The 1153433-nt window shown below is 46.7% G+C and overlaps 21 protein-coding genes and 9 long non-coding RNA genes across 63 annotated transcripts in view; 18 read left to right on the top strand and 12 right to left on the bottom strand.

Moving 5' to 3' along the window:
• LOC308460612 overlaps positions 1 to 219307 on the top strand; it is a 427618-nt gene extending 208311 nt beyond the window's left edge. The window contains exon 3 of one of the 2 annotated variants that reach the window (XR_013978621.1): positions 219264 to 219307. This is a non-coding gene — a long non-coding RNA (uncharacterized lncRNA). The remainder of the gene's footprint in view (positions 1 to 219263) is intronic. The other variant, XR_013978622.1, reaches the window with a different exon arrangement.
• Positions 45773 to 137646, top strand: PLCD3 (phospholipase C delta 3). The gene is made up of 16 exons (XM_080976667.1): positions 45773 to 46083; positions 84195 to 84356; positions 92698 to 92926; positions 95032 to 95161; positions 98739 to 98964; positions 105801 to 106002; positions 107794 to 107938; positions 111569 to 111721; positions 113591 to 113710; positions 116509 to 116544; positions 119496 to 119655; positions 122435 to 122551; positions 130445 to 130623; positions 132499 to 132634; positions 134206 to 134355; positions 135116 to 137646. Exons 1-16 carry the CDS (start codon positions 45948 to 45950, stop codon positions 135202 to 135204), a joined length of 2370 nt encoding a protein of 789 aa, XP_080832793.1. The 5' UTR covers positions 45773 to 45947; the 3' UTR covers positions 135205 to 137646.
• On the bottom strand, positions 139061 to 165704 carry NMT1 (N-myristoyltransferase 1; the record flags this gene model as incomplete). Its single annotated transcript, XM_080978974.1, has 12 exons — positions 139061 to 142426; positions 143495 to 143632; positions 143920 to 144087; positions 146511 to 146681; positions 150492 to 150600; positions 152286 to 152456; positions 153102 to 153218; positions 154630 to 154721; positions 156139 to 156257; positions 156698 to 156839; positions 157220 to 157328; positions 165490 to 165704. The coding sequence occupies 12 exons, from the start codon at positions 165702 to 165704 to the stop codon at positions 142406 to 142408; spliced, it is 1572 nt and encodes a 523-aa protein (XP_080835100.1). The 3' UTR covers positions 139061 to 142405.
• Positions 146688 to 148192, top strand: LOC308460689. Its single transcript, XR_013978725.1, has 2 exons — positions 146688 to 147845; positions 147886 to 148192. It is a non-coding gene; the product is annotated as an uncharacterized lncRNA (long non-coding RNA).
• On the top strand, positions 167928 to 179908 carry DCAKD (dephospho-CoA kinase domain containing). The gene is made up of 5 exons (XM_080977103.1): positions 167928 to 168063; positions 170635 to 170752; positions 173061 to 173264; positions 175304 to 175391; positions 178695 to 179908. Exons 2-5 carry the CDS (start codon positions 170641 to 170643, stop codon positions 178978 to 178980), a joined length of 690 nt encoding a protein of 229 aa, XP_080833229.1. The 5' UTR covers positions 167928 to 168063; positions 170635 to 170640; the 3' UTR covers positions 178981 to 179908.
• Positions 219308 to 277974: 58667 nt separating the features above from the next.
• C1QL1 (complement C1q like 1) lies at positions 277975 to 325098 on the top strand. The gene is made up of 2 exons (XM_080977083.1): positions 277975 to 278680; positions 324394 to 325098. Exons 1-2 carry the CDS (start codon positions 278072 to 278074, stop codon positions 324571 to 324573), a joined length of 789 nt encoding a protein of 262 aa, XP_080833209.1. The 5' UTR covers positions 277975 to 278071; the 3' UTR covers positions 324574 to 325098.
• A 25136-nt stretch (positions 325099 to 350234) lies between these two features.
• Positions 350235 to 380582, top strand: KIF18B (kinesin family member 18B). Of its 3 annotated transcripts, none has more exons than XM_080976646.1 (17): positions 350235 to 351165; positions 351565 to 351823; positions 357244 to 357574; positions 360720 to 360877; positions 363533 to 363637; positions 364382 to 364492; positions 366618 to 366815; positions 367626 to 367802; positions 367929 to 368003; positions 369719 to 369834; positions 372055 to 372169; positions 373222 to 373337; positions 374196 to 374422; positions 375700 to 376261; positions 377280 to 377384; positions 378480 to 378571; positions 379388 to 380510. In XM_080976646.1, the coding sequence occupies exons 3-17, from the start codon at positions 357256 to 357258 to the stop codon at positions 379423 to 379425; spliced, it is 2514 nt and encodes an 837-aa protein (XP_080832772.1). In that variant the 5' UTR covers positions 350235 to 351165; positions 351565 to 351823; positions 357244 to 357255; the 3' UTR covers positions 379426 to 380510. The 3 variants fall into 3 exon arrangements, 2 of the variants coding, with proteins under 2 accessions (XP_080832772.1, XP_080832771.1); XR_013978546.1 differs by lacking the exons at positions 350235 to 351165; positions 351565 to 351823 and adding exons at positions 352146 to 352205; positions 380567 to 380582 and having other exon boundaries at positions 379388 to 379542; XM_080976645.1 differs by lacking the exons at positions 350235 to 351165; positions 351565 to 351823 and adding an exon at positions 352146 to 352205.
• Positions 380583 to 419439: 38857 nt separating this feature from the next.
• GFAP (glial fibrillary acidic protein) lies at positions 419440 to 442637 on the top strand. 2 transcript variants are annotated; one of them, XM_080976896.1, is made up of 9 exons: positions 419441 to 419972; positions 425735 to 425795; positions 426621 to 426716; positions 428069 to 428230; positions 429742 to 429867; positions 431955 to 432175; positions 434905 to 434948; positions 437181 to 437266; positions 442193 to 442637. In XM_080976896.1, the coding sequence occupies exons 1-9, from the start codon at positions 419470 to 419472 to the stop codon at positions 442232 to 442234; spliced, it is 1341 nt and encodes a 446-aa protein (XP_080833022.1). In that variant the 5' UTR covers positions 419441 to 419469; the 3' UTR covers positions 442235 to 442637. The 2 variants fall into 2 exon arrangements, with proteins under 2 accessions (XP_080833023.1, XP_080833022.1); XM_080976897.1 differs by lacking the exon at positions 437181 to 437266 and having other exon boundaries at positions 419440 to 419972.
• Positions 442638 to 442789: 152 nt separating this feature from the next.
• Positions 442790 to 449582, bottom strand: FAM187A (family with sequence similarity 187 member A). Its single transcript, XM_080976918.1, has one exon. It carries the CDS (start codon positions 449132 to 449134, stop codon positions 447893 to 447895), a length of 1242 nt encoding a protein of 413 aa, XP_080833044.1. The 5' UTR covers positions 449135 to 449582; the 3' UTR covers positions 442790 to 447892.
• A 180-nt stretch (positions 449583 to 449762) lies between these two features.
• Positions 449763 to 452947, bottom strand: DNAAF19 (dynein axonemal assembly factor 19). The gene is made up of 4 exons (XM_080977091.1): positions 452832 to 452947; positions 451966 to 452112; positions 450799 to 450931; positions 449763 to 450512 (listed from the first exon to the last, which is right to left on the bottom strand). Exons 2-4 carry the CDS (start codon positions 452100 to 452102, stop codon positions 450048 to 450050), a joined length of 735 nt encoding a protein of 244 aa, XP_080833217.1. The 5' UTR covers positions 452103 to 452112; positions 452832 to 452947; the 3' UTR covers positions 449763 to 450047.
• Positions 452948 to 453182: 235 nt separating this feature from the next.
• EFTUD2 (elongation factor Tu GTP binding domain containing 2) lies at positions 453183 to 484600 on the top strand. The gene is made up of 28 exons (XM_080976590.1): positions 453183 to 453323; positions 454294 to 454409; positions 455010 to 455175; positions 455537 to 455615; positions 457062 to 457137; positions 457805 to 457870; positions 458855 to 458890; positions 459385 to 459475; positions 460346 to 460428; positions 462750 to 462916; positions 463534 to 463658; positions 465020 to 465083; positions 465773 to 465863; positions 466703 to 466838; positions 469277 to 469404; positions 471919 to 472112; positions 473849 to 473960; positions 474563 to 474703; positions 475664 to 475765; positions 475928 to 476010; positions 476872 to 476958; positions 477816 to 477942; positions 478937 to 479024; positions 480373 to 480491; positions 481285 to 481379; positions 482168 to 482321; positions 483487 to 483594; positions 483720 to 484600. Exons 2-28 carry the CDS (start codon positions 454305 to 454307, stop codon positions 483813 to 483815), a joined length of 2919 nt encoding a protein of 972 aa, XP_080832716.1. The 5' UTR covers positions 453183 to 453323; positions 454294 to 454304; the 3' UTR covers positions 483816 to 484600.
• Positions 484601 to 487301: 2701 nt separating this feature from the next.
• HIGD1B (HIG1 hypoxia inducible domain family member 1B) lies at positions 487302 to 497293 on the bottom strand. Of its 2 annotated transcripts, none has more exons than XM_080977182.1 (5): positions 497084 to 497293; positions 495730 to 495807; positions 493890 to 493992; positions 489254 to 489388; positions 487302 to 488157 (listed from the first exon to the last, which is right to left on the bottom strand). In XM_080977182.1, the coding sequence occupies exons 3-5, from the start codon at positions 493984 to 493986 to the stop codon at positions 488111 to 488113; spliced, it is 279 nt and encodes a 92-aa protein (XP_080833308.1). In that variant the 5' UTR covers positions 493987 to 493992; positions 495730 to 495807; positions 497084 to 497293; the 3' UTR covers positions 487302 to 488110. The 2 variants fall into 2 exon arrangements, with proteins under 2 accessions (XP_080833308.1, XP_080833307.1); XM_080977181.1 differs by lacking the exon at positions 497084 to 497293 and adding an exon at positions 495926 to 496095.
• A 16119-nt stretch (positions 497294 to 513412) lies between these two features.
• GJC1 (gap junction protein gamma 1) lies at positions 513413 to 555131 on the top strand. Of its 4 annotated transcripts, none has more exons than XM_080976939.1 (2): positions 513413 to 513684; positions 553541 to 555131. In XM_080976939.1, the coding sequence occupies exon 2, from the start codon at positions 553560 to 553562 to the stop codon at positions 554733 to 554735; it is 1176 nt and encodes a 391-aa protein (XP_080833065.1). In that variant the 5' UTR covers positions 513413 to 513684; positions 553541 to 553559; the 3' UTR covers positions 554736 to 555131. The 4 variants fall into 4 exon arrangements, with proteins under 4 accessions (XP_080833065.1, XP_080833064.1, XP_080833062.1 ...); XM_080976938.1 differs by lacking the exon at positions 513413 to 513684 and adding an exon at positions 513916 to 514131; XM_080976936.1 differs by lacking the exon at positions 513413 to 513684 and adding an exon at positions 513917 to 514180.
• Positions 555132 to 561369: 6238 nt separating this feature from the next.
• Positions 561370 to 567434, bottom strand: LOC308460614. Its single transcript, XR_013978634.1, has 3 exons — positions 567089 to 567434; positions 563970 to 564032; positions 561370 to 562269 (listed from the first exon to the last, which is right to left on the bottom strand). It is a non-coding gene; the product is annotated as an uncharacterized lncRNA (long non-coding RNA).
• LOC308460607 lies at positions 566019 to 571671 on the top strand. Of its 2 annotated transcripts, none has more exons than XR_013978598.1 (4): positions 566019 to 566259; positions 569172 to 569249; positions 570032 to 570145; positions 571402 to 571671. It is a non-coding gene; the product is annotated as an uncharacterized lncRNA (long non-coding RNA). The 2 variants fall into 2 exon arrangements; XR_013978599.1 differs by lacking the exon at positions 566019 to 566259 and adding an exon at positions 567456 to 567580.
• On the bottom strand, positions 569246 to 598762 carry GRN (granulin precursor). The gene is given in 15 exon segments (XM_080977188.1): positions 569246 to 569866; positions 572019 to 572258; positions 573664 to 573891; positions 574376 to 574652; positions 575548 to 575651; positions 575653 to 575994; positions 577577 to 577674; positions 578981 to 579113; positions 580269 to 580375; positions 580509 to 580647; positions 583449 to 583570; positions 583746 to 583830; positions 585142 to 585303; positions 587091 to 587250; positions 598528 to 598762. Coding segments are annotated over 14 exon segments (2331 nt in total). The 5' UTR covers positions 587238 to 587250; positions 598528 to 598762; the 3' UTR covers positions 569246 to 569719.
• A 5402-nt stretch (positions 598763 to 604164) lies between these two features.
• On the bottom strand, positions 604165 to 648157 carry FAM171A2 (family with sequence similarity 171 member A2). 6 transcript variants are annotated; one of them, XM_080976636.1, is made up of 8 exons: positions 647786 to 648157; positions 629598 to 629825; positions 617718 to 617810; positions 615192 to 615386; positions 613919 to 614095; positions 612215 to 612331; positions 611260 to 611386; positions 604165 to 609131 (listed from the first exon to the last, which is right to left on the bottom strand). In XM_080976636.1, exons 1-8 carry the CDS (start codon positions 647898 to 647900, stop codon positions 607574 to 607576), a joined length of 2610 nt encoding a protein of 869 aa, XP_080832762.1. In that variant the 5' UTR covers positions 647901 to 648157; the 3' UTR covers positions 604165 to 607573. The 6 variants fall into 6 exon arrangements, with proteins under 6 accessions (XP_080832762.1, XP_080832764.1, XP_080832763.1 ...); XM_080976638.1 differs by having other exon boundaries at positions 615228 to 615386; positions 647786 to 648154; XM_080976637.1 differs by lacking the exon at positions 647786 to 648157 and adding an exon at positions 633086 to 633188.
• Positions 648158 to 650685: 2528 nt separating this feature from the next.
• On the bottom strand, positions 650686 to 699890 carry ITGA2B (integrin subunit alpha 2b). The gene is given in 31 exon segments (XM_080976559.1): positions 650686 to 652164; positions 652890 to 653012; positions 654786 to 654890; positions 657430 to 657543; positions 659314 to 659427; positions 660010 to 660162; positions 662377 to 662482; positions 665376 to 665456; positions 666506 to 666585; positions 666692 to 666775; positions 667721 to 667868; positions 668923 to 668990; positions 670176 to 670301; positions 674202 to 674353; positions 675553 to 675608; positions 676383 to 676481; positions 678575 to 678620; positions 680011 to 680193; positions 682189 to 682400; positions 684506 to 684558; positions 685064 to 685123; positions 685958 to 686001; positions 688183 to 688230; positions 689688 to 689813; positions 691737 to 691782; positions 692887 to 692936; positions 693912 to 694077; positions 694983 to 695080; positions 697276 to 697406; positions 698894 to 699120; positions 699123 to 699890. Coding segments are annotated over 31 exon segments (3207 nt in total). The 5' UTR covers positions 699171 to 699890; the 3' UTR covers positions 650686 to 652104.
• A 2262-nt stretch (positions 699891 to 702152) lies between these two features.
• Positions 702153 to 790407, bottom strand: GPATCH8 (G-patch domain containing 8). The gene is given in 12 exon segments (XM_080976483.1): positions 702153 to 707118; positions 707120 to 708190; positions 708192 to 708219; positions 708896 to 708942; positions 708944 to 708981; positions 708984 to 709020; positions 721380 to 721523; positions 722374 to 722460; positions 724635 to 724702; positions 745761 to 745833; positions 757505 to 757579; positions 790257 to 790407. Coding segments are annotated over 12 exon segments (4440 nt in total). The 5' UTR covers positions 790302 to 790407; the 3' UTR covers positions 702153 to 704391.
• Positions 724696 to 730528, top strand: LOC308460618. Its single transcript, XR_013978640.1, has 2 exons — positions 724696 to 726705; positions 728583 to 730528. It is a non-coding gene; the product is annotated as an uncharacterized lncRNA (long non-coding RNA).
• A 3542-nt stretch (positions 790408 to 793949) lies between the features above and the next one.
• Positions 793950 to 801792, top strand: LOC308460735. 2 transcript variants are annotated; one of them, XR_013978759.1, is made up of 3 exons: positions 793950 to 794141; positions 797888 to 797999; positions 801332 to 801792. It is a non-coding gene; the product is annotated as an uncharacterized lncRNA (long non-coding RNA). The 2 variants fall into 2 exon arrangements; XR_013978760.1 differs by lacking the exon at positions 793950 to 794141 and having other exon boundaries at positions 797251 to 797999.
• A 4151-nt stretch (positions 801793 to 805943) lies between these two features.
• Positions 805944 to 817609, top strand: LOC308460637. Its single transcript, XR_013978669.1, has 3 exons — positions 805944 to 808734; positions 810449 to 815159; positions 817473 to 817609. It is a non-coding gene; the product is annotated as an uncharacterized lncRNA (long non-coding RNA).
• Positions 817610 to 829828: 12219 nt separating this feature from the next.
• Positions 829829 to 896862, bottom strand: LOC308460619. Of its 6 annotated transcripts, XR_013978641.1 has the most exons (6): positions 896652 to 896862; positions 895357 to 895424; positions 893773 to 893824; positions 892235 to 892339; positions 869393 to 869523; positions 829829 to 830773 (listed from the first exon to the last, which is right to left on the bottom strand). It is a non-coding gene; the product is annotated as an uncharacterized lncRNA (long non-coding RNA). The 6 variants fall into 6 exon arrangements; XR_013978642.1 differs by lacking the exon at positions 893773 to 893824 and having other exon boundaries at positions 896652 to 896849; XR_013978644.1 differs by lacking the exons at positions 893773 to 893824; positions 896652 to 896862 and adding an exon at positions 896431 to 896636.
• Positions 836132 to 839017, top strand: FZD2 (frizzled class receptor 2). Its single transcript, XM_080976797.1, has one exon. It carries the CDS (start codon positions 836270 to 836272, stop codon positions 837947 to 837949), a length of 1680 nt encoding a protein of 559 aa, XP_080832923.1. The 5' UTR covers positions 836132 to 836269; the 3' UTR covers positions 837950 to 839017.
• On the top strand, positions 896431 to 914385 carry MEIOC (meiosis specific with coiled-coil domain). Of its 5 annotated transcripts, none has more exons than XM_080976617.1 (8): positions 896431 to 896507; positions 898004 to 898132; positions 901467 to 901627; positions 904420 to 904524; positions 905020 to 906865; positions 908367 to 908501; positions 910934 to 911114; positions 912743 to 914385. In XM_080976617.1, exons 2-8 carry the CDS (start codon positions 898091 to 898093, stop codon positions 912970 to 912972), a joined length of 2700 nt encoding a protein of 899 aa, XP_080832743.1. In that variant the 5' UTR covers positions 896431 to 896507; positions 898004 to 898090; the 3' UTR covers positions 912973 to 914385. The 5 variants fall into 5 exon arrangements, with proteins under 5 accessions (XP_080832743.1, XP_080832742.1, XP_080832741.1 ...); XM_080976616.1 differs by lacking the exon at positions 896431 to 896507 and adding an exon at positions 896978 to 897121; XM_080976615.1 differs by lacking the exon at positions 896431 to 896507 and adding an exon at positions 896982 to 897132.
• Positions 914386 to 916970: 2585 nt separating this feature from the next.
• CCDC43 (coiled-coil domain containing 43) lies at positions 916971 to 926329 on the bottom strand. Its single transcript, XM_080977128.1, has 5 exons — positions 926130 to 926329; positions 923132 to 923219; positions 920859 to 920994; positions 919277 to 919335; positions 916971 to 917793 (listed from the first exon to the last, which is right to left on the bottom strand). The coding sequence occupies exons 1-5, from the start codon at positions 926292 to 926294 to the stop codon at positions 917606 to 917608; spliced, it is 636 nt and encodes a 211-aa protein (XP_080833254.1). The 5' UTR covers positions 926295 to 926329; the 3' UTR covers positions 916971 to 917605.
• A 65-nt stretch (positions 926330 to 926394) lies between these two features.
• Positions 926395 to 928288, bottom strand: LOC308460694. Its single transcript, XR_013978730.1, has 3 exons — positions 928218 to 928288; positions 927759 to 927823; positions 926395 to 927172 (listed from the first exon to the last, which is right to left on the bottom strand). It is a non-coding gene; the product is annotated as an uncharacterized lncRNA (long non-coding RNA).
• A 1800-nt stretch (positions 928289 to 930088) lies between these two features.
• Positions 930089 to 952294, top strand: DBF4B (DBF4B-CDC7 kinase regulatory subunit; the record flags this gene model as incomplete). Its single annotated transcript, XM_080979119.1, has 14 exons — positions 930089 to 930198; positions 930785 to 930892; positions 933081 to 933250; positions 934410 to 934583; positions 937366 to 937416; positions 939921 to 939990; positions 942945 to 942997; positions 944106 to 944142; positions 945931 to 945976; positions 946322 to 946429; positions 948191 to 948311; positions 949861 to 949982; positions 950976 to 951450; positions 952211 to 952294. Exons 2-14 carry the CDS (start codon positions 930856 to 930858, stop codon positions 952292 to 952294), a joined length of 1548 nt encoding a protein of 515 aa, XP_080835245.1. The 5' UTR covers positions 930089 to 930198; positions 930785 to 930855.
• Positions 952295 to 953100: 806 nt separating this feature from the next.
• ADAM11 (ADAM metallopeptidase domain 11) lies at positions 953101 to 1037494 on the top strand (the record flags this gene model as incomplete). Of its 7 annotated transcripts, none has more annotated exons than XM_080976669.1 (28): positions 953101 to 953560; positions 956883 to 957045; positions 957428 to 957668; positions 959017 to 959234; positions 977511 to 977587; positions 982913 to 982979; positions 989298 to 989383; positions 990282 to 990348; positions 992236 to 992302; positions 997277 to 997344; positions 998523 to 998597; positions 999343 to 999414; positions 999773 to 999939; positions 1001705 to 1001789; positions 1002978 to 1003068; positions 1004525 to 1004576; positions 1004699 to 1004798; positions 1007593 to 1007664; positions 1008657 to 1008749; positions 1010680 to 1010760; positions 1011078 to 1011128; positions 1012051 to 1012114; positions 1014312 to 1014411; positions 1014568 to 1014687; positions 1019973 to 1020141; positions 1020702 to 1020816; positions 1022018 to 1022108; positions 1024996 to 1026854. In XM_080976669.1, the coding sequence occupies exons 3-28, from the start codon at positions 957602 to 957604 to the stop codon at positions 1025039 to 1025041; spliced, it is 2361 nt and encodes a 786-aa protein (XP_080832795.1). In that variant the 5' UTR covers positions 953101 to 953560; positions 956883 to 957045; positions 957428 to 957601. The 7 variants fall into 7 exon arrangements, 6 of the variants coding, with proteins under 6 accessions (XP_080832795.1, XP_080832794.1, XP_080832797.1 ...); XR_013978547.1 differs by lacking the exons at positions 953101 to 953560; positions 956883 to 957045 and adding exons at positions 1034246 to 1034761; positions 1036804 to 1037494 and having other exon boundaries at positions 957199 to 957668; positions 1024996 to 1025013; XM_080976668.1 differs by lacking the exons at positions 953101 to 953560; positions 956883 to 957045 and having other exon boundaries at positions 957199 to 957668.
• A 2965-nt stretch (positions 1037495 to 1040459) lies between these two features.
• Positions 1040460 to 1147808, top strand: SCN4A (sodium voltage-gated channel alpha subunit 4). 4 transcript variants are annotated; one of them, XM_080976452.1, is made up of 27 exons: positions 1044943 to 1045108; positions 1052413 to 1052498; positions 1065146 to 1065473; positions 1066756 to 1066876; positions 1067982 to 1068069; positions 1069297 to 1069425; positions 1072232 to 1072323; positions 1074782 to 1075081; positions 1078687 to 1078750; positions 1080045 to 1080186; positions 1083421 to 1083633; positions 1093177 to 1093344; positions 1096036 to 1096159; positions 1096453 to 1096691; positions 1100862 to 1101035; positions 1103267 to 1103623; positions 1114770 to 1115231; positions 1124663 to 1124795; positions 1125699 to 1125853; positions 1127449 to 1127622; positions 1128519 to 1128641; positions 1130042 to 1130329; positions 1132750 to 1132803; positions 1132947 to 1133084; positions 1136000 to 1136104; positions 1139365 to 1139635; positions 1143215 to 1147808. In XM_080976452.1, the coding sequence occupies exons 3-27, from the start codon at positions 1065204 to 1065206 to the stop codon at positions 1144567 to 1144569; spliced, it is 5739 nt and encodes a 1912-aa protein (XP_080832578.1). In that variant the 5' UTR covers positions 1044943 to 1045108; positions 1052413 to 1052498; positions 1065146 to 1065203; the 3' UTR covers positions 1144570 to 1147808. The 4 variants fall into 4 exon arrangements, with proteins under 4 accessions (XP_080832579.1, XP_080832580.1, XP_080832578.1 ...); XM_080976453.1 differs by lacking the exons at positions 1044943 to 1045108; positions 1052413 to 1052498 and adding an exon at positions 1040460 to 1040603; XM_080976454.1 differs by lacking the exons at positions 1044943 to 1045108; positions 1052413 to 1052498 and adding an exon at positions 1042935 to 1043023.
• The last annotated feature ends 5625 nt before the right edge of the window (positions 1147809 to 1153433 follow it).

Raw genomic sequence — 1153433 nt, 5'->3', positions numbered from 1 at the left:
TTTGGCAGTTCACTCAAAAATGGTGCCAAATGCTTGCAAATGCTCCCCTGAAAGCTTTGGTGATGGAAAGAGAAGGCTTTTTATCACAGGACAAGAAATCAGCCCTCGAAAACGTAACCGGCGGAAAAACATTTTTTTGAAAATATCCCTAAGCCCCGGGGTCACCATTTCAGCAAAAATCTGACTTACGGGAATTCAGTCAAATATGTGGCCGAACGGTTGCAAATGCTGCCCTGAAATGTTTGCCGGTGGAAACAGAAGGCTTTTTATCAAAGGACTAGAAATCAGCCCTCAACAACTTAACCGGCGGAAAAAGATTTTTTTGAAAAAATCCCTATTTTTTCAGCAAAAATCTGACTTTTGGCAATTCACTCAAAAATGGTGCCAAACGCTTGCAAATGCTCCCCTGAAAGCTTTGGCAATCGAAACAGAAGGCTTTTTATCACAGGACAAGAAATCAACCCTTGAAAACTTGACCGGCGGAACAATATTTTTTTGAAAAAATCCCTAAGCCCCAGGGTCACAATTTCGGCAAAAATCTGATTTCTGGCAATTCACTCAAAAATGGTGCCAAACAGTTATAAATGCTCCCCTGAAAGCTTTGGTGATGGAAAGAGAAGGCTTTTTATCACAGGACAAGAAATCAGCCCTCGACAACTTAACCGGCGGAAAAAGATTTTTTGAAGAAATCCCTAAGCCCCGGGGTCACAATTTCAGCAAAAATCTGACTTACGGGAATTCAGTCAGATATGTTGCCGAACGGTTGCAAATGCTGCCCTGAAATGTTTGGCGGTGGAAACAGAAGGCTTTTTATGGCAGGACAAGAAATCAGCCCTCGAAAACTAACCGGCGGAAATTTGTTTTTTGAAAAAATCCCTAAGCCCCGGGGTCACAATTTCAGCAAAAATCTGACTTACGGGAATTCAGTCAAGTATGTTGCCGAATGGTTGCAAATGCTGCCCTGAAATGTTTGGTGGTGGAAACAGAAGGCTTTCTATCACAGCACAATGAATCAACCCTTGAAAACTTTACCGGCGGAAAAAGATTTTTTTGAAAAAATCCCTGAGCCCCGGGGTCACAATTTCAGCAAAAATCTGACTTTTGGCAATTCACTCAAAAATGATGCCAAACACTTGCAAATGCTCCCCTCTAAGCTTTGGCGATGGAAAAGGAAGGCTTTTTATCACAGGACAAGAAATCATCCCTCGAAAACTAACCGGCGGAAAAACATTTTTTTGAAAAAATCCCTAAGCCCCGGCTTCACAATTTCAGCAAAAATCTGACTTTTGGCAATTCACTCAAAAATGGTGCCAAACACTTGAAATGCTCCCCTGAAAGCTTTGGCAGTCGAAAAAGAAGGCGTTTTATCACAGGACAAGAAATGAGCCCTCGAAAACTTAACGGGCAGAGAAAGATTTTTTTGAAAAAATCCCGAAGCCCCGGGGTCACAATTTCAGCAAAAACCTGACTTTTGGCAATTCACTCAAAAATGGTGCCAAACGCTTGCAAATGCTGCCCTGAAAGGTTTCGCAGTCGAAACAGAAGGCTTTTTATCACACGACAAGAAATGAACCCTTGAAAACTTGACCGGCGGAAAAACATTTTTTTGAAAAAATCCCTAAGCCCCGGGGTCACAATTTCAGCAAAAATCTTACTTTTGGCAATTCACTCAAAAATGGTGCCAAACTCTTGCAAAGGCTCCCCTGAAAGCTTTGGTGATGGAAAGAGAAGTCTTTTTATCACAGGACAAGAAATCAGCCCTCAACAACTTAACCGGCGGAAAAACATTTCTTTGAAAAAATCCCTAAGCCTCGGGGTCAAAATTTCAGCAAAAATCTGACTTTTGGCAATTCACTCACAAATGGTGCCAAACGCTTGCAAATGCTCCCCTGAAAACTTAGGCAATGGATACAGAAGGCTTTTTATCGCAGGACAAGAAATCATCTTTCGAAAACTAACCGGCGGAAATTTGTTTTTTGAAAAATTCCCTAAGCTGAAAAATTCCCTAAACTGACTTTTGGCAGTTCACTCAAAAATGGTGCCAAACGCTTGCAAATGCTCCCCTGAAAGCTTTGGTGATGGAAAGAGAAGGCTTTTTATCACAGGACAAGAAATCAGCCCTCGAAAACGTAACCGGCGGAAAAACATTTTTTTGAAAATATCCCTAAGCCCCGGGGTCACCATTTCAGCAAAAATCTGACTTACGGGAATTCAGTCAAATATGTGGCCGAACGGTTGCAAATGCTGCCCTGAAATGTTTGCCGGTGGAAACAGAAGGCTTTTTATCAAAGGACTAGAAATCAGCCCTCAACAACTTAAACGGCGGAAAAAGATTTTTTTGAAAAAATCCCTATTTTTTCAGCAAAAATCTGACTTTTGGCAATTCACTCAAAAATGGTGCCAAACGCTTGCAAATGCTCCCCTGAAAGCTTTGGCAATCGAAACAGAAGGCTTTTTATCACAGGACAAGAAATCAACCCTTGAAAACTTGACCGGCGGAACAACATTTTTTTGAAAAAATCCCTAAGCCCCGGGGTCACAATTTCGGCAAAAATCTGATTTCTGGCAATTCACTCAAAAATGGTGCCAAACAGTTATAAATGCTCCCCTGAAAGCTTTGGTGATGGAAAGAGAAGGCTTTTTATCACAGGACAAGAAATCAGCCCTTGACAACTTAACCGGCGGAAAAAGATTTTTTGAAGAAATCCCTAAGCCCCGGGGTCACAATTTCAGCAAAAATCTGACTTACGGGAATTCAGTCAAATATGTTGCCGAACGGTTGCAAATGCTGCCCTGAAATGTTTGGCGGTGGAAACAGAAGGCTTTTTATGGCAGGACAAGAAATCAGCCCTCGAAAACTAACGGGCGGAAAGTTGTTTTTGGAAAAATTCCCTAAGCCCCGGGGTCACAATTTCAGCAAAAATCTGACTTTTGGCAGTTCAGTCAAACATGGTGCCGAACGCTTGCAAATGCTCCCCTGAAAGGTTTGGCAGTTGAAACAGAAGGCTTTTTATCGCAGGACAAGAAATCAGCCCTCGAAAACTAACGGGCGGAAATTTGTTTTTGGAAAAATTCCCTAAGCCCCGGGGTCACAATTTCAGCAAAAATCTGACTTTTGGCAATTCAGTCAAACATGGTGCCGAACGCTTGCAAATGCTCCCCTGAAAGGTTACGCAGTCGAAACAGAAGGCTTTTTATCACAAGACAAGAAATCAGCCCTTGAAAACTTGACCGGCGGAAAAACACTTTTTTGAAAAAATCCCTAAGCCCCGGCTTCACAATTTCAGCAAAAATGTGACTTTTGGCAATTCACTCAAAAATGGTGCCAAACACTTGAAATGCTCCCCTGAAAGCTTTGGCAGTCAAAACAGAAGGCTTTTTATCACAGGACAAGAAATGAGCCCTCGAAAACTTAATGGGCAGAGAAAGTTTTTTTTGAAAAAATCCCTAAGCCCCGGGGTCACAATTTCAGCAAAAATCTGACTTTTGGCAATTCACTCAAAAATGGTGCCAAACGCTTGCAAATGCTCTCCTGAAAGCTTTGGTGATGGAAAGAGACGGCTTTTTATCATAGGACAAGAAATCAGCCCTCGAAAACGTAACCAGCGGAAAAACATTTTTTTGAAAATATCCCTAAGCCCTGGGGTCACCATTTCAGCAAAAATCTGACTTACGGGAATTCAGTCAAAAATGGTGCCGGACGCTTGCAAATGCTGCCCTGAAATGGTTGGCGGTGGAAACAGAAGGCTTTTTATCACAGGACTATAAATCAGCCCTCAACAACTTAACCGGCGGGAAAAGATTTTTTTGAAAAAATCCCTATTTTTTCAGCAAAAATCTGACTTTTGGCAATTTACTCAAAAATGGCGCCAAACGCTGGCAAATGCTCCCCTGAAAGCTTTGGCAATCGAAACAGAAGGCTTTTTATCACAGGACAAGAAATCAACCCTTGAAAACTTGACCGGCGGAACAACATTTTTTTGAAAAAATCCCTAAGCCCCAGGGTCACAATTTCGGCAAAAATCTGATTTCTGGCAATTCACTCAAAAATGGTGCCAAACAGTTATAAATGCTCCCCTGAAAGCTTTGGTGATGGAAAGAGAAGGCTTTTTATCACAGGACAAGAAATCAGCCCTTGACAACTTAACCGGCGGAAAAAGATTTTTTGAAGAAATCCCTAAGCCCCGGGGTCACAATTTCAGCAAAAATCTGACTTACGGGAATTCAGTCAAATATGTTGCCGAACGGTTGCAAATGCTGCCCTGAAATGTTTGGCGGTGGAAACAGAAGGCTTTTTATGGCAGGACAAGAAATCAGCCCTCGAAAACTAACGGGCGGAAAGTTGTTTTTGGAAAAATTCCCTAAGCCCCGGGGTCACAATTTCAGCAAAAATCTGACTTTTGGCAGTTCAGTCAAACATGGTGCCGAACGCTTGCAAATGCTCCCCTGAAAGGTTTGGCAGTTGAAACAGAAGGCTTTTTATCGCAGGACAAGAAATCAGCCCTCGAAAACTAACGGGCGGAAATTTGTTTTTGGAAAAATTCCCTAAGCCCCGGGGTCACAATTTCAGCAAAAATCTGACTTTTGGCAATTCAGTCAAACATGGTGCCGAACGCTTGCAAATGCTCCCCTGAAAGGTTACGCAGTCGAAACAGAAGGCTTTTTATCACAAGACAAGAAATCAGCCCTTGAAAACTTGACCGGCGGAAAAACACTTTTTTGAAAAAATCCCTAAGCCCCGGCTTCACCATTTCAGCAAAAATCTGACTTACGGGAATTCAGTCAAAAATGGTGCCGGACGCTTGCAAATGCTGCCCTGAAATGGTTGGCGGTGGAAACAGAAGGCTTTTTATCACAGGACTATAAATCAGCCCTCAACAACTTAACCGGCGGGAAAAGATTTTTTTGAAAAAATCCCTATTTTTTCAGCAAAAATCTGACTTTTGGCAATTTACTCAAAAATGGCGCCAAACGCTTGCAAATGCTCCCCTGAAAGCTTTGGCAGTCGAAACATAAGGCTTTTTATCACAGGAAAAGAAATCAGCCCTTGAAAACATGACCGGCGGAGAAAGATTTTTTTGAAAAAATCCCTAAGCCCCGGGGTCACAATTTCAGCAAAAATCTGACTTACGGGAATTCAGTCAAATATGTTGCCGAACGGTTGCAAATGCTACCCTGAAAGCTTTGGCGGTGTAAACAGAAGGCTTTTTATCACAGGACAAGAAATCAGCCCTCGAAAACTAACCGGCGGAAATTTGTTTTTTGAAAAAAACCCTAAGCCCCGGGGTCAGAATTTCAACAAAAATCTGACTTTTGGCAATTCACTCAAAAATGGTGCCAAACGCTTGCAAATGCTCCCCTGAAAGGTTTCGCAGTCGAAACAGAAGGCTTTATATCACAGGACAAGAAATCAGCCCTCGAAAACTTAACGGTCAAAGAAAGATTTTTTTGAAAAAATCCCTAAGTTCCGGGGTCACAGTTTCAGCAAAAATCTGACTTTTGGCAATTCACTCAAAAAAGGTGCCAAACGCTTGCAAATGCTCCCCTGAAAGGTTTGGCAGTTGAAACAGAAGACTTTTTATCACAGGAGAAGAAATCAGCCCTCGAAAACTAACCGGCGGAAATTTGTTTTTTCAAAAAATCCCTAAGCCCCGGGGTCACAATTTCAGCAAAAATCTGACTTTTGGCAATTCACTCAAAAATGGTGCCAACCGCTTGCAAATGCTCCCCTGAACGTTTTCGCAGTCGAAACACAAGGCTTTTTATCACAGGACAAGAAATCAACCCTTGAAAACTTGACCGGCGGAAAAAGATTTTTTTGAAAAAATCCCTAAGCCCCGGGGTCACAATTTCAGCAAAAATCTGACTTACGGGAATTCAGACAAATATGTTGCCGAACGGTTGCAAATGCTGCCCTGAAATGTTTGGCGGTGGAAACAGAAGGCTTTTTATGACAGGACAAGAAATCAGCCCTCGAAAACTAACCAGCGGCGAAAGATTTTTTTGAAAAAATCCCTAAGCCCCGGGGTCACAATTTCAGCAAAAATCTGACTTTTGGCAGTTCAGTCAAACATGGTGCCGAATGGTTGCAAATGCTGCCCTGAAACGCTTGGCAGTCGAAACAGAAGGCTATTTATCACAGGACAAGAAATCAGTCCTTGAAAACTAACCGGCGGAAATTTGTTTTTTGAAAAAATCCCTGAGCCCCGGGGTCACAATTTCAGCAAAAATCTGACTTTTGGCAATTCACTCAAAAATGATGCCAAACACTTGCAAATACTCCCCTCTAAGCTTTGGTGATGGAAAAGGAAGGCTTTTTATCACAGGATAAGAAATCAGTCCTTGAAAACTAACCGGCGGAAAAACATTTTTTTGAAAAAATCCCTAAGCCCCGGCTTCACAATTTCAGCAAAAATCTGACTTTTGGCAATTCACTCAAAAATCGTGCCAAACACTTGAAATGCTCCCCTGAAAGCTTTGGCAGTCGAAAAAGAAGGCGTTTTATCACAGGACAAGAAATGAGCCCTCGAAAACTTAACGGGCAGAGAAAGATTTTTTTGAAAAAATCCCGAAGCCCCGGGGTCACAATTTCAGCAAAAATCTGACTTTTGGCAATTCACTCAAAAATGGTGCCAAACGCTTGCAAATGCTCCCCTGAAAGGTTTCGCAGTCGAAACAGAAGGCTTTTTATCACACGACAAGAAATGAACCCTTGAAAACTTGACCGGCGGAAAAACATTTTTTTGAAAAAATCCCTAAGCCCCGGGGTCACAATTTCAGCAAAAATCTTACTTTTGGCAATTCACTCAAAAATGGTGCCAAACTCTTGCAAAGGCTCCCCTGAAATCTTTGGTGATGGAAAGAGAAGTCTTTTTATCACAGGACAAGAAATCAGCCCTCGACAACTTAACCGGCGGAAAAACATTTCTTTGAAAAAATCCCTAAGCCTCGGGGTCACAATTTCAGCAAAAATCTGACTTTTGGCAGTTCACTCACAAATGGTGCCAAACGCTTGCAAATGCTCCCCTGAAAACTTAGGCAATGGATACAGAAGGCTTTTTATCGCAGGACAAGAAATCATCTTTCGAAAACAAACCTGCGGAAATTTGTTTTTTGAAAAATTCCCTAAGCCCGGGGGTCACAATTTAAGCAAAAATCTGACTTTTGGCAGTTCACTCAAAAATGGTGCCAAACGCTTGCAAATGCTCCCCTGAAAGCTTTGGTGATGGAAAGAGAAGGCTTTTTATCACAGGACAAGAAATCAGCCCTCGAAAACGTAACCGGCGGAAAAACATTTTTTTGAAAATATCCCTAAGCCCCGGGGTCACCATTTCAGCAAAAATCTGACTTACGGGAATTCAGTCAAATATGTGGCCGAACGGTTGCAAATGCTGCCCTGAAATGTTTGCCGGTGGAAACAGAAGGCTTTTTATCAAAGGACTAGAAATCAGCCCTCAACAACTTAACCGGCGGAAAAAGATTTTTTTGAAAAAATCCCTATTTTTTCAGCAAAAATCTGACTTTTGGCAATTCACTCAAAAATGGTGCCAAACGCTTGCAAATGCTCCCCTGAAAGCTTTGGCAATCGAAACAGAAGGCTTTTTATCACAGGACAAGAAATCAACCCTTGAAAACTTGACCGGCGGAACAATATTTTTTTGAAAAAATCCCTAAGCCCCAGGGTCACAATTTCGGCAAAAATCTGATTTCTGGCAATTCACTCAAAAATGGTGCCAAACAGTTATAAATGCTCCCCTGAAAGCTTTGGTGATGGAAAGAGAAGGCTTTTTATCACAGGACAAGAAATCAGCCCTCGACAACTTAACCGGCGGAAAAAGATTTTTTGAAGAAATCCCTAAGCCCCGGGGTCACAATTTCAGCAAAAATCTGACTTACGGGAATTCAGTCAGATATGTTGCCGAACGGTTGCAAATGCTGCCCTGAAATGTTTGGCGGTGGAAACAGAAGGCTTTTTATGGCAGGACAAGAAATCAGCCCTCGAAAACTAACGGGCGGAAAGTTGTTTTTGGAAAAATTCCCTAAGCCCCGGGGTCACAATTTCAGCAAAAATCTGACTTTTGGCAGTTCAGTCAAACATGGTGCCGAACGCTTGCAAATGCTCCCCTGAAAGGTTTGGCAGTTGAAACAGAAGGCTTTTTATCGCAGGACAAGAAATCAGCCCTCGAAAACTAACGGGCGGAAATTTGTTTTTGGAAAAATTCCCTAAGCCCCGGGGTCACAATTTCAGCAAAAATCTGACTTTTGGCAATTCAGTCAAACATGGTGCCGAACGCTTGCAAATGCTCCCCTGAAAGGTTACGCAGTCGAAACAGAAGGCTTTTTATCACAAGACAAGAAATCAGCCCTTGAAAACTTGACCGGCGGAAAAACACTTTTTTGAAAAAATCCCTAAGCCCCGGCTTCACAATTTCAGCAAAAATGTGACTTTTGGCAATTCACTCAAAAATGGTGCCAAACACTTGAAATGCTCCCCTGAAAGCTTTGGCAGTCAAAACAGAAGGCTTTTTATCACAGGACAAGAAATGAGCCCTCGAAAACTTAATGGGCAGAGAAAGTTTTTTTTGAAAAAATCCCTAAGCCCCGGGGTCACAATTTCAGCAAAAATCTGACTTTTGGCAATTCACTCAAAAATGGTGCCAAACGCTTGCAAATGCTCTCCTGAAAGCTTTGGTGATGGAAAGAGACGGCTTTTTATCATAGGACAAGAAATCAGCCCTCGAAAACGTAACCAGCGGAAAAACATTTTTTTGAAAATATCCCTAAGCCCTGGGGTCACCATTTCAGCAAAAATCTGACTTACGGGAATTCAGTCAAAAATGGTGCCGGACGCTTGCAAATGCTGCCCTGAAATGGTTGGCGGTGGAAACAGAAGGCTTTTTATCACAGGACTATAAATCAGCCCTCAACAACTTAACCGGCGGGAAAAGATTTTTTTGAAAAAATCCCTATTTTTTCAGCAAAAATCTGACTTTTGGCAATTTACTCAAAAATGGCGCCAAACGCTTGCAAATGCTCCCCTGAAAGCTTTGGCAGTCGAAACATAAGGCTTTTTATCACAGGAAAAGAAATCAGCCCTTGAAAACATGACCGGCGGAGAAAGATTTTTTTGAAAAAATCCCTAAGCCCCGGGGTCACAATTTCAGCAAAAATCTGACTTACGGGAATTCAGTCAAATATGTTGCCGAACGGTTGCAAATGCTACCCTGAAAGCTTTGGCGGTGTAAACAGAAGGCTTTTTATCACAGGACAAGAAATCAGCCCTCGAAAACTAACCGGCGGAAATTTGTTTTTTGAAAAAAACCCTAAGCCCCGGGGTCAGAATTTCAACAAAAATCTGACTTTTGGCAATTCACTCAAAAATGGTGCCAAACGCTTGCAAATGCTCCCCTGAAAGGTTTCGCAGTCGAAACAGAAGGCTTTATATCACAGGACAAGAAATCAGCCCTCGAAAACTTAACGGTCAAAGAAAGATTTTTTTGAAAAAATCCCTAAGTTCCGGGGTCACAGTTTCAGCAAAAATCTGACTTTTGGCAATTCACTCAAAAAAGGTGCCAAACGCTTGCAAATGCTCCCCTGAAAGGTTTGGCAGTTGAAACAGAAGACTTTTTATCACAGGAGAAGAAATCAGCCCTCGAAAACTAACCGGCGGAAATTTGTTTTTTCAAAAAATCCCTAAGCCCCGGGGTCACAATTTCAGCAAAAATCTGACTTTTGGCAATTCACTCAAAAATGGTGCCAACCGCTTGCAAATGCTCCCCTGAACGTTTTCGCAGTCGAAACACAAGGCTTTTTATCACAGGACAAGAAATCAACCCTTGAAAACTTGACCGGCGGAAAAAGATTTTTTTGAAAAAATCCCTAAGCCCCGGGGTCACAATTTCAGCAAAAATCTGACTTACGGGAATTCAGACAAATATGTTGCCGAACGGTTGCAAATGCTGCCCTGAAATGTTTGGCGGTGGAAACAGAAGGCTTTTTATGACAGGACAAGAAATCAGCCCTCGATAACTAACCAGCGGCGAAAGATTTTTTTGAAAAAATCCCTAAGCCCCGGGGTCACAATTTCAGCAAAAATCTGACTTTTGGCAGTTCAGTCAAACATGGTGCCGAATGGTTGCAAATGCTGCCCTGAAACGCTTGGCAGTCGAAACAGAAGGCTATTTATCACAGGACAAGAAATCAGTCCTTGAAAACTAACCGGCGGAAATTTGTTTTTTGAAAAAATCCCTGAGCCCCGGGGTCACAATTTCAGCAAAAATCTGACTTTTGGCAATTCACTCAAAAATGATGCCAAACACTTGCAAATGCTCCCCTCTAAGCTTTGGTGATGGAAAAGGAAGGCTTTTTATCACAGGATAAGAAATCAGTCCTTGAAAACTAACCGGCGGAAAAACATTTTTTTGAAAAAATCCCTAAGCCCCGGCTTCACAATTTCAGCAAAAATCTGACTTTTGGCAATTCACTCAAAAATCGTGCCAAACACTTGAAATGCTCCCCTGAAAGCTTTGGCAGTCGAAAAAGAAGGCGTTTTATCACAGGACAAGAAATGAGCCCTCGAAAACTTAACGGGCAGAGAAAGATTTTTTTGAAAAAATCCCGAAGCCCCGGGGTCACAATTTCAGCAAAAATCTGACTTTTGGCAATTCACTCAAAAATGGTGCCAAACGCTTGCAAATGCTCCCCTGAAAGGTTTCGCAGTCGAAACAGAAGGCTTTTTATCACACGACAAGAAATGAACCCTTGAAAACTTGACCGGCGGAAAAACATTTTTTTGAAAAAATCCCTAAGCCCCGGGGGCACAATTTCAGCAAAAATCTTACTTTTGGCAATTCACTCAAAAATGGTGCCAAACTCTTGCAAAGGCTCCCCTGAAATCTTTGGTGATGGAAAGAGAAGTCTTTTTATCACAGGACAAGAAATCAGCCCTCGACAACTTAACCGGCGGAAAAACATTTCTTTGAAAAAATCCCTAAGCCTCGGGGTCACAATTTCAGCAAAAATCTGACTTTTGGCAGTTCACTCACAAATGGTGCCAAACGCTTGCAAATGCTCCCCTGAAAACTTAGGCAATGGATACAGAAGGCTTTTTATCGCAGGACAAGAAATCATCTTTCGAAAACAAACCTGCGGAAATTTGTTTTTTGAAAAATTCCCTAAGCCCGGGGGTCACAATTTAAGCAAAAATCTGACTTTTGGCAGTTCACTCAAAAATGGTGCCAAACGCTTGCAAATGCTCCCCTGAAAGCTTTGGTGATGGAAAGAGAAGGCTTTTTATCACAGGACAAGAAATCAGCCCTCGAAAACGTAACCGGCGGAAAAACATTTTTTTGAAAATATCCCTAAGCCCCGGGGTCACCATTTCAGCAAAAATCTGACTTACGGGAATTCAGTCAAATATGTGGCCGAACGGTTGCAAATGCTGCCCTGAAATGTTTGCCGGTGGAAACAGAAGGCTTTTTATCAAAGGACTAGAAATCAGCCCTCAACAACTTAACCGGCGGAAAAAGATTTTTTTGAAAAAATCCCTATTTTTTCAGCAAAAATCTGACTTTTGGCAATTCACTCAAAAATGGTGCCAAACGCTTGCAAATGCTCCCCTGAAAGCTTTGGCAATCGAAACAGAAGGCTTTTTATCACAGGACAAGAAATCAACCCTTGAAAACTTGACCGGCGGAACAATATTTTTTTGAAAAAATCCCTAAGCCCCAGGGTCACAATTTCGGCAAAAATCTGATTTCTGGCAATTCACTCATGGTGCCAAACAGTTATAAATGCTCCCCTGAAAGCTTTGGTGATGGAAAGAGAAGGCTTTTTATCACAGGACAAGAAATCAGCCCTCGACAACTTAACCGGCGGAAAAAGATTTTTTGAAGAAATCCCTAAGCCCCGGGGTCACAATTTCAGCAAAAATCTGACTTACGGGAATTCAGTCAGATATGTTGCCGAACGGTTGCAAATGCTGCCCTGAAATGTTTGGCGGTGGAAACAGAAGGCTTTTTATGGCAGGACAAGAAATCAGCCCTCGAAAACTAACCGGCGGAAATTTGTTTTTTGAAAAAATCCCTAAGCCCCGGGGTCACAATTTCAGCAAAAATCTGACTTACGGGAATTCAGTCAAGTATCTTGCCGAATGGTTGCAAATGCTGCCCTGAAATGTTTGGTGGTGGAAACAGAAGGCTTTCTATCACAGCACAATCAATCAACCCTTGAAAACTTTACCGGCGGAAAAAGATTTTTTTGAAAAAATCCCTGAGCCCCGGGGTCACAATTTCAGCAAAAATCTGACTTTTGGCAATTCACTCAAAAATGATGCCAAACACTTGCAAATGCTCCCCTCTAAGCTTTGGCGATGGAAAAGGAAGGCTTTTTATCACAGGACAAGAAATCATCCCTCGAAAACTAACCGACGGAAAAACATTTTTTTGAAAAAATCCCTAAGCCCCGGCTTCACAATTTCAGCAAAAATCTGACTTTTGGCAATTCACTCAAAAATCGTGCCAAACACTTGAAATGCTCCCCTGAAAGCTTTGGCAGTCGAAAAAGAAGGCGTTTTATCACAGGACCAGAAATGAGCCCTCGAAAACTTAACGGGCAGAGAAAGATTTTTTTGAAAAAATCCCGAAGCCCCGGGGTCACAATTTCAGCAAAAACCTGACTTTTGGCAATTCACTCAAAAATGGTGCCAAACGCTTGCAAATGCTGCCCTGAAAGGTTTCGCAGTCGAAACAGAAGGCTTTTTATCACACGACAAGAAATGAACCCTTGAAAACTTGACCGGCGGAAAAACATTTTTTTGAAAAAATCCCTAAGCCCCGGGGTCACAATTTCAGCAAAAATCTTACTTTTGGCAATTCACTCAAAAATGGTGCCAAACTCTTGCAAAGGCTCCCCTGAAAGCTTTGGTGATGGAAAGAGAAGTCTTTTTATCACAGGACAAGAAATCAGCCCTCAACAACTTAACCGGCGGAAAAACATTTCTTTGAAAAAATCCCTAAGCCTCGGGGTCACAATTTCAGCAAAAATCTGACTTTTGGCAATTCACTCACAAATGGTGCCAAACGCTTGCAAATGCTCCCCTGAAAACTTAGGCAATGGATACAGAAGGCTTTTTATCGCAGGACAAGAAATCATCTTTCGAAAACTAACCGGCGGAAATTTGTTTTTTGAAAAATTCCCTAAGCGGAAAAATTCCCTAAACTGACTTTTGGCAGTTCACTCAAAAATGGTGCCAAACGCTTGCAAATGCTCCCCTGAAAGCTTTGGTGATGGAAAGAGAAGGCTTTTTATCACAGGACAAGAAATCAGCCCTCGAAAACGTAACCGGCGGAAAAACATTTTTTTGAAAATATCCCTAAGCCCCGGGGTCACCATTTCAGCAAAAATCTGACTTACGGGAATTCAGTCAAATATGTGGCCGAACGGTTGCAAATGCTGCCCTGAAATGTTTGCCGGTGGAAACAGAAGGCTTTTTATCAAAGGACTAGAAATCAGCCCTCAACAACTTAAACGGCGGAAAAAGATTTTTTTGAAAAAATCCCTATTTTTTCAGCAAAAATCTGACTTTTGGCAATTCACTCAAAAATGGTGCCAAACGCTTGCAAATGCTCCCCTGAAAGCTTTGGCAATCGAAACAGAAGGCTTTTTATCACAGGACAAGAAATCAACCCTTGAAAACTTGACCGGCGGAACAACATTTTTTTGAAAAAATCCCTAAGCCCCAGGGTCACAATTTCGGCAAAAATCTGATTTCTGGCAATTCACTCAAAAATGGTGCCAAACAGTTATAAATGCTCCCCTGAAAGCTTTGGTGATGGAAAGAGAAGGCTTTTTATCACAGGACAAGAAATCAGCCCTTGACAACTTAACCGGCGGAAAAAGATTTTTTGAAGAAATCCCTAAGCCCCGGGGTCACAATTTCAGCAAAAATCTGACTTACGGGAATTCAGTCAAATATGTTGCCGAACGGTTGCAAATGCTGCCCTGAAATGTTTGGCGGTGGAAACAGAAGGCTTTTTATGGCAGGACAAGAAATCAGCCCTCGAAAACTAACGGGCGGAAAGTTGTTTTTGGAAAAATTCCCTAAGCCCCGGGGTCACAATTTCAGCAAAAATCTGACTTTTGGCAGTTCAGTCAAACATGGTGCCGAACGCTTGCAAATGCTCCCCTGAAAGGTTTGGCAGTTGAAACAGAAGGCTTTTTATCGCAGGACAAGAAATCAGCCCTCGAAAACTAACGGGCGGAAATTTGTTTTTGGAAAAATTCCCTAAGCCCCGGGGTCACAATTTCAGCAAAAATCTGACTTTTGGCAATTCAGTCAAACATGGTGCCGAACGCTTGCAAATGCTCCCCTGAAAGGTTACGCAGTCGAAACAGAAGGCTTTTTATCACAAGACAAGAAATCAGCCCTTGAAAACTTGGCCGGCGGAAAAACACTTTTTTGAAAAAATCCCTAAGCCCCGGCTTCACAATTTCAGCAAAAATGTGACTTTTGGCAATTCACTCAAAAATGGTGCCAAACACTTGAAATGCTCCCCTGAAAGGTTTGGCAGTCAAAACAGAAGGCTTTTTATCACAGGACAAGAAATGAGCCCTCGAAAACTTAATGGGCAGAGAAAGTTTTTTTTGAAAAAATCCCTAAGCCCCGGGGTCACAATTTCAGCAAAAATCTGACTTTTGGCAATTCACTCAAAAATGGTGCCAAACGCTTGCAAATGCTCTCCTGAAAGCTTTGGTGATGGAAAGAGACGGCTTTTTATCATAGGACAAGAAATCAGCCCTCGAAAACGTAACCAGCGGAAAAACATTTTTTTGAAAATATCCCTAAGCCCTGGGGTCACCATTTCAGCAAAAATCTGACTTACGGGAATTCAGTCAAAAATGGTGCCGGACGCTTGCAAATGCTGCCCTGAAATGGTTGGCGGTGGAAACAGAAGGCTTTTTATCACAGGACTATAAATCAGCCCTCAACAACTTAACCGGCGGGAAAAGATTTTTTTGAAAAAATCCCTATTTTTTCAGCAAAAATCTGACTTTTGGCAATTTACTCAAAATTGGCGCCAAACGCTTGCAAATGCTCCCCTGAAAGCTTTGGCAGTCGAAACATAAGGCTTTTTATCACAGGAAAAGAAATCAGCCCTTGAAAACTTGACCGGCGGAAAAAGATTTTTTTGCAAAAATCCCTAAGCCCCGGGGTCACAATTTCAGCAAAAATCTGACTTACGGGAATTCAGTCAAATATGTTGCCGAACGGTTGCAAATGCTCCCCTGAAAGCTTTGGCGGTGTAAACAGAAGGCTTTTTATCACAGGACAAGAAATCAGCCCTCGAAAACTAACCGGCGGAAATTTGTTTTTTGAAAAAAACCCTAAGCCCCGTTGTCACAATTTCAACAAAAATCTGACTTTTGGCAATTCACTCAAAAATGGTGCCAAACGCTTGCAAATGCTCCCCTGAAAGGTTTCGCAGTCGAAACAGAAGGCTTTATATCACAGGACAAGAAATCAGCCCTCGAAAACTTAACGGTCAAAGAAAGATTTTTTTGAAAAAATCCCTAAGTTCCGGGGTCACAATTTCAGCAAAAATCTGACTTTTGGCAATTGATTCAAAAAAGGTGCCAAACGCTTGCAAATGCTCCCCTGAAAGGTTTGGCAGTTGAAACAGAAGACTTTTTATCACAGGAGAAGAAATCAGCCCTCGAAAACTAACCGGCGGAAATTTGTTTTTTCAAAAAATCCCTAAGCCCCGGGGTCACAATTTCAGCAAAAATCTGACTTACGGGAATTCAGTCAGATATGTTGCCGAACGGTTGCAAATGCTGCCCTGAAATGTTTGGCGGTGGAAACAGAAGGCTTTTTATGGCAGGACAAGAAATCAGCCCTCGAAAACTAACGGGCGGAAAATTGTTTTTGGAAAAAATCCCTTAGCCCCGGGGTCACAATTTCAGCAAACATCTGACTTTTGGCAGTTCAGTCAAACATGGTGCCGAACGGTTGCAAATGCTCCCCTGAAAGGTTTGGCAGTCGAAACAGAAGGCTTTTTATCACAGGACAAGAAATGAGCCCTTGAAAACTTGACCAGCGGAAAAAGATTTTTTTGAAAAAATCCCTAAGCCCCGGGGTCACAATTTCAGCAAAAATCTGACTTTTGGCAATTCAGTCAAACATGGTGCCGAATGGTTGCAAATGCTGCCCTGAAACGCTTGGCAGTCGAAACAGAAGGCTATTTATCACAGGACAAGAAATCAGTCCTTGAAAACTAACCGGCGGAAATTTGTTTTTTGAAAAAATCCCTAAGCCCCGGGGTCACAATTTCAGCAAAAATCTGACTTACGGGAATTCAGTCAAGTATGTTGCCGAATGGTTGCAAATGCTGCCCTGAAATGTTTGGTGGTGGAAACAGAAGGCTTTCTATCACAGCACAATCAATCAACCCTTGAAAACTTTACCAGCGGAAAAAGATTTTTTTGAAAAAATCCCTGAGCCCCGGGGTCACAATTTCAGCAAAAATCTGACTTTTGGCAATTCACTCAAAAATGATGCCAAACACTTGCAAATGCTCCCCTCTAAGCTTTGGCGATGGAAAAGGAAGGCTTTTTATCACAGGACAAGAAATCATCCCTCGAAAACTAACCGGCGGAAAAACATTTTTTTGAAAAAATCCCTAAGCCCCGGCTTCACAATTTCAGCAAAAATCTGACTTTTGGCAATTCACTCAAAAATGGTGCCAAACACTTGAAATGCTCCCCTGAAAGCTTTGGCAGTCGAAAAAGAAGGCGTTTTATCACAGGACAAGAAATGAGCCCTCGAAAACTTAACGGGCAGAGAAAGATTTTTTTGAAAAAATCCCGAAGCCCCGGGGTCACAATTTCAGCAAAAATCTGACTTTTGGCAATTCACTCAAAAATGGTGCCAAACGCTTGCAAATGCTTCCCTGAAAGGTATCGCAGTCGAAACAGAAGGCTTTTTATCACACGACAAGAAATGAACCCTTGAAAACTTGACCGGCGAAAAAACATTTTTTTGAAAAAATCCCTAAGCCCCGGGGTCACAATTTCAGCAAAAATCTTACTTTTGGCAATTCACTCAAAAATGGTGCCAAACTCTTGCAAAGGCTCCCCTGAAAGCTTTGGTGATGGAAAGAGAAGTCTTTTTATCACAGGACAAGAAATCAGCCCTCAACAACTTAACCGGCGGAAAAACATTTCTTTGAAAAAATCCCTAAGCCTCGGGGTCACAATTTCAGCAAAAATCTGACTTTTGGCAATTCACTCACAAATGGTGCCAAACGCTTGCAAATGCTCCCCTGAAAACTTAGGCAATGGATACAGAAGGCTTTTTATCGCAGGACAAGAAATCATCTTTCGAAAACTAACCTGCGGAAATTTGTTTTTTGAAAAATTCCCTAAGCTGAAAAATTCCCTAAACTGACTTTTGGCAGTTCACTCAAAAATGGTGCAAAACGCTTGCAAATGCTCCCCTGAAAGCTTTGGTGATGGAAAGAGAAGGCTTTTTATCACAGGACAAGAAATCAGCCCTCGAAAACGTAACCGGCGGAAAAACATTTTTTTGAAAATATCCCTAAGCCCCGGGGTCACCATTTCAGCAAAAATCTGACTTACGGGAATTCAGTCAAATATGTGGCCGAACGGTTGCAAATGCTGCCCTGAAATGTTTGCCGGTGGAAACAGAAGGCTTTTTATCAAAGGACTAGAAATCAGCCCTCAACAACTTAACCGGCGGAAAAAGATTTTTTTGAAAAAATCCCTATTTTTTCAGCAAAAATCTGACTTTTGGCAATTCACTCAAAAATGGTGCCAAACGCTTGCAAATGCTCCCCTGAAAGCTTTGGCAATCGAAACAGAAGGCTTTTTATCACAGGACAAGAAATCAACCCTTGAAAACTTGACCGGCGGAACAACATTTTTTTGAAAAAATCCCTAAGCCCCAGGGTCACAATTTCGGCAAAAATCTGATTTCTGGCAATTCACTCAAAAATGGTGCCAAACAGTTATAAATGCTCCCCTGAAATCTTTGGTGATGGAAAGAGAAGGCTTTTTATCACAGGACAAGAAATCAGCCCTTGACAACTTAACCGGCGGAAAAAGATTTTTTGAAGAAATCCCTAAGCCCCGGGGTCACAATTTCAGCAAAAATCTGACTTACGGGAATTCAGTCAAATATGTTGCCGAACGGTTGCAAATGCTGCCCTGAAATGTTTGGCGGTGGAAACAGAAGGCTTTTTATGGCAGGACAAGAAATCAGCCCTCGAAAACTAACGGGCGGAAAGTTGTTTTTGGAAAAATTCCCTAAGCCCCGGGGTCACAATTTCAGCAAAAATCTGACTTTTGGCAGTTCAGTCAAACATGGTGCCGAACGCTTGCAAATGCTCCCCTGAAAGGTTTGGCAGTTGAAACAGAAGGCTTTTTATCGCAGGACAAGAAATCAGCCCTCGAAAACTAACGGGCGGAAATTTGTTTTTGGAAAAATTCCCTAAGCCCTGGGGTCACAATTTCAGCAAAAATCTGACTTTTGGCAATTCAGTCAAACATGGTGCCGAACGCTTGCAAATGCTCCCCTGAAAGGTTACGCAGTCGAAACAGAAGGCTTTTTATCACAGGACAAGAAATCAGCCCTTGAAAACTTGACCGGCGGAAAAACACTTTTTTGAAAAAATCCCTAAGCCCCGGCTTCACAATTTCAGCAAAAATGTGACTTTTGGCAATTCACTCAAAAATGGTGCCAAACACTTGAAATGCTCCCCTGAAAGGTTTGGCAGTCAAAACAGAAGGCTTTTTATCACAGGACAAGAAATGAGCCCTCGAAAACTTAATGGGCAGAGAAAGTTTTTTTTGAAAAAATCCCTAAGCCCCGGGGTCACAATTTCAGCAAAAATCTGACTTTTGGCAATTCATTCAAAAATGGTGCCAAACGCTTGCAAATGCTCTCCTGAAAGCTTTGGTGATGGAAAGAGAGGGCTTTTTATCATAGGACAAGAAATCAGCCCTCGAAAACGTAACCAGCGGAAAAACATTTTTTTGAAAATATCCCTAAGCCCTGGGGTCACCATTTCAGCAAAAATCTGACTTACGGGAATTCAGTCAAAAATGGTGCCGGACGCTTGCAAATGCTGCCCTGAAATGTTTGGCGGTGGAAACAGAAGGCTTTTTATCACAGGACTATAAATCAGCCCTCAACAACTTAACCGGCGGGAAAAGATTTTTTTGAAAAAATCCCTATTTTTTCAGCAAAAATCTGACTTTTGGCAATTTACTCAAAAATGGCGCCAAACGCTTGCAAATGCTCCCCTGAAAGCTTTGGCAGTCGAAACATAAGGCTTTTTATCACAGGAAAAGAAATCAGCCCTTGAAAACTTGACCGGCGGAAAAAGATTTTTTTGAAAAAATCCCTAAGCCCCGGGGTCAAAATTTCAGCAAAAATCTGACTTACGGGAATTCAGTCAAATATGTTGCCGAACGGTTGCAAATGCTCCCCTGAAAGCTTTGGCGGTGTAAACAGAAGGCTTTTTATCACAGGACAAGAAATCAGCCCTCGAAAACTAACCGGCGGAAATTTGTTTTTTGAAAAAAACCCTAAGCCCCGGGGTCACAATTTCAGCAAAAATCTGACTTTTGGCAATTCACTCAAAAATGGTGCCAAACGCTTGCAAATGCTCCCCTGAAAGGTTTCGCAGTCGAAACAGAATTCTTTATATCACAGGACAAGAAATCAGCCCTCGAAAACTTAACGGTCAAAGAAAGATTTTTTTGAAAAAATCCCTAAGTTCCGGGGTCACAATTTCAGCAAAAATCTGACTTTTGGCAATTCACTCAAAAATGGTGCCAAACGCTTGCAAATGCTCCCCTGAAAGCTTTGGTGATGGAAAGAGAAGTCTTTTTATCACAGGACAAGAAATCAGCCCTCGACAACTTAACCGGCGGAAAAACATTTTTTTGAAAAAATCCCTAAGCCTCGGGGTCACAATTTCAGCAAAAATCTGACTTTTGGCAATTCACTCACCAATGGTGCCAAACGCTTGCAAATGCTGCCCTGAAATGTTTGGCGGTGGAAACTGAAGGCTTTTTATCACACGACAAGAAATCAGCCCTCAACAACTTAACCGGCGGAAAAAGATTTTTTTGAAAAAATCCCTAAGCCCCGGGGTCACCATTTCAGCAAAAATCTGACTTACGGGAATTCAGTCAAATATGTGGCCGAACGGTTGCAAATGCTGCCCTGAAATGTTTGCCAGTGGAAACAGAAGGCTTTTTATCAAAGGACTAGAAATCAGCCCTCAACAACTTAACCGGCGGAAAAAGATTTTTTTGAAAAAATCCCTATTTTTTCAGCAAAAATCTGACTTTTGGCAATTCACTCAAAAATGGTGCCAAACGCTTGCAAATGCTCCCCTGAAAGCTTTGGCAATCGAAACAGAAGGCTATTTATCACAGGACAAGAAATCAGCCCTTTAAAACTAACCGGCAGAAATTTGTTTTTTGAAAAAATCCCTAAGCCCCAGGGTCACAATTTCAGCAAAAATCTGACTTTTGGCAATTCGCTCAAAAATGGTGCCAAACGCTTGCAAATGCTCCCCTGAAAGGTTTGGCAGTCAAAACAGAAGGCTTTTTATCAAAGGACAAGAAATCAGCCCTTGAAAACTTGACCAGCGGAAAAACATTTTTTTAAAAAAAATCCCTAAGCCCCGGGGTCACAATTTCAACAAAAATCTGTCTTTTGGCAATTCACTCAAAAATGGTGCCAAACGCTTGCAAATGCTCCCCTGAAATGTTTGCCGGTGGAAACAGAAGGCTTTTTATCAAAGGACTAGAAATGAGCCCTCAACAACTTAACCGGCGGAAAAACATTTTTTTGAAAAAAACCCTAAGCCCCGGGGTCACAATTTCAGCAAAAATCTGACTTTTGGCAATTCACTCAAAAATGGCGCCAAACGCTTGCAAATGCTCCCCTGAAAGGTTTGGCAGTCGAAACAGAAGGCTTTATATCACAGGACAAGAAATCAGCCCTCGAAAACTAACCGGCGGAAATTTGTTTTCTCAAAAAATCCCTAAGCCCTGGGGTCACAATTTCAGCAAAAATCTGACTGTTGGCAATTCACTCAAAAATGGTGCCAACCGCTTGCAAATGCTCCCCTGAACGTTTTCGCAGTCGAAACAGAAGGCTTTTTATCACAGGACAAGAAATCAACCCTTGAAAACTTGACCGGAGGAAAACCATTTTTTGAAAAAATTCCTAAGCCCTGGGGTCATAATTTCAGCAAAAATCTGACTTTTGGCAATTCAGTCAAACATGGTGCCAAACGCTTGCAAATGCTCCGCTGAATGCTTTGCTGATGGAAAGAGAAGGCTTTTTATCACAGGACAAGAAATCATCCCTCGACAACCTAACCGGCGAAAAAACATTTTTTTGAAAAAATCCCTAAGCCCCGGGGTCACAATTTCAGCAAAAATCTGTCTTTTGGCAATTCACTCAAAAATGGTGCCAAACGCTTGCAAATGCTCCCCTGAAAGGTTTGGCAGTCGAAACAGAAGGCTTTTTATCACAGGACAAGAAATCAACCCTTAAAAACTTGACCGGCGGAAAAACATTTTTTTGAAAAAATCCCTAAGCCCCAGGGTCACAATTTCGGCAAAAATCTGATTTCTGGCAATTCACTCAAAAATGGTGCCAAACAGTTATAAATGCTCCCGTGAAAGCTTTGGTGATGGAAAGAGAAGGCTTTTTATCACAGGACAAGAAATCAGCCCTCGACAAGTTAACCGGCCGAAAAAGATTTTTTGAAGAAATCCCTAAGCCCCGGGGTCACAATTTCAGCAAAAATCTGACTTTTGGCAGTTCAGTCAAACATGGTGCCGAACGGTTGCAAATGCTCCCCTGAAAGGTTTGGCAGTCGAAACAGAAGGCTTTTTATCTCAGGACAAGAAATCAGCCCTCGAAAACTAACGGGCGGAAATTTGTTTTTGGAAAAATTCCCTAAGCCCCGGGGTCACAATTTCAGCAAAAATCTGACTTTTGGCAATTCAGTCAAACATGGTGCCGAATGGTTGCAAATGCTGCCCTGAAACGCTTGGCAGTCGAAACAGAAGGCTATTTATTACAGGACAAGAAATCAGTCCTTGAAAACTAACCGGCGGAAATTTGTTTTTTCAAAAAATCCCTAAGCCCCGGGGTCACAATTTCAGCAAAAATCTGACTTACGGGAATTCAGTCAAATATGTTGCCGAATGGTTGCAAATGCTGCCCTGAAATGTTTGGTGGTGGAAACAGAAGGCTTTCTATCACAGCACAATCAATCAACCCTTGAAAACTTTAACGGCGGAAAAAGATTTTTTTGAAAAAATCCCTAAGCCCCGGGGTCACAATTTCAGCAAAAATCTGACTTTTGGCAATTCACTCAAAAATGATGCCAAACACTTGCAAATGCTCCCCTCTAAGCTTTGGTGATGGAAAAGGAAGGCTTTTTATCACAGGACAAGAAATGAGCCCTCGAAAACTTAACGGGCGGAGATAGATTTTTTTTAAAAAATCCCTAAGCCCCAGGGTCACAATTTCAGCAAAAATCTGACTTTTGGCAATTCACTCAAAAATGGTGCCAAACGCTTGCAAATGCTCCCCTGAAAGCTTTGGCAGTCGAAACAGAAGGCTTTTTATCACAGGACAAGAAATCATCCCTCGAAAACTAACCGGCGGAAAAACATTTTTTTGAAAAAATCCCTAAGCCCCGGCTTCACAATTTCAGCAAAAATCTGACTTTTGGCAATTCACTCAAAAATGGTGCCAAACACTTGAAATGCTCCCCTGAAAGCTTTGGCAGTCGAAAAAGAAGGCGTTTTATCACAGGACAAGAAATGAGCCCTCGAAAACTTAACGGGCAGAGAAAGATTTTTTTGAAAAAATCCCTAAGCCCCGGGGTCACAATTTCAGCAAAAATCTGACTTTTGGCAATTCACTCAAAAATGGTGCCAAACGCTTGCAAATGCTCCCCTGAAAGGTTTCGCAGTCGAAACAGAAGGCTTTTTATCACACGACAAGAAATGAACCCTTGAAAACTTGACCGGCGGAAAAACATTTTTTTGAAAAAATCCCTAAGCCCCGGGGTCACAATTTCAGTAAAAATCTTACTTTCGGCAATTCACTCAAAAATGGTGCCAAACACTTGCAAATGCTCCCCCGAAAGCTTTGGTGATGGAAAGAGAAGTCTTTTTATCACAGGACAAGAAATCAGCCCTCGACAACTTAACCGGCGGAAAAACATTTCTTTGAAAAAATCCCTAAGCCTCGGGGTCACAATTTCAGCAAAAATCTAACTTTTGGCAATTCACTCACCAATGGTGCCAAACGCTTGCAAATGCTCCCCTGAAAACTTAGGCAATGGATACAGAAGGCTTTTTATCGCAGGACAAGAAATCATCTTTCGAAAACTAACCTACGGAAATTTGTTTTTTGAAAAAATCCCTAAGCCCGGGTGTCAGGGAACTGCCATCGGAAGGAAGGGAGGTGAAAGGGCTCACACAGGTTGGGAGAGACTCAGCAGCTGAAGAGGGAACCAGTAGGGGGAGAGGAGGTGAGCTGAGGGAAAGTGAGCTGGAGGGATGGCTCAGGGACACTTCCAGCAAAAACAGTGGGGAGGTTTCAGGACCTCCTGTAGGGACACCCACTCCTCGCCGGAAACTGTCACGCAGAGAGTCCAGAAGACGTGTTTCCGTTAAGGAGCTTTTATGTTGGAAGCGATTCCGAAAGCAACCACTGTTGGAATCTGCTAGTGACTAGAGGAGCCATGTCTGAGGGGCTCCGTCACAGACAGAGGTTTGTGGACTTGAACAAACTCTGAGGGGATACGATTTTACGCACAAGCAGCTCATCATCCCATCACAGCATTCCGACAGTCTTTGAAAGCAGCTTGTGAAGGAGAAGGCATCATGAGCAACCCAGCCGGAACCGGAGAAGCAGGAGCTGGAGCGGGTCCAAGCCTGGAAGAAAGGTACCGGGCGTTGGAGGTCCAGCTAGCGCTGCAGACGTCGAGGCTTGAGGAGAGGAGGGCTCAGGATGCAGACAAAAAGGTGAAAGCCACCCAGCTCGCCAGAAAGGTACCAGGATTGGTGCAGAAGTTTGGGGGGGAGCCCAAAAACTATCATGCCTTTCGGACAGAGATGCAATATGCCCTCAATCTGCAGTTTGAGGAATTCCCTGACGAGGAATCACGAGTGGCTTTCGTGATTGGGCATCTTGAAAAGGGGGCGAGAGACTGGGTTAGACCCCTGATGGCAGCGAATAGTGACGTCCTAAGGGACACGATGAAGTTCTTTCGCGCCATGGATCTGATGTTTTCCAGCGATATTGAGCAGGGAGTGGTGCGCAGACAGTTAATGGCTTGCAAACAGGGGAGCCGATCTGTCCGTGAGTACTGGACTGAGTTCACCATGCTGGTTCATAGATTGGGGTGGGACTTATCGGCGGAACCCATTCAAATGCTATTTGAAGAAGGGCTTTCTTCGGCTGTGAAAGATGAACTTTCCCGGGGCCCCAGGGCGGATTCTATGGACCAGCTGACCAAATCTGCGCTGACCATAGGAGCGCGCCAGGAGGCGAGAGCATTGGAGAGGCGGGAAGGGAAGGGGGAACGTTGGAAGGAGTTCCGCATTCCAGACATTCCAGAGCCAACTTTCCCGCCGGCAGAGCCGATGGAAATCGGAACAGCGCGCGCGCGCGCAGTTTCAAAGCCCAGTGAGGGGGGAAAGAAGGAGGGAAAAGGCGCCCGGAAATGCTATCTCTGCCAACAGCCAGGTCACTTTGCCAGAGTCTGCCCCCAGAGGAAGGAATGGCAAGGGATGGTGGGAGCTGTGGAGGGAAGAGAGGAAGAAATACCGGAGCAAGTAAAAGCCAACGCCTGGCTGCCACCGTCGGGGCACAGCAGCCAGGCCAAAGAGCAGTGAAAGTGCCCACGCCAGAACCTCCTAAACCCGCCCTAGTGATAGAAGTGGCGCTAGAGCTGCCAAACGGACACCCTCTAAAGATAAAGGCGCTGTTGGACTCAGGCAGCTCCTGCAATTTCATGAGCAAAGAGTTTGCAGCTGAACACCAGATACAGACGATCCCTTTAAGCAACCCCCTGCAGGTGACCACGATCGATGGCAGGGAGCTGTTGGGAGGAGAAGTCAGCTTGCAGACCGTCCCAATGATAATGAAGGTGGCAAGGCACACCGAACTGATAGCGTTTAATGTGGCTACCTTGGGAGGAGCTCCCATTATATTGGGGATGAGCTGGCTAGCGTTACATGATCCGCTGGTGGGCTGGCATCAGAGAGTGGTTTCTTTTGGTTCAGCACATTGCTTAGAACACTGCAAAGAGGGAAAGGGTTTGGCAGGGGCCCAAGCCACCCTAGCAGGGACTGAAGTAACGGAGAAGGTGAAGGTACCACGACAATACGCAGATCTCCGCGACGTCTTCAGCGAAAGGGAAGCTGACCAACTACCCCCGCATAGACCCTTTGACTGTCAAATTAATTTACTCCCTGGGGCACAGCTCCCTGTAGGCAAGCTGTACGCCATGTCAGACAGAGAGATGCAGGAGCTAAGGGCGTTCATTGACAAGAACCTGAAGAGAGGGTTCATCAGAGAGTCCAGGGCGGTGGGGGGCAGCCCAGTGTTTTTTGTGGATAAAAAAAACACGGACAAGCCGAGGCTCGTGTGTGATTTCAGGGCCTTGAACGCAGTGTCAGAACCAGTGGCCTTCCCTATGCCCAGGATTGACGACATTTTGACAAGGGTGCGGAAGGGAAAGATTTTCACAAAGCTGGACCTAAGGGGGGCGTACAACCTGATACGAATAAGGAAGGGGGATGAATGGAAAACTACCATGTTCACCCCTTTGGGGGCATTTGAATATTTAGTTATGCCCTTCGGCTTACAAGCAGGCTCCGCGTGCTTTCAATCGTTTATGAACCACGTCCTGGGGCCTTTGCTTTACAAGAATTGTGTGGCCTTCTTAGACGACGTGTTGGTGTATTCTGAGAATGAGGAGCAGCATGTGAGAGACGTCAGAGAAGTGTTGAGCAGGCTGCAAGCCAACCAGCTGTGGGTGAAACTGGAGAAGTGTCAGTTTCATACCAAGGAGGTGGAATTCCTGGGGTATCGCCTGTCAGACAAGGGATTGGCCATGGATCCCGGCAAGGTCCAGGCGGTGCTGGAATGGAAAACACCCAAAACAAGGAAGGATGTGCAGAGGTTCCTAGGATTTGGGAACTTCTATCGTAAGTTCATCCGAAACTTTGCCCACCTGACGGCGCCCATTACGGACTGTCTCAGCAGTAAGAAGAAGTTCGTTTGGACTGAGGAGGCGGAGCGAGCATTTGAGGAACTAAAAAGGGCCTTCGCCTCGGAACAACAACTCCTGCATGTGGATTTACAAAAACCGATGAGAGTGGAAACTGACGCATCAGACAGAGCGATTGGGGCGGTGCTTCTGCAGCCAGGGAAGGAGGAGTCAGAGTGGAGACCGTGTGCCTTTTTTTCGCGAAAGCTGAACAAATCCGAGAGGAACTACACGGTGTATGACCGAGAACTACTCGCCATTCATGAGGCGTTCCGGAGATGGAGGCACCTGCTAATTGGCGCACAACATAAGGTGCAAGTGTGCACTGACCACAAGAACCTAGAGTATTGGAGGACGGCACGAGTGCTCAACCAACGGCAAGTGAGATGGGCCCAGGAGTTCTCCAAATTTAACTTTGAGATTTGTTACGTGCCAGGCCCAGAGAACATTAGGGCGGACGCTCTCTCACGCAAACCTGAATATTTGGAGGGGGAGGGAGCACCCGAAGAGAGACATGTCATTCCAGAGGACCGCTGGGTGTGTGGGGCGGCATTGGTGGGACAAAGAGAACTGGTAGAGGAAACAGAGAATGATGAATACGCCCAGAATAAGCTCAGAGGTCTTAGGGGTGAGGGAGAGGAACCAGGGGGTTTCGAGGAAAGAAATGGAGCTTTGTATTACAAAGGGGCACTGTATATCCCTGAAGGAGACTTAAGGGGGAGGGTACTCAAGCAGTTGCACGACAGCCCCACGGCGGGGCATTTTGGACAACACAAAACCATGTGGTTGGTCACCAGGGAATTTTGGTGGCCTAAGGTGAGGGAAGATGTACGGGAGTATGTAAGAGGGTGCGAGCAATGCCAGCGAGCCAAAGGGGAGAGGCGGGCGCCGGCGGGGCTATTAGAACCCTTACCAACCCCAGAACGACCTTGGGAGGCAGTGTCGATAGATTTTATGACTGATCTGCCGAAGTCCAAGGGGAAAACAGCCATCATGGTGGTGGTAGACCTACTAACAAAGATGTGCCACTTTGTAGCCTGCTCGCATGCAGTCACGGCGGAAGAGACAGCGAAGTTATTTGTAGAACACATTTTTAGGTTGCACGGAGTGCCATTGAGGGTGGTCTCAGACCGAGGAAAACAATTTACTTCCAGGTTCTGGAGGAAGCTCATGAGCTTACTGCAGGTGGAGGTCAACTTTTCGACTGCCCGGCACCCTGAAACCAACGGGCAGGCGGAAAGAGCAAACGGTGTCCTCCAGCAATACCTGAGGTGTTATGTCAATGACAGAGAGAATGACTGGGTAGAAAAGTTGGCGCTGGCGGAATTTGCCTACAACAATGCCGAGAATGTGTCCACAGGGATGAGCCCCTTCTTGGCTAATTATGGGTGTCATCCCAGGGCTTTCCCAGGGGGAGAAGGGGAGAGATGGAGCGTCCCGGCAGCCGAGCATTTTGTAGAAGAAATGGAAGCAATCCATCGTCAGCTCCAACTCAACTTAGAAAGGGCGAAGGAAGAATACAAGAGGCAGGCAGACAAGAACCGAAGGGAAGGTGAAACCATAAGGGTGGGAGATAGGGTGTGGCTGTCAACCCAAGGGTTGCCGTTCAAAGGAGGTTGTAAGAAATTAAGACCCAGGAGATTGGGTCCCTTTGAGGTCATTCAACAGGTCAACCCAGTGGCTTTCAGGCTCCGGTTACCCAACCACATGAAACTGCACCCAGTATTTCACAGGTCGTTACTGTCACCGTATGAGGGGGGACGAGAAGGGATGGCCACTCGGGGACCGGTCATAGAAGAAAGAGAATGCAGCAGCCATGTGGCAGAAATCCTCGACGCCAGGTGGAAGGGGGATCAGGTGGAGTATTTGGTAGCGTGGGAAGGAGAACCGGAGTCAGAAAACACTTGGGTAATGGCAGAAGATATCAATGACGAGGTATTGATAGAAACGTTCCATCAAAGGTTCCCAAGGAAACCTCAGCCTGTGGAGAGGTTCCGGAGGGAATACTTTGGGACCACCGATGAGGAGGAGGAGTTGGAAGGATTCCCGGACTCGGAAGGGGAAGGGGAGATGGACTCTGAGGAGGAGGAGTACTTCGAGACCAGGAACCGCAACAGGTGGAGAGAAGTGTTCGAGACATCGGAAGGTGAAGGAAGTTCATTCCGGGGTTTTGCCTCCTCACCGCCCGTAGAGGAGGGGGCGGGAGGGGGTGAAGGGGGCCCTGGAGGGGAAGTGGATGTCAGGGAACTGCCATCGGAAGGAAGGGAGGTGAAAGGGCTCACACACGTTGGGAGAGACTCAGCAGCTGAAGAGGGAACCAGTAGGGGGAGAGGAGGTGAGCTGAGGGAAAGTGAGCTGGAGGGATGGCTCAGAGACACTTCCAGCGAAAACAGTGGGGAGGTTTCAGGACCTCCTGTAGGGACACCCACTCCTCGCCGGAAACTGTCATGCAGAGAGTCCAGAAGACGTGTTTCCGTTAAGGAGCTTTTATGTTGGAAGCGATTCGGGAAGCAACCACTGTCGGAATCTGCTAGTGACTAGAGGAGCCATGTCTGAGGGGCTCCGTCACAGACAGAGGTTTGTGGACTTGAACAAACTCTGAGGGGATACGATTTTACACACAAGCAGCTCATCATCCCATCACACCGGGGGTCACAATTTCAGCAAAAATTTGACTTTTGGCAATTCACTCAAAAATGGTGCCAAACGCTTGCAAATGCTGCCCTGAAATGTTTGGCGGTGGAAATTGAAGACTTTTTATCACACGACAAGAAATCAGCCCTCAACAACTTGACCGGCGGAAAAAGATTTTTTTGAAAAAATCACTAAGCCTCGGGGTCACAATTTAAGCAAAAATCTGACTTTTGGCAATTCACTCAAAAATGGTGCCAAACGCTTGCAAATGCTCCCCTGAAAGCTTTGGTGATGGAAAGAGAAGGCTTTTTATCATAGGACAAGAAATCAGCCCTCGAAAACGTAACCGGCGGAAAAACATTTTTTTGAAAATATCCCTAAGCCCCGGGGTCACCATTTCAGCAAAAATCTGACTTACGGGAATTCAGTCAAATATGTGGCCGAACGGTTGCAAATGCTGCCCTGAAATGTTTGCCAGTGGAAACAGAAGGCTTTTTATCAAAGGACTAGAAATCAGCCCTCAACAACTTAACCGGCGGAAAAAGATTTTTTTGAAAAAATCCCTATTTTTTCAGCAAAAATCTGACTTTTGGCAATTCACTCAAAAATGGTGCCAAACGCTTGCAAATGCTCCCCTGAAAGGTTTCGCAGTCGAACCAGAAGGCTTTTTATCACAGGACAAGAAATCAACCCTTGAAAACTGGACCGGCGGAAAAACATTTTTTTGAAAAAATCCCTAAGCCCCGGGGTCACAATTTCAGCAAAAATCTTACTTTTGGCAATTCACTCAAAAATGGTGCCAAACACTTGCAAATGCTCCCCTGAAAGCTTTGGTGATGGAAAGAGAAGTCTTTTTATCACAGGACAAGAAATCAGCCCTCGACAACTTAACAGGCGGAAAAACATTTTTTTGAAAAAATCCCTAAGCCTCGGGGTCACAATTTCAGCAAAAATCTGACTTTTGGCAATTCACTCACCAATGGTGCCAAACGCTTGCAAATGCTGCCCTGAAATGTTTGGCGGTGGAAACTGAAGGCTTTTTATCACACGACAAGAAATCAGCCCTCAACAACTTAACCGGCGGAAAAAGATTTTTTTGAAAAAATCCCTAAGCCCCGGGGTCACCATTTCAGCAAAAATCTGACTTTTGGCAATTCACTCAAAAATGGTGCCAAACGCTTGCAAATGCTCCCCTGAAATGTTTGCCGGTGGAAACAGAAGGCTTTTTATCAAAGGACTAGAAATCAGCCCTCAACAACTTAACCGGCGGAAAAACATTTTTTTGAAAAAAACCCTAAGCCCCGGGGTCACAATTTCAGCAAAAATCTGACTTTTGGCAATTCACTCAAAAATGGCGCCAAACGCTTGCAAATGCTCCCCTGAAAGATTTGGCAGTCGAAACAGAAGGCTTTATATCACAGGACAAGAAATCAGCCCTCGAAAACTTAACGGTCAAAGAAAGATTTTTTTGAAAAAATCCCTAAGTTCCGGGGTCACAATTTCAGCAAAAATCTGACTTTTGGCAATTCACTCAAAAATGGTGCCAAACGCTTGCAAATGCTCCCCTGAAAGGTTTGGCAGTTGAAACAGAAGACTTTTTATCACAGGAGAAGAAATCAGCCCTCGAAAACTAACCGGCGGAAATTTGTTTTTTCAAAAAATACCTAAGCCCCGGGGTCACAATTTCAGCAAAAATCTGACTTCCGGGAATTCAGTCAAAAATGGTGCCAACCGCTTGCAAATGCTCCCCTGAACGTTTTCGCAGTCGAAACAGAAGGCTTTTTATCACAGGACAAGAAATCAACCCTTGAAAACTTGACCGGAGGAAAACCATTTTTTTGAAAAAATCCCTAAGCCCTGGGGTCATAATTTCAGCAAAAATCTGACTTTTGGTAATTCACTCAAAAATGGTGCCAAACAGTTGCAAATGCTCCCCTGAAAGCTTTGGTGATGGAAAGAGAAGGCTTTTTATCACAGGACAAGAAATCATCCCTCGACAACTTAACCGGCGGAAAAACATTTTTTTGACAAAATCCCTAAGCCCCAGGTTCACAATTTCAGCAAAATCTGACTTACACGAATTCAGTCAAATATGGTGCCAAACGGTTGCAAATGCTCCCCTGAAAGCTTAGGCAATGGAATCAGAAGGCTTTTTATCAAAGGACAGGAAATCAGCCCTCAACAGCTTAACCGCGGAAAATGATTTTTTTGAAAAAATCCTAAGCCCTGGGGTCACAATTTCAGCCAAAATCTGAGTTTCGGGAATTCAGTCAAATATGGTCCCGAACGGTTGCAAATGCTCCCCTGAAGGCTCTGGCGATGGAAACAGAAGGCTTTTTATCACAGGACAAGAAATCAGCCCTCGACAACTTAACCGGCGGAAAAACATTTTTTTGAAAAAATCCCTAAGCCCCGGGGTCACAATTTCAGCAAACATCTGACTTACGGGAATTCAGTCAAATATGGTGCCGAACGGTTGCAAATGCTCCCCTGAAAGCTTTGGTGATGGAAAGAGAAGGCTTTTTATCACAGGACAAGAAAGCAGCCCTCGACAACTTAACCGGCGGAAAAAGATTTTTTTAAAAAAATCCCTAAGCCCCGGGGTCACAATTTCAGCAAAATCTGACTTACACGAATTCAGTCAAATATGGTGCCCAACGGTTGCAAATGCTCCCCTGAAAGTTTAGGCAATGGAAACAGAAGGCTTTTTATCAAAGGACAGGAAATCAGCCCTCAACAGCTTAACCGCGGAAAATGATTTTTTTGAAAAAATCCTAAGCCCTGGGGTCACAATTTCAGCCAAAATCTGAGTTTCGGGAATTCAGTCAAATATGGTCCCGAATGGATGCAAATGCTCCCCTGAAGGCTCTGGCGATGGAAACAGAAGGCTTTTTATCTCAGGACAAGAAATCAGCCCTCAGCAACTTAACCAGCGGATATATATTTTTTAAAAAAAAAATCCCTAAGCCCCGGGGTCACAATTTCATCAAAATTCTGACTTTCGAAAATTCACTCAAAAATGGTGCCAACCGGTTGCAAATGCTCCCCTGAAAGATTTGGCGATGGAAACAGAAGGCTTTTTATCACAGGACAAGAAATCAGCCCTCCCCAACTTAACCGGAGGAAAATATTTTTTTGAAAAAATCTGTTCTCATCCTGAAGTAAAGTTCTTAACCCAAGGTACTATTTCTGGGTTAGCGGAGTCTGTAACCTATCGCGTCTGTAACCTGAAGCGTTTGTAACCTGAGGTACCACTGTATTTGGATTTCATCCAGAATGTTTAGGATATATATCTATATATCTATATATCTATAGATATATCTATATCTATAGATGATATAGATATAGATACACACACACACACACACACACACACACACACACAATTACAAAGCTGAAAGCTCCAGCTAAAATCAGGCTCGTGTCATAGCATCGCAGCCAAAAAAAGTTGCTGTGTGCCAGCCTGTCAAAAGGTGCAGACATCGGGCGTCATCCTGGCTCCCCGCTATCTTCACTTGGTTGCAAGTGGCGGATTGCCAGGTGCCAACCTGGCAAATTTCAAATGCTGGTTTCATCACCCTCGCACTGTCCCTGTGAGAACCGGCAGCAAACGAATCTCTTTACCTTTCTCCCCCCAGAGCCCTCGGTTTTCCTCAGCACCTCTGTTTTCTTCCAAGATTGGCGGCGGCGGCAATGGGGATGAAGGAAGAAGAACCCGATTACCAGAAGCAGTTTGACGCTGCTGTCCGGGTCATTCAAGACTTGCCCAAAAATGGTGCGAGCCCATTTGGAGATGCTCCTGCTGCCGCCGCACCACCGGAGCATGATTTCTGTTCTCATCCTGAAGCAAAGTTCTTAACCCGAGGTACTATTTCTGGGTTAGCGGAGTCTGTAACCTGAAGCGTCTATAACTTGAAGCATCTGTAACCCAAGGTACCACTGTATTCTCTTTACTCTAAGGCTGCATAGGTCCTTGTGAAATACCTTTGGGGAGTCATAGGAACACTCTCCCCAACTGTGGCTTCCAGCAAGCACTTTTCAGAAGCATTGCTCCTTCCAGCTGTGGAGGCTGAGCATAGCCATGAAGGCTACTTGCATTGGATAGACCATGCAATTGTCTCACCCTCTTTGAAAGCCACTTCATCCAAGATGCTCTTGTTGGGCATCTGATTCTTCTTGGCTTCCTTATTCCTGCAAGGCGGCGGCTCTGGTGAGATCGGCAGTGTGATCTTGTTCTCTCACCTTACAAAGTTCCACCTGGTTCGCAGTTGCATGTTTCCATCATTCCTTGACGATTACAGGAGGCCTGCAACTTTGGCGCATCTAACATGCGTGCATTTGACTTTATGTTCTTGGCCAAAAAATCAAAAGAATCAAAAGGGGGGTTTGGTGTGGCTGAGACAGCTGAATGTGTGTCTGAGTTGACGTTCTGTCCATAGTTTTGGTCAGTCACAGCCCATTCCCATTTGATAATAATAATAATAATAATAATTTATTATTTATACCCCGCCCATCTGGCTGGGTTTCCCCAGCCACTCTGGGCAGCTTCTAACAGAACACTAAAATACAATAACCTATTCAGCATTAAAAGCTTCCCTAAACAGGCCTGCCTTCAGATGTCTTCTAAAAGTCTGGTAGTTGTTTTTCTCTTTGACATCTGGTGGGAGGGCGTTCCACAGGGCGGGTGCCACTACCGAGAAGGCCCTCTGCCTGGTTTCCCTGTAACTTGGCTTCTCATAGTGAGGGAAACGCCAGAAGGCCCTCGGCACTGGTCCTCAGTGTCCGGGCTGAACCATGGGGGTGGAGACGCTCCTTCAGGTCTAATGGCTGTTTAGGGCTTTAAAGCTCAGCACCAACACTTTGAATTGTGTTCGGAAACATCCTGGGAGCCAGTGTAGGTCTTTCAAGACCAGTGTTATATGGTCTCAGCAGCCACTCCCAGTCACCAGTGTAGCTGCTGCATTCTGGATTAGTTGTAGTTTCCGGGTCACCTTCACAGGTAGCCCCACACAGAGCGCATTGCAGTAGTCCAAGCGGGAGATAACTAGAGCATGCACCACTCTGGTGAGACAGTCTGCGGGCAGGTAGGGTCTTAGCCTGCGTACCAGATGGAGCTGATAAACAGCTCCCCTGGACACAAAATATGATGTCCTTTTTTCTCCACAGGGCCACTGCCTACAGGGATGAGGCTCCAGCTCCTGGGATGAAGGACCAGAGGACATCCCTGGGGGTCCTGGCTGCCATCCCTTGCCCCTCTTCCCCACTGCCCCTTCTCCATGTTGGCATGGCTCCTTCCCGGCCATCTTTGGCACAGAAGAGGCAGTCAAAGTTTCCTCTCATTAAGACAGCATCTCAGCTTATTTCAGAGAGAGGAGAAATTGGCTGCTGCTTCTGAGCTAGGCCGGCCGGGACTGTTATGTACTGAAGTTCTCACCCTGGGCCAGCAGGGGGATACTGTAGATAGTTTTCACTCAGGTCCACATATTCAGATAAGGAATTGAAAGTGACATTCAGTGATTGGATAGTTACAGAAAGATTGTTACTGTTGCCTTGTAGTGGAGCTCTATATAAGCAGGTTGGCTGAACCCTTCAGTTCTGTTCTGTTCTGGCCTGTGAATAAACAAGAGCTGTTTAAAGAATCGCTGTGTCGTCTGATATGTTCACCCACAACTTAAGAGGGTCGGAGCCAAGACGCCTGTATGGAGGCCAAGTGGGGAAAGGTTCTCAGGTAGGAGGAAATGCTAGCAGCCTTTGACTGGACTCTCTTCTGTTAAGTCGCCTCACCCTCTTTTAAAGCCATGCAGTCAGAGATGCTCTTCTGCTGCATTTCATGGTCATCTGATTGTTCCTGAAAAAAGACAGGTCTTGTGAGCTCAGAAGTCTGCTCACCTTTTCCCAGTGGGTGGCATTGCAGCTGGGCATCTTATGCCATCTTAGGGGGCGGAGGGTTGCTGCCTCCTCCCTGCATCATGCCGGCCGCATTGTTGTTGCTGGGGTTCTACCCTTAGTAATAATAATAATAATAATAATAATAATAATAATAATTTATTAGAAAGGGGTTAAGTTTACTGCATGTACTGTGTTAAAAGAAAACATTATGAAAATGATGTATAGATGGTACTTAGCCCTGTTAAAATTAGCAAAGATTTATCACACGAATGGTAATTTATGTTGGAAATGCAAAGAAAAAGAAGGCACCTTTTATCCTATGTGGTGGATGTGTCCCAAGGTGAAAGACTTCTGGGAAAAGATTTATAATGAGTTGGAAAAAATGTTGAAAAATACATTTGTTAAGAAACCAGAAGCCTTTTTACTTGGAATAATAGGATTGGAATTGCCAAAAAAAGATGCTAGATTATTTTTGTATGCCACTACAGAGGCAAGACTGCTATTAGCTAAAAAGTGGAAATTGCAAGAAATACTAACTGTAGAAGAATGGCAGATGAAGACGTTGGACTTTTTGGAGCTGGCTGACCTGACTGGAAGAATCCACGATCAGAAAGAAGAGGAATACCAAGAAGATTGGAAGAAATTTAAAGATTATCTAGCTAAATATTGTAATATAAGATAATTAGACGTGGGTGGCGCTGTGGGTAAAACCTCAGCGCCTAGGACTTGCCGATCGTATGGTCGGCGGTTCAAATCCCCGCGGTGGGGTGAGCTCCCGTCGTTCGGTCCCAGCTCCTGCCCACCTAGCAGTTTGAAAGCACTCTTAAGTGCAAGTAGATAAATAGGTACCACTTTATAGCGGGAAGGTAAACGGCGTTTCCATGTGCTGCGCTGGTCTGGCTCGCCAGAGCAGCTTCGTCACGCTGGCCACGTGACCCGGAAGTGTCTCCGGACAGTGCTGGCCCCCGGCCTCTTAAGTGAGATGGGCGCACAACCCTAGAGTCGGACACGACTGGCCCATACGGGCAGGGGTACCTTTACCTTTAAGATAATTAGAAGTCACTTGAAAGTACCAAATAGGCTTAGAATTAGAATAAGAATGAGTTGTAAAGCATTATGGACATAGACTATTAAGAAAAGAGAAGATGATAGTGAATTGAAGGAGTTAATTTTATTAGAAAGATGATTTTGGAGAACTGTTACAAGGTGATACAATGAAATTCAGTTGGGGGGATTTGAGGAAGTCAGATAACAATGAAAGCTAGATTGGGTTTTAGAAGTAATAAGAGTTTATATTTTTGTCTTTTTGTCTTTTTTTAGTATTGTTGTGTTTTCTTTTGTGTGTTTTATTTGTTATATTTGTTATAAATGTGGGGGAAGCTGCCCTTGTAAAAAGAACAGGAAAGAGGAAGGATAGATTTGCATGGGGCAGGAGAACACCCTACAAGCTGAGCATAAACAGAATATAGGAGAAGAACCTTTTGCCATGAGAGCAGAAAGGAGATGCTCTTGTCTTGAAGTGGGTGGGCCAAGCCTTCTTTGGGAGTAATGTCAGGGCAGGGGCACTGGGCATCCATTCCCCACGTCTTCCAGGAGAATACCAAGTCCTCCTTCCTTCACAGGGCCACATTCAAGAGAATGGTCTTCATCGCCAGTTCCCAAGCTGATGAACAAGAGCCCAACTCTGTCATATGTGGCGTTCCAGTCGGGCCTTTCTGGATTGTAAAGTCCTTCCCCGTTGCTGAAGGAATCCATTCTACTCAGCGCCTTGCATGTCTTCTGGGATGTTCCGCTTGCTATCTGAATGTGCCAGTCCCTGACAAGAGGAGAACGGCGTCACTGGCACAGTAAGTGATTGTGGAGGCCAATTCTGGATCCACACTTTTCACAGTGGGGACATAGGTTTCCAGGTGGGAGTTGATCACTGTGTGGATTTGCCAAGTGTGCCTTCCTCTTAGCACATTTCTCCCTTTTGTCCTGAGTACAAGCATCTTCAAAGCCCATGACACCTTTGGCAAAGGCTGTTCCCCAATTGGAACGCTTGCAGGCCAGTGTTTCCCAGTTGTCGGTTTTTAGACTACATTTTAAAAAGATTTGCTCTTTAAACCTCTTTTGTCGACCACCAGCATTATGCTTTCCATTTTTAAGTTCGGAATAGAGTACAGTGGTACCTCGCAAGACGAATGCCTCGCAAGACGAAAAACTCGCAAGACGAAAGAGTTTTTCGTTTTTTGAGTTGCTTCGCAAGACGAATTTCCCTATGGGCTTGCTTCGCAAGATGAAAACGTCTTGCAAGTTTGTTTCCTTTTGGATTTTCAATGCATTCCTATGGGAAACCGTGCTTCGCAAGACGAAAAAACTCGCAGAACGAATTAATTTCATCTTGCGAGGCACCACTGTAGTTCCTTTGGAAGACGATCATCAGGCATCCGAACAACATGACCAATCCAACAAAGTTGATGTTGAAGAATCATTACTTTGACACTGCTGATCTTTGCTTTTTCCAGCAACTCTGGCATTCGTTTGCCTCTCTTCCCAAGTGATGTGTAAAATTTTTCAGACATACCGCTGATGGAATCTTTCGAGGAGTTAGAGATGGTGTTTATAAGTGGTCCATGCTTCATAAGCATACAGTAAGTAAGGTTGGTAGTACAATAGTTTGTAAACAAGCATTTTGGTTTCCCTGCGAATGTCCTGGTCCTCAAACACACTTCAATCAAGAGAAAGCTGCACTCGCAGAGCTCAGTCGATGCTGGATTTCGGCATCAATGTCGGCCCTTGTGGAACGATAACTGCCCAGGTAAGAGAAGCGATTGACATTTTCCAACAGTACACCATTGAGTTGGATAAAATATTGAATTAAATATTGGAGGTAGCAGGCAGTCCCCCCCCCCCCAACAAATTGATCACAAGATGTGATGCATGCACATCATCTGAATGGCAGTGCCCATCAACTTTGAGGGCCCCAACCCCCTCAAATATTTTAGGGGGGGGCAACCAACTCTCTTTAAAAAACAGCTGCCACCTCTCCTGCCAGCAATACTTACAAATGATGCAGAGCAAATTCCCTAATGCTGCCAAAACAATAAGAGCCCTTCAGAATTTCAAGGCATCCGTCTGCTTATTTAAGTCCACATTGCTCCCTTAGAAAACTTAAATACGCTGCTGACATTCTTTTTAAATAGCCAACCAACCAACTCTTTCTTACAGAGGTTTCATTATCTTCCTTATATGATATACGATATCTTTATTGTCATTGTCCCATACAGAACAATGAAATTGAAAAACTACATAAAACATTCAAAAACCCCTAAAAACTCTGAAACCCCATTTTAAAATACACTATACTATACTATAAAATACACTATACTATAAAATACACTATACTACAGAGACCCCTTATGCTGCGTTTAGAACCAGAATTGCATTAGCGTAGAAACTGTTTCTCAGGCGGCTAGTCCTGGCCTTTATAACCCTGTAGCTTCTTCCAGAAGGCAGAAGCTGAAAGAGATCATTTCCGGGGTGCGTACTATCCTGCGCTATCTCTGCTGCTTTCTTTTGGTACCTGGCAGCATAGATTTGATCTAAGGTGGGAAGAGTGCACCCAATTATTCTCTCTGCAGTCTTTAACAACCCTGGATACCATTGTTTTTTCCCTGGCCGTGCAGCTCCCAAACCACACACATAGACCATAAGTTAATACGCGCTCCACAGTACAATGGTAAAATGCCATCAACAGGTCCTTTGAGAGATTGTTTTTCTGGAGGATTCTCAGAAAGTATAACCTCTGCTGTGCTCTCTTCATCAGGTCTTTGCTGTTTTCTCCCCAGGTTAGGTCGTCTCTCAGCTCCATTCCCTTGTACCCCATCACTAAATTATCTCTCCTGGTTTTGGAAAAGAGCAGCACATCTGATATCAGGGGGATGCTCGTAGAAAAATATGCGTTTGTTTCAGCACAAAGGGACTTCTCGCACAATTCACCAGTGTTTGCTCTCACCCATGTCAGGCACGGAGACATTTAAATATGATGAAGATGATGATTGATCCACTGCCATCAATGCACATGCTGATGACATGTAAAGAAAATAAAAGTCCTTTCAGTCTAAATTTGGACAGGGTGGGTGGGTGAGGCAACAGAAAGGGAGAAACTAGGTAAAGAGCGGATGTGGGGGAAATCCACTTAGATGCACATTCATACTCCATAGAAGTGATTACATTAAATTGCAGTTTAATCTGAGATTAAAACCACAGACTTTTTTTCATGACTGATGGACTTCCATATTATAAAGGAATAATTCCCTTAAAACAAAAGACGAGATAACCCATAGTGTAGAGAGAAATAGTCAGATCAGGGTATTGGGTCAAGGATTTATTTTGAACGGATGCATATTAACACTGATTCTCTTTATAAAAACGGACTCACACATGAACCTCTATACACAGAAGTAAGTTTACACATTGGTTGGGCAGTGTTCTCGAAGCTACCAGCATGAGTTTGACCAAACTGCGGGAGGCAGTGGAAGACAGGAGTGCCTGGCATGCTCTGGTCCATGGGGTCACGAAGAGTCGGACACAACTAAACGACTAAACAACAACAACAAGTTTACACATATAATTAGACTGACTGGAACTTGGGGTTCACTTAACACCGGAGGCAGGCTTTCAGGTTATACTAAAACTAAAAAATTAGGTTATTAGACCCGACGTCAAAGTTGCTGGAGAATCTGGCTGATGTTTACCTAGTTGCCAAGGTTTATGGGACAACCACTTTGGTCGGCATGGAGACAGCCTTGGTTGAATGCAAGCACTTCATTCTGATGTCAAGTATGATGTCACAATCAGGATAAACTCCAAGTCTTGGCTAAAGGAGAGACAAGTTAATAATCAGATCAAGGCTGGTTGAGACGGATCTTTATGCCAAGTGATGAAAAGGTTTGTTTGGGGACTATTTGGTGTTTGAGACGACACTTCCTCCATCAGTTTTGCAGTAAGGTAAAGGGACCCGTGACCATTAGGTCCAGTTGCGGACGACTCTAGGGTTGCAGTGCTCATCTCGCTTTACTGGCCGAGGGAGCCGGTGTACAGCTTCCGGGTCATGTGGCCAGCATGACTAAGCTGCTTCTGGCGAACCAGAGCAGCACACGGAAACACCGTTTACCTTCCCGCCTATTTATCTACTTGCACTTTGACATGCTTTCGAACTGCTAGGTTGGCAGGAGCAGGGACCGAGCAACGGGAGCTCACCCCGTACATACTACTACTACTACTACTACTACTACTACTACTAATATTTCTGACCAGGCACTGTTTCCGACTGCAGTATTCTGGCTATGTCTGGATGCATGGAACCTCTACCATAGCCACAGCCTTTAATTCAATTTTAAAAATAAGCATCTCTCCTCCCAGGCTTCTGCCTGCAGCCTGCTTCTGTCTCAGCTCTCTTATCACATAGACCTTAACTTTTGTCTTTCTAACTACCACCCAGTTCAAGGATGGAGGCCAACTTATTTGTCCTCTGGCACAAAACCACTTCATTTGTTACCCTAATGACCCATACTTAGGGGCCCTTGAATTGAATCCTCCATTCGATTTTAACCTTGCTGGATCCAGGAATTAGAAGAGATTCAGGCATACAGGTGACCCTCCCCACACTCCTCAACTCACAATATTATTATGGCACAGCCATAAGGATTTTATGAAATACAGTGGTGCCTCGCAAGATGAATGCCTCGCAAGACGAAAAACGCGCAAGACGAAAGAGTTTTCCGTTTTTTGAGTCGTTCCGCAAGACGAATTTCCCTGTGGGCTTGCTTCACAAGACGAAACGTCTTGCGAGTTCTTGCGAGTTTGTTTCCTTTTTCTTAAAGCCGCTAAGCCGTTAATAGCCACTAAGCCGCTAAGCCATTAATAGCCGCTAAGCCGCTAATAGCCGCTAAGCCACTAATAGCCGTGCTTCGCAAGACGAAAACCGCAAGACGAAGAGACTAGCGGAACGGATTAATTTCGTCTTGCGAGGCACCACTGTACAGATTAAATGATTATCAGGTTTGGGCCTCAAGATGGCGTTGCTGCCTTGTACATACTGGAGTAATACTTATTAATACTGGATTAATAAAACACATCTACTAAAGGTGGTTGTGTGTGTGTGTGTGTGTGTGTGTGTGTGTAAATCCAAATGTATGGCAAGACATGTCGGAGGTGTAGATTCTGGTGAATTTCCTTTGCAAAACAAGCTCAACAACATTTGTGTCCAGATTTTCACTTTTTGAAGTATGGCATGATAAAACTCACAAAACTGATGGTGCACGGACACTATAAAAACTGGTGAGATTACCTTTTGATTGTGTCTCTAGATCTGTATATGCTCCATACTTTTGTAATTTCCAGAATCTAGTTCTTGAAATAATTTGGCTTGTAGGGGTCAACTGAAGAGATTCATGATCTCACTAGATGCTGCTCACATATGTTGAATCTTTATCTAACCTCTTAGAGCACCACGATTTAGAAGAAGAATTTGTAGAAATCGCATATATTATCACCTGTGTGTACCTCATGGTTCCATTTCTAAGGGGCAAGACTACATATTGCTATTATTGAGAATCCTTTTGTTTTACCCCACACTTTCCCTATCCGTAATCCTAAACCCAGTACCCCTCCCAGTTATGACTCTTGAGACAATTTCACTGACTTTTTATTTATAACCTATGCCTACTCTAAGATGTCATGATTCTGATGGTACCACGTAAGATATAACTGACCTGCCTATTATATTGGCCAGAGTGGGATGTGTTCATAGAAAAGAAAACACACAATGCTCGCGAACCTGCAGAAGGTCAATTAATTTCAAATTTTATTTGTCGCTTAGAAAAAGAAGAGCAATCATTGATTAGCACTGGGAACCACCTGTCTGCAAGTAGCTACTGACAAAGATGTTGTCAGGTGCAAAAGCACTGGAAATATATCTAAGCTTTTAGCAAGCATCTGTATATGTGGCTATAGAACTAAATATACAAAATATACATGCAGTGGTGCCTCGCAAGACAAATGCCTCGTAAGACGAAAAACGCGCAAGACGAAAGAGTTTTCCGTTTTTTGAGTCGTTCTGCAAGACGAATTTTCCTATGGGCTTGCTTCGCAAGACGAAACGTCTTGCGAGTTCTTGCGAGTTTGTTTCCTTTTTCTTAAAGCCGCTAAGCCGTTAATAGCCGCTAAGCCGCTGAGCCGCTAATAGCCGTGCTTCGCAAGACGAAAAAACCGCAAGACGAAGAGACTCGCGGAACGGATTAATTTCGTCTTGCGAGGCACCACTGTATGCAATATACATATACAAATATACTATATATACTAAATAAACAAGATGTCACAAAGCTAAGGTATTTGACACAGAACAACAGTGCAGGGAGTTATTAGAGAGCTGTAGCTGGTAGCAAAGTGACCATTTCCTTGAGCATAGTACAAAGAACTTGAACTGCTGACAACGCAAACGCAGGAGTGTCTAACCACAGACCCAGTTATGCTATTATATAGTACTTTTTGTGTCTACTTAGCAGCTTGTATATTGGACTATGTGCCCTACATTTACAGCTTGGACAGGAGAAAGGGAATCTGATTTATTTTTAGAAATCCCAACAAATGCTCTTTCTTCCTTTTTCTTATTCATCAGAGTTAACCTGCATCTCTCTCTCTCTCTCTTTACAGTATTCAGCAATCAAGAACACACATTCTTGCAGTGTAATAATAACATTGTAAGATCAGTGAATGGCTTGCTAGCACAGGTGAAAAGTATTTAAACAGCCAATTGCTGATTAATTTAATGATTTAATCTAGCCTTCCTTCTCTTGATGTGTGGGTTCATACTTTCTTATCTTCAGATTAAGGAATAAACTTGTATGCTGTAAGACTTGAGCATCACTGAGTTCCTCAACAGAACCTCTTGAGTACCAGATTTCACACACACACACACACACACACACACACACACACAATAAAAGTGGGGGAGTATGGCAAAAATAAAAATGGGGTTGTGCGAATTAGCGTTAAAACTCGTAACCAAAACCAAATGAGGCTTTTGCAAAAACTGCAATTAAAGCAGTAAAGGAAATGTACGGAAAATATAGGAGCTTATTTGCTAATATTAGAAGACAGAGGAGGTGTGCTTGGTTTTAAAGAGAAATAATATAAATAGCGAGCAAAACAGAAACAAGTTGGAATGGAGGAAGAGAAATTAATTATCCAAAGATATAGACCCTATAGAATAAAGGACAGAAAGGGGTGCATGGTTTCTGTGTTGCAATGGCCCATCCGCACTGTACATTTAAAGCAGTATTCCCCAAAGAATTCTGGGAGTTGTAGTTTCCCTCAATTCATTTTCCCAATGAATCCTGGGAGTTGTAGTTTGTTAAAGGCACTGGCAGAAAGTTGTTAGGAGAGCTCCCTCACAGAACTACAATTACCAGAATGGTTTAGCAATTCCTTTTTTGATGGAACTCAGAGAACTGTAGTTTTGTGAGGAGAATATGACTCTCCAAACAAACTACAGTTCCCAGGGTTCATTGGGGGGGAGCTATGATTGTTTCTGACAGTATGATACAATACTGCTTTAAATGTATAGCACAGATGGAGCCTCTGTATGTGAGACAGGGGCAAAATGGCACATGTGGTTCTGTGTTAAGAACATGTAAATTACGTACCCTGGGGCAAAAACATGTCAGGAATGTTTGTAAAATTAAGAGAAAAACGTTTCCTTCTGTGTGTACACAATTACCAAGCAAACCTTTATCAGGGGCCTCATAGTTCAGATTAGGGGTTTTCCGACCTCTCCTCCCAGACCCTCCAAGTGACCTTATTTTTCAGGGACAGTCCTGGATTTACAGAAGCCGTCCTGGTTTCTGATTTGATCTGGAATGTCCCAATTTCCCTTAAAAAGCTAAAGGGACCCCTGACTGTTAGGTCCAGTCGTGGACGACTCTGGGGTTGCGGCGCTCATCTCGCTTTACTGGCCGAGGGAGCCGGCGTACAGCTTCCGGGTCATGTGGCCAGCATGACTAAGCCGCTTCTGGCGAAACCAGAGCAGTGCACAGAAACGCCGTTTACCTTCCCGCCGGAGCGGTACCTATTTATCTACTTGCACTTTGACGTGCTTTCGAACTGCTAGTTTGGCAGGAGCAGGGACCGAGGAACGGGAGCTCACCCTGTCATGGGGATTCGGGTGAAGAACTTAATTCGTTCTGGAGGTCCGTTCTTAACCCGAAACGGTTCTTAACCTGAAACACCACTTTAGCTAATGGGGCCTCCCACTGCTGCTGCCACGCCGCTGCTGCGCAATTTCTGTTCTCATCCTGAAGCAAAGTTCTTAACCTGAGGTACTATTTCTGAGTTAGCGGAGTCTGTAACCTGAAGCGTCTGTAACCTGAAGCATATGCAACCCGAGGTACCACTGTAAAGGGGAGCATGGGATGCGGGTGACGCTGTAATCTAAATCACTGAACCTCTTGGGCCTGCCGATCAGAAGGTCGGCGGTTCGAATCCCCATGACAGAATGAGCTCCCATTGCTCTGTCCCAGCTCCTGCCAACCTAACAGTTCGAAAGTACATCAGTGCAAGTAGATAAATAGGTATCGCTGCAGCGGGAAGGTAAATGGCGTTTCTGTGCGCTCTGGTTTCCGTCAGGGTGTCCCGTTGCGCCAGAAGTGGTTTAGTCATGCTGGCCACATAACCTGGAAAGCTGTCTGTGGACAAACGCCAGCTCCCTTGGCCTGAAAATGAGTATGAGTGCCGCAACCCCATAGTCGCCTTTGACTGGACTTAACCATCCAGGGGTCCTTTACCTATTGATTTGTATGTTGTTGGTGGGTTCTTGTTGTCGGGCTGTGTATGTAATAACGGGGAGCCACATTGGGTCGAAGGCGTCCTCTTCTATTTGTCCCCATGTCAGATTTAGTCTATTCGTTAGCATTTTTTAGGAAGGCTGGTTCCCGTACAATTTGGTACCAGAAGTCCATGTTCCCTCCTGACAGGTTTCTCCAGTGTCTGGCTATGATGCTTCTGGCTACTGAGAACAGATGGTCAATTGTGGCAAGAACGTTACTCGCCCCCAAATGGAAAGAAGAAATCCCAGCAAAGGAAGAATGGATACAAAAACTCATGGAGTATGCAGAAATGGTGAAACTTACGGGAAGAATAAGAAATCAAGATAACAAACTTTTTATAAAAGAATGGAAATGGTTTATTTAATATTTACAGATAAATTGTAAACAGATAAAAACATTGGCAGGATTATTGTAATAACCTGCAGTTTTGTAAGAGTATATATTTAAACTAGATGAATAAATGAGCAAATTAAGTAAATTTGGATATGCAGAAGAGATAAAAAATAATTTTAAGGAACTGCAGAAAGAGGAGGAAGGAAGTCTAGTTTTGAAATGTTAAAATGATTGTAAAATTAGTGAAATGCAGTGCTTTTTTCTGGGGGGACGCAAATCCCTAAACATTTTGTGAATATATGTTTGGCCTCACTGAGGAGCAGTATTTCAATATGAGTGGGAAATTGAGAGTACTCCTAAATATTTTTTAAGAAAAAAAGCACTGGTGAAATGTATAAACCTGAAAAGCCGAAATTAAATGAGAGAGCCAGAGACGGAGCAGATGGTTCATAAGCTCTTTAGAATGCGAGTGGGCATTATTCCACTGGAAAATGTTGACCAGGGCCAGTTCTGGGGTGACTTCTAATAGCTGTTTCGTTATTTCGAGGACACAGCCCTGGCGTGGGGCAAAGGGGACACGGATCCTCCTCGCGGCTCAGGCGGGGGAGCGCAAGAGACCGGATCCCTCCTTCCCACCGAGTGGAAGCGAGAGGGCGGAGCGCGTTGGCGTTGAAATGCGAGCGCCTCCAAGACCCGCCTCTCCAATCTGCGCGCTGCGCCCTGGAGCCCCGGAGGAGGCGCCCAGGCGCGCGGAGAGGGCGGGTTGCTTGCGGGCCGCCTGCTCCGTCTCTGCCTCGGAGAGAAGGGGGGCAAAACGAAAACAAGCGGCCGAGAAGGGGCTCCGGGCCGAGACGGGGACGCGAAGTCTCTCCCAGCCATGATTTGCGGCAGGAAGAAAAAGGCGTGCGGGGAAAAGCAGCGCTGCTGCCCGCGCCAGCAGCAGCAACAACTCTCCAGCCAGCCGTGCGCAATCGTGCCCAAACTCTCCGGGCACCGCGCCTTCAAAAAACTGGGTAAGTCAGAGAAGTGAAGTGCCCGGTGGGGATTTAAAAAAAGGAGAGTTCCCCGCTCCCGGCAAGTCTTTCCCAACTTTGCAGGTTCCTCCTGTCGGTTATTCTTTCCAAAACTCCTCCGCAATGTTTTTGCTGGACCTAATTAGCGCCAGGGTTCAGCCCCCGTATATGCATTAGCGCCAGGGCTCAGCCCCCGCATATGCATATATATGTGCGGGGGCTGAGCCCTGGCGCTAATTAGGTCCAGCAAAAACACTGCGGAGAAGTTAAATGAGTCAATATATTTATTTAGCGCAGGAGGTGGCGTCAAAGTAGACGAGAGGGCCCCTGAGCAGCTGCAGAGTGCATTTCTGTCACCGCTGAAATCGCTCCCGGTGCCCCAGCGGATAGGGGGTGTAAATTGGGGGTGGGCAAAGGAATATGTTTCCAGACGAACATTTCTTTCTGTCTCGACATTAAACGCCGGCTGCTTTTAGCCTAGGTGTTGCCATAACTCCAGGAACGCAGGATTTAATTTGTCTCCATGTACAGTGCGGGACCTATTTTCCATACCGTATCAGCCTTGAGGCATGTGACCTGATTAAAAAGAACAAAGTGCTTTTTTTTTTTTTTACTAATCTGAATGTAATTTCTACTTCGGCACAGATAATGTAATATTTGAATAATTGGTTCTTGAGTGATTCTGATTTGCTAGGTGCCTTAACCGCAAGTTGCCCTTTAGGCAGTAGGAAATATTGGGGGGCGGGGGCGGAGAGAGTGAAGATTGTAAGATTTAAGCAAATGATTGTCAAAAGTTCCTTCGGTCAGCTTCTGGGTGGCTTAATGGAAAACCTGACCTTGTACTAAACCGGATTTGAGCAAAGGGGATTTAATTGCTATCCTTTGATTTATTTGTGTGGTTTTTTTGGAATCGGAATCAAATGTTTACTTTTGTCCGGGCCAACAGTAGTCTGTGAGCTTAATTCAGGTTGTCCGTGGTGTGTCTGTAAAAATACATTAAAAACCAAATGGCATCTAGCACAAGTCACAGGCAGAAGTCATATGTCAAGATCATCAGCAATTTTCAAGTGGTCAGTGGGGGGAAAAGGCTGGGAACCACAGAGGCATTACCAACCAGTGGGCAGCAGTAGGGTACTGTAGGCAGTGGGAAAAAGCAGTGTGTTTGTGGTCAGAAACGGCTTAGCAATGTCACTGGAATGAACCGCTGCAATAAACCTTTAAAATTTCTCAGTGTTTACCTTTAGATAACATTTTCTCTTGAGATTTGATCAGGGCACGGCACCATTTTCGCTCTAGGTGAAAGTTAAAAAGAAGAAGAAGTAATCGCTTTACTTTTTGAGTCAAATGGAGCAGTTTCGTTAAAGAAGAGGCATGGCCAAAGCTGGGAGTGGTTGGTGCTAAAATTGGTTTTGGATGAAGCTACAAGACCAAGACTAAGGGACGCGGGTGGTGCTGTGGGTTAAACCACAGAGCCTAGGACTTGCCGATCAGAAGGTCAGCGGTTCGAATCCCCGCAACGGGGTGAGCTCCCATTGCTTGGTCCCTGCTCCTGCCAACCTAGCAGTTTGAAAGCACGTCAAAGTGCAAGTAGATAAATAGGTACCGCTCCGGTGGGTACCTATGCGCTGCTCTGGTTCTGTGCGCTGCTCTGGTTTCTGTGCGCTGCTCTGGTTCGCCAGAAGCGGCTTAGTCATGCTGGCCACATGACCCGGAAGCTGTACGCCGGCTCCCTCGGCCAGTAAAGTGAGATGAGCGCAGCAACCCCAGAGCCGTCTGGTCAGGGATCCCTTTACCTTTACCTTTACAAGACCAAGACTAGTCTTACCTGCAAGAGATTTCTTTGTAATAAATTGCCACCATGGTACCAGAAGCCCTATGTGGAGTGGAGATTGATGGATGAAATAAACATATAGGAACTCATGCATTACCTCGTTGCTAGATTTGATTTCATCCTTCAGCCTTCTCATCTTACGTATACTCTGGCTTCACTAGTTGGGCCTGATCCAAGGTGAGTTGCAACAGGAGCACTACCACCTTGCGAATACATGGTAAAAGTTTTAAAGATTGCATGTGTGGGTTAAAATTGGGTCCTGGGCCAGAAAAAGTTAAAGATGACAGCCCTAGTGAATATATACACTTTTAGAATCACAAGTTGCAATAGACTTTAGGACTGTCTTTTAGTTGATTTATCTGTTGAGGTAGCTTTTAACCAGCTATCTGATTACATCAAAAATCCTTTATTAAGTTCATGAATCTCTTCCCCACTTACAGGTTCGTTCTGTGAAAGCCTACTTCTGGTTTAATATCCAGAATTGATATTAGTCAGTTAAATACGGATGTCCCTTGGAGGACATTGAAAGAAATAGGAGAAGAATTTTATATCCGCGAGCTACCACTTAGCAATAAAGGATTCTTTTTATTATTTCTTTTAAAAACCTCGGTTTCAATAGTACAAATGGATTTTTAAAATAAACTAGTGTGACCAGCAATGAGGACACATCTTGTAGCACAGTCACCAAAGTGAACTGATTATTTGGTCTTAAACATTCACTTGCTTAGCTTTTCCATTTATTTACAATATGGAGATACTGACTTCCTTGCAGTTTTACAGTACGGTAAGCACTCTGAATGTTCAAAAGAACTATATAAATACTGGGTGTTATTATTGCTAATCCCCTGCTTAAACATTTGCTCCTGTGATCAGCAGCTGGGAATTTGATTTTTCTGTCAATTAAAGATTGCATTCCTAACAGAAATGGATATAAGGCACAGTAAATGAAAACAGCCGCCTGGTTCTGCTTATTTCACACAGCTTAATTCTCTCCAGAAGTGAAAGGTCTGAATGTGCTTTTGCTAAACTCTAATCAAAGAAAGGTTCTGGGGAATATCCAGACAAAGGGAATTCCTTGAGTATGGGATGTCTCACAATAATTAAATTGGAGATTATTATTTATATTTAAAAAAATACTGCTTAACATAATAAAAAATATCTAAGCAGTTCTTACATATAAACTGTAAACATGCAATAGTAGCATTCAATAACATTTCCTAAAATCTTGGTTGTCGTTTAGTCGTGCCCGACTTTTCATGACCCCATGGACCAGAGCACGCCAGGCACTCCTGTCTTATACTGCCTCCCGCAGTTTGGTCAAACTCATGCTGGTAGCTTCGAGAAGACTGTTCAACCATCTTGTCCTCTGTCATCCCCTTCTCCTTGTGCCCTCCATCTTTCCCAACATCAGGGTCTTTTCCAGGGAGTCTTCTCTTCTCATGAGGTGGCCAAAGTATTGGAGCCTCAGCTTCAGGATCTGTCCTTCCAGTGAGCACTCAGGGCTGATTTCCTTCAGAATGGAGAGGTTTGATCTTCTTGCAGTCCATGGGACTCTCCAGAGTCTCCTCCAGCACCATAATTCAAAAGCATCAATTCTTCAGCGATCAGCCTTCTTTATGGTCCAGCTTTCACTTCCATACATCACTACTGGGAAAACCATAGCTTTTACTATACGGACCTTTGTTGGCAAGGTGATGTCTCTGCTTTTTAGGATGCTGTCTAGGTTTGTCATTGCTTTTCTCCCAAGAAGCAGGCATCTTTCTCCTGAGAAATCTCTATGTGCGACAAGAAGCTACAGTTAGAACTGGATATGGAACAACTGATTGGTTCAAAATTGGGAAAGGAGTATGACAAGGCTGTATATTGTCTCCCTGTTTATTTAACTTGTATGCAGAATTCCTTAAAACTACTACAAGTAAATGCCTATCACCTTGACCAGAAGCCAAATTCACTGTGAAGAGGCTGAGATTTTAAAAAAATCTCCTTGTGCCTAAATGACTGTGTCCGCGCCAGGCAGGTTTCCCTGTATAAAGGGAGGGAACCACTTCTGAAAAGGCTCTTTTCTTTTCCGCCTGCCACACCTTAAAAGGAGCCCTTTGGGGTGACAATCTGAATGAATGGATGGACTAGTTCTGAAGGGTAGAGAACACAGCAGTCATCATGCCCGCAGATTACAAAAAGCGCGAATTGTGTCCGCCAAGCCCAGAAAGCACACAAGAATCCAACACTGAACAGGAATAAATAGAGCAAATTGGGGGGTCTGCGAGGAATCTTGGGGTGGGGTAACCGTAGGTTTATCATGCACTCTTGATGCTAGGTTGGCAGGAGAGTCCTAGGCGTTGTGGTTTAACCCACAGCGCCACCCAGCACACCCAATCCTATACGCCCCAAATGTCAGTTTTCTCTTCCGCCAGGATCCGTTGAGGTTTTAGGGCATGGGTAGGTGGGTGGCGCTGTGGGTTAAACCACAACGCCTAGGACTTGCCTGCTCCTGCTCCTGCCAACCTAGCAGTTCGAAAGCACGTCAAAGTGCAAGTAGATAAATAGGTACCACTCCGGCGGGAAGGTAAACGGCGTTTCTGTGCGCTTCTCTGGTTCGCCAGAAGCGGCTTAGTCATGCTGGCCACATGACCCGGATGCTGTACACCGGCTCCCTCGGCCAATAAAGCGAGATGAGTGCCGCAACCCCGGAGTCGGTCACGACTGGACCTAATGGTCAGGGTTCCCTTTACCCTTTAAGCAAACTAAGACCTGGGGGCCGGATCCGGCCCAATCGCCTTCTAAATCTGGCCTGTGGACGGTCCAGGAATCAACGTATTTTTACATGAGTAGAATGTGTCCTTTTATTTAAACTGCACCTCTGGGTTATTTGTGGGGCATAGGAATTCGTTCATTTTTTCTGTCTTCAAAATATAGTGCCCCCCCCCCCAAGGTCTGAGGGACAGTGGACCGGCCGCCTGCTGAAAAAGTTTGCTGACCCCTGTTCTAGGGGATCTGCCCCATTTGCAGCTTTAGCAGTCCTTTGCAAAGGTAGAGGGGAGTTGTTGATTGGAATCAAATGTGCTTTCTTCCTCCAAGTTCAGCAAACTGAGTCCCTGTGTGGAAGCCAGTCTAATGACAACCTGAGGACTTCTCCTGGAGCTCTGTTTGCCAAATTTCCGTGGCCATGTGAGGGTAACATGCTTGTGCAGGGGTACCTTGGTTTAAGAACAGCTTAGTTTATGAACAACTTGGATTAAGAATGCTGCAAACCCGGAAGTAGGTGTTTTGGTTTGTGAGCTTTGCCTTGGAAGCAGAACATGTTGAGTGTGTTCCATTTGTAAATTGAGTCCCCCGCTGCTATGGGAAAGCACACCTTGGTTTCAGAACGCTTTGGTTTAAGAACGGACTTCTGGAATGGATTAAGTTTGTAAACCAAGGTACCACTGTACAGCCTTTGGCCTTTCCATGGGGGGGGGGTGCCTTTCCTTTCAAAACAAGGACTCTTAAACCTTTTCAGACCCCAACCCAAAGATGCGTTCGACAGTTCATTTCTCAATCTTTTACCACATATTTGCATCCTTGAGAGGTCCGGAGGGTGGCAACACAAGAACGGGGCCTTCTCTGCAGTGGCTCCCCATCTGTGGAATGCTCTCCCCAGGGAAGTTCGCCTGATGCCTTCATTATACACCTTTAAGCCTCCAGGCAAAAAGGTTCCTTTTTAACCAGGCCTTTGGTTGACCTGATTTACATCCTATGCCCTTTTAAAATGTGGAGGTTTTTTTGGCGGGGGGGGTGTGCTATTGGGTTGTTGTTTTTATTTTTATTATTTATTTTGTGGTTTTATATCTTGATTTTTATTCTGTGAACTGTCCTAAGGACTCCCCGCCCGGGCATAGGGCAGTATATAAATTCAATCAATAATAATAATAAATAATTGTGGTGGTTGTGCTCCTGTTGTGACCCACTTTGGATCAGACACTATCTGCTAATGGATTCTACCCCTTGAAGACCAGTGCTTTAAACTGCCCCTACAGTATTTCCCCCCACCCTGCATAATAGGAGTGTCTTCAAGGTATATGCCCCTTTTTTGGGGGAGACGGCAATGGACCCTCACAAATCCACAACTACTTTGGATGTGCGTGTATTCTTAACTTGCCACTTTCATTGGATGGGGGCCGTAACGTTGCGCTCAAATTACGTGCAGATACAAAGCATGAACTCTAGTGTCAGCTGCTTTTGCTATATACATGTAAAATAAATTGTGAGCTGTGCTTTGATACGTATTCTAATCTTGTTCATTGTTTAATCTAATTTGGGTTATGAAATCTAAACTGTGACTCACAATACTTTTGCTTGGAACTTTTCCAGCATGAAATATTGCATAGTCTGAGCTCAATAGAAACTATTGCCATGTCTGTTTCTGGTTCTCTTAGCTGGTGCTCGGATTTATTTATTTTTATTAAACTGATGCCAGTGTGATATTTTCCCAAGTAACTTTGCAAAGCATTTTTCTCCCCCTTGAGAATGTGACAGCGATTTCGCAATCCTTGCTGTGGTCGTTTGTTAATAAGTTTTTGTTCTTTTCCCTGGAACAGGAGCTGATGTAGTATTTGCCCAGCCTTCTGCTTGTAATCTCTTTTTCCGTATTGGCTTTTGGGACGCTCACTGCGAAGGCTCCCCTCTTAATACTAGAGAAACAGTTCCAGAGCCTAGATCGCAAGATTTGGCTTTTCTGGACATTCCAGCAGAACAGGTATACACAAACTTGCAGCTCAGCAGGTCAAACACAAGAACCCCCTAGCTATGTATACAGACCCTCCAAGTGTCCCTATTGTCCAGGGATATCCGTAATTTAGTGAAGCCGTCCCAGTTTCTGATTTGATCCCGGAATGTCCCACTTTTCCTTAGGATGTCCCTATTTTCATTGGAGAAATGTTGGAGGGTATGGAGTCATCCAATCCACCCCCAAGCCGCCTGAAGGCAATCCTGTATAGGGAAGTTTGTTTCATGTTTTATTATGTTTTTATATATGTTGGAAGTAAGGGACACGGGTGGCGCTGTGGGTTAAACCACAGAGCCTAGGACTTGCCAATCAGAAGGTCGGCGGTTCGAATCCCTGCGACGGGGTGAGCTCCCGTTGCTCGGTCGCTGCTCCTGCCAACCTAGCAGTTCGAAAGCACGTCAAAGTGCAAGTAGATAAATAGGTACCGCTCCGGTAGGAAGGTAAACGGCGTTTCCGTGCGCTGCTCTGGTTCGCCAGAAGCGGCTTAGTCATGCTGGCCACATGACCCGGAAGCTGTGCGCAGGCTCCCTCAGCCAATAAAGCGAGATGAGCACCGTAACCCCAGAGTCGGTCACGACTGGACCTAATGGTCAGGGGTCCCCTTACCTTTACCTTATATATGTTGGAAATTGCCCAGAGTGGCTGCAGCAATCTAGTATGATGTGTAGGGTGTAAAGCAGAGGTCGGCAACGTGTGGCCCATGGGCCGGAAGCCCATTTAACTGGGCTATGAGCCGCCCCAGAACCGAGCTGCCCACTTGGTGGGTCCCGGCACGCTGCGCTAAGCCGGTGCGGCGCGGGGACTCTCTTCTGCGACTCCAGAAATCACGTCTGTACATGTCTGTGGCGCCAGAAATCGGAAATTTCCAGTGTCGCGGACATGCACAGATGCGATTTCTGGCATCGCGCTGTGCTGTCCCGGCCCACAGAGGATCTCCATGGGAGTGATCCGGCCCAGGCAAGGTAAACCTTGCCGCCCCCTGGTATAAATAGTAAAATTGCCATTATGGAATGGGATGCCCCTATTTTCATCAGAGAAATGTTGGAGGGTATTGCATGATGGTTGGCAATACAGTGGTATTCGTCATGTTAACCTCAGGTTAAGAACTTAATTCGTTCTGGAGGTTGTTCTTAACCTGAAACTGTTCTCAACTGAGGTACCACTTTAGCTAATGGGGCCTCCTGCTGCTGTTGCTGTGCCGCCGCTGCACGATTTCTGTTCTCATCCTGAAGCAAAGTTCTTAACCCGAGGTACTATTTCTGGGTTAGCAGAGTCTGTAACCTGAAGTGTCTGTAACCTGAAGCGTCTGTAACCTGAGGTACCACTGTAAAAAACATACACAAACTTAACTAGATAAGACCAAGGCTCAGTCTAGGCCAGCATCCTTTTTTCAATGGTGGCTACCGAAGAACGAGAAGAACCTATGGGTTTATTGGGAGGAGAGAATAAAACAGGAGAGGGGATGGTGCATAAAGACAGAAGGAACAGCTCTCTTGTTTTTCAGCCTCAGGCAAGCTGCAAAAAGAGGTTTGCTAGTCCCTAGTGAGACCTGCACCTGGCTGGCAGGCTTTGTTTGGTTTGATGGGTCACAAGTTTTGCGGGCCTAAAGTACAGAGCGATTCCAATAACTAAAAGCGGTGTGGAATTTGCATTCATTTTGAAATTTGGTGTTCTGAAAGAGCTGGCATGTTTACCTGAAGCTGATATCTAGCAGATTCATTTCTCCAGGATGTGTGCTTGTGTTTTTTTCAGCGGTGGAACAATGAATATTCTGTATTCTTGCACTCGATTTCTTCTTACTTTGGCTGGGCCAAAGCGCCACTTGTAATCTCAGCGAAAGATACGTGGAGGAATGTCTTTCTCTGCAGCATCTAACAGTGCAGTCCTGTTTGCTTAGAGAGGTTAGCGCGTGTGTATATGGTTGCAGACTGAGTTTATGGGGCAGAGTAAGCGTAAGCAAGACACACATGCATAAAAACACCCAGGGCCTTTGTCTGAAACAGAGCAGTGGATGATTTCAAGGGAATGGCAACGCAGACAGAACCGAACGATCCGATTTGGCAAGCAGGTTTCCCACAGAAAGTTGCGACAAATTGGAGAAGTGATAAAGTCCCTTCTAGATCAGAGTGGATTCAAAAAAATGACTGAATACAGTGGTACCTCAGGTTACATACGCTTCAGGTTACAGACTCTGCTAACCCAGAAATAGTGCTTCAGGTTAAGAACTTTGCTTCAGGATGAGAACAGAAATTGTGCTCCGGCGGCACGGTAGCAGCAGGAGGCCCCATTAGCTAAAGTGGTGCTTCAGGTTAAGAACAGTTTCAGGTTAAGAACCGACTTCTGGAACGAATTAAGTACTTAACCCGAGGTACCACTGTATGCAGAATTAGACCAGTTATCAGAAAGAATAAAAAATAAATCAAAGGAAGTATTTACCACAAAATGGGAAGTCTTTAAAATTTATTTGAAAAATAACAATGACAGTTTGAAGTCTGTAGCAGCATTTGAATAACTTCAGTAGGAGTTTTAAATCTGATGGGAAATGTAGGATAGAATAAATAACATTAAAGCCAAAATATGCTATAATATGGCACTGAATAACAGATGAGAAATAGAAGTAAGGAGTAGACGGGAAGTCAGCTACATAGGAACAAGTCATTTTTATGTTAAATGTATTGTGAGCCATATTCAATGTATTGGTGGTGTTGTTGTTTTGTATTTTCTTCTTTCTTTCTTAGTTGTGAGGTGATGGATATCAGTGTATCTTCATATTTTCTTTTTGTATGTGGTGTATTAAAATGAAATAAAAACTATTTAAAAAGAAAAAAAAGAAAGTTGCTGCAGAGAGCTTGGGAGACAGATTGGGGAATGCAATTCTGCCTCTACTTTTTGTACGTCCCTCAATGTATTGCCTGTTTTGACGGGGGGCAGCGGAATATCCTCCCCCCAAAGCAGGTGGCCTTTCCCTGATGGTGCCGGATCTGCAAAGAATCACGGGTGCCGGTCTTTTTGGTGTGCAAAATCAGCACGGGTGTGGAATAGCGAGAGAGGTTGCCCAACTTGAATGGGAAAATCAAATTTAAGCTGCTACTTGGCCATCAGGCTTGTTGGGGGGCTTTGGGCAAGTCACGTTGCCCCTGCCGTATCTATTTCACAGGCTTCATTGAGTGGGGGATAGGCTGTACGCTTACAAATCTTACTTATTAGTGGTGTCAAAATAGAGTGGTACCTTGGTTCTCAAACCCCCTTGTACTCAAACAACATTGGAACCCAAACACTGCAAACCTGGATGTAGGTGTTCCGGTTTGTCAACTTTTTTCAGAGGCCAAACATGCTCCATTTTGAGTGTTACACTTCCGTTTTGAGTGCCACGCTTCCATTTTGAGTGTGGTCCGCCTGTTTTTGCTATTTATTTTATGTTTTTGCGGCTCTTTTTGTTTTGTTTTGTTTTGTGACTGTGTGGAACCCAGTTCATCTACTGATTGATTGATTGTGTGTGTGAGTGCAGTACATTGTTTATTACTTTCATTTTATGGATCCATGGTCTCGTTGTTGTTGTTTAGTCGTTTAGTCGCGTCCAACTCTTCGTGACCCCATGGACCAGAGCACGCCAGGCACTCCTGTCTTCCACTGCCTCCGCAGTTTGGTCAAACTCATGCTGGTAGCTTCGAGAACACTATCCAACCATCTTGTCCTCTGTCGTCCCCTTCTCCTTGTGCCCTCCATCTTTCCCCACATCGGGGTCTTTTCCAGGGAGTCTTCTCTTCTTGTGAGGTGGCCAAAGTATTGGAGCCTCAGCTTCAGAATCTGTCCTTCCAGTGAGCACTCCGGGCTGATTTCCTTAAGAATGGTCTCGTTAGATAGTAAAATTCATGTTAAATTGCTGTCTTAGGGGTTGATTATAAAAATCTGGAACGGATTAATCCATTTTGCATTACTTTCTATTGGAAAGCACACCTTGGTTTTGGAACAGACTTCCAGAATGGATTAAGTTTGAGAACCAAGGCACCGCTGTACACATGAGCATAGGATGAAAGAATTGGAATCTGAGTATGGGAGATACGAAGCCTCCCTCAGACTTTTCAATTCCTGTAAAACTGTTGTCTGCCTCTAGCCCCAGTGGGGTCAAGGAAAGGGTTTTTCACAAGTGAACTATCAGTCGTGCCACAAGAGAAGGCCCTGGGTGGTATGAATTGCATCTCAGTACGTTTTTGTTTGAGGAAATGCAACTAAAGGTTTTTATTGCTGCTTAAAGGTATGACCAATCTCCCTATATTCCCCCACAACTTTGCCAGCTTAGATTGGCTAGCAGTGCTAATTCATCTTTCGATGAAGTGAGTAGAGTTTCACCATCTACAGTCGTACCTTGGAAGTTGAACGCCTTGGCACCCAAACGTTTTGGTTCCTGAACGCTGCAAACCCGAAAGTGAGTGTTCCGGTTTGCGAATGTTCTTTTGGAACCTGAACATTTGGCGCGGCTTCCTGCGGCCAATCGAAAGCCACGCCTTGGTTTCCAAACTTTTTGGAATTTGAACGGACTTCCCAAATGGCTTCTGTTCAGCTTCCGAGGTACGACTGTATAGCTTTCAGGACTTCTTCTGCTGTGTGCCTGCTCTGTGCTTGTGGGATGAGCTCTGGGGTTGTGTAGGTAAGATGTTTCAGGTGGAAATTAATGGCGGGGTCAGATTTGACCACCCAGCAGTTGCTCTGGGACCACACCTGTGGTTGTCACTGAAAAATGTACGTTTCACCTGTATTGCAAATAAAGCTAACGGTTCTTCCTTCACGAGGCACGAAAACAAGAACCGTTGGGAAAATGGTTGCTGCGTCCCTCGTCAAGTTATCTGTTCCTAAACACTTGGATGAGTGGGTTGTGGTAATAATTAGTATCCATATTACTATTTACGTTTCGGAGCACAGTTCAATGTGTTGGTGCTGAGCTTTAAAGCCCTAAATGGCCTCGGCCCAGTATGCCTGAAGAAGTGTCTCCACCCCCATCGTTCAGCCCAGACATTGAGGTCCAGCTCTGAGGGCCTTCTAGTGGTTCCCTCACTGCTAGAAGCAAGATTACATGGAACCAGGCTGAGGGCCTTCTCAGTGGTGGCACCCGCCCTGTGGAACGCCCTCCCGTCAAATGTCAAGGAGATAAACAACTATCTGACTTTTAAAAGACATCTGGAGGCAGCCTTGTTTAGGAAAGTTTGAAGTTTTATTCTGTTTTTGGTCCTCTGTTGGGAGCTGCCCAGAGTGGCCGGGGAAACCCAGCCAGATGGGCAGAGTATAAATAAAGTAATAAAATAATAATAATAATAATAATAATAATAATAATAATAGATCAAATTTATATCCCACCCTTTCTCCCCAGGTTGCACGGGATGACAAACAGATAGCACAAATGGAAAGCAAAAACTAAGCAAGAACATTCTGAGGCAGTTAAAAACATTCTAAAAACAATTACAGTTAAATGCATGCCAAGGTAATTACAAGGTATTATGTGTCTACACATTTGCCTTCTGGTGCCTAATCCATCTTGGGAGCGAGTGTTCCAACCCTGAGGCCATCCATACCTTAGACAGCCCATTTTTATGCCTTATCGAAAAGTTGCTTATAAATTGCAACTATGTGGATAAATGAATAAAAACTTAAGCAACTCTAGGGGAGCTGCCTCATATAGAGATCGGAATGTGCTGTATTAAGGTGCTTAGGTGAAATATATATAATCATCTATGAGATCATATCTGCTTGGACCGGCTTGACTCTATTTGTGAAGGGCCATCATGGCTGTGAATATCTGTTTTCAACTGGTGGGCTGAGACCTGCAAGCAGGTTACACATAAATGTTAAGAGTTAAGTTATGTGAGTGGCGCTGCCACCAGTTTTTGATTAGGGTGTTTGTTTGTTTGTTTTTTGTTTCATGGGGGGGGGGAGAGAGAGAGAGAGTAGAAAAAGAAAAACCAGAATAACCAAGATGCCTCCTAACAGGGCCGGCTCCACTATTAGGCAAAGTTACTTCCCCTTACTTCTGGGTTTGCAGTGTTTAGGAGTCAATTTGTTCGACAACTAAGCCGTTCGGGAACCAAGGTACCAGCTGATTTTGAACGACACGAAATTGTTAATTTAATACAGTGGTACCTTGGGTTACGAACTTAATTCGCTCCGGAGGTCCGTTCTTAATCCAAAACCGTTCTTAACCTGAGGCGCGCTTTCACTAATAGGGCCTCCCGCTTCCGCCGCGCCTCTGGTGCGTGATTTCCATTCTCATCCTGAGGTACTACTTCCGGGTTAGTGGAATTTGTAACCTGAAGCGTTTGTAACCCAAGGTACCACTGTATTGTATTTTTTCTGCCTGTGCTGGTCTCTTGCAGTTTCCTCAGTTGCCAAACTAACTTGACCGGCCTCAAGTACCATGCACCTTGACCATTCGCTTTTCTGCTTCAGGCAGCAAAATGTCTTGGGCCGACCCTGCTCCTCCTGTACCTTGAACAGCTGGGAGGAAGACAGAATTTGATCAGGTGCAGCAGCCGATCTTACGGGGGTGGGGGGAAAGTGCCCCCCGCCACAATTTTCTCTTCTATAGAAGAATTGTTACGGGTCTTGCCTTCCTTTGTACCCAGCGAAGAAAGAGAGGAGAAAGGCAAGCAACTACGATTTAAAAAATAATGATGCCCTATGTTGCTGTTTGAGGTTCCAAGTGGGTTCCATGTCTAAAACAGGTTGAAGACTGATATATCGGAGAACATTTCCAGAGAAAACCAAAACAACCTCAGGTGTGCTCTTGGCACCTCCCTGCCCTATGCACAGAAAGTGTCTTGCACGCACAGACAAGCCTAAACTTGTCTGGTCTGTTGTTTTACCATCCAGGAGTACCCAGACCAGCTGATGGCAAAATCTTCTTGCAAACATACAGGCCTGTTTGTTAGGACCGTGAGGCTTGAAACTTCTGTCTCCAGACACGGCGCTTGCAAAATTTCGTGCTCTAGCTCTCTCTTCCTATATTAGAAACTACTGCTTCTCCTGCAATGAATTAAAATAGTGTACCTAGGTAGTCAAGAGATTTGGAAGCTGGTAGAGTTGGACGCGGGTGGTGTTGTGGGTTAAACCACAGAGCCTAGGACTTGCCGATCATAAGGTCGGCGGTTCGAATCCCCGCGATGGGGTGAGCTCCCGTTGCTCGGTCCCTGCTCCTGCCAACCTAGCAGTTCGAAAGTATGTCAAAGTGCAAGTAGATAAATAGATACCGCTCTGGCGGGAAGGTAAACGGTGTTTCCGTGCGCTGCTCTGGTTCGCCAGAAGCAGCTTAATCATTCCAGCTACATGACCCGGAAGCTATACGCCGGCTCCCTTGGCCAATAAAGCGAGATGAGCGCCCCAACCCCAGAGTTGGCCACAACTGGACCTAATGGTCAGGGGTCCCTTTACCCTTACCTTTAGAGTTGTAGCTTTATACCCCAGGCAAATCTCTTCCTGACAGCAAGAGTTCCCGTTGTTTGCCATCAATGGTGGTGACCACTGACCGTTAGCAAAGTCTGTATTGGGGTATTCTCCAAACTGCTACTGTTTTGTGGGAGTGATTCGAGTGCATATCAGAACGTTAGGTTTGCGCACTTAAAGTGGATTAACATGTGCCGTTGTCCTAGCGACAGCAAAGCCCCTTTTAAAAAAAGAATCTGGCATTTTGCAGTTTGGAAAGTGACAGGGAAAAGTATTGGAAAATAGGAGATGGATGTCTGGCTAATGTATAATGCCCTGTAAACATACCTGGATAAATACGGGGTGAGTGTTTGTATAGGTAAAGGTAAAGGACCGCTGGATGGTTAAGTCCTGTCAAAGGCGACTATGGGGTTGTGGCGCTCATCTCGCTTTCAGGCCAAGGGGACCGGCATTTGTCCGCAGGTAGCTTTCCGGGTCATGTGGCCAGCTCTGGCTTCTGGTGCAACAGAACACTGTGATGGAAGCCAGAGCGCATGGAAACGCCATTTACCTTCCCACCACAGATAGATACCTATTTATCTACTTGCACTGGCGTGCTTTCGAATTGCTAGGTTGGCAGGAGCTGGGACAGAGCAACGGGAGCTCATCTCGTTGCGGGGATTCGAACTGCCGACCTTCCAATCGGCAAGCCCAAGGCTCAGTGGTTTAGACCACAGCGCCAGCCTGCATCCCTGTGCTTGTATAACTGCCCTCTAAGCAAATTGGAACGGATGCTCAGCAAAACCTGGATATAATCTAACCTCCACATAAGCTTTGTGCAATCAAATCAGGATGAATGTTCAGCAAATAGATTGTCCGGAGGAGCCTAGAGTTCCATCAGTCAAACTGGTGTAATTTCACCCACCCTCCACTTCACACAGTAATCCAGTTTACTGACCCACCCCCTGGGGCACAGGTGCGCAAGTGATGAAGTCTGACTTGGTCCTGGAGATAATGCACCTAAAGGGCATCAATCCTTTGGATCGAGGAATTACTGAATAGCAGGATCCTGCTAGGGCTAGGCAAGCCCCAAAATAGTTCTCCAGCCTTCATCGCTGATAGCACTCTGGAAGCTGATCAATTTTCAGCTGGAGCTAGCTTTTATCTGCTGATGGAAGAGCTGTTCTGGTTCAAAATGCAACAACTGGAACCGTGCATCACCTTTTTCTGGCTCACACTTCCAAAGTTTTCTGGGCTCCATCTTCTTTACTGCCTCAACTTGCCGCTGCACTGTCTCTTTGGGAGCACAAGTTGCTTCCAGACCTACTCATTAAAATTAATCTGTCTCCTGAGTTTCCTCCCCTCCTCTTTGTTTCCTCCTCCTTTCAGGTTGCCTAAAAATTATACTCTTGGCCTTTAAGGTAACCTTTGCAAGTTTGAAAGGAAAAAGCCTGCAGGCAATTTTTGCAATGGGTTGACCAACATACGAAGCGTCCAAGGATAGGCTAAAGGGGCTGTTAGATTGCTGGATGTGATCTGATGTTTTGGCCAGTTTCTGGTGGTTTCCAGGGGGAAGGGAAGTTATTGAACCGTCTACCTCCTTTCCCAGCATGCTGTCCCAATGTGAGTATCTACCTCATTCCGTGGTAGAGCACAACACAGAAATTGTTGTTGTTTAGTTGTTTAGTCGTGTCCTACTCTTCGTGACCCCATGGACCAGAGCACACCAGGCATTCCTGCCTTCCACTGCCTCCCGCAGTTTGGTCAAACTCATGCTGGTAGCTTCGACAACACTGTCCAACCATCTCGTCCTCTGTCGTCCCCTTCTCCTTGTGCCCTCAATCTTTCCCAGCATCAGGGTCTTTTCCAGGGAGTCTTCTTTTCTCATGAGGTGGCCAAAGTATTGGAGCCTCAGCTTCACGATCTGTCCTTTCAGTGAGCACTCAGGGCTGATTTCCTTCAGAATGGAGAGGTTTGATCTTCTTGCAGTCCATGGGACTCTCAAGAGTCTCCTCCAGCACCATAATTCAAAAGCATCAATTCTTCAGCGATCAGCCTTCTTTATGGTCCAGCTCTCACGTCCATACATCACTAATGAAAGCCATAGCTTTAACTATACGGACCTTTGTCAGCAAGGTGATGTCTCTGCTTTTTAAGATGCTGTCTAGGTTTGTCATTGCTTTTCTCCCAAGAAGCAGGCGTCTTTTAATTTCATGACTGCTGTCACCATCTGCAGTGATCATGGAGCCCAAGAAAGTAAAATCTCGTCACTACCTCCATTTCTTCCCCTTCTATTTGCCAGGAGGTGATGGGCCCAGTGGCCATGATCTTCGTTTTTTTGTTGTTGAGCTTCAGACCATATTTTGCGCTCTCCTCTTTCACTCTCATTAAAAGACTTAGACAGCAATAAAGGCATAATATATTCTGAAAACACTTTTAAGAAAAGGATAAGAATTCTGTACAGTGGTACTTTGGTTGTTGAACTGTATCTGTTCAACTCCTGAAACCGTTCGAAAACCAAGGCGCGGCTTCCGATTGGCTGCAGGAGCATCCTGCAGCCAATCGGAAGCTGCGTCGGATGTTCGGCTTCCGAAAAACGTTTGCAAACCGGAACACTTACTTCCAGGTTTGTGGCGTTCAGGAGCCGATTTGTTCGACAACTAAGCCGTTCGGGAACCAACGTACCACAGTACAGGAGAATAGTTAGAAGAATGCACTTTTAAAAGAAAAAATGTAAAAGTTCTCCAAGACTTGGCTCTTGCATTGACAGGAACTGTTCCCTTGGGCTCCTCCATTTCCTGAGTGCCATGATCTGGGCCTTAGGGGAAAAAAAAAATCTTTAGAAATTTAAAATAACGGAGAAGAGGCTTGCAGTAACTGAGATTGGGATCTGTACGATAGATTTACAAGATAATTCCATATAAAATATTAGAGGTGGTGGATCTGTGTTTAGAAAACAGTTTTCTGAGTGCTTTTGTTTTGTTTTTCCCCCTGTTCTGAGTTCTACCACACAGGCAGCAATAAAAAAGACCTAAGAGGCGAACAAATTCCAGGATCATTTTATATTCTCTATTAACGCACTTTGGGTGGGTTGTTTTTGTCGCCGTTGTCGCTCGTTTGGCTTCTCGGCAATTTAATTATTGCTGTAATTTATCGAATTAATTTTATTTCACAGCATTTATATACCGCTTGGTTGTAATAAAACCTCAGAGCATTTTGCAAAAAAAAGGGGGGGGGGGAGGTTGCTTTCTATAGCCACAATATTTCTGGAGTGGGTCACAAAATCCACACCCCCCATCAGATTTTCATACACTGGCATTATGAATCTTAAAAACCTATATGCTGCCGAATATGTTTTTGCTTTTTTTGTGTGTAGTTTTGGATGTTTGTGTTCTGTTTGGTCCATAGCTGTCAACTTACAGATTTGAAAATAAGGGACCAGCAGCCAAAATAAGGGACCTGCAGCCTCACCTGTTCAAGGCACTCCAGTCTTCCTGTCCTCCTGCAGTCTGGTCAAACTCATGCTGGGTAGCTTCGAGAACACTGTCCAACCAACTTTGTAACCAGAGGTTCAACTGAATAGAATCTGAATCACATGCACCACAAGGCCTATGCAGCCTCAACTTAAGATGGCTCCCCGGCCTGGCTTTGCACTGCAAAGTTTGCAGCAGCACGTGCAACAAAATGGCGTCCAGCATTCAAAAACCTCCTCAGCTTGCATTAACTAGCCACACACAAGGCATGCAAGCTCCAGCCCCCAGTCGTTCTTAGACTTCTTATTGGGTGAGCAACACAGCCAAGCAACACAGTTGGAGCCTCCCTCCTCCCTGGCCGGCAGGGAGGGAGGGAGAGGAGCTGGTTCCGTTGAAATTTAAGGGACATCATTTAAGGGACATTTAAGGGACATCCATCAATAAGGGACAGCAGCGGGACATGGCGCTGGAATAAGGGACTGTCCCTTCAAATAAGGGACACTTTACAGCTATGGTTTGGTCAGATCAGGTGGTGGTGAAACTGCAACAAGATTAGGCAAAGGGGCTTTGGAATCAAGGAAAAATGATGAGAGTTTTCAGTACCAGGGGTAAATGAAGAAAAAATAGGGCATGCATTTCTGAGCATGTACAGAGTGCATTTACTTCACCACAGAGTGACAATAATTGCCTCCATTCGTATCATGGAACATACAAATACCTCAGAGACCCTTTTTCTTCCAACACATGATCTTCCATCTGTTTTTTTGGATCAGTTCTTCCTCCAGGTGTTTTTGCAGCTGGAAGTGCTCTCGAAGACTCTGTCTCTGTCTCCCTTAGGAGGTCTGCAGCTGCTCTCCCCTTTGTACTTTTAACAGTGTGAAAACAGCATTTATTTTTTAAAGGCCTTAGCCTGCTGAGTGTTATGTGCTGACTTGCTATTTTCATAGCACAGGAGGGGGTTCATTGTCATGACCCTAAGATTAAGAGTCTCACCAGCTGAGCTACCCACAAATGTTTGGAATGAAGAAATAAAAGTATCCCTAATTTATTGACTTAACACTGATCGCCCATATCAATATGAGATTTGTTTTATTACACATTAGCTGCCACAACATATTTCATCGTATATCTACTTGTTCATATATTCAGTTTTTAAACCACATCATATCAGCCCAATTTCACTGTGCAAATTTAGTGTAAACATGGGGTTGAGAGGGGAGCCATACTGTTCCTGGAAAGTTCCCCCCGGGAGTATGGATGGTGTCCCCCCCCTCCCCAGTTCCCACCTAAAGGTGAATTGCCAAACCTGCAGTTTTTGAAACGCTATTGAACCTAAACACAGCCATCCTTCAAAACCGGCACTTCTACAAATTTTGCTCCATCCAAGTGATGTGTACAAAAATGCGTATATACTATGATAAAATGTGTACAAAAGTACATATATTAGTACGAAAATAACATGCTGAAATGCATTATATTAGAGAGAAAATGCTTGCAAAAATGTGCATACAGTGGTACCTCGCAAGACGAATGCCTCGCAAGACAAAAAACTCGCTAGACGAAAGGGTTTTTTGTTTTTTGAGCTGCTTCGCAAGACGATTTTCCCTATGGGCTTGCTTCGCAAGACGGAAACGTCTTGCAAGTTTGTTTCCTTTTTCTTAACACCGTTAATAGAGTTGCGACTTGACTTCGAGGAGCAACTCATAGAACGCGGTGTGGTAGCCTTTTTTGAGGTTTTTAAAGACTCTGGTGATTTTTGAAGCTTTTCCAAAACTTTCCCGACACCGTGCTTCGCAAGACGAAAAAATTGCAAGACGACAAAACTCGCGGAACGAATTAATTTCGTCTTGCGAGGCACCACTGTACATTTGTCAAAACTGCATCCAAAAGTAAGTTTATTAAGAGAAATCTGCCCTAAAAAGCTGATGGAAAAAACACATTGTTATGGAAATGTGTGGGACTGAATTTAAGATTGGGAAAACGAGGAACGTGGAGAACTAAACTGGACAGATCTTTCTGTTCCTACCCCTGGAGCGACTGAATGCCTGTTTCTCCCAGGTGCTCATTTGCACTCATTTGAGGCCTGCAGTAGCAAGGAGTTCCACATGCTAGTCACTCAGGTTGTGGGGTTGACTGGACAGCACTAGCTGAAAAGTTTTAAAGGAAAAATAGGGTCAGGGAGGCAGAGATAGTGTGCAGCCCTTAAACCATCCCATAGGTACTTTAAACCATGGTTTTCAACCCTTCGAATACTTCATAACAATGGAATGTGCCCAGGGTCAGATTTAGGTTTGATGAGGCCCTAAGCTACTGAAGGTAATGGGGCCCTTTATATGTCCAGCTGTCCTTTGTCAACAACAAATTGTCGCTGTTTTTTGTGTTGAATAGATGCTATATGGTAATTTATGGATCTAATAGGTATCTATTTGCACATAACAAAATATGCATTTTATCAAAGTAATTGTTGAACTGAAATACAATTAAGAAGTATTTTAGGGAGCAGGCTAGCATTACTTACATCATAGGAGCCTACACAACACAAAACACTGTTGCTGTATGTAGGTTTTATTTTATTTGTTTTTTATCTTATATTTTGGAAAATGTACATCCAGGTTTCCCCCCCTTTAAATTTCCTCTAAATTTTTTGGGGTCCCCCAAGAGAGTGGGGCCCTAAGCTATAACTTGTTTAGCTTCTACGTATATCCAGCACTGAATGTGCCGCATTGTGGATTCTGAAGTGGACCACTGATCCCCTCCTGGTCATGATCCGCTCAGATTGAATCAGACAAGTGCACTTTGGAATCCCAAGTAGGACATATCCTTCTTCCATTCCTGGGCCTACAGCCGCATCCTGGCCCAGGAACATCTTTAAAAGTTAATCACTCACCTGGTAAAGGTAAAGGGACCCCTGGCCATTAGGTCCAGTTGTGACCGACTCTGGGGTTGCGACGCTCATCTCGCTTTATTGGCTGAGGGAGCCGGCGTACAGCTTCCGGGTCATGTGGCCAGCATGACTAAGCCGCTTCTGGCGAACCAGAGCAGCGCACGGAAACACCTATTTATCTACTTGCACTTTGACATGCTTTTGAACTGCTAGGTTGGCAGAAGCTGGGACCGAACAAAGGGAGCTCACCCCGTTGCGGGGATTCGAACCGCCAACCTTCTGATTGGCAAGTTCTAGGCTCTGTGGTTTAACCCACAGCGCCACCCGCGTCCCTTAATCACTCACCTGAGCATCACTTAATTATTGGACTTCATTGCTTTCTGTTTGTTGCTTAGATGCTTACCTGACTAGATGCTTACCTGACAATCATAAGCCTTATTAGCTTTGGGATGCCCGGTCTAAAGGACGAAACATCTGAGCTTTAGAGCATGTTGCAAGGCGGTTTAATGACTTAACCATGCTGCCAGCTTGCTTGACTTGTTGCGCTTGCCTGCCACACCTTTTAGGCATTATCTTCCTAGAAAGATGAACATCCTGTTGGTCAATTTCTGAAGCCTTTTTTGAGGCTGTTACAGGGGAAAAAATCTGCTCCTTTTCCCTTATGAGGTATCCAAGAGCCCGTATAGAGTCCTTAAGGGGGTTCTCTATTGGTAGAAGAAAATAACAGCAGCCAACCAGAGAATATTGAGAAGCAGAGTGGCTAGTAAGCCTGATCTTTATTAAACTGTTGCAACAGGGTCCTCACTCGCCACACGCAGGAGGGAGGAGGAACCCAGAACAATAGTGCACAAGCCCTTATATAGACTTTTGAAGTTGCCCACCCTGTAGCCCTAGACCACCCCCCAAAACATCATACATGCATCACAGACGGAGGCAGCCTACAGCAGAAATCCTGTCTGCCAGGATACCTGATAATGGTCACTGATTGCTTTACCTGGACGGCCCGACCATTCTTTTGTGATGGTTAATACTTTAGTTCCTGAATCCAGGTCACAGGCTCACCCTGTCCACACACAAATACGCCCTTAAGACAGGTAGGCAAAAGACAATGGGAAGGCTTTCCTGTTTCCTTCCTCCTCGCAGAGAAATATGTGAGGTCAATTTGGGAGAGTCAAAATGGTTTCAGGATTGCTCTCCTGTGCTATTTCAGACACGTGGTTTATATACTCATGTATGTGTTTGCCTTGTACTTTTATTTTATATTTGGGACCTTAGAATTCTTATAACATGGCACTCATTCTTTTTATGAAAGAGCCGATGGGATCATAAGAAGAATTCTGTTCAGACCAAAGGTTAATCTAGTCCAGGATTCTGTCTCAGATTAAACCCCACACTTGCTTTGCAACAGGGGGATAATTATCTTGAGCTCTCTTACAGGGCTTCTGCAAGCTTTACAAGATAAGGTACACCGTGTGTTGAGAGCTCTAAAAGCACTATATAAATGTGCAGAATTGTTACGGAGTCTGTTTCAGTAGGTATCTCTTCCTTTCGGGGTTCTCATAATTCAGAGTGGTTTTTGGGATACGGGAGCTTCCAGTTCCTACACTTGGCCTGTGTACAAATTCCTGTTTATTCTGTATCCAGAGCGCTCCCACAAATTATTATTATTTGGATAAATTTTATTGGAGTATATAAAGAGAGATACAAACCTTAATGCCAAATATATTTGTCATATCCAACATTAATCTAAATAAAATAAAAACATAGAGGAAAAGAGGAGAAGGAAATGGGGCGGCAGAGAAGAGAGAAAAGAGGAAAACAATGAGAGAAAACAATAAAAAGAAAAAGATACAAGAGAACTTAAAAGAGAGAATAGAAAATATAAAATGCAGAAATTAAAGAACTTCCAATTCTTCATCTGTCCGATACATATAAACAATGGTCACTTCATCCACTCCAATATAATACCCAACAAAACCGCTTTCTACAAACCAGCATTATCTTCCATCCCCAAATCCACAGGTAATTGTTTTGTTTTTCCCCCCCCGCAAAAAGTCTGAGAGGTTTCCCGTCTTTAGTAAATGCTAACAATGATCTTGGCGGGACGCGAGTGGCGCCGTGGGTTAAACCACAGAGCCTAGGACTTGCCGATCAGAAGGTCGGCGGTTCGAATCCCTGTGACGGGGTGAGCTCCCGTTGCTCGGTCCCTGCTCCTGCCAACCTAGCAGTTCAAAAGCACGTCAAAGTGCAAGTAGATAAATAGGTGCCGCTCTGGTAGGAAGGTAAACGGCGTTTCCGTGCGCTGCTCTGGTTCTCCAGAAGCGGCTTAGTCATGCTGGCCACATGACCCGGAAGCTGTACACCGGCTCCCTCGGCCAGTAAAGTGAGATGAGCGCAGCAACCCCGGAGTCGGTCACGACTGGACCTAATGGTCAGGGGTCCCTTTACCTTTACCTAACAATGACCTTGACCTGATTAAACATGCCACCGCTGTTTTGTGAAGCTTTGCGCATACGTCACAATCCTGTCGTTTCTTGAGAAATACCGCATTTTGATGCATTCCCTCCCCAAAACCAGCTTTGGTCCGATTTGAAAACGCCATCCATATGATGACTGAGCCCCACAGGTTTTGTGTACACAGGCTTTTCGGACAGGTCTGAAGAGGACACAGAAGTGGCTTGCTCTTCCAATGTCCCAGCTTATTTGGGGGCATTGATTGACAGTGCTCTCTCTGTGGCTTTTAAAAATCGGATTTTTTAAATTTAAATTGGATTTTCCTTTCGGATGAAAAGTCTTTCTAAACATAGTTTTCTATTTAAGGTGTGTTATAGTCCAAAGGCTATTCATCAGGAAATAAGGATTTGTTTTAAGTTTTTCATGTGTGCTAAAACTCAGTCTGAATTTTGTTTTTTAATTGTTTAACCACATCAGTTAACAAACATGGATGCATATGCCAAAATGTTATTGTTTTAGTTAAATAAATTGTTTAGTTATTAAGGAAATGATTATTTTTCTCCTTCCAATAAAGTACAGCAGAAAAGTTGCCCAAGTATAAAGTTAACTTATTAAACCTCACAATAATTTCATCATAATCTATGTATTTCTAATAGTATAACCAAATCAGTAATTTTTGATATAACTGTAAAATCTACTCTGAAAATTTATTATTCCAAAAATGAAACCTTCATCTGGTTGTAAATATTAAGATTATACCAGCAAGAATGAGTCTTTCTATAAAAAAATGATTTAAATCAAGTCTTACTTGATCCAAATCCACTCTGCCGAGAAATAAATGAAGTGAGAAATAAATGAAGCCATCGAAGTCTCATATGAGCCTATAGTTAGCTACCCATAGGAAAATGGGCCTGTGTCTCCCAGGCACTCTGCACGAGCTCAGAAGCAGCCTTGTTTGTTTTTATATCATGTTTCTATCCTATGTTTAGCGCAGCACCCTTGGGTGTTGGCCTCATGACAGCCCTGCGTGATGAGGTAATGCTGGGGAAAACAGGTTTGCTCAAGACTATCCTGTGAGCTTTGCACTTGAATGGCGATTTGAACCCAAGCCTCTCTGGATTAGGTTCAGTACTGGTGTCCAAAACCCTAAAGTGGATTGTGCCTCATTTTGGGGCTAATTAAACAATTCGTGGCCTTTTAAATTGTGTGTGTGGAATGGGGTTGTTTCGTTATGTGTTTGTGCGCATGTGTTTTTATATCCTAAACCACCCTGCGACCCTCGGGAGAAGGGCAGCTTATGAATTTAATAAACAAAATAAGAAAATAAAGCAATAAATAAATTCTGAGGTAGATGCCAGTTTGCATTCTTTAAATAAAGTGAATGAGGAAAAGAGGGAGAGGAAGGAAAAAGAAAAGCAATGGCTGCAGATACAAAATACGTCTTAAACACACGCCGCCCCAAAATAACTGGGAACTGTAGTTCGTTAAGGGTGCTGGGAATTGTAGCTTGGTGTGAGGGTAAACTACATTTCCCAGGATTCTTTCAGAGTGTGTGGGATGTGCTTTAAATGTCTAGTGTATACACAGCCACCAAGTGGTGGTGAATGTGGAAGAGACAGAGCTACTGGTTAAGATTAAGGCGAATCCTTGGAAGACAACAAAAATGACAGGCGATTTAGCCATGGTTGGTGTCCTCATTGCCCCATCCAGATTTTAATTCGTCACAGCAGCCGAGAAAAGCCAGTTGGCATTTCATTCAGGGACGTTAAGGAGAAGCGGCCGGCAAGGCCTAAACAAAGTTGCAAGCCGCATCAATGAAGACTGGGCGAAATATGAGCGGAACGTTTTGCAGAACCTCTCGCCGCTTTTGAGCTGGAGGGCTTGAGGAGTTACGTAAGGACAGCGGGGTTAAATATAGACCACGGGGAGTTTCTTATGCAACAGGCACTGGCAATTTCTGTGACAGGGTTTGTGAGCTGTGCAAAAGAAAAATAATGAGTTCATTCATGCCCATCGGAGCCCATTTTTACTCCTGAAATTACCCAGAATTGCTGTGACCTTGGTGGACTTGCTTGGTCATGTTTTGTGGAAGTGCTATCGCTCGTGCCAAGCGGCGAGAAGTGGGAGGGTGGCAAAGCTCTCGCACGCGGAGGGCAGCTTGGTGCACAGGGGTCTATATCAGTGGTTCTCAACCTGTGGGTCACCAGATGTTGTTGGACTACAACTCCCATCATCCCTGAGCTCTGGTCTTGCTAGCTAGGGGTGATGGGAGTTGTAGTCCAACAACACCTGGGGACCCACAGGTTGAGAAAGGCTGGCTAGCTGGAGGTTTCTTGGTTTCTGGCAGGACTCCCATGTCTCTTAACACTGGCATGGGAGTTGTTCAACAAGGGCAGCAGCCCTGTGCCATTGACCCAACACTGCTACACCCCCATGAGACTTTCTGGTTGAATTTCTGCCTGTCACATGGTTGTAAAGGCCCAAGAGCCCTGCCAGGAGACGCTGAGGGCTGTCTGAATAATTTTGTTGTTGTTGTTTAGTCGTGTCCAACTCTTCGTGACCCCATGAACCAGAGCACGCCAGGCACTCCTGTCTTCCACTGGCTCCCCCAGTTTGGTCAAACTCATGTTCGTAGCTTCGAGAACACTGTCTGAATAATAATAATAATAATAATAATAATAATATTTATACCCCGCCATTCTGGGTGGCTCCCAACAGGATATTAAAAGCACAATAAAACATCAAACATTAAAAGCTTCCCTAAACAGGGCTGCCTTCAGATGTCTTCCAAAAGTCAGATCGTTGTTTATTTCCTGGACATCTGATGGGAGGGCATTCCACAGGGCAGGTGCCACTACCGAGAAGGCTCTTCCTGGTTCCCTGTAAACTTACTTATTGCTGTGAGGAAACCGCCAGAAGGCCCGTGGAGCTGGGTTAAGCCGTCCCCCGATATATATACATCCATATACTGTACTGTTTTTAACACTTGATTGGGAGCCGCTCAGAGTGGCTGGGGAAACTCAGCCAGATGGGCGGGGTATAAATAATAAATTATTATTATTATTATTATTATTATTATTATTATTATTATTATCCATATCTAAAGGGAAAGGGATCTGATGCTGGAAACACTTTGGAAACACCTGTAGAAGTGATAAGTTGCTAACATGCCCATAATTTTCTGTTCTAATGCTACTCTGGATGCTGTTTGGTAATACATGGCCACAGAGCAACTGAGTGAAGACACAGTACTAATTTGCGAACAATTGTAAGCTGATCTGTGCTTTTGTTCCTGTGAAAATGCAGCCAGACGCCAGCTCTGTGCACAGCTTGTTGGATGTTGCAGGCAGCAAACAGATTGCATTCCTTGCCTCCGCTCGGTTGCGCATCGACTGCAGACACCCAGATGGGACAAACCACACACCTGGTTGTGGGTCTGAATCAGTTCTTATTAGATGTGCGGTGTGGACGCTTGCAGACTACACGAATCCAGATTTGGGACTGATAAACAGCCTTCCGATCTTTATGATCAGGAAGCTGGTTTGGATTTCGGGAAGGGAGGACAAGGAATGTAAGGAAAAGATGCAACAAGATGTACTCAAGACAGTATAGTGAAACAAGCAGTGCATCATAAGTGATTGTTCTGTTTTTCTTATGCCTTTCGGGCCCCTTGCTCTTTCAAAGAGGAAGGGTGCAAAATTTGGGAGAACTCCTTGAAGTGTAGTTGGGTTTCCACGAGGCAAGACACAGTGATAACCTCAAGAACCTTTATTGAACTACATAACTGGGAAACTGGGGCAAAGCAACTGCTTATATACATTTCTGAAAGCCTGAGCCACTCCCACTCCCAACGTGATTGGCTGTCTAAACTTCCAAGCTGCGAATCACGACTTAGAGTTCAAGGGCCAGTGGCGGAGGCCCAAATCCTGAAATGTTCTGTGATTGGACATCATGTATCGAATCCATAGCTGTCAACTTACAGATTTGAAAATAAGGGACCAGCAGCCTCGAAAATAAGAGATCAGCAGCCAAAATAAGGGATTTTCAGGGCACAGGTATGTTCAGCTTCTGAGCCCCTCCCAGCCAAAGGCAGAAAGCCCAGCCAGCAGCCAAACGAAGCCTCAAGCGGTGGTTCCCACAGCGCAGCAACCCGGCAAAGGGGATGCAGCAAGGAAAACCATTATCACCTCTCCGCTGGGAAGCGCTGAGCAAAGGCGAGTCCACAGGCAACATGGCCGATTTGATTGGCACAAGGCATGCAAGCTCCACCCCCCAGTCGTTCTTAGACTCCTTATTGGGTGAGCAACGCAGCCAAGCAACACAGTTGGAGCCTCCCTCCTCCCTGGCCGGCAGGGAGGGAGGGAGAGGAGCTGCTTCCTTTGTAACCTGGGAAATTTAAGGGACATCAATAAGGGACAGCAGCGGGACATGGCGCTGGGATAAGGGACTGTCCCGCGAAATAAGGGACGCTTGACAACTATGATCGAATCAGAACACAGGAGCTCAGAATCCTTAATCCTCAAGCTCAGGCAAACACAGACCACTGAATACGTAACACTGTTTGATGGCAACCAAGTCTACTCTCCCTTCTGCTTCTCAGATCTTCTGTTGAGACTGGGGCAGTGGACACGATCCCAACTGCTCTGCATCCAATGCACACACACAACACACACCCCACTGCTTGGATAAGGATACATGACATTAGCCACAATCCATATCTATCCTGTAGTTTCTTTCTAAATACTTTGCTTTGATGTATTCTCCCCGTACCCCAAAATTACCTTGAGTAAAAGAACGACTTTAGGGCAGTAATGTGTATACAGCCTTTGGGCTTATTTCTCACAGAGGTCTGAGCATAGCTGTCAACGTTTCCCTTTTTTAAAGGGAAATTCCCTTATTCCGAATAGGATTCCTCGCAGGAAAAGGGAAAAGTTGACAGCTATGGGTCTCAGCAACACCAGACTGCAGATGGGATATCTCCTGAGTAAGCACTGCTTCACACAAGTGATTGCTCCTCCCTTCGATATAGAAAGCTAGATGTCTAGGAGAGTTCTAGCCCTGACATGCTAATTTGATATGCAGTGGTACCTCGGGTTACATATGCTTCAGGTTACATACGCTTCAGATTACAGACTCCGCTAACCCAGAAATAATACCTTGGGTTAAGACCTTTGCTTCAGGGTGAGAACAGAAATCATGCTCTGGCGGTGCGGCAGCAGCGGGAGGCCCCATTAGCTAAAGTGGTGCTTCAGGTTAAGAACAGTTTCAGGTTAAGAACGGACCTCCGGAACTAATTAAGTACTTAACTCAAGGTACCACTGTGTTTTGTTTTTCATGGAGGGGTCGCCTCTGAAGTTTGTCCTATAATGACAAATGGGGACTTTTTATTTTATTTTTAAGAAGATAATTAGGTGATAAAATTTGCCAGCCGCCATGGTTGCAGCATCTGATCCTCTCTGCTCAGTGCCTTATTAAAAAACTCTTGTGCGCATTAGATGAATCATGTGCCTGTTTTCTTCTGTCAAACGCCAGAAGGGGTGAAGAGGTGTTTGGAAACATATGCCTGTGGCAGCACGAAACACTTCTGTTAAATCCACGACTGACCCCTTAGCTGCTCCTGCACATCCTCCCGACCTTTTAAAACCCAGCTGACTAAACAAAAATTCTCAGCGCACAGATGGCGAGATGGGAGGCAGGAAGGGGGGGGGTGAGGAACGGAAAGAGGGAAAACATAGAAAAAACGAACCGGGGTGAAGTCAGAACTATTGCAAACTTCTCTGGATTGTGAGTTCTGTGTCAAAGCCAGGCCAAATATTTTCCTTGAAACAATGGCGGTGATGCGGTTGTTTCTGGTTAAAATAACAGCTAAAATCCCTAGCCAGCAGTTAGAAGGGAAGAAAAAGCAAAAAAGAGAGGGGTATTGGCTCTTCTTCTGCAGAGCAGCTGGAAAAAACAACACAACCGATATCACCACGGGTGAGATTTGCCCGTGTTTATCATGCAGAAGAGGGGATGATGGCAACAAAACCGAGGGGCACGGGTTGATCGGAAACCTCCTTGCACAAACACCGCTCCCCATTCCTCTGTTTCCTCCCCATCACATTCCAGCACCCCATTGCCTTGCACGGCCTCTGGAAACATTCCACCCCTCCTGCCTTGCCCAGCCCTCTCTGCCTTGGCTTGCTTTTTTTTATTTCCTAGGAACGTATAACAACAACTTCTGTGCACCAGAGGAGGCCTCTGCTAAGAGGCATTTCTCCCTTTTCCTCTCTCCGCCACCCCCAAGTAGAAATGGCTTTGCCTCAAGTGCAGAAAACAATTTCATTTTCAAACCCTCCCGGCTGACTCACCTCCCTTCCTGGTACAGCTCCCAGCTGTACAAAAAGCCACACAAAGGGCTTGGTCTGCGGAGCTGAAGGAAAAAGTGAGCCACTTGGCCAGCTACTGTCTATTCTTTGGTGTGTTTTCCCCCCACTCCCTCCCCTGGATTTATTCATTTATTTTTTAAAGGGGTGTGGGAGAGAAATAGAGGTTTGGGGCAGGGGTGGGAGACTTGCGGTCCTCCCGATGTTGTAGGATTACAACGGCTTCGACTGGCCGGCTAAACCAGGTGAGGGTAGCCAATGGGTTTCAAACCCTCAGTGAATTAGGGTCCTCTCCTGCATGCAAAGATGGGATCCAGCGGATTGAGTAAAGGTAAAGGGACCCCTGACCATTAGGTCCAGTCGTGGCCGACTCTGGGGTTGTGGCACTCATCTCGCTTTAAAGGCTGAGGGAGCCAGCATACAGCTTCCAGGTCATGTGGCCAGCATGACTAAGCCGCTTCTGGCAAACCAGAGCAGCGCACGGAAACGCCATTTACCTTCCCACCAGAGCAGTGCCTATTTATCTACTTGCACTTTGACGTGCTTTCAAACTGTCAGGTTCGCAGGAGCAGGGACCGAACAACGGGAGCTCACCCCGTCGCTGGGATTCGAACCGCCAACCTTCTGATCGGCAAGTCCTAGGCTCTGTGGTTTAACCCACAGCGCCACCCACGTTCCAGCGGATTGAGTAGATGAGACCAATTGTGGGTCCAGGTTTCTGCATGTGCTGTGTAGCAGGAAGGTAAAAAGGTAAAGGACCCCTGGACGGTTAAGTCCAGTCAAAGGCGACTATGGGGTATAGCGCTCATCTCGCTTTTCAGGCCGAGGGAGCCGGTGTTTGTCCACAGACAGCTTTCCGGGTCATGTGGCCAGCGTGACTAAACCGCTTCTGGCGCAACGGAACACCGTGATGGAAACCAGAGTGCACGGAAACACTGTTTACCTTCCCGTCGCAGTGGTACCTATTTATCTACTTGCGCTGGTGTGCTTTTGAACTGCTAGGTTGGCAGGAGCTGGGACAGAGCAACAGGAGCTCACCCCGTTGCGCGGATTCGAACCGCCAACCTTTTGATTGGCAAGCTCAAGAGGCTCAGTGGTTTAGACCACAGTGCCACCCACATCCCATGCATGTGTGGCAGGAAGTGAGGTGCAGATGGGACTCATCAACCTAGGAAGGTAGCCCATCTAGGAGAAGGAAAACTCTTGAGTCTAAACCTCCAATGCCTTGCCGGACATCTTTGGGAGAAGAGACGACTGAGTAAAGCCTGAACAAATCCAGAGAGGAGTCTCGTAAGACGGTTGGACGGCACCTCGTAACTCCGGCAGCCAAGCTGGTGCCAAAGTGTATTGCTCTGCTTTCCTTTGGACCACATCAGTCAGGCTGGGGGGGGGGGTGTCTTGTCATCTGGGCAGCCCGTGACCTCCATACACCCAGCCCAGGCTTGCACCCCAGGGTCTGGTCACTTCTGTGCTGCTAACAGCCGCGTTTTGACTTCGCTCCCTGGAGGCACACTCCATTGTCTCTTGAAACATACAATGACTACTCCCATACGATACAATACAATAATCTTTATTGTCATTGTCCCATACAGAACAATGAAATTGAAAATCTACATCAGACATTCAGAAACCAACAAGCCTGCTATCCCAGCCTGGCTAGCCCCCTAAAACCTCTGATGCCCCATAATTAAATACAATATACTCCCATAGAGACTACCTTAAAGGTAAATGGACCCCTGACCATTAGGTCCAGTCGTGGCCGACTCTGGGGTTGCGGTGCTCATCTCGCTTTATTGGACGAGGGAGCCGGCGTTTGTCTGCAGACAGCTTCTGGGTCATGTGGCCAATGTGCACTGGGTCATGTGCTTTCGAACTGCTAGGTTGGCAGGAGCTGGGACCGAGCAACGGGAGCTCATCCCGTCACGGGGATTTGAACCACTGACCTTCTGACCAGTTTAACCCACAGCGCCACCTGCGTCTGAGACTACCTTACACTGCGTTTACAACCAAAATCGCATTTGGATAGAAACTGTTTCTCAGGTGGCTAGTCCTAGTCTTTATAACCCTGTACCTTCTTCCAGAAGGCAGAAGCTGAAAGAGATCATTTCCAGGGTGCGCACTGTCCTGCACTATCTCTGCAGCTTTCTTATGGCACCTGGAACCATAGATTTGATCCAAGGTAGGGAGAATGCACCCAACTATTCTCTCCGCAGTCTTTACAACCCTGGACAACATTGTTTTTTCCCTGACCGTGCAGCTCCCAAACCACACACTCAGACCATAAGTTATAATTTCTCTCCATAACCATCCCTGATTATTGGCCTCCCGACTAGGGCTGTTCGGTGACAAAGTCCAACAATATCTGGGGAGCTGCAGGGCAATTTAGGGATTGTATTGTGGAATTTGGAGGGGTGTGAAAACTGGAGGATAACTCTGTTGCAGACCATGCGATTGTTTTGGGAAGCGTGAATCAGGTTGGTCCGTTTAAAATGGCGGACCAAGGGAAATCCTTGAGCATCCCTAGTGGGAAGATCTGTGCGTGTATGTGAGTGTGATTGCTGCAGGTGCCATCAATAGTTTCAGGGATTGCCCCCGCAGGAACCTAGTCTCTGGGGTTGCTGGTTTCCTGAAGAGCTGGAGGAAGAACGGGTAAGGAGAAAATGTTCCCTCTTTGGTGCCTCTTGGCCCTTCAGACGACCATCTCCTGCAGGAACTACCGTATTTTTGCTCCATAGGGCACACCGGACTATAGGGCGTACCTAGTTTGTAGGGGGGGGAATAAAGAGGGGGGGAAATCCACCCCACTCGCTGTCTTGGCTTCCTCTTTAGCCGCGCATAACCTCTCCAGCCGGGAGAGGCTGCGCGCGGCTTTGGCAGAAGCCAAGACAGCGAGCGGGATGGATCCCGCTTACTGTCTTGGCTTTGTTTTTAGCCACGGGGCTGGGGCGGGGGAAGCTCGAGTTTCCCCTGACCCCAGCCCCCAGAACAGGTCTGGGAGCGGCGGCAAGGTTGCGCGCAGCCTTGCCGCCGCTCCCGGAGCTTGTGGGGCTGGGGGCGCGCTCCTAAGGCTTGCGGATAGCTGCCTGAAGCCCGGGGAGTGCAGCGGGAGTTGGCACTGTGCTCCCCGGGCTTCAGGCTGCAGGCTGCTATCCGCAAGCCTTCGGAGCGCAGGGGGAACTCCTGCTGCTGCTCTCCGAAGGCTTGCGGATAGCTGCCTGAAGCCTGGAGAGCGAGACGGGTCGGTGCGCACCGACCCCTCTCCCTCTCCCGGCTTCAGCAAAAGCAACGCGAAGCCTCTGGAGCGCAGAGGGAGCGCTCCCTCTGTGCTTCGGAGGCTTCCCGTTGCTATCGCTGAAGCTAAGGAGTCTGCATTTGCTCCATAGGACACACACACATTTCCCCTTCGTTTTTGGAGGGGAAAAGTGTGTCCTATAGAGCGAAAAATACGGTAGCTCCTTGGGTTGAAAACCCCAGGGAGCTGTCGGAGGAGCCAGCATGTATCTTGCATCCTTTGGCCACGCTGAGCACACTGCCTTTTACATCCAGCACCTCAGGTTCCCTGCCCTGAACCCAATAAAGCTCCTTTTACTTCCACAGCCGCTCTTTCAATCTAAGCCACGTGGCATGATTTCTCCTGAAGAGCACCACATTCGATTCTCCTTTGGGACAGGCCGTGTGCTCGGGCACTCTTGGCACATGTGCAAGGACAGCCCTGAAAGGGAAAGAAAGGAGGATGGCTGGAGAGTAGCTGCTAGTGAGTTATATTCTGCTTCGGGTCTCTGTTGACCACCCAGGCTAGCAGCACGTCTGAGCATCAGAGGTTTTTTTCCTCCCACCTCCCCAAAGGAGGTCTGCAACGTTGCACAACACTGACACTTAATCGCCGTCCAGGAAATCAGGTTGCAGTCTGCTTCCAAAAAAGGCCGAAGCCATAGGGAGAAGCAGCAGGATAAATATAACTACGATTTCTGATGGAACATACACAACGTTGGAAGGGGTCGGTTCTGTCGGCGGGAGGGAGGTATTCTGCATCAGCATCAATGTGTACTAATAGCCAACTCCGTTTGAGTGACATTCCATATGTAGTCAAAACAGCACCGCCCACCCACAAGCAGCCAGGTTTTGTAGGGACGGCACGGAGTATTTGCAGGTGTGAAGGAACCAAAGGTTTGCAGAAGTACAAAAATCTTTAGGGTTGAAGTAGGCAGCATTAGCAGGTGGCGCTGTGGGTTACACCACAGAGCTTAGGACTTGCCGATCAGAAGGTTGGCAGTTCGAATCCCTGCGACGGAGTGAGCTCCCGTTGCTCGGTCCCTGCTCCTGCCAACCTAGCAGTTCGAAAGCACGTCAAAGTGCAAGTAGATAAATAGGTACCGCTCCGGTGGGAAGGTAAACGGCGTTTCCGTGCGCTGCTCTGGTTCGCCAGAAGCGGTTTAGTCATGCTGGCCACATGACCCTGAAGTTGCACGCTAGCTCCCTCGGCCAATAAAGCGAGATGAGCACTGCAACCCCAGAGTCGTCCGCGACTGGACCTAATGGTCAGGGGTCCCTTTACCTTTAGGTAGCATTAGACTTACTCAGAGTTAGACCCATTGGCATGCATATACCAGAGTAACCGAGGCCCATTAATTTAAGCCTGTCTACAGCTGGTGCTGTGATTTGACTTCACCCTGGATGCATACTCCTTTGTCTCTCAAGACAAACGGATCCGTAACAAAAACTCCAAGCAGGACACAGTTGGGGAAACCCCAAAACAGACTAATAAGGGTTCAGTGGGCACAGAGCACTAACTATTGAGGTACAATGAGGAACTCCCAAGGAATGGAATATCCTGGAAGTGGGCATGGCTGGTTGGCTGGAAACCTAAACAGGAGCATTCCACACTGCAGTGTTTACTTGCAGATCCCACTTGTACTTCTGTAAATCTCATCTGCCTATAGAGGTGTTTCAGTATGTTTCTGAGCACAATTCAAAGTGTTGGTGCTGACCTTTAAAGCCCTAAACGGCCTCGGCCCAGTATATCTGAAGGAGCGACTCCACCCCCATTGTACAGCCCAGACACTGAGAACCAGCTCTGAGGGCCTTCTGGCTGTTCCCTCACTGCGAAAAGTGAGGTTATAGGGAACCATGCAGAGGGGCCTTCTTGGTGGTGGCACCTGCCCTGTGGAACACCCTCCCATCAGATGTCGAGGAAATAAACAACTATCTGACTCTTAAAAGACATCTGAAGGCAGCCCTGTTTAGGGAAGTTTTTAATGTTTTATGGTGCTTTTAATATTCTGTTGGGAACCGCCCAAAGTGGATGGGGAAACCCAGCTAGATTGGGGGGGGGGGTATAAATAATAAATTATTTCATTTCATTTTAGCACTTTTTGGCACACACAATCATGCAAAGTATGGACTGGGGTTGTGCATACAAGTCTTCTCCATGTGAATCTTCCCTTTTTGGGGCTTTGACTTGTGTACTTTTGACCACAAGTAGAACCTTCCACACAATCAAGGAGCTGGAAAAAGCAGGGTCCCCAGTTGTGCAAAGGGTTCTATGTACATTCAGGTGAACTTGAGTAAAAGCCCTTTCCCACTCAACATGGTAAGATCCAGACGCCTGCATTCATATTCCCTTTCCCCATCCACTTTTGTATCTTCAGGCAGGCGTCTGAACACAGCTTATTCATTGTCCTCCCCCAGAAGTGTGCAGCTTGGCTTGCTTGCTTGAGCCACCTGCAGATACATATAAAAGTACAGAACATTTAAAATCCCAAATAAATTACTTCTGTGTTTGCTGTCTGCCGCAGCATATTACCATTGTATCAGCTGCAAAGTCTGCAGCGCTTACAACGGGCTTTCCACACATCGAAACCATGTATTTTCTACAATAGATTTTTCTGAACATTTTCACACTGACGGTAGACAACCCCAAATTTCAATAATGGGTGCTGTTTTGGTTTTTTCCCTTTCAGTTGTACATTACATTTCCCACAATATGGGTGGTTTTTTAAAATGTTGGTACCTGAGGCAGAATGCCTTTGAGCATGTACAGAGTACCTTTGACAACATACTTCCTTGGGGGTGGGAAACTCCCAGAAGCGCTGCAGTGTGTTGATTTCAAGAAGCCAGCGTAATTCTTCTGGCAGAGTGCAGGCCAGGTTTCATAGAATCCTATAAGCGTCGAGCCAGAAGGGACACCCCAGGGGCCATCTAATCCAACCCCTTGCAATGTAGACATTGGAAGAAAAGCCATACGCACTCTGTGCTCAAGATCTCTCTCACTATAATAGAATATAAGTGTCTATATATATATATATATATATATATATATATATATATAAAATTTTAAATTCTGCCTTGTTGTTTAGTCGTTTACTTGTGTCCGACTCTTCGTGACCCCATGGACCAGAGCACGCCAGGCACTCCTGTCTTCCACTGCCTCCCGCAGTTTGGTCAAACTCATGTTGGTAGCTTTGAGAACACTGTCCAACCATCTCGTCCTCTGTCGTCCCCTTCTCCTTGTGCCCTCCATCTTTCCCAACATCAGCGTCTTTCCCAGGGAGTCTTCTCTTCTCATGAGATGGCCAGAGTATTGGAGCCTCAGCTTCAGGATCTGTCCTTCCAGTGAGCACTCAGGGCTGATTTCCTTCAGAATGGATAGGTTTGATCTTCTTGCAGTCCATGGGACTCTCAAGAGTCTCCTCCAGCACCATAATTCTAAAGCATCCATTCTTCGGCGATCAGCCTTCTTTATGGTCCAGCTCTCACTAGAACGTTGAAAATATGCGGGGAGTGAGTTGAGCTGGGGTCAGGAAGGGAAAAGGTGTCAACTTTGGAAGAAACATAAAACAAACCTTAGCACTGTTGCCCAGAGAGGGCTGCTAAGCCTAACAGCAAACAACAGCCATTGATGCGGTCTGTTAATCCCTGCCACCAAGGCTTAAGTGCTGAATGCCGTCCTCCTGGCTCCCCGCCCCTTTGTGGTTTTCATAGCTCTGTAGCCAGGAGATCATCTGAGGATCTTACTCACTATCTTCTGCTCCCCTCCCAAACTATCTGTGCATATTTGCATTAGGGGGCCTCTCTGTAGTGTTCTAGCAGAAAGCACCAATTCTTTTTCCAGATTTCCTGCTTCTTCCTCTTAAGATTCTGGTTTCTCCGTCTTTTTTCCCGCCCTGCCAGAAAAGTTTGCATCAAACCTCAGTAGGAAGAGCCAGTGGTGGAGAACCGAAAGAAAATAGCAGCAGGTTACAGACGATTCAGGTTACAGACTCCGCTAACCCAGAAATAGTACCTCAGGTTAAGAACTTTACCTCAGGATGAGAACAGAAATCGCGTGGCAGCGGGAGGCCTCATTAGCTAAAGTGGTACTTCAGGATAAGAACAGTTTCAAGTTAAGAACAGACCTCCAGAACGAATTAAGTTCTCAACCCGAGGTACCACTGTACAGTTCCCAGCATTCTTTGGGAGAAGCCATATGTATGTAGCCCTAATATCTCTGGGGATGCACTGCCACCAGTACAATAGTTAAAGATGACAGCCCAGGTAGGCCTGGCTAGCTCTGTCTAACCACTGTGGGTCCAAGTTGTGTTCCTCCCCCTGAGCAACTGATCTTGCAGGGTGGCCACCTGCCCTGCTTTGCCTTGCCTCGGACCATTTCAAGCATGGCCTCTTGCTCTGGTCTTTTGGGGTGTTAGGGAAGGGGTGGTACCTCTGGTTGGGGGACACATTGTGTTTCTTCTAGGGTGGTTTGCCCAGAAGAAAGGGCTAAGGAGTAAATGCAACATAAATCCGGAGTGGAGTCCCTAAGACGGTTGGATGGCGCCTTGTACGCCTCCTTCTGGCAATTCCTGCAGCCCAGCTGCTGCCAAGTGTGTTGTTCTGCGCAATAAGGCAGAGAGCGGGGACGCGGGTGGTGCTGTGGGTTAAACCACAGAGCCTAGGGCTCGCCAATCAGAAGGTCGGCGGTTCGAATCCCCACGACGAGGTGAGCTCCTGTTGCTCAGTCCGTGCTCCTGCCAACCTAGCAGTTCGAAAGCACGTCAAAGTGCAAGTAGATAAATAGTTACTGCTCCGGTGGGAAGGTAAATGGCGTTTCCATGCACTGCTCTGGTTCGCCAGAAGCGGCTTAGTCATGCTGGCCACATGACCTGGAAGCTGTATGCCGGCTCCCTCGGCCAATAAAGTGAGATGAGCGCCGCAACCCCAGAGTAGGCCACGACTGGACCTAATGGTCAGGGGTCCCTTTACCTTTAAGGCAAAGAGCGGTGTCTTGTAATCTGGGCAGCCCAAGATTTCCATACACAATCTCCATACGCGCTGTCCAGGCTTGCACCCGAGGGAATTCACTTCAGTGTTGCTAATGCAGCAATTTGATTTCACCCTCAGAAGCGCACTCCATTGTCGCTTGAGACAGCCAGATGCCAACAACAGAATCTGCTACTGTTCTACTGTAAACCATGTCATTTCCTCTGGCCTCGCAGGCCTGAAAGTGATTCAGAAGTTGTGAAAGTCTAGGCTTGATTCTTGTGCACTAAGGACTAGGATTCCACACATTTCGTCACTGACTAGATTCGTGCTGTTTCCAAAGAGAATTTCGAAATTCTAATGGTTTTTCAAAATGCAGGCTATTTTTTTTAAGTGTATGGTGGCAGGGTTGGGGGTTTGCAACACTTTTTATTTATTTTTAATCCTCTTAATCCAGAGAGTGTTGGCTGGCTGAGGTTGAAAGGAAAAGGCACTTTGCATGTGTTTAGAGGCACTCTTTTTTCACGTGAACGTTTTACATTATGTTTCAGGGGTAGCATTCAGAACAAAGTTCCAGGGCTGGCTCAGATCAAGCACTGGCGAATAGAAGTGTGTTCTTAAGATCAGAAATGTATGTTTGGTTCATTGTGGATTTTATAGCTGCTCCCATTCCCTTTCTCTCATCTCTGGGCAGGCCTGACAGACGATGAAGATATCAAGGTGATGCTGAAAGGGTCCCCCTTTTGGAAAGTCAAGGCCAAGCCGGCACAGAAGCAAAGAATATATCGGCTGCAGGAAGATGGGATGACCATCTGGTTTGAGACCCGTTTCAAGAAGGCTTACTCCAAACATGTCTGTAAGTATCTGAGCGTGTCTGTTTGTGTATGTACTCTTCAAATCCAGACTAGCCGGGCAAATCCGGAATAATTTTAGGAGGTCTAGAAGTGGTAAACCTTCTAGTTGAAATACTTAGAAATATTGCTGTTTTCTCAAGTACTTTGAACTCGGGACGTTTCCAGACTGTCCCTATTTTCAGGTGGGAACACGTGCCAGCAAATTCAGATTGAGAGGTCTTCGGCAACAAACAGATCAGACATTTTTGCAGTAAGGAAAGTGCTGGGATAACTAATCTCCTCGCAAACAAAGCGTAATGAATATGCTCATTTAATAAGTCAACATTGTCTTATCTCCCTGCAAACAAATCAGGATGAATGCTCAATAAGCAGATCTTCAGCTCTCTTCCCTGTCTCAGGCAATTCAGGGGCGTTAAAAGCCAAAAGTACAGAATCAGAGTGAGGTTTGCGGTGAGGAGAAATGATTGTGACTCAGGAACCCTGGCAGGGGAGAGGACTACACTGGAAGAAGGAGATAATTGCATATGTTTGTAGTTCCCAAAGACTTTTCTTCTGGTGCTTATTACAGATCAGGAAGCTTAAGGCGTATTTATCTTCAGCCAACATTGTGGGGTTTCCTTCCCCTCTGAGATTGCCACCATTATGGAACTATCGTCTTCAAACTAGTGCCCAGTGGTGTTTCCTATTCCCATCCCCTCAATTAGTATATATTTAAGATATATACTGTACATATTTTTTCTCAGTTTTTCAGAAGAGAGAGGCTGGAAACTGGTGTGGTGTTATATTGATATACAAAGGATATGTTGTGTGCATTGGTGGAAGCAGGCAGCTAAGTAACTGTGCTTTGCATTTTGCCAATTTCACTCGCGGACAGGGAGACTGAGTGGCACAGGCCCGCAATGTCTGACCCAGTAGATTTTGACCTGTGAAACCTTAAACAGCTCAGGACCACAAAACCTCAAGGACCGCCTCTTTCCATATGAACCCACCTGGATCCTGAGATCATCTTCTGAGGCCCTTCTTCGTGCACTTCCTCCACAAGAGGGTGGCAACATGAAAATGGGCCTTTTCGGTGGTGGCTCCCTATTTCTGGAATGCTCTCCCCAGGAAGGTTCGGCTGGTGCCTTCATTATACAGCTTTAAGCACTGGGCAAAAACATTCCTCATTCCTCCCCCCCCCCGCCTCCAATTGACACCCAATGCTCTTTTAAAATGTTTTGGGGGAAGTGGGGTATTATTGGGTTGTTCTTGTTTTTTTAATTACCAGTATATATTTTGTTATTTTATGTTGTGAATCGCCCTGAAACTTGTGGGTGTAGGGCGATATACTAATAATAATACAGCGGTACCTCGGGTTACAAACGCTTCGGGTTACAGACTCCAGTAGCCCGGAAGTAGTACCTCGGGTTAAGAACTTTACCTCAGGATGAGAACACAAATCGCGCTTTGGCGGCAGTGGGAGGCCGCATTAGCTAAAGTGGTACCTCAGGTTAAGAACAGTTTCAGGTTAAGAACGGACCTCCAGAACGAATTAAGATTGTAGCCAGAGGTACCACTGTAATAATAATTAATGACAACAACAACAACAACAACCTGCTGCAACAACAACAATTTACTATTTATACCCCACCCAACTGGCTGGGTTTCCCCAGCCACTCTGGGTGGCTCCCAACAGAATATTAATACTTATAATAATAACAATAAAAGTGATAAAACATCAAACATTAAAAATTTCCCTAAACAGAGCTGCCTTCAGATGTCATCTAAAAGTCAGATAGTTGTTTATTTCCTTGACATTCTGATGTCAAGCAAAAGCACAGTCTGTGTACAAATGCATACAACACACAATGGAGAGGTGCATTTTCAGCACACACGGATTATAACTTTCTTCCTTGAATCCGCTTTAGATTGGCAACTAAAAATTGGGATAGGGATGACTTAGGGATGCTGTGGTCTGTACAGCACATTGTCACACAGTGATTACATTTCCTAAGGGTCCTGAAAGCCTGTGTTGCACTGCAGGAGATGTAAAAACTGTGCATTCAGCTCTGGTTTCGACCATGTTTGAACAGCCACTGCTACGGAGCAACAGAGAAAGCTGTATTTACAGTGCATCAGGCCGGTGATCCAGTTAGCTGAGTACACTTGAATAGTAACAGCTCTCCATGGTTTCAGAAAAAGGGACATTTCCAGTCCCACCCAGAGACGCCAGGGACAATAATGATTAAATTTATTACCCACTCTTTCACCAGGTGGGTTATATCAATTTAAAATTCAGAGATAAGAACAATTTGCAGTCACAGGAATAGGGTGGGACCCCAGCACACTGTAGAAATAGGGATGACAAGGAAGAGAATGGGGGTAAGTTTTAATTAATGCATTCTCTAAGGAAGTTATGAGGGACACGGGTGGCGCTGTGGGTTAAACCACAGAGCCTAGGACTTGCCGATCAGAAGGTCGGCGGTTTGAATCCCCGCAACAGGGTGAGCTCCCGTTGCTTGGTCCCTGCTCCTGCCAACCTAGCAGTTCGAAAGCACGTCAAAGTGCAAATAGATAAATAGGTATGGGTCTGGCGGGAAGGTAAATGGCGTTTCCGTGCACTGCTCTGGTTCTCCAGAAGCGGCTTAGTCATGCTGGCCACATGACCCGGAAGCTGTACGCCGGCTCCCTCAGCCAATAAAGCGAGATGAGTGCTGCAACCCCAGAGTCGGCCACGACTGGACCTAATGGTCACGGGTCCCTTTACCTTTACCTAAGGAAGTTATACCTATCCCCCCGTTCAACGGTGTGGAAAGCAACAAGAATGGATGTTTGAAAGAAGAGAATTAATCAGTGGATGTATGAAACAAACAAACAAATCTATGGATGTACGTAGAACGAGTGGCCAGCATTGTGTGCACATAGGTTGCAAGAAGGAGGAATAGTAACATAAAGAAAAAGTATTTTGAAAAACTTATGTGGACATGGCAAAGATGACAGCAAAGTCGAGTTCAAGGGATGAAATGGACCTGAAAGAATAAACTCCCTATCTGGGCATCTTGAAATATTGCACGTTAAATGGAATCATGGGCAGGATTAGGTTTTGAGCAACAGATGGACAACAGAATATACAGTGGTACCTCGGGTTACATACACTTCAGGTTACATACGCTTCAGGTTACAGACTCCGCTAACCCAGAAATAGTGCTTCAGGTTAAGAACTTTGCTTCAGGATGAGAACAGAAATTGTGCTCCAGCGACGCGGCAGCCGCAGTGGGAGGCCCCATTAGCTAAAGTGGTGTTTCAGGTTAAGAACCGTTTTGGGTTAAGAACGGACCTCCAGAACGAATTAAGTGCTTAACCCGAGGTACCACTGTAATAGCAATGGAAGAACTGTGGAATAGATAAAATTATAATGCAGCAAAGAAGAATGGGAATAACAACACCATGGAAGTCAACTTTTAAATTATGGATTAAATCTGATATTTGTTAAGAGAAATTGGAACTCAATAAAAATTCACAGGGTGGGTCCTGAAAACACACAACACGAGGCGTATTTTCAGCATTTGCTGAAGGCCTTGTAGTGAAGGTGCCAGATGTGAGGAGGGAATTCCACAATTTAGGGGCTGCCACAGAGACTGCCTTCTTGTAGGCCACCACCCCACAACCTCGAAGGAAGTAGAACTACCAAGAGGGTCTTCTCTGCTGATCTGAACACCCATGAAGGTCTATAGGGTGGCACTGTGGCCTAGACCTCTGAGCCTTTTGGGCTTGCCGATCAGAAGGTTGGCGATTCGAATCACAGCGATGGGGTGAGCTGCTGTTGCTCTGTCCCAGCTCCTGCCAACCTAGCAGTTCGAAAGCACGCCAGTGCAAATAGATAAATAGGTACCACTGTGGCGCAAAGGTAAACGGGGTTTCCGTGCACTCTGGTTTCCGTCATGGTGCCCCGTTGCGCCAAAAGCAGTTTAGTCATGGTGGCCACATGACCCGTAAAGCTGTCTGCTGGCAAACGCCGGCTGCCTCAGCCTGAAAGTGAGATGAGCGCCGCAACCCCATAGTCGCCTTTGACTGGACTTAACCATCCAGGGGTCCTTTACCTTTACCTTTTATAGGGTTTGAACCTGGGATTCTCTGCGCACAAGGCAGATGTTCGGTCGCTGAGCTACAGCCCTGCACCTGCTTTGATTCCCCTGTTATCTTTTCTCTGCAAGTGGGAACAGCTTGCTAGACTTTTTGTCTCGCCTGGGATTAAAACGATTAAAAACAAAATTGGCATCAGATCATCTTGTGCAAGCGTTTTATGCTGTGCCCCTCTCTGCCTGTCCATCACCAGGGCTTCGGATTTCTGATAGTTTATAATTCGGATATGAAACCTGTATGGAACTCTGAAAGGATGGGGCTTGAGAGACGCAGCATTTTGTGCCACTTTTGCCAAAGATTAGTTGTTGGCATCAGCGAAGGGGAGGTTGCAGAGGTTCAAAAGGTGAATTCCTTAAGCCGCGTGGTAGCATCCAGGCTGACAAGAACTAAATGCATGGAGGGCTGGTATTCCTTTTTTCCTCCTCAACTCCCAAATGGTTCTGTAATGTACAACAACCATGGCCCTTACGTTCCGCCATAGGATGTGGGTTGTGATGTGGGTTTTAAAAATAAATAAATAAATGAATACAGTGGTACCTCAGGTTACATACACTTCAGGTTACATACGCTTCAGGTTACAGACTCCGCTAACCCAGAAATAGTGCTTCAGGTTAAGAACTTTGCTTCAGGATGAGAACAGAAATCGTGTTCTGGCGGCGCGGCGGAAGCAGGAGGCCCCATTAGCTAAAGTGCTGCTTCAGGTTAAGAACAGTTTCAGGTTAAGAATGGACCTCCGGAACGAATTAAGTACTTAACCTGAGGTACCACTGTAATTGGATTTTTTTTTCCTGGGAAGTTTAACTTAGATTGCATAGAGCAACATGGCTGCACTGAGGGGAGCACACTACCTTGTGTCCGGGTGGAGCGAGGTGAAAACAAAACACAGGGAAATGTTCTGTTACTGGATGTCAGGGCGGGGAAGAGAGAGAGAGAGAAAGATAACAAGACTCAGAGAAAGAATGGAAGAGAATAACAGGAAACAGCACAATGTTTGCAACAGCTGAACAGCATTTTCAAAGAAAGGGTATCAGTTTCAGGGATGACATAGAGGCTGGTTATGTTCTATGCGCTGAACAAATATATATAGAAGGATCTGATGTTGGGAGAAGGGCCTGGTTGCTATACAGATAGCAGGTGCAAGAGTCCCAATCTGTGGCACAGTGAGAGGAAAGGATCACAGCCGCTCTCCCTTGCCAAGGTCCCGATCCGGAGCAAGCGCCCCATCCCACACAGCACCTGCCATTTACCTTTTAAGAGCCATTCGCCCAATTTCCTGTTTCATGGATGGCGTCTCTCGTTCGGTCCTCAGATTGCTGAGTGGTTTGAAATGCAACTGATGCAGGCACCTATTGGATAGTGCCGGTGACGTCACTGATGACAAGAGATGCAGTCCTGCTCCCACAAATTTGAACAGTGGTACCTCAGGTTACATACGCTTCAGGTTACAAACTCCGCTAACCCAGAAATAGTGCTTCAGGTTAAGAACTTTGCTTCAGGATGAGAACAGAAACCGTGCTCTGGCGGCGCGGCGGCAGCAGGAGGCCCCATTAGCTAAAGTGGTGCTTCAGGTTAAGAACAGTTTCAGGTTACGTACAGACCTCTGGAACGAATTAAATACTTAACCTGAGGTACCACTGTACTGGGTTTGGAGGGTCTTTTCGTTGCTAATTTTGAAAATGTACTTTAATGTCGTTTTTGGCCCCAGAGCTGCGCTCGCCCTTGGCCAACCCTGTGTGTGTGTGTCTCTGGAAAGAACAGCGTTAAAAATAACTGTGACCAAGCCCTAAGCTCAGCTTGAGTATGGCAGAGGCAAGGTTTGAACCTAGTGCCTCGCCCGAAGCAGGAAATACTTGCTCCTTGAACCCGACTTCAACTTTCAGTTACTTATGGCTCATTAACACTTAAGTCAGGGTGTGGTGCAAGGGCAGGTGTGGGTTGGTTTATTTTCCTTGGTTGACCACCCCCAGAGACAATAGAGTAGGGAACAGAATGGAATTTGAAAGCTTGTTTTGGGATGGGTTGGTGCAAGAAGAATTTGCGGACAAACGAGTACTGTAAAATGTCGTTTAGCAACTTGCTTTGAGGGTTTCCGTGTATGATTTTGTAACTGTGTGCAGGCACGTGCAATGGGAGCCCTCCCCACTCTCGCCGTATCACTTGGTTAGAGGGCAGAGGGAGGAGTGATATTGGTCCAGTGAAATAGTCTTTTGGCAAATTTGCTGCTTTTAAAATGAGTGAGATGTATCCCAGTATAGTCGTACCTTGGAAGTTGAACACCTTAGTTCCTGAATGTTTTGGCTCCTGAAGGTTGCAAACCGGGGAGTGAGTGTTCCGGTTTGCGAACTATTTTCGGAAGCCGAACATCCAACGGGGCTTCTGATTGGCTGCGGCAGATTCCTGCAGCCAATCGGAAGCCATGCTTTGGTTTCCGAACGTTTTGGAAGCTGAACAGGCTTCCGGAACGGATTCTGTATGGGACATACATATGGGATCTCCGTATGGGACAGCTGCATATTCCTGCATTGCAGGGGGCTGGACTAGATGTCCCTTAGGGTCCCTTCCAACACTACAATTCTGTGATCTATGAAAAGGCAATTTGGATTTTTTTAAAAAAAATTGTGGATTGCCAAGAGCATTAAAGAGCAGGTTTTAGCTTGGTTGAGTCCTAATAAAGCCCTGGGCTCTTTGGATGAAGCATGGGTAATTAATAATCATAATATAATTCTGACTGAGAGTGTTTCAGACTACCTGTTTTATTGAGCATTTGCCTGAATTGTGTGCAAGGAGGCTAGATGATGTTGTGTCAAAGCAAGTGCTGTCCTGTACTTTACAGTGCATTTTCCTTATTGCAAAAAGGCTAATCTTTTGAACAGGGTTAATTTGATTTAAATCAAATTGATTTAAATCACAATTTAAATCACTAGTTGGTAAGACTTGATTTTAATCTTAATATTTACAACCAGATGAAGGTTTCATTTTTGGAATAATAAATTTTCAGAGTAGTTTTTACAGTTACAGTATATCAGAAATTACTGATTTGGTTGTACTATTAGAAATACATAGACATAATTATGAAATTATTTTGAGGTTTAGTAAGTTAACTGTTTATACTTAGCTTTTCTGCTGTACTTTATTCGAAGGAGAAAAATAATCATTTCCTTAATAACTAAACAATTTATTTAACTAAAACAATAGCATTATAGCATATGTATCCATGTTTGTTAACTGAAGTGGTTAAACAATTAAAAAACAAAACTCAGACTTGAGTTTTGGCGAACATGAAAAACTTAAAACAAATCCTTTTTAAAAATAATAATAATAATATTTATTATTTTTCCAAAAACTTAAACACTAAAAAGACAATACAATACAACACATCAAATTAACAAAACAAAACAAAAACAATAAAGTAAATCAAACAATTTCATTATCCCATATTTCATTCACTTGTTTCCACGACCTCCTCATACCTCCCTTTTTGTATTCCACTTCTGTTAATTATTTCCGCAATTCCTTTCCATCTTCCTCTGTTTTCTATCCTATAATTATCTTAATTCATTCTAACCTTATTTTTCCTTTAATGCTCTATTAACCTATCTGTACTTAATTCCTTATAACATTTCTACTAAAGCCATATAACTTCATTCCAACATTTTTCTAACATTCATTAATTTTACAGTATTTCTGTAAATAGTCTTTAAATTTTTTCCAATCTTCTTCCACCGACTCTTCTCCCTGGTCTTAAACAAAACTTAAAACAAATCCTTATTTCCTGATTAAAAGCCTTTGGTCTACAATGTAACTTAAACAGAAAACTATATTTAGAAAGATTTTTCATCCGAAAGCATTTTGCTTTAAAAATGTAATTTAAATTTTAAAAATCCGATTTTGTTGATTTTTTTTTAAAAAAACATTGATTTTTTATCCACCCTGCTTTTGAAGAAGCAGGTTTCGTGCACAGTGCTTCCTAATCACCTCTAATTTGCCAGTATTGTATGTGATCAAATCCTGCCCCCAAACAGTGGCAATGTGGCCCTGAGCTGCAGCCTTTTTAAAGCCCCAGTGATGTTGCTGAGACTTGAGTTTGGAGATCGGAACTGGATTGTTAACTTTAAACCAACAGCCTTGCTGCGTGCACCAAAGTGATCAAGCCTGAAGCATGGGAACTTGTTCTGTCCCTGATTTCTGTACGCAGTCCTGCATCCCTGTCTTGTCTTCCAGTCTCCATCCTACACATCGAAAGCGTGCGAGAAGGTTATCAGTCGGAGGGGCTTCGGAAATTTGGCGGCTCTTTCCCTGAGCAGCAGTGCTTCACCATTGTCTTCAGGGGCAAGAGGAAAAACCTGGACCTAGCTGCCCGGAGTGTGGATGATGCTCAGCGATGGGTGCGAGGGCTCACAAAACTGATGGCCAGAGGCGAAGCCATGAGCCAGCGAGAGAAGCTCGAACAATATCCTTTCTGTTCAAGCCGCTTGAGCGCAGCGATTGTGTCAGTCCTTAGGCGCCAGGAATCAGAAATCAAATAACTTAAAGATTTGCTGCTGTTTCATTCACACCTTATTTTGGCCGCCTGAGGCGGTTGCCTCAGTCTGCCACAAAGAAGGACCGGCCTGCAGCTTTTGGTACAGGAAAGAGCTTTAGCAAAAAGCCCAGACAACAAGGCTTTAAATGGTTTGTGGAACCGCATTTGGAGAAGGTTCCCAGAAGGTGAGATCAGAGCTTTAAATCTGTGAGCTGGTAGTGTATTGGAGGTACAGTGGTACCTTGATTCTCGAACATACCGTATTTTTCGCTCCATAAGGCGCACCGGACCATAGGGCGCACCTAGTTTTTATGGGGGGGAATATTATTTTCCCCCCCCAGCCCCAAAGAGCAAAGAAGCCAAGACAGCGAGCAGGATCCATCCCGCTGGCTGTCTTGGCTTCCTCTTTAGCCGCGCGCAACCTCTCCAGCTGGGAGAGGCTGCGCACGGCTTTGGCAGAAGCCAAGACAGCCAGCGGGATGGATCCCGCTCGCTGTCTTGGCTTTGTTTTTAGCCGCGGGGCTGGCGTGGGGGAAGCCCGAGCTTCCCCCAGCCCCCAGAACAGGCAGCTATCCGCAAGCCTTCCAAGCGCAGCGGGAACTCCTGCTGCGCTCGGAAGGCTTGCAGATAGCGGCCTGAAGCCCCCGGAGCGCAGCCTTTGAAGCCTCCGCAGAGCAGCGGGGTGAAGGCACCCCGCTGCCCTGCGGAGGCTTTGCGCAGCTAACCCCAAGCTAGAATAGCAAAGCCTGTTCTGGCTTTGGGCTTAGCTGCGCAGCCTGCATTCGCTCTATAGGACGCACACACATTTCCCATTAATTTTTGGAGGGGAAAAAGTGCATCCTATAGAGCGAAAAATACGGTAATCCGTTCCAGAAGACTTTTCAACTTCCAAAATGTTCAAAAACTGAGGCGCAAAGGGCTGGCTGCAAATGCATTTGCGAAAATCAAAAAACATGAAGCCATTTGACTTCCAAGGCGCATTCGAAAACGGAAGCATTTACTTCCGGGTTTTTGGTGTTCGGGTTCCGACAACGGAGTCGTTTGAGAACCGAGGTACCACTGTATACTAATGGAGAAAAATTCAGATCTCTCTCGCTGAACTTGAAATTCCACTACTTTTAACTTCCTTGGTAAAAATAAGAACATGAAAGTTTACAGTAGTTGTTTTCAGTACTTTTTTGTCTGAGGAATCCGTCATACTTTGCATTAGCCTGCAGAACCCTAATCCCCTCTCCTTGCTCCCCTCAAGCAAAGTTTTCAAAAATCCCCTTACTAAAGCCCCCTCAAGATAGATAGATAGATAGATAGATAGATAGATAGATAGATAGATATATGAGAAAGCATTGAAAGTGAAGTGCTTGATGTGGGAGGTTGTGAAATTTCATGGAACCCCTGTGAGATGCAAACAGAAGCCAAAGCATTCATGGTTGGAAAACACTGACCGAGGTAGTAATTTTAGTATTAACCTCAAATCCAATTAGGTCCCTAAATGTATGTGCTAGGATATTGTTCTCTTTTACAAATGACCAGTACAGTCGTACCTTGGATCTCGAACACCTTGCGAGTCGAACGTTTTGGATCCCGAATGCCACAAACCCAGAACTGACTGTTCTGGTTTGTGAATGTTCTTTGGAACCCGAATGTCTGACGCGGCGTCCAATTGGCTGCAGGAAGTTCCTGCAGCCAATTGGAAGCTGTGCCTTGGTTTCCAAACGTTTTGGAAGTCGAACAGACTTCTGGAACGGATTCCGTTTGACTTCTGAGGTACCACTGGAGTTCTGAATACGAGTCTGGACATTCTAATCGAAGCATTTTCAAAACATTACCAAAGCTAATACCTCCTTGCAAGACCTTAGCTCTGAATTGTCTAACAGCTTAGCTCCAGGAAAGTTGTTTTTGTCTAAGGCTGAAGGGTTCCCGATTCTGCAATAATTCCCCTCATAATAATTCTTCCTGGGTGTAGACGTGTTACCTTACTTCCCGGGGATGGTGCCTCCGTTTTCCTTTTGTTCTTTCCTTACATCAGGTTCTACTTGGATCCATGACATCTTGCACCAGGCTGACAAGAACAAAGACAATAAGATGAGCTTCAAAGAAATCAAAAACATGCTGCGGATGATAAACATAGACATGAACGACATCTACGCCTACAGGCTCTTCAAGGTACTTCCTGGCCTTGTACGCTAGACGCCATCTTGCCTCCAACTTCAGCTTGGCTCTAGCTGCACACCTCCTTGGTTAGACGAAGGGTGCTCTGTCTCTAAGGTAAAGAGACACGGGTGGCGCTGTGGTCTAAACCACTGAGCCTCTTGCGCTTGCTGATCGGAAGTTCGGCGGTTCAAATCCCCAAGACGGGGTGAGCTCCCGTTGCTCTGTCCCAGCTCCTGCCAACCTAGCAGTTCGAAAGCACACCAGTGCAAGTAGATAAATAGGTACCGCTCCGGTGGGAAGTTAAACAGTGTTTCCATGCGCTCTGGTTTCCGTCACGGTGTCCCGTTGCACCAGAAGCGGTTTAGTCCTGCTGGCCACGTAACCCAGAAAGCTGTATGTGGACAAACGCCGGCTCCCTTGGCCAGAAAGCGAGATGAGCACCGCAACCCGATAGTCGCCTTTGACTGGACTTAACTATCCAGTGGTCCTTTATCTTTTTTTTTGTTGCTCTGTCTCTCTTGCAAACACACTCTGTGCTTTCCCAACTCCCCCGCTGCCAGTTTTGCCTTTATGAGATGTCAACGCTTTTAGAATAATGGTAGACGAGAGCCCTGCAGCCAAAGTTTGGGCAGATTCTTTCGAGCCAATATTTGAACTTCTGCCTTTCCTCCCGGAACAGTCTCTCGGGTTTCCTCTGGCCTTCTTTGCGACGAGGAAAATAATTTCTAGCTGCTGTGGAAAGGCAGGGGTGGCTTAGTCTGAGGAAGGACCACATTCCTCAGCATGAGGCAGAAAGGACAGGGGAGAGACTTTAAAATTATTATACAGTGAAAGCAGGGGATTATCCAGATGAAAACATTGGCAGGATTGCTGTAATAACCTGCAGTTTTATAAGAGTATATATTTAAAGCAGATGAACAAATTTGGACACGCAGAAAATATTAAAAATAATTTTAAGGAACTGTAGAAAGAGGGGGGAAGGAAGTCAAGTTTTGAAATGTTAAAATGATTGTAAAATTATTGAAATGTATAAAATTGAAAATCATAAATAAAATAATTGAAAAATAAAAGTAGAAGTTGGAAAGAAAGAGAGAGAGAGAGAGAGAGAGAGAGAGAGAGAAAGAAAGAAAGAAAGAAAGAAAGAGCAGGGGAGATTGCAACTGCCACTTTGGGTTGAATTATCTGCTGAGTGAGTCTTGCCCTCATCCCTTCTCAGGCCGGCTTGCCAATCAGGAGGTCGGCAGTTCGAATCCCCATGACGGGGTGACCTCCCGTTGCTCGGTCCCTGCTCCTGCCAGCCTAGCAGTTCGAAAGCACATCAAAGTGCAAGTACAGTGGTACCTTGGGTACGCTTCAGGTTACAGACTCTGCTAACCCAGAAATAGTACCTCAGGTTAAGAACTTTGTTTCAGGATGAGAACAGAAAATGTGCAGCAGCGGCACAGCAGCAGTGGGAGGCCCCATTAGCTAAAGTGGTGCTTCAGGTTAAGAACAGTTTCAGGTTAAGAACGGACCTCCGGAACGAATTAAATTCTTAACTCGAGGTACCACTGTAGCTAAATAGGTACTGCTCCAGTGGGAAGGTAAACGGCGTTTCCGTGCGCTGCTCTGGCTCGCCAGAAGCGGCTTAGTCATGCTGGCCACATGACCCAGAAGCTGTACGCCGGCTCCCTCGGCCAATAAAGCGAGATGAGCGCCGCAACCCCAGAGTCGTCCGCGACTGGACCTAATGGTCAGGGGTCCCTTTACCTTTACCTTTACTTCTTCCCCAGGCTGTCTCTGCCAGCTGTCTCTTTCTGGGAGCAGAGTAGGCTCAACTAGTCAGAGCCAGAGGCACCAGAATAGACTCTGGTCCTCAACTTGGAGCCAGCCCTCAGCTGTTCCTGACCTGAACCTTAGCAAGTAGGGAGAGGGGCTCCCTGAGCCATGCAGCTCCCAAACCTTGTCAGGTCTCGGGGGGCAGAACCAGCACCTGGACTTGGGTCAGTGTCCTTCAAGAAGGACACTGACAAACTGGAACGTGTCCAGAGGAGGGCAACCAAAATGGTCAAAGGCCTGGAAACGATGCCTTATGAGGAACGGCTAAGGGAGCTGGCCATGTTTAGCCTGGAGAAGAGGAGGTTAAGGGGTGATATGATAGCCATGTTCAAATATATAAAAGGATGTCACATAGAGGAGGGAGAAAGGTTGTTTTCTGCTGCTCCAGAGAAGTGGACACGGAGCAATGGATCCAAACTACAAGAAAGAAGATTCCACCTAAACATTAGGAAGAACTTCCTGACAGTAAGAGCTGTTTGACAGTGGAATTTGCTGCCAAGGAGTGTGGTGGAGTCTCCTTCTTTGGAGGTCTTTAAGCAGAGGCTTGACAACCATATGTCAGGAGTGCTCTGATGGTGTTTCCTGCTTGGCAGGGGGTTGGACTTGATGGCCCTTGTGGTCTCTTCCAACTCTATGATTCTATTCTGTTATTCTACCTGGAAGACGGTATAGCTGCTTCCCTATTGGTTGCATGCGTTCCTACCGCCTCACTTTAGTTGGAAGCGGCATTCTGGTTGACGTTTGTCCCGCACAAAATGCACTGCAGCAGTCACTTGTAGAGCTGTGAATGGGGAAGGAGGATGTCAGATCAGACAATTACTCCCTCCTTTTGCGCATGTGCTCTCTGGCCTGCCTTATCTCACTTGCTGGGTTGTTAATCCAGGACTTCAGTACAACAGTCTGGTCTAAGCACCCTTGACAATGGTTTTGCAGCCTTATCTTCTCCCACAGCCCTAGAGTGGGGGCTGCCTCTTCCCTCTGCCTTTTTATAGTCCTTTCCCCCGTATTGTTACCTATAATAATCTGGCTTCTGGTAACAGGCACCTTAATGTCGGATCCTAATGCCTGTTATACAGTCGTACCTTGGTTCTCGAACGTAATCCGTTCCAGAAGTCCGTTCTGAAAACGTTTGAAAACCAAGGTGTGGCTTCCGATTGGCTGCAGGAGCTTCTTGCACTCAACCGGAAGCTGTGTTGGACGTTCGGCTTCCAAAAAACGTTAGCAAAATGGAACACTCACTTCTGGGTTTGTGGCGTTTGGGCACCAAAACGTTTGAGAACTAAGATGTTCAAAGACCAAGGTGTGACTGTATTCCACCTAAGTACTTATCGTAGCTGTTCCTTTCAGTGCCTAGAAACACCAAAATAAATTACAGTGGTATCTCAGGTTACAGATTCTGCTAACCCAGAAATAGTACCTTGGGTTAAGAACTTTGCTTCAGGATGAGAACAGAAATCGTGCTCCGGCGGCGCTGCAGCAGTGGGAGGCCCCATTAGCTAAAGTGGTGATTCAGGTTAAGAACATTTTCACGTTAAGAACGGACCTCCGGAACGAATTAAGTACTTAACCCGAGGCACCACTGTATGTACACTAAATGCAGATTCACGCATTTTGTACTCTTTGCAGAATTTCCATTTATTTCTTCCACCCCTCCTTTAAAAAAAAACAACAACACACAGCTCTGTCTCCATCCAAGCTTATCAGTTGCTATTTCCTCTCATCTATCCACCCCTGGCAATTTACTTAACTGCTCCTTCACTCTTTCATTTAGGAGTGTGACAGATCAAACAACGATCGCTTGGAGGAATATGAGATTGAGGAGTTCTGCACACGGCTGATGGCGCGTCCTGAGCTGGAGGAGATTTTTCGCCGTTACTCGGGCGAGGACCGCGTGCTGTCGTCTGAGGAGCTGCAGGAATTTCTCCGCGACCAGGGCGAGGAAGCCAGCTTGCAGCGGGCTCATGAAATCATCCAGACTTTTGAGCTGAATGAGAAAGGTATGAACCCAATGCGCACACCTCAAGGTTATGACGGAACACCATGGTTATAATTGTCATGAATGCAGTGCCCTTGCTGTGTTGAGGCATTGCAAGCACATCCAGGAAGAACATGCAGGTTAAGGAGCTGAAATCCAAAAAAAATCTCTCTTGGGACTGATGTTTCACCTAAGAGAAGACTTTCATGGGTTGCATGAACACTGTTATTTTTGTGGAGAAATAAGAGCAATCTGGTTTTATCTCTAATTTTCTCTCCCCTGCCCCTCACCCTCCCATTCTCAGTCGCATTAAGGTAAAGGAACCCCTGACCATTAGGTCCAGTTGTGGCCGACTCTGGGGTTGCGGCGCTCATCTCGATTTATTGGCCGAGGGAGCTGGAGTATAGCTTCCGGGTCATGTGGCCAGCATGACTGAGCCGCTTCTGGCGAACCAGAGCAGCGCACGGAAACGCCGTTTACCTTCCCGCTGGAGTGGTACCTATTTATCTACTTGCACTTTGACGTGCTTTTGAACTGCTAGGTTGGCAGGAGCAGGGACTGAGCAACGGGAGCTCACTCCATCACGGGGATTTGAACCGCCGACCTTCTGATTCGCAAGCCCTAGGCTCTGTGGTTTAACCCACAGCGGCACCCGCGTCCCTTTCAGTCGCATTGCTTCTCTGCAAAAAGCACAGCTCTTCCTCTCTACCCCCTTTGCAAAACCACACCCTAGGTCAGTGGTTTTCAAAGGGTGTGTCTCACCACACTGCTGTGGCAGGAGAGGATGGCAGGAGTGGGAAGATTCAAGGACAATCAAAGAAACGTTTAAACATTTCAGTGTATACAACCAGGAACAATAGCCATGCCTCTTTTCAAGAGCATTGGCTATTCTTCTACAGCTCTCCACGACATCTTGTTGTGAACAGGGATTTTCAGCTCTGACAAAGATGAAAGATCAGAAAAGGGGAAGGCTTCTTTGTGTCGATGAGGAGATGAGTTTGTTTGTCTCAAATTAGACCAGGGGTCGGGAAACTAAGGCCCGGGGGCCGGATCAGGCCCAAATGCCTTCAAGACTGTCCGTGGATCAGTGTGGGGATTCTGTTTGTTTGGGCTGCGCCATTTCCCCCCCCTCTCCCTCACACACACGGCGGCGGCGCCTCCTCCCTCCTCCTGGCTTCTCCACGCCCTGCCTAGAGGAGGAAGGGGGCTGGGCTGAGCTGGCCTTTCGCGCCGCCAGTCCTTTCGCGCCGCTCATCTTCCCTCCGCCGCCGCCGCTGCCCTGGTGCTCCTGTGGGCCAGAGAGTGGAGCAGACCAGCAGTGGTGGTAGTGGTGGCGGCGGCAGCCCCTGGGAAGGTAAGCGCAGTGGCTGGGGCTGGGGGGTGGGTTGGAGGACGACTTGCCCCCCTTGCCTCTTCTTCTAGCTCCCCCCTCCCGGTGCTGCCTTTCTGGCCCGCCACAAGGTCTGAGGGACAGTGGACCGGCCCACGGCTAAACTTATTTGCTGACCCCTGAATTAGACCTAATATAAATGAGATTTATATTACACCTCTCATTGAGTCTGTATGCATACATAAGGTACATATGTAAGGAGCTCATTTATAATTATATTTTGGTAATGATTCATGTTCTTATATAGCTGCCTTGTTTTATACTTTCTGGTAGTCCCATGATTACGTTATCAAGTGGTTGTGTTCTGTGTTATAAATCAAGCACTGCAAGGAGTTGTTTCTTTTTGTTTTCCATTGTATTTCTTATCAGTGAGAAATTTGGTGTGGTGCAAGCAAATTCTTATTCTGAAAGTGTGGCCCAGAGAAAAAAGTTTGAGAAGCACTGCCCTAGGTCAGCTCTCACCTTGACTACTGCAGTCTTCTTCTTGTCTTCTGCTCTCAGTTTGCCTCTTTCACATCTGCTTAGCATTCTGCTGCTGCCATAATTATTCACTTTCATTGTTTTGATCATGTGATGCCTCTCCTTAAATCCTGCCTCTGCCTTCCTGTCTGCTCCCAGATCCTGCACAAGCTTCTCACCTTCACCTTTAACCCTCTATGGTAGGGGTCATCAGACGTTTTCAGCAGGGGGCCGGTCCACTGTCCCACAGACCTTGTGGGGGGCCGGACTATATTTTAGAAAAAAAATAATGAACGAATTCCTGTGCCCCACAAATAACATAGAGATGCATTTTAAATAAAAGCACACATTCTACTCATGTAAAAACACCAGGCAGGCCCCACAAATAACCCAGAGGTGCATTTTAAATAAAATGACACATTCTACTCATGTAAAAACACACTGATTCCTGGACCGTCCACGGGTCGGATTTAGATGGCGATTGGGCCGGATCTGGTTCCCAGGCCTTGGTTTGCCTACCTATGCTCTATGGCCTTGTCCTCTCCTTATTTCTCATTTCCCTACCTGGGGCCTTCGCTTCATAGAATTGTTGAGTTGGAAGGGACCCTGTGGGTCATCTAGTCCAACCCCTTACAGCAGGAATCATTTTGCCCAATGTGGGGCTTGAACCCACGAGCCCGAGATTAAGAGTCTCGTACTTAACAACTGAGCTATCCTAGCTTGTCCAGCTTCATCTGCTATAGCTGTCTCAAGGACTCCTGCTTCCTTAAACAATGGTAATCTTTCCTTGATCGGGAACGCGGGTGGCACTGTGGTCTAAACCACTGAACCTCTTGGGCTTGCCGATCAGAAGCTTGGCAGTTCGAATCCCCATGACAGGGTGAATCCTATTGCTCTGTCCCAGCTCCTGCCAACCTAGCAGTTCGAAAGCACACCAGTGCAAGTAGATAAATAGGTACCATTTCGGCGGGAGGTAAACTGTGTTTCCATGCGCTCTGGTTTCCGTCATGGTGTCCCGTTGCACCAGAAGCGGTTTAGTCGTGCTGGCCACATAACCCGGAAAGCTGTCTGTGGACAAACACCGGCTCCCTCGGCCTGAAAGCGAAATGAGCGCCAGAACTCCATAGTCGCCTTAACCATCCAACCTTTTTTTCTTTTACCTTTCCTTGATCACCCTTTTGCCAGGAGCTGCCTCCCAGGACACCTCTGTGATATTGCCTCTCTTCTTTAAAATCCTCCTCAAAACCCACATTTTCCCTAAAGCCTTGGTTGGAGCGGGGAATACCTAGTCCCAACTGTCTATTATAATGGCATGTGTGTTTGTGTTTTTACTCAAAAAGTGTGGTCCCTGGGAGACCAGGGTTCAAATTCCTGCTCAACCATGTGGTTTGCTGGGTGACCTTGGGCCACTCACAGACTCTCAGCCTAACCTTCGGCACAGATTGGTTTTGGGGATTAAAAGAGTTGGGGAGAGACCCTTGGCTGCCACCTTGAGCTCCTGGGGCGGGGGGAAATCTGGGATAAAAATGCAACGACTAAATGAATAAATACGACCAAGCCTAAGTACACGTAACTGTAATGACGGCACGTTCTTTCTCTGCTTTCGCCAGCTTTCATCTCTCCCCTGTTACTATTTTCAGATTGCAAGCCCTTTCGGATAAGGAGTGTGTCACGCCTGTCCTTTGCAAAGCACCATGTCTAGATGGCATTATATAAATAATGACACCACACTGCCCCTGAGTCTTTGGAAAGCTATAATCTGCGTGCCGACCCATAAAATTGAAGTCCACGGCTCAAAACTAGACATTATGGAGAGTATACATGCTGGTCTGTGAAAGCAGCAGCGTCTCCTTCATCCTCTCTTCCACACACACACACACACAAAAGACACAATTTCATCATGCTTTTTTAAAAAAACAAAACGACAGCAACAAACACTTCATTGATTTTTCCATATTATAATTACAGCATAATACCTTGCAACGAAAACAGCCGGCACAGCAATAACATCAGTCGAAAGAAACATAACAAGGCAGAGGAATGTAAAGGAGAGGGAGGGACAGAAATTGTGATTATACATAACAGATCACGATGCTTTTGTTTCTCTGCTGTCCTTTCCCCCCACAAAAAGCAGACTGCAAAGTCGAGTGGGGTGGTGGAAAAGAAAGTACAATAGCATCCCATGGTCTGTTTTGTTTCATTGCACATTGGTTTGTACGATCATTCTAGACTTGAACCATGGTTTGTACGATCATTCTAGATTTGAACCATGGTTTGTATTATCATTCTAGACTTGAACCATGGTTTGTACGATCATTCTAGACTTAAACCATGGTTTGTATGGTCATTCTAGACTTGAACCATGGTTTGTATTATCATTCTAGACTTTGAACCATGGTTTGTATTATCATTCTAGACTTGAACCATGGTTTGTACTATCATTCTAGACTTAAACCATGGTTTGTATGGTCATTCTAGACTTGAACCATGGTTTGTATTATTATTCTAGACTTAAACCATGGATTGTACAATCATTCTAGGTCACCAACTGTCAGGGAACTGCCATCGGAGCTAGAGGCGGAGGGAAGGCTCCAGAGGGATGCCGGAGAGGGTCCCAGTAGGGAGAGAGGCAGCCCATCTGCTGGGGAAGGAAATCAGCATAACACCAGTAGAGAAGGGGGGCAGATGGGGGAATTGGAGAGGAGGCTCCAAGACTCTTCGCCGGAGACCAGCGGAGAGAGTACGGGTACTTCGCTGCCCACACCCTCCCTGCACAGAAGACTTCCGCGCAGGGAGACTAGGAGGAGACTTGGCGTCAAAGAACTTCTTTGCTGGAAGAAGTTCAAGAAACGCCCACTGACGGATTCTGCCAGCGACTGAGACAGCCACGAAGCTAGAGGCTGTCCAGTCAGAAAGGGTTCAACCAGGTAACCTAGCCAGGAGTGGCAGCAACTTACGCACGAGCAACCCCTAAACCCATTACACCAACCATTGTTTGTGAATCATAGTTTTCTTAAGCCAAGAACAAGTGATGGGAATGAGTCCTCCTCTCTTGCCTCTTCCTTTTTCTTGCCACCAGTTGCAGAGTGTGGCATACGATGCTGTGCTGCCCACCTGGCTGCAGGTGTCAAGGGCAGAAGAAACCCCGGGTTGGCAGCAGTGGCAAGCATCTATGTGCCCACGCTTGTGCCCACTGCTACAGCCAACCTGGTGCTTCCTGTGCCCTACCTAGTCCTGGCAAGCAGCAGGACGGCTGCAGCTGGGAGGGGTAGCGTAGGGGCAGCATCTAGCCTCATGCTCCACAACTGCCCGTTGCACATCAGCTTCCAGCATGGAGATCGCGACTGGTAAAAAGCCAGAGTTCCCTGCTGTGTCCAAACGGCAAATCTGGCTTGATGTTGATCAACTAGCCAGAAAAATAAACCAGAGCCCAACAGAGGGACGAACCGGGAAAATAAGCCAGAGACCAACAGAAAGCTAGCGTTTCCCGCTTTGCACATAGCAGGGGGCTCTGGATCAGTGCAAGTCAGGATTTTTGCTTGACACTCAACAACAGGAGGAGAGGAGCATCCCTGCTTTATAAAACAAGGAATCATATTGCAACCTTGCCTTGTGGAAGAATGAGATCCGGGGCATCTGCTTTCGATAGCTGTCGCACAACCTCCGTATTGTGTATTTTTGGCCTACTTTTACAATGTTTGGAGGCACTGTGTATGGGCAACCTTTTCTGGAAGATACTTGTAATTTTGAGGAGTTTTGTGATCTGACATGGTCATCTTTTCCTGCCTCTGTTTACTTCCCCTCTCTGTCTCTTGTTCTGCTCTTGGATGGCTGAGAGCAGCCTTTAATGTATAATCTGGTGGAAGGAAGAAGTGATAATGCAGGGCACCTTCTGACCTTCTTTGATGTTAGACATTGTTTGGAGGAATGTGCAGTATTGGAAGAGGGGGCTAGCCAATTAATAATCTGCACTGGCTTGCCGGGCAAGGCACGTAGGCTAACAGGTCAGCTATCTATAAATCGGATGGTTTTGGGGCATAGTTCTGTGAAGCTCGTGCACAGACTATAGGCCGTGGGGCTGTGCCAACGAAGGCTGCCTGGGCATAGCTGTCAACTTTTCCCCTTTCTTGTGAGGAATCCTATTCGGAAGAAGGAAATTTCCCTTAAAAAAAGGGAAACCTTGATAGCTATGCACCTGGGGGATAGCCTCACCACTTCTTGAGGGCTTCCCAGTGGCAGAACGAAGCGTTTGCTTGGTAATGTATATAATAGGATACGATACAATAATCTTTATTGTCATTGTCCCATACAGAACAACAAAATTGAAAAATCTACGCAAGACATTCAAAAACCAACAAGCCCACTATCCCAGCTATCCCAGCCTGGTTAGCCCCCTAAAAACTCTGATACTCCATTTTTAAATACAATATACAGTGGTACCTTGGGTTAAGTACTTAATTCGTTCCGGAGGTCCGTACTTAACCTGAAACTGTTCTTAACCTGAAGCATCACTTTAGCTAATGGGGCCTCCCGCTGCCGCTGCGCCGCCAGAGCACAATTTCTGTTCTCATCCTGAAGCAAAGTTCTTAACCTGAAGCACTATTTCTGGGTTAGCGGAGTCTGTAACCTGAAGCGTATATAACCTGAAGCGTATGTAACCCGAGATACCACTGTACTCTCATAGAGACTCCTTATACTGCGTTTAAAACCAAAATCACATTGGGGTAGAAACTGTTTCCCAGGTGGCTAGTCCTAGTCTTTATAACCCTGTACTTTCTTCCAGAAGGCTGAATCTGAAAGAGATCATTTCCAGGGTGTGCACTAACGCTTGCTGTTTAGAATAAAACCTTTAATCTTCTCGCTTGTGTTCTGTCTTGCTTCTGAATCTCACTAACATGAACCACCTTGCATTTGGCAAGACGCGCCGTTCTTAGGAAACGAGTACGCTAAAATACGCCGGATGGGTAGAGTCTGAAACTCTCTCCGCTAACCACATCTTTGCCCCACAGCCAGGCAGCACAATCTCATGATGATGGATGGCTTCATGATGTACCTGCTGTCCTCTGCCGGAGACATCCTCAACCAGGGCCACGCAAAGATATACCAGGACATGACACAGCCCCTGTGCCATTACTTCATCTCTTCCTCCCATAACACCTACCTGACGCAGAACCAGATTGGAGGCGCCAGTAGCACTGAGGCCTACATACGGTAAGCAGCTTTTGTGGCCGAAGCAACAGAACGGCTGTAGCCAGAGTGGGTCCCAGTAACTGCTTTCAGATGGCAAGGAGTGCTGGTAGCGGGGATAGGTAAAGGATTCCAGCAAATAATGGTGGGTGCATGGCCATTGGCTGCAATATTTTGGCCAGGGCATGCAGAGAAGCATGGGAGGCAGTGGGTGAGCTGGAGCGGAGAGAGGAATCTACCGTATTTTTCGCCCTATAGGGCGCACCGGCCCATAGGGCGCACCTAGTTGGGGGGGGGGAATAAAGAAAAAAAAATTATTTGCCCCCCGGGCGTGGGGCTGGGGAGGGGGAAGCCCGAGCTTCCCCCGACCCCAGCCCTCAGAACAGGCTGCTATCCGCAAGCCTTGGGAGCCTGGCGGGAACTCCTGCCAGGCTCTCCAGGCTTGCGGATATCTGTCCGAAGCCTGGGGCGCGCTCCGCTGCGCTCCCCTGGTTTCGGGCTGCAGGCTGCTATCCGCAAGCCTAGGGAGCCCAGCAGGAACTCCCGCGGGTTCCCAAGGCTTGCGGCTAGCTTCCTGAAGCCTGGAGAGTGAGAGGGGTCGGTGCGCACTGATCCCTCTCGCTCTCCAGGCTTCAGCAAAAGGCTGCATTCGCCCCATAGGACGCACACACATTTCCCCTTCATTTTTGGAGGGGAAAAAGTGCGTCCTATAGGGTGAAAGATACGGTAATTGGTTGGTTGGTGGGGCTGCTTTGAACAGGCAAGGGGGGGGGGAGGAGGCCACATGCCAAGACAGGATTACTGAAGGACAACCAGGTACCTGGAAAGAGAACGACGCATTTTGCTTTCCTCGGCTCAGGTGATTCCATTAATTATGTGGCTCATAATCCCCAAAGGAGCCCTGCGGAACAATGTGTGGGAAATTGAGCCGTCCCTTGGGTGGGAAGGCACAAGCTGTTTATACCTTGAAGTTAGTGGATCATACTGCGTAAAGTTTGTTGGAAGAGTGCCGGCTAGCACAACACTTGCCTGGCTCCCTATGAGGGGCCGGAGGACTTGAACTCGGCCCTCAGGCAGCCAGGACCCGGGCTGCTGTACACCCTGCAGAACTGAGCAACGTCTTGTGCTAAATAGTAACACAGACTCTTCCTTTCTCTCCTTGCGCTTCCTGATGTGCGATTGCATCTCCTACCTGTAAAACAACAACAACAACAACAACAACAACAACAACAATAATAATAATAATAATAATAATAATAATTTATTATTTATACCCAGCCCATCTGGCTGAGTTTCCCCCGCCACTCTGGGCGGCTCCCAATCAAGTGTTAAAAACAGTACAGCATTAAATATTAAAAACTCCCTGAACAGGGCTGCCTTCAGATGTCTTTTCAAGATAGGATAGCTGCTTATTTCCTTCACATCTGAAGGGAGGGCGTTCCACAGGGTGGGTGCCACTACCGAGAAGGCCCTCTGTCTGGTTCCCTGTAACCTCACTTCTCGCAATGAGGGAACCGCCAGAAGGCCCTCGGTGCTGGACCTCAGTGTCCGGGCTGAACGACCCTTGGCCCTTGTTGGCCTGAACCGGAACTTGACCCCTTGGCCTATATTGGTCCACGGTCCATCTCTGAGGTTGGGCAAGGCTTCACAATCCTCCCTGCCTCTCTAAGACTCATAAAATCTTAGATGCTAATTGCATCTCATGCCTCATGTTCTTTCCTGCCCTGTGGATGACCTGTGCTTGCCTGACAGCTCCTTGACAGGCAGAGGGCTGAAGAGTCCATCATCACCTCACCCCATTTCTGTCTTCGGCAGGGCTTTGATGAAGGGGTGTCGCTGTGTGGAGCTTGACTGCTGGGAGGGCTCCAACGGGGAGCCCATCATCTACCACGGCCACACTCTGACCTCCAAGATCCTCTTCCGGGATGTGATTGAAAGCATCCGGGACCATGCATTCAAGGTAGACTAAACCACAGTTTTCAGAAATGCAGGTAGCAAGAAGATTGATCGATTGATTTCAGTTCTTAAGAATCCTTGGAAGGGAGAAGGAGCTGCATTTGATGTTCTGAGGCCCAAACATTTCTCTCTGAAGCTTTCTTCGCTGCCCAACCACTTAGTCACTTAGCTGCATCATGATTCATGAGCAAATTTAATTGCTGGAAACGATTGTGCAAGCTTCCTTTTTCAAAGGCGGAGCATGCAAAGGTTGCAGCGGGTACAGTTCTAGACAATTCCAGATGATGGTGTCTGGCTTGCAATTTTTTAAAAAAAGTTTTTGTACTCAAAGTAGTTAAGCCTTTTTTAAAAACCCCATTGGATTAAGCATTAAAAAAGCAAACAAAAAACTGTTGCTTGTTTAGGTGGGGGTACCTTCTGTTGCATGTGTGCAAATATTGATAAGGCATTTTAATGCCACAATGGGGTCGCCAACAAGGCGCTGTTCAGATATGCTGTTAGATTGCAGCTCGCATCATCTCTCACCGTTGGCCATAACTGGCTGGGGCTGGTGGGAATTCGGAGTTCCATTAACATGCAGAAGCCACTAGGTGACTACCTCTTATCCAGGCAATGTGGCCTTCACCTTCACAATACGTGAAACACAAAGACTGATTTAAGAGGGACGTGGGTGGCGCTGTGGATTAAACCACAGAGCCTAGGACTTGCCAATCAGAAGGTTGGCGGTTCAAATCCCCGTGACGGGGCGAGCTCCCATTGCTCGGTCCCTGCTCCTGCCAACCTAGCAGTTCGAAAGCACGTCAAAGTGCAAGTACAGTGGTACCTCGGGTTACGCTTCAGGTTACATACGCTTCAGGTTACAGACGCTGCTAACCCAGAAATAGTGCTTCAGCTTAAGAACTTTGCTTCAGGATAAGAACAGAAATCGTACTCTGGCGGCGCGGCGGCAGCAGGAGGCCCCATTGGCTAAAGTGGTGCTTCAGGTTAAGAACAGTTTCAGGTTAAGAACAGACCTCCGGAACGAATTAAGCACTTAACCCGAGGTAACACTGTAGATAAATAGGTACCGCTGCAGCGGGAAGATAAATGGCATTTCCATGCGCTGCTCTGGTTCGCCAGAAGCGGCTTAGTCATGCTGGCCACATGACCTGGAAGCTGTATGCCGGCTCCCTCGGCCAATAAAGCAAGATGAGCGCTGCAACCCCAGAGTCGGCCACGACTGGACCCAATGGTCAGGGGTCCCTTTACCTTACACGGAACACTAGTTTGCCTGTAATGCCAAGCCAAACCATGGTTTAGTGTGATTGAGCAAATGCGTGGGCTCCTAGAGATAATAGCTCATATGGAATGGGAATGCGTTTATGGATGTAAGGCTGAGGCTATCAAACACAATTTGTTGACCTGCCCTTTATATATGGTGCACAGAGAATTTTTTTTCATCCCCTTTTTTTCCATTGGATCTCAGATCAATCCCCTCCCCCCCCCCCCCCGGCCAGGAAGTGATAATAGAACACTAAGCTGCTAAATATCTACAAATTACAATTCTGGTAGACAAATTTGCTCTGGAAGCTAAGAAGCTTCGCTCCAGTTATGTCAACGCATTGTAACTTTAAAATTTTGTGCTGCAAATTTTAACGCTGTAGACGTGTGCAGACTTACGTTGTGCGATTTTAGGGGAATGCCTTGCTTTTTGCCCTCTGCTGTTCACTGTGAAGGCCTTTGGCTATATACAATAAACTGAATTGATTGATTGGAATGAAGATTGCCCCTGCTGGGCTTCTCATGTGGTCCTGCTGCACCTCCCAGCACTGACCCATCATTTGTTTTAGGATTACATCCAAACCCTGGCTTGTGGTTTGTCTCCCCCAACCAACCATGAGCAGCAAAACTGAGAGCAAACCTTGGTTACAGCTCAGTGTAATGGTAAACCAAACCATGGCCTAGCCCTGGGTATTATGGAGGAAGTAGATTTGGGAGAAGGATGTTGTCGCTGTGACCTTTGCTCTGGGAATACGCATATTTGCTTGTTTGCAATAAACCTTTAGTGTCATGTGCGAGCTGGGCTGATGTCGCAACTCACATTATGCATGCCAACGTGATATGAAAAGACTCTTTTCCATTATACAAAATGTTCTCCTGCTCCCTTAATAGTACATGAGGAAGACCAGATTAATGAAGGCTGATAGTTACTCCATGCTTTTGGAATCTGGGCCAAATACTACCTGGCTGGGTGGGGTTTTCTGAGGAACTGCTTTTGCAATCTTTAATTTGGCGAGAAAGAGACACGACAGGTTTGGGTTTGAGGCTGACTTGAAAACCTGGCTGGGAGAAGCCAGAAATTTACGTAGATTCTCGGAGCGCCAAACGGATGTTGTTTTGGGAGTAGCCCTGCCAGCTGCATTCTTGCTTTCCATCCAATTCAGCATAACCCTGAACATCTGCCTCTGGAACGTCCTGCTACTCCAGAAAAAGGTGTGAAGTAATATTGGCATCCTTTTGTGCTCTTCTCCCACTTATTGGTGGAGTTGCAAGAAACAGGAGAAGAACCCTTCCCTGTGCTGAAATATGGCGTTTGCAACTGATTGTGCCTATCTATTTACAGGAACCAGAAAGTATGTTCACCATATCATAAAAAAAAAAACCACCATCACATTTCTGTGAATTCTAAATTGGCACAGATGCTAGCCTGAATTCTGGTTGCTGGGGGATAATAGCCAGAGAGGGCTAATTGCCATTGCGTCCTGCTTGTGGCTTCTTCTTCTTCTTCTTCTTCTTCTTCTTCTTCTTCTTCTTCTCCTTCTCCTTCTCCTTCTCCTTCTCCTTCTCCTTCTCCTTCTTCTTCCTCTTTGCCTCCTCCGCCTCCTCTTATCATTTGTACCCCCCCCGCCCATCTGACTGGGTTGCCCCAGCCACTCTGGGCAGCTTCCAACATATATAAAAACATAATACAGTCGTACCTTGGTTCTCGAACGCCTTGGTACTTGTACGTTTTGGCTCCTGAACACCAAAAACTCGGACATGTTCCAGTTTTCGAACGTTTTTTGGAAGCTGAACGTTCAGCGCGACTTCTGCGGCTTCCAATTGGCTGCAGGAGCTAGCTGCAGCCAATCAGAAGCCATGCCTTGGTTTTTGAATGGTTCTGGGAGTCAAACGGACTCCCGGAACGGATTATGTTCGACAGCCAAGGTACTGCTGCAAAACTATACATATTAAAAGGCTTCCTTATACAAGGCTGCCTTCAGATGTCTCCTAAAAGTTATATAGTCACTCATCTCCGTGACATCTGATGGGAGGGCGTTCCACAGGGTGGGTGCCACTACCGAGAATTAAAGCTAACCATCTAATGCAATTAGGAAAGCATAACATGAGTAGAAAAAAAAAAGAAATTCATTCTAACCAGCGAATGATCAACACATGAAAAGCTAGGATGAAACAGTTCCTAAAATGTTTTGAGGTTGCAAATGGACACAAAATTTCATGCAAGCCAGAGTAAAATGCTTAGTGGTGTGTGTGTGTGTGTGTGTGTGTGTGTGTGTGTGTTTATTTAAAAAAGAAAAAAAAGTAATCATTTGAAGGGTTGGGGAAAGAATCTTGGAGGTGGCAGATGCCTTCTGACTCCATCTTGTCTCCTCAGCATTCTTCCTATCCTGTGATTCTCTCTCTGGAAAACCACTGTGGGCCGGAACAGCAGTCCAAGATGGCGCGCCACATGAAGGCTATTTTAGGGAACATGCTTGTGACCCAACCACTGGATGGAGACACGCCCAAACAGCTCCCATCACCAGAGGTAACACCATTTAGGGCAAGGGTGGGGAATCTTTGACCCTCCAGACTTGGTTGGACTACGACTCCCATCAGCCTCGGCCATTTGGCTATGCTTGACTGGGGCTGGTGGCAGTTGTAGTTCCAAAACATGTGGATGGCCAAAAGATCTTCCTTCTTGATTTACTTCTAGCGTCGTATTAGGTTATGTGCCTCATATCACCTGTGATACAGTCAGGCTGGGAATTTTGCTGAGGAGAAAACCAAAGTCAACGAGGAGGTTGACTTGACAAATAGATTACCTGTTCTAGCTTTAATAAACTATGCTTTCAACAACAACAAAAGCCAAGATGAATTTTGGTACCCAATACCAGATGTTTGCACTTGTGCAGTACTGGTATCCAAAAAGATTATGTGGAGGGAAATGGTAGCCTAATGGACTTTGGATAATGTAGTAGCTGAGTTATTGCAAGATTTCCTTCGTCTAGCTTCCTTCTTAGTCCTAGTGAGGTAATTAGTTCTTGTAAGGGATATAGGGTTTTAACGCCTAACAGGTGTGAACAAGACACTTTATGGCCAGGACTATCGGACGTCCGATTCACATTTGCACCCCACAAAAATCTTCATTGAATTTTGTAGGAGCAAAGTGAGAATGCTGGCACTGTTGGGCTGGCAAGCCTTTTTGATTCAGATTGCATTTAAAGGCCAAGCTACATAGTTTGCGCTTTGCAAAACAGCACATGAACTGAAACACAGCCATCCTTCAAAATCTACAGTTCTTTAGACATCACCCCAGAATTGGCCCTACTACACATCTTCCAAGACAACAATGCCCATTTACACCACAAAGAACTCATAACCCACCTACTTTCAGCAGCCAGAAACACCATAACCAGACACTGGAGAGACCTGTCAGGAGTAAGCATGGACCAATGGTACCAAATAGTATGGGAAACAGCCCTACTAGAAAAATTAACCAATAAACTGAAACTGACACGGGTTGGCTCCCAACAAGACAATGACAAGAATCCACCAACAGCATACAAATCAATATGGCTAACCTGATCCAAAACACCCATCCACCCCACTCACACACGAAAACAAAGATCACCACAGCCAATCACAAACAAACAACCACACCCTAGGCCAACCCCAACCTCTCTCACCACCAAAGGAACACAAGTGAACAGCACAAGCAACGCTGACACCAAACCCTACATACATTAAGCATAATAGAAACATCGCCACACGGCCCCACCCGCACCCATCTTCCCTCCCTCCACCCCCCTTTTTTTTTCTTTTCTTTTTTTTTCTTCTCCCCCTAATGTCTCAACAAATGAAATGGTTTTGTAAAAATGTTACATGGAAAAAATATGAGGCATTACACTTACTTCTGTAAAACAAGAAAATCTTTAATAAAAATTGAAAATTAAAAAACCAAAAAAATCTACAGTTCTTCAAATTCTGCAATAGTGCATTTTCCAGCCAAGTAAGGTGTACAAAAATGCATATAATGGAGCAAAGTGTGCATTAAAATGCATATAATGGAGGAAATTGCATACAAAAATTAATTATGTTAGGGGAAATGATTCTGAAAAAAATATATGTATTAGGGAAAATTCAACACCAACTTGCTGAATACCAATTGGGAGAGACGCTCGCTGATGAATTTTCATTAGCATTGTTTTTTTAAACATACAAACGAATGTAGAGAACTAAATTTAAAAATGGAAAAATGAGAGAAACCCAAACCAAAAGATTCGCCCAATTCTGTTCGGGCCCTGGGCAATTTCTGGAGCCCTGACGCCTCCGCTAATTCGGTTATTACAATTTCACATGGAAGGTTTCGTTAGAGATTTAAGCTGTTTAAACTCCACTCCTTCAAACCCCACAGCAGTTAAAGTGGAAGATATTGGTGAAGGCAAAGAAGTTGCCAGAGGACAAGGGTGATCCCGAAAAAATGAGCTACATCACAAATCCTGAGGAAGAAATGCAGGAGGAAGAGGAAGATAAGGTGAGGACACAGCAGAGATTAGACCCCTTCCCCTAAGAGAGAGAAAAATTACGTGGATAAGCTGTCTCATTAATAGCAAACTATTGGCTGAGTGCTGGCAGACATAGCCAAAGCTACTGAGAAGATAGATGGAGGGATCAGCAAGCTTGGGGGAGCCCTGAAAGTTTATACGTGCTCAAAAAGTGTTCAGGAAAAAACCCTAAAGGGGCAAACCTCCCTAAGCTGAATATGCTAACTGACCATGGAATATCAAGATGTGATGATGTCCACTAGCTTATATGGCTTTTAAAGAGGATTAGATTTTAAAGAGGATTAGTGTCAGGGACACGAGTGGCGCTGTGGGTTAAACCACAGAGCCTAGGGCTTGCCGATCGGAAGGTTGGCGGTTCGAATCCCCGTGATGGGGTGAGCTCCCGTTGCTCAGTCCCTGCTCCTGCCAACCTAGCAGTTTGAAAGCACGTCAAAGTGCAAGTAGATAAATAGGTACCGCTCCGGCGGGAAGGTAAACGGCGTTTCCGTGCGCTGCTCTGGTTCTCCAGAAGCCGCTTAGTCATGCTGGCCACATGACCCGGAAGCTGTACGCCGGCTCCCTTGGCCAATAAATCGAGATGATCGCCGCAACCCCAGAGCCGTCTGCGACTGGACCTAACAGTCGGGGTCCCTTTACCTTTACCTAGTGTCAGGGACCGTGCTGAGTATGTAAGTAAAATTTTATTTATACCCCACCCCACCCGGCCAAGACCGGGCTCAGGGCGGCTAACATCACCTATCAAATACATTAAAACACAATCAAACAATTAATTAAAATACAGCTTAAAAATTAGAATTTCCCACGAATCATTTAATTTAATCCCTACAACTATAGGGATTGGGAACCTCATGTATTCTTCAAGGCCAGCTGTACACGTTGGTCCCACATGAGCTGATAAAAGTGTCAAAGAGGTAACTTACAGGGTCCCATAGAGTGGGGACAAACTGGGCTCGGACCAAAGGCCAGGTGTAACAACTCCGTCTTGCTGGTCCTGCGGAAGGATGTCAAGTCCCGCAGGGCCCTAGTCTTCTGCGGCAGAGTGTTCCACCAGGCTGGGGCCAAAGCTGAAAAGGCCTTGGCCCTGGTTGAGGCCAGTTTAACCTCCTTGAGGCCCGGGACATCCAATATATTATTTGTGGACCGTAAGGTCCTCCGCAGGGCATACCAGGAGAGGTGGTCCTGTAGGTACGAGGGTCCTAGGCCGCATAGCGCTTTAAAGGTTAAAACCAGCTGCTTAAAGCCGACCTGTACTCCACCGGGAGCCAGTGCATCTGAGGAGCGCTGCACTCAGGAAGAATGGTGGGAGCCACCCCCAGCCCCGATCCTGACCCTGAATCTTCCCAGGTGCAGGAGGACAGCATAGATTTGGAAGAGTGGTTTGCAGAGGGGCATACTTCAGAAAGCAGAAGCTGGGAAATACTGGATGGGGAATAGCTAGGAGAAGAAACACTGGAAGAGAGAGAGGGTTAAGAGATTCATAGTCTCTGGACAGCATTCACACCCCTTCTCCAAAGTCACAGAGAGCCCAGAAGGTGTCAGAATAGAAAGTCCAGGGGGTACAAGCTCAGATCACAAGACGTAGGAGTGACGTAGATTAATAGGGACGAAGGGGAGAGTATCCCTTAATTGGGAGCACCACCATTTCTAGGAGATGTGTTCTTTGTTCTCTCATTGTGATTATTAAAGATTCTAACTGGTAAGGCGTTTCTTTATCTACTGCCACGGGGGGAGGAAACCAATTCCCCAAAGCCTGACAATTAGACAGGTTCACACAGGATGAATCTGTGAGTGGCCACCAGTAATGATCATGAATCACAGAACTGTTGAGTTGGAAGGGACCCCATGGGTCATCTAGTCCAACCCCCTGCAATGCAGGGATGTCAGCGAAATCACCCATGACGGATGGCCACCTGATCTCTGCTTAAAAACATCCAGGGAAGTTTCCCGAGGGAGACCGTTCCGCTGTCAAACAGCTCTTATTGTCAGAAAGTTCTTCCTGAAGTTTAGTTGGAATGTCATTTCTTGTCACTTGAAGCCGTTGGTTCGGGTCCTAGCCTCCGGAACAGGAGAAAACAAGCTAGCTCCATCTTCCATGTGACGGCCCCTGACATATTTGAATATAGTTGTCATATCTCCCCTCTCGGTCTCCTCTTTTCCAAGCTAAACATACCCAGCTCCTTCGACCGTTCTTCATAAGGTTTAGTTTCCTGACCCATGGTCATATGTGTCACCATTCTCTGCACACATGATGCTACATCTAGGATAAGAGACAGCTGGGAAACCAACTGTGAGAGAGGAATCTACCGTATTTTTTGCTCTATAAGACTCACTTTTTCTTTCCTAAAAAGTAAGGGGAAATGTGTGTGCGTCTTATGGAGCGAATGCAGGCTGCGAAGCTATCCCAGAAGCCAGAACAGCAAGAGGGATCGCTGCTTTCACTGCGTAGCGATCCCTCTTGCTGTTCTGTCTTCTGAGATTCAGAATATTTTTTTTCTTGTTTTCCTCCTCCAAAAACTAGGTGCGTCTTGTGGTCTGGTGCATCTTATAGAGTGAAAAATACAGTATTTATTGCCCTCAGTTCCTGCGGCTTGCGGGCTTCCCAGAGGCCCCTGATTGTCCACTGTGTGGGGAGAGATGCTAGACTAGAGGGACTTTTTAGTCTGACCCAGAATGGCCATTTGTTCTTAGATATGCCCCTTCGAAAATATCCATAGATGTATTTTGTTTCTCACAGGAGGGTCTCTCTCTCTTTCTTTCCCCCTTCTAGTCTACGCATTCTCTTCAAGGGATTAAACCGTTGCAGGTGAGTACGTCTTGATTCCTGGAAAGGGCTCTCAGGGAATGTCCAGCCTAATGGGCAAAGTTGTATCTCATCTGCCCCCAGTCACGTAAAACCAAATGCGTTGTGGTTTCTCTTTGCTTGGATAGGTGGTTGGTAGATCTGCAACTTAATGGAGGGAAAGCTTCCCATCACTTCTATTTCCTATCCAAAGATTCACTTATCTGACCACGAGGAATTCATACCCAAACCTCACTATACACACTGCAGCTTCAGCGACTGGAACAGAGGGCATTTTTTACTTCCTTGCTTGCCTTTTGCTGGTTGGCTGAAGCAGGGAGTGATTGGACAAATCAGAGAGCATTTTTTTCTAGGTTTTCCTGTTTGATATTTTTTGCTTTGGGGGGGGGGTCAAATTTAAGTGGCAGGGAATGCAGCAGCTAGACTGGTGACTGGGAGTGGCCACCAAGACCATATAACACTGGTCCTGAAAGACCTAGATTGGCTCCCAGTATGTTTCCAAGCACAATTCAAAGTGTTGGTGCTGAGCTTTAAAGCCCTAAACGGCCTCGGCCCAGTATACCTGAACGAGCGTCTCCACCCCCATCGTTTAGCCCGGACACTGAGGTCCAGCTCTGAGGGCCTTCTGGCAGTTCACTCATTGCGAGAAGTGAGGTTACAGGGAACCAGACAGAGGGCCTTCTCGGTAGTGGCGCCCGCCCTGTGGAACACCCTCCCTTCAGATGTGAAGGAAACAAGCAGCTATCCTATCTTTAAAAGACACCTGAAGGCAGCCCTGTTCAGGGAAGTTTTTAATGTTTGATGTTTTATCGTGTTTTTAATATTCTGTTGGGAGCTGCCCAAAGTGGCTGGGGAAACCCAGCCAGATGGGCGGGGTATAAATAATTGTTGTTACTATTATTATTATTAGAAATTTACTCATAGGAACCAATGGAAATAGCCAATTTGTTTTGCGAATGCAAGCCTAATGAATGATTTCAAGGGAGCACATTGTGTTCCGCAAGCAGGACCTGCACGTACATGGGAAATATCCAAAAAGGAGGTGCAGATTTTGACAGGGCACATACACCCCTGCCCCACGCAAGCCAGGAAAGTGCAGGGAAATCCATTCCTTGCACAGGTGGTTTTTCAGTCACAGGGTCCCCCCCCCCCCCAGTGAATGAAATTCTCTGTGATCCTCAGACCAGGGGAGTCTGAACCACTGGTTGCAGTAACAGGACCTAGGATCCTTATTCTTCTGTGCCACTCATGGCAGCATCCTGGACAAAAGGGTTGCCAACCTGAGCCTGAAATCCCACCACTGTAGACAGCCAGGTCTTGGAGATCAGAACAGCACACGATCCAGACCATCTTGAGCCTTGGAGGTTATCCATCGTTGGCCAGCTAGTAATGCAGCCTTTCCGAAAGCTAGTCCGAAAAAGCTATCTCACAAACATCTTTACACCAGCCCTGAAATCTGTCTCTCCACTTTGTGCCGGACCATAAAGAAGGCTGATCGTCGAAGAATTGATGCTTTTGAATTATGGTGCTGGAGGAGACTCTTGAGAGTCCCATGGACTGCAAGAAGATCAAACCTCTCCATTCTGAAGGAAATCAGTCCTGAGTGCTCACTGGAAGGACAGATCCTGAAGCTGAGGCTCCAATACTTTGCCCACCTCATGAGAAGAGAAGACTCCCTGGAAAAGACCCTGATGTTGGGAAAGATGGAGGGCACAAGGAGAAGGGGACGACAGAGGATGAGATGGTTGGACAGTGTTCTCGAAGCTACCAGCATGAGTTTGACCAAACTGCAGGAGGCAGTGGAAGACAGGAGTGCCTAGCGTGCTCTGGTCCATGGGGTCACGAAGAGTCGGACACGACTAAACGACAACAACATGTGCGTCATTCATTTGCGGCAGGGCTGAAAATAAGGAATCAGCTGGCCTCCAGTTTACAAAGGCCTTCCTGCCCGATTGCCAGGAAGCTATTGTTAGTCTCCATATAGCGGGGGCGGTGAACTTTCTCAGCAGGTGGGCCAGACCTTTTATGTCTCTGATCCTGCCAGGCCAGATTTGACAGGTGGGTGAGGCTGCTCTCCTGTGTCATCAGCACGAGGAGATAGAGATCTGTAGCACAAAGCACCACACAGGACTTGCAATCAGCTGTTTGTTTGTTTGTTTTTAAAGGGACATTTTTCTTTCATTCCAAAGAACAGGAGGCTTGGAGTTACCAGGTATCAGGCGATAGGTGTCCACAAGACACCTGCCTTTTGAAAAAGAAAAAAAAGGAGCTTGCAGAGCCTTTTGCATGGCATTTCCCTTGGGAAGTGCCGAACCCAGGGTTTGGAAATCATTTTGTGCAGCACTTCCAAAGTGCCTACCAGCTTAGGAAGTGCTACAAAGCCCCTTTTGGCTAGGCACTGTGGGTTAAACCACAGAGCCTAGGGCTTGCCGATCAGAAGGTCGGCGGTTCAAATCCCCGCGACGGGGTGAGCTCCCGTTGCTCGGTCCCTGCTCCTGCCCACCTAGCAGTTCGAAAGCACGTCAAAGTGCAAGTAGATAAATAGGTACTGCTCCGGCGGGAAGGTAAACGGCGTTTCCGTGCGCTGCTCTGGTTCGCCAGAAGCGGCTTAGTCATGCTGGCCACATGACCCGGAAGCTGTACGCCGGCTCCCTCGGCCAATAAAGCGAGATGAGTGCTGCAACCCCAGAGTCAGCCACGCCTGGACCTAATGGTCAGGGGTCCCTTTACCTTTACCTATGGGGCAAGTGGGCATGGCTTGCCCAAAATGGCCTTGTGGGTCAAATGGAGAAGATTGGCGGGCTGGATAAAGCCCATGGGCTGGTAGACCCTCACCTCTACTCTGTAGGCTACCAGGCCAGTAGCTATTTGCAAGCTTGGAGTAATTCAACTGCAAGACTGGGAGGGTCATCTTAATTGGAAATCATTTGCTCTTTGTACATCTTTCTCCCCAGGCAAAGGATGCTGGGCAGATTTCGCGGGAACTCTCTGATGTGGTTGTCTATTGCCGGTCCGTCCCGTTCCAAAGTCTGTCTCAAGCTCTGCGCCACCAGCAGCCTACGGAGATGTGCTCATTCAGCGAGCGGAAAGCCAGGAAGCTGATCAAAGAATCAGGTCAGGTTTGATTCAAATAATATTTATTATTTTCAGTAGATAAACATAGTAAAAAAAGAAAAGATTAACAATAATAAAAACAAACAAAAAATAGGAGAAAAAGAGAGAAAAGAAAAAAGATACATACAACATATTACCACTTAATTAATTAAAATTAAGTACCATCCATCTTCATAAACATAGTGTTTGACTTCCTCAAATCTCTTCCATCCGAATTTCTTAGTAATTATATGTAGCAGTTTCCAATATCAGAGTTTCAAAAGACCATATCACAGTTCTAATCATATTACATAGCTTTCCTTATCGTACATTTTCTTATTTATAAATTTAATTCCATTTTAATCCTAGGCCTAATTGTTTCTTTCAAGTGGTTACATATCTTTAATATTACAATACTTATTCAAATAGTCTTTAAATTTCTTCCAGTCTTCTTGGTGTTCCTCTTCTTTCTGGTCGCGGATTCTCCCGGTGAGGTCAGCCAGCCAGGAAGCTGACCTCACCAGGAATCAGGTCAGGTTTGGCTCTAATGTGAACAGGTGAATTCCCTGAACAGGAGGAAGTAAAAGCGACTCTTATGTCTGAAGGCAGGGCGTCAGAGAAAATTACAAGGAAGATGGAGAACGCAGCCAGTATTAGGGGTTAGAGAGCTTATAAGATCAGCCTGAACAAGGAAGAGCTCACCTCGAGGGTGATGCTTCCTTGCACTCTTTCTGTGTTCACTCATTCCTAAAAAAATCTGCCCAATGAGGAGAAATTGAGATGCAAAGGCAACAGGCCCTATTTCTGGATGGGAGGATGGAATTCTTGCCCTTGGCCAATAGGGCAGTACCCTACCCAGATGAAAGGGAAAACCTTGAAAGTACCTTGAAAGAGGAAGGGGAGCAAGTCAGCACTTGGAAGCAAGAGCCAGTCCAATCCTGAGCCATACGAGGATACAAAATAAACTTGCATACAGTGGTACCTCTGGTTACGAACTTAATTCGTTCCGGAGGTCCGTTCCTAACCTGAAACCGTTCTTAACCTGAGGTACTGCTTTAGCTAATGGGGCCTCCCACTGCTGCCGTGCCACGGGCATGCAATTTCTGTTCTCATCCTGAGGTAAAGTTCTTAACCTGAGGTACTACTTCCGGGTTAGCAGAGTATGTAACCAGAATTGTTTGTAACCCAAGGTACCACTGTATTAGCCAGATGGAGATTAACCTAATGAGAGGGAAATACAGTGTAGTTACTCTCAATTTATGCAGGAGTTACGTTTTGGAAATCAGACGTAAAAGCCAAAAGAGTGCTCAGTGTGTGAGTTTGGGATTGCCAAACTCATTTTTCCCGGAACTCTGGCCCTTAATTTTTTTTTGGGGGGGGGGGGCAAATGTGTAAAGCTGAATGTGCACAACTTAAACGCGTGTAAGTAGCGAGTTACCTGTAATGATTAGAAGTCTGATCACATGTTGTTGTCGTCCTTGGCATCTGTCTGTCTTGAGAGACAATGGAGTGCACCCTATGGGGGTGAAGTCAAACTGCTGGAGAATCACAGCGCCTGCTGTGGCAGCAGAGACCGGTAACTCATCACTGCTGCCTCCTGCGTTGTTTTTGCTGAGTCAGCAGCACTGAAGTGATCTCCCCTGGGTGCAAGCCTGGGCAGTGTGTCTGGAGGTCCTGGGTTGCCCAGATGACAAGACTCCCCCTCTCAGCCTCATTGATGCGGTCCAAAGGAAAGCAGAGCAATATATATTGGCACCAGCTTGGCTGCAGGAGTTGCCGGAAGGAAGCGTACAAGGAGCCATCCAACCGTCTTAGGGACTCTACTCTCGATGTGTGAGCCTCTTCGGCTTGCAAATCAGAAGGTCAACAGATCGCATCCCCGCGACAGGGTGAGCTCCCGTTGCTCTGTCCCACCTCCTGCCAACCTAGTAGTTTAAAAGCACACCAGTGCGAGTAGATAAATAGTTACCACTGCGGCGGGAAAGTAAACAGCGTTTCCGTGCGCTCTGGTTTCCGTCACGATGTTCCGTTGTGCCAGAAGCGGTTTAGTCATGACTCAGAAAGCTGTCTGTGGAGAAACACCAGCTCCCTCGACCTGAAAGTGAGATGAGCACTGCACCCCATAGTCGCCTTTGACTGGACTTAACCATTCAGGGGTCCTTTACCTTTTACCTTAGGGTTTATTCCTTAGCCTTTTCTTCCCCCCGGAGATGTTCCGCAAGGCAGCAGTTATAGATTTTCCCTCAGGGTTTTTATGCGTGTTTGATTAATACAGGCTGCAGGATTTTGGTTACCTCGTTGCCAAAAAGTGGAGCATAATGGCACTGGTCTGGGGGGAGACAGGGCCTGGGAAATGGGGCCTGGGCAAAGCTTGTAGATTCAGGAAGGAGCCTGCTGACTTTTGAGCGTGCCGGCTAGCCCAAGACATTTTGCCGCCCGAGGGGAAACAGCAAATGCCCTGCCCCCATGAAGTCGAGATGCATAACACCCAAAGCCAGTCAAGTTATTCGGACACCTGAGGCAGTAAACCTTACAGGCTCCACTTCCCCCCCATGACAGCAAAAGTACAACAATAATAAATAACAATTTGCTGCTCTTTCCTAATGGTAGGGCCGGCCCTGTATCAGACCCACCGCTGCTTAGCTGAACCTGGGCATCTTGGTCATGCCAGTGAAATATTGGCTTGTTCTCTGCATGGCCTTAAAGTGGAGATTGGTTAAGGGTATTGCGATTCGCAGCACCAGCAGCCCCCTTTCCTTGCTTTGAGCTCAGGGCTGCAACTCTCCCTTCTGCCTTGCAGGAATCCCTTTCGTCCGATACAACGCCCGGCACCTCAGCCGCATCTACCCGCTGGGTCTGAAGATGAACTCTGCCAACTACAACCCTCAGGAAATGTGGAATGTTGGCTGCCAACTTGGTAAGAGACCACCCAACCCTGGGACTCTTTCCCACCCCTGCCCCTCAGCCTCCCATAAGCATCATGGGTGAAAAATAGGTCTCGTGGACATACCGTATTTTTTTCTCTATAAGACGCACTTTTCCCCTCCTAAAAAGTAAGGGGAAATGTGTGTGCGTCTTATGGAGCGAATGCAGGCTGCGCAGCTATCCCAGAAGCCAGAACAGCAAGAGGGATCACTGTGCAGCGCTCCTTTCGCTCTTCTAGCATCTGGCTTAGCCGCGCACAGCCTCTTCGGGTATAGGGAGCCTTCATCCTGCTGCCCTGAAGAGGCTGCGCAGCTATCCCAGAAGCCAGAACAGCGAGCAGCGATCCCTCTCACTGTTCTGGCTTCTGGGATTCAGAATATTTTTTTTCTTGTTTTCCTCCTCCAAAAACTAGGTGCATCCTATGGTCTGGTGCATCTTATAGAGCAAAAAATACGGTAACTCATGAACCCCTGCCCACTGCTCCTTGGAAGCCTAGAAGCAGGGGACCCAGGTTCCTCCTTCCCACTGTGAAATGGTCAATCCTAGTCATCTCCTCGCCCGCCTCAATAGGCGATGGAAGATGGACAGTGGAAAAGAAGCTTAATCTGTGCCTGAGTGACGGTGTGCTGGCCCTGAGGAGTAGGGATGGGTGAATGTTTTCCTTTATTATTATTATTATTATTTATTTATTGAATTTATATACCTGGGGGGTCTCAGGGCGGTTCACAGAATAAAATCAAGATATAAAAGCACAAAAAAATAATAAAAACAAAAAAGCAACCCAATAGCACCCCCCAAAATAACATTTTAGGTTGTGTCAATTTTACCACACGACTGATAGAAAGTCTGTTCTGTTCCATTTTCGCCTCTGTGTGCAGCCATGGTTTTTCTTAAAATAAAATAAAAATCCCACACAGGATTCTAGATATCGGAGCAGCTAGAACAAACAGTCGCTGCTGTGCACCTAGAAAATGACCCTGAGGTTGGACGTGTGCCGCCCCTCCCAGGAAGATTGTACCGAAAAAAGATGGCTGCCCCCTGTCCAATTTCCTGGGCAGGGACAGCATATCAACATGTATAGTCACTCTCAGGAGCATTTTGGGATACATTTGCTATCACTCTGTGTGTTTGTGTGTGTGTGTGTGTGTGTGTGTGTGTGTGTGTGTACCCTCTCTCATGTTCTAGTGTATGTGGGCTATCTCTCAGAGTTTGGTCAGGCTGTGGATTCCAGACCACATACCAATCCACGCATTGATTTGGGAGTTGCGGTTCAGAAGAGTTCATTGCAGGAATGCAGGCTTCTCCCTGCCGCTCCCTCCAAACCAACCCAAAGTCCTCAAGCATCCTTACTGAGGAGCAGGCCAGAGCCAGCCAACTCTCAGCAACCCTCTTAATTCCCTGTGTTTCCCAATTTCCTGCTGAGCTGGTAGATGCAATACACACACCCCCGGCCACCTGCGGTGGTGACGCTGCAGTGCCACGGAGAACGGGCCAGCAACCGTGTCCTCTGCAATTGGTTGGAGGAGCACGGAGTGAGACAATTGGAATCCCTAGCGAGAGATCACTGGCGCCTTTACAGATCCTTTCCCGTAAGCACCCTTTGCCTTACACAGCCTACGCAGGCGTTTTTAATCCAATACAGTGGTACCTCGGGTTAAGAACTTAATTTGTTCTGGAGGTCCATTCTTAACCTGAAACTATTCTTAACCTGAGGTACCACTTTAGCTAATGGGGCCTCCCGCAGTCGCGGTGCAATTTCTGTTCTCATCCTGAAGCAAAGTTCTTAATCCGAGGTACTATTTCTGGGTTAGTGGAGTCTGTAACCTGAAGCGTCTGTAACCTGAAGCATCTGTAACCTGAGGTACCATTGTTGTAGCAGTAGTAGTAGTAATAATAATAATAATAATAATAATAATATAATACTATTATTATTAGTAGTAGTAGTAGTAGTACCCTGCTCATCTGGCTGGGTTTCCCCAGCCACTCTGGGTGGCTTCCAACAAAGATTAAAAATACATTAAAATGTCACACATTAAAAACTTCCCTAAACAGGGCTGCCTTCAGATGTCTTCTAAATGTCAGGAAGTTGTTTTTCTCTTTGACATCTGGTGGGAGTGCGTTCCACAGGGCGGGTGCCACTACTGAAAAGGCCCTTTGCCTGGTTCCCTGTAGCTTTGCTTCTCACACTGAGGGAACCACCAGAAGGCCCTTGGCGCTGGACCTCAGTGTCCGGGCTGAACGATGGGGGTGGAGACGCTCCTTCAGGTATACTGGGCCGAGGCCATTTAGGGCTTTCAAGGTCAGCCACAACACTGGGGTGAAGCTGCGTTGGCTGTCCGATCTCCCAGGCAAAGGTCCCTTTAAGGGCTGTTGCTTGAGGCTGCTGGGTGAGCTGGAGATTTCAGAGACTGAACCTGAGACCTTGTCCGGCCGTAGCAGGTGCTTGGCCACTGAGCCGTGCGCACCCACCATCCCTCTTTCCCTAAACGAATGCCAGAAACCAAAACATTGAGGCGCTTCATATTACTGTGCCTGGGGAATCAGAGAAGCCCAGGCAATGCAGAGAAGGCTCCTCATAGTGGAGGAAGATGGCTGCCAAATCCTTAAGCAGGGTTTTGAGCTCTAAGGCCAACTCTGAGGCAAGTTTCTGCTCTATAACCAACCCTTAGCATTTGTTTTTGTCCTCATTTTATTTCTTAACTCCTTTTAGTGCTTCGTTTTGTTGTTTTAATTTATTGTTTTATCTCATTGTTTTATTGTTCTAACTCCCCTAAACTGTGAGGCTGCATGAAGCTGGGCTGGGCTGAGCACTCGGCTAGGCAGTGCCAAACGCAAGGTCGAGTTTACAAGGCCGCCACATTTGGAGATAATTGATTTCTGCAAAGTGCAAGAATATTCATTTCATGCCCTGATCTCTGCAAAGTGCAAGATCTTTCATTTCCTGCCCTGATCTGACTCCCGTTGGCACAGTGTGTCCCCCTTCCTCCCAGTACAGTGGTACCTCGGGTTACATACGCTTCAGGTTACAGACTCCGCTAACCCAGAAAAAGTGCTTCAGGTTAAGAACTTTGCTTCAGGATGAGAACAGAAATTGTGCTCCGGCGGCGCGGCAGCAGCAGGAGGCCCCTTTAGCTAAAGTGGTGCTTCAGGTTAAGAACAGTTTCAGGTTAAGAACGGACCTCTGGAACGAATTAAGTACTTAACCCGAGGTACCACTGTACTGGCCATTAACCACAACAAAGAAAGTAATTTTTGTGTGCATGTTTTAAAAGGGAACAGTTTGCAACGTGGCTGTTGCACGGTGCCTAATATGTGCTAAGCTATGAGCTGGAAGGACATCGTTGCTTCCTCCTCTCCTCCCAGTGCTGGGAACAGAAACTTTCTCTGCGGCAATTCCTTCGCTGCAGCAGAGAATGAACCCCTTTGCTAAGGCTGGGTAGCTGCCCGATTAGCTCAGTTGGTGAAGCTGGACAAGCTAGGATAGCTCAGTCGTTAGAGGACGAGACTCTTAATCTTAGGGTTGTGGTTTCGAGTCCCACGTTGGGCGAAAGATTCCTACATTGTAGGGGGTTGGACTAGATGACCCAGGGGGTGCCTTTACAGTTATATCGTTCTAAGTTCTTATAACTGTGGCTTTTCTTCATTAAGCTACTAGACAGGGAAATTCAGAACCTACAAGGATAGGGGTTAAACAAAGATTTGCTCTGAGGAATTTCAAGTCCTGCTGAGATTAGCTGGTTTTACAGTGGTACCTCGGGTTAAGTACTTAAGTCATTCCAGAGGTCCGTACTTAACCTGAAGCTGTTCTTAACCTGAAGCACCACTTCAGTTTAATGGGGCCTCCTGCTGCTGCCGCGCCGCCTGAGCACGATTTCTGTTCTCATCCTGAAGCAAAGTTCTTAACCCGAGGTACTATTTCTGGGTTAGCGGAGACTGTAACCTGAAGCGTATGTAACCTGAGGTACCACTGTATTTGTAAATGAGTCATTCCAGGATTGCAGAATTAGATCCTATACATAAGCACCTGGGAGTAAACCCCATTGAACTCACTGGGATTTACTTCTGAGCAGACATGTCCAGTTTGCACTTGCAAGTGTGATGTTCAGTTGGCTTCAAAACAATATGCTGCTTCTCTTTTCCCGGGAAGGAATGGAGAACGATGCCTTTAATACGCCCTAGGGCAGAGGTTTTCAACCCTTTTGAGTCCATGGCTCCCTTGACCAACTACTTTCTTTCTGCGGCTCCACTGAGCCCAGTTATGTCACCCTTTGCCTGCAGAGCTGGCAGCCTCTCACCCTTTTTTGAACACCCTCCCTTGTGGAGTGTTTCCTCAGCCTCCTCTCCCCTCTCCTTGGGAGTCCTCTGAGCAGCCGCCCCCGCCCCTGGTCTCTGAGCTGCCCCTCTGCCCCAGAGAGAGGTGCCTCCTCACACTGCCCCACAGGGACCTGGGAAGACGATGTCCCCAGCCTTAGTGGCCCAATGGAGACTGGCCAAAGGTGAACATGAGGCCAGTACCTTACTTTGGGTGGCAGCAGCAGGCACTGTGAGGCCTGCATGGCAGAAAGGCTCTCCTTCAGCACCGGGCACTCAGCTCCCAGGTGGGCCTTGCAAGCACAAGAAAGGCTGGCACAGCACCTGCCTGCCCGTCTGGCCTCCCACTTGTCTGTCCGTTCCCAACAGCAAGGGGCTGGCAGACTGGCTGGCTGGACTTCCTCTCCCACTTGCCTGCTTGCCCCGAGGCCGTCTCAGCTCCTGGCTTCAGCAACACCTGGCCAGCCCCAGAGGCATCATTTGCCTGGGGAGCTTGTAGACAGGGCTGCTGCAATAAATGGCTGGACAAGCCTTTGGGAGGCAGAGATGCTAGAGGGCATCAGAGGAGGAAGGGAAGAAAGGAAAGGATAGAGGCCAGTGTTGCCTGCGGCACCCCTGACCATCATTCAAGGCACCCCAGGGTGCCACGGCACACTGGTTGAGAACCACTGCCCTAGGGAGATGGATGTTCCCTTGAGAGAATGACGCCTTCCCTGTCAGATTATCCTTCTTGTCTTTTTCCTGGGAAGAGGAGGAGAGAAGCCAATTTTCGTCATAGAAATCCAATCTGCATATATGAGATCAGCCTCTTGGCAAAAATAAATTTGATCAGCTTGAAAGCGTTCTTACCAGGCAGCGGCAGACAAAAGGAATGATTTGGCTGCATTCCCCGAAGAGGATTGTTTTGAGAACGTTTCCTGAGAAGTTAGGATTAATTGGGACATGTTTGAAAAAGCCTTCAATAGTCAGAATGGGTCTCCAACGAGTTGTTCCATGATTCATTGTTTCTTGCCCTGTTTTGAATGTGTTTGTCCACTGAAGCATGTGGAGAGTACATTCATATGTGTGTGAGCTCATTGGCGGTTGTGCGTGGCCTTTGTCACCGCCAATAAGCCAGGCGGCAGCTAGGACAGGACGAAGTTGGTGAACAAGACTGGAAGCAGGATGGAGTGCAGGGGAGTAAAGATATGAATCCCTGTGACCCACAGGTGTGGGGTAAATAACAAAAGAATCAACCGAGTGCCTGGATTCAAAATGCAGGGCTTTGTACACTCTCCAGCAGGAGAGAGCCCCCAATAGCATAGTTTAAACACACAAAAGTCAAGCAGTGGTACATCATTAGGAATATAGGTTTTAAGACCCTTTTATCCCAGCAGCCCTGTCTTTCTACTCTTGCAATGAACAGCCCACATACTGTTAAAGTAAGTTTAAAATGCTTTACTTACACAGTGTTCCAAAGGTCAGATTCATGCATTTATCCAAGCAGCAGCAAGGAGAACACAGGCAGAATAATCTTGGGTAGAAAATACAGAAAGGTAGCTTCAGGCACATGCTCTAAGCTTGGAGCTTGCTTAGGCACATCCGTCTTGGTTGTTACATGGCGAGAAGAGAGAGGGAACAGGAAGAGAAGACTTCACTTCCTCCCTCATTGGAGAAAAGGGGGTGTGACCTAGCTGAGTCTAGGAATCCAACTTGGTTGTCTTAACCCCTTCATGCACTAACTAGCACTCATGCATGTTTGACTGCAGTTTCCCACACAAACTCCAAGGGGCAAGGCGAGGGGGACCTCTGTCATTGCAAGAGAGAGAGGAGGGCCTTATGACTCAGGGGGGAGGAAGTATTGCCTCCATTTAGGGAGGACTGCCAAGCACAGGTGGACAGGCATGGCCAATGAGCAAGGAGCTAGTCAGTGGTTGGGTGGAAGGTAAGGAGCCCACCAGTAGGTGGAGCCAGAGCTAATGGCAGGCAGAACCAGCTAACTCCTCCCTGCTGAGTTCTACAAGGACAACCCTGAGACTGTTTTGTTTTTGTCGGGTTGGAGTTAGTTACCGTATTTTTCCATGTATAAGATGACGCTTTTTGCTAAAAATAGGCAAAAATTGGGTGTCTTATACATGAATAGTATAAGACTATGCAGAAGGGTGACGTGCGATTAATGGCAGCAGCAAGCAGGAGATTGGCAGCGGCGATTGGGCGGGTGATTGGTGGCTGCGGCAAGGCCTGCTGGCAATTGGCTGCGGCAATTGGGCAGGCAATTGACGGCTGTGGTGAGGCGGGCAGGCAATTGGCGGCTGCAGCAAGTGGGTGGGTGAGCTGTTGGTGGCGCCAAGCAGGCAGACAATTGGTGGCTGCGGCGAGGTGTGCAGTCAGCAGTGGCTGTGGCAAGTGATCAGCAGTGGCGGGCAGGCGAATGAGCGTTTGGCAGAAGTGACCTCCCCCACCCCCCAAAAAAGCTAAACAACTTAATTTCTTAATTTTGGGTTAAAAAAAATAGGGGTCATCTTATACATGGGGGCGTCTTATACATGGGAAAATACGGCAAATTTAGTTGGGGTTGGTGGTTATTTTAATTTAAACTTTAAACTGTGTATTGTTCTTATTGTTCTTTTTGGTTTCTATTATTGGTTTGTTTGTTGCCTGTATAGGATATCCTGTTTTTTAATGTTTGATGTTTTGTTTTTTATATGTGCTGTAAGCCGCCCAGATGGGCAGGATATAAATTTTATTATAATTATTATAAGATGCTGATAGGCTGAGCCATCACTGTAAGTAAAGAGGCAGGCAAAGGGGGCCTGTGGGCAGACTGAGGTTTGGTGGAGCAGTGCCGCCTTCCCCTCACAGGGACAATCCTTCACGGGATCTACTTGGAGGAGTATTTCCGCCTTCATCACCAAAAGCGTGGCGGCACGATGAGCGACGCACGAAAGGGCTCCGGGGAGGGGCTGCTTAAAATGGCAGCTGCTTGAGCGCTGCTGCTGGCACCAACAAAGCCCAGCCCCCTTCCTCCTCTAGGCAGGGCAGGGAGAAGCCAGGAGGAGGGAGGGAGGAGGCACTGCCGCCGCCATGGGAGGGAGAGGGAAGGAACATGCGCGCTGGCGATCCACGCAGTGATTCCTCGACCATCTGCGGGCCAGATCCAGAAGGCAATTGGGCCTGATTTGGCCCACAGACCTTAGTTTGCCGACCCATGTCCTAAACTAAGCCCTGTCCTTGGAGCAAAGGATGCGGTTCCGCATATGTTTTATTTTCTTAGTAGCATTTGGCTCAAGGTGTCTTTCGTTCCTCTCCCCTCCCACCAACCCTTCCCTCCTTCCTTGTGTTGCTCAGTCCTCTTCTGAATTTGCAAATGGCATAGGTCAGAGGTAGACAATGCAATACCCATTGGAGGTTGTTGGGACTACAACTCCCATCCGCTGCAGCCAGTATGGCCAGTGTTCAGGGATAATGAGAGCTGTCGTCCAGTGATGTCTGGAAGGCGCAGGTGTATGCAAAACTGCGCCATCACAGAACCCCGCTTTTCTGCCCCACTTCCACTCCCGTGTAATCTCCTCTCCTTCCCCTGCCCCCTTTCTAGTGGCGCTGAACTTCCAGACACCCGGTGCAGAGATGGATCTGAACGACGGGCGCTTTTTGGTCAACGGCCGTTGCGGCTACGTGCTAAAGCCCGCTTTCCTGCGCAACCACCAGAGCACATTTGATCCTGAAGCTCCCAAGGGCAGGGCAGGCCAGCGCCCCGTTGCCCTCACTATCAAGGTATAGTAGCATGCAGAATGTTTTTGTGCAAATGGCTGGCTTCCTGTTTTTCTGCACGTATTTGGGTGTGCTTGAAATTCAATGCGCTGTTGGGTGTCCTCGTTTGGGCTGCATTTTCAGCTGTGTGTATACTGCAATTCTTCAGAACCCGGAAATACTGTGTGTAATTTTTGGGTGTGAAACGTAGTTTCTGGGTTCTTCTCCTTAGTGATGGCTCTTAAAAATATGTTTTGGAGTGTGAGGAATTCAAACCTGCTACTGTTTTTGGGATTGGACAACACTTGGCTTGGTGAGTTGATGATTGATGTAGAAGCACATAAACTGTTCTCGGAAAACCAAAGAACTTTCATTTTAACTTCTGAAAATGTCAGGTAATGCCAAACAATAACCAATACTAATAATAATAAATATAACTGCAAGTACTTGACAATTATTTTTAATGATTTCTGTGCAATTTTATGCACATTTTACTTACCAAACAAAACTAATTTATATTAATTTAACCAAAACATCTTTTGAATTCCCAAGTCATGTTACAACTTTTTTACTGCCCCTCATTTTTGGAATTTGGAAAGTTGAAAAATTCAACACGCCCTAGTGCAACATTCTAGTGGGTGCATAATTCAGTTTCCTGACACTCTTTGCTTTTGTTTTGTTTTTAAAGAGTAACTCTCCAGCCCTCGTGGCTGCAAAATGCTTGAAAGGTGTGTAAATAAGGTTTTCAGCTTCAGTGCCCTTTTCCCCTGCCATGATTAACAAAGCCAGAATGAATAAAGCAGGACAGCACAAATTGCTGAATAAATTCTACAATATAAGCAGTATTTACTGGCAGTTTTATGCTGGTTGCAGAATTCATCTTTTTTCTTGCTGTTGAAACTGGGAGTGCCTGAGGGCAGGGTTTTCATTTTTATTTTGCCAAGCACAGATGACTCATTGCTCTGACTTTAGTTCAGCTGGCACAGATTCGTTTTAAATTTGGGATTGCATTTTTCAAATGCTCAGTACTAAATCACATATTCTTTGGTTTGCTGATGGTTCTTAAGAGTTGGTGCTTGAAGGGAAGGGGAACATTTTCTCCCCCTATGGAGGATGTTCTAAACCAGGGGTCAGCAAACTTTTTCAGCAGGGGGCCGGTCCACTGTCCCTAAGACCTTGTGGGGGGCCAGACTATATTTTTTGGGGGGGGGGGAGAAAAGAAGAAGAACGAATTCCTATGCCCCAGAAATAACCCAGAGATGCATTTTAAATAAAAGGACGACACATTCTACTCCTGTAAAAACACGCTGATTCCTTAAAAATTTTTATTATTATTTTCCATAGATAAACATAATAAAAAAGGAGTTAACAGTAATAAAGCCGAACAGAGAATAAAACAGAAAAAAGATAGAAAAAAGAAAAAAATAAGAACATGAAATACAACATATTACCACTTAATTAAAATTAAGTGCCATCCATCTTGGTAAACATAATATTTGACTTCCTCGAGTCTCTTCAATCTGAATTTCTTAGTAATTATCTGTAGCTGTTTCCAATATCAATGTTTCAAAAAACCAAATCACAGTTATAATCATATTACATCACTTTCCTTATCGTGTATTTTCTTATTTATAAATTTAGTCCCAATTTAATCCTAGGCCTAATTGATTCTTTCAAGTGGTTACATATCTTTAATATTACAATATTTATTCAAATAGTCTTTAAATTTCTTCCAATCTTCTTGATGTTCCTCTTCTTTCTGGTCGCGGATTCTCCTGGTGAGATCAGCCAAAAACACGCTGATTCCTGGACCGTCCGCGGGCTGGATTTAGAAGGCGATTAGGCTGGCCTTAGTTTGCCTACCCATGTTCTAAACTCTTTCTTTGCCCCCCTCCTCAGGTGATCACAGCTCAGCAGCTGCCCAAACTGAACAAAGAGAAGAGCTCCTCCATCGTGGACCCCTTTGTGCGTATCGAGATCCACGGAGTCCCTGGGGACTGCGCCAAGAAGCATACCGAATACAAATTAAACAACGGTGAGGGGGGAATGGAGTGCAAATGGCATAGACACGTGGCCTGCATAAAGTCCCAGCATCGATTTCTGGCCTCTACAAGCAAAGTGAGGCATCCTTTGCCAGCTGGACTATCTCAGCTGGTGGAGCATGAGATCCTTTTAATTTGAGGGTCATGGGTTTGAGCCCGGCATTGGGCGTTGCAAGGGGTTGTAGTAGTTGACCCTTGTGGTCCCTTCCAGCTCTAGGATTCCAGAGGGTTGAGAGAGATAGAGAGAGAGAGAGATTTGCTTTCAATACTGGGCAGTGTTTCCCAAACTTTGGGCCTCCAGCTGTTTTCAGACTACAATTCCCTTTGTGGCTTAGGGCCCTCGTATTTACGGGACCGCCTCTCCTGGTATGCCCCGCAGAGGACCTTAAGGTCCGTGAATAATCATATAGGTCCCGGTCCCTAAGGAAGTCAGACTACCCTCCACCAGGGTCAGGGCCTTATCAGTGATGGCTCCGACCTGGTGGAATGCTCTGTCCCATGAGACCAGGGCCCTGCAGGATTTAACTTCCTTCCGCAGGGCCTGTAAGACAGAGCTATTCCACCTGGCTTTCAACCTGAACTCAGCCTGATCTTTTATTCCCCTTCCTTCCCTCCCCCTCCCCTTTTTATGAAGATTACCTGCTCTGGGATCCCACAGCTAATTCTTCCCTGGTCTCCACGCTGGCCCAAATAGGACTAATTTAGCCAGCTAGCCCTGGTGATCATCTAATGTTTATTGGATGGATTCCCCCCCCCCCCCCAAAATTGATTTTTGAATTCTGAATTTATTGTTATTCACGTTTTATACTGTATTTTATGCTGTTTTTATTCCTGTATATTCCTGGGAAGACGCCTTTGAGTCCCTCCTAAAAGAATAAATACACAAGAGTCTTCCTTATAAGTAATGAAAAGTTTACTCACATTCAGTTCACAGCATGACCCCTGAAGGCAGGCTTTAGCTTGTAGTGACAGATACAGTGTGTCTTACATCCTTATAAGGATGGGCCCATGTACTGCTGGCAGAGAGCTAGCAGTGCAGTCCAAGAGAAGAAAGGGCATCAAAAGAGGAAGATGGCTGCATAACTGGACCTTTTGTGGGGTCTGCAAGGGTCACAGCCACCTACCTGGTCACATACAGGCAGAGGATGCTCCAGACCAGGTGTAACAGGAAGTTCAACTGGCTGGATCAGCATCTCCCTGTCTTGTGTCCACTCTAGGCAAACAAGGAATGTTGTACTTGACTGTTCCAATGGATTACATCCCACATCTATAGGGCTGTGTGGTGTGTTTTGCGGTGTGAGAGACATAGCTATCAACTTTTTCCTTTTTTTTAAGGGAAATTCCCTTATTCCGAATAGGATTCCTCGCAAGAAAAGGGAAAAGTTGACAGCTATGGTCAGAGAAAAGATGTGTGCAGAAAAAAGGACCAAGTCTTGGGCGTGCAAGTCAGTTTCCCGAGAATCTTTGGGTTTACAATTGTTTTGGGGCACAATATTCCTCTGGAATTGTGCTGCGGGGAAGAAAGTCTCTGTCTCCTAAACGTCTGATTTCCTGCTCTTTGTAGGATTCAATCCGTGTTGGGACGAGACGCTGACTTTCCAGGTTCGGGTGCCAGAGCTGGCGCTGGTGCGATTCGTAGTGGAGGATTACGACACGACTTCCTCCAACGACTTTGTGGGGCAATTCACTCTGCCGTTGCCCAGCCTGAAGGAAGGTGAGTGAGTGGCAGCCTCAGGAGAGCTTAGGTGCAGAAATGATTCTGGAATCATGTATATGCTAAATATTTTGAATAATTGTAATACATACAATTGGCAGGTAGCAATGTGGAAGCATATATCGTGTTTTCCCCCTCTTTGTTTTTCCTCCTCCTTTTTTTCCTCTTAACTTTGTTCTGCTTGTTCTCTTTTCTATTTCTTTGGTTTCCTCTTTGCATTTGCATTTTTTGTATTAGAAACATTTATATGAAGGCTTTAGCGGGGTGGGAAGACAGGAAGGGGGCAGTCGGGAAGGGGGGTCCTTGCCTGAAAGGCAGAATAGAAAGGGTCTCCCAGGGTGAAAGATTGGGAGATGTTCTCAGGTGCGAGACGGGAGGGCCTACCTCTCTGAATGTGGATACAGTTGAACCTTGGTTCCTGAACAGCTTAGATGCCAAACAAATTGGCTCCCGAATAGCGCACACCCAGAAGTAACTGTTCTGGTTTTTGAACGTTTTTCAGAAGCCGAACGTCCAGCGCGGCTTCTGATTGGCTGCAGGAAGCTCCTGCAGCCAATCAGAAGCCCAGCCAGACATTCGGGTTCCAAAGAACATTCACAAACCAGAACACTCCATTCTGGGTTTGGGAGCCAAAATGTCTGTGTACCAAGGCGTTCGGGATCCAAGGTACGACTGTATATCATTTCCCAAAAGCCTTTAGCTTTTTTCCAGGTCCACCACATATCTCCCTCTTCCTTTCTGACTGGATTTCCTTCCTCAGGCTACCGGCATATCCACCTGCTCTCCAAAGATGGGACCTCTTTGTCTCCAGCCACGCTGTTTGTGCACGTCAGATGCAGGAAGATGTGAAAGGCGTTGGATTGTCAAGAATCCAAGTCAAATCTGGCCTGTGGCGGAGGAGTGGCTCTGCTGATTCCGATAACCGGCCGCCGCTCACCCAGATGTGTGCATCTGGACCACACTGAGGAAGCAGCATGCCCCAGCCCCCCTGGTCTGGGCTGAATTGGGTGCGCAAGCAACCCTCGCTCAGAGAGCCCGACTCGCATTAGGGTTAGAAGACTGAAAAAACCTTTGTGCTATTGAAGATAAACAGCCCAAGCGGTGTAGCAACTCCTAGAATATCTCTCTTCCGGACAGGGTTTTTAGACCGGGGAGAGGGCCCCGGCCCATCCCCTTCCCCATTATGGTTTGGGAAGGGAACACGAGATGGGAATATCTTCCTTAGGTTTCTGACAGTCACACAGCTCTTGTGAGAAGTAGCGAGTAAAAGGATTCGTTGGTTTTGCGTAGCTCTTGTTAGAACGGGGATTTTGAGAATGGAGGTCAGGAGGAGCAGAGGGTTGTGAGCAATCCGCCGGTGGACGGATCCTGTTCGAGGCTTCTGGTACAGCCCTCTAGGCTGCAGAGGAATGTGAGCCACAGATTGAACCGAGCCTAGACTAGCCTGCCCGTGGCAATATGGGTTTGGAGAGGATCGGCCCAGCAAAGTACATTTGGTTGGAAGTTGGGTTGAGGCTGTAGGAAACTTTATCTTTGCTTTTTTAGGAAATAGGCAGTCAGTCCTCATCAGCTTGTAAAGCCAGTCCAGACTTTTGATACCCTGGCAACAAATTTCGGCTAGAAATTTAAGCTAGCAGATTGTCAGTCTAAATCACAAGCCACTGACTTCCGATTGTCCCAAAAGAGCAGGTCAGGACTCGTATTATACATACTAGGCTCTCAAAGTAGTACTGTATATATTGGTTCAAGCGTTAGCAAATTAATATTAGCGTGCCCAAAGAGTTCATGTACATGTCACACTATATTTTAAGAAGCACTTTTTCCTACTGGTTCTTTTGAAGATGGGATTACAATAAGCTCCTGTCCTTCAGGATAAAAAAGGCTTGCTACCTCCACAATAGCCTTTCCCCCTTGGTTAATTTGAAAAGGGCATATTAATACACCTATTCTTTTGGCGCTTTGGGTTGCTGCATCACATAGTTTAAAAACAGGCATTATTAGCAAGTTAACGAGCCATTTTGCCAGACAATAGGTCATATTGGAGCTCAACTCAACCTTGCCCTTTCTAGTCACTTATCAGAGCTTTTTGGCTCAGTGCACAGGTTCTGCCCAAGATTGGGCTATGGACCACGGATTAACAGCCACGGATTTCCTAAAACGAGAAATCCCTACTTGGTAGAGGGGAAAGCCAGACAAATCACATGCAGCCCATCACATTCGATGGGGATGAGGGAGTTTGCTTAATTTCCTTTGCAGACACAAGGGGAGTCACGGCTGTGTGCAACTTCCTACACCTAGGTGGGTGCAGTTAAGGCTCACGTTCAAAACAACTAGCTTGAAAAGCCTTCCTTTTTCGTAACGGTAAGGCAAGAGCGCTTGAAGGACAGTGACCAAGGGACTGGCAATACACGTTAAGGGGAAGCATGGCAAGTGACTTAGACCACAGCCCCCATTCCGAGTTATACCTGCTAATGCAAAAATCCGATACGCTGGCCTTGCCTTTTAAGCCCCCAGTAGCAGCTAATGATGCAGAGGAAGGGAAAGTTGTAAAGCAATGGACATTATCAGACACTTTGGATTATTGGACGTTCTCAGAAGGAAGAGGAAACGACTGTTGACATGGGGCCATTTCCCCCAGTGACAGCCCCACACATTTCTTACTAAGGGGGGGACGGGACAAGGGCAGTTTTCAAAAGGGAAATAAACCTTGCTATTAAATACATCTCCCAAGAAAAGTAGGCAGATGGTGGGAGTTCTGCCCAACATCTAGAGAGCACCATTTTGGCTACCTCTAGAATAGGGGTTTGGGGGATTGAGTTGGAAGCAAAGTAGATTTAAGTAAGGCAGAGCTATTAAAAAAACAACAACCAAACAGATATCTTCCTAGAGATATTAAAGCAGCAATCAAGTGAGTTTCTGTAGAGTTGGGATTAGATATTTTGATCTACGGGATCTGGTCTGAGCCCATCTCTAGAACATGGTAGATTGTATGACAATGCCCTGCATTAGACAAATTCTTCCCAGCTTCCCCCCCCCCCCCCCCCGGATCATAATTTCACTATGAACTAAACAGAGTTTACAAATCCAGACTTTGCAAACTCCGCAAGACGCAGCACTGGTGTGATTTCACCCTCTTACCCATCTCACTTCTTTGATATTGTAAAGGAAGAAGCCCCCAAGAACCAGTGTCACTTTCTAGAATTTGATTTTGAAAGCTTCTATGTATCAAAAGAGACTGTTGTTTATAATGTATTGAATAGCTATAATAAAAAATATTTTATTTTAACAAAATCCCAGTGTCACAGAAATTTCAAATTCCATGGAACAAATATGGTGTGTTTAAACGACAACAAAATAGAACTACAATCTTTGCCCTTAACAGAGAGACGTAACTGTGATGGGACTCAGGGCAGGAAATGATATCTGTATGGGAATCTGCATTTCAGAATGTGGAGTCTGGTTTTCAAAATCCACATTTCAACATTTAGTATTTAAGTTCTGAGCGAGCAATTGGTTTCTTGGGTAGATGTTGGATTCCAAAGCAGGCATGTGCTGTTTTCAGTGCACAATTTCAGACCTTAATAGTGTCCAAGCTTGAGTTCCTATACTTAAAATCTGGAACTTCCTTTCCCATTTATAAAGTGACGGTAGTGGTGTAGTTCTCTCCCTTCTACCAATATTCATGTGTTGCTCAAAAAGCCCTTTCTGCCAATGACAACCACGTCACAATGATGTGGCAAGGAAGACATATTGCTGCATCTTTTATTTTTTGGTGGAAAATTGAAAGCAAACTTCACTCCAATAGCTGAAAATGTTAACTTTTAGAGTTTGTAAGGAATGGTGATGCTTTATTCTTCAGTGTACCACAAGAGCAGTCTTCAACAACAAGGGTTGTTCGATTTAGGAATATTGGGTGGAATCAACATTTCCCAGGAGAGGGAAATATTCTGTATCCCAAACAAACGTGGCATTTCTCTGTGTTGCCTTCTCTTGTGGCAAAGCCACCTTTCCCCTCCTCCTCCTTCCTGCCGCTGTGCCATCGACTCTTAGGCTGTAGGCAGCAAGTTGAGACAAAAAGTTATTCAGGACAATCGCCACCATTCCCAATTTTTAAAAAGCAAGGCAGGACCCAAGGAGAATGCAAAAGGATCTAAACAAAGGATGGAGAAAGGCAGCCGAAAGCAGCTCCTCCAACAGGTTTGTGTTTTTTAATCTCCTCCTCTGCAATGTTTTGATTGGTTAAACATTGGTTGGCCCTACTATAGACTTTGGGATTGCTCTTTACTGAATCCCCTCCAGCAGGAAGCTCTCTGAAGACAGAGCTCTTTTGCTGGTAGAACTCAACATATAGCCAGACCCTTAAAAAGCCCTTCCGTTGAGAACAGATTAATAAGCTCTGCATCCACAGTAAGGGACATGCGAGGGAGATATGTCCTGCACTGCTGAGCCATCTCCCATTAGCACACAGGAGACGTGAGGTTGGGAAGTGTTCTCCTGCCTCTTCAGAATGGAAAACCTTACTTTCAGCAGGACTTTTTAAAAAGCCACTGTTGCACTCACAGCCCTCACCCCCACCCCACCAGGCATGACTGTATTCATGTGGTTCCCATCTTAGTCACACACTCAAAAGCCATTGAAGTAAGATACCACTGTCAGATCTTTGGCCCAGTTAGCAGATACTCCCCACCAATAAGCACACAAGGGGTGAAAAGGAATATTACACATTTATCACATTTGAAGAATGCTATACAGAGACTGCAATATATAGAGAGAGAAACGCACAAGCCCAGGCTGGATGTCTGTGTCCTCATCACAGCACACCTCAAAAGCGTATCCAAAATGAAAATGGATGCAAAACCAAGGGCAAAATGCTAGAAGCGGAACTATCAAAGTCTATACAGAATCTAGAGCTGGGAGCATGTCTGCGAAGCAAACGGGAATTAGCCAGGGAAACTCCAGTGCTCTTTCAATGCCAGAGGCATGTCCTGTCGAAGGAGCTGCTGCCGTCAGGCTTATAGTTCTTGAGAAGTTTTCGAAGCACTGGAAATCCAAGGGGGTGTTTTCTCAAACCCCTCTCGGGAGGAAATGAAGGTATTCCTTCTGAATAAAGCAGCAAAACACTTGACCGTGGAAAGACGCAAAGGCAACTTGGACAAAGCAAGCACAGATCACGGGAGAGATCCTTTTCGTAATGTTCTACTGAACCTCCACGGGTGACGTAACAAGCTCTGAGTCAACTGCACAAGCAGGTTAAAAGCTGCAGGCGTTGCCAGCCTACGACACAAGAATTGCACAATCGCTGGTTTCTAGCTTAAGGGGGATTTCCTCTTCCTCCAAACGTGTTTTGAAACCATTACGTCTTTATGAATCAGTCTTCACGAAGGAGGGTCCGTTTCCAAAATACAATGCTTGGGTAGAAAGCCGTCGGCAAAGTAAGGAATGAGATATACATCTTTTGCAACAGATATAGCACTTTGAGGAGGTGCCAAGTTATCTAGATAATGCTGTCTTTTCTGCCCAGCAGTGGAAGGAACCGCACTTGGGACCCAGTTTTAACTCAGGTGGTAAATGTGTCTGGATTGTACCATTTCAGAGAACGGGTAGTCACAGAAATGGATGCTCCACCATACAAAGAAGCTAGAGGTGAGGAAGATCGGTTGCAGTCCAGCCTTCTCCCCTATGCATGCTATTTTTCTCTATGGAGATTCAGTCTGACAGGATATGGCCTAGATTAGGGGAGGCACACCTGTGGTGTCCCCAGTTCATGTTGGGACTCCCAACCCGCATCAGCCCCTGGCAGCATGGTAAGTGGTTAGGGATGGTGGGAGTTGCAGTCAACAGCTGGAAGGCCACAGATTCCCCATCCCAAGGATGTAGACACAGGTTTCCCCAGCCTAAACTACAGGTTTTGTTGTTAACATTTAAAACCCTAAACAACACAGGACCAGGATAGCTAGCAGAGCATCTCCTTCAATGAAAACCAAGCTGACCTCTGCAATGCCCTCCCTCTGGAAATCTGTGAGGCAGGGACCATGACGACATCTAAATGCCTCTTAAAAACTCAAGTTTTCCTAAGCCTGTCCAAACTCTTGACCCTTTCCCCTTATGTACACTGCTTATTTTTATTTGGGATACAGTTGCATTTTTTAGCCAGTTCTTAGCAAATTTCATTGAATTGTGTTGTATTTTTTAATGTGAATTTCTTATAAATTTTTATATTAAATGGTATTTTTAAAAAAAAACAACATAAAAGCCACTGACTTGGCTACGATAAGAGTTACACCCTTCCTAGGATCTCAGCTCAAACCTTGAAGTAGAGTGGCTGTCTCCCACCACAAACGCCACCGATGGGTTTTCACAGATCCAAGTGGCACCTCTTTAATTCATGGGAGGCCAATTCCTCCCTCCTGCTCTTCTTCACGGTCCCAGCTTCTTTTCAGCCATCCTTCTTTTCCAGCAGATGACTTCCAACGCCTTCCAGATATGGAGAAGACCTTTCGAAAAGCCCATTTCCCTGGTGGTGTTTCCCACCGTAGCAAAACTTGGGAGAGCCCTCTGTAAGACAAGGCCCATCCATCTTGTTCACTGCACAGATAGCAAATCTGTTGATTTTGGAAGACGGACAGGAACGGTGGGTGTAGAAAGACTTATCTCCTTAGTGTTGGGTCACATTTTCACTGGGAAACTGGAAAGCCTCTTCCTTGAAAGAGGTCACTGAGCAGAAGCCCTCGAATGAAGGCCTGATCTTCCCAACTTCAGGAAGTAAAATAACCTGGCTGTAACAGATACACCAGCAACATAATATGGTCTGTCTCCCGTTGCAAGTATTCATTGGCAAACTTACAGATAGCCATTCCCATGATAGCTTGAATGAAATTCTCATGGGATTATGCAGACAGGCAACAGGCACAACTGCCAGGAAAGTTTCTCATAATATCAGCAGATTCTCACAGAAGGGAGCACAAAAATGTTCTTTTCAGGCCTGGGCAGTACAAGCGGACTGTTAGTTGACTTAAGCAGAAGGGAGACGCTGCAGCTCAGGAAAGGTCGAAAAACGGGCAGAGCGTACGATTCTGTTGTAGGAAAACACAGATGGGGTGGAGCTGTAGTTCCAAGACATCGCAAGCCCCTAATAACTCCCATCTCTTGGAGGGGGAAAATGAAGAACTGCTCCCATAAAGCAAGGCATGGCCAATATGGATTTTAAGAGCCAAAAGGCACAGGCTGTTAACAGTTTGGAGAGTCCAAGTGTCGCAGCGACAGACCTTAGCGCAAGTCCAGGACAGAAGAGATGGGACAGCTACATACATCATCCCACAAGAGTTCAGTTCTGCAACAGCTCCGTAAGTCACTAAATTAGCCCTTTATTTCTTTCCAAAAGAAAAGCTGGAGTATTAAGCACGTTAGCCCTTTGCTGCATGCACAAGGCAGAAAATAGGCTTTAAAAACAAATAAACCCCCAACATCATTAACTGGCACCAGCCTTGGGCAACCACACCAGAGAAAACTCACACTGAAGCTCAATTGTGCTTTAGATGTCACCGAGAAACACTGGATATAGCTGGGAGTTGGGATGCACCACAAAACACTAATTTTGCTGGTGATGGTTGGGGCAATCTGGGCCATTTTCAACGCGATTTCTACAACAGAAAGCTAAGCAACCCCGTGGTTCCAGTCCCAGTTCCGCTGAACAGCAAACATGGTTAAAGTATAGAATATATAATATATATTTTTATTATTATTCACCCGTTAACTCCAATATATGCCAATTGTGAGCTAGTTTTTCAGCAGTTACATTCCCTTGATCGTGGTTGTACGGGGTGGGGGGGGGAGAAGAGGCCAAGTGCTGATGCTAACATGTCGGCGCACTCCGAGGCGCATGGTACAATCATCAGAAGTGTCAGTGGACGGTCCGCATGGCCAGTGTAGGGGGGCGCCAGCTCCTCCGCAGGAGGGTCGCACTTCCATAGACATCTGAACGGCAACGGCCAGCAGTTCCACTCTAGCCCGTCCTCAGCGGCTTTGCCAGCCCTTCTCCAGAGATTACTGGTTACTGCAGCACCAAGCCAACCTATGGAAATAACCGGCATAGAGGGGAAGGGTTAAGAAAGGTTGAGAACTTTTGTTTCTTCGTGGATGGATGCAAGCTGTCCAGTTGCACAAAAGAGGCCTTGTGGCCCAACAGTTACAGTGGCGAGGACCAAGAAGCGCAGAGATGCATCTGTATACTGCAATGCGTTATACGTAGGACTTCAGCTAGTGCAGAATTCAGCGGCCAGGTTGCTCACCGGAACGAGATGGTTTGAGCGTATTACACGGATCCTGGCTCGACTGCACTGGCTATCGAATTCAAAGTGCTGGTTTTGACCTATAAAGCCTTAAACAGCCCCGGACCGCAATACTTCAAGGACCGCCTCTTCCCATACGAACCTACCCAGTCCCTGTGATCCTTTTCTGAGGCCCTCCTTCGTGTGCCTCCTCCCTGAGAGATCCAGAGGGTGGCAACACGAGAATGGGGCCTTCTCTGCAGTGGCTCCCCGTCTGTGGGATGCTCTCCCCAGGGAAGTTTGCCTGGTGCCTTCACTATACACCTTTAGGCGCCAGGCAGAAACGTTCCTTTTTAACCAAGCCTTTGGTTGATCCAATTTACATCAACCAAATGTGTTTTTTTGTTTGGGGGGCAGCTATTGGGTTGTTATTTTTAGTAGGTATTTTGTGGTTCTATATCTTGATTTTATTCTGTGAACCGCCGTGAGACCCCCGGGCATATCCCTATCCTCCATTTGCGCATGATTGCTGGAGTTTTTGCTCAGAGGCAGATTGTTTACTTTGTGATTTTTAGGTGAGTGTTTTCCCCCCATTCCCCCCTTCTAAAATTTGTTCCTTTTCTATCCAAAAACGGGAGTGTCAGCAACTTTGACCTGAACCCCAAAATAATGGGATTCTCCTCCCTAAACAAAGTCAAGAACTTAGACCAGAACCCCTAAAAAAGGACTCTCCTTCCTAAAAAAAGGTTTAACAAATATGACCTGAACTCCCCCAAAAGGGGTAGATCACTGCCTGCTCCCCCCCCCCCCCGAGAGTAGATCGCAGTCTCTTAGGCGTTGGACGTCCCTGCTCTACAGCAATGGTCACCTACCTTCTCTGGCCCCATGCTGGGGCATTTCCAATTGTAGAGATAATACTGCAGATTTCCATCTCCGATCCCGAATTTCAGCTTCTCCAGGAAGGTCTTGTTCTCCATGAGATCCAGTGCATTGAAAACATCAAAGCCCCTCTGCACAAAGAGGTATGGAAGGGAGACACATTGGGCTTATTTGTATGCTTTGTAATTCCTTAGCATCCAGAAAAAAATAGGCCAGTTTTCCCCCCCTCAAGTGCCATGAGTGTGTGAATGTTGCTTTAAAAAAATCCCGTAACTCAGACATTCAGGACTATCAATTCTGTACTGCTCCTCAGGTCTCCTTAACATATATATTGGGCTCTGATAAACAAGATTGTTTTTAGCACGTTTCCCCGAATGTTACATTAAGGAAATAACGTAACCTAAAGAGCGCAGCTTACCATCTTGGCCAATATAAGGGCATCATTCATGAGGTCGAGAAGTGGTGTCTTGGTGTGGACATTGTAGAATGAATAGGCCGCCTTCAAGCTCTTGTGGGTTGGGTGATTCATAATCGTGGAGGGCAGGGTGTAGAAACTCAGGAAGTCGGTCACCTCCCCATCGGTGTTCTGAAGTAAACAGTGAGATACATTTTAGAATTAAATCCCCCAGACTCTGTCAGTCTTCAGCTGTGGGGGAAGCAAGTGGGCTTCATCGGCCATCGGGCCTGCCCTCTCCAACTTAGCGGGGCAAGAAGATCTCATTCCTCCCTTCTCTCCAATTACTGTATTTTTCGCTCCCTAAGACGCACCTGACCATAAGGCGCACCTAGTTTTTAGAGGAGGAAAACAAGAAGAAAAATATATTCTGCGCAGAGCGTGTAAGCTGCTCTGGCTTTTCTTGTTTTAAAGCAAGCAAAACGAGAGCTGCTTACATGACTTTTGTCCCGCTTTGCGCAGCTCTCACTTGGCTTGCCCATCCCTCCTCCCACCTCGCTATAAAGCCAAGCAAGAGCCGCTGACACGCTCTGCGCGGCTCTTGCTTGAAAGCAAGAGCTGCTCAGAGCATGTCAGCGGCTCTTGCTCTTCTGGCTTTACAGCGAGCGACAGATGGGAGCCATGGCTCCGGCTGCAGAGGCATCCCTCAGCTCACGACTGCAGCAGCAGCCGAGGGATCCCTCTGCCGTCCAGTGCATTCGCCCCATAAGACACACAGACATTTCCCCATACATTTTAGGAGGAAAAAAAGTGTGTCTTATGGAGCGAAAAACAGGGTACAATATTATTCTGCTTTAGAAAAGAAACAAAATGGATTGAGAATTAAGATGGCAATGACTCTTAATGGACAGAACTTCGGACTGCGGGTGGGGGAAAGCCATGCAGAAACCTAGCACAGCAAGGAATGGGCTGAGCTAGAACCTCTCCACTGATGTGGGAATACTTGTTACTTTTGAATTTACAGCAGCAGTCCCAAACCGGTGGTCCATAAGCTTCATTCAGGGGGCCTGCAGCATGCCTGTGGATTTGTGGCTGAAGACAGTACATGAAATATTGGTACTGGTTTTTAATTGTACAGTGGTGCCTTGCAAGACGAAAATAATCCGTTCCACGAGTCTCTTCGTCTAGCGGTTTTTTCGTCTTGCGAAGCAACCCTATTAGCGGCTTAGCGCTATTAGCGGTTTAGCGGCTATTAAAGGCTTAGCGGTTTAGCGGCTAAAAGGCTATTAGCGGCTTAGAAAGAGGGAGGGGGGAAGCGAAAAAAATCGCAAGACTCGCAAGACTTTTTCGTCTAGCGAAGCAAGCCCATAGGGAAATTCGTCTTGCGAAGCGCATCGAAAAACGGAAAACCCTTTCGTCTAGCGGGTTTTTCGTCTTGCAGGGCACCACTGTATTTTTATTGCTTCTTATATTGCAATTTACTGTATTACAATTTGAATTCTGTGGAGTTCAAACTGTAATACAGGCACACCCCCATTTACACAGGCATTGCACATTTAAGTGAAATATTTGAAACACCATTGAAAAAGCCGGCAAACACCATGTTCTGCCCCTGCCCTGCCTCTTCTCGTGACATTTTCGGGTCACTTCTAGGTTTGGCAAATACATTTGTGTGCGGTCTCACACATACTGAAAGCGCATAAATGGGGGGATTGCCTATTCATTAAAATACATAAGACATAAACGAAGCAATAAAAATACAATTAAAAATCACGCACATTGCCACTGCTGCAACAGGAAGAAAAATCAAGCACATTGCAATTGCTGCAACAGGAAGAAAAATCATTAACTGCCCCTCAGCAATTTTCAAGCTGTCTATGGGAAAATAAGTTTGGGAGCCAGTGATTTACAAGGATATTCTTCTATGTGGGGGAGCATTAAAATTGGCATTCCCTCCCACCAGCAGTCTACAAGAGCAAAATCCATTCTAACACCTTATTCAGCTTGAATGCGTGAAAAATCTGCTAAATTTGACTGCAAGTACAGCAATGCCCTTCATATATTCACTTCACACAAATGTTCACGGCTGTTTTTATCCCAAAGGAGTATGGCTTTTTCTGTACTTAAAAACGTATACACTGGTATCTTGGAAGTTGAACAGAATCCATTCTGCAAGTCCGTTCGACTTCCAAAACATTCGGGAACCAAGGCGCGGCTTCCGATTGGCTGCAGAAAGCTCCTGCAGCCAACTGGAAGCCGCGACAGACGTTCGGGTTCCAAAGAACGTTTGCAAACCAGAACAATCACTTCAGAGTTTGTGATGTTCAGGAGCCAAAATGTTCAACTGGCAAGGCGTTCGACTTCCAAGGTACGACTGTATTTAAGTATCTTGATTCTGTCTGTGGAGTGAGGTCATAAGATGTGACACCAATAATAATAATAATAATAATAATAATAATAATAATAATAATTATGATGCATCTGCCCACCTGCATGCAATTTGTCCTACTTCATATTCAGCAGGACTGGGGAGACAGACTGCAGAACTCCCCAACCCCTTCTCTCTGCCCTCTGCTCATTGGCTGTGAAGTGACAGGGAATAAAGCGCTCCTCACCTCAACTACAAATGTGTCTATGATGTTGGGCTGGGGTAGAAACCAGTGCTCCACCTCCTCCTCATTCATGACAGGGGTCAAGTTGAACAGCTTCAGATACTCAGCCAGAAGTTTGTGCACAGCAGGGATGTCTCTCTGCTCCATCGGCCGCAGCCCTGGGGTCTTTGGAGTCTGGGGGAAGAGTCAGAGGAAAAGGGTTTGCTTAGAAAGGCATTTGGGGATCCTGGCTGACAGTGAAGGACGGGCTTCACAGCTAGACTGGCGGTTTGCAGACCGTACCCTCAGGACTTCTGGAGGATGGGCTGTGGCTCAGTGACAAGGGTGGTTTTCAACTAAGTTTTACTGCAAGGACAACCACTGAAATGAATGGACCTAACTTGAGTCGTGCTCATTAATTTTGAGGGGTCTACGCTGATGGAAGCTTAGCTGAATACCCGCCAAGATGCCCAGTGTTCAATCTCTAGGGACGGGGGAAAGTTTGAACCCTGATAAACTAGATCCACAGGTGCCCTTTACTACCACGTCCTTCTTCAACAGTTTCTAAGCAATTTGTTCTAAAAATTGTTCGGGGTTGTTTCGCTCTCCTTCTGCGATGAGGCGCTGCTTGGCGCCTTCACTCCAAGTTGACGCCAGCAGAGAAATCTTATCAGAGACTGCACAGCCCTGTTCTCTGGCTCCTCCTGCTGTGACAGCTGTGAAATGCGCCTGTGCTGTGCAGCTTCTGTGCCAAGCAAACCTATGCGCAGGGTCCCCAGAGCTACGTGGATGAACCTTCTGCATGCACATTCCTGTGGCTGGAGATTGCAGTCCTGGCCAGTGAAAGCACTTTTGTGTTGGCCCGGGGGTGGCTCAGACGGAAAGGAATATTATATTGAGCTAATCGTATTGCCCAGGAGGGACACGGGTGGCGCTGTGGGTTAAACCACAGAGCCTAGGACTTGCCGATCAGAAGGTCGGCAGTTCGAATCCCCGTGACGGGGTGAGCTCCCGTTGCTCGGTCCCTGCTCCTGCCAACCTAGCAGTTCAAAAGCACCTCAAAGTGCTCCGGCGGGAAGGTAAACGGCGTTTCCGTGCGCTGCTCTGGTTCGCCAGAAGCGGCTTAGTCATGCGGGCCACATGACCCGGAAGCTGTACGCGGCTCCCTCGGCCAGTAAAGCGAGATGAGCACCGCAACCCCAGAGTCAATCACGACTGGACCTAATAGTCAGGGGTCCCTTTACCTTTATTGCCCAGGCACAGAAGGGAAGTGGCTAGATAAGGACAATTTTGGAAGGTTTAATGCATGAGATCCAGAGAATTAGGAAGCAGCCACATAAGGCTTTCTTGGGGGACCAAGTGCATTTAAGGGCAATGGGGGTGGTGGAAACTCCTCCAGACACATTTACCAGATCAGATTCTGTGCCAGTTTGCTGCCCACTGGCAGGGAGAAGTAAGGGGCACTACGACAACCCAAAATATGGTGCTAGTGCAGAGTTGCACAGAGTCACACTGGAACCTTTCTGGAAATCACTGTTGCAATTGTGGTATGATGGGTAATCTCAAAAGATGTGCCCCAACTATTTCAGGTGGTTCACATGGCATGGTTGCCACCCAGCGACTGTTACCAAACAGTGCTCAAACACCTGTGTGCCAGGGCCACTCGGAAACTGAAGGATTTCCCTCTATTACATCTCAGTTGTTTTTTTTTAAAAAAGGGGGAGGGACCAGTAGCAAAAACCACCCAATCAGCACAGGGAACAGCCGTGAGCTTGGGAGATGACCACTTGCCCAGCAACTCCACATGGCAGCCGGAAACACCAGCACAGAGCTAAGCTCAACTTACAGAGACCTGATGCTCTCCCAATTTAAAAAGGTGAACCCTCTTTACGTCCCGACTTCAAGCAAATACACTTTGACACAATAAACCACATTTGATCAACTCTGGAATCAGAATATTTACAGCCAGAGAATCAGGAAAGGGTCTAAGGCTGTCTAAATACCCATCCAAGGGTAGGGCCACCCATCTTCTAGCTCCTTACCAGGCAACCTAAATATAATTCACATTATAGTGGGGGCATGAGAAGAGAAAGCAGGTGCATCTGGAGCTAGTGTCTCAAGCAAACAAGACATATACTCCAAGTGAAGGGAAAGGGAAGCACCCCCACTCTGCATTAGTAGCCAATCTGATGCTGGGAAAAATTCCTAAAAAATGTTGGTTGGGGGGGGGCACATAATCGCTGTATCACCCACCATCTTGGCTCTTGATCTACATTTCCAACATTTCTGGTGGCTGATGCAAGTTTTTCTCCCGAATTAAAAAAAGAGCAGTTCACCCTTATACTCTACAAAGAAGCCTTCTCTTTGGTTTTTCTTTTTTCCCCAGAAAGCACCTTTTTATTAATTATTATCTTGTTAAAGGAATATAAATATATGTTACACTATAGCACAGCAAAAGGATCATATGGATGAATGTTGCCTGGAAATTTGCCATTCCAGAACATAATAAATGACCAATGTTACTTTTAAAAAATCCATTTGTCTATTCATTACTTGCCCTTCTGTGGTTTGTCAAATGGGTCAACATTCCACCCCCCCAACTATTCTGAAATTAAGGGTGCCATCCTCCATGTGCAAGCTTTAGCTTTAGGGTATAAGAGAGAAGAGACGGGGGTGGAGCTGTGGGTTAAACCACAGAGCCTAGGGTTTGCCGATCAGAAGGTCGGCGGTTCGAATCCCTGCGACAGGGTGAGCTCCCGTTGCTCGGTCCCTGCTCCTGCCAACCTAGCAGTTCGAAAGCACGTCAAAGTGCAAGTAGATAAATAGGAACCGCTCTGGCGGGAAGGTAAACGGCGTTTCCGTGCACTGCTCTGGTTCGCCAGAAGCGGCTTAGTCATGCTGGCCACATGACCCGGAAGCTGTACGCCGGCTCCCTTGGCCAGTAAAGCGAGATGAGCACTGCAACCCCAGAGTCATCCGCGACTAGACCTAATGGTCAGGGGTCCCTTTACCTTTTATAAGAGAGAACTTCCCACACAGGAGAGGTTGCCTCCTCTGTGAATCATGCTTCTGCAGTGTGTGCCTTTAGATTTCGAAGGAAACAAGCCCAGAGCACTGCCTTCCCTGGAGACCAAATAAGCAAACCTTCTGTGGTCCCTGCGCTACAAGAGGGACTGAATGCTCCAATCACATTCTGATGCAGAGATGTTGCGGAATTATCCAGCCATGGAAGAGAATGATTAGGAGGAGGCAAGGCCAAGATAACACCTTGCGCAGAGATGCAGCTGGCAATCTTCTCTGCAGATGGATGAGCTGGGCTCAGAGGAGCCTGTAATTATTTCTTTGCGGCTCGTGAGCAGTTCTCTCCCGGGACTCCGGTGTGCCCTTGGCAAGGTTTGGGATTGCTGCTCTAGATGCAGAATCTCTGGTGATACGGAGGAAGGAGAACGGGGCGGGGGAGAACCTAAGAAAAACTAATGCTGAGATGCGATCGGGGTGAGAAGGAAATCTTTCCTGACCTCAAGGGGTACAGCTCAGGCTTCAGATCACAAGGTACTTCTCATTTAAATGCAATCTGGTTTGGGCCCAGAGTGTACAGTCATACCTTGGTTCTCGAACGCCTTGGTACTTGTATGTTTTGGCTCCCGAACGCCGCAAACCCGGACGTGTTCCAGTTTGCGAACATTTTTTGGAAGCTGAACATCTGACGCGGCTTCCGCTTGACTGCAGGAAGTTCCTGCAGCCGATTGGAAGCTGTGCCTTGGTTTTCGAACGGTTTTGGGAGTCGAATGAACTCCTGGAACGGATTAAGTTCGAGAACCAAGGTATGACTGCACATGGAACTAGTGGCGCGTGGGGAAATAGTGCGGAAAGGTCAGGGTCCCCGCATGCTCTGAAACTCCTTGCCTCGCTCGCGTGAGGAAAAGTGTGGCAAATGTACAATCTCAGCTTGAAAGATTCTTACACAAAGGCCCCACTGAGGTTACTGCCCTGCCCATCACAGACCTCCGGAAGCCGATAGAGCTTCATGGTGCGTTGCATAGTCATGTTCCTGCTCAGGTGGGAAAACTTTACTTCAATCAGCTTGCGCGGATTCAGGGACCGGTGCCAGTACCTGCCGGAAAGAGGAGCCTTCCTGGTTAGACATCCCACTTGGATCCCATCATTCCTCCACGGAAGCCTTAGTAACTTGAGGCCTAACTCAGTATCGCCTAAAAGTGGAGGTACGTTTTACTCCTAGGCCCAGAAAGGTACACACACACAATCAATCAATCAATCAATCAATCAATCATCTTGCCAGAACAATGGCTGAAACTCTTCTTGCAGGAAAGCCCTATTATTTATTTCCCGGCATCCCTCTTCCCCCTCTTCCCCCTGTTATCCAGTCAGTCAGGGGTTAGAGATGGAGCCCTGCTCTCTGGGCAGTGGTGATACTTCTAGGATCTCCCTTGCCTATCGCAGCTGCAGCACGAGTATCATGGGAAGGGGAGACTTGAAGGTGCGTGTGGCGATCACACACGGGGCCCCCGGATGTTTGACGGTCTACTGACCCTGTGCCGCCACTACAATTGCTTTTTCCGCTGCCACCACCCCGTATCTCACGGGGACACACGGAGTCCAGTCAGTTGTTAACAAACAAATAATCAAGTTTATTTTTTAAATGCAGGAACAAGCTTATGGTTACAGTTAATTTTACTTGGCAGTTTCTTATTCTTAGTTCCTAACAACTCCAAACTGATTATTCCAACTATCTATCTGACTCCACCTCACAATTCCTCTCACTCTCTCACAATACAACTCTACTAACCCACACCTAAACCTCCCTCTTCCTTCTTCAACTCCCAAACCTCAACTCTCAACTCAACTGACTTTCAAAACCTCCCACTCTAACTTTTATTCCCCCCTCCTTGCATTCTCACTGGCCAATCACATCACACCCATTTTAACCCTTTCATTGTGACCCATCCTAGGAGGCAAACGCCACAGTGCGTTTGACAGGTTTGGCAAAAGACAGGATGCTATTGGAGAGCTAACATGAGGGAAAGAACCGTGGAACTCAGAAGCCACCTTTGAGGAGAAAAAAGTAAAGCCGAGGTAAGACACCTTGACACTTGAGGTTCAGGTGGCCTCAGTGGCCCGGAGTGCCTTCCATCAGCTTCGGCTGGTGGCCCAGCTATGCCCCATTTGGACAGGGATAGCCTAACTGCTGTTTTCCATGTTCTGGTAACCTCAAGGTTAGATTACTGCAATGCGTTATACGTAGGGCTGCCTCTGAAGACTGTTTGGAAACTTCAGCTGGTGCAGAATTCAGCAGCCAGGCTGCTCACCAGAACATTACGATTTGAGCATATTACACTGATCCTGGTTCGACTGCACTGGCTACCAATTAGTTTCCAGGCCCAATTCAAAGTGCTGGTTTTGACCTATAAAGCCTTAAACAGCTTAGGACTGCAATAGCTCAAGGACCGTCTCTTCCCATATGAATCTACCCGGACCCTGCAAGCATCATTTGAGGCCCTCGTTCGTGTGCCTCCCCCTTGAGAGGTCCAGAGGGTAGTAACATGAGAACGGGGCCTTCTCTGCAGTGGCTCCCTGTCTGTGGAATGCTCTCCCCAGGGAAGTTGGCCTGGCGCCTTCATTATTTAGACCTCTAGGCGCCAGACAAAAACGTTCCTTTTTAACCAGGCCTTTGCTTGACCTAATCAACATCCCATACTGTGATCTTTTTTGTGAACCGCCCCGAGACCTCTGGGTATAGGGCGGCATATAAATTCAATAATGAAATGAAATGACACTCACCTACAGGTACCAACAGGCTTTGGCAGTACCACACCGGCAGTGTAAACAGCCTGGAAAATCCCCTCCAAGTGGACCCGTCGGGTGATCTCCCGGATCAGCACAGGGGCCACCCGCTTGGAACGCAGTTTCTTGTGCACACAAAGGAAGTTTATTTCTACCATCTTCTTTTCCCTTCAGAGGAAGAGAAAGACAACAACTCTGAAGAACAGTTTCTCTGTCACATTTTGAAAAGCGATCTGAAGGAGAGCAGGAAAGGCCGTCCTGGATTTATTAAGTCTTTTTTTTTTTTTTTTTAAATTTTAATTCATTTTACAATACAAAAATATAAAAACACATAACACAATTTTTCACAAATACATTTTTTGGAGTTTCCTCAGCTCTTCTGCAAATCCTCCGTTTTAGCTGGATTTATTAAGTCTCATATCCACGCTGAAGTCCCTATCATCACCCACACACTGTTTCTCTATGCATACACCAATTTACTAGGCTGTTTTCAGGCAATACTATTCAGTTAATATTCTACCTCACCCACATCCTGTTATTATAAAGGCCTGCAGAGCCCCAGAAGATCCCAGCCGCTACGTAACTTGCAACACGAAAGGTGTTGGGGTTCAAGCCTGGTTGACTTGTTCCACGCGACTTTTTTGCAGCACAAAATTAAAAAAGCACTCTGCACACGCCCAAAGGTTCCCCTGCACATCTGAAAGGTTATGGAGCGGAAACAGTGAAAAATGGCTCCAGCTCAAATTGAAACCTTTTCTTTAATCCACAAAGGGCATCCAAAGTCAAGAGATAGAAGTGTGTGGCTTGACTTACGTGTCATATATGTGTATAGCAGCCGGGATAGCACTGATGAAGCCAACCAGCTTCTTGCTGGAAATGACTCTCACACCACAGTGCCACTGGGGCAGCCAGCCTGGAGGACGCAAAGCCCTGAAAGAAACGCAGGGTCTCGTCAAAGACATCTTGATCCAAAAGCCCACATGAGATCGCTACTGAAGCGCAGGGCGCTTTGCCAAGTAATAAGCCCGGGGGAAACCTCTTCAAGAGGCCCTGCAGTCCAGGCAGGTAATACTGAAATGGCAGATACACTTAGCATGGCAGTATAAAGCAGGTGATGGGGAAACTGTGGCCCTTGAGATGCTGTGGGACTCCAACTCCCATCAGTCCCACCAGCATGGCCAATGGTCCGATATAGCTTGGTGGGAAGATTTATCTCAGTTTGTGGGTTCGAGCCCTACGGTGGGCAAAAGTTTCCTGCATTGGACTAGATGACTCCCATGGTCCTTTCCAACTCTGCAACTCTATAATTCTGTGATGGGTATTAAGAGTCCAGCAATATCTTGAGGGTCACAGGTCCCCTCTACCGTGGTATACAGTCGTACCTTGGTTTTTGAACAGCTTAGTTCCCAAACGTTTTGGCTCCTGAACGCCGCAAACCCAGAAGTGACTGTTACAGTTTGCGAACTATTTTTGGAAGCTGAACATCTGACAGGGCTTCCGATTGGCTGCAGGAGCTTCCTGCAGCCAAACATAAGCCACGCTTTGGTTTTCGAATGTTTTGGAAGTCAGACTTCCGGAACGGATTCCATTCGACTTTCGAGGTACGAAAAGCAGATCGTCACACAATGAAAAAGTCAAAGTTTCCAGCTGCAAGTTTCATGGCTTTACGGATAGGCTTGGCAGTATATATGCCCAGTAAAATTTCAGAACTGGGGTAGCTGGGGAAGAAGAAAACAAGACTCCTAGTGGCCAGGAGATGGCAGACTGCATGACAGCACAGTAGAACAAATGACCCAAGCATGCTTAATTTGTATAAATTGCAGAGGCTGCAGAATTGTCTTGGTATGGCGGTGTGCCCTTTGGAGAGAAACTCTCTTCATCTATCACTATTTTGACTCAGTGGCTGACAATGATTGACTCCATGAGTTCCAGCTTATCCCACACATATGTACCCACATTACATATGTTCCCTGTTTCTACTGTTTCCAACTGAAACTATCAGAACAGAAGCAGGCATAGAATCATAGAGCTGGAAGGCACCCTGAGGCTCATCATCCAACCCCTTGCAATGCAGGAATATGCAGGTGGCCCATATGGGGATCGAACCCACAACCTTGGCGTTATTAGAACCACGCTTTAGCCAATTGAGCTAACAGGTGCCCCCTGACCCTTGGAAAAGGGGGATTTAGATATGGGGTAGCAGTGACCCATGTTGGGCAAGTCAAGACCTTGGGTCAATATTTTAGTTTTTTCAGCATAAGGAGACAGTTTTGATTTTTATGTATTAATTTTTTACAGATGGAGACCACCGCAGAGAAATTCAGACGGACCCTTAACTCACCACAGGAGGAACTCTGGTGAATAATCAAACCGGAACATGTTGTCGTCATCTTCCACGTAGTTCTCATTCAGGAGAGTGTACAGCTCTTTGAGCTGAAGAAACCAAGAGAGAAAAGCATAATCTGCTTAAGGAAGCAAAGCTGCCTCTTAAGAGTACAGAGTTATCCGAAAGGACACTTGTGGCGAGAATTATTAGAGAGCCACTGCAGGGGAAACTAGCAGCACATTAAAATAGCTTTAGACATAGACTGGGAAAGACCCGACTTCAACTTCTACTTGTAGTTCATATCTTCTCAATCGCCTACCAGCAGAAGAATCTTAAGGACCTCCCTAACAACTACCCTGCGAAGTACTGACACAACAAAAATTGCTACTCAATGACAAAGTAGTTTAAGGGGACAGGTGTGTCTTGGCTGCAATGTACCAAACATTTTTTTTTAAATGAGACTGGGACAAAAAGGCTGCGTTCACACACAATGCTCAACTGTGATTTAGCAGCTAGGGGGGTGATTTTGTTTTAAGCTACGATTCTTGGTCTGTGTGACACAACAAGCTGTAACTTGTTGACAGCGAAACCAAAACCCCTGCAAAGTTTCACAACAATCCAACTTCAAGACAAGGGTTATGTAATCGGCTTGTTTAGCTAGCCAGTTTGTTTTCAGCCAGGATTCCCGACTCATATGTCAGGAAGTTGCTAACCTCCTTGGAAAGCAAAACCCATCTCTGGCTACAAGTCCTTTCCCTGGCTGCATAGTGGCAGGAGAGGGGAGACTGCAAAGCCCAATGCTTTGCTCAGGCTTGCTACAACTCATCCAAGTAACATCAAACCATTGTTGATGTACGAGTGTAGTCTTGAGTCTCAAACCAGTAACAGAGGGCCAGTTTTTAAGAGATAAAAAGATCAGGTCAATGTTACAAAAAAACAAAGTGTTATGAAATTGTGCGCATGTTTTAAATGATATATGTAAATGTTTATCAATAATAACAGCTTTAAAAGGTAAACGAGTCAATAAAAATTGACTCTTAGAGTGCTGGTAGGCTCTACATGATCAGCAGGAAAGGTTTTGGGCCACGCGGAAAAACTATGGCACAAACAAGGGCAAAATGAAGAGAAGTGGACAAGGCAGAACAATGCAGAGATGCAGGAAGAGATCCAGTTGACTCAAGCCAGCCAGCCAAGCTTAAAGCTATGAGATTAATCCTATGACAAACTTTACCCGCACAAAAACCTAGCTGGTTTTCAGGAGGAATCTCTGGGCAAAGGGAGAGAAAGAAAGAGGAACAGCAGCATGCTCAAAATGAAGACACCAGAAGAAAAGCCAAACACGGAATGGACAGGGAAAGAAGAGAAATATGGATCATCTAGCGAAGCTGTGGAAAGCCTTAAAATGCAAGTGGTCAGAATCCTGAGATGGAAAACTGGACGCTATGGTAGCAATGGAGTAGGTTGGTGGAGATGGTTTAGAGGAGAACCTTCTAGGATGGTTAGTTCTGCTGCATCCCTACTCACCACACCTCGATCCCCCAAGTCCAGAGCATCCCACATAAAACCCTGAGGCAAAGTGTAGGGCTCCTGGCGGATGTTGTCCTTGTCTGGTTCAACGGGTCCGTGAGTGTTCACTACTTCTCCTGAGAATGGGTGGAGAAAGAGAGAGGATTGCTGTCATGCATGACAAATAATTACTGAAGGGACCTTCCTAGCCCTCCACATGCGTTAGCACAGTTTCCTGGGCAACTCCAGCCTCCAGACCCCCAATTCTTCCAGGTCCCATATGCTTCTGTCCAAGAGAACTAGTAAGATCCCGTCTGCAGCATTGCTGCAAGGGCCCACATTCTCTGATTCCCCAACCTACCTGCAATCCCATTTCTGGGACTGAAACATCACACAGCTTGACCACTCACACAATTTACACAGTTTCTTGAGGTTTGGGGAATGCACAAGATGTTGGGGACTGCTGAACCATTGCCCAAATTGGCATAGTAACAGGCTGGAAAGATCTCTCCAATGTTCTGAGACTATTTAAAGCCAGCCAGATAGAAGAAAAAGAGGAAAGGAGAAGATTATGTACCTAATTTGGGGACTGGCTGTGTGTCCCAGAACTGATAGCTGCGTTTGGTGGCTTCTTCCATTGTCTTGGCAGGTCCTTGTCCTACAGAGAACAGCTCAATGGCCTTTTGAATCTCCTGCATTCTTTCTGCTGGCAAGGTCACCTGCAAAGACACCAAAGGCACAATGAGTCAACCGACCACCACGTCCTACTTTCCCCCCTCCCTGAAAGTTTAAAATTTTGGAGAGGACATTCTCCTGCTACCCCTTAAAACCATTGAACATTCAAAGCCTACACTGCCCTCCACCCCCACCATTCCTCATCTACCCACACTGAAAACAGAACAAATGTAAATGCAACAATGTAGGTCAACCAGTCCCCATAGAACTTCCCCTGCATATATCCCCACCAGCCTTTCCTAATTTAACTTTATGGGTACCCAAAAAAGAACACAGTATAGGGAATGGGAGGCTCAGGGAGTGGAAGAGAACGTGAGGATGGTTCAACATGACCAACCTGTTGCAAAATATTTTTGCTTTTTACCTTTACTGTCTGATCTTGGGCTGAATCAACTTGATCCGACTTTTCCTTCTTCCGCTTCTGTTTCTTTTTCTTCTTTTTCCCCCCACTGTCATCAGCTGGGCTTAAGCCACTGAGGAAGAAATGAAACACGGCTGATGGGACTTTACAGATCAACTGCTAAGAGCAGGGCTTGAAGGGAGCTGGGGCCGGGTGCCAAGGTCACAGTTTGCTTCTGCGTGGTCTCTTTTGACCAATACACCTTGGGGAAACTCACTCTTTCAAGCTAGCTCCTTAGTGGATGTACGGGAAGAAAGAAACCACTGCTCTGACTCCTTCCGTCTTGCAAGGTTGGAACCCCAAATTATACAGACTAAATTGCATGGAATAAATGTGTGCGTTTCACACAATCTGTAGCTTCTTGTGGTGTGGGGGAAGGAGGGTATCTCTGTGTTCCAGTTTTGCAAGGAATTGGGAAAGAAGGGTTGACTGCAGTATGTGACACGACTCATTTGCTCAAGTTACCTGAGGCGACCAGGTCTTCTGCAATTTTGCCTCGGCCCAATTTTTCCACCTTAATGAGACTTTATTGAACCGCTTGTGTGAGAAGCCCTGACAATACTGCACCAGCACTGACTAGTTATAACACAGTTATGGACTATCCACATAGCACAATGTGCACACTCTTAGCTTGTAACTCCTGTCTAATTTAGCACAATGCTGGCTGCTGCAAAGACGAAAGACAATATACCTTGAGCATTCTTTGCAATCCTCTTTTTTTGCCTAAACTGCAAAGTAATCCTCTGTCGCTCTTCTTAATCACTGTTTTGTTATTGTGGATTAAAATAATATATTGGCCTTGTTTTCAGGGAAAAGGAAGGTATCAAAATTAAAATAAGTTCCCTGTACCCACAATGCACCCACTCTCCCACACCACAAATATCTTTCCATGGAGGAACATATGATGTGCCGCCATGGAACACTGGTTCGAAATGTCCCCCTACATGAATCTGCATGCCTGCCATGGAAATTCGGTCTGTTGCATATGATTCTGGGGTATCTTCCAAGGGAGTGCTCTCTGTCAGCACAGGGTGTCAGCAAAATCTACTGAGCCTCACTGCAGCCCTGCACAAGCCAAGTGCACAAACCAGACAGCATTCTCTATTAGTAGTGTGCAAGCTGTTTGTTAATGGCTGGCAAACCCAAACAAGTAGCAAAAGCTGGCTTTAGGTCCAAGATAAGAGCTTCTCTCACAACTTTAAATCCTAATGGAAGCCACCAAGGAGCTGCTGCAGAACCCGTCTGCTGGAAAAAGATTCTGGGGATGGAGGAATATTTTATGTGGAGCCATGCCTCTTGGGCTTTGCTACTGCTCAGTATGAAATTTTACCCCCTCCCCATTCATCTTTGTGGTAGTACATTGCACAACACACTGACAGACAACCTGTTTTTTTAGGGAAGTTTATTTTGTTTTGTTCATTGAGTATATTTATATCCCGCCTTTCTTTCATCGTGGAACCTAAGGCAGCATAAATTTCCTTTTATTAATCATGCATAAGTTGCTAAGGAATTCCAGGATTCTATAGAACAAAGGCTGAAAGTCATTCTTTGAATCTAACTTCCTCTGAAACAGGAAAACAATCAATTACATGATTGAAGCACCCCAGACAGATATTTGCATGGCTTCAACTATAAAACCATTATGCTACAACTTCTCTGGGTTGCTTGCTGCCTGATGACTGGCTCTTCAGGTTATGAAGTTCTAATGTTAAGCTAAAATCTACATCCTTGCAATGTAACACTCATTGCTTCACATCCGAGACTTCTGTGCTCCAGTGTTTCACAGTGACTGCTGAGCCATGCTACGTCAAATGTAGGTGCTTCTAAGTCCTACTTGGCAAATCTACAGCTAATACTTACAGCAAGTAATCTTTTCAGAAACCAGAGGGATAAGTCTGGACTAGATATTAAGGAATCTCGGCATAGTGTGGTCATGCATTGCAGTGGAACCAAACAGAGAATCAGACTGCAGCATAAAGCTATTTTAGCACAGACTAATCACATTCTGTAGAGTTTTGCACACAGTAAGTTTTACACACAATTGCCATTCATGTCACAGTTGCCAGAGAATCTCACAAATCTCCTGCACTGCAAATGCTCACACACTCAAAAATGTGATGCTCACTGGTTATTAGTACAGGAGCAATGATCCTACTGAGACAGCAGTGAAAATACTATGTTTCTCAGTGGCAAATAAAGTACTCCACGACAAAGTACTGTAAGTGTTCATCTGAACAGGAAAATACATGCTCAACAGATTAATCTAATTTAATAGATATATTTCCACCACCTGAATTTTAAGTGGCTCTCATCTTTCATACATACAGGGTCAATTCAGTCTTCAAAGCAAACCATGGTTAAGAATTATGAGGCTCATCCACAATGAGCACATGCAGGCTCCTTAGATGGTGTCTGGCAAACTCTGATAGGCAGCGTGAAGCCTCCCTTCACAGCTGAGAGATCCCCACCCTGCTCCTGCTTGCACGCAAGTAGGAGTTGGGAGGCTGCTCTGATAGGCAGCATGAAGCCTCCCTTCACAGCTTAGTTGCTGGGGTCAGGGAAGTGGAATTCCCTGCCCCAAGTGGAATTAAGAGAAAAGAGATAGACAGACTTTTCAGCTGCAGTGCTGAATCTTGTGCCCCAGATCTGGCAAGACAACCATAAAGCTAGAAGGCTCTTCTCTAAACCCTTAGTAGGGTCCTTCCCAAGCCAACTCACCTCCACCAGACAGCTAAGCCACAAGGTCGCATTGTGCACCACTAGTTGAGGGCAAAGCAAACCAGGTTCCTCCATCAAGAGTGGATAGTTCCAGTTTACTGAGAGAAGCAAAACCAAACAAGCCGCACACACCCGAAACAGAAAGGCAAAGAAGATCCACACAGCCCCCACACATGGGTCACAAGATAGTGGGAGCCATGGAAGCAATGCTTTAAGAGCCCCAAGTGCATGCCCATGTTGTGATATCACAATCTACATCAGCAACTGAAGTCCTTGATTCAAATGTGCCCTTTCCAATGCATTCACAAAGACTTAGGCAGGCCCCTCTACAAAATTGGAATAATAAAACCTACCTTACATGAGCTGCTGTAAGGATTTTAAAAAGAAAGTGACTTTAATATCTAAAAAGCACTTTCAACCCAAAAGTGCTTTTAATACAATTAAAACTAGGGGGGGGGGGGGACTATACACATGCTAAGTATTGTTTTTATCGAAACACTTCCAGAATCTTCCTTAACTCTTACTGTATCATGTAAGGAACAAAAATTGCTTTCTGGGCCCAATTCAAAGCCTTAAACGGCTCAGGACAGCAATACCTCAAGGACTGCCTCTTCCCATATGAACCTACCAGGTTCCTGAGATCATCTTCTGAGGCCCTCCTTCGTGTGCCTCCTCCTCGAGAGGTCCAGAGGGTGGCAACACGAGAACGGGCCTTCTCTGCAGTGGCTCCCCATCTGTGGAATGCCTTCCCCAGGGAAGTTCACCTGGCGCCTTCATTATACACCTTTAGGCACCAGGCAAAAACATTCCTTTTTAACTAGGTATTTGGTTGATCTTATTGACATCCAATACTCTTTTAGAATGTGGCTCTTTTTTGGGTTTTTTACTGGGCTATTGTTTTTAATTTGATTTTATATATTATGATTTCGTTTGTGAATCGCCCTGAGATCTCCAGGTATAGGGTGGTGTATAAATCCAATAAATAATAATAACTATCTCAAAACCCACAGTTCAGCAGCTTCCACAGATTCCCACAGTACGCTGAAGGAAGCCATTACTTTGTAGATCTGGATTATGGGTGCTACACCACATCAAACCAGAACATGGAATATGAACCAAGAGGTAAGCCAAACCAGACTGATTAAGCCAGGATAGCCTCACATACATATTCCCACTGTGGCAGTGGTACCTCCGGTTGCGAACGGGATCCATTCTGGAGGTCAGGCCACATCCCAATTAATTCACAACTGGAGGTTCCGCTTCTGCGTATGGTTTAGCACTTCTGTGCATGCACTGCGCATGCGGTGAAACCCGGAAAAATACTTCCGGGTTTGCTGCGTACGTACCCCGAAGGATACGTAACTGGAGGTGAACGCAACTAGAGGTACCACTGTATGTGAGTGATAATAGTGACAATGAGAAAACAGTTTTGGCTGGGTCATCTAAAAACAGACACACTTTAAATGACTGAAGGTCCGCCCACAAACCAGTGACACCTATTGCAGAGATGAAAGAACCCAAAAAAACTCAACTTTTCAGGCAAGAAGCCTCTAGAAAGATGAGCCAAGTGCCACAGCTATTGCTTCAAAGGCATTTATTCCTCCCTCTGTCAACCACCTACTTGTGTAACAGGGATGTCGAACCGCCCCTCACGTTCTAAGCAAACTTTGCAACAAAGGAGTGGAAAATATGCACAAGCTGCTTTGTTATCTGTCCAAGCAGGGGAGAAAGAACAAATCATTTAATTAGATATAAAAGAGTACTGTAAGTGTTCATCTGAACAGGAAAATACATGCTCAACAGATTAATCTAATTCAATAGCTACATTTCCACCACCTGAATTTTAAGTGGTTCTCATCTTTCATACATACAGTGGTGCCTCGCAAGACGAAATTAATCCGTTCCGCGAGAGTCTTCGTCTAGCGGTTTTTTCGTCTTGCGAAGCAACCCTATTAGCGGCTTAACGGATTAGCGCTATTAGCGGTTTAGCGGCTATTAAAGGCTTAAAGGCTTAGCGGATTAGCTGCTAAAAGGCTATTAAAGGCTATTAAAGGCTTAGCAGATTAGATAAAGGGGGGGGAAAGCGAAAAAAAAATCTCAAGACTCGCAAGACATTTTCGTCTTGCGAAGCAAGCCCATAGGGAAATTCGTCCTGCGAAGCAACTCAAAAACGGAAAACCCTTTCGTCTAGCGGGTTTTCCGTCTTGCGAGGCATTCGTCTTGCGGGGCACCACTGTACAGGGTCAACTCAGTCTTCAAAACAAACTGTGGTTAAGAGGCTCATTCACAATGAGCACATGCAAGCTCCTTAGATGATATTTAGGAGTTATTTAAATATAGAAGAGCTGTTTCAAGTCATAGAGTGCAAAAACAGCTTTTCCCTATACATACTGTATTTTTCGCCCTATAGGACGCACTTTCCCCCCTCCAAAAATGAAGGGGAAATGTGTGTGCGTCCTATGGGGCGAATGCAGGCTTTCGCTGAAGCCTGGAGAGCGAGAGGGGTCAGTGCGCACCAACCCCTCTGGCTCTCCAGGTTTCAGGAAGCTCTCCGCAAGCCTAGGGAGCCCGGCGCGAAGTCGTGCAGCTCTCCCACAGCTTGCGGAGAGCTGCCTGCATCCCGAAACCTGGGGCGGAGAGCTGCCTGCAGGCTTCAGGCTTTGCGCAGCTCTCTGCAAGCCGTGGGAGAGCTGCGCAACTTCGGGCAGATATCCGCAAGCCTGGGGAGACCAGCACGACTTCCTGCCGGGCTCCCTAGGCTTGCGGATAGCAGCCTGTTCTGGGGGCTGGGGAAGCTCGGGCTTCCCCCGCGCCTGGGGGGGGGGAAATTTTTTTTTCCTTTATTTCCCCCCCCAAAAAAACTAAGAGCTAAGGGGGCGAAAAATACGGTAACAAACCTTTTTCCTCAAGTGTATCAAAGAAAACTAGAAGTACACAGCAAGACACTGGCTGGTTTGACCGTATGTACAGTGGTACCTCGGGTTAAGTACTTAATTTGTTCTGGAGGTCCGTTCTTAACCTGAAACTGTTCTTAACCTGAAGCACCACTTTAGCTAATGGGGCCTCCTGCTGCCGCTGCACAATTTCTGTTTTCATCCCGAAGCAAAGTTCTTAACCCGAGGTAATATTTCTGGGTTGGTGGAGTCTGTAACCTGAAGTGTATGTAACCCGAGGTACCACTGTACTCTTGTAACACTCTAACTGATTATTTTTTCTTGACAATCTGGATCTAACTCAGGCCTATGGTAAATGAAAATAGCCCCCTTAGCTCTTTCACATTTTGCGCCCAGAAACTGTATAAGTGTATGTGGAAGCTACTAACTTTTGAAGACATCATCATCATCTGTCTCCTGTAACAGATAACTGCATTTAAAATGCTTTCCATCCCAGTTTTAGATCAAGCAGTGACCTAGGAAATTTTCTGCCTTTCCCAAAAGCCAACAAGTCAAGTTTGTACTTCGGAGTCTACTCTACAGGCACCTCACAGCAGAATCCTATCCACGTTTATTCAGAAGAAAGCCCCACTGAGTCCAATGGGGCTTACTTAATGGCAAGAGCATTACTACTCATGCTAGTAATTCTCAAACCATGTACTGTGACACAATGATTTACAGGGAGAGAAGTGTTAGTGGGTCATCAAAAAAATAAAACTACATAATCAGATGTTCCTGTGAGCCCATAGCACCTGTACACAGGGGAGGCTGCCTTTCCTTTTTTCACCAGGAGTTACACTCAGAACAGTTCCTGCAAGAACACAGGGGATGGGCTTCCTTGATGCAGGCCATCCTTATTCTTTCTTACACCACCAAAACAAACATTTATTGTGACAAGTACGAAAGTGTGCATCTTATTTGAATTCAGAAACGGGTGTGCGCCTCAGCTGTCGTACATTTCCCAAATACTGTTTTAGTCAGTCCTGCTCTGGTTGAGTCACATTATGCTAAGGTCTGGCAAGCCTCTTGTGTGCAGATGTTCTTGTTCTGAGACTGCTAGTGCAGCTAATGACTACTTGGCCTTTTTGAGCCCAAGTTCTATAGTTCTCTATGTAGGTACAATGATCAAAAATAAGCTTAGCAGCAAGGGTGAAGACTTTGAGGAGGAATGGCCATATTCAAATAAATGCTTGTCCATAACATGTCCCTGTTTTCATACTTGTTGAACAAAAAAGGCACTAGATTGATATATCCTGGGAGCAAATCCTGTAAGGTTGGCCTGAAAGCAACTGAGAAACCATTTAGTGCATCACCCTGCCATAAAAGCAACAGGGTGATTTCAAATACAGTGGTACCTCGGGTTAAGTACTTAATTCGTTCCGGAGGTCCGTTCTTAACCTGAAACTGTTCTTAACCTGAAGCACCACTTTAGCTAATGGGGCCTCCCACTGCTGCTGCGCCACCAGAGCACGATTTCTGTTCTCATCCTGAAGCAAAGTTCTTAACCCGAGGTACTATTTCTGGGTTAGCAGGGTCTGTAATCTGAAGTGTATTTAACCTGAAGCATATGTAACCCGAGGTACCACTGTAAGGATGATTTATGACAGTAACAAAAAAAGAAGATATAAGCAGCTGGTCCTAATTAAGTTTCCCATTGGTACTACATATATTCCCTAATAATGCTACACATTAATTGGTTAGATTACACTACTTAAAAAGGCACATTCACAGGCAGAAATGCTTTTTTAAAAAAATAAGAATGCAGCAGAGGCTTCTCGTTTGGGTTGCAGCTGCCATTTTCGCTTTCACTTCCTGACCCACCGCCAACCAGGTCCCTGGCGGTGCCCCCCAGCTGGCTTAGCCCTCCAGAGCCTGGGGCAAGTGTATCCGGCTGCCCCCAACAAAGGTTCTTTTAACAGCTTTGTGAGAGGCAGAAATTCAGAATCTCCAGCCAAGGTGTGTGTGGAAATGCAACTCTTGTATTTCTGCCCCTCACCCAGCAGTTTAAAGGCACAGGAACTCGTGGTGTGCAGTAACAGCTTATTTTTTTGGGTGGTAGGGGAGAGGAGAAACCAACCTTATGCTTAGAGCTACAGAATAACATGCATTTTCTATACAATAAAAGCATGCAATAAAAACCGTCCCAGTCTCTCCTTCGCCCAGGCCACACTTTCCCTCAAGCTCCTGCTTTTCAGCCCACTTCCTTCACATCCACCCTATAACCCTCAAATATCTAGGTCCCGGACCCCTCCCTATGGCGGGTCTCCTTATCCCTCACACGAAACAGGCCCGGCAAACGCTTCGCCTTCGCGGTCACGCCGCTGGTCTGCAACGGGCGAGGAACCAGCGGCTCCCCCTTTCGGACTGGCAGAGCAACCAACCACTCAGGACGCAACCGCCCAGTCGCCTCAGCCAATCAAGCGCCGCACCAAGGGAAAGTGGGCAGGGCAGGTTTTATTTCCCGCCTCTTCTCTCCACCTCCCACCGGACCGCCTCCCCCCCCCTCCGCCGGTTGTGTCTCAGGGCGGCTCCCCTCACACCAGAGAGTGGAGGCCCGACCCGGACCGGCTCAGAGCCGCTCACCCTCGGTTGCAGTTGTGCTCGTCCTCATTCTCGCAGTCGCTGCAGTGCTGCTGGTCGTTCTCCTCCTCCCCTGACGGCCGCCTCACTGCTGTATCACTGTCGTCCGCCATCTTGGCAAAGGGCAGCCGCGCCGGCTGCCGCGCCTGCGCAAAAGAAGCCGAAGACGGGCCGCGATTGGGCGGCCGGCCGCAAGGAACTTTGGGACTTGTAGTCATCTCTTCGCGGTTCAGGGCGGGAACCGGAAGCGCAGCGCACGTGAACCGCGCTGACGCGGCGGGGGGGGGGGAGCAGACCTTGGTTGCCTGTGCCTTGGTTGTCAATGCTGTACTAGGAGTTGGGAGGTTTCAAGTCTGATGAACGGCGATATGGAAATTTAATTAATAATAACCAGTGCTTTTTCCTGGGGGGACGCATACCCCTAAACATTTTGTGAATTTTTATACTTTTGTCCATTTACTATATTTATTTTTCCTGATTTGAACTATAAAATGGTGGTTTTCTTGGGTAAAAAAAAAAAGCACTGATAATAATGATAATAATAGACCCTTCAGGCAGGAAAACCCCAAATGTGACAATAATAATAATAATAACAATAACAATATAATTTATTATTTGTACCCCGCTCATCTGGCTGTGTTTCCCCAGCCACTCTTGGCAGCTTCCACAAAGACCAAAAATACACTAAGATGTGACACATTAATAATAATAAACCCTTAAGTGGGAGAATACAAATATAACTGTAGGGTGGTGCCTTTATCAACCCCCTTGCAATGCCGGAATCTCATTTAAGTTGGTTCTGGAGCAGCAGCAAACAAGCTTGCTCCATCTTTCATGTGACAACTCTTCAAATATTTGAAGATGGCTAGCATATCTCCTTTAAGTCTTCTCCAGGCTAAACATACTCGACTCCCTCAACCGTTTCCCATAAGGCTTGGATTCCCAATCCTTATAGATTCACAGATTCCAAGAATTGTAGAGTTGGAAGGGACCATGAGGATCACCTAGTCCAGTTCCTTACAATGCAGGAATATTTTTGCCCAACATGGGGCTTGAACCCACAACCTGAGATTAAGAGTCTTGTGCTGTACCAACTGAGCTATCGTATGGGTCACCCTCCTCTGCACAAGTTCCAAATATAGTGTTAATTAAACTTTTTTGGGTTCAGTGTCTCCTAGACTTTTTGGATAACCACCAAATATGAGGGGATGTTACTGAAGCCATTTTTTTGCTTTCAGATTTAGCAAATGGTATCAAATAAAACATCAGTTATGAATATGTGATTCTATTTCTGCCTTGGCTGGCAGCAGTGCTCCAGAGCCTCACAGAGCCTCCAATCACCTAAAATCCTCTTTTAACAGGAGCTGCAAAGGATTCAGTATTGGGTTTTATTTATTTCTATTTCGGTACATGTTTATACCTCCCTCCCTCAGGGAGCAACAACCAGAATATATGCCCCAGGGAAAGCACAACAATTTCTGCGAAGTTTGGCTGAGTGAAGGTCATCCTGTTGAGTAGATATTTAAACCCAATTTCCCCAGCCAAAGTCCATCAACATTCAAGACACAACTACACTAACTAATCTACTTGGGGCAGGGAGGGAACAAGTGTTTTTGTGTTTGTTTTCAAGTAAGTTGTCCCAAAGCAAGAAGGGATAATGTCCCCCACAATATAGTGTTTTGTTTTGCTTTGAAGTTAGACACGAGGTGAAAATACAGATTTTTGCATTTCTATCAGAAACCACACGGCTCTGCCTTAAATTCTCTCATCAACAATTTTAAATTCAAGAACTGGCAACAATCCTAAGTTTACCAGGGGTGGGAGGGTAGTGTGCGTTCAAAGGAGCTATTCTGCCACAGAACTGTCACCCAGCTGCCTCTGCCGGCTGGGATTTTGTCCCAAAGACTTTCAAGCAACCAGTCGATACTTCTAGTTTATTTATTTAATAAAATGTATATACCGCTTGATTGTCGCGAAAAGCCTCAGAGCGGTTTACAAAAAAATAATAATCGCTTTAAAAATTCGCACCATAATTAAAAACACACAGAGAGTTAGAACCCCAATAGAATAGGGTTTTTTTGTAGCCTTTGTTTGAAATGCATTCCTGTTTCTTGGTTGTAAGCATGATTTCTTTGTGTGTGTGGAAAAGTGGCATATAAATAAAATGTATGAATGAACAGACTCAAACAAGTTAAAATTCATACAGGCTTTCTAAACCTCAAGGTAGTAGGCTTGTTTAAATAAGAATGCCTTTAGCAGGCGTCGAAAAAGAATACAGTGAAGGAGCTTCAGTCTTTCTCGCTGGCGAAGAGGAGCAGCTTTAAAACTAGCTTTGACCGCCTGGAAGCCTTTCGAATTCCTTGCCCATTCCTTGCGCTCCTCGCCTCCCTCACCCTCAAATCGCGACACTGGCTTCGCGCTTGGGGAAGCAGAGCCCAACCTCGGTGGCAGCGATTGGTTGGATTTCCCAGCGTGACTTCCCTCTGCCAATAGGAAGTCGGAAAAGTTGGACACGGGTGAAGCCGACGAGAGGGTGGGAAAAGGTCTCAGTCAGCATTTGGTGGCGGAACCGAACTGGTGAGTGTGGGATGTTTTGGCGAGGATCGGGACCCTTCCTTCGCTGAACCCGGGGGCTGGGAGGGTAGGCATAGCCCATGGGAGAACTAGCTTGTTCGGGTTTATTTCCTGCGCGGCGTACCGAGGGTTTCTGAGAACGTGCAGAGTTCCCGCGCCGCGTTCGCTGTTGAGCCGCCGCAGTCAAGTCACAGCGCCTCTGAGATTAAGTGGAAGGGATTCCAGGGTAGCCAGACAGTTCTATCCTTCAGTGCTTCTCTCTCTCTCTCTCTCTCTCTCTCTTTTTTAAATAGAAATTTTGGAGGTGTAGGTGGCAGGGGGCTCCACATCTGTGGCAGAAGACAGCAGTGAATTATATTTGTTTTCTCCCGGTTTCTCTGGAGGAATCTCCGTTTTGCAAAACTCCAACCCTGCCTTTCCAAAGTTAAACGACTTATTGCCAGTTTTTGCCCTCTCTCTCTCTTAAGAGTCACAGATTTCAAATGCAAAGTCTGTACTGATTAGTAATGATAAGCTGGGATAAATATAAGATACTGGAGGTAGGACACAGTAACAAATTGCAGGCAGCCTGAGCCATGCTCTTGTTAGGACCTAAGGTAAGGTTACCAGACGTCCCTGTTTTCGGGGACAGTCCTCGGATTTGTACAAATCAGTCCCCTGACAAAATCCTATCATTCCTATTGAAGTTGAAAAGTGTCCCCGGATTCATTGAAAAAAATCTGGTAACCTTAAAAGGGTTCCCCTAAATCCCTGTTTAAAAACACAGAGACCTCTCAGGGTCTCTGGCTTTGCCCTGAAATGGTATATTTTGAAACTTCAAATAATATACCTTCTTTCAGCCCATGGCAGTTTCAAATTTTAAGACGCTATAGATTTCTCTATGTTTATTATTAACATCATCACACTCCCAAAATAATAGTAATAAAATTTTATTTATATCCCGCCCTCCCCAGCTGTAGCCAGGCTCAGAGCAGCTAACAACAGTAAAATAATACAGCATTCTAAAATCAATTCATTATAAAATCTTATAAAATAAGATTTCCTGCTGCCGCCACCACCACAAAATTGGTCACAAAATTCACAATCCTACCCTAATGGAAGAGTATTGGTATTTTGCCACCTTTGTAGACATGGCAAAAGATTCTTGCATTGCAGGGGGTTGAACTAGATGACACTCACAGTCCCTTCCAACTCTACGATTCTATGCTAATCCTTAGGTAATATTTCTGCTTGTTACGGAGGTATTGTTTTTTACATTATGTGGAAGAAACCAGATAATTTGAACCTGGTGATTTAACTCCATGCCCATTGACCAATCCCCCTAATCTTTCATATTTGCCTTGAGAGAGCTTGGGTTTTGACCTTTGAAACTCTAAATGGTTCCTGGTTAAGTTATTAAATAAAGGACTGTCTGTGTCCATATGAAGCTTCTCCTGGATTAAGACCGGCACTGGAGGCCCTACTCAGTGGCTCACCTTTAAGATCCATTTAATTGGACAGCCATGAGGAGAAGGGATGGTCCTTTCCTTATGGAACTCACTCCCAAGGGATCTGTCATTGGCTGTCTCAGTATTGAAAGGGCTTTGAACTTCTACCTCTTTCAAATGACATTTAAAATGTGTGTTTTATTGGTCATGCATGCTGCTGTTTTAATACTGCGGATATGCTGGTTGAATTGCATTTAAATGTATTGTTGGTTTTTTGTGTTTTTATTTTTCTTGTAATGATAGGGAGCAACTCAAAAATATAGTGATTATTTTCTCCCCTTTGTGATTTTTTAAACATCTAAATTCCAGATAAGATGCAGGGTGGATAAAAATCAATGATTTTTTTAAAAAGAAAATTTTAAAATCGGGTTTTAAAAAAAATTTAAATCGGATTTTTTGATTTAAATCAGATTTTTAAAATAAAATGCTTTTGGAGGAAAAATCTTTTTAAAGATAGTTTTCTGTTTAAGTTACATTGTAGACCAAAGGCTTTTAATCAGGAAATAAGGATTTGTTTTACGTTTTTCATGTGTATAAAACTCAAAGTTTTTGTTTTTAAAAAACCATTTAACCACATCAGTTAACAAACATGGATACATATGCTATAATGTTATTGTTTTCGTTAAAGAGATTGTTTAAAATGTTATTAAGGAAATGATTATTTTTCTCCTTCCAGTAAAGTACAGCAGAAAAGTTGTCCAAATATAAACAGTTAACTTATTAAACCTCACAATAATTTCATAATTATCTGTCTATGTATTTCTAATAGTATAACCAAATCAGTAATTTTTGATATAACTGTAAAAACTACTCTGAAAATTTATTATTCCAAAAATGAAACCTTCATCTGGTTGTAAATATTAAGATTATACCAGCAAGAACGAGTCTTTCTATAAAAAATGATTTAAATCAAGTCTTACTGATTTGAATCAATTTGATTTAAATCAAATCCACCCTGATAGGATGTTAGGTGGCGAGATGGGCTGAGGGAAAAATTGAAGCTCTTCAGAATGAAGTTGACAAATGAGCACAAGCTGAGTTTCACATTTCTTTTGTCGCTTAATGGTATTTTTTCTTTTCCATCCAGGGCAAGATGTTTCTGGTAGGACTGACAGGTGGCATTGCGTCAGGGAAAAGTACGGTGGTTGCTATGCTGCGGGAACTGGGCTGCGCTGTCATTGATGCTGATGTTATAGCCCGACAAGGTGAGGCAGCCTGTGCTCCTTGGTATGAGGGTGAACAGAAGATGCACTTTTGCTCTCCAGTAGACCGCTGGCCAGAGGCAATAGATCCTCCAGGATCCCCAAGGGAGTTGTTGTTGGGCCTGCTCTTGCGTTCTCTGCCTGGATCCATTTGTGGGATAAAAATGAGACAAATAAATAGATTCCAGGCCAATGCCGCTTTCCATTCAGTCTTCCAGCTGTCTTGGGGCCTACCCACATACTGGTTTTCTTCCTCAAAAAGAAGCTGCTGAGGAAGAAAAGAGGGTTAATTTGGATTAGGCCTTCAGCACTGGGGAAAAGGTAAAGGGGCCCCTGACTGTTAGGTCCAGTCGTGGCCGACTCTGGGATTGCGGTGCTCATCTCGCTTTATTGGCCGAGGGAGCCGGCGTACAGCTACCGGGTCATGTGGCCAGCATGACTAAGCCGCTTCTGGCAAACCAGAGCAGCGCACGGAAACGCCGTTTACCTTCCCGCCGGAGCGGTACCTATTTATCTACTTGCACTTCGACGTGCTTTCGAACTGCTAGGTTGGCAGGAGCAGGGACTGAGCAATGGGGGCTCAACCCGTCAATGGGATTCGAACCGCCGATCTTCTGATCGGCAAATCCTAGGTTCTGTGGTTTAACGCACAGCGCCACCCGTGTCCCCAGCAGCACTGGGGAACTGGGCTTAATTATTTACTTAAGCCAGGGGTCAGCAAACTTTTTCAGCAGGGGGCCGGTCCACTGTCCCTCAGACCTTATGGGGGGGTCGGACTATATTTTGAAGGGAAAAAATGAACGAATTCCTATGCCTCACAAATAACCCAGAGATGCATTTTAAATAAAAGCACACAGTCTACTCATGTAAAAACACGCTGATTCCCGGACCATTCGCAGGCCGGATTTAGAAGGCGATTGGGCCGGATCCAGCCCCCGGGCCTTAGTTTGCCTACCCATGGCTTAAGCCAGGCTTCCTCAACCTTGGCCCTCCAGATGTTTTGAGACTACAATTCCCATCATTCCTGACTACTGGTCCTGCTAGCTAGGGATCATGGGAGTTGTAGGCCAAAAACGTCTGGAGGGCCAAGGTTGAGGAAGCCTGGCTTAAGTGCTCCAGCCCTGATGCCAACACCCCCCCCCCGAGAGGCTCTGTTAACCTAGAAAAACTATATCCGCAGAAACTATGCACCTGTACGTGCAATGAAAACTCAGACCCCATCCTCTCCACCAATTGCCTTTTGAAGAGCAAAATAAAACTACGTCGGGAGTTTTAAATCACGGAACTGTAATGTAATATGCTTGTGAGCTTCTAAACTTATTTGACTCACTGCTTCTGGAAAGACAGAATGCTGATCTACTGATCTGTTCCGATAGAGCAGATCTTGTGCGCTTGTTTGTTAGCCTGTGGATTGCTGCTGGAGGCAGGAGCTCTAAATGCAGAAAGCTTAGGAGAGCTCATGTAGCTTTCTGCTTGCGAGGAAGAGAAGCTGTGTTCGTCTCATCCCTTCATCGACAGCACTTGGAACCTGTCTCTTTGCCAGTTGGAGGACCTCTGCAAATAGTTTGGGCCAGTTGAAGCTAGGGGTGCTGTGGATTCTGATGCCAGCTGACCTGCAATTGCTGGACTAATGTGCAGCTCAGAATGTGGTTATCTGTCAGATTTCACACATCTCCAGATTTCTCGGCCCAAGAAAAGAAAAGGCACAGTCTGCATTATAAATGCACATGTTGTTGTTGTTTAGTCGTTTAGTCGTGTCCAACTCTTCGTGACCCCATGGACCAGAGCATGCCAGGCACTCCTGTCTTCCACTGCCTCCCGCAGTTTGGTCAAACTCATGCTGGTAGCTTTGAGAACACTGTCCAGCCATCTCGTCCTCTGTCGTCCCCTTCTCCTTGTGCCCTCCATCTTTCCCAACATCAGGGTCTTTTCCAGGGAGTCTTCTCTTCTCATGAGGTGGCCAAAGTATTGGAGCCTCAGCTTCAGATAAATGCACATATTAGGATAGAAACGCATACATCGAGACGCAGTGCATATTCAAATATGTATTTTGTGGTAAAAAGTATATTTTAAATACAAATGTTCCTGCTAGTTTTCCAAAAACAAAATTTGCAAATTAATGGGGAAGTGGGACAGATTGCATTCCAGAATGAGCGTATGTAGGAATTGGCACAAACTGTCTTATCACAAGCAACGCTTCTCGACTTGCAGTTTGTCTCTGCTGTCCCTCTTGTCTCTGATCGAGTTTCCCAGTGACAAAAAATTGAAAGCAACTCTGGTGGAGCCTTAATGTTAACCCCTCTTTCCTCAGTGGTCCAGCCACGCTTCCTGGCATACCAGCGCATTGTGCATTCTTTTGGCCCCGAAATTCTCCTGGAGAGCGGCGAGATCAACCGCGAGGCTCTAGGAAGCATAGTTTTCTCTCAGCCCGAAAAACGTCGGCTGCTGAATTCCATCACTCACCCTGAGATACAGAAGGAGATGGTAAAACAGATCTTGAAATACTTTATGCTGGGTAAGCTACTGGTGAGGTTGATTTTTATTTCACTTTGCGGAATCCTCGAGGCATCGATACACGCTGACAAAAGCTGCACCGTCTCCCTTTGCCCTGCATTTTATTTTATTTTCCTTTGCCGGCCAAGAGGGAACGGACTGTAAAAAGGCCTCTGAGCTGCTTCCTTTGTGCCGTGTTTGCGCTCATCCATTCACTGCTTACATCCTGAGGATTCTTCCTTCTTTATCCTTGCCCTTTGCATTTTTGCTCCCTTAACGTTGCCTTTAAAGAGCACACACAAAAGAGTCTTTGGGAAGTATTGTGCATAATGTCACACCTTCAGAAATGCTCGCACGCGCCCCCAGCCCCCCCCCCCCCCCCACTTTTCCCGGGCGCTCTTATAAAAGCTCTTTTTGAACTCGATAAGGTAAAAGAATGGTTTGACAGCTGGGATTTCGGCAGCGCCTCTCTATTCCCTTTCATTCCTCTGATAACTGTAACAAATACAGCTGACAAATCTGTCTAATCAAGGGCCTGATAATATCGCTGGCTGCTTTGGAGGTCTCGGGGTAGCAGAGAAGGGTCTCCTCACAAGGAGGAACTCATTGAAAGCAGACAGGGTGGGAGGGAGAGCCAGATCTCTCTGTTTTCCAGTTTCTAAGGCCAATATAACCCCCTTAGATGAGAGGGGAAAGCATTTAGGGAACTGGGAAAATAGCCTCACTGGTGATCTTCAAAGCTTTGTTCTTCAGAAGACCTAGACTTTTCTGCAAATTAAGGTAATTGGAGTAATTCAACTCCCGTCATTCAAATTAGTGGCAATATTATAAAAGTGGTTTCTCCTCTGAACTGCACACTATAACGCTGGAACTTCCCTGTGCTTCTGAAGGAGTTTGCCACATGAAGCCAGAGGAGGGGAATATCCCCTGCTCAGAAAAACAACATCCTGATGCCTTGTTCAGTACATGGATCCTGGTCCAATTTTGTTGTTGCTAAATAATTTTTATTAATTTTCAATTACAAAAATCCAATATGTGTCATATTATATTAACATGAAATAAAGGTAAAGGGACCCCTGACCATTAGGTCCAGTCGTGGCCGACTCTGGGGTTGCGGCGCTCATTTTGCTTTATTGGCCGAGGGAGCCGGCGTACAGCTTCCGGGTCATGTGGCCAGCATGACTAAGCCGCTTCTGGCGAACCAAAGCAGCGCACGGAAACGCCGTTTACCTTCCTGCTGGAGCGGTACCTATTTATCTACTTGCACTTTGATGTGCTTTCAAACTGCTAGCTTGGCAGGAGCAGGGACCGAGCAACAGGAGCTCACCCCGTTACGAGGATTTGAACTGCTGACCTTCTGATCGGCAAGTCCTAGGCTCTGTGGTTTAACCCACAGCACCACCCTCGTCCCTCTCAAATAAAGGTGCCTTTTACTTTAACACCAAATAGCGATACCAATTCAAATACAAATCAATAATGTAGCCAATTATAAATTTTGGTGGCTTCCCACTTGCTGTAAAGGTCTGACTCCCTTTAATTCTGCCTCCAGACTCTTGCTCAAACCAAATACAATCCTTTCTTGATAAAATCCCTTATACCACAGCTACAGAAATTAACTTCAATTCGCATTGACACATATAATAATAATTTGTAAATTTGCAGGTGAAGTTCTGCTTTCTTCTCCAGTGTGAGGTTTTAATTTCCGTCAGTTGTTCTGTTAATTCGTTATCAAATATTATGTCCATATGAGTTATTCCTGATCCCTTTGTGCCTTCCGGCTTTGTGGACTCGGAGTTACTCTGAAGAGCTCTCTCTCTTTGTTCTCAACTCTTCTGATTGCAACTGTAAAATTCCACTTTCAATTTCAGGCAGGGAGTCACCCAAATTTTACTCCAGAATCTGACACGGGGATGAAATTACAAACTCTTGAATTTGCAGTGCTTTACACAAAACTCCTTGTGCAGTTCGTTTGTTTGTTCGTTTGTGTGTGTGTGGAATGAATGCTTGCAGTTTCTACAATATTTGCGATACAAAATTCACCTCCCTCCCCCCCCTCCCCAGGCCATCGGTATGTGATCCTCGATATCCCGCTCCTTTTTGAAACCAACACGCTGATCAAGTTCATGAAGCATACCGTTCTTGTGTACTGGTAAGGATATTACAGGGAACGATGACGTTATGTCACAATACGAAAGCGCCAGTCGGTCTGATGCAACAAAGGACAGAGGATGCCCATTGGAATGCATTGGCTCCTGAACTGAGTCAGGAATCATAGAATTTAGACTAGAGTCATCTAGTCTAACCCCCTGCAATGCAGGAATCTCAACTAGATCATACATGACAGATGGCCGTCCAAGCTCTGCTTACATGGGATTTGCACGTGACCATTCAGATGAACCAAATCCCTTATAACTGGTTGCTCGTACAGCCGTACTTTGGAAGTCGAACAGAATCTGTTCTAGACATCTGTTCGACTTCCAAAACGTTCGGAAACCAAAGCGCAACTTCTGATTGGCTGCAGGAAGCCCCGTCAGACGTTTGGCTTCCAAAAACAGTTCGCAGACTGGAACAGTCACTTCCGGGTTTGCGGCATCCGGCAGCTAAAACATTTGAGAACTAAGCTGTTTGAAAACCAAGGTACGACTACTGTACAGTGTTAGAAACTCAGATATATAAGCTAGGTGTCAAATGGCTCCTTAAATCCAGGGTTACAGTCGCCAGAATGAAATGCCTACTTGCCATTTTGGGGGCAGACCCAAAACCTTTGTGCAGATAAAACATAATAGATAGAATTCTACAAGTGTGTGAAAACAGGCAAGAGTTCTCTGGGCATACACCTCCATATGGCGGGAGACATCAGGTACCATCCTGGCGCCCAGGCATCTTTACCTGGTCGCAGGTGGCCAATAGCCAGGTGCAAAATGCACCTGGCAAATTCTGAACACTGCTTGTGCAGCATTTTTAAGGGCAGTACCAAAAGGGCCACACAGAATGTTGTTGTGCTTCCGAATGGACTGACCCTTGGAATGGGTTGGAGCTCCTGCAAACTTGTGAACAGAGTTGTATAAGAAGTTTATTTCGCAGGGGCCACATTCCTGTCTGGATAATCTTTCAGAGGCCGCAAGCCTCTGATGGGTGAGAATAGAGCCAAAAGTGTCTAGAGCAACAACTGTAACTCTTACCTTTGTGTAACAGGCTAGTATGCGCACTCACAAGAGGAACGTTTTCTTCTGGCGCCTAAAGCTATACACACCAGGCAAGCAAGGGGCGTTATCAGAGTTTAAGGACCTGGTCCTGCCATGTAGGAACAATCACAAACCATGCAAAGCAGAACCAGTGATGGGGATGGCCTGGGAAGAGGGGTGTGTGGCTGGGAAGAGACCCAAATTCCAGAGGGAGAGGCCCCTGAGGGGTGCTTTTTGCCCCCAAGCCTGAGGTGTCCCATCCCCAAGTTAGATGGAGAAGGTAAACGTATCTCTTCAGGGAATTAATTGGGGAATTAATTAGCTGTTCCTGTTAAACCACAGAGCCTAGGGCTTGCCGATCAGAAGGTCGACGGTTCGAATCCCCATGACAGGGTAACCTCCCGTTGCTCGGTCCCTGCTCCTGCCAACCTAGCAGTTCGAAAGCACGTCATAATGCAAGTAGATAAATAGGTACCGCTCCAGCGGGAAGGTAAACGGCGTTTCCATGCGCTACTCTGGTTCGCCAGAAGCGGCTTAGTCATGCTGGCCACATGACCCGGAAGCTGTACGCCGGCTCCCTCGGCCAATAAAGCAAAATGAGCGCCGCAGCCCCAGAGTCGGTCATGACTGGACCTAATGGTCAGGGGTCCCTTTACCTATCCTTCGACAGGTTTTTGTGTGTGTGTGTGTTTACTTTTTCCTCAGCAGATTTGCTGGTTGAGGTCCTTGTGCTTCACCCCTCAGAACTCAGCCTTGACAACTGAGCCCACTCTGCTTGGCATGATCCTTCCCACTGATCTCTTCATAGGCCACGTTCACACCCTAAAGCACTATGACACCGCTTGAAACAGTCGTGGCTTCCCCCCCAAAGAATTGTGGGAGCCGTAGTTTGTTAAAGGGTGCAGAGAGTTGTTAGGGGAGACCCCTGTTCCCCTCACAGAAGAAGAAGAAGAAGAAGAAGAAGAAGAAGAAGAAGAAGAGTTTGGATTTGATATCCCGCCTTTCACTCCCCTTCAGGAGTCTCAAAGCGGCTAACATTCTCCTTTCCCTTCCTCCCCCACAACAAACACTCTGTGAGGTGAGTGGGGCTGAGAGACTTCAGAGAAGTGTGACTAGCCCAAGGTCACCCAGCAGCTGCATGTGGAGGAGTGGGGAAGCGAACCCGGTTCACCAGATTACGAGACTACCGCTCTTAACCACTACACCACACAGAGCTACAGTGCTGACTGTTTTAATGGTCAACCCTTCTTCACAGGGAACTCTTGAGAATTGTAGCTCTGTGAGGCATCCAGTTTTTTTAAAAATATATATTTATTTATTAGAATTATATACTGCCACTCATCAGAAGATCTCAGGGCAGTTCACAGAATAAACTACAAGATAAAACGCAAGTAAATAATTAAACCAAAGCAGCAAAACAATAACAGACACATTTAAAAGGCTATGGAATATTAATCAGCCAAAGGCCTGGTTGAAGAGGAACGTTTTCTTCTGGTGCCTAAAGCTATATAATGAAGGCGCCAGGTGAAGCATTCCACAAATGGGGAGCCACTGCAGAAAAGGCCCGTTCTCATGTTGCCACCCTCTGGACCTCTCAGCAAAGTACAGCTCCCAGATTTTTTTGGGGGGAAGAAGCCGTGACTGTTTAAAATGGTACCGTAAGACTTTAAACGTATATATATATATGTGTGTGTGTGTGTGTGTGTGTGTGTGTGTAAAGGACCCCTGGATGGTTAAGTCCAGTCAAAGGTGACTATGGGGCTGCGGCGCTCATCTCGCTTTCAGGCCGAGGGGGCCGGCGTTTGTCCACAGACAGCTTTCTGGGTCATGTGGCCAGCAGGACTCAACTGCTTCTGGAGCAACAGGACACCATGACAGAAACCAGAGCGCACGAAAACGCCATTTAGCTTCCCACCACAGTGGTACCTATTTATCTACTTGCACTGGTGTGCTTTCGAACTGCTAGGTTGGCAGGAGCTGGAACAGAGCGACGGGAGCTCACCCCGTCGTGGAGGATTCGAACCGCCGACCTTCCGATCGGCAAGCCCAAGAGGCTCACTGGTTTAGACCACAGCGCCACCCACATCCCATACATATGGTGTGTATGTGGCCATAGTCTCTCCCTCATTTTCCATGTCTGGAGTGTGTAAGAGCAGCCGGAATTGACTAGATAGATGGGAGGAGGGTGTACACACACACACACACACACACACAGCCCTTTCTGACTTTCTCCCTGAGCTCAGTTCCTCTTCCCTTCCTTTGCCAAGTGACCCACAGAGCCAGTTGTCCCGCCTGATGCGCCGGAACGGGCTGACCCAGGCGGAGGCCGAAGCGCGCATTGCCGCCCAGCTGCCCCTGGACCAAAAGATCAAGCTGGCCGGCCACGTCATCGACAACTCGAGAGACGTCGAGACCACGAGGAAGCAGGTCTTGAAGCTGCACTCCTCGTTGGAGGACTCCATGGACTTCCTCCTGGTGCGGCTCCTGGCCCTCACAGCAGCTGCTGGGGTTAGCGGCTTGCTGTATTTCCTACTGCGGCAGCTCATGTCTTAACTTGCCCTTGGTGGTAGTGAAAGGGGAGGTAAGGGGGACCAAACCCTTCTGTTTTGGGAAGGGCAAGAGAAACCCAGGACCTTTCCCTACTTTTTGCAGCCTGAACGACTCAAAAGACCTCCAAAGCCAGGCAGTGAGCCTGTTGACTTTCCGAACGCCTCTGAAAGTGAAAAGAGGCGTCATTCATTCCAAAGCGGGTCTCGGCTATCTTTGTCCGCGGCTCCCTTGCAAAAGATTTTAGTCGCACCTGAGGATGGAAAGGGGTTGTGGGTGTTGTTAACTAAAGCTGGTAGGAATTTTGGTCTGCTGGGCCGAGGGGCTGTGGGTGGGGACGAAACTTGCTGGCTACTACTGAAGTGTAAAAAACGCATCCTATTAAATTTGACATGAGGGTAAGCCCACAACAAAGTTCCTTTTTTAAAAAAGAGGTACTGTGCACCTCTTTCCCCTCCTCTCCCTCCCTCCAATATGCTATTGGCTGCATCTTTGAGAACTTCATTTTCAGTGGGTCTCCAGGACTGTGGTCAATATTGAATATTGCTTGCAGGGCACTCAGCCAAAATGCTCTCTGTGGGGAACCGACAAGGAAAAGTCGCTTCTCGGAGGTGTGAAAATACCCTGAGAAGTTGGAGAGGCTGTTCCTTTTTTTTTTCTTCCCCTCTGGAGGCTGTTTGGTTACTGCATTTCATTTAACATCAATTTATCTGTATGACTCATACAGCTCAAGCGTTATGTACTACAGTCTTACAATATAGTATTTGTAATTATGAACTGGAGCTTGTGGGGTTTTTTTCGCCCCTCAGCGCCTGGCTTATATTCAAACAAATCATGATGATGATTGTTATTTATGAATCTTGTTATTTATGAATCGTGTCATGTTGAAGCATCTGGAAGCAATCTGCAATGCAATTAAAACCTATATAAAACATATACCGTATTTTTTGCTCTATAAGACTCACTTTTTCCCTCCCCAAAAGTAAGGGGAAATGTGTGTGCATCTTATGGAGCGAATACATGCTGCGCAGCTATCCCAGAAGCCAGAACAGCAAGAGGGATCGCTGCGCAGCGATCCCTCTTGCTGTTCTGGCTTCTGAGATTCAGAATATTATTTTTTTCTTGTTTTCCTCCTCCAAAAACTAGGTGCGTCTTATGGTCTGGTGCGTCTTATAGAGCAAAAAATGCGCAGGGTATATATATACACACACATATGCGCATGCGCGCGCACACACACACACATAGGTAAAGGGACCCCTGACCATTAGGTCCAGTCGTGGCCAACTCTGGGGTTGCAGCGCTCATCTCGCTTTATCGGCCAAGGGAGCCGGCGTACAGCTTCCGGGTCATGTGGCCAGCATGACTAAGCCGCTTCTGGCGAACCAGAGCAGCGCACAGAAACACCGGTTACCTTCCCACCGGAGCGGTACCTATTTATCTACTTGCACTTTGACGTGCTTTCGAACTGCTAGGTGGCAGGAGCAGGGACCGAGCAACAGGAGCTCACCCCGTTGCGGGGATTCGAACCACCGACCTTCTGATCGGCAAGCGCAAGAGGCTCAGCAGTTTAACCCACAGCGCCACCCGCGTCCCTATGTATATACATACAAAGCAGTTAAAACAATTGCATATATAAAAATACACACATTTAGATGGATACATACACATACATACAAGTGGAAGGGAGCTCTAATGGTCTGCTTATGGCATCATATAGAATGGCCCTCCTGATCGGATGCCCTCTCCTGCAGAAATGCAGTGATTGGTCAGGTGAGATGACTAACACATTCCAAATACGTGGTTTTCAAACTTCTACATTTAGGGAGCCTTTATACTGTGTACTGAGTCCAAGGAGCCTTGCTGCGGTCCCTGCACATAACATATTAGCGCCAATATGCATTGCATGAGAAAATCAGCAAGGATGGAAAAATCTATGGCATCTCTGCACTTTGGAATATTTTCTGAAGTTCTGGTTTTCCCTTCTCAAAAAGCATTGAGGTGGAGGTTTGGAAAAGGGCAGCCGAAATTTCCATTCTATGAAGAAAGTTCCCAAGATTTGGGCCTTTTCCGTTCAGAAAAAAGTGGTGTAACAATACCGTGCAGGGTGGAGAGGGAGAGATTTTTTCCTCTCGTAATGCCGGAACCCAGAGCTATCCAATGGAGGAGAGGCGGGAGAAAGTGCTTCTTTTACACCTTGCATAGTTAAACTGTGGAACTTGCTGCCACAAGATGCAGGCCCGGACCCCAACCTAGATGGCTTTAGAAGCGCTGCAGACAAATTCATGGAGGATAAGGCTATCGATGGCTTGTAGGAGCTCCGGTGACTAGGTGGTACGTCCTGTGACAGAGGTGTGCCTTTGAATCCCAGGCATTGGGGAACACAGTAGGGTAGGGGGCAGCAAGGTTTACCTCGCCTGGGCCGGTTCACTCCAGCGGAGATCCCTCCATGGTCCGGATTAAGCACACGGGCCCGCAATTTTTTGCGCATGCACGATTTTCGGCGCCGTGGAAGCGAGTCTCTGCACCGTGCTGTGCCAGTTTAGCACAGTGCGCGAGGAGTTGCCGAGTGGGCAGCTCGGTTTGGGGGTGGCTCATGGGCAGGTTAAACCAGGGGTAGGCAAACTAAGGCCCGGGGGCTGGATGCGGCCCAATCACCTTCTCAATCCGGCCCGTGGACGGTCCGGGAATCAGCGTGTTTTTACATGAGTAGAACGTGTCCTTTTATTTAAAATGCATCTCTGGGTTATTTGTGGGGCCTGCCTGGTGTTTTTACATGAGTAGAATGTGTGCCTCTTCACTCTTGAGATCAGAAGCTGTTCACTCGTCAGGACAGGATAAAAGGAGACCATTGCTCCTGAAGGTTGTCAGCCATTTTGTCTTCTTCAACCAGCTCCGATTACAGGTCACAGTTCCACCAGGACTTTCTCCTGTGAAACGAATGCCAGCTTTGTTGGAGTGCTTTGAGGAAATTGACAGAAACAGAATTGCTCCAAGGCTGGCTGGGTTTCACATCCTTTCGATATCGATGCCTCCACTTCCGCAAGCAAAAAGCAGAAGGCAGATGTCATCTGTAAATGGCCGGAGGCTTGCAGCCAATATTTTGTTTGGTAAATTCCAACACACGAAAGAAGAAAATCTCTACCCAGCTTCAAATGCACCTCTCTCATTCACCTCTCAATGTCCCTCCTCTTGCCTGCGTCCTTTAAAAAGAAATAAATCATTGATTCTTATTCAAAGGTATTCAGAAATACACACCCATTACAAAGTATCTGTGTATAATATATACAGCCACTTAATCTAAAGAGGAAGAAAATACAAGAAAAGGAGAAATCTGAAGAAGGAGAAAGCAAGAGAGAAGGAAAAGAATGAAAAAGCCAAAGAAAGATAAGAGCAAAATAAAAGGACTTCCGGCTCTCTGTAGAATGAATCTTATATTCATTCCTTAAGATCCAACCATTCTATCTTCTATGAACCAGTATTTTTTCAGTCTTCAGATCCAGATATTACAAGATCATTTTCTCTTTCACGCGAAAAGCATAAGAAATTTCTAGCCCTTCAGCAATGGTAGTAATGATTTTTCTCTTTATCAGACATATTAGCTCAGCCATCTCCGCCAAGTCCAACAATTTTGCCTGAGTTTATCCTGATTCATGCCTTGGTTATGGCTCTCTCATAGTTTGTTATGTGTGTGATGGTGGGGCACCTGCCCATCAACAAATGTCTGAGCTGACAGCTTCAAATGGTTGGGAGATTTGATTTGCATGATTTCCCTCTCCCGTCACAGGAGAGGGACTGCTTAAGTGGAGCTTTCATGTAAGCAGGTATCGCAAGCAGAATGCTTGGCTCAGATGCTCTTGGAAGGGGAGAAGAATATCGCCTCCAGCCCAGTGAACCAGGACTTCCTTTGCCCTACGCAATCTCCAGTCCCTTTTCCTCCTCCTTTAGGCAAGTGCTATGAGTGTTGTTGTTTTTTAAAGAAGAAAAAATAAAACCATTGATTTTAAACAAGACATGCAAAAAGATTACACCAATAAGCACAGTGCCGTGTAGAATATCAGGCAAAGTCTCTCCACAAAGGTGATAAAACAAATATCCAAATGCAAAGTTGATCGATCCAGCAATGTAGAAAGAAGACATATAGTGGACTCTCGGGTTGCGAACGTGATCCGCGCGGGATGCACGCGTGGGTTGCCATTCGGCGCTTCTGTGCATGCGCGCCAAAACCTGGACACCCATTCCAGTACTTCCAGGTTTCGGCGGGTCCATAACCCGAAAAAATGCATCCTGAAGTGTCTGTAACCTGAGGTATGACTACTTACAGAAAAGGGAAGAGAAAGCATAAAGACCAAATATATTTGCAGTATATTATTCTTGCCATGTAAATAATACTATACAGTGGTACCTCGGGTTAAGTACTTAATTCGTTCCGGAGGTCCATACTTAACCTGAAACTGTTCTTAACCTGAAGCACCACTTTAGCTAATGGGGCCTCCTGCTGCCGCCGCACCGCCGGAGCACAATTTCTGTTCTCATCTTGGAGCAAAGTTCTTAACCTGATGCACTATTTCTGGGTTAGCGGAGTCTGTAACCTGAAGCGTATGTAACCTGAAGCGTATGTAACCCGAGGTACCACTGTATATGAGCACCTCTTACATGTTCATGGGAGACAGACACAGAAAGGAAAAATTATTATCGTAACTAAAACCTTGGGAAAGCCCATTCCCCATGGTTGACCAACATAATAAAATGGTACCCAACAGAAAGGAATCTGTCTCTCTTCATTTGACCCCTCGGGACCCTTAGCTGATAAGTCGGTTTTTTCTAAAAGTGCCATTTCCCAAACTTTAGAATACCAGAATGCAACATTAGCACCAGCAAGATCTCTCCAGAACCGGGCTGTTGCAGCTCTCGCCGCTGTAAGTAAATGGATGATCAGTTGTTTATTACAAAGATTCTCTTCTCTGTGCGTTAAAGCTTCACTGCCACGTGCGCAAGATTGTACGAGACAAACGGATTCTCCTTTAAAGCTGAGAAACGGTTCTGACATTTCTGGAGCACCCCACAAAGCATGCTGCAGCAGCAAAAGGACAGCAAAAAACCCTGAACTAAGGGAAAAAGGCTAGGTATTGTTGACAGCAGGCCGATTATTTCCAGAGGCAAGCCGAGGTTGCTACTTCAACAGGAAGTAACAGCTAACCCTGGCTCCCTAATGAGCGTACATGTGTTTGCAAATAAGTATGTATCTCCTTGTAGCTATTTAGTTTTTTCAAGTGTGTAGTTACAGTATCTATAATTATATTTTGCTGGTGGCCGCGAAGTCTCTGATGCTGGATTGCCTGCGGCGACTGAGAATTTGGTCTCAGAGCCAGATTGGAAGAAGAAGAAGGGGGAGGGGGAGGGGGGAGGAGGAGAAGAGGAAGAGTTTGGATTTGATACACCGCTTTATCACTACCCTAAGGAGTCTCAAGGGACGCAGGTGGCGCTGTGGGTTAAACCACAGAGCCTAGGGCTTGCTGATCAGAAGGTTGGCGGTTCGAATCCCTGTGACGGGGTGAGCTCCCGTTGCTCGGTCCCTGCTCCTGCCAACCTAGCAGTTCGAAAGATGTCAAAGTGCAAGTAGATAAATAGGTACCGCTCCAGCAGGAAGGTAAACGGCGTTTCCGTGCGCTGCTCTGGTTCTCCAGAAGCGGCTTAGACATGCTGGCCACATGACCCAGAAGCTGTATGCCGGCTCCCTCGGCCAATAAAGCGAGATGAGCGCCGCAACCCCAGAGTTGGTCACGATTGGACCTAATGGTCAGGTGTCCCTTTACCTTTTTTTAAGGAGTCTCAAAGTGGCTAACAATCTCCTTTCCCTTCCTCCCCCACAACAAACACTCTGTGAGGTGAGTGAGGCTGAGAGACTTCACAGAAGTGTGACTAGCCCAAGGTCACCCAGCCGCTGCATGTGGAGGAGCGGAGACGCGAACCCGGTTCCACAGATTACGAGACTACCCCTCTTAACCACTACACCACACTGGCTCCCAGTAATCCTGTGAGGGAAGGGAAGGTAGTTGGTTTGGCTGGGACTATAAACATGGCTAAGTGTGAAACTGGGAAGAAGCCATGGGAAGCTAATGGGCAGTGTGTATGGAGGTCTTGGACAGCCTCGGTGTTGTGGTCCAAAGGAAAGCAGAGCAATATGTTTGGCACCAGCTTGGCCGCAGGAGTTGCCGGAAGGAGGCGTAAAGGCGCCTTAGGGACTCCATTCTGAATTTGTGTAGGGTTTACTCCTTAGCCTCTTCTTCTCCCGAAGATATCCCGCAAGACAGTGGAGGTTTCGATTCAGTCTTCCTTCTTCTGGTTGGGTTAACTTCCCAGGTTGACGAGACCCATCTGCCCCTCACGTTCCTCTATGGCAGGGGTCAGCAAACTTTTTCAGCAGGGGGCCCAGTCCACTGTCCCGCAGACCTTGTGGTGGTCTGGACTATATATTTTTTTGGGGGGGTGGAATGAACAAATTCCTATGCCCCACAAATAACCCAGAGATGCATTTTAAATAAAAGCACACATTCTACTCATGTAAAAAGACCAGGCAGGCCCCACAAATAACCCAGAGATGCATTTTAAATAAAAGGACACATTCTATTCATGGAAAAACACGCTGATTCCCAGGCCGTCCACGGGCTGGATTTAGAAGGCAATTGGGCCGGATCCGGCCCCCGGGCCTTAGTTTGCCTATATAACAACAACAACAGCAACAATAATAATTTATTATTTATACCCCACCCATCTGGCTGGGTTTCCCCAGCTACTCTGGGCAGCTTCCAACAAAATGTTAAAATACAATGGTCTGTTAAACATTAAAAGCTTCCCTAAACAGGGCTGCCTCCAGATGTTTTCTAAAAGTCTGGTAATTGTTTTTTTCTCTTTGACGTCTGGTGGGAGGGCGTTCCACAGGGCAGGCGCCACAACCGAGAAGGGTCTCTGCCTGGTTCCCTGTAACTTGGCTTCTCACTGCAAGGGAACTGCCAGAAGGCTCTCAGAGCTGGACCTCAGTGTCTGGGCTGAACGATGGGGGTGGAGACGCTCCTTCAGATATACTGGACTGAGGCTGGTTAGAGCTTTAAAGGTCAGCACCAACACTTTGAAGTGTGCTGGGAAACGTACTGCTCTATGATATGTGCAGAAACCTCCTTCTTGACCTTTGGACCCACTATTTGTCTGTCCACTCAATCCTCCAGAGCCCGTCTTCACATGCAGGGGAAATCCCTAACTCACCCAGGGTTTGAGACCCATCAGCTGCCCTCACCTGGTTTACCTGGCCAGTTGAAGCTATCTTCCCAGGATGCTGCTGTTGCATGCTGACAGCTTCTAGGAGCCACAGGTGAGAGCTGAGTGCAAAGGTGGACAAACCACTCCAGAAGGAGCATGATATGTCCCCCACCAGAGGGACCACCCCTCCCCTTCATTACATGGTGCATAGTTAAAACTATGGAACTCACTTTCATGGGAGGCAGTGATGGTTCCCATCTTGAATGGCTTTAAAAGATTAGAGAAGTTCACGGAGGTTAAGGCTATCTGAGAGCCTTCTGGCAGTTTCCTCACTGCAAGACATGAAGCTACAGAGAACCAGGCAGATGGTCTTTTCAGTAGTGGTGCCCACCCTGTGGAATCCCCTCCTATCAAATGTCAAGGAGATAAAAAACAAACAAACACTATTTGACTATTAGAAGACATCTGAAGGCAGCCCTGTTCAGGGAAGTTTTTAACGGCTGATGTTTTGCTGTGTTTTTAATATTTTGTTGGGCACTGCCCAGAGTGGCTGGGGCACGGCTTATTATTATTATTATTATTATTATTATTATTATTATTATTACAGCATTGCGACCCACAAAACCCCAAAGAGGCAAAAAGGGCTTTATAGCTGTAGACACAGAATTCCACATATCAATAAGAACTAGTCCACCAATTGCTGTAGGATGCATGCAATCAGTCATCGACCCCCAACTAACCAATGTGAAAGTCTGGGGGCGGACGGTACTTCGCTCCCCCAGCAGAGGGCAGTGCCAGCCCAGTTTCGCTCTGGCAGGGTAAAGCAATTAAAGAGAGAGACATCGGAGGTGTTTGTGGATGTCTGCACGCCCAGCCCTCAGAAGCTGACGCTCCATTTTTTCCAGAAGTCCACCTTGTCAATTGTTCTCTCTTGATTAAACATAATAAGGGCAGAGAACCCCTATATCCGTCAACTTAAGTTTGGTCCCGTCTGCCGGAGATGTGAGAGGAATAGGGAGACGGCGTTTGGCGGGCTCTGCTCACACCGGAGGATTTTGGTGGGCAGGGATTAGGTTAAGTCGTTTGACACTAATTCGCTTTGCTACATCTCTCTCTCGGCTTAACTCTTGCCTTTGCCACCAGCACACTGACCCATCTGGATGGCGAGGCTGCAAGACGGACGCGGCTGCCGCTGCCGCTCTCGGGATCCCAGCTGTTTTTATTCGAGGCCAAACTGGATCAATCACTGTCTCGCAGCGTGAGAAGCCAGGAGGCATGAAATATTGAGGAAGGTGGGAGATAGGGAGGTGGACGTGAAGAAGAGAGAAGCTATTGCGGAGGAAGGAGGTCACCAGGGGCAGTGGCGTAGCGTGGAGGGACAGGGGTCCGTGGCCCAGGTGCAAATTTCTGAGGCACCTCCACAACAGGTTTCCCCATTGAGGCAGGAGCTGCGGGGAGGCAAGCTACACCCAAGCCAGGCCTATGTGGCTCGGGTATCAGCGGTGCCTGCTTCCCGTGGCTGGCAAAGGGATGCCCACACGTATCACACCCCTGGGATGGCCAAGAAGGAGGGAGGGTGCCGCCGCCGCTGCCCATCAAGGAGGGAAGAAGAGGAAGGCAGGAAAGCACTGCCAGAAGCATGTACGTTGCCCAGAGCGCCTCGCTGCAAGGACAGGAGGGCAAGGAGACACAGTGGCGCGCCTGGCTTCGCATTTCTCTGCCTTAGCTCTGCTCCCAGGTTGGGGCTTGGTTGCAAGGAGAAACTCCCTTGATTAGACACTGGCCGGCAAAGGGACTGACTGCTGCGCCCTGAGCTCTGGCAAACCACGCTACGCCCCTGACCAAGGGTAAATGAGGATTCCCACAAGGGTGTTGGGTTGACCGACTAAAACACCCACCCAGCCACCCTGGTTGCCAGGGAAACTGCCGGGTCTTGAGCCCTGTGGCGATCACACAGGGTCCCCGGACGTTTCACCGTCTATTGATCCCTGTGCCACCACTTTATTTCTCGCTGCCACCACCCAGGCCCTACCTGGTACAATACTGAGTCCAGTCAGGGTTAAATTGGAATGTAAATTTCTGTTTATTTATTGCAGTTTAACAAGAGTGTGGTTTCATAAACGGTATTGGTCAATTACATTCATGGGGTGCCTATCCAGACCTATAACTTCCGCTACCTGCTCTCACTCACTAAACCACCTCTCAGATATTTACTTGTCTTCCTAGCCCCTAACTGTTCCTGACTCAGCTTATTTCGCTACCCTAACTCAACCTACGCACAAGTCTATCCCAATTCACTCCCACTCCAACCAACCACCCAACTCCCAGTGAATTCCTCCCTTCGCCCCTCCCAGAGCTGGTTTTATAGTCCCTTTGACTCCACCCCCCTGGGTTCTGATTGGGTAATCTGTTTAACTATTTCACCTCCAGCACTCTCATACGTTAACGTCACAAGCCCGGGGGAATGTCAAGCAGGGCTTGGGCCTTACGCCATTGCCATGTGCTGCTGTCAAGTTGGAAACGACCAACAGGATCAGGCCTCGTGTCCAGCAATACATCAGAGCGCATCACATGGTGATAACTGACCCACCTCTATAAGAGCTCCCTGACCAGGCTGGTTCTTTGGCATGAGCAACAAGATATCGCTGAATTTGTACACAGAAGAATTTTTATTTATTTGTTTATTTAATGACAGAGCTTTTTGTGTGCAAGAAACAACAGTCAGGTAACAGCCTAGTTTTGCCACTTCCAGAATAGGTGTGCTTCCTGTTCCTCTATGTGCAGCATGGTTAGGCATTGGGGACTGGAAAGTAGAAACACTGAAAATGTAGAAGAGAAGAAAAGATCAAACCTACAGGGCCATCCTGCCCCATTTCCCCCTTCACTTCTTTGTTGTTGTGAACTGAGTCTGCATGTGTACAACTTGTACACATAAAGGCTTTCTCTGAACAAGCGGAAACCTGCATTTTCCTGGTTTGTCTGTACACTCAAAGGCTCTGTTGATAAAAGAACAAAAGGCACAGGGAGGTCAGGGCATGGATGCTATGCGTCAACTTGCGACCCTCTCATCTGGCCATTCATTGCATGCGCTTCCTTCAGATCCACAATGGCCCTGAAAGCTGTTTTCCAGTCACAATGTATTATGCTTTCACACACAAAAATGTACAAATATTTTGTGCGTTCTGCAGTCATAAACACATAACAATTGCTAGCTGGACCAGTCTGTTTCCAGCATATCGTTTTTCCTGCTAAATGATGTTGGAAACCAAGAGGAGGGCATAAAGATAGCAAGGTAAAAAAAAAGAAGTAAAGAACCCCTGGACGGTTAAGTCCAGTCAAAGGTGACTATGGGGCTGCGGCGCTCAGCTTGCTTTCAGGCCAAGGAAGCTGGCGTTTGTCCACAGACAGCTTTCCAGGTCATGTGGCCAACTTTCCTAAATTGCTTCTGGCGCAACAGGACACCATGACAGAAGTCAAAGTGCACGGAAACGCCGTTTACCTTCCCACTGCAGCGGTACCTATTTATCTGCTTGCACTGGTGTGCTTTCGAACTGCTAGGTTGGCAGGAGCTGGAACAGAGTGATGGGAGCTCACCCCGTCGCCGGGATTCGAATCGCTGACCTTCCAATTAGCAAGCCCAAGAGGTTCAGTACACAACTAGTCACAAAGCCACTTTTCTCATGCAGCTATTTTTGTGAGCGGGTAGGTTATGCAGGGCTGTTTGCAAATTCTACTTCCCTTTCACCAGCTGCTAATAACTCTGATTTCCTTCCCAAGGAAAGCCCAATGAGGCTCAGAACAGACCAGACCAGAATGAATACAAAATATTAGAATGAGAATCAATATAACAAAGCATAATACATCGAAATACATCTGTGCTTTTGCTCAGCACAGATTACCTCACAGGGATGGAGCAAAGGTCATTACTAGAACAACCCCTAGGACCTGGGGTAAGACACCTCCTTCTGGTTTTGTTTTTCAAAGAGCCTTAATTGCAAATGTAAAGAAACAAAATCAAGTAGGGAAACCCCCACCTCGACCAATTATAAATCTGGCACAGAGATCAGGCAGACTTAATGGTGAAGATACCATAGCTGGATAGTTGGATGTGGAATGAGATCTCTCAGAAGCGCAATAAATGATGCTTCAAATAAACAAAGGAATAAGGAGGCAGTCTGAACAGGAGAGGTTTTTGTCAAGGGGTGTATAGACAAGGCCATAAGTCTGCTAAGCTGCCACTTAGGAATGGTCAAATCCACAGTGAAATTATTCAGATTCTTTTGTTGATTTAGTCTTAAGTACTTATAGGCCAGGGACGCGGGTGGCGCTGTGGGTTAAACCACAGAGCCTAGGACTTGCCAATCAGAAGGTTGGTGGTTCGAATCCCCTCGACGGGGTGAGCTCCTGTTGCTCGGTCCCTGCTCCTGCCAACCTAGCAGTTCGAAAGGACATCAGAGTGCAAGTAGATAAATAGGTACCACTCCGGCGGGAAGGTAAACGGCGTTTCCGGTGCTGCTCTGGTTCAGAAGCGGCTTAGTTATGCTGGCCACATGACCCGGAAGCTGTACGCCGGCTCCCTCGGCCAATAAAGTGAGATGAGCGCCGCAACCCCAGAGTCGGTCACGCCCGGACCTAATGGTCAGGGGTCCCTTTACCTTTTACTTATAGGCCACCCTATAACTTAAGTTCTCTGGGTGGCTTGCAATAGATTACCTCACTTTTTTTTTGGTGAACACAAACTTTGGATGTCGGTGTTGCACTGCAACATGGTCTTTGGAGTGCCGGGTGACTATACACTCACATTTCTTGCATATGCATGCAAGATTCACTAATAGAGGAGACCGGCATCAAAGGATTGATGTGGAAGTTTGCGTGAATCGCAGACCTGATTCTTGCTGGGGTGTGCGAATTTCCATGGGTGTGCCAAAAACCTGTGAGATTTGGGGGGATAAGATCTGGATTTAGCAGTTTCTGACTAAATAGAGTGAGTGGAGGCGCCCGCACTTTCCCCATTAGCAAACCTCTATGCAGCCAGGTGACATGACGGACTGATCAATGCTCAAAGTTCTCATCATTACTGGCATTATTTATAATTAGACAAGTGACTCTGCTTCCATCAATCATGGACAAGACTTACTTTCCAGGTTAACAGTGCTCCTCTCATAGTATTGATACCAGGATCAATGAAAGGCAATGCAGAGGGAGGGAGGGAGGGGTGTCTGGTAACTGTGTGTTCATAAGAGAGAGAGAATGATAGAGATTTTGTTTTAATATACATGCCAAGGTCAAACAGCTGAACTGAGAATGTGAAGTCTACTTCCTTAGCCTTGAATTTCATCTATCCTCTGTCCCCACAACATTACCCATATAGTCCAGAAAACCGTACACAGAACTGTAACTTAGTGCATATGGCAACGTATTCATTTAGACCATTTCCTTAAATGTCTGCTAACCGTACCATTCAGCAACCCATGTTGCTACAAGGCTGAAGCCTGTTTGAAATCTATTGTTCTGCTGTCCACCCCACAATTCCCTCCCTGTTATTTTCCGCTTGGTTCGTTGGCACACGGAAACGCAGTCCCCTTGCAACAACGTAGCTTCCCAAAGCTTGGATTTAGGAAGATTTGTCCCCAAAAGTGGTTAAGGACTTTCAGAAGGTGACCTGCAGGCCTTACTGCTTAACAGTCCTGCCTCTCTGCTTTGGCTTAATTAGATAGCAAAGGGCCTGGCTTTTGCATTAGACGTTTGGGTTTAGTCAAGCATCCCAGGTTCTGCAAAGTTGCTCTTAAGCAGCCTGAGGACCTGAGCTTTCCTGGCATGGTGTGTTGCGCTGTTTTACCAAGTGCACTTGTGACAGCTTACCTTAATTGCCGGCAAGGCTGAGATGGCTGTTAGGAGATCAGGGAAAGCCAACTTCCTTCTTGATACAGGTAAATTCGGCCTCTGGGAGATGAAAAAGAATCTAGACCTTTCTTTGGGTTCTTTCTTGCTACGCCTGAGTTTGTTCCTGAGTTAGAGGGAAAAGTCAGTTCTGTTCCTGAGTACTGCAACAGCATACCCTCCAACATTTCTCTACCGAAAATAGGGACGTCCGATTCCATAATACCTCGGTTCTCGAACACCCTGGAACTTGTACGTTTTGGCTTCCGAACGATCGAAAACCGGAAGTGTGTGTTCCGGTTTTCAAACGTTCTTTTGGAAACCGAATGTCTGATGGGGCTTCCACGGCTTCTGATTGGCTGCAGGAGCTTCCTGTAGCCAATCAGAAGCCACGCTTTGGAAGGCAAACGTTTTGGAAGGCAAAAGGACTTCCAGAACTGATTGCGTTCAACTTCTGAGGTGCGACGGTAATAATTTTATTATTTCTACCCTGCCTAACTGACTGGGTTGCCCCAGCCACTCTGGGTGGCTTCCAACATATATAAAAACATAACAAAACATTAAACAACTTGCCTATACAGGGCAGATGTCTTCTAAGGGTTGTATAGTTACTTATCTCCTTGGCTCGGTTGCATAACTCCACACCCTCCAACATTTCTCCAATGAAAATAGGGACGTCCTAAGGAAAACCAGGACATTCCAGGATCAAATCAGAAATCAAGACAGCTTTGGTGAATACAGAGCTATCCCTTGGAATAATAATAATAATAATAATAATAATAATAATAATAATAATAATTTATTTATACCCCGCCCATCTGGCTGGGTTTTCCCCAGCTACTCTGGGCGACTTCCAACCGAATATTAAAAACAATACAGAGTCAGACGTTAAAAACTTCCCTAAACAGGGCCGCCTTCAGTTGTCTTTTAAAAGTAAAATAGTTGTTTATTGCCTTGACATCTGCTGGAGGGCGTTCCACAGGGCGGGCGCCACTACTGAGAAGGCCCTCTGCCTGGTTCCCTGTAACCTCACTTCTCGCAGAGAGGGAACCGCCAGAAGGCCCTCGGAGCTGGACCTCAGTGTCCGGGATGAACGATGGGGGTGGAGACACTCCTTGGAGCGTATGCAACAGCGCTTTCCCCACTAGCAAATCTCATCAAGTGTTGTTGCTGCGTTGGGGGTGAGATGAGTTGGGGAGGCCCTGCATACAGCCTGCTGGCTGGAGGCTACTCACTCCTGGCTTAAAGTGTGCCTTTGGGGTGCTTTGAAATGCCCCGAGGAACAGATCCACCAAAGCTTACTTCTATACCATATTTTGCAATGGCTAAAATCTTTGTACCTTCAGACAAGCGAAACTGACATGGGCCACAGATACACCATGCATTAAAGGTGTTAAGTTGTGGGTGAACATATCAGATGACACAGCGATTCTTCAAACAGCTCGTTTATTCACAGGCCAGAACAGAACTGAACTGAAGGGTTCAGCCAGCCTGCTTATATAGAGCTCCACTAGAATGCAACAGTAACCACTTTCTGTAACTATCCAATCACTGAACGTCACTTTCAATCCCTTATTTGCATATGTGGACCTGAGTGAAAACTATCTACAGTATCCCCCTGCTGGCCCAGGGTGAAAACTTCAGTACATAACAAAAGGTACACTCCCACCCCTTCAAAGAATCCTGGGAACAGTAGTTTGCCCCCACGGCACTACAATTCCCAGCACCCTTAACAAACAACAGTTCCCATGATTCTTTGATGTGCTTTAAACGTGTGGTGTGTATGTAGCTGTGGGCTCTCGGGCAAGACAAGGCATCCCTTCTGGACCCACTGTCCTTCATGTTACTGAAATATCATCTCTGAAATATAGGAGGTGCCATTTGAAGAAATGCACATCCTGATCTCCCTTGGTTTTGCCACGGCGAGCCCCTGCCGGGGTATCCGGTATGCCCCACGGAGAACCTCAAGGTCCATAAATAGCAACACCCTAGTGGTGCCGGGCCCTAAGGAAGTTAGATTGGCTTCAACCAGAGCCAGGGCCTTTTCAACACTGGCTCCAGCCTGGTGGAACGCTCTGCCTCATGAGACCAGGGCCCTGCAGGATCTGATTTCTTTCCGCAGGGCCTGTAAGAGAGAGTTGTTCCGCCTGGCCTTTGGCTTGGAGCCAATTTGATTCCCTCCCTCTCTTTCTTTTTTCTTTTCCTTTCTCCTCCTGCGATGAGGTTACATTTTAATATTTTTATGTTTCAATATTTTAATGTTGTATTTTAATTTTGTTTTTGAGTTGTAATCATTCAACTTGTTTTTATTATTGCTTGTTAGCCGCCCTGAGCCCGGCCTTGGCTGGGGAGGGCGGGGTATAAATAATAATAATAATTATTATTATTATTATTATTATCTGGATTAACTGGGAATAGTTATGGCAGCGGAAACAGGCGGGCATTTTTTGGTCAAGGGGTGACCTCTTTCGGATTGTTAAGCATTGGTTGTTCGTTCGCTGGAGCGGAGGCGAGGAGAATGCCACAGCATCTCTCGCTAAAACCTTCCCGGATCGATCGGCTGTGTCTGGATCTAAGAAGACGTGGCGGCGGCGTTCGCAGTGGTCCCTCGCCTCCCCTTGCTGCTCCTTTCCTCCTTAATTGAAGTTTGTTTGAGCACATCCTGAGAGCCCAAGCCAAATATTTAGTTGCTGCAAATTGGCACTCCGGATCAATTACTAGCTGACTTGACAAGTGTCACTTTCCACCCTCCCTACGCCATCCCTTTGGGCTCAGGAATCAGCATCTTGGCGCATGTGGGTCCCTCCCCTTCGCAAGCCCAGATCTGCTGCTCCCTCTGCAAGCACGTTTTTCATCAGGCTCAGCAATCTATCACCCGAGCTAAGGCAAGATTTTCAATGAAGAAAAGTTCTTCTTTGCTAATTCTCCCCGTGCAGGCCCGTGTCTGCCGGGAACTTTCCCCTCTCTCTCTCCCTGGACTTTGAAAGTTGGAGAAAAATCGGCTGCGCCCTTGCGCATTTATCACTTCGGTTCGTCCGTGACTGCAATGCAACAGGCCTGGAGTTAACGTATTCTTTCTAAAACAGGGAGACATTTGCAGAGAAAAGAGGTTTCCCACCCTTCTCGTCATCTCAGAATTACTGTACTTTGTCCTTGTTGTTGCATAAAAGGTAAAGGTAAAGGGACCACTGACCATTAGGTCCAGTCGTGGCCGACTCTGGGGTTGCGGCGCTCATCTTGCTTTATTGGCCGAGGGAGCCAGCGTACAGCTTCCGGGTCATGTGGCCAGTATGACTAAGCCGCTTCTGGCGAACCAGAGCAGCGCACAGAAACGCCGTGTACCTTCCCGCCGGAGCGGTACCTATTTATCTACTTGCACTTTGACGTGCTTTCAAACTGCTAGGTTGGCAGGAGCAGGAACTGAGCAACGGGAGCTCACCCCATCGCGGGGATTCAAACCGCCAACCTTCTGATCGGCAAGTCCTAGGCTCTGTGGTTTAACCCACAGCGCCACCCGCATCCCAGCTCCCAAAATATGCTGCACTCACAACTTTCCTCTGCACAGCAATTTTGCTTCTCCCTGTCCCGGCTTTGAAAGCTGGCCTTCCTCCCAATGTTGACTTTGCTCAGATTGATGTGGCCTTCAGTATAAATGACTGGCAATGAAGATGTTCAGTTTCCCCATGGTTTAAAGCAGGAATAGGGACGTGGGTGGTGCTGTGGGTTAAACCACAGAGCCTAGGACTCGCCGATCAGAAGGTCGGTGGTTCAAATCCTCGCGACGGAGTGAGCTCCTGTTGCTCGGTCCCTGCTCCTGCCAACCTAGCAGTTCGAAAGCACGTCAAAGTGCAAGTAGATAAATAGGTACTGCTCCATCGGGAAGGTAAACGGTGTTTCCGTGCGCTGCTCTGGTTCGCCAGAAGTGGCTTAGTCATGCTGGCCACATGACCCGGAAGCTGTACGCCGGCTCCCTCGACCAATAAAGCGAGATGAGCACTGCAACCCCAGAGTCGGCCACAACTGGACCTAATGGTCAGGGGTCCCTTTACCTTTTAAAGCAGGAAAGAGGAACCTGCAGCCCTGCATATGCTGTTGGACTCCAACTCCCATCATCCCCAGCAAGCATAGCCAACGCCCAGGGATGATGGGAGTTCGAGTCCAGCAACATCTGGTTCCCCAACTTTGGTTTAAAGTAGGGATGAAGAACCAGTGGTCATCCAGATATGGTTGGGGTTTATTGGGCTTGTACGTTGCTTCCACAGAGAAGTCCCAAAGAGAGTTACAATCAAAATCGGGTCGCAAAATGGCTCAGTGCGTCTGGCTACTAACCAGAAAGTTGGTGGTTCGAGCCCAACCAGGGATGTCTGTGGACAGGATTCCTGCATTGCACGGGACCAATGAAGAAGAAGAAGAAGAGTTTGGATTTGCTATCCCGCTTTATCACTACCCGAAGGAGTCTCAAAGCGGCTAACATTCTCCTTTCCCTTCCTCCCCCACAACAAACACTCTGTGAGGTGAGTGAGGCTGAGAGACTTCACAGAAGTGTGACTGGCCCAAGGTCACCCAGCAGCTGCATGTGGAGGAGTGGGGACGCGAACCCGGTTCCCCAGATTAAGAGACTACCGCTCTTAACCACTACACCACACTGGCTCTCTCCAAACCGAGTGAATGGGCAGTGAAATGGCAAAGTGATGCATGTCAAGGCAAAAAATATATTTCTTAATTTCACATAAACGTTTTTATATTTAATCCAGGATTTTCTCTTGCCATGGAAAATCTGTCAAGTAAAAATAATCTGTTATACAATTGCAGATGCTGCTGGTGCGAAGCTCATTAGCTCACTTTTTGGGTGGGCGGTTTGTCACACCCGTGGTGATGTTTTGGGGTGGGGTGGCCCATATCACCACAGCTCTATATCCTGTTTACTCCTCGTCTGAGCACAACGTAGCTTCTTTGTTTCCAGCCACCCAAAATAATATAAACACGTTTATTTCTATCCATGTCGGAATTCTGACAATGCGGTTAAGAAGGTCTGTTCTCTCAAGACACTGGAGGGGAGATTACCTCGGAGGTTACAATCACATTACAGTGGTACCTCGGGTTAAGTACTTAATTCGTTCCAGTGGTCCGTTCTTAACCTGAAACTGTTCTTAACCTGAAGCACCACTTTAGCTAATGGGGCCTCCTGCTGCTGCCGCGCAGGCAGAGCATGATTTCTGTTCTCATCCCATAGCTGTCAACCTTCCCTTTTTTGCAGGAAATTCCCTTATTCCAGCGCCGTTTCCCGCTGCTTCCCACTGCTATCCTGGATTGTTAGCTATCCTATAGACTGTCCCCGGGACAGGTGAGGCTGTTGATCCCTTATTTTCAAATCTGAAAGTTGACAGATATGTCTCATCCTGAAGTTCTTAACCCGAGGTACTATTTCTGGGCTAGCGGAGTCTGTAACCTGAAGCGTCTGTAACCTCAAGCGCCTGTAACCCGAGGTACCACTGTACACATGTACATCTGCACTTTTTAAAACCCAGAATTAATACAGGGGTCTTGTGCACGACCTCTTTAGCAGGATTTTGACACGGCTAAATATCAGTCTTGTGCAAGAACTGTGCATTCATTAAAATAAAATAAAGCCCAATACAATACCAACTGGAAATGGATATTGTTGTCACCACCACCAAAAGCAGAAACCTCAATTTTGCTCATTATGAAACATGATAACTGGGATCTGGTAAGCATGGGTGGATCATAAAATTGTAGCGTTGGAAGGGATCCTGAGCATCATCTAGTCGAACCCCCTGCAACGCAGGAATACGCAGCTGTCTCATACAGGGATCGAACCTGCAACCTTGGTGTTATCCGCACCATGTTCTGATCTGTCAATTCTCCCAATTTCTCATTTTCCAGCTCCCCACATTTCCACATATTCGGGTTTTTTTTAAAGCTCCTCAAGAAAATTTATTAGCATTTTCACACGAATTTCTTTCTAATACACACATTTCTGCAAAGCAATTTCCCCCCAATACAATGCATCCTATTTTCACTAACGTGCCTTTGTATCCAAACTTTACCCCAATACCGAGAACTGCATTGCAAAATCGGGAGAAGTGTGAATTTGGAAAGGAGGGCTGAGTTTCCAAATTAGGTACACGCAAATTTTAACTGCAAACTGAAGTGAATCCTCAGGTGCTGGCAATGTTTCCTCCTGCACAAAACCTATGGATTTTTTTAATAAAAAAAAACCCCTAAAAGTTCTCTGCAAGGGGAACAGCGATTGAAAACACAGCCAGGACTGTGGAAGAAAGGTGTTAAGTTTACTGCATGTATGATGTTAAAGGAAAATGTTATGAAAGTGATGTATAGATGGTACTTAACCCCTGTAAGTATGCAGGTGACGCTGTGGGTAAAACCTCAGTGCCTAGGGCTTGCCGATCACATGGTCGGCGGTTCGAATCCCCGCGGCGGGGTGAGCGCCCGTCTTTCGGTCCCAGCTCCTGCCCACCTAGCAGTTCGAAAGCACCCCTAAGTGCAAGTAGATAAATAGGTACCGCTTTATAGCGGGAAGGTAAACGGCGTTTCCGTGTGCTGCGCTGGTGCTGGCTTGCCAGAGCAGCTTCGTCACGCTGGCCACGTGACCCGGAAGTGTCTGCGGACAGCGCTGGCCCCCGGCCTCTTAAGTGAGATGGGCGCACAACCCTAGAGTCGGACACGACTGGCCCGTACGGGCAGGGGTAGCTTTACCTTTACCTTTAACCCCTGTAAAACTAGCAAAGATCTACCACAAGAGTGACAATTTGTGTTGGAAATGTAAAGAAAAAGAAGGAACCTTTTATCATATGTGGTGGACCTGTCCCAAGGTGAAAGACTTCTGGGAAAAGATTTATAATGAATTGAAAAAAATGTTGAAATATACATTTATTAAGAAACCAGAGCCCTTTCTTCTTGGAATAATAGGTTTGGAATTGCCCAAGAAAGATGTTAGATTGTTTTTGTATGCCACAACTGCAGCTAGAATTTTGTTGGCCAAAAATTGGAAATTACAAGAAGTACCAACAGTGGAGGAATGGCAGATGAAGATGATGGACTTTTGGGAGCTAGCCGAACAGACTGGAAGAGTCCGCGGCCAGGACGAGGAGGAGTACCAGGAGGAATGGATGAAATTTAAAGACTATTTAGCTAAATATGCTAAGATAACTTGAATAGAAATACTTGCAAGTACCAGATTGGCTTAGGATTTAAATATGTGAAGTTATAAAATGAAAAGAAAGAAAGATGTTAATTGATTAAGTAAATTTTATGAGAAATTAGTTTTGGAAAACTGTTACAATGATATACATAGAAACTCAGCCAGGGGGATTTGAGGAAGTCACTTAACAATGTTAACAAAAGTGGAATTATTATAGTTAGGATTTTTGTTTGTTTGTTTGTTTATGTTTGTCATAAATTTGGAAAATCAATAAAAAAAATTGGGGGGGGGGAATGAAAACACAGCCAAGAAACTTTCCATGCAGGACCAACCACTGGCGACAAGAAGAAACAACAGAATACCTATGACTAAAAAAAGACTAAACCTAAGACTAATCTAAGACTAAAATCCAGAGTGTGTGGTTGGCCCTGAGCCAATTGCGCACGCAGAAAAAAAATCAGCTTTCTGTGACCCATCTTTGAGATGAAGCTCCCACCCCGAAGGACCCCTTGTGAGTTATTAAAGTGTTACAAAAGTTGGGTGTCGTCCGCACTGTCTGCCAAGCGACAGCAAAATCCCAGGGGGGTTCCAGGCAGTCACCCAGGGTCTGTGTTCCTTTGGAGTATTGAGACACAGCAGAGACTGTCGTAGCTTTAAGAAATAGGGTTTATTCACCTATTTACGCCTTTGGCCTGCATGGAGGGAGTCCAGATCTTGCAGGACGGTCATTTCAAGAGGGGCTTGTCCTCCACAGCAAGTCCAAGGCATCTTCCCCAGCCAGCAAGCAGCCAACCTGCCAAAGATGGATCCCACCTTCCTCCATCTTCTTCCCAGAACACCTTGCTAAAAACTCTCTGTTATGTACTGAGTTGAATAGGATCCAAACTGCAGCAGTCTGATTGGTCCTAGAACAATAGGATCTAAAATGCAGCAGTCTGATTGGTCCTAGAACAATGCAGCAGTATGATTGGTTGGCAGGAACCACCCAATCCTGCTCCAGATAGAAGTGAATCCACAACCTGATTGGCTTACAGTAGAATTCCAGAATTAGCCAATCATGTGCAGCCCATTGTGTAAATAATGTATATAAAGCAGATACTGTGAGGGGACTTCCATTCATTCCTCCTCACCACTATGAGCTGAATAAAGAGCCTGAAATCACTTTGCGACTCTGAGTATATTCCACTCTCTTTTCATGTCGCTAGAAACACACAGCACTTCGCCTTGGCAACATCTGTCTCCCCAGGCCAAAGGATTCCTCTCAGAAGACCCATCGACCCCTTTTGTCATGCTAACAGATTGGCCAGCCAGGCTCGTTTGCATAAGCCAGACCAGGAATTCCTTGCCGGGCCCAGCTCTGCAGCTTGTACTTTCATCCATATCCCAATTAATCAAAACCATTTATTAATTTCTAGAATTTAGGGGGGTGTCCTCCAGACCCTCCAAGTGTCCCTGTTTTCCAGGGACAGTCCCGGATTTACAGGTTTATGATTTGATCCTGGAATGTCCAGCTTTTCCTTAGGATGTCCCTATTTTCATTGGAGAAATGTTGGAGGGTATGGAGTTATGCAACCACTGAGTAACTAGACAACCTTTTGAAGACATCCGAAGGCAGCCTTGGATAGGGAAGTTTTTAAATGTTTAATGTTTTATTATCTTTTTATATTATGTCGGAAGCCACCCAGAGTGGCTGGGGAGACCCAGTGAGATAGGAGGTGTATAATTATAATTATTATTATTATTATTATTAAAGAGGATGTTGCTATTTTCATTGGAGAAATGTTGGATGGCATGGATGGTATAGCCTATAACAATAGGCTAGGAAGCTGTGCTTTCAGAATATCCCCCCCCCCAACACAGAATTGATGTTTTATACTTTTACCCAGTGCTTTTTCGGGGGGGGGGACGCAGGGGTTCGTATACCCCTAACCATTTTGTGACTCTTTGTACTTTTGTCCATCGGGGTATTTATTTTCCCCGATTTTAACTATAAAATGGTGATTTTCTTGAGTCAAAATGAGAGTATGGTACCCCTAAACTATTTTTTTTAAGAAAAAAAGCTCGGCTTTTACCATTTGGTAGCCAAATAGAAAGCAAGACTTGTTTGTAGAAAGCAAGATTCTAGTCCTTATGAGTGCACCTTTCTCCACCCAGTTTTTCCTGAGCTTTCGCATTTTCTGAGTCTGAGGGTTGAGGGAGACACACTGGCATTCTCACCGGGGGAAGAGCAAATGATATACAGTGGTACCTCAGGTTACATACACTTCAGGTTACATACGCTTCAGGTTACAGACTCCACTAACCCAGAAATGGTGCTTCAGGTTAAGAACTTTGCTTCAGGATGAGAACAGAAACCGTGCTCTGGCGGCGCGGCAGCAGCAGGAGGCCCCATTAGCTAAAGTGGTGCTTCAGGTTAAGAACAGTTTCAGGTTAAGAACGGACCTCTGGAACAAATTAAGTGCTTAACCTGAGGTACCACTGTATAAGGAAAGCCTTGTCGCCAATGAACAGCAATTTTTGTTCCGCGCAACCCACATAAGTAGAGGTGCAGGGGGACCAACGACAAGAGGAGGCAGTTTTAGGCGGGAGGCGCAATTATTTTGTGAACTGAAGTGCGATGCAGAAGATTAAAGAGCATCTCTGAAGCGAATCAATAAGAGAGAAATCTAGGACAACGTATAAGGGCCCTGCGCGGGAGCAACTTTGGTCCGTAAAATATCTTTCCTGCCCTTATGTCCGTGTTTTGTTGCTGTGACCAGCTAAAAGGAAAAGGAGAAGGAGGAGAAAAAGAAAAAGACCTCTGTTCGCCTTTGTCCCTCTGTATGGTTGCTGGGCAACAGGAGCCTAAAAGTGGTCTCATAATGGCTCCAAGATGGCTCACCCCTTTTAAACCTTTGAGGCCAAGAGTCAGGAGCCCCCTGAGCCCTTCGTACTAATACTAAATGCTTTGGTGAGGACGCAGCCTCTCTTGACCCCCTTTGGGGGATGGAAAACAAGGACACACAGCTTTTTTCCTGCCTCAGCCTGCCTCTCCTGCTAGTGTGTACTTTCAGAAGCTTGGCTCTTGGCACTGGAAAAGAACCTGGACAGATCAGGAAAAGCTTCCACCTAGTTCAGGATCCAGTGCCACTGTATTCTGCTCTGGTCAGACCTCACCTGGAGTACTGTGTCCAGTTCTGTGCACCACAGTTCAAGAAGGACACTGACAAACTGGAACGTGTCCAGAGGAGGGCAACCAAAATGGTCAAAGGCCTGGAAATGATGCCTTATGAGGAACGGCTAAGGGAGCTGGGCATGTTTAGCCTGGAGAAGAGGAGGTTAAGGGGTGATATGATAGCCATGTTCAAATATATAAAAGGATGTCACATAGAGGAGGGAGAAAGGTTGTTTTCTGCTGCTCCAGAGAAGCGGACACGGAGCAATGGATCCAAACTACAAGAAAGAAGATTCCACCTAAACATTAGGAAGAACTTCCTGACAGTAAGAGCTGTTCGACAGTGGAATTTTCTGCCAAGGAGTGTGGTGGAGTCTCCTTCTTTGGAGGTCTTTAAGCAGAGGCTTGACAACCATATGTCAGGAGTGCTCTGATGGTGTTTCCTGCTTGGCAGGGGGTTGGACTCGATGGCCCTTGTGGTCTCTTCCAACTCTATGATTCTATGATTCTAAAAGAAGCCAGACAAATGAATATGGGATTCAGGGGTGAACTGCAGGCCCGAGTGTCCCTATTTCCTAGGGACAGTCCCAGGTTTACAGAAGCCGCCTGAGTTTCTTATTTGATCCCGGAGTGTTCCACTTTTCCTTAGAGCGTCCCTGTTTTCATTGTAGAAATGCTGGAGGGTATGGAATAGGACATCCCTACTTTTGTCAGATAAATGTTGGAAGGGATATCTCTTATTTTCATCAGGGAAATGTTGGAGGGCATGGAATACTGCAGGGGTCAGCAAACTTTTTCAGCAAGGGGCTGGTCCACTGTCCCTAAGACCTTGTGGGGGGCAGATTGTATTTGGGGGGGGGAGATATGAATGAATTCCAACGCGGGTGGCGCTGTGGGTTAAACCACAGAGTCTAGGGTTTGCCGATCAGAAGATCGGCGGTTCGAATCCCCACGATGAGGTGAGCTCCCGTTGCTCAGTCCCTACTCCTGCCAACCTAGCAGTCTGAAAGCACATCAAAGTGCAAGTAGATAAATAGGTACCACTCCGGCGGGAAGATAAATGGCGTTTCCGTGCGCTGCTCTGGTTTGCCAGAAGCAGCTTAGTCATGCTGGCCACATGACCCGGAAGCTGTACGCCGGCTCCCTCGGCCAGTAAAGCGAGATGAGCGCCACAACCCCAGAGTCGGCCACGACTGGAACTAATGGCCAGGGGTCCCTTTACCTTTACAAATAACCCAGAGATGCATTTTAAATAAAAGGACACATTCTACTCATGTAAAAACATGCTGATTCCTGGACCGTCCGCAGGCCGGATTTAGAAGGCGATTGGACCGGATCCGGCCCCCGAGCCTTAGCTTGCCTACCCATGGAATAGGGTGTCCCTATTTTCACTGGATAAATATTGGAGGGTATGGAACAGATCCTGGCATTTCCATTGGAAAATAGTTACTGGTAGCAGGACTCTCCTCTGTAGGCCTTTCACATTTGATCATAGAACCAGAGACTTGTAGAGTTGGATGGGACCCCGAGGGTCATCCATCCAACCCCCTGCAATGCAGAAATCTCCGCTAAATCATCCATGACAGATGGCCTGCTTAAAACCTCTGCTTAAAAACCTGCGAAGGAGAGTTCACAACCTCCCAACAGAGAGACTGTTCCCTAAATTATTGGGCAGTGGGACTGCCCTCCCACTACCCACCAGTGCCAATGGGCCTGATTCTGCTTCACATGTGTATTGCAGATGGAGCCTTGGAGCAGAATTGTGGTGATGGGCTGAGATCTGTCTCCCTTCCACATCCCTGTATAGAAGCAACTTCAGACACTTTCTTCTCTCAATATATGCCTGCTTAATCTTTCTTTGAGAGACAAAGGGCTCTCGGAGCTGACATTTCAATATCATGTTTGTTTTGCACTGGGGTGGGTGAGATGCTGCTCCAGGAAGGATATATGGCTACAATGCCATAATAATATTACTTGGGAAGAAGCTGGAGATTCTGCTGCTCTCTCACAACAGCAACCCCCCCCCCCCCAATGATTCAAATCAACTTGTGTAACTTTAATATTGGCGCTTATGGCACCTTCTGTGTGTAGAGGTTTATTGTTAACGCTGATCCTCAAAATAGGTTTCGATGCAAGATGGTTATTGGGTCGCTACCTTTGATTGGCACATAGGTAAACATAATAAAAGCTGCAACAAGGGCGGGGGGGGGGGGAGAAAGAGTTTGCCAAGGTTGTGATCAGCTAGAAAAATGCAAGCTGTGCTGCTGATAGAAGTAGTGTGACTCATGCAACACGCTGGCGATTAATATACACAGAACAATACAGTGGTACCTCGGGTTAAGTACTTAATTTGTTCCGGAGGTCCATACTTAACCTGAAACTGTTCTTAACCTGAAGCACCACTTTAGTTAATGGGGCCTCCTGCTGCTGCCGCGCCACCGGAGCACGATTTCTGTTCTCATCCTGAAGCAAAGTTCTTAACCTGAAGCACTATTACTGGGTTAGCGGAGTCTGTAACTTGAAGCGTTTGTAACCTGAAGCGTATGTAACCCGAGGTACCACTGTAATTATACACACTTTATCAACCTTCTGAGAAAAATACAAAACATTAAACAAAGCCACAAAGACTTGCGAACTACCCAGCCTAAAATGAACTTATAATGTCTGGTTTCAATAGATTTTTCAAATGCTTAACTCAGTCTTTTAGATAAGTTCATGAAGAGACCAACAAAAGGTAAGTTCGGTGATATTCACAATACCGAGAGATGCTAGTAGAGTTGTAAAGGTAAAGGGACCTCTGACCATTAGGTCCAGTTGTGATCAACTCTGGGGTTGCGGTGCTCATCTCGCTTTACTGGCCGAGGGAGCCAGTGTACAGCTTCCAGGTCATGTGGCCAGCATGACTAAGCCGCTTCTGGCGAACCAGAGCAGCACATGGAAACGCCGTTTACCTTCCTGCCAGAGCAGTACCTATTTATCTACTTGCACTTTGATGTGCTTTCGAACTGCTAGGTTGGCAGGAGCAGGGACCGGGCAACAGGAGCTCACCCCGTCGCGGGGATTCGAACCGCCGACCTTCTGATCGGCAAGTCCTAGGCTCAGTGGTTTAGACCACAGCGCCACCCACGTCCCTAGTAGAGTTGTAGATAGATGTTAATAAAGTTGTAGACAATGAAGTTGTAGACGACAGGGTGCCGACATTTTGCACCTGTTTCAGCCTGGCAGTCCAAATAATCTAAAGGCCGCTGTTCGCCCCTGATGGGGCCATTTAACTGGGGCTTGCAGGTAAAACACTCCCAAAATAGTTTTCTGGGCTTCATCAGTGGTCTAATCTCAGATTCTTGATACGTGTATTGATATTCAATCTTATAGAGAATACTCTTTCTTGGCTTAAGCTTAAGAGACTGATTTGCTTGTGATCAGTGCCGTCTTAAACATATCCAGCGCTGTGGTGCGAAGATCCCTCTGGTGCCCCTCCCCCCGTTTCCCAGAGTTGTCAACCTTTTTAAGGGGGGGACCCCAAAGTTGTTGACATTTTTAAGAAAGGCTGCTCCCGCCCTCGCGCTTCTGCCCCATGCTGCTTGCGCACGGCCGGGCATCGGCTCCTGCGGTGGGATCATGGTGTAGGGCTGGGAAGCCGGGCGCGATGGGGGCGCACGGGAGGCAGGCAGGGGTCTCGTCCGGGCAGGGGCAGGCGAAGTGAGCTGGTTCATCCCCGTCGCCACAGCAGAGAAGTGCGCTCACTCAGTCGCAGTCTTGCCGTCCTTGCTTGGGGAGGAGGGGGGGGCGTGACTGTGAGGGGATTGGGCAGGGGAAGGAAACGCGGTTCGTGTGAAGGATTGCAGAGGTGGGGCGGCAGCAGGAGGAGGCAGGATCCGTGCAAGGCGGTGGAGAAGCAGGGGAAGGAGGGAGGGGCGCTGGGGCCAGCAGTTGCAGCGTGTGGCCTTGAGTGCGGGGATCTTTCAGCGTAGAAGAAGAGTTTGGATTTGATATCCCGCTTTATCACTACCCAAAGGAGTCTCAAAGCGGCTAACATTCTCCTTTCCCTTCCTCCCCCACAACAAACACTCTGTGAGGTGAGTGACGCTGAGAGACTTCAGAGAAGTGTGACTAGCCCAAGGTCACTGAAATATACTCGGAGTCGAGTATGGATTTCATGCTCTTTATTCAGCTCATAGTAGTGAGGAATGGAAGTTCCCCCGAAATGTCTGCTTTATATACATTATTTACACAATGGGCCCCACGTGATTGGCTAATTCCGAGATTCTCCTGTAGGCCAATCAGGTTGCGGATTCACTTCCACCTGGAGTTCGATTGGGTGGCTCCTGCGGACCAATCAGACTGCTGCATTCTGGATCCTATTGTTCTAGGACCAATCAGACTGCTGCATTCTGAATCTTATTGTTCTAGGACCAATCAGACTGCTGCAATTTGGATCCTATTCAACTCAGTACATAACAATCACCCAGCAGCTGCATGTGGAGGAGCGGAGATGCGAACCCTCTTCACCAGATTACGAGTCTACCGCTCTTAACCACTATACCACACTGGTTCACTGGTAGAGTGGATGGGGGAAGCAATGGTAGAGTCACGTTTATTATGCGCAGAGCTTGGGATGCAAGCACACGCTACGCAACCGAGGAGGTGGTGTGTCATGGAGCCAGCGGAGAGAGCTCCGGACTGTGGAAAAGCATCCAGAACCTTCCCGCCTCTGACGGGCGCTGGAGGCACGCAGGCACCAAGCCCCCGCTCCGCCTCGCTTACCTCCCCATTCTCCCCTCCCCGGACTCTCCCCGGACTCTCCGCCTGGCGCCCTCCACTGCTTGGGGCCCTGGCTCGCCGCACCACTATGCCCAATGGTAAAGACGTCCCTGGTTGTGATCAAGAGCACACGTCAACTGTGAAAGAAGCCAGTGTGTAGAAAAAGCCAGTGTGTTGTGATGTCTGGGGCTGCAAACACACCCTATACAGTGGTGCCTCGGGTTACATATGCTTCAGGTTACATACGCTTCAGGTTACAGACTCCGCTAACCCAGAAATAGTGCTTCAGGTTAAGAACGTTGCTTCAGGATGAGAACAGAAATTGTGCGGCGGCAGCAGGAGGCCCCATTAGCTAACGTGGTGCTTCAGGTTAAGAACAGTTTCAGGTTAAGTACAGACCTCCGGAACGAATTAAGTACTTAACCAGAGGTACCACTGTATTTAAAGCACCTCCCCTCTGTAGTTTGCTAAGGCAATGGGAGTTGTAGCTTTGTGAGAGATACGCTGCGGTTCTTTCGGAGAAGACTTGCGCTTTAAATGTACAGTCGTACCTTGGTTTCTGAACAGCTTAGTTCACAAACGTTTTGGCTCGCGGATGCCGCAAACCCAGAAGGGACTGCTCCGGTTTGCAAACTATTTTTGGAAGCCGAATGTCTGATGGGGCTTCTGATTGGATCAGAAGCCGTGCCTTGGTTTCCGAACGTTTTGGAAGTCGAATGGACTTCCAGAATGGATTCCTTTCGACTTCCTAGGTACAACTGGACAGTGCAGAAGCAGCCCTGGGTCTCTGAAGCCTCTGCAATGCAAGCAAAGAATAAATACTATTTGGAATCCCACTTTAACATTTAAAGCAATGTTTCCCTAACTGTCCTAGCAGTTTGAAAGCACGTCAAAGTGCAAGTAGATAAATAGGTACCACTCCGGCAGGAAGGTAAACGGCGTTTCCACGTGCTGCTCTGGTTTGCCAGAAGCAGCTTAGTCCTGCTGGCCACAGGACCCGGAAGCTGTACGCCGGCTCCCTCGGCCAATAAAGCGAGAGGAACGCCGCAACCCCAGAGTCGGTCACGACTGGACCTAATGGTCAGGGGTCCCTTTACCTTTACCTTCCCTAACTGTCATTATAGGGACTGAGGAGAGGGGATTCAATTCAGCTTGCATTTAAAGCCAAATTTATCAAATTCGTGCTTTCTGAAACAACGTGAGAGCCAAACGACAGCCGTCCTTCGAAGTTCCTGCTTATCTGAATCTTGCATTGCAGTTGTCCAGCCAGCCAATGTTTACAAAAATGCACATATTAGGATATAATGTGCATAAATAATATACTGCTGAAGAATAACAGGCAAAAATGAGTCAGATTGGGAGAAACTGCTTGCAAAAAAGTGTACGTTAGTTGAAACTGCGTATAAAATGCGCCTATTTGGAGAAATTCGTGCTAAAATGGTGAATAATTTTCATGAGGTTTGTTTGTTTGTTTTGCACATTTCTGCATAAATGTGGAGAACTGAATGTGGAGAACTGATATTGACAGATCCTTCCTCCCTTGCTTCACAGTGAGATTCAGGTCTCCTGCCATTAGCTAAGGAAAACCAAGATGCCTAGCTGCCTGTTCTATTTAAGTGTGTTCTAAGAAAGTCAGTACTAGCACAGTAAAGGAGGCAGCTCAAGCTATAAATCCCATTACACAATTATTTTCATCATTATATTGGTTTCTTGCTTATTTGATGAAGCGGCCTCAAGCCTACAAAAGCTTCTCCCAGAATGTCAGGCGCTACCAGACTCTTGCAGCTTTCATTTTTACTGCAACGGAGTTAATGTGGCTGCTTGTCTGAACATCTGGATACTGGGAAGTTCACAGTGACTTTACACATTCGAATGGGAGAGAGGTGGATGTGCAGAGTTTTAAATGTGTGACTTAGAAGCTGAAGTCACTGCTGAGTGAAGGACCATCAGCTGGAGACAGACAGACAAATAATAAGCAAATACAGATGAGAGCGAGTTTGAGGGAGGGAAGTTGTCATCTGCTATTTTTCCGGAAAAAGAGGTGCCAGAACTCACCATGAGTGCCTATGTTGTTCTCTTAGAATGGCAATAGAGCCCACCTGAGAGGTGTCGGAACAGAGTTCCGGCAAGTTCCGGCTGAAAAAAGCCCTAATTTTAAACTAGACACCTACAATGCAGAACATACACTTTTGGAAATTCAAAATGTTCTCCTCAAAATTTGACCATAAAGACTTGCTGTTTTTAATCTCCCCATTACTAGGGGCACATTTCGACTTTTGGAATAAATGACCCTTCACTCAAATAACTTTTCCCATAGCTGATTTAAGGACAGGTCAAACTTTAAGCCGCATGTTGCTGTCTTACATGGCTTTGGCCCCACATACCTGAAGGAACATCTCCACCTCCATCATTCAGTCTGGAGATCCAACTCTGAGGGCTTTTTGGCATTTCCCTTACTGCAAGAAGTGAGGTTACAGGGAACCAGGCAGAGGGCCTTCTCTGTAGTGGCACCCGCCCTGTGGAACGCCCTCCCACCATATGTCAAGGAAATAAACAGCTACATGATTTTTTTTTTTTTATTTGTATATAATTGTTATTACATTTTTTGTTTTACAATATTAAGTACTCATTTTTACATCCTTAAGATATCAGTGACTTCCCTTCTTCTCTTTCCATTGTTCATTTTACATATCATAAATCCCTACTGTCAGGGAACTGCCATCGGAAGGAAGGGAGGTGGAAGGGATCACACAGGTTGGGAGAGACTCAGCAGCTGAAGAGGGAACCAGTAGGGGGAGAAGAGCTGAGCTGAGGGAAAGTGAGCAGGAGGGATGGCTCCGAGACACTTCCAGCGAAAACAGTGGGGAGGTTTCAGGACCTCCTGTAGGGACACCCACTCCTCGCCGGAAACTGTCACGCAGAGAGTCCAGAAGACGTGTTTCCGTTAAGGAGCTTTTATGTTGGAAGCGATTCCGAAAGCAACCACTGTCGGAATCTGCAAGCGACTGACAGAGCCATGTTTAAGGGGCTCCGTTACAGACAGAGGTTTGCAAACTTGACCAAACTCTGAGGGACTTGGATTTTACGCACAAACAGCTCATCGTCCCATCACAGCATTCCGACAGTCTCTGTGAGCAGTTTGTGCAGGAGAAGGCATCATGAGCAACCCAGCCGGAACCGGAGAAGCAGGAGCTGGAGCGGGTCCAAGCCTGGAGGAAAGGTACCGGGCGTTGGAGGTCCAGCTAGCGCTGCAGACGGCGAGGCTCGAGGAGAGGAGGGCTCAAGATGCAGAGAAGGGGAAAACCACCCCGCTCGCCAGAAAGTTGCCAGAATTGGTGCAGAAGTTTGGGGGGGAGGCCAAGGACTATCATGCCTTTAGGACAGAGATGCAATATGCCCTTAATCTGCAGTTTGATGACTTTCCCGACGAGGAATCGCGGGTGGCTTTTGTGATTGGGCATCTCGAAAAGGGGGCGAAAGACTGGGTGAGGCCCCTGATGGCAACAAACAATGACATCCTGAAGGATACGAGGAAGTTTTTTCGTGCAATGGATTTGATGTTTTCCAGCGATATTGAGCAGGGAGTGGTACGCAGACAGTTAATGGCGTGCAAACAGGGGAGCCGATCTGTGCGTGAGTACTGGACTGAGTTTACCATGTTGATCCATAAATTGGGGTGGGATCTATCGGCGGAACCCATTCAAATGCTCTTTGAAGAAGGGCTTGCTTCGGCGGTAAAGGATGAACTTTCCCGGGCGCCCAGGGCGGAGTCGATGGACCAGCTGACCAAATCAGCGCTGACCATAGGAGCGCGCCAAGAGGCGAGAGCCTTGGAGAGGCGGGAAGGGAAGGGGGAACGTTGGAGGGAGCTTCGCATTCCAGAGATTCCAGAGCCACCGTTCCCGCCGGGAGAGCCGATGGAAATTGGAACAGCGCGCGCGCGCGCAGTTTCAAAGCCCAGTGAAGAGCGGAAGAAGGAGGGAAAGGGCGCCAAGAAATGTTATCTCTGCCAACAGCCAGGTCATTTTGCCAGAGTCTGCCCCCAAAGAAAGGAATGGCAAGGAATGGCGGGAGCTGTTGGGGAGAGGGAGGAAAAGGTACCGGAGCAAGTAAAAGCCAACGCCTGGCTGCCACCGTCGGGGCACAGCAGCCAGGCCAAAGAGCAGTGAAAGTGCCCACGCCGGAACCTCCTAAACCCGCCCTAGTGATAGAGGTGTTACTAGAGCTGCCTAACGGACACCCACTAAAGATAAAGGCGCTATCGGACTCAGGCAGCTCCTGCAATTTCATGAGTAAGGAGTTTGCTGCTGAGCACCAGATACAGACTATCCCTTTAAGTAACCCTTTGCAGGTGACCACGATCGATGGAAGGGAGCTGCTGGGAGGAGAAGTCAGCCAGCAGACCGTCCCAATGATAATGAGGGTAGCAAGACACACTGAGCTAATAGCGTTTAATGTGGCTACCTTGGGAGGAGCTCCCATTATTTTGGGGATGAGCTGGCTAGCGTTACATGATCCGCTAGTGGGCTGGCATCAGAGAGTGGTCTCCTTTGGGTCAGCACATTGTCTAGAACACTGCAAAGAGCGGGAGGCTCAAGGAGGGGCCAGAGCCACTCTAGCAGGGACGGAAGTAACGGAGAAGGGGAAGGTTCCCCAACAATACGCCGACCTGAGCAACGTCTTCAGCGAGAGGCAGGCAGACAAACTACCCCCACATAGGCCCTTTGACTGTCAAATCAATTTACTCCCTGGGGCACAGCTCCCTGTAGGCAAGCTGTACGCCATGTCAGACAGAGAGATGCAGGAGCTAAGGGAGTTCATTGACAAGAACCTGAAGAGAGGGTTCATCAGAGAGTCCAGGGCGGTGGGGGGCAGCCCAGTGTTTTTTGTGGACAAAAAAAACACGGACAAACCCAGGCTTGTAGTGGACTTCAGGGCCTTAAATGCAGTGTCAGAACCAGTGACTTTCCCGATGCCCAGAATTGATGACATTTTGACAAGGGTCAGGAAGGGAAAGATTTTTACTAAACTGGACCTGAGGGGGGCGTACAACCTGATACGAATAAGGAAGGGGGATGAATGGAAAACCACCATGTTCACCCCTTTGGGGGCATTTGAATATTTAGTTATGCCCTTCGGCCTACAAGCAGGCTCCGCGTGCTTTCAATCGTTTATGAACCACGTCCTGGGGCCTTTGCTTTACAAGAATTGTGTGGCCTTCTTAGATGACGTGTTAGTATATTCAGAGACTGAGGAGCAGCATGTAAAAGACGTCAGGGAAGTGTTGGGCAGACTGCAAGCCAATCAGCTGTGGGTGAAGCTAGAGAAGTGTCAGTTTCATGCCAAGGAGGTGGAATTCCTGGGGTACCGCTTGTCGGACAAGGGATTGGTCATGGATCCTGGCAAGGTCCAAGCGGTACTGGAATGGAAAACACCGAAAACAAGGAAGGATGTGCAAAGATTCCTTGGATTTGGAAACTTCTATCGGAAGTTCATCAGAAATTTTGCCCACTTGACGGCTCCCATTACGGACTGTCTCAGCAGTAAGAGGAAATTCGTTTGGACGGCGGAGGCGGAGTGAGCTTTTGAGGAACTGAAAAGGGCGTTCGCTTCGGAAGAACAGCTCCTGCATGTGGATTTACAAAAACCGATGCGAGTGGAGACGGACACATCAGACCGGGCTGTGGGGGCGGTGCTTCTGCAGCCTGGGAAGGAGGAGTCAGAGTGGAGACCGTGTGCCTTTTTTTCGCGAAAGCTGAACAAATCTGAGAGGAACTACACGGTGTATGACCGAGAACTACTTGCCATTCATGAAGCGTTCAGGAGATGGAGGCATTTATTAATTGGGGCACAACATAAGGTGCAAGTGTGCACGGACCACAAGAACTTAGAGTATTGGAGAACGGCACGAGTGCTCAACCAACGGCAAGTGCGATGGGCCCAGGAGTTCTCCAAATTTCACTTTGAAATTTGTTATGTGCCAGGTCCAGAAAATGTTAGGGCGGACGCTCTCTCACGCAAACCTGAATATTTGGAAGGGGAGGGGGGACCCGAAGAGAGACATGTCATCCCAGAGGACCGCTGGGTGTGTGGGGCGGCATTGGTGGGGCAAAGAGAACTGGTAGAGGAAACAGAGAATGATGAATATGCCCAGAATAAGCTCAGAGGTCTTAGGGGTGAGGGAGAGGAACCAGGGGGTTTTGAGGAAAGAAATGGAGCGTTGTATTACAAAGGGGCACTGTATATCCCCGAAGGAGACTTAAGGGGGAGGGTACTCAAGCAGTTGCACGACAGCCCCACGGCGGGGCATTTTGGACAACACAAAACCATGTGGTTGGTCACCAGGGAATTTTGGTGGCCTAAGGTGAGGGAAGATGTACGGGAGTATGTAAGAGGGTGTGAGCAATGCCAGCGAGCCAAAGGGGAGAGGCAGGCGCCGGCGGGGCTATTAGAACCCTTACCAACCCCAGAACGACCTTGGGAGGCAGTGTCGATAGATTTTATGACTGATCTGCCGAAGTCCAAGGGGAAAACAGCCATCATGGTGGTGGTAGACCTACTAACAAAGATGTGCCACTTTGTAGCCTGTTCGCATGCAGTCACGGTGGAAGAGACAGCGAAGTTATTTGTAGAACACATTTTTAGGTTGCACGGAGTGCCATTGAGGGTGGTCTCAGACAGGGGAAAACAATTTACTTCCAGGTTCTGGAGGAAGCTCATGAGCTTACTGCAGGTGGAGGTCAACTTTTCGACTGCCCGGCACCCTGAAACCAACGGGCAGGCGGAAAGAGCAAACGGTGTCCTCCAGCAATACCTGAGGTGTTATGTCAATGACAGAGAGAATGACTGGGTAGAGAAGTTGGCGCTGGCGGAATTTGCCTACAACAATGCAGAGAATGTGTCCACAGGGATGAGCCCCTTCTTGGCTAATTATGGGTGTCATCCCAGGGCATTCCCAGGGGGAGGAGGGGAGAGATGGAGCGTCCCGGCAGCCGAGCATTTTGTAGAAGAAATGGAAGCAATCCATCGTCAGCTCCAACTCAACTTAGAAAGGGCGAAGGAAGAATACAAGAGGCAGGCAGACAAGAACCGAAGGGAAGGTGAAACCATAAGGGTGGGAGATCGGGTGTGGCTGTCAACCCAAGGGTTGCCGTTCAAAGGAGGTTGTAAGAAATTAAGACCCAGGAGGTTGGGTCCCTTTGAGGTCATTCAACAAGTCAACCCAGTGGCTTTCAGGCTCCGGTTACCCAACCACATGAAACTGCACCCAGTATTTCACAGGTCGTTACTGTCACCGTATGAGGGGGGACGAGAAGGGATGTCCACTCGGGGACCGATCATAGAAGAAAGGGAATGCAGCAGCCATGTGGCAGAAATCCTCGACGCCAGGTGGAAGGGGGATCAGGTGGAGTATTTGGTAGCGTGGGAAGGAGAACCGGAGTCAGAAAACACTTGGGTAATGGCAGAAGATATCAATGACGAGGTATTGATAGAAACGTTCCATCAAAGGTTCCCAAGGAAACCTCAGCCTGTGGAGAGGTTCCGGAGGGAATACTTTGGGACCACCGATGAGGAGGAGGAGTTGGAAGGATTCACGGATTCGGAAGGGGAAGGGGAGATGGACTCTGAGGAGGAGGAGTACTTCGAGACCAGGAACCGCAACAGGTGGAGAGAAGTGTTCGAGACATCGGAAGGTGAAGGAAGTTCCTTCCGGGGTTTTGCCTCCTCACCGCCCATAGAGGAGGGGGCGGGAGGGGGTGAAGGGGGCCCTGGAGGGGAGGTGGATGTCAGGGAACTGCCATCGGAAGGAAGGGAGGTGGAAGGGCTCACACAGGTTGGGAGAGACTCAGCAGCTGAAGAGGGAACCAGTAGGGGGAGAAGAGCTGAGCTGAGGGAAAGTGAGCAGGAGGGATGGCTCCGAGACACTTCCAGCGAAAACAGTGGGGAGGTTTCAGGACCTCCTGTAGGGACACCCACTCCTCGCCGGAAACTGTCACGCAGAGAGTCCAGAAGACGTGTTTCCGTTAAGGAGCTTTTATGTTGGAAGCGATTCCGAAAGCAACCACTGTCGGAATCTGCAAGCGACTGACAGAGCCATGTTTAAGGGGCTCCGTTACAGACAGAGGTTTGCAAACTTGACCAAACTCTGAGGGACTTGGATTTTACGCACAAGCAGCTCATCGTCCCATCACACCTACATATTTTACAAAAACCATACCATTCAGTATTCCGTTATTGCATCCATCAAAACTTATTTACACTGTTGAATTTATCTTAATGCTGCCAGGGTTTTCAGCTGTACACAATTATTTCCCATATATTCTAAAAACGTTTTCCAATGTTCTCCAAACATACGTTCTTCTTGTTCTCTTATTCTGTATGTTAAGTCTGCAAGCTGCACATATTCTGTCAACTTAAGTTGCCACTCTTCTTTGGTTGGGACCTCTCTCGTTCTCCATTTTGGGGCTAACGAAACACGGGCCGCAGTAGTGGCATACATAAATAACCTTTTTTGACACCTGGGAATTTCAGTCTGAATTATCCCCAACAGAATGGGCAGCTACATGACTTTTAGAAGACATCTGAAGGCAGCCCTGTCCAGGGAAGTTTCTAATGTTTGATGTCTTGCTGTGTTTTAATTTGCTGGAAGCCTCCCAAAGTGGCCGGGGCATCCCAGTTAGATGGGTAGCTTGTAAATAAATGAATCGTTGTTGTTGTTGTTGTTACTACCACCGCTACTACTACAGCTCACATCATCCTTGGCTTTACTGGCTGGGGCTGATGGGAGTTGGAGTCCAATAGCATATGGAACAACTGATTGGTTCAAAATTGGGAAAGGAGTACAACAAGGCTGTATATTGTCTCCCTGCTTATTTAACTTATATGCAGAATTCATCGTGCGAAAGGCTGGGCTGGATGAATCCCAAGCCGGAATTAAGATTGCCGGAAGAAATATCAACAACCTCAGATATGCAGATGACACAACCTTGATGGCAGAAAGTGAGGAGGAATTAAAGAACCTTTTAATGAGGGTGAAAGAAGAGAGCGCAAAATATGGTCTGAAGCTCAACATCAAAAAAACGAAGATCATGGCCACTGGGCCCATCACCTCCTGGCAAATAGAAGGGGAAGAAATGGAGGCAGTGAGAGATTTTACTTTCTTGCACTCCATGATCACTGCAGATAGTGACAGCAGTCACGAAATTAAAAGACGCCTGCTTCTTGGGAGAAAAGCAATGACAAACCTAGACAGCATCTTAAAAAGCAGAGACATCACCTTGCCAACAAAGGTCCATATAGTTAAAGCTATGGTTTTCCCAGTAGTGATGTATGGAAGTGAGAGCTGGACCATAAAGAAGGCTGATCGCCGAAGAATTGATGCTTTTGAATTACGGTGCTCTTGAGAGTCCTATGGACTGCAAGAAGATCAAACCTATCCATTCTGAAGGAAATCAGCCCTGAGTGCTCACTGGAAGGACAGATCGTGAAGCTGAGGCTCCAATACTTTGGCCACCTCATGAGAAGAGAAGACTCCCTAGAAAAGACCCTGATGTTGGGAAAGATGGAGGGCACAAGGAGAAGGGGACGACAGAGGACGAGATGGTTGGATAGTGTTCTCGGAGCTACCAGCATGAGTTTGACCAAACTGCAGGAGGCAGTGGAAGACAGGAGTGCCTGGCATGCTCTGGTCCATGGGGTCACGAATAGACACGACTAAATGACTAAACAACAACAACAACAGGCACACAGACGACCGAAGGTTCTCCGTCCTTGGCTTAAGCAAATGGAAGAGAAGTGAATGAATGACAACAAAGCCATCAATATCTCCAGCCAGCTCCTCCTCCTCATTGCAAAGGCAGGATTGAAGGGGGCTTTGTCTTGGGGTACTGACGCCTGCCACTCACCCACCCACCATTCTCCATAGAGTCTTGACAGCTCCATTAATCATACAGAGAAGCTTTCTGCATCATTAGCACCACAATATACTCCCCCCCCTCAAAGCTGGCTCGTTGTCAGAGCTTAGGACCAGCATAACACAGCTGCCTCCTCCCTTCTCTCTCATTACGATCTCTACAACCCACTGTGGGTGTCCCCCTTCGCGACACCATTTGTGTCAGGTTCATTCAGCGAAGACACGGTGAGAGAATCGCCTCCCGCTTAGGGATTTCCCTTCCGCCGCATAGATTTCCGAAATCCGAACCTGAACTCCTTCTGGAGGCACTGTTAAGACCCCAATGTTTGGTTCAGCCTTTCAAGATTAGGACCAGGGCAGAGACAGGTGGGGGTGTTTAATCGAGTTGGATTTGAAAAGGTTCAGAGCCTGCCCTGATTCTTGGCTTCCCCCAAACATTGTGGCACCTCAGGCGGACCTGAAAATGGCGTCTCCATCCCTGCCAAAGATGAAGCGGTGAGGGAAGATCTGCCTCAGGAACAAGCAGGGGCAAAAAGTTGACATTGGGATCTGCACGCAGCCTTCCCGCTGCTCCCCGAGTTTGTAGGGCTGGTGGTGGGGGAAGTGCTTTCCCCCACCGCCAGCCCCAAAGAGCAGGTTGGGGCTGGCAGGGGAAGCCTGGTCCCCCCCCCAGCCCCAGGGACCACACATTCGCTCCATAAGACACACAGACATTTCCCTTTAGATTTTAAGAGGGAAAAAGTGCGTCTTATGGAGAGGAAAATACGGTAACTTCAGATCAGAAAGGGTTTTGTTCTCCATTTGGCTGCACCAGGCAGCTCTTGTTCTAACTGCCTGATTTATGGGCCGCAATTAATTGACTTCATTGCTTTCCAATGATGGGAGGTGGACACTTGGAGTATCTCAATAAGCAGCAGTGATGAATGGGGGTCACGCTCCTGAGCACCACTTCTCGGCCTTCGGAAGACCATTTTTGTTGCGCCTTGCCATAATAAAATGTTGAACTCAGTGGGCGGTCAGGATGTGGTTCCTAAATATTCTAGTGCCGAATACTTGCAGCTAGCTCCCTTCTTGGCATCCTCTGTCTTGCTATTGATCTCCAGTGCTTGGTGTGAATAATTATGCCACGCGGCTCACCTCTCTCTCATTTCTGACGCAAGTGACACCCGTTTTCTTGAGTGGCATAAAAAAGGCTGGATACAATATGGGGGATGCTTCACCTCAGTAAAGGACCATTCTGTGCTTATCGTCAAGGGATTTAGGATTCTGATATAACAGTGAGTCAAAAGCTGTGAATACAACTCCCTTTCACAATTCTGTCACAGGAAACAGACCAAAAAATATATATAAATGTTTTGGTGCAAACTAAAGTTGGATGTTCAGATTTAGAGAAGGAAGGAGGAAGAAAGGGGAGACATTTTGTTCAAAGTTTTCAGTAGGTTCTAGGCCAGCCTTCCAATTTTTAACTACAACTTCCATCAGCCCCATCAGCACATAGAATTTCTCTTCCATCTCTACTTGCGACCAGACATGTACAGTGGTACCTCGGGTTACAAACGCTTCAGGTTACATACACTTCAGGTTACAGACTCCGCTAACCCAGAAATATTACCTCGGGTTAAGAACTTTGCTTCAGGATGAGAACAGAAATCATGCAGCGGCGGGGCAGCAGCAGCAGGAGGCCCCATTAGCTAAAGGGGTGCTTCAGGTTAAGAACAGACCTCCAGAACAAATTACCGTATTTTTCGCTCTATAAGACGCACCAGACCACAAGACGCACCTAGTTTTGGGAGGAGGAAAACAAGAAAAAAAATATTCTGAATCTCAGAAGCCAGAACAGCAAGAGGGATTGCTGCTTTCACTGCGCAGCGATCCCTCTTGCTGTTCTGGCTTCTGGGATAGCTGCGCAGCCTGCATTCGCTCCATAAGACACACACACATTTCCCCTTACTTTTTAGGAGGGAAAAAGTGAGTCTTATAGAGCAAAAAATACAGTAAGTTCTTAACCCGAGGTACTACTGTATAGGCTTCCAGAGTAAAGTTATCAGGGAAAATCAGCAGTACAGTGAATGAAAAATACCCTCACATCATATTCAAAATTAGCCAAAGGCTTTTTTTGAAACGAAAGCTTCTATAAGGTAAAGGTAAAGGGACCCCTGACCATTAGGTCCAGTCGTGACCGACTCTGGGGTTGCGGTGCTCATATCGCTTTATTGGCCGAGGGAGCCGGTGTACAGCTTCCGGGTCATGTGGCCAGCATGACAAAACTGCTTCTGGCGAATCAGAGCAGCGCATGGAAACACTGTTTACCTTCCCGCTGGAGTGGTACCTATTTATCTACTTGCACTATGACGTGCTTTCGAACTGCTAGGTTGGCAGGAGCAGGGACCGAGCAACGGGAGCTTACCCTGTCATGGGGATTCGAACCATCGACCTTCTGATCAGCAAGTCCTAGGCTCTGTGGTTTAACCCACAGCGCCACCTGTGAGCATCTATATGTGGGATCTAAAAGCCAGCAATGACTGGCAGTAGTGTAGCATTGGTTGCTGGTGCCCGGGGTGCACTTGTGCACTGCTGTCGCCGCTGGAGCAACCCCACCCCCATTAGAGCAAAGCGGGGTTGTGCTGAGCAGCCTGCCCGCCCGGCCAGCAGACAGAGAGGAGTACCAGGCTGGGGCATGCTGGGGGCACCTGGTTGGTGCCCCCTCAAGAATTGTGTGCCCAGGGCCTCAGCCCTTCTGTACAACACCAAGCTACGCCCCTGATGACTAGGCCTAGTGTGTCCTAGTTCCAAAGGAAAGAAGCCACTGCAGTGGTACCTCAGGTTAAGTACTTAATTTGTTCTGGAGGTCCGTTCTTAACCTGAAGCACCACTTTAGCTAATTGGGCCTCCCGCTGCTGCCGCGCCGCTGGAGCACAATTTCTGTTCTCGTCCTGAAGCAAAGTTCTTAACTCGAGGTACTATTTCTGGGTTAGCGGAGTCTGCAACCTGAAGCATATGTAACCTGAAGCGTCTATAACCCGAGGTACCACTGTACTTTGAAAGTCTTGCTGCTGCTTCCCTCTAGCCCAGGGTTTCCCCGACTGTGGTGCATGAACCACCAGTGGTCCACAAGCTTAATTCTGGTGGTCTGTGGTGTGTCTGTGGATTTGTGGTTGAACAAAGAAGACTGTACATCCACCACATCAAATATTCATATTGGTTTTTAATTGCATTTAATTGCTTCTTTTATTACTTACGTTGCACTTCCTTGTATTACAGTTTGAATTCCATGTACGTACAGTGGAACCTTGCTTTCCGAGCGTCTTGGAAACTGAACATTTCGGAACCCGAATGCCAAAAACCTGGAAGTAATTCCTTCCATTTTTGAATGCTTTTTGGAAGTCAAATGGCTTCCAATGTGCTTTTTTTTCCAATTTCCCCCACTGAGTTTGCCAACTGCCCTTTGTACCTTGGTTGTCAAATGTTTCAGAAGTCGAACAGTCTTCCAGAATGGATTACATTCGACAGCTGAGGTTCCACTGTACTAGATCTAAGAAATAAAATATTCAGTAAAACTGAAGTTGCTCCAACAGGCAGAAAAACCATGAAGAGGTGCATCAAAACCCTCAGCAATTTTCAAATGGTTTGTGGGGGGGGTGCAAGGAGTTTGGGCACCCTCTGCTCCAGCCTAATTTCAAAACGTCATGGCACTTGGTACTGGAAATCAATCTCCACCCCTCCTCCACCAGGAGCTCAGGTTGGCATCTTTGCTGCCCCCTATTTTATCTTCAAAACAACCCTGTGAGGTAAGTTAAGCCAAGAGACAGCGACTGACCCAAAGTTACCCAGTGATCTTCATGGCTGAGTGGAGATTTGAACCCAGGTCTCCGTGCTCTTAGTCCATCAAATGAAACACTGCACCATTTCAACGGTGCTTCCAGACAATTTGTTTATTGAGCATTCATCCTGATTTGTTTGCAGGGAAGTTACACCCTTGTGCAAATTAATTGAAACAAAGCATGCTTTCTATCTTACTCGTAATCCTGTACTCAAAACAAACACGAAAAGTCAGTTGATCCTTATGGTGTCGGAAGCCTGCAGCCAATAGAAGGAATGATGCACTCGCCACAATATATTGAGGTTCTACGAAAGAGAGTTATTCCAGAGCTGGAAAAGAGGTGTCCTGATAGTACTGGGATATTGCAGCAGGATCTAGCTCCCTGTCACATCTAAAGTGGTGAAAGGCCCCCCCCCCCAATATACAATGGGGCCAGTTCCCCTCTCTTCCTCCGAAAGTCCAACATCATCTCCTTTGTCTTGCTGATATTTGGTGCAAGTTGTTCTCTAGGCACCATGTGGAGACTTTCTGAACCTCCTCCCTTTACGCTGATTCATCTCAACTTGTAATTAGACCCTTTATGGTGGCATCATCTGCAAACTTAATCGTTGCAGTGGATGGATCAGATGAAATACAGTCATATGTATACAACAAGTACAGGTAGGGACTCAGCATGCATTCCTGTGTTACACAAGGTTACACAAGGTTACACTTGCCCACACCCTGAGTAAGCACAGCACATCCCTCACTCATCTGGGATGGATTTAGGGATTCTGAAAGAGGCACCATGATTCTGCAACAAGGTCTCAGCACTTTTCTGGTCCAGAAGTCCTGGCTGCGTTGACTTCTGTCCCTCCCACCACCAAATCCATCTTAAGCCGACCGAGTGCCAGAGCTACACAGGGGGGAAAGTATGATTCCCTACCCACCAACAGTGGTAGGAGCCGGTCGTTAACTGGCAAGTGAAGAGTGATTTTCCATCAATCAAGAAGCCTCTCATCTAATTAAGTATCGGTCTTCCCATCCTTTGATTAAAGATGATCCTGGAAATAATTCTTCCCACCTCCCTTAGCTCTGATGAAACTGTTAATTAGGGTGGCTTTTTAATTTTTTTTAAGGCAAATGCTGGCAGATGGCCCTGTCATTTAAGAAAACTGGTTCAAGACCTGCCACGCTAGGGGTTAATATCTCAAAAGACAGGGTTGGAGGTGTGTGTTAAATGTATGCTGTGCATACACATCCCTCCTTGCTGATTGCTGGACGTGTTGGATACAACTCTAAATGGGAATTGGGAGTCCATGGGTTGTGCTGAAGGGCATTATGGCGATATCTATCCAGCAGGCAGAGTCTGATAATGGACCGCTATGGTTTGGTCTGCATGGTTAAAAGCTGCCAATAGGTCTATCTTCTATGGCTCTGATCCTTCTGACACAGTGACGTAGCATGGGGTGGTTGCTCCAGACACAAAATTGCTAGGGGTGCAAAATTTCTACACCTGGTGCTGCCTCAATACGGCTCTGCACTTCCATCACTGGGCTCCGTTGAAAACGGCTTCTCCATGTGAACCAGGAAGCGACCTCTCCAGACCCGGAAGTGATCTCTCCAGACGACGGAACCGCTCTTCTTTTCTTATCTCTGCGGCTGTGATCTCCTGCGTGGCACAGATGCCGTTAGGGCTAGGCAGTTGAATGTGAATGTGTACTCTGCCTTGGGCACTGGCAACCCGCGCTACGCCACTGTTCTGACAAGCCGTTCATTCCACCCGCCATCAATCCTGTGGTCCTGAATCCCATAGGTTGGAAGTTTGCCTTCGCCTCGCCATTCACCTGTTGCCCTGAGATCAATTGATCTCACACACAAACAAACAAATCCCGCCGCAGCCAACCAAAGACAATCAACATACACCCTCGGCCACCCCAAACTCTCTCACCACCAAGGAAATATAACAAGTGAGTAGAAACAGAACCTCTCCAAGTGACGCTGGCACAAAACCCCCACAAATACACTAAGTAAAAGAACATAAGCTTTACTACCACCACCCCTCTCTCCCGTCTCCCCCACTCTTTTCTTCCCAACCCTATACAGTGGTACCTCGGGTTAAGTACTTAATTCGTTCCGGAGGTCCGTTCTTAACCTGAAACTGTTCTTAACCTGAAGCACCACTTTAGCTAATGGGGCCTCCTGCTGCTGCCGCGCCGCCAGAGCACGATTTCTGTTCTTATCCTGAAGCAAAGTTCTTAACCTGAAGCACTATTTCTGGGTTAGCGGAGTGTGTTACTTGAAGCGTATGTAACCTGAAGTGTATGTAACCCAAGGTACCACTGTACTGAATATAACACCAATGTCTCATAACAAATGTAACTGACCTGTAGAAAACGCAACCTGAAGAAAGAGACGATGCATGTTCTTTTGTAAATGAGGAAAATCATATATATATATATATATACACACACACACACACACACACACACACAGAGGGACAGGGGTGGCGCTGTGGGTTAAACCACAGAGCCTAGGACTTGCCGATCAGAAGGTCAGTGGTTTGAATCCCCATGACGGGGTGAGCTCCCGTTGCTCGGTCCCTGCTCCTGCCAACCTAGCAGTTCCAAAGCACGTCAAAGTGCAAGTAGATAAATAGGTACCGCTCCGGCGGGAAGGTAAACGGTGTTTCCGTGCGCTGCTCTGGTTCGCCAGAAGCGGCTTAGTCATGCTGGCCACATGACCCGGAAGCTGTAGGCCAGCTCCCTTGGCCAATAAAGCGAGATGAGCACTGCAACCCCAGAGTTGGCCACGACTGGACCTAATGGTCAGGGGTCCCTTTACCTTTACCTTATATATAAACAAGCTGTTCTTCACTCTGTCGGTTCCATGCCAGAAGTTATAAACCACGACCATGTCCCTCCAGCTCCTCTTCCTCCTCACATATCTTCCTTACAAGCTAACCCTCCCTCCCCCCGCAAGTACCCCACTTGCTTCAGACAAGTCTTCCATTGTAAGGATAGTTATCAATACCTTGATGATGTTACTTTCTCTTTTCAGGGACTTGGCTACGTGCCGGTGGGCTAAACGGAACCATAAACTCTATTCTAAATTGGGGGAGGGGGGAGCAACAGATAGTCAGGCAATCTCCCTCAATAATATTATTGCCTTAACCTCGTCGCCGTTGGGAGAGTGGCTGAAATAATGTACAGTGGTACCTCGGGTTAAGTACTTAATTCGTTCCGGAGGTCCATTCTTAACCTGAAACTGTGCTTAACCTGAAGCACCACTTTAGCTAATGGGGCCTCCTGCTGCCGCTGCGCCGCCGGAGCACGATTTCTGTTCTCACCCTGAAGCAAAGTTCTTAACCTGAAGCACTATTTCTGGGTTAGCGGAGTCTGTAACCTGAAGCGTATGTAACCCGAGGTACCACTGTGCGTGGTTGCACTCTGGTGGCAAGGAAGCCCTTCTTTAAGACCCAGTGTTATTAAATGAGTTTTTATTAAATGTCAAAACTAGGTTTGCCCACTACCAAGTTCAGTACTGTATCTGAGAGACAAGGCTGCCAGACTCCCCCACCCCCACCCCCACCCCTTACTCTTTTTTTGGGTGGCTGATCTCCAGCTCCTAATGCATCAAACGAGAAGGACCAAGGCTGAAGCCCTTCATCAGCCAAAACCGAATCAAAGGGTCTGCATGGAACTTGTGCTCCAAGAAGCTAGGAGGCAGGCACCCAGCAACGAGGCTGCTTTCTGATGTAACGGCCAGTTCCCTGTTTTGTTTTGGTGTTTTTTTTTCTAGCTCCAAAGCTGCTTCCCCTGTAGGGTGGCTGGCTCATGCCTTTGGCCGGCTTACCCCCACCTCCTGCCGGCGTTCCAGACCTCTGACAGTGGAAGAAAAGGGTCGGCTTGGGGTTCCCGCTGTCTAAGTCTCCATAACTCGATGCAGCTCACACACAGACGCCTGCTGATGGGCTGGAAAAATGTGTATCGATCGGTTGGACTTTGCAGACGGGTTTGATCAAGGAAAAGAGCGTGCAAGTTGTGTGTGTGCGTGTGTGTGTGCTTGTATCGGTGCGTGTGCATGCAGTATGCCTCGTCCCTACCCCCCACGCTACGGACAGCACAGAGAGTTGGCCTGCCTTGCCTCCTCCTAAGCATTCTGAGAAAGCAAGCATCTCTTTAATGGAATCCTGTACCAGGAGGGTCTGCGACAAAGTTTTGCAGTGTATTTCCCGCCCCCAAGAATGCTTTTGCTCAGGGATCCGGCCAACCAGCCTGGAATTGGAGTCTGGTAGGGCCGTTCTGGCCCGGGGAAGGGAACAGCGGGGTGGGAGTGGTTAAGGAAAGGGAAAATATGGCCCTCTTGCAGGCTTCCAATCCCAAACATGAGCATTTTATGTATAGCAAGGGAAATGGGGTAGCTTTGGGGAGCAGGAAAGGGGAAAGCATTCTCTCCCTGTTCATTCCTCCTGCAACATTCCCATATAGCACAGCTGGGGGTATATTTGTGTGTGTGTGTATGAACAGTGTGTATGGGACGCGGGTGGCGCTGTGGGTTAAACCACAGAGCCTAGGACTTGCCGATCAGAAGGTTGGTGGTTCGAATCCCCGCGACAGGGTGAGCTCCCGTTGCTCGGTCCCTGCTCCTGCCAACCTAGCAGTTCGGAAGCACGTCCAAGTGCAAGTAGATAAATAGGTACCACTCCGGCGGGAAGGTAAACGGCGTTTCCGTGCGCTGCTCTGGTTCGCCAGAAGCAGCTTAGTCATGCCGGCCACATAACCCAGAAGCTGTACGCTGGCTCCCTCGGCCAATAAAGCGAGATGAGCGCCGCAACCCCAGAGTCGGTCACAACTGGACCTAATCGGCAGGGGTCCCTTTACCTTTATGAACAGTTATGAAATCATTGAGTTGGAAGGGACCCGGTGCAGGGAGCTGGACTAGATTACGTTCAATGATTTTATGATTCTAACAAAAGCACTCTCTGTTCACGGAGGCAACAAGCTTCTCTGGACATGGCTGTCACTTTATACCAGGTGTTGGCGGAAACTTTGGCCCTCCAGATGTTGCCCAACCACAGCTCCTGACGTCCCTGGCCATTCACCGTGCTTGCAAGGGCTGGTGGGAGTTGTAGTTCAGTGGCATCTGGAATGTGCAAGGTTCCTAAGCTCCTGCTTTGCGCTTTTCCAGGCATGTGATCTCAAACGAGTTTTCAAGTGCCAAGAGACCTGCGGAGAAAAAGTTTCTGTATCATGTTTATCTTGCCTGTGGCTGGATAATAGATCATCTTACCCTGATTATCTACATCTCGAAATCAATCTCTGCCCAACTCCCAAGCCGATCTGTCATTCCTGACGGGCCGCTTTTGTCCAGTCACTGTGCTTCCTCCACTGGCATCAATTTATCTCAAAGAGCAAATTTGTTCTGTTTATTTGCATTAGATGTCCAGTCCGTGCCTGTTTTTCCCACTTCAAGCTTCTGTCCTGTCCACCCTCCCGAAAGCCAACCAGTTTGGGATGCAGACACCTTCCGTTACAAATCAATACCCTCCAACATTTCTCTGATGAAAACAGGGACAGCCTATTCCACAACAACAACAACAACAACAACAACAACAACTTTATTTAATAATTATACCCCACCCATCTGACTGGGTTGCCCCTGCCACTCTTAGTGGCTTCCAATATACAGTGGTACCTCGGGTTACATATGCTTCAGGTTACATACGCTTCAGGTTACAGACTCCGCTAACCTGGAAATAGTACCTCAGGTTAAGAACTTTGCTTCAGGATGAGAACAGAAATCGTGTGGCGGCGGACGGAGGCCCCATTAGCTAAAGTGGTATCTAAGGTTAAGAACTGTTTCAGGTTAAGAACGGACCTCCAGAACGAATTAAGTACTTAACCCAAGATACCACTGTATATAAAACATAATAAAACATTATTATTATTTTTTTTAAAAAACCTTCCCCATACAGGGCTGCCTTCAGATGGTTCAGGAGTCAGATAACTGCCAGGGGTCAGCAAACTTTTTCAGCAGGGGGCTGGTCGACTGTCCCTCAGACCTTGTGGGGGGCCGGACTATATTTTGAAAGAAGAAGAAAAAAGAACAAATTCCTATCCCTATGCCCCACAAATAACCCAGAGATGCATTTTAAATAAAAGGACACATTCTACTCATGTAAAAACACGCTGATTCCCAGACCGTCCATGGGCCGGATTTAGAAGGTGATTGGGTCGGATCCGGCCCCCAAGCCTTAATTTGCCTACCCATGGATAACTCCATGCACTCCAACATCTCTCTAATGAAAATAGGGACATTCTACCATATCCTCCAACATTTCTCTGATGAAAATAGGGATGTCCTAAGTAAATGTGGGACATTCTGGGATCAAATCAGAAACCAGGGCAGCTTCCGTAAAACTGGGGCTGTCCCTGGAAAATACGGAGACTTGGAGGGTCTGCAAATCTGCAATGGTGGCCCAATCCCAGAAGGCAACATACTGAGGGATTCATGAAACATGTTTTGCTAGATAGGCACACGATAGGAGCTGAAGCTCAGAGTTTTCCTGTGAGTTTGCTAGAGAGGGACATCCTCTTTTTATGTCACTTTCCACCAAGCCAGAAATGTGAAAACATCTGCTCCAATGCTCAGACACCATGTTAACCTAGAGACTAAAGTACATCTTTGCAACCAAATTGCCATTTTAAGCCTGCCTGAACAAAGCTGCTGTATCTGTTACTCATCAGCAAGTATTCTGAGTGAGTAAATGTTATTTTTACCTCCTGCAAGATCGTTTGTGTGATTATCGTTTTAAGGGAGAGAAAAGTCCAGGAGAATCCAGTCTGCCTTAAAGCACCCTGGATTTTGTTGTTTAGTCGTGTCCAAATCTTCGTGACCCCATGGACCAGAGCACGCCAGGCACTCCTGTCTTCCACTACCTCCCAAAGTTTGGTCAAACTCATGTTTGCAGCTTCGAGAACACTGTCCAACCATCTTGTCCTCTGTCGTCTCCTTCTCCTTGTGCCCTCAATCTTTCCCAACATCAGGGTCTTTTCCAGGGAGACTTCTCTTCTTATGCGGTGGCCAAAATATGGAACCTCAGCTTCAGGATCTGGAATTATAGTGGTACCTCGGGTTAAGAACTTAATTCTTTCTGGAGGTCTGTTCTTAACCTGAAACTGTTCTTAACCTGAGGTACCACTTTAGCTAATGGGGCCTCCTGCTGCCACCGCCGTACGATTTCTGTTCTCATCCTGAAGCAAAGTTCTTAACCTGAGGTACTATTTCTGGGTTAGCGGAGTCTGTAACCTGAAGCATCTGTAACCCGAGGTACCACTGTACTTAAACTAAAAGGCTAAAAGGAGCCTAGCTAAGCTTCCCTTTTAAGCTGCAAAAGGACGGTACCCTGCTGAACTAAAAAAACACACGGAAGGAAGGATAATACCTAATAAATACATTCCCTCTTAGCAACTATTCACATCCCAACATTTTGAACCCAAACATGAAATTGGGGGGGCTGTTTCTTAATGATTCCTCATATATTCACATGGTGGTAGTGCTCCTGTTGTGCCCTACTTTGGATCAGGCCATGACCCACGACTGGATCCTGACCCAGCAGTTGAAGACCACTGGATTAAGCAGAGAGCTCTAAGTTAGGTCCCTCAGAGTTGGCACTAAACCAGGGGTCAGCAAACTTCTTCAGCAGGGGGCCGGTCCACTGTCCCTCAGACCCTGTGGGGGGCCGGACTATATTTTGAAAGAAAATAATAATAATGGACGAATTCCTATGCCCCACAAATAACCCAGAGATGCATTTAAAATAAAAGCACACATTCTACTCATGTAAAAAAACCAGGCAGGCCCCACAAATAACCCAGAGATGGATTTTAAATAAAAGGACACATTCTAATTATGTAAAAACACGCTGATTTCTGGGCCGTCCATGGGCCAGATTTAGAAGGCGATTGGGCAGGATCCAGCCCCCGGGCCTTAGTTTGCCTACCCATGCACTAAACCCTCCCCTCCAGCACACGAAAGCATATTTTTTCAGTGCAGAAAAGCTGAGCACACCAGCTTATGGAAGAGATTGGATACCTCCTTGTATCACCCAAGACATCGGTGGTGACAGGGAATGCTTTGTGCGGGACATTTGGGTGTTCGGAGCCAACCTGGAGCCTGGGGTGCTGTCAGTTTAGGCGCCCGGCGGCTGCGAAGATTCCCCCAACCGTAGCTGACAGCATCATCTTGGGACACAAGAGCGTCTTGTCTCCATGACACAGCAGCATGGCGTCTGCTGCATCAGATCAGCGTTAAAAGCCGCAGAGAGTTCCGGGATGGGTGATCTGGGCTGGCAGAGATTAAAGGAAGCTCCAGTGATGCACAAATACAGGAGGCTGTGGATACCTGGAGGAGGAGGAGGAGGAGGAGGAGGAGGAGGAGGAAGAAGAAGAAGAAGAAGAAGAAGAAGAAGAAGAAAGGGCAGCCAATGTCAACGAGAGGCAGCTTTGACCACACCTCTGCCATTGTGTAATCTTTAGGGTTGCGTGGTGAGTTCCCAACTCACCCCCCCCCGGTGGAAATAATGACACATGACACAATTTTTAAGGTTAATGGGCTGAAAAAGGCCAGAACTTTATTGGTTACAGGTGAAGAACAGTATTGGCTTAGGCCTTGGTCCTAAACAACTATATACAACTCCAGCCCGTCTGCTTGAAGTCTGGGAAGGGTTAACCACCAGTAGGGGGAGTCCTGCTGATGCACATCAACTAGGAACTCCTCCGGGGGTCACCGCTATGGGGGCGTGCCTTGGGCTCTAACCTCCTTAGGCTTCAGACAGGGCCACGCCCCCTGAATCCATTAACGGACTACCCTTCAATATGTGGGGCAGGTGATGGCGCTACCTCCCCTCTTCCATGTACAGAACTATACCAATGCCTAACTGCTAATACCCAGAAAGTTGTGACGAGTTGCTACGAGGTAGGTGAAAACCAAGTGGCTGGTGCCTATTTGCCAAGTGGAAAAATTCCTACCAGACCCCTCAACTGCGACCAGCCAAGGTCCATAGCAAGGTCAAGGAACGAAAACCTAATAGGGCGGGAGGGTGGGGAAAAACAGGAACAGCTGGCTGGCGGCAAAGAGGGAGATCCCTGGCCGCATCCTGCCTTAAATAGGGCAGGCCACGCCCCCTGAGCCAGCCGATTGGCCGGCCTGGGAATGACGTGGCTGGGAATTCCCCCCCCCCCATTGCTCGGGGCTGGCTCCGCCCACTGCACATGTGGAGGGGCCATGAAGCCCGCAACCCCACCTCCTCCTTAGGCGGAAGTGGCTTTGCGACCTGATTTGCTTTAGCACCCATTGGTATTAAGAAGGTGGTTTTGCACTAGGATGGGCTGGCCAAGCTCAGGAACTAATTTTGGGTGCTGGGACTTCAGCACGATCAAGTAACCTCCTTTGATCCCCACCAAGCGACCACAGCCTTTTTTTAACCAGGAGGTGCATTTCATAACACACATCTGGTATTAGAGTGCATTCTCGCTGGCATCCGTCCATCCTCAAGAGCTCCGGGGGCGAAGTCAAACTGCTGTTTTAGCAGCACTGAACCGACTTCCCCTGGGCGGGAGCCTGGGCAGTGTGTCTGGAGATTCTGGGCTGCCCAGACGACAAGACCCCCTCTTGACCCCGGTGATGTGGTCCAAACGAAAGCAGAGCAATATGTTTGGCACCAGCTTGGCTGCAGGAATTGGTGCGCGACTGGACTTAACTGTCAGGGGTCCTTTACCTTTTACCCTTAAGTAAAAGCAGAATGAAATCAAAAACCGGGATGGCTTCTGTAAACCTGGGAATGTCCCTGGAAAATAGGGATACTTGGAAGGTCTGCATTATTATTATTTACTGAATTTATATACCACCAAAACCTGGAGGTCTCAGGGTGGTTCACAGAATAAAATCTAGATATAAAACCACAAAATACATAATAAAAATAAAAACAACAACCCAATAGGCCCCCCCCCCAACAAAACATATTTTAAAAGGGCGTAGGATGTAAATCGGATCAACCATAGGCCTAAAGGTGTATAATGAAGGCTCCAGGTTAACTTCCCTGGGGAGAGCATTCCACAGACGGGGAGCCAGTGCAGAGAAGGCCCCGTTTTCGTGTTGCCACCCTCCAGACCTCTTCAGGAGGAGACACACAAAGAAGGGCCTCAGAAGATGATCTCAGGGTCCGGGCAGGTTCATATGGAAAGAGGCGGTCCTTGAGGTATTGCAGTCCTGAGCATTTATCAGGGTTCCAGGACGCAACCCAGACAGGCAAAATTGCTCATGGTGGACAGAACAGGTCTGGAGACGGGTTGGGAGAGGGCATTTGCAGGTGAAGAAGAGGAGGTGAAGCCCGGGCAGAATCGTAAGAGCCGGACAGAGAGGCTTGGAGGTTGCCTTTGGCCTCCAAGCCAGAGGTTCCGCCTCCCTAACCTACGCCATTGGTCTCTGGCAGTGGCGTAGCATGGGTTGTCAGCACCCGGGGCAAGGCAAGTAATTTGCGCCCCCTAACCCGTGGATTTGCGCCCCCTAACCCATGGATTTGCGCCCCCTAACCTGTGGATTTGCGCCCCCTAACCCTAACCCCCAAATGTTGCGCCCGGTGCGGCCGGCCCCCCCTGCACCCCCCACGCTATGCCACTGGTCTCTGGAAATCCTTCCCTGTGAAGACATCTTTCCATCTTATACCTACTGGTTGAGGTACACTGTGGCCAGCACAGCACAAGTGTGTAAGTGGAGGTGGGGGGTTACTTTTGATCCCTTCTGACGTTCTGGTGCAACAAGAGAGGCTTGTCAGAGCCGCCGCTGCAAGCGGGAAAGATTAAATTATCGAACAACTAAAAACTTGAGTCTTCTTCTTTGCCTCATTAATTTCCCGGGAACTATTAGCTGTCAGCGGCCAGTGGACCTTACATTCAAATTACGGAGCCTGAATTGCTAATTTCTCATAATCCATCAGCGTGCTGATGTCCCCGGCTAATATTAGCAGCGCCGGTTTCCCCCCGTACGGCGGGGGGGTGGGGGTGGCAATGGCTTCCTGGCCTGAAACAGGAAAGACTGCTCTGAGGCAAGAGAAAGATCGCCCTACAAAATCAGGAATTGGGGCGCAAGCTTCATTTACTGGGGTTCCATGGGTGTGGTGGTAACATGGCACCAGAGAAGTCCTGCCCCATGGGATTTCGCTGCCCGAGATGGCTGCTCCAGTCCGCCTCAAGGGAGGGCCGGCCCTGTGTTCAGGATCTGCTTTATGTTGCCAGAGCCTCTAAGCAAGGCATGGGGAACCTGTGACCCTTCAGATATTGCTGGACTCCAGCTCCCATCAGCCCCAGCCAGCATTGCCAATGGTTAGGGACAGGGATGGATGAATATGTCAGTTTCCATTTCTCTCATTGTTCCAGTCCTAAATTCAGTTCTTCACATTTCAACATTAGTATTATTTTTTTAGGAGGGGGGAAATCCTGATGGAAGTTCATTGGTGGTTTTATGTGAGTTGCTTTGAATATACAGTGGTACCTCGGGTTAAGTACTTAATTCGTTCCGGAGGTCCGTTCTTAACCTGAAACTATTCTTAACCTGAAGCACCACATTAGCTAATGGGGCTTCCTGCTGCCGGAGCACAGTTTCTGTTCTCATCCTGAAGCAAAGTTCTTAACCCGAGGTACTATTTCTGGGTTAGTGGAGTCTGTAAGTCTGGCTGTTGAATCCTATTTCAATACTGGCAATGTAACTTGAAGCGTATGTAACCCACTGTACACATTTTGTATGCAATTTCCCCTAATATACCCATTTTTCTTTGTTATTTTAACTACTACTACTACTACTACTACTACTACTTATTATTATTTATACTCCGCCCATCTGGCTGGGTTTTCCCAGACATTCTGGGCGGCTCCCAACAGAATATTAAAAACACAATTAAACATCAAACATTTAAAACTTCCCTAAACAGGGCTGCCTTCAGATGTCTTCCAAAAGTCAGATAGTTGTTTATTTCCTTGACATCTGATAGGAGGGCGTTCCACAGGGCGGGCGCCACTACCGAGAAGGCCTCTCTGCTTGGTTCCCTGTAACCCAACTTCTCGCAATGCGGGAACCGCCAGAAGGCCCTTGGAGCTGGACCTCAGTGTCCGGGCTGAACGATGGGGGTGGAGACGCTCCTTCAGGTATACTGAATATATATACTAATATATATGCATTTATTGCATTTCCCCCGCATACAGTATGCATTTTCATGCTTTGGGAGTAAATCTGGAGAATTGTGAATTTCAAAAGACAGCTGAGAGTCAGTTCGCTTATTGTTTCTGAAAGTGCATATCAGATAAGTGCACTTTTAAATATGAACTAAGTTAAATTTATTTCCCCAACCCCTACCATTATTAGAGATAATGGTAGCAATACTCTGGCAACATCTGACAAGTAGCAGGATTTCCTGCCCCTGGTCTAAGCATTGAGTAACAGCCTGCAACTGAGAGTATATGAGCTTGTACGCAGTATTAGAGAGAGGCAACAGCAGTGGCTTTTGCCTTAGCAGCTGTGCTTTAATTAAAACAACTGCAGAAAACTCAGAAAGAGACAAAAAGAGTGTCACAGCTGCTTAACTAAACACCAATCTCAAAAGATCCACAAAGACCAAAATATCCTTCCTTGTCAAGCTCTGCGGTGAGTAACAGTTGAACCACACGCTGCATCGCAAGGGAAGGAGGCATGGCTGGCTGTTGAAGTGAGAGCTACCAAACAAATCCAAGCAAAAAATCTAAGGATCTGGTTTTATTTTTAGACCATTTCCTGATGTGTTTCAAGAATGCGGCTCTTTTTCAATTACCCCCAAATATGCATGCAAATGGGTAATATATTGTGCAGACTAGACAATATGAAACCAAGATGTTCATATTTTTATTATTGTTAAAATATTTGTTGTTGTTTAGTCGTTTAGTCGTGTCCGACTCTTCGTAACCCCATGGACCAGAGCACGCCAGGCACTCCTGTCTTCCACTGCCTCCCACAGTTTGGTCAAACTCATGCTGGTAGCTTCGAGAACACTGTCCAAACATCTTGTCCTCTGTCGTCCCTTTCTCCTTGTGCCCTCAATCTTTTCCAACATCAGGGTCTTTTCCAGGGAGTCTTCTCTTCTCATGAGGTGGCCAAAGTATCGGAGCCTCAGCTTCAGGACCTGTCCTTCCAGTGAGCACTCAGGGCTGATTTCCTTAAGAATGGATAGGTTTGGTCTTCTTGCAGTCCATGGGACTCTCAAGAGCACCATAATTCAAAAGCATCAATTCTTTGGCGACCAGCCTTCTTTATGGTCCAGCTCTCACTTCCATACATTACTACTGGGAAAACAATATACCCCAATTTTAACCACATCTGGGTATCAAATTGGCTTTAAAAAGAAACAAACATGCAATATGCAAAATGTTAAACCTACATTGAAACATTGCTGAATGAAACATTAGAATGTTCATGGTGCAAAGTCCTTCTGCAAGAAAAAAAATTAGCCTGGTATTTGGAACTTAGCAGGGATGGTGCCTAGTGGATTTCTAATGGGAGGGAGTTGCATTGAGTTGGACCCTCCACATTGACACATGACTCATACTTCTTGTCCACGGGAGACCACAAACAGTGCAATTTATATCTTTATAAGTATCCCCTCTAGGATAAAGGGGTTTATTTTAATAATTACCCAGTTGATCTTTTTGCCATCAGGTTCAACTGGGTCTTCATGGTAAATACAAAGTTTCTGCACAGCAGAACTCTTCTCTTTTACAACAATGCTTTTCCTTGGCAGGAGATGCCTCAACACATTTAATCATAAAGAAACCAACATCAGCACACTTTTAGGCATAACTACCCAGACTGTTATCTAAACTGTTACGACTAAAGTTTTAAGTAAAGTAAGACTCAGCTGTTGAGAAGTATGAATAAATAATTCACCTTTCCTTTTGCTACACTCTCCAAAAAGAATTGCGCATCCTTGGTTGAGAGATGGAAGAGAAGCCCTGAGTTCAAATTCTACCATCTGCCAAGTTCTTGAGATGATCTTCAGCAAGCAGTTCTCTCTCACACACCCCATTATCTGAGAAATGTAGAGTGTTGCGCTGACCTACCTTTCAGGGGTCGTTGTAAGCACTGGTAGAGAATAATATGCGAGACATGCGCTGAACGTTCAAAAATACGATATATCGGAATGGCTGACGTTTTCTTTAGCTTGGGTTGTTTCCTCACCTGTTCACCATCCCACTATTTCCTTTTGTTGTTCGAAACTTCACATCTTTTCTGCACTTCTTCTTGACCTTTGACGTGCTGTGCACAAAGACACATAAATAAACCAGGAAGCAGAAATATGTTTGCAGCTTCCCTGTAAAAGGAAAACAAAGGAGTGGGGAGCTGTATGTGGAAATGGGTGTGGGTAAAGGTAAAGGTAAAGGTAAAGGTAAAGGTACCCCTGCCCATACAGGCCAGTCTTGACAGACTCTAGGGTTGTGCGCTCATCTCACTCTAGAGGCCGGGAGCCAGCGCTGTCCGCAGACGCTTCCGGGTCACGTGGCCAGCGTGACAAGCTGCATCTGGCGAGCCAGCGCAGCACACGGAACACCGTTTACCTTCCCGCTGGTAAGCGGTCCCTATTTATCTACTTGCACCCGGGGGTGCTTTCGAACTGCTAGGTTGGCAGGCGCTGGGACCGAACGACGGGAGCGCACCCCGCCGCGGGGATTCGAATCGCCGACCATGCTATCGGCAAGTCCTAGGCACTGAGGTTTTACCCACAGCGCCACCCGCGTCCCTTATGGGTGTGAGTAGACAAGCACAAAACCATCCTTCCGCAGCACCACAAATCCAACTCAATGGTGTAACACTGGAAAATGTCGATCACTTTTCCTACCTACACTTTCCACAAGGGCTGAAATTGATGCTGAAATCCAGCATCGCCTGAGCTTTGCAAATGCGGCTTTCTCCCGATTGAAGTGCAGAGTGTTTGAGGACCGGGACATTCGCAGGGAAACCAAAATGCTTGTTCACAAAGCTATTGTACTACCAACCTTACTGTATGCTTGTGAAACGTGGACCACTTATAAACACCATCTCCAACTCCTCCCACATCACTTGGGAGCACAGGCAAACTAATGCTAGTGTACTAGGAGAAGCAAAGATCATCAGTGTCGAAGCGAGGATCAGCTTTGTTGGACTGGTCATGTCGTGCGGATGCCTGATTATTGTCTTCCAAAGCAACTACTCTATTCCGAACCTAAAAATGGAAAGCGTAATGCCAGTGGTCAACAAAAGAGGTTTAAAGACTCTCTCGAGGCAAATCTAAAAAAATGTAGTATAAACACCGACAACTGGGAAACACTGGCCTGCGAGCGCTCCAATTGGAGATCAGCCTTTACCAAAGGTTTCATGGGCTTTGAAGATGCTCAAACTCAGGACAAAAGGAAGAAATGTGCTAAAAGGAAGGCACACCTAGAAACCTATGTCCCCACTGTGGAAGGAGGTGTGGATCCAGAATTGGCCTCCATAGTCACTTATGGACCCACTGTTAAAACCGGGTTTATGGAAGACAATCTTACTCGGCCATGAGTGATCACCAAAGAAGAAGAAGAAGAAGACTGAGGGACATTTCTTCGAACAGCCAGGGCTCATGTCTAGGGCTCCGTCTGCACTATATATTTAATGCAGCACCATACCGCTGTAGACGGGCATGACTTCCCGCAAAGAATACTGGAAACTTTAGTTTGTAAAATCGTGAGATGTTAGGGCACCCCTATTCCCCTCACAGAGCTATACTCTCAGACTTTCATGAGACTTTCCTGAGAATAAATACCAGCTGTTAAAGTACTGAGGGAATTGTAGCTTTGTGCGGATAATAAGGTTGTCCTAACAATTCTCAGCATCCTTAACAAACTACAGTTCCCAGAATTCCAGACCCTCCAAGTGTCCCTATTTGCAGATTTACAGAAGCCGTCCCAGTTTTTGGTTTGATCCCAGAATGTCCCACTTTTCCTTGGAGAAATGTTGGAGGGTATGGAGTTATGCGACCCCCAAGCCAAGGAGATCATTAACTAGACAACCTTCAGGATACACTTGAAGGCAGCCCTGTATAGGGAGGTTTTTTAAAATGTTTTATTATGTTTTTATATATGTTGGAAGCCGCCCAGAGTGGCTGGGGCGACCCAGTCAGAAGGGCGGGGTATAAATCATAAAATTATTGTTGTTATGATTATGGAAGAAGACGTCCCTATTTTTATCGGACAAATGTTGGAGGGTATGGAATTCTTTGGGGAAAGCCATGACAGTTTAAAGTGGCATAATAGTGCAAAAGAGGCCTTATACCACTTTAACAGTCATGGCCTCCCACCAGGAATCCTGGGAACTGCCATTTGCTAAGGGTTCTGGGAAATGTAGCTCTGTGAGGGGACGTCTCCTAACAACTCTCACCACCTTTGACAAATGGCACTTCCCAGGATTCTTTGGGAGAAGCCATGACAGAGTGATATGAGAGTGCTTTCAGTGTAGGGTGTGAACGTGCTTTAAGTAACTATAGGTAGCCCACCCCACCAAAGCTTAGCTGTCAGCTTACAGATTTGAAAATAAGGGACCAGCAGCCTCGAAAATAAGGGATCAGCAGCCAAAATAAGGGATTTTAGTCAACCAGCTGAAATGAGAAGTTAAAAGGGACCAGATAATTTGGGAGAGCAGCGCTGGTTTTTAGCCCTTCGTTTCCAGAGGTTGCTGCTCAAGACACCAGCTGATGAAACACTGCAATTAAATAACTACAAGCAGGAACCACTTTTTGCACAAAACGAAGTCCAAGCTACAAAGATGCTGCTGCAGTTCTGTATCTTTTCTCTCGTGCTCCATCTGCAGCTCTCAGTTCCATCAGGCGGGGCAGGAGGAAGGGGGGGGGAATAGTGCCTGAAGTAAACCTGCGGATCAGACCATCTATGCTAGTCTACCACTACAAATCTATGGGAGAAGCGCTTGCGGTCCTTCCTGCACTTTCCCCCTCTATGGTTAGCCCTTAGAACACCTGCCCGCGCCTCTGCCTCCTCCTCCTCTCCCTGAACTGCTTTCTCTATGGTTGCCCTCGCTCTCCTCTCAAGACTGCCCATCTCATCTGGGTCGTTCGGCAGCGCAGCCGCAGTACGGCCTAGCGGGAGCGGCGGCGGCGATGGGCAGAGGGGAGGCCCCAGTCAGAGACGCTCAGTTTGGCAGCCGCGAGGAGGATGGTGGCAGGAGGGCCCAAGGCTCCCACCAGTCCTGGCGGGGAGGGGTTCCCGGGGGCCGAGGCTGGTGAGAGGAGGCTGGAGGGGGGCGGGGCGGGCAGCCAAGCAACACAGTTGGAGCCTCCCTCCTCCCTGGCCGGCAGGCAGGGAGGGAGGGAGAGGAGCTGCTTCCTTTGAAACCCAGGAAATTTAAGGGACATCATCAATAAGGGACAGCAGCGGGACACGGCGCCGGGATAAGGGAGTTTTCCGCCAAATAAGGGACGGTTGACAGCTATGCACCAAAGGTTAGGAAGCAGAAACAGGACAAATGAAGGTTGAGGTCTCTAGTTTTTCAGCATGCCAGTCCCCTGCACCTCTTATTTGACAATTAAACACAGGAATGCAGTTCAATGCCCTCTGCCTCATTTTCCTTTCTCCTTGATAGCTGCCTTGTCCCCCACCCCTCGCCAAATCAACTTGTTTGTTTAGTATGCTCAAGAGTTTCCTAACTAGGATTAAACCACCGTGGAGATTTAGACTTCACCTCTTTTCAAAGTCATCTGAAACACACACACACACAACAGCTGGAGTTGCTTTTCTCCTCTCCTAGTGGTGACATCAAACGCCTGGCCAGAAGAACAGGTCCTTCTGCGCTGATTCTTCCAGGCGGCTCTATAGTTTTGTCACCCAGCACAGATATTGTGAGTGCAAAATCCACAAATATCAGGCCCATTCAGAGCAACGTACAGATGTTTCAGATGCATCTCCAGTACACATGGAAGAGTGTGGCAGGAGAGAATCAGGGAATCTTTCTAGAGTAATTTTACCTTAATTTTCATTTCATTTCACTTTTAACTTGTACACCGCCTTTCTATATTACCACACGCAAGGCGGTTTAGAAGCTGAAGAAACCACAAAACAGATAGCACAGATCACACACAAAATAACAATCTGATCCAATACAAAAAAAGTCATGATAACTTTAAAATAAACAACTTATCTCAAACAAAGCAATATTCAATAATCCATTAGAGCATAATAATAAACAGTAAAATTAAATATCAGCAAATAATAATGAAACAGTTTACACCTATCAGTTATGATAAAGAATTACTAAACTGTGATTGGTTACGAGAACGGCGAGTCACAATGCATAAAATACCACAAAACACATGAAACTCTCGCAGGGGTGGGGATGATGGCTAGAGTTCCCAATAAACTTTTGAGGAAGTCAGGTACATTGTATTTTCAGTAAATGTATATAGTGGTACCTCAGGTTACATATGCTTCAGGTTACAGACTCCGCTAACCCAGAAATAGTGCTTCAGATTAAGAACTTTGCTTCAGGATAGGAACAGAAATCGTACTCCAGCGGCGCGGCAGCAACAGGAGGCCCCATTACCTAAAGTGGTGATTCAGGTTAAGAACAGTTTTAGGTTAAGTATGGACCTCCGGAACGAATTAAGTACTTAACCCAAGGTACCACTGTAGTGTGGATTTGCCTGTTGGAAACTGTGGCCTTCCAGATGCTGATAGACTTCAACTCCCATCAGCCCCTGCCAGAGCAGCCAAGAACCTGGGGTGATGGGAGATGTAGTCCAACAGCATTTAGAAGGCCACAGGTTTCTCATCCCAAGCTTAGGCCATGGTCGCCCTACATGATAACATGTCATAACGACTTCCTTCAGAGGCAAAGTCAGATGCATAAGGAGCCCTTCTTTTCCCCCCCGCCCAGCTTTTCGTGCCGTTGAATCTTCCCTTGCCCTTCGGATGAAAAGGCATCGATCTGACCACATCTATAACCCCTCGCTTTCCACCCGGCCCAGCCCAGTTTCCTGTGTAATTATGCAAAGCAAATAACTGCCACACGGCTGCTCATTGATTTTGTAGCTGATGCTGTTTGCTTAACCTTTCGAGAGAGAAACTGCTGTTGCGGTGCATCTTGGAGGCTTTGCTATTCCCACCACCGCCAGTCTCCCCGCTGCTGACGCGGAAGAAAATAAAAGTGAAAACCTTCAAGATTCACTGCCCTTTTTCCATCTGGAGAGGTCTGAGGGAGACGAGGAGAGCCGGCCCATCCATTTGGCGGGGAGTGAAGCAGCCGAAACAGGATGGGCCACAAGTAGAAATCAGTCGCTGGCGTGTGTGTCGTTGATACCAGGATGCCCAATTTGAAATGGGTTTGCAGCATGGCTTGTAAGACTACATGCCTTCCAACATTTCTCCAATGAGACGTATAACAACAACAACAACAACAACAACAACAATTTTATTATTTATACCCCATCCATCTGGTTGGGTTTCCCCAGCCACTCTGGGAGGCTTATATAGCATATATAAAAACATTATGGTCCTACTCCAATAATAATAATAATAATAATAATAATAATAATAATAATAATACCCCACCCATCTGGTTAGGTTGCCCCAGCCACTCTGGGCGACTAAATAGGTCCAAGCCTGGTCTGTGCCTGGATAGGGAGATCACCAGCCTCAGAGATCTATTTAAGCTACCTTAATTTCCATAGAAGAAAAGATGATTATAGTGGTACCTCGGGTTAAGTACTTAATTTGTTCTGGAGGTCCGTTCTTAACCTGAAACTGTTCTTAACCTGAAGCACCACTTTAGCTAATGGGGCCTCCTGCTGCCGCTGCGCCACCAGAGCACGATTTCTGTTCTCATCCTGAAGCAAAGTTCTTAACCCGAGGTAATAGTTCTGGGTTAGCAGAGTCTGTAACCTGAAGCGTATGTAACCTGAAGCGTATGTAACCCGAGGTACCACTGTATATGGAACAAATGTAACCAAATAAGATTTCAAAATCTTTCCCCGTCACAGTGAACAGAGTTGTTTTTTCCAAAGAGAACACAGGCTTTTTACGAACAAGTTCTAGGCTTCACCAGCCCTTCAGTAACACAGTCCAAAGGGAGTGCAAGACTATTTTATTTTATTTTATTTCAAAAAGAGGGTTCCTTCTCATTTGGCTAGAAGGCGGTGCTGATAACGGCAAGGTTGCAGGTTCGATCCCCGTATGGGGCAGCTGCATATTCCTGCCTTGCAGGGGGCTGGAGTAGATGATCCTCAGGGTCCCTTCCAACTCTGCGCTTCTATGGTTCTCAAAACTGTGGTACCAGCTCCCTCGCCGCAGCCCTCCCCTGCCACCCACCACCACTCACAGCGGCTGGCAAATGTCTCGTTCAAATGTCAGAATCCCGCGTGGTTTTGGCCCCGTCGGGATTTGCCAGCAATTGGTCAAAACGGGAGAGAGAGGCTGACTCATTTAGCCCACAGTCTCAGTGAGGAATATTTTTAGGAGCTCATTAAAAGAGAAAGGAGACTGAAGAAGGAGAAGAAAAAAGAGAGCGAGATGCTGGTGAGAGGAAGGAAGCCAAAGCCAAGCTATTATTTTTCATTCCAGTGACAGCTCTTAGCAGTGCCACTGGGCCTGTCAGATGTAGCAGTGGCATATCTGAGTCTAATATGGTCAAGGCCTTTTGTGCACACACGTGTGTGCGAGGGAAGAGGCTGGCACACGCGTGTGGCGGAGGGCATGCGCACGGAAGCAACACAATGCGTTCTTGAACAGCCACTGGAAAGCTTGTGGTCAAAGCAAGGTATCCAGAAAGTGCCAAACTTGGATAAAGAAATATCCCCACTCCCCGCTTAATGGGTGAAGCAAGCATATAAGTATTTCTACTCTGAGACTGGCAGTACTTGGAAGAGAAACAAAACTTTTAATAATAGTGACTTACAGTGGTACCTCTGGTTATGAACGTAATTCGTTCCTGAGGTCCGTTTTTAACCTGAAACTGTTCTTCACCTGAGGTACCACTTTAGCTAATGGGGCCTCCCACTGACGCCATGGCATGATTTCTGTTCTCATCCTGAGGTAAAGTTCTTAACCTGAGGTACTACTTCTGGGTTAGTGGAGTCTGTAACCCGAAGTGTTTGTAACCCGAGGTGTTTGTAACCTGAGGTACCACTGTATTTAGTGCTGCTAGGTGACCAAACCAAAGAAAGGATAATTTTTGTCCACCACCTTAAGTCCTTAAAAAAAAGAGAATTATCTCAGGTATATGATAGTTCAGCCTATGCAGAATTGCCAGATTTTGAGGTACAGTAGTACCTCGGGTTAAGAACTTAATTCATTCTGGAGGTCCGTTCTTAACCTGAAACTGTTCTTAACCTGAGGTACCACTTTAGCTAATGGGGCCTCCCGCTGCCGCTGGGCCCGCCACCGCACAATTTCTGTTCTCATCCTGAAGCAAAGTTCTTAACCCAAGGTACTATTTCTGGGTTAGCAGAGTCTGTAACCTGAAGTGTCTGTAACCTGAAGCGTCTGTAACCCGAGGTACCACTGTATTGTTATGTCCAAATATCTAAATGACTTTGTGCAGAAGGTTATATTGGGAGTGACCTATGCATTCCTGAACTTTTGAGGTGGGCAGTGGTGGGGTTACGCTAAAGCAAAGTACCTCTGACTTACTATGGTTGCTTTGCAAGCCCTTACTGCCCCATATCTTTCTAATTTCAGCTTTATTTCCTTGACTGCCTCTTCCAGATTTGACAATAGCAGAGTCACTTCATCTGTGCAAAGGCTCGTTTATTGCTTGTGTGTGTGGCATTGTTGCCTTTGCTTTTTTCCTGCCTTTCCTCAGCTTTCCACAAATAAGCTTGTGTTTTGATACTTGGACCTCATTTGGCTTCATTGGTTTGAAAAGGAACGTCTCGCTAAAACCTTCCCCACATGTATGATTTTGAGCACTTCCAGACTGTTGCTATTTTTGCACGAGATTCAGTCACATCGCGGCAAATTCAGGTTGTGCAGTTTGAGTTGATTGGCGGGTCCAGCACAACAAAGCTGGTTCTGCAAAAAATCAGACGGGGGGGTGAGGAAAGTGACAGAAAAACGCACTGGGAAGCATGTGATAAGACTGGTGGTAGATGCAACATCTTCTAACCTCCCCTCAAACAAATCAGAATGAATGCTCATTAAATATGCTCAGGGAGATCGTCTAATCTCCCTGCAGAGAAATCAAGATGAATGTGCAATGAACAGATTGTCTGAAATTGCCCTGCGTGGTTGAAGATAATGCAACCTTGTGCTATAAGGATATTTCAGACAGTTTTATTAAATTCTGTGTTCACCAGGTTTGGGCCTATTTCAACCTCCAGACCTGTATTCTGCTGTCTTTGCTGGTTATTTCATCATATAGGGAGTGACTGGGTCATGGGACCTTGGCGTGTACAATGGAACCTTGGTTTCCAAACATCTCAGCTGCTGAACGTTTCGGAAGCTGAACGCCGAAAAGCCGGAAGTGAATGTTTCCGTTTTCGAACGTGCCTCAGAAGTCGAACGGCTTCCGAGGTGCGTGTTTCAATTTCCCCCATTGAACTTGCTGACAGCCCTTTGATCCTCGGTTTTTGAACGTTTCAGAAGTCGAACGGACTTCCAGAACGGATTACGTTCGAAAACTGAGGTTCCACTGTAATACAGAGGCCAGTGTACTGCAAATCCAAGAGGAGCTGGCAGGGAGACATCAGGGCAGAGAGCCACCAGTATCTCTGCTATTATTCCAACTGCATCTCCTAACCACTTGTTTCTGATGTTTGTCTAGTTGTTTAAAAACGTGCCTAAACCGCTTAATATTTCAATAAACTGTAAGTGGTGTTTGAATCCCCAATCAGTCTGGTCACCATCTAAGGCTCTGCTCTGTGTTCCAGTTCCCTTGGAAAGCGAAGAGACAGGGTCTTTTCCACTGTGGCACCACGACTGCAAAATAACCTCCCAAGGGGGTGCGTTGCCAGCCTCAGTCGCTGCTTGCCTTTTGATGAGACTGCGAACTTGGCTCTTTGAGCTGAGCCAACACAGGGACGTCTGCGGGATCGATCCTAGTTTGATGTTTTGGCATGTTCTTTCTTTCCTTTGTGGTATGGCTGGTCTCTGTCAACCCTGTTTCAGTCTTCTACCATTGTTTTATTACGGCTTTATTATTGTTTTAATCCTTTGCAATCTGCCTCGGGGGTTCGCCGAGACAATGTGTAGAACATTAAGCATCTTAATCAATCAGTCGATCAATCTGCATTGGGCAGAAAATCTGAGCCCTGTCTCGTGAATGTACACGCTATTCAAAGCGTGCAGCAAATTATGGGGATGGAGACAGGGGACGGACATCGACTCAGGGGAGAGGTCATGTGGGGGGAGGCTGTCACGTTGATTTTCAAATGTACATATTGCTTTCAAAACCTGAGAGTGCAAAAATCTGGAATTTAAATTTGATATTCCTCAGTGGACTTCCAATTTGTTGGGTGGATTTCATCTTTTAATGAGTGGCCTTAAATCCCTCTGTGCGTGTGCGCTCAGAAAGAGCATGACAGTTCTCACGAAAGCCCAATTAATTCTGATTAGCTCTACCACACCCCTTCACTCTTGGGAGGCCTCCGCAGAACACTTATCAAAGTCCCAAAGCAACCCGGAAGGCTTTTTCCAAAAATGAAATTTCCTTCCTTAAAATGATGTTCTGTAACAGCTAAAGAAGTGGAGCAGATAGGTCTTTTGAAATCCTTCTTTGTAAAAGGAGGGGGAGGGCTCTCGTTAAGATAAATTAAATAAGAATAATTGTCTGTTCTGCAACAATTTTTTTTTATATAATTTTTTTTTGGTCCGGGGTGGTGTCTTTATCTATTGCTACAGTAAGTAAAACTGCAGGTCATAAATGACTAATTGATTTCTTACGCGGATTAAATTTGAAGCACTTTACACGAGCAATGGGAGGGAAAAAAGGAGGTCACGGAGGCTATACTGCGTTGCAAAAGAGACAAAGAAATTGATTTGAAAATCGATGCTTTGAGAAATGATTAAATGTTCTCCTTGCCAGAATAGACCTAAATGAGTCTCTGAGGTTCTCACAAAGATGAATTAATTAGAAGACTCTACAGATGCCGGTGGGATGTTGCGTCTCTGCGCTCCGATTTGTTCTTCTAACCTGCTGCATTGACGAGGAAGAAGGAGGCAGATCAGAGGCCTTCGGGAGATACTGGAGAAAGGGAGATTCAATATGGAGCTGCAAGCATTTTGAATAAATGTGATGTCTTCCCTCCTTCGTCTTTTTTGGGAAACTGACATTCCACTTCTGACACCATTGTTTCCCCTTTGTAAAACAGCTGGAGCAGGATGAAGATCTTTTTTCCCCAACAGAGGAGGGTGGTTATTGGAGCTTTGTATCATTAGTTCCAATCCGGCATCGGCTGCTCGATAGTCTTAACAATAAAAAGGAGAAGGATGGGATGCAAGGAGGGGAGGCTGGGAATTCTGAATATTCCTAGCCGAATTACAGCTGCCACTCTTGATCCCATACAAAGCTCTGGAGCAGTGAAATGGATAGGAGCGGGTTGCAAGCAGTTTCTGGAGGGGAAAACCCGTACGTTTTTCTTTCTACCCATCATTTCACAAACATTATTTTAAAAGGAACTTTTAAAAACAATGGTCAAAACATGTGAATGAGTTACATTTACAGCTGTTAAACCTCAGCTGATGAAACACAGAGATCCATTGAACAAATCCTATGTGGATTTAGAGAGGAATGGATATGCTTCCTTTCCATAATGCAGCACATCCGAATCTTCCTGATGCACAGTGAGAATTTTACCACCTTATTGGAAGTCTTAGAAGAAGGACAGTCTCAGAAACCAGACTGAGGAATACAGCTCTGATGCAGAATGGTGAGAACCTCCCCCTCTTCCTGCTCCTGACCAGGACCCTGAAGCTGCCCAGGAACAGTGGAGCAGTATAGATTGAGAGAATTGGTTTGCAGAGGGGCATAGTTCAGAAAACAACAGCTGGGCAGAGCTGAGTGGGGAACAACTAGGAGAAGCAGAACAGGAAGAGAGAGAGAGATAACTGACTCCCCTTTGCTGGAAAATCTCCAGCCTCTCTCCCCAAGGACAAGGAGAGCTGATAAGGTTGCTACGCAGAAGGCTCAGTGGTTGTGAGATCAGGTTGCAAGAAGGGGAGGTAATGGGAATGACTCTGGGGGAAGTAGGAGGAAAACTTAATTGGGAGCACCTTCACTCTGAGAATGGCTGTGTTGTTCTTTTGCTGTGATCATTAAACACTCTTAAACTGGTAAGGGACTCTAATTGCTTTGTTCTGCTGATGCACGGCCAAAGGGGTGGGGAGGAAGCCGTTTCCTCAATGCCTGACAGGTAGGATTCAGGATGAAACAAGAAGAGTAGTTCACATAGTTCAGGGGCAGGGAAACTTTATGGGTCTCTCTCCCATAGCCTGTGGGTCAACTTTGGTGGGTGGGTTGGCCACGTACTTGTCAATCATCTGGCAGCTGATGAGCAGAGAGTTTTAATCCTGCTCTCTGCAGGCGTCCGCATCACTGGTGTGTTCCCCACAGAGAAGATGCTGATGAAGCAACACACAGCAGGAGGATGAGTTAAATCCTGCTGCTTTGGCTTCATGCAGAAGTTCCCTTTGGGGAAGCAGTGGGCACTGCCAACACATAACTGAACCCCGTCCCTGCCTGTCAGCCAACATCACCCGCCCATTGAGATGACATCAGTTGATTGGCAGGTGGTCATGACTTGGGGGAGATGGCCTCATGAGCTATATTGGCTGGCCAAGATTGGGCCGTGGGACAGAAGCTTCCTATGTGGTAACTCATCACAGGAAAAATGTTTGTGTTGGAGTAGGGCTGGGCTAGGGGCAACAGGCTAGAGTGAACCAGGACAGAGCCGTCTTTCCCATAGGGCTTAGTGGTGCGGCGCGCCAGGGCGCCAGCCTCTCAGAGGCGCCCCAGCGAGTGGGGGAGCTGCGCGGCTTTGCCGGCGGCCTCCCCTTTCCCTGCACGCATGCCAGCTGTGCCCCGCCAACCATATGGCTGGCAGGCGTGCAGCTTGCCTCCCAAGCCTCTGTGGGGATCGCTCTCCTGCAATAGCATGGGGGAGAGTTGCGCCTCCCCCCGATGGCTGCAGTGCGCAGCTTCATCCCATCCCCGTCCCCCCACTATCCGTGGTAACTGTTGACATTGCTATTCCACCTTAAGGAGCAGATATGTGGAACTGTTGTGTGTCACATGTCTGTTTACATTCCAGCACAGCTTGCTGGGAACTTCCGTTGTGTATAGCTTTTGCTTTTAGCTTCTCTCTCTGAGACGACATGCGAGAGAGAGATGACATGTTTCTTTGTCCTGATTTATGATTAATAAATCCTTGTCCTGATTTATGATTAATAAATCTGTAGTTGTAGTATGCTTCCACAAGCCTCACGCCTATTCTGTGTGCGGCGTTCAATCTGCTGACAGTGTGCCCTGGCTCAGAAGCCCAGGTCACTGATTTACGTCGGAGCAGAGGTGATATTCTTCGCAGCGGGACGGCTGGAAGGAGATGGCCTAGCCAGGGCTAGCCAGCTGGCCTCCCTGCCCTCTGCATGCCAACAGTAACTTGGGGGCACTGGGTGGATATTTGCACCCCAGCACCGCATCTGCTAAAGACGGCCCCGAACCAGGAGCTGTTGGTACAGAATTGAAGGACAAATCTAGGAGGCAGGATTGAGGAGCAAGCCAGAAGTCAGAACCAAAGGATAGAGGTAGGCTCCAGAGACTTGCTGATCAAGCAAGGCTAAGCTGGAAGAGGAAGTCCTCTTATGCTGCTTCCTGTGGCAAAAAGAGAGGGAATCCTAATTGTAGGCTTCACATTTGCATCTGATTGGCCACTGTGGGGAAGAGGATGCTCGGCTAGATGGGCCTTTCTCCTGATCCAGCAGGCCTCTTGTTTACAGACTTCAATTCTTAGGAACGGAGAACTCCTGAAGACAGGCAGCCAGCAGTGGGCATGGTTTGCTTACCTCTGTCTTTCTCTGACTGTTGGTGGGAGAGTCACTGGCATTCTCTCTTTTTTTTATTTTAAAGATATTTATTGAAATTTTCAAAGTGTTACAAAAAAGAAAAAAGAAAATAGAAGCAGAAGAAAGTACAAATAAAAATAGTTGACAAAGTAGAAAAAGGAAAAAAAAAAAAAACCCTTCCCACCATATGAGTAAAAATTCAAAATAAAGAAAAAAAAAGTGACAGGAAAAAAGAAAAATACAAAAATACATCACAAACTGTTAAAAACATTTAAAAACAAATTCATTATTTTCAAATCCTTAACTGTCATTGCCTTCTTTCTTAGACCTCCTCCTCCTCCCTTTCTTTGTATCCTAGTTATTAATTATCCCAGCAAATCCTTTCCATGTTTCATAATATTCTGTCATTACATTACCCTAAACTGTTTTAATCTTATCTTTCTATAAAATAAACCTTAAAGCTTAAAACTTAAATCTTATCCTTACCAACTTCTCAAAACCATAATATTCTTTCATAATTCTTTAAACATCTTTGCTAAAGCCAAGTAATTTCATTCCAACATTTTTCTAACATTCATCAATTTTATAAAACAGTTCTAATGGTAGAGAAAAGAGATACAAACAAATCCAATCTTCATCCAACGTCCCTTCCTCCTGGTTCCGGGTTTTGTCAGTCCTTATTATCCCGTCGATCTAGCCCATTAACCTGGCAACCTTATATCCGAGGCCCTCAAGTCTCTTCCATGTCCCTTCCGCAGCTCTTTTTCATATTTGTAACTGTATTTTCCCTTGTCTCCTGCTCGTGGTAACTCCAGCTTGACAATGTTCTTAACCCTTCTCGACAGATCAGCCCCTTTTCCATATTCAACACTGAATTCCATGTAGTATTTAAAAGCATGTTTCAAAGACCCTCCAAAATTAAGAGCCCCCACAAACCCAAACATCTCACGGCCCATTGCCATATTTGAAAAGTCCAAACGTCCCAGCACAGGGGGGTCAATCCAGCCCCCCATTTCCAAGCCAAACCAAACTTTTCCTTTCCAAATCTGGCTTTTTCCAAGTTCATTTGTCAAATCCGAAAACTCATATTCCTGTTGGGCCTGTTCTATCAAGACACACTCCGGATTTAATTCCTGAGTGGGCTCCACATATTTTCCCACTGTCTGTTCAAAATTTCCCACTGCCTGTTCAAAATTTCTAGTCGAAGTCGCCATCCAATTCACCTTCTCGTGTAATTGTTCCAGTAGGGCATTTGTTTTATAGAGAGCACACAACAAAGCTTCTGAATACATTGTCCTGCAAGGTCAGATGCCTGTTCCCACGGTTGTAATCTGTAACAGCTGCCGGCTCCCTGGAGTTGGTTACAGTTTCACAGACTCCCTCTAGGGGGAAAACTTCTATTTGTTCTTGCAACAAAGTTTCCCTTTTTGAGATACTTTGTCAATATATATTCCTTTAAAATGTGAAGGGGAACAGTGGAATCACTATGTTTCTCTTCTTTTAGCTATCTGTCAAAAACACTTGTCTTTGGTCAATGAACTTCAAACGTCAGTCCTGACACCCCACTCCAGGATCAGGACGGAGGAAAGTTACTTTACTTTAAAGTCACTTTAAACAGTCCAAAAAGATCCCCCCCTTCTCCTGCTGTCGAAGGGGGGTTCCACAATTTTAAATGGTGAAATCCAATCTTTTAAAGGTGATTTCCTGAGCTCTAGTTTAAATTGCCTTTGCTTTATTCTGTTTACAGAAGAACGGAAGGATGACTTCCTGTTTAGACCTTCCCGTTCCGTACCAAATTAGAGTAAGTTTTTAAAATCCAATTCTTTTCTGCTCGTTAGTCCTTATTTGATGTCCAATTGTTCAAAGTCTAAGTACTCACGGGTGCTTATTTTAAAGTCCAAATTGTCCCAGGAAAAGGGCAGCACTCTCCGGCAACGGCTATGCGGCTTCGCTCCACGGAAATAACAGCTGACTCACAGCACCGCGCCACTTCCCCCTCTTCACTTCGGAGCCTGTTAGTGGGTTCCTTAGCGGGTTGGGGGGGCGCTAATGGTGCCCGCCGAGTCCCATGGTCACAGGCTTCATCCGCCTGTGATTTTTAAAAGGGTCCCCGCTTCACCGTAGCGGAGAAGACCCGTTTCCCACGGAGCTAGTCCCTCCAGTTCAGAGGGAGTCCGCCATTGCCGGTGGCACCACCCTGGAAGTCCGAGAGTCACTGGCATTCTCAAGAGAGGCCATGCTCTCCTGGGGCAAGCGTAAAGTCAGCCTAGACTCTGACACCATTTACTAGTCTGTGTGATCGCAGAGATGGTGGTGGGCAGCTGGACCAAGTAGGGGAAAGCTGTGGAAGGAGACCCCCATTGTCTGCTACACTCGAATGGTGTTACAAGATTCACCCACCGCTCTGAGGAGGTGGTACAGCTTCCCATCAAGACACATCCTCTGAGACCAGGTAGTTAAATAACAACAACAACCACCAGTGGCTGAATCTTCCTTGGTTCCTCCTCCTCTTTTTTTGTTTTCTTTTGTTGAACCGATTCTCTCTCATTTATTCCTCACATCATGCTGAATCTGTCACATCTAATGAGGTATTTGGAGGAAGACATATCAGCGAGGGGGCAGTGGAGGGTTGGTGGGGGTAGGGAGCAGGGAGAAAGGGCAGCGCTTGTGGAAATGACACTGGGATCAACTAGCTTTAAAGGAACTGAGCTGGGAAATCGGAGCCTTTGTCTCCCAGACCTCCACAGTCTGGAACAGAGTCAGAGATGTATTGGGGCTGGTGGCCAGGAGAGGCTGAAATTACTCTTGTCTGTTGATGAAGGACATCTGTGTCTGGAGGAGCACAGCCAGAGACGGCCCTTCATTACGGCTGTCCAAGACACAGAGCCGTCTGACCTAGTGAAACCTTTTCCAGACCCACCAGGCACTGGGCTTTTGAGTCGAGTCCAGCTGAGCACACTGCGGGGCATTTCGAGTAAACACATAACAACAAGGTCCCAGGAAGACATGTTCTAATTGAAACCCAGAAGGCCTCAGATTCCCTTGCTTGGTTATTAGGGAATTCAGCCCTACCATAGTGAATATGCATTTGCCACAAGTTGGAGGGGACCCTGTGGGTCATCTAGTCCAACCCCCTGCAATGCAGGGATCCAGCCCACAGTGCGAATCCTGCCCAGGGTGGGCACAAACCAACAACCTTCTGGTTTATAGCCAGACACACTGACCCATTGTGCCACTGGGGACATATGACACCTCCCATGTTGAAATGCATGTACCGTATTTTTTGCTCTATAAGACACTCCAGACTACAAGATGCACCTAGTTTTTGGAGGAGGAAAACAAGAAAAAAAATATTCTGAATCTCAGAAGCCAGAACAACAAGAGGGATCGCTGAGCAGTGAAAGCAGCAATCCCTCTTGCTGTTCTGGCTTCTGGGATAGCTGCGCAGCCTGCATTCGCTCCATAAGACGCGCACACATTTCCCCTTACTTTTTATGAGGGAAAAAGTGAGTCTTATAGAGCAAAAATACAGTATTTAAAAGTCTTGGGAATCCATTTGAAAATAATATGATCCTAATGTGCCACATAGGATGTAAAGAACAAGGAATGGGCAAAGTAATGTTAGGTAGGGTTGGAATGGATGTTTGTGTAATTTTTTAGAATTGGAAAATTTTCCCAAACTAAGACAAAATTTTGAAATTCTATTAAAAACTTGATGTTGAGAACACGTTTAAAGAAACATTGAATCTTAAGGTGTTGTGTGCCAAAGGAGGAGCATCTAGAGAATCAGTCAAGATGACATACCTGACCATGAGTGGGTCTCCATAGGCAGGATTGGAGACATAGTTAACTATGTAGCAAGTAAGGTCAGGATGGAGTTACAGGACCATGGACAGCTCCCTATAGACACTCTGTAGTAGCTGATACATCCCCATCTGTACCCTAGCCATTGCTCAGGATCAGGCACACAAAGTCTACCTATATTAGCCTTTCTCAACCTTGGGTTCCCAGATGTTGTTGGACTACCACTCCCATCATCCCTGATTACTGCCCATGCATCTGGATGATGGGAGTTGCATTGTCCCTGTGTTGTTGGGTCAGTTAAGGGAAAGCCTGATCCATAGTTTGGCTGGGATGTGGAGTTTCAGAACTCACCAAGGGTAGCTGCGGATTTCTCCATTCCGTTCCTTTGCATGCAGAAGGTCCCGATCCCAATTCTTGGTGTCGGAAGCTGAGGAGGCAACAGGGTTTAGTGAGCAAGAAGAGGCTGTGGCAGAGAGTAGGCCAGACCCAGAGGCCGAATTAGAGGCTGGTGAATTGGGGGGGGGGGTCAAGAGGCAGAGTGGAGGCAGGCTGCTCAAGAAGCCAGGGGGTCTCCCCTTCTGCTGTGACCAACTCTCCTTCCCTTTGGTCTCTCAGAACTCAAAGAGGTATGAAGAAGGCAGAGCAAAGGCAGACAAGAAGGTGGAGTCTCAGATTGCTTCGGAAAAACTCTGGGGAGGAGGAGACTTAGGGAGCTGTGGGAAGGCAGGGACCTCCAGTCCTCACAACTGCCTCCTTGTGGCAAGACCTGCTGGGAAGAGTTGCTGTACTCACTAGGTCTGAACTGTTTGGTTTCTTTGACTAAAGAGTGAACTGCACGGACACCTTGTGACTTATCGTTCACCTGCTCCCAATTCCCACCTTGACATGTCCCCTGTTTTGGCTGAACAATAGCAGCAGACTGCACAAGCCTCTCTTGTTGTCCCTCTGTGTGTGTGTGTGTGTGTTCACACATGCGTGCCAGGGCACACTAGGCCCTGTCATAAGCAAACACAAACTGAGTCCTGGTAATTGCACCTGCTGGAGCAATGCCAGGTGTCTAAGCCTAGTAGAAAACAGACAGCCACGGAACCAAGAAATTACACAAAACAAATGAAATACCATGAAAATCCCTGAAACGAGAAGCAACTGACTAGAAATATTATCTTATAGAATTAAACTAAATAACAAAAATCAAAAAGTTTAAGGAAATAATTAGAAAAACCTAGAATTGAACAAAGCCTTAATGGGATGCTGGCTACAAACCTCGTTTCACTGAACTATTCAGTTTCTCAGAAGGAAATAGAGAAATCATAAACTTTAAATGACCAAATTCAAAGAAAGGGGGTAAATCTCCCCAAAATTCTGAAGTACTATAATCCTAGCTCGACCTAGGTGAAGCAGAGCGCAGTAATAAAGGATTCAGAATTTTTGGGAGATTTGCCCCCTTTCTTTGAATTTGGTCATTTCTGTGGGTGCCAGCACAAAATGGCTGCCATGGTCTTCAAAAACAAAAGAGGTGACTGTGTTCCATGTCAGTGAGTATCATTCAAAAAAAAAGCGCTGGCCCCACCATCATTTGACCTCAAGGTTGAAGAGGGGGTGGGAAGTATAAGCCTCTCAGGCCGCCCTTTTAGCATGCGTAAAGTGCTTCAAATATGTTATCCCTGCAATCTGTACAACAGCCCTGTAAGGTAGGTCAGTATTATTATTTCCATTTTGCAGACTGAAGGGCAGGGAGCAGAGGATTGCCTGAGGTCACTGTGGCTGCATTAGCAACTGAAAACCCAGCTAAGTTGTTCTTTTTCTGAATCCGAATAGGGTTTTTGGCAGCCAGGGGGTGGGGGAATCCATCAAAATGCAGTATTTCATAAGAAACGACAGGATGGATGATGATGATGATGATGATGATGATAATGATAATGATAATAATAATAATAATAATAATAATAATAATAATAATAATTATTATTATTATTATTATTATTTATTATCAATACCCCGCCTATCTGGCTGGGTTTCCACAGCCACTCTGGGCGGCTTCCAACAAAATATTAAAATACAGTGGTACCTCAGGTTACATACGCTTCAGGTTACAGACTCCGCTAACCCAGAAATAGTGCTTCAGGTTGAGAACAGAAATCATGCTCCGGCGGCGCGGCAGCAGCAGGAGGCCCCATTAGCTAAAATGGTGCTTCAGGTTAAGAACAGTTTCAGGTTAAGTACAGACCTCCGGAACGAATTAAGTACTTAACCCGAGGTACCACTGTACAGTAGTCCGTCAAACATTAAAAGGATATGAATTGTGGCTAGCATTTGTGTGCACACAGCTTCCCAAGCCAGCAGCAGGAGCACACTGGATGCAGAATACAGTGGTACCTCTGGTTGTGAACGGGATCCGTTCCGAAGGCCCGTTCGCAACATGAAAAGAATGCAACCCGCCTCTGCGCACGAGCGGGTAGCAATTCACCGCTTCTGCGCATGCGCGTGATGTCATTTTTGCGCATCTGCGCATGCGTGAGCAGCGAAACCCAGAAGTAACCCTTTCCGGTACTTCCGGGTCGCCACTGGACGCAACCTGAAAAAACGTATCATGAAGCAAACGTAACATGAGGTATGACTGTAAATGGGAATGTGTACAGTACATTTTGGCCCATGCTCCTAGCTCCTGCGTGCTATACCAGCTTTCCATGTTGACATGCAGAGACCCCCTGACTCTCCCTCTGTGTTTGCTAGGCCCACATTCCACTGCGGATGGTGGTCGGGCCGGGGATTGGGGGAGGAAGAGCCGAGGCGACGCCGAGTGCGAAATACCACTTCGTAAACGCACCAGTGTCCCAACGACATTGCTCCTCCCCAGAGAGCCTGAGACGGAGGCTGCCTGCTTCTTCATTCATTCTCGAGAGTCGTCTCCCTCTGGGCACCTGTCATTCCTTATCGATGGCAATGGATATGGCAGACAATGGGAAGGGCCGAGGCTCAGACACTGCAGACAGCTGCTGGCTCCCGGGTCAGGCAAGGCTAGGCTGCCTCCTTCCTTAAATCCCAGATGAGTCCACCCATGCTGGCTTTAACCATTTGGAGACATTTCAAATCCGCATGCATTGTATGTGTGTTGGCCCTGTGCTATTTCCTGCTACGGCGCGGAGAAGGCGCTGCTAAGAAGACGGAGGCTGCAGGCCTACACTCCTAGCTAGTCATTCCCTTTCTTCTGCGCAGACACGCATAGGACTGCAACTTCAGAGGCTCAGTCGTTCTTAGAAGGTGAGGCACCCATGTTCTTTGCTGAATTCAGGGCGGAGTGAATCACAACCAGGCTGGCAGACCCTCCAAGTGTCCCCATTTTCCAGGGACAGTCCTGCATTCAAATAATAATAATAATAATAATAATAATAATAATAATAATAAATTTACTTATACCAGTGTTCTTTGCTGAATTCAGGGCAGAGGGAATCAAAACCAGGCTGGCAGACCCTCCAAGTGTCCCCATTTTCCAGGGACAGTCCTGCATTCAAATAATAATAATAATAATAATAATAGTAATAATAATAATAAATTTACTTATACCAGTGTTCTTTGCTGAATTCAGGGCGGAGTGAATCAAAACCAGGCTGGCAGACCCTCCAAGTGTCCCCATTTTCCAGGGACAGTGCTGTATTCAAATAATAATAATAATAATAATAATAATAATAATAATGGTTTATTATTTATACTCCGCCCATCTGGCTGAGTTTCCCCAGCCACTCTGGGCGGCTCCCAACAGCATTAAATATTAAATATTAAATAAATATTAAAAACTTCCCTAAACAGGGCTGCCTTCAGATGTCTTTTACAAATAGGATAGCTGCTTATTTCCTTGACATCTGATGGGAGGGCGTTCTACAGGGCGGGCGCCACTACCGAGAAGGCCCTCTGTCTGGTTCCCTGTAACCTCACTTCTCACAATGAGGGGACTGCCAGTAGGCCCTCGGCGCTGGATCACAGTGTCCGGGCTGAATGATGGGGGTGGAGACTCTCCTTCAGGTATACAGAAGCCATCCCAGCTTCTGATTTGATCCCGGAATGTCCTGCTTTTCCTAGGATGTCCCTATTTTCATTGGAGAAATATTGGAGGGTATGGTGGGATGTCCCTTTTTTCACCAAAGGAAAGTTGGAGGGTATGAGAAAGTCAGTTCTGTTCCTGAGCACTACAACAGCAGTCTTCTCACTTGCAATTCTCAGCAAATGTTGTTGCTGTGTTGTGGATGAAATGAGTTACTACTACTACTACTACTACTACTAATAATAATAATAATGGAATCGGACATCCCTATTTTCATTGGAGAAATGTTGGAGGCTTCCCTTCTATTAAGTCCTGGAAGGGAAGTGGTTGACTAGCAGAATTTTTATTATTATTATTATTATTTAAAAAAAAAAAACCTTTAAACTTTAGCACATTCTTTCAGGAAGTTCTCCTGCAAAAGCCCCGTCAAAATAAAGAGAAGCTGAGCAAAGAGTTTTGCAGGCCCTTACTTGGCAGAAAATATTTTGCCCAGCCGAACTTGTCTTGGCCTAATAACGTGGTAGGGGACGTGCGGCTGTAGCTAACACATATTTTCTGTGTGGCTTCTAAAGAAAGCCATATTGTGCGATGTCATTATTTTCAGGAATGTCATTATCTTCAGGGGTGATGACATCACGCAGGAGTGACACCAGCAGCTGGCAGGGGACAAGGAGGGAGGGAAAGATGGTGACGGGGGGAGGGGGCACAGTGAGGGTAGAGTGGCAGCAAGAGCAAAAGGGGTTTGCCCCACCCCCTTGCAGCTCTGGCCCCACCCACTTTTGCTCAGCCAATGGCATCCTCTCTGGACCGCCATTTGCTCTGGTTTTGTCGCATGTGGCCCATTAGTTGGGAAACAGCATCAGCTGCCACGTGGCTCCTTTCCCTTCAATACAGCAGTGGGCAGCTTAGATTTGCTTCAAAGAAAAGTGTTGAATTTTAATGTGTCATTTAGACCCTGGTGAATGAATACCCTCCTACTGCAAGCGGGGAAGGCTGTAGAAAGTGATTGTTATTGCTATTGTTATTCTCATTTATTTATTTTGAATCCCTCCCTTCACTTGTAAATCTCAGGGCAGTTCGCAGCCTAAAAATACAAGATAAAAAACACAAAATTCAAAATGCGTAGAGAATTCTTGAAGGATCTCGAACAAAAACCGGTTTTCTCCTTTCTAATATGATAGGGATGCACACATTCATCTATCTATCTATCTATTTGTCTCTCTATCATCTATCTAAAGTAAAGGTAAAGGGACCTCTGACCATTAGGTCCAGTCGTGGCCAACTCTGGGGTTGTGGTGCTCATCTCGCTTTATTGGCCGAGGGAGCCGGCGTACAGCTTCCGGGTCATGTGGCCAGCATGACTAAGCCGCTTCTGGCGAACCAGAGCAGCACACAGAAACGCCGTTTACCTTCCCGCTGGAGCAGTACCTATTTATCTACTTGCACTTTGACATGCTTTCAAACTGCTAGGTTGGCAGGAGCAGGGACCGAGCAACAGGAGCTCACCCCGTTGTGGGGATTCGAACCGCCGACCTTCTGATCGGCAAGTCCTAGCCTTGTGGTTTAACCCACAGTGCCACCTGCGTCCCTACTATATCTATCTATCTATCTATCTATCTATCTATCTATCTATCTATCTATCATCTATCATCATCTATCAAATGACTACCGCAGAGGCTGTCTGAGTCTGATGCAGAGATGGCAGGGCAGGTTGGATCCAGACATCCTTCCCATAAATGCTGGCACATTCCTGGTGTCGCGTGGAAGGATCACCCAGCGGGTAATAGCCTTGTGCTGGCGCAACGCCAAATTCTAATGCCCAACGACTTCAAGCGACCGGCTGCTGACATGATGCGGAGCGATAGATGTCTGGGAAGGGCGGCGCAGCTTTCCACCCCCTCCCCTTCCTTCCTGCCCCCTTCAGCTATTTTGTCCCAGTTTTTTTTCCCCCTCCCCACCCCTCCTAGGCTCCCCAAGTACGCGAGGACAAATCGGCAGAGACAAGATCCAGGGTCTGGGTTGGGGGAGGAGGAGCTGTGGTGTGACTCAGAGGACATGACAAACTGTGACTGTAGGGTTCTTTTTTGGAAGAGGGTCTATTAGGGACGATCCAAGAGAGAGATTTGTTTTTGAGAGCCTGTTTCTAAGCGGGGGAGGAAAAAAAGCATTGTTTTTCAAAGAATTCAAGCCCGTGGACTTGTACAATAGAATCAACATATGTCTTATTCCAATAATCCAAAAACGCCCTCCGGACTTCATAATACAATCCTTCTCTTTGTGGTAGGTCTTTCCTTATACAAATAGGGTATAAATCAGCTTAACCAGATCTGCTTTTAACCATTGGTGGCCCTGGATGCTGTTACAGTTGAAGAATGGGAAGAAGACAGGGCCGGCCCATCCAGTAGACAGATGGGACATTTCCCCCGATGTTGAAACTGCACCGGTTACTGCTGTTTGATCGCTGGTTTCCACTTCATTATTATTTTCATTATGAATGTGTTAGTTTTCCGGTCAGTTTTACAAGAGGCACTTGCTGAAGAATGGTGCCTAAGATATTGAGATGGCTAACTAAAAGCAGACGGCAAGCATTGTAAAGACTCGGCTGACATTTCAAAGTACTGTATGTGGGACTGGCGCTTGCACGATGAAAGAAGAGCACATTTGCAAGACCTCTTTTGCAAACCGAAGCAAAACCTCAGCATCTAGACCAGGGGTAGGGAACGTCTAGCCCATGAGCCAAACTCAGCACAACAGGCCTTCCTGTTTGGCCTAGGAGGCTGTTTTCCCCAAGCCAAGTCCACCTGTCCACACATGATGTTATATGCAATGTCAGGTATTAAGGCAGTTGCAAAAATCAGGACTGAACCCTCTGCATATCAGCTAAGGAAATTAAATCCGGCTTGATCTGAGCATGCCAACCAGTTCTCAGGGGAAGGGGAACTGGCTGGCTACCCCAACCTCTGTAGAAATCAGGATTGAACCCTAGATCTATGATTGACTCTAGCTCAGAGGAGAGCAGGACCTGGGCTGATTGCCACACTTCACCCTGGAATCAACTCAGCAGAATCAGATGCCGGGGTTCCACACACCTGTGGACCTCAGTTTATAATAAAAACACCAGAAGATGCCTTAGATTAGATTATGTTGTCCATCTGACTTGGTATTATATTTTCTGACCGGAAGCAGATATCCAGGGTCTCAGGCAGAGGAAGATCTTCCCTGTCATTTGCTATTTCTAATCCCTTTTCAACTAGTGATTCCAGAGATCTAACAGATCCTGGGATAGCTCAGTCAGTAGAGCATGAGAATCTCAGATCGTGGGTTCAAACCCCACACTGGGCAAATAAATTCCTGCATTGCAGGGGGTTGGACTAGATGACCCTCGTGGTCCCTTCCAACTCTACATTTCTGTGATTCTTCTGCACGCAGAACAGCTGCTCTGGTTCAGCTATCGCCACCTCTCCTCTAAACAACATACCAGGTCACCAGCATACAGCTTAGTCAGTACTTTTCTGTGGGTTTGTATCCAACTAAGTCCTAGTCGGAGTAAAAAGGTAAAGGACCCCTGACAGAATGACTCTGGTCCATTCTTAACCTGAAACTGTTCTTAACCTGAGGTACCACTTTAGCTAATGGGGCCTCCTGCTGCTGCCGCGCCACTGCGAGATTTCTGTTCTCATCCTGAAGCAAAGTTCTTAACCGGAGGTGCTATTTCTGGGTTAGCAGAGTCTGAACCTGAAGCATCAGTAACCCGAGGTACCACTGTAAAGGTAAAGGTACCCCTGACCATTAGGTCCAGTTGCAGACGACTCTGGGGTTGTGGCGCTCATCTCGTTTTACTGGCCGAATGAGCCGACGTTTGTCCGCAGACAGTTTTTCCAGGTCATGTGGCTAGCATGACTAAGCCACTTCTGGCGAAACCAGAGCAGCATTCGGAAACACCGTTGACCTTCCCGCTGGAGCGGTACCTATTTATCTACTTGCAATTTGACGTGCTTTCGAACTGCTAGGTTGGCAGGAGCAGGGACCAAGCAACAGGAGCTCACCCAGTCGCGGGGATTCGAACCGCCGACCTTCTGATCAGCAAGCCCAAGGGGCTCTGTGGTTTAGACCACTGCGGAAATGAATGAACCTATGTTCACTATGAGTAGGACTAAAGGTAAAGGGACCCCTGACCATTAAGTCCAGTCGTGGCCGACTCTGGGGTTGCGGCGCTCATCTTGCTTTATTGGCCGAGGGAGCCAGCGTACAGCTTCCGGGTCCTGTGGCCAGCATGACTAAGCCGCTTCTGGCAAACCAGAGCAGTGCATGGAAACGCCGTTTACCTTCCTGCTGGAGTGGTACCTATTTATCTACTTGCACTTTGACGTGCTTTCGAACTGCTAGGTTGGCAGGAATAGGACTAGGAGTAGGACTAGCCTTGGATATAACCTGGCGACTCCAGAGGCCGTTGCAGGCTGCAATGTGCATCGTGTGCAGTGACCCCCCCCCCCTTATGTGCTGTGCAGCTCAAATGTCCTTCTTTGGGATGCGTTTGGGGCACTAAGCTGCGTCACGAGCTTGCAGTTTTGCTGGAGTTTTGCTGGAGCAGGAAGAAACGGGGTTTCCTAGCAACCACAAAGTGCTTACCTTCCTCCCCAGAACTAAATGGCTACAGCAGTGCCGGAAGGATGAGCTATCTCCAGAGCCTGGGGCGGGAGGAGGGAGTTCAGCATCACCCCGCACCCCCTTTATGGGTAGCCAAAACCAAAAAGTTGGCCTCGTTGCCCCCACTGCTTTCCCAGGGGGTGCCTAGTTCTCCCCACCCCACCCCATACATCTGCTGGCCTCCTGCCAGCCGCCTCTCCCAAACACAATCTCTTCCCTGCAGCTCTGCTTTGACATTGCCCTCGCAGCAGCCTGACCTTCCCCCAGCCTGAACATTCATCCTTGCCGAGCACAGAGTCAGCAGCCAGGCCGGGGCAGAAGTCGCACGGCACGCTGACAGGCCTGCCCTCCGAGGCAGCCTGCGACGAGCGGAACGGGGAAAGGATCTGCCAGCGGCTAGGCCAGATGCGCTTGGCCGCTTTCAGGAGTTGGGGCCCCCACAGGTGAGATAGATGCTCTAACCCAGGGCTCAGCAAACTTTTTCAGCAGGGGGCCGGTCCACTGTCCCTCAGACCTTATGGGGGGCCGGACTATATTTTGAAGAAAAAAATGAACGAATTCCTATGCCCCACAAATAACCCAGAGATGCATTTTAAATAAATGCACACATTCTACTCATGTAAAAACATGCTGATTCCCAGACTGTCTGCAGGCCAGATTTAGAAGGCGATTGGGCCGGATCTGACCCCTGGGTCTTAGTTTGCCTAGGTAAAGGGACCCCTGACCATTAGGTCTAGTCATGACCGACTCTGGGGTTGCGGCGCTCATCTCGCTTTACTGGCCAAGGGAGCCGGCGTACAGCTTCCGGGTCATGTGGCCAGCATGACTAAGCCGCTTCTGGCGAACCAGAGCAGCACACGGAAACACCGTTTACCTTCCTGCCGGAGCGGTACCTATTTACCTACTTGCACTTTGATGTGCTTTTGAACTGCTAGGTTGGCAGGAGCAGGGACCGAGCAACAGGAGCTCACCCCGTCGCGGGGATTCGAACCGCGACCTTCTGATCAGCAAGCCCTAGGCTCTGTGGTTTAACCCACAGCGCCACCCGCGTCCCTAGTAGAGTTGTAGATAGATGTTAATAAAGTTGTAGACAATGAAGTTGTAGACGACAGGGTGCTGGCGTTTTGCACCTGTTTCGCCTTGGCAGTGTAAATAATCAAAAGGCCGCTGTTAGCCCCCGATGGGGCCCTTTAACTGGGGCTTGCAGGTAAAACACTCCCAAGATAGTTTTCCGGGCTTCATCAGTGGTCCCCACCATCCCTGGATTATTACACAAGCAAAGTGGAGCAAAGGGTGTGCAGGAACAGTCCCCACCATCACCCCAAGATGCCTGGAAGGGAGCTCATGCTCTAACCATTGCAAAAGGGCCAGGCCCCACATACAGAGACAATGTGCCGAAGTCTTCTGTGCAGATGACTCAAGCAAGCTTGCAGTGCATTGGCTCTCTCTTTTTACCTTCACCCGCTTCGCAGTGAAAACAGCATGCTGCTTCATAAAGGCGCCTAATCTCTTCATTCTCTGTAAGGTTGCTGGGCCATGAACAGTCTGCCTGCCACTCCACCATGCTCCGTTGTCCTGGGCTACCTTTACGTGGCACATTAATCTTCCAGACCAGTGGTGGGGAGCCACTGGCCTAATTTCACGCAGACCTTCAGGTGCTCTGGGCTTGCTCTTGCTTTCCGGACTGCCCTTCTGGGAATCACTTGTTGTTCTGCTGTTTGCCTGCGGCTGGGGGGAGAGGTAGAGAAGGAGACATGGCTGCACTAGAATAAGGCTTAATTTTTGGAAAGACGCAGGAGGGGATCCAATTCAGTTCACGTTTCATGGCAAACATCGTTCTGCCCGGACACTGAGGTCCAGCACCGAGGGCCTTCTGGCGGTTCCCTCGCTGCGGGAAGCCAAGTTACAGGGAACCAGGCAGAGGGCCTTCTCGGTAGTGGCACCCGCCCTGTGGAACACCCTCCCATCAGATGTCAAGGAAATAAACAACTATCTGACTTTTAGAAGACATCTGACATCCGGAAGATTTTTTTTTCCTTACGTTTTTATGTGTGTTGGAAGCTGCCCAGAGTGGTTGGGGCAACCCAATAATAATAACAACAACAACAACAATAATAATAGTTGTCATGTCCAATCATCAACAGGTGGCTGCAGTCCTGAGCTGCTTTGCAGTTAAACGAAACCCAAGTCTTAATCCCGTCATAGCAACCTTTGCTTTGTCCTCCGCAACCTTATCTCTTAAACCCTGACAGGCCAGCCAGCCTCTCTCAGGGGCCAAGTCTGGCCCAGAGGTTGCCAGTTGCCGATCACTGTGGCAAGTGAACAGCTTTTCAATATCATCCTTTTCTGTCTCTTTTTTTCTGGAGGAGACGGGTGCTTCAGCCCTTGCCCTCGAGCTTTCCACTGTTCATTAAAAGGTAAGCGAAAGACCGTTCCCTTCGGACCAGCCGCTGAACGGCTGAGAGGGAACAAATTCCAGGCGGCTCTCGCCACCCCCAACCGACAGCAGCAGCTGCCTGATTAAACCTGGCTAATTATCGATCAATATCAGACTACCTATGATTCCCCGGTTGCTATGCCAGTTAAGCTTGTATCTCCACTAGGTGCTGGCTTGTTACAGAAGGACCACATAACACAGTCTTCCCAATATGAAGGGATTGTGAAGAGAGCTTGGTTTTCTTCTAAAAAAAAAAATCTAATAGGACTGTGACAAGTGAAAATAAAACATATTTCCCTTATTCCAGGGGTGGGGTGGGGGTTCTATTTCAGCTCAAAGGTTGCATTCCGTTGTAGGGGGGAGTTGGGGGGGGTATGAAAGTGGTAGTTGGGCCAGAGGCAAAAATGGACAGATTAGTGGATGTCTCTGAACTTGTGACCACTTATATACCGTATTTTTCGCTCCACAAGACGCATTTTTTTTCCTTCCTAAACAGTAAGGGGAAATGTGTCTTATGGAACGAATGCGTGGTCCCTGGAGCCGAATTGCCCAGGAGCGAAAAGCAGATCATGCTTTTTTTTTTTTTTTTTGAAAGAGGGTGTGCTGGACCCGGGGGGGTGGGTTACCGAGAGGCATGGTCAGAGTCCGGTCCTGGCTCAAGGGTCTGGAGACTGTCCACCAAGGGCGAAGCAGGAAGCCAGGTGTGGTCAGGAACTCCGGAAGAACAGATCTGGGTGCTGGCAGAAACAGGTTTCCAACGACGTTGCTCCCGCAACCTGGGACCGGGCTGACTGGCCTTTATCTTCTCTGAGGCCAGGGGCGGTCCCGGCCCACAGGTGACTCGCCTCTCCTGGCCTTAAGACAAGCACTCCTCCTGAGACAACCCAGTTCTGTCCGCCTCAATGCCCTGAGCTTCTGCAGCTCAGGAGAGGCTGGAGGGTTACTGGACCCAGAGGGAGGCTCACCTTCCCCTGACAGGGCTGGGAGAGGCGCACCTGTAGGCAATGGGTCCTCAATCACCTCCGGAACCAGAGTGGATTCATCTGGTGTCTGCTCCTGAGGATCCGGCACAGGTGCAGGTGCTTCAGATTCAAGGCCCTGCCCCAGCTCAGCCGGCCCTGGAGGCGGGGACTCCTGTGCAGGCTGGGATTCCTCTGGTTCAGCCTCTGAATCAGACTCCCAGGCCATCACAGAGGGAAGTGGGTGTTGAAACAAAGCAGCTGATTGTTTGCCAATCAGGGAGAGAGATAAGGGACGCTAGAAATAAAGGAGGCTGCCTGGGAGGGGGGAGGTAAAGACAGCAAACCTGCAAAGGGGGGAAGCAGGAAGACTAAAGCAATAAGGAGAGAAATTAGAAGAAAAGGACGAGCAAAAAACTGCTCCAGCTAAGGAAAAGACACTAAAGCAAACAAGAGGGAAGGGAGTGTTGAAAGGAAACAGCTGATCGGTGGGATCGGAAGAGAGATAAAGGACGCTAGCGGAGGGGGGAGGTAAAAGCCCATGGATCCTCAGGATTTTTACATTGGGTCACCCCAAATTCACCATCAGATCACATGTCTGTGGCCACAGCATGAACCACAAAAATCATACATCCACTGTTTCGTTCAGAATATTTTTTTTCTTGTTTTCCTCCTCTAAAAACTTATGGTCAGGTGCGTCTTACGGAGCGAAAAATACAGTATATCTCTCTCTCCATTCAGCATACCAGCAAGCAAGAGGCATTCGCAGAATTCAGGCAGGCAAAATCACTCGAGAAGCGGGTAGACAGGGGCTGGTGTGAGGTTTGGCATGACAATAAGTGGGGTACCAGGGAAAGATGTGTGTCCTAGAGCCAGAAAGTGGAGGGCCACTTTTGGCTCCTGGACCGGTGTGGTGTGGGCAGACAGATTCAAGACAAGCCCTACCTAATTCGCATTTTCTGAAAAAATATCAGATCCAGGAGCTGTCCTGCGGAATTTGCACTTCTTGAATTTTGCAATGGTACCCGGAGCAACGGGAGCTCACCCCGTCGTGGGGATTCAAACTGCCAACCTTCTGATCGGCAAGTCCTAGGCTCTGTGGTTTAACCCACAGTGCCACCCGCGTCCCAACATACACATACCCAGCTCCAATTCCTAGTACCCTTAAGAACATAAGAAGAATCTGCTGTATCAAGTCAATGGCTCAATCTAGCCCAACATCCTGTTCTGTGGCCAACCAGATGCAAGCCACAGTTCCCAGGATTATTTGGGAGAGGTCATGTGCTTTAGGTGCCTGGTGTGTGCACAGACTAACACAAAAAAGATTAGTAATAACTGAGCCAGGGGATTCCCAAGGCATGCAGAAGTACAAAACTCAATGGCTTGGAGCAACCAGCTCAGACCTCTTAACATGCTGAGCTTCTCAGGTAGACTGTGGGAATAGAGACTTGATAACCTAGCCCCTCCCAAGATGAGCTAAACCTGGCAGGACAGTTTACTCTATGGCTTTAACCCCTTCATGCATTAATCAGACTTAAGCAGAGCGTTTTTTCAGCCAGAACTTGCGTGCCAAGGCCCAGGGCCCTGCAGTTCCCTTACATAATAAACACAGAGACACAAATAATTTAAGTTAATGGGATAAAATAGGCCACAACTTTATTGGTTACAGATGTGAGTGGGTTGGCTTAGGCATTGGGTGAAACCAGACTATATCCCGACTCTTGCCCATCTACAGGGAGTCTCACTAAAGGGTAAACCACCAATAGGGGGAGCCCTATGACATACGTCAAATTACAGCACCCCGCAGGGTTTCCATTGGGGTCGTGGCATAGCCCTAGCCCACGTCCAGGCTTCGGGCAGGATCCACACACCCCAGATCCCTTTAACAGGATACGCTTATTGAGGAGGGGCAGGCGGAGGCTACAACCTCCCCTCCTTTAAACAAAGGCTTGCCCAATGCCTAACCTTACAGAGTTGTGACGGTTGCTACAAGGTAGGCGAAAACCAAATGGCACCCCAAGATGAGCTAAACCTGGCAGGACAGTTTACTCTATGACTTTAACCCCTTCATGCATTAATCAGACTTAAGCAGAGCCGTTTTTTCAGCCGGAACTTGCCGGAACTCAATTCCGGCACCTCTTAGGTTTGCTACATTGCCATTATAAGAGAACAAGGGAGGCGAGTTCCAGAACCTTTTTCTAGGAAAATAGCACTCAGCTTAAGCATGTCGGTTATATAAAACTGTTTATCGCACGCTAGCCTCCCATGTAGGTAGGTAGAGATTGTCTTTGAAAAGCTTCCATCCTTATAAGTACTGAAATACTGAAAATTGGGGGCGGGGGGGGGGTAGAGAGATTTATACTGTCATTCTACACACACTTCCCTGTGAGTAAGCTTTCCTAGAAACCAGGCGACTTACTTCCAAGTAAACATGTCTAGGATCTGGCTGTTAAAAATCTCCATTTGATGCCCCTGGCTGAAAGGGTTTTGGTATATGCCGTTCTAGGTTGCACAGGGACATTTTCCCCCTCCAGCGTATGATATTCAGGGTAGGATACTGCTAAGTGTGTTCCTTTAAATTTGAATGCATCCATTATGCCGCCTGTCACTCTGCAAAGCTAATCTGTCCTTCTCTTCCTCTCTCCCTTTGACCCTCAGTGGCTTCAAACATTAAATTGGCTCTGCTTTATTATTTATATACACATCCCTTTGGAAGAGTCGGGGATCAGGGGGGAAAGTGGGGGAAGTGGGAGCCCGCGCCAAATTGCGTTTCCAATTTTGTGTCATTTTCTCTTATTAAAAGAAGCCCCTTGCGTTGTTCCGCAAATTGGCCCTCTGCAAAAAAGAAAATGAATGGGGTTTTGTGTTTTATTTAATATCCCACGCGCACACACACCTGGATACCAATTCTTAGAGGATATCTGGGTGGCGGAGAACTGCCCCTTTTATTTATCCGGAATAAAAGGATCCGTGCGGATTTGTTCCAATTTCAGGTGCCCACATGCAGACACACCCAGTTTCAGGGAAAGCGCTGTGAACCGGAGCAATTAAAGGGAACGGAGAAAATGGAAGCCAAAGGGAAAGGAACCGAGTAAATGGAAGCAATGAGTGTTCTGCGGTGATATAATAATCCTGACAGCTGATCACATGCCTCACTCAAACTCGTTCTTTTCTCGGTACCCCAGAACAGATTACAAGGCAAGACGCCACTCAGCAGGGCAGAGTGACCCACGCATGAGTTTCCCAAACAAGGCTGTCTCACGCATGGGGCATGTATACCTCTGGTGGCGTATCTAAAGTGCAGGTTAGAGGTGGGTTTTTTTGTTGGGAATCTTGTTCAGACTGGCCTCTCAGCAGCCTAGCTCACCAGCGCTGGCCTCCGGTGTGTTCCTTGCAAGAAATATTTCTAGAATGGTTCCTCTAAGGTCAGGACAGGAAGGTGGACCTCAGCATCCTTCACGGGTGGCACTGTGGGTTAAACCACAGAGCCTAGGGCTTGCCGATCAGAAGGTCGGTGGTTCGAATCCCCACGACGGAGTGAGCTCCCGTTGCTTGGTCCCTGCTCCTGCCAACCTAGCAGTTCGAAAGCACGTCCAAGTGCAAGTAGATAAATAGGTACCGCTCTGGCGGGAAGGTAAACAGCGTTTATGTGCACTGCTCTGGTTCACCAGAAGCGGCTTAGTCCTGCTGACCACATGACCCGGAAGCTGTATGCTGGCTCCCTTGGCCAATAAAGCAAAATGAGCACCGCAACCCCAGAGCCGGCCACAACTGGACCTAATGGTCAGGGGTCCCTTTACCTTTACCTATGACTGTTAAAGTGCTAGTGCTGTGGTCTAAACCACTGAGCCTCTTGGGCTGGCCGATCGGAAGGTTGGCGGTTCAAATCCCTGCAAAGGGGTGAACTCCTGTTGCTCTGTCCCAGCTCCTGCCAACCAAGCAGTTCAAAAGCACACCAGTGCGAGTAGATAAATAGGTACCGCCACAGCGGGAAGGTAAACACCGTTTCCGTGCACTCTGGTTTCCGTCACGGTGTCCTGTTGCTCCAGAAGCGGTTTAGTCATGCTGGCCACATGACCCTGAAAGTTATCTGCAGACAAACGCTGGCTCACTTGCTACAAGTCCATAGTTGCCTTTGACTGGACTTAACCGTCCAGGGGTCCTTTACCTTTTTACCTTAACCATAGCGCTTTATATGGATAGTGCAGCCATAGGCTAAAAAGATATTGTCAGTTTTGGGGGGGAGGGGGCTTTAACGCCGTGCAATGTGTAAGACAGTAGGCCCCTACAAGAACTTCAGAAGCCAGAGAGATGGTGGGATAAGATTTTCAGTGTTTGGGGGAATAAGCTCTCTCCCTCCCCCCCCCAACCCATTACCAACAAAACCAGAATAAATGGTGGAAATTGCACACTGTATTCACTCTTTCCTTATCAAGATGACAACCCTATACAGTGCTACCTTGGGTTACAGACGCTTCAGGTTACAGACTCCGCTAACCCAGAAATAGTACCTCGGGTTAAGAACTTTACCTCAGGATGAGAACAGAAATCGCGCGGCGGCGGCAGCAGGGCCCCATTAGCTAAAGTGGTACCTCGGGTTGAGAACAGTTTCAGGTTTCAGAACGAATTAAGTTCTTAACCTGAGGTACCACTGTATTCATTTGTAGTGGGGTTTTTTCTGGGGGGAAAGGTGGTGGAACTCACCATGAAGTTAGTTAGTTAGTTAGTTAGTTAGTTAGTTAGTTAGTTAGTTAGTTAGTTGTGGGCCCAGCTGCCCACACCCCTCGCAGGAGTGCTGACTTGGGCCCCAAGTTATGGGTGCCCAATGGCGTCCGTGGCATAACATGACATTGTGACGTCAAGACATCATGTTGCAGCAGCGGCAGCACTTCCGAGGCCTTGCAGGAAGTCGCATTGGAGCCCTCTAAACCTGGCACCTCTGACCCCCAGGCAGTGGCTAAATGTAAGATGTGATTAATAAACTCAACCTGACAATGATCTGAATTAGAAATGGCCACAGCTTTATTGATTACAGATATAGGTGGGTTTTTGGCTCAGGCATTGGGTGTCTATCCATTCCGGTTTCCTCAAACAAAAATATTAAATATTCAATTTTTTTAAAAGTAAGGGAACTCATTTCCCCCATGTTCCTGCTCAAAAAACCCACTGCTCATTTGCCTGGGAGTAAGTCCCACTGAACTTGACTACACAAGTCGTAGTAGAGATGCATTGGATTGCGCCGATCGTTTTACACCCTGCCCTTCATCAAACTATTCTGGTGGCTTACAATAAAATCCTTTAAAAAACACAACAGATAACAAGTGATAAAGAAAACCAGCTAACTCTGTGGATCTATACAAGCTGCATTAAAAGAAATTACAAGCCACAATAAAACAGTTCATCAAAAATTTAGAAAGCCTGGGAGAATGAGGGGGGGAAATTCACCTGTCAAAGAAAGGGCATCTCAGAAGTTGCAAGACAAGCCTCTTTGGCTGGCAATTATTATGCAGATAATAAAAGAAAGTATGGAAATCTGCAGGGTTTGCATAATATTATACAGCTTATGGAATCCAACTTTCCTTTGACAGGGTGTAAAATTTTGATTCTTCCCATGAGCATGTGCAGAGTGCCTTTCTCTGACACCTGACTGACCTTAACATGCAGAACAAAGTATACACTGGGCACCTTTCGGGCAGCTCTTGCTATAGAGTCCCAAGATCCTTTTTTCTGGTTGTGTGTGCTTTAGAGCCGAGATGTCCAGCAGCAAATGCACTTTTAAACCGTTTTAATTATTGAGGGAGGCAGAGAGAAAAGACCGAAGCAGGGAAATCTCATCTTATCCTCATCTCTCTGAGAAGTTGTGTCAAGCAGCAAGGCCCAGCAGCAAGATGGCTGGTAATTAAAGCACCTTTGCTTCTCTCTAGAAGTTTGAAGGTGTTATTTTCCAGTCCACCGAAGCACAGAAAATCCATCTGGGGCCAGACAGGACCAGTGCTTAGGAAAAGGAAACTCTTGAAGGCCAGGCGAAGATCTAGTGGAATAAAGATATTTCCTTGCTAATAAGGATCCCTTTGAAAAAATGACAGCTCCGGGTTGCAAGAAAAAAACTAACAGTGAGGGAATGGGCTTAACCTGGATTCCGAATGGCCAAACAGTGGTGGAGGAACAAGGCAGGAAGGCAGCTTAAACTGGATTTAAATCCAAAAAGAAGTACCGCTGAGTTTGGGAGAGGTTACTTTCAGGAAGGTGGGTCCAGGATTGCAGACTTAAACTGAGCTGAAAACTGCCCTGGAGTCCTTAGAGGGGAACCTATGGAAAGAGCATGTAATAATAATAATAATAATAATTTATTATTTATACCCCGCCCATCTGGCTGGGCTTCCCCAGCCACTCTGGGCGGCTTCCAAAAAATATATTAAAATACTGTAATACCTCAAACATTAAAAGCTTCCCTAAACAGGGCTGCCTTCAGATGTCTTCTAAAAGTCTGGTAGTTGTTGTTCTCTTTGACATCTGGTGGGAGGGCGTTCCACAGGGCGGGTGCCACTACCGAGAAGGCCCTCTGCCTGGTTCCCTGTAACTTGGCTTCTCACAGTGAGGGAACCGCCAGAAGGCCCTTGGCGCTGGACCTCAGTGTCCGGGTAGAACGATGGGGGTGGAGACGCTCCTTCAGATATACTGGACTGAGGCCGTTTAGGGCTTTCAAGGTCAGCACCAACACTTTGAATTGTGCTCGGAAACGTACTGGGAGCCAATGTAGGTCTTTCAAGACCGGTGTTATATGGTATCAGCAGCCGCTCCCAGTCACCAGTAATAATGGTACTCCCAGTAATAATGGTACTGAGATACAAGGAGTTTTATTTATTGTATGCTCTCTGATTGATCACAAGACATGCACATGCAAACCATTTGAATGGCAATGCCCATCAACTTGGGGGGGAGGCAGCCCCCTCAAATATTTTATTGGGGGGCGCAAAGCGACCTTAGCCCCTAGGAGTTGGCTGCTATGTTTTGAAACAAACGCATTAGCTTCCAGTTTGGTTTCCGAGTCCTTTCAAAGTGCTGTTGGTCTTTCTTTTCTTTTCTTTTCAAAATGATTTTTATTGGTTTTACATATAATCACATTACGTAATACCATATCCTCTTATTTTATCTCTTTGGCTCAACTGAGCCTAACGGCTTCCCTCCCTCCTGTCTGGTGGTTTACAAAATTAAACTTTGCATCTTTACATTTTGTTTTGTTCCCTATCCTTGTTTGGGGGTGGCACTGTGGTCTAAACCACTGAGCCTAGGGCTTGCTGATCAGAAGGTTGGCGGTTCGAATCCCCGCAATGAGGTGAGCTCCCGTTGCTCGGTCCCTGCTCCTGCGTAAGCCTCTCACTGTTAGGTTCCTGGTAAGTTCCCTTATATCCCTCTTAAAAGAATAAACACGCCACCATCTTGTGTCAAGTATATAAAAGTAGTTTACTCACATTCAGTTCACAGATGGATCCCTGAAGGCAGACTTAGTTACAAAGTATATACATGTGGAACTAACCCATATGGGGATAATCCCAGTGTCCTCTGTTGGCTGGAACCCAACAAAGCATCTCTAGCTAAAAGCAACGGAAGAAGTCAAAAGATAGAGAGAGAGTGTTGCGTGCCTTGTCCTTTTGTTATCTGGACAGGTAAGGTCACGCCCACCTCTGATCACATGCAAAGGAAGTATGTCCCAGCCAGGAGGAAACAGGAAGTTTTCGACTGGCTGGACCAAACATTCCTCCACATGTCCACTCTAGGAAAACAAGGAATGTTGTTGAAATATACAGGGAGTCGAGAGTTGATTTCATGCTCTTTATTCAGCTCATAGTGGTGAGGAGGAAAGGAAGTTCCCCCACAATATCTGATTTATATACATTATTTACACAATGGGCTGCACGTGATTGGCTAATTCTGGGATTCTCCTGTAGGCCAATCAGGTTGTGGATTCACTTCCACCTGGAGCTAGATTGGGTGGCTCCTGCGGACCAATCATACTGCTGCATTGTTCTAAGACCAATCAGACTACTGCATTTTGGACCCTGTTGTTCTAGGACCAATCAGACTGCTGCATTTTGGATCCTCTTCAACTCAGTACATAACAGCTGTACTTGACTGCTACTTATGTATCACATCCCACAGAAATATATACATTTATTATTAATATCATTACAACATTTCTATACCACCTCTCCTGCAAGGAGATCGTGGTTCTCCCCCTTCTCGATTTCACCCAGCCAGCCCTGTGAGGTAGGTCAGGCTAAGAGGTGGTGACTGCCCCAAGTGAGCTTCATGGCTGAATGGAGATTTGAACTCTGGTCTCCAGGGTCTTAGTCTAAGTACTACAGCAGGCTGGGAAATTAGTTACTGTATTTTTCGCTCTATAAGACGCACCAGGCCACAAGACACACCTAGTTTTTGGAGGAGGAAAACAAGAAAAAAAACATTCTGAATCTCAGAAGCCAGAACAGCAAGAGGGATCGCTGCACAGCGAAAGCAGGAATCCCTTTTGCTGTTCTGGCTTCTGGGATAGCTGTGCAGCCTGCATTCACTCCATAAGATGCACACACATTTCCCCTTACTTTTTAGGAGAGAAAAAGTGAGTCTTATAGAGCAAAAAATACGGTATTTATTATTATTATTATTACTACTACAACAATAATAATATGTCTGCATTAGTAAAAAACAAAGTCTGTACTGGTCAAAAAAATCACTATTAGGAAAATAGTGCAATGAAATGCAGGTACATTTTCACAAAGACATAAAAAAATTTTGCAGACTGGTGTGGAAATGTGGGGAACTGAATTTAAGATGGGAAGGCGAGACACCGAAATGGACGATTTCGCCCAACCCTACCAGAGCCGCTTGGGGTGCAGCGCTGCATGTTTTGCAAAGCATCCACACGGCGATGACACCGTCTACGTCAAAATTTCCGCCTCATTTTATCTTCCCGTTTATTCTGGATTCACCGTTTCCTTGGAAAATCCAATGAGCAAGCATGGAAATAGTGAATCTGGAGTGATTTGGAAATACAGTGGTACCTGAGGTTACAGACGCTTCAGGTTACATGCGCTTCAGGTTACAGACTCCGCTAACCCAGAAATAGTACCTCGGGTTAAGAACTTTACCTCAGGATGAGAACAGAAATTGTGCTCCGGCGGCCCGGCGGCAGCAGGAGGCCCCATTAGCTAAAGTGGTGCTTCATGTTAAGAACAGTTTCAGGTTAAGAACGGACCTCCGGAACGAATTAAGTACTTAAGCCGAGGTACCAATGTATGTGCTAATATCTTGAAGCCGTGTGAACGCAGCAAAAAAATAAATTCCTACCTCAGCAGAACAGGATCCCCAATCAACTGCTATGTGGAAGTGGCCCAGGTTAGGAAAAATTGTTTCAGGCCTTTATTTCTCCATCCCACGGGGCAAAGGGAAGGATCTGCAGCTAGTGGGGCTGGGCTGGACTTGCCATTGGAGAGGCATCCGTCTTCCAAAATAGCCCTCTTGCGCTAAGGCAGGTAGAGGAGGAGTGGATTGCGATGGCAGCCTTATTTGAGAAGAGGTCCCATTAAAATTGGTGGGACCTGCTTCTGAGCAAATGTCCTGCAAAGAATAAAAAATGCTCTCACGGGACCACTTTGATTGCAGCAACATTTCTGACAAATTGATTGAGAGATGTGCGCCGGATTCTGCAGATTTAGACACTTTCTGAAAGTTAGGGGGGAGGGAAATAACCATCCCAAAAATTGGAGCATCATGACCCAAAATGAAAATAAAAATGGGGGAGGGTTTATGAGGAGGGGGAAGAAGAAGAAGAAGAAGAAGAAGAAGAAGAAGAAGAAGAAGAAGAAGAGACCATTGTAAGGATCTCTCTATCTGTGTGCACAGAGAAAGAGAGATTTAACCCCTGCATTGCCAGACCCAGCCTCGCTCCCTTCCTCTCCCTTCCAAGCCATCTCTTCGAGTAATTCAAACTGCTCTCCTGCAGCCGGCAAAGGAAACAAGAGAAGGAGTGGGGAGAAGCCTTGGAGGGGTGAAGAGTAGTTGTGAGCTGACAGACCAAGTCTCAGGAAATAAACAAAAGAAAGCAAGAGATGAGAGATGATAGCTTGGCTGTTGCGGTAGTAGACATAACAGGATCGTTTTTCTTGGGATGGCAGAAATATGCTGAAGTCTCTCTCTCTCTCTCTCTTTCCCTCAGGAAGGGCAGCCCAGGGCACAGATATTTTTTTCCTAGGTGTAGGTGTGATCAAACTGCATCTCTGCCTGCCTCCTCCAAACCCCTAAAACAAGCTTATACCCAGAACAAACTTAGTTGGTCTCTAAGGTGCTACTGGGACAGTGTTTTAATTTTTTTTTACAGCGTCAGACTGACACGGCTACCTACCGAATTCTAGCCACGCACTGTTCTTTTTGAAAAGGCGCCTTAGTGAACTATTTTTGTGTACAGTGGTACCTCGGGTTACATGCGCTTCAGGTTACATACGCTTCAGGTTCCAGACTCCGCTAACCCAGAAATAATACCTCGGGTTAAGAACTTTGCTTCAAGATGAGAACAGAAATCATGCGGTGGCCCCATTAACTAAAGTGGTGCTTCAGGTTAAGAACAGTTTCAGGTTAAGAACGGACCTCTGGAGCGAATTAAGTACGTAACCAGAGGTACCACTGTATTTTATTGACTTTCTATCCTGCTCTTCCTCCCCATGGAGTCTAGGGTGCCAAACAGATATCCAGTCTGAAAGCAAAAGACATTCTAAAACAGATTAAAGCATTCTAAAACCAATGATAATTGAAAATATACTTCCGTCAAACGATCTGGAGGTTGCGAGGAGCGGTATTCTTCAGCCACCAAATGCTTGGGTAAACAAGAATGGTTCTCAGATCCCTCATGAAAGTAAATAAGGATGGAGACAGGCACGCCCCACTAGGGAGGACATTTCGCAATCAGGGAGCCACTACCGAAAAGCCCCTGTCCTGGGGCAGCTCCCAGCGGTGGCAGCACCAACAAGGCTTCACCTGCTGATCACAGGGTCTAAGATAGTTGGTATATCATAGAATTGTAGAGCTGGAAGGGACCTTGTGGGTCATCTAGTCCAACCCCCTGCAATCCAAGAATATATTTATCTCACTATTAAAATATAGAGGCCTTCTGTAAGGGAAAAAGTAACCTTTTCATAGCTGTTCCCTGTCTCCCAAATATATTTAAGAATGGTCTTGCTTGATCAGGCAAAAGTTCCAGCTGCTGCAGCACACTGTCTTCAACAAAGGCAGACGTCCCTGGAAAACTCAGAAGCAGGATGTTATCTCTTGACTGTCCAAATTCCCTGACCATCACAGATCCGTTTCTGAACACAGAGGTTCTTTTTAGCTGTTGAGGCTAAGAACAGTCATGGACTATCTTATCCTTCATAATCTTGTCAGCTCCTTTAAAAAGAAGAAGAAGAAGAAGACTTCTAAGCAAACAGCTACCCAAGCATCCAGTGGCATGGACTTCCATAGGTTGCCCTGAACCTACTCAAATAACTAATCAATGCCTTGGAAAGTAAGAAGATATTATGCCTCAGCACCTTGAAAAAATGAGTATTATCTGCCTTTCCCTATCTGTGGGTTCATACAATACAATAACCATGGATGTTCCAACCTGGAAAACAAAGGTGACAGAGGTAAACACCCAACAACAATTATTTCTTGTGTTAAAGTCTCAGCAGATGTTCTTTTATTCTGTGGAACTGAGCTCCCTGCACTTTAGGGAAACTGTGGCCCTCAAGACGTTGCTGGACTTTGACTTCCATCATCCTTTGGCCCCTCTAGCAAAGGCTGATGGGAATTGGAGTCCAACCCCATCTGGATGACCACAGCTTCTCCATCCTTGCTCCAGACTGCAGGCATAACCAAACTCTGGCCCTCCAGATGTTTGGGGCTACAAATCCCATCATCCCGGACCCCTGGTCCTGTTAGCTAGGGATGATGGGAATTGTAGTCCCAAACACCTGGAGGGCCGGAGTTTGCCTGTGCCTGCTCCAGAGCCTCTGCCTATGAAAAGACCTCAAAAGTGTGGATTATCCACATCTTGTCCATGCCTTTCCTTTTGGGGGGTGGGGGTGGGGAAGGTCATGCCGTATTTCCCTAAATATATTTGGGCAGAAAGGCTCAGCCCTGTGAACTTTCAAATAACATCAAGGGCACATAAAGGTAAAGGTAAAGGGACCCCTGATCATTAGGTCCAGTCGTGACCGACTCTGGGGTTGCGGCGTTCATCTTGCTTTATTGGCTGAGGAAGCCGGCGTACAGCTTCCGGGTCATGTGGCCAGCATGACTAAGCCGCTTCTGGCAAACCAGAGCAGCGCACAGAAACGCCGTTTACCTTCCCGCCAGAGCGGTACCTTTTTATCTACTTGCACTTTGAGGTGCTTTCGAACTGCTAGGTTGGCAGGAGCAGGGACCGAGCAACGGGAGCTCTCCCTGTCGCGGGGATTTGAACCGCCATCTTCTGATCGACAAGTCCTAGGCTCTGTGGTTTAACCCACAGTGCCACCTGCGTCCCTGCCCAAGGGCACCTAAGCATGTGCAAAATGCCTTCTCCTGGGCTGCAACAAACTGTGTGATTAGGGTGAAGGTGTCAAGGGAAAGTGAAATGGGGTGTCCAGGCTGCCTTGAGCACGGTAAAATTAAAAAAAAAATCCTTTGAAAAATGTGTGCATGTGAGGCTGTGTACGCACCATATATTCAAAGTACATTCTGCTGTGGGAACTCTAGTTTGTTAAGATTGCTGGGAACTGTAGCTCTGAGAGGTAAACGACAGATTCCAGGATTCTTGGGCAAGTACGTGATTTAAGTGTGCTTTAAAGGTATTGTGTGTATGCAGTAGGGTTTAACTTTTTTCCCTCGGGGCAATGATGTGTGTGTATCGTGAATCCACACGTATTCATACACAAACATTTTGAGGCGCTCTGATAAGCAAACCTTCGGAATATCGTCTGTGGGCTTGTGAAGGTTACCCTCGCTTTGATCCAGCCGCAGCCTTTCCGCAAGAACCCAGCCTAACTACTCCTTCCTTGACGAAGGTGACCTTCCCTGAAATTTGGGATCGGGAAAGGCTCTTCCCATCAACCAACACCCCCATCCCAACCTTTCGGGTCTTAAAAAAATGCCCAAACACTGGAAAGGCTCGCAAGATATCCCACTCGCGTCAATACTTTGGGCTCTCCCTCCTTATTTTGGTGCGTCTCTCTCCAGGCAACAGCTGCTGACGAAGCAACATCACCAAAGTCCCTCTAGCCCCTGGAGATACACTCCCCTCGACTTCAAGTGGGTGCTGAACATAGCAACCAGCAGAATCAAATATAACAATAACAAGGGAGGCGACCTCCTGCCCAGGGACTCCTGTCTTAACTTTCCCCGCTCCAGCGTCCCTTCCTCGGCCTTAAAGGTGGGGAGGATGTGGGGTGGGGCGCAAACTCTTCCCCCAAATGCCTCTTGCGTCTCCCTTTCAGCCCTATCATCTCGCGTTCCCTTTCTCTCCTCCCCCCTCCAAGGGGGTGGAGGAGGATGGAGTGAGGAGGGGAGGGAAGCGGGGAGAGAAGAGAGAGAGACAAATCAATGATAGCATCTTACTAAGATGTATTGAGCAGAGAGAGAGAGGAGCTGGGGAAAAAAGACATCTCTCTCTTTTTTCCCTCTCCTTTCTGTTCTGCTGTTTTCTTCCCTCTCGGGGTTTTTCTTTCTTTCTCTCTCTCTCTTTCTCCTCTTCCCCCGAAAAGAAGAAAACCCCTTTTCCATGTGGAGCATTAAAAGGCCACCCCAGAGCATCCCGTCTTAAGGGTGATATTTAAGAAGACCGGGAACAAGGACTGCCTCGGTTTTTTACGCGCGCTCGCGCGCTCCTCTTTTCTCCTCTCCACCTAAAGGGGGATCCTCTGCTTCTTTTCAAGTTTCTTCTTCTTGCTTCTTCTTCTTCTGCTGCTGCTTCCTCGCCCCTCCTTCCACCTCGTCTGTGGTTGTTTTGTTTCGGTTCCCCCAAATTATCACCCTTTATTTCTCCTCGCCAGGTCGCCCGGCCCACCCGTCACCATTTCTACCCCGGGGAGGCAGCGCGTCCAGCCCTTGCAGCGGCTGAGCCTCGGGCGCAAAACTTTGGTGGCCGCGGCCATCGGGGTGGTGATGATCCTGATCTTGGTGGTCCTCATCCCGGTGCTGGTCAATTCGGTGGGCATCGACGGGCACTACGAGATGCTGGGCACGTGCCGCATGGTCTGCGACCCCTACTTGGCCAAGACCACTAGCGCCAGCGCCATCCGGACCGAGGCGGGAGAGACCCTCGCCAGCAGCGGCCACGCCGGGCTCCCCGCGCCCTCCACGCTGGTGCAAGGGCCGCAAGGCAAGCCCGGGAGGCCGGGAAAACCCGGGCCGCCGGGGCCTCCGGGTGAACCGGGCCCACCGGGGGCCATGGGGCCCCCGGGGGAGAAAGGAGACCCCGGGAAACCGGGCCCCCCTGGCTTGCCCGGGCCGGGCCTGGGCAACGGGGCCATCAGCACGGCCACCTACACCACGGTGCCCCGCGTGGCTTTTTACGCAGGCCTCAAGAACCCGCACGAGGGCTACGAGATCCTTAAATTCGACGACGTGGTGACCAACCTGGGCAACAACTACGAGGCCACCACGGGCAAGTTCACGTGCAACATCCCCGGCACCTATTTCTTCACCTACCACGTCCTGATGCGCGGAGGCGACGGCACCAGCATGTGGGCGGACCTGTGCAAGAACGGACAGGTAGGGAAGAGGGCTGGGGGTCTCTCTTCGGGGTCCTGATGGGGGTGGAGGGAAGAATCATGCGCTCCCACATTACGCAGTGTTTTAGGGCAAGAAGACGCCCCTCCGCAGATTATGCTTGTAGAAATGAAATTGGACTGTCTACTCAAAAGCCCCCAAAATATCAGCACCAACCGTGGCTCAGTTCTGCGTCGGAAGATGGCTCAGAATCTTTCGAGCCCCTTCCCAAAACTTAATGCTAGGATTGTAGAGTTGGGTCATCCAGCCCAACCCCCTACAATGCAGGGATGCCAACTATATCATCTATGAAAACCCACCTCTTGTTGGGAGTCTGGCGCACTGTTGAAGGGTGTCAGAAAGTTCTTCCCGGGGCTAAGTCTGAATCTCCTTTCTTGTAACTCGATCCCGTCATTCTTCAGGTATTCAGCTGATCAGATAATATAAATAATCAGGGACATGGAGTGGTTCAATAAAGAGCCGAGTGCTTCGAGACCAAAAAGTTAATTCAGTTACACTTATTTTATTTTATTTTTAATATGCTTCTTTTCGTTTGCCCTTCACTTGCTAAGATAACCCTTTGTATGCTAGGAAACCTGCAAGGTACCCTTAACTTATCCAGGTGTGCATATGTGATGAGGAAAGGAGCAGTCCACTTTTCCCAGAGTTTGGAATAGTGTGTTGTCCATATCCATTTCAATGTTTTGTAGAAGTCTAATATCTAGCTATCTATACACACACACACACACACACACACACACACACAAATGGGAGTTATAGAATCATAGACCTGCAGTGTGGTGGCAGGGACCCTGAGGGTCAACCCCCTGCAATGCAGGACTCGAACCCACAACCCTAAGATTAAGAGTCTCATGTGACGTGCTCTTGAGTAGATGCATAGGATTGTGTTGTTTGTTCACTAGCAATCCCAGCTGTGGAGGGGATGTTTCCTATAGGCTTACAGACCTTCTGAGATAACTGCACTTTCATGGGGGGGGGGTGCTTTTTCAAAAATGCCACCGCACTCCGATTAAGTTAAGGAGGGGTGGTCCGTGATACACATCCTTACCCACCCTCTCCAAACGCTTCCCAGCTCCTCTTCTCAGGGAAGAATGGTACCCCAGAGCATCTTGCCACTCCCCCCCACCCCAGCCTCTAATGCACAGATATAGATAATTTTCATCCTTCAATATTTAAGCAGCAGTTTGTGGCTCGGTTTCCTTCCTTACGTCGTCGTCCGTCCCCCCCCCCCCCAAAAAAAAAAACTCATCTGAAAAGTCTGCGAACTCTAGATCGGGAAATCTTATGCCACTGAATAATTGGTTAAGTCTTTCAGGTGCCACAAGATTCTTCCTTGGCTGTGCTGCGACAGACTAAGGACTCCTGCCCTCTGGAAATTCTTCCTTTAAGGAAGATTCCTCTTACACCCCCCCCCCCCCAATAATCTGCAAATAAGAGGGATGGGAGGAGAGGGAGAGGAAAGGAAAGAGGTCATTGTCAAGAACCCTTCAACTCTCCTATAGGACTCCCGGCTCTTCCTGAAGCTTCCTGGGAGGCAGAACTGATGCTTACTCAGAAGTAAGGCTCACCCGGATCTTAACTCCCAGGCAAGTGTGCACTGGATCATAGCGGGATCCTGTGCATTCCTACTCAGGCAGAAATCCCACAGAGATCAAAGAGACACTACCCCCCCCCCCCCACCCCGAGTTGCAGCTTCAGTCAATTTCACTGAGCAAAGAAGAAATCCCTTAGAAAGAATTTCCTCCCTTACTGACCCTGGGAACTCACTGCATTTCGTTCTTAATATTTGATACGTATGTCTCTTTAATTTTAAAAGAGGAAGATGAATGTAGCTTGGGACATAAAGCTCAGGAATCAGTTGATATGTGTCCCTTGTGATTAATTTTTTTTTTTTTAGAGAGAGAGAGAATCCTTTGGGGATATTTGGAAGTCTTCCCCTACTTCCTAGGATATTTTGAAGGGAGTCTGGGTTGTACAGATTTTTTTATTTTTATTTTTTTTAATATATGCATACACTTAACTTTGACTTAAGATGATGGAAAGTAAAATGCAGATTGGGCTGGTCCCGCCCCACCCCCGCCTCTCTCATCAGCTCCTTCTTAATCAAACCATCCCTTTTGTGATAGCACTAGTTAATCCTGCCAGAGGGAGAGCAGGGAAGGATTCTTGAAGCTTTCTAATTGAATTTCATAATTAAGCCCGGCCTCCGCAGAAACTGCTTTTCATGTTGCATCCAGTTACAGATCCATCTCTGTCTCTTTTTGTTCATATGCCTCCTCCCCTCAGTAATCACTCAGCAGTGCTTTTAAAAAAAACCAAAAAAACAGGGATGCCACCACATACACAAAAGCCCACCTTTGTACTCTGAAAATAAAATTTAAAACCTCCCAAATTAATCCAGAAGAAAGGGCCACAGACCTTAGTTGTGTGCTCACAATTGCTAGTTGGAGCTGGAGTTTGAGACACCACTTCGCCCGTAGGTATGCATTGAAAAGGTGGAGAAAATTCCCCTTTTGCCATCTTGATTGTGAGCTACGAAGGGTAACTAATCTGCTATACAATCTTGAGTATATATTTGTGTGTGCCGCGCATAGCTGCCTTAAAAGCAGCGGCTACTTATCCCTATTTTATTCTTATTTGTCCATATTTATTTATTTGGATAAATAAGAATACAATAGGGATGAGTAGCAGCTGCTTTTAAGGCAGCTATGTGCGGTACACACAAATATATCCATATTTATCCAAATTTTTGGATAAATATCTTTGCTGCTATTTATTCATCTTTTCAAGTTTCCACAGGGGGGACAGATCGGGAGGAGTTTCTTCAGGCCAAATGTTAGCGATAGTCTTATATATACAGCTTGAAAATTTGATAGTTTCCAGAAAAAAAATAAAATCAGAGTTAAAACACACAAGGTGCAATATTCAGGGGGGGGGGGCGGGTCTAATATTCAGTCAGTTCATGATACTTGCTGCTTTGGCCTCCCAAAATGATGCTGGTATTCCACTTAGATAAATGTGCCAAATTGCCCAAAATTGTTTGCGAATTCTTTCCTCTCCCACAAGAGGAGTATGTAATGTAGAACCAAACTTAACTATACACACACAGCGACGTTTTATATTAAGGCACGCACTAGGAAAGAAAGACACCTTGCCCCGTCTCGGATCTCGAACCTTCAATAACGTCAATGCTCAGCCCTGGACTAAGCGAATGATACAGTGCCTCTGAACATGTGTCAAGTACAGTTCTCATGCTGCTGAGTAATCACAACCCAAACACACACACAATGTCACACAAATGGGAGAGGCTGTTGTCATAGGAACATAGAGAGGGCTGCCTTTGTTGTTGCTTAGTCGTTTAGTCGTGTCCGACTCTTTGTGACCCCATGGACCAGAGCATGCCAGGCACTCCTGTCTTCCACTGCCTCCCACAGTTTGGTCAAACTCATGCTGGTAGCTGAGAACATTATCCAACCATCTCGTCCTCTGTCGTCCCCTTCTCCTTGTGCCCTCCATCTTTCCCAACATCAGGGTCTTTTCCAGGGAGTCTTCTCTTCTCATGAGGTAGCCAAAGTCTTGGGAGTCTCAGCTTCAGGATCTGTCCTTCCAGTGAGCACTCAGGGCTGATTTCCTTCAGAATGGATAGATTTGATCTTCTTGCAGTCCATGGGACTCTCAAGAGTCTCCTCCAGCACCATAATTCAAAAGCATCAATTCTTTGGCGATCAGCCTTCTTTATGGTCCATCTCTCACTTCCATACATCACTACTGGGAAAACCATAGCTTTAACTATACGGACCTTTGTTGGCAAGGTGATGTCTCTGCTTTTTAAGATGCTATCTAGGTTTGTCATTGCTTTTCTCCCAAGAAGCAGGCGTCTTTTAATTTCGTGGCTGCTGTCACCATCTGCAGTGATCATGGAGCCCAAGAAAGTAAAATCTCTCGCTGCCTCCATTTCTTCCCCTTCTATTTGCCAGGAGGTGATGGGCCCAGTGGCCATGATCTTCATTTTTTTGATGTTGAGCTTCAAACCATATTTTGCGCTCTCCTCTTTCACCCTCATTAAAAGGGTGCCTTACACAGAGTCAAATCATTGCTTCACCAAGCTCAGTAAGGGCCGCACTGATTGGCAGTGTCTTTCCAAATATCATTGGGAGATGTCAGGAATTGAACCTGGAACCTAAATACCTGTAAATACCAGTTGCTGGGGGGAAAGCGCAGGAGAGGACTCTTGCCCCTCTGGCCCTGCTGGTGGACTCGGGCGTCTACATTGAAACAGGACATTTGGCTCCAAGGCCTTCTTATGCTATCATCCGGCTGCTCCCATGCCTAGACAGGTCCAGATGCTGTGAAAAGTTCCTGCAGGTCCGAAGCAAAAGGTGTCAAAGCTGAGATTTAGAAGCTCTACCCTTCTCAACCTTGGATATGAATTTTGTGAGCACAGGTGGCCATAAAACTTCACGGAATCACATAGTTGGAAGGAACCACTTTGAGGGTCATCCAGTTCAACCCGCTGCAGTTCAATGATCTTTTGAACCCACAGCCCTGAGATGACAAAGCCTCATGCTCGATCTATTGAAGGAGCTGTCCCAGGCCGCCCTAAAACTTGTGGGTGGCTTGTCGCCACTGGCAACCCGATGGCAGTACCAGACGGGTGTGGCTGGCTCCCTTTCAGGCCGCTGAATAGAATAGATTTGTAAAGGGACCCCTAGAGTAATGTTTGATATATTACGGTATTTTCATATTTTGTTGGAAGCCGCCCAGAGTGGCTGGGTAGCCCAGCCAAATGGGTGGGGTATAAATAAATTATTATTATTATTATTATTATTATTATTATTATTAAGCCCAACCCCCGGACGTCATGGTTCTCCATACAGTGCTATTCAATACAGTGGTACCTCGGGTTACTGACGCTTCAGGTTACAAACACTTCAGGTTACAGACTCCGCTAACCCAGAAATAGTACCTCGGGTTAAGAACTTTGCTTCAGGATGAAAACAGAAATCGCGCAGCAGCAGCGGCAGGCCCCATTAGCTAAAGTGGTACCTCAGGTTAAGAACAGTTTCAGGTTAAGAATGGACCTCCAGAACGAATTAAGTTCTTAACCTGAGGTACCACTGTGTATCCTTCTTATGTCAAGGTGACAAGGCAGGGAGAAGAGAAGGCTCCATCTTGGCTGCTCCCTGCCCAGTGGGGTCTTGTTAAAAGGCAGCCATGCGAACTTTTAAGAGTTTTTCCGCTAGGGTGTTCTCTGAGATGTTCTGTCTCGTTTCAAGGGGCCTTTTAACTATCCATTGCTGATTTGTTTCCAGAAGGGCAGCTGCGTATGCGTAAGGCTGTGTGTGCGCCGTATTTAACGCATGTGGCTTTCTCTGAAGAATCTCGGGAACTGTAGTTTGTGAAGGGTGATTTGAGTGGATTTCGTAGAATTGTAGCATTGGAAGGGACCCCGGGGGTCATCTAATCCCGCCCCCTGCAATGTAGGAATCTTTTGCCCAACATGGGAGTCGAACCCATGACCTGAGATTCAGATTTGATTCCTTGTATTTCTGTTCTGCTTTTCACTCAGAGGAATCTCGAAGCAGCTTGCAAGCAATAAGTGATATGAACATAGCAAAGCATGTAATAGAACATCACCAACACAGCATAGCTGATATAAAATAACTAGCAAATCGTCAACGAAACAATTGCAATCCCTAAAACCCTGTTCACGAAACAGCAGCTGAAATGTAAGCTAAACATCACAATTACAGAAAAAGCTGTGTTATATGATTCACAGTAACGACATTTATAATCAGTATGAACAAAATAACAACTAACAAAAATAAGCTAAGCACTGGGGTGGTGGAAACTGTAGTTCCCAATATTCTTTGTGGGGCGTCATGTGCTTTACATGTATGGGGTGTGCACAGCCAAGGCTTCAGCAGTAAGAGGAACCAGAGGTTCAAGCCTGTGGGGAAAATGATCTCCAGTCCTAGAAGTGTTAGGGAAAGCGATGAAAAATATGCACTCTTCACATGCTCAGAGCACTCTCCTCACTATGGCGTTGCATCTTCTGAGCCCTAGCATTCAAAACAGGTTTTTGTGCCCAAATTTAAGGCCCAAGGAATTTTCCAGGATTTATGAGGGTTCTTTGCCTTCTCGCTGGGTTTGTTCCCCATAAACAGAGGTTTAGACCTCATATCCCAGCATCTACAGTGAGGCAATTGAATCGCATGCTCCAGGAACGTAAGCAACAAAAGATGCGCGAAGGCTTCTTTGTGCATGGCACTCGCTCATTTCCCTATTCATTTCCCTTGCATACACAGAAAAGGTAGCATTTCAAGCAGGGGTGGCACTGTGGGTTAAACCACAGAGCCTAGGACTTGCCGATCAGAAGGTCGGCGGTTCGAATCCCTGTGATGGAGTGAGCTCCCGTTGCTCGGTCCCTGCTCCTGCCAACCTAGCAGTTTGAAAGCACGCTGGTGCAAGTAGATAAATAGGTACCGCTGCGGCGGGAAGGTAAACGGCGTTTCCGTGCGCTGCTCTGGTTCGCCAGAAGCGGCTTAGTCATGCTGGCCACATGACCCGGAAGCTGTACGCCGGCTCCCTCGGCCAATAAAGCGAGATGAGCGCCGCAACCCCAGAGTCGGCCACGACTGGACCTAATCCCTTTACCTTAAGGGAAAAGTCAGGAGGTAAGATAAGGCAGGGGTTTTAAAGTTTACGGAATCCTTTAGACGTTGCCTCAGCCTACAAGGAAACCCTGTGTGTCAGCCATGGAGCCATGGTGCCAGATCTGGTGGGGGGAGGGCACCTGTGGCCCCCTAGATGTTGTCGGACATTTCCCATGAGCTCCAGCCAGCAAAGTATTCAGTGGTCAGGGATAGTGAGGGTCGGCTGCAGGCTCCTGTGTAGCAGAGGATTCTGGGAATCACAGGTGAGCAAAGCTCTCTTGTGTCACTGACGTCTCACTTCCTACGGGCATCTGTTAGGCCACTCTGAGAACTACTCACTGTGAGAACGAATACTCCCAGGGGTCAGCAAACTTTTTCAGCAGGGGGCCAGTCCACTGTCCCTAAGACCTTGTGGGGGTCCAGACTATATTTTGGAAAAAAAAGTGAACGAGTTCCTATGCCCCACAAATAACCGAGAGATGCACTTTAAATAAAAGGACACATTCTACTCATGTGAAAACATGCTGATTCCAGGACCGTCCGTGGGCCGGATTTAGAAGGCGATTGGGCCAGATCCGGCCCCCGGGCCTTAGTTTGCCTACCCATGCTTTAGAATACCAGGGTCAGGTGGCAGTGGCTTCAGGAGAGATCTCACGAGATCTCGCCAGAAGCCACAGTTGCACAACCCTGTTAGGGGTTGATGTCTCATGGGATTCCGCCGCCCAAGGTGACCGATTCAATCCGCCTCATGGGAGGGCCGGCCTGACGGTCAATCCTTTCTCCCAGGAAGCTCTGGGAATTGTAGCATAAAGTCCCTTCCCACATACTCAGAAGGGCTGGCCTACCATATTTTGAAGGGAAATAATACACAATAGCTAACATACAGGCGGGCGGCTCTCTGTAAAGTCTAAATTTGCCTAAATTTTGTCCTTTCTCAGAGTGCCATATGACCAAAGTCCGCTCCTGCTGTTTGTCCCCCATACGTTATATAATAGTATATGGTCATCATAGTTAGCAGCCATTGATAGCTTTATCCCCCATAAATGTGTTGAATGCCCTTTTAAGGTAATCAAAGGTATGTCTAGACGTTCCAGACATAAGGTGGAAACAGCATAAAGAGAGGGGGATTATGAGGCTGTTTTTGTTTTCATTTTTATTATGTATTTTACGTTTTTATATTGTGATTTTAACTTGTGAACCGCCCCAAGACTTGCGGGTATAGGGCGGAATACGAATAATAATAATAATAATAATAATAATAATAATAATGTTGTCAATTAGGGAGGGAAGAGACCTTGAATGTTTGAGGGTGGCAGAACTGGAGGAGTGAAGGTCATAATCAGGTATATAACTGGGAAATAAGAACAAAAAGATGAGGATAGGGGAGTTTTCCTTTGGGGGGGCAGAAGGGGCAGAGTCTTTCTCCATACTCTCCTACCTGTTTTATCATCAGTCTCACCTTGGGAGATGCTGCAATACCTGTTGATGCTGTGTTGCAAAAGATGCTCTTTGAGAATAGTCTTATTACCTTTTTTACTCCCCTCCACAATGCACAGTGTCACCAAAACCCACCCCCTTCTCTTGGAGGAAAAAGAGAGAAAGAAATAATCAAGGAAAGAAAACAGCATGTGATTTTAAAGCACAGATTCTCAACTTTTAATGGGGATGCTCTGTCACACCTTGAATGTCACACCTGATTTTTTTCTCAGTGTCAAGCACTAGAGAGAGATGGGGAGGGTAGTTAAGCATCTCTCTCTCTCTCTGTCTATATATATATATATATGAGTCATTTTGTAGATATGGAAAGTCTAAAAGGCCGGCGGGCTCTGTGACTTTAAATATTTAATAACTTCCCAATCAGCAAATGTATTTTTCTCCTCCCTCTCTTCTCAATTTCCCCCTCGTCTATTTGCATTTGGAAGGCTCAGTTGTGCACCCCAGAAGGCAAAAGGAAAACCCGGCAGTCGCTGCCTATAGGGCAGAAGAACCATTTGCTGTAGAAACCTTCCCTTCCACCTCCCAGGTCTCTGCCTGGGGTTTCTTGGGTCAGGAGAGCTAAACAGCTTTCGGCTAACTCCTCAGATGACAATATATTTTCCCAAGCAGATCCCTGGTGCTTGGGATGCAAACAGAGACCGTTCCAGGAGACAAGGGCAGGAGACACTCCTCCATCTCCTTAAGGTCTTGGCAACAGGGTTGCCAACTAACTGGAAATAGTGACCCGGTCTGGCTTACTCTTGCACCCTTTAAGAGCTGCTTAATGTGCAGAACTCGGAAACCGAGGCTTTTCGCTGGTACAGAGATCAGCATGTTGTTGTTTAGTTGTTTAGTCGTGTCCGACTCTTCATGACCACATGGACCAGAGCATGCCAGGCACTCCTGTCTTCCACTGCCTCCTGCAGTTTGGTCAAACTCGTGCTGGTAGCTTCGAGAACACTGTCCAACCATCTCATCCTCTGTTGTCCCCTTCTCCTTGTGCCCTCCATCTTTCCCAACCCCAGGGTCTTTTCCAGGGAGTCTTCTCTTCTCATGAGGTGGCCAAAGTATTGGAGCCTCAGCTTCAGGATCTGTCCTTCCAGAGAGCACTCAGGGCTGATTTCCTTAAGAATGGAGAGGTTTGATCTTCTTGCATTCCATGGGACTCTCAAGAGTCTCCTCCAGCACCATAATTCAAAAGCATCAATTCTTCGGCATCAAGAATTAGCATAGTAGCATAGTAAAAAGGTAAAGGTACCCCTGCCTGTACAGGCCAGTCTTGACAGACTCTAGGGTTGTGCGCTCATCTCACTCTAGAGGCCGGGAGCCAGCGCTGTCCACAGACACTTCCGGGTCACGTGGCCAGCGTGACGAAGCTGCTCTGGCGAGCCAGCACCAGCGCAGCACACAGAAACGCCGTTTACCTTCCCGCTATAAAGCGGTACCTATTTATCTACTTGCACTTAAGGGTGCTTTTGAACTGCTAGGTGGGCAGGAGCTGGGACTGAACGGCGGGAGCTCATCCCGCCGCGGGGATTCGAACCGCCGACCATGCGATCGGCAAGTCCTAGGCGCTGAGGTTTTACCCACGGCGCCACCTGCGTCCCGCATAGTAGCATAGTCACCTGCTAATACAAACAGATTGAGCTGCTTTCGAAAAGCATAGGCACAGGACCTGGTTCAAAATCTGGCAACTCTTCTCGGCAGCAGCCTCGTGAACAAGATGCGTAGCTAGGAATGGTAGGAAGGCGAGTTCTTGTGGGTGCAAAATAAATAGTCGTCTGCGTAGCATTTCCTCCGGTTGTTGCTCAGTGTGCTTAAAACTACTGACGTCACAGGAATGCTTACAACAACCTAGTAAGGTAGGCCAAGCGTTTTTCATCTCGGGAGGTGGGGCTCAAAGATATTATGATTACTGGTTTAGTTTATGGCTCTGCCTCTAACAGGAACTCACGGCTTGGACATCAGCAGGTGTCATGCTTTATATATACATTAAAAAAACCAGCTTTTGGCTGCCACCCAAACTCCTGTTAAAGGCATAAAGGTAAAGGGACCCCTGACCATTAGGTCCAGTCATGGCCGACTCTGGGGTTGTGGCGCTCATCTCACTTTATTGGCCGAGGGAGCCGACGTTTGTCTGCAGACAGCTTCTGAGTCATGTGGCCAGCATGACTAAGCCACTTCTGGCGAACCAAAGCAGTGCACGGAAACGCCGTTTAGCTTCCTGCCAGAGCGGTATCTATTTATCTACTTGCACTTTGACGTGCTTTCGAACTGCTAGGTTGGCAGGAGCTGGGACCGAGCAACGGGAGCTCACCCCGTCGCGGGGATTCGAACCGCCGACCTTCTGATTGGCAAGTCCTAGGCTCTGTGGTTTAACCCACAGTGCAACCCGCATCCCGTTAAAGGCATAAGAACACCCTAAACTAATTTTTTTTGGTCAGCTGGCAATCATAGCACTGAACCTAGGATTTCCTGGTCATTTCCTGAACCATTTAACTAGCTTCCTTGGCTAAAAAGTATCTATACATTTCAGCAAGCATTCACATTTTACAAAGCCTAGATACAGCTTAAGCTCTAATGACTTTGCCTCCTCTGTTAAGGGTTGCCAACTTCTGAATTTGTTTCTGTAGGTGTATCTTCAGTAGCAGCAGATATGTCTAGAAATCAGCAGGTGATAATACTGATCTCCATGCTGCGAAATCACACCCAGGCATTTCCTCCCCATCAGTTGGCAACCCTGCCTCTTGTTGTCCCACCTTGCCACCCCCAAGACATCATACAATAATTCCTTTGGTTTTAAGCTGAAGCTGTTGGAAACAAAAGTTGTTTTGATGGCAAAGAAGCAGTGAATAGGTTGTGTGTGTTTTTAAAGACGTTTTAGTGCCCATTGCAGTCTCTATCTACGGGAGGGTAATAAGAATGTTTTCAGAACTCAGTTCATCATAAAAGTAGGTTTAATATAAAGGGGTTTGCTGCCTGGGACCCACAGAACAAAATCTCTTGCTATTATTGGACCAACTTCTCTGCATAAATGAGCAGATGCTTCAGACAGTCAGATCTCAACACCAAGAAAATACAGCCCTCTTGGGACTGTACTAGTTCATTCTGCAGATGTCTGAATACAACACATACATAAACACACTTTCCTGCATATAGAAAAACAGGGACAGCTCTGGGATAGACCTGTCACGGTAGTTTTCTGTGGATGAAGCAATCCAAAGGAGAAAGCTGTCCTATGCGATTCCTACCTTGCCGCACCGACCATATAGATTGCTTCTCAATTGCAGCAATTGGGTCTAATTATTTCATCCACCAAAGCCGGTAAACACACAGAAACTACAAAACTGATCTGGGCTGAAGCTGATTCGAGAGCAATTATACTGTCATGTTTCGCCCCGATGAAATAATCATTTTCGGGCATTTTGTATCGTTCCCCTTGGTTGTGTGAGCTGTGTCACTTGGAACAGGACGAAAAGGAGCTTTAACCGTGTTGCAGAGTGCACAGATCAGAAGGAGTCAGCCTGATGAACCTGGAAAACCGAGAGAGCAAGGAAAAATGACGGCTGCCTAGATAGAAAGCCAAACTATCTAATGTGGAAACCTGATGAGTGTGGGGATAGCTATTACCTACAGATCAGAGTTTTTTTTAAAAAAAGGTCCCTTGGCAGCTCCTGAGCTTTTAGCAACCACTTTGATCTGCTTGAATTGAGAAGGGACATTTTTCATGGTATAAAACAGGTTCGGGGGGCCTTTGGGACTCCAGATGTGGCAGAACTACAACTCCCATCAGCCCCTGCAAGCATGGCCAGAGCTGATGGGAGTTGTAGCTCAGCCAACTATGGATAGCCAAAGGGTCTCCATACCTGGCATAGAGTTAAGGCTGACCATTTGCCATTGCGTGTTGCACAAGAGATGGGGTTGATTAAAAAAAAGTTGGTAACTCCAGAGATGGCAGGTGGTGTTGCTATCATTATTATGATTACAGTCATACCTCGGGTTACAGACGCTTCAGGTTGCGCGTTTTCGGGTTGCGTACCATGCCAAACCCGAAAGTACTGGAACAGGTTACTTCTGGGTTTCGGCGCTCGCGCATGCGCAAAACCACTGAATTATGCTTTGTGCATGCGCAGAAGTGCCGAATTGTGACCTGCGCATGCGCAGATGCGGCGCTTTGGGTTGCAAATGCTGCGGGTTGCGAACGTGCCTCCCACATGGATCACATTCGCAACCCGAGCGTCCACTGTATTTCTTATATTTGTATACCGCCCTTTATCCGTAGATCTCAGGGTGGTTCACAACTTTTAAAGGACGAGAAAGAAAGAAGTTAATATTATTAGAAATATGAATTTGGAGAACTGCTAAACAGGTGATATAATGAAATTCAGTTAGAGGGGATTCGAGGAAGTCAGTTATCAATGTAATGAAATTAGGATTTGGAAGTAATAATTCTTTTTTATGTGTTTTTTTGTTTGTTTTTATGTATTGTAATGTTTTTCTTTTCTTTTGTATCTTTTTTATGTGATAAGTGTGAAAACCAGTAAAAAAATGGGGGGGGGGAAGTATGAGAAAGAAACACGAAATACATAATCGAAACAAAAACAAACCCATAACCCCCTTCCAACAACACATTTTAAAAAGGGTATCAGATGTCAGTCAGCCTGGTTAAAGAGGAACATTTTTACCTGGTGCCTAAAGGTGCATAATGAAGGTGCCAGGCGAGCTTCCCTGGGGAGATCATTCCATAAAGGGGGAGCCACTGCAGAAAAGGCCCCGTTCTCATGTTGCCACCCTCTGGACCTCTTGTGGAGGGGGATCACAAAGAAGGGCCTCACGAGATGATCTCAGAGTCCGGGTAGGTACATATGGAGAGAGGTGGACCTTGAGGTATTATGGTCCTGAGTCATTTCTTTGCCTGTTCTTCACCCAAAAGCCCCAGGCCAGGTTAAAACATTGAAACGCAGTATTAAAAACAGCTACAAATGACTTAAAGGTAAAGGTAAAGGGACCCCTGACCATTAGGTCCAGTCGTGGCCGACTCTGGGGTTGCAGCGCTCATCTGGCTTTATTGGCCGAGGGAGCCGGCGTACAGCTTCCAGGTCATGTGGCCCGCATGACTAAGCTGCTTCTGGCGAACCAGAGCAGCGCACGGAAACACCGTTTACCTTCCTGCCGGAGTGGTACCTATTTATCTACTTGCACTTTGACATGCTTTCGAACTGCTGGGTTGACAGGAGCAGGGGCCGAGCAACGGGAGCTCACCCCGTTGTGGGGATTCGAACCGCCGACCTTCTGATTGGCAAGTCCTAGGCTCTGTGGTTTAACCCACAGCGCCACCAAAAATACACCCCAAGTGTCAAAAGCCAGAGTAAAGATCTGTGTCTTCAGCATTCACCAGAAGCTATATAAAGATGCTAGATTGATCTGAGGCTACAATGGTGACAGGAAAACACTCTGTGCATGCTCCGTTATCCCCATCCCCCCAATCTTCCTGGCCTTGATGAAGCTTACAGAAATCTTACAGAGCTGGATGTACAGAAAATCTTTCCATGGGCAGCAGAGCCAAGTTCTCCGTGTGCCCAAGGGAGGGTGGCAAATGACTCTGGTTTGCCCCAGGGGGCCTGGCACAGGGCAGCAGAAACGCGCTGGCTCCGTTCTGGGCCTATGGTTTTGTGGTCAATTAGAGCTGAAGCCTGACGTCCGTCGCTATCAAATTTAGCCAATTAAGGTTCCTTGGAATCATTCATTACCTGGAGGTGGGAGAACGTAGAGACTGGAGGGCCAATTTGGTGGAATTGCTACAAAGCCACACGACCGTTAGCTGGAGAGGAATGAGGGGGGTAGATTAGAATAGGCGGGGGGCAGCTGCCAAAGAGAACAGGGTCCCTGCCCCCTTAATAGTTATGAGGAAGAGGGAATTTCAGCAGGGGCCGTTTCAGCTATTCATACGAAAGTGTATCATACAAAGTCCCTCTTTGACACAGCTATTAAAAGGGCAAAATCCTCCAGCTCTTTTAGTAGTCAGCCACCTTAACTGAACAATAGTGTTGGCACCTTTGGGCACCTCCAGACTATTGGGGTTTTTTGGGGGGGGAGCAGGTATATTCTCCATCATGTCATTGAAGAGGTAGTAGGGCATTTGTGGTGGATTTAGACTAGATCTCACACAATCCTGCTTCATCAGTATTGCAATCCCAGTATTGCATTATTGCATACCCTCCAACAATCCTCCGAGGAAAATAGGTATGTCCTATTCAATAATAATAATAATAATAATAATAATAATAATTTTATACCCCACCCATTTGACTGGGTTGCCCCAGCAACTCTGAGCAACTCCCAACATATATTAAAACATAATAAAAATTAAACATTTTTAAAAAGAAACATCCCTATATAGGGCTGCCTTCAGACGTCTTCTAAAGGTTGTATAGTTACTTATCTCCCTGGCTCTGGGGTCGCATAACTCCATACCCTCCAACATCTCTCTGATGAAAATAGAAATGTCCTAAGGAAAAGTGGAATATTCTGGGATCGAATCAGAAACTGGGATGGCTTCTGTAAATCCAGGACCGTCCCTGGAAAACAGGGACCCTTGGAGGGTCTGTTATTGTCATCCCGAGGGGCACTTTTGCGTTGTAGCCAGTGCCGGCCTACCACATTTTGGCACCTGAGGCAGACCCTAAAACAGTGCTAGCCCTTTAGTTAGCACTGTTTTAACCCTAACCCCAACTAAAGAATCATTTCAAGAAAAATTGATGGACTATGCAGAACTGGCAAAACTGACATACAAGCTACGGGACAAGGATAACTGTGACTTTAAAGATGAATGGGAACCCTTTACAAAGTATTTGAAGATGCAACAAAGTGAACTGGACTCCTTGGCTGGTTTTGAATAAACATTCACAAACTTTTTATTGATAATAATCTGCTAAATAGTTTGAGGGTCTATACAACTGTGTAACATGCAGAAAACAGCATTTCTAGAGAAATCAAAGACTGGAACTGAGGGAAGTCGGTGGGTGGGGGTGGGTGGGTTCTGTGGGGGGGAGGGAGGAAAAAATGGGGGGGATAAGGATGGTATGTTTCTGGATAATATGTTTTGTTTTACAGTGGTGCCTCGCAAGACGAAATTAATTCGTTCCGCGAGTTTTTTCGTCTTGCAGTTTTTTTCGTCTTGCGAAGCACGGTGTCGGGAAAGTTTTGGAAAAGCTTCAAAAATCACCAAAGTCTTCAAAAACCTCAAAAAAGGCTACCACACCGCGTGCTATGAGTTGCTCCTCGAAGTCAAGTCGCAACTGTATTAACGGTTTTACGAAAAAGGAAACAAACCTGCAAGACGTTTTCGTCTTGCGAAGCAAGCCCATAGGGAAATTCGTCTTGTGAAGCACCTCAAAAAACGAAAAACCCTTTCGTCTAGCGAGTTTTTCGTCTTGCGAGGCATTCGTCTTGCGGGGCACCACTGTAATTTTGAATAAAAAAACAACAGTGCCAGCCCTGCTTTCCAGGGAAGAAAGGGCAAGGGGAGGTGTACATCAGGAACAAGAGGGGTAAGAAAGATTGACATAGGAATATACTGTACTGCCCCGGTGGATTCTACCGCCTGAGGCAGTCACTTCACCTTGCCTGTTGGTTGGGCTGGCCCTGTATAAATATTGACATCAGGATCTGCTGCCCCTGTGGATTCTGCCTCCTGAGGTGTTTGCTTCACCTTGGCTCATGGCTGGGCCAGCCCTGGCTATAGCATAACAAAAAATACAGATAAAACAGAACATGTAGAACAACGCGAGACTCTTAAGCTCAGGTTCATGGGTTTGAGGCCCGAGTTTGACAAAAGATTGCTGCACTGACTAGACCCTCTACGATTCTGTGATTTCCAATAAGCAAAATTACAGGATTTCCGCAGAAAGCTACGGGACATGAAGCAATAGGTCTGCCCCGAAATGTTTGCAGTTGCAAAAACAAGTCTTGCAAGCAGGGTCTGCCTGACACTATCATGAGCACAAATAATCAGGGCTGCAAAATAAAAGGGATCTCTGGAGACGCTCTTTATCTAAGGAAGAGTCCTTGTGTCATTTACAGCTGCACGGCGGCACACGCAAATTCAGCAAGGAGGACTGTCTCTAGCATTGAGTATAAGAGCCTAATGGGTTGTTGTTTTTTTCTGGTCTCCTGCACCTTTAAGAGTCGGCTTTGCTGGAAGTTTGCAACGCCGCTCCCAGGCTTAGGACTGAAATTAAAGTATGATCTGCCATTTCGCAACATTTCGTTATTGTTAGCACTGCTGTGCCCTATGGTTAAATAAAAATGATCTTTGCTGAAACCTACATTCTAATAATACCACGCTACTCCCAGCGCCACGCAAACACACACAATCACACACAAACCTCCCTCAGCAGCACCTTCCGTTCCCTTTCTCCACAAGAGACTTGACAATTTATTCATTATTATTTTAAAAGTTGATCGGAGCCGCTGGCCGGGGGTTTCTGAGCATGCTCAGAGTTCTGGTCCCTGAAGGAGACAGCATGTCTGTTTTTAAAAATAGAATCCCAAGGGCACTACATTTCAGAGGGTGTTTTCCTTGCAAAGGGAATCAGCTCGTACCTAACTGGCTACAAATATATATATCTCCAAAGCAGTTATTTCAAAGCAGCCTCGTATAATTCAGGATGGGGGGGGGGAGAGAACACGCCATGTTCAGCTCCTCGCTCAGAAATGCTCAACGCCCTTCAGTGCAACTATTAAAAGTGCAAGATGACTGTCCCACAGGAGTTGCATCAAAGGGAGAATTTTCATGTGTGCCTTCATGCTGCTGGCGACAACACCCGCGAATTCATTTCCCTCAAGGTTTCACAGTCTCCTGGCAACTGGCCAGTGGGATGAGGAGATGCTAGCTGGCTCTGCGTGGCTCTAGCTCTCTGGGGGGGAAAGCAACGTTTTGGGCAAAGGGCTGGGTTCAAGGATTGCCAACTTCCTCACTAGCCCCGGGCTCCTCCGCCGTGAACAACAGTTTGATGTGCAGGCACGAGCAAGTGAAATCCTTGAATCCGAAATCTCTGAACATGCTCTGGATATTTTGAGGACTTTTATCCCTTTAGGTTATTTCCCTTTGTAAGATGAGGATGTTTTAATAATAGGGAGCCTATTATTCTATTTTTTTAAAAAATAATAATGTAGGATTCGTGTTACCTTATTTTTGTTGTTGGTTTCTGGTCTCCTCCATTGTTAATTAAGCACTACCTCAGTCTCTGAGTGGCAAGAGACATCGGGATGCCTGTGCTTTCCTCAGGGTTTCGTTTCCTTGGAATGAAGGACAGCAGAGACTGTGGTGTATTTAGAATATATGGTTTTATATATGGATTGAGATTGAATCCCAACAAGGCAGAAGTATTGTTTCTGGGGGACAGAGGGCAGGCAGGTGTGGGGAACCCAGGTCTTGAATGGGGTAACTGTGCCCCTGAAGGACCAGGTGCGTAGCCTGGGAGTCATTTTGGACTCAGCTGTCCATGGAGGCACAGGTCAGTTTTGTGTCCTGGGCAGCTGCCTGCCAGCTCCATCTGGTTCGCAGGTTGAGACCCTACCTGCCCGCAGACTGTCTTGCCAGAGTGGTGCATGCTCTGGTTATCTCCCGCTTGGACTACTGCAATGCGCTCTATGTGGGGCTACCTTTGAAGGTGACCCAGAAACTACAATTAATCCAGAATGAGGCAGCTAGACTGGTGACTGGGAGTGGCCACCGGGACCATATAACACTGGCCTTAAAGGATCTTCATTGGCTCCCAGTACATTTCTGAGCACAATTCAAGGTGTTGGTGCTGACCTTTAAAGCTCTAAACAGCCTTGGCCCTGTGTACCTGAAGGAGCATTTCCAACCCCATCGTTCAGCCCCGACACTGAGGTCCAGCTCTGAGGGCCTTCTGGCAGTTCCCTCACTGCAAGAAGTGAAGCTACAGGGAACCAGGCAGAGGGCCTTCTCGGCAGTGGCGCCCGCCCTGTGGAACACCCTCCCATCAGATATCAAGGATATAAAGAACTATACAACTTGTAGAAGACATATGAAGGCAGCCCTGTTTGGGGAAGTTTTTAATGTTTGATGTTTCACTATGTGGGGTCTTGTTGTTGTTGTTGTTATCAACTAGCCATCTGATTTCTGCAGATGAAGCTGCTGTGAAATATCCCAGAGACAGCAAGATCCAATTTTCTTCTGCTCATTTGGCAACCCCTTTCTTAACTATAGGGACGCGGGTGGCGCTGTGGGTTAAACCACAGAGCCTAGGACTTGCCAATCAGAAGGTCAGCGGTTCAAATCCCCGCGACGGGGTGAGCTCCTGTTCCTCAGTCCCTGCTCCTGCCAACCTAGCAGTTCGAAAGCATGTCAAAGTGCAAGTAGATAAATAGGTAAATGGCGTTTCCGTGACTGCTCTGTTTCGCCAGAAGCGGCTTAGTCATGCTGGCCACATGACCCGGAAGCTGTAGGCCGGCACCCTCGGCCAATAATAATAATAAGAGTTTGGATTTGATATCCTGCTTTATCACTACCCGAAGGAGTCTCAAAGCGGCTAACATTCTCCTTTCCCTTCCTCCCCCACAACAAACACTCTGTGAGGTGAGTGGGGCTGAGAGACTTCAAAGAAGTGTGACTAGCCCAAGGTCACCCAGCAGCTGCATGTGGAGGAGCGGAGACGCGAACCCGGTTCCCCAGATTACGAATCTACCACTCTTAACCACTACACCACACTGGTTCTGAGCGCCACACTAGCAAGATGAGCGCCGCAACCCCAGAGTCATCCGCGACTGTACCTAACGGTCAGGGGTCCCTTTACCTTTTACCTTGTTAACTATTCCATTCCTGGCATCACTTGCTGTCCTCCTTGCGCTGCAACCAGAGTCTCATTGGCAGATTCTGAGCAGCCTTCTATACTCCAGACGCTTGGACTTAAGAATTGTGCTTTTTTTTGCACTGCACAAAACTCAACCATCTTCTTCTCCCTGTGCCTTTACCTCGCGAACTGAATGCAGAAATGCAACGGGGGCAGCTCTCCCTGCCGTGGAGAGGGGCAACGAAAAGGGAAAACTGCACTTTCTGTATTTCTGCCTGGGGTCCCTGTTAAAACCACAGGAGCAGTGCTTGGGGACCGACAGGAGTGGCAGCCCTAGTTTCACACTCAAGGGAACACTCTTCTTGTCTGAATGGTGCAACTGCAAGGGGGTATTGTTTCGCAGCCTCCCCGTCCCTGAATTCATGAACCCTGGGTCAGTCTGCAGCCGTCGCTTCCTTCCTCGGTGTACAAACCTGACCCTAAACATGTTTGAAGAAAGACAAGGTAGCTGATGGATTTTTTTCAATGTCTGGGGTTTATTTATAGTTCTCGGTGTCTTGAAATATGCCTCCCACCCTGCACTTCCCTCTGCAACACACACCGCAGGATCCCCGATTCACACTCCAGGCTGAAACCAGTTTGCCGATAAAGCTTGCTTGCTATTTAAAGGTACGCAGAGCAAACACAGGGCAAGTTCATCCTAGGTCGGGGCCTGGAGCTGGCTGGCGTGGAGAAGCCGGGCGTCACCTCCCAAATCCTGCTCCCCAAACACTTGATCGGGCAGCGCTTGGAAGTTGCCGGCCTGTGGGTAGCCTCCTTGCCAGAGACTGGCCCACAGTGCCCCCAAGAGAGCACAACTATGCTCAGCACTTGCCCATATATATATATGTGTGTGTGTGTGTGTGTGTGTGTGTGTGTGTGTGTGTGTGTTTTAACATACCATTTTCAACAATAATTAAACATACAGTGGTACCTCGGGTTAAGTACAGTGGTACCTCGGGTTACATACACTTCAGGTTACAAACTCCGCTAACCCAGAAATAGTGCTTCAGGTTAAGAACTTTGCTTCAGGATGAGAACAGAAATCGTGCTCTGGCAGCGCAGCGGCAGCGGGAGGCCCCATTAGCTAAAGTGGTGCTTCAGATTAAGAACAGTTTCAGGTTAATTCCGGACGTCCGGAATGAATTAAATACTTAACCTGAGGTACCACTGTACTTAATTCGTTCCGGAGGTCCGTTCTTAACCTGAAACTGTTCTTAACCCGAAGCACCACTTTAGCCAAAGGGGCCTCCTGCTGCTGCTGCGCTGCCGGAGCACGATTTCTGTTCTTATCCTGAAGCAAAGTTCTTAACCCAAGGTACTATTTCTGGGTTAGCGGAGTCTGTAACCTGAAGCGTATGTAACCCGAGGTACCACTGTACTTTTACATTTTACTCAGTTTTTTTGACTTCCATCAGTCCTGTCTGAAAATTTTCCAATCTAATCTCTTAGTTTCTTATTTTCTTATTATAAGAAAAATAAAGAATAAGCATTTCTTATTTTCCCTATTACATTTCAAACTCATAACCAATCTCTCTATCTTTTTCTACTTTGTAACACTTCCTATATTTCTCCTTACAAAACATCTTGTCGTCCTACTAGCGTAATTTGTTGATTACAGTTGCTCTTCAAATAATTCATACACTTCTTCCAGTCTTCTGTAAATCTCTGGTCCCGCAGGTTTCGAATCCTTCCTGTCATTTTGTCCAATTCTGCAGAGTCCATTAATTTCATCTGCCATTCTTCTTTCATCGGAATTTCTTCTTGCTTCCATTTCTGGGCTAGCACTTGCCCGTCTTGACTTGAAACAGTCAGCAGGGGGCAGATTGACTTGCAGGGACCCAAGAGTTTAAAATTCCTCCTTGCATGAATGAGGAGGTGATCAGAACTGCACTTGATTTGTTGCTGGCATCCATTGCGGTTGAGAGACAATGGAGTGTGCCTCTGGGGGTGAAGTCAAACCACTGCGTGTAAGGCTGGGCGGTATGTATGGAGGTCTTGGGCTGCCCTGATGACAAGACCCCCCTCTCAGCCTCGCTAAGGTGGTCTAAAGGAAAGCAGAGCAAGATGTTTGGCACCAGCTTAGCTGCAGGAGTTGCCGGAAGGAGGCATACACAACCCACAAGACTGCAGAGGTTTAGGATCAGAGTTTTCCTTCTTCTAGACAGGTGACTTTCACAGGTTGACAAGCCCCACCTGCCCCCCACTTCCCTCCACAGCATGTGTTGGAGGTCAGCTTGCTGTGTGCTCCATCCCCAAATATGTGATTGGTCAGAGCTTGGTATATATCCGCATCGCAAAGACATTTTATTGGACTGGGCACAACTCCATGATATTGAGCGACGAACCTGTACTGTCGGTCTTCGATGCTGGAGAGAAATGGCATCAAGGTAGGGACCTTCTGACCTCAGTGGTCCCCCCAGTCAGAGCTCAAACCACCAGCTTAAAGGTAAAGGTATAGGGACCCCTGACCATTAGGTCCAGTCGTGGCCGACTCTGGAGTTGCGGCGCTCATCTCGTTTGTTGGCCGAGGGAGCCGGCGTACAGGTTCCGGGTCATGTGGCCTGCATGACTAAGCCGCTTCTGGCGAACCAGAGCAGGGCACGGAAACGCCGTTTACCTTCCCGCCGGAGAGGTGCCTATTTATCTACTTGCACTTTGACGTGCTTTCGAACTGCTAGATTGGCAGGAGCAGGGACCGGGCAACGGGAGCTCACCCCGTCGCGGGGAGAAGAAGAAGAAGAAGAAGAAGAAGAAGAAGACGAAGAAGAAGAAGAAGAAGAAGAAGAAGAAGAGGAAGAAATTTTATTTATACCCCGATCTCCCAGGCCAGAGGCAGGCTCAGGGCAGCTAACAACAGTAAAATTACAACAATAACATAAGCGGGGGGGGGGGGGTGACCAATTTAAAATACAGGTTAAAATGTAATTTAAAATGCAGCCTCATCAAAACCATAAGGGGAGGGAAACATAAGGGTCAGACTGAGTCCAAACCAAAGGCCAGGCGGAACAGTTCTGTCTTGCAGATGTCAAGTCCCACAGGGCCCTAGTCTCTTGAGACAGAGCATTCCACCAAGTCGGGGCCAGTACTGAAAAGGCCCTGGCCCTAGTTGCAGCCAATCTAACCACCTTGTGACCTGGGACTTCCAAAAGGTTGTCATTTGTGGACCTTAAGGTCCTCCATGGGGCATACCATAGCAACAATACGATGATTGTAGAATCATCGAGTTGGAAGGGACCCTGAGGATCTTCTGGTGCAACCCTCAGCCATGCTAAAATAAGCAGTTGTCCCATATGGGGATCGGACCTGCAACCTTGGCATTTATCAGCACCATAAATGTGTTTTGGATGCAATGGAGTTCTTTACTGTCACGTATATTTTGGTACCTTTTGGAGGGTGGTGGCGCCAGGGGTTGGGGAAACTAAACTTGGGATTTTGCATGGTAAGTGTTGTTTAGCATCTGCCCCGGGAAAGGTTGGTATTCTGGGTAAATATCCACCAGTAACCTAAAAGTGGGCTGTATGATGTGGTCCTCACCTTAGCAATGGACTCAGCTGGGTGGCCTTTAGCCAAGCTACTCATTTTCTCGCGCCTCCAAACATGGCCTACCTTTCAGGGCTGTTGTAACAATTGTGCCTGGAAGGAAAGCACTTCACCTTCTCATTATGGATTGTTAGGGGGCAAAAGGTGCTTCCCCAGCCGGAGGGATCCTCAAGCGTCGTGGGCATGGGAAGCTGTGTTTGTGGGAGTAGCATTTCCCTGAGCCATACTCCAGAAGTGCGACTTGGGATGGCTTTGGGAAAAGCCGCCCAGCCTTCTTTCCCGATCAGTGAAACTGCCTGTCCCCGGTCACCGTGGATGAGAGACGCAAGATCGTTATGACCGTAAATCAGCCGTGGCAGTTCGGGAGCACCAATGTACCATGTAATTGCTGTCTACCAGTGATCAGAGCTACTTTGGTCTCCAGGGGGAAATAACTCGCCTTTCGGTGACTGTAATGCTTCTCTGGATCTATTGCATTGTCAACGACCCCAAATAGGGGTGGGGGGTGGGGTCTGCCTTGCAGGAACAAGGAAGCCAGTTTGTGGTGGTCAAGTTGAATGCGGTGGGTGGAAAGTTGGCTGTTAGGGCTGGGAGATCTGAGTTCAAATGCTACACCTCCAGCATGTCTCCAATGAAAACAGGGACGCCCTATTCCATACTTATTCTTATTTATACCCCATCTATCTGGCTGGGGTGCCCCAGCCACTCTGGGCGGCTTCCAACATACAGTCGTACCTTGGTTCTCGAACAGAATGCATTCCAGGAGTCCGTTCGACTCCCGGAACCGTTCAAAAACCAAGGCACAGCTTCTGATTGGCTGCAGGAGCACCCTCCCACACAAAGAACTACATTTCCCAGGGTGCCACAGGGAAAGGGAAATCAGGTTATGCCTGTAGTGTTTATAAAGGGATACCACAGTTTCCCAGTGCAACAGAGTTTTGCCTTTTGGAAAGAGGCAGGGAGCGCTACACTCAAACAGGTGAATAATAACAGCACAGCGATCGTATGTTTAGAAGGCACCTTCGGAAAAAGCCCCCCTGAGTAATGTAGAGTTACCCAGCTTCTGTTTACAAAACTCTGTTTGCAAAAATGATTAGCAGCCTCTATTTCTGGCAGTTGCCCAGAAGCTTAAAATTCTGCTTAACACAGGAACATAGGAAGCTGTTGGAGGCAATATGGACTTGATTTGATTCATTATATTTCCATGCAGCTTTTCATTGCAACTGAACCCCAAAGCGGCTTACAAACCATAAATAACAATAACACGATTGAACATCACAAATGCAACATAAATCATGCGGGATCATTTTTACCGGTTAGGTGGACAAAGGTCCGTATAGTTAAAGCTATGGTTTTCCCAGTAGTGATGTATGGAAGTGAGAGCTGGACCATAAAGAAGGCTGATCGCCAAAGAATTGATGCTTTTGAATTATGGTGCTGGAGGAGACTCTTGAGAGTCCCATGGACCGCAAGAAGATCAAACCTCTCCATTCTTAAGGAAATCAGCCCTGAGTGCTCACTGGAAGGACAGATCCTGAAGCTGAGGCTCCAATACTTTGGCCACTTCATGAGAAGAGAAGACTCCCTGGAAAAGCCCCTGATGTTGAGAAAGATGGAGGGCACAAGGATGGTTGGATAGTGTTCTCGAAGCTACCAGCATGAGTTTGACCAAACTGTGGGAGGCAGTGGAAGACAGCAGTGCCTGGCGTGTTCTGGTCCATGGGGTCACAAAGAGTCGGACATGACTAAACGACTAAACAACAACAACAACAAAGGTGGACAACTTGGCCCCATCTGCAGCATTGTACCACTTTAAAGAATTGTGGTTTCCACCAAAAACAAACCAACCCTGGGACATGGTTTTTGTCCTGAGAGTCCTTAGGAGACCCTCACAGAGTTGCGATTCCCAGGGTTCCCTGTTCCCAGAGTTAGGCTCTGACCCTCTGACTGTCAATATCACTTGGGGTCTATTGTGCTCGCTTGATAGTAATTCGCCACCACCAGAAAGAAATCTCTCTCTCCCAAGGAACCAGGCAGGAGCTGCGGCCACACAAGGAAGGACGGTGACAGTAAGACAGATAATGCTTTAGTATTTCTAGGTGAGCAGCCCTGTTCCCAGATTATTACTTGTCTGGTAAGCTGCTGTACAATGTGCAGATTCCCTGCTTCTCTGTTGTGAAAGGCGGGAGGGGGGTAATGATTTCATCCAGAAATTTGTGAACTCACTAATAAACAGCAGCCCGGGGGGTTGTTTTTTGCCTGAACAAACCCCCTCAAACTACATATGCTCCCATGACAGCTTATGTTGTCATGTGCATTTGTTAGTCTTTAAGATATCGAGAGAGTGCTGCTTTAACCTTTCACTCTGCTAATCGGAAGCCAATACGCACCATGCTCGACATTGCAAAATCCAGTTCAAACGACAAAGAACTTGCGGCAAGGCAGGCAAATTTATTTGCAACATCCAGCTGGGATTGCTCAGTTGGTACAGCATGGGACCCTTAATCTCAGGGTTGTGGGTTCAAGCCCCACGTTGGGCAAGAAATTCTTGCGTTTCAGGGGGTTGGACTCGATGACCCTCGTGGTCCATTCCAACTTTATACAGTTCTATTATTCTATGAGCTCTCATGTTCCACAGCCCATAGCTGTCAAGCGTCCCTTATTTGGCGGGACAGTCCCTTATCCCAGCGCCATGTCCCGCTGTTGTCCCTTATTGATGAGGCTTCGTTTGGCTGCTGGCTGGGCTTTCTGCCTTTGGCTCGGAAGGGCTCAGAAGTTAAACATAACTGTGCCCGGAAAATCCCTTATTTTGGCTGCTGATCCCTTATTTTCGAGGCTGCTGGTCCCTTATTTTCAAATCTGTAAGTTGACAGCTATGCCACAGCCTACTTCCTCAGATGCACGGAAAGCCGGTTGGCAAATGTTGGGTCGGAATTTGGGGAAGGGGCTTGGCTCAGTGCCAGACCACCTGCTTTGCATGCAGAAGGTCTCAGATTCAGTCTCCAGGTACGGCTGGGAATGTCCCCCGCCTGAACCCCGGAGGAGCCTGCCAGTCAGTGTAGCCAGAATTGAACTGAATGGACCAACTTTCTGGCTCAGCCTAAGACAGCTTCCTGTGTTCCTAAATTTTGTTCAGTCCTGTGCCCTTTATGGTCTGTATTTATGGGCTGCATACACAGCGCAGATCACTTCCTGCACGCAAAACTACAACTCCCAGCACCCTCGAGAAACTACAGTTCCCAGGAATATGGGGGGAGCGGGTGTGTGCTTTAATTGCGTGGTGTGTACACAGCCGGGGTTCATTTGATACAGCTGTCCAGCACGCAGCGTGAAAGCGGGAGGGAAAACTAATCTTTTTCTTTATGAACACCTTCAAAGCAACGCTGGGACGTTGTTGAGGCTGGATGTGGGGCCTTGCCCACACAAGAGCATGTAGCATTGTTACTCATCCTGCTCTGGAACTTTGTCACAGCGGGGCTTTGTTACTCACGCCCATCTCACTTCCCAGCGCAGCAAGGGTTTGGTTGTCTTTGGATGAGAGAGTGCTGGAGGCTTGGGGCCAGGGCTGGCACACCCATAAGGCAAAGTGAGGCGATGGCCTCAGATGGCAGGATCCACAGGGGCAGCAGATCTGACCTCCAAAGAATGCATCGCAAGCTCGGTGGTTCGAATCCCCGCAACGGAGTGAGCTCCCGTTGCTCTGTCCCAATTCCTGCCAACCTAGCAGTTCGAAAGCACACCAGTGCAAGTAGATAAATAGGCACCACTGTGGCAGGAAGGTAAACAGCATTTCTGTGCACTCTGGTTTCCGTCACGGTGTCCCATTGTGCCAGAAGCGGTTTAGTCCTGCTGACCACATGACCCGGAAAGCTGTCTGTGGACAAACGCCGGCTGCCTCGGCCTGAAAGCAAGATGAGCGCCACAGCCCCAGAGTCGACTTTGACTGGACTTAGCCGTCCAGGGGTCCTTTACCTTTTTGTTGGTGGTGTTGATCTTTATTCCCCCACTTGTTCCTGATGCAGCGCTTCACTCCTGTCTTCTTCTCTGGCAGGCTAAGGAGGGCACAATTTTGGGGGGTTGGCCTCCGGCTGCCAAAATGTCTTGGGCCAGGACTGCTCAGGATGCTCTTGCGGTTTTTACTGTGCTGGTCCCGAGGGTTAACCGTGTGGCGAGGTCCAAGTCCAGTCCAAGGTCGAGGGTGCGGTATGGAGGCTGTCCGTCAAAGCTGAAGCGGGGTCCAAGGCAGGGAGGTCAGGAACTCTGGCAGAATAGCAGGACAGGGTGCAGGCAGGAACAGGCTACCAACAATGTTGCTCCCACAACCTGGGACTGGGGCTGGCTGGTTTTTATCTGCCCCGAGGCATAGGGCAGCCCCGGTCCACAGGTGACTCGCCTCTCCTGGCCTGGAGGAGAGCACTCCTCCTGCGGGAACTTAGTTCCCTCCGCCTCTCTGCCCTGAGCCTCTGCAGCTCAGGAGAGGCTGGAGGGTTACCAAACCCAGAGGCAACCTCCTCTTCCCCTGACAGGGCTGGGAGAGGCGCACCTGCAGGCAATGGTTCCTCCATCACCTCAGGAGCCAGAGCAGACTCAGCTTATGCCTGCACCTGAGGATCCAGCACAGGTGAGGACCCTTCAGGCTCAAGCCCCAGCCCTGGCTCAGCTGGTTCTGGAGGCAGGGACTCCTGTGCAGGCTGGGATTCCTCAGGTTCAGCCTCCGAGTCCGAATCCCAGGCCATCACATTTATATTTATTTACAAATGTGCAGGCAGGAGATAAATATGCTCTTTCAGGAGGCATCGCAGACTCATTACGTCACATCAGATTCCTAGACTGCAGCTCATGCAGCTCCTCGCAGAGATGCCTTCAGATTTTGCTTTCTCCAGCTGAATGCTTAGCTGTCTCCGCTCTAAATTCAAAACTCAGTTCCAAACCGCTTGCCTCTTCCCCTGTCTACAGGAGATGTCACCTTCAGAAGGCTGGGTTTCCAAGCCCTCAAGAAACCCACAGAATAAGATTCTAGCTGCACAGCATCCGATCACAATCCCTGTTGGCACTTGTGATTTTAAAAAATGGAAGTGTTTTTTCACCGCTCCAAAGAAAGTAAATACAGTTTTCAGTGCAGAGGGGTGTCACTCTGCAACCATAGAAATTTTGTCAGTCATTCAGTGTATGTGTCACTCTGGGTTTCTTTTTTTTACCTCTATGAAGCGTCGGGGGAGAGATATTCACTAGTTATTTGTAAGCACTATTATGATTCCTTTAGTGAAATTTCCGTCCGCTAAGGACACTTCCAAAGAATCTGTTTCCAGATTTGATTGCAGGGAAGTTAGATGACACCAGCTATTTAATGAGCTGGTTTGTTTGCAGGGAGATTAGATTACGTTGCCTCAAAGGGTTATCCCACACTTTCCAGTGTGATTTCCTGTCACTTTCCTAACAGCAAAAAGGCCAGTCTTTTGGGAGAGTGGGGGTTTTGTGTAAGCCTATAGTTGTGAAGGGACGCGGGTGGCGCTGTGGGTTAAACCACAGAGCCTAGGGCTTGCCGATCAGAAGGCCGGCAGTTCGAATCCCTGCGATGGGGTGAGCTCCCGTTGCTCGGTCCCTGCTCCTGCCAACCTAGCAGTTCAAAAGCACGTCAAAGTGCAAGTAGATAAATAGGTACCGCTCCGGTGGGAAGGTAAACGGCATTTCTGGTTCGCCAGAAGCAGCTTAGTCATGCTGGCCACATGACCCAGAAGCTGTACGCCGGCTCCCTCGGCCAATAAAGCGAGATGAGCACCACAACCCCAGAGTCATCAGCGACTGGACCTAATGGTCAGGGGTCACCTTCACCTTTATAGTTGTGAAACAGTATAAAAATAAACTGTAATTGTACAACTCGAATTTGCTGCTATGTGAGTCAATCCCACACATAAATAGTGTTAGCACCCTAATTCATAGTCATGAGGACCATGGGCGTAGCCAGGATTTTTGCTAGGGGGAGCAGGCCTTTTGTTGGGGGGGCAGAACCTCAGTTTGCTATGTATTTTTATGGAATTTTATTGATTGGGGGGGGCAGCTGCCCCTCCCTGGCCCCCCTTGAGGACAGGAAAACTCATTGCAGCTACCAAGGGTGGGCAAATTTGATGGATAACTAAGTTCTGTTCTGCACAATGGTCCAAGGGGGCAGATCAGGTCCTTTTGTATGGGAAGTTGCAAAAATCAAATTCCTCCAGCGTCTCTGACGCTGACTTCAATAAGACGACTCGAAACTTGGGGTTTTCCATAGCTTCATGTGAGCTAGGAGGATTCAGCCCAGCAACTTGCTCTGAAAACGCCCCTCTCTGCCTTGTAATACTAATAATAAAAGACAGCCCCTGAGCATGCGCAAAGTGGATTGTGCAGCTTTCTCACATGTGGAGCCTCATAGCTTGCACCCTCCTTGTTAGCTCCTGCTCTGCCTCTGTTCTTTTGAAATTGAGCGTGCACCCAGCTGCCTGCCTGCCATCGCCACCCAGACTATCTGTTCCGGGAGCTCTGACCCCAATCTGCCTCGGGAGAAACCCCACAACCGGAGCGCAAACCCATTTCCCCGATGCGCCCACCTTGGAAGAAACAGCAGCACCAGGAGGCCAGTTCTGGAGCAGCAATTTATCTTCACTAGTTAGAGGATTATGTCATAACGGGCTCGTGTGCTGTGACAAGGCAGCTTCTTAACGAGTGGAGATAAATGGCCTCAGTGACAGCGCCGAACTGCCTTTTGCTGCCACCGGCGTTTAACTAGCGAGCGCGTTGCAGAAAGCAGAGGCGGGAGGAAAAGAATTGGGGGGAACGAAGAAAGCAGCTCTGGCCCTGTGGAGAACGTTTGGGCTAGCATTGCATCAGCATTCAGGGATCACGGAACAAAGATTCTTAACCCAGCCTGTTTGGATAACCTGTTTTGCAAAGAACAGAAGCAGTAAAGGTCCCTAGCCGAAGATTTAGCTGGTGTTCTATTTTTGTTTTATTTCAACAGGTACGCCAAACAATGGCGGATTTATTCTGGAACGTCCACACACAATTCTGTTATTAGTTGTTCTGCAATGCTTCTGCAATGCTGGAGGGACACTTTTGTGCTGTGCTGTGCAACAATAGCAGGAAAATAATAATAATAATGAACCAGAACGCTGGAGATTTTTTAAAATGACAGGATCTTACCAGGTAGTTGTTGTTGTTGTTAATTTTATTTATACCCCGCCCTCCCCGGCCAGAGCTGGGCTCAGGGCGGCTAACACCAGTAAAATTACAGTAAAAACGTAATGGGGGGGCAATTTAAAATGCAGGTTAAAATGTAATTTAAAATGCAGCCTCATTTTAAAAGTAGCTCATAAATCAAAACCATAAGGGGAGGGAAACATAAGGGTCAGACTGAGTCCAAATTAAAGGCCAGGAGGAACAGCTCTGTCTTGCAGGCCCTGCGGAAAGATGTCAAGTCCCGCAGGGCCCTGGTCTCTTGTGACAGAGCGTTCCACCAAATCGGGGCCAGTACTGAAAAGGCCCTGGCCCTAGTTGAGACCAATCTAACCACCTTGCGACTTGGGACCTCCAAAATGTTGTCATTTGTGGACCTTAAGGTCCTCCGCAGGGCATACCAGGAGAGACGGTCCCATAGGTTAGGGGACATGTACCTTAAATGAAGTGGTATGTCCGCCTTGAAGCTTTTGTAGGTACTCCAGAATTCCAGTATCATGTGCACAAGTCATCATGAATGCACAATAAAAAGGACTTCTGGAGGGGCCCTCTGATTCTCCTTCTTTGTTTTGTAATCCCCTCCAACCCCCAACCCCCCTGGACTTCTCCTTCAATGTATGCCACAAAGCTCACCCATCTGAGATGTCCAACTACTTTCCTTTGCAGCCACCATATCATAGTCCACCCATTCTTGGCTTGCAGCAGACTGTGTAGTTTTGCACACAGGGAGACTGGTGGGTGGATGAATCTGCTGCAGTGGTGGCTGATGCCCAGTTAATAAGATTAATTTATATACCGCTTCTGTTCCAAAATGGTTTCCAAGGGGTTTACATCTATAAAATCAATCCATAATTAAAATGCAAACCCAGCAGTGCATTAAAGCATCCTTAATTAAAATATACGACCAAACAGTTAAAAAGTACAATTAAAACAGTTAAAACCTTTGAATCAAAAGATCAGTTCTGGGGACTGCTTGCCTAAACAGGAGCCGGCAGAATGCCAATACTGATGGGGCTTCTCATATTTCATATATTATTATTCAAATTTGTAGCCAATCAGCTTGGCATGTTTCTTCAGGGGGCTTTATGCCCACAACTATCCTGTTGGGTAGGATAGCCACGTAGTAAGCTTGCATTCAAATATGAGAAGCTGGGTTAAATACAGAGTCCATCTAGCCTACTCAGCTTTTCAGAGGATAGGCCTTCCCCACACATGAAATTCTTACAATCAGGGTTAGAGGGCATGCGGATGTTGCCAGGCTGCTGCTCTCATCATTGCTGTCAGGGCTGGAGTCAGATGCAGGTCAGCACCAAGAGGCAAAGATAGTGAAGTTTACTCTTTATTCAAGGAAATGGCATGCAACTCAGCAACGCTTCCTAGTAGGCCTTGTCCTGTGGAGCAGTTGCCAGGACTGAAGGTCCCCTGCCTTCTACACTTCCTAAGGCTCCTCCTCTCCTGGATGTTTCCCAAGCAGTCTCAAACTGCATCTGTAGACCTCTGGCCTCTGTTCTGCCATCATTATCCTGTGCATTCTTGGAGAGAAGCGAGGAGGGGAGCTTGTCGCAGCAGGAGAAGGAAACTCCCTGGATTCTTCAGCAGCCTCTTGACCCCCTTCCTCTGCTTCAGCCTTGGAACTTGAACTGCTCTCTGTCACCGTCTCTTCCTGATCACTAAACCCTGTTGCCCCTTCAGCATCTAACACCTTCCAGTCTTCTCCCTCTGACCTCTCCTCAGTGTCTCACCACCAATCCCTGGGCTATAATAATAATAATAATAATAATAATAATAATAATAATAATTTATTATTTATACCCCACCCATCCGGCTGGGTTTCCCCAGCCACTCTGGGTGGCTTCCAACAAAGTATTAAAATACAGTGGTCTGTTAAACATTAAAAGCTTCCCTAAACAAGGCTGCCTTCAGATGTCTTCTAAAAGTCTGGCAGTTGTTTTTCTCTTTGGTGGGAGGGTGTTCCACAGGGCGGGTGCCACTACCGAGAAGGCCCTCTGCCTGGTTCCCTGTAACTTGGCTTCTCGCAGCGAGGGAACAGCCAGAAGGCCCTCGGCGCTGGATCTCAGTGTCCGGGCAGAATGATGGGGGTGGAGACACTCCTTCAGGTCAGATCCTTCCTCCTCTGGGGATTCTTTTGGGGGTTTCCTGGCTGGTGCCTCTCGCCACTCCTCCTCATCCACTCGGTCCCTGACAATTCCTGACCATCGGAGCTGATGGGAGTTGCAGTCCAAAAGAGCCTGGAGGGTGGCAAATTGCCCATCCCTGCTTTAAATGGAGATGTGGGTGTTATGTAGTGTAGTTTCACCCTGGGCCAACAGGGGGATACTGTATATAGTTTTCACTCAGGTCTGTAGATAGTTTTCACTCAGGTCCGCGGCAGTTATTTTAGGCGGGAACTCTGGGCTGTTGTGGTTACAATGTTGACAGCCGGCTGCCTATAAATACAGGCCGGCTGAGCTGTTCGCAGTTAGTTCTATTCCAGCTTACCATAATAAAGAGCTACTTGAAGAAATCGCTGTGCCGGCTGCTATGTCAACCCACTACCTAACACTGGCGACGAGGATGGGATTGATGGACATCAGAGCACAGCCAGATGCGGCCAGCCTCTGAACTGAGCTGAATCACTGAGCTGAATCACAGAGCGAAATCACTGAGCGAAATCACTGGGCAGAACCAATTCAGAGCTGACTGTTCTGGCTAGAGCACTGTGTTCCATCCATCGCCCTTCACGCCGGCATCGGAATCATGGCTTCACTTGTGCCTCTACCGCCGTTTGCGCCAGCCTCTGAATCATGGGACTCCTACCTCGCTCGGTTCGACTGCTACCTCCAAGCCAACGAGCTGACAGAAGTATCACAGGAGCGGAAGCGGGGCCTATTCCTCAGCCTCTGTGGGCCTGAGGTGTTTGAGACGGCCCGAGCGTTGGTTGCGCCTGAAGCAGTCCAGGCAACACCATGGGACACGATCCAAGAGAAGCTCCGCAACCACTACGCACCAAAGCCGTCCAAGATTGCTGCCCGCCATGCGTTCTACCACCGGAACCAGGCAGAGGGGGAGTCAATCAACAACTACACCACCGCCCTGCGACAGGCTGCAATGCACTGTGAGTTCCGAGACTTAGACGATGCCCTGATGGATCGAATCGTCTGCGGGGTCCGGGACATCCATCTGCAACGGCGCCTCCTAGCCAAGCCAGACCTCACGCTACAGAAAGCCATTGAGGAGGCTGTGGCCTCAGAAGCTGCTGAACGCTCCGCCCAGGAGATCCGCAAGTCCAGCAGCCCGCGTCTTGCTAGGGAGCCAGTTCCGGTGCATCATGAAAAGGCCAGCAGTGAGGAGGCATCCTCCAGTGAAGACGATGACGTGCACCAGACAAAGCGGGAGCGCAGGAAGTTCCAACAGAAGTCCAAGGGCCAACCGGAATGTGCTGGCTGCGGAGGCAACCATTCCCGTGCCAAGTGTCGATTCAGAGACGCCATCTGTAGGAAGTGTTCCAGAAGGGGCCACATCGCTAAGGTCTGCCGATCGGCTCCGTCTGACACCCCCCCTTCATCGATTCGCAAGTCCAAGTCTTCACTCCAGTCTGCCAAGGAAAGTTGTTTCGCTCTCACCAACTGCCGCTGCCCGTCTGGAACCACGATTGGCCAAACCGACTCGCCTACGCGACGCAAGCTGAACGTCACGGTGCTCATTGAAGGAGCTCCATGTGACATGGAGATCGACACCGGGTCTGCCCTGTCCATCGTGTCATGGAGCACCATCAAAAGACTGGTACCCAGAGTGTCCAAAAGGCAACTCGACTCTCACCGCGTACACCTGAGAGACTACCAGGGAAACGACATTCCCGTGGTAGGCGTTGGCCGGTTCCGGATCGCCTTCAAGGATTTTTCGGGCCTGCTCCGGTTGGTGGTGGTCGAAGGTCAGCGGCCAAGCCTCCTAGGGCTAGACTGGTTTGATGCCCTCGGCCTGGAAGTCACCGGCATCAACTGCATCTCTAACGCAGAGACTGAGGGTCTGGTCAAAGACTTTGCCGAGGTTTTTGACGGCACCTTGGGCCAATATACAGGTACGCCCATCTCCTTTAGCCTTGATCCACAAGTCGCCCCCATCAAGCTAAAGCCACGCCGGGTTCCCTTTGCTCTCAAGGCTAAGGTGGATGAACAACTGGACAAACTGATCGCCCAAGGAGTTTTGGAGCCGGTTGACCACGCAAAGTGGGAAACCCCCATCGTCACGCCTGTCAAGCCAGATGGGTCGGTGAGAATCTGCGCTGACTACAAGTGCACGATCAACAAGGCACTTCAGCAGCACGCTTATCCGGTTCCTGTTGTCCAACACCTGCTGCATTCCCTGGGTGAGGGTAAGGTCTTCGCTAAGCTGGACCTTGCCCAAGCCTATCAACAACTGCCAGTCGATGATGCCACTGCTGAAGCCCAGACGATCGTCACCCACCGGGGGGCTTTCTGTTGCCGCCGGTTGCAGTTCGGGGTGAGTGTGGCTCCTGGCATCTTCCAAAGCCTTATGGAGCGTCTCCTGCAAGGGCTTCCGGGCGTGGTACCATATTTTGATGACGTCTTGGTGTCTGCAGACTCACACCAGCAGCTGTTCGAGCGCCTCCGTGCCGTGCTGACCAGGTTCCAGGAGGCCGGGCTCAAGGTAAAGAGGGAGAAGTGCCAGATCGCCGTTCCACAGGTAGAGTTCCTGGGCTATCTTATCGATGCCTCCGGTCTTCATCCAACCACATCCAAGATCCGCGCTATCCAGCAGGCCCCCACCCCAAAGAACAAAACGGAGTTGCAGGCATTCCTGGGGCTGCTGAACTTTTATAACATGTTCCTGCCCCACAAAGCCACAGTGGCTGAGCCTCTTCACCGACTCCTTAGCACTAAGACGCCTTGGGCCTGGGGTCATCGGGAGACGGCGGCCTTCAACGCGGTCAAGGCTCTCCTTTCTTCAGACAGTGTGCTGGTACAGTACAGTGAATCCAGGCCGCTGGTCCTTGCCTGCGACGCCTCACCTTTTGGCATCGGTGCTGTCCTTAGTCACCGTTTTCCAGATGGAAGAGAAGCACCGCTCGCCTACTTTTCCAGGACACTATCTCCGACGGAACGGAATTACAGCCAGCTCGACAAGGAGGCATTGGCACTTGTGGCTGGAGTGAAGAGGTTCCATGAATACCTCTATGGCAGGACTTTTGACCTCATCACTGACCACAAGCCACTCCTGGGCCTCCTCGCCGGTGATCGTCCAACTCCACCGGTCCTCTCACCACGCATGCTGCGATGGACTGTTTTCCTGGCTGCCTACCACTACCGGCTCATCCATCGCCCGGGGAAATCGATGGGCCATGCCGACGCCCTCAGCCGTTGCCCTCTTCCAGCATTTGTGGAAGACCCGGCTCCAGCTTCATCGCTCCTTTTGATTGAGGATCTTCCGGCAGCGCCTGTATCGGCTGCCACTGTGGCCTCCGCATCTGCCCAGGATCGCACCATCAGCCGGGTGCTCAACTGGGTGTGGAGGGGGTGGCCACAAGGGCCTTTTGCATCGGAGTTCCAGCCCTTCGCAACCAGACAACATGAACTCTCAGCTCATCGTGGCTGCCTGCTGTGGGGAGACCGCGTCGTGATTCCCCAGGGACTCCGTCAGCGCGTCCTGGAGGCTCTGCACGTTGGCCACCCGGGAATAGTCAAAATGAAGGCGTTGGCTCGGTGTTATGTCTGGTGGCCTAATATGGACGATGCCATCACTGCCTGGGTGTCCGCCTGTCAAGCGTGCCAGGAGTCGAGGCCTGCACCACCGGCAGCTAAGGGACACACCTGGGAGACGCCAAAGACACCCTGGTCGAGGGTGCACATCGATCTGGCTGGCCCCTTTCACGGCCGGACCTTTATGGTAGTGGTGGACGCCTATTCCAAATGGCTGGAGGTCGCCCTGATGCCCTCCACCACTACCGAAGCTGTCATCCGGGTGCTGCGAGGCCTGTTTGCAACGCATGGGTGTCCTGATGTCCTTGTCTCTGACAACGGACCGCAGTTCACGTCAGGCACGTTTGAGCGGTATCTTTTGGGACTGGGCATCCGCCATGCCCTAACGGCACCTTTTCATCCATCCAGCAACAGGCAAGCGGAAAGAATGGTGCGCTCGACAAAAGAGGCACTGGCGCGCCTGGACCGGGGAGACTGGCATGAGCGGGTCGCCGAATACTTGTTCGTGCAACACATCACCCCTCATGCGGCCACAGGGAGGAGTCCTGCTGAACTGCTTATGGGCCGCCGCCTCAGGTCACCGCTCGACCGGCTACACCCAGACTTTGCCGTGGCTGAACCCCCAGGCTGTGCCAACGCACCACGGTCATTTGTCCCAGGAAACCAGGTCTTTGCCCGGAACTATGTGGGGGACATCCCTTGGGTGCCAGCCACAGTAGTGGGAGTCACTGGACCTCGCTCGTACCAGGTGGCACTCGAAGACGGACGCTTGTGGCGACGGCACATAGACCAGCTTAGGCGCAGGGTTGGGGACTTGGACACTACCGAGGTGCCCCCAACTGCGCTTGCGGCTCCAGAAGAGACACGTACAGATGGCGAGGCCCCACCTACACCTCCCTCACAAACTGCCAGCGTGGAGCCGAACCAAGCCGTTTCAGAACAGACTCAGACCACTCCACTTGCGGAGCCTCCACCCACAGCAGCGGATCCAGGGGAGTTGGTTCCAACGCCACCTAGGGTCGCACCACAGCCTCAGCGAGAACTGTGTGGCCCTCCGGACTTGGCTACCAGTCCCCGGCGGTCTGGCAGAGTTTCCAAGCGCCCAACTTATTTAAAGGACTATGTTGTTGGACAGGTATCACTGTTGGTCTAAGTATGGGAAATGTAACCGATATGCTTTTGTGCTTAATTGAACCATTACGCGTAGTGCTGTATATAAGGAAACCATTACGATTGTAACTAACGCCTTATCTCGGTGGGGAGGGGTGTTATGTAGTGTAGTTTCACCCTGGGCCAACAGGGGGATACTGTATATAGTTTTCACTCAGGTCTGTAGATAGTTTTCACTCAGGTCCGCGGCAGTTATTTTAGGCGGGAACTCTGGGCTGTTGTGGTTACAATGTTGACAGCCGGCTGCCTATAAATACAGGCCGGCTGAGCTGTTCGCAGTTAGTTCTATTCCAGCTTACCATAATAAAGAGCTACTTGAAGAAATCGCTGTGCCGGCTGCTATGTCAACCCACTACCTAACAGTGGGTATGGAAGGGGAGGCTGAACATGAACCTTCCTCTTGCAAGACCCATGCTCCTTTGTTGAGCTGCGTCTCAGGAGCATGACCAGGAAGTCCCCTCCAGTCCAACTGGGGCTCGAGCCCAGATTCCTACCCACTGTGCAACGTGGCAGGGAGGGGGAGACGGCAGTGAAAAACGAGTGTGTGGGAAAGAGATTGCTTTGTCGGCTAGTGCTGATAATGAAGTCCTCTTGCCTTAGGTTTCCAAGTATCTTTCCATCCAATAAGTCCAGCTCAACAGGAAACACAAAGTCCTAATTAAGAGAGCTCTTGAGACATAAATTGATCACGTGGGCCTCAGCTCCTGAGTGGCAAAGACACTTTCTTTCTCGCTGTCTCACACCCACCAGGAGGCCAGAGCGGGAGAGAGGCATGTAGAAGGGAGAGATCTGCTTTTGACGCATAACATGCTCTGGCGTTACACCCAGAAGGCATGGGGACATGGCAGCAACTAGCAGAGGATGTGGCACGTGTAGGTTTGGTATAACGAAGTGGCAGTGGCGGCAGCAGAATCCAGTCCAGCTGTGACCGCTCTCTTCAGACGAAGAGCAAACCACTTTCTGGTCACAGTCGCCTTCTGAGGAAACACATGAGCAGGAGAGAGGATTGAGCGCAGCCTCAACGCTGCCTCTAGCGTGACAGTTTAGTTCTGGGCAGAGCTGTGCATTACAAGGTAAAGGTAAAGGGACCCCTGACCATTAGGTCCAGTCGTGGCCGACTCTGGGGTTGCGGCACTCATCTCGCTTTGTTGGCCGAGGGAGCCGGCGTACAGCTTCCGGGTCATGTGGCCAGCATGACTAAGCCGCTTCTGGCAAACCAGAGCAGCGCACGGAAACGCCGTTTACCTTCCCGCTGGAGCGGTACCTATTTATCTACTTGCACTTTGACATGCTTTTGAACTGCTAGGTTGGCAGGAGCTGGGACCGAGCAACGGGAGCTCACCCCGTCGTGGGAATTCAAACCGCCGACCTTCTGATTGGCAAGCCATAGGCTCTGTGGTTTAGACCACAGTGCCACCCACATCCCTTGCATTACAAGGTAGGATGGAACAAAAACTTAATCCAGTAGGCATTTAAAGCTGAATAGATCGAATCCACACTTTCCGAAACAATCTGTGAACCGAAACACAGCCGTCCTTCAAAATGCACCTTATCTGAGTCATATGATACAGTTCCCTGACCAACCAGTGTTTACAAAAATGCATATATTAGGGGAAAGTGTGCATAGGGTCTTAAAAGTGTTTACAGTGGTACCTCAGGTTACAAATGCTTCAGGTTACAGACTCCGCTAACCCAGAAATAGTACCGCGGGTTAAGAACTTTGCTTCAGGATGAGAACAGAAATCGTCTGTTTGTTCACAGACAGTTTTCCAGGTCATGTGGCCAGCATGACTAAACCGCTACTGGTGCATGGAGGACCATGACGAGTGCCAGAGCGCACGGAAACACCATTTACCTTCCCACCGCAGCGGTACCTATTTATCTACTTGCACTGGTGTGCTTTTGAACTGCTAGGTTGGAGGAGCTGGGGCAGAGCAATGGGAGCTCACCCTGTCGCGGAGATTCGAACTGCCAACCTTCTGATCAGCAAGCCCAAGAGGCTCAGTGGTTTAGACCACAGCACCACCTGCGTCCCAGGTCAAGTTGCACAGCAGCAGGGATCAGTAAAACCAGAGGTAGGCAATCTAAGGCCCGGGGGCCGGATGCTGCCCAATCACTTTCTCAATCCAGCCAGCAGACGGTCCGGGAATCAGCGTGTTTTTACATGAGTAGAATATGTCCTTTTATTTAAAATGCATCTCTGGGTTATTTGTGGGGCATAGGAATTCGTTCATTTCCCCCCCCAAAAAATATAGTCCGGCCTACCACATGGTCTGAGGGACAGTGGACCAGTCCATGGCTGAAAAAGGTTGCTGACCCCTGAGTAAAACAATGTTTGCAAGCTCAGATTGTTCTTTTAAAGGTTTGTGACTCTACACACACACACACAGAGAGAGAGAGAGAGACAGACAGACAGACAGAGAGAGAGAGAGGGCAGCTTGGTTTGTGGCAAGAAGGGGGAAAACACAGGCTAGATAAATGTCGAAAGAAGGGCTCTTCAGCTGAAGCAGTAAAAGGGGGCGGGTGGGAAGGACGTTGTGGCTGATGCAGTACCTCCTAATCATATGGCAAAGAGGCATATGGCCAGCAAGGACCTCTCACTGTGCTGAGGCATACTTGTACCAGCTCAGCAAATTGCAGACAATTTAAGGAGGCGGAAAATCCACCATTATCTCTACTTCTGCAAAGCGTTCACCCTTGCACTAAAGCCACTGCTCTTCGGGTCCCAGCCCCCAATTGCTCAGTGTGTAGGGAAGAACTTGCACACTTTGTTTTCAATTAAGAAGCACGCACACCAGCAAAGGCACCATCGTTCTAGACCTCTGACCCCTGTTTAGACCACATGCGATTGTTCCTCTGGAGCAACTACAATTCTCACCCTAGAAATTCACAATGCTTCTACACTGGGGCCTTTTACTCATTCCATCTCCACAATGAGCTGGAATTGGGATTAGAGTAAGTAGTTCCGTATGGTTCATAACAGAGCAATATATTGTTCAGCAATACCAGTCCCCAGAGTTGTGCTTCTATAACATTTATTCAGCAGATCCAACAGTCCTCTGCAAAATAAGTTAGTAGCTTCCTCCTTCAACTTCTTCTGTTACTTCCTGTTCACCACAGCAGCAGCAACAGTGTGACTCATTAACATCTAAATTAGTTACTTCTTGTTCCTGCCATGAAAGAGCTTTCTCCATATTTTGAAAAATGTCAAGTAGCAATATTGCATTGTAAAAAGATTACAAGAAGAAATAATGAAAGGAAACAATTATAATGCTTCCTTGAGCAATAGGAACTGCCTGATTAAGATACAGTTAAGAAACTCTGGGTGTTTCCAGATTGTCGCTATTTTCAGGTGGGATTCAATCACATCTAGATTCAGATTGTGCAATTAAAACTGATCTGGATCTCTTGTGCAACAAAACCGCTTCTCCCAAAGATCCAACTCTTGGTGGTGAGGCAAGTGAAAGGAAAATACACTGCAAAGTGTGGGATAACACTTGCTTTGGCATTGTCTAACCTCCCCACAAACAAATCAGTGTGAATGCTAATTCCAGTGTTGTAATGCTAACGTAGGTGCCAACAATGTGGAATCTTCCTTCGGAGGATCAGGATGAATGCTCAATGAACAGATGGTCTCGAATTACCCTATCAATCAGCAATGCACCAAACGAGGAAGCTCCTAATTAAAGGCAAAGAAGCCCTGAAACTCTCAAAACCCTTTTTCTTTTATTTTTGGGCCAGCCCATACCAGCTTTGCGTTTTAATTTGAAATAATCACCACAAATAAAATCAGGTTTTAATAAGGCAGAAGCATGACACTAAGGACACTGGCAGGAAGAACCCACTCAGTGGAATATGACAGGTTGGTGGTGAAATTTCTGGACCCACTCTGTATTTAAAAAGAGTGACTGAAGGGTGACTGCGCCAGACTAAACCAGCAGAGTAGAAGCAACCCCAAGTGACCGTTTCTATAAACAAAGATGTGTAGAAAACTCTTCCCGTCCTTTTGCTTCATAAAGGGTGATTGTTTGACCTGTGTTAATTACATTATAATTAATATACCGGGTATAAGCACATCATTACAACGAGTTTTCTTAATATATACTGGGGTTGGGGTTTTTTGTTGTTGTTGTTGTTTTGCATCTTGAATCTATCCAAGGGAGAGTCTGTGCATTCAGACAGAAACATTAACACGCCTTTCCCCTATTGCATTTAGAGAGTTGTCTAACACGGTCTCTTCTTCAGTGTTCATGGAGATGGAACCATTACAGTCAAGTCGCCCACACACCAAACAAAATGGAGGACGCAGTCAGAGACCTCCCATGTGACCAAAGTTAACCTATCACACAAGAGTTACTGAGGAACATTCCAGAATGAAACACACAGTAATGCATTTAAGCATTCCCCGTTTCAGTCAATTAAACCACTATGCTTAACAGGCCATGCATTTGACTTTACAACGGACAGGGGCTCTCGGTGGGGAGTCCTCTCTTGAAAGGTTTTTGGGTGCGGGTCCACCTTATAGATAAATAACTCTGGGGAAGCAGAGGAGGGGCCATATTTTAGCACCTGTGCCACAAACTGAGCAGGCACACACTGTTGGTCCCACCTGTAGGTCACAGCAGGTCACCTTAGTCATCACTAAGGTGAGATTTATTACAGTTCAATCTATGCAGTTTATATGCAAATCTGCATTCTCCTTGCCCTCTTTTTTGGTGATTTATTTTCTCTCTTTTTAAGTAGCCGCTCTAACCTCACCCCTTGCAAGGACTTCCTTGGATACTATGTTGGGCTTATGGACTCTCAGAAAAACAAACATTTGCTGCCCCCTCCTAGTTTGGCAGGGAAACTCCTCTCAGTCAGGTCTCTTCGCTTTTGGCCAGGAAGTCAAACGATTGCTTTAAAACTGGACTCCATTCCAGTTCACCAGGAAGAGGAAAACACTCACCAAACAGCTTTTGGATGGTGGTTTGGCTTCAGTAGGACTTTTGCTGCCACTACATCCTCGTGGGGAAGGTTTTCACCAGGAGAATCCCTGCCTGTCATGCACAGAAACCCTGCCAAGGAGAAAAGAGGGAAGGCTGAATGAAAATTGGCTGATGTGGGCAATTTGGAAATTTGAGCACATTAGTTGTTGGCTTGGCTTTCTAAAGTTTATCCCCCATACTCAGGAGGGCTAGAATCTTGTCGCTTTTAAAAATCTAAAAGGTTAAGCCGAGAATTATCCGTGTTTCCAACAGATGCGATAAATTCCAGGCACGTTATGCATCTTGCAGCATAATCGCTGCCATAAAGATTTCCAGTCTTCCATACAAAAAAATATAAACCTTGAACGTCTATTTCACAGAGCCCATGACTCAACAGTGGACATTTGTGTTGTTATTTTTAACCTCCGTGATCTTGCCCCTGTGTTAATCTTCCCCAGTAAAATAGCAGCGGCAGCAGACCCTGTGGCCAATAACTCTCCTGCTACAATAATTATTATACACAAAGAGCATCTTTTAACCGCAGACAAATCCCACCATGGACCTCCCAAAGTGCGGATTGGTTCGCTTCCTCTCCCGGAGTCCCTTCATGTATCCAGTTGTAATTAAAAGCTAACACTCTTCTCCACCCAGGCCATTAAGCAGCTTTCAAGTTCAATTTTAATTACGGTGCAAACCGTGGAAAGTGAAGGCCTGTTTTCAAAGGCCGCGTCTCTGTATTTGGGTTGCAGGGAGAACGAGAAACGCACTTTTCCTGGCTCTCTGAGCCAGTTGTGCACACCAGTGCAGGTGGCCGAAAAGCAGCTCCATCTGTGACTGTTAACACGTTGTCCAGACTAGCAACGGCTAAGCGTTCAATGGCACGCCTGAAAAATAATTTGGGGAAATCTGAGTGCTCAGTACCAAAGCCCGACATGAGCCTCTGCTCCTCACTGTCTGACAGTTCCCTCCTTCCCCACAGTGGAGACTCCTCTGTTGCACAAATTGGGGCATAGCACACACACACCCCCCCCCCCCCAGATTGTGAGGCCCCCAAAACTTCCAAAGGCACATCCAATATTTCTCCTGTCACCAGCAGTCCTTATTAATGTTAAGTTGTGGGTAAACATATCAGACGACACAGCGATTCTTCAAACAGCTCTTGCTTATTCACAGGCCAGAACAGAACTGAACTGAAGGATTCAGCCAACCTGCTTATATAGAGCTCCACTACAAGGCAACAGTAACCATTTTCTGTAACTATCCAATCACTGAACGTCACTTTCGATCCCTTATTTGCATATGTGGGCCTGAACTATCTACAGTATCCCCCTGCTGGCCCAGGGTGAGAATTTCAGTACATAACAATTAATATATTTTCCACTGACAGAGGCATTCTAGATGCATCCGTCCATCTCGTCTGCTTAGCCAACCAAAATACAGTGGAACCTCAGGTTGCGAATGTGATCCGTACAGGAGAAATGTTGGAGGATATGGAGTTATCCGACCCCCCAAGCCATCTAAAGGCAATCCTGTATAGGGAAGTGTTTTTTAAAAAATGTTTAATGTTTTATATACCGTATTTTTTGCCCTATAGGGCGCACCGGCCCATAGGGCGCACCTAGGTTTTTTTGGGGGGGGGGAATAAAGGGGAAAAAATTATTTTCCCCCCAGGGGCGGGGCTGGGGCGGGGGAAGCCCGAGCTTCCCCCGACCCCAGCCCCCAGAACAGGCTGCTATCCGCAAGCTTGGGGAGCCCGGCGGGAACTCCCGCGGGTTCCCAAGGCTTGTGGATAGCTTCCTGAAGCCTGGAGAGCGAGAGGGGTTGGTGCGCACCAACCCCTCTCGCTCTCCAGGCTTCAGTGAAAGCCTGCATTCGCCCCATAGGACGCACACACATTTCCCCTTCATTTTTGGAGGGGGGAAAGTGCATCCTATAGGGCGATAAATACAGTATGTTGGAAGCTGCCCAGAATGTTTGCTGCAATCCTTGAGCTCTTCCTGCCTTTTCCTCCTAGGGCCCAGTTGCTCCTTCCTATTCTTTGGATCTCCCCCGCCCCCATCTCACCTTCTTCAGTCCCCTCCTATTCCTGGAACATTAAAGCTAAAAAGCACACTCCAGATTCTTTCCATATTTCCCCAAGTTTTAAGTGCATGCATATTATATTTGCAGTGTCTGTACACTAAAGTGTTTTCTTGGGACAGCATTAACCTGAAGTATGCTTTTAATGTTGTTCTAAATTGCATATTGTGTTTTGGTTTTAATTTACAGTTTTAACTGTTTTACTTCACTTTTGGGAAACACATTTAATAAATGAACCCCACTTACCTGGGAGGAAGCGCCACTGCATTCAATAGGACTTCTTTCAGATCAGACACTGTAGCCAAAAGAATTGGCTTGTTTGTGTTGCTGCCTTCCCATGACATGGGCAGAAAGCAGTCCAGACTCAGAGGCAGAAGTGGAGGCTGGAGAGGAGGGAGGCCTAGAGGAGGCAGGCTGCTGAAGAAGCCAGGAGGTCTCCCCCTCCTGCTGCGAACAGCTCTCCCAGAACCAGGAGGGGTATGAAAAGAGTGGAGCAGAGACAGACAAGATGTTGGAGTCTTAGATTGCTTAGGGAGAAGGAGACTTAGGAAGTGGTGGAAAGGCGAGGGGACCTTTGGTCCTCCCAAGTGCCTCCTTGGATCTAGTGGGAAGAGTTGCTGCACTCACTAGGCCTGAGCTGTTTTGTGTCTTTGAACAAAGAGTTCACAGCCACCTTATGAGTTATTGCTGATCTGCCAATCCGCCCTGACACCCAGCAGAGGCTGCTCCGTTATGGCAAACAAGGCACTGCCCCACCAACCTTAGCCTGCCTTCTTACTTACTCAGTTGGCAGATGGCTCTGCCTCTCATTGACTCTGGCGCCCCCTACTGTTTGTCTCCCAGTCTTCCGTCCCACCAGTCCAGCAGGCACCAGCCACGACTACTGTTGGTACCTCAGAAGGCATCTGAGAATGTCAGCATCTGCGGCTAGGCCTGCCCTGGTCCTTTCCTCGCACAGAACCCGCCACACTTTTATTTCTTGGTCATGCTAACAAAGAGTGCTTGCTGCTATTATGATTATGATTATGATGATTATGATTATTATTATTACCCCGCCCATCTGACTGGGTTGCCCCAGCCACTCTGTGTGGCTTCCAGCATATATAAAAACATAATAAAACATTACACCTTAAAAAGGTTCCCTATATAACATTTTGGAAACATCTGAATGCTTTTAGGGATGCTTTTAAAGGTTTTATTATGTTTTTATATATGCTGGAAGCCACCCAGGGTGGCTGGGACAATCCAGTCACCAGTCAGATATAGTTACTCATCTCCTTGACATCTGACGAAAGGGCGTTCCACAGGGTGGGAGCCACTACTGAGAAGGCCCTCTGCCTGGCTCCCTGTAGCTTCATGTCTCGCAGTAAGGGACCCGCCAGAAGGCCCGTGGTGCTGGACTTCTAGAATACCCTCGGTGCTGAACATTGAGGGTGGAGATGCTCATTCATCTGTACAGGGCTGAAGCCATTTAGGGCTTTAAAGGTCAGCACCAACACTGAATTGCACTGGGAAGCAATGTAGGTCTTTCAGGACCAGTGTTATGTGGTCCCAGCAGCCACTCCCAGTCACCAGCATTCTGGATTAGTTGTAGTTTCTGAGGCACCATAATTCTAATTGCATATTATCCTTTATGGGAAGATCTCAGGGCGGTGTACAACAGGAAAAGCACCAGGCCAGCTTGGAGAGAGAGGAGAGGTTTCAAGTAGCAACTCAGCAGCCACCAGGCTAGCAGTTTGCCGCGAAGAAGTTGACTTCCCTTTTGCTCTCTGCCTCCTATTGCCATAGGAATTATAGTGACGGGCTTTGCAGGATGAAATTAAGTAGGAGGCGCAGCACTCCTTCAACGCTTCCCTTCTCCACCTCCTTCTCTGTGCTTGGCTCTGCGCAGCTCCCATTCCCATCACTGTCACCAACGCTTTGACCTTTTCCCCCTGTCTCTGTTTTTTCTCCTTCTTCCCCATCTGTTCTTTCCCTCTCTCTCTCTTTCTCTCCCCAACCTGCCCTCTCTCACCCCAGGTGCGGGCCAGCGCCATCGCGCAAGATGCAGATCAGAACTACGACTACGCCAGCAACAGTGTCATCCTTCACCTGGATGCCGGCGACGAGGTCTTCATCAAGCTGGACGGAGGCAAAGCCCACGGAGGGAACAACAACAAATATAGCACCTTCTCAGGCTTCATCATCTACTCGGACTGAGGGCTGCGAGCGGCAGCAGCAGCAGCCATACTAGTGCCCGGCCACCTGGATTTCTCTCTGTGTGTCAGCTGCAAAGTCAGCTGCAAAACTCACATCCACCGACATCTTCGCACGCTGTCCGTCTCCCCGCCGCCAAGGTGCAGGGATGCGGTGGTTGGATCCTGTTGCCCTTTCCCCCGCCCTCCCAGGGGGCACTGCAGAGGAACAACAGATGAATCCAGCCAACCACCGTTCCCACCCCTAATTTTCCTTCCATGCATTTCCAGGAACATCACGATTCACGAAGCCTTCTAAAGTTGTCTCCGTAATTTTTTTGGAAAGAAGGCAAAAGAAAGCGAAGGGACTCGGATGGGGCTTGGGGGAAGGGTCTGGAGAACTTATCATCTTGCCATTATCCTCTCCGTAAGCATAGGGGTTGTCGAGACTCAAGCTGAAAAAGCGGAGGTCAGGATTCGAACTCTGATCTTCAGATCTGCATGCCCACATTTCAGATTTGGATTCGAGTACGTACTATATTTGGGACAGATTTCGATGTTTAAAACACACAAACCATTTTTTTTTTAAATATGGAAGAAATTTGAGACTGGGGGGGGGGTGTGTGACAAAATTAATGTTTAAATTTCAAACTGGGGAAAAGTCAACAATGACATCGCCCTAATTTCAAACTTGGTGTGAACTGGTGGGGCCCTCCTTTAGGTGTATTCCAGATTGTTTCAAAAGCTGTTGAGCCATGTATACATGAATACAAAGTATAGCCAAACCATTGTTTACATGATCTCTTACAACGTGGGTGAGGGTAGAACAAATCGACAAGCTCACCCTGGGGCTAATTCCCCAAACTTTTTATTTGTGCCAAAATCAAATTGCAGCATGGGTCACAGTCTCCAGTCCTCCTGCCCTCTGCCATTTGCTCCCAGAAATGAGGGGCACATATCCTCTATTGCATGCCTCATCCACTCACTGTCCATACAGGGACGTCGACCTACTCATTACTGGCCAAAACAGTGCTGGCCAGAGGACTTCTTCTATGCCCCCATCCTAAGTAGCCAACCACTGACCAAGCCACCTTCTGGTCGCACACAGCCCTCCCTGCTCCAGTGCAAATCATACTTATATTATTTATTTGATTTATATACCATCCTTTAGCCAAAAATCACAGGGTGGTGTACTGCATTAAGAGCATAAATTATGCAGCATAATAATAAAAACATGATACACAGAATAATAATAAATTGTTAGCGTCCGTTTGTCTCGAGAGACAATGGAGTGCGCCTCCAGGGTTGAAGTCAAACTGATGGGTAAAGGTAAAGGTACCTCTGATCATTAGGTCCAGTCGCGGATGACTCAGGTTGCGGCGCTCATCTCGCTCTATAGGCCGAGGGAGCCGGCGTTTGTCCACAGACAGCTTCCGGGTCATGTGGCCAGCATGACTAAACTGCTTTTGGTGAACCAGAGCAGCGCACAGAAACACCGTTTACCTTCCCGCCGGAGCGGTATCTATTTATCTACTTGTACTTTCATGTGCTTTGGAACTGCTAGGTTGGCAGGAGCAGGGACCGAGCAACAGGAGCTCACCCCGTCATGGGGATTTGAACCGCCGACCTTCCGATCGGCAAGCCCTAGGCTCTGTGGTTTAACCCACAGGGCCACCTGCACCCACTAAAGTGGCCTGGGCAGTGTGTATGGAGTTCCTGGGCCGCCCAGACAACAAGACCCCCATCTTGGCCTGTCTGATGTGGTCCAAAGGAAAGCAGAGCAATATGTTGGGCACCAGTTTGGCTGCAGGAGTTGCTGCAAGGAGGTGTACAAGGAGCCAAACAACCATCTTAGGGACTCCAGATTTGTGTAGGATTTACTCCTGAGCCTCTTATTCTCCCAAAGATATCCCACAAGGCAGTGGAGGTTTAGGATCAAGAGTTTTCCTTCTCCTAGGTGAGCTACCTTCCCAGGTTGGCAAGCCCCATCTGCCCCTCGCTGCCTTCTACAACATGTGCAGAAACTGTCTTCTTGACTGCTGGACCCACAATTGGTCTCAAGTGCTCAGTCCGCCAGAACATACAGGGAAGTCCCTAACTCACTGAGGGTTTGAGACTCATTGGCTTCCCTCACCTGGTTTTAGCCAGCCAGTCAAAGCTGTACCTGGGGTGTGGCTGCTGTCGCATGCTGTCAGCTTATAGAAGCCACAGGTGAGAGCTGAGTTCAGGGTGAGGTCCAGAGGTGGACAAACCACCCCAGAAGGAGCATGACATGTTTTCTACCAGATACGCTCCTCTTCCCCTAACACCCCCATACAGCATAAGAATACACAGCATAATAATAAAATAATCAGAATAACAGCGCCCCCCCCCCCAATTTAATATTCCCTACACATGGCAATTATGAATTATGGTGCTGGAGGAGACTCTTGAGAGTCCCATGGACTGCAAGAAGATCAAACCTATCCATTCTTAAGGAAATCAGCCTTGAGTGCTCACTGGAAGGACAGATCCTGAAGCTGAGGCTCCAATGCTTTGGCCACCTCATGAGAAGAGAAGACTCCCTGGAAAAGACCCTGATGTTGGGAAAGATGGAGGGCACAAGGAGAAGGGGATGACAGAGGACATGATGGTTGGATAGTGTTCTTGAAGCTACCAGCATGAGTTTGACTAAACTGCGTGAGGCAGAGGAAGACAGGAGTGCCTGGTGTGCTCTGGTCCACGGGGTCACGAAGAGTCGGACACAACTAAACGACTAAACAACAACTCATGGCAAGCTCCCTGCCAAAACAGTGGGCATCAGGAGTGCCAACTTGAATAAAATATTGTGGGGGCTATTGTGGGGTTTTAGTCATGCTAGCCACATGACCCGGATTCTTCACATCCCTGTTGATTCTAAGCAGATGCTGAATTGCTCTTGCAGGAACTCTCCAGACTGGGCCATATCCACATTCCATGTTTAAAGCAGCATCATATAACTTTAAACAGATGTGGCTTCACACAGAAAAACAAACAAACCCTGGTAACTGTAGTTTATTGAGGAGGTTGAGAGTTGTTAGGAGACCCCCTTTCCCCTCACAGAGCCACAATTCCCCAAGCGGTTTAACAATCCCTCCTTCCCAGGGAACACTGAATTGTAGCTCTTTGTGGGGATTTGGGATCTCCTAGCAACTCTCGGCACCAGTAACAAGCTACAGTTCCCAGGATTCTTGCAGGAAGCTGCGACTGTTTAAAGTGCTCTCATATTGCAATAAATATATACAGCAATGCAGGTGTCTTGAAGCTGTTGACATGAGTTTGACCAAACTGCAGGAGGCAGTGGAAGACAGGAGTGCCTGGCGTGCTCTGGTCCATGGGGTCACGAAGAGTCGGACACAACTAAACGACTAAACAGCAACAATGCAGGTGGAGCTTTACTTGGGAGTAAACTCAGCAGGGCATGCATCTGCGTAGTCATGTGCAGTAGTGGTCTGTTAGAAAAAGAGAGCAATGATGATCTAATGCTAAATTCAAAATTTATTTTATTTTCATATGGCAAAAGCAATCATGTACAAAGGACACAAACAAGCACAATCCTGACACCGCACACATTCACCATACGTTAAATGTACCTGGTCTGTAGGATTTATTGCAAGGTAGCTCAGGGCATGGAAGGATTTTGTGACAAATAAGGATTTAACTAGGCAGCGATTTCCGTTCAGTACTGTATTCATCACAACCAGCGCTGCTTCCATGCCACTGCAGTTCGCTTTCCACCAAATACTATGTTTTTTTTCACCACACCCGCTATTCAACTTACATTCATTTCAATGTAAAGCGAACATCAGAAAATAATTCATGGATTGTATATTGGGACACTGGTGGCGCTGTGGGTTAAACTACAGAGCCTAGGACTTGCCAATCAGAAGGTTGGCAGTTCGAATCCCTGTGGCGGGGTGAGCTCCGGTGGGAAGGTAAACGGCGTTTCTGTGTGCTGCTCTGGTTTGCCAGAAGCAGCTTAGTCATGCTGGCCACATGACCCGGAAGTTGTACGCCGGCTCCCTCGGCCAATAAAGCGAGATGAGCACCGCAACCCCAGAGTCAGCCACGACTGGACCTAATGGTCAGGGGTCCCTTTACCTTTACCTACATTGCTTGTGGACTTGAAAAATCCCCAATGTGAACAAATACTGATCATTTTAGCTTGGCTGATTTCCTTTCCTGACCACAGATAAACTGCAGCAGTTTCTGTTTCCTTTTCAGCTCTTTTCAACCCTAGTGACAAATGTTTCTTGTTAGTGTGCCTCTACAAGGTCATAGATGGCGTTCGCGGTGGGGAGAGACTTCGCAATGTACATCCAGATTGGTGGGGTTTTTTTGTAGACCTGACAGCTGACAAATGTGTAATTGGTGCTGTGACTCAGCGGGGCTCAGCTCAGAATGTTTTTCATGCTAAACCACACTACATAAGAAGAAAAGATGGAAGCTGCCCCTGGACATGAGCAAACTATATTTCTCCTCGCCACAGAAGATGTAAAGAGACTTTCCATACACAGCAGGAAATGCAAGGGCAGACAGAGGATGCTTCTACCAAACAGACTTGAGACCAAAATCTCCCTTCATCCCTCACCAACCCCAGAAATTAAGCACTCCGAGGTATCTCTGACCCATTCCAGTTACGTGCCCACCGCCACTTTTTCTTCCTACAGGGTTTATTTCTAATGAGCAAGCTTGTACCTCATGATAACTCCTGGCCAGGGTTCTTCAACTTTTGGTCCCCAGATGCTGCTGAACTACAATTCCCATAATCCCCAGCTGGGTTAGCAAATGCCCATGGATGGTCTGAGTTATAGTGCAACCTTGGAAACCCAAGGTTGAAGGGCATTGGTCTGGTCCAATCCTGCACAACATGTGGCCCACCAGACCACATACCACTTGGGGGCTGCTTATTATGGCCAATAACACAAAAGTGAAAGAACTGAGTAACAGAAATGAATAGGAATCACATGAAATGTACAATGTGGACACTGATTATCCAAAGTTAGTAATATTCAGAGTAGACCCATTTACATTAATGAACAAGTAACGTAAATCAAATTATATCAGCAGGCACACACTTTGTATAACTAAAGATGTGTATCACCCATAATGATTAAATAAATAACAAAATAATTGTATCTAATGGAATGTCAAAAGTACAAAAAAACCAGTAAACATGGTGCTAAGGTGTTTTCAAGTCCACAAATGCCTGTAATATCTTCAATATTACACATAAATCCTGATGGAAAGGTGTTCTGTTGGCCCCATTTTGGATAATCCTTGTTCGTCAAGATGGAGAAACAACATCCCTAAAGAAAAACACTGAAGTCAAGTCTTTCATTGAGACTAGGGGAGTCCAGGGTGTTAAATCTGAAAAGGCTCTGTGTGGTTCAGTTGGCAGATCCTGCGCCGGAAGATGCTCTCAGTATCCACCATCTCTTTCAATGCTAAAATTCTGTGAATGGCAATGGTTGAAAATAAACAATACATTGTAATAGGATGTGAATCTATTCATTCTGGTCACTACACATCTTTATAAAACTAACAGGAAGAGAGAGAATTTATAGAGGCTCTAAATGGATATTTATTTCAATATCTAGTGTTTTTAGTGCCTTTGAGTATAGGCTTTCATTAAACTAAAAATGGATTCTTGTAAGTTACTGCAGCTACTATTTATCAGCAAGTTATTTATCTGAATGTAATGAGAGTATATACTGAGTGGCTGGTCACTTTTAGAAACAGGAAATGTATGTATGGCCTTCAGATTTGTGTGGGAAGAAACAGGATAGATAGAAAGAGAGGGAAGTGAAGAAAACATCAGGGCCTGTGCCAGCAGAACAGTCCTTTCTCTTCCCCTGCCCCAATGAATCCTGGGAACTGTAGTTTGTTATGGGTGCCGAGAGCTTTTAAGAGGCCCCTGTTACCCCTCACAGAATTACAATTTGCAGAGTTCCCTGGGAAGAGGGATTGATTATTAAACCACTCTGAGAATTGTAGCTCTCTGAAGGGAAAAGGGGTCCCTTGACAACTCTCAGCACTCTTAACAAACTACAGTTTCCACATTTGGTGTGGGGGTGTGATGCTGCTTTAAATGTGTAGTGCAGATGAGGCCTAAATATTATTTCAGCTCTTCCTCTGCTGCACCCAAGGGCAGCAGGCTGCTTTACGTGGTATCCGATATACCTCACCATTGCTCCCCATCACATGGCACCTGTTGCCTCAGGTACATAGCTGTCTACTTACAGATTTGAAAATAAGGGACCAGCAGCCTCAAAAATAAGGGATCAGCAGCCAAAATAAGGGATTTTCCGAACACAGGTATGTTCAACTTCTGAGCCCCTCCTAGCCAAAGGCAGAAAGCCCAGCCAGCAGCCAAACGAAGCCTCAAGCGGTGGTTCCCACAGCGCAGCAACCTGGCAAAGGGGATGCAGCAAGGAAAACCACCGTCACCTCTCTGCTGGGAAGCGCTGAGCAAAGGCGAGTCCCCAGGCAACATGGCCGATTTGATTGGCACAAGGCATGCAAGCTCCACCCCCCAGTTGTTCTTAGACTCCTTATTGGGTGAGCAACGCAGCCAAGCAACACAGTTGGAGCCTCCCTCCTCCCTGGCTGGCAGGCAGGGAGGGAGAGGAGCTGCTTCCTTTGAAACCCGGGAAATTTAAGGGACGTCATCAATAAGTGACAGCAGCGGGACACGGCGCTGGGATAAGGGACTTTCCCGCCAAATAAGGGACGGTTGACAGCTATGCTCAGGTATCTCTACCTAACGGTAGGGCCTGTAAATTGACAGTTGCCTTTCACACCAACTCTGGTGACGGGATAGGAAACATGCTCCACAGCACCCGAGAGACACAGAGTAGGACACATGACACTCACTGCTTTGTCACTGAAAGGTTGTTTATTCATCCTGATTTGTGAGGGAAATATACAGCGTCGTAGCAAGCAAATGTTGTATTGCACTTTCTTGTGTATTTTACCATCGTTTTCCTTACCCTCAAAAGTCCTATTTTGTGTGTGTTGTGTGTATTTGTTGAGCTAGACAAATCCGGTTCAGTTGTGCAACCTGCCCTCGCTGTTGAATCCCATCTGCAAAATGGCAATGGCCTGGAAGCAACACAGAAAACAACAACCCTGCAATTCTGTGACGAGGAAATGAGTGAGGTGAGGAAACACATGCAGATAAGTACCAGAAGAGAGGCAAAAGTGATGACATGCATATGTCTGAATTTCACTACTGACTGAGCTTGGTTAAAAGGCGTTCCTTCGGCTCAAGGAACTATAATTCAGTAGCACGAGTATAAAACCAATATGCATGTAGAGCATAGCCAGTCGCACAAAACGAACTCTGTGGTGTGGCCTGCATTCCCTGGTGTGACATACATTCTCTCACAAAGGGCAGCAAGCTAGCTTAGGATCACAGGACAGACCACATGGCACACCTTTCTAGCTGTTTTCACCCCTCAGAATTTGCCGCCTGAGGCAGCTGCCTCACTCTACCTCATGGTAGGGCTGGCCCTGCTGACGTGGCAAAAAAGGGAAAAAGGAAAGAACGTCAGCCATCATTACGTAGTGGTGTCTTCATACTAAATGAAAATTGCTGTACTAGAAAATAATCAGATGAATGACAGTTGCTTCTATACTTTGGCTGTGTAGGCATTGCATTTCTGTAATCCGTTGGATGCAATATTGAAAGAGTGGGTCTAACAGGCACGAAATAATATGATTATGATCCAGCAATGCCGGTCATCCCAGTGGCCAAGATCCTTCTTGCAAACTTTACTCTGCAGTTCGGATCAGCAAAGATCTCCTGCAACATTAATTGGAGCCTTTCTCCTTGCTGCTTCTGCCTTGTCTAATTGCTTCCTGTCCCAGCATTACTGATGAATTGCCCATTCATTATCCAGCAATTAGCCAGTTTCCATTGCCTAGGGGAGTGGATTCTAATTGCTGGCCTCCTCTTATTATTATTTCTTTATTTTCTTTTATCGCGGAGAGTGCCGTTTTACTATTAAAAAGAATAAAAGAGCGAGAGGGAAGCAACGATTAGAGCAGGCATACCCCTGGACAGTGTCATTGGGCTCCTCCACAAAAAGTGAGTCAAGTAATTCCAGGCGAAATTGCTTACTTAGAAGGAACCAATGTTAACCTTCCCGACAGTAATATATAAATCACAGAGTGAGGAGGGGGGAAATGAATTTATTCCGTTTTCATTATTAAAGAACAACAAGAAGAAGAACTCGTCGTCCGCCACTGACAATTTGGTAGGCAGAAACTGAAGACGAGACCAACTGCTCATCCCCAGAAACATATAAATAACCTGTGGAACTCAACGGTGCAGGATAGTTGATAGCTACTCGCTTAAATGGCCTTTTATAGGATTTTGTAAGGACATAGAAGAAGGATTGTCCAGTCAGCTTGGAGATGGGCAAGACTTCTTCTGCCTGTTGAATAAAGGGCATAGAACCCCTTACCAGCCAGTTGGGTGGGGTATAAATATATTATTATTATTATTATTATTATTATTATTATTAGGGGTGGAAAGAAACAATGTTGTTTTCAGGTCCCTTCCAAGTGCAGCTCATAACTGATGGCCTCCGTCTTGACAAGAAAGAAGGACATTCCTTCACTGTATTTCAGATGTGGGGAAGCTGTGGCTTCCGAGATTATGCTAGACTCCAGCTCCCACCAGTTCTGACCATTGTCCATGCTGACTGAGACAGATGGGAGTTGGAGTCCCACAACACCTGGAGCAGCGCTGAATTTAGTGCCGTGCAGGCTGTTCCCCTACACAGGGCTCCAAGCTGAGGGAGGCACAAAATCATCATCATCATCATCATTCCCTACTGAGAAGATCCATTAAAAAGCAACTGTACCAACAAGAATTATTCTGAAAATAAGAAATATTTAGAGGGGGTGCCAAATTCCGCCCTTACCTAGGGCGCCATATTACCAAAGTCTGACCCTGTCTGGAGGGCCACAGATTCCCAGTCTCTGATGATGGGGTCCAGATGTTGTACCACAGCAGAACCTGAATCTGAATTTCTCTTGACTGGACTCGTGCAGAACTGCAGGTGTGCAAATATACCATATTTTTCGCTCTATAAGACGCACCAGACCACAAGACGCACCTAGTTTTTGGAGGAGGAAAACAAGGGGGGGGGGAATTCTGAATCTCAGAAGCCAGAACAGCAAGAGGGATCGCTGCGCAGTGAAAGCAGCGATCCCTCTTGCTGTTCTGACTTCTGGGATAGCTGTGCAGCCTGCATTCACTCCATACGACGCACACACATTTCCCCTTACTTTTTAGGAGGGAAAAAGGGAGTCTTATAGAGCAAAAAATACGGTATGTTCCTGAGAGGGTCTGTCTGTGAAAACCTTCTTGACTAGGGGCAGGAGCAGAGCACAGGAGGTTTCAAGCTGGTGAGAGGAGGCAAATACCTCACAACTGGGATTTTCTGAATTTGGAATTGATTTAAATCACAGGCGGAGGACCTGTGGCCCTCCCTACAGTTTACAGGACTGCAGTTCCCATCTTCCCATCCTGCCTGACCATTGGCAATGCTAGCTGGGACTGATGTGAGGTGGAGTCCGTTTGGAGGGTCACAGATTCCCCAACCCCGATTTAAACAAACCAGCCATATTTTGGGCTGCAGACCTTCCATTTTATTGCTCCCTCAGAAACACCTCTGCGAATATACTAAAAGGAAAAGGAAAAAGAGCATTGTTGGGAGGGGTAGAGACTGCAAATAGTCTCCTCTGAGGTGAAGTCACATTGGCTGACATGGCCGAGGGAATGGGCAGCAATTCATCTGACAGGAGCAACTGTCCGATTTTAAACTGACCGGACAGGCTGCCTTTTGCCATCTGTCAGGCGTTGTTCACAGCTGCCAGCCACTCTCCCCGAGTGGGGACCGGACCAGCTGTGTTTGGACACAAGGTTTCAAGAACTCTTTGGGGATGGCAAAGCGAGAGAGGACAGGAGCGGACGATTCTGGGTAGGAGGTCGAGGCCTCGGCTTGCACAGAGATTCAGGGGTGCAATGATGGAGAACCTGGAAAAGTGCCACCGAGAAAGAGTGCATGCTTCAGGAAGCACCAAGGAAGCCACTGTGATGAATACAGGGGGGAACTGCATCTGTTGGATTTCCACCTGTCATTCCACTGTTGCAAGGCACAAGAGCAGGGGGGAAACTATCAGGATTACAGCAACCTCCAGGTGTTAACAAAGGTTAGACTTACTGGCCGTACATCAAAGACACACCATTTAATGGATTTTTTAAAAATCAATTAACAGCTCGTAATGTATAATATTCCTTTGTGTTTGCATAACGCGGGTGGCGCTGTGGTCCAAACCACAGAGCCTAGGGCTTGCCGATCAGAAGGTTGGCGGTTCGAATCCCCGCGACGGGGTGAGCTCCCGTTGCTCGGTCCCTGCTCCTGCCAACCTAGCAGTTTGAAAGCACGTCAAAGTGCAAGTAAATAAATTGGTACTGCTCCGGCGGGAAGATAAATGGTGTTTCCGTGCGCTGCTCTGGTTCGACAGAAGCGGCTTAGTCATGCTGGCCACATGACCCGGAAGCTGTATGCTTGCTTCCTTGGCCAATAAAGCGAGATGAGTGCCGCAACCCCAGAGTCATCTGCGACTGGACCTAACGGTCAGGGGTCCCTTTACCCCCTTTAATGTATAACATTCCTTTGTGTTTGCATATTTCCACCCTCTCATAAGAGTGTGTAGTGGCTCCAGCGACTACTGAATTAAAGAAGGAAAGCAGAAAATTTAATGTTAGATGCAAATTACTATTTTCCCCCCACCTGCTTATAAGAAAGCCACGTGGCTGACTTTGCAGAGAGCAACCCTTTATTTAAAAGCTGGACTCCAATTTAAAAATAAAGGACCAAAAGAAGGGAGGTCAAGGACTTTGAAGGTGCCCATCTACTCTGAACATCTGAACCAGTCACCCCTCACTGAGGTGAGGTGGGCTGCATTTCTCTTTAAATTACAGCACTTATTTCTAAATTTGCATCTACACATGTAAAGTAGCATGTTCAAATGTTATGGAAATCTGAGTATTTAAATGTGCCCGGGTATTTAAAGTCAACACAGACAGGAAAATTCATCCAAGTCTTCTAGAAGGTGGTTGGGCTTGGCCACAATTGTGAGGCGACCATTCAGATCACTTCACAAACTTGCCGGTTTGCAGTCACTTGGGGCTCATCCTGTCTCCAGCTCCTCACCTGCAGAACCTCCAAGTGTCCCTATTTTCCATATTTACAGAAGCTGTCCTGGTTTCTGAGTTGATCCCAGAATGTCCCGCTTTTCCTTAGGATGTCCCTATTTCCATCAGAGAAATGTTGGAGGGTATGCGTCTCCCCTGGGCTCTGTTGCTAGGCCTTTTCTGAGAACCACATTTATTTTATTATTATCTCATATATTGCATCGGCAGCCCTACCAAAGCCGTGAACCTAAGTCTCTCGCACCAGAGCCACACCCTGAATTTTCAATACACTCAAGCAAGCTCGACTCTCTGATTTGGTTGCCTGGAGCCCATTGCCGGCACTGCTAATGAACACAATTTTATTCAGATCAAGCCTGGAGTGCGAGCCAACCTCTCCACGAACTGGCTGGGCAGGGAGATTGCCTCCATCCTGCGCTCTGCTGTCATTCGGAACAAGTTTCACACATGACACCATATGCTTAGGGGTGCTTTCAGACATGGGTGATTTAGCAGCACGCAATCATGGTTGCTCTGCCTTGAGCTGGGAATGGAATAGCAAATCTTATCTCCGCACTTAAGAACACTCTGCAGCTAAGTGGGCAGTCCCTCTTGCCCCAACCCCAAATATTTTTGGGAGGAAGGTTTTCTTTGGGATAATGGTGTTGGTGGGGAAACGGTTTAAGTCCATTCCTCTTGTTACACACACACTCTCATTATTCCCCCCCTCCCCTGCTGCAATGGGGGGTGAGGTGAAACAGATTTAAGGCAAGGTTTTTTGGAAAGCGAAGGTTTGAAATAATTCCAGGAGGGAAAAGGTAAAAGGTGTTAACAGAAAATCCGAGGGCTCCCTTGGACAAAAACAAAGACACCAACCAGCATAACTTGGAGCGAAACAGCAGCCTGTAGGCTTGGCCTTTATTGAATACTGTTGCGACAGGAATCCCACCCGCAACAAGATGAAGCAAAAAAGAAGATCCCAACTTTTATTAGTTACTAATCCCCCAAACTAAACCCGTAAGACTACATCACAACAACATCACAAAAAGGAGGGGCTGAGGGAGGAGTTGTGGTGGTAACCTGAGTGTCCTGTCACCTGGCTGGTTCCTCCTTTTCCCCCTCCCCATGAGTAATTTCCAGAGAACAAAGGGGAGCTTGCAGTTTCCTGTCTCCAGAGGGAAGAGCTGATCATTATCCTTTGTTTGAGTCCGTGCTGAATCCACTCCCATATGCAAGTTCTTTGTGATCTTGATGGTCTTCTGTCTAGGACCATCAGGTTTGGCATAGCAACTGGGCAGGGCTCCTGTGTATGTGCTGGTATGCTCAAGGGATTATGGCTGACCTGTATCAAACCTTCCCCATTTTGTAGTCCTTCCTTCATGGAGTAAAATAAAAGTGGAAGAGTGCAGATCCAATGTATGGTTGATTTTCTATGAATTTATAACAGAAGCATAGCGTATGGTGTGTGTGTGTGTGTGTGTGTGTGTGTGTGAAGTTTGTACAAACTGAATGATTGGGGGGGTGGTTTCCTTCAACAAAGGTAAAGGAACCCTGGATGGTTAAGTCCGGTCAAAGGCGACTATGGGGTTGCAGCGCTCATTTTGCTTTCAGGTTGAGGTTTGTCCACAGACAGCTTTCCGGGTCATGTGGCCAGCATGACTAAACCGCTTCTAGTGCAACAGAGCACCGTGACAAAAACCAGAGCACATGGAAAAGCTGTTTACCTTTCCGCCACAGTGGTATCTATTTATCTACTTGCACTGGCGTGCTTTCGAACTGTAGGTTGGCAGGAGCTGGGACAGAGCAAAGGGACCTCACCCCATCATATGGATTTGAACCGCCAACCTTCCGATCGGCAAGCCCAAGAGGCTCAGTGGTTTAGACCACAGCACCACCTGTGTCCCATTCTCCAGGAGAGAAGAGGCAGACCACAGAGAAGCAAATGGTGAAAGGAGAATCTAGAAAATGGCTAAAGCCATTTAATCGAATGAAATAGCCGTACCTCTGTACCAAGAGAACTTGCCCAGCTGTTCCACTGAATTGTAAAAAGTCATATTTTCTGAGCTCTAAAAAAAAGTGGAAGCTGAGCAGAGGATACATGACAGGGATCTGTGTGTGTTTGTTTTTGCTCATGTTGTGCTGCAGATGTCATGTAAAAAGTGACTGAACAAAGCATGGCTATTCCATAGTAAATGCCCAGCTGCCTAGGAATGCATATCCATTCTTTATTTTTCTCTTTGGTCTTCAGTGGAATGAAGTCGTGTGTGAGCGAGAAAGAGATAAGTGCGTTTTTAAAGTAGGACTTGTTAGCAGGGATGGCAGGACGAAAAGCACGGCAGCAAAAATTGCAACATCGGCTGAAAAAAATTGATGACAAGCTGTCAATTAATTCCTGGCTTTTATCCAGCCAGATCTTCTGCAGTTTTAACCTCTGAATGAAGCTGGATCCCGGGGTTCTTTGAGAGAGAAATGAGGGTATGTGCAAGGAAGAAAGCATATCTTGGCCCAGGTGCAGAAAGCTTAAAGGGCAAGGAAACAATTACCCTCTCCCCACCCAATTCTGAGAATGAAATCATTGCTACCGCTTAGCCATCTGCTCTGATGCTGCAGAATGTTCACAAACATTCCAACAAGTGAGAATTGTTAGCAAAATAATATCAGCAAATGGGCTTGGGGCAGATGGGAATTGTAGTGCACAAGAGTGGCCTAGGAGCTGTGGCATTGAGAAGAATAGCAGAAATAAGTGCCCAGGAGGCTGAGGAACAAGGAAGATGCAGAAGGCTCAGGGAAGCTACGAGGAAAGGGAGGCGTTCACATATCACATAAATTTTCCATTTCAACCTCTGGTCAATAATTTTCATAGAAACCTTTCAATGTTCCAGCAGTGTGTGGCATGTGTGAGGTTTATGAGTTGTTGTGGGTGGGGGGTGTAGAAAGCACAGGACAGGCTATGTTCAGAATTCCCTTCTTTTATATAATTACTTCACAGTTCCAATGGAAACATATTCTGGGAACAATTCTTGCTGTGCTTGGGGTTAAATACAAGTTGTGCTGACACCACGTATTTAAAGGAGAGAGAGAGAGGGAGAGGGAGAGCGAATCCTAGGGACAGCTTCTGTAAATCCGGGACTGTCCCTGGAAAACAACAACAACAACAACAACAACAACAACAACAACAACAACAACAATTTATTTATACCCCACCCATCTGGTTCGGTTTCCCTTCTGGGCAGCTTCCAGCAAAATATTAAAATACAATAATTCATCAAATATTAAAAGCTTCCCTAAACAGGGACACTTGAGGGGGTCTGCCTTAAACTACATTTCCCAGGATTCTTTGGGGGAGTGCTTTAAACGCAGGGTGCATCTGCAGCCGCATTCCCAAGAATGGGAAGCAGTCTCTCTGCCCTCTTCCTCCTTGTGCACGACCAACAATTGTGTGGACACCTCCTGGCTGGAGCTTCGCCTTGTGTGTCCACTCCTTTCCTCTCTCTGCGGCGCTTACGAAGCGCCGAGGCCTGTCAAATTGACACCGTCTGCCTGCAATGGAGCCCTCATGGAAAAGCACGCCGAGTTTTTCTCCTTTCCTCCTCCGCATCCGCTTGCTTCTGTCACCGACGGCTCCCTGCGCCACTCACTTTTGCCTTAGATGGCATAAGGGCTGATTAGCGAAGGAAGCGGGTGCCACAGCGAGTGGGTTTCTCATCTCTCTCCCTCTCGCTCGCTTCCTTTCTCACACACGCACAATTTAGCGCTTAATAGAGTTGGCAGGGCCACAGCGAGTGTCTTCGATCCACCAAGCGTGGGTGGGATCTATTCTTGGTAGGGCAGACAACCAGTCCAAACTCCCCCTTGCATGGAAAATAAAAGCACTCCGTTAGCAGAGTTGGGGCACATTTTCCGCCTGTGGGCCATATTCTTTTCTGAGCAACTTTCGGAGGCCCACATGCCAGGGTCGGGTGGAGCAAATGTCACCTTTGCCCAGTAGGTTTCTACACACACAAACCCTAGTTTATCTTCTGTCTAGACGCGTTATCAGAGTTCCTGGGCACATTCCAGGCAGGGAAAAACACCCAAGGAGGGAGCAAAGCAGCGCCGGTGAGGAACTGTAGTTTTCAAACCCTGCTGGGAACTGGAGTTCTGTGGGGGTAAATGATAGCTCTTAGGATCATCGGGGTGAGTGACCGTTGTGTGGATGCCGTAAAAAGGTCTTTTGACCCTCTCTTTTTGCATCATTTTCCTGATCTAATTTATCCTCCATGGGGTTGCTAATTTGCCCCGCAGGCGAAAACTCACAGACACCGTATGGGTACCTTTAATTCTTCATCTGCGAAGCAAATTGCATTTCAGGGGAAGGTGACTAATTCAGAGCACAGAAAGGATATGGGAAGAAATTGTGTTTAAAAAAAAAATAAATAAAAAAACATTTGCTGGTTCCTGAGCTCCATCCTGAGCGTTATTATTATTACCCACCCTTTACTAACAGGTCCCAGGGCGGGTTACGACAATTGAAAATTCAGAATTAAAAACTGCAACTGGAGATAAAGACACATCTACTTTAAATAATAGTCATTAATGTTCCATCAGCAATTTAGCCTAGAATCCCATGGTACAAATCTAGTTTATTTATATCTGTGGTTGAGTAGACTTTGTAGGGACATAAAATAATTGAGTTAGGATGCAGTCCTATACAGTGGGGATGTGGGTGGTGCTGTGGTCTAAACCACTGAGCCTCTTGGGCTTGCCAATCAGAAGGTTGGTGGTTCGAATCCATGCGACAGAGTGAGCTCTCATTGCTCTGTCCCAGCTCCTGCCAACCTAGCAGTTTGAAAGCACACCAGTGCAAGTAGATAAACAGGTACTGCTGCGGCGGGAAGGTAAACGGTGTTTCCGTGCACTCTGGTTTCTGTCACGGTGTCCCATTGTGCCAGAAGCAGTTTAGTCCTGCTGGCCACATGACCCGGAAAGCTGTCTGTGGACAAACGCCGGCTCCCTCAACCTGAAAGCAAAATGAGCGCCGCAACCTCATAGTCGTCTTTGACTGGACTTAACTGTCCAGGGGTCCTTTACAGTACCCATCTGAGATACAGTACTTATCAGAGATTATGCCTCACTGGACTCAACGGGGATTACTTCTGAGTGGACATGTATAGTATGTAATTTTTAGACAATCAAAAACTTTTAGGAAGATAAATATGCTAGTGAGTCCTCAAGTAACTGGAAACCCACCTAGAATTACACAAATAAAGCAATAGGTTCAGACAAAAGTTACCTGGTGGTATGGATTTACTAATGGAGTAATTGGCCTTGATGTCACAGAAGGCAGTGAGAAAGGTACCTGGCTGCTATTGGCTGAGCAGCTTTGGTACTAGAGAGGGCTAGGGAAGTAGAACCAAGGAAAGGAGATGGCAGGAAGGAGAAAGAGGAATCAGAGAGGGGAAGGAATATGAGAACAGAGGATGCTTCCAGATAAGAGTTTATTGTGGAATTGGTGTTGCTCACCCGCTCATGTTGCTGTATCCATTGAAACACGCATGGCCAGAAGCCAAAATGGTAAAGAAGGCTGAAAGTTCACCTTTTGCTTTTCGAAGCAACCAGCCAGAATCATTGGCTATAAGCCTCTAGTTATATTTTAATAACTTTTGCTAAAATTGAATTTTATCTGACAATAATTCCATAACATATGCACGAGAGTAGCCAGGGAAATATTGCGCTGCCAACATGAATCAGATGTTATAATCCCCCTCGTAGGTTTATTTTATTCTTTAAAATCCGTTTCCATTGCAAAGCATACGCACGAGGCACGGCCTGCAAATCGCTCCTCGTGCCTCTAATATTTTTGCCTCCAAGTTGTCAAAAAGAACAAAGTGCTGTAATATAAATCACCGGTGTTCCTGAAGTGTATAGTACGTCTTAGCAGGAGCTTAGTCTTAACAGATGTTGGCTGTATTCTTACTGCTGAGGCAGCTGGTCCTGATATGAAGCCTTTGAGACAGTTGGACTTGGCATGTCTATTTATACTTGCAGTTTGAAGCGTTTTTGCCCTTTCTAGGGCCTAAAGTCTCCGAATTCTTGCATTCTACGTGATGGAGAGTTCTGTGTAGCTCAAAACTTTGAATATTTCTGGAATATTATTTAGCTTGCAAGGAAAGAAAACCTCCCTGTTAACGGTGCCTCTGTGGGAGTTTTGGTTATGCTAAGCCCCAATTTCATACCCTCCAACATTTCTGCAACGAAAATAGGGACGTCCTAAGGAAAAGCAGGACATTCCAGAATCAAAACAGAAACCAGGACGGCTTCTGTAAATCCAGGACTGTCCCTGGAAAATAGGGACACTTGGAGGGTCTGCAATTTCCATGTGGTGAGAGACTCCAGGGGTTCCTGTGCTAAGCTGGGCTTGGCTGCCTTGGAATGAAGGTCAGTGGAGAACAGGGCCGGCCCACCCATAAGGCAAGGTGAGGCAACTGCCACAGTGGCAGGGTAGCAGATCCAGCTTCCAAGAAATGCATTTATTGTGGTGGCAGTGTCTGCTATGGCACTCTTCTTGGAGGCCAGACCTCCACAGCGGCCTCTTGGCAAACAGGAAGCGAAGTTCCCAATGTAGATCTTTATCCTCCCCTAGTTCCTGATGTCGATCTTCACACACTTCTTCTTCCCTGGCAGGCCTCAGATGCCAAAATGTCTTTGTTATGTACTGAAGTTCTCACCCTGGGCCAGCAGGGGGATACTGTAGATAGTTTTCACTCAGGTCCACATATGCAAATAAGGGATTGAAAGTGATGTTCAGTGATTGGATAGTTACAGAAAATGGTTACTGTTGCGTTCTAGTGGAGCTCTATATAAGCAGGCTGGCTGAACTCTTCAGTTCAGTTCTGTTCTGGCCTGTGAATAAGCAAGAGCTGTTTGAAGAATCGCTGTGTCGTCTGATATGTTCACCCACAACATAACAGTCTTGGGCAAGCCCTGGCAGAAACTGCAGGGTCTTTAGGATAAATGGCTTTACTTACACATATATACGACCTCAGCATAGAATGGCGGGACTCACAACATTGACACTCCCAACAGATCTCACTTCCCCTTTAGGCTTCCAAGGAAGCTACAAAGTCCACCGCAGAGCAAGACATGTCTCCCTCTCTCTAGTCCTGAGTGGATATGGGATCACAAGCCTGGAAGGGATCCAAGGATATCATCTAGACTGGCCCTGCCACACCCGAACCCCATAACAATACTATATGCAGAACAGCGGACAGCAGACAGTCACCTCTTCTGAGTCCCGCCAACCAATCTTTCCCCATTTTCTTCTATGGTAAAATCCGGGGGAAGCAGAGAGCAAAGGGTTTTGACACCCCGCATGGTTCTGCAAGAGATGGGGTCCAGGAATAGCCACCCAGTGACAACAGCAGACAGGAGGACAGGCCTTGATTTGGCCTGGCAACCCCCCAGCCGCCTCTGCCTCTCCCCTTTTCTGTCACTCGCGGCTGCACATTGTCAAAATGAGAGAGCGAGAGAGAAACCTCTCCCTCTCTGGCTTTCTCTTAATTTTCTCGCTCTCCCACCCTGCCCACATCTCTGCCATTCACCAGCAGCCCTGGAAATCCATCAGCCTGCCTGATTCCTTTCCGTTCCACAAGACGGTTGATGCCTAACAAGGCCTGACAGACTGCTTTCCGTGCCACGCAGGCTCTCCGGGCAAGCAGATGACCAGAGGCCTGTTTGTGGGAGAGCGAGAGAGGGGCAGCCGACCAACTCCAGCCTCGCATATGAGCTTGCCCGCTGGAGGGGGTCTACGTGTCGGAGCCGAGCAGCAGGGAAACATGAGACACCCAACGATTCACTGGCTTTTGCCTCGCTTGGGGGGCTGGGGTGCCAATGGGCGCCTACTGTTTCCAGCTGGGATTTGGGTGGGCACGGCCCCGTTAGCTGGCTCTCACCACTGGGAAACTTGTTGCCACAGAATCTAACCATGTTTCCGTGTTCCTTTAATACACGGGTGGTGCTGTGGGTAAAACCACAGAGCCTAGGACTTGCCGATCGGAAGGTCAGCAGTTCGAATCCCCGCAACGGGGTAAGCTCCTGTTGCTCAGTCCCTGCTCCTGCCAACCTAGCAGTTCGAAAGCACGTCAAAGTGCAAGTAGATAAATAGGTACCGCTCTGGCGGGAAGGTAAACGGCGTTTCCGTGCGCTGCTCTGGTTCGCCAGAAGCAGCTTAGCCATGCTGGCTACATGACCCGGAAGCTGTACACCGGCTCCCTTGGCCAATAAAGCGAGATGAGTGCCACAACCCCAGAGTCGGTCACAACTGGACCTACTGGTCAGGGGTCCCTTTACCCTTTACCTTAAGGCATCTGTGGTCCTGCATATTGTGATGGCCTGGGACTCTGGCTCGGACTCGGAACCAGAGGAGACTCAGTCCGCACCGGATCCTTTGCCTCAGACGGCATCTGAACCCAGTCTGGGACCTGATTCTGAAGAGCCCCAGTCTGCACAGGTTCCCCTGCAACAAGCACCAGCTGGGCCGAGTCAGGGGCCTGAGCCTGCCCTGGCTCCAGATGCGGGGATTACCTTGTTGCCTTCAGCTAGGCAATCACTTACAGCTGCTCCACTACCAGTTGGGTCAGGAGAGGCTGAGGCGACCTCTGGGTCCAGTAACCCACCGACATCTCCCGAACTGCAGAGACTAAGGTCTGAGAGAAGGAGACACCTGAGTACTTGCAGGAGAAGTGCTCGCTTTCGGGCAAGACAGGGAGGTGGGTCACTAGGGGATCAGGACCAGCCATTACCCCAACAAAGATAAAAGGCTGTCGGACCCCGCCCCAGGTTGTGGGAGCAACATTGCTGTTTGTCAGAACCTGCCTGAGACCCTGTGCCTGGTTTCCTGCCTGGCCCTGTCAGACTGACTCCTCATGGAACCCTTGGATTCGGGACCGGACCTGGACTGCGTTGCTCCATTACCCCTGGGCCCAGCACTTGGACTCCAATGCCCATCAGCCCCACCCATCATGGTCAACAGCCAGCAATGATGGGAGTTGTGTTTTTGTTGTTGGCATCCGTCTATTTCGGGAGACAATGGAGGAGTGCACCTTTGAGGATGAAGTCAAACTGCTGGAAGGTTGCAGCAACTGCTGAGGCTGTAGAGACCAATACGGGACAGACATGTTTTGTTTCAGCTGGGGCAGATGAAGGTGTCCAGTTTTGCTACTGCAGATGCACCATGGCATTTCTTCTCTCTGTGCTCCTCCCAGCAGGTCATCCCTCCTCTGGCCACTACTATGAATACACAACCTGACTTTCTGACTCCAGGCACTGCGGTCATCAGCGAGGAATTCCCACACTGCGGGGTTGATGTTGCCAACCTTCCTGACATATTTGCAGACGTGTTTGTCATGTAGAGTTGGTCTGCCAACAGGACTGGTGCCTGAAGCCAGCTCCCTATAGAGCACATCCTTCGGGATCCTGCCATCTTCCATTCTGTGGACGGGACCAAGCCAGCATAGACGTCTCTGAGACAGACGTGCAGACATGCTGGGATTGTGGGCTTGGGAGGGGACATCTTCGTTTGAGACTCTGTCCTGCCAGGTGATACCCCAAATATTCCTAATGCAATGCATGTGGAAGGCGTTGAGGCATCACTCTTGACAGTTGTAAGTTGTCCACGGCTCACTTCCATACAGCGTGCTCAACACACAAGCCTTCATCTTGTTATTGGGTGTTAGCATCATATTCTCCCATATCTTTTTGGAGACAAAAGCCACTGGGGGTTGAAGTCCCGCCACATCAGGAATGCTACAGGTTCCTCATCCCTGCTCTAATGTTTCAAGAAGTTAATGATTACTACCACACAGTTAATTAGCATAGAAGTTAATTTACAGGTTAATTTATACATTTTTTTAAATTTCTACCTCCCCCAGAGGGAGGGATCTCATGCAATGCTGCCTCTTTTGATCCAAAACTCATTCCTCCTAATCCCAAACGTGCTAAGGCTCATCTATGAGCTCATAGGTGAAAGAGAAGCTCTTGTTAAGTCTCAGCTCCTTTGCAACTGCAGGTTGGATGGAAATATTTGTTGAAATAAAAGATCAGGTTGATGGCTAATGTCAAGGCATTCCTTGAGGGTGACACATACCCCAGAACTTTCAGGAAGAGTAGAGCAATGTTAAAATCTAATTCTGGGTTTTCAGAAAGCTGACAAGTTTGCAGAAAGGCTGAGGCTGAGAGCCAGAGAGCATGCTTTTTATGCAAAAGATTCGCAGCATCTTCAAGTAGGAGGACAGGAAAAGACGCATGTCTGAAGCGTTGGAGAGTCACTGCTAGTCAGTGTAAATAGTCAATACCGTGCTTGACGGACCAGTGGACTGACACGGTATAACTTCGTAGCTTTGTAATGTACTTATCCTATACAGTGGTACCTTGGGTTAAGTACTTAATTCATTCCGGAGGTCCGTACTTAACCTGAAACTGTTCTTAACCTGAAGCACCACTTTAGCTAATGGGGCCTCTTCCTGCTGCCGCGCCGCCAGAGCACGATTTCTGTTCTCATCCTGAAGCAAAGTTCTTAACCTGAAGCACTATTTCTGGGTTAGCGGAGTCTGTAACCTGAAGCGTATGTAACCTGAAGCGTATGTAACCCAAGGTACCACTGTACTGTCAACACCATATGTCCTCAAAAGAGCAGATACCCATTTCCCCCCCCCCCGTGTATAAGACGCCCCCATGTATAAGACGACCCCTATTTTTTTTAAGCCCAAAATTGATAAATTAAGTAGTTTAGCTTTGGGGGGGGGGGGAGGTCACTTCCGCCAATCACTCATCCACTTGCCCGCCACTGCCGATCGCTTGCCACAGCCACTGCCGATTGCACACCTCACCGCAGCCACCAATTGTCTGCCCGCTCGCTGCCACCAACAGCCTGCCCCCTTGCTGCAGCCGCCAATCGCCTGCCCGCCATGCCACAGCCGCCAATTGCCCGCCCAATTGCCGCAGCTGCAGCCAATCGCCAGCAGGCCTTGCCGCAGCCACAAATCACCCGCCCAATCGCTGCTGCCAATCTCTTGCTTGCTGCTGCCATTAATCGCATGTCCCTCCTCTGAATTCACTATCCGTGTATAAGATGACTCCCAATTTTTGCCCATTTTTTAAAGCAAAAATCATCGTCTTATACACGGAAAAATACGGTAATATGCACAGATTGTACAGTGGTACCTCGGGTTGAGTACTTAATTCGTTCTGGAGGTCCGTTCTTAACCTGAAACTGTTCTTAACCTGAAGCACCACTTTAGCTAATGGGGCCTCCCACTGCTGCCGTGCCACCAGAGCACGATTTCTGTTCTCATCCTGAAGCAAAGTTCTTAACCTGAAGCACTATTTCTGGGTTAGCAGAGTCTGTAACCTGAAGCGTATGTAACCCGAGGTACCACTGTATATGTTTCAAACGAGCTTTGACACTTCTGCATCCAACCTTCCTGCATTCTGTTGGGACCACTACAGCCCTCGCAGTGGCCAAGCAGTGATTCTGCAACAGAACAGGATTTAAACATGGGTTCGTTTTTTTAAAAATTAAATTGTTATACTCGTCGTCGTATTATACTGAACCTTTTGTGTATTTTTGTGGTTTTGCTTGGCAGGCCGCCTAGAGAAGACTCATTAAGGGTTGGCTGGATAAATGCAGAAAATAAACAAGCAGATTAATAGGGCAGAGGACAGGAGTAAATAATCTTGACATGCCTTCCGGATCAGAGGTTGCTAGAAAAAGCAAGGATCTGCCCAGATATATTTAGCAGCGACAAGCATGTTTCGCTGCAAGACAACTATCCCCTTTTCTTAACTCTCAGCATCTAGTTATCTGAGGTAAATTATCTGAGGTAAATTCATGGAGGTTGCACTCTGGACCCCTCCGGACTGGTGGGTTGTTGTTTTTTGGCAGGGATATGTAATTGACACAATAATAGTGCGTTCATTATGGATTTATGCTGTACCATCCCCACCTCATTCCGCTTTGTCAGCTGTTCTGCTACGCTTCCCCAATGTTAGCACATTATTGCTGTCTGGAAGGGCACACCTGACCTGTAGCACAACAAAAGCGGAACAGCAACTTTGTTGTTGTTGTTGTTGTTTAGTCGTTTAGTCGTGTCCGACTCTTAGTGACCCCATGGATCAGAGCACGCCAGGCACTCCTGTCTTCCACTGCCTCCCGCAATTTGGTCAAACTCATTCTGGTAGCTTCGAGAACACTATCCAACCATCTCGTCCTCTGTCGTCCCCTTCTCCTTGTGCCCTCCATCTTTCCCAACATCAGGGTCTTTTCCAGGGAGTCTTCTCTTCTCATGAGGTGGCCAAAGTATTGGAGCCTCAGCTTCAGGATCTGTCCTTCCAGTGAGCACTCAGGGCTGATTTCCTTCAGAATGGAGAGGTTTGATCTTCTTGCAGTCCATGGGACTTTCAGGAGTCTCCTCCGGCACCATAACAGCAACTTACCCACCCCCAAAATATTTGTGGCATAAAAAGTTGCAGGATTTCAGACGCAAGTTACAGGATGTGCAGTCAGTGACTGGAAATGGAGCAGAATTTCTGCCCTGAAACTTGTCCAGGCATGAGCAGTGTTGGAAAAGGGATTGTGCAGAACTTTCCTGATACCATCAGGAGCACAAGTGCACACAAGAAAGACGTTAGCTGTCATGACGCCATGTTGCCTGTGAGGACCATGTGGAGTAGCATAACCTAGATTAATGAAAAATGATGGATTTGAGACAGATCACTCAAACACCACCTTGGGTCGCTCGAGGCAGGAGTCAAACTCCCCTTTCCTGACACTGTTTACTAGACAGCCCTGCACAAGGGAATGCAAAGGACCATATGGACAGGGAGCCGTGTGACCAGGATAAAACTCTCCCTGAGACTTCCCAAATAACCTTTCAGGAGGAGAGGCACGGCCCTGTATCACGCATGTATACACCATGATGACTAAGGAGGAACATGACAGACATTCATTATATTGTGAACAGCCAAAATACCCATTCCTTTCGTGATGTTGGAGCACAGGTTCACCTGATCACTTTATCGGGCCTCCGTAGGGCCTTTTTTTCAGCCGGAGCTCAGTTCCAGCGCCTCTTAGATGGGTGGTGTTATGTACTGAAGTTCTCCCCCTGGGCCAGCAGGGGGATACTGTATATAGTTTTCACTCAGGTCCACATATGCAAATAAAGACCAACTAAGTTAGTTCTTGGTATAAGCTTTCTTTAAGGTGCTACAGGAAGGAATTTTTTTATTTCGACTATGGCAGACCAACACGGCTACCCATCTGTATATGCAAATAAGGGATTGAAAGTGACGTTCAGTGATTGGATAGTTACAGAAAGCTGTTACAGTTGTGTTGTACTGGAGCTCTATATAAGCAGGCTGGCTGAACCCTTCAGTTCTGTTCTGTTCTGGCTTGTGAATAAACAAGAGCTGTTTGAAGAATCGCTGTGTCGTCTGATATGTTCACCCACAACTTACCAGGTGCCATTGCCATTCTAAGAGAACTAAAGATCTTTGCTTCTTCCAGTACACTGCATTAGTTCGCCTGTCTTCCCAAGTGATGCGTAAATTTTTCTGGAGACACTGTTGATGAAATCTTTTAAGGAGTTGGGGATAAGAGTTTATAAGTGGACCATGTTTCACAAGCGCACAGTAAGGTTGGTAGTTCAATAGCTTTGTAAGCAAGCATTTTGGTTTCCCTGCGAATTAACCATTAGTACTTCGAAGCATCCACAGAACTGAGCATTAGAATACAAGCGAAAAAAAGGAGGCTGTTTTGAGGAACTGCAGAATGAGGAGAGATGCCCTAAGACTGGAGGGAACTGCACTACTGTAGGGAACAACCTCTGCTTGAAATGACCGTGTTCTCCTGTGGTAAAGTGAATAATTTTTGGGAATTAATCTATAATGAACTCAAGAAAATTTTAAAATATACTTTCCCCATAAAACCTGAAGCCTTTCTGTTGGGGTTGATGGAGAAAGAAATTAAAAAGATGGACCAAATAATTTTTATGTATGCCACAGCTGCAGCAAGAAATATGCTGGCCCAGAATTGGAAAATACAAGAAATACCTACCATTGCGGAATGGCAGGTGAAGATGATGAGCTACGCTGAACTAGCCAGATTGACGGGAAGAATTCGAGACCAGGATGAACAGAAGTATCAAGAAAGTTTGAGTAAATTCCTCTTATAACTCTTACAACGTATAGCAGATATAAGTTAAATAAATAGAATACGCGATATAAGAAAACATAGGGTACTCACTGAAAGGGTGGAGGGAGGTCATAAGCTCGGCAGAGATAAGGTAATAATGTGATTTATGTGTATTACAATTGTATGTGTAAAGAAAACAATAAAAAATTATTGGAAAGGGGGGAAAAGAAATGACTGTGTTCTAGAATCTGGACTCCCTCCATGCAGACTGAAGGCATAAAGAGGTAAATAAACCACATTTCTTAAAGCTACGACAGTATCCACGTGTCTCAATTCTCCAAAAGAGCACAGTCCCCAGGTGATTTTCCTGGAACCACACAGACTCTTGCCACCCGACTTTTGCAACAATATTTTTAAATGGTATTGCTATATACCCATATGTTTCCATATCAAGACACATTATCCAGGGGTATTCTTCCCCCAGTGTTGTACTGTGCTACTGTTGTAAACAAAAATTGCCCTTTTCCCTTGTAGGGTATCCAAGAGCCCATATAGAGTCCTTATGTAGGTTCCCTATTGGTAGGAGAAAATAACAGAGGCCAACCAGAGAATATTGAGAAGCAAAGCAGCTAGTAAGCCCGATCTTTATTGATCTGTTGCTACAGGGTCCTCACTCACCACACGAAGGAGGGAGGAGGAACCCAGAACAATGGTGCACAAGGCCTTAAATAGACTTTTGAAATTGCCACCCTGTAGATCAAGACCACCCCCCGAAACATCATACCTACATCACAGAAAAGGCGGTCTAAAACAGAAATTTGAATGTTGTTTTTCTCCTGTCCTTGTTTATTTCCTGTCTGGCAGGTTACTTGATTGGGTTGCCTGGGGAGCCTGGCCAGTCTTTTGTAATGATAAATACTTAGTTCCTGGGCCAGGTCACAGGCTCACCCTATTCAAACACAGACATATCCTTAAGACAGGATTTGTGTATGGAGGATGAAATTAATGGACTATGCAGAACTGGATAAACTAACAGGAAGGATTTGAAATCGGCGCGACCAGAAATTCACAGAAGACTGGAGTAAATTTACAGACTATTTGAAAAGTATTTGTGAAGATCAGACGACGCTTGTAGGTTTGCAAGAAGTTTTGTGAGGAGTATTATTGGAATTATTACAAAAATGGATAAAGCGGAGGATGATTTGTTAAGAGATTTAAAGGTAATATAAAACTGAGTAATGCAGAAGAAGTGATTATAACGGTGGATTTCCAGAGGTGCTGATGGAAGTCTAAAAAGATTGTATAAGTGATAAAGTTGTGTGGTATTTATATGTTAAAATCAATTATATGTTAAAATTTATATGTTAAAATCAATAAAAATTATTTAAAAAAGAAACAAACACAGGGTTTGTGAAGGAAAAGACAATGGAGAGGCTTTTCCATTTTCCTTTGACCTTACAGAGAAAACATTTGGTCAGTTTGGGACAGTTTGGGAATCAAAAATGGTTCCAGGTCGGTCTTCCTGTGCTGATCTATGTATGTGCTTGGTTGGTACACTTATGAACATTACCATATATCTAAGACCTCAAAATTCCTATCACACTACTGTTTCTCTACAGGTTGCAGCAAAAAGCCAGCTTAAGCAGTTCCCTCGCATCCCCCCAAGCCTAACCGAAACTACTACTCCCAGCATGCCTAGCGAAAGGCCGGCCGCCTCTACAGTATTTTTGTCCTCGCCAAAGGAACAGACCGACCAATTACAAGAAGTCCAGAGGCGCGCGTGGTAGGCCAGTTCACCAATGGGAAGCGGGCGAAGGGGCGTGGCCGGGAGATTTGAACTGGCGAGTCGAAGGAGGCAGAACTGCGTGCAGGATCTCGGTAAGGGGACATAGAAAGAATGTGTTTAGTGGTGCTTGATTTTTATTGCCGTGGGGGGGGGCCGAGAAAAATATACTGTATATAATATAGGATTCTGTCTGGTGACCACACGGTACGAGGATTATCTTGCATCGTCGACTGAACAGCCTTTCCTGCTTTTAGTGCCTTCGGCGGCTGCAATGCGCAGAAAACAGATCGGGAAGTTTTATACAACGTGGAGATCTATCAATGTCTGAGGATCATCCTGCCCTTGATGGATCTCCATGTTGCGAAGAAAGAAAGAAAGAAAACTCCCCGACAGGCTCTTGGTATTCAAGCTGCCGTTTAAAGGCATAGGAGCAGGGGCTGGTTAAAACGTTGGCAACTAATGGGAGGCACTGGGGTAGGTTTTGCATGAAGACCTCACCAAGGGGCGAGGGATCCAACAGACCGTCTTTCACAACCGCAAAACAATATTATAAAACAGGTTCTCAAGCTCCCTGAGCCTGAGACCACTTGAACATTGCCAGGAATGTCAGTGGATCGTGTAATAATCTTTTTTTTGGGGGGGGTAGGGGGTTCTATGCTGAACAAGCACTCATTTTTGCTCCTGGGTTATATGAATTTAAAAATGAGTATTCCCCCGACCCCTCTTGCATGGGGATTGTTGTAAAAACTAGTGACATATGAAAAAGGAAATCGTGCCCTAAGGCCAAGCTGCTGGTTACCCCCCCCCCCCCCGGGGGGAAATTAGCCTTGTTAGCCTGTTTGATCTGACCATCCTCAAAATAGCCTCATGTTTCTTCAGAAGAAACAAATCCAGTATAGGGCCAAAAATATGTATTTTGTGGCTATTCTGCAACATCTCCTTGGATTTTCTGAACAGAGCACCACAGACCACAGTCTGCGTTTAGAATGTTCACCACACATCAAATATAATATACATTTCAAGCCAAACTGTCGTGGGAGACCTGTGAACAGGATCTCCTGGGGCTTTTTGGTTTGTCTGTTTTTATAAATGTTATTAGCTGCCCTGAGATAGGGGGTTCAGATTAGGACCCAGGTTCAGAGAGTGAGAGGGTTAACTTTCCCCTCTTACGCTGTTTTCCCAGTCCACATAATTCTCCACACTCAAGCTGCTGTTTGTCCCTTAGTGTAAAACACAATATCTGTATGTTTTTGCTTCCCTTCCATTTGCGAACATATGAAAATATCCTGATACCAGCTTATTAATTTTAGAGAATGAAGGACTGAACTAATCTATATTGACTTGACCAACGGTGCTAAGCCACTTGGTGATACAGGATCATTCCAGATATTCCCAGTCCCCTGGTATTTTTAAATGCAGGGGCAAATGTATTTTATCCAATGATAGCTTTACTCTAGCAGATACTTGATTTTTGCTAATCCTGTTGCAGTCCTCTGCACCACTGCTAAAAACATGACTGCCATACAAAAACTGCTTTTTATTTATTTGCTTACTGACATTGCAACCCTAAGAATATCTTATCAGAAGTAAACCCTATTGAATTAAATGGGGCTTACTCCCAGTAAGTGGATTTAGGATTGCAGCCTTGTCTATTCGGCCCCCATCACACAGTGATGTTGGCTCAGGCCACAACAGCTTAAAATATAAATAATAAGAACAAGAATCAAATGCAGTTTAAGATGTGGATAGTTCAGTTGGTTAAAGTGTGGTGCTGATAATGCCATGGTTGGAGGTTCAATCATCGGAATGGACAGCTGCATATTCCTGCCTTGCAGGGGGTTGGACCAGATGTCCCTTAGGGTCCCTTCAAACTTCTGTGATTCCAAAAACGTGCTGCTCATATTCCCTCTGTTAAATATGATAGGCCATGCCAAAATATAACAACAGATAGTGGTAGAAAACCAGGATATATATAGGTAACGGTAAAGGGACCCCTGACCATTAGGTCCAGTCGTGACCGACTCTGGGGTAGCGGCACTCATCTCGCTTTATTGGCCGAGGGAGCCGGCGTACAGCTTCCAGGTCATGTGGCCAGCATGACTAAGCTGCTTCTGGCGAACCAGAGCAGCGCACGGAAACGCCATTTACCTTCCCGCCGGAGCAGTACCTGTTTATCTACTTGCACTTTGACGTGCTTTTGAACTGCTAGGTTGGCAGGAGCAAGGACCGAGCAACGGGAGCTCACCCCGTCGCGGGGATTTGAACTGCCGACCTGATCGGCAAGTCCTAGGCTCTGTGGTTTAACCCACAGCACTACCCGCGTCCCTTTAGAATATATATATATATATATAACAGATTTGATGAATAGATTTTGAAAGCAATGATTCAAAGTATTAATCCATTAGACTTCAGTTTTTGTTTTCAGCTTTCCCCTTGAAAGGAATTCCAAAATGTTGGATTTGCAGTTCTCAGAATTGCTAAATGGTGACTTTGCACAGCACTTCCTTTCAACCACGTGTGGCCCCCGCTAGACATTTCCCATTTTCCTCAGTTTCAGGATGTTTCTGATCTGCTCCGATCTGTCCCTTAAGACATAAATTGAGCCCTTTGGAAACGATTTTGTGAACATGGCCTGAATCCCGAAGTAGAAGTGAAGGCACTGCCTTACTACAAAGCCGTCAGAAGTGATTGCTCTTTTCAGAGAGGACAGCTGTTATTAAAACCCACATTTATAATCTTGCAACAAATGAATGCATTGATTAGCCGGTACAATCAATCAATGAGTGCCTTTGGCCGTTAATCCCTTGTGGCTGAACAGGGCTGTAAATTTGTTGCCTTAGTAGCATTAAAGCAAGACAAATTTATCATCCTGTTTTCAGTTGCTGGGCTCTGAACTTCAGGAAGGTTGTTGAGACATTGTGAAGGACTCCGAGGAGAGTTAGGTGGTTAGCTGGCATGTGGCTGGTTATTTGCTACTTCCCTGCTTACTGGAGCAGAATGGTTTTTCTCTGTGAATGAATAGATGACATATGAAATTGCAATTTGTTTATCTCACCATCATCTCCTTATGCAAACTTAGTTGACTCGTGTATGCATGTCCCCAGGGTTCCCAACTGCACTATACATTTACAGAAGTATCATACCACTATAAGCAATCATGGCTTTCCCCTTTGTTAGGTGACTCCTCCTTCTTCTTTGGCGATCACTCGTAGCCGAGTAAGATTGTCTTCCATAAACACGATTTTAACAATGAGTCCGTAAGTGACTGTGGAGGCCAATTCTGGATCCACATGTCCTTCCACAGTGGGGGCATAGGTTTCCAGGCAGGAATTGACCACGGTGTGGCCAAGTGTGCCTTCCTCTTAGCACGTTTCTCCCTTGCATCCTAAGTTCGAGTGTCTTCAAAGCCCATGAAACCTTTGGTAAAGGCTGTTCTCCAATTGGAGCGCTCGCAGGCCAGTGTTTCCCAATTGTTGGTGTTTATACTACATTTTTTTAAAATTTGCCTTGAGGCAGTCTTTAAACCTCTTTTGTTGACCACCAGCATTCTTCCTCTCCCAGAGCTATAATTCCTATACAGTGGTACCTGTTCCGGAGTACCGTTCACATCTAGAAGCAAACGTAACTAGTGATGGCAAGTCTGCGCATGTCGCTTTTCACTGCTTCTGCGCATGCACGTGACGTCATTTTGAGTGTCTGCGCATGCGCAAGCGGTGAAACCCGGAAGTAACACACTCCGTTACTTCCGGGTTGCCGCAGAGCACAACTCGAACGCGCTAAAACCGAGGCGCATTCAACCTAAGGTATGACTGTAGTTCCCTGGGAAGAAGGATGGATTGTTAAACCAACTGGGACAGAGGTTTTCTACCTTTTTGAGTCCACAGCTCCCTTGACCAACCACGTTCTTTCTGCGGCACCCCTGTGGGGCTCAGGAGCCCAGTTATGTCACCCTTTGCCTACAGAGATGGGAGCCTCTCACCCTTTTTTTTGAACACCCTCCCTTGTGGAATGTTCCCTCAGCCTCCTTCCCTCTCCTTGGGAGTCCTCCAAGCTGCTCCCACCACCACCTTCTCAAGCCGCCCCACAGGAGCCTGGGAAAAGGATGCCCATGACCCTAGTGGCCCAATGGAGACTGGTCAAAGGTGAGGCCAGCACCTTACTTTGGGTGGCAGCAGCAGGAGCTGTCAGGCCTGCATGGCGGAAAGGCTCTCCTTCAGCACCGGACACTCAGCTCCCAGGCAGGCATTGCACACAGCAAGCCCAAGTAAGGCTGGCGCAGTACCTGCCTGCCTGCCCGGCCTCCGACTTGTCTGTCCATTTCTCAACAGCAAGGGCTGGCAGACTTACTGGACTTCCTCACCCACTTGCCTGCTTGCCCCGAGGCTGTCTCAGCTCCTGGCTTCAGCAACCCCTGGCCTGGCCCCAGAGGCATCATTTGCCTGGGGAGCTTGTAGACAGGGCTGCTGCAGCAAACAGCTGGACAAGCCTTTGGGAGGCAAAGATGTGAGAGGGCATCAGAGGAGGGAGGGAAGGAAAGAGGGATAGAGGCCAGCGTTGCCCATGGCACCCCTGACCACCATTCAAGGCTCCAGCGGGAAGGTAAACAGCGTTTCCGTGTGCTGCTCTGGATCACCAGAAGCAGCTTGGTCATGGTGGCCACATGACCCAGAAGCTGTCTGCGGACAAACGCCGGCTCCATCAGCATATAGAGCGAGATGATCACGCAACCCCAGAGTCGTCTGCGACTGGACCTAACAGTCAGGGGTACCTTTACCTTTACCTTTAATAACTCTCAACACGCTACAGTTCCCGGGGGAAGTCCTATCTTTTTTAAGTGGTACGATATTGTTTTAAACGAGGAATGTGGATGTGGCCAGGTTTGGAGAGTTTCTTCGAGAGCAATTCAGCACCCGCTCAGAATCAACAGGGATGTGAAGACTCTGGCGCTGCGCATGTTGACATGCTCCTGTCCTCTCTCTTTAAAATATTTTTATTAGGAATTTCAACATAACAAATTATCAAACCATATAATAGCGTACATTATTTCCCCCCCCGTTCCCCCTCCCTTTCATCCGTCCCTCCCCTCCCCTCCCCCCCCAAAGACTTCCCTCAGCTCCTCTCTCTGATTTCTCCGCACATGTTATTCTCTGCATGTTATAAAATTGTACATATCCTTACATTATCTATCTAACATGTTATCAACCAATAAATTTATGTATGTTTATTCAAAACCTGCCAAGGAGTCCAGTTCATTTTGTTGTCTTTTTAGAAGCTCCCATTCTTCCTTGAAGCCACAGTTGTCCTTGTCCCCAATTTATATGTCAATTTAGCCAACTCTGCCTAACTTGTCAGTTTTTCTTGCCACTGTTCTTTCGTTGGGATTTCCTCATTCTTCCATCCTTGTGCTAGCAAGACTCTTGCCGCTGTTGTAGCATACGTAAATAAATTCTTTGTTTTTCTTGGCAGGTCTTGTCCTACAATCCCTAACAAAAATGTCCTCTCTTTGACACAGAGCCCTGAAGCCATGGCGCACGTCTCGCCCGCCGGAGAGGGCAGCGTGGCGGTAGTGGTGCGGGTGCGGCCGCAGACCCCCCGCGAGCGGGAGGGGAACCGCCAAAGCGTGGTGCGGGTGGTCGGAGACTGTATGTTGGTGTTTGATCCTGAGGAAGCCAGCCCGCCGGGGGTCTTCGCCCAAGCTCAGGACCCTCCGTCGAAAAGGAAAGGCAAGAACCTGACGTTCGCTTTTGACCGGGTGTTCGGCGAGAGCGCTACCCAAGCAGAGGTGTTTGAGAATACGACCAAAGAGATCCTGGACGGTGTTCTGAATGGCTACAACTGTTCGGGTAAGGAGGCTGAAGGGATTGGGCTTCTCTTGGCTCTGCCGTCGAGACAGGCAGTCTTGAGAGCCAGTGTGGTGTAGTGGTTAAGAGCGGCAGTCTCGTAATCTGGGGAACCAGGTTCGTGTCTCCGCTCCTCCACATGCAGCTGCTGGGTGACCTTGGGCCAGTCACACTTCTTTGACGTCTCTCAGCCCCACTCACCCCACAGAGTGTTTGTTGTGGGGGAGGAAGGGAAAGGAGAATGTTAGCCGCTTTGAGACTCCTTAAAAAAGGGAGTGAAAGGCGGGATATCAAATCCAAACTCCTCTTCTTCTTCAAGGCCGTGCCGTGGCCTGACACCATAGATAAAGGCTAGAGCCGTGGTTCCCAATGTGGGGCACACGCCCCACAGGGAGGCAATTTGATTTTTAAGGGAGGCAGTTCGAGAATGAGTTATTAACAGCGAATTTTTTGCATTTATTATGGTTCTAGGGACCTCACATACAGTATATAAATACTGTACTTTTCCATGTACAGTGGTATCTTTGGATGCGAACGGGATCTGTTCCGGAGCCCTGTTCGCATCCAGAAGCGAACGCAACGTGCGCGGGTTGCGATTCAGCGCTTCCGCACATGCGCATGACGTCATTTTGACCGCCTGTGCATGCGCGAGCGGCGAAACCCGGAAGTAACGCGCTCCATTACTTCCGGGTCACTGCAGTGCCATCCCGAAAATACTTATCCCGAAGTTCTTTCAACCCGAGGTATGACTGTATAAGACTAGGTTTCTTTCTTTAAAAATTATGCTAAAAAGTTGGGGGCGTCCTATACATGGATAGTGCATAGGGTGGATGTTTGATTGGTTGCTGCCGCGGCTGTCAGCGGCTATTGGGCGTGTTATTGGTTGCTGCGTCAGTGGCTGGTGTTGATTGGCTGTTGCTGCTGTAATTGGGCGGGTGATGGGCAGCTTCTGCCGGCGAGGGGCAGACGAGAGGCGGATTTTGCGGCGCGTGCAGGTGAGCAATTTTTGGCAATCCCCCCAAAGGACGCTCAACAACCCTGGGTAAACCCCCCCAAGAAAAGCACAACAACTCTGTGCCATCTCCTCATATTTTCTTAAATTTGAGTCTTATACATGGGGGCGTGTTAAACACAGAAAAGTAAGGTCTATATTGTGACACACATTTTTAAAATTAAAATCGGAATGTACACAGCGGTCAGCTGGTGATAATGGAGAGGTTATCTAAACAGAAAATACACTGAGCGCATTCAGGGGGAGTAGCGCTCCGAGAGGTCTCAGTCAACAGTTTTGGAATTTCCCCCTGAATGCAACCGCTCCAAAGCTGTTCATTTGGAGCAGTTGCCATTTTTCAGTGCAGTCTTTTGGGCTGCTACCTGCTTTGAGCACTGGTGATCGGTGGGTATCTACCTTGGGAAATTCGCAATTTATCAGCCAGGGAATGTATGACGCTTTCTCGTGGGTCCCGTGCTTTATAAGCAAGGCAAATATAATAATTACTGCTATAGAACTCTAAATACAAATGGTAAGTGTATCTAAAGTATTAAACTTCGATCACAATTCTTTGGAAGCTTGTTTAGACCAAGTTAATAGCCTTTTAGGCTTTCTCCACGTGAATAGGAGTTCACCTTTTGAATAATCAGAATTACCGTATTTTTTGCTCTATAAGACTCACTTTTTCCCTCCTAAAAAGTAAGGGGAAATGTGTGTGCGTCTTATGGAGCGAATGCAGGCTGTGCAGCTATCCCAGAAGCCAGAACAGCAAGAGGGATTGCTGCTTTCACTGCGCAGCGATCCCTCTTGCTGTTCTGGCTTCTGAGATTCAGAACATTTTTTTTCTTGTTTTCCTCCTCCAAAAACTAGGTGCGTCTTGTGGTCTGGTGCGTCTTATACCGCGAAAAATATGGTATATGTCCGGGGGGTGGGGCATCAGGATTTTAGAGATGCTTAGGTGGAGCATTGCCAAAAAAAGTTGGGAACCACTAGACTAGAAAGAGACGCCATTTGGCACTTATGGAACGGAACTGGAAGCCACCGTTGGCCAGTGTTAGAAACTCAGATATATAAGCTAGACTGCAAATGGCTCCTTAAACCAGCGTTACAGTCAGCGAAATGGAATACCTAGTTGCCCTTTCTGGCTCAAAAGTTGTATATTTCAATATGACTTTTTGCTTCCGATTGTGCAGATATAACGGGTAGAATTCTACAGGATGTATTGTTATAGTGTGTGAAAACAGTAGAGACCCAAGAATTCCCAGGCAGGCACCTCCAGATGCCTGGAGGCGGCTGGCAGACATCTTAGCGCCTGGGCATCTTCACTTGGTTGCAAGGGGCTGATAGCCAGGTGCAAAATGTACCTGGCAAATTTTGAATGTTGGCCATGACTCTCAGTGAACCAGATGGCAGGGGCATTGCCCGGTCCAGACAACACTGGTGTCTAGCATGGAAACTGATTTTTATTTACTGGAAATACTAACCGGGACTGTGTGACCCTCAAAGATGACTGGAGCAGGAGAGATCCTCCTTCAGGTACAGTGGTACCTTGGTTCTCAAACGCCTTGGTACTCAAAACAACTTGGAACCCAAACACTGCAAACCTGGAAGTAAGTGTTCTGGTTTGTGAACTTTTTTTCAGAAGCTGAACATGCTCCATTTTGAGTGTTACGCTTCCGATTTGAGTGCCACGCTTCCGTTTTGAGTGTTACGCTGAGGTCTGTCTGTTTTTGCTATTTGTTTTGCGTTTTTGTGGCTCTTTTTTGTTTTGTTTTTGTGACTGTGTGGAACCCAGTTAAGCTACTGATTGATTGTGTGAATGCAGTACATTGTTCATTGCTTTTATTTTATGGCTCAATGGTCTCGTTAGATAGTAAAATTCATGTTAAATTGCTGTTTTAGGGGTTGTTTTTTAAAGTCTGGCACGGATTAATCCGTTTTGCATTACTTTCTACGGGTAAGCGCGCCTTGGTTTTGGAACGCTTTGGTTTTGGAACGGACTTCCAGAACGGATTAAGCTTGAGAACCAAGGTACCACTGTATGTTGGCCCCAGGATCTGAACAGCCTTCCGGCATCTGTTAGTGATCCAGGTGGTTCAATGCACATCCCTGACACTTAGGGGCTGACTCAGTGGCTGTGGCCTCCTTCTCTTCCAGTGTTTGCCTACGGTGCGACGGGTGCAGGGAAGACCCACACCATGCTGGGATCGGAGAAGGAACCGGGCATCATGTACTTCACCATGGAAGAGCTATACAAGCAAATAGAGGCCAGGAAGGAGGATAAGCACTGCGAGGTCCTCGTCTCCTACCAGGAGGTATCACCCTCTCCCATTTCTTACAGCTTCTTTCTACCTTAGGCTGCAGAGAGATGCAGTGTTCATAGCAGAGGACAGACCGCCCCTAGCAGGAACCCAGTTTTGCAGTTTGACCTCCACGCATACAGATAGGCAAGTGGAAATTCTGGGTTTGCCTTTGGTCTTGTTCTCTTCAGAAGGGCTGCCTGAAGTAGCAAATATGTGAGAACAGGGCCTTTTCTGTGGTGGCTCCCCATCTGTGGAACGCTTTCCCCAGAGAGGCTCTCCTGGTGGCGTCATTACGTGCCTTTAAGCGCCAGGCAAAAACATTCCTCTTTAATCATGCCTTTGGCCATTAAATAATCTTATAGCCTGTTAAAAGTGTTGGGTTTATTTTATTTTTGTTTATTTATTAGAAGAGCAATTGTTTGTTAAACCAGTCCAGGAATTGTAGCTCTGGGAGGGGAATAGGGGTCTTCTAAAAACTCTCAGCACCGTCAACAAACTCCAGTTCCCAGGATTCTTAGGGGGGAAGGAAGTGACTTTTTAAAGTGGCATGATGCTCATTTAAATGTATAGTTCAGATGGGGTCCAACGCAGGAAAATGTCCGTTGCAGGGGGTTGGACTAGATGACCCACGGGGTCCCTTCCATTCTTCCAGTTCTATGATTCTATGTGTTATCAAGGCACTGAAGGCAAGTTTCATACCAGCTTAGCTACAATCAAAAATGTCTTGTGCGTGTTTTCTCTCCTGGGGCTGCAACCTGATTAAAGGCATTTTAAATGATGAATAATCGATTAATCTATTGATAAATTTTGCAAATGGGTAAGACGCTACATCTCTGACACGAGAGGGACACCTTTTGGGGGCTGTGACAAATAACCATGTGCCAGTAAAACAGCACTTTCCATTTGCAGAAAGCAAGACTTCTGATTTAGAGGAATCTCTGGAACAATATGGAATGCAGCAGGGACTCTGTGGCCCTCCAGATGTTATTGGAATCCAACTCCCATCAGCCTTTGCCAGCATGGCTGATGGTGAAGGATGCTGGGAGGTGGAGTCCACCAACATCTGGAAGGCCACAGGTTCCCCACCATCCCAGATGTGGCACAGAAGGAAAGCACAGAGACACCGTCAAAGAAAGCTCTTTGATATTGGATCATGCACACATGTTGCAGGAGACATCATCTCAGAAGAGGAAAAAGGCCATTGGAAGAGGGTGCTTGCCACCTACAGTTTCCATAAGTGAATTGTGTTTAAAAATTACATTTTTAAAAAAACCAACCAGCTGCCTGATTAATTGGAGGCACCTTTTTAGTTGATTAAAAGCTTCGAAGCAATTGATCTAACTAATTAATCAATTAATCACTGCGGCCCAGCTTGTTGCAGTCCTTGGGCTCCTGCCCGTGGCATACGAAGTGCAGCTCAGACCTGTAATATCTAGTTGGTTGGCAGAACTTCCATCTAGTGCGTTCCCTGGTTCAAAGGGAGCCCCGTTTTTTACAGGGTAGCGTGCCATGCCTGTAACGGTGAGAGATACGCCCACCGTTAGCTGCTGTGATTTTGGCAAGGCCGTTCCACGGACGGGTGCTCTTGTTTGCTTGCGATCTGCTTTGGCTTTCCTCCCTCAAAAAAAAAATAATTTAAAAATCTGGAAAACTTTCCAGTTGATGGTTTGTTTCCCCATATGTGTTGCCTTGTTTCTACAAAGTATTTGGGGTAACCTACCCGAACTAGAGGCACAGATGAAACTACCATTAAAACAGCCAGATACATTAAAAATCAAAAATATATTTTGCTAACAGGGTTGGTACACTCGTGGGCAAAATTGTGGAAACCTTTTGGGGAAAGTGTATTTCTGAGGTTTGGTGGCTCATAACACCTGATTGGCTCTCTAAACTCTCATGCCCATTGGCTATGTTCAAATGTAGGAAAGCTCCTCCATATCAGCGTAAGCAAGTTGTGCTTCCTTTTTCTGGTTCTTTGGCTATAACTTTTGATAGAATACAGGTGATTGAACAAACTTTGTTGCATTACACTCTTCATTAAAATATCTCTCCATTGATATATAATTTTATGGTATCACTCCAAAAATAAGTGGTCTTATGAGCCATCAAACCTCAGAAATACACTTTTTCCAAAGGGTTTCCACAATTTTGGCCACTAATTTTTGGCCACGATGCCGGCACCAGGGCTGGGGAGGCCCTGCCCTGGTTTTGCACGTCAGGCTTCATCAGAATTGGATGAAGCTACTTTTTAATCGGCAGAGAATGAATGAACTTTTTAGTTCCCTCCCTGCCCACATCAGATCACTAGATGCCCCCGAAAACTGATTGACTGGTATATCTGAATTTAAGAAACATGAGTAATTGCCTGCAGCCTGAAACAGCAAGTGGTGACTCTCTTGCTGCTTAGATCAGGAGGGAGTTGTGCTCTTAGCTACATCTTCAAGCTGATTTTCCAGGCATGATAGGGGTTGGAGCAAACACCCCAGCAGGAACACCAGATTGGCTCTGCTAGGGTATTTGCACCTCACCAACTTCATCTCCCAGTGAGGGACAGCGACACACCTGCTGGAAAACTAGCGGCTCTGCCCCAGCCAGAAAGCCACTTCTGGAGTGCTGACCCCCAGGAGACTTAGATGCACTGTATCGAAGCCCGATCCTTTCTTCCAGGTGTACAACGAGCAGATCCACGACCTGTTGGAACCGAAGGGCCCGCTGGCCATTCAGGAGGACCCAGAGAAAGGGGTCGTGGTACAAGGGCTGTCTTATCACCAGGTGGGTATGATGATTGCCTTGCAGGGAGGACAATATTGGGGGGGGGTATATATGCATATAGGGACGCGGTTGGCGCTGTGGGTTAAACCACAGAGCCTAGGGCTTGCCGATCGGAAGGTCGGCGGTTCGAATCCCCGCGACGGGGTGAGCTCCCGTTGCTCCTGCCAACCTAGCAGTTCGAAAGCACGTCAAAGTACAAGTAGATAAATAGGTACCGCTCTGGCAGGAAGGTAAACGATGTTTCCGTTCGCTGCTCTGGTTTCTCCAGAAGCGGCTTAGTCATGCTGGCCACATGACCCAGAAAAACTGTCTGTGGACAAACGTCGGCTCCCTCAGCCAGTAAAGCGAGATGAGCGCTGCAACCCCAGAGTCATTTGCGACTGGACTTAACTGTCAGGGGTCCTTTACCTTTACCTTTTTATATATTTATATATATGTAATTAAAGAGCCCATCACTTGCTTAAGGGATTTCTCCAGTTGTGGTGGGAACATGAAGGGGAAGTTACTATTTGTGGCTGCTGCACGTGCTTTTCTCAACAGTCTCTCTCTCTACTGGCCTGTGACTTTTTTATTTGTTTTAATCCTTTATTGAAATTCATAGATATCATACAGTATCTTAAACCCACACATACAAAGAAAAAAATAACGTTACATAAATTTACAGTTAAATATTAAATTACTCTTTCCACATATTTTCTAACTAAACAGTCTCTGTTTTTCTCTCTGCTGGCCTGTGACTTTTAGCCAAAATCGGCAGGCCAACTCCTGGAGATGCTGAGGCGGGGAAATCTGAACCGTACACAGCACCCCACAGACATTAATGCCACCTCTTCACGCTCCCATGCAGTCTTCCAGGTAAGTGTGGCAGAGATTGTTAGGGACCATACGCAACTGTTAGGTACCACTCCAGCGGGAAGGTAAACGGCGTTTCCGTGCGCTGCTCTGGTTTGCCAGAAGCGGCTTAGTCATGCTGGCCACATGACCCGGAAGCTGTATGCTGGCTTCCTCGGCCAATAAAGCGAGATGAGCGCCGCAACCCCAGAGTCGTCCACGTCTGGACCTAATGGTCAGGGGTCCCTTTACCTTTACCTTTAAAACGGGCAATGCAGATATATCAGCAGTTAAAAATATATAAGTTAAATCTTAATCTCTAAAACATAACCTAAAATTGTCATTTAAGGCCTTAGTCATTATGGTAGCACAGCTTGTTCCCTATGTTTTATTGCGGTCGCACAGAGTTTGGCCATCCTTAGCGTGATCTCTAGATTGAAGTTCGGACCCATCTGGAGATTTTTGTATAGCAGGGATGATAAATACTGAACGTATATCCCTGCAGAAACGACAGAGTAACAAGACATGAGAGACAGTTTCTACCTCCATCAGGCCGCAGCGGCAGACTTGTTCCGCATATGATTTACCCTCGAATCTGCCCTGCAATAAGGCAGATGGCAGCACGTTGAATCTAGCAAGGGTAAACGACCATCTGTATTTTGTTACCGTAGATTCCGGCGTATTAGGCGACAGGAGGTATTAGACGACCCCCCAAATTGGCAGCTGCAATTTGGGGGTTCGTCTTATAAGCCCAGTGGCCCAATACGCTGGGCAGCAACAGGGGGTGGGCTCTGCGCCAGACGGCTTTCTCCTGGCGCGGAGCTGAGCCCGCCAGCCGCCGCAGCAGCAGCGGGGAGGGGGCTCTGCTCCACGCCACCCATACCCGGTGTATAAGGCAGTCCCCGACTTTGGAGAAGATTTTCCGGGGTTCAAAAGTCGCCTTATACACCGGAATCTATGGTCTTTGTAATTTTGACAGATACGGTATATTGCTGAGGTAAACCCTCTTGAAGCCTTTAATCATGAGGTCTGTTGCCCTATGTGTGGCTTCCTGGAGATATTTTGTCTTGCCGCTGTGGAAAATGGAGGCTAGACCAGATGGATCCTTGATCCGATCTGTATTCTTGTAGGGTAGGTAAAAAGGTAAAGGACCCCTAGACGGTTAAGTCCAGTCAAAGGCGACTCTGGGGTTGCAGCACTCATCTCCCTTTCAGGCGAAGGGAGCCAGCGTTTGTCCGCAGACAGCTTTCCGGGTCATGTGGCCAGCATGACTAAAACGCTTCTGGTGCAACGGGACACCGTGACAGAAACAAGAGTGCATGGAAACACCATTTACCGTCCCGCCACAGCGGTATCTATTAATCTACTTGCACTGGCTTTCAAACTGCATTAAAAACTTCCCGATAACTTCCTGACTGCCTTCAGGTGTTGTGTAATTCTCCATCTCCTTGACATCTGATAGGAATGTTAGAATTCCTGATCCATGATTGCAGTCATGGGTTTTTTTGCCTTTCACATGATGTTATATGTTTTGTCTCCACAAAGTGGGAAGTGATAGAAACAGGATGTTTGTGTTACTGTGTTCTGTGAAGTGGGACTATTGTCCTTTGTTCTTTTTCTCTTTGCTGTCTGATGCTAGAGAGAGAGGGAGCCATGTTGTAGTGCTCCGTATGTGTTTATATGTAAATAAAGTAGATTAGCCAAAATGCTGAGTTCTGTCACGCGTGATGCGCAAACTCTGCGGATCCCTAAGTGTGCCAGTGTCGGCTGGCATCGGTCGCTGTGATGTTCAGCCTGAAGAAAGCTTTTGAAGCTCCCGAACAAAAGACCAGGAGGGAGAGAACATGCCATTCGGGCATGTGTCTCTGCCAGGGTCCTACTCGAGTGTAGGCTGAACTCCTGACAAGGAGGGCGTTCCACTACCTAGAAGGCCCTCTGCCTGGTTCCCTGTAGCTTCACTTCTCAATGTCCAGGCCAAACAATGGAGGTGGAGATGCTCCTTCAGGTATACAGGGCCGAGGCTGTTTAGGGCTTTAAAGGTCAGCACCAACGCAGATTCAACTGGCTGTCTCCAGTGCTGCTTTTCAGGAAGTTCAGTGCGCTACCACCCACCCACACCAAGGGATGCAGCACTTTTTAACTTTTTCAGATCCATGTGAAGCAACGGGATCGCGTTGTGGGCATCACCCGGGACCTTCGGGTGGCCAAGATGAGTCTGATCGACTTGGCGGGCTCAGAGCGGGCCTCTGCCACCAAGGGCAAAGGGGAGCGCCGCCGCGAGGGGGCCAACATCAACCGCTCCTTGCTGGCTCTCATCAACGTCATTAACAGCCTGGCGGATGCCAAGGTAACGCCTTTGCTACTTCTTCCTGCCCCTGGGTTTAGATTTCTGTGGTCTGCCCCTAGGTTTACTGTTCAGGGACATCCTTGGCCATTGTTAAAGGGCATCTGAGTTCACTCAGTGATAGTCATTCCTGCGTACATATTTTTATATAATAAAGTGTGTGTGCAAAAATGCTTTGAAGGCTTTCAACATAATAAATCTGATCGCGTTATCCAGACTGGTAGAGGCTTGAAAATGTGCAGCATGATTCGGGGCGGGTGAAGAGTGTATATTGTCTGTTTTTATAAAGAAATAATGTCGTGCTGTAACATCCCCTCTAATTCTTCCATCCTGCACACAAACATTTTGCAGAAACCATGGAAAATTCGGCTGCTGAAAATGAAGTCCTTTTCACCCCCTATTATATTTCAGCTTCACCACAAGGGGGTGAAGTTGTAAGGCTAACAGCACAATATATTCTGCATAGAATTGTAGAGTTGGAAGGGACCCTGTAGATCATCTAGTCCAACCCCCTGCAATGCAGGAATATGAGACCTGCAGGTATAAGGCAGGATATGAATTTTAATAAATAATAATAATGCAGCTGTCCCTTATGGGGATCGAACCTGCAACCTGGGCATTATCAGCACCAGGTATGTTTACTTGGACATAAGACCCACTGTCTTCACTGGGACTTACCTCCAGGTAGGCGTGCACTTGGGACTGTAGCCGCAGTCGCCACAGAAGAATTAAAGGGGAATTGTGGGCATTTTCCTGTGGGAACGTGATTTTTATAAACCCAATTTTCGTCTCTGCTTCCCTTTTGGCCCACAGGGCAAAAAGCCTCACATTCCATACCGGGACAGCAAGCTTACCCGCCTCCTAAAGGATTCTATCGGTGGGAACTGCCGGACCATAATGATAGCCGCCGTTAGCCCCTCTGCGCTTTCCTACGAAGACACCTACAACACCCTAAAGTATGCCAACCGAGCTAAAGAGATCAAACTCCTAGTAGGTATCAGAGAAAGCCGACCTCTTAAATCAGGCCGGAATTGCAACTTGTGCAAAAATGCAACGGCCTACCTCTGTTCCCCATCTCAAAATTACCTGCTTTCTGTGCTTTGTCCTGGCCTGCAGATGAAAAGCAACGTGGTCAGTGTGGATTGCCATATCAGCCAATACGCAGCAGTTTGTGAGCAGCTGAAAGCAGAGGTAAGCAGACCCGGTTTCCTTTGGGTGGGAACCTGAGGAAGGGCGGGGGGTCATCGTATAATGAAGCCTTCTTCACAGGGGATATGGTAGTCCATAGCTACTAGTCATGTTGACTTACCGTATTTTACGTTCTATAGGACGCACTTTTCCCCCTCCAAAAATTAAGGGGAAATGTGTGTGCGTCCTATGTAGCGAATGCAGGCTCCTTGGCTTCAGTGATAGCAACACGAAGCCTCTGAAGCGCAGAGGGAGCGCTCTGGAGGCTTCACGTTGCTTTCGCAGAAGCCTGGAGAGCGAGAGGGGTCGGTGCGCTCCAAAGACTTCAGGCAGCTATCCTGCGCGAGTTCCCGTTGCGCTCAGGAGGCTTTGGGTTCCTTTTGCTGAAGCCGGGAGAGCAAGACTCTCCTGGCTTCAGCAGAGAGGGAGAGCTGCGCAGCGCCCCTTCAGCGAAGCATGAGGAGAAATGGAAGGGGCTCCGTTTCTCCTGCCACTTCGCTGAAGGGGCGCTGAGCAGAGAGGGGAAGAATTTTATTTTCCTGTTCTCCCCCTCTAAAACAAGGTGTGTCCTATGGGCGGGTGCGTCCTATAGAGCGAAAAATACGGTGCGTAACCTCCAGAATTAGCCAACAGCCCTGGCCAGTGGGGCATTTTTGAATTGCTAGACAAGGTATGCAATCCCTCTGTCTGGTTAAAAGTTTCACCACAGTGCCAAGGAGCTCAAAACTATGCTGTGTGGCAGTCCAGCTGTCGATTCTTGCTGTCTAACTGCAAACCGATGCTTTGCATTTGCTTTCTCTCTCCCACTCCCTGTTAGCATTGCCATAGACCAAGCTTTTTGGGGACCCAGCGGCCTGTGCCGGGTTACCAGATTGGCAGAGCAGGTCCCTCATGCCTTTTAGGGGTCCTGCAACAATGGATCAAAATTAATATTGATTTGATCTTGAAAGAAAATGGCAATCAAGCTTTCTTAGTTCAGTGTTTTCCCCTAGAGTATTCACACGGGGGTGGGCAAGAGAGGTTTCGACTGCCGTGGGGCCTTTGCACGGTTTAATCTGGCGCTGCCAGAGGCCTAGTTAGAAATCTAGAAAACTGGTGTGGCCCCCAGAAAATACACCCTTTACAGAAGAAAAAAGTGGTGAGTCTCAGTAAGCAACAGGAAAAACACCTGAGCGCAGCCCCAAACAAGTGAAAGACAGGCAAAAAACACCCACTCAAAAGCCGTAAAACTTTATTTATTCTTTTGAGGAAGAGCAGGTGTCAGGAGGGTTGTCTGAGGGTGCCCACGGGTGCCGTGTTGAAGACCACAGATACAAATGTTCCCTTCAGGCCAAGTTCCACTCGTGAAGGTCCTTAGAACTAGTCCTCCGTAGAAAGTCATTCAGGACAACACTGTAAACGATTAAAAACATTGGCAGGATTTTTTTAAAAACCACTTGCAATGTGACAGGAACTATGGTGATAACCGATTTTTAAAGAAAATATAGAGAACAATATATGATGCAGCTGGAAAAGAGTAACTATGGAACCCATGGAGGGGTGAAGGGAAGTCTAGGGATTCAGAGAATCGTATTTGTATAGGATTATGATTTACATGTGAATGCAAATGTTAAATGGAAAATCGAAACCATGGTTGGTTTTTGATACAGGCAGTACACTGCGATCTTGGGAACTTCGCCCTGTGTGCGAAAGAAATAATTCTTTTTTACGCCTTTCAGGTGGCCGAATTAAGAGGGCGGCTCCAAGCTTATGAGGAAAATGTCCCAGAAGTTAGACCCCACCTTGTACCGGCTGTTTTGACTCCTTCCAGACCTGGCCAGGATGAGCTTCTCAGGTAGGTCTGCTGTGTCTTACTACACAGGAAGCATTGGAGTCGATACCTTTTGATGCAGACAGGACTGCAAGAAGCCTGTGCAAAGTGAGGCATTTAAAGCCGAAATCTAGCCAGTCATGGACCCCAGGATTTGAAGGATCTGTTTCAGCCCGAAGTCCTCCTCCCAGCCTCTTCTTTTCCTTCCCTAAAAACCTAGGCTCCTATTTTTTCTAAGATATTCAGAGACATGCAGTGCTTAAATTTTCCTTTTTCTTTTTTTTTTACCACAGCAACCATGAGAAATTTGCCTCTATTTAGAAAATAGATTCTCAAGTGTTGTGGGATCCACTGTCAGAGGGCTTTGTCCACAATAATAATTTATAAAAAAATTATATCCTGCCCATCTGGCTGGGTTTCCCCAGCCACCCTGGGCGGCTTACAACATATATAAAAACGCAACAAAACATTAAACATTTAAAGAAAACAAAATATCCTATACAAGCAGCAAACAGACCGATAAATCAATAGAAACCAACAATAACAATAATAACGCAATAATAAACAGTTTATAGTCATGCCGAAATTAAAATAAAATGCCCGCATCCACACCATGCTGAAAGCTATAGTTTGTTTAGGGTGCTGAGAGTTGTTAGAAGAAACACACACACACACACACACACCCCGCTCCCCTCACGGAACTACAATTCCCAGATTTCCCTAGGAAGTGGAGTTGATTGTTAAACCGCTCTGAGAGGGAAGGGAGGGTCTCCGAACAACTCTTTCTTCACCCTTAACAAACTACAGTTCCCAGAATTCTTTGAGGGAAGCCGCAGGTGTTTAAAGTGGCGTAACAGGGCTTTCAATGCACGCTGTGTGAACGTCTAGTGTTAGCTTACTTGTATCACTGGGGCAGGGCCGGATTTAGGTTTGATGAGGCCCTAAATTACTGAAGGTAATGGGGCCCTTTGTATGTCTAGCTGTGGTTTGTCAACAACAAATTGTCACAGTTCTTTTGTGTTGAATATATGCTATATGGTAATTTATGGACCTAATAGGTATCTAAAGCCATTTGCCCATAACAAAATATGTATTTTATCAAAGTAATTGTTGAACTGAAATACAGTTAAAAAGAAGTGTATTAACAGTGAAATACAATTACGATGAAGTATAAAGGTAAAGGTACCCCTGCCCGTACGGGCCAGTCTTGCCAGACTCTAGGGTTGTGCGCTCATCTCACTCTAGAGGCCGGGAGCCAGCGCTGTCCGCAGACACTTCCGGGTCACGTGGCCAGCGTGACGAAGCTGCGCTAGCGAACCACCAGCAGAGCAGCACACGGAAACGCCGTTTACCTTCCCGCTATAAAGCGGTACCTATTTATCTACTTGCACTTAAGGGTGCTTTCGAACTGCTAGGTTGGCAGGCGCTGGGACCGAATGACGGGAGCTCACCCTGCCGCGGGGATTCGAACTGCCGACCATGCGATCGGCAAGTTTTAGGCGCTGAGGTTTTACCCACAGCGCCACCCGCGTCCCTATGAAGTATATTAATAGTGAAATAATTATTAAGCCCTAACTTAAAATGATTTTTTATTCGTAACAAACTTAATAATGCAGACACATTGGCATTTGGCAATAACAAAAGTTCCTTTAGAAACACAATTTACAAAGACTCATAATCTAGTCTCTAGAAACTTGCTATAAAATGAAATAGTAATAGCAAACCAGTGGTATTTTAGGGAGCAGGCTAGCAGGCAGGGCCTACTACTTACATTATAGGAGCCGGCACGACACAAAGCACTGTTGCTGTATGTAGGTTTTATTTTATTTGTTTTTTATCTTATATTTTGGAAATGTACATCTAGGTTTTTTCCCCCCTTTAAATTTTTTGGGAGCCCTCAATTGAGTGGGGCCCTAAGCTGTAGCTTGCTTAGCTTATATGTAAATCTGGCACTGCACTGGGGTAAGGAGAGAGGTACAGATCGTTTAATTGCCTACCCAGGGCAGGAGTGGGCCGTGGATGAGAATAAAACCGGCTGAGAGCTGGCGTCATGTCTAGGAGCCCAAGCTATGAAACAGGACGTCCTTGGTTTGAATTTCACCTCCACTGCAGACTTTCTCAAACAGAGCAAGGCTGTGCCCCCAGAAGCAGGGCACGGGAAGGTTAGACCAGATGTCCTTTGGGTTTCGTACCAGCGCTTGGTAGAGAATGGTTGGTGACACCCCACTCCTGCCCTTGGTACAGGTCAAAGGAGGCTTGTTCCGACTGCGAAGCCCCAGATAAGGGCGATGGCGAGGCAGAGCTGTTGAAACCGAATGATGGCGCCCCTTCTTCAGGAAAAAGCAGCACAGCAGAGCAGGTAAGGGCCAGGAAGTTTGTGGGATGGGCATCGAGGTCAGGAGATCTCAGCATGTGGATCCTTTTTCCTGAGGCTTTTCCACCCAGAGATCCGCTCAGTATCTGCAGTGCCTCTCTTAAAAGATTCACACGTGGTTGTTTTTATAACTGACTGCTGAGGCCGTTTCTCGGCTAATCCCGGAGCACCCCACAGGGATTGCCCCACGGGGCAGCAAGTGGATTTGTGGGTGCTTTGATCAGCACCCTGAGGGTGTTCTTTTATCATCTGCACCCAGAGGAATTGGGAGCGTTGCATGACATCGCAGCAGCTCGTCCAATTCTGTGTTGTTTTTTAAGAATAAATAAATTTATTTATTTGGTTTTTCAGATTAAACTTTTACAATCACATATCCAACATACAACCTAAAAGCCAAGATTCCAAAGAATCTCCTGGAATTCCCTCCTCCCCTTTGTGGGCCCTATTGCTAATCATTTCCTCCCGCATCTTTTATGATAATCCAAATCTTTTACATCTCCATTATGTCCAAAATTCACCTTTAAACTACAAGCGGTTATTCAGATCGTCCATTTGTCAGTTGGGCATGTTGCACACGATGGGTAGAATTTAGCATCCGGTATATATTATACTGGGACGCGGGTGGCGCTGTGGGTTACAGCACAGAGCCTAGGACTTGCCAATCAGAAGGTCGGTGGTTCGAATCCCTGCGACGGGGTGAGCTGCCGTTGCTCGGTCCCTGCTCCTGCCAACCTTGCAGTTCGAAATTATGTCAAAGTGCAAGTAGATAAATAGGTACTACTCCGGCGGGAAGGTAAATGGCGTTTCCGTGAGCTGCTCTGGTTCGCCAGAAGCGGCTTAGTCATGCTGGCCACATGACCTGGAAGCTGTACACCGGCTCCCTCGGCCAATAAAGCAAGATGAGCGCCGCAAACCCAGAGTCTGCCACGACTGGACCTAATGGTCAGGGGTCCCTTTACCTTTACCTATATATTATACAAATTTTACACCAGCATAATCCCTCCCCCCGACACACACCTTTTTGCTGTGTTTGATAGATTCAAGAACTGGGGGGGAACCCCAGCTGCTGTGGCACAGAGTCCTCAGATCTAGCTGAGAAACAGGAGAAGCTGAATGCTCGGTTGCTAGGAATGGATAAAAAGCAGCTGATGAGGTGAGTCGACGTCTTTCCACCCGATACAAGGAGAGCGAGGTCCTTTTATCCTGCCATCTCATGCAGGTTTAAGCACATATCAGGTTGGCAGTCAAATTGATGTCACAGACATTTCATTCTTTCCAAAATACAGTGGTACCTCGGGTTACAAACACTTCGGGTTACAGACTCCGCTAACCCGGAAGTAGTATCTCGGGTTAAGAAATTTACCTCAGGATGAGAACAGAAATCGCGCGCCGGCAGCAGTGGGAGGCCCCATTAGCTAAAGTGGTACCTCAGGTTAAGAACAGTTTCAGGTTAAGAACGGACCTCCAGAACAAATTAAGTTTGTAACCAGAGGTACCACTGTACAGTGGTACCTCAGGTTACATACGCTTCAGGTTACAGACACTTCAGGTTACAGACTCCGCTAACCCAGAAATAGTACTTCAGGTTAAGAACTTTGCTTCAGGATGAGAACAGAAATTGTGCTCCGGTGGCGCGGCGGCAGCGGGAGGCCCCATTAGCTAAAGTGGTGCTTCAGGTTAAGAACAGTTTCAGGTTAAGAACGGACCTCCAGAACGAAGTAAGTTCTTAACCCGAGGTACCACTGTACTGCTTATCTGCAGGATGGGGAAGGAGCCATGCCGATTCCTTTCTGCTCTTTTGCAGCGTACACAACATACATTCAAAGTACGCGACTTCCCCCACTTGAATCCTGGGACCTGGAGCTTTTCACTCTGTGAAAGGCAAAGTACAGTTCCCCAGGATTCTTTGGGAAAAACCATGTGCTTTAATAATGTGTTGCACACACAGCCTTTGCTCCCGTCTCTCCCATTGTGATCACATGGTGATTTTCGATCTTCCTTACTGTCTCAGGCTGGTAACGTCAATCTTGCACGTGGCACAAAGGCAGTATGCCCTTCTGAAAGCTGCCAACCTCCTCACCCCGGATACGAGGGTCGACTTTGAAAGCCTGGGCAGCTTGGTGTCGGGAGAAGCCTGTGAGGCCCCAGACGTTTCCGCTGTAAAGGAGCAAGTTGGGGAACTGGATGCGGCTACTCGAGGCAGCCTGGAGCCAGAAGCGCAGCAGCTCGTGGATAATGGTGATTCTTAGGGGGGACGGGGGGGACAGCGTTGAAATTTATTTTAATTTTATTTATTTGTTGGATTCATATACAGTGGTGCCTCGCAAGACGAAATTAATCCGTTCCGCGAGTCTCTTCGTCTTGCGGTTTTGTCGTCTTGCGAAGCACAGCTATTAACGGCTTAGCGGCTATTAATGGCTTAGCGGCTTTAAGAAAAAGGAAACAAACTCGCAAGAACTCGCAAGACGTTTCGTCTTGCGAAGCAAGCCCATAGGGAAATTCGTCTTGCGAAGCGACTCAAAAAACGGAAAACCCTTTTGTCTAGCGAGTTTTTCGTCTTGCGAGGCATTCGTCTTGCGGGGCACCACTGTACAGCCCTATACCCGAAGGTCTCAGGGTGGTTCGCAGAACAAAATCAGAATATAAACCCACAAAATATATCATCAGAATATAAACAACAACCCAATAACCCCCACAACCACATTTTAGGATCAAATAGGATCAAATCAACCAAAGACTTGGTTAAAAGGGAATGTATTTGCCTGGCGCCTAAAGGTGTATAATGAAGGCGCCAGGCGAACTTCCCTGGGGAGAGCATTCCACAGATGGGGAGCCACTGCAGAGAAGGCCCCGTTCTCGTGTTGCCACCCTCCGAACCTCTTGAGGAGGCCCGCAAAGAAGGGCCTCAGAAGGTGATCTCTGGGTCCAGGCGGGTTCATATGGAAAGAGTCAGTCCTTGAGGTATCATGGTCCTGAACCGTTTTAAGGTTTTATGGGTCAAAACCAGCACTTTCAATTGGACCCAGAAACTAATTGGTAGCCAGTGCAGTCAGATCAGAAATAGCAGTGAATGGGATTGGCTGAGTGCAGGGTTCCCCCATTGGCTGACTGGGGGGTTGGCTGAGTGAAGGGTTCCCTCATTGGCTGACTGCGGAGTTGGCTGAGTGAAGGGTTCCCTCATTGGCTGACTGAGGGGTTAGCTGAGTGAAGGGTTCCCCCACTGGCTGGCTGAGGGGTTAGCTGAGTGAAGGGTTTCCCCCATTGGCTGACTGAGGGGTTAGCTGAGTGAAGGGTTCCCTCATTGGCTGACTGAGGGGTTAGCTGAGTGAAGGGTTCCCCCATTGGCTGACTAAGGGGTTAGCTGAGTGAAGGGTTCTCCCATTGGCTGACTGGGGGGTTGGCTGAGTGAAGGGTTCCCCCATTGGCTGATTTGTCCACTCTCTCGGGTCCATGCCCTTGGGTGTTCGTCTCTCTTAGGCTGCCAGTTTTCATTGCTCTCTGCCTCTCTGTCGCAGCTGCCCTCCCACCTTCCCTTCCTGCAGCCGAGCGTGTCGATCCAACGGGCGGTCCTGGGGTCTTGCCCGCTTCACCAGAGAGGGGCCCAATGCCAGGCGCAACTTTCAAGACCCCCCACCTCCCAACAAAGAAGCGAAGGAAGTCGGCAGAGAGCCCACCGCTGTCCGAAAGGAGCTCCCCTTCTACCCCCAAGGGGCGGGCCAAGCGTCGGCGGAAGAATCCCCTCTCCCCACAGCAAGTGGGCTCCCTGAAGGAATGGGCTGCTTTCCCCCAGGCTGACTGCACCAGCACTCCTCTCGTGGATAAAGCCAGGTCTTCTAGTCCGTACAGTCTCCGCCCGCTGCCGTGCTGCCCTTTGACAGTTACGAAGACCCGTAGGCCTCTGGGCACCTCAGCCGCCCAGAATTGCTCCACACCAGCTCCACCGAGGGGCCTGAACACTACCTTCGACCTCTGCGAGGTTCCCTGCCCTCCGGACGTGAAACCCAGCGCTCCTGAATGCCCTGCCTGGGAGAGCGTCCAGCACCTCTCTAACCACCAGGGGGCACCTTTCATACCCAGGTGGGTGCCTCTGAGCTGCAAGGCCCTCTGGCATTTCCTTCCCTTTGCAAGAGGTTTGGCCCAGGGAGTCTCAGACACAAACTATGCCAATACTTGCGGTTCCCAGTTGAAAGCGTAGGGGGCAATCTCTGCCAAGCAGCAGGGAAGAATCCCACGAAACACAGTTCTTGCCTCCACTCTTACAAGTCAAAAAGCCGTGGCACGAAAGGAAAAAGCAATGGGGAGGGTGGAGGAAAAGGATTACACTCAGACAACAAATTCCTGATGTTACCAGGCTCTTCTAATGACCAGGTTGGGTGGAAATGGGCTGCTTGTAGTTCAGAAAGGAAAAAAACAGGCCTGCGTGGCCTTTTGATAACCCAAACGTCCTGGAAGTAGCTTTTATACAGCCAAAAGTTGCTGTCCTTGCAGAGTGGGGCCTTCTGGGCCCTAGCAGGAATCTACTTGTCACCCTTGCTGTGGCGGTTAAGGCTCTCCATGGCCTAATTGGTACCATCACCTCCAGAGGAGATGGTCCTGCTACTCTTCCTCACAGAGAGTTGCTTCTACAATCATTTTAAATTGGGATTGGGGAGGAAGGCATGAGCCCAGCTGTTACAAACAGCACAGGATGTTTCCTATTTCCCGAAAAATTAAAACAGTTGAGACCTGTCTGCATTGCCTGAAAGTTCCTGGCCTTTAAGACAGCCTTGCAAATAGTTACTAGCCTGCAAGCATTTTTGCTAGCCGGTTGGGTTTGTACATTAGGTGCAAATGAGGGCCAGAGCGCTCCCCTCCCCTGTTCCTCTGCCAGTCTGCTCAGTCGCCTCCATTCAGTTCTTTGTCGCCTGCAGCCACCAGGCAAATATTTAAGTGCACTTTAAGAGGCGTGGACCTTTTTTTTGGCAGCCAATCCCTGCCTTTGTCCCGTATCTCTTGGCGAATTACAGGTGACCAGTTTCCTTGGGGTGAGGAGGGGGCTGGGCAGGCAAACCATCCTGGAGGATGTGCTTCCATTTAACTCCTGCAATCCTTTCAGTTCCAGGGCGTCCATGCCAGTGTTCACCATGAAGGGCTCCTCCATTCCTCGATCGTCCTCCTTGGCCTCCAAAGCCTCAACGCAAAAGAGGAGGCACACCACAAAGTAAGCTCACTCTCCTCTTCAATAGGCTTGTCCTGGGAACAAACCTATGTCCTCCTGGCCCCAATTGAGATCATCAAAACAATATTGATTTCCCCATGGTGGTGCCAGGTTAGGGATCCCTACCTTCAAGGCTGCCAAACCTACTTACATATATCGGTGAGAAGATGATCCCTGCCCTCAGGCTCCCATCCAAAAAGGCACGATACAAAAGGAAAGGGTGCTGGAAGGGAGGAGGAAAAAGCTCAGACACTAATCTAAGCAATTGGTCCCTTACTTTTCTCGCCCTGATCTGGCCACAGTGATCCATGCGACAGTCACCTCCAGGCTTGAATATTGTAACTCACTCTATGTGGGGCTGCCCTTGAAGCTGATCCAGAAACTCCAGCAGGTGCAGAATGCCGCGGCGAGGCTCCTTACGGGGTCCTTGCCGCAGGATCACATTCACCCAGTGCTTTACTAGCTGCACTGGCTCCCGGTGGAGTACAGGGCCAGGTTTAAGGTGCTGGTTTTGACCTTTAAAGCCCTATGCGGCCTAGGACCCTCGTACCTACGGGACTGCCTCTCCTGGTATGCCCCGCGGAGGACCTTAAGGTCCACAAATGACAACTTTGGAGGTCCCAAGTCGCAAGGTGGTTAGATTGGTCTCAACTGGCCCCTACTTGGTGGACTGCTCTGTCACAAGAGACTAGGGCCCTGCGGGACTTGACATTTTTCCGCAGGGTCTGCAAGACAGAGCTGTTCCGCCTGGCCTTTGGTTTGGACTCAGTCTGATCCTTATGTTTTCCCTCCCCTTATGGTTTTGATCCATGGGCTACTTTTAAAATGAGGCTGCATTTTAAATTGCATTTTAACCTGTATTTTAAATCCCCCCCCTTATGTTTTTATTGTAATTTTACTGGTGTTAGCCGCCCTGAGCCCAGCTCTGGCCAGGGAGGGCGGGGTATAAATAAAATTTATTATTATTTATTATTATTAGAGGGCTTTTAATGAGGAGCAGGAACGGTGGGGGGGAATTGGAGAGGAGCTGAATGTTGCTGGCCTTTCTGCAGGGCTGCTGGAGAAGCCTTGCAACCCAATCTCTCTCCTTCTTTTTAGCCCCGCCTCCTACTCGCTGGGTGCGCCACGCAGCCGCATTGCCAGGCTCCAGGGCACGTCACTCAAGTCTTCGCGGGTCACGAGCGCGCCAGGTAAACTGGGTCCGGCTAACAGTAGTGCAAGATCTCTGGTGTCTCTGCCCATATTCTCCCAAACAGTTAAGCCCACAGAGCTCTGATTGTGAAGAGAACAAGGCTGGGGAATGCTTGAGGGGAAGAGCAGGCAGGAGAAGATTGGGAGGTGGGAAGATGCTGGAAGCTGAAGAGGTAAGAGGGTTTAGTGAGCAGGAGGAGTCTGGCAGAGAGCAGTCCAGAAACAGAGGCAGAAGCAGAGGCTGGAAAGGAAGAGGGCCAAGAAACAGAGATGAGGTAGGCTGCTGAAGAGTCGCAGGTGTCTCCCCCTCCTGCTGTGACAAGCTTCCATCTCCCTTTGTCTCCCAGAACCAGAAGAGGCATGAAGAGAGCGGAGGGAAAGTTAGCTCCATTCAGGCACAGTCTCCGATTGCTTAGGGAAAAACCCTGGAGAGAAGGGGACTTAGGCAGCTGTAGAGAGGTGCTTCATGGGGGCAAGACCTGCCAAAAATGAGCTGCTGGGCTCATTAGGCCTGAAACGCCTGTGCAGGTCTATTTTTGCTAACGAGGAGTTACCTCCAACTCGCTCGGGGTTGGTTCCTGCTAGCTCACTACTGTTAGTCTAATAGGGCGAATGAGGCCCTGCCCACCTTAGTTAGCTCCTACCTGCCTGCCTTCTTATTTACTTACAGCCAGTCAAGGGGTGGCTCTGACTGGCATTGGCTGTGGCTCCAACTATGGTTGGTCTCCCTGCCTTCCGCCTCCCAGTCCCATTGGGCACCAGTCGCTTGTAGATTTACCCGCCAACTCCCTTTCTAATCTGGGCTCTCCCTACAGGACAACCCTCTGGCAATCCTGCATGGAAATGGCGCTAGGAAGATTCCATCGCTCCTGAAGGATTGTACCCCATCTTCAGTTGTGTCGTATTCTATGAAGATGCCTTCCTGAAAATCCTCATTGCCCACTCTTTGGTCCCTCAGCATCTGCTGATGGTATATTATCCTGTATATTTAACAATATATATATTAAAAACAAAAACAGGAAAAGATAGATATATAGATATTCCTGCTTTTGTTTTTTTTTTAATAGATTAGGGTGTTTTTTTAAAAAAAACTTACCATAAAAAGCTTTAATAAAATATATGATATATATATAGAGAGAGAGAGAGATGTAGAACAATGAAATATAAATTTATTTTTTAACATCATATCAAATATTACTTATGTCCTATTCTGGTTCGTCAGTTCTCACTTGTTTGCAATTCCTTAAATTCACAAAATTCTGAATGAATGAATTATACATTTGCCCATTACCCTACACTTTATTCTTCCAAAACATCATAAAGTTTGGTCAATGAAATGTTTGTTTTCCTGTTCCCCCACGCACTAGCAATATTTGTAAATTTTAAAGCACAAACCGCATCCCATATCCTCATCATCCAATCCCTCAAGGAAGGGGATTCTTCCGCCCCCCTTTTTCTTTTGTGACTTATTATCATCTCTGTATCGACATAGAAAACCCAAGATTCTGCATTACCAAATAAAATAACTACCAAGTCAAATGGTAATTTCTCCTCATCACATGGACTTTCTTTTGAATAGCAGGTGATTTTTTTATTGTGCTTTCTGACCCTGTCTCCTATATAAAGATGCCTTGTCACAAGGGCAAACAAAGTTAACCTCAACACATATAGTAACACGGAAGTGGACATTTTTCACTGGCTGCTCCAGTGTTGGAGAGCGTTCTCCTTGCTGAAATAAGAATAGGCCCCATCAGTATTGGCATGCCGCCGGCTTGTAAAGACGCTCCTGTTAAGACAATCCTTTCCCTGACTTGAAGCTCCTGCTCTAATTACTTGTAATTGCCGTTTTTACCCATTTATTTGTTGTGCTGTTTTTATGGGCTCCTTTTATTGTTGCATTTCAGTTGTGGGTAAAATAAACACATTAACTGAAAATAATGCTTTGATGAAACTGCTTTGATGTGTATTATGCACTCTTATATTTTTGTCACCAGATTTTATACAGTCGTACCTTGGATCCCGAACGCCTTGCAACTCGAACGTTTTGACTTCCGAACACCGCAAACCCAAAGTGAGTGTTCTGGTTTGCAAACGTTCTTTGGAATCCGAACATCCTCCGCGGCTTCTGATTGAGTACAGGACGCTCCTGCAGCCAATCGGAAGCCGTGCCTTGGTTGTCAAATGTTCTTGGAAGTCAAACAGACTTCCGGAACAGATTCCGTTCGACAACCAATGTACGACTGTACTCGTAAACCAAAGCCATCCTGACAATCAAGCATCATATAACTAGATGATTATAATAGCAAGTGTGTGGTCACAGCAAACTAGAGCCACAGTTGCAAAGCCTGCTTCCTCGGCGCATATTCCTTCAGGACTGCAGCCTAATTTCTTGATGGGTTACTGTAGCACACTGAGAAACAAAGGACAGCTTGAGGGACTGTGACAGCCTTGCTCGGAAGTTCAGTGAGATATGACTTTAGGGCTTTGCCAAATACAGAAGTGGAAAGGAGGAGGACTGAGCTCTGACTTTTTGAGCTGGGTCCTGGAGAACTAAGTGTCTTGCTGGCCCTTTCCTGGTGAATAGTAAGAGGTGAATGGGTGGGGAAACAAAGGGAGTATTGGGGCACTGTGAAATACAGTCGTACCTCCGCTTACGTATCCCTCTGGATATGTAAACTTTGGGATGTGAACTTCAAACCCGGAAGCATATTTCCGGGCTTCGCCATGCGTGCATGCGCAGAAGTGGTCCTCCAGTTGTGAATTCCTCAGGATGTGGCCGGACCTCCAAAACGGATCCCATTTGCAATCGGAGGTAAAGGTAAAGGGACCCCTGACCATTAGGTCCAGTCGCAGACGACTCTGGGGTTGCGGCGCTCATCTTGCTTTGTTGGCCAAGGGAGCCGGCATACAGCTTCTGGGTCATGTGGCCAGCATGACTAAGCCGCTTCTGGCGAACCAGAGCGGCACACGGAAACGCCGTTTACCTTCCTGCCGGAGCGGTACCTATTTATGTACTTGCACTTTGACGTGCTTTCAAACTGCTAGGTTGGCAGGAGCAGGGACCGAGCAACGGGAGCTCACCCCCTCGCGGGGATTCGAACTGCCGACCTTCTGATCGGCAAGGCCTAGGCTCTGTGGTTTAACCCACAGCACCACCCACATCCCGAGGTACCACTGTATATTATTGGACGACAAATGCCACTCTATTCTGCTTTGGTCAGAACACACCTGGAATATTGTGTCCGGTTCTGGCTATCACCATTGAAGAAGGCTATTGACAAGAAGCGACTGTTCGTGTATTTTACACCGCAGGAAGGTGCGATTCACCAGGCGGATGACCACACGATCCCCAGTCAAGGCTACGGAACTGTTGTTCTTCACAGTTTGGACTTATCGATACAAGATGTTCTCTACGTTCCAGATGCTGCACACAATCTACTCAGTGTTGCACAGCTGAATGAACGAAAAATTGACGTTTCCTTCAAGAACAAGAAGTGCACCATCACAAAGAAAAATGATTATGTATTGCATGCTGAATATGTTGATCGTTTGTTTGTTTGTTTTGTATTTTGATGATGATGTGCAGGATGAAACTTGTTGCATTGCAGGTTCTAACAAAAGTTTGCATGCAGGATGTATTCATGATTTTCACAGGAAATTTGGTCATTTGCATTTTGAGGCAGTATCTAAAATTCCTGCCTTGGTTGAAGGTATGACTATTAAACCCTGTAGGTACCACATGAAGTGCAAGGCATGTGCAGCAAACAAGGTGAAAATGGCTGCGAAAGGTAAGGTGTCTAGTAGACAAACTACAGAACCATACCAGGTTGTTCATGCTGATTTAGTTGGTCCACTATCGCCCTCTTTGGGTGAAAACAGGTACTTCATGGTTCTCATTGATGCATTTTCCAGGTATATTTATGTGTACAATCTCAAGCAGAAATCAGAGGCTTTTCCAAGGTTCAAGGAATTCTGTGCTTGGTTGGAAAATGTGCATGGTAAGAAGATCAAAACTCTTTTCACTGATCGTGGGGGGGGGGATTCACTTCTCAGCAGTTTGAAGCTTTTCTGACTGAGAAAGGAATTCAACACTATTTGTCAAGTCCTCGTTCGCCATGGCAGAACGGACTTTGTGAGAGAGCAAATCAAACATTGCTTCAAGGGTTAAAAACCTTGCTGCATGATGCCAATCTTCCAGAGAGTTACTGGGTGGAATCTTTGGCTTGTTTTGTTTACAGTTATAATAGCAGGTATCTTCAGCAGTTGGTTGTACCCCCTATGAGAAGATGTTTGGCAAGAAACCTTACATCAAACACATGAGAATTTTTGGTTCTGACATGTGGGTTCACACACCACAAAGCTCCAAGTTAGGCAAGCGTGGATTGCATGGTATCTTTCTAGGCTATCAGAAAGGTTCTTACAGAATAATGATGACAGACTCTAAGACAATTAGGCTCACAAGAAGTGTTGAGTACAATGCCAAGTGGGGGGAGAATGTGGGAATTTTCCAATGTTATCCTGAAGACAGTGAGGAGACTGAGGAAATGCAACAGCAGCAGCAACAGCCACAGCTGCCACAACCACCCACACCCACTGATGAAGGTCCTGATCCTGAGTCTGAGACTGAATCAGATGATTCAGAGGATTTCAAGAGTGCGAAAGCCTCTATGCGACCCTCTGAAGGCTCTGATCAAGAATTGGAGGAACCATTGTTCACTATAGGGCACTATTCTCCTAAGAAGGAAGAGGAGTGTTGAAGACCTACGGCTAATTCGCAGGTCACAAAGAGCCACAAAAGGCAGACCTCCAAAGAGATTTGCTGATGAATTTGCTAAGACAGCACTTGCAGCTGTTAAAAACTCCAAGAAGGTATTTGAACCTTCAAGTTTCCAAGAAATCCAGGATTTGGATTCAAAGGATGCTGAGCCATGGTTAAATGCCATGAAGGCTGAGCTTGATTCCTTAGAAAGGAACAAAACATGGGAGCTAGTTCCAGTAGTTCCAGGAATGAAACTGCTTGGAAGCAAATGGGTCTTCAAAGCGAAGACTGATCAAAATGGCAAGATAGTCAGACACAAAGCCAGATTGGTAGCCAGAGGTTTTTCACAGGTACCAGGAGAAGACTATCACGAGACCTACTCACCCACTGTGAGGTATGAGAGCATTAGGCTTATGCTCAAGCTTGCTGCAGAAGAGAATCTTCACGTTAGTCACCACGATGTGAATACAGCGTTTTTGTACGGATCTCTAGGTGAATCTCTTTATATGCTTCCACCTGATGGCGTACAGGTAAAACAGGGATTTGTTTGTGCTCTGAAGAAGTCCCTTTATGGTCTCAAACAAAGTGCACGGTGTTGGCACACAAAACTCACTGAAGTATTGTTTTCTCTAGGTTTTCAGCAAGGGAAAGCTGATCCATGTGTATTTGTCAAAGAGGAGGGGCAAAAGAAGCTGTATTGTTTGTTTTATGTTGATGATATTCTGTTCTTTTGGAAAGATGTCACAATGTACAATAATGCCCTAACTCAACTGAAAGAGCACTTTGACATGAAAGATCTTGGTGAGGTAAACAACTACCTATCTCTGGAAATAGAGAGAGACCAAGATGGTAACATTCTAGTACACCAGTCACGGACAATTGCTGATGTGTTAAGCAAACTAAACCTGATGGATGCTAACCCTGTAGACACACCGATGACAACAGGTTATCAGGTAGATGACACAGAAGAAGCATTTTCTGACACTACACTGTACAGAAGTGTGCTAGGCAAACTAAACTTCATTGCCAGATGTTCAAGACCTGACATTGCTGTTAGCTGTAATTTGCTAAGCAGATAAGTTAACAATCCTACTGTTAAGGATTGGAAAGCTCTGAAACGCATAGCACGCTATTTGAAAGGCACTATGCATTACAGACTGAGATTTAACAATCAGAAGTCTGGTGGTCTTGAGATATTTACAGATGCAAGTTTTGGAAGTGACACTACAGACAGGAAAAGCACGTCTGGAGTTTGCTACATGTACAATCAGGGTCTTTTTTATTGGTCATGCAAGAAGCAAACAACAGTTAGTTTAAGTACTTGTGAAGCTGAACTGAATGCACTGTCTTATTCACTTAAAGATTGTGAATGGTTGTTACAATTGTGCAAAGACATGAAAATTCCTGTCAAATGTCCAATCCAGGTTTACCAGGACAACAAAGCATGTTTGGCTTTGCTGAATTCTGAAGGTTGTAAGCAAAGCACGAAGCACTTGCAATTGAAGTTGCAACATGCTAGGGAATGTGTTCAGAAGGGACTCGTAACGGTGTCCTATATGCCAGGTAATGAAATTCCTGCTGATGTATTGTCCAAGATTGTATCAAGGGATCAACACTGTACCTATGTGCAGAAGTTGGGTTTGTACTGATATTGCACGAACATGCTGCCCAGTGATGTTCACAGAAAGGGGGAGGATGTTGGTTTCTGCTTCCTTCGCTGTGCAGCAAAATGCTTGTCACAATACAGTTGTTTACATTCCACAGTCAGCGTTACTGTTGGGTTCCCACGGGAAATGGGAGACTGGATGTGACGTTCACTGGTTTCCTGTTTTTCACTGTTCTCTCGGTCTCTTTGTTAGAGAGACAGTTGCTTCTCTGCTCTCACAGAGGCAAGATGCATGTTTGTATTCTCTCAGCATAGAGTGTAAATAAAGTTAAGAATGTGGCACATACTGCTTATCCTTCTGCTGTGTGGATTACTCTGCTTGGGCTCAAGATAAGACGAGCCTGTATCAGCTTCAGATGGGCCGAAGCTGATCAAAATCTCACAGGAACGTATGCAGAGGAGGGCAGCCAAGGTGATTAAGGGTCTGGAAATCAAGTCTTATGGGGGATGGTTGAGGGAGTTGGGCATGTTTAGCCTGGAAAAGAAGAGACTGAGAGGAGATGATAGCCATCTTCAAACATCTAAAGAGCTGTCACATGGAGGACGGAGCAAGCTTGTTTTCTCCAGAGGCGGGCCCCCAAACCAACAGATTTCAAGTTACAAGGAAGGAGATTCTAACTAAACATCAGGAAGAACTTTCTGATAGTAAGAGCTGTTCGACTGTGGAACAACAGGCTCCCTCGGAAGATGGTGGACTCTCCTTCCTTGAAGGTTTTTAAGCAGAGGTTGGGTGGCCACCTGCCACGGATGATCTAGTTGAGATTCCTGCATTGCGAGGGGTTGGACTAGATAACTCTTGAGGCCCCTTCCAACTCTGCAGTTCTATGATAAGGCTATGAGTGGCCTACCTCCACTTTCGGAGGCAGTACGTGTCTGAATACCACCGGCTGGGAACTGCAGGTGGGGAGAGGGTGGTTATGCTCAGGTCCTGCTCAAGAGACTTCCCACAAGCATCTACCGTATTTTTTGCTCTATAAGACTCACTTTTCCCCTCCTAAAAAGTAAGGGGAAATGTGTGTGCGTCTTATGGAGCGAATGCAGGCTGCGCAGCTATCCCAGAAGCCAGAACAGCAAGAGGGATTGCTGCTTTCACTGCGCAGCGATCCCTCTTGCTGTTTTGGCTTCTGAGATTCAGAAATTTTTTTTCTTGTTTTCCTCCTCCAAAAACTAGGTGCGTCTTGTGGTCTGGTGCGTCTTATAGAGCGAAAAATGCGGTATCTGGTTGGCTACTGTGAGACCAGGATGCTTGGCTTGGTGGGCCGCTGCCTTGACCCCGCAGGTCTCTTTGTACACTCAAATCACCCAAATTTGTGATTTACTTATGGGAAAGGAATCCCTTAAACCTGCCTTCAAAAGACGTGTTTTTAGAAAGCCAAGCCATCTGACGCAAGGGGAACGTCGGGCCTGAGAGAGCCCCGCGATCCAATCTGCACGTTGTCCTGAGCGCAGCCAGCAGTTCAAATCGCACCGGGTTCCTGACGCGAACTCATCTGACAGCCCATCGTCCATCTTTGGCTAGCCCCAGGAGCGGTTAAAAGATCTGTATCTGAACATTCTCCCTCTGGGGAGATATTACCCACCCCCCTTCCCAACACACACACACACACACACACACTCCTGCCACGCTTCCTGACCTAGTTTCGAATAGAGCTTGTCTTGTCAAGAAAACTGGCCGCAGATGGGGCCCGGCTTGGCATTCTTAGAGGAAGAAAGATTATAATTAAAACTCTCAAACTCCCTTTGAGTAGGTGCCTCTCATTAGGAAGTGATGGGAAGCAGAAAGTCCAATTTCGTATCCGCTCGCTAAAGCGACGGGCATACTTTTATCCCCCCTCCCCCCGATAATTTTCCACCTTTGATCTTGTCTTGCGTAGGTGCTGTGGAGCAAAGAATATTCAGGGGAGATTTAGCTGAGATTCTTGCCGGTCACCCCAAAGACCTTCTTCCCCTTCCCAGCCCTCGTTCTTAATATGCTCCCGCTCTTCTTCTTCACATGCCAGGCCTTGCCTCGCTCAAGTGCAAAGCCGTCACCTCAGAGATAACAAGCCTGGTGAAGCAGAAGAGAGGGACGCCTGTCTCGGTTCAGGCCTCCACCTACCTGTTCGCAGTCTGGAAGCGTTGCAGGGATGCAATTAAACACCACACAGCTCTGTGTGGCCGAGCAGAGAGAGGGGGAGGGAGGGAGACCTGTTTGTGCTCTGGAGAAGTCTGATTTATTAGTGAAACGCAGGTGCGAGCCAGGACTTTCAGGTCTGGTTGAGTTCGGTGCTTCATTCTCTCAGTGAAATTGATTGATTCCCCCCACCCCCAATAAAAGGGTTGAGATGGTATAAACTGGGGAGGCCTGTTTTTAAACCCTTGCTCAGCCATAAACCTCCCCAGGAGACCTCGGACCCTTAGTTATCTCTCTGCCTAATATTATCACCTCACAAGGTTGTTATGAGGATAAAATGGGGGTTTGACCATGGGCATAGCCAGGATTTATGTTAGAGGAGGGCAGGACACCATCCTCTGTCTGGCTGTGTCTAGCAGATTTGGAATAATAATAATAATTTATTATTTATACCCCGCCCATCTGGCGCAGTTTCTCCAGCCACTCTGGGCAGCTCCCAATCGAGTGCTAAAAACAATACAGCACTAAACATTAAAAGCTTCCCTAAACAGGACTGCCTTCAGATGTCTTCAAAAAGTCAGGTAGTTGTTTATTTCCTTGGCATCTGATGGGAGGGCATTCCACAGGGCGGGCGCCACCACCGAGAAGGCCCTCTGCCTGGTTCCCTGCGACCTCACTTCTCGCAGTGAGGGAACCGCCAAAAGGCCCTCGGTGCTGGATGTCAGTGTCTGGGCTGAACGATGTGGGTGGAGACGCTCCTTCAGGTCTACTGGGCCGAGGCCGTTTAGGGCTTTAAAGGTCAGCACCAACACTTTGAATTGTGCTCTGAAACGTACTGGGAGCCAATGCAGATCTCTCAGGACCGGTGTTATATGGTCCCGGCGGCCACTCCCAGTCACCAGTCTAGCTGCCACATTCTGGATTAGTTGTAGTTTCCAAGTGACCTTCAAAGGTAGCCCCACGTAGAGCGCATTGTAGTAGTCCAAGCGGGAGATAACCAGAGCATGCACCATTCTGGCGAGACACTGTGCAGGCAGGTAGGGTCTCAGCCTGCGTACCAGGTGGAGCTGGTAGACAGCCGCCCTGGACACAGAATTGACCTGTGCCTCCATGGACAGCCGTGAGTCCAAAATGACTCCTAAGCTGCGCACCTGGTCCTTCAGGGACACAGTTACCCCATTCAGGAATGAAATATGTCAACAACAGTTGTTTTAAATTGCTTTCTTTTGACTCCCAAGTGCTCAGAAAAATCTGTCAAAATCTTTCTACAATTTCTACTTTTAGTTAAATATTTTTATTTATTTATATTTTGGGGGGGGGGGGAGAGCTGCTCTCCTGGCTACACCCATGGGTTTGATACATGCACACTGACCCAATCACAGCTCTGAGCTGCTAGGAGGGAAGGCAGGGTGGAAGGATGATAGATTGTAAATTGGTAGCTTGGTTGCATGGCTTGTAGGCTATGCCTCTGCCGGTCCCCTGGAATGGATGGCAGGTACATCTGAACATAGGGACGCGGGTGGCACTGTGGTCTAAACCACTGAGCCTCTTGGGCTTGCCAATCAGAAGGTCGGCAGTTTGAATCCCTGCAAGGGGGTGAGCTCCTGTTGCTCTGTCCCAGCTCCTGCCAACCTAGCAGTTCAAAAGCACACCAGTGCAAGTAGATAAATAAGTACCACTGTGGTGGGAAGGTAAACAGCATTTTCGTGCGCTCTGGTTTCCGTCACTGGTTGCACCAGAAGCGGTTTAGCCATGCTGGCCACATGACCCGGAAAGCTGTCTGTGGACAAACGCCGGCTCCCTCGGCCTGTAAGCGAGATGAGCATTACAACCCCATAGTCGCCTTTGACCAGACTTAACCATCCGGGGGTCCTTCACCCTTTTACCTTGCATCTGAACATGCCAAGACATCTGAGCAGAGGAAGAGCCAATGGCCCATCTAGTCCAGCATCGTGTTGTCACAGCGGCCAGCCAGATGCCTGAGAGGAATGCTCAAGCAGGACTCCTACACAAGAGCACGCTCCGCTCCTCCAGTTTCCAGCCCCTGGGATTCAGAAGACCATGGAGGCAGAGCACAGTCATCACAGTGAGTAACCATGGGCAGCTTTATCCTCTACGAATCTGTCCAATCCTCTTTTAGACCCATCCAAGTTGGTGATCCTCCCTGCCTCCTGTGGAAGCGAGTCCCACGGTTTAACTATGCGCTACATGCTCCCAACAGTTGTTTGGGCAAAGGGCTTCCTCTGGCATCCAAGGATGACAGCTACATTTGCTTACCACTGTTCCAAATTAAGGTAGTGAGCTTCTGAGTTACACAGAGCTTCTCTTCAAGCCTAGGAGCGCTTCACCCCTGGTGGTTGCTGCTGGGGGAACGAGTGGATTGTGCCAACCAGCTGTGCCTGAAATTGTTAGGAAGTGCTATTTTATTTATTTCGGTGGTTTTTTAAAATAATTTTTATTTGGTTTTACAAAACAAAAAATTACAACAATACCAACTACATCGAGCCAGCTCAGCCCAGAGGTTACATCGACCAAAACTTTGCTTAGATCCCCTAATCGCTTCCAGCGGTTTAAGACCCGCGGACGCTGCCTGACTTTAAAAACAAAACAAAACAAAAAACAATACCAACTACATAACCTTCTATTGAGATTTATCAGAATCTCCCTGACTTCCCACCATCCCCTCTGTGGGTCCAAATATCAGCATCTTCGACTACATATTATTTCATAGTCCAGTGGCGCTGTGGGTTAAACCACAGAGCCTAGGACTTGCCGATCTGAAAGTCGGTGGTTCGAATCCCCGCGACGGGGTGAGCTCCCATTGCTCGGTCCCTGCTCCTGCCAACCTAGCAGATCGAAAGCACGTCAAAGTGCAAGTAGATAAATAGGTACCGCTCTGGCGGGAAGGTAAACGGTGTTTCCGTGCGCTGCTCTGGTTTGCCAGAAGCGGCTTAGTCATGCTGGCCACATGACCCGGAAGTTGTCTGTGGACAAACACCGGCTCCCTCAGCCTATAGAGCGAGATGAGCGCCACAACCCCAGAGTCGGTCATGACTGGACCTAATGGTCAGGGGTCCCTTTACCTTTATATATTATAACATTGTATATTATCCATAGTATTTGTTACATCACAAGTATTATTAAAATCATACTAATGTTTTTATCTGCTTACAGTGGTCTCCTAAATAAATTGTGAATGTTTCCCGTTCTTTCTTAAAGTTTTTGTCTTCTTGGTTCCTTAGCTTTCTGAAAAATATGGACCTCTTCACGAATTTGCATGTCATCTTTGCGCAGGGGCCATGCTAATCTTCTCTGTATCATTCCAATTTTAGTATTTCGGTGGTTCTTAGCAGTGGTTATACTAAGGACTGTTGTGGTTTGCTGCTTCTTTGTGGGCAATCCCAGCACCAGGTGTTTCTTCCATGTTATTAAATCAGCTACGTAATTTGTCCTCTGTGGCTGCAGTGTGTGTTCAGTTGGACGAAGATTGTGCATGAAGGCTTTCTTTGACGTTTCTGCTTCAGCCATTCGGACAGCAGCTTTTCAGTTTAAACAAAGCACAAGTTCCCTCTTTCTGATGGGGAGTGGGGAAATTGCATGAGAGAGAAACTTTAAGGAAGCACAGTGGTACCTCGGGTTACATACGCTTCAGGTTACATACGTTTCAGGTTACAGACTCCACTAACCCAGAAATATTACCTCGGGTTAAGAACTTTGCTTCAGGATGAGAACAGAAATCGTGCTCTGGCGGCACGGCAGCAGCAGGAGGCCCCATTAGCTAAAGTGGTGCTTCAGGTTAAGAACAGTTTCAGGTTAAGAACAGACCTCCAGAACGAATTAAGTACTTAACCTGAGGTACCACTGCATTTGGCTCTTCAGCCCTGCCAGGGACTTATCGGTGTCTCTGGACCATGGTTTAAGTCTTGCCGCTTTAGAGTTTATTCTTTAGTTGCCGTGATCTTAGGGCTGAACAGTAATTTTCAGGTTTTTCCTGGTATTTCCTGTTAGTAAAGTTAGTTCTCTTTCATCCAGCATCTCTCTGCCTGGCAGCTCAGGTTTAGCATAGTTTATCACGATTTGCAAAGGAGTAGAGGTGTTGCAAAGAGCCGCTGTTGCAGTGGAGCGGCTGTGCGATGTCTAATTTGCACTTAAACATTACAAAATGGTTTGCTTTGGTCCAGCGAGCTCTGGCGCTGCAGAATTTATTTTAACAGCTGATAGCGTTGTTAGAAGGAATCTCAGCGTACGTGGGGACTGACCAGAGCAGAAAGCGAAAGCAGGAGCCTTTCATTTAGTGCAGGCTTAGTTGGCAGGTTTGCAAAATATCCTTGCGGTGGAGACTTTGGTTATGGTAAGGAGAGGCTGGCTGGTGACTGAATGAAGTGAATTGTGAATCACGTCAGCCCCCACCAGGCATGGCTCTGGAGTGGAACTAATTCCTTCGCAATGCCCATTTGATCAACGGAGGCAATTAAGTACCCTGGCGACAGCCGAAATCAGTAAACAGATTGATGTGAGTCTTTTCTTCTTTCCAAATGAGGCAATAAGAAATCAAAGTGCTTCAAGAGGCAGGTAAGGTTGCATCTGATGGCTGGGGGGGGGGGGCTGATAATTGGAGAGAGGGTGCTCTCTCTCCCCCTCATGTTCTCCCTCTGGTGAGCTTTCTGACGCTACTGAGAGAGGCAGAGGACCGCATTGCATGGGTGTTCATCCTTGTTCAACATCACTTTCATGCCCAGGTAGCAGACCATGGAAAGCCACCGGCACTCAGAGCAGACATTTCTGGTTGGACTGACCGTTGGTCTCTGCCTTGGTAGCATGGCACCTTCATAAGTCTTAGGTGCAATAGTTGATAACACAGAAAGTTGCACTTCCTATAAGGCTGGGATGGGGAGTCTGCAGAGCGCATTAAACATGGGCAAACAATTCAGCAAATATCTTCTTCTTCTTCTTTTTCTTCCTCTTCTTCTTCTTCTTCTTCTTCTTTGGCGGTCACTTGTAGCCGAGTAAGATTGTCTTCCATAAACACAATTTTAACAATGAGTCCATAAGTGACTGTGGAGGCCAATTCTGGATCCACACATCCTTCCACAGTGGGGACATAGGTTTCCAGGCAGCAGTTGATCATGGTGAGGGTTTGCCAAGCGTGCCTCCCTCTTAGCATGTTTCTCCCTTTCGTCCTGAGTTCAATTGTCTTCAAAGTTTGTGACACCTTTGGTAAAGGCTGTTCTCCAATTGAAGCACTCGCAGGCCAGTTCTCGGTGTTTATACTACATTTTTAAAAGATTTGTCTTGAGAGAGTCTTTTGTTCACCACCGGCACGACACTTTCCATTTTTAAGTTTGGAATAGAGTAGTTGCTTTGAAAGACAGCAAACATCACAATTGACAGGGCTTTCATTCTGTGTTTGTTAAAGTATGAATCCTTATCAAAGCAATCTGTCAACCACAGAATCCCAGGATGATCCCAGAACCTAGAAGGGAGATGAAGCGACCACCTTGCCGAAGTTACACAGGTCTGGCCATAACCTGGATGGGGCCACAGGTATGCTGCTTTCAGTTTCATGGTGAAAGAAAGGTGAGATCTAAATGTAATAAATGAATAAACGAATCCCAGGGAAGGGGTGGAGGAGACATTCAATTCTGTTCCCGTTCTGATGCAAGTTGCAAAACGGAACGGAGCTGTTATGTACTGAGTTGAATAGGATCCAAATTGCAGCAGTATGATTGGTCCTAAAACAATAGGATTCAGAATACAGCAGTCTGATTGGTCCTAGAACAATAGGATTCAGAATGCAGCAGTCTGATTGGTCCGCAGGAGCCACCCAATCCAACTCCAGGTGGAAGTGAATCCGCAACCTGATTGGCCTACAAGAGAATCCCGGAATTAGTCAATCATGTGGGGCCCATTGTGTAAACAATGTATATAAAGCAGACAGTTCGGGGAAACTTCCATTCCTCATTACTATGAGCTGAATAAAGAGCATGAAATCCACACTTGGCGCCGAGTATATTTCAAGAGCCATCCTTCAAAACCCACACTTCTCCAGTTCTCCAGCCGAGTAGCGTGAACGACAAGGCAACAGACCACTGCAAAGTGTGCATGTAAATAAATCCACTGGTGAAAATACCGTACAAAAACACATTATATTAGGGGGGAATGCTTTGCACAAGGATGCATATGGTGAAAATGTTTAGACACAAGTGTGTATACAGTGGTACCTCAGGTTAAGTACTTAATTTGTTCTGGAGGTCCGTTCTTAACCTGAAACTGTTCTTAACCTGAAGCACCACTTTAGCTAATGGGGCCTCCTGCTGCTGCCACACCGCCGGAGCCCGATTTATGTTCTTATCCTGAAGCAAAGTTCTTAACCTGAAGCACTATTTCTGGGTTAGCGGAGTCTGTAACCTGAAGTGTATGTAACCTGAAGCGTATGTAACCTGAGGTACCACTATATTGGGAGAAGCTCCCACTGAAATGCTGATGAATTTTCATGAGGACTTTTCGGCCCCCCAACGCAAACTGATATGGAAATTTGGAGGACTGAAGTCAAGACCTGAGAAATGAGAGAAACCCAGTTTGACATGTTCAGCTATCGCTGGTTCCAGGGCAGATTCTCAGTAATGCAGAGCACAGACCTGCCAGGCCTAAGCATTGCTCTGTGTGACTTGCATGTTGCAGGGGAAGTGGTGGGCGAAGCAGCCTTTCATGGAAGCTCGTCTGCCATGACTGATCTTGTCACTGAGGAGTGCCCGGTAATTCTGGGATGCAGTTTGAAAACTGCTGGGCTAAGCCAAATAGACCAAGCCCTTGCTCCTGAATTTTAATCTGCATTCCTGCAGAATAACTGTGAAAGCTTGTGGGTGTGGGACAGGGAGACATATGTACATCATGTTATAGAGTAACTAATGCGGGGGAAGGCAACCTAAGGCCCGGGGGCCGTATCTGGCCCAATCGCCTTCTCAGTCTGGCCCACGGACGGTCCGGGAATCAGTGTGTTTTTACATGAGTAGAATGTGTCCTTTTATTTAAAATGCATCTCTGGGTTATTTGTGGGGCCTGCCTGGTGTTTTTACATGAGTAGAATGTGTGCTTTTATTTAAAATGCATCTCTGGGGCATAGGAATTGGTTCATTTCCCCTCCAAAAAATATAGTCTGGCCCACCACATGGTCTGAGGAACGGTGGACCAGCCCACAGCTGAAAAAGTTTGCTGACCCCTGAACTAATGCATTGTGTCACGATCCTTCCTAAGCTAGAATTGATTTCATGCTTGCGTGTGAGGGCTTCTCTCCATTTTTCATCGTTCTAATCTAAAACGCAGTTTGCTCCATTTCTGCCTCAGTTTGCAATTAAACAAAATCTGCAGGAAAATGTATGTGCATTTGTGTGCGAATATATTCCAGTATAAACATCATTGCATGCAATCTTGCCTAACGTGGACATTTTTGCATGCTGTTTTCCCACATAAAATACAGTTTTGTATGCTATTTCCCTTTTTTTTAAAAGTGTACTTTCCCCTAATATATGTGTTTTTGGGTTGGATAACTGCTGTGCAAAATTCAGAGAGCTGAAAATTCCAAAAGAAATTTGTGTTTTGGTTTACGTACAGGTTCGGGAAGTGTGATTCGATCGGCTCACGTGAAAATGTGAACCAAACACATTTTGCCTCCATTCATAGTTTCTGGGCATAGCGGCTAAGCATGTAAGCCACAAGCCTAGCAATCCTGGGTTCGAATCTTCCCACCTAGCCTGGGAATGCACAAAATAGCCTGTCTGAAGCAAGTCGTCGTCTCTTCTTCTCAATCCTGCCCCTGCCATTTGCAACATGGGGATAATTCTGATAGCAGCCTACTCGATTCGTTGGAAGGATTGCAGCAGAGCAATCTGGAGTGTGCTGTTTCATTTGTTTGCTATTATTTTGTTAGCTCCGAGTGCCTCTTTTTAGACAGAAAGGCAGCATATGCATATTTGAATTAAAATACAGAGAACTGTAACTGCTAATTAGCATGATGCTTTAACAGCATAGAGAACCCATCTCCTTTTCCTGACATCATTTCTCAAGCTTTTTTCCCTTTCTTTTTTTGTATCTATCCTCCCCAATGGGTCAGAGGTTAGTTGGCAGCCCTTGGTAGACTCTTCTTGGAATAAGGGTCAAGTCACAGCCGCCCGGAGTTCTGATCTGCAGTCAAGCCTTTCCCAAAAGGCACTTTGATCCAGAGCAGAGCAGGTGAAATGTTCGATACTGACGACTGTTGGCTGCCACCTAGCGCTCGTCTGAAGATCCTGCTCATAATTCCATTCCTTTCCATCCAGGGCAGTAAATAGTGTAGCGGCCAAATAACCCAGCTGATATTTTGCTTTTTGGACCAATTACTAGAAAGGGGGATGGGACCCGGGTGGCGCTGTGGGTCAAACCACAGAGCCTAGGACTTGCCGATCAGAAGGTTGGCGGTTCGAATCCCCGCAACAGGGTGAGCTCCTGTTTCTCGGTCCCTGCTCCTGCCAACCTAGCAGCTCGAAAGCACATCAAAGTGCAAGTAGATAAATAGGTACCACTCTGGTGGGAAGGTAAACGGCGTTTACGTGAGCTGCTCTGGTTCGCTAGAAGCGGCTTAGTCATGCTGGCCACATGACCCGGAAGCTGTACGCCGGCTCCCTCGGCCAGTAAAGCAAGATGAGCATCGCAACCCCAGAGTCAGTCATGACTGGACCTAATGGTCAGGGGTCCCTTTACCTTTACTAGAAAGTGGAGGGATGAGTATATTTTTTAAAAAGCCCAAAATGTTTCTGTTGGGGATTATAGGGGCAGAAATCGCCTGCCCGCCCCACAAAAATGTTAAAGTTGTTTATGTATGTAACAACAGTAGCTAGGATTCTATATGTGCTTAAAATGGAAAGAAGAAGAAGTTCCAACCAAACAACAGATAAGTAAGATAATGGACTATGCAGAACTGGCAAAATTAACAGCAAAAGTAAGTGAATCTTAACATTATTGCTTTACGGAAGAATAGATGCCTTTTTCGGACTATTTAAAGAAATCTTATAGTATGATGAACTCACAAGCAAGATTTGAGCTATGAGCGGCAGAAGTAATTAGATTATAATATTGTGGTTATGATTTGATAGATGCGAGACATTAACACTGTATACAGTATAAGGTTGCAGGGAGGGGAGAGGGGTATGTGGTAAAGTTTTATTCTTTAACTTAGGGCTGCCATACGTCCAAAACTTCCCAGACATTGCCTGGATTCATCCATTTAAAATGTCGTCCAGATGGAATTTTCAAAAATTGGTTAAAATGTCAGGGAAACCCCGGGTGTATGGCAGCCCATATTGGAAGTGTTGCTTTTTTACTGAACTTCCTAAAAAAGAGAGGGTGTTGTTGTTGTTGTTGTTTAGATTTTGCCAAAGAAGCTCAATAACTTTTGTATCCGGATTTTTACTTTTTGAAATATGGCAGCCCTAAGAGGGGTCAGGGAACCTTTTCAGCAGGGGGCCACTCCACTGTCCCTCAGACATTGTGGGGGGCCGGACTATATTTTGAAGGGAAAAAATGAACGAATTCCTATGCCCTACAAATAACCCAGAGATGCATTTTAAATAAAAGGACACATTCTACTCATGTAAAAACACACTGATTCTCGGACCGTCTGCGGGCCGGATTTAGAAGGCAATTGGGCCACATCCGGCCCCCGGGCTTTAGTTTGCCTACCCATGCCTAACAATGTACCTGTGGGGGTTTTGTGTCAGCGTCACTCAGGTAGGTTCTCTTTCTATTCATTTACAGTGGTACCTCAGGTTAAGAACTAAATTCCTTCCGGAGGTCCGTTCTTAACCTAAAACTGTTCTTAACCTGAAGCACCGCTTTAGCTAATGGGGCCTCTCACTGCCGCTGTACGATTTCTGTTCTCATCCTGAAGCAAAGTTCCTAACCCGAGGTGCTATTTCTGGGTTAGTGGAGTCTGTAACCTGAAGCGTCTGTAACCTGAAGCGTCTGTAAGCGTCTGTATTCATTTTCATTGGCAAGTGAGAGAGGTTGGGGGCCCCAGGGCATGCTTGGTTTTCTTCAGTTGGCTGTGGTGAGATTTGTTTGCGTGTGGGGAAGGGATTGTCGGGTCAAGTTAACCATATTGACTTGTATGCTGTCAGTGGGTTCTTGTTGTTGTCTTGCAAGTATTTCTATTTAAGTTATCTTAGCATATTTGGCTAAATAGTCTTTGAATTTCATCCATTCCTCCTGGTACTCCTCCTTCTGGTCGCGGACTCTTCTGGTAAGGTCGGCTAGCTCCCAAAAGTCCATCATCTTCATCTGCCATTCCTCCACTGTTGGGACTTCTTGTGTTTTCCATTTCTTAACTAACAAAATCCTAGCAGCTGTTGTGGCATACAAAAACAATCTAACATCTTTCTTGGGCAATTCCAGACCTATTATTCCAAGAAGGAAGGCCTCTGGTTTCTTAATAAATGTATATTTCAACATTTTTTTCAATTCATTATAAATCTTCTCCCGGAAGTCTTTCACCTTGGGGCAGGTCCACCACATATCATAGAATCATAGAGTTGGAAGAGACCACAAGGGCCATCGAGTCCAACCCCCTGCCAAGCAGGAAACACCATCAGAGCACTCCTGACATATGGTTGTCAAGCCTCTGCTTAAAGACCTCCAAAGAAGGAGACTCCACCACACTCCTTGGCAGCAAATTCCACTGTCAAACAGCTCTTACTGTCAGGAAGTTCTTCCTAATGTTTAGGTGGAATCTTCTTTCTTGTAGTTTGGATCCATTGCTCTGTGTCCGCTTCTCTGGAGCAGCAGAAAACAACCTTTCTCCCTCCTCTATGTGACATCCTTTTATATATTTGAACATGGCTATCATATCACCCCTTAACCTCCTCTTCTCCAGGCTAAACATGCCCAGCTCCCTTAGCCGTTCCTCATAAGGCATCGTTTCCAGGCCTTTGACCATTTTGGTTGCCCTCCTCTGGACATGTTCCAGTTTGTCAGTGTCCTTCTTGAACTGTGGTGGACACAGTACTCCAGGTGAGGTCTGACCAGAGCAGAATACAGTGGCACTATTACTTCCCTTGATCTAGATGCTATACTCCTGTCAGGGAACTGCCATCGGAAGGAAGGGAAGTGAAAGGGCTCACACAGGTTGGGAGAGACTCAGCAGCTGAAGAGGGAACCAGTAGGGGGAGAGGAGCTGAGCTGAGGGAAAGGGAGCTGGAGGGATGGCTCAGAGACACTTCCAGCGAAAACAGTGGGGAGGTTTCAGGACCTCCTGTAGGGACACCCACTCCTCGCCGGAAACTGTCACGCAGAGAGTCCAGAAGACGTGTTTCCGTTAAGGAGCTTTTATGTTGGAAGCGATTCCGAAAGCAACCACTGTCGGAATCTGCCAGCTACTGACGGAGCCATGTTTAAGGGGCTCCGTTACAGACAGAGGTTTGCAAACTTGACCAAACTCTGAGGGACTAGGATTTTACACACAAGCAGCTCATCGTCCCATCACAGCATTCCGACAGTCTTCGTGAGCAGCTTGTGCAGGAGAAGGCATCATGAGCAACCCAGCCGGAACCGGAGAAGCAGGAGCTGGAGCGGGTCCAAGCCTGGAAGAAAGGTACCGGGTGTTGGAGGTCCAGCTAGCGCTGCAGACGGCGAGGCTTGAGGAGAGGAGGGCTCAGGATGCAGACAAAAAGGGGAAAGACACCCAGCTCGTCAGAAAGGTACCAGGATTGGTGCAGAAGTTTGGGGGGGAGCCCAAAGACTATCATGGCTTTCGGACAGAGATGCAATATGCCCTCAATCTGCAGTTTGATGAATTCCCTGACGAGGAATCACGAGTGGCTTTCGTGATTGGGCATCTTGAAAAGGGGGCGAGAGACTGGGTTAGACCCCTGATGGCAGCGAATAGTGACGTCCTAAAGGACACGATGAAGTTCTTTCGCGCCATGGATCTGATGTTTTCCAGCGATATTGAACAGGGAGTGGTCCGCAGACAGTTAATGGCTTGCAAACAGGGGAGCCGATCTGTCCGTGAGTACTGGACTGAGTTCACCATGTTGATCCATAAATTGGGGTGGGATCTATCGGCGGAACCCATTCAAATGCTCTTTGAAGAAGGGCTTTCTTCGGCTGTGAAAGACGAACTTTCCCGGGCGCCCAGGGCGGAGTCTATGGACCAGCTGACCAAATCAGCGCTGACCATAGGAGCGCGCCAGGAGGCGAGAGCATTGGAGAGGCGGGAAGGGAAGGGGGAACGTTGGAAGGAGTTCCGCATTCCAGACATTCCAGAGCCAACTTTCCCGCCGGCAGAGCCGATGGAAATCGGAACAGCGCGCGCGCGCGCAGTTTCAAAGCCCAGTGAGGGGGGAAAGAAGGAGGGAAAAGGCGCCCGGAAATGCTATCTCTGCCAACAGCCAGGTCACTTTGCCAGAGTCTGCCCCCAGAGGAAGGAATGGCAAGGGATGGTAGGAGCTGTGGAGGGAAGAGAGGAAGAAATACCGAAGCAAGTAAAAGCCAACGCCTGGCTGCCACCGTCGGGGCACAGCAGCCAGGCCAAAGAGCAGTGAAAGTGCCCACGCCAGAACCTCCTAAACCCGCCCTAGTGATAGAAGTGGCGCTAGAGCTGCCAAACGGACACCCTCTAAAGATAAAGGCGCTGTTGGACTCAGGCAGCTCCTGCAATTTCATGAGCAAAGAGTTTGCAGCTGAACACCAGATACAGACGATCCCTTTAAGCAACCCCCTGCAGGTGACCACGATCGATGGCAGGGAGCTGTTGGGAGGAGAAGTCAGCTTGCAGACCGTCCCAATGATAATGAAGGTGGCAAGGCACACCGAACTGATAGCGTTTAATGTGGCCACCTTGGGAGGAGCTCCCATTATATTGGGGATGAGCTGGCTAGCGTTACATGATCCGCTGGTGGGCTGGCATCAGAGAGTGGTTTCTTTTGGTTCAGCACATTGCTTAGAACACTGCAAAGAGGGAAAGGGTTTGGCAGGGGCCCAAGCCACCCTAGCAGGGACTGAAGTAACGGAGAACGTGAAGGTACCACGACAATACGCAGATCTCCGCGACGTCTTCAGCGAAAGGGAAGCTGACCAACTACCCCCGCATAGACCCTTTGACTGTCAAATCAATTTACTCCCTGGGGCACAGCTCCCTGTAGGCAAGCTGTACGCCATGTCAGACAGAGAGATGCAGGAGCTAAGAGAGTTCATTGACAAGAACCTGAAGAGAGGGTTCATCAGAGAGTCCAGGGCGGTGGGGGGCAGCCCAGTGTTTTTTGTGGATAAAAAAAACACGAACAAGCCGAGGCTTGTGTGTGACTTCAGGGCCTTAAATGCAGTGTCAGAACCAGTGGCTTTCCCTATGCCCAGGATTGACGACATTTTGACAAGGGTCAGGAAGGGAAAGATTTTTACTAAACTGGACCTAAGGGGGGCGTACAACCTGATACGAATAAGGAAGGGGGATGAATGGAAAACCACCATGTTCACCCCTTTGGGGGCATTTGAATATTTAGTTATGCCCTTCGGCCTACAAGGAGGCTCCGCGTGCTTTCAATCGTTTATGAACCACGTCCTGGGGCCTTTGCTTTACAAGAATTGTGTGGCCTTCTTAGACGACGTGTTGGTGTATTCTGAGAATGAGGAGCAGCATGTGAGAGACGTCAGAGAAGTGTTGAGCAGGCTGCAAGCCAACCAGCTGTGGGTGAAACTGGAGAAGTGTCAGTTTCATACCAAGGAGGTGGAATTCCTGGGGTATCGCCTGTCAGACAAGGGATTGGCCATGGATCCCGGCAAGGTCCAGGCGGTGCTGGAATGGAAAACACCCAAAACAAGGAAGGATGTGCAGAGGTTCCTAGGATTTGGGAACTTCTATCGTAAGTTCATCCGAAACTTTGCCCACCTGACGGCGCCCATTACGGACTGTCTCAGCAGTAAGAAGAAGTTCGTTTGGACTGAGGAGGCGGAGCGAGCATTTGAGGAACTAAAAAGGGCCTTCGCCTCGGAACAACAACTCCTGCATGTGGATTTACAAAAACCGATGAGAGTGGAAACTGACGCATCAGACAGAGCTATTGGGGCGGTGCTTCTGCAGCCAGGGAAGGAGGAGTCAGAGTGGAGACCGTGTGCCTTTTTTTCGCGAAAGCTGAACAAATCCGAGAGGAACTACACGGTGTATGACCGAGAACTACTAGCCATTCATGAGGCGTTCCGGAGATGGAGGCACCTGCTAATTGGCGCACAACATAAGGTGCAAGTGTGCACTGACCACAAGAACCTAGAGTATTGGAGGACGGCACGAGTGCTCAACCAACGGCAAGTGAGATGGGCCCAGGAGTTCTCCAAATTTAACTTTGAGATTTGTTACGTGCCAGGCCCAGAGAACATTAGGGCGGACGCTCTCTCACGCAAACCTGAATATTTGGAGGGGGAGGGAGCACCCGAAGAGAGACATGTCATTCCAGAGGACCGCTGGGTGTGTGGGGCGGCATTGGTGGGACAAAGAGAACTGGTAGAGGAAACAGAGAATGATGAATACGCCCAGAATAAGCTCAGAGGTCTTAGGGGTGAGGGAGAGGAACCAGGGGGTTTCGAGGAAAGAAATGGAGCTTTGTATTACAAAGGGGCACTGTATATCCCTGAAGGAGACTTAAGGGGGAGGGTACTCAAGCAGTTGCACGACAGCCCCACGGCGGGGCATTTTGGACAACACAAAACCATGTGGTTGGTCACCAGGGAATTTTGGTGGCCTAAGGTGAGGGAAGATGTACGGGAGTATGTAAGAGGGTGTGAGCAATGCCAGCGAGCCAAAGGGGAGAGGCGGGCACCGGCGGGGCTATTAGAACCCTTACCAACCCCAGAACGACCTTGGGAGGCAGTGTCGATAGATTTTATGACTGATCTGCCGAAGTCCAAGGGGAAAACAGCCATCATGGTGGTGGTAGACCTACTAACAAAGATGTGCCACTTTGTAGCCTGCTCGCATGCAGTCACGGCGGAAGAGACAGCGAAGTTATTTGTAGAACACATTTTTAGGTTGCACGGGGTGCCATTGAGGGTGGTCTCAGACCGAGGAAAACAATTTACTTCCAGGTTCTGGAGGAAGCTCATGAGCTTACTGCAGGTGGAGGTCAACTTTTCGACTGCCCGGCACCCTGAAACCAACGGGCAGGCGGAAAGAGCAAACGGGGTCCTCCAGCAATACCTGAGGTGTTATGTCAATGACAGAGAGAATGACTGGGTAGAAAAGTTGGCGCTGGCGGAATTTGCCTACAACAATGCCGAGAATGTGTCCACAGGGATGAGCCCCTTCTTGGCTAATTATGGGTGTCATCCCAGGGCTTTCCCAGGGGGAGAAGGGGAGAGATGGGGTGTCCCGGCAGCCGAGCATTTTGTAGAAGAAATGGAAGCAATCCATCGTCAGCTCCAACTCAACTTAGAAAGGGCGAAGGAAGAATACAAGAGGCAGGCAGACAAGAACCGAAGGGAAGGTGAAACCATAAGGGTGGGAGATAGGGTGTGGCTGTCAACCCAAGGGTTGCCGTTCAAAGGAGGTTGTAAGAAATTAAGACCCAGGAGATTGGGTCCCTTTGAGGTCATTCAACAGGTCAACCCAGTGGCTTTCAGGCTCCGGTTACCCAACCACATGAAACTGCACCCAGTATTTCACAGGTCGTTACTGTCACCGTATGAGGGGGGACGAGAAGGGATGGCCACTCGGGGACCGGTCATAGAAGAAAGGGAATGCAGCAGCCATGTGGCAGAAATCCTCGACGCCAGATGGAAGGGGGATCAGGTGGAGTATTTGGTAGCGTGGGAAGGAGAACCGGAGTCAGAAAACACTTGGGTAATGGCAGAAGATATCAATGACGAGGTATTGATAGAAACGTTCCATCAAAGGTTCCCAAGGAAACCTCAGCCTGTGGAGAGGTTCCGGAGGGAATACTTTGGGACCACCGATGAGGAGGAGGAGTTGGAAGGATTCTCGGAATCGGAAGGGGAAGGGGAGATGGACTCTGAGGAGGAGGAGTACTTCGAGACCAGGAACCGCAACAGGTGGAGAGAAGTGTTCGGGACATCGGAAGATGAAGGAAGTTCATTCCGGGGTTTTGCCTCCTCACCGCCCGTAGAGGAGGGGGCGAGAGGGGATGAAGGGGGCCCTGGAGGGGAGGTGGATGTCAGGGAACTGCCATCGGAAGGAAGGGAAGTGAAAGGGCTCACACAGGTTGGGAGAGACTCAGCAGCTGAAGAGGGAACCAGTAGGGGGAGAGGAGCTGAGCTGAGGGAAAGGGAGCTGGAGGGATGGCTCAGAGACACTTCCAGCGAAAACAGTGGGGAGGTTTCAGGACCTCCTGTAGGGACACCCACTCCTCGCCGGAAACTGTCACGCAGAGAGTCCAGAAGACGTGTTTCCGTTAAGGAGCTTTTATGTTGGAAGCGATTCCGAAAGCAACCACTGTCGGAATCTGCCAGCTACTGACGGAGCCATGTTTAAGGGGCTCCGTTACAGACAGAGGTTTGCAAACTTGACCAAACTCTGAGGGACTAGGATTTTACACACAAGCAGCTCATCGTCCCATCACAACTCCTATTGATGCAGCCCAGAATTGCATTGGCTTTTTTAGCTGCCGCGTCACACTGTTGGCTCATGTCAAGTTTGTGGTCAACCAAGACTCCTAGATCCTTTTCACATATGATTAAAGGTACCTTCTTTTTCTTTACATTTCCAACACATATTATCACTATTGTGATAAATCTTTGCTAATTTTACAGGAGTTAAGCACCATGGGTTCTTGTTGTTGTCTTATTGGGCTGTGTATGCAATGCAGGCGAGCTGTACCGGCAGGAAACAGCCTTACTAGAAAAGCTAACCAATAGACTGAAAATCAAGCAGCAGATTAATCAACCAGCGCTTTAGTTGATTAACCAGCAAGGAGAGAATTTGAATCAGTCTGGCAGAAAATAAAGGGCAACTGTGTCTGAGCAGGTATTTTAAGCTATTTTGGAGACAGTGTATTTCTGCCACAGGGACTGGCAATGTTAAAAGAGCCTTTTCATCGAATGACGAGGGGCGGTTCTTTGCTAAATCCTCTTCCATTAGTTCAAGCACTTGTACCGAAGTGCTGGCAACGGTAAAAATCTGTTTAATGGATTGAACATATTAAGGGCAATTAAATTTGATTGATTGAATGGAAGGTATTAAAGGCAGGAAAACGATCCTCGGTTGGTTTCTATAAATTAGTTGGAGCCGGTTCTTCTTTCACAAATCCGGGGGGGGGGGCTCTCTATTCTCTTGGTAGCGCAACCGACTTCCAAAGCCCCACCTCTTCATATCTGGCACCTTCGCTGAGCCCCCCACCAGCTCTGCCGCCCAAGAGGGTACAGAAAAGAGGCCATTCCCTGCGTCATTTTGGCTGGGAATAAATAAAGCCTTGTGCTCTCCCGGCATCCTCATTAGTCCTTCGGATTCCCTTCAGCTGATTCTGATGTCATGGCGACCCCCCAGGCTCCCTGGCTGGGCTGCCACTATACACTTATGGGGCTAGCGTAGGACACAGGCTCCACAAGACTCAGTGGAAGGAGCGGCCGGCTGGCCCCAAGGCGAGCCCCCCCTCCCTGCCCTGGGTTCAAAATCCATCTGAACTCCGTCCTGAGGAAGGCCCAGCCTCCGGGTCCAGCTTGGCGCTAGTCTTTTTGCCCAACGCTGGGTTAAGAGGCCTCTCAGGTCAACAGTTCAAATCTAGCCCCAGGTAGTTGCAAAGAAAAGCCTGTTCTCCGTGGCTGCTTTTCAGGTTAAGCTAATTGGTCCCGGAGTGGCCATGGCAACTGTGAGACTGCCAGGATTAAAATGTTGAAAAACACAGCGCTGTTCATGTAGAAACGATGGGAAAGATGGACAGGCAGAGAGGCAGACAGAGAGATGCGACTGGTCGCTTTGAATCAACACACAAGATTCAGCTCAGCTGCTGTTGACAGAGGGCTTGTCCACGTTCCTGCTATGCCCTCCAACATTTCTCCGATGAAAATAGGGATGTCCTATTCCTAATAATAATAATTATTATTTTATTATTATTTATATTCCCCCATCTGACTGGGTTGTCCGAGACACTCTGCGCTGCTTCTAACATATATAAGAACAGAATAAAACATTAAACAACTTCTCTATAGAGGGCTGCCTTCAGGTGTCTTCTGAAGGTTACTGATCTCCTAGGTTCAGGGGTTGCATAACTCCATACCCTCCAACATTTCTCCGATGAAAATAGGGATGTCCTATTCCTAATAATAATAATTATTATTTTATTATTATTTATATTCCCCCATCTGACTGGGTTGTCCGAGACACTCTGCGCTGCTTCTAACATATATAAGAACAGAATAAAACATTAAACAACTTCTCTATAGAGGGCTGCCTTCAGGTGTCTTCTGAAGGTTACTGATCTCCTAGGTTCAGGGGTTGCATAACTCCATACCCTCCAACATTTCTCTGATGAAAATAGGGTCATCCTAAGGAAAAGCGGGACATTCCAGGATCAAATCATAAATCTGTAAATCCAGGGTTGTCCCTGGAAAATAGGGACACTTGGAGGGTCTGTTCTTCTTGTCTGTTTGCCCCATCCTTTCTAGACATGGGTCCAAGCTGTTTTGCCATTACCCTTCTGCTTCCCCTTGGAAAACCCCTGGGTTCTCATCTAGGTATACAGTTTTGTGATTCCTTAAGTCTGGGGTGGGTAGCCTGTAGCCATCCCAACTGCAAATCCTATCATCTCTGACCATTGGCTATGCCGGCTGGGCAGATGGGAGTTGGGGTCCAACAACTTCAACTGCTATAATGTGTCACATCCTGAATCCACCCACTTCCTAGCGCAGGTCCTTGTTTCCCCCTACTTGATGGCATCACCCATCCCAACTTCAGCTGTTTCCCTTGGTGCCTGCCCAAGACATTTTGCTGCCTGAGGGAAAGGAGTCCCATATTTCAGGTATAGAAACCAGTTAGACTGCCAGTGAATCCTGCATCAACACCTTCTGCTGCATCAGATACTGTCCTCCAGAACATTGCTGTTGTTTCTCACTGATGTCCAAACACACCCAGCATCTACCACCCGAGGCAGCCCAGTGCCTCACACTTCCTAATGGTAGAGCCGGTCCTTCTATCATTTTAGGAACAAAAACAACCCAACCACAGTCCTGATGCCCCACCCAATCCTTGTGATGACCAGTTTCACTATGTTCCTAGTGCTCTCTGGGACTTAAGTCTCTCGTGTTCTCCTCACTCACCCCCCCTTTTATTCAGCCAGTGCCCCTGCATACAAATCATCCCCGCACAATGATGCCTTTTCTGTAGCTCCCTCACCTTAAGCCAGGCTATGTAATGTTCCAGGATCCATGAATAGTCTTTGTGCTGTAGAAATGGAAGGGGTCATAAAGACACTGCCTTTTCCAGAAGACCTCCTGCGGCGGGTGAACGAGGTGGTCAAAGTTTTAATGAGTCCTGTAGCGCAGGCGGAACATAAATCACCCCCTCCGCCCTGTCCCGACCATACGATCTCCCTGGGTAACTATTAGATCATAGGGAGGTCAAGCCAGCCTGATGGAGTCCTTGCAACTCAGCAGTGGCATAGCACGGTTTGCTGGTGCCACGGGCAGCACATGCATTCACCTGGGCAGGGGGCGTGGAGGGTGAACAGAGCCCACAGCACCAGCCCAGCCCTCACCGCTGCTGCCACCAGAGTGACCCCCCCCAAAAAGCCAAGCAGTGGGGAGCCCAGCCGGCCAATGCGACCCTTGGGCGAATCCTCTTGATGCCTGCAGAGAGAACTGCCGAACTTTGCCATGCTGGGGTTGCCCTTTGCCCACCTCCCTTTTCCCGTGCCCACTCACCGTCCAGGGAGCACACCAAGGGGGAGCGAGTAGTGCTGGCTGGACAGCCATTCAGCAAGGGGGCTGGCGACACAGTGGTGAGGCTAGGCCAGGCCAGACTCGGGGGGCCCAGAGACCCCTGACAGCAGGCAGGGAAGGATGGGGGGCCGGGCCCACCAGGATGTGACTGGGCAGGATGGGGATCCCCACAGAAGCTTTGGGGCGCCTGGTTCATGTCTTGTGCACTTGGGACCACCTGCCCCCCCCATGCTACGCCCTTGCAACTTAGTCTATCCTGGCAATGTAAGGAAAACTGTGTGGTTAGGAGATGATAGATAGATAGATGATGATAGATAGATGATAGATGTTAGATGATAGATAGATAGATTGATAGATAGATAGATAGATAGATAGATAGATAGATAGATAGATAGATATGGCAAAGGGTAAAGGGACCCCTGACCATTAGGTCCAGTTGCGGACGACTCTGGGGTTGCGGCGCTCATCCGCTTTATTGGCCAAGGGAACCGGCGTACAGCTTCCGGGTCATGTGGCCAGCATGACTAAGCCGCTTCTGGTGAAGCAGAGCAGCGCACGGAAATGCTGTTTACCTTCCCGCCGGAGCGGTACCTATTTATCTACTTGCACTTTGACGTGCTTTCAAACTGCTAGGTTGGCAGGAGCAGGGACCGAGCAACGGGAGCTCACCCTGTCACAGGGATTCGAACCGCCGACCTTCTGATCGGCAAGCCCTAGGCTCTGTGGTTTAACCCACAACGCCACCTGTGTCCATATGGCAAGTGGAACCTGCAACAATTTTTTCGCAGAGTTGGATGCTCTTATTTAGAGTTCCAGCCAGCCGGCCATGCCCTTTTCACTAGGTAGCTACTGAGCATATTTAGTCCCTTACGAGGCTGTCTTGGTTTTCCCTCTCCACCAACACCACCCCATTTTAGATTTTCTGTCCCTGAATTTTTCTATACTTTTGCAAAACTTTGGGTTTCTCCAGAACTACTGATACTTCCTTTTCGTTCACAGATGTCACAGGTGCTTGCTGGTCAGTAATCACACAGTTCAATTTTGGAGTTAACTCTTTCTTAGCAAGAACATGATCTCCACAGACTTGGTAGAGTGTCATGCCTCATGAGCACAGCAGCTCATTCCCTGTGGGTCTGACTCCATGAAATCAGTTGCCGCGATTGAAAGTCCCCATCTCCTCACAGTCATCTGAGTCCCCTCCTCTCCAGCGCTTTTTCCAAGCAATCAGAGACTGTGCCTGCATGAAGCCAACCTCTCCTCCACCCTTTGCATGCCTCTTCTGGGTCTGGGAGCCAGGGAGGGAGAGGAGTTTGTCACAGCAAGAGGGGAGGACACACGCGTGACTCTTGACCAGCCTGACTTATCTCTGCCACAGACTTTCCCAGCTCACTAAGCCCTATTACCTCTTCAGCTTCCGACACCTGCTCTTCCCAGTCTTCTCCCTCTGACAATGCATTGTTGTCCAATCACTACTCCCTGGGCTCTGAGCCCGCCCACTCTGTGTCCAGCCAGTCCTTGACCATGGATGGTAATGTTTTGCCTACCATATTCAGAGGATCTGCACTCACAAAACGGAGTTCACTCTTTGTATATAATCTAGTAGGGGTAGCCAATGTGGAGCCCTTAAATATTCTTGGACTACACTCTCATCAGGCTCAGCCAGCCTGTCCAATGGTTGAGGATTTGCTTATTTATTTCATAAAATCTATACGCTGCTTTGATTAAAAAAAAAAAAACACAACTCAAAGTGGCTTACAAAAAGATAAAACAAGGAAATCCAGACAAAATTACAATAAAACTTTAAAACATACAAAAGTTGAAATACTGAAACAATATAATCCTCAACTTTCTAAGTATCTGGGTAAGGTTGCCTAAACGTGAATGTTTTTAGCAGGTATCGAAAAGAGAACTGTGGATTCTCAATAGGCAGGGACCTCCCAAGTTTAGGTGCTGTCACACAAAACGATCGAGTTCTTACAAATGTGGAACAAATACTTCCATTGCTATGTAATAGATCGGGGGAGCGTTTCTGGAGAGTAGAAAATGTAGGGGTTTATTGTTTTTTGTTTAACACAATTAACACCCCGTTGCCCCAATCCCCAATCCCAGAATACTATTTTAGAGCTGAAGAAGGTCAATTTCCTCTGTCCTCTTCTCCCTCCTGACACCCCAATGAACTGTGGGTTCTGTAAACTCACAATAACTTCTGTATCCAACTTGGTTTTTAATGACTTTTTGCAAACTGATATATTTCTGCACACCAGACACTACCCCAAGTCTACAGAAGCACCTTATTTTTGGGGTGGTCCTGTTTCATTTCCAAACTACTGTGAAGCTTGGTATTATTAGAGGGAATTACTAACCCCTTTCTCTAGAACTGTAAGAGAAAAACCCGTTGTTCACTCAGTTTTTATGCAGATCATTATAGTCCAGTGTTTTCTGTGTTCTTCTCCTGTTTTCCTTTGCCTTCAGAGCTTCCTGCTTATAAAATCCGACTGTTTTATTGATTCCTGTCGAGTTTGGCTGAGGTGTTACTGATCAATACCTCCTAATTGCACCTTGAGTAGCCCATTCATATCAGTTTCTTTCCGACAAGAGATGAGTTTTACTTAGTTATTTCTTCCCATTTTTCTTCTTCATTTTTTAAAAGTGAAAGATCACTATTTCACAATATAAACATTAAAGAACCAAGAATAGACAGGAATCATAAGAACAGGAACTGATGTCAAAGGGCAATGAAGAAGGGATAGAATAACAGAACCATAGGGTTGGGAGGGATCCCAAGGGTCATCTAGTCCAACCCCCTGCAATCTCAGCTAAAGCATCCATGGCAGATGGCCATCCTATCTCTGCTTAAAAACCTCCAAGGAAAGAGACCCCACAACCTCCCAAGAGAGTCTATTCCACTGTCAAACAGCTCTTACTGTCAGAAAGTTCTTCCTGACATGCATAACACAGACTAGTGTGTTATCACTGCAGAGGCATGAAATATGAGAATAGCAGATTTTGAGTATTTCCTACCAACTGTCCATGATCACAGCCACTGTCGACATGCAGAGGGCCAGTAGGCCAGTAGGCCAGCCCCAGCTGTGCCGTCTCCTTCCATCGGCCCGTGCTCCGACGTAAATCAGAGACCTGGGCTTCACAGCCAGGGCACACTATCAGCAGAGAGAACTGCACACACAGAATAGGCGTGAGGCTTGTGGAAGCATACTACAACTACAGATTTATTAATCATAAATCAGGACAAAGAAACATGTCTCTCTCTCATGTCGTCTCAGAGAGAACGGGAAAAGCAAAAGCTATACACAACGGAAGTTCCCAGCATACTGTGCTGGAATGTAAACAGACATGTGACACGTAACAATTCCACACATCTGTTCCTTAAGGTGGAATAGAAATCTCAACAGCCACACCTTACTGGGTACTGGTGAAGAGAAAGAAAGTGTGGATATTCACAATGCTGTGTGTGTGTGTGTGTGTGTGTGTGTGTGTGTGTGTGTGTGTGTGTTAAACATCTGGTTTGTGCACATTTCAGTATTTTTACAGCACAGAGAGAAATCTCACCATGGACAGCTGGATAACTCAGTGCTGATAATAATGCCAAGGTTGCAGTTTCAATCCCTGTATGGGATAGCTGTATTGCAGGGGGTTGGACAATAATGACCCTTGGAGTCCCTTCCAACTCTGCAATTCTACGACTCGACCTTTCTCGCCCCTGTGGCTGCAAAGCTTAGCTTGAAAAAATGTGTAGAAAGTGCCTGGTGACATCTCAGAAGCTAGAGGGTGGTCTGAGCAGGACTTGTCGTGGTCAAGGAGGAGAGGGTTAAGGTTCCCACTCTGCTTTTGACACTCATTCAGATGCTGAACCAGATATAATGGCTGGGCTTGCACTCCACAGCACACTATGCCCAACCATGTTGTTGTTGTTTAGTTGTGTCCGACTCTTTGTGACCCCATGGACCAGAGCACGCCAGGCACTCCTGTCTTCCACTGCCTTCCACAGTTTGGTCAAACTCATGTTGGTAGCTTCAAGAACACTGTCCAACCATCTTGTCCTCTGTCATCCCCTTCTCCTTGTGCCCTCCATCTTTCCCAACATCAGGGTCTTTTCCAGGGAGTCTTCTCTTCTCTTCTCTTCTCTTCTCTTCTCTTCTCTTCTCTTCTCTTCTCTTCTCATGAGGTGGCCAAAGTATTGGAGCCTCAGCTTCACAATCTGTCCTTCCAGTGAGCACTCAGGGCTGATTTCCTTCAGAATGGATAGATAGGTTTGATCTTCTTGCAGTCCATGGGACTCTCAAGAGTCTCTCCTCCAGCCCTATGCCCAACCATGGCATAGTGCAAATGGCTGGCACCCAAGGAGGAGATCCCTGCCCCTCCTCATGACTTGTAGAGGGAGACCTAATTATGCAGGCTAAGCAAATCTATACAAATTTGCACCACTGATTCATGTCACAGAATCCTGCTGCTCTTGATGCCACATTTGCATTCTATGGGTGTAAAGATTTCTGACACACACACCCTCAAACATGATGCAAAACACACACACACACACACCAAAAAAACCACTTCCAGCTGCCTCAAAGAAGCATCCTTGAGCATCTGAGTTATCCCTCCATTGCTGAGCCTCACCTGATGGACCAGTCTTGTACCATTGTACCTGATGAAGTGGAGAGCAAGTGCAGGGGAGTTTCTCTTGCCCCCTAAAGTCGGCCTCTTTCTCTCTGCGGCTTAAGTCCCATTGTTTCCCAGAAGCAGACTGCGTTGTATGTGCTCTCCCTGTGGCGTGCCAGCTCCCCAGACATGCGGGATAAAGAAGGCTTCATTGCTATGCACAGGCGCCTCATTCCCCTCCTGCCATCCCTTTCACCGCCCCGAACTCCTGTCCAGCAGCCAAACAACAACCTTTTCATTCTGTTCCAATGGGCGACATGGATTAAAAGACTCGGGAGCTGGCAAGCAACTACTTTGGCCTCTGTGCGCCGGGAGAGGGGACTTAGACTGCAGCAGGCCAGGGACAAGGGGGGTCCTGCTCATCCCAAGAGTTGTAGGGTTGTAAAACTCCGAGGGGACAGCACACCCATCACCGTGGCGCTAGGGATGGGTTGACATGTGCGTGGGGCAGCCATGTCACGTTACGGATGGTGTACAAGGTTGGGCAAAGGCACAAGTGTCTATATGGCAGCAAGCCTGTGAGTGTGTGGGTGTGAACACTAGCAGGCGTGGAACAGTATTTGCAGCGTCCAAAAGGGCAGTTAGGGCTAAATGCTCTGATCTGAATGGTTTAAAATTGGATGGGGGGCACCTAGGGGTGAGGGAGACCATGGATTCAGCTTGCATTTAAAAGCGAACTCAAACTCATGTTCACTTTCCAAAACGATGCGCAAACTGAAACTCATCCACCCTTTGCAACGCACACTTCTCGGAATTTTGCGGTACATGGGACTACAACTCCCATCATCCCTAGCTAACAGGACCAGTGGTCAGGGATGATGGGAATTGTAGTCCCAAAACAGCTGGCGGGCCATGTTTGGCCACCACTGATGTAATGTGTACAGAAATGCATCTATGCTAAGGGGAAGTGTGCATATAAAATGCATGTTGGTGAAAATAACAAAGGGAAATGTGTTATATTGGGGAAACATGCCCTGGCAAAAACATGCGTATTGAGGGAAATTGCGTACAAAAAAACGGGAGAAATTCACATAAAAATGCGGTTGAATTTTCACAGGGACTTTAGAAACAATAATGCGGGGATGCGGCAAAGTGAATTTAGAACTGGAACTATGAGAATCACGACCCGCGCACATGCAGACGCAGGTTGCGTTCTGCTCAGGATGCGAACGGGGCTCTGGAATGGATCCCGTTTGCATCCAGAGGTACCACTGTATCTCCTTTCTCCATGAGCCTGGGCAGCCCCTGAGTTGTTGGTTCTTTGGTGGTGGTGGGGAAGCGGTGCATGGTGGGTCAGGCATGGAAGGCGGAGAAGGAGGGCCGAGAGCGGCAACAGTGGCGAGGCTCGGGCAGTGCAATGCCTCCCTTCCCATCAGAGCAGCCCCAATCCCATACCTACTTGCGTGCAAGCAGGAGGGGGCAGGGCTCTCTCAGGCAACGTGATGCCTCCTTTCTCTGAGCCTGGCCTTGGGGGGGATACAAATAAAATATTAATAATAATAATAATAATAATAATAATAATAATAATAATAGTGACTTGGCCATTCTGGAATTTTCTTGAGGAGTAATTTTTTTTAAAAAACCCACCACGTGAGAGATGTGCTTTCTTCGGCGCTTGCATGAGAGCACGGTGCCCCCCAAAACACACATTTTTGGGCGCCATGTAAAAAAGCCAGATATCCCAGTTTTATCAGAGCAGCTGAGGGATACAAGAGAGCACCTTCCACTTGGAATTGCAACCCTTAGTCACCCACGAGGCCGGGCCACGATCCCAGGGGTACCCCCTGGAATCCCTTGCTGGGTCACGTACCCCCTTGTGGGAAGGGGGTCCAAAAGCCTTGGGCCTGCTCCGCTTCTCAGAAGAACCTTCCAAGGCCGCTTTTAAACGATGGCTTTTTTCTCTCGTTCACTTTTCTTTTCTTTTGTGTACCCAACCCCTTCCCAGGCCGGGGCTTTCAGGGACTGCGTGTTCCTGCAGCGGACCGCACTCCTCGCTGCAGAGCCGGCAGGGGGTATCAATCTTGCCACGACGAGCATGAAAATGGGACACCTTGAGACAGCGGCCAGAGCACAGAGTCCCTTGTGTTCTCGGCCAGGGGCTGGCGGCGTGGCCTCGGGCCCATTAATAAGGCCCTTTTGTGGGGATGACGGCTCCCGGCTCCAGAGGGACGCGCAGGGCTTGGTCAACAGAGGCTGCTTTCGCCAGGGGAGGGGAGGCCGAGCGAGGGGTTAGGGGGCTGGGAACCTGGCTGTGGGCCAGAGGTGTGGCAGGCGAGGCCATAAAAAAAATAAAGGTTTGGAGGCGGCTGGCCTGGCAACTACGAATGCTCCCCCTGCCCTGTGCGACTGCAATGGCGTCTGGGGTGTGCCCAAGGCCTGTCCTCAGTTGAGATGCCATGGCAGCGAGGCTATCGTTAAATAAGTTGGAGTTCTTGTTATTAAATATACCAAGAAAAAAGCACACCAAGAACTCAGGCCAATATAAGTTTCAGTAGTGGGAGTCGTATCTACTCGCAAATCAATCGTCAATTGTAAGAAAAATTAATCCATTCAAAAGTATGGATTCTGACAAGGATTACAAACTCAAATAGAGATTACAAATTCAAACACAGATTACAAACTCAAACTCATAAGGACATGCATAACACAATAATTCATTACAGAATTAGAGATAAGAGTTTATGAGTAGAGATAAGTTCATGTTAGTCCATACTGTAGTCAGATTCGAAGTGAAGGTCTTAGTTTCAATCATTGAGCAGAAGTCAGAAGTCAATTATGGATCAGAAACTAGGACAGGGGCCTGTTTCGATGTATTCACCTTCATCAGCTAATTTTTAAGGGGTCGTGTAAGTTTGAAGAATTCGTATAAATATATCCTGTTATTTTCTACATTTCTCAGAGATAACAACTAAGTGTGGTTAGATCAACGTGTATTTTAAGCTTTTCTGTGAGAAACGTGAGTTTGTAATCTCTGTTTGAGTTTGTAATCTCTATTTCACATAATCCTCCTTACAAAACTTCTTGCAGCGTGATCTGTTTGTTACAATTGCTTTTCAGATAATTCAAATATTTACTCCAGTCCTCTGAGAATCTCTGGTCCCGCAGGTTTTCAATCCTTCCTGTCATCTTATCTAATTCTGCAAAGTCCGTTAATTTCATCTGCCATTCTTCTTTCGTCGGTAATTCTTCTTGTTTCCATTTCTGTGCCAGTAATATTCTTGCTGCCGTTGTTGCATATAAAAACAATTTACTATTCTGTTTGTTAATATCCTCCCTCAATGATAAGCATCCTAAGGAGCCCAAGGAGAAAAAGCCACATTGCCTCCCCCCACTACTCCCCTGTACAAAGGTTCCCAGCCTTGCACATGGGTGTAGCCAGGGGTTTTGTTAGGGGTGGCGGGACTTATGTTAGGAGGGGCAGAACTGATGTGATTGGTCAGTTAGTTAAACATTTCTCTTGTTTTACTTGATGTGGGGAGGGGGGACTGCCCACCCCACCCCACCCGCTTGGCTGCACCCATGCCCTTGCACAATTACCGTATTTTTCGCTCCATAAGATGCAGTTGACCATAAGACGCACCTAGTTTTTAGAGGAGGAAAACAAGAATTAAAAAAATATTCTGAACGAAACGGTGGATGTATGGTTTTTGTGGTTCATGCTGTGGCCACAGACATGATTTGTGATTTGACGGTGAGTTTGGGGTAGCCCAATGCAAAAATCCTGAGGATCCATGTGGATCTGTGCTTTGCGCCATTGCAGCCCCACACAACAGTGGGTGCGTGATTTTTTTGGTGCAGGCTGTAGCCATGGGCATGCTATGTGATCTGATCGTGAATTTGGGGTGACCCATTGCAAAAATCCCGAGGATCCATGGGCTTTTACCTCCCGCCTCCCAGGCAGCCTCCTTTATCTCTAGCGTCCCTTATCTCCCTCCTGTTCGCTTGCCGATCAGCTGCTATCTTTCAACACCCCCTTCCCACTTGTTTGACTTAGTGTCTTTTCCTTAGCTGAAGCAGTTTTTTGCTCCTTCTTTTCTTCCAATTTCTCTCCTCATTGCTTGTTTTAGTATTCCTGTGCCCTCTGCTTGCAACTTTGCTGTCTTTACCTCCCCCCTCCCAGGCAGCCTCCTTTATTTCTAGCATCCCCTTACTTTTTAGGAGGAAAAAAGTGTGTCTTGTGGAGCAAAAAATACGGTAAATGTTTTTGGTCACAGAGGCTGGAGGTTTCCGGGAATTAGGAGGGGGAATTCTTGACAAAAGAGAGTCGTATTTTGTTGCTCTACTTTGCCCATCAGAGCCTTAAAGAGTTCTGTCAGCTTAGAAGCAAAGACTGACACTCAGCTCTGAGACACAACATCAAACTGCAGATAATTGGGGGGGCAGGGGGGAGATGCTTTAACCACTCTACTCTGCAGCCCTCTCTGAGCCAGGAATCTAGGAGTCTGCTTTGATCACCCTCTGCCCTTCCTCCTGATCTCCATCTACACGCAAACCTCTAAAGTTCAAAATTCTCCTTTCTGAGCTGGGAACCTGCCACAGAGAACCTTGGTTCTTCAAATAACTAGTTAGGATGACATTTGTCCCAAGCTTCACCTGATTTCTGTGAAGCAGACAGTGCCTCTGAACATGTGCAGAGTGTTCCTTGGCAACCAGACCCTCGCACCTTAGCATGGAGGGCAGCTAAGTGAGGGGGTGCAGCTTTCAGGCAAGTGTTAGCTGCTCTGCTCCCCTCTGTTTTTAAAACTGTTTAAACCCATCATCTCTGCCTCTCCCCCCCCCCAAATCTCCTCCAGCCTTGTCTCCTCTAAACAGCCCTAAATGCATTTCCTGCTGACGCGTCAAGCTGAAAAGAAATCCAGAAGTTTGCGGGAAAGAGTTTTTGGAATTTGCTGTCTTTAAAGAACCACTGGAGTGGAAAGCCAGTCAGGGGCTTTGAAGAGACATTTAATTGAAATCTTTCTTAATTAGCGTCTCAGCTGCCTGACTCAACCTGCCTCTGAGATGAATCAAAGATCTGTCATTTGGGCGCTTTTGGTAAGAACAGGCAACAGATTACCGAGGAAAAGGCAGCTGTGTGCTATGTTTCATGTCTCAAAAGATGCTGAAACACCAAGTGGAAGATAATACTTTCTGCCATGGAAGCCCTTTCCATCAAGGCACTTTGCGAGCTAGCTGCAGAAAGTTACTCAGTGGGAAAGACACTCTGCACAAGCACAGGGGCACCCTTATCTTTTTTTTTACCTTTCCCTTGAGCATATGTAAAGTGCCTTTTCTTTTTCCAGTTAAATTTTTCTTAAATTTTCAAAAAAATTCACATATACACTCCAATACATAATAATTTTTTTTCTTTTGCTTTGTCAACTTCCTACCCCGTTCTCCATGGTGTTTTTTATTTCTGCCCCTTGCTGCACCCTATCCTCTCTCTCTTATCCCATAATAACAATATGGTAATCTCTAATTCCTTCTGCTGTTCATAGTTCAAATCCTGCTGGCGAATTCATCAGACTATAGTATTTCTTTCAACAGTCCGAAAAAGGCTTCCATTATTCTTCAACCAAACAATCATCATTGGGTTCTCTTATTTTAGCTGCCAATTCTGCATAATCCATCGCTTTATTTATCCATTCTTCTTTGCTGGTAGCTACTTCTTCCTTGCCAACAAAGGTCCGTATAGTAAAAGCTATGGTTTTCCCAGTAGTGATGTATGGAAGTGAGAGCTGGACCATAAAGAAGGCTGATCGCCGAAGAATGGATGCTTTTGCATTATGGTGCTAGAGGAGACTCTTGAGAGTCCCATGGACTGCAAGAAGATCAAACCTATCCATTCTGAAGGAAATCAGCCCTGAGTGCTCTCTGGAAGGACAGATCCTGAAGCTGAGGCTCCAATACTTTGGCCACCTCATGAGAAGAGAAGACTCCCTGGAAAAGACCCTGATGTTGGGAAAGATGGAGGGCACAAGGCGAAGGGGACGACAGAGGACGAGATGGCCGGACAGTGTTCTCGAAGCTACCAGCATGAGTTTGACCAAACTGCGGGAGGCAGTGGAGGACAGAAGTGCCTGGCGTGCTCTGGTCCATGGGGTTACGAAGAGTCGGACACGACTAAACGACTAAACAACAACAACTTCTTCCTTCCATTTTTGTGCATAGAGAATTCTGGCTGCTGTTCTTTACATACATAAACAGCTGAATCGTCTTTTTTTGGAACTTCTGTCCCTATAGCTACTAAGAGAATAGCTTCAAGTTTGGGGGAGGGTATTATCACTTTTTTATCTCATCATATATCATTTCCCCTAATCCCCTCGCTTTCTTACAAGTCCACCACATCAGAGTGCCTTTTCTTGACCACTGAGTAACCACTGCTTACACTATTATATCTGGGATCGGGAGATGAGAGGTCTATATCAAGAGATATGGCTCTCAGGCAGAGTTGATTCCAAAGACAGCACTTCTCTTGATGTGCACTTGGTGTACATCACATTGGCTAATCTCCCTGCGAACAAATAAGAATGAATGTTGAATAAACAGGTTGTCTGGAAGCAGCCCTGTTTTGCTTTTTCCTAGAACCTCAGTGTCCACCAGGTACAGCCAAGTGCGAAATAGTGGCTTAGAAAGAGGAGTGCGGATATACTTAGAATTAAGGAAGAAGGCACCTCTGACTACATCTTAGTACAGGTATTTGTTTTGAGTTTTTGAGCTCACATTCATTTCCATATAAAAATCCATGCCTGATTTTCCCTACCCCTTGCTTTGTTTCAGCAGCCTAATTTAGTGAATCGTTTTTATTGATTTTCCAAATTTTACCAAATCAGCCACAAATTAAGACAAATTGAATTCAACTTTTCCAAAATTTGCTTTCCCGCACTCCGTTCTTGGTGTGTCCAAAGTTTCCTCTTGCTTCGGCTTTATTTTCTTAGTTGTTTCTAGCTCACATTCCATTTCTTACAGTTAACCTTATAGTACAATAGTTTTTGGGTTTTTTAAAACTTATTTATCTTTAACCGTCAGCCAATTCCTGCACATACAATATTTCAACATTTGCAATATCAACCAGTTCCTATTGTGAAACAACTGGGAATCATGAATGCTTTATGAGCTACCACAAATCTCCTGAAATCCTGGATCTACCGTCTGCCAGAAATTGGTGTTCAGAATTTACATCACTGGCAGACTTGAGGCCTGGGAGCCTCTCTAGATCTAAGCATTTTGTGTAAAACGCCTGGTTGTTTTGGTCATACAGAACAGCATGCAAAGGAGTGGCATTTGTTGTGTGAATGAGCTCTCTGGACAAAAGTAGGTTTTGCATTTTCACGAACCGCTTTGGCAATCTGGTTTCGCTGCTGTGTTTTTGTCACGATCTTGCCTGTGATTCTGGGGCAAATGACATGTTTTCCCCGCCGTTTCTTTTTTCATCTTTAGCAATCTCACGGCTGCCTGCCGTGTGTTGTCATGTCACTGCTGTTGTAGGGAGATCATGGCCATCATAGGTGAGCAAGGACTCTGACCTCGTAGCTCGTCCAAGAGCATTTGCTCTCTTCTCTCATCAAGAACGCTCAAAGCTTCTGCCCAATGGCTTTCTTTTGTTGCTTTGCCAGGGCACAGGGCACTTGGCATGGGAGATGTGAGATGTTAAGGCCTGGCGTGAACCCCATTCCCCCTCCCTCCTCCAGCCTTTCACACGCATATGCTCTGGCGATGGCTAACCCTCTTGTATAAAACCCCTTGCAGCCCACAGAAAGAAATCTGAGTTTGCAGAGCCTGGAGGAGAAGCCTGACCATGGAAGGGCAACGGCTCTCATCCTACGGAAGGCGTTTTGGCGCGCAGACTTCCTCCATCCACCACGCCTTGAGGTTCTCCCCAGGGCGCAGGTACCTGTCTTCAGGCGCCGGCACTCGGCTCTCCGTCACCAAGCTGAAGACCTCCAGCCTCAGCTTCCGTGCTGGACCCAAGTTCTCCCCGGACAAGGTGGATTTTTCCCTGGCCGATGCCCTCAACACCGAATTCAAGGAGACCCGCACCAACGAGAAGGTGGAGATGATGGAGCTGAACGACCGCTTTGCCAGCTACATAGAGAAGGTCCGGTTCCTGGAGCAGCAGAACAAAGTCCTGGTGGCCGAGCTCAACCAAATCCGAGACAAGGAGCCCACCAAGTTGGCCGACATCTACCAGGAGGAGGTGAGGGAGCTCCGCCACCAGGTCGACCAGCTCACCAACTCCAAGGCCCGTCTGGAGATCGAGAGAGACAACCTGCTGGAGGACCTCAACAATCTCCGGCAAAAGTAAGGAAGGTCCAGGGTCTCTTTTCAAGTTTTGACTGGGCTGGGTGGGGTAAAAGGTAAAGGGACCCCTGACCATTAGGTCCAGTCATGGCCGATTCTGGGGTTGCGGCGCTCATCTCGCTTTATTGGCCAAGGGAGCCGGCGTACAGCGTCCGGGTCATGTGGCCAGCGTGACTAAGCCGCTTCTGGCAAACCAGAGCAGCGCACGGAAACGCCATTTACCTTCCCGCCAGAACGGTACCTATTTATCTACTTGCACTTTGACGTGCTTTCGAACTGCTAGGTTGGCAGGAACAGGGACCGAGCAACGGGAGCTCACCCCATTGCGGGGATTTGAACCACTGACCTTCTGATCGGCAAGTCCTAGGCTCTGTGGTTTAACCCACAGCGCCAGGGCTGGGTGGGGAGGCACCTGCAAATAGGGAATGAGGCAAGGAAGCAATATGCAGAAGCTTGGGGAACTGAGGATTTGGAGGAGATATCTCAGGGACATCAACGTTATGCATTTTAAACACGTGGGAACAGGGAATTTATCCCCCACAGAGCTACAGTTACCAGCACACTTTACGAATTCCAGTTACCAGGATTCTTGGGGGGACGGCATGTCCTTTAAATGCATGGTGTGGGTGGGTGCTTTGTGAGTGGGCTTTGCACACTCAAGGTCTTACTGACTGCCTTGTTTGGCTTTGGAATGGGATTTTTTCCCAGCAGGTCATATTGGCAAAAGAGTTTTGGGAGGGGTACATTGGCCTTCCTTTGTGGCACATGGCTAGGCTTGGTTGCTTGACCCATCTGGAGCAGGGAGTGTCAGATTGTGCATCTCGGGGTCCCTGGGGTTCCTCAGATGATTATTAGTTTTCCATTAAAAAACTGGTCATGGCAGATGAACTTCCCTTGGTGACAGCTTGCAGTCTTCCCTTCCAAGCCAGAGCTGCAGGGGCGTGTCATATAATCTATAGCACATTCTCTATTAACAGAAAAATATAATGAGGCCCAAGCATAGGAGCCAAAGTGCCAAGGTCCCTTCATCTTCCCCCAGTAAAATATTTGGGGTGGCAGGGCCTTCCCAAAGTTGATGGGCATTGCCATTCAATTGGTGTGTGTGCTCTGCATCTTGTGATTGATTGTGCGGGGTGGGGCTTACCTGGGGCCCCCAATATTTCATTCAAGTTGGCTCCCTTGGGCCCAAGAGGTCTGGCCAGTATCCCATGTGAACGTGGAAAGTTTCCGTAAAGGCAGGAAGCCTGAAAACTGAAAAACTATTGTTATTTCTTCTATGGGCATTTGTTAATGATCTGCCAGCTCTTTGATTGCGGACTAGTTTCGCTTCCAGGGCTAGCCCTTTAGGTAAGGCAAATCCCTTGCCTCAGGCAGCAGACCAGGAGAGGCAACCTCTAACTACCTGCCAGTCCACTGCAAATTACCATAAGCCTGTCGGTTGTGTGGCATAGCCTCTAGGAGCACTCCTAAAGTAATCTCTGGCGTGCCAGTAGTAAGTTGTGTGAAGCGCTAAACAGTATTTGCCACTGCCCCCTTTCCAGGGTTCTGGTGGATCAACTCCACCCCCATGCTTCCTCCATGAGATATTGTAAGGAAAGATGGCCACAGAGTAAGGTTACCAGATTTTTTTCAAAGAATCCGGGGACACTTTTCCTTTTTTTTTTTGAAAAGAGAAAAAAAAAGTTATTAAAAAAAAGTAGTAATATCTTGTCTTCTGTGGTCTCCTCTGTCGCGCAGCCTTCCTCTGGGCCCCAGCCTGCTCTCTTTGAGCACTAGCCACCATGGAGTAGGCTCGGGTCAGGCCTGGGCTCAGCCACATGTCCTTGCCCTCCCAGTGCTCTCCTACCTCTCCTCCTCAGTGGTGGCACCAGCAGTGGCGCGGCAAGGTTGGGGCTCCCCTCTTTTTTCTCCTTCGTCTTTCTCTCTATTCCTTCTCCTTCTCCTCTTCTCCTTCTCCCTGCATCGGCTCCAGGGCTTTCCTGGCCCCAGAGCACCTCTGGGCAGTCAGCTGGGTGACTGGGCGCTCTCGCTCCTGGCTTGATTTGGGTCATGGGAGGGGGTCAGCGGTTCCCCCAGTTGACATGCCAGGCGTCCCCAGTTCCCCCTCAGCAGTGGCAGCAGCAGTCTTAGCAGCCCAGTGCCAACCCGGTAGCGCTGTTGGCCCTGGCTGACTTCAGGAGCTGTTCGCTGCCGTGGTGTCCGCCATTTTGCCTCGCTGGAAGTCCCCACATAACGTATCTTGTGCCGTTGAACCAATCATGCAACATTCATTCCCTACTAATAAATCTACAACACTTAAAATGTAAATCCGGGGACATTAAATGAAATCCGGGGACGGATTTTGTCCGGGGACAGATTTGTTAATCCGGGAACTGTCCCCGGGAAATGGGGATGTCTGGTAACCATACCACAGAGGGCCTGGAACGCCTGGAATGCCACTGCTAATGTAACAGCAAAAATGACCACAAACACAAATAATTTTTTTAATGACCTCAGAGGAGCAGCGCTGGCTGGTGCCCGTTGAGGCTGGTAGGGTGGAAGGCAGGGAGCCCAACAGTAGGTGGTGCTAGAGAGCCAATGACATCCAAGTTTTGTCCCCCATCCTCTTCCCTGCTGAGTTCTTCAAGGGCAAAACTGAGACAGAGGAGGAGGAATCAGATATCCAGAGCCACCCTCTGGACTGGATGTAAACACAAAGGCAGGTGGGCTTCCAGGAATCAGGATGGAGGTTGATGGGGCAGTGCCCCATATGCCATAACGGAGCAGCCTCCACAGTGGAGGAGGTGGGGGCAGCAACAGCACCAGGTGCCTCTAACAGATTAATGTTTTGTGCTAGCATCTGGTCCTGGGAGGGTGGTTCATCCCAACAGCTGTTGGCCATGGGATTGGATAGACCAGAGTCATAGAACTAGAAGAGATCACCTACTAGTCCAATCCCCTGCTTAGCGGATGATTGACAACACAGCATCCCTGACTGATGCCTGTGCAACCTCCCCTTAAAACTGCAGCCCAGGAGAGCCCTTCCTAATCTCTTATTCTTTAGAGCAAGTGTAGAGACCTCCAGAAGTTGCTGAACTACATCATTCCTGGCCATGTTTGCTGGGGTTGATGAGGGTTGAAGCTCAGCAACGTCGGGAGGGGTTCCCACACCCAGTGCTTTTTTTCCCCTGGAGGTACTCAAAGTTACCCAATACCGGCACCTCCTTTTTCTAGCAGAGAAGCACTGGTTAAATGTGTGGCACTTACTGTAGCAACTTCATGGCAAGCTTGGCTCTGCGACCGTGGGTGCCATGCAGTGTGCATGGCCCTGGCACGGAAATTTGTGGGTGCCCAGTCCCTTCATGGGGAATTTTGTGGGTGCTCAGGCACCCAAGGCCCCAGGGAATTGGCATCTATGTTTCATGGTAAGTGCTGTCACCTTCCCCCCCCCCCGGAAGAAAAGCACTGCCAACATCTGCTTTAGAAGACCTCCCTGAGACGAACAGTTAGCAATGTGAGAGAATCTGAATTTAGCAGCCAGGTGACACAGATCCATCCATTTGGGTGGACAGTGAGACATGCGCCCACCAGCTTGATAAAATGCGATCCCCGGGAACTCTCATTCAAGGTTGAAAATTAGGGGTTTGCTGTGTGACAGACAATTTTAAAAAGCAGATGAGGCAGGAGTTGCAAGCCAGCTAGCCACTGGTCTGGTTGCCTGTGGTAAGAAATCAACTCCATACAATTAACAGGAAAGGTTTCCAAAAGTTGCATATTTTATTGTTTGAGGCCACAAGTGAGTAACACAAAGATGTGGGCCAATAAATATGGTTATGGGTTAGTATAGTGTTTATGGGCTTAACTGCAGGTGGAACATCTAATAGCTCCTGGGGAGATGGAGAGATGAATTCTTCCTTGCAGCATAGGAAGGATCAAGTAACATTACCTCTTGCTTAGCATCCAAGCTACGGACCTGTGACATAGCCAGCCCCAAACCTTTTCCACCAATATCCTCTCTCCATTTAATAGCACTAAAGCACTCAGGCGCAGAGCTGGCAACCAGCGCTAGTGTTCCAATAACAGCACATGCCCAGGGTAGCCGAGACTTCTAGATTTTGTTGGACTCCAGCTACTATGAGCTCCAGCTGGTATAGTGTATTCCTAACAAGATCAGCAAATAAAACTGCCAATATCATAATACTGTTGTGCAAATCGATCATGTGGTTGTGTGTACAGTCCGGGTTGCCACGCCTTAAAAAGGAGATTGTAGATTTTACATAGTTTGGAGAACGTGGATAGAGAGAAGTTCTCCTCCGTTTCTCATGACGCTAGATCCCACGGTCATCCGATGAACTGGCTGTTAGAAGATTCAGGAGGGACTGAAGGAAATGTCTTTCCATGCAGTGGTGGTCACCAACTTGGAAGGTTTTAAATGGGGGTACAGACAAATTCATGGAGGATTAGGCTTTCAGCGGCTACTAGAGATGGCCACGCTTTGCCGCTGCTGTCAGAGACAGCATGTACCTCTGAATTCCAGTTTCTGGGAATCGGAAATGGGGAGATGTCAGGGACCGGACTGAAGAGGAGGAGGAATGGTGGAGATCACCCATCCCCTTCTCCTGTAGCTGCCAGAGAAGAGAGAGGCAGTATTGAATTACAGCAGAACTATGAGGGAGATAACAGCTCAGAGACAGGTGAACAGCAGAGTTATGAGGTGTTAGGAGAAGGAGGGGGGCAGAGCAGCCAGTTGACACGTCATCAGAGGCGTCTTACCTATAGAGGCTAGTGGCACGGGGCGCCGGGGTGCCAAATTCTGGAGGGCGCCAGGGAAGAGGTGGAGGTTGGCATCAGCTCACTGCCCTCGCCTGCCTCCGCCATGCCACGCCGAAGCAGCACCACACCTGAAGCCTTCACCTGCTATAGCCACCATGGCATGAAGCGGCTGGCTGAGCCGGGAGCTGCCGCATCCAGCCTCTGCCTCTTCCCACCGGAGGAGCTGCCCTCTAGTCGCTGCCCGCCTCCTCCAGCCCCGCAAAGCTGGGTGCGTCACTGGCAGCGCCGTCCTCCCTAAAAAAGGTTGGCAACGCTGGGAAACGGGGGGGGGGGGAGCCAGAGGGATCTTTGCACTACGGCGCCGGATATGCTTAAGATGGCCCTGCATGTCATTAGACAGCATAGATGATCCACCGTCCCCTACAACGCGGCTTTCGTTAAGAGTGCAAGAGCAACGAACGCAGAGACATTTGACCACCGGGGGCCACCGTAGGGCCAGATGCTGTTGCTAGAGAGAGAAGTTGGAGGGGCTCAGAGTGAACAACTCCATCATGGAAGAATGACTGGATTCTTTGTCTTCTACCATGATCACTGAATAAATAAATCTTGTTTCCTCCCTGCTTCTTTAAACCATCGGAGGAGGGAGAGAATTCCTCAAGCCTGACAGGAGGGTGTTGTTGTACTCCTGCTGGTTGGCTCCCCAAGGGCGGTTGGCCCCCAGGAGAACAGAGTGTTGGCCCTTTAATCTGATCCTGCAGGACTCTGTTCTTATGCTAATATTATCGCTGCTTTTGTTATTGTTATTTTGTTGTATTAATTGCATGCAAAGCCTGAAGGGTTCAAAAACTTGCAAATAAACGGCGCAGAATTAGAAAAGGTCTGAGGGCCTCATGCAGGCTTTGACCTTGACATATTTTTTCCCATTGGTTTCAGCCCCTTGCAGAAGGGAACCGATAATTCAGCACAGATTCCTGATTTTCCCATCTCTCTCTCTCTCTCTCTCATTTAAGGTTACAGGACGAGATTAATCAGCGCCTTGAAGCTGAGAACAATTTGTCTTCCTACCGACAGGTGAGGCGGAAAAAATGACGAATCCCATCCTGGAACTATGGGCAGAGAATGCAAGATGGCCTTGTAGCTTGTAACTGATCGGAAGTAGTTTCCTCCTTGCTACATCATGTGCATGCATGTATGTGTCTCGTGGAAGGGCTGTGGTTGGGCCATCTGTAGCACATGCCAGGGCAACCCACTTTTTCTTATTATTATTATTATTAATAATAATAATAATAATAATAATTTATTATTTATACCCCGCCCATCTGGCTGAGTTTCCCCAGCCACTCTGGGCGGCTCCCAATCAAGTATTAAAAACAATACAGCATTAAATATTAAAAACTTCCCTTCAGATGTCTTTTAAGGATAGGATAGCTACTTATTTCCTTCACATCTGAAGGGAGGGTATTCCACAGGGTGGGCGCCACTACCGAGAAGGCCCTCTGTCTGGTTCCCTGTAACCTCACTTCTCGCAATGAGGGAACCACCAGAAGGCCCTCGGCGCTGGATCTCAGTGTCCAGGCTGAACGATGGGGGTATACAGGACCGAGGCCGTTTAGGGCTTTAAAGGTCACCACCAGCACTTTGAATTGTGCTCGGAAACGTACTGGGAGCCAATGCAGATCTCTCAGAACCGGTGTTATGTGGTCCCAGCGGCCGCTCCCAGTCACCAGTCTAGCTACCGCATTAGTTGCAGTTTCTGGGTCACCTTCAAAGGTAGCCCCACATAGAGTGCGTTGCAGGGGAGAGAGAGCATGCAAGAGGTTCCATTTTCCTCCCTGTACATGACCGTAAGGGCCAAAACAGATAAAATGTCCCTCATTCTCCCCTCTCAATTCTTAGGACGTTGATGATGCTGCGTTGGCCCGAATAGACCTGGAACGTAAAATTGAATCACTTCAAGAGGAGATCAACTTCCTAAAGAAGATCCACGAGGAGGTATGGAGTACAGGGCCGCCAAGCTGAAGCTCCTCCATCTTGAAAGGCAGTTGGGGTAACAGGCCGGATTGAAGGCCCAGATCCACAGCGTGGCTTGTGCTCTGTTTTCCCTTTAACGCCTGCCAAAAAACAACAACCAGCCATGTTTCCTGCGAGAGGGAGAGAGACATACTGAAAACTGGTTATTCGGTCCCATTGCTGGGAAAGCCAACCGACTCTTCATCTGGCTCAGAGGCTCTGGGTTCTTAACTGCATTTTTGTGAGGCTCATTTTTAATGGTGTTTCTCATTTTCATTGTATGTTAACAGGACTGCATTTCACTTTATGGGCCATTCAGGTTGAAATGCAGCTTGCAAATTTTAACACAAGCAAGCAAACAAACCTAGACCTTTGATCCTGGAGATGTTATATTTCCCATGTATTCCTAAAGATGTCCAGGTTTCCTAAGATGACACATCTTCCCTCCACACACAAAGGAGGCAAAGATATGCCCACTCGATCTAAACAATGAGCAAGGAGTGCCCGGCACTGCTTAGGATCATAAGAAGCCAGCAGCAACCCTCGCTGACCATCAGTGCAGCCTTCAAAGGCTCACTCCACCATCTTTATTCAAAATGGCATCCAACAATATCCTAACATAAACAAAATCCTGTTCCCTGATCTCAGGAACCATTGTGCCAAAGTTAGTTAGCTTGTCTGAAGGGATCACTGCAGTCTTGAAAGACTGAGTCTGCCATTTTGTTTCACAATGGTGCCCAGTGGTATCCAAAGAGTTTAGCAGCTGACTTCCTTCTGCCCCCCTCGGCAATGAATAGACCACACACTGATAAGTAAGTTTAAAATTGCTTTACTTACGGTTTCAAGGTCTCAGTCATGCATTGTCTTATGCAGCAATAATAGATAACACAGACAACATATTCTTGGGTAGAAATACAGAAAAGTAGCTTCAGACACGAAGCACATCCTCTCTCCATGACTTGCACCTTGAAGAAGAGAGTGAGGAAAGGAAGAGGAGAAACACATCACCTCTAGAGCTTTCCCCAGAAAAACCCACTCTTTAAAGCTGACTCGAAGCAAATGCCTATTCAGGGTTTCTGCAGATTACCATTTGCTCCGATTCAGCTTTAAAGAGCAGTTTTTCGCAGGCAAATCTCTGGGTCAAGGAAAAGGGCACTTGGACATGGAGCTCAGACCGTGCCTGGAAAGCGCAGAGGAAAGGTAAGTGTGGATAAGTCCTACATTTGTGAATTTGCCCTGATTTGTTCCCCAAAGTCTTAATTGGTCCAGTTTTTGGGAAACCCTGCCCTGTGTATGAGGTTTCTGCATTCATGACTCTTCTGTCCCCTTCTCAGGAGCTTCGGGAGCTGCAGGAGCAGCTGCAGCAGCAACAGGTCCACATCGAGATGGACATGGCCAAGCCGGACTTGACATCTGCCTTGCGCGAGATCCGCATCCAGTACGAGTCCATGGCCTCAAACAACATGCATGAGACTGAGGAATGGTACAAGTCTAAGGTACGGGACCAGGGTGGAGGATCCCCAGTCCAGCGAGATGGAGGATCCCCAGTCCAGCACAGCTTTGACTAGCATTCCAACTGAATGGGGCTGCCACTCAGATTGCCCATTCTAGACGAACAGGGCCTTGCACCATTGAGATGCTTTGGAAGGTGACAGTAAGAGATGGGAGGGATGTTGTAGATGAGACTTCTGATTGCATGCATGGCTAGTGACAGCTTTCAGTGCATGAAGCACAGGGTGCATGTGTAACTCTGGTCTTTTTCTTTACTATTCAATATTAATCATGTGCATTTTTAAAATTTAATGACATTTCTCGCCCGTACCAGCAATGGTTGCTCCAAACACCTGTGATAACAGGTGCCTTTTCTCCGAGATACTTCCCATTTTGAGTTCACTTTGGGTGCTTCCATTTGGTGGAGAAACCATAGACTTCCTTATCGCCTGAAAATTCAAGCACAATTTCCCTGTCAGGAAGGGAAGTGAAGGGTTTGAAGGTCACAGTGGTGATCAGGTATAAGCTCTGGCGACACAACCTTTTCAACCAGGGGTTGATAACCGCCAGCTTGGGGGCCTAATCCAGTCCCTCTCAATAAAACAAAAACAAAAAAGCCTTCTCCTCAAGACCTTACTGATCTTGGCGCAGCAGCAAAACGGGGGGGACATTAAAGTAGATAACAGTATCAATAAACACATTTGTAAAGTTGGGCTATTGGTCAGAAGCAGTAATTTAGCTGTAGTCAGTACTATTTTTCTAAAAAAAAGAGGTGTCAGAACTGAGCATGAACACCTCCCTTGTTCTCTTAGGATGGCAATGGTGCCCACCTGAGAGGTGCCGGAACTGAGTTCAGCGGCAGAGCAATCCGATTGGGCGCCTGGGGCAGTGCATGCCCTGCGCCCAGGGGCGGAGCCAGCCACTTGTGGAGGTGGGGCCATCCATCCATGGGGGCGGGGCCAGCCGCCCGTTGGGTGGGGCAAGCCAGGGCAGGACGCTCCATGGGGCCTCCAAGAAGTTTGCCTGCCTCCACCAACTCAGCCACCTTAAAGCTGAGGGGGAGGTGGCGGGTGGCCCATTTGGGGCAGCGCGGAGCCTGCAAACACCCAAGCCATTGTGTTGCTCCCAGGAGAGACGCATGGCTCGGACGCGCTGCAGCCCTGCAGTGAGTGCCGCCCGGCATTTTGTCACCCCCCTCAGTGGTGACACCTGGGGTGGCCCACACCCACCACACACCCCTTCCTCCACCCCTGAGTTCCAGCAATTCCTGCTGGAAAAAAAGGCCCTGGATACGGCACTGGGGTGGGAATAGCACACTTATGTGGACACAAACTGCCCTCTTCCCTGGTCATGGATAAGCAGAGAGGGGGGCAATAACAGCCCACCCACCCCCATAGCTGATCTGCCCAGATCAGCTGTGGAGAGAGAGGGTTGTGTGCTGGTGTGAGTGCCCAATGCGAGTGAATGTGTTCCTTGAGCCACGAAACAGAACGTTAATCTGACTTCCGCCTGGTAGTTTGCAGACCTGACCGATGCAGCGGCACGAAACATCGAGGCCCTGCGTCTCGCCAAGCAAGAAGCCAACGAGTACCGCCGGCAGCTGCAGTCCCTCACCTGTGACCTGGAGTCCCTGAGGGGATCGGTAGGTGGAGCTGATGCGGAAATTTGGAGAAGGGAGTTTAAGATTGGGGAAATGAGAAATGGAGAGAAACCAGAATCGACAGGTTCATCCGTCTCTGGCTCCCGGCTAAGCCCAATGGAGAGGGCCTCACCTCTCCCTCCGCCACAGTCAAATGGAATTGGCCAACAATGGAGTTGGTTCTAGGAGGCGAGGAGACAAATGGCAGCTGGTCCCAACTGAGCCGGTGGAGGAGGCCTGGCTCTCACTGTCTGATGCAACCAGTTGGAATGGATAACCTTTCCCTCCCCCCTCCCCTGCCCCACATGACTGGCGTTCCTTCCTGCCCACAGAAACCACTCCATGAAAATTCACCAGCATTTTGCTGCGAATTTCTCATAAGTTACACCTTTTTAGATGTTAATAGGATATTCCCCCCTAATACCTCCCTTTTTGCACAGCTATTCTCCCTAACTGGGATGGGGGTGGCGCTGTGGGTTAAACCACAGAGCCTAGGACTTGCCGATCAGAAGGTTGGCGGTTCGAATCCCCGCAACGGGGTGAGCTCCCGTTGCTCGGTCCCTGCTCCTGCCAACCTGGCAGTTCGAAAGCACAAAGTGCAAGTAGATAGATAGGTACTGCTCCAGCAGGAAGGTAAACGGCGTTTTCGTGCGCTGCTCTGGTTCGCCAGAAGCGGTTTAGTCATGCTGGCCACATGACCTGGAAGCTGTACGCCGGCTCCCTCGGCCAATAAAGCGAGATGAGCGCCGCAACCCCAGAGTCGTCCGTGACTGGACCTAATGGTCAGAGGTCCCTTTACCCTTTACCTTTTTCTTCTCCCTAATATAATGCAATTTGGTATATTATTTTCATTCACATATGCATCTGTACACACACTTTACTCTTACATTATTTTTGCCTGTGTTACTTGGCTGGAGAATGGTGTTGCAAAATTCAGATAGTTAGTTTTTTCCCCATTTTGATATGCATTTTATTTTTTTGAAAAATCACAATTTGGTTAAGTTTGCCTCTAAGTGCAAATTGAATCAAATGTCTCCCCAATCCCTAACTGGGGTAAGCTGCTATTGGGTATTCCTCTTCCAGCATTGTCTCCTAAGTAGAAAGCGATTGTTCCACCTAGTCCTTATGTAATGCCATTATGCAATAATATGAAAGGGTTGGCTTGTTCCTGAGTGTGCCTCGTCTCCTCTTCCTTCCCTGTAATAATAATAATAATAATAATAATAATAATACTTATAATTATTTATTTATACCCCTCCCATCTGGCTGGGTTTCCCCAGTCACTCTGGGTGGCTCCCAACAGAATAATAATAATAATAATAATAGCGATAAAACATCAAACATTAAAAACTTCCCTAAACAGGGTTGCCTTTAGATGTCTTCAAAAAGTCAGATAGTTGTTTATTTCCATGACTTCTGATGGGAGGGAGTTCAGCAGGGCAGGTGCCACTACCAAGAAGGCCCTCTGCCTGGTTCCCTGCAACCTCACTTCTCACAATGAGGGAACCACCAGAAGGCCCCGATGCTGGATGTCAGTGTCTGGGCTGAACGATGGGGGTGGAGACGCTCCTTCAGGTCTACTGGGCCGAGGCTGTTTAGGGCTTTAAAGGTCAGCACCAACACTTTGAATTGTGCTCGGAAACATACTGAGAGCCAGTGTAGGTCTTTCAGGACCGGTGTTATATGGTCTCAGCAGCCGCTCCCAGTCACCAGTCTAGCTGCCGCATTCTGGATTAGTTGTAGTTTCTGGGTCACCTTCAAAGATAGCTGCATATAGAGCGCTGTTCCTCATTGCTTATGCCTCTTTGGCTTGTGAACCATTATTGGTCAACTGCAAACTGCCTTGAGTGCTTTGGCAGAAAGGCAGGATCTGAATGTAGTTCATAAGGGAAATGAGCGAAAGGTATATATTCTCAGAATGTATGTCACTTTCAGCCTCCAAGCTGGGTCCAACATGGATGTTGCTGACATGGCTTATAACCTCCCCACATCAGCTGTGGGCTCAGGATGTCCCTTCCCCTTTGCAGGTTAGTAACAGACCACTTGTTTTGTTGCATTCGCCGGTGACGCTTCCCTTGTCCTCATTACAGAACGAATCTCTGGAGAGGCAGCTGAGGGAGATGGAAGACCGCTATGCCCTCGACACTGCCGCCTACCAGGACACAGTGATTCGGCTGGAGGAAGACACCCGCAGCCTCAAGGAGGAAATGGCTCGTCACCTCCAGGAATATCAGGACCTCCTCAATGTCAAACTGGCTTTAGATATTGAGATTGCCACCTACCGCAAACTCTTGGAGGGGGAGGAAAGCAGGTAGGGCCCAGAAACTCCCATAGCCATAGTGTTGTGACATATTTTACAAGGAATTGCTGGGGAGACTGTCAGAGCCATACAAAGCTCCTTAAAAGCCCTGCGTGCTAGGCTTGTTCTACATATATGCAGCCAAATGAGGGGGCTGAGTCTTGGCGGTGAAATGGACCGTACCACTTCAGACTACAGGTAGGGGGTCCCATTTTAAAGGTTAAAAAGGTAAAGGTAAAGGTACCCCTGCCCGTACGGGCCAGTCTTGACAGACTCTAGGGTTGTGCGCTCATCTCACTCTAGAGGCCGGGAGCCAGCGCTGTCCGTAGGTTAGCAGTGTGTTAAATACACACAACTCCCCACAAGTAGGGAATCAGCACAGTGGGAAGGTGGGCTGGGCTGTGAACACTTACAAATGGCAAGTCCCACCCATAATCTAAAGTGGTATAGTCATACCTCGGGTTGAATGTGCTTCAGGTTGAGTGCTTTTGGGTTGCGCTCCGCAGCAACCCGGAAGTAACAGAGTGTGTTACTTCCGGATTTCGCCGCTCGCGCATGCGCAGACACTCAAAATGATGTCACACGCATGCATGGAAGCTGCAAAACACGACCCGCAGACGCGCCGTCGCGTCTTATGTTCCATTCAGGATGCGAATGGGGCTCCAGAACGGATCCCATTCGCATCCTGAGGTACCACTGTATAGTCGCCTCTTATTGTCTTAGGAGTTTTCCAGTTCATTCTGCTTCAAGGAGAGACCAGGCCTCCCTCTAAACTTGGATGGGTCTCATAAGGGTAATTTGGAAAAAATGAGCCTCCAAGTCAACTTGTTGCTAGTCAGACAATGGGGTGAGCTCCTGTTGCTCTGTCCTAGCTTCTGCCAACCTAGCAGTTCGAAAGCACACCAGTGCAAGTAGATAGATAGGTACTGCTGTGGTGGAAAGGTAAACGGCGTTTCCGTGCGCTCTGGTTTCCGTCACAGTGTTCTGTTGCACTAGAAGCGGTTTAGTCATGCTGGCCACATGACCCGGATAGCTGTCTGTGGACAAACACTGCCTTCCTCAGCCTGAAAGCGAGATGAGCGCCACAACCCCATAGTCACCTTTGACTGGACTTAACTGTCCAGGGGTCCCTTTACCTTTTTACCTAGTCAGGCTCTCTGGTTTAATATTGGAAATATTACCACGTACTGTTGCTTTGAACCTGATCTTCCAGGGCACCAAGCATTCCTTGATCTAATGTGTCACTGTGTAGGTTCTATATCCAGGATCCACTATGCTAAAACCCTCCAGTAGACCCGGGGATGACTCGTACCAAATAGCATTTGAATATGACCAAGCAATTCCTGTCAAACCTCTGTTTGGTGTTGTCCTTAAGTCAGAAAAAACTGTTGTTCTTTTCCGCCTCAAGGCATTTTGGACTACAGTGGTACCTCGGGTTACATACGCTTCAGGTTACATACGCTTCAGGTTACAGACTCCGCTAACCCAGAAATAGTGCTTCAGGTTAAGAACGTTGCCATTATTCTATGGACTCATATACAGTGGTACCTCAGGTTACATATGCTTCGGGTTACAGACTCCGCTAACCCAGAAATAGTACCTCAGGTTAAGAACTTTGCTTCAGGATGAGAACAGAAATTGTGCTTCGGCGGCGCAGCAGCAGCGGGAGGCCCCATTAGCTAAAGTGGTGCTTCAGGTTAAGAACAGTTTCAGGTTAAGTACGGACCTCTGGAACAAATTAAGTACTTAACCAGAGGTACCACTGTACTGCTCCCATCATCCATGACCATTGGCCAGGATGGCTGTGGCTGATGGGAGTGGTAGTCCAAAACAAGCTGGGGAAGGGTGTTGTTTGCCATGTTACTTCTGCCGGATCAGCCATTTTGTGAGATGTGTGCTTCTCACCTGAGCTCCTTTGGCTCTGCTGCTTACCCAGTACAAAACCTGGAATTAATTAATTAAAGATGCAAGGTTGGGGAAGGATTGAAAGAATTAGTGTTAGGATATTTCCGTTCCACCTTAAAAGGGAGCAGGCTGTGAGTCACAGAGTCTGCGTATTTCCTGTTCACAGGATGTTTATGTTTTCTGTTGCTTTCGTTTTCTCTTTCTGTGTCGTAGACACTAAAGCAGGCAGTCATGTTTTTCTGTGTTCTGATCAACGCTGAATAAACTTGTAAATAATGCTCTCCTGAGTGCGACTTTTGCTGTGCATTATCTGCTGATAGAGTGTGCATGAGCTCTGGAATGTGGCAAGATATTTTCTAGAAACTCATGTCACTAATTGCTGATACTGCGTGCCTACGGGAGATCGATGGATCGTCCGGCAGACGGCTTGGGGCCATGATGGACTTTGTCTCCCTGGCAGTATCCCAACAATTAGGACCGATCAGGGGCAGCTCACCCTGATTCGCCACCTGGCAAAACAGGAAAGTGGTGCCCTGCACTCGTCACCAAAGCCACCCTCATCTGAGTTGTGCAGCAGCGCCCGCAGAGCAGCAACAGTGACAGCGGGTTCTTGTGAGATCTCTTGAGATCTCATGGAGCTCTTGCAGGATCAAATGGAGCACATGAGATCTCTTCCGATTTTGGCAAAGTCTTGCGAGATCTCAGCAGCTACTGCTGCCTCCTCTTGCAGTTCCACTGCCTGAGGCTGCGACCTTAGCCTGCCTCATGGGTGGGCTGGCCCTGAGACTGATTCAAAAACCCACTCTCTTTTCCTTTTCTTCCTTGTGTCTTTGCAGGATTACCATTCCAGTGCAGACCTTCTCCAACCTTCAGATCCGAGGTAAGGAACCCATTCTGTCATGAGGATGGCTGTTGCCATGTGACCACGCACAAATGAGGCAGCAACTGTACATGGGCTGTCCCGTGAATCCATTGGATGAAATAGCGGAAGAACGTTGCCTCAGGAGAGTGAGGAAAATTCTCAGGGATGATTCACACCCTGGCTGGCACTTTCTTGATCTCCTGCCCTCAGGCAGAAGATATAGAAGCATGACTAGTCGCACCAACAGGGTAAAGAACAGCTTCCATCCATGCGCTGTTGAAAAGATAACAACAGGGCAACTGACTTTCGGGTTTGGTGGATGTGCGTCAGTAAACGAGGGGAATTGAGACTAAGAGAGCTGAGTAGGGAGTGCTCATGTAATCTTACTGTTTACAAGTTGTACAAGTGACAATAAAGTATTTCAATTTCAATTATAGTGTGAACCACTAAGTGTGGCAGGCTGTGTGGCAGCAGAGCAGGTGGGGCAGGTGGTGGCAGTGGCAAGTATGATAGTGGCAGCAGGGCAGGGGAGAGAGGTTGTATTCCAAACCTCTGGCTCCTATCTATTTTACTATTTATCTTTGAAAACCAGTGGTGCCATTGGAGGGATGACTTGGGGGGCAGAAGAGCTAGGATCCCACTCAATGGAATGAGCAGGAGGGACCCCAAACTCAGTAGGATTACCACATTTTGAGTATAGCAATACATATTGCCATCTAAAAGCTCCCCACCCCTATAAGAACATGCAAGTTCAGAGTCTAAAATTATCCAACTGCACTGCAGAGAGAAGGCTCTTTGCCTCTCCTTTTTCAATACAGGAAGGGAGGGAGCGTGGGTTTCTAATCCTAGTACCCAATGAAATGCAGATATCTGTAAGGTGGGGCATGTGCAATCTAGGAGAGGCTGCAAAGAGGAGCTGAGCAGGAAAAGCAAACAGTTTCCCTATGCACTGCAGTTTTTCGATGGGGTATTTACTGACGCCTCTTGTGTGCTCTGTAGGAGATACAGGCAAATGTAGCTGCTGCGTTGGGGACCCCTGGATTACAACAGCTTCCTATATGCCAAAAAACCTTCCTAAAACTGAAGTCTTTGGAAATTAATTGGGATCCAATGAAAGCGTTTCCTACACTCCTGTCCTCCTGATATCCATCTCTCATCAGCAAGGCTTGTTTCAAGGCCATGGCTAATACTAGCTTCGAACTAGGAACTTCCCAGCTCACTCTTTGACTGATGTTCTGTGCCTCTTTACTTGTCTTGGGGAGCAAGTCCCATTGGGAACAATAGTAAAGCTAAAGGACCCCTGGATGGTTAAGTCCAGTCAAATGTGACTATGGGGTTGTGGCACTCAACTCGCTTTTCAGGCCGAGGGAGCCAGTGTTTGTCCACAGACAGCTTCCCAGGTCATGTGGCCAGCAGGACTAAACTGTTTCTGGCACAACGGGACACCGTGACAGAAACCAGAGAGCGTGGAAACGCCTTTACCTTCCTGCCCCGGTGATACCTATTTATCTACTTGCACTGGCGTGCTTTCGAACTGCTAGGCTGGCAGAAGCTGGGACTGAGCAATGGGAGCTCACTCCGTTGCGGGGATTCAAACCGCCGACCTTCTGATCGGCAAGGCCAAGAGGCTCAGTGGTTTAGACCACAGCGCCACCCGCGTCCCTGTTTATAATAGTACTTAACTCCAGTAAACACAACTAGGGGTGCGTTGTTAGACGCCACAGCAGTTCTCTTCTGCGCCAGCTGCTACTAGATTCCATTTCATTGCACACCTCTGTTCCACTTTGATTCTTTTTGTGATCACTTTGGTTGTTCTTGTTGCCATATGGGAGGCTGCTTGAAAAACCTTTGAAAGGAAAACTCCTTAAAGAGGAATTTGTATGTTACTGCATGTTACTGAGATGTTTGTCGGTCAAGGTCAAGGTGCTACAATTTAGGATCACTTAGATCTAGTGATGGCTCCCTACTACCTAGCAAGTTCTCCCCGCCCCCCTTTCCTTGACTCTGGTTGCCCTTCACTGCAGCTGCATCAGAGTGAAGAAGGAGCTGAGCTTTAGTTCACCGTTCTATACCGTTCTCTCTCACACACATTCTCCCAGATCCTCAGCATTTCCTTCTGTTTCTTTCCTTGTGGTCTCGCGGGCCAGCTCAAAGTCTATCACAGATGAACAGTGTGTGCCTTCTCCAGGTCACAATTCAGTAACTACCACACTATGACAATGACCGGGCTGTTCTTTCCCTCCTCACCAGAGACCAGCCTGGACACAAAGTCCGTTTCTGAGGCCCACCTGAAGAGGAGTATTGTGGTCAAAACAGTGGAGACAAGAGATGGAGAGGTAGGCAAAAGCTACCCAGGCCTTGGTTTTCTGATCACATGATTGAAAGATCTAGCAATCCAACCTTTTCTTTCCAAACACCTGTAGAATCTATGGACATGCCTGCCCCACTCATTTTATTTTTAATCCTCCAGGAAATAGATTCCTCAGTCTCCTTCGTCATCATGCTCTGTCGCTAAACTGCTCATAGTTAGGAAATTCTTCCTAATATTCAAACCTCCTTCCTCTCTGTAGTTTTAATCTTGTCACTGGTGAGTGACTGTAGCCCTTTTAATCTTCCAATATCTCTTGGCTTCTTGGGACTATATATACCAGCCTCCTTCGGCCTTTCCTGGTAGGATTTGTCTTCTAGAACCTCTGCCTATCATCTTTCAATGATTCTCTCTGCATCCTATTTCAATTTATCAGCATTTTCTCTCTTTCACTGTGCTACTCAGGGCCCCAAATGAGTGCTCCCCGGCACTGAGAAAAGGAGTGTTATTATCTGTAACTTCTTACGTCTTGGGTCCGATGTTTCTGTTTGGAGACAACCAACCAGCAATGGTCTTGGGCTTTTGAGCTGAAGCACCACATGACTGGCATCTGTTTGTTATCCATTGAAGACTATGCATTTCCCTCAGGCATGCTAACCAGTTGTCCTTGTGCACAAACCGGGGTTCCTTCTTCCTATGTGTAACACTTGATATTTCTTGTTGGCATTCATCCCCTTGGGTTTCTCTGCCAATGCCTCCAGTTTACGATGATGAGGGAGATTTATAACTTACAATCAGGCTTGTGGGCAATAGAAAATAACTTTTCTTCCTTCCAGAATTGGTCTCAAGATGGATGGCTGGAACATGAGTCAAAATGGATGGGAGAATGAATTCTCTAAAATGGTCACAGCAAGCTTTTCCAAGTTTGGAGTTTGGGGAATGGTTTGCCCATCAGCATAGATCTATGCATCTTGATGGACTGCATTTCAGTTCCTGTTCTAGTGTCAGTAAAAACAATAGCAAATAAAGTATTTAAAAAGGAAAGGAAAGAGTGAGCAGGCACTTGGGAATAAGTAATTGAAGTTCTGATGCTATAGAGACAGTGTGTGCCAGATGGCAGAATACAAGCCTGTTTTTCTGCCTTGCCTGCTTGTGCCCACAAAAAAAATTAGGCAGTGTTGGTCAGCAGGCAAAAGGTATACTGCAAGGATGAAGCTGTGCTCCTGACAAGACTTTATTCCCTCAGTGAGCACTCTGATCAGCCTGAGATACCACATAGCTCAGATCAAAGGTCTTGCAAGCTGACTTGAGGAAATACTTAGTCTGGAGTATTGAACAGAGCAGAATAACAAACCTGGAAAGTATCGGGCCATAATTATTATTATTACTTATACCCCACCCACCTGGCTGGGTTTCTCCAGCCACTCTCAGTGGCTCCCAACAGAATATTAATAGTAATAATAATAATGTGATAAAACACCAAACATTAAAACTTCCCTAAAAAGGGCTGCCTTCAGATGTCTTCTAAAAGTCAGATAGTTGTTTATTTCCATGACATCTGATGGGAGGGCGTTCCACAGGGCAGGCGCCACTACCAAGAAGGCCCTCTGCCTGGTTCCCTGTAACTTTCGCAGTGAGGGAACCGCCAGAAGGCTCGCGGAGCTGGACCTCAGTGTCTGGGCTGAACGATGGGGGTGGAGATGCTCCTTCAGGTGCCGAGGCCGTTTAGGGCTTTAAAGCTCAGCACCAACACTTTGAATTGTGCTCGGAAACATACTGGGAGCCAATGTAGGTCTTTCGGGACCAGTGTTATATGGTCTTGGCGGCCACTCCCAGTCACCAGTCTAGCTGCCGCATTCTGGATTAGTTGTAGTTTCCGGGTCACCTTCAAAGGTAGCCCCACGTAGAGCTCATTGCAGTAGTCCATAGCTTCCCACTGTGCACAGAAGACATGTGTGTGATGGGGTGTAAATAGTTATTTGGGATAATCCTGAATATTTACCTAGTTCTAAAGCGTTTCACGTATTGTTGCGTTGTGAACTGCCCTGAGATCTATGGATATGGGGTAGTGTACAAATTTAATAAATAAATTATAGCATCTTGTTATCATTCTCACAGTGGCCTTATAAAGGTAAGCCAGTACAGTGGTACCTTGGTTTACAAACTTAACCCATTCCAGAAGTCCATTCTTAAACCAAAGCGTTCTTAAACCAAGGCGTGCTTTCCCATAGCAGCGGGGGACTCAATTTACAAATGGAACGCACTCAACATGTTCTGCTTCCAAGGCAAAGTTCACAAACCAAAACACCTACTTCCAGGTTTGCAGCGTTCTTAATCCAAGCTGTTCATAAACTAAGCTGTTCTTAAACCAGGGTACCACTGTACTGTTATCCCCATAATGTGGATGAGAGGCTTGGCTAACACTGCTTAGTGAACAGGTTCGTGGCAGATTCAAAGTGGAGACTTCCTGTTTCGTTACTTTGTCTCTTGTGGCTGATAGCTACACCAGCCCTTTTGCTCCTTACAAAGCAATTAAATATACATATAGCTGAACAGCTGCAAAGGCATGTACGTGTCTGAAATTTGAGCTAGGCCCCCATTGTTTCCTTCTTTCTACTCCCCCCAGGATGGGGGCTTAAATCTCCTCTCCTCCGCTGGTACATTTTCCAGATCTGCCCTGCTGGTTTACTTCCATCCAGGAAAACAAACCATGACCTTTTAGGGTTAAATAGATATAGGTAAAACATAAAAAAGAAAGCTTGCTTTAAATACCCTCCAACATTTATCCGATGAAAATAGGGATGTCCTATTTAATATTATTAGGTAAAGGTAACGGGACCTCTGACCATTAGGTCCAGTCGTGACCGACTCTGGGTTGCGGCGCTCATCTCGCTTTATTGGCCGAGGGAGCCGGCGTACAGCTTCCAAGTCATGTGGCCAGCATGACTAAGCCGCTTCTGGTGAACCAGAGCAGCACACGGAAACACCGTTTACCTTCCCACCAGAGCGGTACCTATTTATCTACTTGCACTTCGACATGCTTTCGAACTGCTAGGTTGGCAGGAGCAGGGACCGAGCAAAGGGAGCTCACCCCATCGTGGGGATTCAAACCGCTGACCTACTGATCAGCAAGTCCTAGGCTCTGTGGTTTAACCCACAGAACCACCCACGTCCCTATTTAATATTATTATTATTATTATTATTATTATTATTATTATTACTACTACTAATAATAATAATACCCTGCCCATTTGACTGGGTTGCCTCAGCCACTCTGGGCAGCTTCCAACATATATAAAAACATAATAAAATATTAGACATTTAAAAAAAAACACTTGCCTATACAATCATACCTCAGGATGAATATGCTTCAGGTTAAGTATTTTCGGGTTGCGCTCCATGGCGACCTGGAAATAACAGAACGCATTACTTCTGGGTTTCGCCGCTCGCGCATGCGCAGACGCTCAAAATGGTGGGGGGGCCACTAGGGGGCGCATTGGAAGATGGCCGACAATACCATCTCTCCAACCCACACGGGGTAATTAAGAGGCTGTTATGGGAGTAGGCAGCCTCCCTTGTTGCACCAAAGGCGGGGTATGTTGACAACGGGGCTGAATGGGGGGGGGGGACCTTTTTTACTTTCCTTCTATGTGATTTACAAGAACCCCTCCTCATTAGAACCGTCGGTTGAACTGACCCAAGCAGGATGATTAAGGTCTGTGTGGAGATAAACTTTAACCAAAAGTATGCTTTATGGAGACCGAGAAGCAATAAGAGCTTTTGGGAATGGCGCAGCAATTAATTCGGAGTCGCCATCTTGCCAAAGGATTTATAGCCGGGAGGAAGAACGGTTTTGTTTTCAGACTGCATTCCTAGTGAATCTCCTCAGAGGTTTTGAGAAAGGAGGCAGATTGGTGAAGATTAATGACGCTAAGACTGTTTTGATGTATGGAAGTGATGTTATATGGAAAACGTCTGGATATGGCTACTGGATAAAAAAAAAAATATCCACGCAGGATTACAAACTGTTCTAACCAGCTTGCGGAGACTATCAGAGGTCACAAAGAGAAAGGAAAAATATATGAAAATAACAACAAGAGATGTGGAAAAATAATAAGAAAGGACTGGATAGTACTGTGAACATCATAAGGTTAGATTTGTGGACATTAAAACAGCAGTAAGAAGCAAGAAGTTGATTGGATCCCTTTGGAACTTGAAATATGGGTACCCCCAACAAAAATTTAAAATTCGGCTGTGTAATTTGGAATTTATGTAATTTGGTTTGATTTGATGTGATTGGTCGGTTAATAAAAAAAAATTCTTAAAAAAAACAAAACAAAATGGCATCACACGCATGCGTGGAAGCTGCGAAACGTGACCCACGCATGTGCAGTCGCGCAGTGGCGTGTTACGTTTGCTTCAGGATGCGAACGGGGCTCCGGAATGGATCCCATTCGCATCCAGAGGTACCACTGTACAGGGTTGCCTTCAGATGTTTTCTAAACATTGTAGAGTTACTTAGCTCCTTGGCTCGGTGAGTCGCATAACTCCATAACTTCCAACATTTTACCAATGCAAATAGGGATGTCCTAAGGAAAAGTGGGACATTCCAGGATCAAATCAGAAACTGGGACAGCTATCAAGCCAGGGCTGTCCCTGGAAAATAGGGACACTTGAGGGGCTGTGCTTAAATTTTCAATTAAGTGTCATCAGTATTGGCAATCATCTTGTGCATGAACCATCAAGTTACTTGTTCTGTGCTGCCATAGACCCTGCTTTGATTTTGATTTTTAGGGGACAGGTGGGAGTAAGCAATGGGAACCTGAAGCATTTAGAAGGGAGCACACAAAGTTTCAAAATGAATAGGAGCTGTTTTGTGGCCGCTGAAAGCTAGGTTGCGACCCAAGCAGGGTGAATAACTTCCCTCCCATTCTTCTCCCCACTCTGCCTGCAGGTGATCAAGGAGTCAACCCAGGAGCACAAGGAAGTGGTGTGAAGCCAGCGGCCGCAAAGTAAAAGCCACGCTAGCGAAGGGAGGGAGGAGACGCCTGTAGCTGTAGGACGCTAGGAGAAGCTTGCCTCCCTTCCTGACGCTTCAGGGCTATGGCCCCAAAACAGCTCCGCACGCCGAATATGCCGCTGCTACGAGGGGTGGGAAACGTTTGCAAATTTAACTGTTGCTGAGAAAGTATAACCGGCTGCTGCCTCTTGGGCCTCAGTTGCCTGGTGCTTTAGGTGGGGTTTGGGGCCCACCCGCTTTCTTGCATCTTGTATGCTTCCCTCACTGTGTCTAAATGAGGCACCGTGTTTAGACTGGGCTGTAGCTTTGCTAGATGTTATCCGCCTTGGGCTTAACACCAAAACCTACTGCTTCTCAATAAACCTACTAATGAATAGGATCCGTGTTTACTGTTGGTGCTGGGAGAGGTGTGTGTGTGAGAGAGGCCTAGAAGGGAGGTATTTTGAGGGGAACAATGGTAGGAAGTTAGCTTGTCTCCCCAGAAGTATAACATGTGTCCTTAAGAAACTGAAATATACTCGGAGTCAAGAGTGGATTTCATGCTCTTTATTCAGCTCATAGCGGTGAGGAGGAATGGAAGTTCCCCCAGAATGTCTGCTTTATATACATTATTTACACAATGGGCCCCATGTGATTGGCTAATTCCGGGATTCTCCTGTAGGCCAATCAGGTCGCAGATTCACTTCCACCTGGAGCTGGATTGGGTGGCTCCTGTGGACCAATCAGACTGCTGTATTCTGGAGCCTATTGTTCTGGGACCAATCAGGCTGCTGCATTTTGGATCCTATTCAACTCAGTACATAACAGAAACGCATGTGACAAGATAGCAATTCATCTTGCAAATTATCCCAAAATAGTGAAAACGGGCCCTTCTGAATGTTTAGCTGTGATGCAAAGCTGTTAAAGATGTCTTGTTGAGGGGGAAATTGGGAACTTCCCTCCCAGTGCTAATAAACACTGTGGGATAGAGTGGGGAGTTATCAGGACCACATCAGGAGAGGGGTCTTTGCTGTTCTTCCCATATGACAGCTATTTAAAACCTTAAAGCTGTCCCTGTCAGCTAATTTGCTCCTGCATTGGATGAGTTTTGTTCATGTATGAAGTTTTCCCCCCTGCTAGATTTGAAGTTGGAAAGGAATACTAGTCAAAGTTGGCTAGTGACTGCAGTTTCCACCCCACCCGTGGGCCTCCAGCACAATCTCTTCTCATGGTCTAATCTGCAGCAAGGTTGGTGGCCCAAGGTGTGATTCCTGGCCAAGCGGGATTTGAATTTGGGTCTCCCCAGTACTAGTTCAATGCTTAACCCCTACAGTAGCCTTTGGGCACCTACAGTAGCCTTAAGAACCTAGTCAACAAATACACACTTCCTTTATCTTCTTCCTCCAAGAGGCAGCCTCTGCCTTTTGGGGGTTTCGCCTCTGCCTTCTTTCCATAACTCCCTCTGAGGTTTATAAGCCGTCAGGAAGAGTCTGGAATTTCGCAGCCTCTTATCAACCGTAGGTTACACACCAGCAATGCATCCAGTAATCAGTAGCCAAGTAATAGAGGAGAAATGGGATTCAGAAATGATTTAAAGGGGAACTTGCCAAAATCACATTCTTCAGAACACTTTGCAAACTGAAACATAGCCATCCTTTTCCATTCCCCAGCTGAATAATGTGTGCAGATATGCACATACTGGGGTAAAAAGTGTGTAAAAGGGCATAGGTAAGTGAAAAGATCATGCAAAAATGCATATTAGGGGAAATTTATTTGCAAAAATGTGTACATTAGAAAGACTATGCACTAAAACACTGATGATGATAATCACATTATTATTATTATTATTATTATTATTATTATCACAAACAGATGTGGAACTGTGGGGAACTGGAAAAATGAGAAATGAAGAGACACAAAATATGTCAGGTTCACTCACCCCTGCTAGTTGAGCTCCTTGTGAGCAAGCAGCTGGTCTCTACACCCCCACACCCCTTGACCCAAGTAAATGGGTGAGGCTGGTGTATTATTGGGTGAGGGCTGCCATTTAAGCAATCTGCAGAAAATAGTGTCTCAATAACATATAGAGGGATGCCGTGCCATGGAAAATTCTGAAGGCTGATGTGAATGATACTGAAGGACGGCGGTGTGGCAGAAAAGAGAGAGAGAGAAAGAAAGAAAGAAAGAAAGAAAGAAAGAAAGAAAGAAGGAAATTAGGGCATCCGGGAAAGATAGTGACATATTGCAAATGATCAGGTGAGCAAGTCGCCTCTATAATTACTGATCTAGGAGACCAAGTGTAAAGATCAAAGCTTGATAGAACTTGCTACAGGTTTAGCCTAGTAAAAAGAATATAAAATGTGATCGTAATTGTCTTCAAGCATTTAAAAAGCTGCCTTGAATGCTGGCACACTCCATTCTGAGTCATATTAAACTCAGTGGGACTTGCTTGGAAGTTGACAGACATAGGCTTGTACTGGCCCTTGAACACAGAAGAGGACAGGGAAATTATGTGCTCAACAGTTTATCCAAAATACCTTTTTAATACAACCTGACCTTTACCTGTGTGCCCATAAAAACAGATAACTAGCCCTACTAAAACCAATACCACAGAGATTGTTATTGTTAGATACAAAAAAATGTTAAACTCAGATGTTTGTCACCTTTTGTAACCATCGTTGGCACCTAAACAATCTACAACTTTTCTGCTGTTCTTTGTGTACTGCCGAATATATGTACGTTAGCCTCTCAATATTACTTGCATATTTCCAAATGTCAGGTCAATTTCTAATGCTGTATTTAAACCCTTTGCAATCACTAAAAGTATTATGATGTGAAGCAATGAGTTTTTTATTTTCTTTTATGAAAAATGCACTCCCACTTATTTTAATCTCCCTTTTGAAAGTGTTTCATAAAGCAATAAAAAAATAATAATAAATTATTTATATCCCGCCCTCCCCAGCTGAAGCCGGGCTCAAAGCGGCTTCTTTCCCAATTTTTTTCATCATTTATAGGGGGTATTTATATCCTGCCCTTCAATGAATTTCCAGGATGCCTTACAGAAGCAAATACCTATGTGTGCATATATACAAAAACAGTTACATTACATAAAAACACATATAAATAACCACACACACACACGTACGTGCAGCAGAAAACCATATGTGCTGAGTTAAAAACAATAATAATGGAAGTGAATGGAAAATAAAAGATCTGAAGAAATACAAATATATTTGCCTGGGACAGGAATTACTGGTACATTAATGTAGGTTTGGTGTGCCAGGGAAGCCTCCTTGCAGAGAATGTTCCAGGTTAGGACATCACAGCGGAAAAAGCCCTTTCTGTAGTACGTTCCCATGACTTTTGGAAAGAGCAGTGTGGAAACAATACTAAAAGTGCACATAAATAGGAAATGTTATACACAACTTCCAAAAGGCGGCTGACAAATTCAGTCTGACTCTGTTGTGTCCCAAAGTGTCTGCCGATAGCATTGATAAGGGCTCACCATTCTCCTCCTCTTCTTCTTCCCATTTCCTTTTCCTTTATCAGGGCTTTTGTAGCAACTCTGGCTCAATACACTGTCCCCTGCCCTCAAATCACCTATTCTGAGTTAAGCAGCCTTTGAGCCTGCTAGGAGTGCAACCACAGCAGACATCGAATGCCTTCCACCCATTTCCAACACCAGCCACTGGAGGAACCCATGTCATTAAATCTGCAGAGCTGATTGGAAGCAAAGAAGATAATAATAATAATAATTTATTATTTATACCCTGCCCATGTGGCTGGGTTTCCCCAGCCACTCTGGGCGGCTTCCAACAAACACTAAAATACAATAACCTATTAAACATTAAAAGCTTCCCTAAACAGGGCTGCCTTTAGATGTCTTCTAAAAGTTTGGTAGTTATTTTTCTCTTTGACATCTGGTGGGAGGGCGTTCCACAGGGCAGGTGCCACTACTGAGAAGGCCCTCTGCCTGGTTCCCTGTAACTTGGCTTCTCACAGTGAGGGAACCGCCAGAAGGCCCTCGGCGCTGGACCTCAGTTTCCGGGCAGAATGATGGAGGTGGAGACGCTCCTTCAGGTATACTGGACCGAGGCCGTTTAGGGCTTTAAAGGTCAGCACCAACACTTTGAATTGTGCTCGGAAACGTACTGGGAGCCAGTGTAGGTCTTTCAAGACCGGTGTTATATGGTCTCGGCAGCCACTCCCAGTCACCATTCTAGCTGCCGCATTCTGGATTAGTTCTAGTTTCCGGGTCACCTTCAAAGGTAGCCCCACATAGAGCACATTGCAGTAGTCCAAGCGAGAGATAACCAGAGCATGCACCACTCTGGTGAGACAGAGATTAAAGCTTTAAACACACTTTGCATTTAAAGCATCCAACGCAAGAATCCTGGAAACTGTAGTTTGCTGCCTTTCTACCCGAAATTATTCTAAAAAGGGGAGATCCCAATGTCTGGAGATTGGAACCTGGGATCAGATGCAGGCAAAGCATGAATGATTTGTCACTGTGGTTTTCAAAGTTCTTCTAATTATATGTAAAAATCCCCGGCAAACCACTGAAATTGAGAGATAATGCTCTGTTGATTTCAGCATTTTTTAAATTTAGAACTTCCACAATCCAGCTGGGTTTTGAGCTTGTTTGCAAACTGGCAACAGACTGCAACAGATAACATTTTGTATCCCCCATAGCTGATGAAAAACATTAAAGGATTGCCATTGTAGGGGTCAGATGGGATTACCATGAGGAATTATAAAATATACATCAAGCCATCGTGTCCACGATGAAAGCATTGTGTTGACTGGGTTTGATATATTGACGATAATTTCTGATTAAATCCCATAAGATTCTACATTCATGCCCTTTTCATGCCCTTTTTCCTCTGCTGCCCATTTCTCCTTGCCTGACAAGTCACGTACGCAGCCCAGTTGTCGCCAGGCAGGCATCCTGGGCCATAAGACAGTGGGAAGTTTCTTTAATCTTAGGATGTTAATCTTAGGGCCAGGAAACAGATCTCACATTAAGGGGATAATGGTCACTGTCCTCCTGGCCATCCTTCTTATCATATGTATTGCTTGTTTATTACCTCCGGGGTTGCCAGATGCTCTTCTTTGTAGTTCTGTTCTTTGTTTACCCCAGAAATATTTGTGCTTAATTAGTTTTAGTGGTTTAACTTGTCCCCACGTGGGTTTGTGGAAATGCTCAGAAGAAATCTGATTGGTCTTACGAACACTCTGTAAAAAGCTCTTTTGTGAATAAAAACTACCTGGGCCAGGGGGCTGCAGACACGGGACAGGCACAGAGAGACGATTATACGCACCCTTCCCAGAGTCTTGCTGGTTCAAGTCTCTGTGTGTATACTTATTAATCAGAGTTCAATCCTTCCTTTACTTTGCGAAAGCAACATGCCATTCCTTCTAGGAATGAGATGACGCTTGTTTTAACAAATTTGAAAGCTACCCCACATAGGAGGAAAAAAATCCTCCGAAAAGGCCCTTATTCAAAGCTTTTGAAATATGTTGGTTAAGCTCAGTTGGTTAAGACCCAAGACAGTTGATAAATTAAATATTTACTAGATCAATAGGTAAATGGGTTAGCAACAACAAATTTTAAAAGTGAATAAATGAGCCCCTGAAGAGTTTTCCTGGCAGGTGCTATTCCACAGATGTGCACCTGAAGGCGTAAACACAGCAGCGGACAATGTGGATGCTGACAAAGAGGAGGGTGATGAAGACATAGCTGGTGAAGATGGCCTTGATGGCGTATTGTGTCTCAGGATCATCAATGCTTCTCTTGTGGCGGCTCTCGTACACAACAGCGAGCCGAAAGCCAGCCACCAGTTGTCCCTCTCGCCAGCAGTAGTAGACTCCTCTGTCATCCATCTGGGCAAAGCGTATGTGCAGATGGTTTCCGTGGTCAATGAAGACCCTCATGCTCTTGTTGACCCCGGTAAGGAACCTGGTGAGGTACATCCGGGTTGAGTCTTTGTCCCAAGCCACAGCATGCTCTGGCCTGGCACCAGGGCAGGCTATGATCAGCCCAGTGCCAAGGGATTGCTTGTGGAATTGGATAGGGATGTCGGGAACCCAGGGTTTTTCCCCAAGCTTGGAGATGACATCTGAGATGGATGCCTCTCCCATGGAGGACATCTTTTTCCTGCAAGGTGCCATGCAACTTCGGATAACGACCTCGGGCTTCTTATTCGGAACCCCCCGAAACTGCTTTGGGACAGACTTGGAGCCACAGGAAGCCACCTCTGGTATGGTAGTACGGTATCGCCTGAGCAGATAGGGGCTCTGCACATAGCAAAGCCCAACTCTCCGCTGCTCACCTCTGACATCGCAGCGATTGCACTTGGTCCATTCCCAGAAGACGGTGAAGACTACAAAGTGTGTTCTGTTGAAGTCCTTTTGTGGGTGCTGATCCTCATCTGCAAAGGCAACAGCTATGTTTTTGGAAGTCTGCACGTCTACATCATAGCCATAGAAGAAATCCCCTTTCTTGGTGCCACAAATGTAGTGCCCTGAATCTTCCACCTGAACGCGGAAGACAATGAGGCTGAACATCCTGATGCTGAAGCGCCGGAGCATGTCAACGCCTCTCTTGATGTGGCTCGAGTCCACAACCAAAGTGCCATCAAAGTCTGTCAAGACCTTAGTCCGGTGTCTGCCCATGTTCTTCTGAAAGTACCAAACCACAGAAGTGACCTCCTCGGGCTTGCAATTGCAAGGCAACTCAAAGCTCATGTCGGCCAAGTAAGCAGCATTTTCAAACATCAGAAAAGCTGGGCAAGGGGTCTTCTTGAACACGTCCTCCTTCTCTATAATGGCAAAGGCATGGAGAACATCAGCAGTGCCAAGGACTATCGCAATTCCAGCCAACCCCGTTGAAGCCATTTGATGGTGGTACACTTTGGTCAACAGCTTCCGCACTGGTTGATTACAAGTTCTGTAGCTCAATTCTGCTTCATTGCTCTTTTAAGTAGGCAAACTAGGTAGGATACTAAACAGTGTGTGGAGGAACGAAGACTCCAGAACCATTTCCATTTTTGCGCACACAAGTTCTAGAATGCAGTCTCAGCTCCAGAGTGGTCAGCATGAACAACTAGCTGTTATCCCAGTGTGTGTGTGTGTGTGTGTGTGTGTGTGAAGCTGACTTATACTGGCTTTTAGTATTGTCTGTTCAGATTGCCAACAGCCCTCCAACATGTCAGGCAGGGTATTTCTCAGCCCAGCAACATGATATGCTTTTAACTGGAGATACCAAAGATTAAACTTGGGACAGGCAAACCAAGCACTGGAGGACCAAGCCATTGCTCCTCCCCAATTCTATACAAACACCCACAATACTTAATACAACCAAGTTTATATTAAGCCTGGATGGACAACAGTATCTTCAGGTTATTGTTACCCATGAATGAGAAAAAGCCAACTCATTCTGGGGCTAAGCCCTGCTGAGTCCTAACTAGAGCAGAAGTCAATAGCACAAGTGCCATGAGAAATAGGAGATAAACCACAGCAGAAATCAATCAACAAATATTATTTATTGACAATGCACTATCTGCCTTGCTGGAGAAGGCAGAGCTCATCTAAAAACTCAGTAAACAGGTCTATCCTCCAAATATATATTCTATACAAGTTGTACTGAGATTAACTGGAGATGTGCAAGAATTCATGTGTGCTCTTGATGATCTCCCACTCATCTTAATGGGGATTGATAGAAGATGTTCTTAGTGGACGTTCCTTTCCTCTGTATCTTCTCCATTATTTTCCTATGTGGTGTGGCTTGTGACACAAGCTCTAGCTTCCTTTAGGTGACTTTGTAAAGGTGCATCAGTTCCATCAATTTTATTTTAGTTGGTCCATCTGCTTGGCAATGGATTTGGGTACCAGGCACACCTTCCCCCTCTGTGGCATGTGAAAAGTCAGGAGGATTGCTAGGGTCAGTCCCCATCCTTTGCAGTTTCTCAAACAACTGTCGACAGTTTTTCTTCTCTTGCTCACTCATGAGTTCCACATTCAATCCAAAGCGTTTGGTTTCTGAAAAACTCTCCAAAATCTCCAAGACAGAGTCCCGGTCTTTGAGACAGGTATTTTCATTGAACACTGCTAAGAATTCACCTAGGAAACCAAAAGCAAGGTCTGTTTGGAAGATTTGGCCCAGGTTTTGGGATCCAAGTTGGAGCAGGAGCTGGTAGCGTTCTTGGCTGTTTTTCATGCATCTGCGCCAATCTCTGTAGAATTCTGCAGACGTCTTGGGCAGCTGTTCCAACTCCTGGAGGAGGAGAACAATGTCACAGATCCCAACACAAGTGGATCCTGGCCCACTCTCCACCCCACTGGAGAAAGACCTTAACTGACCTTAATGGTGATTGCTTATTTTGGTAAGGAAATTTGTTCCTATATGTTTAGTTTTCAATATCCCTTTCTACTTTTATTTTATCAGGCATTTGCTGTTATGCTTTGTTATGTCACAAATAAATAAACGTAGATAATAAAATAAGAAGTATTGCTCAAAAGGAACCAAGGCTCTCCAAACTCCTGGAAAGGAGCAATCTTACCTGAGACAGCTGTACCTCACTCTCTTGTTTCAAGTTTGCTTTAACTGCATGGGAGTTCCACAACACATTTCTCTTCTTCCCCACCTTGTCCTTTTTCTCCAGAGGCTTTAAATGTGATGCTAAAACAATATCCCTGCAAGCAGGAGAGAAAGGGGCATTACAGTAGTACCTCGGGTTACATACGCTTCAGGTTACACACTCCGCTAACCCAGAAATAGTGCTTCAGGTTAAGAACTTTGCTTCAGGATAAAAACAGAAATCGGGCTCCGGCAGCGTGGCGGCAGCAGGTGGCTCCATTAGCTAAAGTGGTGCTTCAGGTTAAGAACAGTTTCAGGTTAAGAATGGACCTCCGGAACGAATTAAGTACTTAACCCAAGGTACCACTGTATTGCAATTTGGAGGGAAATTCAGCAGCTGTAGCTCAGCTAGTATAATGTTGCAAGGATGAGAAGACATGTATCTGCTGAAATTTCCTCTACATACGTAATTGTTAAAAGTACAGGAACATTATTATTGCATTTACCCTACCTATGCACTGTATGGCCCTGGACATCTGAAACTTAGAGTGACCACTGGCTGCTACTGATATAACAATATTTGCTGCCTGTAGCTTACTGTGGTGCACACTGCAACATAGAAACATGTCATAGGATAAGGCTCCATCACTGCCCCATTTTATCTTTGGGGTGTTTTCAGAGATCTTTTAAAAATGCAATCAGCCTTCTTTATCTCAGACATCCAGAAGTCAAGAGTGAGGTTGGGAGAACTGGTTGTATTTCTTTGATAAGGCACATATAAGTAATGAATGCCCATGACTTTTGCAGTATGCATAATCTGCAGCAGCCTGCCACGTGACTGCATGTTCATTGGGTTAAATTCACAAGCAGTTGACCTCATGGATAAACAGACAGCTGCAGTGCTTTTTTCTGGGGGGACGCATTCACAAAATGTTTAGGGGTATGCGTATACCCCTAAACATTTTGTGAATCTTTGTACTTTTGTCCATTTACTGTATTTATTTCCCCCAATTTGAGCTATAAAATGGTGATTTTCTTGAGTAAAAATGAGAGCACCCTTAAACATATTTTTTTTAGGGGAAAAAGCACTGGACAGCTGAACTGCCTCTTGCATCACATCAACTAAAGGGACCAATGGAATTCGAGAAACCTGAATTCTTCATAAGTCGCCACTTTCTGGTGCACTGCTCGGAACTTGGCTTCATTCTCTCTCTGGTACTTTTCATCAGCGGCAATAGCTTCTTCCAACTCTTTCTCCAAAGCACGGAAGTCGATTGCACCCTCCATCTCAGGTTATCTAGAAACAACAGGACATTTAAAAAACAAACAACTCTTATCCCGAAGAACTCTAGAAACACATCTCGTGGGAATCAAAGCATTGGGGGGCACCCAAGTGCAGAGAAATTAAGCTATGCTACTAAATGCTAATCTGCGAATATCGCTATGCAGTTCCCACCATAGCTGTCAACCTTCCCTTTTTTTGCGGGAAATTCCCTTATTCCAGCGCCATTTCCCGCTGCTTCCCGCTGCTATCCCGGATTGTTAGATATCCCATAGACTGTCCGGGACAGGTGAGGCTGTTGATCCCTTATTTTCGAGGCTGCTGATCCCTTATTTTCAAATCTGAAAGTTGACAGTTATGCTTTCCACTTCCCAAGCGGCCAAAGGTTCCGGGAGTGGAGATGCACCAAGGGGTTTTTGCTTTCTTCGGAGAGCGAGAACAAAACATTTACAGTAGCTTTGCAATATTTGCTTGATTTTTACAGCAAAGAGCACTGCAGAAGCATATCAATATGGCAAAGCATCGGATTCTCAGAGGAAGCCCCTGCGCCCTGAGGTGCAGGGAATTTTCCGTATCTCTTTTAGCTCTGGGTGGGGTGGTATCTCATCCCACAATTCTGATGCGTCATTCCAAGGACTGGTCCACATCCTGCACCTATGAATTCCACGGATCTACGTGGAAAAACGACCCTGGGTACCACTCCCAGATAATGAGGAACTGAGGTTATTTATTACACCGGTTTAGGGCTCTGCGGAAGTCGTCTCCAAATCCACCCCGCTTTCCCCGTTCCCCACCCCGCGCCGGCTAGGCATCAGGTTTCCATAGCAACGAGGCCTAGGTTTGGTTTCCATAACAACCAGACCACGCCGGGACGCGAAGGCCCCTCCGAAGAAAGGAGTTGTCTTCGCTAGTCGCCTGATTATAATCTTCATTCTCTGCCCTCCCACGTCTATATAAGAATCAGAAGAATGCCTTTACGTGCCTCCCCGAACACCGGTATTTTATTTTATTTTATTTCAATGAAGGGGGAAAGCGACGAATCGGCCAGGCAATAGGATAGGCAGCCTCTTTCGGAGGAAGCGGCGGAGGGCCTTTCCACGGCAGCGTCGCAGCGGCGCGCGACGGAAAAAGAAGAACGTCGCGAGCAACGCGCGCTGCTTCTCTCAGCGAGGGCTCCGTTCTGTGCTGAGAAAGGCGCCGCCGAGGAGGAAGGGAAGGCAGATAAGGTGCGCGTAATATTCGGCATGCGTGTGATATAGGCGTTTCTCAGCCGCACCGTGTTTGGTTCCCCAGGCCTCTAAGGACTAGAAACTTGATTTTTAGAAGAAGAAGAAGAAGAAGAGGCGACAACTTCGGCTGTGGTCTTAAACGCCTTAAGCGGGATGGGGGAGGCCGAAGCCCCACTGAGGTCAAGGGTCTGTTATGAAGCCTGATGGGTAAAGCAGGGGCAGCGGCGTAGCGTGGGTTGTCAGCACCCGGGGCAAGGCAAGTAATTTGCGCCCCCTAACCCGGGGCAAGGCAAGTAATTTGCGCCCCCTAACCCGGGGCAAGGCAAGTAATTTGCGCCCCCTAACCCCTAACCTGCTGTCGCTGCCAGCTTCTTCTTGCTGCTGCCTGGTCTGGTCTGGTCTGGTCTGGTTCTCTCCCGCGCTCAGCGCTGCGCTGGGCGGCCGCTGCACTGTCCCTCCCCCAGATAGTCCCTTGCTCTCTCTCAGCACCGCATGCCTGGCACCCACCCCCTCCACAGTGGGCGGCGACCCAGCGGCTTGGATCGGATTCGCACAGCCAGCACTGCAGTGAGAGAGAGTGAGTGAGCCAGGTAGGGGCAGAGAGTTGCGAGTGCGAGCGCCCCCCCCAGATGTTGCGCCCAGTGCGGACGGCCCCCCCACGCTACGCCACTGAGCAGGGGCACTTGAGTAAACTAGAAGGTACAAATGAACTAGAAATAAGGGCCAGGCGCTACTGTGATGGACAGCTGTGGAGGTTGCTACAGGCGAGGTTCACAATAAAAATAAGCTGTCAAAAACACAATAAGCAGGAAAACACACTCACACTCCTACACTCCTTATATCTATACTGAATAGCTAGCAAAATTCAGCAATACAAAAAAAAAACCAAACAAAACACACACACACACACTTTCAGGATAAAAACTGACCTTGCTATACTTGTTTCAAAGGCTTTTCTTCTTTCCAGGGTCCAGCAACATGGATACAGATCTGTATGATGAATTTGGGAATTATATTGGCCCAGAGCTTGATTCTGATGATGACGACGACGAGATGGGTCGGGATTCAAAGGATCTAGATGAGGTATGGGGATTATGCTTCCTCTAAATGTTAACTATACTAAAGGCCACCCGATGGTTTTAGTTAAGGCTGTTGGATGATTAAATATTTCGGTTATTCATTTGGTTAAGTAGTTAATTTAATTTTTTAGGATCATGGAAAAAAAGGTGTCATGTTCATTCAAGGAAACTAGCCATGTTTCACGGTCGCTGCAAAGGCAACTGGGTGTCCCATGACACTTTGAAGTCCAACAAATAAATTGCACACGCAGGTCCCATTTTACAAATGCTCACTGTGCAAAAATTCACTTACCCCAACACAAGGGATTAGTACCCAAACCTGCCTATATGCACCACAGATTTTGTGGTCGGGAACGCATTAGAAATTTCCCCATAGAAATCCATGGAAATCATTAATTCTTTATGTGAACATTCACCTAACAATTTCCAGAGAACGCATTGTGTTCATGACGCAGGACCTGAGTGTATGAACTTTTGCAAGCTTGATGTTTCCATCATCAAGTGATGAACATGCACATGGGAGCCAACCCCAAGTTCCATAATTGGGACTGCACTGGATGGAAATTGCTAGAGACCAGCTGAAGGCCCTTCATTCTGTTTTCAGCTCGATGAGGACGACGATGATGATGACATTGGAGACCACGATGATGACCACCCTGGGATGGATGTGGTGCTGCATGAAGATAAGAAATACTATCCAACGGCTGAGGAGGTTTACGGTCCAGAGGTGGAGACCATTGTGCAAGAGGAAGACACACAGCCTTTGACAGGTGAGAAATTATAGAACCAGCTTGTCAGGGAGAAGGCAGGAGTCTTCTGCATAGCATACTGGATCAGCAGTCATTCAGTTGAGCACCTATCTGCAATCTGAAATGGGAAAGCCAAGAAACAATTTTATTTCCATTGGATTGCTCCATCTGTACTGTTTGCACCCAATGACTGGAGGTAACTTTCCAAGATCTTTCCAAGCCTTAACAGAGACTTCAGTCACAGATACCAGGAACTGAACCTGGGATCAGGGACACGCAAAAAGTTTGTGTTTTGCTCCTTTTTTCTACTTGGCTGAGTGTTGAGGTAGGGCTTTTCTGCTTTTCTCTTTAAAGGGATATTATTTCTTGTGTTTGTTTTCAGAGCCTATTATTAAACCCGTGAAGACCAAAAAATTCTCCCTCATGGAGCAAACATTGCCAGTCACAGTGTATGAGATGGAGTGAGTATAGCTTGTTTGTTCTCTTTTTCTCTCTTTCCCTGTGCAACTCCCTTCTGTTGGTACTTCTAGCTCTCTCACATCTACAGACAAGCAGAGGAGGAGTTAGTAATCATGTTATTCCTCTAAATTTATTCCCAATTCTATTTTGTGGCCTTGGGGCATATTAAAGGTAAAGGGACCCCTGACCATTAGGTCCAGTCGTGGCCGACTCTGGGGTTGCGGCCCTCATCTCGCTTTATTGGCCGAGGAAACCGGCGTACATCTTCCGGGTCATGTGGCCAGCATGACTAAGCCGCATCTGGCGATACCACAGCAGCGCACGGAAACGCCGTTTACCTTCCCGCCGGAGCGGTACCTATTTATCTACTTGCACTTTTGCTGTGCTTTCGAACTGCTAGGTTGGCAGGAACAGGGACGAAGCAACAGTTAATTCTCCTTACAGTCCAAATCATACAAAGTCTTAACCAGATGTGTTTACTTATTTCTCCACACACCCACTTACAGAATTACCCCTCCATCACATATAAACACCTTCCAATTACCAGTTCAAGGGTTGGGAACCTGAGGCCCTCCAGATGTCATTGAACTACAACTCCCATCGTCTATGACCATTGGTGGCAGGGGCTCATGAGAGTTGAAGTCCAACAGCATCTGGAGGGCCATAGGTTCCCTGCCCCTTTATCTTAATGCTTCTAAAATTCAGGATAAACACCATGTGGTCCTGTTGGTTCCCCCTCCCCTTTCCAGTGATGTGGAAGAAGGGTTTGGAAAGGCAGAGCTGTGGATTAAGCTTGAGAGGTGAAGGCAACTAAGAGTACTTTAATAAGATAGTGACTATCAACTAAAAATCAAAGTAGACTATGAAAAGCTTTTTCAGTATATCAGAAGATACTGGTGATTTTGGTTTCTGTGGCAGGGAGGGGGTTGTAACTCAGATAAAGAGAATTATTTTACGTTACTTGGCAGCGTGTATAACTGAAAGCTTCCCTCAAAATAAAAAAAATCCTTCCAGTAGCACCTTTAAGACCAACTAAGTTAGTTCTTGGTATGAGCTTTCGTGTGCAAGCACACTTCTTCAGATACACTGAAACAGAAGTTGCCAGATCCTTCTATATAGTGAGAAGGTGGGGAGGGGTATTACTCAGAAGGGTGGTGGGAATGGGAGATTGGCAGATAGCTGAGATGAGCCTGCTGACGACTCTTAACGACTGTAATAGGTCTTACAGGAAAAGGCAAGGGGTGAGAAGGTGAGAAATGGCTTAGTCATGTATAATGGGATAAGAATCCAATGAAGAAGTGTGCTTGCACACGAAAGCTCATACCAAGAACTAACTTAGTTGGTCTTAAAGGTGCTACTGGAAGGATTTTTTTTATTTTGACTATGGCAGACCAACACGGCTACCTATCTGTAACTGAAAGCTTCCCTGTTCCTTTGGTCTTCTCTAGTTTCCTAGCAGACTTGATGGACAACTCGGAGCTGATTCGGAATGTTACACTTTGTGGTCACCTGCATCATGGCAAGGTTAGCATCAATTAATATATTTAAGGCAGCTCAGGAGCAGCTGTGGTCCATTCCGTAGATGTGGCAGAATTCTGATGTACTCACTCAGTACATGTGTGGTTCTTGTTTTTGAATAAACTGGATTCAGTGTATGGTTCTCAAGGTTAAATGTTTTAGAGTTCCTTAACGCCCTTCCAAGACTTTGGGCCTCAGAGTTAGTTCTGTCTACAAGATGCACCCCAGAGCAATTCCTAACACACACACTTCTCACCCTTAAGTTGCAGTTAAGCCGGAATGGTGTCATCATTTTAGCTTGCTTACTGGTTTTTTGAAGCCAGGGCAGTCAATTTAGATAAACTATTAGGGAGAGTCTGCAAGTGTTGCTGGCTTCTCAGTTGCCAGGTCTCTATCCTATCTTCTTCTGTTCACATTTTTATAAAACGGGATGGGGTTGGTGCTAGAATTTATTAATGTTTTTACTGGATATGGAATAACGGTTGTTGATATAATTGTGAGGAAATTGCAAAAGTGCATTGATTGTAGTTCTGAAATTGGGAGTGGGAGTTCAGATTGGGAGTGGGAGAGAGGCAGAGATGCAACATCCTTACGCTTCCTGGACTGGTCACATTTAGCTAGCTAATTCATGCCTTGCCAATTCATTTCTTTTTGTTTCTCTGGCTCCTTCCAGACTTGCTTTGTGGATTGCCTGGTTGAACAGACTCATCCTGAGATCAGAAAGCGTTATGACCAGGATGTAAGTTACCTTTATACTTTGTTTTTAATCCTTTAAGAGGTAGGTTTATGATACTGTTGTCTAAAGATTTAGATGCATATGGGCTAACTATCAGTTAAAGAGATCTTAGTCGATTCATCATGGGGTTTGTTTGATTAATAAATCAATTAAGTGTGCATCAGTTTGTATACAGTGGTACCTCTGGTTACAAACTTAATTCATTCCGGAGGTCCATTCTTAACCTGAAACCATTCTTAACCTGAGGTACCACTTCAGCTAATGGGGCCTCCCGCTGCCGCTGCGCCACCAGCACACGATTTCTGTTCTCATCCTGGGGCAAAGTTCTTAACCCGAGGTACTACCAAGTTAGTGGAGTCTGTAACCCGAAGTGTTTGTAACCCGAGGTGCCACTGTACGTATATGTAAAAACAGTAGTTTTGAAGCAGATTAAAGATGATGTGTCTTATAAACTTATCAAAAGATGGAGTTTGTTTATACATTTCTAGAACTCAAAACACCAGGAAAATTATCAGCCATATGCTTTGATTAAATTAAGTTGAAGTGATTTGAAGTCTTCATTTTTCTTTCTTCATCCATTATTGATTGCTTTACTGATTGTTTATTTATTGTATGCCTTTGTTGTTTTGTTTAGAAACCTAAACATATTACTTTAGTGTTTGTGTGTGTGTGTGTGTGTGTGTACACACACAAACACACACACAGAGCGCTTTTTCTGGGGGGATGCAGGGGTACGTATACCCCTAAACATTTTGTGAATCCAAGTTTGGCCTCATTGAGGGGCAGTATTTCAATGTGAGTAGGAAAATGAGAGTAGCCTAAACATTTTTTTAGGAAAAAGCACTGTGTGTGTGTGTGTGTGTGTGTGTGTGTGTGTGTGTGTGTAGAGAGAGAGAGGAGGAAAAAAAAGAAAAAGATGACGTGGAAGAACATACTCCACCTTAAATGATCTGGCTGTTGAGTAAATTTTTTTATTGTTCCTTTCAGCTTTGCTATACAGATATACTCTTCACTGAGCAAGAGGTAAGTATATCTGCTGCACAGACTTCTCAGCCATTATGAAAGTGCAATGTGGGGGGAGATACGGTACAAGGTGTTGCAGAGAGGTCTGAAATGCATGCACCATGTGTGCTGGATCTCTTGTTGTATTGCTAGTGTCTCCAGTACTCACAGGAAAAATCTTGAGCTTGTATCTGCTCAGTGTACATCTTATTATTGAAATTATTACACCAAAGCTAGCATTGCTCTTAATTTCAATGGGTGTATTCCAACTAAGACTAATGCCAGGTGCAATCCTTTGTCTCTCTGCTTGAGTTTCTCATAATGTCAAATTCCATACCAGGTAACCATTTCCCGTAGTTACATGTCAGTATTGTAGTCTGAGGAATACATACTGTTCTTGGTCATGCCACTGTCATTTGCCCTCTATGCTGTGCCCTCTAATGTCATGGTCCACATTTTCAGCCCAAACTCTCAACTTTCACCCCTCTCCCATCTTGACCTTGGCTTCTTTTCAGAGAGGAGTTGGGATCAAGAGCACGCCAGTGACCATTGTTCTCCCAGACACAAAGGGCAAATCATTTCTCTTCAACATCATGGACACACCAGGTGAGTTTGGGTGTCTGGGAGACTCACCCCATAACATAAAACCTGGCAGGAAACACAGGATAAGGTGTTTTTAAAAAGGCTGTTTTCAAAAACAGGCTAACAATGATATAGAGAAATTTATATTATGAAGAAGGTGCAATAATCTCAGCTGATGCTTTTTGACCACACATCTTTTTTGTCTTTTGCACAGCCTGAAGTGCTTAGTGAGGAATAAATTGCCATTTGCAAGCCAGGTCCTTATGTGAATAGCCTCACGGTTGCCCTGGAAATGGAGAATTTAAGCATACTTCATTGTGAGCTGAATTGTGGCCAACCCTTAAAACCACCCTCCCAAATTTGACTGGCTTGGGCAGCTGTGTGGTTTTGGGGGTTTGGGTTTTTTGCACCATTCCTTGTAATCTTAGCTTGCTTTCATTCCAGTTGAGGTTTCCATTATAGCAGCACTTACCCCCACTTACTAAAATTAATAGAACTGACTTCTGAGTACAGTAGACGGGCATGGTTAGGATTCTGCTGGAAGTATGTCAGCTCATATTGAATGCAGGATCTGTACATCAAGGGAGTTGTCTCCTCCTGCTCCCCAGTACCTGGCTAGATTTGTGATCCCCTGAAAAGGGGCGAGTATTGGGTCATCCAAGTCATTGTTATGATGCCAGAACTCTCCTGTGGACTTCAGGTGCTGCAGGCTCTCTCCATCCTCTACTTTTCTATCATGCTACACTTTCCCCTTGAACTCTGCCTTGAGCTGTCTCTTCCCTTGTCATAGGGCTGTGCAAGGGGTATTCCAGTTCACCTCCTTCTCTGTGAAGCACATACTGCAACTTTCCACTTCTGGATGATTATAAATATATATATTTTCACTCCCTAAAGGTCATGTAAACTTCTCCGACGAGGTCACAGCAGGTCTCCGCATTTCTGACGGCGTCGTACTCTTTATTGATGCTGCTGAGGGAGTGAGTATATGTGGGCACGCTTTTTGTGGGTTCGGCTATTCTTTCCATTCACACAAGGAGATGTATTGCACAGAAAGGTTGCAATTAAGAGGATTGCTTATGAGAAGCTAGCACCTTTTACTAAGAATCAGGGCCCCTGGGATTCTGCACCAAGAATCTGGAAGAAGCTGACAGATTTTTAAACTGGAATGCTGCCAGACATAAATTATGAGAATTCAGCATGCTTCAGATATGAGAGGGAGGAACTGTCCACAGAAGACAGGGAGCAAGTTCAAATGCCAGGAAGGCTGAATCAGGTTTTAGTTTAGAAAGTGATGTGTGCAGTAGTGCAACACTTCAGCCAAGGAAATTTTTGGGATTTCCTTCTTTCAAGGCCAGGCATCTTTCAGAGGGGGCCTTAAGGCATAGAATATCACAGTGAGGCTGCAGGCAGAGCTAGACATGAAGAGAAGCTATCTGGCAGCAGCTGCTTGTTGATTGAGGCATTTCCAAAGTAAAGGAAGGATTGAACTCTGATTAATAAGAATACACACAGAGGCTTGAACCAGCAAGACTCTGGGAAGGGTGCGTATAATCGTCTCTGTGCCTCTTTTTTCTGCAGCCCCTGGCCCAGGTAGTTTTATTCACAAAAGAACTTTTTACAGAGTGTTGGTAAGAACCAATCAGATTTCTTCTGAGCATTTCAACAAACCCACATGGGGAGAAAGTTAAACCACCATAACTAATTCAGCACAGGGTAAACAAAGAACAGAACTACAAAGAAGAGCATTTGGCAATCCCGGAGGTGATAAACAAGCAATACATATGATAAGAAGGATGGCCAGGAGGACAACGATCATTGTCACCTTCATGTGAGATCTGTTTCCTGGCCCTAAGATTAACACCCTAAGATTAACATATAGAAAGCTACATAAAAGAAACTTGCCCACTGTCTTTGATGACCCAGGAGCCTGCCTGTCTAAGCAACTGGGCTATGTACATGACATGTGAAGAGAGAAATGGGCAGTAGAGGAAATGGCCAGAGATGCAGAGGCTTGTGGGATTTGATCAGAAATTATTGTCAATGTATCAAACCCAGTCAACACAATGCATTCATCGTGGACACAATGGCTTGATGCATATTTTATAATTCCTCATAGTAAACCCACCTGACCCCACATTCTGGATATTTGCACTCCTACATTGATGAGGTTTCTTTGTTGTCTGGTTCTGGTTAGTGTTCTTTTTAAAGTAATAGAATCATTAGTTGTTGTTGTTGTTGTTGTTGTTAAAGTTAAAGTGTGTTTAGTTTGTCCTGTTTTTCAGGGTTTCATATCCTTGAAATTACGTATTTGATTTTAATTTTCCTACTGATTCTTTCAAAGAGTCTCCCCTCAAAACTCATAACGAGCCACACGTTCTCAGTGTCCTCCCACTCCTACCCCATTTCTGGTGTTGAAGAAAAACAGCTCTGTGTCTCCCCCACCCTTTTTTAAAAAAAAACTAATAAGCAAACCACATGACACGATGTTATTTTGCTTCAGGTTTCCCTGAATGCGTAAGTAGCAGCCATGGAGTAAAGATGGGCAAAATTCAAAAGTGTGGTGACATCACACAACTTCCATTTTTCTTTCTAGATGCTACAGGGAGAAAGATGTGAGGACTGTTTTTTGGTGTCCATTGCCTATCTCGTGCAATGTTTGGTTCCATCGTTTCCTACAGATCACCAGCTGAGTCTCAGTGGTGCAGAGCACCTTTCACCAGCACATGGACACAGTTATCCATGTCCTGGTAACCTCTAGTGGTGCGTGATGAAGTTTTGTAGGACCAGTTAATAGCACAATGAATACATCCTTAGTTGGGCAACTTGTATGTACTGCTGCCTGATCAGGGTTCTGAGTGAGGAAGGGATGCCCCTCCCCTTTAGTATCACTGAAGACTGATAGCTCTCTCTGTTAACCAAGAGGGACTGCCCCATCTCAGATTGCCCCATCCAAAGACTGCCCCCTTCTCTTTGCACTAGCACCAGTTTCCTCCATTTTAAAGTGGTATCTTCTGCTTCTCTCTGCATTTATGTGCTGCTGCACCATAAAATTTAATCTTCCTCCCTCTCCTGCACGTTCATTTCCCCATGTGATTAAGAGCTTTATTTTTGTCAAAGGTCATTGGATGGGGCAGGCTTAAAGGAAGACAATGTTGCATTAAACACATTTTCTAAAAGCGGACCTCATGCTGATTGCTGAGCATACACGCTCCTGCAGGCTGCTCTTCCAGCAGGGAAGGGTCAGCGCCCGATTCCTCACGCCCCACCTGGCATCATCTTCTATTGTGTGTCCCCGTAGGTCATGCTCAACACCGAACGGTTGATCAAGCATGCAGTGCAGGAGAGGCTGGCAGTGACCGTGTGCATTAACAAGATTGACCGGCTGATACTGGAACTGAAATTGCCTCCTACTGACGCTTACTACAAGCTGCGGCACATAGTGGATGAAGTCAACGGCTTAATCAGGTATAGAAATGCCAGCATTTATAACATGCTTTTGAGAGTTAAGTTAGTTCCATTGACACTCACCATTGGATATAACCATGGATGCAAAGCCACACCCAGCTCACTCTATAAGAAAGAGAGAGACCAACCAAATTTGGGGAGTCTTACACCTAATCCATTTTTTAGGGAATCCACAATCTTTACCTCGATTTATATTTGCTAACGTTAGAAGTCCTAGTGTTGGATATAGGTAAAAGTCTACTGAAGTATAGGCACCTAACCTCCATGAAATTTAAACTTTCATTTCTTCCCCATCACTCCTTAAAGGGGAATTATAATTGTGCCAAAGTTTTTGTTCTCTCTGCTTAACTGGCAGACCTAATTCATTCAATCATTTAAAGAATTGTTGTTGTTTTTTTATAACTATCAAACATGTATTTACATTTAATCGATTAATTGTAAATGTCAATGCTGGAGTATCCCTGGTGTGTCAGAATTCTTGTTAGACTTCATAAATGAAGTTTTCTGAAATGCTTTGTTATTGTAGCAGCTGAAACTGCTGCCTTTCCCTTTGTGTGTGTCTTGATAGCAGTGCTGCCTGGTTCTGTCTTATTTTAAAACCACTTCTTTGTTTGCAGCATGTATTCCACAGATGAGAATCTGATTCTTTCACCACTCCTGGGCAACGTCTGTTTTGCCAGCTCCCAGTACAGCATCTGTTTCACGCTGGGTTCTTTTGCCAAGATCTATGCTGACATGTACGGTAAGCATTAGCCAAAATGTTCGTGTGCATGTCAGGGGACACCTTGGCTCTTGACTCCTTCTGAAAGGTTCACACAACCTCGCAGTGAGGATGTGTCTGCTATGTTTGTAGCCTTTTCTGCATTGAAAATCATCTGTGCTTTTTCTGTATGCAACTTATCTTTGCCAGTTCTCAAGGTTTCCATCACGTTCTAGGGGAGTGCTGGGGCTCTGCAAATGGCTGGAGGCATCAGAGGCAGAGATCTGGTTTGTTTGCCACTTCAGTGATGTCCCTTGGTGCACCACTTTCTCCCATGTAACTAAATGCTTGCCATTCACTCCTCCTTAGTCGTAACTGAGACTGTATTGCCTGCTGTGATCTGCTTTACATGCAGCTTATAAGATAGCAATGCAGTTTAGTTAAGAATCTGTCCGTCTCTTGATGAAAAGCCTATGTATAAATGCTGTATAAATGTTAGTCCCTTGACTTGGAGCACGCTCCCCATCTCTTTTGAGCCGGTGGGCAGAGATGGATCAAGTGTTGTGAGGACTCCTGGGGGGCATTGTTGTTGCGCCACATAGATCATACCTTCATCAAGTCCTTCTCAGTGGATGCTGTTAGGACTAAGATGGCAAGGAGAGGTTAGACAAGCTTCGCGCCTGCCATGAAGGTCTTCCAAGGGCAGTGCTTTATTTTTCCTAAAGGCGAGAGTGGCAGACATTTGCTTATATGGGAAACTGTAAGGTCAGGACACATTTGGAATGGGGGTAATGGTGTCATCTGTCCTTTATGGCCATAGAGTTTTGTAGGGACATATTTTGCTCCTCCCCCTCAAGTTGCTGATTTTACCCCAATTAACTTATGCTATACAATTCGATGGGAACCTGGCGTGCTTGAATTGGATGGCCATTATGTTCTGATAATGCATTTTATGAATTTTTGTACACCAGCTTGAAGGCAGTATTTAAATAGGTAGCCATAAATGAAATAATAATTGAGAGCAGAGCTATTTATGTTTGCATTATCCCACCCATTTATATAGTTTCATGTTGTGTTCCTATAATTTCCTTAGTCAGATTCAAGTGATATTTATTTATTTTTTAAGGAACTGGTTAGCGTACATATAGTTGTAGCTGCAGTGATTCACTGCCCTCATTGTTCTAGTTTGCATTCTAATTAATTGCTTCTTTTTGCAACATGAGCATATCCAGGGCAGGTCCAAGCTGGGTACACAATGGAAGGAATTATGCAGCTTTAAAGGAAACTGGTTGAAGATAAAACTATCAGTCTGACTCTCAAAATTCACTATATGCTTTAAATCATGTGAAAAATAGGCCACAAAAGCTGTATAAACTGGACCCCCTGCCTTCTGTTCATTTTAGGAGACATCAATTACCAGGAGTTTGCAAAGCGCCTTTGGGGAGACATCTACTTCAACCCCAAGACGTAAGGAGCTCTTGCTTTTTATTCTTAATTCATTGTCCTTTTCCATTGCAGCTTTACCTAAACCATGTAAATTAGCAACCCAAAAATAGCAACTATCTTACGCATACCAAATGCTGAGATAAAAGACAGAAAGTAAGTCAGATGTTTTCTCTTTGGTGTAAGGATATTGTAGAGTTCCGTTAACATCAGCCCACTGTTCCGAGGTGAGTCAACACCTCCCAGGTGTGCAGAATAATATTTAAACCAAGTAATGTCATGTGTAGAAAAAAGGTGGACTGAGAAAATAACTCTGGATTGTTCCAGGAAGCAAGCCAAGTTGCGTGCTACTGAAAAAAGGCTTCCATATCCCAAATATGGCAGTCTCCTAACCCTGAGTGTAACTCATCTACGTAGTCATCCCAAGAGAAAAAATATAGATGCAGTTTCATACTACCCAACATCTAGATTCAGGTAGAGGAATGTAGAGCAAAAAAATGGCACTTCTAGTAGTAATAATTCATATTCGTCCCAAGGTTTCTACGCCTCATGGTTGGGAGAATGAAAATGTGCACACACATGCTTTTTTCCAGTTTACCTCTCCTGGTCCATGATTAGAAATTTTCTCAAGCGTGCAGATAATGGCCACTGGGAAAGGCTTTTTTAACTAGTCTTTAGAAGCACTTAGGTGTTGACCTTGTGTGGTTTTTTAGGAGAAAATTCACCAAAAAAGCCCCAACCAGTAGTTCACAGCGGAGCTTTGTGGAATTCATCCTTGAGCCTCTCTACAAGATACTAGCTCAGGTATGTTTTGGATTCCCATGGATGGATGGTTGGATGGATGGATGGATGGATGGATGGATAACCCCTGACTGTGAATACACGCATACACAGAGTATTTATCCAAAAAAATATAGCTAGAATAAGAGAAATTATTATTATTATTATTTATTTTATTTTATTTTGACAAAGTAATAATAATAAATAAATAAGAATAAAAATTGTAACTATCCAACCTCCCAAAATTTCAACGCCTCTTGCGATGGTTTGACCCCTTTCCATTTTAACAGTACAAACACCCTCCATATCTCCTCAAAATCATTTCTCCTGCATATTCCCCATCTTGCCTTAATAATAATAATAATAATAATAATAATTTATTATTTATTCCCCGCCCATCTGGCTGGGTTTCCCCAGCCACTCTGGGTGGCTTCCAACTGAATATAAAAATAAAATATTAATGGCAAATGTTAATTTATCATTAATAGCTATATCCCACACCTCTTTATACCATTCTTCCATTTTGTATTCTGCTTGCCCCTTCCACTTCCTAGCTATAATATTTTGTGCAGCTGTCAATAAATTTGTGAGCAAGTCCTTCACAGCCTGCGAATCTTCTACCCCATCGCAAATGGATAACAATGCTACCCCTGGTCTTTCGGTTAGCTTTAACCTAGTGATTTCTGTTATCTCCTTAAACACCCTTTGCCAAAAAATGTACATATTTACACCAGTTTTATTTTTTAAGGCAGAGATTTAAACAAATGCTAAAAAAAGCTTTTTTAAAAAAAGTTAAGCCGCTCCTGGTCTGGAACCTTCTCTGCTTCGATCTTCCGCCTGCTCACTTCCTCGCTTCTCCCCAGGTTGTTGGGGACGTTGACACCACCCTGCCCCGGACTCTGGATGAACTGGGGATCCACCTGACCAAAGAAGAGTTGAAACTCAACATCCGCCCCCTCTTGAGGCTCGTCTGCAAGAAGTTTTTTGGGGAGTTTACAGGTAGGCTTCATCGTCCTTCTCTTTTCTCGCAGTGTGGTTTATCTCCTTGCCAAAGAGGACTGCCAAATGTGTGTGTTGAAGCAAGCTACCTCTGGCTGAGGGATTTTGAGGAAACCCCTTTTTTGGCGTTGAGTGTCAGTGCTGCATTGCAATTTAATAATAATAATTATAATTATAATTATAATAATAATAATAATAAATTTTTATTTATATCCCACTCTCCCCAGCCGAAGCCGGGCTCAGAGCGGCTAACAACAGTAAAAATAACACAGTTTAAATAAAATCACAATCATTTAATTGAAATTCATTCTAAAATCAATTCATTCTAAAATCAATTCAGAATCAAATTAATGGCAACCATTGGGCTAGAGTTCTATGAGGATTACAGAAGGAGGGGGTCAGACTGTCCCTTGGCCAAAGGCCTGGTGGAACAGCTTTGTCTTGCAGGCCCTGCGGAAAGATGTAAAGTCCCACAGGGCCCTAGTTCTCTTGTGACAGAGCGTTCCACCAGATCGGGGCCACAGCCGAAAAAGCCCTGGCTCTGGTTGAGGCCAGCCTAACCTCCCTGGGCCCAGGATCTCCCAAGATGTTTTTATTTGAAGACCGTAAGGTCCTCCGTGGGACATACCAGGAGAGGCGGTCCCGTAGGTACGAGGGTCCTAGGCCGTATAGGGCTTTAAAGGTTAAAACCAGCACCTTAAACCTGATCCTGTACTCCACTGGGAGCCAGTGCAGCTGGTATAGCACCGAGTGAATGTGATCCCGCGGCAAGGACCCTGTAAGGAGTCTTGCCACGGCGTTCTGTACTCGTTACAATAATCAAGTCTGGAGGTGACCATCACGTGGATCACAGTGGCTAGGTCAGGGTGAGAAAGACTGGCCTTTTTTATTCAAGACAATATTAACCCAGAATAGGGTGGTCTAGTGTATCAATCTAGGACTGGGAAGACCTAAGCTCAAATACCCATTTGGTTGTGAAGTTTGCTGGGTGACCTTGGGCTAGTGGCTACCTCACAGGGCTATTGTGAGGGTAAAGTCAGGACATCTTGGCTCTTGACTCGTTCTGAAAGACTTATGTGTATTGTGAAACCCAACCTTGCTTTATGAGCATCTTGGAGGAGGGTAAGATAAAAGGATCTTGGGAGTGCAGCCATTGTGTTTGTTTCTCATTTGCTTCACCCTCCTGCTTGTGAGTCTTAATGGAAACGTAAGGACTGGAGAAGGATGCTAGAGAGAGTTTCATACCAGTAGCAATGAGTTCCACCGGCTAATTATAAGTTATGAGAAATGGTATTTCCATTTAGTCTGCCTTTATACTTGCTGTACCTCAGCTACAGTGGATGATGCTACGTTTTTGTATTTTGGGTGAGAATGATTAATTTATAAATCCTCTCCCTTGTGTTGTTTGATCTTGGGGAGACAGCAGGAGGAATCCATGTGTCAAGAGCTGCTAGCTTAGTTCAAGAAGAGTTGGAAGAGATCTGTAATGGTTCTAGGGGTTGCTCGTGCGTAAGCCGGTGCTTATCTCCCCGGCTGGGTGCAAACACCTGGCTGGGTTGCCAAAGTGAACCTTTTCTGTCCGGACAGCCGCTCACCCGTGGCTGACTCAATCGCAGGCAGAATCCGTCAGTGGGCGTTTCTTAAACTTCTTCCAGCAAAGAAGCTCTTTGACACCTAGTCTCCTCCTACTCTCTCTGCGCGAAAGCCTTCTGCACAAGGAGGACGTGGGCAACGGAGGACCCCTACTCTCCCCGCTGGTCCCAGGCAAGGAGTCATGGGACCGCCTCGCCGCTTCCCCCATCTGCCCCCCTTCTCCACTGGTGCTACGCGGATTCTCTTCCCCAGAAGATGGGCTGCTTCTCCCAATCCCTGGACGCTCTCTGGAATCCCTCTGGCTTTTGCTCTCTCCCTCCGGCACTGATGGCAGTTCCCTGACAATATCAGTTTTGTCTGGCCTTATCCGTCACAGCTGCAGACCTGTGTTTTTCAGAGCGCATGGTCAGCATGCTGCGTGAACAGAAAGCACACGCTAGAACAAATTCCAGTGTTTAAGGCTTAAGACGAATCAATGTGGAAAGTGTTCCTTACAGGTACAAAGTTGAAGCCAGGTGAAAGTTGAAAACTAACACAGGCTTCCTCTTCCTGAAAATCATGCCAGTGTGGTGTAGTGGTTAAGAGCGGTAGTCTTGTAATCTGGGGAACCGGGTTCGCGTCTCCGCTCCTCCACATGCAGCTGCTGGGTGACCTTCGGCCAGTCACACTTCTTTGAAGTCTCTCAGCCCCACTCACCTCACAGAGTGTTTGTTGTGGGGGAGGAAGGGAAAGGAGAATGTTAGCCGCTTTGAGACTCCTTAAAGGAAGTGAAAGGTGGGATATCAAATCCAAATGCTTCTTCTTCAGTTTTTGAACCGCTGCCTCACCCAGTTTTGTTCTCCCAGGCTTTGTGGACATGTGCGTGCATCACATCCCCTCCCCAAAAGCGGGCGCAAAGACCAAGATCGAGCACAACTACACAGGCGGAGTTGACTCGGACCTGGGAGAGGCCATGAGCGAATGTGACCCTGATGTAAGACTTCCGTCTAACTCTCTTTCTTTGTTAATGGTAGTAAGCCTGGCTGCATGATTCTGAGCAGGAGAGGGCAAGCTCCATCCCTTCAGGTGTTGCTGAACTACAAGTCCCATCATCCCCGGCCATTGTTTCCTAGGGCTGATGGGGGTTGTGGTTCAGCGACATCTGGAGAGCCAAAGGTCCCCCAGTCCTGTTGTGGATGAAGAGCTTCATTTGGCAAGTCCTGCTAGTGGACTTCCCACAGACTGGCTGCGGTGAGAACAGGATGCAGAACTGGATAGGCCATTGGCCTGATCCAACAGGCTCTTCTCGTGGCAGTAAGAAAAGGAAGTTTGGTATTAAATCAGAACTTGGCTCTACAGTGGTACCTCTAGATACAAACGGGATCCGTTCCGGAGCCCCGTTCGCATCTAGAGCTAAACATAACTAGCAATGGCACGTCTGCGCATGCGCAAGCGGCGAAACCCGGAAGTAACGCGCTCCGTTACTTCCGGGTTGCCAAGGAGCGCAACTCGAACGCGCTCAACTCGAAGCATATTTAACCCGAGGTATGACTGTACTTATGGGACGCGGGTGGCGCTGTGGGTTAAACCACAGAGCCTAGGACTTGCCGATCAAAAGGTTGGCGGTTCGAACCCCCGCGACAGGGTGAGCTCCCGTTGTTCAGTCCCAGCTCCTTCCAACCTAGCCGTTCGAAAGCACGTCAAAGTGCAAGTAGATAAATAGGTACCACTCCAGCAGGAAGGTAAACGGCGTTTCCGTGCGCTGCTCTGGTTTGCCAGAAGCTGCTAAGTCATGCTGGCCACCCGACCTGGAAGCTGTACGCCGGCTCCCTCGGCCAATAAAGTGAGATGAGCGTCGCAACCCCAGAGTCGGTCACGACTGGACCTAATGGTCAGGGGTCCTTTACTATGACTGTACTTGGAAGCAGTGTTCTGTAAGTCTGTTTTGATTTGATGGTTTGTCCATCACTTTGTAGATTATTATTTTTTTAAGTTATGCTGTTGCTTAGGGTCTATCACCTAACCCATAATACAGTCGTACCTCGGAAGTCGAATGTTTTGGTTCCTGAACGCCGCAATCCCAGAAGTGATTGTTCCGGTTTGCGGACGTTCTTTAGAACCCAAACGTCCGTTGCTGCTTCCACGGCTTCTGATTGGCTGCAGGAGCTTCCTGCAGCCAATCGGAAGCCACGCCTTGGTTCCCAAATGTTTTGGAAGTCGAACAGACTTCCGGAACAGATTCTGTTTGACTTCCAAGGTACGACTGTATAATTTTATACTTTATGTACCACTCTTTGCACAACCTGTGTGTATGCAAACGAATCTCCACTCAGTGGCCACTGTCACATGGGGAATTTTCAACGTGTTCCCACGCTACATTTATAACATGTATGTAAACTGTTTCTAAGAATGATCTGTGATGAAATTGACTAAGAGCACCCACATGGGAGGGGTGGCCAAACATTGAAGTTTTATTTGTCAGCCACCCAAGCTAGTGGGTCAGAGAAACAGCAGACGCCTGAAGGGAGTGCACTCTGAGCTTAAACCCTATTTAACTGTCATGGCTGCGCCAAGAATAGATTTTGTAAATTCTGTCAGGGAGCTAAGTGTCTTAGGTCAAGCTTGATGTGATGGCAGCAGCCACCCTTGATCGTTCATGCCTTTGCCTTGTTCGTGGGTGAGCTGCAGTAGGCACTGACCTCAAAAGGCCGCACAAAAGATGAGAGCGGAACTTGGTGAAGTTGCTTCCCTGGGCCTGAGTTTAGAATTGGAGCTAGGCTGAAAGGAAAAACAGGCGGGCAGTGAAATCGTGGGATCTTGCTCTCCTCAACATGTGTCCTTTAAGGTAAAACAAGACCTATCCCTTGCCCACTTTATAGGGGAACAGGTCTGACTTATGAATAACAAGCATTAACTGCTGCCATTACATCTGTCTGTCTTATGTGTTTGATGTACAACCATTTGAGACATCTGTTAACAGCTCCTACGTTTCTTTGGCGACCCCGGTGCCTTCTACACCCAACTCACAATGCCATAGGTTTGTTATTACAGTGGTACCTCAGGTTAAGTACTTAATTCGTTCCGGAGGTCCGTTCTTAACCTGAAACTGTTCTTAACCTGAAGCACCACTTTAGCTAATGGGGCCTCCTGCTGCCGCCGGGCCGCCGGAGCACGATTTCTGTTCTCATCCTGAAGCAAAGTTCTTAACCTGAGGTACTATTTCTGGGTTAGCGGAGTCTGTAACCCGAAGCGTATGTAACCTGAGGTACCACTGTATATGAGTCCATAGAATAATGAACTTAATGGGTTTGGCCCAGGTGTTCCCTCAGCCCAGTATTGGCAGCCTCATCTTGGACAGCAGTGTCCGGATTTGGTCGATCAAATTTCCAGGACTCAAATCCAAAAAGCAGCTGTTTTTCCTCTGGACCGTGGCCACTGTTTTCATACACCTTTGTCTGTATCCGTGGTGCACGAAGGCTGATCTTTGTCAAAACCTTTTGTCTGGAAGGGCCCGCTTATGTGCCACACCACAAAGATGTACAGTACGGACGACGGGGTCCAGTTCCATGCTTTCGGCAGGGTGCTGAGTGGGACCATCCACGCGGGGCAGCCTGTCAAGGTCCTTGGGGAAAACTACACCCTGGAAGATGAGGAGGACTCGCAGATTTGCACGGTGGGGCGCCTCTGGATCTCTGTAGCAAGGTAGGCGGTTCTGGGATCCCTGCTTTGCATTCTCCATGCAGGTTGGGGTGGCAGGTGCAGTGTGAAACCCAACAAACAACGCAAGCAACACGATGACCAGTATGCTAGATAGCACTGCAATTCTTATTGCATAATATATGTAATTTAGTACAACAAAAACAAAATGTGTACGCTTGTAGATTCTCTAATATATTTCAAATCAAATGAACATACGCCTGACAATCTTTGAAAGTCTGTAGAAGTATAATAAGTCTGTAGTTGAAGCAAAGTAATAGATGCTATCCTGCGGGCTAAGCGGTAAAACTTTTTAGGCGTTTATGGTGCCGAAGTAGTAAGTGAATAACAATGTTATTACATATCCTTATGACCACTGCTTCTTGTGCATTTCTCTAACCTGTGGGTTGTGCTGAAGAAGATTCCAGCAAAACAGTCAAATTATCCGGGATCAGTGTCCTACGTTGTTATTCACTTACACTTTGGCACCATGAACGCCTAAAAAGTTTTATCACTTAGCCCACAGGATAGCATCTATTACTTTGTTTCAACTATAGACTGTTTATACTTCTACAGACTTTCAAAGATTGTCAGACGTGTGTTCATTTGATTTCAAATATATTAGAGAATTTACAAGTGTACACATTTTGTTTTAGTTGTACTAAATTATGTATATTATGCAATAAGAACTGCAGTGCTATCTAGCATACTGGTCATCGTGTTGCTTGTGTTGTTTGTTGTGTTAAGTTTGCAACACAGGGGTTTGTTGTTCTGTAGCAGTGTGAAACCCAGCACACAGTCTGGGATTTCTGCTGTTGTTGAAAGTACAGTGGTGCCCCGCAAGACGAATGCCTCGCAAGACAAAAAAACTCGCTAGACGAAAGGGTTTTTCGGTTTTGCGTTGCTTCGCTAGACGAATTTCCCTATGGGCTTGCTTCGCAAGACGAAAAAGTCTTGCGCTTTTTTTTTAAAGCCGCTTGAAGAGGCGCAGTTGCGACGGACCGTGCTTCGCAAGACGAAAAACATCGCAAGACGAAAAGACTCGCGGAACGAATTCTTTTCGTCTTGCGAGGCACCACTGTAGCTGCAGAGTGTGGGAGAGCACGGGTTGTGTGATGGGCTTGACCACCAGTAGTCAGCAGCTGTGCTGCTTTTGGGGCTAGCATGGTTTGTGGTGCCCACGACGCTTTCCCCTTGTCTCTTCTCTCTACATGGCTGGCCTGCATCTGAGTGGTTTCCCACTTTCTGACAAACTGTTCAGACACACACACTATGTGCAGAAGTCACAGTTATGGACAGCCAAGAACAGTGTATGCCTTGGATGGGAAGCATGACTTTTTCAAAGGTGTAAAGAAGTCATGTGTATTATGGGCTGTCCCGTGAATCCGCTGGATGACATCGCGGAAGAACGTTGCCTCAGGAGAGTGAGGAAAATTCTCAGGGATGACTCACACCCTGGCCGGCGCTTTCTTGATCTCCTGCCCTCGGGCAGAAGATATAGAAGCATGATTAGTCACACCAACAGGGTAAAGAACAGCTTCTATCCGTGGGCTGTTAGGCTGCTGAATGAAAAGATAACAACAGGGCAACTGACTTTCGGGTTTGGTGGGTGTGCGTCAGTAAACGAGGGGAAATTAAGACTAAGAGAGCTGAGTGGGGGGTGCTTGTGTAATCTCACTGTATACAAGTTGTGCAAGTGACAATAAAGTATTTCAATTTCAATTCAACGTGTCTTATTTCAGGTATCACATAGAGGTGAACAGAGTCCCTGCTGGCAACTGGGTGCTCATCGAGGGAGTGGACCAGCCTATTGTGAAGACAGCCACCATCACTGAGCCCAGAGGCAATGAAGAGGTAAAGCAGCCGTCATCAACATCTCCCTTGTCTTGTGGGCAATGGAAATAGATACGAGAACAGCATGGTGCCTGCCCTCTGCAGCAGACCAATGTGGCATTCTGTGCATTGACACTGTCTCCTTGCCTGTTCTTCCATCCAGTCTGTTTTAGCCAAATAATATAAAAGGCTCCTCCTCAGCTGTGTGTGTATGTATTGGCCAGCTTCAGGTGTGCTTTAAGTGTTGAGTAGACCAGGACCTTAAGAATCTATACGTAATTTGTTTTTCTAGTTTGTTCTTGTGCTGGCATAGAGCTGGTTAAAACATAATTTCAGGTTACTAAATCATGGTCTATTAAGCAGACAACAAGTGTTGGGCCCACACACGCCTCCTCCCTCATTCCAGCTTCTGTTGTGGTTTGTTTAAACCATGGTTCATCTGAACTGGGAAATTGTGATTTAATCTCTGTTTGCTAACCAGCATATGAAACCAAAATTCTCTTATTTTTGCCATAGAGGATCACTGTTATAACCCCAAGTCTGCCACTTGGAGCTCTTTGGAAGAAAGGCAGAACACAGTTACTGATTATGGTCATGATAATTATCTTCTTGTTCTATTTCAGGCTCAGATCTTCCGCCCTTTGAAATTCAACACCACATCTGTCATTAAAATAGCTGTTGAGCCTGTCAACCCCTCTGAGCTCCCCAAGATGCTGGACGGTCTGCGTAAGGTTAATAAGAGCTACCCGTCTCTCACCACCAAGGTGTGTGCGATTGCTTTGGATGGGTGGGAGGGATGGAGAGGCAGTAGGAACAGGGAGCAGACTGCAACTTTCCTTCTCCACACTATCAAGTCCCCTTTAGGGCAGAATTCTAGGCAATCGGAAAACCTCCTGGGGCAAGGTTTTAAAAAGCACAGCTTTGAGGCGTGTGCCAATGACAAGGGTACCTAGGAGGCCAGATTCGTGGCAGGAGCTCAAGGCTCTGTTTCATTTCATTTCTTTTTTATTGGTAGGTCTTTGCTGAGATGTGCTTTTTACACTTCTGCTGTATGGCAAAGTCGAAAAGCGGGATGTGCTTTGTATAGGTGCCTCAAAATGTACCGTATTTTTTGCTCTATAAGATTCACTTTTTCACTCCTAAAAAGTAAGGGGAAATGTGTGTGCGTCTTATGGAGCGAATGCAGGCTGCGCAGCTATCCCAGAAGCCAGAACAGCAAGAGGGATTGCTGCTTTCACTGCACAGCGATACCTCTTGCTGTTCTGGCTTCTGAGATTCAGAATATTTTTTTTCCTCCTCCAAAAAGTAGGTGCGTCTTGTGGTCTGGTGCGTCTTATATAGAGCGAAAAATACGGTAGTTACAGCGACAATGTGGGAAACAGCAGTACTCATGGGTTGTGGGCATTAAGTGTGAGTGTATTACTTGGCGTGTGTTTCCTTGTGCACTGATTCTGTCTTAAATGCACATTATCAGTTGCTGGTTGCCATTGGGGGTGGGGGCTAGGGATTCGGAGCTGTTCTCCTTAGGGCCTGGCTTTTTCTACACTCGGAAAAGATGGCTGTGATATTCCTTGTTTGTTCCCAGCATCCAGCACTCTGATCTACCCCAAAAGGTTCAGTCGAGCCTTCATATTCTGCTGTACGTTCCAACTGCTAATGCAGCCCATATGAAGTTCTGAATGGTTGTCGGTTTTGTTAAGCTTATCTTGTTCATGTGCCTCCAGGTGGAAGAATCTGGGGAACATGTGATCTTGGGAACAGGCGAGCTGTATCTTGACTGTGTAATGCACGATCTGCGAAAAATGTATTCGGAGATTGATATCAAGGTACAAAAAAGATTCTCTTCCTAACTGATATGTTGATTTGGGGGGTGGATGGCGTTTTCTACTTCATCTTGGTTTGCCCATCTGAATTGAACAAGGGAGGTTGGGTCCATCACTCAGTTTTTTTTATCACCTCTACCCCATTCTTCTATTCACTTTTCAAAGGTAGCTGACCCTGTTGTCACGTTCTGCGAGACGGTTGTGGAAACCTCTTCCCTGAAGTGTTTTGCTGAGACGCCCAATAAAAAGTAAGATCTTTGATGAGAGTCTTAAAATGCGAGCCACGGGTGTGGTGCTATTACAAAAAAAGCTAAGGCACCATCTTGCACTGAATGAACTGGCTTAGCCCTTGGGCAGCCAAAGTTGGATATGCTGTGTTTAAAAAGTTTCACGTAACCTGGGAGGGAGCATGACATGATAGCCACTTGAAATTCCCTCCAGTGGCAATTGTTTTCAATTCAGCAAGCTGTTCATATTATCCCTACGGGTTGGGATATTTTCTTTATGCTGCCATAGGCAATTTTTCCAGAAGCAGAAGAAGATGTATAATTTTGCCTAGAAGGAAAGCAAGCATTTTGTTTATGTCCGCAGGCCTTTATTGCTTGCAGTTGCTATTTTGAACGAATTTGCTCCTTTCAGACTCAACTGCAGAGGCAGGAGATGCAGTAGAACAAGGTGGGACCTGTTGGGTAGAACCCCATTGGAAAATAAACCCTGGAATGGGAGTAGGGAGCCTGTGGCCCTCCAGATATCATTAGACTATGACTCCCATCATCCCTGACAGTTGGCTTTGCTAGCTGGGGCTGATGGAGTTCGGAGTTCAACACCTGGAGGGCTATAGGTTCCCTACTCTTGCCCTAGAGAGCAGATTATTAAGAGAAGATATATTGGCCCTCTTCAGTTCTTTAAAGGATCTTGAGTTGAAGAGGGGCAACAACTGTTCACCCTTATCCCCTAACAGCAGAACAAGAAAACAGCCATTTCAAACTACCAGAGCAGTCGCCTTCCTACTTTTAATTGGCTTAAATTGAAGAGCAGTTTCCCAGCGGACCAGCATTGCTTTTACCTCTTCCTCTCCAGCTGAATTGACATATGTCTTTCTGTTCCAGGAACAAGATCACAATGATAGCCGAGCCTTTGGAAAAGGGTCTGGCTGAAGACATTGAGAATGAAGTGGTGCAGATAACATGGAACAGGTATGGAGTTTGCTGAAGAGTTAACTGTGATAGACAAGTACACACACACACATTTTCTTCGCCTTCAGACACTAAGAAGTTCACCTCAGCTCCTTAAGAGAGGGACTTCATCACTCTTGCTTGCATAGGGCATCCATATCTGAAACCTGCTAATGCACAAAATCATAAGAAAGCCAGGCCTTTGGAGTCAGAAGAGACAAAGTACTTCTATTAAAAATAAGTTTAAAAATAAACAAACCTACATCTTGATTAAGCAAGGCCCCACTTATTGACCTAAATGTTTTTAGTTGATTAGCCAATTAATTTAATAAACATTGCTGCCATATAAAACAGTTTAATTACTTTAGAATGGTTACAGTCAAGTTTCCAATGGAAGCAGTACATTCTTACTCAGGGGTCAGCAAACCTTTTCAGCAGGGGGCCGGTCCACTGTCCCTCAGACCTTGTGGGGGGCCGGACTATTTTTTTTTGGGGGGGGGAGAACAAATTCCTATGCCCCACAAATAACCCAGAGATGCATTTTAAATAAGAGCACACATTCTACTCATGTAAAAACACCAGGCAGGCCCCACAAATAATCCAGAGATGCATTTTAAATAAAAGGACACATTCTACTCATATAAAAACAACACTGATTTCTGGGCCGTCCGAGGGTCAGATTTAGAAGGCAGTTGTGCTGGATCCGGCCCCCTGGGCCTTATTTTGCCTACCTATTTTCTTACCTAATAAATGTGTACGGGGAAAGTAGACAAGTGTCTATCAGATTGATTCATTGCACATTTGGAGAGGGGTTGGTGAGAAAGTTAAACCAGTTAGTACTTGAGTTCCTTCAATGTTTGCATATCTCCTCCCTTTAGGAAAAAGTTGGGTGAGTTTTTCCAGACCAAATATGACTGGGATTTGCTGGCCGCCCGTTCCATCTGGGCCTTTGGGCCTGATGCTACTGGACCAAACATCCTGGTGGATGACACCCTGCCCTCAGAGGTAAGGACCCTGCCAGAGAGATTTGGGTTGGTTTTTAGCCTGCAGTGATTAAATGACTCTTACCCAGGACTGCTTCAGTTTTGCAGCCCAAGTATCAAGAGATTTCACATCCAAGAATTATCAAATCCTGTGAACCCTGAAATAAATTGTGCAAATGATGCTCATGGAGAATTGGGGTGGGGGAATCACACGGCTTGGGACGCGGGTGGTGCTGTGGGTTAAACCACAGAGCCTAGGGCTTGCCTTTCAGAAGGTCGGCAGTTCGAATCCCCGCGACGGGGTGAGCTCCTGTTGCTCGGTCCCTGCTCCTGCCAACCTAGCAGTTCGAAAGCACGTCAAAGTGCAAGTAGATAAATAGGTACCACTCCAGCGGGAAGGTAAACGGCGTTTCCGTGCGCTGCTCTGGTTCGCCAGAAGCGGCTTAGTCATGCTGGCCACATGACCCGGAAGCTTTACGCCAGCTCCCTCGGCCAGTAAAGCGAGATGAGCGCTGCAACCCCAGAGTCGACCTAATGGTCAGGGGTCCCTATACCTTTAGCTTTAATCACACGGCTTGGGAGAAGCTGTATTTGTCTTCAGAATTTCTCCCTATGTGTTGCAAGCCAGTGGTCCAGAACGCTGGCATGCTCTGCGCTCCACCCAGACAGACTCATTTGAAGAAAGTCTTGGCTCGAGGCTAGACTAAGAGATGACTCCCATTTTGTCCCTTTCTCCTGCCTGCACAGAGATGCATGCAGGTCACCTGGTCTGCTGCACTGGCAGAGCAAGCAGATGTGAAAAAGGAAGGACACTCTGTCTGTAAAGCCTTTTAGCTCCAACTTCCTAAGAGACCTTGAACTGACCTCGTGGCTGTGTTTCACCACTCTCTCCCCTGCCTGTAAATTTTCTGCAGAGGGAGCTTCAGTGCCACATATTCCAGTTCGCACACAGAGATTAACTTCTCCTTGCTGCTACTGCTACTTCAGCTGCTATGTGTGTTTTTCTTCTTTTACAGGTTGACAAAACCCTCTTGGGTTCTGTGAAGGACAGCATTGTGCAGGGCTTCCAGTGGGGGACCAGGGAAGGGCCCCTTTGTGATGAGTGTAAGTAAAAGATCTAGAAAGATTAACTTGTCCTGGGGATTTTCAGATCCATCCCACCCAAACTGCGTTTTCTACCAAAAGTGAAACCGTCGCATATTAGTGGGTCTCAAATGACAGTGACTCCAGACTTTTCTCAGCAGCAGCCTTGTGACTCGTGCCCAGATTCCTCTAGGGAAATGTGAACTTTTCCCAGAGATTAATCCAGAGTCTTTTCCTAATTTGTTCTTATTTGGACTGTGACTCTGGAATGCACACAGAAATTGGAGACAGAAGCAAACAGAGGTTTAGCTTGTGTTTGGTTTTATCAGTGGTCAACCCGATTCAAAAAAACCTTTGAATAATTAGGGGGCTTTTGAACTCTCTGTTGTACCTCAGAAAAAAGACTCTAAGCAGCAGAAAGTTCACTTGTGTAAATTTTAGAATGTGAGGTTCAGCACAAAGGGCCTTCTGGAAGTTCCCTCACTGCAAGAAGTAAAGCTACGAGGAACGAGGCAGAGGGACTTCTCGGTAGTGGTGCCCACCCTGTGGAATGCCCTCCCTTCAGATGTCTAGGAGATGAGTTACAACCTTTAGAAGACATCTGAAGGCAGCCCTGTTCAGGGAAGTTTCTAATGCTTGATGTTTTATTATGCTTTTATATTTGTTGGAAGCCGCCCAGTGTGGCTGAGGCAACCTAGTCAAATGGGCATTGTACAAATAATAAAATTATTATTAAGCTGAGACTCGCACAAAACAACAAGAAACGGATATGGTTAAAGTCTCCTGCAATTCCCTGGTATATGTCAGGGGCTGGACTGAGGAGGAATGGTGGGGACCGCCCCCCCCCCCTTCTCCTGAACCTTCCCAAGAACAGGAGAGCAGTATAGATTTACAGCAGTGGTTTGCAGAAGGTCAGAGTTCAGAGGCTGCAGAGGGCAGAGGCTGGGAAATATTGGGAAAGGAACAGCAGGAAGAAGAAGAACCAGGGGAGGAGACAGCTGACAGACTCAGTCTCTTTGAAAAGCATTCCTGACGCCCCTGTCCCAGGACAAGGTGGGCATTCAGAGTAGTAGAACAGAAAGCACAGAGGCAGAAAGCTCAGATCAGCTGATGCAGGGATGACGTATAATAGGAGAGGCGGGGGTGGGGTTTTACTCAGAGCATCGCCATTATTCTAAGGACTGCATTCCTTTGTCTTTCTGTGTGAATATTGAATAAATGACTTGGTAAGAACTCTTCTTGTTTATCTGCTTCTTGGCTGCCCACTGTGGGAGGGATCGGAGTCCCTGCAGCCTGAGCGTAGGCTTGCCAGCCAAAACCTTTCCAACCCCACGTCTCTCATGGTATCCCTTGCTTCCTTTCACCCCAGTGATCCGCAATGTGAAATTCAAGATCCTGGACGCTGTGATCGCCCAGGAACCGTTGCACCGGGGAGGTGGGCAGATCATCCCAACAGCCAGGCGGGTGGTGTATTCTGCCTTCCTCATGGTAAGAACCGCCCTGCAGTGCCTCGCGTGTCCCCACTGCTGAGCAGCCCTAATAATAATAATAATAATAATAATAATAATAATAATAATAAATTTTTATTTATACCCCGCCCTTCCCGGTTCAAAAACCGGGCTCAGGGCAGCTAACAACAAATTAAAAACACTTAATTATAAAATCAGCATAAAATACAGTATAAAAACATGAATAACTATAAAATTCAAAAATCAATTTAGGGGAAATAAGCATTAGATAATCCCCAGGGTTAGCTGGCTGAATTGGTCCTACTTGGGCCAGCAAGGAGACCAGGGGAGAATTAGCTGTGGGGTCTCAGAGCGGATGATCTTCATAAAAGGGGAGGGGGAGGGAAGGGAAGGGAAATAAAAGATCAGGCTGAATTCAAATTAAAGGCCAGGCGGAATAGCTCTGTCTTACAGGCCCGACGGAAGGAGGTTAAATCCTAGCAGATTTTTCTCCTTTGAGGTTGTTCTTTTGGCACAGCTGACTAGCAGCAGCAGGGAAATGGGCGCAGTAACTGCAAAGGGAACTGCCTTTGCAGTTCCCTTGCCGCCTCTCTGAAAGATAACTTGTCTCCTGTCCTCATAATGTGCAGTTTTTGGAAGTCTTCACTGTGCAAAAGGCACTTGGAGGCCAGTCCCCACCCCCCAAATCTGATCAGGGCATGTTTATCAGTGCTGTCTGCTAATAGCAGCAATGGAGACAAGAAGGAGCTCCTGCACCCTGACACTGCTGTCACCTGCTGATGCTAAAGACTCCTCCCTTGTGTTCTCTTCAGGCCACCCCACGGTTGATGGAGCCATATTACTTCGTGGAAGTCCAGGCCCCTGCAGATTGCGTCTCTGCAGTATACACGGTCCTGGCCAGGCGCAGGTGAGTGGCAGCCATGTTGGTTAACTCCTTAGTTTCCGTGTTGCTTTAGGTTCAAAATGCTCCCCTTTAGCTTGTTCTCGGAGATCCGTTGCCTGCCGACATTTGGTGGAAATTCAGCTGTTGAAATGTATAGTCCGAAATACAGTGGTACCTCGGGTTAAGAACTTAATTCGTTCTGGAGGTCCATTCTTAAACTGAAACTGTTCTTAAGCTGAGGTACCACTTTAGCTAATAGGGCCTCCCGCTGCCGCCGCCGTGCGATTTCTGTTCTCATCCTGAAGCAAAGTTCTTAACCCGAGGTACTATTTCTGGGTTAGCGGAGTCTGTAACCTGAAGCGTCTGTAACCCGAGGTACCACTGTAATAGTAGGAAAGCGGTTGGGTGTCCTTTTCTTGTCTGCATGAAGGAAGAGGAGATGGGGCTGCCGTTTTTTGGTTTCCTCCATAATAGCTCATTCTGACCTGAGTACCAAATACTGGGGTCAGATAGGATGCTTTTCTCCACCCTGCCTTGCTTGTGACCTTCACTGGGCATCTTGATGCTGGAGACAGTGTGTTGTGCTGGTCTGCCTCAGATGCTTACATTCCTATTCTTTCTCCCCCAGAAATACCAAACATCCCATTTCAGTTCTGTGTTTTACTACATGTGTTGTAACTTGCCCACTTCTCTGCTGAAACTTGCCATCTTCCTTTGCCCCCCCCCCCCCGGGGCAAGTCTCCTGAGTTGGGATTGGGGCATTTTGGCAAGCAATCAAGGGGGAAACTAATGTCTTTTTTTTTCTTTTGCAGAGGCCACGTGACCCAAGATGCACCAATCCCAGGTTCCCCTCTGTACACCATCAAAGCCTTCATCCCAGCTATTGACTCCTTTGGGTTTGAGACAGACCTCAGGACACACACCCAGGGACAGGCATTCTCACTGTCTGTCTTCCACCACTGGCAAGTAAGTGGCACAGGGGCTTGTTGGTAGATAGCAAAGGAAGAGGCCAGTGCTCCAAGTCTCAAGCTTTGCATTTGATTTCCCAGGCTGCCAAGTTCTTTAATTCATAGGCAGGTTCTCCCCTGTGCGAGCAGCAGGAAGTCCGCCTAATTTGAACTGTGTTCTCCTTGCACCCCATATTCTTTGTCAAGAAAAGGTGAATTCTGGAAGTGGAAGGCGCAGGCAGAATATAAAATGGAAGAAAGGTATAAAGAGGTGTGGGATATAGCTATTAATGATAAATTAACATGTGCCATTAAGGTAGGACAGGGAATAGCAGGAGAAATTATTTTGAGGAGATACGGAAGGTGTGTGTAGAAATTGCACTGTTAAAACGGAAAGGGGTCAAACCATCGCAAGAGGTGTTGAAATTTTGGGAGGGTGGATAGTTACAATGGAATGGTCGTGGGGTGCACATTTTTATTCTTATTTATGATTATTACTTTGTTAAAAAAATTAAGGATGTAAAAAGAAAAATTGAATTCTATATCCTGCTTTATATATATTGGCACATTTGCTTATTTTGCATACATTCTGCTTTTTTGCAGCAATTTATTCCACTTAAGGGAGGGGGGTAAAAAAGCAGTGTGCAGCACTGAAGTCCTTACCTCCTTATCTCTGTGGCTAGGGGAAGGTCCTTTGCAACCTGCCCCACTGCTTTTCTCCTGCCTCTTTTGTCCTTGTGAAGATGTTGGCAGCAGTGGAAGAGCGTGATGCTTCCTGCAGCCTGGGCTGCAAATATTTCAAACCTTGTGTCGTCATAACCCCTCTGGACAGGCCTTTCCTGCTTCCTTCTGTCTTTCTCCATTCCTGTGATCCATATAAATAGCTGGTTGATCCCGTTTTTAGAAAGGCCCTTTTTTAGATGTAAAACAGTAAGAGGTTGCGAGGCTGTGGTGTGATATATGATGTGGAGAATGCTGTTCAGAGTGGGGGGGGGGTGTCCCCTTTATGGTCCCTTCCAGGTCTGTAAGTCTATTAAAATGACTTCGGTGATGCTCTGGAAGCCTCCCAAGATTTCCACTTAACCTGCCATGTGAACCATGGATATTTGTGGATTCTCTGTGCGCCTAGGAATCCAAGGTACTTAAAATTCCTTAACACACACTGTGTGCTCCTTACATTTCAGATTGTGCCTGGTGACCCCTTGGACAAGAGCATTGTGATCCGACCTCTGGAGCCCCAGCCAGCCCCACATCTGGCCAGAGAGTTTATGATCAAAACCAGGCGCAGGAAGGTAAGTCTTAGGGTTAGGGTTTGCCTCCGCTGGCCTCTGCAGCTCTTGCCCTGCAATGAAGCATAAAAACACACACACCACCTCTTGCTTCCAGTCTAATGCTTTGACATCCTATTCTCCCTCAGGGGCTAAGTGAGGACGTGAGCATCAGCAAGTTCTTCGACGATCCTATGTTGCTGGAGCTGGCCAAACAGGATGTGGTGCTGAACTACCCCATGTGATCAGGCTGCCCCCACTGGGCAACAGCATTTTCCCAGGCAAGACTCCAGTATCCTCCTCCTTGCCATGTTAACTTCCTGTGGTTAAGACATTGCTGTGTGTCTTTCAATGCTGCAGTCCTGCTGCCAAAGCAGCTGTTTGCCACAGAAGTTTTGTGTTTTCAAGGCAGGCTCCCTGCCATGCTGTGAACAAACTCCACTGATCCTTCTGCCTTCTCTTGGCCAGGCTTCAGATTTGCCAAGTATGTCTTGTACATCCCCAAAAGCCTGCCTCTGTGAGGAAAACTCGGTCTCTTGGGAGATTTGATCCTTGAGTCCTCTTAAGCTTCCAACAGTGATCCTCTTTTCCCTAATAAAAGCAGCTTTTTTATTTTTGTTTCCAAAACATTTCTCCACACTGTGCTCATCCATCCTCCTCCCAAGCAGCACTGGCAGAGCTGATCAAATATTTTTGGGGATTGTAGCCTTTCCCAGTCAGACTGAATTGTGACTTCATGCTCTGCCCCCTGATGGAGAGGTGATTCCTTGCCAACCAGTTCCTGTTTGGATGGCGAACAGGGGCAAGAACCCACCCCAAACACTTGGCTATTTAAAGTTCTCTGCAAGTGAACATGTACTGCCATCCCTGTACAAGCTTCGGCAGAGGCCGCCTCAGTCTCCTTTCGGTGAAGCTGCCAGCATTCTGAAGTTTGATTTTGTCCATTTGATTGGGTGTTTGGCATGGAGGGGGGCCAGGAGTGTACAGAGAATAAATATTTTTTACTTAATTGTAATAGGTGACGATAAAAGCATTCTGGTCTAGTTCTTGGTTCTGCTCTGTGCCTGTTGGTGTGAGTGAATGAGTGAGATCTACTGCGCATGTGTTGTCTGCTCTCTCTCCTCTTCCTGCCCCTGCCAAGCTTCCTTGGAAATCCTACATGTCCACTTCAAAGTGTTTTGACCCAGTTCTTGAGTTTTGTTAGCATTGTCTTCCAAATTAGAAGGATTTTGCAGAGGCCTTCTGCTGAGTCAGCCTTCCTAGCCCAGTACATGCAGGTCTCACTATCCCAGTGGTGTCCAAACTTTTTTCAAAGAGGGACAGATTTGATGAAGTGAAGGACCCTGAGGGCCGACCAAAGTTGTTATCCTTTTTTGAAGTTGTTGAGCTTTTTGTATGATTTTACCCCAAGAAATGGGACGTGGGAGGCGCTGTGGGTTAAACCACAGAGCCTAGGACTGGCTGATCAGAAGGTCGCGGTTCGAATCCCCGCAATGGGGTGAGCTCCCTTTGCTCGGTCCCTGCTCCTGCCAACCTAGCAGTTTGAAAGCACGTCAAAGTGCAAGTAGATAAATAGGTACCGCTCCGGCGGGAAGGTAAACGGCATTTCCGTGTGCTGCTCTGGTTTGCCAGAAGCGGCTCAGTCATGCTGGCCACATGACCCGGAAGCTGTACACCGGCTCCCTCGGCCAGTAAAGCGAGATGAGCGCCACAACCCCAGAGTCGGCCACAACTGGACCTAATGGTCAGGGGTACCTTTACCTTTACCTTTACTATGCCCCAAGGCCACAAAATAGAATTGGGAATAAATTTAGAGGAATAACATGATTGCTAACTCCTTCATTGCTTGTCTGTAGGTGTGAGAGAACTAGAAGTACCAACAGAAGGGAATTTCACAGGCAGACAGAGAAACACAGAACAAACAAGCTATACTCACTCCCTCGGCCAATAAAGCGAGATGAGCGCCGCAGCCCCAGAGTCGGCCACGACTGGACCTAATGGTCGGGGGTCCCTTTACCTTTACCCCACAAATAAACTGCCCCAGGGGCCGGATTGAATTGACCGGCAGGCCAGAATAGGCCCCCAAAATGGGCTTTGGACATGCCTGCAGTCTCCAAACAAAAATTATACAAAAATTCACTTATCCAAACAATGAGGAATTAGTATCCAAGCCTCATTATACAAACCACAGATTCAGTGGTACTGGACCTGCACGTAGTAATGTAAACAAATAAGCAGCCTTAAACAAGTCTTATTTTATTGTGTTTTGCTTGTTTGTCACCAGACACCATGGTGAGCAGGAAGGATCAGAAAAATAAGAGAGGATTTTTCCTTCCTTGTTTGCCTTTTGCAAGGTTTCAGATGAGATTTTTCATCATTTGGGGGTCAAAATTCCATGGCTGGGAACACATTGGAAAAATTTCCCATAGGAACCCGTGGAAATTGTTGGCTCATTATGCAAACGCTCACCTGACAAATGATTTCCTGAGAACGTGTCGCGTTCAGATGGTGAGACTTGCGTATACTGTCTGCTCTGAATTACAGCAGCTCCCCAGGCACTGCTTTTAACTCGGAAGTTAGGGGTGAGCCTTGAGATGACACCAACAAATTGTTCAGGGTGGCAGGAACAAAAAATGATGGTTGCCGTGAGTTCCGAAAGTATCTCTTCAAACTGGGTGAATGGGAAGTGAAATGGCAAATGCAATTCAATGTAAGCAAATGTAAAGTCATGCACATTCAGGAAGAAACCCTAACTTCACATACGGGATCTGGGCTGATCATGGACTATCCAGGAGAAAAATCTTCCTTTGTGTAATGGGTCACTCGATGGAAATGACCCAAGTGTGGAGCTGCTGTGAGAGATCTGAATTCCGTGTTACAGATAGTGAGGAAAGGGATTGGAAATAAAACTGCAAAATATCATAATGCTATGATACAAACCACACTTGAAAGTTCTGGTTACTATACCTCTAATTGGATATTGTAAAAGTGATAAAGGCTCATAAAAGGACAACCACAATAAGGGGGTTGGAACAGCAGCTCCCCTATGAGAAATAATAATATTTATTTATTTATATGCCACCAATCTGACTAGGTTGCTTCCAGCAAATTATAAAACCACAGTAAAACATCACACATTAAGAACTGCCTTCAGGTGTCTTCTAAAAATCAGGCAGTTGTTTATTTTCTTGACATCTGATGGGAGGGCGTTCCGCAGGGTGGGTGCCACTCACGAGAAGGCCCCTCTGCCTGGTTCCCTGTAACCTTGCGTCTCACAGTGAGGGAACCGCCAGAAGACCCTCGGAGCTGGACCTCAGTGCCTGGGCTGAAGGGTGGGGGTGGAGACGGTCCTTCGGGTAAAATATTACACCATTTGGCACTTAAAAGTTTAGAAGGAAAGGCAAGTATAGCAGGAAACGGATGTATAAAAATCAATACAAAAGTGGGCGGGGAGCAGATATTCCTTCCTCTTCAAATACTTCAATACTCCCTCTCCCTGCCCCATGCAATTCTTTGCATTTCTACTGCACAGCAAAAAAAGTCTACTTCTGTTTCTGTGGCATTTCACTAGTTGGGTGTGGATTTATATTCCTCCATGTCTCTGCTTTATAAAAGCACTTAGCCAGCCCTGTCATCTTATATTAATTTTCCCTACTCTTGGAATATCACATTTCCAGAAGGTCTGCTGAAAATATTTGTCTTGTCTACAAATGTACACATGCAGAAATATATCAATGTTCAAAGAAACGTTTATTTGAATGAATAATGCCATTGTAAGCCATCTTACCAAATATGTGCATTTTAATGCCTTTTCAAGCAAGGTAATTTTTAAATTGCATTTAAAATAGTGACATTAGATGTTAATATTGCCCTTAATACATATACAGGACAGAGCTGCTATAAAATGTGCTTAGGTGCAGAGGTAATCTTAAAAAAAAAAAAAAGGAAATTATACAGCAGACACTTCACAAGAGCAGCTCAGTTTGCATTAAAATAGGGATTATTTTTGCAGCCAGAGTCAAGCGAATCTTCACTTGTCAGTGTGAATTTCCTTTTTATGCACACCCGTGCAGGAGTCGCATGCTTTATTACGAATTGGATTTTGTGCCATTTGGAGAGGGTTTGTTTTTCCTGTTTAGAAACTGCAGGGTAGGGACTTCAGTGCGATGAACGAAGGCAATTGTCACACTTAGAATGCGAGAAGGGGGACATGGCTTCAGGAGAAGCAGGCTAGGCAACTATTATCCTCTCCTTGGGCAAAGGGAGGCGTTAGCTACTCGATAATCCCTGGAGGGTCTTTTGCAGTCCTCTGTTTCCACAAGGATTCCCTTTCACTTCTCAAAACTTTAAAAATATATACATGTACATCGGGATTTTAGGGGAACATATATAAGCTGTATCAGTAAGCAGTTGAGGCTGCAGGGGACTTCTTTCTCTTGCTAGAGCAAACCACATGATCTCGCAGCCCTGCTGGAGTCGCCGCCGGGGTATTCAGATCCATTCAGGGAGAAGGGACAAACCAATGCCATCCATGTCTCATCTATTTTTGTTTGGGGAAGTGGTCTTTGTACATGCTGTAGACAGCGCCTAGGAGAGAGAGCAAAGGAGTTGGCGCAAAGGAGACAATCGGAATACGGCCTATAGAGAAAACAGCTTTTTGTCTCCAACATGGAAGTTGGCTTAGTGCTGCCTTTGCTAGTCAGGAGGGGCAAGGAATTATTCAAAGCAACGAATGGCCACCCCTTTCCACCCTCACAAGCCTTGAAGGGCGATTGGATGGCTCCCTTAGTCCCTCCTGGCATTTCTGACCCCTTTTCAAACTGAGCTTTCCAGCTCTAATGGCTAGAGAAACGTTTTCTAAATGCTGGAAGTCTCAGCATTCTTTATCCGTGCAGTCTTGGGCCTGATTGCAGAATTGTCTTAACAAAATGTTCTTGGTCAGAATCGAACCTGCCTTCTGCTCCTCTGGCTTTCAAGGAAAAAACCAAATCTTTTATATAAGTTATTTTCTGTTTTGTGGGCGGCCCGCTGCAGTATCTCCTTACTCTCTGCTGTTTTATAATACTTTTTTTAAAAAAAACAAAAACACATTTATTCAAAAGTTCCAATATAGCTTTTTTCCTACTGCCATAATATCACAGAATGACACTCCATTCCTCAGTTCCTCATCACTGTCTTGTTGGCTCGCCAGATACCCTCAATAGGAACCCAACTACCAATCTGATTTACTAGACATTTTCAATTCAGGCTTGTTGGGCTTTCATGGTACAGGAAGTGCCGCTTCCAAACCAAGATGAGTGGAGCTTAATTAATCTTGACCGCTGAGGGGACAGTACACTGAATGTCCTTGGAGGGGCACTTTCCCCACAGAGGCAAAGAACTGCACCCCTCTCCCAAGACCAGGGTGGAAGATGAAGTTTAGTTTCCATGTTCAGCAAACTGACTTGGATGCTCTGTCTGCGGCAGGGAGTCACGTTGGGCCATTTGCACACTGAGGGATGATGTTTATGTGAACCAAAGGTTTAAAGGCTCAGCCCCCCCCCCCCCCCGGGATAATCATTCCAGAAGACCTGGTACCATTCAAGACCTTGCCCTCTGGCAGTCATTGCAGTTGCAAACTCAGGTCCTCTCCTGCTCCCACACCCAGTGCTTAACGCCTCCCTTCTCTTCGTCCCCGCCTTACCAAGTGTTATGGCTCCAACCACACAGGCCTGGGCAGCTACCCGAGTGTGAATCAGGTGGACAGACATCTTCATATTCCCCCTTGCCTTCAGCCGGTAAATTCCGTAGGCTGCCACAACCACAAACCCCATCATGCCTGCAAGGTCAAAGAAGCCATAGAACCATATCTCTGAATAGGTCCCTGTGCAAGTCCAGTAGCCTGTCCCACCTCCTTCGGGTAAAGCACTTTCTATACTGCCTATACCTAAAGACCTATACCTTCCAACCTAGCAGTTCGAAAGCACGTCAAAGTACAAGTAGATAAATAGGTACTGCTCCGGCGGGAAGGTAAACGGCGTTTCCCTGCGCTGTTCTGGTTCGCCAGAAGTGGCTTAGTCACGCTGGCCACATGACCCGGAAGCTGTACGCCGGCTCCCTCGGCCAATAAAGCGAGATGAGTGCCACAACCCCAGAGTCGGCCATGACTGGACCTAATGGTCAGGGGTCCCTTTACCTTTATACTGCCTATACTAACACTGATCCTCAACCTCCTTTTCCTTATGGGGTATCTTTGGGAGAAGAAAAGGCTAAGGAGTAGATAAGGTAAAAGTAAAGGACCTCTGGATGGTTAAGTCCATCGCTTTCAGGCCAAGGGAGCCGGCGTTTGTCCACAGACAGTTTTCCGGCTCATGTGGCCAGCATGACTAAACCACTACTGGCACACAAGGACCGTGACGAGTGCCAGAGCGCACGGAAACGCCGTTTACCTTCCCACCACAGTGGTACCTATTTATCTACTTGCACTGCTGTGCTTTCGAACTGCCAAGTTGGCAGGAGCTGGGACAGAACAACGGGAGCTCAGCCCGTCACAGGGATTTGAACCCCTGACCTTCCGATCAGCAAGCCCAAGAGGCTCAGTAGTTTAGACCACAGCGCCAGCCGTTGTACTGCCTGTACTAACTCTGATCCCCAACCTCCTTTTCCTTACGTGGTATCTCTGGGAAAAGAAAAGGCTAAGGAGTAAACACTACACAAATCCAGAGCAGAGTCCCGATGGCGCCTTGCGTGCCTCTTTCTAGCAACTCCTGCAGCCAAGCTGGTGCCAAACGTATTGCAATGCTTTCCTTTGGACCACATCAGTGAGGTCTTGTTGTCTGGGCAGTCCAGGACCTCCATTGAGAGCCAGTGTGGTGTAGTGGTTAAGAGCGGTAGTCTCGTAATCGGGGGAACCGGGTTCGCATCCCCGCTCCTCCACCTGCAACTGCTGGGTGACCTTGGGCTAGTCACACTTCTTCGAAGTCTCTCAGCCCCACTCACCTCACAGAGTGATTGTTGTGGGGGAGGAAGGGAAAGGAGAATGTTAGCCGCTTTGAGACTCCTTCGGGTAGTGATAAAGCGGGATATCAAATCCAAACTTCTTCTTCTTCTTCCATACACCCTACTTCAGGCTTGGGCCCTAGGGATGTCACTTTAGTGCTGCTAATGCAGCAGTTTGGCTTCTTCCTTAGAGGCACACTCCATTGTCTCTCGAGACAGACAAATGCCAGCATATACTGCCAGTAGAGGGACGTGGGTGGCGCTGTGGGTTAAACCATAGAGCCTAGGGCTTGCCAATCAGAAGGTCGGCGGTTCAAATCCCCGCGACGGGGTGAGCTCCCGTTGCTCGGTCCCTGCTCCTGCCAACCTAGCAGTTCGAAAGCACGTCAAAGTACAAGTAGATAAATAGGTACCGCTCCGGCGGGAAGGTAAACGGCGTTTCCGTGCGCTGCTCTGGCTCGCCAGAAGCGGCTTAGTCATGCTGGCCACATGACCCAGAAGCTGTACGCCGGCTCCCTCGGCCAATAAAGCGAGATGAGCGCCGCAACCCCAGAGTCGGCCGCGACTGGACCTAATGGTCAGGGGGCCCTTTACCCTTTACCTTTACTGACAGTAGACAGGACTGATACTTGTCCAAACTCCAAGGAAGAAAGCATCTGACCCTCCTCTTAAGCAGCCTATTGCAATACTAGGCACGTTCCCCACTTAGGAGACTCACCCGAATAATTTCTTTATTGCCCGTGAGTTGAATGGTTGCATATAATGCCAACAAGAAAGGAGCTTGAATCTAATGCCCAATGTAGTTTTAGATGTCTGGCTATTCATATCTTTGCATGGATTGCTTCTCCCTTTGCTGGGAGCGCTGTAAACAATGAAAATATTTGCAAGCTGTTTATCCATGATTTTTGGTGAAGATAGAACTGTGTGTCCAGCTCTCTCTCCCCCCCCCCCTTATTTTCTTTTTTGTGGCATTCAGTTTCAGAGAAAAAAGTTTTTTGGGGGGTTGGGGTCAAGGCTATTTGCCAGAGACAGCGAAGGGCAACAGCAAATATGCTTTGAAAGCAACTGAAAGAATGCAGTGGCAAAGGATGTACTTTGTAATAATAATAATAATATTATAATACTAAATTATTATTTATACCCTGCCCATCTGGCTGGGTTTCCCTAGCCACTCTGGGCAGCTTCCAACAGAATATTAAAATACAATAGTCTATTAAACATTAAAAGCTTCCCTAAACAGGGCTGCCTTCAGATGTCTTCTAAAAGTCTGGTAGTTGTTTTTCTCTTTGACATCTGTTGGGAGGGCGTTCCACAGGGCAGGTGCCACTACTGAGAAGGCCCTCTGCCTGGTTCCCTGTAATTTGGCTTCTTGCAGCGAGGGAACCTCCGGAAGGCCCTCGGCGCTGGACCTCAGTGTCCGGGCAGAACGATGGGGGTGGAGACGCTCCTTCAGACGCTTTGTAGGCAGAAGGTCTTGGGATTCAGCTCAGGCAGCTAAAGGCTTCCAGTCTTGGAAGATCAGTAGGCAGGAGCAAAACTAGGCTTTATTTCACCCGGGTCAAAGACCCAGTTTGGCACCCCCCACGCACTCAGGCTGGGAACCACAATGGCACCCCTCCTGAGGCTTCACCTGGGCAAAAAAACCTAGCTGTCTCCCCCATAGCTACAGCACTGTCAGTAGGCAATGTTGGGTTAGATCAGGGCTGAGGAACATCTGGCTCCCCAGATGCCAGCTTGCCTCAGCCACCATAGCCAATGATCAGGACTTATGGGAGCTGTTGTGCAAGCACAGGGAGGGCCACAGATCTCCCACCACCAGGCTGAATAGACCAACAGTTTGTAAAAAAGCAATCTCATATGTTCAAAAGGCCAAATTTCCTACACGGCACACCTGTAGTCCCATTAAAAGACCCCGGTTGGATCAGGCCAGAATTCCAGACCCTTCAAGTGCCCCTATTTTCTTGGATTTACAGAAGCAATCCCAGTTTCTGATTTGATCCCGGAATGTCCTGCTTTTCCTTAGGACGTCCCTGTTTTCATCAGAGTAATGGGTTATGGAGTTATGTGACCCCCACCTCCAAGCCAAGGAGATAAGTAAACAGCCTCAGCCCAGTATACCTGAAGGAGCGTCTCCACCCCCATCGTTCAGCCCGGACACTGAGGTCCAGCTCTGAGGGTCTTTCGACGGTTCCCTCCCTGTGAGAAGTGAGGTTATAGGGAACCAGGCAGATTGTCTGACTTTTAGGAGACATCTGAAGGCAGCTCTGTTGAGGGAAGTTTTTAATGTTTGATGTTTTGTGGTGTTTTAAATATTTTGTTGGGAGCCGCACAGCGTGACTGGGGAAACCCAGCCAGATGGGCAGGGTATTAATAATAATAATAATAATTTATTATTATTAGCTATACAGCCTTTAGAAGACATCTATAGAGAGGTTTTTTAATGTTTAATGTTTTATTGTTTTTGTATATATTTCATATATATTGGAAACCACCTAGAATGGCTGGGGCAATCTGGTTAGATGGGTGGGGTATTATTACTATTATTATTTATTGAATAGGTAAAGGTAAAGGAACCCCTGACCATTAGGTCCAGTCGTGGCCGACTCTGGGGTTGTGGCGCTCATCTCGCTTTATTGGCCGAGGGAGCCGGCGTACAGCTTCCGGGTCATGTGGCCAGCATGACTAAGCCGCTTCTGGCAAACCAGAGCAGCACACGGAAATGCCGTTTACCTACCCGCCGGAGCAGTACCTATTTATCTACTTGCACTTTGACGTGCTTTCAAACTGCTAGGTTGGCAGGAGCAGGGACCGAGCAACGGGAGCTCACCCCATCGCGGGGATTCGAACCGCCGACCTTCTGATTGGCAAGTCCTAGGCTCTGTGGTTTAACTCACAGCACCACCCGCGTCCCTATTTATTGAATAGGACGTACCTATTTTCATCAAAGAAATGTTGGAAGGTGTGGAATCCCATCTAGTCCAACTTCCTGTTTCACAGTGGCCAACCTGATGTCTCTGAGAAGACCAGAAGCAAGACCCGATTGCAGCAGCAACAGTCTCTGCTTGTGATTCCCAGCAACTGACAGAATATAGCCATCATGGCTGGTAGTTTTACCCTTAAAAGAATAATTTGTATATTACTCTTTTAAAGTTTCCCACTCCCACCCCTCTTTGATGCCTTACATAGATTTGAGTCGTAGACGTGAGTCTTCAGACCACATTTGGTTCCCTACCTTTCTTCACCAGTGGGAGCATCCTTGGTTCTTCCCCCTCTGCAATTGAGCTAATAGAAGATCACGCACAGATTCCTACAGAGAGGCGCTTCAGGCTCCCCAAACTTACCAACTGGCACCAGAGGGCTGTTCCGTGCCTTTTGAAAGAGTTTGGCACTAACCGTGGTTTCATGCTCTGGAATCCAGCTGTCCTTGTCAGTTGACATTGAGCGCTGTAGAAATCAATTTCAAAGATACAGAACCAAAGAGAAAAATTACTACCTAATCTTCATCAAATTTCGCTGTAAAGATCCTTGCGTCATCGTCATTTCATTCGTAGGCCACCTTTCCACAGTTAAAAGCATAGTTAAGGTGTACATAACATAACAAAAGTAGTCCTAAACAATGAATAAAGCGGATAAAAAACTTCCCAACCAAACTTAACAATTTCCACATACGTCAAAATAAGATTAAAAAATGAAGATACAAAAATTGATATCAATAACGGCAACAAAATACCCAAACCAAACCCATTAAGGTACTTCCATAACAGGCAGGAAACTGATGTTTGGTCTAAATGAAGTATACACCCCCCATAGGAGCCAACTTCTAGGGGCTGAGGGATCTTCAGCCCCCCAATAAAATATTTGAGGGAGCTGGGGCCCCCAAAAACTGATAGGCATTGGCATTCAAATGGTGTATGTGCACTGCATCGTGTGATCGATTATGTGGGGTGGGGGCTTACCTGAAACTCCCCCTGCAATATTTTCAAGTTGGCACCCCTGCAACCCCCCTGATTGCTATAAAGAACTCAACGTTTGTATAAGCATCTCTTGGAACAAGCCACATGAAGTCTGCTTAATATCTGCTAGGACTCGAAAATAATCTGGCATGGATGAGTTGGAAAATTGAAACAGACTAAGACTGGGAAAAGAGTGGGAGCTTCCACTGGCAGCCAAGAACATCTCTTAAGTTGGAATATTGAAAAGCTATCAACAGATCCTGAACCTGAGGCTCCAATACTTGGCCCACCTCACGAGAAGAGAAGACTCCCTGGAAAAGACCCTGATGCTGGGAAAGATTGAGGGCACTAGGAGAAGGGGACGACAGAGGACAGGATGGTTGGACAGTGTTCTCGAAGCTACAAACATGAGTCTGACCAAACTGCGGGAGGCAGTGGAAGACAGGAGTGCCTGGTGTGCTCTGGTCCATGGGGTCACGAAGAGTTGGACACGACTAAACGACTAAACAACAACAAAAGAACTACCCAAAAGATAGGTAAGCTCCAATATAGGACAGCACACACACCGGTGTTTCCAGATCTTATCCAATTGTGTCCTCGTCTCAAGGGCTCCAGTTAGGCGACCCGTCGTGCATTACCATAAAGAGAGAGCGGTGCTGCCAAAACTGAGGAAGCATGCCATCTAAAGAAGAGGGCACCATTTTGCATGTGCTAATCAGATAGATAGATAGATAGATAGATAGATGCCAATTTAGAAATAATTGTTGTTGTTGTTTAGTCGTTTAGTCATGTCCGACTCTTCGTGATCCCATGGACCAGAGCACGCCAGGCACTCCTGTCTTCCACTGCCTCCCGCAGTTTGGTCAAACTCATGCTGCTAGCTTCCAGAACACAGTCCCACCATCTTGTTCTCTGTTGTCTCCTTCTCCTTGTGCCCTCAATCTTTCCCAACATCAGGGTCTTTTCCAGGGAGTCTTCTCTTCTCATGAGGTGGCCAGAGTATTGGAGCCTCAGCTTCACGATCTGTCCTTCCAGTGAGCACTCAGGGCTGATTTCCTTCAGAATGGAGAGGTTTGATCTTCTTGCAGTCCATGGGACTCTCAAGAGTCTCCTCAGCACCATAATTCAAAAGCATCAATTCTTCAGCAATCAGCCTTCTTTATGGTCCAGCTCTCACTTCCATTAGAAATAATTACCATGATTTAAATATAAATAGAATCCCACTCACCTCGATGCAGAAGACTGCTGGATGGTCTGATGTGCAGGTGTGAACAGCTGATGGGCAAATTCAGAACCCCAGCTTGTCCTAGGTTTTAAAATAAAATAGAAAAAAATCTTTAAAGTGGATACAGACTGGGCAGCTCTTCAAAGGCCAGGACTATGAAGTTGGGCACATAGCCAACCTAGCTCCCCTGGAGACTCACCTGCTTCCTTAAAGTCACCGGCCTGTTTGATGGGTTGCTGCCTTGTCGGCTACTACGGAGAGATCTCCCCGAAGTCTTTTGGAAATACGGTTGTTTTGACAAGGGCTGCTTGGGTCTCTTCCCATCCTCTCACTTTAAGGTTACAACAAAGTCCCCACACTAGCGGTTTCCTTGATGTTTAAGTAAGGAGATGGGGAGATGGCTGACAGCTTGCTATCTGCTTGCTTGCTCCTTAACCCTTACTCTGCCCATTGTCCTCCACAGCAAAGCTCAGTTGGTTAGTGTGTAGTGCTGATAACACCAAGGTTCGATCCCATAAGGGACAGCTGCATATTCCTGCACTGCAAGGGGTTGGGCTAGCGGTTCTCAACCTGTGGGTCCCCAGATGTTGTTGGACTACAACTCCCATCATCCCTGAGCTCTGGCCTTGCTAGCTAGGGGTGATGGGAGTTGCAGTTCAACATCTGGGGACCCACAGGTTGAGAAAGGCTGGGCTGGATGATCCTTGGAGTCCCTTCCAACTCTATGAAACACGTTTTTTCTCTAAATTAAAAGTGTAAAGCATTCCAGGCAATAGAGAGCAAAAACATATTGTTTCACTTGATCCAGGGCACAGCAGAAGCTATTTGAAGTGCGGGAAATGTGATATTATAATCTGCTCATCACTCTGATATGATAAACCAGCCTCTTACATCCAAGATCAGGGAGAGTTCCAGGTTTGGGGAAGGATATGGAGTCAGTCAGTGTGATATCCAGACAGGCATAGAGCCCCAAATGTTTCATTTTAGAAGTTCACTGACAAACTCACAAGAAGGCAAGCAAGAAATAGCAGCAACCTTATCTTCCACCCTGTATTCAATATATTCTGTACGTAAACTTAGAGGAGGGACTTGCTGAAAGCAGATCCACATTCCTTTTCTGGGAATATTACTTTGGAAAACACTCCATAATTGCACATGGCTGAGATGCACATGCTCTGACCCACCCAGAAACTGCGGCAGCTTTTAATGAGTGAATGCAGGGAAATAGTGAATGCAGAGTTTGTCGCAACATGCACACAAGCCATCCTCCATTCATCTTCCCAATCCAATTCATAAAAATAAATGTGAAAAGATTAAGTAAAGATAACATATATATTTATTATAGAAAAAGACTCACACTGTGTTGTCCACTGTTGCTTCCTTGCTTGCTTGCTGTCTCTCTGGCAAGAACACAAAACAAATATTACAGAAAACAAAGAATTCCTCAAAGTAGAAAACAATCCCTGCTGCTTCTCTAGTTACCAGAACATGCTGTTAAGTTATGAGGAGATCTTGCCTTCAAGGAAACAGTTCTGAGCATGCTCAAGGTGCTGGGCTGCTCTTCAAGGCTTTCAAGTACAGTGGTACCTCGGGTTAAGAACTTAATTCGTTCCGGAGGTCCGTACTTAACCTGAAACTGTTTTTAACCTGAAGCACCACTTTAGCTAATGGGGCCGCCTGCTGCCGCCGCGCCGCTGGAGCACGATTTCTGTTCTCATCCTGAAGCAAAGTTCTTAACCTGAAGCACTATTTCTGGGTTAGCGGAGTCTGTAACCTGAAGCGTATGTAATCTAAAGTACCACTGTAATGCTTCCTAATCTGATATGTTGGCTACTGGATAGCCCTCAAAAGAAATAGGGAGCCTTTCCAGCAGAGGCTGAAAATCTGAGAGACCTCCTAATATTCAATAATCCAAATATCCTAATGTCAGTCACATGGTTTTTCTGCCCAAATAACACATAGGTAAAGGTAAAGGGACCCCTGACCATTAGGTCCAGTTGTGACCGACTCTGGGGTTGTGGCGCTCATCTCGCTTTATTGGCCAAGGGAGTCGGCGTACAGCTTCTGGGTCATGTGGCCAGCATGACTAAGCCACTTCTGGCGAACCAGAGCAGCACACAGAAACGCCGTTTACCTTCCCGCCGGAGCGGTACCTATTTATCTACTTGCACTTTGACGTGTTTTCAAACTGCTAGGTTGGCAGGAGCAGGGGCCAAGCAACGGGAGCTCACCCCATCGCAGGGATTCGAACTGACGACCTTCTGATCGGCAAGCCCTAGGCTCTGTGGTTTAACCCACAGCGCCACCCGCGTCCCTCAAATAACACATAGGAGGGACCTATTTGCCATTGCTAAGGTTAGTTTTGTCTGAGTGATGCAGAGAGCTGGTTGGAGCTAAGTGAACTATACAACCTTTAGAAGACATCTGAAGGCAGCCCCTATATAGGAAAGTTTTTAAAATATTTAATATTTTATTATGTTTTTATATGTTATGGAAGCTGCCCAGGGTGGCCTGGCCAACTGAGTCAGGTGCAGAGTACAAACAAACAAACAAACAAACAAACAATTAATTAATTAAATGACCAGGAAATTAAATTCATGGAAGTGTAAAATATGCACGGGGCAGGAAAGAATGTGTGGCTTTGAGATTTTGGGGAGGAAATCCTTTGTTAAAAATAGCTTGATAATTTTCATTATGTGCGCTGTACCCTAGTGGAAGAGCCTCTACCAGTTGCGGTAACCAAGTATTGTTTTATGAAGGCTCGTTAGTTCAGTCCTGCTTAAATTGAGGCTGCAATAAACATCCCAATTTCTCAAAATCATAATGCAATTTATTAGTCAATGGTAAATATGAGCTAAAAAAATATTGATCTACATTTAACATAGTGTTAAGGTGAACATTCCATGATTTCTCCTTGTGCAATGGAACGTTTCCCACCACCCCTCCTCCCCACACGTACTGCCTAAATCTGCTATGGACGTCCCCTTTATAGAGAAGGGAAAGGCTCATCTTCTACCTCCAGCCAATTCCTTGCAATTTACTCCGAATGTGAAGGAAGCCCTTGCTTAGGACGCCATGTTACCCAAATTTCACCTCTGCTAAAATCTTGAGTTTGGAACCTTATCCCTTTTCTTATTTTAGCAGCCAAGTCTTTCCGCTTGGAAACACGGCGAATCTTAATTGATTAAAGGATGGTGCGATAAGAGAGGGATGTTTGGACGATGTCTGGAACCAGCGATAGGAAGCCCTTCTCTGAGGGCCTGTGACTCATGAATGAAGACCCAAAGGCCGGATTATCTGGTACACCATGACTCTCTGCACATGCTCCATTAGGTGACTCATGCTGGGGCCTTTTCTGGGCTTGTACCCATAGGAGGCAACTTCTAGGGGCTGAGGTCCCTTGGCCGCCCCAATAAAATATCTGAGGGGGCTGGGGCCCCCAAAGTTAATCGGCATTGCCATTCAAATAGTATGTGTGCGTTGTATCATGTGATCGATTATATGGGGTGGGGCTTACTCCCCCCTCCCCATCTTTTATTCCAGTTTGCATCCCTGCTTGTACCTCATTTATGGAACTCCCTCCTGATCCACCTGACACCTTCCTCATTTTCCTTTGTGTACCAAATGCATGTGCTAAAATGGCTGCTTTGGCTTCTGTGTTAATAAGCATGGTATAACGCGGGTGGTGCTGTGGTCTAAACCACTGAGCCTCTTGGTCAGGGGTCAGCAAATTTTTTCAGCAGGGGACCAGTACACTGTCCCTCAGACCTTGTTGGGGGCCTGACTATATTTTGAAAAGAAAGAAAGAATGAATTCCTATGCCCCATAAATAACCCAGAGATGCATGTTAAATAAAAGGACACATTCTACTCAAGCAAAAACACGCTGATTCCCAGACCATCCTTTGGCCGGATTTGGAAGGCTATTGGGCTGGATCTGGCGCCCGGGCCTTAGTTTGCCTACCCATGCTCTTGGGCTTGCCAATCAGAAGGTCAGTGGTTCGAATCCCCGCGATGGAGTGAACTTCTGTTGCTCTGTCCCAGCTCCTGCCAACCTAGCAGTTCGAAAGCACACCAGTACAAGTAGATAAATAGGTATCTCTTCGGCGGGAAGGTAAACAGTGTTTCCTTGCACTTTGGTTTCCGTCACAGTGCTCTGTTGCACCAGTAGCGGTTTAGTCACGCTGGCCACATGAGCCAGAAAGCTGTCTGCGAACAAACGCTGGCTCCCTCGGCCTGAAAGCGAGAAGAGCGCCGCAACCCCATAGTCACCTTTGACTGGACTTAACTGTCCAGGGGTCCTTTACCTTTATCTTAATTGCTGATATGATTTCTGTAGTTTATTGCTCTGTCTGGTGTCTTTTGAAACTGCCCTGAGTTTTGTTTATCGGCTGCTCGGACACATTTCCATTACTCCTGGTGGTTCTTTCCCTGATTTGTTGTTTTGATCTCTGTTTATCCACCTGGAATGCTACCTTATAGAAATGTGGCGTAAAAGCATTTTAAATAATGGCATGGCGTGACTGGAAGCAGATTCCTCAACCGCGCGCTGGCTCATTCATGCCCCTGCTTGTTTTCGAATCGCCGGTATAGCTTGTAGAATTCTGTGCATTGCAGATCGCAGGTGTTTGCCAAAAGAGAATCTGGATGAAAGGGAACATTTCTGTGGAAAAAAATGTGACAGCCTGCTTATCTCCCTCTGCTTCTCTTTTCCTCTGCCCGCCTCCCTCTCCTTTATGGTCTCTGGGTTCCCACCAGATCAGCGCTGGGACACATTTCTCACACAGGATGTTTATAGCAAAGGCAGGCTCGGGGATCCAGCTGTTCACATCCAGTCCCCCATGCTTGACCAATACAGTGGAAAATGCTGACCCGCTTTCAAATTCCAGGTCTGACGGATGGAGCCAGGATGCCAAAATATGGAAGAGAGACTTCAAAGATGCCGTATGCAAAAAAGTAAAAAAAAAATTCAGGGAATCATTCAGAAAGCAAATCAGACCACCAGGGAGAGCTCTCTTTTTTCTGCTGAAACACACAGGAAGCTGCCCGGTCAGATCCACTGGTCTCTATCTAGCTCAGGATTGTCTACACGGACTGGCAGCATCTCTGCAGGGCTTCAGAAGAAGAAGAAGAAGAAAAAGAAGAGTTTGGATTTGATATCCCGCTTTATCACTACCTGAAGGAGTCTCCAAGCGGCTAACATTCTCCTTTTTCTTCCTCCCCCACAACAAGCACTCTGTGAGGTGAGTGGGGCTGAGAGACTTCAGAGAAGTGTGACTAGCCCAAGGTCACCCAGCAGCTGCAGGTGGAGGAGCGGAGACGCGAACCCGGTTCCCCAGATTACGAGCCCTTCACTGTTGTTGGCATCCATCTGGGATGCGGGTGGTGTTGTGGGTTAAACCACAGAGCCTAGGGCTTGCCGGTCAGAAGGTCGGTGGTTCAAATCCCCGTGACGGGGTGAGCTCCCGTTGCTCGGTCCCTGCTCCTGCCAACCTAGCAGTTCGAAAGCACGTCAAAGTGCAAGTAGATAAATAGGTACCACTCCAGCGGGAAGGTAAATGGCGTTTCTGTGCGCTGCTCTGGTTTGCCAGAAGCGGCTTAGTCATGCTGGCCACATGACCCGGAAGCTGTACATTGGCTTCCTCGGCCAATAAAGTGAAATGAGCGCCGCAACCCCAGAGTCGGCCACGAGTCCTAGGCTCTGTGGTTTAACCCACAGCGCAACCCGCATCCCCAAGCATATCCTAGCCTTTTCTAGACTCCCCCCTTCAATGTATATTACTTAAAGCGGTAGTTATTTTAAACTGTACAGAAAATGAGTATCGTTACAAATCTCTGCAGCTTCCAAGATTTGTTCTCCTCCACTTGAGCTTATAGCCATGTTTTTTTCGAAATCAGTTTTTGAACTGACAGATAATGCACTTGCTGAAATCGACATGATGCTCTTCTCATGAGTCCCCCTAAGAACTGTACTTATTTTCCTCACATGATCTGGCAGCGCCTCCATGCATTTCAAGTCAGACTGCAATCCGGAGACCAAAATAATAATGTTTATGAATTACCCTGCAGATGTAAGCACTCAACAAAGGGTCTGTTGAGCTTTGTAAAACTGCAAGATACGGTAACGTTAACTGGTCATTAAAATAGTTGATAAAAAAAGAGTACAAAATAATTTGAGCTGTTCAATGACGGTTGCTTATTAAAAGAAGGAATTCATAAATTCAGACACATGACGAACTCTATCATCTGATATATATGGTATCTCATTTTAAAATTACACGATAATGTGACATTGGAGCCATCACAGAGGCTCCTGAAGAACCATTTCGCCTGGAAGAAGCAGATGCCGTTTTTTCAAAAATGGTTTTGATTTTACTACAAAAATGTCATGTTATCGATGCTTACTGTAATAATTTTATGTCAACCAATCTGTTGAGGTCTACCTGAAAAGCACTACATAAATATTGTCATCAAGATAAAATAGACACCAGGATTCCCTTTGTAATGCACTTAAAAAGAAGAGATATGAATCACCAAATATCATATTCAAAGGTGCCATCCTTCTACGTTCTGTGCACCTGATGGTGTAGTTTACTCTAGTTTCCTTTTTTTGTTGGTGTTGATTTGGTTAAAGAAAATAGATGTGGTTAACAAAAATTTAAAAAGAATTCTGGATACTTAGATCCAGGTTTGGAGCAACTATTTTTTGGTAAGAAAACCCTAGCAGAGATGTCAAATCGCAAAACATGCAGTAAAATGTGGAATTATAGGATGTTAGACCTTTAAAATATCCCCTTCCAAGTTTCTCTCACAGTTACCCACTTCCCTTAGCATAGAAAGAGACCAACACATTTGGTAAGTTAAACATGGTCTACTTACTAACTCTTCAAAGGTCAAATTCATGTGCTACCTGAAACTGGAGATACAGAATTGAAGCAGAGTCATTTTACCTTTAACGCAGCATTTCCCAACCTTGGGCCTCCAGCTGTTTTTGGACTACAACTCCCATAATCCTCAGCTAGCAAGACCAGTGGTCAGGGATGATGGGAATTATAGTTCGAAAACAGCTGGAGGCCCAAGGTTGGGAAACACTGCTTTAACGTGTGTGCTGTACCAATGAATTTTTGCTAAACCTGCACCAGGTTCAACTCTTAGTTGTCAAGATCACTTTGAGAGTCCAAGACACAAACTCACCTCTGTACACACCCACTTATCACTGCCTACCTTTCCCCAAATTATCAGCTTTAGCAGCTACAAGTCTCCATGGTCTGGTGGTTGTCATCTTTCTTTTGGGAAAGAGACTATACAGTGGTACCTCGGTTTAAGAACAGTCCTGTTTATGAACAATTCGGTTTACGAACTCCGCAAAACCGGAAGTAGTGTTCTGGTTTGCGAACTTTTCCTCGGTCTACGAACGGAAGCCGAACGGTGGAAGGGCACCAGTGGCAGGAACTCTCATTAGGGAAAGAGCCCCTCGGTTTAAGAACAGTTTTGTTTTAAGAACGGACTTCCAGAACAGATTAAGTTTGTAAACCAAGGTACCACTGTACATTGGAACATTTGATTTAGCACTGAGCATGTGCAACATACAAATTGATCTTACCTAAACAGAAATAGGTATTTTACAAACCTAACATTTTTATTACTATACAATGGATTCCTCCCCCCCAAAAAAAAAACCCCAGGAAGATAAAGACTGCAATTTATTTCATGTTTTGAGAGGCTCTGAAGCAGCAAAACGGAAGGTCTGTTATGGGTGCTAACAGAATATTTAAATTGCTTTCGGCCATTTCATCACATTTATTGTATTTATTTATTATTTAACAAACAAACAAACATTTGGCTATTTAATACCATTCACATTTCCTGCCAGATTTCAGACAGTTGGGAATTTCGTCTTCATTTTACAGAGATTAGACATGTTCAGCCATTATGACGGCAGAATACCATTGGACACTTCTGCCCTCAAGCACTCCTGGACCTGTGTAATTTACTTGTGAGTAAAACCCACCGAGGGACGCGGGTGGCGCTGTGGGTTAAACCACAGAGCCTAGGACTTGCTGATCAGAAGGTCGGCGGTTCGAATCCCCACGACGGAGTGAGCTCCCGTTGCTCAGTCCCTGCTCCTGCCAACCTAGCAGTTCAAAAGCACGTCAAAGTGCAAGTAGATAAATAGGTACCGCTCCGGCGGGAAGGTAAACGGCGTTTCCGTGAGCTGCTCTGGTTCGCCAGAAGCGGCTTAGTCATGCTGGCCACATGACCCGGAAGCTGTACGCCAGCTCCCTCGGCCAATAAAGCGAGATGAGCGCCGCAACCCCAGAGTCGGTCATGACTGGAACTAATGGTCAGGGGTCCCTTTACCTTTTACTAAAACCCACCACAAAATGTCACAAAATGTTTATGTCACAAAATACACAGGGGTAGAAGGGAAGGAGGGGAAATTTAACAGTGGGTGATAGAGCACAGAGTCGAAGAACAGAAAAATCAACGGAGGGAAAGCATCAGAAGAGGAAACACAAATCTTTCGTTTTACATTCAATATTTTTTAAATGTAAGCCACTGTGCATATTAAAAGCATTCAACTGAAACAAATGGCCCACAGGGAGCCCCTAAGGTGTGGTTTCCTGGCAGGCTTTGAGCCCCAGCACCTCCTCATTTTGTAAATTAAACACTGTAGAGAGGGCAAGGATTGATTCGTTCTGCGCTGGCTCCTGTTGCCAGGCTAGAGTTTGTTGGAAGCTCCCTGACCCCTTGCTGAGCATCCTGCTTCCCTTTCACAGTATGCTTCCTGGCTCTGTTTCCCATCATCAAGTTCCCCACAATGGGAGACAGTGTGAAAAAGCGGGTGGTCCCACCCTCATCATCCTGCACATGACCCTAGCTACACCTGAAAGGTCAGCTGGGAAAGTTTTCGCAGGCCCACTATTGCGTCATCGCCATACCTTGCTGTTGATGTCTGTCACTGGGAAAATATCGCCCTTACAACCTGTGGCCGTGAATTGCATAGGTTAACTATGCCCAGAGTAAACAAGTGCCCCTTTTATCATCTCTTTCACCTGCTGCCAATTTACATCACTGAGTAATCCCATGGGTTTACCAGTGATTAGATGGTTTGGTCTTTCCTCCTCTTTTTTTTTAAATTTTTTAGGATAACAGACACATATTTTATCTTAAAACCTGAACCTACAACTAACAATATCCCCTTCTAAGTTGCTCTCAAAGTTTCCCACTTCCCTTAGCATCATCATCATCATCATCATCATCATTTTATTTATTTTATTTAAATTATTATTTAATTTAATTTATTATTTGTTTAATAAATTATTATTAAATTTTATTTATACCCCGCCCTCCCCGGTCAGAGCCGGGCTCAGGGCAGCTAACACCAGTAAAATTACAAAAAAAACATAATGGGGGGGGGGGAACCAATTTAAAATACAGGTTAAAATGCAATTTAAATTGCAGCCTCATTTTAAAAGTAGCCCATAGATCAAAACCATAAGGGGAGGGAAACATAAGGGTCAGACTGAGTCCAAACCAAAGGCCAGGCAGAACAGCTCTGTCTTGCAGGCCCTGCGGAAAGATGTCAAGTCCCACAGGGCCCTGGTCTTTTGTGACAGAGCGTTCCACCAAGTCGGGGCCAGTACTGAAAAGGCCCTGGCCCTCGTTGAGACCAATCTAACCACCTTGCGACTTGGGACCTCCAAAGTGTTGTCATTTGTGGACCTTAAGGTCCTCCGCGGGGCATACCAGGAGACGCGGTCCCTTAGGTACGTGGGTCCTAGGCCGCATAGAAAGAGACAAACACATTTCGTAAGTTAAACATGGTTTACTTACTAACTCTTCAAAGGTCAAATTCATGTGCTACCTGAAACATTTAACTGGAGATACCGGAATTGAAGCAGGGTCATTTTACCTTTAACATGTGTTCTGTATCAATGAATTTGATGGGCATTGAACTCAAAATGTTAACTGGTGAGGCAGCGGTAAGAAAAGTTCACCTTTTGAATTCTACCTGTTGCACCCAGTGCTATTGTTCTAGAAAAGGAAGTGCTGGAACTCACAATGAACGCCTCCCTTGTTCTCTTAGAATGGCAACAGTGCCCACCTGAGATGTGTCAGAACTGAATTTTGGCGAGTTCCGGCTGGAAAAAAGAAGCCCTGGTCGTACCTATCATGAGACATCCATGTTATGGATTTTGACGGTCATGTTTAAAAGGCTTTCTTTCATTTACAAATTCTCTAGAGAACCACAGATCAGTTGCAAAAGATTTATGCTCACTCATGGATCACTTAGTGAGAAAGTGTTTTACAGATGGATACTGTTACGAGTTGTGTTGAGGGGGCCTTCTGGGAAATAATAACAACAACAACAACAACAACAACAACAACAACAACAACAACAACAACAGGAAAGTGGGGGTAACCCTTGCTTTGACACATCATCAACCCTCCCCACAAACAAATCAGAATGAATGCTCAATAAATAGTCAATGTTGTCCGGTTTCCCTTCAGATGTATCGGGATGAATGCTGAATAATCAGGTTGTCTAGATTATTGTGTCCCATACACACAAAACAGTTAATTTTATTGCAGACCTGAAGGACCCAGGATAAGCACTGAAGAAAGCAATCAACAAACATAAGTTTATTTTCTTCGGGATTGCATGACCTTGTTTTACTTTTTTGCTGTGCTGCTGAGGCCAGCCCTTTATTTCTCCACTGTTTCCAGGACACTCGGATGATTAGGGTCCCCTTTGTTCTCAAAGAGGTGTCTAATTCCCTGCAGTTTTGTGCTGAGCGAGCGAGGAACGCAGGATCCGAAGGCTGCAGATGTCAGGAGTTCTTACGCTTATTTGCCACATTGGCTTAGGGTGCAAGCGCTGTCGGGGAGTGAATGAGAAGGGAGGAAGCAAGGACCCCGGGACATCTGTCACCATTGCTGGAGTCAAAGGGAGGGGAACTGGGGTTGTGCCTCTAACAAGGGACGAGGGCTATTGCACTGTGAAGGATCCATTTGTTCCCGCTAATTACCCACCCAAGGTGACACAATGCCATGGCTGCCTGCCCATGAGAAACTGCCCCGTAAGGCCTCTTAACAGGGAGACTTGGACGCTAAATTTAACAGGGAACGACTGTTATGTGGCTTTGCACCCCCGTGGCTGCCAGCATTCATTTTAATCCCCCTTCTAAGACAGAATTGCCGTCCTTGCGGCCGACTTGCTCATAACTTTCAAGAACTGCCAGCCTTAACTTTGCTGCCTGTGAACCAACGGTGGGTAGATTTGCCACGGGATTCAGCCAACGTTGCGATGGCTCGTGCGGTCCACACACACACCTGTGGGTTGTCCTGACTGGACATGCCTTGGCCAAGCATGGGAACCAGGCTGTAATGCACTCTAGTAGCGAGAACCCAGGCCACGCCGCCTCCCGCTGCCCCAGAAATGTTGAGGTCGTCACAAAAACCCAAGCCATCACGGCTTCTCACTTTGCCATGCCTGACTTCCCATCTTTGTTGATGTACGCCATCCAGAAATGGCTGAACATTGGCAGAAGCAGGGGGAAGAGAGAATTGCAGACAGGGGCTGTCTCCTCCTCCTCTTCCTCAGCTCCTGGGAGTTGAAGAAGGCGGGAATGGGGGGAAGAGGGAAGAATTTTGTGGTGGGTACGAGGGAAGGAGGCAGGCCGGCTGGACAGTGAAGTAGCAACAACAACAACAACAACAACATCTTAAAAAGCAGAGACATCACCTTGCCAACAAAGGTCCATACAGTTAAAGTTATGGTTTTCCCAGTAGTGATGTATGGAAGTGAGAGCTGGACCATAAAGAAGGCTGATCACCGAAGAATTGATGCTTTTGAATTATGGTGCTGGAGGAGACTCTTGAGAGTCCCATGGACTGCAAGAAGATCAAACCTATCCATTCTGAAGGAAATCAGCCCTGAGTGCTCACTGGAAGGACAGATCCTGAAGCTGAGGCTCCAATACTTTGGCCACCTCATGAGAAGAGAAGACTCCCTGGGAAAGACCCTGATGTTGGGAAAGATGGAGGGCACAGGGAGAAGGTGACGACAGAGGACGAGATGGTTGGATTGTGTTCTCAAAGCTACCGGCATGAGTTTGACCAAACTACGGGAGGCAGTGGAAGACAGGAATGCCTGGCATGCTCTGGTCCATGGGGTCATGAAGAGTCGGACACCTCTCATGAGGTGGCCAAAGTATTGGAGCCTCAGCTTCAGGATCTGCTCTTCCAGTGAGCACTCAGGGCTGATTTCCTTCAGAATGGATAGGTTTGATCTTCTTGCAGTCCATGGGACTCTCAAGAGTCTCCTCCAACACCATAATTCAGAAGCATCAATTCTTCGGCGATCAGCCTTCTTTATGGTCCAGCTCTCACTTCCATACATCACTGCTGGGAAAAACATAGCTTTAACTATATGGACCTTTGTTGGCAAGGTGATGTCTCTACTTTTTAAGATGCTGTCTAGGTTTGTCATTGCTTTTCTCCCAAGAAGCAGGTGTCTTTTAATTTCGTGGCTGCTGTCACCATCTGCAGTGATCATGGAGCCCAAGATAGTAAAATCTCTCACTGCCTCTGGTAGAAGAGATAGAGAGAGGAAAATAAGACTAAGAAAATAAAGAGCAACAACGTTTGGAATGCCGTAAAAGTTTGTGTCTGAAATAAAATACACTCTTCTTTATTAATTGAGAACCTGACTGAGGCTGAAGTGATTTTACCGGGGAGGACCTGGTTGGTGGCAGCGGATTAGTGGTGTACGGATCAATAGTCCGTGAGACGACCGGGGGCTCCGTACGAACGCCACACACATCCTTGGAGGTCTGCCAACTTCTGTGGACACGGCGACCAAGTCAGCATAGATGTCGCCGAGACAGAGGCAGGGGTGAAGTGGGGGTGGTGGTGCCAGGGGGGCCATGGTGCCGGGCACACAATTTTTGTGGGGGTGTGAACCAGGTGACCCCACGCAGGCAATCCCACTGCCTGGTACATATCTTTGTCGGCCAGCCAGGCTCCCCCTGTTTTGCTCCGCTAGGGGTGGGGTCATTCTGGCGGCAAGGAATAGGCTGGCGCACCAGCACATTTGCATCCTCCCCACCCACCCTGGGCGCTGAAAACTGACTCTACGCCGCTGGACCTGAAATGCAAGCAATGGAAATAAAATCAACAACCACCGCTTTGACCCATGATAACTGGATCCCAGTATAATTCCTCTCCAGACCATGCAGTGATACCGAATTGGGCAAAACAGCATTACGTAATGGCACCATCAGGGCCTCGGCAGGCCGCTGCTGGTGGCACCTCCGCCTGTGCGTAGCTTGAACTCTCCCCTGCCGTCCAAAATACAAACCTCTGAGGCTGTTCTTTGCCGCCTCCCCACCACCCAACCTTTAAAAAATAAAGAAAGAAGAATCCTAAAAATTATTTTGGTTAGCAACTGGCGCTCGGGGTCAGGCCGCTAGCTGGCATGTGGTCATGAATGACCCCTGCTGTGGCAGCCTGGCTTGCTGGAGCAGAGCAAACTCGCAGATCTGATAGCTGCCCCGAGCACTTGGCGCAAGCTGGGGAACTGCGCTAAATATAGGCTTCTTGGGAACAGGCTGCTATGTGTGTGTGAGAGAGGGAGAGAGTAAAAAAAAAAAATGCTGTTTCAGTTTGTGTCATCATTATTACGAGCGATGATGATGGGTTTATTTCATTAAACGGGGCTTCCACTGCCTCTTCGTTGCTCGCCTTGGAGAACGACCTTTCCGAGCAGGTTTTAGCTCTCCCGTTCAGAGGATGTTTTGTGGCATATAAAAACTGTGCTTAAAAGGAGACAGTCAGGTTAAATAAAGGCGGGGGCGATTTGAGAGGATCAGCTCCTCATCTGGATAGGTCATTTGCCGATTCACACCAAGGCCACATCCAAACTATCTGTTTAAAGCACTAATTATACCATTCTAACAGTTATGGAAGGGATGCGGGTGGCACTGTGGGTTAAACTAGGACTTGCCGATCAGAAGGTCGGCAGTTCGAATCCCCACGATGGGATGAGCTCCCATTGCTCGGTCCCTGCTCCTGCCAACCTAGCAGTTCAAAAGCATGTCAAAGTGCAAGTAGATAAATAGGTACCACTCCGGCGGGAAGGTAAACAGCGTTTCTGTGCGCTGCTCTGGTTCGCCAGAAGCGGCTTAGACATGCTGGCCACATGACCCGGAAGCTGTACGCCGGCTCCCTCGGCCAATAAAGCGAGATGAGCGCCGCAACCCCAGAGTCGGCCACGACTGGACCTAATGGTCAGGGGTCCCTTTACCTTTACCTAACAGTCATGGAATCCTGGGAACTATCATTTGGAGAGTTGTTCGGAGACCCCTATTACAGGGCTACTGTTCCAATAGCAGTTTAGGTAACTCTGTTGTAGTCTCAGGTAACTCTGGAAATTGTAGATCTGTGAGGGAAACAAGGGTTCTCCTCAGCACTCTTAAACTACATTTCCAGGATTTTTTTGGGGGGGGGGGGTGAGGTGAGCATTGACTGTTTAAATTGGTATAATACTGCCTCAAAAATGTATAGTGAAGATGTGGCCTGATAAGCTATTTTTAATTGTTGTCAGGGATGGAAGTGAGAGCTGCTCATAGAAACCAGCAGAGAAGTCCAAGATTTTAATGTATCAGGGATTGGACCCCAGAATGTCCACACACCTCCAAAGGCCACACTCTCCTCCCACCACAGACAGAAAACTGTTTCTGACCCCTGGTTCTTCTCAGGGAGAATAACCTAGTGATTCATTCATAATGCTGTTTTATATATATATATATATAAAACAAATCTGTCAGCATCCATACCTCCAACTATAAACCTCCCATGTGTACCCGTTGTATTATTTAATATATATTATATAAAATAAATGTACTTTTTCATAAAGTTAATAGATGCCACAAGTGCCCACCAATATAACTTTTAAAAGGTAAGCATCTGGAACAGGCTTCCTTATTACAAAACAAAGGTATAGTATAGCTGTTGCATTCTACACATTTATTCACAAAATGAATATGTTTCAAAACAGGGTTGTTGTTTTTTCTTTTCTTCCCCAAGGCTAAATTTAATGGAAATTGGTATTGTAAATATGTTTTGCTGCTTTGGGGACAATTGGTCAAGGCTGGCTTTTTTTAATAGTGGTGCATATGACCACTGAAATAATGAATGAAATTGCTGCAGTTGTGTTTCATAACCTTATAAATACTTTGGAGCATAATTGCGGGTTTTGTTTTTCAGGAACATAACTTTGTTCAAGCTTTTCACAAGATCAGCAGCAACCCGTGACTTGCAGAAGCAGGAAATGGTGTAAACCAAGCTGTGCTTTGTGACCCAAGGGTCGCAACTTTCAACCCAAAATCTACGCAGTTGCAGTCTTAAAGGATTCAGAAGAGAATGGACCTCTCAGACTGTTGTGATCTTACTTTGGAGGCCCCAGAAGAAAAAACTGCCACTGATTAGGTTGCTTGCACAATCTGGCAAATCATAGTTCTTCACCTTGTAGGACTTTTTAAAGATTCTGATCATCCTTGCTTTTGCTTTTGACCTTTAACTGTTAAGACAAGGATAGCTAACCCACAGCCCAGGAGTTTGATCCACCCAGTTTGCAGATGTTTTTAAGTGTGCAAAGGCTGGGATAAGGCGCTGAGCTAGGATTTGCTGAGAAGAGTGTTTTTCAGAGCTTGAACAGAGTAACATGTGATTGGTTTGGGCTTTGAGTGCTTCATTAACAAAACGACATTGACAAACTGGAGGGAAGAGTGCACGATGGCGCGACTGATCTCGGAGCCGCGGGGACTGATGTTATGAGAAAAGATTAAAAGAGCTAAAAATGTCCAGTGTGGCAAACTGGTGAATAGCAGGAAGGCACTTCACGTGGCTATAGGGATATGGATATGGGGCGGGGGAGAATAATTATTTGTTGAAGGATTTGCCTTCAGGGCTGAATTTGAGTCCTACCTTAGTCCGGGAGACAGTTTTGAAAGCTGTGAGTTGATGTCAGTCGCCTGGCAAAAGGGACAGGTAGCAGAGAAAGGCTTGCCCTATGGTGGCCCAGGGACGATGGGAATTATAGTTCAAAACATCTGGAGGGCACCAGCCTGGCAAAGGCTGCTATAAAGAGAGTCTTCCTGAATGCAAAGGATGTTTTCCTCTTGGCACTCACATGCCCCAGTACAACTGGATTTGGAGAAAGGGGTTTGGCGGCAGAGCGTGTGACTTCCAAGCCAGTGCGAACCCCAACACTGACCCGTGTTACAAAATAAGCACAGTTCAAAGATGCATGGGAAAAGAGGACAAAATTAAGATGGGATGCTGGATGTGATGAAGCATCCAAAAGGAGGGGGCAAAAGGAACAAGGGATTTAAACAGGACACGGGTTTCTGATAAGCTACGGTTTTTCTAAATGCTACGGAATAGAATTCTGCCGTTTTAAATGCCAGCCCCCCGGGATTGTCGGTTGCAAATCCAAATCGGAGGACGCGAGTGTGCAAAATTCCTCTATGCTGAAATCTACTGGTGGAGTATCTGAGCATGCAAACTGCATGCGCTGGGGCATGGGTATGGTTATGCAAAATATAATGGTCTTTTAGCAGAGAAATGCTGGCATTTTAGCTATGTAATATGCATTGAGCATAAAGCAGGCACATAGCTGTCAAGCGTCCCTTATTTGGCGGGACAGTCCCTTATCTCAGCGCCATGTCCCGCTGCTGTCCCTTATTGATGATGTCCCTTAAATAAGCTACTGAAGGTAATGGGGCCCTTTCTATGTCCAGCTGTCCTTTGTCAACAACAAATTGTTGCTTTTTTGTGTTGAATATATGCTATATGGTAATTTATGGACCTAATAGGTATCTAAAGCCATTTGCATGCAACAAAATATGTATTTTATCAAAGTAATTGTTGATCCCTTATTTTGGCTGCTGATCCCTTATTTTCGAGGCTGCTGGTCCCTTATTTTCAAATCTGTAAGTTGACAGCTATGAGCAGGCATAGGCAAACTCAGCCCTCCAGATGTTTTGGGACCACAACTCCCATCATCCCCAACAGGACCAGTGGTCAGGGATGATGGGAACTGTAGTCCCAAAACATGGGGGGGGGGGGCAAGTTTGCCTGTGCCTGGCATAAAGGCTGTCAGTTCTGTACAATCGGCATTCTGCCTTCACATAATGCGGATTAGACATTTACTGAGTAGTTATTTCTACTTTTGAGGCTGAAGCTCCGGATGACCCGGTGCTTGCATTCTGGGTTTGTAGAGTGCGCAGTGGCTGTAAACCAGCAACAACAAAAGTGTGCTTTGAATTCCGTGCTTGTAACTCTATATTGGACTGCATGTTTAAATTTCTGTGTATCGGACAGCTGTGCTTCCTCAGAAAACGCCGGGCATGCACAAGCAGTAGGTGCAAATTTCATGTTTGTTTTGCGTCGGCATTCTAGATGCATTTTGCTAGTCTTGTCCTGCTGCTGCAGATGTTGTTCAGCAACACTTTCCTCCTCCATAAGTATGTAGCAGATCCAGTATGAGCGAGCGATGCATTATAGTGCTTGTCTTTGGCTGTGGGCACCAGTGGTGCAGGACATACTGATTGCAACGCGTCTTTATTTGCGTTGTCTGGTCGGAAGCCATTCAAATAAACGCGGGAGCTCAGCACAGGAGATGGAGCTTTTGCAACTTTCACCACTCGTCTTTTTTGCCACCCAAAACCTAGCAATGATATCAATCGTTTGCAATTTTAAAAGGCGTCCTTTTTCCCTCTTCTGTAATGGCACGAGCAAAGGAGTCGGCCGTGATAATAATGGGACAATGCTTGCACCTGTGCGTCTTTGCGTGTTGGCCAAACCCTTCCAGAACACGGCTGCTGCAAATGAGTGTAGATCGATTGAGTTTTCAAGTTTGCAAAACCAAAAGAAGCGTCGATAGTAGCAGGTCGGTTGCAATTCGCCCCGCGCGTGCCAGGCAATTGCACGGCGTTTTGCAAAAGCCGCGCTGCTCGCGAGTCGCGCCGCTCCGTGCGCGGGCGAGGGAGGGAAAAGGAGGAGGAGAAGAAGAGCGAAGGCAACCACTTATTCGGGTTTTGCAAATGTTTTAACGTTTCATTCTTTTGCAAGAGGCTCCATAAAGGACGCTGTTGCAAGGGGGGCGGAAGGAGGGAGGGGGGACGGGATGCTTTTGCTCCCCCCTCCCTTTGCTCCTTCTCCTGGGAGGTGGAGAGAGAGGGAGAAGGGGAGGGGGAAATCCCGACGGTCGTATCCGGCTCGCCGTCTCCTGAACAGCCACGAGAGGCTGCCAAGAGCGGGGCTGGGGTTCGCCCCCTCAGGACCCGCCGCGGACCCGCCATCCCCCTCACGAGGGGAAATGGCCTGAGGAAGGCGGGTGAGTCCAGCGGGGCGGCGAGTTATGGGGGCAGCGCGCGCGCAAAGAGGTAAGGAGCGAGAGGAGAGGTTTCTTGGGGGCGGCGGGGGGTTTCCATTTGTGGGGAGTCCCGGGGTGGCAGCGGGGCTTGAAATGTGGACGTGAGGGGGCTGAATCCTCTCCTCATGGAGGTGAGCTTTCGAGTGTCTCGGGTGGTCTTCGTGGTGAGTTATTGGGGGGCATTTTTCTTTGGGAAGGGGGCGCACGGGAGAAACGCCGAGGCGCTGAGGGGGGACACCTTGGGAATGGCCGCTTGGGCAGGCCTCGTCGGCGCTTGGCTTCTTTGCAGGCTGCTTTCCTTGAGGGGGGAGGCGGGGGCAGTGGGGGGTGGTCGAGGGCAAAGGTCCCGGAGGGCAAGGAGAAAGAGGGGCTGGGGTGGCGGCTGCAAGTCGCCCACCTTTTAGCCTGCGCGCTCACAGCATGCTCCTCCAACTACCCGTACCGTCGGCTGCTGCGAGAAAATTAGACGCAAAACAGGATATGGCGAAAAAGAAATTATTATTATTATTATTATTATTATTTATTAAACGAGGGCATCAGTTGGTAGGAGGGAGGGAGCGTGAAGAGGTTGGGCCCACAGGTGAGCGAGGACGCAGGTGATGTGATTAGCTGGGCCCCCAAGCTGTGCCTAGTGGATAGCAGTGGTTCTCAAACTTTCTCCTCTGGGCCACACTTTAAGAAATAAGGCTCACACCAAACTGATTATTATTATCATTGGTAAGAAATGCATTGAAAAGCAAAAAGGAGCGACTCCTAGTAGGGCTTTTATAGATAGATAGATAAATAGCAGGCATAGGCAAACTTGGCCCTCCAGCTGTTTTGGGACTAAGGTAAAGGTAGCCCTGGCCATTAGGTCCAGTCGTGACCAACTCTGGGGTTGCGATGCTCATCTCGCTTTATTGGCCGAGGGAGCCGGCGTACAGCTTCCGGGTCATGTGGCCAGCATGACTAAGCCGCTTCTGGAGAACCAGAGCAGCGCACGGAAACGCCGTTTACCTTCCCGCCGGAACGGTACCTATTTATCTACTTGCACTTTGACGTGCTTTCGAACTGCTAGGTTGGCAGGAGCAGGGACTGAGCAGCGGGAGCTCACCCTGTCGTGGGGATTCAAACCGCCGACCTTCTGATCGGCAAGTCCTAGGCTCTGGTTTAACCCACAGCGCCACCCGCGACTACAATTCCCATAATCCCTGACCACTGGTCCTGTTAGCCAGGGATGATGGGAGTTGTAGTCCCCAAACAGCTGGAGGGCCAAGTTTGGCCATGCCTGGCATAGAGCATAACAATTTTATAATAGGACCATGGGACATACCGAAAGCGTAAAACAAGGCAGCGACATTCCAATTGTGGGATGTTCTCCCCAGAGCATCTTGCCTGGCACCATCACAAGAAGTCTTTAGGCACCAGGCAGGAACATTCCTCTTCACCCTGGCCTATGGCTATGAAATAATCTCTGGCCTGGGACAGTGTGGAGAAGTGGACTGTTGTTATGAAGATTATTTTACTACTGTATTAGGCTGTCTGTCATTATGTTTTTATCACTGATGTTCTGCAGTGTGTTTTTAATGTTGCACATCGCCCTGGGATCTTCTCATAAAGGGCAGTCTATAAATTGAATGAATAATAATAATACATAAGAACATGAATCATTCCCAAAGTATGATTATAAACAAGCCTCTTACATCCGTACCTTAAGTACAAACTAATTAGAGGTGTGAGCTTCTTTTTGCCAGGTAATCTCATTTATACTAGGTTTAATTTGAGACAAACCAACGCTAATCTCCTCATCAACACAAAGAAGCCTTTGTTTTTTTCTGATCTTCCATATTGGTTGGAAAATATATTTTGAAAAGATACCAATCCGTACTCTGCATATGTGCTGTACTATAGGGAACTGAAATGTTTAAATGTTTCTTTGATTGTCCTTGAATCTTCCCACCACATTTGCCATACTCTCCTGCCATGCCAATTTGGCACACCACACCCTTCGAGAACCACTGGTGTATGGGGACATAATAGGAAGAGTTGGATGGACAGGCTTGCTGAGAGAGACTCAGGGCCCACCTCGATGCCTCTGGGAAGGAAGGCCACAAGCAGAGTAGGAAGGCAACAGGCCTCTCTTCCACAGTTGACCCCACCCAACTGGGCACCACCATTTAAGAAGGATATTAACAAGCTGGAACATGTGCAGAGGAGGCTGACTGAGATGATTGAGGGTCTTGAAACCAAGCCTTATGAGGAATGGTTGAAGGAACTGGGTGTGTTTAGCCTCCTAAAGAGGAGACTGAGAGGTGATAGGATAGCTGTCTTCAAATATCTAAAGGGCTGTCGCATGGAGGATGAAGCAAGAGTGTTTTCTACTGTTCTGGAGGCTAGGGCCTGATCCAATGGCTTCAAGTTACAAAAAAAAGAGATTACAGCTAAACATCAGGAAGAACTTTCTGATAGTAAGAGCTGTTTGACAGTGGAACAGACTCCTTGGGAGTTTGTGATAGGGTTGCCATACGTCCAGAATTTTCCAGATATTGCGGGGGTTCAGCTGTTGGAAACCTTTTCCGGGCAGAAATCACTGAAATGTCTGGGAAAATCTGGATGTACGGCAACCCATGTTGGAAGTGTAGATTTTTGTGAATTTCCTTAAAAATAGCTCAAAAACTTCATTTTTGTTTGAGATCTTGCAGTACTTTGGGCAAAACTTTAAAAAGCTCCTCCAAAAAAGCCCCCCTCCAAAACAAACAAAAAGACTCAACAACTTTTGTGTCTGGATTTTCACTTTTTGAAAAATGGCAACCCTAGGTTGTGAGCTTTCATTGGAGGTTCTTAAGCAAAGGTTGGGTGACCATCTGTCATGGATGATCTAGTTAAGATTCCTGCCTTGCAGGTGGTTGGACTAGATGACCCTTGGTGTCCCTTCTATGTCTACAGTTCGACCATTTCGAGATCACGGTTAATAGCAGCTAGCAATCATACCTTCTGATCTTCCCTCGAAGCTTTCTAAGCTGACAGCCATCAGTTACCCTTACCTCGTGGCAACTAATCCCACAAGCTGAACAGTTTGAAGATGTATAACTCCCTGCCCCCATTAATTCCAGTTTTAGTGCAAAAAAGGAACCCAAAATGCATGGACTCAGTCCCTCACTGAGCTTGCTTGTGCTTTGCTTGTGGGCAGGTCTGAAAGTTTAGCGCAAAGACACCCTTAATTGAGCGGGGAATTGTGCTTGCTCAACTCTGCTGCCATGGGTGGGCAGAGCTGGAGGTGGAGACATTCTGAACAGCGGACTGAATTAATGAATGGGAAAAGGTGTGTTTGCAGGGGTCTTTCCCCAAGTAAAACCCGAGGCAGAAACTCAAGTGGGAGTGACCAGTCCCGGACCAAATTGAAAACTGAACAGCTAGGTCTACACTTAATGGAAAGTGTGGATGAGTCCTTAGTCTTTTCATGACTAAGTCATGCACTAGTCATAAGGGGTATTTCCAGTCAGTTATCCTCTTCTCTTTAATAAATTTGGGAGTCATAAGATCCACACTCACAGTAGTTACGTATTGCAAAGGCAGCCAGGCATCCGTGTGCCACTCTTGAGTTGGCTTTCAGGTAAAGTTCGTATATTGTCTGTGCAACTGTTGAATTTGAAGGCTCTGTGCCAGCACAATCTGGCTTGGCAACCAAGGTCCTCTATAGTGCCGCCGTTACTGTGTATTCATGTAAACCAGGGGTAGGCAACCTAAGGCCTGGGGGCCGGATCCGGCCCAATCGCCTTCTCAATCCGGCCTATGGACGGTCTGGAAATCAGCATGTTTTTACATGAGTAGAATGTGTCCTTTTATTTAAAATGTATCTCTGGGTTATTTGTGGGGCATAGGAATTCGTTCAATTTTTTCCCCCAAAATATAGTCCAGCCCACCACATGGTCTGAGGGACGGTGGACTGGCCCATGGCTGGAAAAGGTTCCTGACCCCTGATGTAAACCTTAGGATCAGTAACCTATTACATTTCCCTTTCATGTGCAAAGCCATTAAGAGGTCAAGTGGTCAAGGGGGTTATTCAGTACTAAATAGCTTATTTTTATTTTTATTAATGCAGCGTTCTGTAAACTGCCTTGAGACCCCTGGTATAGGGTGGTATATAAATTCAATTAATAGTAGAATGAATGAATGAATGAATGTACCACAAAACAGAGAAACAGCCAGGATTTATTTTCTATAAACAGATTTTGTGTACCCCAAATAGATCAGGCGTTATATGGCTCCTTATGTTTAGAATGATGCTCAACGTGCATCGTAGGAAGTGAATCTCACCGAGTTTCAGTGAGACTTAACTTCCTAGTAAATACGCTTAGGATTGCAGCCTTTGTCTCCCTGGAATTTCTGTCTTGATGTTTTCTGTTGTGGTTCTTGGCTGTGATAGCTGTGTCTGGACTGAGCAAATGAGGGGTGTTTCCTTTAATTGCGGGGGGGGGGGGAGAGATGAAGGAGATATTTTACTACCCCAAACTCTTTCCGTAACACAATCATCTCACCCGGTAGGCTGGGGGAAGATTGCAAGGCTATGAATGCAAAGGGGTTGGTACAGACACGTTTCAGGTTGTTGTTACTCATAATCTGCCTCCGTGAAAGACAGCTGCGCGTCACCCCCGCTGAGTGGTCTAGATGCATATAATGTTCATGCCCTGTAATAGGGGGAGGAGAAAAGGGCTGTGCCGGGTTGCCTCAAACAATAGCGAGCCTGGAACGTCTTTCTTCCGCTGTCAAAACTTGTTTTCTCATGAGCACGGAAAGCACTCTGCTTCCCTGGGAATGCCTGTTGTCCTAATGACGATTCTGCCACATTTAGAAGCGCTCCGATGTTTGTCTTGCTTCATTGTCCTTTTACGTCCCATATCTCTCGATGCCTCCTTGGCTTGAGCTGGTTTCCCCCCCTCCTGGAAACGGCTGGAGACGGTAAGTATTTGCGCCAGATGCATGCAGACACAGACTCGTCCTTTCAACAAAAGAAGCATCCATTAATGGGGGGAAACTTTGGATCTTTTGAGTGAGCTTGGCTTTCAAGAACAGATATGGGAGTTTCATTTTTTGAAAAGGAAAAAAAAAATAAGCAGTTCAAGTTCTAGGTGTGAACAGGATATTGATTTGTAGGTTTTTCCCCCAGGGGGTTTCGACAGAGGGAACATTGCAGCTGTGAACTTTGTCGGTTTGAACCCACTGATACAAAATCTTTAATTGAATTAAAGTGTTTTGGGAGGCATATGGAGAGTAGAAGGGATGGAGATTAACAGCATTGCATTATTCCTTCCTGATTTATGATAAATCTTCACCTTTTGAAAACGGTTGTTGGGGTTTTTCAGCTTAGCATAGGCAAGAGGGTTTCAATTTTTTTAAAAAGATAAAACTATAAATACCCATTAAATTGTCATGTACACGTGTATTTGGTAGCCTGATAGTTTGGGGGAAGATCCAAACAAATATAGAAGGTCAACTGAGTAAAAGCTGCAGAACTGCATTTTGCTTGCAAATTTGCCCACACTTCTAAGGATTTGAAATAGCAAATGACTGGTTACATACTCCATTTGATTTTATGGTGCCATGGAATTGTTTAATGTTTGCTATACAGCCTAACCCTTTGGGTGATGTATTGTGTAGACTATATCTTGGGTTTTGTTTTGTTTTGTTTTGTTTTTGTTTTGGGGTTTTTTTTTTGATGCATGCATTGTATGTTGTAACCATGCTAAGTATTCTTGTATTTTGCATTCCTGCTACCTTTGGCACACAGCTGAACTTCCGCTGTTGCTCAGGAGTATTCACCACTTCCTCAGGCTGCTCCGCACATCTGAACCAGTATTTCCTGTCCACAAAGGTTCATGATTCAGTAAATCAGTGGCTCTTTTCCAGTCCTACCACACTCGTCCTTTTGCTGCTACTTTTCTAAGATTTCAAAATGTGGAATATTTCACATTTGGCCTTGGATTAATTTCTTTTTTGCCGTTACCGTCCCAGCTCTCCATTTGTCAAGTTACTTGATGGGTCATCTCTAAGCATGAGTGAGCCTAGAAGCAAATCTTAGCTTCTAAAACCTTTTCAGTCCCTCCCACCCCAGTCCATGAGGTGCTGCGTTCATTTTTGTCCCCTCTTGGAGGTTAATTTTGCGTATTATTAAATGTTTTGTGCAAACTTTGTTGTTCTGAGTGAGCTCGGCGTGGGGTTTGGTAGTACCACCACAGTTCCTTTTCGGTGGGGCTTAGTTAAGATTGCCGAACAAAACTTAATGTACCATAGGCACTTCGTTATACCTAAGGCACGAGTTCAGCGCACAGACCTAAAGAGTAGATGTCCAGCTAGCTATGTAGTAGATTTGATGTGTGCACCTTGGGAGACGCAGTAACTTGAGTGCTTTGCCCAATAAGGAATGAAACTGCCACCTGTTGTTCTCCTTGGACTACGTGGGTTCAGGACATCAATGCAGGGGGGGCCAAACTTGGGATCTAGGTTAGGGGAACTGTGTGGCATCCAGGTTGTGGGAGATCCTTCCTCCTTCTCCATATGATGAAACAGCATTTGCAATCGGGATTTGGGGTAGGTGGGATGGAATGAGTTGAGACTGTGTTTTGTGGATGCACCTACTGGTAGGCACCATTCCAAAGTCGGAACTTTCGCAGATATTAATGTTTTTAGAAGCATAGAGTCGGACAGAGCATGTTGGACTGTTGTAGTCCAATCCCCTGCTCATAACAAGGGTTCCTCCAACAGACATCTTTCCAACCTCTGTTTGAAGATCTCCAGCAAACAAGCGCACTCCCCCAGCTGAGTTCTTTTCTTGAACCACTCTTAAAAATTAAAATGTTTATTCTAATGTCTGTTGAAGTCCATTAGATCTAGCCTTGCGCTTTGGGACGTTAGAGTATTTTAAGTCTTTCACCTATTTTATTCATTCATCTTTTTGGGGAGGGTAAAGTTTATGATGATTATTTCATTTAAAAATGTATATAAAATGGAGATAACCAATTACGAAAACATACAAAAATTAAAAGATGAAAAACAATAGGCATGTAGAACCATAGAGTTGGAAGGGACCCTGAGGGAATATGCAGCTGTCCTATATGGGGATTGAACCTGCAACCTTGGCATCATCAGCACCGCACTCCAAACAACTGAGCTATCCAGGCTGACAGACATAGAATTAAGTAGTTGCACATGAGTTAAAATAACAAAAGCCCAAGTAGAGACTATCATCAAGCATAGTTCCAGATTTGTCAGGCTTGAGGTGAGGACTGTCTTGAAAATCATGGTTCCGCTCTATACGTCGTAAGGGAATGCCAACGTCTGTTGGTTCTAGTCCTGGTTGAAATCTCAAATCGAGCATAGTTTTTACAGCTATATTGCAGAGCGAGTGGTACCAAGTGTCCCAATTTCATTCATTCATTTAAAACACTCCCACCCCACTTTTCAAAAAAGTTCAAAGCAGTTAACAAAATACCGTCAGGTATTTTAAAGCTATAAAAATGGAAATCAGGGTAGAATAAAGCAGTAAAACTTCATTACATAAAACGAGAAACAAACACAGCAGCTAATCCCATAAAGATGAAACCAGAACATCAGTCAAAACCGGTGGATCAAAGTTCGCTAGAATCACACCAGGCTGTATTGGTAATCTATAGCTAAGCTATACCAGGAACTCTGCTTCTTTTCATAGTGCTTTTGTGTGTCACAGAGGCTCAATGGTCTCTTGTCAGAGGATGAGTGGCTGGATTTAGTGCTGACCACTTGAGTAGGACGGCCGTTGCATCATCTTTGCATGAAGCTACGCTGTCCGTTACCCTTTTCTTATGAATGGCTCATTATCTCAGGCTGCCCCCTTCCTCCCTCTTTGACCTTCCTCTTCTTCCCACAGTCTTCCTCGTCAAAAAGAACGACATTTCGAACTCCCGTCAGGATGATTCCGCTGTAAGGAATGCTGGTTTGCAACGTTATGTGAAGTTTTTTAAACCAAGGGGTGACTAAAGTACTGCCAAGCAGTGCGTTCCTCAAGTGACTGGAAATGTTGTTTTCTGTAGAAATTATAATAATAGCTTTATTATTTATACCCCACCCATCCGACTGGGTTGCCCAAGCCACCTTTGGGCGGCTTCCAACAAATATAAGGGCACAATAAAACATCGAACATTAAAATAAACCAAAAACTCTCCCTATACAGGGCTGCCTTTAATTGGCTAAATTTGAAATCCAGATGCTGAATTTCAAAGTAATGCATTTGAAGAACTGATTAAATAATAGGACCGGATTCCTAAGAGAGGATTCCTAAACACTCTTGGCAGTAATAATTGCTTGAGGCCCATTTGCCCGTCACAGAGGGCTTAAATGCATCTTTTTGGAAAGAGGGGCTACTGCTGACCTAAAAGCATTCCCACATGTCTCCCCAGTGGTGCATGGGGTGGGAGGAAATGTGTGGTGGCACTATTGAAATCCAGCATTTCCATCAGCAAAGATAAGTTGTTTTCACCTGCCGTGCACATTTTAGTGTTTTCCTATGGTATAAGATTATTTGCGAAAACAGTCAACACTGGGGTTGACTATTCACCTGTTTATAACAATTTCCGGAGGGATACATCCTTGTTGTATTCCTCAAGTGTATACTTCATAGGGTAGGAAATGGCACCAGGATCTCCCAAATTCTGCTCCACAAAAAGCTCGATTCTGTGACTTGTATAAAGTACATGTAGTTAGCAAATTTGCCAGATCTACTTAGTGGGGCGTTAGAGCTGTGCTGAAGACCCAGCCTGCCCATCACCTACCCCCAGGACTGGCTTTTGGGATATTACCTGGCATTGCTCACATTGGTTTGAAATCTGCCTTCAGAGAGTTTTGGACTAGCAGCCGAGTTCCTTAAACCAAGGCAGAGGAAAGGAAAAAGGAATCCAGTTAGTCTTGGGGTCCTGAATTCTGCGCCCAGTACCGATTTGTGAAATCGGAAATGCTCACATCCCTGCCTGCTAGACTGTTAACTTTACTGTGCAGTTAATTAAGTGTATGTGGACCCTGTGAGTCTGTGAGATTAATTGGGGCTTCCTTTCCAAGCTATAAATAAATAGGAAGAGGGGGGGTGTAGGGGTTATGCATGTATGTAAGTTGAAATGCAATGGAAAATTTGAATCGGATGAGTTGATGCAAGAGGCATTTCCCTATGGAGTCACTGGGCTGCAAAATGTTTTATTTGCTTAAACTCAAACAGATGCTTCAAAATACTCTCAGAATGAGTGTTCTTGTGCCAGTTTAACTCACCTCCCCACTTTGGTTTGTGAACATTGGTTTGCTGCATGTAAGTACGCCAAAACGGTGGACATACCATCATTGTGGCACTGCCACCTGCTCCCTTTGAACTGACTCTTGTGCTGCAGGTAGAGAGGTGTGTTTAAACCTTCTGAAAACAAATACATCCTTTGAGATTAAAAATAATTTGGAAGTCGTGGGTAAGTTGAAGGAAGACCCACGTATCTTTAAACCTATGCTGTAGTTTAGTCGTTTAGTCGTGTCCGACTCTTTGTGACCCCATGGACCAGAGCACGCCAGGCACTCCTGTCTTCCACTGCCTCCCACAGTTTGGTCAAACTCATGCTGGTAGCTTCCAGAACACTGTCCAGCCATCTCATCCTCTGTCGTCCCCTTCTCCTTGTGCCCTCCATCTTTCCCAACATCGGGGTCTTATCTAGGGAGTCTTCTCTTCTCATGAGGTGGCCAAAGTATTGGAGCCTCAGCTTCAGGATCTGTCCTTCCAGTGAGCATTCAGGGCTGATTTCCTTCAGAATGGATAGGTTTGATCTTCTTGCAGCCCATGGGACTCTCAAGAGTCTCCTCCAACACCATAATTCAAAAGCATCAATTCTTCGGCGATCAGCCTTCTTTATGGTCCAGCTCTCACTTCCATACATCATGGATGGTGTGTATCTCTTCATAAATTATTCATAGATTATAAATGGTATATTTGGGGACATAGGAGGCAAAAGAAGTTCAAATTTGGAGTTTTTTATTTAGTTGGAGGGGAGATGGCAAAATAAGGATATGATAGAGATCACACATAACATGAATGAAAACTGCGCATAATATGAAAATATATAAAGAGAAAACATTATTCTGATCCTAGTATGGAACGTAGAAACCCAGTGAGATTGGCAGTAAATTGAAAAGGACCGTGCATCTTCCCACAAGACATAATTTATGGAATTCCCTGCCACAAGGTGTAGTGGTGGCCATAGACTTAAAGGTAAAGGGACCCCTGACTGTTAGGTCCTGTTGCTGATGACTCTGGGGTTGCGATGCTCATCTCGCTTTACTGGCCGAGGGAGCCGGCATACAGCTTCCAGGTCATGTGGCCAGCATGACTAAGCCGCTTCTGGCGAACCAGAGCAGCACACAGAAACGCCGTTTACATTCCCGCTGGAGCAGTACCTATTTACTTGCACTTTGATGTGCTTTTGAACTGCTAGGTTGGCAGGAGCAGGGACTGAGCAATGGGAGCTCACCCTGTTGCGGGGATTCGAACTGCCGACCTTCTGATCGGTAAGCCCGATCAATGGTTTAGACCACAGCGCCACCCTTTTGCCATAGACTTAGGTGGATTTAAAAGGGGATTAGACAAATGCATGGAGAATGGCTCCCCCCCCCCCAAGCAGTTTGTCATGATAAGCAAATGGAGTCTCTATGAGTCAACTTACCTTTGGTCCTGGGGCAGACAATAGGGTATGAATATTGCCTGGATACTTGAGAGCTTCTTGGAAGTATTTGGCTAGCCGATGCCAGAAGAAAGATGCTGGATTAGGCCATCTCTTGGTCTGATCTAGGAGGGCTCTTACAGATTTAAATATTTGCCCCAACAGCTGTATATACCCAAGTCCCGTTGAGTGCGCTAGGTTGCTTTCTGTGTGGGATCCCATTGAGTTTCTGAGATCCCCATAGGCACCGTGGTTTTTCAGACTACTACAGTGGTGCCTCGCAAGACGAAAATAATCCGTTCCGCGTGTCTCTTCCTCTAGCGGTTTTTTCGTCTTGCGAAGCAACCCACTTAGCGGATTAGCGCTATTAGCGGTTTAGCGGCTATTAAAGGCTTAGCGGCTTAGCGGCTAAAAGGCTATTAGCAGCTTAGCGGCTTAGAAAAAGGGGGGGGGAGCGAAAAAAATCGCAAGACTTGCAAGACGTTTTCGTCTTGCGAAGCAAGCCCATAGGCAAATTCGTCTTGCGAAGCGCATCGAAAAACGGAAAACCCTTTCGTCTAGCGGGTTTTTCGTCTTGCGAGGCATTCGTCTTGCGGGGCACAACTGTACTTGTTCAGTAGCTCTCTCTGCTAAACCACACAAGCTGTCTCAAAGCTTACTGTTACATGCTAGGAGTATCTCTTGTATATACGCAAAAACATCTGGTCGGTTTGCTGCTACTTTCCCTGATTCAAATAGGGCATATAAATGCGGTACAGTGTCACACGGGCACTGGGCCACACCTGTGGATGCACAAGGCTTGTTGAGCATGCTTTTTCCAGGCCTCCACTGGGGATGTGATGGGTTATGGCTTTGGAGTTTGTGTGTGTTCTCGGATTCAGGATACAATATTCTCCCTCCCTCTTGTGCATGTAGAAACCATTTTGTGATTTTGTGGATTATGCATTTGTGGATTGTGTGGGTGTGCACATAATTTGTCTAGTCCGGATTAATGCTCATAGCATTAAAAACTCATTCCAAAAAGGACCAAACACGGGTTAGAGCTCAACGTAAAACCTACCATGTGGTGATAGCGATCCTCTTTGCCACCTCTGTTGCACCTGTGGAAAACAGTTCCAGGATATACTTTCAGGTGGTTCATAGTCTTAACACCTTCGACATCAGGGTTGGTGGGGATCTCCTGTAATTATTTTGCAAAGATTTTTTGCAGATAAAATCGCTCAGATTTGGAAGAAGGAATAGTCTCCACCATAGTAGCATGGTTGAGGTGCCAGAGCTCTTGTCTGAGTCAGGTTGAATGGGATCAGTTTCAACCTGTTACCTATGAGGATGTGGACAGGCTGCTTGGGCGACTGAAACTGACCACCTCTCTCCTTGATCCTTGCCCATCCTGCCTCATAAAAGCAAGCTGGGAAGGGCTGGGCAATGGGCTCTGCGGGGTGGTGAATGCCTCCCTCTTCAAGGGAGTTTTCCCTGAACCCTGTAAAGAGGCGGTTATTAAACCGCTTCTTAAAAAAAATATTTTTGGTCCTGGCCACTATGGCCAATTATTGCCCAGCCTCAAATCTTCCATTCCTGGGCAAGGTGATTGAGCGGGTGGTTGCTGAACAACTCCAGGCATGCCTGGAGGATGCGAACCCTTTGGATCCCTTCCAGTCGGGACTCAGGCCCCATCATGGGACTGAATCTATCTTGATCATGCTGGTCATTGATCTCTTGCAGACTAAGGAAAAGAGGTGAAAGCTGTTTCTGGTCCTGCTGCATCTCGCAGTGGCTTTTGACCATGGTATCCTTCTGGACTTTTCTAGTGGGGCTGGGAGCTGAGGGCACTGTTACGCAGTGGTTCCGCTCCTTCCTCCTGGGTTGTGTCCAGAAAGTGGTGTTGGGGGCTGTGTTCAAAACTCCCATTGTTCTAGGCACAGTTTGCGACAGGGAATTTCATTCGCGTGAGCAGTTTCTGAGCTCTGGGCGCAGTACTGTGCCTAATATTTCAGATTAAAACTGTAGAGTGGAAGGAAAGGAGGACCTTTTTCAGCCTCCCAGCTTCCAGCTACTCTCTGAAGACTGGAGAAGAGACCCTCTTAAGAATATTAGGAGGGTGGGCAGGGGAAGGACTAGACCCATGTGAAAAATGAACATCATATTTTAGCTGCAGTTCATTTATTTTCAGCTTTGTATTCTTGGTATTAAAGCACACCTAGACATTCCGTTGTTGCGCTCATAACCTAGGTTTAAGGTGCCATTTAGCTCCTAGCTTTCATATCTCAGTTTCTAACACTGGCTGGGGGGTAAGTTTTCGGACCAACGGGCGCTCACTTGTGGGGTGCCTCAGGGTTCCATCTTCTCCCCCGTGCTTTTTGACATCTACATGAAGCCGCTGGAAGAGATCATCAGGGGTTTAGACTGGATGTTCACCATTATGCGGATGATACCCAGCTCTACCAAATCAGAACAAGTGAGGGCGCTGAATGTCCTGTTCGGGTGTCTGAAGATGCTTGTGGGGGATGGACTGTGGCTAACTGATTGAGGTTGAATCCTGACAATATGGAAGTATTGTTTCTGGGGGGCAGGGGTGGGAGTTTTTACTCTAAGAGGCTTAGTTCAGTCAGAATTGAGTATACGCTTCCAGAGTTAATGCTTAATACATTACTTCTAGTAGATGAGCCACCATACCTGTTAGAAGGCCATGAACATTTGTGTCCCAGGCTTTTTAGACGCATCTACCCATGTACTAGGTAAAAAAAGGTAAAGGACCCTAGATGGTTAAGTCCAGTCAAAGGTGACTATGGGGTTGCGGCGCTCATCTCACTTGAAGCCAAGGGAGTCGGTGTTTGTACACAGGCAGTTTTCCAGGACTAAACTGCTTCTGGTGCAACAGAGCACCGTGACGGAAACCAGAGCGCACAGAAACACCGTTTACCTTCCCGCTGGAGTGGTACCTATTTATCTACTTGCACTGTCATGCTTTCGAACTTCTAGGTTGGCAGGAGCTGGGACAGAGCAACAGGAGCTCATTCCGTCACAGGGATTCAAACTGCCAGCCTTCTGATTGGCAAGCCCAAGAGGCTCAGTGGTTTAGACTACAGCGCCACCCGCGTCCCACAACCCATGTACTATCTGAAACCAAAAGGGGCACATTGGTTGCCAGGTGTGAAATATGTTTGCATTATTTTCAGGTCTCCTACCCCACTATGTGATCTAAGCTATAGACTGGCTTACCATCACACCAGAAGCTGGGTTTGCGATTTATCTCACTCTAAACAAAACCACAAGCTGTATAGCTAAGATTTGTTCCATGGTTAACCGCTTGTGGTTTGCCTGTGGGAGATAAACGTATTTCGTTCATACGCAACACTAACCCGACAGCAGTGTGGTAGACTGGAGGAGGCACTAAGTGGCCACAGTCTTATCTTAGTCAGTAAAGCATGAGACTCTTCATCTCAGGGTTGTGAGTTCGGGCCCTGCATTGGGCAAAAGATTCCTGCAGTGGGTTGGGCTAGATGACCCTCACAGTACTTCCCATCTCTACAATCTGATGGTTCTACAATTTCAGCAAACTATCAGTATCTCTGGCTCAGGCCTGACATTTAGCAATGAAGAGAAGTGCATCTGCTTTTCCAAAGGCTGAAAAGTGTTGCCCAGCAAACATCTTAAGCCTGGTTATACCCCCCTTCCCAAAGTGGCTTGCCTCTCATGCCAATGCATTTGTTCAGTTTGCGATAGAAACTTCACTTTACTCCTGCCCCACATAAGATGCTTTTCAGTGGATAAGCTACTGGTTGCATGGAACCAGATGCCTGCTACTAGTGATGTGGTTTGATTCCTTAGTCCAGGGGTCAGCAAACTTTTTCAGCAGGGGGCCGGTCCACTGTCCCTCAGACCTTGTGGGGGGCCGGACTATTTTTTTTGGGGGGGGGAGGAAATGAACGAATTCCTATGCCCCACAAATAACCCAGAGATGCATTTTAAATAAAAGGACACATTCTGCTCATGTAAAAACATGCTGATTCCTGGATCGTCCGCGGGCCGGATTTAGAAGGCAATTGGGCCAGATCCGGCCCCTCGGCCTTAGTTTGCCTACCCATGCCTTAGTCTTTCCCCTTGTGTCCGAATGTTCCCCGCTTGCTCCCCTCTGCCTGGGTTTAGAAGGCCCAAGATAGAGTGTGCTGCTTTTGAGGCGTGCCTGATTCCCCCAACACCTTTCTTTATAGAAATTCACCACTGCGTTGATTGACACACCCACCCCATGACTGTGTGGCAGATTACTGTATCTGCTGAAACCGCAGTAATGTGCCATGGTGGAAATGGATTATGTTTCCTGGACGTATATTTATTCAAAGCAAATTATACTTCTTCTACTAGCCCTGAAAGAGTGCTCAAGGAAGCTTAAATCATAAAACGGGAGTTAAATACCGTGTTGTAAAAATCCATTTGTTCCACGGTAAGATAGTGAAGCTTCTGCAGAAACTCACTTGGGCACTGCAGCTGTTGTGTTCATGCTTGTTCCAGACGTTTCATGGCATGGGTACTTGATGTGAAGTGTTGCTGCCTTTTTACACCAGAGATACTGAATTGATCAGGGGCCTGTGAGTTGTTCTTTTTTAACAATGCACATCTGGGCTGCTGATTTAAGGCACAGCTGGACCCTCTCGTGTCGACTATTCCAATTCCATTATTTATTTCCATTATTTATTTCCCCCATTTTTCCTCTGGTGACATGCACAACTTGTGTGTGTGTGTTTTAAATAGTCTAGGTGTCTTTTTGGATTGAAAGTTGTTTTTTAATTGAAAATGTTGCTGATAGGTTGGTAACCAGAAAAACAGCAGGGTTTTCTTTAATTTTTGTTTTTTACAGTATTACTTAATTAGTGCTATCAATGTTGTTTCGTTTCAGTATTACAAAGCAGAATATCTTAATGTCCAGAAGCCAAAATTATTTTAGGAGTAATTCAAAGATTGATAGAAAATATAAATGGGATGCTAAGATAGTGCTCGTCAAAAAAGTAGCGTGAAGTTATATGAAACGGCAGTAGCTTCACAAGTTTGCCTGTCAGATAGATCCCAGCACAACTTGAAACCATGGGAAGACAGAAGAGTATGTTAGGAAAGTATGGAAACTGCCGCCACTATTCCATTTCCTTCTCCCTAAGTCAATTTTTTTACCGTCTGAGATTGGTTACAGTTGGGAGTTTACAGTGGTACCCCGCAAGACGAATGCCTCGCAAGACGGAAAACCCGCAAGACGAAAGGGTTTTCTGTTTTGGAGGCGCTTTGCAAGACGAATTTCCCTATGGGCTTGCATTGCAAGACGAAAGCCCATAGGGAAATGCTGGCAGTCGGGAGCAAAGACTTTCGCCCACAGCCGGCCTTCAGAAGAGGACCTCTTCTGAAGGCCGGCGGGGGGCAAAAGTCTTTGCTCCCCCCCGCCTGCCTCCCCCCCCCCCGCCTGCCCCGGGCGATCTTAAAATGCTGGCAGGCGGGAGCGAAGCGTTCGCTGCCGACCCCCAGCATTTTAAAATCTCCCTGGGACAGCAGAGAAGTCTCTGCTGTCCCGGGGAGATTTTAAAATGCTGGGGGTCGGGAGCGAAGCCGACCCCCAGCATTTTAAAATCTCCCCGTGTCCCGGGGAGATTTTAAAATGGTGGGGGTCGGCAGTGAACGCTTCGCTCCCGACCCCCAGCATTTTAAAACGCTGCTCCGAAGCGGGGCGGGGGGCGGGAACACCTTCTGAAGGCGGGCGGGGGGCGAAAGTCTTTGTCCCCCCTGCCTGCCTTCCCAGGGGCTTTTAAATCGCCCCGGACAGCGGAGAAGTCCTCCGCTGTCCGGGGCGATTTTAAAATGCCGCCCGCCAGCATTTTAAGATCGCCCGGACAGCGGAGAAGTCCTCCGCTGTCCTGGGGTTTTTTAAAATGCTGGGGGTGGGAAGAAAAGCCCTTGTCCCCCCCCCCCCAGCCTTCAGAAGAGGTCCGGGGACAGACTGTCCCCGGACCTGGTCTGAAGGCGGTTTCCCTAGGAACGCATTAATTGATTTTCAATGCATTCCTATGGGAAACCGTGCATCGCAAGACGAAAAACTCGCAAGACGAAGAGACTTGCGGAACGAATTAATTTCGTCTTGCGAGGCACCACTGTATTAGGGAATCGGTGGTGTCCATCCTTCAAGGTTTTGCCAAGCCCACCCACTGCCATTCCAAATGCCAGCCTGTAATTTTTGATAAGGTATTTAATCCAGATTTCATCTTTCCTTGGGCAGTTTTAGTGGTCAGTTTGTCATGCTTAGTTGGAGATCTGTCTGCACCTCTTTGATCCCCAGTGGAGTGCAATAGGTCTTACTCGGTTTCCTAGATAGCAGCGGAAAGGCACCTATTTCCACCAGTTGCTTTTTTTTTTTTTTTTTTTTTAAATAATATTTATTAAGATTTTCAAAAAAAAAGAGAAAATACAGAAAGCAAGAATTAAAATACGTTCATAGCCTTATTTTCATATATCCACTTTCTGGGACTCCCCCCTTCCCCCACCCCTACCATATTCCTTTTTCATATTGTTGGCTCCACAAGCTCTCAGTTCTAATTAAAAACTTAATTTGTTTAAACCATTATTCGAATTTAAAATTTCTACGCTCCACATCAATACCCTTAATAAAACACAAAAAATTTCTTTCCCAGGGCCCACCCCATTTTCATTCCACAATTTCCCTTTTTTTAATAATAAAAACACCCCACATAATAAAAGTATCAGAAATAAGAAATAAAGAGTATAATAGATGAGACAAAGCCAGTTCAAAAAAAGAAGTTAACAAGCCTTTGGATTTTAGTTCTCCCCCTCTGTCCCCGGTTTAATTTCCCCCTGACCACCAAACCATGTTATCCGCCTGGGATTCTTACAATCCATAAATCACCTATTTCCCCCAACTCCTTGCTGGTTTTTTCTTTTTTTTTTTCCCTTTCATAATCATTTTTAGAACACTTAACTTCAGATCTTTAATAAAGCTCCCCCCATTGTTCTTTCCAAATTGTAGTCCAGTTTCCTCTTGTTCCGCTGCTGAAACGTTCTAATTCAGAAGCTTAGTAAGTCTGCAGGGATTATTATTATTCAGGAACAAAAACTTGCGTTCAGTCCCTTCCTTTCTTCAATAGAAAATTCTATTGTCTCCTTTAGCTGAACACCCTGTAGACAAAATATTATTTCCGTTTCGCAGCTTTCCCAGAAGATAACCAGTCCTGTAAAATTCCAATGGTGTTTTTTTCACTTACGACCATCTTTGTAATGTCCCGAAACTCCTCTAGGGGGATTATTATAACTTTGTCTTCTCTAGTCCAAAAGTCCGATTGTTATCCATGTTTTCGCCATTTTGTATCCAAGTTTTAACAAGTTGTAGCAAATTGTAACAAATTTAGCCAGCAAAGTTCTCATAATAAAATCCTCTCTGCTTTCCGACTTTGACAGCTACTTTGACAGCTGTCAAAATCTCCGACTCTTTTCACCAGGCTCTCTCTTCAATCACCCCGGTTCCCGGGGGGGGGGGGTTACGTTTCTTCTCCCTCAGTTCATCCTCCAGCACAGTTCTTATAATTCCCCATCGTGGAATTCTTAGTTTTTATCAGCAATACAAATCTTTTTGGACCTTGGTTGCCCCGTCCTTGTCTTGAAAGGTTTACAATAGGGGGGGGGACTGACTTCCTTTTTGGATCCCCCCCCGCTCGTATCCAATTCAAAAAGAAATTCTTTTTTTCCTCCTTTTAAACCCAGTTTCCAAATTACTCACGGGTTGTTGTCTAAAAGTCCGAATTTTCAATAGAAGAAGTCAGCGCTCTCCGCCGGATGGCATGCGGCTGCGCTCGGCAGGGATAGCAGAGGACTCAAAGCACCACGCTTCTCCCCGGCACCCGATCCTTAGCCTTTAAAAAGGCTCCTTCACGAGTCGGGAGGGCGCTAGCGGTGCCAGCCGAGTCTCCATGTCCACGACCCTCGTGGCCGTGGTTTTTAAGGGTCCCCGCATCGCCGGTGCGGTAGGACCCAGCCCCTGCCGAGCAGGCTCCCTCCGGAGCTCGGAGGGAGTCCGCCATTCGGCGATGGCGCCAACCCGGAAGTCTATTTCCACCAGTTGCTAAAGAATGTCTGAATATAAACAGCCCAGTTCAGATGACCCATTCTTCCAAGATCTGCATGCTGTCAATGCAGGGAATTACCTCTCAGGGGGGTATTGCAGTACAGTGGTACCTCAGGTTAAGAACTTAATTCGTTCCGGAGGTCCGTTCTTAACCTGAAACTGTTCTTAACCTGAGGTACCACTTTAGTTAATGGGGTTTCCCGCGCCACCACCACGCAATTTCTGTTCTCATCCTGAAGCAAAGTTCTTAACCCGAGGTACTATTTCTGGGTTAGCGGAGTCTGTAACCTGAAGCGTCTGTAACCCAAGATACCACTGTAGAAACACGAGGCTTTTAAAAGAAAGCAGAGGTTGAGATCTTGTGCAATGCCTTTTTGTCAAAAGTTTGCTGTTTCTTTTCTGCCCTGTGTGTTTTTAGTTGGGGGCGTAGTTGTGCGGTTAACGCTACAGGGGGCCTAAGGGCCTTTGTATGTTTTTCAGTATTGCCACCCCACCAAATCTGATCAATATTGATCAAGCTGATCAATATATCACTCTTGGGACTTATCCACACGGGAGTTTGCTGTACTTTTGCAGCTGTTGCATTTCTGTTAAATTTGAGTAGTCCGCATGATGTTACCCTTAAATGCAGGCTTCCTCAACCTCGGCCCTCCAGATGTTTTTGGCCTACAACTCCTATGATCCCCAGCTAGCAGGACCAGTGGTCTGGGATGATGGGGATTGTAGTCTTAAAACATCTGGAGGGCAGAGTTTGAGGAAGCCTGCTTAAACGACACCAGTCTCAATGCTTCCCCACCTGTAAATTTGGGTTTGTCTGATCCAAGGATGATCCAATAAGGGGAGACATTAGCCTTCAAAGCACTCCATTTGGGCTTGCAAAAAGTGGTTTGGTTTTGGGATGGGTGAATCAACTCTTGACTTGGTGCTGTTCCCCTTTCCATGCCCAGAACTTCCTTGATGCTTTCTTTATTTTCTGGCTGTGCTCGTAACTATTTCTGGCACACTCCTGAACGGATCCTCCCCCCCCCCCCCCGGTGATTCCTCAGATTTGCAAAGGGGGCAAAAAAAGGAAAACTGTGCAAGCAGCCCACATTAAAAATAGTATGCTGAGAATTTACAGTTGCCTAGCCTGAGTCTATGCTTTTCTGCACTTCAGGGCATGGAAAATATTTGAAAAACAAAGTGTGTGCACATTTGTGTACATGCATGGTTGGTACTTAATTAGCACAATGGGGGAGGGAATCAGACGCTAAGGCAGTGCCTACTGGCTGGTTCTCGTTTTCCTTTTGGAACATGGGTGTGTTGCGAATGATGTAACATAGGTGTGTGTCAAAGGCACACTAGTAAGGAGATGAATAAATTTTGTGGGTTTGTGTGCGAGTCTGTCACGGTGGTCCTTGTCATGGCTCATGGTTTTCAGAAGCAGCCACTCCTGACATCGGAGCTGTCCGGATGCGTACTCCAAGCCCTTGGTGCATGACCTCTCAAAAAAGCCTGCAGGGGGGGTGTTTGCGTGCCTTGCCTCTGCTGCTGTCATGCCCATTCACACTTCACATTTAATCGTAGGTGAAACGTGCTCTTTTGTGCGAGGTTATTGATTTTCCCCCCAAGGAGTGGTCTTCGAGCGAAACTGTTTCCGAAAGCAGTTTCACATGAGCAAAAGAAAGCGGGTTTAGCCCCCCAAAAGTCCTGAGCCAACCCAATCCCGCTGTTTGTTTGTTTGTCGTTTTGTTCTTAAACTGTGTTTCTATCTTCCTCTTCTTTTAAAGAGTGCAGACAGATGTACCAATTTGAGAGCAGTGGAGCCACTTTGAAAGTTCCCCTGCTGATCTCCATATAAACATACCTTATTTTGCCCCAGGATAAACTGTGCTGAAAGGATTTGGGCATGTTTTCAGTGCGGTTTAGCTTAAACTGGAGAAAAACTGGCTGTGAAGCTGTTACCTAAAACCCACCAACACCTTTGCAACCATTCCTGGAGCAGTTTTTGCAACTGCTTTTGCAAATTTAATTTGATAAGATAAAGGAAGAGTGCGGTGATACACTGCAACGTTTTACGTTTTTGGGAAAGCAGCATGGCTGAGTCAGCATCCTACTGCAGGGGAGGGCAACCAAGATGATCAGGGGTCTGGAAACCAAACCTTATAAGGAATGGTTGAGGGAATTTGGGTATGTTTAGCCTGGTAAAGAGGAGACTGAGAGGAGATATGATAGCCATCTTCAAAAATCTAAAGGGCTGTCCCAGGAAGGATGGAGCAAGCTTTTTGTTTTCATGAGTTCAGCCTACACATGAGTAGGGCCATGGTAGAGACTCATGCCCAACTGGGTATTTTTCTCCTGCTACGGAGGGTAGGACCCAATCCAATGGAACCAAGTTACAAGAAGGGAGATTCTGACTAAACAGGAAGAACTTTCTGACAGTAAAAGCTGTTTGAACAGACTCCCCTGGGAGGTCATGAGCTGTCCTCCTTTGGAGGTTTTTAAGCAGAGGTTGGATAGCCATCTGTCATGGGTGATCCAGTTGAGATTCCTGCCTTGCAGAGGGTTGGACTAGATGACCCTCAGGATCCCTTCCAAATCTACAGTTCTGTGATTCTTAAGTTGCAAAGCTGGGATGGCACTGTCCCAGCTCCTGCCAACCCAGCAGTTGGAAAGCACACCAGTGCAAGTAGATAAAAGGGTACTGCTGTGGCGGGAAGGTATAAACGGCGTTTCCATGTGCTCTGGCTTCCATCATGGTGTTCTGTTGCACCAGAAGTGGTTTAGTCATGCTGGCCACATGACCCGGAAAGCTGTCTGTGGACAAAGGTCGGTTCCCTCAGCCTGAAAGCGAGATGAGCCCCCCAACCCCATAGTCTCCTTTGACTGGACTTAACCATCCTTTACCTTTACATTTACAGGTGATTTATCCTCAGTTACCACTGTTCAGAGGTTAGGTTTTAGGTCTGAGAACGTATTTTATCTGTGTGCAAAACCTAACACACCAGCCTTGTTTAAGTCACAATTGCCATTGATAGCAATGTAGCTCCTGCAACGTAGCTAAAAAGTGTTCCTAAACTACTACTACTAATAATAATAACAATTTTATTATTTATGTGCTTCCCATTTGACTGGGTTGCCCCAGCCACTTGAGGTGGCTCCCAGCAAAATGTTAAAAACACAATAAAACACCAAACGTTAAAAACTTCCCTAAACAGGGCTGCCTTCAGATGTCTTTTAAAAGTCAGATAGTTGTTTATTTCCTTGATATCTGATGGGATGTGCTAAACGGCCTCGGTCCAGTATACCTGAAGGAGCGTCTCCACCCCCATCGTTCTACCCGGACACTGAGGTCCAGCGCCGAGGGCCTTCTGGCGGTTCCCTCACTGCGAGAAGCCAAGTTACAGGGAACCAGGCAGAGGGCCTTCTTGGTAGTGGCGCCCTCCCTGTGGAACACCCTCCCACCAGATGTCAAAGAGAACAAGAACTACCAGACTTTTAGAAGACATCTGAAGGCAGCCCTGTTTAGGGAAGCTTTTAATGTTTGGTGTATCACAGCATTTTAATATTCTTTTGGAAGCCGCCCAGAGTGGCTGGGGAAACCCAGCCAGATGGGCGGGGTATAAATAATATATTATGATGATGATGATGATGATGATGATGATGATGATTTGGGCTGCTTTCCCCCCTTCCTTGGTACCTTTCCCCTTTCCATGCTAGTAGGAGCATGCAAGAGAGCATGGAAAGCTTCTTTTGAATTTTCAGTACAGGACATGCAATTTTCTGTGTCTTCCAACAATCTGTGTGCCTGGATTTGATGAAAGAGCAAAGGCAGCTAAGTTGACATATTAAATTTTTTTGACTGCAGAAAAACATCCCGTGGATCTATAGCTGCGTCCCCGTCCCTGTCCCCCCCCCCCCCCCGATTTCTTTCCCCAGATATTTTGACATCTTGGTTTTATGTATAGAACAAAGATCTAAGGTCTAATAATTTCACAAGTGGTTTTTAGATTCTTCGGAAAAGGATGGGGGGGGGGGGATGATCAGCCATGCCTTGTTAAAATGCCCAGACTACGCAAGCAGAGCAAAAGCCTCTTGTCAAACAAAACGTCTCTTGAGAAGACGTTTTCAAATCAACATTGACATTAGTGGCTTTTTTTGAACTCGTCTTCTGTTTTCAACATGTCACATGAGATGGGCAAGGCATGCTTTGAATAACCCCAGTTATTTGGAAAACATTTGCAAAAGGGGGGGGGATGTATCAGAATTCTCACTCAGCAGTTATATAAGAACCATAGAATCATAGAATTTATAGAGTTGCGAAGGGACCTTAAAGGGTCATCTAGCCAAACCCCCTGCAATGCACAGAGATGAGAGATTTTGTTTTTAAAACTTGCATAGAATTTTTGAATTAGGATTCAGGCACACAGACCTGGAGGCACAAGTTTTGTGGTGTGAACTGGCTTTTACCTGGGCTTTCCCAAAGCACCTTCAGACTGTCGCTATTTTGGGGTGGGACTCAGTCACATACTGGCAAACCCAGGCTGCTTAAAGGTAAAGGGACCCCTGACCATTAGGTCCAGTCGTGGCCGACTCTGGGGTTGTGGCGCTCATCTTACTTTATTGGCTGAGGGAGCCAGCGTACAGCTTCCAGGTCATGTGGCCGGCATGACTAAGCTGCTTCTGGCGAACCAGAGCAGCGCACGGAAACGCTGTTTACCTTCCCACCGGAGTGGTACCTATTTATCTACTTGCACTTTGACGTGCTTTCAAACTGCTAGGTTGGCAGGAGCAGGGACCGAGCAACGGGAGCTCACCCCGTAATGGGGATTCGAACTGCAAGTCCTAGGCTCTGTGGTTTAACCCACAGCGCCACCCACATCCCATCCAGGCTGCTTAATTAAAGTTCATTTGGAGCTCTCCTGCAGCAAATCTGCTTGTCCCTGCTGAATGAGACTTTTGCCATAAGGAAAATGCACTAGAAAGCATAGGGTAACATTTATTTGATGCAACACCTTCTAACATCCTGCAAGCAAATCGGAATGAATGATCAGTAAATAGCCGAGGATTTCTAACCTCGCCACATAATTTGTACAAGCAAATCAGGATGGATGCTCTGTATACAGTGGTACCTCTGGTTGTGGACAGGATCCGTTCCGGAGCTCCGGTTGGATCCTGAGGTTTCCGCAACCGGAGGTGCCTGTTCTGCGCGTGCACGCGGCACGATAGAGCGCTTCTGCACATGCGCGAGCAGCGAAACCCGGAAAAATACTTCCAGGTTTGCGGCTTTTGCAACCTGAAGTTTACGTTACCCAAGGGTAATGTAAGCAGAGGTTCTACTCTATACAGGTAATCTGGACTCCATCAGATAAATAAGAACGGTTCTGTTTAAAATGTGCGGTGCTCCCAGAAGCTGCGCTTACTCTGGAAAACGGCTCTCTAGCCAGGGTCAGGACTGTGGTGCATATTTTAACACACTGTGTGTTAGAAACTCAGATATATAGTCTAGGCGCCAAATGGCTCCTTAAAACAGAGCTTTCCAAACTGTGTGTCGCGACATGTTCGTGTATCGACTGCAGAGTGTAGGTGTGTCGCATGAACGCTCCCTGTGCTCCTCTCGGGGCTGGAAAGGGGTTAGTTTAACCTCCGGTTTGCTAGTAAAACTGAATTGCCATGTTGTGAAATGATGCATGTCTAAAAAGTGTCGTCACCAACATGAAAAATTTGGAAAACTCTGCCTTAAACCAAAGTTGCAGTCGCCAAAATGGAACGACTAGCTTCCATTTTGGGGCCAGACATCTCTAAAACCTTGTTTTTCAAATGACAGAATGACTGTGATTGATTCTCAGCGAAACATCAGGCTAGTTCAGATGACAACCTTGAGCTAGGTTAAGAGCTTTGAGAACTTAAAAGATGAAAAGTCACTTGATCCAGGGACAGCCCCCATATATATTGGCCTATTCCGACCTCTTTTTCTTAATGGTGACTGCTCCTGCTCAGGCTGCACAGGAAAAGCAGTTTGGTTCCAGAAATTCATTCTGATTGTGCAGATAAAATATAACTGATAGAATTCTACAGGGGTGGGGTTTTAGTGTGTGAAAACAGTCCCAATCCAATGATTCCCAGATGGTGGGGACGTCAGGCGCCATCCCGGCACCTAAGCATCTTCACTTGGTCGCAAGTGGTCAAAAGCCAGGTGCAAAATGAGTCTGGCCTCTGGCTAATTTCGAGCACTGAACACACACAAACACACAAAAGTGGTCGCAGTGATGACGTCCCCCCCCCCCCAAAAGCCTCCCCCTGCTAGCAGCAGCTTTGTGGGGGAGGTGATTTGAAGTGGGACCATGATTCGAATTGCCACCCTCCAGCAGATGGTGTGTGGACAAGACATGTTAAGTGCTGCCAGTGTCAGTTATTGTTCTGTCTACTGATAATTCAGTACAGTGGTACCTCGGGTTAAGAACTTAGTTCGTTCTGGAGGTCCGTTCTTAACCTGAGGTACCACTTTAGCTAATAGGGCCTCCCGCTGCCGCCGTGCCGCCAGAGCACGATTTCCGTTCTCATCCTGAAGCAAAGTTCTTAAACTGAGGTACTATTTCTGGGTTAGTAGAGTCTGTAACCTGAAGCATCTGTAACCCGAGGTACCACTGTAGTTCCTTTGCAGCTGCAGTGGTGAGTCTTTAGAGATGCACTCAGGAAATGTTGTTGGTTAGAAAACTCATTCGTAGATACTTGTTTGGAATTACAGTGGTACCTCGGGTTACAGACGCTTCAGGTTACAGGCGCTTCAGGTTACAGACTCCTCTAACCCAGAAATAGTACCTTGGGTTAAGAACTTTGCTTTAGGATGAGAACAGAAATTGCGTGGCGGCGGCGTGGGAAACCCCATTAGCTAAAGTGGTACCTCAGGTTAAGAACAGTTTCAGGTTAAGAACGGATCTCCAGAACGAATTAAGTTCTTAACCCAAGGTACCACTGTACCTGTTTTTCAATCTATGCCTATGTAGGGCTGGGTAACATCAGCTTTCCAGCATCACGGTCCAGCATCCCCGGACCCCATCCCTGGCAGAGCAGTCCCCGGTGCTCCCCCCACCTTGGGGGAGCCAGAGCTGGGCTGGGGAATCCTTTACCTGCTCGGAGGAGAGCAGCAACTGCACGCTCCTCAGCCGAGCAGTTAAAAGATGCAGAGGGAGGAACAAGCCTCGCAGATGCAGTTTCTTTCTCCTTCTGCATAGCATGAGGGCAGAATGGGATGGCGGTTTCACCCAGCGATATATTGCTGCTGAAACCACTCCTGAGTCCCTCTTCTCGCAACGCTCACTGGAGGAAGTCGCCAGCAGAGGGACTTTTTTTTTTCATGCATAATTTTTATTAATTTGCATAATGCAAAATACAAAAACAAAATATAAAAGTTCGATTCTCATTTTCACAGGTTTTTAAGTATGACTTCCTTCAACCTTTCCACAAATCATCCGTAATAATCTTTTATAAAAGTTCGCATTTCTTAATTTGTAATGCCATTAATCATTCTAGTTCTTCCATTTCTCTTTAGACAATACTCTTTTCTTTTTACAGAGCTCCTTTAAAGCCCACTAGTGTTATCTGTCCATCACTTAAATTTTCCAGATATTTCGTAAAACTTTCCCAATCCTTAATGAACCTCTGGTCTTTTGAATATCTAATTTTCCCTGTCATCTTATCCATTTCCGCATAATCTGATAGTTTTGCTCTCCATTCCTCAATTGTCGGTAGGCCCTCTGATTTCCAATTTTGAGCTAATAAGACTCTTGCTGCCGTTGTTGCATACTGGAACAGCTTATGATCTTTCTTTTTTATCTCCCTTCCTACCAATCCCAACAGAAAAGCCTCGGGTTTTTTAACAAAAGTATATCTTAGAATTTTCTTCATTTCGTTATATACACTCTCCCAGAACCCTTTAACCTTTTGGCATTCCCACCACATATGGTAGAAGGTCCCCTCCCTTTCCTTGCACTTCCAGCATTTATTACAAGTTCCATACATTTTGGCTAATTTTGCAGGAGTCATATACCATCGGTAAAACATTTTCATTAAATTCTCCTTTAGTGTCACGCAAGCTGTAAACTTGAGATGTTTTTTCCAAAGTTTCTCCCATTCTTCAAAATATATATTATGACCGATATCTCTAGCCCAATATATCATTACCGACTTTACTTCCTCGTCTATTAAATTCCATTCCAATAACTGATTATACATTTTAGACAAAATTTTATAGTTGTTATTCAATATCTCAATCTGGAATCTAGAATCTTTATCAGCATATCCTTTGTCTTTAATATCTTTCCTGAACATTCCGTTTATCTGGAAATAGTGCAGCCAATCATAGACTTTCTCTTTGACCTGTTCGTACGGCTTCATTTTCCACTTTCCTTCTTCTTTCATTAACAGTTGTTCATAGGTAGCCCAATTGTCCCTCATGTTAATCTTTTTAACGCTCATGACTTCTAGTGGCGATAGCCAATGGGGTGTTTTAGGTTCTAACATATCTCTGTTCCTCTCCCATACCTCAATCAGTGGACCTCTGAAAATATGATTTTCGAAGCCCCTGTGTACTTTTCTCCTCCCATGCCATAGATAGGCGTGCCACCCAAATCTGTTGTTAAATCCCTCTAGGTCTAGCACTTCCTTATCTTCCAGTTTTATCCATGTTTTGACCCAGCATAGGCATGACGCCTCATAGTACAATTTCAAATCTGGCAGGGCAAAGCCCCCCCTTTCCTTCACATCTGTCAACAGTTTAAATTTTATTCTTGGTTTCTTGCCCTGCCAGACGAATTTTGAGATCACCCTCTGCCAGTCTTTAAATATCTTTATACCCTTAATTACAGGAATGTTCTGAAACAAAAACAACACTTTTGGAAGCACACACATCTTGATTGTGGCTATTCTGCCCCAAAATGACAGTTTTAGCTTGCCCCATGTTTCAATATCTTTCTTAACTCCTTTCCATACTGTCTCGTAATTATTTTTGAATAAGTCTATGTTTTTTGGCGTTACCCATATTCCTAAATATTTCACCTTTCTGGCCACCTCTTTGCCGTTTCTCTTTGTAATTCTTCAGTTTTATCTGTATTCATATTCTTTACTATAATTTTTGTTTTCCTTTTATTTAATTTGAAGCCAGCCACTTTTCCGAATTGGTCAAATTCTTCGAGTACCTCTTTTATTGAATCTATTGGATCCTCCATTGTTACAACCAGGTCGTCTGCGAATGCCTTAATTTTGTATTCGTTCTGCCCAACTGTTACTCCTTTTATCCCCTTATTTTCTCTTATTGAATTTAGGAGGACTTCTAACACCATTATAAATAACAATGGGGACAGTGGACATCCCTGTCTTGTTCCTTTTGCTATTCTTATTTCTGCTGTCTCCACATTATTTATTATCAGTTTTGCCTTTTGTTCCGTGTAGATTGCCTTTACCCCGTTATAGAATTCAGTGCCAACCTCCATATATTCCAATTGTTTCAGCAGGAAATCCCAGATTATGTTATCGAATGCTTTCTCTGCATCCACGAACAACAACAAACCTTGTTTATCACACCTGTCAGATAAATATTCTATAATATTTACTATGTTTCTTATGTTGTCCTTCATTTGCCTACTCGGCAAAAAGCCCGCTTGATCTTTGTGTATACTTTCTACCAATATATTTTTTAGTCTCCTTGCCAGAATTCCCGCAAAAATCTTGTAATCTATGTTTAATAGGGAGATCGGTCTATAGTTTTTAATCTGTTGTAAATCTGAATCCTGTTTGGGGATTAGTGTGATTAGTGCCTCCTTCCATGTCTCTGGTATTTCTCTTTCTTTAAGGATATTATTCATTACTTCTTGCAATGGAGTCAGCAAGACTGACTCCATTTCTTTATAATAGCTACCAGTAAACCCATCTGGACCTGGGGCTTTCCCTTTTTTTAATTCCTTTATTGCTTCTTTGATTTCTTCTACCTCAATTAGGGCACTCAATTTTCCTTTCTCCACTGTGGAAATCTTTTTTATATTCTTACATTTTAGAAATCTTTCTATTTTTCTCAGATTATTCCTTTCACTGTTTTTAAAAAGTCCTCTGTAGAAATCCAAAAAGGCCTTCCTTATTTCCTTGGGATTATTTATCTCTTCTCCCTCCACCTCGATTTTATTTATTGTGTTCTGTTCCTTCCTTTTTTTAAGCTGCCAAGCTAATAGCTTTCCTGATTTATTAGCATATTCGAAGCTTCTCTGTCTTAATTTTTTGACTTTCCATTCTATTTCCCTATTTATCAACATTGCAAACTGAGATTGTAAAACTTTAATATTCTCTTTTATTCTCTTATTTTTGGGGTTTTTAGTTAATTTTTGTTCGTTGTCCATTATTTGCTGTAGAATTTCATTTTTCCCTTTTTCTCTTTTTTTATTCTTAATTGCACTCTGTTGAATGAAGAAACCCCTCATCACCGCCTTACCTGCATCCCACACCACCTTTGGTTTTGTATCATTACCTAAGTTATCCTCGAAGTATTCCTTTAACCTTTTCTGAGCTTTCTCTACTATCTCTAAATCAGCTCCAAAGGCAGTCTCTCTCTGAGGGCAGTCTGGAGAGTCAAGCAACAGAGGGAGAAAAACTATTTTCCGATCGTTAAGTAGCCATCAGAAATCGTAGATCTTTCCAACTCAGAACTGAGATGTCAGCAGGGAGATGGACGTGCAGAAGAGAGTTATAAACCAGGCTGATCCATACTGCAAAAGTAGGTAGTCTTTGTTAATTAGCCTCTGCAGCGTTTCCGTTTCTCCTAATGGCGTCGGCACTTTCTCTTCCGCTCTCACTTTACTGTAATCAGCACAGAGAAAGACTCCTCCTCCTCCTTCCCCCTCAGTTCATTAGGCGGTTCCAATATAGAAGCTTTACCCTCTGTCCCCTGTTTTAAACAGTCCTATATTTTTTTAATAGGTATCCAAATGCTTTAATAAAAGAGTCTTTCAGGGAAACAAAGCAATCACTAGGGGAACTCACTTTCTTTTCCGCGCTCTGGTGCTTTCCTGCGTGTTCGCTGATTCCGGATAAAGGCTGAACTCCATAAACCGTTTATTTTCCGCCGGGTTTCTCTGTTCCAGAAACGTTGCACCCCTCAAGTTTAGCTTACTCCCCGGTTTCCTATGCTTGAAAGCGGAGCGCTAACCCTCGGCGAGACCGGGGCTTTCCGCTACTTGGGAGGGTGGATATGGCTGCCCTTGACCTGCTGCTCAGCGCCGCCGCTCTCTTCGCCTCTTTTTGAGGTTACCTGACGGCGAGGCGAGCCGCGACCAGTCTCTGCTGGGCCCCTGTACCTCCGGACACCCTCCAGAGGTGTATCTGGGGTGCTTTTCGCCCTTCGGCACCCCCTTTTCCTCCCTTTGTAGGTCGGGATTTTCGCTCTCAACCAAATCCCTTCTCGCTTCGAGGACGCGCTCCACCGGAAGCCGCCAGCAGAGGGACTTGGGAGCAGTGGCGGTTTCACCAGTGATATAGTGAAGCGGACTCTGTGGTCTGCTTCTCAGACCGGTCCTGGGTGATCTATTGATATATCGCCCAGGCCTACACCTCAACAATTTCCCTTAGACGCCCCATTGAATTCTGAAGCCATTTCCAAATAAGTGTGTGAGAGACATACTTATGGGATGAGGGATAGGGGAGGCCATTAGCTTTGCATCTCATTTGCTGCCTTTAAGCAAATAAATTGGGAGATGCGATCAAGAGTCTCCCACGTAATGTCTAGTTTTACCCTAGTTGGCCATGTTCTACACCCTCAAAAAACTAGTTAGGGGTTCTTTTGTGTGTGTGTGCTTCTCTGGTCAGATTATTATTTTGGTTGTCATTTAGTTGTGTCCGACTCTTCGTGACCCCATGGACCAGAGCACGCCAGGCACTCCTGTCTTCCACTGCCTCCCGCAGTTTGGTCAAACTCATACTGGTAGCTTCGAGAACACTGTCCAACCATCTCATCCTCTGTCGTCCCCTTCTCCTTGTGCCCTCCATCTTTCCCAACATCAGGGTCTTTTCCAGGAAGTCTTCTGTTCTCATGAGGTTGCCAAAGTATTGGAGCCTCGGCTTCAGGATCAGTCCTTCCAGTGAGAGCTGAATGAATTGTTCTGTGTTACTGGTTCTCAGGGAAAAGGAATCGTAACGAGTTCTGGAAAACCTAGGTTGCTAATTAAATCTACCAAAATTTGACCCCATATCTCTGCCCCCAAAACCAGACCAGTTTTGCAGGGCATGGAAATGGATGGCGGTGTAGTTGGCATTTGTACGCAGCCTGAAAGATGAATGACTCTAATTGAATTTAGGAGACATAATCAGATGTGGCCGCTGCTGGAATTTCTCCCTTGAGTGCATCCATCCTTAGTAATTGCTCGTTTATTAGCTCTGCAAAATGCACATACCCGCTTCTCCACTGTCTTTCTACCCCTTCCCTAACAAGGAATGTGTTCGTGTTCGGTTTATAACCTGCCTGTACCTAAAGGCTCGAAAAGAATCCTGCTGGAATGTTTTTCAGCAGGTGAGAACAGGGGTTGAGCTGGGGAAGGGCTTAGCCCCCACCTAGACCTTTCCTGTTGCATCCCCCTTGCCTTGCCTTGCTGCTGGTATCACATGCTGCAGACAAAACGCTGGCAGGACAATAGCTCAGTCCCTAGAACATGAGACTCTTAAGGGTTGTTGGTTCAATCCCCATGTTGGGCAAAATATTCCTGCATTGCAGGGGTTGGACCAGATAGATGGCTGTTGTGGGCCTTTCCAATTCTGTGAGAGCCAGTGTGGTGTAGTGGTTAAGAGCTGTAGACTCGTAATCTGGTGAACCGGGTTCGCTTCCCCGCTCCTCCACATGCAGCTGCTGGGTGACCTTGGGCCAGTCACACTTCTCTGAAGTCTCTCAGCCCCACTTACCTCACAGAGTGTTTGTTGTGGGGGAGGAAGGGAAAGGAGAATGGTAGCCGCTTGGAGACTTCTTCAGGTAGTGATAAAGCAGGATATCAAATCCAAACAACAACAACAACTCCTCCTCTTCTTCTTCTTCTTCTTCTTCTTCTTCTTCTTCTTCTATGATTCAAAGGCTGGCTCTTATCAGACTGACTATAGCTCTTTATGGGAGCAACAGTGGTCATCCCCTCTACTGATCTTGCCCTGCAGGTTAGCTGGTGACATGTCTACCCTGGTGATGCTATTATTGAAAGCCAAGTCAGTACCTAGTAGGGCCACCCTCAGCTATGATTTAGTTATGCTTGAGCCGGGAGCTGGCCTGAATGGAAGAGCTGAAACCTGGGTGGGAGAAATGGGTTGGAGTGGATTGAACTCGACTCCATACCGACCAAGATTGGAGGGGGTGTCACTGTAGGCAGCCCCACACTGGATCTCTCGGCAGGTTTTGCTACCAATGACTGTGTTGTCCTCCTGGGGTGTCTCTGCGACTTGGGTGTTGGGGGGCACTGCTCTGGAATCCCCCCCCCCACTTGCATGGCTGGTCTCTGGGAATAGCATGAAGCTCTGTGGGCCAATGTTATATCCCCAATGCAATTTAACTTCTTTATGAAGCCATCGGGAGCAGTAGGGAGATTGGGGGCCTCGAAACCTAACCTGGTATGGATTGGACGCCTTCCAATTTTGGGAGGGAAACGGCTGACTATCCCAGGAATGAGTCTTATACTTAGGTAAATTTTGTGACAATTTGCTTGCCATTGCTTGAGGTCCAGTGCTGAGGGCCTTCTGGCGATTCCCTCGCTGCGAGAAGCCAAGTTACAGAGAACCAGGCAGAGGGCCTTCTCGGTAGTGGCACCTGCCCTGTGGAAGGCCCTCCCACCAGATGTCAAAGAGAAAAACAACTACAGTGGTACCTCGGGTTACATACGCTTCAGGTTACATACGCTTCAGGTTACAGACTCCGTTAACCCAGAAATATTGCTTCAGGTTAAGAACTTTGCTTCAGGATGAGAACAGAAATTGTGCTCCGGTGTGCAGCAGGAGGCTCCATTAGCTAAAGTGGTGCTTCAGGTTAAGAACAGTTTCAGGTTAAGTACGGACCTCCGGAACGAATTAAGTACTTAACCCAAGGTACCACTCTACCAGACTTTTAGAAGACATCTGAAGGCAGCCCTGTTTAGGGAAGCTTTTAATGTTTAATAGACTATTGTATTTTAATATTCTGTTGGAAACCGCCCAGAGTGGCTAGGGAAACCCAGCCAGATGGGTGGGGTATAAATAGATTATTATTATTATTATTATTATTATTATTATTATTATTATTATCTGTTTGAGATATTACCCAGCTCTTTTCTTGCCTCTTACATAGGCATACGGTTTGCTTGATTTTTTTTAAGCCGCCGCTGCTACTACTACTACTGTAACGGAGCTTCCCGTTTTACTGCTGTGGTTTGTGGTGGAATGTTAAACACAATCCTGGCAACGGCAGTACATTTCTTGCACACAGTCCGTGCCTTTGGGCCGCCGTACCCAGACCTAGACATTGAGCGTGTGTGTGTGTGTTCTGCACGTCCGTGGCTGAACATGGAGCCAGAACTAGAAAAATAGTTTGTCAGGAGAGGAGACCAGACTGGGCTCTTCTCTCTGACATGCTAGCTTTTTGGATGCAGGGACTTCTTCAGACATGATTCCCCTTCCCCACCCCTTATACCATTTGAAATGATGCTGTTTGGGAGAAGCTTCACCCTTGTTTCCGAGCCAGTGTGGTGTAGTGGTTAAGAGCGGTGGATTCGTAATCTGGGGAACCGGGTTCGCGTCTCCGCTCCTCCACATGCAGCTGCTGGGTGACCTTGGGCTAGTCACACTTCTCTGAAGTCTCTCAGCCCCACTCACCTCACAGAGTGTTTGTTGTGGGGGAGGAAGGGAAAGGAGAATGTTAGCCGCTTTGAGACTCCTGAAGGGGAGTGATAAAGCGGGATATCAAATCCAAACTCTTCTTCTCTTCTTCTAATTGTATAAATTAGCAGCTTTCATTTTTCTCTGGGGACGGGTGACCTCTGAACAGCAAGGCTGCAGAATGTTGCTTTTTAAAAAAACAAAGCAAAACCACGCAGCTGAGCCAGAAAACAGATAAAAATGGAAGAATAATACTTTTTGCTCTGACTTCCCCTTTGTCCTCAGAAAAGCCTTTGCCATTCTCAGCGGTAATGCAAAATTATGACAACTACAGGGAGTGAAGTTCCGTCCTGTAGCTTCCCTTTAGTGTACAATACCCGGCTGAGTTACAAATCGGGAAATCCCTGATATGAATCCACAATGAACTCGCTATCCAGGCTGGCAACTTCTAGCACTGTGCAATCACCGCTTTTTCCACTCTCTGCTGCTGCTGCTGCTGCTGCTGCTGTTTAATTTCTGAGTTGTTTCTTACAAAGAAGTATTGAAGCTGTTTATGGGCCGAATGAAATGCAGTGGTACCTCAGGTTAAGTACTTAATTCATTCCGGAGGTCCGTTCTTAACCTGAAACTGTTCTTAACCTGAAGCACCACTTTAGCTAATGGGGCCTCCCACTGCTGCCGTGCCGCCGGAGCCCGATTTCTGTTCTCATCCTGAAGCAAAGTTCTTAACCCGAGGTACTATTTCTGGGTTAGCGGAGTCTGTAACCTGAAGTGTATGTAACCTGAGGTACCACTGTACATATCGGTACATCTGTTTATAAATGTTTATTCACAATACAAACATGTAAAATGAAAAAAGAACAAATCTTTCCCCACCCAGCCGTAGGATGAGCACCCAGCTGCTAGCATAAAAAAACATGGCTGCAAAAACTAATATGGCAGTGCCCCAGAACCCAGGAGAATAGGAACGTCTTTACTTGGTGTTGCAAGATTATAGCGTTGAGGGCCTGGCAAACTTCCCTGGGGAGACACTTATGTGTTCCACAGCCTGGGGCCCCCATTTTCACCATTGTCACATCCTTCCAGCCTTCTCTTGGAGATGGCACAGAGGGAATTGAAATTACCGCTGACTTCCCACACTCTTTTGGGTGTACATCTTTTTGTGTTCCATTCAGACTGTTGGGCGTGACAAAGCTTCGTGAGTGTGCCATTTTGTGCAGTGGGTTTTATTTTTCTAATCGATTTCTACATTTGCACTGAGGGATGTTTCTAAAAACTTTTAAGCACTGCTGCATGAATATATGTGCTTTTAATATGGGCCCTATGTGTTTGACCACAACTTTAAAAATTGAATGCGGCTGGGAAGGGATTGACATACTGCTAAAATGGCGGTGATCATTCCGAAGTGTTGTCTGAAATATCACTGCACTTGTCAAAACCATGAGAAAGCAGCCTTAAGGTGTTTTTACACCTAAGGTGATCCATGGGGATTGTAGAGCTGTTCTGCTCCTTCCCTGCAAGCAATTTGCACTGTCATGTAACTGCCCTATAGACAAATCAGAATAAATGGTATGTACTGTTATGTATTGGGGGGATGGGCAGACTCCCCATAATCTCCACATTCAGTGAAGGTTCAGAATTTGAGCAAACTCATGCATTCGTGAATTTAGCGAGGGCTGGGAATAACACCAGCTATCATCCCCATGAGGCCAACCTGGTGATGGTGGGTCGATGAAGAAACATTGGTTTCCGTTAGCCCCTCAGTGGATGTAATCAACCCGGCAGAAGGCCCATAGGGAGGTTGCCAGGGTAACAGGGGTGTGTGATGTCACCACAGGAAGAGAGGGTGTCCTTGTACAACAGAGGTGTGGGGAGCAGGGGTTTCTGGGAAGAAAGAACAGGAAGTGGGCAGAACTTCATGCAGGAACTAAAGAGCAGCAGGCTGTTGCAAAGAGAGAGTAGGATGGTGCTTAGGATCCCTCCATATCCATTGCTGGGCTGCTACGAAGTACAAGCCCCTCTTGGGATGTAAACGCGATGTTCTCTGTCTCCATAAAACTCTGCAAACGAACCATATTTCTTAAAGCCACTAGTCTCTGCTGCATCTCAATTTCCCCCAAGGAAACAGAAACTCTGGTTGAGTGCCAAGACCCCTGGAATCTCCTACTACCACTCGGCAGAAATTGGGGGGGCCTGTAACAGTATGGAAACCAGACATAGTTTTAACTGTTGTGTAACGGTTGTGTAAATCAGGATTCATGCTGAATAAACGGCTCATTCGTTTCTCCGAGAGAAAAAAAACCCCATGAGAGTACAACCATCTGATGATGGGATTCGGAGGAGACCCTCTCCCAGAGGCCGATCTAAATGGCTAGGATTGCAGTTCTAGCCTCCCCTTCCTTTCCTTGCTGGTTTTTTCGGGGGGCTAGGATGGTGGGCAATTCGCCTCTGCACCAGCTTCTGCTGGAATAGAGGAATGCTGGCTTTCTGTGCCCCCATTACGACTGTTCTGCCTGGCACCTTTCACATGAGATATGCATGTACAGTGCTACCTCGGGTTACAGACTCCGCTACCCCAGAAATATTACCTCGTGTTAATAACTTTGCTTCAGGATGAGAACAGAAATCGTGCTCCGGCGGCAGCGGGAGGCCCCATTAGCTTAAGTGGTGCTTCAGGTTAAGAACAGTTTCAGGTTAAGAACAGACCTCCGGAACGAATTAAGTACTTAACCCGAGGTACTACTGTACACACAAGATTTTTTTTAGCAGCACATGTGAACATAGCTCATTTGGGATAAAATACAGAACGGAACTCAACCCCGGTTGTAGGTTTTACAGCCTCCCATTACGGAAAAAAGACTGTTTTAATCTCCATGTATGTGGACACCTTAAAATGGTAAAGAGAGCATGAGGCCTTGAGGGTTGGGGTAAATGCCAGAGGAAGGAGACTTCCACAGTCTCCCTAGGCAGCTTCTTCCTCTGTTGAAATAGCCTTGGAAGTGGGAAGGGTTTCTCCCATAAATATAATCTTTTTCCTAATAAGGCGTGTTGGCCTGTCTCCTGAAAGATATTTCTGTCTCTGTCTTTTTTTTAAAAAAGAGTCATACTCTATGGGAGATAAGGGCCTAGGATTGGAGAAGGTTAACTTGCCCATGTCCATGTTTGGATTGCCTCTTGGCTGTAATGTTTTCCCTGCACGGTACATACATGTTAAGCCTTTTCCCCCTTTTCTTTTAAAAAAAAAGATTGGACAACTTCACAGCTCTTGTTTATTATTTTTAGCTCATCCTTAACTTCACAGAGTTCAAGGTGGAAGACATACAGTTTTCTCAGGCCTGTTTTATACCTAACAAGTTTGTGAGGGAGCGTTGGGTTCAATCTGAAGTTATCCAATAGACTTCATGGCTGAATGGGTGTTTGAAACCAAGTCTCCCTAGATTATGAGTTTGCGTACTTACACCAGACTGACTTTTGACCCACTTGGCAAGGTAGAATTTCCATGAAGAGCACAAATACACTTCCTTTATTTGTTGGCTGCGCTTCTGTGCTGATAAACGGCACTTAGGGCTGGGCGATAATCTGGTTTTCAACATCGCGATTATATCACCAGCCAAACATTGCTATGCACCAATATATCACAATGTCTGAAATAAGGATGGAGACATTGGCTGGCTTCATGGTTCCCCCCACATTGGTGATTTTTGCTTAGCACGCCCCCAGACACCATGATTTGCAGTATAGTGCCAGCTAAAAACCATGAAACTGATATCATGATATGGACTTCAAACCGGTTTTGGACAATATATCGCCCAGCCCTAATGGCACTCTGAGCTACCAATGACGCCTTTGCCTCATGCAACAGTGCAGGGTCCAAACTGTGAACCCGATTCTTTAGGGGCACAGAACCACAGAGCCTAGGGCTTGCTGATTGGAAGGTCGGCGGTTCGAATCCCTGCAACAGGGTGAGCTCCCGTTGCTCCGTCCCTGCTCCTGCCCACCTAGCAGTTCGAAAGCACGTCAAAGTGCAAGTAGATAAATAGGTGCCACTCCGGCGGGAAGGTAAACGGCATTTCCGTGCACTGCTCTGGTTCGCCAGAAGCGGCTTAGTCATGCTGGCCACATGACCTGGAAGCTGTATGCCGGCTCCCTCAGCCAATAAAGCGAGATGAGCGCCGCAACCCCAGAGTCGTCCACGACTGGACCTAACGGTCAGGGGTCCCTTTACTCTAACCACCTTCAAACCATGTTGAACACTGCCCAGCTGGGCAGATTCTTGAAAACCAGAGGATGGTATACAACAGTAGGACATCATATTCCAGGGTGGGTTGAAAAAACACACAACCCAATGATTTTAAAAGTTGCATTTTAAAACCAGACTTTAAAAATTTAAATAGGATCTTTTTTTTAATGACTTTGTTGATTGTTGGAACAATGGGGCAGTTGCTGTACACACCTTCCCAAGCACATGACTATGCAGAGTTACCTGTGCAGACCACCTGAATGAAGCCTGTGGAACATTGGTGCTCCCTGCACTTTGGGAACTCCTGCAGTAGGCTATATTCTAGCCATGCAAAATTAATTTTCTACACACACACACACACACACACACACACACCCAACCCCAACCCCATTCTCTGTATTTTCCATCTAAGCAAGTGGCATCACTGCTCAAGGATGCTTTCCAACCAGGCAGAACTACTTAAGAAGGGTTCAGAACAGGATGGGGTGCGCATGGCCTGGAGAGAGTTTTCAGGGCCAGATAGAAGCACATTTGGCCCCCTGGACCTGCAGTTCCCCACTCCTGCTTTAAACTAAGTTATCAAATGTTAAATAACATGCCTTTGGGGGTTATAAATTACGACTTGACACCCAGGCAGCATTTGCTTTAGGGCCAGTTCAGATATAGACTGCATTGTTCACTTAGAACGCTAAGCCAAGGAGTAGGCTTTGTTAAGCCGTTTGGATCCACTGGACCCAAAGCCTCATGGATCCCCTTGAGATCTGGCCCTCAGCTGCATGAGCCTGGAGCCCAGGAAGTATAAATGCTGTAATAAGCAGATATGTTTTAATGGTTACAACTACCAATTAGTTATACATGCTTACTTAGGAAATATGTTAATTGGAATGTTGGAGGCTTTAGCCTCCTCCTTGGTGATTTAAATAATAATTTAAATCAGTCTGTGATTTATATAAATGCCCTGCTTGTGAGTAAATACACACACTCAAATCCACATTTGTACATAGTTTAAAAACACAAAGGCGAAATAGATAAAGCATAGCAGCAGCAGCTAATTTCAAAATGCCACTTGGCAGTAATTTTCCTTTCCGTTGTGTGAACCGGCCTTTTCCTTAGTTGGGGTGTAATGTGGGGTTTTTTACGCTGGTCTTTGGAAATGTAGAGAATGGTTAAATTATTCAAGTATATAAGTAGAGGACAACATGCAATGGTAGAAACATGTATATGCAAAATGTTGGTAGACGAAAGTTTCGCAGAGCTGGAAATTTATACTTAGGTGCGTTTTTGTAGTATATTTCACGGCACAACAGGACAAATCTCATTTCCTTGCACTGTTTGCACGTTAACCAGTCGGTATTTCTGCTTCAGATTCCTTGCACTCTTGCAAAGTGGCTTGGGGATTAAGGGGGCTTTTGCTTTGTTTATATCGAGATATTAATAGCCATGTTCTCTTCTCCCCCAATCCCCCCCTTTTTTTGTTCTTAGCTAACAGCCTTTGACCACCATGAGTTGGAGTTTCCTGACACGTCTCCTCGAAGAAATCCACAACCACTCCACGTTCGTTGGGAAGATCTGGTTGACGCTGCTGATCGTCTTCCGCATCGTCCTCACCGCCGTGGGAGGCGAGTCCATCTACTACGATGAGCAGAGCAAGTTCGTGTGCAACACGGAACAGCCGGGCTGCGAGAACGTTTGCTACGACGCTTTCGCCCCGCTCTCCCACGTGCGCTTTTGGGTTTTCCAGATCATCCTCGTCTCCACTCCCTCGGTGATGTACCTGGCCTACGCCATTCACAAAATCGCCCGGATGGTGGAGCACGGCGAGACAGAGAGGAAGTTCCGAAGCAAGCCTTTCCCCATGCGCTGGAAACAGCACCGGGGCTTGGAAGAGGCTGAGGATGACCACGAGGAGGACCCGATGATGTACCCGGAGATCGAGCTGGAGAGCGAGAATAAGGAAAACCCGCCTCCAACCAAAGTGAAGCACGACGGCAGGAGGCGCATCCGAGAGGACGGCCTCATGAAGATTTATATACTGCAACTCCTGAGCAGGACTGTTTTTGAAATCGGCTTCCTCGTCGGCCAGTATTTCCTCTACGGGTTCGAAGTGAGCCCGAGATTCCTTTGCAGCCGGAAGCCGTGCCCGCACACGATAGACTGCTTCATTTCGCGGCCTACAGAAAAAACCATCTTCCTGCTCATCATGTACGGCGTGAGCTGCCTTTGTTTACTTCTGAACGTGTGGGAAATGCTCCACTTGGGGTTCGGCACCATCCGGGACACGCTGAACAATAAGCAGAAAGAGTTGGAGGACTCGGGGACTTACAACTACCCGTTCACTTGGAACACGCCGTCCGCGCCTCCGGGCTACAACATCGCGGTGAAGCCCGACCAGATCCAGTACACAGAACTGTCCAACGCCAAAATGGCCTACAAGCAGAACAAGGCGAACATCGCCCAAGAGCAGCAATACGGCAGCAACGAGGAGAACATCCCCACCGAGTTGGAGACCCTCCAGCGGGAAATCAAAGTCGCCCAGGAACGCTTAGACCTCGCCATCCAAGCCTACAACAACCAGAACAACCCAACCTGCTCCAAGGAGAAGAAGCCAAAGGGCAGCTCAAATAAAAGCAGCGGCAGCAGCAAGTCAGGGGATGGGAAAACCTCGGTCTGGATTTGACGCTGCCCTGCCTGGGAATTAATGCTGTGCTGCTTACGCTGACCAGCAGACTCGCTGCCTAAGGAATTCCAATAAATAAAATGTTTGGCTTTGTTTAAGTTCAGGGGTGTTTGGGGCTGCCAGAGGACACTCTCCAAAGTGGTGGGGGCGGGGGGGGGGGGAGAAGCGTTTGTGCTCACATTCCACTGTTTCCAGAACATTTATTTCTTGTTTCTTCCAGGTCAGGTGAAGACCCAGGTTTATTTTTTTATTTTTTAAAAACCCAATCATTCTCGTTGGAACGGTTTACACTGTGTGTACAGCATTATGGTACATTTTATTATGCACAATTTTTGGTATTTGTACATTGGATATCTCAGTTATACTTTTTATATTAAAAGGAAACAAAGTTGGTAATTCTGGGTGTTTTTGTAAGGTGTTTTTCTCTCCTTAGGCCTGCAGATCTAAAAAAAAAAAATTCACCCTAGATTTTCCTGAATTTTGACAATGAGGTGCTCCCCCCCCCCCAAAAAAAAGTTAGAGAAGCTCATGAACAGGGATGGAAATATTGGAATTTTTTAAAAGTGTCAATTTGATGCCTAGCACAATTCTTCAGCGACTGCTTAACTAAGAGAGAGGGAGGGATTGTGGCTTGGCAGCAGTAAGAAAGCGTTACACCAGCCGTGTATTTAGCACTTGCCTGGAGTGTCACAATCTGGATATTTAGCTTATCATTTCTTTAACTTCCGATGTGTGCTTATTTTTTTCTACACTAGTTTTTCAAACATGGGAGGAACTGAAATGGAAGAGAAGTGACAGCTTTTCAGAGAATTAAAGGGGGTAGGCTATGAAGCTTTCTAATATACCGTATTTTTTGCTCTATAACACGCACCAGACCATAACACGCACGTAGTTTTTAGAGGAGGAAAACAAGAAAAAAAATATTCTAAACGAAATAGTGGATATATGATTTTTGTGGTTCATGCTGTGGCCACAGACATGTGATCTGACAGTGAGTTTGGAGTAGCCCAATGCAAAAATCCTGAGGATCCATGTGGATCCATGCTTTGTAACCACGGAGGAGGGAAGGAAGGGGAACCATGGATCCTCTGCTCACGACTGCAGCAGATCCCTCCCGCCACCCGCAGGCATCCGCTCCATAACACGCACAGACATTTCCCCTTTCTAGGAGGAAAAAAGTGAGTGTTATGGTGCAAAAAATACGGTAATTCTCCACAGAATTGTGGAGTTGGGACTCTGAGGATCTTCTCGTTCAAACCCTTGCGATGCAGGAATAACGTAGCTGTCCCATATGGGAATCAAACCTCCAACCTTGGCATTATCAACACCCACTCACTAACCAACTCCAGGCTGTACCGCCTTCATCACTGGACAAACAGATTTTTCTGAGCTTTTGGAAGCGCTGTGAGAACTGAAATAGCTGCTTAAACCAGAGAACCATAGTCATTTGAGGTGTGGAATTCATGCACATGGATATTTGGGAGGCAAGTATAGCAAAATAATTTCGCCTCCAAATCTCCGAAAAAGGATCCTTTGCATACAGCCTTGTTTGAAGGGTTCTTCATTGTTGCTAAATGACAGGGCTGTTCTGATTAAATGGCTTCCCATTTTTCTCATTGCTCAGAGCAATATGAATTCTAGGGTGGAGGGGAGAGATGTGTTCAGAGTTTGTTTTGCTCAAGAGACCAGTCGGATTTTGGCATTTGTCTTAGGTTTATAATTAGACAACAGAGAAGGCAATGTTTAGTGCCTTCGGTGATGCCTTTTTGGCAAGGGCAAGGGAGAACAGAGAACAGAGATGAGAGGTTGATGTGCAGTGTACACTACTTTCAACTAATAATGTATTACACATCCAGGGCCGTGCTCTTCTGTTCTGCTCCCTGTCTTCTGGTGGTATGGGGCTATTCTTCGCGGAACTGCTCTATGATTTCTTCCCAAGGTATGGAAGTCAGGGGTGGCCAGGCTAAAAACCTACTTGGATGTATTCCAAAACGTCCAGCTTTCCATCTTTCTCTCTCAACCCCCCCCCCAAAAAACCCTCAAGGCAACTCAAAGTATGCAAATCTTGGCGGAGGGATAGGACTGGCTCCAGAGTTAGTCATGCTTAGGGTAGATCCTTTGAAATCACAAGACTTAAGTTAGTCATCCTGACTACACTTAAGCACGGTATCCAACCCCTATAAACTATATTCTGGAAGTTCGGATCCATTACTTCACAGCTTCCTTGGAAATACATGCCTGCGCTGCCTTTTAAAGGCTTCTAAAGGATAGGACTTGGGTGTATAACAGAGGAGAACAATTGAGTACAGTGGAACCTCGGGTTGCAGACGTAATCCGTGATGGAGGCACACCCGCAGCGTTCGCATCCTGATTCGGTGCTTCTGCGCAGAGTGCAATTTAGTGCTTCTGTGCATGTGTGAGCGGTGAAACCCGGAAGTAACTCATTCCGGTACTTCCGGGTTTCCTGCGGTCCATAACCCGAAAACACGTAACCTGAAGCGTCCGTAACATGAGGTATGACTGTATGTGGATCAGTGACTTCTCTGAAGATCTTAGTAAAGTAGCTGACTCGAATGCAAAAGAGACTGTCCCGAAAGTTTTAAGAAGATAGTCATAATCTTTACCAATCTTTCTGGACCAACTTTAGATAAATACATGGTTCTGGTTTTTAAAAGGCAGCACCTATCTGTTTGTTGTTGTTGTTAAAACCTTGAAGAGGGCTGAAAAAACATGCTGGATTTCTAAGTTCCCCTGAGGATGGTTTTTGTCCGCGATGGGAAGTTTGAAAAACCTTATCTGTGGATATCTTCATTAACCTTAGAATGAGGTTTGATCATTAACCCATCTGAGCTGAAGCAAGTTGGCTTATCTGACTATTCCTTGACTCTTCTATCGGAAATGGCTCTTGAGACGTAAGGTTATCGGATGCCTTAAAAGCTGCAATTGGGAGGGGCCAGTTGAAAGAGGAGCAGGAGGAAGGAGCCTGTAAACTGTCCATCTCCCTTTCGTGACCCTTCTCCAGACGTAGATGCAGAATGAGACCCGCCCAGCACTGCGGATGGGAAGCCTGCCAACAGTGGCACCAGGAAGAGTATACATGGGTGCCTGTTTCCATTTGCTTTGAAAAATGGGTGGCAACTGCACAGGCAGACCCATTTGAGGTGCCAATAATTGCCTTTTCCTGATGTGGATGCTGGTATGTCCAGTGCTTGCCTTCAGACTACAGAAACGGGTCTTGAATTCTACCTTTTTGCCCAGATGTATCGGCACCCAGCGCAAGATAGGGGTGTGTGCAGCAGCTGTTGTGTGTGCACAGCCCATTTGCACAGGCAAAGCGATGGGCGGAATGGGGCACATCCCTTGACAAGCTGAAAACGGCAGCTTTCAAAACCTTCTCTGAACAACCCAGAAGGACCAGTAAAGTAAAGAGTTGGAAAGACAACTTGCCCATTATTCCCAGTATGCATTGGGATGTGGGTGTTTGCATACTAGAGTGTGCCCGCAGTCCCCCTGAAGCCATGTAAAGGCCAGAAGGCCTGGCCTATGCCCTGCTTGGTTCATTGTAGGACAAGCCGCAGAATCTTCTGCGACACACTGTGGTTGCTGGTGTCCAGTGGTAGGGTGGATACCTGGGAGGCCAACAGTAGGGGGAGCCAGAGCGAACGGCAGGCGGGTCCCACCCCCTGACCAGTTGTAAGAAGGCAGGGGCAACCTGGCTAAGGGCAGGGAGGTTGGTGGGCCGGTGCCTCCTTTGCCTCTACTGAGGATGCAGAGAAATTACTTGGCAGGAAGGGAATCCCTAAAGGCAGGAAGTTGGAAAACCACTGTTGCATGTGTCCACGTACAGTGGTACCTCTGGATGCAAACAGGATCCGTTCTGGAGCTCTGTTTGCATCCTAAAGCGAACGCAACCCGCATCTGTGCGGGTCGCGATTCGCCGTTTCCGCGCATGCACGCGATGTCATTTTGAGCGTCTGCGCATGCGCGAGCTGCGAAACCTGGCAGTAACCTGAAAACTCTCAACCTGAAGCATATTTAACCCAACGTATGGGACGCGGGTGGCGCTGTGGGTTAAACCACAGAGCCTAGGGCTTGCCGATCAGAAGGTCGGCGGTTCAAATCCCCGCGACGGGGTGAGCTCCCGTTGCTCGGTCCCTGCTCCTGCCAACCTAGCAGTTTGAAAGCACGTCAAAGTGCAAGTAGACAAATAGGTACCACTCCGGCGGGAAGGTAAACGGCGTTTCCGTGCGCTGCTCTGGTTCGCCAGAAGCGGCTTAGTCAGAAGCGGCCAATAAAGCGAGATGAGCACTGCAACCCCAGAATCGGCCACGACTGGACCTAATGGTCAGGGGTCCCTTTACCTTTTTATGATGGTAGTTGCTTGGGCTTGCTTCCGCTTGCTTCTCTCTGCGACAATCATTTGCATTCCTTTGCACTTTGCGCAGGAAAAGAGGCAAACTTTTGCTGCCAGCAGTTAAACTTCTCCCCCCAAATGCAAAGTGACTTGAGCTCCAAACCCTTGTTTCCATAGCTGTTTCATATTCATTTTAGCTGCAAGAAGGAGAGTTCATCTTACTTTGAAATGGAGCATGTGTGGCTTCCAGTGAAGTGGATGTTTTTTTTATGCCGACGAGCCGTCACACGGCAAGTTCTCAAAACCTCTTTGTTGGGGAGGAAGAGGACTAGATGAATTTTTCTATTGAAGCCGGGCTTTTGCCCTGGAGCTCCTTGTCATTGTCGGCTTAGGAAAACGTCAAGCAACAGTGCTCGAGTGTCCCTAAGCATGTGCAGAATACATTTCCCCTCGCTGCTGAATAACTATAGCTTATCAAGTTTAATATTATGGGACAGGCTGTTCTCTCATAGGGTAGTATGTGGCTTCCAGGAAAGGCCTGGGAATAAAATACGCCTAATACTTGCTATTCTTTTGTTGGCAGGCTGTGAGTTTTTGCAGGTATTGAACACAGATGCAATAACTCCTGCGACATAGTAGGCCGCTTGCTATTGGCTAGAGGTACAAGATGCATCGGAATCTGATAGATTTGCATGCTTCTGTTTCATGATGAATTTTTCAGAAGCCACTCTTGTGGTTGCGGAACTGGAGAGTCTGCTCTGAGGACAATGAGAGAGCCGCGTCCTCAGGCATGGCCAGTGCAGAAGTGGGTGCTAGGGCATCCTGTCAGCTTGCAAATAAATCCAGAAAAGTTACTAGTCCTCAGCATTTTATTGTATTTTTAAAAAACAAACCATTGGCTATATATACTATTATCAGTCACTGATGCCCTACAGCGGAAAAAAGGGAGTCAAATTTTGATTTTTAAAAATAGAAGCCTCCTTCCTTGTCACAAGCAAGTTTAAAGACTTGTGTTAAATATAATTTTTATACGACATAACACCTGTAAACATTTCAAGTGTCCCGTGTGTTTCAGGTGCAATATCTGGATGTTGTAATGCTTGCAACAGCCTTGAGAGGTAAGTTATTCGCCCCTATTTTGCAGATGGAAGGGGCAGAATGAAGCATGAGAGAAAGTAGCTTTGCCTAAGGCCACCCTAGTGAGTTCCTGGCAGAGGCAAAATTCGAACCCGGAACTCACTGATCTGCAACTTCCTCTTCCAGCCATTACACTACCCCAGCTCATTTTACTTTTACGTCATGTGATGCAAACTTGTACTCTTTATCCTGAGGCTTTCTGCATGTGCTCTAAAAACACTCATTTTATCAATCACTTTTGTTCCTTCCAGGGCTGAGTGGGCATTCTGCAAACCATGTTCCAAAGCTTAGGGAGCCCTGTGCTCACATTTAAACCCTGGAAATATACAGATGCATTGTGCTTTTATGACGGAAAAACGGAAGGTCAATGTGATGCTAACAGAAAGGCATTCGAGACGGAAGGGGGGAAATTTGCTGGTCGGAAGCCAAAACTTGCAGGCGTCGGGAGACGGTAAGTAATGCAAACCAGCATGGTGGGAGAGCAGTTTGTGGTACTCTTGGGTTTGCAACAGCTCCCAGCATCAGAAGCACATAGTAGTAAGGGACAAATGCAGAACAGAAAGGGATTTTGGTAGCTTGGCTTTTAAAAAAAACAAACCAATACCAAACTGCTCAGCATAACCAAAAGCCCCTTAAAAGGTTTTTCAGCAGCACAAGACTGGTACAGAAACCTCAGCACCGGGTTTTTATAATGAACAGGGCTAGGATTGCCCTCTGTATTAATTTCAAAGGCATTTTGCAAATTGCAGTGAAGGTATGGAAGATCGCATTGTCTTCCATTCAGACTCTTGAGACCAAAACCCTGGGTTTGTTCCCATCCCCTTCTCAATCTGTAAGCAGAAACCTTTTTGTTCCGTCAGCTGACTGGGAACACTCACTTTCTGAGGCTTAGGAAGTTAAATCCTGCATAAGGAACCTTTGCCACTTCCCGATCCCTTATCCTCGCTGCAGAAGACTTCCAACATTTTCTGCCATTTTAGGAGAATAACTTAGTGGTTCCTTACTGGTAATACTGGGAACGGGCAAGAGAAATTGGGAGAACCGCCATCCTTACAATGGTCCTTGCATCTAGCCAGCAAATATTTAAATTCCAGGAACATGACTCAACACCCAGAATTCCTTCAGGGAACTTGTAAACCTGAATATTCAAAGCTATTTATTTTCAATGTAAAACATATTCTGAAGGTGCCTTTGCCAGATCATGGGGGATATTGAGGCACCTTATCTCAGACTTAATGTCATCAGTTCCTAGATTTGCAATGTTTTCAAACTCTGCTAGTATCGTCTTCAACACAGGGTTGCTTCTGCCAGGTTGGAAAGAATCAGCAAGATGTCATCCACTAATAAATGTATTGTGTGTTTGTTAATGTGTCTAAAGTATACTGAAAATCAATGTACAGTGGTACCTCTGGTTACGTACTTAATTCGTTCCGGAGGTCCGTTCTTAACCTGAAACTGTTCTTAACCTGAAGCACCACTTTAGCTAATGGGGCCTCCCGGTGCTGCTGCGCGATTTCTGTTCTCATCCTGAAGCAAAGTTCTTAACCCGAGGTAGTGTTTCTGGGTTAGCGGAGTCTGTAACCTGAAGCATATGTAACCCAAGGTACCACTGTATTCTTGTGGCCATTCAGAAGGAATTAAAGTTTGTGTGAAGTAGGTCTGTTCCTGACAAAAGGATGGGACAAGGGAATTAGATTGGTTCACTGCTTTGTTACAGTTTTTGTGGTTTTAAAGGTGCATCGTTTTCAGCTGTTTCCAGGACACTTTTTCAAATAGCAAGGGGCAGATTCTGAAATTAAAACATAGCACGATAACAGGGTTGTACAGATCTCTGTAGCATGTAATCCAGATCTTTTCTGTGCCATCTTCAGTTGTCTGACTATCTGTGTCTCATCTTCTAAGCTGCAAGCATCGTATTGTATGTGGGAAATTTTCTTTCTCTTAACAGCAGCTTCGGAAAGGCCGGTCTCTGTGTCCCTCATCACCCCTTATCTTCAGAACCGTTTTGCAAAGCAGCTCAATCCTTAGGCCAAAGATGAAGGGCTGAAGGGGATAGAGAAAACAGTTGAAGATCATTGTGTTAATAAGGAAGAACGATGGACCCTTTGGAAGATCAGAAGGACACATTGACAGTGTGGGGAACTCCATTCAGGAGCAGGGCTTGTTTGCTCGGGGTAAAGATGGGATGAAACATTTTAATAATAATAATAAATAATAATAAATTTTTATACCCCACCCTTCCCGGTTCAAAAACCAGGCTCAGGGCGGCTAACAACAAATTTAAAACACTTTAAAACAATTATAAAAGCAGCATAAAATACAGTATAAAAACATGAATGACAATAAAAATAAAAAATCTATTAGATAATCCTCAGGGCTAGCTGGCTGAATTGGTCCTACTTGGGCCAGTGAGGAGCCAGGGGAGAATTAGCTGTGGGGTATCGGAGCGGGTGATCTTCATAAAAGGGGAGGGGGGAAGGAAGAGAAGGGAAATAAAAGATCAGGCTGAATTCAAATTAAAGGCCAGGCGGAATAGCTCTGTCTTACAGGCCCAATGGAAGGAGGTTAAATCCTGAAGGGTCCTAGTCTCATGGGACAGAGCATTCCACCAGGTCGGAGCCATCACTGAGAAGGCCCTTAAATGTAGCAGGAGAGATTCCAAAGGGTTCTTGCTGCCTTTAAGACATCTGTGCTTTCTTACGTTGGGGAGCAGAGCGGGGTGGCAGGAAGGGGTGGAATCCTGAAACTTTCCAGCACAGCAAGGACTAGCCAGGTGTGGTGGGGCACCTGTCATTCACCCAATGTACCGTATTTTTTGCTCTATAGGGCGCACTTTTCCCCCTCCAAAAATTAAGGGGAAATGTGTGTGCGTCCTATGGAGGGAATGCAGGCTCCTTGGCTTCAGCAATAGCAAGGCGAAGCCTCCAAAACGCAGTGGGAGCGCTCCCTCCGCGTTCCAGAGGCTACGCGTTGCTTTCGCTGAAGCCTGGAGAGCGAGAGGGGTCGACGCGCACTGACCCCTCTCGCTCTCCAGGCTTCAGGGATAGCCGCCTGAAGCCTTTGGAGCGCAGCGTGAGTTCCCGCTGCTCTCCGGAGGCTTCGGGTTCTTTTTGCTGAAGCTGGGAGAGCAAGACTCTCCCCGGCTTCAGCAGAGAGGGAGAGCTGCGCAGCGCCCCTTCAGCAAAGCGGGAGGAGAAATGGAAGGGGTTCCATTTCTCCTGCCGCTTCGCTGAAGGGGCGCTGAGCAGAGAGGGGGAGATTTTTTTTCTCTCTTCTCCCCCTCTAAAACAAGGTGCGTCCTATGGTCGGTTGCGTCCTGTAGAGCGAAAAATACGGTATTTCAAAACACTGCAGCTGGTCAGTTTTGCTGCTGTTTTTCCAGTGTTCAGATTCCTCTCCCACCCCCCTCAAAAGATAGTGATGGAGGAATGTAACGAAGTGACCTGCGCTTGCTTTTCAGGAGAGACAAAACGGGAAAGCCCAGGCTAAAAGCACACACAGATGGCCACGACCGAGAGGTAAGCTGGAAAACCTTGCATTTGAGGACTTGCCTGGGCCTCCTAGGCAACCAAGAATTCTGTGGCTGCCAGGGACCTGCTAGCCAACTGCATATCTAGAAAGATGTATGTGTGCACCCTGGCCTGCAGGGAATATAAGAATGTATATATTATATAGGTGGGGAGGGTTACCAGGAGGAGTGAAGAACCCTCTTCTAACCGCAGTGTGATTTTGTCTTCGGTTACCTTTTTTCTGATGGGCCACTGCTCAGGGTGGCTTCCTGTTTCTGGTCCTTAGTCTGAGATGCTCTATTGGGAAAAGGGACAACGCACACTATAATTTTTATTAGATTTGGGGGGCGCTGAACCAGTTTGGTTGTGTTTTGGTTGTTGGTAAAAAAACAAACAGTGAAAACCCCCAGGCGGCTGATACATTGGGTTTACATAATCAATAATAACATATTCAGAACAATCATATGTACAGTTCTATATACCTTAACACTTCTCCCTCCACAAGGTTTATTTAACTTTTAACATTTTAATTGCCCCAAATTGTTCAAACCTGCCCAAATAATTCAATTTATTCTCAAACCAAGCCTCCTCCTTCTCACTGACCTTAAACCCTTTCATGTTATGTATCTTCACAGTTAAGATATTCTAAGATTATAATATTTTTCAATTTTTCCTTCCATTGGTTCACCCCTAGCTCTTCTGCATTTTTCCAATTACTCGCTATAACCTGTCTGGCTGCAATTACCATCAGTTTTACCCATTTACATTCCTCTTTTGTTTCTAACTCTGTGTTACTCAGGCTAATAAGAACCATTAATTTAGATATTTCCACCTTCCTACCCACAATTCCTGACTGAACCAGTTTTAAGCAGGTTTCCTATTTGCATCCAGACGGCAACTCACTACAGCTTGAAATTAAAAATAAATAGTGTTGAACCTATCGGTGCACTAAGGCCACATAACAAATCAACTTGCTTTGGTACCAACCCATTGTTTTCTTTCTGTCATTCTATTTTAATTTACTGCTCTAAATCTCCAGGTAAGTTTACCTCACTCTTTTTTTAGAAAGGGTTTTAGAAAGGCCCTACGAAGAGGTGAGAAGTCCCGTCGGGGACACCTGATTACTGCCTCTTTAGATGCCTTATGATGGAATACAGACGTGACTACAGAATTTATTTTACTTGTCAGTTTTGTGTCTGATTTTTTCCCATGGTAGTACCTTTAGCTCACCACAGGAGGGCACACAAAAGCAAGCAGCTGCTGGAGAATTTGAGGATTTCTCCTTGCAGGCTGACGTTTTCTGCAGCAATAGGAGCAGAATAAAGGACCTTTAGTGAGAAGATAGGGGAGAAATGCACCCTATGGATCCTGCCAGTAATTGCCATATGGTCGCCATCTTCAAAAATATCGGGCTGTCCCGTGGAAGAGGGAACAAGCTTGTTTTGTCCAGCTCTGGAGGGGGAGGACTTGAACCAATGGCTTCACGTTACAGGAAAGGAGATTCTGACTAAACATCAGGGAAAACACTTTCTGTTCGAAAAAGGATCGGTCTCCCTCTAGAGGTTGTGGACTCTCCTTCCTTGGAGATTTTAAAGCAGAGGTTGGATGTCCATCTGTCATGGATGCTTTGGCTGAGATTCCTGCATTTCAGGGGACGCGGGTGGCGCTATGGGTTAAACCACAGAGCCTAGGGCTTGCCGATCAGAAGGTTGGCAGTTTGAATCCTCACGACGGTGAGCTCCCGTTGCTCGGTCCCTGCTCCTGCCAACCCAGCAGTTTGAAAGCATGAAGTGCAAGTAGATAAATAGGTACCACTCCAGCGGGAACGTAAACGGCGTTTCATTGCGCTGCTCTGGTTCACCAGAAGCGGCTTAGTCATGCTGGCCACATGACCCGGAAGCTGTACGCTGGCTCCCTCGGCCGATAAAGTGAGATGAGCGCTGCAACCCCAGAGTCGTCCGCGACTGGACCTAATGGTCAGGGGTCCCTTTATCCTTTACCTGCATTGCAGTGATTGGACTAGATAACCCTTGGGGTCCCTTCCAACTGTACAGTTCTAGGATGATTCACTTAAAAATGAGGTGTTTAGAATTCTGCTAGTGCACTGCTCCTGCCTAAGCTGGTGGAGAGAGGCAGTCAGTACTGGGTGTGATGCTAGTCTTGCAGGCTAATGCTTTTTGGGGTCTTTGCACCCATCCTCAAGAGGCCTAGGTCTGGCCTTCATGGCCATCTTCTACATCGCTACCTGGACCCCATCTCACCTAACAGGTCATAATGTCTGGGAGGCAAGCTGTGCACAGGGGTGGGAGAACTGTGCCCATTCAGATACCATTGTACTCCCAGTTCCCATTGGCTCCAGCCAACATAGCTGATGGGACAGGGATGATGGGCCAAGCTGATTAGCATCCTTCATCCTTTTTAACTTTTCCTTTCTCTTTTGTCTCGTGCTTCTTTCAGAATTAAAGGATCTGAAAACTGTAGAGGGCTTATCCTCAATGGGAGTAAATTACCTTGCAGAAGAATGGTAAGTTACACAATTTATAAAAAATTGAAACAAAAAACTTAGTGGTACTTCGAAGGGGTGTTTATTTTGTTAGTGGGCCTTTTTGGATTGGGTGGGTGTAGTGGAAAGAGTGCCTTAAAGACTAGCCAATTTAATTATGCCATCCATAAATTTACTTCTTCGGTTGCATGGAATGTTATCATAAGTTATAGATAGGTATATAGATAGGTAGGTAGGTAGGTATCTGTCTGTCTGTCTGTAGATATGGATGGGTGGATGGATACCTGGTTGGGCAGAATGGTGAAAGCAAGGTCAGAAAAGTACAGCATTGTGATTATCATGTCCAGTTTATAATGGCCAGTCGGAACAATCAGGAACTACTAACACAGACATCCTGGCGTCGTTAATCCAATTAACGGGGTACTTGTGGGATTATTGCACGCTTCCAGCCCATTTTTGCTTTGGGTGAAGAGTTGGGGCAGTGACTTGACCTGTGTAGTTCGGAGGGTGTGGTTCATCCCTCACTCCATGTGTCTTGTGTAGAGATACCAACATAAAGGCTATAGAGCAGGCATCCCCAAACTCAGCCCTCCAGCTGTTTTGGGACTACAACTCCCATCATCCCTAGCTAACAGGACCCAATGGTCAGGGATGGTGGGATTGTAGTCCCAAAACAGCTGGAGGGCCGAGTTTGGGGGCGCCTGCTATAGAGAGTGAGTCCTACAGGTCTCTTGGTCAGTAGGTACTGGACTCAGCAGAGCGACTGGCCTGGCAGCCGCCAAGGGCCAGGGGGTGAATCCTGGGCTCTTAACCCCAGGATACAAGTAGAAGCAGAAGAAATCCTCCTTACCTTTTTTAAGATTACGAAGCTTGTCTTCTCGCAAGAGCTGCTCTTAAAAAAAATACCTATATTTCACCTACCTAAATATCCGACTTAAGCTGCCTCAACTCTCAATCCTACCCCTAGCTATCTAATAAAACATGAAATACGAAGGTATAAAGCTACAAGATAAATATTAAATAGAAAAAAAATATAGGTAAAAAAAATATAAGTAACAGAGCAAACCAAAACACAAAACCTCCACTCCTGCATGTACAAACTCGTTCTCCCATAATCAGATTTACTCTCTCCTTGTTCCCACCCTGGACACCTCTGGTTGGTGACTTTTAAAGCAGCCGCAAAAGATGTCATAAAGGTGGGCAGGTCACTGTTACCTTGACAACCCACCTGCTTTGGCACTCTTCTTGAATTGTGCTTGCTGAAGCATCCCTCTTCACTTTCGTAGCTCTATTTTTCACGAATCAAGATTCCTTCAGCACCATTCCCAACCTCCTAAATACAGTAGGTAACTCGCACCTCATGGGTTTAGAGATGGCTAGAGCACAGGATTAAGACAGCCCACTTTGCAATATGGAAGGCTCCAGGTTCAATCCCTGGCGTCGTAGCTACGGAAACCTCCCCAACTTTAAAATTAATTGAATTTTAATATTAACGCACAGTAATAAAACGAGGACAAAATATGGATACAAAAGGATTAGGAAAACAGAAGGGAAAGTAGAGAAAATATATATTGTGAGGTGTCTGCTCTTTGTCATTCCAGAAATGTAGAACCATGGGCCATCCTTCGATAAATAGTGTTTTTCTGTTATACATTGTCTTTATTTGCAAGACCGTTTCCCAAGTTTTTCTTTGGTTGTTCTGCAAATGTTGGTGGATTTTTACATTTCCAAGATTGAACAATATCAAAGTTGGTCAGAGTTTCTGTCAGCTGAAAATCAACATTTGTAAGCTCAAACTGGAACATTGCAAGGATTGGTTTTTGGGTTTTTCAGTAATCACTGGAGAAAGGAGGTTTCTTATAGGCAGATGATGGGAAACAGGGTTGATGAACACACATCTTCCACAGAACTCTTCTTGCTCAGTGCGCTGACTTAAAATTAACAAATACTGGGGGTGGGAGAGCTGAAAATAATGCCAATATATGCAGCCAATGCGCCTCTTTGGTTTCAGATAGTCAGGGGTCCCTTTATCTTTACCTTTACCCATGTACTATTAGGTCCAGTCGTGGCCGACTCTGGGGTTGCGGCGCTCATCTCGCTTTATTGGCCGAGGGAGCCGGCATACAGCTCCCATGTGGCCAGCATGACTAAGCCGCTTCTGGCAAACCAGAGCAGCGCACGGAAACGCCGTTTACCTTCCCGCCGGACTTCCTGCTTGCACTTTGACGTGCTTTTGAACTGCTAGGTTGGCAGGAGCAGGGACCGAGCAACGGGAGCTCACCCCGTCGCGGGGATTCGAATCGCCGACCTTCTGATCGGCAAGCCCTAGGCTCTGTGGTTTAACCCACAGCGCCACCCACGTCCCTTCCAGTACATGGGTAAACAAATCTAAAAAGCCAGAGACAAAAAGTTATGGCCCTCTAGTGGCCACCGTGGCTCAACACCAGAAGTAATGTCTTTAGTGTTAACTCTGACAGGGTAGACTAGATTCTGACCAAACTAAGTCTCCTAGAGTAAAATATACAATCGCTGCAAAGAGGAAGGAATGCTTTTACAATCATAGAGTTAGAGGGGACCCTGAGAGTCTTCTAGTCCAGCCCCCTGCAGTGAAGGAATAATGTGTGGGATTTTGTGCATCACAAAACTCTTCCAACAGTCGGCCAGTAAAAGGCCACTCATCCCAGCTATACAGAACGCAGTGCAGTGGTTTTTAACCACTTTTGAGAACCTGGCCTAGCAACTAGTCCTAACTTGAATAGTCGCTGCCGTTATTTAGCAGAAGAGACATCCACTGGGGCCGATTCCCGGCTTTTAAAGCCATTGTTTCGGCAGACGACGCAGGCCTCCCGTTATCGACAGCACTTTGCACCAAAGCTAGATCTCAGGGTCAAATCCTGGCTGTGTTTATTATTATTTATTTCATTTCTATACAGGATACAGAAGGAGAGAAGGGGCAACACACAAAATGGCTGCAAAGAAACCCAAAATGAGACAGTAGACACCCATCGTTGGTAAGCATAGCAGCAAACAACTGCCAATCCAGTGTCAAGATTTATTCTTCTTTTTTTTAAAGAAACAGCACAAAAGTAATCAAAAACAATTTTGGTAAAGAGGACTGCAGGGACAAAGCAAGACCCCCAAGCTTGCATAAATCTTGGCCCAGGACAAGAAGCCAAAGATGGCAACCCTTCCAGGCTGCAGCTATGACTGGGGCATGACAGTGAAGCCAGGGGTCCCTGGTGGGCATTGGAGGATGGGAGAGAGAGGGGATTTACTCTCTCTGGCAATGCCTCTAAAGAAGAGAGTTTCACCCATGTAGGGGGCAGGCGTAAGGCAGCAGGAATCCCCTTCATGATCAGAACAGCAAACTGGCAGAAGTCGCCATCTCTCCTGCACACGCTTACAAATGTCCCTCCCTGAAAAAAAGCAGAGCTCGCTCCAGCGCCCAAGTATTGGGAGAGCCAAGACAGGAAAAGGCACTTCAGAGCAACGTATGTGCTTGGGTGGAGCGATGGGTGAAGGCACCCGTGTCCCAGCGGAGTGGCTTCTGTTTAATGCATTCAGTGCCCCTCCAGGAACAACGGAAGCCAGACGGACAGCAGTGGCGTTTGTCAGAGCAGCAGGAGCCCTGCAGGGGGAGACAAAGAGAGAGGCAAAAATGATGGGGTGATACTTCCTGTTGGAAAGGAGTACTCAAGACTTAGAAAAGCTAGACAACTTCCTGTTTAAAAGATTGCAAGACACTGAAAAGACGGTACTAGGATGTTTATTCATGTTTCTGCTCTGTCTCAAGAGGCCTTACTTGGACCCTCGAGGAGGCTGGTGAGTTTGAAAAACCCATCAAGATTGGTGGAAAGAGGAGCGACAACCCAGCACCAACAAGAGGAATAGTCCATGGAGGAAGCAGGTACAGAGCCACCCCTGGATTAGCTGCAAGTAAGAAAGGAGGAGGGATAAAGGACTCAAGACAGGGGTTGGTGGGGCAGTCCCATTTACCTTCATGGGCCAGCCTCCACTTGGACCCCCTGTGACAGGATAGCAGTAGAGACAAGTAATAACTCTTGCAGCCCATGTACAGATAGCCTCAGACAAAGATTACGCATTGAGAATTTAATGATATTTGGAATGTATGTGTCAAAACCATAGTAACACATGGATTAACATATACTTAAGACTACAAAAAACTATAGTATATATTTTATTGCTGTTTTGAACTACCGTATTTTTCGCTCCATAGGGCGCATCTAGTTTTCAGAGGGGGAAATCAAGGGGGAAAATATTATTCTCCCCTCCCCCCCAGCTCTGGGAGCAGCGGACAGGCTGCACACAGCCTGTGCGCTTCTCCCAGACCTTCTCCCTGCTTTTGCGGGAGGTGGGGGAATTCCCCCACCTCCCGCAAAAGCCCACAGGACCCACGCACGGCTCCTGCGGGCTTTTTGACTAGGAGGGAGAAGGGACTAACACGGCCAGTCAGTCCCTTCTCCCTTCTCGGGGAAAAGCCTCAAAGACCAGGTCAGGGAACAGTGCAAAGGTGGCGCGCCGCCTTCCCGCTGCCCCCCCCCCGAGCTTGTGGGGCTGGCAGTGGGGGGAAGCACTGCTTTCCCCCACCGCCAGCCTCAAAGACCAGACTCTCCTGGCTTCAGTGAAAGGAACCTGAAGCCTCCTGAACGCAGCGGGAATTCGTGCTGCGCTCCGAAGGCTTCAGACGGCTATCGCTGAAGCCAAGGAGCCTGCATTCGCCCCATAGGACGCACACATTTCCCCTTAATTTTTGGAGGGGAAAAAGTGCGCCCTATAGAGCAAAAAATACGGTACTTCTCTAAAGGGTTTTTTAATGTACAGTCGTACCTTGGTTTTCGAACAGCTTAATTCTCGTTTTGTCTCCTGAATGTTGCAAACCTGGAAGTGACTGTACTGGTTTGCAAACTATTTTTGGAAGCTTAACAACCAACGAGGCTTCCAATTGGCTGCAGGCGCTTCCAGCAGCCAATCAGAAGCTGTGCTTTGATTTCCTAACATTTTGGAAGTCGAATGGACTTCTGGAATTGATCCCCTTCGACTTCCAAGGTACGACCTATTCTCTTCCCTTTTTTAATTTATTTAATATTTATACTTTCGTTGAGATTATTATAGTTGACAAATACCCCCTTCCCCTCGGAACAGGAGGAGCTTCATGAGGATCGGAGGGAGAAATGCCACACAACAACAACAAGCAAGGCAAGACTCAAATCGCATCATCCATAAAAAAGCATGAACGTCATTACCAGTGCTGCAGAGTGGAAATTTTTCCAGTGATTTATCTAACTTCACTGGTAACAGTGATTGGATGCCAATTGGAAATGTGATATTGGCTGTTTCAAAGGTGGCCGGTTTGGGTTTTTTGTAGCTTTGTTTAGTAAACACAAGCAAAATAAAAATAAATTTGCACAGGAATTTTTCTTTTGTTCAGAATTTCCCAGAAAACTCACATGGCTGATGATGAGATACAAGAAATCCCAGGGATATATACACAAGGCATTCCCAACCTGGCTGGCCATCAGTCAAGGACACTTGAGAGTTGTAGTCCAGCAATGGCCACAATCCCCACCTGCTTTCTACCTCCGTGTTTCACTCCCTTTAAGCCATCGATCCTGCTTCTCAGGATCTTTCAAACTAAGATAGCCACCCTCCTATGACCTCTGCTCAAAATCTTATCCAGTTGGCACCCCGCCAAACACACAAGTCCTCCCCGCTAACCAGTTCGAACCTGCAACCAACCCCCCCCCAGCACAGCCACTGACCTTGTCGTAAGGGCAACAGGCCCATCCACCTGAGCTGGACTTGCAGCAGGTCTGGTGGTCGTGACAGTAGTGCTGATCACCGCACGACACATCCCGGCCGGACGTGGGGGCGCGCGAGGAACTCAGCAGACCGCCTGCAGGCAGGAGCCTGGGCCAGAACTGCTTCTCGCATGTCCGAGCTGCCACGTTGCAGGTGTAGCCCGAAGGGCAGCAGTGTTTGCGATCCTCGCAGCAAACAGCCTGCAGAAGCAGAGAGAGAAAAGCTTTGGTCCTCAGGGTCTGTCCTGATGCCGCAACACTCGATGACCTAGCCAAAGCGTTCCCCATACGTGAAAGGGGGTTTGCTTTCAGCTGCTAAAAAGGATACAAGTTTCTGTTATTAACCAACGTCTCCCCAGCGGAGAAGACATGGCCAAAGGCAGTGCAATGAACAAAAACAAGGGGGTGGAAAAAATGGAATGGCTGACAAGCTGAAATTTGCACCTCTTTTTAAGAATTACTTGCACCCTGAGAAATCTCCTCTTTCGTTTTACACGAACTCAAGTTTTTAGACCTTAAAGCTGTGAAGACAGTGTTGAAGAACAAGAAGAAGAAGAAGAGTTTGGATTTAATATTCCGCTTTATCACTACCCAAAGGAGTCTCAAAGCGGCTAACATTCTCCTTTCCCTTCCTCCCCCACAACAAACACTCTGTGGGGCCGAGAGACTTCAAAGAAGTGTGACTAGCCCAAGGTCACCCAGCAGCTGCATGTGGAGGAGCGGAGACGCGAACCCGGTTCCCCAGATTACGAGACTACCGCTCTTAACCACTACACCACACTGGCTCTTACTGGCTTGGAAAACCTTGGGCGTGTTCTCAGGTTACTGGGGTGGCGAGCAGGAGTCAAGGGGGCTGGGGCCATCTCCCTTGGCTAGTGAAACACTTATGTATTTACTGCCAGAACTATCTTTTCCCAGAACAGCATTTAGGTTAGTTAACGCATGCCTCAGAGTTCACAAAGGGTGCCGGAATAGCACCCAACACCCTGAAGAAACCAAGCTGCTTCTTCTCTGACCAGCACCCTGCACCCTCCAGGCTGCCTCCCACGCCTGCTCTATCTTTTTCTGTGCTTTGCCCTGCTCACTGCCTCTGTCCAAGCCGCTTGCCCCATTTCCTAATAGATCAGAGTCTATTCCAGCATCACACAGTGCAAGGCTGCCTCCCACATGTCAGTCAGTCGCCCAGTGCCCTGGCATGCTTTCGCTTCTGTGTTCTGTGCTGGCACCTGGGCAGAAGGTAAAGGTAAAGGGACCCCTGACCATTAGGTCCAGTCGTGACCAACTCTGGGGTTGCGGTCCTCATCTCGCTTTATTGGCCGAGGGAGCCGGCATACAGCTTCCGGGTCATGTGGCCAGCATGATTAAGCTGCTTCTGGCGAACCAGAGCTGCGCACAGAAACACCGTTTACCTTCCCGCCGGAGCGGTACCTACTTATCTACTTGCACTTTGAAGTGCTTTCGAACTGCTAGGTTGGCAGGAGCAGGGACCGAGCAACGGGAGCTCACCCCGTCGCGGGGATTTGAACCGCCGACCTTCTGATCGGCAAGTCCTAGGCTCTGTGGTTTAACCCACGTTAAGTTTGTGCAAAGCCCCGGCTGCACTCACGTTGGGTAGCTGGCAGCAGCTCCACCCGCCCGAGACATCCCTGCAGCAGGTCTGCCCTTCCTCGCAGCTGGTTGTGTTGTTGCACCGGATGCCACGGTTCTGAGTCACACCGGCAGGATGCTTGGGGACCCAAGGCAGAGAGTGCTGCGGCGACTGGCAGGTTTTCTGACCTGGATCGCAAGTGTAGTCTTTGGGGCAGCAGTGGACACGGTCTGGGCAACAGACAGCCTGCAGGGGAGGCAGGAGAGAGATACAAGAATAGGAGCTGGCAAGATTTAACATCAAAGATCAGAGACAAAACGGCAAAAAAATTCTGAGAACCACTGGCCTCAGGCATCGTTGTGAATTCACAAGAGGCCGAGAAAGAGGAGCAGGATTTGAATCTGGGACTTCCTGGGGTCAGAGCTCAGTCCCTTATGCTGCACCAGCTCTTTAGGAGACGATGACTACAGGGGCTGAACCCCAGGAATTGTTTTCCCAGCTGGAAGCATCTTAAGAAAACACAGGGATTGGCCAATGGGGATAAGGTGAGCCACCAAAGAGGTTCCTCTTTTGAGAACCATTGCCTGCCACAAAGGCATATTACAGCAGGGGAAGGATTCCCCTTTGTTTAAAAAGAGAGTTCAAGTTAGGTTTTTCTTGAACTGCACAGAACAGCACCATCACTTTAGCTTCACACTTGATAGCAAGTTGTTCCGCCACCCCAGCTTACCTCTGGGAAAGGGCAGCACCCCCACTCGCCCGAGGGCATCCGGCAGCAGGTGTGCCCGTCTGGGCAGCTCGCCTCGTCGTCACACCTGATGTCATTCACCTCCCTCGGCTGAATGAGAGCCATCGAGACCTGCCGGGAAGGCTGTCCGCTTTGGACGCAAGAGCCGTGTTCCACATCACAGGTGTAGCCCCCAGGGCAGCAATGCTTTTGGTCAGAGCAGCAGACGGCCTGCAGAGGAAAGGGAAGGAAGGATGAGGACTCGTCCTTCCTCAGGGGCCTGTAGGCAGAAATCTTGCTCCGGCGGCGCAGTGGCAGCGGGAGGCCCCATTAGCTAAAGTGGTGCTTCAGGTTAAGAACAGTTTCAGGTTAAGAACGGATCTCCGGAACGAAGTACTTAACCCGAGGTACCACTGTATATGCTGGAGGGGGGGGGCCCTGACCAGATGAGTTTCTCCTTCATTGCTAATGAAACCTCACATTTTTCTTCCAAATGTGTTGGAAGCCTCAGGGACAGAGCAGTTGTGCAGGGGAAGTGCTAGATGGCATGTAAGGGCAGAAGAGTCCCTGCCCGATCCATCGGGATAAAGTAATGAAATTATTACTAATCTGGCAAATCACTGGGCACCCCCAGCTGCCAAATGCAAAGCCAGAACCAAATTAGATGGGATTGCATCAGGTTAGGGAGCTGCTGCCATCCTGCAAAAAGTGGGAGAACCAATTTAAATGGGAAACGCAGGGGAGAGAGCCGGGCTGAAAACTTGCCAGCCCATATTTTACTTGCCCACATATCCCTCTTTCTCCAGGTGCTTTGGGCTTCGACACTGAAAAGGCTTGGGAAAGCAGAGAGGGAAAGGAGCCCAAGAAAAGGAAGGGGCCTAGAAATATCACTGACTGCAACACAAGCCATAGGGCAGGTTACAGGTAGGTAGCCGTGTTGGTCTGCCGTAGTCAAAACAAAATTAAAAAAATTCCTTCCAGTAGCACCTTAGAGACCAACTAAGTTTGTTATTGGTATGAGCTTTCGTGTGCATGCGATTGGCGAGGAGGAGACTGAATTTCACTGAGCAAAAGCCACTGGTTTCTAGTTGTCAAGATGCACCTCCTTGCTGGGTAACGGCATTATGCAATCTGCTGTTCACCCCACAAATGGGCTCCGCTTGTTCCCATTTTACAGACAGCAAAACTCTGGCCGTGAGCACACTCCCAGCGCAGCCAGGCTTGAACCCACTTCCCCCCCTTTCCGTTCCACAGCCAAGACACTTTGAGCGCACAGGCCAGTGCGGGATTTGGCAGCAAGTGTTGATTTGGCTGGCCCAGGCAGAATACCCAATTTTCGGGGCAGGGAGGAAGAGATGGGACCTGCCCCACCCTCCTCTTACCTTTGGCAAGGGGCAGCAGCCCCACGCGCCCGATGACAGATGGCAGCAGGTGTGCCCTTCTGGGCATTCCGTGTGGGCATCGCACGGCACTGCCGTGCCCGCAGAGCTCACAGGCAGGGAGCGTGGCTCTGCTTTCGCCAACCACGGGATGCTTCTGCCGCCTTTGTCGCAGGTCCCCGCGGCCACGTTGCACGTGTGGCCCTTGGGGCAGCAGTGGATGTGGTCTGAGCAGCAGACAGCCTGGAAAAGGACACGGAAGGCTCTCAGGTTCATTCGTGGAGCAGTCGACACAGAGGGTACAAGGAGGCTGCCACCTAGCCATGGAAGGAAGACCCCACCAGCCCAGCTAGCAGAGATCCTTTTCAACATAGAGGTTCCTGAACATTTTCAGGCCACCATCCCATGGGTCTCACGGAGACTCAGAATGCAGCTGCCAAGCTGGTGACTGGGAACAGTTGCTGGGACCATATACAGTGGTACCTTGGGTTACATACGCTTCAGGTTACAGACTCCGCTAACCTAGAAATAGTACCTCGGGTTAAGAACTTTGATTCAGGATGAGAACAAAAATTGTGCTCCAGCGGCGCAGCGGGAGTGTAAGGCCCCATTAGCTAAAGTGCTGCTTCAGGTTAAGAACAGACCTCCAGAACGAATTAAGTTCTTAACCCAACGTACCACTGTAACTAGTCCTAAAGGATCTTCAGTGGTTCCCAGTATGTTTCTGAGCACAGTTCAAAGCATTGGCACTGACCTTTAAAGCCCTAAACAGCTTCAGCCTAATATACCTGAAGGAGCGTTTGCACCCCCATTTTTCAATCCACACACTAAGATCTAGCTCCGAGGGCCTTCTGGTGGTTCCCTCACTGCAAGAAGTGAGGTTACAGGGATCCAGGCAGAGGGCCTTCTTGGTAGTGGCACCTGTCCTGTGGAACACCCTCCCATCAGATGTCAAGGAGATAAACAACTACCAGACTTTTAGAAGACATCTGAAGGCAGCCCTGTATAGGGAAATTTTAAAAATGTCTAATGTTGCACAATTTTTTATGTGCTGTAAGCTGCCCAGAGTGGCTGGGAAACCCAGCCAGATGGGTGGGGTATAAATTAATAATAAATAATGATAATGATGATTATTCCCAGTTACCCCTGCCATATAAAAACATTCAGAATAGCGGTTACTCACTAAGGAACATAGTAAGCAACACAGTAAAATTGAAAGCAGTAACCACCTGCTACACATTTGTTCAAAATCCAATGAAAACTACTTCATTCAATTAGTTCAACAAAAATGGAGAAGCTGGTGTCACTGGGTATCAGGTTCATCCAAGTCTGATAGTCATTTACACCTCCAGCGCTCCCTGCCACCCCCTTGCCTCTTAGTGCCCCCTAACACCAGGGGGCAGTAATGCCCCCTTTGGAAACCACGGTTATAACAGCAGGTATCGGGACAAGGCCTGGTACCCTTCCACAGGCAAAACTATAGTAAGGTTACCAGACGTCCCCGTTTCTTGGGGACAGCCCCTGGATTTACATATCAGTCCCCTGACAAAATCCATCTATTTAGCAGGAAGTTGAAAAGCGTCCCCGGATTCGTTGGGGGGAAAACTGGTAACCTTAAACTATAGGATTCGTCCTGTCCCCCCACTATGGCCACTTCCTGACTTGAATGAGTCAAAACCCTTGCCCCACAGAAGGAAGAAAGGAAGATGTCTTGGTCCACCAAGTTCAGGACTGCCTGGTGGGATTTCAGAAGGGACCCCGTAGCTGCCAGAGACTGAGCCTGGGACCACCTGCACCCTGTCCCCTCATCCATCACTCCTCTTACCTCCTCCAATGGACAGCACCCCCATTCGCCTGGGCTTCGCAGGCAGCAGGTGTTCCCATCTGGGCAGGTGTGCTCATCGTCGCACTGGACAACACCGACTACAGGAAGGGGAGGAAGGGACATCGGAATGGGAACCAAGAACGCCCTACCTCAAGGCTGTTTTGGGCGGCCCTTGGCAACATCTGACTCCTCCCTGAACCCCTTCCCACTGTCTTACTGTCTTGCCAAGGCTGGGTAAGTGAGGTGCTGGGCTTTGGGAAGGAGGTGTGGTGTTCTGGCAGAGTCCTAGTAGCGTCCTGCCTCCTTTCCAAAGCCTAGTAGTGCTTTCCTAGCTTTAGGAAGGAGGTGGGAGGGCTCTAGGACTCTGCCAGAGCCTTGCACCTCCTTCCCAAAGCCTGGTGTGTTGCTTAGCTGGTATGGGGAAGGCAGCATGAGGGGTGAGGAGTATCAAGTTTTGGTCTCACTCCCTTAGGAGCAGAGGAAGCTGCATTATACCACGCTAGAGCATTGGCCCATCTAGCTAAGGACTGTCTACACCGACTGGGAGTGTCTCGCCACTGTTTCAGGCACAGATCTTTCCCAGCCCTAACCTGGGGATGCCAGATAGACAGACAGATAAATAATTTATTACGGTCGGAGACCAGCTTATAAAACACACACGGGGGTACAGTCACAGAAGGAAAACAAACAATTGAAACAATGTACAACAATAAATTTAAAAACAAGGTACAACAATAAACCACCGCAGCAAGCTGACCCAGAGTCACCCATAGAAACGAGTTTGGGGATTTTCTTAACGAACTAGTTTGTGTTGGGAGATGGTCTGTGCCTACAGATCTGTACACAGAATGTGGCGACCATCCGGGTCGTCTTCTGATCTTTGCCTAACAGGAATAGGTCGAATTTTTGCTTTTCTGAGAGGTCAGCGAGCCTCACCAGTAGGGGATCAATGGTCTTAACTGTGTGCCTCTTCATAAAAGGGGCATCTAAAGAACAAGTGCTCTGGGCTTCCTATCTCCCCCAATGAAGAGGCACAAAGTCTCAGTGTATGGGACTTCTTTTAAAGGCTCCTTCCAGGACCGGCGAGGGAAGGGCTGAGCTTCTGGCGAGTGTAAAGGCCCTTCTTGCAGGAGATGCCAGAAAATGAACCTGGTACCTTCTGCTTGCAAGGCAGATGCTCCTCCAATAAGCAGCAGCCCCTCTCCCAAAGTCTACATCCTGGGCAGCCAACCTAGAGCCTTCCTGAAGCAGCTGACCTACACCTCCCAACCACTTCTGACACCACGACGCTAGCTATCCTCGTTCGACGTAACGTGCCCAGGCACCGATTTTCATCTCTCTCTCGGCACACCTCCCTTGTTGCTTTGCAGAACATCCCCCCCCACACACCGAGTCCTGCCTCACCTGTTTGGCGGAGGTCCGCAGCGAGGTGCAAGATGGGCCATGACCTCTGCAGGGTCATTGTGCATCGCGAGTGCTCCAGGTCGCACGTGGTGCCCTGTGGGCAGCAGTGAAGGTGGTCCCTGCAGCAGACAGCCTGGCAGGAGTCAAGGAAAGGTTGTGGGCATTGGATCAAAAACAGCACTGCCTGCATCTGCCTAAGCTTGGGACGTAGGGTGGGCTGGAGGGCACCAGTTCATGCCAAACACTGCAACCCATTCTTCTGGTTTGAGGGCTGCATCTTTTCCATATCTTGCTGGTACAGGCAGCAAGCCCAGCGGACAAGAGCTAATTTGTAGCAAGGCTTCATAGAAAAGAGAAAACAGACACCCCAAAGCTCCCCCAAAATGAATCAAGTAGGGGGGCGCGTGTCAAAGTCCTCAGAAGAAGCTGCGTTGGTGGATCTGTGTTGCTGGGAATGGAGTAAGACTGGGCAATATATTGTCCAAAATCAGTTTGAAGTCCATATCATGATACTGGTTTCATAATTTTTGACCTGGAAATGTATCGCGAATCACGATGTGTGTGTGTGTGTGTGTGTGTGTGCGCTCTGTGCAAAAGTCACAATGTGGGGGAAACCGTGAAGCCAGCCAATGCCTCTACAATGCTCTGTCCTTATTTCAGACATTGTGATACAGTCATACCTCGGGTTACAGCCGCTTCAGGTTGTGTTTTTTCAGGTTGCGGACCGCTGAAACCTAGAAGTACTGGAATGGGTTACTTCCGGGTTTTGGCAGTCATGCATGCGCAGAAGTGCTGAATCGCAATCTGCGCATGTGCAGATGCGGTTTGTGAACGTGCATCCCACACAGACCACATTCGCAACCCGAGTGTCCACTGTATAGTGGTATATCGCAAAGTTCAGCTTGTGATAAATTGTGATGTCAAAAACCAGGCATCGCCCAGCGCTAGAGTGGAGTACAAGCCTCAGGGAAGTGGGCAAGTGAAAGAGGGAGGTGATTTCTTGCTTCAGCCCCACGGCCAAAATCCAATGTACAGTGGAACTTTGGTTCTCGAACGGCTTAGTTGACGAACAAATCAACTCCGCAACGCCTTGGTTTTCGAACGGTTTCAGGAGTAGAACATACTTCCGGAACGGATTGAGTTCAAGAACCAAGGTTCCACTGTATGTTGGTCAAAAGAAGAGCTGCCACAATTTGAATTTAGCAAGAGCTGCAGGCCTAGCAACACTGGCCCCTTCCACTGAACCCACACAATCCCATCCAGTTGTCTTTCTGAATTTGATACTTACATTGGGTAGGTGGCAGCAGCCATATTGGCCCGTCGGGAGAATGCAGCAGGTGTCTGTATCCGGGCAGCTGGACTGATTACCTGGGCAGAGACTGTTCCGAGGTGAATCTGCAGAGGAGGTTCAGAGACAGGAATTTAAGGGGGTAGGATGCGCTCCCTTGTCAGAAGGGGAATGAAGAACCACTGCACTGAATGGGCAGCAACTCCAGGTCCACCCCATCCTTCACGCCCCGTTCCGTACCCAACAGAACCGCTCGCCTGCTTGCTGGGAACTTCTTCTGAAGAGGGTGCTCCCCGGAGGCTGCAAAGCACCGCGCGTGTGGCAGGTCGCAAGTTGTGTTGTGTGGGCAGCAGTGGATCTTGTCTTCACAGCACAATGCCTTGGGAGAGAAAGAGACGAGGAATGTGACAGTAAGCCCAAAATCCATTATTTCAACTGGTTGTTGTTGTTTTTTAATTTTCATGTTGCTGTTATATATTTGCTTTTCTTAGCTTATGGGTTCATGGTACGTTCAATATAATTTCATGTTGCTGTTATATATTTGCTTTTCTTAGCTTATGGGTTCATGGTACGTTCAATATAATTTCATGTTGCTGTTATATATTTGCTTTTCTTAGCTTACGGGTTCACGGTACTTTCAATATTTAATTGTAAGCCACCCTGATCATGTATCCCAAAGATTGTGCTTTTATTATTGCCTTTTATACCCAAACAAGTTTCTAGTCTAGCATGGATGATGGGAGGTGTAGTCCAATGACCACGGATAACAGCCACAGGTTTCCCATCCCTGCCTGATTTGATTTGCTGCTTGCTTCACACACGCACACCTCAATTACCTGGCCCTATTTCTAAGTTACCTGCTCACAAGTACATCAGCAAACACATTATTTTTCCTTCAAGAAGCACCACCTCAAGCTTGTTAGCAGCTATATTACACAGACTCTTTTGCCAATGGCTTCAGAAAGTTCAAGAGCACTTGTGTCTTTGAGATGTTGAGTTCGTAATGGCTTTCTCTTAAGTCTTTTTTAAAAAAAAATTTAGTTAGGTTTTTTAAGAGGTGTCAAGCTGCATCCCAGCATAATTACTTAAGGAGGAGCTTCGGTTCTGAAACACATCCTGCTATAATAATGCATTCAGCTATAATGAAACTCTCACAGATGTGGACTTTGGAGAACCCATTTCTGCTTTTTGCATTCTCTCACGAATTTGCCCCCTGGTTCTTTTCAAGTTTCTTTTTGTTTTCTTTTTGCATGACCTGGAGCCGTTCTATAGTGCACCTGCTCTCTTGCTGCATTGCACAGACTCCTCTCCACCCCCCAGCTAGCCAATGGGTCTTGCTACCCTGTAACACCCACTCTCCCCTCTGGGAATCTTCAGTGATTCAAGCCGCACAGACACTCTTGGTATCAACGGTACAAGGTGTGACCCAGAAGTTGCTCCACAACCTCCTGTTCAATACATGAACTTAAAACCAAGTCAGACCCAAGGCAGTGAGGGATCCAAAGGCAGATCTTGGGGCAACTTGAAAGATCAACAAGGATTTCCTATTCTCAGTTGTTTAATAACAGCAGCAACCAAACTACACTCCCAGTACAACTGCTGAAGTGCAGGAAGTTGGGGCAGATGACGAGGATTGTATTCTGTGGAGGGTGCCCCATTAGGGTAGAAGGGGCACTGCCCCACCAACCTCACTCTTCCAGAGGGCAGCTCTGGTTTATCTGCTTTCTCCTCCTCAGTCCCAATGCTGCCTTGCAGAACCCGCCAGAGAGCAAGATGGTGACTGAAGGAGACTGAGTTGGCTTCTCTTGGCGTTGGCTCTGGCGCCACCTGCTGTTGGGCTCCTTGTCTCCTGCCCTACCAGTCCCAAACATGCACCAGCCACCACTGAATTTTGTGTGTGTGGAAGGACTGGGACTCAGTTTGGTTCAGCTACTCACATTCATGGGCTCAGAATTATTTAATTGTTAAGTGCTGGCCTTTTGTGTCTGGTTCTGGCTGGCAGATCTTTGGGTTCTAATCAACAGCAAAGCAGATCGTGGGAGCCTGAAGTCATCCGCCTCTGATCTTGACCACTATTGTCTACTCTGACTGATAGCAGTAAGTGCTCAGTCATGGTGCTGTGGGTCCCACAAGGTCTCAAGACAACTGCAGGTGCCCTTCAGAAGCCTCTGCTTTTCCATCAGATTGGCTTTTAGCGGTCAGGAAAAAGGCAAGCTAAATATTTAATAATTTACAACAGGTTTTCAGATTGTTAGTCACCCAAAGGCTAGACATCAAATCAATCAATACCTTGATTTTAGGGGAGGGGAACACTGTTCTCTGCAGCTTTTGCTTGCACTAAGTGTTTTGTGAGTTGCAGAAGCATCTGCAGGGAAAGCACAGAACAGAACACTGGGTGGGGAATCCAGATCTCTCTTCACTTTAAAACCAAGTTTCTAGTCCTTTGGGCTGCACATATATGGTTGAAAGCACACAAGAAACGTGTTAAAATCTCAGAAGCAAGAAAGGTGGCTGAGTGGGGTGCTAGGCCTTCAGTGTGATTTGCGATTACAACAAAAATGACACAAAGTGCTAGCAAGTGAAGAATTGTGTGTGTGTGTGTGTGTGTGTAATATATTGTATATATTTTTTTATATATATATATATACATATATTTATATATATATATATATATATATATATATATATATATATATATATATAAACACCCACAAAAGGACAAATTATGCAAATGAAAGATGCTTGTATCATTTATAGACTGAAGAATTAAGCTTCTTTGGCACTGATTTTTATAGGCTAGTGATGCAGAAGGAAGATATCAGGGTGAAATGGCATTGCCAACAGGAACTGTACATTGTAATCGTTGGACATGACAATCTTTGGACTATCCTTGGACTTTATGACAATAAAAACATATAGAAGCTTAACGGTAACATGATTATGTTATTGCCACCAGGAACTGCGCTTTGCAATTTTTTGACATGACGACTACAGTTTTATTATATATAATGTTATGTTACTTTATAGCCAGTTACGTGTGTGTTGTGGTATTCTGAACATGAATTATGTAACGAGGCAATCGTGGTGTGTGTTGAGCTGAGATTCCTGCATTGCAGGGGGTTGGAACTGATGACCTTTGGGGGTCCCAACTCTACGATTCCATCTGCCGGGCCCCCATACCTCGGGCATTGGGCAACACCCCCAGACTCCATCGGGCATCATACAACAAGTAGACTCGTTTGGGCATTCCGATTCCCCATCTGGACACTGAACAGCACCGACTCTGGCAGGAAAGGTTGGAGCTAGAAGCCAAAAGCAACAGAAAATCCATGTTAAAAGTAAGCTCTAGCCGATTTTCGAAAAGCATTCAGAGGAAGCCACTGGGATAGTTAGATAATTCTTCTTGCCAGGTTTTGCAGTTCATTGTTCCGGCTGTGACCACCCCTCTCTCCTTTCCATCACCCTGCCCCAAGGTACCTTCACTCTTAGAGCAGGATTTCCCATCAGGACTGCAGCGGGAGCCAAGGGGGCAGCAATAGTGACCGCCAGCACAGGAGATGCCCTATAAGAGAGGAGCATAGCTGTCAACTTACAGATTTGAAAATAAGGGACCAGCAGCCTCGAAAATAAGGGATCAGCAGCCAAAATAAGGGATTTTAGTCAACCAGCTGAAATACAAAGTTAAAAGGGACCAGATAATTTCGGAGAGCAGCGCTGGTTTTTAGCCCTTCATTTCCAGAGGTTGCTGCTCAAGCTGATGAAACACTGCAATTAAATAACTACAAGCAGCAACCACTTCTTGCACAAAACGAAGTCCAAGCTACAAAGATGCTACCCCAGGCAGAGACGCTCAGTTCGGCGGCCGCAAGGAGGATGGCGGCAGAAGGGCCCAAGGCTCCTGCCAGTCCCGGCAGGGAGGGGCTCCCGGGGGCCGAGGCTGGTGAGAGGAGGCCAGAGGGGGGCGGGCCGGGCAGCCAAGCAACACAGTTGGAGCCTCCCTCCTCCCTGGCCGGCAGGGAGGGAGGGAGAGGAGCTGCTTCCTTTGAAACCCGGGAAATTTAAGGGACATCATCAATAAGGGACAGCAGCGGGACATGGCGCTGGGATAAGGGAGTTTCCCACCAAATAAGGGACGGTTGACAGGTATGGAGAGGAAGCGAATGTCAGGGGAAAAGACATTCAGCACAAGAGATGGGGGTGGTGATTGCAGGCTCAGAAGGAACCTGCCTTTGCCTGGACCACAGCAGGACGAGTATTTTCTAGGCAAAGGTGTTGAGGACTCAAGTCTGCCCATGAACTAGACAGGAAGGCATGGCAGCCGTGTAGCTGGCTGAAGTCACTCAGTGGGATGCTTTCCTTCCATCCCTTTCCAGGATGACAGTCAGTTGCCATCCCCTCCTTCTGTGCTCAGTGCTCCACAGTGCTCAGGTTAAGCGAAGATCACAAGGTTGATTCAGAAGGTTGGTGGCTCACCTACTCAAAGGAGAGATTGACTGAAAAATCTTGCAGTCGTGGCTGGGGATAGGAAAATATTCCACAGAGGTTTCTGCTTCCTTCACAACTAAAAAGCACCCTTCCCACAAACTCTGGCAGAGACCTTCCTGAGATGCTCAATACGAAAATCATGTTTCTTCTCCTTTTTAATCACCCAGTTAGGAGCAGGGTCCAAATGGAAACAGAGATCTATTACGTGTTAGAACATCTGTTCTGAGATTTATTTCAGCACAGAGCACAAAAGGGAAGGAGGCAGGCTGAGACTACAAGGTGTGGGAGACGGAGGCTGAAACTGTCCCTTTCAGCTATCCCAAAACAGTCCTGGAGGAAGACCTGCACCTTGCAGGAGCACCCTCCCCTGTTCTCTTCTGTGTCTCACCTCTTTCCAGGGGCAGCAGGCCAAGTCATCGTCCGGAGTACGCAGGCAGGAGTATTCCGCCGGGCACACACGGCCGTCTAAGCACGTGACACCAGAGGGCTCCGCCACCTGGTGGAGAGAGTTGTCTTGCGGAGGGAACATGCGCAGGGAGGCAGCTGTGAACTGAAAACAGAAAGAAGAAGTGGGAAAGTGGGGAGCAGAACTGGCCCCGTGCAGATACTCACACAGACCCAAGACCTCCCTGGAAGAAACAGCTGATACAGAGCTGGGGGGCGGGGAGGTGTCACGTAGCTCAGTCAGTAGGATGCGAGACTCTTAATCTCAGGGTTGTGGGTTTGAGCCCCACGTGGGGCAAAAGATTCCTGCATTGCAGGGGGCTGGACCAGATAACTATCGAGGTCCCTTCCAACTCTACGATCCCATGATTCTAGGGTTCTACTCCATGTTAGAAACCGATATATGAGCTTGGCGCCAAATGGCTCCTTAAACGAAAGTTGCGGTCACCAAATCGGAACGTCTAGTTGGAAGAGGCCAATATACATGAGAACTGTCCCCTGGGATCAAGTGACTTTTCTTCTTTAAGTTCTCAAAGTTCTTAACCTAAGCTCAAGGTTGTCATCTGAACTAGGCAGATGTTTAACTGAAAATCAATCAGTCCATTGTTTGAAAAAATGAGACTTTAGAGCCCCAAAGTGGCAACTGGACATTCCGTTTTGGCGTCTGCGGCCTTGGTTTAAGGAGCCATTTGGTGCCTAGATTATATCTGAGTTTCTAACACTGCCAACAGCCCTACCCTCCATGAATTTGTCTAATCTTCTTGTAAATCCACCCAGGCTGGTGGTGGTCATTACTACCTCATGGGGGCCAGGGGGAGGGAGTTAACTATGGATATATATATGCACAGGTGTACATAGAGGTTCAGGGTTGTATGGACTGGTGGAACACTGTTCTATTCTGATCCTATTCAGGTGTGCTATTGGTGCGCATGTGCCACAGACAGGTGGGGTGAGCCGGAACAGCAAGCTCTCAGTTCCACTGCCAAGTAAGTGGCAGGGAGCCATTTTACTTGTGGACTTTGAGCTCCAGCCAGTGTTAGAAACTGATACAGAAAAGCTAGGAGCCAAACGGCTCCTGGGGGCTGGGTTATAGGCGCCAAAACAGAATGTCTACTTGGGGAAGGGGGGCTGTCGGCAACACTTTTTATTGGCATGAATGAACTTTATTACGGTCTCAGACCAGGATTATTCTTTATTATTCTGATAAGCTTGAACTAATAATTCACATAAGAGAGACATTGTTAATAGCACTTTTTTATCAGAAATTGTTAATACATGTTTAATCTGGTGTTTACAATGTTGGTAACATAGTTCAGTTTTCAAAACGCTCTACTCTTTACTGTTAAACTCCTCAACATATTGTCTATCCTTAACATTTACTTCAAGGCTTCAAAACAGATACATTTCAGTAATCCTTGAGTGCCAGCCAGGCGCAAAAAAGGGCACCCAGACTTTTTGAGGTGTTTGCAAATGAAGAATCTTTAGGTGCAAAATGAGCCTGGCGCCCTGCTAATTTCGAACCCTGTCTTCAACTCATGGAGAGGGAGAGGGAAATAGTGAAACAGGAGGGTAGAGCTTAGCAAGCTCATTCCTGCTCATATGTGGGGTGAGGATTTTATTTCTATTAAAAATATAAGCTTTGGGAGTATTTGTTTTTCCTGTTGCGGCTATTTTATGCTTCCTTCCTGTGTTTTAATTGTATTTATGCATTATACAAACATTTGTGCACCATTCTGGAATCTTTTTGATGTCCAGAAGTACTTTAAATAAACCATTGTTTAAAAAGGGTGCATTTCATAGAAGGGGGAAAACAACTCTGCCTTTACGAAGTTGGGAGAGGGACAAAGACTTGGCTTTTCACCTACTTGTGGAAGGTGCAAATCTGGTTCTCACCTGAGGCTGGTCACAGCAGGAATATCCATCTTCTCCAGAGAGCTTGCAACAAACGGAGGATCCCTTACAGCTATGGCCATCGGGGCACTGCAGAGAATAAGCTGACCCTCCGAGCACCAGGCATACAAACAGCTGTACCCACCGCATCTTCGCCAAGAACCTGAAAAGAGAAAGATGGAGAAAAGGACAGGTGTTGATTAATTACAGGCAAGTCAATGTCTTCCAGCAGTCATGAAATTAAAAGATGCCTGCTTCTTGGGAGAAAAGCAATGACAAACCTAGACAGCATCTTAAAAAGCAGAAACATCACCTTGCCAACAAATGTCCGTATAGTTAAAGCTATGGTTTTCCCAGTAGTGATGTATGGAAGTGAGAGCTGGACCATAAAGAAGGCTGATCGCCAAAGAATTGATGCTTTTGAATTATGGTGCTGGAGGAGACTCTTGAGAGGCCCATGGACTGCAAGAAGATCAAACCTATCCATTCTGAAGGAAATCAGCCCTGAGTGCTCACTGGAAGGACAGATCCAGAAGCTGAGGCTCCAATACTTTGGCCACCTCACGAGAAGAGAAGACTCCCTGGAAAAGACCCTGATGTTGGGAAAGATGGAGGGCACAAGGAGAAGGGGACGACAGAGGACGAGATGGTTGGATAGTGTTCTTGAAGCTACCAGCATGAGTTTGACCAAACTGCGGGAGACAGCGGAAGACAGGAATGCCTGGCGTGCTCTGGTCCAGGGGGTCACGAAGAGTCGGACACGACTAAACGACTAAACAACAACCCACTGCGAAATATAACCAGGCCTTTGGCCTTTAACTATCTGTGGCTTTTTAGAAGTGGGTGGGATGTTTCTAATGTATTCCTCTTTCCTCTTGGTTTTAATGTATCTATGGGGGATTACTGTCTGTTTGGTTGTAGGTTGTTTTGGTGAGAAAGCAGGTCAGCAATAAATCACACGGCGTCAGTGACGTTAACTCTTTATTCAAGGAAACAAGGTGGACTCAGGAGGCCAGGCCTAGTGGGCACAGTGACTCGTCCTGGTAGATCTTGCCCCTGTGAGGCAGTTGTGGGGAGTCTGAAGGTCCCTCTGCCTTCCCACTGTTGCCTAAGTCTCCTCCCCTGGATCCAAGCAATCGGAGGCTCCTTCATCTTGCATGTCCTTGCTTCTCCCTCTTCATACCTCTTCTGGTCCTGGGAGACCAGGGAGGAGGGGAGGTGGTCCCAGCACGAAGGGGGACGACAACAACAACAACAGCCCAGCTTTCTCACCAGCCTGACTTATCTCTGCCTCTTGCCCTCCATTGCTTCAGCTTCTGCTCCAAGTCTAGACTTCTCTCTGCCACAGACTCCCCCCGCTTCCTAAACCCTGTTGTCTCTTCAGCTTCCAACACCTCCTCCTCCCAGTCTTCTCCTTCTTACCACTCATGGTCATTCCACCACTCTGAGCCTTCTTCCCCTGGGGGAAGTCCATGATATCTGGGTTGCCTGGGCAAGATAAGGTCACTGACAAATTTAATTAACAATAATAATAATTTAAAAATGCCAAGAAGCAAACCCAAGCATAAATGAGAACATGTGCATCAAAATCATGACCCAGAACTCTGACCTACTGGAGTATCACATGACTCAGCTGGGTCGTCAGCTGACTTAACTGACCCTCGTGTGACTCAGGCATTTTGTACAACATCATGTGAGCAAGCTCTGGGTGTGAACAGAGCCGGTAAAGGGAAGTTCTAGTCAACGCTGCATTGGGCCATAGATTTCCCGGCTGCAGGCTAGAAGGAAAGGCCTGGGTGGTTGTCACTGAGCTCCTACTGCTGCCCAAGAAGTCTTCAAAACAAGCAAGGCCAACCCTACCATTAGGCAGAATGAGGTGATGACCTCAGACAGCAGATACCGAGGGGCAGGGTGCAGCGATGAGATGGATTAAAAAAGGGTGGATAAAAAAATCAATGATTTTTTAAAAATAAAATGCTTTTGGAGGAAAAACCTTTCTAAAGATAGTTTTCTATTTAAGTTACATTATAGTCCAAAGGCTATTCATCAGGAAATAAGGATTTGTAAGTTTTTCATGTGCTAAAAGTCAGTCTAATTTTTAAAAAATTGTTTAACCACATCAGTTAACAAACATGGACACATATGCTATAATGTTATTGTTTTAGTTAAATAAATTGTTATTAAGGAAATTATTATTTTTCTCCTTCCAATAAGGTACAGCAGAAAAGTTGTCCAAATATAAACACTTAACTTATTAAACCTCACAATAATTTCATAATTATCTATGTATTTCTAATAGTATAACTAAATGAGCAACTTTTGATATAACTGTAAAAACTACTTTGAAAATTTATTATTCATAAATGAAACCTTTAACTGGTTGTAAATATTAAGATTATACCAGCAAGAATGAGTCCTTCTGTAAAAAGATGATTTAAATCAAGTCTTACTGACTAGTGCATTAAATTGTGATTCAAATCTATTTGATTTAAATCAGATCCACCCTGGTTGGGAGTACAGAGCTGTGTGTACCCCATGGCCAACGCTGTACCTCCCTGTGCTAGCCAAGTGCCCTCAGGTGAGAAGCAGGATTTTGCTCCAGTCCAGTGTTGAGGTAACTACCAGTCCAGCTACCTACTGCACACAGATTAAATTTATTACATTTATAGCCCACCAAGGAAGGGACGCGGGTGGCGCTGTGGGTTAAACCACAGAGCCTAGGACTTGCCGATCAGAAGGTCGGTGGTTCGAATCCCCGTGACGGGGTGAGCTCCCATTGCTCGGTCCCTGCTCCTGCCAACCTTGCAGTTTGAAAGCACGTCAAAGTGCAAGTAGATGGGAGGTAAACGGCGTTTCCGTGCGCTGCTCTGGTTCGCCAGAAGTGGCTTAGTCATGCTGGCCACATGACCCGCAAGCTGTATGCCGGCTCCCTTGGCCAATAAAGCCAGATGAGCGCCACAACCCCCGAGTCAGCCACGACTGGACCTAATGTTCAGGGGTCCCTTTACCTTATCCCACCAAGGAGCTCAAGGTGGCCTACTTGGTCTCCCCACTTTACCGTCACAACAAGCCTGAGAGGTAGGTTGGCTAAGAAAGAGGGACTGGCCCAAGGTCACCCGATGAGCTTCATGGCCGAGTGCGGATTTGAACCCTGGTCTCCCAGGCCTGAGTCCAACAGTCTGACCACTACGCCACACTGGAATGGCGCAGGGCATGGGGATGTCTGCTTACCCTTCACCTCAGGCAGCAAAATACATTGGGCTAGACCAGTAGCCACAACTACCACCAGGCCTAGCATCAGAAAATATGAATCCCGTCCCCAGTCCCTCTTCAGAAAAAAGCATTGCTATGTTGCTGTTTTAATTTAAAAACAAAATAAAAAACTTTGTATATTACGGCATTTTTTGAATTCTGTATTTGCAGTCCAACTTTGAGGGGATCCTTGGCTGAAAGGTAGCATGACTGCAGGGGGTTAGACTAGATGTACCCTGGGGTCCCTTCCAAACTTCAGAATTCTATGACATAATATGCAATAGCTTGCCATACTGAGTTTTAGAAAGGCTCTGCCTGCCTGAAGCAAGTGCCTCTTGTAAGGAGGTCGCTGGCCAGGTTAGGGGGTTTGAGGGTGGTGAGCAGGTGGGTCTGCTGCTGCCTTTGTTTCTCAACTCTTTATTGCCACAGAAGTCCAAAATAGAGCCAAATTGGCAGCCACAATCAGGAACTGAAATTTACGTGTCCCTGCAACCGAAATGGAAACTTTCGGTCTGCAGCTTCTGAGACTGACTGACTGACTGACTCACACACACACACACACACACATACAGAGAGAGAGAGTTGAAATGAAACTTTCATGAAACGAAACTTTCAGGGAGGAAGCAAAGGAGGCAGAACAAGCAGATTCCATAAAATGCATACGCTAGAGAGAGATCAAGGCGCTAACTTTTGAGTTAGAAAGCACAGCGTCTGAATTGACATGGGTTTCACCTGAACTTAAGCCCGCTCTGCACTCCACTTCCAAACTCAACGTCTACCCTTTCCAGCCTATAAAATGAACTTAGCCCCCAGGAATACAAAATCACAATTCCTACCTCTATCCTCCAACTCACCTGATGCCTACTCAGAGGTTCGTTTACCCACAAAAAAGAGTTGACTGCAATTAAGCAGGAAGACCATTCCTATCTCCAGAACCAGTAGTTTAGGAATTGTAGAATTAGGTGTTAAGTCTGCGATTTACAGATCTAAAGATTTTTCAGATCAGCTTGCTAGCAGGAGGAGTCAATTAGCCAAAGGGGCAATTAAGGTACCGTATTTTTCGCCCTATAGGACGCACTTTTTCCCCTCCAAAAATGAAGGGGAAATGTGTGTGTGTTCTATGGGGCGAATGCAGGCTTTCGCTGAAGCCTGGAGAGTGAGAGGGGTCGGTGCGCACTGACCCCTCTCGCTCTCCAGGCTTCAGGAAGCTCTCCACAAGCCTTGCAAGCCCGGCGGGAGTTCCCGCCGGGCTCCCAAGGCTTGCGGATAGCAGCCTGCATCCCGAAGCCAGGGGCGCGCTGAGCAGCTGCTCCTTCAACGGAGATGTGCAGTGTGTTTTGCGTGGACAGTGTGTTTTGCTCCCGCTTGCGTTCGCTTTGAGCAGCGAGCGGCTCGCAGCGCCGCCCCTCCGTCGCTGTGGAATCTCGCCGCGGATTGGGAAGCTAATTGGCTGCTGCAGCGCTGCTGCAGCTGCTCTTCTTCAACAGGGGATACTGGCAAGCAGCCGGCCGAGGCTCCCTCTCCACCCTGCTGCCCCAGGAAGCGCTGCGCAACAAGGCAAGGGTGCGCCATCGGGGAGCTCCCCGCTGAAGAAGCCGCGCAGGGAGCGGGAGCCGCAGAACCCGAGGCAGCGCACCCCAGGCTTCGGGCAGATGTCTGCAAGCCTTGGGAGCCCGCAGCCTGCAGCCCGAAACCCTGGGGGGGGGGGAATAATTTTTTTTCTTTATTCCCCCCCAAAAAAAACTAGGTGTGCCCTATGGGCCGGTGCGCCCTATAAGGCGAAAAATACGGTACTTTGCAAAACCTGAGGACAGCTGGTATCTACAGTGTGCACAATGCAAGACCGAAGATTTGATCAACAGCGGCTTGGGAGAAATACGCACTTCAATCTGGAGTAGCCAGTCCAGACCAGCCAAGCTTCATACTCATCACGCTGGGACACCCCAGTCGCTTGGCTTCAGAAATCTGATGGGGTTTGCAAGAGAAGCCTGGTTTCTTCAGCAGTTGCTCCATAAAGGAGTCATGGTGTAAGGATAGGAGTCGTAACTCCCATCAGCCAAGTTCCACAATGGCTGGAGGTCTAGGGTTTTTCCCCCGTCCCAGCTATAGAGGAACAGAAAGGATGAGAGAAAGAGAACAACACATGCCTTCAGAACCAGCTGCCTTTGACGAGGCTGAACCTAGTTCCTTCTTTGCAATTACTAGTTCCCCAATTCATCTGCAGGTGCTGATGAATGGCTTTAAATGCATGTTCATCATGTGGCACCCTGAAACAGGGTAATCAAAATCAAATATCCACATCATGTGAAAACTGTCCTCTGTGAATGCCTATGCAAAAATCTTTTTGTCCATCTGCAAGAAACTTGCAACTGTGGCGCAGGCCCTCCTTCCCCAATCTATTCCACCCACGTTATAATGACAAATGAAAGCTGTTGGGATGCTGCACTTGCAAACAGCCACTGGGAAGAGGCAGATTGCTTGGATAACATGGTGCCCAGGGATGGGGCAGTGGTGGCGCTGTGGTCTAAACCACTGAGCCTCTTGGGCTTGCTGATCGGAAGGTCAGCAGTTCGAATCCCCGTGATGGGGTGAGCTCTTGTTGCTCTTTCCCAGCTCCTGCCAGCCTAGCAGTTCAAAAGCACGCCAGTGCAAGTAGATAAATAGGTACCGCTGTGGTGGGAAGGTAAATGGTGTTTCCGTGCGCTCTGGTTTCCGTCACAGCATCCCGTTGCAGTTTAGTCCTGCTTGGCCGCATGACCCAGAAAGCTGTCTGTGGACAAACGCTGGCTCTCTCGGCCTGAAAGCAAGATGAGCGCTGCAATCCCAGAGTCACCTTTGACTGGACTTGACCGTCCAGGTAGTGATGTATGGAAGTGGGAGCTGGACCATAAAGAAGGCTGATCGCCGAAGAATTGATGCTTTTGAATTATGGTGCTGGAGGAGACTCTTGAGAGTCCTATGGACTGCAAGAAGATCAAACCTATCCATTCTGAAGGAAATCAGCCCTGAGTGCTCACTGGAAGGACAGATCATGAAGCTGAGGCTCCAATACTTTGGCCACCTCACGAGAAGAGAAGACTCCCTGGAAAAGACCCTGATGTTGGGAAAGATGGAGGGCACAAGGAGAAGGGGACGACAGAGGACGAGATGGTTGGACAGTGTTCTGGAAGCTACCAGCATGAGTTTGACCAAACTGCGGGAGGCAGTGGAAGACAGGAGTGCCTGGCGTGCTCTGGTCCATGGGGTCACGAAGAGTCGGACACGACTAAACGACTAAACAACAACAACAACCATCCAGGGGTCCCTTAACTTTTATGTGCAAATAAATATGAGCAGGAGCGTGCAGGTCACAGCTTTTTCAAAAAGATGTCCTGTTGATCTGACTCGTACTTTTTTTTTGGCCATCACACACTCACAGAATCAGACCCTGAAAAAGAAGGAGTCATGGAAACCTGTGGCAGTGCTGGTGGGGTGCAGTTGAAAAATGGGAGGAAATTCAGGCTTACAGGTGGCTTGTTGACCTGCACAACTGTGAAAAGACACACTCCCTCCTGCTATATAGCCCTAGGCTTCTCTTGCAAAGCACAGAGAGCTGGCGCTCCTAAATATTACTAGGAAACAGTAGAGAAACAGCCCTCCTTTCCGAACCTGATGTACCTCTTTCTCCTGTCTGCTGCCCCCCCCCCCTTGCAACACAAGCAAAAAGCCAATCCCTTGCGGAACCAAACTTAATTACTTCTCAGAAATCACAACAGAAAGATGATCCAACTAGAGTATAGATCTACACAAACTGCAGTAGTTATGTGCAGGCAATGTGATCTCGCAAGACATGTCGAAGCAATGTACATGGATGGATGAAATATCTGTTTGTTTTATGTGTTGGTTTTTCCACCAAATCCCTTGTTCTCTAGGTACTCACCCCTCTTGTTGAGTAAACTTGTCTCCGTGTCTAAAAAGAGGGTGATCAAGAAATGGCAAAGTGGGAGATTCTCTTGTGGGCCAATTTATTATGCCAACACCTTCAGATCACCAAGGTTGTTCTAAAAAATGGATTCTCTATTTATTTTTTTTAATTATACCCCATGAGAGGTGTAAAAGCAGCAGTGCTCAAAGTGAAGGCACTGCAATCCCTACTCACAGTTGAAGCCAGGGGACATATTCATAAGTAATAATTGTTTCAATTAAAAGGCAAGGCAGTGTACCCTTAAATTAGGCATACCAAGACCCCCTTGGGTCTTAACGATGTACAGAATGTCAGTAGCCAAGCGACACCATTTCCCTTTCATAGCAAAATGATTTCTTTGCCACTTAGCACATTGCGTTTCTGGGGCTCTTACAGGAAAGACTTGGAGAATGAAAGAGAAACTCAGACAGACATTTTTACTGCCGTTATCTTGCCAAGCCAGGAAAAGTTCGGGCACTCCCAGCTATGTAGCTCCTTTAAGATAGTGCCAGGACCACAATAGCTCAAGGTTGGCCTCTCTCCATATGAACCAACACAGACCTTGAGATCATCACCTGAGGCCCTTATTTGTGTGCCTCCTCCACAAGAGGTCCAGAGAGTGTCTCCACATTTGTGAAAGCTCGCCTGGCTTCATCATTAGATATTTTTAGGCGCCAGGCAAAAACAGTGGGTGGGATGCTTTTAATGTATTTATTATAATGTATTAATGTATTTCTTTTCCCCCTTGGTTTTAATGAATCTATTTGGAATTCCCCCCCCCCCCCAAAAAAAAACAAAAAAAAAAACCCACACATCTATTTGGTTTCAAGTCACTCTGAGTTGCCCTGGGCAAGATAAAGTGACTAAGAAATTAAATAAATGATAATATATGGAGCCAAAGTGCCGCTGGCATAACCAGATCATATGCCTTGTTACAATCACTCCTAAGTATCGGAACATTACACTTAAGAAACATGCATCATGCAGGTACACCAAGCCAAGAAGTTCGGATTGGCTGCAGATCATTTATTTTTGCCTCGTTCTTCAGCCCCAGAGCATTCCTGGCTAACAGGCCTAAGTATGACAACTACTGATCTCCCCCAAGATTTATAAAACAACAGAACAGTAAAAAGAAAAAAGTTAACTCTAGAGCCAGCCAGGACTTAAGTGAACACATCCAAAGAAATCCTGGGCAAACAAAAAGGTCTCTACCTGGAGCCAAAGAGATAACAAAGTCCAAGTTTTATCCCTGCGAAGGTGAGCAAAAGGACTGAAAAAAGAGCAATTGCAGACCCTCCCCTACCTTGCCTCCGCCAGCAGGGAGACCAAGTACAGATAAGGTGGGCCTCTGGGGAAGATCTCAACAACTGGGCATATCCATGCAGAAGGAAATGGTCTTTAAAGTCCGCTGGCCCCAAGACAAAGGAAGTTTAAACAGTGTTAAGCATTAGCCAAGCGCATTTTGCGCCTGGCTTTCGACCACTTGCGACCAAGTGAAGATGCCTGGGCTCCAGGAAGACGTCTGACGTCTCCATCATCTGGAGATGCCTGCCTGGGGATCATTGGATCTGGACTGTTTTCGCAACACATCCTGTAGAATTCTATCAGTTATATTTTACCTGCACAAGGGGAATGAATTTCTGGAACCTGCCTGAGCAGGAGCAGTCGCCTTTAAGAAGAAGAAGAAGAGTTTGGATTTGATATCCCGCCTTTCACTCCCTTTAAGGAGTCTCAAAGCGGCTAACATTCTCCTTTCCCTTCCTCCCCCACAACAAACACTCTGTGAGGTGAGTGGGGCTGAGAGACTTCAAAGAAGTGTGACTGGCCCAAGGTCACCCAGCAGCTGCATGTGGAGGAGCGGAGACGCGAACCCGGTTCCCCAGATTACGAGACTACCGCTCTTAACCACTACACCACACTGGCTTTTTTTTAAGAAAAAAAAAGGTCACACTATATGGGGACTTTTCTTCTTTTAAGTTTTCAAAGCTCTTAATCTAGCTCATGGTTGTTATCTGAACTAGCCAGGTGTTTAATTGAGAATAAATCACAGTCAGTCCATTGTTTGAAAAAATAGACTTTAGAGCTACCCTACCGCAAAATGGGAGATGCGGGTGGCGCTGTGGGTTAAACCACAGAGCCTAGGACTTGCCGATCAGAAGGTTGGCAGTTCGAATCCCCGCAATGGGGTGAGCTCCCATTGCTCGGTCCCTGCTCCTGCCAACCTAGCAGTTCGAAAGCACGTCAAAGTGCAAGCAGATAAATAGGTACCGCTCCTGCGGAAAGGTAAACGGCATTTCCATGCGCTGCTCTGGTTCGCCAGAAACAGCTTAGTTATGCTGGCCACATGACCTGGAAGCTGTACGCCAGCTCCCTTGGCCAATACAGCGAGATGAGCGCCGCAACCCCAGAGTCGGTTTAAGGAGTTTCTAACACTGGCTTAAGTTTCTAACACTGGTTTAAAGTCTCTAACATTGGTTTAAATGTGTCAGGATCAGCACCAGGTAGCAAACACTGTGCTTTACCCGGTACCATACATGAACAGCCCCGCCCCCCCCCTCTCTCTGGCAGGCCTCCAAATATTTTGAAATACAGCTTAGCTTCTCAACATCTGAAGGGCACCGGGTTGGGGAAAGCCGCCCTGGAGGAACCCAAGCATCCACAGCCAAGCCAGTACTACAGAAAAGTTAGGGGGTGTAGTAACTGTTTGTGCATATTCCGCTGCAATGGCACAGTCACCTTTTCCACAAAAATCCCAGGGCATTGTGAGTTTGCCTGCGATGAGTGTGAGACCACTATCCATCCAGCAACCATTATTCTCTCTCTGCAAAAACAGACTCCATGTGAGAAAACAAACAGGTTTCCCCTTAGAAGCACACAGGAAGCTCCTCATTTAGCCAAATGCTGCCTACACCAAGCGACAGCAGCTTTCCAGGGGTTCACAATAGACGTCTCCCTGCCAGAGCTGGGGATTCAACCTGGAACCTTCTGCATGCAAAACTGAAGACCGATGCCAGACTGCAACGCTCTGGCCTTGCCCTGTCTGCTTGAGATCTCAGCACAGGCACACCTACAGAACAAGAGGTGAAACACAGAACTCACAATGATCCAAACTCGGTAAGCAGGCAACACACGTTGACTTCAACCAGAAGAGAGCACACACACTGATTTTTGGGTTCAGTTTGTGAGGAAGTAAAAACCGAGTTGCGAAAAGGAAGTGCAACACAGTCTCTTGTACAATAACCACAAGAAGCCATAAACAAAGACAGGACAGCAACCTTCAGGGCGTAGGTTTTGAGGTCAACTTATATAGAATCACAGAATTGTAGAGTTGGACGGGATCCCCGAGGGTCATCTAGTCCAACCCTCTGTAATGCAGGAATAATGTGCGGGGGGGGGGGGTTTCAACAGCTGCACAGAAAAGGCCACTCTAGCCCAGCTCTACAGAGCACAGTGCAGCTGTTTTTAACCACTATGAGTGTAAGAACCAGGCCTAGCAACCAGCCCCACCTGAGACAGCTCAGAATGATTGCTGCTGTTATTTATTTAGCAGGAAAAAAACCATCCTCTGGGGCTGACCCCTGGCTTTTAAAGCCGTTGTCAGAGCTGACAGTGCAGGACTTAATTATCGACAGCACTTGGCACTGAAGCGAGATCCCAGGGTCAAATCCTGACTGTGTTTTTTTATTATTGTTTATTACATTTTCTATACTGCTCGTCACCAGAGGATCACAGGGCGGTTTACAATAGAAAAACACAAAAATACATTTGGTAACTTAGTAACAAACCAAGCCTAATTCCACCCAGTTTAAAAGCCCATAGACTCTCTAATTAGCCAGAGGCCTGGGAGAAGAGGAATGTTTCTTCCTGGAGCCTAAATATATGTAATGAGGGCACCTGGTGAGCTTCTCTGCAATATATATTGCAACGCGAGGAAGAAGGCGCACGACAGAGAGAAATGGTCAGTTTCCTATTAATCTGGGGGGAGGTGAAAGGAAAGGGGAAAAGAGAGAGAGGACAACGATGTTAAAAACGCAAAGGAGTTTGCACTGAGCCTAGTATTCCGTCTTCAACAGGGGTCAGCCTGACTGCTCTCAGGAAGCAATGCTGAAACAGCCAGCTCTCCCTTCCTGTATACTCACTCCCCAACCTCTTGCATGCGCAGCTGATAATAACCCTGGGGTGGGGACCCCTCTGCTGTTGCAGCAGGATCCCCCAAGGCACCGGGGGCTTTCCAAATCAACTCACCCTTTGCACCAGCTTCGCCCCGCAATAAGACTGGCGCGGCAGGACCTTCGCTAGCCGGTTCCTTCCAGCCCCAAAAGCAAAACCCCGGGTGCAAGGCCACGCCTCCGGCTCTCCATGGAATTGGCCGAGCCGCTGTCCCTGCAATCTGTTTGGCCGCTTTTCCTTCCTTTCCCCCTTTTTGGTTGGCTGCTTTGCTATCGCGGGCCTTGCCCCCCCCCCCCGCCCCGCAGATTGGGAGGCAGTCATATGATCTGTTGCTTAAGTCAATTTGCAAAACGCGCACATGACCCCGGCAGTTCGAATGCGCTTTGTTGCGCACGTGACGAGGCAGGGAAGGGAAGGTGTGGCTTTTTAAAAAAAATATATTTTTTAATTTCATTTTTGCAGGCTGAACACCGGCTCAGGCTCGCCGGAACTTCTGGTTTTCCACGCCGGGGCTCAGCCCCGGAAGTGGTAACGAAGAAAGAGTGCCTCTGAGAGCGTGCCGATTGCTACCCTGCCTTCCCATCTTGTTGTTGTCTGTATGGCATATGCGCAACGGCAGCGTTACTGCCGTGAAACACGGGTAAATTAGGCTTTAGGATCATAAAGGTCATTAGGATCATAAAAAGATTGGGCCTTACTAGGTCTTCCTAAGAGTCTCTTTAATCGTGCATGCTGTTTGCAGTACATTGTTACCAGTGGTGTAGTTCATGTTCTATCATGCACAAGCGTTATAACCAGCTGCATCGGCAAGTTTTACACACTACTGACTGAATAAGCCGCCGTTTCAAAAGTATTACTTGTAGGGAAGAGCTCTGGGTCCTCGCGCAAGAATCCAGATTAATGAAACACCCTTTGGACAATTATTAGGCAATTCCCTAATTCAATTTTCAAGCGAGCATTGGAAGGCCATTCCCATCCCTGGGGTTCAGCTGCTCCGCAGATCTTTAAATATATTCCTGGCAGGTTTTGGGGGCAAACTAATTTTTTGCTCCCTTTTCCTGTTATTTTCCTTGCTTCTAACAAAGAACTTCTGAAGTCGCCATTTAAAGTCAATAGGTGGGCGCACAACTGCAGGACCTCTAGAGGGCGCGTGAAGACGCTGCTTCACTGAGATTCCTATAGTCGGGCTACATCAGCAGCGTGTTCCCGTTAGCATGTAGAGGTTTTTCACATCAACCTGCACCCTTAACAAGAGTTATCGATGGTATTCTGGGCTAGCAGTCGCCTTTTCCCTGACCCCTGCTTAAGTTCTGCGCGGAGGGGATTTGTATTTTATTTTATTGCAATGTACTATGGTGGAGCAATCCATCTCGTGGATCCCCTACTCCTGCAGGAGTCTCAGCTTAGCTGAGTTGGATATAGCTTATTTTTATTTTGAGAAGGGCAGAAAGTGCATCAGTAAACTGCCCCAGTCCCAGACTGTACTGCATTTTTTAATTATGTTAGGAATTAGCACCCTTCTCTTCCACCTGAGGGTTTAGCCCTAAAATGACTAAACAGTGAAGTCCATGGGATAATGTTAAAATTAGAAAGTAGGCATGGATGAGAGAGTTCTATCTGAATTTCCTTTTTGCTTAGTTTAGGCTCTTTATCCCTACAGATCTGGCTATTATTGCAAGCAGTTCTGTGCCTTTGTGAAGCTTGGTGTTTTATGCAACTTTAAGTGGGTGCAGTTAGAGGACGAAGAGATTGCAGTTTACTTTGCAAATAATTTTAAAAGGGGAAATGCTGTAAAGGGGTTCTGAGTCAATGTCATTTCTGAACAGCTCAGAGCAGCTTTCATGCCCATTTTGAGAGTGCATTTTGTGGGCGATTCCCCCCTTTTAATGACTCTCTGCATGCTGTGTTTTATGATTGTATAATTAGGGAATGAGCAATAAATGAGCTATCCTTCCATCGGCCCAGCTCCCCAATGTGCTTAGCCTGCTGGCTGGGGGTACCAGGTCTTTGGAGCACCATAGCACATCTCAATGTCTGGGTAGATAATTCCCATGTTTTCATTTATAAGCCTTTTTAAAATCTCCACAGGGATGGCAGGGAGAGCTACCCAGAGAAATCAACAGAGAATTCCAGCTTCAGTCAATTACCAGGATGTCCACACTACAACAAAATGTAGCAGTAGAGAGAGGAGGAGGTGCTTTCTCTAACTTCAGTCTTATTTTGTGGGGATTTTTTAAACCGTTTTCAAACTTCATTTAAGAAAAAAGTCCAGCCAGTGTAAATTCTGCATACAATCCATCTGCAGCATTAACAGAGAACAACATTACAGGGCTGTTGTAAGCCATTCTTAACCTGAGGTAGTATCTCACACCCCCACCACCTGCCAACCCTTTGGTTGAGAGACAGTGGCTTATGATAGTACTACAGTGTAATCCACTGTTAATGTTGCAGATTAGAGGTGTGGATCTCAAGCCACAGCTAACCCGGCCAAAAAAAAAAAAGTTTCCCGACAGTAACATCAAAGGTCAATCTTCTTACATTGTTCCCCACACCCCCTGCAGCACAGATGGAATTGCACGGTTGAAAGCAGAACCTTTCTGCTGTATTTCACAACATGAAATATGGCCAGTTTTAGAAGCTCCACTATGTACTCCCGCCCCCCTTTTAATTTTTGCAAACACACTGGTGACAACTCATTGAAACCCTTAATCCGCTTGGAGCAATGCTTAGAGCAATGCGCTCTACGTGGGGCTACCTTTGAAGGTGACTCAGAAACTACAGCTAATCCTGAATGTGGCTGCCAGATGGGTGACTGGAAGCGGCCCCTGGGACCATATAACACCGGTCCTGAAAGACCTACATTGGCTCATTTCCGAGCACAATTCCAAGGGTTGGTGCTGAGCTTTAAAGCCCTAAACGGCCTCAGCCCAGTATACCTGAAGGAGCGTTTCCACCCTCATCGTTCAGCCCGGACACTGAGGTCCAGCACCGAGGGCCTTCTGGCGGTTCCCTCACTGCAAGAAGTGAAGCTTCAGGGAACCAGGCAGAGGGCCTTTTTGGTAGTCATGCCTGCCCTGTGGAATGCCCTCCCATCAGATGTCAAGGAAACAAACAACTATCTGACTACACAAGACTCCTGAAGGCAGCCCTGTATATGGAAGTTTTAAATGTTTGATGTCTTAATTTATTGGAAGTCACCCAGAGTGGCTGGGCAGAATACTACTACTACTACTACTACTACTAATAATAATAATAATAATAATAATATCTATATACTGTTATGGACATCTCTCAATTCCACCCTGGAAGGCAGCGGTTGGGGGAAATCTGCAGAAACCAGAAACTGACCCAAGTAAAATCTCAGCATTAATATAATCTCCCAGCAATCAGATGCAGAAGGCAGAACCTGGAAGGGCATGTGTGTGTGTCTGGCAGATCAGGGGTGCAACTGGGGCTGCTTGAGGAGCAGGAGCCAGGGCATATGGGGCACAATCGAGATTGCAGCAAAAGTTCCAAAAGTGGACTAGCGGAAGAACTACCGGCCTCCTTACCTGCAAACGACTCAAAATCCCCATCTTCCTTTCTGAGAAACACAACAGGACCTGTGATGATGGGAGTTGCCATTCGACATCTTGTGGGTCCATTTAATATTTAGCTTGAATTTCAATGTTGCACTGCATCCTGGACCCCAGCTCCTCACAAGACGTGCCATTTAGGGCTTGTGGGGAAAGGTTCTTGTTGTTGTCTGCCTTAAGCTTTCTTTTCTATCCTCCGTAAACTTACATGTGTTATATAAAGAGCTCGTGCTCGGGGGCTTGTGGTGTTGCAATATGGGAGGAAAGCTTTTGGGAGGAAGTCAACTTGAGAAACCGTCTCTTCTTGCACTGTCAAAACACCCCACTATATTGCGTAGGGAGGGGAGGTACTTATTCATGTGATACCCCCATGTCTGCTGTCTTCAACAACTGGTAGGTCCTGGAAAGCCGCCATTGGAAACTCCAAGAGGGCAGGCAAGAACTTAAGAGCCTACTGGATTAAGCCAGTGGTCCATCATTGTGTTCTCATGGTGGCCAAGATGCTTCTGGGGCCCCAGCAAACAGGACCTCAGTGCTACAACACCCTTCCCCACTTGTGAATCCCAGCAATGGGCATTTTGAGGTGTACCACCTCCAACAGTGGGGGGCAGAATATAACCATAATCTTGCCCTCCACGTACACGTCTAATCCTCTTTTGAAGCCATCCAAATTGATGGCCATTAGTGCCTCTTGTGGGAGCGGAGTTCATAAACTACATGAAGAACTTTCTTGTCCTCACCTTTGCAGAGCCAGTTGTCAGTCATCGTTGGGAATGCAGTTAGATACTCAGTAGAAAGCAGCTTCCTTTGTTGACCCTTTAATTTTTTTAAAAAAACTATTTGGTATATCCAGGACGTTCCTTTAAGCAGCAACCACCAGCTCAACGAGCATGGCTCAATTCTTGCCAATCTTACAGGCAATCGGGGCTACCAGAGTTTATCAGAAGGGACAAAAAGCCGCAATGCAGTCTCAACTTCCAATGGCCAGCTATTTTCCTTCGTCAGTAGGCTATTCCACCCACCGGCCACCCCCAAAAACTGCCTCTCAGTATTTCATAGCTGCTGACATTGCTCAGCCCTCATTTGGACTGGGTCTTGATGTTACTGCTTAGGTTTGTCTTCTGGATTCTTAGGCAAACCTCCAAGTTCCTTTCCCAAGCCCATTGATATCTGCCTCGTTTTTCAGTGGTTGACTCCTATTTCTGTCACCACTCAGCACCAGTTTGCTGGGGTGGGGGGCTGAATTTCCCTTTGCATCTATTGTTGCTTCATGAATTCATGCATGGTGAGGTGGTAGAACATTCCAGTGGTCGCATTTGCAAGCATTTGAGCTCAAGCCCTGCAACCAGAGATGTGGCTGCTTGCTGTTTTGCAACAGGGAAACCTCAGCTGCCCTTGCCGAATGATACAACTACTTTAGCAAAGGCCTGTGGCCTAGTCCCGCCTCAAGCCCTGGACCAACTCTTTTCCTTATCTGGCTTCTTTGCTTCCAGCTTGCTTGCAGTTCCTCTGATCTTTTCTCTCTTGGGCAAACCAATTTTCCATTTCCCTCATGCTGTATTGGGAACGGTCCTTTGTCCTCCCTCCCCAACGCACAGAAAGGCGGTCGAAATGCTTGAGCACACTCTTTCTTCACAGCCGCTCAGGCAAAAATGGCTTGGTAGGGAGTCCAAGAGAGAGCCTGACGCAACCCACTTTTGCTATCACCAGTCTTCTCATAAAATGGTAGCTCGCAAAGACTGTATTCTGCAGTACAAAAAACGCTCTTGTACAGGCCAAAACATTTATACTATTTCACACTGAACAGTGCCCAGTTTCTTTCCACTTATATCCCACACGAGGTTGCCATGTTCTTTTTCCCTCAGCGGGGTGCTCGCTCCCCAAAATGCTGCACAGCTCCCAGCAAATTCAACAGGTGAAGTTCTCTCAGCCAACAGGGAAGGAGCTCAATATAAAATGTAAGAGCAGAGTCTTGCAAGCCCATCAGTAAATCCACATTGTCCCCGTCCCCCACCCGTTTGTATGCGGCTGCTTTTGAATTAAGTCTAAACCTGCTCGCCTCTAGACTCAGCCGAGCTTAGTGGGGGAAGGATTTGCTGCCTAGGAAAGGAAACACCACCATGCAATGAAACCTTGATAAATTCAGAGGGTTTATATATTAATACCATTCTAAAGAACAAGTATGAGGTTTCACCAGCAGCTGCCACCGAGTCTCCAGTTTTGCCAAGTTTGCCCAACTTTTTAATATATTTATATAATAATAATAATTTTTTAAAAAAAAACTCCAAAAAAGGTTTTTCAACAAGAGAGTTCAGAGTCACCAGAGAAAGCAAAGGCATTCCCCACAGTTAAAGATGCATCAGTGTCACGAGACCACCCTCACTTACCCAGCTTCCTTTATGTGCAAGGTATTTTTATTTCCAACTATAAAAAGGTAGTAGAAAACAGCACTGGACCAGGAAGGAGTAAGAGGTATCTGGTTCTGGGGGGTCCTGATAGTTTGTGGGGTGTGGCTCTGCCACTGCATTTAACTATATATAACTTCCTGTGGGTTTGACTACAGTGCCACCATCTTTGTATAGGGCTACATTCCTACAAGATGTGCATTGATCTGAGAGATACCTCAACGTCATGGCAACGGTAGCTTAGGACCAGCCACCTTGGAGACAGGTTTGCTGGTACTGATCAGGCTGAGCAAGGCGTGATCTAGGAGATGGAACAGACACAACCCCCTTGAAAACTGTGATAGTTGACACTTGAAATATGCAGTGCACTTGCAGCAATGTATGCTCATTTGAAACAGCTCTTTGACTGGCCATGAGGCTAAGAGTTTAAAAAAAGGGGGGGGGGGGATTCCACAAAGTGGGGAGGGCAGGGAAATCTGTTATGGCTCAGTGGATTCTCTCTGTGCATTAAGCACCTACAGCCTGCAAAAAGCACTGCTGGCTTTCTTCTGCTGGGCTAGTCACCAGTCCAAGATGCTCCTCCAATACTCATAGATATTGTCAAAGACAGTAGTAGCTGGGGTGTGGAGCTGATTCACAGAAGATTATTACCCCCCCACACAGAAGGTATTAATGTGTACAAGTTGGGAAAGAGACATATGCATGATACATGGGATTTCTGCAGTTTTCAGTGCAGACTTCCATGCAGAAATCTTCATCTCATGCAAAACAGCTCCCGGTGGCTCCTGGTCCCCTCTCTGGAGAGTCTTTGCCAACAGCCACATCAAGGAACAGGGAGTTCCACAGGTGACAGTTATTTATCTCTAATGCGGTGGACCGGCAAAAGCGGGTGGGAGAGAAATCCTACAAACGTATGCTGTGGAAGAAGATAAAAGTAGAAATCGCCCAGGAAAGGGAATTTAGAGAAAAAGAAAAGTTGCCCCCGCCCCCAGGGCAACAGTCTGAAAAGCCTGACTCAGGTAGGAGAAGGGTTTCATTGAGCTAGGGCTCAGCCCCAGAACCTGTTTTCATTGCTAAGGCTCAGCCCTGGAACAGGTGAACGGAGAACAAAGTGTTTCTGAGTGTATGTAAAGGGCCTCGCTATCTCGACCATGGAGTGACTCATCACCTGTCCCCCAAAAAACTCCTCCCCAGGGGTTTCAGCAGCTTCTAAGACATGGCGAGCAAGCCCTGGTGTTGTGGGGAAGGGGCTCCAGAAGGACAGGGTCTGCAGCTGGAATTGTGAAGCTTTATTAACTCTCTTCAGTGGGTGCTGAGGTGCGTCAGAAACAACAACCTTTCCCCTCTCTCCTCCCAAATGGTTTCTGACCTGTTGACTTCTCCGGCGGCCCTCTACTGTTTCAGAAGGGGTCAGGCCCGACTCATTGGTTTCAAAAGAAGCCCCCCCCCAAAGACACTTTTAGGTTTGCAGCCAACCACCCCACCCCTCCCCATTTGTCCCATATCCCCCCCCCCCCCCCCGTTTCGCTGACAAAGCCTCAGGCTAGTGGTTCCTCTATCTCTTCCCCAAATAAAACCATCCCCTATCCCCTCAGTGGTCCACGAGGCCTCCACCGATGCGCTGCTGGGGGCTGCTGAGGAGGCACACGCTACGTATCCCCCCCCTCCAAATATATAAAGCATGATACAAACACTCCCCTCCATCGACGATGTAAGACACACACATACACACACACCCCTCCATCGGTACACACAAACACCCCCAATTTGGTCCTGCTCTTTTATCTGGGAGATTGGTCACTGATGCTGCCATGTTGCTGGATGGGGCAGCTGCCCAGGCTGTCTCCGCTGACGGCTTAAGTCAGTTGGCAGCTGGGCTTGCGAGAGAGGCCGAGGGTGACTTTTTCCTTCTGCGCTCTCCCCCCCCGCCCCTCCCCATCCCCAAGCGCTCCCTGGCAGGAGAGAAGAGGGATTAGAGTGAAAGGAAGATTTGAGCAGATGGTCCGTCTGCAGTACCCTTCTGTGGACACCCAAGGTTTCATTCACAGCTGCCTGGGTGGGGAGGGGATGCGGTGGTGGGGAGACGTTTGGGGCCAGAAGGCACTTGGAGGAGACCAAGGAGTTGCAGGCACAAAGGGGTGGGGTGGGGAGATGGGGGGCACAAAAGTGACTCCTCAAGGGAGTTTGTTTGGCAGCGAGGTTGGCCGCCACTGACATGCTTACCCACACGCACGCCGTGGCTCAGGCTCCCACCCGCCCCCTGACATACACGCATGCACACACATATGTACAGTTGCCACACGGGTGCCCCCACTCCCCAAACCCACCGCACTTGTCCATGGTACTGTTGCCCAGGTTGTTGGGGGCACTGAGGCACGACAGGCAATGATGGGCATCAGCCTAGAGCTTTTGGGCGCTTGACCGACCCCCAACCAAACCATGCTACGGCTTGGAAAATCCACAGGACAATTTCTTTTTTTAAAGGAACGGTACGAATTGCCCACCCTGCCCCCAAGGAAAATGGGGGGGTGAAGAGCCCCAGTAACGCCTTCCAGTTCACCTCCACTCCCAATAATGTCAAGGCAAGGAGCCAACGCTAGTTCTGGCCGTGCCAAGGCTGGGTGGGGATAAGGGGCTCCACACAGAACAAGGCCATGTCCACCTCCTGGGATTTGGCAGAAGGTCTCTCAGAGCAGCAAAACTTGCTTTGTCCCAGAAGTGGGCACACACACACACACACGGCAGTTCCTGTGCCCCACGTTGCTGCCTGGCTCACAGTGGCTGGTGTTGGTGGAAAAGGGTAAGAGGCCCAACTAGCTCAGCCTGTTGATGCAGCACTTCTTAACCTGCCTTGGGCAAGGCAAACTTATCGGGTGGTCGCGGGGCATGCTGGGAAAAAGAACACAGAGTACAGCTTGGCCGCAAGCCGCCTCTCGCTCCATCAGTCTGTCCTGTCAAAAGTCCGAGCGGTTCCTGTTCCACCAAGCATTTGACGAGATGGAGAGGGCAGGAAGTGGCGCCAAGATTGCGTGCAGGAAGCCTGACCTCTGTGGTCCGGGCGATCTCCGCTCCCCTCCCCCAACTGTGCAACGAGAGCGACCCATCCCCCTGCCCGCCTCCTCGCACGCACACTTCTGCCCGCTACTTCACGTTGAAGACCATGAGCGGGCGCTCTTCGCGTTTCTGCCAGGGGCTCTTCTTGTCCCCCTGGTCGTCCGTCCCTTCCGAGGGCTCGTTGCTGTCGTCCTCCGGGCTGGTCATGGAGTCGCGGCGCAGCTCGCTGTTGCTGTTGCTGCTGCGAGAGCTGTTTCCGCGGCTGCGCCCGCGCCGGGGGATGGTGGCCGCCCGGTGGTCGGCATTCTCGTCCAGGAGGGGCGTCAGGGAGTTGTCCTCGGGGGAGCAGATGGCGGTCCGGCTCTCGCTGCTGCTCGGCTCCGTGTCGGCGTCGGCGAAGACCAGCTTGGAGTAAGCGGGGCCCATAGCGGGCGGCGCCAGGCGCTCCTCCTTCAGCCTCTTGGGGGGCTTGGCCTCGTTGACATCCACCCCGGAGTCCAGGCTGGCGTCGTTGCTGCGGCTCCTCTCGTTGCCCTGGAGGTCGATGTACGAGTGGCGGACTTGGGAGGACCGCCCGTCCAGGGACACAAACCAGGCACGTGGGTGTTGCTTCACACCCAGCTCCAGCAGCTTCTTCTCCGTCAGGGCTTGTAGCTCCCCGTTCAGCTGGGCCATGGTGGACTCGTTCAGCAGCACTGGGATGGTGACGGAGCCGCTGACGGACTGCGTGTGGGGGCCCCAGCCCTTCCCCTCGGCCTCTTCCCCCGGGTGCTGCTGCAGCTGGAATTGCGGGTGCTGCAGCTGTTGCTGCAGGAAGGGCTGCTGCTGCCTCTGCTGCTGCTCCCCGGCCACAAACTGGTGAGGGATCCCCATGCCGCCCGGGTCCAGGTCCGGCTGGCTCTCGGAACCCCCCGCAGGCTGGTCCGAGGGAGCCAGGCGCATGTAGTGGGCCGGGATGACCAGCGTCGGCATCACGTTCCGGTACATGGAATCCTTCATGTGGTCGATGGAGCCGCAGAAGATGAGCTGCCCGGGCTGGCTCAGGGAGGTGGGGCGAGCCAGGTGGTCCACGGACTGCGACATCATGAACTCAGGCGGCTTGGGCTCCCCTTTGTGGCCCCCGTAATGGTCGAAGGGAGGCGGGAGAGGCGGCGGCGACGGGGGCTCCTGCGAGTAGCCCTTGCTGTCGTGGCGCACCTGCTTGCTCTTGTCCTCGGGGCGCTGGTGGGAATAGCCGCGCTTGTAGTCCTCGTGGAGAGGGGGCTCCAGGGCACCGGGCACATCCATGGAGCGGGCCGCCTTGAGGGAGTAGCCCTCCGCCACTTGAGCGTAGCTGTCCTTAAGGGCCCCCCGCTGGCTCAGAGTGTCCGCCATGGAGGCCTTGCTGGCGTGGCGGGCCTTCTGGTTGGACACTTGCTTGAAGAACTCTTCCCGGGAGCTCTCGAACTCCCGGGACGAGGAGAAGGCCGACTTGAGGATGGGTGTGTGCACATCCGTGTCCCCGTTGGAAGAGGCCGTCTCCAGGTGGCTCGTGCAGATGAGGTTGATCTGGGACATGGAGGTGGCCTGGTCTTTCTTGGAGGCATCCAGAGCCCCAGAGAGTTGGAGCTTTCTGTGTTGTTGACGTGGCTTCAGGCACAGCCTCCTGGAAAGGGGGAAGAAGAAGAAGAAGAAGAGTTTGGATTTGATATCCCGCTTTATCACTACCCGAAGGAGTCTCAAAGCGGCTAACATTCTCCTTTCCCTTCCTCCCTCACAACAAACACTCTGTGAAGTGAGTGGGGCAGAGAGACTTCAGAGAAGTGTGACTAGCCCCAGGTTCACCTAGCAGCTGCATGTGGAGGAGCGGAGATGTGAACCTGGTTCCCCAGATTACAAGTCTACCACTCTTAACCACTACACCACACTGGCACTGGAAGAAGAAGAAGAAAATGTAGGTGCAGATAAATTCACAGGTAGCCATAGCAGAAGTGCTCTAGCTCAGGGGAGAGACATGTGCCTTGCACAGGGCAACATCAAACTCTAAAAACTTCCCTGAGCAGGGCTGCCTTCAGATGTCTTTTAAAAATCGCATAGCTGTTTATCTGTTTGTCATCTGATGGGAGGGTGTTCCGCAGGGCAGGCGCAGCTTCCGAGAAGGCCCTCTGCCTGGTTCCCTGTAACCTCGCAATGAACCACATTGTGATCTTCAGATGAAGGGCAGTATACAAATTTAGATACTAATAATTGGATGCTCCTGCCTTTTGGATGTAGGGTTGTGTGCTGTGGGGGTGTGAGAGGAGAATTTCCCAGATGATCTCTCAGCTCTTTCTGCCTATATAATTCTATAAAAGTAAAAGAGTGAATGGACTCTTAAAGAAGTTTAGAAGTCAAGGCATTCAGGGCCGAAGGAAATGAACCCTCTTCCCCGGGACACAAGCAAGCTGGGTTTGAGACCCACCAGTAGTCATGCAAAGCACTTAATTTCTAAAGTGAAAGGTGCTTGCTGGTACCTCTGGCTGAAATTTCCCTCCTCCCCATTCCCAGTTCAATGTGTGTCTGGATGCCTGTTCTCTGGGGTTCTGCTGTCCTCTTTTACTACACAGAAGTGTTCACTAGGGCATAGGGTTGGGTGACAAAGAGCAAAGGAGCAGAGCCTTGGGAGAGTGGGAGGGGAAAGGAATGGACCCATGACTAATTGGCCAGAGGCTGCCTGACATTTTGCAACAAAGTGCTTGCAACAGCTGTCAAATTCCTCAGGACTATTCCTGCAATCCTCAGCTCAGCTGCCTTTCCTCGTGCCTGGGCCCTACTAGAACAGATCATTTGCAAGAGGGCTCCAATTTGCAGTGTGGTTCCTTCCCACGAATAATAATGTTGGGGCGCACGGTTCTATAATTCCAATTTTACTGATGGGGAACAGAGCCAGATTATGTTAGCGGTAGACTTGAACTCAGGTCTCCCGGATCCAAGATCTCTGAAGCATTCCAAGGACGTGTGTGTGTGTGTGTGTGTGTGTGTGTGTGTGTGTGTGTGTACAGTCATACCTTGGGTTAAAGTCACTTCGGGTTAAATCTTTTCAGGTTGCGTCCCGCGGCGACCCGGAAGTAACGGAATGGGTTTCGCCGCTCGTGCATGCACAGACGCTCAGAATGGCGTCACGCGCATGCACAGATGCGGGTTGCATTCTGCTCATGATGTGAACGGGGCTCCGGAACAGATTCCATTCGCATCCAGAGGTACCAATGTGTGTATGTGTGTGTGTGTGTGTGTGTGTGTGTGTGTATGTATGTATATGTTTATCACCTACAACAAAACCTGCTTCGTGACAACCTTGGCAACTTGAGACACTGACTCCCAACTTAGCTGAATTCCCTCACCCTTCCTGGTGAAAAAGGGAAAGGGAAAGAGAAACCTTCAGAAACCGCAGCTGTGAGCTGTATCTAAAGGGGTCGCTGGGGAGAAAAGGGGTTTGTCCTTGATCTCCTCTGATGCCTGAAACATTCCATCTGCCTCCCCGCTTCAGCTACCACTCAGAGCCCCAGTAGCTGAAGTCCTTTTGCAGTTCCATTCGAGAAAGAAAGGTCCCTCAACTGGCGCCCGGTTCAAATGGCCCATTGGCTCAGATCCAGCCTGCGGGCTGCCAGTTCCCGACCCCCACAATACCCAGATGAAATGAAAGCAAAAATACAGTAAATAAGACCTTGCAGCGACAGGGAGGGTGAGCTTTAGAAAAATTAATGTGGTTTGAGAAGACAAGGCTGGAAGTGGGAAGTTGGGCAAGCAGCACTCACCTGCAGTAGTAGATAAGCAGGCAGAGCAGGATGAGGACCAGCAATGCCAGGGCACCCAGGATGGTGAGCAAGAAAATTGTGTGGTAGGTGGCAATGTCCTTTATGCCTCCAACTGCACTGGCCAGCCCTGCAACGAAGAGACCTCTTTATGGGCTGACTTGAAGGTTTCCCTAAAGCATCTATGTTGGAAATGGGATGACGTACTAAATGGGGTTACCCTGGATCTGATCCAGCAGGGCATAAAGATGTAGCTAATTTGTGTGTGTTTTTTTAATCCCAACTTTATAAATTTCCAAACCAGGCACGGGGGCTCTTTAAAAGCTTGATTTAAAGGCAATTTTTCTAATTACTAAACATTTTGCGCGTGGCTTTCTTTTTATTAAAACATCAAAAGATGGGACTGATTAAAAATGCTCAGATTAGCGGAATATAATTTCAAGCAGATTTATATACGGGGCTTTTTTCCCAGCGGGAACTCGCTGGGACCTCCCAGATGGGTGCCATTGAAATTGCAAGAGAACAAGGGAGGTGTTCATGGTGAGTTCCAGCACCTCTTTTCTAGAAAAATAGCACTGGATATCTACAAATATAAATATGAGCAGATTTATGCAGGGAGGGATTTATTCCCCATATTCATTTTGGTTCTCCCTAGATGCCCTTTCCCTTAATCCCAGACTTATTTCTATTGCATTTTTTCAGTTTTTATCATGCTTTTCTGAGCATGTCACCCACCCCAGCTCTGGTTGCATTTATTCAGAGCTTGTTTGGCAACCACTCCACACAAACTGAGAGGCACTCATTTTTCTGGAATTCTTAATTCACAAGATACCACATTCCAAGCAAATTCCCACAGGTGTGCAGAGAATGTGCACTCCCGCTAACACAAGAGATCTGCTAGCACCTTCCTGGCTGGTTCTTCAGCAAAGTAATTAAGAATTTGGTGGTGATATTTTACCCGTTGTTGGAGACAGCATGGCAGCTGCCCAATAGCCCAGCTGTGGGGAGACAAACGTCCAGTAAAGCTGGTTCCCTTCCTTGCGGATGAGGCCCGTCCCATTCCGAATCCACAGACCTGAGAGAAAGAAGAACTGCTGAATCAGAAGTAACCTGAAAGGCCATCTGGACCAAGCCCCTTCCCAGATGAAGGGCTGGCCACTCACCAGCCCCATCCCTAACCTGCAAAACCTATAAAAGGTAAAGGACCCCTGGACAGTTAAGTCCAGTCAAAGGCAACTATGGGGTTGCGGCGCTCATCTCGCTTTCAGTCTGAGGGAGCCGGAGTTTGTCCACAGACAGCTTTCTGGGGCATGTAGCCAGCAGGACTAAACCGCTTCTGGCACAATGGAACACTGTGATGGAAACCAGAGCGCATGGAAATGCCATTTACATTCCTGCCACAGCGGTACCTAATTACAGTGGTGCCTCGCAAGACGAAATTAATTCGTTCCGCGAGTTTTTTCGTCTTGCGGTTTTTTTCGTCTTGCGAAGCACGGTGTCGGAAAAGTTTTGGAAAAGCTTCAAAAATCACCAAAGTCTTCAAAAACCTCAAAAAAGGCTACCACACCGCGTGCTATGAGTTGCTCCTCGAAGTCAAGTCGCAACTGTATTAACGGTTTTAAGAAAAAGGAAACAAACTTGCAAGATGTTTCCGTCTTGCGAAGCAAGCCCATAGGGAAAATCGTCTTGCGAAGCAACTAAAAAAACCAAAAACCCTTTCGTTTTGCGAGTTTTCCGTCTTGCGAGGCATTCGTCTTGCGAGGTACCACTGTATCTACTTGCACTGGTGTGCTTTCAAACTGCTAGGTTGGCATAAGCTAGGACAGAGCTATACAACTAGGCCAGCAGGGGTGTGTGTTTGTGTGTGTGTGTGTGTGTGTGTGTGTGTGTGTGAGAGAGAGAGAGAGAGAGAGAGAGAGAGAGAGAGAGAGAGAATGTAGATAGCACAGCAGGCCACATATTCTGTTGTGCAGAAGAAATGTGAAGGAGGAAGAGCCAACCTAGAGAACCAACGTGGTCCCACGCATAGTTCTTGATTCTATGGCTCCCCCAGCCCCAATTGGGCACCTCAGGAACTTTCCCCCCAATTTCAGACAGGCCAGTGGCTCCTCCAGAACCCACTATGCGCTGCTACAGAGGTTTCAACAGAGCTCATTCCCTAGATGAGCCAAGAAGCCCCAGGCAAATTGGAGCAAGCAGGGCACCGTAGAAACAAACAATGTCCATATAATCCCCTTCCTTTCAGCCACAAATGACGGGTGGTCCCAAACTGGAATCAAAAAGTGGGAGCAGAAATCAAGCCGTCTACTCAAAATGCTTTCAGCACCAGCAATAACCCCCTTATAAGAGCACAGCCCCCCCCAAACCAGGCTTCCATTTACAGATGTGGCATGATTCCTTCCCTACCCCTGGAGTCCTGCTAATGGACTTTTATAAGCACTTAGGTGGTTTTATGGCACCGCACAGCCATGGGTGACAGGGGAGTTGTTTGGGGTCTGGAAAGAGGCTGGCGCACCCCCTGCCAAAGACCCTTGTATACATCTGCAGGGTGCTTTCTCCGACAGAAGCAACATTGCTCTCTGCCTTGTGTGCCTGTGGAATGTGGCAAGAACTGAGCAGTTCGGATGTGTCTGCAGACCAGGAGCATCTTGCCCGCTCTCACCGCTCTTGAGGTCAAAGCGCCAGGCCGGCACGCTGGTGGCTGCTGCAGCGGCAGTGTCAGGCGGCAGCGGGATAGAGAGGTGGACGGAGCCAGAGAGCTGGATTTCTGTCCCGTTGCCAGTGAAGAGGTGGACGCTGACAGCGACGATGGGCACCAGCTCCAGCCATGTGCTGTTGGCTGCGAGGGGACAAAAGGGTTAGGAAAAGAGTTGCTTCCGCCTCCAGAGACATCCCAAGATACTTTGGTTCCCAAGGCAGAAAAAACTAAAGTCCCCCCCCCCATGCACCCCACCCAATGATCGTAGAATCGCAGAGTTGGAAGAGACCCCGCGGATCATCTAGTCCAACCCTATGCAATGCAAGAATATTCAGCAGTCCCATGCAGGGATCGAACCTGTGACTTTGGTGTCAACAGCAGTACGCTCTAACCAACTGAGCTGTCCAGTTGATAAAGCTATACAGTCGTACCTTGGTTTTTGAACAGCTTAGTTCTCAAACATTTTGGCTCCTGAACACCACAAACCCAGAAGCGACTGTTCCGGTATGCGAACTATTCTTTTAAGCCGGACGTCCAACGGGGCTTCGTTGGACTTTGGTTTCCGAACGTTTTGGAAGTCGAACTGACTTCTGGAATGGATTCCGTTCGACTTCCAAGGTATGACTGTACTAACAAACTTCTTGCTGTTAATTACCCGCCCTTCACCCTCAGGGCAGGTTGCAAAACACAACAGTATTAAAAACAGTTTGAAACAACTTAACGATCAGAAATGTAAGGTGGGTCAGAAAAACACACACCTCGTGTAACAAAATCCAGGGTAAAGAGGTGTGTGCCTTGCCGGAAGCTGTATAATAAAAGTGCAGGATGAACTTCTGAGTTCCACAGCTTAGGGGCCGCCACAGATAAGGCCCTCTCCCAGGCCTCTGAGGTCAGAGGAATTACCACGAGGGCCCCTTCTGTCCCATCTCAGCACCCAAAAGGGTCTGCAGTGAAGGAGGTGTTCTTTGAGGTATTGAGGGCCTAGATAATTTTTAGGGCTTTACACACTCATGTGAGCACCTTGAACTGGGTCTGGAAATGAACTGGCCACTGCTGCAGCTGCTGCTTTTTTTAAAAAAGGGACACTATGAGATCTAAACAGAACCCCAGCCAGAAATCTGGCAGCTGCAATCTGTTTGCGGCCCCCAAAATCCACTGCTTTAGGGCAGAAAACTATCCCTCTGAGCAATCAAAGGGCTGGTTCCACAGCCTTCAACATTCCGTATCGCATCCTCACCATTTTTCACCCAGGATCTGGGCCCAGTCCCCTTACCGCTGCCGTTGCTTTCAGCCCCGATGAAAGATGGGAAGCCCCTCATATCCGGCCCACTGCTGGCGGCGGTCAGGGAGGCCGAGAGCTGGCTGTAGGTGGAGCTGCGGGGCAGGCGGGCGGATTTGCGCTGGAACTGAGCCCACGGCTGACTCTTGGCTCCTGTAAGAATCAACCATTTCAGCTGCCGGCCTACCGAGGCAGCACTCACACAGAAAACCGTGGGATGCAGCTTGGCCCGATCCCGCCCGCAGTTTGTAACCTGAGATTATTGTGGACATGCGGCCTGGCAAATGCAAGGAAGCATCCCTGAGCACGCGCAGAGTGCTTTCTGCTCACCATTCAGGAAACAAGAGCCGCTGCCAGCAATATACAGTGGTACCTTGGTTTTCGAATGTCTCTGTTGACAAATGTTTCGGTTTTTGAACGCCGTAAACTCAGAAGTAAATGCTTCGGTTTTCGAACGTGCCTTGGAAGTCAAATTTCCGAGGTGGCTACTGCTGAGTGCAAGAGCCTGTCAGCTGTTGAGTCCTGTGCAGTGGTACCTCTGGTTATGTACTTATTCGTTCCGGAGGTCCGTTCTTAACCTGAAGCACCACTTTAGCTAATGGGGCCTCCCGCTGCTGCCACGCCACCAGAGCATGATTTCTGTTCTCATCCTGAAGCAAAGTTCCAAGTCCCAAGGTAATATTTCTGGGTTAGCAGAGTCTGTACCCTGAAGCGTCTGTAACCTGAAGTGTATGTAACCCAAGGTACCACTGTACAGCATAAAGGTAAAGGGACCCCTGACCATTAGGTCCAGTCGTGGCCGACTCTGGGGTTGCAGCGCTCATCTCGCTTTATTCGCCGAGGGAGCCGGCGTACAGCTTCCGGGTCATGTGGCCAGCATGACTAAGCTGCTTCTGGCGAACCAGAGCAGTGCACGGAAACGCCGTGTACCTTCCCACCAGAGCGGTACCTGTTTATCTACTTGCACTTTGATGTGCTTTCAAACTGCTAGGTTGGCAGGAGCAGGGACCGAGCAACGGGAGCTCACCCCGTTGCGGGGATTCAAACTGCCAACCTTCTGATTGGCAAGTCCTAGGCTCTGTGGTTTAACCCACAGCGCCACCCGCGTCCCACTGTATAGCATAGGGCTGCTCAAATTCATGACAACACGTGGAATTTGAATCCTGTTGCGTTGCTCTGTATATATGCCAGTTTTTGTGAGTTTATATTGACTAATTCACCTTTTTAAAACGTATTTAGCCCTTGGAATTTAGCCCTTGATAAGAGGATTCAGTATGCTGAGCAAACCATGCTCGGCTCCTCCTCATGGATAACAGGAAGGCAAGAAATTATGGAAGGTGAGCAATATGAGAATGACTTGCCTCATTTGGCAAGTTTATGGAGGCATCTCTCTTATCGAGCCCATTAGATCAGAGCAGAGGCCACTGGCCATCTCCCTCCAGGGACCTAGAGCACCCCCCACCCTAATTCTCTCACCCACCACTTCACAGCACAGCAACCCATCTCAAGCCCACAGACTCCTGACCAGCTCACACCCGACCCAGGGTCACCTCCTCAGCTCACTCGCTTATACCAGGGACGTCCAACTTCCAAGAGACTGCGGTCTACTCACACAATTAAAATCTGGCAGTGATCTACCCCTTTTTGGGGGGGTTCAGGTCAAAGTTGTTGGGCTTTTTTAAAGGGAAGAACCTCACATTTTGGGGGGCGGGGTTTCAGGTCTTTGTTGTTGAGCTTTTTTCGGGGAGGAACGTCCCATTTTTTTTAAAGGGTTCAGGTCAAAGCTGTTGAGCTTTTATTAGGGAAGTACAAGCACGTCCCATTTTTTTTGGGGGGGGGTTCAGTTCTTAAGCTTGGGGATTAGGTCAAGTAAGTTATAAAAAGTCCCCACCAAGAGATGGCAAATGAGACAGTCAGCCTTGCTGCAAAAACTCCAACTTCCGCACTAGCGATCTAGAGGATGGGGCTGGATGGAGGAGCCAGCGATCTACAGCGATCTACCAAAACCTCCCAGGGATCGACCAGTAGATCATGATTGACCTGTTGGACATCCCTGGCTTATACAGTTCTAGCAAAGGCCCAGAACACTGACCTTTCTACTTCCCTCCTCCCATCATCCAGCCCAGCTCAAAAAGTCCCTTGAACTGCAGACGTCTCTCCCAAATGCCCTCTGCGAACTGGCATGGTGCTGATGACTGCCTCCCCCTGCAGGCACAGACTGCCAGAGGCCTTGGAGGAGATGCAGAGCTTGCACAGAGCAAGCCAATGTTTCCCTTCGTCTCCCCTGACCACCACTTACTTCCTAGTAGTGTGAACAGAGGGCAGCAATGTGCTCTGCAATCTTAAACAGGGCCAGCATCCCCTGCAGCCCAGAAGATAGCACTAGCAATTGTGTGGGATCCCCAATCCCCAGACAGCCAAGCTGGCTCCCCGGGTGCCGGCCACATGCCCTTCACTTTCTGGCAAATGGAACGGAGGACTTACCTGGAGAGCCGAGGAGGATCTGTACCAGGTCATCATAGAGGATGAGTGTTGCAGGGCGCTCGGGGAGCAGATAGAGGCTGACGGAGGCATAGACTGCAAAGGGAAATTGTGGGAAGGAAGAGAGAGAAAAAGAATCAGACTTACTCAAAGTCTTTCTGTGCCTAGCAGCAAGTTTCCTGATAACTTCATGAAGTGCCGTATTTTTCGCTCTATAGGACGAACCTGACCATAGGACGCACCTTGTTTTAGAGGCGGAGAACAAGAAAAATAAATTCTCCCCCTCTCTGCTCAGTGCCCCTTCAGCGAAGCGGCAGGAGAAATGGAGCCCCTTCCATTTCTCCTCCCGCTTCGCTGAAGGGGCGCTGCGCAGCTCTCTCTCTCTGCTGAAGCCGGGAGTCTTGCTTTCCTGGCTTATCGAAAGCAACCCGAAGCCTCCAGAGCACCGCGGGACCTCCCGCTGCGCTCCGGAGGCTTCAGGTTCCTTTTGCTGAAGTCAGGAGAGTCTATCCCTGAAGCCTGGAGAGCGAGAGGGGTCAGTGCGCACTGACCCCTCTCATTTTCCAGGCTTCAGCGAAAGCAACGCGAAGCCTCCGGAGCGCGGAGGGAGCGCTCCCCCTGCGCTTCAGAGGCTTCGCGTTGCTATCACTGAAGCCAAGGAGCCTGCATTCGCTCCATAAGACGTACACACATTTCCCCTTAATTTTTGGAGGGGAAAAAGTGTGTCCTATAGAGTGAAAAATACGGTAGTCTGTCTTGGGGGTAAAAGCCCCTAGAAAGAGTTCTGTTGCAGGGTGGCAGGAGGTGCAGAAAAAGAAATGGAAAGAAAAAATTGGATGTGCTCCTCTCTGATGTGATCGTTTGCAAAGACTCAGCCCAAACATCACACCAGTCTATGGCTTGCACTAATCCTAGTTTCGAACTCAAACACTTGAGCTTCCAGGTGTACAACTGGCAAACCACAGTTTAGAACTGTTTTTCTTCCTCGGTTGTCTGTCAATACTCCACTCTCAAGGCAGAATAGCTTCCAAAGTACTAGTCATAGGTATTGTTTATTAATTTAAACATCACACCAAACCCGAGGGCTCGTCTACACTTCCACTTGACAAGAGTCTGAATGGTTTTGCCCTTGCTTTCCCCAGGAAAACCCACTACAGTAGAACCTCTACTTACGACCGCCTCCAAGTTGCGACCATGGCAAACCCGGAAGTAAATACTGGGTTTGCCACAATTTGCACATGCGCAGAAGTGGCTGCCACCATCTGCACGTGCGCAGAAGCGCGCTGCCGCCAAATGTGCCTGCACACAATGGCGCTTCTACCAGCGACCTGGATCGACTTACGGACAGACCTCCGGAACTGATTATGTCTGTAAGTAGAGGTTCTACTGTATTTAGTGGCAAATTAGAGAAAACGTCAATCCAGAGAAAACCCAATTGATATTTGCTCCAATTCAAAAGTTAAGATTGGGTTTCCCTGGGGGAAAGCAGTGGGGCAAGGGAAAGTTTTGATGAGCCCTTAGTTAAATCAGCATCCTGCCTTTCATGGTGATTTACAGTTAACACAAACCATTGTTTCCAAACCCATTCTAGAAGATGGTCTCCATTTGTGATTTGCTAGCCAAACACAAACTATTCAGACATCACATCAAACCATTATTTAGCATCATTAATCAAGGCTTGGTGTGATGTCTGAACTGAGCCATTTTGCTTGTTCTCTCTTACGAACCACTCATTAGAGGAGTTTGCTTGCTCTTCCTCCCCCCCCCCCCCCGCTAATTTATTATTAGTACTGGTCCATCATAAAGTGGGGTGGGGAGTTTAATGGAAATACTAATGGTGGTGTGGGAATACTGGTAGTATACACAATGATTTCTGATTATCCTATCCCAAGATAGCAATTCCATCATGAGTCAGCGCAGCTGCAAAATCTGCTCATCTCCAGACCATAATTTAAAGATGGATTTGCAAACCCTGATTAAATCTAAACATGCTGTGAATAACCTCAGTGCAGATATAACGCTGCCCCACAAAAGAGAACTGAGAAACGGAAGGTGGAGAGGAAGAGAAGGAACAGGAGCAGGAGGAGGAGGAGGAGGGGGAAGGCATGTATAAGGTACCCCTCATCTCTTAACCATGGTTCTCTTCCTACCTAGATGCTCCTTTTATGTTTCCACAAGGGGAAGCTTTTCCTCCACTTTCCCCTTCTCCACTGGGGTCTTTCGGGGCTCTTATTCTTGGACCTCTGCTATTCTTTTTTCCCCCACACACTGTCTCTGGATGACCTCATTAAATCCCACGGTTTTTGGTACCATCAAGACTGGGGGTGGGGAAACCGTAGCTGGACTACAACTCCCATCATGTCTGTCCACAGGCCATGCTGGTTGGGGCTGAGGGGAGTCAGAGTGCAACAAGAGCTGGGGGACCACAGGTTCCCTGCCTCTGACTTGTACAGTGAGGAAACCCAGCACTTTCTTTCTAGACCAGAACGGTCTCCCTCACCTCCAACTCCAGCTGCTTACGCTATCCTAGCGAATCTTTCCACTTGAATAGGTAAAGGGTAAAGGGGACCCCTGGCCATTAGGTCCAGTCGTGACCGACTCTGGGGTTGCGGCACTCATCTCGCTTTATTGGCCGAGGGAGCCAGAGTATAGCTTCCAGGTCATGTGGCCAGCATGACTAAGCCACTCCTACCAAACCAGAGCAGCGCACGGAAACGCCATTTACCTTCCCGCCAGAGCGGTACCTATTTATCTACTTGCACTTTGATGTGCTTTCAAACTGCAAGGTTGGCAGGAGCTGGGACCGAGCAACAGGAGCTCACCCCGTCCCAGGGATTCGAAACGGTCGACCTTCTGATCGGCAAGTTAACCCACAGCACCACCGCATCCCTTCCACTCAAATACTTGGTCGTAATTTCATATGCTCAAGACAAGACTTCTCATCTTTCCTCTAAAGTGTTCCTTGTACACTCTCCTTAGCCACGGACAGCATCACCGCTCACCTCATTGGATAGATACAAATCCTCCTCTCTCTCTCTCTCTCTCTCTCTCTCTCCTTATTCAGTCTATTGCCATGCTCTGCCTCTTCCTCCTTTACAACATTGGGGAAAATGTATCTGTCTCTCTCCATCCCGGTTCACCCCCTAGTCATCTCTCACCTGGCTACTCCAATTTCCTTGCATTATCTTACCTTGGTCCCCTTCACCTTTACCGAGTGTTCTGGGGCCAAAACAATTCACCCCTCTTGCTGCTCTGACCACATGGTAAAGGACCCCTGGACGGTTAAGTCCAGTCAAATGCGACTATGGGGTTGCGGTGATCATCTCGCTTTCAGGCCGAGGGAGCCAGCGTTTGTCCACAGACAGCTTTCCGGGTCATGCGGCCAAGCAAGACTAAACTGCAACGGGACGCTGTGACGGAAACCAGAGCGCACGGAAACACCATTTACCTTCCTGCCGGAGTGGTACCTATTTATCTACTTGCACTGGCATGCTTTTGAACTGCTAGGCTGGCAGGAGCTGGGAAAGAGCAACAAGAGCTCACCCCATCACGGGGATTCGAACTGCTGACCTTCCGATCAGCAAGCCCAAGAGGCTCAGTGGTTTAGACCACAGTGCCACCACTGCCCCATCCCTGGGCACCATGTTATCCAAGCAATCTGCCTCTTCCCAGTGGCTGTTTGCAAGTGCAGCATCCCAACAGCTTTCGTTTGTCGTTATGACGTGGGTGGAATATATTGGGGAAGGAGGGCCTGCGCCACAGTTGCAAGTTTCTTGCAGATGGACAAAAAGATTTTTGCACAGGCATCCGTCACAGGGATTTGAACCACCGACCTTCTGATCGGCAAGCCCAAGAGGCTCAGTGGTTTGGACCACAGCACCACCTGCGTCCCACATCCCACCTTATACCCCTACACTTGGCTGCCTTGCTGTTTCTGGCCCCAGTGCAGGCTCTTTATTCAAAGCCCCCACCCCCCGTGGCTTTGCCCCCACCTCTTATCTCTTTGCTCTTACATTTCAATGCATCCCACCCTACCTGTGATCTTTGCTCATCCAGCTCCTGATTCTCTCCCTTTCTTCCTTGCTGCCCCTTATGTCTGGAAGAGCCTCCCAGAGCATCTCTGCAATCCCAGCTTTTCTTCCTTCAAATCCTTTCTCAAAACCCACCTTTTCTAGATGCAATACTGTGCTGTAACTAATCATAACCACATGTAATTGATATATAAACACATGCTCTTCCCATTCATTCTGTCTGGATTTCCCAGCCATTCCTCTGTGGTTTCCCCTGTGTTGAATTACAAGATTGTTAAGCCCTTTGGGCAGGAGAAAGTCCTCTTATCCTCTGGAAATTATTGCTAACAACCACTGAAGCTGTTAGATTGAACTGAATCTCTTTGCAAGTGAAGAGTAAATTTGCAAGTCCACATAACAAAGCAGAGTAAAAACTTTTTAAGTCTATGTGGTTCATTCAGCCTTATAGCACGGCAATTTTAGAAAGCTTGATTTTTGTATTTAAAAAACAACAACACAGTTGCAGGAATAGGATCTGAACTAAAGTAAATATTATTATATTATTCACAGTTTTCATGGCTTTTACTGTGGGTCAAGTAGCAGTGATCAGGGAGGGAGAGATACATTTACCAGCTCAGTAGAGCACAAGGGGATGCGGGTGGCGCTGTGGGTTAAACCACAGAGCCTAGGACTTTGCGATCAGAAGGTTGGCAGTTCGAATCCCCACAACGGGGTGAGCACCCGTTGCTCAGTCCCAGCTCCTGCCAACCTAGCAGTTCGAAAGCACATCAAAGTGCAAGTAGATAAATAGGTACCGCTCCAGCGGGAAGGTAAACGGTGTTTCCGTGCGCTGCTCTGGTTCGCCAGAAGCGGCTTAGTCATGCTGGCCACATGACCCGGACGCTGTACGCCGGCTCCCTCGGCCAATAAAGCGAGATGAGCGCTGCAACCCCAGAGTCGGCCACGACTGGACCTAATGGTCAGGGTCCCTTTACCTTTACTAGAGCACAAGACTTACTCTCAGGCTTGTGGGTTCAAGACCCATGTTGGGCGAAAGTTTCCTGCACTGCAGGGGGTTGGACTAGATGACCCTCGTGGTCCCTTCCAACTCTACAATTCTATGACAAGTTGGATGGTAGACTTCATGGAAATCGAGTTTCCTTGTTTTTTTAGATTCCTAGAAGGCAGAATTTCAACGTGTTCATCTTCAATAAATCTGTCAACCAGCTCTAACAAGTGTTCCCACAACTGCATCCTGGAGCAGCCAAGGCCTCCAGAGCCAAGACAAATGGCCAAAACCGAGGAAAACATGGAGGGTGCTAGACAGATGGCTCTGTCAGGCACATCTGGCAAGGCTTGCCACAGCCCGCCCTCTCCCTTTCTCACAAAGGATGGCAGCTAGAGCATAATTTGAGCCTAGGCTCAGCCTTACAATCTGTTTCAATCTGAGAGTTCAACCCTAAAATATGAGAAGTAGAAATAACTCTGAAATAACTCCGATTTCATCACTCTCCAGGGGAGACAGACCTAAGTGGTCCCTAACATGGCTTCTTGGAACCCCAACGTATCCCAATTTACGACTCACACACAATCTGAGACACAGGAGTTTGAAGATGTGGGATCTTCCACAAAATCCTGCAGCGAAGAGTGCTCCGATTCAGCTTGCTGTGTCTTTTTCCAGGATAAACTATCCCACTCCATACTCCACCCTCCTGGGTTTCCCCCCCCCTCCCACTTCAACCATCAGTCATTGCTCTGCGGTCACTGAGGATGCAGTTGTCAACAGCCTGATTTGGAGTTTCCCGTACTTCTGCCAATCCCACGAGGGTTTCCTGCGAGCCCTGTTAATGCCTTCCTGTGGGGCGGTGCATGGATAGTACCATTTTGGATACATAAGGCTCTGCAATTCTGAGAGCAAGTTTGTTGTTAGCCTATATAAGATGGTGAGAGGAGGGAGTAGCTTGCATGAAAACTGGATCCAAGAAAGCTGGTCTGGTGCAAACAGTTTTGAAATTTTAAGGTGTGTGTGGGGAAGCAGTTCAGAAGCAAAACGTATAGCAACAATTAAAAAATAGATTTTTCTGGCATCATAATTTTACACTGTTCATTCTGAGCTGTAGAAAACTATTTTGAACTAAATTATTTTTAAAAAAAAAAATGTTGATGAAGCAATAAACCAGGGGGAAAATAACACTTATGGCTTACTAATTATAATACCATGAACCTCGTATTTCCTACATGTAAAATAAGTATGTGTATTCCCACCCACCCCCACAGAACTCTGAAGGGTTGCTATAATAATAATAATTTATTATTTATACCCCACCCATCTGGCTGGGTTTCCTCAGCCACTCTGGGCGGCTCCCAACAGAACAGGTCCGGGAGTGGCGGTAAGGTTGCGCGCAGCCTTGCCGCCGCTCCCGAAGCTTGCGGGCTGGGGGAGCGCTCCAAAGGTTTGCTGATAGCTGCCTGAAGCCCGGAGAGCGCAGCGGAAGTTGGCACTGCGCTCCCCAGGCTTCGGGCTGCAGGCTGCTATCTGCAAGCCTTCAGACCCCCGCGGGAACTCCCGCCGCGCTTAGAAGGCTTGTGGATAGCTGCCCGAAGCCCGGGGTGTGCAGCGGGAGTTGCCACTGCGCTCCCCGGGCTTCGGGCTGCAGGCTACTATCCGCAAGCCTTTAGAGCCCAGCAGGAACTCCCGCCGCACTCCGAAGGCTTGCAAATAGCTTCCTGAAGCCTGGAGAATGAGAGGGGTTGGTGCACACTGACCCCCTCGCTCTCCAGGCTTCAGCGAAAGCCTGCATTCGCTCCATAGGACGCACACACATTTCCCCTTCATTTTTGGAGGGGAAAAAGTGTGTCCTGTAGAGCAAAAATACAGTACATAAATATCTAGTTTTAAAGATGTTAGAGGCCAGTAAGAGGTTTGGCCTATAAACTCATGAGTGGATGTTTACTTAAAGTTTCCAAATTTGATGGCAAGAAGGAATTTTCACAGGACTGACTGGCTAGTGGTTTCTGAGAGGGCTGGGAGCTGCAATCCCCTTTGGCATGTGGCTTGAGCAATATGAATTGCTTCCCTGAAATATTCCCTGAATCACGGTCGGCATCTCTGGCACGGTATGTTGATGAGCAACAGGAACTAGAACCCTGGGGAGAATGAAAAACGATGGTCGGGAAAGAACATCAAATGAAAAAAAGAAAAAAGGAGGAGGGAAGGCTCTGGTGTTCCCTCGTGTAAGTGAACACCTGAATCTTCCTCCTCGCTTTCTGCTTGGAGAATAAGCCTCTGCCAAGTGCCCCAAAACATTAAATAAAAGAAAGAAAAGAAATCTCTAGGAGGTTGACCCTCTGGTTAAAAACTTGAAATATGATGACTATGCTACCACTCAGTGGATTTGTAACTGGCTGACTGACCGAACCCAAAGGGTGCTCATCAATGGTTCCTCTTCATCCTGGAGAAGAGTGACTAGTGGGGTGCCACAGGGTTCTGTCTTCGGCCCGGTCTTATTCAACATCTTTATCAACGACTTGGATGATGGACTCAAGGGCATCCTGATCAAATTTGCAGATGACACCAAATTGGGAGGGGTGGCTAACACCCCAGAGGACAGGATCACACTTCAAAACGACCTTGACAGATTAGAGAACTGGGCCAAAACAAACAAGATGAATTTTAACAGGGAGAAATGTAAAGTATTGCACTTGGGCAAAAAAAATGAGAGGCACAAATACAAGATGGGGGACACCTGGCTTGAGAGCAGTACATGTGAAAAGGATCTAGGAGTCTTGGTTGACCACAAACTTGACATGAGCCAACAGTGTGACGCGGCAGCTAAAAAAGCCAATGCAATTCTGGGCTGCATCAATAGGAGTATGGCATCTAGATCAAGGGAAGTAATAGTGCCACTGTATTCTGCTCTGGTCAGACCTCACCTGGAGTACTGTGTCCAGTTCTGGGCACCACAGTTCAAGAAGGACACTGACAAACTGGAACGTGTCCAGAGGAGGGCAATCAAAATGGTCAAAGGCCTGGAAACGATGCCTTATGAGGAACGGCTAAGGGAGCTAGGCATGTTTAGCCTGGAGAAGAGGAGGTTAAGGGGTGATATGATAGCCATGTTCAAATATATAAAAGGATGTCACATAGAGGAGGGAGAAAGGTTGTTTTCTGCTGCTCCAGAGAAGCGGACACGGAGCAATGGATCCAAACTACAAGAAAAAAGATTCCACCTAAACATTAGGAAGAACTTCCTGACAGTAAGAGCTGTTTGACAGTGGAATTTGCTGCCAAGGAGTGTGGTGGAGTCTCCTTCTTTGGAGGTCTTTAAGCAGAGGCTTGACAACCATATGTCAGGAGTGCTCTGATGGTGTTTCCTGCTTGGCAGGGGGTTGGACTCGATGGCCCTTGTGGTCTCTTCCAACTCTATGATTCTATGATTCTATGAATAAACATGTTGTAATGCTGAATTGAAAAGAAAGAAAGATGTTAAGTGAATAAGTTAATTTTATAAAGAATATTGGTGTTGGAAAACCATTAAAATGATATACACTGAAATTCAACTAGGGAGATACGAGGAAGTCATTTACAATGTTATTAAGTTTGATTTAAATATAGTGGAGATTTATGTTTGTTTGTTTGTTTGAATTTTTTTTGAAAAACCAATTAAAAAAATTGGGGGGGGGGACTAAACTTGAAATATGCGCCACAAAACCTTTGTGCAACAATGACACAGTGGCTGCAGGGAGATTGCCTATCATGCTCATAGCAGGGCCAGCTAAAGGCATTTTGCTGCCTGTATTAAAGGATTGCTGCTATTCCAAATGCAGAAGCCAGCTGCACTGACGCTAGAGTCTTACTCCAATGCGGGGGACAGGACAGGATCCACCACCACAACACCTAAGGGCAGCAGGCTAGCTTAGGAGACGCAGGGCACGTCCCACGTGGGACCCAAGCTCTGACCTTACTCACCGCTCCACCTGGCATTGCTTGTTACCTGTGCAAACAAACGCTGCAGTGCAGCATCACCACAACATGTGTGCGAGTGCAATGTCTGCTGGGGCGCATGGCCTTGGCTGGCTCCCCCTCTGCCTGCCCGCTCAGTCACAGCCATTCCTAACCATACTATAAGTGACGCATCAGGAGAAAGCAACTCGGTGAGGCAGCTCAGACCGGCCACAAGGATGAATCACTGCCACCCGAGTGGAATCTCAGGCGAAGAGAAGAGTTTGGATTTGATATTCCACTTTATCACTACCCTACGGAGTCTCAAAGCGGCTAACATTCTCCTTTCCCTTCCTCCCCCACAACAAACACTCTGTGAGGGGAGTGGGACTGAGAGACTTCAAAGAAGTGTGACTAGCCCAAGGTCACCCAGCAGCTGCATGTGGAGGAGTGGGGAAGCGAACCCGGTTCACCAGATTACGAGTCTACCGCTCTTAACCACTACACCGCACTGGCTCAGGAGGATGGGAGTGGCCAGAGGACCAGCTGCTGCAACCCTCCAGCTTGCTCTGTCTAAAGACAGGACCTGCCTAAAGAAAGGACAACAACTGTGAGCATGTAGGTGACAGTCTAACACCAGTGATTAAGATATAACATCTTGACTTATGATAGGTACTATTAGGCTCTTTCTAAACCTGGGTTTCTTCTGCCACTCTGGGCGGCTTCCAACATATATAAAAACATAAAGGTGAAGGACCCCTGACAGTTAAGTCCAGTCGCGAACGACTCGGGTTGCAACACTCATCTCGCTTTACTGGCCGAGGGAGGGGACGTTTATCCGCAGACAGTTTTTCCGGGTCATGTGGCCAGCATTACTAAGCCGCTTCTGGTGAACCAGAGGAGCGCAAAGAAACACTGTTTAGCTTCCCACCGGAGCGATACCTATTTATCTACTTGCACTTTGACGTGCTTTCGAACTGCTAGGTTAGCAGGAGCAGGGACCGAACAACAGGAGCTCGCCCCGTCGCAGCGAATCAAACTGCCAACCTTCTGATCGGCAAGCCCAAGAGGCTCAGTGGTTTAGACCACAGCACCACCCACATCCCATATAAAAACATAATAAAACATTAAACATTTAAAAAAAATAATTCCCTATACAGGGATGCCTTCAGACATCTAAACACTAAAGGTTGTAGTGTTACTTATCTCCTTGGCTCGGGGATCACATAACTTCATACCCTCCAACATTTCTCTGAGGAAAATAGGGGTGTCCTAAGGAAAAGCAGGACATTCCGGGATCAAATCAGAAACCAGGACGACTTCTGTAAATCCGGGACTGTCCCTGGAAAATAAGGACGCTTGGAGGGACTGAGATATGTGAACTGGAAGCTAATCCAACCTGCTTCCGAAACAGTGTACATGCACTTTAATTCAAATTCCTGTTCTGCCCTTCTCCTGTGTCCAAAAAGGTATGTAAACACATCTATATTTTTATGCATGTGTGTGTTGGTTGCCTCCTATTTCCTGCCTACAGGCAGAATTTATTGATAGTGTTATACGCCAGCTGTGACTTTCGCTTCCAACCCCCAGGGTGGGTCAATGAGGTGACCTTATTACCAGCGCCAGTTAGTCTTTGCCAGTGCACACTAAGGGTTCACACATAATGCGTGTGCTTTGCTTCATTTGCAAGGGGGTGAGAGCTCCCCATCTTATTCTGCACACCCCAAATGGCTGAATTATTTCACTATAAATTATATCTCCCCCCCCCCCGAAATAAGCTGCCTCATAGCAGAAGTACACTAGGAAGGAAATGTTGTGTAGTGATTAAACTGTTGGTCTGGGAGATCAGGGTTCAAATCCCCACTCAGTCATGAAGCTTAATGGGTGACCTTGGAGTTAGTCACAGCCTCTTAACCTAACACACAGGGTCGTTGTAGGAATTAACTGATGGGGGGGTGAACCAAGTACATGGAGAAAAAAGTGATCTATACATGCAATCTAGGGACGCGGGTGGCGCTGTGGGTTAAACCACAGAGCCTAGGACTTGCCGATTAGAAGGTCGGCGGTTCGAATCCCTGTGACGGGGTGAGCTCCCGTTGCTTGGTCCCTGCTCCTGCCAACCTAGCAGTTCAAAAGCACGTCAAAGTGCAAGTAGATAAATAGGTACCTCTCCAGTGGGAAGGTAAAAGGCATTTCCGTGCACTGCTCTGGTTGGCCAGAAGCGGCTTTGTCATGCTGGCCACATGACCTGGAAACTGTACGCCGGCTCCCTCAGCCAATAAAGCCAGATGAGCGCCGCAACCCCAGAGTTGGCCACAACTGGACCTAATGGTCAGGGGTCCCTTTACCTTTACACATGCAATAAATAAGCTCTTCTGCTGGCCTGCATAAGAAAGCTGGAAGGGCCAGCCTGATGGAGATGTCAGTCACCAACCTAGCATCCAGAGATCTCCACGTGGTCAGAACTGGACCCGCCCCAGTCACACAACACGCCTGGTGAATTTCCAGCACTGAGATTAACCTTTGGTTAGATCCAGCAGTGCTCTTGTAAATGTTCTTGTGTACTGAACATACACTATGATATGAGAGTCGTACATACTGAGTGCAATCTAGCCATGCGACACTGAGATGCTGGGTTCGTGCCATCATCCAAGTGAAATGACTCTTCTGTAAAATACTGAGAAGCACCACCATTCCAGCGAGGAAGAAGGAGTGACCTCATTCTACCTACCAAAGCAACTCATATTCCTTTATTCCTACAGAACAGAAGTTACGTTGATGAAAGCTGATAAAAGTTTGCATCCTTTGTGACCCTCCCACCCGCCCCCACCCATGAAGTGCCCATCATGCACTGACAGGGCCCCCCCCAAAAAAATCAGTGGTCTTCTAGCCACCCAGACTCTCTCCTAGCCACTGGGCACCGCAACTCACGTGGCAGCTTGTTGACGCGCCAAGGAACAGAGTTTGTAACAAAACCACGCTTGGAGGCTGTGACGATGACCCAGGTGCCCAGGCGGTAGCTGATGGGAAGCATGCTGACACCCTCATGGTCGGTGGCGCCTGAAGCCAGAGATGTCTGGTTGCCATACACTTCCACGGCTGCCTGAGGCAGTGGGGACAGGTCGCCGTTCTCGTACACCTGGACCTTGATGACCACCTCTGGAGGAAAAAGAGAGAATACAGAAAGGGTGTGTGAGGACAGCAAGCTTGCCCCCAATGTTTTCCCCAACTCAAAAGTAACTTGCATGGTTTCCCAGTGGCCTTTCCCCTCCTTAGTTGGCATTTGTGTTGTCAGTTCATTTGAACAAAAGGTGTGGTTAGTTAAAACAACAAGGGGCATTCAGTTTCCTTTCCACCTCTAAGGCCTCCATGACCTTCCTGTAGCCACCCTATTTGGTCCATTGTCCTTAAGATGGATTGTCTCCTCGGCCCTCTTCCTATTTGGCTACCCAGCGTATCATCTTTCGCTCATTTCTGCTCACAACACAGAACCCCTCCCGCTGTTCCTTTGCGTGTGAGGATTTCCTCTCCGGCAATCCAACTCCTCGCTTCCCTCACTGCAGCTGCCCCAGTTTCAACACTCTGTGTCTGGCATGCGCTCTTTGCTAGCCTGTGAATGCACAGGAACATCACAACCACTCAGGTAATGGTTTGTGTATATGTGAGTCACACAAGTGAAAAGCAATGTTGTGGGCATCAGGATTCCACACATCTAGTTGCCAATGGCAACTGTCTCTCCTCCTCCGTTAACTCCCCTCCTCCTCAATGCCCAGCACAGAATCTTCTCTCCTGAGTTATCTGCAAATTGAGGAAGGCTTAGGAGAGGGCTGTGGTCTTTATTTTTTCCTGGGTTTGAAGAAGGGAAAAACCAGCAGGGTATCCTATAGAACCAACTCCTAAAGGCCAAGATCCCTTCATCTGCGTCGCCCCCCCCCCCCAATAGAGTATGTTATGAGGCTGTCCCACCGAAGTTGATGGGCATTGCCATTCAAATGGGGTGTGTGCACCACATCTTGTGATAAGATTATGTGTGGTGGGGCTTACCTGCGCACCCCAATATGTTATTTTATTCAAGTTGCCACCTCTGACTCTCTCACACTGCTCAGGAACAAATAAGATCTCAGTTCTCCTCCAAGTCCTCTGTGTGACCACAATTCAAAGCAGGCTAGTAAATCATAGAATCATAAAGTTGGAAGGGACTCTGAGGGCAATCTAGTTCAGCCCCCTGCAATGCAGGAATTCTAGTTCGAAATCTAGTTGAAATATGAAGAATTCCTTATGCAAGTTATGTTCCCATAGCAGAATGATGCAACTCAAAAGACCAAAAAAAAAGGGGGGGAATAACAGGGCAGACATTAACATGCATTCTTATAGCCATCTGTTTATCCCAAATAAATGAAAGATCACTCCACAGTGATGGGAAACGTACTTTAGACACAGAAGAACGGTGAAAGTGGAGCAGTGCTAGCAAGAAAGGGAAGAAAATGGGATATCTCACTGAGCCGTTCAAGAATACTAAACCCTAGCAAAAGGTTTGTCTCACAGTATTTCCCGCTGTGCAATTCCCTGCAGCTCAAGCGGAGCTGGCTCCCATCACCCCAGCCCATTCCAACAATGTGCAAACTTGAGGATTGGTCACACATGGCAAAGATCTCCTCTGCTGGCTGCCTGCCTGACATATTCTCCTCACCCTGCGTGCAAACAGAAGAAGACCTCCGGACAGAGGGGCTGATTCAACTCCACTTGGCTTTGGATGTAAGCTCCCTGGTGACCAGGAAGCTCCAGCTGGAGGGAGGCCACTGCTGTTTCCTCTCTCCATCAACGGGCTGCCTGGAAGAAGGGCTGGGGGTACGATTCCATGCAAAATCAAGGTGGAGCTGGGGTCAGCCCCCTCAATTTGCACAGCTAGAATAACATTTGAAACACGGAGCGCGACTCCTTTGCACTTCCTGTTACCGTGTGACTTGGAAAAATCAAAGGCCATTGTGTAAAAAGACCCCACCAAAACAAAGCTATCTTTGACTTAATTTGAGTTAAAACATTTTGAGCTACAAGATAGCACCCTTGGGGAAAAACCAACTTATTGGACAGGGCACAGATGTACAGACCTCTGGTCCGGAGGACAGAACACAGAGCAGATCAGGGGACAGACTCAAGCAGCTGCGCTCTCAGTAGTTTTTGGCAATGTAAAATCAGACTAATCACCTAAGACAAATAGTAAAAAAACACACAACCCCACAGCCCCTTCACCTACAAACAAAACACACAACAGCTCTCCTTTTCCCTTGCTGTTCTGGCATCTGACCTGAAAACAGGCTGGCTGGGAGGAGGAATGTTGTTTGGTTTCCTTTTGTGATCAGTGAGAAACCCAACTTTCAAAAGGAGACAAAGGGCTCCTGAGGCCCAAATCCCCCAGTGTGAGCAGCAACAGAAGTTCTGCAAAATGTTCCCCTTTTAGGCACCTCAGCTGCTCACTGCTATGTAGAAGACACAAAGGAATGGAAGGACTAGGTTGAGGTGCCTAAAGAAAAGGCTGTAGAAGCCAAAGCCCATTCTGCTGCTGTCCACACTGGGAGCGAACATGGCTCTTTAACTCCCTCTCTGCCAGTGTGAAGGGAGGGTGCAATAGATAGGAATAATAATAAATGTAATAGTAATAATAATAACTTATATGCTGCCCATTTGACTGGGTTGCCCCAGCCACTCTGGGCGGCTTCCAACAAATTAAATCACAGTAAGACATCAAACATTAAAAACTTCCCTCTGCGGGGTTGCCTTCAGATGTCAGATACAGTGGTACCTCGGGTTAAGAACTTAATTCGTTCTGGAGGTCCGTTCTTAACCTGAAACTGTTCTTAACCTGGGGTACCACTTCAGCTAAGGGGGCCTCCCGCTGCCGCTGCGCGATTTCTGTTCTCATCCAGAAGCAAAGTTCTTAACCCAAGGTACTATTTCTGGGTTAGCGTTGTCTGTAACCCGAAGTGTATGTAACCCAAGGTACCACTGTAGTTGTTTATTTCCTTGACATCAGATGGGTGCCGCTACCAAGAAGGCCCTCTGCATAGCCCATGTTTCTGGAAATGGAGCCCCTGGAAAACTCCAAACATGAACTCTGTTTAAAACTGACCAGCCATGGTTCATACAGCAGCCTGTAGCAAGTTGCCTGCCATGCATCTCTGAGAAAATGCTGTGGGTTTTTTCTACCCATAGAACACACACAGGGGTCCCACTCCACCCCCCAACTAAAAAAACCCTGATTATTTCCTGCTGTCCAAAGGCCTGTGCCCTCAGCAGTCAAACCAACCTCCCCCTTTTTGGATTGCGGTCCTGTCACCGTGGCAACGGCCTCATTTGTCCTACAAAGTACCCCCTCCCTCCAAGCTCCACTCAGGCCTAGAAAGCAAAGTGATGTGAATAACCTCCTTCCCATCGCTGGAGTTTGTTGCCATGGGGACCGTTGCACAGAGCAAGGCCTAGGCCCGCATCCTTCAGCAGGCCCATGGGTTACCATGGCGCTGGTGCCGACCAGAACAGTGCCCCCCACAACAAATACTCGGTTTACCCTTTCACACACTTTTAACCATCTTGCTGCGCTCCAAACCAGGGTGGCACTGATGGTGACACAATTCCACCATGCTCCCTCGCCGTGCTTTTATTGCACACAGACGAGCGAAAAGGTTCTCTCTTTACAATGCACAATACTGACACCTCAAGGCTTTCTAATTAAGTGAATGCATATAGATACATGAATAAAAAAGAACATTTGGGAGTCAAAACCTCTCCCCGCTGTCCTCTTAAATTAAACAAAAACCCTTCCTATAGTCCTAGATAGAATCTATTTTCAATGCTGGGGTGGTTGGGCACTGGGATATGCGTAACTCACAAACCACTGCTACAACTAAGGCAGAGAGAAATGGTTTTTTCCTCTGGACATGCGCAAAATTAATGACAGGGCTGGGCATGTATCATACAAAATAATAATGTCTCTGAGCATGCACAGAATTGTTTCTCTGACCACTAAAAAGGCCTATCCAGGCTGCTTCTTCTTCTTTACTCTCATATGAGGCAGAGCTTTCAGGTATGGCTTCCAGGCAGGTTTGAGTTCCTGGATCTCTCTCACTAGAAATTAACCACAGGGGACAAGCCCTGGTCCGTGCACGCAAAATGCAGCATACTGAAGATGAGAGACTAGGTTTATATCCACATTATATCCTAACGGGTTGCTGCATCTTCTGTGTGTGTGTTTGTGCACCTTCATCCACACATGAGCACTTTCAGTTTAATGCCTCCAATATCTATCTTGACATTTCCCAACCACATTGAGATGGTGCTTCATGGGATATATCTGTGCGGTACGTCGCCGCTGGCTCCCTTCAGTTACTCCTTCATTACCCTCCTTGAATTCCAGAAACCTGAGGTCTGTTATGGACATTTGTTTACCTGTGTGCACATGCTTTTTTAAATTTTTATTGTATTTTTTAAAATACAAGTTTTTCAATATACCAGAGCAGTTGTTTTGTTGTTTTTAAAAAGGTGTAAGCTCCAAGCCAGTCAAGGATTTGGAGTCGCTTGCATGAAAGAATGCCACCTCTGTTCCTTTTACCTGCAAGAGCAAATTTTATTTTTAATTTCAATACTATTGTTCTATACAAGTTTCTTTTTAAAAAAAACACACACACACACTAGAGCAACAACCACAATTGGTTCAACAACTATGGCCATTCCTAGATGAGGAAAGCCTTGCCAAAGTAGTTCATACATTGGTTAATTCAAGACTGAATTATTGCAATGTGCTCTATGTGGGGCTTCCCTCACACTTGACCCAGAAGCTGCGGTTAGTGTGTAACACGACTGCTGACAGGAGTGAGGCCTTGTCAGCGTATAATACCTGTGCTCAGAGAGCTGTACTGGTTGCCGATTTGCTACTGGGCCAGGTTCAAGGTGTTACGGTTGACATTTAAAGCCCTTGGCAGCGTTTGACCAGTGTATTTCCAAGATCACCTTACGCCACATGTGCCCAACTTGACTCCTTTGATCGGCAGAATTGATACTACTAAAGGGTGTCACATAATACGCATCCCACATTTGTAGGAACCCAGTCGTTTAAGTGTGGCAGCACCTACAATTTGCAGCTCCCACCCTATTGATATCAAGCAGGTGCCTTCAGTGTATTATTTTCGGTGCCTTGTTTAGTCAGGGCTACTCAGATGCTTAGAAAAGATGGTGTGAATTTCAGTCTGTTTAGTATTTTAACGTCTTGTGTTTTGTAATTCCCCATGCCCAATTTTATGGCTGTATCTTTTTGCAAATCATTTTGAATTTTTTTGGGGGTTTTTTAACCATTAAGAGGTGTATAAATTTTATGAAATAATTAAAACAATAGTAGTGGTTTTAAAAATAACACGAATGGTCCTTCAGAAACAACGGGTGGGAAAAGGCAGGCTAAAAGGGACTGATGGAAACAAAATGGAAGTCAGGAGGGGTTGCAATTGTAGAGCACCCAGCGAAATGTCACCACATGTTAAAAACAAAAACAACACAGAAAATGCGCTTCAGTGTGTCTGCAGTCAGGTAACGTGTGATTTTATATTGGATTTTCTTCCTTTATTGGATTATCAGTGGATTGGGACAATCTAAATTTAGTAGGAGGGAGGGAAGCGGCTACCATTTGGATGAGGATGTGTGGATGCCACAAAGGAAGACCAGCCAGCTTCAAATCCGCATTAAACTCCAGTGCGGACAAGCCCATGGAACACAGGAATCTGGTTTTATATATGCCTTATTGCTGTCATTAGTCCATCCAGCATAGTATTGCTGTCAGCATTGCAGCAGCCCTCCAGGATTTCAGACATGGGACAATCCCATTTTGACCTGGAGATGCTCGGGGATTGAACCTAGGCCTTTCTGCATGCAAACCATGTACTCTTCATCTGAACCATGGTCCTTCCCAGTTTCAAAAAGAGTCCAAAGTGGTTTGAGGGAGGTTTTGCTTCCCGGAAAGTAGAAGCAATTCTTCTCTTTCCTTGTCGCCTCTGACCAATCAAGTCTTGAAGGTTTCTGTGTACTTTTAAACTCTGAAAAATATTGTTTATTCAAAGCCAAAGAAGGCGGAGCCAAGCCCAGCAAGAGCAGTGACCCCACTTTCAACTCTCTTTAAAGTCTATAAATTGTCTCCTGTCTCAAACGGGCAGCGCTGCGTCACGCAGCCGCCCAGATTCAGGTCACCTCCTGACACATTGCCTGTCCATTATTGCCAAGCTGCCAACCTCTCCTGTGCTTTCCCCTCCAGGCAGGACATCGATTTTCTCTCCGATTTGCCCAATGCTGCACCTGCTTCTCCTAACCCTCCATCCCCACACGGTCTACACTGTGTTCCAGGCCCACAGAGACAAATAGCTTTCCTCAGACCCTAAGCCCATGTCAGTTGCTAGTTCAGTGTGTTATTACACCTTATGATGCTTCAATAGACTGATAATGATGAAGAAAAAGTCACCTCTGGAAGACATTGCTATAGTTTTAGGCTGCATGCAATACTATACCTTTAAAGCACATTCAATGCACATTCTTTCCCTCAAAGAATTCTGGGCATTGTCGTTTATGCCTGTGTTTGCAGCTCGGATATATAATCTAATTGCCAAATGGCACCTTAAACCTAGATATGATGGTCACCACAATGGAATGTCTAGACGCCTTTTTGCAGTGGATTATTATTATTATCATCATCATCTCATTTCTATACCATTTTATATTTTAAAGACGAAAGCTCAAAGCAGTTGACAACACATTAAAACATTAAACAATCCAAAATAAAACAAATTCAAGCTTTGAGAAAAGTATTTCAGATTTTTCTCTAAGTGACATTTTGTTTTCCCCAGTCGCCAGATCCAGAGATCTCTGCGCGGTTGCAAATTGGAACTGCGCCAGTTGCAAAACACGCCTGGAGTCTGGCTAACAATGGTTTACCCCTCAGAGACTTACAATTCCTAGCAATCATCAATAAACTACAGCTCACAGAATTCTTTTTTTTGGGGGGGGGAATGTATTTTGAGTGTGTTTTAAAGGTATAGCACATGGGTAGGCAAACTAAGGCCCAGGGGCCAGATCTGGCCCAATCGCCTTCTAAATCCAGCCCACAGACGGTCCAGGAATCAGTGTGTATTTACATGAGTAGAATGTGTCCTTTTATTTAAAACGCATCTCTGGGTTATTTGTGGGGCCTGCTTGGTGTTTTTACATGAGTAGAATGTGTGCTTTTATTTAAAACACATCTCTGGGTTATTTGTGGGGCATAGGAATTCGTCCATTTTTATTTCTTTCAAAATATAGTCCGGCCCCCCACAAGGTCTGAGGGACAGTGGACCGGCCCCCTGCTAAAAAGGTTTGCTGACCCCTGGTATAGTATGTATGCAACTTGCATGTCAAGAGTTCTACTCCGGTCTGAATCCAACAATCCTTTTGTTACGGAAGCCAATGCTTTGCCAAGAGAGTGGAGCTTTTGTTTATTCCTGTGGCCAAATAAGACCGGAAAGAGAAAGTGTTCTCTGGACTTTCCCAAGGCCATACAATGAGGACATAATCTGAGCCAAGGTGGAGCTCTCGGGCCTATTTTGAACGCCAGAGCTGGTACGCCATATGTGTTGCCTCTAAGGATGTGCAGAGTGCCACATCCCCACTATGTACACAAGAGACAATTCACCGCTATCTGCATACATGTGTGGGATTAAAAAAGGAGGGATTCTTGATGAGAGCATTTAGCTACCAACCACGGTTTCAAAGGCTGGGAAGAAAAAAAAAGTTTAGATGGGAGTCACTCCAGATAGTGGAGGACCAACAGGAATGAAAAGGCTGCTGGCTCTATACTCCCATTACCTCAGGCACTTACATCACTGTTCTCTGTTTATGATGACAGTTTGGGCATTTTCATATACTATGATCATACACTAGCTTAGCAGCTCCCAAAGAAGCATGGAAACAGACCCACTTCAAGCAAGAAGAACTACCAATGAAAGAAGAATGGAGGATGAAACTGATGGACTATGCAGAATTAGATAAATTAACAGGAAGGATTCGAAACCTGCGGGACCAGAGATTCTCAGAAGACTGGAGTAAATTTACGAACTATTTGAAAAGCAATTGTGATGAACAGATTACGCTAGTAGGTTTGCAAGAAGTTTTGTAAGGTGAATTATTTGAAATATTGCAAGAAAGATAATGAGGAGAATTATTAGTTAAGGATACTTAAAGGTAATATGAAATTAAGAAATGCATAATAAGTGATAAAGAACATAAAATCATCAGAAGTGTTGACGGAAGTCTAAAAATATTGTATAAGATGAGAAGTTATGTTGTATGACTGTTCGAACTGATATGTTAAAAAATTAATAAAAATGTGAGTGTGTGTGTGAATAAAACTGACCCACTTCAAGGAGGATGGGGTGAAAATAAACGGGGGGGGGGAGAGAGACTTCAAGCAACTTTGCAAACTCAAAGTGCTCTATAGATCAGAACGATTAAGAACGACAAGTGGGGACATGCAAAAAAAATCTTGCTGTGCATCTTTAGCCCCCAACAATGAATCTTCTGCTCTGGGGCCCAGCCAACCTGGAAACGAAACCTTGTTTTGCTGTTCCGGGGCTTCCTTGAGGGCTTCGAAGACAGAGGTCCTGTGGCTGGGACGGGGCGATATGGGATTGGGGGGGCAACTCCCATCTCTTGCGGGGGCGCAATTAGTGCCAGCACCGTCCGTTAAGAGTTTGGGTGTAATCTTCGACACCTCCCTTTCCATGGAGGCGCAGATTGCAGCTATAACAAAGGCGGCATTTTTCCATCTCCGCCAAGCTAAGCAGTTGGCTCCTTACCTCTCTCGCCCTGACCTAGCCACTGTGATCCATGCGACGGTCACCTCCAGACTGGATTATTGTAACTCGCTCTACGTGGGGCTGCCCCTGAGACTGACCCAGAAACTCCAGCGAGTGCAGAATGCTGCGGCGAGACTCCTTACGAGGTCTTCGCTGCGAGATCACATTCACCCGGTGCTATACCAGCTGCACTGGCTCCCGGTGGAGTACAGAATCAGGTTTAAGGTGCTGGTTTTAACCTTTAAAGCCCTATACGGCCTAGGACCCTCGTACCTACGGGACCGCCTCTCCTGGTATGCCCCACAGAGAAACTTACGGTCTTCGAATAAAAACATCTTGAAGGTCCCAGGCCCCAGAGAAGTTAGGCTGGCCTCAACTAGAGCCAGGGCTTTTTCGGCTGTGGCTCCGATCTGGTGGAACACTCTGTCACAAGAGACCAGGGCCCTGCGGGACTTGACAGCTTTCCGCAGGGCCTGCAAGACAGAGCTGTTCCACCAGGCCTTTGGCCACGGCACAGCCTGACTCCCTCCCTCGGCAATCTTCGCGGAGCTCTGGCCCAATGGTTGCCAGTGGCTTGAATTAATTAATTTTATAACGAATGATTTTAGACTGTTGTTTATGCTGTACTTTTGTACTGTTTTATTGTTGTTAGCCGCCCTGAGCCCGGCTTCGGCTGGGGAGGGCGGGATATAAATAAAATTTATTATTATTATTATTATTATTATTATTTTGAAATGGCGGACATTCCCTCAAAGCAGAACAAAGCTCCTTTTCCAGTCTGGCTGTACAAGTTCACTGAGACTGGGGATATGTGGCAACGTTTTGTCGCGTCCCCCAGTTTGTTCCTAAATATCCCTTTGCTGTGCTGTACACGACTTTGTTGTTATGTAGCAGTTGGAGAAATGTTCCGGCAGAACAGGCCAGCGAGTAAGAGGGAAGAAATGGGACCTGCTGCAACAAAATGGTGCAGCGTGCCCCCAACCACCTGAGAGCTCCGATCAAGGAAGTGGAGACTTCGGGGAGGGGATAAAAGGGCACCTTGCCCCCAAACACACACACAACTACCCCAATCTTCCCCTCCTGAGCCATGTAGTGGCAGGTACCAGCCAAAACACCTGAACTTCTTACACTGCTACAGCAAGCAGGACTCCTGGAGCATTAAAATGGAGAGAAAACTGTACAGTGGTACCTCGGGTTACAGACGCTTCAGGTTACAGACTCCGCTAACCCAGAACTAGTGCTTCAGGTTAAGAACTTTGCTTCAGGATGAGAACAGAAATCGTGCTCCGGCGGCGCGGTGGCAGCGGGAGGCCCCATTAGCTAAAGTGGTGCTTCAGGTTAAGAACAGTTTCAGGTTAAGAACGGACCTCCGGAACAAATTAAGTACTTAACCCGAGTACCACTGTACTTTGTCTTTCCTTTGTCCTGAAACATCCCTGTATAGCATAGCTGGGAAGGGTTTTTTTAAACCTCACAGAAGGTAACTCGCTAACCTTATTCCCCCACGCCACCCTGCTCCATACTTACGACAAGCTGTCAGGGACTTGAGCAGGTCAATTCCTTCTTTTCTCTAGCATTTTTTGGGGAGTGGGGTGGGCAATATTCTATTTTTCCACCACTGCCTACTTTATCTGATGAACTCACACAATCTGCCTCTGCCTGACCTGATTTATTTAGATCTCAACCTCCACCCGCAACCAGCATTCTGTGGCCTTGTCAGGATTTTGTTGTTACTGCATTTTTTAATTAAAATAGTTCTTTTTCTTTTAATTTACAACGCTGAATACTTCTGTGTACCGAGAGAGACCGCAGAGGATATAAACCCCTTCCCATACTTTTGGGTGGCTTCCAACCCCTTGGCTTTTGCTAATAGAGTGGTACCTCGGGTTACATACGCTTCAGGTTACAGACTCGGCTACCCCAGAAATATTACCTCGGGTTAAGAACTTTGCTTCAGGATGAGAACAGAAATTGTGCTTCAGCGGCACAGCAGCAGCAGGAGGCCCAATTAGCTAAAGTGGTGCTTCAGGTTAAGAACAGTTTCAGGTTAAGAACGGACCTCCGGAACGAATTAAGTTCTTAATCCGAGGTACTACTGTAGCGGGAATGAAGCTAACAAGCAGGGACCAACAACAAAATGTCACAGCGCATTCCCAGCCCCCAGCCTGGGATTCTTAGTAATAATAGAGAGTTTGGTGTGAGAGGCCGAGACAGCACTCAGCGCTCTCTCAAGACAGCTATCGTCAAAGTTCCTAGGGAGGAAGTAATCGCCATCAAATGAGCTTGCAGTTTCCACAAATCATTTGCGTCTAGGACAAATACGTAATACATCGCAGGCTGCAATAGCCCCTGAGGTAAAAAAGAGTATTATTGAATCCAGGAGCACCCCCACCCCCAACTATGCAGCAGTTGGATTTTTGCAGCTGAGGAATGCTGTTGGATCCACATGCTTTCCAGATGTCCCATTTTTCCACAACTATAAGCAAAATATTGTTGGCCAACGCTGGCATGATGTCCTTTTCCAGGACAGGCTGTAGGGAAGCCAAATCCAGCGAAGGGTTGGGGTACCCTGACCTTCCCACACACATTCAAGGAAGAGAGTGGGGTGCAAGAGAGCCAAGACAGGCTGGGAGAGGAGAAACAGCCAGGCGATGCTTTAACACACACTAGCATTGCAGCAGCAGCTGCTGTCCTGCAGGTTCAAAACTTGGAACTGTCCATCAGGCCTGATCTGTGCTTGGCAGGAACGGGGGTCTTCTTGGCCGGACCACACAAAAGCTATGTCCACAAAGCCGCTCCCCATTCACCACAGCAGAAGCAAAAGAGAGGTCTGGAGCAGGTCTGCACAATTTGTGACCCACAAATCAGCCCACCGGGAAACCCCACTCAACAGTTCTGCCAAAACCAGGCAAGGTCACACAGTCAACACAGCTGTGGGGCCTTCAAAACGTGTCCTTTTAATCTGCTTTTGGTTGTGAGAGGATCCCCTGAGAGGATCCAGGCACAATTCTCCCGCCTTTTTCAGATGTGAGATATCCTCTTTGGAGATGGAGAAGACGGGGCGGTTATTCCACACAAAAATTGGAGATTTTCAGAAATGAGCACAGCCACACTCCAGGCATAGGGCAGCAAGCATCCTATGACCATCACATACCCTGTTTCCCCATCCCAGTTGCCTCATCCGCCACAGGAAATCCTGCCAAATTCGCTTGCCGGTCAAGAATCCGGATACAGCACAGACCAAAGTTTCCTATCCAGTTCCTGGTTGGCTTTATCTGGCTGAAGGATCAGGAACCCTCTGCTAGGTTTTCTTCCCCTAGCCATGACTGCTTCCCTCAAAATTGGATCAGCATCCATGGCAGGCTTCTCCAGACGTGGATAATTTTTTTGGGGGGGTGTGGAGGAAGAAGGATGTTCACATAATTTCATTTGGTCTCTACCTATTCTACTTAAACTTAATCCATGTCCCCACTTCTTTTCAACCTCTGCAGCCATTTCCTCTTCTTGTGCTCCATTCCATCCGAAACGCTCCAAATGGTTATGTCTTCACTGAGGCGTCCTATAGAAATTTTGAAAACTGCAAAACAAAACCGAGCTCCTGACAAGTCCTCATCACCTCTGCAACTTGGGATTTGCAGCACAAGCCTTGAAAGGAACGACTCACATCAGAGCTAGAAGGATGATGTCAAGGAATCTTCATAGGTTCGTGGTTTTCCATTTGCTTTTGAGGATAGCATTGCTTGCCTCTACAACTACAGTGGTACCTTGGGTCACAGATGCTTCAGGTTACATACGCTTCAGGTTACAGATTCCGCTAACCCAGAAATAGTACCTCGGGTTAAGAACTTTGCTTCAGGATGAGAACAGAAATCACGCAGCAGCAGCAGGAGGCCCCATTAGCTAAAGTGGTACCTCAGGTTAAGAACAGTTTCAGGTTAAGAACGGACCTCCGGAACAAATTAAGTACTTAACCTGAGGTACCACTGTACTTTGCAGCTTTCACAGTCTCTCGATGCACCCAGAACACTGTCTGATGAGGAATCACTGGGTGAATTTCAGTCTTGGGGATGTTGACAAACTTCAGCCTACCCAGTCTGTTTTCAGCCTTTGCCTATCGTGGTTTAGGGTAGTGGCAGTGATGCTTTTGAATTATGGTGCTGGAGGAGACTCTTGAGAGTCCCATGGACTGCAAGAAGATCAACCCTATCCGTTCTGAAGGAAATCAGCCCTGAGTGCTCGCTGGAAGGACAGATTGTGAAACTGAGGCTCCAATACTTTGGCCACCTCATGAGAAGAGAAGACTCCCTGGAAAAGACCCTGATGTTGGGAAAGATGGAGGGCACAAGGAGAAGGGGACGACAGAGGACGAGATGGTTGGATAATGTTCTTGAAGCTACCAGCATGAGTTTGACCAAACTGCAGGAGGCAGTGGAAGACAGGAGTGCCATGGGGTCACGAAGAGTCGGAAACGACTAAACAACAACAAAAGCAGTGGCAGGTTGACCAGCTAGGTTCGAGAGCAAGGGGAATCAATGGGGTGTCTTTCAGATGTTATTGGACAATGGCTTGTACCATCATGGCCAACGGTGAAGAATTATGAGAGTTGTAGCCCAGTAAAATCTGGTTACTCCTCTCGAAGGCTTATAAATGGGAGGAAGCATTCTCCACTGCACATATGGAGACAGTTGTGTGGGCACTCCTGAAAAAATACCCATGCTGCACCTGGAGGATTCTGCCAACTCACCAATCTAATACCAGTCAACAATACAGTGGTACCTCAGGTTACATACGCTTCAGGTTACAGACTCCGCTAACCCAGAAATAATACCTCGGGTTAAGAACTTTGCTTCAGGATGAGAACAGAAATCATGCGGTGGCGGCGGGAGGCCCCATTACCTAAAGTGGTACCTCAGGTTAAGAACAGTTTCAGGTTAAGAACGGACCTCCAGAATGAATTAAGTTCTTAACCCGAGGTACCACTGTATACCCTTTCCAGGAAAAGGTACTCAAGAGTATAGTGACTGGACAACTCTGCCTTCTTGGGTGACACTGATCTTCACCCATATCTCTTTCATTACCAAACTGTCTGACAGTAGCAAGTAGTATAAAACACTCTTCAATAATAAGAATACAGAGTCTGCTAGTGGAAACCAAGAGGCACAAAGGTCTCTTGAAATACCGGTAGAATTCAGGGTGTTTTGAGGCTCTTTCTGTTCCAGAGTTCAAAATTTTGGCATAGGAGAGAAAAATCTGTTTTCCGTTTATTGGAAACCAAAGGAAAGATGATTTTAAAAAGTGACGGTGAAACCAGAGTTTGGTTTGAAGCGGCCTGATGAAGTTAAGCGTGTCTGAGTCCAGACACTGCCTGAATAGGGAGATCAGTCAGGATCCCCTGGCTCTGGGCTCCTTAGTGGGGAAAAACTGATGATGATGATAATAATAATAATAATTTGTTTCTTATACCCCGCCCATCTGACTGGGTTACCTCAGCCGCTCTGGGCGGCTTCCAACAAAAATTCAGGAGTTGACCCCTGAAGTAAACAGACATGACTAACTTAGGTTCATCAATATCAATGGGTCGACTCTAAGTTGGACTTAGTTGAATACCACACAGTAAATAAAAAAAAAATGAAGCAGAATCAGTTTGTTTATGATAAAAGAGGTGCTGGGTCTAAAAAACTTCATAGAATCATAGAGTTGGAAGAGACCACAAGGGCCATCGAGTCCAACCCCCTGCCAAGCAGGAAACACCATCAGAGCACTCCTGACATATGGTTGTCAAGCCTCTGCTTAAAGACCTCCAAAGAAGGAGACTCCACCACACTCCTTGGCAGCAAATTCCACTGTCAAACAGCTCTTACTGTCAGGAAGTTCTTCCTAATGTTTAGGTGGAATCTTCTTTCTTGTAGTTTGGATCCATTGCTCCGTGTCCGCTTCTCTGGAGCAGCAGAAAACAACCTTTCTCCCTCCTCTATGTGACATCCTTTTATATATTTGAACACGGCTATCATATCACCCTTTAACCTCCTCTTCTCCAGGCTAAACATTCCCAGCTCCTTTAGCCGTTCCTCATAAGGCATCATTTCCAGGCCTTTGACCATTTTGGTTGCCCTCCTCTGGACCCGTTCCAGTTTGTCAGTGTCCTTCTTGAACTGTGGTGCCCAGAACTGGACACAGTACTCCAGGTGAGGTCTGACCAGAGCAGAATACAGTGGCACTATTACTTCCCTTGATCTAGATGCTATACTCCTATTGATGCAGCCCAGAATTGCATTGGCTTTTTTAGCTGCCGCGTCACACTGTTGGCTCATGTCAAGTTTGTGGTCAACCAAGACTGCTAGATCCTTTTCACATGTACTGCTCTCAAGCCAGGTCTGGAAGATATCAGAGAAAAGAAACTGGCTGCCAGGACTGGCACTGCCAGGAGCAATTTTTTTAGCAGGCAGGTAGAACTGTGGGCTCAAAGGCATGGAAGTTAGGCTGGCATGTGCCAAATGGACATATTCATTTTAAAAAGCAGCAACACAGTTTAGCCTAAAAGTAAGAAGCTGTGTCAGAAAGTAAAACAGCCTAAATTTTTAATGAGAAATTTATGCAAAAGCCAGAATGATTAAAATATGATGATAGATAGATGGTAGATATAGATAGATATAAAGGGAATTAGTCAAATGCAAGGGAAAAACTTTAAAACTGGGACTGGCAATAATTATGTGAAAAGCTGTAATTTAATAAACACTCATAAATACAAAAAGGGATTGTTGTTGCTGAATCATTGCCATTTGTGAATTGCCACTTGCTTTGAGCACAACTGCTTTTGGAAAGGCATCACACATATTAAAAACTAATCTAAAAATGTTAGCAGGAACTTGCCAAATACAAAGGGAGCACAGAACTCTGCCCATTGGTCTTTTTTTGTGTGTGCGGAGTGGGGCGAAACAAAAGAGGTAAAAGCAAAGGACTGGCAAAGTCACCAAATCAAGGACATTAGCATGTGTATGCACAGGTGAGCATTTCCTTTTTAAACAGGGCTGGGCCACAGCATCTCGCCCAGATACCTTCTTCCCTGTGCTCCACACACACAAAGAGGCATGATGTGATTCGAGTTCAGGTTTGAAGAGGCAGAGCTCATTGGTCAAACTTGCCAGAGATGCTGCTGACATATTAATTGGTGCATGGGGCAAGCAGTAGGTGAAAGGGTGGAGTCCTTCCCCCCCCCCCATATGCAATGACAGTTCCAGGGAAGACAAGCAGTTTTCTGGAAACGTCAGAGTCTATTAGGTCTATAACGGAATAAAGCTGAAGTGGCGATCTCTCTGCACAGTGCACAGGGAGGGGTCGCCATTTCTGTCTACCACCACCCAACACACACACAAAATCTGGGAAAGAAGAACTATCATTATTATTACGCATTACAATTTATTACCCATCCTTCACCCTAAGGTCCGAAAGCTGGTCACAACAATTAAAGCACAACATGAATATTAAATTGCTAATATGCTCGCACCACCCAATTCTCCAGCTCCATCATCCAGAACAAACAAACAGGCCCTCTGTCTCCAAGCTGCCATATGGACCCAAGACACTAAACAAGAAGAGCGTGGAGTGTGGGATCCACTTGGCTACGCCTCAAGCCACAGATGGGGAGAGGTCCCTGTGCACCCTTGCTTCCCCCTCACCCCCACCCAGCCCTTCTCCAGGGTCCAGGAGGGAGGTGCCCCCCCCCAATGATACAGCGCTCCGTCGCAGCAACAGCTCAGAATCAAGGTCTCCAAGGCAAAAGCCATGTTCCCAGCCAGGATACCCTAAGGGAAGGTATGGCGCCAAGCCGGGGGTGGGGATGGGGAATTAAGTCGCATGGTGGCACTTGGGAAAATACATCTAAGGGGGGGGGGCAGAGCGAAACCGATAAACAGAAAAGGGCACTGCATAAGGAACAGGTAGACGGAATGTGTTAAAGGAAGAATTATGTACCTCTGATAGGCCCTGTCCACACACACGTCATGTGTGAAAGAGCCACCACAGATCAAACACCACAAATGGGGAGTTTTCTGGCTGTTTCAGACACAATGCCGCGCAAGGCAGGCAGGTCACACACACACACCACAGGGCAGCTCACAAGCGACTGTGCATGCGTGTAGGAGCAGAGAGGTGTGTGTCTTTATGAAATGCACAAGATCAACAAGCAGAATGCAAGGCAGGCAGACAACAGGTACATCCGACAGAGGTCAAAAAGGATGTGCAGGGGGAGAAATGGGTGTGGACCATGAGAGGCAATATTCTAGTCAGATGGTATACAGACAGAAGCAGAGGGGGAGAAACACAAGGGGGGGGGGGAGAGACGGTGGCTCAAGGATGGGGACCGCAGAGAGGCAGACAAAAGGTTCAGGGTGGGCAGCAGTAGAAGAAAAGACCCTGAAATAAACAGATTGCCATGTAAGGAGATGGCCAGCCAAAGGGATGGGAGGAGAAAGAGATGGTGCGAGCAGGGGGCTGGCAGATGGAAGGTGGAGGGAGCTCAAGGGGGCTGGGAACGGTCGTAAGAATAGACAAAAACCCTGCCCCCCCCCCGCGCGCCCCCATCTCCAAAACCCTCCTTCCCCCCACCTCTTCCCTGTCTATGAAAAGGAGGGATGGAGCCTTGGGGGGTCCCATCCCGGAGCCCAATACCGAGAGAGGGGCGCAATATTTAGGGGGGGGGTTGTGTGCGTGATCGAGTGGAAGGAATCGGCGCGGACCCACCCACCGCGCACCCCCCTCCCCAATTCCCGCTGCCCCACGGCGCATCTCTTTCGGCGCCGTCCTGCAAGGTCTCGCCCATCTCCTTTTGGGGAACCAGCAGACCAGAGCCGAGGGGGAAACCCACCCAAACCCACTCCCCGACCATCACCCGATCGGGAAAGGCGGAGGCGGGAGAAGCAGCCACATACACACACAATACACAAAAATTGGAGGTGGGGGGGTTTGAAATCCAGCTAAAGATATGCCTCCGTTTCCCACCCATCCACCCCACTTTTTCTGGAAATGCGCCACCGCGCGCCAACAGCTCTCCCACCCGCATAAATGGCACGGAGCAAGAGCCCCCCACCCCAAACTGCCCCACCCACCCACTCAGCAATGGAGAGCAGATCCCCGGTTCCCACCGCAGGAGGGGAGGCTCCCCCGACTCACCCCCCCCCCCGCGCCACAATCCGCCTTCTGCATGCAAGACCCCCGCAGCCTTTTCCTTACTCTCCGGCGCCCGCCCCCCGCGCGCCTACTCACCCTGCGGGCTGGGAGGCTCCCCGGGCTGCGCCTTGCCGCGAGCCGGCCAGCCGGGGCCGACCAGCAGCGGCAGCAGGAGGGCGAAGCGCATCGCCAGGGCCGGCGCCCGCAGCATTGTGGCCGCCCCCACCGGCTCCCCGCTACCCGGCCATGGCGCGCCCGGAGGAGCCTGGGCGGCAAGTCGGGCGCACTGGGCTGTGCGGGATCCGGTTACGCGGCGGCGGCGGCGGCGGCGGCGGCGATTGTGTCTCCTCGTCCCCGGCAGCCCCCTCCTGCCCGGCGGGGAGAAGCTGCGACGGCTCCACCTGCTGGAACAAGCCAGCACCGCCGCCGCCCCCTCGGTCTCCTCTTCTTCTTCTTCCTCCGCCTCCTTCTTCTCGGGTGCTCCGCCTTGAGCTTACCTCACCTAGAAACTGTGTCCAATGCCAGGGAATAGTCCTGGGCAAGGGAGGGGAATAAAAAAGTTCAGGGCAAGGGAGGGGGTGCACTGTGCCTCTGAGCATGTGCAGAACGTGAAGATGGTTCCAAGTAAGCCTCGCCCTCTCCGCAGGGCTCCGAGGCGCCTATCTGTGGATTGGCTTTCCCCTCTTCCGTTTCCTCTCCAAGACTGTTTTCTGGGTGTTCAACGAGTCTTCAAATGCGGAGGGTTGGTGGGCAGCGGGACTTAGCAGCTTTCTAAGATTGATGCTTTTGTCTTATGGTGCTGGAGGAGATTCTTGAGAGTCCCATGGACTGCAAGAAGATCAAACCTCTCCATTCTTAAGGAAATCAGCCCTGAGTGCTCACTGGAAGGACAGATTGTGAAGCTGAGGCTCCAAGACTTTGGCCACCTCATGAGAAGAGAAGACTCCCTGGAAAAGACCCTGATGTTGGGAAAGATGGAGGGCACAAGGAGAAGGAGACGACAGAGGACAAGATGGTTGGACAGTGTTCTCGAAGCTGCCAGCATGAGTTTGACCAAACAGCGGGAGGCAGTTTGGCGTGCTCTGGTCCATGGGGTCACGAAGAGTCAGACACGACTAAATGACTAAACAACAATAAGATGCCAAAAAAGGACGCAGGTGGTGCTAGGGGTTAAACCACAGAGCCTAGGACTTGCCGATCAGAAGGTCAGCGGTTTGAATCCCCGCGACGGGGTGAGCTCCAGTTGTTCGGTCCCAGCTTCTGCCAACCTAGCAGTTCGAAAGCACGTCAAAGTGCAAGTAGATAAATGGGTACCACTCCGACGGGAAGGTAAACGGCGTTTCCGTGCGCTGCTCTGGTCCGCCACAAGCGCCTCAGTCATGCTGGCCACATGACCCGGAAGCTGTACGCCGGTTTCCTCGGCCAGTAAAGCGAGATGAGCGCCAGAACCCCAGAGTCGGCCACGACTGGACCTAATGGTCAGGGGTCCCTTTACCTTTACCTTTAAGATGCCAATGTGTACATTATTATAGAATCGTAGAATTTGGAAGGGGCCCCAAGGGTCATCCAGTCCAACCCCCTGCAATGCAGGAATCTCAGCTAAAGCATCCATGGCAAATTTCCATCCAACCTCTGCTGAAAAACCTCCAAGGAAGGAGAGTCCACACACCCCCCTTCCAGATATTGGGGCACGTAGAGCCAACGTATTGAACATGCATGACCAGCGAAAAAAATCTCAAAATTACAATTCTTTGATGGTTCAAAGCTGTCCCTGTGTTTTTGTTTTATGAGCTGAAGTCACATCGTCTTGCTTTCATATGTCCTACTCAAATATTAACAAATCCCAGCACACCTGGTTTGCCTGCTACATGGATTAAACGGCAAGAAATGTTCTATATGCCTCCCCACACCTCAGAATGCCATCTCTCCCAGAATTAACAACAATGACAACAACAGGTCAATGTTCATTTGCATCTTGCCCATTCAAACAAAGGCTTCAAGCTTTAATCAACTAATTGGCACAACAAATAAAGAAAGGCTTAATCCCAGATTAGCAGCTTCCCCCACTCCCAAAATATACAGGGGTTGTCAGGAAGTAACAAGCAGGAGACTCAGAAATCTTGAAGGACCCAGACTGATTTGTCGTTCAGTTTACTGTACATCTGAAGCTAGCAGACAATTTGGCTTCTGCATTGAAACTATGGTGGGTTTCTTTTCTCTCTTCTAACAATAAAGAACAACAGGCAGGTGAAGTGATTGCCTTCATTGCTCAAGCATCTGGTTTTAGCTGCTGCTTCATAACATTGTTAATTTTTTTGGTTCTTTAATTGTGTATGTATAAATGCAGTGCTTTTTTATATATAGGGGGGTATGGTGCCAGTAATCACCATGAAGTTGTTTATGTTATGTACTGAAGTTCTCACCCTGGGCCAGCAGGGGGATACTGTAGATAGTTATGCAAATAAAGGATCGAAAGTGACGTTCAGTGATTGGATGGATACTGTAGATAGTTATGCAAATGAAGGATCGAAAGTGACGTTCAGTGATTGGATGGATACTGTAGATAGTTATGCAAATGAAGGATCGAAAGTGACGTTCAGTGATTGGATAGTTTTACAAAAATTGTTACAGTAACGTGGTACTGGAGCTCTACATAAGCAGGCTGACTGAGCCCTTCAGTTCAGTTCTGTTTCAGCTTACAAATAAAGAGCTGCTTTGGAAGAATCGCTGTGTCGTCTGATATGTTCACCCACAACTTAACAGTTTACACACACACACACACACACACACTTGTTCACCGCTCTGGAATCTATTGGATGAAGGGTGGTATACAAGTGTTTGAAATAAATAAATGAATCCTTTAAACCTGGACCTGCACAATACTAATGGGTTTCCAATTATTGGTGAGGCAATTATAGCTCCCATGTTACAGTAACTGAAAGTATTTCCTGACACAAAGCTGGTAGAAAAACATGGTAAAAGTAAAACCCCAAGAATTAAATGGTATCTTTCGTTTATTAAACAGCAAAATGCATTTTACACTCAAGGTATTATGTCCCATGCCGTCATTTGCCTCCGTATGAGCTCAGCAGATCCCAGGGTGTGGCGTTGCATGGAAGAATAGAATCACCAGCAGCCTTTACTGCCCCTCCAGCTCCCCAACTTTGGGAATCAGCCCAAAATGGTTCTCCTCTCCTGCTGAAGATTTGGACTTGTTTGAAGCCACAAAGAGGAGATGAAAGGCAACGTTGCTAGTGCAAGAGGGACAATTCCAAGATCATCTTTGTGTCTTGGAGGAAATGGTCACAACTGGGGAGCTGACGGGGCACTGATCAGGAATGGGCACTGCTCCTTGATCATATGGAGTCTACCAATCATCTCTAGGAGAGTTTCCACGCCTGTTAAGATTCATTCCTAAAGAATAACTCTGAAGCGACTGAACGGACCAGCCCCTCGTAGAATGACAAGGAAATGTGGCACATGATGAGTGGAATGGACAAGCCCAACTATAATTTACAGTACCAAATTCTGAACAGAGTATAGTTGGCAATGGCATTCTTCTTCTGACTGCTTTCATGATGCATCAAGTCTATTTGGCATGTTTTATGTATATTAATAGGGATGCGGAGGGCGCTGTGGGTTAAACCACAGAGCCTAGGACTTGCTGATCAGAAGGTCGGCGGTTCAAATCCCCGCGACGGGGTGAGCCCCCGTTGCTCAGTCCCTGCTCCTGCCAACCTAGCAGTTCAAACGCACACCAGTGCAAGTAGATAAATAGGTACTGCTCCAGCAGGAAGGTAAACGGCGTTTCCATGCGCTGCTCTGGTTCGCCAGAAGTGGCTTCGTCATGCTGGCCACATGACCCGGAAGCTGTACGCGGCTCCCTCGGCCAGTAAAGCGAGATGAGCACCGCAACCCCAGAGTCGGTCACGACTGGACCTAATGGTTAGGGGTCCCTTTACCTTTATGTATATTAATGGAATTAATTCTGCACTTTTAAAAAGAATACTGGGTTTTTTTCCTCCCTACTTGTTTCTCCAAGCTCTATTTTTTCCACTTAAGAATTCGTGAGCTTTTGTTTTGTTTTTAATTTCATGGATGGCCCGTGTCTTCCAGTCAGGACCTTGTTTTTAAGGGTGAAGGAATCACTCTTCTGTGGCGCTAACCATGAATGTGGATACTGCCTACTGCGGGCATCTATTTAGCAAGAGAATGGGATGCGTGCAGAAGTATAGCTGAGGAAGGGTATTAAATTGCAGAGCAAAGAAGGGGGGGGTCTCAGAAAAAGGTCTAGCTGACATCTCCTTGGGAACAGGGAGGGATGGATCCAGGCAGAAATGAGATCACATTGGCGGGCATGTGTTTGTGTGAGGATCACCCACTACTGCTCCTTCCCAGATGTTTTTGCCCCAGGGTCATTGGGACAATTGTTCCTCTTCCTCTGTGGGTGGTCGCTTCCTCTTGAAAAAGCCCGTCTATTAAAAAAAAAAGAAATAGGCTTCTTTGAACTGGTGAAAGCCTTGATTGGGCTGCTGTTCTCAAAATAAACGCGTAAGGCACTCAGAAGTATGCTGGGGTTGGCTGATCTAATCAAAACAACAACAACAACAACTCCTATTTGGGGACTTCCCTGGCTTTTTTCCGGCCCACGTAGGACCAGTCTTGATAGTTGGCCTTGGTGAAGATTTGACGTTTTCATCCCCCAAAAGTTTTTGATTTGAGTTTCTACTAAAAATGAGGCTGCATTTTAATGTTGTACTTTAATATTGTTTTTAAGTTGTATTTTAATCAATTGTTTTTATACCTGGTGTTAGCCGCCCTGAGCCCGGTCTTGGCTGGGGAGGGCAGGGTATAAATAAAAGTTGTTATTATTATTATTATTATTATTATTATTATTATTATTATTAACTCATGGAAGTTTTAGTTGAGATTCCTGCATTGCAGGGGGTTGGACTAGACACTTGGAAGTCGCTTCCAGTTTATAATTCTATGATTCTATATACCACTGCCTCCCCAATGAGGCATGTTAGTTACTGTGACATCGGACCTCCCATGAAGGCTCATTTTCTGCAGGGGCCGGAGGTGCTCCTATTTTTGTTAAGCCCCAGCTAAAGCCAAAACCACTGGAATATTGGCATCCCATGTGGTTGGTCCACTTTGCGTCTAGGCCCAGAATTGCCCGCTCCGAGGTTTTGCTTACCTTCCAAAGAACAATAATGAAGATTGCAAGGAGGAAAAGTCCGACCACTATAGCTGCTATGATCCACCACACAGGAATATCCCTCTCGGCAGCCGGGTCCACCCACTCCACCAGTGTCTTAGTCTGGGTGGGGCAGGGGGGAGGGATAGGAAAGAGAAAGCCAATGTGAGCTGAACCCTCGTCTCCCTGATGCAATTGAAATAATGGAGGGGTTTTCATGCCCAAGTAAGTCTTTTATCCCCAACGCAGATAACAAAATGGATGAGCTCCTCTACCTTGGGCAGATTCAGGTGATTCTTGTAGGGTTGGCAAACACCAGTTATTTAACTGCCATTCAGGCTTCGGCCTTAAAGTTTGGAACTGGGTACTTTGTGAATTTAACTAGCATTTTGAGCCCATTTTGGATGCGGGTAAGATCCAGTGAAGGGACGCGGGTGGCACTGTGGGTTAAACCACAGAGCCCAGGACTTGCCGATCAGAATGCCGGCGGTTCGAATCCCCACGACGGGGTGAGCTCCCGTTGCTCGGTCCCTGCTCCTGCCAACCTAGCAGTTCGAACGCACACCAGTGCAAGTAGATAAATAGGTACCGCTCCGGCGGGAAGGTAAACGGCATTTCCATGCGCTGCTCTGGTTCGCCAAAAGCGGCTTAGTCATGCTGGCCACATGACCCGGAAGCTGTATGCCGGCTCCCTCGGCCAATAAAGCGAGATGAGCGCCGCAACCCCAGAGTCGGCCACGACTGGACCTAATGGTCAGGGGTCCCTTTAGCTTTACCTTAAGATCCAGTGAAAACAAGGAAGATCTTTATTTTCTGTTGCAACCGAGTTCCCCTCCCCTTGCAGAAGTCTGCAAGCCCCTTTAAAGACTTTTGAAATTGCCCAACCCCTTAACCCCAAAATTCATCATACATACAAGTCAAGATGGCTTCAGGATTGCTCTCCTGTACTATTTCAGGCATGCGGTTTGTATACTTATCCATGTGTGTTTACCTTGTGCATTCATGAACATTAATTCTATTTTTGAGACCTTAGAATTCTTGTGGCAGTCTCACCTCTGTTCCACCAAAAAAACCCCATCAGGCTCTAGCCCCTGACTTCACCAAATGACCAGGTATTTTCAGAAACCATAAGTGGGCAATCCCAGATAGTGAGCCCCATGGATCCACCTCACACACAACCCACTTGGCTTTATGACTTGCCAAAACCCATAATATACGGTACACTCAGTTCCTATACTTCAACTACCCCTAGGTAGGAGGGACAGACACAGTCTTCTGGTCCTTGTCCCTGGTGAATCATTGTCCCTATTTTTGCTTCCTGGGTACACCTGAGTTAAAACATCAATGAGGCCCTGTTCATCTCAATAAGCTGAAATATTCTTGAGCGGGTGGCGCTATGGGTTAAACCACTGAGCCTCTTGAGCTTGTCAATCAGAAGGTCGGTGGTTTGAATCCCTGTGACGGGATGAGCTCCCGTTGCTCGGTCCCTGCTCCTGCCAACCTAGCAGTTCAAAAGCACGTCAAAGTGCAAGTAGATAAATAGGTACCACTCCGGCGGGAAGGTAAACAGCGTTTCCGTGCGCTGCTCTGGTTCGCCAGAAGCGGCTTAGTCATGCTGGCCACATGACCCGGAAGCTGTACGCCGGCTCCCTCGGCCAATAAAGCGAGATGAGCGCCGCAACCACAGAGTCGGCCACGACTGGACCTAATGGTCAGGGGTCCCTTTACGGTAACCTATTCTTGAGCCACAGAAAACCACAGAAGGGGAAAGTGCTCTTGTGCTCAGGTCCTGCTTGAGAACAGGATGCCGGACTAGAGGGACCATTGGCCCTGATCCAGTAGGCCTGACGTTCTTATGCAAAGCTGAGTTTCGGCTGCACCGATTCACTGACGTACCAGAGAGGATCCGCTTGGCAGAACATCCGGCTGAATGCGGTAGGGCATCCCTGAAGTGTTGAATCGGGCTTGAGACTGGATGAGGAGTTGCTCCTTCATGGGGTGCTGTGGTAGAAGAGACCATCATGGATTACCTGAGCCCTTATTATGGACCTGCCATCAGGGGTGAGCTTTGGTGACCTTTTGAAATACAGTGCCCTGTGCGAGGCCAAAACATAGCGCCCCCAAATGGCACTGGCTTCCAGGTTGGGTGGTGGTGGTGTCTAGAGGTCTACAACTCTTATAAATAAGAACCTGGACTCAGACTATGCTTGCTAGATGAAGGGGTTTATTCTAGACTTCTTTCCTTGCTCAACCGTGACACCCAGGCCACATTTTATCCCCCAAAAAGTTTTTGATTTGAGTTTCCACTGAAAGGAGGCTGCATTTTAATGTTTTAATGTTGTATTTTAATCTTGTTTTTTTAAGTTGTATTTCCATCAATTGTTTTATATTGGGTGTTAGCCGCCCTGAGCCCGGTCTTGGCTGGGGAGGATGGGGTATTATTATTATTATTATTATTATTATTATTATTATTAATATGATACCACTTTAAACAACCACAGTTTCCCTTAGATAATCCTAGTTTGTTAAGGGTGCTGAGAGTTGTAAGGAGATCCCTGTTCCACTCACAAGGGTACAGTTCCCAGAGTGATTTAACAGTCAATCCCTCTCCATAGAGAACTCTGAAAATTATAGCACGGGGGGCGGGGGGCACAAACGACTGATGCGCCGCATGTGGAGGAAAAACTTAAACATGTTGCAGAGTTCCCAAAAATAGACCAGAGGCAATTAATATTTCATCCAGCAAAGCTTTACTGCTACTGGAGGAAAATTAGCATATTGGTCACAAATCCAATACATTCAGGATTGGCACAGTCCATAAAAGACCCAGTTGCAGAAGACTTATCTTAAACTAACAGCAACTTATAATAGTACTAAACCTCAACACTATAGCATACAGAACAGAACACCACACCAGAACAAAGAGCTAGAAAGAGAAAGCAAGTGAAACCCCGGCTCCTTCTGGCCTGACTATTATAGTCAGCAGGACCTGGACAGAAAGATCACAGAACCAATTTAAACCAGCTGTACTCAGCTTCTCTGAAGGAATAACCCAAACATCAGAAATCTTCTGCCTGTTTCTTTCACATGGAAAGAAACCTTCCAGAACCCTCCTGAACTAAGCAGAACAGAAAAGATCTCTACACATCAGATCAATACTTTCTGTACTAAGAAATGCAAACTGACAACTACAGCTCCCATAATTCTTTGGGGGAAGCCATGACTGTTTAAAGCGGTATCATAGCGCTTTAAACATACAGAGTGAATGCTGCCATAGACTACCTCTCTTACTTCCTTCAAATCCCTCCTCCAGATCCACCTTTGGTCACAAAATCTTTGGCTCCTCTCTCTCCAGTTACCATGCCCTGCTGTAACTCAGCCTAAGTACATTACAGTCATACCTCGGGTTACAGACGCTTCAGGTTGCGTTTTTTTTGGGTTACAGATCAGCGAAACCTGGAAGTAACAGAACGGGTTACTTCCGGGTTTCGGCGGTCGTGCATGCGCAGAAGCGCTAAATTGTGCTTTGCGCATGCACCGAAACACTGAAATGCAACCCGCACGTGCGCAGACGCGACGCTGCAGGTTGTGAACGCTGTGGGTTGCAAACGTGCATCCTGCACGGATCACGTTCACAACCCAAGCGTCCACTGTATCACTGAAACAATCACATCATTGTTCCCTGCGTATCCTCGGCTCCCCTTCCCCTTCATGTCTTGTTTCCTCTGTGGAGAATGTTAGATTAGAAGCTCCTCAGGGCAAGGGGCTCTTGAGGCCGGAGGAACATCGCCCAGCTGTGAGGCGTGAGGACCGCTCCCTGCAAGGCCCTTTTCATCTGGCCTGTGGGGCTGGGCCCACACTCACCAGCCCCACTGAAGAGGCTGCTCATGAGGCCGGAGGAACATTGCCTGGCTAATGTTTTATTGATTTATTGATTTAATATGCTGTAAACCGCTTTGAGGTTTTTATTAAAAATATAAAGCTGTATAGAAATTAAATAAATCAAGCAAGCAAGCACCATTCATATGGATGGTGCCATATAAACAAATAAATAAATCACAAACTGTTTCCCACTTCTTAATCATAACTGCATCTTGTGATCTTGTAAAAATGTATGCTACCCTTCATCTTGTCTGGATTACAGGAAGTTGTGCACTGATATAGATAGACAGATAGATAGCTAGATAGATAGATATAGATAGATATATAGATATAGATATAGATATAGATATAGATATAGATATAGATATAGATATATAGATACACACACACACATATATACATATATATTAAAAACACGCCCCCCCAAAACAAATAGAATATTTCAAAGCAAAGTGTAAAGTGAGAACAAATAGAATATTTCAAAGCAAAGTGTAAAATGAGAACAATTAAAATTTCCCAAAGACACTAAAGTGCTTGCAATGTAGGAGCCAGGCAAGCCTCTCTCCAGGGAAGGGGTATTCTAAAATCAAGGCAATCTTGTTTTCTAGGAAGTGAACTCTCCGCCTCCCCATCCCTTGCACAGAAGCTCCTTCCTTACCTCCAGGAAAGTCTGCAGCCACAGCACTGCATGGATGGTCACCATGGCTCCTTGCCCTTTCTCCAGAGTCCCCACTTGGCAGCAGATGACGGCACAGTCTTGGCTACTACAGTTCTGCAGGCAGGTTGGATCAAGAGAGTTGAGTTAATTTAAACTGATGGAGTTATTCAGCCTGCAGGATGTCTATAACCTGTGGATATACACAGGGTGCAATCCTAACCTCCAGATACAAACTATGTGTATGTGTGTGTTTGTTTGTTTGTTTGTTTGTATGTATGTGTGTGAAGGTATGACATTCTCTCTGTTTCCCATTTCTTCATTGCTCAGTCTTCTATGTTTTCACATCAGTTTTTGAATTCGTTTCAGACTTAATGAAAATTCATTAGCTTTCAAAGTGAATTTCTGCTAATATACACTTTTTTGCAGGCACGTTGACCTAGTATACATCTCTATTATTATTATTATTATTTGCAAATCAAGTTCCCCTAATATACTGGATGCTTGTATGTCATTTATATACGCATTTCTATGCACACTTTACCTCTGTATTTTGGTAAACTACTTGGCTGGAGAACTGCACTGAAAAATCTGGGGAAGGGGGAATTCCAAAGGATGGTTGTGCTTCAGTTCATGCGTTGTCTTGGAAAGGGAAAATTAGGTAGGTTCGCCTTTAAAATGTGAACTGAATCATATTTTTGGCCTAAAGGGACCCCTGACCATTAGGTCCAGTCGTGACCGACTCTGGGGTTGTGGCGCTCATCTTGCTTTATTGGCTGAGGGAGCCGGTGTACAACTTCCAGGTCATGTGGCCAGCATGACTAAGCCGCTTCTTGAGAACCAGAGCAGCGCACGGAAACACCGTTTACCTTCCCGCCGGAGTGGTACCTATTTATCTACTTGCACTTTGACGTGCTTTCGAACTGCTAGGTGGGCAGGAGCAGGGACCGAGCAACGGGAGCTCACCCCGTCGCGGGGATTCGAACCACCGACCTTCTGATCAGAAAGTCCTAGGCTCTGTGGTTTAACCCACAGTGCCACCCGCGTCCCTTATTTTTGGCCTATCCCATGTCAAATGATATGCCTCTGCCAGGGGAAATTCAGGGCCATAGATATTGCTGGCAGACCTCCAGCAGAGGTGGTGCATGCCAAAAACCACCCATTAAACTCAATGGAGAGGAAGGAGGGGGAGAAAACTGCCCACTCGACCATGACAGATCATGGGATAATTCTGCACCAACTAACATAAACTATTAGCAATATAGACACCTCTGGCAAGGAGACCATATGTTGGATGCTACAGGGTGTGTAGCATGTGGCTAAACTATTCTGGCATCACATTATGCACACTTAGGCTGTATACACACCAGACAGTTAAAGCGCATGATTCTCCCAGAAGACACTTGGGAACTGTAGTTTAAGGTGCTAGGAATGTCAGCTTTGTTGGGGTAAACAACAGTTCCCAAAATTATTGGGGGAACTCGTGAGGTTTAAATGTATGGTAATAAGTGCCCCAGTGGCATAGTGGGACCATAGAATTGTTCAGCTCAAGTTGAAAGTGTAAATTTAGTAACTATGACATTTAAGTATTGAAATTTTAAAACAATCAAGTTCCTAGATCTCTTGAGTGCAGAGGTGGTTTTCAGCTAGCTGTTTCAATCACACTATGCTGAACTGCTACCATATGAGGGCTTCTACACGAGCAGAATGCTTGCCTCATTCATTTTCAAAACAATTTTGCACGGTAAGTCGCTCATCCCAAGTTTACAGATCGGACAACTGAGGATTAGCCCGAGTGATGAGCAGCGGGGATATATGAACCCAGATCCAGTGACAACCGCTTTAAATGACACTATGAAGTCCATCCCATTTCCCAACAAGTCTCACCACCACAATGGGTTCCTGCAGCGCTGCTGAGTTCACATCCCGCCTCTCACGCAAGCGCCGTGGTTGGGCAGTCGTATTGTAGCTGGGAGCAGTTGTGGGCTCCTGGACTTTCAGCTACGAGGGAAAAAATAGCATTCAGGTGAAAAGCAGACAGCCATATTGAAGGGACGTTTTTAATGTGTGACATTTTAATGTATTTTTAATCTTTGTTGGAAGCCGCCCAGAGTGGCTGGGGAAACCCAGCCAGATGGGTGGGTACAAATAATACAGTGGTACCTAGGGTTACATACGCTTCAGGTTACAGACTCCGCTAACCCAGAAATAGTACCTCGGGTTAAGAACTTTGCTTCAGGATGAGAACAGAAATCGTGCTCCGTTGGCGCGGCGGCAGCAGGAGGCCCCATTAGCTAAAGTGGTGCTTCAGGTTAAGAACAGTTTCAGGTTAAGAACGGACCTCTGGAATGAATTAAGTACTTAACCCAAAGTACCACTGCAAATTATTATTATTATATTATTATTAAGGCAGAAGCAGACCAGGAAAAAAGGCAACTGATAAGATAAAGGGGATGGGGCAACTCTCCTAGAAGGAAAGGTTGCAGCTTTTGGGACTTTAAACTAAAAAAAAGGAGAAGATTTGATAAAGGTGTTCTCAGGCCCTCCATACTTCGCTCTCCCCTTCCCAGAGGCTGCTCCTACCTTCAGAGGGTTGGTGTCATTTGTGGGTGAACAGGCGATGTTGCCTTCCGTGCTCACCCTTGCGATGTAAAGCAGGAAGCCTTCCCGGAAGTGGCTGGGGAAATCCACAAGAAGCTCAGCCCCAGATACAGTGCTAGGGCCAGCATTCTGCAACTTAGAGAAGGACAAGGAAGGAAGAGAGGTCAGCAATGGGGAAGACGTTGTCGGTTTGCATTTTTAGTACAGAAAGTCTTGATCTGATGTGTAGAGATCTTTCCTATTCTAATTAATTCAAGAGGGTTCTAGAAGCTTCTCTGTGTGAAAGAAGCAAACAGAAGGTTCGTGATGTTTGGGTTATTCCTTCAGAGAAGCTGACTGCAGCTGGCTTAAACTGGTTCTGTTATCTCTTTCTGTCAAAGTCATGCTGACTACAAAAATAGGCCAGAAGGAGCCTGGGTTCACTTTCTCTTTCTATCTCTCTTCCTTCCGGTGTGGTGTTCTGTACATAGTATGCTTAGTGTTGAGGTTTAGACTTATAAGTTATTGTAAGTTTAAGTTAAGTTTGCTGCAACTGAATTTCTTATGGACTGTGCCAATCCTGAATGTATTGGATTTGTGACCATTATGCTCATTTGCCTTCAGCAGCAGTAAAGTTCTGCTGGATGAAATATTAATCACCTCTGGTTTATTTTTTTTGGGGGGGGGGGAATTCTGCAACGTGTTTAAATTTTTATTCTGCTAACTATACGCTGGAATCTGTTCTGGATCAATATCGAGAAGAATTCCACGACAGACATATCCACAGTGGCATGCCTTCCAACTTCCCCCCCAAAATAGCGGGATCACCACAAAAACCCTGAAGCCATCACGGCCTCTCAATTTTTCACACAGCGTTCCAAATTCCAAAGGGATCTTTTCCCTTCAGTACAGCATTTCAACGTGTTACCGGAAGTTCAGATCCGTGCATCCCTCTAACACATTTCTTAGATCTATGCCTCCCGCCCTGCTCCCTTCCTCCCCATTCAATATGGCGTCACTTCCTGTTTTTATGAAAACAAGATCCAATTCACTTGAATGCCCCATAGAAAGTTTTTCACTGTTTCCCCACTCCCCAGTCCGTCAGTCTCCCCTAAAGAAAGTGGGGCATAGGGGGTGTGGCCTGTCCGCAAGGCCGCGCCAGGGAATTGTGAGTGTTGACATTTCCATTCCACCTTTGAACAGACATGGGATTGTTACGTGTCACATGTCTGTTTACATTCCAGCACAGCTTGCTGGGAACTTCCGTTGTGTATAGCTTTTGCTTTTTGCTGTTTTCTCTGAGACAACATGAGAGAGAGAGACATGTTTCTTTGTCCTGATTTATGCTTAATAAATCTGTAGTTGTAGTATGCTTCCACAAGCCTCATGCTTATTCTGTGTGCGGAGTTCGATCTGCTGATAGTGTGCCCTGGCTGTGAAGCCCGGGTCACTGATTTACGTCGAAGCAGAGGTGATGGTCTTATCTAAGTTAAGTTTATTGTGCATAAAATGTTATGTATGCATGCATTGTATTTGAAAACTGATGTAACGGTTTGCATTAGGCACATCCGCTCACCCCTTTGGGTGGGGCGGCGTTGCGGGACAGAGGAAGCTTCATTGGAGCCCTTACGAGGGAATTGAAACTGCAATGCCCTTCCTGATAGGTGGAGGGGGTATAAGCCCCTGCCACTTATCAGGAACAGGATCCTAGCCTGCATCCTGCTTTGGCGAATAGGGTTGCAGGCTGGGACTTGAGCTGTGCCAGGGGGGCGGAGTCAATGGAGCCGACAGTGGGCTTCCCTCGGATTCACCCTGTTACGTACTGAAGTTCTCACCCTGGGCCAGCAGGGGGATACTGTAGATAGTTATGCAAATAAGGGATCGAAAGTGACATTCAGTGATTGGATAGTTTTAGAAAATTGTTACAGTTACATTGTACTGGAGCTCTATATAAGCAGGCTGACTGAACCCTTCAGTTCAGTTCTGTCCTGGCCTGTGAATAAACAAGAGCTGTTTGAAGAATCGCTGTGTCGTCTGATATGTTCACCCACAACTTAACGGTCTTCACAGCGTGACGGCTGGAAGGGAACGGCCCAGCAGGGGCTAGCCAGCTAGTCTCCTGGCCCTCTGCACGCCAACAGTGAGTGCCAAAGAGCAGCCATGACAGTCGCTTGACTCTGGCTTGCTTTGTTCAGCCACTGTATCTGCATCTCTGCCCCAGTCGCTAAGGGGAGGTATGCAGGGTCGAGGGACACACTGATGAAGAATATGTCCCTATTTTCATCTGAGGAATATTGGAGTGGGTGCGGTGGGTTGGAGTGTTGTCTCTACACCCCTGTGCATCCAGTTCCAACCTGTGTTTCTTTGTACCTGGTAAACATGTTCAACTCTTGGTCCGTAGTCATTTATGTCCTTGCTTGTGTTCTTATAGTCGCCAAAGGCCAGTGGGACCACAACAACATCTGGGGCAGACCTCCTGGGAAGGAGAGCATGGAGAGAGCAAGGATGAAAGTGATCCCCCCCCCGTCATGGGACACATACACGCTTCCTCCTGAAGCAAAATGCCCTTCCCCACTGATATTCCCAGCAGCTCCACTCCACCGACACCTCCTGCCCACAAGGCCAAAGCAGCCGGATCAACCTTGTAGGACCAGCAGAATCAGGTGGGAAAGCTTTCCCCCCACTGTTATCACATCAGGATGGCTTTGTATTTCTGTAGTAGCTGGTGGACACTGGGTGGAAGACAAGGAGCCCAACAGCAGGTGGTGCCAAAGCCAACAACAGGCAGAGCCAATTCGTTCAAGTTTTGTCCCTGGCCTTCTTCCTGTTGAGTTCTACAAGGGCAACACTGAGGGCTCGTCCACATTTGTCCTGCGCATAGAAAGCACAAATCCAAGAGGTTTCCTGCATGCCCTATGTTTTCTGTGCACAGATCTGAGTGGTTTTCTGTTTGCCCTGCCACTTTCCCCAGGAAAACCCACTCTTTGACACTGAATTGGAGCAAATGTCAATCCGCAGAAAACCTGACAGATGTTTGCTCCGATTCAGCAGCAAAGAGTGGGTTTTCCCAATGGAAAGCGGTGAGACGAGCAGAAGTGCGGATGAGCCCTGAGACTAAGGAAGAGAAAGTTGATATCGCTGGTCTGGTTGTAAATATGAAGGCAGGCAAGTGGGGGCTGGCTGGGGGACAAATGAGGTTGGTGGGGCGGTGCCCCATTTATCCTCATAGGTCAGTCTCCACTGGTTTACATATACCGTATTTTTCGGACCATAGGACGCACTTTTTCCCCTCCAAAAATGAAGGGGAAATGTGTGTGCGTCCTATGGAGCGAATGCAGACTCCTCGGCTTCAGCGATAGCAATGCGAAGCCTCCGAAGCCTGCGCTCCGGAGGCTTCGCGTTGCTTCCGCTGAAGCCAGGAGAGTCTGCCCTTTGAGGCTGGCGGTGGGGGAAAGCAGCGCTTCCCCCATCGCCAGCCCCAGAGGATGGGGGGCAGCGAGAAGGCGCGCGACGCCTTGCCGCTACCCTCCAACCCGGCTTCGAGGCTGGCGGTGGGGAAAGCAGCGCTTCCCCCATCGCCAGCCCCAGAGGATGGGGGGCAGCGGGAAGGCGCGCGACGCCTTGCCGCTACCCTCCAACCCGGCTTTGAGGCTGGCGGTGGGGAAAGCAGCGCTTCCCCCATCGCCAGCCCCAGAGGATGGGGGGCAGCGGGAAGGCGCGCGACGCCTTGCCGCTACCCTCCAACCCGGCTTCGAGGCTGGCGGTGGGGAAAGCAGCGCTTCCCCCATCGCCAGCCCCAGAGGATGGGGGGCAGCGAGAAGGCGCGCGACGCCTTGCCGCTACCCTCCAACCCGGCTTCAAGGCTGGCGGTGGGGAAAGCAGCGCTTCCCCCATCGCCAGCCCCAGAGGATGGGGGGCAGCGGGAAGGCGTGCGACGCCCTCCCGCTACTCTCCAACCCTCCTGCGGGCTTTTGCGGGAGATGGGGGAATTCCCCCACCTCCCGCAAAAGCAGGCAAAAGCCGCGCGCTCTTTAAAGGGGCTCCGCGGCTTTTCTAGGAGGTGGGGGAATTCCCCCACCTCCTAGAAAAGCCCGCAGGAGCCACGCACCCTTTAAAGAGCGAGCGGCTCTTGGGGGCTTTTCCCCAAGGAGGGAGAAGGGACTGACTGGCCGAGTCAGTCCCTTCTCCCTCCTGCGGGCTTTTGGGGGAGATGGGGGAATTCCCCCACCTACCGCAAAAGCCCGCAAAAGCCTCGTGCTCTTTAAAGGGGCTCTGCGGCTTCTGCTGGCTTTTCTAGGAGGTGGGGGAATTCCCCCACCTCCTAGAAAAGCCTGCAGGAGCCGTGCACCCTTTAAAGAGCGCGCCGCTCTTGGGGGCTTTTCCCCGAGGAGGGAGAAGGGACTGACTGGCCGTTTCAGTCCCTTCTCCCTCCTGGTCGAAAAGCCCGCAGGAGTCGCGCGGGGCTCCTGTGGGCATTTGCGGGAGGTTGGGGAATTCCGCCACCTCCCGCAAAAGCAGGGAGAAGGTCTTGGAGTAGCGGACAGGCTGCGTGCAGCCTGTCCGCTGCTCCCAAAGCTGCGGGGGGGAAATCATATTTTTTTCCTTGATTTCCCCCCCTGAAAACTAGGTGCGTCCTATGGGCCGGTGCGTCCTATAGTCCGAAAAATACGGTATATGCATCTCTCTCTGTGTGTGTACACACACACACACACACACACACACACACACACACTGTTATGAGTTTGTGGAGTGCACGGACCCCCCTTCTAATTCCTGGGTGCCAGACACTGGATTTAGCATGTTAAAATGCAAGCCAGGAGCCAGCCTGGTATTGGAGTGTCTCTTTGCCAGAGGACAAATGCACCCTCAACTCAGAATTACCGGTAGTTAGAAAGACAATAAGTAGAGTTTTAGAGCTGGAAGGAGTTGTTTTTAGAACTTCAGTTGCTTAGGATATGAGCTGAAAGATAAAACAGTTGCAGTCTGTAAAACAAGCAAGCTCAGCAGAAGGACAGATGGCCGTGTTTGATTTCTTTTTGGATCCAGGATTGCAGCGATGGGAGAAATGCTGTGAACCCCTCCACCGTAGGCTCAGGTTGAATATATGTGTAAATAAACCATCTATCATAAAGACACCACAGGCTCTACTGTGCTTCATTTTCAAAAAGGAAACACAGGCCCTGTGTAAGCGCCTGGAACCCCTGGAATCTCACACCACTCAGAGACTGGGTGTCTTATGATATGTGGTCTATTTACACATATATACAAGTGTGCAACAATATATAAACATATACACATATGCGTTAATACTAATACAGACAGAAATCCATCTATCTGCAAATCTCCCCTCATCCATGTGACTTACTCACCCCAGCAGTTCCATTCTTGCAGCAACCTTGACCGGCACCTGCAATTGTTCCACGGCGCTATTGGGGTTGTTGCTGTTCTTGCTGCAGGAGAAGGTGGGAGTTATTGAGTGAGTGCCACAAGAGTGTTTTCTCAAAGCCTGGAGCCCAGGCTTTGGACATGAAAAGTCTTGATATGGAAGAGGAACAGAGATGCAGCGATTTGGGAAAGCTGCCTGTAGTTTTCTGCCTTGCAGCAGTTTAAAGTGTTGGTGCTGACCCTTAAAACCCTAAACGGCCTTGACCTTGTATACCTGAAGGAGTGTCTCCACCCCCATCGCTCAGCCCGGACACTGAGGTCCAACTCCGAGGGCCTTCAGGCAGCTCCCTCACTGTGAGAAGTGAGGTTGCAGGGATCCAGGCAGAGGGCCTTCTTGGTAGTGGCGCCCGCCCTGTGGAACGCCCTCCCATCAGATGTCAAGGAAATAAACAACTATCTGACTTTTAGAAGACATCTGAAGGCAGCCCTGTATAGAGAATTTTTTAATGTTTGATGTTTTATTGTGTTTTTGATATTTTGTTGGGAGCTGCCCAGAGTGGCTGGGGAAACCACGTCAGATGGGTGGCTAACAACAACAACAACAATTTTATTTGTATGCCTCCCATCTGACTGGGTTGCCCCAGCCACGCTGGGCAGCTCCCAGCAGAATAGTAAAAACACGATATAACATCAAACATTTAAAACTTCCTTCAGATGTCTTCTAAAAGTCAGATAGTTGTTTATTTCCTTGACATCTGACGGGAGGAGCCCTGACTTGGGAAAAAAGTTGGCAACTTCATATATACAAGACAGCTCCCCTTATATACCCTGCCAGATGGGTGGGGTATAAATAAATTATTATTATTATTATTATTATTATTATTATTATTATTATTATTATATCTTTTTTTGGGGGGGGGGAGAATAACTAAACAGGTAAGGTGCCTGCTTATTTATTTAGAAAATTTCTCAATTGGTTTGGTTTTCAAAAGAACCCCAAAACAATATACAGTACTGGAAGGTTGCTGGCTGTGCCACAGATGGGGCTGTGAGTTTCCTGGTATGAGGACTTGGCTTCAGGGGTCCAGGAGAGCGGGGCAGCGTTGACTGTTACCTTCTTAGCTGCAGCATCAAAGTTATGTTATCACTGGCCTCTTCCAGCTGGCTGATACTTAGCTCCACATCTACCTGGATCTGTAAAAAAGGTGACAGACAGGGGGAGAGGTTGGATGTCTGTTGCATCCAAGAAAACTGTAAGCCTGAGTTTGGCACTGCTCTGGTTAAGAAATCAGCCACATACCGTGGTGTTGGATTTCATGGGGTTGCCAATTTCACAGGCCACCAAGCGGGTCTCGTTCTCCTTACGGGTGTTGCAAATCAACTTCTGCAGAGAAAGAGAGAGGGGGAGAGAGCACAGGTGACTTCACTGTCAGCCAGGTGAATGAGCAATATGAAAGGCTGGCAATGACCTAGAGAGTGTCCCTATTGGGCCACCAATCGGTATATTCATCACCACAGCCGAGCTACAAAACAAGGGTATTGGAGCCTTTTCTAACCCGCTCAGTCAGAATTTTGAGTTCTGAAAGGGCTGTACCATTCTGCAGAGGACCACTTTGTCCTTTCGGACCTCTTTCCTCCTTCTTTGGAAGTTAAAAGAGATAAGCTTTGGCAAGCAGGAAGCTGCCAAGCAGCCTAGAATCCTCAGAATTTGCAGGAATAGAGGAAATATGAAATACCTTAATAATATCTTAAGGACGCTTCTGTGAAGGGGGTGACTGAGAAGATGAAAATATGTACGCTGTATTTTGTGGCTTGGCTCAAAAGGACTATTGTGGCAAAACATATTGGTGTTTCGCAACTTTCTGACTAGTTGCAGGACCTTAGCCAGACCTAGCAGAGTACACGCAGAATCCACATAAGCAACTGGCAACTTGGCTGCAGACAGGACAGACGAAGCAGGAACCAGGAACTTGTAGTTGGGTGTTTATTATATACAGTGGACTATTTACAGGAACAGAACACAGATCTTTAGCTAGCTCTCTCTGACACGACTCACAACTCCTACACTGACATACAGAACTCTGAACCTTTGAACTCTGAACTAACACATTCCAGTTAGTAGGCCATTAATTATCACTCCCTTGAGAGAGCTTGACCAATCAGGGAGTTGTCTCCATGTCTCTGTTATCACCAGGCAGACTTACTCCTTCAGATTGCCCTCTGGCTGTCTGCCAAACCTTAATTGACTCTGTGTGAGTAACTGCACGTACACAGTTTCCCAACAACTATAACTCAGCAGCGTGGACCAGCTACGAGTGAAAGGTCTTACCTGCCCGTCGCTGTTAGCTGTCTGGAAGTAAGTTCCGTGTGGCAGCTCCACCACCAGCTCTGCCTCATAGGCTCCTTCACCAGAATTCATCGCCGTGGTCTGGAGGAGAAGCACATTCTCTGCCCCAATTAGCAGGGAGCCTTCGTTCCTGAGACACAACCGCATAGCAGGGGTGGGATGCAGGGAGAGAGACAGAGCTAAAGTTATAAGAAATGCCTTTTGCTGTGCATTAGGAAATCCCTGTATGAAAAAGAGGGAGCTGCAAGATTCAGGTTATATTTCATTGTCTCAGCTGAGCAATCATGACAGCTCACCCCGGGTGCCTCCAGGCTGTCACCATCTTGCAGGAGGGATCTTTAGGTTTTCAAAGTTAAAGCAGATTAAACACTCTCTTGGCCTGGTGCAGCAAATCCACTAGAAACAGACACAGAGAGAGGCTTTCTGCAGTTAGGAAAGTGATGGGGAAATGGTCTGAGAAGTGTGGGATGATGAGTGAACGATGAGTAGGAAGATGTGCAAACCGCCACGCAAGCAAATCAGGGTGAAGCAAATCATTGTCATATAACTGTCCTGCAGACAAACGAAATTGACTGCTCGCTGGACACAGTGTAACCATTGCATACGCTTTGTGTAAGAGGAGTATGATGAATGCTAAATAAGCAGGAGGTTTGAAGGAGCCCAAAATGAAACACAGTGAATGTAGCAGTAGTTTGTATCACACCATATAAATCTGCCCAGCCCTTCAGATCAGTATCAGAACTCCTAATCTTCCGTTTCTCATTAAGGTCAGCTAGAGTGGTGGGCACAAGAGACAGGGCCTTCTCAGTGGTGGCCCCATAATTGTAGATCTCTCTTCCAAGGGACATACATTTGGTCCCGTCAGTTCTGTCTTTTAAATGGGCCTTTAAAATAAAACCATGTGCACCATCTTGAGATCCTTGGAAGATAAAGGTAGTATATAAATGTAATAAATAAAATAAATAAAACAATGTCCAGAGCATTTTGCCTTCCCGCTGCCCTGGGCCACTACAGCCTCTCACATACCACACTTCTATAATTAAAAGGACTGGGATTCCAGATTCAAGGGAGATCTGAACCCTGAACTTTCTCAAGAGTGCTAGTCCAGGTTAGATCACCAGGACTAGCACTCTTGAGACTCAAGAAGAGACAGCTGTTGGTGCTGCAAAGGAGCAGGTCCTTACGTGTGAACGGAGAGTCGGAGGTCTGGGATGCAGATGTTGTCTTCTCCACAATCCACAATGATACGGGTCTGTGAGATGTAACAAACAGGCAGAGCTTTGACTGAGTGATGAGCAATCCCAGCCTGGAGCCTCAGCACTTTTCCTGCTCTTTACTGCTAAATCGGAACAAACAGCAGTCCACGGAAAATCTGAAACGTGGTTTGTTCCAATTCAGCATTAAAGAGTGGATTTTACTGGGGGAAATGGGGCTCAGATACAGAGCCTTAAAGCGCCTAGAAAACATGGGGCAGGAAGGAAGTGTGGAAGAGCTCTGATGTGGGTTGGGGGTGATGTGTTCAAGCTCAACATGAAAGATTGCAGAAGGATCCCGTGGCCCTGCAGCGTAGATGGGAAATCAACGTGGTTATCTGTCATTCAGATACAGTGGTACCTCGGGTTACATACGCTTCAGGTTACATACACTTCAGGTTAAAGACTCCGCTAACCCAGAAATAGTGCTTGAGGTTAAGAACTTTGCTGCAGGATGAGAACAGAAATCGCATGGCGACGGCGGGAGGCTCCATTAGCTAAAGTGGTGCTTCAGGTTAAGAACAGTTTCAGGTTAAGTACAGACCTCCGGAACAAATTAAGTACTTAACCCGAGGTACCACTGTAAACAATTCGATCTCTCTATAATTGTCTAACAGCATTAACCGTTGAGAGTGCTTAGGGGGGATAGAATCCAGAAAATATAAATGTCAGTGCTTATATCCACCCCCCACCCCCACCCCTCCTGGTTCTGGCTATCATGCTTTCAAAGCTCGAACTCAAGTCTTCAGCATTGTGAGGGAGAGGACTCCCTGAGCATGCGCAAAGTGCAATTCCCTTACAATCTCATATACGCAACTGGGCTCATATTCCTGGGATCAGGAAGCCTGGTTTCTGGCTCAGAGGATGCGATTCTACTTTAAGCATTTTAGCACTTGACTAAGTGACAATTTTGTTTATGTATTTGGGGCAGCTGCGCATTGCAGGGGGTTGGACTAGATGATCCTCAGGGTCCCTTCCATCTCTGCAATTCTATGATTCTGTTTGCTAGCTTATTTCAGCTTCAATAGGCTCCCAATGTGGCTTAAAATTACTCCAAAAAAAAAGCAAAGGAAGAAAATCAAAATACCAGAACACAAAAGAAATACAGAAGCAGTCAGCGGCTTTAAAACAGTGGAATCAAAGTCATACCATGCCAAAGCTTTGAGGCTGGTGAGGCATCTCACCTGATCCTGGACCATTGTTTGGCCAGACAGCACAGGCTTCATCTCCCCGTCTGCAGATGCCGATGCCAAACTGAAGCTGAAACTCACGACAATGGGACTCAGTTTGTCCTTGAAATCGGCCTCATCCTGTGGGAGGCAGAGAAGTGGCTCAGAGATTCCCCCTAAGGCTAGCTCATCTTTTCACTTCAATTGTTCAAAGCGCAACAGCTCGGCATTAGATAAAGGTAAGACTCCTCTCCTGGTATGCCCCACAGAGAAACTTACGGTCTTCAAATAAAAACATATTGAAGGTCCCAGGCCACAGAGAAGTTAGGGTGGCCTCAACTAGAGCCAGGGCTTTTTCGGCTGTGGCTCCGATCTGGTGGAACACTCTGTCACAAGAGACTAGGGCCCTGCGGGACTTGACAGCTTTCCGCAGGGCCTGCAAGACAGAGCTGCTCCACCAGGCCTTTGGCCACGGCACAGCCTGACTCCCTCCCTCGGCAATCTTCGCGGAGCCCTGGCCCAATGGTTGCCAGTGGCTTGATTTGAATTAATTTTATAATGAATGATTTTAGAGTGTTGTTTGTGCTGTACTTTTGTACTGTTTTATTGTTGTTAGCCGCCCTGAGCCTGGCTTTGGCTGGGGAGGGCGGGATATAAATAAAATTTATTATTATTATTTATTATCATTAACAGGGATAAAATCTCCGCAGTTTGCCCAGATGCAGAAACGGAGCTCGCTGGAACTACTGTGTGTCACGCCGCACGACTATTGAAACGGCAAGGCACCTGCCAGAATTAAAAGGTGGAAACGCCAGTGGCCACACCTGGAACATAGCTGTCAACCGTCCCTTATTTGGCGGGAAACTCCCTTATCCCAGCGCCGTGTCCCGCTGCTGTCCCTTATTGATGATGTCCCTTAAATTTCCCGGGTTTCATGCTCTCCCAGCTCGGGAGGGAAGCAGCGGCTCGGAGTGAGAGAGAGCATGCACACGAGCTGCCGCGTCTCCGTCTCTCCTTTTCCCCCCTCAGGGGCGCGTCGTGAGGAGACGGGTGGCGGCGGGCGGGCAGGCAGCCCCTCTCTTGCGAGACTTCCGCCGCGCTGCCAGGGGAAGCTGGAGGCAGCAGCGGCAGTGGCGGCGACGGCTGAGGAGGTGGCCTGAGGGAGGAGGAAGAGGAGGGGATGGGGAGGGACACAGAAGGGCGGCGCTTCAGCGGCTGCGGCGGCGCCACAACCGCCTCATGCCGGGCTTGCAGGTGGCATGGGCGAGAGTCTCTCTCCCTCCCCCTCTCTCGGGCGGGGAAGGGCCAATGGAACTCCTCGTGCTAGGATGATGGCAGCCCCGACGTGCTGCTTAGCATACCCTCCAACCAGTGCAGCATCTTAATGTAGTGATGTCCCCCTCTACATCCCTTTCATAACTCTTTCATAAATGCAAGAGCAGCATGGCTCCATCAGTGCTGGATTTATGTATAAGCTAAGCAAAATCCCTTATTTTGGCTGCTGATCCCTTATTTTCGAGGCTGCTGGTCCCTTATTTTCAAATCTGTAGGTTGATAGCTATGACCTGGAATGCCATCCCTACCTAGGGTCTGTGAGATGCTTTGAATATGGAGACATACACTCGACGATAGCATGCATGATGCCCTCCTTCGTAGGTGTGTTGGAAGAAAACACACTTGGGATTTTTTATTTTAAAAATTGGATGTTTTAAAAATTTCTCTCCAATGCTCACCTAGAAGTTGCGGGGCTGGTTCCTGCAACATCTGAAGTAACAAAAAACTAACATAAAACAGCCGTCTCTCTCACGCTTTGTGTGTGTGGTGCCAATATGTCTTTCGAACGGCAGTTTCACATGGGTCTGGTTTCATTTTAGCTGAGGACACACCGTGAATTCTACCTTTAGATAAGAGACAACTGACTCAAGGCAGCTGGTCTCTGCTGCTTTGAAAGGGCAGCAAATGGCTAGTTGTTTGATTTCTTAGGGTTGCATTTTTCCTGCCAGGAAGAGGCACTTCTGCAATTTGCAGCAAAAATTACTTGGGCAGCCTTAAGGCCCTTTCATGCTTACCCAGAAAATCCAGATTTTCAGAGTTTGGTTGTAATCTGTGGGTTTGCTTTGACTTCAGCAGGGTAGCGCGCATTTGCAGCAAAGCACCCTGAGCTGGCCCTGGTCTTTGCAATATTTATTTACACCATGGAGGCAAATACATTCACATTATATCTTTAAAGCACTCTTTGAAACTTATTTCCCACCGCAAAAAATTCTTGGCACCGTAGTTTGCCTCTCAGGGAGTTACAACCCCAGCAACCCTTAACAAACCACAGTTCCCAGAATTCTTTGAGGTAGGGTGGATGTGCTTTGAATGTATAGCGTGCAGCCTCCTTCAATAGGCATCACAGCCACTTACCCTACGTCAGATCCCAGGAAAGCAATTGCTTGGACCCCAGCAACTCACCCAGATGGCTGCCAGCCCAGCTGAAGCCACTGCTCTCTACCCTCTGACTGGCTGTCTCAATTTCAAACTGCAGAACTACGTCATATTCTTACACGCCACCATGCAAGGGTATTGCCCATCTGAAGGCAGCCCTATTTAGGGAAGTTTTTAATATTTAATGCTGTACTGTTTTTAACACTCGATTGGGAGCCGCCCAGAGTGGCTGGGGAAACTCAGCCAGATGGCTGGGGGATTATTATTATTATTATTATTCATCTCACCTAATGCATCCTACTGGTGAACAGCCTATTAGAAAGCTGCCAGTTTGACAAAGGATGCTTACCCAGCATCAGCACCAGGAACAATGACCTCACTCACACACATTCCATCTCCCAAGTTCCTCCCCTTTTCCCCTGGCATCACTGTAACAGGTGCAAGCATGGAGCTCCAATGATGGGGAGAGATGCTGGGGTTTCTGAGAGGAGCCTTGCCAAGAAGCAAAGGTGGCAAGAATGCTCAAGAAGGATCTCCTGCCCCCAAAACAAGGAAATAATAATAATAATAATAATAATAATAATAATAATAATTGTTATTATTACTACTACTACTACTACTACTACTACTACTACTACTACTATTCTTTATTATTTATACCCTGCCCATCTGGCTGGGCTTCCCCAGCCACTCTGGGTGGCTTCCAAAAAAAAAAAAAAATTAAAATACTGTAATACATCAAACATTAAAAGCTTCCCTAAACAGGAAAAGCCAATGAGTGCTCCCGTTTAGTTTCACAAGCCAGATTTGCAAAAAGTGGTAGGTCTGAGATCACCTTGCCATCAGGTCTCAGGGATGCCAGTACAGGTTGTGGCTGATCTCACAATATAGAGGAGGGGGAACAATGCACTCTGTATGTCCTCAGAAGCATCTTTCATTATGCTTCCTCTGCATTTCTGGGAGACCTGTTGTGCATTCATGATGATTTGCACTCATGGCGGCATTGGGGCGTTTATACGTGACCTCCCTTTCAATACTATTTGTGCCTGCCAAAGTTTCCAATCAGTGCATGCTTCCCTTCCAATTAGCACACGTCCCACAACTTCCTGCTGAAAACCGGTCACTTTTTATACCGCAAATGTTCCAGTTTGTCTTTTGTCCTGCTTTGTTGCGCTATAGGGCAAAGAGCGCCCCTCCAGATGGCAATAAGGTCGTAACATAGGGGAAGCGTCACAGAACAATGAACAAGAAGAGGAGGAGTTTGGATTTGATATCCCGCTTTATCACTACCCGAAGGAGTCTCAAAGCGGCTAACAATCTCCTTTCCCTTCCTCCCCCAGAACAAACACTCTGTGAGGTAAGTGAGGCTGAGAGACTTCAGAGAAGTGTGACTGGTCCAAGGTCACCCAGCAGCTGCATGTGGAGGAGCGGGGAAGCGAACCCGGTTCACCAGATTACGAGTCTATCGCTCTTAACCACTACACCACACTGGCTCTCAGAACAAAGCAGAACGAGGTGAGAGCTGTCCAGTATAAATCTACTACTCCTAAGGCTTCCCCCTGTACACCTCCCAAAATATATGAAGTGCCATGATTTGCCCATGTTTCATACCCGCAGGTAGGCATCGACATCCTGGCAGGTTTTGGGTTTCTCTCTTGACAGTTTCAGCAGGAACGTTTGGCTCGATTGGCTGGTCTGCTGCAGCAAAACCCGTCGCCCGTATTTCTGCTTCATGCGGTCCAGCTGCAGTTCGGCATTCAGGTCTAGCAGAATAGTGGTGGGGAGGGAATTAGCAGAAAGCAAACACAGCGGGTGGTGATCAAGAGCGAGAAATGGCAACGTTAGGCAGACACGCTTGTTATATTGTTTTAGGTAAAGGGACCCCTGACCATTAGGTCCAGTCGTGGCCGACTCTGGGGTTGCAGTGCTCATCTCGCTTTATTGGCCGAGGGAGCCGGCGTACAGCTTCCGGGTCATGTGGCCAGCATGACTAAGCCGCTTCTGTCGAACCAGAGCAGTGCACAGAAACGCCGTTTACCTTCCCGCCGGAGCGGTACCTATTTATCTACTTGCACTTGTGTGCTTTCGAACTGCTAGGTTGGCAGGAGCAGGGACCGAGCAACGGGAGCTCACCCCGTAGCGGGGATTCGAACCGCGACCTTCTGAACGGCAAGTCCTAGGCTCTGTGGTTTAACTCACAGCGCCACCCGCGTCCCGCTATATTGTTTTAGGGGTCTGCTAAAACACTGTTTTTATATTTAAACCATCCTATCTAATTTAGCATTTGCTCTTAAATTTTTGCTGATTTTGTCTGTGTATTGCTGATAATTTCTTACTGTCTCATGTGCACCTTTCAGATCCCTTTTTAAAAAAAATTCAGCAGTTTATAAATCTAAAAATGGAAAATAAAATAAACAACACAACCCCTGCTAATTTTGCACCCTTAGGAGAGATAGCAAAAGAACACCTTTCCGACTCGCTGGACATCAAGAGGTCTGGAGCAAAACACTGTAGGGTTCCATCCACTTCCTAGCACATCGCTACTGGTAGCTGCATACTTACCGTATCCACAGAAGCACACAGCTGCAGCGATCGAGGAACTGTACTCCTTCATCAGCCAAATTCCTGGACTATGTCCCAACAATAATTTTTACAGACCAGCATGAGTGACTTCCCTCTTAGTGCGATAGTAGACACCTTTACTGCCGATTGTGTGAATGCAGCAGATTTTTATTTTCTCCGGAAATGTCTTGAAGAGGAATGAAAAACCTGGAAATCCTGCCTGACCACTGCCTCCACCTCTGTAAAACCTATCATTCATAAACAGAGGCAAGCCAGCCTCCGACAGAAAGATGACTATTATCTATAAGTTTCGTCCATTCTGCCAATCTCATTCTCCCCAGTACTGCGGCAGCTTGACTACAAGACCTCCACCTCTTCCCACAGTCAATGCAACACTCACCAACTTTCCGAGGAATCCTCTTTGCTGACACTTCGGCACATATCTGGATTGTGAAGCTGCATTGAAGAGAAGAAAGGCAATGAGCACTGTTTCACACATGATGTGGCTGCTGAGTGTGCAATCGACTGGGAGCCAGCAACCAACTCTGCCTCCCTGAATGATCCTTGTTTGTTTGCAAACGTGTGCTGGCCACACTCTACACTTTTTTCGATGGACCCAGAAATAAGTAATTTGTGATTTCCCGCTCTGCTGGTTTAAAAGGGTTCCTCTTATGTTATATTTCCTCTCCCCACCCATGCCCAGTTGCGTTCTGAACTTTTTCTTTTTAGAGAAGATGGTTATTACTAGTTACCCAGTTGGAGAACAGCCTTTACCAAAGGTGTCATGGGCTTTGAAGATGCTCAAACTCAGGACGCAAGGGAGAAACGTGCTAAGAGGAAGGCACACTTGGCAAATCCACACCCTGATCAACTCCTGCCCAGAAACCAATGTCCCCACTGTGGAAGGACGTGTGGATCCAGAACTGGCCTCCACAGTCACTTACGGACTCATTGTTAAAACCATGTTAAGGAAGACAATCTTACTCGGCTATGAGTGATCACCAAAGGAGAAGAAGATTTTTAAATGAGGGGTAATTTCAATTATCATTTTGTTAAGGTTCCAAGAAGATCCCCGAAACCAATTTCCAAAAACAAACTAAATCCTGCAAACAGGAAAACCAACGGCATACCTTGATTGTTTTTGACATGTCTTGTTGATTTTGAGCACAGAACCTGAATCTCCTAGGCTACAAAAGGATCTAGATTCAATGCCCTTCCCACCCGGCTCACCAGTTGACTTGTACTCCTGCTACCGTACACGATTTCTCCTCTGGGTTCAGCGCACCTGGCAGGAACATCTGGGCTTTGAGAAACATGACCGGCTGAGCTCTGAGAGGGACCAAAAAGAAAAACATAGTGAACAAGGGTAAGCAGACAGGAAGTTCCAAGAGAGACCAGCAACATTTGCTGATTCTTTAGTTGTTGTCAAACAGCACTGGCAAAGTGTTGGTGACGAATGCACGAGACCTCCGTGCGGGAAAATCTACAGCTTCCGAGGGGATTAGAACACCTTATCATGTCAAAGCCCATCCTGTCTTTAAAGCAATTACCCTAACTTGACTTGCATCCTTGTACACAAGGGCCGGTCACTTTGCAGCCTACTAGATGCCCAGCTTGGTCAAACAGGTGTTCCTGAGAGATGGTGCCATGTATATAGGGCAGCAAGCGAGAATGAGGTGGCTCATTTAAGGGAGAAGGAAACCTTTGGTCGGATGAGGAGGTGGATTCAGTATGCAACAACAGGGCTGAGAAACCTGTAGCTCTGTGGTGTGCAGTTAGTGTTGGTGCAGACCTTTAAAGCCCTAAACGGCCTCGGCCCAGTATACCTGAAGGAGCGTCTCCACCTCAATCATTCAGCCTGGACACTGAGGTCCAGCGCCAAGGGCCTTCTGGCAGTTCCCTCACTGTAAGAAGTGAAGCTACAGGGAACCAGGCAGAGGGCCTTCTCAGTGGTGGTGCCTGCCCTGTGGAACACCCTCCCACCAGATGTCAAGGAAATAAACAACTATCTGACTTTTAGAAGACATCTGAAGACAGCCCTGTTTAGGGAAGTTTTTAATGTTTGATATTTTATCGCTTTATTGTTATTATTATTCTGTTGGGAGCCACCCAGAGTGGCTGGGGAAACCCAGCCAGATGGGCGATGTATAAATTATTATTATTATTATTATTAGACTAGGGAGACTAGACTAGTCCCCTAAATGTCCCCCTGCCACCTCATTCCCAAAGCCTGGGAAGCTTCTGCCCAACTTAGGAAGGGAGGTGCGATGCTCACACACGCGACGTCATGATGTGGAGCCCCTGCCCTCCAATCGCTGGCGCCCCTGGCCCTAAATGTTCCTCTACGAGAAATGTCACTGCTCTAGCCCTCCAGATGTTGGGCTCCATTTCCCAACAGCCTCTGTCAGCATAAGAGTTGCAGTTCAACAGCATCTGATATATGCAACTGAAAATGAGCTAGTGACTGTCACCGACTCCCCTTCTTTCTGCCCACAGGGTAGTTAAATTATGGCCACTTCTGCAGATGTCAAGGCACTATTATTATTATTATTATTATTATTATTATTATTATTATTTGAATTTATATACTGCCCTATACCTGGGGGTCTCAGGGCTGATCACGGAATAAAACCAAGATATAAAAGCACAAAATACCTAATAAAAATAAAAACAGCAACCCAATATCCCCCTACACACAAAAAAACACATTTTAAAAGGGCATAGGATGTAAATCGGATTAACCAAAGGCCTGGTTAAAAAGGAACTTTTTTTGCCTGGTGCCTAAAGGTGTACAGTCGTACCTTGGTCTTCGAACAGAATGCGTTCCAGGAGTCTGTTCAACTCCCGGAAACCAAGGCGCAGCTTACGATTGGCTGCAGGAGCGTCCTGCAGCCAATCAGAAGCCACAGAAGCTGCGCCGGATGTTCAGCTTCAGAAAATTGAAAACCGAAACACTCACGTCTGGGTTTCAGTCGTTCAGGAGCTGATTTGTTTGGGAGCCAAGGCGTTTTAAGATCCAATGTACGACTGTATAATGAAGGCGTCAGGCAAACTTCCCTGGGGAGAGCATTCCACAGATGGGGAGCCACTGCAGAGAAGGCCCTGTTCTCGTGTTGCCACCCTCTGAACCTCTCGAGGAGGAGGCACATGAAGGAGGGCATGGAGTGAATCCTCAGGGTGATGAAGGCATAAAGATCTTTCTTCTTACAATCATCTTCCCCCACCTCTACCAAACTAGGGGAACGATCGTGGTTCCCTCCTAACCCTTTCAGTGCTGGTTGGCTGGAGAGCTTGAAATGGAAGCACAGGGGTGTTGCTCCAAAAAGCAGGGGCCTAAACTGGGAGGGGTGGGGGAGCATTTATAGGCAACAAGGTCTCCAGGGAAATCTCGTTCCACTGGTCTTGGGGCTCCATCGACTCACCTGTACACAGTCACTTTGCTGGCTCTGAAAGCTCCCACCAGCACATCTGTGAAGGGGAACAAGACAACCAAAAAAAGTTAGCAGTCCACCAATAGCTCAGTTGGTTAGAGCATGGTGCTGATAATGCCAAGGCTGCAGGTTTGATACTTCTAAGGGACAGATGTATATTCCAGCATTGCAGGGGTTGGACTAGATGATCCTCAGGGTCCCTATCAACTCTACAATTCCATTATTCTACGATTCAGTGTTGCAGCATCTCACCAAGCTGCCTCGGGTTCCCAGTTCTGCTCACTCCACTGATGCGATTAGGAATTAAGTTCTACAAAACCTAAGCAAATTTTGCACCACCTGCTAATTAAAACAACCCTTGCAAAATCTAGACTTTTTTTATTCAAAAAATAAAATGATTTTCAGCTAATATATGTTATGCTATCCAGATAGGATCACCCAATGAAAGAAGCAAATATAAAAGAGAAGCTTTGTATCATGACAGCGGATTCCATGAACGGCAAGGCAATTAATAAACGTAAATACCGTATTTTTCACCCTATAGGACGCACTTTTCCCCCTCCAAAAATGAAGGGGAAATGTGTGTGCGTCCTATGGGGCGAATGCAGGCTTTCGCTGAAGCCTGGAGAGCGAGAGGGGCCGGTGCGCACCGACCCCTCTCGCTCTCCAGGCTTCAGGAAGCTATCCGCAAGCCTTGGGAGCTCGCGGGAGTTCCTGCCGGGCTCCGAAGGCTTGCGGATAGCAGCCTGTTCTGGGGGCTGGGGTCGGGGGAAGCTCGGGCTTCCCCCGCCCCAGCCCCGCGCCTGGGGGGGGGGGTTAAATAATTTTTTTCTTTATTCCCCCCCCCAAAAAAAACTAGGTGCGCCCTATGGGCCAGTGCGCCCTATAGGGCGAAAAATACGGTAATTATATGCCTCATTTTTTTCTTCTAGGTACAGGACATCTGGCATAGCCTTTTGAAGAGTCAAAATTCTTTCACAAGTTAGGGCTTATCCACACCTTCCAGGTACGGTCCTTGGTTTTAAAGCTCAGTGCCGAAGCCCCCCCTTTTTTTCTTGCTCTAGACCTTTTATTGTGAAAAGCTGCTCTTTGAAGCTCAATTGGAGCAAATGGAAATCTGCGGGAAACCCAGATTGACGTTTGCTCCGATCTAAATACTAAAGAGAGGGTTTTCGCAGGGAAAGAGCAGGGCAAAGTTCAAGTATGGAAAACCCTTATTTAATACAGGCGGCAACCCATTTGCATAGGGATCCCGTTCCCAGCCCCCACAAACATAAGCGCCGTGCCCCACCCTCATTCCTCCTGCTTCTGGGACCGAAAGGATCTGTGCGCCAGCGATCGCGCGTCCGTTGGACATGCCTAAAATGGCCGTCGCCTGTGCAGGCAGTGCTAAAACCCATTGGCTGCCTACTTCCGTTGTACGTTACCAGGGTAGCCATTTGCATCAATGTCCACAGCCCCGCGTATGGCAAAGCCAAACCCAGCCGGCCCAGAGAAGGGACTCTCAAGGAACTGGGCTGGCGATGAACTCAAGCCCTCATGGTGCCCTCGGTAGATGTAAACACGGCCACCTCCATCTTGGCCGGCGAAGGGGGCTCCGATGGCTATGTCTGTGGAAGGAAAGAATGGGTTGGAATGTAAACGCGACGGAACCAAATCGATAAGGTGAAGTCACCCATTTGTTCAGAAAAGATGGCGGGGAAACGGAGGGAAGCAGAGGAAAAGCCCATGACGCAGAAACAGGTCAGGCAGAAAAGGCGTCTGTGTGGTGGGGAAGGCAAAGGTCTCCCACACTCCCAGAAAAGGCAGGATTCAAATAGCAGAAGGAGGACCTGAGGCTTAAATTGAGGGTTTTCTGGGTACTCCCACATTTGGCTCTGGGGAGGATGTGAATTGTAACACAGCTCTCTGGGTCTCTTTGTCTAACCCTCCTTGAGCATTTTTGCTCGGCTGGAATGCTTCTGAAAACGTTTCTTGCTTGCCTCCATGAGGAATAAATGGACATAAATCTGACATCAAGAATCACAAAACAGAGAAACCAGTAGGAGAACACTTCAATCTCCCAGGACATTCTATACAAGATCTCAAAGTAGCTGTTTTACTACAAAGGAATTTCAGAAATAGACTGGAAAGAGAAGCTGCTGAATTGCAACTCATTACCAAACTTAAAACCATGGAGAGACCTGGTTTGAACAAAGACATTGGATTCTTATCCCATTATACATGACTAAGCCATTTCTCACCTTCTCACCCCTTGCCTTTTCCTGTAAGACCTATTACAGTCGTTAAGAGTCGTCAGCAGGCTCATCTCAGCTATCTGCCAATCTCCCATTCCCACCACCCTTCTGAGTAATACCCCTCCCCACCTTCTCACTATATAGAAGGATCTGGCAACTTCTGTTTCAGTGTATCTGAAGAAGTGTGCTTGCACACGAAAGCTCATACCAAGAACTAACTTAGTTGGTCTTAAAGGTGCTACTGGAAGGATTTTTTTTATTTTGACTATGGCAGACCAACACGGCTACCTATCTGTAACTGGATCCATGAGGAATGTGTAAGTGTGAGTAGGAACAAGGTTTTGTATCTACGCCCTTAGTATTTTATTATTATTATTTGTTAAATTTGTACACCACCCTATACCCAACTGGTCTCTGGGCAATTACCATATGTTTCGCTCTATAAGACGCACCAGACCACAAGACGCACCTAGTTTTTGGAGGAGGAAAACAAGGAAAAAAATATTCTGAATCCCAGAAGCCAGAACAGCAAGAGGGATCTGGCTTCTGGGATAGCCATGCGAAGCCTCTTCAGGGCAACGGGATGAAGGCTCCCCCAAGAGCCACGCTCCCTTTAAAGAGTGTGCAAAGCGTGTGTGCGGCTCTTGGGGGCTTTTCCCCGAGGAGGGAGAAGGGACTGATGGGCTGCCCTTCTCCCTCCTTGGGAAAAAGCCCCCAAGAGCCACACACACGCTCCACGCGGCTCTTTAAAGGGAGCGCTGAGCAGAGCCTCCCGCCTGCATTCGTTCCATAAGACGCACACACATTTCCCCTTACTTTTTAGGAGGGGAAAAGTGCGTCTTATAGAGCGAAAAATACGGTGCCACATAAAATCACAATATCAAGACACAAAATGCGTAATACTGTATCTATGAGTAATACATTTCAGCAACTCTTAAGGAGTTTTTTTTATAAATCACATTCATTTGCATTCTTCACATTATCTCTCTCTGTCTCTCCCTCTCTCCTATTTTGCTATCCTCCTCCCATCTCCTCCCTCAGTTACCGAGGGCAAACTTCTTCAACACAAACTTATCATTAACAGAATACAAGTCTGCTGTACAAAGGCAAAATCCACATCCATTGCTCCGCCCACTTTCACCTCTGGCCCTTGTCCTCTGTTGGCACGTGGCCCCTGGAAGGGATTGTGGCCCTCGGGTTAAAACGAAACACTCTCTGCCCATGCTATGGTGAGGAATGGGTTGTGACTGTAAGTGAAACTCTGACTGTCAACCTTGAGCACTCAATTGTGGGGTGAGGGAATGGAGAATAGGAAATTGGGGGTTAAGAGAGGGAGAAAGGGGGGGTGGCCTTCCATCCCATCCTTACCAGTGCATCCATCCTGGTCTACGTCGCCCAGGGAAGCAATGGCCATGCCAAAGCGACCGTAGACATCTGTGCCCGTCAGTCTCTGCCAGGGGGTGATGTAAGCAGTGGGGGTCTTCTGCTGCAGGTATAAGTAAACTCTTCCCACTTCATAGAGTTTGCGGTCGGAGTGGCGTTCCATGAAGAGAGGGGCCCCCACCAGGATGTCATCTTTTCTAGTTGAGGGGGGAGAACAGAAAAGTTCCCTTAGAGCTCTGCTCAAGTCAGACTCCAGCGAGAGGTGCTGCTGCTTCTAGGTCCAGGGTGTCTGCATTATCCGATGTAATCCATTCTTTTAACCAACTCAGGCAGGCTGCTTCATAATAGATTTGCAGACCTGCCAGGTTTCTAAGCAGAAGTTGGAGACCATCTGCCATGGATGAACTAGCTGAGATTCCTGCATCACAGGGGGTTGGGCTGGATGACCTTTGGGGGGTCCCTCGCAAGTCTGCAGTTCTATGATTTTGGAGTTCACCCAAATACACTCACAGGGCTCAGTGACCCAGGCAGTAGGAACCAATTGATAGAATTTCTATGCTGCTTTTCATTCAAATGAATCCCAAACCGGCTTGCAAACTATATATAGCAATAGCATAATAGAACATCACAACTGCAGAAGAACTTTATATGGGCTCTTGGGTACCCCATAAGGGAAAAGGATCAGTTTTTTTACTTATATCAGGGTAAAACCTAAGCGTGTTTCTGCCAAGGCTGCAGGAGCAGCCAACTGACAAGAGATGGCAGCAGACTCCAAAAATGGGGACCTAGATCTCACGGGGGAAAGGATTGTCCTTCAATTAACTTTTTTGGGAGGAGTGGGGGTGTGCAAGCTTCTAGATTAAAACAGCACTCTTAATCAGAGGGCTCACTGGGGAGGATGCATGCTTCTGAGTTACTCTAAAATTATGATCAGCAGCAGTTTTACTGTATGACCATTTAAACTGGAGTGAGGGGCGGTTTGGGATAGCCACTCCAGCCCCCCACTCTCGCCTTTGCTTTAGCACATGGTACTTCTAAGGGGCCCAGGTCTGGTCCCATGAGCCGCCAGATGATGTCTGTTCTAAAGCAACCACATCCCAGTTGAGTATAAATTGGTTTAATTGGCACGGAAATGAAAAATGTATGTGTATTAATGAAGTTTTAAAATGGGAAATGGCTAAATTCTACGGCTGACTTTGGGCTAACATTTTCCACAGTAAGCTTCTAAAGGACTCTGAGCTGTAACTAGTTAATGATCACCTGCTGATTGTTTCTCTGTGCTGGGAGTGAACCTTTGATCATGCGATGAAGGTATTGAGTTGTAAATCTCCATTTTGAAGGGAGTTGCCTATTTAGTCTTTCTCAGAACAGGCAGAGAACAAAAGTATGTGATAATGATTCTCCAAAAAGAGTTGCATAGCCTTAGGCAGACTAAGGCAGTCTGGAATTGGGGAGAGAGACACCATTTTGATTTTGGGAGTTACCGGCATCTTTTATTTCTAAGATGCTGAGCCTGTTCCAGAGAGCACAAGACATCGTATGGATACAGTGGTACGTCGGGTTAAGAACTTAACTCGTTCTGGAGGTCCGTTCTTAACCTGAAACTGTTCTTAACCTGAGGTACCACTTTAGCTAATGGGGCCTCCCGTTGCCGCCATGCCACCGCCATGCAATTTCTGTTCTTATCCTGAAGCAAAGTTATTAACCCAAGGTACTATTTCTGGGTTAGCGGAGTCTGTAACCTGAAGCATTTGTAACCCGAGGTACCACTGTATTGGGGGTGTATCTTGGATGCTTATGTTATGTTTTTAAAGAGTTATGCAAGCAAAAGTTTTAATAATATTTTTATGGGCCTGGACGATTATTTCTTCCGAAAGGAATCTGTTCTTATGATTCCAATACCTTCAAACTATGCGCTATTAATATCTGGAACAATAATTAATATCCCTCCCAGTGCACTGGGTTGTAATTTAAGCCTAGTGTTACGGTTCGGATCTGAGAGCAAGGGGATGAGGTCTTCAACCTGAAGCCATATTTATAGCAGGGGGAAAATAGATTAAAACTCTGGCTGCATCTAGACACATGAGAAAGGAAATTCAGGAAAATGTGTTGAAAACCTCATAGCAAGAAATCACATTAGTGAAAAACAGGACTCCACAGCGCCATCTGGTGTCACAGTATTATAACAAATATAAAAAGCTTTTTCTTTACTAATGTTGCTGAGTCCTTAGTTTGACCATCCACAGAGCTGTTCCAAATCCAAATGAACTGCCAACTGCAGTGCTAACTCCTGTGGCCTTACCCATCGCCATTGATATCTGCAACTGCAACTGTGTGCCCAAAATAGGATGCCACCTGCAAGAGGTAAGAGGGTGAAAAACAATGTGCATCTCCCACTTTTATATTACTACAACAACAACAACAACAACAATAATAATAATAATCCTGGCAGCCAGTAATAGTAAAGGCAACAACACAAAATAGCCAATCCATATATCTTAATAAGCAATACTGAAATGAGAGCGTATTAGAATCAAATAAGTGCAGATAAAAAGCAAATAAAAGCAAGAGGCATCCATTTCAACACACAATTCAATTTAAAAATGACAGATTAAATACAGTGGGGGGAAATAATCTCAAGAAGCCTTTATAAATAAAAAGGATGGGTTGCTGGCCAGCAGAAGGTCATCAAGGGCCAGCTGAGCCTCTCTCAGTAGGGAGCTCCCAAGTTTGGGTGCAGCCACTGAGAAGGCCCTGTGTCAGGTTTTATAATACCCCTTTGGCATTATGTCTGGCTGAGAAAAGCATGCCAGGGAAGAGGCAGGAGGGAAGGGAACCATGTTGCTCAAGGCTCTGTTACCTGCTCACTGGGGAGGGACCGCAGAAGATGGAAGGAATGCTTTAAGGTGAAAATTTGCACCTAGGATGGGGGACAGGGATAAGAGAGTCAGGGAGATTTCAAGGGTTAGTGAATCCCACCCTTCATATTTCTCAAGAAGGTGGAGGTAAGAAAGCAACCACCGCCCTCCATTGCTGAGAGTGATCACAGTGTGCTTCACAGGGCAGGGTAAGAATTGCAAAGATGGAGCCCCAAATTAGGGAGGCATTTGGGCAGTGGCAAGCAAAGCCTACAGGGTTGTGTCATAACTCTTCCCTATGACCCCCAGATCCTGCTTTCAATGCAAAGCAATATGTGAAATAATAACAGCAGAGTGGCACAGGGCTTATTTTTGGCACATTATTAGCACACACCCCGTCCTCTGAAGCTAGGTGCCACTGCTCTCAGCCCTAGAACATACAGTCATACCTCATGTTACGTTTGCTTCAGGTTGCACGTTTTCAGGTTGCGTCCTGCGGCGACCCGGAAGTACCGGAAAGGGTTAGTTCCGGGTTTCACCGCTCACGCATGCGCAGATGCACAAAATGATGTCACGTGCATGCGCAGAAGCGGCAAATCACAACCCACGCGTGCGCAGACACGCAGACGCGGGTTGCGTTCTTTTCAGGTTGTGAACGGGCCTCCGGAACGGATCCTGTTCACAACCAGAGGTACCACTGTATACTGAAACAAGAGTAAAGACAAGGGTGTCTCTGAGCATGCAGGGCTCTTTTGTTTCGGATTAGATGGAGGGCACAACACAAGCATACAGGCCTGACGCCCCTGAAACCTCTTGTGTCTGGAATTCAGCACAGCCTGTGCACTTCTTTCCAGATGCGCAGAAGAAAAAATGTAGATCTCCTGCACAGGACTCACCGCTCCTTTTGTCAGGCTCTTGTTAGGAACGCCCACAACATACTCTGCAAAGAGAAGAGCCATCTCAGAGGTTGTGAATCACCCAGTAGGCTAAGTTCACAACATTCCAGTCATGAGGTTTGTGCTAAAGTGTCCTGAAGACTGAGCTTGGAGACTCGGGAAGAGCTATCTTAGTCTGGAACACTGTGGCCAAGAAGGGATGGCCCTAGCAACATCATAAAATCTTACTGATAACGTTAAAAGGTCCTGTATACCTGAAGGAGCATCTCCACCCCCATCGTTCAGCCCGGACACTGAGATCCAGTGCTGAGGGCCTTCTGGCAGTTCCCTCATTGCGAGAAGTGAGGCTACAGGGAACCAGGCAGAGGGCCTTCTCGGTAGTGGCGCCCGCCCTGTGGAACGCCCTCCCATCAGATGTCAAAGAGATAAACAACTACCTGACATTCAGAAGACATCTTAAGGCAGCCCTGTTCAGGGAAGTTTTTAATATTTAACACTGTACTGTTTTAAACACTTGATTGGGAGCCGCCCAGAGTGGCTGGGGAAACTCAGCCAGATGGGCGGGGTATAAATAATAAATTATTATTATTATTATATTATAAAAGATAAAAGGCCCCTGCTCCACACTGTAGGCAAGGAACAGCAGCAGCTTGTTCTTCTGTTGCTCCGTACAGCAGCCTGGCAAAATACGTTAATTGTATAATTCCCTTTTTACAGATGGAAAAGCTGGGGCTGGGAGACACTGATTGGACTAAAGTCACAAAGTCAGCCCATGACTAAGGCTTGAGGACACCCCATAAGGCACTCCCCCAGACAAATAGTTCTGGGTTTAACCCTCACATACCTACAATTCCCAGTGCCCTTAGCAAACTACAGTTCCCAGGATTATGTTTGGGAGGTGTTGTGTACTGAAGTTCTCACCCTGGGCCAGCAGAGGGATACTGTAGATAGTTATGCAAATAAGGGATCGAAAGTGACGTTCAGTGATTGGGTAGTTTTAGAAAATTGTTACAGTTACGTTGTACTGGAGCTCTATATAAGCAGGCTGACTGAACACTTCAGTTCAGTTCTGTTCTGGCCTGTGAATAAACAAGAGCTGTTTGAAGAATCGCTGTGTCGTCTGATATGTTCACCCACAACTTAACAGGAGGGAGGGTAGGGAACTGTGCTTTAAATGTGTTTTAAATGTATACTGTCTGCAGTATGCAGCTGCAATTCAAATGCCTAGCAATAAGAGCCAGTCGTTTATGTTGAGCAAAGTTAAGCTTAACCAAGCCGCAAAGCCAGGGGTACCTACTGTACCCCTGTTGACCCTAGAGCTGAGCCAAAATTTCTGAAAAGAGTTAAAGGGGGGGGGCAGTTCTGCTGACTGCCCTCCAATTATTTCCCCTATTATGTAAATGGAAGCTCTCAGGTTTTCCCCACAATACCCTAAACAATGCTAGGATGTTGAGCAGGGGTCCTCAAACTTTTTCAGCAGGGGCCTGGTCCACTGTGCCTCAGACCTTGTGGGGGGCCGGACTATATTTTTTGGGGGGGATGAACGAGGGACAACGAGCGGCGTGCAAAAGGGCTCCAGAGAGGGACTGCTTTAAATGGCAGACGCTTGAGAGGGGCGCTCAGCCAACTGCGGCTCCTGTGTCTTACGAGTGGCAGGGGCTGGTGGCGGCGGAGGTACGATGAGTGGCACGTGAAAGGGCTCTGGAGAGGGGCTGGCACCAACAAAGCCCTGCCCCCTTCCTCCTCTAGGCAGGGCAGGGAGAAGCCAGGAGGAGGGAGGGAGGAGGTGCCGCTGCCGCTGTGTGAGGAAGAGGGAGGGAGAGAGAGGGAAAGAACGCATGTGCTGGCGATCCACGTGTTGGCAATTCCCGGACAGTCCAGGGGCCGGATTTAGAAGGCAATTGGGCCTGATCTGGCCTGCAGACCTTAGTTTGCCAACCCATGATGTTGAGGATGCCAACATACAATTGCCACTTTCAGAAGCTAGGGTGGCTGGAGAGAATTAGGAGGGGGAAAGGAAACAGCCTTGCCACAGCTAATGGTGATCCCCCACCTCCAAGGAACTACTCCCCCTGAGAATATTTGACATAATGGCTTCCTTTCCCTTCCCAATTTTGCCATTCATTCAAATGATGGAGAATTTCAGGAGATGACTTTTGCTCAGCTCCAGACCCCACCGTACTCCACCCCGAAAAACCACCCCCGGCAAAGACTCATTCCCTTACCTGGCGACTCAGGGTCCTCATTAAACTCCCCAAAAGCCACTGAATACCCTACGCGGATGGAAGGATGAGAAGATTTAGTCATCTGGCAAAATCTCCAAAGCTAAGAAGGACTCGCTGTGCTCCTACCCATGAGCAGCAGAAGTAGAACCAAGTATGAAAAGTATGTATTAATATAGTATGTGTTAATATATGCAAGTCTGCTTAGTTTGCATGACTGACATAGTTTAGATTTCTTTCCCCCCTTGGATAGAAAGTTCATCTTTTCTAGGGCACACTGGAAGCCCTGCCTTAGAGGCTCATCTGTAGACAATTCTTTCCACAAGGGCTAGTTCTGGACCAAAGGGCCAAGCCAGAATGGGAAGGGCAATGGCGAGAGGAGATGAAGCACAACCAGTGCAGCATCTTCGCACCAGGCTTTGTTTTGTTTTTAACTTGATTGAGTTATATTCCCATCCCTTCCCAAAATGTGTTTTCTGTCCCATCTGGATGACCTTTCCCCCAAACCACTTGGAACAGGGTCAGTCACTGGGGAAGAAGGGGTGCTGCTGGGAGCCAGTATGCTTGGGTACCATTTATGAGCTGCAGTCCTGGAAAAAGGAACAGTTGTTAAGTATGATTGTTTAATGTACATTGAAATGCAAAATAAATATAGAATGTGCCTGTATTAGATACTGTGAAGCAAGACTGGAAAATTAAATTGAAGCTGAAGAACAGCCAAACAGGTTAATCATTAGTGGGGATCTATCATGGGACTATATCTCCCTGGGATCAGTCACATGAAAGAGATCCTATATATGCTAATCTGCAGGCATCCATCTTGGGTAGAGTGAGTAATTTGTTCTAAGCTACTGAAGAGAATGGATGTGTTTACCTCTGTCCTCCAGTAAAGAGCCTAGGGCCACTGGAGGCTGTTTGGGGAAGAGACAGAGCTTTAATTTTTAGCTCAGGATGCAAGCTATATGCAATCTAAAATATTATGCCTTACACTTGGACAAGTATAAGAAACTATGCATCAACTTGGAAGTAGCTTTATTTGTTTTAATTTGTTTTGGAGTTAAGTTCTGTATGTAAAACTTTTGAACCTGTTTTTGGACTGGTTAATTTTTATTTCAAATGAGAGTCATATTTTTTTTCACCCAACAGCTTCCATGTGTGCAGTATTCATAACCTCAATAACAGTAGCATCAAAAGGGGGAAGGTACAGGCATTCTCCCCCTTGCTGGGGCTTTAGAACAGTCTTTGTCAACTTTGAGATAAAGTCCAAAGAAAGAGATGGACAGGAGATGTATGGGGCAGGGGAAGAGGGTGGTCCCTCTGGGTCTCACCCACTTTTGGTGTGCAGCCCACAAAAGATTTCTCCCCAAGGGGATGTGGTTTTGGGGGGTAAAAGCCTTCCTTGCATTCTTTCCTTAGTCTATTCCCAAACTCTTTTTAACTCCTCTCATAAGCTCTGCCTCTCCCTCGGCTCCTCCAGCGTTTGCAGATGAAGATGCATGTCCCCTTACCTCGATATTCATCATAGTATAAGGCGGTGAAACCTGTGAGTTTCAGCTCATTCAGTGACCACAAGAGGGTATGTTTGAGAGGAGCATTTGCTAGGACCATGGACAAATTGGATGAATAGATCAGACCTGGAAGAGGAGCAAGGTAGAGGCATCAGTCCCTTGGCAAGGCTGGGACCACCTACGTGAGGCAGCAGAGGCAGCAGGACAAACAATCTGTGCTCTTGTTCCCACAGGGTAAAGGTAAAGGGACCCCTGACCATTAGGTCCAGTCGTGGCCGACTCTGGGGTTGCGGCGCTCATCTTGCTTTATTGGCCGAGGGAGCCGGTGTACAGCTTCTGGGTCATGTGGCCAGCATGACTAAGCCGCTTCTGGTGAACCAGAGCAGTGCACGGAAACGCCGTTTACCTTCCCGCCGGAGTGGTACCCATTTATCTACTTGCACTGGTGTGCTTTCGAACTGCAAGGTTGGCAGGAGCTGGGACAGAGCAACGGGAGCTCACCCCGTCACGGGGATTCGAACGACCAACCTTCTGAATGGCAAGTCCTAGGCTCTGTGGTTTAACCCACAGGGCCACCCACGTCCCCTCATTTGTTCCCACAAACCAGGTGCTAAAAAGGACAGCGGTCAACTGAACAGGGTCTGCCTCACCCTGCTGAATAGTCGGGAATGCAGACTAGCAAGCAAAGCCTAAATATGGATTTCTCAGAGTCTCCAATAAGACGTGCCTGCTGGGTCAGGCAAGTGGCCCATCTAGTCTGGCATCCTGTGTTTTCAGAGGTCAACCAGGGGTCCCCAAGGGAAACCCATAAGTGGGACCTGGTGCAACAACACTCCCCCTCCTGCCGTTTCCAGAAACTGGTATTCAGAAGCATGCTGCCTCTGACAGTGGAGGAAAGACATATCCATACAATTAGAAAAGGACTAAGGAGCTTTGTTAAATATGTCATTATGGCGGTGAGACTTTTATATGCACAAAGATGGAAGGACTCTTCGTTACCAACCATGGAGGAATGGTTGTTAAAATTAGTGGACTTAGCCGAGATGGCGAAACCGACCTGCTTAATTAGAGAAAAGTCATTGCTAACATTTACTGAAGATAGGAAACCTCTCGTAGACGCTTTGTGTGAAAAAGAAAATGAACTAATGACATTTGGGTTTGAGGACTGAAGATAATGTTGGTTTATAGAAAGTGGGTGGCGCTAGGCGCAAGCCTAGGACTTGCCGATCAGAAGGTCGGCAGTTCGAATCCCCATGACGGGGTGAGCTCCCGTTGCTCGGTCCCTGCTCCTGCCAACCTAGCAGTTCGAAAGCACCTCAAAGTGCAAGTAGATAAATAGGTACCGCTCCGGCGGGAAGGTAAACAGCATTTCTGTGCGCTGCTCTGGTTCGCCAGAAGCGGCTTAGTCATGCAGGCCACATGACCCGGAAGCTGTACGCTGGCTCCCTCAGCCTTTAAAGCAAGATGAGCGCCGCAACCCCAGAGTCGCCCACGACTGGACCTAACGGTCAGGGGTCCCTTTACCTTTACCTATGTTGGAGTGACTGAGTCGAATAACATTTATATGCAGTGAACAGATGAAGAATTGGAAGTTTTGTATTTTCTTTCTTTCTTTCTTTCTTTCTTTCTTTCTTTCTTTCTTTCTTTCTTTCTTTCTTTCTTTCCTCTCTCTTCCCTTCTCCCCTTTATCCCTTCTCTATCCCCTTTCTTTTTGCTTTGTTTTTATTTAAACGTTTTGATAAAAATATAATAGATAATAATCTTTCTATCCCTTTCCGCAAACTCTATGAAAATTTATTTAAAAAGAGGAAGAACATATCCATCAGGGATCGTAGCTACTGATAGCCTTAACTGGCCTCCCCATATTCCTGGAGCTCTCTCCCTCAGCAGTGGCAGGGAGCCTGTGGCACTACAGATGCTTCTGGATTTGAACTCCCATCAACCTCCAGCCAACATGGCCAAGGGTCAGGGAAGATGGGAGGTGTAGTCCAACAACATCTGGAGAGTCCTTTGTCTGCTGAGGGAAGGGAAGGGAATGAAAGCACTTACCTCCAAAGTAATGTCCACCAGGAGCCCCAAGTAAAAGTCTCCCAGACTGTGGGGACAAGAGAGGAGGTCAGAGTCACAAAACGACAGCCACACAAGAGTAGAAGAAAGCCTGTGAACAGCTGCCCACCGCCCACGAGACCCAGAGGGTGGCATGCCAGCTCCACACATACATCTACAAAACAAGAGAAGCAAACATCTGCCTCTATATGCCAGGCGGAAAACAGTTTTTGCTTTGCTCTGCACACCCAAGGATGACTTCTGTGTGACACCGAAGCATGCGGCCAGCATTTTGGCAGCTGATTGCTTCACACAAAAAGGCACAGCCTAGATGTGTGTTGAGCAAACCACCTATTTGCGACTCAGAAGACATCAGCAATTACCCGCTAACCTAAAACAATAGGCACAGCCTCTTTACAGCTGGTTTTCCCCCACTGAGCTATGTTGGCAATTCCAGTGATGACTAAGGCCCCGTTCACACCATACATTTAAAGCACTATGGTACCACTTTAAAATGAGAGCTGGACCATAAAGAAGGCTGATCGCCAAAGAATTGACGCTTTAGAATTATGGTGCTGGAGGAGACTCTTGAGAGTCCCATGGACTGCAAGAAGATCAAACCTATCCATTCTTAAAGAAATCAGCCCTGAGTGCTCACTGGAAGGACAGGTCGTGAAGCAGAGGCTCCAATACTTTGGCCACCTCATGAGAAGAGAAGACTCCCTGGAAAAGACCCTGATGTTGGGAAAGATGGAGGGCACAAGGAGAAGGGGACGACAGAGGATAAGATGGTTGGACAGTGTTCTCAAAGCTACAAACATGAGATTGACCAAACTGCGGGAGGCAGTGGAAGACAGGAGTGCCTGGCGTGCTCTGGTCCATGGGGTCATGAAGAGTCGGACACGACTAAACAACTAAACAACAACAACAACGACCACTTTAAAAAGTCATGGTTTCCCCCAAATAATTCTGGGACTTGGTGTTTGTTAAGGGTGCTGGGAGTTTTTGGGAGACCCCTATTCCCTTCACAGAGCTCTGGTTCCCAGAATTCTCTGTGAAGAGGGATTGATTGTTAAATCACTCTGGAAATTGTGTCTCAGGTGTGGGGAGCCATGCTTCTTGGGGCCATGCCCCTCTCCCTCCCAAAACTCACATCAGAGATGGCAGAGCTGAATCCAACCTCACAGTAGCGGTGGTCCTTTGCTGATTGAAGGCAAAGAAACAGAAAAGCAATGTAAATCAACTGGGTGTAAATCAACAGTGTGGGGAAGACCCCTCACATCAAGGATGGGGAGCCTGCGGCCCTCTGGACTTCAACTCCCATCAGCCCCTGCAAGCATTTCCAGAGGACAAGGATGATGGGAATTGTAGTCCAGCGGTCTTTGGAGCCCCACAAGTCCCCCAACCCTGATTTGCGCACATACCAGGACACCATACTCAAACACCGTTCCTCCTTCAGCTTCGGACTGGGCTGCCTAAACATGGTCTTCTTACCACATTTATTTTCTTATCACTGGTATTGGTTATGTACATGTATATTTAACTTACCAAAACATGAAATGTAATCAGAAAAGCTAAGTTAAATATACATTCACATCACCAATTACTTATCAATATTTCATATCAAAATAATTTCATATTATTAATTTCGTACAAATAATCTGGCCTTTTCCATAACATTTTCCCCTCCGCGGATAAAAATTGACATGTTAAGTTGGGCCTATACGCTTTATTATTAAAATTTGCACAAACGATTTGTAAAACAGTTTTTAACGGCTTATATTCCTACTGCCCCTGAGGACAAATTGTGCTGGTTGTAGGTAGGTATCCCTAACGGAATAGCCTCCATTTGACATTGCAAGGCTCTGGTTTTTCAGAAGGACCCAAACAACTTTCTTCTAGAATGGGGAGGGATTGTTGTGACCATTGTGGCTTGAGTGAATCCACACATGCTGTTTGTTTGCAATTGAGCGTGTAGGAGCATGGGGCAAACCACTCGACAGCCGTTTACACGAGGCCAGACATGGAATCTGAGCAGACTAGAGTGGTCTGAAAAGCAAAACAAGGGTGCCATTCATTCAAAGGCAAAGTTTCTGGGCAAAAATTCTGCACACCCTCTCCTTAAGGCCTGGAGCTTCGGCTATTGCAAATTCCCTGCCACCTGCATATTGCACTCACCATATTTTGTCAACTTGTAAACTGATTCCATTTGGATATTGCGGCATGGTGAGAATTCAACAAAGCGCTGCAGGCCACTTGTGGCTAAGAAACAGCTGCCCGTGGGGGTCTTTGTGGCCTCCTCTTGGCCAGAAATGGCATTCCAGTGCTGGAGAGGAGCGCAAGCCTGGTAGGGTGAAAAAATGGGGTGAGCAGGATGTTGTATCAATGACAATCACACCCCTCCAGGAGGGACAACCTCGTAATTGCAGAGGATGGGTGGCTGTTCACCCTACCTAATTTATATTTATATTTATATTTATATTTATATTTATATTTATATTTATATTTATATTTATATTTATATATGGCTATCAAAGGACTCTCTGACTTTTGAAGGTGTCCTCTGAAGGGCTGCTGTTTAAGGCTGAAAAATATTATGGAGGGAGAGCAGGGGCCTTTAAGCTGCCCATCAACACTTAACATCTGGGCAGCAGACTGAACAAAGCAGACAGATTTTTCTGGTCACAAGTCTTCCTCATTATAGTGAGATGTATTGCGTCTGTTGAAATTATCGTTAGCCGAGTCACTTAAATAATGCGTCCAGAGAGAAAAAGTCTTGTTAACACCATACTAAGCAAAACTGAATTAAAGAATGGTGCATAATTGAGGAGAAAGGAACAGAGACGATTTGGCTTTCTTAGGTCAGGCCAAATTGCCTCAGAACTAACCAGCCAATCAGAGCATGTGCTCCCTCAGTGAAGATCATGCCACTCTGTCTGGTTGCTAAGCAACACCTCCTCCCACCCCTTGGCTAGTTGACTAACTCTTAACATAATTAGCCAGTTTTAACCCTTAGTTTATTAATAGGAAGAGCCCTGCTGTTGCTCTTCCAACAAATATAAGCTGATTCCAGGCGACCCGTTTATTGAGTATTCGTCCCGATTTGCCTGCACAAAGTTTGTGGGGAGGCTGTACAACATCTAAAGTTTATTGAGCATCCCTTCTGGTTTGTTTGCAGCGAGGCTCGATTTAATTCCACCCCTTTCTGCTTCTGAAGCTTCTCTAAAACGGTCTGTTTATTGTACCCACCACGATGGTGTCTTTCCAGGTGCTCACAGAAGCTCCGAACCATTGTTTAGTCTTGAAGGTTTTCACAACCACTCCGTGCAGCTGCTCAACCTCATCACCTGGCCAGCAGCGGCATAGGAGAAGGAAGAGAGGAGTCAGATTTGAAGGCAGAAGCTACTGACCCACCATATCACCCCCCTCAGCCACATGCCATCCATGAGTAGTCAGTCTGACTGCAGGTTTGTACATGCAGGCAAGATGCCATTAGCTCTTTCCTCACATCTCATCAGATGCCCACCTCCAAATAGCTCCGATTACTCCCAGGCCCACCACAAGTTCATGACTCAGCCGGGATCTCATCCTTGGCCCCCGATTTTCTCACCCCCAAATCTCACGTGGCTCCCCGCCACAAGTATCATTTTCCATCTCCTTTTGGGATAATAATAATAATAATAATAATAATAATAATAATAATTTTTATTTATACCCCGCCCTCCCCAGCCAAGGCTGGGCTCAGGGCGGCTAACTAGCAATAATAAAAACAAGTTGAATTAATACAACTTAAAAACAAGATTAAAATACAACATTAAAATACTGAAACATTAAAATATTAAAATGCAGCCTCATCACAGGAGGAGAAAGGAAAAAGAAAAAAGAAAGAGGGGAAGGGAATCAAACTGGCTCCAAGCCAAAGGCCAGGCGGAACAACTCTTACAGGCCCTGCGGAAAGAAATCAGATCCTGCAGGGCCCTGGTCTCATGAGACAGAGCGTTCCACCAGGCCGGAGCCAGAGCTGAAAAGACCCTGGCTCTGGTTGAAGCCAATCTAACTTCCTTAGGGCCCGGGACCACTAGGGTGTTGCTATTTATGGACCTTGAGGCTCTCTGTGGGGCATACTGGGAGAGGTGGTCGCGTAGGTACGAGGGTCCTAGGCCGTGAAGGTTTGTAGGGGATGGATCTTGCAGGGCAAGTTCAGAGTGGTGGCAGTAGCCACACATGTGTAAGACAGGCATGCATGATGCACTGTCACTGGGGTTGCTCGCTGATCTCACGAAAGCTGCGTGAACCATCCCTGTACATGACAACATTGCCTTTATCTGTGATCACAACTCCTACCTGCCTCAGTTTAAACTGAGGTTGCAGTTGCAGATGTTAGCCACATCCACACATACAGTGATTCCATGAAGAGTTTCCTCCTCATATTGGGACTGGCTCACACATGCGCATGCCCTACAAGTGCTACTGATGCTGGCAGTGAGACCAGTGCTTGGAATGTTCAGTTGAACATCACTGAAATGCAAGACATCTCTGAAAATGGTTGCCAGGTGAATTAAGTTCATTTGGGGTAATGACTCCTAGTCCATATTTATCTTCATTCCTGCTCGGCCACCCCCATACATAAAAGGGGGCCTGGACTCTTAGCTTTCATGTAAAAAAGTAAATCATTCAGAAATCTATTAAGAAAGTTGGATAGCCAAAGCATGGAGGCAACATTCTAAGGCTTATTAGGCACATACAGAGGCACTGCTCTTGTTAAGGATGCTTAGGCAGGAAATTTAAGGACTATTTGAATAAATATTGTAATATACAAAATTAGAAATTACTTGAAAGAAACAAATAGGCCTAGGATTAAACTAAGTTATAATTAAATAAATGGGATTTAGAATATTAAGAAATGTGAACAAGATGGACTATAATTAGAAATTGTTTTAGTTCAATAATGATATTGGAAAGCTGTTACTTTCAACTACAAGGAAACTCAGAAGGGAGGGACTAGAGGAAGTCAACCAAGATGTTTCAAAGGTTGGATTTGTAAAGAATTAAGTTTGTTGTTATTTTTTATCTGTTTATTGTTCCTTTTTTTGTTCATTGATGTATTTTTCTTTTTTCTGTTTTTGTGTGTTATTCTGCTTTGTGGTTTTTGTTATTATCCAATAAATTTAAATAAATAACAAAATAAATTTTGTTATTATCCAATAATATTTTTTTTAAAAAAGGATGCTTAGGCATTTAACACTGCTGTTAAGTAATCAGAAGGAAGGAATGTGAGGCATTTCCTGCATCTTCCCAGTCCCTGCTGAACAGATAAGTTCTTTTTTTGACAGGAGCAGCTTGCAACAAGAAATACAGGTAAAGAAACAAAGTGAATGATGCCTCGCACCATTGTGGATGGCACAAATTAAACAAGGTCACCTTTTCTACTATGGATACACAATTATGGGCAAATCTTCACCTGTTGACATTTTGAGTGAGACTGCCCTTTCCTGCTTGTATAGACCCTATAATGACCCCAAAATCATGGGGGATCACTCACCTTTGGTATCAAACTGAATGGGGGCGCAGGCACTGCCACCAGGCGCCCAGGGACACAGATAGACAGCACCCGCCTCCGTCACACCAGTTTGCGAGCTGTTGGCCTGTGGGGCACCAACCACCACATTCATGCTAGGGTGGAAAAAAAGGTCAGTCTGGGACTGGTAGGATACAAGGCAGGGAGCCAACAGCGGGTGGAGCCAGTAACTGGCAGAGCCAACTACAGGTACACCTCATCCCTGCTGTCAGTTTCCTATCTCTGACCCTCTTCACCTTCCCTACTAGGGACAGAATCACAAATGTTTGTGCACAGCGGCCTCATGTGGCAAACCACCAAGTTGGAAGAATCTCCCTGCTAGGAATGTTTTATAAGCCTCTGCAGTAGCCCGGGCTGCTCAGCCCAGCTGGACCACAAGGGTCTTGCACTAGTCCTTTGCTTGGGCATGTACACTTACGGAACCACAAATCTAGCTCCAACCCGCCAATTTTTTTAAGTAACTGGATGTGTGAATTTCTGATCGAAAAATAACCTGGTTCAACCTCCTGAAACTGAACTTACATCTCACTTAGGAAAGGCTTTTGTTTTGCAAGGAAACAACTTGTTGCCATCAACATGCACCAGATCTGCTGTATTTAAAAAGCCACACATACCAGCAGCCGTTATTAACATTCTGTGGCAGAGATGAAGAACCTATGGCTCTTCAGTTGTTCTGGGACTACAACTCCCATCATCCCTGATCAATGGTCATGCCAGCTTCCAAATTATGATTGAACAAATGCTGTTCCTATTGCCTCATCTTGGGCAAACTGCTAAATCCCCCCCCCCCCCAATTACTGAATTTTAAGAATGACCAGCCCTTCCCTTTTCACCCTTTCCATGCTGCTCCTGATGCATCTGTTTGAAGACGGGATATCTCTGGCTGCCAGATGTTAATATTAGGATGAGTATTGTGCTGCATCCGGGAATAGTGAATTTATTGCACCCTCTCCCCCCGTCCAGCAGTGACACAGCCTTGGCACTCTTGAACTAGTACAACCCCTGCCCCAGGCCTTTGTTTAGACTCCTGCTGTAGAGCTCTGTAAAGGGACCCCTGACCATTAGGTCCAGTTGTGGCCGACGTACAGCTTCCGGGTCATGTGGCCAGCATGACTAAGCCACTTCTGGCGAACCAGAGAAGCACACGGAAACACCGTTTACCTTCCCGGCGGAGTGGTACCTATTTATCTACTTGCACTTTGATGTGCTTTCGAACTGCTAGGTTGGCAGGAGCAGGGACCGAGCAACGGGAGCTCACCCCGTTGCGGGGATTTGAACGGCCGACCTTCTGACTGGCAAGCCCTAGGCTCTGTGGTTTAACCCACAGCGCCACCCATGTCCCTGTAGAGCTCTGTAGACCTTGTCTAATATACCATTTAAGTATGAACATCTGCATAGTGCCTGCACCCAGTCAAGGTTCAATGGATAATAGCCTCATGCACTGCTGTCGTGCATCTTGCCAGCCAAACAGGCTGTTGGCCTTTCCCAAGACATCTGTTGTCATCTTCCAAGTCCCCGTTGTCCACCTCCTGAGGTCCTGTTAGTGCACCACTCCCTCACGCCATGCCCAGTGCTGTCCTACCTGCCTTTGCTGTCCCGGTAGAAATCCAAGGCAAACCCAAAATAGCTTCCGTTGGGCCCAGAGTACACTGTTGGTGAACTTGCATCCAAGTTCAGGGTCCATACTGAGGAACAGAGGAGCAAGAACCCCACCAGACAGCGCAAGAGGGGGGCAAGCAGACCCAAGGAATGACCTCCTCCTGCCATCACCAGCATCTCCCTCCTCTTCCCACTCCAAATGCTGGGTGCTTACCCATTAACGCTGTCTCTTCTGTGCTCATAATAGTGACCACGGTCATGACACATTTCCTCAAGCTTTTCCTCCCCTGCTGAAGCCTCTACAGCTGAAGATGATAACATTTATCAGAAGTCTCTCAGGAACTTCCCAACAGGAACTCCCTGGGCGTGTGGAGCGATGACTATTTGGAACAGTGATGTTTGGCAGGATCAACCATTGACAAGACAGCTCTGGGGAACCACCACTGCCATTTCCAGGCTAGTGTGCACAAGTATGAGCTGTGGTCTTCCATACACGACTCCCAACCCCACCTGTCCTTGGGGCATAGAGATCAGAAACACGTGAGACGAGACAGACCCTCAGGAAGTGCTCTGAAAGCTCCTGTTCCTAGTCTGGAATGCTTTGAGATTAGCTACAGTCACACAGTGGTAAGGGCAAACATTTTTACTGGATCCTGCAGGGTTCTTAAAGTGCAGTTATGAGTCAGAGCCGTTTTCAAGCACCAGGGCTCAATGCGTTGCAACATATGATTAAAAACGTACGTGGAGCTTTGAGAGTTGGGTTCTAGGAAAGTGTTTTCAAAGAGTGGGTGCAATCCAGAAACTTGCAAGAGACCAGTTCAGAATGTACAGCAAACCCTCCAACTACCATTAAACATCCTGAAATGATTTAAGTTTACAGGGCAGGAAGGCTACAAAGACCCAGCTGCAAAGCCGTTTTCCCACTGGATGCACTGGAGCAGGGGTCAGCAACCTTTTTCAGCCATGGGCCGGTCCACCATCCCTCAGACCATATGGTGGGCTGGACTATATTTGGGGGGGGGGGGGGAGAGAATGAACGAATTCCTATGCCCCACAAATAACCAAGATGCCTTTTAAATAAAAGCACACATTCTACTCATGTAAAAACACCAGGCAGGCCCCGCAAATAACCCAGAGATGCATTTTAAATAAAAGGACACATTCTACTAATGTAAAAACACACTGATTCCCAAACCGTCTGTGGGCCGGCTTGAGAAGGTGATTGGGCCGCATCCGGCCCATGCGCCTTAGGTTGCCTACCCCTGCACTGGAGCATTCAGGACATCCCATTTTCTATCCCACTCGCATGTAGGAATGTTTTATCAGCCAAGCACAGTTGCCCCCTCCCTGACCGCAGGGGAAACCAGCACAGGCCTTATCAGGAAACATAAGCAAAAGAAACCGCACGGTGATTGTTTAGAGGGGAAAGTGAGAATGGGTGACATGTTGAGTTCACCCTTTGAACCAATTTCTTAATTCGCCAGCGAAACTAGGCTCCGTTTGTAATGTTCTCCAATGCACACACTTCCTGGCTTTGCTTCCTGCACTGTGCTACCAGCTATGATGGCATACAGCTCCTATTTCTCCTATACAGCAAATTCAGTTGAGGCAATGGAAGTGCTGAACCATTATCTGGGCTCCATAAGGCCAGTGAATTAAGGCTGGATCCAGACAAGCCAGAAGTGCTACGTGTGGTACTTTTATTCCCAGTGGTGTCCACCTGCTACAGATGGAGTAATCAGATTTGCAGCCCAGGAGCGCTCAATGATTCTGCTTTGCCGTAGAAGGCTCAGGTGGCTTCCATGGAATGGACTGCCTTCTACTAGCTGGCAGGCAATTTCAAGCCCTTCTAGGAAGACAGCTTTGCTGCAGTTATCCACTCCTCAAACCTGGGCAGAGCATGTAGTTAGTTCGGGGTAACTTGCTAGTTTGTGAAACTGGACTTACTGCTGGTGGAATCTCTCACTTGTCCTTAAGCAGCTGCCACGGCTCCTTACCAGTTTCCAGGCTGAATTCAAAGTGCAGCTGATGCCCTTCATGCTTGGGATTTGAACAAGTTTGGAAAGTGCTTGAAAAACTGCCTGGTTCTTGTCTCTGCTTCCCTGCCCTGAGCTCAACTTCACAGGCTCTTCTCAAACTGCTACTCCGGTGAAGCAGCAGGCAGCACTCAAGGAAGAGGGCCTTCTTCATGGTGGCACTCCCATCTGTGGAACACTCCCCGGGGAAACTTGCCTGATGCCTGCTACATAATGTCCTTCCAATGGCAAGCAAAAGGCCTCATTTTCCTAAGTTTAAGAAGAATAAATCCTGAAATATAAATTGAGGCATACTGCATTATTTTGTATTTTATTAAATATTTTTGATATATGTATTTTTAATTCTTATATTGAAGGGCAAGTGTGTAAGTGTATTTAATAAAACATTTGAGCTGGTGAGCAACAGGGACCATGCGGACAGGAAGATCTTACCCCATTGCTAGGATACGATTCATCTTGAATACCAATGTGCAAATCAGGATTATGTTCTCTGCGACTTAACTCTTTTCCTGCTTCCGAGACTACCTCAGCTAACACACACAGGGCCACCCCAATGTTCCTGAATGTGCCCTGCAAGCATTCAGTGAGGATCAGGAGACGAGGGTTCCAGAATCTCAGAAATGTGGATTTGGGCTGCATCAATTCAGTGAGCTAACTGCTCGCTAGAACATGGTCCAATCTTGGGAATGGCAAATTGAGGGAAGATGGATCATAGCAACAAGGGAATCTTAAAACGGTTGAAGACAGACAGGGATGTTTTTTCCCCAGCAAAAGAAACATAATACAGTAGTACCTTGGTTTACGAACTTAATCTGTTCCGGAAGTCCGTTCTTAAACCAAAGTGTTCTTAAACCAAGGTGTGCTTTCCCATAGCAGTGGGGGACTCAATTTACAAATGGAACATACTCAACAGGAAGCGGACCATGTTCTGTTTCCAAGGCAAAGTTCACAAACCAAACTTCCGGGTCTGCAGCATTCTTAATCCAAGTTGTTCATAAACTAAGCTGTTCTTAAACCAAGGTACCACTGTACATGGCATGAAGCTAGGAGGACCAAAGAGAACAAGGGATGAGAAGATCAGTCGGTGCCCTGTGCAAACAGCGAATAAATGCAGGGCCATAAATAGGGGTGACGGCAGTGGGAAGAGTCACAACATGAGGACTAACAAATTGACTCTGACCCTTTGGGAAACAAGTACACACACGCTTTCCCCCAAATTACTAGTTTATTAGAAAGTTTATTTTCCTCATTTTTACAGCATGTATATATATTTATATATATACTTTTTATGTGACAAAAGTTAAATATAGCCTGCCGATACTGAAGTAATAGTGCGTTCTCTTCTGTGGTAAGCACTCTTGTGGAAGTCCAGTCTCCTCCTCCCTGCTGGGGCGCTGCGCCTCCCGTCTGAACCTCAAGGGAATGAAGCACTGAGAAATTAATACTGTTACTTCTTGAATTATCTACAGCCACTACCAAGAACCGAGTCCCTTTGTCACAGCAGCAGTTTCCAGTGCTTGTCTCGTTGTAGCCAAGGGTAAGGAAGCTTAAAAGCAGTCCATAGTCTTGCCATTTCAGGGCAGCAGCCAGCAGTGGTTATTTCTGAATTTCTGAAAATGGAGGCCGTACCTCAGGATATACCAGCAAGTAGCGCGCCCTTTGGGTCTGGACACGTGTCCCAAAACAGCCGCTGCTTTGCAGGATCTCGGCCTCCTTTTGCACTCAGCAAAAGAACCTTGAGATTCCGGGAGCCCCCGCTTCCTAGTTCACTTTGGGGCTGCAACCTGGGGAGCGGCAACTGGGTGATGACTTTTCAAGGGGCAGCTGTGAGGAAAGGGCATCCCATAAAAGAAAACCCGGGGTGGGGGGGGGAGGGATTCGGAACGAAAACACACCACTCAAAACCTCTCCAAAACATAAAAAAGGCACATATTTGAAAACAAGGAGCCTTAACACACACACACACACACCCATCCACACCTAGAAGCTATGTTGTTGTTGCAATGACTCAAAACAAGTGGTTGAATCCCAGGGAAAATAGCTGGGCTCTCAGGTGTTGTTGTTTTTTGTGGGTCCCGTCTATTTCTGTGACCAGAAAGCGACTGTTTGCTTTGCCAAACGAATGGACTGTTCCTCTCAAACTTAAGGGGCCTGGCTACCGACTGAAGCACACAGTGAATGACACCTAAGCTGCCTCACAAACCTGCCTTTTCACAGAAGTTACCAGGGATGTCATTACACAGGATGGACTTTGATAGCTATGGGACAAAGGAGTCCAGATCACTGCTCCTTTGTTTATTTCCGAACCCTGTGACATTTTCTCCTATAAAATGAAAGTCTTTTTTTATGGTACATTTAAAAAAAATGAGCTCAATTAAAATATACATGCTTGAAATCATTTTGTGCCCTAGCCATAACTAGAAGCATTGAACCTTTGACAAGAATTTCCTTTCCAACTACGTTAAAATGTATAGATAACTAAAGCCACCTGAACGAGTACCACTCAAAGAACGGGCTGTAAAAAATGTTATTGCGGTATACTATCAATATGGAACATTTGTCAGAGGAGCTACAAAAAGCAGCATTGACATGTACAGAGTTCAGTGCAATTTCTTAAATTCTTTTTTTTTCTTCTTCTGAAAAAAAAAATCATAAGTTAATAAGGAACCATCAATATTACAGAGGAAAAGAGTACAAGTTACAGAGTCATGTTCAGGATGTTCACAGGACTCCAGTACAACATATTGCTTCAAGGACTATCAAGGAATTGCTCTCTGCTCTCTCAGCAGCGCCGTAAAGGGTGTGTAGAAAGGAGAGCACTGCCAAGCTGGTCTGGGGGTGGAAACTGGTCATTGAAAAGCAACTTCCCAGTTTGTGGTGCTCAGTGGGGGCTGCTGAACATGGTTCCCCGAATAGGAGCTGGAGAGAGGGGAGAGGGCAACAGCGGAGATGGATCAAGTGCTGAGTATTTCTTGGTTCTGTTGCTCGGCTTAAGCTTTAAGGTGGATTCAAATCACTAACTTTCACGCTTTATACTTGATATCGATGCCCAAGTAAGATAGATGTGTGTACCCACTTTAGGTCTTCAGAGTGGGTAGTAAATGATTTATAATACGTGAACTGGAAATTAAAAAGGGCTGCATTTGCTAAAGGACCGCACATCCCTGAAGAAGCCACCTCCCTGGGAGCATGAGCCCTTGAATATCCTTACAAGCAAACCACCAGCAGCACAGCTCTCCCATCTTTCACAGGCCTGTTCCCTCGAGCCTCCCTGCCTCTGCCCAATCCTCCCCCTTCTTGGGCTGTTCTCAGGTCCAGAGACATCCGCCACTGCCTTCCCGAGAACGAGAGACTGATGCACACGCAGAGAGACAGACAGACATGCCCCTGTCCTCTCTTTCCCCTAACCCTCCCCTCCCCAATAGAGGCTGCCTCTCTCGTTCTTTCATGTGCCGTGGCTGGGAGGGTGCTGCAAATCCTGTCCTGAGAAAATGGGGTGCAGGAGAGGGTGGAGGTGCAACGCCGTGGCAGCCGCTGTCGCTGGCCGGGGTGCCAGGAGGGTTGGGTAGAGGGCAGCGTGGTGGACGGGGTGGAAAGTGAAAGGACCCGGGTGGATGGCAGAAGCGGGGATGATATGGATGGGGTGGCTGGCCAGGAAGGTGGCGGGGTGCCCAGGGATGATGGAGTGGGTCAGGTGGGACAAGGAGATGGGGGTCAAGTGGGGCTGAGGGATATGGTGCACTTGAGCAAGAGGTTGGGGGTGAGGGTGGGGGTGGATGCCAATGGCTGCGGCCGCGGCGGCAGCGTGATGCTGCAGAATGGCGTGCTGCACGGTGGTGATGGAGGTGGCTGCGGCTGCGGCTGGCTGCTGGATGTGGATGGGCTGCAAGGCAGGAGCCGTGGCTGGAGCCAGGGCGGCCGAGGCTGGGAATGCCTTGACCTGCTTGGCCAGGAGCTGCTGCTGGATGTGCTGCTGGGCGGCCTGCTGGAGCTTGCTGTACTTCTCCATCTCCTCCGGGGTGAAGGTGATGGGCTGGCTTTCCAGTGGCGCCAGGGAAGAGTCTTCGCTGCCTTCCGGCTCCCCGCTGATGCTCGGCTCCGCGCTGTGTGGGACGTAGCTGGGGAAGGGCTCCACTTCGGGGGCCAGGGGCACCATCCTGCCTTCGAGGGAGACGGGCTGGGCGCTGCCGTCCAGAGGCTCGGCAGCTTCGCTTTCCGCAGGGGCAGAGAACGGGTGCGGCACGGGCAGGTCGCCGGATCCAAAGTGTTCTGGGAGGGCTGGCGGCTCCAGGGGCAAGGGAGCCATCTCCACGCCCGCTTCTTCTGGCTTCTGATCTCCCAGAAGGCTCTCCTGGGTCTCTATCACCAGGGTTTCGTCCACTGTGGGTTGGCTTGCTGCAGCTGCCTCCCCGCCATCGTGGGGGGTTTCGTCGAGCTCAGACAGCTCCAGCTCCTCCCCAGTCCCCAATCCTAACCCAGACTCCTCACACTGCTTGGCGTTTGGCTTTCGGACTGTGGGCAGCTTCCCGATCAAGGGAAGGACTGGCTTGTTGCCTAGGGAGGGAGGGAGCTTAGGGCCAAAGTAGCCTTGCGGAGGATCTTTCAGCTTGATCCCAACCTTGTGAGGCCCTGAGGGGGAGTCCTCGCTGCCGCTGGGCTTCTTCTCCACCTTCCTGGACTGAACTTTTTCCAGGAGGAGCTTAGCCGTGGCGGAGTTCTTCTCCTCAGAGCTGCAGTTGCTCCCCAGGCTGGAGTTGCCGCTGTTTTGGGAGAGGCTGGTGGTGGTCCCTGTCGCTTCATCGCCTCTCGCTTCCTCCTTCCTCGTGGGCCCTTCCCCTGGTCTGCCTCTGAAGTAGTGGGGGGACTGGGAGCGGTAGATCTTTGAGCGGATAAAGTCTCGCCGTGCGGATCTCCTCTCCCCAGGGCTTTCGTGGCCACGGGACCCCTTCCTGGAGAGAGACCGCTGGGACAGGCTCCTGGCACTCCGGCTGCGCTCCCGGCTGTAGCTCCTGCTCCGTTTCCAGCTGTGCCCGGTCCGGCTGCGGCTCCGCCGCTTACCCCGGCTGTGGCTACAGCTGCTGCTGCGCGTCCTGCCCCGGCTTCTCGTCCTCGACCTCCCCCTGGTGTGGGTTCGGCTGCGGCTCCGGGATCTGCTCCTGCTCAGGCTGTAGTCGTCTTCCGAAGAAGAGTATTTGTGCCGTTTCGACCTGCGCTTGGAACTGGCGTAGTCAGAATCGTCCTCCGAGTCGTGGGAGCGCTTGGTGCGGCTCCGGGAGCGGTCGCTGTAGTCACTGTAGCTGTCTTCCGAGTAGCTGCGCCGCCGGCTGTACCGGCTGTTGTCCGAGGAGGCATACGAACTTGTTGAGTAGGACCTCTGGGATGACCTTCGGGAGGAATGCCGACGCCCTGACCGGGAGCGGCTTCGGGAACAGTTGCTGCCAGAGTCGTAATCGTCACTGTATTGCGAAGCAGACTTCTGCCGGAAGTGCTTGTGGCAGGAGTCCTCGTCGCTCTCGTAGCCACCGCTGCTCTGCCGGCCTCTGTGGCCCGAGTGGGCGGAGGTGGAGGCCCGCCTCTTGGCAGTGGATGACGCCTGCTGCGGGTCCCCTTTGGGTTTTTTGCCACCGTGATCTTGGGAAGAGGTGCCGCCGTCCTCTTTCTTGTTGCCGCTTTCTTCGGTGGAAAGAGACTTCCGCTGAGAGTCTTGAGCGCACCACTTTCTTTTCTTGAGGTGGCCAGTTTCGTCGGCCCCTTGTGTCCGCTCCAGCTCCGTGGCAAAGGACGGCTTGCTCTTTTTGTGTTTGTGTTTCTTCCGCTTCTTGGATTTCTCTTCTGCCAGGTCCCCATCCCTGCTTTTGTCTTCTGCCTCGCCTTTGCGCCTGCGTTTGTGTTTCGTGGACTTCTTGTGCTTCTTCTTCTTCTTGTGCTTGTGGGATTTCCCCACTTTGTCCTTGCGGCCAACAAGGCCGCCTTTGCTGCTGTCTTCTGGCCCCTCGCCCTTGCCAGCTGACACAGGATTGGACTCCTGCTTGCTGCAGACAGACAGGGACTTGCTCTCCGGCACTGCTGTGGAGGTGCCTGCAGGAGTGCCCACCTCTTTGCTCTTGCTCATGCTGCCCTCTTCAGCAGATGGTGCTTTCTCCTTGGGAAGGCTGCTTGCAGCTTTCTGTTTTCTCCGCCCCTTTCGCTTTAATGTCTTTGTTGCGAGACAGCTTAAAGTCAAAATACAAGGGATTGCAGCTGTACGACACAGAGGGCTCTGCTTTGGTGAAGATCAGCAGTTCTGAAGGCCACTGGAGGGTGGTGCTCTCGTCTTTACTGAGCACTGGGAAGAAAGGTCCTGTCAAATGCTTAGGCCCGTCTGTGCCTTCTTTACTGGTTGACGCAAGCTGAGGAAGCTCTTTGGCGACCTCGGACTCCGCAGAACCGCTTCCCTTAAGTGGCTTGCCTTCCTGCCTGCCTGCCTCTTCTGGAGGGTCTTTAACTTCAGTTTTGCTGCCTTTGCTGGAAGGACTCGGTTCCTTCTGGTGGGTGGCACACTCTGCTGCCGTCACCTTCTCACCATTCTTTGCCGCTTTGGGTTTTGGGGAGTTGCTCCGCTTCCTTTCGCGAGCCATTTTCTTGCTCATGGCTTCTGCTTCGACTTGCTCTGTGGCCTTCATAAACAGCAGGAACTGGAAGTTCGGCTTCACCTTGCAGTGAGCAGGCGGGATGTAGTGGTAATACTCTGGCTCTAGTGCCATCGGGCCGTCGTCTCGCTTCATCTTTTTCAGCTTCGACAGGGTGGTGTTTAGACCTTCCTTCTCATGCGCTTGCTCCTCTTCGTCGCCTTTGCTGTCAGGGCTGTTTGTCCCCTCGACCTCCCCAAATTTCCCCAAGGCTCCAGGATCGGGCTGGGCTTTCTCATCCGCTTTGACTTCTTCATCGGGAGAACTGGACTCATCAACGTGGTCTTTGAAGACGGAGGCAATTGACTCTAGTTTCACTGGAGCTTTTTTGGCAAATGAGAAAGACACGCCTATCTTCAGAGGGTTAACCCCTGAGCTGATGGCTTGCGGTACCTGGACAGGCACCTGCCCAAGCCCGATGTTGCTACTAGTTTGCCCAGTGGCACAAACAAGACCCTTGTCTGTGGTCATACTGGCAACTGGCCCAGGAGCTGGTGAAAAAGAGCAGCAACTGCTGGGAGCTGCTGAATCGACGTCATCCTCTCCTCCTTCCTCATCTACTGCCACAGTAGTGGTTTCTAAACATCGGCCCGCTTCCTGGAGCACTGGGGGATTGAAATGGGACAGGGGTAAAGGGGAGGGAGAAACAATAGTTAGATACTGCTTAACATTAACATATTCACCTTTATCTCTTACCCATGCCTATTCAACCTCTCACTAATTTCCTGGAATTGCTTTGAAAGCTAACGGTATGTCCAGGAACAAAGTTTTAATCTACACTTCCACTGTGTGCTCCAACCAGCACGCCCTTGACAGAATTCAATTATTCGTGAATTTTTTTTTTAAAAAAGGTGCCTTAAGATTCAAGCCTTCCTGGTTATATAGAAGAATCAAGACAAAGCATCGCAAGGTTCTGATGCACACAAGTAAGGGCTGCCTCATCCATTTCAGGCCTGAAGCTTTTCCCAACTCAGATCCTGTTCATTAGAGCAGTTAGTTCAATTAAATCTGTCTCCCTCCACTCACATGACACATACACTGCCCTTCCAAAATCTGTTCCTGGTGAAGACGGGGAAAGAGGAATTGAATTTGCAGACTGGCCACTGATGAGCTAAGCATTCCTCATTTGGGGGGGGGGGGAGAGAATAAATTATGTTTTACAAAAATCTGAAGAACAACTTCTTGCTATCCAGTCCATTTAAAACAGCCTGAATAAAAGGGGAAGTCAACTGTATGTTTAACTTAAACTAACTTGCTGGCACAAGGAGCCCATTCACTTACCATTCAGGTTGCTTCCTCTGCTCAGCCAACTCGTGGAGACGACGGAGGGGCTTTCTCCTGCTTCCTCTCATCTTTCCGGGATCTCGATTGCGAGCAAACTCCCTTTGCTTGAGATCCTTCAACCTCTGTAGCAAAGCAAGAGAAAAGGAAAATAGAAGGGAGTAAGATGGAAGGGTGAACCTTTTCAAGTTTTGCTAAAGAGTTTCCCAGCTGGCCATCCTTAACCCATTCCGCGTCATTTGACCAGGGGTGGGTAACCAGCAGCTCTCCTAATCTTGTTGGAATTCAACTCATAGCAGCCCCAGCCAGCATGGGCCATCGGGGATGATGGGAGCTGTAATCCAGCAGCACCTGGAGAGCCATAGGTTTCCCACCTGTGCACTAGAGAATTTAGAGGTGCTCCCTGAACTCACTGATATAGAGCACATCCTTTCCATGTAGAAGGTCCCAGATGCAGTCCCTGGCATCTCCGGATAAGAGGGCTTGGAAAGATCTCTGCCCAAGACCCTGAACACTCTAAGTAGACAATACTGAGCTAGATAGTTCAGTGGCCTGACTTAATAGCAGACCATATAGTCACAGGGTGGGCTCACTAAAAGTCTCCAAAGAGTAGCCATTTTAGAGTGTAAGCAAGGAAGCATTGAAGCACTTCTGAGAAAGGATTAAGAGAGGAAGAAGATACTATATTTAAGTATACAAGAGCAGTAGGGAGGAACAGTTCTATCTCCCTATACAATCCAGGATGCTTAGAATTGCAGGTTCCTTTTCAGAGGAAAACTGGCGGAAAGGCTTAAGAGCTGAATTTGTTAACCAACCTGGCTGCGAAATCCCAGTGACTGAGCAAAGACTGGGAGCCGGGTGCTCTTGCTACAGCAAGCATTGAAACCCATCTGATTGTGTCTGGTGACACAGCAATTGTTTAAATACTGCAATTGTTTTTAGACTTAGCATATCTCAAATTGTGCTCTTTGCAGCCACAGCTACCCGCCCCCTCCCACACGTATCCATCCACAGCAGAAAGCAGGAAGAAATTAACACAAAGTTTTGCCCCAGCAACTAAATGCATCAGGTGAAGAATACGCCCTTAGAATCGGCTTATATGGACTTGTCCCCAGCCACAATATGGAAGCTGCGGCTTTGGCACAGAACTCTCGAGTTTTTGCCCCTAGCCCAGAGCAGACTTGAGTCTAGCATTACTCCGCTGAAAATGGACACCACTTTGAATGAGATGAGATGATGCAGGGAGGGGAAGTGATGGGTTCTCCAAAACTAGTAAGACATCATTGAATGGGGTTATGGTTTCACCGAACTGAGAGTGAAAGAAGAGGAGCGGAATGCATAGCTACGTTCTCAGACATGCACACAGAAAGACAGAGCTACAGACACTAGTAGGAAAAAAAAACTCACTCTTATGATCTGGCCTCCATAATATGCTTTCATTATATCAGTTGACAATATCATATCATGAGTTGGGGGGGGGGGGAGGTAAAAAAAAAATACATGAGAGCAGAAGAGAGAGAGAAAGAAAAAAAGGGCAACCATTACTAACATCAATGCTCAGAATATCTGCAAGCTTATTCTATTGGATATGGAACTGGTTCACAGCTAAGAAGGCACAGAGGAACAGGACTCTCATCAAGTAGGATAATACTAATAACTTTGTCAGGACAAATAAGCTGGGGTGGGTCACTACATAGTCAAACACTGGTTCTACGAGGCTGCCTTGAGTGGAGGAGAGAAAACACAAAACAAGTAAGCATCCCTGGAATGTGAAAGGAGCAGCATTTATAGCTGGGACATGGAATATGGGGCCCTCCAGATGTTGCTATTAATGGTATTTATGTTAGAGCACAATTCCTATAGTTGCTGGCCATGCGGGCTGGGACTGATGGAGCTTGGTAGTGCAACAACATCTGACAGGCCATAGGTTCCCCAGCCCTGATTTACGGGAAAGGTGAAGCTGGAGAAGCCTTGAGAGAACCAAATGGCTTTCAAGTACTGTACATCTATGAAAGTCTGAAATTTCATAAACCGGATCCCTCCATAAAGAACCATTTCCAAGGTTCTTTGGAAGCATTCATTGAACCAGTTTCATTTTGGAATGAATCCTGCATGAAACACTGGTCTCCTTCAACCCCTTGTATGAACCACTCTTGTAATGTTCAGTTGAAAATGTTCAACATAAGGGTGGTATATAAATAGCATATGCAAAAACCTCTAAATGAGTGAGTATGCAAAAGACCTCTAGATTTACCTTCCCCTGTTGCAGCCACAGGATCCACAGATGGGTCAAATCCTGTTCATGCCCATCTTAAGAATACACACAGCTGGGAAAACCAAGTCTTCACAAGAATGAACAAAAGCACCAGCAGCGTGGGAAGACAGCACCAAAATTCACAGATTCCCCCAGCAGCGGGAAGGCTCTTGCAGCAAGCCCCGTGTGCATGATAGAGCTCTGCTATTAAAGAAAATTATAGCCCACTTTAATGATGGGCCGTAAGGATGCCTCTTGCTTAGCACTTTGACAAGTGTGAGGAACAAAGAGTGCGACAAGTTGGGCTCATCTGTAGCGGTTTGGCATGAGCTGCGATATGATTATAGCGCTCCATTTATTAGACTGGATGACAGGAAAGGTGGGGTTTTTGCTCGTTTGTTTTGTTTTTGCAGAGGCTTGCTTTGTGTTTCGAATTTGCAGGAGCAGAGTACCGTAAGACACAAATTTACATCCCTTGGCATTGTGCACTTTTAATACATGCAAGAGAGTAGTAGAGTTAGCAGAGGCATGCACATTCTCAGTGAACGCCTTGCAATTTGCACCAAGAAAGCCGATTTTAGAAATCTGCATTTATTATGTCCTGCTAATCAGTGAAAAGGGCAGGTACTCAGCCATGGAGGTTCTGCCACCTGATCCCCTGAATTCTGGCTCAGACACCACTGCTTCTGCTGCCAAGGCACCCTGCAGCAGAAACATCTATATTCTTAAATTTTTACATCTGCACTCCACTTTAATCTGGAATTATGCATTTTACTTGCATTCATTAACACAGGTAAAGAATTGCCGCCAGCCATTAAATGTGAGGGAAGTCACCCATGGTGGTTAAAAGCTGTTGCACTTTACAATAATCCACAAATGGAACAGCCATGTGGGCTCTAGCCTGCCCAGTTAGAGGGGCAGGAGGCATGCACATCCACTAATCTGGCATGTTTCTTTGGTCTTCACCACTAGTTTTATTTCCCTTGCTGCCCTCGGCCAATAAAGCAAGATGAGCGCTGCAACCCCAGAGTCGGCCACGACTGGACCTAATGGTCAGGGGTCCCTTTACCTTTAAAAGAAATTGCAGAAAGCAAAACCAACAATAGGCATGCAATAGAAGTACACTTGGAGGCAGGTTGAGTAAGGCATCCAGGTCTTTTTGCTTCAGCTGAATATAAATTGCAATGGCACATTGACAGAGAGAGCTTGTGTTCCCCTTTGCTCTGTTAAGTTCTCCCCAGCTTCCGGTGAAGCATGCAAAGGTAGGGGTGGGCGTCTTCCCTCCCCTTCACAAAATGTCCTGTTCAGGAGACCTCTAAAGTGCTTTAGCAGCAAATGCACAGGAATAGCTGAGTCCCAGTAGAGGGAGTAGAGGACTGCAGGGAGATTTGCCTGCCAATTCAGTCTGCACCTAAGGGCTTTTCTGAGACTTGCCAGATAAGCAAAACAAGCAGACCTAGGGCAAGAGGATTCCTTTCAAGCAGGCCTAATGGCCTGTTTAGCTTGTTAAATTGTTTGTTCGAGGATCAGATCAGAAAATGGAGCTATCATCATCCCCTGGCTCCAGGGAATCTCATGAAGCCGGGAATAACAAATTACAAAAATCATACTTGGCTCTCAATTTTTAAAAAGCTCACTCAATTCCCACAGAAGCCGACCTTCTAGAAAGAAGGGGCAGAGAAAGTAGAAATATGTGTGAGGCACGATTCTCCCAACCTTCAGGGAGTTGGGTGTTGCTGATGTGTAGCGATTCTCTCCCTGCCCCCCAATCCACCACTAAGCTTTCTCTTTCTTAGCATTTTGATGGAATTTAAAAATGGAGTTTTCAGCATCCACTTTATAAGTGATTTGTAATGTTTTCTACTATCTTCTTTTTAATGCTTTTGTGTTTCACTCTTTAGTCTTGTTATTTATTGCTATATTCATGGTTTTCTTTTACAGTGGACGCTCAGGTTGTGAATGTGATCTGTGCGGGACGCACGTCCTCAACCCACTGCCTCCGCAACCCGCAGCGGCGCACCTGCGCGGGTTGCGATTTGGTGCATCTGCGCATGCGCAAAGCGCAATTTAGCGCTTCTGCGCATGCACGACTGCTGAAACCCAGAAGTAACCCGTTCTGGTACTTCTGGGTTTCGGTGGTCTGCAACTAAAAAAAAAAAAAAAGGCAACCTGAAGGGTCTATACCCCGAGGTATGACTGTATAAGCTACCTGGGGGGGGGGGGGATTAAGTGTGGTAATTACTGTATAAACAATTTGCTGCCTGAAACTAAGAGAAAGGACTGCTTTTGCAAACTCCCAAGAGCAGTGAATGCGCTCTCTCTCTCTCTCTCTCTCTCTCTCACACACACACACACACACACACAGAGCTTAAAAATATGGTGCGCCAAGGCTGCTCAGGACAAAGCTTTGCAGATGTAACCATAGCTGTTAATTTGGATGTCTAGGCTGCGGCAGCATGCAAGCTTGCTGAAGAGGAAGCTCCACTGAACTCAGGAGGACATGCTGTTGAGTAAAGAAGCATAGATTCAGGCAGTAAATGGGCAGACAGAGATTTGCTGGCAAGCAAAGGGGCCTGCTGGACCCATTAGACAAAGACACAAGTGACATGCAAAGCATACTGTGCTGCCTTTTCTTCCCCTGCAGAGCAAGCCAGAGGCTTAGCAGTGAATGCTCTCTGCAGCCAAGACGGGAGTTTGCTTTTCATCCCCATCCCAGATTTTCGTGAACTGGGCAGACACATCTCTCCCCCCCCCCCCCCCGATTTGCTGAAGTAGAGGAAGAGCCACTTCACACGCCATTTATGGCTCCTGTTTGCCTCAGCCCATGCAGATGCCAAACTGAGCTCCTCAAAGCCATACATATCCAACTGGTCGTTGCAAGAGCTTTTTAGAGAAACTTCACAACCATGTCAGCTGCTGTGCGCTCTTAAAACCATAATGTGTTTTCTGGAGGTTTAATTAAACTAAGAGACCATGTGCTTTATAGGAAACCAAACAAATGAAAAAGTATTTTTAACTTCTGCTTGGTAAAAACTGTAAAATGGCTTAGTTTGCACACAAAAGGAAAGTCATTTACTTGGGTACTTGGACTACTAGTCTACGTACACTTACTGTCGAATAAACCCTACTGAGCTCAGAGCTACTAAATTTCAAATAAACCTGGATTTATTATGCATCTCAATACAACTCACAAACCATTTAAGGTGTAATCCTATTTCTGCCGAAGGAAAACCCACTAAAATTATGGTAAGATTGGGCTTTGGAACTAACCTCAGGACAATGATTATCCAGGAAGTTTAGCCACAATTTGCAGAAACCTGATTTCATATGTTTAATGCAGAAGATAACACCCAAATTAATAACACATGCTCTCATTCTGATTAAACTGGTATCTGCTTTGAAAATGTTGAGTTCTGCCAGAGTTGGCTGGCAGAAAACAGTAGGATGACTGCTGGACCCAAGCTGAAATTGTGAAACCCTGACGGTAGCTAGCTCATTATTAACCACAAGTGAGTTATCTGAAGTCATCTGAAGAAGTATGCATGCACTCAGAAGCTTTTACCAAAAACAAACTTAGTTGGTCTCTAAGGTGCTACCAGACATTTTTTAAAATTTTTAAAAATATATTTCCACAAGTCAGTTGTGCGTCTCAAGTGAAATATAGGGCGCTCCTACACATTAGGAAGCAGAGTCCTTAAATAGTTGTCTCATTTATACCCAAACTTCCTCCAAGGTATGCAAGTTCCCTCATCTGCTCTTCACAACAGCCCACTAATATAAGGCATGCAAACTAGGGAGTTTCATTGCTAAGTAGGCATTATAAACTTCGTTCTACACATTATCTAGCAGCATCAACAGCCTGGCTCCCACTAAGCACTGTGCATCACATGTCGGGTAAGCCGGGGGGGGGGGCACCACCTCATCCCTCTTGGCACATTTGGCTAAAGATCACGCCCCGCCCCACCCTGCTCGCCCTCAATACTGGCACAAAGGGACTACAGATAATCTTTAGCTTCTCAACAGTGACCAAAGCAGCCTTGGCATTTCTTCACAGAATCTTCCCAATTGTTTGATCCAGCAATGTTGTTGACATTCCCTGCCTCGTGCAGTGGCCTCAGCATATTTGAAGGCTGACATGATGCATGCTGAGATGCATTTCTTCCTCCTTCTTACTCGAGGGAGTTCCATGGTTTGGCTCTGTATGTGGGAGTGCCTGGCGGAGAATGCCTAAGTCACATGAATGCACACACTTGTTGTGATGTGAGCACAGAATCGGAAAGCCTGCGGATGAAGGGGCTCTTTCAGAGGTCGGCTGGCTTCCATTTCCTTCCTCTGGCAGTGCTGCTCTTTGTGGGCAATGCATTGCGTGGGCACTTAAGCAATTTCTGAATCAATTGCTGTAAGAAGTGACCCCGAACAACACCAAAGGTGACACCGGGTAGCATTTTATGTCTAGGGAAGAGCTATCAAAGCAACAGAGGAGCAAAACCACGAACACAAAATGTGTTGGAGGTGTCAAGAGTTCTGCTCAAAAGCAAGCCTGTATGCGCAGCCATATGATGCGGGGGACAACTTCCACTTGCAAAAATATTTCTGCTCATTATAGCATGCTAGCAAGGACGATCTGGCCCACAAAATCTAATGGAGCATTGGAAACAAGTGGAATGCAGTTTCTAATCTTCTCAGACTGCTCTGCTTTCAAGTTTAGGGTGTTATTTGAGGACTAGAGAGGAAAATGTGGGGAAGCTACATTCCCATCTTTGCTCTCTTACTGAGCCTTGTTTCAAATGTAAGTGAGAATCAGAGCCTGCAGACACTTGACAAGAAATTCTCCTACAATAAAAGCTAAAGGTAAAGGGACCCCTGACCATTAGGTCCAGTCGTGACCGACTCTGGGGTTGTGGCACTCATCTCACTTTACTGGCCGAGGGAGCCGGCGTACAGCTTCTGGGTCATGTGGCCAGCATGACTAAGCCACTTCTGGCGAACCAGAGCAGCGCACGGTAACGCTGTTTACCTTCCCGCCGGAGTGGTACCTATTTGCACTTTGACATGCTTTCAAACTGCTAGGTTGGCAGGAGCAGGGACCGAGCAACGGGAGCTCACCCCATCGTGGGGATTCGAACCGCCGACCTTCTGATCAGCAAGTCCTAGGCTCTGTGGTTTAACCCACAGTGCCACCCGCGTCCCTTAAAAAGCTAAAGGTAGCTACTGTATTATGTATTATGAAACCTGACCCCCATGCTAACACACAAAACTTTGATGACCGAGCAAATATATGTGCTTTATTTTTTTATAATAAACTTCATTTGATTAATAAACAAACCTGTTTCAGCAGGTTTAAAGCAGCATAAGGTTTCAGGGCCAGCTACGAGGTCTGCAATTCACCTATTGCTGGTCTGACACAATACATAAGGCTCAGTCTCAATGTAGAGTGATCCTGCCGAGAAAGGTGCTGAGGACTAAACTGATGAAAAGTTATTTGTTTTGTTCTCTGCTGCTGAAATGTGTGTCTGTTGATGCTTAGGCAGAGATCATCTAAAAGGTTGAGATCGGTGCTTGAATCATAGAGCAGAACAGGCCTGGCTTTCGTAGCATGTTTTAAGAAGACTACAGTGGAGCCACAATTTGGTTAAAATTGTAGGGAGTAGGAGGTGGGACCTTTGCATTAAATTAAGGGCCTCTATACCTTCTCCTCCTCACTGTTCCCATTTGAACACTGATTTGGAGTGACACTGAGCCCTTGGTTCGTGACTGATTTAGTTTCCCTAATATGAATCAGTCACCCAAATGTACTGAGGGAGAAATTAGAAACCTTTACGGCACCAACAGAGCAGCAATAATTGTCATGCAATTTGTAAAAACCCTTGGCACCAAGAAAATATCAAAGGGCAACATTCAGTAGTGATAGCAGTGAGGTCTGATGGTGAACTGAAGGAACTAGAAGCAAAGTGGGTGGACTGAGATATGAAAGCAAGCAAACTACATGGTGTTGTGGAGAAGGAGGAGGATTCTGGCATGGGAGGCTACCCAAAACTTACAGGAATGAATGAAGGTGTTGACAGTCCAGAACTGGTACCAAGCCAGCATCCCTTTTTGGTACTGTAGAGTCCTCTTATCAATATGGTTTAAAAATGGGTGAATGAAAGATTCTTTGAGCAGGATTGCTCCTATTTCCTTCCCACACACCCCACTCCCTCGAGCAAGAGGTCTGGATGCTCTGGACACTGACCTGAATGAGTAAAATGAAGCAGTTTCTTTTCCCGGTGGTAACATGCAGTGTTTTCCCATTATAGGGGTGCGACACAGAAAGAGGAACCCCAGTCGCTACTCAACTTTCTGCTCAACTTCAGATCATTCTTACAGTCCCCAGCACCCAGGACTCTCCTAAAACTGTCCTATGCTCCTCCAAAAGGAAGGATCCCACAGCTTGAGTTAATTTTAAATAACAGCAATTCAGTGGCCAATAAGTAGGTGCAAAGTGTAGTTCTTTTTATGCCCCATTATTTTGAGAGACCACAGGAAAAAATGCACCACAATCTGGTTCCCAGCTGTCACCATGAGAACAGCAAACTGGGACCAGGTGGTTCCAATACACAATCCTCATCACTAGAGGGTCCTGTCTTTAACCACCTTTTACCACAGTCATTCCTTTCTTTAAACTTCAAATAAAGAAAATTCCAAGGTCTCCTTGGGCAGCTTGTACTAGTGCTGAACAGCTCAAATAGCTGAAGATGCCATTCCTGAAGTTTAATTCCTTCCTGAAGAGTAACAACCATGTCTTCTCTACCTGGTCATGACTTTTCGGGGGGGGGTGACAGTGACATGGATAACGATGCCACGTTTAGGGGAAGGAACACTATCAGTGAAGGAGCAATGAAGTAGGGTGGTGTGGATTCAAGAGACATGGGAAGAATAGTGGGGTGGGAATGAAGAGGAAAGCTGAGGGTGAAAATTCAAATGAGCTGGCAGGAATGCAGTTAGAGCAAGTAAATTGACAATTTTTCGAAAGCCCTGATCTAATAAAATTTATTCTAAAGAAAGAATCTCAAGAGCCACAGGGGACTAGGGAAGGAAAAGCAGCTAAGGGAAGTAGAAGGAGGAAATACATCAAGAGGGAAGCTTTCTAACATGTTATAAGCTTCCCCAATCAAGGTATATTAATGTAGATTCCTTTCCTTTTTTCTTTTTTTAAGTGTTGTTGTGAAGGCAAGCTAGCAAGCCACATAGGACCAACATCTAAATTGCCTGTGCCTGATTTATTTCAAACACAAGGTCAGCTTAACTCACTAATAACCAAAGTCATTTCTTCATGTTCCAAGAGCAGATTTGCTCAGGTGCTCGACTTGGCTTCCTTGACAGATTCATCAACAATGAATCCCAAAGTTAAGTGTGTATATATAAGTGACCATGCATTCCTTCCACAGGCGAAGGTGAAGCTAAGAGGTTGTTGGCTGACATCCACCGCTGAAGTGGACTACCTGCAGGGTCATGAAAAAAAGGTTCTGCTGCAGCAGATCTCCAACTGAACGCTGGTGAAATGCTGCAGTTCAAATTAAATCTTGGCACAGATCATGGTGGGGGGAGAGGGGGAGGATGCACATGGCTGGAGGAAGAGATGAAAAATGTAAGCCATGAGCAACTTAGAGATGGAGTGAAATAACAAATCCTCTCACTGACCTGAATTTACCTTTTGACCCAGCATGCTTTGGAACCGATCTTCAGCTCAGCTAACTAAAGGACAAGTGAAGCTGCTTCTCTCTATTTCAGGGGTGGGGACTGGATCAGGCAGGAGGGCCAAATCAGTAGCTTCCATCTTCCTCACAGTCCACGTCTGACTAGTGGGTTGAGTCACCCACTTGCCGATCAACTGACATCACTATTATATTAGGTGACTTCAATTCACAAGGGCCTTCAGAAACTCATTTCAAAGCATGATCTTGAGCCAATGATTTGAAAGGGGCTTTGAAAGGCACCACTGATTAGCCCCTTTTGGCTGAGCCAGGTATTTCCCTGCTCCACACCTGACGTTTTATATGACATCAGGTGAATGACAGGTACAGCCTCGCAATCCTCATTAAGCCTGTGGGCTTGAGGTTTCTCATCCCTGCTCTATTTTAAGAAAGGTGTGAAGCAAAAATGCCTTGAAGCACAAATGCTTTCCTTCTTGAACTGTGAAAAAAAGCAAAAGGTAGACACTGAGTTTCCTGATTTCCAGACACAATCTCCCTAATGAACAGCCCCTAGTTGGAACACTTTCTGGTGCTCTAAAGATTAGGCTTATATTAGCATACATAACCACCATGATCTCATTTTTTTAATGGTTATGCTCTGTACTCCTAAGCTTCAAGAATTCTGATACAACTCAAAGTGTGCTTTCAGCAGTTAGCATATTTGTTGGCAAAATAGGTTTACAATCTCATTTCCTGTTTTCTTTTCATTGTGACATCTGTATAATTTTGCCCCAGATGACTTGAGGGGCTTCTCTCTCACTCCACAAGAGAAGGGTAATGCTGCCACCAGGACCAATATGGGGTGATTAAGCAGGACTGTGTCCTACTCTCACTTTACAAGGTTTCTTAGCTGTTTCCTCCAATGCTCATCTATTCCCAAGAACTATTTTTTTTTTTAAAAAATCTAAATTTTCAAACCTGAAGCACCCATTTTATGAATATTATCCCCCTCCTTTATTGAAACTCAAAGCAGCTAACAGAAGTTAAAGCCTACGCAAAATCAATATTGAATTAAAGCTATAACACTTCAAAACCACAGAAAACAACAAAACAATAAAAGCAACGAGGTCAGATTGATTGAAGTATCACCCCACCCCCAAAGCCTGTTTTGGGACCTGATTATATTGACATAAGTAGGGGTTGCCAACCTTTTTGGGCCCATGTGAGAGAGTGTTGTGAGCACCACCCTGCCACCTCTCCATCCCTTTCCCTGTGCTAGACAAAACAGAAAGAGCATGTGGGTCTCTACTATTCCAGGGTGTCCGGGTAAATATGAGATCTAACAGAATTAAAAACAGATCCACTTGAGTATGTCTGATTTTACACAGTGTCCCCTTAAACCCCACTAAATTAAAGCTTCCACCAGTAGCAAACTGCACCGTAGCAAACTGCACAGTAAAAAGAACTGAATGTATGATTTTCATAGTTAAGTCAATGGAGGCAGGTATGACCTGCAATTTGATGATTGTTGGGGGAAGAGGAAACATGAAGAAAACATGCAATTCTAAGAAGACCAATTTTTCTGAATCTGACACAGGCATGAGTGAATCCCTGCACATGCCTTCTCTCGCACAAATTTATTCTCCCCCCCTCATCCACCCCCCTTGGCACCACACCTTATCTTTCCTTGCACCTCTGTTTTCTTCCTCCTTTCCCTTCTAACATCTCTGTTGCTCTGCTCTCTGCTGCTCAAATGCCAAACTCAACTTTGGAAAACACAAGGCGTTGAAAGAGGAAATAGGAAAGACTCTCAGAGGCCTCATGGGCACCAGGTCAAGCTCTCAAGGGTGTCAGTGATCTCATGGGCCTCATGTTGATAATCCTAGCCTTAGAACATGAATGCTTCTGAGCATGCCCAGAATTCAGATCACTCCACAAAGTGAGATCACAGTCTTCCACAGTCTCACATTTAGGTTTACACAGGTCAGAGGAGCTTCAAAGGAAACTTGAGCCCCTTGACCTGCTTTTTACACTTTATATCTACTGCAAAAATCAGGCAAACATGATTTAAAAGACCTGGCCAGTAAATGAGGATCATTCTGCCCATTACAGTTTGCCAAAAATATCAAAATGACACTAATGATCTAATGACCTTTCTTTCTATTGTGTAATGTTGTCCATTCTACATTATCAAAAGCTTCCAACTGTTTACCTCCTACATTAGATGTGAAAGCCTTCGAGCCTGACATCTATAACTATATCAATTTCCATAACTCTAAATCCTGCCCCCTCACACACTTTAAGCTATAACCTACTACCAAAGTCCAAAACAGGTGCTGCCTTAATTTCCTTCCAAGCCAGGACAAAAAATTAACACTTGATGCTAGGATTAAGTTCAGCTGCAATCATTCACTAAACCATGGGGCATCAAGGCAGACTGTGGGGAAGATGACGGCAAAGCAGACAACAGAAAATAAAGTCACTGTATGGATAAAACTACTGCCTCTCCCCACAGGAAGATGATCAAACCACATAAGACAATAGGCTGCCCATTTACCTGTTTGTGAGCGTGGTCATAGGAATTGATGTGGTTGTCAAACTCTTGATGCTTCTGATACTGCTTATCACAGAGCTCACAGTAAAAATTTGCTCGAAGGTCCTCAAGGGCCTTGGCAATCGCCTTTTCTTTGTCCACATAATCCTGTAACAGCAGACAGAGTCTATTACACTTTGTTTAACTAGCGCAGCAACAACAAAATGGTCAGGAAAGGTCTAGAAAGCATTAAAAAGGCCTACTGGCAACAGTCTATTTAGCCGCTACTTTTCAACTCACTGCTTAGGCTATACAGTAGTACTTCTGGTTACGTAACCCTCTGGATGCGCAAACTTTGGGATGCGAAAGCAGCAAACCCAGAAGTATTTTACAGGGTTTTGCTGCGTGTGCATGCACAGAAGCGGTCCTCAGGTTGCGGAAACCTCTGGATCAGACCGGACTTCCGGAACGGATCCCGTCCGCAACCGGAGGTACCACTGTACTGGTTTTTTAAGCCGCTAGTTGCCATAGGAATGCAGAATCCAAGAGGCCTCTACCACTGGCCAGGCACAAAGGGTCCCTGAGGCTACACCTCCTGCTACCAGGAAAGATCATCATGGCAAGGGGGAGACCAACCCGGCCCCATTTATCGGCCAGAGAAGGAGCAGCTGCAGGGAGTTTGTTCCCTTCCCAAGTACAGGAAAATGTGTCAGTTACCTGCGTCTGAAGAACTGAAGGGAAGCACAGGCTCTGGCCTCTGCCATCAGCCATGTGATCTAGGGCCACTAGAAGGCTTCCCAGAAGGAATTGGCTATTAAGTTTAATAGTTGAAACTGGGTGGACCTGAAACGCATTCTGCTAGTACAGTGCCTTTGGAAGAATTCCAGCAACCAGTCAATGGTCCACTAATGGATCTTGTCCCTTGACTGGTTTATAAAGTTCATGTCTTGTGCATGTGTGACCAAATGAATCTGCACAAAGACGTTTCATCCACAGCAGAGGGAATTCAATTGGGTACCTTGTACTTCTGTCTCAGTTCTTCGGTGTCTTCCTTCTCCACTTCCAAGACCCGCCTCCGTTCTGTGGCGTCTTCGGCATAATCAAGCTAATCAACAAAAGCAGAGAGAGATCAGTCAGCCATGCATGCACAGTGAGCATTACCCAACCAGAGAAAACGTCACATGTAGCAAACATGCAACTGATTCCTCTCCAATGTGAGTCTGCTCGTCCCCACAGTGAGAACAAAATACAAAACAATTAGCTAATTCTTTCCATGCTGGCGAACCCCCAGTAGGGACACCAGATGCTAAGTAATAGATTTTTGTTTCAAGGAAATTAGTTTTATTTATTTGATTAAGCAAGATTTATACACCATTTAAGAAAAAAAATCTCTAAGCATGAAGGGGCACAAAACTAGGAGCCCGACATTAAGGTTTCAATAGGATAAAAAAAGAAAAAGAAGAGGGCAGTTCCCCCCACAATACTGCCAAGCTTAATCCCTAAAAAAGAAAGCAACATTCAAAATTTATGCCAACCCAGTCTAAGAAATGACTGCATTGTTTTATTCAGAGCCTATTCTGTCTACTCTGGCTGACAGAGACTCTCCAAGGTCTCAAGCAGAAATTTTTCCTAGTCCTGGAGAGCCTTTTAACTGGAGGTGCCAAGAAGAGATCCTGGAAACCTCAGCACACAAAGCTAGAGTCCCTTCCTGACTATACTGACTCTGAACTTTTGGAAATCCCAAATTTAATTATTATAACTGATAGCTACTAACAATAGCAGCATGATTCCAGTTACAGATGGGTAGCCGTGTTGGTCTGCCATAGTCGAAATAGAAAAATTCCTTCCTGTAGCACCTTAAAGACCAACTAAGTTAGTTCTTGGTATAAGCTTTCGTGTGCAAGCACACTTCTTCAGATACACATGTATCTGAAGAAGTGTGCTTGCACACGAAAGCTTATACCAAGAACTAACTTAGTTGGTCTTTAAGGTGCTACAGGAAGGAATTTTTCTATTTCGACAATAGCAGCATGAAACCACCATCCATCTGTCTGGTCCCTTTTAAAGCCTTCTAAATGAACAGGATTCACCACATCTAGCAGAAACTGACGCCACGTACTTCTGAATTTCCATGAATCTGCCGGCAATTCCAATGGATGGCCCCGGCTCATGTTTTGAGAAGACAACTGTAGCAACTGTAAGGCACTGCGCTAGAGACTGTATGATTTTTAATTATAGTTTTACACACATGTCATGGACTACCAGAGTGAAGCTTGCGGACCAGTTTGGGAACTTCTGGTAGGATGTTTGGCATCAGCTACAAAGCAGAGAAGTCACCACTGCTTCTCCAGTGTGCTCAGCGATCAAAATATGCTGCATTCTTCCGACATTGATTATAGTTCATCAGTTCATTAGATTACTTTCTTAAATTTGGCAAGTTTTGCTCACATCATCAACAGCATCAACTGAGTAACCTTTCCCACGGCACAAGTGTGGGGCAGTTTTGTACTTTTTAGGGGTTAAGCAAACTTTTGTGCACAAGAATAGTAACAGACCCAATTAATATGTTTATTAAATGTTCAATTACTATTTTAATCAGCTGATTGAAGGCTAATATACAACTTTCTTTCCAGGAAAAGAAAAGTGGAGGAGGAGGAGTCTGTGTTCTCAATGTCAAGTCATTCAAGATATTCAAAATCTTCAAAAAGCACCCCCTCCCCCAAGGAGCTCCATATGTACAGAGGCACTGCATTTTTATTATTGTATAAAGCATCTCTATAGCCCTCCTTGCCGACAAAGGTCAGTTTAGTTAAAGCTATGGTTTTCCCAGTAGTGATGTATGGAAGTGAGAGTTGGACTATAAGAAGGCTGATTGCCGAAGAATTGATGCTTTTGAATTCTGGTGCTGGAGGAGACTCTTGAGAGTCCCATGGACTGCAAGAAGATCAAACCTCTCCATTCTTAAGGAAATCAGCGCTGAGTGCTCACTGGAAGGACAGATCCTGAAGCTGAGGATCCAATACTTTGGCCACCTCATGAGAAGACTCCCTGGAAAAGACCCTGATGTTGGGAAAGGTGGAGGGCACAAGGAGAAGGGGGCGACAGAGGACGAGATGGTTGGACAGTGTTCTCAAAGCTACCAGCATGAGTTTGACCAAGCTACGGGAGGCAGGGAAGACAGGAGTGCCTGGCGTGCTCTGGTCCATGGGTCACGAAGAGTCAGACACGACTAAACAACAACAACAACACATACTGTACACTGAATGGTAGATCACTTACCTCCATTTCCATCCGTCCCATGCCCATGACATCATATTTGACGACAATCGGGATGGGATCCGTCCTTCCTGCAAGAGAAGAAAACCGGTTAGGGGTGTGTTGGGTGGGGTGGGGAGAATGATCAGCCTCTGGTGAGTCGCTTTGTACACATTGGGTTTGGGTTGGTTAGAGATCTTGCCTTGGAGTGCAGAGACCAGAAAGCTACAGAGAACCAAACACAAGCCATTCTCACAGCTTACAATCACAAGCCCGCACATTTCGGGCGCCAGACCTGTTCTGCTTTTAGCCCTTGCTGCCGGCAGCTCTCAGCCCAGATATTCTAGCAACTTTACAGTGAGATCAAACACCCTCACACTGGAAGATAAAATAATTCAGGGCATGGAGGAAGAACACAAAAGAGAGATTCAGGTGATGAAACAGAATACTAGGTATTCTTGAATGATCTTGGCTGAAGATCAGAAATGTTCTAGTTAATAAAAATGCATTAATGCCCAGCAAGTCTAGCTTTACAAACAAAATACTGAAGTGATGTCATAGGAATATAGAATTCTTCCCTCTGCAATGTTAAGCTTTAAGACTTTCAACCAAAAAATGGGCCTCCTGGATTCTGCCACTCTGGGTGTCCTATCCTTTACTTGTAAGCTGTGAAAAGGACTAGTTGCGAAGAAAACTGACTTTGAAACTAATCAAACTATGCTGAAGATTCCGTACGTATTTTTAATTCACTCATAACCAGCCAAACAAAGCAAAATGGGGCAGACGAGCACTTTGACTATCACAGCCTTTGGGGGGGGTGTTTATTTTTACATCACAACATGCGCTGTGAGTTGTGATGTAAGGCCACTGGAAAAAAGGAGTTACTTACCTTATCCGGTGCATACCTTGAGTGAAAAAACAGAACGTTTACTTCCCTTATTATCTTTCTTGGGGGGATCGGTGTCAATAATATACTCTCTTTGTTATACACACAAATACACATATTATTATACCCTTGGGCCAAAAGATGTCCAAGCTTGAGTTGTGCCAAAATAAGGAGACCAGATTGTCAAAACCAATCCACATGGCACAAGAGGTATTGCTTTAGAGAACCCATGTCTCAAAAAGTTGGCTATCAACACCTTTTGACTTTTTAGAGCTAATGTAGTCCAGCTGACAGAGGGCTGCACTTAAGAGACCTGGGTTCACATCTCACCTCTGTCAAAGGACTCGGGTGGCCTTGCCTCTGCTCCTTATCTCTGCAGTATGAATTGTGGCCTTCCTCACAAGATCATTGTGAGGGGTTTTTTATTGAAGAGTTCTTTGCACTTGAAGTGCCATCAAAACAAAGACAAACCAATTCCAGACTCTCCCAGACATAAATTTAACTTGGGAATGAATATCAGCATGGTTCCAAACCAAACAAGTGTCTTACACAGAAGAACCATTTTCAATATATTTATAATTTGGAATGTGGGGCTGAAAGATTCAAATCTAGAAAAACTGGTCTCTCCAATAGCATTTTCCACCAATGTAGCTTTTATATAGGGATATGCACATTTTCAGTAAAAAGGGAGGTGGGGAGGGGATTTTATGCCCAATGGTATAAGAAGCAGTGACTGCAATTTTGAGCAAAAGGACCAAATTCATGATAGCTTATTAAAAACTATACACATTTCCCTACCCCCAAAAAATGTTTGTTTTGTTTTCTTCAAGAGTTGTGATTGTTGTTTCCAAGTTTGTGATTGTGGCGGGCTCCTTCATAATATGAAGAATGCATCAGTACTTTTGCTTTCTAAGGCAGTCAAAGTTTTTAGTTTTTCAATTAGCTAGAAAATTGCCGTAGCAACTGCTAACAACACCCACCACATGTTGGGAGAAGGGAGGCGGGAAATCAAGTTTGGACAATATTAGAAATTTGATATTTGAAGTGATTCTCCACAAATTTTTGGCAGCTCTAACACAAACATCCCTTCTGAGCATTAACCCCTCAATGAACAAGGATCAGACACGAAAGAGTGCATGAAGAAATGGAAAGGAAAAAAAGGGAAATGAAAAGACCAAGCAGAAAAGATGAAGGCTACAACAGAGAAAAGTAAGCCTAACATATTTGGTGCTCTGATGACAAAAAAAGAAGTAAATTCAGTCTGAAAATTAAAAATTACCACTAAGTTTACCATCACCACAACAAGTCCCGGATCATTATGCTGTAAAAAAGAAACACCATTTGTTAGGCAGGAAACTGTCAGGGACAGAAAACAGGCCTATGGGGCAGGGGGGATGTGTAGGGGGAAGGAATGAACGTGGCGCCTAAGACTTCCTGCCCACCCGCCCCACCCTTCTTGAAACTGGGAACAAGCTGCAATTCTGGTTTACAAAGTGTTTTTTTTTTTTTTGTAAATTGACAACGAGAACATGTCCCCTGATGTTGTTCGACCACAATTCCCATCATCCCTGAGCACTGGTCCTGCTGGCTAGGGATGATAGGAGCTGTAGTCCACAATCATCTGGGCAACGAAGGTTGAGAAAGGCTAATCTAGTTCCCCCATGAGCTTGAGGGTGAAGGTCTGAAACATGGAGCCTCTTAATCTATGGGATGGCGCCATTTAGTATCTAGACTGGTGCTGGAAGAAGAGGCTTTGTGCCCCCCTGCATGAAGTCTCATAGAATGGGGGGCAGACTATTATTTCACAAAAGGAAAAACTAGTATGTCAGTGAAAATATTATATGTTTCAACTTATTTCCCCTGACATATTAGTTTTCTATGGTGAGGGCATGTTGGGGGGGGTGTTATGAAGCATTCAATCACATGTTTCCACCTGGATGACATTTGCCACTTAAGGGGCAAGTTAAATGAGAGGTGGAAGATCTAATTTTCCAACTTGTTAAGTTGTTCAGCCAGGGGAGTGTGGGACACTTCATAAGAATGATGAACGATGGACAGAGTGGGGGGGGGGAGAGTTAAATTTTCCCGCCACCCACACCAATATCACAATCGATTGTATGCATTTCCCAGCAGGACCAGCAGGCCAGAGGCGGCTGATTTATACTGGGAAAACAATGCATGAGAGAAGAAATTAAACTGATCCAATTCTCTAGTTAGCCGCTATGGCAACTTGAGAATCTGGATAGACTCGGAACATGTGTCACAAAACAAGAACGCAGCTAGCTGTAGCAGTTTCCTTGTAAGAATGTTTGACAACTTCCTGGAAATACATCCACCATGGCCCCTGCTCCATACCCCAATGTAAAGTCATCCTTTCCTTTCCAGAATTCAAATATAAGTGCAAAGGCCGTCAACTCTACACACCTGTCACTAAATGTATTAATTACACTGCCAAACTGAAGCACAATTTATTCAATTACATTAAAATTTATGTGCTGTTTTGGGGGCAAAAAAAAAAAAAGTCCACCAAGAGCTGCTTACATCATTATTATTTTAAGACAAGAAACTGAATGAAATAAGCTGCAAAAAATAAATAGAAATAAATTACAGAAGAGACATCAAGCATCTGCAACAAAAAGCCAGATAATAAGGGAGTATGTCCTTCAATGCACCCTGGACCCAAACCATTTATGGCTTTGAAGGTGATAACCAGCACTTTAAAAATGGGGCTCAGAAATAAACCAGGAACCAGTATAGATCAAAGAGTGCTAAAATATCATGCTCTGAATGGGAGGCCTCATCAGCAGCTTAGGAGCAACATTCTGCATCAGCTGCCAGTTCTGAGACAAACGGCAGTTGTCTAAGCTGAACATGAGCAAATGTGTGACAGTGGCTGTATCTGCCTTCTCCAGGAAAAGGCCAATGATGGTACATTGCCTAATGGAGCCAACGAGAAAGCCGGGCTCAGAAGCACTTTCAAACTGCAAACCTGAGCCCTTCGAAGGGAGTGCTTCCCCTCCAAAAACAGGTCAAACACACCATCTTTCTCGCTGACCAAGATAACTTTGTCTTGTTTGGGTTTTCAGGTTGTTAGACTACACTCTGCTCCCAGGCACCAGTTTAGGATTTCAACTGCCTTCATAGAAGATCCCAGTATTTGAGTTACATGTTATCCACATACAAACAACCCCACGCTCTAATTCTCTGGACAATCCCCCTCCCCGTTGTTTCATTCCAATGACAATCAGGATGGAAGACGGGGAACATGACAACCCAATGGCCAAGGACCAGAAACCTGCACTCCAAGAAGGACCAGAAACAGCACAAATCACTGCCCTCCCCAGGACCTGACTGGCCAGGTAATCCTGAAAAATACCATGGCTGATGGCCTGAAATGTCCAAGAGAACATAGATGTACTCCCTAGTCCAGCACAGGCTGTCCACCAATGCAGTCTCAGTCTCTGGGCCCAGAAACCAGAATGAGATGTCTCGACGTGATCTGTATCATCCAATAACTTTTATCTGCCTTTGCCTAATTAGCACACAGTTGAATGGTTTGTTTCCCCCTGGTTCCAGAATCACCTTTCTGAAAAAGCAGAATCTATACTTCTTGGTATAGTGAGGCAAAGTATTTCCAGGGCTGCAGTGTTAAGAAACAGAGTGATGCTTCATGTCCTAAGGATAGCTGAGTTGGTTGGAGTGTGGTGCTGATAACACTAAGGTTGCAGTTTCGAAACCTGTATGGTACAGCTGCATATTCGGGTTGGACTGGGTGATCCTCAGAATCCAATCCAACTTCTATGAAAGGGAGCACCTGACTCTAACAGGTACCACTTGGAAGGAGATTCGTATTGCTTCATTAGGAGGGATGCTGCAGACTGATCCCATCACTAACAGCAAGCTCTCCAATAGAGCACGCTAATTGATTGATTCAGGCAAAGCAATTAATAGTTAAAAGCTGTTAACAACTTCTTCCATTTATGTGTGAAAGAGACCATTTCAGTCTTATTTGTAAGAAGAATAAGTTGTTCTTAAAAACGCTTAACTTCTAAGATGTGAGCAATGCTTGGCAAGATCTCACTTAGCAAAATGGAAGGGGGGAGGAAAGCAGATGGTGTGTTCATGCCTTCTTTGGGGAGACATTTTTCCAAGGAGCTCAGAGCTGCATATAATGAAATACCCAGGCTGTCTTCCTTTCCCCTCAAGGTGCTGGCCAGACAATAAGTTGCCTTTAGGCTAGAGATGTTAAATTTCAGATGAGCCAGAAGGTCAAAACGCTCACTTAATAAATATGTCCAGAGGCAACACACATATTTTTGCATCACCAATAGCAGAGAGCGTGTTTAGAAATATCCCAGCCCTCATCATTCAAGCAATATTTCCACGTACTGCCTGCCAAAATCCTTTCAACAGCACTAGCACCAATCTTCCCTTGTCAACTCCCCCTTTATCGTCTAAGCCCCTTCCCCATTTGCCATTGCTTAAGCCTCAAAATCCCTTCAAGTATCTTGCCAACAAATTTCCACATCATCCAAGCTCTATAAATAAAATTCATTTGAATAAGTATGTGTCACTTTGGGGGCCTTAAAAAGGGTCCCCAAAGCAGCTGAAATAAAAATACATTAAATTTTATTTTCTACTAACTAAATAGGCTACTACCATCTATATTGCATTCCTCTCCCTCCCTCTCTTCCTTATTTCTCTTCTGGGGTGGAGGTAAATCAAAGACTATAGAAGATTCTGTCATGTTCGCCTCTCTTTAGTCAAGTTGTTTGGAAGTTCTGACATAGCAGAGCTTGGGAGAAGGGAAGGGGCTTACTGATTCTTACGGCAAGAAGGGAAACTACTAGCCTGCAGAAGAAGTTGCTCCTGTCCAAATACCAACCCCTTTTAAAATGAAAACCAAGATAGCTTTTTAAACAATGTACATGGTATCTTTACGGCTTGATATTCTACAGCTTAAATACTCCACATACACCCCATGCCATCTGCAGACCCGTGACAGAAACACATGCTTAACCTTTTTTTTTTTTTAAAGGAGGAACTCCAAGTTGCATTCCTCATACAGCACCTGCCTTAAGCTTTGCAAATATCTGAAAGATAATCTAGCAAGACATGTGGAGGTGGAGAAAGAAAGCAGGCTGTGTGAAGGCTCTGGGTCAGTCCCAGCAGGTGTCCGTTCTCCGAGTTCTCACATTTCCTTGGGATTTAAAGAAACAGAAGTGCTTTTTGAACATTAAAACTTTGCATTAGAAAAAAAGAGCAGGGCTATTATTTACTTATTCATTCAACTTATACACTGCCCTATACCTGGAGGTCTCAGGGCGGTTCACAACAAGACCACAACCTATAAAATCAAACCAAAAGCAATACCCCCCCCCCGCAAAAAGCCACATTCTAAAAGGGTGTTGGATGTCAATAAGATCAACCAAAGGCCTATGTTTTCAGTTGCTGTGCAGTAAGGACCAATGCACTGTATGCTGCGTAGCAAAGCCCTGAGTTGCAGAAAACCCTCTCTCTCTTTGTTCCAGGCAAGACCAGTGACATCATGCAAACACCTAAGGTCCAGGGACACTATGATTTGCCCAGCACTGGCCTGAGCACCAAGTGTAGGAATCTAAGGCACTGATACTGCAGGATAAAGTGGTACCTCAGGTTAAGTACTTAATTCGTTCCGGAGGTCCGTACTTAACCTGAAACTGTTCTTAACCTGAAGCACCACTTTAGCTAATGGGGCCTCCTGCTGCCGCCGTGCCACCGGAGCACAATTTCCGTTCTTATCCTGAAGCAAAGTTCTTAACCTGAAGCACTATTTCTGGGTTAGCAGAGTCTGTAACCTGAAGCGTATGTAACCTGAAGCGTATGTAACCCGAGGTACCACTATACTGTAATTCTTAGGCAATAAAGAGCTGGGAATGGATGTCTGAGCCTGACAAAAGCCCCTTCCTGCTGCAGGTTGTTGGAGGGGGGTGGGTGCTAATATAGAAAATACATGCATATAACCAGATATGCATCTTGGCTTACAAATAATAAAAAGGCATTTTTGCTAGCAGCATTGAGTGTTGGAAGGAGCTCTGAAATGAGATAGCCAGTGGGGGTGGGGTGGGATTTGCAATTTAAAAAAAAATATGGTGTGTGTATTGTACTGGATTCAACATGTGTGTGCACCTGCACACCTTCTCTCTCCTGACTCTTGCAGCTGCAGACTTTCTTCCCTTCGTTTCTCTGTTTTCCTCCGCACAGTCTCCCAGACTTCTTTCCTTTCCTTTCTATCCTCTTGGCTTCTCCACTTTCTGTTCAAGAGCTCTGAGACTTACACAGAGCTGTAAAAGGAGCAGAAAGGAGTAGTTTGTTTGGTTTCCTGCTTCAGCTGTTAGGTACTTTTCAGGGAGAAGGGCAGTGCTTCCCCCCCCCCAAAAAAATGTCTAGGGGGTACTCTCATTTTGACGCAAGAAAATCACGATTTTATAGTTCAAATCGGGGGAAATAAATACAGTAAATGGACAAAAGTACAAAGATTCAGAAAATGTTTAGGGGGTATGCATATCCATGTGTACGCCCCCCCCCCCAAAAAGGAGCACTGGAGAAGGGTAACATTTGTGATATCATGATTAATGGGAGGGAGATCTCAGAGGCTTAATGGCCCAAGTTTAGTGTTACAAGGATGAGCCAATGTATGCTCCAAGCTCACATGCTCTGCCCTCCCTCTCTTGCTCTGGCTCTGTCATGGCCATGAGAAAGGGAGGGAAGCATGTGCTAATAGTATTGATTAATCACAGTTTAGCATTATGTGCAGGGACGTGGGTGGCGCTGTGGTCTAAACCACTGAGCCTAGGGCTTGCCGATCAGAAGGTTGGCAATTTGAATCCCCGTGACGGGGTGAGCTCCCATTGTTCAGTCCCAGCTCCTGCCCACCTAGCAGTTCGAAAGCACACCAGTGCAAATAGATAAATAGGTACCACTCCGGCGGGAAGGCAAACGGCGTTTCCATGCGCTGCTCTGGTTTCGGTGTTCCGTTGTGCCAGAAGCGGCTTAGTCATACTGGTCACATGACCCAGAAAAACTGTCTGCGGACAAATGTCGGTTCCCTTGGCCAGTAAAGTGAGATGGGCACCGCAAACCCAGAGTCATCTGCGACTGGACTTAACGGTCGGGGTCCCTTTACCTTTTTTAGCATTATGTGCAAACCCAAACTATGTTGTTGTTTAGTCGTTTAGTCATGTCTGACTCTTCGTGACTTCTGTTTCTTTAAATCCCAAGGAAATGTGAGAACTCAGAGAACGGACACCTGCTGGGACTGACCCAGAGGCTTCACACAGCCTGCTTTCTTTCTGCACCTCCACATGTCTTGCTAGATGGTCCTTCAACAGCAGCTAAGCCGGATGTTCAGCCATGAGCATGCACAGAAAGATGTGTGCAGACAGACCGTTTCAGAACTGCTTCAGTGACGTATGAGCATATCGCAGATTTAAAATACTTTATTTAAAAAACAAACAAGCCATATGAGCAAAAGAGCCTCTTATATTTGGGAACCGGTTATCCAGAGTCTGTGAATATGTGCATCCTGCTGAACTGATTCTAAAGCATGCCCCGTTAGCGTCTGCCAACTTTTTACGGAACCAAGGAAACTTGCTCCAACTGCTAGAACCCTAGTTACAAAGTTTCACTAAATCTACCCAAAAGTCACATTCCGCATTTCTACAATGCTTTTAGTTGCAGGGATAGCTATCCTGGTTTCCTCCAGATATTGTTGGGCTTCAACTTCTATCAGCCCCGGATAGCATGGCCAATGGTCAGTGACAATAGGAGATCTAGTCCAGCAATATCAGGATGGCACCCATGCTTTGAATAGAGAGTTGTAGAAATAATTATAATTACTAATATTATTAATTAAATTTCTATACCGCTCTTCATCCAAGGATCACAGGGTGGTTTACAATATGGAAACACAAAAATACATAACATACTAACACACACAAAATACACCCTCGCACTTTAAAAGGTCATAAATTGTTTAATTAGCCAAAGGTCTGGGAGAAGATATTTTTACTTGGTGCTTAAAATTATGCAACAAAGGAGCCAAAGTGAATTAGGGCTAAGTCACACCCACACTGCTGAGTCAGAGTTATGGAAGATTACAGATGGCAGTCGGGTAAGCTTATGGTCAAGGGGATTCAGGGAATCCTCAGCTCATACCCTTTAGCTATCATGCTACACCAGCTCCATCTTGCCTTAGCTGAACCCACTGCTTGTAGACCTATCTTCAACAAAAGGGTTAACAGTGTCCTCTTGGGGTTCTTTCAAACTTCTGAAAAGGGTGACTTTCCTTGCAGTGTAGCAAAGTCTTTTTAAGGGAGAGGTTCGATCTCCAGGGGTTGTAACTAGATAATAATAATAATAATAATAATAATAATAATAATAATATACCCCACCCACTCTGGGCGGCTCGCAATCAAGTTTTATTTTTTTTTTTTTAAATGATATTTATTAAGATTTTCAAAAATACGGAAAGTAAGGATTTAAAGTACATTCAAAGCCTTATTTTCATACATCCACTTTCCGGGACTCCCCCCTTCCCCCACCCCTACCGTATTCCCCTTTCATATTGTTGGCTCCACAAGCTCTCAGTTCTAATTGAAACTTAATTTGTTTAGACCATTATTCGAATTTAAAATTTATACACTCCTCATCAATACCCTTAATAAAAGACAAAAATTCTCTCCCCAGGGCCCACCCCATTTTCATTCCACAATTTCCCTTTTTTTTTAATGATATAGACACCCCACACAATAGAAATATAAAAAATAAGAAATAAAAAGTATAATAGATAAAAAAAAGCTCATTCAGAAGAAAAAGTTGACAAGCCTTTGGATTTTAGTTCTCCCCCCCCCCCTGTCCCCGGTTTAATCGCAATCAAGTTTTAAAAACAATATAGCATTAAATATTAAAAACTTCCCTAAACAGGGCTGTCTTCAGATGTCTTTTAAAAATAAGATAGCTGCTTATTTCCTTGACATCTGATGGGAGGGCGTTTCACAGGGCGGGCGCCACTACCGAGAAGGCCCTCTATCTGGTTCCCTGTAACCTCACTTCTCGCAATGAGGGAACTGCCAGAAGGCCCTTGGTGCTGGATCTCAGGAAAAAAAGCGAGACATTGTCCTTGGATGCTTCACATATACAGTGGTACCTCTGGTTATGAACTTAATTTGTTCCAGAGGTCCATTCTTAACCTGAAACCGTTCTTAACCTGAGATACCACTTTAGCTAATGGGGCCTCCTGCTGTCGCCGCGCCACCGGCACACGATTTCTGTTCTCATCCTGAGGTAAAGTTCTTAACCCGAGGTACTACTTCTGGGTTAGCAGAGTCTGTAACCCGAGGTGTTTGTAACCCAAGGTACCACTGTACTTTCCAGGTTATATAGCTCAGCCCGAATATGGCCTGTCACCTCTTTTCCCATGCACACAGACACAAAAGTGTATGGGCAAAAGTGTAATTTTTCAAAAACATTGCCCCCATGTTAACAATGGCCCATACCAATGCAGACACAGCTTTTCCAGAAGCAGCAGAGAATCAATATTCATAAGGACAATGGGGAAGTCGCAAAAGGCCAGATAAAAACAGGGATTGGGGTGGCCAAGGTTCCTCAACCCTGAACAATTATGATGAAAGCTGTAATTTGACTTCCAGTGTGGCAATCTCTGCCTTCTCTTGCTGGCAATAAAATGCTACAAGTACTTGGTCATACTGGAATCCTCATTTACACAGCTAGCTTCATTTTTAGTTTGTTTCTTTCTGCTTTGTTCTCCTGTTGAATATATTCATGTGATCTTTTGCTTTCATTGTCTATTCCTGCCACCTTCCTTTCCTGTACCAGTACAACTATTATTGCATGCATTGGTTTCACTATGAATAATTTACCTCCTCCTTGCTGTCTTCCAACATCTGGTCCCAGATATGAAAGCATATGCCAGTCACGCTCCTTTCTGCACAACTGGTTTTATAAGCCAAGAGGTACAACAAAATATCAGGCTGACTTATAGCAGGCTCCTCACAAGTAGCTCTCTGCTCTTCAGGAATGGAATACTTCTCCTTTTTCACAAAGGATTTTCACCTTGAGGTGTATACATCTCAAACAATACCTGGCCAAAAACATCTAGATTTCTTTCTGTATTTAAAATATGGCAGCATATACATTGTTCTTGGCTGTGCCACATTCATCTTGACAGGAAGGAAAGTTCCATCTATATTATTGATATATAATATACTATGATATTATATGATATATGACATAATAATTTTCAACTTGTCAGTTGCCTAACACTGTAACCTCTAGGTGACGTACAATAAAAAGTTAACACAAGTAAATGTAATATTGATTATACGGTAGGCGATTATAATACAACTAATAATCAGTAAACACAAATGAAAGCCAACTGTCCATTTATAGGGAACAAGATAATAACATATATTGAAACAGATTGATTATTATTGTTATTGTTATTAGCCTGGGAGAAAATAAAGATCTTCACCAGGTGTCAGAATGGCATTAATGCAGGAGCCAGATGAGTTGGGGAACGCATTCTACAAAGCAGTGGGTCACCACTGAAAACCCTCTCACTGCCACCCTTTGCACCTCAGAAGGAGGAGGGCTTCTGTACATGCTCTTAAGACCTGGGTAGTACCTAGTGCAAAGAAGTGTTACATCAGGTAACAGGGCCCTAAGCTGTGTAAGCTTTAGTTTATAACAGGGAGGCCCAAATTTTCACATCAAGTGGGCCGCAAGAGTACTTTGATACAGAACTTACGGGCCACACACTGCCTTGTCGACTGGGGGCGAGGAGCGAGCCCAAAATTTGAAGACCCTCCAGCCCCCACATTGGCTTCCCAAAGCCAGCTAAACAAGGTGTTGGACTTTGGGAAGGAGGCATGAAGATCTGAAAGAATCCTAGACCCTCCTTCCCAAAGCTGGGAAAGTGCTAGGTAGGCTTTGGGAAGGAGGTAGGAGGACTCTGGGTCCCTCTCAGAGCCCTCATGCCTCCTTCCCAAAGCCCAACACTACACTTTCCTCGGGCCAGTATACCTGAAGGAGCGTCTCCAACCCCATCGTTCTGCCCGGACGCTGAGGTCCAGCGCCGAGGGCCTTCTGGCGGTTCCCTCATTGCGAGAAGCAAAGCTACAGGGAACCAGGCAGAGGGCCTTCTCGGTAGTGGCGCCCGCCCTGTGGAACGCCCTCCCATCAGATGTCAAAGAGATAAACAACTATCTGACATTCAGAAGACATCTTAAGTCAGCCCTGTTCAGGAAGTTTTTAATGTGTGACATCTTAGTGTATTTTTGGTTTTTGTGGAAGCCGCCCAGAGTGGCTGGGGAAACCCAGCCAGATGGGCGGGGTACAAATAATAAATTATTATTATTATTAATATTATTATTATTATTATTATTTGGGAAGGTAGTGTGAGGGCTCAGGGAGAATGTCAAATGTTCCTGAAGACTGCCCAAAAAAGATATTGAGGGCCACACATTGGACCACCCTGGTTTAGAGGTTAAAACCAGCACTCAGACTGGGCCTGGAAACAAATTGGAAGCCAGCACAAGCAGGCAAGGATTGGCATAATATGGTCAGAATGCCCTGCCCCTGTTAATAACCTCATCACTACATTCTGCAGCAACTGAAGTTTCTAAACTGTGTTCAAAAGCAGCTCCACACACAACAACACATTGCATGAATTCCAGGCAAACGTTTACTAGACCACAGACCACAAAAGCCAGGCTATCTACATCAAGATAGGCTAGTCACCCAGATATGTCTTAAAGCTCGTAAAAGACACATAGCACCAAGGCCATTTGTAGCTTCTGTGATATAATGGACCCAGGAGAGCCCCCAAGCTATGGACCGGGTCCTTTAGCAGAAGTGCAACCGTCTCCAGAACAGGTTGGATACCTCTCATACATGAGTTAATTGGTAATAAACTATATCACTGATGGCTGGAAGGTAGCAGAGAGCAGGTTTGGGCCGATCTTGTCTGGCCTGTCTGTAGCGCTATCAAAAGGCAGACCAACCAGCTTATCTAAGTGGACATTCATGCTGTAGGCACAAGTCAAGCATAGACAAGGGACATTTTAGGGAAATAACGAAAGCCACAATAGTAGGATGGGAAGAAGTAGAGACTGGGTAGCAGCTCAGAGACAATGATTTCAGAAGAGACCTCACTTGTACCTCCCAACCAACCAGCTGAAAATAAGGATTAATTTATCTGCCCCTTCTAAAGAAACCAAATGCCTTCCTTGTGGGAAGACTCTGAAGGGGTCATGTGATCCCCAAGCAAACCTAGGTCAGTAGCCCAGAGGTAGCCAAGCAATGGAACATGACCTGACTTAACCATACTTTATGGAGCCAAGAAGCCTGACCCCTCTAATGGGTCTAGTGTTGAAGGGCCACGTCACTTCAATTGTGGTCCTTGGCAGAGGACGACCCTAAGCAGGGTCTGTGTACAGTGGTACCTCAGGTTAAGAACTTAGTTCGTTCCGGAGGTCCGTTCTTAACCTGAAACTGTTCTTAACCTGAGGTACCACTTTAGCTAATAGGGCCACCCACTGCCGCCGCGCTGCTGCCATGCAATTTCTGTTCTCATCCTGAAGCAAAGTTCTTAACCCGAGGTACTATTTCTGGATTAGCGGAGTCTGTAACCTGAAGCGTCTGTAACCCGAGGTACCATTGTACAGCCTTTTGCAAAGGCCTGCTCTTTAGGAATGCAACTTCAGCCACCCACAGCACATTCTCAACCACAAGCAACACTTCTGGTTGAGCCATGCCCTTATACAGTTCAAATAATCAACACTTTCCGCTTTGGGGGTGGGAATCAGCTGCCTATTAAACTTGTACAAAATCAAGATACTATGCTCTCTAGATAACCATTTTGCTACATCTTCAGTAACAAGGACAAAGTGTTGCTAAGCAGCTGAAGGGGCTCCATTCTGCTTTTCAGAAAAGGTTGAATCACTGTTCTTGTACAGAACACTATAACACAAGAGGACAAAGAAGCCACTCTGAAATATGCTTGGAGGGAAAATGTACCCATCCTCTTACAATGCCTACCCAAGCTGCCCACCATCATCGGAAACGGTGGAGTGATCTGGGGAAAGTGGTCTGGAAACAATGCTTGCTTAGCACTGTCTCACCCACTCTAATGCAACTCAATAACTTTTTAAGCACAGTATTGTACTTGCCATTACACTGTTACAGGAGCAGAACTGAGTATTTTAGCTTAACACTGACCCAAATCAGTGGCTGCAGTTGAATATAATGATCACAGTTTATTATCTAAACCCAGAAAAAGCATTTACTGAAACAAGCCAATTTTAAGCCATGGTTTATTAAATTGGTTTGTTTCAGTAATCCATAGTTAAGACTAGTCACAGTTTGCCCAGGTTCAGATAAAACACTAAACCATGGTTAACTGCAGCAAAAGCTTGTTCTCTCCTCATGTGGCTATGCCTATGGCTTGTTCACATAACAATAAAACAAACTTTGTTATTATCAGATGCAGCCATTAACTGGGATAGGATGAAGAACAAACATTTTCTCAAGAGGCAGTTCAACAGTGGTCCTTTTCCTCACCAGACCATGCGTGAAAACACTCATGAAATCCCTTTTGACCTTGACCTAACTCAAGGAATCTTTTAAAATGACCCATGTTTAAAAGTCCATCCTATAAACATTGTTGCTGTTAAAATTTATATCCTGCATTTCAGCATCTAGGTCTCAAAGCAGCTTACAACGATAAAAATATGCAAAATTTAGAAGAAATTAAACCCCATAAATTTAAACAAAGAACATCAGAAAATTGTACAACATCGGAGAAGTATTCCTGATGCAAAGGCTTCCTGAAATAAAGTGATTTTAACCAGTCATCTGAAACTCAGCAGGGACGGTGCCTGTCTGAGTTCTGGTGGGAGTTCCAGAGTTGGGCCCACAACACTAAAGTCATAACCTCGTTCATATGAGTTGCACTTCTGGTCCATGGACGACCACCAAGCTCCATCAGATGATCTCAATGATCAATTTGGTATATACAGGGAAAGGCATTCTGGGCCTAAGTTATTCAGGGCTCTGTACACTAGCAGAAAAACCTTGAACCTGGCCTGGTTGCAGATGGGAAGCCAGTGCAAGTCTTTTAACACCAGTGTCATGTGTTGGCAGTAGCCTGCTCCCAGCACCGGTCTAGCCACAACATTCTGCACTAGCTGAAGCTCCCAGATCAGACTCCAGGGCATCCCCAAATAGAGTGCACCACACTAATACAGAAAAAGTTACTATGGCTATTTCCTGAAGCAAGTGAGCCAAAATTAAGATTGCATTACATATAACCAAACTTGAAAAGAGAAAAGAGGACTTTCCATTTAAAGGAAGGAAAATGCATCTGGAGTACCATCCTTAAGAAAAACACACAGGAATGTGAAGCATTCTTTCTGTTGGTACACTCAGTAGACAACAGCAGCTTAGTTCTCCAGGCTACCATCACCATTTCAAATGCACACACTAAAAAGGAATGTAGGGTAACACCATGATGTGTACTACACCTGCTTTAGATATGGGGGATGTACAGATGCTACCAGAAACCTGGGTATTCCCAAGCACGTCTGCAAAACATAAAGCATTTCACCATCATTAATGGTAGGAAGGCTTCCTGTCTCTAACTAGTGGGAGCCTTCAGACCAATAATTACTGAGTATCACTGGCAATTTACCTTCAGTTTATTGTACAAGTTTATATACTTGACTAGTAGCAGCTGAATCCAGCAATCATTTTGAGCTTTCCAGAAGCAACTGGTAAAGAAGCAAGCATGGACAGCCTTGGAGTTTAAAGTTTGGTCCTCTAGAACAGATACGGCTGGTCAAAACGCACTTTTCAACTGGGGACATTTCCCATTCAATGCAGAGGAATATGGGATAGTAATTCATTGTCTGCTCAACATGGAGCAGAGAGGAACGTTAATTTAATCTTCACTCAAGTGACAACCTACACACAGTGAACAGGAGGAGTATTTAATTGCTAAAATGAAGGTGGAAGCAGAATACTGGTATTTGAATAGGAAGTGCAGATTCACCCCAAATTGAAGTGCTTGGATATCTCTCCCTCTGCTCCTGATTGATAGGTGATTTTGTTTCAGCCTCAGCACTCAGAAAAGATACAGAATCTTAACAAGAATAGAGGTGTACGAGAATTAAATTTTAATTTGGGAGAGGGAGAAATGGAGATATCATGGATGTCCTTTGCTGCCAATGTTACATTTTTACCTCCTAGCTCTCCGCACAGGACTGAATACATTTAAATTCCTCTGGCATCAGTATCAAAATGCCTTGATATTCTGACAACCAGATGTGCAGATAGGAGAATCAAAGTCAGTGGAGTGCATCTAAGTAGAGTATATACTGTGTTAGCAGAGAATTGGTAGCTGCTGCTAAATCCCAATGAGAGTTGCAAGACCGCCATACCCATGGCAACCTCTGAATAGTCATCCATCTCAGCTCTCTGCCTTTAACTAGGAGATTGTGTAAAGCCAGCAAACATGCACAAGTTTTTTGGGGGACGGGGGACGGGGATTCAAGCTACCCTGAACTGCAGCCTGCCTCTCTTGTTCATTTCAAAACCCAAACCATGCACTGGATTTCAAGAACTACACCAACATTTCTAATGTGGGGCTTTGGTGCAATTGGCAATGTACCGCCCATGCCGATCCTGCAAGTGTGCTCTGGAATGTGCAGAGTGTTCCCTGGACACACTTATTCAGCACAATCCCACACTCTCAAATACCTGCACCCAGGAAGGCCTAGCTATACGGGTGAGCTGGAAGGAGGAAGTTGACAAGAGACAGTCCAGCTGCATCTATGACAGCACTTCTCTGCCAACCACTCTAGGTGAGGACAGTGGGGGCCCGCAATAATTACGATTAAACCAGTTTGATTCCCCTCACCCTCTGTATTTACATAAGACACCAGTGTGGCGATGTTTTGTTTTACAAATGGAATTTAGAAAAGCTATTTGATTCTTCAGTCAGAGCTGTCTCTCTCTAGGCATCTTGATAAAATGGCTCTGCTGTATACATTGTACCGTAGGAAGCTGACACAGAATGTAATTATTTCAAGAGGATGTCTATAGATTATTCAAACCAGTATTTCAAACCAATATTAACAATCATTCCACTCAACTAGCTCCCATTTGCTAGGGGTTGTGGTGCTGCAGCTACCCTGCAGTCCAAAGATGCTGCCGTGTGCTGTTTACTGACCATTATAAAGCCTCTCTACACACAGGCCTTTGAGATAGACTGGGCTGAACAGGCCGACTGAATGAACAAGCAGGCAGCAAGAGTATTCTTCTCATACAAGTGGCCATTCAAAAAACACACAAGGAGATTGTTCAAAGCCTTGTAGGAAATGGCAGAAAGTTCCCAGAATGCACCGGTAGAGGGGGAAAAAAAGTCTGCGGGCAGCAGCCCCCTTCCCCTCATCTCTTGAATGGCCAGGACACTATTCCTTGGCCCTACAACAACTGGAATTTATGGGAGTGCTCTTCACTCTTTCAACATTCCACAAGAGGCTGGGTGTGGTGATAAGAGGACTAAGTTCAATTGATCCTCATTATGCCAGAATTTTAAATATGCCTTCTAGGCACAGCTCCAGCGCAGGAGCTCAGAATATTCTTTTCATGACAAAGGGAGCTGCAGTTCACACCTCCAATGATGTATAAATAGTGGAAGTTAATAGAATAGCTTTGAACTGGAGCTTTCAATAGCAGGGGGAAAGGCACAAAACTGAAATCTGGAAAAAAAATTCATTTGTTTTATGATGTGGAGGTAAAGGTAAAGGGACCCCTGACCATTAGGTCCAGTCGAGGATGAATCTGGGGTTGCAGCGGTCATCTTGCTTTATTGGCTGAGGGAGCCGGTGTACAGCTTCCGGGTCATGTGGCCAGCATGACTAAGCCGCTTCTGGTGAACCAGAGCAGTGCACGGAAACGCCGTTTACCTTCCTGCTGGAGCGGTACCTATTTATCTACTTGCACTTCGTGCTTTCGAACTGCTAGGTTGGCAGGAGCAGGGACCGAGCAACGGGAGCTCACCCTGTTGCAGGGATTCGAACTGCTGACCTTCTAATCGGCAAGCCCTAGACTCTGTGGTTTAACCCACAGCACCACCCGCGTCCCTTGATGATGTAGAGAGAATGGTGCAAACCAGCAGTTCTCACACTGTGGGGTGCCTGCCATGACACATGTTTATATGTGTGTGTGTGTTTGTGCGTGTGCATGCACAGAAGGAGATCCTATACAAAAAAATACCAGAGGGACATCTCTCCTAGCTTAGCATTTATAAACATGGAAGGCGCAGAGAGACTGAACACGTGACAGCTTTTGACCACAACAGTCTTCTGCCTCTTCCCTTCTTCCCTGGAGGTTTCAGAATAAAATCTGGAATACCCTATTTTGGTTCTCTTGCAATACCAACACAGGATTATTGTTATTATTTATTAAATTTGTATAACACCCTCCACCCAAAGATCACAGGGCGGTTCACAACAGAAAAATAAGAATAAAAAATATGTAACGAAACAAACAACAAACCAATAACGCTCCTCCTAAAGACACATTTAAAAAGGCACATAATGTTAGTTAATCAGCCAAAGATCTGTTTCACCTGGCACATAAAAATATGCAATGAAGGCGCCAGGCAAGATTCCACAAATGGGGAGCCCCACAGAAAAGGCCTCAGATGATGGTTGCAGGGTCTAGGTAGGTTCAAATGGAGAGAGGCGGCCCTTGAGGTATTTTGCAGTCCTGAGCTGTTCAGGGCTTTATAGGTCAAAACCAGCACTTTGAAATGGACCCAGAAACTATTTGGCAGCCTGTGCCAGGATCAACGTAATAACGCTCAAACCATCTTACTCTGGTGAGCAACCTGACTGCTGAATCCTGCACCAGCTAAAGTTTCTGATCCATCTTCAGAGGCAGCCCTACGTATGTGTTGCGGTAATCTAATTAGAGGTTACTGAAGCATAGACAACCACTATCTCTGTCCAGGTGGGCACAGCTGGGCCACCGGCCAATGCTGCGGGAAGGTGCTCTGCACCACTGAGACCACTTGAGCCTCAAGCAACAACAAAGGATCCAGGCGTACCCCCAAGCGATGTCCCCGCTCCTTCAGAGGGAGTGTAACCCCATCAAGAGCAGGCAACCTCCCATCCAGTCTATGCACATCACAGCTGGTTGCAGTATAGTTAGCGTGTATGTGAAGCTTCCGCACCTTAGCATGCAGCAGTCCAGAAAGAGGCCATGCTGAAAATGTTTGATGGGAAAATAGCTTAAATCAGGGGTCCCCAGTCTTTCTGGGCCTGGGGGCACATTAGGACATCATGTCACCATACAAATACCCATTTCACAAAAGAAAAACTGGTCATGCTTAGAACAGGGGTCAGCAAACTTTTTCTGCAGGGGGCCGATCCACTGTCCCTCAGACTTTGTGGGGGGCCGGACTATATTTTTTGGGAGGAAATAATGAACAAATTCCTGTGCCCCACAAATAACCCAGAGATGTGTTTTAAATAAAAGGACACATTCTACTCATGTAAAAACCCGCTGATACCTGGACCGTCCACGGGCCAGATTGAGAAGGCAATTGGGCCACATCCGGACCCTGGGCCTTAGTTTACCTACCCATGGCTTAGAATCTGCTCCCATCCCCGCACCCCCAGCAAAGAAACCAAGCAGAATATCTATACCAAAAAAACACCCAACTAAAACAAAAGACAAAAAGAAACCACAGCCAACATCCCTGCCAACCAACTGTTATGAAAAAGACTGGGAGAGACACAAGAGTTTGCCGAGCAGCAGGGAGTGGGGGTCTGATGGTGCCCTGGGAACCATATTGAGGAACACAAGGTTAAATCAAACTGTAGCTCTGCAGATGAAAGTCAAACATATTTTGAAACTGGAGCCAGTCTCCCCAGAACTCAAGAAAATTAGCACGTACATCCCTCTCAAATCATATTATGTCCTTCACACCCCATTTAACATCTTACACAATTTAAACTTTACTTGTAAACTGGACTACAAGAAGAACTGCGCCCCCCCCCCCGTTTTTATCTGAATAGGGGCCCTTTCGTGGTGTGTGTCATCAAATGAATATTGAAAGTTCTCGTGGCTTGGCTTGCAGAAAACAGTATAATGGACAGCACTGAATACTTTGTTTGGACTGTTCATGTACTCGACCTGGAGTATCAGCTTGCATAGAAGGATCAATTAAATGAATACAAGTGTATTCCTGCATTACCCTCTGTGGTGCATTCCACATAGTGATTCCTCGTAAAATGAACAAACAAACACACATACACACACGCTAGCCAGGCAGTGAGCACCAGGAGTTTGATGGCAATACTCCCATCATGCAACTTTCCAAAAGAGAACTCCTAACAGTGAGCTAAACCAAATAACCAGTATGACAATGCAGTAATTCTTAGGTTCCAACAGCTGCCTGAATTCTGCTTCCAGGAAGAAAACAAAACTTGTCTCTTTATTCCTCTGGCTGCCTACATCACACTCTGCAAATGACTCACTGAGTCTCCAATTTGGAATTGAAAAGTTGGTTACCCAACACAGCACCCCAGAGCTCAAATGCGGTAAAACTCTCATATCAGTTATTCTCTCATATGAATTTTTTTTAAGTCCAAATTAAAAGGTTATAACAGGAAAAGGAAGGAATTAGAAACTGTCAAACACTAGTCAAATCAAGACATTTAACCTCTCAACAAGCAACCTGACTAAATTAAAGCGAACGTCTTTTACATCCTCTTTGTCTCAAGTTTCAAATCACATTGTTCTGGGACACACACACACATACCATCTCAGCAAAAGAACCATTTTCTGGCTAGTTGAGACAGTTCATATCTTCTTTCTTTGCTTTTTGGTTGTGCCTTCATCTGCAAACCAAAATCATGGTGGTACTATGGTCAGCTATCAAGAGGACAGCGTACAAATTTCTCTAAGTTGACTCCAACTGTACTGTCCTCCTTGCTTTCAGTCTGCGTTAAATAAAAACTACATTTCACAGAACAAACCCAATACTAGACCTGTGAGTATTAAGAGAAACTGAGTGCAATATGAGAAACATAAAACTCAATGGGTACAATCAGAGGGCTGAGGGAAGGGGAGGAATCTAGAAATGTAAGCAGAAGTAAAATGAGCATTTTAAACAAATCAGATTTCTTACTTACCCTGGAGAGTTTTCCCCAAGCCCTGGCCCAGCTTCCAGCCATGCTTCTGTAGCAAGCGGTGTCCAATATTATCCTGACAGACAGAACAGAGAAACAAACCAAAAATATTCCAATAATATATTCTTCTCTTCCACAGAAACACATTATGAACAAGACATTTTTCTACATATATGCATGCAAAAGAAATAAAATAAAAACTACTTACGAGCAATATATGCCCAGTAAAAGGGAAAAGATATTTACATAATAAAAAATAATTAACAAAAAAAACAAAAACAAAAACAAAAAACACCTGCTGGCAAGATTTTTCCACAGGAACAGGGTTTCAGGGAGGGTCATCACACTTTCTGATGGTGTGCTGGGCAACTTTTGTGCATAACAAGGGGAGGGGAAGCAATGGGGGAGAAAATAAAAAAATGACATTTAAAAAGCATAAAATCAAGCTACTTTATACAATCATATCCATCACCTAGAGAGCACCACTTGATTTGTGCAAAGAAAAACTAACGGATGTGCTTAGTCTGCTTTTTTTCTTTTTTTTTAACTTGTTTGTGTGTCAGACTTTAAAGAGACCAAGTTAAGTTGTTAAGTGTCAGACTTGCCCCCACCACTAGAAACCAAAACACAATCAGAGCAAAATCCAGGCTAGACTTGATTGGGTTTTCTTTAAAAATAAAAATAAATCAATTATAATATATATATTATATAACAAGAGATATATAATATACATATATGTGTATATATATATATATATTAGCATGCAGCCAATTGTTAAACTGAAAATATACAGTGAGGTTAGTAAAAAAAATACAAAACAAATTGAAAATATTAACCGATTAAAAGGAATTTAAAATATAAAATAAAATGAGCTCAAGCACAAACTGGGTGATGCATTTCACATGTAAGCTAACAGAAGTACTAAGATGTTAGAATGGAACAGGCCTAGCAACAGGTTAAAACAGCAAGGAACCATTAGTGCATGTAGGGAGAAAACACAACAAGCATAATGTCTCATCTTTTGAAAAGAAAATCAAAATGGTCAAAAATTAATGTAGGCGGAGGGGAAAGTACTGCAGCAATTCAGTGTCAGCTATTTGCACAACAGTTAAAGAAAATAAAAAGGTTTTCTCCTATGGTTAAGTGCTGCATTTATAACAAGGAAAGCCCTGGGGCTCAGGCGTATCTAAGGAGTTTGCTTGGATACCTGGGGGATTACTTTAGAAGCAAAGTTGAGAGGAAGCTGCATTCATCATATGTCCAGAGCTATTCCAACAGCAGTAGAATTAAAATCACACAAATCCCACATAATCTAGGGCAGGGGTGGGAACCCTCTCGCTATTGGGCCAATCCTGGCTGACCAGGGTGTCCAATATGGCCTGCAAAGCCATTTCCCTCAAGCCATGCCCACCCGCTATCAGCAGGGAGCAGCCAAGGCAGCAGGACTGAATCCCCACTCAGCCGATGAGCAGGAATTAAAGCTCTTTGCAGAAGTGCTGTTTGAAACAGTTCACAGTTCTCCTTTAAGCAAGCAGGAAGGGTGGGTGGCAGCATCTCATCCACTGCTGCAGCCCACAGCAAAGAAGCAGCACAAGCTGTTTCAAACAGCACTTTTACAAAGCGCTTTAATGAAGTCGTCACATTTAAAGGCAGGCCCCCCCCCCCAATGAATCTGGGGACACTTTTCAACTTTAATGGATTTTGTATGGGGATTGATATTTAAATCCAGGGACTGTCCCCGGGAAACGGGGACATCTGGTAACCTTAGCTTGAGGAAGGCTCACATTTCAGCCTTGAGAGTTCAGAATGAGAGCATAGGGATGTCTTGAAGCCTCTGTTAAGTCTCCTCACACTCCCCTTTCAGGCCCTTATGGGGGGAGAGTGGGGAGACCCTTTCAAAGTCTTTGCATGCTCCTCTTTAAAACTCCTAATCGAGTGTTTAAATGGGTGGGAGGAGGCTTGCAGAACTGCACAAGGGATTTTTTTTACAGGTGGGCAATGCTGTCTCCCTGTCCATCACATGTCATCATAATGACATCACAGGACTGACAGGTGGACAGCGTTGCCCATCTGTCAAATATGGTCACTGAGAATGATCCTGATGAGGATCTGGTCCATGAAGCCAGAAAGGTTCCTCACCCCTGATCTAGGATATACACAATTAAGGGGGCTAGATGTTCCAAGGGAAACACAGGATTCCCAATCCTACGTAATGTCAATATGAGGGAGAGGGGCTTGAAGAGAACAATTTGTGGGTGTTTAACCCTTCCAAGGCAAGACTCCTTTGCTAGTCCCTCCCACAATTATATTTTATTTTAATTACCGAGTTTCCCCCAGCTAGGTTCCAAAACTAGAAGCAAACCCAGCTAAGAGAAAAATGGCTGTATGAAGGAACAGAGAGGGGAGGGCACAGACCAAGCATCCCTCTTCACCCTCACCATCATCTCCTGACACAGATTTGGGAATATCCACATGCTGAGGTAACATTTAGCTCCACCTTCAAAGTTTCAGCTCAAACTTAGGCAATGAAATTTGCCTCTTTTTCCAGAAGAAACTTTCCAGATAACCTGCTTCATTCATTATGGAGCTGAGCCAATTGTTCAAATTCAGTGCTCAGGACTTACAAAATTCTTACAGGAAAAATAGGGCACATCGATGAAGTGATTTTCAGAGCACTTTAGAAAATGGCTCCTTTGTAGTCACCAAAAGTGTCTTGTGAAGTCTTGTGGAAATTTACTGTTTCACTGCAATTCTTAAAACAGATTTGAGCACAATGGCTCAAACCTTTTCTGAAAGGATGAGAAGCCCTCCTTTGTTTCATATTATGGAGCTACTGCCAAATTCTGGCAGAGGCAAAAACAAAAAGGGAAAAAAGTATTAACAAAATCCCACCAAAATTTTACTGTCTTATCTTTTACAATCCTCAAGCCATTTAAATTTACGCATAAGCCATGAAAACCCCTGGAATTGGGGCCATAACCAATAGCAGGCAGAATGATGCGGCAGTGGCACTCAGCTGACCTCCTGACAACTGAGTTGCTGCCTAGAGGGATGGGTGAGGCAGTGAGAAGGTCAGCACAGTAGAAAAAGTTGAGTGGAACCATTCTGGCCTGGTGTATTTGCATGACCCAACCTCCCTGCTTCTCTCCTTCCCAGTAAGCTGCAGCAACTCAGGAAGTCAGCTGAATGGTGCTGCCCCACCACAATGTCCATGGGTGGCCATAGCTCAATGATCAAACACATGATTTGCATATACAAGATCCCAGGGGTCTCAGACAGTAGGGCTGAGAAAGAGTTCTCTGCCTGAATCTTTGGCGAGCACATGCCCGTTAAGAGTGGATGATATTTAATTAGTAGCTTCATACGTGAGCAGCTTCATACGTGAGTGTAGGGGGTATGTCCATGTGTAATTTAAGTGGCAATCCTATGCACACCCGAGTGAGAGTCCCACTAAACTGCATGGGGCTTACTTTTGCATAGACATGTACAGGACTCCGCTGTCAGTGTGGTGATAGTTAATGGGCACTTGGTTTTGTTCAATAACAGTGTGACTTGCAGCATATCCTCAGTCCCTAACAGGAGCGCTCCTGTTCAGGGTTCCAGCCAGCCACAACTTTCCTTGGATACACTATTAGGAGCCGGAGAAAACAAATTAAAACCCCTCTTTCCCTGGTTTTCCATTTGTTTTTCAACTGGCACTCATTTTTTGGTCAACTGAGCATGCTCAGTCCTAACTGGGCCTTACATGGCCGGGGGTTAGCCCGTTTGGAGTGTGTTTTAGATTTTTTTTGTGTGTTCCTGAAAACCTTGTGATTCCTTCAATATGCCCATACCACTCTGCTTGGCTCTATTTCTGTCACCAAATGGATGCTGAGATTGTTCGGGGTGGGGTGGAATATGTAGCTGTGATAATATTTTTTTAAAAAAAAACCTTTTACATGGCTTTTAATATAGAAAAATGCAGCAAAGATGGGGAAAGTTATTCAATAAAAAATGACAACATCAGGCTGGCAAGAAGTTCTGACAGAAAAACAGCTGTGCTCGTACTCCCACTCCTGCAAAAGGAAACAGCTACCGCCCAGATGAGACATTGTGCTCCATGTGTTGTGTTATGAATGCACTAAAAAGAAACAGACAAATGAAGCTGTTATGCTATTTCCAAAAGCGGTGCAGGTGGAGTGAAAGCATTTCCATACGAACCTGGCTTTAAAAACTGGGCTGTCAAAAGAACAGTTAAATGTAACACAAAGTAAGAAACTGTCCAACCAACTAATGGTAATTTGTTTTTGTTTTTAATTCGTTTGCTTTGTTTTCAATTCACTGCTTGCAAGTAATGTACTTATTAAAGAAGAATGAAAGCATAAAATAAATACAAGACCAGCTGGGAGTTTTAAGAGCGCTGTGACTGACACAGTGAAGGGCGGGAGGAGAAACAAACGTTAGAGGGGGACATGGGGAAGGAGGAGGAAAAAAACCTGAGGAGGGTTATACACATTAGCACCACACTCACCAAGCCACTCAAGAGGGTGAGCAATATATGAAAAGGTAAAGCTTTGCGCCTGTCATCAGCCCCATGCTCAACATGTAGTCCTCTTCTCTTCCAAATAATGTCAAATGCTCAACATATGAGGCACCAAAGCAGCAAAAGTGTGGCTAGCTGCTTTCTCAGCCGTCACCTTCCCCGTTTTTTCTCCTTCAATGCCACTGCCAATGGGAGCGGTTTGAAGGCAACCTCCTCTTAAGATTTATGGAGGGGCTTCTGCCATGTGTGAGGTCAACCAACAGGAATGGTTGGGTAGCCTTCCAGAAGCCCATTATAGCAGAATGATCACCCTGGTTTGTTCAAGGAGTAAATCAGGGGCTAACCAATGAGCAGCATTGAAATATCAAACTGGACCAGCCAGTGATTTTGAGATGATCCACAAGCATTCGGGTGTCATACTCCTCCTCATTGGATATAATGATCATTCAGGAATGGTAACAACAGAGGCATAACCCTTTCCTCGGAAAAGGCTGTATGTATAGCTGCTTAATGAGGCTATGATGAGTGGTGTGTCCATGAGTAGTTTGACATTTAAGGAAAGAAAGAAGAGAAGGTGAATAGAGTCCATGTCAAATTTGTCCCCAAAAGGCCCCTGTCCCACCCGACGAAGACTGACAGGTATCGCTATCTCTTGAGTGGCTCCATAAGGGATGCTGACTGTGTATCAAAGAACCCATAAGCAGGAAGACTAGGTGCTACAAAGGGTGATCTCATGCAAAACAGGAGATAAAGGAAAAGAAAAGGAAAAGATCCCCAAAACAAAAACCTAGAGCTTACTGCATATGACACAATGAAGGCAAGAGAGAATAGTCCAAGAGTAGTGCTACACCATTCAGCTTCTCTAGAAAGCACAGTATTTATAGTGCTCAGCAACGTACAGGCTGCTGCTAAATGTCAAATTGGCAGCCGTGTCAAGTTACATACTTTGGAACCAGGGGAGTCCACAGATCGGTATAGATATGCAATGTGACAAAAACCAAGTCTCATCAGAGTGTGCTTGGAATAAGTTAACTTTGGCCAGCATCAACTCGCCTGCAGCTCTCAATGGTCCTAAGACACAGATTAATAATATGCACAGTGGCATCTTTGTTGGTGAGAGTAGAGAGGAAGAGGATAGAACTAAAAGGAAAGTAGGCCTTAAGGCAACCTTGCTTCCCATCCAAAATGGTGAGAAGCTGTTTTCCTTTTGTGACACATCAATGGGACAGAAAAGGTATGGTTTGTCTAATTATTCTGGGCCTCTTACTGCCTTCCTCCCCCGTGTATGTATTGCTGTGATCGGATAAACACTAAGTGCACAGAAAATTGGAACTGTAGCCAAGAAAAGTATTTGGACAAGTCTTGACAATTCTAACAAGTTTTCTCCACTGTGTTGTTTTCTACATGACCACCTTTTGGCTGCAACTCCTATGGCACATCAGCAGGACAGCAGGTAAGCCAGGACAAGCTACACCTACTGGACTTAACAGGAGATTTTTAACTTTAAGGACAGGGATGGAAGGAAGGTTGGAGGCAGTCCCCTGCTTTCTGCAAGAAAGTGGGAGATGATAGGGACTGCTGTAGTAGTTCTTTCTAGATCTGAGGACACCATTGTGGTGCAGGCAAATTCAGCCTACTCTCCTGAGTGGCTATCTTCAAAAGGAACCCTATGGATGTCTGCAAACTACTCCCAGGAAAACCATAGATGTCATGAGAGACGTTATGTGGGGTTGTACTCCAGCTCCAACTACAGGAGGAAACCTCAAGAAAATTAGCCAGACCAGATAAGCCAGAATAGTATGTAGTACTGTCTCACTCTTAAGAAATTTCCATGTCACACTTCCTTGACTCTGTTGCAGCAGATCACCATCTTGCTCCCATCTTCCAACCTGACAAGAACTGGCTCCAACACTCTTCCACCCACCTCAACTATCTCTCGTTCATGATGCACATGTTCTAATGTTTCAATATCTGGTCCTTCAAAGCAATTTAAGTGTGCAATTAATTTTTCTGTTTTTGTCTAATTAATCATCGCCATCAAACTTCTGAGGTTACGACACCTGATACCGTACCAACAGAAGATGGAAATGACATGCCAAAGATATTTAGAGATGAGTCAAGGTTCCATGAACCCTCTAATGAACTCTAATGAGAATGCCCCCAAAGAGGAATTCATTACACATGGCAATAACTGTTAAAGAAAAGACCTGAACTAGTTTATTTTTTGGCCTGCTGGCTACATGATGGAGGCTATAGCAGTGTTGAAGTGTGTGGGGCTGAAACACTAGCCTGAGATAGAGCAGTTGGGGAGAAAAGCATCCCCAGTGAGGGAGAATGTTGACATTTTCTATTATGTAAACAGCATCATGTTCTTTACCAATGCAAAGATCTGTAGACTCCCAAACCAAGTTTATTCCAGTCACTATCAAGTTCCATGTTGTAGCAATACAGGTAAGGATCTCCTCAATAGATAATGCTGCAGAGCCACATGTGAATTCAGCTGTGTTCCCAAGCAAAGCCATTCCCCAGAGTTTTCCAGGAGTATCCCTTGGGCTTTATATAGCTTCCAGAACCAAGAGATCTCAACAGCTCTTTAAATCCACTTATGTTTTAGAAGGCTTTACTTACTACCGTTAAGCCCTTATGGTAAATCCACTTTACGTTTCCAGCTGAAAATTGGGTTTTATTTGCTGCTGGAAAGAAAAAAAATCAGTTTTCAACATTGAATGGTAAAAGGAAATGTTCTGTGTTATATTGCTTCCCAAGGGTGAGCAGAAATGCTTTAAGCACTGTGTTTTTAAATGTTAGCAACAATGACTGCTATCAGAGCACATTCCGGCACTAAGCCTTTCAAAGTGTTTCACTTTTCCTGATATACACTCACAGCTGTTCTAGTCATGCTGGAAAATAAACTTCCCAAAACACGGTCCGTAGCTGTTGAGAGTCCATTGGACAAACATCTTCCCTAATCATGTACTTTGAGAGACTAAAACTTTCCGCTTCGTTGATCTAACCAGGAATTTTTTTTAAAAAAAACCAACAACAACCTGAATAAAGCCTGAGTGTTCAACAATCTAAGCCAGTGGTTCCCAAAATGGGAATCTCTCTAGTATCACTCTCTAGAGAGCAGAGAGATTATCCAGGGGGTCGCTAAGAGGCAAGAGGGCAGCTGAAGGCGCTGGAGGTATAAATGAAAAGCTGGTATCACTAGATCAAGCTGATGAATTAATTAAATAAAACAGCTTTGGGGGGCATTTGAATAAATGTGTAATTGTTACTGTTTTGAATTTTACTGAGTTATAATCTTCCTTAGCGGGTCACGCAAACCACTATTCTGAATAAGGCTTTTTATGGGGTAGGGGGCACTGGGGGTGAGTTTATGAAACCAAGGGGGCAGTGGCCCACAACTGTTTGGGAACTATTGATCTAGGCTCTCTGGAAATTTTAAAGCTATTTTAGTTATTTGAATAAGTCTGTGAGTGGACAATACATTTTAAAAAAATAACTGCATATCTTATTGCCTCCTTTTGCAATTAGGGTTGCCACTCATGCTCACATATTGCCAACTATTTAATGAAACTAAGAATGCCACTGCGTAGGTGACAGCTTACTATTTTCTTTCTTTATGGAAACATTTGCCAGAAAGGGCTAGCTGTCCCACTATTAGGGCAAACCTAACAGCACAGCAAGTCTTCTCCAATTGGCCACCTGCTATAACTGCTGTTGGCACCTCCAAGTCAGAACAAGAACACAAGCAGTCATAAGTGACAAAGGTTGCTACCTAGGACTGCCCACGACTCCATTTTGCTGGAAGTACCAAGAAGTATCACCTCCATGTGCCTTGGCTGTCTGCTTTGCCACACTCTTGTGAGGGATAAGATTCGCGTATACAAAAACAGTTACTGCTGAAAGAGCTGAAGACACATTAGACTGCTGCAATGGCACATCAGCTTATGGAGATGGAGAGTTCGGGAAAACTAAAATCTTTCTTGCTGTTCTAATAAAGTTAATGCATTTGAGGTACTTGACTTATTTGACAATATACAGCCAGATGATGGACTAAATCTTTTCTCTCCAGTCAAACATTCAGTCCTATTTGAAATACAAGTTTGCCTTAAGACACCTCCCGCACTTGTGGGGGTTCCACCTGGTGGACATGGGAATTCTTTAAGATTCCATGGTGGCCCTGGCCCCCCCTTCCCAGCCAAACTGAGTCCACATCATGTTATGACACTGGACAAAAAGCTTTGCTCCAAGAGATAGGTGATGCAACACCTAAAATGGAAATCTGGGTATTTAAACTGGGCAAAGAAAATAATAAGTTTGGATAGGAATTAAAACACCAGCATGATAATAACAAGTGGAGGTGGGCTGTGACTTCCATGACCTGGATCTAAACTGCTCTTCATCAGGTAACTCGCTTAAACTATTTATTGAGGTTTTCTCCTGTAAATCTGATTTAAGTTTAATTAAAGATAACAAACTGAACCCAGGCTGAGTGAGCGGCACTTAGTTCCCTCTGAAATCAATAGGCCTTTAAGTCAACCCACAACTAGCATGCCCCGTTGATTTCTAAGAGCTACCTGAGTTCAACTAAACTAACATGGCTCTAACCGAGGTGGGGGGGGGAAGAATTACAGATTGTTGCACAAAAAACATCAAGGTGAAAGCATTTTGCACCTTGAAAGGACCACATGCTGATTTTAAACTCTCCACTAACATGGGCGGGAGGGTGTTCAACTCAGAACATTTTTTTAAAAAACAACAACTTTGGGGCATGTTGCTTAGAAAAATAAGACACTGGTTCATTCTGTAGATCTGTGGTCCAGAAGCAAACATTGAGGCACTGGAGATTTTTCTACAGCTGCTGTACACATTGCAATGCAATCAATGAGACAGGTCTCTGGTGATAACAGGAAAGCCCCAGTTTCTTAGCTATGAAAGGGGATGGGGTTTCATGGGCTCACAGTCCCTTTCTGGCATAGGCAGAGAAGGGAACCCTGTGAGCATGAATGACTATGGAACACAGCGTCATTTGTCTTATTACGAACATCGCCAGCATGGCACGCAATACTGTTCCATGACATTTGCAAAGAGGGAAGCTGGCTTCGCATTTCAATTGGGGTGTGCATGTACACACAAACAACGCTGAATAATTCAAGAGAATCAAATGCAGCTGCATCACCACTATCCTACCCACCCCCCTCTGCAGCATTATTTCATGTGTCATCAGTGACCGCCATGCCTAATTCTAGCATCATGCCAGCACAATAAGACAGTAGATACTGAATGCAGTGTTCACTGGACCAGAAGAACAGAAATAAGAAATGGGGGAGGGGGGAGAGGAGAAAGGAGGAGAGGAAACCCTAGAAAAGAAATTAAAAATGCAGACCGTGCAAATACAAACCAGGTCATGGCTGCTTAGCTAATTTGGGCCAACTGCTGTGGAAGAAAAAACGTCGAACACCCCAAGTTGTGTAAATTTCTGTGAACATCTCAACACGCACACAAATACTCACACACAAACACCAATCTACTACACAGGAAAGCAAATATATGTATATTGCTTCGTTCCTAACACTATTTTTTTATAAGGTTTTTAGTGCTCCTAAATTGGACTCCAGAGAGCCTACAGCCAGGAGTCTCTGTATACAAAGCATTAACAGGGCTGGATTAACTTCACAGGTGAGGTTCCTACTGATCAGGGTGAAAGCCGCGTGGGCTGATCAGCAAAGAGCAACACCGTGTAGAAAGAGAGCAAAATAAGAACATGTAGGAAAGGGCAAGGAGCAAGTGCTGTGTTCTGACAAGGGCCGACTGCAAGCACTAGAATGCTGATGGGGGTCAATTTGCTTTGTCACTCTTGACATTATTACCATACAAAGGTCAATATGCCCTTATTCCACACCTGCAAAGAACAGTTTTTAGACAAACTGCCTTTGCAACTTTGGAGAACACAAAAGAAGAGTAACATCCTGAGGATTCATAGGTTCCAAGGCTCTTAAGGAAGATTCCAGGACCCAATGATCTTACATGTGGGGTCGTAGGAATTGTTCAACCAATATGTTTCCCTTGTTTGGCACAGGAAACCTACTCAACTCATGCACAGCTTCTTGATGTGGGATTGGTTTAACATTACTCAAGTTACAGAGAGGGCTTGCTCACCTTCTGAACTGCTACTTTAGGGGTGGCCAGCAGGTGTGCAACAGTCTCAACTACCATGCTTGCTTACACTACAGCTCATCCCACAGGGTAAAACTGCAAGGGTGATTATGAATTGAGGTGGGGGAGAGAGGTGGAGCCTTGTCGTGCTCTGCACTGCCTTAGAGACTGCTCAAAAGAAGAGGAGATCAGAAGGCAAAAGGCATCTCAGGCTCCTCAAAGAGTAAACACCAAGGAAGGACGTGGCATAAAATTCAGAGGATGGAGCAGGACAGAAAGTTGTAAAGGGGTCAGACATAATTCTTTTAATCCAGCCCTGAAAATGCTGGGGAGTTGTTTTGTTTTCATTTCCACAGCCTTATCCATAATACTTTATATGTATCCATCACATCTTTTTTTAAACTGCAACTCCAATGACATTACAGCCCAACACAAATATTAAATAATGAAGCTCAAAGGGGCATTTAGGCAGCTGAACTACAGCTATTCCATGGTGCGGGGGGAGAACACACAAATGTGGTATGATTAAGAGAGTTCAAAAACCTGACATGTTTAAAAGGAAAAGCAAGCCAAGTGGCTCTTCTCTTTCCTGTTTGTAGTCTCTCGCCAGGAAATTCAGGTTGAAGGAGATTTGCACCAACATTTTATTAATGCCATAGGCAGTTTTAAAAAGAATCCTATGCAACCTATTTATACTAAATTCTTCTTAATGCTGCCCTCTTTGCTCTACAGTCTTCTTCCTTGTGCCAAAGAACATGTAAACTAAGGAAGAGAAAAATATATTTTACTCCTCAATAACCACTCGGGCCATAAAAGAGGTGTTTTAGCACAATATTGTTTAGCACAATCAGCTGCTATAAATTATTTCAATTTGAGGTGAGATAGCTTTTTCTTCTCATTTCAGATTAGATTGATTAGTGACTTGCCTCATTTTTAACGTTAACGTAAGACATGCAAATATACTAGAACACATCCCTGAGTTCCTTAATCTAAGTGTAAGATCTGAACTTGGCTAGTGGAGCTGCACTTGCTCGGGGCTTGAGAATGAAAACTGATTTCTTACCGATTCTATAGGCTTGTCTAAGGACGCCTGTTCAATCTCCAAGTGGCCTTCTTCATACTGATCAAAGTGATTACCCTGTAAGAGAAGAACAAAACGTTGTTTTCACTATAAAGCACAAACAGTTCTGCATGGTTTGGTGCTAAAAGTTTATAATCAATCAAGGCCCAGACATAGAGAACCTCCTTCCTTAGCTGATCATGCTATATTTCTGTATTTGCTCTATGTTATATATACCGTATTTTTCGCTCTATAAGATGCACCAGACCATAAGATGCACCTAGTTTTTGGAGGAGGAAAACAATAAAAAAAAATATTCTGAATCTCAGAAGCCAGAACAACAAGAGGGATCGCTGCGCAGCGAAAGCAGCGATCCCTCTTGCTGTTCTGGCTTCTGGGATAGCTGCGCAGCCTGCATTCGCTCCATAAGACGCACAGACATTTCCCCTTACTTTTTAGGAGGGAAAAGTGAGTCTTATAGAGCAAAAAATACGCTGTTCTGCGGGATGCGGGTGGCGCTGTGGTCTAAACCAGTGTCTAGGGCTTGCCGGTTAGAAGGTCAGCGGTTCGAATCCCGCGACGGGGTGAGCTCCTGCTCCTGCCAACCTAGCAGTTCAAAAGCACGTCAAAATGCAAGTAGATAAATAGGTACCGCTCTGGCGGGAAGGTAAACGGCGTTTCCGTGCTCTGCTCTGGTTCACCAGAAGCGGCTTAGTCATGCTGGCCACATGACCCGGAAGCTGTACTCTGGCTCCCTAGGCCAACAATGCGAGATGAGCACCGCAATTCCAGAGTCATTCGTGACTGGACCTCATGGTCAGGGGTCCCTTTACCTTTTACATATATTCCATATAGGGTATATATATCCTATATGGAATCAATGGAGATGGACAAGGAAGGGTTCATGGGCATCATTTTCAGTGGGGATTGGGGGTGATGACTTGATGCTAGAGCACCCAGACATTTTCAGAATTATTCTAGATCATCAGAAAAAGCACAGCCATGGCTTCTAAACTAATTTGCCTTGATACTGACGTAATGAAGAGCCTGCAACATTTCAAGCCATTTCAACTGCAGCTTTTATTGGATATTCATAGAATCATAGAGTTGGAAGAGACCACAAGGGCCATCGAGTCCAACCCCCTGCCAAGCAGGAAACACCATCAGAGCACTCCTGACATATGGTTGTCAAGCCTCTGCTTAAAGACCTCCAAAGAAGGAGACTCCACCACACTCCTTGGCAGCAAATTCCACTGTCAAACAGCTCTTACTGTCAGGAAGTTCTTCCTAATGTTTAGGCGGAATCTTCTTTCTTGTAGTTTGGATCCATTGCTCCGTGTCCGCTTCTCTGGAGCAGCAGAAAACAACCTTTCTCCCTCCTCTATGTGACATCCTTTTATATATTTGAACATGGCTATCATATCACCCCTTAACCTCCTCTTCTCCAGGCTAAACATGCCCAGCTCCCTTAGCCGTTCCTCATAAGGCATCGTTTCCAGGCCTTTGACCATTTTGGCTGCCCTCCTCTGGACACGTTCCAGTTTGTCAGTGTCCTTCTTGAACTGTGGTGCCCAGAACTGGACACAGTACTCCAGGGGAGGTCTGACCAGAGCAGAATACAGTGGCACTATTACTTCCCTTGATCTAGATGCTATACTCCTATTGATGCAGCCCAGAATTGCATTGGCTTTTTTAGCTGCCGCGTCACACTGTTGGCTCATGTCAAGTTTGTGGTCAACCAAGACTCCTAGATCCTTTTCACATGTACTGCTCTCAAGCCAGGTGTCCCCCATCTTGTATTTGTGCCTCTCATTTTTTTTGCCCAAGTGCAATACTTTACATTTCTCCCTGTTAAAATTCATCTTCTTTGTTTTGGCCCAGTTCTCTAATCTGTCAAGGTCGTTTTGAAGTGTGATCCTGTCCTCTGGGTGTTAGCCACCCCTCCCAGTTTGGTGTCATCTGCAAATTTGATCAGGATGCCCTTGAGTCCATCATCCAAGTCGTTGATAAAGATGTTGAATAAGACCGGGCCCAAGACAGAACCCTGTGGCACCTCACTAGTCACTCTTCTCCAGGATGAAGAGGAACCATTGACGAGCACCCTTTGGGTTCGGTCAGTCAGCCAGTTACAAATCCACTGAGTGGTAGCATAGTCAAGACCGCATTTTACCAGCTTCTTTACAAGAATATCATGGGGCACCTTGTCAAATGCCTTGCTGAAATCAAGGTAGGCTACATCCACTGCGTTCCCTTCATCTACCAGACTTGTAATTCTGTCAAAAAACAAGATCAGGTTAGTCTGACATGACTTATTTTTCAGAAATCCATGCTGACTATTGGTGATCACAGCATTCCTTTCTAGGTGCTCACAGACTGTTTGCTTAATGATCTGCTCCAGAATCTTCCCTGGTATTGATGTCAGACTGACTGGGCGGTAATTATTTGGGTCCTCTCTTTTCCCCTTTTTGAAAATAGGGACAACATTTGCCCTCCTCCAGTCTGCCAGGACTTCGCCTGTTCTCCAGGAATTCTCAAAGATGACTGCCAGTGGTTCTGAGATCACATCTGCCAGTTCTTTTAATACTCTTGGATGCAGTTCATCTGGCCCTGGAGACTTGAATACATCTAAACTAGCCAAGTATTATTGTACTATCTCCTTAGTTATTCTGGGCTGTGTTTCCTCTACTGAATCATTTGCTCCAAATTCTTCAGGTCGGGCATTGTTTTCTTTATCAGAGAAGACTGAGGCAAAGAAGGCATTGAGGAGTTCAGCCCTTTCTGTGTCCCCTGTTTGCATTTCACCATCTTCTCCTCTGACTGACCCCATTGTTTCTTTGTTCTTCCTTTTGCTACGAACATACCCATAAAAGCCTTTTTTGTTGCTTTTAACCTCTCTAGCAAGCCTGAGTTCATTCTGTGCTTCAGCTTTTCTGACTTTGTGTCTACACGTGCTGGCTATTTGTTTGAATTCCTCTTTGGTGGTTTCCCCCCTTTTCCATTTTTTGTACACATCCTTTTTTAATCTTAACTCAGTTAAACGTTCTTTAGATAGCCACCCTGGCTTCTTTAGGCACCTTCCATGTTCATTGGTATTGCCTGAAGTTGTGCTTTTACTATCTCCCTCTTAACAAACTCCCAGCCATCGTGAACTCCCTTTCCTTTTAGTATTACTGTCCATGGGATCTCACCCAGCACTTCCCTAAGTTTTATGAAGTCGGCTTTCTTAAAGTCAAGAAATTGAGTCCTAGTATTCTTGGCTGCTCCTTTCCGCTGTATAGTAAACTTCAGAAGAGCATGATCACTCGCGCCTAATGATCCTTCCACTTCTACCCCACTAACCAGGTCATCAACATTGGTTAGGACCAGATCTAAAATGGCTGTTCCTCTTGTTGCTTCTCCCACTTTCTGGACAATGAAGTTGTCTGCAAGGCCAGTGAGGAATCTGTTTGACCTTATGCTCTTGGCTGAGTTTGACATCCAACAAATATCCGGGTAATTGAAGTCCCCCATTACTACTATCTCCCTTCCTTTTGCATGCTTGGCCATCTGTTCCAGGAAGGCATCATCTATGTCCTCCATTTGGCTTGGGGATCTATAGTAAACTCCCACAATGAGGTCACTGTTATTCTTCTCTCCCTTAATTTTGACCCAAATGCTCTCACTTTGGCTTTGAGGTTCTAAATCTTGGATCTCTTCACAGGTATACACATCCCTGACATATAACACCACTCCTCCTCCTTTCTTGTCTGGTCTGTTTCTCTGAAATAGATTGTAATCCTCCATTATTACATTCCAATCGTGGGACTATTAAATGTCCTGAGATCACCTGACATTTCAATATTAGCTGCTCAAGAGCAAAACAGACAGCTCAATATCAGCTGAAGATGTACCATATGTTCAGAATAGTAAGGCTATATTATGCTTTTAGGAATTTTTTTCTCCCAGAAAATAGGCAAACTGAGTGCTTTTAATGGGCAAGCTTCTTTTTGTTCAAGCTCCAAGATGGAGAGAGGTTTAAAAAAAAACCCCAAAAGCTTGCATGCACTTTTTTAAAAAAGCAGAGTTATTTCACCATCTGTGAACTTACAGTTCCAAGTTAAGAACAGAACCTTGCACTTCTTTTTTTAAAAAAGGAACAAGGTTTCTAGTATTTTAGATCCACAGAAAAAGCTTTGGGGAAATGTGTGCACCATGACCATGGCAATCTCAAAAACTGGAAGAGGTTGGGGTGGAAAAGAATACAGTCATACCTCAGGTTACAGCCGCTTCAGGTTGCGTTTTTTCGGGTTACAGACCGCCAAAACGCGGAAGTACCGGAACGGGTTGCTTCCGGGTTTCGGTGATTGCGCATGCGCAGAAGCACCGAACTGCAACCCACGTGTGCACAGACGCGGGTTGCGAACGTTGCAGGCTGTGAACGTGCATCCCACACAGATCACGTTTGCAACCCGAGCGTCCACTGTATTGAGCAAGCCTGCTGGTATTTTCTGTGCGGCAGGGGGACACCATTTTCAGCAGTTTCCTATCAATAACTGAGTCCCTGTAATCCTTTCAGCCTTAAACTGCTGGTGGTTCTTTAAGATTAGAGGTCAAAGGTTGCTCCTTAGGCAACCACCACCATGCAACTCCATTTAACACAGGCCTGTTTTCTTCCTCACAAAGGTGCTATCAGTGTTGTTCTATGGAAACACGGAATAACGCTACAGGCACTTTGCCCATCCCATCTCCCTCCCTTCTTTTGAGCATGCATGGGAGAGAAGAGTAGTTGAAACCCAAGCCAAGGGAAAAGAGGTCTAAATACCCATTGAACCTTTATTTTACCAGACTTGTTTATTTGACATTGCAGCAGGTGGGTAGGCAGAGTAGAGTAGAAAAAATATAGCACAGTAGCTTCTATGAGGTTTTGCCCCATACACATTATCATGGTTGACAAATCTGTAATATATAATCTTTAACATTAATCTAAATTTGAGGATGGAGTCAAGCACCCAAGTTTCTATTCAGGTAACACATAAGGCCATCTTCTGTCTCCACTAGTTCCCAAAAACTCAAACAAGAGAACCAGCAGCCTATTTCATGTATCTTAATGAGCGTACCCAGAAAAGTAAGCAAGACCCTCATGATGCAGAAGCGTTTGGAGGTGTTTGCAGAAAAGTTCGATTATTCAAGAGCATTCATATTACAGTCTGGTAACTGTGGATAAATGCTGCTCCCATGCAATTCTGGATCTTAGAACTAGGATTTGAGGGAAATTTAGGGCAAAATAACAGCACAGAAAACAGAATGTTGCACCACAGCTCCAAAAAGGCTTTCACTGGTAACCAAGCACACTGTGAGATTATCTTTGTCCACAAAGGGTCAGGCTAAATGGCTCAGTTGGCCTGTTTATCACGTTTAACTGCCAAAATCCCAGACAACAAAGGCAAGAATCAGCCTACGTGACAGGCCCCTCGAAGTTATTTCCAAAATAAATGAAGCACAACAGGCTTTTTGCTTTGTGGTGTAAATGCATTCTGCAAATTTAAGCAATGCAGCACACATGCTGAATGCAGGTTCAGCTCCAAAAGTAACAAGACCAGACCAACCCTCTAGCCATAAACATCTGGCTATTAAATCTACTCTGCTGCCAACCTATCAAGCACGCAAAAACGCTGAAATTTACAAATGGAATCATTCCTGCTTTTGACTGCTTTATACCAGAAAGGACAGGCACTTAAAATGTACAATACTTGACCACAACATGCCTGCTCATTTGTACACGAAGTCGGTGTATGCACAGAAAAACAAAGGGACAAGAGACCTGGAAAATGGAAATGGACAGCTACCTAGAGAACTGGCACAAATGCCTTTACTAGCACCCTTCTCCTTCCTAGAAGCAGGCCTCATGCCAGTTAGGTACTTTCAGCTCCTTTCTGACACGAAGCATTAGCAGAGGCTGGGGAGAAGCAGCAAACAGCAGTAGCATCACCCCTCTGCTTCTGTTCAAGGTTTCCACCTCCCTGCCAAGCCTAGAGCTGTGATTTCATTAACAGGAAGACATGCAGAACATAAAAAATGTAATGCATATCTTGAAGGAAAAGACCCAGAAAGGGACTTTCAAATTCTTACAGACACCAGACTCAAACTTCCAAAAGTCTGAACAACATAGACACCTGGGATTATGCCAATACTGCTTCTCGCAGCATGTCATGCAATAAAATTGCAGGCATCTCTTTCCTCCATTTCTGTTTCTGTAGTTAAATGTGAGAAACCAGATGTGAGGACCATGTTGCTCTGCTCATATGTTGGTCCCTGGACTAGAGTATGCAGGCTAATAGGGAGCAGAAAGTCTTAAACTGCATTGCATTGATCTTCTAATCCAGGGGTCAGGTCAGCAAGCTTTTTCAACAGGGGGCTGGGTCCACTGTCCCTCAGACCTTGTGGGGGGCCGGACTATATTTTTTTTGGGGGGGATGAACGAATTCCTTTGCCCCACAAATAACCCAGAGATGCATTTTAAATAAAAGGACACATTCTACTCATGTAAAAACATGATTCCCAGATCATCTGCGGGCCGGACTTAGAAGGCGATTGGGCCGGATCCAGCCCCCGGGCCTTAGTTTGCCTACCCATGTTCTAATCTTAGGGATCAGAAAACTGGTTGAAGAAAGCTCTACAATGAAGGCCAATGGATTTGCTCTGTTTCTGCATTAGCATTTGGAGAGCTCCCTTAGTGGGCATTTCGCTTTTCATGTAGCTTGTGAAGAATAATCAGAGCCAACCCAACAGATTCTGCTAGGACGTGGAAAAGGTCCTCTAAATAAAGTCTCTCTATGCAACAAAGCTCAACTCATTTTCCATTTATCTTCTAAAGTCGCAATGTGAAGGGCACATGACTTAAGAACACCCATCTCTAATCATGTACCTCTAATAATGTAGGGAGGAAGAAGTGCAGAAGAGGTCTTGCTTCCTTATCCTCCAGGTTCTTTAACCTTAGAGCAGGCATAGGCAAACTCAGCCCTCCAGATGCTTTGGGACTACAACTCCCATCATCCCTGACCACTGGTCCTGTTAGCTAGGGATGATGGGAGTTGTAGTCCCAAAAACATCTGGAGGACCAAGTTTGCCTATGCCTGCCTTAGAGTGCCACCCACTACCAGCACAGCATAGCACTACAGAAGGTCCTGCCTGGTCCCAAAGATCCATGAAACTTAGGCTCCACATATGTTCTTCTTGAACAGCAGCTACTCAAACAACCCCTGGAACTTCTGCATCGGTTTCTGATATGGTGTGAGGGTCAATTATTCAGAGAAATCAAGTTGGAAGCTCCACGAGGCTAAAGCAAGCACCTGCCTGGGCTTGAGCTGCTCTGAGTGCTGACAGCACATGACCAACCAACCCCCCACCCCACCAGAGAACTGGTCTGTGAAATGGATGTTAGTCAGCCATTCTAAATGCCACTGCCAGCCTCCCTACTTTCAGACTGTAATTACATTTCTAGGGTACTTCAACATTTGAAGATGCTCACTTCAATTCAACAAAAACAACTCAGCGAATAGGTTGGGAGCCAAATGCAAACTTAAAAGTGCCCATTTTCATGTATATTTATTTAGGAGAAGCTAATAATTTACCTTTCAAATGCATTGACTGTTTAAATTAGAAAATGATCCAGAATGTTTTCAAAGGAAGAGATTCTCTCAAGGGCAGAATTCAGCATTGTAATTAAGCTGTTGTAAAAGCCAGGAGATTTTCTTTTGTCTGCTGGAACAGGGAAGCATGCTCAGCTGTTCCACCTAGGTCTAGATATTTTTCTTTTCCTGGAGTGAGGCAAACGCAGGAGAGATGTCCACTGAACAAAGGAACACCCCTCATTTGAAGAAATTGTTCCTTCATTCATTACATTACAGTTTCCACAAAACTGAACATGTCTCTACATTATGCATGTTTGCACTGTACATCCACAATACAGACTCTTGCATGGAAAGATCTCTAAGGCAAAAAAAAAATAGTTGCCACCAAATCATGAGAATCAAGCTGTGAATTCCTCCCAAGTCTCCAGCTCTACATGAAAATCCTCAAGGAGCAAGAAAAAAATGAAACCCTGGAAGATTCATGAACTCAACAGTGTTTTGATTCTGTTCAGAAAACTTCATTACATTCTAACATGAGAGTACTTGTAAATGATAGGAGAGAAATGCAATACTGTTTTAATTAGATACATTTAGTTTTGTACATCGTATATCATATACAGTGACCATTTTCCCTCTCCTTTTGGGGGGGTGTCTGGATCACTCGTGCGGAGATCCTCTGTGGGCTGGACCGGTGCAGTGCTATGCCGGAAATCGCATCTACACATGTCCGCAGCGCGGGAAATCGCTTCTGCCCATGCCCAGACACCAAAAATTGCACCTGTGCAGAAGTGATTTTCGGTGTCTGGGCATGTGCAGAAGTGATTTCCGGCACCGCGGAAGAGAAGAGTCCCCGCGCACTGCACTAAACCGGCACAGCGCGGCGTGGGGATTCGCCGAGCGGGTGGCTCAGTTTGGGCCGGGTTGTGGGCTGCTTAAACGGCCTCCGTGGGTTGCTTCCAGCCCATGGGCCGCAGGTTGGGGACCCTTGGAATAACTCCTGCAAACATCCATGCTGCATCATAAGGCCATGCTAGCTGAAACGGATCCTAGGAATTCTGAATAAACAGTTCCTTAACACCTCCGCTAGAAGCTGTGGCATTGTGTTTGGACTGGATGTCATAGTCTTTGCCCTCAAGGTGGTTTTACAGTGCTTGGCACTGCCAAGTTTCCAGATGACCTCTTTGTGGTTTAAGAAGTCCTCTCACTGCTCCAAAACTTTCAGCCGGGTCGTTCAATGAGGATGAAGTGGAGCTGGAGAATTAAGTTGTCCCCCCCCCCATTGCCAAGCTCCTCCCAGAAGATTAGCCTGCGTAACACTATTAATAAGCATGTTCTGTAAAAGCAGCTGTACCTTGTCTTAAGCCACAAACGGGCATGTGCTCTTTGCAAGTATGCTAAGTTCATGTTGCTCCCACTGCAGACAAGGCTCTCTTCTCCGGTAGCAATTCATGCTTTGTATGCCACTGTTTGAGTGGTGTATGCCATGGTAAACGTGGAGGGGAGATAGGCATTCCCAAATACCCAGGAACACAAGGCATGTGTGTACTTGGCTGCCACAGTTGGCCATGAGTCTCCGGCAGCTTTCCACTGCTTGTTGGAGACACGTATCTCCTTTTTATACGATGTTCCTCACAGCAATCGCTGTGAAATTTCAAATGTGAGTTAGCTCTGGGGGTGCATTGTCTAGTCATAGCTCATTTGAACTTGCGGTTTGCTTCAAGCGTAAAGCTTTCTGCTTCTAAGGGGTACAAGACGGTTCCTGTAGGAAACAACTTCAACCTAATAGATTGATGTGATAGATAGGAAAGAGGCAGATACAGAGGGACCCACAGGGGCCTTCTCTAGTGCCCACAAACTCCAGGTTGGCTTTATGTGAAAACCTTTGATCACCCGGGCTTTTGGAAAGTAATTAATCGTCTTGCTCACATTGCTACTTTGTAAGTTATTGATGCTGTTACATTATTATTTTTGAATTGTGCCATATATATAATACTCTATTGTTCACTCCTCTGTACTCCAATTCTGAGGAAGGGTAAGAAACAAGTACAGTGAAACCTTGCCTTTTGAACGTAATCTATTCTGGAAGTCTGTTTGACTTCTGAAACGTTCGAAAACTGAAAATCAAAGGGCTGTCAGCAAAGTGAATGGAGAAAATTGAGAAACGCGCCTCGGAAGCTGTTCGGCTTCTGAGGCGTGTTTGAAAACAGAAGCATTCACTTCTGGGTTTTTGGCGTCCGGCTTCCGAAACGTTTGGCAGCCAAGATGTTCAAAAACTGAGGTTCCACTGTACAATAAAACAAATAAACAAACATATGCTTTGCGTGGAAAAGGCTGCAGGTTCAATACTGGGATCTCCAGGTAGCACTGGAAAAGATTCCTGTTTGAAATCCTGGAAAGCCTATGTTCCGAAGAGTAGACAATACTGAACCAGATGGTCCATATAAAGCCAGGGGAGGGCGGGAGTGCCCACCCTCAAGCAATCTGGCATCACCATGAAATCAAACCATGTGGGGAAATGCTCAGGGATTTGAAGGCAAACAGCAGACTGGTAGAAGATGCAGGCACTACCTTCCTCTGCCCAGGCAGTTTAAACTTGATTAAAAACTTATTTAAAGCAACCTTTTCACTGGTTGTAAATCAAGCCATCCTGTTTGACAGGGCAAAGAAAAAGAAAAATCCAAAATATTACAAGCATTAATTTAGTAGAACTGTAACAGAGACTTGCGTTCACAGCACAGCACAAACAAGGTTAATAAACTGCTCTGAACAATGGAGAGACTTAACCATCATTTTTTGCTTTTATTTCAGAAGCCCAGGGATCATCAAACAATTACCATTTTTGTAGAAAACTAAACACTGCATACTTAGCTTACCAATAAACCGAACTTTAACTCTGGATCATCTTGTCTACAACATCCCTTTTCCACATCAAAGCATCCTGTATGTAAGCATAGCTGAAGGAAGCCAAGTGTATCTGATATATATCTGTGGAAACATCTCTTGAAAGCCTCCACCAAAATATTGCACTGCTTTCTTAGGCAGCTTTTGGAACAACAGCAACACACTGTTAACATGTTCAGTTTATCATCTACTAAAGCCTCAAAGCTGTTCCTGAAAGAGCAGGCAAGCTGCCGAACCATCTTGCTTAGAGCCTTTCAGCAGGAGTTATGCTTATCAAGGGCATTTTTAGGCAAGTCTCATTTCATATCCCAGGAAAGGGACCATGATACATGATCCACTGGGTCTCAGCAACCTGTCTCTTGACAATTTATACTTCTAACACCTAGTCTAGACCAGAATTTCCCAACCATTTTCTGATTGTGGCCCCCTCCCAACCTTGTTTCCTTCCTGTGCCCCCCTATGGGTCTAGCGGGGGGGGGGGTCAGGGGGCAGCTGCCCCCCCCAATAAGTAGAAATCAATAGAAATCAGAGGGTCTGTCCCCCACCGAAAAAACCTACCCCCCCAAAAAAACCAACAATCCTGGCTACGCCATATTTCAAAAAGTGATTTTAAGCTTTTTTAGCTGTTTTCGCTGCTTTTTCTATCGCATTCCCATACATCCAGGTTTTCCCTGACCAGGCCAGTAAATCCCACACATGGTATAACTGTTAATCAACTATACTACTTCACACTGTGGGTGGAAGATTGCCTGTGATCAATATGCAAAAATACCTCTGTTTGGCCACTGACATCTGATACTCTGACTCTTGCATGCTTGCCCCAGTATTGGAGCCTAGTGCATCTCTCCTGTCATTTACACTTACCTATTATTTTCCTGACAGGGGCTTCCTGCTTTGGACCTCACCCAACATGGCGACGAAGGTAGTTACCAAGTAATTTCGTTTACCCTCATCAAAGTTTTACGTGGTTTTAAGCGGTTTTATCCTCCTTTGTTTTTATCCGAGAGTTTTAATGATCTGCTGGCTGTGCTGGCTGTCTTTTAATCTCGTTCCACTTGTGTTATTTTGTTTTATCTGGGTTGTTCCGACCCCCCCGGACTCGCTGCCACGGCTGCCGCCGCCTCCCTAACTGGGAGAGATAAGTGAAAAGTTTCCTGGGCATAAATCCTTTGCCCGGTCAACCAGCTATTTTCTTTTAGCTGTCAGCTCACTGCATATTGCGAAGTGAAGTTTGCCCGACTGCTGGAACCGGGCTGTTTCAAAAATCCTAGGAACAAGGAAGAGGGGGAGGAAGAGGCTTGAACTGGAGTAATTTTACGGCACCACTCTCCTGGAAGTGGTAGTATTCCTGTGAGGAAGAGTAAAGGACTTAAGGAGCTCCCCAGCACAGTGCTCACGACGGTTCCCCTGCAAAATTGATTTATGGGCCATGGAAAACGCCCAAGAGACCCTGACGAGGCATTATCCTCTCCGAGGCCTAAGCAATCAAGGAAGGGTTTACCTAAAGGTGGGAGAGGCCCCGAGGAATGTATCTACTCAATAGCAATTCAAAATCGTTTCGATCCTCTAACGGCCCTTGAAACAACATCAAAAGATGAGGCCCCTGAGACGCTACAAATTGGAAAAGCCAATGGTAACACAAATGGGGATGGTCCCTATCCGAAGGAGGTGTTGGTAGCCGAATCTGCGGACTGCACAGGTTGTGAGCAACTCCATCTAATAATTAGAACTCTAAACTGTATATTTAAGAGAATTGATGGCCTATCCTCTCAGCTGCATAGCCTTCAGCAAAAACTGGATGACCAGCCGGTACAGACAGCCCAAGATGGGGCAGTAGATGTTCCATTGTGCCGGCAGAAAGCGCCACCAAACACTGATCGTATGAAGAACTGCAAATATAATCTCAACCCCTCACTGAATCGCCAATCCCTGACTCTACATCCAAGGAAGATTTCCCTAACCTTCCGGGAAAGGGACCCAAGTTGGGCAACGCTACATGGGACTAAAGAGCACCTCAGATGGCTTCTAAAACTTGAGACATCACAAATAGATCTTTGTGCTGTGCTTCCCTTAATCCAACAGAACAGATATCAGAGAATGATGCTGGCCTTCCACTCTGCAAAAATCCCCTCTCTTATTATTAAGCAAAAAGTGTTTTTGAATAGTCTTGGCATTTTTCCAACGAGAGTCTTCATGGATTCCATAATTAGACCCCTCCTATCGGAGGGATTAATCAAGGAGGCGGCACAACCCTCCTATCCTGAACCACAAAAGAGGGCTGAGCTGCACACCCCATGTCTGGGCCAGTTCCAAAATGCCTCCACTCCTACAACTAAACACTACGATTGTGCCAGTAACTCTCTGACACCCCAGGAGGAAAGAGAGCTTATCGCCTCCTTTGGAGAGTTACCAGCGATGGAACAACAAGAAATTATAAATAGGCTAGACTTACTTAAACTTCAGCTCCTAAGTATTGCCTGCAATGGAGTTTCTACGAATAATATCCACTCTAATTTAGCGGTGCCATGCCCCATGGAGGTGGAAACAGCAATTCCCCAATACCCAGCATATAAGGTGCCTTCTGCATTGGATGGGAAGGTCTCACTGCTGAAGGCAGACTCTTCTCCTCCCCTTCACGTTGGTAACTCATCCCTGCTGCTAATAGACTTATCTGTTCCCTCCGTGATTAACCGATCAAAGAATGGAACTCAGGATAACACCCCCCTGGATAAATCGTTGTCCCTTCATTCCTCCATGCCGGACTTGGAATCAACATACATCGAAGACCATCCACGACCTGAGACGGCAGTGGCCACTCCAAGTCAGGCTTCTTCAGAGCACTCTTGTCCACCAAAAATCCAACAATTACGTGAAGAAGACACTACAGTGTCGAGAGTCACCACAGAGTGGATTGAAGACCCAGCAGGACATATAAATCAAAGGATCACAAGTGTATCGGTTAGATCCCCAAAGAGGACGGCTCCAGCGGACTTGGCAGGAGCCTCTTCAGAGCCTAGTTGGGCCCGACAGCTAAAAACGCCAAATATTATCCCTACCCACCAGGATGCTAACTCTCTTCTGCCCCCCAAAAATTCTGGCCCTCGTGAGTCGATCGTGCCACAACCGGCTCGCATTAGAGCAAAAGACTCCCCACAATCGGTGTGCACCAGAGCAAAAGACTCACCACACCAGGACGACAACTTTCAGCAAAGGAAAATAACGGACTTCTTTAAGGGAGCGTCCTGGTCGCATAAGAGCTCCCCACAAGAATTTAAATGACGGTTAGCCGGACAATCCAGAAAACCACCAATATCGATCCTCTGTTGGAACATAGCTGGCTGGCGTAGGAAAAAATGTGACCCAGAATTCCAGTCGTATATCAACTCGTTTCATATCATTCTATTGCAAGAAACTTGGGAGGAGGGTGAAATTGTCATAAACGGATTCGACCTATTATCCCTTCCAGCTTACCCCTCCCAGAAAGGAGGACGACCGAAAGGTGGTCTAGTAATTGGTATCTCACTGAAGCTGCATTTCAAATTTTCACTAGTTTTGATTGCTCCCCCTTATGCTTTATCCGGGTTGATGTCGGGGGGAAAAGTATCACTGCTAATCTCTAATGTCTACCTCCCGCCAGGGGGTTCGTCCCTTGAACTGCATGATAGATGGGAAATATTAGAAGATCATTTAGTATCATGCCGAGTCAAATATGCCAATAGCCAATTCTTAATTGGTGGTGACTTCAACGCACGTATAGCAGCAAATTGGGCTGATTTAACTAAAGCAAAATGGTGGACTGCTCCAAGCCTTGACAATTATGATTTGAGACATGCCTTAGGGAGAGCCTCAAAAGACTCTAAAGTAAACGAGGCTGGAGTACTTCTTTACCAGATGGCTATTCGCTTAAACTTAGAACCCCTGAATGGCTGCTGCCCTCCTGATATACCGGGGGAGTATACCCACCTAGGCATAAAATCAAACAGTGTACTAGATTACCTTTTAGCCTCGAGTGACCTGATTTCGAAAGCTCTCTCTTTTAAGATTGGCAATATTCACTATAGTGATCACCTTCCACTTGCTGCTACGTTTGACCTAGACTGGCACGGGGACGAGCACGGTCATCTAACTCAATTAGATACTAATGCAGAAAACCCGGTAGAGGGTATTAATACGGCATTACGAGTGAAGGGTATAAAGTGGTCTGTAACGCAGGCTCAAAAATATTCTGAATTTTTTTCAGCAGGAGATCATACAAACCTATTCAGCCCTTGGCATAACTTCATATGATCACGATCAAACTATTAATCTATTTGCCAATCTGTTGAATGACCTCACGTCATTCTTTTCTGTCCCAACCCACCAGGCAAATTGGGCCCACCCCAAGATAGGTGCACCGTGGTTTAACTGTAATTGCAAACATGCCAAACAACACCTTTGTGCTATTTATAATGATTACAAATCCTCAGGGGCGATTACGCTTCCCAAGGAGTACTACCAGGCAAAATCTGCTTACAAATATGTGCAGAAAAAGGCCAAACAGGAATGGCAATTGAACCGCTGGCAAGCACTTATAGCTGCCTCAAGTACCCGTAATTCCCGAAAATTCTGGCTGTTGGTTAACAGAAAATCTAAAAGATACCCCTTAACAGTTATTCCTGCCCCAATTTGGGAATCCTTTCTAAGGAATTATTTTGCCTTACCAGACCTTAATATTAATACAATCGATGGAGTCTATGAGCAGCTCCCTCTTTGGCCACCCACTGACCCGGAAGAAATCCACGGACTTATTTCTAATCTTAAAATCGGAAAAGCCCCCGGTCCTGATCTAGTCCCGGCAGAAGCTATAAAACTTCATGCTGACTGGTGGGTGAAAATCTTGGCCGCTACCTTTGATGCCGTAAACAACAGTGGGAAGGTACCAAGAATATGGAAGGATGCGATTATAGTTCCAATTCATAAAAAAGGCTCGACAGATGACCCGGGAAATTACAGGAATATCAGTTTATTGTCATTAATTGGGAAAATATATGCACGGTTCTTGTTAACTAAGCTTACTAAGTGGGCCGAAGAGAACAACCTGATTGGGCCTGAACAGGCTGGTTTTAGACCGAATCAGTCAGCGGTTGATCAGGTCTTAGTTTTATACCACCTTGCCCGGAAATACTCCTCCCCAAATAGAGGCCAACTTTGTGCGGCCTTTATTGATTTAAAGGCCGCTTTTGACAGCATCCCCAGAGGATTGCTTTGGAGAAAACTAGCCCGATGGGGAATAGACAAAAGACTATTGTGGCTAATAACTAAATTGCATGACGGATCGGCCGCTAGGGTGAGAATCACTCCGGCTGGCGACCTCTCAAACTCAGTAGCTATCAATAGAGGTGTTCGCCAAGGATGTATCCTTGCTCCGACCCTTTTTAATCTATTTATAAGTGATATGAGGGCGCCTCTGATAGAGGCTCAAGAAACGATCCACGCCCCCCGTCTTGCCCAATATCGTTGCCCCCTTCTACTCTACGCAGACGACGCAGTGATCCTATCCTTTTCAAGAGTCGGCCTTAGGAGGGCATTAAAAATCTTTGATGTTTATTGCAAATCAAATTTTCTTACAATTAACCATGTTAAGTCCAAAGTCCTAATTTTCACCAAGAGTCGAAAAACCTATAATTGAAGAATAGACGGAAAAGCTATTGACCAAGTCTTTAAATTTCAGTACTTGGGAGTCTTTCTCCAACACAACATGGGCTGGAAGGTCCATGTTGCATATGTATTAAACAGAGCTAAAGCCCTTTCTTATGCGCTATTGCGTTTTTTCTTTTCAGATGGGGCTTTCCATATCCCATCAGTGTTAAAAGTTTTCAAGGCAAAGGTGATTGCAACAATAGCATATGCAGTCCCATTATGGGGGTCCTTTGCTAATCTAACCCATTTGGAGGTAATCCAAAACCAGTTCTTAAGAAGGTTGTTAAAATTACCCAGGTGTGTAAGCAATACTGCTATACGACTGGAACTAAATGTTATATCTCTAGAAACCACATTATGGAAATGCATCCTCTGTTACTGGTTGGCTTTATGGCATAAACTTCCAAATCTCCACTTGATACAATGCCTCTGGAGAGATGACTTCCCTAGCCCCTGGGCAAAAATAATACATGGGAAACTTGTGTCCCTAGGACTATCTCCATCTGAACTATTAAAATTGGATTTAACTTTGGCCAAAAGAATTATAACCCACAAATTAGAGGAGATGGATTTAAAATTTAATATTGCGACAGGTGGTGGCACCTGTTCGCCGATAAACCTTGGCTTAACACCACCAACGAAACTTCCATCTTACTTAACTACCTTATCTGTGGTGACGCACAGGTATGCCTTCATAATGGCTAGATTCAATGCTTTCCCATCAAACGTGTTGGGTAACAGACTCTCCAACGGACAGATCTCACTCCTCTGTGACTGTAAAAGCGGATCTATAGAATCGTTATATCATATAATCTTCTGTTGTCCATTACATTCGGCTTCACGGTCCAAGTTTCTGGCCCCATATTTATCGAGAATTGCTGACAGTCCTCAGGAAGCCCAAATAATATACTTATTAAACGACGAAGATACAAGTAGATCCCTTGCAATCGCTAGATATCTGAGTAATGTTTTATTTCAAAAGAGGAGAAATGGATCACTGTGTGTTTCTGACAGCTTAGCTAAACTTAAGAACCATCAATAAGTGCCAGAACTAACACGTATACCCCCCAATGTCTGATGGATCGGAATTGCGGTTTACATAGAGGGAGCTTATTGTGTATAGTGTTTACTTAACTAAAGTAAAATTGGTTTTATAAGGGTGTTTTAACTTGGAACTGTTTAAATTGTATTGTTTATGGATAAATTCTGATGTATTGTCTTCGATATGGGCCAATGGCCGCAATAAATCTAAATCTGAATCTGAATTCCTGACAGAACAGCCAAACAATATTTGGACACTTCACAGAGTAGACAAGAGCCAGTGATTAAGTAGAATGAAACGAAAGTCAGATGAGAATCATCACATTCAAATTACATCTTTTTTATTTTAAAACATCAGCTCTATTATGTGCTACTGACAATAAAATAACTTGGTTTAAGCGATATCTGTATGTAATATAAATATATTTAACTTTATACTCCGTGTTAAAAATATTTTCTAATACATTTGTGCATACTGCATTCAGGCATCGGTTAAATCAAATTCTTAAAATCTCACTTCCACAGCAAAAGTGAGAGATGTGAGGGAATGAACAAAAGGCAAGAAAACATGGCTTTTTAAGTCTCAATTTTATAAATGGCAGTAGATCATGTATCATATTTCTTATGGTACAAATTTAGTACAAATACGTTACAATTTAGACTTGTCTAACAACTTGGACATAACTTTTCATGTCATGAAAGGACACTGTTCTGCTCTGTAGCTACCAGCCATTGCTTCCAGAGTGTTCTGGACACTTATGTCTTCAAGCAAGTGATCTTGCTTTGTGACACTGCATGAGCAGATAGATTTCTCTTTGGTGTGCTTCATTTTACAAACACTCCCCCCTAAGCAAATATGAGGCATGCAGGCTGCACAATCAAAGGCAGTGACATATGGTCCTGGGAAGTCGAAAGGCTCTGTTTAGTTGCAGGGATGGTTTTTTAAATTAAAAAAAATCTTACAAAATTATCCTACTGTTCCTCAACGGAGCCCAAGGCAGTGAGCATGATTCTCCCGTGTCTTTGGCAAATGACAAGGAAAGTACAACAACACCAGTGTTAGAAACTGGGACAGGAATGCTAGGAGCCATGTGGCTCCTGGGACCTAGGGTGTGGGTGCCAAAACGAAATGGCTAATAATTTCAGATGCCTTCCCTATAAACAACGAAGTGAAACTCTCTTTGATATATTCTTCTCCCTGGTGCTCAACTTAAGACAGTGTGTACATCCACTAAAGGAGCAACAAGATTCTGTTCAACCTGGCACGTCTCTACGCCAAGACAAAAGTGTAGTGGGCCGTTATCCGAGAGATGATGTTTGCAGATGACGCAGCCTTGACAGCACACTGAGGAAGCTCTACAGCAGGGGTAGGCAACCTAAGGCCCATGGGCCACAAGCGGCCCACAGGGGTTGTTTAACCGGCCCATGAGCCGCCTCAAACCGAGCTGCCTGCGCAGGGACTCGCTTCCGCGATGCCAGAAATCGTGACTGCGCATGCGCAGACACCGAGAAACATATTTGCACAGACACAGGTGCCGTAAATCACGGGCGCACATGCTCACGTGCACGCACAATCCGGCCCACGGAGGGATCTCCGCTGGAGTGAAGCAGCCCAGGTGAGGTAAACCTTGCCGACAGCTGCTCTACAGAGACTCAAATGTTTTGCCCAAGCATGCATGGAGTTTGGTCTTACCATCAGCCTGGGTCAGAACGTTGCCATCACTCCACACATCAGCAATGGTGACCACATGCTTGAGGTGGTAGGCGTTTTTGTCTACCTGGGCTCCACCATAACCAGCAACCTCTCCAATAATGCTGAGCTGGACAAGCATATGTGAAAGGCAGCTATGGCAACAGCTCACCTCTCCAAAAGGGTATGGGAAAATATGATACCAGTGACCAACACCAAAATGAAGGTTTACCAGGCTTGCGTGTTGAGCACGCTGCTTTATGGAAGTGACCCATTGGCAACTAACAACTGTCAGGCGCAACACCTCAACGCCTTCCACATGCGCTGCATCAGGAAGGTTTTTGCATCACATGGCAGGACAGAGTTTCAAACATATATGTGCTCTCCCAAGCCCACATTCCCAGCATGAATGCACTCCTGTCTCAGCGACATCTATGCTGGCTTTGTCATGTCCACAGAATGGAAGATGGCAAGATTCTCAAGGACATGCGCTATTGGGAGCTGGCTTCAGGCACCAGTCCTGCTGGCAGACCAACTCTGCATTAGAAAGATATCTGTTAAACATGACATGAAGGCTGGCAACATGAACACCGCCGTGTGGGAATCCTTTGCAGATGACCACAGTGCCTGGAGACTACCAGGTTGTGTATCCACAGAGGCCAGAGGAGGAATGACCACTAGGTGGAGCACAGAAAGAAGAAACGCCATGGTACACCTTCATTGGCACAACCGGACACCTTCATCTGCCCCAGCTGCAACAAAACATGTCTCTCCCATATCAGTCTCTACAGACACAGCAGTTGCTGTACCTCTCCAACAGTTTGACTTTACCCTTGAAGGTGCACTCTTCCACTGTCTCCCGAGACAGATGGGTGCCAACCAACTATTGGTAGGTAGTTTATTAGTCCATGGAGGCACCTACTTTAGAGAATTACATGGTGTAATTTGCCACATCAACCTGTCTGCACAGCAAGATCTTCCTCAGAGGCTCTTCTCTGGGTGCAGATCCAAAATAAGGTAGGCAACAATACAGAGATGTGGTTACCCCTTTGTGAAATTTTCACTCCAGGGAGCCTCACTGTTCATATATCCACTGGTGTACATGGTTCTCCCTCCCATTTAACCCTCAGAACAATCCTATGACATATTTTAGGCTTACAGGCAGTGACTGGCCCAAGGTCATCCAGCACCATTTTTGGTCTGGAGGGATTAGAACCCAGGTCTCCTGAGGTCTAGTCTGAAACTCAAGCCAACATATTAGCTCCTTTAGAAATGTATTTTTAAAGTGTCTTTTAGGTACTAGTACCATTTTATCTTCCTAGGCTTTTAACCTTTGATTTGTGCTTTTATTTCTGTTGTGACTGTTCTTAGTACATTGGAACCTCTACTCATGTACGGAATCTGTTCCAGAGGTCCGTTTGTTAGTCGATCCGGGTCGCTGGGAGAAGCGCTGTTCTGCGCATGCACATTCGGCGGCGGCACTGTTCTGCACATGTGCAGACAGTGGCAGCCGCTTCTGTGCATATGCAGTCAGCAGAAGCTGCTTCTGCGCATGAGCAAATCGCAGCAAACCCGGTATTTACTTCCAGGTTTGCAGCGGTCGCGAGTCGGGGTGGTGGTAAGTCGAGGTTCTACTGTACTGCCTCTTTTACTGTTGCAAACTTTTGAAAATTAATTACCACTGCTTTATTGCATTTATGAATTGTTGTAAACCACCCTAGAAATTTTTGAAAGGTGTTATGTGTTAAATTAGAAAACTCTTATATCCTCTTCAGTCATTAAGTTCTCTAGGAATAAATTCTATTGTTTCACCATTCCTTTTTTGCCCAAAACCACTGCAAAAAGCATCTAGAAATCTCTTTATAAGCAGCCTGCTACACAGTGGCGAATAAACTCAGATTTTCATCTGAACCCCACCCTCTCCTGCCGCTGTCATCAGCCTTTCCTCCATTCTCAACCACTGTGGCTTTTGCCTACCTTCCTTTCCCACATCTAAGAAGCCAAAGCCAAAAACTTCCCTCCTTTTCAGAATCTCCACAGCCTGATTTTTGCACTCTGAATCCCTCGTCAACAGACCATCACCTCCTGTTTAGTCTCTTCTTCCATGGGCATCTTGCCTTCCAGCTGTACTGTACCTCCCTATTTTATTCTTGAGGTTCATCTTTAGCCTCTGTGCTCCTCACTTGGGTTTCTGATTTTGCTCTACAGCAGCTTCAATTCTTCATGAAGCTTTCCTGGCATTATCCACTCCCTTCAGCCTGTGCAAATTCAGCTTGTGTTGGCTCCCTTTGTTTCCTTCTCCCACGCCCACCTCTGTGTCTTTCTACTATCCTACACAGTGCCTATACACAATGCTGACACAGCCTCTCCAAGTCCCTCTTCCTTTGCAAAAGCCTTTCTTAAGCCACCCTCACCTCACTTCACTCTCCTAGCCCATCCTCACTGCTTAATAATCAAAGCCTGCCTCTGCCTCTCTTCCCTGCAAACGTTATTGCCTTGCCTATTAAACGGAGCTGAAAGCCCCTCAGTGGGAACTGGTTGTTTTTAAGTTCTATACAGCCCTTAAAACATGGCTTCACAAATGCAGCTACCAAGACATGGAAGAGGGGGTGGACAGCAAGAAAAGAGCTGGAACAAATGAGACAGTCATAAGATAGCAGAAGAAACATGGGAGCTACAGCAGGAGGTATCACTGATGGAGAGGCAATCTGCTTGCTCCGCACCTGTCCCCTTCAGTCAGTTTCTTTGTCTTTGCACACAATAAAGGTGGAGTGGGGAATGATTGCCCTACATTTCAAATCTGCACTACAGCAGCATTATGTGAGCTTCAAAGAGTTTTGCAGCTTGACCTAGTCAAAACGAGGCTTGGGTACCCTTAAAAGATGGGGTTATAGAGGAAAAATCATATCCAAGAAAGCAGCAAGATTCTCCTACAATCCTAAATCTGTCAAGATTTACCGTGCCCCGTGTGTGTGTGTGTGTGTGTGTGTGTGTGTCCCTCCCATTGTCTAACACCGCTGCATAAAAAAATAACTGTAGCCTCAGGAATATAATCTTCATTCCGTTACGTTATCTGGGTGGAAACAAATAATGAGCAATCAGGTTTCGGTTTAAGGCTGCAGCAGGAGGCAGCTTTCCTTTCTGCTGTTATTACACATTCTGTCTCTACAGTTTGATCAATGGAATAAGGCAGAATGAGGCCTGACACTGCAGTAAGAGGAATCCCTTGCAAGTCATTTGTGCATGAAACCTGCAAGCACAGAGAAAACTATGCAACCCAAGAGCTCAGTTTTGGGATGTTGCTCCCAACGCACAGCCTGAATGTAAAAGTGCAAACTGTTTTGATGTTTATAGTCAAAGGTATAGGACAACTGCGGCTTCCCCCAAAGCAGAAGGGGATCTGGAACCCAGCAAGAGACATAAAAGGCTGAGAGGAAGCAGCATAGTCTAGGCAGGAAAAGCTCAGTAAGTCCAACTGAGCCACATACAGACAGAATCTGGATGGCAGGGGGAGTCAGCTTGCTGCTGAAGGTTCGATCCAGTTATTAGTGGAGATGAGATGCTGAAGGCTTGTCCGTATAAGAGCTTATGTTGAATCAATAACCCTGGAACTGTTTTTGGCTTCACGTTTCTTTAAACAATTCAGAGATCATCCCAAGGCTTCTGAAAGTTCAGAGCATGGAAATTAACTGAAAAAATCTTACTCTGCTTACTAAAGTGAACAGCTGCGGGGCTAGTACCTTTTGTAGGTGGAGCTCAGCGCCTCTTAGAGAAGCTACAGATCCTGAAAGAAAGCTAGCAAGGGTGTGTGTTTGAAGCACCCTGGAATATGTTGTTTGCTTACGCAAGAATTGTTCTGAAGATAGCAGGCCCTGGATCGGTAAACAGGCCCTGAGTATACAAATGATAGCAAGTGTGTACTTATGAACTACAATAAAAAATGGCCCTGAACTGAAGGTGAAAAAAGGACTTAGAATCATAGAATCTTAGAGTTGGAAGAGACCCCAAGGGTCATCTAGTCCAACCCCCTGCAATGCAGGAACCACAGCTAAAGCATCCATGACAGATGTCCATCCAAACTCTGTTTAAAAACTTCCAAGGAAGGAGGGTCCACCACTTCTCATGGGAGTCTGTTCCACTGCTGAACAGGTCTTACTGTCAGAAAGTTTTTCCAAATGTGTAGTTGGAATCTCCTTTCTTGCAACTTGAAGCCCTTGATTCGAGTCCTGCCCTCCAGAGCAGGAAAAAACAAGCTTGCTCCCTCCTCCATGTGACAGCCCTTAAGATATTTGAAGGTGGCTATCAGATCTGCTGGGACGCGGGTGGCGCTGTGGGTAAAACCTCAGCGCCTAGGACTTGCTGATCGCATGGTCGGCGGTTCGAATCCCCGCGGCGGGGTGCGCTCCCGTCGTTCGGTCCCAGCGCCTGCCAACCTAGCAGTTCGAAAGCACCTCCGGGTGCAAGTAGATAAATAGGGACCGCTTACCAGCGGGAAGGTAAACGGCGTTCCGTGTGCTGCTCGCCAGATGCAGCTTGTCACGCTGGCCACGTGACCCGGAAGTGTCTGTGGACAGCGCTGGCTCCCGGCCTATAGAGTGAGATGAGCGCACAACCCTAGAGTCTGGCAAGACTGGCCCGTACGGGCAGGGGTACCTTTACCTTTACCTTTACCATATCTGCTCTCAGTCTCCTCTTTTCCAGGCTAAACATTCCCAGCTCCTTCAAGCGCTCCTCGTAAGGCTTAGTTTCCAGACCCTTGATCATCTTGGTTGCCCTCCTTTGCACACATTCCAGCTTGTCAACATTCTTCTTAAATTGTGGTGCCCAAAACTGGACACAGGATTCCAAGTGTGGTCTGACTAAGGCAGAATAGAGTGGTACTATTACTTCCCTTGATCTGGACACTATACTTCTGTTGATGAAGCCTAGAATAGCATTAGCTTTTTTTTGCTGCTGCATCACACTGTTGACTCATGTTAAGCTTGTGGTCCATCAAGACCCCGAGATGCTTTTCACATGTACTGCTAGTAAGCCAGGTGTCCCCCATCCTATATTTGTGCATCTGGTTCTTCCTGCCTAAGTGCAGAACCTTACATTTGTCCCTATTGAAATTCATTTTGTTAGCTTGCGCCCAGTTCTCCAATCTGTTAAGGTCATTTTGAATTCTAATTCTGTCTTCTGTGGCATTAACTACCCCTCCCAGTTTGGTGTCATCTGCAAATTTGATGAGCATCCCCTCAATTCTGTCATCCAATTCATTTATAAAGACATTAAACAACAACAGACCCAGGACAGAACCCTGCGACACCCCACTTGTCACTTTTTTCCAGGATGACGAGGAATCATTAATGAGTACTCTTTGGGTTCGGTCAGTCAACCAGCTACAAATCTACCTCACAGTTACCTCTTTCAACCCACAATTTACCAGCTTCCTCCTGAGAATATTATGGGGAACTTTGTCAAAAGCTTTACTGAAATCAAGATACACTATGTCCACAGCATTTCCCTGATCTACCACATTTGCAATTCCATCAAAAAAAGAAATCAGATTGGTCTGGCATGACTTATTTTTGAGAAACCCATGTTGGGTCTTAGTAATCACAGCATCATTTTCTAAATACTCACAGACCGACTGCTGAATTATCTATTCTAGGACCTTCCCTGGTGTCGATGTCAAGCTCACCGGTCAGTACTGTAGTAACCTGGGTCTTCCTTTTTCTTCTTTTTGAAGATGGGGACAACATTTGCCCACCTTGTCTGTAGGGACCTCACTTGTTCTCCAAGACAGGGAGTCACCTATCACCACCACTCGTCTCCTCCTCCTCCTCCTCCTCTGGGGAGTAGCAGGAATCATTCTATGGGCTGTGCCTTCCAAAGGCTGCTTGGAGTGTTCTGAGGTCTGCTTCTGTCATTCTCGAGTCTTCCCCTCTTGTTTACTGGAGCTTATTTTGATATTGTTGGGATAAATTACAAAGGCCGGAAACTTATGGTTTGAATACTTCCTACTTCTTCCTCCCAGCTTGTCATCTCTGGGCTGCAATTCCCTTTCTCTAATGTTGTCTCCATGGAAGGTAGCAAGTACGTTATCACCATACTCATCCACGATCAGTAGCCTTGGATCTGATGGGGTTAGATCAAGAATGGAAAAAGACTCCTCCAAATCCATCTCATCCTGTCTCTTTCTCCTCTGGGGAGTGGCAATAATCGTCCTATGCACTGTACCTTTCACAGCCACCTTCATGTCTTCTGAGGTTGGAACTGCTGTCCTAGCTCCTCTGGCCCAGAATCCATGTCCAAGGTAAGAGCATGGAAGCGATTCTGCAACTCTAATGAAGTGTGTTTTGTGACTGTCCTACTTCTGTGCATCACATTTCTCCAAGAGTTAGACCATGGGTCAGCAAACTAAGGTCCATGGACCGGATCAGGCCCAACTGCGTTCTGGATCCAGCCTGCAGACGGTCTGGGAATCGCCATGTGGATCGCCAGCACGCACATTCTTTCCCCTCTCCCTCCCACGGCGGCAGCGCCAGCACCTCCTCCCTCCATCCTCCTGGCTTCTCCCTGCCCTGCCTAGAGGAGGAAGGGGGCTGGGCTTTGTTGGTGCCAGCAGCAGCAGGTCGCCATTTTAAGCAGCCCCTCTCCGGAGCCATTTTGCACGCCGCTCATCGTCCCTCCGCTGCTGCCAGCCACTGCTGCTCGCAAGACACAGGTAAGCAGCCACCGGGGCTCATAGTGCTCTTGCATCAATTCCCCCCTCCCAAAAAAATATAGTCCAGCCTTCCACAAAGTCTGAGGGACAGGGGACCAGCCCCTGCTGAAAAAGTTTGCTGACCCCTGGGTTACTCTTGCAATGGGCAAACTTTCTCCACCCTGGGGGCACCCCATCGCATCTTGGTGCTCAATCCCAGTCAACTCAGTTGTATCAAGTAACTCTGCATGTTGTCCTGTTGCTTGAGGTGTGGCTAGACGGGCCTCAAGTTGCTGCACCTTCTCTTCCAGCATGACAACCAGCTTGCACTTGCCACAAGTCTACTGTTGCTTGCTCTCTGGCAGAATGACAAACATGGCACAGGTGTTACAGGTCACTGCAGCAGCTCCCTTGCTCTCCATGTCTCTGGCCCTTCGCACACCAAGAGACAGAACTCTGGGCCTTCCCCTTAAACTCCCCCCACTAAACATCCTTGCAAACGCCCCTGTTTATGAGCTCTGCTTGCAAGATCCCAGGATCTGCAGTGAGCTAAGCTTGACTGCTGCTGGTTGCTAGCTCCTCCCTCAGCCTGGCTTCCTCTGAGCTGTAACTCCTCCCCATCAGATCCTGTGTTCCCACATAGCAATCAGCCACACATACCCTCAGGCTCCAAAAGACACAAGCTCACTCTCTTCAGTCTCCTCCAGCAATTCTTGTCCCTGTTTGCAAGGTCCCAGGATCAGCACTGAGCTGGGTTTGACTTGTGTGGAGGCAAGTTTGAGAATCCTTGAAAGAGGTAGGACGGATACAGCTTTTTTAACACAGAGATGCATTTAACTCTTTTAATCATCTGGTGTTATCCAGAACCACTCTTAAGCATTCACACAGGAGTGCCCAAACCAGTTCTTTAACAGATAGTCAATGGGGTCACATTCATCTTCTCCAGAGTTTGGCTCTCTTACAGAAGAAAAGAGAATGCAAGGCAAGGACCAACTTCCTTTGTGGGTAAAGCTTCCCTGTTGAAGGCAACTCACATTTGCCTGGTCACCTGCAGGATGTTTGCTAGCCTGCTTTTGACTCACTGACCCAGTTTATGTTGTGATTATATAGTTTCTGAAATCAAGGTTACATGATCTGTGGGTTGGGCCAGCCTATTTCCAAACTTGGAGAGTTCTTGAGAGTCCCATGGACTGCAAGAAGATCAAACCTATCCATTCTTAAGGAAATCAGCCCTGAGTGCTCACTAGAAGGACAGATCCTGAAGCTGAGGCTCCAATACTTTGGCCATCTCATGAGAAGACTCCCTGGAAAAGACCCTGATGTTGGGAAAGATGGAGGGCACAAGGAGAAGGGGACGGCAGAGGACGAGATGGTTGGACAGTGTTCTCACTCAAGCTACCAGCATGAGTTTGACCAAACTGCGGGAGGCAGTGGAATACAGGAGTGCCTGGCGTGCTCTGGTCCATGGGATCACGAAGAGTCGGACACGACTAAACGACTAAACAACAACAAATTTCCAAACTTGCTGGCCTAAAGGGATTTTTCACCCGCTATTTGCTCATGATATAAATGAAATACCCCATTCTCTTTTAGGCACTAATCATCGACTTGGTACATGAGGGCAGGTGGGCTAGTAAGTTTTGTTGCCTTCTTTTGTAAAGGTCACAAACATGTTTTTAAGAAGAGAAAGACTAGAAGTTAGTTTTTAGGTGGTAAACATTTTCAGACTAGGCAACAGTCTTTGCAATAGATTACAATGCTGTAACCCAGAAAGCTATTCAGAATTGATGGTAATGCCTCGCAGACTCTGCAGAAACATCTGGCATGCATGACAAAAACAGACAAATTAACCACATTATTTCCACACTATCTATGTAGTTGCAGGGTGAATTTAAGGTAGGAATATAATGGGAGAAGGGCAGACTTTCTTCTGCAAGGTCCTAATACAAGCTGTTGCAATATTCTAGCAATATTCCTGGAATCTCACTACGATTTACATTTTGCTTTAGTGTTATTATATAGCGCCATCAGTATAGTAGTGCTTTAAACAATAAAATAAGCAAAAGCAGTAGACCCCTCGAACAAGGAGCTTACCTCCTCAATTTTAACGCTGACGGACACAATATAAGGAAAAGCAAAATGATAAAGATGGGGGTAACAAGGCAGGAATATTAATAAATTTTGTTACATATACAATGCGTGAAGAATTTGCAGGAGAAAAACACAGAACCAACTAAGTTTCTGGTGATTATCCAGACACAGGAAAAGGTGAAGAAGAAAGGACAGGTAGTAGGAGACCTTTGTGTATCTTAGGGTGGAAAAGTGAAGGTCAAGGACAGAACTATGAAGAGACACAGGCAGGCTATAGAAAAGGTTAAGCTTCCTATAAAAGCATACAAATAACTTTAAATAGTTCAAATCATTAATTTTTTTCTCTATGCATTAGCCTACCCTACAAACATATATTGCAAAACTTTATCAGAAACATAATTCACCATAATAAATGCAATGCTTAGAAGACCCAACACATATGACTGAAACAAGATCCTAAATCTTCTATTTCAAATACACTATACTCAGTTTTTCAATGCCTCATTCTTTATCCTGACAATATTTATTAAATTTGTTCATATACTGTATACCACATCCCAAATTCTGAACAACCAATTTGTCACTGAGGGTAGATTCTCTCCCCACCTGTTTACTTATAGTGAACAATCGTTCCAGTAACCACTAGAAGAAATTAACAGGAAACAGGGAGGGAGTAGTAGTAGTATTACTGAAAATTGCTCAACAGATAAAACCATATTACAATAGGTCACTGGCAGTTCTTATATAAAGATGATTCGGCGAATGCTTTGTGCACCTTAGACTATACAGTATCATTTTGGTGATGTGCCAACTTCAGCGGCTCCCTGTCCATTTGAGGCCGAATGCACAGTGTTGACCTTTAAAGCCTTTTACGACTTAAGACCAGAGTACCTGAAAGATTAATGTGTGGAGACTAGCCAAGTCAGCTCTGCTCTGCCCCCATAGCCAGAGGCAGTAATGCTTCTGAATACCAGTGGCTGGAAGTCACAGGAAGGGCGTGTTCTTGTGCTGCTTACCAGTTTCCCACTGGCATTTAGTTGGCCTGATCCAGCAGGCTGTTCCTATGCACCAACCTAGGCCATAAAATCATCTTTTGAAGACCTTTTTAGGGTGCCCTGCCAAGAGATGAGGTATGACGGGGGGATACTGGGGGAAGGACCTTCTCAGTGGTGGCACCTCAGCTACAGAATGCCCTCATCAGGGAGGCTTGTCTGGTACTTATAATTGTTTATCTATATCTTTATATTTTTAATGATATAGTGGTATGTAAGTATTTTTATAAATAAATAAATTAAATAAACTAAATATGTCATTTTAGTGCCAAGAAGATACATTTTTATTTTTATAAGCCTTTTAATCTGCTCTAGTCAGTTTTATCTTTGCAACTTTGGGGGGGGCTGCTTTTAACTGTAATTGGTCTACCTTACAGTTTTGTTTTTTTTGTTTTTAATCTTGTTGTAATCCACACTGAAAATTTAGTTATAAGGGAGCCATGTATATGCCTTAAGTATATTACATTCCTAACCTTAACAACTGAGGATCATCATGAATTAAAAAACTTATATAAAATTATTGGTCTTTTTTTTTACAAGAGAGTCTTAGCTCAGTCATCCTCTGATGCCTCTTCCGTATAACTTGTGTCCCTGTACCATCTCTCCATTAAGCATGAATTTGCACACACAGAGCTTCTGCTTAAAGATTTCGTGAGAACTGGCTAACTAAAGATATTTAAATGCTTTAACACACCCACTCAAATCCTTGCCACATTAAGTACAATGGGATCTTCTATTAGAATAAGCGACACATCTTTTGCTATGTTTATACAGCTTGATAAATATAAATGGTCTTTCTTTTGCTTTCTCAAAACAAAAACACAATGCTGTGGTTCTCTTTTGAGAAAACACAGAGAAACCATCTAAGGGAACCTGTTAAAAAGCAGGCATGACTGGAAGTAAAAAGGCAAAGGTAAAGGGATCCCTGACCGTTAGGTCCAGTCACGGACAACTCTGGGGTTGCGGCGCTCATCTCGCTTTATTGGCCGAGGGAGCCGACGTACAGCTTCCAGGTCATGTGACCAGCATGACTAAGCCGCTTCTGGCGAACCAGAGCAGCACACGGAAACGCCTTTTATTTTCCCACCACAGCGGTACCTATTTATCTACTTGCACTTTGACACGCTTTTGAACTGCTAGGTTGGCAGGAGCAGGGACCGAGCAACGGGAGCTCACCCCGTCACGGGATTCGAACCGCCGACCTTCTGATCGGCAAGCCCTAGGCTCTGTGGTTTAGACCACAGCGTCACCCGCATCCCTATGACTGGAAGTAACCTGGGGTAAATAAGCTCCAACTAGAATGACGAGGACATTGCAGCCTCATCAAGTAGAGCATTTCAAGAGAGAATTTTTTTTTGAGGGGACTTCCAAGACAATTTGACCATTACATCATACCACAGAAGTGGCAAAATAGCTACCTAAAAGATTAATATGAGGATGCAGTATACTCCAGTCCAGTATACAGCCCCTTAAGTATACTACTCCATCACTATACTATATTTCAAAGAGAGCAATCCCTCAGACTACTGGATCTACAAGACCAGAGTCAAATTTCTAATCAGCAGTTAATTATGTGGACCCTGTCAAGTCACGATCCTTCTGTTACTTTCCAAATTAAGTGCTTTATAAGTTCCTCTGTTTGCCTCTAGCAAGAACTAACCCTATACCTTGATGGTGTTTTCAAAAGTTAACTGTTTAATTGAAACTACTTCTTTAAAAAGCTTACCATCATCCTACAATCCTGTGCAGCATCTCCCCTATGGAGGACAGATAAGAGGGGTGGGGAGGGGGGTTAAAGAAATGACCATTCAACTTGAGGATAAACATGGCTTCTTCAGATCTAAAACAAGTTCAGAAGCTCCTACTGCTGCAGAAAGGACTTCAAAAATGACTTTTGCATGCCAGCCCCCATCAGACATCTTATTTCACAATTATCTATCCTAAACTGTATTTTCCATGCACTGTCCCAGTTACCTTGAAGATCCCTAAATCCCTCTTAATCGGGTTGCTGGAATGACTGCTATTTTCATATAGCACTAAAAAAGGAGCTGAAATCTAACAAAGCAAAACAAAAACACACAGACACAAACAAACCAACAATATTGTGCATCAGTCAGAATCTATCCGCTGACCCAAATTTTCTGTTAACCAGGATACGCAGCTGTAATGCAGTACTTTTGAGGCTGCAAAAGGGTTTGTTTTCATCCAGATAACAGAAAGCCACCACCCCAATATTTATGCATTATTCAATGCTTTTCCACAGTGCCAGTATGCTATAGCAAAGATGCCCAAACTTAGCAAATGCCAACTAGTTTTAAGAGGCAGAAATCTGAACGGTGCAAATGGACAACGTAAGTTTGCATATGAATGTTTATTTCCAAAGGAACAGATTGTGTTTACTTTAAGCTTTTGCAGCCTATCAAGAAGTAATTTGCAAGGAAGGCCTCTGTCAAGACACCTGTCTAATATTATGCAACATGCATAATTATGATTTTCCTATCAAATTAGGCCATCACCATGAGACTCAGTGACCATAACCATCTGGAACACCCATCTAAAGATCAGCCACTACTACTAATGCATACCAAACGTAGTATCCTCAGTTAAGTCCAGTAACTGACAATCTAAGCTACCCCTCTGTCCCCACACTTTCCCCTTTGGGGCTGGCAGGAGAGCGACAAAAATCACAAGGAGAATCCTGAAGTTCTCACAGAACTTCACTCTCTCCAATTTCAGTGGATACAACAGGAAATTATACCTCAAAATTGCCTGTTCAATTATCGTCTAGCCAGAAAAAAAATAAACAACAGCCAAAATAAAAAGAGGTGCACGCAATCCTTCATCCAGATACCTGCAGGGCAGGGATGGTATTGAACAGAGCTCTGACAGCTGGGGCTTGCTTCCCCATCCTCATTGTTCCTCTGTGTCAAGAAAGCAAGAGTCAGGTAAAAAAAAAAAAAAGGAGAGTTTTCCTCTTAATGTAAAGAGATATGACCTCCCCCACTTGACCAGTCAATATGGCCAGGGCCTTATTTTTCTATCATGTGTCGCACAATCTCAACGTTTCATTTTCTGTACTACCATTCTCACCTCCTCAAAATAAAAAAGGAGACCCTTAGACAAGACACCCAAAGCACCCACCAAAGACAAAAAACAGATGTTCATATTTACATGAAACTTATGTGTGAGCAGAAAGGTAACAAAACTCCCATAGTTGAGCTAGGGCACCACACACACACAAACACACCATATCCCTATCTACAGGAGGGAGTTACACAATAAAGAGCAGTAACTGCCTGAAGACGCTCATTATTCTAGACACCCTTTTTTTTTGTCCTCGGAGAGTGACAAGGAGGGGAAGGACGGGAGCATCGTAAACTCGGTAATCCTAGGGCTGGAGAGTGGGGGGCGGGGAACAAAATAGGTACTTTCAAATTAACCTCCGATATTAAAAGTCAGGGGAAGGCGGCGGAGTAAGACGTGGCTGATCCTCCCTCGAAGCCCCCCCAAAGACCTGTTTTCTTCCCCGGATCTCCTATGGCAACGGATAGGAACGGCAAAACAGGGAGTCGCCTCGCCTTCCTTGCTGCTGGTGGTGGAGGAGCAACACAAGGGAGCGCATCTCTCGCCATCCCACCCAAATCCTTGAAGGAGGCCCAGATCGGAGGAAAACCAGCCTGGGGAGAGGGGGAAACACCAGCCAGCCCCACCGCACCTGGCTGGGAGAATGGCGGGCGGGGGGGCAGGGGAATACTCGGGAAGAGCCAAGGGGGCAGGATTCGCACACATATCTCAACATCCAACAAGTTGTTTTTTTTGGGGGGGCAGATGAGGGACCCCCTATTAGGGCGAGGCCTCAGCAAACCTAAGCTGGGGGAGGGGGCAATAAGGGGGAAATTGGGGGGGGGGCTTCGCCACTTCCCGAGGAGTCAAGGAAGAAGAGGGATTCAAAGAGGCCAAAGCCGGCTTCCCCTCTCTCTCGCCGCCGCCAGACATCGGTTACCTGGAAGTCCCTGTCCTCGTTGAAGCGGGAGAACCTGTCCGCCATTTTGCCTCGGTTCGCCTCTACCTTAGTCAGGAGACTGCGACGAAGGAAACGGGGGCCGTACGCCGCTCGACGTGCGCGCGCCCGCCCGACGGCGGGTCTCGTTTCGCTTTGTGCGCGCGCGCGCGCAGAGAGAAAGAGCAAGAGACGCCTCAGAGAGTAAAAGGCTTAGCGGTGGCTCTCGACTTCCGGGTTCTCTTCGGCCGCCTATGGAGGCAAGCCGGGATTTGAGCGGAGGTGGAAGTGGCTGCAAAGGAGCTTCTTCTCGTTCTAACTCGGGTCTCGTTCCGAGTAAGGGAATTTAATATCATTTAATTTTTTTAAGCGCAGCAGGCAACAAGTCAACAATGCGCCAGTTGTTTTTTTGCACGCGGCTGGATGCCGCGTTTGGACTGCGAGAAGGAGGATTTAAATTGCTGCAACCTCGGGGGTGTTTTGTGATTTCCGGCCGAAAGAGCTTCAGCCCCACATGGCTGACCTACAACAGAAGCGGTGGTCTGACTTGCAGGGCTGTGGTAACCCCCGCAGTCTGCAGCACTATAACGTCAGCAGAAAAAAAGAGCAGTTTCCTGGGGCTGGCAGGGTGTTTATATCTTTTTTAAAATTTACAATTTAGAATACTCATTTAAGCATCCTTAAAATATCAATGACTTCCCTTCTCTTTCCATGGTTCATTTTGCATATCATAAATCCCTGCATATTTTACAGAAACGAAACCATTCAGTATTCCATTATTACATCCATCAAAACGTATGTACACTGTTGGGTTTATCTTAATGCTGCCAACGTTTTCAAGTGTACACAATTTCCCCCCATGTATTCAATAAACATTTTCCAATCTTCTGTAAACATATGTTCTTCTCTTATTCTATATGTTAAGTCTGCAAGCTGCGCATATTCCATCAGGTTAAATTGCCATTCTTTTTTTAGCTGGGACCTCACGTGTCCATTGCAGGGTGTGTGTTTTTTAATATTTAAAATTCCATAAAATTGCTTTTTATCTTGAGCTGGAAAGGAAACTCATGTCCAGTTATGCTGCCTTTGTCGGGGGGTGGGGGTGGATGCAGGCAATCACCCCGTTGTAGTAGCTACGCTTAAATCCTGGGTTTTATCATTCGTTTAATTCATAATTGAGTACGGCTCAGGTCCAAGCTATCTGAAAGGCTCTGTTCCCTTCATACGAACCTGACCTGTTTTGAGAACCTTGGGGGGGGGGGGAGGCCCTTCTCTCACTCCTGCCACCCTCACAGGGACACTTGGTGGGGACGCAGGAGAGGGCCTTCTTGGTGGCTGCTCCCAGACAACATGGGAACTCCTTCCATAGAGAACTTAGACTGGTTCCCTCCTTGTTGTTCTTCTGCCAGTGGGTGAAGATCTTGTTCCACCAGGCTTTTGGAAACTCACTGTTTTAATGAAACAGCCGGCACCGTGTGGTCTTTATTGTAACTTTCTGTATGTCTTAATTCCATTATGGTTAATAATAATCATAATAATAATAATAATAATAATTTATTATTTATACCCCGGCCACTCTGGGCGGCTTCCAACAGAACACCAAGATACAATAACCTATTAAATATTAAAAGCTTCCCTAAACAGGGCTGCCTTCAGATGTCCTCTAAAAGTCTGGTAGTTGTTTTTCTCTTTGACATCTGGTGGGAGGGCGTTCCACAGGGAGGGTGCCACTACCGAGAAGGCCCTCTGCCTGATTCCCTGTAACTTGGCTTCTCGCAGCAAGGGAACCGCCAGAAGGCCCTCGGCACTGGACCTCAGTGTCCGGGCGGAACGATGGAGGTGGTTTATATATGTTTTTAATTATTACCCCTCCCCTTATATTTCTAAGGTGTTCTTATTTTATCTGAAAGCCACCTTGAGTCCCTGCCAGGGAAAATATAATATATATATAGATCAATATCTAATAATAATTTTAATGAGCAGCTCATTGATCTGATTTCTTTTTCTTTTGTAAGACTTCAAAATACCCCTGGAGGTTCTGTTACTGTTGTTGAAAAAAAGTTCTCTAATATACCCCTCTGTGAATCAAACCCAACACCACAGGCTTCAGAAATCTAATCGGGCCTGAGAATCACAACAGCCAGGACTGTGTGTGTGGCTTTTCGACCAGCTCCTAATTCCCAGTTTTCCCGCTAGTTGCTCGCAACACATTAAACCATGGGTAGGCAAACTAAGGCCCGGGGGCCGGATCCGGCCCAATCGCCTTCTAACTCCGGCCTGCGGACGGTCCAGCAATCAGCGTGTTTTTACATGAGTAGAATGTGCCCTTTTATTTAAAATGCATCTCTGGGTTATTTGTGGGGCATAGGAATTTGTTCATATTTTTTTTCCAAAATATAGTCCAGCCCCCCACAAAGTCTGAGGGACAGTGGACCGGCCCCCTGCTGAAAAAGTTTGCTGACCCCTGCGGTTAAACAGTTGGCTTCTCCTTCTCCATTGGGAATATATGTTTTTTAAATATAAAAGGGCGTCTCTGTTCTCCATTGTCCCTGTCACACCGCCATGCTTCATAAACATTTTCTGACTCCAGTCGAGTTCCTTCGGAACGCCTCAGTGTGTTCAGGTAACCAACGCCTGAGGTAACCCTCTTAACATGTCACCTGGCTGCTCCCACGGATTGTGTCCATGCCCCACCATCACCCATGTAGCCATTACAAACATTTGGATGGCTCCCCTTCTCTCTCTGCACTGCTCTTTCAAAGAAGGAGCCATAGGTATCAGACGACAGTGCGTTTGACTGGGGAATTTTATCAACATCTCCTCAGAAGTTCGTCCTGGGTCCAGCCCACCCATGAGGCCAGGTGAGGCAACTGCCTCAGGTAGCAGGATCCACAGAACCAGCACATCCCAATGTCAATCTTTATTCCCGCCCAAATTCCTGGTGAGAGAGGCGCCATTTTGGGGTTCTCCTCAGGCGCCAAAATGTCTTGGGCTGGCCCTGGTAAGTCCTATAGCAGTGATGGTGAACCTTTTAGAGACCGAGCACCCAAACTGCAACTCAAAACCCACTTATTTATCGCAAAGTGCTAACACGGCAATTTAACCCGTATATCTCATTTTTTCTGTGCGTTTCATGTTTCTTCTTTATGACTGCTGTGGTAATAAATAATCCTTCATAAAAGTTACTGCATTATATTCTTCATTAAATTATCTTTCCCTTGATATATAATTTTATGGTTATAACTCAGTGCTTTTTTTTCTTAAAAAATGTTTAGGGGTACTCTCATTTTGACTCAAGAAAATCACCACCGGGGGAAAATAAATACAGTTCAAATCGGGGGAAATAAATACCGTGAATTTCTTCTCCCGTTAACTTCACAAAATGTTTAGGGGTATGCGTCCCCCTGCGTCCCCACAGGAAAAAAAGTACTGGTATTACTCCAAAACAAAGTGGTGTTATGAGCCATCAAACCTCGGAAATACCAAAAGGTTCCACAATTTTGGCCACTAGTGTACACTGGAGGGTTGCACTAAGAGCCACCCTCTCCCAATTTTTAATATGAGATAATAATCACTGGTTGTGTGCGCACATACAAATAAATAAATATAAATAAATAAATAAATAAACCCAGCCAGATGGGTGGGGCATAAATAATATATTATTATTACAGTGGTACCTCTGGATGCAAACAGGATCCGTTCCGTAGCCCCGTTCGCATCCCAAAGCGAACGCAACCAGCGTCCGCGAGTCGCCGCTTCCACGCATGTGCGTGATGTCATTTTGACCGTCTGCGCATGCACAAGCGGTGAAACCCGGAAGTAACACGCTCCGTTGCAGCTGCAGCGCGCAACCTGAAGATACTCATCCCGAAGCTACTTCAACCTGAGGTATGACTGTATTATTATTATTATTATTATTATTAGCCGTTTTTCGGCTGCCATTTGATCGCAGCCTCCACGGAATGAATTTCTCTGTTGGCTTCCGCGGGAAAGCCCAGCAAACATGTAAACCCAGTAGCCCCTTCTTAGGTTGCCAGCTTTATATGCTTACTGACCTGGGAGTTAAGCCCTGCTGAACTCAGGGCGGCTTACTCTCGAGTAGGAAAAACAGACTGGCTGGAGGCCCTGGCGCATCAAAAGTCAGTGCCTGCTCAGCCCCTCGCTCGTTTGTCAGGCCCTGGTGCCACTTAGGCTTTGAATGGCACGCTATGGCCCTGCTGGGGCAATGGTGTGCATGCCCACAGAGAGGGCTCTGAGTGCCCTCTCTGGCACGTGTGCCATAGGTTCGCCACCACTATCCTATTTGATTCAGTGGGGCTTATTTCCAGCTAAGCAGGGCTAGGACTGCAGCCTGCACCGCACCGAACATAGCAGGGCTTGTGGGTAGAATGAAACATTTTCTATCCTGTCTTAAAATATTATTACATGTCCCTCGGTTCTCTGAGTGCGAGAATGACAGGGGCGCAGTTGTACGCATGAGCCATACCTCATGTTACGTTTGCTTCAGGTTGAGCATTTTCAGGTTGCGTCCCGCGGCGACCCAGAAGTACCGGAAATGGTTACTTCCGGGTTTTGCCGCATGCGCAGACGCGCAAAATGACGTCATGCGCAGAAGCTGCAAATCGAGACGCGCAGACGCGGATTGCATTCTGCTCATGTTGCGAACGGACCTCTGGAACGGATCCCATTTGCAGCCAGAGGTACCACTGTATAGTTTTATTAGGTTAGAGTGAGTTATTTAATTTCTATACTGCTTAATATATTAGAAATGTCTCTAAGCAGTGTACAAAGAACTGAAACAACCAACAACTTAAAATACCCAGTTACATATACTTTTTTAAAAAATATCCAGTTACATAGACAGTGGTACCTCAGGTTACATACACTTCAGGTTACATATGTTTCAGGTTACAGACTCCGCTAACCCAGAAACAGTGCTTCAGGTTAAGAATTTTGCTTCAGGATGAGAACAGAAATCGTGCTCTGGCGGTGTGGTGGCAGCAGGAGGCCCCATTAGCTAAAGTGGTGCTTCAGGTTAAGAACAGTTTCAGGTTAAGAACAGACCTCCGGAACGAATTAAGTACTTAACCCGAGGTACCACTGTAGACATGCTACCTTAATGCAAAGTGCCTAATATATATTAATAAATAATATCAATTCATTTTCTTTCTGACACATCCTCCCTCTCAGCCTCCAGGTTCTCACCCAGGGTCCAAACAAACTCTCGGCTCACCCACAAAAGTCTCACAACGAGAATAGTTTTTGGTCTCAGCGGACATCACCCTAATCTTTAGACTTGCTTTTTATGAGCAGGGCCAAGATGGATGCTACTTCCTTTAGGCTGCTCATAGCTGTGTCCCATTCAGTTGCGCTCTGCACACCCATTTCCAAGTACAGCTGGTTTGTTGAGTTTCCCTGGGGGTCCAAAGGATGGGGAAAGAGCCCCCCATGACTCACAGTTCTTTCTTCACCCTCTGTGCTCTCTTCCTCCTCTGGCTGCTTTTTTCACTTACGGTATATTCTGAAGGTTCACACAGCTTAGACACAATGTGTGTAGAAGACAATAACAACAACATCAACATCATAAGTAACACTGTGGAAGCATCTGCCATGGTTCCTCATTGTTCAGTATTGACTTTGTGAAGAAAAAGAGCTTTGGTTATCTAGACTGTATGGGCTTTGCTTTTATAAACTGTACTGTATTGTGCTATGAAAAAATATAATACAGTATCTTGCATCTCGGCTGGGGTTATGGGTGTGGATACACTGAAGACCAGGTGGAGCTGAGGATTAAAACCTTCCTTGAATGTGTTTTGCAAGCCAGTACCCAGAGGCTATATCTGCCAGTGACTTGCCTTTTGAGAGTTAGATCAAGGGGGACAAAGGAAGTACAGGAGAAGGGTGTCAGAGAACAGATGGGTAGAAGTCTGTAGCCTATAGGAATGTGGAGAGAGAGGAAGAGAGTGTGCAGGGTTTAATTTTTCCTTTGATTTGTTTCCCCACCTGTTGGTGGGTTCAGGTGGTTTTTCTGTCTATTCTATAACATAAAACCCTTTCCCTAAAAACTCTTTATTCTATCAATTTAGAAAACTCTTCTGTGTGTGTGTGTGTGTGTGTGTGTGTGTGTGTGTGTTGCTTTAAAAAATGTTTAGGGGTACTCTAATTTTGACTCAAGAAAATCACCAATTTATAGTTCAAATTGGGGAAAAACAATACAGTAAATGGACAAAAGTACAAAGATTCACAAAATGTTTAGGGGTATGCATCCCCTGCATCCCCCCAGAAAAATACACACACACACATACACACCACCCATCTGTTGACTGGGCTGCCTCAGCCACTCTGGGTGGCTTCCAACATAATATATAGAAACACAACAGCAGCAGCAGAACAGCCACAAATCAAAACATCCCAGTACAGGGCTGCCTTCATATGTCTACAGAAGATTGTAGAATTATTTATGTCCTTGACATCTGGCAGGAGGGCGTTCCACAGTGCACGCACGACTACGGGAATCCAAGGTAGATCTTTTAGATCCCTTTCCCTAGAAACTCCTTAATTCTATCAATTTAGCAAACTTTTATCTATGTTCCACTAAAACCTTGCGGCCTCCATGTATATACCACCCATGTCTTAAGCCACATTCTACACTAAGGTAAAGGTAAAGGGACCCCTGACCATTAGGTACAGTCGTGACCGACTCTGGGGTTGCGGCCCTCATCTCGCTTTATTGGCCGAGGGAGCCGGCGTACAGCTTCCAGGTCATGTGGCCAGCATGACTAAGCTGCTTCTGGCGAACCAGAGCAGCACATGGAAACACCATTTACCTTCCCGCCGGAGCGGTACCTATTTATCTACTTGCACTTTGACGTGCTTTCGAACTGCTACACTAGTTTAGTCCAAATAAGGCAGAGGTAATGTCAGGAAGCACAGCTGACTAGTGGCTGATGGGAGAAATATCCGTTCTTGACAGAGTCATGCCCCCTCCCTTGGGGATCAGGACCACCGCACTGCAGAGGCCAGGAGGGCTCACATTGCTCCTGGATGCCCAGGTAGCGGCTGTGGGTTTTCTCAACTTCAGTTTGCATGGCAACTGCTCCTGCTGCAGGAAGACAGGGATCAGCTACTGTCATTCATGCTTTGGTGACTTCTGGATTAGATTACTTTAATGAGCTTTATGTGCAGCTGCCCTTGAAGATGTTCTGGAAACTTCAGCTGGTTCAGAATATGGTTGCTCAGCTGCTGACAAGCCTAAGCTGTCACAAATGTAATGCCTGTTCTAAACTTCCAGCTCAATTTAAGGTGTTGATCTTCTACTTTTAAAGCCCTAAACCAGGGGTGAGAAGTCTTTTTTTCGGGCCAAGAACTGCATTACCCTAGTGGAGAGCTGTGGGGGTTTGCATTCCAGTAGTCACAGAATTGTAGAGTTGGAAGTGACCCAAAAATCATTTAGTCCAACCCCTGCCAAGGCCAGAGCCTAAAGTGGACAGGGCCAGCTCCAGTCCCAATCACAACCTTAACAGATACACTGGCACACAACCACGCATGCACAGAAGCATACAGCCTTAGAAACAAGGTCATATGCTCAATTATTAGTAACGCCACTCAAATTTCGCCTTCTGTTTTCTCTCTAGACTTTTTTGTGTACAAAGTATGAAGCAGCAGCAGCTCAGAACCTATTATCTATCCTGACTGTGCAAAAAAATGAAACAAACTGAGTGATCCCAGCGGAAGAAAGCAAATAAGGTAAATGCACAACTGAACAAGCCCTGCCTTAAAGGTAAAGGGTAAAGGGACCCCTGACCATTAGGTCCAGTCGTGACCAACTCTGGGGTTGCGGCACTCATCTCGCTTTATTGGCCGAGGGAGCCGGCGTACAGCTTCCGGGTCATGTGACCAGCATGACTAAGCCGCTTCTGGCGAACCAGAGCAGCGCACGGAAATGCCGTTTACCTTCCCGCCGGAGCGGTACCTATTTATCTACTTGCACTTTGACGTGCTTTCGAACTGCTAGGTTGGCAGGAGCAGGGACCGAGCAACGGGAGCTCACCTGGTCACGGGGATTCAAACCGCCGACCTTCTGATCGGCAAGTCCTAGGCTCTGTGGTTTAACCCACAGCGCCACCCGCGTCCCCAAGCCCTGCCTTACATCTATTTAAAACCTCGCTTCAAAATGGAATTGCCTCCTGAAGATAGCATGAATGCAGTTGTGAAATGCATGGACTGCTTTTTGTAGATTTGCAAGTGACACAAGTCTGCAGGGGCAGTTTCCGAGCACAATTCAGAGTGTTGGTGCTGACCTTTAAAGCTCTAAATGGCCTCAGTCTAGTATACCTGAAGGAGCGTCTCCACCTCCATCGTTCTGCCCAGACACTGAGGTCCAGTGCCGAGGGTCTTCTGGAGGTTCCCTCGCTGCGAGAAGCCAAGTTACAGGGAACCAGGCACAGGGCCTTCTCAGTAGTGGCACCCACCCTGTGGAATGCCCTCCCACCAGATGTCAAAGAGAAAAACAACTACCAGACTTTTAGAAGACATCTGAAGGCAGCCCTGTTTAGGGAAGCTTTTAATGTTTAATAGACTATTGTATTTTAATATTCTGTTGGAAACCGCCTAGAGTGGCTGGGGAAACCCAGCCAGATGGGCGGGGTACAAATAATAAATTATTATTATTATTATTATTATTATTATTATTATTATTATTATGTCTTTGTGTAGAGCAGAGATGCAGAACCGTGGCACTCCAGATATTATTGGCCTGCCACTTCTATCAGTCCTAGCCAGAATGGCCGACGCTCAGGGGTGGTGGGATTTGTAGTCCAACAGCATACGGAAGAAGTTGAAATTGCACATTAGAGTCGTTCCCCTCTCAGCTGCTTCTTGCTGAACAGTTGAATGTTGAAAGGAGACCCAGAGGGCATGATGAAATCTGTCTATTTTCATGTCCACCCACCACAAGTCATAGGTTCTCCCGTGCCTGCCCCAGATTATCTGAGGGAACACCTTATCTGACATATACCTCTCCATTCTTTGAGGTCTAGTACTGAGACTTTGGGTGGATGCCTTCCTAAACAGAGGTTAGATTATCCTCAACAGTTAATGAAAAAGCACCCAATTTTTTGCCAAATCAAGCATATGTAAGCATAATTATATTTTTACATATTGCAGCCACAGTACCTCTCTGTCCTCTTTTCATATTTTAAAAGATAATGAGTTGGATCCAGACTATCTTAACTAGTACAGTGGGACACATTATTCACCACTAGCTTTTCACAGTGATTTCAGTGAGTCCTAATTGAGACTAACTGAGGCTATGTACACATTACTGGCTTAAAATGCAGAGAGGTTGTTAGTTGCGCCTCAAACTAAGAGATGCCAGGGATCAAAATTGGGGCCTCCACCACCGTCGCTCTACCACTGAGCTACATTTACACTGAGCCTCTTGGGCTTGCCAATCAGAAGGTTGGCGGTTCAAATCCGCTCAACGGTGGTGAGCTCCCGTTGCTCTTTCCCAGCTCCTGCCAGCCTAGCAGTTCAAAAGCACACCAGTGCGAGTAGATAAATAGGTACCGCTCTGGCGGGAAGGTAAACAGTGTTTCTGTGCACTCTGACACTCGTCACGGTGTCCTGTTGCGTCAGAAATGGTTTAGCCATGTTGGCCACATGACCCGGAAAGCTGTCTATGGACAAACGCCGGCTCCCTCGGCCTGAAAGCGAGATGAGCACTGCAACCCCATAGTTGCCTTTGACTGGATTTAACCATCCAGGGATCCTTTATCTTACCTTACACCTTACCTTACACACTGTCCACACCAGATAGGGGCCAGGGGTGTCATCACCTGATGTGCATCATCTCCTGCCTGGTTTCCCCACACCTGAAACCCCCCCCCCCAAATCCTTTGTTAATGAAGCTGTCTTACGTTTTCAAACTGGGTGGGTTTGAGAGAAAACACATCAGTATTTATTGAGGAAATACAGGATACATATGGATTGTAGCTGACGTCATGTGTATAAGACTTCAAACAGCAGCGGTGGGAACGCACTGGAGCCAGAGTAAATGGGAATATGTACACAGCCTTAGTCTGGATCCAGTTCAAAACTTTCATGAATGTGGGTTCTTGTATATTATGTGGTGAAACTCAACACATTGGAGCAACATGCCTGCTTTAAGAGTAAATTTGTGTGGGTGACTCTTCCACCTGCTGGCCTTGTACGGAACATATTTTCCTTACGCACAGCAGAGGACTCTCCATAATCAGCCACACGAAGACAAAATCTGGAGGGCTTAATCTATAGCATTGCTTTGGCGCCCCCTGCAGCAGTGTGGCAGCTGGGGTCACGCCACCCTATAACCCAGGCTTCCTCAACCTCGGCCCTCCAGATGTTTTTGGCCTAGAACTCTCATGATCCCTAGCTAGCAGGGCCAGTGGTCAGGGATGCTGGGAATTGTAGTCCCAAAACATCTGGAGGACCGAGGTTGAGGAAGCCTGCTATAACCACTTCTGATAAATGTATGATTAGTTCTTTGTTGTGTAAATGTAGGTTACTGTCGTCAAAAATATATAGGAGCGCCAACTGGGATGTAGGAACAGCGTGATAGTGTAAGATTTTATCTCCCTAAATACCAGAGACCAAAATGGTTGCACTTGGTCACCTCCCCACCAAAGGCAATAACAGGACCATTTCCGAACAACCTCTCCAACATCTAGGGGATGTAAATGGGTCTATCCTTATAGAGGTCTAATAGACACCCTATTTCAAGCCAACCATTTCCAAATACTTGATTCCATCAAATGGGTACACTACCACCTCCCACTGGACGCGGGTGGCACTGTGGGTTAAACCACAGAGCCTAGGACTTGCTGATCAGAAGGTCGGGGGTTTGAATCCCCGCAACGGGGTGAGCTCCCGTTGATCGGTCCCTGCTTCTGCCCACCTAGCAGATAGATAGAACAGGACTGGGTGCTTGTTGCTGAAGGCTGAAATATAGAAGTGACCTGAACTTTTTTCCCCTTTTAACCCTTAACTCTTTTAAAGCACTCAAAAGCATAACGGACATTTCCCCCCTTCTTTTTCTTTAGTATCTGATGGCAAAGGAGGGAAACAGCCCTAGAGGAGTAGAATCTCTGCTGTGAGCACTACAGTCCTGTTCAGGGAAGTTTTTAATGGTTGATGTTCTACTGTATCTCTAATATTTTGTTGGGAGCCGCCCAGAGTGGCTGGGGCAACCTGGTCAGATGGGTGGCATATAAATAATAAACTTATTATTAATAATAATACGGTTAGTTGGCTGGTTGGCCAACTACATGGTAACTCAGGCCTAATTTCTGATCTTTTGAGTGTGTGCAGCTCAGCATGAGGTCTTTGCAAAGTTTTTTTCGGGTGGGGGAATAAATCTTTATTAAACAATCAACATTAACTTACACAACAACAATACAATATATTCATCACACAACACAAATCTTACTACATACACTTACTTTACAGAAGAGAAAAAAGAAAAAGATAAAAGATTAAAGTAAATAAAACAAACTTCCGATTATTCTCATTGTACTATTTCTTATTTTGTTATTATACACACATTGCCTTATTGTTGCTTTTTGCTTTCCCAAGTCTTATCCAGGATATTCTATTGCTTATCACCTTTATATTGCAAGAATCGTTCAAGGTCTGCCAGGAGATTTTTGTTATCACAATAATTTTTCAAATACTTTTTAAATGCTATCCATTCTTTATTAACCTTCTGCATCAGATATCCTCTAACTCTCCCTGTCATCTTTGCCTGTTGTATGTATTCTATCATTTTTACCTGCCATTTGGTTTTCATGGGGATCTTTTCACTTTTCCAGTTCTTTGATAGCAGAATCCTGTCTGATGTTGTTGCATACATGAAGAGAGGTCTGACATTTTTCTTAAATTCTGTTGATATTATTCCTAACAGGAAGGCCTCTGGTCTTTGCAGAGTTTATGGGCAGAAAAATAAACCCAGTAACCAGCAAAAAGAAAAGAAAAGAAAAAAAGAATCCATTTGCTTTCCACCCACTTTTGTGTTGGGGTGATGTAACCCGAAGCACAGTGATGTATGGAAGTGAGAGCTGGACCATAAAGAAGGCTGATCGCCAAAGAATTGATGCTTTTGAATTCTGGTGCTGGAGGAGACTCTTGAGAGTCCCATGGACTGCAAGAAGATCAAACCTCTCCATTCTGAAGGAAATCAGCCCTGAGTGCTCACTGGAAGGACAGATCCTGAAGCTGAGGCTCCAATACTTTGGCCACCTCATGAGAAGAGAAGACTCCCTGGAAAAGACCCTGATGTTGGGAAAGATGGAGGGCACAAGGAGAAGGGGACGACAGAGGACGAGATGGTTGGACAATGTTCTCGAAGCTACCAACATGAGTTTGACCAAACTGCGGGAGGCAGTGGAAGACAGGAATGCCTGGTGTGCTCTGGTCCATGGGGTCACGAAGAGTTGGACACAACTAAACGACTAAACAACAGCCCTAAGCATGCCCGAGTTCTAGTTTGCATTGCAATCTGCTTCAAGCTTCCTTCTCCTGCCTTTTCACCCTTTGGCATTAACCACCAGAGGGCTGTGTTCACCCATCTTGGAAAAAATGCATAAACCGACTCTTGATAGCCCACTGCCAATTTCAAACTGTATGAGGGCACACTGGTGTGCTCAAGAGAGCGGCCTGAACAAATCTCCCTCTCTTTGGAGAGTTTGCAGAGGCAAAGTTTGCTGGCTGGTTCAGTGCACAGATTCTAAGGATCAGTAAAAACAGCAAAGAAGGAGACAGACAGATGTGACTCATTGGGCACAATTCAGTGAAAAACTTCCTTGCTGAAATGAGCAGAGAGTTAGGTCATCTAATTTTAACCTTTTTTGTGCTGTGCAATCTCCTGGATTTTGGAATTATTTCTTTCCCTTTTTTTTTTTTTTTTTTTTTTGGTTATTGAATCTAATTTTTGCTATTATTAAGAGTGTTACAGTTGTGGGTTTTTAAAGCATTGTAGTCCATCTGTAAGTAATGGACCAGTATTCTATGCCTTTTAGAGCTGCACAAGAATTAAAATTACAAAAACGTGGCAATAGGGAAAGCTTATTGATGTATGACTGTGTTAATGGCACAGAGCTGCTTACTATTATTATTATTATTATTATTTGGCAACTCTAAGCTCCTTGTCCTAAGCCAGGATATCCTATCTCAAAGCATCTCCAAAAGATGTTTACATAACCATCAATGGATCCCATAAATCAACTTGCAGACTTGAAGCAGAGCTCCCCCTCCTCCCCCCTTTTCCTTACACGGTATTACTCATTTGCTGTGGCGGATTCGTTTCAGATGTCTTAATACTGCTGGGAAAGCGAGATCCTTCCTCTGCTGTTACTGTCACTGCTAATGAAATTGTCATGTGGAAGATGGTTGCAAAGGGATGGGGAGGTGACAAGGGTTGGAGATAACACCCCCCCCCATGGTTCTCAAGACACCATTGTCAGTGACACAATTACCCCACCTTCTGTGATACTTTATTTTCAAAGTCACTGTTAGAGAATCTCAGCAGAGTACAGCAGCCTCCCCCCCCCCAATCTCTCCTTAATGTGCTAATTAGCCCCTGGTAATGATTGCCTCTGGGACACGGGTGGCGCTGTGGTCTAAACCACAGAGCCTACGGCTTGCCGATCAGAAGGTTGGCAGTTCGAATCCCCACAACGGGGTGAGCTCCCGTTGCTTGGTCCTTGCTCCTGCCCACCTAGCAGTTTGAAAGCACGTCAAAGTGCAAGTAGATAAATATGTACCGTTTCCATGTGCTGCTGTGGTTTGTCAGATGCGGCTTAGTCATGCTGGCCACATGACCCAGAAGGTGTACGCCGGCTCCCTCGGCCAGTAAAGTGAGATGAGCGCCGCAACCCCAGAGTCGTCCGTGACTGGACCTAACGGTCAGCGGTCCCTTTACCTTTTAATGATTGCCTCTAAACTTGAGAAGATCCATTTTTAGTTAACCCTGACTAATAGATGTTCCTGGACTTGTCTTTTTGCAGATTTCAGAAGATCCGTTTTTTAGTTTGTTGTTGTTGTTTAGTCGTTTAGTTGTGTCCGACTCTTCATGACCCCATGGACCAGAGCACACCAGGCACTCCTGTCTTTCACTGCCTCCTGCAGTTTGGTCAAACTCATGTTGGTAGCTTCAAGAACATTGTCCAACCATCTCGTCCTCTGTCGTCCCCTTCTCCTTGTGCCCTCCATCTTTCCCAACATCAGGGTCTTTTCCAGGGTGTCTCTCTTCTCATGAGGTGATCAAAGTATTGGAGCTTCAGCTTCAGGATCTGTCCGTCCAGTGAGCACTCAGGGCTGATTTCCTTCAGAATGGATGGGTTTGATCTTCTTGCAGTCCATGGGACTCTCAAGAGTCTCCTCCAGCACCAGAATTCAAAAGCATCAATTCTTCGGCGATCAGCCTTCTTTATGGTCCAGCTCTCACTTCCACACATCACTACTGGGAAAACCACAGCATTAACTATACGGACCTTTGTTGGCAAGGGGATGTCTCTGCTTTTTAAGATGCTGTCTAGGTTTGTCATCGCTTTTCTCCCAAGAAGCAGACGTCTTTTAATTTCGTGGCTGCTGTCACCATCTGCAATGATCATGGAGCCCAAGAAAGTAAAATCCTAACTAATAGCTGTTCCTGGATTTGCTGTTCTTGGACTGGGACTGCAGTCAAGGACACTTACTTTGCATCAGAAAAGATTATGCCCCACCAACCTCATTCTGCTCTCAGCCAATCCCCAGCTACCTGCCTCCTTCCTTCCTTCCTTCCTTTCTTGGATGTTGGCTTCCTCCTCCTTAAGTCTCAGTGCTGCCTTGTGGAACTCAGCAGAGAAGAGGATGGAGTCAAAACATCATGGATGCTTTAGTTGAGATTCCTGCATTGCAGGGGGTTGGACTAGATGACCCGGGGGGGGCACCTTCCAGCTCTACAATTCTATGATTCCGTGAAAAGTAGAATTGAGTTGGCTCTGCCTGCCATTGGCTCTGGCGCCACCTACTGTTGGGCTCCTTGCCTTCCACCCAAAGGGCACCAGCCACCAGCACATTCAGCCTCTAGTGTGATTGTCTTGTGTTTTGCTGTCATTTTTTTTTACCTATCCTGTGGGGCAGCTGTTGACAACAACGGCAATTGTTTTAATTTTTAAGGTGTAAAGTTGTCAACGAAGGTGCAGAGGACAGAAGATACAACAGATGTCTGCTCCTCCCTGGGCCGCCTACATTCTGCCCACTCCACCACAGTTTTGGTTGCTTTGCAGACTAGTAATGATAATGATAATGGTGGTGATGATGATAATAATAATAATAATAATAATAATAATAATAATAATAATAATAATAATAAATTTATATGCCATCCATCTGATGACTGGATTGCCCCAGCCCATCTGGGTGGCTTCCAACAATTTATAAAACCACAGTAAAACATCGAACATTATAAGCTGCCCGTATACAAGGCTGCCTGAAGATGTCTTCTAAAAGTCCAGCCTAGGAGTGACAGTAGTGGCTGCTCCTTGCAGTGAGCAAGCAGTTGAAAGCAGCCAGCTGTGCTCTGCTTCTGTGGAGGCAGTGTGAGGGGGGGGTCCCATCTACCCAAGAAGCAAGGGGTCAAATTCCTCACCCACCCAGAGCACAGGTAGATGGTGGCAGCTGCTGCCCTGAGCAGGTAGGCCCTTCTGGGATGTTGGCACCTGTCCAGAGACACCAAGCACCCTAACTATTTTCTCAGGGCTGAAACAGCAGATACAAGAGAGATCTGTGGCTTGATCTGCCTACGTTTTAATCTACTTTAAAGCAGGCTATATAGGGGTTGGGGTTCTTATTTTATCAAAGCAAGCAGTACTGGCAGCAATCATCCCCATCATACATGTAAAGCATGTGGCACACTCCCAAAGAATCATGGGAACTGTAGCATGTTAAGGGTGCTGGGAACTGTAGCGCAGTGAGGGATAAATTCCCAGGATCCTTTGGGGGAAGCTATGTGCTTTAAATGTGTGTTTTGGCATGGTATGGGCGTGACCTAGATTGCTTTTCGAAGCTGCTGTTTGCCCAAAGGGACGACACAAAAGTTGTTGAGCTTCTTTGGGCCATGGTTCTTTAAAAATACGTTGTTTTTGAGCTATTTTTAAAGAAAATTCGCCAAAATATAGACTTACGACATGAGTTGCCATACGTCTGGATTTCCCTGGACATTTCAGCAATTTCCGCCCAGACACTGTTTCTGACTGCCATATTCCGGCTATGTCCGGGAAATTCCAGACATTTGGCAGACCTAGTTTAATGCTCCCCCAAGATGCTCCTATTAAATTTAAAGAAGAGATTCAAACATGGGTTTCTGTACCTCATCTGTGTGCCCCTAAACTTCAGCAACCGCCCTTTCTGCAATAACTGGCCTACTTGACAGGGCTGTCATAGCAACCTCAAGATTATATAAGTTAAATGCTTTGAATACTTTAAATTGCTATATAAATGATGGTGATTGCTGCAATATTATTATGAGAGCGAACTTTCTGGAACTGGCTGGCACTGGGATCTAGCATGAATATACACTATATGTAAACTGCAAGGCACCCCTTTCTTTGGCTGAAGAACAATTTATCAGGCAATTCAGCTCTGTCACCGGTGGTGGCTTGGCTCAAGATTGCAGACTTTTATCACACCGCATGTGTTAATTAGCTGACCATTTGGGGGATGTTTGTGTTATCACCAACACTGCCTTGTTAATTGGTCGCTGTAATTATTATTCCGCCTTTAGGTAATTGACAGAGTCTCTTCTTTTTTACATTTAATTTCCCTTTGACCTCATCCCCCTACCCTAACACCCCACAACTGTGTATATTATGGTCTATCCTGGCCTGAGATCTTGGGGAATGTCTCTACTGGTGATACGCACTGCACAGAAGTACTACTAACTGTGCATTCAGTGTATGGGGCCCAATCCTTTGGCATTCCCTCCCCAGTAAGCTTAGATCGTCACCCTCCTTGCTGAACTTCAGGCACGAGTAAGAATTTTTTTGTTATAGCAGGCATTTTTAGGTAGTTTGTATTATTGTCCCCCTCTTCTGTAGATTGTTTTTATGCCCAGCACTTAGAATAATGAATCAGCACCTAAATATCTTGAATAAAAACAAATATTGCATATGCTTGCCAATTTAGGGTTACATTTCATGTATCTGATGAAGGGATCTGTGGTCCACTGAAGCCGACACCATAATCAATTGTCGTCCCACTGCCACAAGACACTTTGGGAGGGAAGGTTCAGCTAGGTTTTGCCATAATGGATTAGGTGCCAGGTAATTAAGAAGGGAACATAGGTACACAGGAAGTTGATTTATGTACCACCGATCCACCTAGTTCAGTATTGTCTATCCTGGTATGCAGCTGTTCGCCAGGATTTCAGACAGGGGTTTCCACCCCAGCCTGATTTGGAGGCTCCTGACGGGACAGCTCAGTCAGTAGAGCATGAGACACCGATTCTCAGGGTTGTGGGTTCAGGCCCCACATTGGGGGAAGAAAACAAAAGATTCTTGCATCGCAGGGGGTTGAACGATCCTTGGGATCCCTTCCAACTCTACGATTCTATGAACCTGGGGTCTCCTGCCTGCGAAACAGATGCTCTACCCCTGGGCTCCTGCCCTTTCCCCCTCAATCCTGCCAGGCAATTCTTGTCTGGTTTGTTTGGCTCTTTTTCTCCTAATTGCCCGTTTATTTTACAAGCTGCCTGGAGCTTTAGAAAAGCGACATAAAAAGGCTTCGCGCAAGCCAGCGCGTTTCCCAGGGTTTTTTTTTTCTTTATCATTTACTCGCTGCTCCGAGAAAACACACCAATCTTTGCAGTTAAAGAGGATCGCCAGGATCCCCCCCAGCAAGGATCCCGTCCCTGGCCACAACATGGAGAAGCATGATCTCGCTTCCTTCTCCCCAAATGGAGAGCCCGCCACCAACGGCCTGGGCCTCGAGCTTTTCCCTGCGAACAAAGGAGGGGCGAAAGAAGGGGGGCGTCCCGCCCGGAGGGCTCCAATCCGGGCAGGCAGGCAGGGAGCGAGGGCCGGGGACGACTTCCACGTCCCCTCGCGAAGAGCTTCCCTTCGGATGTGGCGCGCCGCGGGGCGCGCTTGCTAGCCGTGCGCCAGGGGCCGCTGCGCCGGGTGGCTGCAGGCTGCGAAGCGCAGGGCCGGCGGCGCAAAGCCCCTTCCTCCTCCTCCTCCTGCTCGGCTGCCTTGGCGGGGCTCTCCCCTCCTTCCTTCCTTCCCTCTCTCCTCCTGCCTCTCCCCGAAGGGCCCCTCCTAATCCCTCGCTCGCCGCAGCGGGAGGCCTTAAGCTGCCTATTCAGGCCCTTTCCTCGGCGCGCTCTGGCTCTCGGCGCTTTCAATGGCTCTCCCTGGCAGGAGACGTGTTGGACAAGTGGAGGGATCCGTCCCCCGCCAGCAAGGTCAAGGTGCGCTTAAAGGCAGCTCCTTCCCTCGGCGGGGCGGCGGGCGCCGATGGGCCAGGTTGCAGGGCTGCGCCGGGGAACAATGCCGACGCTTGTTCCCACCGCCAGAAGCCTCCCTTCTCTCTCTCTCTCTCTCTCTCCACCGGCCCCCTAGAATGGATCCAGACCCGCCAGCCTTTCCGGCACCCAGAGAGGGGGGCCATAGGAGCCAACTCCTACGGGCCAGGGTCCCTCTGGCACCCCCAATAAAATATTTGAGCCCCCCCAAAAGTCAATGGGCATTGCCATTCAAATGGTGTGCGTCAGGGGTGCCAATTTGAGTAAAATATCGGGGGGCAGGCAAGCCCCGCCCCACATAATCACATAACGGGGTGCACCCACACTACTTGAATGGCAATGCCTCTCAACTTTTTGTGGGGAGGGTCCAGACCCCTCAAATACAGCGGATGCTCTGGTTGCAAACGTGATCCGTGCAGGATCTGCGTCTGCGCACCTGTGGGTTGTGCTTCGGTGCTTCTGTGCATGCGCGACCGCTGAAACCGAGAAGTAACCCGTTCCGGTACTTCTGGGTTTCGGTGGTCCGCAACCCAAAAAAATGCAACCTGAAGCGGCTGTAACCCAAGGTATGATAAGACTGTATTTTACTGGGTGGGCAAAGGGACCTTGGCCCCAGGAGTTGGCTCCTATGGTGTCCGTGCATTGCATCTTGTGGCCCCCCCCCCAATATTTTATTCAAGTCGGCACCCCTGCTCTTCCCTCCAAAGCACAACTTTGCAGGCTTGCTAGGGCAGTAATTGGCATCCCTTTCCAGCCAGGTCTCTGGTTTTAAGGGCAAGCTGCTAGCAGGGGCAGTGAGGCAATGAGGGAGAAAGAGCCAGGGGTTGGTGTCCTGCCTCTGAGAAAGGCACAGGAGCCTTGGCAGGAAGAAAAGTGGCAACCTTTGTTGGCCAGCGCCAGGCTATTTTGCGCCCTAGGCAAGGCTAACTAGTTCCACACACCCACACAACATTGCTAACAATTAGAATGTATGAGTTTCTTCAAAACCGGTAACATTCTTCAAAATATAAAATGAAAGTAAATTATAACCGGAAATTTATAAGACATCAAAAAACGAATCTGCATAAAATTCTGCCCTTCAAAGGTCAGTACTACGCCTCTCTGAGGTCTGCGCCTAGTTGGCCTAATGATGGCACCGGCCCTGCTAGTTGGTAACGGTAAAAGAACCCCTGACCATTAGGTCCAGTCGTGACCGACTCTGGGGTTGCGGTGCTCATCTCGCTTTATTGGCCGAGGGAGCCAGTGTACAGCTTCTGGGTCATGTGGCCAGCATGACTAAGCCACTTCTGGAGAACCACAGCAGCGCACAGAAATGCTGTTTACCTTCCTGCTGGAGCGATACCTATTTATCTACTTGGACTTCGTGCTTTCGAACTGCTAGGTTGGCAGGAGCAGGGATCAAGCAACGGGAGCTCACCCCGTCGCGGGGATTCGAACCACCGACCTTCTGATCGGCAAGCCCTAGACTCTGTGGTTTAACCCACAGCGCCACCCCTGCTAGTTGGTAAAGAAGGGTATATTGCAGAGGTCAGCAACCTAAGGCTCTTGGGCCGCTTCTGGCCCATGAACTTCCTGGAACTGGCCCACGGCCGATCAGTGGATCGGCGTGCGGATTCAGTGCTTTTCCCCCCCATGGCGCCATTTTTTCCCCTCGCCGCAGGAACCAACATCCGGGTCAGAAAAGCACTGGAAATAGTGTGCACGCATACGCACAGGCGCTCCTCCGACCCAGAAGAATGCGGAAATAGCTTAAGCGCACGCACAGGCGCGCACACCCCGGCCCACTGGAGCCGCAGCGGCTTGAGGACAGGAAAGGCCACGACTGGGCAGCTCTGTAGGTTTTTAAGCCCTCCATTTTAAAAGCAGAAAACAGCTGGTGTATTTCATCTTACTCAGATTGCTACCACTTCTGTTTTTATTTGGGAGACTTCTGCATTGTGTCATGAAAGAAATACAAGCGTGTGCATTGTTGTCATCTTGTGACAAGTCACCTGGGTTCTGGTCCCTCTGCTACGCGCCATCAAGATCAAGGGTTGTATTACCTGAACCAGACAAGAACTGCCTGAAAAATGAGGCCTCTTGGATGGATTTGCCATGCTACCAAGTTGTTTCTGCTTTAAAGCAGTAAGGCTGCCTCTCCCCACCCCTATATTCCTGGCTGCTACAGGGTGTAGCCCTCCTGTTGGTTTGCAATTTGGGGGTGTGTGGCAACCCCATCATGGAACACTGTTTCCCCCCCCCCCCTTGGTGGTTTGCTAGGGGGCTTAAATATTCTGCACATTTCAAGCAGGATTCAAGCTCAGTGTAGCCTCCCAAGTGGGACCAGGCATTTCATGAGGCTGCCCGAAGGAAAGGCCTCATCTCCTCCCTCTCTGGCGCGCATGCCTGCCGATGCCTAGCAAAGCAAAGCATGTAATGTGAAGCCGTGTGCTCTTGTTTCCCTGCACCACCCTGTCGCAGCGTGACGGCATTGCGCTCTGCATGTTTTACTAGGCGTGCTGAGGAGGGAGGAGGGCGAGATCCAGGGCCCATTGCTTTCAGTGGCCATCAGGTCTTCCTTTCTGGCCCAAAGCAATTCTTCCAACAGATCCTGTGCTTTGTGTCAACCTGATGGGCTCTTGGGTTTCAACAGCAGAAGTGTACCTAGACTCCCTTGCACCCTAAGCAAAGAGCAGGGGTGCCAACTTGAATAAAATATGGGGGGGGGAGGAAGGTAAGCCCCACCCTACATAATCACATGATTTGGTGCAGGCACAACATTTGAATTACAATGCTTATCAACTTTGGGGGCGGCCCCCTTAAATATTTTATGGGGGAAAGCCGCCTCGGCCCCTAGGAGTTGGCTTCTGTGGCAAGGAGCTGTTCCTGCACACACCCTCATCCCTTGTACCCTGGGCAAGGAGATGTATTGGTGCCCCCCTAATCCTTTGCAAGGGACGCGGGTGGTGCTGTGGGTTAAACCACAGAGCCAGGACTTGTCGATCAGAAGGTCGGCGGTTCGAATCCCCGCGACAGGGTGAGCTCCTGTTGCTTGGTCCCTGCTTCTGCCCACCTAGCAGTTCGAAAGCACGTCAAAGTGCAAGTAGATAAATAGGTACCACTCTGGCGGGAAGGTAAACGGCGTTTCCGTGCGCTGCTGTGGTTCTCCAGAAGCGGCTTAGTCATGTTGGCCACATGACCCGGAAGCTGTACGCCGGCTCCCTCGGCCAATAAAGCGAGATGAACGCCGCAACCCCAGAGTCGGTCACGACTGGACCTAATGGTCAGGGGTCCCTTTACCTTTAATCCTTTGCAACGGCCCATGCCAACAACCAAATTCCTCCGCCGAGGCACTCAAGACGAGCCTGTGCGTCTCATCTGGCCAACCAGAGGAGCGGACCAGGGAGTGTGCAGACAAAGAGACGGGCTTCTAGCCACAGTGGAGAGGCACAATTTTTACACACACAACCCGGCCTGCACTCTTGGAAGGAGCCAAGCTGACCGATGCCTAGATATACCCCCGTTTTAACAATAATACTTTATGTAACCTAATCAAATGTCCACGGCACTTCCCACAAGCCGTATAAAGTTAGACCACTACTGTATTGTTACCCCACGCTTCCCCATAACAGTGGCCGACATTGGAGTCTCCAGTGGCACCCTGTGTGCCGCGAAGAAACCATCGCCCCTCTTGCCTCCTACCCCCCCATTTGAAATAAAAGTTGCGGTGCCCCCGAGACTCCACGTCCAGAGCAACTGGATCGGTTGCGCTCCCCTAAAACTGCCTCTGCCCATACTACAGATTTGGGTGGGTGGGCTGAGGTTGAGGAACTGTAACTATTGCCATCTCCACCAGCTCCTGCTTCACTAGCTGGTACACAACATCTCTTCCCCTTGCAGGGGACATCAGAGCAGAATACCCTCCAAGTCAGAAAAGCAGCAGCAAGCAAGATCACTGCTACTCCGTAAATTGAACAGGAACTCCCTTTTCCTTGCAGCAGGCCAGTGGGGTGGGGTGTAGAGCATAAGTAGGCAAACTAAGGCCTGGTGGCCGGATCCGGCCCAATCACCTTCTAAATCTGGCTCGCGGACGGTCCAGGAATCAGCATGTTTTTACATGAGTAGAATGTGTCCTTTTATTTAAAATGCATCTCTGGATTATTTGTGGGGCCTGCCTGGTGTTTTTACATGAGTAGAATGTGTCCTTTTATTTAAAATGCATCTCTGGGTTATTTGTGGGGCATAGGAATTCATTCATATATTTTTTTCAAAATATTGTCCGGCCCCCCACAAGGTCTAAAGGACAGTGGACCGGCCCCCTGTTGAAAAAGTTTGCTGACCCCTGGCTTAGAGTGTCGGACGAAGACCTGGCAGACCACGGTTCAAATCCCCACACTTGATCATGAAGCTCCCTGGGTGACCTTGAGCCAGTCATTGCCTGTCATCTGAGCCTACCTCACAGGGGTGTTGTGGTGAGAAGGGGGAAAACCACATATACCACCTTGAGCTCACTGGAGAAAAAGGTGGGATAGGAATGCAATGCAGTAAGAAAGAACCAGATGCGGGTTTTGCCAAAGCATACAGATCTAGAAAAAATGTGCTACCATTGATTTTATTTTGCTTCTTTATGTGCCTTACCCCATATATACAGTATGCCCACTCAACTGTGTTGATCCGTGGAACTGGCACTGTTAACAAGTGCCGCATAATTCTCATTCCACAGTCGTAATAAATCAGTATTTTTAATGTGGTGGCATCTGCACTTTGGAACTCCCTACCTATTGACAATTGCTGTACTCTTTTCAATGCCTGCTTAAAACATTTTTGCTCGGGCAAGCCAGACAGATGTTGACACGTTTCAATCTCTTTCTACTGTTTTCTTTTCTTTATTGCTTTCAACCGTTTTTTTTAATTGATCGTTTTCATATGTCCTGGAATCCACACAGAGGTTTTTACTTACAATCGGAAATGTTATGTCCATTTTTGTGAGGTAAACAAATAAATGCCCCCGTTTACTTGTGAAAGGGAGCTGAACAAGAAGTAGAGCAAAGTTTGTGTTTGTGAGACCCTCCTGTTGTGGGGCGAGGGGAGCCATAGCAACGGGAACATGCGAGTGGAAAAGGGTGTATTATTTTTTAGTTTCCTCCCCTTTGCTCGCTCAAGGCGTCCAAACTTAATACTGAGGTTGTGAGCCCTTTGGGGAGAGAGATGGATATGGATGAAATTGTGAGCCTGAACGCCTGGGATAGGGCGGGGTGCAAATATTGTCATGGCTGCTGGCCACAGCATTCCTTGGTGAAGGGTCTTGCTTGTTAATGACTACCAGGATGACTGGTAGATGTTTAGGAAGTAGCTGGGAGATCTCTTTCTTGAGCATTCTGAATAGGAGAGCTATCAGCTTGAAAGGTGACTCACCCCCTTCCCCCAGCTAAGAAGGGAAGGGGGGTTAATTTGCGTGTGAGAGTATGTGTGTGTTGAGAGAGAGAGAGGGAACAAAAAGAAACGGCTTGGAAGAGAATCACAGAGAGCCCGGAGCCAGCAGAGAGTTTGCTGAATACTGGAAAGCGGGGGCGGAGGAGGAATTTGTTCCGTCTGTTTTTCGCAGCTCAAGATCCAGTTCAACAGTCCCAAACCTTGCTTGCGGATCGGAATGCAGCTTGTGACTGGGCGTTGCACTAATCCAGATTCTGCAACGGCGTGTCGGGGGGGCGGGAAGTGTGCATATTCTGCGGTTGAAATGCGAAATTTTACGGGAAAGCAGCTTGGGAAAGGATGTATTTGGGGGAAAGGCATACAATAACGTCTAAAATTTAAATGCAAACTTTTTGTCTATTCTTTAAAAAAAAAAACTCATGCAAAATAGAAATGGAACAGACCTATGATTGAGTGCCAGCAAAAAAAATATATGACAGTGGACGGATTTAGGCTGGATCTAGACGCGTCAAAGAAGCGATTCAGTTAAAGGCGGCGTTGCAAACTCATACAGAGAAATCCGGTAAGGAAAGACGGGACTCCACGACGCCATCTGGTGTCACAGTGTTGTATCACATATGCAACACATATAAAACACTTTTTCTTTACCAATCTAGCTGAGTCCCAGGGTCTGATCTGCCCATCCCTACTGGGAACATCTGGGTGTTCAGGGGGCCTTTTTCCAAAGTCTGGATAAGAGGTAGTGAAGTTGCTGCACAATAGGAGCGTGTTGCATGCTGCTTGCCTCCGCTTATGGTCTACTTGTAAATAAACCAAATATTACAAAACTCATAACTGACTGATGCTTTCGCTTCCAGAGGAAGCCAAACCTGGCTAGCAGTGCCCCTTGGAATTTTTCACCTGTTGGGGAGGTGTGGAGCACAAAACAGTACTCAGTGCCGGCCCACTCATGAGACAAGGTGAGATGACTGCCTCAAGTTGCAGGATCCACAGGGGCAGCAAGTCTGAGTGTAGATCTTTATTCTCCCCCACCTTGTTCCTGATATAGATCTTCACTCACCCGTTCTTCCTGGCAGAGGGTGTGTGTGCCATTTTTTGGTTCGCCTCAGGTGCCAAAATGTATTGAGTTGGCTCTGACAATACTGTATAACATAGGTTTTCAACCTTTTTGAGTCCACGGCTCCCTTGACCAACGACATTATTTCTGTGGCACCCCAACCATCATTCAAGGCACCCCGGGTTCCACAGCACACTGGTTAAAAACCACTGCTGTCTAAGTAAATAGCAGCTCGTCTAGTAAGCTTATTCCTGAAGTAAGAACCAAACTGGGGACTTCTTTCTTCCTCGGAACCACTAGACTGGACCTTGGGTCCTGGCCCCTCACTTGCCTGTCCCCGCCTTCTGTGGATCTGAAGCTGGTGACCAGTTTCCCAACTGGACCAGCCGTAGCTGCCACATGAGCAGCGGAGACAGGTATGTGAGGCTCTGGCAGGATGGGCGACAACGGGTGCTGTGTGGCTCTGGCGATAGGGACACCATGGTTTGGTTCACAGGCCCCCAGTGCCTCATGAGAGGCAGAAGCCTCGAGACAGAGATTGAGAACATGTGGTCCTCCAGGTCTTGCTTAACTCCCAAGCCCATTGGCCATGCTGGTCAGAACTGATGGGTGCTAGGAGTTTGACAACATCCGAAAACAGGTTCAACATCCCTGCTGTATAGGATGGAAGGAAAGGGCCGAGGCAAAGCTCACCCGGTGACTGCAGGCACATTTAAAGCATATGGTTTCCTCCAAAGAATCCTGGGAACCAGAGTTGATCCCTCACTGGGGCCAGGCAATGTCATCGCGACCAGCCAAACATTGTGACAAAGTGATACATCACAAAGTTGAAAAGTGGAGAGAGGAACAAGCTGCATTGGCCGCAGCCCCCCAAGGTGCCATGGTGAAACCTCATCATGCTCCCTTGGTGCAGCTTGTTCCACTGGGCACGGTGGCGAAGGGAGTCCGTCCGCTGCCAGCACCTGTCGCATGAAGGGAGTCAAGCACAGGCAAGCCCTACCTGCGATATGCTGCCAAGTGATGGCACCGTTGCACTCTGGCTCCCAAACCACTCCTGGGCGATGGTAACGCCAGTTTCCCTCAAGTCAGTGATAAATGCTGGCGAAGCAACCCTTAGTTCAGCTTTCTGTATGCGTGACCACACCATTGTGATCACTTGCTACTGCACCAGCCCCGACTCCCAAGCCACCAGCCAGCTGCCCTGCAATGGGAAAGCCGCTACCTCGTTCCTGATGCGTGAGAAGGGGGTGGCGGCCTTTCCTATATGCGTTGCTCCCCCTGCCCATCATTGCCAGGCTGGCGATGCCAAGTATGTAATGGCAACACAGCCTCTCCTATTCATTTCCATAGCAATGATACTCTTCCCTCCCTCCTCTTGCCGGCAGAACTCAGCTAGCCAGGCCTTTTGTGGCTGGTTTTAATTAAAAGGCTCTTAAGTGTGAGACAAAGGCAAAGCTGAAGGGGTCTGTGCAGGGGGGAAACGGGGAGGGGGGCTCCTCTATTCTTTATTCTTCCAGCCTGGTATGCAACCACTAACCCTAACCCCCACCCCAAACTGTCCGGCATCAACACCACCAACCTAGGGCAGGAAAGTTGGGAGCAGTCTTGCGCCTAGCTGTTGCGGTGCAACTGGCGGAGAGAGGAGGGAAAGAGAAAGGAAGGTAAAAAGAATTATGCTTTGATACACATCCGCCCATATGAACCCAGCCCAAATTTCCGCGTGAACTAAATAGCCCCTCTCTACCACTTCACTGGGTGAGGAAAGTCTTTTAAGATTTTCTACAGCGAGAATCACAGGCAGATCAACAAGGTATGTTTAAATGCACATTTAAAGCCTGTGGGATTTCCCCCGGCAAGAATCCTGGGAACTGTAGTTTCCCCCTAACAGAGCTGCGATTTCCAGCACCTGACCAAACTACATGTCCCAGGATTCTTGCCGGGAAGTGGGGGGCAAACGCTCATGTGCTATAAAAGTGCATTGGCTATGATTTAGTGTGGCTCTGCAGGGATGCTGCAGTTGCAAAGAATTATGCATGTCAATATTCCCCTTCTCTGTACAGCGCCAAGTTACACACTGGGTCAAAAATCCCCCCCACACTTTTTTTTTTTAAAGAGGGCTCCAACAGACTTGCCTTCTTCCCCAAGAGCAATGCCCTCCAAAAACCTTTTTTGTCCAGTGTATGATCATAGCTGTCAACCTTCCCTTTTCTTGCAGGAAATTCCCTTATTCCAGCGCAGTTTCCCACTGCTGTCCAGGATTGTTAGATATCCCGTAGACTGTCCCCGGGACAGGTGAGGCTGCTGATCCCTTATTTTCAAATCTGAAAGTGGACAGCTATGCGTATGATCCAGTAAAAAGTTACAACCTGTTCAACAGGACACTTGTAATATCTTTATCTGGTTCTCCTGTTGCAATCACTGGGACTTAGAAAGGGCCTGGCCTTGGCTAAACTGTGCTTTAAATTTTATACACACACAAAACGGTCTCTGTTGCCTATCTACATTTTTGCAGTGTGCAGCTAGCCCTCCCCACTCTAAAGGGATACGCAGAATGAAGAAGAGTAGCTAACCCCTCCTCTGTGTCCCCATCCCCAGCTATATCTTCTCATCTATTACTATGTAAAACCCCAGGCAGGAGGGGGAGGGATTTATGGAAGTATCATGCAAAGGCTGAAATATGACTGGGGTGTGCTTTGAAGTTTGATGAACTGAGCAAAGAAACCTTTACGCCCAGTATTTAGCTTGGGGAATAGGTTGTGTCAACAGAGGGGCGAAGGGTGGTGGTGGGAGGAACTGACATGGTATACTTGGAAGGGGCTGGCAACTTGGGCTTGATGGATGGGGAGCTCCAGCAACGCAACACCTCCCATGTCTTGATAATCAAGGGTGTGAACCTTGGTGGGGGCAGGGAAGGGAGGCTGCTGCAGCTGGCCTGGCTTTTTTTCTCAGATAAGACACAGATTCCTTGAGATGCAACTTCCCGCTCTGCCATAAAGCTTAGTTTAACCTGGCGCCTCTTCTGCTTTCAGTGCCAAGGTATAATTATATATATATATATGGTGGTGCTGCGGGTTAAACCACAGAGCCTAGGGCTTGCCGATCAGAAGGTCGGTGATTCGAATCCCCACGACGGGGTGAGCTCCCGTTGCTCGGTCCCAGCTCCTGCCAATCTAGCAGTTCAAAAGCACATCAAAGTGCAAGTAAATAGGTACCGCTCCGGCGGGAAGGTAAAATGGTGTTTCAGTGTGCTGCTCTGGTTCGCCAGAAGTGGCTTAGTCATGCTGGCCACATGACCCGGAAGCTGTACACCGGCTCCCTCAGCCAGTAAAGCGAGATGAGCGCCGCAACCCCAGAGTCATCCGCGACTGGACCTAATGGTCAGGGGTCCCTTTATATATGCAAAACAATAATAAAAAACAGTGTGTTAAAGCATGTGCAGAGTGTCGTTTCCCTGCCCGCTCCCGCATCCAGTGGGACTTTCTGCCAGGTCAGTGTGCGTGGGATTGCTCTGTATTCTTATGAACATATCCTCTAGATTCAGTCTGGCAACTCATTTGGCAGAAGACTCAAGCTGCAGGGCTTGATTGCAGCAAGAACTGCTCAGTGTCAGGCCCCTGGATGTGTTTTAGGAAGCAGGGTCAGGCCCAGGAATTTCCCATTCTTGTCGTGTTATTATCCCTCCGACAGAACTTCAAGGCAATACTGTGCACTGAACAGATAATTGAAAATGACAGTTCCCGCTGGACGATTCGCAATCTAAAACATGCAATGTGCAGGGGAAAGAAGTTAAAGCAGCAAATTCTCAAGTGCAGGCATAAAGCTGGGTGAAAGTGGGAACCACAGTGGTAAATACTGGTAGAAGTATCCTTGTGAATTATATATCTTCAAGTGGAGCCTGCAACAAAATGTTGCAGCGTGGACTAGTGTTCCTGTTCCGGATGCCAGCCACCTAGCCATACCATCTTCCAGGGCACCCCATTCCATTGCCCCCCTTCCAATTTTTCCATTCCTTCCCTGTCCCTCAATTCTTAGTTGTCATTCTGTGGCCGCTAAGCGTGCTCAGTCTTCCTTCAACTGTCTTGGAGCTTCCTCTTCCCTTAGATTCCCCCCCCCCACACACACACTTTTAAAATTTGCTGTACTTCTGTGATCCTTTGCATTTCTCCATGGCTATCTGTCGACTTCCCTCTGTTTAGAGAAGCTCTTTTTAAAAAACGAGAAAAGGAAAACATTATAGAATCATGGAATTGTAGAGCTGGAAGCGACCCTGAGGATCATCTTCTAGTCCAACCCCCTGCAATGCAGGAATATGCAGCTGTCCCATAAAGGTAAAGGGACCCCTGACCATTAGGTCCAGTCGCGGATGACTCTGGGGTTGCAGTGCTCATCTCGCTTTATGGGCTGAGGGAGCCAGCATACAGCTTCCGGGTCATGTGGCCAGCATGACTAAGCTGCTTCTGGCGAACCAGAGCAGCGCACGGAAACACCGTTTACCTTCCCGCCGGAGCGGTACCTATTTATCTACCTGCACTTTGATGTGCTTTTGAACTGCTAGGTTGGCAGGAGCAGGGACTGAGCAACGGGAGCTCATCCGGTCGCGGGGATTCGAACCGCCGACCTTCTGATCGGCAAGCCCTAGGCTCTGTGGTTTAACCCACAGCGCCACCCGCATCCCAGCTGTCCCATACAGAGACTGAAATTGCAACCTTGGCATTATCAGCTCTAACCAACTGAGCTATTCATGATATACATGAGTGCCTCTGAACCCACTTTTGCTGCCGAGTACCTAAACCACCGAGCCTAGGGCTTGCCGATTGGAAGGTCGTTCAGTCCCAGCTCCTGCCAACCTAGCAGTTCAAAAGCACGTCAAAGTGCAAGTAGATAAATAGGTACCACTCCGGCAGGAAGGTAAACGGTGTTTCCGTGCGCTGCTCTGGTTTCGCCAGAAGCGGCTTAGTCATGCTGGCCGCATGACCCGGAAAAACTGTCGGCAGACAAACACCAATAAAGCGAGATGAGCACCACAACCCCAGAGTCATTCGCGACTGGACTTAACTGTCAGGGGTCCTTTACCTTTTTACCTAGAAGCAGAGCAGCCAGTTCCCATACTTTCAGGAGTAGACTGGAATCCTACCGCTGCCTCTTTCAAGCTAGATACAAGAGTTATGCAATACCCCGTAATGCAAGAGCCAGAGAGGGGAGTAGAAAAGAACGTAAGGCAGCAGGTTGGTGTTGCTGCCCCAGGGTGGGGAATATACAGCTAATTAGTTTCCGTGCTGCAAATCTCTTACATGGGATAAAATTTGTCACAGCGTCCCGGAAGATCCCTCACCCTATAAATAGCTTGTCCCCTTCGGCATTTTTCTCATCACATGCAAGCTTGAGACGAGTGGAGGTGAATGGAAGCACCCAGGAGAGGGTCCAAGACCAGCTCAGCCGTCTCCAAGCCCACCTGCAGTCTCTTTTTGCCTCCCCCCTTGCAATATCGCTTCCCCATGGGAAGCAGGGAATAGTTTCTGTTTGGTACCCTTTGCCAAAACTGACGGCAGGCTCCTCGACTTGGGTTCCCTGTGACTTGACCGTAGAGATCAGAGAGAAAATGAATCCTGCAGCAAAGCACACAGGCACACTACAGAGTCATGCGGGAAAGGATATTTATCTGCTCTTGGACCTCTCATTGCTGACCCACGTCCAGGTGGGTCTGCAGACAAACACCAGCTCCCTTGGCCTGAAAGCGAGATGAGCATTGCAACCGCACAGTCAAGCTTGACTGGACTTAACAGTCCAGGAGCACTTTACTTTTACCTTTACATTATTATTATTATTATTATTATTATTATTATTATTACATAGGGTAAGGTAAAGGATGGTTAAGTCCAGTCAAAGGCGACTATGGGGTTGCGGTGCTCACCTCGCTTTCAGGCCGAGGGAGCTGGCATTTGTCCACAGACAGCTTTCCAGGTCATGTGGCCAGCATGACTAAACCGCTTCTGCTGCAACAGGACACTGTGACGGAAACCAGAGCAGTGCACGGAAACGCCGTTTATCTTCCCGCTGCAGCGGTACCTATTTATCTACTTGCACTGGCGTGCTTTCAAATTGCTAAGTTGGCAGAAGCTGGGACAGAGCAACTGGAGCTCACCCAGTTGCCAGGATTCGAACCGCTGACCTTCTGATCGGCAAGCCCAAGAGGCTCAGTGGTTTAGACTACAGTGCCACCTATTTTCATCGGAGAAATGTTGGAGGGTATGGAGTTTTGTTCCCTCCTCTTTTAAGTAGCAGCAGCAGCAGCAAATTGGCCAAGATGGCGGACTCCTTGAATTTGCATCAGACGGAGGGGCAGACTCTTCTCCCCTTCCTCTTCTTGCAAAGTGACTGTCCTTCTTCCACAGAAGCGGCTGCTGCATCACTGCCAGTGCCACCCCTCCTCCTCCTTGGATGGGTGAGGATTCCAGCCAGATCTAGCCTGACAAGCACAGCTGCGGGATCTGTAGCCCGGCTACTATCTCCTTGGCTTTCCGTTGTGCAGCCCCCCATGCTGGGTCATATGAGGGCCCTCAGCTGTTCTCGCTGAGTGGAGACAGCAACTGGGGTGGGGTGCGGGGAGGCCGGGACGCAAACATTTCATTAACCGAGCGCATGGCATTTAATCTCCCTAAATGAGTCACGGTCTCGGGAGCCAAAGCTGGAGCCAGTTTTGCCCCTTGCTCCTCCTCTCCAAGAGTGACGCTGCATCAAGGGTTCTCAAATGATGTCAGCCAACCTCTGCAGGAAGCACCGGGTCAGCCTCCCACTCCCACTGGTGCAAGTACAACGCAGCCAAAACAACAGTGTCAAAAACGCATTCATTTATCAACCTAGTCCCTGCTTAAGTTTTCACACTATTATACTTATGCTCCTTGGCATCTCTGACTCTTTCTGTTCCCCAAGCGCTCCAGTCTCCTTTCTTCCCTGCATCCTTGCAGAGCACCCTTTTGACTGCTAAAATCTGGCATGATCTGTTATTTCTAAGGCAAATAATTCTCTGCAGAGAATTCTCTTGCCATCATTCCATGGTGGACTCTTGCCCCTCAGCAGTTAGACCGTTTGTGAACATTCCGTGACTTACAATGGATGTGTCTTGGGAAAAGATGGATTCAGCTCTTAGCTGCTGCTGCTTTAACTTCCTCTGTCCCCCAAGTTAACATCCGTTTCTTTCCTGTCAACTGCATATAGGTCCTATTTAAGGTTTCCTCCTCGTTCCGACTTCTCTTTTCTATAGCTTCTTCCCTAGCTCCTTCAGCTTTCCCTAGCTCCTTCCCTTCCTCTTCAGCTTTATGGCTCCTTTGCCCCTCGTTCCCTCTACTTCCGGCTTTTCACCCCACTACTTCCTTAGCCCCCTCAAAACAACAGCTATTGCTATTTATGGTAAAAACGTGTGCCTGCGACGGCTTTTGACAAACTTCAAACAGCAGCATCGTCTGCTTGCAACACCATGAGGCGGATTACATTTCTGGCACACCTCTACAAACAATCCACAAATAATGCAACTTCATGCAGACACTGACTAAGATTCTATAGAGAGGACTGGAAAGAGGAGGTGTGACTCCGGATGCGAGCCCATGAAATAGAAGCAAGGTGTGAATCATCTTCTTTTCCGACACCCAGCATAAAATGCTGAAACTAATTTGCAGCGTGTATGACTATTTGCCTGGCGTATAGAGGGTTTCAAAGAACTGAAGTGAATAGGAAATAGCTTACATCATGAGTGAGCTGGAGGCATACCCATGCTCAACATTTATGAATAGCACAAATATGTTTTCCCAACATAGCATATGACTGACCTGGAAAGCTCAAAGCCACATGATTTGCAGACAGCAAAGTCTATAAAATTGGTGTAAGGAAACTATAACCAATAAAATATATGTCATCAGATGTATTGGAGAGGGCATCCTGCTCAGACTTTTGCAAGAGTGGTATGCAAGAGCTCGGTTCAACTGCAATTCATTTAAAGCACATTCTGCAAGAGCTGGGCTGCTCCCAGCAAAAGCCCAGGTTTCTGGACATCAACGAGTTAAGACACACTTTGCAATGAGGTTCCTCCACTGGAAGCATAAAACTTACTGCTGTGCCTTAGAATATAGTAAGAGATGTGTCTGCATGTCTTTAAAACACTGAGAAGCAGGAGCTGAATTAATGCATCTGGCAAATCCAGCCTAAGACGACTTCCTGGTTCTGCACTATGGAAATGCAACATGAATGAGGAGCAGGGAATAATATCTAACGAGAAATCTGCTAGGATGATGGACTTTTTCTCTTAGCAGGGAGTTCCAGCCCAACAACACAGATACAAAGGTGCGTGCCTTATAATTTCCGGATCAGGAAAAGCCGTTTTGTGCATGTTCAGAGGCTCGCCATCTGACTAGCTTTTTCAGGGAAGTACAATCCAAGCCTGATACTGAAAACAGGTCTGAGGTTGAGTCCCGTGGCTCAAATTCCATACTGCTTAGAGGCACTCCTCCTTCCATTATCACCACACACGTTCCAGAGGTCACATACTTGTGCTGAGTCCTGGTTAGTCCTCACTGAGTATTCTGGGGTGGGTTGAAGGGCTGGAACAATGAGACAGTTTTAGGCAACAGGCAACTTGATTCCCTGCTAAAGGAAAGGTAGCATCTATGGTTGATGCCCTTTGCTCTGGCAGCAGACTTTCTGAGTTTTCAACAACTTGCATGAGAGGTAGAAGTTCAACTGTTTAAGGATTTACTGACTTGGTGCTGGAGGCGACCCAGGGATGTAAACTGCTTGTCCTGCTGAATTTCTGCCTGTCTTTCAGCTGTTTTAGGCAAAGGAACTTAAAACAAAACCAAAAAACAGGCCTCTTGCATTGCAGCAGGGAATTGGCACAAAGGGTTTCCCTCGCAGTTCTTGCTGGTGGTGTCTGCTAGCAAGTACCGTTTAGATGTACATGCATAAGATCCAGTTAATGCCTTCTGCTTCTGGTCCTCTGATTTTGGGGGTAGGGGGAGATCTCTCGCTCTCATTCTGCTGCCAAGTGTTAGGTTAGGAAAAGCCGATTGACTAGCTGGTGGGCAAGAGGGTCATAAATCAAATTTTGTCTTGAAGGGTCAAGTTATTCCCCTCCGCCCAAGCCCCAGGTCTTTGATTCCGGGAGCCCCTCTCTCCACCCCCCACCCCACCCCACAGCTACGAACAGCGCGATGGTTTCAATTACGCCCTGAAAGGCAGAGAGGGGGCCTCTTTTCAAGGCAGGCTGGCCTTCTCCTACTCTCAACAAAAGCTTAAGTTACAGGAAAAGGAGAGAGAGAGAGAGAGAGAGAGAGAGAGAGAGAGAGAGAGAGGAAAGAAGTTAGAAAAGAAAAAAACAGGCCAGGGTAGAGAAGGGGGAAGGAGGGAAAGAAAGAAAAAAGCAAGCAGGGGGGTTGGGTCAGAGAGAAAATCCCAAAAGAAAAAGAAGAAGAAAGAACAATGGAGAGAAAACTTTGAGGGAGGGGGGAAAAGCAGGATAGAAAAGGCCCTGGTGTTGGGTGCAAATTTCGGACTAGGAGAGAGAAACAGGCCCATTCTTTCCTGAGGACTTTCCGCTGGAGTTTTTATTCAGGACACGTCAAAACTACAGGACAATTTGATGTTATTTATGACCGAGTCTCGGGGTGCAGACAAGACCGGCCCTGTCTCGAAATAAGCTTGGTGGTAGAATTAAATCCATCTAAGGGCAAGTTTTACAAATCACCCAGTTCTCCCAAGCGGCCTCTTTCTGCTCCCCCCTCCCCTCAAAATCAAAATTTGGCAGGAAGGCAGCCCAAATTCTTCGCTGCAGAACAGTGTGTGAAAATTCATAATGCACATTGAGTATATTTGCTTATTTCGCACAATGTATTTAATTTGCTTCTGCTCAACACAGGGAAGGCAAAGAGCTATGGCTGCCCCTCGAAGGGCTGCTCCCTGGAAATCATTCTTTTGGGGTCTTGCCAGTGAGATTCACCCGTCTTGTACACACACTATACCTTTGCAGCCTTAGAAGCAGAAGAGATGTTTTGCTTTGCTTTTAAAATGCACGCAGAGATTCTTAAGAAGTAGAATTCTGTTGCCAGCACTGATTTCTGCAGTTGCATTGGGTGGTTTTGAAATCGTCGTATATGTACACTTCTAGGTCAGGGTTACAAACCCTTGAAAATACAATGTTCTGGCACATTGGCAGGGCCTGAGGACACAGCCCAGCAGGTCACTAGGTAAACCCCAATCATAGAATCAAGGGTGGAAAGGATAGCAAACTGTTCATCTTTCTAAGGTGTGCAGTTATAGCAGGGACCTCAGGCATTTGGATGGTACTGCTTGGTGATATCAGACTACTATGGAGCACAATCCATGCTACAACTCATGTCGCAAGAGAAATGAAAGCACATATACAGCAGACAAGCCAGGTATATGAATCTCACACATATATGCACATGGAACATATACAGTCTTCAGAAGACATCAGACATTCACCCATTTTACAGATGGGGAACTTTGGGGCTTAAGAGTCTCCAGTTTTAAAGGCAACCACAAAATCCATGGCACAGAACTCTCACCCTCTCAAGAGGTCATTCAAGAAAGCAAGCCGAGACAGAAAGCCAGCATCTCCAGTCGGTACACCCTAGGGTGTGTGTCTAAAAGTAGATAGTGAACTCACGTGCATTATTCTCGCACACCTGCCCAACAGTTGAGAATAAGGCGATGCGCAAGTTGAATAGGCACACAGGGTAGGAGGAGCTAGGCATGCAGGTTGAGAGCCAATGAGGTGGCCACGTTGGCCTCTATGCAAATGTGGTAAAGCCAGTGCAAAGAAGCCTGACGACAACCTAGTGCAAAAATAATATAGAGGGATATGGGAAAGGAATTAAGCACCCAGAAAACATGTATCCCTTTCACAGATGGGATAGAGGGCTTATCCCCTTACCATTCCTCTGCTCTTTCCAGGCATGGTCCATGCTTTAAAGCTCCATGTCTGCTTGCCCCCCCCCCTTTTTTTTGTTCCTGAGCTTTCCCCACAAAAAAACCCACGATTTAGCATCCAATTAGAGCAACTATCAATCAGCAGAAAACCTGAGTTGTTGCTCCGATTGGGTGCTAAAGAGCAGCTTTCCATGGGGAAAGTTCTGGAGCAAAAAAAACCCCCTGGTTTCAGACACAGAGCTTTTAAGCGCAGAACTGTACCTGGGAAGAGTGGTGCAAAAGGTAAGTTTGGATAAGCTGAAAAACAGCTTGCCCAAACAAGCCAGTGACCCCAACCAACAACCCAGAAAAACCCACTGAGGCACACAAAAAAAGGCAGACACACAGAGAACAAAGGGAGGGCACAATTTCTAAGAAAACATGGAAGAGAATAGCGTGCCCATACATTTTGCCTCATATCTCAGGTTCTACAAATGCTAGAAGCTTAGGTCACATTCACACCATACATTTAAAACACTGTGGTACCACTTTCCCTGTCACAGATGTAAAGTTCCCATAATGCTTTGACAACTTACCCCTCTTCACTGAGGATTGTAGATCTGTGAGAGGGACAGGGGTGAAGTAGCTCAGAAAGAGTGACTGGGCCAAAGTCACTCAGAGCACATCATGGCAGCGTGGTGTGTTGGTCAGAGTGTTGGGCTAGGTCCTGAAAGCCAAGGGTTTGAAGCCCCACTCAGCCACATAGCTCACTGGGGACAGCTTTGGTTGTAGATACAAGCTAAAAGCAAAAGGGAAGCCCCATGCTGTCAGGAAAGTTTGGGGAAGGGTCATAGCTCAGGAGTAGAGAGCATCTGTATGAAATCCTGCAGGGCTACTGCCAGTAAGGTAAAGGGAACCCTGACCATTAGGTCCAGTCGTGGCCGACTCTGGGGTTGTGGCGCTCATCTCGCTTTATTGGCCGAGGGAGCCGGCGTACAGCTTCTGGGTCATGTGGCCAGCATGACTAAGCCGCTTCTGGCGAACCAGAGCAGCACACGGAAACACCGTTTACCTTCCCGCCAGAGCAGCACCTATTTATCTACTTGCACTTTGACATGCTTTCAAACTGCTAGGTTGGCAGGAGCAGGGACTGAGGAATGGGAGCTCACCCCGTCGCGGGGATTCGAACCGCCGACCTTCTGATCGGCAAGTCCTAGGCTCTGTGGTTTAACCCACAAGCGCCACCTGTGTCCCGTGGCGTCCCACACTTACTGCCAGTAAGTGTGGCTAATATTGAGCTAGATTGCTAGATGGAGCAAATGTCTGTGTGGCTCAGCATAAGGCAGCTTCCTATGTTCCTAAAGCGGGCAATAATGGACACGTGCAAAATACTACTGGCATGTCAATCCAGGAAAATAATAAGTCATGAACATGCCTTACTGAGCTTAAAATGTAGTATTTCGGAAGATCCAAAGAATCATGCAAGCTATGCTTACCAGTGATGGTTTCATACAAGAGTAGCAAAGCATTTTCCAACAGTCCAATAGATGAAGACAAATCATATGCCTTCAAATGTGGCATCAGAAAGCCCCTGGCCTGCCTTCATGGGGGGGGGGGGTCCAAATAGCTTGAAACAAAGCAGGCAATAGGATCTGAGGAAGCCAGGAGAATTCTGGCCCCGGGTCAATTGCTCCAGGGACGAAAGCCCAGCTCCTAGCTGCCTATCTGAGAAAACTTGGAAAGTATGTCTGAGGGAGGGAAGGAAGATAGCAGAAAGGGGAAGGGATTCCTTTTTATGCTTTTTAAAAGGGTCAAGTTGCGGGGAGAAAAATGGCCCCAGATAAAAGGCCCCGGGTCAGGCATGAGAGAGCTAAGAGGGGTTTTGAAATATGACAGAGGAAGAATTACAACGGCCAGGAGATAAGATGCTGAGGGTAAGCGGAGATGGCAGGAGGGGGAGGAGGAGGGAAGGGAGGAGGTTAAGTTGGCAGCGGAGAAGGGGAGAGAGATAAGGGAAGAAAGGGTTAGGGTCAGTTGTTCAGAAAGAAAGGCCACCTCGTGTCAGGAAGGCAGATGGCTTGGTCCTGTTACACATACCACATTCCCCAAAAGCGCAAGGTGGGGGTGGGGAGAAAAGATTCCTTGCAGCAAGAAGGGGAGGGAAAAACAGTATTTTTGGGGTGGTGGCAGTCGAACACACACACACACACACACACAAAAGAAAGGTAGCCTCCCCACAAGGCAGTGATGGCCACCATCTTGGGTGGCTTTCAAAGAGGATTAGACAAATTCGTGGAGGTTAAGGCTATCCATGGGTGCTAGCCATGACGGCTGTATTCTCCCTCCACTGTCAGAGGCAGTACCGTGGTACCTCAGGTTACATACGCTTCAGGCTACATACGCTTCAGGTTACACACTCCGCTAACCCAGAAATAGTGCTTCAGGTTAAGAACTTTGCTTCAGGATGAGAACAGAAATCGTGCTCCGGCGGCGCGGCGGCAGCAGGAGACCCCATTAGCTAAAGTGGTGCTTCAGGTTAAGAACAGTTTCAAGTTAAGAAAGGACCTCCGGAACGAATTAAGTGCCGTATTTTTCGCTCTATAAGACGCACCAGACCACAAGACGCACCTAGTTTTTGGAGGAGAAAAACAAGAAAAAAAAATATTCTGAATCTCAGAAGCCAGAACAGCAAGAGGGATAGCTGCGCAGTGAAAGCAGCAATCCCTCTTGCTGTTCTGGCTTCTAGGATAGCTGCGCAGCCTGCATTTGCGCCATAAGACGCACACACATTTCCCCTTACTTTCTAGGAGGGAAAAAGTGAGTCTTATAGAGCAAAAAATACGGTACTTAACCCGAGGTACCACAGTATTTTATGATGCCAGTCACCGGGAATCGCTGGTGAGTGAATTGCACTGTTGCACCCATGTTCTGCTTGCCTGCTTTCCGTAGGCATCTGGTTGGCCCCTGTGAGAACAGGGTGCTGGACCAGATGGGCCCTTGGCCTGATCCAGCAGGACTCTTCTTATGTGTGATGTACAGATTGAGTCAGGTAGCAGATGACTAGGCCATTGATTGTCCTATGTCGGAATGTAGGGCAGTGAGGGTATGACCCTCTTTAATTCTCCTTGACCTCTTGGTGGCTTTCAGTAGGATGAGCTATGGTATCCTTAGGGACCAGCTTCACTGCAATGATTGTGGGATGGGTTTCAATGGGTAGGAGAGGATACCTTAATTGCATTTTATTACTCCAGGTACCCATGTGTGAGAGCTGAACAGTTTTTAAAATCCCATCCTTTGTCAGCAAAATTAAAAGCCTAGGAATCAGGCTGCAAAACTCTGTTTTGAGCAAGTCCAGTTAACAAAGTACAGTGGTACCTTGGGTTAAGTACTTAATTCATTCCGGAAGTCCGTTCTTAACCTGAAACTGTTCTTAACCTGAAGCACCACTTTAGCTAATGGGGCCTCCTGCTGCTGCTGCCGCGCCGCAGGAGCACAATTTCTGTTCTCATCCTGAAGCAAAGTTCTTAACCCAAGGTACTATTTCTGGGTTAGTGGAGTCTGTAACCTGAAGCGTATGTAACCCGAGGTGCCACTGTACTCTGGCTTCTCCCTTCTTACCCAGCCTAATAAAGAATCAGGGAACAACTTGGGAAGTAAGTTAAAAAAATATAATTTACTTACACTGGTTCGTAGTAATGGCAGCAGTAAAAACTATGCAGGCAAAATATCTATATTTATAGTATAACCAGCTTCAGGCATGCATACCCTCCAACATTTCTCTGATGAAAATAGGGACATCCCATTCCATAATGATAATTTTACTATTTATACCCCACATATCTTACTGGATTGCCCCAGCCACTCTGGGTAGCTTCCAACATAAATAAAAACATAACAAAACATTTAACATTTTTTTAAAAAAAACTTCCTTATACAGGATTGCCTTCAGATAGCTCAGGGGTCGGAAAACTCCATACCCTCTGACATTTCTCCAATGAAACTAGGGACATCCTAAGGAAAAGTGGGACATTCTGGGATCAAATCAGAAATCAGGATGGCTTCTCTAAATCAGGGACGTCCCTGGAAAATAGGACACTTGGGAGGGTGTGGGCATGTGCCTAAAGTTGGATCAAGTGGAGGCATGTTTGAATCCAACACTGGTCAAAGGGAGAGAGAGAGAGAGAGAGACGAACAGGAAGTACTGTACGCTCCTTTCCCTCTAGAAGATGCAGGGGAAATGACATCACACAGAGCCCTCTCTACCGATTGTATTTCTATTGTCTGAGTATCTGCCTATCAGCAGTACAGCTCTATGGACTTAGCCCCTTCTCATTGTCTCGCCCACCCCCAGGACTATGGATGCAGCAATGGCCCTGCTGTTCCATGAAGGGGTGGTGGTGTACAACACCCTAAATTCAAGTTATTTGCAGTGAAATCCTAACCACAGATGCTCAGAAATGAGTACTTTTGAATTCCCAGGTAAGTGGACTGCAGCTTAACTCTGGTTCCAAACCAGTGTCTTTAAGTTTATCTTAAGGAACAATTTAAGGAGATTATGTAGTTAATGACCAGCCAGCCTTGCTTGATGATTCCATCTTTCTGTAATGTGAAAATAAACAAAGTTAAAGCATTTCAGTAGAATAAAATAAGACTTCCACACCTTTTCAGTGTCACTTCATCGCAACGTATACAAGAACATGTAAATTTGATGCAGGATTTAAAATAAGTATCAAACAGTTGTTTTAATAAATGGTGTCCCCCCCCCCCCCAGTCCAGCATTCCTTTCCTACCAGAACTGACATAGAAATCAAATTTGCACCCACCCAGCACATCCCATAAGTATGGGAGGATCCCAACATACACTTATAATCAATTAAAATGTAATGAACTTTGCTTTAAGATCTGCTTGTGAATGGCCCCTACATGTTGCATAATTAAGACCTCCTCCGCCAATCCTCAATTTCTCCGTCTCCCAAACAAACTCTCACAACAACATGTTAAAGAATGTTCTTGCTTTGAGGTGCCATTAAAGAAAAGGGGGGCATAATGCATTTCTTTGTTTGTGAAAAGGGGCAATTATAAACAAGGAGCAACCTAGCTATTAAAGGGGTCCCTTTAAGAGGTCTCCCAGCTCACAGAAAGATGGAGGCTTTCAGCTTAGGTGGGGGAGGGAGGAGAGACACTTTCAAGAGGATCTTTATCTCTTTGGGTGGGGGAAATCTCTGTATAATTATTACTGGACCAGCCGATCTCTTTAAAATACATTTGGGAGCTGCACAGAATCCTTCTGTAGACTTTTGCATTCCCCCAAGAGGGAGTAGAGGACTCCGCTGGGTAACCATCGGTCTGGCTGTGCAATGCTTGCGAGTGCTCTCAGCATATTTGGAATGGGGTGTGGGTGTGTCTCCCTTTGCTGCTGCTCTCACTGTTGCATCTTACGCTGTGTACACATTACCAGCTTAGAAGGCAGCTAGGTCGTTATTTTTCTCAATTCCAATCGAAGCTGGGGGGGCGGGACACACACACATCAAAGTGCAGTAAAAGAAACTATGGATGGCGGCTACCGTCGTATGTACATTGCTTCCCCAAACCAGCAGTGGAAACACCATGGGTGCAGAGTAAATGGGAATGCAAACACAGCCTTAAGTCTTTCCCTTTGCTTTCCTTGCTGCCTGTTTTTGGCCCACCAGTACTGCAAACATATACACTGTGATTTACGGTTGTGCCCCAGGTGTGTGTGTGTGTGTGTGTGAGAGAGAGAGAGAAAACAGAAGGATTCCTTTGCTGGAAAAGACCAAAGCACCATCTCAGCCAATATATGCTATCTTTCATTTATTTATTACACATCTATCTCCCCCTTTCATCTAAGGCGCTCAAGGTGGTTTACATAGTTCTTCTCTTTCCTCATTTTATGTTCACAAAAAAGAAGGCTCGGGTAGGCTAGGCTGAGAGACTGTGACTGCTCCAGGCCAGGGTCACCCTGTGAGCTTCATGGCTGGGTGGGGACTTAGACTCTGATCTTCTGGGTCCCAGTCCAACATCACACTAGCTCTTTCCCTGTTACTTCTATTAAGGAATGACTGCCGCTTGATGGCAGTGCACAGGTTCAACCCCTATGTGCTACAAAAAGAGCTGGGAAAGACTCCTTTCTCGAATTCTGGAGAGCTGATGCCAATCAGTGTAGATAAGACTAAGTTAGATGGATGAAGGTGTAAGACAGACTCTTATGTTCCTAACTGATCTGATAATCAAAGGTATACTGCCTTGGACTATAGAAATTCTGTTCTGAGTGATCATGACTTAACAGCTGTTGATCCTCCTCTCCATTGTGGGTTCCACTTGGCTTTCACCGTCCCTCTGTCAAGATGTCTAATCTGTGTTTAAAAAGCTATTCCCAGCATCCTGGAGAAGCAAATTCCATGATTTAATTAGGCGTTGTACTTCCTCTCCTTCTAAGGAGTCGGCATAGACAAAACTGATAAATGTTTTTATTACTGTTTCTTAGACTGTTGTAAGCCTCGCTGGGACCTCATGGCGAAAGGCAGTTAAGAAATCTAGATGATGATGATGATGATGCCACCAGCAGGCATACCATTTCCTGTCACAGTGCTGCAAGGATGGGAGAACTTATACTTAATTGGTTCAGATGGTGTCATCTTAAGCCATCATCCGTTACATAGCTGTATCCGTAGATTATGTCAGTTCTCTATGTGCTTTGGAGATCAGAGATGTAACTCGCTCGCTCATCCCCATACGTCTTGGGTCCTCTGAAACTTCTCATTAGCAATGCCCCTCCTGGCAGAGCTGTGATGGGCATGGAGTCGGACAACAGGGACTTCTCGTCTGGGGGCGGATGAACCCTGGGGTGCTAATGGAGCAGGTCAAGGTGAAGATTACTGTAGCCAATGTGCAGGAGCTGCTGCAGAGGATGATGGGAAAATGTTTCCTGAAGTGCATTAGAAAACCTGGAAGATCCCTCAACAACTCCGAGCAGAAATGTGTTCTGATGTGCATGGACCGCTGCATGGATGCCTGGAACACTGTCTCACGGGCCTACAACTCCTGGATGCAGAGGAGATTTGGGGTGGACATACTGCTTCATTTGCAATTAGTGCATGTACCATAGCTTCCTGTTGAAATCCTGTAACTTCACACAACAAATCTTCCGGGGTGGGGTGTTGTTGCTTGGTGCCACTTATCGCACAAGGATGCCCCTCCAGATGGCAATAAGGCTGTAACATTGCGGAAGCACCACAGAACAGCTCATAAAGGGAAACGTGTGAACAGTCCATTATATATCCAGCATGAATGTACTATTATTGTGTCATTAATATGTTGCAGAATGCACTCTCAAATAACAACACCAATCTGGAGGGGCTCTCAGTATTTTGTGGGAGGGATTCAGTGGCACACCAGAACTGTAGGCTTGTGCATTTAAAATGAATTCAAAGCATTCTGGCTCTAGTGCAGAAAATCCACTTGTAGAAAACATAAGGACTTTTTGCAGTTTGACAGGTGACGGGGAAATGCATTGAAAAGCGTGGGATGAACTAATGGCTATGCAGAAGATGCTGGAACACCCTGGAAGCATTTGTTGAGGGCCAGATATAATCTAACTTCCGCGTAAGCTTTCGTACAAGCAAGTAGGTCATCTGGAGGGGCCCTACATTTTCCCTTGTGGGTCCATATTAAGCCAAAGTACTTGAATATAATCTAACTTATTTCCATCAAAGCTAAATTGGTTTGCATCTAAGTCCTTTAGCTTAGCTATGAATTGGGCTGCTGTCCAGCTATTCTGCAAATGTAATATTTGGAATTCATGGGGTGCTTCCAGTGTGTCACTATTTTGGGGTGGGATTCAATTGCATACAGGAAAATTCAGACCGCACATTTAAACTGAATGAGAGGTCCTGTGCAACAGACTCTTCCCAAAAAGATCTGGGATTTTCTGCAGTAAGGGAAGTGATGGTAAAATGTACTGGAATTGTGGGATAATGCTTGGTTAGACATGACATCCTCTAACCTCCCCTGCAAACAGATCCATAATGAATCGCTGTCAAATAACTAATATTATCTAATCTCCCTGCAAAAAAATAAGGATGAATGATTCCTGTGTTGCAGGGGGTTGGACTAGATGACCCTTGAGGTCCCTTCCAACTCTGCGATTCTATGAATGGTCAATAAACAGATAGTCTGGAAGCTCCTGTAGATTCAGAGCCCTTCCAATGCCAGAAAATTCAGCTCTCTGCCTTAAAAGCAGGCTCACCCACCAAACTACACACAAAAACCAGATCAGTCTTTCATGTGTCAGGAGTGGAGAGCAATTGCCCATCAGAATGGGGACTGCAGAGCAAATGCCATCAGATGATCTGAGCAAGTGAGTCGGTCCACACTTATAGAGGAAAAGCATAACTTCCAAAAGTCCCAGGTCTTTGGGGAGAAAGGGAGGAAGTCTTTTGGTCCCCTGAACTAGGATAAACATGAGCCAAATACAACCACTAGATCTTTTCAATGTGATTTGGGGGGGTGGGCTGCAACATGGCACCTTCCACCATCTAGAATCACAGGTGGCATTCCGCATGCTGATGCTCCAGCTCCCATAGGCCAACGTGACAAATGATCAGCGTTGATGGGAGCTGCCCTCAAGCAACATCTGGAAGACCCGGGGGTCCCCATTGCTGCTCTAGATTTTGCTCTGAGCCCAAGAAGGGAAGGCAACCCCACCTCCCTCCCAAGACTGAGTACAATCAGACATTGTGTTGGGAGAATATTCCTTTCCAACAAGGTCATGCATCAGGTCTAAACTGAAGGGCTCACTCCCACACCTTGTTCCCAACTTAGTGATATATAGAGCAACAATGTATAAGCTAATACAGTACAGTGGTACATCGGGTTAAGAGCTTAATTCGCTCTGGAGGTCCGTTCTTAACCTGAAACTGTTCTTAACCTGAGGTCCTATTTCTGGGTTAGCCGAGTCTGTAACCTGAAGCGTCTGTAACCTGAGGTACCACTGTAATACAGACAAGGCTGCCTCTGAGCACCAGCAGAGAGCATTAATTGCCTCCAACTTCCCAAACACCAGGCACAACTTCTGGGTGAAATGGCTGGCTTGAGGGGGTCTCAACCATTTTTAAAAAAAAGTTAATAATGATATACAGTACCCAGGAAGCAGGGACTTTCATGAACTTTTTCCCCATCTCTTGTGTGGAAGTGTGTGGAACTGGACGCAGGGAGATTGGCGAGAAAGAAGAGGAGGCAACAGGATGTGGGGATAAACATGCAACTCACTCCGGCAGTTTTCTGTGTGTTTTGACTGGAAATTGTTTGCAGAGAAGGGAGAGGCGGCGCTCTGCACTTTGCCTATTAAGAATCGGAAAGTGGGGGGGGGGGAGTAGTTGTGCTGCCCGCACAACCAAAATAATCTGCCTGCTAATAATTATAATTGTGGCGGGAGGTGAATAATCATCATCGAAGGTAAATTATTTCTCCTTAAAAGCAGCCACAGGCTCGTGACTGAGCAGGCGCGGGGGGAGGTGGAGAGAGAGGTTTTTGGCATCTGATTCGTGATCTCGTTAATTTTTTTCCCCTTCCGCGATTGACCAATCCTGGGAAGGGAGGGAGGGGGGAGGAGGGCTGGTCCCTGATTTTGAATCTGATTGGGCGAGAGGAAATTTTGGGAAGGGGCTTAGGCAGCCAAGGTCTCTTTGATGGCGCTGGGAAGGGGGAAAAGGAAGAGAGGGGGCCGGACTGGAATTGATTAAGTTGGGAGGAGAAAGAGGAGAAGGCTGGGCGAAGCGCAGCTCAGCCCGGGGGCCCTCCTTTGAAACGGACTAATTGGGGAGCGAAGACACAAAGGGACGCGAAAGGCGCTCGGAGAGACGCACAGCAAGGAAGTTTCCCGCTGGGTGAGTGGAGTTGCTCCCCTGGATCTCCCAGGCGGATCCCCCCCTCTTCACCCCCCCCCCCGCAGAAAACCAACTCGGAAACTTTTGCCAGGACCCGTGTCCCCCGAGGGAGTGACAGATCCCAGCTCGTCCTGGGGAGGAGACGAGGCGATCGGGTGTCGGTGAGAACCGAGGGGGGGAGAGAGCCACCATGCGCCTTGCCGACGCGTCCTTGGCTCGCTGCCTGGCGCCGCCGCTGTTGCTGTTGCTGCTGCTGGGCTCCTGCCGGGCCCAGTTCCATGGGGAGAAGGGCATTTCGATCCCCGACCACGGCTTCTGCCAGCCGATCTCCATCCCCCTGTGCACCGACATTGCCTACAACCAGACGATCATGCCCAACTTGCTGGGGCACACGAGCCAAGAGGACGCTGGATTGGAGGTGCACCAGTTCTACCCGCTGGTGAAGGTGCAGTGCTCGCCGGAGCTCAAGTTCTTCCTGTGCTCCATGTACGCGCCCGTCTGCACCGTCCTGGAGCAGGCCATCCCGCCGTGCCGCTCCATCTGCGAGCGGGCGCGCCAGGGCTGCGAGGCGCTCATGAACAAGTTCGGCTTCCAGTGGCCCGAGCGGCTGCGCTGCGAGAACTTCCCCCGCCACGGCGCGGAGCAGATCTGCGTGGGGCAGAACCACTCGGAGGAAGGCGGCTCGCCCGCGCTGCTCACCAGCGCCACCCCGATTGCCGGCCAAGGCACGGCGGGCCACCCCCGCTACGCCACCCTGGAGCACCCCTTCCACTGCCCGCGCGTGCTCAAGGTGCCCAGCTACCTCAACTACAAGTTCCTGGGCGAGAAGGACTGTGCAGCGCCCTGCGAGCCGGCCAAGCCCGACGGGCACATGTTCTTCAACCAGGAGGAGATCCGCTTCGCACGTATCTGGATCCTCATCTGGTCGGTGCTGTGCTGCGCCTCCACCTTCTTCACCGTCACCACCTACCTGGTGGACATGCAGCGCTTCCGCTACCCGGAGAGGCCCATCATCTTCCTCTCGGGCTGCTACACCATGGTGTCCGTGGCGTACATCGCCGGCTTCGTGCTGGAGGAGCGGGTGGTGTGCAACGAGCGCTTCCAGGATGACGGCTACCGCACGGTGGTGCAGGGCACCAAGAAGGAAGGCTGCACCATCCTCTTCATGATGCTCTACTTCTTCAGCATGGCCAGCTCCATCTGGTGGGTCATCCTCTCCCTCACCTGGTTCCTGGCGGCTGGCATGAAGTGGGGCCACGAGGCCATCGAGGCCAACTCTCAGTACTTCCACTTGGCCGCCTGGGCCGTGCCGGCCGTCAAGACCATCACCATCCTGGCCATGGGGCAGATTGACGGCGACCTGCTCAGCGGCGTGTGCTTCGTGGGCCTCAACAACATCGACCCCCTGCGCGGCTTTGTGCTGGCGCCGCTCTTCGTCTACCTCTTCATCGGCACCTCCTTCCTGCTGGCGGGCTTCGTCTCCCTCTTCCGCATCCGGACCATCATGAAGCACGGAGGCACCAAGACGGAGAAGCTGGAGCGCCTGATGGTGCGCATCGGGGTCTTCAGCGTGCTCTACACCGTCCCGGCCACCATCGTCATCGCCTGCTACTTCTACGAGCAGGCCTTCCGCGAGCACTGGGAGCGCAGCTGGATCAGCCAAAACTGCAAGAGCTTGGCCATCCCCTGCCCGCTCCAGTACACCCCGCGGATGAACCCCGACTTCACCGTCTACATGATCAAGTATCTCATGACGCTCATCGTGGGCATCACCTCGGGGTTCTGGATCTGGTCGGGCAAAACCCTGCACTCCTGGAGGAAATTCTATACCAGGCTAACTAATAGCAAACACGGGGAGACGACCGTTTGAAAAGGGGGATATCGAGAGGTGGGGGAAGGAGAGAGAGACTTGGTTTGCCGGCCCCAAACTTTGAAACAATTGTGGGGGGAAAACAGGGGGCCCCCACCCCGGATGTGCTCTATGGGGGGTATGGGTTTTTGTTTTTTTTTTGCAGGGAGGGGGAGCCTCTCTCTGGAATTTGGGACGTCCTGTTGCACAGAGCCGAGACCTCCCTTTTGACAATCTCGAGAGAAAACACGGAGGCACGGGAGGAAAAGAACAAGGGAGAGAGACCGAAGTATTTAAAACTGTCTCCTTTTAATTAAAACTTTTTTTTTTTTTGCTTTAGGTTTTTATTAACTATTAAAGGGTGTCTTTTGTAATTAAAATTGTAAATAGCATTTGTAAATTTAATTATATATTTCTATTTAAAAAAAAAGAGCGAGAGAGAATGCCAGCAAGGACCCAGAAACATAGGGAGAGGGTCAAAGAAAGGAAATGGTCACCCATATTCTTCTCCCCCCCCTTCTTTGGGTACTATATAAATTTTTCCCCTTTGCCTTTGCCATACCATCATCACCCCTCCCTCTCCATGGAGCCACGAGGACTGCCTGCTGTTTGGGTTGGCCCCTTAATAGGACATTCTCGCTTAAACTTTTCTGAAGAGCCAGGCTTGGAATTGCTCCCCCACCCCCTGCAAAAACACATCGCCCACCAACTCCCCTTTGGAGACTACAGTTTTTTTGGTACGGTTCCAGGAAGACTTCTCCCATCTCTCTCATTTTTTCCTCTCCGCTTCTGAAGGTTTGCAAGTAACTTTCTGCATCTATGAAAACACAGTGCCGGTGGGGGTGGGATGTGAGTCCTTTGCTGAAAATTGGGCCCTGGCTGTGCGGATCTCCTTATGGTGATTTCTGCTAAAGAAAGAAATCTGCTGCAAGAAAAGGGTTCCCCTCTCCCTCCTGCCTTAAGCTGCAGAGTTCTTTTTTCTGTTGCATTTGTACATTTCTATTCCCCCCCTCCCTTTAGATGTTTTGTACAAAAGGTGTCTTTTTAAAAACTACATTTCCTGTATTAAACAGACTTGTTCTTTGCAAATTCAGTTTTGAGTTTTTTTCAGAAACAGCAGCAGCTTCAAAAGCAATCTGTTGGCGAGATGTCCCTCAGTCAAATTCTATAAAGCAGTTAAATGCTGCAATGCATACTTCACAGACCAGCACACAATGCCTGCTTGCCAAAGGGATGGATCTGTTTTTTTCTTAAAGAAAGAACCTTTTTAGAAAGGGACACTGGAAAGTGCTTGATGACATTTTATAAAGTTTTCAAGGAGAATCCCTCAATATATATCTATATATATTGATGAGGCATTTATTTAACTTTTGAGAACTGGTACCTTACGTTACCAGAAATTCGGCAGAGAGAGAAATTTATATTTTGACTCAATTTTTTGTCTTTTTTTTTTTGGTGGGGGTATGCTATTACTCCTTCCCCACCTCCCTTGCCAGCTCTCAAAAAAAGTCAAAAATATTTGGACAGGTTCTTAAGTGACTTTATGAGGAAGTATCAGGTTTGTGTTTTTTGTTCAGTAAAAGAGTGGTGTGTCTGGTGGAAATGTAGCATTCACGGCATTAACTAATTTGTTTGGAAGTAAGTTCTGCTGATTTTTTTGATAGAATGGATTTCCAAAAATGTTTGTGAGACCACAGCCTAAGGCTTCCACTGAAATCTATGTGCGTTGATGCACGTGTTAGAATTCGTAATCAAACAGCACTTTCTAGAAAAAAAGGATGACCATGTGCAGATAATCATATGTGACAATTGCCTACACATGCATTTTGCTGAATGTTATGTAACCTCTTGAAAGATTTAATTGCCACCTCATTGTTCTCTTTCCCGCTCCAAGTAAATCTATTAGGGGTTCCGGTGCCCTTTGTCATAACAGTGAAAACATACATATAACAGCAGCCCAATCTTTTGAGCTTTTTGCTCAGAAATAAGTCCCACTAAGTTCAGTGGTTCTTGCACCGAAGTAAACTGCAGCCTAAATTTCAGTTCTCTCAACGGAAAATAAATTCCTGCATTTTAAAAACAGTTAACGTCTTTTTTAAAAGCTTCTAATGAATTACTTAAATGTCTTTGCCTCCCGCCAATCATTATCCCTCTTTTAAATTTCTAAATGGAATTCTGTTGATTTGGCAACAATCAAAATTCAGTCCTAGCTACACACATATACACAAAAGGTCGTTTTTGTATTTAAAGTAAGCTCCTAAAAAGGCTTTATAGAAGTCACTCTGATCCTAACCAGAAATCAGCTAGAAAATTCCACCCATGCTTGTGAGATGATAACACCTCTAGTAATATATCTCTTTAAAGCAGAAGCAGTACACTAAAGGGTAAAACTTGGAAGTGGGGAGGAGAATCCCACTGTCACTAGCACATATATTCAAAAAAGGGGGGGGGCATGAAATAAAACTTTCCACCTTCAATTCAGTTTAATTTCTCAGTGGCAGGAGGGAGCACATACATCATCCCCACCCAAATCCTTTTCCAGCTTTTTGTAGTAGAATTGTGACTCTGATAGAGTTGTTGTTGCTGTTTCCTTGTGTCACTTAGTTGCTTTTTAAAAGGTAACGGATAGAAATAAATAGTTTTGCATTTTCTTTTGCACCAAAATGTTCCTGGAGGAAGCAACTTACTGGTCCTGCGGATTATGGGACTGGTGTGTATACCAAAAAAGATGGGGGGTGCAGAGAGAGAGAGAGAGAGAGAGAGAGTTGTAAAGCATTGCAGCAAGGAATGGGGTGGGAAAGAAAGAGAGAGAAAGAGTGCACAACTTTGCATTCCACATTTTAAGCCTCCTTAACAGAGCGAGGGTGGAAAAGAGAGCCTCCAGAACGCACCCACCCACCCCCAGACACACGCATCCTCTTCCATCAGAGAAGCGAGTGTGGTTTAAAGCCAAAAGTCAGAGGGCCACTAAAGCAAACCAGATGGACGTTTGGAAGGCTGCAAACATGTGTCCAGTATCAAAGCAATCCAGCTAGATAGAGGAGGAGCAAATTCCATCTGGTCTAATTTAAAAAAAGAAGTTGAATGGGATTTTCCTCTTGGTGTTTGAATGCGACCTGCCAGGGAGCATGCCAGCCCCGCTACCACCCCCTTGTCGCCACTTAAGAGTGGCTCTTTTGCTACTCCCACTGGATTTTTTTTTCCACGACAACTGGTGATTTGGGAAGTTCCAAAAAAAGAGAGAGAGAGAGAGAAATGGAGTTCTTTCTACTGACTCCGAAATTTACAAGAGGGGGAAAATGGACTTACAGCTTTCGGCGACAAATGGCCTTTTAAACTTTCTCTTTTCTCAAACCGAAGAAGTGTGTGAACTTTCTCTCTCTGCCACCCCCCCACCCCCCCGCCACTTTATTTATGTGACCCAGTTTTGGAATTCCTCCTTCCTTTCCAGGTGACTTCAGTGACACAAGAGCACAACTCTCGAGTCGGCCACAGCGTCATCACCAACTGCCACCCCATGGGATTGAGCCCTTAGTTCTGCTGCCAGGGCCTCTTTCTGTTTTGTTTTTGTTTTGTTTGGTAAGAATCGCATTTGCTGAAAGTTTTTCTGCATGGCTCATATTCCAGCATTCTCTCCCTCCCCCGCCCCCCCCCCCGCCCCGCTCCAACTCTCAGACCTGTCTTATGAATCTTGCAAAAGCACCGACAGATGGATCTCATTAGTTTCCTCTTTTTTGGCAAAGGTACCTCAGCCGCTCGCCCCACACAAGAAGGGACTACACCCAAACTTTTTGCGCCCCGCTTTCCGAGCTCTGTGGACAGAACGACGTGCAACGTGGACCCGAGGCGGGGAGTGGAGAGCGGCCTTCCTCTGCCAAGGAATGCCGAGGCCAGGAGTTTAACTCTCTCCCCCTCTCCCCATTTTGCTCTTAATTTAATCCTTCTGGTTTTGTAAGCCTAGAAAAACAAGACCATCTAATGTCAAGACAGTTTATATCAGGCGGGTGCCTCTGTGTGTATGTGTGTGTGTTTTAACAAAAGGCCTGAAAACTTTTCTTTTCTCCCCCCCCCTTTCCACCCACCTCTTCCCCTTTTCCCCTGGCCTCTTGCTAAGTGCATACATAACTTGGAGCTCAGCAGAAACCCCCTCCCAACCTCTTCTTGCTCATCCTAACCATTTTTTGCTTGCAATTCCAATTTGGGGGAGCAGGGTGGGGGTGCTGAATCTGTTGGAAATAAAAGTTTGCTACCCTACACTCAGAAAGGGCATAGCCTTTGCCAGATTCCCCACCTTGCTTTAAAAACCCATTTCACATTCTCTCTCTGTCTCTCTCTCTGTGGAATGATCACTCCCTCCCATGCCCCCAAAAGGAGTTGCACAGGACATTTGTGTGTTCCCACTTAAAGTTGACACACGGGCTTTGAAATGGAGATTTGTCCCTCAGCAGAGCAGCAGCCTGCTTAACGCATTAAGAATCCCAGCTGCCAGGGGGAAGGGAGAAAAGGGGAGAGGTTTGATCTGCACTGGGTGGATTCCTCTCTTCTCTCTTCCTCCAAACCCCCCCCCCCCAGTGTAAGACAAGAGTGTGGGGCTGTTTGTGCAATAAACTGCTACAGACCTGGAGCTATTTGGAAGAGGGGGGGGCGGTGGAATATGAAATTCCTTTGCAGCAGACGGGAAGGCTGTCCAGTCGTGCAGACAAAAAAGCCCTTCTTTAAATGACTCACAGTTGCAAAGAGTCAACCAGAGCTGTTTAACGAAAGAACACGAAGGAGGGGTTGGCGAGCAACTGGATTCCCAGCCAGGCTTCTGTTCCAACTCCCATCAAGATGGGCTTTCTGGTTATTGGAGCAGTTGTCGTGCCTGAAATGTGCCTCCATATCCTCTGCAATGCCTTTATCCTGCAAAGCCTCCTCTGCATGCAGACCCTTATGAGGCTCTTTATAGGGTACTGTGCAGTTTTGCCAAAAAAACTCAGGCAGGGAACTAACAGAGGGAGGGGGGGAGAGAGAAATCCCATTTCCCAAAAATCCTAGTACCGTCCAGAATGTGACTCACTGCAACTAACAGCAAGCGGCACTAAATTTCTCCTATAGAGTCTGGATCCAGGGGTGAAGCCCTTTGATCAGTCTTCAGTGCTGGGGTTCCACCATGGAATGTATCTTAATCCCTCAAACGCCCAAACCCTTTATACAGCCAATCGATCGCTGCCAGTGAGGGCCTCCTGCAGATACCACCTTATCAGGAGGTCCTTTAATGTTGTGGTCTATTAGGTGCCTACTTAAAAACTTTCCTCTTTGAACAACAAGCCTTTTAAACCAAGATATTTCCCCGTCTGCAAGTACATTGGAATCGTTCTTGAAAATGTTCTTTAATACATTCTCATTGTTTTATCGCTTGATGTTTGCCATCCTGGCCAGCTTTGGAATGAAGAGTGCAATATACATTTAACAAATAAGTAATATGGGATGAAGACAGGCATAACATAAAAAGGTAACTCAAGAGAATGTCGCTGTACCTGGGTTTCAATGGAAATTATCAATGTGCATAGCAGTGAATTGAAGTTTGGCTCAGTGTCAGATTTGGCCCTTTCCCCTATGCTTCAGGTAGTATGTCCATACTTTAAAAAAACAAAAACCATTAAAAACATCACATGAATACTCATGTGTGTAGGCTTGTATGAGCATTCATTGCCTTAATTATGCAATGACAACAACAAATAAACTTATTTTTACATGTGCGAAACTGCTCGAGGGAGTTGGGTAGGGGGTGGTTTCCTGGTGGCATCACAGCAGGGGGCAGGGCAGAGGACAGGACAGAAACAGCATCATGCAAGCAGCTGGTTTCAGTTTCAAACCTGTTCAGAGCTTGGCCCTGGAGAGGAACAGATACGTTTCGACTGAAGGCTGAATGTTACTTCCTTCGTCACCCAAAGAAGAGTACCTTCTCACTGACAACACTGAGTAACCATAACCAGTCTCCAAATCTAGGATTGCAAAGTAGGGATAGGAAGATCTCAGGCTTGCAGAATCTACTTGGTTTTTTTTACTAGAATGCCAAGATCCACCAACTGAAGTTGGGTGCAAAAGACACAGAATTAAATAATTCTCCGTCCGAGGGTTTATTCTGAGTACCTGATTGAAACCGAGCTCATAGTTCTTTCACACAAAAATCTGCTATTTACTGTGCACATCCAAACTTCCCTGATTACTTTTTTCCAATCTATCCCTCCCTGCCCTACTCTCTTCTTTTAAGCAGTGTAATTACTGGTAAGGCAAGGTAAAGTTAAAGGACCCCTGGAAGGTTAAGTCCAGTCAAAAGTGACTATGGGGTGTGGCGCTCATCTCGCTTCAGGCCGAGGGAAGCCGGCATTTGTCCACCAACAGCTTTCTGGGTCATGTGGCCAGCATGACTAAACCGCTTCTGGTGCAACGGGACACCATGACAGAAGCCAGAACACACAGAAACGCCGCTTAGCTTCTCGCCGCAGCGGTACCTATCTGCACTGGTGTGCTTTTGAAATGCTAGGCTGCCAGAAGCTGGGACAGAGTGACGGGAGCTCACCACTATCACATCCCTATAATTACCGTACTAGAAGATCTTGGTCTACCTTCTGCCACCACCACCCAGGTCCCCACCAACCCAAGCTTAAATGAAGATATAAGCATCCATGCTTCTTCTATAGAAACTGACTTCCGGTGTAGTTTTCTTCAGCACTTACAAGCTTTGATCCCCAAAGCCCCATCCCTTCAAAAAGTTAAGACAAGAAAGCCACATGGGGCATTTTAATGCCTGCGTTTGTTTGGGAAAGGTGTGTTGACAAATTAACGTGGGCAATTCCTGTCCTATCCTCAAGTTACATTTACAGGTTGGAATTGGATGATACCTAAAAGCCTTTGCTGGGAGTGGCTGGAATTAACATGGGTCCAGCAATAACCCTGCACTAGTAATGGTTCTAGATTACTATAATGTGCTGTTCGTGGGGCTACTGTCACGCCTCATTTGGAAGATGCAGACAGTGCAGCATGCAGCTGCTTACTGGGGCCCTCAGCTTTGCACATAACTCTACACAGATGTTGGAAGATCTGCACTAGCTGCCTTTTAGGTTCTGAGCCGGATTTAATTTTTTGTGGTTCATGTTTTAAACCCTAAACTACTTAAGATATTTATTCTTATATTAAGTGGTATATAATTTTTAGGAATGAATTAATATCTGCCAAAACAAGGAGGAAAACTGGGAAGATTGGGAGGGAAGGAAGGAAGGAAGGAAGGAAGGAAGCCTAGTCAGAATTCTGGGCTCACAGGCTGGTCCTACCTGGTATGTACTGATTTATTGATTATAAGATTAATGACCATGGCTTTCTAATCCACATGTATTAACTCAAGACATCTTACAATAGTTCAAATCACAATAATAAAATACAGCAACAATTAAAACATAACAGAGCTGGCCTGCGCTTGGCAGATGAAACATGTCCTTCAGTAAAAGTACTTTAATCTGACAAATGAAAAGCCTGCTAAAATGAAAATATATTCACAACTGATGGAAGGCAACCAGAAAGGAAGCCAATTCTGGTGCCAACACTGAGAAAGCCCTAGCCCTCGTCCCAACCAAACTTGTGCTGACCATGGATGAGACACAGTGAAGGGCTCCACTACTTGATCTTAATGAATAGGCAAGGATAATGTTTACATCTGCCACAGGGACCTCAGACGACTGGACTCTACCCTCACAGCCGTAATGGAGGCCTGGATTCTAACCCTTCAGCCAATCACAGCACATGAACAACATGATATGAGACATAGCCAAGGAACACCATTGCCATTTTGATCTATTCTCTTGCTTATGAACTTCAGAGCACAACAGGTGGTAACTTAGCAGGGAGTTCACCGCTGAGAGGGCACACAGCATAAAAGTCCCAAGGTTCATAATGAAATCATTGCCAACATTGTCTTCTTAGCAAACTTTCAGGTACTCTACCTCAGGACTTTGGATGCCCAACAGGAATCACAACTCTGCAGCTACAACTGGAGCTGCAAGGCTGTTGGGAAGAAAGGGAGGGAGGACCACACTTCAAAGCTTCCATCCCTTTCCCCAACACCTCCAAATCTTCCCAAAAAAAAGGGGTGGGAGTCCCGAGATCGTAAAACACCCAGGCCCACAGAGTGTCTCCCATTCCCTACAGAGAAATGGCATGTACTGTTTTATCCACCCTCCATTACTCCACTCATGGTAGCAGTAACCCCCTTAAGGAGAGGACACAGATAAATATGTACCATACAAAACAGGGGTTGCTGTTGACTTGAGTGGATCACAGGCAATATTGTGTCAGGAAAATAACCAACAGATACTGGCAATTTTCCTGAATGGGGATGGGACAGCACAACCTGATGAGATGAAGGAAGCTGAAAGGCATCCTGGGGGCAGGACAGGCCACTCCCTTTAACTCAAGTTCATGGGCCACAAATATGCTCCTTTTTGCCTTCTGAAGTTATTGTTACCAGCTTAACCCCTCAAAAGGGACTCTTGGCTTTGCAAAGGTCACATTCAGCTCTCTCCAGGAGTGCATCTCCTGTTTCATCTACCCTTTGACTTTCCCACTGAGCTACCCCCTGAGCTTGCTTTTGTAGCTACCGTTCTTCTTATGCAAGTAGTGGCTTTCTCGCAGCCTCCACTCCCCACTCTCCTGCAAAATGCTGGCCCCAAAACACACAAAGGCGGCAATACACATGTTTCGTGGGCAGTGTTGTTGAGTTTGTCTGCATAGAGGCATTGTTCTTACTACAGGGCTCCAAGGACGCCTCCAAGTTCTTCATATAGCCCTTCAACTACTATGACACGGAGACTTTTGCAGGAGATGGCGCAGTAGTTTCATTTTGGCTTCCTCCTTGGGTGTTGTGTGGAGGGTATTGTGTGCACTGGATTAAGAGTGATGTCATGGCATGGTGGCTGCCTGGCATAGCAAGAGCAGAAGATCACCCAGTACTTTCCACTGCAATGTTTTACATCTAAGCAGCAGGTTTTTGTCAACTTGTACATTGTAATCTTACCTAGATTACTGTTATAGGTACCCCTGACCGTTAGGTCCAGTCGCAGATGACTCTGGGGTTGTGCGCTCATCTCACTCTATAGGCCAAGGGAGCCGGCGTTTGTCCGTGGACAGCTTCCAGGTCATGTGGCCAGCATGACTAAGCCGCTTCTGGCAAACCAGAGCAGCGCACGGAAACATTGTTTACCTTCCCACCAGAGTGGTACCTATTTATTTACTTGCACTCTGACATGCTTTTGAACCGCTAGGTGGGCAGGAGCTGGGACCGAGCAACGGGAGCTCACCCCGTCACAAGGATTCGAACCACCAGCCTTCTGATTGGCAAGCCCTACGCTCTGTGGTTTAGACCACAGCACCACTCGCGTCCCTACAGCGCCACCCGCGTCCTTACTGTTACTGTTACCCTCTTATAAATCTTAGCTTGATCACCTCAACCTCACCTCGTGTACAGAATTGTATTTTAAGCCAGCAATGGACCACTTGCTAACTATATCTTATTCCTAGGGATTTATATGCAGAGCAACTGAGCTTTTGCAAGCAGCTCTGATAGTAGCACTTGTAAACACTGTTCTGCAGAGGTCTTGCAAAGTGTTCTGGGTTGCTCTAAAGGCTGTTTTTTTTCTGCAGTCCATTTCATTAATCTCACTCCTAGCCATATTGCTCAGGACAACACAATTAAATGTCAAAGACTCATCAGCAAAGATGAACAGTCCTACACCAAGAACCATTTCAGAAATATCACATAAGATGAAGGCTATGAGTAATCTTTCAGCAGTGTTAGAAATTGTGGCAGTTCAATAGTATCAATACTGAAATGCTTGGTCTTTGCTCGCTGAGTCCCCAGTCCCTTGTGACATTTTGTATGGTCTGCAAATCACAAAAGACAGAAATTTTGTATTTTTAAAAAGCTGGGGTTCTGGGCATTGTGAATCCAGAAAACAGGAGATCAACCATAATAGTGTACTCACAGGCTAGAAAAAAACAGACAGGAGAACTGCCCTTGCTTCGAGGGGGAGACGTTTAGCAGAGGGACCTCTCTCTCCTCTGCTTTGCCGTTCAGTCTTTCTAAATCACTTGAATTTTGTCAGATTCAGTGACTGATTTCACTGAAATTTCACTGAAATTTGCTAAGCAATGTTATAACAAACCGACTTCGCAAATGCTGAGCTTAGCTGAACAAAACAAAAACATTTTGCCAGGTAGCTTCTCTGCAAGTACACAGGCACATCCCCAGTTGTGCATGATCAGCACATGTGTGACCCCTTACATGTGTGCCATTTTCGGCACCAAAATGGGGTGGGGGCAGAACAGAGGCAGAAAGAGATGGAACCAACTTGTGCAGGAACCCCCGTGTAAGTGGGGATCCTCCTGGATAAAAATATGCTTTATGAAATCCAGGGGCAAAACTAGGCTTTATTTCATTTGGGTCAAAGACCCAGTTTGGCACGCCCCCTCCTATGCACATTTACGTACACAAAGACACACACAGAGGCTGAGAGCCTCAATGGCACCCCTCTGGGGGCTTCACCTGGGGGAAACAACCTGCCTAGCCCATAGCTACAGCACTTGCAAGGCACCATTTCTGGTAAACTTTGCTAGGCCTCAGCTGCTGAATCATTCAAATTAGTCTCAAAAGCTAACCAGGAGACATACACATGTATGAAGAATAAAGACCCTAAGTCACAATTTATCCTTAAAGCATTACAATGAGCAATATCTTAGAATAGAAATACAAGTGGCATGATTGCAAATAGAGAGTTTGGTCTGGCAGCATCAAACTTCCCCACATCCCCCTGCCATGGATGACCCCTTAGGAAACTGAGGGCTCTCTTAATCCTTTGGGGGATTTTCCTGAAGTCAAAGCCACAAGGGACTACCTCAGAAGATAGAATCATAGAATGGAAGGCACCCTGAGGATCATCTGGCCCAACCCTCTGACTGAATCAGCGCAAAATCAGCGCAGAACTGGAATAATATGATATATCCTGTTGGTTCCAGGCACAAGTCTAACTGCCACATTCTAGACAGGAGGCCTAATCTGTGGCTCCCCAAATGTTGTTCAGCTACAACTTCCATCACTCCTGACAGTTGGTCATACTGGCTCAGGCTATTGGGAGTTGTAGCTCAGCAACACCTGGAAGGCCACAAATTAACCATCCCTATTCAGCAGAAGTTTCTATACTGTCTTCATGCCCCAGTGTAGAGTGAATTACAGTAATCTATGGATAGGGAACCCCCAGATGTTCCCTTCAGCCCCAGTCAGCATGGCCAATCGTCAGGGACGATGGGAGTTAGTATTATTTATTACATTTCTATCCCACCTTTTTTCCCAGGAGCTCAAGGTGGCAAACATGATGTTCCCTATGTTATTCTCACCATCACAGGAAGGGGCTAGGTTTGGGTTAGTTCACCCAGGGATTTTCATGGCTGAATGGGGACAGAAGTTGCTCCTGGCCACCACTGCCACCTGCATGTCCATAAACAAGGATGGAGTACCCCTAAACTGTTGTGATGGCCTGGGATTCGGACTCGGATGCTGAACCTGAGGGATCCCAGCCTGCACAGGATTCCCCGCCTCCAGAACCAGCTGAGCTGGGGCTGGGGCATGAGCCTGAAGGGTCCTCACCTGTGCTGAATCCTCAGGTGCAGGCATCAGCTGAGTCTGCTCTGGCTCCTGAGGTGATGGAGGACCCATTGCCTGCAGGTGTTCCACTCTCAGCCCCGTCAGAGGAAGCTGAGGTTGCCTCTGGGTCCGCTAATCCTCCAGCCTCTCCTGAGCTGCAGAGGCTCAGGGCAGAGAGGTGGAGGGAACTAAGTTCCTGCAGGAGGAGTGCTCGCCTCCAGGCCAGGAGAGGCGAGTCACCTGAGGATCGGGGCCGCCCTATGCCTCGGGGCAGATAAAAGACAGACAGCCCCAGTCCCAAGTTGTGGGAGCAACATTGTTAGTTGCTAGTTGTTGCCTGAACCCTGTCCTGCTTTCCTGCCTGAACTCTTGACCCGCCCTGGCTCCCTGCTTGCAAGCCTGTTCCTGACTTCACCCTGCTCCCTGCCCTGCACCCAGCTTCAGCTACTTCGGACTGCCTCCACGTTGCACCTTTGACCATGGACAGGACTTGGACCTTGCCTCTCGGGTAACCCACGGAACCAGCACAACTGTGAGGCTGTTTCTTCAAGGGAAGGGCAAACCTGTTTAGAACAGGTTGAATATCTTCCCCAGTTCCTCTGAACCACCAAAACAACAGCTGCTTTCATCACATCCGAGTTACGTTTCACTTAGTTCAACCTCTTCCGTTTCAAAATGGCCTCCAGGCACCAGTTCAGAACTTCCACTGTCTCATCCCACCGGATGCCAGATTAGATCATGCAAGAGCTCTAGTGTTGGGTGCGACTCTTATGTTGATGGCAACACAGCCCAGATCTCCATATGACCTCAACTGGAAGTTTCATGTAGATTTCAACGAGTGATGGGGACAGGATGGAGTCTTCTGGAGATGTATGTGTCAAAGGCCATGGGCTAGAGCAGAGTCCCCCAGCACCACCTTCAGAAATTTGCACTTTAGGAAGGATTATAGCCCCCCCAAAACTCAAGCCTACCCAGAAGGATACCGCAGCACACCTTCCCATTTATCTCCTGGTGTAAGTAATTTTTATTTATATAAGTATTTGTATACTGCCATTCATTTAAAAAAATCAAAGTGATTTACAACAATCATACAATAAAAACTATGTATAAATGTAAAAACAGAAATCAGCTAACTTCTACAGGAATGTATTTTCTTAATTGCCTGCATAAGCTTGGAGGAATAGAAGAGTTTTCAGCAGGCATTTAAAGATTGAAACCGAAGGCACCGACTGAATCTCTATTGGCAGAGCATTCCACAGGACTGGACCGATGACACTAAAGGCTCAGTTTCTTGTTGCTGTCAGATGAGCCTTGCTAACTCGGCAGACAACCAACAAAATTTGTGAAGATGATCTCAGTGACTGAGTCGAAATATACCGTAAGGGTTAGGTGATCCCTATGGTACCCTGGACCTAAGGGCTTGAGAAATACTTGAATCGTGCTTGGTAGTAGTTGGGCAGCCAGTGTGGATATTTTAACAATGGTGTCATATGTGCAGATTTGTGCCCCCATCAACAATCTGGCCCCCACATTCTGTACCAGATGGAGCTTCTGAATCAGGCTCAAGGGCAGCCCCCCACAGAGCACATTGCAGTAATCCAGCCTTGAGGTTACTAATGCATGGATTGCAGTGGTCAGGCTTTGCCTGTCTAGGAATGGCTGTAGATGACCAAACCAAACCAAACCACAGAGGACACTTGGGCCTCTATGACAGACATGCATCCAAGAGTAGTCCCAAGCTATGCATCTGCTCCTTCAGAGGGAGTGTGACAGGTAACTTTCCCATCTTCCAGAAATGGGAACCACCGACCCAAAGAGCCTCCACCTTCCAGATTCTAAGCACAGTTTATTGGTGCTTATCCAGTCATCTACCAGGGTGATCTGTTAGCCCGTACTGTTGGCAGCCCCTAGCCACACACCAAGCCCTGAGTTGAGGTGAAGTCCTACACGCTTACCTAGAAAGGCCTTGATCCAGCAGTGGCAGGGAGGCACACCATGGGTGTAGGGCTTTGATGTGTGGCTTTAATTTTTTCCTCAGAGGGGCAAGTCAAAAAAGAGGGCAAGCAGCCAGGCACAAATGCCTGCCTGCCTCTTCTTTGCCAGACGGAGGCAAGGTGGCTTTGCTTTGATGTGAACTAATTACCCCTGCTCTGTTGTTTCAGCTGGCTCAGTTTGGCTCAGTTCTGGGAGAAGTCAATTAAAGAGCCCAGCCTAACTGCCACCCACCCCCTTGCACCATGTCACCCATCCCCCCCCCCCCCCACTTCCATCGCCCAACTAAACATGTTCCCAAGGCCTGCCAAGCAGCCGGAAAGGTCCCATTCGTTCCATGTTTGGCCATTCTGGCACAAGCCAGGTGCTGGAAAAGAAGAGGGGCGAGATGAGGGGAAATCCAGCTGGTTTGGAGTTCCGCTGACTGGATGTTTCTGCTAATGTATGCTAATTGCAACCTTGGCGGAGGGCGTGCAGGGGGTGTTTGTAATTTTCAAGGGAGTATGTGTGTGTGTGTGTGTGTGTGTGTGTGTGTATAAGCAATCAAGGTATTCAGCTGAATGCTGCAGCCCCAAAAGTGCAGTAGAGCAGAAAGCACTGGACAATGCAAACATCACCAAGGTTTCAAAATCTACCCTTTAGAACCCTTCCAGTCCCTCTGGCCGTGGGAAGAAGTGGGCTGCGGATTATCTGTTTCTCTTAAAGAAAAGTGCCTGGAAAGCATTTAGGAAGGAAAGAGGTTGCTAGCATCTCCTACAATCCAAAGTAGGAGAGAGACAGGTCTTGGCTCTTATAACTCTACCTCCTCCACTCACATTCATCCTGGCTCTTCAGAGTTCCCCTGCTAGCCGCAGTGCTCCAGGCACACCATAAATCAGGCCTGAGGCCTGCCCTGGATGCATCACACCAATAATAGCACTGCTGTTCAATGCCATTTCTGAAAGAGGGAGACTGTGAAGCCTATGTTGAAACTGGGGATAGGACAGAAGACCACAGAGAAAGCGACACCCTCACCTGCCATATTTTTTTCCTGCCTTCCATTGAACCAGGGGTGTGGAATCCCCTTCTGCCCAAGGACACCCAAGACTGCCTGTCAGTGGTCTGTGGAGCCAGAGGGGAACGTGGGTGGGACTAGAGGGAAAAGTGGGTGCAGCAATGGATATGGCTCTTTCCTTTGTATAGTAGGCTACATTCCTGCCACAGAAAAAGCCAGATGTTTCTATACAAACACACACACACACACACACACACACCACACTTCTTCCTCCAGGCAAGCAACAGGCATCATTATGCTTCAAGGATGCACTGCAACCCAGCAAAGACTCTTGAGGATGTTCAGTGAGAGAGCTAAGGAAGGAGCCAGTGAGTGGTGTGCCCTGAGGGAAAGGGGCATGGCTTGGGGATAGAAAATGCCTGTGAAGAGTGCAGAAAGGACTGGAAGAAGTAACATTTGGCTCCTGCGCCTGAGCTTTCTATGCCCTGCATGAAACCTTCCTGTCCAAGTGAAAACCTGAGGCTCAGCTTCAGTCCCTATTTATAATATAGGGATAGTCATCATGTTAACTCGCTTCCTTGTGAGACGTCTTCAGGAGAAGAAAAGGCTCAGGAGTAAACCCTACACAAGTGGAATCCTTAAGATGATTGAATGGTGCCTTGTACACGTCCTTTTGGCAACTCCTGCAGCCAAGTTGGTGCCAAACGTATTGCTCTGCTTTCCTTTGGACCCCATCAGCGAAGCCCAGAGAAGGGTCTGGTCGCCTGGAAAGCCCATGACCTCCATAAACACTGCCTAGGCTTGAACCCCAGTGGAGGTCACTTCGGTGCTGCTAATGTAGCAAAAACAACACGGGAGGCAGCATTCACTAGTCATGAGTCTCTGCTGCCACAGCAAACACTGTGATTCTCCAGCAGCTTGACCACCCCCAGAGGCGCAATCCATTGTCTCTAAAGACAGAGGGATGCCAACAATAATCATCATGACCATTCTTAAATGGTTGTTGGAAGGATTGACAACAAAATAATGTATGTGTGTGGATTGTTTGGAACACCCAAAAACACTATAGAAATACTGTTAATGTTATACAAATGCAACAGTGCAAATGTGTTGTGGGCCATGATGTTGAGTTCATCTGCATGGAGGCATTGTTCTTGCAGGATAATATCTTTCTCTGGGGATCTTTATCTGAGTTGTCCTAACAGCTCTCTAACTGCTTTGCCAGTTTCATTTTGGCTGCCTCCTTGGGTGTTGAGTGTGAGTATGTGTGTGTGCGCGTACGCAATGGGGAAGAGTGATGTCATGGCATGGTGACTGCCTGGCATAGCAAGAGCAGGAGATCACCCAATATTTTCCATTGCCATGCTTTAAACAGCAAAGTAGTTCATAATGGTATGATTCAAGGCTGACCAATAGATTTAAATCTTTATAATTCTGACACACATTTCTTTTCCAGTGACTACAAATGGGAGCAAATTAAAGAAATGTTGGGGAAATTGAGCTGTCACTTTGGTCTCTGGTCTTGGAAGCAGAAATTGCAGGGTTATAGATATGAGAGCTCTGCAGCAATTCAGATTTAGAAAAGTTAACTACAGAGTAGTCCTTCAAAGCTTGCAGAGCAAATGACCTTGCAACATGCTTAGCTTTTTATGAGCTGTTAATTGCCAATAGCGTTATTTAGAACATCTTAATGAAGATGGTTCTGACCATAAACAAACAGGTAATTGGGACAGAGGAGACAAGGCAGGAGCGGCGGGAACAAATTAGTTCAAAACTGCTACCTTCAATTTCAACTAGATAGCTTGACAGGTCTAGATGTGGGCAGATGCATTTATCTGTAATCCTGCATACCTGTGAGTAAAATACATGCAAGTGAATGAGCCCACAAGCATAGCTAAGAACCAACCTTGTAAATTATTAGAAAGCTGAACTAGGGGTCTGGGTTCAAGCCTCACCATACGTAAAACGGGAAAAGCACCATCACCCTGAATCAACAGGGGCATTTCAAGACAACCTGTTTACTGAACATTTATCCTGATTAATTTGCATTGAGATTAGATGATGTTGCCAACTTAATGAACATTCGTTCTTCCTTGTTTGTGGAGAGGTTAGATGCTGTTGTATCCAAAGCAAGTGTTATCTCACATTTTCCAGTGCACTTTTCCAAAAACACCTTCCTTATTGCCCAAAGTCCAAGCTTTTGGGGAAGCAAGTTTGTTGCACAAGACCTCCCAGCCAACTATAACTGTGTAACCAGAATTAGCCAGTGTGCGATTGAAAGTTACCAAAAAAGAGCACATGGAAGCACCCAAAAGTTGTGGAGAGAATGTGCACATACAAAGGTTGCAACTGGTAAATGGAAAGGGGTCTATAAACAAGCAATACTTTAGTAACCACCTCTCTTGGACACCCTTGACTTTATCTTCCAGGTAATGATTCTGAAGAGCAAAGGCCCCCACATAGCCATTCTTGATGTCTGCCCCACAGCTGCGGAGCCTCCTTCTCCTGGAAGCTTCAATACAGCTATTATTTGGGCTGGCTTTTAACATCAGGATGAGCGGGTGTTGAACAATTTCAATCTATTTTCATACAGTGCATTTTGAATTAGATAGGATTTAAGTGGGACTCCCCCCTGCACCCTTGAGACTAGGAAGGGAGTAACAAAAAGACATCCTGCTGCTCTACAGAGTGTGAAGACACTCTGATTGTCAGCAGAGATACATAGAGAAATCTGGCGTCTCCAAGGAAAAGGTCATGACCGATAACAAAAGGGCAAGAGGCCAGTTCTGCCCCACAGCCAGAGATCCTATTTCCAGGGATGGGGGAACTTGAAACAAGCCTGTTTGCTGCCCTCCCATCACCTAGGAATAATCAGGACAGGGGGCGGCTGTGTCAACAAATTATCAACCCCAGGACTAGGGAGGGTAATAAAGAATGAAACAGGCTGGACAGCAGAGAGGTACAATCTGCAGTCTGCGGTCCCCCACAAAGCCTGAAATAACTTGTCTGCTCAGCCTCAGATGATGGGAGGTTTAGTTATCTGACTAAAGCACACACAAAGAATGGCATAGACCAGAACTCATCTGAAGGGAAGATTCCCTACCAGACCATGTTTCAAATACCAGAGCTCTCCAACCCCAGACTGCATTTAAGTGGGATATCAATGTCCACCTGCAATATGGCCTAGAGTCTAATGAGATGGGCTTACATCTGGGGCTGGGAGTGTTTGGACTTATCCACACTTACCTTTTGCTCTGCTCTTTCCAGGCTCAGGCCCACAGTTTAAAGTTCAGTGTTCGAGCATTTTGTTTTTCGGTTTTTGCCCTGGAGCTTTCACTGCAAAAACCTGCTCTTTAGTGCTCAGTCAGAGCAAACATTGATTCAGATTTTCCATGGATAGCTGCTTGCTCTGGGTGAGCTTTAAAGAGCAGGTTTTCACAAAAAAAGCTCTGGAGAGAAAGAAAAGGGTACGCAGACATGGAGCTTTAAGGAGTGGACTATGTCTGGAAAAAGCAGAGGAAAGGTAAGTGTAGATAAGCCCTTTGTTTCAGTTGCTGGGCTGTATACTCATTTCCATTTACTCTGCATCTAGGGCACTCCCACCACCGGTCTGGGAAGTGGTATACCCATCATGTTAGACACAATTCATACCTACTCTGTCATTGCTTAGGAAAAACTGCTTTTTGAGGCACCTCCCCCCAAAAAAACCCCAGCTTCAATCCAAATGAAGAAAAAGACAAACCTGGCTGCGTTTTAAGTTGGTGATGCACTTTAGGAAGGCTGCCTCAAGGATGATCTAGTCCCAATCCCACAATGATGCAGGAAACCTGCAGCTAGAGCATTCAATATCCCCATAGACAGTGGTTCATGCTGTCAGAAGGTTCTCCCTAACATTTTAATCTATAGCCCCTTTTCTTGAATTTTGAACCCATTGGACCAGATCCTACTCTCTGAAGCATCAGAAAACAAATGTGCTCCGTCATCTACGTGAAATTCCTTCAGATATTTGAAACAATATCACAGTACCTCTAATGCAGTTCTAATGCATTTAACATTCATTTTGAACTAAAGGGCAGCACGCCAGCAAAGGGATATGAAACACTGACAGGGAGACCATGTGGACTGCATACACACCAGACCTTTAAAGCACATTCAAAGTGAGTTCTGGGCCCTGTAGTTTACCCCTCACAGAGTTACAGTTCCCAGCAATCCTTAACAAGTGACAGTACCCAGAATTATTTGAAGGAAAGAATGCACTTCAAAGGTGCTATAAGGTGTTATGATGATATACTTTATGGCATGCAGCCCATAAATCAGATGATAGGGTACATAGCATGGGGGTGACACAACTGAACAGATACACAAACAACCTCCTTGGGTGTAGAGAACCAAAGCACAGTTGTTCCAGCCTACATAGGTTGGTAATGACCTGCATAGATTGTGCTGTAGCTATTTCCTTCTCTATGGATCATCTTGACTCTTAAGGAATAAATTATCACGACAGCTTTGTATCCGTTTCCCTCTCTCCCCCCCCCCCCCGCCCTGGGCCTATTTTCATGCAGCCCTCTATGAGCAATCAGTTCAGACCTCTGGCAAGAATAATCTGTTCTGCCCCTGACAGGCTTCTTGGGAGTGAGGGCCCAAACCATCCCCCTTGGCATAGGGCAGGCAAGGGTAAATTTTGGCCCTCCAGATGTGGCTGAACAACAACTTCCATCAGCCCTAGCAAGCATGGCCAATGGGCAGAGATGATGGCAGTTGTAGTTCAGCAACATCTGGAGGGTCAAAGGTTCCCCAAACCTGGGATAGGGTCTCTGTGCTTGAGGTCAGGTGTTTGGCAGGACTAGTGCAGTATATTTAGCTGCCTGAAGAAAAAGACAAGATGGTTCCCCTACCCACTATCAATTCCACATGCAGAAACCAACTGGCCTGGCAGCTGAATATTACTTCAATGATATTGATGGGAAAGCATCCTGCACTACACCTGAGAGCATTAAGGTAAAAGGTAAAGGACCCCTGGACGGTTAAGTCCAGTCAAAGGCGACAATGGGATTGAGGCGCTCACCTCAAGTTCAGACCAAGGGAGCCAGCATTTGTCCGCAGACAGCTTTCCGGGTCAAGTGGCCAGCATGACTAAACCGCTTCTGGCACAACGGAACACCATGACGGAAACCAGAGCACACGGAAACGCCATTTTCTTTCCCATCGCAGCAGTACCTATTTATCTACTTGCACTGGCATGGTTTTGAACAGCTAGGTTGGCAGGAGCTGGGAATGAGCAACGGGAGCTTACTCTGTTGCAGGGATTCAAACTGCCAACCTTCTGATCGGCAAGACCAAGAGGCTCAGTGGTTTAGACCACAGCGCCACCCGCTTAGGGGATGCAAGGCACCCGTATGGCACACAGAAGGGAACAGGGCAGGATGGTGGTGACTGCCACAGCTGTCCTACCACCAGCCATCATCTTCTGCCTGAAGTAGCCACCTCAATCTGTCTAATGGTAGAGCTGGTCCTGGTGGCTGGACAAGGTGACCTGTTGGTTCCTTTTCCAATGTAACATTTCGCAAATTTCCTTTTCTCTCTTTCTAGGCTTCTCTCCTACCCCAGCATCCCTTTCTTTCCTCCAGCCACCCTCCCTCTCCCTTAATTACTTTCCCCCACTTTCCACTGTACCCCCTTAGTGCCAAGCCAGCTTTGACAAGAACAACAGCAAGGGAGAGGGAAGGAGGGAAAAGGCCTATAGAACAAAGCCCTTGTGAGAGGGGGGCGATTTCCTCTCTTCAAACAACTCCAGATGCTGAGACACACACTGAGCCAACAGCTGAGGCTTGAAATGGATGGAAGTGTGTGCGTTGTGGGGGGGGGGGTTGGAGAGAGGGGGAGGGATGCATGCGTAAAAATAAAAGAATAACGAGAGCAGGAAAAGGAAATAAATGCAACAACAAACTAAATGAAATGAGAGTGGGGGAAAGTTTAGCAAGGGGGTAAAAAACAAAGCTATCAAGCAAAGGGAACCAGAAAAACAAAAGAAGCAGATCAAGAAAAGAGAATGAGAGAGCAAGGCAGCAAAAAGGGGGGGGGGGCTGCTGAGGGGGGAACATAAGCAGCAATTAGGCAAGGGAGAGAGAGAGAGAGAGAGAAACGTGGTTCTATGTATAGAAAGGAGTGATTGATGAGTGCCCAGCATTGGAATATGTGTCTACATTCCACAACATTTTCCTGAGGCTAGGAGAAGCCCGGAGGGAAGAAGGGAGGAGGCTGTGGTGTAGCTCTCTGAGAAACATTTACAGTATGAGCGAAGTCTGGACTGCAAGATGAACTGCAAGCAGGCACACATAGCTTGCACACCATACCCAACTGCAAAACCACACGGCACAGAGCAGAGCACACCATGGAAACACCTAAAGCTCCCAGGGACACATGTGAGCCATAGAGCACAAAAAGTTGCGTGGATGTGACAAAAATCCTGCTGAACCTCAAACTTCTTTGTTATTCTTACTGCATTTTTCGTGTTAAATTGCAAGCCACTCTGGCTTGAAGCTGGTGGTGTATAAACGTAAGCTCACTAATGAAAGCTAAAGCGACTCTACAGAAAGCCCAAATTCTCTGTGCTGACAAGCCAAATTCTGCATTTGTTAGCAACCGAGCCAAGAAAACCAAAACTGGTTACCTAAACATTTGTCTTAGGTTGTGTACACACCATACATTTGAAGCACATGACTTCTCCTAAAGAATCCTGGGAACTGTGGTTTGTTATGAGTGCTATATCTTTGTGAGGGGTAAAGTTCCCAGGATTCTTTGAAAGAAGTCACACACTTTAAATGTGCTTTAATTGTATGATGTATATGCAGATTTAGAATCATTATTCAAAGATGGGACAGGCAACCCTGTACATTTTGGATGGCGCTGCTATACTGTAGCTTACATCACTGTACTTAGGTTTCTATGCTCACCCAGCAGCAACATCAAAAGTAAAAAAGGTAAAGGATCCCTGGGTGGTTAAGTCCAATCAAAGGTGACTATGGGGTTCCGGCGCTCATCTCGCTTTTAGGCTGAGGGAGCCGGCGTTTGTCCCCAGACAGCTTTCCAGGTCATGTGGCCAGCAGGACTAAACCGCTATTGGTGCAACGGAACACCGTGACGGAAGCCAGAGCGCACGGAAACGCCGTTTACCTTCGCATCACAGCAGTACCTATTTATCTACTTGTGCTGGCATGCTTTTGAACTGCTAGGTTGGCAGGAGCTGGGACAACAGTAGTGGCAGCAGGGAGAAAGAGGAAAGTAAGAGCAGCACACACACACACACACACACACACACACGACTTCAGAGCTCCATGGAAATAGGCACCACTGCTGCTGAAACAGAACTGGCATTATGGGGATGTAGAGTTTGTGCAAAGGAGAGCAGCCAAAATTTGGACTCCATCACCAAAACTTTGATAACATTCAGATTAGCTGAATGTTATCAAAGTTATAAATGGATGCCCAATGCCCAGGAAATGACTGTTCTGGGAGGGGAGAACCATTCCGGAGAAAGGGACATGACTTTCTTTCTCCACCTCCCCTTTTCTTGGCTGGGGATGAGGTCATCAAGCTGTCTGCATGCAGAAACAAAGACTCTGGAGAAAGGCAGAGAACTTCCATATACCGTATATACTCAGCCAAATGCAAATATTAAAAAACCTTATTCCAAAGAAAATTGGACTCGGGTTAAGTGCTTCACCCCTGAAACTTGACCACTTGGAGAATTGAGGAGAGTCCAACTAAACTACTGAGTGTGTTTTGCTTGTTACATCCTGTGGTCTCCACCACACAAGATGATCTGCGTCAGGCGGCCACCTTCATCCCACCCAAAATGTTTTCTGCTTGGGGGTTCAGCAGGTAATGTGAGCATCTACCCCTTGCCTCTTTGCTTCCCTCTCCTCCTCCACCCCTAGCTAGCTTCCACACATTTCTCGGCACTCAGTAAGAATCTATTTGAAAGCTGCTCAAGTCCCTGGACGAATTCCAGAAGAGACATGGAGATTTGCTGGCTGTGAGCAGCTCTGAAAGGGAAGGTGGGGGATGGGTGGGAGAAGGGGAGCAGCAAGGTAAATGAAGCCAAACCTCATGGCTGAGGTAGTTTATAGGCCAGACTTCCCTTTCTACCATCTATCAAAGGATGGAGAGGAGGGGCTGTGGCTCAGTGGAAGAGCACAAGCTTTGCATGCAAAAACCTCCCAGGTTCAGTTTCTCCAGGTAGGCTGGGAAACAGTCCAGTCTGGAAACCTGGAGAGCTGCTAGGGCTGGCCTAAGGCACTTTGCTGCTTGAGGTAAAGGACAAGATGGCATATACCCTCATTTACATATACAGAAGCCAGTCTTACATTGAAACTAGCAACAGGACAGCATCATCCACTGCATCTGAGACCAGCAGGCTAGTTTAGGGGGTACAGGGCAAATTGTGCATGCGATACACAGCCCTGTCCTCCATCATCTCGCAACCACTTCCGACCCCTGGTATCTGCCGCCTAAAGCAGCTGTCTCGCTCTGCCTAGAGATGGCGCTGAGAGCCTTGCCAGGATAGATCAGGGGTAGGGAATATTTTCACTCTGGTGGACTGGACCTTGAAGTCCCCTACCCTGGGTGGGCCATTTCGACAGGGCCGCCCACCTGTCAATCATACCATGGTGTCAGGTGACCATTTTTTCCTTTTTGCAGCACAGCTTGAGCTTAAAGTGTTCTACAAAGGAAGATCCTGGCCAATACAGGTAGGACTTGAAGTGACTGCCAAGCAGCTGGCGACCGATACAAATTGTATTGGGTCTGGTTCCACATGGGAGTTCCCAATCAGAAAGTCTGGAAGCAGCTGATCCTAGCAGGGCCTGAAGTAACTGCAGATTGGTTGAAAGTCACATTTTCAGCAGGGATCAGCTCCACTCGGGAGCTTGGATTAGAAGACCTGGGCTTGTATTTGTTGTCATACAGGTAGTGACCATTTTGTGTGTGTCCAATTGACACACGACCCCCAACACACAGGTCCTTTTGGACCCAGAAGAGGGCAGAATGTGGGTGTAATGGGGCATAACGGGGGCAGGGTGGAGTGTAACAGGGCGGAAAAAGCTTATGACCGCTCCGCTGAAGCATGGAACCCCCGTGCAAAATGGTTGCCACCTGTATTTAAAAGTCACTGGATATAAGCCTTGCTTGCCAAGAAACAACTGGAAGTGCATTTCAATGCTCCTAATTGTTTCTTCGCATCAACAATTTTACCTGCTTCACACATGATGCCATGTATGCCATGTGTAGGACAGGTGGACGTGACTTGGTGGAAGGACCCTCGTGGGCCAAAGTAGATCGGCTGGTTTTCCGACAGTAGACTACTAATTTGATTAGGCTTGCAGGCTGGAGGTTGCCCACCATGGAGACAGACAAAGCAGAGATAGTTGGACCAATAGATGGACATGGTAGAAGGCAGCTTAGTTCCTCCGCTCCTATGAAGTATGGCAACTCCAGTGACAAGAAAAGAAAAGACTGGGAATCTTCCAGAGGGGTTAAATGAGGGAAGGGCTATGGGGCAAAAGCAGTACTTAATTCCAAAAATTTGAGAAGCCAGGGCTCCAGCATGGCTAGGCATTACACACCCAAATTCCAGTTGTATATGAGGAAAGGGAGGAGTCCTTAGCTTTGCAGTGAGGAGGGAGAGAGAGACTCTAAACTGTACTGTATAAACACTTTTCTTTATTTCAACATCACAAATAGCAAGACTGAACACAGTGACTGAAGAAAGCTGCAGGTCAAACTCTCTCTCCATCAGGATCAGTGGGGAATGGGGAGGAAACCACTCTGCCCATGCTCAGAGGCACTCTTTTTACATTTCTCACAGGGCTGAGCTTTGGTACTGAAAACAGGTTCAAATTGGGCCCGATCCCAACACCACCATGACACAGACCTCAAAAGCAGAGGTTAGTGGGAACTCCCTTGTGAGTCAGGTGGGCTGAATGGGGCTGTTGCATTGCCAGCCACAGAGGCATTTTTTTCACACTTGCAACATAAAGTGAAAATTGTTGGAGATCTTTCTTTCTTTTTGTAAAACACACCCTGAGATGGAGCCTGGAGACTGCAAAATGGAATTTGCTGCCTGAAGCAGCTTATTTATGTTGTTTCATGGGAAGGCTGAGCCACTGGGACTGAGATGTTGCAGGACCATTGCCTGTCTTAGGGAGATAAACCAGGCCAAGTTAAAACACGTGCTTTAACACAGCATGGTCTTAAAAATCCAACCTGTAAGTAGCAGCTGCTGTGGAGGCAGTCAGGTTTGTGATTGCAGTGCATGGTGGTGGTGAAGGATTCTGTCATTTTCCTTGCCTGCCCCAGTCCCAGTAAAAAAATCACCTTACTGACGCTGCTATTTACATTGTGAAGCGAAGACGCTCCCATTGGCATCAGTGTCAAACTACGGCCAGAGAGACGCAAACCAGGGCTTTGCCCCATTTATGCTGTGGAATCACTGGCTAGGTTACCTGTTGGCCTCAGTTTCCCTTGCACTAAAGGGTGACCTGGTTATTCAGGGCTGTGCTGAGGATAACTGCAAGCGAGTGTTCTTATTTTTTTTGCAGAGCTGCTGCACATGTTAAAAGAGCAGAAAAAGAAATGAGTGTGTGTAGCTTGGGGTGCTCCTTAATATCACACATTACCCAGATTCAACTTAACTTTAACTATCAGGGCTATCATTCTATTCTTTCCCCACTTTATTGCAGTTGCTTATTGGCCAATTTATGGTATCTTTCTCCCTCCACGCAGTCTTGGAATCACAGAGCTCCTGGCCGCACTGCCCAGCGTACCATTAGCAGAAGCAGTAGCAGGCGCTACTCCTGCCCTCATCCCTACAGTGCCACCTGCTGGAAGAGGTCAGAAACGAAGCAGCACGGGTGACGTTGCTCCATGTCCCATTTGGTCATATAAGACCTGGCGGTGAAAACTTTCCCGCCTCCTGTTTGTAACATTTTTAGGAGTCAGAAAGCGACTTTGCTCCCTTTTCCAAACCCTCCCAAAGACTTTAGGGAGCAGCCAGAGGCCCAATCAGCTCGCAGACAGTGGTTTGGCAAGCGTGAGGCCCAGGTCCACTTTCCCAGCATGCACTTCTTCCTCCCATGGGTTCTCACCTTAAGCAAAACAATGCCCTAATGGAAAGCGAACCTCTCCAGGCTTACAGACTTGGTGGAGGGAAGTTCCGGAGCAGCTGTCACTGAATTTGGAGGAGGGGGAGGGTGGAATTTGCCTTGGTTTGGGAGGGAGGAGGCTCCTGGAGACAGGGCCGGCTATGAATTCTGGGAATGTTTATGCAGCTGCAGTCTATTAAGGAGGAGGGATCCTTTCCTTTTATTAATCCCAGCCTTACAGCTCAAAAGGAGCCTCCTAAAGGCAGGCGTGTGTGCGCTCGCTCGCTCACTCACTCACGTGTGCAAATAGGTGCACAGTGACTTCAAGGATATCTCCGGGGAACACGTTGCGCTTGCTAATACTTCCAGCTAGCCAATGCATCATTTCTGGAGCAAGGGGCGTCAGGGCTTTGTCCTCTTAATTCAATATGTGCCCTGGACAGACTACTTGTGGTGATGTGTTAGGGAGGGAAAGCACTTTGCACGTGCTCAGAGCCATTATTTTTTTACATATCAAGGTGTGCATTTTTAAAAAGCATTAAGGTACCTGGGGTTAAAAGGGACGTGGGTGGCGCTGTGGGTTAAACCACAGAGCCTAGGACTTGCCAATCAGAAGGTTGGCGGTTCAAATCCCCGCGACGGGGTGAGCTCCTGTTGCTTGGTCCCTGCTCCTGCCAACCTAGCAGTTCGAAAGCACGTCAAAGTGCAAGTAGATAAATAGGTACCGCTCTGGCGGGAAAGTAAACGGCATTTCTGTGAGCTGCTCTAATTCGCCAGAAGCGGCATAGTCATGCTGGCCACATGACCCAGAAGCTGTATGCTGGCTCCCTCGGCCAATAAAGCGAGATAAGCGCCACAACCCCAGAGTCGGCCACGACTGGACCTAATGATCAGGGGTCCCTTTACATTTACCTACCTGGGGTTAAACTCAACTTAAGCCATAAGCCCAAAGCTGGTTTTCCTAGAACCAGCTGTCCAGACTTAGAGTAAGGTGAAAAGGCTGAAAACCTTGTTTCAGACAACCACCACTGTGCTTCCCCTGCAAATGTCAGAATGAGAAACATCCACACATTCTGACATGTTCACAGGATGTGTTTCAGCTCCCAAGCCAACACAGTCCTGTGCTCACAGCTCAGGCCATTCACACACGACAGAGTCAGCCGAGATGTGCCCCAGACATGCCTACAGTCAAAGTCCAAGCAGCAGGTTGCAGGGACCCTCCCTGCCTCGCCTGCTGCCGGGGCATGCCCTTCGCAGATGCCTCAGCAGGGTCTAAGTCTTGCACACTGCTGCTTTTACATCCCTCTGACTTCCCACGTGGAGCTCAGCTGCTGTACAAACACAATCCCTCTCTCTCTGTAATCCTTCAGCCCTCGTTGGGCGTAGAGGTCCTTTAAAGGCATGCTGTGTCAGGAATAGGGCTGTTGGTGTTCCACAGTCATAGAGCGCTGGTGTGGCACACAGAATTCAGCATCCTGAGAATCTCAGAGCCAGGCTACATGGGACTCAGGAGTTCCATGATACTGATCTTCTGCACTCATTTAAAAAATGGACAGCAGCCCTGTCTGTGTGTGTGCATGTGCACATGTGAGTTTGAGATTCATATCAGAACTGCGGCACTGGGGAAGAAGGGATTTAACTCTTTCCCTCCATGCTATTTTCCAGACGAAAACTATACAGTACCTCTCACTTGCTGGATGATCACCTTGTCGTGGTGAGTGGGCTTGCATGTTCCTATGATCCTTGTGAGCGAAGCTGTCAGGAGTCTCGTACTGGAATTCACTGGAAATTTGGTCTTGTAGGCTACTTGGCCAAAGTGAGTTCAATCCACTGTACTGACTTGATAAAAGGGATTATTCTACAAAAGACTCAAAGCACCAGCCCCCAACAGAGCAGTGGTGATTTGTGTGGTCATCTGTATCCACTAAAAGTGGCATCACACCAAAAATTCACAACAGGAGCTCTCTGCATCACATGAAGCCACCTCTTTTATAAAAAGACCAGCACACAAATATAAGGCCAGGGAGAATAATATAGTGGTACCTCGGGTTACATACACCTCGGGTTACATACGCTTCAGGTTACAGACTCCGCTAACCCAGAAATAGTGCTTCAGGTTAAGAACTTTGCTTCAGGATGAGAACAGAAATCGTGCTCCGGTGGCGTGGCAGCAGCAGAAGGCCCCATTAGCTAAAGTGGTGCTTCAGGTTAAGAACAGTTTCAGGTTAAGTACGGACCTCCGGAACAAATTAAGTACTTAACCCGAGGTACCATCGTATATAAAAATCGTGTTCTGGAGATAGACTGCATCTGCCTGTCAGGCAGTTCTGCAGTAGCATAGTAGAATGTCTGTGTGTTTTGTGCCAATAGGATGGGACACCTATTGAAACCAATAGGATGTGTACCTCTTCCGTAACTGACTCTAAAACAGAGATTGTTTCCCATTTGTCTGAAATCCCACCCCACGGCAGCCATTTGAGGATAACATTTCAGCTAAGCAACACACATGAAAGAGTGGCACCATGGATCTTCTTCAACTATAAAGGTTTGTGAATCAAATGAAACCATCTATATCTCACTAATTTTGGCCTCAAAGTTACACATGTTCTCTTAATTACATCTTTAAGGTCTGAACCTTGAGAAGTCTAGCTGGCACATCTGCTTGAATGCTTTTGGGGGCTGCCCTCTTTGGAATAACCAAGGATTTGTCTTGTGAATCTTGGTGAGCTTCTTCTTGGATCACTATGGTTGGAGGCAGTGGTTTTCAACCGGTGTTCCGTGGCATGCTGAGGTGCCTTAAATTATGGTCAGGGTGCCCAAGTAACACTGGTCTCTGTCCTTTTTTCCTTCCTTCCCTCCTTCCTCTGATGCCCTCTCACGTCTCCACCTCCCAAAGGCTTGCTCAGCTATTTGTTGCAGTAGCCCTGGCTACAAGTTCCCCAGGTGAATGGTGCCTCTGGGGCTGGCCAGGGGGTGCTGGTTGCCAGGAGCTGAGGTGGCCTCCAAGTAAGTAAGTAAGCGAGGGAGCCCAGCCAGCCAATCTGCCAGCCCTTGCTGTTGGGAATGTATGGACAAGTCCCAGGCCCCTGTGGGGCAGTGTGAGGAGGCACCTCTCTTTGGGGCGTGGGGGGCAGCTCAGAGACCAGGGGCAGCAGCAGCGGTTGCCCAGAGGACTCCCAAGGAGAGGGGAGAGGAGAGGCGGCTAAGGAAACACTCTACAAGAGTGATCGAAAAAGGATGAGAGGCTGCCAGCTCTGCAGGCAAGGGGTGACATAACCAACCCCTGAGCCCCACAGGGACAGAAAGAATGTAGTTGGTCAAGGACTCAAAAAGGTTGACAACCTCTTGTTGGAGGTCTGAGTTTCCAGGTGGAGATGACCACAGCTAGGAAGGAGGATTGTAGAGCAGCCTATATCAGAGGAAGCTACCAGACCAGCTAACTCCATAAACTGGTGTGTATGCAAGATGGAAAGTTGAGAGAAACTGCATGTACCCTGTCTTTATTTTTCAAGTAGGATACCAAAGTCTAGATAACTGAAGATAAGGATTATGTTTACGGAAACCTGCCATCGCAGATGGTTACACTGATTAGATGACCCTTAGGGCAACTCTGAACCATTGTGGTGCAGCTGTTAACTGGCTAATGTGCTTCACTCAAGCTGTGGTTTCATCTCAGAAGCCTATCAACTATACTTCACTATTCTTTGGTTAATAAAGGCCCTCTATAAACCTAACATGCAATTATTCTATCAGTGTAATGACCTAGACTAGGCAGGCCGTTTCACCATTAAACACCAACCCAATACACCTTGTTCAAATTCTGGCTTCCCCATTTTAATAAGTGCCCTGTGGATAGAGACACTGCTCCATAAAGTGCAAAGAGGCACGCCCACCCTGCTCCACTTGGTTGTATAAATTCCTCCTTCACAGTAAACATGACTGAATAAACTCCACAGAGAAAGCTCGTTTTGCACGAAAAGTCCCTCAATGCTTTACAGGGGGGAAGGGAAGGCAATTGATAACAGCAGGTGAAGAGTGAAAACTTCAACTGTGCAACACAGGTGAGAGAACAATACAGGAGCCAACAATGGAAACTCAAAGTGGTGGTTTGTATCACTTTCAGCAGAGGAATTTGCTCAGAAATGGGCAAAATGGGAACAGGAAATGCATAATAGGACCACATGTATTATAAAGCATCTCTGGTTTCTGGGTAAAAAAGTATTTTATTTATATATGAAGCAAATAGTTTCAAGTTTTCTCGCACACACAATTTTTCTTGAGACACAGAGCCCTCTCCATTCCAATTACAACATTTCCTAACTTTCATGATTACAAACATTGATTCCTCACTGTATTCTTTTAAGGCAGTAATCCATGCACACTTACATGAGAATAAACTCAACTGAACTCAATTAAGGCTCACCCACACTTCAGCAGATGTCCAAGAGATTTTCAGCTTGTCCCATGCCTACAAAGCATGAGTCCGAGCAGTTTTCTGTTTGCTCTGCTGGCTTCCTCAGGAAAGCCTGCTATTTAGCGCTGAATTATTAGAGCAAATGTCAGTCTGCGAATTGATGTTTGCTCCAGCTGAGTGGTAAAGATCACACTTTCCCAGGGGAAAGTGGTGGGACAATATTAGAATAGAACAGAATCACAGAGTTGAAAGGGACCCTGAGGATCATCTAGTCCTGCTTCGTGCAATGCAGGAATATGAAGCTGTCCCTTAAGGGGATCAAACCTGCAACCTTGGCATTATCAGCACAACGCTCTAACCAACTGAGCTATAGATGAGCCCTGAGACCCAATCACTCTGGAGTAAGCATTCATTGGAGCAGGCTTGATAAAGACAGTTTGGTCTTCAGTCATCTGTAATGCCAGTAACTGACTGAACAATCTTACAAATAGCGGTTACCATTTCAGAATGCTGCCCTGCTCTTCTAAGCTTTAAGAGGCTAGCCTGAGCTAGAGTTCCCATCAAAGAAAAGGGCAGAAGCTATAATAAATACTAACAATAATTCCAAAAGATATAACATCATTTCCTGTACAATTTTTTCCCTTGCTCCTCCCTTTTCTCTGGATGTTTCCAGCAAAGTTAGACTAAGAAAACATTTTCATTCTAACATTGCAAACTGCTAACCTGAACGATGAGAGATAGAGGCTGCATTCAGAATTCCAGAAATCTAGCAGAATCTAAGTTTAGAGCTCACTTCCACATTAACTGCTTCCAGATAAAATCCGTTTGCATCCCTGTAAAACCAAAAAATGGTGGGACAAAATTTGGGAAGGTATTCCAGCTCTTCATATGGATGGATCTTGGGGGAACAGAAGTGCATGTGCACATAAAGGAGGGGTGGCAACATGTCTGATGACGTCTGCTGTTGTGTCACAACACACCCACTGGTGTGAAGGAAATTCAGTGTGAAATAGGGGTATATTATATCAATCAAAAATCCACATGCAACAGGCAATGGAGAATAAAAGGAACTTTAGAAACTGGGACAGAAGCACTAGCATTATAACCAAGAAAACTAACACAATAATTGCCATGTCTAAATACAACCTGCACACACTTAAAATAAAAGTTATAAACAGACTCTGCCCACTTGTTTTCAGTCTGGAATCTACTAGCTCCAATTATCAAAGATAAGATTAGTGGTACCTACCCCAAATGCTTCTTCAGAGTGGCTTCTCCAGCTTCCTGCTTGTCCACATCTTCAGAATTTGTGTTAATGATACAAACAGCAGTAAACTTTAAATGCCTGCCTGAGCCACATCCTTCTGAGTTCACTCAGTCCTGTCAAGTGAGGAAGAGAGACATGAGTTGCGAGGGACAGTTTCCATGACATCCATGGTGAATGCGTTTGTGGATTGCTGTTCAGGAAGGGCGACTTGGAGGAGCATAAATTGCACGGCCACTAAGCCCTTTTCAGAGGTTCAAAGAACATGCAAGAGCATAATTTCACGAAGTATGTAGTGAACATGAGGACATGCACACCAGCCAGGACCACAGCATTCCCAGCCACTGTTGGGCTAAGTGTATTTTAAAAACCTCTCCAAGATTGCAGGGTAACACAGGGTTCTCAGATCAGGACAGGGGCTTGTAAGCATGTTCAGCCAGTTGTGCATACAAATGCCATCCAGACCTTTCCACTCAACATGGGAAGGTCTGGTATGGAGCAGCGGGGATTAAGATATCACAGGCATTGGTCCCCTTGCACATGCACCCCCAACCTACACATTTTATGTCCTTACGCATTATTTGAACACTTGAATGGGACTCTAGTTTTGAGCACTTCACTTCTGAATCAAACTCGCTGGTAGCAGCACAATTTGGTAGATAAATATAACTTGGGAGGAAGAGACCTCCAGGGTGTCCTCCTTGAATTCTTGCTAGCCTGGTCAAAATGGCTTAGATCTCCTAAGGCTACAGAAAGTACTTCTGCTTGGTTTTTTTCAATAGCAGCTAAGGCTGCTTGGGTGAGCAAGCGAAGCAATGCGAGGCTCCAGCCCTCTTCAGCAGAAAACTGAAATAAAGATAATTTAGAAGAAAAAAGGTAGCACCCCTCAAGGGACTGTACCACCCTGCCACCTGAGTAAACCAATATTTTTTAGCAAGAGCAGTTGTGGATCACAAAGAGCCTTCCATGCGCTCAACAACTGTCCCTCACTTTTATGGCATCCTGGAGACATGGCTTGAATGACATATTTACTTCTTGTTTTCTTATTGTAAAGATTAATAGTAGCCTGGTGTGTATAGGGAAATCAGAGTGGCCATGCAGGACAGGAAGAGAGGTGTTAACCTCCCCTCTTGCAACTCTACTGCCAGTTACAGCTGAAACTCCACCACCTAAAACTGCTCCTTGCCCCATATGGGAAAACAAATAGGTATCTATATGATGCGTTTATGATTTCCCCTGTAGGACAAATACTTTGAATGTACATATGTATTTAATTTATTGGTGGCTTTCTACAAATTAACTTGCACAAATAAAATTCCAATACACAATACAAAATCATTTTTAAGAAATCAAATATAAAACCAGCAGGGTGATCAGACCTTAAGAAGTACCTCCCTTCATCTGCTTCTCTCCACCCTCCCCCTGCCCCCAATGTAGCCTTGAACACCAAAGAGTAACTCAGGAAGAGACAATCAACTGCTGCAGAGATTCTTGGTGCAATGGGTCAGCATGTCTGGCTGTTAACCAGAAGGTTGATGGTTCGAGTCCAGCCAGCGATGGATGTGGGCAGGATTTCTGCATTGCAGGGGTTGGACTAGATGACCCTCGGGGTCCCTTCCAACTCTACAGTTCTATGATTCTTAACATGCAAATACCCAGGAGGAGAGACATGTCTTTGTCTGATGCCAAAGTTGGTAGTACCTGCACAGCAGTTTCAGGGGTAGTTTTTAAATCAGAAATATGGTAACAGTGGAAAGTGGTAAGCCCTCTCTCTACAGTGCCATGTTCCCAATCCAATTCCTTCACTGGATATGACTACTAAAAGGTTTTTTTAAGTACTGTGGAAGATATTGGTCACACATCTCCCAAGTCATGTCCTGTTATGGCATAAGGCTCTGTTCGGACAACACATTTTCAGAGATGTGAAGTGTCATGGCGTAAAGAAGATGCTAATTTGTCTGTTGCACAACTGTCACCAGCAATTTCTTTTCCTGGGCCTTGATAGGAACCTACTAAATCTTGAAATACAATTCACAGGACTGCTCCACAGCAGTCTTGCAATCTCTACAGCAGCTTAAGGGAGATAATTTATAGTACGACAATGGTATGGGCAGAAAGGGTTAAATACCTCCAGCTGTCCTAGCCAAATTAGCACCCCCAACTCTCTTTGCCAGTATGTCATAAAAAACAAAAAGAAAAAAGTGGCATCAATAGAAATGAAAGAACAAATCGTAGATATATGAATTATCTGAAAACATCAACAGTACCTTTGAAAGAACCTCGACACAGAGAAGAATTTTAAAAAGTACTTCTGAGCCCGAGCAGAACACTCTGCAATGTTAGCAAGAACAAGAGAAAATGATGTTGGAAATGGCTGAGAAAAAGGAGGGGAAACAGTAGCTCAGACTTGGCAGAGGTAAGTTTGAGACAATGGGCACTCATCCAAGGAGAGATAGCAGAGGCTGGGGCCAAGTGATGAAGGGGAAAGATCAGGTAAAGAATGTGGAGTTGTAGGTCCTTGGCATAAAGGTGGTATTGAAGACCAAATGAATGGATAATGGAACCAAGAGGGAGATTATGAAGAGGGAAAAAGAAGAGGAGTGATCCCTGGGGAACTTCTACAGAAAGAAGAAAAAGGGGGAAAGTAGGACCATTCAAATACACTTTAAAAAACCAAAAACATAACCATTAAGAAATACATGACAAAATGGTACTCCAAAAAGCCGAGGGAAGTGAATGGTGAGATGTCTCAATGAAGGCTCGATTGAGATTCAAAAGAAATAGTACAGACAAAAGATCCTTAGCTCTTGCTGTGAAACAATTATTCATTGTATATATCCTTATGGTCACTTGCACAATACCCATTTGAGGTAGACCACTCTAACTCCTATTTTCAGCTATGTGAAGCAGAGTCAGCGTATGAGTCTGACTTGCTCAAGGCCACCAAGAGATGAAATCTGAACTCAGGTACCAAGGATAAGTCCAGCTCTTCCATCTGATCAACTGCACTGGCTTCATAGTAGTAGCCAGGAACCACAGTTGCTTCTTTGCCCTCAGTCCATCAATGTCAGGATGTAAAGTGACAGAGGGCAGAAAAGGTGCCTCTGTTGCTCAGGGTCTTGGCAATAATTAGAGAGGGGCTGGGGAAAAGCACTTCCTCTCCAGTTATCTCCCATGATGGCCAAAGAATGAAAGGCTGAGGATGGCTCCGGGGAAGACTCACCTTGGACACACAAATATTACAAAGCACTTGCCATCCATTCCAAAGGTGCTCAACCTTCAGAGACAGATAGACAGCCAAATCACCCATCTTAGGCCAAACTACATTAAGTGAAATAGCAGATGTTGGAACACAGTATATGGGAGAGCGGGGGTTAAACCTTTTATCCCACACCACAGTCCTGATAACTGTGTCTACCTCTTAAGCTGTTGTTTGATGTGTGAAGAAAGTTAACTTCAGGAATCCTGATGAGAGCTCTGATTTAAGGGAGACGATTCTGTGTGGTCCACAAAGCTGACTTCTCCCAGGTAAAACAGGGTTGTTTCAGTGAGTGGAATGGCAGGTGTCACTGATGTACAGAACATCCAAAAGGGAGCTGATGGTCATAGAACTAAATCTATACCCCTCCAACAGACTTTCAAGAATCTCTAATGAAAAATGGAACATGCTTTGTGTGTGTGTGTGGGGGGGCTTTTAAAACTGTTTCAGCCCAATTAAGAGAATCTTTTGAAACTCTTACATAGGTGGCCTCTTCTCCCTTGTGAATTCATCCCACAAGATACCAGGAGCAACATCAACCTGTTGAAGGGGATGTGGGGAGACTGGATTTTACATACGTATGTGGTGGTTTTGCAAATCTGTTTACCCATTTTGGGTTTTGTTATTTAAAGAATTGAGTTTAATATATAAAACGGATCTACAAACTTCCCCTCAACTTGCTTTATTTGGAATAAATGACATGCCTGCTCCACCTATTGCTCGTAAAGAACTTTAAACGTTCCTCCTTGTGGCAACACATATGGAAATAGCCATGCGATGGCGTACTGCCTTGGACTTGAAAATTGAAGCATGATACCCCAGAACATGGACAATAGCCCTGGCTGAAAAGCTGATGTGCCAGAATCGTGAGACCAAAGGGAATTCTAAACCACATTTTCTATAATGTGTGATAACAGTTTTGGATTATATGTATCAATATGATTGTGTTTATAATGCCCCGAGATCTCATGTTACTATGTGGAAATATTTTTTGGACTGAACTTTAAGAATTTGATTTGATGTTTTTAAGCAACGTGGTTGATGTGTTGTGAGTTATGTTGTTTTATTGTGATGTGAAAAAATAAAATAAAAATGTTTTCCCCAAAAAATCTATACCCCTCCAGCATGCACTGATCTGCTGCCTGCCCCATTACCTGTGAAGGTAATGATGAGCGCAAAAGAGACCAAACTACACGTATACAATCCAAGTTGCAACACTGGCACAGAAATTTGTTCTAATTTCTTTCAAAATGGAAACTCAAACCATCAGCATGCTGGTAATAATATGTAGCATTTACATATTTGTACATATAAATATGCTCCTCCGTGCATCTGTTGTTTCTTTTTGAAACATTTGTACAGTGCACTTTCCATGTTTGTTTATTTTTATACCACTCTTCGGTTATATTCCCAGGATAGTTTACAAAGAGAATAAAACAATTAAAATGTATATACAAAACAACATAAAATAAAACAAGTAAAAACCACAAAATCATAAATGAAACATACCACACGACTAAGACTGCATCTAAAAAGCTTGGGGAAAATAAAAAGGACTTTGCCTAATGCTGAAAGGGCAAATCATGAGAAGTGCTCTACACACAAACTGCGTTCAGGCATTTGTCAGAACACTCAAGGTCTTAAAGCAGGGGGAGGGGTGTACCTGCGTCTCGTGCCAACATCTTTGCATTGAACTGGCAGGATGACGGGGAGGAGAAAGAGAATCTCGGCACGAGGGGTGTAGCAGGGAATGGGACACACCGGGGCAAACAGGGGATGGAGAAGGAAGTACTCACAGGATGACGGAGGATGGCAAGGGGATGGAGGTCAAGATACAGGAACCAGAGCAGCAGAACCCATCACAAGAGGAGCCTGTCTCCACAAATGCAGTGGGCTCTGAGGTGTAGGGAGCAATGGGAAAGGCACTCTAGGAGGCTGAGGCATACAAGGGTGCAGAGCCCAAGCTCCCTAGCTGGCTAGGTGGGGCTCGCTGGCTCCAGGTGTGATTCCTCAGCTGGAGAAGGCTTGGGACAGGTGAGGGTCACATGCCTCATCAAGCTGCAGATGCTGCAACCAGCATGCCAAGTACAAAAGGGAAGCAGAACTGAGGTGCTATGCATGCTCAACTGCCCATGTTGATGGACCTCTATGGGACTGTGATTTGGGTTTCATGCGGGACTGCATTCTGACTGCTGGACTTCAGACTTGGCTAGACCCTGGACTGTGTTTCCTGGACTTTGCTTGTATGGCTTGACCCCTGGACTTGGATTTGATACACTAACTTGCTGCCAGGTATGCCAGGGATTCAGGACCATCTTGAGGTGGTTTTTAAGAGGCTTCTGTTGAACACGCTTAGAAACTTTCCAATGGCATATTTCAGGTTTTGGGGGGGTGTGATATGGGTTGGGGTGAGAATTAGCTACACCATTAACTATGCAGATCTTCAAAACGCTTAACATGATTTGGGATGCTTCTAAATTGCAACCACCTCTGGGGTGGCTCACTACAGCTGTTTAACAACCGATTAGGCCACTACTATACATAAAAGTCTGCCATGAGCGGGATTGGGCAGCCCACTGAAACTCCAGGAGCAATTTAGGGGAAATGATTATAACAATTTGTCTGGCATTTGTCCAAGGCATCCTCAAAGCCAACGAAAATGCCAGGGGGTGGTTAATGAATGCAAATGATTAGGACCTTGGCTCTGTGCCTTACCCTAATGATGTTCAGTTTAACAAATCACTGGATGCAGTTCTCGGTGCCATCAATAATAAATTGAGTTTTTTCTTTTCTTTTCTTTCCTCCTTCACCCCTGCTCACCCCTCATATCTTGCCTTATTGTCATTTAGATCATCTTTTTTTTGTCTCCATTTGCTTCTGTGCAATCCGCAGCGCCATAAATTAAGATAAACAACACAGAATTTTTTAAAATGACAACAGCATGTGACCCTGAACACAGGGTAGGTCATTCATAAATTCTGATTGAAAATCAGGAGAAGCTTATTGAATAATTAAAGCTGCATAATTCTGAAAGTCTTTTTGCAACAGCCTTCCCCAGCACTCCAGATGCTGGAATCTGGCTCTGATCATCCCCAGCCAGCAGAGCCAATGGACAGGGATGGTGCAAGTTGTAGTGCTGGGGGGCACCAGGTTGGGGAAGGCTGATCTGGCAGATTTGTGGAAGCAAAGCATCTGACTGGATTCATGACAAAGCCCTCCATGTTGGCTGGGGCTGATGGCAGTCTAAAAACACCTGGAGGGCCACAGATTCCCCACCTGCATTCAGAGACATACCTAGGCTCTTGTGCCCTTGGCAAGGAGCTGTATTGGCGCCACCTCTCCCTTGCACAATGGTCAACACCAGTGACCAGATTCCTCTGCTGAGGCACCCAGAAAAACCTGTGCACCTTGCGTGGCTGCCCAGAGCAGTGGAGGAGTGGCTCAGGCAGTGTGCACACAGGTGGGTGGGCTTCTAGCCATTCTAGGCCAGAGTGGAAAGGTGCCATTTTTTGCTCCCCACTTGGGCTTGCGCGCTTGGTGGGCCATCCTGGTCAACCCCTAGGTACGTCCCTGCATGCATTAAGCAATCATGGCACCGATAGATCAAGCCTTCATGTCCTAGTTAATAATAATAATAATAATTTATTATTTATAGCCCACCCATCTGGTTGGGTTTCCCCAGCCACTCTGGGCGGCTTCCAACAAAATATTAAAATACAATAGTGCATCAAACATTAAAAGCTTCCCTAAACAGGGCTGCCTTCAGATGTCTTCAAAAAGTCTGGTAGTTGTTGTTCTCTTTGACATCTGATGGGAGGGCGTTCCACAGGGCGGGTGCCACTACTGAGAAGGCCCTCTGCCTGGTTCCCTGTAACTTGGCTTCTCACAGTGAGGGAACCGCCAGAAGGCCCTTGGCACTGGACCTCAGTATCCAGGTGGAACGATGGGGGTGGAGACACTTCTTCAGGTATACTGGACTGAGGCCGTTTAGGGCTTTAAAGGTCAGCATCAACACTTTGAATTGTGCCCAGAAATGTACTGGGAGCCAATGTTGGTCTTTCAAGACCGGTGTTATGTGGTCTCGGCGGCCGCTCCCAGTCACCAGTCTAGCTGCCACATTCTGGATTAGTTGTAGTTTCTATGTCAACTTCAAAGGTAGCCCCACATGGAGCACATTGCAGTAGTTCAAGTGAGAGATAACTAGAGCATGCACCACTCTGGAGAGGCAGTCTGCAGGCAGATAGGGTCTCAGCCTGCGTACCAGATGGAGCTGGTAGACAGCTGCCCTGGACACAGAATTGACCTCCACCTCCATGGACAGCTGCGAGTCCAAAATGACTCCCAGGCTGCGCACCTGGTCCTTCAGGGGCACAGTTATCCCATTCAGGACCAGGGAGTCCTCCACACCTGCCCGCCTCCTGTCCCCCCAAAACAGTACTTCTGTCTTGTCAGGATTCAACCTCAATCTGTTAGCCACCATCCATCCTCCAACTGCCTCCAGACACTCACACAGGACCTTCACCACCTTCACTGATTCTGATTTGAAAGAGAGGTAGAGCTGGGTATCACCCGTGTACTGATGAACACCCAGCCCAAACCCCCTGGAGATCTCTCTCTCCCAGCAGCTGCATGTAGATGTTAAAAAGCATGGGGGAGAGGACAGAACCCTGAGGCACCCCACAAGTGAGAGCCCAGGGGTCTGAACACTCATCCCCCACCACCACTTTCTGAACATGGCCCAGGAGGAAGGAGATTCATCTCATTTGTCTGTGCTTCACCTTGCCTGCCTCCCCCCTCCCAGTATTCCAAGCCTTTTTGACAGAAAGCTTTTTCAACCAAATATGCCAGTTGCTGGCCCAGCCGTGCCTGCCATACATTAATCAAGCCAGCTCTGTTTTCTTTCTTGATAACAAGGCCATCCCCTCTCCCCTTTGCCTTCCTGGCTCAAGGATTTCTCAGGAACTGGGCTGTCAGAAGAAGCCCTTTCAAAGGCACACCAGAAGGTTTCTCTTTCATCTGCCCGTCTCCAGGGCCCTGCCCTCACCCCCTGGTGCACAGAATGAACTGAAAGACTTTCTATCTTCCCCAGGCACCTCTTCATAACTTCCTTTTCTCATTCCCATCTTCCTTTTCCCATAGTAATCCATGGGCTTCAGGGAGTACGTGAGCCGGGCACAAAAGGAAATGACTTCCCCAACGCAATAAACTAAAATCAGATGCAAAATTGTGTATGTGTTTATGTGCATTTTTCTGGGCAGAGAGGTTGATAACTTTCATAATATTCTCAAAGCCTGACCCAAAGAAAGGACCACTGCTTTAAATTCTCTATGAACCCACACTTTGGGAACTTTCCACCCACACTAGATCTGCTCAGCACTAGGCTAGACTGCCAAAAGTTCAGCAAGCATATTTGGGCAGGGGCAAAACTAGGTTTTATTTCACCCGGGTCAAAGACCCAGCTTGGCACCCCCCCCATGCACATTTGCATACACATACACACATAGACTGGGAGCTTCAGTGGCCTAGGGGCAAGAAACCCAGCTACCCCCCTTGTAGCTATAGAACTGGTTGGGAGCAAAGGCAAATTTGCAAATAATCCAACAAGAATCAGTAGCCCATAAAAAAAAATTGTGGCCCATAGCTCCCACACGTTTATAGCCTAAAAGACCTTTCATGAAACCTTGGTTCTATCCTATTTGTGGATAGAAAATTGGAGGGACTGTTTCACCAAATTTCTCCACAGGGAGTAGAACAGGGGTCAGCAACCTTTTCCAGATGTGGGCCGGTCCACCGTCCCTCAGACCATGTGGTGGGCCAGACTATATATTTTTTTTGGGGGGGGGGGGAATGAACTAATTCCTATGCCCCACAAATAACCCAGAGATGCATTTTAAATAAAAGGACACATTCTACTCATGTAAAAACACGCTGATTCCTGGACCGTCTGTGGGCCGGATTGAGAAGGTGATTGGACTGCATCTGGCCCCCAGGCCTTAGGTTGCCTACCCCTGGAGTAGAATGTCTCCAACAATATGTGGGGGTGGTATTTACCATTAGCAGCAGTAGCACAGCTTCCTCCCTCCCCCAGCTTTTTTGTTGTATGTGTGCATGCACACAGACATGTATGCCGTCACTGCAAGTGGTAATAGAAGCAGTAACTGTGCTGGAAGCCTTGCCGCCATATTCCATCCTACCCACAGTCCCAGACCTGGTGTCATTCTAAGGTATCACAGGGTAGGGTGGGGAAGAGAAAGGAAAAATGTGAGAAAACTATGCAAACTCGCCTTTTTCTAGGAAGGCGGGTGAAACAAAAAAAAAAGTATCCTGAGGAATTTCAGTTCAGAAATGTTGAACTCAACAGGGTTTATTTTCCAGTAGGCATGTATACACGGCCTGCTTCAGAATTGGTCTTTGGCGCCAAGGTTCATTCTTGCTACATGTAAATAATAAAGACTGGACTGCCTTTCAGCCAGAGTAAGGCCCTATCACTTGCCACAATCTGCCCCCCAATGGCTTCATTCTCACCAAGGCAGTAAACCCATGTCAGAGCTTTAGAAAAAGAGCCTGTTTATTTTCCTGTAGGTAGGGTAGAAGCTTTAATTGCTGGTTTCCTTGTATTATTTTATTTTCATTTGTTAACGTTAAGTAGCACTATTCCACTGGAAGACATTAACAAACAAAAAATGAGAAGAAATCAGTAATTAATGCCTCCTTGCCACTGCAGGAACGGAACTCGGTTTTCGAAAGTCTTAGCTGCTGAACATTTCGGAAGCCGAAAGCCAAAAACCCGGAAGTGAATGCTTCCATTTTCGAATGCGCCTCAGAAGCTGAACGGCTTCCGAGGCATGTTTCTAAATTTTCCCCATTGAACTTGCTGACAGCCCTTTGATCCTTGGTTTTCGAACGTTTTGGAAGTCAAACAGACTTCCGGAACGGATTACGTTCAAAAACCAAGGTTCCACTGTTTGGACAATTTAAAGAGGCTATTCAAGGAAGAATTCATCACTACTTCCCATCACCATCAATAGGCAGCAATAAACTAGCCACTGTCAGAAAAGGGAAAACATTTAATTAAAGGCACAGGAGCCCTGAAAGTCAAAATAGTGTATTGCTAGCTCACAATAGAGCTGCAGTTGCCTCTCATTGGGTAGAGGGAATCATTTTAAAAACAGAAAAGGCAACATAGTAAACACTGGGTTAAAACAATCTTAACAATTTTGCTTTCCAGATTCTCCATAAAAATGGAAAAAAGGATGGCAATTGCAGAAAAAAGGCTAGTGTCAAAGTAACTTGCATTTCCAAGCGTATACAAGTTTCACCTATCGAGTTGCATGAAAAGTGCAACCACTGCTGAATTTCCACCACAATCAACTTCAAGAAAGCATTCAACTAACTTTCACAGATCAGGAAAAATCTAAGAGAACTGTAATGTGGTTAATGGAAGGAAGCTATAGAAAGCAAGTAGTTGTCCTGCAGTTATGTATTCAATCACAGGTGCAAGAATGTTATTTCCCCAAAAATGGAAGAAAGAAGAGGTTCTGACCGGAGAAGAGTGGATACAGAAGTTAATGGACTACGCAGAAATGGCAAAACTTACCGGGAGAAGTAGAAATCAAGATTTTAAAAAAATTAAGAAAAGAATGGAAATGGTTTATTGAGTATTTACAAACAAACTGTAAACAGATTAAGATATTGGCAGGATTAATGTAAAAACCTGCAGTTTCAATATATATGGGATATATACGGGAATAGATATAAAAGAATATGTTGAGATAATTTGGCGTATGCAGGAAGATGAAAAATGTAAAGAACCACAAAAAGAGGGGGGAGGGAGTCGGAGTTTGAAATGTTAAAATTGTGATTGAATAATTGTTGTAATAGATATAACTGAAAATTGAAAAAAATAAAAAAAAATAGAAGTTTTCCTGCAGAAAATCAAACCTTGCCCCCAAAAGGAGCACAAATTTTAATTAATAAAGCAAGTGGAAAACATTTTAGAGGTTCCTCTTGCTAAAAAACATGGGGCAGGCAGGAGATCCAGGGCCCACTGCAAAAACCTGGGGTGCAGGCACCCTGGACCATCCCATAACAACACCCCTGGATTCTGGGAGTGATCATAGAGGTTAGAAAGGCTCCCTTAGCAGGGTAGAAGCTTTGGGAAGGACTGATGTTCAGCCAGGGCTCGGGCCTGGAAGTCGTTTTCAAGACCAGTGCTCCGTTCTGAAATACACCAGGCAATTAGGAAGGAGAGACCCTCTGTGAATGTTTAACATTAACTTCTTGACCACTGAGCAAACACAACTTGCTCTCCTACATGCATCTGGGATGTGAAGGGGAAAGGCTTCCAGGCCAGGAAGTGCAACTCCCAGGGCAGGCTTCGGCCCAGGTACTGATGACGCTAGAAGTGAAGCAATAGGCACTAGACACATCTGCTCACTGTGGTGGGTCTCCGTGGCTGTTCCCCAAGTTCTCTCCCGCAAGCCAGGAACCCCAGTCCTAGAAAGCCCAACCCTTTAACCAGATGCCGCCCTGCAAACTTGAGGCACTGTGGGGTCGGCAGCCGAGGAAAACCCATATTTGAACTTTTGTCCGATCCTTGCTCCTAGTTATTCCTGGCTGTCCCGCCCATCCCTGTCTCAGCAGCACTGTGAGTCAGACGGGATGGAACAGCTTGCCCTCCCATGGGATGCCTGATGCCTGCCAAGGGTAGGGAGAATGTGGCGTTTTACAAGCTGCTTGCTCCAAGACTACAAAGAGGGTGCATTCCTGCATATGCTCTTATCATTTGAAGCGCTGTTACTGAGGAGGAACACTTAAGCAAAATCAAAGACGGGAGGCCTGAGAAATGCACAGACGCAATAGCCATAGTTACCCAATGGAACAAACCAAAGGCCTGTTTACATGATTAGAAATCCTGGGATAGCCACTTTTGAACTCTGGGAATATATTTACATGCTCTAGGAGCGAGGATGAAATAGCTTGAAAGAGTATCAGTGATGACCCTTAGGATCCCCGCTTTCATTCCAGGGTAAGTGACCATGAGAACAAGAGGAGGGTGGTTGTCTCTGGTGGGGAGCCTTGACAATCCCCCAGAGAAATATTGTGACCTGTGATTGAATGACTCTGTAAGATAGACAGGGCGGGAGTGTGGCCTAGCAACTCACAAATTTATTTCTGACATTTGTATTATCTCTTTCCTCCAATGAGCTTAGGTCAGTGTTTCCTGCAGGTCTCCCATTCAGCAGCTGAGCAGATTCAGACCTGCTTGACTTTATTTTATGTGTTTATTTATTAAATTTGTAAATTTGTATTCATCCGTAGATCTCCGCGTGGTATAAAAACCCCCCACAATATAACAAACACAAAATATACAATAGAAATAAGAGGAAAAAACAAATCAATAACCCCCCATCACAACACATTTAATAGTGTAAAGGTAAAGGGACCCCTGACCATTAGGTCCAGTCGTGACCGACTCTGGGGTTGTGGCGTTCATCTCGCTTTATTGGCCGAGGGAGCCGGCGTACAGCTTCCAGGTCATGTGGCCAGCATGACTAAGCTGCTTCTGGCGAACCAGAGCAGCACACGGAAACGCCGTTTACCTTCCCGCCGGAGTGGTACCTATTTATCTACTTGCACTTTGACGTGCTTTTGAACTGCTAGGTTGGCAGGAGTAGGGACTGAGCAACGGGAGCTCACCCCATCGCGGGGATTTGAACCGCCAACCTTCTGATCGGCAAGTCCTAGGCTCTGTGGTTTAACCCACAGCGCCACCCACGTCCCCATTTAATAGTGTACCAGGTGTTAATCAGCCAAAGGCCTGGTTGAAGAGGAATGTTTTTGCCCAGCGCCTAAAGGTGTATAATGAAGGTGCCAGCCGAGCCTCCCTGGGGAAAGCATTTCAAAAGTGGGGAGGCACTGCTTTCTAATCCTCAATGGCAAGGGAAATGCACTCCACACGTAGTAGCTAGAACCACTTTCTTCTTTGGTATTACATTACATTCCTGGCCCAAACTTGGCACTGAAAACAGGCTCCAAAGTTAAGCTTACAGCTCAACTTAAGCCAGAGGTCTGGGCATGCTTAGGGACCATTCATTATGACGACTTCTGCTTTACATAACCATGATGAGTGTAGGGCAGGAGTGAGGAGCCTCAGGCTCAGGGGCCAAAAATGGCCCTCAATGCCTCCCTGTCTGGCCCTTGGGAATCTCCCCAGACCACGCTTCCTTTCCCCAGCCTCTTTTAAGTATTTTTGATCGGCTAGAATTTGCCCTTAAACTATGATAACGCCTCCGACCTGCCCAGATGAAGCAATGCATGTATGCGGGTGGGCATAGGAACCGCTAACTCGGTTGTGAGGCCTACTAAACAAAGTAAAGGATCGCATCTGTTTCCCGGGCCACTTCTGCTTCTCACCCCACTCTCTACTGGCATGTGCTCAAGATTGCCCATGAGAGATTGCAGACTGAAACAGCTTCCCTCACCCCTGGTGCAGAGGGGCAAGCTAACAGTCTACTCGCCACAAGTTGCCTAGAGAAAACTGCCGTCCTGTGTGTCAATCGGTTTTTCTAAGTTGCAGCCTTATAATCAGTGGCCCTGTGCTTCCACCTCCAGCCACGCAATTGGATGGTGTCCATCTGCAGCCGAACACCTTTCTGACCACTCCATCTACCCATCCTTCCTACACTTTGGCAGACTTCTGAGATTGAGCCAGAAGAAGAAGAAGAAGAAGAAGAAGAAGAAGAAGAAGAAGAAGAAGAAGAAAAAGAAGCAAGCCAATGTGAAGCTGAGAGGGGTGTAGGTCAGGAGTGGGGAAGTGGGGGAGGCGGAGGCATAACGTGGCCTGGACACAGAAGTCTTTGTGGAGATTTCCAAGCATTCCGTTTGAAAACACTTCATATATCAAGTGCAAGTCCCTTCTCTTGGTACAGGCAAAACGAATCAAAGGGGGCCATGGGCCAGCTGAATGGGGGTGGCGGGGGAGGAGCAAGGATTATTGGCTCCCTCCCACCCTCCTCCTTCACTTCCACCTACCCACCTCCTCCTGCCTGTCACAGAACACCCTTTGTTGTAACTTGCTACACGCTTGCCACGAAAAAAGGTGGCGAAGGCGGCAATCTTTACGCATTGTTCCACTGAAGTCAACAAGATGCGTGCAGGCGTATTATAGCTTCATCCTAAGGAGCAGAGGGGTTCATTTGCCATCAAAGCCTTTGCAAGGGCCACAGCTCTCAAACACTCAATCCTGTCGGCAAAGGGGGAACGATTTGTTATCAGAACCTCTTTGGTTGTTTGCTAAATGCTGGTGCTAAGCACGGTTCTTAGGAAAAAGATGGACCTCTGATTGCACCTTCTTAGTAACATCAGAGATAACTTTTGTGGCGAAGGGAGAAAGAGAAACTCAGGTTTTGTTTCAGCCTGGTTTTGCAAATAAGTGCAAATAAATGCATCAGTCCAATTAGAGATGGAAGAAACGGCTAGTTGCAGATTTTCTCAGTTTCTTGTATTTCCAGCCTTAAGTTCAGTTCTCCACATTTCTGCCTCGATTTGTGAATTTTTAAAAAAAGACGTCATCATGAAAATTCATCGACAATTTTTTTTAGCGCAAATTTCTCCTTATAGACTTTTGTATGCTATTTTGCCTCACGTACACGTTTCCCCCCCAACCAATTTCCCCTAATATAATGCAGAAAAAGAGAAGTGAGCAAAATAACATAAGGCAACCCTGCTGGAACAGGCCAGTGGCCTGTTTAGTCCAGCATCCTGTTCTCACAGTGGCCTCCCAGATGGCTGTGGGAAAACCACAAACAGGACCAGAGCACAAGAGCTGAACCCCATTCAGCCTTCCTGGGCTTTCCAACAACTAGTATTCAGAAGCATTACTGCCTCTGACCTAGCTGCATTCAAAGTCCGTAATGTGTACACTGCATACCAAAGCTATGTTCCAATGAGTCCTCCTGCAACACTTGAAGGAGCATGGAGAAGAATACAATGTTCTAAGAAGGCACTATTATAGCCAGCTGTATCTATCTGGGAAGACAAAAAAACCTATTTGAAATCCTAGAATCACTTGTAATGTCTGTCACTGGATCCTTCCACTGATGCTTTTGTTTTTTAAAACCTCCTGGAGTAGTTCGTCCACCTTTGGTCCCCACCCTGCACTCAGCTTTCACCTGATTTTAAGGCTGCCACTCATCAGAAAGGTAGTATTATACATGGCATCAACCGACATAGTTATGTGTGTGCTGAATAAGGTGAATGCAAAAGTGGTGGGTGGAGGGGGGAAGCTAAACTCTTCCCTCACAACCCACCGGCTTTGCTCTTTTTCCCCCACCACCTAAACTCTGAAGCCAGAAATAACCTAGACTAGGAAGAAAGAAGCCCATGGGATGAGGATGGCGGTAGGCATAAGTGATGCGCAAGTAGAGGGCTAAAGGCTCATCCAGACTTCCTTTTTGTGTAGTGTTTCTAGGCACAGGTCTGCATTCTGAAGCTCCGTGTCCGAGTGTTTTTCTTTTTGCCCCAGTGCTTTCCCCAAGAAAACCCGCTTTTTACTGCTGAAAAAAAAAACCCCAGAGAAAACCTGAATTGTCGTTTGTTCTGATTCAGCATGAAGAGCAGATTTTCCTAGGGAAAACGGGGTGGGGGGTGGGGCATGTGAACTGGGACAGTGCAGACCTCTGCCTAGAATGCACAGGGCAAAAGATATGTGTGGATGAGCCCCCAGTTCCCACCTGATACTTCTCCCCTGAAATACAAAGAGCCCCACTAGATCAGGCCACAGACTCATCTAATACAGCATCCTGTTGTCAGTGGCCAACCAGATGCCTATAAGAAGCCTGCAAGGACATGTCTGTTAACCCCACTCTCCTCACTTGCGAGTTCCAGCAACTAGTATTCAGAGGCCTTCATCTGCATTCCCACATTAAGCAAACATAAGGCTGGGAACCTGTAAACCCAGGCATTGCTATGTACAAACCTGGCACAATTCCTAAAAAACAACCAAGCAAAGACTAAGCCTGCCCCCACCCCGATGTAGAAAACAGCCTACTCAACCATTACAGGAAAAGAAAAAACGAATGTAGTTTGGACAGGAGACTGCATGCAGAGCTTGTGCCGTACCAAGTACAGCAACGCATGGGGCCCACAATAAAAGATGATGTTATGAAAGAAAATGTACTGGAATTGCATTAGTGTGGGCACAGCTTTACAAGAACTGACGTTAGCTAGCTTGGGGCCTGGCCAGTCATTATTTGCAATGCTTGAGCCTTGACATACACGAACCAAGCCTGATAGGGTCCAATAAGGAGATGTTTCCCAGTGAAACAGATCAGATGAAGGTATGTGGTTTTTTGGTTCAAAATACTAAAATGGCCACAATAGCAGAAGTCGGAATCAGAGTGTCCAGTATTCTGTTAAGAGTAGAGTCCAGGGCAGAATCTAAGCGATAGCCCAGATCATTCCTGAATTGTCAGAATAAAAGCTGCTCAAAATTGAGTGGCCATTTAAACATCCTCCTTCCTGCCCAAAAAGAAAACACATCACCAAAAAAAGAAAAAGAGGAAACAGGTTTGTATAAAATGTGTGTTGATTTATATGTGTAGATGCAAATGCATAATTACTATAATTTAAATAGGAATGCAATATATCTAACCATGGAAAGAAAGAATCTGACCACGTGGTCTGTGGGACTGCTCAGGCTGCTGTGCAAGGGCTCAGTATTTATGGTCAACCTGAAGGTCCCTCCTCTCCCTTCTCATGGTTCTTTATCCTTAAAGTGGACCTGGATTGAACAGTTGAGGTCTGCCCTCTGTAAAGTAAGGCATGTGAGCTCTCTAGTTTAAAGGAAGATGGTGCCTCAAGAGGATACACTCTTAAGTGTATAGGGCAGGCAAGTTGAAAGTCTGTTTTGGGGACTTAATCTGGCCCGCTGGTCGGTTCAATCCGGCCCCTTTCCTGGGGTAAAATCCTAAAAAAACCTCAACAACTTAAACCCTAAAAAAACCTCAACAACAACTCCAATCCTAAAAAACCAACTTTTGGGTAAAATCATAAAAAAAGCTCAACTTCAATCCTCAAAAAAGGTTAACAGCCTTGGTCGGCCCTTTGGTTGGCTCTTCATCAAATCTGGCCCCCTTTGAGAAAGGTTTGGGCACCTCTGGCATAGGGAAAAGTTCAGATAATGAAGGAAGAGCAAGACAATGGTCTGGAGAAAGGGACCATGTGTCTGCACCAACCAATCAAAGGTAGGTTTGAACCTCTTTAACAAGATGCAAGTTCTCATAGGCAGTGTGCAGGGGGGCAATGGAGGAAGCTATATTGTACAGTAGTCTCATGCTCTCCTCTGTAGATGCAGCTGGTCTGAACCCACTTATGGAAGTGGGGGGGGGGGTGGTCAGTGAATAACTTACTAAGGCAGCTCATGTTGCTACAGTGACCACAAAATCCAGCAGAACTTTAAAATTTTACGTTAGGAAAGGGCTCTGAAATAAGAATAGACGATAACAAATCCCCTTAAAAAGCAATGTGGAATCTGTACTGAATCCTCCCTTTTGTCCATGGTGTAGGGGGAGGGAGGGAGGGAATCTTATAAACTCCAGTGAAGTCCACTGCAGACACACCACATATCAAATGGTATTCCCCTCACAGACACACCTCCTCCCTCCTCCTCCCTGCTCAGCCTAGGTAATTGGAGACAGAGCGTTGGCCTCTGGGCTGAGTGGAGGATCCTTTGTTCCCCTTTCTGGGGCCTTGTTTTTCTGCCTCTTGTGAGGCTAATCCAGTGAGAGACAGACACATAGACACATGGAGCCTTGCTCCAGAGCTTACTGGCTAAACGTATAGTCAACACTGAAAAATTACCTAACAATGAGCTGGAGTGGGCAAGCACATTAAAGCTTTTGCACTCAGGCATTTTAAGCTCAGGCCACTGGAAGCCAAGACTGAACAAAAAGAAATGGAAACCCAACTGTAGCTTTGGCTCATTTATTGTGCATTCCCTCTGAAATTTCCTGCCAATCAGACTTCACATGTAGAATGTGATCTGTAGATCCTACTTGGCCAAAACCCCGCAAGATCCCCATTTTTCTGCACAGAGTGGCTCTTCATGTGGGTTTTCATTCACAGAATGCAGAGCAGTGGAGCTGCTTTCAGTACACCGCACCCTGGTGCATACGGACTTAACAGGTGCTCCGGTCCTTAAGCACAGGGAGCGTCTGCAAGGATATGGCTCACATGAGATTCTTGTATTTTCAGCTTTCATTTTAAAGAAAAATAAGAAAGGGAAAACAACTAACTAATTTATTGTAAGAGAGTAAGGAAAAGTGTGCAGAGAGTATTGTACAGTATTATGGCAAATGACTGCAAAAGTAATGGGATAGCTGACAAGCATTAGAGATTTGTGTGGATAATACAATTATTATTTTTTGTATCATTTTATTAGGTTATTACTTTTTCTGGTTGATCTCTTTCATTTTCTCCAACCCCAGAATCTCGGTGTACTATCTCTCACCATACATTTTTGAGTACTGCAGGTATTGTACAGTGGTGCCTCGAAAGACGAAATTAATCCGTTCTGCGAGTCTCTTCATCTTGCGGTTTTTTCATCTTGCGAAGCACGGCTATTAGCGGCTTAGCGGCTATTAACGGCTTAGCGGCTTTAAGAAAAAGGAAACAAACTCGCAAGAACTCGCAAGACTCGCAAGAACTTGCGAAGCAAGCCCATAGGGAAATTCGTCTTGCGGAACGACTCAAAAAACGGAAAACTCTTTCGTCTTGCGCATTTTTCGTCTTGCGAGGCATTCGTCTTGCGAGGTACCACTGTATTCACACAGCATCTCTACCCCATTCGTGGAGGAATTGCTAAATATGGGGCACCCAGGCCTAGGGATTGGGGTGTTATCCTATGTTGGAAAAGCTGGGCACAATCTAGAAAAAATGTGTGTGTGGTCCCAAGTGCCCATGAGGGCTTTGGTCTTGTGTTTCTTAAAACTGCACCACTGTGTTCTACATGTTACTTTTCAAGAGCAGTTTTTCATAAGACAAGGTGAGGTCTGATATTCCAAAAGAAAAAGGCAGAATTTGCTGAAGCATCTTAAGCTGCTGTTTTGTGGACAACACACACTGACACAAGGATACATACACCACATTCCAAGAGCATATACTGCTTGTGTCAGAGTTAAATGATTGTTTGAAATGCTAAACATCCTATCAGCTGGCTGAAAACTGTATGTGAAGGGGATTTGGGGTGTGGGTATGTGCAACCTCCCCTCCGCTACTTTCAAATCTTGCAAAATGAACCACAGACTGTCTGAGACATGTATGCCAAAAAAGCAAATATATTTTCTTTGGCAACAAAGTGATGAGTGAGAAGGGAAGCCATACTTGTGATCAGATCAAAACTGCTTGTTTAGAGCTGGCGAAATATGGCTTGAAAGTCTGGGGGCTGCATCAGAGTGATGTAAGGATTTGAGACCCAACCAATCTCACTAAAACGTCAGATTGTACACTGGAAAGAGATGCAAAGAGCAACATAACATAATATAAAATAAAAGTAAAATCTCAGGAGATGAAGGGAGTGGAAAAATGCTTGGAACACATTCAGTGGAGTTTAGCCAGAGCATCCCAAGGTACAAGGAGGTGAACTGCAAAAAGAAGAAAAATGGGAGGAGCCAGGCAGGCTGTAGGCTCTAGGGTCTGAGGCCAACCAGTGTGTGTGTGTGTGTGTGTGTGTGTGTGTGTGTGTGTGTACGTATTAGGGAGTGTTGAAAGCATCAGATATGGCAAAGACAGTTAATTCAATGGCTGAGTTCTTCTGACTCTACCACATTCGTATTCTTATAGCTGAGGCACTTCAGTCTGTTAGCGAATATTAAAAACTAATAATGTTTGGGATATAAAGGGAAAATACAAGCTGCAGATCTGTGTCAGACAAGGAATTCATGGGCTAGCTTATGCAAACCAGCCTGGCCAAGTACAGAGCCACTGAAAAACAAAGGGGAACTGAGCCAGTGAGGACCACTGGCAATGAAAAAAGCTGTCCTTCCCATCCTCATCCCAAGCAGTGGACAGATACGGGAGAATAGGCAGGTTGCCAAGGTGAGGCAGGGGCATGATGTCACAGGCAAATCTGTCCTTTTTGAAATATAATGGTTTGTTGGGAAGGAATGGGGCAGAATTCTCTGGGCTGCTACAGAGGCGATAAGCAGGAAGAAAGAGGTGGTGTGTAGGATGGCTCTGAATGCAGTGACAGGTGGCAGGAAAGGACAAGCTACTCCTGAGAATGCTATAAACTACATTTCCTTCATGTACACTCAGATTGTACATATATGTTAACAAGCCATATTTTTAAAGACACTGCTGACTCCGCTGCGCCTTATTTCTCCCCAGGATCACAATACCTCAAGGACAGTCTCTCCCCAAATGAACTAACCCAGACCATGGGACCCAAGGTCCTTCTTTGTGTGCCCCCTCCAAAAGAGGTCTGGAGTGTGGCAACACAAGAACAGGTCTTTTCTTCAGTGGCTCCCCATTTGTGGAATGCTGTCCTCAGGGAGGCTCGCCTAGTGCCTTCATCACATATCTTTAGGCACCAGGCAAAAACGTTTCTCTATAACCACTTCTTTGGCTGATTAAACAATCTATGTTTTTTAAAATGTCTTTGAGGGAGAAGGGTCATTGGTTTGTTTTTGTTATATATTTTGTGTTCTCATTTTGGAGCTTTATGTTGTGAACCTCTCTGTGATCTTCGGATGATGGGCAGTATATCAATCAATCAATCAATCAATCAATCATTTAATAACCACCTGTTACCATGTCTATGGGAGGAGAGGGCAAAGGGCTAAGAATACATGCAGCTGGGTGGTTAAGAATGCATGTGGGCAGGTGAAATTAATGCAGAGCAACCTATAAAGGTATTAAATACAGGTATTACTCATATGTGTAAATCCATTTAATTGTATTAAATAATAATTATAAAGTGCATTATACAATATGTACTCAGTTATTCCAGTGCTTTTGCCAAAACATGAGAAGCCAGGAGCAGGAGCAGGTTGACTTCTTACTGAGGAATCAGGTAGAAGACAGACTGTACTATCTTCTTTGTATATCCACAAGCTCCAATGAAAGCTAAACATTCAGAAAAGGAGCCTAGAATGAGAAGTTAGTGAAGAATGCAGGCTAACATACTTACCTTAGATTGGCTTTTAAAGAATACGTAGTCTCTTTTTGGTTACTTGTCACCCCCAAAGGTAACAAAGGCTGTGTGCACAGTAACCCACTTGTAGCACAAGCGTAGTTTTTCTCAATCTGGAATCATTCATGTTCATCCTCAACATGCTGCTTTATCAGTCTAAAATGATTCTAGATCCTGCCATCCAGGAGTGGGTGTGGTTACTTGATACACATTTGAAAACCCTTCCCTTGATGAAGCTATCCACACCTTTTCCTTCCTACAAAAACCCAGAAGAACAAAGAAGGAGGTGGTGATTGCTGTCTTGGTATATGCACACCCACAATGCCATTACACAAGTGTGGATACACACACACCTTTGCCAGGACGGCCTGCATCTATTTTCAAATAGTAATTTTCAAAGTAATGCGGACTTAATCTGCAATGAGCTTTTATTTTCTGAATGAAACTAGTTTCCCAAGAAGTGCTTTTCAGCAGCAAAAAACACGCAGTAGATCTAGATTGTGTGTGGACTACACAGAAAAAACAAGTACTTCGTTTCCCTTGATTTGATTCTGGAATAATATGTGTGTCCTAAGCCCCAAAACAGCCCACTAAGTATTGAGCATGCTCAGTAGCCACAGAATGTTTAATGTCACTCAAAAGAAAAAGAAAATGGAAAAATGGGAGTGAGGAGTGGAAAGGCCTGCTTGGACTCCTTGTATCTTAGTAGTCCTGAGAGAGGGCATGGTTGGCTAGCAGGCAGAAACCTGAGAAAAACACTTCTGCTGTAAGGTAAAGATACACAGCAACATTTTATGGTAGGTCCCACTTAATTTCAAAGTACACTCCACAGGAAATTAGATGGCCCAACCCCTTCTGATAGGGGTTGAGTAGGAGAACGCTGAAACCTTCTATGTGGGTTCACAGCATACAAACTCTCCCTCCTCCCCACACAGAACCTGCTATAATGATGACCATTTCTGCTAGTGAAATAATTGCAGATTATATCCTTTTTTCTTTTCTTTTTTACCCGATGGCAACTTATTGAGTTGATTGAAATCATATGCTTAGAGCCATGCAATTGTAATTATTCCCAACTTGCCCTGGTAGGATTTAGATATACGTAAGTAAATCTAGGATCCTGACCCCAATGCTTAAATCCCTTGTCTTTGTTCTTGCCCCAATATTGGCAGATGAAATGAGTGCCTGTTCTAATCAAGGTTGTTGTTGTTTTTGTTTTTAAAAAAACCTTTCTTTCGCCCACCCATGACTCATACTCTGATTCTAGATACATTTGCTCAGCAGTAGGTCCTGCTTAACACAATGGAACTTATGGGGGGGGGGGAGTGTGCAAACTACTTCTTTGTTAATCTTCTTTTCCTAAGGCTAAGCATACCTCTTTCCATTCCAGCTTTCCTTGCTTTTCTTTACAGTTGTTTTCTCAGTTCTTCCTAATGCCAATGTACCTCTGGGACTGCAAACTTGGTTCCAATTCTGAGTCCTAGAGAATAAGAGAACAGGTGAATTGTCTGTCTGTTACTGATTGGACCAAAGTCTGTAGGTATAGGGTACAGCACAAGTATTTCAGTTCTACAGATAAGCATTTCTTGAAAATGCGCAGCTCTCTTGTGCCAGCAAAATGTGGCTCGGATACTTTTGTACCTGCATGAAAGGGGGAAGAGAAATTTCCGGAGAGGAGCTCCAAGTGTTGTGTAAAGAAAAGGGAAAAGCTCCCATTACTGGTAGACAATGATCAAGCTATTGCCATCCACACCTTAAGAGTCTTTCAGAGTAGACTGCTGCAATGAGATTTATGGAGGGTTGCTTTTGAAGTCGGTCTGTAAAATGCAGATAGTATAAAACATCAGCACCAATCCGCTGACAGGTATGGTTAAGCTAGGTAATAATCTATAACACCTGTTCTGAAAATTTTGTAAAGGTGACAAGTTGTATCTGGGTCCACTTAAATATTATAATCTATCAGGAACATCGTCTCTTCTGCAGTGCCTCCCGGAACTGTGATAGTGTGATAACATGCTCCCCTGAAAAACCCACTGGTGTTCTTCCTTAGCCTCTCCAGACTTTTGGAAGTTGGGTGTATTCTTATTGTTGTTTTTGTAAGTGATTTTAGTTAGTGTTTTATTTCATTTTGTTTTATTTTTATACTTTGGATTTTTGGCAACCAACCTGAGCTCTGTTGTTCTTAAAATCTAGAAATACTGGTAATAAACAGGAAAAAAAACCTGGACAGCACATTCTGCCACTCTGTCTTTGGAACATGACTAAGGACTATCAGTTTGCCTAAAACTCTGAAGTAGGGTGGGAAGCCAGTTCTTTTGCAGTTGGGAAGTCTACAATACTTTTGGATTTAACTGGTAAAACTTGGTTGTGGACTAACTGAGCCAGGTTGTCCCAAACTAGCAACACCATTTCTGGATCAATTTGTACATATTTTATGGGGCAGGCAGTGTTATTTTTACATTTATTTACAAAATATTGTTTGTGAGGAAGTGGGGAAGAGTAAGAGGATTTGGGGGCAGCCAAGTTGAGTATGAATGTGTGTGTAAGTACATCTAATTCTGCATTGATTAGGCCTTAAATCTGGGTTTGAGAACTTCAATGCTCTATACTGTGGCAAAACCAGAAAAACTTGGAAAACTTAGCCAACTCCCAACTGAGGCTCACAGAAAATTCCTATACTGATGGTTTAAAAAAGGATTGGACACAAATCTAGACTCAAGCACTGAAATTTGCCTTTGCTTCTAGCACCATCTGCTGTCTGTTCTGATTCCCAGCCTGTACAGTATATACTTCACAGATTTTTAACTGTTTTCCCCATGTTTCAAGAGAATATTAATTGAAAAATATGCATAAAAATAGTTAAAATCAGTTCAACATAGGTAAACTATACATAGCAGCACTCAAATTTATTACCATAACTTCTAAATTCTGCATTGTTTGTCATGGTACTGGCATGCTGTTGGCACTAGAAGAGAGAAGGTATGGGAGAATGGATGGAGAGAGAGGCCGGAAAAGACAAATGACCAACAGAGGTTGGAAAAGGTCAGGATGCTATGCAAGTTTACTACACTCTCTAAGTGGTGATTCTATCACAGTTATATGTCTAAGTGGTGACAGGATCACACCTGAGTCCCATTGCACAAGTAAATGCAAAAGATGTGTTGGTAAACTCTAGGAAACTTGATTACAGTACACTGTATGTAGGATTGCCATTCAGGGTCCGTCCCCCCTGAAACTCTAGTTTGTACAGAATGCACCAGTTAGGCTACTAACTGGGACTAGTTACACTGAACTTACCTTGCCAGTTCTTAAACAGCTACACTGGTTGCTGCTGTTTCTGGCCAAAATTCTGCTCTGTGCTGGTAAAGGTAAAGGTATAGGGACCCCTGACCATTAGGTCCAGTCGCGGCCGACTCTGGGGTTGCGGCGCTCATCTCGCTTTATTGGCCGAGGGAGCCGGCGTACAGCTTCTGGGTCATGTGGCCAGCATGACTAAGCCGCTTCTGGCAAACCAGAGCAGCGCACAGAAACACCGTTTACCTTCCCGCCGGAGTGGTACCTATTTATCTACTTGCACTTTGATGTGCTTTTGAACTGCTAGGTTGGCAGGAGCAGGGACCGAGCAATGGGAGCTCACCCTGTTGCGGGGATTCGAACCGCCAACCTTCTGATCGGTATTTGCCTATAAAGCCCTAAGTGGCTTGGGATCTGGGTTCCTAAAAGGACTGCAATAGAATGTCTAATTTCAGGGCTGTGGGGGTGGGGGGGGGAGGGGAGGACACCAGAGGCACCAAGGAAGACATCTGCAGGCACATGTGCCCCAGTGGGTATCATGCTGGACAGAAATTCAGAGACAATTGCATATACTTCAGAACAGCATATAGGGCTCCATCCATGCTACAGGATAGAGATACTGGTGCCTTAGAAAGAGTCGATACTGTACATATCTGTGCCAAATCCCACTTGGGCCCTGAAGGGGTTAATCTATACAGTACTCCACCATCACAAGCAACATTTCCATTAGACAACAGTCAACCAGCTACAAATCCACCTAACAGTTACCTCATCCAGCCCTCATTTTACCAGCTTCTCTGCAAGAATATCATGGGGGACTTACCGAAATCAAGTTACACTATGTCTACAGCATTCCCCTAATCCACCAAGCCTGTAACTCTATCAAAAAAAGAAAGGAGATTTGTCTGGCATGACTTGTTTTTGAGAAACCCATGCTGGGTCTTAGTAACCACAGCATCCTTTTCTAAGTGCTCACGCAGAGACAGAATGTTTAATTATCTGCAAAGGATGATGGGGCCTGACAGTGACAAACCAGGAACAAGACCTTGGGTCATAGTGGCTAGCTTGAAGATGTTGACCCAGTATATGGCAGCTGTCATTCTAGGGGTCATTAGGAAAAGAATTGAAAGTAAAACTGCCATGTTACATAAATATGTATCACAACTGCATTTGAAATACTGTGTATGATTCTCATCACCTCACCTCAAAAGGGATATTAGAGTCTTGGAAAAGGTACAGAAATGGGCAACCAAAATGATGGAGAAACTTCCCTATGAGAAAAGGTTGCGGCATTTGGGATTTTTTCAGTTCAGAGAAAAAGGAAGTAAGAGGTGACACGATTGAAGTTTATAAAATTATGCGGAAGGTGTTTTTTTGCCTTCTTTCATAACACTAGACCCTAGCAAAACTGAATGTCAGGACAGATATAATAAAGTACTAGCACTTCTTCACACAGTGCATAAACTATGGAACTCACTCCCACATGAGGACAGTGACAGCCACCAACCCAGATGGCTTTAAAAGATTAGGAGGATAAAGCTATCAGTGGTTACTGGCCATAACAACTGTATTCTACCTCCAAGGTCTGAGGCAGTATCCTTCCGAATACTGGAAAACACGATAGGGGAGAGTGCTCATGCGCTCAGGTCCCACTTGCAGGTTTCCCATGGGCATCTGGTTGTGAAAACAGGATGCTGGACTAGTTGGGCCACTAGCCTGTTCCAGCAAGCTTCTCTTAGGTTTTTATGTGACTCCTCTATGGCCCTGTGGAGACCCCTAAAATGGTCAAGGTGCAGTGGGACTCTCCCCATACAGCGCATATGCAACATCTTTCCTTTTCAAATTTATTTTTATTTTTAATTTTTTTGGGGTGGGGAGGAGACTATAGGGCTGAATCTTAGTAGCCCAAGCGAAGTCTCGTTTGCCCGCAGGCACAAACACTGCACCACAGGCCTGCTCCTGCCTCAGTCCTTCTCACAGCTCCCCTTCCCCATGCTACGCGTTCACCAGCTGTGGGTTTACCTCAGGGCTTTTTTGTTCAGTTCTTTAGAGTGGCTGGGGAAACTCAGCCAGATGGGAGGGGTATAAATAATATTTTTTTATTATTATATTTAAAATTCAGTTTTTAAATCTACCCGCTTCTCTCTCTCAATCCCACCACATATTTCCTCAAGCTGCTTCCCCTCACACTCCTAGCCCCCTTTATTTTTTTCGAGCGGGAAAAGGCTTGAAGCTTCTACTCCAACCGCCTTTTTGCTTATCACCGGGTGAACAAACCACTTTCCCGGCTTCTCATTGGGCAGGCGGCGACGCGTCCAATCGCGCGCCAGGTGTCCCTCGGTCCGCTGAATGGGGTAGGCGGAAGGGGGCAAAAAACAACGGAGAGGTTGCGATTGGACGCGCGGGCTGCCCAATGCGCAAAGAAGCCGGCGCAGATCAAGGGGTTTGGAGGAGGAGGTGGAGGTGGTGTGCCCTATATGAACATAGGATTGGCCCACCTCTCCGGAGACGGACGTCGGCAACCGCCAGTTAACGCGAGCAGGGGGAGGGGAGGCGTGCTGGAATCACACTTTTGCCTCGGGCTCGCCCTCTATTGGTGGCCCTGAGCTCCATACCCTCGTGGTTAAATGTCTTGAGACCCGAGGGAGGAGGAGGCGGGCCTATGGGGGAGGAGAAAAGGGAGCGGAGGGAGGAAAGTCGGCGCCTTATTGGCCGCCCGGCTGCGGGTGCTGGCCAATCGCGCGGTGGAGGGAGAACCTCGGCGGGCCCCTTCTCTGCCACCCGGCCGTCCCCTCCCCTCCCCCCTCCCTGTCAGGCTTGGTAACGGCTGCCTTGGCTGTTCTCGCAGCGCCGTCAGAGCCAGTCTGGGCTGCAGGGTGAAGGGAGCTACCACGCCCCCCTGCGCGGTCATGGCGGGGGCAGCGCGACGCCCCTCTCTGGCCCCTGGTTTCCCTTGAAGAGGGGGCGGGTGTGTGTGGAGTGAGAGGCGCCCTTAAACCTGTGTAGGGAAGGGGATGGAGGTGAGGGGGTGGCCGAGCGGAGGGAGAGCAAACGGCGGGGGTTGCTCTCCCTAGGGCGGGTAGGTTGAGGGGTGCGGGGCGCTGAGGGGGGAGAAGGGCCCAAGGGAGCCGCTGAGGGGGCGAGGAGTTGAGGCGCGGGGGGCGCTGTCGAAAGAGTAAGGGGTCTTGAAACGGTGGGGGGCTGCGTCTGGTGGGCTCCCCCTCCCCAGAGAGTGGGAAAGCAGCTCTTCCGAGTTAGGTTTGAATAGGAAGATGGAGGGGGGTGGAAAGGGGTCGTCGGAAGGGGAGAGGCGAGGAGAAACGGGTGTCGCGGGCTGAGGAGCCTGAGGAAGCAAGGCGGGAGTGCAGAGGAATTTGGGGAAGCGGACGACTCGACAAGTTCGGCGTGTCCCTGGGATACCAGAACCGGGACACCCGGTTGTGTGGAACCAACTGTTGGCCAAGTCGTGTGTTTTTTTATTTTCACATCACACTCCCCCCCCCCATCTGCCTGCCATTTCTCAGTTGTTCCTCGGCAGAGAAATGATTGCCTTCAGAACAGCGACACCTGTTCGGCTCTCAGTCGGCTTAGTTCCCGAAAAGCAGAATTTGAGAGAGTCAAAGGCACCTGTGCAGTTTTCCCCCTTGGCTTTCTCATATATACGATTGCAGATCAGGCCTCGTTGATACTTTGGAGAAATGGGGAGGGGTATGTATGTAATAGACTGGTTCTCTCAAACTCAGCATAATAATGCAGTGTGTAGGCAGTCCGAAAGTGGGGGGGATGTTGGTATCTGTAAAACAAACAATTTAGATGTAGGTTAATTTGTCTTTCCACTTTTTTGTCTCAGCCCAAAGTAGCATTCAGAGGCACCAGCCGCTATTTGAATAGTGCAGAGTCCAGTGGAAGACTGACGGATGTGTTCAATAACGTTATCATGACAGGTTGCAGCTCCTTCTATGATTGCTACAAATTGCAGGTTCAGTCAGTTTTTTATCAACTTGAGATAATTTTCTTTTAGAAATACATTAGAGAGTTTTCATAATAAAGCATTATGTAGCATTACACTATTAGCATGGTTCGATTTGATTTTACTGGCCTGATAATAAACACTGTATTTGAAATGCATTAGAGCTGCTTCTCATGTGATTTCTGTACTTGAGTAATAACAGGGTACTATAAATTAAAGTATCATGTTGGGGCGGGGGGGGGGGCACGCTCTTTATATGTTACTCTAGTTCTGTGGTATCCAAACTCCCATCCTCCAGGGCAACTTGAAAATTCCTCAGATTCTTGGCAGGTTACAATTATTTTTATGCCTGTTGTAGAAATTGCAGTACATTGTACTTGATTCTGTAGAATTTTTAATTTTTACCTTTATTGCTCCTTTTAGTTCTTATATATTGTATTTGATTCATTGTATTATAATTTAAAGTCCGTCAGATTCAAATGGTAGTCCAGTAAAATACAATATAAGAAATAAAAGAAGAAATAAAAATACAATTAAAAATCAGTATGGAGTGGCTATGTCATCTTCCACCTTCAGCCACAAATTCAGACACGCTGCAGACGACCTGAATGCAGCTTGCAGACCACAGTTTGGGAACCCCTGCTGTACTCATAATGCTCATTTCCTTACCATCTGTGTCGTACGATGATATCCAGGAGGGCAGCGGTCTATAGTCAGTCTCCTGTCATATCCAGAAGAACTTGGAAGGAATGGGACTACATGAAATACTTACCCTTCTAATGTGTTACATTTCAACACTCACTTCTAAGTACATGATAACTCATTATAGTTGAACTTTAAGTTAAACATATTTGAAAACTTGGGTGAAAAAGCATATGCCCATGTTTGAATGGCAGTTAACTCTATTAATGTGCAAGTTCTCCAAGGAGTTCCAGAGTGGTGTGTATGGGCTTTCAAGCTGTTCTGAAAGGTAAAGAGTTCCTTTTTTCCCCAAACACTGCTTGGGCGTCTAGTAGAAGTATCCAATGTTTTCAGTGAATAGTGGACTTACTTTCTTTTAAATTATCTTCACACCCCCAATTGCTGTATTAGTGTGGTGCCATGTCCTCTAGTTTGATGAGCTGATGTGCTGATGCAGCCCTGTAGATTGATGATCCAGGTTCAGAGGTAGTGTTTGACTGAATACCTGTTTCTGGGACAACAGTGTGGCAGGGCTGTTTCTTTCTTGCTCTGTTAACTAGATGGTCATTTAGTTTGAGCTAATTTGAGCTAGTAGGGTACCTCTTACTTTCTTGTAGAGCTACATCAACTGCCCTAGTAAGCTACCTATTGTATGGAGTGCTAGAGAAATACAAATTGTGATATAGAGAGTAAGGTTCATACTTCTCCATACCATGAATGGCTAGCAGTGTACAAACACAAAAGGGCTTTCTCTGGCAGTACCTCATCTCTGAAACCCTTCTGAGGAAGACCAGGCATACTTTTTGCAAGGCTATGTTCAGGAAGAATTTGAATAATTTTTTATTTCTTAAGATCATTGGAAGGGGATAGGTATATATAGGCACTGTGGTTTCTATAACTAATCCTTAATTATTGAAAATTGTCTCAATGGATTTTATGTTGTTAGCTGCCTTCAGTACTCTTCAGGAAGAATAGATGGGGAATAAATTTAATTAATAAATAGCCCCATCTTTCAGTGAGAGAGTAGTACACAATATCTTAACTCCCTTCTGACTGCATCTGCAAATAAAATAATATATCCTTTAAAAATAAAATTTCTGAATAGCTATCTTCCATTTGCTTCTCAGCTAAGCATCCAGTTCTGATAGATAATTTACAGGCATCCTAACTTTTAATGGGATTTAAAAGAAAGGTTTAGCAAATTCAGTTTAACACTTGCATATTAAAAGTTACTACTTATCAGATTGTCCATAATGAATTTGTGCAACCATGGCTGCTTCAAACATTTTCGTATTCTCACTTAGCCATGAATTGTCTAGCTCAGGTGGGCAGAAGGTAGATTACTATCTTCTGAAAGATCTTGGAGTAATCTACTCCAAGTATAGTAGTTTGGCAAGTATATCTGATTCTCACTTGTTTAACAAATAAAGAAAGCTTGTGTGAGGGAAATGAGGGATTTTTAATGGAAAAGTAATGTAAACTTAGTTCTGATAGAAAAAAAAAGATTTAAAAGCCTGAAGTAAAACCTGCTTTAGGTCTTATACAAGTCTTGTCTCTTTAGCTCCTTAGCAGTTGGTATTGGTTGTTAGACTTGATGCTGGAATATAGAACTAGAAAATATTTCAAATTCATTTTTCCAAACATTAAAGAGAATTGTAAAATATTTTGTTCATTAAAAGTACTGTATAAATGATAATATATGTGAATGAACAGCCATGGAAACTGAACAAGCAATCATTTCACCAATTAAAATTCAATGCATAAGGCATAACTCAGTTTTCATTTTCAATTACTTTGATCAGGTATCACAGTGCATTTATAAGCTTATATTTCCCATGGAGACAGAATGTGTTGTATACCACATGGGCTTAGGCATGCAGCATTACACACATTACTCTATTGCTGGATGTTTTCCCTGGACATCACACTTTCGTGCATCCAGTATACAAAACTGTGGATTAGGATTACTTCATTGGGGGTCATATGATGAACACATCACTTTGACATACTTTATTCATTTACACAAGTAAAACTGATTGCACACTGGATGCCTTAGTAATAAATGAAATCCAAATAGAATTCCCCATAGTACAAAGTGTTTTATAATAAAATTTAGCCCAACAAGTATAAATTATCTTCCACTATGCAAAATCCTGCTGAATTGTGTTAAGTTTCAACAACAAATTCCCTTTAACTGGGAGAAGTAATAACTTACTCCTACCTCAGAAATTAATTTGGAAACAAATTTTATTTAGTGTTGTTTACTGGTTTTCTTAGAAACTAAAAAACAGAAGTATGTTAAATTAGGGAACATTATCTCTGGAACTGTGGGGGGAAATACTCTCAAGGGTTTTAAAGCAAAATGTAGCTATATTTGTGGTTGCTATTATATACCTTTGCTGTAGCCTATTTCAGATCAGTAAAAGTCCCCGCCCCCCCACCTGTCAAAGTGGCTGAGTAATCTCTCTTTAGTGCGTGTGATGTGGCTCATTTGCAGTAGTCGTGGGGACGACTAGTACTGTCTGGAATCAATTAGCTGAACTTGATGGCCTTTGGTCCTTTCCAACCAATTTATTCTCAATTTAGGAAATTAATTATGAAATTAATGCATTAAAATTAATATTTTAAATATTAATTTTCTCTTCTTGAATTTAAAATACAGAGTGAAGAGAATGTAGACTTACGGCAGACTTACAGTACTTCAATTTCTACAGCTTCTGAATGTTCAAACCACGCTGATTCATCTCTTTTCTATGTCCCATGGTCTACATATGCAGATGATATTAAACAACCCCCTAGTTCTCAGATTAGTGTAAAGAACAGGTACATAATTTAACTGTTATATGACTAGGAAGAGAAAATTGTATGGTAAATAGTTTGCTTATTTTCATTGCATTAATTGCTAGTTTCTACAGGACTGAAGGGTACAAATTGACAATACATGTCCAAAAAACATGATGTGTTTTTTGGAGAGAATTTGTGAATGGTGGGTTTTTATTTTTCATGTTCAGAATCCATCTTGACTCTATAGTTGGTGTCAGAATTGAGTTCTTTTCAGGTCAGGCTAGCAACTCAGAAGTTTTTTTGCTTTTTGATGTAGAATGCAGCTATGCTCACTTTCTTTAATTTATATTGCTTTGATTTGTTCCATATATTGTAAAGATGTCCGTCAGGCATCAGCCACTTCATTCTGTTCTTACCACCTATTTATAGCATATGAGAATGAGCAACTCCTCTGAAGCTTTCCTGATTGGGTCTGGGTGGGTGTGGAAATCCTGAGCCAAACTTAGAACTCAGAAAGGTATTATTATACCCTCTTCTATACCCCAACCACACTCCCCCTGCCCATGTCATTGGCAGGAGCAGCAGAGGGAGTTGAAAAGTAATACTTCTTTCCTTTTCTCACCCCCCTCAGTCTAATAGAAAATGGATTTGTGGCTGTAGTTATTTCAAGAGCTCCTGCAGTTGCATGAACTGTAAGAACTGCATCTTCCATAGTTCACTGCACCCCATCACACTTGGTATAATCTACTGCACCACATCAGTGAGGGCAAAAGAAGAGGGGAGCAAGCGAGCGAGGGAAGAGAAGATTTATTTGTGCTTCTGTTGTTTTTCCACTGATGGGGGAAGGAAGAATGGGGGAAGGAAGGGTAATGTTCAGAGTGCGTAGCAGGGATGGCATTAGGGTGTGGAGAGGAGTGGCAGGTTTTTATTTGAGTGGGAGAGGAAGTTTGGAGTATGTAAAATAGGTGTTAGGAACCTTTCGCCCTCTAGATATTGCTGAACTACAACTTCTAGCAAGCATGGCCAATGGCAATGAATGATTGGAGTTAGAGAGCTGAAGTTTCTCCACACTTGCTATAAAACATACCTTTCCTTTTGAAGTGGGTTTTCCAGTGCCCTGAAATATTCTTCTGAGCCTGGCTTGGGAGAAATTTGCCAGCACCACTAGAACTGGGTTAGTGTACGGCATATGTCAAAGGATAGAGGTGTGATTTAGATGATCTTGAGATCCTGGTATAGCCCATTGAATCTATGGATCCTTTATTTGGAAACTTTCCCAGTGTTTCATTCTTCCATGGAAATTTTCTATTTCATATATTTATTAGCAACAATGAATGGGAGCCAAATGCAAATACAGCATTGTGCAAATACAATATTAGGCAAAGTTGGTAATTTCACATTTCTAGCTTTGTTTATTAAGGTAAAATAAACATGGCCAGTAAGATCAGTCTAGGGCATAAGAAAATTGATACAAATTACCTGAGTTCAAAATCTTGTGTTAAACCACACCACTGTTTATCAGTTGATTTACTTACAACATAGTAACATCATTTTTCTTCCTGCTGTCTAAAATCTTACAAGAGATTGTTTAGCTGGGCTGCCTCAACTTGGAGTGGGGAAGCTGGTTCACCAGGCTTTTACTTTTAGCTCACCATGCTCTTTTTGGCAAGCCATGCCTACCTGCTCCATACATGACATCAGGTGTGAGGCAGGTAAGGGCAGGGCTTCAAAGGAACAATTGGGAGCTTAAAATGAGTTGCCAATTGTTCCTTTGCTACAGCAAGACATTCTTTTACTGCCCCTTAGCTGATGGGTGGCAGAGGCAGCCTTGCTCCAAGAGGGTTAAGCAGTTCTAAACCGCTGAAAAACACAGGTGGGTGGGACCTCCAGTTTATCAGCAGTTTCAATGGAAACCATTTCTCCATCCCTATACTGCTTCTTTGACTTCTGACAACCAGAGGTTCAAGGAGCAGTGTGGGACTGTTTCAAAGCTCCTTTGCAAGCAGCCCCACTCTGCTGTTTGAACCTCCTGTTTTGAGAGGTTCATGTAGCAGCATGGAGCTATTTACAGACTTTCAAACAGTCCTGTACTGTGCTTTGAAGTCAAAGCTCATTGTCACCTGATATCACGATGATGGGTGAGTGACAGGTTGGTGGACCTGCTCACCTGTCAGATTTGGCCCAGCAGGGGTAGGGAGATAAGGATCTGACCTGCCAACCAGAAAAAGTTTCCCACACCTGTCCTTGGGGTTTGCCTGCAGCAGGGATGAACACATTGTATGTGGTTCAAGTCTGCATGCAGTCAAATATGTGCAGTCTGCATGTGAGGCGGACAAGTTAAATTATTGAATCATTTGTATATTCCACTCATCGACAGGTTTAACATGCTGTCATTCATAATAGTCTGCAAGAATTCTGAACCGCAGGCTCTCATAATATGTCTGGGTGTACAATGTACTATAAATAATCTGAACAAAAAAAGAACTTGCTGGGCTTCAAGTCAACATGATGGTTGTGACGTGGGTCTTTGACAGCTTGGGAAGCAGCACAGTCAAGAGGTTAAAGGGATTTTGATTTTCTTCCCCCTTTTGTAGATGGTGAAATGTCTCAGTGGTCTACATTTAGCCTTTACATTCCATGCTAGCTCTCAAACAATCTGTTAATGTGTGAGATCTTTGTGGAACACAGGCAGCTCTAAAAGCTGCAGTTCCAGGATATTGTTGATTTTTTTTTAGTGGCAAATGTTATAGCTAGAAATAATAGAAATGTAAATATGAATATAGGCAGACATTCTTAGCAAATACTTAACCTACTTTTCTCACCCCACTTAGGATTCAAACAGAAAGAAATGACTATGGCAGTGAAACAGACTTATATGGACTTGTGTCTAACATCTTGGAAGAACAAGATAAATCTCAGCCATATTTTGCTGACGGGTTGGTAATATATTCAACATAGGATAGTAATTTCCTACACATCTACTCACTTTTTCCAACTGCTCTTGTTCCACTGAGAATATTCTGCATCTGCCATCAGTGGAAGCTTGTAATTTCTGCTGCCATTATCAAGAAGGCAGTAATGCATATTAACCTGAATCTTACATTTTTTATTAGTGTATTTGTGGTTTTGGCAAGTACTTTAAACAGCTTATTACACATCATTCATATATAAAGATGTGCATTAAATAAGTGGTATGCCAACTACATGCAGACCTCAAGTATCGGTTTTGAACCCCCCCCCCCAAAAAAAAAAGTTTAGTGTGATCTAGCTTGATACATGTCTCTGGCTTTCACAGTCTTCATTTGAAATTACACCAATAGCTCTGACAACACACTGGCCATGGGACATACCAAAAGTAAGAATAAAGATTAGTATAATCGGTTAAAATCTATGTAAGGAATTGTGCAACTGTTTATGTTTCATTCTTGTAGGGCGTGCGCCTCCAACTTAAAATCAGTATGGCCTGTGAGCACAACCCGATTTACAGACCACCCTGACCTGCTGTCGGAAACAAAGAGGCCAATAGATGGAGCCATCCCTCAACAGACTTTTTATGGTGGAGAAACTTTGCCCGTGTCTGACAAACAGTATATGCATGCTGGTCCTGTAGCATTGCAACAGAAAGTGGATGACCTTTACCATGGGCTCACTAACATCGACATTGATGAGCAATGGCTGTACCCTTCCAGAAATGATCATGTCAGCTGTTATAATATTCAGAACAATGAGAATGCAAAGACACCACAGTTTCAAGACTATTCATATGTGAAAACATGTTTTGCCCCACAAACCAGTCTTTTAGAAGCAATAAAAGAATCAGGAGCAGATACTTATGCTTATGGAAGGGATAAGGTAGGTCCTAAAGGACATGATGCACAGGTGCACCAAAAGAGAGCAGAGATGCTTCTTTCACAATTCAGTAGATATGGTGAAAGTGCAGATTATTGTAGATACCTGGATTATTCTCATCCAAATAAAACAAAGCATAATAAAAATGCAAATTATAATGTTCAAGAGAGTAAAAAATTGCCAAGTGGAACACCTGAGTTACCAGCTTTAGAGACTGATAATTATAGTAAACTTTTTCAAAATAAACCAGCTGTTCAGAAGAAAATGGAAGATGTCTCTTCAGAACAGCAGAATTTTACATTTCAAAAGACTACCGGACTCATGTCAGAAAAGCAGTTTGTGAATGAAAATTCATTTACCCCTGACTTTGGTTTAAAATCAGATTTTGCCCTCAAATCTCACACAGCTGTTTCAGGGAGTGGTGATTTTGCAAATGCTACAGAAAATTCAGAATATTTCAAATCACTGAATATCTTATCAACAAACCCAGTAACTTCTTCATCAGGCACAAATCTAAGGCCAACATGGATCAACATACAGACTAAAAACAGTTCCTCCATCCCTATTCGGAATCAAAGCACCTTGATAAAGTTGAATAATCATTTAACTGCTGGTTCAAAAGGTTCCAATCATTCTTATGATTTTTCTCAGTTGCCATCAAGCAATGCAACTTTAAGCAATAATTTGTTGCTCCAGAAATATTGCCAAGAAAACCCCACAGTATTTTCCGGTTTTGATTTCAATGATAGCAACGCTGGAGACAGAGTTCAGTCTGCCGGTCATACAGAAGGACTGGGTAAGGTAACAGAAGAAAGTCTTTTTGAGTCCATGATTGACAAAAAAATCAAACCAAATGGTTTTTGTGATAACTATACGCAGCAATATGGGATCATTGAAAATGTGAACAAGCACAATTTTCAAGTTAAATCACAGAATGGACATTATGATGCTGAGGACGGACAAAAACATCTAGATGGACTGTCACAGAATACTTACCAAGATTTACTGGAGTCTCAAGGTCACTTCAGTAGTCACAGGCAAGGAAGTGGAGACAATATTGTCAGTAACCGTGTGAACCGCACTCAGGCTTCTTGCTTTTCAAACAATTTCATGATGGGTGACTTGAGGCACAGTCCAAGTGTTCCACAGCTTAATTCAAACAGATTTCCTTTGAAATCTACCCATCCTTTTGGGCATTCTGTCATTCCCCTGATGGATTCTTATGATTTGTTCTCCTATGATGATTTAAGCCACTTGTACCCTTATTTTAATGATATGATGTACGGAGACAATTCTTTCACAGGCTTCATGCCAACATTTGGATTTCAAAGACCAATGAAAACTAGGAGTGGGTCAGCCAGTGAACTTCATATTAGGTTGGAAGAATGTTATGAACAATGGAGAGCTTTGGAGAAAGAACGGAAAAAGGTAAGAAGAAACATGCATATCAGAAGGGAGTACAAAACGGGGAGTAGATACAGCAGTGAACAGAATCTTTGAAATTACTTAATAAGTATACTGAGTAGTTTCAAATATTCTGTTCACTACTGTATCTAAGAAATAGAAGGATTAGGCTAAGCTTATAGGAACAGCTTTCTTATCAATGCCTAGGACCAGAGACAAGGAACAGGTTTGGGCTGCTCAGTCTTCAGTCCTGATCAATTGGAAATTGCTGGCACAGTTGTTTAAACCAGTACTACTTTAGAGAGGTCAGGGTCTTGTTAAACTGTTCGGTAATCTGATCCTGGTTAAAACAGCCTCAAGCTTGTCAGAAAACATAAATGTGGTGCAGGTCCAAGAACTGATAGTTTTGATTGCTGCAAAATCTTTTTGTGGACCACTTGAATGGAATTTGCAGGCAAGAGGCAATTTAGTTTCTAGCCTCTAAAGCCCAATCGAAAAAAATACTTCTGACAGTTTTCCTAACATTCCACAATTCTATTCTAGCAGCCTCCTTTGAGCTCATATTCCTGCATTTTTTGCAACATAGTAGCATTTTAGAATGTCACTTGTGCTTGCTGGAGCTAAATCGTTTACTTAGCTGTATGATGCAGCTTTGATTGCGTATTAAAAGACCTACCGTATTGGCCCCGATAGAAGCCTCCCCGGAATATAAACTGCTCCCTTAAAATTCTACAGGCACTCACATCACACCCGTTCTGTTTTACCGTATGTCTGTTTCAGCAGTGATATCGTAAAAGCCAATTTTTGTAAGGTCGCAAATTTAAGCCGCACATTAACTTTTCACGGTCGGAATTTGTAAAAAAAGAGGCTTATACTCAGGCCAATACGGTATATACATAATGCATATTCTAAATTGTTGTGATACGTTTTTAGTTCTAACACTGTTCCAATATAATTGGTGTTTGGAAGTTAAAATAATGGACATTAAAATATGCCCGTTTTACTTTTTGAAGGCTCTGAATGTAATTTATGGTCTGTTAAAATTAGTAGGGAAACCTTCACACTGACCATTGTAGATCTAAATTGTACCCTTTCTACAGAATTCTGCATAATTCTTATTCTCTGCAGGCAGCATGGCAACAATTAGTTAGTTATTTTGCAATACTTTGGGTAACAATATTTATGTTTTGTTTTCAATTTGCTCCCTCAGCTGCAGGTGTGTTTTGCTTCTTGAGATTTTGAATTATTCTAGTCCAGCTCAACACCCTTTGTCAAATTAGAAATAGGATGCTGAGTTTTGTAAATATAGGTTACTACACTATTTTTTATAAATAAAGGTTACTACACTATTTTTTATTTTCAGGAGTTTGGGTTTGGCTTCACAACTGAGATGCCACTAATGGCTGTGTTTCAAGTAGATACCCTCATCATTTGTATCCCAAAAGAAGAATAAATCAAGTTTCCTATAATATACTCCCCATAATTTACCGTCTTTAACATGACAGATTAATTGTATCTTTTCCAGACTGAATCAGCTCTTGCCAAGAATTACCCTGGGAAGAAAGTGTCTAGTACTAACAACACTCCAATTCCAAGACTGACATCAAATCCATCCAGAGTTGATCGCTTAATTGTGGATCAGTTACGAGAACAAGCCAGAGTGAGTTATTTAATGTCAAAATACCAAATTTTGACTAGTTTGGACCCTTCACGCCCAAGACCTTATCAGCCTCTTCTGCTCCCCAAACTGGCACAAGTATGCCTCTAATTCTGTCTCTCCTGAACATCGGAATTGTGATGCTAGATGTTCCAAACACAAAACGTATATGGTTGTTGGAGGGTATCCGCATACGGGTTGTTCCTCCCAATTGTTCCAGTTGGGAGGACAATGCAAAATAGCTTTGTGTACTCCATTCTGTGTGAGGCAGAGCCAGTCCTAATTCCAGTTCTATCTGTCTACAATTTACAAAACCTTGGCAGAGGCAACAGATTAAAAAAAGGAGACATTTTGTCTGCTTCTTGGCTTCAGACCCTACTAGACTGGTCTTCACAGCGTAGGAAACCCCAGTAGTGCCTTCCCTGATCCTCGAGCCCTTTGGGAAGCAGAAAGGTTAGAAAGGCAACGCACTCCAAAGTCGGACCATTTCATCCATGCCTGAAAATTGGAACAAATCACACAAAATGAAATGAAAACACAGGGCCAAACTACATGTGTGCAAATGGAAGCTCAATGGCTTCTTCTTTGCTTTGCTCCAAAAGCTGCTTGAGAAATGGCAAGGAGGAGGCACTTAAACCTGTCTCCATCTCAAATTACCTCTCTAAGTGAAATATGACAACCTTAATGGGGCTGAAGTTCCAGGCAAGTTGGGAGAAGTGATGTAGTAGATCAGAGGGCATCAGAGATGTCCTGTTTCAGTCTTGTAAAGCAAGGATTGGATTAGTACCCAGTGCACATGAACTCACATCTTACAGCAGGCTGCACACAAGAATACCTGCACATTCAACTGTAGAAAAGGTGTTTGGTTGTAGGGAGTGGGAACTGGAAAAAAGGGAGAAAAGTTCAAAAAGTTGGGGAAGTGATTATGTAGTTTGGTTCATAGTCTTCTGACCTACTTTGGATTACTTGATTAGCAAGGCAGCGCTTATCTTCTGAAAAGTCATTTCATAGGGAAATCTGGTCATTTTTCACCATGCATTTCTTTTGAGGTCCTGATCCAAAATGGGTTATCAAAACTTTCCCTTTGCTTTCCTGGCCAAACCTCCTGGCACTGTCCTTTCTGAAGCTGTCAGTGTAGTTCTTAATCTGTTTTCTGTAGGTTCCCACAGCCAACCTGGTAAACCTCCTATAGGCTAGTCGCTTTCCCTTGCCCCCCAATCAAATCCATATGTTCCTTCGTTGAGTTAAACCAGATATATTTATTTGCCTTAGAACTGCATGGCTTTGCTGGCATGAAAATGTGGTTCTCCCATGTAAAAAAACCCCAATAATTTAACAGAATTCATTGGGATGTGGGATTTTTTCCTTCCTTGGTGAATTTAGTTTTGATTGATATATACATACAGGCAACTCAAAAGTTCAACAAAGGGCAAGGATGTAACAATTCAGAAGTGTGCCTTGAATTTATGCTGTTTGAATTTTAGTGCTTTCTGTACTTTGGGGAAGAACTTGGTTGTGCCTTGCTGGATTCAAGAGGGTAATTAGCAGTGAAGGCTGATACATTAGAGCACGCCCATCAGTCTTGATTTCTCCAGGCCCACCTGCCTTCTCATTTACAACCAGTTCCAGAGGGTGGCTGTGGCTATCTGCTTCCCCCTTAGCTTCAGTTTTCCCTTAGTTGGTGCCACCTCCATTTGGTGTTGCGCCCCTTTTAAAGCAGAGGTTGTATGGCCATCTGTCAGGGGTGCTTAGTTCCAATTCCTGCTGCATTGCAGGGGGTTGGACTAGATGACCTTTGGTAACACCTTCCAACTCTACATTTCTATGATTCCCACCCTACAAGTCCCAGTGACCATCTACCACCACTGGTGATAAAGTTTGTAGCTTAAGAAACATGGTTTTATATTTATGCATTGTGCCTTGATAAACTGACAATTAAAAAAAATCAGTAAAGCAATGCATTATAATTTCCTGGAACTAACCTTTAACTAAACCATTGGTGTACAGCTGAATTAAACTTCAGTATTACATTATGACTTTGGTTCTAAATACCCATTAGAATTGTTTAAGACTACAGTATGTTGTTAAAGTGAATTAGGAATCAGCCTTTTCAGTGCCAGGATAGCATTACTTAGGAACCCTATATAGGTTTATGTTAAGATTATTTTCAAATCAACAGGGTTCAAAACTTTAGCTTCTCATTTGCATTAGATGACCTTGAAACGCTTAGATTAAAAAACCCATCTTGCTATATGACTTGGGGATCTGCTCTTTGAGAAACACAAGACCAAAAGCTAGTTACATGGTTCCGATTTAAATGAGATGTTTGTAGCTGTGGATTTATAGACAGACATCAACATACCTTATAAGAACTGCTATATAGAAAGGAAGAGAACTATGAAAGAATTTAAATTGCTCTTCTTTAATATTTGCAGGTTGTGACTCTGCTGGGAAAAATGGAACGCCTGCGAAGTTCTCCTCTTCATGCTAACATCTCTACTGCTCTTGACAAGCACCTGGAAGCAATTCACATTGTGCAGTCCCGTAGAAAGGATGAAATTGTCAATGCTTCACATCGGCAAAGACAAGGAGCTCCCAGATGTCAAGATGATAGAGGTGCACTTTTCTTTTAATATTTGTTCTCCCAGTTTCTCTGCCTGGAGCTGTTTTAGGGCTTTTGCTCCAAATAAGAGAGGCATGTTTAATATTTGGTTGAAATTTACACACCTATCAAAGAGTAAGCACATTGTGTACTAGATAACAATTTCCAAAGTAGTATTAGATTCAGTAGGATTTCACCAAGGCTGCTTTGGAGTACAGTGGTACCTCGGGTTAAGTACTTAATTCATTCCGGAGGTCCGTACTTAACCTGAAACTGTTCTTAACCTGAAGCACCACTTTAGCTAATGGGGCCTCCTGCTGCTGCCGCGCCGCCGGAGCACAATTTCTGTTCTTATCCTGAAGCAAAGTTCTTAACGTGAAGCACTATTTCTGGGTTAGAGGAGTCTGTAACCTGAAGCGTATATAATAACCCGAGGTACCACTGTAAATGATTTGATCACTACAATCCAAGAATTGCTGTGCAAACAAATTCTTTTGACTATGGTGTATTGACTGCTAAATCAGTTTACTGCCATATACTGTAAGTCTCCCCTGGCACTTTTGGGTTTTCATTACAGTGCTAAACATTGGTACAAGGTTCAGAGTTGAGATGCCAGATTACTTGATGCAATGAATCCAGAATGTCTTCTGGAATTAAAGAGTGGTATTCCATCATGTACACTGGTTCTTCTTTCGTGCTGTTCTTTTTTACCCAGGGGTCAGCAACCTTTTTCAGCCGTGGGCTGGTCCACTGTCCCTCAGACCATGTGGTGGGCCAGACTTTATTTTGAGGGGGGAAATGAATGAATTCTTATGCCCCACAAATAACCCAGAGATGCATTTTAAATAAAAGGATACATTCTACTCATGTAAAAACACGCCGATTCCCAGACTGTCCACGGGCCGGATTGAGAAGGCGAATGGGCCGCATCCGGCCCACGGGCCTTAAATTGTCTACCCATTTTTACCCACCATATGAAACAGTGGTAATTGGAACACTCTGAATTATGTTAGTGGAATGCACGAAAAAAAACACTCCACCACTCTTTTTTAAGGAGAATTAGGAGACCCAAACTCCTTTAAGGAGCGAGAACTTGTACTCACAGATGCCTTCTGCACTCACTACTTACAAGGGACTTCATGGAGAATTTAGTCTCTAGGCCCTGCCAATAGTAGGATTTCCCAGCCTTTCATCATCCCTAAGAGATGTTTATCCTTTATAAGACAACTATCAGTTATTGTTTACATGACTTTTAGGGAAACCTGCTTCATTCACATTATGCTTGACTGATTAGCTCAGAAATCTTTATCTCCTTGAATATCTCTTGCAAATGGATTATTGAAATAATGGGAGATGTGCAAAAACACAAATGTAAGTTTAGCTGTTTAGCTGTTCCTTTTTGCTTCACTGAGTCTTTGAAGAAGTTCCTTGTGGATTGTGTTCTTTAGGGAGAGAATGTGTATTTGGCATTCATAATTTGCATACCTTGCATTTCTACCACTGTTCAAACTGACAGGAATTATTCTTGTACAACAGCCAGTGAAAGCAGCAAAACATTAATGCAGTTTTCTGTGCTAAAGTACACAATTTTGAACACTTCAAAAGAGTAGCAACATCAAATATTGTTTCCCCCCCATCTCAGATGTTTTTGCTCTTGCGCTGGCCATTAAAGAGATGTGCACAGCAACACGCAAAGCTCGCACTACGCTGTGGTGTGCCCTTCAGATGACCTTGCCAAAAACAACCCCGACAACTGGAACAGCGGATGTGGAAAAAGCCTTACATGAGCTAGTCCTACCTGAAGATAAGACCTATGAACAGATGAATAGTGGCAACCCTGCGATCCAGAGGGGAGAAACAAAAAAACATTGAGGGAAAAATAGAGATAATAGATATGGATGTATTATAGCACTGTACTAAATATTGTAAATGAACTTTTAAAGCTTTCCTTCCAAATTAAAAGTAAAGAGATACGTGAACTGAAGTTTGCTTATCCTAAACCCAGCAGCTACCTGCTGAGTAGCTGTTAACGCAAGCCAAGAAGCCTTTGATGTTATCAGAATCAATATATTGACTGGGCAGATCAAACGTTGTGTTAAATAAATCAGAAAGTTTTAAACTGCCAAAGTAGAACTTAAATCCATTCTACAGTGCAGGCATATGCAATGATCATTCTGCCTGTGTGATACAGTTCTTTTAGATTTCGTTAGTAATTCTGTTTTCAAATAATGAATTTGAATTACTGTCACATGTTACTGTGTGCAGTCTAGTAACAGATAAGTTTTGATTGTGATAGAAAAAGAATTTGTTCTCTTTAGACAATGAGTACCTGGAAACAGGAAGGAAACAAAGCTAAACATACCCAGTATGAATGTTAAATGAAAATATTTAAAAATACTTATTTATGAATTTGAAATCTTAAGAATCTAAAAGAAATTGACCAGATTTTCTTAAATTAGTGATATTATATAAAGCCATTATCTAACCATGCATGTTAGGGAACATTAAAAAAAACTTGCAAAAATCATTTGTGCCTATTTTAAATAATATCAATATTATCTGTTAAAAGTATTTAAATGTGATCAAAATTACATTTATATAATTGAGCCTTTAGCAGTTGCACTGCAGCTGAAATAATGAATATTTTAACACCCTTGGTTTACTACTTTTAAAGAGGGTATCAAGAAGTTCTGAAGTGCACTTTCTTTGACGTTAACTCTTTAGCCAGTTTGGTTTGAGATTGTTTGGTGTATATTTTGTTTTCTTAGTTTGCTTCTGCATACTTTAGCACTGTTGAATGCTTGGTTTTTTTTCCTTAATATCTGATCTTTTTATTGTATGTGAGTAATTTATTCAATTAGCATGTTATTATGTGGCTCAGGCGATCTTGGGTTTTAACAATCTAGCATGAAGATAAATACATAATGTCTGGATAAAATTTACTTATCTACCCTTGGTTAGGTACACAGATATTTTAAACATCTGTGTTCTTCCAACTTTTAGAAATCCCGGTATGCTAAAAAGTGTAATCAAACTACAAATTGCCTTTAGATGATGTAAGGGACTGATTGAGATTGCAGGAGAAACTGTAGGGGACCATTTTGATCATTGATACGACTTTCCATGCTGCCCACATAAACTTCATAAGGCAGCAGACTCATACCACCATACCATAGTAGCCACAAAGATGGGTTGAATTTTGACATTGATACGTTACATGTTATGAAAATAAATATTGTACTATCTTTACTCTCGCCTAATAAACTGGCTTTTTGTTGAAAAGAATGCTACAATTTCTACATTTGTATTCCTATCTTTGGAAGTAATTCAGGCTCTTGCTATCAAGAGTTTTATGTCAAACCTGAGGCCTCCATAGCAGATCATGTCCCTCTCTGTTTTATCACTACAGTGGTGCCTCGCAAGACGAAATTAATCCGTTCCGCGAGTGTCTTCGTCTAGCGGTTTTTTCGTCTTGCGAAGCAACCCTATTAGCGGCTTAGCGCTATTAGCGGTTTAGCGGCTATTAAAGGCTTAGCGGCTTAGCTGCTAAAAGGCTATTAGCAGCTTAGCGGCTTAGAAAAAGGGGGGGGAGCGAAAAAAAATCTCAAGACTCGCAAGACATTTTCGTCTTGCGAAGCAAGCCCATAGGGAAATTCGTCCTGCGAAGCAACTCAAAAACGGAAAACCCTTTCGTCTAGCGGGTTTTCCGTCTTGCGAGGCATTCGTCTTGCGGGGCACCACTGTATTTCCAAGACTGACCGTGAGTCACCACAATTATAGAACGCCTTCCCTTTTAAACAACTTGACAAAAGTCCGATCTGAGCAACTTTCAGAAACCACGCAAGCCATTTCTTGTGAAGATGTAGGTGCTGAGGTTAAACGGGCATTCTGGAAGACTGGTGGCTACAATTGTCGATCTGTACCTAAATTATAGACAGCTGCATACTAGAACACAAGGCAATACTTTCCACTTCATTTTTTGAAGTAAAATTTACAAGCTTCCAGAAGTCTGAAAGTCACATTCGAAAGAACTTCAAATCTGTAAGGCAGAATGCCCTCTGTAAATATCACCCATGAGATGCCTGGGCAGGCTTTTATGGGCTACATCTACAAAGACATGTGAATGCCATCTATTAGCAGTCATTCAGATATTAAGTGCCTTCTCTACTGTATATATGGCCCACCTTTAGTTATTGATACAATAATGTGGAACACCCTAGAATCCACCTGAGATGAGTCTTCCATTTTTCCTTCCAACTCCTTGTTCACCAAACTTAATCCATCTACTGAAAGCAGTTTCCTTCCCTTGGAAATAAACAACTTTCTATAAATGAAATCATCCTTGATAGCGCAAACACACCAAAGATGGAGGGAGGGAGGTCCATGATGGTCCTGTTTTCAGAGGGCTCAATAGGTGCCTCATGAACAAGACATAATGTCCTTGGTGCCTCATACCTCAAGGACAGCCTTCTTGTATGAACTGACCCAGACACTATGATCATCATGTGAGGCCCTTCTTTGTGTGCCTCCTTCATGGGAGGTCTAGAGGGCGGCAACAAGAGAGTGGGCCTTTTCTGTGGTGGTTCCATTTGTAGAATGCTCTCCCCAGGAAGGCTCGCCTGGTGCCTTCATTACATATCTTTAGGTGCCAGGTGAAAACATTCCTTTTCTCCCAGGACTTTGGCTAATAAAACAATATGTTCTTTTAAATGGGGGGAGGGTAGTGGTTAATTTTTGTTCTTGGTTTTATTATGAATTTTCTCATTTTGTATTTTCATGTTGTGAACTGCCCTGTGATTTTTGGGCAGTATATAAATTTAATTAATTAATTATAAGACAGAATGTGACCTTGGCAAACCAAGATTAGGAGGTTATTTTACTACTAGGCGATTTGCTCCATTTCCCTGGTCGCAGCCAAGCTCTCTCTTTTTCGTTCCCACCCAGGGCTACATTGTGCCAGGGTTTAGCTCAGGAACCTGTTTTCTCAAGTCTCATGGCAGAAGTTCCTCCTTTTCCTTCACTGAAAATCCCAGGTCCCTTTTCCCCCAGCAGCTTCAGAATTCTTCCACAGAGCTCTCAAAGAAAAAAAGACTGGCCTGATAAAAAGTCTGAATGAGGCAGATTTTTCCTCTTTAAGATGGAAAGGGAAGCAGCAACTAAGATCCTCCAGTTTAAACTTAGTCATATACCCTTCACCCAGATTCACTTCTCCTGCTTGTTCTGCCATTGTCCATCTGGACTAGGACTGAGCAATATCTTGATATATTGTCCAAAACCATTTTGAGTCTGTACCATGTTCACGGTTTCATTGTTTTTGACCTGGCAATATATTGCGAATCCTGGTGTGTCTGCGCACTATGCAGAAATCACTATGTGGGAGAAACAGTGAAGACAGCCAATGCTTCTACGTAGCTCCATCCTTATTTCATACATTGTGATATATCGCAATGTTGAAAACCAAATATTGCCCAGCCCTAATCCGGATACTCTGGCCATTAGCTTCACTATCTTCCAAGAGTACGGTAAAGGTAAAGGACCCCTGGACGGTTAAGCCAGGTCAAAGGTGACTATGGGGTGCAGAGCTCATCTTGCTTTCAGGCCGAGCAAGCCAACGTTTATCCATAGACAGCTTTCCAGGTCATGTGGCTAGCATGACTAAACTGCTTCTGGTGCAACAAAACACCGTGATGGATCCACACAGCTCTCCCTTTCACTGGGAATTTTAACCCTGGCAAACTATCCTTTCTCACAGACTCTGGGCTGTGAGCAACCTGTTACAAACAGCTTTGGTCCCTATGTCCCTCTATTCCAGCTCAGCTTTACTGCAGTATATGACAAAGAGCTAAGGATTCAAACATGTCACGTACTAATAAAATTCACAGAACTTTACTTAGATGGCAATAATACAACCTTGTAGAAGTTTAGAGATTTACTAGCCCAGCCCCAAATGAGAAGAAAAAGAAACAAAAATTAGGTGACACGTGGCTGCAGAAGATTACGGGTGCTGCACTAGGCTCTTAATTCAACTTCATAAAGGGTGTTGCCTCTCCCTGGCGTACATACGTAGGAAACTGGGTTTCATTCACAGTTCCACCAACCAAAAGCAACCTTTGGCTAGAGTGAATATATAAAGGGGTTTCCAAATATTTCCCTCAACCATACAGTTTCCCCATATGTAGTTAATAAAAATAGAAAGTGACGAGGGGAGGGGGAAGGCAGCCACCACACAGTTCTTTGGTTACAGATGTTGGCCACGACCACTGAGCCCAACAAATTGGACAAGAAAAATGTGTGTGTAGTTTTCTTTCAGTGCTTCAGAGGACTCCCTTCACCCCTCCCCACAGTCCTTGCCTAGGACAGATCTGCAGCTTTGAAAGCCCACACACCAAAGTGTTTGAAAGGATTCCTTCCTCTGAGCACTCTGGGTCTGCGTGCATGCTGTGCCATATAACAGACAGAGGGGAGGGGAGGGAAGAAAAGAGAAGAGTCCAGCTGTAGTTCCGCGCTACCGCTTCCTCTCGCCTTTCTGTGTTCTCTTCTTCTCTTTCTCCTTACGTTCTTGCTTTGCCAACTTGTCCTTCTCCCGCTGGAGTTTGTCTTGCTCCTTCTTCCGATGCGACTCGTCCCGCAAATGCTCTCTTTCCAGCTTCCGGGCATTCATAACGGCTTCCAGGTTTGTGTTTCTGAACAGAGCTGACAAGGAGGGAGTTGAGGAGAACAAGGAACTCGAGACACAGAGTGAATTATGAGCATCATTCTTCCTGCGACTGGCACATCAAAACAACTGACCAAAGCTGGTTCATGGAAAGATTTAGAGCAGGGGTCAGCAAACTTTTTCTGCAGGGGGCCAGCCCACTGTCACTAAGACCTTGTGGGGGGCTGGACTATATTTTTTGGGGGGGGGGGGTAAATCCCCCCCACGACTCTCCCCTCCCTTCTCCACAGCACCGGATGAGCCCTGGTGGATGCTTACCTGTGCCATGCGAGCGGCAGGGACTGGCGGCACAGAGGGACGATGAGCAGCATGAAACGGCTGGCTCCAGAGGGGCTGCTCTGCCAATAGCACTCAGCCAACCGCAGCACCTGTGCCTTGCGAATGGCGGCGGCAGGACAATAAGCGGCGCAAAAGGGCTTGCTCCAGAGAGGGGCTGCTTAAAATGGTGCTCAGCCAACCGTGACTCAACAAAGCCCAGCCCCCTTCCTCCTCTAGGCAGGGCGGGGAGAAGCCAGGAGGAGGGAGGGAGGAGGCGCTGCCGTGGTGTGGGGGGGCGGGAATCGCACAGCCCAAACGATCAGAATCCCCATGCCGATCCACGTGGCGATTCCCGGACCGTCCGCGGGCCGGATCCAGAAGGCAATTGAGCCGAATCCGGCCCCCAGGCCTTAGTTTGCTAACCCATGATTTAGAGTCTGGGATCCCTGCATTCAATTCCCACATTTTCCTCATCTATACCCTTGATTTCCATTGACTTTATCTCAACCAACCTCACTTGTATTGAGAGGTAATACAATGAAAACTATACAGTGGCACCTCTGGTTGCGAAAGGGATCCGTTCCGGAGGCCCATTCACAGCATGAAAGGAATGCAACCCACAGCAGCGCGCCTGCGCACACGCAGGTTGCGATTCACTGCTTCTGTGCATTATGTCATTTTGCGCGTTTGCGCATGTGTGAGTGGCAAAACCCGGAAGTAACCCTTTCCGGTACTTCCGGGTTGCCGCAGGACGCAACCTGAAAAAATGTAACATGAAGCAAACCTAACAAGAGGTATGACTGTATAGCAACTTGGAAATTAGGAAGTGCTATATAAATTACCTGTAATATTTGTCGTATGAGCTACAGTAACCAGGCCAATTTAGCTTACAAGAAACACATGAAACCAAGCTAGACCAGCATCCGACTACTGGCAGATTTTTTCCTATAACAGCAGATATAAAACGACTCCATAACTCACTATCTACAGCTTGCAACCCAATCACCACCCAGTAAGATTGTTCCATCCTTGCCTTCTCAAGATTTCCTTCCAGAGATTCCATACTATATACAATTGCTACCCCCTCAGACCCAGTATTCCCTGCCAATTACTACCCCACTTTTGTTCTCAAATAAGTCAACATTCCCCATCTCACATTACTAATAATATTGTGGCCTCAGAATACCCTATTTGTAAGGATACATTTTTCGGAACTGACGGTCACTGCTGCTGCCCCAGGATCATCTTCGCCATCTGCTTCAGTGCGCCGAGTTAAGGGCATTTGGTCACTAATTAAGATTTGGGTGATAAGGAATGCTGTGGTGGGAGAGATGTTCTGGTGACGACACAGCATGACCAGAACCCCCAAAAAAGGACTGTGAAGCCGTACAAGACACTGAAATCTGATTCCCCATTGCCAGAATATTCTGAAGACATTTGAGGAGTATGGCAAGAAGGAGATATCCAACCTCTGCTTCTTCTCAGAAGCTGACAATCAGATTCCTAGCCATTACAGCTCATAGGCAACAATAAACCTGATGTTCATGATTGTGTCTAGTCCGTTTTGGAAGCCATCTGCACTTGCACTCATCACAGCATCTCAAAGCAATTTTTTCTGTTAGTTTGCCTGACCAGTCCGCACCAGTTGGATATGTGACAATCACAGGCTGCCAATGTAATGGTGCGTACTGCAATGAAATAAAAACCTATTTTCCATCTGATGGACTGCCGTTGTTGAAATCTGTTTTGATTTAAGGCACAGTTTCAGATCTCTTATTAACCTTCATTAACCCATAATACACACACTGACCCACAGTGAATCTTCTTACATTCCAAGGCAGAGAACTTTACTATAAATATTCATGTACAGTGGAACCTTGGTTCTCGAACTTAATCCATTTCGGAAGTCCATTTGACTCCCAAAATGTTCAAAAACCAAGGTGCGGCTTCCGATTGGCACAGGCAACCCGGAAACAATAGCCGACAGCTGCATCAGGTGTTCAGCTCCCAAAAAAAGCTCGAAAACCAGAACACTTACTTCCAGGTTTTCGGCATTTGGGAGCCGATTTGTTCGTCAACTAAGCCCTTTGAGAACCAAGGTTCCACTGTATACTGTAATTTCCTGTATACTGTAAACTAAGTTCATGGGGCAGGGCAGGCTATAAACACCTCAAGGGTCTCTCTCCACAGGAACTACACCAGGCAAAAACATTTCTCTTCATACAGACCTTTGGCTGACCGACATCCAATGGTCTTTTAAAATGTGTTGGGGAGGAGGAGGTTTATTGGGTTGTGCATATATATATATATATATATATATATATATTTTCTGTGTTTTTACGTGATTTTATGTTGTGACCTCCCTGAGACCTGCGGGCATAGGGAAGTACAGTGGTACCTCTGGTTACATACTTAATTCATTCCAGAGGTCCGTTCTTAACCTAAAACTGTTCTTAACCTGAAGCACCACTTTAGCTAATGGGGCCTCCTGCTGCTGCTGCGCCGCCGGAGCACGATTTCTGTTCTCATCCTGAAGCAAAGTTCTTAACCTGAAGCACTATTTCTGGCTTAGCGGAGTCTGTAACCTGAGGCGTATGTAAACTGAAGCATATGTAACCCGAGGTACCACTGTATACTTACTAACTAACTAACTAACTAACTAACAAACAATAATAATAATAATAGAGGGGGAAAGGAACCCACGGACTCCAGCCCCAGAGTTAATGGATCAGCCAGCCAGAGAGTAGATTCAACATGATTTGGGAATTTGCAGCACAAAGGATATTCCTCATCATCTGTCACCTCAGCATACTGTGCCAGGAGGGCAGCCTTCTGTAGTGTCTCTTCCTTGGCGACCTCTTTGGGCTTCACCACGATTTGTGCCTGTTTTTCAATTATGTTAGCTATAGCTTGGATCTCATCTGGGAAGGAAAGGGGACAAAGCAAGGGTAAAGAAAGAGAAGTCCATGATCACCCTTCAACAACAACAACAACGTTTATACCCTGCCCACCTGGCTGGGTTTCCCCAGCCACTCTGGGCAGCTCCCAACAGAATATTAAAAACATGATAAAATATCAAACGTTAAAAAACTTCCCTAAACAGGGCTTGCTTCAGATGTCTTTTAAAAGTCAGATAGTTGTTTATTTTTATTTCCTTGACATCTGATGGGAGGATGTTCCACAGGGCAGGTGCCACTACCATTAAGGCCCTTTGCCTGGTTCCCTGTAACCTCACTTTTTGCAGCCCTCGCAGCTGGATCTCAGTGTCTGGGCAGAACGATGGGAGTGGAGACGCTCCTTCAGGTATACCGGGCCGAGGCGGTTTAGGGCTTTAAAGGTCAGCACCAACACTTTGAATTGTGCTTGGAAACGCACATAGGCGAGCTGAGTCCTATTTGAATCTCACCCTTGGGGGCTTATGTTCTGTAGTTACAGCACAGCCAAGATACTGGAGAGGAACAGCTTGTGGCCAGTTTTCATGTGCTATTTTAAGCACAAGGCGAGTAACATTTGGAATCAACATCAAAACAGTTTGGTATTTTAAGCAGGCCCCTAAAATAACTTCTCGCCCAACTCATCCCAAATTGCTTGCCCGAAATGCATTTTTTAAATCTCGCATCACTTCCAGAAGATATTCAAGCTCTGATGACACATGGAGGGCAGCATAAAATGCTGCTTTGAGCTGAACACAGAAATCATGAAAGATGAAGGACAGACCCAAGTCATTTTAAGCACACTGGGCATATTCCTACTACTCTTAAAGGTTTTAATTTTTAAAAATATGTAAACATCATTACATCCATATGTATTTATACGCAAGTGCTGTACATACAAGCATTCATAACGTAACAAAGATTAGTGTTTAAATTTGTCATTTTACACACGTGAAATCAATACCATCTTTGTATTTCCTTAGCTTGTAGATTAAAAGAGGAGCCTATGATCAAGCAGCACATTATAGTATTTTACATAATTAACATATCACAGGACTGTATATTGCATTGCTAGCATTGCTCCTATTATCTGTGTAATAATTCTCCAGTAACGTTAAATGTTTTCCCACCACAAGTGGCTCAAGTCTCCTGTTGCTGCTTTGCAGTACCAACATCTGCTTTCTGTACCATACATCTTTTGTATTTTCGAAGGCAAAAACCAATGTTCTGTTATAGCCAGACCTATGGAAAAATATCAAACTTTTATCAAACAGATAAACCTATTAACTTCTCGATAACTAATAAACCTTTCTGCCATTTATTCACAGAAGGCTGAAAAATCCTTCTTAAGTCTATTGTTTATAATCATGTAGGTCTCAAGTACTCTTGGTTTAGTTGTACTGCTATAGTTTTGAATTTATGTTTTAATATTTTATTTTATATATACACTGTTTTTACTGCAAGCTGCCCAGATAACTGTGTTATGGAGTGGTATATGGGTGCCACCAAAAAATAATAATAAAAAATTATAGGAAATGCATGCAATATAGAATAGGGGGTAATTTTTCCTTTAATCTGTAATTGTTCTTCAGATTTATTTTATTTTACTTATTTGTTTTATTTATCCTGTCCTTCCTTGCAAAGGAGCTGAGGCAGACAAACAATAAAGTGTTTTAAAAAATTATTATAAACAATTCCAATAAAGGTGCAGGCTGAGAAAGATCTCAATTTAAAAAGCTTGTTGGATAGAGGAAGGGCTTCAGTAGGTGCTGAAAAGCCAACAGAGATGGTGCTCGTCTAATATTCAAGGGGAGGGAATTCCAAAGGGCAGATGCCACAACACTAAAGGCCCAATTCCTACATTGTGCTGAACAAGACCTCCTGACAAGACAGTGTGTGCAAGAGAGCCTCACCTGCAGAGTGAAAACAATTTTTCTAAAAAGCTTCCGTTATTGTTCCAGGGAACAGATGCCTGACAGATCAAGGGGGAAGGAAATAGGAAATAACAAATAGGGTAAGGGCAGATATGGGAGAAAAGACTTTAAAGTTTTGGTCCAGTAAGTTGAAAGCCACGCAGAAAGCATCCAGCAACAACTCCAGTGATGCCAAAAGGAATGTGAAATACCTTCTTTCTTTTCATTACTTCCATCATTTTGGGCCTTTGACCACCTTTCAACTATTTCTCTGCAAACTTCTTGTAGTACATCTTCATCCTGATTAAAAGAAAAGATGCCTGTCAGTGGAAGAAAAAGGCTTGTCCATCACAAAGACACAGTAAGAGACAACTTGGGAGGCTTGGAATGCCAAACCTGGACCTGCCCCCTGGCCAATTTTTTTTTAAGCCCTCATAGCCCTCCCAGAATTTAACCAAGGTGTAGCAAAAAGTTTAGCTTAGTTGTTTTTGTTTTTATTATGTATTTTGTGTTTTTTAATATTGTAATTTTATGTTGTGAACCGCCCTGAGATCTGCAAGTATAGGGTGGTATACAAATTGAATAAATAAATAAGAGAGATTGATACACTTTAAAGCAGGCTTCCTCAACCTCGGCCCTCCATATGTTTTTGGCCTACAACTCCCATTATCCCTAGCTAGCAGGACCAGTGGTCGGGGATGATGGGAATTGTAGTCTCAAAACATCTGGAGTGCTGAGGTTGAAGAAGCCTGCTTTAAAGCTACTTTGCTCTTTATTTTTACTTTGTACATCACAAGTCTGTAACATGTTTATATTTGTATGGTATGCTATGCCCGAGTGCAGGTAAAGAGACTAATTCACAGAGCGAAACACTCTTCAGGTCCACAGACTGATGAATGTTGTGGTAATACAAAATACGAGATCTTTGCTCTCTCTCTCTCTCTGAAGCATGATGGGAGTTACAACTCATGGAGAGAATTATCTGATAAAAGAAAATGGCTGGCATTCACAGTCTACCAACCTGGTCCTATGAGATGAAGTGGGGAACCTCCCAATTACGCAAGGAGCCTCAATGAGTACAGGTCCTCCATGTTTCAGAAGCTCACCCTTCAACCCACAGGGGGCCGAGGAAACACAACAAGAGAGAGGACAGGACTCACCACCGCAGCCCATGAATAAATAGAACACCTGGGGAGGGCTATTATCTCTTTGGAACCCTTACGACAACCGTGCAAGGTAGATCGGCATTGTCCCCACATTGCAGATACGGGTGGAGGGGGAGCTGGTTGCGGGAGGCTTAAAAAGGATACCAACATACCAACCAAGTTCATGACAAGAAGCTAGATAAGGACCAGGACCAGTGTGTTGAAATTTCTGCATTGCAGGGGGGTTGGACTAGATGACCCTCGGGACCCCTTCAAACTGTACAATGATTATATGAGCCTTTTTAGCCAATACACCACACAAGACTCATTGCATGGGGCTACCTTTGAAGAAGGGACGTGGGTGGCGCTGTGGTCTAAACCACAGAGCCTAGGCCTTGCCGATTAGAAGGTCGGCGGTTCGAATCCCCGCGATGGAGTGAGCTCCCGTTGCTCGGTCCCTGCTCCTGCCAACCTAGCAACTTCAAAGTGAAGTAGATAAATAGGTACCTCTCCGGTGGGAAGGTAAATGGTGTTTCCGTGCGCTGCTCTGGTTCGCCAGAAGCGGCTTAGTCATGCTGGCCACATGACCCGGAAGCTGTACGCTGGCTCCCTCGGCCAATAAAGCGAGATGAGCACCGCAACCCAGAGTCATCCGTGACTGGACCTAACAGTCAGAGATACCTTTACCTTTGAAGGTGACCCGGAAACTACAATTAATCCAGAATGTGGCAGCTAGACTGCTAACTGTGAGTGGCTACCCATACCATTTTACACCTGTCCTGTATGTTTCCGAGCACAATTAAGTGATGGTGCTGACCTTTAAAGCCCTAAACGGCCTCAGTCCTGTATACCTGAAGCATCCTCTCCACCTCCATCGTTCAGCCCAGATACTGAGGTCCAGCTCCAAGGGCCTTCTGGCGGTTCCGTCACTGTGAGAAGTGAAGCTACAGGGAACCAGGCAGTAGTGGCACCCACCCTGTGGAACACTCTCCCATCAGATGTCAATGAGATAAACAACTATCTGACTTTTAGAAGACATCTGAAGGCAGCCCTGTTTAGGGAAGTTTTTTAATGTTTGATGTGTTATCGTGTTTTTAATATTCTGTTGGGAGCCGCCCAGAGTGGCTGGGGAAACCCAGCCAGATGGGCAGGCTATAAATTATTATAATATTGACTGAGATCCCCCACCCCGCAAAAAAACCCCACAGCTCAACTAGTTCTGTCTGGTTCAAGTTGACTTGTGCTTTTAATGCTTGATGTTTTATCATGCTTTTAATATTTTGCTGGGAGTCGCCCAGAGTGGCTGGAGAGGCCCAGTCAGATGAGCGGGGTATAAATAAATTTATTATTATAATAAATTTATTATTTATTATTATTAATTATTATTATAGCGGACTCTAGGGTTGCGAATGTGATCCCTGCGGGAGGCATGTTCGCAACCCGCAGCGTTCGCAACCAGGTTGCGATTCGGTGCTTCTGCACATGAGTGATTTTGTGGGTCTGCACATGCGCGAGCGCCGAAACCCAGATGGAACCTGTTCCGGTACTTCCCGGTTCGGCGTGGTGCGCAACCCGAAAACGCGCAACCTGAAGTGTCTGTAACTCGAGGTATAACTGTATTATTATTATTATTATTATTATTATTATTTTATATACAGAGACCTTTCGGCGCCTGGGGCAAGACGTGCCACCGACACAGATGGGGTCCAGCCCCCTGGTGGGGTGGGAGGTGCATGTCACCCAAAACAGTTGCTTCCCTGGCATGCCAGCCACATGAAGGCAGAAAGCTAGCTCGGGGGGCTAGACTGTTGCACTTTTCTAGGCACCTTTCGACCACCCCTCACAACTGGCCGTCCGAGGCAGCTGCCCCCATGGCAGGGCCGGCCCTGTGGGGAGGAATCGAACCCACTCCTCGCTACCCAGATCAGCTCCCTCCCTCAGAAGTCACTCACGGGAATAAGCTCCAGACCAGAGAGGCGGCACCCGCGACTGCCCGGGTCGCCTCGGCCCCCTTTCCCCCTCGGTTTCTCCCCTCGCGCTGCAATGCGGTGGGTGTCGCGCTCACCTGCTCCCCCGCCGCCAGCGCCCCCGCCAGCCCTTCCAGCCGCTCGGCGTCGCACTCGGCCTCGCGCAGCACGCCCCGTATGTACCCGCCGTACACGTCCCCGTCGAGACCCAGTGCAGCCAGGCGCCCCTCCAGCCACGGCTCGAACGCGCAGGGCGCCGCCATCTTGGCTCGCCACCAACCCTGGGGAGGAGGAGGAGGAGGAGGAAGCGCGCCTGCGCGACGGCGGCGGAAGCTGCGCATGGGCAGTACGGGCCAGCTCTCCCATAACCGCCTCCTCAGGAGGTTTGCAGAAAGGGCTGAGGCGACGCCCGCGAAGAGCCGGTTTCTCTGTCAGGGCGCGCGGGACAAAAACAACGGCAAAAGAAACCAGCCCGTGTCGCTTCTTGCCGAGGGCGGTGAGAGAAAAAGAAGCGCGTTGCTGGGAATTCGCGAGGATATGTCACGGAGTTCATTCAGACGTGCTCGGAAAACCCGAGAGTTGCCCAAGTTGCTGCCATTCTGCGTGTCAGCGCAATACTCAAGTGCAGACCCTCTTTTCGCTCCATGGGATACTTGCCCCCCAAGGAAGCGCCCCTTTGGTTGGGATTTAGCGAGAAACCCGCCTTGCAAACCGCCTCGGTGAAATGCTTTGGACAGATCCTGCTGCTTTCAGAGCGATCCTTTCTCGACGGTGCGCTCTCTCCCCTTCCTTGGAGGTTTCGAAGTAAGAGTTTTTTAGATGTGATGGATGATCTAGCTGAGATTCCTGCACATGCAAGGGGTTGGAGTAGGTAATCCTCGGGATCCCAACTCCACAATTCTTTGCAGAGGGTTTTGCCATTTGGAGCGGCAGAGAAAGTCTGCTCCAGCCCTTTGTCCAGACAGCCCTGCTATTCCTAATTTTTCCAAGATAAGCATTGCCCTGGAAAGACTTACTTTTCCAGACATAACGCACCTCGCACCGTCCCAGTCACTCACCTGTTAACATGCTCCAGTTGGTCAATGTCCTCCTTAAATCGGGGCATCCAGAACATGGGCGTAGCCAGGAGGTGGGAGGGGGGCTGCTGCCCCCTAAATCAAGTAAATAAATAAAAATACTTAACTGACTAATTGTGTTGCAGATAACCCAGTTCTGCCCACCCAACCCAAGCCTGGCCTCCAAAAAATAAATCCTGGCTACGCCCATGATCCTGAACTAGTCAGTGTAGATTATCCTCATGGTTTTCTCAACAGTTTCCACTGTGGAAGGATGTGTGGATCCAGAATTAGCCTCCACAGTCACGGACTCACTGGTAAGACCGTGTTCATGGAAGACAATCTTACTCGGCTACGAGTGATCACCTAAGGAGAAGAAGAAGAAGAAGAAGAAGAAGAAGAATGGAACTCATATGTATACACTGTACCTTTAGAGCACATTTGAAGGACACTATTTCCCCAAATAATTATACACACTATAGTTTGTTACAGGTTGCTGGGAATTGTAACTGATGGGTAAACAATGCCCAGGATTCTTGGAGGGAAATGATGTGTTTTGAATGTACATTAAAGGTATAGTGTTTTCACAAGCATAGACTGCATTAGCTTCTGGATTCTTTTCACATGATCAGCCACCACCACCCATTTTTTAAAAATGAGACCAGCATTTACTCACCACCAGTCTCCTGGCATCTGACCCATTCTCCAATAATTCTGAAAGATCACTGTCAGTAGCTCTGAAATACAGTAAAGTATATCAATACAGTAAAACATCAAGCCAGCAGAGAAGGCAGTTTAAAACTGGCCTCAATAGTCAGGAAACACCTAAGAAGAAAGTTAAGTTTTTATGAGGGGAACATACTGTCAAGGAGGAACAAGTTCTTAAAAATCCCCCATCCAAATTCAAATGGCAGGTTAAATTCAAATAGCTGTTTTTTTTCCTTATATTTACTTTAAAATACTAAAAACAGCTACAGTGCAATATTCAAATAGCAGGTCAAATGTATGGTGTTCAGCACAGGCGAGTGAAAACAATTAGTCTTTATAGCAACTGTAGGAGTCTGGCAACCAACCAGCCACCTGCCTCTGCTAGTCAATCGATTCCTGATGCATACCCCTGTCTGAGCCCACCGTATTTCAGATGTGTTTGTTCCACAAAACAGGTGCCATCGGAAGCCCCTTTAACACCCTGTATGTGCTGTAAAATGAAAATGTTCAGAAGTCATTAAATATATATATATACTTGGAAAGATAGTGCTACACAGAATCAATGCTACACACACACACACACCCAACTTAAAAAATGATTGTTTTGGGGTTTCCAGTATTCATTGCAACTGTAGTCTAGGCTGGAAGGAAAAAAACCCTGCTTGCTCTCCTAAATGAACCTGCCATTAATTGACAAACAAAATGCCTAGTAAGCTGTCTTCAACCCTTGTCATGTTGACACCTTTCCATTCATTCTGAATAATTCAGACATCCGGGAGGGTAAGAAAGAAATTGGCCTGCCCAGAGTGATGCTGAATGCAATGTCTGTACTCAGATTACTATGTAGAAAGCAAACACTCCATATCATTTGGTGTAGATGAGTTACCCTAAAGCACCTTAACCCTCAGAGTTCTCCATCTTGCACTTTTGGGTGGCGTGATTGATAGAAAACCATCGCTTGCAGCTTTTCCCACCATGGGATTGCAGTGATGATGAGGAAAGGCACCCACACAGCTGTGACAGTTACAGAATCCTGATTCCCCCACCCCCAACCTCAGTAACCTACATCAGGGTTGCCAACCAGCCAAACAAAATTAGCTTGGCCTACTCTTCTGTCCATGATTAATAACTGCTGCACAACATACTTCTCTTAAATGGACAGTCAGACTGGAAAGGATCCTGAGGGTCATCTAGTCCAACCCTCTTCTGGTGCATCATCTTTAAACTGGGCTTCAAGCATGGGCGTAGCCAGGATTTATTGGGGGGGGGAGGACCTCAGTTAAGTGATATATATATATATATATATATATGTATGAATGACGTGGGTGGCGCTGTGGTCTAAACCACAGAGCCTAGGACTGGCCGATCCGAAGGTCAGCAGTTCGAATCCTGGCGACAGGGGGAGCTCCCGTTGTTCTGTCCCAGCTCCTGCCCACCTAGCAGTTCGAAAGCACATCAAGTGCAAGTAGATAAATAGGTACAGCTCCGGCGGGAAGGTAAACGGCATTTCCATACGCTGCTCTGGTTCGCCAGAGCTCGCCACATGACCCAGAATCTGTCTGTGGACAAACGCCGGCTCCCTTGGCCTATAGAGCGAGATGAGCGTGCAACCGCAGTGTCGTCTGTGACTGGACCTAATGGTCAGGGGTACCTTTACATATATGTATGTGTGTATATATATATATACACGCACACACACAGTGGTACCTCAGGTTAAGAACTTAATTCGTTCTGGAGGTCCGTTCTTAACCTGAAACTGTTCTTAACCTGAGGTACCACTTTAGCTAATGGGGCCTCCTGTTGCTGATATATATATGGGGGCAGCTGCCCCTCCTGCCCTCCCTTGGCTACACCCATGGCTTCAAGTGGACAGTCCTTTCAAAAGAGGACTGGTTCATGTAAATCAGGATACATCAGCACCCCACCCTTGTGCCATGTGAGCCCATGGTTTTTTAACAGAGCCCGAAGCAGCTGACTTTCAGCCTCATAACCAATAGATCCATTGAGTTCCCAGTTAGTGGGTGGGAGAGCATAGCTGCAGCATAGGATATGTAGCCTGTTTTATGAAGTAACCATGAATAACAAGGAAATCAGAGGCAGAGAGGTGGTGTTGAGTGAACCTCTCCGTCGCCTTTCACTTGAAACCGCGCTCTTGTTCCGTTTCCCAATGCATAACGCGATCCGAATTGCATCTGAATTGCATCATAACGCGATCCGAATTGCATTCCTATGTAAGCCTCCCCCTCTTAAGCCCCTCCCTCTCCCCTCAGTTTTGCCCTTCCCGGCCGCCGTAGCTCACAAACTCTTTAACAACTATAGCTATTGGCAGGAAATTTAAACTTGGTTCATTGGCAGTTTCGGGAAAACAAGGTCTTAAATTCATGGGCGGATGAAAGTTTTGCATGTAAGTAAAAGGTTCGGTTTTTAAGGAATGCTGGCTGAGGATCCCATCCCACTGATGGGATCTGCTTAATGCCTTTTACTCAATTGCATGTTTTTGGTCTCGTGAACGTGTTTGTTCACACATTATTGCTAAATAGCCTTCGCTATGTTAATGGGTCCCGCTGTGATTTTGCATGGTGTTCCCCAGTGAATGCAAGAATTATGATTCCCCAGTTACTCTGCGTGCTCCTCATTTATTTTCTTAAATGGACAACGTGCCTGCAAGGGCGGGTGCGCGGGGGGGGGGGTCCTGAAACATGCGGGTCATTGTAAAAAAAAGCAGTTTTTGTCATGTGAATTTGGAGGAGAAGAAAGCTGTGAGTTGGCTGAGGCATGCTTGGGGTGCAGTTATTCTCTCTTTAAGGGCCTGTTACAGGGTTAGTGCATTTGACTGCTTTAATATGAGAAGGTTTTCTGGTCTGCAGTATAGCAGAACTTTTATCTGTGCTCTTGGGACCTCTTTGTTTTAAATATTCTTGGAGCTTCAGCAAATGTCCTTAGAAAGTGACAACTTCAAGGCTGATAACTTTATTTTCCTTTTATTTTAGCCTTCTGAAGTGATTGTTTTTTTATGCTGAGGATTCTGCTGGCCTAGCCCATCCCAGCTTTCTCTGCTAAAATGGCTGACTGGACGCTTCGGCATTGGCAAAATCTCGGTGAGTGAATGCACCCATGGGGTTATATTCAGCTCTCTTTCTAACTTTTACTCAGAGTAGACCCACTGAAATGAATGGCTATGGCAAACTTGGGTCCCTTAACTTTGGTGAGTCTGCTCTGAATAAAAGCTGAAAACAACACACAATCTCTAGATGAGGCAGAGTCCCCTAGCCAGCATAGATAACTGTGGATTTATTTTTATTTAAAATGCTTCTATGCTGCCTTTAAAAGCAAAAGCTCTCTCAAAGTGGCATCCATAAAAGCAGCCTAATGCAATCACAAATAAAAAAGATTGACAAGCCAATACATAATAAAACAGACAGATGAAATTAAAGTCCAATATAATCAAAATCAACAGCAGCAGGAAAACGCAGCAATTTCTTTTATTTCCAAAAATTGTCAAGGCAAGAAACTCGGCAAGAATAGTTGAGTTCTCGGATCTTTCCAAGAGCCCAGTTGATAAAGAGTTCCAGAGCCTTGGGGCTACTCTGGAAAATGTTCTCCCCTTTCTATATGCCAATTTAATTGCCCTTGGTGACAAGCAGGACTTCCACCTGTTCGTTTATAAAAATACTGTACTTACATACAACAATTTATTAAAAAAATTAAGTATGGCATATAACAAATATATATACAATAGAAACCAAAACGACAGATCACCAACTGACTGTAACAAAAATGATTTTTTAAATTGACTACAAAAACCTGGCAGCATAAAAGTTTTCCCAAAAAAGAGAGTAAAGATTAATACAGAATACACCTGCTGAATCTCTGTTGGGACAGTAATCCACACGATTGGGCTGATAACACTGAGGACTTGGTTTTGTGTTGATATCAGACATTGCACTCAAAGTGCTCTTGGGCCTTCAAATAACTTGGACCCAAACCATTTTAAGGCTTTAAAAGAGAAAGAAAGGATAAGGAGTTCCTTTCACATTTCATTTTTAATTCATTACCTGCTTTTCCGCACTGCTGTACTCAAGGCAATTTACAACCCATAGAAGTGATGAAATAATGTACAACATAAATCAGTAACAATTCAGTCCAATGTAAATAAGTCCTCATGAGTAGTGTTTTAAATCAGGTAATGTAAAATTCAATAGATGGTGAAATAATATCTACTAACAGAATATTGGCAAGTTATGGTTTTGATGCAGAGGAAGGGTGCTTTAGTCCCAGTGAAATCGGTGGGCACAGCTGAAGTCCCATTGGTTTCAAAGGGACTAACACTGCAATCCTGTGCATTTTACTCAGAAGTAAACCTTACAGTGTTCAGTTGGGCTTATACCCGGATAAGTGTGCATAGCATTGTAGCTTAAAGGATGGCTTAAAGCTGCAATTTGTACATTGTACAAATACCTCAGGTTACAGACACTCCAGGTTGCATGTTTTCAGGTTGCGCACCATGCCGAACCCGTAAGTACCGGAACGGGTTACTTCCGGGTTTCAGCACATGCGCAGAAGTGCCAAATTACAACCTGCGCGTGCGCAGATGTGGCGCTGCGGGTTGCAAACGTGCCTCCCGCACGGATCACGTTCGCAACCCGAGCGTCCATGTAGTATACACACTTCTGAGCAGACATATGTAGGGTTGCCCTGTAACTTTCTCTGGCTTCAACCCAATAATGAAACCAACTCACTCTGAATGATTACAATAAACCTTTATTATAAACAGCAAAGATGCAATATATAGAACACCATCGATCTCACAAATGTTTAACATAGGGGCAAGGTCACATCAATTTACAACATTCTATTTATTTATTAATTATTGCATTTATACCCTACCTTTTTTCCAAAGGGTTCAAGGTAGTATACACTGTTCTCGTCCCATTTTATCCTCACAGCAATCCTGTGAGGTAGGTTAGACAGAGAGACAGTATCTAGCTCAAGGTCACCAAGTGAGCTTCTTAGCTGAGTGGGGATTCGAACCCAGATCTCCTGGGGTAACCACTGCGGTGCCTTCCAGAAGTTGTTGACTACAACTCCCATCAGCCCCAGCCAGCATTGCTAATGGTCAGGGGTGATGGGTATCGTAGTGTGCAAGAACTGGAGGGCACCGTGTTGACTATCCCTGCTGCAACCACTACACCACACTAGCCCTTGGTGTGGCAAACAGAAATAGCTGGCAGAGGAAAACAGAGAAGAAAGCAATGTGATTGGACAACATCCCTCATTACTTTCCAGCCAGTCTAGATGGCCGCGCCCAGAAAAGCCAGTTGAAAGCGACAAGGAAACGAGAGGAGGCTGCCCGTTCAGCCAGAAGCCGTCCTTTGGTTGGGAAATCTTTCTACCTGGACCTCCCCAGGGGCAAGAATCTGGAGTTTCTGGCAGAGAGTGTGAAGCAACTGGGTGGGGTGAGTACAGTGGGGTTGTTTCTCTTACTGGTCTCCGTTAGGAAAGCCAATGTTACAGTTCAGTCAGGCATAATTGTAACTAGAACCAATTTGACAGGGAGGACTCCATCTAGAATGCCTCTGAGCATATGCAGAATGAGTGTCCCTCATCCGTGAGTGGACAGAGTTTGCCCATTGCACCAGGAAGTGCAATGTCTCCAGGGAAGCAGGTGTGGCTTCCACACAGGCAGGAGTCCCAACATTTTTCTTTGTGCCAGTTCAGCACTGTAGCACAGTTAGATCAGAAATGGGTAGGTGGGGCGGTATTTAGTGTATTCCAGTCATCAGTTTAAACGTGCTAGCTTACTCTTGGCTCAGTCAAGAGATGTGCATGGTCTTTTCAAAGTTCAGTACTATTGGCCACCCTCTTGCAACTTAACCGCAGGGGAAACTGGGACGTACCGAGTTTTTCCTTGCATTCTGTCATCTTTTCCTGAAGGCGCTGCAGTTTTGGAAGCAGAACAGGAAAGACATTTCCGCAAAATTGTCAACTGTTCCAAATTACCAGTCAGATTAAAAAAATAATAATAATGAACTGGAAGGATTGGTTGGTTGCACTGGTTATAGCTTGCTGAGGAAATCCACTTGGCATTGTGTGAATATTGCATGATGTGTGTGAACAAGACAGGCTCAGATAATTTCACCTACATACACATGATGTGCCTTTAAAGCACGTTTGAAGCACCTTATTTCCCTCAAATAATTCTGGGTGCTGTAGTTCACCCTTCACAGAGTTCCAGTTCCAGCAACCCTTAACAAACTACAGTGCCCAGAACTCTTTGCAGGGCTTTAAAGGTATAACGTGTATGTAGCCTTCATACTGTTGGTCTTCCGTCAACCTCCCCAATTTAGGATTGTTTGTTAGCAGGATTGGCAGCACACACGCACCATAGGCTTCCCCCAAAGAATCCTGGGAATTGTAGTTACTCCTCATGGAGCTACAAATTTCATCACCCTTAACAATCCATCATTTTCAGGATTCTTCTGGGGAAAGTGCTTTGAATGTATGGTGTATGTGTGCAGCTGTCGTGATTCATTCCAAGCAAGAAATGTCCACCATTAATCAGTCAAGATTAATGATCAGCTGTGAAACTGTCTTCCTGTTTGTTTCTGGCTCCAGGTTGTTGAAAGTTTTCTGAGCAAAGAAGTGACTTGCGTTGTCTCCAGTAGCCAAGAGGCCAGGCGGGAGAGGTGGATGGAAAAGCAAAGTAGTTCTGCGTTGAAGGATGCTCAAGCTGGATCCCGGCCTTCTGCAGAGCTCCAAAGGGGTCCCTCGCACAAGCCAATAGACACTGTAAGAGATGCGGCGGGGTGGGTTGGGGGACTAGGACTTTGGGACTAGGCGGGGTGGGACTAGGCGGGGTAGGTTGGGGGACTAGGAGTTTTATGTATTTTTTCGCAATAGAACTCCCCCCCCCCCCACCAGTGCTCTCCTCAAATCTGGAGAGCTGGGGGGAAACCCAGAACAAGTTTGTTTGTTATTGTATCTATATCTCATCTTTTCTTCAAGGAACTCAGAGTTGGCATACAGACCGCTTCCCCTTTCCCCATATTATCTTCACAACAACGCTGTGAAGTACCGTATTTTTCGCGCCATAAGACACACCCGACCATAAGATGCACCTAGTTTTTAGAGGAGGAAAACAAGAAACAAGAAAGCAACGCAAAGCCTCTTGAGCAAAGAGGCAGGAGCGCTCCCGCTGCACTCAAGAGGCTTTGCATGGCTATCCCTGAAGCCAGAAGAGGAAGAGGGATCGCTACGCACCGATCCCTCTTGCTCTTCTGGCTTCAGCAATAGCTGCGCAGCCTGCATTCTCTCCATAAGACGCACACACATTTCCCCTTACTTTTTAGGAGGGGGAAAGTGTGTCTTATAGAGCAAAGAATACGGTAGGTTAGGCTGAGTGTGACTGGTCCATGGCTGAGTGGGGCTAAGAACCCTGATCTTCAGTGTCCAAGTTCAACACTCTAGCACTTACAGTCATACCTTGGATCCCAAACGCCCTGGAACTTGGACATTTTGGCTCCCGAACGCCACAAAGCCGGAAACCATTGTTCCGGTTTGCAAATGTTCTTTTGGAACCCGAACTTCCTGCAGCCAATCAGAAGCTGTGATTTGGTTTTCGAATGTTTTGGAAGTCAAATGGACTTCCGGAATGGATTCTGTTCAACTTCCAAGGTATGACTGTACACCACAGTGGTGGACAGGAAGAGAGGGAGGAGAAATCCCATTGCCTGGACAAAAGTCCTTGTGCTGATGGGACAAGTGCATTGAATACTGCCCTAAAAATTAACTTCCTTTTTGTGGCATGCTAGCAGCCCCTGCGCTCAGTATGAGAATTACTAGGCTACTTAAATATCAACCTTGCCAATGCAACCTTTTTTTTTGTTTGCTCTGAATTCTTAAAGAAAACCTCTGGGCTTTGAAGCATGTTTTCAACTGACATTTTTAAAAGATGGATTAGTTCATGGGGGGGGGGGGACTTCACTTGTTCCATGTTTCCCAGTACCTTTTTCTTTTCTTTTTTTAATGCTGGAGACCAAGAATGAACGAAGGGAAGGGGTTCTCTGGCTCTGGTTCTGTTTGAGGCAGGACACTGACCCATCTTTGGACCAAATCAGATGTGATGTTAATAGCATGAATGAAACAAGCGGGCATCTTTTTGTAAACAACCACAGATAGGCCTGCAATGACCCAGAAGTAGAGTTAAGCCCTTTCCCTTCTGCCACGGTACCAGCAAAAATCCCCCCCTACTTTTATTTACATCAGGGTGGAAGCCCATGTTTATCACCCATCACTGTCGCCAATGGGGAGATTTTGTTCTTGATTTTTTTTTGCAGACCTGATGTTATTTAGGCTATATAGCAAAAACAGCAAAGTGCATGCTAGTTCCAATTTACACAATTGTCATGTCTAGCTCAGCCTTTTTATCTCTCTCCACTGCCCAAAAGCAGTTTTACTTAGCAGTGCAGAGGTTCCTGCCCTCCCCCAACTTTATTGTTTAGGCTAAAAAGAAGAAAAATGTGCACGAGCCTCTTTAGTCCTAATAAGCTGCAGAGGTTTTATCAGACAGATAAACATTTTCTTCCAGTGTTTGGGCTAGCTAGGAAGAATGGCTGCAGCTGCTTTTAAAAAAAGCAATTTTTTATTTAAAAAAATGTGGTCTTCCGTTGCCTTGGATGCAAAACACCCTTCTGGTGGGACAGGGTTTCAAGCATCAGACAGCCAAGCCCCATTTTACCATAAAAAAAAAATCTCACTTCAACCAAACCAGGTTTTCGAGTGCTTACTGTCACTTACGTCTTTTCTAAGAAGAGGAGATCTGGATGGGCATTCCATTTGCTGACCTTGACATAAGTTTTGTTTTTCTTTTTTCATTCCTGGCCATAGCTGCTCCTGCTCCCCGTATGTATGTACGTATGTATGTATGTATGTATGTATGTATCTGTCCAACCGTCCCTTCCCACTTCTGATTTTAAGAAGTCCAGCTGTGATGCCCCAAAACCCGTTAAACTGAACTAAAAAGGTAAAGGGACCCCTGACCATTAGGTCCAGTCATGACTGACTCTGGGGTTGCGGCGCTCATCTCGCTTTATTGGCCGAGGGAGCCGGCGTACAGCTTCTGGGTCATGTGGCCAGCATGACTAAGCCGCTTCTGGCGAACCTGAGCAGCGCACGGAAACGCTGTTTACCTTCCCACCGGAGCGGTACCTATTTATCTACTTGCACTGGCGTGCTTTTGAACTGCTAGGTTGGCAGGAGCTGGGACTGAGCAACAGGAGCTCACCCCGTCGCGCGGATTCGAACCGCCAACCTTCTGATCGGCAAGTCCTAGGCTCCGTGGTTTAACCCACAGCGCCACCCGTGTCCCACTGTTAAACTGGACTAAGAGCGCACAAATAAGCCTAATGCTAATGCCTAATGCTTATGAAGAAGTGATGAATAGAAACAGATAAAGCCCATTGCCAAGACCTGTGAAATCTGATTTCTCCATTTGTTTTAACCTGCTCTTTCCTTTGTCCCAATTCTTTCCCCTCCCCATTCTTACCCACACCCTCCCCAACTCTTTATGCAGAACCTGATCAGTCGTGGGAAAAAGCTCTTGCATAAAGCCATCAGGGGTCAGGTGAGCAACCCTACCAATCACTTTGTTCATCCTTGGGGTGGGGTGATGGGTCACAGTTGTGGATGAAACAGCAGAGTTGAAATGCAACCAATAGGTAACCTAGCTCAAGCCCCTGCTTACATTTAAACTGAACAATAATTCGGTGAGCCGAAGCTCAGCCCAGACAAGACTAAGATGCTGTTAGTTAGTGGGTGGTTCCTCTGACCAGATGAGTGGAGTTCAGCCTGTTCTAAATGAGGCTGCACCACCCCGGAAGGATCAGGTTTGTGGCACTGAGGATTCTCTAGGGTCCTCTTCTGTTGCTTTATTCATTTATTTATAAGCATTTTAAAAACTGCTTAATATTTAAAATCTCTTACATAAAACAGTATCATAAAAAAACAGAATTATTTTTTTTATGAGTCATAGAGAACCTGGGCAAAAATAGGTCTTTTGAAGCAACTTATGGATGATGTAGAGAGGGAACGATATTCCAAAGGATGGGGGCAGCAGCAGCTAATGCCCAGTTTTAGGTGATGGGTGCAGGGCCTCAAGTAAAATTTCCCCAGATGATCCAAACGATCTTAACAGGTCTGTACAGGGGCAGATGGTCTTTCAGGTAACCTGGTCCCAAGATCATTGGGGCTTTTGTGTGACCTTGAACATGGCTTGGTAGCTAATCAGCCACTGCTGTAGCTCCCTCCTTACAGGTAAAGTATCTGTGAGTCCAGGTACTCTAGTTAGCACCCTTGCTGCAACATTCTGTACCATCTAGTCCAGTCTCAATGCATGCCTCACTATAGTTCAGTTGTGAGGTTACCAATGCATGAATCACAGTGGCCAAGCTATCCTTGTCCAAGTAAGGGTGTAACTGGCAAACCAACCTAAGTTGGTAATAGGTGCTCCTCACCAGAAAGACTGCCTAGCCTTCCAGCGACAAAAATGGTTCTGGAAGCACCCCCAAAGCACGTACCTGTTCCTCCAGAGGGAGTGCAATCCTGTCCAGAACTGGTAATCTGTTGTGCCTGGGAATCACTTCCTTGCACATTCGCCTTCTTACCAGAATTCAGTCTTAGTTTCCTGGCCCTCATCCAGCTCTCCATTACATCCAGGCACCGGTTCAGAACAGTCACTGCATCTCCTGATTCAGATGTAAAAAAATCTCTAATCTATGTGCAATATAAAAACAATATCCATTAGAACAAAAATACAATAATGTTTTTTAGGGTGCAGTCCCATGAGTGGAATTTCCCCAGATCTAAGTGGTCTTATAGGACTGCACAGGGGCAGGCAGTCTTTCAGGACACCGTGGCCAATGGTATCAAAAGCCCCTGAGAGATCAAAGCAAAAGCAACAGAGTTGTACTCCCTCTGTCTCAAAACGGAGCTTTAACCCTGACTGAGACCGGTTAATGTAATAGACATAGGTGGCCTCAATGGCACAGAGTGTCTTCCCCCAGCTTTGGTTGGTGGTCCAGCTGTACCCATACCTGGGCAGGGATGGCCTGGCTGTGGTGATCTATTTCCCAGTATCCTCTTGATTGGATTACTGCGATGGACATAGGGCTAGCTGGTGTCAATGCAGCCACCAGATTACCCAGGGGACTAACACTAGTATTGGCACAACTGCACTTCCTATCTATAGGTTTTGGGGACCAATTCAAGGTGCTACTTTTAACCTATAAAGATTTATACAGCCCAGAACTACAATACCTGATTGACTGCTTCTCCTGGCAAGATTATACCAGGACCTTATGAGGGTCATCTGGGGCCATTTTCCTTGTGCCTCTTCTGAGAGAGGCTTGAAAGATGACAGTACAGAGAGAGGTTCCCCCCCACCCCTCACCTGTGAAATGCTCTCAAAATGAGACTCACTTGGCACCAACACTGACATCTTTTGGGTGCCAGGTTCAGGCTTTAATTTTCATCCTGGCTTTCAATGAAATTTCACCCAGGTGAGTCAAGGCTAGTGTTGGGTTGGGTTGCTAATAATACCCCCTCCCCCTTGGAAGCAGATGTTTCCTCTCTATCATGTATTTATTAGAGTGTTTAGGTTTTAATTGTGGTTGTTTTTAACGATTTCGTACATTTTCAAATGTGATGGTAAGTTGCCTTGTGTCGGGTGACAGACAAAACAAATAGATACATTAATAATCTAGGTCTCCCCCATGCAATCCAGAGAGCAGACACACTACAGAAATATGGCCACCAAGCAGGTAAGTTTCATGTGCTGCAGGGGAGACAGAAAGCTCTCAGGGTTATTGTCAAAGATAATATAGGTGGTATGCGCTTGTATGCCAGACAAACACCAGTCACTATTAGTGGTAGTCTGTTGCTCCATGAGAAAGCTGGGGGTTGGCCTTCCTGAGACAGCAGAGTACTGGCAAGACAACCTTTGAGTCGGTGAGTTACCTTGGTCCTACACCTGTTTCGTGAAAAGTATTCTCTCTGCCCCACCTGATTTGTTATAGGCGCTCTGATTAGTAATTGCTATATACATTCTCTGTTTTTCTTTCTTTCTTTCAGGATAGCACCTGTGGCAACAGCATCCTTGCCACTTCGCGATCCTGGGGGGTACAGATTATACACATAGATGGTATCCTTTTTCTAATCTGGAGTGGGGTGTCCATTCAGATGGCTTTGCAAAGATAAATCATGTCTTGCAAAAGAAGCACCTAGTCTGACAGTGAAGGAAGAACTCTCCCAAATATTTTACCAGCGTGGCTCCTTGATTCCCACCAGGGCTCCCTACCTAAGAGAGGCAACTTCTGTGAGCTGAGGTTTTGTGGGTTTCTTTTTGCATCTTGAATTAAAGGGTATGGTTTTCCCCCTGTGTATGTCCCCAACCTAGCAGAAATCTTGCTACCGCCCCCACAAAAATAAAAATTAAAAAATTAACAGTTCCCAGGATTCCCTAAAAGGATCCTGTATGGTTGGAATACACAATTTGTGTGCTTCTTTCTTCCAAGCAACTTGAAAGTTTCTCCCACCCCAAGGTCCTGTTAAATCTTAATATAAAATTTCCTGTCCTGCTATAGAGGGTTAGGGTGGGTTGTCTGATGCTGCCTTTGTCTGATGCTGCAGTCTGGGAGGCAGGTTGGGCTAAAGAAGGTGCTTGTCTGAAGGTACCAAGTGAGCTTTGTAATTGAGCAGGGATACAAACCTGGATCTCACAGCTCAGTACTAGACATCATCCTGTATAATAGGTAAATAAGAGAACATGGGGCAGATTCTGGAGTGCATGGAGGGTATAAAATGATGAGAGACAGAGCTAGGGATAGATGTGTCTATTTTAGTCTGTGTCCATTTTGCATACATTCAGGCATAAATCCTTTCGATTCTGTTTTTTGCATGAATCAGCAAACCTTTTTTTAATCTTCATGAAAACTTGTATTTATATTTTATCTCGATAGATCTAAACCTAAAAGGGACGCGGGTGGCGCTGTGGGTTAAACCACAGAGCCTTGGCCTTGCTGATCAGAAGGTTGGTGGTTTGAATCCCTGCAATGGGGTGAGCTCCCGTTGCTCGGTATCTGTTCCTGCCAACCTAGCAGTTTGAAAGCACGTCAAAAGTGCAAGTAGATAAATAGGTACTGCTCCGGCGGGAAGGTAAATGGCGTTTCCGTGCACTGCTCTGGTTCGCCAGAAGCGGCTTAGTCATGCTGGCTGCATGACCCGGAAGCTGTACGCCGGCTCCCTCGGCCAGTAAAGCAAGATGAGCGCCGCAACCCCAGAGTCGGCCACGACTGGTCCTAATGGTCAGGGGTCCTTTACCTATCTAAACCTATTTTATCCTAAAATATGGGTTGCAACGCCAAAGGATTTGAATTCTACTTTCAACTTACCGTACTTTGAGGTTTAGGGTAGGGATTTTAGCTCTGGCAGAAAGTGTGCTTAGCACACAGAAGATTCCAGGTTCAATCTCTGGTTTAAAGGATCAGGGATCTGGTGATGGGCAAGTTCTCTGTGTTGGACCCCATAAAGCTACTGCCAGCCAGAGTAAACTACTTGGCTAGGTGGGCCAATATAAGGCATTTTCCTGTGCTACATATAGGCTCTATTTAGATGCAGACCAATATGCTCCAGTTATTAGAGCAACTAGTTAAGAGTGCATGCTTGCTCAGAAAATGATGGATTTCAAAATGGGAAACCTGATGTAAATCAATGATTTAAATTGGTCTTTTTCCCAGAGTGATTTAAATCACCTTGATTTCAATCGATAACACCGCATTATAGAGGCAAACCTCTTTTCTGCATGAAATAGCGCAATGCTTTTTCCTTGCCGGAAGGTGGCAGGCCAGAGCAATGGATGGAAGAGCTTTTCATTGGTATGGGGTGGTTGCCGGGGAGATTTTCCCTCACTCTCTTCTGCATGGGTCTTGATTAGGATTGCTGACAGTATTACTAGCTCTGACTCCCGTGGCTCAGCAGATTGATCAACAGACATTCTTCTCCACTGAAATGCCTCATTTGCTGAGTTGTATTTTTGTGAGTCAGTCTGCTGCTATATGCAGCGGGGTGGGCCTCTTTTCTGTCAGTTGGCAACCATAGCCTTAATTGGACCAAAAGACTGATGTAGTTCCAGCCTCTTCCTTACCAGGGAGGCTGGAATGACATAAGCAAGTGCTACCAGGTAATTTATGTGATTCGCTATACAAAAAGCTTTGCTTCTGTACAATGTGTGCATTTTTTTTTTTAATGCACATGTTCTGTCTTGCTCATTCAGTTTCAGAATTGTTAAACATATTTAGCAGGTGTCCTGCAGGATAAACCTGTTGAGATGTTGCAGAGTTCTTTGTGGCATCAGTACTGCTTCAGCAGCGAGCATATGAAAAAGCTGGGGTGGGAGAAAAGAAGGCTTGTTCCTCAACCTGAGCGCTTGTTGGTTCATGCAAACATTAGACAAACATTACCTTAATTGTGGGGCCCCATCTCTCCTTTATGCCTCATTCTAATCCCTCTGTCAATTAGTTTCTGACACAGCTTACTTAAATTGTCGGCTGATCAACCCTGTTCCTGTGCTTGATCTGCAGAAATCAGTAGGTAAATTTTAAGTTAGCTTTTTCCACGGTGTGAAGATAAGTGTGATCACTTGCTACTGTCTGCTGATCAGGCTGCTGTTCAGGGCACAGCTGCAGCAGCTGCTTAAAAGTTGGTGACCTAACAAGTGCTCAAAGTTGGTTTGATAACTGGGTGTGGCCTCTTTCCCCCTCCTTCTCTCTTCTCCCCCATCCAAGTGTTGAAACTGTGAGGTTGTGTCCACACTCCCATTTATTCCACATGCAGTACTAGCCCACCACTGGCTTGAGAAGCAGTGTACAAATGATTTTAGCTATAATCAATAGCTCCCTGTTGTTTCTTTTGAAACACAATGTGTTGATGCGTTCTTTCCCAACCCAGATATGATCTGAATTGAGAAACGCCTTCCTGAGTTTTAAGCCAGCAATGTATATACTGCCAGAGTTAGGTTGTGCTCCTGTTCCTCTACTCTTATCTTTTTCTAGGGGGTAGAATACAATGTTGTTCTCCTTAATGGCCCTTCCTCCTCAGAAATGCTGTCCTACATACGATTGTTGTCTAAGAAGCACCCTTCCACGGCAAAGGTTGGTAATGTTAAGAGGTACATTTTTGTGTAGCTTTTATGATTTCAGGATCGTAACAGGCCCGGGAAATACCATGCTTAAAAGGTAAAGGGACCCCTGACCATTAGGTCCAGCCATGACCGACTCTGGGGTTGCGGCGCTCATCTCGCTTTATTGGCCGAGGGAGCCGGCGTACAGCTTCCAGGTCATGTGGCCAGCATGACTAAGCCACTTCTGGCGAACCAGAGCAGCGCACGGAAACGCCGTTTACCTTCCCGCCGGAGTGGTACCTATTTATCTACTTGCACTTTGACGTGCTTTCGAACTGCTAGGTTGGCAGGAGCAGGGACCGAGCAACGGGAGCTCACCCCGTCATGGGGATTTGAACCGCCGACCTTCTGATTGGCAAGTCCTAGGCTTTGTGGTTTAACCCACAGTGCCACCCACGTCCCTCAGGATCGTAACAGGCCCAGGAAATGCCATGCTTAAGATGTGGTAAATCCTGCCCTACAGCAGGAAGGGCAGGATAAATCATGGCCTTTCTTTCTGTGGCTGATTGACACCATTTGTCTGGAAGGTTAGGTGCCCGCACGACTGAAATGATTGTGGCCCTATTGGCTTCCCACAAACGGACTCGGTTTTTGTCGCACCCCAGAGCAGGAGAGATTTAGCTAGAAGACTTTTGAGGCTGTTTTCCAGGCATTTGCCAATTCTTAGGAGATCGTTTCATATTATGCAAACAGGTTCTCAAAAGCACAATGTAACTGTGGGGTAGAAGACTGAGAATTTGAACCTGGGTTTGGGGAGACTACAGAGGTCCACCTCTTCCAGGGGTTGTGGTTTCTAGTTCTAGAGCACACCAGCATAACCCACTTTCATATGCTCTGGTGTTACATAAACTGCCATGTGAACAAGCATGTTCCCTGACCATTGGCACTGGGAGAATGGGTGGGACACCATCTGCTACATGCACTGGCGGTCAGTGCTGCTGGGACCAGCTGCCAGAAACCTTGAAGACCTGCTGCCGTGTGCATTTAGGTTTTTTTTTGCCTGCCTCTGTCAGCCTTTTTAATGCTTGCTGCAGATTCATTGTCCTGACATCTCTTACTGTGTATTTCCCCTGGGTTAGGTGAAGTTGGTTGCTTCTGGGTTCCAGCCTTCGGAAGGTAAGCATGGAGGTTTCAGTGTTGCTGGAGGCCAGGGGGCGCCCTGTGTTGTCACCTGCTGCCTCCCATCGCCTTGCATAAACTCCAAAATTCATATTGCGGTTTGGTGATGTACACTCTGTGCTTAAATGAGACGGGGAGAGAAAGCCAGAGAGGTTTGCTACAAGAAAACGTATATAAATCACTTCATGCAAAATAAAGAGACTTGAGTCAGTTCCAATTCTGAACAGTTAAAAAAACAGAACTCTGAATTGGAGGGAGAAAATTTGGCTGCAGACAAGAAACAGGAAGAAAAGTTGCATATCTGTGAGTAGGAAACAGCATTGTCCAGATCAGTTAAAGTCCCATCACTTCATCTTGCTTTTCCAAACAAGTGTTGCATGTTTCCAAGCCTAGCAATAATAAAGAGCTAGGACCTTACACTGGGTTGTGCTAACTCTGAAGTTTTCAACCTTTTTGAGTCCACGGCTCCCTTGACCAACAAATTATTTATGTGGCACCCCTGTGGGTCTCAGGAGCCCAGTTATGTCACCTCTTCCCTGCAGAGCTTGGCAGCCTCTCACTCTTTATCGAACACCCTTCCTTGTGGGGCGTTTCCTCAGCCTCCTCTCCCCTCTCCTTGGGAGTCCTCTGGGCAGTCACTGCTGCTGCCCGTGGTCTCTGAGCTGCCCGCCCTGCCCCAGAGAGAGGTGCCTTCTCACACTGCCCCACAGGGGCCTGGGACTTGTCTGTCCATTCCCAATAGCAGGGACTGGCTGGCTGGACTGCCTTGCCTGCTTGCTTGCTTACTCTGAGGCCACTTCAGCTTCTGGCAACCGGCACCCCCTGACCAGCCCCAGAGGCACCATTTGCCTGCGGAGCTTGTAGCCAGGTTTGCTGCAACAAACAACTAGGCTAGCCTTTGGGAGGCAGAGATGCAAGAGGGCATCAGAGATGGGAGGGAAAGAAAGAGGGACAGAGGCCAGTGTTGCCCGCAGCACCCCTGACCATCATTCAAGGCACCCCAGGGTGCCACGGAACACTGGTTGAAAACCACTGTGCTAACTTATTTATTTTTCTTGTGTACATTTTAGCATATGCTTTGTATGCCATGGTGATGTTGTTGTTGTTGTTATTATCTATCCGCCCTTCACTCTTAAGGTCCCAGGATGGTTACAACAATTAAAACACAATACTAAAAACAATTTAAAACAATTTCCAATCACAAGCATAAAATGAGTCCCAAAAATATACAGCTTACTGTACATTATTTGCTCTCTCTGTCGCATCTTCCCCCCCTTCCAGCGAAATCTCCAGTGTTCCCTTGGTATTTAAAACTGCTGATGGGCTTCCTTTGTGCCGGCGACAAGGTCCAGCCACATCTCCTGTTCCCTGGAGATGTGCTATTGTGGCTGCCAGTTCTGGACTGTCTCCCACTTGCTAACAATGCAGCGTTGGCATGGTGCTGGCACGGTGCCTGCCCATGAGGCAGGCTGTTGTTTTAATATAATAATCGCCTTGTTACACAGTGTTTAAGTAACAGTCACCTGCAACAGCTTGCTCAGCTGTTTCCCCCCAGAGTTGGCTGCTTAACTGCAATCCTCCTCCCTCCCCCCCCCGACTTCCTCAAATCTGTAATGACTTGATGCTTAGCTTTTTAAAGAGAGATGTCCGGGCTACCTAGCTTCCTGTGACCTTTCCACTAATCCAAAGTCTGGGATGCTGGTGGCTGTATCTATCTTTCCTCTGATATTTTAATAACGAGAGCTGCCAACAGTTGCTTTTCTTCTTCTCATGTTTCTTTCTTAGTGGTAAGGCTGAAAGCTCCATTCCTGAAAATTGAAGATGAGAGCAGGTAAGAGTCATGGAGAGTCACGGGACTCTCCCCGGCCTATTAATTTCTCGAAGACTGGAAGCTTGGTGTCACCTGGCTCTGTCGAAGCAGTCCAGCTCCCCTTCCCTGGCCTCTGATGTAGAAACTCTTCAATCTTTCCCACATAATGCAGGGTACGGGTTTCTCTGGTAAACCCATTGAGAGGTCCGTGGGAATAAAATGGGTAATGATGTCTCCCATCTTGGCATGATTCCCAGCTATCCCTCCATGAAGATCCTGTAGGTGGCTCTCTGTACATGCTGCCTTCCCAAGGGCCATTCTTGTTCATTCCCAAGTACTTACTGAGAGTTTTTTCGCTCTGTCTAGGCAACTCAGGCCATTCTTTCAACAATTCAAGAATTTCCCCCAACTGTATTTCCGGCCGCTGAGAAGACATAGCCCATTTCAACCCCCACGAACCTCTTCCAGCTCAAAGTAAGTGTTTGTGGGGGATGGGTGGGTAAGGTAGCTAATGGCGTAGGAGGAAAACTTAGGAAGCTCTTCTAATAAATATACAGTGGTACCTCGGTTTACATATGCTTTAGGTTACACACTCCGCTAACCCAGAAATAGTGCTTCAGGTTAAGAACTTTTCTTCAGGGGGGCCACTAGGGGGCGCATTGGAAGATGGCCGACAATACCATCTCTCCCACCCACACGGGGTAATGTGGGTGTTATGGGAGTAGGCAGCCTCCCTTGTTGCCCCAAGGAAATGGGGAACACTGCCCTTGCCTGCTGTGCCCATAAATCACCCCCTAATTCGAAAGAAGGGGGTGAGGACCCTAGGCAGAATGCCCCCATGTGGACCTCGGCTCTCCTGGACGCTGTCTCTGATCGCGCACTAGTTGCAGCAATTTGGAATAATTAATTACAAAAGAAGCAAATGCACATATTTCAAGTGAAGAAGGGGAGTGAAGTCTGCTAATTTAAGTGACCTCTGCGAAAGAAGACAACGGGCTGGAGAAACAGGAATATTTTACAATGAAGATACACCAAAGGCGGGGTATGTTGACAACGGGGCTGAATGGGGGGACGGACCTTTTTTACTTTCCTTCTATGTGATTTACAAGAACCCCTCCTCATTAGAACCGTCGGTTGAACTGACCCAAGCAGGATGATTAAGGTCTGTGTGGAGATAAACTTTAACCAAAAGTATGCTTTATGGAGACCGAGAAGCAATAAGAGCTTTTGGGAATGGCACAGCAATTAATAAGAGTCGCCATCTTGCCAAAGGATTTATAGCCGGGAGGAAGAACGGATTTGTTTTCAGACTGCATTCCTAGTGAATCTCCTCAGAGGTTTTGAGAAAGGAGGCAGATTGGTGAAGATTAATGACGCTAAGACTGTTTTGATGTATGGAAGTGATGTTATATGGAAAACGTCTGGATATGGCTACTGGATAAAAGAAATAATATCCACGCAGGATTACAAACTGTTCTAACCAGCTTGCGGAGACTATCAGAGGTCACAAAGAGAAAGGAAAAATATATGAAAATAACAAGAGATGTGGAAAAATAATAAGAAAGGACTGGATAGTACTGTGAACATCATAAGGTTAGATTTGTGGACATTAAAACAGCAGTAAGAAGCAAGAAGTTGATTGGATCCCTTCGGAACTTGAAATATGGGTACCCCCAACAAAAATTTAAAATTCGGCTGTGTAATTTGGAATTTATGTAATTTGATTTGATTTGATGTGATTGGTCGGTTAATAAAAAATTATTCTTAAAAAAAAAAAGAACTTTGCTTCAGGGTAAGAACAGAAATCGGGCTTCGGTGGCGCAGCAGCAGCAGGAGGCCCCCATTAGCTAAAGTGGTGCTTCAGGTTAAGAACAGTTTCAGGTTAAGAACGGACCTCCGGAACGAATTAAGTACTTAACCAGAGGTACCACTGTACAGGACAAATCAAATCTGCCTGTGTGGTGGGGAAACCAGGTAAAGAAACTGGAATCCTGCCCATAGCACCAGCTATTTTTGCCTCAGGTGTAGAAAGGGAAGCCACAAAAATATTGTTGGGCAGGCCTGAAGTTCAGAAAACAAAGGTAGTCCTGGATGGGACCCCCAAGTGCTGAGGAGATTATAAAAGTTTTAAATTGTGTCGACAAATCTGAAGGCGGGGGGAACAAAGTAGGACACTGGGTTTGTGCAGCAGGGGAATGGAATGTCCTGAATACGTTTGTTTTGTCCTTTCTGCAGAGCACCTGAAAGCAAACGGTCACCCAATGAACTCTTCCCTCCTTCGGCCTGCTGTATCATGCCCAAACCACAGAAAGGCTACTGTGAATGTTGTGAAGAAGTCTTTGCAGAGTTGCAGATGGTAAGAAAGTCCCTTACCCCAGACCTGGGCTTCCTCTGAAGGAGAACAAGTCCACTTATACCAGTGTCTGCCCAGTCCTGGGACAACTACCTACATTCTGAACTGCATGTACTAAAGCTACAGCAGGCTTTGCAGCTTCGGCCTTGGAGGACATAACCTCTGCTCCATTGTAGTACTAGGTCTAAGCTAGGCAGGGTACTAAAGCCTTTTCCTATACCAATTTATATCATGTTCAGCCTAGTGCTGTGCTGAAAATGTTCCCTGCTCTTTTGGTAAACCTATTTGCAGGCCATGGCAGCATTTGGGTGATTTATGCAATTTTGGGAGGAGGCATGAGGGGAATATTAAATTTTCAGTGGTGAAGAGCTTTACCAGAAGAATGGATTTACCCCCAAAATCCTCAAAACAGCTGGTGGCCACATCTGCCCTGCAGTGACACCTCTGAGTGGCCTTGCATCACAGCATAGTGTTGTTCCAGGTGAATTGTACAGTGGTACCTTGGGTTAAGAACTTAATTCGTTCTAGAGGTCCTTTCTTAACCTGAAACTGTTCTTAACCTGAGGTACCACTTTAGCTAATGGGGCCTCCCGCTGCCACCACGTCGCCACGCAATTTATGTTCTCATCTCAAGGTATTATTTTTGGGTTAGTGGAGTCTGTAACCTGAAGTGTCTGTAACCTGAAGCATCTGCAACCCGAGGTACCACTGTATATGGAGGTGGGCTGAAACAGAATTCCATTTTTATAAAGGAAATAGAAAGCCTTTGTTGCTTGTGCCATTTTTCAGGTAAAGCTCTTTGCCACTCCAAAAAATTTCACAATTTCCCCCCATCCCTTTACACACACACACACACGTGACCACTTTGAAGATCTGCAAAAGGTTCCCATTGGAATTTCAGACCCAGCTCTCATTCAGCCAACTGTCTGGCTTTGGAGACACCAGCACCATTAGCCATGTACTAACAGGCTCATCTTTGCAGCATAAGGGATAAATCTGCTTGTGTTTTTAAAGAAGCTGAGCTTTTCAGGAAGATACGTTCTGTGATAGTGTTGCATTCTGTGCTCTTACAGAATCCCAGCATATGCACAGCTCTGGGTACTAATGTCTCCCAGGCCTGGTAGTGCAGATGTCACTGAAGAATAAATGCATTCAGTGCTGAATAGACTGGGAGGAGGGACAAGTCCTCATGCCTCTGTTTAGCCCTCCTGAGAATTAAAAGTCTGGTAACTTCCTTGGAGACCAGTGGTTTTCTGTTGTGCAGAATGCAAACCCCCAAATTGGTCCAGTTTCTTAAATATTGGCACAAACATATTCAGTTGGGCACTGATTTAGTATTACTCCCTCTCCCCTGGCAGTTCTATTCTTTTCTTTGGTGTGTAAGCTCCTGAGGTCGTATCAGTCTTCCCAGCTCCTAAACAAGGCAATTCCTCACTGATTTATTTTGTCTGGATGCTTAAATAAAGAGGTTTGCTGGTACAGAATCTTTCATTTCCTTCCCATCTTCAGACCTCCCCCATTGCCTCTGATGCAGCCGTTTTGCCTTTTGCAGCACCTTCAAAGTCAACGGCATAAAGAATTTGCGCTGGATCCGTCCCACTACACTCTCGTGGACAGCATCCTCTCTCAACTGACCAACGACTTCGTGGTTTCTTCCTCCTCTCCACCACTGAGGTGAAAGTTTAACTCACGGGTTTTGGAGGGGGTGAAGAGTTATAAGTATCCAGCTCTTTTTGAAGGACTCAGGAATCACTGCATAAATCTGATGAGTATTGTGGCTATATTCAGGGATTCTGATCTACAGTTGTAGAAACTGACTTGGCAGGACGTTCAGGATGGACAGAAGGAAGCACTTCTTCATGCAGCATAATCCTGGATTGCCAGTAGTACATGTAAAAGGGATTTACAGGTCTTACTAGACCACAAGTTTAACATGAATCAACAGTGTGATGCAGCAGCCAAAAATACTAATCAAGGGGAGTAATAGTCTTGCTCTCTTCTGTCTTGGTCAGACCACACCTAGAGCCTTTTGCGGGATGGTTTAGGAAATTGGGTATGTTAAGCCTGGTAAAGAGGAGACAGAAAGGAGATATGATAGCCATCTTCAAGTATCTCAAGGGCTGTCACATGGAAGGAGATTCTGACTAAACATCAGGAAGAACTTTCTGACAGTAAGAGCTGTTCAACAATGGAACAGACTCCTTCGGAAAATGGAGGGCTCTTAAGCAGAGGCTGGATGGCCATTTGTCATGGATGCTTTAACTGAGATTTCTGTATTGCAGGGGGTTGGACTAAATGACACTTGGGGTCCCTTCCAGTTCTTTAATTCTATTATTCCCTTCATTGCTTGTGACAAAAGTTTGTCTAGGTGGCTGAAAAATATAGAAGAATATCTGTCTTATGGTCATGCTTCTGACTGAAGAATAAAACCCACGGTGGGGCCATTTTATTTCGTTTAGTCTCTCTAAAGCAGTCCAATGACATTGTTCTTTGTGTAATATGATAAAATTAAAACTTCCAGAAGAAGAACTGAACAGAAGCAGATAATTGGTTTGGGAACACTAAAATAATGATTTATTTTTTAAAAGGTACAAAAAATATTGACACCTGGGGCCCAAATGTGCTATATTTATATCATTTGCTAACTTTATATTCTCTTCCTCTTAGGATGCCTCCCAGTGCCTGTAGTGGTGACTATTCTGAATTTCGTTTGGAGGACTATTGCATGTTTGCTGGAGGACAGACTGTCAACCCAGAGGCTTCAGCTCACTTGCTCCAGGACCAAGACTTTCTCCATCTTGCAGAGCTACCCCTAGAGATGCTCCTCACCCCAGTGCCATTTGGATCCCTGGGGTCAGCATCCGAGCATCACAAAGCGGGCAGACTGGTTGCCAGTACTTGCTCAGAGGCTGCAGCCTCCGCTGAGGCCGACCACGGTGCCGTCCCCCCAGAGAGGGGGCTCTTAGTTCAGCCTGCTGCGCTCTCTCGGAAACGCAAGCTCTCCGGCAGCCTGCACGGGCAGGCAAGAAAGAAGCGAGCCTTATCCAAGCATCCCTCAAACAACAGGTTGCCGGATGAGAAGGCTGGCACGGCAGGATGCCCTCCGAATCAGATGGCTTCCAGACCCCTCGGCTTCTCTGCGGTACCATTCAGCAACCTTGGCCCCTCACACTTAACTTGGGACAGTCTGTCTTCTGAGCCTCTTGCTATAGACACCGGCTGCCTCCAAGACGCAGTGCGGCAGCTGGGCCAGGGCGAGGTGGCTGCTCTTTCTCCCTATCAAGGGAAGGACGCATGCATTTCTTGGGACTTTCCCAGCCCTAGTATTGAATCAAGAAGCATTTCTGGCTTCCCCATGGGCAAGCACATAGCCCCCACGCTGCTGGGCTCTGTGGACCAGCACTGCTTGTCTTTCATGGATATATCTGAACTAGCTTGGTGTGTTACCTCAGCAACTGGGCCTAGGCCCTAGCCATGGCCTCTCTGCTCCTCTCTGCCCACTGACTAGTCTTTCTCCTGAGGCAAAGAGCCCTCCTTCCATGTCAGAATGGGATAAACTGCCTTCCATCGCCCCTTCAAGAGCTTGATGGATGCTGCACTGCTAGGGACCTGCGTCAGCCTGTGTAAGGCAGCAACTATGAATCCCATCTCTGTTCTGCGCTCCTACAGAAAACAGCCAATCTCAGGCTGCAAGGAGGACTAGGGTTACAGGAACAGCCGTGTGGAGATGGAGGGGACTCAACTGCAGTTGGAGCTTGTGTGGAAAACTGGATAAGCTAGGCTTCACTTCCAGAGGCCTGCTTCCTCTGCTCTGCATCCTCCTCCATCTCTGTTTCCTATGCCCTCTCTTTGCTCTGCCTCTTTCCATCTCTGAGCTTCTTTCTCCTTCACTCCTCTTGCAGGCGGGCTACCGCCAAGTCTTCCTTTCTCCTCCAGTATCCTACGGAGTCAGGATTCATAACTGCAACCTTACAAGTTCTCTTTGATTTGCGTGCTTCTTAATGTGGCTTTTTTTCTGCTCTGCATCCCCTTTGAACCGAAATAAACAAAAGCAAACATTTGACTGCACTTGTTCCGTGTCATTTTCCTGTAAGGTCCTGGTTATCAAAATTCACTCATTCCTCTATATCCAGCTTTCGAATTCATGGAGAGCATAGCTCCATTGGTAGACCATAAGACTCTTCAGTCTCAGTGTCGTGGGTTTGAGCCCCACATTGGGCAAAAGATTACAATTCCATGACACTCCCAACTTTCTGCTTCTCTTTATGAATATCTTGCGCCCTTGAATCCCACATTGCTGTTAAATTGTGATTCTACTCTTGCAATATTAATATATAGGAATTAAGATCTCCCGCTTCAAGACCCCACAAAATGGTGACTTCCCAGGATCCCTTGCAAAAAGCTGTCTTTCGCTCCACTGAGTCAAGGTTTCCCTCAAAGTATCTGCCATTTCCACCTATTGACTCAAAAGAGATTAGTTCGCCTCTCCCTTTATATTATTACTTGAGCGCATCTACATCAGATATGTGGGTGGATCTATATTTGCTTTGGGATCCTCTCAGATCAGAGCAGAGACCGTTAAACAGATGCATGATGAAGAAAAGAAACATTCTAAGCCAGTCATCTTTATATACAGAGTTCTTAAAAGTTGTCATTTCCTGACCTCACACAACAACATCTTAAATGTCACAATAGCTATCCTAACTTTTAAATATATACTTTAAGTTTTCCTTTGTCGCATTTCTCTTTGCCCCTCCCCCCACCTCTCTCTCCCTCAGAATCGCAAACTCATTTCCCAACTGCCACACTCCTCCAGTCACTCTGTTCACTCCCCTGTTGTCAATCATTTTTCCACTAACATTTCTGTCACAAAACCATCTTGCGGCTCAAAACCGATCAACTGCCCAACCCCATGTAACACCTGGCAACTTTTGTGGCGGGCATACTGATACCCGAATGTCAAAAATGCTATAACGCGGCCCAGCTTTTGTAGAGGTCTCCCTTAAATTGTGCTCGCCTCAGAATTGAACGCTCTGCTTTCCCCACTCCGTATCTTACCTCCTGTAATTAGAGATAACTGTTATGCTATGTATGCAGGTTGAACAGAGTAAAAGCCTCATGGGTGGAAATTAATATTTCACCCTGCTCACAGATTTTGACCAAAAAAATACATGTTTAAATCATTACAGGAGAAATGTATCCTTTCAGCAGCAGTGTCACGGCAGAACGTACAACATGAGTATAAAGCTGAGGTAACATTTGACCCAATTGTGCTTAATGCAGTGGATCCACCGGAGATCCAGCGAACGCTTGTATTCTGTGATGCACAACAAGCTAATCCCTAATTTAGAAAGGAAATCAGATTTCGGGGGAATGCAGAGCTCAACAATAAATTTCAGGCGGTGTTTTACAGGCCTGTGTATGCAATATCAACTTTTCCACATTGGCTCTTCCCTTAAAGTTAATCCACAGGGCTTATTGGACACCCACATGGTCTAAGCCTTCGGGATCCAAACAGATGAGAGCTGGTGGTATAAAATCAGAGTGAAGTCATTTACTTTGTTTTCACGGCGCCCTGTTGTTGCCTCTTTTTGGAAAGAAGTTGAGACTAGAATGAATTTTAGTTTTGGATAGCACTTCAGAGATTACTGATAGTTGGCCTACTTATCAGATAAATGGGGACCATGTGAGGGGGTGGTTTAGCAAAGCCATGCTGACAACCTAAAAGAATAATCTTGAGGCACTGGAAATCTAGGATGACACCAAAGATGGAAGGGTTGGATGTATGATCCGCTGCTGCTGGCTGCTCACGAAAAGGTTCTCTGAGAGATGGGGGCTTCAAACAGATTTGGGATGGATTCATAGAACTGTATGCAGCACCAAGGAGAGAGATGTCATACAAACCAGTATTTCTGATATACAAATTGACTTCACTCCCAAAGGTGCACTCCTCTATTGTCTCCCGAGGCAGATGGATGCCAACCAAAGATTAATAAGAATATTTTAAATTTTCCATTCTAATTTTTGTTTCTTTGGGGAAGTGGAGATGGGTTATGTTTGGGCCAGTGGGGAGACTTGGGTGGGTGTTGGGGGAGTAAGTTTGGATGTACTGCATGCTATAGGAAAAGTTATCAACAAACTCTTAATAAACACACAATCATGTTGTGGTTTCTCACATGTCATATTGCACACGAGAGCCAGTGTGGTGTAGTGGTTAAGAGCGGTAGTCTTGTAATCTGGGGAACCGGGTTCGCATCTCCGCTCCTCCACATGCAGCTGCTGGGTGACCTTGGGCCAGTCACACTTCTCTGAAGTCTCTCAGCCCCACTCACCTCACAGAGTGTTTGTTGTGGGGGAGGAAGGGAAAGGAGAATGTTAGCCGCTTTGAGACTCCTGAAGGGGAGTGAAAGGCGGGATATCAAGTCCAAACTCTTCTTCTTCTTCTTCTGTACACTTGCAGCAAAAATGGAAGTCTTATAAAAGCCATTCTTAGACAGAACCTTTGCACTTTAAATGCCCTGCACTTTTTAGAAATGGGCCTGCCGCAACTTCTATCGTAATGAAACAAACCAGTCACATGTGGTGACTTGTAGAAGAGTAGAGTTGGAAGGGATCCCAAGGATCATTTAGTCCAACCCCCTGCAATGCAGCTAATAGTCAGAGACTAGTAAACTGGCAAAAGGTGACTGAGGAGTTAGCAAGTTTGGACTCTGGCTGGAAAGATATGATAAGCCATGAGTTTCACTGGGCCAGCCACTATCTGAGCCTAGACTACTTGATGGCGCACTATAAAGTGAGGTGCTTTGCACTCATGTTTACCACCCTGAGCTCAGGTGCTGTACCTGCTGACATTTATTCTCTGGAAAAAGTTTCAGAGCTGCAGCCTGTGTTCCCACTCCATTACATCATTAAGAATGAACTATCCCTTTTCCCAGTAGTGATGTATGGAAGTGAGAGCTGGACCATAAAGAAGGCTGATCGCCGAAGAATTGATGCTTTTGAATTATGGTGCTGGAGGAGACTCTTGAGAGTCCCATGGACTGCAAGAAGATCAAACTGATTCATTCTTATGGAAATCAGCCCTGAGTGCTCACTGGAAGGACAGATCGTGAAGCTGAGGTTCCAATACTTTGGCCACCTTATGAGAAGAGAAGACTCCCTGGAAAAGACTCTGATGTTGGGAAAGATTGAGGGCACAAGGAGAAGGGGACGACAGAGGACAAGATGGTTGGACAGTGTTCTTGAACCTACCAGCATGAGTTTGACCAAACTGCGGGAGGCAGCGGAAGACAGGAGTGCCCGGTGTGCTCTGGTCCATGGGTTCACGAAGAGTCGGACACGACTAAACGACTAAACAACAACAACATCCCTTAATTAATGGAACATGTTAGTCCCCATAGTGCCCAGAATACAGATTACACCAAATGTTCCATCCTACAGTTATACATTTGTGTCTCTGAGCATGTGCAAATTACCTTTCCCTCTTTACCACAGAGTACCAACAGACTGCCCCTACCCTGTTTGGATTGCACAGGAGAGGGTACGCCTAATAAACCGTAAATCTCACCACTTAAGAAATTTAAGTACTACCATAGGAGGTTGGAGAAGGAACTTTGTATTGTGCATTCAATTTAGCAACATTTGATTTGTGCTATTAATCGAGAGACAGTCTTATCCCTTATACACTCAGTGGATTGTTGTGGGAGAGTTTCTCCTGCAAGTTCCAAAGATCTCAGAAGCCTGCTCTGCAATAACTCAGAGCAGGGCTTTCAGTGTGGCTGCCCCTGTTCCGTGGAACAGGATTCCCTGGGAGATACAACAGACCCCCACTATCTGCACTTTCTGGAACCACCTGAATACATTTTTGTTCCAACAGATGTTCCAACCTGGATAAATGGGTCTTAACCACAAGTGTCTGATTTGCATCTTTTTAATTTTAAATGTAATTGCTGTTTTTGTGTTGCTAACTGTTTAAAAATATTTTTTAGTGTACATAGCCTTGTGGCGGTTGCTTAGAAGGCAATTAATAAATTGATGAAGATAATGATTTCAGTTCACTGCCGGACTTCCTGAACCTATTCAGGTGAACGTAGAATTCGATCAGAAGGTAGAACCTAAAGCCATTTAATTTGTCCCCTGATTCCATTCCCATGTTTCAAGACTGGATCTTCTGTCTGCCAACGCATATCTAATCAGCCCACACAACCCTAACCGTGGCATATAACAAAGAGGTGCTGTTGAAAAGCTACCTGGCAGGAGACTTAGCTCCTCAAGCAGGTGAACAGAGGTATATGCTTCAGGAGAACATACACACACTAGGCTTGCTCACCAATTTGGCTTGGCCCTGCAGTTTGTAAGTACATGAGGACCATGCAAGACCACACCTGATTTGACTGACCTGGCATCAGCTACCAAACACTTCCCCATTTCTTCTAAATAGGTCATCCTTGCTCCTTAATCCCAGATACGTTGAACGAAGGGGATGAATTCTGGTGAAAACTACAGGTTACCCGGTAATGATGGTAGGCACTCTGCATATACTCAGAGGCATACTTCCTCTCTTCCATGTTCCAGTGCTGAATCTCTCAAATCCATCCTGGGACCTGAATCACCCTGAGCTCCTGGCCTAATCTTCCTGAAAGAAGAAATAATTCCATGATTTTGGAGTGTGTTTATTCCGCCTTGATTTCCACCAGAGTAAACGGGTCTGATTTGCCTGTGTGCATGTGCATAGAAGGTTAGTGTGTGCACACCCTGCTTCCCCCACCCCCTGCTTTTTGCTGGTTCCTGCTGCCTGTCCATACAGAAAGAGAGGGGGGGGGGGGAACGACAAGAGACAGCTCTTCCATGCTAAAAAGGCAGGAGGGAGGGATCTTTGCAGCTCACGTGTCCTTTCTCTCCTTTGCCTCCCCCCTCCCCAACTCTCCCCATCTCTCTCCCTCACATCATGTTAGACTCTTGTATCCATCACTGCAGAGCCAGGATGGAGAAATTTCCGTATCCTTCCTGCCCGTTCCTGGCTCTTCACTGGTTTTGATTTTGCCTCTGCAAAACATTCTCGTCTCTCCTTTCTCTCTCTTTCCTCTCCGCTCCTCTTCTGACCACCTTCCTCCCCTCAGCAACAATTCCGAGGAGAAAAAGAAGAAAAAGAAGGAAGGAAGAGAGGCAAGGACCAGGGAGCATCCCAGACTTTCAATGCAAAGCAAAAGAAAAAGAAGAAAGGGCACTGAGAGCTGTCTTCCTCGCATGCTGTACCAATCGGTGCCAGCCCTGATTCCGATTATGAAGGCATTATGAGCTGCCCGCTACAGAATTGGGTGTTGTTGACAGCCTTCCTCTCTCTGCTGCTTTGTCATTCAGGTGAGGGGAGCCTCTCTTAGCTTTGCCCCCCCCCGAACTTTCCCCAGTCCCTTCCTGAATTGCACTGGGGCAGAGGGCATCATATGGGGCGGGGAACCCGGGTACCAGCTAACAAAGGAGTGGGAGTTACAATGCATGCATCTCTCTGAGCTAACTGGGAGCAGCACCATGTTGCACCACCGCTGCTCCCCTCTCCCAAATAATACAGGGTTGCTCCACACCGCCTTTTTGAATGGAGCACTTGGAGGGTGGGGGGCAGGTGGGTTGCAATTTGTTGCTTGTAAACATTCCCCGAGTTTGCTGGGCACCCCTTCCCCACAGTCCCATTTCTACACCCACCTCGCCGGGGCTGTGACTGCAGTCTTTTCTGCTGCATAGACACATTTTTCTGCAGTTCCTTCCAGCCCTAAGGTGGAGATGGTTGAGCAACAGCTGGGGTGGACAGCGAAAATATCTTGCCGGTTCTGCCTGGGAATGGCAGGGATGGAAGAGAGAGTTGAGGGAAAGGGGGGGCCCTGATATACTCAGCTTGGGCTCACATTTTAGAGGGGATGCGTGGGTTTGGATCAGACTCTGATCACAAATGTATTGCCAAGTGTTGTTGGCCAAAAAGGATGGGACTCTGACCCCCCAAACTGCTTGGGAACAAGCCCAGGCTCAGCCCTAGGTGTCTATTTATGCCAGGGCTCCCTAAGCATGTGAAGAGTACATTTCTATCAGCACAGAACAACCAGAACAGTCCTGCACAGATCCAGGATTTGGGGACAGGGCATGCCATTCAAGGCATGCGGATTCTAAAAATGCTTGAGCCCCAGCTCCCTTTCATTTTAAGAAACTAATAAAACCACTGATCCAGAGATGCCCTTACAGGGAGTATACCCAGAACAATACTATGCCAGCCTATCCAAGGCAATGTAGATGAATTAAATGCTGAGATGGTTGGAGGAGCTCCATCTAAGCCCTTGTTCCTTTGGTATGTAGGCCTCTCTGCAACATGTCGAATTTATTTTGTATCTTCCACGGCTTGATCTGATGAGAATTTAGCCCCACAACCTGTCCCGGGACAAACCCAAAGTCTGGAAGAGAATGCATCTACACCTGATTTAGAATAGCTTTCCTTCCCCACCAAGTGACCTCAACCAACCACCATTCCCCTCTGCATCTCTTGAGTTTATAAGTAAATGCTTTCAGATCAGAAAGGGTGACCTGCAGGCTGGCTGCAGCCCCTCTGCCCGCTTTAGCTGCCCCTCTCAGAGATGAAGCCCCAGCTCATCAAGTCCTCCCTCCTTTCCTTGATCGCACCATGATGTCTGGTTTGCGTTTCTTTCTTTTCCTTTCCTTGGAGTAGGTTTTGTAAAAGCGGATACGCAACCTGGCGATTTGCGGAGGAGGGTCCCGAATGCCGGCTGGCGCAAAAGATGGGGTGTTTCGGAAATCACCCACCCCACCAGGCTAGTGGGACAGAGTTCTGGGGGAGAGGTCCAAAACCATCAGCTGGACACCAGGGTCAGAAAAGAGCCTGGCAGCAGTGGAGGAGCAGGAGGTGGTGGAAAAGGAGAAAGCCCTGTAAGTGAACCCTGTCTCCCCATTTCTCTTTCTCTCTCTTTTTTGTTAAAGGAAGACATTGTCCTAAGGCTCTTCTTAACATTATAGCAGGTGTGGGTGTGGGTGGGGAGAGCAGGCTCCAAGCTGTTCTGTGAAGCCAGATGGTATGCATACACAATGGTTGGGTGGCAAGGGCTGCTTCCAACTTTTTAATAAGATACTGTTATGCATTGTCGGTGACGGAGCAGAGCTGCCTGGGCTCTTGGGCAGTTGGAGCATTTGTCCAGGAAGTTTGTGAATAGCCACATGTGCTATCTCGGTTGGCATTCCCCATTGCCCTGAGAAGCACTTGCCCATCTGGCTGTAAGGAAGGTGAGAATGGAGTGTGCTGCTCCTTTCCTAGAAACCAGAACATGCACCCAGGCAAACAACTGCAACATCCTTTCTGCCCTTGCCCCCACCTGCATAGAACAGGATACATATCTAATTCTTCTCAGCTGGCAGCAGCTCTCCAGGATTTCCAACTCTCTGGTGCGATGTAGAGGGAGGTCAGGCTGCCCACCTGGTCTAGATGGAGGGGCAAAATTGGGGCAGATGGTTAGCAGCGCGTTAGCTACTGAGGGTCCCAAGGAAATGAGGGTTCACTTATGTGGTGATCACATGAAAATGACAGAATGGGTATTCAAAGAAGGCAATAAATATTGCAGCCCCAGCAGCCTCCTTCCTTTGAACAGGAAACACTAGCATTTATGGCTGATCTTGATCTTTCCATCTGGTCCCTTGAATTTTGTTTTGGCTAGTGTTACTGTTGCCAAGGATTCCTAAAACAATATTTTTTGGCAATTGTAGGTAAGCTTTGGAAACTGAGTGCTACATCAAAGCAGAATGCTTCACAAGTTCTCAACTCCTCTACACAGGATAAATAGGAAAAAGCTGTGGAAGACTGAAATTGTTAGATAAAAGCAGAGCTTCATGCTCTTTTTTGAACTATTGACTAATATTACATTGGCTAAATCTGAGTTGCCAGATAGCTTCATTCTAAGGTTGTGTGATAGCTGGGTTCCAAGGTTGTGCAAGTTCATTTTAAGAGCATAATCAAATAAAACTGCGATCAGAAATTATAAACAGAGTAGAACAATATTCGGATATACCATTCAAGCCTTAAAACATGGCAACGTGAAATGCTGCAACTGTAAATGTCCTGACTTAGAGCAGAATTAGAAATCTCTGCCCTGGTTTCTATGTCACAGAAAAAAGGGAAGGATGAGGAGTCAGAGAAAATTGATGGGGCTGGGGGGAACAAGTATACAGGAGCCTTCAGGGCCCCCAAGCTCACATCTCACTTTTAACTCTAACCTCCCAAATGGGGCCACTTTATATTTTTCATGTCTTGTGTGTTACTTATTCCACTGTCTCACCGTCTAGATCTGCCTCTTCACACACATCAAAGGCAGATCTAGGGGAGCATGATCAGTTTGGTACCACCAGCAACGACTTCCAAAGTAAGATCTTGGCGCCGCACAGGGCGCCACTGAAATTTGAGATGCCAAGGTCTGCCACTGTGCCCGCACAAAAACATACACCTTCCTTGTTGGCCTTATAACTTTCTGTGCACATCTTCTCTTTTTCCTCTCTTGTTGGAAGATGCTTGTGGCTCTGCTGGTTTTGGATTTGGGGTGTGTGTGGAGTTTAGGCAAAATCGTGACCTACCGTATGTGTTGGTTGCAGCCCTCAGTTGAAGATCAAGGATGCAGAGGGGTTGGGGTTGGGGAGGCCCAAGGAAAGTCCAGAGTCAATTCTCAGTGTAGCACTGCTGCTCCTCAATAACAGGAAACCTGATTTGGTATGGATCCCATTGTAAGCCCTTGGAAAGTTTAAATGTATTAGATATGGTGTGGTGAACCCATGGCTCTCCAGATAGGACCACAACTCCTATTGTTCCTTCCTACTGGCGTTGCTAGCTGAGGCTGATGGGAATTGAAGTCCAACATCTGGAGTGCCAGAGGTTCCCTGCCCTTCGCCTAGATAACCTTCCCATGTACTCTAGCCTAACAACTCCATATTTCAGTGCTAATTTCATTGTCCCCTGGATATGAAGCTCTTCACTGTTTGCTTTCCTTCTAACACTCATGATCTTTTTGTGCCTGCTGCTCTTTCTTTCTTTTCTAACTTTTGCATGGAGGACTGTGAAATATACTCAGAGTCGCAAAGTGATTTCATGCTCTTTATTCAGCTCATAGTGGTGAGGAGGAATGAATGAATGTCCCCTCACAGTATCTGCTTTATATACATTATTTACACAATGGGCTGCACATGATTGGCTAATTCTGGAATTCTACTGTAAGCCAATCAGGATGTGGATTCACTTCTATCTGGAGCAGGATTGGGTGGTTCCTGCCAACCAATCATACTGCTGCATTGTTCTAGGACCAATCAGACTGCTGCATTCTGAATCCTATTGTTCTAGGACCAATCAGACTGCTGCCTTTTGGATCCTATTGTTCTAGGACCAATCAGACTGCTACAGTTTGGATCCTATTCAACTCAGTACATAACACCCCTCCCCTCTAAGTTCCAGTCCTGCCCGGGAGGTCGCATTCATAGTCCTCAAGGTATGCCGGCGGCCTACGTGTGCGTTGTGGCCTGGGGTGTTCCCTGGTCCGGGCTCCGGGTTCTGGCTCGTGTTCCAAGGATGCTGGCTGTGATGCGGCTGTTTGGTCTGGTGCAACCGGCTCGCTCAGTCGTGGTTCTGGTTCCGGTGTCCTTTCGGCCTCACGGGTCCTCTCTGTATTTACTGATTCTGCCTCTCCTGCTGGCCCCTCCTGCTCTATGGGCCTCACTGCCCCGCTGTTCCCTTGGGACTCCTCTGACCTGTCCTCCTCCTGGTTTTCTCCCGGGAATCGTCGCCGTATCTGGTCGCAGTGGCGGCGCCAGCATTGCCCCCCATCCGTTAGCACCTCGTACGACACGGGGCCAGTGACCCTGGTGATTGTGGCGGGTACCCATGCTGGGCCTGCCCCAAAATTCTTTGCGTACACTGGGTCCTGGGCCTCGAAGGTCCGGGGGTTCCTGCCTTCCCCCACCACTACCTCATCCTGAGCTCTATCGGGGTGAAGGCGGTCCAATCTGATTGCAAGGCGCCGACCCATTAGTAGTTCAGCGGGGCTCCGGCCAGTCGTTGAGCTGGGGGTGCTGTGCTGTGCTAGAAGGAATGTGGCAAGGCGGTACTCCCAGTCCCCTTGCGTCATGCGGCGAAGGGTGTCCTTGGTGGTCCGCACCATGCGTTCTGCTTGGCCATTGGTGGCAGGGTGGAACGGCGCCGAACGGATGTGGCGGATGGCGTTCTGCGCTGTGAAGGTTTGGAATTCTCCTGACGTAAATGCAGTCCCGTTGTCTGAGACGAGAGTGTCAGGGAGCCCGTGGGTTGCAAACAGCCTGCGTAGTACCCGGATGGCTGCGGACGTGGAAGTGGACGGTACCAGTGCGACTTCCAGCCATTTGGTGTAGGAGTCCACCACTATGAAGAATGTTTTCCCCTGAAAGGGGCCAGCGAAATCCACATGCAGGCGTGACCATGGTGCTCGGGCGGACTCCCAGGACTGGACTGGGGCCCTTGGGGGATCTGGGCGGGATTCTTGGCAGGCCTGGCAGTGTTTGACCCAGGCCTCTATCTCTCCATCGATCCCCGGCCACCACACATAACTCCTGGCAAGGGCCTTCATTCTTACTACCCCTGGATGTGTCTCGTGTAGGGCTGTGAGGACCCTTTTGCAGAGGGGCTGGGGAACAACGACTCTGCTTCCCCATAACAGGCACCCCTTGTGAGCCGACAGTTCATGTTTGCGGGTTGTGTAGCCGGCGAATTCTGGCCCGGGGCTGCTGCTGGGCCATCCCCTCCACACCCAGTCCAGGACCCGGGAGATGACCCTATCTTTCTTGGAATGGTGTGCAACTTCTTGTGCCTGAATGGGGCGGTCGGGAAGCAGCTCCAGGCTCATAACCTCTTGTGCAGGTGCTGGGTCAGGGCCTGTTTCCGGTAGTGGTAGCCTGCTGAGGGCGTCCGCATGGCCCATCGCCTTCCCAGGTCGGTGAATCAGTGCATACTGGTAGCTGGCAAGGAAAATTGACCACCTGAGGACGCGAGGAGACAGCACTTGGGGGGTCTGCTTTTCGGGGGCAAACAAGCCAAGCAACGGCTTGTGGTCAGTCACCACGGTGAAGGGCCGCCCGTACAAGAAATCATGGAATTTTTTTACTCCCTTTACGATTGCCAGACCCTCCTTGTCAATTTGCGAGTAGTTCCGCTCGGTTGTGTTGAGTGTCTGGGAAAAGTACGCCACCGGTACCTCTCTTCCATCCGGGAGTTGGTGCCCCAGGACAGCTCCAATGCCATAGGGTGAGGCGTCGCATGCTAGCACCACCGGCAGCCTCTCGTCGAAGTGTGCCAAGACCGAGTTTGAGACAAGCAAGTCCTTGACTGCCTGGAATGCGGCCTCCTGGCGCTGGCCCCACACCCAAGGGGCCCGCTTGTCCAGGAGTCTGTGTAGGGGCTCCGCTACCGCCGCCTTGTGGGGAAGGAAGGAATGGTAAAAGTTCAATAGTCCCAAGAAGGCCTGAAGTTCAGTCTTGCTCTTGGGCGCTGGGGCATCACAAATGGCCCGTACCTTGTCCCCAGTCGGGTGGACCCCTTCTGCGTCCACCATAAATCCCAGAAAGTCCACCTGAGGCACTCCTAGTAGACATTTTTCCCGCTTCACCTTGAGACCCGCCGTCTGGAAACGGTGCAGAACGGTGCGGAGGCGGTCCTCAAACTCCTCTGGTGTGGGGCCGGCAATCAACACATCATCGAAGAAGGGGGTGACGCCCGGAATCCCTTTAAGGAGAGAGTCCATTATATTCTGGAATATGCCTGGTGCCACGCTGACACCGAATTGCAGCCGCTTTACCCTGAACGCTCCTCTGTGCGTCACAATCGTCTGTGCCTCTGCTGTGGCCTCATCTACTGGCAGCTGTTGATATGCTTGGGCCAAGTCCAGCTTGCCAAAAATTTTCGACCCAGCCAGGGTGGCAAGGACATGGCTGACCACTGGCACTGGGTATGCGTGGGCCGTGAGGGCCTTGTTTATGGTACATTTGTAGTCTGCGCAGATGCGGACCGAACCATTAGGCTTGACGGGTGTGACGATTGGGGTTTCCCAGGGAGCATTAGGCACCAGCTCCAGCACTCCTTGCTCTACGAGTCGGTCCAATTCCTCGTCTATACGGGGTTTCAAGGCGAACGGGACCCGGCGGGCCTTGAGCCTGACCGGTCGTACTGCGGGGTCAAGCTGTAGCGCAATGGGGGGGCCCGTATACTGTCCCAATTTCCCATCGAAAACCCCTGGAAATTCCTTGCATATGGCGTCCACGTCCACTTGTAAGCTAGTGTGGTTCACCCCGGTGACAGCTAGCCCCAGTGGTCCAAACCATGCCAATCCCAGTAAGCTAATGTAGGGGCCCTTGACCACAAGCAAGTCCAGTTGCCGCGTCCGCCCTCGGTATTGCACCCTGAAGGTCCCCACCCCCATTGTGGGGACCTTACGCTTCTGGAAGTCCCGGAGGGTGAATGGGGCCGGCCTGAGTTTGGGACCCCCAGTGGGACACAGTTTCCTTAAGGTCCTTGCCGAGATTATGGATAGAGTTGAACCCGTGTCAAGCTCCATGCGGCATGGGGCCCCCTCTATCTGTACCTCTACATAAATTTTCTCTACGTTGGGGTGGGGCAACTGGTATACCTGGAAGTCCGTGAGCTCCGTCGAGTTGCCTTGGTGCGTTGGGCCCCGGGACCTGGGGCTCTTGGATTGGTCATCTGATGCCTGGTGTCGGGTGGGCCGAGCCCGACACACCCGGGCGATGTGTCCCGATTTTCTGCACTGCCTGCACTCTGCGTTGCGGAAACGGCAGGTCCTCCTCTCGTGACTCTCCCCGCAGCTTGCGCAGTTCCCTCCTTCTCGTCGAGGCAGCTGTGGTCTGTGCGCTGCTTGAGTGCGCTGCTGTACTCGGTGCACCTCCTCCCTGTCGGATCCTGAGTCGTCGGTGAGGTCTTCATGGTGGACCCTCGGTTGGGATGGTAGGCTCGGCCGTGCCTCTTGGGTCGACCTCTCGGCAGCTTCTGTTGCCAGGGCCTCCTCCAGAGCGACCTGGAACGTTAGGTCCTTCTTAGCGTAGAGGCGTCGTTGCAGCTTCTCATCCTTCAGGCCACCGACGAGGCGGTCACGAAGCATGTTCTCCAGCTCTGAGAAGTTGCAGAACCGGGCGGCTTGGCGGAGAGAGGTCACAAACCCAGTTATGGTTTCCCCAGGGGCTTGCCGCTTTGCGTAGAAGGCATTTCGACGAGCCACCACTGAGGGCTGCGGCGAAAAGTGCCCCTTCAGCTGTTCCATTATTGTTTTGTATGGAACAGTAGCGACGTCTTCAGGCGCAAGGAGAGCCCGGGCGATTTCAAACGTCTCCTCTCCGCAGACGCTGAAGAATATCGCCCTCTTCTTGGCGTCTTCTTCGTCGGTGACCCCTTTGGCTTCTAGGAGGAAGGTGAAACGGGAGGCGTACGCTTCCCAGTCTCCAGATGCTGGGTTGAATGGCGAGAAGCTGCTGTTGGCTGCCATTCTGAGTTCCTTGTGCCCCGGAGCTGAAGCCTGGATACACGGTGCGAGGCAGCGGTGCGGCAGTTGGCGGTGCTGCGGTGCTGTGTGTGGCAGTCAGCTCAGCGGGATCCCATCCTCGTCGCCAGTGAAATATACTCAGAGTCGCAAAGTGATTTCATGCTCTTTATTCAGCTCATAGTGGTGAGGAGGAATGAATGAATGTCCCCTCACAGTATCTGCTTTATATACATTATTTACACAATGGGCTGCACATGATTGGCTAATTCTGGAATTCTACTGTAAGCCAATCAGGATGTGGATTCACTTCTATCTGGAGCAGGATTGGGTGGTTCCTGCCAACCAATCATACTGCTGCATTGTTCTAGGACCAATCAGACTGCTGCATTCTGAATCCTATTGTTCTAGGACCAATCAGACTGCTGCCTTTTGGATCCTATTGTTCTAGGACCAATCAGACTGCTACAGTTTGGATCCTATTCAACTCAGTACATAACAGACTGGGTAGCAGCTGAAAAAAAATCCTTCCAGTAGCACCTTTAAGACCAACTAAGTTAGTTCTTGGTATGAGCTTTCGTGTGCAAGCACACTTCTTCAGATACACTGAAACAGAAGTTGCCAGATCCTTCTATATAGTGAGAAGGTGGGGAGGGGTATTACTCAGAAGGGTGGTGGGAATGGGAGATTGGCAGATAGCTGGGATGAGCCTGCTGACGACTCTTAACGACTGTAATGGGTCTTACAGGAAAAGGCAAGGGGTGAGAAGGTGAGAAATGGCTTAGTCATGTATAATGGGATAAGAATCCAATGAAGAAGTGTGCTTGCACACGAAAGCTCATACCAAGAACTAACTTAGTTGGTCTTAAAGGTGCTACTGGAAGGATTTTTTTTCTTTTGACTATGGCAGACCAACACGGCTACCTATCTGTAACTGGGTAGCAGCTGTGATAGCAAATATAACCTTGCAAACCTTGTTGCAAATCACTTTGACATTACCAGTGGAAGGTGATGGAAGAAGTTTGCAAATAAATAAAGCTGTAATCTTAACCCCTCTTACCTGGAAGGAAGTCCGATTGAATTCAGCAGGAGTTTTTAGAGTAGACATGGTTAGGATTGCAATGTACGTCTCCAAGTTCAGAAGTTCCAAGTTCTTAATGCTGTTTGCAGGCAGGCAAACAGCAGAGGAAAGTTGCTGCCTCCATGCCCTGCTTAGGAGGTTTCCTTGTTGCATCTAGTTGTCCACCACTGAAAAATGATGGCTGGATCTGATCTAACATGTTGTTATAATCCTGAGCTACACACAATTCACTGCCACAAGACCTATTGATGACAACTAATTTAGGCTGCTTCCGGATGACCTATTTATTGAACATTCATCCTGATTTGTTTGCAGGGAGATTAGGTGATGTTGGCCATTTAATGAGCATTCTTTCTTGGTTTTTTTGTGGGGAGGTTAGAAGACATTGTGCCAAAGCAAAGCAAAAACTTCCACGTTCAGAAGCTAGCTAGCTAGCTGGGGGGGGGGGCATGCTGGGGGGGGCAGCATGATGGGGGCTGGCATCATTCCCTACTGAGAGCTTCATCACTGAAATCTTACACACACCCCACCATGGTTTTTAGGGGAGCTGTTATGCAAGCAGTACTTTGCTTTGCACCAAATCCTCCCACAAAACACACTTGAGAAATAGCTTGTCTTTCTTGCAAAGAATAGAGACATGTTAATGGGTTTATTTTTAGTATAGGTTGTTAGATATATCAATATTCCAACTAGAACCTAAGGGGGAGGATAGTACATGTTTTGTGTCTCAAAAACCACATTTCTCATACTGGTTATCCTCTGGCCCTGCCCCACTTAAAAACATTTGCAAACCATTCCTTCCCTTCTACGTTTGGGTCTCCTGATCTTTTTTTCACATCTTTTTCACTGGAAACAGTTCAAAAAAATCTCTTTTTCTCTCAACATATGGAGTTGCCAAGCCACTCGACTACAGAATGAATCCTGGAGTTTGTTTGGGTTTCTCTCTCTTTCTGAAATGTGTTTGGCTCAGCCTTCCGCGAACAGTGCAAAGATGCAAGGGGATTAAGAGGCGAGAGCAGTGGAGACTTATAGACAGCCAAACAGAACTGAACGGCTCCTGGCTCCTTTTAACAAGAGGGATTCCCCCCGTCCCACCAGTAGCTCTGCTAGGAAATGACAGCTGGCAGCCTTGGATCTCAACAACCCCCTCCCCCAATGGGGCAGAGGCTGGAGATTCAGAGGGCAGAACATCTGTGGAACTTTCTGGCAGAATTCAGAACCTTGGCTCCCTTCCCTGTGCAAAGTGGCCTTTTTGCAAAATCTAGTTGTTGTCCAGAGATCTAGGCTTTTGGTAGGAGAGTCGTTTCCTACACCAACAAATGCAAGTTAGCCCCTTGATTTCCATGCCTCTGATAGCTGAGGTCCATTTTTGGAAATTAAAATTGGAATTACCCTTTACTCTTTCACTCCGAAAGGTCAAGCACTCTGCAAAAGGCATAGCCCTTAGAGGATTCCCAACTTCTTTGTTTCTTTGTGTGTCACTGTTCTGGGGATGCTTGAAAGGAGGCAAACTCAGATCAGTGACCCATACAGAGACCCAACAGGCAGTATCCTTCAAAGGCAGGTGATTTTTCCATATCTCTGCATCAGATCAAAATTATCAGGTCATTCATTTCTTCTGGATTCTGAAGAGCTATGGCAGAATCACCCAACCCAAAGCAGGCTAATTGAAGAAGGCTAGGCCTGGTCAAGGGACGCGGGTGGCGCTGTGGGTTAAATCACAGAGCCTAGGACTTGCCGATCAGAAGGTCAGCGGTTCGAATCCCCGTGATGGGGTGAGCTCCCGTTGCTTGGTCCCTGCTCCTGCCAACCTAGCAGTTCGAAAGCACGTCAAAGTGTAAGTAGATAAACAGGTACCGCTCCAGCGGGAAGGTAAACGGCATTTCCATGCGCTGTTCTGGTTCGCCAGAAGCGGCTTAGTCATGCTGGCCACATGACCTGGAAGCTGTACACCAGCTCCCTCGGCCTTTAAAGCGAGATGAGCGCCACAACCCCAGAGTCGGTCACGACTGGACCTAATGGTCAGGGGTCCTCTTACCTTTTTAGGCCTGGTCAATAAATGAGACAGAGATGCAGAAGTCTGTAAGTAGGTGTTTGGGAGTCACACAAATATTTTATTAATATCTCATTGGGAGTACATTTCTTCATGGCACACAGTTTATGGCTTAAGGCCAAACTAGATTGAGATGTGAAAGATCCAGGATTAGATCTCCCAACATTTCCTTTTCCTTAAAAGAAGTTTAAACTTCAGGGCCCCTAAAGCAGAGTTTGGGGATCTTCCTGTAGAAGGGGCAATATCTGTCCCAGCCTGGGCATTGTTCAAAAAGGGTGATATTAATACAGAAATAAAAATGGCATCTAATGCCATCTAGTTGGTATCTTGGGGTACAAAACTTGATGGGCTACACCCATGCCATATATTTAAAGCACACGGCTTTACTCAAAGAATCCTGGGAACTGCAGTTTGTTAAGAGTGCTGGGATGTGAAATGTGTGGTAAACTACAATTCCCAGGGTTCTGTGGGGAAATCCACGTGCCTTAAATGTGCTTTATATGTATGGTGTGAATGTGACCTTGGGAATCCAGGCGCAAGAGACTGCCTCTGCCTTTGAGGAAACATTAGCAAGGCACTGTTGAGAATGGGGTATTGTTAGTATAGGCACTGTAAAAGACTTGAGTGAGGCACAGGCTCATGATACAGATTTGGATGAAATTTGCATATATGTCTCCTTCCCTGTTCCATCCAATTACAAAGTGTGCCTCTGGGCAAATTAAGATGGTGGATAACTCAAGTCTTATGATAAAACAACGGCTTCTTAAAAAGATCAAGTTTTTAAAAAGGGGAAGATGCAAGAAATCTGGGGTCTGCCGCAAAAGATTTTGGGTTCTACCTTCCTCTCCTGCCCAACAACACCCTTGATTGTGAAGATTCTTTCCCTAAAACAGACCCTCCAAGTGTCTCCCTTTTCCAGGGACAGCCCTGGATTTACAAAAGCCATCCTGGTTTCTGATTTGATCCCGGAATGTGCCACTTTTCCTTAGGACATGCTTAATTTCATTGGAGAAATGTTGGAGGGTATGGCGTTATGAGCCAAGGAGATAAGTAACTATACAAGTAACTATACAACCCTTAGAAGACATCTGAAGGCAGCCCTATATTGGAAAGTTTCTTAATGTTTAATTATGTCTTTATATATGTTGGAAGCTGCCCAGAGTGGCTGGAGCAACCCATTCAGATGGACGAATAATAATAATAATAATAATAATAATAATAATAATAGGATGTCCCTATTTTCATTGGAGTAATGTTGGGAGGTATGCTAATGTCTCCCACATGCTTTCCACTCAGAAAGTTTCACCTGTAAATGTTTCCAATCTACTCTTCTCCCACCCCCACCTTCAACCCTCTTTAACAGATTCCATTAAACTCTCTGCTGTAGGTGTATGCAAGTGTTAAACTAGATTAAATGGGAGGCATGTAGAAGATCTCATCCATAATGAATAAGATAATCACTCAGCCACGATGGAAGCAAAGGTAGAATTGCTTCTGGTGGTGGATTGCTGGCTGGGGCAGGGTGGGTGGGGGCAGCCCAAGGTGCCGAGCAAGTGTGATGCACAGCTGGCTGCAGCGGGTGGGCGGTTAAAACCGCAGGTTGTCCTTTGTGATTTTCAGTCCCTCCCCACCCGCCTCCAGGTGGTAGCTAACTCCAGAACAAAATCTTTGCATTGCCTAGATAAGCGAGTGGGAAGATTGATCAGGCTGGGCATGGCAGGATTCTGTTCAGATTCCTCACTGTGCATGGTACCATTTTTGTGTCCCAAACACTTTGACAATCCTTTTCCTTGTGACAGCTGCCCTATGGAATTTTTTTGGGAGGGGTGTGGGGGCTGCACAGGCCTCCATCCGACAGAATGTGAAATTGTTAAGTTGTGGGTGAACATATCAGATGACACAGCGATTCGTCAAACAGCTCTTGTTTATTCACAGGCCGGAACAGAAATGGGCTGAAGGGTTCAGCCAGCCTGCTTATATAGAGCTCCACTAGAACGCAACAGTAATCACTTTCTGTAACTATCCAATCACTGAACGTCACTTTCAATCCCTTATTTGCATATGTGGACCTGAGTGAAAACTATCTACAGTATCCCCCTGCTGGCACAGGGTGAGAACTTCAGTACATAACAGAAATGATAAGGTAAAGGGACCCCTGACCATTAGGTCCAGTCGTGACCGACTCTGGGGTTGCAGCGCTCATCTCGCTTTAAAGGCCGAGGGAGCCGGCGTACAGCTTCCGGGTCATGTGGCCAGCATGACTAAGCCGCTTCTGGCGAACCAGAGCAGCGCACGGAAACGCCATTTACCTTCCCGCCAGAGTGGTACCTATTTATCTACTTGCACTTTGATGTGCTTTCGAACTGCTAGGTTGGCAGGAGCAGGGACCGAGCAACGGGAGCTCACTCCGTCACAGGGATTCAAACAGCCGACCTTCTGATCGGCAAGCCCTAGGCTCTGTGGTTTAACCCACAGCGCCACCCACGTCCTAACAGAAATCATAATGAAGTGGAAATGCTTCTGGGCATGTACTGAGATTGCTTCCATACTAGCTAATTAGTCTGGAATTGCCATGCTTTGTTCACTCACTGTTTACAAAGAATGCATTTGACGTTGTTGCAAAACAACTGCATCCCAGTGTTCATAGGAGCCAACTCCTAGGGGCTGAGGTCCCTTTCCCCCCAATAAAACATTTGAGGTGGCCGAGCTTCCCAAAAGTTGATGGGCATTATCATTCAAATGGTGTGCATATGCTACATCTTGTGATTGGTTGTGCAAGGCAAGGGTTACCTGCCCCCAACATAGTTTATTCAAGTTGGCACCCCTGCCAATGTTGCTTCTCATCTTTTTCATATCTGATTTTTGTTGAAGTTGTTTGCAGTGAACCAGCAGCCTGTTCAGGAGTGAGAAAGCACTACTGTGGTTTTTCAAGAGACATTGTGTCTTTAATTAAAAGCTTCTGCCTCACATATTCCTGTTCAGCATGGCCGGGGGAATTAGTGATGAACTGTGACTTCATTCGTCAGCTTCTGTTCCCTGTTTTGTGGGGAAGGATAATTACTGGTTTCTTTTCATTTTTGCTATGAGAGAAATGAACAGGACACCAGTAATTAAAGACCCTCTCCTGAGGAAACAGAAGCGGTAATTAATCAGCAACACTGCACGGAACAAGAAGATAGAAAACAGACTGAATTTGCAAAGAGGAAATCGCTAAGTAATGTTGCAGGGGACCTTTGCTGAGCAGGAAAGGGATTCTGGCTATGGGGAAAAGGCATTGCTGGGCAATATAGTGCTATATCAGGTGCTTTGTGGAATCCACATTTTAATTATGTTCTGTTGATTCTTTCTGTTGATTGAGGAAAAGCCTCAGCTTTGCTAAAGGGCTGTAATGTGGAAGAACTTAAGTGTCTAGAAACCAGCAGCTATGCAACTGAAATTATTGAGCAAGGCTTCTAAATCAATTTAAGTCTGCAATGTCCATCTGAATTCTGATCAGGCAGTATTTTTAATTCCCATCATGTACAATTACTTTCCAAGATTTACCTGATAGTCAAACGGTTTTTTAAATAAAAAAGTCAGTTTACCAATTAATTGCATTTAATTAATTTGTTATAGTTTATTGTTTTGTGCAGGCTTTTTAATGTTGTTGGTGATGCTTTCGCTTTGTGAGCTACTCAGCAAACTCTTGTTATAGGGTGGCTATATAAATGTAATAAATAAATATCCCCTAGCTTCAAATCTGCAGCTCCCAAGGGCCAAACTAACAGTAACAGGGCAGCCAGATTTTTACTTGGGGAAGAGAGCTTTATAAGAGGTGTACACAATAAAAGTGTTGATTGATAGAACATAAATAAAACCCACCAAACTGTTAAAAATGAATAAAACACAGATGGAATCTGTAAAACAGAAAGCAGAACAATGAATGTCCAATTGCATTTGGTATTTATGTGTCTGCCATATACATGTAGAAAATGTATGCGGGGAAACTAATGTTTTACCCCAAAAGAGACTCACAGGTGAAGAGAGCTATGTTTTCTCCCTTTTCTTCCCCTGCCTGCTTTTGCTGCTCTCTGTCAATTTGGGCACCTTTTGCTCAGCGCCTGTGCCAAAACTGGATTTGGCCGGGGATAATACTTCCTGAACTGACAGCAGGCAGCAAGGTCAGGTCAGGAAGCGTTCAGCTCATGGCTCATTTGAAGCAATAGTTAGACCCCACCTTTTTTGTTGTTTTAAGTGAATATAGTAGACATGGAACACTTCCAGACTGTCACTATTTTCAGGTGGGATTTGATCACATACTGTGATCCATGTGATATGACAGACACATATCAGTGTCTGTCTGATATGTAACTGGAGGAAGTTACAAAAAGTCAGTGGCGCCATACTGAGGACTCATTTCTGCCATTGTGTAGAATGGACCTCTGGATCCCTTCTGTGCATTGAAAGTATACATGACTAAAGTCTCCAGGCTGGTGTATATACTTTGAATGCATATAGGGACTGTGCAGTCTAGTGAAAATACCTAAGTCACAGGTGGACCTGCCATAACAATCTTGCTTCAGTTTCTTTCTTTCTTTATTTCACAACACTTATATGCTGCTTGATTGTAATAATAAAAAACCCCAAGGCAGTTTCCTTTATGAACAAAGTCCTGGTACAAGTGATCCCCAATTGCTTACATCTCTCCAATTGTGTTCATTGTCTATTTATTCTTACTCGCTGCTTTCTTCCTTTTTTTAAACCAGTTTGCCATTCCGTAAGCAGAGTTGCCCTCTTATTCCATGCCTGCTTAATTTACGCAGGGAAAGCATTGCACTTGGGGAAAAGCCTTTTGAAAGTCCAAGTACGCGAGAGGATAGCTGCTTAAAGATATTTGCATTCAGGGTTGTTATCTTAAATGACAACAGCTCCTGGCTGACAAGGGATTTCATGGCATTTCAATCAGATAGCCCAATTCTTACTGCTTTTTCTTGGCCAGTCCACTAGCCACTGCTTGCTTGTAGGGAACTCTGTATGCTGCCTTACTCAGCACACCAGATATACAAGTCCTTCTGGGTTGCCATATGTCATCTTTCCCCAGGACGTGTCCTCTTCGTGGGTATGTAAAATGAGAGTCGTAGCAATCCATAGTTAGAAGCAGAAGTCGGCAAATGTGTCCTCTTTTTTGCTCTTTAAAATATGGCAATCCAATTTGCTTGCACACAGCTGATTATCCTGGCATGGGGCAAAGATGAGTCGAAACTATTTGGCCTTGCTAGGGTTCCTTCACCTCTCTTCTACCCCATTTTAGCCCCCCCCCCCTTGAATCTATATAGAATTAAGGTTTGAAGCACATTTATTACAAGATGCTAAAATGGATGCACAAATCAGTCCACAGCAAGAGTTAAAACACATTCCTTCTATTGGAGTGTTCAGTGAAAGTGTCATACCCTTCAGTCATCTTTTTGATTGCAGCTAAATATGTTGATCCCTTGATGTCTCTCCCTGGAAATCTTATTTTTCAGTCCTTGAAATGCTCTTGTAATTTCACCCTGCGTTTTCCTTCCTTTTCTCTCCCCCCCCTCCTCCCACCTTAAAGAAAGGAGAGAGCGCACAACAGAGAAACCAGAACTGGCCCTAATGTTTGAGTCACCTTCACATCCAACCTTAGTCACTCCTTCCTCCTCCCTCTCCCTTCCTTTCCTCCATCGCACAGCCAAAAATTGCATTATCCCAATTTGCTGCAGCAGCATTTGAGCAGGGGTTCCTTTGAGCCAGGGCTCAACCCCAGAAGCTTTTAACCTGCTACATCCAGGCCTTCTGAGAACTTTTTTTTTACTCAACTGTTCAGTACTCACCCTTCCTCCCAACAGCACATAGCTCTGCCCTGTGTATGAAGTTATTTTCCCATCTCAATGGATCTTACAAGTCCATCACTTTTTTTACTTGATGCGATTTGGTCCAGGAAAACACGCAGTCAATTCTGTTGGCAGTACATTCTGGACTGAGGGAAAGGAGGACTTTGCAAAATGCAGCATTGACTGACGGAATTTAGTGCCACAAGATGTGATGAGAACTACCCACTTAGAAAGCTTTAAGAGAGATCAGACAAATTTATAGAGGACAGGTCTGCCAGCAGTTTATTATCCGTAATAGACAAATGGAACCTGCATGTTCAAAGGTGATATATTTCTGAATACCAGATACTTGGGCAGATGGACAAGAGCCAGTGTGGTGTAGTGGTTAAGAGCGGTGGACTCGTAATCTGGTGAACCGGGTTCGCTTCCCTGCTCCTCCACCTGCAGCTACTGGGTGACCTTGGGCTAGTCACAATTCTTGATGTCTCTCAGCCTCACTCACCTCACAGAGTGTTTGTTGTGGGGGAGGAAGGGAAAGGAGATTGTTGGTCGCTTTGAGACTCCTTAGGGTAGTGATAAAGCGGGATATTAAATCCAAACTCTTCTACTCTTCTTCTTTTGGTTTGATAAGTGGGAGTTTTTCTAGATAGCCATCTAGAATAGGAAAACCGCTATGTGCATAGTTAATTTCCTTTGAAAGAGAGAGAGAGAAAGAACATTGCAGCAGCTTAAGCCAAGCCAATATAGAAATCCATTATCAGAGATGTATGGAGGGAGTATGCTTACTCAAAAGATGAGGGAATTGCACTTTGCACATGCCTAGGGGTGTGCATTCATAGAATCATGAAGTTGAAAGAGACCATAAGGATCATCTGGTCCAGTGTTTCCCAAACTTTGATCTCCAGCTGTTTTTGGAGTACAGTTCCCATCATCCTTGACCACTGGTCTTGCTAGCTAGGGATGGTGGGAATTGTACTCCAAAAACATCTGGAAACCCAAGTTTGGGAAACGCCGATCTAGTCCAACCCCCTACAATGCAGATAATATGCATCTGTCCCATATGGGGATCAAACCTGCGAGCTGGTGTTCTCAATACCACACTCTAACCAAATGAGCTATCCAGGCCATTGTATTATCGTATTTTTCGCTCTATAGGATGCACTTTTCCCCCTCCAAAAATTAAGGGGAAATGTGTGTGCGTCCTATGGAGCGAATGCAGGCTCCTTGGCTTCAGTTATAGCAACGTGAAGCCTCCGAAGCACAGAGGGAGCACTCCCTCTGCGCTCCGGAGGCTATGCGTTGCTTTCGCTGAAGCCTGGAGAGCGAGAGGGGTTGGTGCGCACCGACCCCTCTCGCTCTCCAGGCTTCAGGGATAGCTGCCTGAAGCCTTTGGAGCGCAGCGCGAGTTCCCGCTGCGTTCCGGAGGCTTCAGGTTCCTTTTGCTGAAGCCAGGAGAGCAAGACTCTCCTGGCTTCAGCAGAGAGGGAGAGGTGCACAGCGCCCCTTCAGCCAAGCGGGAGGAGAAATGGGGCTCCGTTTCTCCTGCTGCTTCGTTGAAGGGGCACTGAGCAGAGAGGGGGAGATTTTTTTCTTCTTCTTGTTCTCCCCCTCTAAAGCGTCCTATGGTCGGGTGCGTCCTATAGAGCGAAAAATATGGTATTATTATTTCATTGGAACATAAGAAGCTGCCTTCTACTGAGTCAGCCCACTGGTCCATCTAGCTCAGCATCACCATTGTTAACTGGTAGTAGGTTTTAGGCAGGAGTCTTAGCCCTATCTGGAGAAATTGGGTTCAGGATGGGACATGACTGAAAGCTGTGGCCTTAGAGAAGACATGGAGAAGGGATATGGAAAAAATATCTTGCGTGACCAAAATTGGGGTCTTAACAGACATGCTAAGACACAAAAAGGGAGAGGTTGACTAGTTTTGGACCCTCAGCAAATGAACCTGGGACTTTTTGCATGAAAAGCATGTGTTCTACCACTGAGCTACAACTCTTCCCCCATAAATGCCAAGTCCAAACCCAGGTGAAAACAGTTTTTGAAGCCCAAACCTGTCTTGTAAAAATGTTCAGTACAGTGTATTAAGTAAATTGGAAATACTGTATGCCTACCTCCTGCTTGTCTTGAAAATGCCCCCAGCATCCCATCCTCAGCTATTGGCTGAGTTGCTCTGATGCCATGGAATGATCACGAGCATGTTAATTTTCTTGGAGGAAAGTGTGATAATAGAATATTGGAAGTGCACTGGAGTGGGCCTAGAATTCCAGCATTGGCTATGGGTGCCCATTACTTTAAGTTGAGGGGTTTTACAAAGGAGGGGAGGGTGAATTATCTCATCCTAAGCCCTGATGGTCTCTTTCTGGGACTGAGGGTGGAAGAACACTGTGCATTTCTCCGTTGTTTCTGAACTGAGGTTTTTTGTTTGTTTTAATCACTTCTTCTACTATTGGAAGTGGGAAAGGGCAGGTTTAGAATATCTAAACCTGCCCTCTGGATGTTGCTGGACTCCAACTCCCATCAGCTCCAGCCAGCACAGCCAGTGGTTGAGGATGATGGGAGCTGTAGTCTGGCAGCTTCTGGAGGACAGCTGCTTGGGAAAGGCTGGTGTAACTGATACACTTAAAATAAATGCCAGGGAAGAACCTGAGAATGTAACTTCACATGGTCTCTCTTTGTTTCCATCAGGTTATACACCTGGCCCAGGTGAGTTTCCTTGTCCATGCCTTTGGCTCAGCCTTCACCTTGGACCTTGAGTTGAACCAGTAAGTATTCTCTGCATCTTTTCTTCAGATTCAGATGTGGGTGTTCCTTTGTATGTATGAGGGTGTGTGTGGCTGGTGACTGGGAGCAGCCTCCAGGACCATATAACACCGGTCCTGAGAGACCCAGTACGTTTTTGAGCACAATTCAAAGTGTTGGTACTGACCTTTTAAGTCCTAAATGGCTTCGGCCCTGTATACCTGAAGGAGCGTCTCCACCCCTGTCGGTCAGCCTGGACACTGAGGTCCAGCTCCGAAGGCCTTCTGGCGGTTCCCTCATTGCAAGAAAGTGAGGTGACAGGGAATCAGGCAGAGGGGCCTTCTCGGTTGTGGCGCTCACCCTATGGAACACCCTTCCATCAGATGTCAAGGAAATAAGTAACTATACAACTTTTAGAAGACAACTGAACGCAGCCCTGTATAATGAAGTTTAATGTACTGTATTATGTTTTTGTATATGCTGGAAGCCACCCAGAGTGGCTGGGGCAAATCCAGTCAGATGGGTGTGAAATAATAATAATAATAATAATAATAATAATAATAATAATGGCTAGTCAGTTCTGTGGCCATGAATATATTTGTTCCAGGCAGATGGTGAGAGGGCTTAAAACCAAAGTCAATTGCTGGAATGTACAGCTTCAGAATAAGGTAAGGGAGAGGGAAAGGTCTTCTACAGGTTTCTTTAAAAGCCCTGATCAAAACAGTTTTTTCATTAAAAAAAATGAAGTTCAGGACCCTACAGATATAATTAACTGTTCTGCATGCTTGCCACACGCCACACTTGTGATCTGTGGACTAGATTTTGAGAACTCATGAAGAATTCACTGCTAGAAGGTACTTATTTTATTCATGTAACAAAATTTATGTACCACTTGATGGCAATAAAACCTCTGACCTCTTAAGGTATGGTGGCCTTTAGATCAGAGATGGCTTTTTAAAAGGATCAGATTCACAATGGACAAGTCCATCAATTAGCCACACAGCAAAATTGTACTGTGCTTCCATGTCCATAGATGGTCTAGCAGCAGATGCAAGGGCAGTCTGCAAAAAAATTAGTTCTGTTCACCATGCCCTGCTTTGTGTTTCCAGAGGTGTCCACCATCATATGTGAAAACAGAATGCTGGATTAAGTTGACTTAGATCTGAGCATGCAAAGTAATTATTGGACTATGGTGGTATCTGAGGCTTTGGACATGTGTCTCTCAGCATGTGAAAAATGCCTGCTTCTCCCCACTGTGTAACTACAGCTGAACCCCATGCACCTGAGAGTCACTTTACACCTCTGCTTAGAAATTAATCCTTTTACATACCAGTCGAACTTAGAGAGTGGAAGCGACAGAAGGGCAGTAGTTGCATCTGAAGTTATCATGGGAATAGACCTAAGACTTTAATTGGTTCCTGTGGATGACGTTTCTTTTCTTTCTTTCTTTTACATATAATTTTTATTAAATTTTCTATTTTACAATTTAAAATACTCATTTTACATCCTTAAGATATCAATGATTTCCCTTCTTCTCTTTCCATGGTTCATTTTACATATCATAAATCCCTGCATATTTGACAAAAACTATACCATTCAGTTTCTATTATTGCATCCATCAAAACTAGTTTACACTTAATATCTTAATGCTGCCAGCATTTTCAGCTGTGCACAATTATTTCCCATATATTCAATAAACGTTTTCCAATCTTCCAGATGACTTGGGACAGAGGATGTGATTTCTGTCTATCTGGACATCTCGTATTATGGTCTTATGGCCCCTTAAAGACTAACAAATTGTGGCATAAAATGACCTAACCCACTTCATCAGATGTATGAAACAGCTGACATGTATATGGATGGATGGATGGATGGATGGATGGATGGATGGATGGGGACAAGACTAGGGTTTCCCAAACTTGAGTCTCCAGCTGTTTTTGGACTACAACTCCCACCATTCCTAGCTAGCAGGTCAGGGATAATGGCAATTCTAGTACAAAAACAACAGGACACCCAAGTTTGGGAAACCCTGGACTAGAGAGCGAGTCAAATGGCAATGAAATGCAAGAGGGGCTGTGTGTGACAGTTCAGCAGAAAGCTTCAATGTATACAAGATAAGTGTATACATTGCCTCTTCTCAACAACAGTAATTGGTGATAGCGCAACCATCCAAGCTTAGCTATGTTAATTAACACCTGTAGTGGGACAGAAAACCATTGTCTCAATTCAAGCTCTTGGGTTTTTTTTTTAAACTGGGCCTGGGATAAACAATGTACTAGCTCTGATTGTACAGAATGCCAAGCTTGTCTTTGCACTGGAAGTCTCATGAGCAGGGCTGCCACTTGTTGACGTGTGAGGTGGTGTGCAAGGCCGTAAGGGAACGGATGTGCGTGCGCTTGTGTTCTTAGCGCATGACTGCCGATAAGTGTGACAGGATAAGAGCCGCAGTGAATGTGTACCTGTGTGCTGATTGTGTATTCCTCACGCCGTGCCAAGGTATGTGCGGCAAGATGTGTGCGTGGGTGCAGTCGTCCTACTGCTTGTGTATGCATGAGGGAGTTTGTAATGGAAGGCTTGCTTCATGAGAGGGAGAGCCACTGCAAGTTTACACCAGCACTATCCCATACTTCTTTATGGGGCTGTTTTGGAGTAAACTGGGTGTGGGTTGCATCCCTCAGCTGGTTACGGCATTGAGAAAATGGAAGCGGAGAGACAGAAACGTTCTGTGCAACGCTCTTTCCATGTTGGAGAATCCTGATGTTAGCTGAAGCACAAAGAAGGTATTGTTACAGGCCACCCCAGTCTCTGCCGCGTGATAGCAAGAAATCCCTGGGACCTTGGCACTTAACCAGGGTTTGTGTTCCTTTGGAAAGAGATGCAGCGGAGACTAGTATCTTTAAGAAATATGGTTTATTTTACACACATTTACACCTGAAGCCTTCCATGGAGTGGGTGCAGAACCAGTGTGGTGTAGTGGTTAAGAGCGGTAGACTCGTAATCTGGTGAACCAGGTTCGCATCTCCACTCCTCCACATGCAACTGCTGGGTGACCTTGGGCTAGTCACACTTCTCTGAAGTCTCTCAGCCCCACTCACCTCACAGAGTGTTTGTTGTGGGGGAGGAAGGGAAAGGAGAATGTTAGCCGCTTTGAGACTCCTTCGGGTAGTGATAAAGCGGGATGTCAAATCCAAACACCAAGAGTGTCCCTCATTGCTCCTCTCCCTTTGCCCCTCTGTCTGGCAAAAAAACAAGCTCTGATTAAACCCCAGCACCCAAGAATCTAGAGGGGAAAGTCTGGCACCCAGAGATCTGGGGGATCCCTGCTCTCCCACTAACCCATGACACATGTAAAGGGGGTGGGAACAGTACCTGATTTCTGAAGCAAAATCTAAACTGCCAGGAAATTGTATCTTCTGGCCTGGCTTGTTCCTGACTGTATTTTTGCAGGTATTTCTGGAAGTTGTGTATGCAATTATAAGTGTAGATATGGGTGGTGGAATATAAACCATGTTGGTGCATGTATTTATGAATGCAAAATGCGAATGTGACTGAGAAAATTAAGGTGAGATAGTGCACCTGAGATCTCGCCCATGTATTTTGTGACACTAGACATGTGTCTCTGTGTGTATTATGAGTTTGTCTTAATTTATAGAGCGTAGTTTTGTTTGTTTATTAAATTTGTATGCCGCCCTTCATCCGGAGATCTCAGGGCAGTCCACAGCCTAAAAATACAAAATAAAAGCAAATAATACAGGATAAGAACAAGAACAAAACAAATCCCCACTGTGTAACAGTGCTGGGACTGTGTGCACTGCGGTATGATCTGCACAGTGCTGTGAAGAAGTTTAGCTTTTTTTCCACAGTACTGTAGTCACCACATATGTATGAGTATATATATTTGTGGGAAGTTTCTTTCACCCTCTTCGGTGAGACAGCAGTGTCTGAATGCTGCGATTAGTTGAGTGCCCTTGAATATTTAATAGGGCATCTGGATTTCTGCCTCTCCCCTGCCATCCTGCAAGTAAATTAAGCTCAAGGCACCAGGTTACCCGTAAGACGAGGTGGCCGATGAGTCTTGGGCTGTAACCAGAGATGGTGTGATTAACGGCATGTGTCAGGTAATTGAGTTTCGCCCCTTGCCAATGCGTGCTTTCATCCAGCAGCCCAGATGCCCTGAGAATGACAGAGCCTGGTCCCAGAACCTTTTTCTTAGCGCTGGGATTTGCCTTGACGCTGTAGAACTGACGGGAAGCATATTCTGGCCTCTGCAATTGGCCAGGACATTAAGGGCTGCTGGGGTTGTGCATGTCAGTGTCTGTTTTGATTTGTATTCTTGCAATCTGTTGTAAGCAGCCCAGAATATCATTTGAGTGGAAGGTGGGACTAGGTATAAAGATGCACCTCTTTGCCCCGGCCTTTGATAGTTAAGGTCTGTGTGGTTTTTGCAGGACCACCTCTGTGATTGATGTACATCCTTTGGCTTGTTTCAAACCGTTTTATTGGGTTTTAATGTTACGTAAGTATATGGTTGTAACCTGCCCTAGGCCTTTATGGTGAAGGGCAGGTAAGAAATCTCTTCAATAAAATAAATAAACTAGAAATAATAATTATTTTGTAATAATAGAAGGATTTTGTTACTGCCCAAATCAGACATGCCATAGAGGAAATATCAATTATCAGTAGCTGTATTAATTCAAATCCTTATTCTCCCGAGGAATCTCCTGGCCTAGGCCTTCCAGGGAAAGTCTGCATATTCAAAGGGCTAGGCTGGCAGAAGCCAGGAGGAGCCAGCTGCTGGTGCATTGGAATGAATGGGGTGTCAGTGCTCTTGACACCCAAGGAAGGGATAATGGAAACTCGTTCATGTTGGTTTGGGGAGCAGTGGGGCTCATCCCAGAGCCCTGTCCAGGCCATTGAGCTTCCTTATGATGGGCATGCACACAGAAAACTTGCCAGGTGGAGATGACATGCTAGCAGCCACCCTGAGCAAAAAAGGTGAATGGGTACAATGGTCACAGTGAGAAACGCCCAAGGAAAATGGCCTAGGATTTGGTGTGCCATCTCTACCAGAAAGTCTAGGTAGGTTTATTCATTCCATGTGATTTGGTAAGAAAGGAGTGGGGGAAAACAGGAGTGTGGGAGTGTGATCCCATATATCATAGAAATATAGAATTGGAAGGGACTCTGAGGATCATCTGGTAGTCCAACCCTCTGCAATGCAGGAATATGCAGCTGTCCCATACGGGAATCGAACCTGCAACCATGGCATTATCAGCACCATGCTCTAACCAACTGAGCTATATCTGTAATGCTCTTCATGCACCTCTCCTTTCCCCTTCTCTCATCAGCCACCTGCTGTCTTCACATTACGTCGAACGCCATTTCGGGGAAGATGGTAACGGCAGCCACACCACGGTAAGGGGACACAAGCTAAAGAGGCTTTGTTGTGTTTATGTAGATACAATTTTTCAACGTAAGTCGCTTGTGTGAGTGACAAGCAACTAATAAGTTTAATAAATGAATGGATTTTTGCTCCTCCTTCCCTGAGCGTAAATTAAGTGCTTTTTCATCGTCACTGATCACAAAGCACCCCAAGATCTAAGACCAAGCAGCTAGGCTTCTGCATTAGAAGATGGGGCTTCTAGGAAAGTCTGAGCCCCCGTGTTTTTTATTTTAAATTATCCTGGCCAGTCTCTTGCACAGGAATCACAACTCTGCACAGTTTGCAGTTGCCCTAGGGTGGGTCCCTCTCTCCGTCTCTTCCGCCACCCGCTTCCTCCCTCAGACATGAAAGAGCTGCCGGGAGGGAGATTGTGGAGGGGAGGAAGGCCTCTCGGTGTTTGCAGCTGCTAACGCAGTGAGGTGGATTGCAGACGCTGAATGAATGGGAGCTCCAGAAATAGCCCTTCTCGCACAAGCCAGGAATTGGTGCAAACGAGAGCTTCACAAGTGGAGCATCAATAATGCTAAGTGTTTGCTAAGTGGTTGGTCATGCACACTCACAAGCAGTGGGCAGCCAGATCCTTTGAGCCCCCTCCCATTTTACTCCCCTCTCCCTCTTTGCATTGAGCTCTGGCTTCCCCCACCCCCTGCTGAGCTAACCTGAACCACACTGCCTTCTATAAATAGACCTGGGGGGGGGGAGTGGGAGGGGGCTCACTTGCTTGCCTATCAGACTGCAGCAGCAGCCTTGAGCACCAGCCTGTGCAGGGGCACACGTGAACTGGTACATGGCAAGAATCAGGGAAGGGAGGAGAGCGATCGAGGGAGCGAGACAGCAGGCCTCTTCCCCAACGCAGTCCGTAGTGGTGTGTCTCTGAGCTAGTTCATAACCATGGATCCCCTGTTGCGTGTATGCATAAAGGGCAAAGGTGCCCATTGTCCTGCAACTGGCAGCAGGGCTGGACCAAGGCATTTTGGCATCTGCGGCGAACCACAAATGGTGCCCTCCCTGCCTGCCAGGGAAGAAGGGGTGAGTGAAGATCTACATCAGGAACGGGGGCGGGGGTGGGGGCAGAATAAAGATCTGCGTCAGGAATGAGGAGGGAGGGAAGATATACCGTATTTTTGGCTCTATAAGACGCACCAGACCAAAAGACGCACCTAGTTTTTGGAGGAGGAAAACAAGAAAAAATATATTCTGGATCTCAGAAGCCAGAACAGCAAGAGGGATCGCTGTGCAGTGAAAGCAGCAATCCCTCTTGCTGTTCTGGCTTCTGGGATAGCTGCGCAGCCTGCATTCGCTCCATAAGACGCACACACATTTCCCCTTACTTTTTAGGAGGGAAAAAGTGAGTCGTATAGAGCAAAAAATACGGTACATTGGGAACAAGGTGGGGAATCGTATCAACCTTATCTGTTGGCTGAAGTGGGAATCAAAGTCTGTCGCAGTGGGGAAAGGGACCTGCTCTGAATCACACCATTTCCTCTGTACAGATGGGAGAAGACCAGCAGTGCCTCCTGTCTGCAGAGAGCCACCAAGGAGTGCACTGTAGCTGTTGCTGCCACTGCAGCAGCAGGAGCAGGCAGCAATGCAGTCCTTGGCGGTTAGCTCTTTCGCCCCTGTGGATCCTGCCCCCCGAAGCAGTCACCTCACCTTGCCTCATGGGTGGGCTGGCCGTGACTGCTGGCAGTGTCCCACATTCCATTGTTCTTAATTGCTGCCTGTATCTATTTGATAACATTGCTCACTACCTTGCCTTTATTTTTGACTTCTCCTTTGAACCTCACGTTCCTTTTATCACCAAGTCACACTGATTCTCCTTGCAGAGCATGGCGTAAACCTACCCTTGCCCTCATTCCCATCCATTCTAGCCCTGGTTTGCATGCTCCTCTGGTCACTTCTCACATGGACGTCCGCAACTGTCTCTCTTTGGGCATATCCACACTTCACTTTCCTCCACACTTTCCAGGCACTGTCCATGATTTAAAGCTCAATGTCCAAGTGCTGTTTTGTTTTGGAGCTTTCCCCATGAAAGCCTGCTCTTCACTGGTGAATCTTCAGCTTTAAAGAGCCTTTTTTGTTGTTGGGAAAGCTCCAGGGTGGAAGAAAAGAGCAATTGGACACAGAGCTTTAAAGTGCGGACCTGTGCCACAAAAGGAAAGTTCAAAGGGCAAGTGTGGATACGCGTAGATCTTTTTCGTTACCTTCTAGTCTCAACTATCCAGAAAGCCACTTCCGGCCTGCCCAGGAGGTGGGGTTGCAGGCTTCACGCCCACCCCCACATGAGCGGGGGCTGGTTTCAGCCCCTGCGAGAGCAGGGGAATCCCGGCCGCGTCTTCCCTCCCCAGCCAGCCAATTGGCTGGCTGGGGGGGACGTGGCCTGCCCTATTTAGGGCCGACGCAGAGGGGGCTCACCCTCTTTTCGCCGGCTAGCCCCCACAGGGACGCGGGTGGCGCTGTGGGTTAAATAACAGAGCCTAGGACTTGCTGATCAGAAGGTCGCGGTTCGAATCCTCGCAACGGGGTGAGCTCCTGTTGCTCGGTCCCTGCTCCTGCCAACCTAGCAGTACGAAAGCACATCAAAGTGCAAGTAGATAAATAGGTACCGCTCCGGCGGGAAGGTAAACGGCGTTTCCGTGCGCTGCTCTGGTTCGCCAGAAGCGGCTTAGTCATGCTGGCCACATGACCCGGAAGCTGTACGCTGGCTCCCTCGGCCAGTAAAGCGAGATGAGCGCCGCAACCCCAGAGTCGGCCACGACTGGACCTAATGGTCAGGGGTCCCTTTACCTTTACTATCTTGCTGGCACAGCCCAGCCAGATGGGCAGGGCATAAATATCATCATCATCATCAATATTCAACACTAGCTCCTTGTCTTGCCCTTTAAAGTGCCCATTGTCCTTCCTGGATCCTATCTTTTGGCCCAACATGTCCCTGGCCACTGCCTCTGCATCCTGAAGAACATTTGCTCTCTTAAACATAGGCAGTGTACACACCACCATCTTTAAACGCAGCTAGGTGGTTCTTTTTTTCAATTTGGATGGAAGCTGGTTTGCTCATTACTGTATTTCATAAGAAAGCACAGGATAGCTCTGGATGTGTGTACATCACTTCCCAAACCAACAGTGGGAGCGCCTTGAGTATAAATGGGATGGTGGACCCAGACAAGTATTTCTTGCCTCCCTTTATGCCTGAAGCTCTGTTCCCAGACTACTTATGTGGTACTGTCTGTCTCAACTAGGGCCGGGGCTTTTTCAGTACTGGCCCCGAGTCGGTGGAACGCTCTGTCACAAGAGACCAGGGTTTTGCGGGACTTGACATCTTTCCGCAGGGCCTGCAAGACAGAGCTGTTCCCACCTGGCCTTTGGTTTGGACTCAGTCTGACCCTTATGTTTCCCTCCCCTTATGGTTTTGATCTATGGGCTACTATTAAAACGAGGCTGCATTTTAAATTGTATTTTTAACCTGTATTTTAAATTGGTTCCCCCCCATTATGTTTTTATTGTAATATTACTGGTATTAGCCGCCCTGAGCCTGGCTCTGGCTGGGGAGGCCGGGGTATAAATTAAAAATTATTATTATATTATTATTATTTCTCTTGCACCCCTTCAAATCCAGCCTCCAAGCCTCTGATAACTCCCTTATCTATTAGTCCCCTATCTATGTGCAAACTGCATTTGTACATAGCCACCCCCAGTTGCTCTTGCCTACCCCCCATTTGCTGTTTCCTTGTCATTTCATGGAATCATAGAATTGTTGTTGTTGTTGTTGTTGTTGTTGTTGTTGTTGTTGTTGTGTGATTTTGTAATGTTTTTCTTTTTTCTTTTTCTTTTTTATGTGATAAATGTGAAAATCAATAAAAAGTTTTGGAAAAAAAGACATTTATTGTACTAGCCAAAGGCCATGACAAAACCATACAAACACTATCAAAGAGAGAAATAGCTATAACAAATATATATATCCATATATAAAAACAGGATCTCTGCCTAAACCATCAGAATCCTAAAATGCAGGTATACGTAAATTGGGGGTCTCCACACGTTATACGGTATTTTTCTTTTTAGACCTCTGAGTCTCCCTTGCAATTTTATCCAGATTCTTCTTCTTAATCCTTCTTACTGCCAGCACAAAGAGGGCCACATTATGAGTCACTGGGGCATTAGCATCACTGAGCACCTTGCCTTGTTGCATTTCATTGCTTTAAGCAATTTTCTCACTGCCTGGCTCATTTCTTCTGCTATTGGAGCAAACTACAGGAAAAAACTGCTTAGAACAGGCAAGGCAAAATGAGGAAGGGGGTTGCTCCCTAGATCCACATGCTCCTTGTTTGTAAAACATAGGATTCCCCCACTCACTCTTTGTATGTGAATGGGACAGGGACTGCTGCCTCATCACATCTCGTTATTGCATTCTACTCAGGACAGGGACCTTCTTGCCTATGCTGCTCCTTGAACTTTTATTTCTTTATTTCAAACATGTTTACATAGCTGTCAACTGTCCCTTATTTGGTGGGAAAGTCCCTTATCCCAGCGCCGTGTCCTGCTGCTGTCCCTTATTGATGATGTCCCTTAAATTTCCCGGGTTTCAAAGGAAGCAGCTCCTCTCCCTCCCTCCCTGCCGGCCAGGGAGGAGGGAGGCTCCAACTGTGTTGCTTGGCTGCGTTGCTCACCCAATAAGAAGTCTAAGAACAAATGGGGGGTAGAGCTTGCATGCCTTGTGCCGATCAAATCAGCCACGTTGCCTGGGGACTCGCCTTTGCTCAGCGCTTCCCAGCGGAGAGGTGACGGTGGTTTTCCTTGCTGCATCCCCTTTGCCGGGTTGCTGCGCTGTGGGAACCACTGCTTGAGACTTCGTTTGGCTGCTGGCTGGGCTTTCTGCTTTTGGCTCGGACGGGCTCAGAAGTCGAACATACCTGTACTCTGAAAATCCCTTATTTTGGCTGCTGATCCCTTATTTCCGAGGCTGCTGGTCCCTTATTTTCAAATCTGTAAGTTGACAGCTATGTGTTTACCCTGCTCTTAGCCAAAAAGGCTCTCAGAGCAGCTTACAGAGCAGTAAAGAACAAAACAGTCACTCCCCTCTTTGTGTCATCAAAACGACATGACACAAAAGGAAAATATAAGGAGGGAAGAGGAAGAAAGCAAACCCGGGCACCAATTCTTAAAATTCAGTAGTTATCATAAATAATGACCAGCTGGAATGCAAATGGGGCCAATGGAAGCCTGATGGAGCTGATCTTTCAGCCAAGTCTGATGGGATGACTACATAACTGGTGAGGGGAAGTTTCATGTATTTGATGGTGCCATAAAAAGTAAAAATAAGCTTGCAGTTCTTTATAGCAAAAGCTGCATTGTTCCAAAGTGTCAGGGGAGGTGTTAGGAAATTGGTATGAGGGGAAGCCCATTTAAACCTGCTACAACAGCTTAACTGCAAAATTCCTAAGCATACTGACTCAGAAATAAGTCTCACTAAGCTTGTGGGTAAAAGCACATATAGAACTCCAGTCTAAAAAGACAAAGCAAGCATTAAACCTGCATATGTGTTCTCATATATCCCAAGAAGAAGAAAAAGAACTAGTAAGGACTATTTCACAAAAACCACTCTTCTCTGTTTTCCTTCTCAGGCACCTACATAATTAGCCGGTTTTATTGTTATTGTTCCATCTCATATCCTGTTTTAAATACCTGAGAAGAGTTTGGTGGAATTTTGTTCCTCTGGGCTCCCTGTTTTTAACAATTAGGTTAGAGACAAAACCTCACCGCAGCTCAAAAAACTCACAGAGCTCAGCCCTGAAACCTGCCTTGGATGCCACAGATAAGCCCTGGAATGTGTGAATAAAAAACTGCAATGCTTCTGAGTGTGTGCAGAGTGCCTTTTACATGCTACCAAGTTACTGCAAGGCACACCTGTGTGTTTTGGGTCAGGGAACAAGAATGCATCTCCTAAGCAGGTTTGAGCCACACCACCTGCCCTTCTGGAAACTAGAATTGTTGTGTATATTCTCTGTTGCTAAGGGAGGGCCTCTTTGAAAGGAGGTATGGGGTATGGTAGACTTCATCCATGTGCACAAGAGGAACTGCCAAGCCAAACCATTCTGCTGCCGCCGCAAATATATTTCTCTTGCCTCTGGATTGACAAGCATGGGCCATATGGTACCCCTTGAGGACTGGATTTGACCCAGAAGCACCCAGTTACTGATTCTGGCGCTTAAGGGGCTCTATGTTAAGAGGCAAATTAATCTGATTTACTTGAGCTTGAGAAAGAGGTCCTTTCCTTTTACGGTCTTTTTCAGGGAGCCGGAGAGCACTGTTACTATCAAGGCGGTCTCCGTGGGGAAGCAAACTCTTTTGCGGCTCTGTCCACCTGCCACGGCCTCCAGTAAGTAGCAAGCACTGAAAGAGGGAAGCGAACCAGTGAAGGGGGAATCCATTTCTGTCAAACACGGCCGGTCCTGTCATTGGGTAGAATGAAGCAGCCTCCTCCAGGAGCTGTGTTCGGATGCCATGAAGGGAAAGGGATGCAAAATGTTCCATTTAAGATTGTAATTTTTACTCTTGGAGAGTGATGCTAGTGGGGTTCTCTGCTACACGTTCCAAAATAACTTGGCCAGCCTTGATCTGAAAGAGGGCAATGTTTGCTGTTCCATCTCACACAGCTACATGTCTTGAATTGGCCCTGCCAATAAGCCAAAGCACCTCTGGCACTGTGGTCTAAACTACTGAGCCTCTTAGGCTTGCTGATCAGAAGGTCGGCGGTTCGAATCCCCACAATGGGGTGAGCTCCCATTGCTCTGTCCAACCTAGCAGTTCGAAAGCACTCTAGTGCAAGTAGATAAATAGGTACCGCTGTGGCAGGAAGGTAAACAGCGTTTCCGTGTGCTCTGGTTTCCAGCACGGTGTGCCATTGCGCCCGAAGCAGTTTAGTCATGCTGGCCAAATGACCTGGAAAACTGTCTGTGGACAAACGACGGCTCCCTCTGCCTGAAAGCAAGATGAGTGCCGCAACCCCATAGTTACCTTTGATGGGCCTTAACCGTCCAGGGGTCCTTTACCTTTTACCTTTTTACTGTCAAGTTAGAGCTCGCCTTAGGACCTGAGAATATTATTTCCTCAGCAGTCCCCAAGGGTGTGTAATGTATGTGCCTCCGGAGATAAAATTCGCCTGCCTCCAAACTGGTGTGATGGGCTTCACTAGGTGCTAGCAGCGAGTACTCTTCTGTGTAATGGCTACGACTGACTGACTAACCTCTCTGTGTTTCTTTGCGCCTCTCCTTCAGCGGCGTTTTCTCCAACGGAAAGGCCACGTACCTTTTGGAGCCTCACAATTCACCTGAGCACCAAGAGGTAAGTCTTGGACCAGGCTGTAATTCCATCACTGCCACAGAGATGCCTCACTTGGGTTTCATGCCCAGAGGTGAAAGGAAGGCCGAGTGAAACAGTGCATGGATTAGCTTGCATTTTATTTATCCTGACTGCCCACCCCCCCAACAACAACAACAACCTCAACAACAACAAAAACCCTTTAAGCTCTAGGAACCTGTTCTAGGAAGAAGCTCGTAATAACAGAGTAAGACTCAGTGTGAGGTGTATGGAACAGAATGTTAGCTTTACAGCGCTGAGATCTTGAGTCAAATTTCCAATCATCTGTTGATCTCGCCGGCTGAACTTTGTTCAGTGATTCTCTTTCAACCTAGCCTACCTCTTGGGGTTGTTGTGAGGCTACAGTGGGACAACTCTACGTATGCTTCTGCCTCAAACAGCATTGAAGGAAGGGTGAAATACAAACATAATAGATGTGTTTTATTTTTTGCTTGGTTGGTTGGCGTGGCAAAGGAGGCAGAAGGACACCAGTTTAAAAACCATGAGGGGTGGATTCTTCCTATGGCCAGTGTTTCAAAGCAATTGTTTTGATTCCTCTGTTTTTCTTCATCTGCATGTATATTGTTCAGTTTATCATTGACATGCATGTGAATTAGGCTGTATATTTCAAAGCACGGATATCGCTCTCCCTCCGAGGCAAATGCATATGGTAGGTTTCTTTGCTGAACAGATAATTGAAAAGCCCCCAGCATTTGGCAGAGACATGCATGATAAATAAAAAAATCCACTGTAAGCTTAAAAAATTCTGTACCCACCTGAAACCTGTCCCCAAAGAAATCAAGTACTTCTATAGCGTTACATCTTGATGGTATATCGTATGGGGTGGGTGCTCAGGCATCTTCTAAACATGATTCCCCCCCCCCCCACCTGCATTGGGCCTAGTCCCAAACATTTCTTTGCACAAGGAATCTTAAGGAGTTTCCCAGGGTGCCTCCTTTCACTCTTGTTGCCATGGCAACAAATGGATGGAGATTCCAATTGCGTCTTTTCATTCCTCAGCTTCCACACTCTCACCCCTCAGCCACCACAGCATGTGGTACATCAGTGGCACAATATGCCCTTCTACCTCAGTGTGCCCTTTTTGAGGGATTGTTTGGGTGGGCAGAGAAGTTGGGTGGAGCAGAGGTAGAGGCAGAGAAGCTGATAGAATACAGGCGGTTTGTTAGCAAAATCTTGGATTAAAAAAAGCACAGTAATGGTAATATAATACAAACTTGAACTAGCACTCTCTGCCAGGGTCTGGAAATTGATTTTCAGCCCCAGGGCATTTGGGAGTGTGAATCAATAATAAAGGGCATCTGAGCATAAACAGGTTGTTCTTCACTACTGAATAACTACAAAATCCCTGTGAAGATTGACTCAGCAAGATTTGGGTCATCTGCACAGGGCTTCTACAGTTATTCGGTCAGGAGGAACAGGCTCAGAAGGCCTTTCTCCTCACCAATTCACAAACTACAAAGCTGTACACCCTGGTATAATCAGTTCCGAACCCTGGCAATGAGCCCATTTCAAAGAAATAAGGAAGCAAAAAATTAACTAAAGGGGTCAAATTTTCACCACTGTAAGATTTTGGGAGGGTCAATGGAAACGGGCTTTCTTGACAGAAGGTGCAACCTAAGGAAAGCTTGAGCCCAGAAATACCTCATACAGTTTTCATGCAGAAGTTTGTTGGTCCAACAATATTCACGTATACAACAGGTCCAGGAATTGGGGTAGTTTTGTACAACTTGAGACCAGCTCTCTTGGCTAGTCAAAGAGTGAGAATTATTGACACCGTTTCTGTAACCCCCTGTTAAAAGGATAGATGCCTGGGTATTAGCAAATGTTATCTTTTGTTGTTGCCTACTGCAGGGTCCACTCCCTCATCTGATCTACAAGACACCTGTACCTCGCACTGCTCAGGGTTGCACGGAACCAGGTAAACTTGACTATCCTCCAAAAGGACTTTGTGTACTTTTGTTGTTTAGGAGTTGGAGCAAATTTCCAAGCTTTGCATGTGAATAATCTTCCAGTCTCCCATGTATTCCCAAGAGGAAGCACATTAACATTGCAGTTGTACCTTGGATCTCAAACACCCTGGCTCCCAAACAAAGCGGCTCCCGAACGATCAAAACCTGGAAGTGAATATTCCGGTTTTTGAACGATTTTCGGAAGCCAAACGTCCAGCGCAGCTTCCGTGTCTTCCGATTGGCTGCAGGACGCTTCTGCAGCCAACCAGAAGCCGTGCCTTGGTTTTCGAATGGCTCCGGGAGTTGAACAAAATCCCGGAACATATTCTGTTCGAGAACCAAGGTATGACTGTATAAAATGTTTACAATATGGAACATGCACTCAGTGTTTCATATTTTGAAATCTGGCATGCTTTTTCTTTTAGGTATTCCTATGTTTAGATTATTATTATTATTATAAGAAGAAAATATTTCTCAGATTTCAAATCTGTGGAAATCCTAATTTCTGGATTCAAATTCTGAATGTTTTAATGCACATCTATTTCTTTTATTCTATTGTTCCCAGTGCTTATTTTAGGTTGGGGTCCTACTTTGTTCATTTCCTCCAAAAATATATATATTTATTCAGGTAGCTATAATGGTCTTAATAAATTATAAAACTGATGTTGCTAATTGGCTGGATCTGTTTTCTATTGCTGCAAGAAGAAAGGCACCTCTGAGCATGTACAGAGTACCCTCTTACTTCTGAGCAGAGATGCTATTTCAGACTCTATCCATGTGCGGGGTGGAGGGAGGAGAAATTTGTCATTGTCCATTTTAAGAACATCCGTGATTATTATTTCCCATTAATAAGTAAAGCTGTGTAGTGGCAGCAGCACATGTAGAAATATTGCTTTCAATTGTAATATATTCTTGACATACAAGCCTCCTGATTTTGTAACTGGACCAGGTATGTGTGATTTTAACACACTGGTACAATAGTTTCCTTGCTTTTAAGCCACATTTTGGATGGACATTTTGCACCTATTTCCTAACAAGCAGGAATTCACTCCCGCAGTCTCTTCAGCCATAAAGTACTTCATCTTAATAAGTGCAGACAAAAAAGGTGAACAGGAGTCATTTGCTCCACAGTGAATAAGCAGTGCAGATAGTACAGAATAGAAGTACTTTTACTGCTGGAATAAACAACGGTCCTTTCTATTACTATACTTTTTCCTGGTTTGGAATGTGCTTTTGGTAATTCTTAAGATATAATTGCAGGATCTATAACACACCCTGTAATGATTTTGGGGCATGTCTAGACTGCAGATTTAAATTACTATTGCCTTTGGGAATTATAGTTCTCTTCAGGGGGCTGGGGAGTCCATGCATTACTAGCAAATACTTATCAGCACCTCACCATACTTTGAAACTGCTGGGCCTGAGAGGTTGAAGATACATATGCCCTCACTGGTACTCTGGTACCATAGACACCTGCCAAACCTATCAGGTGCCAAACGTATCATGCCAGACTGCAAATGATGCTGCAGGAGATGTCCAGCACCATCAAAGACACTGGCCTTGGCACTCACCCCTGCCCACCTGGGCCTGGCAGCCTTGCATGGTAGCCCAGTCATGCTGTGCGGGAGGGGTCCAAGCCATATGATGGGATCATCTCTGCTTACTGGAAAATGGGGAGTCACATCCCTCTGGGCCAATTATCAGCCACAATCAGCCACCACTTGGGTCCTGGGATCTGCAGATTGAAGGCAGTGGACGAGGCATTGCCCTGTGTACATGCATCGCTGGGGTTTGTTGGCATGGCTGTGGTGTGTGTACAGGATCATGTGGGTGGCAATTGCAGTTGCCATGTGCTTGGGATGCTGGTGTGAGCACGTGCTTTTGTTTACAGAGTCATGCTTGGCTGCGCTTGCTGTGCACATGTGTCAGCGGATTGCCTGGTGGGCAGAGTGTTAGGAGTGGTTGTTGGCAGCAATGCTATGGGCACCATAGGCTTGTGTTGTAGCCTCCACTGGGCTCAGGTGCTTTCTGCTGGCAGAGTTTGGATGCAGCTGGTTTTGCACTGTCGTTTTGCCCACAAAAAGGCAGAATTCCCATCATTTGAATGGCTCTATAAGGGTAAAAGACCCCTGACAGTTAAGTCCAGTCGCAGATGACTCTGGGGTTGCGGCTCTCATCTCACTTTGCAGGCCGAGGGAGCCGGCATTTGTCGGCAGGCAGTTTTTCTGGGTCATGTGGCCAGCATGACTAAGCCACTTCTGGTGTAACGGAACACCAAAACAGAGCAGTGCACGGAAACGCCGTTTACCTTCCTGCTGGAGTGGTACCTATTTATCTACTTGTACTTTTTTGGCGTGCTTTTGAACTGCTAGGTTGGCAGGAGCTGGGACCGAGCAACGGGAGCTCACCCCGTCACAGGGATTCAAACCGCCGACCTTCTGGTCGGCAAGCCCAAGAGGCTCAGTGGTTTAGACCACAGCACCACCCATGTCCCTTCTGTAAGGGTATTCCAGGGAATTCCCTATCCCCTCCAGAGATCATCAGGATGCAGTGTTGTCATTTTATAGGTGAAAAGCCAAAAACAGAGTCTTGGTGCCATCTCTGGCTTCTTCCAAGCGCAACAACTTCAGTTCTCTTTTTTGTCACTGAACAGAATTCAGTGTTCTGAAATAAGCCTGATCCTGTGAGTTAATTTATAAGTCTGCCAGTTGAAGGATTGGATGTACTGGATGCACCAAAAGCTACTGAAACTTAATGCACTGCATGTGAAAAGTTCATTAATGGAGTTGTGCAAAATTAGAATAAAAAATGAAGCTAAGTTTATTGGAAGCTTAAGTTACATGTAATGAAATGGTTAGAACTGTGTAGCTCTACACCCCCTCCTCCTGCCCCTACTATAGTGCCAGTCAGTCTGCCAAGGGCAGAAGGTCTGTCTCGCCAGCCCTCACTTCCCATAATTTCAATTCGGGGGGGGGGGGGGACATGGCCTGGCAGTGAGCAGCTGCAGCAACCCAGATGGTGGTTCAATAGCCTATAGATGCTCTTACCCTCCGAGTAGTAGGTCAGCCAATCTGGAGCGTGCTTGAGAGCGCAATCTGGAGCCTAAAAACTGCTTCAGGCTCCGAACTTGCAGCGTGCTCTTGAACAGTTGGTAAAGAGACAGCTCCACTTAAAACAATTTCCAGAGGGAAAGTTGTGTTTAGTCGCTTGCAACAGACACACCAGGGAGTCTTCTTGCGCCTTAAAAACCAACCAATTCATTATGGCATAAGCTTGGAGAGGCAAGAGTCCACTTCAACAGATGCCTGAGGTGTCAGCTTCCAGAGGCTTCTTCCCCGAGTGGCTTCTTTCTCAGACTGCTCTTTCTTTGAGCAGCTTATGCCAGGATTCTTTAAAGGCAGGTACCAGAAGAATGGTTCTGTACTTGCAATAATCCTATACTGTATGTCCAACGGTATTTGTACTCTTAGGATGCCCTGTCTATATTATTTTGCCTGCCCATCTGCCACTCCTTGTTCTTGCAAATCGAATGGTCAGAGTCGTCAATAAAGAGTGATTCAAGCTTAGGCCCTCCTGGCAGACCCCTCTCTGGAAAACTCAGCCACATTGCAAATATTCCAAAATCAGATTTCTGAAACAAAGGTTTTTGCCGACTCTTAACCAGTCGCATTTCCTTCTTCTTAGCTCAACTACCATGCTTCTTTTGTATTTCCTCCCAGTATGCCACGGGAGCCCATGTCAGGCTGGATTGCATGATAGCGTGGCTTCTGGGTGGCAGCTGATCAGATGGTTTCTTCCTTCAAAGGCATGTCCCAGAATTCTTCCGGGGAAGCCATGCCAGTTAAAGTGGTGTCAAAGGGTTGATTCACTTGCTACTTGTGTGTAAGGTGTGTGAAAAGTATGGAGTGGGGTCATAGGCTTAGCCTAACCCCTGACACTGTGTTGTCACCTTTCAAGAACCACCTGTTGCATGGAGTCATCTGTAAACAGAGCCTAACATGTGCACTCCTGACTATCCTCACTGCATGGAAGCACAACCATTGAGCACATCAGGCTTTCTTTATAAATAGCAGCATGGAGCACATGCTGGTTGATCGATGTAATTTTGAAGACTGGGTTAAAAGCACAGCCCCGGTCCATAGACCACACACTTACGTCTGATGCTAGGGGTGGAGAACTTCCGAGGCTTTGCATTTCGCCTTTGACAGAGCTGAAGCTACGGGCGGGGTGGGGTGGGGTGGGGTGGGGGGCTAGCCAGGAATTTTGCCTCAGGTGAAGCCTCCAGAGGGGCACTATTGAGGCTCCCAGCCTGTGTGTGTGTGTGTGTGTGTGTGTGTGTGTATACAAATGTGTGTGGGGGGCACCAAACTGGGTCTTTGACCTAGGTGAAATAAAGCCTAGTTTTGCCCCTGCCTTTGAGATACCCCCACAGGCCACAAACTCATTGTACTTTTGACTGGCTGGAATGTATCATTGAACTGTGATAATGCCACTTGCTTGCTCAGGAGGAGGTGTGGATACCACTGACCATTAGTATGTGGCTCTTGGAAGATTACCCAGGGGCAAAACTAGGCTTTATTTTACTGGGTCAAAGACCCAGTTTGGCACCTTCCCCATGTGCATTTGGGTACACACACACACACACACACACACACAGGCTGGGAGCCTCAATGGCACCCCACAAGGTAATGTGATATTTGGGCTGGAAAAGTTTCCTCACCCCTTCCCTGCACACAAATAACTCATGAATGAGTCCTAGGGTCCTGGGTCTAATATTATGCTTTTGATTCGGGGTGGACGGGGGACGACGACTTCCAGGCAGGCTTGAGGCCTAGCAGCCTGCTTCTTAGGAATTAAGCAGCTGTTTCCTTTCTCCCTCTCCAGTCATGCCCCTTTCCTCCCCCTCAAAATCTGATGTGTACCCGCTCTTGCCCCCTACCCAGGGTGTTTATTTGCTGAACTGAACTACTACATTCCATCTGGGCTCCCTAAATTGCGACGCCGGCGGCAGGTATGTTTACTTCTCGGGCCAGCCGACTCCGCGGAAGCACAGGAGGTTCGGGATCAAGGGAATCCATGCGCCTTAGAGCTGTGGGCCAATGGGAGGTCTCATGCTTTGCACGCAGAAGGTCCTGGGTTCAGTTCCTGGCATTTCCAAGGAGGGCTGGGGAAAAGCCCTGCCTGAAATTCTGGAAATTTGCTGCCACTCAGGGTAGGCAGTGTCAGATTAGACCAACCAGTAATCTGACTCAGGGAGACAGCTTCCTGTGTTCTTTCCACACAATTTATGAAAAAAAATTGAATCTCTGTGCTGGTTTGTCCTCAGTCACACACAGTCCTCTCTACCACCACCTCTACCAAAGATAGCCTTGTCTTGCAACACTATCATACTTTCCCCAGCGTTATTATGGATCTGGGAAAATGCTGTTTCTCCTACCTTGGAAACTGTGTTCCTTTAGTGTGACCATTAACCACTGTCAAAAAAGAGTGAGTGTCACTTTGGCATAGCTGCCATTGAAAAGCGAGCTGTGGAAAGTATTGTGCAAAAGCTAAGATGCAGCTGGGACCTACTTTGACTGATCTAGCAAAATATTATGATGGCATTCCAAAATATACTCTGGAGAGCGTTTCATTTGCACAATGCATTCAGATCTCCTATTATGAGTGTCTGCAGACCATTATTTTTGAGAGAAGGGGTGAGTGGGCATGGGAGGAAGGGTTGGGTTGCATATAAAATCTATGTCTGTTGGTGGGGAGAGCGAGGTAGTTCTAAGAGGCCCAAGTAGTACCTATTTGACCTTGCATTCTTCTCTCCACCCTACCGCAGGGCCTGTAAGACAGAGTTGTTCTGCCTGGCCTTTGGCTTGGAATCAGCATGATCCCCTCCCCATCTTTCCTTTTCCTTCTGTGATGGGGACCTATTTGGGGACCTCCCTGGCTTTTTTTCTGGCCCACATAGGACCAGTCTGGATAGTTGGCCTTGGTGAAGATTTGACGTTTTCTCCCCACGAACAGTTTTTGATCTGGGCTTCCACTGAAATGAGGCTGCATTTTAAGTTGTATTTTAATCCTGTTTTTAAGATGTATTTTAATCAATTGTTTTTATACCTGATGTTAGCCTCCCTGAGCCTGGTCTTGGCCAGGGAGGGCGGGGTATAATTAAAATTTATTATTATTATTATTACCCAGGTTCACCGAAGTCACCGGACTGTCCACAGCGAGACCAAATTCATTGAACTCATCGTAGTTAATGACCACCAGCTGGTAAGTGCTACCAAGAGGTGGGTCCAGGCCTGGGAAAAGAAACTGAGATGGGTGTACTGTGTTGTGATTGCAGACCTCTTAGAATGGGTCATAGGGAAGGCAGCCCTAGAACACAGAAAGAAAAATAAGCCATCTCACCATAGGTACACCTGCCAACGCTACTTCTTTGAGCAAGTGGAGAAACAGTGCTTAAGCAGATCTCTTTTCCAGTCCCACTCTGTAACCTGATTACCCATCTCTTTTTTAAAAGGCATGGTCAGTTTGTCCTTTGCTGAGGTTTTCTCCTCTACAAAGGCACTGATAATTCATTCCTGCAGGATCAGTGTTAAGCACCATATAACCCAGTGACTTTGCAAGCTAATGAAAATGAATCAACAGCTAGAGCAAATCAGAGCTTCACACAAGACCTTAATTCAACAAAAGGTTGCAACTTGCGCTGCCAAGCTGGGTTTGCCACTGGTGTTCCAGACGGACATACTAGCAAGTGAACTTTTTGTCAGCCTGGACAGCTGCCATCACTGTCAGGAGGGCACCGCCCCTCTGTACCAGCCATTTCTGCTTTTTGTTCTCACTCTTTTTCCAGGGAATCCAGATTACATCATCGCCAGTCCATTGCATTCCAGTGTTTTCAATATTGTCCTCCCACCTTTTTCAGGCCTGATTTGTATATTAAATGCAGTTACACTGCCAACCTGTCTAGTATGAATTGACAAATTCAGACCCTTTTTCTTATGTTCTGTTTCAGTTTGAGCAGCTGCGTCGCTCTGTACTCCTTACCAGCAACTTTGCAAAGTCTGTGGTGAACCTTGCTGATGTGGTGAGTACAAGGGTACATTGCAACTCTGTCCAAAATGGAGTCATAATGTTCACTTCCCACTCCCCAAAAAATGAGAATTATCAAGGCAGGAGATACTCTGCCCCATGGGAAAGGATTCTATAGGGTCCTGCCAAACACGGGAGCTACTCCCCATCCCATGATGACCCAAAAGAAAATGAGGATATGAAGTATCAAGAAGGGAATGTGTTTTGCTTTAGCTTTGATTTGGCATTGCGGTTGTTTGTTTGTATAGCCCGCAAAGGCTTCTTAATGCCTGGGGAGGATGCCACAGGTATATGATGGCTGAGCCCCATTTCCCTTGAAGCAGGACCTCTGATTTTCTATTTCTGGTGCCCAGATCTATAAGGAGCAGTTGAACACAAGAATTGTGTTGGTTGCCATGGAGACATGGGCATCAGGGGACAAGATCCAGGTAGACGAAGATTCCCTGGAGACACTGAGCGAATTCATGAAGTACCGCCAAGATGCTCTTTCTGAGAACAGTGATGCTGTACATCTCTTCTCGTGAGTTTTGAATGGGAACCTGACTACCTTGAAAGAGGGTTGCCAACTTTTCACTTGTCCTAGCTACTGTAGCTCTGATTTTGATGCTAGGCTGATGGTAGGCTGAACATTATACATGTGTTCAAAGAACCCACGTGGGCACGAAACCTTGAACATCCCTGTCCCATCCTCCCATAACAGAAAAGTCCAAAGGGGGAATCTTTAGGTATTAGGGTGAATGTGCTTAGAATTCTCTCCAACTCCCATATTCACCCAAATGCACTCATCAAAGAAGGTGGAATCGTTGTAGATGGTACTGCTTTGCTTGTCTCCTCCACAATTTATACCCACATGTGTTCTTTCAATACATGAATAAGGCTATTCACAAGTAACAATGCTGATCTTCATGTAATGAAAAAGTTCACTTGCTGATTTCTGACCATTACACTTTTATACAGGCACAAGTTCAGGTCAGGCTGGTCTGTGGCAGCTTTAAGTGGCAAACCTTCTGGTAGCCAGGCAAATGGACTTCACTGGTACTCTCCAGTGTTGTAGCCACTTCCACCTGCAAGTCACGCTGCGAGTTATATTTCTTTTTAGAGATTTCCCAGATATCATTATTTGAGCTTTCTTGGCAGGTGAAGCAAAATGATACCTAGCAAGAAGTGAGATGCTAGAGCTCTGTAATTTAATTAGGATACATTTTGCAAGAGGTTGCCTATGAAATCAAACTAGAGCGGATCTTTTCCCTCTAGCATGATAGGCAAAAAAGCAGCTCTTAGTTAAAATTAGAATATATTGACAGACCATAACAAAACAAAACAGGGACAAACCTTCATTTCAGTCTTTGCAATCTAAAGTACAGTATACCAGTGCCAAATGGTATCTCCTTTTTAATGTGCATCTTGATAAAAAGCAAGGGCTTATGGGTGCAGACTTTGGAATCTGGGTGCTAAATGTGTTCTGGGGTGGGAACTTTTGATTCAAGGGGAAGAGCAAGGGTGATGGTGGAGGTGTTCATACCTTGACCAGTATGGCTCTCCTCAGCTCTTCCTATATCCAGAGACCACGAGCCGACATATGTGATTGCCTCTTTTCCACTACAGCCCTGAATCCATATCATCATCATCATCATCATCATCATCATTTTTAATTTGTATACCGCCTTTCTATCTTACAATACTCAAGGCGGTTTACAAGCTGAAGAAACAAAAAATGTACATGTTATAACAATCTAATGCAATACAAAAATGTGATAATAAAACATAACTTTAAAATAGGCAACCTCCATCAAAAAAGTAACATTCAACAATCATTAGAATACTATAAAATAATAATATCAACATATAAAAGTTAAACAGAAATCCACTCAACAGTTACAATAATATCTAAACTATAATCAATAAAACAACGGCAAGCCACAGTACATAAAACAATACAATGCACATTGAGAAGCAGAGGTTAGAGCAAGGCAGGTGGAAGGAGGCCTTGCCTGATGGAGTCTCTCCCCTCACAGTTCTTCTCTAGGCAACTGTTCTAGCTTGTAGTATGGGGATGAGGAATCTGTGGCCCCTCCAGATCTCCTTGGATTCTAGCTCCCCCCAGCCTCTGCTAGCATGGCCAATGGTCAGAGACTATGGGAGCTGTAGTCCAACAAGATATGGAGTGCTACAGGGCAGCCAGCCCTGCTGCAGTAAGTGAATAAGAGGGAAGCACAGAAGTACTGGGCAAGGCTACCCTTTCCCTCTCCTGTACAGTGAACCCTCCTCCTCTCTTCTTCCTCCAGCGGACACACTTTCAGAAGCAGCCGCAGTGGTACGGCATACGTCGGAGGGATTTGCTCAGTCACTCGAGGTGGAGGTGTCAACGAGGTGAGCGGGGCAGATACTGGACCTGGAATTTATGGGATGTTGAAAGTGGGGAACTAAAGCTGCATGCTCCTCCAATTCTGCCACTCTCAGCTGCCCAAGATATCTCCTAAAACTCCCCTCCAATTCTCTCCTGCTACCTCTGGAACTCCTTGAGCACCTCTATGAGGCTACCTCTCTCTCACTTTCAAAGCTTCTGTTTCTGGGAAGCCTTAGAGATGAGGAAGCTGTGGCTCTCTAGATGCTGTTGGGGCACCTAGTCCCAGTCAGCATGGCCCGTGGTCAGGGCTGATGGGAGTTAGGAGTCCAGCAGCACCCAGAAGGTCACAGGTTCCCCATCCCCATTCCCCCACTCAAATAAAGACTAGATTCTTGTACTTGCACTTGTTCACATTTATCTCTCATTTCTTTTTTTGACCTCTCATCTACATTTCGATTGGGGGGTCCTTGAGAAAGGGGTGTGTCTTGTTTGTTTACATTAGTCTGTAAAGCACTATAGACTGTTATGAGACTACATAAATAATTAGCATAGGAAATATCACAAGCAGGTGCTGATTATGCCCTGTCCTACTATTGGGTAGAGTGAAACAGCCAATTATGGGTGTAATGAAATGGCAGGAAATTGCTAACTTATTTAATTTAATTTATTTTTGCTGCCAGGGAAGGAGGAGAGGTGTTTGTGGGATTCTCTGCCTTGAGTACCAGAATAAGCACCTTGGCTGGCCTTGGGTAATTTGCCCCTTGGTTTGGTGGACGTGGGCTGCTCAGCCTCTATCTATAACTGTACAGTGGTACCTCGGGTTACATACGCTTCAGGTTACAGACTCCGCTAACCCAGAAATAGTACCTCGGGTTAAGAACTTTGCTTCAGGATGAGAACAGAAATTGTGCTCCGGTGGCGCAGTGGCAGCAGGAGGCCCCATTAGCTAAAGTGGTGCTTCAGGTTAAGAACAGTTTCAGGTTAAGAACGGACCTCCGGAACGAATTAAGTACTTAACCCGAGGTACCACTGTATTGGGCTGGCTCTGGTGCTGATCTTCCCAGAGTTGAATGCCCAAGGGAGGCTAGTGACCTGGGCCACTTGAGCTTTAAACTGGCTACAATAGGGGCAGAGATAAACCTACTCAAAGCAGCGCTCCACAAGATGAGCCTTGGCTTCCTAACATGATGTCATCTTCTTCCTTCCCAAAGTATGGCAACGTGGGAGCAATGGCTGTAACGTTAGCACAGACCCTGGGGCAAAACATTGGAATGATGTGGAACAAGCACCGTACCTCTGCAGGTAAGTAGCTGGGTGTCAGACTGAATGGAGAAATAGCCTGACCTGACCATAAGCAGGAGTCCACAGGGCGCAGTAGACCTCTAAGCATATTTAGACAGAAGTTACATGACTTCGGACAGCCTTGAGCAGACAGCTTATGCTAACCAGGTCTGGAGCTCCACAGGCTTTTTATTGCAACTGATCATCTAATGCCCCATCCCCTTGAAGAGTGGAGAGCTTCAAGGGGTAGCCCTCTGGTCTGAAGCATAGCACTCCATGGAATCTGAGTCTGTTCTCCCCTGGTGCTTAAAGCACCCTGTGCTGCTGGGCAGATACCAAGGAATTCAAGGCCCCAAGGAATGTGACTCAGGGATTGCTGTTTCTGGGGGTCCCAGTTTTGAAGGCTGTGACTTGTGGGCCTCATGACTGACAGGCTTCAGCTTAGTATCAGGGCCCAGGTGTGGGTTCAGGACCTCAAGAGCTTGCATCACTGGCCATCCTGATGCAGCTGGTTCATCTTGCTCTTCTGCATCAGAGTTTGGCTGCTGATCAGGGTTCAGATCATGACAGCAGGGAGCGATGACAGCCTCTGACGCATCTCTAAGAAGAGTGAGATTGCAAATATGTACACGCTCTGGTTTCTGAACTGGAGACATACTTTTAAGGCATGTCTGATCTCCTGATTTTGCCTTAGCCACTCTGGTGAGCTGCTCAAGAGCTGAGCTTGCTAGATCAAATGAAACTGCACCATTCTGCCATTTGTCTGAGATGTTACGCAAACAAATCAGTTTGCACTGTGTGAAATAGCTCCGCTAAATATAAATTTGGCCAATGGTTAGCTACTGGAGCAAAGGATCGGTCATCGAGCCTTGTTGGAGATTCTTAGTGCAGGTTCTACAGACAGAATTGCTGTTAATGGGATGTATTGTCCTAAGACAGAGGATGGGAAAAGTGACATCTGGGGATAACAGTCCTAGGATTCTTTGATTAGAAGAAGGGTCACCAATCTAAGGCCCATGGGCTGGAAGCAGCCCATGGAGGTCGTTTTACTGGCCCACGAGCCGCCCCTGAACCGGGCTGCCCGCTCGTGCGCTGCGCTAAACTGGTGCAGTGCAACGTGGGGACTCGCTTCTGCGGTGCCAGAAATCACAACTGTGCACGCGCAGATGGCAAAAATCATATCTGTGCAGATGCCAATGCCGAAAATCACATCTGCACAGACACAGACACCGAAAATCACAGGTGCGCTTGCTCGCATGTGCAATCTGGCGCACAGAGGGATCTCCGCAGGACCGATCCAGCCCAGGCGAGATAAACCTTGCTGACCCCTGGATTAGAAGGTTCCATTTGAACGAATAACTAGGGACTCTGGAGACACAAAGTGTAGGCAGAGAAAAGAGGTTGGTCACAGAATATACGCTTCCCAGTTCCTTAACAAGGCATCTCCTTCTTTTCTTATCACCCCATTTCTCTGCAGGCGACTGTCGCTGTCCCGACTCATGGCTGGGCTGTATTATGGAGGACACTGGGTGAGTGTGGGGAAGAGATGAGGCTCACCAAAGGGCAAAGCTGTCGGAGCAGTGCTTCACTTTGCAGTCAGGAACAGCATCCTCATTAATGTATGCCCATGGCTCTCTTCTCTAACCCACAGATTCTACCTGCCACGGAAGTTCTCACGCTGCAGCATTGATGAGTACAATAAATTCCTGGCTGATGGTGGGGGGAGCTGTCTCTTTAACAAGCCACTGAAGGTAAACCCAAAGCACTCATCTTCTTACCTATAGCCTACTGCCAAAGAATCTTCCGAGAGAGTGCAACTCCATTCAGAACCGGCTGCCTTGCCACTTCCCGGACTCGATAACTTGGAACACATAAAACCTCCCATCTTGTCTGGATCCAGCTTCATTTTCTTTGGCCTCAGTCCAGCCCATTAATTCTTCCAGGCACCGGTCCAACACCTGAACGGCCTTTTCCGATTCAGATGGCATGGAAAGATAGAGCATATTGATGACACCTCGTTCCAAAACTCCTGATGATATTTCTCAGCGGGTTTGTGAATATGTTAAAAAGCACCGGGGACAGGAGGCAGCACTGTGGAATTCCTCAGGTTCTGGAATCAGTAGAAAGCAGTATCCCCAGGCTCACACCTCCATGGCATTGGTTTGGTCCAGAAGGTGCTGTGGCCATCAAAAGCCATAGAGAAGTCAAGGGGAATGGACCTGGTTATCAATCAGAGCGAGCAAGGCAGTGTCCATACAACTGACTTGAGATCAGAGTGAAATAGGTCCAGACACTCGGCTTCCTCCAATAATAATAATAATTTATTATTTATACCCCGCCCATCTGGCTGAGTTTCCCCAGCCATTCTGGGTGTCCGGGCTGAACGATGGGGGTGGAGACGCTCCTTCAGGTATACAGGACCGAGGCCATTTAGGGCTTTAAAGGTCAGCACCAACACTTTGAATTGTGCTCGGAAACGTACTGGGAGCCAATGCAGATCTCTCAGAACCGGTGTTATGTGGTCCCGGCGGCCACTCCCAGTCACCAGTCTAGCTGCCGCATTCTGGATTAATTGCAGTTTCCGGGTCACCTTCAAAGGTAGCCCCACGTAGAGTGCATTGTAGTAGTCCAAGCAGGAGATAACCAGAGCATGCACCACTCTGGTGAGACAGTCCACGGGCAGGTAGGGTCTTAGCCTGCGTACCAGGTGGAGCTGGTAGACAGCTGCCCTGGACACAGAATTAACCTGTGCCTCCATGGACAACTGTGAGTCCAAAATGTCTCCCAGGCTGCGCACCTGGTCCTTCAGAGGCACAGTTACCCCATTCAGGAACAGGGAATCCTCCACACCTGCCCGCCCCCTGTCCCCCAAAAACAGTACTTCTGTCTTGTCAGGATTCAACCTCAATCTGTTAGCTGCCATCCATCCTCCAACCGCCTCCAGGCACTCACACGACCTTCACTGGTTCTGATTTAAAGGAGAGGTAGAGCTGGGTGTCATCTGCATACTGATGAACATCCAGCCCAAACCCCCTGATGATCTATCCCAGCGGTTTCATATAGCATTGTCCAGCCACAATGTTAGGATGTGGCATAGGGTACATTCTGTTGGTGTTGCGAGTATATGATTTGGGGTGACCCCAAAATTATTTGGGGATACATAGCTCAAGTTCTGTATTGAATTATATGTACATTGGCAAAGTTTGGTGTGGAGGCAGCAGAGATGAGATGGACTTGCATAGAAATGAAACATTTGAGTCAGATATGGTGCTAGTGCACCTCAAAGACCACAGATTTCTAGTGAAGTGGTGGCCCAGAGCTGCTTATGGGGTGCGCACTTCCACTGTCCTACTCATTTATGCTTATACTGGCAAGTACTCTTGTGGGCCTCACACTCTTTTGACTGTGTCTTGTGCAAAACCACTACAACCAACTCGAAACACATTGGGCTACGGCAGGGGTGGCCAACTTCCAAGAGACTGTGATCTACTCACAGAATTAAAAACTGGCAGTGATCTACCCCCATTTTTTAGGGGTTCAGGTCAAAGTTGTTCAGCTTTTTTTAGGGAGGGAAAAGCCCCGTTTTTAGGGGGTTCGGGAGGCATAAGTTGTTTAGCTTTGGAAGGGGAGGCGCAATGTTTTTACATCATTTTGGGGTCAAAGAGAAACAGCAACTCACTGAAGGATTGCTGGGGGGAAAACAGGCTCGGTTTGTAAACTCCGTCTTCCATTCTCCAACAATGGAGGGCAGGGAGAGAGGGTGGGGCCGGAGGAGGCCAACAATCAACCACGATCGACCAAAACCTTGCAGGGATCGACCAGTAGATTGCAATTGACCTGTTGGACATCCCTGGGCTAGGGCATCTCTTCAGTAACATTATTTTGGGGAGGAGGACTAAAGTGGAAAGGAGAGACAGCCATGTGCTGGGGGCTAGTTGCTCTCTCCCTCTCTCTCTCTCTCTCTCACACACACACACACATTTATCTGAAGGTCAGAAAGGCATAAATTGGTCTTTTTTTATTTCTTCTCCTTGCTCCCTTCAATAATCAATAGAAAGAAACCTGTTAATTCTTTTATAATGTTCAAACCCGGCAGCATCACCGTAGACATTACTTCTTATGTTCATGAAATATTTGAAGATTGAACCCTGGCCATCTGCTGATGATACTTTTGGAAGGGCTTTCCTGGGCCGTGTTAAATTTTTAATTTGTAAACTAGATTGCTCTGTCATTGCAAGCAGCAATGCAAGTAAGGCATTGTCAAAGAAATGAGTGGTCAACTAGGCTGCCGCTTGGTGCAGCAGTGGAGAAATTTAGTTTATGGAAGGATAACTTAACAAAAAAATGCCACTTCCATCTCTACTCTAACAGCAAACCTTCTCCATTCCCTCAAAATGGGGCCATGAAATGGGGGGGAGGGGTCAGTTTTGGCCTAGTGCAAAAAGGAGGTGGGGGTAGAATATCAAGGTATACATGCAAAATGAGAAGATGGCTTGGAGGCCGCTAAAGATTTAATCTCTTTTCTGCCCCCCCCCCTTATTACAGCTCCTTGATCCCCCTGAATGTGGTAATGGATTTGTAGAGGCAGGAGAAGAATGTGACTGTGGGTCTCTGGCGGTAAGTGTCAAGTGGGGCTGAAACTGCCATGTGGGTGGAGGTGGGGTGACGTGGGGATGGCATTGCTGGACTTGGGCCTCTTATTCAGTCCTGACTTCTGCATGCTTATGAGCTCCTCATATTATTTCAGGAGGCTGGGGTATTTCAGGAACTTGGTGCAAGACGCAGGCCTTGGCATGGGCAGCTGACTGGGGCTCCAAAATATCTGGAGAGCACAGACTTGTGGAAGGTTATCTGCCATAGAGGGGGAACAGTAGATAGTGAGTGGGGACAGAAAGTAGTGGTAGAGGTTAGGAAAACAGACAAGGCAAAGGTGAACACACATAATGGCAGTGTTTATCTTGTTGGCCCCAGACCCTGAGGTTACTGTGCCTTTAAGGGCAAGAAATTGTACCTGGAAGATAAAGGTAAAGGGACCCCTGACCACTAGGTTCAGTCGTGGCCGACTCTGGGGTTGCGGCGCTCATCTTGCTTTATTGGCCGAGGGAGCCGGCGTACAGCTTCCAGGTCATGTGGCCAGCATGACTAAGCCGCTTCTGGCGAACCAGAACAGTGCACAGATACGCCGTTTACCTTCCCGCCGGAGCGGTACCTATTTATCTAATTGCACTTTGACGTGCTTTCAAACTGCTAGGTTGGCAGGAGCAGGGACCGAGCAAAAGGAGCTCACCCCGTCACGGGGATTCGAATCGCCAACCTACTGATCGGCAAGTCCTAGGCTCTGTGGTTTAACCCACAGCGCCACCCGCGTCACCTGGAAGATACTGCATCACTAAAGCACTGAGGTGGAGACTGGGACACATGGCAAAATTCTCTCAGTGAAAGCCTTGGAGGAACCTGACAGTCTCCAGTCTCAGCATAAAGGGCCCAGTTCAGAATTCAAGGCACCCATTGTTAGACAGGGTTTGTTCCAGCTCTGATCCAAAATTCCCAGCGAAGTTAACATCTGGCTATTCTCTTTCTCTCTCTCTCTCTGCTTTGCCCCCTTGAAGGAGTGCTCCAAAGGTGGGGGGAACTGCTGCAAGAAATGCACATTGACACACGATGCTATGTGCAGTGATGGCTTGTGCTGCCGAGGCTGCAAGGTAAGGGAGTGAGATTGGCAGCAGTGGTGAGGCGGGCGGGGGGAGGTGTTCCCACAGCTATAAGCTCCACTCAGAGTCTACTTGGCACTAGTTTCAAGCGAGGCACCTTTTTAAGGAACACTGCAGCAGATGAAAAATCAGCTGTGCCTGTGGGCGTGCTGCACACTAGGCCAAAGCACAGTGGGCACTGCCCATGTGAGGCATGAATTTTTATTGCACAATTGTCTGTGGTTTTCTACAAAATAAATCCAGGCAGATAAGGCATCATACATCACATGCATATCATACATACACACATCATGCATGTGTACGTATGTGTATGTGACACACTCCCCTTCCAGGTCATTAGTCTACTCCACAACTGCTTAGCTTCAGCTGTCTTATAGAAGCTTCTAGACTATTCACAGGGACTGAACCCCAACATGTTGTGTTGTGTTGAAAAAGTCCAGCTCTAAGTATTACTGTGGGTCCTAGGCATGAGGTGAGTCTTTCTGCAACCACTTGACTCTTTGGGTGCTTCCAGACTGTTGCTATTTTTGGCTAGGATTCAGTCACTTCCTGGCAGATTCAGACAGTGGCATAGCGTGGGGGGCTGGTCGCCCTGGGCGCATTTTCTGAAGGATGCTTGACTAGGCGCCCCTACAACAGCCATCGGAGCCTGACTCTGGAGCTGCGGAAGCAGCTTCCTTTTGTGCAGCTCCACTTCCGGGTCAGGGAAAAAACAATGCTGTCCAGGGTTGTAAAGACTGCGGAGAAAATAATTGGGTGCACTCTTCCCACCTTGGATCAAATCTATGCTTCCAGGTGCCATAAGAAAGCTGCCGAGATAGTGCAGGACAGTGCGCACCCTGGAAATGATCTCTTTCAGCTTCTGCCTTCTGGAAGAAGGTACAGGGTTATAAAGACTAAGACTAGCCACCTGAGAAACAGTTTCTATCCAAATGCGATTTTGATTTTAAACACAGTGTAAGGTAGTCTCTATGGGAGTATATTCAATTATGGGGTAGCAGAGTTTTTAGGGGCTAACCAGGCTGGGATAGTTGGGATAGCAGGCTTGTTGGTTTTTTAATGTCTGATGTAGATTTTTTTCAATTTTGTTGTTCTGTATGGGACAATGACAATAAAGATTATTGTATTGTACCTCTGACCTGGGGGTGAAGTGGAGAGTCGGTGGCAGAGAGCTGCCGCCCCTCTCCTGGGTTGGGGCACATGCAGCTACACAGCAGCGGAGAGAGGCTTCAGGTGCGTAAGGCACCCAGCCACGCCTCCTCCATCTCCCAGGTCAAGCCTGGCCCGAGGGGCAGAGAGAGGTTGCTGGCACACAATGTGCACAGCCATGGGTCCTCCACCCCCTGGGTCAAGCCTGACCGGGGAGGTGGGGTGGGAGAGGCTGCGGGTGCGTGAGTGAGAATGCAAGGCGAGCTGCAGCCAGCTCGCTCTGTGCCCTGCCCGCCTCAGGGGCGTCTGCTGGCCCCGGGTGGTGTTTGGACATTCTCAGGAAAAATGTCAGGAAAATGCACTGGAATGTGTGGGATAACAATGTCCTCTAACCTCCCTGCAATCAAAGCAGAATGAATTTTCAATAAATAGCCGGTGTTGTTTTATGCAAACAAACCTGGATGAACATTCGATAAACAGATGTACAAGCTACTGCAGGAAGTTGCCATTGCTGCTCTCATTATCAAAAGAAGTGAGATCACAAATGCAGCAAGCCATGCTGCTCCAGGGAGAGTGCGGACAACATTTCTCTTTCTGCATTGAGAATGGTTGGGAAAGGAGTGTTTGAGTAGACTGCGGAGCCTAGCTTCCCCTCACCTCCAAGGCCAGCACATTGAACAAGAACAGTGGGGAGATGTTTCTGCCTGTTTCCTTTCCTTACCAGCCAGTATTAAATAACTCTTTTGCTTCTTTCCCATCTCGCATCCTGCAGTATGAGCCACGGGGTGTAACCTGCCGAGATCCCGTGAATGAGTGTGACATCCCTGAAACCTGCACAGGTGACTCCAGTCAGGTGAGATGGGCAAGTTACCAGGCAAAGATCTGATCAGGGGAATCAGGAAGATGCACTTCAGGGTTCCAGTCAAATCACCTCCCTTTTGAACACCAGGAGATGCCTCCCGCACCTCCAAGATCTGATTCTCCAGGGCCTTAATTTCTAAAATGAGATGCACATGGGCCAGATTCTGGCAGGAAGCTCTCAAGCTAATCTGGATGCCCTATCCTCCAATCCTAGCTATGTGGAGAACTGTGAAGTATCGTGTCCTGTTCTATATTGAATATTTATGTTTGCCTTTCCCCTCTCTCTGTATTTTTTTCTTTGCTCCATAGTGCCCACCCAATTTGCACAAGCAGGATGGCTATTTTTGTGACAATGAACAGGTAAGGTTGGTATCTCAGCTTCACACTTGGGTGTGATATCCCTGGCTTTGCTGCCAGTGAGGGGCATAGCTGTACCCATAGTCAGTTGCATCCATGTGCCTTTGCCATGCGTAGGCTGGACAAATCCTGGTCAGTTCCAGCACCAGGGAAGGAAAGCAAGGGAATGAATGTATGGTTAAAGTTGTTGCACCCACTGCCAGAGAAGTGTGCCTGTGCCTTTTAAGGGTTGCATAGCAGGTGAAAATTCTGCTAGGCACAATTTCTCCTAGCAGTGCATCACTGTGATAGGGGAAAGCCAGCTTTGGTGAAATATTCACTTTTAGGCAATTCAGAAAAGTACAAAGGAGCTCACTGCTAGCTTCTGTTACAAATAATAATGTCCAGTAGAATGGAGAAGGAAAACATATCTTTGTAGAGTGACCATATATTGTACGGCTTGAGAGTAGGGAGGAAGTCAAGAGTGTGATGAGTCAAGTCCTCTGAGCATGATGCAGCTTGCGTCTGATAGTTATATTATCAGACGAAGCTGATCAGCAGGACACACCTTTATTTGTGTCTACTCTGCTCTGAAAGCAGCAAGCTTTTCAGGCTCCCAGTGTTTTAAGATTTCCTGGGAATGCAGCTTCTTGTCTCCCTACCCATTAATTTATGCTAAAAGAAATTTCATTGGCTCCAAATATGGAGAAAGGGAAATTGCTTGGGGAAATTCTAGTTTATTCGTAGTGACCCCAAATTATCCAGACCTCTGCTCTGTAGAATAGCTACTCTAATGGTTCATGCAACCTTAAGTTCTGCAGAGACCTGAGGAGCTGAATCTGCACTCCCAGGCCCCATACATTAGAGCCTTCTATTTGTCCACGGAGGCATATGATCAAGTGAGGATCTTGTGAACCTCTAACAACTCTGACTTTCTGCTGCGCAGGGCCGGTGCTATGGAGGCCGTTGTAAAACCAGGGACCGCCAGTGCAGTGCATTGTGGGACCGTGGTAAGTAGTGCTCTTGGTCACTCAGATGAGTGGGGGATGCTTTTAGCGAAGCCTGGTTTCATGTTGCCACTACGTCCCCATAACATCAGTGGGTGATGTATGGCTGGGGAGGATGTGCAGGTAGAACTGCTTTGCTCCTGTTTTCCCAATGATGTGCATTGCTGCTGCCTACCAAGATGGGAAGCACAGGGCATTGGAAGCTTTGGTGTGGTGTGGCTGCAGCAGGAGGACCAATCCCTTCCTGCTGGTGTGCCTGTATCACACCAAACTCCCCATCTCTGTAAGTGACAGCAATACGCAGCTTTGGGAAGACAGAACAGCCACCCTACCTGCATAACCCCACCAGGTGCTCTTCCTGAAGGCTCTTCCTGTGGCTTTAAAAGGAGCAGGGCAAGGAGGACGTACGCAGCTGTATCACCTCCCATTTTGATACCCACTCTGTTGCCCCACTGCTCTCTTTTGCTGGCAGTGGGGTACAACTAGGCTGAGAGGCATATTGTTTGAGTTCTGGCCAGGAGGTTATAGACCTAGCAACCTTAGCTGGAGGTGGTTAATGGCTTGAGTCAATGAGGGACAGCATAAGATGATCCTGCAGCCATGCCAAGGGCTGAAAGGCTGATGAGGGTTCAGTACCAGCAAATCACTGATGAACAGATAGCAGTATCCTCAGCTTTCCCTGTCATTGTGTTCCCAAGAGATGCTAACATGCAAAATTTAATTGCGAGACAGAGAGAGAGAGTCTTCAAACTCGTCCATCTATAGGCTAGTTTCTCAGTGATACCCAGCCAATCTCTTTCTCTGTCTGTGCCTGGCTGGCTTCGATTCCATCTTGTATCCTGATTTTTCCAGTGCCAAGTCAAGAGCAGAGGGCAAGGGCTTTGCAGCATTTCACAACATTAGGATAATGAAATAGTCAGGGCTACACCCCAGCTAAAGACCAGACATGCTGTTCTTGTTTGGCACGATGTAAGAGGGGCTTAATTTGTAGTTAACAGTCTGGGTTGCTTAAGTTGGATGCTCTCTGAAACTGGCACTGACTTGCAACAAAACTTTGTACCAAGATGTCCTTAGAAGGCCTCCAATGGACTTGCAAGCTAGGTTTCCCGTAGTCTATCTCCTTGTCCGATTGCAGACCTATCCGCCAGCAGCTTCACTTAGGTTAACCCTTGCAATCCAGATCACAGTTCACAACATGCAGAGGCGCCTGAGGAACAAATACCCCTGAATGACCCAAGCTGTTGATTTAGATGAGAACTTTCAAGGTAGGGATAGATCATTCTGGGTTTGTAACAAAGAAGAACGTCAAAACAAAATAAAAAAATTCCTTCCTTTAGCACCTTAGAGACCAACTAAGTTTGTTACTGGTATGAGCTTTTGTGTGCATGCACACGTCTTTATGTACATGAAAGCTCATGCATGCACACGAAAGCTCATACCAATAACAGACTTAGTTGGTCTCTAAGGTGCTACTGGAAGGAATTTTTTAATTTTGTTTCAACTATGGCAGACCAACACAGCTACCTACCTGTAACTAGAAAGAGGAACGTGTCATCCACAAATAAGGCGAATAATTCCCTGGGATTCCATACAATCCAAACCCTGGTTTTCCAAATTGTGAAAGTGGAGAAGGGCAGAGCGAAGAAAGCAGCATCTTGACCTCAGTCGCCACAATAGTGGCAGCAAAATATACTGTCATAATCTGGTTAAACTGTGGACTATTCCGTTATGAAGGTTTGCCTCTCTGAGTGTAAAACTAAAACCCCAGATACCCAACCTGCTTTGCATTTGTCCTGCTGTTGTTAGATTGGGATCTTATGATACTAGCAACATTTTTGGACGGGTAATATAAACCCCAAGGCCTCACCAGCTTTGAGTCTGGTAAAAAGTTGTGTTCCATGGAGATCTTCCCAGTGTCACAGTAATAAATAAGTACAGTACTGTACTGCAAACTGCCAGTCATCTGAAGGCACCAGCGCCACCTTCAGATCAATGGTAGAATTACACCCTTCCTTGCAAAATCTTTTTGGAGCAAAACCCCGCAGGGTTTTTGGCTTTCGCTAGAAGTCCTGATGAGCAGCTGTTCAGAAGAGTAGCTCTGTAGAGAATGTAATGCTGGGTCAGGGAAGTATGGAGTCTATGTGTGTTACGTTCTCTGGTATGTCATACCTCCCTCTTCTTTTCCTCCCTGGGACTCAAGCTTCAGCTGAAAGGTTTTGCTATGAGAAGCTGAATGTTGAAGGCACTGAGCGAGGGAATTGCGGGCGCGAGGGGAACCGCTGGGTGCCCTGCATCAAGCAGTGAGTAATCTCAGATTTCGCCCTTTCCCAGAATGCACTGTGTCCCCTTCCTACAATGCACTGCACCAGACCACCACACTACCGCAGCCGCCAAGCTGGTGCAAAATCCCTTCTTTACGTAGCTTATCTGGTTCTTTCTCCTCCCCCTGCACTCAGAGACGTGTTGTGTGGATACCTCCTCTGCGCCAACGTGACAGGCTCTCCGCGTATGGGCGAACTTCTTGGTGAAATCACCACCATGACTTTCTATCACCAGAAGCGTTACGTTGACTGCAGGTTAGTGGAGCCTCACATTCTAGATCCGTCCGCAGTGGGGGGAGGGTTAAGCACTTCCTCCCCGGTGTTCTTTTCTCAGCAAATTAGCAAAGTCTGGCTGGCAGAGTCCTGCAGGCACACCACCACAGCTTCCATGTGGATTGCAGGTGTCTCTCACAGTACATCATGAGATGCAGCAACAGGAATTGTGAAATATACTCAGAGTCGCAAAGTGATTTCATGCTCTTTATTCAGCTCATAGTGGTGAGGAGGGATGAATAAATGTCCCCTCACAGTATCTGCTTTATATACATTATTTACACAATGGGCTGCACATGATTGGCTAATTCTGGAATTCTACTGTAAGCCAATCAGGTTGTGGATTCACTTCTATCTGGAGCAGGATTGGGTGGTTCCTGCCAACCAATCATACTGCTGCATTGTTCTAGGACCAATCAGACTGCTGCATTCTGAATCCTATTGTTCTAGGACCAATCAGACTGCTGCCTTTTGGATCCTATTGTTCTAGGACCAATCAGACTGCTACAGTTTGGATCCTATTCAACTCAGTACATAACACCCCTCCCCTCTAAGTTCCAGTCCTGCCCGGGAGGTCGCATTCATAGTCCTCAAGGTATGCCGGCGGCCTACGTGTGCGTTGTGGCCTGGGGTGTTCCCTGGTCCGGGCTCCGGGTTCTGGCTCGTGTTCCAAGGATGCTGGCTGTGATGCGGCTGTTTGGTCTGGTGCAACCGGCTCGCTCAGTCGTGGTTCTGGTTCCGGTGTCCTTTCGGCCTCACGGGTCCTCTCTGTATTTACTGATTCTGCCTCTCCTGCTGGCCCCTCCTGCTCTATGGGCCTCACTGCCCCGCTGTTCCCTTGGGACTCCTCTGACCTGTCCTCCTCCTGGTTTTCTCCCGGGAATCGTCGCCGTATCTGGTCGCAGTGGCGGCGCCAGCATTGCCCCCCATCCGTTAGCACCTCGTACGACACGGGGCCAGTGACCCTGGTGATTGTGGCGGGTACCCATGCTGGGCCTGCCCCAAAATTCTTTGCGTACACTGGGTCCTGGGCCTCGAAGGTCCGGGGGTTCCTGCCTTCCCCCACCACTACCTCATCCTGAGCTCTATCGGGGTGAAGGCGGTCCAATCTGATTGCAAGGCGCCGACCCATTAGTAGTTCAGCGGGGCTCCGGCCAGTCGTTGAGCTGGGGGTGCTGTGCTGTGCTAGAAGGAATGTGGCAAGGCGGTACTCCCAGTCCCCTTGCGTCATGCGGCGAAGGGTGTCCTTGGTGGTCCGCACCATGCGTTCTGCTTGGCCATTGGTGGCAGGGTGGAACGGCGCCGAACGGATGTGGCGGATGGCGTTCTGCGCTGTGAAGGTTTGGAATTCTCCTGACGTAAATGCAGTCCCGTTGTCTGAGACGAGAGTGTCAGGGAGCCCGTGGGTTGCAAACAGCCTGCGTAGTACCCGGATGGCTGCGGACGTGGAAGTGGACGGTACCAGTGCGACTTCCAGCCATTTGGTGTAGGAGTCCACCACTATGAAGAATGTTTTCCCCTGGAAGGGGCCAGCGAAATCCACATGCAGGCGTGACCATGGTGCTCGGGCGGACTCCCAGGACTGGACTGGGGCCCTTGGGGGATCTGGGCGGGATTCTTGGCAGGCCTGGCAGTGTTTGACCCAGGCCTCTATCTCTCCATCGATCCCCGGCCACCACACATAACTCCTGGCAAGGGCCTTCATTCTTACTACCCCTGGATGTGTCTCGTGTAGGGCTGTGAGGACCCTTTTGCAGAGGGGCTGGGGAACAACGACTCTGCTTCCCCATAACAGGCACCCCTTGTGGGCCGACAGTTCATGTTTGCGGGTTGTGTAGCCGGCGAATTCTGGCCCGGGGCTGCTGCTGGGCCATCCCCTCCACACCCAGTCCAGGACCCGGGAGATGACCCTATCTTTCTTGGAATGGTGTGCAACTTCTTGTGCCTGAATGGGGCGGTCGGGAAGCAGCTCCAGGCTCATAACCTCTTGTGCAGGTGCTGGGTCAGGGCCTGTTTCCGGTAGTGGTAGCCTGCTGAGGGCGTCCGCATGGCCCATCGCCTTCCCAGGTCGGTGAATCAGTGCATACTGGTAGCTGGCAAGGAAAATTGACCACCTGAGGACGCGAGGAGACAGCACTTGGGGGGTCTGCTTTTCGGGGGCAAACAAGCCAAGCAACGGCTTGTGGTCAGTCACCACGGTGAAGGGCCGCCCGTACAAGAAATCATGGAATTTTTTTACTCCCTTTACGATTGCCAGACCCTCCTTGTCGATTTGCGAGTAGTTCCGCTCGGTTGTGTTGAGTGTCTGGGAAAAGTACGCCACCGGTACCTCTCTTCCATCCGGGAGTTGGTGCCCCAGGACAGCTCCAATGCCATAGGGTGAGGCGTCGCATGCTAGCACCACCGGCAGCCTCTCGTCGAAGTGTGCCAAGACCGAGTTTGAGACAAGCAAGTCCTTGACTGCCTGGAATGCGGCCTCCTGGCGCTGGCCCCACACCCAAGGGGCCCGCTTGTCCAGGAGTCTGTGTAGGGGCTCCGCTACCGCCGCCTTGTGGGGAAGGAAGGAATGGTAAAAGTTCAATAGTCCCAAGAAGGCCTGAAGTTCAGTCTTGCTCTTGGGCGCTGGGGCATCACAAATGGCCCGTACCTTGTCCCCAGTCGGGTGGACCCCTTCTGCGTCCACCATAAATCCCAGAAAGTCCACCTGAGGCACTCCTAGTAGACATTTTTCCCGCTTCACCTTGAGACCCGCCGTCTGGAAACGGTGCAGAACGGTGCGGAGGCGGTCCTCAAACTCCTCTGGTGTGGGGCCGGCAATCAACACATCATCGAAGAAGGGGGTGACGCCAGGAATCCCTTTAAGGAGAGAGTCCATTATATTCTGGAATATGCCTGGTGCCACGCTGACACCGAATTGCAGCCGCTTTACCCTGAACGCTCCTCTGTGCGTCACAATCGTCTGTGCCTCTGCTGTGGCCTCATCTACTGGCAGCTGTTGATATGCTTGGGCCAAGTCCAGCTTGCCAAAAATTTTCGACCCAGCCAGGGTGGCAAGGACATGGCTGACCACTGGCACTGGGTATGCGTGGGCCGTGAGGGCCTTGTTTATGGTACATTTGTAGTCTGCGCAGATGCGGACCGAACCATTAGGCTTGACGGGTGTGACGATTGGGGTTTCCCAGGGAGCATTAGGCACCGGCTCCAGCACTCCTTGCTCTACGAGTCGGTCCAATTCCTCGTCTATACGGGGTTTCAAGGCGAACGGGACCCGGCGGGCCTTGAGCCTGACCGGTCGTACTGCGGGGTCAAGCTGTAGCGCAATGGGGGGGCCCGTATACTGTCCCAATTTCCCATCGAAAACCCCTGGAAATTCCTTGCATATGGCGTCCACGTCCACTTGTAAGCTAGTGTGGTTCACCCCGGTGACAGCTAGCCCCAGTGGTCCAAACCATGCCAATCCCAGTAAGCTAATGTAGGGGCCCTTGACCACAAGCAAGTCCAGTTGCCGCGTCCGCCCTCGGTATTGCACCCTGAAGGTCCCCACCCCCATTGTGGGGACCTTACGTTTCTGGAAGTCCCGGAGGGTGAATGGGGCCGGCCTGAGTTTGGGACCCCCAGTGGGACACAGTTTCCTTAAGGTCCTTGCCGAGATTATGGATAGAGTTGAACCCGTGTCAAGCTCCATGCGGCATGGGGCCCCCTCTATCTGTACCTCTACATAAATTTTCTCTACGTTGGGGTGGGGCAACTGGTATACCTGGAAGTCCGTGAGCTCCGTCGAGTTGCCTTGGTGCGTTGGGCCCCGGGACCTGGGGCTCTTGGATTGGTCATCTGATGCCTGGTGTCGGGTGGGCCGAGCCCGACACACCCGGGCGATGTGTCCCGATTTTCTGCACTGCCTGCACTCTGCGTTGCGGAAACGGCAGGTCCTCCTCTCGTGACTCTCCCCGCAGCTTGCGCAGTTCCCTCCTTCTCGTCGAGGCAGCTGTGGTCTGTGCGCTGCTTGAGTGCGCTGCTGTACTCGGTGCACCTCCTCCCTGTCGGATCCTGAGTCGTCGGTGAGGTCTTCATGGTGGACCCTCGGTTGGGATGGCAGGCTCGGCCGTGCCTCTTGGGTCGACCTCTCGGCAGCTTCTGTTGCCAGGGCCTCCTCCAGAGCGACCTGGAACGTTAGGTCCTTCTTAGCGTAGAGGCGCCGTTGCAGCTTCTCATCCTTCAGGCCACCGACGAGGCGGTCACGAAGCATGTTCTCCAGCTCTGAGAAGTTGCAGAACCGGGCGGCTTGGCGGAGAGAGGTCACAAACCCAGTTATGGTTTCCCCAGGGGCTTGCCGCTTTGCGTAGAAGGCATTTCGACGAGCCACCACTGAGGGCTGCGGCGAAAAGTGCCCCTTCAGCTGTTCCATTATTGTTTTGTATGGAACAGTAGCGACGTCTTCAGGCGCAAGGAGAGCCCGGGCGATTTCAAACGTCTCCTCTCCGCAGACGCTGAAGAATATCGCCCTCTTCTTGGCGTCTTCTTCGTCGGTGACCCCTTTGGCTTCTAGGAGGAAGGTGAAACGGGAGGCGTACGCTTCCCAGTCTCCAGATGCTGGGTTGAATGGCGAGAAGCTGCTGTTGGCTGCCATTCTGAGTTCCTTGTGCCCCGGAGCTGAAGCCTGGATACACGGTGCGAGGCAGCGGTGCGGCAGTTGGCGGTGCTGCGGTGCTGTGTGTGGCAGTCAGCTCAGCGGGATCCCACCTTCGTCGCCAGTGAAATATACTCAGAGTCGCAAAGTGATTTCATGCTCTTTATTCAGCTCATAGTGGTGAGGAGGGATGAATAAATGTCCCCTCACAGTATCTGCTTTATATACATTATTTACACAATGGGCTGCACATGATTGGCTAATTCTGGAATTCTACTGTAAGCCAATCAGGTTGTGGATTCACTTCTATCTGGAGCAGGATTGGGTGGTTCCTGCCAACCAATCATACTGCTGCATTGTTCTAGGACCAATCAGACTGCTGCATTCTGAATCCTATTGTTCTAGGACCAATCAGACTGCTGCCTTTTGGATCCTATTGTTCTAGGACCAATCAGACTGCTACAGTTTGGATCCTATTCAACTCAGTACATAACAAATTGTGAAAAGAAGTTGCTGGTAGGCTCCTCTCCCTCCCCCATTATCTCCACCAGCATTGTAATTATAGAGCCTTGTCTTTTTCATGTGTGGGAGCAATGAAGTATTCCACCCACACAGTGGAACTATTCTTTTCCTCTCCTAGGGGCGGCCATGTTCAGCTTGTGGATGGCACGGATGTGAGCTACGTGGAAGACGGGACGCCCTGTGGACCCAGCATGCTGTGTCTTGACCACAAATGCCTTCCTGTATCCGCCTTTAACTTCAGCACCTGTCCAGGCAGCTGGGGTGGCCAGATCTGCTTTGACCACGGGGTACAACTTGTGAACAAGTGCCTTGCTCTTAGCATATGCTTAGCAGTATGGTCTGCACAGAGGCAAATATTGAGCCATCTGCTCCAGTTTCCTCCAGGGGCCAAGTCTTGGGGACAATGATTTTGAAACTGGAGGGTTGAGAGGGAGCCTCCTTTAGCCTTTTCTGAAGTTGGAAAGTATGGATCAAAATGGATGTCATCATGACCCAGTCCATACGTTTAATAATTACGTTCTATGAGTGTAATATGATGTATTACATGATGGCAAAATCGAAAGTGATGGATGCATTTAATTTATTTGACAATAATCTCATTCAGAAATGGTCTCTCCCCGCCATGGGGGAAAAGGCTAGAAAACAATGCTTTGGCTTCTTTTTTAATGTGGTTGGGGGATTTAAATTTGTTTTTCCCATTTCATCTTGTAACTGTGTCCACGCCACCATAGGGGAAAGCAACTTGCTTCTTCCGAAAGCAGCCCAAGCGGGCATTTTTAGGATACTAACCAAACATCAGAAGAACATCTTCAAGGACCAAAGCATGCAGCTTCTTTGTTGGTTATAGGTCTGCAGCAATGAGGGCCAATGCATCTGCTATCCTGACTGGACAGGAAAGGACTGCAGTGTCTATGACCCCATCCCAGATCCAAAGCCCACAGGGGAGACAGAAAAGTACAAGGGTAAGTTTGCAGGTCGAGATTCTCTTAAAGGTGACCAGAAACTTATCTCATGCACTTGCAAATCAAAATTGCAAATGTGGTGGTCCTTAGACCAACATGAGGTCATAGCAGAGACCCTCCTCTGTGTTCTCTCTGAAGATCCCAAAGCCCTTTCTCGAATCTGCTGTTGGCTTCCACATGCCTTGTTTTATTTATCACATTCTAAATTAAGGGAGGAATACAAAAACATCAAACCTTTGGGAGAAACCTGAGTACATATTGAAATTGAAATACTTTATTGTCACTTGTACAACTTGTAAACAGGGAGATTACACGAGCACCCCCCCACTCAGCTCTCTTAGTCTTAATTCCCCTTGTTTACTGACGCACACCCACCAAACCCGAAAGTCAGTTGCCCTGTTGTTATCTTTTCATTCAGCAGCCTAACAGCCCACGGATAGAAGCTGTTCTTTACCCTGTTGGTGCGACTAGTCATGCTTCTATATCTTCTGCCTGAGGGCAAGAGATCAAGAAAGTGCCGGCCAGGGTGTGAATCATCCCTGAGAATTTTCCTCACTCTCCTGAGGCAACGTTCTTCCACTATTTCATCCAGTGGATTCACGGGACAGCCCATAATATCTTGTGCTGTATTCACCACCCTCTGTAGGCACTTCTTATCAGATGATGTCAAACTAGCATACCACACCGTGATGCAGTATGAAAGGACACTTTCTATTGTTGACCCGTAGAAGGAGGTCATCACTGTGGTTCTTTTCTCCCACAGCTGTTTTTGGAAGACTGTCCCAGAATCATGCAGCTTCAGTTCTTTGAAAGCCACCTCTTATTTTGGTTGTCAATCTACATGCACAGATTAAAGCCACGAGTTCTTACGCCCACCATTTTCTTTAAGCCTGCATTTAATTATTTCTCTCTTATCAGGTCAGACTGGCTGCTCCCTCTTTCTAATTCGGGCCCCACCTAATTCGGGCTCTGTCAGTCAAGCACCCATATTGTTGGACATTAGTCCATCTAGCTCAGTATTGTCTACACGGATTGGCAGCATCTCTCCTGGATTTCAGACTGAGGACTCTCCCAGCTCTAGTTGGAGATGCTGGTGATTTAAATGGGGACCTTCTACATGCAAAGCAAACGTTCTGCCATTCACCTATGGTTGTAACCTTAAAATACGTATATATATTTTTTGTCCCCTCTTCCTCTGCAGGTCCCAGCGGAACCAACATCATCATTGGCTCCATCGCTGGAGCAATCCTGGTGGCGGCTATCGTTCTGGGCGGCACCGGATGGGGATTTAAGTAAGCAGCGTCGACTTGCGCATGCTGTGCCGTTCAAATAGTGCTCCCCTGCACTGTATTGCCTGGGAGGGAGCTCTCTCGCATGTTCTGCTCCAGGTGCCCTTTGCAGTGAGCTCCTTTGGTGCCTGCACTCAGCTCTGGGGAAGGGGGGGGCGTTGAGCTGAGGCATGTCCCACCCCCCTACCAAGTTCAGCTTTTGCTGTTTTTCTCAGGGTGGATTCATACGACCATGGTTTTCCGGTGGCGTTGTCGTGGAAAGGCCACTTTCTAACTCCTTCACTTGGTAGTGTAGGGAAGGCACAGGGGCATTCCTGGGGGCGGTCCGGACATCTGCCTGGACTGGAGACAAGGATCGGTCTTACTTGGTGGATCGACACCCTGTGTCCAGTTCCTTCTCTGCAGAACCTTCAGTCAGAAAAGGAGGAGCCGGGGATTGATTTGAAAGCCTGGTTAAGATTCCTCCCCTGCTCCTTCAGGAGACTCCTCAACCATCCCAGGAAGTAGCCATCGGTGCAAGGGGAAGGGTGGCAAAGGAAGGTTTGCACATGGGGCTTATTGCCATGCAAAATGGGGCGCCGACTGGTAGTCTGTATCCACCCTCAGATAGGGGTTGGCTGCAGCAGGGAAATGTGACAAGCCTGGGCTGCAGGCTTAGGGAAAGCAGAGAGAGGCACCAAGCCTCGGAGAATATCAATTGATGGAGGCCTTTTTGACTCCACCTCCAGCCCAGTTGTGGCCGCAACTTTAGAGAGCGTTTCAGGTCTGCTCCTGAGCCCACTTATCAGGCTGACTCAATGCATTTTGCACGGCGCATGTTATGGAGAACGGAAGGCACCCTCTTGTGTTGAGAGCCACACTGGGAGTGGTGGGGATGGGGGCGGACTGATGTGGTGAAGCCCAGCTCCTGGTGAATGGGGGCACACCAGAACAAAACGTTCACCATGTATGATGTGTTAAAATTGCTTTCCGGTGTTACATTGCCACCTGTAAAGGCAGAATATGAATTGGTCTTAGGGAGCTTTCAAATGGAATCGGTGACCGGGCTGGGGTACACTGGTACAATTGCAGGTTTTGATATGCCATTAGCTTTCCCTCCTGAACCATTTCAGGCAGTTTGCCTGTACTTGCAGCAGTTGGAGCAGGATCTGTGTCCTGCCCCTGCATGAACATGGGCTTGTAGGAGTTTGGGAGGGCTGTAAGTGCTGTCATCTCCCACCCCAGTTCTTAAAAATCTGTCTTAGGAGTGTATGTACCTGCATATCTTTAACTGCCATCTGCATTGCTTTGAATTGGGGCCTTTGCATCCTCTTTAACCTCTGTCCATTGCCCTCTCACCTAACAAACCGGGCTTTTTCACCCAGTTGACCTGCAGCATATTACTGCAGGGAAAATTTGTGGGTCCAGCACCCTGTGGTTTTGCTTTGGGTAGAAGGGTCACTTGGCGTTAGGTCATCTAGACATGGGCTTAGCTACAGATCACTGTCTGCTTTGGGAGGGTGGGGCTGTTTGGGGGGAAGCAGTTATTCAGCATTGGGGACTGGGGGTTAATGGCAGCATTCAGGAGGTGGGCTGACCGGGGGGGGGGCTGGTGGTGGTGTTGGGGTAAATAAATAATGTATTGGGGAGTCACACTCTTCCTCTCTGATCCACACCAGGCTCCCTGTTTGATGTTCTGCATGGACTGACACTTGCATGAGTGAAAGAGGAGTGTCTGAAATAACAGTCGCATGACTCAAAATACTGGCTTTAAGGAGATGGTGGCTGGAGGGAGGGGGTGTTGGCATGGAGGTGGGGTGGGGGACAATACTCTACTAAGCAAATTCCGAAGGCACGAGCTGCAGGGACCTCAGAGTTGGCTCCTACAAAGTGAACTGTAACCCACTCAAACCCCCACCCCAAATCTCCCCCACCCACAAAAATAATTGCTGGTATTTGTATGTTGTATGCGCCTGCCTGTCTACACTACTGCATTGGAAAGCAAGGCACAACAGACCCAGCCAAACTGCTGTTCTGGACGCTGGGATGAGGGAGAGAATGGGGAGGGGTGGAACGCCCTCTTGGCCCTCTGGTTTCTAGCTAAAATAGCTGACCACCTTCTCTCCAGGTCTGCAATTTCTTCTCTGGAATTACGAGCATCTTCAAGTCTCTCTCTAACACATTCCTCAGTTATATACTTCTCAAGCGTTTTGAATTGTTGTTTTTCGGAGCTTTTCTTTTTTTAAAGGAGAATATGCCATGAGATGATCAAAATGTGCTTTGAGGAAAGGGTTGGTGGTCATATTCGGATTCTTTCCTTACTAGAACTATGGGGTGAAGGTGGTAAGAAAAAGAAAAGGGTGTGCCTCAGCAGAGGGCCCAATAGCACGAGGCTGAAGGAAACCATAAAACCTTTGCTGTGTGGGAAATCCCCTCTCCTTAATATAGTGGCAGCTTTGACCACATTTCTTCTGTTCTCCAATTGCTACCTGTTTTTAACATGCTCCTTTAACTTGCTGCTGAGGGCTAGAAACATGCTTTAAGAAGCTCATACCCAATATTAGAAATTCAGCACAAACATTGACTTTGTACTTGAGGCCCTTGTGCGACTAACTTGTGTGCCGCAGGGGAGATCCCGGCGAATCTGTTCCTCCTTTCTTGGCCTTCCCAAGGCCCTTTTAAAGTTCCGACAGGAGCTATGTCAGCTAAGAAGAATAGTGGTGGTAGATCTCTGCACAAAAGCTGTCCTGGATGGTAAGGAAGATGTTGCATGCGTGGCTGGGTTTTGCATTACCGACCATGGCATGCGGCACGAAGACTTGAGGCAGTTAGGCCACGGTGTACCCAGCTGAAGTGACCTGCTAACCCCCGTCCCCCTCTCTCTCTTTCCTTCTCTCCTCGGCTTGCAAAGGAACATTCGCAGAGGAAGGTATGATCCGGCTCAGCAGGGCATCTAAGCACCACCCCTTGACGCCACCCCCTTCATCGCTCATCCCCTCCATCCCATCCTCCGCATCGCCTTCATCCCGCACTCCCTGCTTGCAATGATCATGTGGGTGGCTGAACCAGCTCTCTTGCGAAGGCCCCTCTCAACCAAGAAGATCTCATCTGCACCATCGCTTCTCTCCACGCATCCATCAGTGCCGGCATCAGCAACGCTTTGCTCTCCATTCCTTAGTTGGCTTGCGGGAGGAGGGCCTTTGGGCGATAAGCAAAAGGCATCTGGGCTTCTTCTCCCCAGATTGTAAGGCTTCAGCCATCTAACACAACGACAGGCCCTGCTCTCAAATATTGGATGATAATGTTGAGGTGCTTGATGTTAACCTTCGCCCTTAGTCTCTAAGGCCCACATTTTGACATGTTACCTTTCCTTATCTGATGTGGTAAAGTCCCCATGAGAGGATTTTACCCCCCTTGGTTTCACTGTGAGGAGTTCTCATTTTGAGCGGGCCCTCATGGTGAAAGCAGGTATTTATCACGAACTGTGTTTGTTCTGACATGGGGAAAAAGGGCTCTACTTTCAGGAAACCTTGTGTTGACCTCTCCACCTCACCATTACATGTAAACCAATCGCTGTATTTTCTGTGCTCCCCCCATTCTGTTAAATGAAAGGATATGCGCCATATTTTAGCACACATACAGGCCCTCGCATATTATAATGAGCATTTGCAGCCCTGAGATGTATTAAACCCGCCCAAGAAACCTACAAGATAAACCATTATTCCTGGAGAAACTGAGGCCAAGAGAGAGCAACTTGACTAAAGCAGTCTGTGAGTAGCAGAGATTTAAACCCAGGGGCCCTGAGGCCCAATGCTGTAGCAATGAACTTCACACACACCTTTTACTACCCATATAGATACCTGTGTTTGTGCATACATACACACCTGCCCTGAGTATATAATTACCTGTGGGATATGGGGACCAGGGCCTTTTGCGTGTCCCCCTCCCTCAATACATGAAGCATTCGGTTTGACCTGAAGCCCCCATAAAATGTAATGCTCCATTAGTAGTATTTCAGTGGTTGTTTCTCACCCAGAGTAGCCCTGGAGGCTGCAACACTGTGGGAAGGAAACTTCTCAGGTGCTTTCCTGCTCAACATTGCTTCCTGTGCCTCTGGTATGTTTCCACTTGTAAGGGAAATATATATGGTTATCCTTTCCTTCTGTGTGGCAGAAACAGCCAGGGGAAGGGCATTTTGAATGGGAAAACGGCCAGTTAAGAAGCTCCATTAAGGCAACCCTTAAAACTCCTGTTCTCAAGTGGCTGCTTTTATAGGGATGAGGTTGGGGGAATGATAAAACCATACCACTGAATTTGCACATGCTATACAGCCTTTCAAGCATATTCTTCCCCTGAAAGAAATCTGGGCACTAGTCTGTTAAGGGTTGCTAGAAATTGTAACTCTGTGAGGGGTAAATTATAGTACTGTACCCAAAATTCTTAAAGGAGGGGAAATGTGCTTCTAGTGTGTTTTAAAGTTATAGTGTGAATGCAGCCTGTGTTGAGTACAGCCAGAGTAGAGAGGACCCACTCAAGCAATTCTTTGCTGCCATTTTTTGAAAAAGGAACATCGTAACTCATGGGTGCTGGGTTTACTTGTGTGCAACTGTATGGACATTGGCTGTGAGTTAGCCTAAAGATTCTGTGTACGGCTCGGACTTCTCTGCCTGCCATGTATAGAATGTAAACCTTATATAAATATGGGTCTCGTCAGGACCCACACAGTTAGAAAAACTTCATCGCAACAAAATACACCACCTGGTCCAGCCAGGAAGTCTTTTAGCAGATTCGTTTGTAAAGTTGTACAGTGGTACCTCGGGTTACATACACTTCAGGTTACATACGCTTCAGGTTACAGACTCCGCTAACCCAGAAATAGTGCTTCAGGTTAAGAACTTTGCTTCAGAATAAGAACAGAAATCGTGCTCCGGTGGCAGCAGGAGGCCCCATTAGCTAAAGTGGTGCTTCAGGTTAAGAACAGTTTCAGGTTAAGAACTGACCTCCGGAACGAATTAAGTACTTAACCCGAGGTACCACTGTAGTATGCTATAACTTACCATAGACCTAGACATAAGCAACAACAAAGGCCTAGTTCTTGCACACAGAAAGTAACGCAACTTGATCATATTGAATTGCAAGACGGGACTAATGTGATTCAATGCCCTCTATACAAAAAAAAAAAAAAAAAAAAGGAAATGTCCCCACATTTAAAAAAACAAAAACAAGTTAGAGGAAAGGCTTGGCTTGAACAGTTAACCCTGACATACTAATATTCCATATGCACTCAAAGGGGTATGGAGCAGTATGCAGAACTGGACCCTAAGTTACAGTATTCAGGTATTACAAGGACTGATGGCTAAGTGCTCATTAGTATTCCCTACCACGGTAGGTGGCAAATTTGGACCTTTGAACGTATCACAAAAGCCAGTGATAGCCAAAGAAGGTCTTCTTTTAAATCAGTATGATTACCTCGCCCATTAACATTCACACAGGAACAAGCTCTCACATCTGGCAACTCAGTGATTTCCCTTTCTGAAAAACCATGAATATCACTTGGAACCTGGTACCACCCTAATGGGGAGAAGAGATCTGCCCCTGCTGTGTGCTATAAGAGACACATCCATGCTTATCTGCTGCTGTCCATCCATTGTGTATTATTTTTGTGAATGTGACCTGGCAATCTCCCTTGGCATTCCTCTCATTTCATGGCTTCATTGTTCTTTGGAAGTTTAAAAGAGCCAGCAGTTTGGGAACTAGGGGTGGAGACTGTCCTCTGTGGATGGAGACTGAGCTGGAACAGATTCACACAAATATTAGGTTGAACAAGGTAATGATGTGATTAAGTGCTTTTTCATTCAGCATAGTAAGGTAAAGGGACCCCTGACCATTAGGTCCAGTTGTGGCCGACTCTGGGGTTGTGGCGCTCATCTCGCTTTATTGGCCGAGGGAGCCGGTGTACAGCTTCCGGGTCATGTGGCCAGCATGACTAAGCCGCTTCTGGCAAACCAGAGCAGCACACAGAAACGCCATTTACCTTCCCGCCAGAGTGGTACCTATTTATCTACTTGCACTTTGACGTGCTTTCGAACTGCTAGGTTGGCAGGAGCAGGGACTGAGCAACGGGAGCTCACCCTGTCACGGGGATTCGAACCGCTGACCTTCTGATCGGCAAGTCCTGGGCTCTGTGGTTTAACCCACAGCGCCACCCGCGTCCCTTTTCAGCATAGTAAAGAGAGAGGTAAAAAACCCACCATGTTATACGTTGTGGCAATGCGGCTCTTGTTTCAACTGCTAGCACCCAGTCATGGAACATGTCAAGTAGTAAAAAAAGGAATGCACCAATGGCCACATGCAAAGTTCATTCATTTCATGGAATCGTAGAGTTGGAAGAATTATATGACTCTATGTCCCCAGCAGTTATCTAGTCCAGCCCCCTGCAATGCAAAAATCTCAGCTAAAGCATCCATGACAGGTGGCCATCCTACCACTAGTTAAAAACCTCCAAGGAAGGAGAGTCCATAACCTCCCGAGGGAGACCGTACCACTGTGAAACAGCTCTTGCCATCAAAGTTCTTCCTGAAGTCTAGTCCGAATCTTCTTTCTCGTGACTTGAAGCCATTGGTTCGAGTCCTACCGTCAAGAGCAGGAGAAAACAAACTTGTTCCCTCTCCCACAGCCTATATTTATTTATTTTCTTACATTTCTATCCCACCTTTTTTGCATCATGGAGCCAAAGTCAATATACACGAATATAGCACATGCCCAAAGGCACATGTTGGATTATTAGGGAGGACTTTCAGGAAACTTTGAGCATGCACATCTTTTACCGGAGGAACCTGTGGGATAATTTGTAGTCATATCACATTGTAAATAAGTTTTATTATTATATGGATATTGAATAGATGCTGCCATCTGCCCTGAGTAGGGTGCTGCCTTTATTATTTGCAGGGCTTGATTGACAGGCAGAAATTCAATAGGCGCAGCCTTTAGCATGAAGCGGTGAAACTGCACCTGCTGAACGAATGTCCCTGTCATGCCTACCATTAAATGCACAGGAGCCCTGCCAGGCAGTGGTGCATTTGGAGCAGGACTTTAGGGTAGAGGTCCAAGGGCTAACGCTGCAAAAGGCCCCCAAAATACAGTGAAGTGAAGCACACTACCATCTAAAACATGGGTTGGCAAACTAAGGTCCGCGGGCCGGATCAGGCCCAATTGCCTTCTAAATCCGACTAGCCTGGGAATCGCTGCGTGGATTGCCAGCGCATGGATCACCAGTGCGCACGTTCTTTCCCTCCCTCTCCCTCACACGGCGCCTCCTCCCTCCCTCCTCCTGGCTTCTCCCTGCCCTGCCTAGAGGAGGAAGGGGGCTGGGCTTTGTTGGTGCCAGCAGCAGCAGCAGCGCTCAGGTGGCCGCCATTTTAAGCAGCCCCCCTCCGGAGCCCTTTTGCGCGCCACTCATCATCCTGCCGCCACCAGCCCCTGTCGCTCGCAAGACACAGAAGCCGCAGTTGGCTGAGTACCCCTCTTGAGCAGCCACCCATTAAAGCAGCCCCTCTCTGGAGCCCTTTCGCGCACCGCTCATCCCTCATTCATTTCCCCCCCAAAAATATAGTCCAGCCCCCACAAGGTCTGAGGGACAATATAATATATTATAATAATAATAATTTATTATTTGTACCCCCCCATCTGGCTGGGTTTCCCCAGCCACTCTGGGCGGCTTCCACAAAGACCAAAAATACACTAAGATATCACACATTAAAAACTGCCCTGAACAGGGCTGCCTTAAGATGTCTTCTGAATGTCAGGTAGTTGTTTATCTCTTTGACATCTGATGGGAGGGCGTTCCACAGGGCGGGCACCACTACCGAGAAGGCCCTCTGCCTGGTTCCATGTAGCTTTGCTTCTCGCAATGAGGGAACCGCCAGAAGGCCCTGGCGCTGGACCTCAGCGTCCGGGCAGAACGATGGGGGTGGAGACGCTCCTTCAGGTATACTGGGCCGACAATGAACTGGCTCCCTGCTGGAAAAGTTTGAGGACCCCTGATCTAAAGAGCACACACACACATCCATATGACCGTTAAGCCCAGAGTCTAAGATTACTGCACCACAGCTGCCGGGAAAGAAAAGTGAGCACCTTATCCACGATTTCTCCTGATCAGAGCAGGCAAAGGGGAGTATGTGGAAGGAGACTGTTCTGTGAAATATGCAGGACTTGGGACATCTGGGGCTTTTAAAATATAATAATAATCCACACGTTTTGTGTAGGGATTGCAAATCAGATTGTATTTGTCACTCTGGTTACAGTAGCAATGAGTTTTCAATATATTATTTCCCCAACCACTCCCAAAGTGTGTTTCCATGCTTTTGTGCTATAATTGCTGCACAATATCTCTCTCCTAAATTTAACATTTTGAAAATGTCAAAATTCAGGGCACAAAGCAGAGTGCTGTCTAATTCCCAAAGGAATGAGCTTTATGTGAGTTGCGTAGCTGTGGCTGACGGATACAGAATCAATAAAATATGTGAAAGAAAGGTTAACTACGTTTTTAAAAAATGGTATACCAAATTCAATAGGGGTACTTTAAAAGCAGAATATGATTATGGACTGAAAACTAAATTTCAAGTTGATGGGTCCACTGCACAGAAAATTAGCAGGTGAATCTTTGTCTGCCATGGAAATAAATGTTAGGCAAAGTGTCACCCATGTAATTTCTGTTAGTCAAAGGAGTGGAGGTGGCGATCTTGAATTCACTGTTTTGCATCCTGTGTTTCTAAATCCAACAACATACACAAACGAATATTACAAAACAGAAAATTAAAATAATAATTAGGGTGGTGGGTTGTTGTTTTTTTTGCAAATTTTAGACATTAAATATTCCCTTGAGAATTTTTTATTCTGTTTAATGCATACTAGCAGCAATAACCCCTTCTACAGAGTTAGAAAATAGATAATTGCACCTATTAGACTGGAACGGCTTAAGAGTAGATGCTTAACAATAAAATCCTATGTTAATTCAGAACTAAGGTATAGATGAATCAATTTCAAATTCTGTTTATCATTTTCCCAGTCTTAACAAATCAGTCCAACCCATTTTTGTTTCAGTTAGTGATTTTTTTATATATATAAAAAAAGCTTCCCTCAAAAATTGTCACAACTTTTGCATGCATTTCTCCTAATAGACACATTTTTGCAAGTTATTTTTTCTAATGTAATGCTAAATTAGGAAAAATTGCTTGCAATTTTTAAAATATATGGATTTGATGCATACGTGCCCCCTAATAGACACATTTTTATACAAATCTTTTTAGTTGGAGAACTGCCTCACAAAACGTTCAAATTTGGTAGCTCTGCTTCTGTTTGCATAGTTTCTGGACCTGTGAATTAGGGATATTTGCATTAAAATGCAGAGTGAACCAGATTTTCATCCCTGAGTCCCTCAAAGTTCAATGGACTTGTTCTGTTAGAAATGTGTTAACTGCAGTTGTAAATTACTAACAGTTTTAGAATTCTGAAATGGATGTCATTCTCTGCCTTGGGCCCATAATGGGAGAAGCGAAGAATTTCTGTTGTGGCAGAAATCTTGTACATGGTACAAGATAACTTGATTTCTTCCTATTTCCATAACACCTGCATTGGAAAAAAACAACTTGAATTTGTAAAATGGCAAATGGTCTCATGGCAACAGCATTAATAAAAAAAACCCCAAGACAATCCCTTTGCCAACCCCTTCCCCCTATCATGGCAAAATCTAATATTTGCTGGTATCACCAAACCAGCAGAGGGGCCCACTGCCCTGACGCTTCCACTATTTTCACTTTCTCCAGCTGTTTTTGGACTACAACTCCCATCATCCCTAGCTAGCAAGACTAGTGGTCAGGGATGATGGGAATTGTAGTCTGAAAACAGCTGGAGACCCAAGTTTGGGAAACACTGATCTAAAATGTGTGAGAATTGCCAGAATTTGCACATCCCAGTTAAAGGGCCCAATGAGAGTGCATTGCTTGAAGTCCCCACAATCTTGGCGTCAGCATTGTGGGTTGGGAAGCAGTGAATCATGAAAATGGTGGTTAGGTGAAGCCCTCGTTGGTGGCCCAATGTCAAAAATAGGCCCCCTTTGTACAGGCTGGGTGAATCCTATTTATCACAAAGGCATTTCAGAGCATTGCCAGACATTCAAACCGACTTTGGGAGTTCTGTTTCTGTAATAATAATATTATTATTTATAATTTGTACCCCGCCCATCTAGCTGGGTTTCCCCAGCCACTCTGGGCGGCTTCCACAAAGACCAAAAATACACTAAGATGTCACACATTAAAAACTTCCCTGAACAGGGCTGCCTTAAGATGTCTTCTAAATGTCAGGCAGTTGTTTATCTCTTTGACATCTGATGGGAGGGCGTTCCACAGGGTGGGCGCCACTACCGAGCAGGCCCCTGCCCTGTTCCCTGTAGCTTTGCTTCTCGCAATGAGGGAACCGCCAGAAGGCCCTCGGCACTGGACCTCAGCGTCTGGGCAGAATGATGGGGATGGAGATGCTCCTTCAGGTATACTGGGCCAAGGCCATTTAGGGCTTTAAAGGTCAACACCAACACACTGCAAATGTGAATTGTACACGGGTTAGAATGTACATTCAGCTGAAAAATGGCTCCGCTGGCTTTCCGTTACGTATTAATGACATTTACACAGGCACCCAACTTACACAAGAGTATTCTCTGTGTCAGTGTCTGCAGATCTGCACTGTAACAAGTTGTGGTGTTATGCTTAAGAAGACCAACGCCCAGCGGCGTAGCGTGGGTTATCAGCACCCGGGGCAAGGCAAGTAATTTGCGCCCCCTAACCCGGGGCAAGGCAAATAATTTGCGCCCCCTAACCCGGGGCAAGGCAAGTACAGTAATTTACTCTCCCAAGCAGCAGCAGCAGCGAGGCTTCTCTTTCCCCCGCGCTCTCCTGGAGCTGCCTCTTTTCTTTCCTTTTTTCCCTTTCTCCAAGGCTTTTCGCTTTCTCTCCTTAATTGATTCCTCCTCCACACCGCAGCGTTTCCTAGCTGCTCCCCCCCCCCTTCCCCTCTCTCTCCTCCTCGCTCTGCTTGCCTTGCCCTGCACCGGCAGCAGCAGGTGCAGCCAGACCCCCGCCAGCCAGCCCGCCCGCCCGCCCACCCGGCTTCCTCTCCTTTTTTTGCCCGCGGCAGAAGGCTTCGCTCTCCCCCTTCCGCGACCTCCTCGCCAAGCCGAGCGAGCGCGGGCTCCCTAACCCGTGGATTTTAGTAGGGGCAGAGAGCTGCTAGTGCGAGCGCGCCCCCCGCCCATGTTGCGCCCGGTGCGGCCGGCCCCCCTGGCACCCCCCACGCTACGCCACTGCCAACACCAACAGTCTTGTCCTTCCAATCTCTCCTTCCCATCCCAAAGTATGAAACAGTGGGACCTAGACTTCAGTGTTCAGCAAGCACACCACAAAAAGGCATCTCTCCAAATCAATGTAGCCTCGGGTGCAATTGGGGAACGTTGAATAAAAATAGGGGGGAGGTGGAAGCATAAAGAGAGAGGACATTTTTGAAAAACCGTTTGTACATGTTGCATCTGTTGCATAATGATGCTTACTGCCAGGTTAGGTGCTGAGGAAACTCAGCCAGATAAATAAATAATAATAAATTATTATTATTATCCAGCAGTCATGCTGGAGGTGAGGGGTTTTCCTGGGCTTCGGTCAACCCTTTTCAGCTTCACCCAGGCTGTGGGAAAGTGGAGAGCAGTGAAACAACAATAACAGGACCAATTCTATCCTGTCAAATCCCTTCTTGCCCCTAGCCTTTGCTGGAAACTCCTTCCCTTCTCACTCATGAGGTTACAGCTAGAGGAATGATGCTGGGGAAATGGATCGCAGCTTGCCTGGCTAGTGGAAGGCCAATGGAAGGCAAGCTGTGACACTGGCATCACCCCGTCGATTAAAGAAGGTAGATTTCCACGGGTTGCTGAGTAATTTTTTTCTGTAAAAGGGGTGGTAGACCAAATAAGTTTGGGATGCTTCAGTCATGTACCAATGAATGAGAGGGAACACATCTGGCTCTTTTAACCTTGCTGAGGAATCACGCCATTACTTCAATCTTGCATTCCTTTACTGCTCCGCATTGCCACTAAAATTACCCCCCTTGCTTCTGTGTTTCAGGTCGGGAGGGGCTTAGCCCCAGCTCATAACCCTGATCTTTGTGCTGCTGCTCTGGGTCTGTATACTCACCATAGGGTGGGGAGGAAGGTAAAAACGTCCCCCTTTCCTCTTCCTGGCCAGCAGATAACCAACATCCCAAGCCACCAAGTCTTCCATTGCCTCCTGGACGGACATGGGCAGGAGAAGCGCCCTCCTTTGGAGGGGCAACTTGCACTGCACTGCCTCGCACTGTGGGAGCAGCTCCCCACGGATGACCCTTGCCGAGGGCACCATGTCACGACTTCTCGCGACCTTTCCTGGGGGAAAGGGCCAGAAAAGGGATGCTACTTCACAGGTCTACAAGTGTGCCTCACTTTGCTAATCCCACCAAGGAATGTACCATGTTGGATCCACCAAAAAGCCACGCAACACGGGGGCACAGCAATGCTCCTCAGCTAGTTCTGTGCCTGGAAGACGCACTGCTCCCTTTCCCGTGGAGTGGAAATCGAGCATTCGGGGTGTGTGAGGACAGTTGGGGTGTGTTTTCTTCCACACGTTTTCACATGTATGAATGCCACGGTAGTCCTAATATTCTCTCCCCCCCCCCCTTTTTTTGGTTCCTGGAGAGGTGCTTCCCACAGCAACACAAAACTGCTCCTGGGTGGACTAGGAGGCTAGATCCCCTTTTGATCTTTTTAATGTCCACAAGCTCACCACCAGAGGTGCCAGGTTGTCCCCAAGATGGCGGGGTGGGGCCTCGCCCGCATGTGATGTTGGAGAGAAATAAGCCTCTACTTTTAATTCTGTTCCACTCAGCAGAAGGAGCAGGTGGGGTTCCAAAACTCAACAGGGCTGGCTCACCACATTGCCATAAAAAGGGAACCGCCCATTCAGTTTGGAGCCTAAATTTACTTCAGATGTTGTTGGACTACAGTTCATAATCATTGGCCATGCTCGCTGGCACCCATGGGAGCTGAAGTCTAGCAATAGCTGAGGGGGCATAGGGTCCCCAACCCTAGTAGAAAGGAAGCTACTGCAGCTGTAGAGTGTTCGCACTCAAATGCCTCTCTATAAACAGGGAATGATATGTTAAACCCTCCCAGTTGAAAATCACAGCCCTATTAAGAGAATAGTAACTTGTTGAGGCTAATAATCCTCTACAGTTCTCCGCAAAGATCCCTTTGAAAAGGCTGCTAACACCTGCAACGGGTTCAGAATAAGCCCTGGCCTTCCCTGAGATGGTGTCTGGGTTGTACCATGGCAGGTGGGCTCTTGCGTGAGGACGGGCTGCTCCCCCTGCAGTTTTAAATAACTTCCAACAATACTTCCCTGATCTGATTTGGGGATCCATGAAAAAGAAACTGTGGGAACTCCAAATGTGGATCTCTCAACATTTCATCTAATTTGGCCAGTCTTGGGCAGGAACTATCTGACCTCCTAGCCATATGCAAGACCACCCTCATGCTGGTGTCTCTCAGTAGGGCCTTTTCAGATTTCAGTAGGGGTGAGGAAGAGGTAGGGGTGAGGAAGAGGTAGGGGTGATGAAGAGAATAAGAGGGATGAGATTCAGCAGGATCCAGATCCTGACTCTTGAATGCTTTCAAGGCTACATTGCTAAAACCAACAAGCATCTGTGTAATAGTAAATACGGGGAAGCCCAACTGGGCCTTCTACCAAATGGGACACCTCTCCTCCTGGCTTGTACAACAATTGACCCAGTCAGCCATTTTCCTCATCCAAAGAAGCAGGATTTCTGAATGGTACTATAAGGGAACTGAATAGTCAGCTGTCTTTGGAGCTGGGGGCTTGGGTGTGGCTATATGGAGCCAATATTCTTGCGGAAAGAAGGCCCCCTGTGCCATCTTGCTGCCTGGAAGCTTACAATGGCAAGGTGTTCCTGTCAGACATAATTGATGCACTCCACGCTTACCCCTGTCTCCTTGTACTCCTTCCTTATCCTCCTTCCTTTCCTATTTGAGCACCACAGCTTTATGAAATAGGAATGCCGGGCAATGAAACAATAACAGGACCAATTCTATCCTGTCAAATCCCTTCTTGCCCCTAACCTTTGTTGGAAACTCCTTCCCTTCTCACTCGTGAGGTTACAGCTAGAGGAATGATACTGGGATTTGTAGCTTCCTTTGTCCCCACTGAGAGGACTGACTGTTGGCACACTAAAATCCAAAAACAGGTAAGGTGTTCTTCTTACGGGACCAAAGGTGGTCGATCTTAGGAGCAGGCAAGTTTGCGGGTCACAAAGAATGTTTTGTCAGACTGTGTGATTTTGGGGACCTGAGCATTGTTTGGGCATCTCTATCTGTTCTGTTATGAAATGATCTGGGCTCAGGATTTGAGGGTTGCGCTATTGGTGGGTGAGTGGCTCTCTGTGTGTGTGTGTGTGTGTGTGTGTGTGTGTGAGAGAGAGAGAGAGAGAGAGAGAGAGAGAGAGATTATGAATATGTGCTTCAATATGAGTGAGTGTGTGTGTGTGTGTGTGTGTGTGTGTGTGTGAGTGTCAGCAAGCTGTAGCATTTGGTGCAATGGGCAACTTGAACCCTCTTTTAACCTTCGCACAGTAGCAAGGATCAAGGCTCCTAAAACTTCAAAGACAGCGCAGTGAGGAAGACGAGGAGCAAAGGTGGCATCGCAAACGAAGAGCACAACCATGGAGGGAGCTCGCTCTGTGCTGCGCTCACCTTGGACCCCTGCCATCTCCCAGCACACTCTCCGGCTCGTGGGCACCTCGGACTGTGATTTCCTTTGCACATGAGTTGTGTGTATATGTATATATATCTATGATCTGCTCTGCCTCCCTCAGGGTGGGCAGCCTTGTCTGTATATCGTGATGTGCCCAAAGATTAACTAAAATGCTGCTTCGGAGCATTCATGTAGATACACATTACACGTTCACTGCACACGCTGAATGTTGAAGGCTGGGCAAGTGGGTTGGCTTCCAAACCCATCGATGGGACAATTCTGGGTCTTCCGCTCAGGCAGATGCTAACAGCTGGATGCAAGGCCTTCTCCTTTTGTGTACCCCGCTACGCTGCGCACATACCTGCCCATGTTTGCTAAGTTTGAAAGAGTGCAATCTACTCTTGCTCCTGACCTTTAGAAAATCTGGCCAATAATAAAAGCAGGGCCAATATTTTAAGATTTGAATTCCTGCAGAATTCTGTTAATCCTAATGTATACTACGAGGAAAAACACTAAAATGCATCCAGCTGCCATATCTTAAGACTGAAAAGTAAAGTCTTTCTTTTTGTTCAACTCTTAGCGTCTATTTGACTTGCGCCGGATGTGCTGTGAAGTTTAACTTGTTTGTCTAAAGTTCACTTGCGGTGGGAGCGTCATGGGTTTGAACTAGTTATGAGAGTCCTGTTTAAGGTAAAGGTAAAGGGACCCCTGACCATTAGGTCCAGTCGTGGCCGACTCTGGGGTTGTGGCGCTCATCTCGTTTTATTGGCTGAGGGAAGTACAGCTTCCGGGTCATGTGGCCAGCATGACTAAGCCGCTTCTGGCGAACCAGAGCAGCGCACGGAAATGCCGTTTACCTTCCCGCCAGAGCGGTACCTATTTATCTACTTGACGTGCTTTCGAACTGCTAGGTGGGCAGGAGCAGGGACCGGACAACAGGAGCTCACCCTGTCGCGGGGATTTGAACCGCCGACCTTCTGATTGGCAAGTCCTAGGCTCTGTGGTTTAACCCACAGTGCCACCTGTTTAGCTTAGCCTAATTGGCTCGTCCAAGAGAAGAGCTCTTTTTAAAGAGCACTGATCCAGGAACTCTGGTCCTGCAAACTGTACTGTGTTTGTCTCAACTTGCAGTGGGATAGATTAGCTAACTGAACACCCTTATTAATTGTGTAGGTTATCTCTGGCTATCTCCGGGTAAGTGTGCATAGGGCTGGCCCCTGCCCCTTCCAGTAGTTAATTTCTAACGCAGGAGTTGCTGGGGCTCAAGCTGGACATCACATCTTTTGACTGAGTACCCTTTCTGTTTAATTCACAAATGTGGGAAGGGTGATTAAAGCTACAGAGCACTGCTCTGTGACTGGTCTTCTTAAATGGCATCTCATGAGTCAGAGCTGAGCCCTGGAATTTATAAACAAAAACCAGGTTCTGGGGTCAGTGTAAACCTTGCACTCTGCTTCTGCTCAGAGATTATCTTCTTAATTTGCCCCACTTATCCCAGAGATGGACACTGGCACTAAAAGCAAGAGCCGCTGCAGAGCCCAAGCTCTCAGTTCCAAAACCTTCTCAATATATAGAAGGATCTGGTAACTTCTGTTTCAGTGTATCTGAAGAAGTGTGCATGCACACGAAAGCTTATACCAAGAACTAACTTAGTTGGTCTTTAAGGTGCTACAGGAAGGAATTTTTTTACTTCGACTATGGCAGACCAACACGGCTACCCATCTGTAACTAGTTCCAAAACTGTTATTCTAGTTCATTGATCTGTGGCTGGATTTGCCAGCTACACTAAGGGGACTTTTCCTCGAATTATTTCACCCTCTAGCCCAGGCTTCCTCAACCTCGGCCCTCCAGATGTTTTTGGCCTACAACTCCCATGATCCCTAGCTGGCAGGACCAGTGGTCAGGGATGATGGGAATTGTAGTCTCAAAAACACCTGGAGGGCTCGAGGTTGAGGAAGTCTGCTCTAGCTGATAGATAAAATACTCAGGCATTTGAAACGTCTCCCTGAGAGATGCCAGCCTTTCTGAACTGGAATTCCCTCAAGTTGTTCCTGAAATAAAATGACATACAGTGGTACCTCGGGTTACATACACTTCAGGTTACATACGCTTCAGGTTACAGACTCCACTAACCCAGAAATAGTACCTCGGGTTAAGAACTTTGCTTCAGGATGAGAACAGAGACCGCGTGGCGGCGGCGCAGCGGCAGCGGGAGGCCCCATTAGCTAAAGTGGTGCTTCAGGTTAAGAACAGTTTCAGGTTAAGAACAGACCTCCGGAACGAATTAAGTACTTAACCTGAGGTAACCTGAGGTACCACTGTACTTAATCCGAGGTACCACTGTAATCAGTTATATTTTAACTTGAAGCCCGCATGCCAACTTTTTATATTTTAACTTGAAGTTTATACTTCAAGTGTCAACAGCAAAGGTGAAGGAGAAAGAAGCATTTAAAACCCCCAATCTCTGTTCACACCTCAGGGCAAGAGGGAAGGACAGTTCTCTTGTCTTGCCAATGACCCTTAATAGCCCTGTGGTGGTGTTGTTGTTGTTGTTGTTGTTGTTTAGTCGTGTGGACCAGAGCACGCCAGGCACTCCTGTCTTCCACTGCCTCCCGCAGTTTGGTCAGACTCATGTTTGTAGCTTTGAGAACACTATCCATCCATCTCGTCCTCTGTCGTCCCCTTCTCCTTGTGCCCTCCATCTTTCCCAACATCAGGGTCTTTTCCAGGGAGTCTTCTCTTCTCATGAGGTGGCCAAAGTATTGGAGCCTCAGCTTCAAGATCTGTCCTTCCAGTGAGCACTCAGGGCTAATTGTTCCTTAATGGCCCTAAGCTTAGGTTTTTGCATAGGAATTCCTCTGCAGCTTAATTAAAACATATTTCAGGAACGACTGTCAAGCATAAAAGCATTTGACATCTGTATACAGTACTGTGCACCAGTTAGACAGCCCACCATATCCAATAAGCCTAGGATTTGCAGTTTGATGAAGAGTCCAAAATGAGACTCTCAGCCTTCCTCTTGGAGCAGGGGTGCCCAAACTTTTTTCCAAAGAGGGCCAGATTTGATGAAGTGAACATGCATGAGGGCCGACCAACGCCATTGACCTTTTTTCAGGATTGAAGTTGTTGAGCTCTTTTCTACGATTTTACCCCAAAGTTGTTGGGCGCTTCTTAGGATTGAAGTTTTGAAGTTGTTGAGCTTTCTTTACAATTTTACCCCAAAGTTGTTGGGCTTTTTTTTAAGGATTGAAGTTGTTGAGCTTTTGGGGGGATTTTACCTCAGGAAAAAAATTAACTAGATTAGGACCCCGAAACAGACTTTGGACATGCCTGTCTTAGCATGAACTTCAAAGTTTATTCTGCAGTGCAGAAAGTAAGTGAAATGGCAAACCCGGGAGAAAGCGGTAGAGGAGACCACAAACAATAAAGCATTTGGTAAACCTCTGGAGTGCCTGAGGATGGCACTGTGACCCCATGTGCCTCGACTGGGCACTGATATTGGATACAGCCGCAGTACAAACAGAAGCGTTGCCTCTGAGAAACAGCCTGTGGAAACAGACTGACTTCAACTCATCTGAAGGAGTGTCTAGTTAGGACTTTCCAGGAGTCGCACCCCCTGTATATCTTCAAGTATTTTGGTGAATGTGATCACTGGGGATTTGAGTGCACCTGAGAGGTCAAGGTAAGTTGGCCACTAGATCAGGGCTTAAATTTGGTTCTTGGCTGGCGAAGGAATAAAGAGTGCCTCTGAACATGGGAAAAGCAGATCTGCTGCTTGTCTGTTGTGTTGTTGTTTTTTTAAAGAGCACAATCCCAACAACATTCAGGCTTTTGACTTGACAGGGCTGCCATACGTCTGGACTTCCCCTGGGTATTATTGGGATTTCAAAGGCGGAATTGACATCGGGGGGGGGGGGATTTCCAAAATGTGGCACTTTTTTCTGGATCTTAGGAAAGCCAATCGAAAAATCGCAGTTCGGGGTTTGTCTAAAATAAGCTCAACAACTTTTGGGGTGATCTGGTTTTTACTTTTTGAAATATGGCAACCCTGTGTGAGATTTAGGCATGCCTGTCACTTATTCAAAGAGCCTTATTTAAGCATGATATTTGTCGGCCAAAATCACAAGATATATAACATGGACTTGGGACGTTGTAGGCAGGCACAAATACACTTGGGTTGAGGTACTCTTGAAGAACAACATTTATTTTTTTTAAAAAGACAATTACCTAAAGTTAGCAGGGGATCCAGAGAACATGCATTGATTGATGAGACATGGGAAGAATCCACATTTAATTGTAAGTGTCATTTTCCCCCCTGAGCACCAGACCAAAGTTGAATGGGGGACAGTTACTTTTTGTTGTGCAGAATCTTTATTTTAGCTTTGAGACACAAGACCAAACAAGGCAAGGGGAGTTGGAGACTTATGAAAGGATTCCCCATGTCAGCTGGCTGTTGTTGCTTTAAAAAAATGAAATACAGCAATGGAGGGGACACACACACTTTGAATTTGATTGGGACAGCAGACCGACCCCTTTCTCTGTGAGCCACATGCTTCATTCTAATTTCTATTTATTGAGAGTAAGTGATAAACGGTGGACTGAAGCAACTCACAAGGAAACATGATCCTAGGTACTTGTTAACTGTAGAGTGGCCAGCCAGGCAGTATTTTTACTGCTCTGCCCTGGAAAACTATGTTCTGTCAAGGAACTAGCCTTGGGATCCGAAAAGCCAGTGAAGTCCATATTCTGGGGGAGTTCGGATGATTTCTACAGGTTGAAAGAACACACAGGTGGGTGGGTGGGTGTCATGAAGCTTGTAATAAACAAAAATCTGCCCTGATTCCCTTATGGGGGACACAAGAGCCTTTATAGAGACCTTTGGAGGTTCTCCATCGGTAGGAGAAAATAACAGAGGCCAACCAGAGAATATTGAGAAGCAAAGCAGCTAGTAAACCTGATCTTTATTGAACTATTGCAACAGGGTGCTCCCCTCACACACAGGAAAGGAGGAGGACCCAGAACCAAGGTGTGCCCGCCCTTATATAGACATTTTAAATTGCCCGCCCTGGAGTCCAAGACCACCCCCAGAAACATCATACATACATCACAGAAGGGGTGTAGCTCAAGACCACCCCCCAGATACATCATACCTACATCACAGAAAGGGCGGTCTACAACAGAAATCTGAATGCGTTGTTTATCTCCTGTCTGGCAGGTTACCTATTAACGGTCACTTGATTGGATTACCTGGGGAGCCTGGCCAGTCTTTCGTAATGATAAATACTTAGTTCCTGAGCCAGGTCACAGGCTCACCCTATTCATACACAGACATACCCTTAAGAGAGGCTTTGTGAGCAAAAAGACAATGGGGAGGCTTTTCCATTTTCCTTTGACCTTGCAGAGAAATATTTGAGGTCAATTTGGGAGGGACGAAATGGTTTCAGGACTTTTTCTGTGGGGTTTCAGACATGTGGTTTATATATGCAGTTATGAACAATATATATATATGTGTGTGTGTGTGTTGTTTGTTGTTGTTTAGTCGTTTAGTTGTGTCCGACTCTTCGTGACCCCATGGACCAGAGCACTCCAGGCACTCCTGTCTTCATACACACACACACACACACACACACACACACATATATATGACCTTAATTTTTATTTCAGGCTGCATCATAAAGCTAACCCCTTTCCTCACTGTTTGTGGGTACTGGCCTGAGGGTGGGGGGAAAACACACAAAATCAGACAAACGTGAAATCAGACAGACTAGTTGGACAAACAGCTCCAAGACATGGAAGCAGTTTGAACAGTCACGTGAAACACAAAGATTACAATAAATAAAACGAGCCGTATATTTAAAGCCCGACCAACTCACACTTAAAGCACATGACCGCCCCCCCGCCCCCCCACCCCCAAGAAAAATCCTGGGAGTTGTAGTTTGCTAAGGATACTGGGGATTGTAGTTCTGTGTGAGGGAACTACAGTTCCCAGGATTCTTTGGGGGGTGTGTGCGGCATGCGCTTTAAATGTGCATCAGATGCAGCCACTATTGGATCGCGGCCTGGTCCAGGGTGGGTTGCGACAGGAGCAGTACCAGCATGCAGGTATATAGTAAAAGTTTAAGAAAGCGGGGTCCTGGATCTGAAAATATTGAAGCTACCTGTTTCAAATGCATGCTGTGTATCTACCCAAAGTTTTTCAGCTGGAGATTCTGGGCCTAGATAGGACCTTCCTTCCTGTGGGTTAATATGGCAGGAGGGAGCTAGTTAAATCTGCACCTGCATCAGCATGGCCTGGCAAATAGCTATTGATGCTTCTCCTAGCTGGTGGCCCTTTACTTAATTGTTTTCTCCTTGCCCACCCCTTCCTTTTGACAGTGGCTTGTGCTTGTCCTTCTTGGCTACTGGCCCAACCATCCATCTTTCTATCTATCCAATTTAATGAGTGCTAGGTAGGACTTCAAAGAGGAAACAAGTCGTTAAATAGTCCACTGTCAGGAAATGGGAAACTAATTAATAGGCCTCTTCAGGAACGCCATGAATAAGGAGATAAGCAATTAAAGTGCCGATAGCCAGGGGAAAAGGGAGCTTTGCTCAATGGGATTTATTTTGCCTCTGAGTGAACATATATTAGAATCTTGCCCACAGGGATGGGGTTTGTGGGATAAAAAAACATTCCAGATTAAGAAACTTACCAAGTTTCAAATGTATTCTAAAGGTTGCATAGTTACTTATCTCCTTGGCTCAGGGGGTTGCATAAATCCATACCCTCCAACATTTCTCCGATGAAAATAGGGACGCCCTAAGGAAAAGTGGGTGGCGGGTGGCACTGTGGGTTAAACCACAGAGCCTAGGACTTGCTGATCAGAAGGCCGGCGGTTTGAATCCCTGCGACGGGGTGAGCTCCCGTTGCTCGGTCCCTGCTCCTGCCAACCTAGCAGTTTGAAAGCACGTCAGAGTGCTAGTAGATAAATAGGTACCGCTCTGGCGGGAAGGTAAATGGCGTTTCCGTGCGCTGCTCTGGTTCACCAGAAGCAGCTTAGTCATGCTGGCCACATGACCCGGAAGCTGTACGCCAACTCCCTCGGCCAATAAAGCGAGATGAGTGACGCAACCCCAGAGTCGGCCACGGCTGGCCCTAATGGTCAGGGGGTCCCTTTACCTTTAAGGAAAAGTGGGACATTTCAGGATCAAATTTATTGAAAACTGGGACAGCTTCTGTAAATCCGGGGCTGTCCCTGGAAACCAGGGACACTGGAGGGTCTGAGATGGGATTTCTGGAATTGTAATGAGGGATGTAAAATTATATGCATGTCCCGTGGAGCTATGGTTGAAATCCCTCTTCACGCTGCTTGCAGAAGACCAGAATGGACACACCTCTGGGGAATAGCGTAGCCCCTGAGCCCATAAGACAATCTTGACATGTGATAAGAGAGAGAGAGGGAGAAACGGCCTCGGTCCAGTATACCTGAAGGAGCGTCTCCACCCCCGTCGTTCAGCCCGGACACTGAGGTCCAGCTCCAAGGGCCTTCTGGCGGTTCCCTCATTGTGAGAAGTGAGGTTACAGGGAACCAGACAGAGGGCCTCCTCGGTAGTGGCACCCGCCCTGTGGAACACGCTCCCTTCAGATGTGAAGGAAATAAGCAGCTATCCTATCTTTAAAAGACATCTGAAGGCAGCCCTGTTCAGGGAAGTTTTTAGTATTTAACGCTGTACTGTTTTTAACACTTGATTGGGAGCTGCCCAGAGTGGCTGGGGAAACTCAGCCAGATGGGCGGGGTATAAATAATAAATTGTTATTATTATTAAATTGCAGGGTACATATTATTCTGGGGAAGGGTCAAGTCTCCCGCTCCTCGAGTGCGGAAAATGCAATCTCGGCGTTCCCTTTGTGTGAATCCCCGGGTGGCTGTACCATCGTCCGGCACTAGGAGATGGAGCTGCAGGGTTGCAGGAACCATCTGATACTTGACCAGCTGCCCAGAAGGGCGAGTGCCAAAGCCGAGAGAGGACGATGCTACCTGAAGAACCCTCCGGTCCTCAGGTTTCAGCATGACCATTTGAAGGGAACAGCAGCTGTTCTGCCAACAGGCAAGCAGCTCGGCCTGAGAGCTCCCACTCTCGGGGCAAGTCTGAGGGGAGCGGGGGGAAAAGGCCTTTTCTTTGGGATATTGCTCACTCCATTGAACAGTAAGTAGGCGGCGGAAACCCCAAACCCACCCCCAACGCTGGTGCCTGGCAGAGCTTTTGCACCTCCTTGCTCTTTCTCGCAAGAAGCGGCTTGACCTCCACCTTCTCTTTTGCGTGGCTGATTATTCCTGCCTGGCTTTTTGACTGACCCATGGAGAGTTATGTGCTATTGCTGCTGCTGTGACACCTTTGGCTAAAGCACCGTTTGGCTGTGGCTTCCTTTTCCCCCTTTCCCCTTAAAACCAGATAACCACCAGCTTCCTTCAGCCATGTTAGAAAGTAAAAAAACATGGGTGGGTCAGGGTGGGAGACACTGCTGAGGGGAGTTGTGGGTGGGTGGGTGGTGTACACAGGGGCCATAAACAAAGCTGACAGGAGGAATGGTGCGGCCAAGATTTAAGCGGCACCAGCCTGCGAAGAAGCTGCTAATGGCTTGTGAGAGCGGCAGGGCTGTAAGGCGAGATGGGCTGGCTGACACCATCTTCTCCCAGCTCCAGGGGATGACTAGAATCTTGGCTTTCGCACCAGAAATGCGCCCAGCTCTTGCCGTCTTCAACTACCACTCTAAATATAAACCCAGGCCGCACACAGGGCTATTAGCAGTCGCCTTGTGCATGTCTGGACCTGGAAGTCTTTCTCTCTCTCTCTCTCTCTCTCTCTCTCTCTCCCTGCCCCGATCCTTGATAATATGTGATTTCTTGAAAAATGGGTAGGGAAAGGCCCTTTGCCTATGCTCAGAGGCACTCTTCTCTGTGCCGTTCACTTTGCACATGCTCCAGCGTTGGGTTCCGCCACCAGAAACAGTTTATGGGACTGTGAAAGTCCTCTTTTGAAAAGAATACAACGTTCTCAGAAGACGGAAATGAGTTTTCTGGCTCATGAAGAAATATTGGTTCGTTCGCACCAATATTTCCCGAATTGCTTGGCACACCTGACGTCTCGCTGTTTGCCTGTTTGCTCAAAACGCCTGAAGAGCTTAAAGTAGAATTGGTGGGCCGATTTTCCGCCGCCAACCCTCCCCTTTGGCTCATCGATGGAGGAGGGATACGGTTTCGATGTGTCGCCCAAGGGCTTAGACTCGATGGTGCACTAGACAAGGACACACTGCATTTGAAGCTAAGAAACTGATTCCAGATCCCTCGCTGGGATCAGCAAAGTGCAGGGGCAGTAGAGAGAGAAAGGAAGGAGAAAACACGTTTGAACGCGCCTGTAATGCCAGATCTTGAGTTTGTGATGAAAAGGGCGTTTTTTTAATTATTCACACCAGTGTTTAGCTTGGTCCCAAGGGAGAAGGTGGCCGCACATAGCTAATGCCACCCTTTATTTAGGGATTGCCACAACGAGCAGTTACTACATCACTTGTTTCAGTTATCTAGAACCATCTCCTTTTCATTCATTTCCCCCTGCTTGGGTGAATCATTTCTCTGTGTTTGGGGATAAGTGGCTGCAGCAGAGATACATTGGAGACGACTCGGGCCTTTCAGGGGACAAGGCTGTGTTTGTTGGCCCATGGGAGCTTCCTTTCAGATTTGCAAGTCTCACAAAAATAAAAGAAAGTTAGCTTCTAGGTGTGTGCAATATGTTTCCTACAACAGGGGCAATCCTTACTTTTGGAAATAAGGGGTGCCAGGGCCGAAGTCGCATCTTTCCACCTTCTTGTCATTCTTACCTCAGGTCGCTAGAGGCTCATTGAGGTTGTCTGTAGGAAGGGCACTCTGTGTGTGGTCAGAGGCACTTGTATTTTTCTTAGCACATTTTAGGGCTAAGCAGTGGCACGGGAAATTGGTTCTAAGTCCAGCAAGCCACAGGTCAGATAAGGCGCTGCTCCTTATGATGTATATTTAGCGAAAGCAGCTGGAGGTACAATATATGGGCCTATTCACTGTGTGAGCTTATGTAAGGGCATATGTATGCCACTTCAGTTGGCACGGCTTTTTTCATAGATCCATGGGAACTTTAGTGTGATGAAGTGCTAAGGATGTTGTTGTTGTTATTATTGCTGCTGCTGCTATTATTTTATTTATAGAATTTATAAACTGCTTTTTCGCACAATCAAAGAGTTTGAAGGGACCCTGAGGGTCATCTAGCCCAACCCCCTGCGATGCAGGAATCTCCACTAAATAAATCCATGACAGATGACCATCCAGCCTCTGCTTAAAAACCTCATCAGAGGTTTGAAAGCAGTTTCTAACAATAATAGGACAATATAGTGAAACAATTCAGTAGAGCGAAAATGGAAGGTGGTTAACATCAAATTTATAAAAAAATTAGCAAGAAAACCGTGAATAATGGCCTAAAACCCCAGAGTAAACAAAACAATTCCTCCAAAAGCCTGGGAGAAAGGTGGGTTTTGACTAGATGATGCAAGGCCAACATTTCTGTCCACACCTGTAAAGGTAAAGGTAAAGGGACCCCTGTGTTAGGATATTTCCGTTCCACCTTAAAAGGGAGCAGGCTGTGAGTCACAGAGTCTGCGTATTTCCTGTTCACAGGATGTTTATGTTTTCTGTTGCTTTCGTTTTCTTTCTTTCTTTCTTTTTTTTACCTCCCTGGCAGTATCCCAACAACAGGGGTTATGGGCCCAGAAACTCACAGCCTGCTCCCTTTTAAGGTGGAACGGAAATATCCTAACACCCTGACCATTAAGTCCAGTCGCAGACGACTCTGGGGTTGCGGTGCTCGTCTTGCTCTATAGGCCGAGGGAGCCGGCGTTTGTCCGCAGACAGCTTCCGGGTCATGTGGCCAGCATGACTAAGCCGCTTCTGGCGAACCAGAGCAGTGCACGGAAACGCCGTTTACCTTCCTACTTGCACTTTGACGTGCTTTCGAACTGCTAGGTGGGCAGGAGCAGGGACCGAGCAACCGGAGCTCACCCCGTCACGGGGATTCGAACCGCCAACCTTCTGATCGGCAAGTCCTAGGCTCTGTGGTTTAATCCACAGCGCTAACTGCGTCCCTTGTCCACACCTGTGGGGGGAGTGAATCCCAGAATCTGGTATCACCAACCCAACAAGTGATATTTGCTGGTGATGTTGCAGCAAGCCAACTCTTCCCAGTCGATGTCAGAGTCCAGGATGGCTAATATGGGGAGAGGCGCTTCTGACGGGAGCATCTGCTAAGAGCAGTCATGGGCAAACTCCGGCCCTCCAGATGTTTGGGACTACAATTCCCATCATCCCTGACCACTGGTCCTGTTAGCTAGGGATGATGGGAGTTGTAGTCCCCAACATCTGGAAGGCCAGAGTTTGCCTACGCCTGCGCTAAGACTCTATTTCTTTAATTAATGCACATACCACTTCCTCGAACAAAAGACCTCTAACTGGTTTACAGAACTCTAGCGGCAGTGTTTTCTATTAGCTGTCGTTTCTGGACGGACTTCAAGGCATGCAGAGAGCATTGCAGTGAATCTGCTAGAGATCTCTAGGCTTCTCACAGAACTGTGGCTTTCATGTAGCAATTTCCAGTGGGGTTCCTGTGGCTTCCTAAAGGGCAGTTAATGACCATTAAACCAGTTTAATTTATACATATGTTCAGAGAGCTTGCTTTTACAGTTCAGAAGGTATTGCAGTTTTCGGGCTATAACGTGGGGCCCTTGACAATGGTAATTTCACAGTTAATCTGTCCAGAACTTCTCCCCTCACCTGCTCTGTGGCCTATAGTTATCGCAACTGCATGATAGAAAGCAAGAGAAGCCTTTTTCCAAATGACATATATAGTGTTGTGAGGTGTGTTTTTTTTGTGGTGGCGGGGGAGATTAGGCTGTATGATGCCTGAGTCCATTCTAATTCCTGGATTCAGCAAGTGTTACAATCTAACAGAGGATCCCATTGTTGAGTTAGCCATGGCCTCCTAAGTATGGGTCTTTATTATAAGGAAGTGGTTCTGTGCCACAGGGCAAATGGGTGGACCCCCATCCTCACCTGGTGGGTAATGAGAAGCTAATAATAATAATAATAATAATAATAATAATAATAATTTTATTATTTATACCACTGGTTGGGTTTCCCCAGCCACTCTGGGCAGCTTCCAACAAACTATTAAAAATACAATAAAACATCAAACATTAAAAACTTTCTTAAACAGGGCTGCCTTCAGATGTCTTCTAAAAGTCAGATGCAGTGGAACCTCGGGTTGTGAACGTGATCCGTTCAGGAGGCACGTTCGCAACCCGCAGCGCTGCGTCTGTGCACATGTGGGTCGTGATTTGGTGTTCCTGCGCATGTGCGAGCGCCAAAACCCGGAAGTAACCCGTTCCAGTACTTCCGGGCTCAGCGCGGTGTGCAACCCGAAAACGTGTAACCTGAAGCGTCTGTAACCCAAGGTACCACTGTAGTGGTTTATTTCCTTGAAATCTGATGGGAGGGAGTTCCACAGGGCGGGTGTCACTACCAAGAAGGCTCTCTGCCTGGTTCCCTGCAACCTCACTTCTCGCAGGGAGAGAACCGCCAGAAGGCCCTTGCAGCTGGACCTCAGTGTCCGGGCTGAATGATGGGGGTTGAGACGCTCCTTCAGGTCTAGTGGGCCGAGGCCATTTTGGGCTTTAAAAGTAAGCACCAATACTTTGAATTGTGCTTGGAAATGTACTGGGAGCCAATGTAGGTCTTTCAGAACCGGTGTTATGTGGTCTCAGCAGCCACTCCCAGTCACCAGTCTAGCTGCTGCATTCTGGACTAGTTGTAGTTTCCGGGTCACCTTCAAAGTTAGCCCCACGTAGTGCGCATTGCAGTAATCCAAGCGGGAAATAACTAGAGTTTTGTGTGAGCTAGGCCAGAGACAGGCTGAAGGGAAAAGTCAGAGAGGGAGAGCCATGCTTGATTTCTGCTGGAATCCAAGGCAGTGACAGTGGGAGAATCAAAGATCTTCTGGAGTGTAAATGCTGTTAGCCCCTCTGTCATAGGCTCAGGTTGTAGATATGTGTAAATAAACCCCATATCCTAAGACATCAAGGTCTCCTACGCTGTCCCTCCTTCAGAGGAAATCGAACATTGCGTAAGCACCTGGAAGCCCCTGAATCTTACACCGGCTGGAGATTGGGGTGGCTGGGAACGATATTTTAGTCAATGTTACAGGTGCAAGAAATGATTTACCCATCTTTGTGTGTGAAAGGCACCCAATTCACCAGTTAATTTTGGAATAGATAATTGAGGGCCGGGGAAGGCTTCCACTGACCACGCAATTTCAAAAACAAGGAAGGGTCCAATATGAATTCAGGTAATATATGAATGGTGCAATCCTATCCATGTCTACTCAGAAGTAATTCCCATTGAGTTCAGAAGGGTAAGTCTAGGACTGCAGCCTCCTACCGTCAAAATTGCATTGGTAAACAAGATTTTCAGAGGGCTTGTGTGCCCTCTGATGCAGATATCTGCTTTCAAAGAAAAGCACTGACGTTACCTCTCTCGAGCTAAGTCTATTACCGGAGTATTATTGACGCCTCTCCCCCTCTGCTCCTTCAAGCCACATTTAAAGCCCCAGTTCTACACAAACCTTACCATGTCTGGGTACAAGGCTAACATGATGCATTGTGGTCCCTTTCTCCCCCCCCCCCCCAACGTGGCTTCTATTTGCAAAAATGTGAGAACAACATAGATTAATTTCTGCATCTCAATCACTGTGTCTCGTTTGCTTTCGGGGGCAGCTTTTTACCGGGTGGGCATTCTTGGGAGGAGACTGCACTGGAGTTTCATGATAACGAACTTGGATCAGGCCAAAGGTCCATTGAGTCCAATGTTTCTAACATTAGCAAGATATGTTTCTCTGCAAAACAGGGCCAACCCCTGCAGCATTTAGCTGTGTACCTGAAGGAGCGTCTCCATCCCCATCATCCAGCCCAGACACTGAGGTCCAGCGCCAAGGGCCTTCTGGAGGTTCCTTCGCTGCGAGAAGTGAGGTGACAGGGAAGCAGGCAGAGGGCCTTCTTGGTAGTGGCACCTGCCCTGTGGAACCGTTAGAGGGTTTTTCCCCTCTGGTGGCAGATGACAGAAACTATGACACCACGAGACCAATGTAAAACCAAATCAAATAAAGGTTTGATTACAAAACAACAAAGCTTGTGGGTGTTTTCCCCTGCAGGCAAAGTTCAAACTGCAACTTTTCCTCCTTTTATAGTCATGACCAGCTGTACCCAATCTGCCCAAAGCTCACAGAAACAGTTCTTAAAGATACAAACATCTTTACTGTTTCTTTGCAGAATGACTCCCAACAGGAACGCCCTCCCAGCAGATGTCAAGGAAATAAACAACTATTTTACTTTTAAAAGACAACTGAAGGCGGCCCTGTTTAGGGAAGCTTTTAATGTCTGATGCTGTATTGTTTTTTAATATTCAGTTGGAAGCCACCAAGAGTGGCTGCGGAAACCCAGCCAGATGGGTGGGGTATAAATAACAAATTATTATTATTAGTAGTAGTAGTAGTAGTAGTAGTAGTAGTAGCATTAGGGGGGGAAGTCCCAGCAAAAAGCCTCCAATCAGTGCCCATGAGAGCTTTTTCTTACTACTAACAGGAGCACACAGTGAGGCAATACCACAGGGAGGCTTAGGCCTTCCCCTGACCTCCCCACATAACAATTTCCCTCCCTTACCTAACATTATTAAAATAAAAAAAACAGTGACATGATTTTTAATCATGTCGGTGACATAATATACAGTTAATGTCTTTAAAAAGCAGTCTGTGGCCATTTCTGCACCTTGTATTGATGAATTCCATGTTTTCCGAAGATGTACTTAGTTTTTTGCGGGGCTTGGGGCAACCGCCAGTATGTCGAATCCTGTTTCATTTTGATTGTTGTTGTTTTTATATATCTTTGGTATACTTCTTACATTTTAATATTCTTAGATGCCTTGAGTTCACAAGGTTTTGGGGTTTGTTTGGTTTTGAAAAAGGACAAATATACCGTTTTTTTAAATGAATGAAATAAATATTGAGAGAAACACAGCCAGCTTTTGAAATCGGCATTTATTCAGATTTTGTTGTTCTCCAGCCAAGTAACGCGTACAAAGATGCATTCATTAAAGTGCCCATAAAAAACTTTTAGTATGCAAAAATGCATTATATTAGACAGAACTGCTTTGCAAAAATGTAGGTTTTACACAAAATTAAATGCAAAAAATATTGTGCATTTTAGGAGAAATTCTCACTAAAGTGCTGGTGAGAATTTTCACAAGGACTTTTAAAAAAATTGCAAGCTGATGTGGAAATGTGGAGAACTGGGGAGGAAATGAGAAACTGAGAAGACCCAAAATTGACAGAGTCGCTCATCCCTATTTCTAGTAATGCTCCATTTGTTTCCCTGACCGTTGATTCAGAAATGGCAAAGCGTCGAGAGGGATGACCTGCCTGCGTGAAGAACGCCCCTTGCTTCAATCTTGGCCGTTCACAAATTTGAAAAGACGTAAGAGTTAGCTTATTTATTGGGCAGTAGCTCAGACCCTGCCACTCAAAGCCTCTTCCCCAGAGTGTGTTTACAAGGAAAGTACAAATCCAATTAACAATGCAACAAAAGCAATAAAATGCACAGGACAAAACTGACAGCGACAAAATCTAAAACAGCAGATGGCAGAGCAGCATTAAAAATGGGGGACATAAAATTTAAAAATGGCAGAGGAGTTGGAGGCGGCAGGAATGAGCGAGATGGGATCAGTGGTCTGATGCAGTACGAGCAGCGGCATATATATATTTTAGCACTCCTTTTACGCTTTTTAGTTCCTGGTAGGAAGGCAGGGTGGCCAGCTGTCCTGAATTCCAGAGGAGAATTTCTCTTTTAGAAGGTGTGCTCTGTTTCAAGGGCTGTTTGGCCCAAGTCTGGATTTCGGATAAAAGAGAGAGATGGGCGGCCTTGAAGTTGTGCACCAGCACAAGGGCAGCAGATTGAGCCAGTACATAGGGCCGGCCTGCCCATTAGGTGGAATGAAGTAGCTGCCTCGGGTGGTGGAGTCGGATGGAGTGTCCCACCCTGGCCACCACGGGGGTCATCCGGCGGAAGCAGCGGCAGCTTGGGGCCTGATCTTGCGTAACTGTCGCAATATCTCGGCATCTACGTAACCCCGGTAAACAAGGCTTTGATGGAGTGGCGGCAGCGCCTTTCCGTTGTGCCTCAGGCGGCGAAACAGGATGGGCCACCCCTGTGAATGGGTCTAGACGTGGCCTGCCCCATGGGATGCGACTGCAATGCTGGCTTCCTGGCGGTGGGGTCATTGCTGCTTACCCAGAGCTGGGAGTGGGCGGCAGCGGGAAGGTCAGTGCGGTGCAGGCACACTGGCGAGCATGGCAGATTAGCTCTGCCAGTACAGTGGTACCTCAGGTTAAGTACTTAATTCGTTCCGGAGGTCCATTCTTAACCTGAAACTGTTCTTAACCTGAAGCACCACTTTAGCTAATGGGGCCTCCCACTGCTGCCGCGCCGCCGGAGCATGATTTCTGTTCTCATCCTGAAGCAAAGTTCTTAACCCAAGGTACTATTTCTGGGTTAGCGGAGTCTGTAACCTGAAGCGTCTGTAACCTGAAGCATCTGTAACCCGAGGTACCACTGTATGTCCAGACTTTGCTGACTTCTCCACCACTTCACCCCAGCTCTCGCCCTCCACATAAGCAGTATCTTAGGTCAGGCTTCCTCAACCTCGGTCCCGCAGATGTTTTTGGCCTACAACTCCCATTATCCCTACCTAGCTGGACCAGTGGTCAGGGATGCTGGGAATTGTAGTCTCAAAACATCTGGATGGCCGAGGTTGAGGAAGCCTGTCTTAGGTCATCTATACCTGTATACCTGAAGGAGCGTCTCCACCCCCATCACTCAGCCTGGACACTGAGGTCCAGCTCCAAAGGCCTATTGGCAGTTCCCTCACTGCAAGAAGCAAAGTTACAGGGAACCAGGCAGAGGGCCTTCTTGGTAGTGGCACCCGCCCTGTGGAATGCCCTCCCATCAGATGTCAGATAAATGACGTTTAGAAGACATCTGAAGGCAGCCCTGTTTAGGGAAGTTTTTAATGACTGATGTTTTAATGTATTTTTAATCTCTTGTTGGAAGCCGCCCAGAGTGGGGAATGGGGAAGCTCAGCCAGATTGGGGGGGGGGGTAATAAATTATTATTATTATTATTATTATTATTATTATTATTATTATTATTATTATTTTATCTGGCCATTGTTTTCCTCACAATTGTGAGATTTGTTGTATTTCCAGTGAAATTAAAGTCATTACTAAAGTCACACATATATATTACCATGTGGAAAAGGGGCAGGGGGCAGTGTGTAAGTGGCCACGCTCTTTCTAGCCCTGCTTGTTTAAAAACAGCGTCCTGCAGTCTGGATACCTCTAGTTGTTTTGGAATGCAATTCCAGTGAGTCCCAACACCCCAGGATTATTTGAACTGTGGTCAAAAACTCTCCAGGGCAGCAGGCTGGGGGAAGGCTGGTTCAAAACATTTCTATTGCAGTGTCAAGGCTTCAGAAAAGCTATTCCTCCCCCTGTGGGACTGTGACGAATGCCAGAGCGCATGGAAACTCTGTTTACCTTCCCGCTGCAGCGGTACCTATTTATCTACTTGCACTGGCATGCTTTCGAACTGCTACCTAGGCAGGAGCTGGGACAGAGCAACGGGAGCTTACCCCGTCATGGGGATTTGAACTGCCGACCTTCTGATCAGCAAGCCCAAGAGGCTCAGTGGTTTAGACCATAGCGCCACCCACGTCCCTGCTAATTTTAATATATATTAGCATATGCTAATATCTGCATATCAAACTGCTGTCAAACTATAGAGAACTGCCTTATCCCTATGCAAAGGTGGATTTAGGGCCGTGCAACCATTTCCGGGGGGGCACCTTCCCACCTCCTTCCCTAAGCCTAGTAATCGTTAGGCAGCTAAATGGTTGGTGATTCGTTCTCCACTGACTGTATGTGATCATGTAGGACTTATCCACACAGAATCAGAACAAATGGCAATCAGGTTTTCTGCAGATTGCTGTTTGTTCTGATTTAGTGCTAAAGAGTGGGGGTTTTTGGGGGGGGGAGTGGAGGGGAAAGGCAAAACTGATCAGATGTGTTCCGAGAAATCGTGGGACCAGCAAAAAAATGCTTGCAGTAGTTCCTTGGTTCTCGAACTTCATCCGTTCTGGGAGTCCTTTCGACTCCTGAAACCGTTCAAAAACCAAGGCGCAGCTTCCGATTGGCTGCAGGAGCTTCCTGCGCGCAAGCAGAAGCCGCATCAGACATTCAGCTTCTGAAAAATGTTCGCAAACTAGAACACTTACTTCCTGGTTTGCTGCATTCTGGAGCAGATTTGTCTGGGAGCCAAGCTGTTCGAGTACCAAGGTACCACTGTATTCCTGTGCTTTCTATTTTATTTTATTTTCAATAAAATAAAATAAAATTAAAAATTGCTTTTTTACATCTATAACGAATAAAACATACAAAACAAAACACACACTACAATACTACAAGAAAAATAAAAATAAAAACACATATTCTTTCTTATAGTCATTTAAAATTCCATTATTACGTGACTTCCTCAAATCCCCCCTAACTGAATTTCATTGTCCAAACATTATATAAAGATTTTCTAATTACATGATTTTTAAAACCTTTATGGGCCTTTATCTTATCATACCATAAGTATGCATGCCAATCAAATACATTGTCAAATCCCTCCAGATCCAGTACATTGTATTCCCCGTGCTTTCTAGGCATGGACAAGCAAAAGTGTGGATGAACCGCAAGTGTTTCTATGTATGGAAGTCCCTACAATGTATGCAGGGAAGGGGATGTTGTACTTGTGTACATTTTTCCCAGAGGGTTCCCAGAGGGTTCACCACAAGGGGATGCAGCCCCACCCTGCCCTAGAAGGATGATCACAACCTAAAGGTCTTCTTCTTTGGCAATCACTCGTAGCCAAGTAAGATTGCCTTCCAAAAACACGGTTTTAAAATTGAGTCCGTAAGTGACTGTGGAGGCCAATTCTGGATCCACACCTCCTTCCACAGTGGGGGCATAGGCTTCTGGGCGGGAGTTGATCATGGTGAGGGTTTGCCAAGCGTGCCTTCCTCTTAGCACATTTCTCCCTTTTGTCCTGGGTTCAAGCATCTTCAAAGCCCATGACACCTTTGGTAAAGGCTGTTCTCCAACTGGAGCGCTCGCCGTCCAGTGTTTCCCAGGTGTCAGTGTTTATACTACATTTGTTTTTTTTAGATTTGCCTTGAGAGAGTCTTTGAACCTCTTTTGTTGATCACCAGCATTATGCTTACCATTTTTAAGTTTGGAGTAGAGGAGCTTTGGAAGACGATAATCAGGCATCCGCACATCCCTCCATAACACACCCATCAAAATGGCAAGCATTTCACTAGCGGTTGTGTAAACTGACTGCAATCACAACAAAGTGTATGAAATGGGGTGGGTGTGTGGACATGTATTTCTACTCCAAAATCAAATGCGTCCGTCTACGAATCACCAGAAAGTTCAAGAAAGTTTGTAATATTTTGCATGATTCTTCCAGATGAAGAGTTGAGGTGTGGTCATTGTTGCGCTGATATTTGCTGGGCAGTTACGGGAAATGGAGTGATGAAAGATAGAGCTATAAGAGATCTGTTTTCATCAAGTGCGCTACTCCAGTCTTAAGCACACTTACTTGGAAATAAATCTCGTGGATTTCACTAGCTGGGTGTTCCTTCTCAGGCATTCTTAGGAGGACTGTTGCTTTAACTTCCTTCTGCCATGTATACATTTGTGTACAATATACTCTGCAATTTTGGACGCCTCAAGACTGGCAGGATTAGGCTCTGTGGTGTTGCTTTTTAAACCTCTGTTCCGGATGGGCCTTTTAATACAGGCTCTTGTTTCACCTCCCAGGATAAAATTCTCTCCAGCTAGCCGCTAAGTCAGCTTCCTTCAGGGCGTCAGATAATCCCGGAAAGTGGAGGGAGGTCCTTTGTGCAAGTTTCAAATCAGGAAGTTTGAAGGAACAAAGTATGCCATCAAAACCGCAGAAGGAAATGGACTCGGCCAAGTGGCATTGGGTTACAGGGACAATTTTAGGTGTGAGAGAGGTCTGTATTTTCAAGCTACCTTTTAACCCAGGGGTCAGCAAACTTTTTCAGCAGGGGGCCGGTCCACTGTCCCTAAGATTTTGTGGGGGGCCGGACTATATTCGGGGGGGGGGGGATGAACAAATTCCTATGCCCCACAAATAACCCAGAGATGCATTTTAAATAAAAGGACACATTCTACTCATGTAAAAACACGCTGATTCCCGGACCATCTGCGGGCCGGATTTAGAAGGCGATTGGGATGGATCTGGCCCCCGGGCCTTAGTTTTCCTACCCATGTTTTAACCCAATGTTTAAAATGTGTGGTGCCTGAAGTTCAAGCCCAGCTCAAAGCGATACCTGCTGCCCTAGCAATCTTTCCGCTTTTTCCTAGCTGTGTGGCCCAGTTGTAGTAACACAATCATGAGAAAAATGGCATGTTGTCAGTAGTGTGACTAGTTAGGCATGTTCCAGCACTCTTTGATCTAAGTTTGATTAGAGCCCTTTAGCACTGCTGAGGCTTTCCCTTCCCACAATTTTATGGAAGTGGAATTAAAAAGGTGATTTCACATAGCACTTTATATAGCACTTAGTTGTTCAACAGTGTTGTTGACAAAGCTAAGATTAGGAAGTTTATCCAGAAGTAAGTATTATTTAAAGGTCCCCATCAATATTAATTAGTAGCTTCCTTCTCACAGGTTCTGCCCTTTTGCTTTCTTTCTGTGTAGTGCATCATTGCTGATGAATTATGTCCTAATTAGTCAGTTCCTATCGCCCATAGGGAGGACTAAGGGGAAATTCATTACTACTGCCATACTCCATTGAACACCAAATGGAAGAAGCAACAAGAAGGAAGCTTTTAATTAGAAGGACAGTAGCGTAGAAAAGCTTCAACAGCACGTTGACTATATACACCAGACATGCTATAATTGTATTTCAGCTGGGGAAAACCTGCCGCATATCAAGTTTCAAAAAAAGGCCATGGGGAACACAGGAAACACTGAAATGCAACAGGATGGCAGTAGCATTGTCCGGATTCTCCAGTTTGCTTCCAGGCTACACTAGGACCCTTTAGCGCTGCCAATACATTGCTCTTTCACAGTCAGCTGGGGTGGAATTATAACAGTGGCCTTGCATAATTCGTGATTTAGTGCTATCTCCCCCATTCTAGTCTTGCATCGCCTGTCCTCACAAAAAAAAGGCAAAAGTCAGGTCACATTATTGACATGAAGCCTCCCAGTGTGATCTGAAAGTGTCTTTATTCAGAAATCAGTCCAGTGAGACTTCCAGCAGAATGCTAACTAAGTCTACTCAAAAGGAAGCCCTATTGAATTTAGTGGGGCTTGCCCTTGGGTAAGGAGAGTTAGGATTGCAGCCTTAATCCCTAGAGACTGTGTTTTGTTAATGTCCTGAACTGCCCTGTACTTTCTTGCTTCCTAAACTCAAATGCCACCTGCCCCGTCAGAAATCCTTCACATCTTGATTTCTGTGCCCCCACCCTCCGGTCTTCCTCATTGACAGCCCTCCCATGGTGCAGTCTGCACTGTCGGCATCGTTCCCCCTCCTACCTTTCTCTTTCTCCATTTCACATCCAGCCAGGAAAAGCCAGACAGGCTGAGTATTATTTTATTAATAGTAATTAGGAGGGCTTTCCCCTGCCCCCCCCCCCCACAGAACAACTGTCCTCACAGAGCTGGTTCCATAAAGATAAAATGCTCATCGGTTACAAAAATTGCCATAAAACCATGTACAGCCATAAGAACCAACCAGCATTTGTTGTTGTTTAGTCGTGTCCGACTCTTTGTGACCCCATGGACCAGAGCACACCAGGCACTCCAGTCTTCCACTGCCTCCCACAATTTGGTCAAACTCATGCTGGTAGCTTCGAGAACACTGTCCAACCATCTCATCCTCTGTCGTCCCCTTCTCCTTGTGCCCTCCATCTTTCCCAACTTCAGGGTCTTTTATAGGGAGTCTTCTCTTCTCATGAGGTGGCCAAAGTCTTGGAGTCTCAGCTTCAGGATCTGTCCTTCCAGTGAGCACTCAGGGCTGATTTCCTTCAGAATGGATAGGTTTGATCTTCTTGCAGTCCATGGGACTCTCAAGAGTCTCCTCCAGCACCATAATTCAAAAGCATCCATTCTTCGGCGATCAGCCTTCTTTATGGCCCAGCTCTCACTTCCATACATCACTACTGGGAAAACCATAGCTTTAACTATACGGACCTTTGTCGGCAAGGTGATGTCTCTGCTTTTTAAGATGCTGTCTAGGTTTGTCATTGCTTTTCTCCCAAGAAGCAGGCGTCTTTTAATTTCGTGGCTGCTGTCACCATCTGCAATGATAATGGAGCCCAAGAAAGTAAAATCTCTCACTGCCTCCATTTCTTCCCCTTCTATTTGCCAGGAGGTGATGGGACCAGTGGCCATGATCTTCGTTTTTTTGATGTTGAGCTTCTGACCATATTTTGCATAGTATAATCTAAAACCAGTGTTATCTCCTACTTCCCACTGTGTTTCCCCTTCACTTTCCTTGTTGCAAAAAAATAAAATGCTAGCCTTTGAGGAAGTGGACTTGTTGCTCAAGAGCTCTGAAGCAGCTTTAATTATTTAACCAGAATTTGCTGGTATAGGATTGAATCCCGCCTGAAAATTGCAACAGTTTGAAAGCTCCCTTAAGGGCTTATCCGCACTCATTTTTTGCCCCATGCTTTCTAGAAACAGGTATGTGTTTTCCTGGTCCGTGTTCTGAGAGCCCCACCTCTTTCCCCAGGAAAACTCGGATTTTTACCATTGAAACAGAGCAAATGGCACTTCGAGTTTTCCATGGATTGGTGTTTGTTCCAATTCAGCAGTAAAGAGCGGGGGTTTTTTTTGTTTTTTTGCAGGGAAAGCACCAGGGCGAAAAAAGAACAAGTGCTCGGATCTGTAATAGTTTTGTATTGTTGTTATAGCAGTTTTCACTGTATTTAATCTTTCTTTTAAGATTTTATTAAGACTTTTCATAATGCATTACAGTAGAGTAACAAATGAATCTAAAAAACAAGAGGAAAAGAGAAGAATATAAAGTCCTCCTTCATGGGTAGATCTTAACTTGTCCCACCCAGAGACATCAACTAACCATCACCTTCATCAACTTCATCAACTGCATTTATCTGTCTATTCCTTTCATGTTTTAAGCATTTTCATGTATGCCGCCCAGAGCTTTGGTTATGGCATGACATAGAAATATATATGCAGAATATTAAAATACAATAGTCTATTAAACATTAAAAGCTTCCCTAAACAGGGCTGCCTTCAGATGTCTTCTAAAAGTCTGGTAGTTGTTTTTCTCTTTGACATCTGGTGGGAGAGCATTCCACAGGGTGGGTGCCACTACCGAGAAGGCCCTCTGCCTGGTTCCCTGTAACTTGGCTTCTCGCAGCGAGGGAACCGCCAGAAGGCCCTCGGCGCTGGACCTCAGTGTCCGGGCAGAATGATGGGGGTGGAGACGCTCCTTCAGGTATACTCAGTGGCGTAGCGTGGGGGGTGCAGGGGGGGCTGGCTGCACCGGGCGCAACATTTGGGGGGGCGCTCTCACACTAACTAATCTAGTGGAAGAGACTCGAGTGCTAAAATCCATGGGTTAGGGGGCGCAAATTACTTACCTTGCCCCGGGTGCTGACAACCCACGCTACGCCACTGGGTATACTGGACCGAGGCCGTTTAGGGCTTTAAAGGTCAGCACCAACACTTTGAATTGTGCTCGGAAACATACTGGGAGCCAGTGTAGGTCTTTCAGGACCGGTGTTATGTGGTCTCGGCGGCCACTCCCAGTCACCAGTCTAGCTGCCGCATTCTGGATTAGTTGTAGTTTCCGGGTCAACTTCAAAGGTAGCCCCACATAGAGCGCATTACAGTAGTCCAAGCGAGAGATAACTAGAGCATGCACCACCCTGGGGAGACAGTCTGCGGGCAGGTGGGGTCTCAGCCTGTGTACCTGTGTAGAAATACATTTAATAGCAATATGTAAAACCATCCCCTGTATGGCAATGATATGGGGTGGGGGGGAGACCTGGGAGCTTCTCCCCCCTAGTGATAATTGCTGCTTGAGGGGATGTTGTTGGGATTGTGGCCAGAGAGGGAGGAGTTAGACCTCTCCACGCCATGTATTGCAGTCCCAGTGACCCCAGATTTTAAATGGGCAATCGTGTCATTAAAGAAACATCTGGTTTGTCCCCGAGTGATGCCAGCCACATGCCACAGGAAAGTAGTAATAGCAGCAGCAGTAGTAGTAAATAGTTACAATCATAATAATGAATTTGCAGAGTCTTTCCAGCTGGCCCAGATCATTCATTCCATTATCTCAAATGCCCAAACGTGGATACAGTGGTGCCTCGCAAGACGAAATTAATTCGTTCCGCGAGTTTTGTTGTCTTGCGATTTTTTTCGTCTTGCGAAGCACGGTGTCGGGAAAGTTTTGGAAAAGCTTAAAAAATCACCAAAGTCTTTAAAAACCTCAAAAAAGGCTACCACACCGCGTTCTATGAGTTGCTCCTCGAAGTCAAGTCGCAACTGTATTAACGGTGTTAAGAAAAAGGAAACAAACTTGCAAGATGTTTCCGTCTTGCGAAGCAAGCCCATAGGGAAAATCGTCTTGCGAAGCAGCTCAAAAAACAAAAAACCCTTTCGTCTAGCGAGTTTTTTTGTCTTGCGAGGCATTCGTCTTGCGAGGTACCACTGTATGATCAAAATCCTATCCCTCCAATAAAATACTCCAATGGTTTTCTTTCCTTTTCTTTTTTTCTAATAATTTCTAATAATTTTGTATTCGTTTCCGCCCACAAAATTTAAAATAATATAATAATTTATTACATCCTAACGTCCGTGATATTCCTCTTGTAATCCTTTCTTTGCTGCCATAACCATTTCTTTTCTAATATTTCTTATATTACAATCATTTATTTATTCTCCTTCCCTTGCCTATAATTCAAATCCTGCTTGCATTTGCATTTGACTATATATATTTTTCTTAAATAGTCCAGAAATAATCTCCAGCAACATTTCCGTCTCATTGATCTCTTATTTTTGCTATCCGCTCCGCCATCTCTGCATAGTTCGGTAACTTTAAAATCCCTTGATTTTATTTTCTCAGCGTGTGTGGTTGCCGGTTCATGATCCTGGGATGGGTGTGAGTCTATTATGGGGCATTTGAGGGCCAGAGCTGGATGCTTGCTGTGGTCAGGGCAGTGTCTGAGCTCAGTACGTTTCTGTACTCTCCAAAATACTTCGCAGATGATACGAAGGATACTCGGGCAACACCCTAATTCTCATGCCAAAAATTACTGCCTTCCCCTCCCCGGCATTAAACTACAGATCTCCTCTGACGTATTGCTGCATTTATTTTCTCTGCAATGAAGCCAAGATGGTGGTTTTGGTTTTAAAAACCAGCAATAATTAGAAAAACAACAACATAACGATCTGCTAATAACCCATGGCTCAGAAAACATATCTCATCATCTGCAGTGTGTGAAATGGCTTGCAAATGAGGAAGGGCATAAGGAATATTTGAAAAAATATGTTAATATTTAAACCTTAGAATAGCTTTGGAGGTGTATATAGGCTGTAGGGTTAGAAGTAGAAGATAGGGTATTTTAAAATAGTATAATTTGTAAGCGATAAAATGTGAAGATATTTTAAGTGCGATTTAAAAAAAGAGATGGTTAGAAATTATGATATATGTAAACTGCTAAAGGTGAAGTAAAATGAGAATCAGATAGGTGGGACTTGGGGAATCCCACTTAACAATGTTTAGAAAAATAAGGATATGACAAGAATTTGTTCGTATTGTTCGTCTTTTCTGTTTGTGTTTTTTATTTGTCTTTTAAAATGATTAATTTTTTTGGAAATAAATAAATGAGGAAGGGCTGGCAGCTAGAATGGGGGCCGAGGCCTACATAGGGGTCCAGTGTGGCTGACAAGCGGCAAAGAGGCCGGCCTGGAATCTGCACCTGGCATCGCAGGACAACTGCCAGGCTCCAGTGCCCCAGCAGGCTGAGTGCCCAAGGCCCTCCACACGGGGCAGCTGGACCCGAGTGCTTCCATTTTAATCGCCTCAGTGCCCTGGAGCATTGTGGGAGCTTAAAATGCCGTTTTCCAGCCGCCCCGGAGCAGCCCTGATGACGGTGAGCCGCAGCCCTGTTTCCATCTTACATGCGTCTTCCTCCTCCTGCCTCTTCCTCTTCTTCCTTGGGAGGAATGGCCTGAGTCATCTTGTTGCTGAAACCTGACGCTTTCTCTGATGGTCCACAGCAGCTGGAGAAGCTGCCAAGCGCAGGAGGCTGCCCAAAGCATAGCTGCCAACTTACAGATTTGAAAATAAGGGACCAGCAGCCTCGAAAATAAGGGACCAGCAGCCAAAATAAGGGATTTTCAGAGCACAGCTATGTTCAGCTTCTGAGCCCCTCCCAGCCAAAGGCAGAAAGCCCAGCCAGCAGCCAAACGAAGCCTCAAGCGGTGGTTCCCACAGCGCAGCAACCCGGCAAAGGGGATGCAGCAAGGGAAACCACCGTCACCTCTCCGCTGGGAAGTGCTGAGCAAAGGCGAGTCCCCAGGCAACGCGGCCGATTTGATCGGCACAAGGCATGCAAGCTCCACCCCCCAGTCGTTCTTAGACTCCATATTGGGTGAGCAACGCAGCCAAGCAACACAGCTGGAGCCTCCCTCCTCCCTGGCCGGCAGGGAGGGAGAGGAGCTGCTTCCTTTGAAACCCGGGAAATTTAAGGGACATCATCAATAAGGGACAGCAGCGGGACAGGGTGCTGGGATAAGGGACTTTCCCGCCAAATAAGGGACAGTTGACAGCTATGGCCCAAAGGCTGCCTGGCTGTATATTGGAGGCAGGGTCCCACTGGGAGCTGCCGCCACCATAGCAGCATACCTGCTCCAACAACATTTCTCCAATGAAAATAGGGGAGTCCTGTAGCATCATCATCATCATCATCATTTTATTATTTACACGCTGCCCATCTGACTGGGTTTCCCCAGCCACTCTGGCCAACTTCCAACACATACAAAAACACAATAAAACATTAACAAAACTTCCCTATACAGGGCTGCCTTCTGGTATTTTCTGAAGTTTGTAGAGTTACTCATCTCCTTGGCTTGGGGGACACATAACTCCATACCCTTCAACATTTATCCGATGAAAATAGGGACGTCCTAAGGAAAAGTGGGACATTCCAGGATTAAATCAGAAACCAAGATAGCTTCTGTAAATCCAGGGCTGTCCCTGGAAAATAGGGACACTTGGAGGGTCTGTGGTTGTCTAAATGCATCCAGTCATTGTATGAATGAGCTTGTAAGGTAAAAGTAAAGGAGCCCTGGACGGTTAAGTCCAGTGGAAGACGACTCTGGGCTTGCGGCGCTCATCTCGCTTTCAGGACGAGGGAGCCGGTGTTTGTCCACAGACAGCTTTCCGGGTCATGTGGCTAGCATGGCTAAACCGCTTCTGGCGCAACGGGACACCGTGACGGAAACCAGAGCTCACGGAAACGCCGTTTACCTTCCCACCGCAGTGGTACCTATTTATCTACTTGCACTGGTGTGCTTTAGAACTGATAGGTTGGCAGGAGCTGGGACGGAGCAACGGGAGCTAACCCTGTCATGGGAATTCGAACTGCCAACCTTCCGACCAGCAAGCCCAAGAGGCTCAGTGGTTTAGACCACAGCGCTATGAATGAGTTTGTAGTGGAGTACAGTGGACGTTCAGGTTGCGAATGTGATCCGTGCGGGATGCACCTTTGCAACCCTCAGCGGCGCATCTGCGCACACGCGGGTTGCCATTTGCCACTTCTGTGCATGCACAAAGCGTGATATAGCGCTTCTGTGCATGCGCAATCACCCAAACCCGGAAGTAACCTGTTCCGGTACTTCTGGGTTTCGGCGGGTCCGTAACCCGAAAAAACACAACCTGAAGCGTCAGTAACCCGAGGTATGACTGTACAGTCTGGTGCAAAATGAAAATTTTCCCCGCTTTCTTGTCTTTGCAGCCTCCCCACCATTGCCTTGTGGCACTAGGCAGAATAGGCCCAGGAGCAGAATGCAAAGATGGCAGCCCCGCCACCATACATCCCTGGTCCAGAGTGCCTGCGCCCATTCACCCGCGAGTCCCTCCAGGAGATAGAGAAACGGATCGCGGAGCGAGAAGCCGAGAAGTTGAAGCCGAAGCATGAGGAGATTCACGAGGAAGAAAAGGAGGCCAAACCCCGGAGTGACCTGGAGCAAGGGAGAAGTCTCCCAATGATCTATGGGGACCCTCCCCCAGAGCTAATCGGGGTGCCTCTGGAAGACTTGGACCCATTCTACAAAGATCAGAAAGTAAGCCGGAAGAGTTGGGTAGGAATTGGAAAGCGAATAACTCAAGCACTGCTTTGAGGTGGTTGTTGTTTTCCCCCCAATCAAGCAGTGTATAATATTTTAGGAAATACAAATAGATAGATAGATAGATAGATAGATAGATAGATAGATAGATGAATGTGAGCTAGACCTTTGAGGCTGTCCTGGGTTGCTTAAGGTGTGAAGGGTGACTTGCAAATGGCTCGTATACAGGAGCACATCATAAAGCCATGATTTTTTTATTTATTCATTGGTTAATTACTGCCCTTGAAATGTCCATATTGGCTCACCCATCCTCTTACGCAACAGTTTACTAGTGTTGAGGAAAACAAAGATGGCGCCTTAGGAAATATTCTGTGAAACCAGAAAGCGACTCATGGCTAGAAATCAGAATATAATCCTTGGATGAAGGGTGGTATAGATATTTAAATAATAATAATAATAGTTTATAAGGTTGGGAAGCCTGGAGATAAGCAGGCAATTGAGTTGAGAAAGAGGCAAGGCAGTCTGAGAACAGGCCAGTATTCACTGTTTACTCAAGTAGTGATGCTCAACTTAAGGAACCTGGGACTGAGTCGGATGCATCTATGTTGTGCTTATCCCACACAGATTTCCCCCCCAATTCCTGTCTCACCCTTAATCTTGACAAACTTCAAGTTCTCTCCCCACTTCTGCTAAAATTATGAACAATTCTTGCATCTTGTATCCATTATTGTACCTGCAAGATTATAAGCATGCTATGTGCAAGTGTGCTCCAAGCAAACACCACATAAACAATTCACATCACTATTAAAATAAATATGCTTTTGCAGTGGACGCTCGGGTTGCGAACGTGATCTGTGCAGGATGCACATTTGCAACCTGCAGCGTTCGCAACCCGCAGCGGCACGTCTGCGCACGCGCAGGTTGCGATGCAGCGCTTCTGCGCATGCGCGACCACCGAAACCCGGAAGTAACCCATTCCGGTACTTGCGGCTTTCAGCGGTCCGTAACCCGAAAAAACGCAGCCTGAAGTGTCTGTAACCTGAGGTATGACTATATAACATTTCGCTGCAGAAATACAGTAAAGCACATAACATATTTTGTTATGTGTCTGGCTGGCAATAATCTCATAGACGCTTCCAAACGCCACATTATGCTCGGGAAGCCGCGAGTCCTCATTCTGGTTCCAACATAACGTAAGTTTGCAGGCTAAGTCGTTGTTTTGAAAGAGAACTTGCCATGACTTGAGGTTAATAGCAATGTCTGTTTCTCCCTTCCTCAGACGTACATCCTCCTCAACAAAGGAAAGTGCATTTTCCGGTTCAGTGCCACCCCTGCTCTCTATATGTTGGATCCTTTCAATATTGTCCGGAGAGGTGCCATCCAAGTGCTTATACATTCATATCCTTTGCACTCGCTGAGAACGCGCATGGCATGGTTTCACTTGGGAGAAGCTGTGGGGTTTTGCTGATGCCATAGTCATTCTTGTAGGACCAGACGGGGGCGGCTGCAGCGACAGAGGCCAGCTGAGTATTTCGCGAAAGTGTCATTTAGTGTCCTTGCTTTCTTGTAGTACGTGAGGAAGATAAACACCCTTTTCCTCATACGATTTCCCAGTGCTATTTTTCTAGAGAAAAGGGTGCCACAACTCACTGTGAACACCTCCCTTGTTCTCTTCAAAGGGCAATAGTGCCCACCTGAGAGCTGCTGGAGCTCAGTTCCAGCTGTGGGAAAAAGCCCTCTCGTTTCCATTTGCAGAATTTTTGGTGGAAACAAGCACTTCACTGTCACCAGCTGAACAACGTCTACAGTGGTACCTTGGTTCTCAAACTTAATCTGTTCTGGAAGTCCGTTCCAAAACCAAAGCGTTCCAAAACCGAGGCGCGCTTTTCCATAGAAAGTAATGCAAAACCGATTAATTCGTTCCAGACTTTTAAGAACAACCCCTAAAACAGCAATTTAATATGAATTTTACTGTCTTACGAGACCATTGATCCATAAAATGAAAGCAATAAACAATGTACTGTACTATAAAATACCGTATTTTTTGCTGTATAAGACTCACTTTTTCCCTCCTAAGAAAGTAAGGGGAAATGTGTGTGCGTCTTATGGAGTGAATGCAGGCTGCGCAGCTATCCCAGAAGCCAGAACAGCAAGAGGGATTGCTGCCTTCACTGCGTAGCGATCCCTATCCCTAACCCTAACCCTAAACATCTTCAGATGTCTTCTAAAAGTCAGATAGTTGTTTATTTCCTTGACATCTGATGGGAGGGTGTTCCACAGGGCAGGCGCCACCACGGAGAAGGCCCTCTGCCTGGTTCCCTGTAACTTCACTTCTCACAGTGAGGGAACCGCCAGAAGGCCCTCGGAGCTGGACCTCCATGTCCAGGCTAAATGCTGGGGGTGGAGACAACCCAACAGGGCTGTTGTTCCCTTGTCTTTACTAAACGGGTTTGTCTTGGGAATTTCAGCAGAGGCCTGATGCATTTCCTTGACCTCATTTCAAATTATTCAGCATGTTTATCATGATCACCATCTTAGCCAACTGTGTCTTCATGACCATGAGTGACCCGCCAGTGTGGGCCAAGGATGTGGAGTAAGTGTTACTTTTCTTTCTTTCTCTCCCCCCCTCCCCTTTTCTTTTACCAGTTTTCTGCCTGGTCACTATAGGCTGGGCTGTGGGAGGGGGAAATGGAACCAGAGGAGCAGCTTACAGGCATTCTTAATCCAAAAGCGAAGCTGGGGTGGCCAGATGAGGAACCTTGTGTGATCAGAAAACTTGTGTAATCAGTAACTATAATGCTTCAAAAATAACAGGGGGGTGACACAAACTCCCTGAGAAGCAGTATTATTGTAACCCGGCTGACATGAGGAGAAGATTAAAAAGCAGGTTGTGGGGTTGTTTCACTGCTCAAAGTCATGCAAATTACGGTATTTTGGCTTCGTGGTATCTGTGAATATAGCCAGTGAGTGTGCTTTCATTTTTTTTGGGCGGGGGGAAAACATCCATCTCTTCCACCTTTTATTTTCAGCTCTCCCTGCATAGGTTCATTAACCTGAATCCTTCTCTTTAGCAATTGATCCTATAGCCTGAGTGTCAAAGGTCCTTAGGTTCATTTTCTTGAGTACATCGAGTTTTAAAAGGGTCCCAGGTTCTAAGAAAGATCTCTGGCTCTAGAGTGAATATGAATTTGGGAAGTATGATTCCGGCAAATTCTACCTTCTAACTTAAGATTTGCTTGCAAACGGTACCGTAGATTCCGGCGTATTAGGCGACTGGGCGTATAAGACGACCCCAACTTTTGCTGTTCAGTTTTAGAGTTACAGCGTTTGAGCGCCGCCAGGGGCAGAGCGTGCAGCCCTCTGCTGCCTCTGCCGTCGCAGCAGCAGCAGCAGCAGCAGCAGCCCGAGGCAAGGCGTTTGGCGGGCGGGCGAGCGCCACGCTCGGAAGGACTTTCCGCGCCGCCTTCTGTGGGGAGGGAGGAGGAGCAACGGCTGAAGGGGTGCCTCTGCTCACCGGCTCCCTCTCTTCCTTCTCAACACGTCTACCCGGCGTATAAGACGCAACCCCAACTTTTTGGGTGATTTTCCCAGGGATAAAAAGTCGTCTTGTACGCCGGAACATACAGTATCCCTACATTCCTCTGCTGCAAATTGTTTACAACATGCCCTATTTTTATGCTATTGGATCGAGAGGCTTTTTAGGAAAACAGGATGCAGGGTATTTAATATATATATTAAATATCAGCAATAAACCTTGCATATATATTTTTTGCTATTAATTCTGCTTCCCTTGCCCTCTGTAACCCTCCCCTGTTCACAGATACACTTTTACTGGCATCTACACCTTTGAGTCTATGATCAAGATATTGGCCCGGGGATTCTGCATTGACAACTTTACATTCCTGAGAGATCCATGGAACTGGCTGGATTTCAGTGTCATCGTTATGGCGTATGTTGCATTTAGCAGGAGCAATGTGGTAAACCAGCTGGGGGAAACCAGAGGGCGTCAGCATGTGGGTGTGGGGTGGAAATCCTCATGCATGTACTGTATGGCGATGGCAAGCACTGAGACCATATTTCCAGTTAGCTACTGTCTCCTGGGGGACGCGGGTGGCGCTGTGGGTTAAACCACAAAGCCTAGGACTTGCCGATCAGAAGGTCGACAGTTCGAATCCCTGCGACAGGGTGAGCTCCTGTTGCTCGGTCCCTGCTTCTGCCCACCTAGCAGTTCGAAAGCACGTCAAAGTGCAAGTAGATAAGTAGGTACCGCTCCAGCGGGAAGGTAAACGGCGTTTCCGTGGGCTGCTCTGGTTCGCCAGAAGCGGCTTAGTCATTCTGGCCACGTGACCCAGAAGCTGTACGCCGGCTCCCTCGGCCAATAAAGCGAAATGAGCGCCGCAATCCCAGAGTTGGTCACGACTGGACCTAATGGTCAGGGGTCCCTTTACCTTTACCTACCGTCTCCTGGGCATACCCAGAATACTATAGTTGGAAGTGTCAACAACTTTTGTGTCTGCACCTTTGCTTTTTGAAGCATGACAACCCTACTTTAATGACTTTTGAAACTGCCCAACCCCTTAGCCAAAGAGCACCTGAAAAGCATCATACAAGTGCCACACAGAAAGAGGCAGTCTACAACAGAAATTTGAGAGTGTGGTTTGTCTCCTTTATGATAAGACACTTTATAATGGTCACTGATTGCATTACCTGGCCGGTGTGGCCATCCTTTTGATGGTATGCGGGTGGTGCTGTGGTCTAAGCCACTGAGCCTCTTGGGCTTGCCGATTCCCGCGATGAGGTGGGAGTTTAGCGCTAGGGAAGGAGTTTTCCAAAGCAAAGCACTAGGGCAATGGCAAGTGGACTTGTGCTTTCTAGGTGCGAGACATGCGGAAGTGGGGATGAGTCCTAAGTCTCTCACGTTTGTGGGACTTTGTGGAACTTAAAGTGGGGTTAAAAAGTTTAGCCCTGTTCTAAAACTTAGAAAAAAACAAAACACAGTATTGTTTAACTCAATGCTTTAGGGAATAAACAAGCTGAGGAGATCAGCTGATAGTCACAGTGCATACATAGTCCTTCTTGTGCAACACAAGGATGGTGGTGCAACACAATTGTCGCGGGAGGAAGTGCTAGTGGCTTTCTGCACAGGACTAGAAGCTTTTACCAGGTTGTGGGGAGATGGCATGTGTAGAGTTGTACGTCTTTTCGCAGGGACATGTGTGGCGCTGTGGTTTAAACCACTGAGCCTCTTGGGCTTGCCGATCGGAAGGTCGGCAGTTTGAATCCCCGCGATGGGGTGAGCTCCCGATGCTCTGTCCTAGCTCCTGCCAACCTAGCAGTTTGAAAGCACACCAGTGCAAGGAGATAAATAGGTACTACTGTGGCAGAAAAGTAATCAGCGTTTCTGTGCGCTCTGGCTTCCGTCACGGTGTCCCGTTGTGCCAGAAGCAGTTTAGCCATTCCGGAATGACCCGGAAAGCTGTCTGTGGACAAACAGCCTGAAAGCGAGATGAGTGCTGCAACCTCATAGTCACCTTTGACTGGACTTAACCGTCCAGGGGTCCTTTACTTTTGCCTTTACCTTTTGATATGGTAAATACCTTAGTTCTTGAATCCAGGCCACAGGTGTTCCCTATTTATACACAAAATATGCCCTTAAAACAGGATTTGTAGCATTTGTAAGTGGAAAGAACTACTGGGAAAGGTTTGTCCAAGATATTTCCATCTGCAGAGGAAATATTTAGAGTCATTAGAAGTCAAGATGGCTTCAGGATTGCTTTCCTGTACTATTTCAGACATGTGGTTTATATACTTAGGTATGTGTGTTTACCTTGTGCAGTAATCAACATTTATTTTATATTTTAGACCTAAGAATTCTTATAACACCCTGCTCTAGTTTATTGGCTCCTGGTTGCAGTGCTGGAGACACAGAAAGTGTAATGGCATAATAGCAAATGTTTCCTTTACTAAATATTGCCAAGGAGACTTGAGACACACGATTCTGGTGGGCTCAACACCCCCTAACAACTTGCGAGCCTCTGAAATATAAGGAGACTCTATTGCTGTTGTTGTGAACAGCTTGTGTGTGTTCCTGCCATTTCCTTATTATGCTTGGTCAACCTGTACAGTTGTAAATAAAAAGATTCTTACAGAGATACCAGTGTTTTCCACACCAAAGGAAACTTAACTCTGTAAATGTTACCCTGAATGTTCCGCCATGTGAGAAGCAAGATTGCAAAGCGATATTTAGCATTCCTCCTCTCCTGAGGAAGAATTGTGCAGGATTTTAAAGCATCCATACACTTTCTGTCAAAGTAAATGACTGATCAAACATTCTGCTTTGCCTTTTCCTATCTTTTCAGCATCCTGACACAAGTCCAAACTGGACATTGTAACAGCAGCTCCGTCTAAATAAACCCAGGCTCTGTCCCAATGAAAGGGGCAAAGGGTCCATTTTTAACAGCAAAGGTGCTCAGCTTGCCCTCACTCGCATGCTGACTCTGATCCCACAGTCTTCTCTCCTCAGGCACTGTCTCCCTCAGCTGAGCTCTGGTGCCCTTGATGGGTCAAATGCTGTTCGCAGATCCTGGTTTTAACTCGGAGATTTGCTGCCGTCACAACTGACTTCAGAGCTGTGTCTCCTATATAGTTCCATCCCCGGAGGCGTTGTTTCCCTCTCTTTGCCTGTCGATAACCCTTGTTTCTACTTTTACTATGTTGCCTTTCAATGAATAGCTTGCTTGCCCTCTCTTTTCTAGCTACGTCACAGAGTTCGTAGACTTGGGCAACATCTCTGCTCTACGGACATTCCGGGTTCTTCGGGCGCTTAAAACCATCACAGTCATTCCAGGTGGGTAATGGGGAGGGTGGCATTGATGGAGGTGAAGACCTTTGTTGTAAACAAAAATTGCCCTTTTCCCTTATGGGGTATCCAAGAGCCCATATAGAGTCCTTACATAGGTTCCCTATTGGTAGGAGAGAATAACAGAGGCCAATCAGAGAATATTGAGAAGCAAAGCAGCTAGTAAGCTTGATCTTTATTGATCTGTTGCAACAGGGTGCTCCCCTCACCCACAGGAGAGAGGAGGGACCCAGAAAAATGCCATGCAAGGCCTTATAAAGACTTCTGAAATTGCCACCCTGTAGATCAAGACCACCCCCAGAAACATCATACATACATCACAGAAAAGGCGGTCTAAAACAGAAATTTGAATGTTGTTTTTCTCCTGTCCTTGTTTATTTCCTGTCTGGCAGGTTCCTTGATTGGATTGCTTGGGGAGCCTGGCCAGTCTTTTGTAGTGATAAATACTTAGTTCCTGGGCCAGGTCACAGGCTCACACCCTATTCATATCTTAAATGTGTCCTTAAGACAGGATTTGTGAGGAAAGAGACAATGGGGAGGTTTCCCACTTTGACCTTGCGGAGAAAACATTTACGCAGTTTAGGAATCAAAATGGTTCCAGGTTGGTCTTCCTGTACTGATCTATGTATGTGCTTGGTTGGTACACTTATGAACATTTAACATATATCTAAGACCATAAAATTCCTATCACACCTTCAGGCAGATTTCATTTTTCATATGCATCAGAGATGAACTGGCTTCCAGTGGGGAGCATTCGTTGGACGCACTTCATTTGGGCCCCCAACTTGTATGGGTCTGGAAGCTCTTCGTTTGCTTTATGCCCAAGAGTTGCCTGTTACCCCAAAAATTTTTTTAACATGCCCTGTAGAAAACATTACCAAAGGACACCCTTGATCTTCTTCAGGGAAAGAGGTAACTGCAGCAAAGGTGAAAATGTAAAGATCCTAGTTTTTGAAGATGCCATTGTACACTACAAGGCCAAAGCCTCATCCAGTGCAGTGGTTGCTCTTCACAATGCAAAACGTAGCTAGTAAAAGTGGCTGCTTTCCCCATCTCTGCAAACCCGCTGGCTTTAAATTATATTGCAGGAAAGCCAGCTCAAAACTTAAAGTACAGGATTTTAAGGCTGCTTCCCAGCCAAAGGAATGCACATGGCATTTAGCTAACTATTGTCAAAGGTAACACTTACAGTTGCTTCTATATACTTTGGGACGCGGGTGGCGCTGTGGTCTAAACCACTCCTGGTTCTTGGAGTCAGTGGTGCAGGAGAAAGCAGAGAAGGACCTGGCCCTTCCCTTGCCTGACCTGCCTCTTCCTCTTCTTCTCCTGATCCAGCCTGTGCCCCACCTTCTAGCTCTGGAGGTTCCCCGGCTCCAACACCTGACTCTAGGCTGGCACAGTTCCCCACAAATCACTGACCCCTCTCCCAAGTCAGACTCCAGCCCCACATCCCTCACCCCTGCCAATCCCTGACATCAGAGCATGTCAGTTGCTAGAATTTATGTTCAATGCAAACTGTGCCTTAAAATAAAATAAAATAAATTGTTACCAACCAACAGCATTGATAAATCCACCCTGGGACCTCCGGGTATAGGGCGTTATATAAATAAAATAAATAAAATAAAATAAATGTTGGTCCCTGCCAGAGAAGAATGAAACTATTGGACTATGCCGAAATGGCAAAAACTGACCAGAAAGCTCAGGAATCAGGGAGACCACAACTTTAATAAGGAATGGGGGGAAATTTACAATTTACCTTAAAGAACACTGTAAGCAGCTGAAAACATTAGCAGGACTGCAATAACGCTTGTAATGTCATGAGAACTATGGATACAATGGATTAATAAATAATCAGGATTATCTTTTTTTAAAATGCAGTAGAAAAGGTTTAATAACAGAACCTACAGAGGGGAAGGTGGGAAGTCCAGAGATTCGGGAGAATCTTGTTACTTTGGATGTGTTGTGATATGTCTGTAAATTTAAATATGCAAAATCAAATTGAGAGAGAGAGAGTAGGATGTTGGGTTGTTTTTTTATAAAGCCACTAAGCTCAGTTTACTAGGGATGCGGGTGGTGCTGTGGGTTAAACCACAGAGCCTAGGGCTTGCTGATCAGAAGGTCGGCGGTTCGAATCCCTGCGATGGGGTGAGCTCCCGTTGCTCGGTCCCTGCTCCTGCCAACCTAGCAGTTCAAAAGCACGTCAAAGTGCAAGTAGATAAATAGGTACCACTCTGGCGGGAAGGTAAACGGTGTTTCCGTGTGCTGCTCTGGTTCTCCAGAAGCGGCTCAGTCATGCTGGCCATGTGATCCGGAAGCTGTACGCCGGCTCCCTCGGCCAATAAAGCGAGTTGGTCACGACTGGACCTAATGGTCAGGGATCCCTTTACCTTTTAAGCTCAGTTTGTTGCCTGTAAGTAATGCTGTTTCTCTCTCCCCATGCAACTAGGGCTGAAAACTATTGTGGGTGCGTTGATCCAGTCTGTCAAGAAGCTCTCCGATGTCATGATCCTCACAGTGTTCTGCTTGGCCGTCTTCGCCCTCATCGGCCTGCAGCTTTTCATGGGGAACCTGCGGCAAAAGTGTGTGCGGTGGCCGCCGTTCACCAACGACACACTGGATGGCGGTTTCATGGGCAACACCACTTGGTACGACAACGGCACCCTGTATGACAACAGCACCCTGTACGACAACGGCACCCTGTATAGCAACGAGACCTTTGACTGGGATGAGTACATCCACAACGAAGGTAAGGGCTGCTTTTTCAAGGACTGCTGATGCTATCGCTTTTGACTTGGCCCGGAGCCGTGCCAGATGGGCATCTCAAACCCGAACCGCTAGCACGTACTGTATTTTTCGCATCATAAGACACACCTGGCCATAAGACGCACCTAGTTTTTAAAGGAGGAAAGGGGGAAAGCCCCGTTTTTTGGGGGATCAGCTCAAAGTTGTGCAGCTTGTTTTGCAAAGGGGAAATGCCCCCTTTTTTAAGGATCAGCTCAAAGTTGTTGAGCTTACTTTGCAAAGGGAAAAAAATCCTGTTCTTATGGGGTTCAACTCACAGTTCTGCAGCTTCTTTAGGAAAGGAAAGGGAGCCGTTTCTACAGTTTCCAGACAGATAATCTAATCAGCCAGTCACATGTCGCTGGGGAAATAAACAGCCTCCATCTGCAGAACATTCAACAATGGAAGCCTGGTCAAGGGGGCGGGACCGAAAAGGGAGCCAGCGATCACCACACATTCGCTCCATAAGACGCACAGACCTTTCCCCTTAGTTTTTAGGAGGAAAAAAGTGCATCTTATGGAGCGAAAAATACAGTAATTGCATATTTAGCTCATATACATAAATACATTTGTATATGAGTTAAATGTGCAATTAAGTGCTAGCGGTTTTATGCTCGCAAGGCGAAATGCTTTCCCCTCTGCAATGACCACAGGTAGATACTCGCAAATTCCTTATCAAGCCCGCCTGTGTGCCTGCAGTCAGGGAGTACCAGATTCGCTGGTCCATATTCTTTTGGACTGCCCTTTGCACAGAAGAGGGACGCGGGCGGTTCTGTGGGTTAAACCACAGAGCCTAGGACTTGCTGATCAGAAGGTCAGCGGTTCAAATCCCCGCGAGAGGGTGAGCTCCCATTGCTCGGTCCCTGCTCCTGCCAACCTAGCAGTTCAAAAGCACGTCAAAGTGCAAGTAGATAAATAGGTACCATTCCGGCGGGAAGGTAAACGGCGTTTCCGTGCGCTGCTCTGGTTCTCCAGAAGCGGCTTAGCCATGCTGGCCACATGACCTGGAAGCTGTACGCTGGCTCCCTCGGCCAATAAAGCGAGATGAGCGCCGCAACCCCAGAGTCGTCCACAACTGGACCTAATGGTCAGGGGTCCCTTTACCTTTACTTTTACCTTGCACAGGAGATTCTGCAAACAGATGCTGAGCAAGGTGTTGGACCTGCGACCCACGGCTCCGAGAGAAAGCCGAATGAGGTTCTTAATGGATCATCCTTCTAGGGCAGGGGTCAGCAACCTGTGGCCCATGGGCCACAAGCGGCCCGCAGGGGTCGTTTAAACCGCCCCCGAGCTGCCCCCGAACCAAGCTGCCTGCTCAGCGAGTCCCTGTGGGCTGTGCTAAATCGGCACAGCGCGGAGCGGGGACTCGCTTCTGCAGCGCCGGAAATCACACCTGCACAGGCACAGATGCCAAAACCGTGTCTGCGCAGATGCAGTCGCCAAAAATCGTGCGTACACAGACGCGATCCAGCCCGCGGAGCAATCTCCGCGGCAGTGAAGCGGCCCAGGTGAGGTAAACCTTGCCGACCCCTGCTCTAGGGAATAGACAGGGCGAAGCAGAATAATCGAGTGCCTTGTGACCCTCGAGAGCCTCACTCCTGTCCCTTTTAAACTTACCCCAGTGGTTTGAAATGTCTTAACATGTAATGCCAGTGAAGTATTGTATTTATTGTATTGTATTGTATTGTATTGTATTGTACATAAATATATTGATCGTAAGACTCCACAGTCAAAGCCTTTTACAAGCTTGTATCATGAAGGCCTTTCCTTAATACAGTGGTACCTCGGGATGCGAACGGGATCCGTTCTGGAGCCCCATTCGCATCCTGAACAGAACGTAAGACGCGACGGCGCGTCTGTGCGTGCGTGGGTCGCGTTTTGCCGCTTCCGCGCATGCGCGTGACGTCATTTTGAGCGTCTGCGCATGTGCGAGCAGCGAAACCCGGAAGTAATGCGCTCTGTTACTTCCGGGTTGCCGTGGAGCGCAACCTGAAAGTGCTCAACCTGAAGCACATTCAACCCGAGGTATGACTGTAGTTCCTTGCTCATGAAAGCGGGATTCGAGGTTTGTCTTTTTATTTTTATTACATATTTTGCTGATAATAATTTTATTAGTTTTCAATTACAGTCCAATAATATCCTCATTATAACAATGCCAAATTATAATACAATTACTAATACTAATCATTCAGATACTAAATTATATAATTTAGGTGTCTCTCTCTCCCCCCACCCCGCATGCTGGAATCTATTACACATTTTGTTTTTTATATTGTGATTTTATGATGTGAACTGCCCTGAGATCTATGGGCATAGGGTGGTATGCAAATTTAATAAATATAATAATGATGATAATGATGATAATAATATTATTATTATTAATAATAATAGCTGTCTTGGGGCTCATCCAGACATGCTTTCGCACTTTCCAGGCAAAGGTCAGTACTTTAAAGCTCTGTATCAGAGTGCGTGTGTGTTTGTTTTTGTTGTTTTTCGGTCCTAGTGATTTCCCCAGGAAAACACACATTTTACTGCTTAATCGAAGGAAACAGCAATCCACAGAAAACCCAATTGCTGTTTGCTCCGATTCAGCAGTAAAATGTGGGGTTTCTTGAGGAAACCACCAGGATTTTTAAAAAGCCCGCTTGGACATAAAGCTTTGAAGCCAGGGCCTGTGGCTTAGATATGTAGTGCAGAAAGAAAGTCTGGGTCAGCCCTTATATCAAGTACGGCCATTTATCCATGTAACTCTGTGTTGTCTGATCTTCTCTCAGGCAGGAATAAATTTATACCTGTTACCTGAGAGCCTGTTAACCGCAGATGCCAGAACTTGAACTCGGAACCGTCTGTGTGCAAAGCCTAGTTCTCAGGAGTGGGTCACACATGAATGCGTGTCTCATCACTTGATAACACTTTTTAAAAAACCACGTTAACAGTATCTTTTAAAATACATTACATGCATATAATGGCAGCAACCCTCAGTTAAGACTCAGCTAGAAAACTGCAGATTCTATTTCTGCTAGTTCAAGGGAAGTCGTTCCAGGATTGGACTGAGAGATTCCCCCCCCCCCAACTTTAAAAGCACTAAGACTCACAGGTTAAAACTCACAGGTCTTAGTGTTATCAAAGCTGATGGGGGGGGGGCTTTCTGTAGGTCTTAACCTACATATTTTAATTGTTTTATATCTGTATTATTTACCGTGCTCTAGCTTATAGATTTTAATTTCAACCTATGTATATTTACATGTTCTCTATCGCTGTATATGCCCATTATTTCTGGTCTGTGACCGTAATAAAGAGATTCATTCATCTAGGACTCACAGGGTCTTCCAATGAAACTTCGGTGCATGACATACAAAAGGAGATGTTTCACCTAACACACCGCTGACTTGTGACATTCATTGCCATAAAGCTAAATATGGCTTTTAACTTTAAGCTTCTCTGGTTGAGATCCTGATTGCGGCTTTCCTGTGTCATATCTAGTTTGACTCTTCTACTCGTTGATTTAAACCTGCAATTGTGTTACAGTCCGAACTTTATACTCACACCTGCCTTTTCTTTCTCGTGAAGAAAATTTTTATTTCCTCGAGGGTGCGCTTGATGCCCTGCTCTGTGGGAACAGCTCTGACGCAGGGTGAGTGAGATCTGATCCCTCTTTGGCGGGGGTAGGCAACCTAAGGCCTTCTCAATCCGATCCATGGACGGTCCGGGAATCAGCATGTTTTTACATGAGTAGAATGTGTGCTTTTATTTAAAATGCATCTCTGGGTTATTTGTGGGGCGTAGGAATTCGTTCATTCCCCCCCCCCAAAAAAATAGTTCGGCCCACCACATGGTCTGAGGGACGGTGGACCAGCTCACGGCTCAAAAAAGGTTGCTGACCCCTGCTCTTTGGAATGGGAGTGGGGAGGAGATCTGTGTTCTAGAGACTTGACCATTTAAAATCAGTGTGAAAACTGTGCTGGTTTAAAGAATGGGGGGGGGGGGTGGAGTCCCTCAAACATGGCGCCCTCAATATGTTTTTGATCTCCTTGAGACAATTGGAAATGCTGTTTGGGACTGATTTAGAATCTAGAGGGTACCACATTGGCTAGCTGTCACAGAGGGAGCTGGTCGATAAATCAACAGAGTTCAAAGTTGCAGTTAACTCTGGATGAACCAAAAACACGATCTGGCGGAGTGTCAGGCCTAATGAACGCAGCAGCTCATTCCCTGTAGGTCTTACGGCACGAAACCAGTTGCTGAGACTAAAGGTCCCGCCTCCCCCTAAACCACTGAGCCTCTTGGGCTTGCTGATCAGAAGGTTGGCGGGTCAAATCCCCACAATGGGGTGAGCTCCCGTCGCTCTGTCCCAGCTCCTGCCAACCTAGCAGTTCAAAAGCACGCCAGTGCAAGTAGATAAATAGGTACCACTGTGGCGGGAATGTAAACATCGTTTCCATGCGCTCTGGCTTCCATCACAGTGTCCTGTTGCACCAGAAGCGGTTTAGTCATGCTGGCCTTACAACCCAGAAAGCTGTCTGTGGACAAATGCCCGCTCCCTCGGCCTGAAAGCGAGATGAGCGCCGCACCCTATAGTCGCCTCTGACTGGACTTAACCGCCATGGGGTCCTTTACCTTTACCTTTTAGGTCTCCTGTTCTATGTCTAGCCCTTTTCTAATTCCAAGAGTCAATAGAACTGACAAGAGCAGAACTCCATCATTACCTGGTAACTGGTTACTGTAATTCTCTGCTGGGGGAAAGTGTTGGATGACGGGCAGCTATGCAATTCTTAAAGCTGGAAATTCTATATTCAGGCGGGGGGGGGAATGTGGAATGTGGTTATTTCATGCCTGGGTTCTGCATGGATTTAGTAGGAACTTGATGCTGCTCTTATGACCTCTCCTTGCATGATGTCATTCCTGACATCCTTCCTTCCCTCTTGTAGGCAATGCCCAGAAGGGTATCTCTGCATGAAAGCTGGCCGGAACCCAAACTACGGCTACACAAGCTATGATACCTTCAGCTGGGCCTTCCTCTCCCTGTTCCGTCTCATGACTCAAGACTTCTGGGAGAACCTCTTTCAACTGGTAGGCCAAACTTATGTTCCAAGAAAATGGGGACTTTGGGGCCGCATGTATGATCTAGTTAAGATTGGACGCTCGGGGTCTCTTCCAACTTTAAAGTTCTATGATTCTATATTCCGGAGAGCTTTGTAGTTCCATGGAAGCTCATTGGGGTTCCTTGGGGTTCACATGTAAGTATTGGATGTAATGCTAAGCCATGGTTTACCAGGCACGGGCAAATTGTGTCTGCTTTGCTGCTAGCATGAACTGGGAGGAAACAAACCATGTTTCCTCATTTAGCATCATATCCAAACCAGGGATCATGGCTTGTTATGGTCCCAACGAACCATGATCTGTAGCCAAGGTTTGTTCTTGGTTTGCTGCATTTTGTTAGATCAAAACAAGCCACAATCCCTGGTCTAGATGTGATGCTAAGCCAGAGATCATGGCTGTGGTTTACTTTGGTGTGTGAACAAGGTGAGAAGGTCACTAACAGCTGACAAACATTCCTGAAAAAAACACCTTGCCCACCATGGCAGTCTTCTGTTTGCAACCTGGGTTTTCTGGAGAGTGTTGAGTGCATTCTAAGGACACATCCTTAACTGTCAGGTGAAACTCAATAGGCTTCACCTGCAATTTACACAAACTGTGTGTGCACTCTAATAAAACATTCCCCTTCACTATAATCCTCCACAGGGTTTCCTTGGATGACAGATTGATTGTGGGAAAAGTTCCTGGAGGTAGAGAGAATTTGGAAGAATGTGGCGCTGTGGGTTAAACCACAGAGCCTAGGATTTGCTGATCAGAAGGTCGGCGGTTAGTATCCCCGCGACGGGGTGAGCTCCTGTTGCTCGGTCCCTGCTCCTGCCAACCTAGCAGTTCGAACGCACGTCAAAGTGCAAGCAGATAAATAGGTACCGCTCTGGCGGGAAGGTAAACGGTGTTTCCGTGCGCTGCTCTGGTTCGCCAGAAGTGGCTTAGTCATGCTGGCCACATGACCCGGAAGCTGTACGCCGGCTCCCTTGGCCAGTAAAGTGAGATGAGCGTCGCAACCCCAGAGTCGGCCACGACTGGACCTAATGGTCAGGGGTCCCTTTACCTTTACCATGGGCGAACAATTTTCCACCTGGCAAACGGCATGTGGGGAAGTGGTTAAACCCAGAGGTGGTGTCAGGGCAAGACTTTGAGTTAAACGTCCGGGGCTGAATTATCAGAATGAGCGGCAATGTCTCCAATCGCAGCAGGACTCTCTTGCCACATTTCAAAACAAGTGGAGCAATATATATCACCTCTAAAGAGGAGATTCCCACATGTCCATTACGCCCAGAGCCTAAAATTATCTGGGCAGTAAAAAGAGCGTCCCCACCCCCATCGTTCAGCCCGGACACTGAGGTCCAGCTCCGAGGGCCTTCTGGCGGTTCCCTCACTGTAAGAAGTAAGGTGACAGGGAACTAGGCAGAGGGCCTTCTTGGTAGTGGTGCCCACCCTGTGGAACGCCCTCCCATCAGATGTCAAGGAAATAAACAACTATCTGACTTTTAGAAGACATCTGAAGGCAGCCCTGTTTATAATGTCTGGACAAGATATAAAGACTTACTTGAAAATAAAACCCCAAGGTGGTTATCACCTATGGAGGCGAAGGCTCAGAAAAAACTCAATATGGAGGCCAAATGGCCAAAATATTGGGAGATTTTGGAACAGGAGGGTGACAAACTGAAATTGCAGAGTTTTGAGAAATTAAAAGACAGAGTGCGAGATTGGCTTCATTATTATCAAATAAGGGAGGCTTACAATTTGGACAAAAAAATTGGTTTCCAGGTGGAAAAATCAAAATTGGAAACAGAACTGTTAGATCCCAAAACCAAGATACTATCAAGAATGTATAACTTGCTGTTGAAATGGAATACTCAGGATGAAACAGTTAAGTCTGCTATGATTAAATGGGCTCAAGATGTTGGACATAATATAATGTTTGCTGACTGGGAACAGTTGTGGACCACAGGTATGAAATTCACGGCATGTAATGCCTTAAGAGAGAATATTATGAAAATGATATACAGGTGGTACATGACACCAGTCAAGCTTGCAAAAATCTATCATTTGCCCGATAACAAATGTTGGAAATGTAAAGAAACTGAAGGTACCTTCTTTCACCTTTGGTGGACGTGCCCAAGGATTAAGGCTTTCTGGGAGATGATCTATAATGAATTGAAAAAAAGTATTCAAATATACCTTTTTGAAGAAACCAGAGGCCTTTCTCCTGGGCATAGTCGGCCAATTGGTGCCATAGAAGGACAGAACTTTTTTTATGTATGCCACAACAGCAGCAAGAATACTCATCGCAAAGTATTGGAAGACACAAGATCTACCCACTCTGGAAGAATGGCAGATGAAGGTGATTGACTATATGGAACTGGCGGAAATGACTGGCAGAATCCGAGACCAGGGAGAAGAGTTGGTGGAAGAAGATTGGAAGAAATTTAAATACTATTTGCAGAAATATTGTAAAATTAATGAATGTTGAAATGATGTTGGATTGAAATGAAACGGTTTTAGCAATAAGGTTAAAAAGAATATGTAAAAATGGATTGATAATTAGATGAAAATACGAAGTTATAATATGTTAAGATATAGAATTATGATTAAACAAAGAGGGAAGGGATTTGCTGAATTAATCATGTGAACTGGAATACAAAAAAGGGAGGCGTGAGGAGGTCAGGAAACAAGTAAATGAAATATAAGACATGAAAATATTGATTAGTTTTTAATTGTTTTTTAATTTTTATGTATTTTGTTTTTGTATTTTTGTATTTTTTTTTCTTTTACTGTTATTTTTTCTTTTTTCTTTATTTTTTCTCTTTAACTTTGTAATTTTCCCTGTTTAGGGAAGTTTTTAATGTTCTGTTGGGAGCCGTTTCTGTTGGGAAACCCAGCCACATGGGCTGGGTATAAAAAATAAATTATTATTATTATTATTATTACTGGTTAAATCCATCACACCGCCAACACCATGGCCCTGACCTGAATCCTGGGCTGCTTTTTACAGAAATGTAAGCAGGCAAGAGATCCACTGACAGCCTTGTCCAGTTTAGCCTCCAGTCCCAGAATTATGTTTCCAAATGCTAAGGGAACATGTGGCGTAGCAACATGCAGAGGTGCCCTTGAGCATGCACAGAAAGCAAAAGCCTGTATCTGAAGTTAGAGGTGAGGGATCCTTCGGTAGAAATGGTGACAGAGCGCTCTTCTTCTTCCCCATAGACCTTGCGAGCGGCTGGGAAAACGTACATGATCTTTTTCGTCCTGATCATATTCTTGGGATCCTTCTACCTCATCAACCTGATCCTGGCTGTGGTAGCGATGGCTTATGCTGAGCAGAACGATGCAACTCTGCTGGAGGAGCAGGAAAAAGAGGCAGAGTTCCAGCAGATGGTGGAGCAGCTGAAAAAGCACCAGGAGGAGCAACAGAGACTGGTTGGTGGTTTTTTGATGGTATTCCTTTACTCTGCCTCGCCTGGTTCCGAAAGCTCTGAGTGCGCCAGTACTGTTCCTTTCTCAGGTGATTCAGGCAATGTAGAAATAAGACTGGGGTTTGGCTTTTGCTGCCCAGCTCCCCAAGGGACTAAGTCATGGGTAGGCAACCTAAGACTCGGAGGCCAGATCCGGCCCAATCGCCTTCTAAATCTGGCCCACAGACTGTCTGGGAATCAGCATGTTTTTATATGAGTAGAATGTGTCCTTTTATTTAAAATGCATCTCTGGGTTATTTGTGGGGCCTATCTGGTGTTTTTACTTGAGTAGATTGTGTGCTTTTATTTAAAATGCTTCTCTGGGTTATTTGTGGGGCATAGGAATTCGTTCTCCCCTCCCCCCCAAAAAATAGTCCGGCCCCCCACAAGGTCCGAGGGACAGTGGACCGGCCCCCTGCTGAAAAGGTTTGCTGATCCCTGGACTAAGTCATGGGTAGGCAACCTAAGGCCCGGGGGCCAGATCCGGCCCAATCACCTTCTAAATCCAGCCCGCAGACTGTCCGGGAATCAGCATGTTTTTACATGAGTAGAATGTGTCCTTTTATTTAAAATGCATCTCTGGGTTATTTGTGGGGCATAGGAATTCGTTCTCCCCCCCCCAAAAAAAAATATATAGTCCAGCTTCTCCCCCAAGGTCTGAGGGACAGTGGACCGGCCCCCCGCTGAAAAAGTTTGCTGACCCCTGGACAAAGTCCATCATTGGTCAGAGATGGATGGATGGAAGCAGGATCCAGAGAAAGCAAGGCAGATCTTTATTTTTCTGTTGGAACTAGAGTTCCCTCCCCCTCCTTGCAAGGAGGTAAGAGAGACCTAGAACAAAAGTGTTCAAGACCCTTTAAAGACTTTTGAAATTGCCCACCCCTTAGCCAAGGAACACCTAAAAGTATCATGGAAGGGAGGTGGTCTCCCACAGAAATTTGAGAACTTTGCTTCTCTCCTGCCTGCCAAGGTACAGTGGTACCTCGGGTTACAGACGCTTCAGGTTATAGACGCTTCAGGTTACAGACTAACCCAGAAATAGTACCTCGGGTTGAGAACTTTGTTTCAGGATGAGAACAGAAATCGCCCAGCAGCAGCGGGAGGCCCCATTAGCTAAAGTGGTACTTCAGGTTAAGACCAGTTTCAGGTTAAGAACAGACCTCCAGAACGAATTAAGTTCTTAACCAGAGGTACCACTCTACCTGATAATGGTAGCCAGGTCAATACTTCAGTTACCTGAATCTCTTATTTACAAACTTACCCCTATTGACAGCTTAGCTTAACAGGAATTTGCAATACTGGATTTGCAGGGAGGGGTAAGACCCCTCCACTCCAGGCAGTTTTATTAAGTGGATTTGCAAGTGAAAAGACAATGGGGAAGCTTTCCCTATTTCCTCCCTCCCTCCTACTGCAGAAGAATATTTGAGGTCCTTTTGGGAGAGTCAAAATGGCCTCAGGATTGTTCTGGTTGTTGTGTCTGTCGTAGAATGCACCCTAATTTTTTACAACACAGGGCAACCTTTGATAGGGTTGATTTCTTTTTGTACAAGAGAATGAGCTCATCTGCTCTTCAATTTGGTCTGTGTTTTATTCTGTTTGTCTCAGGGGGCATAGGTGTCGTCAGCCCCCTCCTTATTCCTTATCAGGGGTGTTATGTACTGTGTTGAATAGGATTCAGAATGCAGCAGTCTGATTGGTCCGCAGGAGCCACCCAATCCAGCTCCAGGTGGAAGTGAATCTGCAACCTGATTGGCCTGCAGATGAATCCCGGAATTAGCCAATCATGTGGGGCCCATTGTGTAAATAATGTATATAAAGCAGACATTCTGGGGGAACTTCCATTCCTCCTCACCACTATGAGCTGAATAAAGAGCATGAAATCCACTCTCGACTCCGAGTATATTTCAGGGGGGCTCACCACCCCACCCCCATTTTGAGGGGGCAGAGGAGGCCAAACAGCCAAGTGATGTTGCACCGGCCTCTACAGCATTGCCCAGCGGGGGTGGGGGGGTGGGCAGGGAGGAGGTTCCTGGATATATACATCTCAGGTGTCAAAGGCCATTTAAAAAAGGCCCTTCGGGGGGGGGGTAATTTCAGGGCATCTGTGCAAGCTGGCTAAAACCCCTCTGCCTGCATGCTGCTAGGAATTGAATTGGGAGTTGCTTTATTTGCTCTCCCCCCAAACCCTCCAAACATAATGTTGAACATGCTAGAATATCTTCTTTTTCCAGCTGGCTTTTGCCAGCTAGTATCAAGCAGGCATGGGCGATTCTCAATGACAGTGGAGAGCATCATGTTTGAATGGATTTTGTTTCTGTTGTCGGTTTCTTTGTTTGGTTGACTTGCTTGGTTAAAAGAGAATGAAGCATCAGGAGACGATTCTATTTGCAGAGGGCTTGGTTTGCTTGCTTGTCCTTTAACCATTTTAGTTTTACATCCTTCCAAGTCGTCAGCGCAGGGTGGAGTAACAGAAGTTCGGCTGCCACTGCCGGGGAGCCTGCAGCAGGATGCTATGAGCCAGCAGTTTGCCAGTCCATTCCTGAGCTGTGACGCAGCCCCTTAGCCTCCTTGTTTACTGACAGCATAAATATATCTTGCCGTCAGCAAGACTTGCCTCTTGCTTCCTGGAGCTGCTTAAAACCGAACAGATATAGAAAGTCTCCCTTCTTCCCGTCAGTCCCGAACAAATGAAACACTTGGAGTGGAAAAGCCGAGGGGAGAAAACTGCACCCTGAAAAAGCACATAATGCCAGGGATTTTTTACACTGCCGGTGGTGTGGTTTGATCGGAGTGCATTTGTATTGTATGCTTCATGGTGGCAGAGTGGGCACAGCAGCAGAAGATGGGGAAGCAGTGGCTTTTCTGCACTCCATTGAATCCCTCTAAATTGGGCATAACTTCATGCCAACTTTGGGGGGGGGGGTTTGCGATTGGAAGGTCCATATAGTTAAAAAGGTCCGTATAGTTAAAGCTATGGTTTCCCCAGTAGTGATGTATGGAAGTGAGAGCTGGACCATAAAGAAGGCTGATCGCCGAAGAATGGATGCTTTTGAATTATGGTGCTGGAGGAGACTCTTGAGAGTCCCATGGACTGCAAGAAGATCATATCTATCCATTCTTAAGGAAATCAGCCCTGAGTGCTCACTGGAAGGACAGATCCTGAAGCTGAGGCTCCAGTACTTTGGCCACCTCATGAGAAGAGAAGACTCCCTGGAAAAGACCCTGATGTTGGGAAAGGTGGAGAGCACAAGGAGAAGGGGACGACAGAGGACGAGATGGTTGGACAGTGTTCTCGAAGCTACCAGCATGAGTTTGACCAAACTGCGGGAGGCAGTGGAAGACAGGAGTGCCTGGCGTGCTCTGGTCCATGGGGTCATGAAGAGTTGGACACGACTAAATGACTAAACAACAATGTGTGCGATTGGGGTCTGATGGGGGTATACTATATGGCATATAGCGACTCCTCCCAGTTTGGCACTTGTCTCTGCCCTGTTTCGGTTCCCCTGCCTGTGGAGTTGCACAGCGCAGCTGATTCACTGGGATGGACTTCTGCTGGTGCCTTTGCGGCGTTGCAGATCTCCAGTGGCAGAGGCATATCTTAAGATGCACAAGTGTAGTGCAGCAGCAGGGGTGCCAGGTATAAAGAGCGCAAGGGGCTCCAGCCTCCCCACCATATTGAGGGGGTCGCCATCCTCTGCTGCCATGTGTCTTCCACATGCCCCAGCCTCCACCCACCAGCCCGGAAGCCCAGGAGCCGGGCAGTGGCTGGGACGAGCGAGGGCGATCTTTGCCTTTCTTATTCCCAGCCTCTGTCCAGGAGCCTAGGAGTTGGAGGGCGGCTGGGGCGAGCAAGCGTGAAGATCGCCCTCTGTGCTTCCCAGGCAGTGTCATGTGACCTGTCATGTGACCGCACCTGCTCGATGTGGGGGGCACGTCGGCGCCCCTGTGCTGCAAGGCTTTTGCACTCATCTTAGGCTAATACGTTCTACAGGACTTTGAAACAAAATCTTATACAGTGGTAAAGGTAAAGGGACCCCTGACCATTAGGTCCAGTCGTGGCCGACTCTGGGGTTGCGGCGCTTATCTCGCTTTATTGGCCAAGGCGTACAGCTTCCGGGTCATGTGGCCAGCATGACTAAGCCGCTTCTGGCGAACCAGAGCAGTGCACGGAAACGCCGTTTACCTTCCCGCCGGAGCAGTGCCTATTTATCTACTTGCACTTTGACGTGCTTTCAAACTGCTAGGTGGGCAGGAGCAGGGACCAAGCAACGGGAGCTCACCCCGTCGCGGGGATTCGAACCACCGGCCTTCTGATCAGCAAGCCCTAGGCTCTGTGGTTTAACCCACAGTGCCACCTGCTTCCCTTTACAGTGGTACCTCGGGTTAAGTAATTAATTCGTTCCGAAGGTCCATTCTTAACCTGAAACTGTTCTTAACCTGAATCACCACTTTAGCTAATGGGACCTCCTGCTGCTGCTGCGCTGCCGGAGCACAATTTCTGTTCTCATCCTGAAGCAAAGTTCTTAACCCAAGGTAATATTTCTGGGTTAGCGGAGTCTGTAACCTGAAGCATATGTAACCTGAAGTGTATGTAACCTGAGGTACCACTGTAAAACATATTTAAGGTTAAAATGGAATGAGCCCATGCAACACAGACAGTGGTCTCTCTTTCAGAACACCCTCAACACTCAGAACAAAGTATACAGTGGTACCTCGGTTCTCAAACTTAATCTGTTCCGTGAGTCTGTTTGACTCCCGAAACGGTTCGAAAACAAGATGTGGCTTCCAATTGGCTGCAGGAACTTCCTGCACTCAATCGGAAACTGCGTCGTTCGGCTTCTGAAAAATGTTTGCAAACTGGAACACTCACTTTGGGAGCCAAAGCGTCTGAGTACTAAGGCGTTGGAGAACCAAGTTACGACTGTGATTTGCCTTCAGCCTGACCTACCTGCTATGCCCTTCTCATATGTGAGCTCCTCCTTCAGCCCCGATGAATGCCAGCCACATCAGCCCATGGTGAAATTATTGTGTTCCTGCTTCTACTCAGAGCCAGCATGGATTCTCTTTGGCAGCTCATCAAAAAGATGGTGCATGCTTTTTTTTTTTTTTTGCATTAATTTTTTTATTAGATTTTCATAACTTTCACCAATTAGTTTCAAATTTGTTATACCTTTCTCTTATGATTTGATTTCCCACCTTTCCTTCCACGTTGTTTTTTATATCCCTTCCTTTTACATATTACATGATGCCACATATATCAACAAACGCTCATTCCTCTATTATATCTCATATGATGACCAATACCTGGCAGCTTCGGTGGACAAATATTTTGGTTTCTGTTTCTTATTTTTCCACTTTCCTTTTCTCCAAAATTCAGTTCTCTACATTTCCATATCAGTTTGTGATTTTTTTTTTGAAAAAAGCCCTCATGAAAATTCATTCACATTTTAATGTGAATTCTCCTAATTTAACATTTTCGCTTGCAATATTGCCTAATAGGCACATTTTGCATATTATCGTCATGAATATATGCACTTTTATGCAGATTAAAGTAGTATATTCATTTCTGTGAGGTGATTTTGTTTGTGTTTCCCCCAGGCAATTTCCCTGTGAAAACCTGCTCTTTACTGCTGAATCGGAGCAATGGCAATCCGCATAAAATTGCTGTTTGTTCTGATTCAGGGCTTATCTACACTTGTTTCCCTCCACTTTTTCCAGGCACAGTCTACAGTTTAAAGCTCTGTGGCCAAGCACCCCCCCTTTCCCCTTCAGAGCTTCTACCGCGATAACCTGCTCTTTAAAGCTACCGTATTTTTCGCTCTATAGGACGCACTTTTTCCCCTCCAAAAATTGAGGGCGAATGTGTGTGCGTCCTATGGAGCGAATGCTGGCTCCTTGGCTTCAGCGATAGCAACGCTAAGCCTCCGAAGGGCAGAGGGAGCACTCCCTCCGTGCTCCAAAGGCTTCGCCTTGCTTTCACTGAAGCTTGAAGAGCGAGAGGCCCCTCTCTCCAGTCTTCAGGGATAGCTGCGCGCTGCCCCTCCGGCAGGGAGAGGCTGCACGTGGCTATGGCTTCTTTAGCCCTGCGCAGCCTCTCCCGGCTAGGTGCGCCCTATGGTCCGGGGCGCCCTATGGAGCGAAAAATACGGTAAATCAGAGCAAACATCAAACCCCAAAACTGACATTTGCTCCGATTCAGCTTTAAAGAGCAGGTTTTCACGGAGAAAGCTCAAGGCAACCCCCCCCCACTTGAACACGGAACCTTAAAATCAGGGACAGGCCTTAGCCCAGAAAGTGCAGGGGGAAAGTCAGTTGGATGAGCACTTAGGGGGCTGCAAGTTTCGAAGGATATTTCAGTTTGCTTATTGTATCGGAAAGAGCAAAGTTTGTAGCTTTGCCTTTAAATGCAAACTGAATCAAACTTCACTCTCAACCCCAGTCATATCACATCCATTTGCTCCTTTTTGATCCCTGTGTCCTGCGCTAGCTGCTCTTCTGGCCTTGAATGTCCTCGTGTCTTTTTTTGTTTTTTTAAAAGCATCTACAAGAGAAGGCATGTCAGGCATCTCAGAGTTTGCAACAGGCTCCTGCCCTGCCAGCTGCTTCCGCCCACTTGACCCCGAGCCACCCATACAAATCTAATTTTCGGGTTGTGCAAATAGGCAGTTGTCCATATGTGTGTGTGTGTGTGTAGAATGGTGTCGCGTATTGTGGCCTTGTGCTTCTAATCTCAACATTCGGAAGTGGATTTTCTATTTCCAGACAGCGAATATCTTCTCGGGAGGGGGACTTGGCTTGAGACGAACGCCATATATAGTTCAAGTCTTAACAGGACTCTGGGCTGATTTCAATACCTACGGGGTCCGTCCCCTTTTTTGATGGAAAGGTATAACTTGTGAAATAAAACGAGGGAATTAAGCAATGACGGGAAAACAAGTTGGATCTGGGGATAAGCAAATGGTCAATTTTGGTTTCTCTCAGTTTCTTATTTTCCGTTTCATCACAATTCTACATCAATTTGTGGTTTTTTAAATAAAAAAAGGCCTCATGAGAACGCACCTGTATTTTCTTTGAACGTGCACCCCTTTCTCTGCAGTTTCACCCAATATGGGCATTTCTTGCTAGAGAACTGCAATGCAAAATCCAAACAATGTCTAGTATTGATGGCTTCCTGGGTTTCCGTTCATGTATTGTTTTGGAATGTGCCAATTATGTAGATACGTTTTGGCTTTGGATGCAAACTGATTTGAATTTATCCCTCATTTCTATGTGAATCACACAGAAAGACTCCTCAAACAAGGTGCTAAGCACCCGCCCCATCCTTTTCCAGATCTTTCCTGACAAATCGATGTGGGTTTTCCTTGTTCTAACATTCAGTAGCCAGGGATGAGGCCTTCAGTTCCCCCTTCATAAAGCAGAATAAAAATAGGGGGAAATAGTCTGCCAGAATATTTATACTTTAAGTTTTTTCTGCACAAACAAGCAAATTTTTCTTACTGCATTAACAGATCCCATTCAGCTATGATTATGCAGACCTTCCAAGTGCCCCTATTTTCCAGGGACAGTCCCTTATTTAGAGAAGCCATCCGGTTTCTGATTCGATCCCAGAATGTTCCACTTTTCCTCAGGACGTCCCTATTTCCATTAGAGAAATATTGGAGGGTATGGAGTTATCCGACCCACAAGCCATCTGAAGGCAGCCCTGTGTAGGGAAGGGTTTTTTATGTTTAATGTTTTTATATGTGTTGGAAGCCACGCAGAGTGGCTGTGGCAACCTAGTCGGATGGGTGGGATATAAATAGTCTAATAATAATAATAATAATAATAATAATAATAGGAAATCCCTATTTTCATCGGAGAAATGTTGAAGGGTATGTTATATTGCTTAGCTGATATAGTGGTTATAGTAATCCAAGCCACCTCACATATACAGTGGTACCTCGGGTTAAGAACTTAATTCGTTCTGGAGGTCTGTTCTTAACCTGAAACTGTTCTTAATCTGAGGTACCACTTTAGCTAATGGGGCCTCCCACTGCCACTGCGCCGCCACCGTGCGATTTCTGTTCTCATCCTGAATCAAAGTTCTTAATCTGAGGTACTTTTCTGGGTTAGCGGAGTCTGTAATCTGAAGCGTCTGTAACCTGAAGTGTCCGTAACCCGAGGTACCACTGTATGTTGAAATACAACCAATCCAGAATGTAGCAGCTAGACTGGTGACTGGGAGTGGCCACCGAGACTATATAACACCAGTCCTGAAAGACCTACGTTGGCTCCCAGTACATTTCCGAGCACAATTCAAAGTGTTGGTGCTGAGCTTTAAAGCCCTAAATGGCCTCGGCCCAGTATACCTGAAGGAGTGTCTCCACCCCCATCATTCAGCCCAAACACTGAGGTCCAGCTCTGAGGGCCTTCTGGCAGTTCCCTCATTGCAAGAAGTGAGGTTACAGGGAACCAGGCAGAGGGCCTTCTCAGTGGTGGCGCCCGCCCTGTGGAATGCCCTCCCATCAGATGTCAAGGAGATAAACAACTATCTGACTTTTAGAAGACATCTGAAGGCAGCCCTGTCTAGTGAAGGTTTTAATGTTTGATGCTTTATCGTATTTTTAATATTCTGTTGGGAGCCGCCCAGAGTGGCTGGGGAAACCCAGCCAGATGGGCGGGGTATAAATAATAAATTACTATTATTATTACAATGAGCGCTTTAATGTAGGTCACTGATATTGTCCCCTGCTCATAAGGTACAGAAATAATATTCCTGACCTACAACACTTAATAATAAAGAAGATTATGCATCAGTTATAATTGGCCAAGGCAAAGACATGAAATAGCATCCAGTTATGGAATGTGGCTCTCAGCTGGAGAATCATTACCATCTAAATATATATTTATAGATCTTTATTTATTATTTACATTTGTGTTCCAACTTTTCTCTGAGATAGAACTGGTTCTCCCTACCCCTCAGTTTTGTTCTCACAGGTAACTCTATGAGGTGGGAGGGAGGGAAACCAACCCTGTGTGTCTTGTCTGAATGAGTTGAACCTAGGTCTCTCCATACGATACGATACAGTAATCTTTATTGTCATTGTCCCATACAGAACAACGAAATTGAAAAACACTACATCAGACATTCAAAAACCAACAAGCCTGCTATCCCAGCCTGGTTAGCCCCCTAAAAACTCTGATACCCCATAATTAAATACAATATACTCCCATAGAGACTACCTTACACTGCATTTACCTGCAAAATCGCATTTGGATAGAAACTGTTTCTCAGGCGGCTAGTCCTAGTCTTTATAACCCTGTACCTTCTTCCAGAAGGCAGAAGCTAAAGGAGATCATCCTGCAGCTTTCTTATGGCACCTGGAAGCATAGATTTGATCCAAGGTGGGAAGAGTGCACCCACTCTTAGTTCAACATAACTGAGCCCAGTCTGTGGTGGGTACCTCCAATAAATCATTATATTTATATATGGCAATGCGCTTCACCCAGATCTCTGGTTTCTCCACAGCTTCAAGAGCAAGCAGCAAACAGCAGCTCCGCAGAGAGCGTTATTGTGGAGAAAAAGAAGACGGGGGAGTCCGATCAAGAGGCGCCAAGTGATCAAGATGGGCCAAAAGACTGCAATGGCCGCGTCATCCCACGCTTGGTGCTGGACCGGTCAGCTACAATAGACGAGGTGTGTCGCCTGCACAGGAGGAATAATAATAATAATAACGATAATAATAATAATTTTTATTTCTACCCCGCCCTCCCCAGCCAAGGCCGGGCTCAGGGCGGCTAACAAGCAATAAAGTTAAATGAATGCAACTTAAAAAAGAGATTAAAATACAGCATTAAAATATTGAAACATTAAAATATTAAAATGCAGCCTCATCACAGGAGGAGAAAGGAAAAAGAAAGAGGGGGAGGGAATCAAATTGGCTCCAAGCCAAAAGGCCAGGCGGAACAACTCTGTCTTGCCGGCCCTGCGGAAAGAAATCAGATCCTGCAGGGCCCTGGTCTCATGAGGCAGAGCGTTCCACCAGGCCGGAGCCGGAATAGAAGGGTCCTTGTACAAGGGCAAAGAGACGAGGGCATTCCCCGTCCTTCCTAATGCTCCCTGGAAAGGCCTGGAGGGTGGCAACAAAAGAACGGGCCTTTTGTGCAATGGATCCCCAGTTGTGGGGTGCTCTCCCACAAACAGTTCACCTGGCACCTTCATTATATACCGTATTTTTTGCTGCATAAGACACACTTTTTTCCTCCTACAAAGTAAGGGGAAGTGTCTGTGTGTGTTATGAAGTGAATGCTGCGTGGAGGAGGGACGGATGGGAGCCATGGCTCCTGTCCCTCCCTTCTCCGCAACTCGCTTTAAAGCAGCAAAGTGGGACAGGAGCTGCTTACACGGGTGTAAAGCAAGCACAGCGGGAGCCGTGTAATCCCTCCGCCCCCGCCCTCGACCGCCGCATTGGGATGGGCGGGCGTGTGTGCGCCACCCCCTTGGGACGACGCTCACATGGGCGACAGCCCACGTCCCCACAGGCGACGTGCCGCCACGCAAGACCCTCCCTCCACCACTGGTCTTGCCAGGACAGTAGTGCCTTCCTTTGCACAAGTGTGAAATTTGAAGGGTGGCTGTGATTTGGTCCTTGTGTTGTGTACGAAGGTGTGAATTAAGTAGGTTTGACTTTAAATGGGAATTGAATCAGATTTCTCCCTCATTCCTCCCTCATATGAAAGCCCCCAGAGCTCTCTGCAATGAACAAAATGGAAGGAAGTCCCACTTCTGTTGGCTTTATAAAATTAATTATGTAGGGCCAAACCATACAGTCCTTAGATCTAAGGGACTCAATGTGGGAAGCTCATATATTTTCATTGCCTGCCCCCCTTACTAGGGGATAAAGTCTCTCTTTGTTTGTTAATGACAATTAATGCCACTGTTGACTGCTGTTCACTTTACATGGTTGAAATATTATTCTGATATACCGGTAGTTTATTAAATATTTAGTACAACATTTGATTCAGAATATTTTTTTCCTTGTTTTCCTCCTCTAAAAACTAGGTGCACCTTTTGGTCAGGTGAGTCTAATGGAGCGAAAAATACAGTATTTTGGGTACCAGATGGAAACGTTCCTCTTCAACTTGGTCTTTGGCTTACTGATATTCTACAGGCTTTTAAATGTGTTTTTGGGAGGGGGGTTATTGTTTCGTTGTCTTTGTTTGAACTATTCACCGTATTTTTCGCTCTATAGGACGCACCGCACCATAGGACGCACCGGACCATAGGAGGGGGAGAACAGGGGAGGAAAAATTATCCCCCTCTCTAGGCAGCGCCCCTTCAGTGAAGCAGTAGGAGAAATGGAGCCCCTTCCATTTCTCCTCCCGCTTCACTGAAGGGGCACTGTGCAGAGAGGGAAAACTGTGCAGTGCCTCTCCAGCGAAGCGAAACCTGGAGAGCAAGATGGATTGGTGTGCACTGACCCCTCTCGCTCTCCAGGCTTCAGGCAGCTATCTGCAAGCCTTCGGAGCACGGCGGGAACTCCTGCTGCGCTCCGAAGGCTTGCGGATAGCTGCCTGAAGCCCCCGGAGAGCAGCGGGAGTTCCTGCTGCGTTTTGGGGGCTTCAGGCGGCTTCAGCGAAAGTAAAGCGATGCCTCCGGAGCACGGGGGGAGCTCTCCCTCTGCGCTTCGGAGGCTTCGCATTGCTATTGCTGAAGCCAAGGAGCCTGCATTCGCTCCATAAGACACACACACATTTCCCCTTAATTTTTGGAGGGGGGAAAGTGCGTCTTATAGAGCAAAAAATACAGTATTTGTGCTTTTACCTTGTATTTTTATCTCGTGAACCTCCCTGAGATCTTGTGGTGAAGGGCAATTATCATCATCATCATTATCAACAGCAGCAGCAGCAATATTGAGGAGCTTGGGGGTGGGTGGGAATGAATTACAAGTTGAATGTGAAAGGAGAATGGGAGAAGAAATTACAGGAGATGGGTGGAAAAACTTTGAGAGGCATTTGGAGGTGGGAAGGGAAAATATGAAAGAAAAATGCCTCTGGATGAGCACATTCTGCCCAAAAATGCGGGTGCTGCGCCATGATACGTCCAAAGTAAATGTGTGTACCTAGCTTGAGAAAAACTGTGCTATGGAACTCCTTGCCACAAGGCAAACATGTGACAAGGAATTTAGCAATTTCCAAAAATAGGTTAGATATCCGTAGAAAGCGATCCCAGTAATCGCCCATTGATTTTGCCAAGCTCTGACATTGCGTTCCACCAATTTTTTGAGTGGCTTGTGGGCCTCCATCATTTTCAGCTGTCGCAAGTGGGACCTGGAGGCAGAAGGTGTGAGATACCCTGCGCTAAATCATCCTTGTTTCCCTGTTGCAGTCAGATCCAGCGGAGGAGCATGAGAAGTCTGACCACAACCACCTCCAAGTAGGAAACCAAGAAGGGACAGGCATGAATAAACGAGCAGAAAGTGCCCTCAGCATAGTCTCCAACACACTGGAAGGTAAATTCCTCAATGACTTTGGGTACAGCTGGATTGTTTCCGGCATTAGGAAAAACAACGGCAAAGATCATTGCATATTATAACGTTTATCTTTTTTAATATTGTGAATTGTTGTGAACTAAGCGAGAACAGGGATTGCATAAGCCGTTAAATAAATACAAATTGCCGTATTTTTCCATGTATAAGACTAGGTTTTTTTTCCTAAAAAATAACGTCAAAAGTTTGGGGGTGTTTTATACACGGATACATCTCCTCCCATTTTCTTAAATTCCTTGTTGATTTTTTGCTTTCAGAACTGGAAGAGGCGCACCAGAAATGTCCGCCGTGGTGGTACAAGTTTGCCCACGCGGTCCTCGTGTGGAATTGCTGCCCGCTCTGGGTAAAGATGAAGAACATAATCAAGTTGATTGTCATGGACCCTTTTGTTGATCTGGGGATCACCATCTGTATTGTCCTCAACACCGTCTTCATGGCCATGGAACACTACCCGATGACAGACGCATTCAACAATGTTTTGAATGTGGGGAACCTGGTAGGAGAACCACAAGCCCTCTGTGTTTTTTATAGATAGATAGATAGATAGATAGATAGATAGATTTATTAAGTTTTCTGTTTTACAATTTAAAATACTCATTTTACATCCTTAAGACATCAGTGACTTCCCTCCTGCTCCTCTTTCCATGGTTCATTTTACATATCATAAATCCCTGCATATTTTACAAAAACTATACCATTCAGTATTCCATTATCGCATCCATCAAAACTTGTTTACACTGTCGAATTTATCTTAATGCTGCCAGTGTTTTCAACTGTACACAATTATTTCCCATATATTCCGTAAACATTTTCCACTCTTCTTTAAACGTACGTTCTTCTTGTTCTCTTGTTCTATATGTTAAGTCTACAAGTTGTGCATATTCTGTCAGATTAAGTTGCCATTCTTCTTTTGTTGAGACCTCGCTCGTTTTCCATTTTTGGGTTAACAAAACATGGGCTGCAGTAGTGGCATACATAAATAGCCTTTTTTGACACCTTGGAATTTCACTCTGAATTATCCCCAACAGAAAGGACTCTGGGTTTTTTGGGGGGGAAAGCGGGTGGCGCTGTGGGTTAAACGACAGAGCCTAGGGCTTGCTGATCAGAAGGTTGGCGGTTCGAATCCCCGCGATGAGGTGAGCTCCTGCCAACGTAGCAGTTTGAAAGCACGTCAAAGTGCAAGTAGATAAATAGGTACCATTCTGGTGGGAAGGAAAACGGCGTTTCCGTGCGCTGCTCTGGTTCGCCAGAAGCAGCTTAGTCATGCTGGCCACGTGACCCGGAAGCTGTACACTGGCTCCCTCGGCCAACAAAGCGAGATGAGCGCCGTAACCCCAGAGTCGGCCACGACTGGACCTAATGGTCAGGGGTCCCTTTACCTTTACCTTTATACTTTTCTAATCACAAGCCCTCTGTTCTTCATTCTGTGACTTCATGCCAGCTAGCTTCAGTAGATGACCCTGATGCACTGTGGCTTGAGAGAGGGACAGAGTCCAATTGTGGGTCCTTGCTGCCCTACTCATAATTTGACAACTTAAATCATATCGTTTTTGCCCAGCAATTATCCCCCTAAAGCTGAACAAATCCAACTTTTTTCAGTCCACAAAGTTTTAATCGGGCTGAGCTAAAGGTGCCACTCTGTACCATTTCTGGGTAATTAAATGAAGGGGGCATTTTACCGGGGGAGGCCTGTTCCTCCCCCTCACCAAAGCCCAATAAGTAATGCAACAAGATGACAGTGTTTCTGTTACGGTGGCCGTCAAATGTCCTCTCCCAATTCATTGAAATCAGTTGCTGAATTTTGGAGCCCACTCCCTCCTGGCTGAAATTTCAACTGAAACTTCCTTGTTGAGAACCGTCATCTGTCTGTTTTATCCCCAGTATAAAGCGTAAAATAAATATTGAAACATTCAATATGTTAACACGGGGGTAGGGAGCCTATGGCCCTCCAAATATTTGTTGGACTACAATTCCCATCATGCCTGACCATTGGCAATGTTGGCTGGGTTTAACAGAATCTGGAGGGCAGCAGGTTCCCATCCCTGCATTAACAGCACAGTTCTACTCAGAAGTAAGTCCCACTGAGTTCCCACTGAGTTCTTAACTGCCAGGTAGTAACTTCAGACTAGTTAATATTTAGGGGCTTCCTGTTTTGCACTAAAGTCCTCTGATAACTCTTGGCATACAATCCCCCACTGTGTTTCTAGAGCTGGGCCGGCAGCCAGCTTCTAACAGCTCGTAGGAAACACAGTGGGCATGTTTTGTCCTATTAATCCCCTTGTATTTCCTTGATGAAACCCAACCCCAGGCAAGCGTGCTGGTTTCTGGGGCATTTGCCAGGTCCCAGATAGGCTGCCAAGTTATTAATGCTCTGCCAACACTGGAAGGTAGAATCCAGACACAATAATCTTGATATTATTAACACAGTGCCATTGATGCACATGACAGGTCATCGGGTAGCGCAAGCAAAAGGCAGGTCCCTAATATGAGTGTTAAAAAAGACAACAATGGACAGAAGGGGAAAGGAAGAAAGACTTAGGTAAGGAGGTTGAGGGCTCATTCACACCTAGACAGCATGGGTCCAAGCTATTTTCCGCTCGTCCCATGAGCTTTTGCCCTTCCCCTGCCACGTTCCCCTGGAAAACCTGCTCTTTGGTGCTAAATTGGAACAAATGGCCATCTGCAGAAAACCCACATGCTGTCTGCTGCAATTCAGCGCTAAACTGCAGGTTTCCCCAAAGGAAAGCGTTGGGGCAAACAAAAATATGGATGAGCCTTCAGAGGATGAATATGCACAGATGCAGTTGTATATATATTTAGGGTAAGCCTCTGTAGGGTATGAGAACTAATGGGATTAGGATGAAAGCTTCTCGGAAAAAATAGTGATGAATTAGCGGAATCAAGGAAGCTATTGTGGAATTAACAAAGAGACACTCTGACACCATGTGGAGTTAACAGGGAGCCTGCCCTGTTGGGATGAAAGGGAAAGCTAGTGGGTTTAGGTCCTTGCCCAATTACCACCTCATCTCCTTGGTGTTTGTGCAACTAAAACCCACATCAATAAAGCACAAAGAAATTCAAAGTCTTGTCCAAGCGAGGGGAATAAAGAGGAACACAAACTCTGGCAAAAGGAATATGTTAGCTGACAATAAAAGAGGTAAGAATGTAATACAATAACACCTTTGCTAAAAGGTTTAGGCCAAGCAACAATAAAAAATATTTAAATATTGTCAGTAGCAATTCCCTGGAAATTGTCGGTAGAAATAGCAGAAGGCATGCTAAAGGAAGTGAGGAAAAGTGCAAAGAGGCTGAATTAATTCTCTGCTTCTGCTTCAATCTGTGGGAAACGTGGAGCAATTATCTGAGCTTCTCAGGGTCATCTATCTTTGGCGCAATAGCCCTACATTCATTGGACAGAAATTGTGGAAAGGAACGTATTTGTAGCTAGAAGAGCAGCAAACATATAGCCTTGTGTTGCCTCCATCATTCTTCACACAAGGAAGGGTATTTCTTCGTCTTTTTTCAAAGAACAAACACTACTCCAACACGGTTGAATATGATAAATGCTGTAACCAAATACTGGGAGAAATATAATGTGAATTGCTTGTTGACACACAAAGGGTGCTTGCTTCCCTCACCTCACCCTTGTTAGAGTGCTAGCTTATACAATGCTACCTCAGAAGTCGGAAGGAATCCGTTCCGGAAGTCCGTTCGACTTCCAAAACGTTCGGAAACCAAGGTGCGGCTTCCAATTGGCTCCAGGAATCAGCCAATCGGAAGCTGCAGAAGCTGCGTCGGACATTCGGGTTCCAAAGAAAACTCAAAAACCGGAACAATCATTTACGGTTTTCGATTGTTCGGGAGCCGAAACATTCGACTCCCAAGGCGTTTGAAAATCAAGGTACGACTGTACTCATCACCTGAGCTCAGGTTGGGTGGTCCTGACATCACTCACCCCAGGTTGCCAGCAGGATCCAAGATCCCAAAGGCAGTGCCCAGGATGTGGGCTGCTTGGGTCATGATCAGACTTACTGCCATACCAACCCATCTCATCTTCCACAAGCCCCAAAGTTGTGGCCTAGTTTAACCCCCCCCCCTTTGTAAATTTTTTTTATTCAAAATTAAAACAAAACATATTATCCAGAAACGTATCATCCTTATTTTTTCCCCATTTTTCCTCCCTCCCCCCACCCACCCACACAAAACCCACCCACCCCCACCCCCCGGCTCCCCTCAGTTCCAGTCTTTGATTTCTCTCAGAATCCTGTTTCCTGCATGTTACAAAGTTGTATACTATTTAGCTGATTATTATCAAGAAAAAGTTTGTGAATGTTTATTCAAAGCCAGCCAAGGAGTCCGGTTCGCTTTGTTGCGTCTTCAAATGCTTTGTAAAGGGTTCCCATTCATCTTTAAAGTCACAGTTATCCTGGTCCCGTAGCTTGTATGTCAGTTTTGCCAGTTCTGCATAGTCCATCAATTTTACTTGCCATGATTCTTTAGTTGGGGTTTCTTCAGTCTTCCATCCTTGCGCTATTAGAACTCTCGCGGTCGTTGTCGCATACATGAAGACTGTTTGGCTTTCTTTTCTCCTCTGCCCCTTGTCCGTGGAACAGCTGACTTGGCCCGCCTCTCACCGTGTCCTCTTTCTCACGGCACTTCCTCGCAGGTCTTCACGGGGATATTCACTGCAGAGATGGTGCTGAAGCTGATTGCTCTGGACCCCTACGATTACTTCCAGGTTGGGTGGAACATCTTTGACAGCATCATCGTCACTCTCAGCTTGGTTGAGCTCGGCCTCGCCAACGTCCAGGGCCTGTCTGTGCTACGCTCCTTCCGTCTGGTAGGTGACTTTGTTATGTCATCCTGTGTCCCTGTGGCTTCTTTCTGAAGCAGGGCCAATGTTTTCCTCCCACCCCGGGCAGAGCGGGGGCGAGGCGTCCCTGTGCTATTTTGGAAGGTGCCACAAGCCAGCTCGCCAGCGCTTGCGCAGAAAACTGACCAGTGCCAGAGGCAGCCTCACAGGCTGAAATGTCTGTGCTGAGTGCCTGTTGATTTGTTCCTGGTTGTCTAATCCACCTTTAAGGTAGAGCAGGCTTCCTCAACCTCAGCCCTGCAGATGTTTTGAGACTACAGTTCCCATCATCCCTGACCGCTGGTCCTGCTAGCTAGGGATCATGGGAGTTGTAGGCCAAAAACATCTGGAGGGCTGAGGTTGAGGAAGCCTAGAGCGACTCTACCAAGACACTGGTGATGTTGACAAGGAGGCATGTGCCATTGCAACCATCAGGGCTAGCTAGTCTACTATTTGCTGTGCAAATTTGGCCTTGCAAGAATATCAACTGTATTTTGTTCAGAGAATAGCCAGTTTCTAATCCTTTGGGTTTTACAGCATGGGTTTGTGTGTGTGCATATCCTCCAATGAAAATAGGGACGACCTATTCAGTAACAATAACAACAACAACAACATTACAATAATATTACTATTTTTTCATTATTTTATAATTTTTATTAAATTTTATGTTTTACTATTTTGAATGCTCATTTAAACATCCTTAAAATATCAGAGACTTCTTCTCTTTCCACGGTTCATTTTGCATATCATAAATCCCTGCGTATTTTACATAAACCATTCAGTATTTCGTTATTACATCCATCAAAACTTATTTACGCTGTTGAATTTATCTTAATGCTGCCAACTTTTTCAAGTGAACACAATTTACCCCCATATATTCAATAAACATTTTCCAATCTTCTCTAAATGTTTGTTCTTCTTGTGCATATTCCACCCAGTCAGATGGGAGGGTTTAAATAGTAATATTATATATGCACAGTAATATTACTATTTAAACACTCCCATCTGACTGGGTTGCCCCAGCCTTTCTGGGCAGCTTCCAACAGATATAAAAACATAATATAACATTAAACATTTTTAAAAATCCCCCTAGAGGGCTGCCTTCAGATGGATTGAGGTTGGATAACTCTATACCCTCCAACATTTCTCTGATAGAGACATCCTGCCACACCTTCCAACATTTCTCCAATGAAAATAGGGATGTCCTAAGGAAAAGCAGGACATTCCTGGATCAAATCAGAAACTGGGATGGCATCTGTAAATCCAGGAGAGTCCCTGGAAAATAGGGACACTTGGAGGATATAGAACTAGATCTTGACATCCCACAACCCCAGTGTTAGAAACTGAGATATGAAAGCTAGGATCTAAATGGTCCCTTAAACCTAGGTTATGAGCGCAGCAACGGAAAGCCTAGGTGCGAAAGCCAGAGCCTACAGGCCTCCCACCTTAGCTATAAAGAGGGGTAGAAATGTTACGTCTGCTAGGTGAGGTTCAAGTATCTATAGACAAATTAAAGTTAACAACACAAGGCTGTGGCTGAAGCACTCCAAGTCTGGAGGGTGGGAACAGGCTTTCAGTACAACAACTTGCAGATGATCAGCTCTAGATCTCCGTTAAGTTACCTCGGGTTAAGTACTTAATTCGTTCCGGAGGTCCGTTCTTAACCTGAAACTGTTCTTAACCTGAAGTACCACTTTAGCTAATGGGGCCTCCCGCTGCCGCTGCGCTGCTGCCACGCAGTTTCTGTTCTCATCCTGAAGCAAAGTACTTAACCCAAGGTACTATTTCTGGGTTAGCAGAGTCTTTAACCTGAAGCGTCTGTAACCTGAAGCGTATGTAACCCGAGGTACCACTGTATGTCCTAAGCATTAAGGCAAGGATTGGGAAACTGTGGCCCTCTAGATGTTGTTGGACGGCAGCTCCCATCATCTATGGCAGCCTTTCTCAACCTGTGGGTCCCCAGAGGTTGTTGAACTACAACTCCCATCATCCCTAGCCAGCAAGGCCAGAGCTCAGGGATGATGGGCGTTGTAGTCCAACAACATCTGGGGACCCACAGGTTGAGAACCACTGGTCTATGGTCATTGATGGGGCTGATGGGAGTTGGATTCCCAACATTTGTGGGTCCACAGGTCCTGAATTCCTGCACTGGTGCCTGCATCTTGTGTCTAGCAGCTGAGATTTCCAGGGGCTAAGCAGGATTCCTCTTGCTTCCGCAGATGAGAGTCTTCAAGCTCGCCAAATCCTGGCCAACGCTCAACATGCTGATCAAGATCATTGGCAACTCGGTGGGTGCCCTGGGCAACCTCACCCTCGTGCTGGCCATCATCGTTTTCATCTTCGCCGTGGTGGGGATGCAGTTGTTCGGGAAGAGCTACACCGAGTGCGTCTGCAAGATCAGCAGCGACTGCACGCTGCCGCGCTGGCACATGCACGACTTCTTCCATTCCTTCCTGATCGTCTTCCGCATCCTCTGCGGGGAGTGGATTGAGACCATGTGGGACTGCATGGAAGTGGCGGGGCAGACCTTGTGCCTCATTGTCTTCATGATGGTCATGGTCATTGGGAACCTGGTGGTGAGTAGTAACTAGGAAATAATAACGATACAATAATCTTTATTGTCATTGTCCCATACAGAACAACAAAATTGAAAAAATCTACATCAGACATTCAAAAACCAACAAGCCTGCTATCCCAGCCATCCCAACCTGGCTAGCCCCCTAAAAACTCTGATCCCCCATTTTTAAATACAATATACTCCCATAGAGACTCCTTAAAGGTAAAGGGACCCCTGACCATTAGGTCCAGTCATGGCCGACTCTGGGGTTGCTGCGCTCATCTCGCTTTACTGGCCGAGGGAGCCGGCGTACAGCTTCCAGGTCATGTGGCCAGCATGACTAAGCCGCTTCTGGTGAACCAGAGCAGCTCACGGAAACGCCGTTTACCTCCCCGCCGGAGCGGTACCTATTTATCTACTTGCACTTTGAGATGCTTTCGAACTGCTAGGTTGGCAGGAGCAGGGACTGAGCAATGGGAGCTCACCCCATCGCGGGGATTCGAACCGCCGATCTTCTGATCGGCAAGTCCTAGGCTCTGTGGTTTAACCCACAGCGCCACCCACGTCCCAGAGACTCCTTACACTATGTTTAAAACCAAAATCGCATTTGGATAGAAACTGTTTCTCAGCCCTAGTCTTTATAACCCTGTACCTTCTTCCAGAAGGCAGAAGCTGAAAGAGATCATTTCCGGGGTGTGCACTATCCTGCACTATCTCTGCAGCTTTCTTACGGCACCTGGAAGCGTAGATTTGATCCAAGGTGGGAAGAGTGCACCCAATTATTCTCTCCACAGTCTTTACAACCCTGGACAGCATTGTTTTTCCCCTGGCCGTGCAGCTCCCAAACCACACACATAGACCATAAGTTAATACACTCTCAACAGTATAATGGTAAAATGCCATCAACAGGTCCTTTGGGAGGGCCTAAGTGTTTGGGGGACCTGCACGGTCAGACAGGCACTTCTCACTGCAAAGCGAATCTTTCCATTTGAGAGGTCCCCAATGCCACATAAGCAGGGAGTACACAATAAAGATGGCCGGGGATGAGTGGAAAGCAATTCCACTTGCCTTCACCATGATCCTGCCATCCAGCTCCGTGTCACTTGGCTTTGCTTGACACTTTTTTTGTGGCCCTTCAGCCCTTTCTGAAACCATGCCAGCTTTCCAGAAAAACCTACGGTTCTTTTTTATAGATATAAATCTTTTTTATTGAGTTTTACACTGCAAATTTAAATTCAGACATTAAACATCAACATCATTTAGGATTCCCTGAAACTTTTGACTTCCCTCTGCCCTTCCACGGTTACCATTTTCAATCTCTTTCAACTGCTTCACTTATTTTCTCTGTTTTTCTTAAATAATCCATTTTTACCTTAATTTTTAGTATTTTACAAGCGTTACTCAAATCCTGCCAAAGTTTTTAGTTGTTTACAGTGTTCTCTTAAATACATTGTGAATTTTCCCCATTCCTTCTTAAAGTTCTTCTCTTCCTGGTTTCTGATTTTCCCTGTCATTTTCGCCATTTCGGCATCGTCCATCATCTTCATCAACCATTCATCTCTGGTCAGGACTTTATCTTCTTTCCATCTCTGGGCCAGTGGTATCCACGCTGCTGCCGTCGCAGACATAAATGATCATTTCTGCTCCTTTGGTATCTCTATACCTAAAATTCCTAATAAAAAAGCCTCTGGTTTTTCCACAAACATTATTTTAAACATTTCTTTCAACTCATTGTATACCATTTCCCAGAATGCTTTTGTTATCTTGCACGTCCACCACATGTGGCAGAATGTGCCTTCTTTCTCCTTACATTTCCAACATACATTTGAAGCCGTTCTATACATCTTTGCTAATTTTGTAGGTGTGAAATACCACCGATACATCATTTTCATATAGTTCTCCTTCAGCGAAATGCCTACAGTTCTTAATCCGTGTTTAGGACTTAGTCCTGGTGCAGAGGCAGATTTCGGAGAACACGACTGGTTTGCCCACACTGGGTGCTGTGCTGAGAGGGTACCACAATAATGACATAGAACGGAAGGCGAAAGGTGGGGGGGACGGGACGGTATGCCAAATGTTAGAGTCATCCAAGGCAGTGCTTAAATTTGAAAGCCCAAAGTCTGCTGCTGCCTGGTGTTAGTGAGAGAGTGTGGGGATGAGACCTGGCGGACCCGGCCACAAATTAAGCCCTTTTCATCAAACCCTCTGTTATGTGCTGAGTTGAATAGGATCCAAAATGCAGCTGTCTGATTGGTCCTAGAACAATAGGATCCAAAATGCAGCAGTCTGATTGGTCCTAGAACAGTAGGATTCAGAATGCAGCAGTCTGATTGGTCCTAGAACAATGCAGCAGTATGATTGGTCTGCAGGAGCCACCCAATCCAGCTCCAGATGAAAGTGAATACACAACCTGATTGGCTGACAGGAGAATTCCGGAATTAGCCAATCACGTGCAGCCCATTGTGTAAATTGTTAATGGTTTCAGAACTCACAGAGTTAAAGAGTTCTGGTGACGTCTCTTTCCTGAGGCGTGGTTAGAAACACTTAAGGGAGGGGTTTGACTCCGTGTGTTTCAGTCTGACTTTCGGACGTGATGCGAAAGGGAGAATGTGTCAGTTCTCGCCAGGTCTGAATTTATGATGTTATTCTTCATGATTAAAAGGCAAGAGTAGATAAGGACTGCCTTGTGTCTGCTCTGATTTATTCCACACGTGCTGCACTCTGCTTCTCACCGCTGTGTTTCGCTCTGCTACCGGCAAGAGAAAGAGGCCTGAGGAGGACTTTTGCAGGAGGCACGGATAGCTTGCAGAGTTCCGCAACGGAAGCGTGCCGGGCTCCATGTTCAGTCTCTGTGTACCCTCTTGTCCGGTGTAAATAATACGAACAGGTTATGGAAGCTCGCCAAAGCTTTGAAGCAGTGCAGGAACGTCCCACGTGTGGGGGAAGCCAGCAGGAAAGTTGCTGGGGTCCAGCTGGAGCTCTGGAGCTGTGTCTTTGAAGCTGGAAGGAGCTCGCTGGGGAGAAGCGATCTGCCGGAGCCGGGAGGCGGAGGAAGCTACTGCCGGGAGACGTGAGTAAGCTTAGCCCCCGGGGAGGAGATGGCAGACGATCGTGAATCATTCTCAGTTCCCTTTGAGAAATTAAATGGACAAAATTGGGCCGAATGGAGCCGGAAGCTAAAGGCCTGGCTGGTAGCCAAGGGGTTGTGGGAGGCGACCCAGGGGCCCCCTCTCCCACCACCTGCAGCAGGAGCAGCGGCAGCGGACATAGCGGCTGCTCACGCGTCGCAGAGGAAAAACCAGAAAGCCCTGGGAGCTATAGTGCTCAGTTTGGAGGGTTCCCAACTTCCTCTGGTTGAAGGGCTTGAGACTGCTCAGGAGGCCTACCAAGCCCTTGAGAGGGTGCACCACAGAACCACGGCTGGTGCAAAGATCCACACCACCAGACGCTTGTTTGAGATGAAGCTGCGTCCCGGTGGGAACATCAGACAGCATGTTACTGAGATGCTATCTGTTTTCAATGAGTTGCGCCTGTTACAGGTCAACTTTTCAGAAGAGCTGAAGGTTTATATTTTGCTCAGCTCTCTGGACAAAAGTTATGACAATTTGTGTCTGTCTATGGAATCGATGAGTCCACAGGATTTGACGCTATCGTACGTGACAGGGCGTCTTTCGGACGAACAGGAGAGGCGTGTCCGAGAAGGCAGGTCTGGCGCAGGCAGCTCCACCGGTTGCAGAGGTGGGGGGGGCAAGCCAGATGAGAGCTGTGTTCAGGCTTTTTCCACTCGTCGATGTTATGTCTGTGGATCCAACAGCCACCTAAAACGGGCTTGTCCGCAGAGGAGCAGAGAGGCCAGGCAGGATGTCTCCAAGGTCAACCAGCTGAGTTCTCATGGGAACCAGTCTCGGAGAGGAGGCCAGCGTGGGAACGCGAAGGAGGGACGTGACTCAGAGAAGGGAGACTGTTATCATCTCGCGGCTTCTCTGGCAACTTTGAACAACAATGCCAGCAGTGACACAACTATGAAGTGGGTGCTGGACTCAGGAGCGAGTCATCACCTGATAACGCCATCTGCTGGGGAGCTGCAGAATTGCAGGGCTGTTTTAACTGGAATGACTTGTAAATTTGCTGACGGGAAAAAACGAAATGTATCTAAAGTGGCAAATGTCTATAATTCTGTTTTGCAGGCTGAGCTGGAGTGCTTCATTGTACCAGGGATGAAGTGTTGCCTGTTATCGGTTTCTGCTCTGGCGAAGCAGGGATACAAAATTTGTTTTGAAAATAACACCTGTTCCATTTTCAGAGGGGGGAGGCAACTTGTCAACGTGGAGAGCAAGGACAATCTCTTTGTTCTGGAAACACCTCTGGAGGGTGGTGGGAATGCAGGGAAAGCACAGGCGCAGTGTGCTAGTGTTCCCAGCCATGATTCATGTGTTCATGTATGGCACAAGAGAATGTCTCATGCTTGTCTGGAGGATGTTAAGAGGCTGCCAGGCTGCACCGAAGGTTGTAAAATCACACCATGTGAGGGATCCCTAGTGTGCAGGGCATGCAGCAAGGTTCAAAGGTGCAGGTTTCCTGGGGTAAAGAGGGTAACCACAAAACCTTTTGAGTTGATTCACACAGATCTGTCAGGACCCATGAGGTGTAAGAGTCTGGGTGGGGCCAAGTATGTGCTATCGCTGACAGATGACCACAGCCAGGTTGGCTGGTGTTTCTCTCTCAAATCACAGGGGGAGGCGGCGCAACTGATCCAGGATTGGGTTGCGGAGGTGGAACGAAGGTTTTCCACCAGGGTGCAAGGGTTCAAGAGCGACCGAGGGTCACAGTTTACTGGGTCTGCTCTGGAGGAGTTTTTCAAGGAAAAAGGAATACGTCACCACGTGACGGGTGCAAAGTCTCCTCAAGGGAGAGGCGTGGCACAGCACAGGAGTGAAACACTGGCTGAAGCTGTCAGAGTTTTGCTGGGTGACTCTGGGCTGCCTCAGAGCTTTTGGAGTGAAGCTTGGAAAGCTGCCAACTTTGTTTTTAACAGGTCCTACAATCACGATGTAGGTGACACACCGTATTTTCTGTTGCACAAGAGGAAGCCACAGGTGCATTTCTTCCGTTCGTTTGGTTCCAAGGCTTCAGTGCCAATACCAACAGCGCAACGGAAGGAGGGTGGTCCTAGGTACCAGGACATGATCTTCTGTGGGTATGATCCTGCAACAAATGGGTGGAAGTTTGCATACCCAGAGGGTGATCAGACCACGCTGCTGGTCAGCAAGCATGCTGAGTTCTTTGAGCAGGATGGTTGGTCACAGCCTAGGTATGGTTCTGATTTTCTCTCAGACTGCTTGTCCGATTCTGAGGGGGAGGAAAAGGAGGAAGAAAGGGAGGAAGGAGAGGCAGAGGCGGAGCCTGTTGCTGAAGACCAGGTTGCTGATGATGGTCAAGCACAGGGGTGGGTTTCTCCACAGGTTAAGAGGGAACCCAAGAGTGAGCCTTCATCTCCTGTTAGCCAAGTGCAGGAAGCCCGAAGACGCAGCAAGTCAGAGGGGGAGTCTTCTGAGCTTGCTGGAGACACACTTGCTGACCCCAGTGGGTCAGGAGGAACGCCCGAGGTTGTGCTCCGGCGGTCAACTCGGACCACAAAGGGGATTCCACCGGAGAGGTTTCAGGTCACCAGTGCGTGGGTTGGTTTCGCACAGTGTGATTCTGGGAGTGTGGAAGGGATTCAACAATTGCCTGGGATGGATGCCAGTGGGAGGCAAAAGGCAATGGGAGGTGAGTTGAACTCAAAGAGGTCTGTAAATAGGGGTTCACAGTTTCCCTCAGGATTCGTGACGAGAGGGGGTGTTAATGGTTTCAGAACTCACAGAGTTAAAGAGTTCTGGTGACGTCTCTTTCCTGAGGCGTGGTTAGAAACACTTAAGGGAGGGGTTTGACTCCGTGTGTTTCAGTCTGACTTTCGGACGTGATGCGAAAGGGAGAATGTGTCAGTTCTCGCCAGGTCTGAATTTATGATGTTATTCTTCATGATTAAAAGGCAAGAGTAGATAAGGACTGCCTTGTGTCTGCTCTGATTTATTCCACACGTGCTGCACTCTGCTTCTCACCGCTGTGTTTCGCTCTGCTACCGGCAAGAGAAAGAGGCCTGAGGAGGACTTTTGCAGGAGGCACGGATAGCTTGCAGAGTTCCGCAACGGAAGCGTGCCGGGCTCCATGTTCAGTCTCTGTGTACCCTCTTGTCCGGTGTAAATAATACGAACATAAATAATGTATATAAAGCAGATACTTTGGGGAAACTTTCATTCCTCCTCACCACTATGAGCTGAATAAAGAGCATGAAATCCACTCTCAACTCTGAGTATATTTCACCCTCCCTCTCCTTGACATGGGGCTTCCTGATCAAGGAAGAATATGAGCTGGGACATAGACATCTAGACTAATATTCAAACTGCTGCACTGCTTTCTGTCCTTCACAGGCCATTTCCTTCCTTTGCTCTTCAGTTGCCCTCTTTTATTTCATTCCAAGGCTAAGGCTGGGAAGGAATCCCAAACCCACCCAAAGTGTGGAAGCTTTTGTCACCCCCCGGCCACTCGCTCCCCGAATTGAGGAGCTTTGAAGGTTTCAGGAATTCCTGGCGGCTGGGCCTCCGAGGACTGACAGCTTGCTTAGGGTCCCTTAATCTTGAAGGAATTTGCTGAGAAAGTGATATGTGCAGGGGAGCCTTTCACGGTCATTGAACGGGATGACCTGGGATGAAGGCTACAGCTATATGATATAATCAAAGGGAGCACCTCTGGAAATTAAACCAGTGCAATACTAAATGCGTCGTGAGGCAGTGGCTCCTTTGCCAGGAGTAATGTGTTTATCATTAACACTGGAAGTGTATACAGTCATACCTTGGAAGTCGTACCTTGGAAGCAGCCGGTTTGCGAACTATTTTTGGAAGCTGACCATCCGACGGTGCTTCCGTGGCTTCTGATTGGCTGCAGGAGCTTCCTGCAGCCAATCAGGAGGCGTGCTTTGGTTTCCGAACATTTTGGAAGAGACTTCCGGAACGGATTCCCTTTGACTTCCAAGGTACTTTATTTTGACCAAACAAGGTCTTCTAGAGCAAAATATACAATGGGAGGCTTAGTTTGATCAGAATATTGTATACACTTCTAGAGTTAACGCTAAATACACTACTTCTAGTAAATGAGCCACTAAATTTGTGTCCCAGGCTTTTTAGACTTGTCTATTGACGCGGGTGGCGCTGTGGGTTAAACCACAGAGCCTAGGACTTGCCGATCAGAAGGTCAGCGGTTCGAATCCCCGTGACGAGGTGAGCTCCCGTTGCTCTGTCCCTGCTCCTGCCAACCTAGCAGTTCGAAAGCACGTCAAAGTGCAAGTAGATAAATAGGTACCACTCCGGCGGGAAGGTAAACGGTGTTTCCGTGCGCTGCTCTGGTTCGCCAGAAGCGGCTTAGTCATGCTGGCCACATGACTCGGAAGCTGTACACCGGCTCCCTCGGCCAATAAAGCGAGATGAGCGCCGCAACCCCAGAGTCGGCCACGACTGGACCTAATGGTCAGGGGTCCCTTTACCTTTACATTTTACCCATGTAGTAAAAAAGGTAAAGGTAAAGGACCCCTGGCAGTTAAGTCCAGTTGCCAACAACATTGGGGTTGTGGTGCTCATCTCGCTTTACTGGCCAATGGAGCCGACTTTTGTCCACAGACAGTTTTTCCGGGTCATGTGGCCAGCATGACTAAGCCGCTTCTGGTGAAACCAGAGCAGTGCACGGAAACGCCATTTACTTTCCCGCTGGAGCGGTACCTCGCAGGGATTCGAACTGCCGACCTTCTGATCGGCAAGCCCAAGAGGCTCAGTGGTTTAGACCACAGCACAACCCGCGTCTATATACTATCTGAAACCAAAGGGGCACATTGGTTGCCAGATGTGATTCCCCCCCTCCCAGCTCTCCTATGCCACTAATGGAACCTTTAAGCGGTTTACATACATACCAGAAAGACCAACAGGCAAGGCAAATGGCCATGTGTGGAAACATAATAAATGTCTTCTCACTCACTTCCAATGCGCCTTCCTCAGCAGCAGCACCACTGGTAACGCTGTCAAAGGACAGGCTAAACTATGCTGACCTGGCACTGTCCTGTTAAACTGACGAGCACGCTCCTTGTGTAATGATAAGGTGCTTCTGAGCATGTGCAGAGTGGCTCTCCACAGCATCACTAAAAAAATTAGCCCTGGGTTCCTAGGTTAGCACATATGACTTTCAGCCTGCCTTCAGCTGCCGCTCTCTCCCATTTCCGACTTTATAATATTTTTATCGTATAATGACAAGCAAACACAGAGGGATAAAAATGTATTACATAACGTGAAGGAAATTAATTGTGTCTGTGGATACTTGGCTGCTTGGTAGTTGAGGAACAGTTTAAATTGCAAGTAGCATGCATTCCTGACATTCCACACTTTTTGCTACACCAGCCTAATAATAATAATAATAATAATAATAATAATAATAATAATAATACTGCGCCCACCACTCTGGGCGGCTTCTAGCACATATAAAAACATAATAAAACATTAAATTATTCCCTTTATGCCAGTGGTTCCCAACCTTTTTTTGGCCATGTATGCCCCACCTAAGCATCTCTAAAATCCTGACCACCCCCTGCCCCCGGTGACATATAATTCTTATTATTCAAAAAGTGAACTCCCATTCACTTGGAGGAAGCCTAAAAGACCATTTCCTGTTAATAACTCATTCTAGAATTGCTCCCCTTAAAAATCGAATGGCACCCCTGTGAGAACCACGGCTATACATAAAAACAACCCCTTTGAAATATATGGGCTACTCACCTACAAATAAAGTATTGTATTGGTCAATGTCAAACTCCCTGCAGGGGTAATATTTCCTACTACAGTGGTACCTCGGGTTAAGTACTTAATTTGTTCCGGAGGTCCGTTCTTAACCTGAAACTGTTCTTAACCTGAGGTACCAGTTTAGCTAATGGGGCCTCCTGCTGCCACCGCGCCGCCGAAGCTCTCATCCTGAAGCAAAGTTCTTAACCTGAGGTACTATTTCTGGGTTAGCAGAGTCTGTAACCTGAAGCATTTGTAACCCGAGGTACCACTGTATAGTCACTCCCAGAAGATACTTTTCATCCCATCTCCCCCATTTCCCAATACCCTCATTTTTAGAATTTCGTGGTCTGGCCTCTGCACTCGGTATACAGTGGTACCTCGGGTTACATACGCTTCAGGTTACAGACTCCACTAACCCAGAAATATTACCTCGGGTTAAGAACTTTGCTTCAGGATGAGAACAGAAATCGTGCTCCGGCGGTGCAGCGGTAGCGGGAGGCCCCATTAGCTAAAGTGGTGCTTCAGGTTAAGAACAGTTTTAGATTAAGAACGGACCTCCGGAACGAATTAAGTACTTAACCCGAGGTACCACTGTATTTCTAGAGTGCCCTGAGCTGGCTACCCCCCTCCCCAGGCCATCACTTCTGGCATTTCCGATGCAGGTTTATTATGAGAGAAATGGCGGAAGTCACTGAGCGGAAAAAGCAAATGACTTGAGGAACCTTTAGGGTTACGAAGAGCAAGCCAGCGGCGCTCTTGGCTGTAATTGGCGCTTCAGAGAAGCACCCGAGAGCAGCAAGGAAACTGGAGGGGTTTATATAAAGGTCCTAGTTAAGTCATGAGGCATGAGCCATGTGCAAATAGCCACACCGACGACCTTGAATATCAGCAAAGTCCCGTCTCAAATGTGCTCCTGGCAGAGGAGAGGCACAAACACCGACAGCTGTGAGTGGGCAGGAGGCTGGCTTTCCTCAGCAAACACATTCCGCTTTCTTGCTGATGTTACTGTACATCAGTACATCCCACCAGTACCCATACCCTCCAATATTTCTCCGAAGGAAATAGGGATGTCCTATTCCATAATCGTAATTTTATTATTTATACCCCGCCCATCTGATTGGGTTGCCCCAGTCTCTCTGGGCAGCTTCCAACCTATATAAAAACATAATAAAACATTAAATATTTTTTTAAAAAAACCTTTCCCATACAGGGCTGCCTTCAAATGTCTTCCAAAGGTTACTTACAGTATCTCCATGGCTCGGGGGTCGCATAACTCTATACCCTCCAACATTCCTCTGATGAAAATAGGGACATCCTAGGTAAAAGCGGGACATTCCAGGATCAAATCAGAAACTGGGACGGCTTCTGTAAATCCGGACTGTCCCTGGAAAATAGGGATACAGTGGAACTTCAGTTGTCAAACTCCTCCGTTGTCGTATGTTTCGGCTCCTGAACGCCGAAATCCCAGAAGTAACTGCTCTGCTTTTCGAATGATTTTCAGAAGCTGAATGTGCTACGTGGCTTCCGTTTTGAGTTCCCCGATTGTATTGAGGCTTCCACTTTCAGTTTTCAGTTTTCAATCGTTTCGGAAGTCGAACTGTCCTCTGGAACGAATTATGTTTGAAAACCAAGGTTCCACTGTACTTGGAAGGTCTGTTCTTAAAGATAAAAGGTAAAGGGGCCCCTGACCATTAGGTCTAGTCGTAACCGACTCTGGGGTTGTGGCGCTCATCTCGCTTTATTGGCCAAGGGAGCCGGCATACAGCTTCCGGGTCATGTGGCCAGCATGACTAAGCCGCTTCTGGCGAACCAGAGCAGCGCACAGAAATGCCATTTACCTTCCCACCAGAGCAGTACCTATTTATCTACTTGCACTTTGATGTGCTTTTGAACTGCTAGGTTGGCAGGAGCAGGGACCGAGCAATGGGAGCTCACCCCCTCGCAGGGATTTGAACCGCCGACCTTCTGATCGGCAAGTCCTAGGCTCAGTGGTTTAACCCACAGCGCCACCCGCGTCCCATTCTTAAAGATAAATCAGAGCAAATGGCTATTCAGGTTTTCTGTTTGCTCCAATTCTGCTTTAAAGAGTGGTTTTTTACAGGAAAATCTCCAGAGCAAAAAAAAAAAAAGGGTGTTTGTGTTCTTGGACAAGGAGCTTTAAAGCACAGAGGAAAGGTATGTGTGGATGAGCCCTAAGGAGAGATCTGTAAATATTCCACACAAGTACCATACTTGTGTAATGAAGCAAGTTAAGTCCTCCTGAACATTGAGCTGGCATCTGCTTTCCCCCCTCTCTCCTTCCAGGTGCTCAACCTGTTCTTAGCTTTGCTGCTCAGCTCCTTCAGCGCCGACAGCCTGGCAGCATCTGACGACGATGGCGAGATGAACAACTTGCAGATTGCCATTGGCAGGATCACCCGGGGGATCGACTTTGTGAAAAAACATGCCCTCCTCCTGCTTCACCGGCAGCTGAAGGAGAAGAAGGCGGAGCCCCCTGCCGAAGACCAGGAAGACAGCAAGAAGGAGAACTTTGTCCTCAACCATTTGGACACAGGCCAGGACTTCAAACCCGACTACATGGATGGGATAGCCCTGGATGGGATAGCCCTGGACGGGGTAGCCAGGAAAGAGCCACGCATCGATGAACTGGACCATATGAACTTCATCAACAATCCTCACCTGACCATTCATGTCCCGATAGCCTCGGAGGAGTCTGACCTGTATGACGAAACCGACACAGGAGAAGAGACTGCCGAAGACACCAAGGTGAGTCCTAGATCCCAGAGAGGACGGAAGCAGACCCAAAGGTACTCAGTGGCGTGCGGTCAGCGGACTAGGGGGACTAGACTGGTCCCCTGAATGCTCCCAGTAAATTAAAGTACTAAAGTCTGCTGCCTCTATCCCAAAACGCAGGGAGCTTCTGCCTGGCTTAGGGAGGGAGGCTTGATGCCCTGATGGGGTCCAAGAGCTCTTCCACCATCTTATAATGATAATAATCAGTGTTTAGGGGTACTCTCATTTTGACTCAAGAGAATCACCATTTTATAGTTCAAATCGGGGGAAATAAATACAGTAAATGGACAAAAGTACCAAGATTCACAAAATGTTTAGGGGTATGCGTACCTTGCATACCCCCAGAAAAAAGCACTAATTATTATTATTATTATTATTATTATTATTATTATTATTATTAATTTATACCCCACCCATATGGCTGGGTTTCCCAAAGCCCACCTGGAGAGGAAACTCAAATGTACCATTTCAATTGGCAAGAGAAAGCTTATTTCTCTTGCAGGCCATTCTGAAAACAGAAGGTGTGCCTGAGCCTCAAAGGAAACTCGAGAGTAAAGGATATATGCTGCAGTAATGTTTAGGCCGCAATCCTGTGCTCCCTTACTTGAGAGTTTTCCTCAGTAGGACTTGCTTCTGAGTAAACACGCATGGGCTTGCGCCGTCAGTGTATGAAGTCAAGGGTGGTTTGCTCTGTGTGTTTCCTCCCTTTTACTATATAGCCTTTTTGGATACTTTGGAGAGGTGCCCACATTATATGTGGGCATTTTGAATGGGCTCCACTGTGTAACGCAGTAAAGCCTCTCCTACCTATAAGAGTCTACCCATTCTTAGGGTGGATAAGTGAAAAGAGGAGAGAGAGCCTGCCCCTTTAATACTAGCGAAGAAGAGGGAATTTTAGTAGTTAATAAGTAATAATAACTTATTATTTATACTCCGCCCATCTGGCTGGGTTTCCCCAGCCACTCTGGGCGACTCCCAACAGAATATTAAAAACATTGTAAAACATCAAACCTTTAAAACTTCCCTAAACAGGGCTGCCTTCAGATGTCTTCTAAAAGTCAGATAGTTGTTTATTTCCTTGACATCTGCTGGGAGGGCGTTCCACAGGGCAGGCGCCGCTACTGAGAAGGCGATACCTGGTTCCCTGTAACCTCACTTCTCGCAGTGAGGGAACCACCAGAAGGCCCTTGGCGCTGGACCTCAGTGTCTGGGCTGAACGATGGGAGTGGAGACGCTCTTTCAGGTATACTGATATAGCTCATACAAGCAACACCTGCTGGAATGCCTACTTCAACACTACTTTTAAAGGTCCAGGAGGCCTTGCCTTTCCCCCCAGCTGGCAACCCTGTCCATAAAGGTAAAGGGACCCCTGACCATTAGGTCCTGAAAGATCTTCATTGGCTCCCACTACGTTTCGGAGCACAATTCAAAGTGTTGCTACTGACCTTTAAAGCCCTAAAGGGCCTCAACCCTGTATACCTGAAGGAGTGTCTCCACCCCCAGCATCCAGCCTAGACACTGAGATCCAGCACCGATGGCCTTCTGGTGGTTCCCTCACTGTGAGGTTACAAGGAACCAGGGTGAGGGCCTTCTCGGTAGTGATGCCTGCCCTGTGGAACGCCCTCCCAGCAGATGTCAAGGCAATAAACAATTATTTTACTTGAAGGTGGCCCTGTTTAGGAAAGTTTTTAATGTCTGATGCTGTATTGTTATATGGTCTTGGCAGCCACTCCCAGTCACCAGTCTAGCTGCCGCATTCTGGATTAATTGCAGTTTCCGAGTCACCTTCAAAGGTAGCCCCACGTAGAGTGCATTGCAGTAGTCCAAGCGGGAGATAACTAGAGCATGCACCACTCTGGCAAGACAGTCTGCAGAAACCCCAAAGAGAGATTCAGCTTAGCCGAGCTTCAGTGGGATTTTCGCAAGGCGCAGTTGCAGAACGGCGAGGAAAGTGCTTGGACCCGGAGGAAATAATCAGCTACGCAATGCGATCAAAATATGGGTCAAGGGAAAGTGTGGAGGCGCCCTAACCGGTCACCAGTTCAGCCTTTAAAGCACCAGTGGATCTATAGTCCCTGGATGGACGCTTGTTAACATGCCTCACCATTTGCAGTCCCCAAAAAATTTCCAAGTAGTCCTTCTGCTGAGGCCTTCAGGGCAACGGCGGGTGGGGGGTCGGGAAGAGCCTAGACTTATATCTTCAAAAGCTGGCAGGTCCTACGCTGGTAACTGTGTGACATCAGACTGTGACCAGCTTTCATATATACCATATTTTTCGCGCCATAATACGCACCTGACCATAAGATGCACCTAATTTTTAGAGGAGGAAAACAAGAAAAAAAATATTCTGAACAAAACGAAACAGTGGATGTATGATTTTTGTGGTTCATGCTGTGGCCACAGACATGTGATCTGATGGTGAATTTGGGGTGACCCAATGCAAAAATCCTGAGGATCCATGGGCTTTTACCTCCCCCCTCCCAGGCAGCCTCTGCTAGCATCCCTTTTCTCTCTTCTGATCCCACCAATCAGCTGTTTCCTTTCAACACTCCCTTCCCTCTTGTTTGCCTTAGTGTCTTTTCCTTAGCTGGAGCAGTTTTTTGCTCCTCCTTTTCTTCTAATTTCTCTTCTTATTGCTTTAGTCTTCCTGTTTCCCCCCCTTTGCTGTCTTTACCTCCCCACTCCCAGGTAGCCTCCTTTATCTCTAGCGTCCCTTATCTCTCTCCCCGATCGGCAAACGATCAGCGGCTTTGTTTCAACACCCACTTCCCTCTTTCAAAAAACCCCTACATGATCTGCTTTTTGCCCCTGGGCAATTCGGCTCCAGGGACCACGCATGCGCTCCATAAGATGCACAGACATTTCCCCTTACTTTTTAGGAAGAAAAAAGTGTGTCTTATGAAGAGAAAAATACAGTAATTCCTGGGGCTCTCCTAGTTACTTTTAGAGGCAAGGTGCAATGGCTCAGGCTTCAAAGCCTAGCAGCTTTTCCATGGGGGGTAGGTGGGACCCATCTCCCAAGGCTCGTCGTCACATGTCCACAGATGACTCCCACTGGGGTATTAACGCCAGATCCAATTGTAGGGGGGTCAGCAAGTTTCCTTAACCCTTAGGCTCCTCTGCCTTCCCCTCCCCCAGTCATTTATAATCACGCTTGAAAAATTAGTCTCCTTGCATGCATCTTCACCCTCGCCTCCCTGCCAAGTCCTCCTCTATTTGTTGACGTATCATGTTCCCTAGCAGTGACTTGGGACTCTGGGGGCGGAGGCGCTATCAGGGTCTCTCGTCCAGCCCCTCCTCTCCCCAGGGCCAGAGCAAATTAAGCCCCCAGCCAGCAGCCGGTTTTGCAAACAGATGCTTATAGTTTGCGGTTCATTCTCTCTCTCTCTCTCTCTTTTTTTTAAAAAAATTATTTATTTGCTTTTTCAAATCAGCATTTTACGCTCACATATCCAACATACGTCATAATATCAAGATGCCAAAGAATCTCCTGGACATCCCCCTCCTCCCATTTGTGGGTCCTATTGTTAGTCGTTTCCTCCTGCATCTTTTATAATAACCCAAATCTTTTACATCTCCATTACAGTGGTACCTCAGGTTAAGTACTTAATTCGTTCCAGAGGTCCGTTCTTAACCTGAAACTGTTCTTAACCTGAAGCACAACTTTAGCTAATGGGGCCTCCTGCTGCTGCCGTGCCGCCAGAGCACGATTTCTGTTCTCATCCTGAAGCAAAGTTCTTAACCCGAGGTAATATTTCTGGGTTAGCAGAGTCTGTAACCTGAAGCATATGTAATCCAAGGTACCACTGTATAGCCAAAATTCACCATTAAACTACAAGTGCTATTCCAATCCTACTAACGGTTTTAACTGTTTACAATGATTTTTTAAAGATAAATTATAAATTTCCCCCATTCCTTATTAACATTCTGGTATTCCTGGTTTCTGATTCTTCCTGTCATTTTAGCCATTTCGGCAGAGTCCATCAACTTGATCTGCCATTCTTCTCTGGTCGGGACTTTATCTTCTTTCCATCTCTGGGCCAAGAACATCTGTGCAGCTGTGGTTGCAGATATAAATGCTGTATTTTCCCGTCTATAAGATGCCCCCATGTATAAGACACCCCCTATTTGGGGGGACTCAGATTTAAGAAAATGGGGGGAGATGTAATTGTGTATAAGACGCCCCCTAATTTTTGACATTATTTTTTAGGGGGGAAACCTAGTCTTATACACGAAAAATACGGTAATCTATGGACTTCAGCATCTAGAATTCCTAAAAGAAAGACTTCGGGGCTTTTTAAAGAAAAAGTTATTTTAAACCTTTCCCCCCAATTCATTATATATCATTTCCCAAAATTCTTTTACTACCTTACATGTCCACCACATATGTTAAATGGTGCCTTCAGTTTGTGGTTCGCTCTCGGCCTCAGCCACTGCCCTAACACCCCCCCCCCGCCTCTTTCTGTAGTGCTTGGGCAGTTAGTGGGGCCCACACATTCTTCCCTGGATGCTCTGCCCTCTAACCGCAGCCACTTGGTGGCTGGTTATCCTTGCTCCATGGTTGGAAGATGGCACTTTGCACATGCACAGAGACACTTCTAACCACTTTGTGGTTTCTGGGGCTGAGCACGACAGTGTGGAGCTGTGGGAATGTTCAGGGTGGCAGGAAAGGATATATACAAAGTGTTGGTGCTGACCTTTAAAGCCCTAAACGGCCTTGGTCCAGTATCTCTGAAGGAGCGTCTCCACCCCCATCGTTTTACCCAGACACTGAGGTCCAGCTCTGAGGGCCTTCTGGCGGTTCCCCCACTGCGAGAAGCCAAGTTAACAGGGAACCAGGCAGAGGGCCTTCTCAGTGGTGGCACCCGCCCTGTGGAACGCCCTCCCACCAGATGTCAAAGAGAACAACAACTACCAGACTTTTAGAAGACATCTGAAGGCAGCCCCGTTTAGGGAAGCTTTTAATATTTGATGCATTACTGTATTTTAATATTTTGTTGGAAGCCACCCAGAGTGGCTGGGGAAGCCCAGCTAGATGGGCGGGGTATGTATAAATTATTATTATTATTATTATTATTATTATTATTATTATTATCCTTCCTAACCTGCGCTAGCAAGTTCCTTTACTTAGCAGAGTGCATTCCCCTTTCTGCAACAGAAAACTACTTGCAAACTCGTGCGAGTTTCTTAAGACAATACGCAATTCGATCTGGCTTGTCCAGATTAAAATGTGTTCTAATATTTTCCTGGCTTGACCGCTTGAATCCCTCCTAAAAGAGTAAAGACACCACATAAGCAATAAAAAGAAAGTTCACTCGTGATCAGACAGAGCACAGTGTGATCCCTGAAGGCAGGCTTTAGGGTTAAAGTTACAAACTTATACTAACAGGTTTATCCCATAAGAGAGATGACCTGGGAGACTGCTTGGCTGGCAGCCAGCAGCTCATTCCAGGAAGTTTGCAGGACGAAAAGAAGATGGGAAAGAGGGAGAGTGGCAGCATGCCTTGTCCTTTTACCAGGTCTGGAAAGGTCACGCCCACCCACCAGACACATGCAAGGAAGGATGCTCCAGGCCAGGAGGAACAGGAAGTTTAGACTGGCTGGACCAAACATTCCCTTGCATGTCCACTCTAGGAAAACAAGGAATGTTGTACTTGACTGTCAGTGGATTACATCCCACAGGGGCAAATTCCACCCATCTCTAGCCTGCAGGGTCTTGCTTCTGCCTCTGAGTTGCCTGATAAAGATTCAGAAGGTGGGGATGGAGTGAAAAGATCCTTCCAGTGGTCAGGGAGGCGGAGCTTCAGTGATTTGCATAGCTCCTTGTCTCATTCCACCACCCACCCTGGCCACCACCACCAATAGGTAGAAAGATAAGATAATCTGCGTCATGGCAATCTCCTTTTGCAGCCCATTTTCTGAAACTCCCAGGGGCAACGAGTTGACTGCTATCAGAAACACAGTGGCAAGCTAGATGGATCTTTGGTCTGATCCCATAAGGCACTTCTTATTGTGTTCATCTTTGCTACAGATTACTATTAGATCTGCTCAGATCAGGTGTGTGTGAGAGAGTGTGTGTGTGCAGTTTTCAGTTTCAGAGTTTTCAGTTACAATCCAATAATAGCCTCATTATAACAATACCAATTTATAACGCAATTTGTAATACCAATCTTTCAAATACCGAAATATCCCGTCTATAAGACGCCACCATGTATAAGATGCAAAAAGTTGTTGTTGAGCTCTTTTGGGGAGGATTGCCCAGAGTTGTCGAGCTTTTTTGGGGGGAGGGGGATTACTGAGGATTGTTGAACTAACTTGGGGGGGGGGGCGGGAATCGCTCGCCCACACGCATCACAAAATCCGCTTCCCATCTGTCCCCTCGCCGGCAGAAACTGCCAATCGCCAGCCCAATTGCCGCAGCAGCAACCAACTAAAAGAAAGGCTTCAGGGTTTGTTTTTTTAGAAAAGGTTGTTTTAAACATTTTTTTCAACTCATTATATATCATTTCCCAGAATTCTTTTACTACCTTACATTTCTACCACATATGATAAAAAGTGCCTTCTTTTTCCTTACATTTCCAGTATACATTTGAGCCCATCCTGTACATTTTTGCTAATTTACTAGGTGTTAAATACCATCGGCACATCATTTTCATGTACCGTAATTTTCTTTCAACGTGTAACATGCTGTGGACTTTAAATCCCAATTCCATAACAGTAGACCCATTGTAATCAATGGACATGACTAACTTAGGTCTATTAATTTCAATGCAGTGTGTCTCAGCAGAAGGGGACTACGTTGAGTTATTCAGAGTTGAGGACAAAAAGACAACAACAACAATCGCTCAGCACATGCTCAGAGCACAGTACTTCCAACCTGTCAATCCTCCCTTGCAGTTGTAGAAAGGCAGGGGTCAGCAACCTTTTTCAGCCGTGGGCTGGTCCCTCAGACCATGTGGGGGGCCGGACTATATTTTTTTTGGGGGGGGGGGAAATGAACGAATTCCTATGCCCCACAAATAACCCAGAGATGCATTTTAAATAAAAGGACACATTCTACTCATGTAAAAACACCAGGCAGGCCCAACAAATAACCCAGAGATGCATTTTAAATAAAAGCACACATTCTACTCATGTAAAAACACACTGATTCTCGGACTGTCCGCTGGCCGGATTTAGAACGTGATTGGGCCAAATCCAGCCCCTGGGCCTTAGTTTGCCTACCCATGGGTTAGATCAGGGTTCCTCAACCTCCAGATGTTTTGAGACTACAATTCCCATCATCCCTGGCCACTGGTCCTGCTAGCTAGGGATCATGGGAGTTGTAGGCCAAAAACATCTGGAGGGCTGAGGTTGAGGAAGCCTGGGTTAGATTCAACAAATAGTTGCTCACTAGGGGTAGAGGGAACCTGCCTGCCTCCAGCTCCTGTCAGTTTCACCATTTCTGAACTGGCATAAACTTTGACCTAAAGGCTCTTCCACGTAAGCCGAGCTATAGATGTTTCAGAGAACCTAACTCGACCGTACTAATTATATCTCAGGTTATTTGTCATACGTCCAACTGCAAGAGAGCCGGCTGAAAAGGGGATAGCAAAGGCTTTGAAGCTTCATAGGAAAAATTATTTGGGAGAGGTTGGGAAATCCCCTCCTCCTTCATTGCTTGAAAGAGGTGGTGTGTGCTTGTGAACGCATACTCCTTGCAGGGGGGTCTCATTTCAGAAGATACAGGTTGTTATAGGAATTTTAAGGTCTTATATAAAATATATGTTCATAACTGTACAAGGCAAACACATACAAAAATATATAAACCACATGTCTGGAAACAGTACAGGAAAACAGTCCTAAAGCCATTTTGACTCTTTCAGTCACCTCAAATATTTCTCTGCAAGGAGGAAGGAAATGGAAAAGCCTTCCCATTGTCTCTTTGTTCAAAAATCCTGTCTTAAGGGTGTGTCTGTGTATGAATAGGGTGAGCCTGTGACTTGGATTCAGGAATTAAGTAGTTATCATCACAGAAGAGTGGCCAAATGGCCCAGGTAATGCAATCAATGATCCATTATCAGGTATCCTGGCAGACAGGAGGAAAAAAAACAACACACTCAGATTTCTGCTGTAGACCGCCTCTTCTCTGGTGTATGTATGATGTATGCAGGTGGTGGTCTTGGGCTCCAGGGCGGGCAATTTAAAATGTCTGTATAAGGGCTTGCACGCCATTGTTCTGGGTTCCTCCGCTTTGCAATTCCCAATTGCAATTCAATGTATCCCTATCATGTTTTATGATTTTCCTGATATTGTAAGTGAGCCGGAACTGGTCTGTGACCATAATACATTCATTCATTCATAAATTCATTCATTCACCCCTTACCTTCCTCCTTGCAGATAAATATTTGAGGTCAATTTGGAAGGGTCAAAATGGCTTCAGGATTGTTCTCCTGTACTATTTCAGACACATGGTTTATATACTTATGTATGTGTTTACTTAGGGACGCGGGTGGTGCTGTGGGTTAAACCACAGAGCCTAGGGCTTGCCGATCAGAAGGTCGGCGGTTCGAATCCCCTGACGGGGTGAGCTCCTGTTGCTCGGTCCCTGCTCCTGCCCACCTAGCAGTTTGAAAGCACGTCAAAGTGCAAGTAGATAAATAGGTACCGCTCCAGCGGGGAGGTAAACGGCGTTTCCGTGGGCTGCTCTGGTTCGCCAGAAGTGGCTTAGTCATGCTGGCCACATGACCCGGAAGCTGTACGCCGGCTCCCTCGGCCAATAAAGCGATATGAGCACCGCAACCCCAGAGTCGGTCACGACTGGACCTAATGGTCAGGGGTCCCTTTACCTTTATAATAATAACAATAACAATAATAATAATTCCCCATCCACTCTGGGCGGCTTCCAAAAAAACTATTAAAATACTGTACTACATCAAACATTAAAAGCCTTCCTAAACAGGGCTGCCTTCAGATGTCTTCTAAAAGTCTGGTAGTTGTTGTTCTCTTTGACATCTGGTGGGAGGGCGTTCCACAGGAGGGCGCCACTACCGAGAAGGCCCTCTGCCTGGTTCCCTGTAACTTGGCTTTATGTGTTTACTTTGTACATTTATGAACATTTAGTCTATATTTGGGACCTTAGAATTCTTATAACACAAGGGAGGCGTTCATGGTGAATTCTGGCACCTCTTTTTCTAGAAAAATAGCACTGGTCGTTCCTTTTAATCGGAGAAATGTTGGAGGGTATGCAGTTGTGGGCTGCTGCTTGCAGCTGGGGAGGATGTACTTAATGCCCTGATATCCGGTCATTTGTTCATTGTAATTGATGTAGGCCCATGACTGAACATCGCTTGGTGGCACTCATACACCCTGCATAAAATCTAAGGTCCTTCTAGACTGTCACTCTCTTCCTTTGCTCTTCTCAGAAGCCTCTGTCAGATGGGACTGAGTCGTCCATATGCAGCACTGTTGATTATAAGCCCCCAGACCCTGAGGAGGAGGTAGCTGTGGCTGAAGAGGATGCCGAGAATGATGAGCCAGAGGAATGCTTCACTGAAGGTAGGGTAGCCAGGCAGCAACACGGGTCTTCTGGGAAGGACTTGAATATAGCCATGCTCTGCTCCGGTACATGTGAAGAAGAGAGCACATAATGCTTTGCCTTGAGAGAGCTAGTGTGGTGGAGTGGTTAAGAGGTTAAGAGTGGTTAAGAGCAGTGGATTCGTAATCTGGTGAACCAGGTTCGCTTCCCTGCTCCTCCACATGCAGCTGCTGGGTGACCTTCTCTGAAGTCTCTCAGCCTCACTCACCTCACAGAGTGTTTGTTGTGGGGATGGAAGGGAAAGGAGATTGTTAGCTGCTTCGAGACTCCTTTGGGTAGTGATAAAGCGGGATATCAAATCCAAACTCCTCCTCCTCCTCCTCTTCTTCTTCTTCTGTTTAGGGAAGGTTTTAATGTTTGATGCATTACTGTCTTTTAATATTTTGTTGGAAGCCACCAAGAGTGGCTGGGAATGCCCAGCCAGATGGGCAGGGTATAAATAATAAAAAATTATTATTATTATTATTATTATTATTATTATTATTATCTGACAGGGCCCAGGCCTAGAACCTGCTTTCATTGTTAAAACAGCCTTAGAGTACATGACAAAGTAACAGAAAACAGAATGTCCTCGCGCATGTGCAGGTTTTTTTTTTTTAAGTCTGCAAACCAGACATCATTAATTAGTTGGGGTGGTTTTTGTTTGCATTTCCTTTTCATTGAGACGACTGAATGTTATATAAATAGTTACATAGCATACGTTAAGCAGCAGACAGAGAGATAAACAGGATAGCATTTGGCAGAAACCAAACCGCAGCAAAATGGAAACAGCGCTGTCTGTGAAAGGTAAAGGTCAGAATGGAAACTGCAGCTTTCTTCTGTTCCTAGCTGTGGGCTTACTATTGGCATGTCTCTACCTGCAGCCTGTGTCCGGAGATGCCCTTGCCTGTACGTTGACGTCAAGACAGAGAAGGGGGAGAAGTGGTGGAACCTCCGGAAGACGTGTTTCAAGATTGTGGAGCACAACTGGTTTGAGACGTTCATCATCCTCATGATCCTCCTTAGCAGCGGAGCCCTGGTAAGTAAGGGCTAGCTACTCCTTGGGGAGGAAGGGCAATGGTTTGAAATTGCTCCGAAAAGAGAGGGCAAAGTATTAGACATGGTTGTTCAGGAATCCCGTCCCACATATCTTCCTGGACGAATGAAGAAAAGAGACCTCACTCTAGTTCCAACAGGGTTGTCAAGGCCTGTGACACGGAAGAAGGAACAAGCTTGCTTTCTCCTGCTCTGGAGGGTAGGACTCGAACCAACGGCTTCAAGTTACAAGAAAGGAGTTTCCGACTGTCAGGTGTGCGTGCAGGAGCCAGGCCCTGTGACCAATAGGACTTGGCAGGACTGGGGCCTTCCTAAGTTTGTTCTGAAGAGGCAAGGCCGATTGGTAACTCACAGCACCTAGTGGCAAGAGCTGGGAAGGGATATAAGGTCAGCATTTCCCTTCGGCTCGTTGCCACAGCAACACGCTTCCTGCCTTGGGCTTCTTGCTTCCTGATTCTTGAACCTCAGCTTCTTGACTCCCTTCTTCTTGATCCTCGGACCCTTGACTTCGTGACTCCTTGCTTCCTGACCCTCGGCTTCTTGACTCCTGGCTCTCTGACCCTCGGACTCTTGGCTTCCTGACTCCTGGACCTCCATTCCTGCTCCCACCCCGCCATCTTGCCCCTGGTCCTGACGTCCCCTGCTGGGACTTCGATCACCCGTGAACCGGACTGTGACACCGACAAAACATGCGGAAAAGCTTTCTGACAGTAAGAGTGTTCCACAGTGGAACGGTCTCCCTCCAGAGGTTGTGGACTCTCCTTCCTTGGAGGTTGGACGGCCATCTGTCATGGATGCTTTAGCTGAGATTCCTGGACTAGATGACTCTCTGGGTGCCTTCCAACTCTATGATTCTAGGGTTCTTCTCAAATAAGTTGCTAGTGGGTGTGATCTCTGGCCTCATTGCTTCCAGGTGGGTGTCTCCTCGTGCTACCCAAGCATTGCTTTTCCACTATAAAACGGCAAATGGAATTGCACTTGACTTTTCACACCTGGGAGAGGGTTGTACTTTGTTTTGTTTTGTTATAAACATCCCACTGTGTTCTGTCCACACTGGGAGGCATGGCATAATCAGAGAGAGAGAGAGAGAGAGAGCAATGAATCACACTGGTTTCATGGTTGGTATTCTGTCCTGAAGTACACCCAACATGGATAGCTGGCCCTGATGATTACTTGAGGTTCGCGACCCCTATGGTTGTAATTCGTGGGCAATCATTTAATTTTATCCTGATTCTTATTTTTAAGCTGTATTTTAATGTACCGTATTTTTTGTTCTATAAGATTCACTTTTTCCCTCCTAAAAAGTAAGATGTGTGTGCTTTCACTGCACAGCAATCCCTCTTGCTGTTCTGGCTTCTGAGATTCAGAATATTTTTTTTCTTGTTTTCCTCCTCCAAAACCTCGGTGCGTCTTGTGGTCTGATGCGTCTTATAGAGCGGTGTTTGATGTTAGCTGCCCTGAGCCCGGTCTTGGCCTGGGAGGGCCCGGTATAAATAAAAAATTATTTACTTACTTACCCACGTGGGTGGGTTGCAGAGAAGGTTTCCCCAGATGACTCTGAGCCTCTTCCTCTTTCAGGCTTTCGAAGACATCTACATAGAGCGTCGTCGGACCATCCGCATCATCTTGGAATATGCTGACAAGGTCTTCTCGTATGTTTTCGTTATCGAGATGCTTCTCAAGTGGGTGGCCTATGGGTTCAAGGTCTACTTCACCAATGCCTGGTGCTGGCTGGACTTCCTCATTGTTGACGTAAGTTGTGGCTTGAGGGGGAGGGAGTTGTTTGAGACAGGAGTCCGTTTTTAGTATCGTTGCTGGCTACCCCAATCTCTGTCAAGAGGCGAAAATTCCAGGGGTCTTAACCGGGGTTTGTGTGGGGAAAATGAGCCACAGTGGAGGCTGTAGTGCAGGCATAGGCAAACCCGGCCCTCCAGATGTCTCAAGACTACAGTTCCCATCATCCCTGACCACTGGTCCTGTTAGCTGGGGATGATAGGAGTTGTAGTCCCCAAACAGCTGGAGGGCCGAGTTTTCCTATGCCTGCTGTAGTGTCTTTATGAAATATGGCTTATTTACACATATTGACTCCCGAGTCTGGATGGAGAAAGGGTTCTGAGCATCACATCTCACAAGGGACTTGCTGCCCACAGAAGCACAGCACTGAATTCGAAAGAAGCCAAGACAGCATCCCTGTGTCTCCTCTACACAGCTTGTCCGTCCCTCAGCCTGTGTGGCCTGAGGCCCCACCCTTCCTCTTCCCCAAAACCCTTGCTAAAAACGCAGCCCGAGCATTGGGTAAAAAGGACGTTTTTTCCTGTGGTGACATCACACCGCCTGTAGTCCTGGCAGCCTCCCCCTCCCAACCCTGCTGTTGTCTTTTGCTGACAAACACACAGCTGCAAACCCATCACAGTATTAACCGTAGAAGCTGGCTGACAAAATTTGATTCTGACAGCAAATGTTATACGTATCCGTCTCAAAGACTGGTCCCAAAACATGGGTCGCTAAATGGGTAACCATGTTCCTTCTTGTGGATATTTTAAGGATGTTTGATAAGAAACTTGCATCCTGACCAGGGATCCTTTCCGTGGTCTATCTCTTATCGTGCTTGCCAGCTTTGTCTGTAAGCGTTCTGGTTTCTCCATCAGGTCTCCCTCATCAGCCTGACAGCAAACTGGATGGGCTATTCGGAGCTGGGGGCAATCAAATCCCTGAGGACGCTCCGTGCTCTGAGACCCCTTCGGGCTTTGTCCAGATTTGAAGGCATGAGGGTAAGTTTTGCGTGACACCTCGAGGTTTCGCTCCCCACTTTCCTCCCCTGAGCGGTGAGGATTTCAGAGTGAGGACTTCGTGTTTCTTGGAAGGAGGTTCTGGGGCTCAGGCTCGCCTCAGAAATGTGTCCTTTGAGCAGCGGTTTCTGGTGCCTAATTTATTTAAAGATGTTTGCATCTCCAAGGGGGACGCGGCTGGCACCGTGGGTTAAACCACAGAGCCTAGGACTTGCCGATCAGAAGGTCGGCAGTTCGAATCCCCGCGACGGGGTGAGCTCCCTGCTCCTGCCAACCTAGCAGTTCGACAGCACATCAAAGTGCAAGTAGATAAATAGGTACCGCTCTGGTGGGAGGGTAAACGGCGTTTCCGTGCACTGCTCTGGTTCGCCAGAAGCGGCTTAGTCATGCTGGCCACATGACCTGGAAGCTGTACGCCAGCTCCCTGGGCCAATAAAGCAAGATGAGCTCCACAACTCCAGAGTCGGCCACGACTGGACCTAATGGTCAGGGGTTCCTTTACCTTTACGTTTACATCTCCAAGGAGCTCATAATAGTGGCCACTGAGTTGTCCCTCCCATTCTATCCTTGCAACAACACCCAAGTGATAAGCCAGCATGAGAGATAGTGACTGCCCAAGGTTATCCAGGGACTATGGATGAACGGGGATGAGAAACCAGGTCTTCCCAGTCAGAAAGTGAGAGGCAAAAGCTAAGTGTGGGTGAGCCTAGAGTCTTGTATGTTTCCACTACACTGGATGGCGTCACATCTCACGGGTGAAGAGTGTGCTATTGTATCCACATGTGCAGAATATTCTCCACTCTATTATGGCACTGAAAATAGGTTCTGGAGCTCATCCCTAGCAATCCCTGCTTCGGACAACCCTATAAACTTTTGGTAGCTCTGAGGATCATTCCCACTTACCATATTGGCCCGAATATAAGCGGCACCCGCAAATAAGCCGCACCTTTAAAATTGGGGGGGGGGGGAAAGACAATACCTGAATATAAGCCACTCCCTTAAAATTCCACAGGCACTCACACCCATAAATGGCAAATGTGGAAGAAAACCATACAGCATAAAATTGTAAAATTGTAAAAGCCAATTTTTGTAAGGTGGCGAATTTAAGCTGCGCTTTAACTTTTCAGTTGGAATTTGGAAAAAAAAGTGTGGCTTATCTTCGGGCCAATACGGTATGAATGTTGTTGAATTTCCAATAAGCTGATATACTACCTTCTTGCCTTTTCTAGCTTACAAGCAATATAATTTGAAAAACTCTAAACGTGGAATTTAATTTAAAGTTTGTTTTTTAAAAAGAAGATGGCTGTGTTTTGCATTTGTGAAAAACAAAAAATCAGTTTCGGCATCACTTTGGTTTAACCGCCTCTTTCTCTGGGAGCCAGGTGGTCGTGAATGCCCTTCTGGGAGCCATCCCTTCCATCATGAACGTCCTCTTGGTCTGCCTGATATTCTGGCTCATCTTCAGCATTATGGGGGTCAACCTCTTCGCAGGGAAGTATTATCGCTGCATCAATACCACCACGGGCGACTACTTCGAGCTCTCCGTGGTGAACAACAAGAGCGACTGCATGACTCTCCTCGACGTTTACAATGCCACGGACGTCCGCTGGGTCAACGTCAAGGTCAATTTTGACAATGTGGGCATGGGATACCTCTCCCTTTTGCAGGTGGTGAGTGTACCTCCTTCGCCCCTCCTTCTCTGCCTACTAGGGGCCTCCTTCTGAGGACTTTTCTCCCATCATGCCTTGCAAGGAAAAACCCCACCGCCAAGTCTTTGTCAATGTGGCAACCTTCCTTTGTACTGTATCCAGACTTCTCCCCGGTGGTTTGCTGCGGTTATAAGAGAAAACTGCTCCCTTTCACTTATGGAGTATTCCACAGCCTGTATAGAGTCCTTAAGTGGGTTCTCTATCGGTAGGAGAAAATAACAGAGGCCAACCAGAGTATATTGAGAAGCAAAGCGGCTAGTAAGCCTGATTTTTGTTCAAGGAGCTGTTGCAACAGGGTCCCCACTCACCACACACTTGAGGGAGGAGAACCCTGAAAAATGGTGCACAAGCCCTTATATAGACTTTTGAAAAGGCCCACCCTGTAGCCCAAGACCACCCCCAAAAACATACATCACAGAAGGAGGCGGTCTACAGCAGAAATCCTGTCTGCCAGGATACCTAATAATAGTCACTGATTGCATTACCTGGGCAGCCTGGCCATTGTTTTGTGATGGTTAATATTTTAGTTCCTGAATCCAGGTCACAGGCTCACCCTATTCATACACAAAGACGCCCTTAAGACAGGATTTGCAAGCAAAAAGACAATAAGAAGGCTTTCCCCATTTGTCTCCCTTACTGCAGAGGAATATTTGAGGATGTTGGGAGAGTCAAAATGACTTCAGGATTGCTCTCCTGTACTATTTCAGACACATGGTTCATATATTTAGATATGTGTGCGTTTATGAATATTTATTCTATATTTGAGACCTTAAAATTCTAACACTGTGATGCCTACTCATTGGGGAGGCACATTCTCCCTAGTTTCTAGTTACTCAATGGCAACTGCACAACAGAGATTCGGGGCGCACAGCCCAGTCCCAATTTGGTGCACCCCCCTCTCAAACTCTCTTTCCCCACCACCAGTTGAAGGGTGAACTTCAGAAGCAGGATGTCTTCCCCATTTGATATTGAACCCTACATAATCATAGATTCAGAAGGCTCATCTAGTTCAACCTTTGCAATGTAGGAGGAATCTTTTGCCCAACCTGGGGCTCAAACCCAGGACCCTGAGATCAAGAGCTCCATGCTCTACCGACGGAGCTAACAACCAATGTTCTGAACTGCATGGTGAGCTTCCACAGGTATAGGAGCACTTGTGGCAGGGAAAGGAACTGAAAAAGGGAGGTGCTGGTGAGATTCCACCTACCAGCCATCTTATTTAGCCCCAAAGCATCCATATGAACTGCTACAAAAGTTGGGTGCCTCCCCCTCTTCCTGCTGAGTGGTGGCAAGAGCCTAGGGGGTTCCAGGCACTCACCCAGCGTTTGTGGTCCTTTGGAGAATTGAGACTCAGTGGAGACTGTCGTAGCTTTAAGAAATATGGTTTATTCACCTATTTATACCTTCAGCCTGCATGGAGGGAGTCCAGATCTTACAGCATGGTCATTTCAAGAGGGGCTTATCCCCTACGGCAGTGCAGCCATGGAATCCAAGGTCTCTCTCCCAGCCAGCCTTCAGCCAGCCTGCCCAAGATGGATCCCAGTCTTTTCTTCCTTTCATCTTCCCACCGTAACTTGCTAAAGACCCAGTTACCCTGGCAACCTTCCAAATCCCCCCCCCCCGTCTCTGTTCACACCTCAGGGCAAGGAGGGAGGGCACTTCACTTGCACTGCCAGTGGCCCTCAATGGGTCTTATATTGTTTCTTAACAGCCCTAGCTTGGCCAGGGCATAGGCTGGTCCAGGAATTCCTCTGCAGCTTATATTTCTCCCTTCACATCCCAAATAATCAAAATCCTACTATTTATTAATTTCTGGGTTTGGGATCCCCACTCCAAGAGTATAAATTGACATGTGCACATTTATCTTGTGCAAGGCCGTCTTAACCATAGGCGTTAGGGGTGCGGGGCACCGGGCTCTCGGGGGTGCCAGGCCAAGAGTCTGGGGCCCGAGAGTTGGAGTCCGGGGAAGAGCCTGCCCATTGGAGCTCCACAGCGGGCTCTTCTGCTGTGGGCGGCTCTCTGCCACAAGTTCGGGGCAAGCGAGCCAGTGGGGTGCTGAGGCAGGTGGCTGGTTTGCCCTCCTGCGCACCTGGGATTGGCGTAGGGTCGTGGAGAGGCCTGCCCAGAGCGCTTCTCTGTGCCCTGCTCTGCCCTGCTTGCACGCCTTGACGGCCAGCCCAAAAAAGGTCGACAACTCTGGGCAACCAGGGGGGAGGGTGCCGGGCAGATTTTTGCACCCTGGCACCACATATGCTTAAGACAGCCCTGATCTTGTGGATCTCTGCTCTGCCCCCCCCCCCCCGAGTGCTTTAAGAACCTAGCAGCAAGACCCCCCCTCTGCCGGGCACCACAATGAGTTTATCCTTCTGCGTTCTTCGTAGGCCACATTCAAGGGCTGGATGGACATCATGTACGCAGCCGTCGACTCCCGTGAGGTAATTCTGGGCTGAGGAAGAGGTGCTTGCTCAGTCCCACAGGCCTGTTGTAGGGGCAACCGGGTCTGGCCTGCACAATGGGGGAGGCGGGGGCCCTGACCGCAAGAAAGGGTCTCTTCTCAACCTCTTCTCTGACCTCCCAGGTCGAGGAGCAGCCCGAATACGAAGTCAACCTCTACATGTACATATATTTTGTCATCTTCATCATCTTCGGGGCTTTCTTCACTCTCAATCTTTTCATCGGCGTCATCATCGACAACTTCAACCAGCAGAAGAAAAAGATAAGTGTCTCTTGGCTTTGGGTTTAAGCTGCGGGCGTCACTGTTAGTGGGCACCTCCCGCAGCAATAAAATTGGACTTTGAGGCACAATTCAGACATTTATTTTTGAGTAGAATGACTCCCGCGTGCTATTTGGAAGCGATGCTCACACTGTCATTTAAATTCTACTCCATATTGATCCAGAGTAGATTCCAATGTATAGTAAGCAGAGTAAAAACCTAAACATGTTGCAGGATTCCTAAAAAATTGACCAGAGGCAATTACCATATTTTTCGCTCTATAAGACACACCTGACCATAAGACGCACCTAGTTTTTGGAGGAGGAAAACAAGAAAAAAAATATTCTGAATCTCAGAAGCCAGAACAGCAAGAGGGATCGCTGAGCAGTGAAAGCAGCAATCCCTCTTCCTCTTCTGGCTTCTGGGATAGCAGCACAACCTGCATTCGCTCCATAAGACACACACACATTTCCCCTTATTTTTTAGGAGGGAAAAAGTGAGTTTTATACAGCAAAAAATATGGCATATTTTATCCAGCAGAGCTTTACTGCCACTGAAGGCAAATGAGCAAAATGGTCGCAAATCCAATACATTCAGGATTGGCACTGTCCATAAGAATCCAGTTGCAGCAGACCTGACTTAAACGATAACTTATAATAAGTCTAAACCTTAACACTACATACAGAATACCACACCAGAAGGAAAAGAGATAGAAAGAGAAAGTGAAACCTAGGCTCCTTCTGGCCTTACTTTTGTGGTCAGCATGACCTTGACAGAAAGAGATAAGAGAAACAGTTTAAACCGGCTGTACTCTGCTTTTCTGAAGGAATAACCCAAACATCATGAAATTTCTTTCACACAGAGAAGCTTCCAGAACCCTCTTGAATTAAATAGAATAGGGAAGATCTCTACACATCAGATCAATGCTTTCTGCACTAAGAAATGCAAACTGACACACACAGCTACGACTACAGGAGTCAGTATCTGGCGCAGAGTTCAGGAACATCAGCTGGGACCAGTTCACACAGCTGGCTTTTGAGGTGGAAGCCCACCTTGATAATGAGCTCGGGTACCAAATCTGAGCTCCACAGTCAGGCCTGGATCCTATTCTCTCAGCACCGGGACTCTCTGCATAGTAGCAGAGATTCACAGAGCATGTGCAGATCAGAGGGCTTAACTTGAACCAAGCCTCATGCCTCACCAGTTTCTGTGCCAGAAGTCAAACTTCCCAAAATGGCAAAGAGCGTAGAAAGCAGGGGAAGGGGAGACTCATGAGGAAAATAGGCTTTGTAGACAACATAGCTGGCTGGGGTTCCCCCGCAAATGTACATGGAATCAGGGTTGGGGGGTGATTTTGTAGGTCACCTGTTCCATCCTCTCTACTCAATGAAAAGGAATCTAGAATGAGAGACTGCGTAGACACAGCCTTAGAGCTATAATTCCCAGCACCCTTCATAAACTACGGTTCCCATGATTATTTTTGTCTCTCTCTCTCTCTCTCTCTCTCTCTCTCTCTCTCTCTCTCTCACACACACACACACATTGAAAACATGATTTCCTCCAAAGAATCATGGGAACTGTAGTTTAAGGTTGCTGGGAATTGTGACTCTGCAAGGAGTAAACTATAGTACCTGTGATTCTTCTTTTTTGGGAGGGTGACCTCTGTAGGGAGCAATGTGCTTCCATCAGCTGCTTCAAGACAGTCAAAAATGTGAGAGCCCACTACCCTTAAGCAACAGGCTTTCAAAAATCATGGAATCATAGACTTGCAGAGGGACCTCGTGGGTCATCTAGTCCAACCCCCTGCAGTGCTTTCATTGAATCAAGTCATTTCAAAACAGAGACAGCTACATAGTCCCTGGACCTCTGGTTAGCCGCAAGCACTTGTGTGTTGCATCAGGGAGGGAAACCACCTGCTCTCTGAAAGAACAACTTTTCACTTTCCTGGGCCCTTCTTTTAATAGACTGAAGTGGTTTGGCAGGGAGAAGGGAGAAGATGGCCAAGGCCATTTTTGGGACTGGGCCAGTCAAAGACAGCTATGGAGCAGGGCTTAGAGCAGCCGGTTAGATACGTCTTTCCTTAGTTTAATTAAATAGCCCAAGACTTAAGACCACAATAGAGTAGCCTGGCAACAACAGGGGCGTTTCTAGAAATCCAAAGCTCTCACAGGACATTGAAGAGTGAGTTAGCATCATTTGACAGGGTGGAAGTGAGGGGAAGCATTTGAGGCTTCTGCTGTCGAGTGACAAACTGATTGACAGAGAAAAATAAACTAGCGTGCATGAACAAGGCATAGCTGTCAACTTACGGATTTGAGAATAAGGGACCAGCAGCCTCGAAAATAAGGGATCAGCAGCCAAAATAAGGGATTTTAGTCAACCAGGCAACGCGGCTGGGCACAAGGCATGCAAGCTCCATCCCCCAGTCGTTCTTAGACTCCTTATTGGGTGAGCAACGCAGCCAAGCAACACAGTTGGAGCCTCCCTCCTCCCTGGCTGGCAGGGAGGGAGGGAGAGGAGCTACGTCCTTTGAAACCCAGGAAATTTAAGGGACATCATCAATAAGGGACAGCAGCGGGACACAGCACTGGGATAAGGGACTGTCCCGCCAAATAAGGGACGCTTGACAGCTATGGAACAAGGAAGGAGACTTGTTACGAGTGGAAGGCGGGGAGGAGAGTTTGGGTGTTTGGAAAAGATGAGGCGGTCAAGCGAAATTGACCAGACTCTCTAAATCCAGCCCAGTTACCACCGCTCAGCCTCAGAAATTAAAAGGCAGGTTTTGTGGTTCACACTGAGCCCTGGAAACTGGGTGTGATGTGGGGCTGCCAGTCAAAGACTGTGGAAACCTTGTGTGGGTCTTGGGCACTGCAACAGACGCCTCCCATGTCTAATAAGTTGTGATTCCCTTTTTTACTTTGGAGGAAAGGACATCTTCATGACAGAGGAACAAAAGAAATACTACAACGCCATGAAGAAGCTAGGCTCAAAAAAGCCGCAAAAGCCCATCCCAAGGCCCCAGGTATTTATTTGCTTAAATAATGAGAAGCCACCTTTCTGGTCCAAGGTAGCCGACAGTTACTGCACCCTAAACCACAACATAATACAGTGCACCGTAATGAAGGCTTGACTCTGGCATGTTGTATGATGTTGGGTTTTACGGTTATACAATTTTTCAAAGCACAGAACCCAGCAACGTATTAGAACATAAATCGGTATAAAACAATTTCCAAGCCACAGCAGTAAAGCAATAAAACTAGCAGAATGTGCAGAAGACCCATATCACTTAAAAGCCAGTGGAAATGGTGCATGAGAAATTATACCAAGGCAACTAATGCAAACGTAATTTGCAGCAAGTACAGCCACAGTATTCCCCTGTTACGATTGAGTGGCTTTTAATAATAATAATAATAATAATAATAATAATAATAATAATAATTTATTTATACCCCACCCATCTGGCTGGGTTTCCCCAGCCACTCTGGGTGGCTTCCAACTAAAAATTAAAATACAATAGTTTATTAAACATTAAAAGCTTCCATAAACAGGACTGCCTTCAGATGTTTTCTAAAAGTCTGGTAGTTGTTTTTCTCTTTGACATGTGGTGGGAGGGCGTTCCACAGGGCAGATGCCACTACCGAGACTTTATGGTTTATATATATATATATGCCTGGTTCCCTGTAACTTAGCTTCTTGCAGGGAGGGAACCGCCAGAAGGCCCTCAGCACTAGACCTCAGTGTCTGGGCAGAACGAAGGGGGTGGAGACGCTCCTTCAGGTATACTGGACTGAGGCCGTTTAGGGCTTGAAAGGTCAGCACCGACACTTTGAATTGTGCTTGGAAACGTACTGGGAGCCAATGCAGATCTCTCAGGACCAGTGTTATGTGGTCCCGGCGGCCACTCCCAGTCACCAGTCTAGCTGCCGCATTCTGGATTAGTTGTAGTTTCTGGGTCACCTTCAAAGGTAGCCCCACGTAGAGCGCATTGCAGTAGTCCAAGCGGGAGATAACTAGAGCCTGCACCACTTTGGCAAGACATTAAGTTGCTCAATCTAAAGTTGCACAGCAACAATTTTAGCACTGCATGGGCAGGACCATGAAGTCTGAATATAAATTTGAGAGATCTCGTATTCCGGCACCCACAGAACCAGAGTTGCATGATGCCCAACATTCATTTGATCACAAAAGGTCAGTTTTCTTTACATGATGTGTGAACAAGAGATCTTCCTTTCATGCGCTGAGCCAAGATTCCTGCAGGAAAGGGAATGCAGGGCTCTGGGCTTCGTAACAACAGAGGATAAGCAAACCTGTCTGCAGATAGTGTGCACCCCTGATGTTGTTGCATATCTTTGTAAATCTATTTGGAACAAGGGAGGGAGTGGGGAAGGGGAGACCTGGGATTGCTTCCCACGCAATCTCCATCTGTTCTCCACCCCTGCTTACCATACTACATCCTTCCCATTTTTCCTTCTCTCCTTTGCTTCTGAATTTCTGCTGAGATCAAAGTCCCTCGACTCCCCACTGCTTCCTTCCTTTTGATTTTATTTTAAAGCTTTTTATTTTTACTTTATTGAAAAATGCAAACTGAAACACCACTGCTTTCTTGAGCCAGCCTATGATTTCTTTTTTCTTAGCGCTGTGTATTTTCTGCCCATGAGGTTATCTAGGCTGCAAAAAAAGAAGGAAATAATAGTTTTTATTTAAAAAATCAATCTAAACAAATAAACAAATAAAACTACACATAGGGTTTCTACTTAAAATTCTTAAGCGTCTTATGCACAGGATCACCATTCTGCTTTTGGACCAGTCAGGGAATTTGTATCCTGCTGGTTCTTAATGACCACAGGCGTCTGTTAAAAGTGGTCCTGAGAACAGCTAAGGAAAGCCAAAGGAGGCAAGTGTCAGTCTGAAAGGATCAGAGGACAAACTTTCAATTTGCCACAGAGCTTTTTGACCTTCCTCATGGTTAGGGTAGGAGAAACAAACATTATGTGCATTTACATAACAGAAGGCTCAGAAATTAAAAAACAAAAACAACTTCCTTCCTTCCTTCCTTCCTTCCTTCCTTCCTTCCTTCCTTCCTTCCTTCCTTCCTTTTCTATCCTGCAGTTCTTCCAAAGAGCTCAAAGGTAGTGAGTAATTCATGGGTTGTTCTCTGTTACTTTTATAATAACAATAATAGTAATAAATAATTTTATTTATACCCTGCCCTCCCCAGCCAAAACCGGGCTCAGGGCGGCTAATACCCAATATAAAAACAAATTGATTGAAATACAACTTAAAAACAAGATTAAAATACAACATTAAAACATTAAAATATTAAAATACGGTCTCATAGCAGGGTCTCCCAAACTTGGGTCCTCCGCTGTTGTTGGGCTACAACTCCAACCATCCCTGACCACTGGTCCTGCTAACTAGAGATGATGGGAGTTGTAGTCCAAAAATAGCAGGAGTTCTGCATTTGGGAAACCCTGTTTTATAGCAACCTTGCTGGCTTGATTGGACTGAGAGTTGGTTCCTTGCCTCAAATCATCTCAGTGAGGTTCCTATTCAGCCAGGGGTGTTCCCAGACCAAGTCCAGCACACTGTCCTGTTATTCCACACAAAAACTTTTTGGAGCACACATACCGTATTTTTCGCCCCATAGGGCACACCTAATTTTTTGGGGGGGAAATAAAGAATTCCCCCCCAGGCGTGGGGCTGGGGTGGAGGAAGCCCGAGCTTCCCCTGACCCCAGCCCCCAGAACAGGCTGCTCTCCGCAAGCCGTGGGAGGGCTCCGCGGCTTGCGCAGAGCTACCCGAAGCCCGAGCGCGACTGTTCAGCGCGCCTGGGCTTCGGGATAGAGGCAGCTCTGCGCAAGCCGTGGGAGCCCGGAAGGAACTCCCGCGGGCTCCCAAGGCTTGTGGATAGCTTCCTGAAGCCTGGAGAGCGAGAGGGGTCGGTGCGCACCGACCCCTCTTGCTCTCCAGGCTTCAGCGAAAGCCTGCATTCACCCCATAGGACGCACACACATTTCCCCTTCATTTTTGGAGGGGAAAAAGTGTGTCCTATAGGGTGAAAAATACGGTACATTCTTAGATCATGTTCCATGGGGTTGGATGCCGGGCGATTATTTTCCCATTTCTTTGCCCGCTTGAACATTCTTGTGTGGGGTTTTCTCCTCCATTTCTCTTCTCTTCTCTTCCCTCGTCTGTCTCTGCCCGTATGTCTTTGTCCCTTTCCTGTGTGTGTGTCTCTCTCTCACACCCGTGCCTGCCTGCCTGCCTTCCACCTTACTAAAGAACAAATACCAAGCGATGATCTTTGACTTTGTGACCCAACAAGCCTTTGATATAGTCATCATGATCCTCATTTGTCTTAACATGGTGACGATGATGGTGGAAACAGACGACCAAAGCGAAACCAAGGTAAACATCCTCTTCCAAATCAACCTGATCTTCATTGTCATCTTCACGTCCGAGTGCTTCCTCAAGATGATTGCCCTGCGCTACTACTTCTTCACGGTCGGCTGGAACATCTTTGATTTCGTCGTGGTCATTATCTCCATCATAGGTGAGGAAAATGTGAAGGTGGCAAATGGGCGGCATTTGGGCCTGCTCTCTTTCTTAATAACTCTTAAATCTGACAAAAAAATTGTCCAGTAGCACCTTAGAGACCAACTAAGTTTGTTCTTGATGCTACTGGACAATATCTACAGTGGTACCTTGGGTGACATGGGACGCAGGTGGCGCTGGGGGTTAAACCACAGAGCCTAGGACTTGCTGATCAGAAGGTCGGTGGTTTGAATCCCCTCAACGGGGTGAGCTCCCATTGCTCGGTCCCTGCTCCTGCCAACCTAGCAGTTCGAAAGCATGTCAAAGTGCAAGTAGATAAATAGGTACCGCTCCGGCGGGAAGGTAAACGGCATTTCCACGCGCTGCTCTGGTTCGCCAGAAGCGGCTTAGTCATGCTGGCGACATGACCCGGAAGCTGTACGCCGGCTCCCTCGGCCAGTAAAGCGAGATGAGCGCCGCAACCCCAGAGTCGGCCACGACTGGACCTCATGGTCAGGGGTTCCTTTACCTTTACCTCGGGTTACAGACGCTTCAGGTTACAGATGCTTCAGGTTACAGACTCTGCTAACCCAGAAATAGTACCTCAGGTTAAGAACTTTGCTTCAGGATGAGAACAGAAATCGTGCAGTGGCGGTGCAGCGGCAGCAGGAGGCCCCATCAGCTAAAGTGGTGCTTTAGTGGTGCTAAGAACAGTTTCAGGTTATGAACGAACCTCCGGAACGAATTATGTTCTTAACCCGAGGTACCACTGTTTATATATTGACTGCGTCAGACCAACAAGGCTACCTGCCTGAATCTTAAATCTGACAGTAGGCATAATGGGGAATAGTAGGGCAGAGGCGTTCAGCAGAGTAGTGAAGGTAACATAGGAGCATCTTTACCACGTTCAGCCTAGAAGCACATTTTTCTCTCTTTAGAGAAATCTTATTCTGTAGCTCAGCAGTGGGCAGAAGCGCCAACTTCTCCAGCCCATCTTCAGAGACCCGGTGTGACGTCGCCCGACATCCCAACATCCTGATACCTTGATGTTGCACACGCAACATTGTGCGACGTCCTCTGAACATTGAGGGGGCCTGGCGAACAAAAACCGGGGTACCAAAATTGCCTTAGCCCCTAGGAGTTGGCACCTATGGTGGTGGGGAAACCTTCATCCCATGAAGCCTGCCAGGCCTCTTCATTTGCCTGGCAAGGCCATTTCAGTTAAGTGAGGCCCACCTGCCTTACACCTGACATCAGGGATATGTGCGGGGCAGGTGAAGACACAGCTGAGCCAAAAAAGGGTTTGTAGACACCACCCATCATCCGACGAGCAAATGCCGCAAAGCCCTGTGCGTACTTTGCAAGCAGCAACAATCAGCTGACTGGCAGGGCTGCAGACATGATGGTGACCCCTGCTTCTGCGGGGATTGACTAGGAAACTGGAACACACTGCCGAATCAGGCAGGATTAATCCCCTTTCCCCACTCACCCTCTGCTGATGATCCAATCTCCCAACAGCTGCTGTCAGCTTCCCCGCCCCCCATGTCAGGTGGAAGAGGAAACAACCTGCACAGCAGGTTGCCAGGAACGGATAAAACATGGAAAAATCCTTACCACCTGCTTTTTATTCAACATTCACAGAGAGAGGCTTGGAATGCAGCCTCTCGGAATAATAATAATAATAATAATAATAATAATAATAATAATAATATAAATTTTTATTTATATCCCGCCCTCCCCAGCCAAAGCCGGGCTCAGAGCGGCTAACAACAGTAAAATAATACAGCATTCTAAAGTCAATTCATTCTAAAGTCAGTTCAAATCAAATTAATGGCAGCCATTGGGCTAGAGTTCTGTGAGGATTACCAAAGGAGGGGGTCAGGCTGTGCCTGGACCAAAGGCCTGGTGGAACAGCTCTGTCTTGCAGGCCCTGCAGAAATATGTCAAATCCCGCAGGGCCCTAGTCTCTTGTGACAGAGCGTTCCACCAGATCGGGGCCACAGCTGAAAAAGCCCTGGCTCAGGTTGAGGCCAGCCTAACCTACCTGTGGCCTGGGATCTCCAAGATGTTATTGTTTGAAGACCGTAAGGTCCTCCGTGGGACATACCAGGAGAGGCGAGGGTCCTAGGGCGTATGGGGCTTTAAAGGTTAAAACCAGCACCTTAAACATGATCCTGTACTCCACTGGGAGCCAGTGCAGCTGGTATAGCACCGGGTGAATGTGATCCTGCAGCGATGACCCCGTAAGGAGTCTCGCCGCAGCATTTTGCACCCGCTTTCATCATTCATTATTCTCAAGAGATGAACTGCAAGGGAAATCAAAATTTGTATCTTCATACCATTCATTGTAGCAGAATCATGTTCTCTTGTCATTCAGTCAATTATGTGTATTGCCAATAAGCCTCTCGTAACCTCTTTTCTTCAGCATGGTGCTAGCCGAATGTTGATACGACACTGGCCTTTTTCCTGGTGTTGTCCCTGGTGTTGTCCCAAGTCAATATCCACCCCCTCCATCTCTCCCACTTCCTCATGAGTCATCGCTCTGGGTGCGGGGAAGTGCCCTCTGCCTTTGAGCTCTTTGCTCTCCTACTTTCAAGGCTCTCTGGGAGGTGGGGGTCTGGAACGCTTTCTAAAGACACTGAGTCCGTCAGCTGTCTCTCCCCTGGTCTTCCTCCTCTCCTATTATTTCCCAGCTTTCCCCCTCATCTGCCTCTGAGCTGTGACCTCCCTCAAACCCCTGTTGTAATTCCGAACTGTCTTCCACTTCTCTGGAAGGGTCAGGCTGGGGAGGTAGTCACCACCATTCCTCCTCTGCCCAGTCCCTGACATCACCTGGTGTACGGGTGGGTGTGGTTTCAGGGAGATGGACTCATGACCCATCCAGGTGGGCCAAGGTTGTAGCAGGAGCCTGAGGTTCTCCACCCCTGCTTTACGCCATCATCATTTTATAAGCTCATGGGTCCCTGTCAGGCAGATCGTGGTGTTTTAAAATGCCGTTTGTTTTTAATTCTTTTGTGCTTCTTTGCACCTTTGACATCTCAGTTTAGCTTGCTGTTAGAACAAAAGACCGGAACCTTTTCTGCAGTGTGAAGAATAATTATTATTTATTAATAGCCAGTGCTTTTTCTCTGGGGGTATGCATACCCCTAAACATTTTGTGAATCGTTGTACTTTTGTCCATTTACTGTATTTATTTTCCCCGATTTGAACTATAAAATGGTGGTTTTCTTGAGTCAGAATGAGAGTACCCCTAAACATTTTTTTAGGAAAAAAGGGACTGTTTATACCCCACCATCTGGCTGAGTTTCCCCAGCCACTCTGGGTGGCTCCCAACAGAATATTACGATAAAACACGATAAAGCATCAAACATTAAAAACTTCCCTAAATAGGGCTGCCTTCAGATGCCTTCTAAAAGTCAGATAGGTGTTTATTTCCTTGACATCTGATGGAAAGGCGTTCCACAGGGCGGGCGCCACCACTGAGAAGGCCCTCTGCCTCTGCAAATCCATTTGCTATTAGCAATTTTAAAAAACTGTATCTCTTTGATGATGGACAAGAGGTTCTGAAAAAAATGACGTCTTCTTAACTGTCTTTCAGGACTTGTCCTCTCGGACATCATTGAGAAATATTTCGTATCGCCCACCCTCTTCAGGGTCATCCGCCTGGCCAGAATTGGGCGTGTCCTGCGGCTGATTCGGGGAGCCAAAGGCATCCGGACGCTCCTCTTTGCTTTGATGATGTCTCTGCCTGCTCTCTTCAACATTGGCCTCCTCCTCTTCCTGGTCATGTTTATCTATTCCATTTTTGGGATGTCCAACTTTGCTTACGTGAAGAAGGAATCTGGGGTGGACGACATCTTCAACTTCGAGACTTTTGGCAACAGCATCATCTGCCTTTTCCAGATCACCACGTCGGCCGGTTGGGACGGCTTGCTGAACCCCATCTTGAACAGCGGTCCTCCGGACTGTGACCCCGAACTGCAGAACCCTGGCAGCCATGTGAAGGGCGATTGCGGCAACCCTGCCATTGGCATCTTCTTCTTCTGCAGCTACATCATCATCTCCTTCTTGATAGTGGTCAACATGTACATTGCCATCATCCTGGAGAACTTCAACGTTGCCACGGAGGAGAGCAGCGAACCTCTGTGTGAAGACGACTTTGAGATGTTCTATGAGACTTGGGAGAAGTTTGACCCCGACGCCACGCAGTTCATTGATTACGCCATACTCTCGGACTTTGCGGACACCTTGCAACCTCCGCTGCGGATCGCTAAGCCCAACAAGATCAAGCTGATCACTTTGGACTTGCCCATGGTTCCTGGGGATAAGATACATTGCTTGGACATCCTCTTTGCACTTACCAAAGAAGTGCTGGGAGACTCGGGGGAAATGGATGCTCTAAAGCAGTCCATGGAGGAGAAGTTTATGGCTGCCAACCCCTCAAAGGTCTCCTACGAACCCATCACCACCACACTGAAAAGGAAGCAGGAGGAGGTGTGTGCCACCAAAATCCAACGGGCGTTTCGGAGGTATTTATTAAGGCGATCGATGAAACAGGCCTCTTACATGTACAGGCACAGCCAGGATGAGGAGACCCTGCTGGAAGGAGCCCCCGAGAAAGAAGGATTGATTGCGAAGAAAATGAATGAAATATATGGGTCTTCGGGCTCAGAGGTAGACATCCAAGTGTCTCCAGAAACCTCCCCACCTATTGAACTTAAACCAGTCGCCAGCGCAGAGACGACGGATGACCCTAGCAAAACCAGTGGGGGAAAAGAGGAAGGCGATCCCGGCAAAACGAAGGAAGAGGAGGATCCTGGCAAAAAGGAGGAAGGCGACCCCAGGAAAACGAAAGAGAAGAAGGAAGATTCCGGCGGAACAAAGGAAGACGACCCTAGCAAAAGTAAAGAGAAGGGGGGCACCAAACGTGGTGTGAAGGAGTCGTTTGTATAATGCAAAGCACTTTTGGCCAACTGTCAATTGGCATCCAGATCCAAAAGACTTCTCTCACAGGGGCCCTTCCAAAATCATGTGCTGTAGTGAGCTAACCACCTTCTCTTACCAGGTTCCTTGTACTCAGCTCAACATTGTAACTTTGGAAACAGAGCCCCTCCTGGTTTCAAGTTGGGGTATTGTTGTTGTTGTTGTCCAGATTCGCCCCAATGAGCGAAGATACCTTATTTTTTCCTTATGAGGTTAATGTGAATCTCTATTGCAGGTGAAAAGAACAGGTGTTTTAGTTTAATGGTAGGCGGCGTCCGATGTCACGTGTTCCAGGGCCAGTTCTGCTTTCAGTACTTCCCTACTAGCGTTTTTCAGAAGTCTTGGAAGAAGAGACAGAAGAGAAGGAAATGGCCAAAGATGCAAGTCTTCATAATTTGAGTCCTGCCATGTTCAAGCTTAGGCATGGAACCAGAAGACCAGTTTTAAGGAACTCAACCAGAGTTGTGTATGTGCTTCACTTAAAAAGAAAAATGTATGAAAAACTGGGTTTTGTGGCCTGAATCAATTACGCAGATTTTCCTGTGGCTGCATATTCTGCATAATTTATTCTGCTTGTCAGGGGTGAACAAAAGCCTTGCCTCTGTATTACTGGCATGCAACAGACATGCACACACAAAAAACTTTCAAGGTTTATGTTTGCAGCCTCAAGGCCTAGATACCTGCTTGCTTTTTCAACGAAAGCAGAGGTTTTAAAGATGCCGAATTCAGTACCCAATGTCAAATTCTGTGCGCATGCGATCACGGAAAGCAGAATGCACAGAGCCCTGGATTTAACAACTGCTATCTGCTGGACAAACTTTGTGAAAGCTTCTGTCTTCAGCCATTTTCGCCTCCTTTTCCAAAAGCAGTGAAGAACTGCCGTCTGTACTGGTTCTCAGATACTAACGTCTGGATAGGGCTCTGTGGCTGACTTCTTATAAAAACGAAGTATTTCTTAATGTTATCTCCTGGTAACAGACTGATAGGCAATTGGCTTAGGAGTGTTTCCAGCATGCAAAGGTGAGGTGAATGGAGCTGAATAATAATTGAAATGAGGGGACAGTTTGGTGAACAAAATCCACAATGTCTTAAAAAAAACGTGCTTCAGCTTTTTCCTTTCAAGTATTTGGAAGGACTCACGAGATATTTTTTTGTGTTAGAAATGGTTTAAAGTGCAATTAAGAGTCTTAACCATTTGAACTCTCTATATCGTTTATTTTTTAAAAGTAAAAATAAATAAATAGCAAAAGCAATGTGCTGATCTGTTCTCAGGGTTTAATGTCAGCTTTAAAATTGTTCTCATTCTCTACCAATCACCTAGGAAGATGTGCTGCACTTTTACATAGTACCTATATATTCTGTCCAGAAACGTAGGCCGTTTTGCTTCGCCCCTCCCTCCACTCCATCAGTGGTGCATTTGAGTAATTTTAGATTCATTCTTCTGCATGGAGCCCTGGACTTCTGCCCCATAGTCCTGTCCTGACGGCACTACTTCCCCACATTGCTCCCCACCCCAGTCAACACAGCAGGCAGGGTATGGCCTAGAAGCTTGGAGTCTGTGTGGTTTGTTCCCATGCGCAGGGCTGAGGGAAGGGAATCTCAGAGACTGAACTGCAGGGACCTGCTATCTGGATAACCCAATAGTTTCCTGAACCACCCCCCCCCCCCAGAAATACAAAGGCAATATATTCCTGGTAAACATCTGTTTATATCAACTGCACCCATGCAAGAAGATGTTCCCAGTGGCTTGTGTCCCCAGCCCAACCAGTTTAAATAATGGGAGACAAATGAATATTTAAGAACTGAAACAGTACAGTGGTACCTCGGGTTAAGAACTTAATTCATTCCGGAGGTCCGTTCTTAACCTGAAACTGTTCTTAACCTGAAGCACCACTTTAGCTAATGGGGCCTCCTGCTGCCACCACGCCACTGGAGTATGATTTCTGTTCTTATCCTGAAGCAAAGTTCTTAACCCGAGGTAATATTTCTGGGTTAGCGGAGTCTGTAACCTGAAGCGTATGTAACCTGAAGCGTATGGAACCCGGGGTACCACTGTACTGGTATTCACTACCCTCTCTCAGCCCTGCATCTCCCCGCCGAATCTGACAATAAGAAATTGATTTATTTGTTCTGTCTGCCACACTCTACCTCTGAGGCAACCATTATTGCCGTCTGTTAGAAACAGTATATTGGGTAGTGTGGATCATTGACCTCCTGCGGCAGTTGATCGAACTTTGAAAAGGCTGCCACCCACCCCAAAAGTGGGGGGGACTGCTTTTTTGATGATGTAAGAATCCAGTCTGGTTATAAAGCTTTTGTTTTTTCCACTTGCAGAGATAGATAGACAGATAGATGATAGGAAGGACATGGATGGTGCTGTGGTATAAACCACTGAGCCTCTTGGGCTTGCTGATCAGAAGGTCAGCGGTTCAAATTCCCGCGACGGGGTGAGCTCCCGTTGGTCTGTCCCAGCTCCTGCCAACCTAGCAGTTCGAAAGCACACCAGTGCAAGTAGATAAATAGGTATCGCTGTGGCAGGAAGGTAAACGGTGTTTCCATGCACTCTGGTTTCTGTTATGATGTTCAGTTGCGCCAGAAGCGGTTTAGTCCTGCTGGCCACATGACCCAGAAAGCTGTCTGCAGACAAACCCCAGCTCCCTTGGCCTGAAAGCGAGATGAGCTCTGCAACCCCATAGTCGCCTTTGACTGGACTTACCTGTCCGGGGTCCTTTACCTTTTTGATAGATAGATAGATAGATAGATAGATAGATATATAGATAGATAGATAGATAGATAATCTGCACAATTTCCTAACCACTAAAAAAAAGTGTGCAAATAAAATATCTCCTAGAGAAGGCTGGCTGAGCAATTTCAAACAGAACCAGCAAATGGCAGGATGTTCTGACAGTGGAAACATTGAGGTTAATAGAAAATTAGCCACCATCCTTTGACCCATGAGGAGTGAGTGGGTAGGTGGGTGGGTGTCATCCTGTGGACTTCAAACAATTCGCTAGATAGTGGGTATGTATAGACATGCATAACTAGAGCAGTCTGTTTTGGTCCACACGTACAGTACAACCTTCACTGAAGAGTAGAGGCTAGGAGAAACCAGTTCTGCTTCCTTCCACTAGATGGCAACTTTGCACAGCATCACAAAACCACCACCTCACCTTTCTCCAGAGCAGTTTTTAAAATAGCGGATTTTTTTTTAATAAAAAAAAATCATATTTTGGTCTTAAAGTATAGATGGCACCGAGGAATTGTTTAATTGGATCAGCTTGCATAGGGCCTGAAATATGTAAGTCTCCTTCCTTGGAGGTTTTTAAGCAGAGATTCGATGGCCGTCTGTCTCGGATAAAAATAATAATTTATTATTTATACCCCACGCATCTGGCTGGGCTTCCCCAGACACTCTGGGCGGCTTCCAACAAAATATTAAAATATAGTAATGCATCAAACATTAAAAGCTTCCCTAAACAGGGCTGCCTTCAGATGTCTTCTAAAAGTCTGGTAGTTGTTTTTCTCTTTGACATCTGGTGGGAGGGCGTTCCACAGGACGTGTGCCACCACCGAGAAGGCCCTCTGCCTGCTTTAGCTGAGCTTCCCTCCATGATTCTCTGATTTTTAGGGGTGGTGGTAAGAGGGAAGGAGTATCGGCGCTGGATTTGGAGGCAATTTCATATGTCTTCTGAGGAGCGGAGCAGAAGGGTATCCAAGCACACCCCACCGACAGCAGAGCCCAAAAGCACCAACTCCTGTTTTATGCACGTATGTACACACCACGGTGACACGGGTGGCGCTGTGGGTTAAACCACAGAGCCTAGGACTTGCCGATCAGAAGGTTGGCGGTTCAAATCCCCTTGACGGGGTGCGCTCCTGTTGCTCAGTCCCTGCTCCTGCCAACCTAGCAGTTCAAAAGCACGTCAAAGTGCAAGTAGGGTAAATAGGTACCACTCCGGCGGGAAGGTAAACGGCGTTTCCGTGTGCTGCTCTGGTTCGCCAGAAGTGGCTTAGTCATGCTGGCCACATGACCCGGAAGCTGTACGCTGGCTCCCTCGGCCAATAAAGCGAGATGAACGCCGCTACCCCAGAGTCGGCCACGACTGGACCTAATGGTCAGGGGTCCCTTTACCTTTACCTATGTACACACCACAGGTCTAGCGCACAAACTAAGACCGCACATGGCACCCTAATAGGGTCGGCCATCCATATGTTTATTGTCCCTTTAATGCATGTGTTGTGGCCTTCCTGTTACCATCCCACACAGCTGGTTTGTGTACACACAGTGTAGGTCTCCCTTCAGAAAAAGTTTTGCACACAGAAGGCTTTCGCTTTATCAGGATACCATTCCTCAATATTCTTACTCGACACGTCCCTGGATTGAACTCCAGAACTGCCACTAGGTTCTGGGTTTAAGCTCTGATGAACTGCACCTCAAGTCTTAATAATGATAATAATAATAACTTTATTTATACACCGCCCATCTGGCTCGGTTTCCCCAGTCAACTCTGGCTGTCTTGCAGCATATATAAAACATAGTAATCCATCAAATCCGGTAATATCTGGAATGCGTTTTAAAATTTTAGATTAGAAGCCTAGCCACCTGAAGCTTTGCAAGCCAATTTCAGGTAGGAAAATGCACTTTGGAATTTATTTTTTGCACCCCAAATTAACTCCGCGTCTGTTTCAGCAGCGTCTAAGCTGACGCCCAAAATCACTGGTTCGGTTTTGTACATGCCTTTTGGAGAATGAGAGAAAAACGCTGGTAATGGGTACTTGGATTATTGCTTGAGCAAGGTGAATTTTTCTCCCAATTAAAGGTAATCTTCCTGTCCCTTCCCCTTCGCAAAGCAGAGACTACAATTCTTTCAGGATTGGATGCCTGCATTTTAGTCAGTGGAGTCATGTTGGGGTTGTTTCTCCTTCCAAGTGGCAAAACTGGATTTTCCCACTTGCCTACTGGAAAATCTAATTTTTTCAGCTACTCCGTGGTCCAGGAATTGTGTTACCTGAGACGAGAGTTTTCAACTGTGTTTACATGTTAACAGCTGTGGAAAAGAGGACTCTGCTCCATTTCAGATAGACTCTGTTGCTTGTACATTATGTGACACTCTGTGATAAAGAAAGAAAAAGCTTTAACTCCATAACATTGTGCAATGTTTTCTTTGTACATTTCTTAAAATAAACTGTAAATGAGCTATTGTTACATTCAGAACTATATGCTGGTTTTCTTCCCAACGCTCCCACCCACACCTGCCTGCCTTTCTTGGTGTTTAAAAAGAGAAAGAGAGAGTTGATGTGGCTTAAGCCTGTCTGCAAAACATGCCGCCCAAGTCCTTTCCTTCTCGATAGGCGAAGAACCGCTTGCCATTATTTAGATTTGAGAAAGGAAATATCTGTTCATACTCTTACAAAAGTTGGGCGCAATGACCCACACTCTGCAAGAATCCCAGGGGGGTTCCAGGCACTCACCCACGGTCTGTGTTCCTTTGGAAAATCGAGACACATCAGAGACTGTTGTAGGTTTAAGAAATATGGTTTATTCACCTGTAAACCTAAATTTCAGTGTGCATGGAGGGAGTCCAGATCTTACAGCGTGGTCATTTCAAGAGGGACTTGTACAGCCTTGGAGTCCAAGGGACCTCTTCCAACTGACCTTCAGCCAACCTGCCCAAGATGGATCCTAGTCTTTCTTCCTCCTCCTCCTTCTCAGAACAGCCTGCTGAAAACTCTCTTTTCCTGTCACCTCACATCCTGTTACCCTGGCCACCTTTCAAACCCCCAGTTTCGGTTCACACCTCAGGGCAAGGGAGAAGGAATTCTGTGGTCTTGAATTGTTTCTTAATGGCCCTCGCTTGGGCCTTAGGTTGCTGACCCCTGGTCCAGCTCTATCCCCTTCTGGGTGCCAGCTTTGTGTGCTACGATACTTTTTAAACAAGCAAGCTGAGGTCACTTCAAATGTACACACAACTGTGTCCTTATAGTCTTCCTGACAGGCCTTTTTTGCAAATTCATCCACGATTATCTGTTTTCCCCACTTGTGGGAACAGCATGTCCTTGTAGAACATTAATTCCAAAGGCACGGGGCTTGTCCCAGTAGGACATCAGTTCCAGGCAATGAAACAACGGGGAGAGAGATCCATATTTGATCGGATGCAACGCTCGCTGCCCCAAAGATGGCAGTGTGAAACTCGACTCTCTGTTGAATAGGAATGAGTGGCGAAATGGTGTACAGAGGGGAAAGGGGTCACATCGTCGCCCGTTCCTCTCTGTGTGTCAAACCGGCACTACAGCAGGCTGTCCGTATTAGCGCTTTGTTAGGAAGGAGCTGCCACACAAGGACAAAATTGCTTCCGCCGAACCGACCTCACGAACAAGCCGTGAAGATGAGCCTCAGCAGGCTTCCAGAAGAAGAAGAGAAGAGTTTGGATTTGATATCCCGCCTTTCACTCCCTTTAAGGAGTCTCAAAGCAGCTAACATTCTCCTTTACCTTCCTCCCCCATAACAAACACTGTGAGGTGAGTGAGGCTGAGAGACTTCAGAGAAGTGTGACTAGCCCAAGGTCACCCAGCAGCTGCATATGGAGGAGCGGAGACGCGAACCCGGTTCCCCAGATTACGAGACTACCGCTCTTAACCACTACACCATACTGGCACCATACACCTCTGTCCAGAACCGACAAAGGTCCACAGTTTGGCCCTTCTGTGACTCTTGCATCCAGCTATAACAGACCACTGTATTTTAATTAACAGACCACTGTATTTTAATATTTTGTTGGAAGCCACTCAGAGTGGCTGGTGAAACCCAGCCAGATGGGCAGGGTATAAATAATGAATTATTATTATTATTATTATTATTATTATTATTATTATTATTAGGCCTGCTGAGGAAGATGAGCAACTGATGAGCAGACAATGAAAAGAGAAAAACCAGAACCTTTCCGTGTTTTGGAACGTACTGCCAAGGGAGGTCACGATGCCCACAGAGAAGAAAAAGGGCTTTAGATCAGGATTAGACAAATTCATGGAGATTGGATCTGTTGGTGGTCAGAAGCCATGACAGCTAAACAGAGCCTACATGCTCAGAGGAAGCCTACCCAGACCCTCCAACATTCCTCCGGTGAAAATAGGGACATTCTATTCTACATTCGTGTTACCATCCCCACGGCCCCTATAAATGCTTACTGCCAATGGAATACAGTCGTACCTTGGATGTCAAACACCTTGGCTCCTGAACAAATCGGCTCCCGAACGATCGAAACCCGGAAGTGAGTGTTCCGGTTTTTGAATGCTTTTCAGAAGCCGAACGTCCAGCACGGCTTCCTCGGCTTCTGATTGGCTACAGGACGCTCCTGCAGCCAATTGGAAGCCACGCCTTGGTTTTCGAATGGTTCGGGGAGTCGGACAGCCTCCCAGAATGCATTCTGTTCAAAACCAAGGTACGACTGTATGGGAAACGGATGGGTCTGTCTGAGCTGCCCCAACGGCTGTTAGCAAGAGGCATGTGTAAAAACGTCTTGGTTATATGAGGGAGTCTTAGATGATATATGGTAAAACCATGAGGCTTCCATCAGCCCACCTTGGGCGTCAGAGGAGGGACCTGTGTCATTTCACAAGGCAGTACTTTTGCGCCAGCAACGTAGTCTCTATGGTCAGTGACTAGGACCACCGAAGGGCCCCTGTGTGTCTGCAAGAGCCGGGGCCCTTAGACCGCTCCTGCTGCTGCCATCTGTCAGGGACCTTGCTGAGGATGGCTGCATTGAGGAAGAATGGTGGGAGCCACCCTCTCCCCCTGATCCTAACCCTGAATCTCCCCAGGAGCAGGAGGACAGCATAGATTTGGAACAGTGGTTTGCAGAGGGGCATCGTTCAGAAGGCAGAAGCTGGGAAATACTGGATGGGGAATAGCTAGCAGAAGAAACACTAGAAGAGAGAGAGAGTTCACAATCTCTGGAAAGCATTCACACACCTTCTCCAAAGTCACAGAGAGCTCAGAAAGTGGCAGAACAGAAAGCACAGTGGGTACAAGCTCAGATTACAAAACGTAGGAGTGACATAGATTAATAGGGACGGAGGGGCGAGTGTCCCTGGTGTGATGGCCTGGGATTCGGACTCAGATGCTGAACATGAGAGATCCCAGCTTGCACAGGATTCCCCGCCTCCAGAACCAGCTGAGCCGGGGCTGGGGCATGAGCCTGAAGGGTCCTCACCTGTGCTGGATCCTCATGTGCAGGCACCAGCTGAGTCTGCTCTGGCTCCTGAGGTGATGGAGGACCCATTGCCTGCAGGTGCTCCACTCTCAGCCCCGCCAGGGGAAGCTGAGGTTGCCTCTGGGTCCGGTAACCCTCCAGCCTCTCCTGAGCTGCAGAGGCTCAGGGCAGAGAGGCGGAGGGAACTAAGTTCCTGCAGGAGGAGTGCTCGCCTCCAGGCCAGGAGAGGCAAGTCACTAGAGGATTGGGGCCGCCCTATGCCTCGGGGCAGATAAAAGCCGGCCAGCCCCAGTCCCAGGTTGTGGGAGCAACATTGTTAGTTGCTAGTTCCTGCCTGAGCCCTGTCCTGCTTTCCTGCCCTTCCCCTGGCTCCCTGATTGCAAGCCTGTTCCTGACTTCACCTTCCTCCCTGCCCTGCACCCAGCTTCAGCTGCTACGGACTGCCTCCACGTTGCACCTTTGACCACGGACCAGACTTGGACCTTTCCTCTCGGGTAACCCACGGGACCAGCACACCTTAATTGGGAGCACCGCCATTTCTAGGATATGTGTTCTTTGTTCTCTCGCTGTGATGATTAAAGATTCTAACTGTTAAGGCGTTCCTTTCGTTTGATCTTCTTATCT

Source organism: Podarcis pityusensis, assembly GCF_964106645.2.
Source record: "Podarcis pityusensis genome assembly, chromosome: 13".
In the NCBI taxonomy this organism is placed as follows: domain Eukaryota; kingdom Metazoa; phylum Chordata; class Lepidosauria; order Squamata; family Lacertidae; genus Podarcis; species Podarcis pityusensis.
Note: the sequence above shows the minus strand (reverse complement) of the source record. Positions and strands in the feature narration are given on the sequence as shown.

Coding starts and splice junctions, on each gene's coding strand:
- MEIOC (XM_080976613.1), top strand. Junction 908,502..910,933: donor AGTTACGAGAACAAGCCAGA/GTGAGTTATTTA, acceptor TAATATTTGCAG/GTTGTGACTCTGCTGGGAAA. Junction 911,115..912,742: donor CAGATGTCAAGATGATAGAG/GTGCACTTTTCT, acceptor CCCCCATCTCAG/ATGTTTTTGCTCTTGCGCTG.
- C1QL1 (XM_080977083.1), top strand. CDS start 278,072: ATGATCCTGATCTTGGTGGTCCTCATCCCGGTGCTGGTCAATTCGGTG. Junction 278,681..324,393: donor ACCTGTGCAAGAACGGACAG/GTAGGGAAGAGG, acceptor CTCTCACCCCAG/GTGCGGGCCAGCGCCATCGC.
- FZD2 (XM_080976797.1), top strand. CDS start 836,270: ATGCGCCTTGCCGACGCGTCCTTGGCTCGCTGCCTGGCGCCGCCGCTG.
- GJC1 (XM_080976939.1), top strand. CDS start 553,560: ATGAGTTGGAGTTTCCTGACACGTCTCCTCGAAGAAATCCACAACCAC.
- EFTUD2 (XM_080976590.1), top strand. CDS start 454,305: ATGGATACAGATCTGTATGATGAATTTGGGAATTATATTGGCCCAGAG. Junction 465,084..465,772: donor ATCTACTTCAACCCCAAGAC/GTAAGGAGCTCT, acceptor GTGGTTTTTTAG/GAGAAAATTCACCAAAAAAG. Junction 483,595..483,719: donor TCAAAACCAGGCGCAGGAAG/GTAAGTCTTAGG, acceptor ATTCTCCCTCAG/GGGCTAAGTGAGGACGTGAG.
- SCN4A (XM_080976453.1), top strand. CDS start 1,065,204: ATGGCAGCCCCGCCACCATACATCCCTGGTCCAGAGTGCCTGCGCCCA. Junction 1,065,474..1,066,755: donor CATTCTACAAAGATCAGAAA/GTAAGCCGGAAG, acceptor TCCCTTCCTCAG/ACGTACATCCTCCTCAACAA. Junction 1,075,082..1,078,686: donor TGAGTACATCCACAACGAAG/GTAAGGGCTGCT, acceptor TTTCTCGTGAAG/AAAATTTTTATTTCCTCGAG.
- FAM187A (XM_080976918.1), bottom strand. CDS start 449,134: ATGGCTTCAACGGGGTTGGCTGGAATTGCGATAGTCCTTGGCACTGCT.
- DCAKD (XM_080977103.1), top strand. CDS start 170,641: ATGTTTCTGGTAGGACTGACAGGTGGCATTGCGTCAGGGAAAAGTACG. Junction 170,753..173,060: donor TGATGTTATAGCCCGACAAG/GTGAGGCAGCCT, acceptor CTCTTTCCTCAG/TGGTCCAGCCACGCTTCCTG. Junction 175,392..178,694: donor CATACCGTTCTTGTGTACTG/GTAAGGATATTA, acceptor TCCTTTGCCAAG/TGACCCACAGAGCCAGTTGT.
- FAM171A2 (XM_080976636.1), bottom strand. CDS start 647,900: ATGCTGCGGGCGCCGGCCCTGGCGATGCGCTTCGCCCTCCTGCTGCCG. Junction 615,387..617,717: donor GATCCTCCTCGGCTCTCCAG/GTAAGTCCTCCG, acceptor TGATTCTTACAG/GAGCCAAGAGTCAGCCGTGG. Junction 614,096..615,191: donor CAGATCCTGGGTGAAAAATG/GTGAGGATGCGA, acceptor GTCCCCTCGCAG/CCAACAGCACATGGCTGGAG.
- PLCD3 (XM_080976667.1), top strand. CDS start 45,948: ATGATTTGCGGCAGGAAGAAAAAGGCGTGCGGGGAAAAGCAGCGCTGC. Junction 98,965..105,800: donor TTTTGAGCTGAATGAGAAAG/GTATGAACCCAA, acceptor TTTGCCCCACAG/CCAGGCAGCACAATCTCATG. Junction 113,711..116,508: donor AGGAGGAAGAGGAAGATAAG/GTGAGGACACAG, acceptor TCCCCCTTCTAG/TCTACGCATTCTCTTCAAGG.
- HIGD1B (XM_080977182.1), bottom strand. CDS start 493,986: ATGTCAACTGACAAGGACAGCTGGATTCCAGAGCATGAAACCACGGTT. Junction 489,389..493,889: donor CAGCCCTCTGGTGCCAGTTG/GTAAGTTTGGGG, acceptor TTGACCTTGCAG/GCATGATGGGGTTTGTGGTT. Junction 488,158..489,253: donor GGTTGGAGCCATAACACTTG/GTAAGGCGGGGA, acceptor TCTCTCTCCTAG/GCGCTGTCTACAGCATGTAC.
- DNAAF19 (XM_080977091.1), bottom strand. CDS start 452,102: ATGGAGGGTGCAATCGACTTCCGTGCTTTGGAGAAAGAGTTGGAAGAA. Junction 450,932..451,965: donor GCGACTTATGAAGAATTCAG/GTTTCTCGAATT, acceptor TCCTGCTTGCAG/GGATATTGTTTTAGCATCAC. Junction 450,513..450,798: donor GTGAGGTACAGCTGTCTCAG/GTAAGATTGCTC, acceptor CTCCTCCTCCAG/GAGTTGGAACAGCTGCCCAA.
- KIF18B (XM_080976645.1), top strand. Junction 373,338..374,195: donor GATAAAAAGCAGCTGATGAG/GTGAGTCGACGT, acceptor TTACTGTCTCAG/GCTGGTAACGTCAATCTTGC. Junction 376,262..377,279: donor GGGGCACCTTTCATACCCAG/GTGGGTGCCTCT, acceptor CAATCCTTTCAG/TTCCAGGGCGTCCATGCCAG.
- CCDC43 (XM_080977128.1), bottom strand. CDS start 926,294: ATGGCGGCGCCCTGCGCGTTCGAGCCGTGGCTGGAGGGGCGCCTGGCT. Junction 923,220..926,129: donor CGCTGGCGGCGGGGGAGCAG/GTGAGCGCGACA, acceptor TCTTTTAATCAG/GATGAAGATGTACTACAAGA. Junction 919,336..920,858: donor GAGGTGACAGATGATGAGGA/ATATCCTTTGTG, acceptor AACTCGGCGCAC/TGAAGCAGATGGCGAAGATG.
- GFAP (XM_080976896.1), top strand. CDS start 419,470: ATGGAAGGGCAACGGCTCTCATCCTACGGAAGGCGTTTTGGCGCGCAG. Junction 426,717..428,068: donor TAAAGAAGATCCACGAGGAG/GTATGGAGTACA, acceptor TCCCCTTCTCAG/GAGCTTCGGGAGCTGCAGGA. Junction 428,231..429,741: donor AGGAATGGTACAAGTCTAAG/GTACGGGACCAG, acceptor TCCGCCTGGTAG/TTTGCAGACCTGACCGATGC.